At 43.8% G+C, this 1,153,433-nt stretch overlaps 1 protein-coding gene across 1 annotated transcript; it reads left to right on the forward strand.

Annotated features, from left to right (window-relative positions):
* The first annotated feature begins 24,074 nt into the window (after positions 1–24,074).
* Positions 24,075–926,441, forward strand: LOC144766720 (disheveled-associated activator of morphogenesis 2-like). Its single transcript, XM_078650477.1, has 16 exons — positions 24,075–24,396; positions 267,103–267,186; positions 280,104–280,277; positions 296,401–296,564; positions 617,861–618,034; positions 620,514–620,958; positions 648,213–648,381; positions 720,789–720,900; positions 808,959–809,049; positions 829,106–829,192; positions 829,757–829,909; positions 864,924–865,053; positions 865,160–865,192; positions 901,278–901,372; positions 918,489–918,572; positions 926,174–926,441. Exons 1-16 carry the CDS (start codon positions 24,367–24,369, stop codon positions 926,288–926,290), a joined length of 2,142 nt encoding a protein of 713 aa, XP_078506603.1. The 5' UTR covers positions 24,075–24,366; the 3' UTR covers positions 926,291–926,441.
* Positions 926,442–1,153,433: the final 226,992 nt, after the last annotated feature.

Below are 1,153,433 nucleotides of genomic sequence, written 5' to 3' on the forward strand. Positions count from 1 at the left end.
TTGCAAAACTACTGAATAAAAGCCCATACTGTTTTTCTTAGCGTGTTCCTATGTTACCCAACCTTTTAGCACATTTTCTCTATACTGTTCATGACGTATAGATGTGGTTCTCTTTTCAAGCTGATTGAAGTAAAGTTGCTAGGACTTAGCGTGTTCCATTTTTCCCCCTACCTATAGATGCATAGGATTTTCCAAAACTTATTCAACCTTTTTAGTATTTCCCAATAGTACATTTCTAGTACATGCATAAATTTGCCCTTTATAGTTATTTCATTATCGAATTCCATTCCTGAAATCTGTTTAGCATATTTTTCATGTTCTTACCCTCTAATAACTCATAAATCGTTGCCCTGATGTTTTTCTTATATGGTTATGTGCTTTTCGTTATCTTGATTATTGATTGCCTTTTGACTGTAAACTTGATGCTCTCCGAATCTGAAAACTAGATAAACCTTTAAAACTTCCCAGTTGTCTGTGGTTATTTGATGAATACAGAAGAAATAAAAGTCGGTATTTGTATTTTGCCTGCCTTTCTTTTACAGCTAGCTCCCTGATCCATTGTGGTCAATAGGTACCCGTAACGGTGGATTGGTAAGTCGGGTACACTAGAAATAAATAGGAAGGAATCAGGGTTACTTGTAGTAGGGAGTAAGGTCACCTGATTAATGTATATGGTGAATTTAAAATTGTTTATGGGCCCGATATGTATATGGTGAAATTGTTGGTCGGGTGACCTGCGATCTCTATCAATACCACTAGCTGTGGTGGGGGTTCCCTTTGAACGTGTAGGGATTGACATTGTTGGACCAATGAATCCCCAAACTGCATCTGGGCACAGGTTTATCCTAGTGGTAGTAGATCATGCCACTAGGTACCCAGAGGCAATTCCCCTTAGGACCACTACAGCACCTGTTGTTGCACGAGCCCTCTTGGGAGTTTTCTCAAGAGTGGGTTTCCCTAAGGAGGTAGTATCTGACAGAGGTGCAAACTTTATGTCTAGCTACTTGACTGCAATGTGGAAGGAGTGTGAAGTGAACTACAAGTTCACCACACCCTATCATCCACAATGTAATGGTTTAGTTGAAAGGTTCAACAAAACCTTAAAGGGTATGATTAAGGGTCTCCCAGAAAAGCTCGTGCGAGATGGGATATCCTGCTAACCTGCCTTTTGTTTGCATACAGGGAAGTTCCACAGAAGGGGGTTGGCTACAGCCCATTTGAACTTCTGTTTGGGCACCCTGTTACCTCTCAAACCCCCAAACAGGATATTGTGGACTATGTACTTGGTCTCCGCTCCCAGATGGCTGAGTACATGAAAAAGGCAACTAAAAACCTTGAGGCTAGCCAAGAATTACAGAAAGTCTGGCATGACCAAAAGGCTGTACTGACTGTTTACCAGCCAGGACAGAAAGTGTGGGTGTTGGAACCTGTGGCCTCAGCAGTTCTCCAAGACAAGTGGAGTGGGCATAACACTATTGTTGAACAGAAGGGAGAGGTCACCTATTTGGTAGATCTTGGAACTCCCAGGAGCCCCCATAGGGTGCTTCATGTCAACAGACTGAAACCATATGTTGACTGGGCAGACATGGGCTTGCCCATGGCTTCTGATGAAGGATAGGAGGAAGAGAGTTACCCTCTCCCAGACCTGCTCTCTCAGAACCCTCAGTTGATGGAGTAGCCTTGGCAGGTAGCCTCACTGATCAGCAGCAAACTGATTACAGACGCGTTCTATAACAGTTCAGGCATATGTTTTCACTGACTCCAAGTCAGACTACCTGGTGCACTCATGAAGTGGACACTGGGGACAGTCTGCCTGTTAAAAATAGGATTTACAGGCACCCTGATCATGTCAGGGACTGATTCAGGACAGAAGTCCAGAAAATGTTGGATCTGGGAGTGATTGAAACTTCAGATAGCCCCTGGGCTAGTCCAGTAGTCTTAGTACCCAAACCTCACACCCAGGGTGGTAAGGGAGAGATGAGGTGTTGTGTAGACTACAGAGGTCTCAATGCACTCACCAGGACTGATGCACATCCAATTCCTAGAGCAGATGAGTTCATAGATATGTTGGCTTCTGCCAAATTTCTGAGCACATTTGATCTAACAGCTGGCTACTGGCAGATCAGGCTATGAATTGATTCAAGCCAAAAACAGCATTTTCAGCCCCTAGTGGACATTATCAGTTTGTGGTAATGCCCTTTGGTCTGAAAAATGCACCTGCCACTTTTCAAAGGTTGGTGAATAAAGTCTTAACAGGCCTGAAAGCCCATAGTGCAGCTTATCTAGATGATATTGCTGTCTTTAGATCCACCTGGGAAGATCACCTGATCCACCTGAAAAATGTTTTGGAGGCCCTGCAGAAGGCAGACCTAACTATCAAGGCTACTAAGCGCCAGATAGGGTAGAGTCAGGTTGTGTACCTGGGAGACCTTGCAGGTGGAGGCCAGGTTCAACCATTGCAGAGCAAAATCCTGACCATAATGGACTGGGTTGCTCCAACCACCCAGACTCAGGTCAGAGCATTCTTGGGCCTGACTGGGTACTATAGGAGATTTGTCAAGGGGTATGGAACCTATGTGAAACCCCTGAATGACTTAACTTCTAAAAGAATGCCTAAGAAAGTTCAGTGGACAGTCAGCTGTCGAAAGGCATTTGATGACCTGAAGCAGTCCATGTGCACTGCACCAATTCTGCAAAGTCCTAACTACTCCAAAGAATTCATTGTCCAAACAGATGCATCTGAGTTGTTAGTAGGGGCAGTGCTGTCACAATTGAATGATGAAGGTCAGGACCAGCCAGTAACTTTTATTAACAGAAGGCTGACCCGTAGAGAGAAACTTTGGTCAGCTATTGAGAGGGAGGCCTTTACTGTGGTTTGGGCTCTGAAGAAGCTGAGGCCATCCTTGTTTGGCACTCACTTCACAGTTCAGACAGACCATAAGCCCCTCTTATGGCTAAAACAGATGAAGGTTGAAAATCCCAAACTGCTCAGGTGGTCCATTTCCCTACAAGGGATGGACTACGCAGTGGGACAAAGATCTGGGAGTAACCATGCCAATACAGATTGGCATAGACTCTCCAGATATTTCTACTTAGAACATGAAGACTCAACTGGTCAAGGTTAGTTTAATGTCCCTGCTTGGGGGGGTTGTGTAGGAGAGTAGGATCTGCTTCCTATGGTTATCCCCACTTTTTGCTGTGTTTCACTGGTTTTTCAACTTTAGTCTCACTGTGGCCCTGCTAATCAGGACCACAGCCTAGCTGTTCTCTCTCTAAATTGATTACATGTACTTTAGGTACATACCAGATTGGTTACTGGGTCACCCTTATGAGTCCCTAGTATATGGCACCTTAGGTACCAAGGGCATAGGTACCCCAGAGGCCTACCAGGGGCGGAAGCATGTATTATGTCACCCCTGGGAAGCCTTCCAAAATGGCAACACAGGTCTGCACTTGCAGCCTGGGTAAGGTGGTGTAAGGACCCCCTACTGGGATATAGTATACCTATATCCACCATTTAAAACAGACACATATTAACCTATAAGTCACTCCTATGGCAAGCCTTGACAATCCTGAAGGCAGAGTGCTTGGTTTTTTGTGAGAGGGCGCCCTAGCATGAGCTGAGCCCCTCTGCAGCTTTCGGAATCCCTTCCTTATAGCTGTTCTGTGATATGGCCATACCATATACTCTTAAGTGCATTATAATCTTTGCGGTTAATGCTAACTTTGGTTTGGCTTTATGAAAACATGTCGTGTTTGGTGTCAAACACTTTGGAATACTAAACCCCTCCCCGCCAGTTCTGGTGGCGGGGTAGCATTCCACCCTTCTAGAGGGAGAAGACATGTATACACTTACTTACCCGGTAAATGTTTAAAAGAGCCTCAGCATCACAAAATGGATGCTGCCGCCACAGACACAAGTCTGACCTCATGCTGCTGGACGAAACTCCTGCAGGGGAGGCCTGGACAATAAAACAAGAGGCAGTAAGGGATACTTAAGAGCCGCACCACACCACCTAGCTATACACATATTAGTATACTTATTCAATTTAGGATGTTGCCCACCTCATTAATCCACTGCCAAAGGATTTTATCATAAATGAGCAATACAAAAAAAGCGAGACAATACCTGTTCAATTTGTAGAGTAATATTCCCAAAATGTCAAACAGTCAGAAGTCAATACGATGGTTGACTCACAAGAGGCACAAGGGTCCGCCCTCATCAAAACTAGCGTCCGTCCATGTTGACCTATTTTCAAGACGGCAATTGAACAGCTATCGTCTTACTTTAAGATACATAACGTGTGCATTTCCAATAATTAGAAAACGTTTCAGAAGAGATTTGTGTTTTGACCCCATTTCAGCAAGGATTGATGCTTTGCATTTTTAAGTTTTGAAACAAAGTCGCATTCGGAACAACTAGTGAATCTTTCCACGTGCTTACAGCTGTGGAATGTGCCCTGAGGAAGCCCCCTGTGGGGCAAAACGCGTTGGCTGTCCTGAAACATCATTTTACAGTCTGTGTGACAAAAAATAAAGATTCATCATTGTGAAATCAAGGAGGATCTGGGATTTGATTGATATAATTGTATTGATGCATTAGACACCTTTTTTTGTTGCCTCTCTGTGCTTTTTTGTAGAGGCCTGGACAATAGTTTTCCTGTCCCTCTCCAGACAGGCCACAGTGTATTGGGACAGGGTGGGTTGCATTCTGTGAATGATTTTCAGACACTGCTTGGGGCACACAAGGTAAATGTTTAAAAGAGCCCTCAGCATCACAAAATGGATGCTGCTGCCACAGGCACGAGTCTGACCTCCTGCTGCGGGACGAAACTCTGGCAGGGGAGGCCTGGACAATAGGTTTCCTGTCCAGAGAGGTGTCAACACCACCCCAGACAGGCTTTAGTGTATTGGGGCAGGGTGGGTTGCATTCAGTGAATGCTTTTGACACACTGCCTGGGGCACACAAGGTGCTCCATGCATTTCCTAGTTCAAACTGGTTGATGGGGCACTCAGCCCCAGCTCTGGCACAAAACTGAACAAAGGGGAAGGGGTGTAACCACTCCCTCCCCAGGTCCTCCCATAGACGGGACCCTGAGGTAGTCCAAACCCTAAACTTGGTATAAGTATAGGAACCCAGTCACTGAGACTTTAGATTACCCTGGACAAAACCCTAAAGAAGAAATCTTAGACTTTCGACATTCCATATTGACTGGAAGTTGGAAGAAATCTCCCTTGGGGTCAAGGAGTGACTCCCCTGTTCAAACAGGCACCAAAGAAGCATCTTGCAGGTCTGCATTTTCAAGGCTCTCGACAGATCCCAAAGAATCTGCGACACAGGACATGGACTTCCAGACATCTCCGAGAATGAAACGAGTACCCAGCGAAGCTGAGACCTGTAGTGCTCACGAGAGACGTGGGACCGGAACTCCTGGATATCCTGCAAGTTTGCAATTGCACCTACTTCCCAAAATTTCCAGCAGTTGTACATTGTTGCCTTGCCCCGAGCACCTTTTGCTCTGAAGCTGAGAGGCCTACACTCCTCGAGTGTTCCGTGGGCCCGCTTTCTTCACCACAGCTCGAGGCTCCTTCGTCATCTCTAGTCCGTTGCCTAGTGGGTCCCCACGAAGGACAATCCTTTGTTCCTTGGGCTTTCCTGGTTGCTCCAGACGTGTCCTGACTTCCCTCCAAAGGGTGAGTCCCTCAGACCATGCTGGTCTGCACAAAGCCAAACTTGTTATCTTGAGTGGGTAGCTGTTTCCAAGGCTTGTTGGGTCCAACCCGGATACCAATGCTGCAGCACTCGACATCCGACATGGGACAGCTCAAATCTAGCTCCTGGTTGTCATCGACACCTCCTGGACCTCGTGGCTGAAGAGTCAAGCTTCACCTACTTCACCTTAAAGCACCCGACATCGGCTGGCATCTTCATGTCGCCATCCTGGTCACTGGCTAGTCACCCAGACCCTGTCCCCTCTGCTTTCAGGTTCTTTAGATCTCCGATCCATCCTTGGATCCATCCAGACACTTTTCCTCTGGTCGCCTGCAGCACTTCTTTGCAGCTCTCCATTAAAAATAAGTATGGGCTGAGAACCCGTTCCGTTCGCGGAATTTGTGGATTTTTGGCAAATTCGTGGTCCACGAATCGCGTGAATTTGCCCAAAAATCCACAATTCGCAAGCTGGCAGATTTTTTTGCTTGGGCGCGCTTCAAAAATACAATATCGCGCGCCCAGCGTTGACTTACTGTGATTCTGAGTTCCCTGAGTTGTTTTTCCTCCAGGTTTGCGTGTGCTGCGCCATTTTGGATCTTGCTGCGTGATTGCGCGAGAGTTTTTCGACCGTGAGTGCGTCATCGCGGCCCCCCATCTTGCACAGCAAGAGTTTGACAACGCGAGTACGTCATGAGGGCCCGCGACACGTATCGCGGGAGTAAACAATTGCGAACACGTAGATGCGGCGCGCAGCTGACATCCGATTTGAACAGCTCGCATTCCCGAACTTGCAAAAATTGCAATGCGGCACAAGAAATCCACAGCAGGCAGCATAAACCTTCTGAAAATGATGATTTTGATCAGAAAAACTCCTCAGATTGACATTTGGCTGCACTTTTTGGTGCAAGGAGTCCATTTTTTGGGGGGATGGGAGGAAGGAAGTGCCCCAGAGTCTCCAAATTTCTGTTCCTGTCCAGCAGGCTCCTCCCAGTGCTTTGTCCATGTCCTTGTCACTTTTCATTTGGATCTGGAGCTGGAAGGATTACTCTTTGTGGCTGCTGCTGGATATTTGTATTTGAGGACTTTTTGGACTTTGGATCACTTTTGGATTTGAGATTTTACAAGTAAGTTGGTGTTGTTAGTTTGGGACATTGCAGTTGCTGCAACTACAATTTTAAAACTTTTTCACAACTTTAAAAAATATATATTGTGGGTAGCCACAGTATCCAGTAGGCCCAGGGTTTCTGTTTCTGTGAGTTTTGTTGAACTTAAATCTCATGTATGTCATTGAATTTTAGCTCACTATATGTGGATTTTTTTGGGGGGGGTGCCTGTAAAGCCACACTAGCCAGTAGGCTAAGGGGTAGTGAGTGGAGCATAGACCAAGTCTTTTTGTGGGTGTCTTGAATGTAAACATCATTGAGGGCATGGATGGCATTGGAGTGTGGTGATTTGTGTGTTTTTTTTTACTTCTTGGGGTGTTGTTGGGGCCTAGCCATGTGGGTGGGGGCCATTTTGAGGCCTGGTCCAGGCAGGGCCTGGCCATGTGACTGGGGGTCAAGGGGCCATTTTGAAGTCAGGCAGTGTGCTCAGGCCTGCACCCAGTTTGCCTTGCTTTCATCCATTATGCCCAGGGGTACTCAGTGGTGCATGGACCAAGTTTTTCATTGAGGTGTCTTGAATTTAAACATCATTGAGGGCATGGATGGCATTGGATTGTGTTGATTTTTGTGTGTTTTTCGACTTCTTGGGGTGTTGTTGGGGCCTGGCCATGTGGGTGTGGGCCATTTTGAGGCCTGGTCCAGGTAGGGCCTGGCCATGTGGCTGGGGGTCAAGGGGCCATTTTGAAGCCAGGCAGTGTGCTCAGGCCTGCACCCAGTTTGACTTGCTTTCATCCATTAGGCCCTGTGGTACTCAGTGGTGCATGGACCAAGTCTTTCTGTGGAGTGTCTTGAATTTAAACATCATTGAGGGCATGGATGGCATTGGATTGTGGTGATCTTTGTGTGTTTTTTGACTTTTTGGGGTGGTATTGGAGCCTCTCCATGTGGGTGGGGGCCATTTTGAGGCCTGGTCAAGGCAAGGCCTGGCCATGTGACTGGGGGTCAAGGGTCCATTTTGAAGCCAGGCAGTGTGCTCAGGCCTGCACCCAGTTTGCCTTGCTTTCATCCATTATGCTCAGTGGTACTCAGTGGTGCATGGACCAAGTCTTTCTGTGGGGTGTCTTGAATTTAAATATCATTGAGGGCATGGATGGCATTGGATTGTGGTGATTTTTGTGTGTTTTTCGACTTCTTGGGGTGTTGTTGGGGCCTGGCCATGTGGGTGGGGGCCATTTTGAGGCCTGGTCCAGGCAGGGCCTGGCCATGTGGCTGGGGGTCAATGGGTCATTTTGAAGCCAGGCAGTGTGCTCAGGCATGCACCCAGTTTGACTTGCTTTCATCCATTAGGCCCAGGGGTACTCAGTGGTGCATGTACCAATCAATCAATCAATCAAAGCATTTATATAGCGCACTACTCACCCGGAGGGTCTCAAGGCGCTAGGGGAGGGGGGGTCTGCTACTGCTCGAACAGCCAGGTCTTGAGTTGCTTCCTGAAGACAAGGTGGTCCTGGGTCAGGCGGAGGTGGGTCGGGAGGGAGTTCCAAGTCTTGGCAGCCAGGTAGGAGAAGGACCTTCCTCCTGTGGTGGCTCTTCGGATGCGGGGGACGGCGGCGAGGGCGTGGCCGGTCGATCAAAGCTGGCGTGTGGGAGCGTAGAAGTTGAGGCGGCTGTTGAGGTATCCTGGGCCTTGGTTGTGAAGGGCTTTGTGTGCGTGGGTGAGGAGACGGAAGGTGATTCTCTTGTTGACCGGGAGCCAGTGCAGATCTCTCAGGTGTCCGGTGATGTGGCTGCGACGGGGGATGTCCAGGATGAGTCGTGCTGAGGCGTTCTGAATCTGCTGGAGTCTCTTCTGGAGTTTGGCGGTGGTTCCGGAGGGAGTTGCCGTAGTCCAGACGGCTGGTGACGAGGGCCTGGGTGACCGTTTTCCTGGTCTCGGTGGGGATCCACCGGAAGATCTTACGTAGCATGCGCAGGATGTTGAAGCACGACGAGGAGACGGCGTTGACTTGTCTGGTCATGGAGAGGGAGGAGTCCAGGATGAAGCCCAGGTTGTGTGCGTGGTCTGTTGGTTTGGGTGCGCTGCCCAAGGCGGGGGGCCACCAGGAGTCGTCCCAGGCGGAGGGTGAAGATCCCAGGATGAGGACTTCCGTCTTGTCCGAGTTCAGTTTCAGGCGGCTGTTCGTCATCCACTTGGCTACGTCTGCCATCCCTTTGTGTAGGTTGGCTCTGGCGGGGTCGTTGGTGAGGGAGAGGATCAGCTGGGTGTCGTCGGCGTAGGAGATGATGTTGAGGTTGTGTTGGCGTGCGATGGCTGCAAGAGGTCTCATGTAGACGTTGAAGAGGGTTGGGCTGAGCGAGGAGCCTTGAGGAACGCCGCAGATGACTCCGGTGGCTTCTGATCTGAACGGGGGAGGCGGACTCTCTGTTATCTTCCGGCGAGGAACGAGATGATTCATTCCAGTGCCTTCTCCTGGATTCCGACGTTGCTGAGGCGCCGCACTAGGGTACGGTGGCAGACAGTGTCGATGGCCGCGGAGAGGTCTAGGAGGATGAGGGCCGCTGTTTCTCCGTTGTCGAGCAGGGCTCGGATGTCATCGGTGGCTGCGATCAGGGCGGTCTTGGTGCTGTGGTTGGCCCGGAAGCCAGACTGCGAGAGGTCGAGGGATCCGTTCGTCTCGAGGAAGGCGGCCAGCTGCTTGTTGGCGGTCTTCTCGATGACTTTTGCCAGAAACGGGAGCAGCGAGATGGGGCGGTAGTTCTTGAGGTCGGTGGGGTCGGCTGATGGTTTCTTAAGTAGAGCGCTGAGTTCGGCGTGCTTCCAGCTCTCCGGGAAGGTAGCGGTGTCGAAGGAGGTGTTGATGATGTCCCGCAGGTGGGGTGCGATGACAGCGTCGGCCTTGTTGAAGACGTGGTGAGGGCAGGGGTCGGTCGGAGATCCGGAGTGGATGGAGTTCATCGTGCGGATGGTATCTTCGGTGCTGATTGGGTTCCAGGCACGGAGGGTGGTGGTGGGGTGCGGTGGTTCAGTCGTGGCGTGCGTTGGTTGAGTGCTGAAGCTGTTGTGTATGTCCGTGATCTTGTTGTGGAAGTAGGAGGTGAGGGAGTTGCAGAGGTCTTGCGAAGGGGTGATGTCGTTGTTTCCGGCGTTAGGGTTGGAGACCTCTTTAACGATGTTGAAGAGTTCCTTGCTGTTGTGTGCGTTGTTGTCCAGTCGTTCCTTGAATGCAGTTTTCTTGGTGGCATGGATCAGTTGGTGGTGTTTTCGGGTGGCGAGCTTGAGGGCAGTCCTGTTGTTCGGTGTCGGGTCTCTGCGCCAGGCTTTCTCGAGTGCTCGGCAGTTCTTCTTGGAGCTCTTGAGTCTTTCTGTGGGGTGTCTTGAATTTAAACATCAGGGCATGGATGGCATTGGATTGTGGTGATTTTTGTGTGTTTTTCGACTTTTTGGGGTGGTGTTGGGGCCTGGCCATGTGGGTGGGGGCCATTTTGAGGCCTGGTCCAGGCAGGGCCTGGCCATGTGGCTGGGGGTCAAGGGGCCATTTTAAGCCAGGCAGTGTGCTCAGGCCTGCACACAGTTTGCCTTGCTTTCATCCATTATGCCCAGGGGTACTCAGTGGTGCATGGACCAAGTCTTTCTTTGGGGTGTCTTGAATTTATACATCATTTAGGGCATGGATGGCATTGGATTGTGGTGATTTTTGTGTGTTTGACTTTTTGGGGTGGTGTTGGGGCCTGGCCATATGGGTGGGGGCTATTTTGAGGCCTGGTCCAGGCAGGGCCTGGCCATGTGGCTGGGGGTCAAGGGGCCATTTTTAAGCCAGGCAGTGCGCTCAGGCCTGCACCCAGTTTGCCTTGCTTTCATCCATTAGGCCCAGGGGTACTCAGTGGTGCATGGACCAAGTCTTTCTATAGGGTGTCTTGAATTTAAACATCATTGAGGGCATGGATGGCATTGGATTGTGGTGATTCTTGTGTGTTTTTCGGCTTCTTGGGGTGTTTTTGGGGCCTGGCCATGTGGATGGGGGCCATTTTGAGGCCTGGTCCAGGCAGGGCCTGGCCATGTGGCTGGGGGGTAAAGGGCCTTTTTGAAGCCAGGCAGTGTGCTTTGTGCCATAGGCCTGCCGTACCCAGTATGCCTTGCTTTCATCCATTATGCCCAGGGTTACTCAGTGGTGCATGAAACAACTCTCTCTCTGTGGTCTCTCTTCTATTAATGTAAACATCCATTTTTTATTAGAAATAAATTAGCAATTTTTATTTTTGGTCTTTCCGTTTTGGGGTTTGTTGTAATAATAATAAATGCCTAGTTGCAAACTATTAATGGAAGCACGACATATGCAACATTTATTTAACTGATGTTCGTCTGGCTTTGTTTGCTTTTAGGTGCACAAAGACGAATCAGCCTCATCGTTCATCATCAGTGCCAGGAAGAAGTCCTGCTGCGGTGTGTGCAGCACAACGTCACGTGACGTCACGTGTGGCCACAGACAACTCTGCAACTCGTGCAACTGCGGCCTGCTGTTCTGACATCTGAAGAAGATGGGTCCAAAAAAAGGTGGCCGTAGCTCCTCTACCAAGAAAGTTGCCAGTAAGAAGGAGCAGAAGAAGCAAGTGGTGCCACTTACCAAGGAGTCTGGTGTGCCGACCGGCACATTTTTTGGGAAAAAAAACCTACGCCTGCAGCAGCGGGGTCCGCCGGGGACCAAGCTGGAAGCAGCACCTCCGCTTTATTGGGCTCAGTGCCACCACGCCAAGTTAGGTCCAAGTCCATGAGTGCTGCAGAGGCAGCCACTTTAATTGCTCAATCACCATCGACCAGTGATGTTGGCTCATCGGAAGAAAGTAGCATCCAATCAACGCAGGGTGTAACTCATCTGACGAGTGTTCAACAACCACAGCCGCAAAAACAACCACAAGTGCAAGTAGTACAAACGCAAGTACAAGCGCAAGTGCATGTGCAAGGAGAGGCGCAAGGAGAGGCGCAAGTAGTGGCGCAAGTAGAGGCGCAAGTAGAGGCGCAAGGACAGGCGCAAGGAGAGGCGCAAGGAGAGGCGCGTGGAGAGGTGCATGGAGAGGCGCAACTAGAGGCGCCTGGAGCGGCACAACTGCCCACAATGCTTGTTCCTCCAGAAGTAGGGGCACATCAGGAAATCGAGATTGAAGCGGAGGTATCATCTGAGGAAGCCCCTCCTCCTGATGATGATCCATTGTCTTCCAGATCCCCAGCAAGAAAAAGGTCAAGGAGGGCTACTACAAGTTCTTCTTCAAGCCCCCTTCCTTCTGATGATCTTGATGTTGATTGGAACCCACCAATGCAGTCTGAGAGTGAGGCACGCCATGAGCCAACAAAGGTAGCTAAGCCTAAAAGGAAGGTTCCCGCAAGGCTTTCAGTTATGGGTGATGACGACGAACAAGAAGTGGTGTATTCTGCTGCTGATGAACAGTCTAAGGATGACCCAGTCATCACAGTTGTCACTCCAGCCCCAGCGGGCATGCAGCAGACAGACATTTTTACCCTATCCCAAATTGCTGCTGCGCGGGATGTGGGCGGAGTGGCACTGGTACCACCATCAACGCAGTTAACTACTACACCAACACGACCTATAGCTTCCATATTTTTTCGTCAGAAGGGCCGACAGGGACCTCCATCCAGTTCGACCTCCATTACCTCAAGTAGTGGTGCTGTATGTGCACAACAGAGTCAAATTCAGCCACGCCCATCCTCCACTACATCTGGCATTGAAACTGAAAGTAGCACCTCAACCACCAGCAGACATCTCCAGTGCCCAGTTTGGGACTTCTTTAGTGTTAGCAAAAAGGCGGAAAACATGGTCGTTTGTTCGATTTGTAAAATTGTAGTTAGTCGGGGTAAGCTTGGTACCAACTATGGTACTGGAGGCCAGCGAGGTCATCTCTAAAAACACCATACTACCATTTGGGATGCGCACCTAAGGAAGATCCGGGAAGCCAAAAGTAAAACAAATCCAAATGTATCCATTCATATTGCATCTGATGATGACGAGGGGCTGATCGTGCAGGGGGAAGTGAAGAAGCGACAGACATTTTTTCTGGTACACCCAGTACCCCTGGCAGCAGCACTGCAGTGGTAGCGCCCACAACCTCTACTCCTGCAACATGTATGAGGCACACTAAGAGTCTGGGAGAGAAACCAATGGGAAAAAGTACATCAATGAGACTAACTGGGTTGAAGAAGTCTGCATCATCATCATCATCACCACGTATGAAAACGGCCCAGACCACCATTAAAAGCCTTTTTTGGTTGGATGCGCCATTTGAACGCAACCAGCCTACGGCACGTCTTTATAATCCAATGCTGGCTAAAATGTTAGCACTGGACCTTCTCCCTTTTTCTTTTGTGGAAGGGGTGGGTTTTCTAGAATTTGTGGCAACAGTCTGCCCTAAATGGAAGGTTCCTAGCCGGTCCTATTTTGCCAGAGTTGCGGTTCCAGCACTACATCAAGATGTGCTGGAGGTGATTGGGGCAGCTTTGCAGAAGAGCGCTGTTCACACTATCCACCTGACAACAGATATGTGGACCAGTTGCCAATCCCTTGATTACATGTGCATCACTGCACACTGGGTCTCTTTTGCAGGGGTTTCAGACAAGTTACGTGAAGGTGTTGACCTGGACATAGTTTTTCAAGCTACTCGGAAACATGCAATAGTAGCCATGTTTGCCATGGAGAAATCTCATACTGCACAAAACATTTTGGATGAGTTTCAAAGTAAGGTCTATGAATGGCTGCATCTAAGAAAGCGCATGATTGGTTATGTTTCCACGGATAATGGCAGTAATATAGTTAAGGCCATGCATGAGGGTGGCTATTTCAGAGTTCCGTGTTTGGCGCACAGTATTAACATTGTTGTGCAAGATTTCATGAAAAAAGAAAACACAGTCAGCAAGTTACTGACTACCTGCCGAATAATCTGCACACATTTCAGTCATTCTTTTAAGGCCCGGAAGAAGCTGAGGAACATGCAACGTGAACGTAGACTGCCAGTCAGAGGACTCATCCAGGAGGTGGTAACACGTTGGAACTCAACCTTCTACATGCTTGAGCGTCTGTCTGAGCAGTGGCTGGTAATCAATGAGTATGTCATTGAACTGGGTTCTACTATGAAAGTCATGAGGCTAGAGTTAGGGGAAAGGAAGCTAGTTAAAAGCCTGACAGACATGCTTCCTCCTTTTGAGGACTTCACGCGTGAAGTCAGCAGGGAGGACTGTACTATGGGCAAAGCTATCCCATTGTTGCGCATGCTAGAGCACCAACTGAAGGCGGTGTCTTCAACGTTCCGAGATGATGCTGAAAAGCAAGACGCATATCAGTTGGCGGAGAGGTTATTAAGCCGCCTAGTTGACAATGAAAGGCTTAAAAAAATACATACAGAAGAACATTACATTTGTGCCACTATTCTGGATCCACGGTACAAAAAGGCCGTGGCCAGCAAAGCATCCATTCCTTTTAATGAAGCAGATGTTTCAAAGTGCAAACATTGGCTAGCTCTGTCAGCCACTCGGTTCAAAAAAGAGCAGCAGAATATTGAAGGAACCGGCAGAAGTACTACTGAATCAGCAGGCCATCCAGCGTCAAGGTCCACTTCTGAATTTGTGGCCGAAGGCAGTCACTTTCCTTCACAGCCGTTAACGACACCAGCAACAGTATCATCATCCTCACCTGCACCAGGCCCAGCCATAATAATGTCGGAAGCGGATTGGCTAACTCACCAAGAGTTTGCTCATTCCAGTGATGCAAAGGCCACAGATGGTACGCAAAGTGGAGCAACCCTGGAGAACCTTGAGTCGATGGTGCAGGCCTATCTGGATGACCAAACAGAGGTCTTTGTTAATCAGAACCCATTGCTGTATTGGTATGGGAAAAGGACATCTATGGCGACTGATCACCAACCTGGCTCTAAATTATTTGTCTTACCCACTCGCAAGTGTGTCTTCTGAACGTGTTTTCAGTGCTGCTGGTGCCATTGTAACCTCAAAAAGGACCCGCCTCTCGCACAAAAAAGTGGAGAGGTTAACAATGATCAAGATGTATCAGCACTTCATACCACCAGATTACAAAATACGTGAATGCACGCAGGAAGAAGAGGACACCGACTTAGGTGACAGTAGTTATTCTCTGTTAGCTGACCTACTCCCGTCTCAATTCACGGAGTTTGAGGACGAGGTCTACTTCCCTGACACCGAGGCCTGAAAATGACTTCCTTTTTTTTCCGTCCTTATTCACTTTTATTCCTGTGTGTCTTTCTTTGTTTTGCAACTTTTACCACAACAAAACTCTAATCACCTAATTACAACAAGTCCATCAGCAGCACTGTCTTAATTTCCTTATTGATTTGAAGGTGCCGCAGTCTGCATTCCTGAGGTTCACAAGTTCAAAACTCAATCATGCTCCTCTATCCTTCTCCTCCAGACTCCCCCTATCCATTTCCCTCAAGGCAGATGGCTGGATTACGCAGAATCAAGAAACTTTGTCTTCGTAGACAAGTCCCCTCAAGTGGGACTGGAATTACTGACTACATGCTGATTGCTAACAGTTACTTCTGAAATTGACAGAAGAGGCTGCCCTGTGGGCCTTCACTTTCAGCACAAGATGCGGACAAAAAGTGGAACAGGTAATGAATACTGAGAAGATGGCATGCAGTGGACAGCAATGGCTGTCTGTCTCTGATGAAAGCAATTGCTGTTTGTTTGTTGTGCATGAAATGAATCATATGTCTTCTGTTATTATTTAATCTTTTACACACTAAATGTAACTCAAGTCTACTCTGCTTTTTTTTACCTTGTTTAATTCAAATTGTACTTCAACTGCAGGGGCCACTACGTTGCATTTTCCAATATGCAAAATGTCCTTGGACTCACTGTTTGCCAATATACCATGATGATTGATGATGAGTGTTGATGATCAAAGTAAAATAATATATCTTTTTTCTTTACAGTCACTCACTGGGATGGATGGATCATCATCGTCGGTTTACAGAAGAACTATGGCCAATTTGTGAGTGGCAAACAGGTAAACCAGTCAACAACAACTACTACAGCAGAACTACATGTCTGTCTAGTCGTGGTATGGAGTGGTCGAGGCAGTGTAGTGTTGTTATGCCAGGCAGAGTCTAGACAGCAGTTCATGTAAAATTGGGGCTATATGGCTTACTGCATACAATTAGATATGCTTTGTCTGTCTGTGTCAAAAAGCCTAGGTATGCTACATCAGGTTGCTTCACTCAGTGGTGCCTGCCTTGACCGTCTGCATGGCCCTGGCCTGCTGTGTGGTAATTATAAGCATGGGACAAAAATCTGTTCCGCTCGCGAAATTTGCGGATTTTCAGCAAATTCTCAATCCGCGAATCTTACAAAATTGCCGAAAATCCGCAAATTTCCCAACATCACTCAAGTTAAAGGTTAATGTTAATAAAATTTGCCGAGCGCGCAAATACCCGGAGTTGTCTCGGCACTCATGACATGATCAGTGACATTGCGGATGACATCATGGATGTCATCTCAAAAGACATCTCAAATAACATTATTGACTTACTCATAAAGCAACTGACACAGGTACGCACTCACTCATACAATCACTTACACAGCCACACAACCACTTACATAACCATTCACACATCCATATAACCACTCACACACTCATACCGCCACTCACACACCTAATCACTTACCTATACACACACTCAACTACCCACTCACCCATACATCCATTCACATAGCCACTCAGTCACCAACATAGCCACTCACCCACCCACTCAAACACCTATGCAGCCACTCACACAGCTACTGTCTCACCCATACAGCCACACACACATCCATTCACTCTCAATACAGTCACTCACTCACTCATACAGCTACTCACACACCTACTAAGACATCCATACAGCCATTCACACACTCACACGCCCACTCACACACCCATGCAACCACTCTGATCAGATATAATAGTAATAGTTTTACTAATTACTAGTACAGAAACAATAGTAATTTAACTTGAACAGTCGCTTAGCCTATCTTTAAGTCTCAAAAACATTTATGAAACACTAAATGGATGCTGTCATCAGTGATGTCATTTGAGATGCCAACATTGATGTCATGAGTGATCTCACTGACCATGTCATGGGTGATGTAATATATGAGGTCATAAGCACTGCATTATGGGGGTATAATTTATAGATAGCTCACTTACTGTGCCTGCTGAATTTCAGTGGCACTATACAAGTGAAATCAGAGCCTACCTATAATGTTGCTGTAACTTTTGTTCTTTTCAGTGAATATATATACATTTTTTTCAACACGCTGGTTTTCTCTCTTACAGAGGCACACCAGCTACCACGAGGTAACCAGCCTTTATTTCATCAGGTATGAATATGCTTCGAGAGCAGGTAAGTAATGCAGATTTCCTCCTCACCGACGCGTTTTGAGTTTCCTCTTCTTCCAGGGCTAGTGAAAGCTCGTGCTGTGGTGGGTTGGGCCCCCATTATATGAACAAAGTCCCGCCCTCAATGGATGTATTATGGAGACTTGTGGGAGTCGTAGTGTCTGAAAATTCACAAAAAATGAAGCGCATTAATTACTGCTGATTTATGTCCTGGGTGGACTTAAATCAAGTCCCAGGGGGCCACGAAGCACACATACACCGTCTTGATTATGGGGCTGAAACGCAGGATGAGGATATGTTAGAGTACGGGGGTCCAGCCAGGACTTAAATCAGCAGTAGTTAGTGTGCTTCAGTTTTTTGTGAAGTTTCTCAAGCATTATGAGTACTAAAATTGGGGAAAACGCTGGGACCTGATTGTTTTACAGTGGAGTTTTATCTCCACTTTTCTACTATTCTTCTTCGCTATTTATTTTGCTTGTTTAATCATTTTGGTAATTCCTCTTCTACGGCAAGTACCTTCCAGGAGGCTATAATATGCCTCCTTCATAAGGATGGTTAAGATCCCCATGATTGCAAAATCTATAAGCCTATTTCTTTGTTAAACATAGATTATAAGATTCTTGCTAAGCTCTTTGCTCTACGTTTAGAATCACTCCTCCATTTATCTTAAAGGGGGGACAATCCAGCTTCATTAGGAGTAGGCTTATATCAGATAATTTTTGTTTATTATTTGAAGTTCTTAGTAGAGCCCCTATATTAAAATCCTTGCTTGGGGTTTTCACAATAGATGCCGAAAAAGCATTTGATAGGATTAGTTGGGAATTTATGCTTCGGTCATTAAATTGGCATGGTTTTGGACATAAATATAGAGCTTTTGTTTCACTCTTGTATCAAGCTCTTTGAGCGTCTGTCTTGGTAAATGAAAAGTTTTTTCTTACTTTCCTCTATATAGAGGTGTGAGGTAGGGCTGTCTGTTATCTCCTTTATTGTTTGTTTTGCCACTTGAGCCCTTTCTTGCTCTGATTCGTCTTAATCCCTCTATTTCTGGTTTCAATTCTGGGGAACATCACTTAAAATTTGCTGCATGTATGGATAATATTCTTTTGTTTATTTCCTCTTTGTCAAGATCTTTACCTGCTCTTTTGCAGGAATTTTCTATATTTTCAGAGGTTTCTGGATATAAATTGAATAAAAGCAAAACAGAAATTCTTCCTCCTACTAAATACACCTTTAGTCAACCTTACCTCATTACGAGCTTTCAATTGTATTCCTCTGTTAAAATTAAATATTTAGGTATTTGGGTTATGAATTCAATTTCATAAACCTTGAGACTTAATTTTAGGAAATTAACAATGAAAGTTAACAATATTTTGTCCTCTTGGAATCCTTTATTTGTATCCTTTTAGAGTTGTTTAGATGCAATTAAAAAGATAATCTCTCCTATATTTTTATTTCTTCCTTCTGTGTTACCAATTCATATGCCCAAGTCCTTTTTTAAACAGTTTAACTCATTACTTCAAACATTTTTATGGTATAATAAGAAATCACAAATTGGTCAGACTACTTTACAAAGCCCTAAAATGGCTAGTGGGGTTAATTTTAGGGGTGGGCTGAATTTGCGTAATCGCGTTTCGCAAATCTCTGCGAAATGGTAAAAAATCTACGCGAACACACGAAATTGCTTGTTCGAGATGCTTTTTTCCTGTTCGCAATAGTTGTTTGCGTGCTAGGGGGGAAATTTCCTGCGAACATGCATTTTGAGAACGCGAACAAGCAAAAAATGTTGCGAAGTCACGGAACGTAGAATTTTGGGCAATTTTGCATTCTCCGCAGAACGCGAAATTACCCAAATTCCGCAAATTCTGCGAGCGTAACGGAATTTACAGCCCAGGCCTAGTTAATTTTCCAGATTTCTTTTCTTATCATACAGCTTTTTTTTGCTGCAAGCTGGTCATTGGACTTTAGAAGTAATTTCACCTTTTTCCCGATTATGGTTGGAACTTGATAAAACTTTCCTTCTGCCCTTTACTTTAAAGAAGTCTTGTCCCTTTTTAGGTCTCGCCTGAGCCAGCGCATGCGCTTCTCTGGCGAGACTTTTAGTAAATGGGCTTTCAAAATCTCACCACACGCTTTTGCTTGTGGCCTAAACCTTGCGGTTATGCTCACAGTCACGCGCAGAGGCGCCATCCGGCTTTCATCTCTTGTCATGGCTCATTAAGCGCATCGCTCGCCACTCGCTAGACGTGCCTCATTTTTACTATTAGGGGGAGATACGCATGTGCTCGAACGCACCACGCGTGTGCTTGTTGTGCTCGCCACAGCATGCTCCTGGAAACTCTTTTGCATCCTCAAGTCCGACTTAGCATTGAGAGCTCCCCCGATATATGTGCTTTCACTTTAAACCACCACAGCATGCTCCTTGAAGCACTTTTGCTTCCTCACCTCCGGTTTCGCATTAAGAGGTCCCCCCATATGTGTGCTTTCACTTTAAAAATGTCAGAGTGCAAGGCGCACTCACGCACTACTCACATGCTTGTTTTGCCTGCCACAACATGCTCCATGAAGCTCTTTTGCTTCCTCATCTCCGGCTTTGCATCAAGAGCTCCCCCCATATGTGTACTTTCACTTAAAAAATGTCAGTGCGAGGTACGCGTGCGACGCACGCACCACTCGCTTGCTTGTTTTGCCCGCCACATGCTCCTTGCAGCTCTTTTGCTTCCACACCTCCGGCTTCGCATTAAGAGCTCCCCCATATGTGTGCTTTCACTTTAAAAATGTCGGAGTGCAACAAAAGCAGGATGGTGATGAAACCTACCCCATGACACGGTCCTCACAGGTACACTGCCTTGGGAGCAGTACACGTTTACATCCCCTCCTCTCGGTATGCGCGCTTTCACTTTAGCAATGGCAGAATGCAAATAACTTTAGTAGGCCATGGCGTGCTCTCTGAAGTTCTTTTTCTCCCCCCCTTTGCATTAGGAGGCCCCCTCTTTGTATTCCTTTTGCACGCCACGGCATGCGTGTTAAAGTTAATTTACTTCCCACCTCCTGCTTCGCATTAGGGGCCCTCCCTCCCCCACTCAGTATGCAAGCCTTCACTCTAGCAATGACAGAGTGTAGCAAAGGCAGGAAGGCACAGAAACCTAACCCTGGGCACAGACATCGCAGGTAAACTGCCTCTGGGGCTGGGAGCAGTACACGTTCCCAAAGCCTTAACCCAAATAACTGTATCTGAACACTCAGAGCCCTAGACTTTCAAAGATAGCTCAGCGGTGTGATTTGTGCTTACACAGCATCATGCTGAGCTGCCCATTGAGTGCAACAAAAGCAGGATGACGAGGAAACCTATCCCTGGGCACTGTCATCACAGGTAAACTGCTTTAGGAGCAGTACACGTTTACATCCCCTCCTCTCGGTATGCATGCTTTCACTTTAGCAATGGAAAAATGCAACAAATTTTAGCAGGCCATGGCATGCTCCTTGAAATTCTTTTTCTCCCCCATCCCGCTTTGCATTAAGAGTCCCCCCTCTTTGTATTTCCTTTGCACGCCACGGCATGCGTGTTGAAGTTAATTTACTGCCCCCCTCCCGCTTCGCATTAGGAGCCCTCCCTCCCCCACTCGGTATGCAAGCCTTTACTCTAGCAATGACAGAGAGCAGCAAAGGCAGAAAGGCACAGAAACCTACCCCTGGGCACGGACATCGCAGGTAAACTGCCTCTGGAGCGGGGAGCAGTACACGTTCCCAAATCCATCACCCAAATAACTGTATCTGCACACTCAGAGCCCTAGACTTTTAAAGATAGCACACGGTGATGTGTGCTTACACAGCATCATGCTGAGCTGCCAATTGTCTGCTTCTTTATTGCACAGTAACAGCAGCTAACTCCTCTTAATCCTTACATCATTGAAGTTCTGCAATATCCTGTACTTCCCAAACTGTTTGGACTATTTTTTTTATTTTTCAGGTGTGTGGCTGTTAGTAGTTTACATCCGTATTAATTAGTCATTCATCTTCTTTTCACGGTACAAGTGTTTTCCATTCATTATATCGTCGTAAGGGTGCATTCATCTTTTTTGCATGGTCTATTGCTCGTTTATATCGCCACATTTTTGGGGTTTTACACCTGATCTTGCAAGTCATTGTGCAGCATCGGTCTTTATTACGGTGTGTGTTTCTACTAAGCAAAAAAATCTAAATAAATGGTCAATGTGAGTATTTTGAAATAGGTGCCTCCATGGCGCGAGTAATAATTTGAATTCTTTGTGCAGGAAGGACCGCAATCCTCTGGGCATCTGTGGTGTCGGAATTCATGGGCAAGCATGTTATTCAAACAGGTACCTACCTGCCCTCTCTGTTAAGAACTCAGGGTTTGTACTGCTTCCAGCGCTCTGTTTGCTTTTCCAGGTATGTTACATGTATGCATTACACGGGCAAGTTTGAATTTTTTTAGAACAGCACAGGTGGCAAGTGTCTTAAGTTGCAATCAGTGTTAAAGAGACAAGTGGAGAGGTCGATATATTTCTCTTCTTCACAAACTGGAGACTATAAGCAGGTTTACTTGGACCACTCTGCGGTCACAAGAAAGGATTCAGCTCAAGTGATCGCTGGCAATAATAGTCTCCCATCTACAATTGATAGCCATTATACAGCACAGTGAAGGCTTTGGGAGATAATTTACATTTTATTGATGTTGAGCTCCATGAAAGTGCATGTTCTAGCAAGTCTTCTCCCCTCCTCCCCAGTCCTTACTTGCACCTGTACTTTTGAGAGAGTTTATGCTATTGGCATTGAAAATGACAATGCTTTTTATTTATATTTTAAAAACTAAAACATAAATAAAAGGCATTGTCGTTTACAATGCCAATAGCTCAAACTCGTATATATGTGAGAACTTTTGGCCATGCCAATGCTTGTTCTTTTAAGTCAGTTCTTCATTGTCCGGTCTTAAAGCATACAGTTTCATTGATTAGGCCCATGTTTCTTCCATGTTTCTTTAATTGTCTCCATCGATTTTTCTTAAAATGTCGTTATGGTACAATTCTTTAATCCAAATTAATAATAGACCTATTTTTTGGCATGCTGGGAAGAATAAGGGCCTTATGTGGGTGTATCAATTCTTTCACGCTAATGCTCCTCTTTCTTTTCCTCAATGTTGTCATATTTACCATTGTCCCAAGTCTTTCTACTCTTGTTTTAGTTTATTGGTGAATGTGATCTTGGACCAGTATTTCTCCATTTAATCCTCTCCATCTCGGTTAGTCCCTCTCTGGATTTTCTGAGCTCCTTAGTTCTAGAGCATCTGTGATTTATAAATATTTTTTGAAGCCTGACCCACCTAGAACCAAATCCAAGGTCAAACTTTTTGGGGAAAAAGACTTAGGGGTCTGTTGGGATTTTGTTTTTTGGCATAAATTATGGGCATGTATTTCTAAAATTTCTAGATCAACTAGTGTTACTCAATCTTTATTCTTAATTTATCACAGACATTCCTTCACTCCTGTACAATGTTCTAAGTTCTCCTCTGATGGTTCTGCTAAATGTTGGTCATATGATTTTCTTCAGGCAGATTTAATGCATGTTATTTCACTGTTCTAATACACTTTCATTTTGGCATATGCTTTGATCCCAGATTAGAAGAATTTTTAATATACAACCTTCTTTCAACATCCTTTATTTATTTTGGGTACTTTATCTCAGTCCCTTTCTCTATTGTTTCCCAGTGATAAGTTGTTAGACTTTTAATGGCTCATGTATTTCAGCAAATTGTTTTAAATTGTAAACATCAGACAAATTATCGTACAAAATGTGGTGGGATTCTGTATGTTTACATCATAAAATGGATACTTCGTACATGATGCAATGTTTACCCTCTCAAAATGCCCCACAATTATGGTTACCTCTTGCTCTATTTCTTAATCAAGTTAGTAGTACTGTGCCGCATACTCCTTCTATGTTATCTGAGAATTGTTATCCTCCATAATTATGTTATTCTCTGTCTTCTATTGCACTTAATGTACTTTTATATTGATTAAGGCTAATTGTTTTATAGTTTTCCCCTATAATGTGAAGTAGACGAGGACGTGTTAATATGACATGGTTATACTTCTTTATATTTGATATCTCAGAATTGTTCTTCCCTTCTCCCCTCTCCTGATACTCCCCCACCTTCTTAAATGTTGAAAGACTGATGTTTGAATGTTTCATGCATTTAGCAATACTGGTTTCTTCTTATACTTTTTCCTTTTCATGTGTTGATGTATTCTATAGTGCTAAATAAAGTCTTTTGAATAGCAAAATCACAAGGGCGTGAAAAGGAGACAAAAACGTTTGTTTAAAAAAGGGGAAAAGAAGGGAAGGATAGGCAGGAATGGGATGGATGGAGTTGGTTTAACGAGAACACAAGTAGAACACAGCCAGTAAGTAGCATGCTAGAGTCAGAGTGCCACTTTCTGATCAAATTTGGCATACGTTTCATGTCTTTCGATTTACTTTTTAATGCTAAATGTGTCTTCCTATCATTTCTTGGGCAAGGAGTCACATTGTATGTAATTCCGTGAGATTTTGTGTTCTAGTGCTAGCAGTAATTATGCAAATTTCACACACCCCCAATGTCAAGTCAGAAAAGAGAAAAATGATACAAAACATCTCTGACTTCTGAAAACCATTTATGCTATTTTTTCTGGTGATTGGTTACCATCATTCACTTGATGGTACTAGTCATTGAATGCTTACCCTCTAATTCCCAGGTAAGGAAGGGCCCTTTTCTTCAATGTTAATCATTTTCAATGTGTACTCTGAGAGACGTTAGGTGAGTGAACTGGAAGCCAAAACTAGGCACATCCCGCAAAACCAAGAGAAAACATACCGTGTGTACCTGACATACCTGCCTCTCTTGCTTCCCCCACTTGCTTTGTCTGTACGGTTTATGAAGGCAGTTTCAGATTTCTTTTCTGCAGCGGCGTATAAGGAAGTGTCCGTTGTTTTTTTCTTTTTTTCTTTGTTCTTCAACCTCAGCTGTCCCCTGCTCTGAACTTGGACGAAGTAATGAAACAGGTGTGGCTGAAAAACACTCGCAGTAACTACGGAGAAATCCTGAAGAAAAATAGTTGATGAATAGTTCGTACTTTTTCCCCTCATGGACATCACAGGAAGTTCCATTTGTAAGGTAAGGTGTCGTGCTACTTTCGGCTTTTACCCACGCCCGTCGTATTTCAACTAGTTTCATATCTCGGGAAGTGTAGCGCTCAGAGCGGGCTGCTGACGGAAGACAGTTACGTGATAATGCAGCGATGTCCTCTCTAATGAATAATGTGCCGCGATTTGAAACTCTAACGACGATTTTGAATGTTTGCATTGTTAACCACGTGCGCGTCTAAAAGTTCATTGTTAGTAATCCTCGTTGGATCTTGTTGTTTAATGTACTGCAACGGTAAATGTGGTTAAAGGTAGGACGTTTCTGCGCACTGCCTTCCGTATTTCCTGAGACGGGATAGAAGTTGCGGTGCTTAACAAAATGCCACTGTTGCATCTCCGCTCTGTCACCACCGAAGAGGTAGCTGGTGGTCTCTCAAATGCCACGTTTTATGTTTTAGATAACTTGTCTTCAATGTTTCCAAATGTGCCATCTTTGATTTTGTTTTTTAATTTTTACTCTGGTTCATTGTTTTTTTCCCCCCACAAATGATGCAATGCTTACTTTTTGTAGCTGGATATTATCAATATCAACAGTGCGCTCACACGTGCTACTCTCTGCCCACCACTGAAACCAGATAGCCATTTGCAATTAATGTGGTTTAACCAAGGGCGTAGCCTTTTATTCACATAGTCATATTGCATCAGTGAGGAATAACCGCAGTTAAACATACATCATTGTTATGAAAATACAGTAAGATCGGCCACTCACTGTTATGAGAATACAGGACATAAGATTAGCAAAATAACTCAACGATTGTGCAAGCAATAAAACAGTTGGCAACACCCATTAAAGTGCAACACTTCAGAATGCACTTGTAAGATCAGTCCAAGGCATTATAGGTATGAGAATACAGTACATAAGATCAGCAGAAACATCTCAAATATTGCACAAGCAATAAAAACTGTTGGCAAAACTTCGGAAAGCAAAAGTGCCAGCAAGCCCCTTTTTCATATCCATTGCCCACGTCCTCAACCCAGGGCATCCGGGGCATAACTTTGTGGCAACTTCTCCTCCATCACTCAGAGGGATGGGAAATACCCGCAGTTCCACATCACCAGGGCACTGCATATCGCTCCATCACTGCCGGGTTACCTGTCACCAGGCAGAACGCCCAAAAAGTTAAAATCTCGGCATCTCGGAGTAGGGCAGAAAGGACCAGGACCACCAGCAGGTCAGTCCCCCCTCCTGCCTGCCCGATGCCCACATAAAACCCCTCCAAGGGAGAAGTTCAGTATATCAGGCCAAAATTTGGGTAGCCCCTTTTTCTACTGCAAGAAATGCCACCAACCCCCCCTTCCTCCAGATGTGGGTGGGTGGGTGTTTGCTGCGGTATGATGGCTGGTGCGCAGTGGAGAGAAAAAGAGGCTGGTCTCTCACCTCGTGATGCCCTATATGCTCTTCTGGCACCCCGATGACGTCACTGCGACCCTCTCCTCTTCCTTGGAAATAGACAATGGACTCCCGATTTTTGCTCCATGCACGTGGAGCGATTAAGGACTTCCCTCTACTATTTGCAGGGGGTGCCTTATCAACCTTTGCGTAAATGTGATATAATTGTGTAAAGTGCCATAGTGTATGTTAATGCATCGGATGCAATGCATAGGTTATAAGCCTGGTGCATTAATATGTAGAGCATCATACTAAGGGGCATATCTGTCGATGAAGCAGCAAAAGCACTGGCACTATACAGGGCTTTAAGTGGGATGAAAAAACTGAGGGATCTCAAAAAGGGACATAGAAAACATGTTAAAGTGGTGTGACCAACTCAATTAGGGGTGTGGCCTAAATCATGGGAACTACCACTGCATGCTTAAGAAAGTCATGAGGTCTCATTCAGAAAAGGATAATAAAATAGCAAAAATTTATATTTATTATTTACATTTAATATTTATTTATTTACATGTATCATTCATTTATATATTTAATGTATATTTATTATTTACAAAATAATTACAGCAAACACTTTAGAAAAGCCTATACATATGATTTACATTACTTAGAAATCTATTGTAGGGTTTCCCAATACCCTTGAAGATATCCATTGTGTCTATTTTGCTGGGGGGTTTTCACAGCAGTTAAGGAGATGAAGGAAGCTAAATTAGGGAGATGAATGGTGAGGGCATGTGAAGCTGAGAAAAAGGCCAAAGGGAGAAGAGGCGAGGCTGAAGAAGATTAAATGTGATAAAAGGAGTGAAGGCAGGAGAGTCAGGGTTGAGGAGAAGGGGAGAGATGTGCTGAAGGGGGAGAAGGAAGGCCGAAGAGGAGTGAAGGAGAGGCTAAGACTAAAGAATGGAGAATGCTGGAATGAAAGGACTAAGGGAAAAAGAAGGAGCAAATGGGGAGAGGAAGAGATATCCAGTGAAGAGGAGTGAGGTAGAAGAGACAGAATGTTGGACATTGTAGTTTCCTTGGAAATTCAATTATGGTATATGTGGTGACATTTTAGGCAACACATACATTTTGATGAATTATCTATTATTTTATGTATCCTCTCCTATGGAACCTCGAGGTCACTACCGGGTGGTTAGAAACATTTAATCAATTCGCCTAATAAATACTTTCAAAAGGAGAATTATCTTTTTAGCTAATGTGACTGAATGCAATTAATGCAATTACAGCGTCTAGACTTTTCCTAAGGGAATACCACTTGTCAACAGGCAAACATCACTTTGTAACTATGGATTTAGGAGTAGCACAGAAATACAATTTCGCAGGGACATGATTAAAAGTAATATGAGAAATTAACAAAGTGATACCACAGAATGTTATACGTGTTTTAAAAGCACATATATGTTTTTTCAAAACTGCATAAATGCCATACATTACTTGATAAATTGCTAAATGCTAAAGGATGAGCGTTGCATGTTCACGGTCCCATAATGGTTCTGTGCAGCCATGGAACATTTCATAAGGAAAACTTAATGCTGGCAATTAAAGAAAGAAAACAAACGTCGGACAGCTGCAGTGCGGTGCATTCATGTTTGGTTATGAAATCGCTTTTCTTAAAAGGTGGTGTTTTTTTCATTTAAACCTTTCGATCAATTATACGGCCGTGAGGTGGGAGGACTTTGCATCTTAAAAAAGATTTACAGGGAGGCCTTAAACACACAATGCCAGACTTATTATACTGTAGGGATAGTATCTATGTGGTGAAAACATCCTATTTCCCAAATTAGTGAGTAAAAGCTGCATCTGAAAGATTTAAAAAAGAATAAAGGATTTGTAAATTTAAAAACATGTCTCCAACAAACTTTTTATGATTATTTGGAATAGGAAAGACAAATCTCATTACTTAACTCGAAAATTTTGAATATAGTGTGCTGATCATCCTGTTGTGATTGGACTATGCATCTTGTCCGGAACTTTACTGAGAGCACTTTTACCCTGGTGATGCTCTGCACTTTCTTGTGATACAGTCCATGGCCTCCTGTCTTTACTCTGTTACTCTTTCACTCAGAATGTCTCCCCTGTCTACCAGCCCCCTCCCTCTCAGGCAGTCGTCTCTACCTCCATTAATCCACCAGTATGCTGCTTTTTACTGTCCCTATCACTCCCTCAATGTCTCTTCTGGCCACCCCTCCCCGACTCCTTCTCTATGGTCTTGTGGTTACTCCTATTCATACTGTATTGCAATACTTTCTAGTCCTCTCTTTGTTACTCTCTGTAGGCTTCTGTTAGCTCCTCTCGTTGTTGTTTACTTCCTTGTTGCTATCCGGCGGCTCTGTTGCTCTGCCTGTCTCTTTCAGTCTCTCGGTGACTATACTGTTTTGGCTACTCCCCTGCTATCTCTGCATGTACTCCTATCTTCATTACACTTTCTCACTTTCTTGCTCCCTTTCACAGCACCCCATCTACCTCTCCATGGGGGGGTGGGGGGGCGGGGCTCGCCTTCCCCCTTGTTCCCTTCCCACCATCCATTGACAGCATTCGCTCGCCCCTCTCATGCCTTTGTAGGTGTCTGGCCATTTATTTGTTCCATCACAATCCTCTCATTTCCTCTCCTTTCATCCTGATGTCTGACGTAGGGAGGTCTGCGTTTCTTACTATCATCATTTGCCTTTTTATTTATTTAAGAGCCAGAGCGGCAAACGTCCCCGAAAGGCCAGGAAGGCTGCTACAGGGTTCATTACACTAAAGACTGATCCCCCAAAGCCATGTAGGGCTGAAGCAGAGAAACTGTCATCAGGCTGGTCTTGCTAAAAATACCAGTATAGAAGGAAACTCAGACTTCATGTTGTTTCTGTCTTTTAGCTCCCTCCATTTGATTAAGAAGTGAGCATGCGCACATCTTCTTTTTACACAATAGTGCGCATGCTCACTCCAACGCTACAGTTTGTGTTAAAACCAGAGCATCTGTGCCCGGGCATGAAAAGAGAGATCGATAAGGACCAGGTTCGATGTCCCCTTTTAAAAACTGTTGGTACTCAGCACCGGCAGGACCCGACCCACTTAAAGCCCTGGCACTACCGACTGGGCCCGATCATCAAGGGGCCATTTTCTGTGCTGCACCAGTGCAGAAGGGATTGGTGCACTTATTTTTTGCATCTTGACCCCATACGTGAACTTGAATTGGCTCAGAGTTAATGCATGTTTTTCTGACAGCAGAGCTTAGAAACACAAAGATGAATTTAACCTACAACTGGTTATTAGAGTCTGGTACAACATTGGTCCTACATATCAGGTTCTTGAGCACCCTTGAAAGAAAAAACTCAAAGACTCAAACAGTGACTGACCCTGTTGTAAAATCCTTTTTTTCAGTTGTATTGTATTGCAGCATGTATATAGCGCTTACTACCCCTATGTTGAGCACTGAAGAACTTCTCTACATGTGTAGAAAGCTCTGCCATGTAGTCTGTGGGGTTAAAAGGTACTGTATTGGTTTTGTGATCTCATGTGGGAAGTGTTTCCATGTTGTGAGTTAGGACCACTGAACTGCAGTTATCATTGTATGGGATGAAGCACGTCACAGTATGGTGGATGATGTGTGAGAGACAGATGTGCTGTATAATGGGTTTCAATATGCTGGCAGCTATCAACATTTCTGCAGGTCTTTTGTGGGGTTTCCTATGATTATAGTCTGCTTAGCTAATTACTGCACTAGGTTGTCCAAACTGAGATTTTGTGTAAAGTTGTGGACCTGAGCTGACTTGAGTGGAGGGAGAGAGAAGTGGAGAGATCTGGTAGGATGGGCATTTTTACTATCATCCCGTATCCGAGTGTCACTATGAGATGCAAAGAAGCAGTCAGAGTGTATAGATATTTTGTACCTGCAGTGGTGACTTGATTAAAGTCCTCTGAATTGTCAAGCATGATGTGAGGCTCTTGGACTTATGGGCAAATATGAGAAACATTAGGCCTCTCACCAAGTGGCAGATTAAGTGGAAGGTTTTAAAACGTAAAGAAAAGCTACAAATGGTAAATTCCTTTGATATGATATCAGTTCAACAGTATATAGATCTTTCTAAGCGCACTGGTATGGAGCCTTACCTTTTGTGGATTAAAACCCCTCAGCATAGATTTTATCTGTCATGTTTTCATATGAATAGGATTCACTATTTAGTGGCTTTTCCGCTCACAGGCTCTTGGTTTGCCTTTCGGCCCCCTTGTTTTTGTGTGAGGATTTCCGGTCACTCTACTTAGCAGTCATATTATTCTGTCCACTCTATGCAGCTTATAGATCTCAATTTGTACACCTCAACTCGTAAACAGAGGTCTTATAACTCACACCTTGAAGGGCTGTTTTTTTTTGCAGTGCCTACTGTCCCTATCGATTTGCTACACAGTTTTTAAATGCTATTATTCAGGGACCGAGTTAGAGAAAAAGGTATGCACAATGAACTAAATTAGTCAATGTTGAGGTTGCAAGATTTGTTTTTACTTGATATTTAATGGCTTTTTTATGTCTCTCTATGATATATTGCTCAGTTGGTGAATTATGTGTGTTTAATGAATTTAATTGGAGAATGTTGGTTTTAATATTTTATACGATATTTAAACTGTTTCTTTTATGTCTTTTATATTCTTGATGTTTGTTAAATGTATCTCATCTATGGGCTTTTATGGTCGTATATCTGACCGAATAAAGATGAATTTGATTTGATTTGATTGCTTCAGTTATTACGTGCCTGTTAATTTGATGTTGTCTGTTTTATGTCTGTACAGCACTGGTAATGGACAACCTCAATGAAGATTTATCTTATGTGAATATAAGAGGTGTAACTTACAATTGCCATTGGCACTTACCACTGACAATTATGGTCAAAGAATTTTTGTGGGCCTTAAATGTTATATTTGATATTAAATAAGTATATAATGCCCCTGCAAAGCATATGTCAGCCCTTCTTAGCATACCTGCTTATAGAAAGCAGTTTCCTGGTTGGGTAGTTACTAATCTTTGGGATGTAAGCTGAAGATAGCGTCTGAGCGTGTGGCTGTCTTTTAGGGCTCTTTCACCAGGATGTGAGTTATCTTGGAAAACTCCATGTTCTCAGTTGTCTTTGGAAGTATGCATGCTGCTGTGTGATTCTACTACTTGCTAATACTGAGTTCCAGAGACTGGCGACTTGTACCAAGAATGTAGTGCCTGGTACATATTTAATATGGTAAGGTGGTATGATGATAAGTGGTGCAAGCCTGGAGAGCAAAGTTATGTTTTGTTTATATTGCTTGAATTTATCTTGTAGGTATAGTGTCCTTTTTGTTGGCGTCTCTGGGGGCAATGTAGAGTGCTTTGAATTCTGCCCTTGTAACTATATGTAGCCATTGGAGTAGTTGCAGGACTGGGGACATGATTTCTCATGGGGAAAATGAAAAAGAAGCCTTGTAGCAGCATTTCGTGTGAGTTGTGTTTTGTTTATGATGAATGTGGGTGCTCCAAGGTAAAGGCAGTTGTAATAGATAAGCTTGGAGATTACAAGTGTGAGGATGGATTCCAGTTTATTTTGGTATGCAAGCATGCAAGGTATGGGAAAACTTAATGTAATGTTTTCATTGCATAGAAGGTACTCTTTTTGACGCTGTTTAATGTGGTATCAAGGATAGGTTTGACTCCATGCTTACACGTAGGTTTCTAACTTCTCTTGATGTTGTTGGAGGGACTTCAAGTTCTCTAGGCCATATGCTAGCAGGCTGGTATTTTTTCCACTGTCTTTCTATGTCTTTGCAGTATTGAGCATTCAATGGTTATTCATCAAAAATGTTTTTATGGTCTGCAGGCAGTATTACGTTTTAAATCATAGAGGTTTTCTGTGCTATCTATTTTCTAAATGATTTGGTTGTCATCCGCATAGATGTAGCCGGTGAGGTTAAATTATTTAATCAGGTTTCATAACAGGGTTAGGTAGATATTGAATAGTAGAGGGGATATGATGAACTCCTGAGGAACACCACAGTGTTGTGTGTGAGGAGCAGATGTGAAAAGTAGGTAAACTACACTTTGTCTGTGAGATAAGAATCAACCCATTTTAGAGCATTTTCACAGACTTCGAGATAGTAGAGTTTTTGTAGCAGCATGTGGTGGTGAAAAGTGTCAAACGCAGCCGAAAAATCTAGAGACAAAAAGACAGCTACTCCAATCACATCCAATATGATGTTTCAGATCATTGCAGATGGATATGATGGCTGACTCTGTGCCACTGCCTGCTCAGAAGCTGAACTGTTGGCCTGACATTAAATCATTATGTTCTGTAAAGTTTGAGAGTTGAGAAACACTGCTCTCTCAAAACTTTTTCATAGTAATGGTGCTTTTGTTGTGGGCTCTTCATTTGCTGGATTGGAAGGATTAAGGTTTTTCTTTTTGAGGAGAGGTCTAATATAGGAGGTTTGAAGCTTAGATGGGACTTAACCTAGGTGCAGGGACTGTTTGAGTAGGAATCTGACTACTTTCTCTGCACAAGTTGTGCAAAGTATATCTTTTTTAAAAAAAAAACTTTATTGTCAGGAATGCAGGATACATAGTTTCAATAACATAGGCATTTCACGCTCAATTATCAGTTTTTGCATAATGAGGAATAAACGATATGATAGACCGTATTACAACATATAACTTTTGTTACCTTGAGTATGACATGAGGTTGTCAGAATCAATTATTACATAGAAAGTATTCAGTTCCATACCTTGATGGTAACGGAGAAGCAGAGTATTAATAGGCACATGTACCCGCCCCTAACAATTTCAATGTGTAGCAAACATCAAAAAACTATAAAACCCAACTAAAGTCATCACTCGACAATGAAGCACATATTCTCACAGTCAACGGTAGGCCTCGTCATACATTCTTCACTGTATCCCAGGTACCATTGCAACCCGTTCCCTCCCCGCACACCTCATTGTACAGTGTAAGTACCCAGACCGTCTAGTCATCGTCCTCTTCGGACTCCGAATCCTCACCTTCCGGCAAGGGTGCACACGGCTCTCCCCTATATTTGTTCCACGGTAGCCAAACCTTGTTCCATTTACGGGGGCAAGCCCGTAGCACATAAACTGCCCTTTCCTTCACCATTAGGAGGTCCATATATCTGATCCAGCCAGCCACCGTAGGCAGTTCCGGGGCACCCCACTTTTGCGCGATATCACGTTTCGCCACAGTCACAGCTAAAGTAACCCACAGCTGTCCATACCTGTTCATGTCAGTAGGGTCCCAGATGTTCAACAGGCATTTACGGGGTTCAGGTAGGACCGACACTTCAATGGCCTGGGAGACTGTGTGCATGATCTGTCTCCACACTTCTTGGATTTGAGGGCATTTCCACAATGTGTGAAACAGAGTACCTTCTTCCCCGCATCCCCTGAGGCAGTAAGGGTGTGGTGCCCTTTGTATTTTGTGGAGAAGTGTTCTGGTGTAGTAGGTGCGATGTAAAATCTTGAGTTGCACTAAACGGAACCGCGCCGATATGCCTACCTCTCGTGGTGATGCAAGGGCTTCGTTCCACTCTGTGTCATCCATCTCACCTAATTCCTCAACCCACCTCTCCTTAAGCTTCCGAGTGGGCTCTGGCAGGTTGTTAATCATTTTTTTATAAGTGAGAGAGGTCGCTTTTTGCTCCATAAATTCCGTCAGCAACCTGTCCTCTAGGGGTGACGATTCAGGGAGTGTGGTTTCGGGTGGAATTGCCTGCATTAGAGCGTGTATGATCTGCCCATATCGGAATGCCTCAGTGGAGCCCATGCCATATTGTTGTTGGAGTTGTGTAAATGCAATCACCGCGCCCTTGTCCCAGAGGTCCCCAACCACTGAGATCCCGATGTGGTCCCATTGCGCGAAACCCCTACATGACCGTAAGTTACCCAGTGCTCTAGTGTCCCACAGTGGCGTCATCCTGGTTATCTTCCCCTTCCAGCCCAGACGGGATTGTGCTGTGTGCCATAGTGTCGCTGTATGAAATGTTGGGCCGAGTAGGTTCCTCACACGCAACGGATTGTATAACACTGCAAGCATGCCGTCTGTTCCCAGTTGTGCCCAGTCAGCCTTGTAGGCGGGGTCCCCCCGCGGGGTGTGTATCCAGTGATTAATTATTTTAAGTTGGGATGCCCAATAATATAATTGGAGATTGGGTAACGCAATTCCTCCCTCGTACCAGCTTTTCACCAGTTTTTCCTGCGCTATCCTTGCTGGGCCATTGCTCCACAGCAAGCTGGAGAGCAGTGCAGCAACCTGCTTAAAATATCGCTGGTGCACTACATATGGAGAGTTTTCCAGCACATATAGAAACCTCGGGAGAGCCATCATTTTATACAGTGCCGCTCGCCCAAGGAGGGTTAACGGTAGAGTAGCCCAGTATTTAACGTCCGCACGTAAGCGCGTGATAGGTGGCAGTAGGTTTTTGGTATAAAATTCCGCGGCATCAGTGGTAATGAAAATTCCCAAATACTTAAAGGAGGTGGTCGTTACTGTTAGGGGGCATTCGTCATGTACAAGTGGGTTCGGGCCCTTAAGTACGTATATTATGGATTTGGACCAATTCAGGGTATACCCTGACGCCCGGCCGTGTTCATCGCACAGCGCCAGTAGGGCTGGAACTCCCTCGGTTGGATTGATCATGTATATTAGCATATCGTCCGCATATAAGGAGACTTTGTCTTCCCAGCCGCTCTCCCAGGTAATGCCTCGGAACAGTGGCGTTGCCCTAAGCAGAATTGCCAACGGCTCTAGCACCAATGCAAAGAGAAGGGGTGACAGTGGGCACCCCTGCCTAGTTCCGCGCCCCAGTGGGAATGGAGGTGAAATGTGACCATTCGCAGCCACCTGCGCGACCGGTGACGTGCAGAGCAACCGCACCCACGCAAGGTATTTTGGGCCGAAGCCCATGCGGGTCATGACCACGAATAAGTATTCCCACTCTACCATGTCGAACGCCATTTTGGCGTCCAGTGATAGAATCACAGCTGGGTCCGAGAGTCGATGTGCCCGCGCCAGCACCCCATGCACCCTCCGTAGGTTCAGAGCCGTACTCCTGTGTGGCATGAAGCCCGATTGATCGGGGTGTATCAGAGTACTCAGGTGCTGGGTTAGACGACTGGCTAGGAGCTTCGCCAAAATCTTCGCTTCAATGTTCAGTAAGGAAATGGGCCGATAAGAGGTGCATTCAGTAGGTGGTTTGTCTGGTTTCGGGATGGCTACTATCGTGGCCGTGCGCTGATCGATTGGGAGCAACGCTTTCTCTACGCTGTCAGTGTACATATCCAACAGTGGGCCGGCCAATGCCGAGGCACTCGCTTTATACCACTCTACAGGGATCCCGTTGGGCCCCAGCGCTTTGCCGGACTGTAATGCCTGTATCGCCAACTGGATCTCATCCTTCGTCAAGTCTGTGTCTAGTTCTTGTTGTGCAGTTTGTGGAAGCTCAGGGATATCGATGTGCCCAAGCGAGGCCAGTGCCTCCTGTTCCGTGACGGACCGAACCGGGGTGTATATTTCCTGAAAGTAGCCTGCTAGGGTGCGAACTATGTGGTCCGGGTGTGTCTGTAGCCGGCCCTCACGATCGTATAGTCTTTGGATCCCTCTGTTAGTGCCGCCCCTTTTGTCCAACCACGCCAGCATCTTCCCGGCCTTGTCTCCAACGTCATAGATTCGGTGTGCGGTGTTTGCTAAATGACCCTGAATGGACGTCTTGAGGTGCGCCCGGTGTTGCTCCTGTCGTAGGTGTAACGTGTGTGTGTTGTCAGGGGTGGGGTCCGACATGTGAGCAGTGTTCGCTGCGTGGAGTGCCAATTCCAAGGTAGCAAGTTCAGCATTGGAGTCTCTCTTATGGCCAGTGATCGCCGCTATGGCTGCGCCGCGCAGAACCGTTTTGTATGCCTCCCAGAGCACCGTGGGTGAGGAGACTGTTCCCGTATTTTCGCTAAAGTAGTGTTTTGTGGCCAATTTAAGTTTTTTCCTGATTCCAGGGACCAGTAAATAATTGGGGTAGATCGGATATGTTCTGGCGCGCTTCTTTTCTCTGGTAGTAAGATGGATGGATATTGGGGAGTGGTCTGAGATGCCCCTGGGTAAAATTTCTAGCTTGTCTATGGACCCCAGTCCCACCCCCAAAAAGAAGAAGTAATCGATACGTGAGAGGCTGTTATGTGTGGATGAGTAATGCGTATATTGAGTTGCCGCAGGGTTCAGTTGTCGCCACACATCTGTGAGACCCAGTGCGCTCAGGAAGCCAGGAAGCGTGGCAGCTCCCCTCGGGCGTTCCCTTATGGGAAAGGTGTCCAGTAAGGGGTCTGCTATAGCATTGAAGTCTCCACCAATAATTATATCACCCTCCGGGAGGCCAATGAGAAAGTGCCCAAGCGCTGGCAGTGCAGTAGAGTGTAGTGCTGGGGGGATGTATACGGACACCACATTGAGGGTTTTCCCCTCCCACTGTCCGGAGAGCGCAGCAAAACGCCCCTGATCGTCCGTCTTGTGACTATTAACCATAAATGATGAGTTTTTTTTTAGGAGTATCCCAGTGCCTCTGGAGCCCGTGGTGAACTCGGCATGTACTGCCATGGAATACCCGCGCCTATCAAGTGCCTTGCATGCATTCCCTACCAGGTGCGTTTCTTGAAGCAGGACCAGCTCAGGCCCCTGGCGCTTGATGGTCTGCAATACCAAACCTCTTTTAATTTTATCCCCCAGCCCTCTGACATTCCACGTAAGCAGTTTCAGCGGTGGCACCAGTGTCATCGCAAGGGCGCCCTCAGTGCGCGCAACTTGTGTATGTTGTGCCATGTAGAGGCGAGACCAGTGATACTAATGTGCAGCAGTATGGTGTTACCTGCATGTAGTGATACGTTCCGGAGTGCCAGGTATGGACGGCCTGTAGTGTGACTGTGTGTCTAACACATGTAATGTATGCAGTGATGACCAATAACCATAACCATAACTTTACAACTTTCCCCCCCCCCACCCCCTCCCTGCTCCCCTGCTCCACGGACGAAATCCCGCCCGCATCCCCAACTTGGCAGAGTGCTTAGTCCCTTCCCTATCTATTCTTACTTGCTCGTGGGGTTGGTGAGTCCCCTACAGGCACCGGCCAATGCCCGCCCTACTCAGCTCCATCAGCCTCGAAGTCCCAAGGGCTGCAATCGTATTGTTCCTTATGCAGCTTAGTCAGTCAACCCTCGACAGGTTGTCCGGAGTCAAGTGGGTCCCTCTCGAGATCAGATTCCAGTCCTGCGGCGCCTCCTTCAGTTGTTGGGCTAGTCGACTGGTGTTCCGTCGTCCTCCCGTTGCGTTGGTTTTGGCGGTCTCTGTGCGGGCGTTGGGGTTGGCCCACCTGCCTCCATCCATCCAGCCATTCTCGCGCCACCTCAGGCGTGTCGAAAAACCACGTCTTACCCTCGGCTACGATCCGCAATTTGGCGGGGAAAAGCATCGAATAGGGCAGGCCCCTGTCACGTAGCGCCTTTTTCACTTCAGTGAAGGACTTCCGGCGTCTGGCCACCTCAGCTGTATAGTCCGGAAAGAAGGCCAGAGTCGAGTTCTGAATTCTTACAGGCGGCGCGACCCTTGCCGCCTGCAGAATGGCGTCTCTGTCTCTAAAGTTAAATAGTCTAGCCAGTACAGGCCGCGGCGAGGCTCCCGATTTGGCCGCACCTCCAGGGACCCGGTGCGCCCTTTCAACAGAGAAGAAGTGTGACAGGCCTTTAGGTTGCAGTTTGGTTTTGATAAGGTCCTCGACGTACAGGTCCATGGCGCCCTTCCCTTCTGATTCCGGAAGGCCCAGGATGCGGACGTTGTTTCTTCGTGAGCGCCCCTCTTGATCATCCAGCTTTTCCTGCAGTTGTTTAGTGACTTTTTCCATTCGCTCCATCGCCACCTGCAGATCTGAAGTGTCTTCAATGAGTGATTTGGTAACCACCTCCACTTGAGACACCCTTTCCGACATCTTCTTAAAGTCTGCTCTTAGCAAGTTGACTTCGGAGGAAATAGTGCCCACTGTCGCTTGTACCTCTGTGAGGGTTTTCATAATGTCTTCCAGGGTAACTTTCCCTGCCCCGCTCGCATCCGCAATCGCACCATTGGAGTGGCGCCCGCTTCCCTGCGAGTGTCCGTGCTGAGTATACGCAAATTTATCTTGCGCCGACGCACTCCTCGCGCCTTTGCCCGCCATAGCGTCGTATTTGCTACTGCACCTCCCGGTCTCTGTAGTAGTGCCGGTAACAACCGGCCGCGGGCCGCACGCTCCCCCGGTCACCAGGCCGTGTGTGTTCGTGTGGTGGTCCTATGAGAGAACAAGAGCCTGAAGTGCCACGCACAGTACCCCTTTATATCCCGGTCGGGCTCCGCTACAGCCAGGAGGCCGTTCTCTGATGTTTCACCGTGTGGCCCACCACGTGTGTACTCTGTCCCTTTGCGGCCGTTGCAGTATGCCGCGCTGCGATGCTGCGCTGCGGCGTCGGCGGTCTCTGGGCAGGGAGCTCCCCGCAGGCAGCGGTGGTGTCCTGCTGTGTCTCTGAGGTTCAGTGTCAGGGCGGGATGTCCCACTTAAGCACGGTCCCTTCTTGCGGGTCGGAGTACACTATGGACGCCGCATCAGGATGGTATGCAGGTGCCACGAGACAAGGAGCAATGTCAGCTCTACCGCAGTCTCGGGCGAAAGTCCGATTCACAGAATTGCGGGTGTGCGGTGGATCTCCGGCTCACCCCCTCTCACCTCGCCGCAGGAGCGGTGTGCCCGGTCATCCGGGATCTCAAAAATGGCGTCGCCAAGGATCAAGGACGTCTCCGCTGGCGAGGGCGCTCACTCCAAGGTCGGGAGATGTGCCCAGCCTGTCCCGGGTGCAGCAGCCGCATCCGTGTCCACTGTAGTTCGCGCCGGTTACATGAGGCGCCGGAGCTTTTCTTCACTCGGAGGTCCGCAGGCGCCGGCTGGAATCAGCGCCCCCCAGCCGATCAGGGCGGACTTCCGCCCGGGTCCGCCAGTCACGCCAAGGCGGTGCTGCCGGGCAGGTAGAGGCCCCAGTACGCCGCTGCTGAACGGAACCCTTTCCACCGCCGGATTTTCGTCGGGTGCGGATCAGTGAGCGCCGCTTGCTTCCCCAAGCTGATGTCACTCCTTCAGGCGGGTGTAAGTGCGGATGAATGTACGGATTTGTGTACGGGCCGGTATGCCTCCAGGAGCTCCCGCTTTAGGCAGCCGCCATGCTCGGCAGTTGGCCACGCCCCTGCAAAGTATATCTTTAAAGACTTTGGTGGTACTGGATCTTAAGGTGATCCTGATGCTCTGGCTGCAATGATAATCATGAGCAAATCTTTTTATGATATGATATTGAAAGCATACATTAATGTATAATTATTGTTGTCTCTTTCAATGGTGGTTAGGTCATGTGTTGTTGTGCTGCCGTCCGTGCTCTCCTTAAGGTCATTTTCAATCTTTTTAATTCGTATGATCACTTAATGGGAGATTTATCATAGAAGTACTGTGATTGTAGCGTTTCTGTGTTTTGGCACTCTGGAGTTCTCAATTCTGTTACAATTTTATGTAAACCTTTAGAAGGGTAGTCGGCTTCAGATATGCGTGTGGCGTAGTGGTGTCTTTTTGTGGTTCTGATGGCTCGACTGTAGGATCTGTTATAGTGGCGTATAGTGTGTTTGTCTATTTCATCTCTTGATTTTTCCACTTGTGTTGCAGTATGTTGCGGCACATTTTCATTCTTTTGATGTTGTCATTAACCATGTGTTATTGTATTTGTGGTAAACCCTGACTGTGGTTTTTATTGATATCTTTTTGTTGATGGCAGTGGACATTTAGTTGTAGAAGGTGTGTATCTCTCTTTTGGCCTCATTTGTATTGGTTTTCTTTCAAGATGGGTCTTGAGTTGGTGAATGTCTAGTTTTTATATTGTCTGTACGAGCGTTTGTTGTTGTTGTTTTTTTGTGTATTGTAGTGTTGTTCCTGATACGTGTATTGATCTTGAAAGTGATGATGTTGTGGTTGCTCCACTTATGGGAAGTTGCCTGTAACTGTTGCTTGCCCTGAGGGTGCAAATATGACATCTAGAGTATGTCCTACACAGTGTGTTGGTCCAGATAGGTTATGTTGGCAGTTGAGCATTTCAAAATTAGTTAGATACCTTTGGCTAAGGGTCGATTCTTCTTGCAAAAACATGTAACAATGTCTTCTAGAATGTATATGTTTGGGTGATCCAGATGGGTGTTGGTCACTATATTTAGTAAGACATCTTCAAAGTTGGCATTGCTGCATGGAGGTCTATATATTAAGAAAAAAATAATAGGTTATAGTTAGGGTGACATCTTATCATCAAGTATTCACACCCATCTTCAATTAATATTACTTGTAGTGGATGGCTTTGTGGCATGTATGTGTGGGTGCAAGATCTTCACGGGGTTATTTTTCTGCTATGAAGGTGAGGTCTCATGATTTTTTCTGAGAGTACGTCAAAGATGTTAAAGTGCTTTTTGTTCATGGAGCTTGCGTTGAAGAGCAGGCATTTTAGTTTTTGGGTTTCTTTCTTCTTCATTTCCTGGTGCTTTGATGATGTAGTGTAGTATGATTGGAGGTGCAGGGGCATAGGGAACTTTGGTGTGGCTGGTTTGAGAGGTACTGTGACTTTAGGTAGAGGTAGAAGAGACATTCTTTGGTTAGAGAAATGGTAAGTTTGAGATATGTTTCTATGTTTGTGGGATTTTATGGTGGGAAGTGCTGTTGCAACTGATGTGTTGTCTGGTGATTTGAGTAGAGGATGGGGGTTGTGGTGGGAATGTATGATTTGGAAACTTTGTGAACATACATTTGTGCCTTCTCTTGATTTTTACTTTCCGTCTGGCATGAGACATTGTGTTGGTAAGTTCTTTGGGCAGTGGTTTTTTAATTCTTGTATTTTTTGTGATAGTTTGTGTGGTGTTGATGTGGTTGTTTTTAGCTGTTAAAAAGCTTAGATAGTTGTCTGATGTTTTATTAGTAGTTAACGTGACTCAGTGAATGTATATGGGGTGTTGGTGGATTTTAGGGATTACTAGCAGATAATGATTTTGAATGTGAGAGGTGGTCAGCTGAAATTCTTATGGCAGGGATGCAGAGTTTTTGTACTGGGGCATTTCCACACCCTAACAGGCCCATACAAGGAACTCCCTTAAACTGACACCCATGTTGGATCCCCTGAGACCTAGGTTTAACTAGCTCTTGTTATTAGGTGACTTTAGGCCAATAGGAGCCCTAGCCCTAACCATAACCAATCAGAATGTTATGGTTCCCATGATTAGAGCCTATGGGCGTTTTAGAGGAGTCAATCATAACCCTTGCCCTATCAAACATTCAAAACCCAACTCCTAAGCCCTGGAACCAATGGTAACCCTAGCCATAGGTGCCAACCAGAACCTTAGACCTATCAACCACTTAGAAACCAAGAGCTACTTCCTAGGTCCTCTAGTAATCCTAGCCCTAGCAGGCAATCAGAACCCTAGCCATATCAACCAATTAGAACCGAATCTCTAAACCCTTTGTCCATTAGTAACCTTAGCCCTAGGTACAAATCAGAACCCTAGTCCTCTCAACCAATCAGAACCCAAGCCCTGAACTCTGGGTCGAATAGTAACCATAGCCCCAGGAGCTAGTCAGAACCCTAGTCCTATCAACCAATCAGAACCTTAGCCCTATGCCCTAGATTCAGCAGAGCAAAACCAAAGGGAATGATGGATGGAGTGTTGAAGATTGCAAGCACTCAACCCCCGTGAACTGATCTGGGTTTAATCCATCATCATTCTTTAGCTCACTCTGCCACTCCAGTTCAGACATGGCCATATGCAAATCAGTCTGACACTGTGCCTCATGGGAACAGTCCAGCACGGACAGCCAAGCCATGTCTTCCCTGGACCGGAAAGAAGCATCCTGGGACTGGTTTCTGGCTAATCAACTGTCATCTGCCAGGCTAGCTTGAATCCAGTGAAAAAGTGAGCAAGGGACCCATGTATGGGCATATCCTGCCAACTTAGGATGAACTAAGCAAAAGCAACTGTTGTTTTTGCATTTGTCACCCCAAGTGGGACAGGTATGCTCAGACGTGAGTCCCGTGCTCTCCATGCCACTGGAACCAAGCTATCCTAGCTGAAACTGGTCCTAGGATGCTTGCTTCCAGTCCAGGGAGGACCTGGCTTGGCATGTTGGACTGGACTGTTTCCATGGGGCACAGGGTCAAGACTGATTTGCATATGGCTGGGTTCAAACTAGAATGGCATGGTGAGCAAAATATGTATGGATTTAGGCCCAGATCTCTGTACTGGGGTGAATGTATGACATTGTTCTGCATTCTGTCCATCAACTGTTTTTGCATTTGTCACCCAGAGTGTGACAGGTATGCTCAGACGTGAGTCCCGTGCTTTCCATGCCACTGGAATCAAGCTATCCTGGCTGATGAGGGCGGAAAGCCCGATACCAGTCCTTGGATGCTTGTTTCCAGTTCAGGGAGGACCTGGCTTGGCAGTTCGGGCTGGACTGTTCCCATGGGGCACAGGGTCTAGACTGATTTGCAAATGGCTGGGTTCAAACTGAAATGGCATGGTTAGCATAAAACAATGGATTTAGGCACAGATCTCTGTACTGGGGTGAATGTATGATATTGTTCTGCATTCTGTCCATCAACTGTTGTTTTTGCACTAGATTCAACAGTACCCCTAGCCCTAGGAGTCAATCAGAACCCAAACTCTATTAACTAACCAGAACCCAACCCCTGAGTCCAGTGTCAAATGGAAACCATAGCCCTGGGGCGACAATTAGAATTCAGGTACAAACGTGAATAAACACCTTCTACTAACAACATGTGACCTTAAATTTAAAGAACTGTGCAAGGTGTGAGAGGAGGAGGAAGGCCTGCTCAGGGTATGTTGACCCCAGGCCCAATTACTTAGCCTGAAACTGGAGTGCAGAAGGGGGGGAGGAAGCTTCTGCCAAAGTTAAAATCTCCTTGGCTGCAGATTGGCCCAATACGCAGCAGTTTTGTCTGAACTCTGCAAGTGAATTTAAAATCACTAAATAATGATTTTCATGCACTTAAAAACCTGCTCCTACCACCCCAAAAACAAATGGTAAACCCACTCCCAAACACAATCTAAATCACAGAAAATAGATTAAGCAGTCTACACACTCAAGCCGTGCATTGATCTTGTTTTAAGGCTTCTTTGATTTAGAATTTTTGGGGCTGGTTGAAGTGGGTGATTTGGGTTTTAGTAACCATAGCATTTCCAGGTGATGGCATGTGTTTCTTGGCATCTGCCAAATGTCTTTGGAGAAAATTCAGTTTCATTCCAGTTCCAATATAAAAAGGGTAATTGGTATTTTCAGTTGTTACCATTATGTATTCTGTGGGGTTTGTATCGCTCCACTGTACTTAGTAAATCAAAACCCAAGCTCCATCAACTAACCAATACCCAACCCCTAAGCCCAGTGTCAAATGGAAACCATAACCCTGGGGCGGCAATTAGAATGCAGGGACAAACGTAAATAAACACCTTTTACTAACAGCATGTGACCTTAAATTTAAAGAGCTGTGCAAGGTGTGGGAAGGAGGAAGGCCTGCTAGGGGTATGCTGGCCCCAGGCCCAATAACTTAGCCTGAAACCAGAGTGCAGAAGGAGGGGAAAGGAAGCTTCTGCCAAGATTACAATCTCCTTGGCTGCAGATTCGCCCAATACTCAGCAGTTTTGTTTCAACCCTGCAAGTGAATTTAAAATTTAAAATCACTAAATAATGCTTTTCATGCACTTAAAAACCTGCTCCCACCACCCCAAAAACAAATGATAAACCCACTCCCAAACACAATCTAAATCACAAAAAATAGATTAAGCAGTCTACACACTCAAGCCACGCTTTGATCTCGTTTTTAGGCTTCTTTGATTTTGAATTTGTTTGGGACTGGGTGATTTGGGTTTTAGTAACCTTAGCATTTTCAGTTGATGGCATATGTTTTTTAGGCATCTGCAAAATGTCTTTGGAGAAAATTCAGTTTCATTCCAGTTCCAGTTTAAAAATGGTAATTGACATTTTCAGTTGTTACTATTATGTATTCTGTGGGATTTCCATCGTTCCACTGTACTTAGTAAAAAAATTGCCTCAACTAGAGCCAAAAAGAAATCCTTTGTATCTGATCAACCTGAATTACAAATGAACTAAGCCTATCACAGTACGGCTTGTAATCCTAATTTTGCTAGTAAAATAATTTACTAGCCAAACTGGGACTTTGAGTCTACCTGGAGAATCGTACATCAGGAGTTTTTATCCTGGCATTTTCCCTGCTAAATCCCACGTCCAAAATGGAGAATAACATGCAGGAGTTGGCACAGAATCACTAAATTGTGATCATGCTCATGTTTCTGGGCCTAGTGACTACTTGTGAGCTCACAATTTTAACCTCCTCCCTTGACTGGGGCACAGAGAAGTAGAGAAAGTTTCTACTCAATTTCTCCTGTTCACCACAGACATAAAGTATCCAATTTCATTGTTCCCAACAGCTCTTATTGGGCCAGTAACAGAAATCACAACTCCATTCAAATAATGAGATGAATGGAATGCATTACGTACTGGATTCACATCATCCGGATACTTCAGTTAGTATTTAGCAAAGATATTCTCTTGGTGAAATACCATAGAAACATGGGAAATAAAATGCAAAATTGGGTGCGGTCAGTGGTGGCTGGTGACATTTTCAAGTGGTGGCTGGTGACATTTTCAAGTGGTGAGCCATAGATGTTCGGGTGAGCAGCTTGTGGCAAGTGAGCATGGCGAGGAAGACCAACTGTCATAATTGTTTTTATAGTATTCCTAAACGCATTAGACCGAAAGGTATCAAAGTGCTATAAACGGAGGAAAACAGGAAGACCAGTGGCAGCCCTGAAGAAGCAACAAATCATAATCTGTGAAAAGCCAAGTTTTGAGTTGCTTACGAAACAGTAGGTGCAAGTTTAGGCTCCTAATCTGTTCAGGAAGGGAGTTCCACAGCCTGGCCACTGCCAATGCCACTGTAAAAGCACATTCCCCCCCACTAGTTATCTTACATCGTTGAACAACTGCCTGATGGCACCATGCTGATCGCAAAAGTCTCCTGGGCGCATACCTATTCAGGCGAGTCCTAAGGTAGCTTGGTCCCTGAGAGTAAAGGGCTATGTGTGTCAAGCAAAGTGGAAACCTGTTTTTTACAGGTAGCCAATGAAGATCTTTTAATCCTTCCTTTACTAATACATGTTTGGGTACACCTAATATCAGGTGTGGGCCACATTTTGAATGATTTTAAGTCTATTTAACAAACAGTTATTGATATTTAAATACAGGGCATTGCAGAAGTCAAAACAGGAGATGATGAGATCAATAACAACTGAAACCCAAAGTTTTTCCGGAACAGAAGGTATAATTTTCTTCAAAATTCGAATCATCAAAAAGCAGGACCTTACCATTCTGTTAACCTCGGTGTCGAAAGTTAAGGTGATATCAAACATAACACCCAGATTTTCAGCCCCCGCTACTGGAATAAGCAGAGTATCACAAGCATCTGGCCACCAACTCTCACCAATGAAATAGAGCTGTCAATTCCAAACATCACTATCTCTGCTTCTCCATATTCATTTTCATCCAGTTCTTCTCAAATATCAATCTCATGATTACAAGCCCCAAACCTATCCACTACATCTTTCCAGGCATCAGAGATGGAGACGATAATATGGGTATCGTCCGCATATAATGATATATGGAAACTGAAAAAGTGAGCTACTTTCGCAAGGGGAGAGACATACAGAGACATACAAATTGAATAGGGTGGGGTTTAGGGATAACCATTGGGGATCTCACAGGGAAGCTGAAAGGGGGCTGCTCTGAAGTCACCAAAGCTGACTGTATTAGTTCTTTCATACAGAAAGGACTCCAGCAACTTAAGGGCCACATCTTTCAGCCTGATCTGCCCCAGCTTTTGCACCAACAGTACATGTGCTTTGGTATCAAAGGCTGCTGACAGGTCTAGTAGAACCAGAATAGCAGCTCCTCCCTGATCCACTTAGCTGTGAACTGCATCCGCAGTAGTGAAAAGTGCTGATTCAGTGCTATGAAACGTACTGAACCATTCTACGAAAGGTCTCCGAGCTCTTGATCAAGGAGATACTTAGCTGGTTTCGGGGTTATATACTTCTCTAAAAATGTTGCCAGGGTCGGCAGCAACAAAATAGGGCACACATTTTCAAATCACTGGAGTCACCATCAGGTTTCTTCTTCATAGGGATAACAAGTGCCTCCTTTACGGCATCAGGATACACCATGTTCTCCAGGACATAAATAAAGTTAATCTCCCAAGCCTTTGCCAAGAGATTCAAGAGCCAGCTGAAGAACGCTAACCAGACAAGGATTGTCCGGGGAACTTAGCAAGGTCTTGATCTTCCAAGCGAGAAGGGTAGAGAATCTTGCTAAACAACTGGGTTGGGTTGTTCTATGTACACCTGTCCTCGCCATAGCCTGACTGTGACCCATAATCTCTGGACTTATTGCCAAGGTTGAGAAAATCTGCTTGGATCTTCTTGATTTTCTCCTTAAAGAACTTAGCTACCTAATTACAAAAGATTTGTGAGTTGTCCGATTACTGAGACACCGGAGGTGTCATAAGTATAAGTACTGTTTTACAGAGTTCCTTCGGGACATCGCCAGCTGATATAATCCTATGGGAACAGTAATTTCCTTTTGCTTCTTTAATTGCCTTTTTATATTTGAGCATGAACTTCCTGAGTTTTATTTTTCTCTCCTAACTCAGGGGTCAATTTCCATTTCCTCATCTGTCTCCTACACTACCTATAAATCTGCTTGAGCTCTTCCGAAAACAATGGGGCAGAAGGTTTCTTCCTGACCTTTGAACTTCCTCTTGTCATGGAGGGTAAACATCGTTTACAACGATGTTTTCACAACGCGGTACCTTTACACCGCGGCTGTGACAACGCAAGTCGTTACCACGACTTGCGCTGGAGGGCGCTCAAGGTCTAAAAATAGTTAATTTACTATCCTAACACCTTCCCTAGGGTCCACGGGGACTGGTGTTAGAATAGTAAATTAAACTATTCGAAATCCGCGCCCCCCCAACGCAAGTCGTGGTAACGACTTGCGTTGTCACGGCCGCGTTGTAAAGGTATGAGTTGTGACGGTACGCGTTGTACCGTCATATATCCATCATGGAGGCCACCTCTTCTATTGCCGACGCTACCCAATTATTCAAATCCTCAGCAGGAGATCCAGAGCCCAGAAGGGCCTTCTTCTTAAATTTGTCCAGGACTTCGGCAAAATCAGCTGCTTCAATCTTGCCCCAATTTCTAAAGTGCTTGGTTGTGCTCCACATACGTAGCCCTACACATGCCATCTGAAGCTTGAATTGAATCATACTGCTATCAGTCAAGTCTAAATGCATACAGTCATTAGTGATCAGGTCCTCATGACTGGAAAAGATCCCTTCTAAATGTATGCCTTGCCTTATGGTTGAATATTTGACCCATTGAGGCAGGCCAAAGCTCAGCATAAAATCCAGAAAACTCTAGAGTCCCGATCTTGTTCTACATCTGAGTGAAGATTACAATTCCCAAGATTATTGAGGTTGTTGCAAGAGATTAAGGACTCTAACACTTGGTGCCAATTAGAAATGAATTGCTTTATATGGGGGATTTGGGCTGGGGTTCTTCCCTAGGGAATTTTTTGAAAAAAAGAGTGGGCAAAAGGTGCATTTTCAAGGAAATATTGGAAAACAAGAAAAGTAATAAGCAAGTGCGAAAGTGTAGTTATGACATCAGTGCAGATATTGCACATGATAATGACGTGAGTAGCTGCTTGTTCAGTACTTGCAGCACAAGCAGATCTAAAAATAGAATGTCAGTTGTTGTAACTAGCACTGCACCGGAATGATTGTGCAATGTATTCCTGTAATATTTATAGCTTAAGGCTTTACAAGTTGCAGAAACTTCAAGTAGTAATCCAATTCTGCAGCTTAACGTACCTGCTAACTCCCTGCAGTGTCCTTTTCTCAAAAGCACAGTGAATCAAAGGTAAGTGGGGCCTCCTGGGATTTCCTGTCTCAAACCCTGTGTTTTTGTTTATGTCCTGAGAAATGGTTTTAATTTATTGTTTGCATTCCAAAGCGCCTGCTTTCAGCAAACCAGTTTATGTAGGCTGCAAGCCACTTGTCAGGCCATAAACACAGCACATAGGGCTCAAAAAGGAGTCAGGCAGGCTGTAAACTAGGAATCTGACCTGGTGCTGCATACAATTGATACCGATAATAGAGGGCTGAAGACACAGTACCAGGCAGAGAAGTTTAACGTGCCCAATAAAAGAGATTAGATTATACAACACTGCACTGTCACTCAATATCTCGAGGGCAGGCAGAAACTGACATGTCGCACTGATTGCACTCAAAACCTTAATGCTGCGAGAGACGAGGAGACAGTTCGGCTAGAGAGTGAAGCCAAAGAACGCACCCATACTACAGAGGATGGCAGCACTGTGGGAGCACATAAGGGGGCAGATTATGATGGCGGACGGACCTGAGTCCGTCCGCCACCATAGAGTAGGAGGGACCATCCGCAGGGGCTGCGGTGGTCCCTCCGTGCACATTAGGATGTGACCGCCAGGGTGGCGGTCACATCCTCAATCTTTAACATTGCGGCGGGTGCAGCTTCAAGCTGCACACGCCACAATGTTAAAAATGCATGCACGGCATTTCCGTGCACAAAGCAGCAGGCACCGCGCGATGCCTGCCGCTTTGTCCACGCAAATGCAGGGGGGTACCATAGGTACCCCCCATGTGCACCCCCCACCCCCCCTTCACCCAGGGGGCCCGCAACGGGCCCCCGAAGTGAAGCTCCGTATGCTTTTCCACGGCGGAAAAGCCGCCGTGGAAAAGCATACTTTGTAATCCATCCTAATATGGATGGCGGTGTCTGATAGACACCGCCAGCCATGTTAATGCTTTTCCGCCGCGGTCGGAAGGCGACCGTGGCGGAAAAGCAGAGGACAGATTGTAAGACCCACCAGCCATCCTAATTTGGCGGTGGGTCTTTCAAGCCTCCGCGGCGGATTTCCCGCATCCTCCGGGCCGGCGGTGGCTTCCGCCGGCCCGGTGGATGCGGGAAATCCACCATCGTAATAGGCCCCAAGGTTTGGAAGTGCGCAGTGCTTTATTATTAAGGCTCCCGGTTTTCCGTTTTTACATATTTTTGCAGATGAATAAAGACAGAAACTTTTCTGTCTGCTTTCATCTTTTAAAAGCGGCTAGATACTGAAAATCTGGCTTTTTTAAGGGAGTCTGTGCTGTCTTTCTTGAATTATAGGCCAACACTGTGATATTTAGCAGTCTAGTCTATACAAGACTGCAGCACTACTTCCGCAGGCCAGGCGTGGGCTGTGGGGCCAAATAAAGGGAAGCGCCCGCTCGGGGGCGAGACTTCAGGAGCAGCAATCTAGTGTGGCCTGAGTTATTGCACACTACCGCTCCAGCCCCTGGGCACAGGGTACCCCTGCTGTGGCCCAGCTAGGCCCACGCCACACTGGCGACGAGTGGATGGATCGGAACCCTGCCTCAGCACCTACCGCATGCTGTGCCGCAGACACGCACGGAGCCATCGACTGCGGTCGCCAGCCGCAAGACAACAAACTTGCGAAAGCGCTCGGCCTAGCGGAGCACACCGCGCCACATCCACAGCCTCTGCAGCCCACCGCGTGACACCTGCAGCCTCAGCAGAGAGGAAGGTTAGTGAGCTCACACGTTCTCATCCTGCACTGGGACCAACCCGGCCGTGAGCGGTTAAGCCCCGCACCCGCACGAGGCCACAGCAGCACATATAGCCCACAGGGAAGCTGCTAATAGACATTCAGGCCCAGTAGCGACACCCTGAGGAGCCAGCACCACCCCTGCCACCGAAGGTTGGCAAAGAGCACACATCTGCTCAGCGAGGAGACTGGCCCTCAAGAACACCCTCACGTGGGCCACCCTGCACCATCACCCCTACTGGGCCCACTCTGTAAGTGTGAAGCACGCCACCCGCTCCAGCACACCAAGTGCTTCCTGCCACCTGACGCCAAATGGGACAACGACCAAGCAGCAGCACCAGCCCACATACCATTCCAACATGCAGCCTCAGGGGTCCTACCCACATTCAGCGAACTGGAAGACCCCGCGACTGCCGCTCCCCAATGGAAAATTTGGATTGAGCGCCTCAACAACTACTTTGTCACAACCCGGGAGACAGATGAAGAAGTAAAGAGGTCCCTGCTGCTGCATTACACTGGGGATGAAATCTTCATGCTATTCAAGCACCTGCCCAACACAGGAGCAGCGACTGACTATAACGCAGTGGTAACTGTGTTAGACGCCCACTTCGACCCACAACTGAACCCTGATTTCGAACGGTTCAAACTACGACAAGCCCACCAAAGCGAGGGAGAGTCCATGGACACGTTCTACGCCCAACTTCGTGAACTTGCCAGCAGGTGCTCTGGAAATGACCAACCAAAAGAAATCAGGGTACAACTCATTCAAGGATGCCATGACAAGACGTTGAGAGGCCTCATCCTGCGTCAACCGAAGATCGTGCTCGAAATCATGCTGATACTGGTGAAATCACACGACCTGTCCACAGCCAGGGCAAACAAGATGAACCAAGCACTCATCAAGCCCCAGGGACGGTCCGACACCTTCAAGACGGAGCGAGCAGATGCCCTCAGAGCCAAGCAAAAAGGGGATTCATTTTGAAGACCGAAGCCAGAAACATCTAAGCAAAGGTGTGGATACTGTGGACACGAACCACACGCCGCAAAGATTGCCCCGCACAGGGAAAGACCTGCACCAACTGCAGAATACCCAACCACTTTGCCACCGTATGCTGAAGTCGCAACAGAGGCCGTGACTTCCGAAACCAAAGGGCTCCGACACGGGCAGTGCGACAAGTATCAGTGACAGAATCAATGCCACTCGAAGACCCACAGAGGAAGGGCAACAAATACCAGGAGCAGGCTGTAGACCCCTCAAGAGATGACGACGAAGAGGTGTACAGTAGTAATTAGGGTCCAAAACCATGTGAGTTAAAACTTCTTTATTCAAGTGTTAAATAGTGGAGTGGTGTGGCTCACTGGTTAGAGGCGGCAGACCCGGAAGCAGAGGTTGGCCTGGGACCAGGGTTCGATTCCCGACATGGCAGGGTCTTGGGCCAAGGTCAGCGGACTCAATAATTCTCGCCTTGGTGCCTACTCTAACCATGGGTTCCACTCAGCAACTCTGGGCAATAGCTTGCTTAATCTCCGCTAACGGCCCCATCAGCGACGGGGATGCTTGTCTTCACCTTGGAGATGCCCAGGAGGGACCATCTCACAGGGAAAGCCAGGATGGGTTCCCCAGCGGTATACAGCGCCGGGACGCCCCTTTGCTGGGGCAGCTGTGCGCTTTACAAGTATACGACATTTAACATAGGCAAGGTGTCCCCAGCTTGTCAAGTGTCGAGTCAAGGCAATCGCACTGAACGTTCTATGCCAGCCTTCATCAGAGGGCATGGGGCAAACCACTTAAGGGAGAGGGAGAGGGGTGGAAAAGTGAAGGGTGAAACAAAGGCCGAAGTTACAACACACCATCCTCCCTAGGGAGAACTGGGAGAGGGAGAAACAGGTGGAAGAGCGCGGAGGCGAGGAGAGAGGGCAGAAGGGGGCACAGAGGATAGATGGGGGTTGGGACCAACATAGCCAGTAAAAAGAACTCCCCTATAGGGATGAAAATACAATATAGTGGGAGGTCTTGCGCAGAAGACCATACAAACTAGCATGAATACAAAATTAACAGGTGAAAAGTTCTTTTGACACATCTTGAAAATACTATAGATAAGTATTAACTCATGCTGTACTGTTTGTGCCAGTACGGAGAGGATCTTTGTCTAAAGCTTTCCCTCCTCTGCCCGATAACCTGCCTCCTGTCCCCTACCTCTGATTTTCCAACACCTATTTTGTTGTCTCTAACTGTGACCGGTACTACCTGGTCCTGGCTCCACATTTTCCCATCTTCCATGACAACGATGTTCCTCTTCACTTCTTTTATTTTACCTGGGGCATAGAATTTGTCTCCACTTTTCCCAAGTTTATCGGGTTTCCTGATGTACACACACTGTCCTTCCTTGAGGTTCTTCTCCTTGACACCCCCTTTCTTGTCATACCACTCTTTGTATTTACTTTGTTTGTTTTCAATCTTCTTTCTTGTTTCCTCCTGATCGATCTCCACGTTTATATTCTTGCCCATCCAATTAGGAGAAAGCTTTGAACCCGCCTTTCTTTTTCTCAATAGCTCAAAAGGCTAGTGCCCTGTCGTAGAATTTGGAGTGGTATGATATGCCCATAGCATGTCCATGATGGCATCATCTACGTTTTTTCCTGACTTGCTGGCCAGATGTATGCATTCTTTCAACATGCGGTTCGCTCTTTCCACTTTTCCATTTGCCCTTGGACAATATAATGGTGTACGGACATGGGTAATTGAGCAGTCTTTTAGAAACTCTTTCATCTCTTCCGAGATCAGTTGTACGCCATTGTCCGTTACCATCGTTGTAGGAATGCGTTCTTTCGAAAACACCTCCTTTAAGAAGTGAATCAATGACTTAGTATTGGTATTGTATACAACTTTGTGAGTTATCCAGTTGGAGTAATAATCAATCAACACCAACAAGTACCAATCCTGGGGACCTTTCCCATGAATGGGACCCGTAATGTCGAAACCAAGCTTTTGCCAGGGTACCATCGGGACTTCAACCGGGATCAGTGGAGAATGTTTTGTTACTTTGGATTTGTCGCTTAAACGGCAAGCATAACAATCACATACTTTTTCCTCCATTTCACGATCCATTTCTGGGAACCAGTAATCTGCACGTAACCTTGCTTTGCATAGAATTCGGCCCAGGTGACCCTCATGGGCCAGCTCGATCACTTGATTCCTCATCCCCTCAGGGGGAACTAGTTTTCCAGACTTTAAGATGAATTTCTCCTCCAATGAAAGGTCATCTCTAACATTCCAATATGGTTGAATTTCCCTTTCAAGCTCCTTACATTTGTTTGGCCATCCGGACACAATATATGTCTTCACACTCTTCAAGATTTCATCTTGTTCCATATGTGTTTCCCAATTTTCTTTAGCCACTGCTGCCAAGCTCACTTCCAAAATAGTTTCTTCTACCTTCTCCTCCTCAGCTTCACAGCAGATGGGAGCCCTCGATAGGAAATCCACAACTTTATTTTGTTGTCCCGGTATGTGCACCATTCTGAAATTATAACCTTGTAGGTCTAAGACCCATTTTGCTATGCGTGGGGTCATGTCCTCCATGTTTTGTTTAGTAAACAATGGCACCAAAGGCTTGTGGTCTGTATGCACTTCGAATTGTACACCCCACACATAATATTTGAAATGCTTGACAGCCCAGTAGACGGCTAAGGCCTCTTTTTCCACAGTTGAATAGTTTGCTTCAGGAACGGTGAGTGTTCTGGACGCAAAAGCTACCACTTTTTTCTCCTTCTCCACTCTCTGTGCTAAAGCGGCCCCAATTCCTTTGTTGCTGGCATCTGTAGAAATTATAATGTCTCTATCTGGATTAAATTTTCCAATGAAAGGTGCCTGTATGATCGCTTCTTTTATTTTTTTTGAAAGCCATCTCTTGGTCCTTTCCCCAGTTGAAGATGCTATCTTTTTTTACCAATTCTCTCAAAGGATGTGACATAGTGGCAAAGTCCTTGATGAATTTCGCCATGTACTCAGCCAACCCAAGAAATGACACAACATCTTCTTTGTTGCTGGGAGTGGGAGCATCTCTCACTGCATTAACAAGATCGCACTTCGGTTTGATGCCCTCTTCTGAAATGGTGTGACCCAAATAGTACACTGAGCTCACACCCAACTTACATTTGCTCACTCTGGTGGTGAAACCAACTCCCTTCAGTCTTTCCAAAACTCCTTTGATGTTATCATTGTGCTCTGTTTCATCAGAAACATAAATCAGGATATCATCCTGAAAGCACATCGTTTTTGTGCAGTCTTTGAGAATGTGCTGCATTACTCGTTGGAAGGCTGCAGCTGCGGACGCCAAACCAAAAGGCATCCGCAGAAATTTAAAATTTCCAAACGGGATTGTGAAGGCGGTCAGAGATTGAGACTCCGGATGCAGCTTTATCTGATAATAGGCAGAGGACAGGTCCAAAACACTAAAATATTTCGCCCCCTGGATGGTGCTCAACATCTCTCCGATTCTAGGGAGGGGATATCTGTCCACTAGGATGTTGGCATTTAGGTCTTGCAAGTCCAAACAGAGCCTTATGTTCTTTCCTCCATCCTTGGTCGTGATGACGACCGGAGCCAACCATGCTGAGCTTTCGATCTCCTTGATAATCCCTTGGCTGACCAGCTTTTCCAACTCACTTTTCAATGGCTCCCTCGTGCGAAGTGGAATAGATCGGGTTTTATTTACTACAGGTACAGCCCCCTCTTTAAGGGAGATTCTGTGCATGTAGTCTTTTAACACACCCAGGTTTTCACTAAACACCTCCTTAACCCTTTCCATGCTGATGACGAGCTCAGCTCGTCATCAGCTTTACCTGCCCTGTGCGGATGACAAGGTGAACTCGTTATGGAACAAAGAGATTTGAGAAATCTCAGCACAGGACGGGAAAAGCCATAGCATTGAAGGTGTTAAACTCTGTGGTTAGGTTTTCTACAATATTTGGAGGTTCCACTAAAAGTACTTGCTCTCTGTTGTTGGGGTCTAGCTTAATCCCTAACTCTTTCTGATGTTTCCACCCCAGAAGGCTAGAACCCCTCCTGGTTACGTAAACTTTCCCTACAGTATGCCTGTCCTTAAATGTGATCCTCATCCTTGCCATGCCCTCTAATGGGATACGTTCCCTGTAGTACCCCATTGGACTTATGTCAGCTTTCTCTAGATCAACATTGTGTTTGGCAATTTTCTCATCAAATAAGCTTTTGTCAATCAAAGTAAAAGGAGAACACAAATCTGCATATACTTTGAATTTCTCCCCATCAAGGTTGATTTTACACTTGGGGTAATTGTTATCATCATTGGCTATGTCATCCTCCACTTGAAAAATAAAGGTTTTCTCACCCCCATCTACTCTCTCAACATTTTCTATGGCATGTACCTTTTGATTAATATTTTTACAAACTTTAGAAAAATGCCCCCTCCTGTTGCATTTCCTACACAAAACATCCCTGGCAGGGCACTTCCAATTGTTCGCCAAGTGATTAGGACTACCACATTTGTAGCAAAATAAACCTTCAGCATTACTGCGTTGATTGCTCTTCACTTTTTCTCCCACTTTACATACAGTCTCCCCCTCATGTGCAACCTTGCTCTCACTCTTTTCTCTGTTAACTCCCTCATGAATTTTCATTTCCTTCATGCACAACCCAGTATGCTCCAATCCCGTTGCTATGCTTAGTGCTTCATCAAATTCAGGATTCCTAGTGAGCAGTTCCTCTTGGATCCTAAGATCATTGGTACACCTCACTATTTGATCTCTAATCATGGAATCCATCAAAGTCCCTAAGTCACAAGTAGCAGATAAACCCCTCAAGACTGCAACATAATTTGTGACTTTCTCATCTTTCTTTTGCACCCTTTTATAAAATGTGTGCCTTTCCAGTACAACATTAAGTTTAACTTTAAAATGTTCCTCCAATTTCCTCAGAGTATATTCATACACATCAGTCCCTTCAACCTCTTCCTGTTCATCGTCCACCAGTCTGCCTGTTATGTCTTCAAAAACTTTCCAGCCGTGTATACCTAAGTTGTGCAGTAAAATGTGTTGTTTCCTCACATTGTTATAATTACCACCCCCTATTGCTATGAGGTAGGATTTGAAAATTCCTTCCCACCTCTTCCAAGGGATGTCAGGCTCGCCTAGCTCGTTTAGGAAAGGTGGCAGCTGACTCATGCCTGCTCCTGCCATGCCCATGAAAGGTGGTTCCTCTATGTAAGTACTTGCTTCCTCCCCTTTTCCCAAAATACAAAGTCCAGATAGGAAACTAAGCTCAATACAATAACTGTAGGGAGGGGAAAAGGAAAAAACGTAATTACCAAACCCTGTTTAGCTAATCAACAAACTGCTGCAGCAAGAAATACACACATTATACTCATACATCATAGGACATATTTCCTTATATGTTTTAAACACACTCGAAGAGAAAGGATATAAGTCCTCTTTCTTTTTCCAATGAATATTTCTCAATGGGCCAATGAACTGCACTCGGAGTCTGGAGGCGGGAACTTCCAGTGAGGAAGGCTTTCAGTCCCAGTCAGACGATCCGCGATACGCTTCTCCACAAGAAACAACCAAGTTCAAAGAGTATTTCCTCACAGCGCTCCACTTTTAGACAATAATCCTCGTTCAGCTCCACTACCTCTTCGCGCCTCCGCACGCCAAAGGAATGTAAAAAGTTCCCCGTAGAAGCCCAAAATGAATTCTCTTCGAACTCTCGCCAAAACCAGCCAGCTCACCTTCTTGCTTCTTCGATACGGAAATATCAAGAACAGGGACAGGACTCCACGGAATTTACTGCTGACCCTCCAGACCAGCGGGCGTAAATTAATTAGTCACTCCAGTGCTGTGAAGTTCAAAGACGCTGCCGCTTTCTCAATCCGTAAATCTGAGGTTACACATTCCATGGCAATCCAAGCACCGATCGGCGAACTCAAAACGAAAAGGGAGATAGTCACCATGAAGCGGTAAGTCCTTGACACAGCTCTAATTCGACCAAGCTTCTCAGGATGATCCAGGGGAAACCTAGCTGTCCCTGGCACAGCTTCCTTGTCCTCGTCGCCACAAAATGTAGTAGTTAGGGTCCAAAACCATGTGAGTTAAAACTTCTTTATTCAAGTGTTAAATAGGCAAGGTGTCCCCAGCTTGTCAAGTGTCGAGTCAAGGCAATCGCACTGAACGTTCTATGCCAGCCTTCATCAGAGGGCATGGGGCAAGCCACTTAAGGGAGAGGGAGAGGGGTGGAAAAGTGAAGGGTGAAACAAAGGCCGAAGTTACAACATGTACCTAATCTCTTTTGCATGGGAACTCAAGCGACGCCGCAGGCCTCAACCAATGTGCATGATCCACATGGCGGAACTGAAATAAAAACGGTCATTGACACCGGAGCCACCGTAAATGTCATGGGCCTCCAACAATATCTACAGCCATGCCCGCCAGTGATGCCATCCAGGACCAAAATCTACGCATACGGAGCAGACACACCTCTTCCGTTAAAAGAACCAATTTCAGTTCCTATCAAGGCAGACAACCTCGAGGTAACAGCGACAGTCCATGTCATTGACAGAGAAGCAGACACCCTACTGAGCAGCCACACAGCAGAGGACCATCTCCATCACGAGGAGAATTCAGACCCACCAGGTAGACGAGCTGCTCAGTCAATTCCCCGAACTGTTCCAAGGCCTCGGGTGCATCAAATGTGACCCCATCAAATGACACATTGAAAAGACAGTCGCCCCAGTCGCTCTGCAACACAGAAGAGTCCCGTTCCTCCTGCGGCCGCTGGTAGAAAAAGAGCTAGAGACCCTGGAAAAACAAAGTGTCATCGAAAAGGTATCAGGGTCCACGCCCTGGGTGTCCCCAATGGTCATCGCGGAAAAGCCAAAGCAGCCAGGAGCGATACGCCTCTGCATCGACATGAGGCTACCAAACCAAGCCATCCGAAGGGTACGCCACATCACGCCAATGATGGATGACATCACCGCAGATGTTAATGGGCCCAAATGGTTTTCAAAAATTGACCTGAACGCAAGGTATAACTAGCTCCCGTTATCAAAAGAAAGTCGCTACATCACCACCTTTAGCACCCATCTAGAACTAAGGAGATGCAAAAGACTGAATTTCGGAATATCCTGAGCCGCTGATGTATTCCAAAATACAATACGAGAAATGTTGTCAGGTCTACCCGGAGTACTAAACGTGAGCGACGATATTCCTATCCACTCAGCGACAGCTGCGGACCATCACAAGCACCTCCGCAATACACTAAAACGCCTCATTGAGCATGGGGCGACCCTGCATAAAGACAAATGTCAGTTCTTCCAGACATCCCTTGAATTCTTCAGGTACATGTTTATCCAAGAGGGCATCCAAGTGGACCCGAGGAAATCGCAGGCTATCAAGGACGCCTCGCGCCGACAACACCAACGGAAGTACGTAGCTTTCTAGGCATGTCCACGAACTGCGTAAGGGTTATCCCTGGACTTGCCACCCGAGCGGAACCACTGAGGGCCCTTATAAGGGTGGACGCCATGTGGAAATGGGGCTAAAGAGAGGAAGAGCATTTGAAGGCATAAAAGAGGCCCTCTGGGAGAGGCGACGTTAGCATACTTTGACCCGACGAAAAGAACAGAAGTGCTGGTTGATGCAAGTACAGTGGGACTCGGAGCAGTGCTGACCCTAGAACACAAACTAGGCCACTGGGCAGCCCTAGCTTTCACTAGCAAGTCCCTAACACCCACAGAAATGAGATACACTCAAATCGAGCGGGACCCATTAGCCATCAAATGGGCCTGCAGCCACTTCCATCTATACCTGAAAGGGCAACCGTTTACCAGCCCCTCGTCCCTCTCTTCAAAGGGACTGCACCTCACCACCCCACCTATCGAGTGATGGGCAGTCCAGCTGCTGCCATACGAAATGGAGGTGGTATACCGGCCGGGAGTCAAAAACCCAGCGGGCTTCCTGTCAAGACACCCTATTCCGCCAAAAGCACAAGATGACACAGAAGATGCAGACCACTATGTCCACATGGTATCTGTCACGACGTGGCCCCAGAAAATGACCCCGGACAACGTCAAGGAGGCAGCCACCACCAACACAATGCATGTCAGAACCCTGCCAGCCGCCCAAGAAGGGTCATGGACGAATTATCTTCGACAAGCCAACTCCTGGAACACGGAAGACCGCAAAAACTAGATGAAGATGTGGCGGATACAGAACAAGATCAGTGCTACAAATGACGGAATCCTGTTAAGAGGGTCTAGGCTCGTAATACCCCAAGCCATGAAATACAGGGCAACCAAGTTAGCCTACGGAGGACATCAAGAGGTAACCCAAACAAAGGCACAAATGCGGGAAAAGATCTGGTTCCCAGAGCTACAGAAGATGGGGGAAGGTTATGTTCGTCGCTGCCCGTCGTGTCAACTGACAAGTGCCCCAGAGAGGCCGATCCCCGTGATCGCAGAAGAAGCGTGCACCGTCCCATGGTCCAAAGTGAGCATTGATTTTGCGAGTTTTCCCGGAGGGAAGCACAGGCTAGTGATCGTGGATGCATTTTCGAAGTACCACACAGTGGAGCCTGTCACATCCACTGCCTTCAACCATGTGAGTCCCATCTTGGAAAAGGTGTTCGCGATGTTCGGGCTTCCTCACGAGATACTCAGCCACAATGGACCCCCGTTTCAAGGTGCAGAGTTTGCCACCTTCCTAAGACAGCGAGGAATTCATCACTGATGGGTCACGCCTCAGTGGCCACAAGCCAATGGCGATGTCGAGCGCTTCATGCATACGCTGAGCAAGATGTTCCGCATAGCAGTGGTTGAACAAGTGGAGCCAGAGAAGAGACTCCACGAATTCTTGAGAGAATACCAGAGCACCCCCCACTGCACCACTCAGAGGAGCCCGTGGGTACTGATGCTCCATGGGCCAAGAAGAGATTTGCTCCCCATCTGTCCGGGATGGTCACCACCCCCTCTTGAGGTTGAGAGAAAGCAAGATCGGAGAACTCGCCGGAACCAACAAGTAAGCCTCCGCCGCCAGGCCACGCCAAGAACGTTCCGCACAGGGGCCATCGTCCTCCTGCGGGACCGTCATCCCGGAGGGAAGTTCAGAACAAAGTACGATACGGGACATGGACAGTCATCGCCAACCATGGAAACATGGTGACCGCCCAAAGAGGATGTGAAGTAGTGTCCCGAAACGTCTCATGGTTCAAAGAAGTCCCGGCGGAACACCCTGCGAGACTATCCGATGATCAACCAGATGACACTGCTACTCAAGCACAAGAAACCCCCAACGGAAGGCCGAGGAGCGGCGGAGATCGAGAAACTCCAGAGACCAACACCTTGCCCTGGTCCAGTCCGAGCCCAGGGGACCTAGCTACTGACAGCACGCAAATACATGGCTATCCCCAGGGATGCAGTCTGAGACCGAATGCTCGCCCTAGCCAGTGCCTACGAGACTTTGCCTGCTGAAGGCGTCCGGCCTCTGCACCTGGGGTTCACGCAAGTACCAAGAACTATGTGCCTGTCAGTTGGACTGGTTGAACTGGTTGAAGTGTTTACTTTTCAAGGACTGAGTTGGATAGGGATGTGATATATAGCAGTCTAGTCAATACGAGACTGCAGCACTACATCCGCAGGCCAGGCATGGCCTGCGGGGCCAAATAAAGGGAAGCGCCCGCTCAGGGGCGAGACTTCGGAGCAGCAATCTAGTGTGGCCTGAGTTATTGCGCGCAGCTGCTCCAGCCCATGCGCACACTACAAAGGATTGGAGCAGATGCACAGCATGGGAAATTAAAAAACACAGGTTGCGATTTAATTAAATAATACCATGTGTCAACATGCCGTTGTGGCACAATACTAATATTTACCAGTGGATGTTTTGTTATATGATATTTGGCAGCTGAAATAGCCAAAACAGACAGACATCAAAGTATGAGCACGCATCTATCAGTTTAATAAATGTAGAAATTTACAGTTTTTCAACTACATTTATCTGCAAAGCACAACATAAATATGGATGAGTACAGATAAAGTGGGCAAACAATAAATATGGATAAATATAGGTAGAAATGCAAAGAAAAATGAATACCATAAATACAGGGGCCCTATTTATGATTACAAGAATCCAAGGCATTAATAGTGCAGACCCCAGTACCACATAGGATTACACAGAGACGCCACCCGTCCCTAGATAGTAGATTTTAATGTGCACAATGAGGCACTGCGTAGCTCTGCTGCCTTGTATTTTGAGGTGAAAAAAGAAGTGACACTGACTGTACTCATGACACATGCTTTAGTGCTGCTGTAGGGGTCAAGGTGAAAATTCCCCAAACTCACATCTAGCAACAGGGAACTGAAACTCACTAACCTGACGCTCACAATAATAGGCAAAGTCAATCTACTAGAGGTCAGGAAGAGAAAGGCGCCACTGCCAAAGAACAGGCAACCCCAGGTCACAAGACTAGAGTGTCATCATAAAAGGCAAGGCTCTGATACTATGCTATAGAAAATAAATATATAGAAAATAAATATCGCACCTTGAATGCGTATTCGCCACGCATGCTTTAATAACGTTTCCTCCAAGCATTGCTTCCTATTCAGGTCTTCCTCTCAACTTCAGTGTCCCCTTTGCACACTCTCTCCCTCCCTGGTATTGTAGTAACAGTTTTGAGGCAAGGGCTGTGAATTTGGCAAGTTATCTTTGCTTTACAGCTAATAGCTAGCAGTTTACAGGCTGTCTTGTAAACGTTTTGGAAACACCTGCTGTGAAATTAAAGGGACTAGCATTTTGTTGGAAAGCCAGAAGTGAAGATGAACCTACAGTTACAGATTGAAAGGCTGTGTCTATCATGTGCATCTATAGGACCAATGTGGATTTATACCCAATAATTTGTAAAAACTAACTATAATCAAGGCCTTGGTTGTGAACAGCGGGCTTGATTATTTGTTTTTTAAGGTTCAGTTATTATGAGGACAGTCCCCACTATTATTTGTTAAACTTGTGTTTAATGTCTGTCTTACTTCTGACCATGGTTTTTGTGTGTGTACGATTTTAGGGATTTTATGTAATAAACACAGCCAATCTAATAGTGTTACTATTAGGTTCTACTATGATTTTAACTACTTTTACCTCTCACTATCTGTTGGTCCTTCCCTCTTGCTCCCTGTATTTTGTTACGATTACTATGACTCCATGTCATCAGGAAGACCATAGGCAAGCCAAAGATTTCCTCTGAAAGGCTGTTGCATCTCGGGAGTTGTAGTCTTGATTCATTTAAACAGGAAAAAGAATGGACTAACGCCTAAAAAACACAATAATTTATAAAAGGAAACCCAGTGTCCAAGAAGGCATCTTGTCATCTGGTAACCCTACACTCTATAAAGGTAAATCAATCAATCAATCAAATTCACTTTATTCAATCAGTATTCATGCAAATCATAAAATTCACTATACAGCGTTACATACACATTCTAAAAATATTCAGTTAAGAAGAAGAAAACTTTTTTTTTTTAAAAACAGCATAAAAAGACACAATAAATAATTGCAGGCAATGTACAACCAGGTGCTCAGACAACATTCTTAGAAAGAACAAACCCGGGCGACATTGTTTAAATTTATGCTTGCGCATAATTGGAAGCGAAAATCTTTTCCAATGATCACTGTAAAATTTACAAAAGAAAAAAAAATTGCAAGTCAGATTGGGGAGACACACCATCACAAGGATAGCATGATACGGCTAGAGGGGGAAAAGTATCAGATGGAAAACCCAGCATACATGGGATAAGCTTTAATCGAAACCTTGTTAAAATAGATCTGTGGTGGGGATTTTTCACCATCAACGGGCAAGTCGGTTGTCCCACAGAGAATCACTGTCCATCAAGATAAACCTGGACCATACATTTACTACTATAATTTGTGAGCCTTAGTTCACCCCTGAGGGATAGAAATTGAGTTTTTATAGTTGTTCTCGATATACTCAAAGATTTACTTGGTGTTTCAAATAAAATTCCCAACCCCAGGGCAATTCAAATCTTTTTTTATATACATAATCTAAGGAATCCTCTGTACATGTACTAATGTGAGGCAATCCGTGATAAACTGTTTTGTCAAATCAACGGATTTCCTTCACTATAAGGAACACCACAAAAGGATTGGTGCCAAATCTATCTGATCAGATATATAGAGGACATCCAGTTCAAGATGGCAGTTAAAATTTGAACAACTATAGGGGAGACCCACCATTTGTTTCCAGAAGGTATCTTCTATCGTTTGTATGGACAACGAATTGACATGGCCCCAGACTCCAGCACCGTAGGAGGCTACTGAAGTGATTTTGCCTGTTATACTTTTTTTGCAATATCTATCTGTTTTGATCATAGTTTTTTTGTAAAAGAGAGTATAGCATTATTACTTTTTTCCAACATCAACCCTCTGTTGTTCACCATTGGGGACCACTTGGCCATCCTATCAAATGTTACCCCAAGAAAGGAGAACGTGTCCATTTGTGCGATTTTTCACCCTACAATTTGGAAAGTTAGGGGTTTCTTGACTTTGTGTCCTACGATTAGGATAAAGGACTTAGCCTCATTAATTTTAAGGTCCAATTTTTCCATACTACAGACATATGATTGTATCAGGTTCTGAAGTGCTCCACCCGTGTGTTCAATTAAAACCACTTCATCTGCATAGAGTAATACTGATACGCAGGTTTTATTCATTGATGGAACGTTCAGGATCGAAGCCATACGGGGAGCCATTACTCCATTCGTGTATAAGGAAAACAGAAAAGGAGCAAAGGCACACCCCTGACGCACCCCTTTAGTGATGGGATACCATTGTGTACACACTCCCTGGTTTCCATGGCGGATGCAAGCTGCAGCCCTCAAATATAGTTGTCTGATGAAGGAGACGATTGCTTCATCAACGTCCATCTCCTTCATAATGCTCCATAGATGGCAATGTCGGAAGCTACCAATAGGTTCATAAAGGCTAGGAAGAGCATGCCTTTTTTTAGTTGGGTATATTTAGCAACTAACAGGCTCAGATTTAAACATTGGTCCCAGGTGCCCTTACCCTTCCTGAAGCCATATTGAGATGGACTCAAGACCTTATTTGCAGATGCCCATTCCTCCTGTCTGTTCAGTAGAACTCTGCCCGTAAGTTTCACATTTTGTAAATAGATAGTATAATAGACTTCTGCCATGACTCTGGTGGGCCAGTAATATTTATCCAATTAAAAACGTCAGTAAGAACTGGGCCCCATAGTTCAGGCATTTCGATAAAAAAAGTCTATCTGGATTCCATCCGGTCCCAGTGCCTTATTACAAGTGGACTGGGAGAGAGTGTCTTTGATCTCAGAGTTGTTAAAAGTAAGAGTGGGATTGGTAGTTAGTACCATATGCTTTGACGATAAAAGAGTTCCCACTCTCTTCCCTTCAAAGATTTTTGAAAAATGAGCCACCCAAAATTCCTCGTCCACATGACTGTCAAAATTGGGATCTGTTAGTGGCTTGAGGAAAGGTGCATTAATTACTGCCTGAAAATCCCTAGAGTTCCATGTGTTTCCTCATCATGCATGCCCCCTCTCCCTACTTTTTTCTTGCACTCTCTTTGCTGTTGGTTTCCTGTCCTCTAGCTCGCTATCATCCCATCTTTTGCATTCTGTTAGCTCATCCCTTTAGTTTCCGCTGCTTCTCACAAACTCATACACCAACCACATGCTTTCTGTGCCTTCCTCTTTCAGTTGACCATCTCATTCTGGATGCTGAGGGTAGCCCCCTCTCTGCTCCTATGGCAGGCTTCAGACTTGAATTGGATTCTGCTCCTTAACATATTGGCTATTGTGCATAATTGCTTTGATTGGCAGTCACACAGTGAGGCTTGCTGTGTGTGACTGATTGGGCCATCGCATTCATGGTGGCTGATAGTGTTATCTTCTCGAGTCATGAATGCGGCCATTGTCGTCCTTTGGGGTAATCACCCCAATAGCACTTCTACCGATGAGAGTTCATGCCGATTATTTCCAGAAGTACTGCAATTCAATTTAAACTATCATGTTACTTTAGGGGATGGCATGATTCTTGCCTCAACATTTCTTGCTTAGAACTCACGAGGAGCTGCCTCTGGGCATGCATAATGAAACCTTGTGACCGTGCATTTGTTTAACAGCTCTACCCTCCAGTCCCTCCCCCACGTCTCCTTACTCTGAGCCAATCTAGACCCTTCTCTTATGCTGTTTATGTTAATAAACAGCATGAGAATAGCACAAGGATTGGCTCAGTCAGGTGAACCCAGGTCCCCTGAGGAGAATTGGGGGCTCCTAACATTGCGCAGATAGGACAGGGTCAAAGTGCGCATGTCAGGCTGGGCACAACAAGGCACCGGTCCAAATCGACATGCGCACTTCATTTCAAGGCCCAGGTGTCACTTGAACTTGTATGAGTTGAGCCCTACCAACGTCCGCCCTCACCCTTGCTAAAAGACAAACTCACCAGTGCAGCAATAAAAAGGAGCAGTGCACTGCGGCAGCTAGGGGAAAAGATATTGAATTAAAAATTCTTGGGGCCCAAGTGCAACAAAGTAAACAAGGGTGCAACGTCCTCACGCCCAAATAAATAATCCACCCCTGAGTGCAGTGGTCCCATTCCCTCAGTGAACTGTAAGGCAGCCATACGAGTGCCACTCATAATGCCTGATAATTCCTTCTCTGTATTATCGATCTCCCAGTATCAGTAACACTGGGGCAGGGTTGGAGTTGCCCGAGGTAACTCTGGGGCTCTCATTATAAGGCCATGCGTGTTCCTTCTCCAACATCAGCCTATGCCTTCTGCAAAAATTACCAAACAATGGCCACATAATCAAATTTTGACTTGTATTAGTTTACTGCTCAAATTGGGTATTCTGACTTACTATGTAAAATAATTTATATTTGCATCGCCAACATAACGTGCTTTTTTAGAATGAAGGGGCATATTATCAAGCACGGCGTTAACATATCGCCGCTTTAGCGGCAGAAAACTGCAGCTAAAGCGGCGATAATGGGGTTGATAATACGGGGTTGATTCACACCAGAACATGGGCTTCTATGGGAATTCACATGGGCGTATTATCAAGCCCAATATCGCCGCTTTAGCAGCAGTTTTCTGTTGCTAATGTGACGATAATGTTAACCCTGTTTCTTGATAATATGACCCGAAGTCACTTGCCCTAATGCCCCACTGATCTCTATAGCAGAAAAAAACATACATAGGAGAATATTTACAGCATGTTATTTCATACGGTTATGATGGAAATAGCTCAGCCTTTAAGTATCCCTTGCGTAGCAAAGAGGCTGCCCTGTGTGAACGGGGTCAGCCTGTACTTAGTGCATTTGTCCCGTTTCTTGGCACCGACACAGAGGACATTGTATTCAATGCTGACGCCATTTTGTGAGCAGATCCTTTTTCTGCTCTTGACGCATTTTTTATTGAACTGTACCAATAAGAGGACCTTGAGTCGCTTTAAAAATGCACAGGGGAACAGAAGACGCACAGTTTGCTTTGAAATGTAATCACGGTGTAAGATGCGTTCTGATACAGAGATAAGGCCCTTACAGACCTTACCTTTTAAAAATGTGCAAGGATTTCTGACGATTCTTAAATTGAATAACTGCGAGTCCTGAGGGGAGCCCTCGCGTTCATTAATATATAATTTTATTCCGCCGAGAGGTGCATAATTTCAGTGGTTGGTGTGTCGTGAGATGTGACAGTCTTTTCCTTCAACACGCCTCGCTGAATACTAGAAGGCACGGAAGAATTGCCTGTTGGCTGCACAGATTTGCAAGGCCTGGGAAGTTTGCCAAGAACTGTGATTCTGGTTTTTAATCTAGTAAATATTTGACTAGCTGGTAATTGCATTCAAGAGGAGGAATGCAATAATAATGGAGCTAAATGAGTGGGAAAAAAACATCACCGGACCTGGCTGCACCCTTAATCGGTGATATTTTATAAACGACTCAATAGTTGACGCTGCTGAGGAAATCGCAACTATTATTACCAACAAATAATGATTTTACATCTAGGGCTCTTTTGACTACTTTTTAATGTTTATCAAATAATGCAATTTATATGTGGTAAAAATGAGAGTGGAAAGATTTAGGGGCATATTACCAACAAGTAGCGATAATTATCACTAAATAGGCTTAGCAACGATTTTTTATCGCTGCCTATCGCTGGATATGTTAGCGGAGAAAACATGCTATTAGCAACGTTTTTCTCCATTGTGCTAAAATATCCAGCGATAGCGGCGAAATGCGTGAATATCGCTGAGAATACAGCGATATTTATGCATTAGCGACGAAATGCTCTTAGCCCTGTTATCCACCTCCCGTTGGATAACATGGCTAATAACTGGCCAGACCAGGTGTTAGTTTTTGACGATAGCGGGAATATTTCCATCGCTACGCCTGCCTTGCTAATAGGCGATAGCGACGTTAGCGACTGCTTTCAGTCGCTAACAGGTTGGGTACTCCCACTTTGCATATCATTAGCGATAAATATCGCTGACATGCAAAGCGGGCCCTAAACCACTCACTATCGCCTAAAAGCTGTCGCTAACATCAGTTAACGACAGCTTGCTAATAGAGCGATAGAATTATTGCCGCTTAGTAGCCGAAAACGGCTGCTAAACCGGCGATAATTGCCTATCGCCACCCTTGGTAATATGCCCCTTAGTTCCCCGTTAGGACGTCTATGAAGTGCTCTATCCTTATCTGACTTTTACAGGGTACTGCACTCAGGGGTGCAACTAGACTCGAATTTCAGGAGGGTTGAACAGGTCAACCAATGGAGGCTGGCTAACACTACAATCAGTGGTGTAAAGCGGCAAAGCGTTCCTTATAGCCAGTATAATTAAATAGAGCGATAAATTAATTGTGCCAGCGCTATATACATGCAATTACAATACGATACAATTAAATTAAACAAATTGACCTAAAACAATATGATTTACCTTTTTTAGTGGATTTGACAATGTTCATTGGTCACTGACAGCGATCTTTAACCCCTTTACTTGCAGGCCTTTTGCCCCGTTGTGCTAGGCCTTTTTCTGACTATTTGGAGTAGTTCGTGCTTAGGCCTCCATAACATTTTTCCCACATAAGCTATTCAAGCACTTTTGTGTTTTTTTCCCCAACATCCTGGGGAGACTAAAGGTACCCAGGATTTGTGGATTCCCTCAGAGAGGAGTGAGAAATTAGCCAAAATATAGCTACAATTTGGTTTTTGGGGGAAAATCGGAAAAAAGTGCTGTAGAAGAACTTCTGGTTTTTCTACTGAAGATGGCAGCAACAAAGAATCGGCAGTGCTAAAATCACCATCTTCCCAGATTTGAGGAACAGGCAGACCTGAATAAATAAAAACACATTTTTAACATAGTTTTGGCATTTTTCCTATTTAATGAGCCTCCAGTTTGTGGTGGAAATGGGTGTGAAACCCATGGTGGATCTTGGAAAACTAAACATTTCTGAAAACGAAACCATATTATGAATTCAGCATGGGATCATTTGTGTAGATCCTTCAAGGTGGCACTAGAAACACGCTGGTGGGAATCTCTTCCCAGGGTGCAACATCCTGACTTCGATCTCCCTGCAGAGCTGAAATTGCCATCCCCGCAGAGCCGCACTAGACCCTTGTGGGACTCCAAGTCCCAGGGTGCCCTGCGATCTAATTCAGCTGCCACTGGTGTGGGGGAGGAGCTCTACATGCGCTCAAAAGCGCTGCTATCTTTCCCACAGCACGGGACATACCCGGGCCAAGGGCGGGCTCATCCTTGCCCGCCATTGCCAGCAAGAGGCAGGGCAGGGCCACCCCGCTTGATTCCTACCTTCGACGTAGACCAAGGGTAATACTTCCTTTGTTGCACTGAGGCCTTCCACTTCCCAGTCACTAAATATCATGCAGTCGTGTTAACTGGTCATCAAGCAGTGGAGTTTAAAGAACTGTGCTTGTGGAAGAACATAGGCTCCGGAGTATATGGCAGTGCCGTACGCCATATTTCAGCGCAGGACCATTTCGACAAACACTTTCCCACTGCAAGTAGACTGGGTCCTCCATGGCACCCCCTTTACTATCATAAACATCACTTGTTGCATGACTGTGGTTGCTCCACCGCACTCACTATGATCTCATGTGGTGTAGACTAATGGTTACCTCTACTTGCGGGCCTAACCAATTTTCCCGGGCCATTTACTAATTATATTGCTTATAGGTTTGTGTGCTTGTTTATTGCCCATTGGACTGTCTGACTCGCATAAAGGGAGGTAATATTGTGGATTTTTCCTAACTTGAACAATGGGGAAACGTACTTGTGTCCCTAAACAGTCCCAGGCCCAAGTAAGCCCTCCCTCCCCGCCCCTCCCAACCTACATTGTCAGAATGCTACAAAGGGCTATAGGCGCTGTCACAACAGAAATTGAACGTACTGAAAGGTGTCTGTCAATAACTCCAGATCTTTCCTTTCCACTAATAGTTTTGCCTACTCCTAACATTACCTCCGTAGTCCCCTCATTTCCTGAAAATGTTCCCCTGTTCCCCCCACAACAAGTAAATGCATCGACAATTGTAACCAGAAAGGGGGATGCTGGTGCAGGTATTTGCAAGGATGGGAAATGTAAGCAAGCAAGGGGGGGGCACCTAAAAGCAAGAACGCGAAAGGGGCGCCCGAGGCAAGTGCAGAACATACCCCCAACTCAAATCCAATAACAGAATCCACTGTTAATACTGGTACAGACTTAAATTACCCATCCTGGGCTCATACCCTACTGGCAGACCTGCTGACCCAAATCAGAACTATTGTAAAGGAAGACGTTGCCCCTTTAGTTGATCGAATAAATAATCTGACAACTATAGGGGATCCAAGACAAACGCACTCCAGTGCCAATACAATACAAACTGCACTGAGGGGGGTGATTCTAGTTGCCAGATAGATCCTGACAGTCGGACTTCTCTAGACAATCAAGGGGCAGCTAGGACTCGAGACCCCATTATCCACATGATCACTAGCAAAGACACAAGACGCACTCCTCAGTGCTCTGGCGTACAACGGGGTCAAGATCAGGGAGTGAATTTAACGATGAGGAAATCACATTGTGAGGCTGGGAATAATGCTATAACCCATACCACGCGGAGTACCCATCAATGTACTAACAGTGTATCAGGGCCTAGCACAAGTAGAGAAGAGTCAGGGAGGGAAGTGTGCTCAGGGAGTAGGTTGGAAGCAGCCACCCAGCCAATTATAAATCTTCCACCTGCCTCATTTCCCTATGTGATCATCTTGGCAGGGGTACCACTACTCAGTAATACCCAGAGGGAGTCACAACTAGACTAGAGGAATACAAGTTTGTTTTGGCTAGCCAGGCATAGGCAGTTTCCCTATGAAAGGGCTGGGGAAATTTGAATGGTCCGGAGAGTCGCTTGGGTGGGATCCAGCAAAAAAACAAACTAAGGGGATTGTGTGGTCATTAATTTAAAAATTCCCCAGACTGCACGCTGGCTACTTAACCAGAAATATAGCCCTATAGAGCCCCACACAGAGGTGACTGCCCTCCCGCTTGACCATTTCTATTCCCACTGCTATAACTCCGGAAGGGCAGATGTAATCTCAGATTATGACAGGCAGTCTATTAAACATCAGAATGCTGGCTACAGGCACCTTCTCATCAGACCTCTATTCTATAATCTGCCTGTAATTAACAGATACAGGGCTCTGGAAGAAGTGGACTGACAACTAGGGATAGTGGGATTGGGACATGGAAAGAAGATTCTGACGCCCCTGAGAGGACCAGTAGAGCCTGGACCAAAGCCAGCCCTCCTACCCAGGGGCAGGGCCAGAAACACAGGTTTGGGCTGTAGCCACTTTGCAGGCAATAAAGGGACTTGAAGGTCCACGAGTTCTCCCCGGACCCATACTTTTCAATCCTTCTGCCTCTCCCAATACTACTACTTTTAGGGCAAACCCACCCACCACTACTGCATACCACCCTGATGCCCCCAGAGAAATGCTGTATTCAGGTAGTAAGTTGAAGATCCTGCCTTGGAACGTTGCTGGCCTCAAAAGTAAACTGTCTTGCCGTGAATGCGGGCTTTTTGTGGACCAGTATGACATCTGCATCTTTCAAGAAAGGTGGGCAAGGGACGACAGCACAAAGGTGGGATTTGCGTCATTTAATATACCAGCTACTATAAGAGAGAGGGGCAGTCCATCTAGTGGCTTATCCATTTGGGTTGGCTCACACGTGGGCTCTTTAGCCAGTCCCTTGAACACTTTGTCCAGTGACATACAAGGTGTAATGCTTAGCTTTCCAACTAAGCTGAAGCTTGCTCTTATTAATGTCTATTCTCGACCTGTAAGTTTGAGTAAGGAATCTCCAACACTTGATGTACTAAACTCCTTTATTCCTACCGTCCCCCCCAACACGAGGTTGATCGTTAGGGGTGATTTTAACTGTCAATTTGAGCCCCTCCCTCGCATTCTCGATCCAATTTCCAACAAAGAGGACTTCCAGTGGTATATTCCTGAGCCGGAAATCCAGTCGATCAAGGCCTAATCCCCCCCTGGCACTCCAAATTAATGCCATTCTGTTAACCTACTCCCTGAGAGCGTGTAATGACGACACAATCTCTGATATTAACATGCTTCTCTCTTAGACTATATCCTAGTGGAGACTAGATCATGGCCTAGGGTTCTTGATTTTGCACGCTAGCGACCATAACGCCTTGGCACTGGTACTGAAGGTGCCGGACTCAGGTATCGACCCGGCTAGTAGTTCCCCCTCTGAGAACAGGTCAACACTTACTAATAACAGAAGAAGAATAAAGTGGGGGGTAATAAAGCAAACACCTGACAAGTTGAGTGCACTCTATGCAGTTGTAGTCCCAGTCCTGCAAGTACTTAGCAGTGGTCCTGCTGAACCTAGTCTCTATCAATCAAGTGGGAGACATCCATGTAAGCTTGGCATCCAAACTGGCCGATATATTCGACCCGAAAATGCGCCCCTGATAGCAGCCATCAAAGCAAAAAACAAGCTATTAACAAGATGTAAGCAGGCTTTATATAAAGAGGCTATTTGAAAAGCAAAGCAGTCCTGGGAAAGGAACAAATGGGACTATATAAAAACCGTTTTAAACAACAAATGGAGGAGTACCCCCTGGAAGAGTGACAGAGAAAATCTCTGCACCCGGAGCTTAAGGCTCACTGGAGCACAGTGTGTCCAACCTTATGTCAGGGCAAAGAATGTCCTTTTTGAAGACCCCTCACTCACCAACCTGGTTGGTGACATGCTTCATCATCTGGGTCCCACCCCGAAGGCCGAGTGCCAACAGGGTGTGCTGCGACACCTGATTACAGTGGAGCGGGTTTTTCTTTTTCTTTTATATGTGCAATGATTCTAAAAAGTGACTAGGTGGATTAAAAAGGGAACAATACTACTCACTGCAAGACTTTATTCTTGAGTGATTGCACCCCGATAAAATTACAGTGTGACACCTGTGTCTAATTAGGTAGACTTTGATGTCTAAGACGTGTAGTGTTTAGTTAAAATAGCGACGTGTGCTATGTGATTTTAAAATTAGGTCTACATGTTTCAACCATCTTGCGATTGTGGGTTTTCGTCAGGACCGAAGGAAATGATCTGGGTGGTACGCACACGCTAAGGTGCGTCCAGTCCTCGATCAAGTGAGAATATATGGCCCACAAAATTATGGGCCTACCCAAAAATACAAAAGTCTTCTCTCCACTCCGGAAGAAAAACTGAGACAGCGGTGTAAGCCGCTTCATGGGTGTCCAGGTTCCAAGAGAAATGCTCACGTCACTCGTGGCTTCTGCTCATCGGACCGAAAACCTACTTGGTTCCAGTTCGGTATACCCAGTTTTTCTTCCGGAGTGGAGAGAAGACTTTTGTATTTTTGTGTAGGCCCATAATTTTGTGGGCCATATATTCTCACTTGATCAAGGACTGGACGCACCTTAGCGTGTAGGTACCACCCAGATCATTTCCTTCGGTCCTGACGAAAACCCACAATCGCAAGATGGTTGAAACATGTAGACCTAATTTTAAAATCACATAGCACACGTCGCTATTTTAACTAAACACTACACGTCTTAGACATCAAAGTCTACCTAATTAGACACAGGTGTCACACTGTAATTTTATCGGGGCGCAATCACTCAAGAATAAAGTCTTGCAGTGAGTAGTATTGTTCCCTTTTTAATCCACCTAGTCACTTTTTAGAATCATTGCACATATAAAAGAAAAAGAAAAACCCGCTCCACTGTAATCAGGTGTCGCAGCACACCCTGTTGGCACTCGGCCTTCGGGGTGGGACCCCGATGATGAAGCATGTCACCAACGAGGTTGGTGAGTGAGGGCTCTTCAAAAAGGACATGCTTTGTCCTGACATAAGGTTGGACACACTGTGCTCCAGTGAGCCTTAAGCTCCGGGTGCCGAGATTTTCTCTGTCACTCTTCCAGGGGGTACTCCTCCATTTGTTGTTTAATATTGAAGCAGGGGACCAGGAGTTCCTACCTTACACTGAGTTTAACACCCTTACTCTCTCATTTTGTTTCGGAATACTATATAAAAACCGCCCTATCGAATCGGGATATGAAGGAATTCTGGGCCATAGTAAGAACAGGTAGCAGGGAAGTTAATTGAGCCATAGAGCCGAATATACAAGCAGAAAGGTGAGCAGACCATTTTCAGTCACTGTACACAATGAAGCAAGATTCTGGCCCCCACAATGACAGCCACACTGCCACCCAAAGGGTCTCATGTGTAGACACCGGCCTGGCAGCCGGGGTAATTACTTCTTCACCAATGTACACTGATGGAGCGGTTTTTGGGATCACCCTTCTTGAAGTTTCAAATGCAATCAAGAAACTTCCAGCAGGCAAAGCAAAGGGATTAGATTGGGTCCCAGGGGATCTATTTCGAGAAGAACCAACAATTTGGGGCCCCTATCTGTGGGTACTATCTAATGCTATAATGAATGGCATGCTGATCCCCAATACCTGGGCCGGGGCAGAAATTGTCCCAGTTTTCAAAAAGGGTTCTCCACTACTCCCTGCAAACTATCACACAAAAACTGTTTGCACGGGTACTTCTAGACCGTATTCAGCGGGTGAATGGAAGATAGTGAAATTTTAATCCACTACCAAGCCGGATTCAGGAAGAACACCTCCAATGTTGACCAAATATACAGACTCCAACTTATATTTTGGAAAACGGTGACAATGGAGGGTGGCACCCTCTACCTAATCTTGGTGGACCAGAAAACGGCTACCTCCTAAGCATGCTTATCAAGCTGCATGATGCCAATTACGCCCAAGTAAGATGTGGGAAAGGGGGAGAACTAACCCCACGACTTACAGTTGACAGAGGAGTGAGGCAGGGCTGTGTGCTCGCACCAACCCTGTTCTGCCTCTTTGTCAAAGCACTGATTGCCCAACTCACTGAGGTTAACGATAATGATGCACCAAAGTTAGCAAACTCAAAGGTTCCAGCATTGATGTTTGCGGATGATACCCTCTTGTTGTCTAAGTCGCTGATGGGAAGACCGAGGATACTGGACAGTTCTGTCATCTTTTGTAATAATAGGGGACTGGAGATAAATACCTTGAAGACCAAGTTTATGGTCTACAACCCAGCCAAGAAAACACGTCCTAAACCCCACTTAAATGACACTGTCCTGGAAAGGGTTCCTGTATTTGACTACTTGGGAGTCACCCTTACTGAAAATATGGAGTGGGGGCCACAAATTGCCAAAGCTAAGCTCAAGTTAGCACAGACTACCGGTGGGATTGCTAAATTACAGAGGGATTCCTCCTATAAACCTACTGGGCCTATCATTGAAATTTACAAGGCACAAGCTAGAGGTGTCACAATGTATGGGGCTGAACTCTGGGGCCATTGTTCTTGCAGTTATGTAAGCAAAGTCGAGAACAGCTTCTTAAGACAGATTTTGGGTTACCCTTCCAGCACCCCATTAACCCCCCTGCGGCTAGATTTAGGTATAAGGCCAATTGGAGATGAGATTGGCCTAAGACCCCTTACTTTCTGGTGTAGATTGTCAGTGACCCCAGAACTGACAGAAACAAAAGAGTTATTGCGTCTCCCCGCGGTAGAAAAAATTGCTTGGTTCGCACACATAAGGGAAGAGTGCAATAGGATAGGCAAACCAACCCTCTGGAGTAACCCTGAAGAAACGTGTCCTGCAGTCTCATGTGCTGAACTGGTGAGAATTAATCGAACATATAAATTGGCAGTCATTCATGGGAATCCGGATCCAGGCCATCTGACAGCTGAATTCCTTACTGTAAAAAATAACTATATCTTCAGTTTAGATTTAGTACCCTTCAACTGCGGGCCTTCACTTGCAAATGGTCTAGAATTGCCCATCGTGAGTGCCCAGCCACTAACAATCAGGAGGAGTCAGAGCTGCATGTTTTATTTATCTGTCCAGGCTACAAATATGCAAGGCAGTGTTGGCTTGTACAGTTGTGCAGGAACTTGGGGTTTGTGCACTTCCGGGAGGCACTTATTATTCTGAAGTTTGGTACCTCCAAGCCCATTGTCTTTGCTGTCTCCCATTTATTAAATTCAATGTGGCGCAGGCGCTGGGCTTTACTAGAAAAAATATATGTATAATAATAACCACAGCAGTTGCTAATGCATAGACTGCTTACTCCTTAAACCAAGAAAAGAGAAAAACTTGTTCTAATATTTTTATTGTTCTAGACTTTTATCCATGAAGACAATTATTTTTAACTTGGACACTATGGGGCCGATTCCGATTCAGGAAAAAGGCACTCCGAATAGCCGTACGGAGTCTTTTTCCCGTACGAATCGTACCCTGCAACGTCCCTGTACGTACGACGTAGTACGATTCTCACCTAATGCAGCTCCCCGTACGAATCGTACCAGGAACCGTACGACTCGAATTCCTGTACTAATCGCCGCCGGAACACGCAGCAAGCGACGTTTGTACGGTTCGCAACAGGTTTTCCCGACCCAGCAAGTACGATTCGTCCCGCCTAACCTCCGTACGACTCTTTTCCTACGGGAGCTGAAAACTGTCGGAAAAGCACAGTACGCCTCGAAACAGGTACGGAACGGAAACCCCCGGGTACAGTGCGTAAACCCCATGATCTCAGGGGTACGGTGTGTACCCCTGCGACCATGGGGTGTACGCACCGTACCCCATGATCTTGGGGTGTATGCACCGTACCCCATGTTCACTGGGTGTACGGTGCATACACCCTGTGATCGTGGGGTACGGTGCATACACCCCATGATTGCAGGAGTACGCACCGTACCCCTGCGATCATGGGGTGTACGCACCCTATGGTGTGTATGTTTACGGATCGTACTCGTCGGGTCGTACGGCATGTGTACGAGTCGTACGGTACACGGTTTCAGCTTTGCAATACGTACGGATCGCGATGATTCAGACAGATTGACGAAACACGGATCGTACTACGCGACTCATACGGACGAGGGCTCCGGATACGAATCGTACAGACGTTTTTTTCCCGAATCGGAATCGAACCCTAAATGTGTTATCCTCTGTATGTATACTTTTACCTGTACTGATTTTATCAGATTCACTGTGTACTGTTTGGTCTCTATAATCGATCTGTTCCCTATTGGACCCACATTGTGCTTTTATTGTCAGTAATGCACTTGCACTTTTCTGAGCCTACTGGCCTTGCCTACAGGCCAGGGCAGCTAAATTTCCTTGGCATGCATAGATGTTGCACATTGACTTTGATATGATCATTGGATGTGTTTTTAATTTTAAATTGTCAAGATTTGGATTATATTGCATACCTACTTTTATGGTCTCTGGAAAAATATTTATTTGTGTGATATCTTTTAAGAGATATTTTTGTGGTCAATATTTTTGTAGGTAATATTTCATCAGACAACTGACCCTGGGCCCAACCCCTGCTGTGTGCCACCCAGGTATCTGTCTTGGCCAAGCTCGGCATCATACCTCTGAGGACTTCCATTCACACGTTGAACTATTCTATATGTAATTCAAGAATCTGTTAATATAGTCCTTTATTGTAAGAAGCGAGCTAGTCCACTATTGAATAGTTGTTAACGTTTTTAAATGTGGTGGTATCATTATTTAAATTTGCACCTGTAATATTTATGTGATCACTGATTAATAACGTCTTTCACATATCAGACACTCTTCATTTAGACCTTAGTGGGCACTCCCCAAAAATTTGCATTTAGATTATTAAATACAATATTTACATTTAAGCATGAGCAGAGCATACTTTTCTTTTGGAATTAACGTTTTAACATACACTGGTGATTAACACAAAGGAGCCGATTCAGATTAGGTAAAATGCCCTCCGAATAGCCGTACGGAGCGTTTTTCCCATACGAATCGTATTCGGACCGTGCAGTATGCGTTGTCTGTACGGATCCAAGCTGCATTTTCCGACCCAGCAAGTACAAATCGTATCGACAACACTCCGCACGACTCTTTTTCTACGGGAGCTTAAAACGTCTGTAAAAGCAGATTTCGCCTCGAAATGCGTACGAAATGGACCCCCCCCTGGGTACGGTGCGTACACCCCATGATTGCAGGGGTATTATGGTGCGTACACCCCTGGATTTCAGGGGTATGGTGCGTATGTCCCCGTCCATACACCCCATGATGGTAGGTGTACGGACCGCAGGAGTACGGTTCTTACACCCCAAGGTGGTAGGTGTACGGTGCATACACCCCTTGATTTTAGGAGTACGGTGCCTATGTGATAGTGTTGCATTCCATGCGAATTGCTCATACGCGATGTTTACCGTACGAATTACATACTCATTCCCCGGTCCGGATTTTACTTGCCGGGTCGTACGGCATTTTTCCGAATCGTACAGTTCACTGTGCGGGTTGATGTCGTACGGATTTACCCTTCATTTTCGTATGGTTCGCAATGATTTGGACATATTTTCTCGGAACGGATTGTACTACACGATTTGGATGGATTCGTATGATTCGTACGGAAACGGCTACGAATACGAATCGTCATACGGATTCGTTTCCTGAATCGGAATCAACCTCAAAATGTCAACATTTGCATCATGTAAATACTTCGAAAATACTTCTAGCATTAGAAATAATATGCGATGAATGTTTACTATTTTTCCCTGTATTGAAATTATTCTTGCACACCATTTTTCATGCATCCTGATGTCAGGTAGGGTCCTTAATAAGCATGAAAAAAGCTTTTACAAACCATGTGAACATTAAAAACGTTATAAGTATGTGTGTCTTCGTACCATTTGCATTGTATGTCTCTGGATACTACTCACTGAGACCCCCGGAAGCAGCTACTTTTGCATACCCACTTGCAAGTTATGGGCATGGAAGCTGTCTAAATGTTTAGTATAGTATCCTCACATTTATGCATGCTCAGGAAATCTTATTGAATTCCCTGCACTAGTCACTTTCTTTTTTATGACTTTTTGGGAACTAAGGGTCTGATTACAATGCCGGTCAGACCGCCTATTCAACAGCCATGGATGTGATCTGATTTCATCCGCCTTGGCCAGGAAAGCACTGCTGCTACCGCAGATGTCTCATCATCAGCGGTGCCCTGCTCCCCGGACATGTTGCTGCAAGTGGGTACAAATGCACAGGAAACGTGTAGTTATACTCATATGCATGACACATTTAGGGGCACACCCTGTGCACCAAGTACCCCATTGCTGGAGTGTGGAGATATATGCACAGTCCAGTCAATAGGGATACATGCCACATGAGGACTTACCGGGATTCCGCCGCCCACAGGACCGTCCAATTTGAGGTGCAGCTGCTGAGGTGTGGGGAAGACCTGGTGGAAGGGATCCACAGAGAGTCCACTGGGTAGAAGGGGAATTAGCTAAGTATTCACCTATTTTCCTTTGTTTCTGATAACTTGAGGCAGACAGTCTGGTCATCCGAATCCCACATCAAAATCTGGACAGCGGTCAGATATCCCTGTACTGCTCTATGGCTGCTGTTCCTCTTTGACCACCAACTTAGCAGTTGGAGGAAGGCTATCAGAGTTGGTGGTCTGTTAGCGGTTGGTCAGAGTACAGGCTGGACACATCATAATGCGGAGGTTGGACCGACCGCTTTCGACTAGACCTTCGTCCGTCTGCCACATCTGACAGGACACCAGAATGCGCGCAGACAAGCCCTGTAATCAGGCCCTCAGCCACACTTACAGCTGTAACAAAGCTTTATAAATTAGTTTGTCAGTTTGTATTTCCTATGCTCATTGGCAATACACGTCTTTCCTGTAATCTAAGATAAGCATTGAGCTCAGCCAAGTCAAGGGTACCATTGGTGCACATCTTCTTTTGATAATAGCTGATTTAAAGCTAATAAAGGTCTCACACTAATCTCAGGGAGATCGGTGGAGAAGGCTTACAGAGTACAAACTCAGCCACAAGAACACAAAAGAAATGAGCTTCACACTGTGCTCGTGTTCAGCCGAGCAAGCAACTGAAGAGCGGACAGCCACTTGCTGAAGTGCGCATGGAGAGGTAACCAGTATCTCCAACAGGCTCCGGCAGAGGGTCCAAGGAGCTGGCATAGCAACTGGAGGGTAATTGGTGAGAGGGCATTCCTGGGTGTGTTAGAACACATGTGTCACTAGTTGAGGATGGTTAGACCCTCTCAAGCAGAAGCCATAATTCTTCTCAGGGTGAAGTCACAAGCAATTCTTAAATTAACCTGTGCTCAACCCTCAGGTAGCTTGGCAGGATTTGTACAACACTTTAAACAGTAACACAGGTAAAACACACAACAAAAGGATCCCACAGCAATTCAGAACAACAGAGTTCATTTTAATAAATAAAACAAGACCAAAATGACAAAAATCCAGTCAGTAGAACCAAAGATATTCAGTTTTAAATGGTTTAGCAAAAATAGCACCAAACAGCACAACGCACCAACTGTGGATATCTGGTCACGCCAGACCATGGAGAAGTTATAGCTTCAGTCTGACGGCGATTAAATTTGGATCAGCTGCAGTGACCAAGTTAGGCCCACTGAACAGAGTACCTTAATCCTGGTTTGTGGAGCGTTGCGATGATCCACATTGAAGATGCGTCGGACAGTTGAAATGATGTGTCAGTTTCAAGATCCTCCTATTCTTATATCAAACAATATGTCAAGCTTGAATGGCAAGTGCTTAAAATCAAAGAAGAGTTGAAGCTTTGGTTTGACATTCATTCAGCTTTTATCCATCGCAAGAGGTGTACATTTTGGATTTTTTTATGGTAAAAGGTAAGGATACTAAAAAAATTCTGATCTCAGTAGATGAAAGTTCTTGGTGCTCTTATTTTTGTGAGTTGTATGCATCAACTTTTATCAATCTTCCCAACTCGAGATTGTTACTTCCTACTGGAAGTTCTGGCCATCTTGATTTTTCCCTGGATGAAATAAAATAGCTAATGGTATTCTAGAACTTGATGATAGTCAAGCACAGGGACCAGATGGTATAGCAGCCTGCTTTGCTAAAGCAGATCCTTTTTTTATGGGCCGGAATTTTTAAGGCATTATTTGATTAATGTTTGAAGTCAGATGTAATTCCCAAGTTCTGGCAAGGGTGTAATATCCTTCTTTATTAAAAAGGGGATCATAATCTGAAAAATGATCGTACAATTGCCCTTTTTAGATGTCTTGTGAAAATGTTTGCTAAATATTTATTAAAACGTTTACCTTTTTGGGTGGATGCCATCCAGCTCTTGCGAACGAACAGTCAGGCTTTTGTAATGCTTGCTTCACAATAGATAATATTGTGTGTTTGTATATGCTGAGCAACAAGCATGTGAGATCTCAGAAAATGAAGATATAGCTGGCATATATGGATTGCAGTAGTGCCTCTGATTCCGTAGACTGACTAACACTTTGGCATAAACATATATTTGGTATTCCATATGAGTTATTGCGCCTACTGATTTCTCTTCTTTCGGATAATTGGCTGAAAGTACTTTTGGGTACTGGGAATTAATCCTCTGATAAACTTTCTGTAAACAATGGCCTGAAAAATGACTGCATAATGGTCCATATGTCATTTTCCTTGTATTTGTCTGATTTTCCATCTCTTTTGAGCTACGGTGTTACAGATCCCCAAAATATGGATCCAGGCAAATCTCAACTTTGTTGTATGCTGATGACCTGGTTTTGATGTCACTTACTCCGATCATTCTGCTGAAACAACTAGACATTTTAGCCTCTTTACACTTTTTTATAATCTCTGAGTTAATGGGAGCACAACTAAAATTATGATAATGGTTGCAAGAGGTATTACAATTCCCAGATCCTGTTTTTTAATGGGGTTAAATTAGAGGTGGTCAAACAATACATGTACCCGGTAGTGTGCATTTCCAATAATATGTCATGAGTCCAACAAAACACAACCCAGTTCTCTAAAATGAAGTCTATGAGAAGCTGCTTTTTTCAGTTCTTCGACGCACAGGGTAGGAGAGATGTATAATCACTGTTAAAGGTGTATATGGCAAACATGCCATTTGTTGTATTGTAAGGTATAGAGGCAAGGTCGATGTCTTCTCTTAAAAATATTTTTCATATTGAATTTGTTTTGTGCAAATGATACCTTGGTATCAGTTTCACTAGTACGATGGAAATGATTTGTCTTGAGCTGGGTTTGACTAGAATAAACTGTAGATCTTACTAGCAGCTTATATTCTACTTCTTTAAATTGTTTTGCAGCCCGTTAAAATACATTGAAAAAAGTTATTTAGTGGAAACTTTTGAGAGATGGTAAAGGGATTTACACATTTGGCAATGTTTATTCCTACAGTCTTAAACAGATGGACTTGAATTGTGACGAGATCCTATCATGTAAAAGTATTGGTGTCTTGAATTTTCGTTTAAAAAATGCTGCTAAGAAAAGAAGTTTAAATAAAGATCTGCAACACTGTTTACAAATAAAAATACTATAAAAGATGGGACTTCCATTCATACTGGCTGTTAATACTGTGGTGCAAGAAACAGGATATGAATCACGTTTTATATTTTTGCCGCGGTCTTTTACATCTTCATAGTAAATTTATTAATCCAGGTATCTCTAAAACATTTATGGTAACGCATTAGAAAGCACTTTATTTACTGTTTAATCGGCCCTGGGGGAAAGTTTGTTATCATCTGATGAAGTAGTTTTTTAAACTTTTTTCTTGTATTATAGTGATTTTTAAAATGTATTATCTGTATTTTAATGTGTCACTTTTCAGCGAATATATTTTTTATACACTGATGTATTGAATTATCTTGTGTATTTGTATTGTTTTGTATTTATATCTTTTTATCTATATGTGGTTTCAAGTGTATTCTGTATAAGCACTTTAATGGATAAAATACATAGTAAATAAAAGCTAATGTCCTTGCCCTTCTGTGACTTTGGTCACCAAGCCCACGATATTGATAATACAAACCTTGAACAAAGAGTCAGGATGAAATTGATTCCAGGCAATTCTGTCCTGTACAATTCACTAGCACTAGCTCAATGAATTTAAAAATGAATACATCTAAGAATAGTCTGAATGTGTTAAACATGCTTCCGACACTACCTAAACTAAAATGAACATTTTGCCTGATAATCTATCAAATATGTCACTGTATAAATTTACTCAGCACCAACAACATCAAACATTGCAACACATTTGCAAGATATTTTATTAAACATATGCATTTTTGGCACCCCATAAATATGCAGGAGTCGTATTGAGTCCCGAAGTAAATGAGCTGCACAGATGTTTGTACACTTTGGTCAGAGTCTGTGTTTGTGTATGCATGCATGTTTCTGTGTGGGTTTATGAAATATACAGGGCACAAGCAGAGGTTACACACAGGTCGATAGCGTCTTCACACGTTTTTCTCAGGGTGGACGCCGTCTCCCCTGCCAAGATGATGGGTCCCACAGAAATACCCCGAGCTTGTCCCAGTGCAATTTGCAGACACCAGGACACATTTAGCAGTGCTTGGACTTTGTCTGCTTTCATTCTGAGTAGCAATGTGTAGACGGTGAAGGGGCTTTCATATTGCAGACTCCAGATGGGCCAATAACAAAGGCTGAACTTAAGCAGCCATCAGGCCTTCTTTTCAGTGAGTATCCTGGCTGGGAGCAATCTCAGGACTTGTGCCCTGGAAATATACTTTACAACAAAATGTACTGCTTTTTAAAATAATTTATGTACCGGGATGGAATTATACCAACAAGAAGGAATACACGTATACATGAACATCAAAGCACCAAAATGCCTGGGGTAGCCGAAGGGACATCACATGCCTTTGACCTTCGCTTTCACTCACACAAACATATTCACTTTTACACACATTCTGTTTAACCCCTCCCATGCTGGTGACGAACCCCAGCCGTCACGCCCCGCGGTGGGCGTGTGCTGATGACGGCTGGGGTTCGTCACGGCCCGCCCTGTTCGTTTGTTTACCGCACAGGGGAAAAATGGCGGCCGCAGCGAAGGGGTTAAGTATACACTCACATTCACTACTACATACAGTCCCTGAAGCATTCACACAACATACGTTTAAAAACATATTTTTAACTGCCCTCATCTGTCAGTAAAAGTAATTTTCCAGCTATTTGTACTCCGTTTTTATAACCCTAAAGATTAACAGAAAACAAGGAGAGCTGGAGCTAGGGGCCGCAAAGTCAGTGCCAGGGGTCACAAGGGGCAAGCCATGAGTCACAGGAATGACCCCTGGTGACCCCTAAATGACGTCCATGCACGTATATTTTTGGAAAAATGTTCATTTAATCTGCCAGGATAATTTTTAGTGCTAATGTAGGAAAGTGGAATATGTGATATGGCTGGGTGGCCTTACCATGTAATACTATCACAGTAACCTAAAGATAGTCCTTGGTTTAACACTAATAAATCCTTAGCTCAGTCTTGGTAGAGTGGCAAAGAGCAGTCAGGCTTTCTTAGAGGAACATGTGTTAAGCATTCCAGAGTACCAACATAAGGACTCAAGAGAAATGCAAGACCAACCTATAAAAACAGAGTCGAATTTTTGTCTTTTTTAGACACCAAAATTAATGGGATGTGATACATAGAACCATAGTTATTGTTTTTTGATAAAATGTTAAATCAGTGCAGTAAAATATATAGGCCCTTTTTATGACTTTGGCAGTGTGGCAGCGGGCCATCATGCCAACGTTCCGCTGCCACACTGACAAATCCATAATGAGACCGCCTGCTGGATTCCGACTGGTCGGGCGGTCCTGCGGTGGCTGGCCCATTGCAGAACTAAGGCTCATATGTGAGTCACTGCAATGGAAACGCCATTGCACGTTCCTGCAGGGAATAGACTGCCAAGCCGAAGCTCTGTAGGAACTGGGGGTGCATGCATATAGAGGGCACATCATGTGTCCACCTGCATGCATTCCCTGGTGCAGAGGCAACAGAGGGCCTAATATGGCCCCCTTTGTTTCCTCACAGCAACACTTTTCATATTGGGCTTACCGCCATACAAAAGGTTGCATTGCAGAAAGTCCTAACATGTTTGGCAGTGCTGCAGCAGCAACCCCTGCATGTTAGGGGCCTCAGCCCTCTGAGAGGCTGCAAGGGATCACAGATACTTGCCGGCAGCAGTGGTCCCATGGCGGTCTGACTGGCCAACTTGTATTAGGGATTTGGGACCACTGGTGTGGCGATACCACCACCATGGCTCAAAATAGGGCCCATGGACAAAGTAACATTGTTTTCAATGACAAATTCCACTTGCGACATTCATTCACTTGCAGGTCAAGTTACTTAGAACCCACATAGAGGTAAGGTTATGTGGGCACCAGGACCAGGCCACACCAGTCAGATCAATGTTACCTAGCCGGCAGAGTTATTATGGCTCTCTTTGGTGCTGAAAAGGAACTGCGGTGGTGCTGTTTTTACTGCTTACATGGTGTTGCACAAAACAATACCCAAAAATACAACAGGAGCACCGCAGCTGACATCGGATGTTAGTTGCACAATGTTCTCTTTTGTTGCAGCGTCGAGTGTGGGGGTCAGTTACAGGACTGGTGACCAACAGGCCATGACAGCAGTAAGCACAACAAAAAGCTTGGTGCTGGTGGGTCAAGTCCTTTTGTCAGCAAGACAGGTCTCCTCTTAGTCCTTCCTTCAAGTAAAGCGTTCAGATCTGAGGTTCTGGTGTCAAGGGGATCCCATAAATCCTAGATTTAGGGGAGCTGGGGGGGGTGGGAGCTAGTAGGCAATGGGCAGCTAGTCCCTGCAGCTGGTCCGCCACTGAGGTGACCACATCTATTGGTGTGGGTCACCTTTTCCTTCCAGAACCCACTATTTTTGCCCTCCTAAAGATGGCAGAATTTAATTTCAGGGATACAGACCAGGCTGCCTACCCTAGAGTTGTCAAATGCAAAACAACAATTGATGGACAGAATGCAGAACAATGTCATACATTCACCCCAGTACAGAGATCTGGGCCTAAATCCATCATTTTTTTGCACTCCACACCACCCCAGGTCAGACATGGCCATATGCAAATCAGCCTCGACCCTGTGCCTCATGGGAACAGTCCAGCCCGAACTGCCAAGCCATGTCTTTCCTGGACCGGAATCAAGCATCCAAGGACCGGTTTCTAGCTATCACCACCCCCTTTTGTACCGGACTGTTCCCATGAGGCACAGGGTCAGACTGATTTGCATATAGCCATGTCTGAAATGGGGTGGCAGAGTGGGCTAAAGAACAGTGATGGATTAAACCCAGATCTTTTGACTGGGTGTGAGTGTTTGATTGGTTCAGATGCCCCGTCCATTACCACCCCCTTTTGTACCACTTTTGGCCGCCATAAGTGTGGCAGGGAATGCTCAGACGTAAGTCCCTTGTTCACTTTGCCACTGGATTCAAGCAAGCCGGGCTGAAGACGGCTGTAATGCCAGAAACCGGTCCTCGGAAGCTTGTTTCCGGTCCACGCCAGGTCCTCCCTGGACTGGAAACAAGCATCCTAGGACCGGTATCGGGCCTTCAGCCCTCATCAGCCAGGATAGCTTGACTCCAGTGGCATGGAGAGCACAGGACTCACGTCTGAGCATACCCGTCACACTCAGGGTGACAATTGCAAAAACAACAGTTGATGGACAGAATGCAGTAGGCAATGGGCAGCTAGTCCCTGCTGGTCCGCCACTGAGGTGACCACATCTATTGGTGTGGGTCACCTTTTCCTTCCAGAACCCACTATTTTTGCCCTCCTAAAGATGGCAGAATTTAATTTCAGGGATATAGACCAGGCTGCCTACCCTAGAGGTGTCAAATGCAAAACAACAATTGATGGACAGAATGCAGAACAATGTCATACATTCACCTCAGTACAGAGAGCTGGGCCTAAATCCATCATTTTTTTGCTCACCGTGCCATTCCAGTTTGAACTCGGCCATATGCAAATACGCTTGATATCAATATAAATCAGCACTCATACTAAGGCACAAAAGAGTGGTTAAAATCCTGAATGAAAGATATTCACGAAAGGCTTGCTTCAATGTGGGTGAGGTCCGAACTCAAACTCAAAATCAGCCCATGGAAAAAAAAAATTAAACCTCCCCACATTGCAGGAGGGTGTGACCATAAAGTGGCCACTAGGCTTGTATCAAGTCATGGCAGCCCATAAAATACTAGCCCACCAGTGCAATGCCAGAACTGCAGCGTGGCCAGTCTGTCCCTGACGTAGTTGTGTTTTTTATTTGCCTACAACTACTTTTCAGTGAACTTTGGAACAGCTGGATAGGTGGTCTGTATGTTGACAGATCTTTATAATCAACATTGATAAATGCTGCTTATTTCCATACACTCTCGAAAAATTGCTGTAGGATTTAGTATTTTTATGAACAGTCTTTTAAAAAGCATTCATTTATCAGTAAAACGAATTTTCTATTTGTAAAAGAAACACATGAAAACGTTAGCCCAGGGACCCAAAGATATAGGGCCTGATTATGAATTTGGCGGTCGTCAGACTGCCGTTGTGTCAAATTCACCACCGCCGACTAGGCGGTCTGCCCGCCATATTATGGTGTTGGCAGTTTGCAGACCAAAAGACCACCAGAGCACCATTGACACTGCCAGCCATTTGCCGACTGCGTCAACCTCACTGGACAGCTATTATAGGGTGGTACAGAGAAGTTCACCGCCATTGGAACTATGAGTTGACTTTCGATGAGACGATGGTGGTGGGAAGAATGCCTATTTCGAGTTGGTGGAATCAAAGGATTTGGGTGCTTACTCATCCATTTCCTTTTCTTCCCTTCAATCTCTGACGTGGATCTCTTCCTCCAGTTCTCCCCTTCGTGGAAGCATCTTGACCCCAAAGAAAACGACCCTGCTGGTGGCAAAATCCAGGTAAATCTGTTTTGTACTATTTACCCATTGACTTGACTAGGGACATATGGACCAGATTCCAGCAATGGGAAAACATTATTTCACATGTGTTATGCATATGTCCACATTTGACATGTGTGCAGTCAAAATATGCAAGCAAGATTTGTCTCTTGTGGATCACTGACACAATACCGAAGCCAAAACTATTGTGATACAGAAATATCTTATAAAAATATCGATTGCAAAATGATCGTTTTTCTAAACATATAATTATAAGTACAAGAAATACCTAATAAAATATATAATTTTACAAAAATATGTGCAATATTGTTTTTTAATAAATATGGTTTAAAATAGTAAGTATTACATATTTTAACGTATCACATTAATATAATGTAAATTACATATGTAACTAATATTTGAACATATATAAATACAAACTTAAACACAAACACACATTTGAATGTGTGTATATTTATATACACATATGAAACTATATTTTTTATTATTATACTCTATATTTTAATTTCATATTTCTTTTAATATAGAAATATAACAACTACCTAAACATATTTATATATATATATGTATACATGTAACAAATGTTCTGCAAGAAAATGTAAATTATTTCTTATTTAATTATACATAAAACAGTAAACAATATATAAAATATGTTTTACTAAAAACAAATACATAAGCTCATAATCATTTTTAATATATTAACAACACCAAAAATAATATTGAAATCCAAGAATATTTAATATACTAATCCCACTCCAGTATGTGCACCAATAGGGAAAGTGTTGGACACAAAAGGGATGAAATATACTATCCCCACTCCAGTGTGTGCTACAGTGGGGAAAGCGTAGGAATCAACAGGGGTGCAATTTATTACTCCTGCTCTCTCTAGTGTGTGCAACAGTAGGAAAAGCATAGGACCCAGGATGGTTAAAATTGCCCTTACCACTGTTTGCGAACATGAGAAAAAGAATTGGACTCAGGAGGGTAAAAGTTACTATTCCCAACCCAGTGTGTGCAACAGTAGGTCAAGCATAGGTCTCAGGAAGGGTTAAATGTACTATTCCCACTCCAGTCTGTGCAACAGTAGGGAAAGTGTTGGACTCAAGAAGGATAACATTTACTATTCCCACTCCACAGAGGGCAACAGTAGGGAAAGATGTGGACACCTAAGGGGTATCATTTACTATTCCCACTCCATTGTGTGCAACAGTAGGGAAAGCGTAGGATTCAGGAGAGTTAAAATGTAACATTCTCACTCCTGTGTGTGCAACAGTAGGGAAAGTGTTGGACTCAGGAGGGGTAAAATGTACTATTGCCACAGCAGTCTGTGCAACAGTAGTGAAAGTGTTAGACTCAGGAAGGGTTACCTTTACTATTTCCACTCTAGTAGGTGCAACATTAAGTAGGGAAAGCGTTGGACTCAGGAAAGGTTAAAGTAACTATTCCCACACCAGTTGGTGCAACAGTAGGGAAAGCATTGGACTAACGAGGGGTTAGATTTACTATTCCCACTTTAGTCAGTGCAACCACAGAGAAGGGGATGGATTCAGAAATGGTCAAATGTACTATTCTCACTCCAGTCAGTCCAACAGTATGGAAAGTGCTGGACTTAGGAGGGGTACAATTTGCTATTGCCACTCCAGTTGGTGCAACAGCAGGGAAAGCTTTTGACTCAGAAAGGGAAAAATGTACTATTCGCACTACATTCTCTGGTCCAGTACAGAGAGAGTACTTCACTTCAAAGAAATGACATATTTTAACAACTCTATTAAATACCCTAAAATAAAAAATTGTAAATATAAAAATAAAATGTCTTAATTTTAACAAAATGTTTAAAATAACATAAATATTAAAATTTCTAATACATATTATCACTTAATGCAATCATTATTAAGACAATTAAAAAGACACAGTGTATTCCCACAAACATAAAATCCAACAATTAAAATATAATAGAAATAAGCATAGTATAACGCAATTAACATATTAAATAAAAAACATTGAAATAAATTCAATTTTTTTATTCATGTTTATTTATATAACTTCACCTATTCCTCTACAAACTAAACAACACACACCTAAAATATAACTTAACAAATATAAATTCACAATTAACATAATTATCAAATGAATAATTAATAATAAAGTAATGACTTATTAGCAATAAATTATTTCTTCTTTAACTTCCCACCCTGTAACCCTAACAATACAACAGCCCGCACCTGACATATAATTAAAAAATGCTTAATTACACAATTTATATAATTATCAATTAAATAATTAATCAATAAACATTATTTTTTAATTAATTGAAATGCATATACTTCCCACCCTGTATTTCTACAGACCCTACAAACTACTCCTAAAACATTACTTAAAAATAAAGCAAAAGGATGCTCTTCATATAAAGCAGCTGCACTTTAACCCAGAGTTTACGTAACGTACAAGGGAAGAACAGTATTTACTCTGAGCAAACGATCCCAAGGAGATTTTATGAAAATGAGTGTTGTAAGGGCGGTTAAACAAAAGAACAAAGACAACTCACTTTATACCCCGGGACAACGTGAAGGAAGACATGCAAATTAAAATGTACCTCAGCACAACAGCACTTTAAACATTGACTCTTGCATTTTAATTAATGGGACCACACAACGATATGTGGAAACTGGCCATGCTCCTAGTAGCAAGCTTTTATATAACAATCATTCAAGGAAAGGCTTCATAAGAACTGCATTATTTAAAAGTTTATATTTGTTTTAACTTGGATTTTATAGGTCAGCTTTTAAAGACTTGTTAGGAACGTATGCTTAAATCATTTTTTATGAAATGTAAGGAATGAAAGATTGTATAATGGTTTTTATTGACTAATTACATAAATAAATAAATACGAAAAAAATGTAAACATAAATTAATTACACGCTTTACATAATTAATTGTAAATTATTATTAATAATTAAAAATGAATTCTAATTAAATTTCTTCCCACCTCATATCCCTGCAAAACCTACAACACACTACAACACTAAGAATTACAACAAACAATTTAATTAAATAAAACAAACACCTTAAATGTACAACTATATTAAAAAACATTAACTATAATTATACTAGCAATTTATAACATATACAATTAATACATATACTAAAAGACATAAAAATAATTCACAAACTATATTATTAACAACAGTGTTTGTAAATGCTATTAACTACATGGATATTTTTGACATAGATATTACTTACCTTAGAAAATCGATATGCTTGTCAAAGATATTCCTACATGACGATATTTGTGCATCACAATATTAAAAGGGCAATATTTCTGCATCTCGATATTTTGTACTCAATATTTTGTCCGAACAGTTTCTTGTTTTAGAACGTTATTTCCACATATTTAAGGCAATATGGAGCATACCTGTCCTTTCCCTTGTGCTGTCACCCTTTTGGCAGGATGATCATGTGCTTGCGTTGCATGCAGGTCTGTTTGTATGCTGAAAGAGGCACTTACCTACACAAAAACAATCCTGAGCTGCATATTTCACTTTTTATGTGTGCTGCAGAATTCAGCACACATAGAAATTGGAAGAAACAAGGAGAAATAGAGACATGTCTACTCGTTACACCTCCCCTGGGAAAGTGTATGATTTTGGAACATCCCCAGGTTTACAGGTCCTTGTAAATCTGGGGATGCATCAGAATCCATAGGAGTTATGTGGGAACACTCATGCAATGCACATGGTATGCCTTCACAGGGCAGAGTAAAGCAAAGCAGCTATCTGCACTGCGCTGTATTTCTCTAGATTTTTTAAGTGACTCAAAGCCACACAAAGTGGCTTTGCGTGGCTTCAAAATTTTGACTAAGATGTTTGGGGTAGTCATTAACCATGTTGCATGGCACAAGCATGGCACAACCCTCTAGTAAATGTGTTTATTGAGCATTGGCTCTGACTGCCCCAGGACATGGGAAAAGGAATGAAAAACACAGAATATTACCGACAAAAAGAGTTAGAAAAGATGAGATGCTAGCTTTCAATCCTTTTTAACCAGTGCTGTGACCTTTTGCATTCATTAATATGCACTATAAAATAAAACGACTGATCATCTCTAAGTTTAAATAAATAGAAATTCCTCTGTCACCTGAGATAAAGTAGATTTTGCTTCTGAATTTATTCTATCATATTTGTTGTTGACCTTTTCAGTTAATACAAGGCATCACTGAAAAGAAAGAGACTTAGCAATACAATGTGAGTCTAAACAACAAAGGCTATGCACAGAAATATATTTATAAACAAATATTATTGTTTTCCTTCCAGTTCACCAGTACAGGCAAAAAATGCAGCCTTAGGTTGCTATTCAAATTATTTCATACATCATGCAGTTATAATCTCTTTTTTTCCTTTAATGTATCTTGCTGTTTCTCCACTTAATGTACCTTTATTTTATTGCCAGTTTATGGCCCAACTTTGAAATCAATAACTGCTGAGGTCTCCCTGGGGAAGAGGTGAAGAGACTTTTCAGTCTCAGTATATTGATTTTGTTCATTCACCCTTTTACTGTAACATTTTTAGTTTCTTGGATTGACTGTCATGCTTCTTGTTATCGCTTAGCAATGACTTTTCCCTAGAGCTCTCTTTGCTTTTTGTGCCTTCCCTGCTCTTTCTGTTCCTCGCCACTTCATATCTCTCTTGTATCTGTCCCAGCAAGCGTATAATTTAATATGTCCCGTGCTTTTGCCGTCGTTGATTATGCTCATACCTCTCCTAACTGCTGTGTACAAATGTGCTGTCATTTTCTGACAATGTAATTAGTCCCCTTGTCATTAGTTCCCTTGTCAGCTGTGGTCAGGGCCGGACTGGGATCGCAAACCATCCCTGGCAATTACGTCCAACCGGCCTCCAGGGGGTTGGGGGAGGGGCGGTCTGAGAAGAACGCTGCTGCGCTTTTGTTACAAGGGACTGATTTTGCAAAACCGACCCTAGCAACAAAAAATCCCCCCAACGGTACAATGTGGCCCCACCCTTCCGGCCCACCCAGGAAACACCAGGTGCCCCCTACTGTCAGTCCGGCCCTAGCTGTAGCCCACATGTTGAATTCCAATTCATCACTACTGTTAATGCTGGGTCAGTCAATTTACTAGTTACCCTATTTCTTTTAGGGCGCGTAAATATATAGGGTATGCTCCTGGTGCTGTAGTCTATGTTGCTATTCCTCATCTTTTTAATGGTCTTCGACCTTTGACATTTTGCTTGTTGCTAATGAAAATATCTGCTTACCCTTCTAGGTGTGAGATATACCCAATGCATTTTATGTAACTATATCAGTTGACAATTTAGCATTCTTTGTTATTCTAGGGAATTAGCTAAAAATCGTGTCCGCTTGTACTTCAGGTTATCAAGTTGACCCCTGGATTAATCTAGCAGGATAAGGTATAACAAGGTTACTGTCTTAAAACTCCCATTTAACAAGCTCAGCACTTAGGAGACAGGACTCACTCCAGCAGAGGCCGCCGGCAAGTTTCAGTCTAGGTCAAATTTATCCTGGTCAACATGTCACTTCAGGAACAAGGTCTTTTGCAGCTTGTTGTGTCCTTGTAGACACACAGAATTTCTGTCAATTATCTTTTGAGTCCATTGCTTTGTCCTGTGTGCAGGAAGAAGCAGGTCACATCCTGAAGGCTCCTTTCATGTTATGGCCAGCAGGGTCTATTCCGATCTACAGTTCCAGAAATTGTTCTGAGGAGAGTTCCTTTGAGGCTACATTTAATGTGAGTGGGGTGACCCCTGGACACTCCCTAACCAGTGCACAAATAGTTCCGGGGGCAATCCTAATCACTTTTTCAGCAGTTCCTCTTTGCTCTGCTGCAAACAATCCCCCAGTGTCCCTTCCTCCTAAAATTCAAGATGGGGAAAACCTTTATCCTTTAGACAGATCTCCTTTGTCCACCTAGAAGTGGGGCCAGGAAAATTAGCAGTCCAATCCCCTATATCTACTTTAAACTAGCTTCGGTCATTTTCTTTTCACTGAGTTTGAAGTTAGCTTGGCTAGTGTGAGCCTTAGGGACTCTCTTTACACTAAACTATTAACTGTCAGATTTCACCTCAGTCCCTTTCAAGTTAATGACCTTCCTGGTCCCAACACAAACTCTCATTCCTGACCTGATAGGAATTAAATGCCTGATACCCAGGGTATCATGTCACCGGGCCTACATTGTTTTGCTCTGGGAGTTTTCACCCCTCTTTAAGGTCAAGCAGTTGTTGGTAAACTGTTGGAGAGCAAATTAGCAGGAAAAATATACTTTCCAAAAAGTTATCTTTCTTAAGTATGTTTAAACAATCCAACTTCACAATCTAATCAGATGTTTAATAAATATGAAAACTGGTGTTTGAATGATAGTTTTAGCTGGTTCCTGTCGAAAGTCACATATTAACGTTTAAAATATGTGCTCTGTCATTTTCTATAATCTGGCTACAGCTCCACCTGTGAAAACAGCTTTTATTGTTCAGTCACTGGAGGAACATTCCTACTTTTCATAATGTTCTGCTTTTAAATATCTGGCACCCTACCTTGTGGGAAAGAAGATATACTGCGGGTAACTTAATATGTAAAAGGAGGGTTTCCCGCCAGAAAAAAAGGGTTACTTTAACAAGTTTGACAGCAGGTTTTTAGGGTGCTAGATGTGGTAGGACTTATGCCATGTTTTACAGGCCAACCTAATGGATGACATTGTAGGTGCAGCAGCCAACTGGTGGCATTTAACTTCCATGTACTTGTTGTATTTTGTACACCATATACTATGGACATATGGAGAAGTAAATCTGTTGTGAGATGGATAGGCAAGTCAATCGGTTGTAAGCCAACTGTACCATGTTTAAAGAGGGGACTTAGTCACTTTACCCCTGTTCAGCAAGGGTAAAGTTCACCAAGTTTCAAAACCCAGAACCAATTTTTAGTAAAAAACAAGGAGAGCAGATAAGGCAGATTGGCTACACACTGTACGGCAGCTTTTCCCAAATTGGGTTCAATAATATGATATTTAATTCCTGGAAGATTTCCCTTGAGATTCTAAGCAGTAGAGTGACAAAATAATATGAATCTGTAGTAGCTTCACTATTTTTTACAGCTCTTTCGTCCCTAACACTGAGAGTGGTAACGTCCCAAAAAAATGTTGTTATCACGCTAGATGCTGCTACAGCTGGCCTAATGTTTCAGTCCACCAAGTCAGTCACGGTGCAGCAAGTTTGTTTGCCCATGTACCATAAAGTGTTTGTTTCTCACCTCAGCCTGTTAAAGGCAGCATTTTTCAGTGTTCTAGGGTTTGGTGGAAAGGGAATTCACTTAACTTATACCTGTTAATCGTTATTCCAAAGATCTCTCCTAATATTTCGAGGATGTCCAAGTCCTTTTCCAGGTTGTTAGGAATCCAGCAAGTATAATATCATATCATCAGCATACAGTGATATGGAATGTGATTTGAACCTGATGGTTATGGGCTGAAATACTGCCCCTTTCCTATTGTGCTTGCCAATGGTTTTGCCATAATGGCAAAAATAAAAGGGTCAATGACCCCCTTGTCGAGTCCCTCTGCCCAATTCACGTGCTTCTGAGATCACTTGCCCTGATCGTGTTATCCCTGTGGGATTTGTAATCAGGAATTTGGTCTATTTTGTAAAGGTTTCTCCTAGGTCCATATGCTTCATTTCTGCATTTAGGTATTTCCATTTCAATGAGTCATTTGCCTGTGTCAGTGCCCTGGAATGATTGTCATTGCTATCCTCAATTATCTTGATTATTCTTTATTTTAAAATACTCTATTATGTCCCTATATTAATCTGTTTGTATTAGATGACACAATAGGGGCATAATTCTGGTTGCTAACTTTTTTCTTAAAATTATATAGTTGACACAGAGCATGGAAAGTGGTGTGTATAATGCCGGAATTATTTGTCCAGCTTTTGGCAAGGTTTCTGCATTGGCTTCATAATATCGGAGCTCATCTGATCAAAGGGTTTTCCTCATTTTGGTTGTTCTTTTTGTTGCAATATTTTCTTTTGGTATAACTATTTTTATTGACTTTTTCAGGTGAAACAGGGACATCTGCTAAGGTTTTACAGCTTTTCGAATGATAATCCACCATAGGCAGCCTGCAAACAATGATTACAGAGAGCACATTAATCCAGGGATATAGAGTGCTTGTCAAGTCACATCAAATCTTGCTTCCTATACTCACCCATTACAGTGTCGGAAAAACAAATAGGCAAAGTAGGCACCGGCCTATGGGCCCCACTCCTTTTAGGGGTCTCGCCACAATGGAGCAAAATAGTATTGATTTGATTCTGGAAGCAAATTATAATCAAGTTTTCTAAAATACTGTTCCCAAAACAAAGAAAAAATTAATTAACCCAAAGAAATGAAGATTTTACATTGAAGACTCTATAGAGAAAATACTGTATAAGTGTAATGTACCCATTAACAACTTAAAGTACATAAGCCAGAGGCATAGAATTCACATAACAGTTTGTCTCTTAAAAGCTCATCTTCTGGCAGTTGTCAGTTTGTAAAAAAAAAACAGTACACTGGGTATAAGAAGTTACTTTGCAAGGAGGGGCCCCCTGAAATATCGACTGCCTAGGGGCCTCCACAGGGTTTAATCCAGAACTGACCCTTTACCGCCCCTTTCTTCTGATAATTCCAACTACAGAAGGTGAACAATACCCTAATGTCCACCCTGAAAAACAAAGCCTGACGATAGTCAAGGAACGTCAGAACTGACTATATCAGATCTTTCCCAACAGGAGTATCAATTACAATCTTGATTTCCTGCTCAGTTATATCTTCTTCTTTGGCTTTAATGTCCTTACTAGAAAATGCTACTAGGCCATTTTTTCCAAACATTCAGGTATTTGCAAATCCTCCATCCATACCGCCTCTGTGTACAAAAATGTTAATATTCTGTTTGGTTCTGTTTAAATCAACTTGCATGAGTAATATCGCTCTTTGTATAGTTTGTACCTCCAATACTGGCGATCCTTTCTTTACCAGGTTTGCTAATAAAGCTAGTAATCGTAACGCTTATGAAAGTAATTTGAGTGGTGGATTTGTTAGTCAGTTATTTGGATTCAGAAGTATAGCGGAGGGATATAAGTGGAAAGAGGTTTGCATTTATATAGCGATTGTTACCCCTGGTTGGGTGTTGAAGCACTTTTTGGGCAAGTAGCACGCTACTCTGGAACCCATAGAGAATTAGTGGTGAATTAGTATAGAGTGGTTGGGGATCTGTGTCTGCAGTTCCAGGCTTCAACCTGCTACCGAACTTGGTGGGTGTCTGTCAGGACCTGCTCCAGCCTTGCACCCTTATTTAATCCCCCAGATGCTGCTACCTCACCCCCTGATTGGGGTGGGCTGTTGGCTATCCTAGGGCGACCAATCCTGGTCGGCCCTTCTTTCGCTGGCTCCTCGACGCGGGTGGAGGCTTCCTGCCTCCTGGGGACGTTTGCCCCGGGCCCCCATTGGGTCCAGCTGCGCCTTCCCTGACCCAGGTTTCTTCTTTTTCCTGAATCAGATAGTTACAGAGGCCAAGACAGTGAATAACACCCAGATCACGTACATACAGTGACAAAGGTGAGGGGGTCCAAACAGGGGAACGCGTATGGGGGCAGTGACCCCCTTACCTTGAGTCTTTGGGCGGCAACCCCCCCCCCCTCCAATAAATGCGGCCGCCCCGGTGAGGCCAAAGGGCTAGCTGTGCAACTGCCTACCGAAAGCAAAACCAGCAAGTGTGAGAAAAGGGGGAAGAGAATGTTTGGTAGTGGATTTAAGACCATCGGCCTTGGCTTTAGTGCCCTGGAATAGTATTAAAATTGAGACTTGTAGGAGTGTGAGGATTAGTTGTTTTGTTGGTGCTGTCATTGTCAGCGCTGGCAGAGGTAAAGAGTGGTGCAAACTGCAGTGGCCTCCCGCAAAGGACCCTGACGCCTATGCACTTGCACCTGCCACTTATTATTCGCCTATGCATTTATATGTTAAGAAGTCTTATTCTTTGAGTTGTCAAATTCCTTAGAGACATGCGGTTTCACACTCGAGCCAGAATTAAAGTGTGGAAAAGGCATTACTGCTAGGACCAGCAGAGACAAAGCACAGAGACATTCAGGCAGTTGAATGGATTGTTTTGCCCCTCCCTGAGAGAATAAAGAATAAGTCCACAACATTTTCTTTTCGCTGAAAATGATGTAAGGCCCTTGTTGTTTGCTTCCTCAGAAAAGTAAAGTTCCCGAAGCACCACATGAAATTTAAAACTTCCTGGCTTGAAAGAGCATTACTGTTTTCCTCCAGACGGAGATCTTTTCTTTTTAAAATGTTCTGTTTGTTGGCTCGAGGGAGTTCAAAAGAGCCGGAAGCTATTTTATTTAAATGTTTGCATGAAATGTTAAAGCGCAGACACTTAAACATAAAACTGAGAATTCCTCCATCTAGACACGACTCCCGAGGTAATACGCTCTTGGAATATATTAATTGCTCCTCGTTTGCAAAACATTGAGTTTTGTAAAAATATTCCACTCAGATATCGGTACGTTTTCATAGATCTTTATTCTATCTTTATTTCATACGTGGTTTACGACGACGATTGCTTATCACGAAAATGTTGCTTCCTTGAGAAGGGGTCGAGCCAAGTAGGTCAGTCATGTCAAAGGGCAAAGCTATCTATCTTCGATGATATGCAAAGCAAAAATTAAATATTGAAGTTATAAAACAGAACACCATTTCCTGATATCGGATTCAGCTCCATCGTATTCATCTGAATATAAATTATTTCCTTGTTATCTGTCAAGTTATGTGTGACATATGTATATTTAAACATTGATTTACAAAGTGTTGATTGCTATTTTAATAATGAATTTAAATTATGCTCTGAAGTTTTGCGCACGACAGTACCAAATAATCCAGAAATGGATATAATAAACAAATATATAGATTTGCAGATGTTTTCAAGAAATACAAAGGGGCAGATTTACAATAACTGGCGCATCCCCAGGGATGCGCCAGTTATTGTGTGCCACAGCTCCGCCACCCATGGTGCAAGGAAGGGCAGATGCGTGACGCATCTTTTGGCTTATGGGCGGCGCATTGCTGGAGTTGCGTCGCAAGCGCAACGCAACTCCTGCAATGCACAGGGGCCACCCATACATTACATGGTGCGTCACTCCTTACGCCTGCTTCAAGCAGGCGTAAGGAATTGACGTAGCAGCTTTGGGAAAGTGACTCAGTGAAATCTTGTAGATTTCACTGAGTCACTTTCCAGGGGCGTTCCTGTGACGGAACGCCCCGCCCCTGCACCGGAACGCCTACATGAAACCTGACGCAGGTTTCATGTGGCGCAGGGCCTTACACCGTGACGCATCTCCATAGATGCGTCACGTTGTAAATGCCTCGTAGGGATGCGCCACGTTTACGCCGCTTTGCGTGACGCAACAGCGGCGTAAACGTCGTGCAAGGGGCTCGTAAATCTGCCCCAAAGGGTATTCATATACCAAGCCTTGAACGAATCATTGTCATACCAATAGTCTCCACTAGATGCAAAGATAAATACTACAGTAGCTAAAAAACACCCTGCAGCAAAGTTCTAGGTCTTTGTGTGCAACCAAACCACCCAGCAGAGTGCCGTGGCGACCAATGGTCGAGAAATGACACACCCCCAACCCCTATTACATCAATACTGCACCCCCTTCCTCCCCCTCCAGACGGGGAGAGGTTTTCAAAGCTAGCTTCCAGAACAGGAACGCACCATAGCGCATCCATTTGTATAGCATTTATGGAGTCAGACCTTGACAGGGAGATAGTGAGATGCGGTTTTAGGAAGGAGTCCCAGGTTAGATTTAAAAAAAATATATTTGTTCATTCATTTTATGGATATCGCTCTCGAGGACAACAACAACCTTTGCCAGGTAAGCTAGACACTCTTGGACATTGGTACATTGGGGTTCCTCCAGTGATAAGAGGGGACCACACTAGAATGTAATGGAGCACAGCCTGCCAGTTCGATGGAACTATCATCATGTCATCTACGGAAGACTGCGTTGACTACATGTTCACCAACTATGACTTAATGCAGGTACAGCCCCATAGAAAAGTGATTGAGTAAAATTATCCTGTTCACATTGCCAGCATTCGAAGTGTTGTCAATAGTCGATCATGGTGATTTAAATAAGGATGGGGCATCTAGACTGCAATCACTGCTCAGTATCATACTCGCCATTGCTGCCACAGCATGAAGATGTGGTATTGTTGGATCGAGGTAGATTAGTTCAGAGAGTTGTTGAGATAAAAGGTCTCCATATGGAACATGCACCAACCACCTGATTCCACGTGAGCATGTAATTCACTAGGCTTCAGTCTCTCCCCAATGTTTCCCCATAGAGAGGACTTGATGTCAGTGTCAGTACATGTGAGTAGAGACTGACAGATCATTATTTTGGAATAACTAACACATAATTATATCTTGGAGGCACTACCACCTTGGCCTCCTTGATCCTGCCCCATAAGGAAAGATGGAGCTGGGTCCAGCTCTCTAATGTAGCTTGTTCATAGTAGTGGAAGGGCATCACCTTTTACCATTTTATTGAGTTCAACAGTATACCCAAGTAGCGTAGGCCCTTCAGACCCATTTGTTTGGGAAGGCACTAATACTGGCTCTGGTTTTGGAACGGGAGTTTGGCATCACTTAGCATTCTCTCACAGTTTATTTTAATGTTTAGGACATGCGAAAAGTAATCAAACAGGGAGTTGAGAGCAGTCAATGATGTGTGGGGATTTCTAATTGTCATGAGGAAGTCATTTCCTTCCTTGATAACTTTATTTCGGTCACCACAGACCATAAAAGTGCAGATAAAATACATACATACAAGCACAAGGTAAATAAAACAATAAATAACATATCCAGTACAATTTAAGCCTAAAACTATATTAAACCTTAATGGTTATCAAAATATGCAGAGTAAAATATAGAAATAGACATAATTTTTATAAAAAACGTTTCCGCCTATGCCACATACCAAATAGAAACCGTGAGACAGCAAAAACAATAGGGGGGTGGGTGTCGTACCTTAGGACCCTACAAGCTTGGGCACATTGACTGAAGCCTCGGTTCCTACAAAGTGAGATCAACCAACATTTCCTTGTTGCGTGGTAGGCAGGGCAAAAAAACAAAACCTGAAATACATCCTTTTGCTTGTAATTGCATGCCGGGCACACAATGTTCTCTGTATTAGCCCATTTACAGGTAAATGCCCTGAGTGGGAGACTACCAATCCTAAGCTGCATGTAGATTTTCCTCGCAAGTGGGGGATAAATTACATCCAGAAAATCCTCCTTTTTAGATTAAATTTTTATTTAGAGGAACTCTACCGTCAATCTTCCCACGGTAGTACACCTCTGTAAAGATGATGAGTTGTGGTACCTAAGATAATGTAACAGCTCTGCCTTAGTTATCCCTGGGCGACTTTCTTCGGGATTATCCCACAACTCAGGTAGACCAATCCGATTGCTAAGTGCCCTGATATGTAGGAGCCATGGAATGTTCTTGGTTTTTAAAGAAGCCCACACCTCTATAAATTCTTCTTTGTAGAAAACCAATTCAGGCACTGACCATAGTCTCTTCCAATACAGCATCGGCCATGCTGCTACTGCCTCTTCTATAGGATCTAACCCCATGTCCATTCGTAAGGGAATGAGCGGTGTACTGGCTGGTAAACCCAGTAAATTCCTCATGAAGGTATGTTCAACCTTCATGAGGCTGGTTATTCGTTGGTGTCCCTATAATTCTGCCCCGTACATAGTTCTGGCCTGAAGTCTATACATTTCTACGACCGGGGCTACTGGCTTAAAATCTGAAATTCTGTGCACTTTACCAATTCCTCCCACCACTTGGGATAGCCTAAGGGCCGCCTTTGCTGTCTTAAAACCCCAGTCGTGATTTTCCGTTAAAGTAATACCTAGGTACTCAAAGGTCTTGACTCTTTCCAGAGGAGTACCATTCAAAAGTGGGTTAGGGCGGGTCTGTTTAGGGGGATTAAAAATCATAAACTTAGTCTTGTCTAAGTTTATCTCCAGCCCACAAAATGCGCAGAATGCTGCGAAACCGTCCAGGGTGCGTTGGATGCCCGTTGATGTTTTGGACAACAACAGGGTGTCATCCGCGAACATCAAAGCGGGCAGCCGCCCGGACGCTAGCCTTGGGGCATCGTTGTCTTTTACTCTAAGCAGATGATCTACTAGCCCATTTATGTAGACACAAAATAAGGTTGGGGCCAGGACACACCCCTGGCGTACCCCCTTCTTCACAGGGAAGCGAGCCAACAATTCACCATGTCTCCCACACCTGACTTGGGCGTAATTATCCGTATGGAGTCTATTCAAGACGTTTAATAATAAGGTGGGTAGGCCCAAATCCATTAGTACTCTCCACAACATTTCCCTCGGCACTAAATCGAATGCGGCCCGCACGTCAACAAAGATGAGGTAGAGGCTGCCACCCTCCACTCTCACCGTTTTCCAAAATAGTACCTGGAGCCTAAATATTTGGTCTAAGGTAGAAATACCCATCCTGAACCCAGCCTGGAGAGTACTCAAAATCTTGTTTTCCTCTATCCACCCCTGAATTCTGTCTAAAATAATCCTGCCCATCAGTTTTTGCGTAGTGTCTGTCAAGCTGATGGGCCTATAATTAGACGGGGTTAGGGGGCAGCCTTTTTTGTGGACAGGAACTATCTCTGCTCCAAGCCAGGTATCTGGCGGGTCCATCCCCTTCAGTATTGTATTAAATAAAACAACCAGATATGGTGCCCAAATTTTCGGTTGAGACCGAAATAGATCCCCAGGCAACTTATCTAAGCCAGGCGCCTTGTTAGGTGGAAGTTTGGCTATTGCGGTTTCAGCCTTGGTAAGCGTGATGTCCAAAGGCCCATCCAGTCGATACTCATGGGGGGTTCCTGGTGCAGCGAGCAAAAGGGCCACTACAACCGTACCCAACGCAGTATCCAAAGGCCCCTCCAATCGATGCTCATGGAGGGGTCCAGAGGTAAGGGTCAAGGGAGTCTCTTCAGCTTCACCCAGCACAGTATCCAACGGCCCCTCCAATCGATACTCATGGAGGGGTCCGGGGGTAAGGAACAAGGAGGCCGCTTCAGCAGGATTAGCATAGAGTGCTTCAAAATGGGCTTCCCAGACCACAGGTGCTATGTTTGATACGGGTGCTAATCCACCTTCACGCACCCCAGAGCCTACAATGGCCCAAAATGACTTGGAATCCTTGCATGAAAGTGCTGATCTTAGTTCTTCCCATCTATTCGCCTCCCAGTCTTGCTTTTCCCTATTGATAACCTGCTTATACTTAAGCCGACATTGCTTAATGCCGGTTTTATCCTTTTCTTTTATTGCGGTTAGAAAATCTTTTTTTGCTTTCCGACAGGATGCATCGTACCAAGGATGGGTTAAAACTGGGCTTACCTTCTTACTACCATAAGGGTAAAACACATCAGACAGTTTGGCTACCAACTGCTTGTGAATTTCCAAAGTCCTGGTCTGAGAGTCTTGGTGGGGATCCTTTTCTTCCATCTCCCCCATTTCTATCAGCTGCGGTAAAGCCAGCTGGTATATTCCTGCAAATTTAGTCGGAGAGCCCTGCAAGTAAGACAATTTAACTCTCCGCCTGATGTTAGTTAGCAGGAGGGGCGGTTGAGCAGCATTAGGCTCAGGGGCGGGGTTGGACAACCCAAAATTCCCGGGTTTCAATGTCAGGACCAGGGCATTATGGTCACTGTCTTTCCTCGGATGTACCCTGAAATCCAGGACCTTATCCCAATGTCTGAGTTCAACCATTAAATAGTCAATAATGGAGTTTTGCCCTACTCTATTGAAGGTTGATGAGCCCGGTCTATCGGATTCTACCCTCCCATCTTACGCCCGCAGGGACGCTGTAAGGGAAAACTATTTAATTTGGAGAACCAACGGGGTCCATGCTCTAGCAGGTGGTATCTGCGGCTCTGGAATGCGCCAATACTGATCATCATCAGCTAATCCTCCCATGTCTATGCTACTAAGAGGTTCAAATTGGCAATTGAAATCTCCGCCAACTAGTAGGGCTACTGTTGCATCAAGGGTCAGGATAAACTGCCTTAGTGTATCGATAGTACCAGATTCTTGCCCACTCTGCATAGGCCTGGAGTAGATATTAAGTAAGGCAATCTGGGTGGAATCTGGGAGCGTTAGAAGGACACATCGGACATCGGGTGAGTTAGTTGGAATATGGGCTGCTTTGGCACCCAGGTGCGTACCCACTTATGTGGTTAGGCCTCATGAGGGTCTGCCCCTACCCCGTGTTGTGGCCAAAATATTGAAAGTGGCAAAACCGGCCCTCACAGTCTCTTCCAGCGCCCACGTCTCCTGCATCAAGCAGATGTCGTGTTTTTCTATAAAAAGACCCCACTCAGGCAAAGATAATTTATTTCTAATCCCTGCCAAGTTCCAGGACAAGACTTTAATATTACCATCCATTGCCCTGGTGCTTGTTGGACCTAATTCTCTCACTGGGCTGTATTCCCCAAAATGTGATGCTTCACCAGTTTCTACCCCACTAATACACGTTGGCCTCTCGATCTCTTGTGTTCTTTCTTTGGCCCCTCCCGTTAACAACTCAACTGTAGCACCACCTGCCTCCACCTGAGTCTCGGGAGATAGGGCACCAGAATCTACAGCCGCGTGATCCCTCCCCTTAATCTGCCCCTCATTAGCCCTAGTTAACACCCTACCCCCTACACCCTCTTGTTGGATAATAATTGGGGTGTGGAGAGTATTAACATCAACATTACTCCCCGCTCTCTCTACTTGGGGGCCTGGATCACTAGTTATTAAGGGTGTGGACCGCTGGCTCTCAGGGTGTCAATCCACTTGGTCTAAGGTACTGAACCTATTGCTTTGGGGAAACAATGAAAGTAAAGGGGTAGATAGATATGGACCCTTCCAATTCATTGCCCCCTCTTGATCTCTGTAAGCTAGCATGTTCTGAAGCCCCCAGGACTGCCCGCTTCTATTTCGTTTAAGATCCAACTGGGGAGCAGGATAGAAGTAAAATAGATGTAGAGGTTGAATTTGTGTTTCAGACCGAACTGGGGCCCACTTACAAACGTAGTCCACAGCACAGATGTTCCTAAAGTTAATTATTACACAGTCTCCCTTAATGTTTTTTTTCTTGTCACTAGCCAGTCAACTCGTCTTGCAAACAGTATTTCGCCGGAGACCTGTGAGGGAAGAGGCCTTTTAAGGTTGAGCCAATGTATACATTTATTTTTAAGTTAAGTGTATTCCTCATTTTTCCCCTGGCTTAAGACTGGAACCCCTGCAAGCACCACCACATATGGTAATGACTCTGGGGGATGATCAATGCAGGGTATGGCTTTTACGAGCCCGTTCTCAGGAATATTTCTGCTAGCTTGAGATCGTTGGTCCACACACCCTGTCACCCCCCAGACACCCCCTTCTGGATAGAGCGTTGCTGTTATCTGCATTGCTTTCCCTTAATGGTAGTGGAATAGCATTAGGGGGAGGATTATGGTTTACCTCCAAAGGAGATGCAGCAGGTATGTTATTGCTAATGGGCGGATTATTAGAATTACCTTCTCTGTTTCCATTTTGCTGCACCCCGTAACGAGTGCCATCGCCCCCAATAGCATGTGGATCTACCCGTGCCTGGGCAGAATCAAACCATGGTGCCGATTCACAGAACTAACTTAAGACAAAATCCTAAACTTACTACTTTTGGTATTCACAGAAGTTAGGATTTTGTCTTAAATTTGTCTTAAGACAGACTTAAGACAGACTTAAGACAAAATCCTAACTTAAGTCTATCTTAAGTCTGTCTTAAGTTTGTCTTAGGACAAACTTAAGACAAAATCCTAACTTCTGTGAATACCAAAAGTAGTAAGTTTAGGATTTTGTCTTATGTTAGTTCTGTGAATCGGGCCCCATGACTCTAAATGCAAAAGTCTATTTTCAATCAGGGTGAGTCTGGTATATATGGGAAGACAAGTCTTTGTAAAAATAAGTTCCAATTTTGCCCAAAATGCAGTTCCCAGTTCTGTAGGGTCCACATCACTGAAGTTCGTTACAGCAGTAGCCAGTTGAATAGTCTGCGGGCTTGTGACAGGGGTGTTTAAGGGTCTTGCGCTTGGTCCCTCGCCCTCATTATTCCTTTTTTGAATCTTCACTTTCTTGTTTTTTAAAGGGGCGCCTGCACGTTTCCTTATGACGACCGGATCTACTACCACCTTTGTGGCCTTGGATTTAGAGTTCTGTTTAGATCTCGTTTTTGGCCTAGAATTTAGCATACCTGGGTCTTCCTGGTTAGGGTCAGGTGTGCTTGTGCTGACTGGTGGAGCGTTCGTGCTATCTGATGAAGTGTGCAAATCTTCACTGCCTTGTGGTAGATTTCCCACCTCCCTGCTAGCTGTTATTAGACCAGTAACAGTCCCAGATTGATGGTTTGGGGACACTGCATACGACAGTGGACCCAAAGATGACCGTTTATCAAAAGCGGAATCCAGTGACAGCCTTTTTTCAGTTAATTCTATTTCAAAAGATGACCGTTTATCAACAGCGGAATCCAGTGACAGCCTTTGTTCCAAAGAAAAAGTGACTTCCTAGATGATTGCTAATAAGATTACCACTCCGTCGAGGTGCCGAGTAATATTTGGATGCAATAACCTTGATTTGCAGGTAAAAGAGGGTGGCCCGTCCCGTCCTCATCCGGACTCTAACAGGCTCAAACGGCCCGCCCTTGGCCCTTGCTTCGCCCGGCGCCCGCGCGCGTCCCGAGTCGCGGGCGCCGGTAATTAAATATCTTCAGGTGGTATGGGGGAGGGGCTGTCCGTCCTCTCAAAGCCCCGCTGGTCTCTGGGATCTCGAGTCCTTCGCCGGTACTGCCCGGCTACTGCCACACAAAGTCAAAGGGCGAAGCGTCTCCCACAGAGCGGGAGACGTGAGAAGCTATTAAGGCCCCCGGTAGTAAGGGGGAGGGGCTGTCCGTCCTCTCCAAGCCCTGCTGGTCTCTGGGATCTCAAGTTCTTCGCCGGTACTGCCCCGCTACTGCCACACAAAGTCAAAGGGCGAAGTCATTTACATAAGGGTAGTGTTTATGTCTCCGGTAATTAAATATCTTCAGGTGGTATGGGGGAGGGGCTGTCCGTCCTCTCCAAGCCCCGCTGGTCTCTGGGATCTCGAGTCCTTCACCGGTACTGCCCCGCTACTGCCACACAAAGTCAAAGGGCGAAGTCATTTACATAAGGGTAGTGTTTATGTCTCCTTATTGGAAGGGGTCACCCTTAATTCAGTTTGAAGACTAGGTAGTAGTAATCAGGGTCTCTAAGGTGAAAATAAGAGGGGATCTCATGTCTTGATTTGTTTATATACAATGAATTAACAAAAAAACTACAATTTATAAACACTATTGCTCGATGGTATAGCACTAGACCCTAGTGATTATATCCTGGCAAAAACAAACCTATCCATCATTCATTAAAGGTGCTTACATTTCATTCTAATCAAACACTATTTTACTGTTGAAGGAGATATCAAGCATATCATCCTCCGAGTCTTTGGTTTCCCAAAGAAGACGATCGAAGGTCCTTCGAGAACTCCTGTATAAAAAACCTTGGACAAAGCTCCAAAGCAAGGGATGGATTTGAGAAGAGATGATTGTTGGAATTGGCCCTTTTTTTTTACAGGATTATCCCCAAACATTTTGCTTCTTTCTCCTATTTTCTGACCTGTTTTTGTTGGCTGTCGGCCTCTGGGAAATTTAACACTGCTAATCAGTGCTAAAGTGGATATGCTCTCTGCGTAAACTATGATTATAATTGGTTATCCATGATTGACATATTTGATTCACTGCTAAGCCCTTAGTAAAGTGCACCGAGTGTGCCAGGGCCTGCAACTCAAATGCTATTAAGCACTTACTGTTCAAACCCCAGACGTTGCTCTGTAAATGTGTCTCAGACCTGCCACTGCAGTGTCTGTGCACTCTGTTGTAAACTGCTATGTTGACCTGGCAAGTGTACCCACTTCTCAAATACAAAAGTTTGGGGGAGGGTCAAAGGGGAACGTTTTACGACCTGTCTGCTCAATCCCCTATTCACAAGATACATCACACAACAGAACAGAAAAGGTCTGGAAATGGTGTGTTGCTATACCAGACTGTGATATAGTAGGCTGAGTGCATGAAAAGTGTTGCTGAAAAAAGAAATGTGATTCAAAACACAATGTTGTTGAGAAACACACGCTAGAATGATTCCCATCAGACCACCTTTACGGTGGAAGTCACGTCATGTGGGAATTACTGATCACACAAGTCCACATCCGACCTTGTAGTGCCGGTGTGGAAATGGACGTCAGTGATCTAGCTCAGGTGTTGATCCTAGGCTAATGTAAATAAAGTGCAGTGCTCAAATGATAGTGAAAAATAAAATTGACTACATAGATTCCAGAAATATTGAGGCAGAACTCTGTGTGTCAAAGTTAAAAACACGCCGGGTAGTAAGACTGCCCTATGGCGCTTTGCAGAACGGTCGACATGTTTCAGCCATAGGGGCATTACCCCGGCTTTCTTCAGGACCTATAGACTTGGAATAGCTACTGCAAATACACATAGTATGTTAAGTGAAAAAATGAACTATTTATGGAAGAGTAATCAATAGTCGTACTAGACAAAGTTACATATCTACCAGGAACCTTGACCCATTGGTTATGTCCACTGGAGGGAGAGAAACAGATCTTCTTCCCAGCTTTGTGTGGGTGAAGACCTCACCTCACCCGGCGACCGCTCGGGAGTATGAGGCCCCGCTCTGTCCGTCGGTGCCTCAGACGTGAAACCGAACGGAAGTGTACCCACTTGCCAGGCCCTAGCCTTCCCTTTTCCTACATGTAAGGCACGCCTCAGGTAGGCCCAAGGTATCCTCCATGGCCAGGGTGCAGTGTATGTGAAAGGTAGAACATATACTGGTGTGTGACATGTCCTGATCATGGAATACTGTGTATTTCGTTTATCACTGTTGAAAGGCTGTCTGTCCAATAGGCTATAATTGAGACTACACTTAAACATTTTACAATTAGGACAAGATAGAAAAATGAAGTTGAGGCTCTCTGAACTCAAAATGTAATAGCCCACCTTTTAGTAAAGGTGCTTTTTAAATTGTATGGTTGAAAATACCACTCTTTAGAAAGTGGGCATTTTCTTGTTTAACCATTCTGTGTGCCTCTGCCTGTTTGTGTATTCACTGTCTGGTTTTGAAGTGACAGGAGCTGGGAATGTGCATCCATTCTAGACAGCCTCAAAGGTGGGCTGCCGTGTGCCCTCCCTCAACTGGGTAACTCATAGGTTGGCTGAATAGACCTGGGATGCTTTTAGAGTAGTGGGAGGAATTTCACTTGCACCTGAATAGGCTGTGTCCTCTTTGCACAAGACTCTCCACTTCCTGTAGCGAAGCTGGGCCAAATAAGACATAACTGGTTTGACTGGGCTGAGAGACCTATGCCACAATGAGAACACAGAGAAAATGGGGTATACGTATTGGATCACTTCTGGACTCAAGGGGAACCTCTGCTAAGGAGAAGAGCTGGGGAGCTGTAAGGAGGAGTACTGCCACTTTGCTCTGTGTGCTTTGTTGGGTTTGCCTGCAGTTGCTCCTTCTGCCAAGGAGAGGACAAAGACTGGAACTTTGCTGTGAACCTGCCTAAAGAAGACTCTCCAAGGGCTTGTGTGTACTGCCTCCTGCTGTGAAGTCTGAGGGCCACATAGACTTCAACTGAATCCACTGACCAGCACCTGGACTTCTCTGTGGACTTTTGTATTCAAATGAGCACCAATTTCAGTACCTGGCCCCTGAGAAGTAGGTTGTTGGTAGCAAGAAGACAACTACGACGCAATCAGCACCGCTGCCAGTGACTTCACGACCTGCTTCGAAGTCGGGCTACTGCTCGTGAAGTGCATGACGCACCACCCCACCTGCACCGCAGCTCTGATACCCTTTCGACGCCTGCCGACCCCTGCAGTTATCGGCCTGCCCTACGCCAGTGCTCGCACCGATGCCTCACCTCTACATTGCTGTGCATTATTCGTTGACTTTATTTCCTAGGTACTGTTGTTTAGGGTTCAATGTGACTTTGTGCCTGGCCCGCACACCTTGCTGTTGGTGCTGTACTTTAGATTTGTGCCTATTCCAATGTCAGTGGAGCTATTTTGTTTCTACAGTTCTATTTTTGAAGTAAACTTTTTAAAAGTGATAACTTGATACATGTAGACTTGGGGAGAGGATGTAGCCTTACGGTTAGAGTGGTTGACCTCAATTCTGAGGAAGCATGTTCAAGTCTCAGCAATGACGCTCAACATCCTGTTTTAATCTCCCTGTGCCTTACAAAAATTAATTATTCCATCTGCAATGAAACTGGTGCTCATGTAAAGCGCTCTGATACTTGATATCTTCGGGTCTAGTTCAAGCTATATGATACACTAAAAAAAAAAAAATGTATGTTGGATTTGTTTGTCGTTTTGGTCTTATTTGGTAAGATGAAGATACTTTATTTTTTCTAAACTGGCGTGGTGTCCATTTCTGGTGTTTTAACTGTGTTACTGTGTGTTTGGGTACAAATACTATACACATAGCCTTTGGCATAAGCATGTCTGCTCGTGGGGTGAGCAGGGGTTATTTGAAGTGTGTAATCCCTTACCCTGACTAAAAGCAAGAGCCTCTACTTAGACAAAGGTGCCTACCTCTGCAACAAGAGGCCCCCATTTCTAACAATGATCTTACACAATATGAACGCCAGGATTTTGGTCATAATTTAATATCTACAATAATGACAGAGATAAACACATAGCTCTCACACTCTTTCCATTCCTTGGGGATGAACATTATGTTTCCTTGTTAGAGATGGACCCTAAGGATCCTGAACTCTATCTCTCTGAAGGCTAATATAACATGGGGCCAGCTGAGCTTTCCATGTTTTAACAAATTAGCTAAGTATCCATCTTCTCATGGATGCCTACAAAAAGTATTCCTGATATAGCTTGCTAATCTAATCAAGAGTGATTGCACCTTTTAATGAAGGCCTGCCTCTCTTCACTGAATTAGGATATGTTAAACACATTCAATTATCTCTTCTCTGAGGGCATTGCTTCACCCTGGGATTGCCCCCTATACTCTATCATAAAGGAAATGCAAAGGCCTCAGGGATACCTTAAGGATGCATTAACAGCTTTCTTTAAGCATTTCGATTCACAGTTATAGCTAACTGAGCTTCGATTAATCTTAAATGAAATGCAAACATCCTACCTGCCTTCTCACTCCTCATAGGCCCAGATGTACTTATGCTTTCTGCTAATGCTTTTTGACAAATTTGTGCAAAGGCAGTGCAAAGTTTTTGGGTGGGATTCACTGTCCAACACAAATCAGGATTTGCAATGAATAGCATCTGAAAGTAATGAAAAGTGGAGAATGCGTTCCTTTGTGTTACTTTGTGTCAAATGGGCATTCCAATTTAACCACCGTGCATTTTGGTGCAAATCCCTACCTGTAAGCACTAGTGGAAAGGGATTTGTGACAAAATGTTACACCTCCTCATGACAGTTGTAACAAGGAGAAATCTTTTCATTTTTCATTATATTTCCAACTTTGCATGTGTGCTGCATTGTACATCACACATTCAAAGCAGGAAAATGTGGGGGAAATGGTTTACTGTAAGGTGTTGTTGTGAGACCTCACCATGGAAAAAAGTCAAAACTCTGTATCAGGTTCAGTCGGGGTTGTTTGTGAAACCTTATCTCAGTCCTGGGTAGCTGTGGCTAGGAGCAGTCAGGCGTTATCAAAGGAACAAACGTGAAGCATTAAGAAGTACCAAAAAAGTTGAATAAGAAGAAAACACAACACAAAAAAAACAACACTAATTGATAAAAAAAAGGTGGTGGGTACCTCAACGACAAATACCCATTGGAGTGTTCCGTGGTGTAAGTATTTGGGTTATTGGTTGAAGGGTGTGACCACAAATGTCACTAAATCTACCTGTGCTTAACCTTCTGGTAGCTTGGCACAAAAGCAGTCATGCTTAACTTAGAGCAAATGTGTAAAGTATTTATGCAGGACACAGACAGTATTTGTGGATTTGGGTGTACTATATGGAATGGCTGTGGGGCCCATTCGTGGAGTACACTTGCAAATACTGTCCTTGGACCCATCAGTATTGATTACTTAACCTTAGCTCAACCATGGGTAGCTGTGGCTGCAATCATTAAGGCTTGGCAAGGGAGCTTAGCAAGGGCAAGGGTTTTCTCGTTCGCAAATGGCAAAGGCAAGAGCCAGGACCAGGGTTTTCCCGTTCGGAAGCGGTCCGATTCTCAGAATCTGCCTGTTTGCAAACGAGAACAAGCCTTTTGGGATGTATCATCCCAAAAGGCCATCGCAAAATAAGGAATCACAAAATTTGCGATTCTCTATTCTGCGAATGCATTCAAGGAATCGCAGATTGCGGTTCCTTAACTGCAATTTTGAAAGCACCTAAAATTTTCAATCTGACCTTAAGGAATTGCAAATTACCACCAACTTCAAGTTGGTGATAATTTGCGATTTCCTAGAAAAATTAACTTTTTTGTATTTTTCTAAGTGCCATGTGGCACACATACATGCCCTTAGGGCATGTATGTGCACCACATGTGCACAAATGCATATTTCAGGGGTGCAACAGGGTGTCCTTTTGGCACCCTTGAAATTGGGCATGCAATTCCCATTCATTTCTATGGGCCTCTTGGCCCGTAGAAATGAATGGGAAGCCATTCCTTATTTGCGACCCGCAATTTGCGAGTTGCAAATAAGGAATGCGTAGGAATTGCCATTTTATTAGCGAAACCTACATACATTGCATTTTGCGAGTCCTTAATGGTGAATCGGTAAAATTCACTATTAAGTACTCGCAAAATGCAATGTTGATACATCTGCCCCGTAGTATAAATCATTTAACAGCACCAATCAAAAGAATACGAAAGTCACACACTAATTAAAAGACCCGACAACAATTTATAAAAATATATAGAATTGTTTTGACTTTTCAAAGCGCTTGTTCATCAGAATCCACTAGAGAGTTCAGATTTTAGAATTTTGTATCACTTTTAAATGCAAATGCAAACAAGCATTGGTCAACAAAAAGTTTGTAAACTTTTCAAAAGTTTGAGAGAGTTAGTGAGAGTTCTTCAGCCTGGGGTAGGTGACCAAATCCAGCATGAAAAAGGTCTAGGGGGCATTATGAACACTTTGGGCAGTTACCTGGCCACCAGAGCATTTTTGAAGCAAGTTCCAAACTTTATAGGACAACTACTATAGACATCAATGGAGTAGTCCTGATGCTACAGATACAGGCAAAAGATGCTCAAAGGATGCTTCAGGTAGGGTGTGGTTTGTGATGGTTCCTCGTTCAAAGGGTGATGTGAGGCGACATTGGTCACATGAATAAAAGTCCCTTGAAGTCCTCTACGTTGCGGTAATCGAACAGTCAATGCTGTACTACTGGACTTGTTGCACTGCCATTGGAGACAAAATTGTAGGTGGGGGTTGTTGGCCTTTGAGTACATTGAATCCAGTCATTGATCGCACTCCCGGGTCTGGCAGACACAGGTTTAGATTTTTAGTTGTCTCGCATTTGTCCTTTGTGTGACTGGTGGTCGCAAAACATCTGCAGTGGCTAACAACTTGTTAGTTTGGTCTCTTTCAGCTCCTGTGTCCCTGGAGCTGGGTTCAGGGAATCAGCTGACTGATTCTTGGAGTCACTGCTGTGGTTGAAGGTGGGAAAGAAACTTTTTTCTGTGTCAGGAGTCTCGGGCATAGTCCCAATCTAACTAGCCAAACCTCTCTTTGTGCTGGTTAAGGGCAGCACGGTAGTTCTTTTTTGGTCCTCTCTTCGATTCCACTGTTATCTGAGGTTCAGGGTGCCCATTTTAACTCAGGAAAATGCCCAAAGGGGCCAACGCGATCAATAGCCAATGGGCTAGCAGGTCCCCTCCTCTTTGATGCATTCAAAAAAGGAGCACAGAGGGAAAAAACAGGAGCACTGGTCGCCCTCCACTCAAAAGTCATCCAGCAACAATGACCAGGTACCCTTAGACTATAAAACTATCTTTAATTTTTAGTTTGTAGTCTAAAAGGGGATTTGTAGTCTTCTACATAACCCTCATTCAACATCAACTTGTGACAATTTTCATATATATTACTTTAAAAGCCCTTTTCAACTTTGTTGACAGTTTTGAAGAGACGTGGGACTCCCACAGCATGTGCGCATCAGAATCCTCTTTCTTACATTCTCAAACACACGACTGTTGTGAAAAAAATGTGAAAAAACAAAATGACCCCTCACGGGCGCACCACCAACAGGGTAACTGGCAGGTACTCACCAGATAAGCCCTTTTTATCATCATTGGCAGTCATTTTGCCCAAAGAAAAAGTGTCCAAAGGAAAATAAAAGTGTATAAAGGTGCATGCGGTGGTAATAAGTGATTTAAAATTGACAGGATTCACTCAATCTCGCAACAACTTTATTCTTTACAAAGTGAACCTCAATCAAGGATAAAAGCAAGGTATGATGCTATTTGCATACCATTCCTAATGCCAACATGTTTCACTGCCTATTTTTTATTGGGGCAGATTCTTCAGGGCCAGACTTTATGCCACTGCACCTAGGTTGGACACATCATTCTTAAAAACTGTCAACAAAAAACACAAACAGAGATAGACACACTGTTATCATTTTGCTCATCACACCTTCTGTATCAATTCTTTGTAATCCGTGTCTGTTATCTTAGACATATTTACCCTCAATAAGCCACCGTGTTTCCTACCGTCCGCAGAGGCAGCGGTGTTCAATCCGTTGCAATTAGGATGTGACCGCCACCCTGGCGGTCACGTCCCGTATATTTAACATTGCGGCGGGTGCTGATTTAAGTTAAAAATGCATGCTGGGCATTTGCATGCACAAAGTGGCAGGCACCGCGCAGTGCCTGCTGCATTGTGCATGCAAATGTAGGGGGGTACCATAGGTACCCCCCATGTGCACCCCCCACCCCCCCTTCAACCTGGGGGCCCGAAACGGGCCCCCAAAGCAGGAACCGTATGCCTTTTCGTGGCAGCATTGTCGCCACGGAAAGGCATTCCTCCCAGGCCATCCTAATATGGCTGGCGGTGTCTGATAGACACCGCCACCATGGTACAAAAAGGGGTGGTGATGGATGGAGCATCTGAACCAATCAAACACTCACACCCAGTCAACAGATCTGGGTTTAATCCATCACTGTTCTTTAGCCCACTCTGCCACCCCAGTTCAGGCATGGCCATATGCAAATCAGTCTGACCCTGTGCCTCATGGGAACAGTCCAGCCCGAACTGCCAAGCCATGCCTCCCCTGGTCCGGAATCAAGCTTCTGAGGACCGGTTTCTGGCATTTCAGCCGTCTTCAGCCCGGCTTGCTTGAATCCAGTGGCAAAGTGAGCAAGGGACTCACGTCTGAGCATACCCTGCCAACTTATGGCGAACAAAGTGGTACAAAAGGGGGTGGTGATGGACGGAGCATCTGAACCAATCAAACACTCACACCCAGTCAACAGATCTGGGTTTAATCCATCACCGTTCTTTAGCCCACTCTGCCGCCCCAGTTCAGACATGACCATATGCAAATCAGTCTGACCCTGTGCCTCATGGGAACAGTCTAGCCCTAACTGCCAAGCCATGCCTTCCCTGGACCGGAAACAAGCTTCCGAGGACCGGTTTCTGGCATTTCAGCCGTCTTCAGCCCGGCTTGCTTGAATCTAGTGGCAAAGTGAGAAAAGGAAAACACGTCTGAGCATACCCTGCCAACTTATGGCAAACAAAGTGGTACAAAAGGGGGTGGTGATGGACGGAGCATCTGAACCAATCAAACACTCACACTCAGTCAACAGATCTTGGTTTAATCCATCACCGTTCTTTAGCCCACTCTGCCACCCCAGTTCAGACATGGCCATATGCAAATCAGTCTTACCCTGTGCCTCATGGGAACAGTCCAGCCCGAACTGGCAAGCAATGCCTTCCCTGGACCGGAAACAAGCTTCCGAGGACTGGTTTCTGGCATTTCAGCCGTCTTCAGCCCGGCTTGGTTGAATCCAGTGGCAAAGTGAGCAAGGGACTCACGTCTGAGCATACCCTACCAACTTATGGGCGAACAAAGTGGTACAAAAGGGGGTGGTGATGGACGGAGCATCTGAACCAATCAAACACTCACACCCAGTCAACAGATCTGGGTTTAATCCATCACCATTCTTTAGCCCACTCTGCCACCCCAGTTCAGACATGGTCATATGCAAATCAGTCTGACCCTGTGCCTCATGGGAACAGTCCAGCCTGAACTGCCAAGCCATGCCTTCCTTGGACTGGAAACAAGCTTCCGAGGTCTGGTTTTTGGCATTCCAGTCATCTTCAGCCCGGCTTGCTTGAATCCAGTGGCAAAGTGAGCAAGGGACTCACGTCTGAGCATACCCTACCAACTTATGGGCGAACAAAGTGGTACAAAAGGGGGTGGTGAAGGACGGAGCATCTGAACCAATCAAACACTCAAACCCAGTCAACAGATCTGGGTTTAATCCATCACCATTCTTTATCCCACTCTCCCACCCCAGTTCAGACATGGCCATATGCAAATCAGTCTGACCCTGTGCCTCATGGGAACAGTCCAGCCCAAACTGCCAAGCCATTTATTTATTTATTTAAAGGTTTTATAAAGCGCGTAGTAACTCAAAGAGCATCCCAGCGCTGACCTGTTTCTCCAAGGGTTTCAGCCGTCTAATGAAATTATGTCTGCGGGAAAAGGAGGGTCTTTAGGGTTTTTCTGAACTGGAGGTAGTTCGGTTCTGTCCTGAGTCTTCGTGGTAGATGGTTCCAATGTTTGGCCGTGTGAACCGAAAAACGACGGCCACCGGTCTTGGCTTTTCTGACTCTAGGGGCTACGATAAGATTTTCTACGCTAGACCGGAGGTCTCTCTCCGCTTTGTATGGGATTAGGAGTTCTTTGAGAAGAGGGGGCCCGTTATTGTTGAGGGTTTTATGGGCCAGGCAGAGGGCCTTGAAAACGACCCTCTCCCTGACTGGGAGCCAGTGGAGGGATTTAAGAGCCGGCCTGGCGGAGGATCTTCCTGGTGTGCCCGTGAGTAGGCGGGCGGCGGCATTTTGGACTTTTTGCAGTGAGTTCAGGGTGGCTTCAGGGGCTCCCAGGTAGATGGCGTTACAGTAGTCTAATCTTGCCAGGATTAGACCTTGAATGAGGAGCCTCCTTGCGGTATCGGGGAGTAGAGGGAAGATCTTCCTGCAGGCTCTGAGTAGCCCAAAACATGTCCCTACCGTTCTTTTAGCCTGGGTTTTAAAGCTCATGTCCTTCTCAATCCACACACCAAGGCTCTTGACCTCTTCCTTGGGTGCCGGAGGGTCACCTAGGCAACTGGGCCAAAGGTGGGATGGCAAAGAGGGCCCCTTGTGGCCCATCAAGAGGATCTCAGTCTTGGACCCATTCAGTTTCAGTGAGGAAAGATTCATCCATCGGTGGACTTCGGAGAGGCAGCTATGGAGATCCGATGGGGCGTGGTGGGGATGTGAGAGGGTTACGACCAGCTGCGTGTCGTCGGCGTAGTTGATAATTGACACGCCGAACGAGCTGACCCTCTTCTCCAGTGGGGCCATGTATACGTTAAACAACGTGGGGCTCAGGGATGAGCCCTGTGGCACTCCGCACCGGAGGGGGATGGTGGATGAGCAGCTGTCGTTTTCCCGCACCTGGAAGGAGCGTCCTGATAAAAAGGATTCTAGCCATTTCAGGGCCGTACCCTTTAGTCCGATCTCTCCCAGTCGGTGGATTAGGGTGGGATGGTCTACAGTGTCGAAGGCCGCACTGAGATCCAGGAGGATCACTGCCACTGATCCTCCTGTGTCCAGAATGCTTCTGGCCTTCTCCACCGCTGCCAGGAGGGCGATGTCCGTGCCCTGACCTGGACGGAACCCTGTCTGGGAGACCGCTAAGAGGTTGTTGCTTTCTAGGTAAAGCGATCATTGCTTGTTTACCAGCTGCTCTGCGATCTTGCTGTTTCCAGGGAGAAGGGATATGGGCCTGTAGTTGGTGAAGTCCTGCGGGTCTAAGGAAGGTTTTTTTAATAGACCTTTGACTGCTGCTGCTTTCCAGCTGGGAGGGACTATGCCCTCCGAGAGAGAGGAGTTGATCAGGGCCGTGAGGGGAGGGATGATGGTGCTCGCCACTTTTTTTAGGAAGCGGAGGGGTGCAGGGTCGAGGGGGGAGCCACTTTTAATTGAGGCTAGCGTTGCTCCTACTTCTTCCGTTGTTACGGGGCCGAAAGCGTCCAGGGAGGGTTGGGGGTGAGCTAACAGCAGAGGAGGATGGGTAGAGGTGGTAGTGAGATCCTGCTCTGTGTGGGCCTGATCGGGGGGAGGTATGGTAAGAAGAATTTTTTGAATCCATGAAGCCATGCCTTCCCTGGACCGAAAATAAGCTTCCGAGGACCGCTTTCTGACACCGCCACCATATCAGGTGGCAGAAAAGTGGCGGACGGTCTTCCCCTCCGCCACAGTCCCCCCCGCCATTGTAATATGGCGGGGTGAAGAAAGGTGGCAGAAGGGCAAGGATGGCGGACGGATCGCACCGCCTGCATGGCGGTGGCGATCCATCCGCCATCCTAATGGACCACCTAGTTTCTATGGGTCTCTCACCCCCTGCGTTTAGCAACATCCCATGTTCCTGTCGATTTCTGATGGTTTAGAATGGCGCTACAGCATGTCACCAATATTATTTTTTCGCCATGATGTAGCTACCAAGTCTGATTCAATTGTTATTCACAAGTTTGTACACAGCGTTATCCCCACAAAAGCCTACTGCCTTATCAAAGGAACTATCGACTGTGCATATTGCCACCTCTGAATGTACTCTCAGAAAATCCCTCATTCTGTCCCACATGTTTCCGAATTTTAACAGCGGTCTATCAAAATCCCTAGTAGCCGCATTTACACATAGCAAGACTTACAGCCTCTCTGCGCGTTCCTTTCCGCTAAGCATATTACAAATAATTATGCTGCTATAGACAACAAACCCGTCTCCCGCCAACCTTACCGACCGAGGCCTCATGGAGCGTCTTGTCTCCTCCTTAACGTTTCCACCCACGCCGGCTCTATTTATGTTTCGGCTAGCGCGGCCCTGGCAAGATCTCGCGAGATCGCTGTCGCCATTTTGAATTGGGATACATCCATCGATATACGTCTTAACTTGCGTTTAGTAGGAAACAATACTCGTATCCATCTTTGATTAACATAGAGGAGAGACGTTCTACCTCTAACAATTATAAACCTATTCTTTCTTTTGTATATAAAAAAGGAAGAGGCAATCGGACAGCTTTATTTAACACACAGTTTCAATCTAAAACTTTATTCTTTTTTTCTTTTTCTCTTTTTCATCGCTTTCCCAATTAAAAAAAAAAAAAACTAATGTCTATGCACTGAGAGACCTTTCATGAAGCTACTCTTGCGCACTACTGTGACTCAATTATTTTTCTTCTGACTTCTTACCAGGACCCCACATAAAGCTTGAGACTGAAAAATAAAGTAAAATAAAATACTGCTAAAAATACTGAAACGAAAGGCAGCCTTCTGGGAGTATTGTCACAGGTTGCTTTACACAGGCTTCCTCCCCTTTGAAGCTTACCTTTTGAGCGAACACCCCTGGAAGTCTTCCTAAGAGAGGAGGCCACACCTCACTCTAGACAACTTCCTTTGTTTCTGAGCCTGAGAGTCTTTCACACTTCTCCCCAGGTGGGCCGAATGCTATCTGTTGGCCAGGGCTTGTGCACAGCCATTGGACCAGCTGAGTCACAGAGTGGCAACTTTCTAAAGGTTGTTTAACTATAAAGTGACAAAAATCTTGAGTTGGCCATCAAATCAGATTTCATGCCATGACTAATTTGATACCTTACGGTTCCCAGTTAGGTAGTTCCATTTAGAAATTAGGCAGAATCGGATGCCAGCGAGTAACCCTGTGTTAGCCAATGGTGCTACCAACATTTCCACATCGAAGCAACAATTCGGAAGGGTTGCTGTTAAGACATATGAAAAATGTATATCCTTCTCAATAATATGTAGCTCCCTGCTAAAGGGCTCCATAGGCCTTATTAGGGGAGACGTACATATAATATTAAGGGAAGTGGGGGCTTTGCCATTAAAGGTCAAAGCTAACTACCAGTGCACACACTGCTGTTCCAGTCTGCAGTGGCAGTCTGGTGACAATTTTGTTGTTTGTCATACGCAGGGTGGCACAAACAGTGCTGCAACTTGGTGGACACTTTGGCTTACATGTCCTTGGTACCATGGGCATCATATATAAGACATTTTAAGTAAGTTAGTACTTGCCAATTGGTGACATCCAATTTGACATACCTTTTTGGAATGGGTCACAACTCTAGCACTGAGGTTTGGGAAGCAGGCCTCAGGGCACACTCAGAATTGAAAAAACAGCAGCTTTTAGTCCAAATTGGGCAAAAGATAGAAAGAAACCGGCACAAAAGCCTGTTTCCCTACACATTAATAAAGTAAAAACATAACTCAAGAAAACCCCCAAACCAATTTAAAGAATATAATGACCGAAACAAAAACAAAAATCCAGTCAGTAGAACCGGAGACATGCATTGTAAAAGTTTTAGGAAAGTATAACATCTAAAAGCACAAAGCTGCCACTCGTTCTACCTTAGGGGTGACTTATTCGTGTTAAAATGGAAGGTGTAGGCCTGACAAAATGGTTAGCTTGCTAGATCAAAATGGCAGTTTAAAAGTGCACAGTGGAAGCCTGAAACAAGTGGGTGGCACAATGAAATCTGCTGGCCCACTGTAACAATCAATTCACAGGCCTCAGTCCAGTTCCAGGGACTAACGGCAAACCGTCAAAGTACTCCATTGAGTGCTCCAGATGCAAGGGATACAGCATGATGACGATGCTCAAGGATAATGAGGCTGCTGAACAGGTGTCGGTGGTCTTCCTGGGCTACAGCAGAGTCCAGCAGACTCTGGTGTAACTTTTGAGCATCAGGAGTCAGTCTCCCAGGCTGCTCTTCAGCAGTCAGTGGGTATCAGGTGTCCTTGGCTACCAGCTCAGCAGGGTATGCTTCTTCAGATTTTGACCTTGTGGCTGTAATAAGCAGTTAATCAAATAGCTCATGAAATCTCCTCCTCTGTCTGATGCTCAGGGATAACTATTCCTTTAATCAAACACCACAGGCACAGTCCTTCCTCTACTAACTCAAGGCAAAGCAGGTGCAGTCCAGCCTGTGGTTCATCCTCTCTTTGCTGGGTCCAGGGGAAAGAAGGAGAGTCTTTCTTTGGTCCTCTCCCTGGTACAGACGTGATCTGAGGTATGGGTGCCAGGTGTGACACCTTTATGTACTCCATTATGAGCTCAGGGGGAAGGGGCGGTTAACCAGCAATTGGGTTACCAGGTACCTCCCACCTTATGACAACGTCCTGTGAAGAGTGGTATCCAACAATTCCAGGGAACACTATTCCATCCACTTTCCATAGACCAATCCCAGAGGTATGGCTACCTAGGGGCTACATACCCTTTGGAAAACCAGCTTAGAAGCGTCTTTTCTGTCTCTGGCCAAGATGCCAGCCCGTCTGCTAAAACAAAAGAGAAGCAACTCCTGCTTTGTGTTTCTTCCTAAGGGTCATTCACACCTCTCCTCAGGAGGGCAGATGTCTATCTTGAGGACAGCAGCTTGTGTTCAACCATAAACAGTCACCGTAAACCTTTGGGCAACAAAGTGGTAACTTTCTAAAGTTACCATTTGTGCAAAAACTACATTCAATTTGACTTGAGCAACAGGTAGGGTTTAATGCAAATTTTGTTGACACCTTGAACTATCATACTTAGCAGTCCCACTCAGAAGTTAGCACTTCTGAGTTGTCAGTACGGATCTCTGAACTCGCCAACAGGGCTAACAGCATTTCTACAGTAAAAACAACAATGTTATACATTTTAAGATATCACACCCTGCTTTATGCTCTTTAGGCCTGCCTTATGGGTGATTTAGATATATTGAAAAGGAAGGTTATGCTTTACTATTATTTTGAATGGCAAAGTCAAGTTAGCAGTTTAGAGACTGCCCTGCCAGCTTGCAATGACAATCTGGGTGCTATGCTAAACAGACTTGTTGACCTCTGAGGCGGGAGCCGGAGGTATTTGCTCGCACTTTTTAAAATTGTGGAAATTGTGTATAATTGTGTTTTAAACCACTGCGCACCTACCCAGATAAAGGGCTGACTGCTAGCGCGCCAAAAACAGACTTGTTGACCTCTGAGGCGGAAGCCGGAGGTATTTGCTCGCACTTTTTAAAATTGTGGAAACTGTGTTTAATTGTGTTTTAAACCACTGCGCACCTACCCAGAGCACTTTCCCTGCATTATCGCCAGTCAGACACCCTGATACAGCGGATTTACCGCTGTGACAGGGAAGGATCCCACTGCCGCCATCGCGGCTCGAATGCTGGGACACGCCCACCTTAGAGGCCACGCCCACTCCTCTCTCAATAAATGTGCTTCCCACGCAAGCGCAGCGGACGAGCGCAGCGGGAGCGCCTAAGGCAAGCCCGTCTGCGCTCGTCCATGCTCGACCGGGCTTAGGGTCAGAACCTATGCCGGTCGTGGACACCGACAGGGTGAGCTATTCGCGTCGTGCCCTACTTAGTCTTAGACCTACAAAGAACTCACAGTGTAATTACGTACAAGATTTAGATGGACACTTTGTAACCTGCGTAATCTGCCACCCGCTCAATCTACAACTGACTCAGGTACCAACCTCACAATCTGGCCTAAAATTAGCAGAATTAAACTGCAGGTCGCTCCCCAAGCACGCCCTGCTTATTAACCACCTGCTCGTGGACCATGAGCTAGACATCCTGTTCCTTACGGAGACTTGGGTCACAACTCACTCGGACTCGGATGTGGTCCTGGCTCTGCCCCCGGGTTTTCTTATCCAGTCCCTAGCACGTCCTTCTGGCAGAGGGGGCGGTCTGGCAATTTTACACAAAGACTATTTCTCCTGCAGAATTAGCGATGCTCAAATCACAGACTCAGAGAGCTGCCATTTTACCATCTATGTGGCCCCGACAACCTCTCTGGTAGGTCTTCTGGTGTATCGCCCCTCCGGCCACTCTGGACCCTTTGCTAGCGCCCTACTAGAATCTATCTCAGCACTTGCCCACTCCTCACCTAACTTTACTGTGCTAGGGGACCTCAATATTCACTTTGATGATCCCCTAGACACAGGGGCTGCTGATTTGATACTAGACTTGGCTGCTTACGGCCTCCAACTGGCCAACACCGGAGCCACCCATATCAAGGGCCGCTTGCTAGACCCAGTTTTTACAAATGTCCGCACCCTCCAGGCCAAACCCTCCTGCCCCCTCCCTTGGACTGACCATTTTTTGGTTCCTCTCTTCTGGCCAGGAGAATTCAGGAAGCCCCACAAGCCCGTCACGTACACCCAGGACAGGGCATGGTCCAGACTCTCAACTGAGGACTGGGCCAGAGCTTTGGACTCAATGACCCCCGCCCCCTCGGGGGACCCGGTCATAGCTGATAGCAATTTTAGGAAGTGGATTTCCGACTCACTCGACTCCATTATACCCATAAAAACTCGGGAAGACAAGAGCGGAAAGATAGGCTCGGCCCCCTGGTTCAGCCTGGAACTCAGAGCCCTCCGCAAGGAATGTAAAAAAGCGGAGCGACTGTGGAGGAAGGACTGGCTCCACTCTAGTAAAGACTCCTATTGGAGGTCTGTGAGAGCATACAAATCTGCCCTGAAACTTTCCAAGGCCTCTTATTACGACGATAGGATAAAAAATGCTACAAACTCTGCAAGAGAATCCTATCTCATCGTTAAAGAACTCCTAAAGATACCACAACCCCCCCCCCCACTTAACAGGCCCCCTCTGGATAGGAGTAATGAACTTGCAAAATACTTTGACTCTAAAATTTCCCATATTTTAAACTCACTTCCACAATGCACCGTATCTTAGTAGATGTGGCATTTATTTCCTCTCTCATATTGATGCAAGTCAGTGCATTGATGACTTCTGTAAAGCACGTTGGGGTGAGCCCTATGTTAAAATGACAAATGTGATGTTGCCTCAAACCTATGCTGTTCCTAAGTAGATTTGTTTTGGTAAAGCCAAGTCCTGTATTAGTTAACTTCTCCAAGTCACTTTTCCCAGAGCAAAGCATTTTGCCCAAATAGACAGTATGTTCATTTTCTTCCTTGAAAACATTCACATGTGAGTTCAAAAGGTGTTTGTCGTTCGGCAATCTAAATTTAGATGCACAGTCAGGACAGTCAGGTCGTGCAGTATGGCCCAGCACAATGTTTAGTACAATTTGTGAGTGATCAGACATTACTCTAGGTACTACCTCGATGTGGCTTGTCAAAGGAAGCAGGGCACAAATGGATAAGGAATTAGATAATGCAAAGTGATGTGCCATGGACTGGCAACAGGGAAATCGATGCCTTGTCTGAAAGATGTGTGTTCCGCCAAATTTCAAATAAGTTATGGTAAATAGAATATCTCATAAAAGGTTTCTAGCTGGCATACTGCACTTATCTAAAGCCGAGTTCAATCTTATATGGGCAACTGGCTAGGTTCCAATTGGCTATGCTCATTATACGGGTCTTACCAGATTTAGTAAGTAGCCTGTTTTCCTTGCATGTGAAATACCTTTGGTTATATGGACAGATTGGTACACATATAGGTACTGGCCTCCTTTTGTTTGGAAATCTAGAGGATGGTCAATGTGTACCGATGATGAGGTAGACATACTATCACAGGCCCTGAATTGTTTGATTTCTGGAAGGTATGTGCTCGGATGTATGACATAATATCGACAGACATAATATAGACATACAAAAATATCGACACAAAAATATCGACATCAAAAATATCGAAGTTGTATATACATAAAGGTAAGTACAAAAATATCGGAAAAAAATATCGTAGTGCAAAAATATCGAAGTAAAAAATATTGTTTTTTTAAATGTATGAACAATAATGTACAAATAATTTAAAAATACATATAATAAAAAAATTATAGATATAAACAAAACATTTAAAAAATAACAACTAATACAAATACATTTAAAATAAATTAAAAGCTCTACACATAAATTAATATATATACTTACTCCACATATTGCATGAGTAGGGAAAGCGTTGGATAGCGTAGGGGTAAAAATTACTATTCCCACTCCAGAGGGTGCAACAGTAGGAAAAGTGCTGGATAGCGTAGGGGTAAAAATTACTATTTCCACTCCAGAGGATGCAACAGTAGGGAAAGCGCTGGATAGCGTAGGGGTAAAAATTACTATTCCCACTCCAGAGGGTGCAACAGTAGGGCAAGCGCTGGATAGCGTAGGGGTATAAATTACTATTCCCACTCCAGAGGGTGCAACAGTAGTGAAAGCGTTGGATAGCGTAGGGTTAAAAATTACTCTTCCCACTCCAGAGGGTGCAACAGTAGGGAAAGCGTTGGATAGCGTAGGGGTAAAAATTACTATTCCCACTCCAGAGGGTGCAACAGTAGGGAAAGCGTTGGGTAGCGTAGGGGTAAAAATTACTATTCCCACTCCAGAGGGTGCAACAGTAGGGAAAGCGTTGGATAGTGCAAGCATTATATTAACATACTTATCTAATACATATAAAAAAAAGAAATTTTATATTTTATTTACAGAAATATATTACTAAATACAAATATTTATAAATAATACTTTACTTAAATAACAAAATATTACTTCCCACGCTACTCCCCCTTTAACACACAACACACTACACATACAAACAAACACAATTAATCAAAATATCAATTAATACATTAATAACAATTAATATTATTAAATTGATATAATTATAAATTAAGTAAATAACAAATATTAATTACCAATTAATAATTAATGACCACATATTAATTAATTACCAACAAAATTACAATAAGAAAAACACTATTTATTAATAAATTATGTATAAATATTATTAGGAAATAATTAAAAAAATACTAATTACCAATTAATTATTTAACAATTAATTTATAATAAATACCAATAAATAAATACAATCTCTTAATAATTTAATTTAATTATTTCACACCCTATTCCCCTATAAACCCACAACCCACTACACGTAAATAAATCACATCAAATTATTAATTATCATTTAATCACTTAATAATAATTAATTATCAATTAATTATTGATTAACAATAACAAAAAATATTAATACATTAAATCTGATTAATTTAATTAACTAATTAATAATAATTAATTAACAATAAATTATTAATTAACAATTAATTATTAATCAATAATATTAAAAAAATATTAATTAATTAATTATAATTAAATTACTTCCCACCCTATTCCCCTATATACCCACAACCCGCTCTGATACTAAAACACAAAATGTAAACAAAATTACTAATTTCTAAACATACATTAAAAACATGTTTAACAAACATATAAAATACATATAAAAATATATAACACTAAACAAAATTTCGATATTAGTAACATCGATATATTTGATATCGATATTACTAACTTCGATATTATTTACCTTAAAGTCGATATTCTGTCCATCGATATTACTGCACATCGATATTCTGTACCATCGAAATTAAAACATCGATATTGTTGTATATCGATATTTTAAACTCGATATTTTGGCTACTCACCATGTGCTCACAGTCTATGAGCACTTTACCATTTTAAGGGGTTTGTGAAAATATATATCCAGGAGGCAAATAACATTTCTCATGAAGGATATCCTATGCCTTTTTCAGGTTTTTCTTGTATACCTTCTATGTGGATGCTATCTCTCCACGAACAGTCCTCCAGGTCTGTGACTTTGAGTCACAGCTGCCAAAAATCTGAGCGACAGTCTGATTCTGTAAGCAGGTGTCTTTCAACATTAATCAGTGTTCTGTCAATTAAGTGCTACCATTTGTGCAGAGATGTGAAATCAAGCATCATAGATTTTATCTCTGTGGATATTTCTGACATCATACAGTCAAATGTACCTATTTTACCACCAGCAGCAGATATCTCTTTCATGATTCTGCTTAGAGAAACTTCTGTCATCTTGGAGGTCTGCTGATGAAAACCTTGTTTGCCACAGGAGAGAGAATCTGAGAAAAGCAGTTGTCTGATTGGTCTGGAAAACATCAGGGGAACAAATCTGGTCCAGGGGTCATCACATTCCTGTATGACGTGGGTCACTGGACATCTATGTCTAGTCAGGCAGTCAAACTATCAAGGAGTCATCTTCACTTTCAAGGTTAAAGCAACATTTTCTAGGCATGTTTCAAAGTCAAGCTGTCTGTCTGGTGGAGGAGGTTGTGTAGGAGAAAAACAATAATTCCCAGTTCCTTATTGCTCCTTTTTGTGATTTTAGTAAGTGAAGTTCAAGTTACTGAGAATAATGTTCAAAGTTTAGCACTTTCACAGATAATGTCACTGGGGAATATATAGTAGTGTGTCTGAAGAGTGGCAGTCCTTCAGTTTCCATTTCTTATTATGTGGGATACCGACGTCCCAGCTTGGAGAGCACAGGATTCATTCTTTAACTTTCTAAGTTTACTACTGACACTCATAGCAAGGCCAACCTCATATAAACATGAATGTAGGGAGTCAAAGACACATTTTCCCTTTTATGGCACCAAGCTCCCTTCCTCTTGATAAGGGTCCATAATTTCAGTACTAACAGTTTGTGGCACAGGCTTACCTGCCCATGTCAATCATATAGGCCTCGGGGTGTGCAGTTCTCTGCTCAATTTCCTTGGGGTACGCCAGCCACCCGAAGGTAATTTTATTTTCTCCACACTCTGCTTCGTTGTTCACAGATTTTAACACCACTACCACAGGGATCCTTATCAGGATTGGTAATCCGTCAACAAATGCCATATCTTGTAGTACCAGCAATCTGCCGCTAGTGGGCTGTGCCTTAGTTCAGCCACTCATCGTGGCACAGCTAGTGCATGGAAAGGATTCCAGCTGTGGCATTCTGAGAAAGAATGCAGTAGCCACCCTCACTGTGAAACCCGCTGTGCTAGGGATTCCTTTTCTCACCACCAATTTCATGCACACTGTCTCAATGCTCTGCTGGGTAGTGGAGGGGTAGTGGAGAGGCCCCGTAATGTCCACCCCATCAGCAGAGAGATTCATGCAGTTGCAATGGCTCACTCTACCCCTTAATGTATAATATTAACTTTCTAAGTAAGAGCCAAATATGTTATTATTTTCTACCAAGTGAAGCGGGGCAAAGCTCCTAATGCCTTCCTTTACAATATTGCAATTGTTCTTAGTAAGCACATGTTTTGAATAATTAAAGGCACATAATTTGCAAACGTTCAATGATTTTTTCATGCAATATCAGTTGTCTAGTACATATCATTCTATTGCCACTGGCAGAAGTCACAGATGTGGGGTTCATGCCTGTTGTGTTGCGTTCTGGGTATACAGGCCCAGTGCCGCAACTAGGTGATGGGGTTTCAGAATGATCAAAGGCACTTCGGCCTGATAATTAACGACGCAGCGTCAAGGTATAAGGTGTGCTCAGCCCCATCCCGGGTTTCCTCTCTGAACGTACCCGGCCGGGGCAGCCTTTATTTCTTATGCACCACGTGGTGCAGACCAAACCAAACAACACTATGCCCGCAGGGCCACACACACACACAGCCCTGACCTCGGGGCATTGTGGAACAATCCCAGTTGCTCAAGTTGTGATCACTGGAGCGACACTACTTTTCTCCCCAAAATACAAATGAGAACACATTAAGTAGATTTAAATACATTTTAACAAATATAACAAATAAATGTAATTAAAAAGTGAAACACACATACATAAACATAAATATATATATATATATATATATATATATATATATATATATATATATATATATATATATATATATATATATTGGAAACTAGAGGCGTCTGCGGTGTGTGCCTGACCGCCGAGGGTGCACGTTGGCGTCCGCCCCGGACACGTAATATTCCACGTTTGCTTGTCTGCTATTTGCATTACCTTTAATTTGAATGAATCGTCTGCACCACAGGAGTGCCATCTCTGAGAGATTTTTTTGGAGCTGTGCAATATATAATATGAGAGCCGAAACGTCATGCGCTAACTTGAGCTGATTAAATACTTGCACAAAATGGTCCGTGTCTGCGTGTCCTTGTTCTGGGGGAAAGCCTGAGTGAAGGAAGCAAGACGTGGTATCCTGGATATATATATATATATATATATATATATATATACACAATTTAAAACAGTTAATACACAATTAATTTTATTTATTTTCTCTTTTTAAAATTATATAATAACGTTCACATTTTTATATATATATAAATGAAATTTTACTGTATTTTACAGCGATTTGTTTCCTGGTTTTTATTGCAAATTGTAATGTGATACGCACATTTTTTTACATGATTTTAGCATTTATGCTGTAATTGATGTGAATTTTCAAATGTGTAGTTTGTTTTTCATTTCTATTGCTGCTGTACATTGCACTTTAGAAGGAGATAATGCCGTTGATGTGCTGTCATGTGAGCAAGGCCATCTCTACCGGCCGAAACGCGTCATGGCGACATAGTGATTGCTCAATAAAAATCACTTCGAAGAATTTGGGAATACTCTTGCCTTCTTCAAGCGGAAACAGAAATAACAGGCAAGCGCGCTGATACATATATATATATATATATATATATATATATATATATATATTACCTACTGGCGGTCGCCAGTAGGTATATATAGTTAGGATTTTTTCTCTATGGGTTTTTTGAAAATTCTATGTCTAATAACTTTGGCGTTTGTGGACGGAATTGGCTGAAATTTTCAGGAAAATGGCACATTTTGTTTCTGAGCAGCCCCTGAAAATTGGGGGGGGGGTTCGTCCAGGGGGGGTCGAGAAAAAAGGGGGGTCCCAAAACGTGTTTTTAACATTGAGTTTTCCATAGGGCGGTTGGCCTCACTTTTAGCCCGAACGGCTGAATGGATTTGCACGAAACTTGGCAAAATTGTAGGGACTGGTAGCCCGATGTGCCTTTTGTAGGTCTCAATATATGTGCTACAGTGGATTTTGAGAAATTAACGTTTAAAAAAAGATATATATCTGTAACAGCGGACCAGGCAGCGCTCCAGGACGCGTACTTTTCGCGCAACGGAGCTTTGTGAAGCGAAGCTGATTGGTTCTCCGGCGTCTGTCAACATTCTAAACAGTCCGTAGCGGCCGCCATCTTGTCTCTCGGTAGGATCGAGAGACAAGAGGAGGCCAAAGCGAAGGGGCAAATGACCATAAGGGGGAATAGTAGATCCTCGCTGACCCCCTAGGTTTGATGTGGAGGTTTTAAAAGGGCCCCGCGGGGCAAAAAAAAAAAATAATAATAATAATCGAACGGCTGAATGGATTTGCACAAAACTTGGCAAAATTGTAGAGACTGGTAGCCCGATGTGCCTTTGCTAGGTCTCAATATATGTGCTTCAGTGGATTTTGAGAAATTAACGTTCAAAAAAAGATATATATCTGTAACAGCGCACCGCTTCGCGTACTTTTCGCGTTACGGAGCTTTGCGAAGCGAAGCTGATTGGCTCTCCGGTGTCTGTAAACATTCCAAACAGTACGTAGCGGCCGCCATCTTGTCTCTCGGTAGGATCGAGAGACAAGAGGAGGCCAAAGCGAAGGGGCAAATGACCATAAGGGGGCATAGTAGATCCTCGCTGACCCCCTAGGTTTGATGTGGAGGTTTTAAAAGGGCCCCGCGGGGCAAAAAAAAAAAATAATAATAATAATCGAACGGCTGAATGGATTTGCACGAAACTTGGTAAAATATTAGGGACTGGTAGCCCGATGTGCCTTTGCTAGGTCTCAATATATGTGTTTCAGTGCATTTTGAGAAATTAACGTTCAAAAACAAGATATATATCTGTAACAGCGCTCCGCTTCGCGGAGATAAAATTATATCTGTATTACCTAGCTGTTGCTAACACCAGTTAGCGACGGCTAGTAGGAGATAGCGACCATCTTGGGCCCCACTTTGCATGTGAGTGATATTTATCACTAATGACATGCAAAGTGGGCATGCCAAGATGTTAGCGACTGGAAACAGTCGCTAACATCGCTATCTCCTATTATCAACTTTTGGAAATATTCGAGATAAGCGCGAATATCTCCAAAAAGTAACAGCTGCCCTGAGCAGTTCTTAGCCATGTTATCCAATGGGAGGTGGATAACATGGCTAAGAGCATTAGCTCGGTAATGCATGAATATCGCTGAGTTTTCAGCGATATTAATGCATTGCGGTCGTTTTTTATCGTATTTGCGATAAACCTTGATAATAGCAAGGTTTATCTGCGATAATTTCTGACGGTAAAAAAATCTTTGCAATGCATCGTTAGGGATAAATATCGCTTAACTTTGGTAATATGCCCCAACGTCTGTTAACGTTCGATTCGAAGGAAATCAGGAAGTGTTGAAAAACATTGTCTGCGCCATCTTGTCTTTTTTCAAATGCCACACTTTTGTCGTGCACGGCAGCCATTTTAGATGCCTTGACCAGACCCACTCTGTGCACGCTGTCGATCCTTAGCATGGCTCCCCACCCTCGCAAGCATCTCACCCAGGCAGTGGTCACCCCCGCTCTCTGTCTTATGCATGGGTAATAAACCTCCCCACATCTGCGCTGCTCTTCCCTGAGAATCACACCCTGTGCCCGCCCGACACCTCCCTTTCGCCCTATTCACTACCGCACCCTCTGACACTCCTTTTCCTCTGTGTCCGATTGTCCAGGCCGGTCCTAGGCTATCAGCTAGCCCTGCAGATGTAGTTTATGGCCACAGCTGTAAAGAATCACCCCTCTTCAAAGGAGTTATAGTAGATCAAGGCCCACACTCGATGAGATCCGTCACAGCAGAAGCGTTGCTATTATCTGAAAACCATCCTGTATTGTGATTGGGGAGGGGACCGAGCGTGAAGCGGAAGATTCCAGGGATGACTCTTTGTACATCAAAGTTTTTACAATTATGTGTCACATTTAAAAATATATAGCACTCCGACAAAGTAGTAAGATTATAAAACTTTAATAATTTATAAATATATACAAGAAAACAAAAATAGTAATAACATATAAACATTTTTAGGGAAAAACAACGAAGTAGCGGTCGGCTGTGCGAATAGTCCCAACGCAGCACAACGTCCAGATTTCCGGCGTGGGGCGTCGCGGGGGGTGGGTCATCAGTAGCAAACTGTTGTGTGAATAGTTCCAAGGCAGCAGAACGCGCCGAAATCTAGATGACACGAAAGTGATGTCTAGTAAGTTGCCACCCAGCAAATAACGGCGTGGGGCGTCGCGGGGGGTGGGTCATCAGTAGCAAACTGTTGTGCGAATAGTTCCAAGGCAGCAGAACGATGGCACCAAGGTGATGTCCAGTAAGTTGCCGCACTGGTTTTGGTATCCTACAATGCTGCTCCGAATAACGGCGTGGGGCGCCCCGGGGGAGGCGGCGTGAACGGGCCTCTCCAGGTGGAGTGTCATCTGTTGTAGTGGGGCGCCCCTTTACCGTTTCAGTTGCCATTCCGTCCGTTTTTGGTCCACTGTGTCAAAAGCCGCAATTCAGCTGAGTTGCGCCCACTCTTGCGGTGCAGCGATAGGCGGCTGTCACAGGACTCTCAAAATGGCGGCAGGCTCTTTCCTTTTTGGGCCTGGTCCACTGAAATGGCCCTGGGACACCTTGGAAATCGGACGCTTGTCTGCTAGGTCTTGGACCCCATTCTCGAAAGCGTCCCCTCCGCCTTGAGAATTCATCAAAAGTTTTGGGGGCCCCGACTCCTGCAGGCTTCTGGTGGGGAGCGGCTGCCATGATTGCTCGCGGAATGACCACGACGGAGCTACGAGATGGTGGTGCTCTCATGCTGACGCCAGTTTAGTCTGAAACATCCAGAAACAAGGTGGGGCTTTCATCGTTTGGGAAAAAAAAAAAGTTTTCATCCAATGAAAAGTGTTGTTTTTAGGTCATATGATCAAGCCTTCCATCATTAGGAAACCAAAAGTAAAATGAACCAATGAAAAGTTTTATAAACAAGTCACATGACCTGTTATGCGGCATAGGGTATAAAATGCGGAGAAAATACGTTGGCACGTGAGGCGGCGTCAGTAGCGGACCGATGTGCGAATAGGCCGAAGGCAATACAACGCGCCAAGATCCGGATGGCACCGAGGTGGTGTCCAGCAAGTTGCAGCACTGGTGTGGCCATCCTACAATGCTGAAAGTCGGCGTGGGGCGCCCCGTTGGCCTGTGAGTTTGCGTCAGTAGCGGACCGATGTGCGAATAGGCCGAAGGCAGCACAACGCGCCAAGATCCGGATGGCACCGAGGTGGTGTCTAGTAAGTTGCCGCACTGGTGTGGCCATCCAACAATGCTGAAAGTCGGCGTGGGGCGCCCCGTTGGCCTGTGAGATGGCGTCAGTAGCGGACCGATGTGCGAATGGGGCCAAAGGCAGCGCAACAATATTTTCTGACTGACACCACAAGGCGCTGAGATGCCAAGATCCGGATGGCACCGAGGTGATGTCTAAGTTGCGGACTGATGTGCGAATGGGGCCAAAGGCAGCGTAACAATATTTTTTGTATGGAAGATACCACTAGGCGTTGAGATGCCAAGATTCTGATGGCACCGAGGTGATGTCTAGCAAGTTGCTGTACTGGTGTGGTCATCCTACAATGCTGAAACTCGGCGTGGGTCGCCCCATTAGCCTGTGAGATGGCGTCAGTAGCGGACCGATGTGCGAATAGGCCGAAGGCAGCACAACGCGCCAAGATCCGGATGTCACCGTGGTGGTTTCATAGTTGAGAGGCACTTCATCTGCAGTGGGGCGCCGAGATCCGGATGGCACCGAGGTGATGTCTAGCAAGTTGCTGTACTGGTGTGGTCATTCTACAATGCTGAAAGTCGGCGTGGGGCGCCCCATTAGCCTGTGAGATGGCGTCAGTAGCGGACTGATGTGCGAATGGGGCCAAAGGCAGCGCAACAATATTTTCTGAAGAGAAGACACCAAAAGGTGCTGACATTCCAAGATCCGGATGGCACCGAGGTGGTGTCTAGCAAGCTATGCAGTTGAGTTGTGTGCGCACTTGCGGCGAATAGGTCGAAGGCAGCATAACAATGTTTTTTGAATAGAAGACACCACAAGGCGTTGAGATTCGGTTACCACCGAGGTGATGTCTAGCAAGTTGCCGCACTGGTGTGGCCATCCTACAATACTGCTCCGAATAACGGCGTGGGGTGCCCGAAGGGGGGGGAGCCGGCGTGAATGGGCCTTCCTAGGTGGAGGCTCGTCTGCTGTAGTGGGGCGCCCCTTTACCGTTTCAGTTGCCATTCAGCTGAGTTTCGGCTGCTCTTGATGCTACAGCGACAGGCGGCTGCAAGAGGACTCTCAAAATGGCGGCCTGTTCTTTGGATTTGGGCCTGGTCCACTAAAATGGCCCTGGGACACCTTAGAACTCGGACGCTCGATTTTTTTTTCCTTTCCTGTACATGCAAAAAAAGGTAAATGCCCGGTACGTTACACGCTTCATCTGCCACGATGAACTCTCCAGAGGAACCAAAAAAAAATATAGTTGTGGTAACTATACCATGCATCGTCATATGGAGAGGTGGCACCAATTAATTATAGTGCTGCATAAAAGAGAGATTTGGAGGAGAACCCCTGACCTGCTAGTACATTCATCAAAGAAGTGGCACTGAGAGCTTCAGAGGCAAGGGAAACGGTCCCAAATATTTAGAAGAACTTTGGAAAGATTAAAATGACATGTTTAGATTGTGGCAAATTAATTTCATGTGGACAGATGAGTGTTACTCTAATAAATACAGCATATGAACATCATCATAGTCGATGGTTGGTAGAGACATTTTGACTATATCCTGGACCTGCCCGTCCTCGCCCAAAATGGCGCCGGAATAAATGGGACTCGTAACTCCTTGTTGTGTACTGGTTGCAGAACCTTGAAATCACGAGATACGTATGCAGTTTTGAAGCACATGGCGGGCGGGGACGAGAATTGATTGACTATTTCGACATCCCTATTGATATTAAGTTCTGATGTGTTATTGATTACTGTACTGTTGAAAGTTCGAATTAACGTCACCCATGGTACTTGCCCGCAAATGTATATCTAGATAATTTTATTGTAACTGGCCCTGTCGTATTTTAATTATAAAATGTACGTCCACCGATTCCGTAACTGTTAGACACCTTAGTTCTTGCAACCTAATGGCCCGCCCGTTACGTTCCTCTACAGTGTAAATGTCTATTCATCATATACGATTACAGTTTGCTCTGTGGCAGGCCCACGTGGTTATAGGCTCGTATTTGTATAATGAAATTTTCACAATAAAGGTTTTTAAAAGAAAACATGGTAGTAGTATATACATTGGTAAAGTTTTTAATAATAGTGACTGTTTTAGAATCATTAAAAGGCAAGTGAAATAAAGCAGACCAATTACATGAAGGGTAAAAGGTATAATACGAAGGAACGCAGTAAAGATAAATGGTCAAGGGCTGTTGTGTTTTCTATTCCTGCAACATAAAGTGATCGATAAGAATCTCATATTCAGGCGTATCGGCGACTAAGACAGCAGGTCGACCCTCTTTTGCTCAACGGCTCCGTCATGGGACGAAGAAACGCTCTTTTTCTCGAAAAAAGAATATATTTTACTTGCAGGACAGTTGTAAAATTTCCGGGAAAGTACATTAGCCTGGAACATTATAACATATATTTAAGAAAAAATAATGTTTGGAAGTAATGAAAAGCGTAATTTTTAGGTCATATGACCAAGCCTTTCATCATTACAATAAGAAAAGTAAAATGAACCAATGAAAAGTTTTATTAACAAGTCACATGACTTGTTATGCTTACGTTACGCGCTGCGCGCCCCGGATGACTTCCGGATGCGCTAACGCGGCGCGTCATATGACGCATTACGCGACAACGCAGGTACAGAATATAGTCAAAATGTCTCCACCAACCAGCGGTCGGAACACAACCCCTTTCAGCAGGCTAAATAGTTCTGTTAAATGACAACAGAAGGGACAGGCAACAAGAACCATCAGTCAAAGAGGGGAGGGCTAGTTCTTCTCTACCGGGTTACATTGGGGCGCTACCGGAACTGATCGAATTGGTAGTCTACAGTGTTTCTGGATGTTTCAGACTGAAGCTGGGGTTAGCATGAGAGCAGCACCATTTCGTAGCTCCGTCGTGGTCATTCCGCAACCAATCATGGCAGCCGTTCTTTATCGTTATTTTGGGCGGGGTGGGTGGCGGAGCCGAGCTGTTTTGCAGCCATCATTGTGTGGAGTTCAGTTCATCTCACTAGTTTTGTATTTGTCATGAGGGGTTGTTCCTAATGTTTCTATTTTAGCGAGGTCAAAAAGAGATCCCATTAGTGGCCTACTGATTTTGCTCGATTCCTTTTCTTTTTTTTACACGATTTTTCGTTATCTGCAAAGACTAAACAGAGTATTGCGACTCTGTGTTTGTTTGTAAATAGAGAATGAACCAAAGAGAACTAATTCTAAAACAGTAAATACTTGGATAACAATCAATCAAATGGAGAGAGAAGCAGGCACGACGGATTACAACGGGGGCAAAGGCCTGCGTTAACTACCTTTCACTATCTGCAAAGAGAGAGTACTCCTAATAGAAATGAGGGGGGGGGGCACCATTCAAAGCAGATCAGTGTGCATAAACACGAAAATGTTTTCACTTACCACGTACTTGACATTCGACAGCTTATGATATTTGCCATTAAAAAACCATTGAAATTCACTGAAAAAACCATAGGTTATAGACCATATATAGTTAGGAATTAGCATTTACAAAACCTTGAAAATTCACTGAAAAAACCATAGGTTATAGACCATATATAGTTAGGAATTAGCATTTAAAAAACCTTATTTTACTCACACAAAACCATTGAAATTCCATATATAGTTAGTTGCACTAACTATATATCGCGCACCCGCAATCCACTGCTGATCATGTCACATATTACATCATTCATGACATGGTCAGTGACATCACTGATGACATCACTGATGACATCTCAAATGACATCACTGATGACATCACTGATGACATCTCATTTGACATCATTCTTGTGCTAATACGATAAACCTCTTCAGACTCTAATATAACCTTAGATACACTCAGTGTATACAGACACTCACACACTGCCACTCATCCATGGAGTTACTCACACACCCAGTCAGTCATGCAAAGAAACAATCTCACCTCCATTTCTTCAACTATACAGTTAAACACACCTTACTTATTGAAACATATACTAACACATATTTACTCTCTTATACAATCCCTGATACAAGTTCACAATGATCGATACAACCACTCACTCATTCAGTGGCTCTCATGCACAGTTATTTATATATGCCAACTCTCACATGTACTGTGTTTTACATATGTACTTACTATGACATGTAGCATTGAGATATCCATTCACTCATCAATACACTCATGCACACAGTCAACTGCCCATGTAGCTGTTTCCACATGCACTCTTGAACTCATACACCTAGTGAATAAACTGCTCACACATCTATGCATAGAGTCACACACCTTCCAGCCACCCCCACACAAACTCAATCTCCCATAGAAATACTTGGGCAACCAATTAATAACACATATAGCCTCTCGTATAGCTAATGATCAACACATGCAGCAGTTTACAGAACAACAGACATAATGATGCACAAATTAAGACAGTTTAGTCACTAACCCATGCATTCAGTGAGACACATTTAATCACTCACTCATACAGTCAGTCACGCACCTACTAAATCCTTCATCCAGACACTTATACATCCACTCATTCTTCAATATGTAAGACATATTTTAACTTTACAGAAACATACAGTCACTGGATGTTGTCATCAGTGATGTCATCAGTGATGTCATTTGAGATGTCATCAGTGATGTCATCAGTGATGTCACTGACCATGTCATGAATGATGTAATATGTGACATGATCAGCAGTGGATTGCGGGTGCGCGCAATATAGTTAGTGCAACTAACTATATATGGAATTTCAATGGTTTTGTGTGAGTAAAATAAGGTTTTTTAAATGCCAATTCCTAACTATATATGGTCTATAACCTATGGTTTTTTCAGTGAATTTTCAAGGTTTTGTAAATGCTAATTCCTAACTATATATGGTCTATAACCTATGGTTTTTTCAGTGAATATATATATATATATATATATATATATATATATATATATATATATATATATATATATATATATATATATATATATATATATGTGTATATATATATATATATATATATATATATATATATATATGTACAAATATCAATAACATAAAATCTATTAAAAACATTCTATTTTAAGTTAAAATATTAAACTATTTCAAAATCTTTAAACTTAAATTTACCACTGCAGTCAGTGCAACTGTAGGGAAAGTGTTGGAATGCAAAGGGGTAAAAATTACTATTCCCACTCCAGTGAGTGTAACAGTCGGATAGTGTTGGATAGAGGACAAGTAAAAATTACTATGCCCACACCAGTGTGTCCAATAGTAGGGAAAGTGTTGCATAGCGGAGGGGTAAAACTTACTATTCCCACTCCAGGGAGTGCAACAGTAGGTAAATTGTTGGATAGCAGAGGAATAAAATTACTATTCTCACTCCAGTCAGTGCAACCGTAGGGAAAGTTTTAGATAGCGGAGGGAAAAAAATTACTATTCCCACTCCAGTGAGTGCAACCATAGGGAAAGTGTTGGCTAGCGGAGGGGTACAAATTACTATTCCCACTCGAGTGAGTGCAACAATAGGGAAAGTGTTGGATAGCAGAGGGGGAAAAATTGCTATTCACACTCCAATAAGTGCGACAGTAGGGAACGTGTTGGATAGTGGAGGTGTAAAAATTACTATTCCCTCTCCAGTCAGTGCAACAGTAGGGACATTGTTGAATTGTGAAGGGTTAAAATGTACTATTCCCACTCCAATATTTGTAACAGTAGGGAAAGTGTTGGGTAGCGGACGGATGAAACTTGCTAGTCCCACTCCAATGAGTGCAACAGTAGGGAAAGTGTTGGATAGCGGAGGGGTAAAAACTACTATTCCCACTTCAGTGAGTGCAATAGTAGGGATTGTGATGGGGTAACAGTAGGGATTGTGGAGGGGTAACATTTAATATTCTCACTCCAGTCAGTTCAAAAAATAAAAACAAACAACATTTTAACAACACACATATTTAAGAAACAAAAGAATAAAAAAAATATAAATATGTTAAAAATTACAATACAAATACAATACAAATATATTTAATTATTACAAATTTAAAAAATATATTATAATGTTAAATGCATATGACAAATACCTACAAATACTACGTTAAATAAAATTTAAATAATTTTCAAACAAATAAATATTTGTAATTTGAAATTATTTAGAAACAAAAACATAAATTATTCATAAATGTACTTTTTTATTTCCTACCCTATAAAACAACACAATTCACAACCCATATCTAAATAAAAAAAGTACTTTCATAATTAACATATTTAATTACCAATTAAAGAAATATTATTAATTAAAAAATTTTACTCATAGAAGTTAATAGACTTTCCACCTTTTACCCCTATAACCCCCACAAACCACAACTAACATTAAATTGTAAAAAAAGAAATTACACACCTAAAACTTGTTTTCAAGAAAACAACTATTAGCATTTAACAACTAATTATAAAGTAAGTAAGATTAATTTCATCCCTACCGTTATGTCTATAAAAGTAAAACCCACACACAAAAAATATACACAAATACCCTAATGAAATATCAATTAATTATTTAATATTAATGATCAACTAATTAATAATTAATTTAAACATGAATTACTTCCCACCCTTTACCCATATAAACCTCACAACCCACACCTAAAATGAATTACACAATTTTCATTTTAAATTAATTAATTAAGAACCAATTATTAGTTAATTAAACATAAATACATTATGTATTAATAGGCATATAACGCCAAAGTTTGCAGAGTCTGTGCACACACGCCTCCCACCTCCCTCCCCTCCCCCAAACTACCCCCACACCTCAATACCAAGTGCCTCCCGGGATATATTTATAATTATCATATTTAAAATAACACCTAATTATTAATTAATGTAAAATAAATTACTTCCCACCCTTTACCCCTATAAACCCCACAACCCACACTTAATAAAAATGACACAATTAGCATAACTAATTGTCAATTAATTAATTATTATTAATTAACCAAAAATTCATAATTACAAATAAATTACTTCCCACAATTAACATTATAGGATCTCAATTGAATAAACATTAATAAAAAATAATCATTAACTTATTATATTTAAATTAGTTCCCACCTTATTCCCCTATAAACCCACATACCACTACAGAACTAAAAAACTCAAAATGTTATTAAAATAAAATTGATAAGTACAATATAATATATTCAAAAACACATAAACAATACTTCTACAGAAAAAAATCACATACATTTGAAATATAAACTAAAATACAAACACTCATTAAAATATCGATATTTTAAACAACTATATTTTTTCAAACAGTATTAATGACTTCTAAATTTAAAAAAAATATATTTCTTACCTTAATTTTGATATTCTTGACCACAAAATTCTTACTGTTGATGTTTCTGTGTCATATTTCCAACCAGCCACGGCCGGTGGTAGGTGTAACTGCAGGGCGGTGATGTAGGGAGGGGTAGGGGTGGGGGGTTGTAATGTATGGATTACGGACTTTAACAGGTAAGTAAACATATAAATAAATAAAACGAATTTCGTTGTGTGCACTGCATCGCCAAATGCGATGCAGTGCGTGCAACGAAATTTGTTTTATTTATTTAAATGTTTACTTACCTGTTAAAGTCCGTAATCCATACATTACAATCCCCCCAACATGCCCCTCCCCCTCCCTACGTCACCGCCCTGCAGTTACACCTACCACCGGCCGTGGCTGTTTCCAACTCTATATTCTGTCTGTATGCCCCCACTGTTTACAGGTACCAATAATAGCACCCACAAGATAAAGTCACATACCTGAAAACTAAAGTTACCTGACACCAGACCAAAAAGCAAACCCTCTTACACCAGAGGGTCTCCCAGTTTATTAGATGGCACAGGATTGCTTCAGAGACGATTCCAAGTACAGGCATTGAGGCTAGGCTGCAGATCAGAAGGGCTGGCAGGGGAGCTCCTCGGAGGACCACAGATACACTGGGAACCCATGATTCATTAAGGCTAGACTCGGACGACACCCATTCTGTATAGTCTCTGTCGAGAAAACCCTCCCGGCTATCCAGTGCAGGGGCCTCAGTACCCCTCCCCCTGGAACAGTCATGTGGCTGATGAAACCGCTTGAATGCTGAAGTGTTCCATATGATAGTTTCTTGGCCACGCCGAGCAGTGACTCTGTGCCATGCAGTGAGACAATGATCCATGGATTTTACTCAAAAGGTAACCAAAATTAACTGCCAGGGCAGCAATCTTGAACTAATACTTCATCACCCACATGCAGATCAGGTACTTTAGCTCTTGGGCGACGGCTAGCTTGATCATTGGACTTTTTCCATCAATCATACACACGGTGATTATTGACTGGATCCAGGAACCGCCACCACTTTGTTGTTCCTACCTGCCAGGGGAGTGAGCCTGATTCCTTCATTTCTGGGGGTTACTAAGTCTCCCAGGAGCCTTTGTGAACCAGCACGCGCATCAAACGTGCCAGCAGTCCCGCAGTCTCTGTAACCGCCACTGCTTTCTTGTTCCTACCTGCCAGGGGAGTGAGCCTGATTCCTCTGCCATTGCTTCAGGGGACTCAGTCTGCCTGAAGCCTTTGTGAATCAGCATGTGCATTAAACATGCCGGCATTCCAGCAGCCTTGGTAACCACCACAGTTTTGTTGTTCCTACCTGCCAGGGGAGTGAGCCTGATTCCTTCACTATTGCCGGGGGGGACTCAGTCTCCCAGGAGCCTTTGTGAACCCGCACATGCATTAAATGTGGTGGCAGTCCCACAGCGCGGGATGCGAGGGGGGAACAGCACCCGGTTTGTGCCTGGGCGAAGCACAGGCCAAGGGCAGGCCCGTCCATACCCTTCAGAGCCCGAACAAGGCTGGGCACCCCCCCTAACGTGGGCTCCGTGACTTTTCTGTTTATATTATCTGAGGCTCAGTTGTTACCATGGTGAAGTGGAAGGCCAAGACATGCGATCAACGAACAGAGGCTGTAAACGCTCTGGATTATTCTCGAGAGAGAGCTGCAGTTGTGTTGTCAAAGGAGATTGAGAGGGCGGAAGAAATGCTGTCAGGAGGAGAGGTGAGCTTACTGACTTTAAAATTACCTTCCTTAACTGATGACATGTCCACTGGAGCAATCCTTAACCCAACCACCCCAATTGCTGTTACGTTATTGGATCCGCAATTACCACCCAGAGGCATCGGTAACCAAGAGTCACCCGAAGAGCCACCAGTGAAAAAAAAGAGGAGCGGTAGGACCCATAGACCTGTTAAAACGAACAATAGGGTTAGGGCGGGAAAGGACCCCCTTTAATGACTACATCTGAGACTGTGAGAATCACCACGGTGTTGGAGCATATTGTGTCCCGCCTCCTGCAACCTTCAATGGACAGCTTGAAGCAAATTGAGGTTAGACTAGCTTTGCTTAACACACAGGGGTAGCATACACGAAAGGACATCAGAGTTGTCAGAGGTTGATAAAGGTAAATGTAAATGTAAGGATCTTTCTATTCCTAGCCCAATACCTTTGGTCAGGTCTCAGTGTTCACTAGCCCCACCTCAAGCACAGGGTAATCGGGAAGCACACATGGGGAAGGGCATAAGTAGTACACATATGCCCCCATGGGTAGATCCGATGGCAATGAATAAAACAACCAACTTGCCAATACATAGTTCAGAATATATGTGCATTGGTCACGGTCACCGAAATGTTTCTACAACCAAGCAGTCAATCTACCCCAATCATTCAGATCCGCAGAATCGACAGGCTATACACATTCCTAGCGTCACAGATATATCTAGAGCAAGGCAGGACATCAGCGGGGAAGGGTAAAAAGGCCACTCATCGCAGAGTAAGTCTTATTTAAATCTCCCCCAGCTGCTTGTCCATTTGTGATCATTTTAGCAAATGCTCCAGAATTGCAACATGGGCGGAATCCACACATCAATTAATGAATAAATCATTACATTGGATTTATAAATATGTCGATGCTTATGAATGTTCCAACATCGCAAGCCATATCATTATGGCTAGAAGAGTCCAATGGGTGGGTCACTCTGCCAAATCAATTGGGTGGGATAGCATAGTAATTAATTTTAACAATCAACACCTGGTGAAACATCTTTTGGTTATACTTCATATTTGCCCCATAGGAACAACGCAGATTTATGCTCTACAATCGGTCTTCTTTGATAGACCATAGGCTTGTATGTTTCCTGGTATACGGCTTGAAAATATTCTCACTCACACTCCCTTATCTGCTCTTGAAATATTGAATCACATAGTGGCTATACCACTCATCAATAAATTTACCGTTGTAGATGGGCTTGAAATTTGCGATTGACAGAAGGACTGTAGGGAGGCCTACCATACACAACACAGAACCATATAATAGTTAAATATTCCGTGGTCCAGAGTGGAGACCAGGTGAAAGCGTTAAGTTGGAATATAGCTGGGTTTAGATCTAAGCTGGACAACAATGATTGAACAGTGATAATTCAACATTATGGTTTAGTTTATCTGCAAGAAACATGGGCAGTTGATGTTGTCCACGTTGATGGTTTTCGCGCAATCCATACCCCAGCAATACCTTCAAGGACAGGTAGAGGGAGAAGAGGACTATTGACCTTGATTGGAAACACATTATGGGGTCGATTCCGAACCGGTAAAAAAAACGTCCATACGAATCGTATCCGGAGCCCTCTCCGTACGACTCATACACACGCCGTATGACCCGATGAGTATAATCCGGACCGGGGAATCAGGAAGCGATCCGTACGGTCCACGTCAGGTAAGGACGATTCGTACGCACAATAACATACACACCGTATGGTGCGTTCCCCTGATGATCGCAGGGGTACGCCCCGTACACCCAGCGTACATGGGGTACGGTGCGTACCCCTGCGATCATGGGGGGTACGCACCATACCCCATGTACGCTGGGTGTACGGGGCGTACCCCTGCGATCATGGGGGTACGCACCGTACACCATGTACGCTGGGTGTACGGGGCCTACCCCTGTGATCATGGAGGGTATGCACCGTATCCCATGTATACTGGGTGTACGGGACGTACCCCTTTGATCATGGGGGTACGCAACGTACCCGGGGGGGGGCGTTCCGTACCTGTTTCTGCACGAACTCTAATTTTACAGCTGTTTTCAACTCCCGTAAAAAAAGGGTCGTACGGTGCGTACCCAACACGTATCGTACTTGCTGGGTCATATAAACCAGCCGCGAGCCGTACAGGTGTCGCGTACAGCGGGTTCCGACGGAGACTCATACGGGGATTCGAGTCGTACGGTCTCTGTACGATTTGTACGGAGTCCGGCTCCTGGTACGAATTGTACTTCAACATACGTACGCGGGACGTTGCAGGGTATGATTCGTACAGGAAAAATGCTCCGAACGGCTATTCGGAGCGGTTTTTCCCGAATCGGAATTGACCCCTATGTGTAAAAAAATTTAAGACTGATGAGGAGTCCTACTACTACCATCTCATAGTGTGCTGTGAACTAGGAGGAGAGAACATGTTGCTAATTAATTTTTATAATAATAACTTTGAGGGCAACGTGTCCCAGGTAATTGAATCATTAGAGTGTGTAATCGATAGGGCAATAACGAATTATCACAATCCCCTGAATATAGTGTAGATGGGCAATTTTAGTGCTCATAGCTGCTGTAGGTTAGCAACACCACTATGTGGGCGGATTGATGAAGAAGGTGTAGTCCCGCTTCGTTTTTCACACATCCCATAGGGAAATGAACTGAAGAGGCTTCTGATCACAAAAAACTTGGTAATGCTTAACCCTATTGAAGAATCCACAGGCACTTTGGAAAAAACTTTTGAGGACAATATCTATGGCACTACGATAGACTACTTGTTGGTTGCGTTACCTTTAAAAAAGTAATGTAACCAGGTAGAAAACCTTGTTACGGATTTTAGCGATCATTCTACCATTACTTTCCAAATTTATTGGAAAGGTTGTTTTAATTTGTCTGATAGGAGAATCCCAGCATCAACCATATTAAGAAGGAATTGTATAGTCCTTAAATGGGCAACGATAAATAAAGCTGTACTAATACCAAAAATAATTGGGTGTACTCGACAGGAACTATCGACCTGCTTAGACTTTCATAGTGAACCAGCAAAAATAGTGTTGAATGCAGTTGAAAGGAATTTATGGTCCCCAAAGAAGAAGCATCAAACCATAGTCCTATGCTGGTTTAATGCTTTTTGCACCAAGGCACACAGTAATCTGAATATGGCACCAGGGCCGGACTGGGAACCGAAATCGGCCCTGGCAAAGTGCTCAGCCGGCCCCCCCTCTACCCTGGGGGTGCGACCGCACTCTTTGCCAGGGCCGGTTTTCGTCCGATTTTGTTACAGGGCCGTTTTTGCAGCTATGCTGCAAAAAACGTCCCTGTAACAAAAACGGCCCCCTGGGGCCCAAAACCGGCCCCCACCCATGCGGCCGACCGGGGGATTGCCCGGTGCCTTCAACGGCCAGTCCGGGCCTGTATGGCACTAAAGGAAACGCCTAGAGACAAAGTACTTGTCAATTATCTCTGCCCCCCAATATAAGGAAAGTAGGTGGGTTACACTTAAAGCCTTAAAGGAAGATGCTTGGGATAAATAACAACTCGGTGCATTCTCAAAAGATTCAAAAGAATTTTGGTCCATAATCAATACCTCATTCCTGAACCAAGACACAGGACCTTCTTTAAGTGTGCATGCAGAAGAGGATGCATGCGTTGATCATTACACAAATATATTTGGGTCAGTTTTAGAAAGGGATTATCTAACTGACCTGCATACCCCTATAGTCTTTTCTATGGCGGAGGTAAAATATGGTCCGCTGCAATGCAGCAGCACTAAAGCCCCAGGCCCCGGACGAGGCACCGATTGACTTCTTTTTTTAAACCTGGACCTTTAGATCCCATTCTTGATGAATGTTTTTAATGCAATTATGGTAGTGGGCCCCCATGTCTCACTAAAAAAGGCAATTAATTTACCAATATATAAGAAAGGAGACAAATCATCGCCCAAAAACTGTAGGCCCATTTCATTATTGGATGGAACAGTTACATTAATGGGCCGCCTGTAATTAAACAAATTAGAGGAGTGGGCTACTGATCAAAATATATTAATACTGGTACAATATGGGTTTAAAAAAGGAATGGGGACTTTGGATCAGTCTCTCGTCCTCTATGGTGAGCCCCGCCTCCCCGAGCCGGCTCGCGCTCCCGGGGGAGTTCCAGCAGCAGATCCTCCTCGCGAGGCGTGAGCCGGGCTCCAGCCGAGGGAGGGAAGGCTCCAGCCCGGGCTCAGAGCCTGCAGGTGCCGTGCGCCCCGCCATGCACGCGCCGCCCGCCCGCACCTGACGCCCGCCCGCACGCCCTCCAGTCTGGATGCGCACCCCGCCGCCCGCTCTGCCGGAGCCCCCCGCGCCGGGATGGGCTGCTTCTGCGCCGTCCGGGAGGGATTCTACTGTGAAGTTCTGCTCCTGGACGAGTCCAAGCTGAGCCTCACCAGCCAGCAGCAGGGCATCAAGGTATCATCCAGGAGTGGCTCCCACCGAGTAGCTGTGACCATTATAAGGGTATCATTCAGGAGTGGCTCCCACCGAGTAGCTGTGACCATTATAAGGGTATACAGGTTTCTACTCCGCCCTGATTGAGATAAGAGGGTCATTTTTACATTCACTATTTCACGTGCACTTTACTTTTATTGGATGGTCCTGACGAAGCGCTAACGACTTTTTGGCAACGGAAGAGCGAAACATGTTGACCTGGACAATTGACACCCAGGCAGAATAAGCCTCTTGGGTCAATAATTTTTAGCAGTATTGACTGCCAAGGGTATACTTTTGAATCTTATCGCTGCATGTTTACCCATGCATCATTTTTAAATTATAACACTGGCACGAATTTTTATTACCCTCCTTTTGACCCACTCCCTGCATACCCGCATGCCCCATCCGGCATTCCTCTAAAAAGATCTTCGACAAAGTGACCCTTCGGGGGATCCGTAGGGAATTGCAGCGCCGGCCCTACGAGGAGCAAACGCCCGATGATGAAGCATGACACTCTTCGGGGTGTGTGAGGGCAACAGAGGAAACAAAATGTCTTTCCCTCTCACACTTCCCTTCCTAGGAATCACTTTTTCTTTTTCTTCTATCTTTTTAAAGTATGGGTGACTTTTTGCACCACGATGCGTGGGTGACTTTTTGCACCCTGACATAGGAACTTTGTCCTCTTTTGTTATATACTAATATTAGGAGCACGGACACTGGACCTTAATAAGCTCCTTGGACCCCCCCTCTTTCCTTTTGATAAATATGACTTTGGATCAGTGTCTACACTTGAATTTAATCACAGCTAAGTATACCCAAGCTAAATAAAAAATATTTAAATGGCATTCATGGACCCCTTGGTGGCTTTCTATTGTGTTTCACATATCAAATTATGGATTATCAAGAAAGATATGGGTGTTGATGAAATTATAATATCTTTTATATGAAAATTCTATTCCTAGTCTTCTGCTTGTGTTAGATACGGTAACCAGGGGGAATGTACAAGATCATTCCCTATTTTCAGTGGTGTGAGGCAGGGATGTGTCCTGGCCCCCTTCCTGTTCTCACTGTATAAAAATAGCATATATGCAGCAGGGGATCACTCCGTAACTGATGGCACCATGGTAAATAATCCAAAGGAAATGACGAAGTGCACACCATGGTGAATAAGAAACGCATTCCCATATTGCTATACGCATACAACGCCGTACTGATTGCCAGAACTGGTTTAGCTCTGCAAAAGCTTATTAATAATTATGTTTCTTATATGACTTTATTGGACCTCCAGGTTAACAATTTAAAAACCTATATTTTAACCACAGGGAAACAACCAAGAAAACCACCCTCTTTCTATATTGTTTCTCGTGGAGTTGAAATCATTCTGGCCATAGTTTCTTTAATGAAATAGCTAAATATGGGGCAGGGATTTGGGGAATAATGAAGGCTGACATATTACAATTAAAAGAAGATGGTTTTAAAAAAAAAATATTATCCCTTCCCAAAAGCTGTTCGAATTTTAACATGCACCAACAGCTGAATGCCCTGTATATCTCAGATGTAATATACCTTGCCCCGGTTCTATTTTGGCACTCAATCTGGCCGAGAGATATGGTGGGATTAGTTCAAAATTTTATTAGGAATTGTTCAACCCTTGAGCAGGTGTACAGGGTACAACTGCTTGAATATGTATAAAAACACTGGCAAAACTGTGTCTCAAATCTCTTTATAAGGACCCACTCAATTGCCACATGATTTCTAAAGCTGAAATTAAATCTCGTTCCAACATGCACAAAATTGTAACAAAACCATGGTAGCAATATTTCTTGGGGTTTCAACTATCTCTGATGAAACAAATTCATACCTGGTTTTTGGTACAAACATCCGCCATCAATACGTATTGGTGCGATTTAGATTAAACGTTATTCCATGCATGCTAGGCTATCCTGCAGGAGTCTACTCAATTACTAAATTGCCCGTTTGCCCCAGTGATAGTACCTCCCCTCAAACTAATCTCCATCCGATATTTTTCTGTATATTCTACACTCATGAACGTAAAAAGTATATCCTCCCTCTATTGCGGAAATATATCTTCATACATTGCCGCCTGGCTCTGTCTTTTCTCCAAATGCTCCCTGACCCATATGTAAGCTTTTCTCTTGCATTGTACTTATGTATGGCCATAAGAACTAAGAGATCAATTGCCTTATAAATTGCACTTTAATTGGATCTACGTATAGTTCTTACATTTTACACCATGTATGGGATGAATCTACTATGTTTTATGTTTTATTAGGGTTTTTTAGCTACGGTATTTTATATGGTTTTCATCAGCATTTATCGATATTTAATTACTGAAATTGTAATATATTATTAAATATGTGTTGTATGAGATACTGTACTTTTATGATCTTACTCTCTAAGATCGAATAAAGTTGATACTGACTGGATCCAGAAACCATCATGGATGGTGAGGAATTGTGTCCAAGCCTACTTGACTCATGGAGAGGTGCCCAGGAGCCCGACCTGGGGTAGAAAGGGGGGTCCAATGGAGACGCGCGATCGTGCGAAGCAAAATGGCCACCGCAGAACGAGCCCCGCCGCATTTTCGCCCGTTTTGGCAAATTAATGACGATTTTGGGTCAGTTTTCGCCGCATTAAGAGTTCGCTGCATTGGGGTGCAGTTTGCCTACCTGGTGGCCGTTTTTTGGAGTTTTTCTGCACTGCAAGTGGTGTTTTCCCCTCCATGGTTCCTGCTTCCTCCTCTGCCTCAAGGTACTGCCTGGAATGTTAGTCAGGGGGGCGGAGTAATCTTTAGGAAAGGGCCTGGCTGGTTTAGCAGCTGCACCAGCCATTTTTTGCATGCTTTCACTGCTTTTGCCTTACATTCCATTCTTGACTTTGCTACATTATACTTCTGCCTCATTTTCTTTCAAAATGGAAAATAAAAGTGCAGTTAATAATAAAAGAAGGCAGCAATTTTCTCCACCTCCTGCTAAATCTAAAGTGGTGGAATCTTCTGAACCCTCGTTATCTTTAATACTGGAGAAAATACAAGCACTTCGTCTTAACACCGATACTATTGCTCCTGAAATTAAAAATGTACGCAGAGAAATGGCAAGTCTATCAATGTAAATATCAGATAATTCTATCAAAATACAGGATAATAAAGCTAAACTTGATGCTTTTACCCCACTTATGGGTAAAATTTCACCTGTCTGCACTGCATTACTGGATTTGGAAAATCGTAACAGACAGTATAATTTATGCATCTTTAATTTACCGGAAGATGTTGAAGGAAATAATTGTAGACTATATTTAGAGGGTCTATTGCCTAACCTTTTACAACTTAAATTTCAAGAGAAGTTTGAAATTGATAAGGCTCAAAGGATTCCCTCCCACATGAACCCTCGACATACAAAGCCCCGACAAATGATTTTTAAAGTCCTTCTTCATCACCATTTGGTATTAATCTGAAAAGCAGCCAGGGAAATACCTTCACTGATGGTTAATGGAAACAAAATATTTATCCATCAAGACTTTGCCGGAGAAACTGTTTCAATTAGGAAAGAGTTTACTTCTCTTCGTCCTCAACTGCGAAGTCTAGGTTGCAAATATGGCCCCTTTGATCCATCGACGATGCGCATTTGAAAGGACAATTTTTCAAGATTTTATCAACGTCCCGAGGATTTGAAACATTTTTTGGACCATCAGTCACAACTCTCTATGGATACAAATGACACTAATACGTGACTTTCAAATGATATGTATACTCTGACTCAATACTGAAATTCCTTTATCTAGGGGCTCCAGCGGTTATGGTCATGCTTGTTGAGCGTGTGTGCGTTTCACACTTCATATTTATGTCTCTTGTCTGTCGTCTTTTTATTTATGTTTTTACCCCTTTCCTTCTCCTTCCTCTTTATCTGGAGCTACTTTTTTCTCATTCTGTTGATTTTCCTCTATCCTCCTCTTCTCTACTTCCCTTCTCCATTCTTTTATTATGGCTAACACTCAGCATATTAATGTTGTTTCACTAAATGTTAAAGGCTAGCGTCATCCAGTTAAGCGTACAAAAATACCTGATTATTTTAAAAGTTACAAAGCAGATGTTTGTTTTATACAAGAAACTCACATAGATGATAAAGTTTTAGACTATATGAAGAAAAAATGGCATTGATGTTATTGTTTCATCACCTGCTAACGGTAGAAAAAACGATGTGGCTATCTTATTTGCAAAGAAACTTGGTTGCCAAATTTTGAGTAAAATATCTGATAAGGATGGTAGATTTATACTTGTTAAGATTAAAGTTCATGACTCATTTCTATTTTTATTGAACATTTATGGGCCTACAGCGGATGATCCAGTGTTCTGGTCTAATCTTACAACGGAGATTCTTAAGATTGGTAATGTCCCTTTAATTGTTGGAGGTGATTTTAATGTTATTTCTGACCCATTACTTGATAGATTGTCCCTTACTAAGTTTCATCCTTCTAATGTTTATTTTGCATTCAAATCATTTCTTCAAGCCACTAAATTGATAGATGTTTGGAGATTACATTTTCCTACAGATAAATGTTTCACTTTCTTTTCTAACCCTCATAATTCACATTCTAGAATTGATTGTTTATTGGTGTCTAGACATTTACTTAGTTCAATATCCAATCCTATGATTGGTAACATTGACATCTCAGATCATGCTATGATTTCCTTGGTTTTGAATTTAGAAACAGCTTTTGCTCCAAAATTTAGGTGGCGAATGAATACTGGTATAATTTTAAATGAGTATAACAAGCATAAACTTTTAACTGCCATTCAAGAATATTTTGTATATAATCCTGAAGGTTCTACATCAATGACTATTAGATGGGATGCTTTCAAAGCTTATATTAGAGGTGTTTCCATATCTATTATGGTTCATGAAAATAAAACCTTGCATACTAGTACTAAAAACCTTCAAAAGCAGATTGCAAAATGTGTAGGTCTTTTTATTACATCCAAAGATCCACAATATAAATTTAAATTACAAAAATTGCATTAGGAATTTAACTCGCTTCTTAGTAAGAGAGCGGGTGTTCAACTTTCTAATGCTAAAGCTTGATTTAGTTTTAATGCCAATAGATCTGGAAAGTTATTAGCTAACTACCTTCGATAAAAAAGATAAATCACAAATTAATTAAATTCATGGTTCCCAGGGTAAAATTGCTATTTCTCACAATGATATTGTTGATGAATTTTTAAGTTTCTATTCCAAACTTTATAACAAACCTGATTTTCTAGATGTGTCCCTGATAGATTCCTTTTTAACTTCCTGTGAGTTACCTGGGATTTCACAATCTGATAGGAATGACCTTGACGCACCTATCACTATGAATGACATTTTAGCAGCTATAAAATCTCTTAAAAATAATAAATCTCCAGGCCCTGGTGGGATCCCTGCGGAATTTTATAAGGAGTTTCAATCAAAATTATTACCTTTTTGACACCAACTTTTTATGTTTTTTGGTTCTACGGGAACTACATCTGGATCTTTTACGGAAGCTTTAATTATAGTACTTCCGAAATCAGATAAAGACCCTACTCGAGTTTCTAATTATCGCCCCATTTCCCTAATTAATCAAGATTGTAAGTTATATGCTAAGATCCTTGCGAATAGGTTAGGGCCATACTAGACTCTATTATACATCCAGACCAATCTGGTTTTATGAAAAATAGACATTCTGCTAATAATACTAGAACTTTGCTTCACTTTATTGAACAAAGCCATACTTTAACGTTACCTTCTGGAATTCTAGCCTTAGATGCTGAGAAGGCATTTGATAAAATTCATTGGCAATTTTTATTTCATACACTATCATCATTTAATTTTGGAGATATTTTTATACGCATGATTTCAGCTCTATATTATGCCCCTACTGCTCGTCTGTTTATTAATGGCCAAATCTCACATCAATTCTCGCTTTTTAGAGGTACAAGACAAGGCTGCCCTCTTTCTCCTCTTTTATTTTTATTTGGCATTGAACCTTTCCTGGCCTCTATTAGAAACTGTGAGAATTTTAAAGGAATCATTATTAAGGATGTTATTGTAAAACCCCTTGCATATGCTGATGATGTGCTCTTATTTGTTAGTGACCCTTTATCCTCTTTCCCATCACTTATGGATATTATTACCAAATATTCTAAAATTTCAGGATATACTTTAAATACCAATAAAACAGTTTTTCCCCTTAAATATTTATTGCACTCCTGATATGCTTCTTATGCGGGAAATTATATGGCAAAAAAATAAACTAAAATACCTTGGAATTTTATTTTTTGATACCATAAAATCTACAATCAATTTAAATTGTAATTTTGTTCTCAACTATATCAAAACTAAAACGGCTAAATGGGCCTCCTTGCATCTTTCTTGGTGAGGCAGAATGGACACCATTAAAATGATGATTGCTCCCAAAATTTTGTACACTCTTTCCATGATACCTACACAACTCCCACTAACATTTTATAGAGATGTTGATAAACTTTTGTCAACATTTTTGTGGAACAACAAATCTCCTCGTACTGGTTATAAAAAGTTGAAAATACCTAAACGTAATGCTGGGTTTGGTATACCTGACTTTTTTCTTCATTATAAAGCCTTTATTTTACAACAAAGTTCGTTGTAGTTTAACAAATCATCTTTACATAATCCACCTGCATGGTTCTGTATTGAGAAATCCTTAGTTTCTCCATTTCCACTAACTACTTTGTTGACTATGTGTAATGCTAATAAAATTGTCGAAAACTCAGTTATTATCAAATCTTCTAAAATATTATTTCATGATCTTGATCAAATTTTTATTTTATATGTCCCATGAATAATACAGCGGAATTATCACTATGGTACAGTAGTGTTATTAAATTAAGCAGAAATATTAGTTTCTGGTCTTCATGGATTAAAGCTGGTATTTTGTATCTCAAAGATGTATACTCCAAAAATACATTTATTCCATTTGATCAACTTCAAACTAAATTTGGTTTACACCATTCCGACTCTCTTAAATATCAACTTTTATGTAATTCTATCTTAGATTCTTTCCCAAATACTATTCCTTCTAAGGTCACTGCTGATTTGTCAATTTATATTCAAACAATCTCTACTGCATCTCATGGGGTTTCCATTCTGTATAAAAAGTTGTCAGATACTTTGGGTAATAATTTAGAAATGATTTCAGATTTTTGGAATACTGAGCTTTCACTTTCTTTATCCATAGACTCATGGGAAGATATTTGGCTTAGTAGTATGTCGGGTTGGTTTCCTGTTTCAATTGATCAAACCAATTCTATTATATAATCATTTATGGACTCCATTACGTTTGTATAAAGCTAAACTTCATCCATCTGCAGATTGTTGGCATTGTAAATCTCAACCTGGTACCTTACAACATATACTGTTTGACTGTCCCTTACTTTTTTAATTTTGGATTGAACTATGGGTGATTATTAAAAAGATTCGTAATATTCATACAGATATTTCTTATCTATTAGTAATATGTAAATCTGCGCTTCTTTCATCAACTTTGTGTGTTTTAGAATGCAAACTTTTCAATTTTTTAATTTCAGCAGCACTAAAATCTATCACTTACTGTTGGAAAGACGTTTCTATATTATCTATTCATGCATCGTGGTCATGGGTTATTTTTACTAGAAGAGGTGGACAATTATCTATGAATGGGATTAACCATAATTCCCTTGCTTATCATTCTTTTTGGATTCCTATTGATGCGTACTTATCCTCCTAATGTTATAGGTATAACTTTAATTCTCAGTTTGCCTTATATAGTCTACTTTGTATTATATTACAGTAGCTCTGAATAGTTATATTACGATCTGCTTGTTCTATTTGTTTCCCCTCTCCTTATTCTCCTCCCTTCCCATATTACTCTTGATGATGCCAATTGTAATTTTTTAGTAGACGATTTTAAATTTCTGCTTTTTCGTTTTGGTATTATTTGATTAAGAGTAATATTGTCATTATTATTTGTCTTTATACAATAATTCAATAAACTATTTTGAACTCAAAAAGAAAGGGGGGTCCAGTGATGGTCTTGCAGGAGTGCATTAATTGCAAGTTCCAGAGACTCTTCGCTCACCGATGCAATCCGAATAAGTTTGTTCAAAGTTTTCATAAACCTTTTGGCCTCCCCATTTGCTTGGGGCCACCTCGGGGTAATCGTTTTGTGTGTTATCCCCAAAGAGGTGAGATAAGAAGCCATAACTTGCCCTTAGAAGGACAGGCCCTAGTCAGGGCACAGTTCCTTGATCAAACCATGGGTGGCCATAATTATCTCCAACTTAGGCAATACATCACTGGCACTCAAAGGCAAGAGAATTTCTACCTCTGGCTATTTGGATTAGTCATTGATCATTACAAGAGTATGGCGCCCATCTAGCAGTCAATACTGGCACACACTCACTGACGTTGTGGCCCCTTTTCATTCGCTACCGGCGGTGGAGGACTAGCATTCCCAGCTACTTGACACCAGGGACAGGATTTTACCACCTCCTTACCTTTACATTCATCAAAGTAAACCACACTTTTGTTCACGGTATGTTCTTGGTCTCAACCATACCCTGGTGTCCAGTATGAGCAAGCTGGATGACCTTGTCAGTAAGAGTGGTTGGTTGGTATGACTAAGCGATGCCCTTTCAAAAGGCACCCATTCTGGTCAGCACTCAACTCCAAATGTAATATACGCTTTCAGAAATTCTCCATGCCTCAAAGATGAACAGAGACCAATTCTTCTTGAAGGTGTGCCATTGGTTGGTCTTCAATGTATGGAGAGCTTTTTGAAGGCACTCATCTTGGCTGTTAACTTGGCATAGGAAATCCACATAGAGTGGAGTGGTATGTGATCGATCAGTCACATATGGTACATATTCCTCATTTTCATCGGCATCTGCCTGAAGATGCTAGGGGGTGCTGCGACAAATAGTCCACCAGGTTGTGAGATCCAGGGCGGTACTCCATGTGACAGTGTAACTCCTGGAGTTGCAGCATCAACTTCATTTCACTGAGATGGCTTAGAAGCAGTACCTTTGAATAGAGGAATTAGCGGTTTGTGATCGTGTCATGGTGAATGGATTTCCGTAGACATAAAAGTGGAAATGGAGACATCCCCAGTGGATGGCTATCACCTCTTTCTCAATTTGAGAATACCTCTGTTCTGTACTAGTTAGAGAGTGACTAGCAATTGCCACAGGGACCCATTTATCATCATCAGTGGATCGTTGCATCAGTACTGCCCCCAATCCTTTAGTGCCAGCATCCATAGCTATGTTAATGTCCTTCTGGGGATCAAAGTACACCAACGAGGTGTTGGAAGAAAGGGCACCCTTACTGGCATAAAATGCAGCCTACTGCTTAGGACCCCAAGACCATGGGGACCTCGGAGTTCTCGGAGAGGTTGCGTCAGGGTCATGAGGTCTCTGATGAAAGAGCCACAGTAATTGACTATGCCTAAAACACTGTGCATTTCTGTTATAGTACAGGGCAGGTGCCTCCTTGATGTCTCAAATCTTGTGGGGATCTGGAGTCACTCCCTACGATGGGAATACCTATCCGAAGAAGTGTAACTTTTCCTATAGGAATTCTCACTTGATGCCATGAAGAGATCTGACTCCTGAATTCTGTGGAGTACCCGCTTTAACCTCACATTGTGTACTGGCACAGTCATTGCATAGATCAAAATGTCATTGCTGACATTAACGATCCCTGGGAGGTCAACCAGGAGTTCCTGAATAGGTTTTTAAACACTTTGGCAGTGCTGGAGATGCCAAAACTTAAACGCTTGGCCTCAGGCCTACCTGTGTTGAAAAAGTTGTAACATAGTGGAACTCCTCATCCAGGACTAGCTGGTGATATTCTGAACGCAAATCCAGTTTCAAGAACCAACAGGCTCTGCTGTGTTCACCAATCAGGTCATCAATGCTGGGTGTAAAATGTCTTTCCCTCTTTATCGTGAACATTGGGCATTCGCATATCTATGCATATTAGCACCTCACCATGCTGCTTGGGTTTTTGGGTCACGATGGTCTGTGATACCCAAGATGTCGGTTCTATTACTTTTTCGCGGATGCCTCCAGCCACAACCTGGACCAATTCTTTCTCTACCGGGTGTCTCAAGCAAAATGCAATACACTGATGTTGGAGCGCTACTAGCCTCATTGACGGGTCAATATGCAGGTGGATCTCTTTAACTTTTAGGCACCCTATTCCTTCACAAACTGTAGGAAATTTACTAAGAATTTGAGTGATGGCCTCCTGATGTATTCCAAAAGCAAAGATTACAATGCCTAGATCTTCAGCCCCTTGACAGCCTAGGAGCATGCCATGTATTGCCTTGGCGACATTTATATAGGAGTCCAGCAAGCGGGAGCCATAAGTTATGGCAGCCTTGATTTTCCTTGCATCACAAGAGGTTTATCCTGGCCATAGGCAAACATCTACCTTGATCGTCACGGGATTCAATTTCGGGGAGGTCTCATGAAATCGTAAGCCTCATTGGACAAGATGTTGATGGTCACCCCGGTATCTACCACGGCAGTGATGAGATGATCTCCAAATGTATCGGGCATTGCAGTAGGCAACGTGTGGTTTGAGCAGCGGTGCCAATGGTGAAGACAGAGTGGATTATATTTTCCTCGGTATTGTCATCATCAATGTGGCTACTTCTCTCTCTTACGTATGTGAGAGCGTTGACAGGGGTTCACTGCCCTTGCTCCTTTCCTTAGAGACAGACTTTCATGAAATGATTGAGTTTTCCAGACACTGCACACTTCTTTCCTCTTGCTGGGCATTCAGAGGGGCAATGACTGGTTCCTCCACAGTATGCACAGGTTCGCAGTTTGGTAACCTCTCTCCTACCATCTTTGGCAGAGGGGTTTTGTGTGATGATATTGACTGATTCCATCTTCACCGGGGTCTGTAAAGCAGCTTCCATGTGAACAGCAAAGCCTCTGGAAACTTCCTTGGTCCTTCCCAGTGTTAGGATGTCCGCTAGAGATTTACCAGACTCCCCTAGTATTTGCTCAAAATGTTTGGCTGAGGCACATCCCTGAATGATCTGTCCTCTTATTTCCTCCTAGTCCTGGTTTGCTATTGGTTTGAAATCTGCAGTGAAAACCACTATGAGAATAAGATGCATCTTGGGAGCCACTTCATTGATGGATTTGAAGATTTTATAAATGTCCTTCCACTTAAGTGTAGGATCAGTGCTCTATTTTGTGCTTTGTCCACTTTAGTTGCTTCTAAGAAAAGCATCGCTCTCTCCACCCATTCTTTCCGCTAAGGAGCTTTGGCCGAAGGAGCACCTTCAACTATGAATGGCTCCACTGCTGGTATGTTAACAATGGTGCTATGTTGGATGATGTGTGCCCTGGACTGTCACTTGATTAATTACTCTTCTTTTCCCATTCTTGAGAAAACACAGCCACCAGTTCTCCATCCGTCAAGCTCTAGTTATGCAGCAGCCTCCGGATTGACACTTTTTTTTTTTGCCACACTCTGCTGCAGGGGCAGATCACATATGCAGGGCCTCCTCCCCAGCCACTGTGTGCATTGGTTCCAATGAGCAGACCGGTTAATTATATACTGGTTTTCTTTCTCTTTTTTTTCTACTCACCTGAGTATGCCAGCAGGGGGAACCTCACCACATGTTCAGCCCTCTGATGATTTAGCCGACCTCTGTTCTGTACCGCACAGCCCCAGCACCGAGGATCTCCCCATGTTGCAAGGAGAGCGGGTGGCCTCTGATGACTGTCTTAAGCATGCTTGGTGTTCTCAGGGCTGCACCGACCATGTGGCACGATCACCACATACACTACTGGCAGGTACACAGCTGTTCACCCAATGCCATAGGTGGTGGGACGATACCCGCTCGTCTCCATTGTTCTGTTGCATCCTAGGAATACAGGCCTGGCGCCACATCCATGTGATGGGGTTGCAAAGTGCTCAAAGGCCCTACAATAAATGACGCTGAGTCACTGTTACTCTCTGACCACGCCCGCCTGGCGTAGCCTTATTTCTAATGCACCATGTGGTGCAGACCAAACCAAACAATGCCACGCCCGCACTGGCACACAAACACACATCCCTGACCTCGGGGCATTGTGGAACAATGCTTGTCACTCCAATTGCATCACTGGTGTGACACTACAATGCCCACTTTAAGATTTTTTGCCCCATCTCAAAACTCCTAACTTCACGTAAGCATTGTCATGCAGGGCAGATGTTATGCCATCTCATTTTTTATTTGTATAGCAAACGACTTACATTTGCATTTTTTCTGTATGATTTACATTGTCTGGAAATAAGGCTCCCCCCTGCTTCTGAGATTTCAAGTGGCCCAAAGTCTGCTTAGAGGTTAATGAATTACTGCTCTGCCTCCCCATATAGGTTTTCCATTACCGAAGGAGCCTGTTGCCAAAATGCACTTTGTGGTAGGTTTAGTAGTAATACAATTATACTACTCATGTATAAAAAATGCTATTCGCAAACCTAGTTGTAGAGAACTTCAGTTATGTCTCTACTATCTTTTCTAGGTGGAAATAAAGAAATTATTTTGAATTTTAAATTTCACTTTTGTGTATATTTATTTTTTCAAGTCTTAAAAGTTATACTCATTTTATAAGTATTTTAAACAATTCAATAAATTAATATTTAAAGAAGCTTTATGCTTTAATGAAGAGTTTAATACTTTATAAGATAAATGTAAATGTGCATCTAAAAATCATGCTAGGCTTCTTACTTTTAATCTCTGTAAATGGTAATAGAAATGTGATAATAGGAAGCGGGCAGATTGAGTATAAGCATGTGATGCCATAGGCTATTTCCATAGGCCATTTTCCAACAGAAATTTAAAAGATGTGTGTGATTATGTGTTTTTTTTATTTATCTCTTTAACCATATTGGCTCTGGGTGGTTTAAGTATATTGTGTCTCTGATTGAACATTTGTTTATGTATCATATTGCTATTATTTACATAGGTTCTGGTATGTTGAAGCATTTAGTATCTATGTTGAACAAACATTTTATTGGTTGGGAAATAATCTTTTGTATCATGTAAATGGATTTGGAACATTGATTGGCATTTTCATGTTGTGATAAGCTAAACAATTAAGCGTAATGGCACATGTACATTGTTGGAAGGTTTTGACATACCTAAGTTTGAGACTTCAGTTACTTTAGAAGTGTGTAGGTTTGAACTCCATTGCTTTAATTTTACATTTATTTGAACAATTTGCAGAGTTCGTGGTCTGCTGAATGATTTACTTGTGTTGTGATATGCATCCAGGTTTGAACCCTAGTAGTGACTTGAAATTTCACTTGAATTTTGGTTGTTATTCTTATATGAGCTCTGGATGCTTTGAGCGGCAAGTAATTTAGTTGTAGTTAAATTATTTTATGCGTATGTTGTATTAGGCTTTTGAATATTTACTGACAGTCTCAAATTGTGATATTGACAAAGCGAAATAGCTAACCAAATAGTATGAGTAGATCATATAAAGATACAGAGGTCGAAATGTTTGAGACTTAAGGTAGCTTAAATGAAAAAGAACAAATGTTTTAATTCATAATGTGTGCTAATACCCAAGGGTGTCTAGACGCGAGAACTGTGATCAAACTATAGACATAGCTAAAAGATACGGAGCAACAGCCCCAATTAGCATTCCTATTTTAGTGTTTTTTACAAACCACGTTTTTAACAGTCTACAAAATGAGAGAAGTTCTTTCTTTATTGCCAGTGGTAGGAAACTTCACAGCCTCACTGTGCCTGCCACAAATTCTACCACCCCACCCCCATGATGCTGTTTTAGCCCTAGGAATCACCAGGTTAAAAGAAGGAAGAGATCGGAGCTGCCTTTCTGGAGCAATTTGCATTTAAAGTAGTCAGGTTCGTGCCCGTGTAGTGCTTTAAACGCAATACAAAGGGCCCTAAATTCAATTCGCTTAACAATCAGCATCCAGTGTAATATTGGTAGAGCGTGAAAGACCAATTGGTATTTTGGTCTGGCCAGCAACAGGCATGCTGCAGCATTTTGGAGAATTCAATTTATTTTAAAACCTTGCTTGAATGTTAAAAAATAGCCCACTACAGTTATCAATCTTACATAAAATAAGTGTGGTGAGTGCGACTTTCTGAAGATCTAAAGGAATGAAAGGTAAAACTTTCCAAAGAATTTTGATCATAAGAAAGCATTTATTTGGCTTTTGAAAGATAATTTATTATCGAAATATATTTCCAATTATTTTACCATCGGGACTGGGTTGGGAGCATCTCCCAATTGCTGTGGCCACCAACTATGTGTCCAGAACGAAGTGTCACATTCAAACAAAAGAACCTCCGTCTTTCCTGCATTCAGTTTCAGACAGTTTCTGGACATCAATTTCCCAACTTCATGCATACTATCATGAAACCTAAGACCTGTGTCCTCCGGATTACCCACCAAAGATGCCACAATCTGTGTGTCATCAGCGTAAAACACCACCATAAAGCCAAATAACTTCATCAACATGGCAAGAGGGGTGACTTAAAGATGACAGCGTTGGACTCAGCTAGGAGCACTGCTGCACTCCATAGGAAAAGAAAAGGAGGTAGACCTGAATCTGTCAAGCTCCTCTATTTGTTCTCTTTCTGTTAGAAATGATTTAACTAGTTCAAGTGCTCTGCCTCGAATGCCCAAGGTAAATAGTCAGTCAAGGAGTAGATCATGATTGACCGGGTTGAGCGCGGTGGAGAGGTCAAACAGAATCAAGGCCGTCTTTCCGCCTTTGTCCAAGACTTCTCTAATCTCCTCTGGCACATTTATGAGTGCCAACGCTGTACTATGCTGGCATATAAACCCATATTGTGAGTCATACAAGAGGTTCTGCTCCTTAATGAATTGTGATAATTCCAAATTCATTGCCTTCTCTACAATCTTCGCTGGGAAGGGCAGCTGTGCAATCTGCCTATAGTTGTTAGAGTCATTTCCGTCCAGATTAGGTTTTTTGACAGTGGAATAGACTCTTTCTTCCATTCTCTAGGGAAATAGCTATCTTGGAATGTCTTGTTAAAGATATCTTTAAGATATCCAGCTGTAACCTTGGGAGTTACATAAAGGATCTTAGGGGGGGCAGGCATCCCCAGGTGATCCTGACATTGTCTGCCTAAAAAGGGTCTGAGCAGATAGGTCAGAGATATGACTAAAAGTTTCAAAAATAGGGGAGTAATCCGCTTGGATCCCCACAATATTTCTTCCTTCTAGAGTTGGAAGAGTAAGCCCCTCAGTAGGCTCACTAACCGCTAGATGAGTAGGGTCAAATGAATTATGTACTGCATTTACTTTGGCTAGAAAAAAGCCTGCTAGGTGATTGCAGAATTCTTGGTTTACTTTGCCATGTTTTGTTTAGAACTGCGTAATTCAGTATAGTGTAGCGCTGCTTGTTATTTTTTGTGACCAGTACAGGTCAAGGTATGCTTAAGATATTATGTTGTAATTTAATTGATTTCAATTGATAGCATAGAGAAATATGCTTACTGTATGAAGATTCCAATATATACAGAGTTGAGGCTTGAGCTTATTGAGAACTGTGGTACTTATATAATTTTATTCTTATTATTATCTCTTTGCTTTGTTGGTATTTTATTTAATTCCAATTTGGATCATTTATGGATTCTCCATACATGTTCAGCTTGAGTATGAGGGCCTGATTGCCCTCCGTTACCGCACCAACAGGACGACCGCCAAGCCCATTGCACACCGCTTTCTGGATTATGACTTAAATGCATGGTGAGAAGGCAGTGCTGCGGCGGTCTCATGGTGGCGGCTATTTAAGGCTCATAGGAGAGCTTGCTGCCCCGATAGCACCTGCAGCACGTTCTTACACTTTGTGTTATGCACCATGTCATACATGCCATACCGTGCAGGAACAACAAGTGTCCCTGAATGCATCCTGTCCATACGCAAATCACGGATTCACCTCCCACAGGTAGTCTAGCAGACAGGATTGGGTTGAAAGGTATCCTTGTGCACTTCAGAGAGTTCCTTTGAAGTCACCCCCTACATCAGAGACAATTTTGAATATAAGTAATGGGTCTCTGATCCCCTAAAATCCAAAAATCTGACAGTTGTGAATCTTGAACTGAACCTCTGTCAGAAGGACTGGTGTACTGCTTAATGGGCTCGACTGGACTGCTTCTCTGCTTGTTGCCCATCTACCTGCTACTCACTGACTCTGCCTTCCTTCCAAGTCATCTACAAGGGCTTGCTGGCTTGCCTCCTGTGTTTTTTAAAGTCTTAGGAACAGTGGTTCCACAGCCTGTGCAACTAGAATCAGACGCTCTGAGCAGCTCAACGACAATGTATTGTATTCACTTAAACAGAGCTCGATGATGATGTGGGCCCCCATTTGCACAGAGTAACACTCTGGGCAGTAGACTCTTGATGTCAACAAAAACTCCATCCAAGGTAGTTTTTCAGAGGGACTTGTCATGTAGCCATCTTGCCATAGATTGTGGTCTCCACGCCACTGGAGTCAAGCTATCCTGGCTTAAGACGGCTGATAGCCAGAAACCGGTCCTAGGATGCTTGATTCCGGTCCATGGAAGACATGGCTTGGCAGTTCAGGCTGGACTAATCCCATGTGGCACAGGGTCAAGGCTGATTTGCATATGGCCATGTCGGAACTGGGGTGGTGGGGTGAGCAAAGAAACGATGGATTTAGGCCAAGATCTCTGTACTGGGTGAATGTATGACATTGTTCTGCATTCTGTCCATCAACTGTTGTTTTTGCATAGATTTTGGTCTGCATGAACTTTGGATTTGCACCAGTACCTTGCACCCTCAAGTAACCTTTAGACTGCTTGTGACTTCTAAGCACTATTTTTGCACGTGATCTATAAAAATTCATATCTCGACCTTGACAGATCAGAATTTAGTTGTATTGGTCTTAGTTTGCTCAGATAAATATTCTCTATTTTTCTGAACCTGTGTGGAGTCTTTTTATGGTGTATTCATTGTGTTACTCCGCATGTGTTGCACAAATACCTCACACTTTGCCTTTTTAGATAAGCCTGACTGCTCTGTGCCAGGTTACCAGAGGGTGAGGACAGTTTATCTTATTTTATGTATAGCTTAACCTGACTAGAGTGGTGGTTCCTGCCTGACCTAGGTGCATACCTCAGCCAACCAGGAATCCCATTTGTAACATTGATGAATATCGTTCAGGCTAGTGCTTGTGTTTGTGCAATATAATATAGTAACTCATTGTTCACTACAACTCTGTACTGAGACAAATTTGAGCCTTTTTTAATTCTCCCTGTTCTGACATATTTTGATTTTTCCAAAGTCTTTTCCCAAGTCCCGTTTTATGGCAACATCTCTGGCCCTACCTGGTAAGATGAAATTTGAGCTAGCTAACATGGCAGCATACATAGCGGCTCAGCTCATGTGGTCCTGCAAGGAGAAAGGGTTTTTTACCACAGAGATGTGTCAAGAAGGCAGATCCTCAGACAACCTTGAAAGCATGGGCAGAGGCCCACTCAGAAGGAGAAGCGGAGGAGGAGGGATCTGTGTCTGAGGAAGGATCAGAGCAGGAATCAACTAAGGCCCTTGACATGAACCCCATGGAGGAAGGGATCAATATACCCCCAGGACTGCCAGTCCACTCTTGCAGGCAGCAGTGTGTCTTCAAGAAGCCTGTCCACAGAGCAGCTGCCCGATACGAGGGAGGAGAGGAAACTAAGGCTAGAGCATTGATACTCAAAGTACGGCCAAGGGGGCAGAGTATGGCCTCCTCGTCAACAGAACCACTGGGATGCTGTTAACTCCATTCAGAGCTAACATTAAAAAGATGGTAATTAAACGGTTAATTGATGTTAAAGAAAGGAAGTAACTAAGGAGTCCTCTACCACTCAAGTTTAGAAACACCTTCATTTTTAAAGACATCTTTCAGCAAAAGTATAAAAATATGACAAAGTCTCTTAAAACATTCAAACAAATTATTCAATTACCATGCAGAACTACCTTTTCAATTAGTGCATCACACTATAGCAGTGCATTGAGAAGTAATAGTTTGAAAATGTTAGTTTCGAAACAAACATTTTGAAACATTCATTCTTCTCCCTAACCCTGACAACAGTGCCAATAGTGAACTTAAGAGGCAACTCAGTTGCTATGTGCACTTTTTAGGTGGCCTGGGTTCCTATCATGCATGAACAACATGAATGTTTATTAAATCAAACACAGGATACGGTTTAATACAGTCACATCCTGATGTGATATATTTTGAGATCCTTTTATGTGTGATAATGAAAAAAGGTGGTGCAGTGAAATAAAACAATTCCCTAGGACCACATAGTTTGATAAAGTGGGGAAATGGGATTAATCCAAATGTTTCCTGGTTTCATACTGTTCAGTTCAGCTAGTAGATGTATATGCTTCGCTTACCCTACATCCAACTTACAGTCAATCCCCCTCAAACCCCCCTCGCCTGATCACCACCCCTCTGGCATCAATGCATTCCTTGGTCGTATCTCAGGTCAAACTTTTTGGCCCCTGGAAAACTGTTTGTGAGTACCTATGGGCTAGAGCTTGCCAAGATGGGGAAGGACAAGAAGCAGAACCTTTGTCTTGCTAAGCTTGAGAAAGAGCAAACTATTGAGGAGATGAGGCTAGCCACGGATGAAAGGAAAATATCTCATGAGCTAAACCTCAGATAGCTGGATATTAAAGCCCTCAAAGTGGGGTCCAGCAACAGCAATATTGGTGGCAGCATACCTGCAGAGTTCGGACCCATATCCGAAACAGTTACAATGTAGGGGATGACATAGATAAATGCTTGGCAGCCTATGCAGTGGCTTTGAAAGTGCAGAGGGTTCCAGAGGAGTTCTGGAGGGGTAGTCGTTGGCAGTACATTCCCAGGATGGGAAGGGACACACTCCCTACGGATGTATGACGGTACAATGCGTGCTTTCACAACGCGTACCGTTACCACACAGGTTTTACAACGCAAGTCGTTACAACAACTTGCTTTGGGGGGTGCTGGATAGTGAATAGTTTAATTTACTATTCCAACTCCAGTCCCCGTGGATAGTAGGGAAGGTGTTGGATAGTAAATTAAACTATTCCCTATCCTACAGCGCCCTCCAGCGCAAGTCGTTGTAACGACTTGCGTTGTAAAACCTGCGTGGTAATGGTACCGCGTTGTGAAAGTTTCGTTATAAAGGATGTTTCCCCTCCCTACACTAGAGGTGGTGGACCAAAACAACTACACTACATATTTAGTCAGGAAGTTTGGGGATAACACCTTAGAAGCACAGGCAACAATTCAGGGCTAGTCAGATACTCTCTATACAACCATGAGAGGATTTTCTGGATTACGCTGGGGGTGGATTTTCTGGATTATGCTGGTAAGGCACTGAAGGGCCGGGTGAGCTGCATCAAAGTTAATGATTATGAAGGGTTGTACAACTTGTATTTGAAGGAGCACATTCCTGATACTTGTTTTCCAGCACTGCACCAACCCTGGGTTGATAGCAAGCTTACTGACATCAGTATTCTTACTGAGGAGGCTGACCTCTGGGTCAGCACCATAGTATCCAAAAAGGTATCTTAGGGGACTTCCAAAGGGGTGTTCAGGAACCCAACGAGAAGAAGGATGGGGAGGTAAGAAGACTGAGTCCTCTAAAGAACCCCAAAACAACTCACAGGGAAAGGGTCTGGTTCACATTCCAAACCTAGCCCCCAGAAGAAAACTTATCCTGACAAAGCTCAGCAACCCAAGCCTATCAAGTGCTATGAGTGCTGGAAGTGTGGACTCTACAAAGGGGGATCTCAAGGGTCCACAGAGAGCAACACCTCCCACTGGAGAAAATATTCCAGGGGTGGCTAGTATAGTACTGGGGGAGGAGGATTCATCCCAGTTAATGGGGAGGGAGGTTAAAGAGGTTACCCTAGTGTACCAAGGTGACAATATTGGTTCCTAAGGTCCATGTGCCCTCAAATAGTACAAAGTATAGGCAATGGGCCACCATCAATGGGCAAGTTGTTGAGGTTCTGAGGGATACAGGAGCCAGAATAAGGGTGTTAATGAGTCATAGGGTAACATGTAAGACATATACCTATGGCATGTAATTCAAATGCTCCTCCGTGGCCTACAGCACCAGTCGAGCCACCCATGGAGGTAGCTCTTCAAACGTGTCACAGGTTTGCCATGATGGGGCCTGTATGTGCAGGTTACTGTTACTGGGCTTGGTATTTAAAAAGCTACTTGCCCAGGTTCTGCATGTCTCTCCCTATATCGGAGTATTCCCTGGGGACAGGGTCTGGAGTCGGGAACAGGTATGGCATGTGTGTGTACAAGTGACATGTACTGGTAGTAATTGGAACTGGATGTGTGTTCAGTACGGTATCAGGATAAGAAAAGAAAGATACGTGAGCAGTTTTTTATGTGTAGATTCAAAACCCACCCAGAGGATCTGAACATTCGAGAAGAATGGGAGATAATATACAGGTAACGAGGGCAGCAAAATGTGTATATGTATGAAGTAATTCATTCATTTAATTCAGAAATAGAAATGCCACTAAAATATATAGAAGCGTTAGATTAAAAAATATTCCTGCAAGTGTAAGGAGTAAAAATAATTATATTTGAATAACTAATTATTTCATTAAAATCAGGCAATATAGGCAAAATGTTGATAATTTGACTAAAGTGTAAAACCATCATTAATACACTACTAAAAGATGGCACCTCAGTATCCCGTCAAGAAGAGTGCATACAAAAATATGTTTTTCTGTTATTTATTTTATGAACCAAAGCCCCATCAAAACCGCCTTAAAGAGTTTGATAAGTGTAGCTAGTATAATGCACGAAAAGTACCGATCACACCTATAGACTCAGTGCGTAAAAACAAACGAAGGACTAATCGGGAAAATAATTACTCCACTTTAGAATATTCAAGATAAAGACTACAGGAGAGTTAGACAAAATATAGATAAAACATATGCAGAAACAGAGACAATTCAACCTGTCTTAATCAATATATCGTTACGAACACACTATATAAAGATGGCGCCTAAACATGCCCACAATAGAGAGAGCGCGGAACAAACACGTGACCTCAATCGCGCCTAGCCCGGAACTACTTAAGGAGTCCGGAAAGACAGCCAGGTCTTTACCACAAACAGAAATTAAGGAAAAACATCGGTGGAGGCCAGAGTCACTATACGTGAGGTGAGCAGAGAGAAAACTAGATTATTGTGAAATGAAAAAGATAGACTAGCACGATAATGCTATGATAATAAGGGAGTAAATAAAAGGGTTTAGCAAAATGTATTAAGAACAACAGCAGTAAGTGTCATATGGCGGAATTATGTAAATAGACATTACATACTATAGGGCAATGTTAGAGTAAAGAAAAAGCGCGATAGCGGTAACGGAACTACTTGACATGACGGGATAGGAACATAAGAAAATATGTAAACACACTATTACATTACCCAGGTATCAAGGGTCAAGAATAAATAGGAGAATTTGATTAACCCACGGGTAGAAATAATTAACATAGGGCTTTGCTCGTGGGCATAATCAAACATCACTGAACAGAAGTGATGTAATGGCTGATAGATAAGCGCAAGGAATAAGTGTGAGTAAATAATGACACTAAAGAAGATTGTGCATATTATATATATCTCCATAACAGATATACCACGCCATATGGGAGAAGCGAGTTAATTTCGCAGATTGAAGGAAGCAACATAATTTAAGGCAGTAGCAAGGATGTGGTGAAGAAAGAGTGAAGGTGAGAATACCTTGAGGAATAGCATATTAAACTAGCTTTTTGAAACCAATTATGGAGCAATCAGTGAATTGTTGACCCCCAAATCTATTTCAGCAGAGAACCGACGTAATCAACTATAATACGCGGCTCAGGCACTCGTGGAATAAACATAGCGAGTGGCGACATATTAAGTCTAAGGTGAGTATATTATAATGAAGTGGTGATGTAAGAAGAAAGACTAGAAAATAGGGGCCCGATTCACAGAACTAACTTAAGACAAAATCTTAAACTTACTACCATTTTGCTATTCACAGAAGGCACTTACTCATTTTGGTATTCACAGAAGTTAGTAGTCCTAACTTTAGGACTCCTAAATGCGTTCTGTGAATACCGAAAGTCTTAAAGTTAGGATTTTTCTCAATTTAGTAGTAGTAAAGTTAGGACTCCTAACTTTAGGACTCCTGAATGCCTGCTGTGAATACCGAAAGTCTTAAAGTAAGAATTTTTCTCAATTTAGTAGTAGTAAAGTTAGGACTCCTAACTTTAGGACTCCTAAATGCCTTCTGTGAATAGCGAAAGTCTTAAAATTGTTATTTTTCTCAATTTAGTAGTAGTAAAGTTAGGACTCCTAACTTTAGGACTCCTAAATGCCTTCTGTGAATACCGAAAGTCTTAAAATTATGATGTTTCTTAACTTTACTACTACTAAACTGAGAAAAATCCTAATTTTAAGACTTTCGGTATTCACAGAAGGCATTTAGGAGTCCTAAAGTTAGGAGTCCTAACTTTACTACTACTAAATTGAGAAAGATCCTAATTTTAAGACTTTCGATATTCACAGAAGGCATTTAGGAGTCCTAAAGTTAGGAGTCCTAACTTTACTACTACTAAATTGAGAAAAATCCTAACTTTAAGACTTTCGGTATTCACAGAAGGCATTTAAGAGTCCTAAAGTTAGGACTACTAACTTCTGTGAATACCGAAATGAGTAAGTGCCTTCTGTGAATACCATAATGAGTAAGTGCCTTCTGTGAATAGCAAAATGGTAGTAAGTTTAGGATTTTGTCTTAAGTTAGTTCTGTGAATCGGGCCCTAGATGTGTTGAATTTTATTCCTCTTTAACTTTAGGATGAACAGGCTAAGAACATAAATTAAATAAAAACAGGACGATATGACTGAATATACACCGATGTAAAAGTGAAAATTTTAATGAACAGGTGTGTAAAACGAGATATGAGTAGAAGAAAATATATTACATTAATCAGGAGAAATAGACACTAAATTAATTTCTCCATATAGGTGGTGAGCAACTAAAATAGACTCAACCATCTATAAAATAACGTATTTAATGAAAGGATCGCAAAAGACCACATACAGGTATGCAAATTAAAGAATGCAATAACTTGTAAAACAGATGAAGGGGAATAATGCCAGGTTTTGGCTATAGCGGAGAGGCCTAGGCCAACTAGTAATCTAAAAACAACGCTAAACCAGTAGGGATGGGGGTATAGACAACACCCTTCTATCAGTCATTAATCTAATGTTTATATATAGGTCGTGACTGATGGTAACAGACTGAAAATTGAAGCACCACATTAAAATCTGAGTCCGCTTTAGGAGATCAACTGAAGGTTACTTAATATATCATATAGAGGTATGAATATGAATGGGATACGAGGGAAGTGCATCAGTAGCTCTCAACCCCAATAAATAGTTTAAGATATAATGCCCCGTGACCCCAAGGAATGAATGGAAGATCACCCTAAGAGGGAGGGGATTACCATAATCATTGGGAAAAGCACAATATGACCGCAAAAAAGAGCTAAGATGTAGGGAGAAATATTAAAAAAGATAATGATGTAATGTTAATATAAAACTGTAATGGAGAATGTGTTCTGATACCAGCTTCTTCTATTTTCAGATCCATGTGTACATAAAAATAAATACTGTCCTGAGGAAGGCGGGGCTTAGAGCCACAGCCACCGAAATGCGTCGACATCCTTTATGGATTTTATTTTTAAAAATGTTTATGTTTTTAATTTCAATGAAATGGTGGATTATTGTATCATTTCTTGATAAGCATTAGGCACTGTAATAATTTTTATGTGTATGAATTCTGTGCCATTGAAAAAATATTGTGATATGTTTTCCTACAACATACTTTGTATTTGTGGTTCTGCTAGTGCTGGGTAATAGGAAGAAAGCGAGGTTGGATGGAAAGGGATCATAGTGTAAGGATAAAACAGTGTATGTGGTTGAGGAGTTGTGTGATTTCCCCGTTTATAAACATAACCCAGGGAACAATACTTATTTTAGAACTTACTCTACCCAGTTCCTGTGGGTCCAGAGGGTACTCTCTTTCTTTTAAGACTTCAGTACGGTATGGCCTACTTCTTGCATTGGATTGGCATGAAGGATCCATGGAAAGGCTATCAAACTGTATTTCCTACATGCAGAAGAGTGCAGTATAGTGTTTGATATTGTAAAGTTAGTAATGATGCATTCTCTCCGGTGGTGCGAGTAGATTCGACATTACTACGGTGGAAATATTACTTTGGAAAACTGTTCATTTCTGTGCTCTGTGTGCCTGTCAACCTGTTTCCAATCCACATCTGGGTGCTACATATATGCCTTTTTGATAAGACGATACAGAAAAGGGGGTGGTGATGAACAGAGTGTCTGAATTAAGCAGACCACTCTTACCCAGTCCAAAGATCAGGGCTTGATCCATCACCGTTATTTATCTCACTGCCCCATCCCAGCTCAGAACCTGGCTATATGCAAATTAGTCTGTCCCTGGCCCAGTGCATCATGGGAACAGGGCAGACCAAACTACCAAGCCAATTCTTCACCAGAAAGGAGACAAGCTACCGGGGACCGGTTTCTGGCATTTCAGCCTCTTCGGCCCGGCTTGCTTGAATCCTGATGGAGCAGTGAGAAAGGGACTCATGTCTGAGTATACCCTGCCACACCTATAGTGGCCAAAAACGATACAGAAAAGGGGGTGGTGATGAACAGAGTGTCTGAATTAAGCAGACCACTCTTACCCAGTCCAAAGATCAGGGCTTGATCCATCACCGTTATTTATCTCACTGCCCCATCCCAGCTCAGAACCTGGCTATATGCAAATTAGTCTGTCCCTGGCCCAGTGCATCATGGGAACAGGGCAGACCAAACTACCAAGCCAATTCTTCACCAGAAAGGAGACAAGCTACCGGGGACCGGTTTCTGGCATTTCAGCCTCTTCGGCCCGGCTTGCTTGAATCCTGATGGAGCAGTGAGAAAGGGACTCATGTCTGAGTATACCCTGCCACACCTATAGTGGCCAAAAACGATACAGAAAAGGGGGTGGTGATGAACAGAGTGTCTGAATTAAGCAGACCACTCTTACCCAGTCCAAAGATCAGGGCTTGATCCATCACCGTTATTTATCTCACTGCCCCATCCCAGCTCAGAACCTGGCTATATGCAAATTAGTCTGTCCCTGGCCCAGTGCATCATGGGAACAGGGCAGACCAAACTACCAAGCCAATTCTTCACCAGAAAGGAGACAAGCTACCGGGGACCGGTTTCTGGCATTTCAGCCTCTTCGGCCCGGCTTGCTTGAATCCTGATGGAGCAGTGAGAAAGGGACTCATGTCTGAGTATACCCTGCCACACCTATAGTGGCCAAAAACGATACAGAAAAGGGGGTGGTGATGAACAGAGTGTCTGAATTAAGCAGACCACTCTTACCCAGTCCAAAGATCAGGGCTTGATCCATCACCGTTATTTATCTCACTGCCCCATCCCAGCTCAGAACCTGGCTATATGCAAATTAGTCTGTCCCTGGCCCAGTGCATCATGGGAACAGGGCAGACCAAACTACCAAGCCAATTCTTCACCAGAAAGGAGACAAGCTACCGGGGACCGGTTTCTGGCATTTCAGCCTCTTCGGCCCGGCTTGCTTGAATCCTGATGGAGCAGTGAGAAAGAGACTCATGTCTGAGTATACCCTGCCACACCTATAGTGGCCAAAAACGATACAGAAAAGGGGGTGGTGATGAACAGAGTGTCTGAATTAAGCAGACCACTCTTACCCAGTCCAAAGATCAGGGCTTGATCCATCACCGTTATTTATCTCACTGCCCCATCCCAGCTCAGAACCTGGCTATATGCAAATTAGTCTGTCCCTGGCCCAGTGCATCATGGGAACAGAACAGGGCAGACCAAACTACCAAGCCAATTCTTCACCAGAAAGGAGACAAGCTACCGGGGACCGGTTTCTGGCATTTCAGCCTCTTCGGCCCGGCTTGCTTGAATCCTGATGGAGCAGTGAGAAAGGGACTCATGTCTGAGTATACCCTGCCACACCTATAGTGGCCAAAAACGATACAGAAAAGGGGGTGGTGATGAACAGAGTGTCTGAATTAAGCAGACCACTCTTACCCAGTCCAAAGATCAGGGCTTGATCCATCACCGTTATTTATCTCACTGCCCCATCCCAGCTCAGAACCTGGCTATATGCAAATTAGTCTGTCCCTGGCCCAGTGCATCATGGGAACAGGGCAGACCAAACTACCAAGCCAATTCTTCACCAGAAAGGAGACAAGCTACCGGGGACCGGTTTCTGGCATTTCAGCCTCTTCGGCCCGGCTTGCTTGAATCCTGATGGAGCAGTGAGAAAAGGACTCATGTCTGAGTATACCCTGCCACACCTATAGTGGCCAAAAACGATACAGAAAAGGGGGTGGTGATGAACAGAGTGTCTGAATTAAGCAGACCACTCTTACCCAGTCCAAAGATCAGGGCTTGATCCATCACCGTTATTTATCTCACTGCACCATCAGGATTCAAGCAAGCCGGGCCGAAGACGGCTGTAATGCCAGAAACCGGTCCCCGGAAGCTTGTTTCCTTTCCAGTAAAGAATTGGCTTGGTAGTTTGGTCTGCCCTGTTCCCATGATGCACTGGGCCAGGGACAGACTAATTTGCATATAGCCAGGTTCTGAACTGGGATGGTGCAGTGAGCTAAAAAACGGTGATGGATCAAGCCCTGATCTGTTGACTGGGTAGGAGTGTTCTGCTTAATTCAGATACTCTGTCCATCACCACCCCCTTTTGGAATCGTTTTGGCCACCACAAGTGTGGAAGGGTATGCTCAGATGTGAGTCCCTTGCTCACTGCACCATCAGGATTCAAGCAAGCCGGGCCGAAGACGGCTGTAATGCCAGAAACCGGTCCCCGGAAGCTTGTTTCCTTTCCAGTAAAGAATTGGCTTGGTAGTTTGGTCTGCCCTGTTCCCATGATGCACTGGGCCAGGGACAGACTAATTTGCATATAGCCAGGTTCTGAACTGGGATGGTGCAGTGAGCTAAAAAACGGTGATGGATCAAGCCCTGATCTGTTGACTGGGTAGGAGTGTTCTGCTTAATTCAGATACTCTGTCCATCACCACCCCCTTTTGGAATCGTTTTGGCCACCACAAGTGTGGAAGGGTATGCTCAGATGTGAGTCCCTTGCTCACTGCACCATCAGGATTCAAGCAAGCCGGGCCGAAGACGGCTGTAATGCCAGAAACCGGTCCCCGGAAGCTTGTTTCCTTTCCAGTAAAGAATTGGCTTGGTAGTTTGGTCTGCCCTGTTCCCATGATGCACTGGGCCAGGGACAGACTAATTTGCATATAGCCAGGTTCTGAACTGGGATGGTGCAGTGAGCTAAAAAACGGTGATGGATCAAGCCCTGATCTGTTGACTGGGTAGGAGTGTTCTGCTTAATTCAGATACTCTGTCCATCACCACCCCCTTTTGGAATCGTTTTGGCCACCACAAGTGTGGAAGGGTATGCTCAGATGTGAGTCCCTTGCTCACTGCACCATCAGGATTCAAGCAAGCCGGGCCGAAGACGGCTGTAATGCCAGAAACCGGTCCCCGGAAGCTTGTTTCCTTTCCAGTAAAGAATTGGCTTGGTAGTTTGGTCTGCCCTGTTCCCATGATGCACTGGGCCAGGGACAGACTAATTTGCATATAGCCAGGTTCTGAACTGGGATGGTGCAGTGAGCTAAAAAACGGTGATGGATCAAGCCCTGATCTGTTGACTGGGTAGGAGTGTTCTGCTTAATTCAGATACTCTGTCCATCACCACCCCCTTTTGGAATCGTTTTGGCCACCACAAGTGTGGAAGGGTATGCTCAGATGTGAGTCCCTTGCTCACTGCACCATCAGGATTCAAGCAAGCCGGGCCGAAGACGGCTGTAATGCCAGAAACCGGTCCCCGGAAGCTTGTTTCCTTTCCAGTAAAGAATTGGCTTGGTAGTTTGGTCTGCCCTGTTCCCATGATGCACTGGGCCAGGGACAGACTAATTTGCATATAGCCAGGTTCTGAACTGGGATGGTGCAGTGAGCTAAAAAACGGTGATGGATCAAGCCCTGATCTGTTGACTGGGTAGGAGTGTTCTGCTTAATTCAGATACTCTGTCCATCACCACCCCCTTTTGGAATCGTTTTGGCCACCACAAGTGTGGAAGGGTATGCTCAGATGTGAGTCCCTTGCTCACTGCACCATCAGGATTCAAGCAAGCCGGGCCGAAGACGGCTGTAATGCCAGAAACCGGTCCCCGGAAGCTTGTTTCCTTTCCAGTAAAGAATTGGCTTGGTAGTTTGGTCTGCCCTGTTCCCATGATGCACTGGGCCAGGGACAGACTAATTTGCATATAGCCAGGTTCTGAACTGGGATGGTGCAGTGAGCTAAAAAACGGTGATGGATCAAGCCCTGATCTGTTGACTGGGTAGGAGTGTTCTGCTTAATTCAGATACTCTGTCCATCACCACCCCCTTTTGGAATCGTTTTGGCCACCACAAGTGTGGAAGGGTATGCTCAGATGTGAGTCCCTTGCTCACTGCACCATCAGGATTCAAGCAAGCCGGGCCGAAGACGGCTGTAATGCCAGAAACCGGTCCCCGGAAGCTTGTTTCCTTTCCAGTAAAGAATTGGCTTGGTAGTTTGGTCTGCCCTGTTCCCATGATGCACTGGGCCAGGGACAGACTAATTTGCATAAAGCCAGGTTCTGAACTGGGATGGTGCAGTGAGCTAAAAAACGGTGATGGATCAAGCCCTGATCTGTTGACTGGGTAGGAGTGTTCTGCTTAATTCAGATACTCTGTCCATCACCACCCCCTTTTGGAATCGTTTTGGCCACCACAAGTGTGGAAGGGTATGCTCAGATGTGAGTCCCTTGCTCACTGCACCATCAGGATTCAAGCAAGCCGGGCCGAAGACGGCTGTAATGCCAGAAACCGGTCCCCGGAAGCTTGTTTCCTTTCCAGTAAAGAATTGGCTTGGTAGTTTGGTCTGCCCTGTTCCCATGATGCACTGGGCCAGGGACAGACTAATTTGCATATAGCCAGGTTCTGAACTGGGATGGTGCAGTGAGCTAAAAAACGGTGATGGATCAAGCCCTGATCTGTTGACTGGGTAGGAGTGTTCTGCTTAATTCAGATACTCTGTCCATCACCACCCCCTTTTGGAATCGTTTTGGCCACCACAAGTGTGGAAGGGTATGCTCAGATGTGAGTCCCTTGCTCACTGCACCATCAGGATTCAAGCAAGCCGGGCCGAAGACGGCTGTAATGCCAGAAACCTGTCCCCGGAAGCTTGTTTCCTTTCCAGTAAAGAATTGGCTTGGTAGTTTGGTCTGCCCTGTTCCCATGATGCACTGGGCCAGGGACAGACTAATTTGCATATAGCCAGGTTCTGAACTGGGATGGTGCAGTGAGCTAAAAAACGGTGATGGATCAAGCCCTGATCTGTTGACTGGGTAGGAGTGTTCTGCTTAATTCAGATACTCTGTCCATCACCACCCCCTTTTGGAATCGTTTTGGCCACCACAAGTGTGGAAGGGTATGCTCAGATGTGAGTCCCTTGCTCACTGCACCATCAGGATTCAAGCAAGCCGGGCCGAAGACGGCTGTAATGCCAGAAACCGGTCCCCGGAAGCTTGTTTCCTTTCCAGTAAAGAATTGGCTTGGTAGTTTGGTCTGCCCTGTTCCCATGATGCACTGGGCCAGGGACAGACTAATTTGCATATAGCCAGGTTCTGAACTGGGATGGTGCAGTGAGCTAAAAAACGGTGATGGATCAAGCCCTGATCTGTTGACTGGGTAGGAGTGTTCTGCTTAATTCAGATACTCTGTCCATCACCACCCCCTTTTGGAATCTTTTTGATAAGACAGCCTTAAACTAGGGGCTCAAGGGAAACCTCAGACCTCAGACTCTCAGGTGCCTTCCTGGGATGGATAAGAGGGGGTGGAATTGGCCCCTGCTTTTCAAGCATCAGGGTATTTGCCCCACTATAGATTTTGATCAAGCTTCTAGGGTACGATGGCAGACAGGACCACATTTGGAAAGGGCCTGTGCATTTCAAAGTTGGCCTTTTTAACTGATCTCATCTTTAAAGGCCAATGGGGTTATAACTGCTGGGGCTCTTCCCTCAGGAGTTTCAGAAACTTTAGGAATTAAAACCATACTATGCTGGTTCAATGCTGAAACATGGACAAGAGGATCTAATGAGGCAGGAGACACTGCAAATGGATTATCCAGACTTGTGGTGGCCTGGGGCTAGTCGTGCTCCAGGAAGGGGACTATCACTTGCAGATTTTGCCTCGATGTTTCTGGCCTGCAGCTAATTTGCAAATGTCATGGCCTAGGTCTCTAAGCATTCATCAACGGCCGATTGGGTGGCCTCTTGTCCACGAGATCGCAGGGACTGAAAGGATCACCCCATTTCCACAAGATCACAAGGACCACGTAGGGTGCAGCAGAAATGGGTGGAAGTGATCGTCGGTTGGGTACATCAATGACACTGTGCAAAGGAGTGTGGTTGTAATGAATAAAAGCCCATCTGTGGGTGCCGTAGCGTGAGGAGTTCGAGGAGTGTGGGGGAAGTCTGCTGAGTCCGGGGTAGCTGAGCTTACAATAGGAAACCTTTGCTAGCACTCACTCTGTAGTGTATAGTGTCTGAAGGGTGTTGGGGAAGTTTGTCAAGTCTGCGCGACCCAAGCTGGCAGCCTAGGCTCCCTCCGACCTCCAAATTGGGAGGAATACAATGCATGACTGCCAGAACTTAGTCCGAGGTCAACGGCTTCCTCTCCCAGACATGTCACAAGGTACTCTGTTGCGCAAATACCATGACTGTACCCGAGGAGTCTCATTGTCCCTTGTGTGCACTCACGGCTTCCTGCTTGGACCAATTGCAGCTCTCACCTCTGCCGAAGTGAGGAACCATTCTCCAAAAGGGAAGTGCACCAGTTTCTAGTGCCACAGTCTTGCCTACGGGGGGGGGTAGTAATCCTGCAACCATAAAGGTGCCAATGGGTGCCCGAGGACCTAATTTGGATGGACAAGAACACGTACCTGTTTGCTTCCTCTTTAGGTAGTCCTGTCAATCTAATCAAAGTTTCAACAGAGGGTGCAGTATGTATTGTTGGCCGGTTTGGTTTGATTGGCTGAGGGGCTTGGTCACAAGGTGCAGTTGAACCATTGATTTCTTGATCATTCCAACTGTACGGGGTGTACAATATTGGGAATGTCTTTTTTTGTGCCAATTTGTTAACGGGAAAATGAAATACATCTGAACAGCCACAATATATTCGTTTCTGTAGCTTTTGATGCAGAAGGGATTGCTTGTATCATGACGACCTCAGGGAAGAACGCACCTGGGTGTATGTTGCTTATGAGGCTGAAGGGATAACGGATCATTTGAAGACTGAGTACTAGTACATGTATGTTCATGCTGTTCTGCTGCTAATGCAAGAGTTTGACAATTACATATAACTGTTAAGAATATATCCAAGGTGTATGTCATTTTGATTTTAATATGTGTGTAATGCAAAGACCAGTGTTTTATACATATGGTGTGGAGTCTTTTTTGTAGCATACACAGCGTGTTGCGAGTGTGAGGGTTGTGCCAATACTTTACACTTTGACCCAGTGAATAAGCCTGACTGCTGTTGTGCAAGCTACCCAAGGGTGAGAATAGGTTATTGGACAAGTGTATCATTTTCATCATATCTAGGATAGTGGTTTCAGCCAGCCAGGAAAAACTGGGCCTAACATTTGGTGATCAGCGGTGAGGATAAGACTTGTGTTAGCACAAGCCCTTTCACCAAAGTGCTTCACTCGGACTCCAGTATGCAGTATTGTTTTTTTGCCTTGTTTTTTTTTCTGTGGTTTGCCCTTCTAGTTTGGAAACCTTTCTGTGTTCATAACAGTCATGTCTAAGTCAGGAGAGCCAGAGGCGGTACCTGCAGCACTAGAGTTTGAGCAGGATAAGGTAAAAACACGTAAATTGTAGCCCAGCTCAAAGGGTTCTACCGAGACCTGAAATGTTATTTTAAAGGCCTCAGTAGAAAGGAAGATCTACAAAAGGCATGGAGGACCTTGCTGGCGACCAGAGGTACAGATGAGGATTCTGGGAAGGATGAGGTAGTGGATGCTGAGGATCAGGAGCATCAGGTCAGGTAATAGTAGTACCTCGAGGGGTCTGTCCCAGAAGAGCTTGAGGACAGGCGTGAAGAATTAAAACTCAAACCGGAGCTGGCCAAACTTAATTGGAAAAGTGGGAAGGCCAAGATGGTGATATAAGAAAATAAATGATGTTGGCTCAAGAGTTGAGCATGAGAGAGCTGGACTTAACAGGGAACACAGATGGTGGCAGCATTTCATCTGTGTCTTCAGACAAAAGAGTCCACATACCTAAGGTTCTGGCACCTGATTATGGAGTGGGGAATGACATGGACTAGTAATTTGGGGTCTATGGAATAGCTTTATAAATGCACTGGAACACTGAGGGGTGTTGAGGGGTGAGTTTGAGGAAGCATGTTTCACTGGAGGGGAGGGGCTCATTCATTATTGGCCCTTGAGGAGGGCGACCGGGTGAAGTATTCTGCCCTGAAGAAGACCCTGGTGAAAAAACATGTATTAACTCCTGAGAAGTACAAGCAGAAGTTTAGGGGCAGTGTGAAACTGACCCCGCAGATCTGGGTAGATTTTGTAGATTCATTTTGCAAACATTGGATGGTTGGGTGAAGAGCAGTAAGGTGGTGGAGTACAAGGGGTTGTTCAATTTGATCTTGCGGGAGAACATGCTTAGCCTTCGTCTCCCGAGCTGTGCTAGAACTTGACTGATAAGAAGCTCTCCGATCCCAGAGAGTTTGCTGAGGAGGTGAACCACTGTGTTAACATCCAGGTCTGGATGTATGTCAGTACAACGCGATCTAAAAGATCGCGGTACTTGACAATGCGGGCATTACAACGCAAGTCGTTATAACGACTTGCGTGGGAGGGCGCGGATTTTGGAATCTTATAATTTTATATTCCAACACCAGTCCACGTAACAGTAGGGAAGGTGTTGGAATATAAACTTACAACATTCCTTGCCCAACAGCGCCATCCAGCGCAAGTCGTAGTAACGACTTGTGTTGTAATGGCAGCATTCTAAAGGCACTGCGGTGTAAACACAGCGTTCTAAACAATGTTTCCCTCCAGGTCTACCTGAGGATGTCTGGGAGAGATCCCACCAAGTGTGGGCTAGTTCCACCACATAAAAATTAGGGGGGACAGAAATAAAAGTAAAGAGGTCTCTTAAGGACCCCACAATACGTCCCCGGGGAAGGATTCCCAACCTCCCAGTGACAAGAAAAAGTGGTTCCCTAAAGGTAAGGCTGCAGGGATGGGACCCCCTAGCAGTTATGCTTGTCAGGAAGAAGGGCACTATCAGGGGATCCCAAGTGTCCTAAGAGGGCACTGTCCCCCAACAGTGGGCAGCCACTGGAGGTAGTAGGGGTTGTGCTTGGGGAGGAATTGATCCCAGTTGATGGCGGGGAGCCATCTGGGATAACCCTAGTGTCTCTGGGTGATAGTGATAATACCAGGAAGTACAGGCAGTGGCTGACCATTAATGAGCATAGGGTGTAGGCTCTGCAAGACACAGGGGCTAGTAGGACGACAGTCAAGTGTCATCTGGTGTCTGCAGAGCAGGTTATTCCTAACATGGTTCACCAAGTGGTTTCAGAAGACAAATGTGAGAACCACTGTCTAGTGGCACAGATACCCTTTGAATGGGAGTCTTTGGTTCCTTAAGTGTAGCTGTGAGTCCATCTATGACAGTGAACTGTCTGCTCGGCAATGACCTGGAACCTACCTCCTGGAGGAAAGTACAGCTCCAGTTGTACTTGGAGATGTTGAGAATGACTTAGTGGGCATGGCGTGCCTGACCACACTGTCAAGGGTGGCACGGGAGGTGGACCATGAGCCTGAAACAGTGGCCCATGTCCCTGCCAGTAAGAGAAATGACAAGAGGGGTGGTAACCACCCCTGAGACTTCCATTGTCCAGGAGGAGGCTGACCCTGAGGGGGAGGATACAGTCTATACAGGGGAAGATGCGGCTGAACTGGGGAACCTGCTTGAGCTGTCCCGTTGGCTGGACAATGGAGGTCCCTCCAGGATGGAGTTCTGCGTGGCAAGGAATGAGTGCCCTACTCTTGTGGGTCTTCAGCAGTAGGCTGAAGCCCAGGCAGATTGTGATGCCTCTGGAACTCACTAGATTGATTGGGGTAATGGTCTTCTGTATAGTGAGCCTAAGGGTCAGCCCGAGTTCTGGTGGTACCTCAGTGTTTCAGAGGCTTCCTATTGGGGTTGGCTCATGATGTGGCACTTGCAGATCATTTGTAGGTATGGGCAAATTTTGTGGATTCGCTGTCCACGAATTCGTGCAAAATTGCAAAAAATCCGCACGTTCGTGGATTTTTTTGCCATTGGTGAGACGTGTGTCTGTAACTTTGCCACCGCGCCGAAAGGCGCCGAGGTCCCTCGAGTGAGCTGTCCATCATAGTGAGCAAAGGGCCGGAAGACGTTGCATACCCTAGTGTGTGTGTGGCGGTGCCAAACAGGTGAGAAGGAAGCAGCCTCCTGGTCACAGGAAGTACACGGGGATTGCGCTCGAGAAACTCATGGATGCAAAGACCTCCATCAAGGATTACATCTAATTGTAGACGGTAGATATGAGGAGGAAGCACACCTTCCTAGCCTCGACCGTGCTCACTAGTTGTTTGGGCGCCGAGGTCCCTCGAGTGAGCTGTCCATCATTGTGAGGAAAGGGTGCGAAGACGTTGCATATCCTAGTGTGTGTCTGGCGGGGCCAAACGGGCGGGGCTTCCATGCGAGTTCACATGCCTCTTTAAGGGTCAGAGACCGATCAGAGCAGAGATGAGAAGGAAGCAGCCTCCTGGTCACAGGAAGTACACGGGGATTGCGCTAGGGAAACTCGTGTGCAAAGACTTCCATCAAGGATTACATCTAATTGTAGGCGGTAGAGATATGGGGAGGATGCACACCTGCCTAGCCTCGACCGTGCTCACTAGTTATTTTGGCTGATTATAATGCGTGACTGAATTTGAGCTTCAACTCGGGAACCTGCTTTATTTATATCTGTAAGTGCTTCCTGTTGAGATTTCATTTTTGTGACAGGAGCATCGTGCCAGAATAAATCCTGCCTGCATTATCCAGGAAGATGCTGTGAGCGGATTTGTGGATTTTTCGGCAATTTTGCGCGATTCGCGGATCGCGTAATTGCCGAAAATACGCAAAATCCGTGAGCGGAACGGATTTGGGCCCACACTTAGGGGCTTATTTGGATAGCTGATTTTCCACATCCTCTGGGCCGGCAGAAGCCACCGCCGGCCCGGAGGATGGGGAAAATCCGCTGCCGACCCACCAAAGACCCACTGCCACATTAGCTGGTGGGTCCTGGTTTCCGTTCGCTGCTTTTCCGCCGCGGTTGGCTTACAACCGCGGCGGAGAAGCTCTAATATGGTGACGGTGTCTCTCAGACACCGTCAGCCAGATTAGGATGGGATGTGAAACATGCTTTCCGCGGCGGCTTTTCCGCCGTGGAAAAGCATGTGTAACTTCACTGCGGGGGCCCGTTGCAGGCCCCCTAGGTGAAGGGGGGGTGGGGGGTGCACATGGGGGGTACCTATGGTACCCCCCTGCATTTGTATGCGGAAAGCGGCAGGCACCGTGCAGTGCCTGCCTGTTTCTGCATACAAATGCAACACCTGCATTTTTGACATTGCTGCGGGTGCAGCTTGAAGCCGAACCCGCCGCAATGTTAGTAATAGAGGATGTGACCGCCAGGGTGGCGGGCACATCCAAATCGCACAGGAAGGAATGCCGCAGCCCATGCGGACATTCCCTCCTCCTCAGTGATCGCGGATGGACGAAAGTCCGTCCGTGATTATAATCGGCCCCTTAGTCATTTGGGGCAAGGCAAGACCTTTGACAGGCTTGCTGACCACTTTTACTGGCCTCAAATGAGGAAGGTTCTGTTGGTCTTGTCCTACCTGCCAGACAAGCGGCAAGACTAAGGGGAGATGTAAGGCCCCTTGCAACTGTTCCCTGTCATAGGCACAAATTTTGAGCGGGTTGGCATTGACTTTGTGGGGCATCTGTCGGGGATATTTACCCTTGTGAGTTTCCCCAAATATGTGATCTCCGACCAGGGGACCAACTTCATGTCCTCATACATGAAGTTCATGTGGGAGGAGTGTGGGGTAACCCACATATTCTCCACTCCCTACCACCCTCAAACTAATGATTTATTTGAGAGATTCAACTGCACCCTTAAGTGCATGATTATGGGTCTTTCAGACCCCATGAGGTGTAAGTGGGATGTCCTCATGCCATACATTTTGTATACCTACATTGAGGTCCCACAGAAGGGGGTTGACTTCATCTCATTTAAGCTTCTGTATGGGCATCTTGTGAGGAGTCCTCTCAGTTTAGTGAGAAAGTGCTGGGAGTAAGCTCCCTGGAAGACGCACCAGGATGTATTCAATTCTGTCCTGGCCTTTGGTAACCAAACTGCCCACCTTCAGGAACCTTGCAAAGACGAACCTGGAAGCTAGCCAGGAGGATATGATCAGTGGTATGACCAGAACACTACTTTGGTTGAGTTTTAGCCTGGCCAGAAAGTGTAGGTCATGGCCCCCAGGGAGCCCCGTGCTCTACAGGGCAAGTGGTCTGGGTCATTTGATGTAAGAAGACCACAAGAGTAATGTCACCTATCTGATGAACTTGCAAAGTCCTAGGAACCCTGTGAGAGTCCTACATGTGAACCGCCTCAAGCCACATTTTGAGAGGACTTTGTCACTTATGATGGGGTGGAAGCGGACACTAAGCCTCTCCCCGACCACCTGTCTTCCTTGGAGCAGGATGGGTCAGTGGAGGGTGTCTCTCCCCTACTGTGACCCGGGAGCAACAAGGAGACTGTTGCCACTTGTTGGGGCAGTTTGCTCCCCTGTTCTCTCTCACCCCCGTGGTCACCCATTGGTGCACTCATGATGTCAATACGGGGGTAGCCTACCTCTTAAGCTTAAATCTTACAGGTTGTTGGACAAGGTAAGGATTAGCATTCAGGAAGAGGTTTCCAAGATGCTAGCACTTGGAGTGATTGAAGCTTCTAACAGCCCTTGGTCTGGTCCTGTGTTATTGGTGTCCGAGGCTACTCCCCATTGCATGGCACCTGAACTTCAGCTGACTTTTAAGAAGCAGTCTTGTAGGGCGATTTGCACGGAGGCATTCCGGACAACATTCAACACCCTGAAGGAGGCCATGTGCACGGCACTCATGCTCAAGTCTCCTGACTTCTTCCAGGAGTTTGTGGTGCAGAACGATGCCTCAGAGCATGGCATGGAGTCAGTACTTTTGTGACTAAATGAAGAGGGCCTAGACCTAACTGTAACCTTCTTTAGTAGTAGACTACTTCCCAGGGAACACAGGTGGAGCACCATTGAAAGGGAAGCCTTTTCTGTGGTGTTTTTGCATTTGCTGTGGTCTAGGCACTGAAGAAGCTGAAGCCTCACTTTGGGACTCACTCCTAGGTTCAGACAGATCCTAGGACCCTCCGATGGTTAATGCAGATGAAGGGTGAGAATCCTAAACTGTTGAGGCAGTCTATCTCATTATAGGGAATGGATTTCACTGTAGAACAGAACATGCCAACGCAGATGGTAGTTCCAGATTCTTTCGCCTTAGTGATGAGGACTCCCTGAGGTGTGGTAGTTCTCCCCACTTTCTGCTGGGGGGGAAACATGTTAGACCTGGTTTCATTTTGTGTGGTCGCCCCTGACCGTTCTGACTATCGACCTCCTGTTTGGACCTTGTTTTGCTGGTGTAGAATTTTGAGTGCTTTGACAGTGCCAAAGTGCTGTGCTTGTCTTATACATACTGGTGATTAGTGTATAAATGACTGGCTGATTTGAGTTAGCTGTAAGTCTGTTGTCAAGGTGTAAGATATATTCAAATGCTCCTCTGTGGTCTTGCAGCACTGGTTTTGTCACCCACGGATGTAGCTCTTCAAAAGTGCCACTGGTTTGCCAAGATGGGCCTGTGTGTACAGGTCGCAGTTACTCCTCTTAGCATTTAAAAAAGCTATTTGCCAATCCTCTGAATGTCTCTTGTTATATCGGAGCACTCCCTGGGGGCAGGGTGTGGTGTCGGCAGGAGGTACGGCATGTGTGCTGGTGCGCTACATGCACTAGTAGTGAATTGGACCAGATGGTATGTTCAGTATGGTAGGGCCTGCTTTTCACATTGGATTGGCATGAGGGATTTGTGGAAACGCTATTGAGCTATATGTCCTACATGCAGAAGAGTGGCAGTATAGTGTTGGATATTAAGGAGTTAGTAATGGTGAATCCTTTACGGTGGTGCGAGTGGATTCGACATTACTACGGTGCAAATACCACTTTGGGAACGTGGGCACTTCTGTGCTCTTGGCTCTGTGTGCCAGTCAGCCTGTTTCCAATCCACATCTGGGTGCTGGATGGACAGCTACATATGTACATTCATAATAATAAAGCCTTAAACCAGGGGCTCAAGGGAAACTGCAGACCTCTCAGACTGGGACGGATATGTGTGGGTGGAATTGGCATCGGTATTCGCAGGGCAGCATCTTGGCCCCACCAAATATATTTATTAAGCCTCCCGGGGTAGGATGGCAGAAAGGACAGAAGTTAAAGAGGACCAGTGCATTTCAAACTTGACCTTTTGAACTGATCTCATCTTCAAAGGCCATTGTGGGTATAGGTACTGGGGTTCTGTCCTCAGAAGTTAGAGATGTTTTTGGGTTTGGAACCATACTACACTGGTTTGACTCTGGGACATTGGCAAGAGGAACTATTGGGACAGGAGAGACTGTAATTGGTTTATCTTCAGGCTTGTGGTGGCCTGGAGCTTTTTATGCTCTATGATGGGGAATAGCCCTTGGTGGATTGTAGGACGATGAACCGTCCTGGCGTCTCTCACACTGTGAAGTGCTCTGCTGCTTGTGTGACTGAGATGCCCACGGTTTTGTTGGATAAAGCCCAAGGGCTTGTTTGTTGAGATATACAGGCTTCTCTCTGATGTCGGGATTTCGAGGTCCTGTGTGATAACATGTCCACATTCCTGTCCAAGAAGATGCTTTGATTCCAGTTTCATAAGATGCCCGGGTTCTTGTCTGATGACAAGTGCACATATTCAGGTCCTGGCTGATGATCCAATGCTCAGGTTGCTGTATGATCTGGAATGAATCTTCCATGGCCTTGCATAATACTGGGCTCTTGGTTCCGTCTGAGAAGAAGCTTTTGTTCCAGATGGTGAAACGCACAATCTCCTGTTTGTGATTGAAGCACTCTGGTTAACATGAGATAAAACATGTTTGATTCCTGTCCAATGGGATGCTCAGATTCTTTCAGGAGGATCCGATGTTTCATTAATAATGTGAAGGTTGTTTTCCTTGAGTAGAGTTGACTGTAGTTGTTTGCCAGTAGTTAAGGCTTCCTGGTACCTTGACGTAGGCTGTATCCATATTGTATTATTCTACAGTCTGATTGTGGATGATTCCTTATGTAAAGAAGATCTGCTTTGGGTTCCTATATGAAGGTAACCTCTCAGGATCATTACACAAGAATGAGATTTTGTTATTCACTTTTGACGGGCCATTTTGATGGGGCACCATCCAGAAACTTGTGCAAGGGAGAGAGACGTGGAGGTCCTTTGTTGCTGCCCTTCATGCCAGTCGGTGTAACGGGCAGTAAGTAATATTGAAATCATGCAGACGCTTCACAGCACTGCTTATAATTAGATTACTTATTGGAACAATATTCGCTAAAGGTTGCTTGGCACTATGAAAGGTGTTTGCTGAAGGCCTCATGGGGCGCTTCCAGTTCATGCAGTGGAGATTTCAGGCTGCTAAGTTTTATATGGGTCTTAAGCGGGGGTCTCAAAGTGCTTGTTCGCAGGGTAATGGGACCTGGTTCCTTCATGTAGATGGAGAGGGTGGTTGCACTAGTGTCTTGATGATCACTACATTTCTTTTACTGCCACCCAAAGTATTCAGTATCCAGTGGCAAAGTGAGCAAGGGACTCACGTCTGAGCATACCCTGCCAACTTATGGTGAACAAAGTGGTACAAAAGGGGGTGGTGATGGACGGAGCATCTGAACCAATCAAACACTCACACCCAGTCAACAGATCTGGGTTTAATCCATCACCGTTCTTTAGCCCACTCTGCCACCCCAGTTCAGACATGGCCATATGCAAATCAGTCTGACCCTTTGCCTCATGGGAACAGTCCAGCCCGAACTACCAATCCATGCCTTCCCTGGACCGGAAACAAGCTTACGAGGACCGGTTTCTGGCATTTCAGCCGTCTTCAGCCCAGCTTGCTTGAATCCAGTGGCAAAGTGAGCAAGGGACTCACGTCTGAGCATACCCTGCCAACTTATGGCGAACAAAGTGGTACAAGATGGGGTTGGTGATGGACGGAGCATCTGAACCAATCAAACATTCACACCCAGTCAACAGATCTGGGTTTAATCCATCTCCGTTCTTTAGCCCACTCTGCCACCCCAGTTCAGACATGACCATATGCAAATCAGTCTGACCCTGTGCCTCATAGGAACAGTCCAGCCCGAACTGCCAAGCCATGCCTTCCCTGCACCGGAAACAAGCTTCAGAGTACCGGTTTCTGGCATTTCAGCCGTCTTCAGCCCGGCTTGTTTGAATCCAGTGGCAAAGTGAGCAAGGGACTCATGTCTGAGCATACCCTGCCAACTTATGGCGAACAAAGTGGTACAAAAGGGAGTGGTGATGGACGGAGCATCTGAACCAATCAAACACTCACAACCAGTCAACAGATCTGGGTTTAATCCATCACCGTTCTTTAGCCCACTCTGCCACCCCAGTTCAGACATGGCCATATGCAAATCAGTCTGACCCTGTGCCTCATGGGAACAGTCCAGCCCGAACTGCCAAGCCATGCATTCCCTGCACCGAAAACAAGCTTCCGAGGACCGGTTTCTGGCATTTCAGCCGTCTTCAGCCCGGCTTGCTTGAATCCAGTGGCAAAGTGAGCAAGGGACTCACGCCTGAGCATACCCTGCCAACTTATGGCGAACAAAGTGGTACAAAAGGGGGTGGTGATGGACGGAGCATCTGAACCAATCAAACACTCACACCCAGTCAACAGATCTGGGTTTAATCCATCACCGTTCTTTAGCCCACTCTGCTACCCCAGTTAAGACATGGCCATATGCAAATCAGTCTGACCCTGTGCCTCATGGGAACAATCCAGCCCGAACTGCCAAGCCATGCATTCCTTGGACCGGAAACCAGCTTCCGTGGACCAGTTTCTGGCATTTCAGTCGTCTTCAGCCCGGCTTGCTTTAATCCAGTGGCAAAGTGAGCAAGGGACTTACGTCTGAGCATACCCTGCCAACTTATGGCGAACAAAGTGGTACAAAGGGGGGTGGTGATGGACGGAGCATTTGAACCAATCAAACACTTTCACCCAGTCAACAGTTTTCGGTTTAATCCATCACCGTTCTTTAGCCCACTCTGCCACCCCAGTTCAGACATGGCCATATGCAAATCAGCCTGACCCTGTGCCTCTTCGGAACAGTCCAACCCGAACTGCCAAGCCATGCCTTCCCTGGAAACGAAACAAGCTTCTGAGGACCGGTTTCTGGCATTTCAGCCGTCTTCAGCCCGGCTTGTTTGAATCCAGTGGCAAAGTGAGCAAGGGACTCACGTCTGAGCATACCCTGCCAACTTATGGCGAACAAAGTGGTACAAAAGGGGGTGGTGATGGACGGAGCGTCTGAACCAATCAAACACTCACACCCAGTCAACAGATCTGGGTTTAATCCATCACCGTTCTTTAGCCCACTCTGCCACCCCAGTTCAGACATGGCCATATGCAAATCAGTCTGACCCTTTGCCTCATGGGAACAGTCCAGCCCGAACTGCCAAGCCATGCCTTCCCTGGACCGGAAACAAGCTTCCGAGGACCGATTTCTGGCATTTCAGCCGTCTTCAGCCCGGCTTGCTTGAATCCAGTGGCAAAGTGAGCAAGGTACTCACGTCTGAGCATACCCTGCCAACTTATGGCGAACAAAGTGGTACAAAAGGGGGTGGTGATGGACGGAGCATCTTAACCAATCAAACACTCACACCCAGTCAACAGATCTGAGTTTAATCCATCACCGTTCTTTAGCCCACTCTGCCACCCCAGTTCAGACATGGCCATATGCAAATCAGTCTGACCCTGTGCCTGAGCCAACAGTATCCTAGACTCAAAATGAATTTGCGGTCGACATGTTTCTACTTATAAATGCTCCTTCAGCTAAGCTTTCATCAGGACCAAAAGGCTCCCCGGCGGTATACACACGCTAAGGCGTATACTGAACTGAGGAGTGTGTGTGTGTGTGCAGTAAAACTCACGGTTTTACCCAGCGAGAGCCCCTGGGATTTATAAAGGCCCTTGTTGTGAGGTGTGTAATGGCTTCACGTCATGGGCGCCACGGCGGGGGAGTGTCTTCCATGTAGCATTTGATTAACGGAGCAATCCCTCTCTTTCACCTACATTACGGTCATCCATGGCCCGAATGTTCAATGATGAAGCAGGTCACCAACTAGGTTGGTGAGTGAGGGTTCTTTTAACAAACAGAGGTTTTTTTCCTGCACTTTTGCCCTACCCTGGTTTCTTTTTCACCAGTAGTCATTCTTTCGTTGATTAAGAGTCTGTCTAAAAACTGTCATCGTACTGATGAGGTTATGAGAATGTGGAAGTTCCAAGAAACTGAAGCTGCGGTGTCTGTCTGTTATAAAATTAATAGACCAGTAGTAACTAAACATTTAGCTTTAGAATGATATGAGAAGTCTTTTCACATTATATACCATAGCCGTGTATCACAAAAGACTTCTCTAAACCTTTGGGGAATTTAGGAACACCTATGGAGAAGTTTCAGAAACTTTGCCTAAAGTTGTGGGAAGTCCCTGAACTGAAATTCAGTGACTGATATCCGAAGAAGTCCTGCTGATCTAGATATTTTTTCTGTTCGCTACATTTGCAAATAAGAACATTTCCTCATTCAAATGAGCAAATGAACACGAGTATCTTTACAATGATTTTTTGAACATTGTTGCTATGTGGGGGGCGGGTTGTTTTATTTTGAGTCAAAAAAGAAATTCACCACAACCCCAGTTTTCTTTTTTAGAATAACTAACAGTGCAGCTTTCTATTTAATTATACTTACAAAGATTGCCTTTAAATTAAAAAACAAAATCTTAATTCATACTTTTATTAATGTCTTACCCCACTCCAGTTCACTTACTTGTTATTGTTCTTGATCACTAAATTGGTTTTGCAATTTTTGATTCATTTGTTTCTTAACGGTAATATTGTGTTGATGTTGCTGCCCATGTACCATAGATTGTTTTAACTTTTTGGGAGCTCAGCCACAACTCACAACATCCTTGCTGACCATCTCCCAACTGCTTAGCAATCTGTTCTCCTACTTTCATTTTATGTCTTTACCTCATAATATGGACATGTCTAGATCTTCTTTTGTTCTCCCTGGGAGAGGATGCAAGTGTATAGTTTTAATGTTTATGAATTATTGCACTAGGCTACGGGTTGAAGGAAAAAACATCTTCCAATAAGTATGTTATTAACAGGTACTTGCTTTAATGCTGCCTTGTGACAAAGAAGTTAAATACTTGTGTGGAATGAGTCTGGTAAATAGTAACAAATATCATGGCAATTAGTATGATAGCCATCCCTGATAATATCTGACTGCACCAAATCAGAATTCACCGGTGTAATGAATACCATCCAATTATATGCTTTTGGAAATAACATGCGAATTGTTGTGCTTATTGCACCAAAATCTACATGGTCAGGTAGATACCTGGGGACTGTTTTATCAATCTTTAATGCAGCAGGACAACTTGCTGTGCTGTGTGAAAGGGGGATGACAGGAATGTACCATAGTTACCAATATATGGCGAATTCCTGCTCTCTGCCTGAATTGGTGCATAATCTGCTGCCTAGAGACAAAGCAAGCACCCATGATCACTGTGCAAGGGTGCCTGCGATGCATGCAGGATTGTTTTTGTCCAAGAAGGAAAATCTTCCTGCACAACACAATCCTCAGAGGCTTTACCTCTTTCTAAGTGTGTTTCAGAGGGCATCATATTTAGAAAGAGGAAACAACGATGAGAAAAAGATATTTGTCCTTTTTGCACCTTCCCTCGGGAGCCATAGCATTTTAACACAGTCCCAGGTTTACCAGTCTTGGTAAACCTGTGAATGCGACAAAACCCATGGTTGGATGCTTGGAGAAACCCACAATTCACAAATGTAATGCTTTCCAGGCATCGCCCTTGCAACACCATGCGGGACGCAAGAGCAACACAATACTATGGTAAATCTGGACTTGGGCATTATCTTTGGATACATATCGCCAAACCTCAATATGTGCTGAAATAGCACAGTGGTGGTTGCTGCCACTGAAACGTGGTAGGGCAGCATGGGGGATAATAAAAAATAAAATATCTTACTTCCCAATACAAGATGCCGCGTTGGTGCTCTTCTGCTCCTGCCACCTCAGTGCCCCTCTGCTCCCCTCCCCGCGCATTCTAGACACTGCTCTCGTGCTATTACTGAGCATCAGAGAAGCATGAATGAAACAGTATTTGTTAAGCGCGTAGCTACCCTTGGGCATCCCAGCACCATGGCAGTAACTGAGAGGGGCATTGCAGCACACTTATGGGAAGAGCCAGGTCTTCATTGATTTCCGAAAGGCTAGATGGCTAGATTCCCTACGTAAGCTGAGGGGGAAACTGTTCCACAGCTTCGCGGCATTATAAGAGAATAGGCAACTGCCACTTCTGGCTCTTTTAATCCTGGGAACAACGGCCAGGCCTAGATCATCTGAGCGGAGCCGTCTATTTGCTACTTAAGGCTGGACCAGGGAGTGGTTGATCGCAGGACCATTCCCTGTTAACATCTTGTGGTTGATGCACTTGGCCTTAAAGTAGACTCTCTCCCGAACGGGAAGCCAATAATGGGTTCCTCAAGGCGGGCTTTGCAGATTGTCGGTTCAAGGTTCCCACAAGGATTCTCGCAGGGCAATTCAGCACTGTTTGGAGCACAGAGATTGTCTGAGTGGTCTGAAATGCCATTCAGTTAGGAAAAGGGAGTAGTGCCTCTTTGCTCCACAACATTTGGGCTGGAGAATGTAAGTGCGCATGTTGGGACGGCCATCCATAGACAGCCGACCAAACCGACATGTCCTCTTACAGTGCACCTACCACCCTTCCTTCCTGGCTGCTGATGAGGCAGAGGATGGCCCCACCCTAGACTCGATGGACTCAGTAAGGGGAAATTAAAAGGATAATAAAATAATGTTATCATTTTATTTTTCATTTCTTTCAACAGTGGAGAAGAGGAGCCCCTATAATAGCAGTTACCAGACATATTGCAAGTGACCAGGATGCACCTAATGAGGGCCCTGGACTTCCAGGCCTGGCAGAAAGGATAGATAGTTAAGGTCAACTGTTGTCTGTCGGATTGTGCATAGGGCATCCTGAGCTATACATGTACAAAAAACAAATATAGTGCTTATAGGTGCTGTTTCCAGTTACCAGTACTTGGGATAAGGTTAGCTGGATTAAATTCCATCTCAATCTCAGAGAGCTAAGAAATAGGATGCACACAAAGTGCAACTGCTAAGAATTGTCCATGGCACAGGTCGTGGGGAACTGCCTCCATCTGTCACAGTCGCCATATTCTTGGAGAGGTCACACACAGACTTCAGAATACAATATTCAATGAGGGGAAGTGAGGTTCTCAACTTATGAGGAACTTAATGAATTTTCTTAGAGCCTGCAGGCTGTCCCCTTGGAGGTCTATATAATCTAAATCAATCCCAGCAATCACCATACCCCCTAAAGACTGGTAAAGAGTTGTCACTACTTGAGCACCGATGGGACTAAACTCTCACTATACTCACTGACCAGCAACGTCAAGCTTTTTATCAGTCAGCAAAACAAATACCTTGTATTCAGTTCCCAGTGATCTCAGGATGCAGGAATATTTGATAGATATGCACTGCACGATTCAGAAATACAAAAAATGCTGGTTATAAATGCGACCTGCAAAGCTTGGGAACATTTACCCATACAGAAACCAACATTCTTCTTTGTGTGCAATGATAAACACGGGTGCAGTCACATACCTGTCCTCACTCTGAATGATGGTCTAGAACAACAATGGGACTGAACAAAGATTAAATGACTGCTCATGCTGGATAAAGTAATTATCATTCTATTTTCTGGGACATTCTGTTTTTCAAGCACCTACATAGTAAATTGCATTTTCTCTCTCTGTTGATGCATTTATTCAAAAATCACTGATGCAAACTAACTTAAAAGCCTTGAACCGGCTTTACAACATAAAATCTAGCATTTGAATTAGAGATACTTGTATTATACATGCAGCTATCATGTTATTGCTGAAATCCATATTCCTCCTATTACTTGATGTAGTTATAGAGTGATTAGGTAAACATGATTATTGATATTTGGCCAAAACATATTTGATTAGGAAACTAATCCCAAAATGATTTGCCCAAAAAGAATCAGTGTTACTCCACTTCCTGTGCTGAATAAGTCCTTTTTGCTTAAGGGGTAGGTTGCTTAACTCATTAGAAACTCCCCTTTTGTTCCCTCCTGTGTACTGCAATCGCCAGCTTCTCCTTTCCCTATTGCATGTCAGGTGACAATGCTTTCAAACTTCAGTGGGAGATCCCTCCCATCCACAACTGCTCCTTTCCATAACAATGTGCCATGTTTATGGTTCTGCCTACCAATAATACCCCCTATAGCCCAGATCAGGCCACTGGACAGCTACCACTGAAAATCCACTGGAAGAGGTGTGGCGCAGCGGCCAGGGCGACTGACGATGGAATCTGGGTCTCACGTTTCGATCACCGGCGGAAGGTCAGCCCAGCACCATGTGATTCGCTTAATCTTCCCGAGGGCCCACAGCGCCGGGACACCACTTCGGAGGTAGCTGTGCGCTTTACAAATACTGGTATTTCATTTCATTTCCCTTTCTGACATATGCAAATTACAGCAGAGGCAAAACCGCTGTCGGAGGTGAGTATTTTGCTCCTGCACTTTTAAACAAATGATCAGGTACCAACAGGAACTCACAGATAGAGGATGTTTTGGGGGATTTGTTTGGAATTATCTCGTTTTGCATGGTGTGCCCCCAGATTTTTGCCTTGACTGCTTTTGCTAGATGTAGAAGTTTGTGCATTTTACCCCTGCCTACTTTCCTTACAGTGAAAATGTCCCAAACGCTATTTTCACGTGAGCATTTTCAAGAAGTTTTTAATTATTTATTTCAAGCCCAATTTACTGTTGAAGTCTGATATATGATAAATATTTTGGAAAATGTACTTTTAGAAAGTTACTTTTCCCTTCCTTAATCCTCAGAGGCCCATTTATATGGGCACCAACTGAAATTTAGCTGCTGAATGGCCGCTTTGATGAGATGTGAATTTGCTCCCAGAGCAGGAGAAAAGGTCCTTGGGTGTGGGAGTTGATACTAATCCCTTGACAGGTTTGCCACGTTGCCACTGGGCTGTGACTAGGAACTAGTTCAATTTTAAAGAAGCCAACCCCATCTCACGCAAATGTTAGCTGACACCTGGCCTACCCTTTCCTTTAATTCTCCAGTCAGGCAGGCACCAATCCTAATGGGAGGGGATATGCACAAGGGTAGAATGGTTTCACCATCTTGGAATTAGACAGAGAGGGACACAGTAGGATTATTTGCAGTATGGCACACAGGAACTGCTGCATAATTGGATAGGGTTACCCTGGGAACACTTACCCAGCCCAGGGTGGGTTAGGAAGGAGCCAAGAGTCACCTCACCGGCCCCCATCCACAGGTTGGTGCCAGGCATACATGTGTTACCTACTGAATTCTACTAATTTTCTGGACCTGAGGAAGTTCAAAAGAGCACTGGGACTGCTCTTTGTGATTTTAGAAGAGCCTAGAAGACTGGAACTGTATTCCTTCTTGACCCAGAACGAAGGTGTGAACTCGAAGAGTCATAAGGATATTGTTCTGTTTAAGCTACACGGAAACAACAAGATACAACAGGCCTTTCCTTCAACAGTACAGCTGACCAGTTCCAATTGGACATGCCCTTGACCCTGCTGCTGGCATGGAGAGATTCTTGACCCCCAAGTGCTGTCCCCAAGATCCTGTGCTGTCCCCATGATCCTGGGCCCTTGGCTGATGACACAGTGAACTCCTAACATATCCTAAAACCTTTTTGTCTTCAAGAATCCCAGGAACACAGACCAACCTGCCAAGCCGATCTGACAAAGGTGCGTGTCACTTTGCCAAAGATTGAGGGTGCTCCCACTCTGACCTTTTCCACAGAAGAAAATTTGATTGGGGTAGACCTCACGGAGAAGGTATCTGGCCTTGTGGAGCCCTCTTACAGTGCCTTGTCGGAAGAATCTGACATTCCTTAAAAAGTGGCTAAGTCCAAAGATAGCAGTCTTTACTAGGCAAAAGCGCCTAATATGTGTGCTTGTAAGGGACCTCTCTTGGGCGCAATATGCACATTTTCCCACTTAGAGCTTTTCTACCAAAAGTCAATGGCTTCGCTTGGACTTCTTTCAGAAGCTAGTCAATGTTGTGGAGCCCTCGTCGTCCATAGCCTGCAACCTTGCTGTGCTGAGGAGTTTTGACTTCTATTTCAGACACTGAGACCCTGATTTAGAGTGTGGCAGATGGGTTACTCTGTTACAACCATGATGGATATCTTGATTGCCTTATGAGAAGTGCATTAACAAACAAACAAACACAAATGCTTTATTTTGGTTGTATTGTAACAATCATGAAAAGCACAGATAAAATACATAGTACATACAAAAATTTCCATTGCAAATTTTAAAAGAGATACACATTTCTATCTAATAAAAAATACATTTCATGTATATTTAAGACACATAATCAGAGGTACAGTAAAAGCATAAAAACAACACATTCAAAATAAGCCACCTCCTCATACCTAGATTGCGATGCTCTTTCTTTGATGCAATATTTTTTTTAAAAACATAGACATCCTCCAAGATACATGCTCATTTCCCAAGAACTAGAGCTCAACGAACGCAGGGCGGCATTGTCTCAGGCCATAGTTCCGTATGATCTGTACTATCCAGGTCTTTCTTAGCTCCTCATAGAATTTACAGAATAAGACCAGATGTAGGGAGAATTGATTTGACAAACAATCTCATGGACATAATTGTAACTTCCTTGTCCAGTCATTCATATTGGGGAAAGAAACTAGTCTGTGTATTGTCCCTAATCTAAATCTTATTAATAAAAACCTGTCAAAAACGCTCGGAACAAATACTAGATATGGCTGCAGATTAAAAGTTGTAAGTACTATCTGGTGCCGTAGGACACTGGGCTTAATGATTTCCCCCGACAGTCGTAGTTTGTCCAAGAAGGACAGGGTCTTTTTTCTGAGGACTTTCCTGGGTACCCTAGTGATGGTGCCAGGGTTAGTAAAATATTCGGGATTGCCCATTTCTTTAGTAAAATTTCGAAAATACTTAACCCATGGTATTCTTTGGGCACCATTCAACCTAAGACTATCTTGTAGTAGGTCCCTGTTAAGTTTAGTCTCTTCCTTAGACCAGATCCTGTGCCAAAGCAGAATTGGCTCAAATTTTATGAGGTCGGATAAATATGAGAGACCCAACTCCGTATGACAGACATACGTGGGTGGATGCCGACAGGACATGTAGTGTAGTTCCTATATTCCCAATAGGCTCTGCGCATTGAAATAATAAATCCTGTAGTTTAGACGTAGGACTGAGGTAGTCTAGGTCTCTAACGAATCTATTAGACTTAATTGTGAGTGCCAGCTAGCTCAGAGGTCACCAGAAACTTTCTCGAATTCACAAGAAGGGATTAGTTTCTGACAACCGCATACATATTACAACTTTGTTTCCCCAGGATAAGAAACGTATCTCTAGAGTTGCGCAAACAATAGATGGATATTTTACTCAGTCAATCGTGCATGCTTCGTTTCACCAGAGGTGCTGAGAAAATAGAGAGATGGGCGTTTTCAATAAAAAGTATTTATTGAACAGTCTTCTTTCTCAAGCATAAGAAATGTACTGCTACAATCGTAATACTGGTTATAAAGTACAAGGCATATAATACGAAAAGTATTATAAAGTAGTACTGTAAAAGCATGATATGGTTTCTAAGCCATAAATTGCCTTAAACATATAAAATATATACAGTGATAAAATAATGACTAAAAGTACTCAACTGGTGCTTCTAAGATACGCCTATCCCGGTGTGCCTAACCTAAGTCTAGTACAAGGGAAGAAGTAAGTGAGGAGGAGCTTAGGTTTAGTATTTCTCTGCCAAGAATCTATCCAAGAATTCTCTAAGGGTCTAATCAGCTCCGTACCTTGGCTTAGAATGAAGGAGGTCTTGTATCTCTTCTCTCAGGACTTGATTTCCCAGCAACCCGCAAGGGTAGCCTGGAAACACTGGAGCTGGATTTCTCTGCAGGGGAAAAGACGGCGTCTCTCAGTGCGTCAGCTGGAGGGTCAGCTTCCTTCGGTACTTGCTGCTGCAAAAAAGAATTCTCACCTAGTTGAATTAAATTTGTATCAGCAAAACCCCAAATCCCAGCTCCGTAGAGAACAGCTGAGACGCATTTGGCTTTGTAGATCTTCAAAAGTTCCAGCGGTGGTTTGCGTCCCAGTTTTCTTGCAAAGCTAACAAGAGCAGTTATTGTTCTAATTAGTGCTATCTTTTTGGCCATAACAGCTTTTGTCCATGTGTCGTTATGGCTAAACAAGATGCCCAAGTATGAAAAACTGTTAGTTGGGGCTATTGGAATTCCCTCCACAAATATGTCCTTACGTTTCTGGATCCCATGACCGCATCTCATTATAAAGGTTTTTGAGATGTTAATTCTAAGATCCAAGTCCTTCATAAAGTTAACAAAATTGTTTAAATTCTTTTGTAGGCCAGTCTGGATGTGAGACATAATGCCAGCATCGTCCGCATATACCAATGCTGGGATAGGGCGATTACCTATTTGTGGGAAGTCTTGAGCTTCTTTAAGGAGTGCCTGCCCTAACCCATGAGTGTAGAGATTAAAAAGGAAGGGGCTAGGATACAGCCCTGCCTATCCCCCCTCCTAATAGGGAGAGAATCAGTACACTCTCCTCCCAGGCCAAATTGGACACGTGTTTTAGCTCCATTATAGAGAAGACGGATGAAATAAATTATGTTTTTGTCAATCTCCATTGCTTCTAAAATCTCCCAAAGCTTTGACTGCCTAACGCAATCGAAAGTGGCCATAATGTCGATAAAGACTAGATACAGGTTTCCCTTTTTGGCCCTGGTATACTTCCCCATGAGAATCGCCAGATTTAGACTCTGCTCCACAGTCACCAGTCCTTCGCGGAAACCTTATTGAATGTCAGATAAAATGTGGGTTTCTTCTGCCCAGAGCTGGAGACGTTCCAGGATAATACGACTCACCACCGTAGCCATAGAATCTAATAAGGAGATGGGCCTGTAGTTGGTGGGGTCTTGACGGTCCCCCTTTTTAAAAATGGGCACTGTGATAGACTCCACCCAGGTAGATGGGAAAGCTACCTCACAACTAGCATTAATTATTTGCGTGACTATGGGTGTCCAAAGGGTCACATTGGATTTGTAGAGATCCACTGGGATCCCATCGGGACCCGATGCCTTTCCACCAGCACTTAAGGAGAGTGCCCTGCTTACTTCATCAATATAGAAGTGTAAATCTGGTGGCTGCGTATTAACTCCGGAGTGTTCACAATCAGGTACCTGTGCGCTGGAGTTGCTATCATATATCCTGGAGAAATGTTCAATCCATTGACCCTCTGTAATGTACCCTTCGATTGTTGAATCCCCAGCTGGAGACAGAAATGGAGTTCTAACAGCTTTCCAAAAAGCGGCACCATATTTCGATTGTGAGGCTGAGGTAACCAGCTCCCAGGCTTCATTTGTGAGAGCAATTTTCCTCTCTGAAAGGGTCAGTTGATAGTTTTTTTCTGGCCTGTCTGATTTTAACAATATCCTTTGTAGGTCTCGGCAACGAGATCTATTGTCGCCGAGTTCACTCGCAAGGGAATACAGAGCGGTGCACGAGCCGACCAGGGTCTGTGGACGCGCACACACCCAGGCAGGCAGGCAGGCACGCGAAAGACACACATAGACAGACAGACAGACAGACACACACACGCACAAACACACACACACACGCACACACACACACACACACACACACACCCTCCCTCTCTGCCCACTCCCTCTCTGCCGCCCCCCCTCTACCCCCACTCACCGGGCTCTTTCCCTCCGCAGCGGGTCAGTCATGGCAGCAGGCAGACTCGGTGTCTTCTCCGGCGATCTTCAGCTGATGTGCACGCCCACGCTGCGTCTCGTGCGCGCCCACCACGCTGTTTCGCGCCCGGTGATCCTCAGCTTGTGATTACTACTCCTTCTAACCCGGATTCTAAATTACTATTTCTTGGTTCTCTAACTCCACTCTGTTGATTCGTAACAAACTGATATTCAGCACATTTCACAGTCTCGCTTTTGCTTCTCATAAATACAATAAAATTATTTTAAGCATATGTCTACCCTTCTTTTGGTCCTGTGCCTATTATGCTTCGGACTATAGAGTTTTAGAAAGTGTGGTAGAAGATTCCATGAGTGCAGAGTAGTGAGTGCAGAGTAGTGAGTGCAGAGTAGTGAGTGCAGAGTAGTGAGTGCAGAGTAGTGAGTGCAGAGTGTGAGTGCAGACTGTGAGTGCAGAGTAGCGAGTGCAGAGTAGTGAGTGCAGAGTAGTGAGTGCAGAGTAGTGAGTGCAGAGTAGTGAGTAGTGAGTGCAGAGTAGTGAGTAGTGAGTGCAGAGTAGTGAGTAGTGAGTGCAGAGTAGTGAGTAGTGAGTAGTGAGTGCAGAGTAGTGAGTAGTGAGTGCAGAGTAGTGAGTGCAGAGTAGTGAGTGCAGAGTAATGAGTGGTGAGTGCAGAGTAGTGAGTAGTGAGTGCAGAGTAGTGAGTAGTGAGTGCAGAGTAGTGAGTAGTGTGTGCAGAGTAGTGAGTAGTGAGTGCAGAGTAGTGAGTGCAGAGTAGTGAGTGCAGAGTAGTGAGTGCAGAGTAGTGAGTAGTGAGTGCAGAGTAGTGAGTAGTGAGTGCAGAGTAGTGAGTAGTGAGTGCAGAGTAGTGAGTAGTGTAGTGAGTAGTGAGTGCAGAGTAGTGAGTAGTGAGTGTAGAGTAGTGAGTAGTGAGTGCAGAGTAGTGAGTGCAGAGTAGTGAGTGCAGAGTAGTGAGTGCAGAGTAGTGAGTGCAGAGTAGTGAGTAGTAAGTGCGGAGTAGTGAGTGCAGAGTAGTGAGTGCAGAGTAGTGAGTGCAGAGTAGTGAGTGCAGAGTAGTGAGTAGTGAGTGCAGAGTAGTGAGTGCAGAGTAGTGAGTGCAGAGTAGTGAGTAGTGAGTGCAGAGTAGTGAGTAGTGAGTGCTGAGCAGTGAGCAGTGAGTAGTGTGTAGTGAGTAGTGAGTAGTGAATAGTGAGTAGTGAGTAGTGTGTAGTGAGTGCAGAGTAGTGAGTAGTGAGTGCAGAATAGTGAGTAGTGAGTGCAGAGTAGTGAGTGCAGAGTAGTGAGTGCAGAGTAGTGAGTAGTGAGTGCAGAGTAGTGAGTGCAGAGTAGTGAGTGCAGAGTAGTACGTGCAGAGTAGTGAGTAGTGAGTAGTGAGTAGTCAGTAGTCAGTAGTGAGTAGTGAGTGCAGAGTAGTGAGTAGTGAGTGCAAAGTAGTGAGTGCAGAGTAGTGAGTGCAGAGTAGTGAATAGTGAGTGCAGAGTAGTGAGTGCAGAGCAGTGAGTGCAGAGCAGTGAGTGCAGAGCAGTGAGTGCAGAGTAGTGAGTAGTGAGTGTAGAGTAGTGAGTAGTGAGTAGTGAGTGCAGAGTAGTGAGTAGTGAGTGCAGAGCAGTGAGTGCAGAGTAGTGAGTGCAGAGTAGTGAGTGCAGAGTAGTGAGTGCAGAGTAGTGAGTGCAGATTAGTGAGTGCAGATTAGTGAGTGCAGAGTAGTGAGTGCAGAGTAGTGAGTGCAGAGTAGTGAGTGCAGAGTAGTGAGTAGTGAGTGCAGAGTAGTGAGTAGTGAGTGCAGAGTAGTGAGTGCAGAGTAGTGAGTAGTGAATGCAGAGTAGTGAGTAGTGAATGCAGAGGAGTGAGTAGTGAGTGCAGAGTAGTGAGTGCAGAGTAGTGAGTAGTGAGTAGTGAGTGCAGAGTAGTGAGTGCAAAGTAGTGAGTGCAGAGTAGTGAGTAGTGAGTGCAGAGTAGTGAGTGCAGAGTAGTGAGTGCAGAGTAGTGAGTGCAGAGTAGTGAGTAGTGAGTGCAGAGTAGTGAGTGCAGAGTAGTGAGTAGTGAATGCAGAGTAGTGAGTAGTGAGTGCAGAGTAGTGAGTGCAGAGTAGTGAGTACAGAGTAGTGAGTAGGGAGTCCAGAGTAGGGAGTGCAGAGTAGGGAGTGCAGAGTAGGGAGTGCAGAGTAGGGAGTGCAGAGTAGGGAGTAGGGAGTGCAGAGTAGGGAGTGCAGAGTAGGGAGTGCAGAGTAGGGAGTGCAGAGTAGGGAGTGCAGAGTGGTGAGTGCAGAGTGGTGAGTGCAGAGTAGTGAGTGCAGAGTAGTGAGTGCAGAGTAGTGAGTGCAGAGTAGTGAGTGCAGAGTAGTGTGTGCAGAGTGGTGTGTGCTGTTGAGTGCAGAGTGGTGTGTGCTGTTGAGTGCAGAGTGGTGTGTGCTGTTGAGTGCAGAGTGGTGTGTGCTGTTGAGTGCAGAGTGCTGTGTATTGGCAATGTAAATGACAATGCCATTTATTTATGATTTAAAGAAAAAAAAAAGAAATGTCATGAGCAATGCCAATAGCTCTACCTTTAATGATGCCGAGACCATTGCATTGTAAATGCTTGTTACTCTTATGCAACTCATGCTTCAGGGTGGAATGTGCACGAGTGCAGTTGGAGTCAAACTACCGCTGGGGGGCTAACCTTTTTCTGCCTTGTTTAAAGATTACTTCCCTAACCGCTGCCACTATCTCATGGAATGATGATAAGATGCTCTCAGGGGATGCTATTTCATTCAGACAGGTGTCAAATGCCGATCTACACCTTGTAAGTAGTTGTTTAGTTACTACTTCAGGATCCAGCATATTCCAAGGAAGAGTATATCCATTTGCTTTGGCAGGTTTTAAGTTAGCTAAGGCATATTCTACAGCCTGGTCATCTCTACCTTGTATCCTCATAGGGAAAGTGACAGTGATACATAGTGGGAAATGATCGCTGACTGAATTCGCTCCCACTGAGAAGGTGAGGAGTCTGGAAGCAAACATATTTGAAGACAAAATATTATCAATAGTGGAGCCAAAGCCCCTGCCATTAAAAGTCTGTGACATCACTGCAGGGTCAGTACATAGATCATTTGCAAAGCCCAGTTCTATATTAAACATGAGTTCATTAAAGCATTCCCCTGTTTTCGAGCGGCAGAAGTGGGTGTTACTTACACCTTCTTCATTATAACCACATACCCTGCCATCCTCAATGGGACACATAGCACAATTAAAGTCCACGCACATAATACCCATTCTCTCAGTGCTGTTTGCTTCATAGAGGGTTCTCAATTCATTATGCAATGTATTAACCACCTTAATGACGCAATCAGATGGAATGTTATTGTAAAAGTTGACCAGTATCATGGAATAGGAGGCAGTAAATACACAATTTGCAATTGGTAATTAGGGGATTCAAGGTGGGATTCGATATTGATAAGATTTAGCTTTTTCAATACATATATACAGAGTCCACCTTTAGATCTACTATGTGAAACCCCTATAGCTTGTGTGTTAAAAGTTCTGTATCCATTTATATGATAAGTGCATTACATCCTACAACACTTGGAATAAGGTGGACTGCATATCCAGCATTTTTATGACGGAGTAACCCATCCGCCAAACTCTAAAAAAGGTCCTAAGTTGTAGTGTAAAGCTTACGGCCTGGTTGAATGTGGTTTCTGTACCCGAACTGCACTCCTTTGCGGTCGGTCTTATGTTGTGCCTGGGTACCAGAGTACCAGTCAATGGCAACCATATAACCACAGTTCATATCTCTGGTTTCCGTTATTGGATGTTTGACATTTGGTGCCAATTTATTTAATAAAATGTATTATATTTGTCTAACTTAGTTTGGCATTTTTCTTGTGTTGTGTTTTGACTTTATGACTGTTTTGGTGCTGCATAAATATTTTGCACATACCATCTGAGGTAAGCCTGTGTGCTGTGTACCATAGCTACCAATGGATTGAGCTCCAGTTTATATAGTGACATTAGTGGTGCACCTAGACAAGTGTTGAGTGTATTACTTGATGTGGGTACTTACCTCCCTCATTTAACTCCTCAATTTCTTACACTCATCCTCAGTTAAAAGTGGATGATGTTTCCTATGGACCAATCAATCTTTGTTTAATTTGTGTTTACTGCCCTGGTTTGGTAACTTGAACCTCAAGTGTGTGTGTTTAATCAACTTGAAGGTCATGACCAGCAAGAGATGGCAAGCAGGTTCAGGTGAAGGTCATCTGAACTGAATGCAGTTTTCGGGGCTGTATATCAGACAGACATTCTGCCCATTATAAAATGGAGAATATTGTCTGGAAGCAAAATCAGCCACATGGCTACTGAAGCAGAGCCAATTACACAGTGCATGAGGTAATTTCGTCACTGTTGGAGGTATCCATTACCATGTGAATTTTGTGACTCTTAAGGGCAAAAAATGGATAAGCACATAGCTTTTCTTGAGGGACATCACATCTAGCGGTCATCAATTGGAGTAGCTATGGACATCAAATACTCAAGTTATGATAGATAATAGTTTGAGATCAAGTTTTCGTGTCAGTCGTTGAAAGTAAGGTAAGGAGGTACGTATATATTCTGTGACAAATCAAGCTCTTTTCCAAATTTTCAAAACTCGTAGTATTATAAGTAGCTGGATATTGTGCAAATAGCATGAAATGTTGTGACCTGCTTACTCCATTGTTTACCAAATATAGTGAACAAATACAACTCACCATGTTGTGTTACGTTTACATTGATACAATAATGCCATACCATTGTCGGAAATGGTCTGCTTGTAGCGCCATTTGTTACAAAACTAAGGGAACCAAGTTCTGTATGTTTCCAATGATCAACTCTTCATTTTAGGTCTGGTTACAGACAGCTAATGGTATTGAAAGCCTCATGTCATCAACTCTATATTAATTACAATAGGATGTATAGCGAGAGATGGTGGAATTTGGGTCAGTCCCATACAGCCATTGACTTTCATGTGTTTTTTTCATGTTTTACCTTTGGTCAAACGGACTCTCTGTCAAGGACATGGAGTTTATTGGATATTTATATTATCTCATATGATTTTCCATTAGGCTTTTGAGATTGGGCTTCAAGTAGTCCTTTTGTCGGTTAGACAGTAGATGCAACATGATGCTTAGCTTGTAATGGACAGCCATTTCTTTAATTTATTGTAACCATTTTTGATGTCATTTTAAAACACGTTACAAAGCGACGTGTACTTTCCGAAAAGACCCACAGTTCTTATAAAATGTCATTCGAATTATCTTGTTGATTCTTTGTTAACGTTACTTGTAAAAACCACTTCTGTTATCTTTTGATGTTAAGGAAGGTGTCTTCAGAGAGCAGTTTAAGGACGTGTTATTTTCTATGGATCCAGTTTGAAGGGGCATGGCATTTTTATCTCTAGATCCAAGCAGAGAGATGGCACATGAACCAATCATGTTCTTCTTAAAATTGCCATTGATCAATGCTATTTTTATGAAAATGAGAAAAATCATAACAACTGAAAATATGAAGACCTCAGGAGAGCTCAGCTCGATTATTATACCAAGTCATTTGGTATTATTCACTGGATGGAAGTACAGACCCAGGGGCATATTACCAACTAATACGGATATCTATCGCTAAATAGGCTTAGCGACTATTTTTTTATCGCTGAGCATCGCCGGAATTTATCGCTGAGATAACGTGCTATTAGCAACATTTATCTCCAAAGCGTAACATTTTCCAGCGATAGCGGCAAAATGTTTGAATATCGCTGAGAATACAGCGATATTCACGCATTAGCGACGAAATGCTCTTAGCCATGTTATCCACCTCTAATTGGATAACATGGCTAAGAACTAGTCTGGGCAGGTGTTAGTATTTGGAGATATTCGCGCTTAGCGCGAATATTTCCATTGCTACGCCTGCCTTGCTAATAGGCGATAACGATGTTAGCGACTGTTTTCAGTCGCTAACAGTTTGGGGACGCCCACTTTGCATGTTATTAGCAATAAATATCGCTAACATGCAAAGTGGGCCCCAAACCGCTCGCTATCACCTAAAAGCTGTCGCTAACTGCTGTTAGCGACAGCTTGCTAATAGGGCGATAGAATTATAGAAAACGGCCACTAAAGCGGCGAAAATTCCCTATCGCCACCCTTGATAATATGCCACTTAGTTCCTTGGGATAATATATGGGCACTTTAAACAGAAAGAACATCCAGCCAACAAGATCTTAATATGGGCTAGTATCTCGCTGGGATGTTGTATTAGGCAGCTACAATGTAATTCCCCCGACATCTTAGGGGTTTCAACAAGCGGTGACCTGAGAGGGAGAAAAATGGTAATATTTAACATTTATGCCTGAGGCACCAAAGGTGATGCCCCATCTCCTGTAGTCAGTCTCCTAGAAAACGAGCTCAGGCAATGCCACCACAGTGTGCATGTCCTCGTGACAGGGGACCTGAATTGTACATTCGAGCCCCTTGCAGCAGAGGACATTCTGGATATCTCTGAGTATGATGCCAGAAGGGGTATTCCCACACTTGCACTACAATCAATAAAGAGATGTTCACAACGGGCCATACAACCCAATACACTAGCTGCAGAGTTTGGCCTAAGAGCAGCAAACGGTAGAACAGCTTCAGATCCATTGGGGGCCCACACGTACAATAGGGTCAGTCATACCACAAGGATTGATTACATTTTCCTCGATTTTAAACTCTGGCGCTTCATGCAGGACATGGAAGTCCACCCGTCTACTGATAGCGATCATAACTTACTCTCTTTGAGTTTGTAGCCCCTGTGGCCGAGTGAGCACAGGCTAGTAATACCAGCTGAAATAATGTCAACCTCAGAAGTATGTCCATCTAATTGTGGGAGGCGCCTGAAATGGTGCAGAGTCGCTCTGGATGAGGAGAAAGTTGAGAACATTGGGGCTCTCCTATCAGCAGCACATATTAATTTGAACACATCCCCTGTAGATCGCTGTGCCACAAAGAGAGTCCCGAAAGCCTAACGGCAAAGAAGGTTGATGCACAACTGAATGCCGCCATAAGAAATCCGCACTTATTAAGGCAGTTATATCTAAGTCCCAAGCGCTGATAAAGCTGGCTAGGAAAGAATACAAGTGGACTGTTTTGATAGCAAAAAAAAGAGTGGGAAGACCAGTATTGGCAGGCACTTAAGGAGGCAAGTACAGGGAGGGATGCTGGCCGTTTTTGGAGCATTACAAGAGCCAAGAATAGTCCGGACGGCGATCTCATAACGTGTAATGTTGCAGGCCAAACGTGGTTTGACCATTTTTCAAAATTATACTCGTGCCCACAGGGTGACCTAATTGAGCCCATCTCCCAAAATCTTCCAGCAACTTTGGGGGAACCCAACAGCTATCCCTTTACAGAGAAAGAAGTGGAAAATGCGATCAAGTGCATTGTGCCACATAAAGCAGCAGGTCCCGATGGTATTCCTGGTGATCTTATTTGTTTTGACCTGCCCCAATGGGGGAAGCTTATCACTATCTTAATCAACGCCATTGATAATAGCGCCACAATCCCTGAGTCGTGGAAGGGGGCAGAGGTCGTCCCTAAGCATGGGCGTAAAATCCGTTCCGCTCGCGGATTTTGCGGATTTTCGGTAAATTCGCAATCCGCGAACTCTCGCGAACTTGCCGAAAATTCGTAAAATCCGTGCGAAGCGGATTTTTTGCTTGGTCGCACTTGCCAACTAGAATACTATACAATTTCGCGGGAGTAAATACTTGCGAACAAGTAGATGCGGCGGGCAGCGACAATCTCGCAATTGCGAGATTGCAAAATTTGCAATTTCGCACAAGAAATCCACCAGCAGGCAGCATAAACCTTGAAAATTATGATTTTTATCAGAATAACTCCTCAGGTTGACATTTGCCTGCACTTTTTCTTTGCAAGGAGTCCATTTTGGGGGGTGGGGGTGGGAGGAAGGAAGTGCCCCACAGTCTCCAACTTCCTGTTCCTGTCCACCAGGCTCCTCCCAGTGCTTTCTTCATGTGCTGGTCACTTTGATTTGGATCTTGACCTGGAAGGATTACTTTTGTGGATGCTGCTGGATATTTGGATTTTTGCAAAACTGAAAGCACTCAGCAGGTGCAAAAGTTCAATCTTATCATTAGTAACCATTCCCTGTAGTGCTTCCTGAGGGGCCCCTTCAGAGTTCATTTGCCTACTTGCAACTATTCTATGACCCTGCTCTGACCCTCACAGCAGGCTCAGAGAATAGCTACAAGTATACAACAAAGGTCCTGTTAAAAAAATTACACTGCAACAGAAAGCAATTACAGACAAAACTGAAAGCACTCAGCAGGTGCAAAAGTTCAATCTTATCATTAGTAACCATTCCCTGTAGTGCTTCCTGAGGGGCCCCTTCAGAGTTCAGCAAATTACAGATAAGGAAGCAGGTGCCACCCAGACTGGAAGTTTAAATTCAGTGACACATTAATAAACCCCAAATTAATTCATGTCAGTTGAAGCAGGGGAGGTGTGCTTGCTTTTTTTCACCCCCATAATCTACAGTGATAAACCAATCAGAGGGTGGCAGTGATGTACCAGAGGGTGGCATGGGTGTACCAGAGGGTGGCAGTGGTGAAACAGAGGGCGCTGTGAACCTGTGATGATGAACCAGATGTAGAAACAACATAGTCGCGGCCGATGCGAGCCGACAAGTAAGTTCGCAATTGCGAACTGGTACAGAACCCTCGCGAACTGGCAGAAATCCTTGGGAACACAAAAAAAATCCGCAAATTTGCGAGAGTTCGCGGATTTTGCGGATTGCGAATCCGTAAATACGCAAGTTCGCGGATTGCCAATTCGTAAAATCCGCCCATGCTTAGTCGTCCCTATTTTTAAAAAGGGGCATAGGGGCGACCCTGCCAACTACCGACCAATAAGTCTGATTGACTCCACCCAGAAGGTTGTTGGGAAGGTGGTACTCGAGACAATCCTGCAATGGGCTGATGAAAATAAAGTCCTTTCGGACTACCAAGCGGGATATAGGGCTGGCACTGGAACCATAGAGCAGGCTTTCCGGTTGTTACTCATCTATTGGAAAGTGGTTCTTATGGGGAAAGGCAGTCTTTATCTCACGTTCATCGATCTAAAGACTGCCTTTGACCTTGTGCCTAGGGAACGTCTTTGGGGAGTGCTGTCCGAAATGGGGATTCCTCCGTACATCTTGTCAATATTAGTGAGGCTTCATGATGGTAACTTCACCCAAGTGAGGTGGGGCCAACAGGGGCAAAAGACTAATAGAACTCCAGTGAATAGGGGTGTCCGCCAGGGATGTGTTTTAGCCCCCACTAGGTTTTCACTCTATGTGAACGGCATGGTGGAACATCTTCTGAAAATCCATCTGATGCACCATCCCTGGCGGGCGAACAAATTCCAACTCTCCTATTTGCTGATGACACCCTTCTCATTTCCAAGTCCCCTGTTGGCCTCCAGAGCCTCCTAGACAGTTTTCAGTCCTTCTGCACCCTGAGAGGGCTTGTAATAAATACAGATAAAACAAAGTATCTGGTACTAAATCCACCAAAAAAGCTCAGCAGGCCCCCAGTTTTGAACCTTATACCACTGGAAAGGGTTACCGTATTTGATTACCTTGGAATACGCATTTCGGATACCATGCAATGGACCCCTCACTTGCAGAAAATGCTTTTATGCCACAAAAGGGTAGCGGGGGCCATTCTTAGGGAACAGCGCTCCTCATCTACCAGGCCCATCGCCCGGGCCGTCGCAATATATAAGGCTAGAGGAGTAAGCTCGGCCCTATACGGAGCCGAACTGTGGGGCACAAGTAATATGGAGCAGTTAACCAGATCCGAAAACAAATTCCTTTAAAGAGTTAATGGCACTTCCCCAGAGTACCCGTACGGTCCCACTGTTACTGGATTTGGGTTGCCATTTGATCTGTGACCTGGCTAAAGTCCGACCGCTCTTACTATGGGCACGGCTGTGGCGAGTGCCTGAGTTAGCAAAGTATGCGAAGGGAGGGCCTGTCAGAAGTTATGTCTATGTCGGGTTGGCATAAAATCAAGTGGCTTAAAGATGTTAAAACCCTGTTATGTGATTTGGGCATAAAACATGCATGGGAAACTAAAACTGCCCCACCAAAAGCAGTATTGAAGAGAATGTACTGGAGCTGGGTATCTAGCAAATGCTATTCCTATCCAAACTTGGGCAGAATAACCAATAATTTCCTAGAGATTAAGGACGTTGCATTCTGTGAACCCTATCTTGATATTATCCAGAACCAATTTGATCGGGCTCTGTACTTTAAATTTAGGGTCGGCATACTTCCAATTTGTGAATTGACTGCTCGATGGAAAATTCCTTTCCAGACTTCCCCTTTTTGCCCAATTTGCGCGACCAAAATAGAATCAATGGCACACATCTTGTTTGCATGTCCAGCGTACCAATCACCAAGGAATTGTTGGCTCAAGCCGCTATGTAGAGAACTGGGTACTAGACAACATTCTGTGGCGCTGCGTATTTTTAAAACGGATACTCGAACATTGTACGTATGTGGATTATCAAAGTTTTTGAGATGGGCGTGGTCCATCAGATCAAAAAGGCTAAGAGAAAATGTTTAATTTGTGATCTTATCCTTTCTGTGTTGCTTTCTGGATGCAATATGTGTACTGTTTTAATGAAAATTTTAAGAAGTCTTGCACCCAAGTGCTAATGTGGTTGTAAAATTAGTCTTTTTACACTGTTAAAGTACTGTTCTATGTTCATGCTTTTAAGATATGTTTTTATCGAAATAAAGCCTTTTTCATTCGTTCAACAAGATCCATGCTTTCCTGCGGTTCTCTGTCCAGTTATAATTACCCATTTATTAATCTAATTCCACCAGACAATATGTGAGTGAGCCATAACTATAATTTTACTTTTCCAAATCATCATTAAGGATTTTTGCGGCATATCTTTTTCCTGTGATTTGTTACCAGGCAGACCCGTTGATATGTATGTTGGAAAATCATTTTTTATTAATGGTTTACCTTGCAAAGTGCATATGGGCAAAAGTCCATGCTGAGTACTGAACTACTTTTAAAATGGAGGAATGAAATGTTAATTTCTCTCAATCGGCATCTTACTTCCTTTGTACTCTACGTTGCTAGCACATGTGACACACTGATACCAATGTGCCTGATAAATATTTGGATCGATTAAACTGATATGTTTATGATTTTCGTTATGGCAGCACTGAAATACACAAAAATGTAGTTTACTCTGACACCAGTTCCAAGACTATTACATCGTGTCTGTCTTTACCACGCATTTCTATAATTCAAATGTTCAGTGTGCAGATAATTTAGGATTGAATACAATTATAAAAATGCAAAAATAAATAAAATGAAGGATAATGTCAGGTAGCTGTGAGAATAACTTGATATGAGGATTCAAGAAACTTCCGTGACCACACCTTGTAGCCAAAAAGACTGCTCTATCTTGCCACATACCTAATTGTGGCTAAAGTCCCACTACAATGGCCCGCAGTGAGCATATGTTCTTTTTCTGACGTTTTTTTAACCATTTTGCAAAGGGTAATATTGCTTTCCCTGTTTATTTAGTTTAACGGTCAATGCCAGAAGATGTCATTAAAACCGAAACATAGGGGCATATCAACAACAACACGCGATAATTATTGCTAAACACATTTAGAGTGTTTTTCATTATCACCGTCTATCGCCGTATTACATTGCCGTGTTAGCGATGTATTTGCAACACATTGCTAAAGGGCGATGTGAAATGCGGTGATAGACGGTGATAATGATCATTAGCATGTGAAAAACTACGCTAAGAGAACTGCGCTAATGAAAATGTTGATAATAGGGAGATGTTGACTTAACTTTGCGATCCACCACCCATAAAACAGATAGCTAAGTCGGAAATAAAGCAGACATTAGATACCAGCAATAACCGTGGTTAGCGTGGCTTTAAGTATCGCTTCGCGTGTCCAGTGACGCCTTGTAAATACCGCAATGTCTGGTTAGCGAGTTTTTCCCTGTTGTTTCTGGGAAGCAACGCCTACTCTGCATCGCATTAGCGATGCGAGGCAAGGCGTTAATGAAACGGCTGCTAACATGCGCTAATGCATGTTAGCGGCACATTGTTAATAATGAGTTGAAATAATCGCTGCTTTTCCGGCGCTATGTGCAGGAAAAGCGGCATTATGTCTCTTGTTAATATGCCCTGTAGTTTGTAATTATAGTGATTTTCTTTCAAGAATTGGGTTTGTCAGCTGATTATAATTTTCTTTTTCATTAGTTTGATTAGAAACTTCCATTTCTTCCTTTACATTGATTGTTTGAGGCATTGATCTATGCACACCCTCCACCAAATAAGACATTCAGATCAAGTCTTGAGTGGGTCTCTTGTTAACTAAGGATGAGGCAGAAATAGATAAAGGAATTTTAATATGCTTTTGTTAGGTCTTCTTATTAAGGTAATTGGAAGAGCATAGTCACAGCATTTCTACAGGTCTGTTGCCATTCTCGAAGATCAGGCAGCCTGTTCTGACAGTGTTTAATAGATAAACAAAAAACTGCCTCTACTTAAATAGTTTTGGCAATATAGATCGGATTGGGGCAGTATAATATTTATAAAAAATATTTATAACTAAGACAATGATAGAACCAATTGCTAAAACATTTTGCTTCTAATGTTAGATTGTAAGCAGTGAGGAAAGATCCAAATATTATATATGCTCAGGAGGCGCCCTTTGCATTACATTTTCGGATAGTTTCGAAACCATACTATAGATCCAAAGTGCTTTCCTATAAGACAATTTTATGTTTCCTTAAACCATATGTACTCTTAACCTAGACTGAAACCTAACTTGTCAAACTATTCTTTAAAGGTAGATTGTTTCCTGATACTTTTGCCCTTGATTGTTATCATACACCAGAATGACTAGATCAAATGTATTGCAAACAAGCATTTGCAATGCAATAGGTCTGGCATTTATTAAAGTTAGAGCTATTGGCATTGTAAATGACAATGTTTTTTTACTTTTGATTTTTTATTTGCAGTGGAGTAATTATATTTGCATAGCGCTATTGCCATTGGTGTAAAAAAGCTAAAATAAAAAACATTGTCATTTTCAACGTTAACAGCTCTAACTTTTAACAAATGTGAGAACTATTGCATTGCAAATGCTTGTTTAAATAGCCTGTTTTTTACAAACTTCCATACGCACAGGAGAGGTGTGTTTCATAATCGTGGCTCAATATATATTCCCTGTGGAATCAGTTATTTATAACACCAGTTTCAGGACACACTGCCACAGCAGAGCAAAGAACTGTAGATGTCTTCGAAAAATTAATGACGCTTTAACTTTAAAAAAACCGACATGCTTGCTTTCGCACATAAGCTTTCATGAATTGTGTACTCAAGGCTAAATAGGCATTGTTGACAGTGTTCACTGCCCCAATAAAAACCCAATTGCTATTTACTTACAGTGTCCATTTGAGGAGTACAAACTGCTTTATGAGGTGATGGGACAATGCCTAAAACTTGCTTTTTGTTAGCTCTTCAAAAACAAACAGCTAAAAAGCTTTCTGTAAAGGTGATCCAATTATAATGCGAAATCTGACAAGTATATAAAAAAAAAACATCTTATTACTTAAGGGGAATGATCCCTGTGGTCGGGTTCAATTTAACCATAATGAATACATACTTCCTTCTTCAAAATTTATCCAAGTACATATTTGAAGTCCAAATGTAGATAACCCATCAAATTGTGAAATTAAAGTCACCCATCACTATTTCCCAAAATAACGCTTTTGCAAGAAAAAGTAATTGGCATTTACTGATTTGTCATATGTGGTGCTCGAATACCTGGGATGCCAACACACACACACCTCCTGTCAGAGCTCCCTGAAAAGAGGAGGCTGGGATGAGAAGTCGAAGGTGGGGACTCCGAGGAGGTTAGGGTGACCATGGGGGGGGGCCTGGAGTCGCCTGTGGAAGGGTTTGCCAGAGAGAGAGAGAGAATCCCTGAAGAACAACAGAGTAGCGCCGGGGGTGAGGGACGGGAGAGTGCTGCGGCGGCCAGATCTGCCTGCCTGGCATGAGACAGTGACCCCCAGCATGGAGCAGAAGGCGGGTGTCGAGCAGGATGACTGCGTGGACTCCGGAGCAGAGACTGGGGGGTAGGTACTCCCAGGGGGCAGCGGGGCCAAGCAATGCGAGGAGGGGGGCAGGCATTGTTTCCACTCTCAGACCTGTGGGGCACTCCCCGCCTCCATCAGTCCAGGCAGTGGGTCGCAGTGGGCGTGAGCTAAGCATGATGCACACCGCGGGCATCCCTGGTGCCAGGTCCCATTCATCGGGACTCGTCCTCGGCGATAGATGAGCTGGTCGCTCTATCAGCCCCTGGGGGCACAAGCTGGAGGCACGTGCTCCTGTCACAGCCCCGGCACAGCAGGGAAGGTGGGTTTCCACCCTTGCCTTGCGCCTCCACGAGCCCCACCAAGCTCAACAGGCTCCCAAAGTTTAATAGAGTCCAGTTGTCCTGCCTTTGTTATAACGGTGCTTGAGGACAATAAATGGAGCCGAGCAGCATCCCTTGAACTTGCTGCCTGTGGACCTTTGACCCTGGCTCTGCGCTCCTGATGGTGGTAGTGATTGTTTGTGGATTTCTGAGGCATGCGCATCATTTGTAACTTACCTGTAGGGCCCTCTCCTGCTGCCGATGCTCCACTGAGGTTGCGGCTGCCTCCGCCCCAGCCTCCCCGGGGAGAGCTGGCTGTAGCCCCACTGCCGGCGCATGGTACAAACGGCAACGTTCCCTCAGACAGGAAGGGGGCTCTCTTCCTCGCCTAAAATATTTCTATTTATTTTTTCTAACTTTTCCCCAAATATTCCGCTCTTACACACACTAACGGCCAGAATTACCAAGCAGGGAATCTAAATCAGTGTTGCCCGCGCACCACAGAGGAGTGGGAATCAAAACCAGTAGTGCGCGTGCACCACCGAGGAACGGGGGCTAGGGAGCGCGGCAGGGACACGAAAGCGCGCTGCTGCCCGTGCTAGACACCGATGGGAATGGGCGGAGCAAAGGCGGGACATGTGCCTGCCTTTGCCCAATTACGTGCCTTTTTTTGTAAAAAAAAACACGCTAAAGCCAGCCGCAGCCGGCAAAAACCTGATCACACGCACAAGCATGTGGTCAGCTTTCAAAACCCCGTACAAGGGGTCTCACACTGCGCGGACAGTGCTGTGCACTGCAACGCTAGGCACGAGACCTAAAAAGGATACAGAACTACGGGCCCGATTCACAGAACTAACATAAGACAAAATCCTAAACTTACTACCTTTTTGGTATTCACAGAAGGCACTTACTCATTTTGGTATTCACAGAAGTTAGGAGTCCTCACTTTAGGACTCCTAAATGCCTTCTGTGACTACCGAAAGTCTTAAAGTTAGGATTTTTCTCAGTTTAGGAGTAGTAAACTTAGGACTCCTAACTTTAGGACTACTTAATGCCTTCTGTGAATACCGAAAGTCTTAAAGTTAGGAGTTTTTCTCAGTTTAGGAGTAGTAATGATAGGACTCCTAAATTTAGAACTCCAAAACTGAGAAAAATCCTAGCTTTAAGACTTTCCATTGGAAGATAAAACAGAGCTTATAAGCATTAATACTTGGTGATATCCCCAGATTAGATTTCCTTCCAAAATGGAGGGAGATGAGCAATTAGGGGAACTATCTGAAAACAGTGTACTGGGATGCACAGCAGTGTTTATACAAGGTTTCTTCAAGTTTATAGGTGCCACATAAGTAACGTCAGGTGTCCCTCGGCGTTAGATAATCACGGACATAATGTGAGGTCAGTGGACCACTGGTCTCATCCTTATGTGCACACAATATGTTTTCCTATATATTCAGGAATTCCAAACTTTTCCATCAGTGATTCATAATATTTTTATTCACTTTCCGTTTCGTAAGTTAGTGATCATTTACTACTGTAGTTTACACATTTTCGCTCTTATTTTCAGAGCATAACAGTGTTCCTTATTTCAAATACATCAACATCCAATGCATTTCGGGGCCATTTCGTGCCCCTTCATCAGGGATACTGCGATAAGAAAGAGAGAAAGGTACCGTGTAAGTGTGGTAAATATCAGCTAGATATGCGAGTCATGGGACAAAAATCGGGGTGTCTAGTTACCGGGTCACCCTTATTAAAACCATAGTACCAGTGGAGTGTAAAAAAACGGACAAAAGAAACCGTCTTACTTGTATTTGAAAGTGGCGGTTATTTGGATCTGGAGGGGAACCAAACCCTTTTTTAGAACAGGGCCAGGCACAAAAAGGAGACCCCGGAGAGGACAGAACAAAGGAAAGAGAAAAAGAGACAGAACCACCTATCACGAGAAGCACAACGGGTACCATCAAGGACAAGAAAACCACAAAGAAGACATAGATAATGAAGAACTTGTGATTAACATCAGTGCATACCAAATGACTAACCATGAAAAGAAGTTACTACAGAAAGGTACATCCTTTGTGCCTACGACCAACACGACCAACTTGGAATTGGAAGTCAGCCTATTCAAACTGATGCGGAAGTTACGCCTACGCCATTTTTTTGAAAACGTCCTACCAGAACAACCGACTAAAGACAAAGACCAATTATTAGGGTTAAGACCACACAGCATATTCCAATCACCAGTAAGCCACAAAACCCTGGACCTATTTGAGAATAGAGTGAAAAAGGACCTAGCAAACATCAAACATGGCCAAAAGCGTCATAGAAACATGACACAAAAAGACAGGGATACTCTTAAAAAATTATCTCAAAATGATCGGATTATATGTACCAAGGCCGACAAAGGGGGTGCGCTAGTCATTATGGATAGAGAAATGTGTGAACGGAAGACCATGGAACATATCCTGGATGCCACAACCTATATGAAACTGGATAACAATCCCACAATAGAGTACATGAAAACTCTGCAGAACATTCTGGATAGAGCGCATGAAGCAGGCACAATTAACGACAGGACCAAAAACTTCCTGATCAAAACTAACCCCAAGAGCCCGACACTTAGGATGGTACCAAAAATCCACAAAGATCTAAAAGACCCCCCTATGAGACCCATTGTCTCCACGTGCGGAAGTCTACACGAACCGATTGGCCAACTCCTGGATAAATACCTACAACCAACGGTACAGTCCATGCGGACATATACCAGGGATACCACACACTTTATCTCAAAGCTTAATGATCTCCAGATCGACCCACAAGACCACCTAATTTTATGCACTGCTGACGTCCGAGCCCTATATACTTCCATACCCCACTCTCTGGGGATAGAAGCCATCGAGCAAGCGCTCCTCAAAACAGATCTAGAAACTGACTTCCAAATATTCCTGATGGAACTGATGATGTTTGTACTATATCAGAGTTACTATAAATACAACGACTGTTGGTACCAACAACTTGTAGGCATGGTAATGGGCAATTCAGCGGCACCAGTATACGCCAATATCTTCATGCAGCAATATGAGGAAACTCACATTTTTGCTAATGAAGAATGGACAAAAAACCTACTCCTCCTAACCAGATATATTGACGATATTTTTATCGTTTGGAAAGCATCTGAGACTGAACTACAACATCAACTGGAAAAGTTTAACCAGATTGACGAACGGATTCAACTAACATGGCAAACTTCGGAAACCACCGTGAATTTTCTTGATGTTAAAATCACCAGAAGCCAAAACAAATTTGAGACTGATCTTTTCACCAAACCAACGGACCGGAATAACATGCTGCATTTCACGAGTTTCCATGAACCTAACCTTAAGCAACATTTACCATATTCCCAAATGGCGCGAGCCAAAAGGATCACATCAGACCCCACTAAATCCAAAGAACGTATTGAGGAAGTGGCCACCAAATTCATACAACGAGGATACCCTCAAAACGTCATTGAACAGTCCAAAGATAAAATTGCCAAAATTGAACGAACTAAACTTCTAGTAACAACTGAGAAAAAGCAACAAACCAGGACAGTGGTAGTTTCAAAATTTTCCACAGCCACGAGGAGATTTAAACAAATCATAAACCAACACTGGCCATTGTTGAACTTAGAACCAGACTTTGGACAAATCTACAAAGAACCCCCCCTATTTGCTTTCTCTAGGGCCCAGAACCTGGGTGAACTCATCCGATTTAAACCTACAAAAAAACAGAAATTCACCGGCACTAAACCATGCATGAATTGTGGAAACTGCAATTCTATCATTAAAGGCAACGTTATCAACCACCCTATGAAAGGCCACAGCATAAAGCTTAAGGTAAATGCAACATGCGACTCGAGCAATGTGATCTACGCTCTAAAGTGCCCCTGTGGAAAACTCTATATCGGTAAAACCGAACGAAAAATCAAAACGAGACTCATAGAGCACAAATCAAATATCCGATTGAAATCAGTAAAATCATCCATAGCCATGCACTTTCTGGAAGCAAACCATAACATTTCACAACTGAAATTCACCATTCTTGAAACAGTATCAAAAATTGAAGGACGAGACAATACTAAATTCCTCCTCCAATGTGAGAATACTTGGATTTATAGACTCTGTACCCAGAAGCCATTTGGGCTCAACGACAGAATAGAACTTTCCTGTTACCTTTAAAAAAATTGCTCGGCCGAGCAAGTACAAATCTCCTGTGTTAATGTACTGTGACACAACAGCCAGATACCAGCATGTTGATATATATGCATAATACCGTTTTTATTTAACTATTGTCGTATTTTTTATTTAACTGCTGCTATATCCTTAATTTAAATGTTGCTATACTTTCATTTCACCTTTAACATTGCTTAATATTGCACACCGCCAACTCCCCATGCTTAGCGCACTACATCAACAATACATGTGACAGTCCGATCACTTGAACCGGTACCGCCACCCTATCACTCAGTCTTCCTTCACTTTCCATGATTACTAGACTAAGATCACATGACCCTCAAAACAAACACCGGCGCCGGCAGTTAGACTGCACCAGCGTCGAAGAACGGAATGCCCCCCGGCAGAACCTTTGAACCTTCACTTCAGGTTAGTCCTATTCTAGAACCCTTGAGAATGGATTACCGCATGTAATTATGCACGTGTTATCCGCCGTCACTTGAAAGTAACCCGTCACACATATTTTTTCCCCTCCAGATCCAAATAACCGCCACTTTCAAATACAAGTAAGACGGTTTCTTTTTTCCGTTTTTTTACACTCCACTGGTACTATGGTTTTAATAAGGGTGACCCGGTAACTAGACACCCCGATTTTTGTCCCATGACTCGCATATCTAGCTGATATTTACCACACTTACACGGTACCTTTCTCTCTTTCTTATCGCAGTATCCCTGATGAAGGGGCACGAAATGGCCCCGAAATGCATTGGATGTTGATGTATTTGAAATAAGGAACACTGTTATGCTCTGAAAATAAGAGCGAAAATGTGTAAACTACAGTAGTAAATGATCACTAACTTACGAAACGGAAAGTGAATAAAAATATTATGAATCATTGATGGAAAAGTTTGGAATTCCTGAATATATAGGAAAACATATTGTGTGCACATAAGGATGAGACCAGTGGTCCACTGACCTCACATTATGTCCGCAAATAGGGGAACTGCCATCTGTGCCACCAGGTGGATGAATCCCTGGAGCATGTTATATGTATTTGCCCTGTACTGGGAACACAGCGAAAAGTTTTGCTGAGAAAAGAGTTCAAAAATTTAAGTGTCAGGACCTGTAGATCTGCACCGATGGAGTCATTGGGCCCATGGAATATTATGTTGAGCATTAGACTGGTACAGCTCCTGAACATCTTTAAAACCCTTGTCAAAACACATGCACAGACATAGGTGGGGTAGAGGGGGCAGTGAAAAAGGCCCCCAATAAGATTTCCTATGTCTACCTCACACTGGCGGGCTGCTAGGGAAAATGAACAACAGTTGCTTCCTATCCCATTATTCTAAGTATAAATTCAACATCACCTTCTCTGCCCCTTGATTATCTTCACTTTTTGCATAAATGTGCACAACCACACAGATGCACTTTTAGCACAAATTTGCACACTTTTCTTTATGTTTTAACAGGTTGCTAGGGGCCATAAGCTTTACGGTCTTCAAGTCCAGAAAGTCAAACAACAGCACTTTTCTTACTCCTTGTTTCCAGTGGCTAAATAGCAGTACCTTCTGCATAAATGTGAACACCACATAGGCTTTGCTGGCTTTTTGAGCATTATGCACATTTGCACCTTATGTAAAACTGGCCACACTATGTGCAGCAAATTCTGTATTAATGACTGCTCTCCAAATGGGAATGAATGCGTTCATGGTGGATATCCGTTTTTTAGATTTTGCATTTATCTGTTTTTATTGTGTAAGTCCTTCTGTCGAAGTTTATGGTTTTAATTGACAGATAAAAACATTTTTAATGACAACAAAGATAGTTGTAATCTTCAAGAAGCCCAAACGAGGCCCTGGAGCAAAATTTTTTGATAACTAAACATTTCAAAGCTTTCCCCAACTTTCGCCATAGCTGCAAAAAAGAAATCTTTAAAACTTCAAACTTCACTTTAAGACAGACAAATGGAATTAAATCCATTTTAAGCCAAATGTATGTGGTGCTTTCTTTTATTTACATTAGGTGCGTTTTCAAACCGTGACAGGCTATAATCAGCTTTATGAAAATAAGTGGCCAAGGAGCCTTGAACCTGCACTGTTATACTGCTTGCAGCTCTATGCTAAAGTCTGAATATAAATCAGTTCACTTTTATCATCAGATACGCTAATGAGAGAGGTGGTTTACAAGTGACGTGTCACACTGGAAAGTCCACTGTAGATATGGGAGTGACTGTGACTGCTGCATAGCAAAAGACTTTCCAAGATCAGCAGATGGGAACTTTGAAAAAAGTCTCTATCTTCTTCTGAGAACAGCAGTATAAAATGAATACCATTCCCCAGTCGGGATTTGTCAGACATTAGGAACCATGCAGCTCCTAACGACAACCGACATGCTAGTGATGCGCATCCGCTATCTGCGGCCTGACCCATCACACGCGCCACTCCAAAATTCTGCATGATGCAGAGTTGCTGAGCATTGACATCTAACTCAATTGAAGCCCACGTTTGCTGACTTCGGGAACAAGGCGAAACTGAGAGGCATCATTTGTCAATTTGCCGCTTTAATAATGCATGAAGATCAATAGCCACAGTGGTGTGGCAGGATGATCAGCAGACTTGTACGTTTCACACTTCAGGGTTCAGATCAGCGTCAGGCAGCCGTAGAGTTTGCCATTCTGCGCGCAACCTGTATGACAGCGGCAACAGCTGTCGACGTCCTCAGCGCATCTGGATTGACACATGTGCTCCCATCTCAGCACGTTTTAGCACAGACGAAGAACCCTGGAGAACCTACAGCTGTCAGACCAATCGCCTCACGGTGTTCAGCCTACCAGAGGTAGACTGGCCAATAGGGAAATCTGGATAACAGCTGACAGGCGAGTGCCTCTGAAAGGTTGATAGGGAATGGACACGTGCATGTCAGGCTCAGCTTCCCCTGTCCTTGTAGCCTTTATCATGTTATAACACATTCATCACATCCCCCTACAGGTCTCTGGATGGGTTAAGGCCTGCTAGTTGGGTTTTCTTATAAGTATTTCAAGAAACATGTTTGAATAATGTTCAGGATTAATCTCTCAAATTTGCTGCAAGTGCTTTTCAAAAGCACCGAGCCAGGGACAGCTTTTCTCTGGAGATCATAAACTGTCACCTCTAGAGACAGCCTGAGATGATTCTCCAGGAAGCCTTTTCTGATCATTCCTGCTGCCATTTTTATGCCTGTTATCGGAGTTGTTCTTCACATGGCATACTGATGTCCAGTTATCCAGTAGATCCTGTGGGGTAGGAAGAGCTTTCAGTCGCTATTGTGTAGTTATAGGCAATACTCAAGCCGAAGACACCTTTGCCCATATCTTAAAATTAATTTAATACATATTTTTCAGGCTGCAAAAAACCATGCTACCAAGTTACATCCGGATGATATTGTTGTATGGTCTCAGGTTTCAGAGGAAACAGAATCTTAATCGTGATCATTAAAAATACCCTGACACTCAATTGCAAAGCTACCGATAGTGCAGCAGGTTCAGTGGCAGCAGGAACCAAGGGAGTAAAGGTGCAACTACACCCCAAGCATTGCTGTTTTTTTACTGCCACTAAATTTCCCCTACTTGCATTCTAGTCCAGGGCACCAGTGCTACCCTAATGTTGAAAATTGAGAATGAAAAAAGTTATATTTGATCAATGCTTGTTCTGAGCAGCGCGTGTTTCTAAATATACCAACATGAAACAGTCATAAACAGTCACTGATTGTCTGATGGAGTTAACACATTTCTAAAAAGGGAACTATACAGTATGTTGTGTGCAAGTATCTGTTTGTGCCTGGCTGTCACAGGCTGCCGGCATGCCAGTATTACTTAAACTGGGGCCTCATGGAGGGTGTGATTGCTACCCATAATGCAGCACAGATCTCACCTGACACTTAAAAAGTGTACTTTTGCAATCCCCTGCCTTCAAAGAGCTACACAAGGGTTGGTGCAATGGCTTGCAGTGGCTTCACGGACCCCATGGTGAAAAGCCAATAGAGAGGCCTTCATCACTAAGGCCCTGATTACAACCTGGGAGTTAAATACCTGGGCATGTGCAAACCGAAGTTTGGGGGGCGGAATTCTGCGTTTTGCTATAAACTACCCACGTTGATTTACCTGGCAGACATTGGTTGGTCAAACTAACAAAATATAATGGGGGAAAAGGCCTCCTTAAAAAAAAAGCCAATACATGGGGAATTTAGTTTGTTAGGTACTGATCCTGCATGTTAAATGTTTAAGTTGAACATTTGGAATAGGAGTTATTTACAACACTGTGTGAAATCTCTTTATGATATTGGTATTTACCAGGCGTGGTTAAATCAGTAACCTAATCTACACAACTTGAAATGAGGGCATTTTTGTGTTAGGATACATTATGCTCCATGCAATTTGGCAAACGAACACTGGAAATCACTTACACATTACTTCTCTAGACTCCACATTCTAGACCTGGTGCTCCATTGCGAACACTGCTGAAACACAGCATTATTTCTGCAGTTTCACAATTTTTGCAGTCTATGCTCTTGTTTCAATATGAACCCACGAAATTACGTGCGCTATCATAGGCATGTATTGATAATTACATAGTTCTAACGGTTGCCTTTTGAGGATAATTAAAGAGCTATATTCAAGCTAAAACTGATGGTAAAACTGAGCATTTCTTGAAAGTAGTGATAAAAACATGAACACTATGCGCTCACCCTGACCACAAAGCAGTCTCATGTAACATATTCTGTGCCCGTTAATGTGGAGTACCAATGAAAATTAGGTCTTTTTTTTCCTTCTTCGTTTTGTTAAACAATATCTACATTTCAATAAAAATTAGAAATTGAGGACTTCCACCAAGCTCTGATTTACCATTAACCCCTTGCATGCTCATGACGAGCTCAGCTCGTCATGACCCACGGTGCTCCGGTGCTCATGAAGAGCTGAGCTCGTCATGGCCTTTAGAACGCTCGCATTCTGGGCTAATTCCCCTGCTGTGCGAAGGTTCTAAAGAAACGGGTGTGGTCATGACGAGGTGAGCTCGTCATGAGCACACGAGCACTGTGCTGCATGACGAGCTGAGCTCGTCATGAGCACCTGGGCGCTGTGCGTACCCCCCTCCCCCCAGCACAGCAGGGGATTGACCCCAGCAGGGAAGGGGTTAAGGTAGACTTATTTCTTGATAGAGATGGGTATAGACACACTTTTTGATTCCACTCTGTCGATTGGTCACCATCTTCAGTTCAGTTGCTTATTAGGCGTGTTCCAGGTACTATCCCTGCAACAGGGTAATTTCCAGGACTCAATCAAGTTTGTGCACTTCCTCCTCTGAAACTGTGTATGAAAGAGACCTCAGGTTGCATGGAGACCGTTGACCAGATTTCCGTTGCTTCATACTACTCCAGTGTACACTTGTTGTACACCATGGCTTTGCCTGATGAGCAGAAAAAATGCACTCTGCCCAGTGTATGAGTTAACTCATATAGTAAGTCTAACAAGAGCAAAGTAGGAAAGTATGGAGCAATAGCCTTGTAATGCTGGAATGAGGCTATGAAGGCTACACAGACTTGATCGCATCCTACCTTCGCAGCAGAAGTAATGTCATCCATTCCCCTCTTTCTCGTCCAAAACGTACTTCACAAAAGCAGGGGTCCCTCAAGGCTCTATCAACTCAACCATGCTTTTTAACATCTACATGAAGTCCTTACTGGGCAATCAATTTCAACTCACATGCTATAACTATGCAGATGACATGCAAATACACTTTCAACTGGAATGCCCCAAAGACATTAGAAACCCACCTATTTTCAGTTGTCTCAGAGCTATGAATCAATGGATGACGTGGCGCCATCTCAAATTGAACGCTTCCAAAATAGAAATACTCACGTGTGGTGATTTGACAAATGATGACCCGCTCGCCGTCTGGCCTGATGATCTGGGAACACCGCCTAAAGCATCAAGGAACGAAAACTCTGGGTGACCATGGACTCCAAACTATCAATGAATGCTCAAGTGGACAAACTAGCAAGATAAAGCTTTGTTACTATAAAATCTTTGCAGCGGATCTTCCCCCATTTAGAATTTCCACACAAGGTCCAGGCTACCATCACTCTTGTTCTGACCAAACTTGATTATGCCAAAAGCCTCTACCACGGATCACTTTTATCGACTATGAAAAGACTACTACAACGGATTCAGAACTCTGCTGCCAGACTACTCTTACATATAAAGCCGGAAGACAACATCTTCCCTGCCTTGAAAGCCCTGCATTGGTTACCGGTTTCCAGAATATCCACATTCAAGCTGCTTTGTATCACTCACAAAGCGAGACCTGGAACAGGACCGCTCTTCATCAGGAATAAAATCTCCAAATACATTCAACAAATGAACCTCCACTCTAGATTGGCACCTCGCCTCAAAATCCCACCATACAAGAAAAGGTAGCACATCCTTCTCTGTTCAAGTAGCCAAACTATGGAACTCTTTACCCCCAAACATAATATCAATGGATAACTAACTTATCTTCTGAAGACTACTCAAGAGTTGGCTCTTCCCCACATAACCAACATACTCCAACATAAATACACAGCATATCTCTCTGTATATACACATTTATTTAGAATATATATGTGTACGTACATATGTGTATTTCGTTGTTTAAACATTTATTATATTTATGTTTATAAATATATAGATATTTGTTAGTTCTGCTTAACAAATGTACATATTGCTTTTGGTTTATACAATTCTATTTGTACCGTATGTCGGTGACTGAATAAATAAATACATCTCTTATCATACCTATTTATATAAAATTGCTTCACTATTAAATTACAAGAAGTATATCAAAACAAATAAACTATTTACAGCAACACTTGAAAGTAAGAATGTATTAAATATAACTTAAATCGGTGTATATTCCCTTACTTATACATATATACCTTCCATGTACTTGTGTATCTTTATTTTTATTACTTTACTTCTAATTCAGCATTTCCAATGCACTACCCTATATTTCACCCTAAATTCCTCATCTCAAGCTTCATCCTACTACTCTTTCTAATGCACTACCCTATTTCTCACCCTATACCTCTCTCAATATAGCTTCTACCCCACTCTAACTCATCCCAAACCCCATTCAATTACTGTGATCCACAAAACAGCCCTTTCTAGAATGTTCTCTCCTCCACCCCTCCTTGCACCATCTCATACCTTTTTTACTATTTAGATCTCCTAGTCAAGCATTGCTGAACCCTTCCCTCTGACTCTTCCCCTTCATTTCCCCTTGCTCATCTCAAACCTCCTCCTACTGCTATCAGCTCTCAAAACAAACACCCTTTCCTCTTCTATTCCTCCACTATCCTTTCCATTCAAATTAACATACTAGCATGTCCACCACTCAAACTATTTTCATTTTGCTCTATACTAATCCCCCACTAATCCTTTTTGGGTTCTGGAGCAGCCTGTTACTCCCCACAAAAAGCACTTCAATGCCTCGTCAGGGGTAGTAAGTGCTTATATAAATGCAATTACAATTACTATTTGAGTGTATTCTAGTTCATTATACCATTTATTATTTGTTATGCTAAAGAATTAAATGGTGGACAATGGAGAGCAAACATACAGTAATTTTAAACAAAACAAAAACATACACAGGCCACAAAAATGAGTAGGTTCATATATGCATATGCACACACCTATAATTTTATAGTTTGGTGCTGACTGCCTGATCGCTACAACTGTGGAGTGACCACAGTAAGACAATCCACAGATGTAGAATTGGTGTAAATGTGCAATTGCATTTATTTTTCTGTCTTTGAGGTTCCCCCTATTATTCCCAATACATGTAATCCATTGTCTGACAGCCCTAAAAAACAGGTTTGAGGGCACTGATGAAATGCTTCATCAAGGTAAGGAGCTCAATAACACAAAGATATTACTGAGCCTATGTTGTTCACATTATCTAACATTTTCTTGCGTTTTATTGAAGGAGATAACCATTCAACAATATCTGTTTCAGATCACTTCATTAAGTCTTAAATTGGACTAAGAAATATTAACACTAAGCACTTAAATTTGGATGAATAGAGGTGTCAATTATTTTAGATTATGGCCCTGATGTAAAAAATACTTTTTTAGTCGCAAACCCTGCAGTTCGCAAAGACACATAGTGACTACAAGGGGGCTTTTTAGAAGATACAAAGCACTTTTACAATTCAAAACACTCTTCCCGAAACGGGTGTCTGCAAAATATTCTGAATCACTAATACAAGGGTGCATTAAATGAGCACCCCCTTCCCATTTAGGATCTGGAGGAATTAATCAGAGGTCTGTGATTGTATATGTGGTTAAACAATGTATCATTTTTGGACACCGCCCCCTCGACACATTCCCCTTTGTCAATTGTGGCAGCAGCATCGCAAGGGGGGGTTAGACAGTAGTTGAAGAGACCACAGCCTACTCCCTGTGATGTTTTCCTAGATCGGAAACTTTATTATTTTTAAAGGAGCACCAGTTCCTCTAAGAAACAAAAGCTGCTTTTAGAGAAAAAAAATCACCTTTACAAATGAAAACAATGGGAAGGTGGTCTGTTGTTAGTTGCTGGCTCCCATCATTGTGGTAGTAGCCAAACTCAGGGGATCACAAATAGTGACCTGACTCATTAATATTCATTAGACAGGTCCTTTCACAATCCCCCACCCCCTACAACTGGAGATTTTGTGACCTGACCTACTAGTACATAGGTTGCATCGCAAAAGAAAAGAAAGGTTACAATTAGTTGGTTTGTAATTTATAACCACAATTCTTTCTACTTCGGGTGTCATATAATCTATTTTTGTGACTCTCTTCAAGCCTATGAAAATGTAAGAGTATTCAAAATGTCAGGACTGACTATAAACAAACTGAAATAGTCCACTGTGAAACTCAAAATGGAAGTATGTCTCTAGGTGATATTTGCAAATATAGGGTATCATCTCTAGATGCTCCCACTTCTTGCTGTATCAAAGGTTTGTTGGCCAATTAATGAATTCAACCATGTATATTTTGAGGCATGCAGTATTTTTCATAAAATTGCAAACACTCTTTCTATGTAGTGTTATCTATAAATATTGTCTATTGTTGGGCCCCAATGGGCCATGCCCGGACCATTAGATGCTGAGCGAGAGGAGTGCAAGGAAAGAAGAGACACAAGGCACCCCCAAAGCCCTGCAGACTGTTCTTGTCTCTTTGGCTTTTCTGGGAGTACAGGTCCATCTATGACCTAGTGCGGCCCAGCTCCGAGTCCATCGCGGTTCCACAGAGTCTTCACAGCAGCTGACAACCTCGGTTCCAGAGCCTGCGAGGACCATCCTCCCACTGTCACCGAAGAAGAGTGGCAGAGGGAAGAAAAGAGGGAGACACTGCTGCTAGCGCCACCACTATGCCCCATTCACTGGGTGCCGCTTCTGCTGCATCAATAGGCAGCCGCCATGTTGTGGCCTCCGAGTCATACCGGCTGTCACAGCCTGAAATGCCACGCACCCTACGCTGTGCTGATCTCCCAGGGGCTGCTGCTGACAGGCTCCGGCATCCCACCGGCCTGTCAGCACCAGGATGTAAAGGGATGTGATGCGGCCGGTGGGAGCTCTAGAAGAAAGCAACCGCCATTTTGTTTTGATGTGCTCTTTAATGTTTTAAATATGTTGTTTTGGTGCTTTGTGTGTAATATTGTGTTATGTTCTGTTATTTAATTTAGCATCACATTACTTTCAGTTCCCATGGTAAGCAACCATTTACCAACGGCTATGGTCATAATATAGAACTGCTCCCGCTCTTTAACTACGTATGACACCAAGCGGCCTAAAACTGGCAGCTTCTGAATATAGCTTTCACAGTGCTCGCTTTATCTGATATGGCCCTGGCTTTGGGTCGCGAAGGACTCTTGAAAACGTATCTCCTGACCGTGGCGACATATGGCTAGTGTGGTCACGGGCTGGGAGCTGACAGTAACACACTGTGAGCTGTCAGTAACTTTGATGCATTTAGGTTGAGTTTGGCCAAAGTCAAGGGGACTATTTTTTCCTGCATCTGGCTTGACCATCTCTGATTCACTCTGTCTCTTCCACTTTGAAGCTGCAGCTTACAATAGTTCTCTCTGCTGCACTATGATATGTCTGTCGATGGCAGTCACATGAAGTCACGCTCTTATACGTCTCACACAAACCTGCTGTGCTCCAGTTTAGTGCCTCTGAGCTTGTAATGACTTCAGTTGTGCTGCTTTGGAACATAGTATGGCACGCATCCAATTAGAAAGCAGCACAGGCCATGGCGAATATCTGTTGGTCAGACCTCCACTTATACAAAATCTCTACCATTTAACAAATTCTCCTCAAAATTTCGGTATCATTGGTCACACTGCCATTAACCATGACAAAGTCTGGCCATCAGGAAGGCATGCAAAATAAAATTAAATAATAAAAATAGTCGGTTGCCCTCTCACTAACTTCCGATATTGTAGGACAGGCTCAGGGGTCTCCAACCTTTTCTGTAATAAAAGCACCTTATGTTCAATGAAAAGTTTTCCAAGCTACTAATATTCTTAGTGCTGTAATAGTAACCACATCAGACAAGATTACATTAGTGGCCACCAAATGCAAGATTACCATTAATGGTCATCACAGTGCATCAGTCACTGTTGCCAGTAAAAAAAAGGTTTGTCAATATAGAATACCTTTCCGTAATAGCTGTAGTTTCAGCGCCACATTAATAGTAATAATACCTCTCAGCAACTCTGCATGATTTATCACTAAAATATCAGTTTATGTTTTAGAAATTAAACAATATTTATCCGAACATCAGTATATGAGTTCTGGAAATACACATTTTTTTCTTTAATGCGCATTTGCTAAATTTGGTGTACATATGTTAATTCAACTAAGTAAAAGCTTCTAATTTAGAAGGCTGGGCTGCACATAGGAGAGCAATTTACAGGTTGCTAGGGGCATATTATCAAGAACAGCGATAAAGATATCGCCACTTTAGCGGCAGAAAACTGCTGCTAAAGCGCCGATAATGGGCTTGATAATATACCCTGGAGAATTCCAATAGAAGTCCATGTTCACACCAGAACATGGACTTCTCTTGGAATTCTCAAGGGCATATTATCAAGCCCATTATCGCCGCTTAAGCTGCAGTTTTCTGCCGCCAAAGCGTCGATAATTTTTAATGCCGTTTTTGATAATATGCCCCTTGGAGAGCTACCAGTTGCTCACAAACTACTCGTTGGAGTAGTCTGGGATGGCTGGACTCCCCTTGTGTCCATGCCCTGCCACTTTACCACTGACATTTAAGCCTCTGCTTTCACGGTGAGTTGATAGAACCAAAAAGGAGGTAGAAACATAATTTACACGCAAAGCTACACCTTTATTACATCTAAAATATCTGTTGGATTACAACTGATATGACAAGTTCATCAGTTTATTTACAAATGATGTTCTAGAATTACCATATTTTTATCCAGGTCAATGAGAGTAGCACACAAACTCCCACCGCAACAGTACATAATGAAGTAAAACACAGTAAAATAAATCACCAAAAATCCAATTTCTAACTTAGATCAAAGTAGACAGAAATATATTGATACATCGCCGAGGCAATCAATCTTCCACTATCACTGATTGGATGAATAGACTGTGCTAGTTATGATTTATTTCTGTATGTGTTTTATATTGTTATGGTGTAATGTAAAACGTTCATTTTGTTTATTTAAGGAATTATTGAAACACTTGAGTAATGAGCTGTTGTACACAAAGCCTGATCTGAAAATGTGTTCATGTTGATGCATTCTTAACTAAAATGTAGTTATTTCAAACTTATTTTACAAACGAATGCATGGTGATTGCCATCCATCTATCTATATGTACATATGCAGAGTGTACTGTACAATGTATTTCCATTACTAAGTGTATGGAGGATAAAATACTGCAATAGGATGTGCCACATACTTTCGTTTTTTTAATTGAGTTGAAATTGCTGCATAGTTTATAAAACGTGGTCACATATTCCAAGTGGCACAGATAATGGGTTTTTACATACATATTATATTCATAGTGAATATATACTTTATTACATTTTTCTATGAAATAATGAGGAATTTGTATTTTGAAATGGTTTGTGATTCAATATTGGCACCTAGTAACATCATGGATTCTCAATGGCTGCATAAAATGTACGATCCCTGTTCAACTGACTTTTAATATATGTTTTTCTGCACTTACTTTTTGCACTTATTGCATCATAGAGCATTTGATTTATAAGCACTACTTTGACCAGAATCACTTGAGATAAAAAGAGAGGTGGAGCTATTTATATCCTGCTCTATCCTCCTGGGATAGGAAAATAGTGATATGTGATCTACACACCAGCTGAAACACGTTGTTTATTTTTGTGTTGCATTAATTATTTAATAAATACTGTGTATTTGAAGATTTTGAGTTGCACTTCATTTTGGACGCTGTCCCCCTCTCCCTTACAAATATCTTTTGGCCCCAAGGAATGGGTTCCCTATGGCCACAATAGGATCGGGTAGGTGGCGTGCACCACCCTCCACCTAAATTGAATCTGGCCCCGGGAGAAGAGTAAAAAGCCCTGAAGAATGTTCGCAGATTTGTCTTAGTTACATAAAAAATATTTGATCATAACTCAAAAATGATTTAAAATGTACACTCATCAGCACAACGCCTTCCACCGGGCCAACAACAGGACAGTACAGTTATCTTTATACATTGGCAAGAAAATCTAGTGCTGGAGTAATGGAAAAACTTCTAAATGAAAAAAACATATACGGTGATACATGTACTAATATTATCAAATTATTTATTCAAAATGTTTTTGGGGGGAATAGATTTTTTTTGTATATAGACAATTTTATAAAAACGATTCATATGTGTAGAAAAATTAAAAAAGATTTCAACCATTGTCACACGTTTACAGTGAATAGATTGATACAAATGTTATTCTTTTTTGTCAATAAAATTGCATCATTTGATTGGACTTCGTTCTGTGCATAATGCACACTAAAGGTGACTAGATATAATGAAACAACTGGCAGTATGTTGACACACTCCGCTTGTTTCGGCAGAGCCTTCATCGGGATTCCGTCACAGTATACACAGTAGATTGATGGTTCCACTAAAAGCAGAATGTAAAAGAAGTAGTTTCCAAGGATGGAACCTAATCCTTAGATGTTTACTTGCTAAATCTAATGGATACTAGCAGTAGTAGTCCTAGTGCTGTAGTCCATATGTTCTCATATTTCTGTTGAATCAGACCACTAAAGGTCCAATGGACATTATGTCAGAAGGACTTCATAGAAAAAAGATGTGTCAAGTTCAAATATCTGGGGTTCTGGTGCTCAATAGTCTTTCTCCTTTCCTATGTGTGTGACATATCGTAGAGCCTGAAGACTCCTCGGATAAATTACTTTAGGAGTAAACAATGCTGGAATGGCTTCTCTCTGTCAGATGAAAACAGGACAATCCTGTCTAATAGATGGATGCACACGGCCTTCCGATATGGCGTGTTCACTCTGTTTCACCCGCTGTCGTCGGTGGTTACATTTGATGTGGCCAGAAGATTGTTAAAAAAGCATACAGATGCATACTTTATGTTCAAATAATGCTTTATTTTAAAGTATGTTTCACAATCGTTTGAGCAATGCTTTGTTTAAAGTATCATTAACAATGTTTGGCAAAGGTGGCAATGCAGCAGCCCCAATACATTGCCACCTGCCGCTTAGCAAGCAAAAGTAAGGACTCTGTTAATGTTCGCACCTCTGGGGGAGCCTCCTTAACAGATCCTGGCAGCACTCCAGGGTGTGGCCTATAATATCTTCAATGGTATCAAAGACAGTGAGCCGGAAGTGCACCAATCCCGGGCAATCCCATTCCAAGTGTAGGAAATCAATACAGGGCACTGAACAGCACACACAGTGTGCATCCTCAAAAGGCACATCTTATACAGCTGTACTCAGTGCGGTATAGCCTTTGGAGATACTTAAAATGAACAACATGGTGCCTGTAGTTAGGCGAGAGCACACGGGACTGAATGCTACAGAATCTCCATTGGGCCTCTGTAATTAAAGTCACAAGAGCGTAAGCCCACGCCTGCCTAGCACCAAGGATCTGAACTGGCGCCTTCTCCTGCATACCAGAATACAGCCTAGTCATAAGCTTTCATGGTAGGGACACGTGAGGGTAGCTCAAGGACCTGTAATGGAGGGGGGCCTCAGGAAAGGAATCATGGACCACACAAACAGCCGCACGCAGCTGATGGTATGCAACCATGTCCAGCATAGTGTTGTCGGGACCCTGCAGGGTTTGTTGTGGTGTAATGAAGGTTCCACTCAGATAAACTGCACCCTTAGCGGAGAGCTGTAAACAGCACAATCTGCTGCAGGAACCAGCATCAAACCCGATGGAAAGGGAGGAATGCCCAAAGAGCGGGACCGAAGAGGAAAAAAGACTGTCTAACCGGGCCTGGCGCCACAGTTCACCGCACGCCCATACTGTGCAGCCATTGTATCAACCGTTGTTTTTGCATGACGAGGGCTCTGGTACAGTGCCCCCAGTAGGGGGCACGGGTGACATGATCGTGCTCAAGTGCAATATGAGCCTGAAATTGTGTAGGAGATAGCCAGTAATATACAAGTTTCACCTGGACACTGTAGTAATATAAATCCATGTCCGGTGCTCCCGGTTTACCCTGCTCAGAAAGGAGCATTATTGTCTTCCATGCAATCCTGAATTGTTTCCCATTTGACGCAAGTGCCACCAAACAAGACCGGAGCTGTCGGGAAAACAACAAAATGGCAGCAGGATTGGACGGTTAAGGAATAGGTAGAGGAATTTGGGGAGAAATACCATTTTATCTATGGCCAACTTTCCAATTATTGTTATCAGGAGCTTCATCCAAGTCTCCACCTTCAACCAGGTCAATAATTGACCGCATTTGGCCCTCCCGAGCACATATGGATCTCTAATCAGCCAGACTACCCCAAAAATGTATTAAATATTAGGATAAACGTGAAGCACAATACCGAAAAAATGTGCACTCACGATCTAGAATATGAAAGTAACATTTAGCTTGCCTCCATACAATGAAAGGTATTTTTACATTTACTGTTACACATGCCCAAATTAAGCTTACTCCACTCCACTCTACACCATTTCACTCTACCCATTCCAACCTATGCTATTCCACTCTATGCCACTCCACTCCACTCCATGCAACTCCACTCTACGCCATTCAACTCTATGCTTGTCTACTCCACGACATGCAACTACACTCTACGCTATTATACTCTTTACCACCCCACTTTATGCCACTCTATTGTATGTCACTCTACTCTACACCCCTCCTCTGTATGATATTTCACTGCACGGCTCTGCTATTCCAGTCTAAGCTACATGACTCTACACCACCTCCACTCCACACTCATCCACTGTACGCTATTGTACTCCACCCCAAATCAATCTACACCACTCTATTCTACTCCATTCTACTCTATTCCCATCGACATCACTTCACTGTGTACCACTTCACTCTATGCCACTCCACTCTACAACACTCCACTGTACGACACTGCACTACACAACACTGTCCTCCAGTATACTATATAACACTGCACTTAACAATACTCCACTTGAGAACACTTAACTCTATGATTTAAAAAAAAAAGTCATAAAACAATTTGAAACATTCAAATTCAGTGGAAATAAAACAAAGGTTAAAACTTAGTTATAGCAAGGACAACTTCCTTTAGTCATTCTATACAAACCAAACTAAACAATCATTAGAAATTCTAAAGTTGTAGTTATACCATACATTTAAAATTAATTCCCAACCATAAAATTACTATTACTGTATTTACTCTTTTTATACAAACCAAACTTAGGGGCCTATTAGGATGGCGTCCGTCCGCCCCCCCCCCCCCGAGGTGGAGGGACCGTCTGCAGGGGCAGCGGCGGTCCCTCCAGTGCAATTAGGATGTGACCGCCACCCTGGCGGTCACATCCCGTATCTTTAACCTTGCGGCGGGTGCTACTTGAAGCAGCACCCACCGCAAGGTTAAAAATGCATGCTGTACATTTACATGCACAAAGCGGCAGGCACCGCGCGGTGCCTGCCGCTTTGTGCATGTAAATACTGTGGGGTACCATAGGTACCCCCCATGTGCACCCCCCACCGCCCGACACCCTGGGGGCCCGCAACGGGCCCCCAAACACCAAAGACCACATGCTTTTCCACGGCGGAAAAGCAGCGGCGGAAAAGCATGTTTTCTGCCCCATCCTAATATGGCTGGCGGTGTCTGATAGACACCGCCACCATATTAGAGCTTTTCCGCCACGGCCGGAAGGCGTCCGCGGCGGAAAAGCGGCAGACGGTGTTCCCGTCCGCCGATGACTCCCCCAGCCCTCCTAATCTGGCGGGGGGGTCTTTGTAGGCACCGCAGCGGTGAATCCGCATCCTCCGGGCCGGCGGTGGCTTCCGCCGGCCCGGAGGATGCGGATTCACCGCAATCTTAATCGGCCCCTTAAACTGAACAAACATAAGAAATTCTAAAGTTATAATTACACCTTAAATTTATAATTTATGCACCACCTTCGAAATAGCATAATTCAGGCACCTCCGTACATAGAGTTGCCAACTTACTAGCCAGAGTACATTTGCTATAACTCATACCTTTGCAATGCACTGCTTATTCCAATTCATATTACATCACTTTTTCCATATAAAATCAAAGCAATTTTGACAACACTTATGACATAACACATGACATCATAGAGAGAACACTCTGCATGGTAGAGTGGTGAGTTATAGTTAATGTACTGTGGCTAACAAGTTTGCAACACTGTGCGTTGAGGTACTAATTTGAAGCTGGTTCATAAATTATAAATTTAAGGTATAACTACAACTTTAGAATGTCTAATATTTGTGTAGTTTAAGTTTGGTTTGTATCAAAAACATGAATGGAATTTTCCTAAAAATTGAATTAGTTCAATCTAATCAATGCTATTGAATGTTTATGGATACATCTTAACAAATTTAAACCACCTTTAACTTTCTACCCAGTGATGCTGAGAGATTAGATTGCTATCTATTCTGAGATAGTAACACAAGACTTAAAGGAACTGCATTCTAAAATAGGGCTCAAAAAGTAAAGCCTAAAATAAACTCAGAAGAGATATAAGGAGATAATACGTAAACATTTTTAAAAATGCTGTTGTGATAAGTGGGGCAGATAAAAGAGGAAATATAGTGCTGTGCTCCCTTGCAATGTACTTGGACGACGCATACAGGCAATTAAATGATGGAACATGTTAAACAGTCAAACAATTAGTGAAGCAAAGATAAAGTTTCACAAGGAGTTGGTAAAATGGTGAAATATGGGTTTGTAATCACCCTGTATTCTTCCTTACACCACGAAATACAAAAAAATTCAAACAGACCACCATATTGGCTATAGATGGAATTTTTAAAAATACATCAAGATACGTAGATTGTTTTCTACAGGATTATGTAAAATCATTGCCGTCATATATAAGACTCTGCTGGCTTTCTGAAATGTATTTATGATATAATATGGGAAGATGATTTTATATTAATGAAGTTAGATGTAACATCTCTTTATACAAGCATATGTTATGATCATTGTTTGAGACTGTTAAGCCCTTTCTGCATGCAAGACCGTTAACTTTATTCCAACATACACAGATGATACTCAACATGATATGGTGGTGTTTAACAAATAACTTTTTTTTGCTTTATACGTAATTGCTCCAACACCTGACTGGTACAGTGATGGGTATCTGCTTCACATCAGTTGTGCTAATTTGCATATGGGCAGGTGGGAGGAGCAGGTTCTCCAAAACAACATGAATGAGGAATGGTCACAACTTGTAATGCTCTGGGAATGCTGCACAGATGTCTTTTTCATCTGGGGGAGGTTTGTGGAGAGTGCCCAAAGCTTTGCGGAGAAGCTAAATGACAATGAGGTCAACCTAAGATTTACAAGCAAAATAAATGATGTAGAAGTAAACCATTTGGATATGACAATCTATATAAACGGTAATAAGTTACATTCCAAGGTGTTTAGGAAGCCAACAGCAGGTAATATGATTCTGCATGCAAGTAGTTTCCATCCAGATAGTTTGAAAAGAAACATACCTTACAGAAAAAACTTCTGATTGGGAAGAAACCATAGTGAACTTGAGGAGAAAAAGCAAGCACAAACAGAATTGGCAAACACATTTTTGAAGAAGGGTTACTCACAAGAAATAGTTGAAACTGCTAGACAAAGGGTCAATCAAAAAAAAGGAAGATAGGCTATTCAGTAGACATAAGAAGAAGAGAGACATAATTCCAGGGAGTAGGTTTATTACCAAATACTGCACAGAATGGAGAGAAATACAGAGAATAATGAGTAAAACTTGGCATCTAACCAGAAATGATCCATTAATTGGGAAACTAGTACCTAAAAACCTGACTATAACATATAAAAGAGTAAAATCTATGAGAGACCAATTAGTGAAATTTATTCCTGAGTAGTAAAACTCACTGGTTAGAGAAAAGCTGAGGGGTTACCAAATGTAAGAAATGCAAGGCTTGCCGGGATAGTATGAGTAAGACTGAGCTTTCTTTTCCGTTTTGAAGCACATCGGTGAAGGTATTGGGTGCCTATAATTGCAGAACAGATTTTAACGTACCTCTGCTCCCTCATTTATGTGGGAAGCACTAAACACCAAGGGCCATATTATCAAGAAAAGGCGATACATTATCGCCACTTTTATCGGCAGGAAACTGCCGCTAAAGCGGCGTTAATGGGCTTGATAATATGCCCTTGTGAATTCCCAAAGAAGCCCAGGTTCTGGTGTTAACCTGGGCTTCTATGGGAATTCACAAGGGCATATTATCAAGCCCATTATCGCCGCTTTTGCGGCAGTTTCCTGACAATAATGTAGTGTTTTATCTAGGAAACCTGAATCGATATTCCTATTTTATGCCCTTGTCCGGTTATAATCAATAATATCCATACAACGGCATAATAATCATATCCATAATTCAGTCATAGCACATGCTGTCACATTAAGCAAGGCTACTTCTCTGGCCCCCTAGTAAGCACACCGAGTTCTCTAAACAAAACCAAGCCTCCAGCAACCTGGGAAATCCCCCTTGCTTTTGTTTTGATTTCATCCTAGAACTCCTGAAAAGCACTGTAAGAACGGCCAGTTCTTAGTGACATCTTTATTGACGTCTTATGTCCAACCTTACGTCAAACCCAGGCACCTTTCAGGTATAATTATACCAACGTTGCCTTAAGCAAACACACGGTGGTGATTCTGGAGAAGAGCAGCTATCTACGTGCCCGAAAGCCCAGCTGATGCGAGAGCCCACGGACGCTGCCCCTCCTCCTTGACGCACTGAGAGAGACGCTGTCTTTTCTCCTGCAGAGAAATCCAGCTCCGGTGTTTCCAGATACCTTCGCGGGTTACTGGGATATCGAGTCCTGAGAAAGAGATACCAGACCTCCTGCTTTCTATTACCCAGGTACAGAACTGACTAAACCCTTACAGAGAATTCTTGAGTCAGATTCTTGGCAAAACAAACTTAACTTAAACTGCTACTTAATTACTCCTTCCCACGTATTAGGCTTAGGTCAGGTACACCGGGATAGGCGTATTTAGAAGCACCAGTTGAGTATGATTAGTCAATGTATATATGTATGTATATATTTTATCCATTTTAAAGTATCATATGGCTAAGAAACCATATCAATGCTTTTACAGTATTATTTTATAATCCTCCTTTTACTGTACGCACTTTACTTTACCATGAGCATTACAATCGTGGCAATTCATTTCTCTGGTATGAGGAAGAAGACTGCTCAATAAATAACACCTTTTATTGAAAACGCCCGTCTCTCTTTTCTCTGCATTCTGGTGAAACTAAGTACGCACATTTGACTGAGTGAAATAGCTGTCTATTGTTTTCACACGACTCTAGAGATACACTCTTATTCAGGGAGAGCAAGGTTGTCATGTTTTATGGTTGTCAGAAGCTAATCCCTTCTTGTCTATCCAGGGAGGTTAAACTCCTCCTCGTTTTTTCGAGAAAGTTTCTAGTGACCTCTGAGCTAGCTGGCAAACCTTAAGTCTAATATAGTCAGTAGAGACCTAGATAACCTCAGTCCTACGTCTACACTGCTGAATATATTATTCCAATGCGCAGAGCCTATTGGGAATATAGGAACTACACTACGTGGCGCCCAACGTTTGGTAAGGCGATAAATCCAACGCAAGACGTTAGAGTAACTCAGTCGGGCTTTTTCACACAGACCCTTTTTCCCGTAAATACTCCAAAAGACGTCTGGAGTGGGTAAAAGGTTAAAAATCCGCCGGAACTTAGTAGGAAGAGATTTCTATGTATAGTTTTTGGTTTAGTCAACGTTGAAGGATACAGTGTTCCAAAAATATTGTGCACCTAATCTTTGTTTCCTTGAAACCTGATCTGCAACAAAAACCTTTCTGTCAGTAAAAATGTCAGAAAATGAAGAAGAAAGGGAGACAGCTAGAATAGCAGCTCAACTCCTAGAGGATGACACACGTCTCCTACAGACGGACCCGAATGCTATACTCATTCCGGTCAACATAAGAAAAACTATAACTCTTAAACTTATAGAGAATGGACTAACATCGAGAGGTGGTATAGTCGTATTTGTAATTGAGGCACATGAGTATCGGCAGACAGAGGTATTCTATTCATGGATAAACTTTCCAGCAGCAAACGCTGTCACACACGAATTCCACTATTACAAAATAGAGGAACCACCGGATGAATACACTCCTTTCGAGGAGGTGGAAATCCCATTAAAATACCAAGAGCACCTGCTCTGGTTTAAAGGCGCCCTAAAACATAATAATCACATCACCAGGCTCGGTCCACTAGGTAGACCAGGAGCAACGTGGCCGGTTCTAGCCAGCTACACACCACATCCAGACATTGAAAAAATATCAATACCAGAACTTTTAGCCCAGCTAAAACAACTGATTAAAATTCATAGACAATTAGTCCAATATGTAATGTGGACTTCAACTGTCCAACCAGCTATTAACATTCCACAGCTGACCCCTCATCAGGGGAACACAAACAAAATTACACCACAGAACATACAATCATGTCTGGGTAAAGTACCAATAAAACGGGAACAAATTCCATTCTGGTTAGCACAAAAAATCACTCAAATAGAGGCAGTATTTCCGGATACTACCCCTACTGAGAAAAACAGAATTCTGACTAGCTGCCTTCCAATGGGGATCGCACCACATGTAGAGGACTGTGACACTTGGTGCACAGTCTTTGCTTCCATTTACACAAAAACACATGGTGTTCCGTCCATGGCGGTAATACCGGATGTGCTAAGACAGATTCAAAATGAATACGGTCCAGAACCTGCTTTAACTCTGGGTATGAAATTACTAAAAGACTTCAAGCAGGTCTCGGCTATATTATTAGCCAACATAAAAGGGGAAGCAGCATCTGTGGCGATCCGTCAGAAATTGAAAGAAACAGATATAGCAGAACAACCATTTGAACTTGCCAGAATCATAGAAAAATCCTATGAAGAACTAGGAAGAGATAGTTTGGGTGGGAAACCAGTAAAACCCCAACTAACTGAAAATCCTGAAAAAATATTTCTTAAAAATAATCTAAACACTCCAAAAAAGAGCTGGGATGGAAATAAACAATCCACTCCCAAAGGAAAAAGGTTCCAGTCCAGAGGAAGGTCTCCTCGGAGGAGAGAAAGATCTCCGGACCAAGGACACAAGTCTCCCCAGAGGGAGCCCTCTGAGAAAAGATACAACCTTAGAAATAGGGATAGTCTAAAGAAACCTGATAGATATCAAGATATTGATACACGTCCCTCTCGATCTTTTCAGACTTCCTCGCAGAAATCCGAAAGAAGAGGACGGTCAGAACAAAGGGAAGAGCACGTCAAGTCCAAAGACAAAGAACCTGCTCATCAAAGTAAAAAATTACAATTTCCAAGAAAGAAGGTAGCCAGCATTAAAATAGTCAAACATGCCGAGGATACTGAGGACACAGCTGAAAAACGGAGAGTGGGCCCAGACAGTGCTAGACAGCGCAGCAGAAGTGACCATAGCTCGCAAGATCCTGATGAATCATCTGGAGACAGTGGACACGAATGAATACATTCAAGTGGAAACTGCAGACAGCAGAGTTAGCAAACCTCATAAAATATACGAGATAACACTACGTATAGAGGGAGATAAGACTAGGAAAGTAAGGGGTCTATTTTGGGATAACCTTTCAAAAGGCTATGACATCCTTTTAGCTGAAAAGGACTGGCCACCAGAGTTTGTCAGGGAGTGCCCTCATGGCGAAGAAATGATTATGCCTGCCTTCTCAAATCACATTCCAATTCATAAAAAATATACACTTGCAAGAAAGTGGGCAGTAGCCCAAGCTCCTGCATTATATAAAAATCATGTAGGATGGGATGAGGACTCTCCTCCTCACAAAATCCAATTAAAATGTCAACCGACTGCACAAAGGCAGTACCCAATTAAGCAAGAAGCTAAAAAACAGGTCAGGGAGATCTTAGATCAACTTGAATACCAGGGGGTGATTGAAACATGCACCTCACAAATGAACAATCCTTTGTTTCCTGTCTCCAAGCCAGACGATTCATATTGTCTAGTTTTGGACTACAGACACCTTAATTCATGTTGCAAAACATTTGCAGTACAAAACTCACACAGTGCAGCACTAATGAATAACATCGTGCGCAAAAAATACAAAACAACATTAGACATCTCTAATGGATTCTTTTGTCAAAACATTGCACCTGAAAGCAGGTATTTGACCGCTTTCTCAATAATGGGCTCGCAGGAAATTTCTGTCGAGTCCCACAGGGGTTCAAGAATAGCCCAGGATTATTCTCAGCAAGAGTAACAGAGTTACTACAAATGTATGATGATGAGGCATTATCTTATGTCGATGACATCTATTTGACAGATGATGACTTGGATACTCACTTGAAAAGAGTGAACACCATAATACTTGGGTTCGCAGCAGAGGGTTACAAATTCAACTTTAAAAAGTCACGAATTGCCCATCTAACTGTCCTGTTTTTAGGATATGAATTATCAAGTGAAGGCAAAAGCCTAGCACACAATTTCTTAGAGAAGTGTGCTGTACTCCAAGCACCAAAAACGCTGAGGAACCTACAATCAATACTAGGTTTCCTGAATTTCGGAAGAACATACATCCTAAATTATGCAGAGAGAGTTACACCTCTCTATGAATTAATAAAACCTGATTTTAAACCAATCAATTGGACTCAAAAACACACAGAAATTTTGAGATCATAGCAAACAGACATGTTAGCAAAAACAAAATTGCAAACTCGCGATAATACACGCAACCTTGTAATCCGAGTCATCCCAGGAAGATGCAGATTCACGTACCTGACCTCTAATGAGGGAGAAAAGGTACCACTAGCATACAAATCACACTTGTACTCACAGGCTGAGAAAAAATTCAGTCTTGCGAAAAATGTTGTAAATGTGGTTCAAACAGCTGTAGCAAAAGAAAGAGCCCAGGCCCAAGGCAGACGGATTACTGTTTTAACAGCAGAATCAGCCTTCGAGGCATTAACAAGCCCATGTAATTTAACTACCGTGGCATTAGATCCAAAATGGATACAATGGGAAAATTCTCTTGCTACAGAAAAAGTGAAATACTATTTTGACCCGGAAATGAAAAACTTGAAATATCTAACATATGAAAAAAAATATCCTCTGCCTAACGACATTCTGCTCCTACAACAGTACGCTTGCGTAATATACACAAACAGTTATGCAGAACCCTCAGTTTGGGGAAAACAAGCTTATAACGCTACATGCGAGGTTGTCAAATGCTGGTGGCGCGGAGGTAAATTGAGACCACTGGTAACAATGTCACAATCTGTAAAAGACAATTCAGGTCAACAAACTGAATTAATAGCTTTAATAATGGCGCTCGACATTGGCGATCGCGAATTCCCGACACTAATAGTGTGCGATTCGCATTCTTGCGTCAAATCATACAATAATGACTTGCAGAAATGGGTTCAAAATGGTTACAAAGATGGCACAGGTGCCACAATTAAGCAAAAATCGCTTTGGGAACAAGTAGTTCTTGTAAAGAAAGAACTACAAAAGACTCACGTGATACATACACTGAGTCATCAGCGTGATGGCGTTCACGTTGCAGGGAATTCATTGGCTGAAACAGCCACAGCGGAAGCAACTAAACCGGCTTCCTTAGCCACACAAAAGCATTCAGAAATATACATAGACGGGGAAACAGTGCTGGCAGTAAAAACGTCTTCAAAAGGCGACTGTGCAGAATTACCAGTGAACTATTCACTCAATTATACATACATAATCGATGCAAACTCCGTTCCTTTTGCTCGAATCCCTGGAGTGGGGAATAGAGTAATTCCAAACACGAACAGGAGAGTCTTGCTAATAGCAGACGCACACATGGGTGAAGGTCTAGGGCACCGAAGGATCAAGGAATCTCTGACAGAATTACAATCAGAATACTGGTGGCCGGGAATGAGCGTGGATAATCACAAATTTGCAAAAAATTGTGAAAACTGCAACAGAGATCGCAGTGGCGAACCGGCTGAAGTAGTGCCAGAACACCTAATAGAAAGCATAAGGCGATCTATACGCATGATTAAACAAGAAACATGCTCCCTATGTATATTATTTAAGACTAGATTCACTTAAAATGTAGACACCAGCGCTCGGCTGACGCCAGAACTGTTATAAAAGATTTGCGAGTCTATATCAGCACATACGCAATTGGCATGCTACATTCTGACCAGGGTCCTGCTTTTAGCTCTCGAGCTTATAGGGAGGCCATGACCAGCATGGGCATTGCATTGCGGTACTCTTGTCCCTTCCATCCTGAGGGAAACGGGATTGTGGAAAGAAAAAACCGAGACATAAAGCAATGTATAACGGCGAGGGTATTAGGTGCGGGTGATGGGTGGGTCCAACATTTAACAAGTGTCCAACGTAGTCTTAATAATCTGCCAAGAAATTCTCTAAAAGGTTTCAGTCCGTACGAACTATTGTTCGGGACTAGAATGCACATTCAGGACCTCGATAGTCAGACTTCAGTGGTAGAAGAAAAATGATCTGATATCAAAGATCGTTTGGCTATTTTACAGGACTTAAATGAAACAAGAAAAGACCTGAGCAACGTAAAGCAAAACCAGCAGCCAACAGCCACTGAAGAGAAACCACCTGTCCCAGCAAGGCCTGTCTGGATTCCAAAGATTGGGGATCTGGTCAGAGAGAAGATCGCGGTGAAGAAGGAATTTGGGCCTTCTTACAGAAAAGCAGTACCTGTCTTAGCTGTCAACGGAACAAGATCAGTTGTACTACCACCCCTTGCTGGTAAAAAGGAGAACCGAGTTGTATCAATCGACCTGGTAAAACCACAATTATGTGGCCGATAATAAGTAGTAGGCCCTGTGGACTCCCAAGAAATAGCAGAAGACCAAATCTTGCTACAATCCAAGAGGTTCAAACTGAGAGACTAATCACATTTGATAAACCTGCAGTGATTAAAAAGGGACTATGCAATAATGCCATGGAACTTGTGCCTCTTGAAGCCCAAATTGAAACAGTTCATCAAGAAACACCTGTCTACAACGATGTAGCCACATACTATGCTAATGAAACAAAGAAAATTCCAAAAGCAAATACAAATCCGGAAGCGATTCCAACAATTGATAGAACTGCATCTGGCTACTTCATCAATTTCTATGACTTTTCTGAGGATCTAAGCGAGCCTGAAGAACAGCCAACAACAAAAACCTTTAAAGACAAAGTAACAGAACTCTTTCATCAACTCAAAGAAACCTATCTGATTTCTCCATGGATTGAATTTTAGATTGTGTTAGGTGTACTTTTCCTCCTGCTTTGGCACATCATGGTTCTTTGTTTGGGAAAATTCATTGAGGGAAAATATAGTACAATGGACACAGCAAGTCAGAACATCAACTTGGTCCTAAAGCCACACAAGTCATCTCACATCGAGAAAAGAGAACTATCATCCGTGAATGCAACAGCCAATCCAATACCTGGTGGGGTAGCTTGGGACAAAACAGATTACGATATTTATTGAGTTGACATTGAGTGACTTTGTAAAACCGAGCACATTCTCTGATGATTGGGACTTTAAAAGTATTAATGATATGATGTCAGACTTAGTAATGTCAGCACAATTTACAGAACATGTTACTTGCAGGGTTCCTCTAATTATGAAGAAATGTACTGCTACAACCATTTTGCACATCACTATTTGCATAAATCTGCTCAACCTAGAAATGTTTTAAACTATAATCAATGGGAACATTGTGCAACTCCACCAAAAGGCAGTTCAAAAACATTTTCTGAGAAATTCCCATACTTCTCAGGGTTTAACACAAGTGAAGCAGAAGCCTTTTATTTCAAAATGTTAAATAAGACAGGAATGAAAACAATGCTGACAAACACTAAATTAATCTATTCAGAAGCATTTTATGAAAAAATGACAACATTTGGTTTTGATTTTTGGAAAAACAATATTGAAACAAAAACCATCTGGGGTACCAAAGATTGGCAGGTCCAAGGTATAGAATCATTATTTAGAGCCTGCATGATCCCAGAACAAATTATATTCTTGAATGATACCATTCAACAGACAACCTGTCTTGGCCTAGCCAAAATTAAAGACTTAAACAAACTGTCTATTCCAAAGCCAACACCTGACAATATTAGCACTACAGATGTTCAAATAGACGTATCCCATATTTTTAACCAAAACAGAACACATCCTGATTGGAAGAAATGGTTGATCTGGCCCACAGGCACAAATAACTGTCAAGATAGATTCCTGAACAAAATACAGGGGTTCAAATTGACCAGGCCAGACCCTAGATACTCCCAGAGACAACATCCAGGGATAGTTACAACATACAGTGTAGGAAAACTCTGTCTCGAATGGCTACAGAAATCCACACTGGCAGAAATTAAGCAACACTTGACTTTACTCAAAGACGGTGCTGACTTGCGTGATTTCATAATGGGACCACGCAAACAGCATCAAAAATGTTTCATAGCGGCCAGTATATATGCAGCTTACAACGAAGCTTGGAAAGAAACACAAATTGAAACAGCAGAAAAAATACAGGAAATTGACCGTATTAATTTGGAAAAATAACTTTCTGTTGTGGACAATGGGTTAATGACTCTGTCTTCCAGAATATATTCACTGGACAGTATTGTATCATCTGCTATAGATATAATAGAGCAAGACTTGCTAATGTTACAACATGGTCAGTCCCAATTACGTTCTATTGTACAGCTAGGCTGGACGTTACAAAATCTGCGTGCAGGCTACGTGCCTTGGAGTTTAATCAACACAACGTCATTATTCTCTATCTTTAACCTTACTGATACACAAATCAGCTTGGCACAGAAAGGAGCGGAATATACAATTCTGAGCATTGAAGAACTTGAGAGATTACCATTGACAATGTCAGAACAACCTGTCATTGAATGGATAATACACGGAATAATAACTATTCCGATAACAACTTTCAAATTTAAATTCTGTCAAGAATATATACCAGCAGGCCAGTATGAAAGGTTGGGTAAAGGGTACATTAAGTCATCATGGAAATTACCTTACACACACACACATGTTATAGTGAAAAGGAACAGAATGTATTTCGTAGTGGTAATAATTGTAAAAGATCACTAAGTGGTATACTTCTGTGTCAAGGTATTAACTTGCATGGGGCCTGTGAGGGGACTTCAAATAACCTTTCATGTCACCAGCATGGCACACCTGCAATTCGAATAGAGCCATTCTTTAGACGGCTTTCTAACGGGAGCTATATTCTAATAGTGGACCACAGATGTTGTGGCATGGTGCCAGGAAAAGCTTATCTCGTGAGCGTTAAATCCATGGTCACTTGCTGTATGCAAGTATTGTTTCCAAACAGCACTCCAGACAGGGAGGAAAACATTTGGCCATTTTTGAATATCTCTTCTATTCGAATTGATAGTTTAAGCAGAATGAAGTCTGTCCTTTTGCAGACAACTGTGCCCTTGACGTCATCAAAAGAAACGTATGATCTGCAAGTCGCAAGGACAACGGCAGAGAAACATAGCCTTTTATCAACAAATTGCCCCCTACATTTCGCAGAAATGTTAAACCAAATCCTAAATATGTCTGATACTGGCGGTATCCCACATGTATTTAAGACAATTTTTTCGGGACTATTAACACCCTTCACAACAGTTCTGGGCATTTTTCCTAATTTTGTCCATTCTGTCTTTGGCGGCCTACCACTCCTGTTGGGACTCGTAGCAGGCATTTTATTTTTGATACTTCTGCTTCGCTATGGCAAGCCAAAACGCAGACAAGACTCCAGCAATGATGGAAGAAACGATCCTAGCTGTACGCTATCAGGACCGCATAACTAAAGTCCTTGGATTAGCCCGGCTAAGAGATCTGAATATGACCTGGATCTTTCATTCAGACCCATCTGGCAGAATTGTATCTTACCTGTGCTTCGATGTATGCTATGCGGAGAAGAATGCGTGTTGGACGTCTGTCTTACACTACAATCAGCAGTACCATTGGATACAGATACTTTGCTAAGTCCTGTAACGGCTCATGCATCGTGTTGTCCCCAGCGGTTACCAATCCTGATGACGGCATTCGTTGAGACTTCACCACTGCGAATAAAGGGTAGTGAAGTACGAGATGAGAGCAACATCACCCAGGTACGACCTTCTGTGAGCACTGCTGATCCTGTCATCGATGATAGCAATCATGCTCACGACTGCACAGTTGCGGCATTTTCCAACTTGGGCGAACTTTCACCTGAAGCGGTAAACCACTTTTTTGAAAGTCTGTCTGAAATTATGTTTTCCCCCGAACAAAAAGAATAACTTTTAAGACACAGCGTTCCCTGAACTCTGAATTTGGCCTTCGGCTTTGATAAACAAAAGCTACTGAACATATTTGGAACTATATTTTTTCTCTCTCTCCTGAAAGCGGAATTATTTTTTTTTCCGATTCCAAAATATTTACCTTTTTTTGGCACATGTACTCTGCTTGAAGTAGAACTATTCTTAGAGAACAGAGCTTCTATTTTAGGAACTATAAAGACAATATATCACGTCAGCCTCTAGCACATTTACAGCAACTCTATTTATATGTGATGAAATGGTCTCAACCTTTTTTTCTGTATTAAGAGCCATTTCATGTGTAAATTTCGCAAATCATTCATGCTGATATATATATATGCATCCTTTTTCAATGAATGATTACACTGCTTGAAAAGCGTACAGTACCTATAATCATTTTCATGTATTTCGCATACACCATTTCAAATGCAAAAATGTATTTTGGGGTGGGTTGATATACACATGCACCTTTTATGTTTACTATTGCTTAAGTTTTAGTAATGATGGACATTAATTCGTGGAGTGGGTGTAGTGTTTTATCTAGGAAACCTGAATCGATATTCCTATTTTATGCCCATGTCCGGTTATAATCAATAATATCCATACAACGGCATAATAATCATATCCATAATTCAGTCGTAGCACATGCTGTCACATTAAGCAAGGCTACTTCTCCGGCCCCCTAGTAAGCACACCGAGTTCTCTAAACAAAACCAAGCCTCCAGCAACCTGGGAAATCCCCCTTGCTTTTGTTTTGATTTCGTCCTAGAACTCCTGTAAAGGACTGTAAGAACGGCCAGTTCTTAGTGACATCTTTATTGACGTCTTATGTCCAACCTTACGTCAAACCCAGGCACCTTTCAGGTATAAATATACCAACGTTGCCTTAAACAAACACACGGTGGTGATTCTGGAGCAGAGCAGCTATCTACTTGCCCGAAAGCCCAGCTGATGCAAGAGCCCACGGACGCTGCCCCTCCTCCTTGACGCACTGAGAGAGACGCTGTCTTTTCTCCTGCCGAGAAATCCAGCTCCGGTGTTTCCAGATACCTTCGTGGGTTACTGGGATATCGAGTCCTGAGAAAGAGATACCAGACCTCCTGCTTTCTATTACCCAGGTACGGAACTGACTAAACCCTTACAGAGAATTCTTGAGTCAGATTCTTGGCAAAACAAACTTAACTTAAACTGCTACTTAATTACTCCTTCCCACGTATTAGGCTTAGGTCAGGTACACCGGGGTAGGCGTATTTAGAAGCACAGTTGAGTACGATTAGTCAATGTATATATGTATGTATATATTTTATCCATTTTAAAGTATCATATGGCTAAGAAACCATATCAATGCTTTTACAGTATTATTTTATAATCAATCAATCAATCAATCAATCAAAGCATTTATATAGCGCACTACTCACCCGGAGGGTCTCAAGGCGCTGGGGGGAGGGGGTCCGCTACTGCTCGAACAGCCAGGTCTTGAGCTGCTTCCTGAAGGCGAGGTGGTCTTGGGTCAGGCGGAGGTGGGTCGGAAGGGAGTTCCAAGTCTTGGCGGCCAGGTAGGAGAAGGACCTTCCTCCTGTGGTGGCTCTTCGGATGCGGGGGACGGCGGCGAGGGCGTGGCTGGTTGATCGAAGCTGGCGTTTGGGAGCGTAGAAGTTGAGGCGGCTGTTGAGGTATCCTGGGCCTTGGTTGTGTAGGGCTTTGTGTGCGTGGGTGAGGAGCCGGAAGGTGATTCTCTTGTTGACCGGGAGCCAGTGCAGGTCTCTCAGGTGTCCGGAGATGTGGCTGCGGCGGGGGATGTCCAGGATGTGTCGTGCTGAGGTGTTCTGGATCCGCTGGAGTCTCTTCTGGAGTTTGGCGGTGGTACCGGCGTAGAGGGAGTTGCCGTAGTCCAGACGGCTGGTGACGAGGGCCTGGGTGACCGTCTTCCTGGTCTCGTGGGGATCCATCGGAAGATCTTACGTAGCATGCGCAGGATGTTGAAGCACGACGAGGAGACGGCGTTGACTTGTCTGGTCATGGAGAGGGAGGAGTCCAGGATGAAGCCCAGGTTGCGTGCGTGGTCTGTTGGTTTGGGTGCACTGCCCAGGGCGGGGGGCCACCAGGAGTCATCCCAGGCGGAGGGTGAGGATCCTAGGATGAGGACTTCCGTCTTGTCCGAGTTCAGTTTCAGGCGGCTGTTCGACATCCATTTGGCTACGTCTGTCATCCCTTCGTGCAGGTTGGGTCTGGCGGTAGTGGGGTCATTGGTGAGGGAGAGGATCAGCTGGGTGTCGTCGGCGTAGGAGATGATGTTGAGGTTGTGCTGGCGTGCGATGGCTGCAAGAGGGCTCATGTAGACGTTGAAGAGTGTTGGGCTGAGCGAGGAGCCTTGAGGGACGCCGCAGATGACTTCGGTGGCTTCTGACCTGAACGGGGGGAGACGGACTCTCTGTGTCCTTCCGGCGAGGAAGGAGATGATCCACTCCAGTGCCTTCTCCTGGATTCCGACGTTGCTGAGGCGCTGTATTAGGGTACGGTGGCAGACAGTGTCGAAGGCCGCGGAGAGGTCCAGGAGGATGAGGGCCGCTGTTTCTCCGTTGTCGAGCAGGGCTCGGATGTCATCGGTGGCTGTGATCAGGGCGGTCTCGGTGCTGTGGTTGGCCCGGAAGCCAGACTGCGAGAGGTCGAGGGAACCGTTCGTCTCGAGGAAGGCGGGCAGTTGCTTGTTGACGGTCTTCTCGCTGACTTTTGCCGGAAACGGGAGCAGCGAGATGGGGCGGTAGTTCTTGAGGTCGGTGGGTTAGGCTGATGGTTTCTTGAGTAGAGCGCTGAGTTCGGCGTGCTTCCAGCTCTCCGGGAAGGTGGCGATGTCGAAGGAGGTGTTGATGATGTCCCGCAGGTGGGGTGCGATGACAGCGTCAGCCTTGTTGAAGACGTGGTGAGGGCAGGGGTCTGTCGGAGATCCGGAGTGGATAGAGGTCATCGTGCGGATGGTGTCTTCGGTGCTGATCGGGGTCCAGGCGCGGAGGGTGGTGGTGGGGGGCGGTGGTTCGGTCGCGGCGTGCGTTGGTTGAGTGCTGAAGCTGTTGTGAATGTCCGCGATCTTGTTGTGGAAGTAGGAGGCGAGGGAGTTGCAGAGGTCTTGTGAAGGGGTGATGTCGTTGTTTCCGGCGTTGGGGTTGGAGAGCTCTTTCACGATGTTGAAGAGTTCCTTGCTGTTGTGTGCGTTGTTGTCCAGTCGTTCCTTGAATGCGGTTTTCTTGGTGGCGTGGATCAGTTGGTGGTGTTTTCGGGTGGCGAGCTTGAGGGCGGTCATGTTGTCCGGTGTTGGGTCTCTGCGCCAGGTTTTCTCGAGTGCTCTGCAGTTCTTCTTGGAGCTCTTGAGTTCGTCGTTAAACCATGGGGCTTTCTTGCTGCTGGGTCTGCTCGGCGGGGTCTTCAGCGGGGCGAGGTCGTCTGCGCAGTCGCTGATCCATTTCGTGAGGTTGGTGGCTGCTTGGCTGGGGATCGTTGTGCTGGTGGGAGGGTTCTTGCTCAGGGAAGTGGCGAGCTGGTCTGCAGTGATCTTGTTCCAGCTTCTGCGGGGAACCTGTTGCTGGTGATGGTGGAGCGTGGCCGTTCTGAAGCTGAAGTGGACGCAGCTGTGGTCCGTCCAGTGGCGTGGCTGAAGGCGATGTCCTTGCTGGAAGAGAAGACCGGGTCGAGTGTGTGTCCGGCGTAGTGGGTGGGGGTGGTCACCAGTTGCTTGAGTCCGAGGTTGGCGAGGTTGTCCAGCAGGGTGGTGGTGTTGCGGTCGTTGTTGTTCTCCAGGTGGAAGTTGAGGTCCCCGAGGAGGATGTAGTCGGTGGAGGGGAGGGCGTGTGGGCTGATGAAGTCGGCGATGTCTTCGCTGAATTGTGTGCGTGGTCCCGGAGGTCTGTAGATGAGGGTGCCTCTGAGGGTGGTCTTGTGGTTGACGTGGATCTGGAAGTGTAGGTGTTCGGCGGGTGCGAGGGTGTCGTCGGTGTTGGTTGTGATGCGGATGGAGTTCCTGTGGATGATGGCGATGCCTCCTCCTGTCTGGTTGACGCGGTCCCTTCGGATGGTCTTGTAGCCGTCCGGGATGGCGATGGCGATGTCGGGCGCTGAAGAGGCGTTCATCCAGGTTTCCGTGAGGAAGGCGACGTCTGGGGCTGTGGTGTCGAGCAGGTTCCAGAGCTCGACGGCGTGTCTGTGGACGGAGCGGGTGTTGAGCAGGATGCACTTCAGGTGGGTGCTGCTGGTGTTCGGCTTGGTGGGTGCTGGTGTGGCGTGGGTCCGGTTGCAGGCGAACTTGCAGGAGTGGCAGCTGAAGGGTCCGTGGGTGCGTCTCGGTGTGGCTCGGTAGCAACCCGGGGTTCGGCCGGTGTAGAGTGCGTTGAGTTCGGTGGCGTCGTAGGTCCGTCGGGTCGGCTTCCGTCGGTGGGGGCCAGGGGTCCTGGCGCTGGGCGCGGTCCAGGCGCGGACGGGCGCAGACGGGCTTACCTTTAGCGCACCTTCGGCGCTCATTCGGTGCTCCCGCTGCGCGCGTCCGCTGCGCGGTCGCTGAGGGGGCGTCATAAGAAGGGAGCCGGGAGGGCGGGTCAGCTGGGAGGCGGGAAGGTGTTGACCAATCGTCTGGCGATGGGGCGGGGCCGCAGGCAGGAAGCAGCGGGAACGGGATCAGGCAGAGCGGGCGGCCCAGAGGCGGCTGGGGCACTGCTGTCGGCGTCGGCGGTGAAGATCTCAGGCAGCAGGGGCTCTGTGGCAGGAGAGAAGAGGAGCAAGGGGGCGACCAGGCCGGAGGCGCAGTGGTCGCTCACCAGGTGCCGGCAGGGTCCCCTTAAGAAGGGAGCCGGGAGGGCGGGTCAGCTGGGAGGCGGGAAGGTGTTGACCAATCGTCTGGCGAGGGGGCGGGGCCGCAGGCAGGAAGCGGCGGGAACGGGATCAGGCAGAGCGGGCGGCCCAGCGGCGGCTGGGGCGCTGCTGTCGGCGTCGGCGGTGAAGATCTCAGGCAGCAGGGGCTCTGTGGCAGGAGAGAAGAGGAGCAAGGGGGCGACCAGGCCGGAGGCGCAGTGGTCGCTCCCCAGGTGCAGGCAGGGTCCCCTTAAGAAGGGAGCCGGGAGGGCGGGTCAGCTTGGAGGCGGGAAGGTGTTGACCAATCGTCTGGCGAGGGGGCGGGGCCGCAGGCAGGAAGCGGCGGGAAAGGGATCAGGCAGAGCGGGCGGCCCAGCGGCGGCTGGGGCGCTGCTGTCGGCGTCGGTGGTGAAGATCTCAGGCAGCAGGGGCTCTGTGGCAGGAGAGAAGAGGAGCAAGGGGGTGACCAGGCCGGAGGCGCAGTGGTCGCTCCCCAGATGCAGGCAGGGTCCCCTTAAGAAGGGAGCCGGGAGGGCGGGTCAGCTGGGAGGCGGGACAGGTGTTGACCAATCGTCTGGCGAGGGGGCGGGGCCGCAGGCAGGAAGCGGCGGGAATGGGATCAGGCAGAGCGGGCGGCCCAGTGGTGGCTGGGGCGCTGCTGTCGGCGTCGGCGGTGAAGATCTCAGGCAGCAGGGGCTCTGTGGCAGGAGAAAAGAGGAGCAAGGGGGCGACCAGGCCCAATCCTCCTTTTACTGTACGCACTTTACTTTACCATGAGCAATACAATCGTGGCAATTCATTTCTCTTGTAGGAGGAAGAAGACTGCTCAATAAATAACACCTTTTATTGAAAACGCCTGTCTCTCTTTTCTCTGCATTCTGGTGAAACTAAGTACGCACATTTGACTGAGTGAAATAGCTGTCTATTGTTTTCACACGACTCTAGAGATACACTCTTATTCAGGGAGAGCAAAATTGTCATGTTTTATGGTTGTCAGAAGCTAATCCCTTCTTGTCTATCCAGGGAGGTTAAACTCCTCCTCGTTTATTCGAGAAGGTTTCTAGTGACCTCTGAGCTAGCTGGCAAACCTTAAGTCTAATATAGTCAGAAGAGACCTAGATAACCTCAGTCCTACGTCTACACTGCTGAATATATTATTCCAATGCGCAGAGCCTATTGGGAATAAAGGAAGTACACTACAATAAAAGCGGCGATAATGTATCGCCCTTTCTTGATAATATGGCTTCAGGTTCCTTAGTGCATTCTACTACATGTAAGGGCTATTAAAAACAAAGATAAAACATACCCTATGAGACGTCATTTTGATGAAGTACATGCAAGTAACAAAAGATTTCAACAATACTTTATGATTGACTGTATAACCAGACAATGCAGATGATGGAATAGAGAAAAACATACTGAGGCAACTTGAATTGAAATACATCTTAGAGCATAACAGTTTAAGACCCCAGGAGGACTTAACATAGAAGAGAATGTGTACACTTATCTATAAGGTTTTTGATACCTTCAGATGGGAATTAAGATGTAATTTGCATACTTTTAGTAGGAAGCGACACTTTTGGCTTCAGATATGGGCCCACTTGATAAAACAGAAGACAATTACATGAAGTTTTCCCACTTGGGAGAGATATGGAAATAGTGAAGTGGTGCGTTAATTGTTTGATGTGCAAGCAAAATGAGCATATTTGTATTTTTTGTTGTTGCTTTTTTCTGTATGTGATGGGTATACATAAACAAGTTTGAAACATGTACATCATATGTGGCATTCATTTGCTTTGTAAAAATTATGTTTAAATTGATGCATTATATATTTTATCGGATGGATGAAATTAGGCATCATTTAAGATGTTCAAGTTGTGTTATGATCATTTTTATGCAAACAATTACTTTTGTGTTGGACAAGAAAAGGCGCCTTAAGTTTACAAATGTTCAATGTTACACAACAATGTTATTCAAAGTGATATATTTAGTTCGAAATGGCAAAAGAACTGAAGTCCCACATGGTATCCTGAAGCTTCCTAGAACCCGGGGGCAACCCCCCACGGGTTGGTAAAAAGATAGTAAAAAAAATATGGAGGGAGTGAGGAGGCATGTTTGCTGTCCCCTCCCCTAGTGGTTTCCTCTCTTGAGCCAAATCTCCCAGGGAGACATTGTCAACAAAATAAGCACCACTGGGCTCTTTTCATGTTTGTCCTTGAGTGCCCCATCTTCCCCAGGGGGGCACAATATTGCAGAGGTAAGCCTGGGAACTCCTTCTGCCTCCCCATGCCTTGTCTAAGGGAGCAAGTGACACTTGTGTCTAGTCTCCTACCTGTGGATTGTTGCTGCTCCTGCCTGTAGTCAGAAGGTGGGGGCGAGCAGGAACCATGAGGGCTTTGTGGCTCACCACACAGCATACATCACAATATTAATGCTGTGCGTGCCCTTAGGGGAACCAGATCTCCCATCTATAGCAGTGTTTCCCATTTGTGTCCCCATCAACAGGCTACCACAGTACTCCAATCAGAGATAATATAAAAAGAAAAATCTATTGGGTATACATAAAGAACCACCTTTCATCAAGGGTGTACTGCTATATCATACATACATATACCGACATTTGTAATTAAAGGGCATGACAATTCCAATCCAATCTTAAGCCTCAGTTTGAACCCCCCATAAAAACTGTATTTAACAAAAAGATAAGAGACTTCGATTCATATAATGCATACAAAATGTATTAAAAGGATACAATCACATTAAAAATGATCAACAAGATCATCCAATCTCAATAATAAAATGCATAAATCCAAACATCTAAAAATATATATTTTGAAAAAGAAAAACCTGAGAGAAAAAACACTGTGTGAAATCATTACATTCATCGAAGAACTGACAAAAAACAACAATATTTTCTCTCCGTATTGATTAAAATATATAAACCTAATCAAAACAAAATATTTGATTAAAAACACAAACCCATACATATCTCATAATATTTCTGAATATACACATGATTAAATTCGTAATACCCCCATTCCAATATCCAATGTAAAATGGATCACTTCTCTACCTCTTAACTTGGGAGCTTACAAGAGAATATAACAAAACATACAATGATTGTTCAAAATTCAAATAGAGCAAAAAGAGATTTGGCCACAGCCCCCTAGTTCCTAAAGCTTGTTATCAAGATGTCCACACAATTGTTCAAGAGGTTCAACCAAACAAACCATTCATACAGGGCCCTACATGACAGTCAAACTACTAACATTAGTGAGGGCCATATAAATGTGAAATATACATAACCAAATCAATAACTCAATGTACAAGACATGAGAACCCTGCATGTATCATTCATCTTAAGTATGGCATATTCCAGCATTCACTCACATCAACATAAAATTAAAGGAAAATGTTCTTCAATGAAGATACATATCAATTGTATAGTCTAAGTGAAAAGAGGAGGGTGGATTATGGCCAACCCTTATCTAATTGTTTTTTTATAAAAGATAAGCGTGGTCCTTAAGATCCACTCTTGTTGAATCAAGTATGTACATCAAATACTGATGGGGGAACACAGATACATGATCAATGTTGGACCCAATCCACTATATGGTGACAATAAAAGGATTAGAGCATTCAAGTCCCCCGCTTCCCATGGCCAATCCATATATATTTTTATTGGTCCATCAGGATATATTAAAGGAGACTCAGGGCAATATTTAATATGTATGGTTAATCGTCCTGTACCATGGGTGGCAAGTGGTTGGATCCATCTATAATGTCAACAAATTACATATATTATTTTCGAGGAAACCTCCCTCTATTTAGGTGTTAAATTCATAGTTATAATTCTATTGATTTAGTTGTGATTATGTGTATTGCTAGCCATGCTTCATCAGTACTATAATCAGACCGAATTAGAGAGCAACCTTTCTCTTATAGGTATATATTCTAAAATTTACAAACTCACTCGCATCTAAGTCTATAAGAGGCACAAGTGAGAGAAAATGGTGCTGGTCACAGAAGTTGACGTGCACCATTAATTTAAGTTGTTCGTATTATTCCCACTACATATTTTTAAGGAACCAGCGGTCTCAAATGACAATACTCCTTTATTTAATAGAACATGATCGGTTACATGTCCATTACATATTACCCGGATCGTTATATTCTTTAAAACGATCCACCGTGTTTTTTTTTTTTTTTAAACAGCGGTCCCAGTATAGCAGTATTCCTTTTTTTAATTAAGCATGAACTATTTAGGCATAATTTCCCTCCTATATACTACAAATCCAACTGACACCTCCCCCCTAAGGAGCCGTATGTATTGTTCCCGACAAGTGCTCACCTTCATGTAGGGATCAAGTCAGTCACCGCGCATTCCACTCAGTTGTACCCGTGTGCCTCTTCTCCAGCTAAGGAGCGAGAAACGGGCTATTATTTCGAGTTAGGTTTTAGCCCTACAAAAATTAACCAGAATCGTTCTCATCTGCAGCGGGGCATCATCATGGTGCTACTCTCCTGCCCCGTTTCACTTAAAGCGGCCCTCTTCAGTAAAGAATTTTGTGGGGCCCACCTTAACGTCATAGTAATAGTATTAAGAGATAGAATGGGCAAATGCCAAAACTAATATGGATCTCTCAATCTTAGGTGGCAAAAGGGTAGCAGTCCAGATAAGCATGACCCCACCCTTCATCTAGAGGGGATAATAAAAGCCTTCTAATTCTATTTCATAAATGTAGTATTATGTAAGATAGGTAATAGCAACCTCAATAGAGCTCTACATAAGGGACATATAAACAAACTAAAAATGCTATTGATAAGGTGAAATTATATATATATATAGTAGTCCAGAGACCTATTACTAAGTATGGGCTGAAAATTCGTTCCACTCACGGAATTTGCGGATTTTCCGCAATTTCACGATCCGCGAATGTCGCGAAATTGAGGAAAAATCCGCGAATTCGCGAGCGGGACACATTTTTTCCAGGAAGCACTTACAGGGTTACAGCAGGTGCCCAAGTTGAAGCTAATTTCTTTGCAACCATTTAAAAAATGGTTACAAAGAAATTAACTTCAACGGTAAGTGCTTCCTGAGTGGCGCCTCCAGAGTTCGTTGCCTACTTGCAACTATTCTCTGACCCTGTTCTGACCCTCGAAGCAGGTTCAGAGAATAGTTACAAGTATGGCACAATGCTCCTGTCACAAAAATTAAACCGCAACAGGAAGCACTTACAGATAAGGAAGCAGATGCGGACTTGAAGCTCAAATTCAGTAACACATTAACTAGCCCCAAATTAATTTGTCTCGGTTGAGGCTTGCTGGGCAGGTGTGCTTTCTCCCCATAATCTACAGTGGTGAACCAGAGGGTGCTGTGATGAACCAGAAGGTGCAGTGGTGAACCAGAGAGTGGCATTGGTGAACCAGAGGGTGGCAGTGGTGAACCAGAGGGTGGCAGTGGTGAACATGAGGGTGGCAGTGATGAACCAGAGGGTGGCAGTGGTGAAGCAGAGGGTGGCAGTGATGAACCAGAGGGTGGCAGTGGTGAACCAGAGGGTGGAAGTGGTGAACCAGAGGGTGGCAGTGGTGAACCAGAGGGTGCTGTGATGAACCAGAGGGTGGCAGTGATGAACCAGAGGGTGACAGTGATGAACCAGAGGGTGGCAGTGGTGAACCAGAGGGTGGCAGTGGTGAAACAGAGGGTGCTGTGATGAGCCAGAGGGTGGCAGTGATGAACCAGAGGGTGGCAGTGGTGAAGCAGAGGGTGGCAGTGATGAAGCAGAGGGTGGCAGTGATGAACCAGAGGGTGGCAGTGATGAACCAGAGGGTGGCAGTGGTGAACCAGAAGGTGACAGTGGTGAACCAGAGGGTGGCAGTGGTGAAACAGAGGGGGGCAGTGGTGATCCAGAGGGTGACAGTGGTGAGCCAGAGGGTGACTGTGATGAACCAGAGGGTGGCTGTGATGAACCAGAGGGTGGCAGTGATGAACCAGAGTGTGGCAGTTGTGAACCAGAGGGTGGCAGTGGTGAACCAGAGGGTGGCAGAGATGAACCAGAGGGTGTTGTGATGAACCAGAGGATGGCAGTGATGAGCCAGAGTGTGACAGTGATGAACCAGAGGGTGGCAGTGATGAACCAGAGGTTGGCAGCGGTAAACCAGAGGGTGCTGTGATGAACCAGAGGGTGGCAGTGATGAACCAGAGGGTGACAGTGATGAACCAGAGGGTGGCAGTGGTGAACCAGAGGGTGCTGTGATGAATCAGAGGGTGGCAATGATGAACCAGAGGGTGGCAGTGATGAACCAGAGGGTGGCAGTGGTGAACCAGAGGGTGCTGTGATGAACCAGAGGGTGGCAGTGGTGAACCGGAGGGTGGCAGTGATGAACCAGAGGGTGGCAGTGGTGAACCAGAGGGTGGCAGTGATGAACCAGAGGGTGGCGCTGCTAAACTGTCCGGAAGCCCTGTGGGTGTGAGCCCCCACGCTGCTGAGCTGCCCAGGGGTTGTGAGCCCCCGCGCAACTGAACTGCCCCGGGGCCCGGTGGGTTTGAGCCCCCGTGCTGCTGAACTGCCCCGGAGCCCTCTCAGTGTAAAAATCATTCGTGCTCAATTGCCTGGGAGCCCTCTGGGTGTGAGCACACATTGTGCTAAGTGCCCCCTGCCCCCAGTAGTACATATATACCCGTACCGCACAGCACCATTATGTTCTTGCACCCTGAAGTCTGGTGCCCGGATGCTCCTGATCCGTGTAGGTGGTACCCCCATCTGGTGCAGTCAAAATGTAAAGTCATAACTTGCTACACAGCACCAATAAACACGTGTCCGCCCTGGCACCGGTATGCGCATGTACCAGGCGTGCAGCACCCGCATGCCACTGCACCCTACTGCCCAGCGCCAGCATATGCCTGTACGGGGCAGTTTAGTATGAGATGGGACATTGTCCATCAGCAGCAGCTGCATGCGCCTGAACCCACTGAGCAGGATCGGAATGGCTTTGTACCAACACGCGCAGCAGAGCTATCTTGGACATCTGAAGGATTCTGGGGTCCTGTGCCAAAAGTATTTTTTCATCCATGAGTTTCTCGAGCGCCATCCCCGTGTAGCTCCTGTGACCAGGAGGCTGCTTTCTCCTCATCTGCTGCTCTGCTCGGTCTCTGACCCTTTATAAACAAGATGCATGTGAACTTGCATAGAGGCCCCGCCCGTTTGGCCCCATCCACCACACACTAGCGGTATGAAACGTCTTCCCGCCCATACCCACTATAATAGCCAGCTCACTCAAGGGACCTCGGCGCCTTTTGGCGCGCTATCAAAGTTACAGGCACACGTGGTTACATAGTTGTGCAAATGACAAAAAAATCTGCGAGTTCGCGGGAAAATTCGCGAACTGGTGAATTTTTTTGCCATTTCGCGCTAATTCGTGGACCGCGAATTCACAAATTTCGCCCATACTTACTTATTACTATTAAACCGGCTCCCTATGTAGCTGAATGCGAAGGTAGAGGTTATGTACATATGGTATGAGGGGTCCTAGTGTGGTCACCAAAGCAACACAGGTGGCTGGCGGTACACCAACCTTGTTAACAAAATGGGGACCCACCATGAACCCCACAGTTACCAAATGTAAAACCTAAAGTGAAATTATACAAGCAACTCTATTAATCTCATCAAATCCTCCTTTGTATTCAAACCCGTTTGGATGGTGTCAAGAATCGAAATTTACCATTGGTCACGGTTCTTACGTTTTAATGTTAAATCTCCTGATCTTTTAATGCCTTCTATTTTTTCAATAATGAACCACCTGAAGTCTGTGAGGGTATGGCATTCCTTTATAAAATGACTAACAAGTGGAACACTTTCCTTTCTATTTTTTATTGCTGACTTATGTTCTCCCAATCTGATACGGAGTTCTCTGGACGTCTCACCCACGTACCCCAAATCGCAAGGACATAGGAGCAAATATACTAAGTTTCTGCTCCTGCAATTATTTAAGGTTTTAGAAACCAAGGTATGTTTATTATAAACCACCTCTTCATCCTGTATGCATTGTCCACACATATTGCAGTGGCTACATTTGTAGTTGCCAATCACTTGAGTACCCATCAACATCCGTTGATGCGTGGTGGAAACTTCTCTATATGTGTGTACCAATTCTCTCCTCAGTTTCTTATTGCGTTTAAAAGCAAATAAGGGTTTATCCAGTTTGGTAGATGCTGTGTCATTCAAAATACTCCAATTTTAGTTAATTTTATTTTTTATTTTGTTGCTTAGGCAGGAATATTGACTCACAATCAGAGCTAGCCTGGAGCACACTATAAACCCTACTGAGGGCTACATCTAATTTGCATATTCCAATTGTGGTCCCCTAGAGAGAGTGAGGCACCACATGCATGTTCTTAATTGTTTGCGGAGATGCTAGGAGTTCAGCAGCCCCCATAAGAGTCACTCTAAAGCTCTTTACAAAGATACATTAAATCTCCTGTGTTAAATTGATGACCCCAGTGGAGTTTTCACACAGCTCTAAGTACTCTTGTGCTCTTGCTCAGAGGTTCTAGAGAGTGGGAAATTATGTTGGTGAGTTCTAAGTTATTTATTATGGTGTACAGTCATAATATCGAGTCAATTATTTCGACTGGACAGAATATCGAGTAAAAAATATAGAATGGACATAATATCGACTAGACATAATATAGACAACAAAAATATCGACTAGAGAAAATTAATATCGAATAGAATGGACATAATATCGAATCAAAAATATAGAATGGACATAATATCGACTAGATATAATATAGACAACAAAAATATCGAATTTAAGGTAAGTTAATAATAATTTTTATTTTTTGTGTAATATAAGCCTGTAGCGGGTTGTGGGTTTATAGGGGAATAGGGTGGGAAGTAATTTAATTCTAATTAATTAAATATGTTAATTTATTTATTGATATATATTTAGAATTAATTGTTAATTAATTATTAATTGGTAATTAATTAAAATATAATTGGTAATTAATTATAATTGATTAATTGATAAATATTTTAATTTTAGTAATTTATTTTCTGTAGCGGGTTGTGGGTTTATAGGGGAATAGGGTGGGAAGTAATTTAATTATAATTAATTAAATATGTTAATTTATTTATTGATAATAATTTAGAATTAATTGTTAATTAATTATTAATTGGTAATTAATTAAAATATAATTGGTAATTAATTATAATTGATTAATTGATAAATATTTTAATTTTAGTAATTTATTTTCTGTAGCGGGTTGTGGGTTTATAGGGGAATAGGGTGGGAAGTAATTTAATTATAATTAATTAAATATGTTAATTTATTTATTGATATTTTTTAAAAATTAATTGTTAATTAATTATTAATTGGTAATTAATTAAAATATAATTGGTAATTAATTATAATTGATTAATTGATAAATATTTTATTTTTAGGGTTCAGGGTCAGTTTTCAGTTTTTGGGTAAAGGGGTATTTTTAGGGTTCAGGGTCAGTTTTCAGTTTTTGGGTATAGGGGTATTTTTAGGGTTCAGGGTCAGTTTTCAGTTTTTGGGGTAAAGGGGTATTTTTAGGGTTCAGGGTCAGTTTTCAGTTTGTAGGTAAAGGGGTATTTTTAGGGTTCAGGGTCAGTTTTCAGTTTTTGGGTAAAGGGGTATTTTTAGGGTTCAGGGTCAGTTTTCAGTTTTTGGGTAAAGGGGTATTTTTAGGGTTCAGGGTCAGTTTTCAGTTTTTGGGTAAAGGGGTATTTTTAGGGTTCAGGGTCAGTTTTCAGTTTTTGGGGTAAAGGGGTATTTTTAGGGTTCAGGGTCAGTTTTCAGTTTGTAGGTAAAGGGGTATTTTTAGGGTTCAGGGTCAGTTTTCAGTTTTTGGGTAAAGGGGTATTTTTAGGGTTCAGGGTCAGTTTTCAGTTTTTGGGGTAAAGGGGTATTTTTAGGGTTCAGGGTCAGTTTTCAGTTTGTAGGTAAAGGGGTATTTTTAGGGTTCAGGGTCAGTTTTCAGTTTTTGGGTAAAGGGGTATTTTTAGGGTTCAGGGTCAGTTTTCAGTTTTCGGGTAAAGGGGTATTTTTAGGGTTCAGGGTCAGTTTTCAGTTTATGGGCAAAGGGGTATTTTTAGGGTTCAGGGTCAGTTTTGGGTTTTTGGGGTACAGGGGTACTTTGTAAAAATAAAGTAAAATTACATTTAAATTACATTTATTTAATAAAATTAAATTATATTAAATTATATTATAATATTTTTTATTAATTTATATTCAAAAAATTATTATATACTTACCAATACTTATGTTGTAATGGTATGCGTTGTAAAGGTATATGCGTTGTAAAATCTTGCGTTGTAAATGTATGCGTTGTAAAAGTTTTTGCGTTGTAAAAGTTTTGTTGTAATGGTAGGCGTTGTAAAAGTATGCGTTGTAACGTCATACATCCCTGGAGTGGGAATAGTAATTATAACCTCTACGCTATCCAGCGCTTTCCCTACTGTTGCACCCACTGGAGTGGGAGTAGTAAATTTTACCTCTACGCTATCCAACACTTTTGCTAATGTTGAACTCACTATAGTTGTAACAATAAATTTTAAACATTTTCTAAAATGTTATATATGTTTATTTAATAATATGTTTAAATATATATATATATATATATATATATATATATATATATATATATATATATATATATATATATATATATATATATATATATGTGTGTGTGTAATTTTTGGTGATATAATTTTTTTAATTATATAAATTATTTATTAAAATTATATTTTTTAAATAATTATTTCTAAGTTTATATTAAATATATTTATTACTATATTAGTTTTAACTTACTTTTAAGACATTTTAAAAAATCGATATTTTGACAGTCTATATTTTTGTAAGTCGATATTTTGGAGTCGATATTTTGGTACTTACCTGTTTGAAGATAGGGAGTCGATATTTTGTCAATCGATATTTTTGACTCGATATTTGTGTATCTCGATATTTGTGTCGTCGATATTATGTCAGTGATCCATTTATTATAGCCTGTTGAAAGTAAAAATCTGCTCATGTCCATAGATTATTGATTTCATAATGTTTTATTGATTGTAAAGTTGTCAATGGTGGTTTATAGTTTTTAAGGAAGATTGCCGAAATGTTTTTACGATATATTCAGAATAAAAGTGATAGATTACCTGTTCTAATGTGCATGGCGCAGTAAGTAGGCTTAGAAAAATTAGCACAATTTGCGGAATTTCACTTCCTCTTATTACATGAAATTCTCATCATTATGCCAAATTTTTATTGCGGACAATCAGCTCGATATGTAAGTGAAAAGGTAGCAAATTATGTGTGATACACATTGCCCAAAAAATCTGGGTTTACACCATGCATTTGAATAAATAATATGCACAGTTGTTATTAGCATATAACTAGAAGGTGTCTAGAAGGTGACCCAGAATGCAGTGTAATACATTTTGTACTGTGATTATTTAACCCACTTATAGATCAACTCTCAATGTAGTTAATACAAACAAAGAAATGATCATGTATCACATCTCCTTTAAATGTGAAAAGTAATCTCAGGTAGTTGCAAGTTCCTACCAACTTTTGTGAGAAGGTAGTGTGAACTATGCAACATTTAGTGAGTGTGGGAGGTTATCTGAAATGTTAAAAAGGCCAAATCTGATGGGTTAGGCTGAAGAAAGGTGATTGACGGAAAGCTGAATAAATCATACATTCTCACCCCCACTCAAGAGATCTGGGTTAAATCCATTGTTCTTTTGCTCACCATGCCACCCCAGTTTAGACCCAGCCATATGCAAATCAGCATTCCGTCCATCATTTGTTTGCGTAGCACTTTTCACCCTAAGTGGGATGGGTATGCCCAGACGTGGGTCCCTTGCAAACTGTGCAACTGGAATCAAGCTAGCCTGGCTGATGAAGGGTAATACCCAGAAACCTGTCCCAGGATGCTTGTTTCCGGTCCAGGGATGACCTGGCTTGGCAGTTCGGTCTGGACTGTTCCCATGGGGCACAGTGTCAAGACTAATTTGCATATGGCTGCGTCCAAACTGTGGTGGTGTAGTGGGCAAAAGAACAATGGATTTAACCCAGATCTTTTGACTGGGGGAGAATGTTTACATTCTCAGCATTCTGTCCATCATTTGTTTGCTGTAACACTTTTAGCCCTAAGTGGGATAGGTATGCCCAGACATAGGTCCCTTGCGCATTGTGCCACTGGATTCATGCTAGCCTGGCTGATGAAGGGTGACCTACCCTGAAACCGGTCCCAGGATGCTTGTTTCCGGTTCAGGGAGGACCTGGCCTGGCAGTTCCTTCTGGACTGTTCCCATGGGTCACAGGGTCAAGGCTGATTTGTATATGGCTGGGCCCAAACTGGGGTGGCGTAGTGGACAAACGAACGATGGATTTAACCCAGATCTTTTGATTGGGGGAGAATGTTTGCATTGTTATCATTCCGTCCATCATTTGTTTGCTGTTACACTCAGTTTAACACACAGCAGACATCTTGCATGGTCCTCCATCAGAGACAGGGATACATGCTTAAACAGCATCTGCTTTTAGGAAGTAAAAGGAGTAGATATGTGATTGAAGATTTAGATAAGAGATGGTTTTGGGTACCATGAAGTATAGAAATGTTAAGTGCATTTCCCTGTACAGAATGCAGTTTGCACTCACATAAAATGATGTGCAATGTTGAAACCAAATATATTTTGAGCAGGGATCAAGATGAATAAAAAAAGCAGACCTTGCATAAAGAATTTGACTCTATGCCACAACAAAATGTATTAATTTAAACTTTCAGCTATTCTTGCTTTTAATAAGAAAACATGACAAATGCACAGATTACCATGTACGATCATTATTCGTAAAACAGTAATTGCAAATGGTTGCAATTTTCAATGCAACTAATGTACCATTCAATCAGGTTGCAAAATATATACTCAGCAGAGTTCTCAAAATCTCCTTTCTCGTGTAATTTAATAGGGCTGGAGGCATTTCGTAACCCCCACCCCCCTTCCCACATCCACGGATTGGCTGTGAATGCAGAGATGGCAATCTGAGAGGGACAGGAGACCACCATTACTGTCTTTTCTTTCCCCACTTGGAAGAAATTGACTTAAAGGGCTAAATATTGCTTTGAATATAAAAATGTTTCAGGCTTAGAAAGACATCACGGAGACCATGCAATTGCCCCTAAGGCCCCTGTCTGCATCCCCTGAGACAACCCAAAAAAATAAAAAAACTGTCCCATAGGCTCAGTTTCCCTTTGGGAATACGTTGCCACCTCTAGTCAGATGTTGGTAACTGATGTTACAGCTGTAAAAACCTTTGATACATACCTTTACAACAAATAGTAGGAGGGTGCCACTTTCATGTCCCTTCCTGTTGGTGATTCGGAGAGTGTTGCTAAAGCCTTTTTGCAAGTCTGAAAAAACGTTTAGTACAAGTGCAGTTTGTGCATTGCACAAAGCTATTTTGTGGTCTTGAAGCCTGTAGTTTTGTAAATAACAGACTTTGTGACTTCAAAATACCTTTGTTTGTGTAACGCATAGCATCCTGTGGCATATTCACAAGGAAAGTGGGAAGCGTGTCGTTAAGCCAAGACTAACACCGTTTTCGGTCACTTTAGATACAAAGGGCTGCACCATATCTACAAGAACATGGTGCAGCTCAGCATTTCGCCATGAGCTGGCTCTTAATTTAGCTGCCTAGTGCAAACGCAGGCACCCTTGCATCATAAGGTTGTCTGCGTTGAGGGGAGTGATTGTTTATGTGCAGGAAGGTGTCCCTTCCTGCACATAAACAATCTAAAATGGTGGTTTGAAACTTCAATGTGTGCTGCTTAACACAGCACACATAGAAGTTGCAAAACGTAATTTTTTTCTAAATTATTGTTTATGAGCAGGAAGAGACACCTTCCCACACATAAAAAATCAAAGGTGTTTTGCTGTTTCCATGTGTGCTGCACAAAGCAGCACACATCGAAACAGCAAAAACTAGGAAAAGTTAAACATTTCTCCTTCTTTCGCCAGGGGAAGACCAGGATTTCCCGGGAAACGGCCACTACAACGAGGCCGTTTCAACGAAAACCTTAACCACACATGCATTACAAGGCATGCGTGGTTACAACGACAGCCTTTACCACGCATACTTTTACTACGAGGTACGTAGTAATGGCATGTGTGGTAAAGGGTATATATAAAAAAGGGGGGCTGGGGGGGTTCCCCCCCCCAAAAAACACTTACCTTTAGACGAGATGTCAGGCAATCGGCATCGCAGAGGAAGAAAACGGCCGTATTTTTTTCTCTTATGTATGACGTCACCACGCAAAAATACGTGGAGAAAGATAGGCGTGTAAATAGTATTCCGTGGTAACGCATGCGTGGTAAAGGCATGCGTTACAACGGAGTTCGTTGAAAAAACATACAACCGGATTTCCCTGGTCTTCATTTTGGCACTGCCCAATATTTATGCCACCCTTGTAAATATGGGGCAGCGTCAAAATCAATGGGAGTTGCGGTGGAACACCCACAGAAACACCCTTTGCCCTCCCCTTTCACTGTAAGTATAGCGTGAAAGGGTGCCTTGTAAATAAGGCCAAGCCTGTATCGCCAACACAACATCTTTAAAAGTGATGCTGTGGTGGTGATAGGGGCTTGTAAATATGTTCCCATGTTTTACTTCATATTTGCGCAGATTGTAATGTAACATGGACAAAAGAGGAGAAGCATAGGGAAACAGGCTCGGGAAAAGGAAGAGAGCGAAAAGGAGAAAGAAAAATGTAATAGGTAGTAGATAGGACCTATCCCAAGGTTTGATGGAGAGAAGAATAAAGGAATTGTGGGTGGCTTGAAGACTGCTTAATCGGGACACAGTCAGGGCCGGACTGGGAACCAAAACGGGGGGGGGGGGGGATGCCACTAAGCTCTTCACCAGGGCCGCTTTTCCGCCGAATTTGTTACAGGGCCGATTTTGCAGCTTTGCTGCAAAAACGGCCCTGTCACAAAAACGGCCCCCAGGGGCCCAAAACCGGCCCCCACCCTTGCGGCCGACCGGGGAATTGCCCGGTGCCCGTAACGGCCAGTCCGGGCCTGGACACAGTGCAAGTCTAAGGAACTCACTCGTTGTCCCACCTCACATTTTCGCTCTGTGAGATATTCAACGAACAAAAATCAATGTATAAATGGTACATTTTGGCAATGTGCAGAAAATAGTTATTCGGAGAGCACGTTAAAAAATTCTTACTTTTCCTTTTATCTTCCACTCCACTCTAAATAAACACAGGAGCCTATATTATCAAGGCAACATCCATGAAACATTATTTTTAAGCACACTGTAGTTACTTAACTTTCTTTATTTTCACAAGATGTTAATGCAGTTTCTTTGCCTGGGATAAAGAACAAAATATGTGTTTTGAATTATTTAGTCTTTCAGATTAAAGTTGAATTTCCAAAGTGCTAAATACTTTAAACAAATGAGAGATCATGAATTGAACCCTGTGTTTATAGCATTCTCTCTCGTTAAGACCCTGGCAGACTATAGATGCGCGTCCCCTTTTTGTAATTCGCAAATTATTTACCACTCTGTTCTCATTAATAAGTAATTCTTCATTACAGGAACGTGATGTTTTATAGCTTCTTTCTTTTCTTTTCTTAGGATTCAGCAGATTCCTTTCCTGGGAAAATTCAAAATTTCACAATCCACAAATTTAGGTACAGGTGGCAGAAACGTATACTGCAGGTAAGAGATTGCAATATATAGCTTCAGGTTCAATATAGGCATTTTAAAATGTTTAAATCAAACTAGAGTTGCAATGCAGGTGTTGTATCCTATTTATTAAAACTTAAGTACGGATTATAGGTGTAATGGGTGAAAAGGTGAATGGTTTCTGTTAACGGGGTGAATGTAAACATAATAGATACGAACATGTGATGGTTTAACCAACAAAATAAAGACACTATGCGACATAAGCTTGACTCATATCCTGTATAGGCCTCATTACAAGTATTCCCTTATTTGGTGTGGGTAAAATGGTAGGCCATACCAAATAACATGCATTTTAAATTATTGATAATGAAATGGGGAATAACATGTCTACCTGGTTTTAGTAGTTCCATTTCCGTCAAACCTGATTCTTGGCAAAATAATTTGTTTTGTTAATAGGTTTGAGGAGGGGGCATTTTTGCACTTGTGCATGCTGTAGCTGGAATTTGCTTAAGCTTTACTGTGATAAAACAGAAGTATCCATCCTTGTGCTAGAGATGCTAATGTAAATCGAAGGACAGTTTACAGCTGCTGGAATTTCAATGCTTTTAATCTCTTATTGAACTAAGTACAGTTAGTCGCCTGACAAATAGAAAGTGGAAAACATTTTTTAGTTTTTGTTTGTCAAGTAGAAGAAAGAGATAAAAACCTATAAGATATCACTAGAACTGGGACAGCGCTAAAAGTAATCCATGGCAAATTAAATCAGGGTTGGAGCTGTGGCCATGGAGCTTCTTTTTCAGGTACAATGGACTGTTCCCAATGGTGCATGGTCAAGACTGATTTGCATATGGCTGGATCCAAACCGAGGTGGCATAGTGTGCAAAATAATGATTGATTGGGATGCGGCTCGAGTAATTACCAGAAGCTGAGACTAATATGTGACAAAATCCCAAATAATCAGCAAGAGCCTCAGCAAACTTTTGTGGCGTTTGGTGTGGGGAGAGGGCCGAAGTGGTTCTTAGGTACTTTTCAAGATGACGCCCCATCCCACCAAGGCCCCACCCAATCCTCAAACTGTGTCATTTTTTTTAAGTTGCCTGGTCTGTATTTGAACTCATTGACTTGTACAATTTAGATGTACAAATAAACCACTGAATTGCTATTTTCTTTAAATGTCAGAAAAAACATTAAAGCAGGAAGAGTAACCTCCCAACAGGAACAGTAGAGGTATTGTACCCTAATGTGTTTACACCTGGTCCCTCTGTCATCAACTGGTGACCTTATGGCAATTTAAAACGATAATAAAATAAGTAACATATACATTTAACAAATGACTCAAATATCAGGAGAGTCACCCCATTTACAAGCTGCATGATGTGAGGGACATGTAGTACTGAGACCAGCATTATCATTTCCAGACTGTATGTTCACCCTTATGAGGTTTCGTAAGACTGTGAGTGCCAGGAGCCTACGGTTCTGGGCGAACTCAATTAGATAATTACATAACCATTTGAGGATGTGTTAAGGTGAGGTTATTGTCAATTTGGAGACATGGAGAAGTTCAATTGAATGCTGTACCCTGATGAATAAAGTCATCAATTATGACCTACGTGTGTGGCATGTTCATTTTGCATGCTCCCAGCATGGGGAGGACGCTACAACTGGTGACAACTGCGGAATCTGTGCCCTGAAGAAATGAGACCACTCTCCCTGAGAGTTTACAATGCTACGGCAAACTGCAAATGTGTGCCACATGCACCTCTTCGATGAGAAGCAGCTCGTGGTTGGCGTTTGTGGAATTGAAGCCCCACTCTAGCCTGTATATGGCCTTCCAAGAAGTTGAAGTTCCTGCAGAAGAGTATCTTTCAAAACCCACCAGAAACCCGACTGGTAATGCCGAAAGAAGAGATACTGTGCTAAGCCTAATACCGAGCCATCATCAATACAAAGCAAACGTTAAAGGCAGTGGCAACCAGGTGCAACATAAAGGCACCAACAGCCAGGTACAAGCACTGAAATTTACTCACCAGCCTGACAGCCTCAAAAGTGAGCAAGATGACTCTAAAGCGAACACTGGGGTTGCGCTTGCAAGGTTGTTGGTCCCCGGAGAAGCTGCCAAAGGCAGGGGAAGTTGGCAGCCAGTGGCCTTCAAGCACAACTCAAAAGGTCTTCAAGATAGTGCAGACTCCCAGTAGCTGCCACACGAGACATGGAGTACAGTGTTGCTGTTGTTTTGAAATGTCTGCTGCCATTTGATACCGCTAAAAAATGGAATATTGGCACCATATGGATCACATGGATCAAAACCTTTGATGACTTCATAGATGCCCTGTAAGAAGAAATGATGAGAAAATCATTAACTATTTAAAGAATCTTCTTGGTGATGTAAAAAAGAAGTTATAAATAAAATTTCACAGACTGACATATTCTCACACAGTCAAATCAAAGAAACGTTAGGAGCCAAGGTGAATCCGACGCCAAATGTCGACTATGAAAAGCACATTTTCAATCAAGCGAGACAACAAGTTGGCGAAACAATGGATGAGTTTCTTGAGAGACTTGATGTGCTTATCAAACATAGTAAATTTAGTGAATGTAATGATGAAGAAGCCAGTTGATAAAGATTCTCAGTTTAGAAAAAGTGCTAATGACTGCAAGAGACAAGAAAAGTTGAGACGGGCAAGCTGCCAACATGAATCAGCACTAAACATGAAGATCAAATGTAAGTGTACTGTAGTTCCTATATTCCCAATAGGCTCTGCGCATTGGAATAACATATCCTATAGATTTGACGTAGGACTTATGTCTACTAGGTCTCTATCAAATATATTAGACTTAATTGTGAGTGCCAGCTAGCTCGAGGACACTAGAAACTTTCTCAAATAAACAAGAAGGGATTTGTTCCTGATAACCGCATAAACATGAAAACTTTGTTTCCCCAAGAATAAAACTGATATTCAGAGTCGTGGAAACAATAGATAGATATTTTACTCAGTCAATCGTGCATGCTACGTTTCATCAGAGTTGCAGAAAAATAGAGAGATGGGCGTTTTCAATAAAAGGGTTTATTGAACAGTCTTCTTTCTCATGCAAGTAAAGTGAACAGCTACAATCGTAATACTGGTTGCAAAGTACAATGCGTACAGTAAGAAGAGTATTATAAAATAATTCTGTAAAAGCATTGTATGGTTTCTAGACCATAGGGAAATACATACATAAAAACAAAGCCTAAAAAGTACTCAACTGGTGCTTCTAAAATACGCCTACCCCAATGTACCTAACCTAAGTCTAGTACGAGGGAAGAAGTAAGTGAGGTGTAGCATACGTTTAGTTTTTCTTTGCCAAGAATCTAACCAAAATTTCTCTTAGGGTCTAATCAGCTCCGTACCTTGGTTTTAGAATGTCAGAGGTCTGGTATCTCTGTCTCGGGACTCGATTTCCCAACACCCTGCGAGTGGAGTTTGGAAACACTGGAGCTGGATTCTCAGCGAGAGAAAGGACAGCTTCTCGATCAGTGCATCAGCCGAACCACCGTATGTTTGCTAGGAAAAGTGTAGGCATATTTATACCTTGAAGGTGCCAAGCTTGACGTAAAGTCAGACATAATAACATCACCAAAGAACCCCAAGGGAATGGTAGTTATTTGAAAATGCCATGATTTCTAGGACAAATCAATATTCAAGCAAGGGGATGTCCCTGACTGCTGAAGCCGAGTTTTCCAAGAAATCGTTGTGGCTTTTTGGAACTAGTGGAAGTAGCCATGCCTGTATTTGGACTGGATGGGTTATGTCTAAATATGGGCGGGATTTCTGTGCCTATATAAGGGCAATGTGAATTGTACCAATATAAGGGCATGAATCGGTAAATTAAGCTTAGATTCTAAAATGCTCCACAACATAAGCACAAAAAAGACACACATAAGTCAACATCCTAAAGGAAAGGAAAGCTGTGTTTCTGTTGTGGATTTTCATTTCCACCTAAAAAGAAATGTCCAGCAATGGGATAGACATACAAATGTTGCAGAAAAGTAATCCACTTCTTAACAGCCTGCAAAACAGAAACCACGTGCATCACAGCGAGATGGGGAAAATGGATGCCAGAAAATTCCAGAAGTATTCTCGTCACACCTACAAAGGCAAAAAGCTACTTCAACTTTGACAGAAGAAAACTAAAAGGAAGTCGATCGTCATCAAGTTTATCCAACAAAAGTTCTTGGACACCACAATCAAGTGATAGTGATGAGGGTGAATGTGCAATGATCATATCTGCCAAAAAGCGCCTGCACGCATGGGTCTTGCTCCTGGAAAGAAGACGAACAACAAAAAAAGAGAGCCAATGAAACAAAAGAATTCATGTGGACACTGCCCCAAGATCACACTAAAGATCAACGGTTGCCCCATAACCTTTGTTATTGACAGTGGTGCATCAACCAACATCATGCCAGTCAAACAGTTTAACAATTTGTCACCCATACTGCGACTCAACACATAAACCTCAAAGGAGTACACATGGGCTGCTTCTACACCATTGAAGAGTCAAGGATCGTTCATGGCGAGCTTACAACATAAAAAGATGTCTGTGCAAGCCCAAATTGATGTTTTCCAAGGCACTTAGTTTTGCAACTGCTGCTGAATTGGAACTAATATCTATTAATTATAACATGCATACGAAATCTTAAATTGTGAGTCAGTTCCCGTCATTATTTCACGGCCTAGGAATACTCAACACAATGAAGCTGCAACTTCACATTAATGAAGACATCCGGTGACACTACAGAAAAGCATTTCACCTGCAAGAAGAGATTGAAAAGGATGTAGAAACGCTGTTGAAGCGCAACAATATTGAGCGCTCTATTGGTACCACACCATGGGTGTCACCAATAGTGGTAGTGCCAAAAAAGGAGAATGGAGGTGCAGTTTAAATTTGCGTGGATATGCAGCAGGCCAACAAAGCAATTGAGAGAGAAGGACATCCAAGTCTGCACATTATAGACATGATCATGCAGCTGAACAGAGCCAAAGTTGTCTAATATCTTGACCTGAACAAAAGATGCCATCAACTCGGATTGGAAGAAAGCTGTAGGTACAGTACCATGTTTTTGACTCATGTTTATTTGTTCAGATACTAAAGGTTGAGTTTTGGAGATCCATCTACTGCAGAAATATTCCAAGATGTCATACATAGAAAAATTCACCCTGTTATGCTTACTTTCAATTACAGCGATGACATACTGGTATTTGGAACAATACAAATAATGAGATGATTTATAGAATGCCTGGTTACTCAATTTGGAGTGTCCCCGCGCTTCCCCCAGTGTGACCAAAAACATCAGAACTGTCCCTACCTAAAAGCTAAACCAATCTATGGTTGTGTAAAAAGCAAACTCCTATGTTTCTTCTGGAAGACCACTTCCGACCTCTCCTGTCTCAAATATAAAGGCATGCTATATCACAGCTTAGAGACCAGCAAGCCAAAAGACCAGCCACCCATATGAACTTTTTTCACTCAGAGCACAACAGTAAGCAAGATCCCAACGATCTCAGGCTTCTATTAGTATTAGGGTAATAGAACGTTATCAGGGGGCGTAAGTAACAGGGTCCCTTCTCGTACAAGATTTTATGGCAGATGCACATTGCTTTAAAAGACACGCTCTTCTTCACTGGAAGCCAGTGCAACTTGACAATATCCACCTCTGGATATTGAGCAGCAGACAAGCCACTGTGCTCTGAACTCTCTGAAGTTTTGCCAATCTACCCTATGAGATTCCTAGATATAACACACTACAGTAGTCCAGCCTGGACATGACCAGCACCTGGACTAGTGATTTCCTGGTCGCCTCTGGGATAAAGCTCCAAACTTTGCTCTGCATCTTTAGGATACTGAAACACATTCCATTCCTACTAGGTAATAGATCTGACTATCAAAACATAGATCAGCCTCAAACCAGACCCCGATATTTTCACTTTATGCTTGGGCATTGGTAAGGGTCCTCGTACATCCGGACACCAGGCGGAGGCCCAAATAGATGGTTGTTTTCCTACTAGGAGTACCTCCATTTTTCCAACATTCATCTTGAGGCAGCTCTGATTCTTCCACTCGGCCAGATCAACCAGACAAGAGTTTAACCTGGCGGCAGAGTCTCCTTCATTTTGGGAGAGGGTACTAATCAGTTGCGTGTCATATGCGTAAGATATGATGTTAAAGCCCTGATGCTCGATGACATTTGCAAGGGGGCGCATACAAATGTTGAACAAAGTGGTGCTCAAAACTGAGCCCTATGCAATAAAACAGCATCTGACTAGAAAGGTTGTTCTACCACCCAGAAAGTACAGTTTTGAATAAAGGAGGCAAGCAAGCGTAGGGCCATCTCACTGACACTGCAATTCCATAAACGTTCCAGCCAAAGATCCTGAGATATGGTGTCTCATCCAGCAAAGACATCGCCTTCAGCCACGCCACTGGACTCCACTGGACTGACCACAGCTGCGTCCACTTCACCTTCAGAAGAACGACGATCCACCACCACCAGCATCAGGCTGCCCGAAGAAGCTGGAACAAGATCACAGCCGACCAGCTCGCCGCCTCCCTGGGTCAGCACCCGCCCGCCAGCTCAGCGAACCCCAGCCAGGCCGCCGACAACCTCACGAAGTGGATCAGCAACTGCGCGAACGAACTCGCCCCGTTGAGGACCCCGCCCAGCAGACCCAGCAGCAAGAAAACCCCATGGTTCACAGACGAACTCAAGACCTCCAAGAAGGACTGGCGAGCCCGCGAGAAAGTCTGGAGAAGGGAACCAACACCGGACAACATGACCACCCTCAAGCTCGCCACCCGAAAGCACCACCAACTGATCCGCGCCACCAAGAGAACTGCATTCCAGGACCGGCTGGACAACAACGCACACAACTGCAAGGAACTCTTCAACATCGTGAAAGAGCTCTCCAACCCCAGCGCCGGAAACAACGACATCACCCCATCGCAAGACCTCTGCAACTCCCTCGCCTCCTACTTCCACAACAAGATCACGGACATTCACAACAGCTTCAGCATTCAACCATCGCACACAACGACCGCAGCACCGCCGCCCACCACCACCCTCCGCGCCTGGACTCCGATCAGCACCGATGACACCGTCCGCATGATGAACTCCATCCACTCCGGATCTCCGACCGACCCCTGCCCTCACCACGTCTTCAACAAGGCCGACGCTGTCATCGCACCCCACCTGCGGGACATCATCAACACCTCCTTCGACACCGCCACCTTCCCGGAGGGCTGGAAACACGCCGAGCTCAGCGCTCTACTTAAGAAGCCCACTGCGGACCCCACCGAACTCAAGAATTACCGCCCTATCTCGCTCCTCCCGTTCCCAGCCAAAGTCATCGAGAAGACCGTCAACAAACAGCTGGCCGCCTTCCTCGAGACAAATGGATCCCTCGACCCCTCACAGTCCGGCTTCCGTGCCAACCACAGCACCGAGACCGCCCTCATCGCTGCCACCGATGACATCCGAGCCCTGATGGACAACGGAGAAACAGCGGCCCTCATCCTCCTAGACCTCTCCGCGGCTTTCGACACTGTCTGCCACCGCACCCTAGTGCAGCGCCTCAGCAACGTCGGAATTCAGGGGAAGGCACTGGAATGGATTGTCTCCTTCCTCAACGGAAGAACACAGAGAGTCCGTCTACCACCGTACAAGTCAGAGGCCACCGGAGTCATCTGCGGCGTCCCTCAAGGATCCTCCCTGAGCCCCACCCTCTTCAACATCTACATGAGCCCCCTCGCGACCATCGCACGCCAACACAACCTGAACATCATCTCCTACGCCGATGACACCCAGCTGATCCTCTCCCTGAGCAACGACCCCGCCGCCGCCAGAGCCAACCTTCACGAAGGGATGAAAGATGTAGCCGAGTGGATGACGACCAGCCGCCTGAAACTGAACTCAGACAAGACGGAAGTCCTCATCCTGGGTTCCTCGCCCTCCGCCTGGGACGACTCCTGGTGGCCCCCCGCCCTGGGCACCGCACCCAAACCGACAGACCACGCACGCAACCTGGGCTTCATCCTGGACTCCTCCCTCTCCATGACCAGGCAAGTCAACGCCGTCTCCTCGTCATGCTTCAACATCCTGCGCATGCTACGGAAGATCTTCCGGTGGATCCCCACCGAAACCAGGAAGACGGTCACCCAGGCCCTCGTCACCAGCCGACTGGACTACGGCAACGCCCTCTACGCCGGAACCACCGCCAAGCTCCAGAAGAGACTCCAGCGGATCCAGAACGCCTCAGCCAGACTCATCCTCGACATCCCCCGACGCAGCCACATCTCCGGACATCTGAGAGACCTGCACTGGCTCCCCGTCAACAAGAGAATCACCTTCCGTCTCCTCACCCACGCACACAAAGCCCTGCACGATCAAGGCCCGAGCTACCTCAACAACCGCATCAACTTCTACACTCCTAAGCGCCACCTCCGATCAGCCAGTCACGCCCTCGCCGCCGTCCCCCGCATCCGAAGAACGACAACAGGAGGAAGATCCTTCTCCTACCTGGCCGCCAAGACCTGGAACTCCCTCCCGACCGACCTGCGCCTGACCCAAGACCACCTCTCCTTCAGGAAGAAGCTCAAGACCTGGCTGTTCGAGCAGTAGCAGCACCCCCCCCCTCCCAAGCGCCTTGAGACCCTCCGGGTGAGTAGTGCGCTCTACAAATGTCAGTGATTGATTGATTGATTGATTGATTGCGGTCTAACAAAATCAGTGCAGCAGTTTTTCCCCCATCCACTATCTGTCTCAGGGATGCCAACAAGAGTGCCAATTCTGTGCTGACCTCCGGGGGTCATGTCATGGGCCTTCACAAACCTCATCAGCCGATCATTTATATGTTTTTCGGCCACCTTGGCAAAAAAAGGAAGCAGAGAAATGGGTCTAAGATTTTCGGGTGTTGTGGGGTTTAAAGTGGGTTTTTCACTAATGACACAGCCGTAGCCTGCTTCCACCTCAGCAGAACTTGACCTGATGTGAGAGATTTATTGAGCAACTCACACATTGCTGGTAGAATTGGCTCCTTCCCATGGTCCAAGATTATGGGTGATGCAGGATTATTAGGGGAACCTGATTTCACCTTGGCCATCAGGACACATACATCTTCTACAGTTAAGGAGTCAAACCCGAAGTGTCCAATCTTTACATCTAGGGGTTCAAACCAGGTTTCAAGGCATGGGGCATTTCAAGCCTCTTTAGCTATTGAGTAGGAGATATTTGAGAATTTGTCCCCAAAGAATTGAGCAATCCCCTTGCATCTCGCAACTGGGGGAACCATGATGCAGAGATCCAATCCAAAGAGGATAACGCTTTTGCAATAGTAAATAGTTCTCATGATTTCTAGGATGCCGTGATTGTATCATCGTAGAACTGACTACACATAGTTCTAATATGTTTGTGATACTCTTCCAGTGTCTTTCGATACAGAACTTCATCCTGAGTGTTAAAATTATGATGCCATTGCTGTTCAAGACTTTTGCAGGTTCAGCTTCCAGAGGTCCTTGTAAAACAACTCAGCTGAGGGTCTGAGGTGCTTCGCTGTGTGGTTCACTATCGGTGCTATATGATCTAGGGCCTTAGTAATCCAATTTTCTATTTCAAGATTAGTCACTTCTACCCCCTCACTTAAATTTGAATGGTAACAACCAGAGGTACTGTAAAAGTAGCTGGAGTAATCCTCAACCATTTACGGTATTTAATCTGTCTATATGTCTGGTGAGGCAAGCAGATCTGAAAAGGTATGGCAGGCAACACGGAAGGAGCATGAGGATGCTCTCAAACAAGTGTGTCAGTTACTTACAAATGCAGGACTCACTCTAAAAGCAAAAAAGTGTGACTTTCACAAAAATAAACTCAAGTTCTCTGGTCACGTATTCTCTGATGGGGCAATGACTCCTGATCCAAGTAAAGAACAAGCTCTGTTAGCCTCCCAACCCCTACAAGGAGTTGCTGTGCTATGATGCTTCTTGGGCATGGCCAACTATAGTTAAATGTACATTCTTGACTTTGCCACAGTGAATGCCCCATTAAGAGACCTGACTAAATGAAATGCCCAGAAGCGATGGTATTCTGAACTGACCATCCCTTCAAAAATATAAAGCATGCCTTTGAAAATGGCACTGAGACGTCTTACTTTGATTATAATTACATACTGATATTACTGTTGATGCAAGCCCAGTGGGGCTGGGAGCAATCTTTGCTCAGCATAATGACGATCCAAATGTTCAGAGACACATTGTGGTGTATGCTAGCTGAAGTCTGTCTAACACATAATGTGTATATTTTCAGCCAGAGTGGGACAGTCTAACTGGGGTGTGGGCCTGTGAACACTTTTATGTGTTTTTTATAGAAAACACTTCACGATTGTTATAAGCCACCAAGCACTGCTCACCATATTCAGAAACCCAAAAGCTAAGATTCCCCCTTGTATTGAGATGTGGGGGTTGCGTTTACAGGAGTATGACTATACGATTGTGCATAAGTCAGGCAAGAACCAAACCCTGCAGATTACTTTTCATGAGTACCCTTACATCAGCATGACTTGACATAGAAAATAGCTGAAGAGTACATCAACTTAATTGTAAGGCCCAGCACGTAAGTGACCTTATTCATTAATCTGATCATTGAAGTTATAAATGCAGATAAAGTAATGTTTGCCCTAAAGACACCATCTTAGCGCTGTCATGGAGACAAAATGTTCGACCTCTAAGGGATGATGTTGAATTTCAAAAGTTCAAGAATATACAGGATGAACTGTCACTAAAGAAGGCATTCTGTAGAGAGGCGTGTGGATCATCATACCTGGATGTCTCTGACAGCAAGTCATTGAACTCACTCACGAAGGACATTGTGGCATTGTCACCACCAAACGAGCCCTGAGAGATGGAGTGTGGTTTCTGCACTTGTTCGAGCAAGTTGAGAGGGAATTACAGCAGTGTCACTTATGTAATTGCCTTTCCCCTAAAGTGACACAACATCCACTAACCATCTCTGATCTTCCTGCATGTGTGCAGGAAAGAGTCAATGTATATTTCTTTGAGCAACTAGTGAATGGTCAACATATCATGGTAGTCACTGACAAATATTCTCATTTTCCTCTGGTGGAGGAAATGTCACCATCAACAAATGACAAGGTCATTGAGTGGCTAGATGACATCTTTGGTGCATGGAGCATCACACAGATGCTTAAATCTGACAATGGTCCACCATTCAATAGCAAGGAGTCAAGCACCAAAAGAGTACACCCTTGTGGACTCAAGCTAAAAGTGTCTTGGAGTAATTTATGAGCACCCCAAAGAGAGGGATCCAATGTGCTTCAATGGAGGTAATCAAACTGAGTCAAGGATTATGTCAAGCCCTTCATGCCTATTGTTCGATTACTTATTCCACGAGTGGCGAGAATCCTACCACCATGCTGTTTTAGAGAGATGTAAACTACCCCAGAGGAACACCTGAACAAATTCAGACTGCTGACGAGGTTCATGCCACTGACACAGGAAGACATATACTGATCAGTGTCAGAGAACTCAGGAAATCGTCTTCGACGAAGGTGAGTGGGTTCTTTGTCTTATCCAAACGAATTCAAAGCAGCCCCCCTGAGAAGTGCCAGTACTGATATTGTAATATATAGCATGCCAATGATATCTTCATACTCCCAGCAAAGGTATGGTAGCACTTCCTAAAAGTGTTGGTATTTTTCATGAAATGTATAGCAGCATTGATTCAAAGTGTTGGACTAATCCGATTAAACATTTTGCTATCATCATTGAATAGTGTAATTAGTAACATGGTGGACACATACTGAGTGATTTTCTGAACTATATTTGAACTAAGAAATCTAACAGCTGCTAAATAACAGAAAGTCTCAAATTGTTCCATTTCCAGCACCAGGTGGAAGCGTACTGTGATTAAAATGCACCCTCTCTATTTTATTTCCCAAAGAATCCTCTGTGACAGAACCCTCTACTACCCCCAAAGTCCATTACAAACTTGTCATTAAATGTCGCCCTGTTATGAACCACTGTTGCAAGTCCCAAAATACACAATATACCCTTCGGTTTTCCAACAGATCTTTGAGGGAGAGGCCCATGTTCCCCTTGCAAACCTGAATTTAACGTCTTTCCAGCCATAACTAATTGTACTGGCCAAAACATGTGATTTGCCACACAAATTCACGAGGAACCTTCTGTAAAATGAAGTTCCCTTTTGACTAATGTTACTAGCAGAATATGCTTTAAATTATACAACAATGTCAAATTCTAGCCACATACATTTTTAGGTATAGCCTAACAATAGTGATACAATACAATGAAATGTATTGTATCCTTTAAAGTCTGAAAACAGTCTTACTTTTTGTACCAAAATTCCACAGGAAAAGCCACTTCATCCCTGCCCAAACCCTTTCTCATTGTTTTCCTCACCAGGGTCCATGTTCCTAAATCCTTTACTCCTGGCTATGGGCCTGCCTCTGGGGACCAGCCTCACCTCTCCTTTTGAAGAAGGCTCCTATTCTTTGAATACAAACGTGCTTTCACTGCATAATGAAATCTCGGTCGAACAGTGAATCTGATAAGGGACATTTTCTATGTATGAGATGACTTCCAGGCGTAGCCTGATATATAGAACATATTTGTAACAAGTGCCTTTCAATCATTTGTAGAAATGCTGGTGTTTCATTTTTACTACAATTGCCAGATATATTTTATTTGTATGGATTGACAGTTGAAAAAAAGTACATTTGCACTGAATTGCCAACTTTAATGAAAAAGAATGAACTCATAAAATATATTTATATAAACAAAGCCTCCCCTCTATGGGTATATAAAGACTGTCATCGATACTCACAAAAGGATGACTGCTACAATTCAGTATTGATTTCAAATATTGGTCACAACTTCTTTTTCAGATTGATTTTGTATCCAAGACAATTTTCAACATTGAAAAAGGGACCCTTAAGAAAAAGTTTCCATTTTCACAAGTAAAGTCGGTGGAAGATGTCGATGGGGGACGCTTCACCATAACATTTCATGGTCACCAGGACTACGAGCTGGAAGCATCTTCTCAAGACGACAAAACACGTGTGAGTACTTTCAAACACGACTACAGAATCAGGAAGCATGATTTGGTCATATTATATTATATTGCATCATTTGACTAGCCCCTCCTCTTGATGAGGCCCAAAATCACTTTCGGTGCACAAATAAAAGGCTACTCTGGTTAATTTTGCCTGGCTGTGGGCATACTCTGGTGTCAGAGTAAACATGTAATAAGCAAAGGATGCACCAAGCTGCTAGTAATACATCATTAGCACACATAGAACTTGGAAAACGTCATTGTTTTACTGATTGTTTATGAGCAGGAAGAGACACCTTCCTGTACATAAACAATCACCAGAGGTCATTTCCTCTTTCTATGAGTACTGCAGAATGCAGCACACAAAGTAAGAGGAAAAAACGAGGAAAAATAAATACATTTCTCCTGTTGCGCCTCCCCACGTCTTCCCTAACATTCAGACGCATTTCCAGATTTATGATTTCTAGGAAATCTGGAAATGTGTCTGGTTCCATAGGTGTTGCATAGGAACCCCCACATCAACACCCATGGATGCCCCTTTCATGCAAAGTGCTGCGTGGAAAGGGGCGTTCAAAGTACAGGAGAAGTCACACAGGGTGGCTTTCTTCTGTCCTTGTAAATATGTGGCAGTAAAATGCGCCGCAGGTGCTGATCCTATAAATTGCTCTTCTCTCCTCAACCATATTCAGAAATTTCTTCCCTTCAGCACTTAATTTACATGTTAGATTATTCTTGTAAGCATACTCATAAGTGAGTTCATTAGTAACAAGGAAATATTCCCTCAATTGTTTAGCTTTCTTATGCTTATTTAAAGCATTATCAATCTTGACATTAGCAAAAATCTCATCATAATTTGAATAGTAATATTCTAAACGACCAGTTTGATAAAATAAACTAGTTAATACACTACATGTAACAGCATAAGTGAGAGGAAGCATATTATATGTTACTCCCTCAGAAACAGAAGCGGGTAACTTAACGCATACATAACAATCCTTTGCATCCATTACCTTTACATATTCGCTCAAAAGCTTTGTGAAAGTATTACTTGAAAAATCACCTATTGATTTATCTTGATGAATGTTAGGCTGATGATCAATTACTTTAGCAGATGCACTATGTTTAGTTTGGCTAACCAGAGCTTTGCTTGTTATGTTAACTTTATGTAATTCTCTATTCATTTCTAAAGGTATGATCACAGCTAGTACCAACCAGAGCAGAACTAAAATGAGCAGACACACCAGAGTCATCTTACAGCATCTTTTAAAAACAGAGCATTTTGAAGTGCTCTCCTTAATGTAAGGCATTTTTAGGTTAGTTTTAGCCTCAAAAATAAATTTAAAAATAAATTTTAAAATTTATATACACCCCCCTTTTAAAATATATTTTTCTTTTATAACCCTAAACAAGATTTCTTCGACCTTATGTCATACATAAGTTTTCTTCTACTAGACAGTTTTTCTTCGACCTTGTGTCAACTAACAGGATTTCTTCAGCCTTATGCCAATTTAATAAATTTGTACTTCAATCATTGTCACTAATTTCTTGGATTTCGTTTTCTTCTTCACTACTATCATATATGTCTATAACAGGTGGAATTACTAAGTAAGTCCACTCAGGAGACTTGTATTTCTGGTTTGGTCTAATTATTCTCTTCCCTTTTCTTGATATCACTTCTATTTTCCTCCCAACTCCAACTTCTTTTCCAGGACTCTTTTGACTACTTATTTCTTCAACTTGTTCTATTGGCTTTTTGATTAATCTCACTCTCAACCTTCCACCAGGCCAGAAGTCTGCTTTTCTCACGTACTTTTTCTTTGGTTCAGAATTATTTGATTCTGATTTCCATGTCCTTTTCTTTCCGTTTTCACTTCCACCCTCCACGTCACTTTCCTCAGTTTCGTAGTCTGAAATTTCAATTGACTCAGGAACTTCTCTATACGGCAATTTCACTCCTTCAGGAACTTCACTTTGTCTTCCATCACTGGTACTCGGTAATTCGTTCTCCTCCTCTTCCTCAATTACCTCTAGCTTCCCAGATTTCGGATTTTTGTTCCTTACTTCAGAGCTTGTTCTCTGCCTTTCGATACTCTCCTGGTCTGAAACTTCTTTTGGTTCAGCTTCTTTGTCTTCAATATAGACAACCGAATCCTCAGTTATCTTTCCTTTTAACAGATTCTCTTCACCTTCAGAATCTATTTCAATTATTTCTAAGTCTTTTCTTGTCAGATTTCCATTTACTGGCACAGTTTCCAGATGTCGACTTTCTTGTCGATCTTCAGAATCTGGAATTACTTCACCTTCTGTTCTGTCTTCTGCTTCAGAATCAGAGTCATCTGTGGTATCACTTTCAACATCAGAATTCTCAGGAGTTGGTATTGGAATAGTATGACTTGGATGAATCCAGCGCTTCAATCCTCTGCACTTTACAGCATTAGTAGTGATCAAGATTACCTGCCTAGGTTTCTGCCATCTAGGAGATAGACAATTCCTCCTCCGATGTACTTTCGTTCTGACCCAGTCTCCAGGTCTCAGATCATGTGTCAAAACTTTGTCATTTGATTGTGCTTCAGTTCCCACCTGATTAGATACAGAAGTTACCATATCAGATAACCTTTTACAGTAATCCAAAATTGCACTGTCATTTATGCTCAACAGTTTACCTACAGGTACAAAAGCTTGCCTCATAACTCTTCCCATCAAAATTTCATGAGGACTCAAACCTGTCTTTTTATCTGGTGTACTTCTTATTGACATCAAAACAAGTGGAAGAGCATCAGTCCACTTCACTCCTGTCTCTAGACACATTTTTCCAATTCTGTTTTTGATAGTTCCATTTATTTGTTCAACTACACCTGATGCCTCTGGTCTGTATGCACAGTGTATTTTCTGCTCAATACTCATAGCTTCGCAAATTAATTTCAACAGTTTATTATCAAAATGGCTTCCTCCATCACTCTCAATAGTGACTGGAAAACCGTACCTTGGGATGATTTCTCTGAGCATTAGTTTTGCTACTGTAATTGAATCACAATGTCGTGTAGGAAAAGCCTCTACCCACCTTGAGAACAAGCATACAATTACAAGTACATATTTCAAACAGTTGTGTAAGGGCATTTCAATGAAATCTATTTGTAACCTGGTAAAGGGACCACCCTCTCGACCAATTATTCCTGTCCCCACCACTGATTTTCTGTTTGGATTCATTTGTTGGCATGACAAACACCTTTGACAAAAAGATTCTGCAATGGTTCTAAACTTGGTATTGAACCATGTTTCTTTAAACAGTCTGACCATAGAATCTCTTCCTAAATGTGCAGGACCATGATATAATCTGGCCATGTCAGAAATCATGCAATTTGGTAAAACTACTCTGCCATCTTTGTAAACCCACACTCCATCTTCATCACGTTGTCTACAATCTGATTTTAACCACTGGTCTTTTTCTTCATCATCTGCTTCGTTTTGTAAATCTCTAATCTCATTCCATGTTTCTACAACAGTTGTTAGCATTAATGAATTTGAATCAGTTTCTGTACTTCTATTCCGATTGTAAGAATAATTTTTCCTCGCGCAGTACTTTGCTGTTTCATCTGCGAAGGCATTTCCTTTGGAAATATAATCAGTTCCTCTAGTGTGTGCTGCACACTTGACTATGGCAATTTCTTTTGGCAATTGTATTGCTTCAATTAATCTTCTAATGAAAACTGCATTTTTAATTGGTGATCCTGTTGATGTCATGTATCCTCTCTGTGACCAGAGTTGTCCATAATCATGCACAACTCCGTACCCATACTGACTATCAGTAATGATGGTAACTCTTATATCTTTTGATATTTCACATGCACGAATTAAAGCAATCAATTCAGCCACTTGTGCTGAACGAACTCCTTCAAGACATGATGCTTCTTCAACATCTTCGACTGTACAAACTGAGTATGAAGCTTTCAAGACACCACCTTCGGATCTTAAGCATGAGCCATCTACAAAGTAGACAAAATCCGATTCAGGCAAAGGTCTGTCTTTGATGTCTTTTCTTGGTTTTGTGCAGAATTCCATGACATCTAAACATTCATGTTCTGTCTCAATGTCATCAACAATTTCAGAATCAGGCAGTAATGTAGAAGGATTCAGATTCAAACATCTTGAAATTGAAACATTATCTGCTCCCAGTATGATTTTCTCATACTTTGTCAATCTGCTACTCGTTAAATGTTGAGTCTTACCTCTTGTCAGTAATATTTCAACTGAATGAGGCACAAAAACTTTTACAGGAAATCCCATAATGATTCCTTCACTTTGTTCAAGACTGATACTTGTAGCTGCCACTGCTTTTAAACAACCTGGTAATGCTTTTGCAATTGGATCAAGAACTGCAGAGAAATATGCAATAGGTTTCTTTAGGTTCCCATGTCTCTGTATTAACACAGATAATGCACATCCTTCTCTCTCACTGCAATACAGTTCAAAATCTTTCTCATAATTTGGCATACCCAAAGCAGGAGCTTGGCATAAGCTCTTTTTCAAGTTTTCAAAAGATTCCATCTCAACATCATTGAGAATAATTGGATCTTTTACATCTGATTTGGTCAGTCTTTGTAGTGGTTTCGCAATTACTGAAAATCCACTTATCCATTGTCGACAGTAACCTACCATTCCCAGGAACATTCTGACCTGTCTTTGTGTTCTTGGCGGTAACATTGCTTGAATCACTTTTATTCTCTCTATTGTTACTTGTCTTTTTCCTTTTGCAATTCTGTGACCAAGATATTTCACTTCCTGTTTGCAAAACTGTAGTTTTGCTGGGGACACTTTATGTCCTTCTTCTGCAAGGCGATTTAACAGAATTATTGTGTCTGTTACACAATTTTCTCTTGTCTTTGCAGCTATTAACAAATCATCAATATACTGCACCAAAGTAGACCTACCTGGTAAGTCTAAATCTTCTAATGATCTTTTTAACAGTTCGTTAAAGATTGAAGGACTTTCTGTATAGCCCTGAGGGATTCTTGTCCATCCAAGGGTCTTACCTTGGAATCTGAAAGCAAAGATTTCATAACTGTCTGGGTGTAGAGGAACAGTAAAGAATGCATTGCAAAGGTCAATGACTGTGTACCATTCAGCATCATATGGAATCTGAAATAGAATTACTGCTGGATTTGGAACCACAGGACAACATGGAATAACAATTTGATTAACCTTTCTCAGATCTTGTACGATCCTAAATGTTCCGTTAGCCTTTTTAACTCCCATAATTGGTGAATTACAAGAGCTACTCTTCATTTCTTTCAATACACCTTGCTTGATTAATTTTTCAATTATAGGTGTAATACCTTCAATTGTCTCTGTTTTCATTTTATATTGTGGAGTGTTTGGAAATTCTATTCCCTGCTTCAATGCAATTTTAACAGGATCTACATTTTTCATCAGACCCATCTCATTCCCAGTAAAATCCCATATTTCAGATTTCACTGTTTCTTTTAGCTCTTCAGGTAAATCTTTTTCTTCAAATGCAGGAAACAATTTTGTTTCTTCTGCTTCCATCATCATCATTGTCATTCTGTACAAACCATTTTCCTCCATTGTTTGTAATTCAACTCCTTCAGGAGAACAATATATTCTGCAATTCATTTTACATAGGATGTCCCTACCTAATAGATTTACTGGACTACTATTACAAACCACAAATCTGTGTTTGTCTCTGTAATTTCCAATTTCAACTGGTACTGGATCAGTTAAGTCTGTTTTAATTTGCTGATTACTTACTCCGACAACTTGGATGGTATCCCCAGAGAGAGGTAGGTTTTCAATTTCCACTGATCTAACAGTAGAACGGGTAGCACCAGTGTCCACTAGAAAAGTGATGTCTACATCATTAACTTTCCCGTTTACATAAGGACCAGACTGGTCAACCTCAAGAGTGGCTCCAACAACACACTCTTCCTCCCCTCTCGGGCACCGTCAGCAATAATCATCAGAATCACTGTCTTGGCTTTCTGTTAATAAAAATTGTTGTGAAGCATTTTGCATTTGAACCCTTTGCTGCTTTTGCTGTTTTTGTGGTTTTATTACCTGTTCACATCCCTGAAATCCCACGTTTGGATTATATTTTTGAACTCCCCCACAATTCGGAAAAGGTGGTTGTGGCAACTGGTCCTGACGATTATTCACCTGTTGTTGTTGCTGTTGTTGTAATTGTCGCTGAATATTAAATTCATTTAACCCCTGTTGCATCTGTAGCTGTTGCTGCACGTTAACACCATTCTGCATCTGTGGATTCAATAAGGGATTCTTTAAGTTTCTAGGAGGATGAGGACACTCGTCCCTCCAATGTCCAATTTCGCCACAATTAAAACAAGGTAATCTTTGTTTCAGCTCTTTTATCTTTGGGCTAAATTTCTTTTGGAAATTATTACCTTTAAACTTTCCTTGTATCTGGTTCGTATTTCCAGTTTGAACAAAATTAGCGTTCTTATTTCCCATGCTGGCAATCTGTTGCTCAGCTACCTTTACCTGTGCCCACATGGCTTTCTCCTTTAGCTTCTTCTGTTTTACTTCTAATTCATCGCTACAATATTTTGCTTTTCTCAGAATATCATCTATAGATAGTGCTTGCCATCCGACAATACTAGTTCTGATCATTTCTCCAATTTCAGGTTTTAGTCCATAAACAAATCTATAGATAAAATGACTCATGTCTTTCTCATCTAATTTTTCATAACCACTGTATTGTTTAAAGATTAACAGTAGTCTTTCATAAAAAGAATGAACTGATTCTTTTGTTTCCTGTTCTGTTCTTTCTATTTTAACCCAATCAACTTCTTTGGGTGGAATTTTGTTTTTCATCCAAACAATTACTTTCTCATAAAAATCCATTACAAGTGGATTTGGGGCACCTGTTTCTTTGATTCGCTCAGGTTCTGTTTTTGGCCAACTAATAGATATTTTACATTCCGTCCAAAGATCAGATGGAACAACAATGTCAAAAGATCCATCCAAATCAATCCACAGAACTTTTGACACTTTGATAAATCTATCGACTTGCCTGTACCACTCAACAGGTTTCTCTCTTAATTTTGGAAAGTCATTTGTGAATAACAGAATGTCCTGTCTCGACCATGGGACATGAACATATCCTCCACCTGCAACTTCTCTCATTGGAAATTGTTTTGACAATTTTTCTAACCTTTCATCTTCCTTCCTTTTGGTCCATTTAACTCTCCATTTGTTCAGTTCTCCTAGCTTCTTGATATAGACAATCAAATCTTTAATGTGAACTATTCTTCCCATTGAGTTCAAACTCTCAATGTCGCTTTCTGAGAAATCTAATCTATAATGTTTTGCAAAATTCTTTTGTTTACTCACATCGATTTCAAGTTCTGCAGCTAGATCCTCTAATTGATCATATTTATTTTTCGTTTTCCATTGAATACTTTTGCAAATGAATAATAGTTCATCATCCCGATAGTAATTTAAACTATCTGGGCCAATTGTTCCAATTATTAATTCTTCTATATTCGCTTTTAATTTGGCCACATCAAGCTTTGGTGTAGTTACCCTGACTTCAGGACTTCCTACATCTGACATAGCACCCATTGGTGTTTTTGGAGATAAATCCTCATTAAAGGTTAAATCAGGCATTCTCGATCTAGAAGTGTTTAATTCTGTCAATTCTGAATAAGATTTTTCAGCAGGCTTTTGAATTTCTGTATTTAAAGGAATAGTTAATCCAGTTTTGTTTGTATTTCTTTGATCAAATACAGGCTGAACAGGACCTATTGTTACTGGAACTGTAACAGCTTCCATGCCTTTTGTCATTCTTTTGATTAATTCTTCTTTAGACCTTAAGTATTCATTATAATCATCATCCTCAACATTTCTTGTCTCTCTTGTATAATCTTTTGGAGGTTCCCTTGCTCTTGGAGTCATTGAAAAATGTCTACCCTCATTTCGAGCATTCTCAAATTCTGATCTTCTAGGAGTTTCAGTGATTTCACAATTATTTGGATAAAGTTTAGGAGCTTCATTAATTGGAGGTGCACTCGGTGAAGTTTCAGTAGAAACCACCGGAGTAGACCATGATCTAGGAGGTCTCAAAGGCTGATTAGGCTGTTTCTTTCTAGCAGTTGTATATATTTCTTCCATGATTGCATCCTCAGATTCACTTTCCATAGATTTCCCTGTAGGAGAACCCATTACCATTTCATGAATTAAATACAATCCTTCACTCATGTTTCCCTGTCTCCACATTCGTAATCTATCTTCATGAGTTTCTCTTTTCCATGATGGATTTTTAGAAGGTCTTTTAATTCCACTAGCTTCTCTTTGTAACTGATACATTTCATCTTCCCACTCAACTAGAGCTTCAAATTGAGTTGGTCTCGGTTTTGGAACAAGAGCATTCATTTTCTCTCGTAAGTTTCTTAAAACTCTTACATTAAATGAACCATCATCAGGCCAAGCCAAAACACCATCGTTTTTAGTATAACGTTTCCAACTGTCGAACCATAAGACAGTATGATATCCGTATTCACCTTCCATGTACGCTGCAGGTGTTTTATACTTATGAAGTAGTTTACCACCTCGCGTTTCGATTTTCTTGTCAGGTGAAAATAAATTCTTAAATTTCTGAAATAATGTTGTCTTTTTCTCAACATGTTTAAAATGATAACTCATTTTCAAAAGTTAAATTTAATTCACAAAATCGTTCGTAAAATATTTCCGGGATGTTCCGCAAAACAACCAATCCGTGCGCGAAACACACTAACAAGCCAATGGCAGTTGAGCTGCGTCACTTTTCAGCTCGACCAATAATTTTGGAGATTTTCCTAAGGACCAATCAGCTCACAGGCCGTTAGAGACTCAGGAGCCAATCAGAATACAGCTTGTGACGTAGGTCACCCAATCCCAGCGCGGTTCTGTGACGTACACAGCAGCTGCGGTTTCTCGCTTCTCACTCCTGGCGCTTACCCCTCCTTCACAAAATCTTTTCACAGCGCCATTTTAAGAACACTTTTCAGTGTAAATTAATTCTTAACAATGACTTATAAAGACAACATCTGTTCGTTTCACTATTTAGGATAGTTTACATACATTCAAGTATCCACACTTCGGAATAGACGGCGCTATTCACACTAAGGATAATATTCAATTGTTAGTAGAGTAACCTTACCCCACCCTTCTAGCAAGTATAATTATGAACTCGCTTTGCTCTGAACCCACCGCGAAGTGAAAGTTCTAAGAGTTCCACTTGAACATAAAATACAACTCAAACTCGCACTTTTACACGGAAAATTCCCTAAATTCAAACACACACGAAATCCGTACAGGACTCTCACCTGTTTATAGAAATCATGCACCGTTAACAAAATAACGACGTTATCCGTACAGGGCTTTCACCTGTTTATAGATATGAAACATGTACCCGTACAGGACTCTAACCTGTTTATAGATAATCATGCACCGACGTTAAATTTTACCCTTCACTCAAGCTCGGATATAACTAATACTTTCATCACAGTGAGTTTTATGGAAGGCGCTTTGTCCCTATTCTCATGCTGCTTTGATTTCTTAGAAAATCCTCACTATACAAGATTCAGACCTAGCCCTAAAACTGTGCTGTTCGGCGACAACACTATGGTACACGGCGATACCTCTTGTGATACTCGGCGATATCACTACAAACGAACAGATGGCTTGCGTGACTAATTTCTCGCCACACAATCTATACCGGTATAGCTTACAGATAGGCACGAAAAACGAACTTAACAAGTGTTAAAACATTAATCCTATTTGCATACCATGACGCAATCCTTAGCAACCAACATGTTACCTTGGTTACCCCTTAGCAACCATCCTCTGCTACCAGATAATTGATCCAGCGGGCCATAGAAAATATATCATAAACTACGCTACCCAATTTCATAACCTATAAACAAAATTCTAAACTATGCATGGACCCATTTATGAACCTGATATATTTTGGGCCTACTGAATCAGGTGGTCAAATAAATCTATTTACACATTATTTACAAACTATAAACATTTTATACATTTGCAGAAAGAATATTGTCATTAGAATAAAACCCAACCATTTAAACGACCACCATAGGTGACGTGATCTAGCTAATGGTAACCTACACTTCTGAATAACCAAGACCAGCTTGTTTGTCAAAAGTAAGATTTTATTTTCTAAATTATGGTATATATGTTGTAAGTTTTATAAATGAAATTTATTTGCAATAAAGCAAGCATGATGGTAAGGAAATTGAGAAAATTACAATTTAAGCAATTGAATCAGTTTAAAGAAATTATATAAAGTTTAGCATTTCTAAAACCTATTTCCCTAACTGAGCTAAATAGACAGAAATTAAAGTAAAGTTCTTTGAGGATTCTTACGTGCTCCACGCAAAGTCCAGCAGCACATCACCCTCATCGGAAAGTCAGAAAGCAGCAGCCAGCCCAACCCTAAGGGCATGACTTTTTATACCTTTCTACGCTAACTAAACTAGTAAAGGAAAGTTTTCAGAAATACTCGACGTCCCATTGGCTGAGAGTGACAAGTGACATGTCACCCGATTCTTGAAAAGTTCCACAAACTCATGTCTTACAAAGACCATTGTCTCTTCCACGTGAAGCCAGAGGATTCCTGCTATTGCAACTTTGTAACAGGTCATCCTCGCAGCTTCCATAGCTTTTCAGAGCAACTTCCGCGGATGCCAAGTTAAGGACTGACAAAAAGTTCACTTTCGACCTTGGCCATGTCCGACAGAATGATGTCAGCTCATCAGTTTTTGCTTTGTGAATGCAGCTTCAATAAACGTTTTAATTCAGAATGGGCGTCTCGTGACTTTCTGCAGAAATATGGATTAGCTCTTTTTGTGCGGCTCAAATAGTTAGGCCTCAAAAGCAGGCAACTTATGATTTCTAGTATAAAACAAACACAAGAAAAGTATTAATGTAAGAAATAAAGTATATTCTGTATCCACCCCATGGTTTACTAAATAATTAACCCACCCGATTAATTAAAATGTTACCTAGCCATTGCAAACAAATAAAGCAGCGTTTATATTTACCAGTCTCCGTTTTTCTATGAGACCCATATGCACCTAGAATAGTAGAAATGACATCACACAGACAAGGAAAAGCAAAACAAGCACATGCATATTTTAAGTATGCAGCAGTTAGTAATGACAAAACGAAAACAATAAATTATTTTATTATTTTGCACGAACAAAAAGATGCAACAAATATGCACGTTTATGAGCACACATGTTAGTCCCCCCACGTGTAAAGTTTAATCTAGGTTGTATTAGCACGACATATCACAAATCATTAATAATTTTATTCATGTTATGGAAATGTGACTTTGCGAGTTTAAACAAAATTTTGTTTTCTATCTCGCTCCATCAGTGCGTCACAAAAAGTGATACACCACTGGTGCAAGGGGCTTGTAAATCTGCTCCTGGGTGCATGGGAGCCCAAACACTTTGGGGCATATTTACAATGAAGTGGCGGAGCGTGGCGTTAGCCTCCTTGGCTTAAGATCACACCCTGCCACTTCTGAAAAGCAGGGCTGTACCATATTTACAACAGTATGGTGCAGCCTTACGTTTCCCCCTGCATAGGTGAAGCACATATCGACACAAGAGCGTCACTTAAAGTGACGTTCCTGTGGTGATAGGGGCTTGTGAATATGCCCTTTTGTATGCTTGTAGCAGCTTGTGGGAAAAAAACAGTCACTTGCTAATGCGCAGAGAGACAGTACTTAGTGGCATATGTTTAAACTTTCCTCTTCTCTGAAAATGCAGCTTGCATGAAGGGGAAGCAGCATACACTTGTCTATAAAATCAAAATTATGGGGGCCATTAGGATGGCGGGCGGGCTTTGCCCGCCCGCCACCCTATCGGGAAACGGGACCGCCCGCCTCGAGGGCGGGGGTCCCGAAATGTGAATTAGGATGGCGGGCGCAATCCTCCTTTTAACATTGTTGCAGGCGGTGCTCACTGCACCGCCCGCCACAATCTCACAATCAAATGCACTCAGGGGGTCCCCAAACCAAAGACCGCCTGCCTTTCCGTGGTGGCATTGCCGCCACTGAAAGGCCTGACAATAGGCTCATTGTAATATGGCTGGCGGTGTCTAACAGACACCGCCACCATATGAAACACATTCCGCCCCGGCCGCAAGGCGACCGGGGCGCAATTCCCCCCCCCGCCATCCTAATGTGGCGGGGGGGAATTGGGCAATGGATGTCGGGCGGATTTCCTCCGCCAGGCCGGCGGTGGCTACCGCCAGCCTGGCGGAGGCAATCCGCCCGACATCATAATGGACCCCTATGTATTTTATTGGTGGAGGGTAGAGGAGTAATAAGAGGCATGTTGGTTTATTTTTTAACCTTTAACCTGTGGAATATTTGTGTTTTCTGAATGGGCCAACAAAGCTGATTCCCGCAGTCTACCTAAAAGTAGTTCCAAAGTGGCTTCATGTTATCTTGCCAACTTCAGCAAGACGTTCCTTTTTTTGTCCTTTACTACTTTGCATTATGGGACGTGTAGTTTTGCTTCAACACTAAACATCCTAGCATTGAGGGTGTTGTTACAAAAAAGGGTAGGACTAGCAGGAAGTGCCACACATGGCATGGTGTCACCTTTCAGCTGTGTAACTTATTTAGACGGTTTTCGGGGAAAGGCCCACATATTAAATTATGAAGTATATTTCAAGTCATTTCGTACTTCTATGGCCAGTAGAGGTACGCAGCCTGTTGCATTGTACCTCTGTATGGTCACCTTGGTGCCTTTTAAAATTCTAGTAATGTGCAAGGTGGCACTTTATCCCATATATTTTATAAACATGTATATCCCATTGTGGGGTGCTGAAGCACATTTTCAAATTAGTAACATACTACATGGTTGAAGAATGATTCGCTGGAGGAGAGCTGTATTTATTGTGATCAAATGTGAGATGCAATTTATTTGTTGTGCATGAGCGACCAGAGAGGTGTTCAGTATAATGGAGGAGGAGGTGTGAGAGATAGGTTTGTTAAATACATTTGCAATTAGCTGCCATTTATGTTTTACTCTACAGGTTCTGAGTTTTGTTTCATGATTTCTATTACAGGTGGTCCAGTTGGGTGAGATAGATAGATAGATAGATAGATAGATAGATAGATAGATAGATAGATAGATAGATAGATAGATAGATAGATAGATAGATAGATAGATAGATAGATAGATAGATAGATAGATAGATAGATAGATAGATAGATAGATAGATAGATAGATAGATAGATAGATAGATAGATAGATAGATAGATAGATAGATAGATAGATAGATACGAAGACAGCAGTGGTTATGGTTAAGTCGGTAAACATCACTTACAACGAAACTTTTACAACGCACTACCATTACAACGCGGTCATTACAATGCAAACTATTACAACGCATTGCGCTGGGGGGCGCTCTAGGATAGGGAATAGGTTAATTTACTATCCAATAACCTTCCCTAGTGTCCACGGGGACTGGAGTTGGAATAGTAAATTAAACTATTCACTATCCAACACCCAAAAGCGCTATGCGTTGTAATGGTATGCGATGTAAAAACCGCGTTGTAAAGGCAGGCGTTGTAATAGCCTGCGTTGTAACGTCATACATCCGGTTAAGTCCAATTTTCCGTTGAAAAAGCGGTTTTTTTCTTAATAACTGACACTATTTAACATTTCAACTCCTAGAGAATTCTTTGCTCATTGATATAGAAAAAAAACCTATTGCACAGAATTACACCAAACCTGGCATGTAAATAGAACATTACTCAAGAAATTGCCTGTGGATTTGCAATTCCATGAATGAGTCACAAATCCAATTAAAAAACTTTAAAAATAATGGTGCATTAGTGGACAATAGAGTTTGTTCTTCCTTTGTCCATTGCGGATTTGTAAATCCAGCAGAGGGTTTTCTACCTATGGTGTGATGGGATCATGATGTGCACAGCCAAATGCCACAGGGTAATGGCCACATGCTGCGAGTTTGATGCTGTACCTGGCAACCTGCAGCAAATTCCCTCTGCACATGGCCAGAGTTTCTGTGCCAAAAGGGTTGATCACCTACAGAGGTTTGTGCACCGGCTGTGGCCGAATGTCAAACAATATGGCCACATTGGCTATGTGCGGCTGAAGGACATATATGGGTGAGGGGGTTTGGAAGATGTGCAGCGGTTGGGCGCAGGGCTTGGTCACAGGCCAGGTGCTATGGCCAACACCTACTGCACACAGATGTGACTCTCTGCTCTGCTTTCGATGGGTGCAAGGAACCGGTGCATGGGGTATAGGATAAAAACACACATTCACTAAAAAAACTAAGTTTAAACTAAAGTTCTCGTTAGCTTTGTTTATACCACTTCAACATGTTTCAGAAAACTTGCCTCTCCACTTATAAACACATAGTGAAAGTGCAGCTAGGGTTATGAATTAAAAATGAAAAATCACTGATATTGCAAGTTATTGTTAAGGACTTCATCCATTGCTTCCTCAACAGCCATGCTAACAATAACAAACATATTGAATATAATGTTTATGACCTCACAATATTTACAAATATAAATAACACTTAAAATCAAAAAGTAATTAGACAGAAACTCAAACTGAGACCAATAAGTTATACTACATTCATAGTTGGTTCTGTTAAAGTGGTATGTAGAGAAATGAGGTTTGGGATCTTCTCTATAAGGTAATTTACAACATTTGTAATATAATCTGATTAATTAAGGGTGGGATCATGATCTTATCTTCCAACACTTTTCCAGGATAATTTGGTGCTCTGCCTAGGCCTCGTGTTGATCCCAAAAAGTAAGTTCTTTCTTTCACTGTGAGCAGGACATTATCTCTTTTGACTTTCCCAGTGCAAGATCAGTGTGCGTTTGTTTGTTGGCTACATTTGAATAATACTGGAACAATGCGCATTTTCTCTACTATTCGGCTGCAGGACATCCTGCTCATAAACTTTATCCCAGCAACGAATCTTCTGGGGTTATCAAGTTCTACCTTCAGAAGGGGTTTAAAAGCTGTCACTTCTAATTTACATAGGCTTGTAGAATTGGTCCTGCAGGGTGTCAACCAGTGTAGAGCTTGGTAAAACATCACCACTTCAAGCACAAGGCTGTTGGTCATCTTTGTGTTCACATTTGTAGTACGACCAGGTACACCTCTATGCCTGTGACCTGGTGCCAACTGGAGATGGGTGAAATGTGGGCTGGGGGGACTTTGGAGGTTAAAGATAATCCAGACCTGAGATGCCTTTCCATTGTGGTGAGACATAGTTTTGTTCAAGCTCTAGGACAGGGCGGATACATGCCACTCTGGTGACATCTAAAAGGGTTTAAGGACCGGCACAAGGAACGATATATAGAGATAATGCTTGGCGTGCCTGCCTGTTATTTCCATGATTCAAAATGTCCTTTCCTGATCAAAGTCCTTAAGCGCCTTCTCCTACCTGGTTATCATCATTTTGCTCTCAATCCCATTTGTGGGCCTCATAGATACACAGGCTGAGTTGGCCTTCCCTGAAGTGGAATATATTTGAGTTGTACCGAATTAAGAAATTGTAAGCTGAATGCCTGTCTGGTGAGGTGGGATCATGCAATATATGTGGGTACTGTGACAAGGAATAAACAACTAAGTAATGTGCTCCTGTCCTAGACCAAGAGCAGCACAACAAAGACGACAAAACCACTACTTGATCAATCGGGATTTGTATCATGGTTTAATTCTGACTGATTTGTTTACAGCTGAACTATTATTAGGATTTTCTATTTCATCTATTTCAATCTGTATATTAAAAGTGCAACCTTCTTTTCACACGCTAACGAAACGATCTCTGCATAACAAATAGTCAATCTGGCAAGCAGTGTTCGTGGCTATACAGTGGATTTGATGTTTTCTTTAATGCATATTCATGCTATGGATTCCAATGCTTATTTCGCATCAATATTATTGCACTTGACAACCCTTCACTCAATTTGGTAGTCTCCAATGTTAGAAAAAAAAATCAAATTTAATAAAATAGACAAGATTATTTTTCCTTAGACTGTTTTTTTAGACACAACTTCATTACAAATATCTTGTTTTTCAATTTAGATTATGCAACTTCTGAACATAATTATACAGGGAAATCGAAAGTCCAGCCCGGAAACGTGTTATCTACCCAAACCATGTGCAAGAAGATCTTCACAAGCGGACGTGCTCCATGAAGGCCTATTGGAATTACAGAAATGTGGCCCTATTTCAGAAAAATGGGTGAAGTATGAAATGTGCTAATCAAGCAATATTTACTGTTCTAACATGTCAATGAATGAATGAATGAATCAATCAATCAATCAGGGTTCTTATAGAGCATGGATAATCAACTGTTTGGGTCCCAAGGTCCTTGGTGGGGAGGGGATAGTTCTGCAGTTCAGTCAAAGAGCAGGTCTTGTGGTCCTTCCTAAACTGAGGCAGTGAAGGTGATAGCCTGTGATGCAGAGGTAGTAGTGTTCCAGGTCTCTGCAGCGAGGTAGGAGAAGGATCCTACTCTGGCTGAGGTCTGGTGGGTGTGTAGAAGGAGAGGCGGTGGTTGAGGTATGCAGGTCTGGTTGGAGGAGGAGGAGCTTGAAGGTGATGCTTTCGTTGATCTGGAGCCAGTGAAGATCTCTCAGGTGACTAGAGATGTGGCTGTGGCAGGGGATGTCCAGGATAAGTCTGGTGGAGACTTTCTGGATGCTATGCAATTTCATTTGGAGATTTTTAATGGCGCAGGCATAGAGTATGTTGCCGTAGTCGAGCTTGCTGCTGACAAGGACCTGGGTGTCCATTCTCCTGGACTCAGTGGGGATCCACTTGAAAATCTTTCAAAGCAGGTTGAGCATGTGGTATAGGAGGATGAGATGGTGTTGATTTGGCGGTTCATTGAGAACGAGGAGTCAGGGAAGATGCTGAGGTTGCGTACGTGGTCGGTGTGTTTGGGGGGGTTTCAAACACTACAGGCCACCAGGAGTCATCACAGGCAGAGGTAGTGGTGTCTAGGATGAGGACTTTGGTTTTGTCAGAGTTTAGCTTGAGGTAGCTGTCCTTCATCCAGGTGGCGACTGCCTTTATCCCGTTGCAAAAAATTGCTTTTAGTGGCTGTAGGTGCATCAGTGAGAGAGAGAATCAGTTAGGTGTCATGGGCGTAGGAGACGATGTTCATTCCATGGTTTCTGACAATGGCTGCAAGCAGGGCTATTTAGATGTTAAAGAGGGTGGGGATCAGAGAGGAGCCCTTAGGAAATCGACAGCTGATCTCTATAGGTTCTGAGAAGAACTGTGGAAGTTTGACTCCCTGGGTTGGGCCGGTGAGGAAGGAGAGGATCCAGTCTAAGGCTTTGCCGTGGATGCTGACATTGTGGTGTCTTGTGCAGAGGGTGTGGTGGAAGACAGTGTCAAAGGTGGCAGAGAGGTCCAGGAGGATGAGGGCTGCAGTTTTGACTCACTGGAGGAGAGTGTGGATGATGTCTGTTGCTTCAAGGAGTGCAGTCTTGGTGCTGGGGTTGCTTCTGAAGCCTGATTGGCAGGGGTCCATGGTGTGTATTTGTTTTGATAAATTCTGTGAGTTGGGCGTTGATGGCCTTCTCAATGGCTTTGACTGGGAAGGGGAGCAGAGATTTGGGTGTGTAATTATTGAGGTCCATCGGGATGGCAGAGAGAATTGTCAGCAGGGGGTGGATATCAACATGCTTCCAGTCTTCAGGGAAGGTGGCGGATTCGATGGAGCAATTGATGGTGCTGCAGGGGCAATGATGCCACCAGCTAGGTTGAAAATATAGTGGGTGCAGGGGTCAGAGGAGGATCCAAACTGGATGGTTTTCATGATCATTAGGGTGTTGTCAGTGGTGAGGGTGGTCTAGTTGAGCAGAGTCAGCTGGGATCTGGAGAATTTGGGTGCAGTGGCTGTGGGAGGGTGGGTCCTGTGTTGTGAATCTGTTGTAGATATCTTTAATCTTGCAGTGGAAGAAGGTGGTGAGGTTGTTGCAGAGGTCTTGGCAGGAGCAGATGTCTGTAGCATCAGTGCTGGGTTTGACGAATTCTCTGATCACAGTGAAGAGTTCCTTTCCGTTATGTGTGTTGGCACTAATACATTCCTGTATGGCAGTTTTCTTTGTCATTCTGATGAGGTGGTGGAGAGTCTGGTAACAGCGGTTTTGAAGGCTTTGTGGTCTGCTGAGGTATTGCTGACCCTCCATCTTCTCTCGAGCCATCTACAGGAGCGCCTGGACTCTTGGAGGGTGTTGGAGAAACAGGCGGCTTTCTTGGAGGGCTGCTTGCCGGAGGGTTTCCTGAGGTGAGCGAGTGTGTTGGTGCAGTCAGAGAGCCGTAGGTGGAGGTTGGGTGCTGAGGCTTTGGCATCCGTAGAGGTTATCAGATGGGTTTTGTCAAGCGAGGTGGTGAGTTGGTGTTTGGAAACCTTGTTCCATGTTCTGCATGGGGATTGGTGAGCGCTATGGTGGTTGCCAGGTTTGGCGAAGGAGAAGTGGACAAAGTGGGGGTCAGTCAACTGTAGTTCAGAGATGTGGCTGACGGAGATGTTGTTGCTTGCAGAGAAGATGGGGTTGAGCATGTGTCCTGCTGAATGGGTTGGGAGGTGACAAGTTGTTGGACTCCAATGGTGGTAAGGTTCTCTAGTAACATGTTCAACATAGATTCTGCCTGATTAACCATATTCTTAGGTATCAGAGGACAACGCATGTCCTTGTTTTGCTCTGTTTGCTTCTTTAGGAAATGGGATGTGCCCTTCCTTTTCTTTACCACTGGGAAGAAACTGAGCAGATTATTGGAAACTGATTCACCAAAATGCTAGGATGGCCGAAGAGACATCACTCATCCCACCACACCTGCTGTCATAGGTTGCTGGACTTTCGTCCCACCCTATATACCTCCAACAGCCTTTTAATTGCTGTTGAGTAGCTAGGGAAAGTTGAGGGAACTAGAATCTACAGAAGGTAAACAGGACGCCAGGAGCCCCTGTCTTTGGTGTACCTTGGGATAAAGGGCAGTAAGTTCAGTCACAGGGATACCAAAGGGTAAACCAGGTGTTTCACATTGCAGCCCCTCATTAATGCCAATGAGTAGACCAAATCTGAAACAAGTATGAATTACTTGCACTCCCTAGTGCCGGGCCTTGCATTATAATGAGATGAGTGCTATCAAAAACTCAAATAACAAAAAGTCAAACTTTGTTGCGTTTTGAAGACAAGTATCAAATGTTGGTTTTATTGAGGATTCCCTGCTGGATGAGTGGAGACTCAGAGGGACAATGTATGGCAACTTCCTGGTCCCATGTCAGGCACATGCATGGATGAGTGTTTTGACACATTGAGGGCTCTCATGCATGGAAAGAGGCTGCTGGCAAAATTAGTGCTAATAGGTCTCATTGAGGCCACAACCCTCTATGTAACTCCCTGGTTCATCCTTAGAAGGGTTCAATGGAAAGTTAATATTTTCAGGCTTACAGCTGCCAGCAAGCCAATGCTGACCTAGAGGCAGGTTCAAGACTTTCCTCCATTGAATCATGTTATTATTCTCCTCAATCCCAAAAACAAGCAGTGTGTGTGATGCAAATTAAAGAGAGACTACTCCCTCACAAAAACTCATGAACTTACTAACAAATGCTGTTTTCTCCAAATGCCCCCTGTCAATGGACCCTGCACAGTATCCTCTATTGAATGTACAGTCCGAATGTGAAAAAGTGGATTGTGTAACGATGTCGACCCCTCCCCCCCAATTTATTTCTCTCTCAAATGGATCAAACGTTACTAGAAAACGTGGTGTTGTGTTCGCACACAGTGGAAGGCTCTTCAAAGGTAAACTGGTCATCTGGTCATGTTTCAGTTGATTATTTCAACTTTTGGTTGCTAAACTGGTCCTAATGAGGTGATATTTCTGCCCAGACAGTATTACCATGTATACAAAAATCACAAAGGAATGGAGAAATACTATTAAAAATGTGCCGTATTATGCTGCATAATTTGCCTTTTCTTGCCACACAGTTCAGTCCACCTGATGCATAATTTAGTGATATCCTGCCATCTAATTCCAGCGGCCCTGATGATTACCTTTTGCTGCATTATATTTATCCTACCTACAGTATCCACACTAAACGTATCTCAGAGCACATAGTAGAAATATGTCTGAGCTTATTTGCTGCCCCAACCAGTGCCTTCAGCAGTCAAGAGCAAGCAAATGGCAGCTAATAGGTGATTGTTTCATGATAATGACCCTTTGCAATGGACTGGTGTGTAGTGTATGTATGGGTTTGCACAGAGGGTGGGCTCAAAAGCCCCAGTACTCAGTGTCCCATGGGCATTATCATAGGTTACCTATGGGCATTATCATATGCTACCCGCAATGTGTAATGTATGCAGGGTTATTGATCATGCACCTTGGCTGAATGATGAGAAGCTTGCAAACAATACCTGCCAGGAAAGAACATGTGTAGTGAATAGCAGACAGTGCAATAGGGAAACTTGCAACTAACAAATTGCTTATGGCCAGGTCATGCGGTCAGAGGAACAGAGGAACTGGAAATGTGGTGTGGCAATAGGCCACAACCAAACCATAGTGAGTGCTGCCCCAGTCGGTTATCTGGTCAGTGTTCTGTCCGGAGCCAATTGTTGAACTGCAGTCCTTTGCCTTGTGTCCTTTGGCACGTCAATAGTTGGTTCCTAAAAGCCACATCCAGTACCCCTTGTGCCATGGAGCAGTTTATGCCCGTCAAGTATTCTGGACAGGAGTAGAGGTCACAGGACATGGCTAAATGAAAGACACTATACATTGAGACCACTGGCCCATGACCAGAGGCAGTGAATATCAGTATCTACAGGCTGGGGACTTCGGCATAGGGCACTTTGCATGCAATTGTCTGTTCCCAGTGAGTACTGCAGTCAGTGGTACTGTCAGACGTTGTGGCTGGTGTTCAACGGGAACTGGCTGTGTTCATATGGTATAGTGAAAATGGGTACTGGAAAATAGGTATGGCAGAATACCACTCTATGGGTCACATGTACGATCATTTCATTTTGATAGTCACTAATTGCGTTTTTTTTGTGACTCACATTTACAGATTCGCAAAATGAAATGTACAAATGTTTTTCAGACACATTTGGCAATTCCCAATGGGGTCACAAATGACCTACCTCATCAATATTCACGAGGTTGGTCACAATTTGTGACCCATTGGGAATGATCTGTTACCACAGTGATGGTGGACTGCTGGTGACCGCAGACCACAGTGTCTGTGATTGCTTATTAAATTAAAAAAAATTTTTTTAATTTGAAATGCTGCCTGTTTTCTTTATAGTAAAATGGGATGCATTTAAAAAATACAAATAAAAAGCTCCCTTTTCATTTCTAGGACGAGCCTGAGTCAGAGCGCAGAGCGCAAGCGCTGCTCTGGTGAGCCGCTCTAGGTATTGTACGGAGGAGAAGCCCCGCCCATATTTTTCATTGGCTTGTGTGTTTGCCTTCGTAAATGCTGTCTTCTGATTCCTTAATAGGCTTGTTAGCCCTTGCTTAGTATGGCCATGTCATCATTTGAAGCCTCCCATGGCTACCTGCCCATTTACTTGTTTGTTACACATACTTGAATTTTATCTTTCTTTATTGAGCCGGGTACAATGACGGCCCCTTAAATATATACTTTTTGAAAGGGACACGTGTCCCTGGGATGAAAAATAGTGATGTGAGGACGTTCCCTGGGAAAGAGCGGAACTTGATAGTGTCTCTGGAAAGCAGGCAGCAGCAATGCTTGAGCATCCATGGAGGGGGAGACAGACTGATGTAGCAGCTTCCCCTTGTGTGCTGTAGACTTTGTAGAATTATATTTTTATCTTCCTTGGCTCACCTGCCTTCCGCGGCTGGAGTTCCCCTAAGTGCCCGGGCGGCAGACGCTGAGCAGGTGGTGGCTGGAGGAGAAGGCCGGGTGGTAGCATTGGAGCATGGCGCAGGGCTGGCTCCGCCACTCTTTCCTGGACATGGAGCCGGGGCTGTTGTGGCCAGCAAGAGTCTCGACTGCACGCGGTGTGACCGGGCCGCTCTGCTGCAACTCTTCCCCCGATCTCTCTTGTTTTATTTCCCTGTGTCCGGATGGGAGCTCGAGCTGGCTGCGTATGCCAGTTCCCGGGGTGCGTTCCCTGGTGAGCCGCGGCTGGTGGCGGCACTGAGCCGGCCCGTGCTACTCCAGGGAGTGGCGCTAGCCAGCAACATCATGAAAGGAACCATGTGCTTCGGGAGGGCCTGGCTGGTACCCTGTGGGGACGGCAACCTACAGGTCTCCAGCCTCATCCGGCAGGCGGTGACCCGCTACAGGAAGGCCATTAGGTAAGTACCGGAAAAAATAAACGAATTTTGCTGCGCGCGCTGCATCACTTTTGGTGATGCAGCGCACGGAACGAAAGTTGTTTTATTTATTTTTTCCGGTACTCACCTGAAATCGTCCATATCCCGCATTTTACAACCCCCAACCCTGCCCCTCCCCCACCTGACATCACCGCCCGGTGTAACGCCCTACACCGGCCGTGCCTGCAGCATTGTTGAAGGCAATGCTGTGTGTGCTGTGTCTGGTTGTCATAATTAAAAGCCTTGCTTAGTAGGTATTGCAGCAATAGGTCATGGCAAAGGTTGCGAGAAAAGGACCCCAACAGGGGTAATTGGTATAGAGCATGACTACTCACAAACATTTTTCCAGGGTCCAAAATGTATGGTCTGTGGTGTGCAAAAGGGTGGAACTAGGACTTTGGGGATTGGGGGCTGGTTAGCATAGGGCAAGTGAAACATGTATATAGTGTGGGCAGTAAGTCATGGAATTGTTATGAGCATTTCATTCCGCACTTGCCTCTAAATGAAGACCGTATTCTCTAGAAGAGTCAGAGATTTGACAATATTGTGTTATGTGTGCTGTACCTGAATCACTGTCTCTCTACAGCACCTTAGGGTATGCCTTCTCTGCTTGCTATTGATCCCTTAGAAAAGTCAAGCGTGAAAAAGAAGTAACTTGATTATTGAATAGAAATGAAATAGAATTGCTCAATGTGAAACCAGAAAAACTGGGCTCGACCCCGCTTCCCCACTTGACCAATTGTATGATCCTAGGCAATTGTTTTGTTTCACTTTGCCTCCCCTTTTCTCATTATCACATATAAGAGCACCTTGAAATATATTAGTTCAGGATATGCACTGTACAAAACCTTCTCTTGTGTTTGAATGAACAAATATGTTAAAGGTAAAACAATAAACAAATCAATGAATAAATAACTTATGATGTTTTCCATGTATAAAAACCCAGGTGACCCAGAAGGGGCCACTTGACAAATGACTTGCCTCTTTGCTCACTATTAGTATTGTTGTCAAGGTGGGAGAAAGAATAAACAATTCTACGTCCAGTTTTTTAATAATGTTGCTTAAAATAAAATACTTCACAAATGCCCTGATATACTCTGGTGTACTGAATTGAATCGCTTCTTCATATTTATGAAACAGAGTCTTAGGGATTTTTGTTGATCACATTTTTACACACTTTATACAGTTATCTTTATTGCCTGACCATTTACTTAACATATTTCTAAATGTTAGTGTTCTCTCAAGTAAAAAGCAGCTCAAAGCTTTTTTTCACCAGTGGACCACATGTAGAGGTCAGGAGTGCTGCAAGCACCCTCCGGGCCGTATTATGAGTGTTATTGGTATGTGGCATGGACATGAGCTGGATACTTTAGGTAGTGAACATGGTATATCATTACAGCAACTAAAGAAATTAACTAGAATAAAAGTTGGTAAATGGTTATCACAGTTGTTTTGGAACATCAGAAACATCAGAAATGGATCCACCTTTTTCTGGGCAGTTTCTGGTGTACTTTCGAATGAACCATCAAGGAACTGTGGCTATTGAAGTTGTAATTTATACTGGTGACAAATATGTGCCTTGCATGCATTGCAAACTGCTATAGAACGATGCTCAATGACGGACTCAGTGTTGTTCATCAATACTACTTAATGATTTGTAATAATTAAGTCAATGGTGCTTGTCTGATATGCCCTTAATGGTCTGGCACTGTTTTCACAGTTTAGGGTGGCTGCATACCTTTGTGCTCATTGGCTCTTTGAACTTTCATTGGAGGTCCAGAGACCTGATAGCATGAACAGACCCTTGTGCAAGGGGGTTATGAACCCCTGCTTTAGCAACACGGTGCATGTGGGGTTCTTTATGGGCATTATCTGTCCAAACTTGCCAGGAAAAAGCTCTTAATTCACGCTATAAGGAAGTAAGAAACATGGGTTGATAGAAAAGGGAAAGAAGGATAGAATGTTGAAAGAAAGGAGGGGTGAAAGTAAAGAGGAGATGAAAGAAAGGTAGGAAGAGTGATATGACGGATGAGTCGATGAATAAATGAGTGGGTAGATGGATGGGTGAATGTATAACTGGATGGACGGATGGAGAAAGGCAGAGTGAATGGAAATCTAAGTGGATGGATAGATGGCAAAAAGGATCATTTGATGGATGATGGATTAAAGGCTTTATTAGTGGATGTTTAGGCCAAGGGATAAATGTACAGGTGATTGGATATATGGATAGATGGATACATACGTGAAGGATGTGTGAATGGATGGATGAACAAATCAAAGATTAAATGATGGATGAAAGAATCAATCAATCAATCAAACAGGCTTTATAGAGCGCTGCTAATCTCCAACGAAGGTATCCAGGCCCTGAGAGCCAAGCTGCTTGGGTAGGATCAATTCAACAACCAGGTCATGGGTCCCTATCTGGATTTCTGGAGATAGAGTGAGGTCCAGAGGTTGCAAGGGAGGCCATTCCAGGACTTTGTGGCAAGTCAGGAGAGGGGGCGTCCTCTACTGTTGCTTTGACAGACGCTGGAGGTGTGAGTGAAGTAAAGGAATTCAGAATGTAGGTTTCTAGAAGGTTGGTAGAAGCTCAGGTGGTGGTTGATATATGCCGGGAGGTCGAGGAGGATCAAGGGGGCCATTTCTACCCAGCCAAGGAGGGTTCTGATGTCATCTGTGGCTGTGATCGGTTTTGGTTTGTAATTCATGCAGAATCCTGATTGGGATGGGTCAAGAAGGTCACTGTTCTCCAGGTATTCTGTGAGTTTGGGTGTTGATACCCTTTCTGAGGACTTTAGCGGGAGGGGAGCAAAGAGATGGGCCAGTAGTTCTTGAGCTTGTTGAGGTCGGTAGATGGTTTCTTGAGAAGGGGTTTGACTTCAGCATGTTTCCATTCTTCTTGGGAGGTGGCAGAGGTGATAGAATTGTTGACGATGGCGTCGAGTTCATTGCTGATAGTCCTGTTTCCAAGGATTAATATGTGATGGTGACAGGGGTCCATGTTTGCTCCTGATTGGACAGAGTGCATGATGGCAGTGGTGCTCTGTGTGGTAAGCTGGTCCCAAGTAGTGAACTGGTGGTTGTAGTTAGCATCTGTGGGAGTGAGGAGGCTGAGGATGTTGTAGGTGGTGGGTTGAAGCATTTGTAAACGGTGGAGAGGTTGTCGTGGAAGAGCTCTGCCAGGGTGTTGCAGAGTTCTTGGGAAGGGTGATGATGTTTTTTGGTTGTTGAGGGTTTAAGAACTCCTTGAAGATGCTGAAGAGTTCTCTGCTGTGTTGGAGCTGGCTTTGATGTGGTCAGCTAGGGTGTTCTTTTTCATCTCTTTCAGGAGTTGGTGGTAGCAGTTGAGCGATGTCTTGAATGTGGTGCAGTCTGTGGGTTCCTGGCTGGTGTGCCATTTCCTTTCTAGCTGCTTACAGGTGCGTTTTGTGGTTCGCAGTTCTGAAGTGTACCAACTGGCTTGTTAGAAGGGTCTCTTGGGTTTGGAGGGTTTGACAGAGTTGGTGCAAAAGGTGTTCCAGGTGGTGAAGTTTTTAACAACCTGTTCAAGGTTTGTGGCGGTGTCAGGATAAAGGTGCTGAGGCTGTTAGTCCTTTGCCCATCGGATACTTTGTTCCTGCTGCAGTGTGAGGTATTGGGAGGCTTTGTGGTGGCGCTGGGAACTTTTGTAATGGGGAAGTGGATGATAGAGAGGTCAGTCCAGGTGAGCTTGGTGACATGGCTGTACTTGACTTTGTCGCTGGCTGTACAAATATGGTCAAGTGTGTGTCCTTTGTTGTGAGTGGGGTCAGTGACTAGTTGGGTGAGGCTGATGTTGTTCATGCTTTTGAGGAGGATGGCTGTGGTGCCATCATTGGGCTTATCGAAGTGAAAGTTGAGGTCTCTGCGGTAGATGTAGTGTTCGAAGTTACTGGCCTGTAAAGCAATGAATTTGGGAATGGAGACGCAGAAACCTGAGTGAGGTCCAGGAGGTCTGTAAGTGAGGGTGACTTTGATGGTGGTTTTGCCATCTGTTTTTAGTTGAAAATAGAGATGCTCCATGATTGGGGTGGTGTCATCTGCAGCAGTGGTGCGGTCGATGGTTTCCTTGTGGGTGATGATCCCACCACCATGCCTGTTGATGCGGTCCTGGTAAGCTACTTTAGAGCCATTGGGCATGACTGTGGCGATATTGGGCGAAGAAGAAGGATTGAACCAGGTCTCGGTGAGGAAGACGACTCCGGGGTGAGGGAGGAGATGTTGTTCCAGATCTCTGTGGCATGTTACAGACTGATCAGGCATTGAGCAGGAGGCAGTGGAGTTGTCCGCGCGACATCATGGTTGGTATGGTGGTTGGAACTGTATGTGCATGTGCTCCGGTGTTACAGCAGAAGACAGAAGAGACAGTGGTAGCAGGTGTGTCCTGCTGTTGAGCATCGAAAGGTGTGGCAGTAGGTGTTGTTGATGCAGAGTCCGGTGTCTAAGGCCCTGAGATTGGCACTGGTGTAGCTGCAGTTGATGGAGATCCAGAGTTCCTGGTGCTGGACACGGTCCTGGCACAGACAGACGTACATTTGGCACGCCTTCGGCGCATATTCTGCACAGCTGTTCGGCAGCCGCCATTAAGTAGATTCTGGGAGAGGCAATGGGCAGGGTTCCCAGAGGCGGGAAGTGGGAGGGGAAAAAATTAGGGCAATAAGGGGAGAACATGAGTGGGCCATGGGGCTGAAAACAAAGCATCAGAATGGTAATAAGAATAAAAGAAACAACAGGAAAGAAACATAAGTCACAACAACAGCAGGAGATGCACAATAATGGGAAACAGTGATAGAGCAAAGGTAGGAATATCAAGGCACAATATAGAAAGCAAGGGTTAGAACAAGAGCAGAAAAGATCAGCACAGAATGGAAAGCGGGGAGAGAACATAGAAGAAAGATCACAGGGAGCAGGGGCTCAATCAAGGGAGCTCAAGCGGCAGAGAGGTGAGGAGTTGGCACGGGGATCTGCTCAATGGGGTCGTGCTGCAGCCTCCATTAAGTAGTTCTTGGGAGGTGCATTGGGCAAGATTCGCAAAAGTGGGAAGGGAAAACAAAATGTTGGCATCTATGGGAAAACACGAGCGGGCGCTTGGGCCAAAAACAAAATAGCTGAATGGTGATCCGAAAAAAAGAAACAACAAAAAAGAAACACAGGTCACAACAATAGCAGGACAGGCACAATAAAGGACAGCAATGATAGAGCGAAGGCTGAGAGATGAAGGGACAATATGTGAAAGCAAGGGTGGGAACATGACAACAACGGAACAGGCACAATAATAGGAAGCAGTGATTGAGCGAAGGCAGAAAGATCAAGGCACAATATGAAAAGCAGAGATGAGAGCAAGAGGAGAAAGTTCAGGCACAAAATGGAAAGCGGGGAGAGAACATAGCAGAACGAACACTGGGAGCGGGAGCTCCAGAGAGGGAGGGCAAGGAGAGGCGGTGAGGAACTGGCATGGGGAGACTGAATCAATGACAGAAAGTAAAGGTGAAATGGTGGATATCTGTGGGTGGATGAAACAGTGAGAGGATGAATGGATAGATGCCTGGATAGAAAAACCAAGGTAGCTCTGCTACAGAAGGTCTGGCTCCCTTGCTTCACTTGTATCCTTGTGCATCTATCCCCCTAAGGACTTCTGATCCCTAAATTGGTCTGCAATGCCAAACTTCCAAACCACGCCTCCCCACACTAGGTCCCCTATTTGAAAAAGAGCCCAGATGTAGGAAAAATACACATACATGATGAGTATATTGGTTGTCATGCTTTCTTAAATCTGGCCCCAAATTTCCAAAGGGCAACCACCATGGAGCTAAGAGCCATCCTTTGAAAATGTATATATTTCATATTGCATATAAACATTCAAATCGCAAATGTAAATATGTATTATATTTGCTGAACTACTGATCGCTGATATTGGTTAGAAATAACAATGAAAGCAATTTGTTATTCTTTGGCTGCAACAAAGTGCATTTTAACGCAATTATTCAGTGGAAGCTCGGAGTTCAAAAACAGCAAAACTGAAATATGGTTTAAGAACTTAGAACTGCATGAGTCGTTATTTTATTTAATCCAAAAATGCAATAAATTCAGAAAATTGGCCTAACAATGAAAATAACTTATATTTTCAAAAATGAAAAGTATCGTTAACGGGGGAACAGATGGGAGGAGTATAATTCGACTTTGAAGGGATTTAAGTGGTTTGGTGAATTACTCACTGAAATAATAAAGAGGTCGGCGAGTTGAAAATCTAGCCAGTAGATTAAGTTTCATCTTTTTAAAGCTGTCCTTCCGACCTAGGGACTTGATAAGGATGGAAGCTCGCTGCTTTCCGTGCTGACTTGTCAAACCACAAACACAATCGGAGCTTCGCGTAAATTAATTATTTACTCGTTTATATCGTACGCTGGTTCGTTTTTCCGGGGACGCTCTAAATTATTAACGCAGGTGCAGATGATTATCTTGTTTATGATACTGTTCTGATTGAGTGCCTAAATTGCTTAGTGCGGTGTATTAAGTCACTGACTATCCTGTCAGTTAAATCAGCTCAGGTACATAGATTTCTTTTTGAATACTGGTTAATCACTTACCAAATATTAAGCAATATAACGTGTCTATTTCACTGTATGAGTGATGAAAGGAGCTAGGCATTCCTCAATTGGAAAATGTATTTGCCTTTGATATGCATGTTTAATAAAAATTTCTGCTGCAATATTATAAATTAAGCACTTCCTTTCCATTCGCTTCACTGGTACGCTAGAAATGTCAACTGGTATTAACTGTTTGTTCCACCGTTTGAGCCAGCATACATTCTAAACCGATGTCAGTAAGTCCCAAATGTTCACGCTCCACCACAATGCCCACTTTTGAGGAGCCAGGCACAGCACCACAGCGAAGAAAATCTCCTTTAAATAGACTATTCTAGACAACATGCACTGCTTAATTTGAGCCGGTGCTTGCCGGTGGAGCCTATCAGCTCTCATTTTTGGGAATCACATTTAGTTTCATACTTCAGATATTGGCCTCGAGCAAGACAGGGAAAAATACAAGAATGGTGAAAAGACAGAGATAGAGGAAGCGAAAGATGGAATAACGGGCACAAAAGGAGAAAGCTGGGACCAGCAAGAGTGAGATAAAGAGGCAGCAATCTGGCAGTAGATTAAAAAGATCTGAGATGAATTCAACATTAGACAGCCTTAGTATTCGGCGCACCAGTTTTTAATAGCACCATAGGAGCAGAGATTTTGGCACCGGCACTCATTCTTTTACAAATTAAGCACTGTAAACATGTACCAATCCAAGGCCTGCTTCTCCCACCTATATAAAATCTTGGAGATGCAAGGTGTCTCCCAAGTCCAACACTTTATCGAAATGCATAAGTTGCTCAATATATGCAGATCGTGGGCCTCATTTACGAAGCGCCAAGCGGCACTTTTTCGCCGCCAGAGCATCACTTTTTTGATGCTTCAATGGTGCAATGTGCCTCGGCATATTTACAAGGCCACGCAAAGCCACTATGCGTGGCTCTTCATGGTGTTGTAAATAGGTGCCCCTTGCAAATAGAACACTGCGTGACAGGAGCATTCCATGGGTGTTGCTGTGGGTTTTTTCCACTCAACACCCATAGAATATGAAGCATTCCCAGATTTACGAGGAGCGCAATCCTGGAAATGTTTCAGATTCTAATGCCACCCCAGGGGCCTCATTTATGAAAAGTGACGCACCGCTGCGTGAAAGCAGCGATGCGTCACTTCTCAGTGCGCACTCCTTGCGACAATCCTGATGCGTCATATTTAATGTATGACGCATCATGTCGCAAGGAGTTACAGATACGTCAGTATTTCTGACGTATCTGTAAGCGCAAAAGTGACACATTCCTGGAGTGTGTCACAAAAGTGACGCAACTCCAGCAATGCATCCTTTCACATGGGGCAAGGCCCATGTGAAAGGGCCTGCGTCAGTCTTACGCCTGCTGTGAGGCAGGCGCGTTATTTTGACGCAACGGCGTCCTAAAAGTGACGCAATGAAATCTCAGAGATTTGACTGTGTCACTTCTACGAGGCTTACTTGTGTCAGAACGCCCACCCTGCATACATTATACCTGGCGCAGGTATAATGTGGCGCAGGGGTTTACAAAGTGACGCATCTACCTAGATGCGTCACTTTGTAAATATGGCGGAACAAGGTGCATTTTTAACGCCACTGGTGCGTCACAAAAAGTGACGCACCGGCGGCGTAAAAGTGACGCACAGACTCATAAATGAGGCCCCAGGAGTGGTTTTAGGGAAGCGCAACGGTGATTATTTTTGTGAAGGAAGGTGTCCCTTACTGGACAAAAACAATCACCCCTTCAAAGACGACACCCTGGTGCAAGGGTGCCTGCATTGGTGCATGGCAGCCCATTTTGCCCCAGTGCAGGGGAAATGGACAGTAATATGCCGCATCTCATAGATACGGCTGCATTCCCTCCCTTCTCTTTGTTGCGCTACCCTGCGCCTAAATCTCGTAAATGAGGAGTTTCCTACCTAGCTAGGGACTGTATAAGCTCAAGATACTTTTAAGGATGATATTATGAATTTCTGTATCAATAATGTACCTTAGATAATCACCTCCAAATTTATCGCAATGCTATTTCTATCGAGGTTTCGTGCGGTGTGCTGCGTTCCAGGGTCCGCACCACCATGCATTCTAAATGTGTGCAGTAGACCTTCAACCTTCACTCAACTCCACTGATGTACTCAGAGCCTTCAAAGAGAAAGGCCAACAACACTTCTACACAAAATATGGGAAAAGCTACTTATTTTCAGGTACAATTCATGAACGATGCTCATCAAACCTGGTATCAACTGGGCAAGGGCTTTACCATACCTTAAAGGGCGATATATTGCCTCATGCCAGTTGAGTCTCACTCTGATCATGCTGATCCATATGAAATATCTGGATGCTTGTAACATCATCACGCACATCGTGTGCCTTGAGTGACCAACGGCATCCACCAAGATTGTAGGTATATTACTAAATTAGGTATCATTGATTCTGCTGGAAATAAATAGAAAGGTCAAACTGTATATTTCTGATGACTGTCATCCACCCAGTCTCCAATTGCTGTGCAGAGGGCTTCCCTCTTCTACCGGAAGTACTGATCTACATTTTACGACTCATGGTATGGCCTTCTCTGCCTTACCACTATGACACAGGCCTCCATGTGGATCATAGTGTTTTTTGTGAACAATTGTAAACATTGTCATATAAAGTGAAAATCGCGGCGAAATTCGATCCAAAATTAATGGGTTTTCATCTTAAACCACACCACACATTCTTCAGTCACCTCATTCTATTGAGTAATCTGTTCTAATCTAGATTGTTTATCCCAAACAGCTAGAGAAGTTTGTCCAATTCGTTCCTTTATTTTTATGCTTCGAGGTGGATTATGGTACCAGGCAAAATGACTCTGATAATAGGTTCTGTATAAGCCTCTATGACAACCTACTTAAACCCCTTTAGAAATCTCATTTCTAATTCATCCAGATAATAACTTGCCTGGGAAGGAGCTCTGCATAGAAATAACATGAATATGCTTCTGGTTTAGGCCAAGGATATGATCGGTTTCCTTTTTCTTTTATTTGCCTATAGATTAATTATTAAAGGTTCCCTTTACCTACACAACAACTTCGTCTGCTATAGGGGCTAATTTTGTAGCTACCTATTCAAATGAAAATGGATAAGATGCATTATGGATGTTCTGTGCAATGCATAATTGCACCAGTACAAATCACAATGAAAGTGGAAGACTTTGTGCATACCCAAGACCCTATGTGTGACACTCTGCCCAACCCTGGAACAAAATCTGTTAGTGTATAGAGGACCTTGAGCAGTGCCAGCTAACATCCCTAGGCCGAAGGATGCACCTGAAGTTACAAATAGTTAACTGGGAGAGACCAACCCAGCCTTTTTAGAGCATCTAGGAGACCAGGGAGGGGCTTGCATTCATGGGAAGGATGTAATCTCAGACTGAAATCTCAGTTTAGAGGTCACTGGTGCAATGGCATACACATACATACCAGCAACCTGATATTTCACAACATGTGTTTTATTAGTGGTAACATCTGCCTTCCTTTGGCAGGGAAGAGGCTCTAACTGAGGCAGGGTAGAGGCTCTAGCTGTGCTCTTAGTTGATGGATGCCTGCATAGTCCATTTGACACACTTGCTGATATTTTAAAGAGTGTTTAATTGTTTACTGTTTGTTGTGTGAAGTGTGATGATAACAGCTTGAGGTAGCGCTCTGATAAATAAAAGTTATAAAATACATACACGTAACACCATATCTTTGCATTTGATGATAAGTGGAATTTACCAGTCCTTCTGGGATCTACGTACAATGTGCCCCTCTGTACTGCCGTAAAAAGAGTGACTACAAGGTGTCTTCACCCCGCCACTTTACATGCCCAGGGTGTGTGTTGACATTTTTAAGTTGAATGGATGAGAATATGTCATCCAGAATTTCAATATTAGGAACCAGTAAGTTAACAGCATGAACTACATAGTCAGCTGTAATCTGGTTGATCTATAAAAACATTTCTGGTCATCTAATCTCACTGGCTGGGTCATATGGAAACCCTTCATGTCAATTTTACAGATGTACAAAAATGGCACCTCCAGTAATGCACAGTAATGCACAGTGTACAGCACATTAATATAAAACACACCAGAATGTATACCACCTGTTAAAACCAATATAGGATAAGGCAGACTCAATATAACTTGATACAAAACAAATGAGATACAGAATGAATGTATTAGTTACTGCATCATATCAATTTCACATGCTAAATTGAATAAAACACATACTAAAATATATGTCAACCATAATGACATGAATATGACATTCACTGAAAAGAAAATAGCAAGCTCTAAAATGAATGCTTTGCATTAAAACAATGACATTCACTGAAGTGATTGACGTGTTAAGAGGAAAATCACACGTGAAATTGAAAATATGATGCACTGAAATGAACGTCTCCTTCGCTGAAATGAATAAGACATGTCAACATAAATATATTCTATTTTGAAATTAACAAAATACAAGTTGAAAAGAATATGACAAAACTTGAATTAAACATTACACCTGTTGTGTTGAATGTTATGGGTGTTGAAATAAACATGCCCCACATTGAAAAGATTATAACTCATTTTGAAATGAATTGGACACACTTTAAATTGACTATAACACACATAATCATTATTATTAAACATATTGAAATTAATATATAACACGTGAAACCAAATATGACACCTGCTCAAATAAATATGAAATTCGCTGACAACAGGTGTTAAAATAATTGTGACATTACCCAACATCATTTAAAATCTTGTGGCACACAAACATTCAATTTTACTCCGATTCTAAAACACAGGGCATGAACACCATGTAATCAAATTGCATGGGTTAACCTGTGGGATTCATGCTTCTTTGGGTACCTATTCAGGGATGTATGACATAATATCGACAGACATAATATAGACATAAAAAATATCGACATAAAAATATCGACATCAAAAATATCGAAGTTGTATCTACATAAAAAAGTACAAAAATATTGAAAAGAAAAATATCGTAGTACAAAAATATTGAAGTAAAAAATATCGTTTTTTTAAATGTATGAATAATAATGTAAAAATAATTTAAAAATACATATAATTAAAAAAATTATAGATATAAACATTAAAACATATTTAAAAAAAATAACTAATACAAATACATTTAAAATAAATTAAAAACTCTACACATAAATTAATTTATATATACTTACTCCACATTTTGCATGAGTATGGAAAGCGTTGGATAGCGTAGGGGTATAAATTACTATTCCCACTCCAGAGGATGCAACAGTAGGGAAAGCGCTGGATAGCGTAGGGGTAGAAATTACTAATCCCACTCCAGAGGGTGCAACAGTAGGGAAAGCGCTGGATAGCGTAGGTGTAAAAATTACTATTCTCACTCCAGAGGGTGCATCATTAGGGAAAGCATTGGATAGCGTAGGGGTAAAAATTACTATTCCCACTTCAGAGGGTGCAACAGTAGGGAAAGCGTTGGATAGCGTAGGGGTAAAAATTACCATTCCCACTCCAGAGGGGGCAACAGTAGGGAAAGCGTTGGATAGCGTAGGGGTAAAAATTACTATTCCCACTCCAGAGGGTGCAACAGTAGGGAAAGCTTTGGATATCATAAGCATTATATTAACATACTTATACATTACATATTTAAAAAAATAAAACATTTGTAATATTTTATTTACAAAAATATATTACTAAATACCAAATATTTATAAATAATATTTACCTAAATAACAAAATATTACTTCCCACGCTACTCCCCTTTAACACACAACACACTACACATACAAACACAATTAATCAAAATATCAATTAATAAATTAATAACAATTAATATTATTACATTGATATAATTATAAATTAAGTAATTAACACATATTAATTACCAATTAATAATTAATGACCAAATATTAATTAATTAACAAAAAAATTACAATAAGAATAAACAATATTTATTAATAAATTATTTATAATTATTATTATTTTTTTAAACTTTATTTATCATTTTCAGGAGTATCACACATAAACCATCAGTAGCGGATAATAAAACACACCAAATTACAGTACAAGTCAGTTTGGACTCACAGTTCCCGGCTCATAAGCAAACTCAAAGTATATAAACGGAAAGGGGGAATGGTGACACCATCAATCGGCAAACTTAATCCTCCACCAGCCCCCGACTCCACATCCTCCCATCCAACCTGTGTAGTCGACGTACCATGACCGTGCGGCATTTCCCATAGCCACATACGTCAGCCCACTCCCTCGGGATACAGGTGATTGTCTAATTGCTCCTGACGTTCTGCTGCGAGCTTAGCAACGTATGTGCGGTATGGTCCCCAAATGTCCAGAGGTCTAGAAGATGTAGGGATGGTGGAGGAATATTCCTCACAGTTCACTTTGCAGGAGGCCAAACTCTTTAACCAGGACTTCACCGTCGGGCTCCTCGGGGAACCCCAAAGCAAGGCTACCTCCCGTTTGGCCAGCAGAAAACCTAATGTGGCAAGTCTGCGAACTGCAAGAGGGAAGTTCGTCACGAAGCCTAACAAAGCAATTTTGGGCGTCGGGGTCAGCGGGATACCCAATATTTTACCAAATGTGGTGTGCACCTGTAGCCAGTAGTCCCTCAGTCTGGGGCAGGTCCAGGAGAGATGCGCAAAATCAGCACCTGTAGTTTTACATTTCGGGCAATTAGGGGAGCGCGTGGGGTCAATCCTGTGGGCCAAAGCAGGGGTGTGGTACAGGCGCCTCAGAAACTTAAAATGGATGAGTTTGTGTCGTGTGTTTAATGATACTGTCTTGGTTACTGCGCAGCACTGCGCCCACTCTACATCTGAGATCTGTTTCCCCAGGTCTGTTTCCCAAGCCAGGCGGACCTTCGCATCTGCAGCGGGAGTGGCAGCTATGCTGAGTCTGTAGATCTTAGCAACCATGTGCGCCCCAGATGAGTGTTGTATGACCGAGGTTAGAGGGGGGGCCTCCTCTGGTGCCAGCGGGAAGGTGGGGAACGTTGCTCGTAGTAAGGAGCGCATCCGAGACAGCACAAAGGAGTCCATAAAAGTGCGGTCTTGGAGGCGGGGGTCTTCCGTCAAACTGAAGGCATGGCCATCAGGGAACAGGTCTCACACTGTGTTGAGGCCGAATTTGGAGAGGGTAGTGCATACCACCATTTCGCCGGTGATCGGAAGCCAGTGTGCGTTAGGGAGGGGGAGGTGTGGGGAGTACAGGATATCTAGTTTCAATAATCTCCTGAGTTTCTCCCACGCCCAACATGTGGCAGCGGGAAGGTGGGGAACGTTGCTCGTAGTAAGGAGCGCATCCGAGACAGCACAAAGGAGTCCATAAAAGTGCGGTCTTGGAGGCGGGGGTCTTCCGTCAAACTGAAGGCATGGCCATCAGGGAACAGGTCTCACACTGTGTTGAGGCCGAATTTGGAGAGGGTAGTGCATACCACCATTTCGCCGGTGATCGGAAGCCAGTGTGCGTTAGGGAGGGGGAGGTGTGGGGAGTACAGGATATCTAGTTTCAATAATCTCCTGAGTTTCTCCCACGCCCAACATGTGGATGATACCGTTTGGATGTCATGGGGGTCTCGCGGAACACCTTTTGGGAGCAACGTGGCCAGTGGGTGGGGTAAAACCAGGTCCGCCTCAGGCCTTAGGAAATGGATGCGCGCATCTGGGTGGAACCATGGGTGTGCGAAGGAGCACTGGGCCGCCAAAAAATACAGATAAAAATCGGGCACCCCCAGCCCTCCTCTCTCGTAGGGCAGGGTCAGCACATTCCACGCGGCTCGGGGTGATTTGTTGCCCCAGATTAACCGCAGTAGGAGCGTTCGCAGCTGAGTAAAAAAAATTTTTTTGTGAGAGGTACTGGGATATTATTAAATAAATACAGAAACCGGGGTAACACCACCCTTTTTACCATAGCAATGCGCCCCATCATAGAGAGCGGCAGCCGGAGCCATTTATCAATGTTATCTTCTAAAAAGTCTAGAGCCCTGCCATAGTTGAGACGAATGATGTCCACTGTGTTAAGGTGAATGTGTATGCCCAGATATTTCACCGAGTCGTCACACCATTCCAAAGGGTATTCGCATTCCCAAGGGGAGGTGGCGGGGGTTAATGGAAAAATTAGGGATTTGCGCCAGTTGACGCGCAACCCAGAGTAGGTGCCAAATCGCGAAATTTCGTCTAAAAGCGGTGCCAGGTTGTCGGCAGGTGTGCGGACATAGAGGATTAGATCGTCCGCATATAGGGACGCCAGCAAAGGGCCGGTGCGAAATTGTAGGCCCCGAAAACTATGCTTTTCTTGGAAGTGTCGTACTAGGGGGTCCATCGCCAATATGAATAGAAAGGGGGATAATGGACACCCTTGTCTCGTGCCCCTGGACAGGGAGAATGCCTTCGTGATGGTGCCATTCAGGCGTATTCGAGCCGTGGGCTTGGTGTACAGCAAAGCCACGGTAGAGACGAAACATTCCGGCATGCCCATACGTCTCATTATCGATAGGAAAAATGGCCATTCTAAGGAGTCGAACGCTTTTTCAGCATCAAGGAGTATTGCGGCTGCCGGTATGTTGGGATCAACGCGATGGAGTATCGCGAATAATGTACGTAAATTCAGCGAGGTGGACCGATGGGGAACGAATCCCGATTGCGCGGGGGATATGATATATTCCAGTAAAAGAGCCAGACGAGTGGCCATTATTTTTGCTAAGATTTTGTAGTCTGTATTCAATAGCGAGAGGGGCCTATAGGAGGCACAAAGAGTTGGGTCTTTGCCGGGTTTCGGGAGCAAAATGATTACCGCCTCCCGGAATGTGGGGGGCAGGATACCCGTCTCTAACGCTTCGGAATAGACTTCTAGGAGTTCCGGCACCAATTCCTCCTTGAAAGCCTTGTAAAAATCGGCCGAGAAGCCGTCGAGGCCTGGAGCCGCAGAGCCTCGTAGAGCGTCTATGGCTTCCACCACCGAGTCAGCAGTGATTGGGTGTGCAAGGAAATCCTGCATATATCGTTCTAAAAAACCCAGTGCAATTTCGTCGAGGTAAGAGCCCTGGGCCTGTAAGTCAGTGGCCGCAGAAGAGGAGTAGAGGGAAGTGTAGTAGGACAGGAATGTGCGGGATATTTCGGGGGTCATGTGCAGTGTCCTCCCATCCGGTGATGTTATTTCTGTTATGTAGTGCGCCTGCCGCGGAGGACGGATTAGGTGTGCCAGCAATTTCCCGGGTCTGTCTCCTTCCCCATACTGACGCGCTGAGTATTGCGTGGCTAGGAAATGTAGCTCCCTGTCAGCTTCTTCGCGAAATTCCAGCAGCAGGGCAAGGCGCCGCGCATCAAGCGATTTGGAGGGGTTACGCAGCTGTTCATTATCTGCAGTTCGGATATCATTCTCTATGCGTGTTAGGGTGGATCTAATGGAACGGAGGACACCCACATGAGTGGCGATGGATACTCCCCTGATAGTGGCCTTAAATCCCTCCCACAAGGTTGCATGTGTGTCGACCGACCCCGTGTTTAGTTCAAAATAATCAACAATGGTGGTGTGGATTGTTTCGGTGAAGACTGTGTCTGATAGGGCTTTACCGGGAAATCTCCATTGTCGTTCAGAGCCGCCAGGCCGTGGAAAGGCTAGTTGTAGTGCCACCGGTGAGTGGTCCGACAGTGTACGCGGGAAGGTAGTGTGGGATGACACCCAAGACGCTACCCCGGGTGAGAGTAGCCAGTAGTCCAGCCGTGTCCAAGTGTTATGGTAGCCAGAATGGTGTGTGTATTCCGGGGACTTCCCATGTATTCTGGCCTCTATATCTATGAGGGAGTGGTCATTGCATATGTCCACCAGGACTGGTCTGGAGTGTTTCTTGGGGTCGGTAGCAGTCGAGGTACCATCACGTGCGGGGTTAAGGAGCAAATTGAAATCCCCCCCGGCAAGTACGTGACCCGCGACTGTCGTGGTCAGTTTCGTCTGTAACTCCTGAAAGAAGGCAGGGGAATCAGCATTGGGGCCGTACACATTTACCAGAGTGATCGTTTGATGCAAGAGGGAGCCCGTCACCAGTAGGTACCGGCCCTCAGGGTCAACTACTGTGGAGTGTGGTATGAAGGGTATCCTTTTATGAACCAAGATGGCCACCCCCCTGGAGTATCTGCTGAAATCTGCAAAAAAGCGGTGTGAACCCCAGCTCCTAGCCAGGAGCCGGGACCCCGTTGGGTTTAAATGGGTTTCTTGGAGAAACACTATGTCAACTGTGTGCCTGCCTAGATAATTGAGGACTTGTCTACACTTCCTTGTGTCATTTAGTCCCCTTACATTCCATGTCATCAGGGTAATCAGAGTTGAGTCAGTCTGCCCGGGCCGTCCAACCATGATCGTCGTGGTCTATATATCTGATCCAAGGTGTGTCAGGGTGCGCTGTAGCGTGCGATGGACCGTGGTGTGTGTTTGCAATCTGAATGCAGAATAACTTCAAACCAACCAATAAACTCCCCCCCCCTCCCCCCACCCAGCCTCCGAAGAACCCGTGGAGGCAAATCCCCATAAACCATGCAGCGAGCCAAACATTGCACAGGGTTGAAATGTACAGTTCGGAAATCAAGCTCGGTTGCATTAATAAACAGAGTACTAAGATAACAGTGGCGTCCGCCATGGGGTGTGGCAACGCCACGCCGGTCGGGGGAATTTTAGATCAAAAAGAATCCAAGGGCGTGTAACCAAACCAGGTCGGGTGTCCGAGAAGCACAAGGGTTGTGTTATCAGCCAAGTATGTCTAGGTGCAATGGTCAGCCGTTGCCCGTCTCGGCAAATAAATCATTGCTGGCTTGGGAAGCGTTTCTGATCGGGGAGGACTGCGGGAGAGTTCCAGATCGAGCAACGTCCTCCTCACATCTCTTATAGTGCTGGCAAAATTCCTGAGCTTCCGTTGGTGTCTCAAAGATACGGGATCTACCTTCAATGTCCACTTTGAGCCTAGCTGGGTAGAGCATTCCGTAGAGCAGGCCAAGGTTCCGTAGTGTGGCTTTTACTCCGTTAAACTTTTTCCGCGCCTCCTGTACTGTGAAGGTGAAATCAGGAAAGAAGGATAGCACGTTTCCCTGCCATTGCACCTCCCCACATTCTCGGGCTGCCCGGAGGACAGTGTCTCGATCTCTAAAGTTCAGGAGGCGGGCTATGATCGGGCGCGGCGGGAGACCCGTTCTGGGTCTAGGCCCCAGTGATCGGTGGGCTCGCTCCACCACAAAACCCTGGGTGAAGGAGTCCCGGCCAAAGAGTTCAATGAGCAGCTTTTCGATAAATGTGTCCATCCGGCCAGTTTGCGTCGTCTCCGCCAGGCCCGTGATACGCACGTTGTTTCTTCGCCCCCGGGCCTCTAGGTCTTCATTCTTGACTGCCACTTCTTTGAGGATCCTTTCAACCCTCTCCAGCCGTTTCAAGGATTTCGCCGCGCCGTCCTCCACATCCGAGACTCTGGATTCTGCCAGGTCCAGGCGTCGGTCGTGTGCCTGGATCTTGGTGCTCATGTCCGCCATTTGGCGCTCCAGATTGTCGAAGCGCCCATCCAGCGCCTTGAAGCCAGCCCTCATCTCTGTCATCATGGCCGTCATGAGGGACGTGGCATCCTCTCGTTCTTCACCCCCAGACGCCTCAAGTCGGGTCTCTGGAGGGGGGTCAGCGACGGGAAGGGATGCACCCGGAAAGTTCAGCTTACGCTGGTTGGGGTCTCGTTTCACCATTGCGGCCACGTTGCAGGGCCACCCGACCCTGGCCGTTGTGCGTCGGTTCGGTCTCCCGCACCAGTGTGTTCCCAGATGGCCGGCTCGTCGTGGAGAGTGCTGGACCAAACACCGTCGCTGGGGGCAGGTTATGGCGCAGCTCTGGCTGAATTCTGGGCAGCAATGAGTGACGGAGGGCGGTGTGAGAGCCGGTTGAGCCAGAACAGTCTTTCCACCGGCACCCACCCGGTAAGTCAGGCCTCGCTCCCAGCACCGGTGTTCCAGGGTCAGCAGCGTCGCAGCCACGGGGCAGGGCAGCAACAGCAGAGGAGACACCCGGGGTCCGGCCGCTAAGCAACCCGCCCCCCAGCGCCGGGCCTACACCTCCCGCCGCAGCCCCCGCCGAGCTCCCGGCTTAGGCCCGCCTCCAAGGCCGAAGGCCCGAAAGCGAGTCCGGCGCGCGGCGCCGCCCAAAGGGAGCCGAGGCTCAGCAGGGCCGCCGCGGAGGCGAGCCCCCAGCCCCTGGGTCACGGGTATTATCGCGGTCCGGCCCCGCAGTCCGCCCAGGCGCCACACACGCAGCCCGCCCTACCTGCGTTCCACGCCGCCGTCTCCTCCCCTGTCTCCGTCGGCCGTTGAGCAGAGCGCTGTATCGCCGGATCCGCTGCCTCTTCCACCGCCAAATGCGCACCCGCCGAGCTGGGTAGGATGGTGTTCAGGATCGTAGGTGCGGATGCGGCTTAGGATCGGAGGTTACCGCATTATTCGGGCATTATATTCCCCGAGCCGGTGGAGCTTCAGCAAGAGGCGGCCATCTTGGTCCCCTCCTTGGCCACGCCCCCATTATTTATAATTATTAATATGAAATAATTTAACACATACTAATTACCAATTAATTAATTAACAATTAATTAATAATGAATACCAATAAATAAATACAAACTCTTTAATTACCTTAATTTAATTATTTCACACCCTATTCTCCTATAAACCCACAACCCACTACACATAAATAAATCACATCAAAATATTAATTATCATTTAATCACTTAATGATTGAGCGGTCGGGCCGTGACGGAACCGCTCCGTCATGAGCAGTTCCGTCACCAGCATGCGCCCGCCGCGCGGTTGCCAAGCCCCCTTAGCACTGCGGCGGAATAGCCGCCGCAGTGAAGTGGTTAAAAAACATGATTAACAAACATATAAAATACATATAAAAATACATAACACTAAACAAAATTTCGATATTAGTAACATCGATATATTTGATATCGATATTACTAACTTCGATATTACTTACCTTAAAGTCGATATTCTGTCCATCGATATTACTGCGCATCGATATTCTGTACCATCGAAATTAAAACATCGATATTGTTGTATATCGATATTTTAATCTCGATATTTTGCCTACTCACCGTTCATCAGGCCTTGGTACATTATCTTCCTTTGACTCCTCTCTTCCTTTGTGATGGCCTCAGCTACAAGTTGTGGAATGTGAACAAGTGAGGTTATGGAACAAGAGACTGCAGTTGTACCCTTGGAATAGTAGATGTATTTTAGGACAGTGACATGGTGGTTAATACCAGGGCACATGAGTCAAGTATTGTGTGGCTTATGCATTTTAGAGCAGTGCTTGCAGGCACAGAGGCAGGCAGTTTGGCTGTGGTTGGTTGGTTGTTACAGGGTGTTGTAAGGGGAGTGCATAGGAATGCAGAGCTAGAAATTACTGTGATAGTGAGTCCATAATGGCAAGACACTAGCACCTCACGGCATGCAATGACTGTGATAGAATGCCATGAGTGATGACTGACTATAAGATACATCTGAATATTTTTTCTTCGGCTACCACCTTGAGATGCAATACCTAACACTACAATGAACAGTCACTTACAGACCATGCCTCCCCTTTTTGTCAAGGGTGATATCTTCCCCAGCACTACACTGTTGACATACATTCTCATCTCCTAAATCTGAAAGGAAAATCGCAAATCAAGTTTTGCATCATTTTTGATATATGTGGGCTAAACAGTGAGGAATGAGAAATGAAGATTGGTGGGTGACAGTGGAGGAGGGGGGGAAGAGGAGTGAGAGAAGAGAGGTGAGTGTGGAGAAGTGAGGGATAAAAAGTGGGGAATGAGGGCCAATAAGTGAAGGATAAGGAGATAAAGATGAGAAGTGAGGGAAAGGAGGGGTTGAAAATGAGAGGTGAGGAATAAGTAATGGGAAGTGAGAATTTAGCAATAATTATGTCCTAAAAAGAAGATTTACAAAGAGTCTGTAAACCCATTTTCTAAAAACATTGCCCAGTGGCCCAATTTTAATTAAAGGTTTTATTGAGGGGAGGTCATTTCCCCATTTTTCCCTCTTAAAGCAGGCTTTCCCACCTCAGTGTGAGTGCCCGGATATGGTCACTTATCCACATCCAAAAGTTACCATTGCTGGGGTAATGAGGACTACAGGTGGAACTCCTTTGAGGTGGAATTCTTTTGAGATATGATTACTTATGGAGGAAATAATTAATTCCAAGTCTGATTCCATTGTACTTCCCCATTTCTCGTCTAGAATTTACCTCAGGCATTTGGGCTGCTATCAACAGAAGCAATTTACCAGACCTGATGATTTACCACTGAATTTACATTAGTGGCACTTTGAAATTACACAGTCTATGCTAAGTACACTGATACAGTAAATTACACCTGGAGACTGCAGAATGTAACTGAACTATCTAAGGGGAAGTCCAGAGAAAAAATTGCAGGAGAATCGGACTAAGAGGTACCGATTCTGTTGGTAATTTCACTTGGGAATTACATGTGAATTTATAATCGGCCCCTAAGGGTCATAAGTATGAAAACTAGAGCCGCTTCCCAACTCCAGTGGGTGCTGTGATGGCTACGCGACACTTCTAATCCCGAGCGGCACATGTTGGGCTTTGATTTCAGGGGCACTCCGCTGCTGGAGTGGTTCCTGGAATACCCCTCCTTCCCTACCATACTGAAGGTGCTACGGAAGGTGGCACTTTGGTGTTAGAGGAGATATATACATGGAGGCAAGGGAGGATTGACACATGCACAGAGTCTACCATTATGAGCACCACCACTCTATAGGGGTTTGACAGCGACCAGATAGAGGGCCGTACTACAGTGGGTATACGAAATGGGGGGATGTGGTGGTGGAGGCGAGACTGTGCACATTCGAGGATTTGGTGCAGGCAGGAACCATGTACCCAGGATAATTCTGACTGTATTCAGCTCTCTGTGGGTTGGAAGGGAGGATGTGGGGCCTTTGAGCCTTGATGGGGACTTTCTACTGGTGGCTGGTCCACTAGAAATTATTCTAACTTTGGCAGGAACGAGACAGGTGATGTCCAGCATCTATGAAGCTTCAATTTGAGACCTTGCTAGTACATGCATTCCAGGTTTAAAGGGTTGGCTAGAGGAAAGACTGTTGATAGAGCTATCAGACTCTGCCTGGCAAAGATGCATGGGTTCTGTCAAGGGGATCAAACTGAATGCCCAATTTCTGTTATGCCGTTAAATTACTTGCACCATACATGCCTTTCACCGGACAGGATGGATAGGGGGATGTATCCAGGCACCAGAGCATAAAGTCCCAGATGTCAGCATTTTGATGCTGACTTTCTCCATATGGTATGGATATGCCCAGTAATATTGGACTTTTGGCAAAAGGTGACTTCATGCATATCAGAGGGTACAGCCTCTGCCCTGCCACAAGACCCCGCCCACTGCATTCTCAATACTGGAGTAGTGACTAAGTGGACAAAACAGCTGACTGGGTTTCATGGCCTGGTACTGGTACTTGTGAAGCCTCACATGGCCATGTCCTGGAAGGCGGCGGCATCTCCTCCGATGCTCTTATGGCAAAAATATGTTGTCCCTTGGGCCTCAGCAGAGCTTTCAGTGTGGGCATATGCCAGGGCTTTTTATGGGATATGCAACCTCATAGACCAGTGGGATGACTATTTAACTTGATTGTAGGATATGCTCACTCAGACTATCGATGGCGAATAGAGGTACGCTACATAGATTTCTGCTTGCGTAGGGGGCTATCTGAAGGGCGATACAATGTACACATATGTCAAGGGTGGAGGGGATGGAGTGCGTGGAAGGGGAGCAAACTGAGCTGGTTCTGTTGTATTGAGCAGGCGTCTGACTATATATATATGTGCCATTCTCTTCAGTATGGGGACGAGCGGATAGATGTCATGAGAATGTTTTACTTCCTTTGTATATGCACTTTTGTACTGTTGTGTTGGGTATGCGCGCCAACTTTGCCTACAAACTGCATGTACTGTATCTCAATGTTCAAGGCAACCGTTATCTTTAAATCAATATACATTATTATAAAAAAAAACATTAGAATATGAAGATTAGAAAAGTACTGAAATATGGCACACCTTGAATTGGCTATAAATACCCCTGGGGTGAACAAAAACACCATGAAACAAAGATGAATGTGAGTAAAATGAATGGATATGAAGCACACTGAGGTGAATAGAATAATCCTTGAAGGGAATAAGAATGTGAGTAAAATGAATGGATATGAATCACATTGAAGCGAATAAGACAATCCCTGAAATGGATAAGATGTTAAATGAAATGGCCATGGATATGGTGAATTGCATGTATAACAGAAGCTGAAAAGCACAGTGCAGTTCAATGAAGCTGCAGAGAACACATTTGAAACTGACTAAAATTTGAGCTGGCCACAGATCAGGAATAATCTTCAGTATAAGTAGTATTTTGAGGAAAATGTGGGCGCAAACTGAAACACGCAAAATGAAACACGCACTACATGAAACAGATCTGACTCATACTTTTCAGACTGTTGCAACGAACACACATTTATTCCGCAAAATGTGAAACTCTTACATTACATTGTGTGTAATATACATCTGCAGAAATCCCCTTAAAAATGCACATATAAAAGTGGAGACATTCATTATTTGTATGTGTTCATACTCCCATATGCCTGCCATGTGTCTAAGGTTGCTCATCATTGATTTACAATTTATGTTCCAAATGTTATTGCTTTATCCCGTAAAATGACATTACCTTCCTTATTCCAAATTAATAGATTAAGGAGTTTACCTCATATCGGTCTCCAATATCTTTTCCGAAAAATAGGAAAGGTTTGCTGGCATACACACATTCTTCAACTTTTAATTTTGAATTTAATGCACTTTGCCAGTTCTTTTTAAATGCAATGTTTTTTTTTTACTTTTGACTTCAAAATATCTTAAAGTCCTAAACATTGCCTGCATGGCTGAGCCTTATATATATATATATATATATATTTATATATATATATATATATATATATATATATATATATATTCACTGAAAAAACATAGGTTATAGACCATATATAGTTAGGAATTAGCATTTAAAAAACCTTATTTTACTCACACAAAACCATTGAAATTCCATATATAGTTAGTTGCACTAACTATATATCGCGCACCCGCAATCCACTGCTGATGATGTCACATATTACATCATTCATGACATGGTCAGTGACATCACTGATGACATCACTGATGACATCTCAAATGACATCACTGATGAGATCACTGATGACATCATCCAGTGACTGTGTGTTTCTGTAAAGTTTAAATATGTTTTACATATTGAAGAATGAGTAGATGTATAAGTGTCTGGACGAAGGATTTAGTAGGTGCATGACTGAATGTATGAGTGAGTGATTAAATGTGTCTCACTGAGTGCATGGGTTAGTGACTAAACTGTCTTAATTTGTGCATCATTATGTCTGTTGTTCTGTAAACTGCTGCATGTGTTGATCAGTAGCTATATGATTAACTATATGGGTTATTGATTGATTGTCCAAGTATTTGTATGGGAGACTGAGTGTGTGTGTGGCTGGCTGGGAGGTGTGTGACTCTGTGCAGATCAATGTGTACTTGTATCAATGATTGTATAAGAAAGTAAGTATGTGTTAGTATATGTTTGAAAATGTAAGGTGCTCTATGTTTAACTGTATAGACAAGAAAATGGAAGTGTGATTGATTCTTTACAGGACTGACTAGGTGTGTGAGTAACTCCATGGATGAGTGGCAGAGTGTGAGTGTCTGTATAGGTGTATGAGTGCATATGATAGTGTTGTAAAGATGAGTGATTGTATGTATGAATGATTGTATGGGTGAATGAGTGAATGTGTGTGTAGACGTAGGAATCAGTGAGTACGTATGTAGTAACTAGTATTGGTGTGTCAATGGTTTCAAAAATTATACTCTGTATTTAACACTGGGTGAAACAGAGGTTATATTAAAATGTGAGGAGATGCATTGTATTGTCACATGAATGATATCATCAGTGATGTGATCATTGATGTCAAATGAGATGTCATCAGTGATCTCATCAGTGATGTCATTTGAGATGTCATCAGTGATGTCATCAGTGATGTCACTGACCATGTCATGAATGATGTAATATGTGACATCATCAGCAGTGGATTGCGGGTGCGCGATATATAGTTAGTGCAACTAACTATATATGGAATTTCAATGGTTTTGTGTGAGTAAAATAAGGTTTTTTAAATGCTAATTCCTAACTATATATGGTCTATAACCTATGGTTTTTTCAGTGAATTTTCAAGGTTTTGTAAATGCTAATTCCTAACTATATATGGTCTATAACCTATGGTTTTTTCAGTGAATTTCAATGGTTTTTTAATAGCAAATATCATAAGCTGTCGAATGTCAAGTACGTGGTAAGTGAAAACATTTTCGTGTTTATGCACACTGATCTGCTTTGAATGGTGCCCCCCCCCCTCATTTCTATTAGGAGTACTCTCTCTTTGCACATAGTGAAGGGTAGTTAACGCAGGCCTTTGCCCCCGTTGTAATACGTCGTGCCTGCTTCTCTCTCCATTTGATTGATTGTTATCCAAGTATTTACTGTTTTAGAATTGGTTCTCTTTGGTTCATTCTCTATTTACAAACAAACACAGAGTCGCAATACTCTGTTTAGTCTTTGCAGATAACGAAAAATCGTGTAAAAAAAAAAGAAAAGGAATCGAGCAAAATCAGTAGGCCACTAATGGGATCTCTTTTTGACCTCGCTAAAATAGAAACATTAGGAACAACCCCTCATGACAAATACAAAACTAGTGAAATGAACTGAACTCCACACAATGATGGCTGCAAAACAGCTCGGCTCCGCCACCCACCCCGCCCAAAATAACGAAAAAGAGCGGCTGCCATGATTGGTTGCGGAATGGCCACTACGGAGCTACGAAATGGTGCTGCTCTCATGCTAACCCCAGCTTCAGTCTGAAACATCCAGAAACACTGTAGACTACCAATTCGATCAGTTCCGGTAGCGCCCCAATGTAACCCGGTAGAGAAGAACTAGCCCTCCCCTCTTTGACTAATGGTTCTTGTTGCCTGTCCCTTCTGTTGTCATTTAACAGAACTATTTAGCCTGCTGAAAGGGGTTGTGTTCCGACCGCTGGTTGGTGGAGACATTTTGACTATATTCTGGACCTGCGTTGTCGCGTAATGCGTCATATGACGCGCCGCGTTAGCGCATCCGGAAGTCATCCGGGGCGCGACGCGCAGCGCGTAACGTAAGCATAACAGGTCATGTGACTTGTTAATAAAACTTTTCATTGGTTCATTTTACTTTTCTTATTCTAATGATGAAAGGCTTGGTCATATGACCTAAAAATTACGCTTTTTATTACTTCCGAACATAATTTTTTCTTAAATATATGTTATAATGTTCCAGGCTAATGTACTTTCCCGGAAAATTTACAACTGTCCTGCAAGTAAAATATATTCTTTTTTCGAGAAAAAGAGCGTTTCTTCGTCCCATGACGGAGCCGTTGAGCAAAAGAGGGTCGACCTGCTGTCTTAGTCGCCGATACGCCTGAATATGAGATTCTTATCGATCACTTTATGTTGCAGGAATAGAAAACACAACAGCCCATGACCATTTATCTTTACTGCGTTCCTTCGTATTATACCTTTTACCCTTCATGTAATTGGTCTGCTTTATTTCACTTGCCTTTTAATGATTCTAAAACAGTGACTATTATTAAAAACTTTACCAATGTATATACTACTACCATGTTTTCTTTTAAAAACCTTTATTGTGAAAATTTCATTATACAAATACGAGCCTATAACCACGTGGGCCGGCCACGGAGCAAACTGTAATCGTATATGATGAGTAGACATTTACACTGTAGAGGAACGTAACGGGCGGGCCATTAGGTTGCAAGAACTAAGGTGTCTAACAGTTGCGGAATCGGTGGACGTACATTTTATAATTAAAATACGACAGGGCCAGTTACAATAAAATTATCTAGATATACATTTGCGGGCAAGTACCATGGGTGACGTTAATTCGAACTTTCAATAGTACAGTAATCAATAACACATCAGAACTTAATATCAATAGGGATGTCGAAATATTCAATCAATTCTCGTCCCCGCCCGCCATGTGCTTCAAAACTGCATACGTATCTCGTGATTTCAAGGTTCTGCAACCAGTACACAACAAGGAGTTACGAGTCCCATTTATTCCGGCGCCATTTTGGGCGAGGACGGGCAGGTCCAGGATATAGTCAAAATGTCTCTACCAACCATCGACTATGATGATGTTCATATGCTGTATTTATTAGAGTAACACTCATCTGTCCACATGAAATTAATTTGCCACAATCTAAACATGTCATTTTAATCTTTCCAAAGTTCTTCTAAATATTTGGGACCGTTTCCCTTGCCTCTGATGCTGTCAGTGCCACTTCTTTGATGAATCTACTAGCAGGTCAGGGGTTCTCCTCCAAATCTCTCTTTTATGCAGCACTATAATTAATTGGTGCCACCTCTCCATATGACGATGCATGGTATAGTTACCATAACTATATTTTTTTTCGGTTCCTCTGGAGAGTTCATCGTGGCAGATGAAGCGTGTAACGTACCGGGCATTTACCTTTTTTTGCATGTACAGGAAAGGAAAAAAAAATCGAGCGTCCCAGTTCTAAGGTGTCCCAGGGCCATTTTAGTGGACCAGGCCCAAATCCAAAGAACAGGCCGCCATTTTGAGAGTCCTGTTGCAGCCGCCTGTCGCCGTAGCATCAAGAGCAGCCGAAATTCAGCTGAATGGCAACTGAAACTGTAAAGGGGCGCCCCACTACAGCAGACGAGCCTCCACCTAGGAAGGCCCGTTCACGCCGCCTCCCCCCCCCCCCTTCGGGCACCCCACGCCGTTATTCGGAGCAGTATTGTAGGATGGCCACACCAGTGCGGCAACTTGCTAGACATCACCTCGGTGGTAACCGAATCTCAGCGCCTTGTGGTGTCTCCTCTTCAGAAAATATTCTTGCGCTACCTTTGCCCCATTCACACATCGGTCCGCTACTGACGCCATCTCACAGGCTAATGGGGCGCCCCACGCCGAGTTTCAGCATTGTAGGATGACCACACCAGTACAGCAACTTGCTAGACATCACCTCGGTGCCATCCGGATCTCGGCACCCCACTGCAGATGAAGTGCCTCTCAACTATGAAACCACCACGGTGACATCCGGATCTTGGCGCCTTGTGCTGGTTCCGGCCTATTCACACATCGGTCCGCTACTGACGCCATCTCACAGGCTAATGGGGCGCCCCACGCCGAGTTTCAGCATTGTAGGATGACCACACCAGTACAGCAACTTGCTAGACATCACCTCGGTGCCATCCGGATCTTGGCATCTCAGCGCCTTGTGGTGTCAGTCAGAAAATATTGTTGCGCTGCCTTTGGCCCCATTCGCACATCGGTCCGCTACTGACACCATCTCACAGGCCAACAGGGCGCCCCACGCCGACTTTTACCATTGTAGGATGGCCACACCAGTACCACAACTTGCTAGACACCACCTCGGTGCCATCCGAATCTTGGCATCTCAGCGCCTTGTGGTGTCTTCTATTCAGAAAATATTGTTGCGCTGCCTTTGGCCCCATTCGCACATCGGTCCGCTACTGACGCCATCTCACAGGCCAACGGGGCGCCCCACGCCGACTTTCAACATTGTACGATGGCCACACCAGTGCGGTAACTTACTAGACACGACCTCGGTGCCATCCGGATCTTGGCGCGTTGTGCTGCCTTCGGCCTATTCGCACATCGGTCCGCTACTGACGCAAACTCACAGGCCAACGGGGCGCCCCACGCCGACTTTCAGCATTGTAGGATGGCCACACCAGTGCTGCAACTTGCTAGACATCACCTCGGTGCCATCCGGATCTTGGCATCTCAGCGCCTTGTGGTGTCAGTCTGAAAATATTGTTGCGCTGCCTTTGGCCCCATTCGCACATCGGTCCGCTACTGACACCATCTCACAGGCCAACAGGGCGCCCCACGCCGACTTTTACCATTGTAGGATGGCCACACCAGTACCACAACTTGCTAGACACCACCTCGGTGCCATCCGAATCTTGGCATCTCAGCGCCTTGTGGTGTCTTCTATTCAGAAAATATTGTTGCGCTGCCTTTGGCCCCATTCGCACATCGGTCCGCTACTGACGCCATCTCACAGGCCAACGGGGCACCCCACGCCGACTTTCAACATTGTACGATGGCCACACCAGTGCGGCAACTTACTAGACACCACCTCGGTGCCATCCGGATCTTGGTGCGTTGTGCTGCCTTCGGCCTATTCGCACATCGGTCCGCTACTGACGCAAACTCACAGGCCAACGGGGCGCCCCACGCCGACTTTCAGCATTGTAGGATGGCCACACCAGTGCTGCAACTTGCTGGACACCACCTCGGTGCCATCTGGATCTTGGCGCGTTGTGTTGCCTTCGGCCTATTCGCACATCGGTCAGCTACTGACGCCGCCTCACGTGCCAACGTATTTTCTCCGCATTTTATACCCTATGCCGCATAACAGGTCATGTGACTTGTTTATAAAACTTTTCATTGGTTCATTTTACTTTTGGTTTCCTAATGATGGAAGGCTTGATCATATGACCTAAAAACAACACTTTTCATTGGATGAAAACTTTTTTTTTTCCCAAACGATGAAAGCCCCACCTTGTTTCTGGATGTTTCAGACTGAAGCTGGAGTCAGCATGAGAGCACCACCATCTCGTAGCTCCGTCGTGGTCATTCCGCGAGCAATCATGGCAGCCGCTCCCCACCAGAAGCCTACAGGAGTCGGGGGACCCCAAAACTTTTGATGAATCCTCAAGGCGGAGGGGACGCTTTCGAGAATGGGGTCCAAGACCTAGCAGACAAGCGTCCGATTTCCAAGGTGTCCCAGGGCCATTTCAGTGGACCAGGCCCAAAAAGGAAACAGCCTGCCGCCATTTTGAGAGTCCTGTGACAGCCGCCTATCGCTGCACCGCAAGAGTGGGCGCAACTCAGCTGAATTGCGGCTTTTGACACAGTGGACCAAAAGCGGACGGAATGGCAACTGAAACGGTAAAGGGGGGCCCCACTACAACAGATGAGACTCCACCTGGAGAGGCCCGTTCACGCCGCCTCCCCCGGGGCGCCCCACGCCGTTATTCGGAGCAGCATTGTAGGATACCAAAACCAGTGCGGCAACTTACTGGACATCACCTTGGTGCCACCGTTCTGCTGCCTTGGAACTATTCGCACAACAGTTTGCTACTGATGACCCACCCCCCGCGACGCCCCACGCCAGAAATCTGGACGTTGTGCTGCGTTGGGACTATTCGCACAGCCGACCGCTACTTCGTTGTTTTTCCCTAAAAATGTTTATATGTTATTACTGTTTTTGTTTTCTTGTATATATTTATAAGTTATTAAAGTTTTATAATCTTACTACTTTGTTGGAGTGCTATATATTTTTAATGTGACACATAATTGTAAAAACTTTGATGTACAAAGAGTCATCCCTGGAATCTTCCGCTTCAGGCTCGGTCCCCTCCCCAATCACAATACAGGATGGTTTTCAGATAATAGGAACGCGTCTGCTGTGACGGATCTCATCGAGTGTGGGCCTTGATCTACTATAACTCCTTTGAAGAGGGGTGATTCTTTACAGCTGGGGCCATAAACTACATCTGCAGGGCTAGCTGATACCCTAGGACCGGCCTGGACAATCGGACACAGAGGAAAAGGAGTGTCAGAGGGTGCGGTAGTGAATAGGGCGAAAGGGAGGTGTCGGGCGTGCACAGGGTGTGATTCTCAGGGAAGAGCAGCGCAGATGGGGGGTGGTTTATTACCCATGCATAAGACAGAGAGCGGGGGTGACCACTGCCTGGGGGAGATGCTTGCGAGGGTGGGGAGCCATGCTAAGGATCGACAGCGTGCACAGAGTGGGTCTGGTCAAGGCATCTAAAATGACTGCCGTGCACGACAAAAGTGTGGCATTTGAAAAAAGGCAAGATGGCGCAGACAATGTTTTTCAACACTTCCTGATTTCCTTCGAATCGAACGTTAACAGACGTTGGGGCATATTACCAAAGTTAAGCGATATTTATCCCTAACGATGCTTAGCAACGATTTTTTTACCGCTAAGCATCGTCAGAAATTATCGCTGATAAACCTTGCTATTATCAAGGTTTATCGCAAATACGATAAAAAACGACCGCAATGCATTAATATCGCTGAAAACTCAGCGATATTCATGCATTACCGAGCTAATGCTCTTAGCCATGTTATCCACCTCCCATTGGATAACATGCCTAAGAACTGCTCAGGGCAGGTGCTAGCTTTTGGAGATATTCGCGCTTATCGCGAATATTTCCAAAAGTTGATAATAGGAGATAGCGATGTTAGCGACTGTTTCCAGTCGCTAACATCTTGGCATTCCCACTTTGCATGTCATTAGTGATAAATATCACTCACATGCAAAGTGGGGCCCAAGATGGTCGCTATCTCCTACTAGCCATCGCTAACTGGTGTTAGCAACAGCTAGGTAATACAGATATAATTTTATCTCCGCGAAGCGGAGCGCTGTTACAGATATATATCTTGTTTTTGAACGTTAATTTCTCAAAATCCACTGAAGCACATATATTGAGACCTAGCAAAGGCACATCGAGCTACCAGTCCCTACAATTTTGCCAAGTTTCGTGCAAATCCATTCAGCCGTTCGATTATTATTATTATTATTATTTTTGCCCCGCGGGGCCCTTTTAAAACCTCCACATCAAACCTAAGAGGTCAAGGAGGATCTACTATGCCCCCTTATGGTCATTTGCCCCTTCGCTTTGGCCTCCTCTTGTCTCTCGATCCTACCGAGAGACAAGATGGCGGCCGCTACGGACTGTTTGCAATGTTTACAGACGCCGGAGAACCAATCAGCTTCGCAAACCTCCGTTACGCGAAGCGGAGCGCTGTTACAGATATATATCTTTTTTTGAACGTTAATTTCTCAAAATCCACTGGAGCACATATATTGAGACCTAGCAAAGGCACATCGGGCTACCAGTCCCTAATATTTTACCAAGTTTCGTGCAAATCCATTCAGCCGTTCGATTATTATTATTATTTTTTTTTGTTGCCCCGCGGGGCCCTTTTAAAACCTCCACATCAAACCTAGGGGGTCAGCGAGGATCTACTATGCCCCCTTATGGTCATTTGCCCCTTCGCTTTGGCCTCCTCTTGTCTCTCGATCCTACCGAGAGACAAGATGGCGGCCGCTACGGACTGTTTGGAATGTTCACAGACGCCGGAGAACCAATCAGCTTCGCTTCACAAAGCTCCGTACCGCGAAAAGTCCGCGAACCGGAGCGCTGCCCGGTCCGCTGTTACAGATATATATCTTTTTTTGAACGTTAATTTCTCAAAATCCACTGGAGCACATATATTGAGACCTAGCAAAGGCACATCGGGCTACCAGTCCCTACAATTTTGCCAAGTTTCGTGCAAATCCATTCAGCCGTTCGGGCTAAAAGTGAGGCCAACCGCCCTATGGAAAACTCAATGTTAAAAACACGTTTTGGGACCCCCCTTTTTTCTCGGCCCCCCCTTGACGAACCCCCCCCAAATTTTCAAGGGCTGCTCAGAAACAAAATGTGCCATTTCCCTGAAAATTTCAGCCAATTCCGTCCACAAACGCCAAAGTTATTAGACATAGAATTTTCAAAAATCCCATAGAGAAAAAATCCTAACTATATATACCTACTGGCGACCGCCAGTAGGTAATATATATATATATATATATATATATATATATATATAATAGCTTTGATAATTGCCATGCATCAAGGGTTAAAATACAGCATGTTGGTCCCTTATACTGCATCTGTTGGTCCCAAGGACAGGGGTAACCCTTCTCACTCAGAACCAGGGTTTCAATTATGCAACATCGAACAATGGTTCCTGTGGTGTATGTATAAAATATTTGATAATTAAAAAGCTCATTTCCATATATTCATGGGCGCGGATCGTTAGAGAGAGAATCAAGGTCAAACACACCATGGGTTGCAAAAAGTTATTTTACTTAACTTTTGCACTTTGCGTAGTGAAGTCTAACAGACAGTGTGATCAGTGTCCCAAGTGAACTAGAACCTAAAAATTGTGAAAATGTTGTGAGACAAATGGTTTCAATTTTTACAAGACGACCACAGGTATGTATAAACAAAATATTAGCAGCCTACTATCAAAATATTAGGGGCTGGAAAAGTGGTTTGTTTGAAATACGTAAGTATGTACTTGTTCACTTGGGACACTGATCACACTGTCTGTTAGACTTCACTATGCAAAGTGCAAAAATTAAGTAAAATAACTTTTTGCAACCCATGGTGTGTATGACCTTGATTCTCCCTCTGGCAATCCGCTCCCATGAATATATGCCATTAAGCTTCATAATTATCAACTATTTTATACATAGACCACAGGAACCATTGTTCGCTGTTGCATAATTATACTGCATCTGTGCACAGAAATACATCAGTCACGCAAATCATCTTCCTTCTCTGGATTCTGCTTGTAGCTCTGATTAGCCTACTGCTTGCTGCACTCTAGAGCTGCTGTGTAACACTCAGTGTGAGCTCTGGTGTGCTGCTCTCAGCCCACAGTACTGCTGGATTCCCAGACAGTCTGAGAGCTCATGTTGGAGATGAGGTTCCCATGGGGACAGCTGGATTTGTATTAGTATCTCTCCTGTAGATAGGGCTCCTGCCATGACTATGCCACACACAATTTTAGGAACTAGGCCATGGCGGCAGTGCAGCCTGCCTTTTCTGTGCACTGAAAACTCAATAGCAAGTGGGCTGGGGCCCGGGGAAAGAGGCCACTGAATTATAGAACAAAAGAAGTGATCGCTAGATTGAGCAGCATCTCTTCTTGGAGGGGTGTTTTCAGCTCTAACAAGGTCAGTCAAGAGCACAATAAGTAATTTGCATAATTCTTGTGGGAGATGAAGCAGGGATTGGAATTAGTTTCTTCCCTTTTGAAAGTTTGTCAGTCAGGCTGCGAGCTGGAACACTGTCTCGTGCTGATCATACATGTAAGAAAGCAGGCCTCTTTCTACATGTCCCCCCACAAATTTGACCCTGTTTGTACTACTGGAAGCTGGTTTTGGTCTCTGACAGTGCACTGAAGCCTGCTAACTAGGCCCCAGTGTTAATGCTATCTCCTTAACTGATATGTGTGAATTGGTAACCCCAATTGGCAAGGACTGTGAACCCCTCATAAGTCCCTAGTATATGGTACCAGTGGGACCCAATGCATGGTTGTTAAAGGGTTCACCAGGGACTGAAGCCACCCTGAGTGACACAAGTAAACTGCTTACAGCAAGCCTGCCATTGCAGACTGCAAGAGCAGTGCAAACTGCTCGAACTCAACTTTGCCCTCGCCATGTGTGGCAAAGTCAATGCACTATTTTTAATGAAAATGAAAATAAAAATTATAAAGCGTGACTAATAGCCCGGGGTGTCTAGGTGCTGACCCAGAAAGAAAAGCTAGAGGGCTGCATTGAAGAATTGTTAATGGTTAAAAAGCCAGGTTTTGAGTACTTTCCTAAAAGCTAACATATCCGTTTTGCTTGTCACTTCCAAAAGGAGGGAATTACAAAGTCTGGTGGTGCCTACCAAGAAGCTTCAACCGCCCCAGCCAGCCTTTTCGTACCTGGACACAGCAAGATTGTTTGCTGAGGCAGACCGCAGTGATCTGGCCAGAGTATAGCAATGAAAGTTATGCCTAAGGAACTCCAGGCCAGTTCCATGGAGGGCTTTAAAGGCATTGGACAGAGCCTTGAAGATAACGCGCTTTCTGATAGGTAGCCAGTGCAAGGGGTTCAGTACAGAAGAGGCAGATTCGTACTGAGTGACACCTAAAAGTAGACGAGAAGCAGCATTTTGCCCAACTTGTGGCCACCATGTTGGCGACCAAAAATAGATATTGCTTCTGAAGAGTAAGACCTCTGTTTTGTTGGTTGTAAGCTTTAAACAATTTGAGGCCATCTAATTCCTGACCTGAAGCAGGCAGTTATGGAAGCGTGTGGCAGTATCAGTATGGTTACTCACCACAGATATCACAATTGTGGTGTCATTGGCATAAGACACCATGGAGATCCCAAAGGATTGAATACATTTTGCCAATAGTGCTACATGCAGATTAAAAAGCAGAGGGATCAACGAAGAGCCCTGGGGAAAACACAAGGGGTGTAAAAGTTGGTGAATTAAAATTCTCCAGAGCAACAAATTGTTCCCTATCACTGAGAAAGGACTTCAGAGGTGATAGTGGACATCCTTGGATCCCAAACGAAATGAGACAGCCCAGTAGCGTGTTATGATTGACATTATCAAACACTGCAGAGAGGTCAAAAAGCACTCTGTCATCTACTGTCTGCCTAATCTGTTCTGAAGCAGTGATCAGGGAAAGTTTGGTGCTGTGATTGCTACTGAACCCAATCTGGTTCAGGTCAAGATCTCCATGGGTCTCTATGAAGGTGGTAATTTCCATTTTCATCGCCTTTTCCACCATTTTGGCGGGGAAAGGTAATCTGGATATGGGTCTGTGGTTGTTTGGGTCTGCATTATCTAAGTTTGGTTAGTCAGGAAGCTGCCTGTTTCAAACATCGGGTTAAAGATACTCAAAAGGTGTATCGCTATGGTTTCAGGTGCCAGATGGAATACCTTAGGCGGACTAAGATCAAGTGGGAAACCTGATTTTGTTTGGTGAATCAGGATCATGACTTGGGCTAGTGTAAGAGGCGAAAAAGATGATAGAGTGGGAGAGTCAGCTGAGATCTTTTCCAGGTCAGTAGCGTACCCCAACAGGGGATTTGAGGCACCTGTGCTTAAAGACAGTAGCTGTCCAGAATAGTGATTATTGGAAAAATTGCTATAATCTGCCCTGATCTTATAATGAAAACCATTTGCAAAGGAATCGTAAAAGGTTTGACTTACATTGATATTTGTGTTTTCAGGAGGTCTGGAGAGCAAATAATGCTTTATTTAAATATTTTGCCACTTCAATGGAATTTTGTGTAATAGTGGGTTTTCTCAGCATGGATTAATGCTTTATAGGTGACTATGGATTGATTATAGGAATCCCTATCGCCATCCGTCCGCATCCTTTCCCGTCCGCCACCTATTTCCCCCCCACCATATTACAATGGCGGGGGGGACCGTGGCAGATGGGAAGACCGTCCGCCGCTGCGACCGTGGCGGAAAAGCTCTAATATGGTGGCGGTGTCTATCAGACACCGCCAGCCATATTAGGATGTGCTGGGGGCTATGCCGGATACGGTCCTTGCTTTGGGGGCCCTTGCGAGCCCCCAGGGTGAAGGGGGCATGGGGGGTGCACATGGGGGGTACCTATGGTACCCCCCTGTGTTTCAAAATACAAGATGGCAGGCACCACGCGGTGCCTCTCATGTTGTGCTTTGAAACGCACAACATGCATTTTTAACACTGCGGCGGGTGGTGCTTTCAGCACCGCCCGCCGCAATGTTAAAAATGCGGGATGCACCCGCCACTGTGGCGGGTGCATCCTAATTCCACGGACGGTCCCGTCCTCAGACAGGATGTCGGACAGACTTTGTCCCCTAAATTTGTATGAAGTGACCTCCTCACATTTTTGGGCCCAGGTGCCATTGCAACTGCTGCACCATTCATAGCTATGCCCCTACTGTTGCTGCTCGTAAACAGCACTTACTGTGTTGCATGTCTGACAGCATGACGAGTTGTGTCTAGCTGTTGATTAGTGTACATTTGCTCTAGCCGTGGTTGCTAGAACAGATTGATTGAATTTCCTAGCACTTATCAGTTCCAAGCTATTCAGTTTCTTACAGAAACATGATTTAGCCAGGCAAATGTTGTGTGTAACTTCCTTAATTGACGTATTACTTGTTTCCTAACCATGCATGCATTTAATGTTGAAGGTCAAAACTGCTAGTCCCTGAATGCAACTTGCTGTTTGCTAAAAAGGTCAGTGCTGGTTGAAGGTATCAACCATGAAGAGAACTGGGCAACATTGTATAATAGTACTTCGCCTTTCTTGTCACGACAGATTGCTGCTATGGAGCCAGCCAATGTCATTGAGAGTTGTAACACTTTATAGTACAAGTGAATTGCCCATGTCCTGAAACCTTGCGGCCATTAGATTGTTCCATATTTAGAGGTCTCAATATTTGCCAAAATGATGGGAAACACCGTTAAGTCATTGTACAATAATACTATGGCAATACAAGCCTCACTTAATCTACATGTGTTTCTTTGTGTGTGTACAAGTGGGGGAGTGCAAAAGGGGTGACATAGTATTCTCAAGACACAGCAGCAAAGCAGCAAAGTAGTCATAACGTTTGTGGAAGATGCCTTTGGAAATTCATGGCTGTATCGAAGACAACTTTGCATCTTGCAGCTTGTGGTCACTTGAGTAACCATTTGGGCAGATTTACTTTTCTTTCAGCGAGCAGCTCAGCCTGGTAAAAAGGCTTATTTCTTTTGTTGATGCACGTCCCTTCTGGCACTTCAAAATGCAATAGATTACTTTTCTGGCCTGATGCAACACAACGTCTGCTTTAACAGTTCTGGTTGTTTTTTTAACAAAAAATATGGGATTTGTTTTGGTAAAATCTCAATGGTTTCAGAGTGTTGTTCCCAGCAGACCCTGTCCACTTTGAACTCTGATTTTTGGTTATCCCATTTCTGGATACTCCATCTAAAGTATCTGCTCTGTTGCTGAGACTGCGCATGTGCTATAGTATATTGGGGCACATAATCAAGGACCGGTGTTAAAATTATCGCCGTTTTATCGGCAGGAAACTGCCGATAAAATGGCGATAATGGGCTTGATAATACACCCTTGTTAATTTGCATTTATTCAAATTGTATGAATGTCACATTTTTTGGTTCAGTCCGAATCCCAAGGTGAGTCCCACATTGGGTGTCAAAATGTGTTTATGCATGATTTTGTGAGTTCATTTAAGGTTCCCTCAATGAAATCCCACTGGGTATTAACTGGATGAATTTGCCCTGAAGAAAGAGGTTGGAAAGCGTATTTGCTTTTGGTTTTAAGAAATTATGGTAAAACTAAAATGAGAAGTTTTTTCTGTCCCACCTGTGAAACTCAGAATCATACAAAGACTCTTCCTGTGCTAATTTACGGGAAGGATGTGGCTTAACGCCTAGAGCAGGCGACTTTGAAGCTGGGGAACCAGATTCGAGTGTGGTAGAAGGCTCAAGCAGTAAGTCTGGGCAAATCACTTAAACTCCCTGTGTCTAAAAAATGAATGTGTCCATATGTAATGCAACTAGTGGGCTAGTTTGCACTATATAAAACTGTAAAAACAAATGTGGTAAGAGTAATTCTATGAGCACTTTAACCGTGTCTTGATTCTGACTAGGTTTGAATGCAACACTTTATTTTATCCTTGTTGCCTGATGTAGGTTGAAGACATTAAGCTGCATTTCATGAGCTGAAACCATTTAAGAATCCAGAGGTCGTATTACAATAAGTGCCCCGGGGCGTTTGTGAGTCCCCTTCTATAATACTGATAGCGCTGGTGCACTTAAAGCGCCAGCGCTACCTTCAGGGAGTGTTCCCCCATTTGCATAGGGGCGTGCCCTATGCAAATGAGGGCATTCCTTTGACTTTGCACCCGCGCCATATTACAGAAGCAGGCACAGACTCAAAGCAGCCTTCAGGAAATGAACTGACAGTGCACCATTTAAAAGGTGGCGCACTGTCAGTGCGCCTCCCGGGAGCAACCCTCTGCAGGGGGTAAAGGGTGTTCCCAGACATTCCCTTACAGGCGGGCGCAGTCAGTGACTGCACCTGCCTGCAATGGGATTTCTATTACCCTGTAAAAATGTGTATGGGTGCTTCCTACACTGTGCAGCTGCTCCGTGTTTTCACATGTATGTGAGTTTGTGGCTGCCATGGGGGCAGCGCATACATCATAATAGGGCGCATCATGATTGTTTGCGCCCAGCACACCTTTGAAAAGGTGCGCCGGGTGCAAACAATCACCATGCATAATACGGCCCCTGAAAGTTTTTTTTTTTTCCTAGAGAATTTTGATACGTTTTTAGGCCTGATTATCTTGAAAAGATATTACACTTATTGTATCTATAACGTTTGGAAGGTGGGGTTTCAAACAGCTCAATTTCGGTTAATGGCCACCTTGAGTTTGAGGAAGTTGTTTAACTCTTCTTTGATGAGGAAGAAGCATCCCAAAACCAATCTTAAAACTCAGGGCAAATGGTCCATATCGTGCCATAAACTAACTCTTGACCCTCCCTCTGATCAAAGTTGAACTCTTATAAGCAAATTTGCGACCAACCTAAATATTTCACCCATCATTGCACAATGCAAATATTACCTGATACACTTATGCTTCTGGACCCTTTACAAACTCTTCAAACTAAGTGCCTGATTTACATCATGGCGGATGGGATACTCTGTCACAAACATGAGGCCGGGCTGAAGACGGCTGTAATGCCAGAAACCGGTCCTCGGAAGCTTGTTTCCGTTCCAGGGAAGGCATGGCTTGGCAGTTCGGGCTGGACTGTTCCCATGAGGCACAGGGTCAGACTGATTTGCATATAGCCATGTCTGAACTGGGGTGGCAGAGTGGGCTAAAGAACGGTGAAGGATTAAACCCAGATCTTTTGATTGGGTGTGAGTGTTTGATTTGTTCAGATGCTCCGTCCATTACCACCCCCTTTTGAACCGCTTTTGGCCGCCATAAGTGTGGCAGGGTATGCTCAGACGTGAGTCGCTTGCTCACTTTGCCACTGGATTCAAGCAAGCCGTGCTGAAGACGGCTGTAATGCCAGAAACCGGTCCTCGGAAGCTTGTTTCCGGTCCAGGGAAGGCATGGCTTGGCAGTTCAGGCTGGACTGTTCCCATGAGGCACAGGGTCAGACTATTTTGCATATAGCCATGTCTGAACTGGGGTGGCAGAGTGGGCTAAAGAACGGTGATGGATTAAACCCAGATCTTTTGACTGGGTGTGGGTGTTTGATTTGTTCAGATGCTCCGGCCATTACCACCCCCTTTTGTACCGCTTTTGGCCGCCATAAGTGTGGCAGGGTATGCTCAGACGTGAGTCCCATGCTCACTTTGCCACTGGATTCAAGCAAGCCGGGCTGAAGACGGCTGTAATGCCAGAAACCGGTCCTCGGAAGCTTGTTTCCGGTCCAGGGAAGGCATGGCTTGGCAGTTCGGGCTGGACTGTTCCCATGAGGCACAGGGTCCGACTGATTTGCATATAGTCATGTCTGAACTGGGGTGGCAGAGTGGGCTAAAGAACGGTGATGGATTAAACCCAGATCTTTTGACTGGGTGTGGGTGTTTGATTTGTTCAGATGCTCCGGCCAATACCACCCCCTTTTGTACCGCTTTTGGCCGCAATAAGTGTGGCAGGGTATGCTCAGACGTGAGTCCTTTGCTCACTTTGCCACTGGATTCAAGAAAGCCGGGCTGAAGACGGCTGTAATGCCAGAAACCCGTCCTCGGAAGCTTGTTTCCGGTCCAGGGAAGGCATGGCTTGGCAGTTCGGGCTGGACTGTTCCCATAAGGCACAGGGTCAGACTGATTTGCATATGGCCATGTCTGAACTGGGTTGGCAGAGTGGGCTAAAGAAAGGTGATGGATTAAACCCAGATCTTTTTTCTGGGTGTGAGTGTTTGATTGGTTCAGATGCTCCGTCCATTACCACCCCCTTTTGTACCGCTTTTGGATGCCATAAGTGTGGCAGGGAATGCTCAGACGTGAGTCCCTTGCTCACTTAGCCACTGGATTCAAGCAAGCCGGGCTGAAGACGGCTGTAATGCCAGAAACCGGTCCTTGGAAGCTTGTTTCCGGTCCAGGGAAGGCATGGCTTGGCAGTTCGGGCTGGACTGTTCCCATGAGGCACAGGGTCAGACTGATTTGCACATAGTCATGTCTGAACTGGGGTGGCAGAGTTGGCTAAAGAACGGTGATGGATTAAACCCAGATCTTTTGACTGGGTGTGGGTGTTTGATTTGTTCAGATGCTCCGGCCATTACCACCCCCTTTTGTACCGCTTTTGGCCGCCATAAGTGTGGCAGGGTATGCTCAGACGTGAGTCCCTTGCTCACTTTGCCACTGGATTCAAGCAAGCCGGGCTGAAGACGGCTGTAATGCCAGAAACCGGTCCTCGGAAGCTTGTTTCCGGTCCAGGGAAGGCATGGCTTGGCAGTTCGGGCTGGACTGTTCCCATGAGGCACAGGGTCAGACTGATTTGCATATGGCCATGTCTGAACTGGGTTGGCAGAGTGGGCTAAAGAAAGGTGATGGATTAAACCCAGATCTTTTTTCTGGGTGTGAGTGTTTGATTGGTTCAGATGCTCCGTCCATTACCACCCCCTTTTGTACCGCTTTTGGCCGCCATAAGTGTGGCAGGGTATGCTCAGACGTGAGTCCCTTGCTCACTTTGCCACTGGATTCAAGCAAGCCGGGCTGAAGACGGCTGTGATGCCAGAAACCGGTCCTCGGAAGCTTGTTTCCGGTCCAGGGAAGGCATGGCTTGGCAGTTCGGGCTGGACTGTTCCCATGAGGCACAGGGTCAGACTGATTTGCATATGGCCATGTCTGAACTGGGTTGGCAGAGTGGGCTAAAGAATGGTGATGGATTAAACCCAGATCTTTTTTCTGGGTGTGAGTGTTTGATTGGTTCAGATGCTCCGTCCATTACCACCCCCTTTTGTACCGCTTTTGGACGCCATAAGTGTGGCAGGGTATGCTCAGACGTGAGTCCCTTGCTCACTTTGCCACTGGATTCAAGCAAGCCGGGCTGAAGACGGCTGTAATGCCAGAAACCGGTCCTTGGAAGCTTGTTTCCGGTCCGGGGAAGGCATGGCTTGGCAGTTCGGGCTGGACTGTTCCCATGAGGCACAGGGTCAGACTGATTTGCACATAGTCATGTCTGAACTGGGGTGGCAGAGTGGGCTAAAGAACGTGATGGATTAAACCCAGATCTTTTGACTGGGTGTGGGTGTTTGATTTGTTCAGATGCTCCGGCCATTACCACCCCCTTTTGTACCGCTTTTGGCCGCCATAAGTGTGGCAGGGTATGCTCAGACGTGAGTCCCTTGCTCACTTTGCCACTGGATTCAAGCAAGCCGGGCTGAAGACGGCTGTAATGCCAGAAACCGGTCCTCTGAAGCTTGTTTCCGGTCCAGGGAAGGCATGGCTTGGCAGTTCGGGCTGAACTGTTCCCATGAGGCACAGGGTCAGACTGATTTGCATATGGCCATGTCTGAACTGGGTTGGCAGAGTGGGCTAAAGAAAGGGGATGGATTAAACCCAGATCTTTTTTCTGGGTGTGAGTGTTTGATTGGTTCAGATGCTCCGTCCATTACCACCCCCTTTTGTACTGCTTTTGGACGCCATAAGTGTGGCAGGGTATGCTCAGACGTGAGTCCCTTGCTCACTTTGCCACTGGATTCAAGCAAGCCGGGCTGAAGACGGCTGTAATGCCAGAAACCGGTCCTCGGAAGCTTGTTTCCGGTCCAGGGAAGGCATGGCTTGTCAGTTCGGGCTGGACTGTTCCCATGAGGCACAGGGTCAGACTGATTTGCATATAGTCATGTCTGAACTGGGGTGGCAGAGTGGGCTAAAGAACGGTGATGGATTAAACCCAGATCTTTTGACTGGGTGTGGGTGTTTGAATTGTTCAGATGCTCCGTCCATTACCACCCCCTTTTGTACCGCTGTTGGCCGCCATAAGTGTGGCAGGGTATGCTCAGACGTGAGTCCCTTGCTCACTTTGCCACTGGATTCAAGCAAGCCGGGCTGAAGACGGCTGTAATGCCAGAAACCGGTCCTCGGAAGCTTGTTTCCGGTCCAGGGAAGGCATGGCTTGGCAGTTCAGGCTGGACTGTTCCCATGAGGCACAGGGTCAGACTGATTTGCATATGGCCATGTCTGAACTGGGTTGGCAGAGTGGGCTAAAGAAAGGTGATGGATTAAACCCAGATCTTTTGACTGGGTGTGAGTGTTTGATTTGTTCAGATGCTCCGTCCATTACCACCCCCTTTTGTACCAATATTACAGAAGCAGGCACAGACTCAAAGCAGCCTTCAGGAAATGACCTGACAGTGCACCATTTAAAAGGTGGCGCACTGTCAGTGCGCCTCCCGGGAGCAACCCTCTGCAGGGGGTAAAGGGTGTCCCCAGACATTCCCTTACAGGCAGGCGCAGTCAGTGACTGCACCTGCCTGCAAGGGGATGTTTATTACCCTGTAAAAATGTGTATGGGTGCTGCCTACACTGTGCAGCTGCTCCGTGTTTTCACATGTATGTGAGTTTGTGGCTGCCATGGGGGCAGCGCATACATCATAATAGGGCGCATCATAATTGTTTGCGCCCGGCACACCTTTGAAAAGGTGCGCCAGGTGCAAACAATCACCATGCATAATACGGCCCCTGAAAGTTTTGGGGGTTTTTCCTAGAGAATTTTGATAAGTTTTGAAGCCTGATTATCTTGAAAAGATATTACACTTATTGTATCTATAACGTTTGGAAGGTGGGGTTACAAACAGCTCAATTTCGGTTAATAACCACCTTGAGTTTGACAAAGTTGTAAAACTCTTCTTTGATGAGGAAGAAGCATCCCAAAACCAATCTTAAAACTCAGGGCAAATGGTCCATATCGTGCCATAAACTAGCTCTTGACCCTACCTCTGATCACAGTTGGACTCTTATAAGCAAATTTGCGACCAGCCTAAATATTTCACCCATCATTGCACAATGCAAATATTACCTGATACACTTTTGCTTTACAAACTCTTCAAACTAAGGGCCCGATGTAGGTAGCCCTTTACCGATCGGATTCGGCCGAAAATACCGATTTTCGGCCGTTTCCGATCGGTAAAGGGCTATCGAGATGTAGGGGCACATTTTCGGTAATTTTACCGATTCGTTATCATTACCGAATCGGTAAATTTACCGAATCGGTAATATTTACCGATTCGGTAATGATAACGATTCGGTAAAATTACCGAAAATGCAATGTAGGTAGCCTATGTTCTATCAGCACATGGCTTACAGAATCGGTATTTTACCATGGAATACAAATCCATGGTAAAAAAACGATTCCTGTGTACATGCACATCTGTGCATGTACACATGTGCCATGTGACAGACAGACGTGCCCTTAGGGCATGTCTGTGTGCCACATTGCACACATGCCCGTTTTGGGGGTGCTAGAGGGTGTCAAAGTGACACCCCCTGCACCCTTGTGAATTCTTTAAATACCGATTCGGTAAATACCGAATCGGTAATGCCTAATCATTCCTATGGGCTTCAAAGCCCATAGGAATGAATGGGCATTACCGATTCGGTATTTACCGAATCGGTAATTAAAGAATTGTTAAGGATTCGGTAACGAATCCAGATGTTGGGACCTACATCCCATTTACCGATTTTGAAATACCGAATCGGTAACATTCGGTATTTCAAAATCGGTAAATGGGATTTACCTACATCGGGCCCTATGTGCCTGATTTACATGATGGCGGATGGGATACTCTGTCACAAACATGACGGATATTCAGTCCGCCTTATTATAGCTGCATTATTATCTTATGACATTTGTAATACGGTGGATGGGATATCCGTCATGTTTGTGATGGAGTATCCCATTTGTCAAGATCTAAATCAGACCCTAGGTTTAATGAGGTCAGACAAATGTTGGAACTGTTTAATTAAAATGGGAGAACCCGAAACACATGCTTTTCTCCTGTACTCTTCTCCACTCCTTTTGGAAATAAATCAACAAAGCCATCAATGATTTCTTCCAATGTAACATAAACCTAAATTCAGTCTTTATTACTCTGTGCCTGTGGATCAATACCCCCCAACTTCCACCAAATAACAAGGAGCTCCTATTACTGGACATACTTCTTACACTTGGTGCCAAAATGATACTCTGTGATTGGAATTATTTCAAAACCATATCTTACCACACCTGGTGGGCCTGGGTATGTTTCCTCAGAAGCTCAGACATCATTCTAATAAAGAATCATTATGATAATGTCTCTAAAATGGTCACCCTTAGACATACATTTACAGAAATCAAACTCCCCCATATATTTTACTAAGTGACACATATACAACACAGCCCTTGCTCACCTACATCCCTTCGTTCAACTTTAGACACCTGCCGACCCTGGTGATTCACCTATCTCACACCCAATATCGTGATTCAGTCCAACCTTCCCTCTCTCTACCCACACCCTCCCTGCCTCTTTTATTTCCTTTTCCTGTCTTTTACCGGCCCTACTTGTAACCTTTGCTCTTTTTCACTTTCCTACAGCAGAGCCTAGTTATATCTGTGGCTTGGAAGCTCCCCAGGTTGACTCACTCCCACAACAGATCTCTTGTAAACAAATTTCAAACCATTTGTGTAGAGAGACAATGTTTTGTAATCACTTGGTGCGTCCTTCGCAACAGAGGGCCTTATTTATGAGGCCTTGCGACAGTTTTGCGCTTCCATTGCATCACTTTTTGTGATGCATAAAACATGCCTCCTCTTGCGCCCTATTTACAAAGTGACACATCTAACCAGATATGTCACTTTGTAGGATCCTGCTCTACATTATACCTGCATCAGGTATAATGTGTGCAGGGTGGACGTTCCCACGTAAGTAAGCCTTGTAGAAGTGACTCAGTGAAATCTACCAGATTTCACTGAGCCACTTCTAGGGTGCAAATGTGTCAATATCTTACGCCTGCCTCACAACAGGCGTAAGACTGACGCAGGCCCTTTGAAAAGACAAATTGCTGGAGTTGCGTCTCTTTTGTGACACACTCCAGCAATGCGTCACTTTTGCGTCATACAGATACGTCAGAAATACTGACTTATCCGTAACTCCTTGCGACATGATGTGTCATACAGTAAATATGATGCATCAATCATGTCGCAAGAAGGGCGCACTGAGAAGTGACGCATTGCTGTTTTAATGCAGCGATGCGTCACTTATCATAAATGAGGCCCAGAATGTATAACCGTTACCGGAAATATGTATTTGCTCACGCTGTGCTCTTGTCTTGTACTTTATTGTTGAAATATTTTCTCAATAAAGCGTTCTGAATTACAAAAAAAAAAATCTAGAACGGTATGTGCCTGGATGGGTTCTTTAAATGCGTTGTGTTCACCATTGGTAAAATGGGGTCATCCAGTGAATGATGTAACAATACATCTAGAAACCCAATCTGACATTATCAAACAAAGCAATCTTCTAGAATGTCTTTTGGTGGTTATAGTTAACGATACTGAGCAGGGTAAAGATAATACTTTTTCTCTACACTTGTTTCAGCTTTTAGCTAAGTTGAGTTGATCCTTCTTAAGTAGATGAACCTCTAGTAACTTCAAAACCGTTTACAATTCAATAATTCTATAATAATTCTACTCGTTCCTGTTTACATAATTAGCAACACATACTTTCAAACATTTACCCACAAGAATACCGTGCAAATGTAGAATAAGGCGGGGGTGGGGGAGTCTGTTGAAAATCAAAAGTGGTAAATTCCGTCCATTTTTTAATTGTTTAAGTTGCCTTGCCAGCTAAGCACAATTACTTTTTCAAAGTGCCAACACTAAGTCTGCAAGCACATTTTTTCTTAAAAGGGTGGATTTCTTGCCAAAATACAGAAATGTGCATTCGTTTGGACCTGGTACCTGTGCTTACCTGGTCTGCAAAATGCAGTTGAAGATGTATAGGCTAATCATAGTGCTTCTAAATAGCTATTAAACACCAATCAGAATAGTACACACAAAGGAATATAGTCTGATTGGTTGAAAGGGTATTCAAACGTATTGATGTTCTTGCAGTAATGTATTTGCCACCCTTTCAACCGAAGGAAATCTGTCCATGTGTTAGGCCCATTCTTATTGGCTAATGGTGGACAATCTACGGAGCACTTCCAGGAACGTCATGAAATACCCTCAGTTCTCATGTGAATGGTCGTCTCTCAGGGGTCTACGAACCACGCAAAATCAATGTATAGTTTACATTTTTAAATACATTGTTTGCTGGAGAGGATTGTCTAAAAGTGATGATAGGCACTAGAATTCGATTCTTGTGACGAAAAAATGACTTTGCCCTGCCTTAGGATACAGTGTAGTTTCTGTTGGAACATACTGATTCTCTCGTGGTTGGGGTTAGGAGGAAATTACTAGAAGCAGCCTGTTTAGTCTGTATTCTTTTTCTCAGTATAAAATATTTTCATGATATATTATATGGAGTGTATTGCTAAAAATATTTTAATGTACAACTTCAAATATTTGTCTCCAGCCTATTTAATGTTCTCCTGATATTCATCAGAATAATTCCCCGTTTAGAGCTCCTTATCTGAATAAGATTACAGAAAAATAGGTATCTAATACTAAGGATTGAAAAGAAATCACGTTTTTAAAAATACTAAGGATTGAAAAGAAATCACGTTTTTGAATTTTGTTAAAAAAATAAAACTGACGGTACACATCGAGAATCTTAAGGAGCGGACTGAGCATTAATTTTGTAAGGAAAAGAGAGCTGAAGTAGTTAGCAAATTAAAGTAAGCTGCACAAGAGCACCAGCTAATCCCTGGTGCGGTGCAGTGCTCTCAATTACCTTTCTGTGCACACACGCGAGACATGCAAATGTCAAGGGGATTTCCACATTGCTTTACTTGGCTGAGGCCCATGTTTCTTCTGACCTAATGATGAGTCTCTGTTGGATATCACTGCAAAGTGAACATACGGCCGACGCTAGGCATGGCCGTGATAGAAAGTCCTTGGCGACCTCTTGAGGGAATATGCTTGGCTGACACATTAGCATACATTTGCTCCTTGAAAAGTCACTGGTTATAAATAATTGCAGAATCACAGCGAATATAGGTAGAGCAAAAGTGATTGCCGACCATTAACCCTCCTTTTAGCCTCCCCAATGTGAGTGCACCAGATTGCCAAACCAGACTGTATCAGTAGTTACTGACAGATTTCAGAATTACAAGTAACATGGAAATACTACAATCCCGAGTTTTCCCTCCCTCGACAATTCAGCAGCCAGAGGTTGTTAAAATGTCCAGGTTGGAACTCGCTGTAGAATGGGGAACTACAGTAGAATCTGATGTGGAATCGCTGATATCCACTTTCTTATTGGATGCTGAGGGCTAAACTCAGAATATCATGGTATTCCTAAATTACCTCTCTACTGCACCTTCTTAAAATTCCATTTGCTTTCCCCATCTACTTTTCTAATTTTTCGCACATACCTGTTCCTCCTTTTTTTCGCGAAACATCTGAAGAGTGTAGTTCACAACGAGCACTCCCAGTTCAGGTCTTGATAACTCAAATGTCGGTCAGCCACCAGTGACTCAAGGGGGATGGAAAGAGGTGGTGGGGGGGGGGGCAAAAAAGTGGTGTGGTCAATTAAAGAAGTGTAACCAGGAAACTTTTCCAAGACTCCTTGGCTATGTAATTGAGAGTATGGCCTAGAACGTGTGAAATAAATTTCTTTGATTCACACAGAATGCCACGTGACCAGCGTATGAGTACTACTATGAGTTTGCTGCATTGCATCTGGACATATCAAACAGTGATAGACAAAAGCCGCAAACTAGCCCGTCCTATTGGCTTTGCTAGTGCTTGTTAGCAGCTTCATATAAATGAGTAACAACAATCATTTTGTGGTGAATAAATAGAATTGAAAATAGGAGACTTATTTAAACGTTACTAAGGGTGTGGGAAGGATAGTGGTCTTCACAGTGTCTTACGGTGTGTATCTCACACGTCAGCTCCTTCTTCTTCATCACTTTCTTTTCATTCTGTCCATTTCCATGTTTTTCCTTGCATCACCTTCACTTCAACACACCCTCTCTTTCTCTCAAAAATACTCTGCCATACCCTGTACTCACCTGTAAAGACAGCATTTTTTCTGCCTTTGGCGCTGTCGATATATATACAGCTACAATTCACACAAAAGTGACCTTTTTTTATAGAGCTTTATATAGCGTAAACTTGACCCGAAGGTGTCGGGTATCAGAGAGCTTGCATAGCACCAGTTACGTTACATGAGGACACATGACATTTTAATAGGTATGGGGAGATTAAGTGATTTGCCCAGAATCACAGGATGTTCCGCGTCATTGCCGAGAGTCGAACCCGGCTCCCCATATTCGAGGTCGACTGCCCTAGCCGTTAGGCCAACTTCTCTCCCCAATTATGATGTGTGCTTTGGAGAGAGGCCAAGGATTGGATGATCAAGTAGTCTCATCCTCTTACTGACATAAACTCAGGACACTTTCGTCCCCAACCTCCAGAGTTTTTAATTGTGTTCAATCATGAAAACCCACCCACTCTACTACCTAAACTCACCCTAACAGCCTGAAGTGACACAGTTGACAGCATACACTATGTAAGAGTCCAACATCTCATGAAAATAACTACAGAAACACAACATCTGGAAAAAACAAATATTCTTAGAGAATGGAAGATTAGTGCAGACATGTAAAATGTAAGCAGGAACTGCATCACTTGCTTGGAATACCTTAAGGGGTTTATATTCATTGATAAGGAATCAATCAGTATTTTAGATTGTAATGTTCAGGACTTGCAAATAGGACCCTAAAGGGACCTCTTTCAATGTCAGTTTTTACTTACTACTGGAACTGTGACCTGGCAGGGATCAGTCAAAGCCACTTAAAGCCCTGCTGGGCACTTTAATAAAGGAGGTCTAATCTCTGCAATTCTCCATTGGTTTGATTTTTGTATGCCTATACAAATGACACGCAATTATCATTTGCACGAAGGATTGCGAAATGCAACCAAAGTCATATATAAGTTCAAAAGCTGCTTTTTTCCTACTACCTTTTGGATGCAGAGCAACTAAGTACAACTCATTGAAATTCAGGTAAAACAGAAGTGCTCATATTTGGTAAACATCTGCCCCTTGATGACCCCTTTACTGGCCCCATGTGCTGAGCATCATCACCTTTCTTTCCAACTCTGAACACAATGTAGGGCTCCTTATTTATAATAGGCTGACTTTCCAAACACATATCATTAAAGTAGTGTCCATCATTTTAATTTTAATCACATTTTTGAGAATGGTTCTGGCCTCCTAGATTCTATGTGCAGGAAACTCTTAATTTGACCCACCACCTTGTCCAACATAGACTACTGCAATCCTCTTATACCTCAGTATCTTCTGGTTAGTCTCCAGTTCTTGAATTTTGTTGGTTCTACGTAGCGGTGTAACTCACAAAAGGTGATGGGAGGATACATAAAAGGTGATGGGAACATGTGTGCAACCAGTCTAACCACTGGCAATCATTCAGGGTAGCATTATAAACTCTCATTCATTTACCCACCATGTCACCTAAGATAGACACAGCTAAATGCAAATCAGTCATGGTCTTGCTCCAATTGGTCCAGTCAGAACTGCCAAGCTAGGTCCTCTCTGAACAACAAAACAAGCAATCCAAGACAAGTTTTGCTCTGATTGTGGCTCTTCAGATCGATGTCGCTTGGGTCCAGTAGTATGAGGTGCCCCTCCCAGATCCACCAATGAGCCTTGGGGCCGATGTCTTTAAAAAAGTGGAGGGGTGGCGCCCCCTCCACGACCCATCCCCGGGGCCAAATTACTTACAGAATGGAAAGGGGGGTCGCACGTCCGCATTCTCCATGCTGGTATCCACCCTAAGATCCCCATTTCCCAGATTGGGATACTTCACAGTGTCCTGGGGGAGCCTACCACTGGGGCACTGTGGTTCTCTGTCCCAGATAGTGAAGAGATACAGGGCCAGATGTAGGTAGCCAAATACCAGTCAGTAACGGCCGAAAATACAGAATTTTGGCCGTTACCGACCAGTATTTGGCTTTTGAGATGTAGGAGCCCAAAAAAGACCGATTCGGTAAATACGAGTCGGTAATTTACTGAATCGGAATTTACCGAATCGGAAAATACGATTCGGAAATAACCGAATCAGAAATTACCGAATTCTCATTTACCAAATCGGTAAATAGGAAATGGTAAAAAATGAGTTTTGAGATGTAGGTAACTTCTAAACTACAGAATTTCATGAAATTCGGTATTTAAGAGTCGGTAATTACCATGGATTGAAAGCAGGTGGTAACCAGGTGCAGGCCATAAAAAAGGTCCCAAAATGCAAAAGTGTGACCAGAATGGCGGCATTCTACGTGATAGCAAGGCGGCTACGGCTACAGGCAGCAGGAGAGACGGTCTGGAGAAGGGAGGAGCAAGTGTACAGACAGAGGATAACGCTCTTCCAACTCACTGAGCCAGAGATATTGCATAGGTACAGGCTACACCCCAAAACCATCCTGGAGTTGATCAAGGACCTGCACCCACTTTTGGATCACCCAACCCTAAGGGCGCACGCCATCCCACCCCATGTGCAGGTGCTGTGTAGCCTACACCTGCTTGCATCTTGGAGTTACCGGAGTGTGATTGCTGCGGTAGGTGGGGTGTCCCAGAGCTGCCTGTGCCGTTTCTTCAGGAACTTCCTGGATGCCATGATGCAGAGAATGCATCATTACATCTGCTTCCCTGAAACTCAAGCGGAATTGCTCAAGACCAAGACTGACTTTTATCAAATTGCAAATTTCCCACACGTCATCGGCACCCACATCCCAATATGCCCACCTGCTGCCACAGAGTACATTTACAGAAACAGGAAGTCAACCCACACAATCAATGTACAGGTAATCTGTGATGCCAACAACATTATCACAGACATAGTGGCCAAGTTCCTAGGAAGTACCCACAACTCCTACATCTTTCAGAACAGTGGGATCTACACACGCCTGACAGCGGGGGAATTTGGAGAAGGATACCTGCTAGGTAAAACACTGTGACACACCCTGATCGATATTGCAGATGTATGTTTCTGATAGATACATCTGCCGTGTGGATTCCTCACCTTGTGAATATCCCCCTTGAGTCAGCAACATTCGGAAATTCTTTTCGTAGCTTCGCGCCGACGTGGACTTGGAAGTCATAGAGGAACGGCACCGCTCGCGACTCCGCTGACGTCACCGACGCCCATAATAGGCCCATGCCGGCATGATGACATCAGCCCCCTTTTTTCCGCGTCGTCGACGCTAACGGTTTCGGGAATCTCAGTAGCTATACTGTGACTTTGTTTCATTTCTCTGTATTTTCTGCTTCTTTGTTTCGATAAGATGTCGAAGAAGACCGGTTTCAAGCCCTGCAGGGAGTGCGGAAAAATGATGTCCATCACGGATCTGCACGAGGACTGTATTTGGTGCTTAAGCTCCGATCACGACGTGGATGGATGTTCATCATGTCGTAAGATGAATCCGAAGGCCCTGCGGGAGAGGGAAACCAAGTTACTTGTGGCAAAACTTAAGGCCAACAAGGGTAAGAAGACATCAAGATCTCGCTCGAGGAAGAATAAGTCGAAGTCGAGGTCGAAGTCAAGGTCCCGATCTCGTGAGGGTTCGGCCTCAAAGTCTTGTTCGGATCATGCTTTAAGGTCAAGAAAGAAGCACAGGAAGAGGAGACTTGAGTCTCGACGTCACTCGGGTGAGAAGTCGGACTCGAGGTCGAGGTCACCTAGGAAGGTTCGTTCGAAGGTGGTCCCGCCGCAGGAGACTCTTGATCAGGAAGGTGAGGCTTCGCCTTCGAGGTCGCAGGTTCCCTCTCCGGCTCCGGAGTCCAATCCATCTCTGGCGCCTTCTCCGGCTTGAGAGGAGGAAGAGGTAGTTCCTGTGGAAGTTGAAGAATCTGCGCATTTTGTTGAGCCGGATTCGATCCCACCTCAAGGTCAGCCTGAAGGTGTTCAACCACCTTTTCCAGCACCGGGCCAAGACCCTTCAGCGTTCTTAAACGCTATGTATGGTGTATTCTCAAGGGCGTGGTACCCCTCTGATGCACGTTCGGGTCCTATGGGTCCTCTGGCTTTTAATTTGGGGGTTCCTCATTCATATGCCCCGGCTCCATTCATGCCGTTTATGCCAGCCCCATCGATGCCGTGTCAGTTTCCGGCCCCGCCGAGGTCGTCACCGACTCGTCCGAAGTCGACGACTCCAAAGCCGACGTCGCCTGCTCCGAGTAGACATCAGGATAGTACACCTCGGCCATCGAAGTCGGTACCGACGTCGGTTCCGACTCCGTCGGAGTTGTTGATGGATCCGGTGCCGAGGCGTGTAAAGGAGAGATCCAGAAGAGAAGCTCAGCGTCTCTTGGAGGAACGAAGTTATGCCGACTCTCACCCTGACTTAGAAGAGGGTGAGCTGGGAGAAGATTGTTTTGAAGAGCTGGCTGATGCCAGTGGCCGGATTTTTCCCCGGAGTGGGAGTTGCCCTCAGGACTTGATGCGCCTTCAAAGGATGTCCAACCATATCATGTGGTAATGAAGAAGGCTGCAGGACTTTTAAATTTAACATTACCAACAGTTGAATTTGAGTCAAACCTTCTGACAGAAGCTCTTCACTCTCCGAGTTCGGTTGTGGAGCCTTTACTTCCATTTAATGAGGCATTAACTGAGCCCATTATGGAGGTGTGGAAGAAGCCGCTCTCTGCTCCTGCCGTTTCCAAGAGTGTGGCTAGAAGATATAGGGTAGCTCCAGAGGACCCTGCTTGCTTAACATCTCACCCTTCTCCAGAGAGCCTGGTGATTCAGGCTGCGTGTTCTAAGAAGTCTATAAGTGCTTTTCCCCAAGTTCCTGGGGACAAGGAGGCTAAAAAAACAAGATCAGGTGGCCAAGAAAACTTTCTCATCTGCTAGTATGGCCTTGAAGTCTACAAATGCCACTTGTCTCATGGGGAGGTATGTGCACACACTTATGGACTCAATGCGTTCTTTGGCTCCTAAGATCCCTGAGGAGAACAGGAGTGATTTCGAGGAGGTGTTGTCTGACACCCAAGCAGCGTTACGCCAAGTAATTCAGAGCGGTCTTGACACGGCTGATTCTGTGGCTCGGATCATGGGTACTGCAGTTGCTACACAAAGATCGGCTTGGCTAAAGTCCTCAGACTTTTCTGCTGATGTTCAGGCGGCGCTTTTGGATCTGCCTTTTGACGGAGAAGGACTATTTTGCAAGAAAGCAGATACAGCCCTCGAAAGGTTTAAAGATAGCAGAGCTACTGCCAGGTCTTTGGGCCTTCAGATTAGAGGTGCTTCGACCAAAAAGTTCACAGGGTTTGGACGCTTTTCCTTTCGGAACTTTAGACAAGGTCAGCAGCAGCAACAACAACAGCAGCAGCAGCAGAACACCTTGTACAGGTCATACAGGGGAAAGCAAAGGGGTCGTCTTTGAGGGCGTCAAACCTCTTCCTCCTCCACTTCCTCCAACCCCCCAGCCACAGAAAAGCAGCCCTAGATCCGCCATTCAGGATCATGTGGGTCCAGTGGGGGGTCGGCTTACCTACTTTCTACGGGATTGGGAATCGGTTACATCAGATCTTTGTGTTCTCAATCTCGTAGAAAATGGGTATGCCCTTCCCTTTCGGGAATTTCCTCCCGGTATTTCCTGATCCCCAAGAAGGATGGCGGACTTCGTCCAATCCTGGATCTCAGGATCTTGAATCTCTATCTGAAACAAGAGAAATTCAAGATGCTCACCCTTGCACAGGTTCTTCTAGCGCTGCTGGAAGAAGACTGGAAGGTGTCGCTCGACTTGCAGGATGCGTATTTCCACATCCCAATCCTGAAGTCGCACAGAAAGTATCTCCGTTTTACGGTGGGATCGCAGCACTTCCAGTTTGCGGTTCTTCCGTTTGGTCTTACTACTGCGCCTCGAGTCTTCACCAAGGTAATGGCGGTGGTGGCAGCACATCTCAGGAAGTCGGGGATTCCGGTATTCCCCTATTTGGACGACTGGCTGATCAAAGCGGAGTCGTCGGAGAGAGTGCTCCAGCATCTGCAGGTTACAACTCAGATGTTGTACCGTTTGGGTTTTTCAATAAATGTACCCAAGTCTCACCTGGTGCCCTCCCAGCGCAACCTGTTCATAGGTGCGGTACTGGACACTACTGTGTGTCGTGCATTCCCTCCTCCTCAAAGGATTCGCGACATACAGGAAATGATTCCTTTATTTTTCAATGGAGCGGTCGTTCCAGTCCTGAAGGTCCTTCGTCTGCTCGGTCTGATGGCTTCATGCATTCTGTTGATCAACCATGCATGCTGGCATATGAGGGCGCTCCAGTGGGGCCTCCGCAGGCAGTGGTTTCAACACCAAGGGGATCTCAGGGAGTCAGTGAGGATCTCCAGAGAGGCTGCAGCGGATGTATCTTGGTGGGGCGTGGAAGGCAATCTGTCACAAGGGAAGCCTTTCCATCTGTCTCCATCGGTGGCCACGGTGATAACGGATGCATCCACTCTAGGGTGGGGTGCTCATCTGGGGGATCTGGAGGTCAAGGGGCTTTGGTCTCCAGAGGAAAGGTTGCTTCACATCAACCTTCTAGAATTGCGGGCGATACGTTTGGCGCTCAAGGCCTTCCTCCCTTCCCTTCGCAGTCAGTCAGTGCAAGTCCTGACGGACAACACGACCGTGATGTGGTACATCAACAAGCAAGGAGGAGTAGGGTCGCAGTGTCTCTGCAGAGAGGCTCTGCGGCTCTGGTCTTGGGTTCAGGACCATCAGATTTGTCTGATGGCAAATCATCTGGCCGGGGTTCTGAACGTGCGAGCAGACAGTCTGAGTCATCAGTTCTCGGCCGACCACGAGTGGAGGCTTCATCCAGAGGTAGTTCTCGACATCTTTCGGATGTGGGGAACTCCTCGGGTGGATCTGTTTGCCACTCGTGGGAATGCTCACAGCCCGTCGTTCTGCAGTCTCCTGTATCCGATGCAAGGAGCCTTGGGGGACGCGTTTCAGTTGAGTTGGGGAAATCAACTCCTTTACGCGTTTCCTCCCATACCTTTGATTCCTCGGGTTCTGAGGAAGATTCGCCAAGACCGGGCCCAAGTCATATTGGTCGCCCGGGTTGGCCAAGAAGGGTGTGGTACACGGATCTTCTCCACCTCACCTCTCACCCGCCGCTCCGTCTCCCTCTCAGGGCAGACCTCCTCTCTCAGATTGAGGGGCAGGTTCCACACCCCAACCTCCAGACATTACACCTTCATGCCTGGAGATTGAACGGGGCAACCTGATTTCTTTTTCTCTCCCGCCTGACGTGGTGGATGTCATCTTGTCTGCCAGGCGTGACTCCACTAAGTCCATCTATTCCTATAGATGGTCAAAATTTGTCGCGTGGTGTGGGGAGAGATCTGTAGACCCTTTGAGAGCTCATTTGTCTAATGTTCTCCAGTTTGCCCTTTCTCTGGCGCAGCGGGGGTCTTGCTGTTGCCACAGTGAAGGGTTATCTTTCAGCGCTGTCAGCATTTCTCTGCTTGCCTGACCAGCCATCTCTTTTTAAATATCCTGTAGTTTTAAGGTTTTTGAAGGGCCTCGCAAATAAGCTCCCTCCTACTCCTTTCATTGTGCCTCAGTGGGACTTAAATCTTGTTTTGACCTTTTTGATGGGTGCTCCCTTTGAGCCTCTTCATAAATGTCCTATGAGGCTTTTGACTCTTAAGACGGTTTTCCTCGTAGCAATAACCTCGGCAAGGAGGGTAAGTAAGCTTCAAGCTCTTAGTTCCAAGCCCCCTTTCTTGACCATTCATGCTGATCGAATGGTTCTTAGGACCAGGACTGCTTTTCTGCCTAAGGTGGTGACTCCTTTCCACCTTGGTCAATCCATTACCCTCCCTACCTTTTATCCTCCCCCTCCCCCTTCCAAGGAGGAGGAGAGATTACACCATCTGGACCCCAAAAGGACGGTGTCCTTTTATCTGACTGTCGGTTGGATGACCAGCTCTTCATTGGGTTTGCTGGCTGCAAGAGAGGAAGAGCGGTCCATAAGAGAACTTTGTCAAGATGGATCGTCCTCTGTATAAAGATCTACTACTCTTTGGCCGGTAAGGAACCACCAGAGGGTATAAGGGCTCATTCTACAAAAGCTAAATCTTCAACCTCTGCATTGACTAGAGGTGTTCCTGTAGAGGACATTTGTAGGGCGACAACTTGGTCTTCCCTCCACACTTTCGCGAAGCATTACTGCTTGGATTCCGAAGTGAGGAGGGACGGTCACTTTGCATGCTCTGTTCTCCAGGATTTCCTGGTCTAGAAGAGTGGACACCCTCCTCCGGGAGTGGGAACTGCTGTGGGACTCTATTCACAAGGTGAGGAATCCACACGGCAGATGCATCTATCAGAAGAACAAGTTACTTACCTTCGGTAACGCTTTTTCTGGTAGATACAGTATCTGCCTGTGGATTCCTCACTGACCCACCCACCTCCCCGTTGTCCACTGTTCTATTCCAGAGAATCTGTGTTGTAAATATTTTATGGTCAAGGTTAATGTGTTATTTCAAATGTTTTCTTACATTTGCTTCACACTGTGTGTGTTTCCTTGATTATTGTGTACTGTGTATACTATGTATATATATATATATACTATCATTGGTCCGTCCGTGTGCCTCGAAGGCACGGAAAAAAGGGCAGAACTGATGTCATCACGCCGGCGTGGGCCTATTATGGGTGTCGGTGATGTCAGCGGAGTCGCGAGCGATGCCGTGCCTCTATGACGTCCAAGTCCACGTCGGCGCGAAGCTACGAAAAGAATTTCCGAATGTTGCTGACGCAAGGGGGATATTCACAAGGTGAGGAATCCACAGGCAGATACTGTATCTACCAGAAAAAGCGTTACCGAAGGTAAGTAACTTGTTCGTCTGTGTGCATGTGAGTAATGGCTCTCTCATTTACAAATAGGTGACAGCGCATATGCCGTACGCTCGTTCATCCCGACACCCTACCTCAACCCTTCAACCCTGAGCCAGACACGATACAACGTGGCACACAAATCCACTAGGAATGTTGTGGAGCGCACCTTTGGTCTATTAAAAAGCAGGTTCCGCTGCCTCCACAAAAGTGGAGGGGCATGGCAGTACTCACCACTCATCTGCTGTAAGATGATAGCAACTTGCGCAATGTTGCACAACCTTGCTACAAAGAAGGGCACAGAGGTGCAATTGAGCGACTTTGAGGACCACGATAATGAACGTACAGTGGCTGAAGTTGCGCCAGCAACAGATGGCAGACAGAGACAGGCAGAGATCACACAAAACTATTTCTAAGTAAGTAAAGAGACACAGACAGGTGTAGTATGTACCCAACATAGTTTAATCATTGCCACTACGCAGGTAAAGAAGGGCACACATGTGCAACACAAATGTTTTCCATTTATCAATGCAAGTCCTGGCTCACTTCCCCATTAAGGGTCATGGAGTGTGGGCAGCATAAGTCATTTTCCGCCACGCCTACCGGTGCCAGATGTAAGTTGCTGGCTGTCCTCACTGGGTGTGTGGGGTGTTGGAGCACCATGGAGCCTGCTTCTCCTCCGTATCTCAGGAACAGGGGGGCTTGTCATGCTGCTCCTATTGGTGCTTTCCTCGCTCACAGGTACATCCAGAGCAGCAGTATGTGCTGACTGTGCATTGCACAGCATCTCGACAGCACTCGTAACCCTTGCAATGCCACTGGAAACCTCACTGCTACTTTGTGTTAGTCCCTCTTGCATGTTGACGCATCATTTGCATAGAAGGGAAGTGGTTGTGGCCAGGCAGTTCACTGCCTTAGTGTTTTGCTGCGCTTGCTGCCTGTCCTTCCGCCTTGTCGACCTGTCCTGGTCCAGTTTTGTGCACAGGAGCTGCACGGATTGTGACATGTCCTGCCTCCCTGTGGCCATCTTCTGCATCCCTGCAGCCATCTCCCTCATTCCTGATGCCATCTCTTTATTCTCATCCACCAGTGCACTGATGCCCTTCCCTATGTTTTCCAGGTTTGTATTCAGGTGCCTCATCTGGCGTTGCACCGACTGGATGGCCTTCCCATGCATCCTTTGTATTTTGACCATGCTACCCTCCAGTCCAAGAAAGACACTGAGACGCTCAACATGTTGTAGTTCACTGCTAGCTCTGGGCCTGTGGCGTCTGGTACCTGTGCGGGCACCCTCTGAGCTGGACTGCTGTGTGGCACTACTTCCTTCCCCAGCCAAGGTTGTAGTGTCATCCCCCTCCATGTCACCTGCTGTTGTTTCCATTTCTAGTAGTGGGGCAACTGCATGCCTCCTGCTCTGTTGAGCTGCAGGTGTTGTTTCCAGCAGTGACACAGGCATTTCAGGTGAGGACAGTAGCAGAGGGGATTGTGAACGGTCTGGGGAGGCCTGCAGCTGGGGTGACATTTCAAGGTCTTGGGATGATGGCTGTGTAGTTGATGCAGCTGTGTCCTCTGTTGCATTCCCTGCACTTGTGCCTGCCTCAGGCTGTCATCCCTCTGTGGTGCGGTGCCTTCCTTTGCCCTGGTACGCCTGCGAGATGTCTCGCCTGTGGACATAAAAGCGCACATTAGCTATGTGCTCCTGCCTCACTGCTTGCACAATTAAATTCTTCTCACTGAAACACTGTACATATTGTCTCAGCTTTCCTGTTACTGAAATGTGTTGCATTACTTGTTGCTCGGTGTGCTGTCTGACATGGTAGGTCTTACAATGACTACATCTCCCATAATGCATTGCTCCTGTATGCTGCTACCTCTACTGGAGTGGGGTTAACACTGCCACATAGGGGAAAGGGAAGGTGATGGGGTGGGGGTGTTGCTGTGCATGCTTCTTACCTTTTCTGGTGGCAGCTCTGGCTGAGCTGTCTGCATCTCCCAGTCCACAGACGCTCTCAGGTTCAATGGTGGTCTCCACCAGCTCCTTCAGCTCAGTCAGGGGTGATGCACGGTTCTTCTCTCCTCCAGTTTTATTTGCTTCTTTGTGCAGCTCTGCAATGTTCTTTTTAGTCAGGCTCCAGAGGTCGTACCACCTCTTTTTCAGGTCATTAATGCCCCTTGGAGTCTCTCCTACAGCATTCACCTTGGACTGTATTTCCAGCCAAATCTTTCTTTTGGCAGATTCAGCCACAGTCAGGGACTGCTTTCCAAACAATTTATGGTGTTCTTTCACCACCTCCTCCACGAGGACCTGCAGCTCCATGGTGCTGAATTTTATTTTTCACTTCCTCTCCGGAAGTTCCTTCTCACTGGTGTTTGCCATTTTCCTTCTTTAAAAGCACAACAGTTTTCCTGTGGCTCGGGGATTCAGCTCTGCTCTCACGGCCTCTCCAGAACCTTCTAATTGCTTGCAGCTGCCTGGGTGTAGCCACTTCCTGATTGGGAGGGGGGTGGTTGCATCTGATTGGCTGACTTCTGAGTTTCACTTTTGTTTCCTAGCCGATTCGGTATTCACCGAATCAGTAAATACCGAATCGGTATTTCCCATTCATTCCTATGGGCCAAAAGGCCCATAGGATTTACCGGCAATTACCGATTCGGTATTTACCGATTTGGTAAATACCAAATCGGTAAATATCGAATGGCTGATTCCGAATTTTACCGAATCGGTAAAAATTACAGAATTTTTACCTACATCCCATTTATCGAATCTAAAATACCGTATCGGTAAAATTCTGTATTTTAGAATCGGTAAAATGGGATTACCTACATCTGGCCCACAGTTCCCACATTCTCCCAGGCAGGGAACTCCACTTTGCTCTCGCTGGGTGGGAGCAGTATAGAAATGCTGCTCCCGCCTGGGCGGATGCAAAGGAATGCTGCTAGTCCCTGCCAGCACCCTGTACAATGCTGTCTGAAGAGCTGGCTATGGCCACGGGAGCCTTGGGGCTCCCTCTGCGGCTCCTAACATATTGTTTTGTGGGAGTCCCGGGTGGCCACCAAGGCACTCACCAGAGGCCCCATGGGATGGGGTCTCTGGGGCCCAAAGTGGTCGGTGAGGGAGGATGCACACTATCCTCGCCTTAAAAAAAATGAAAAATGGGTCCCGGGGATGGGGACCCGGAACCTAAAATGGCTTATTAAGAACAAAATCCAGACACATTGGGTCATGAGGCCCAAAAGGGCTCTGGGAGGGAGGCTGCACATATGCCCCCCTTAAAAAATAAGAAAGGCTGCTGTGGAATGTGGTCCCTGAGGCCATAAATGCTGGGGGCTGTGCCCTCCAATTATTTAAAAAAAAAAAAGGGTGTTATGGGTTTGCACCAGGGCACCAAAATGATTAACAAATGAGTGGCAGGAGCTGCTCATTTACTATTCATTGCTCTTACTAGGAGTGCGGCACAATACCTTGTAAAGGCTTTTTTCATTATTACTTTTGAAACTTGGCGCTGCTCCTAAATTAGGGAGGGGCATCACCAAGCTTTTTTTTAATGTTTTGGGGAATTACACAGACCCAGCAACTTAAAAAAACTGTCTCCTGAGTCATTAAGACCATGATCCCAGGAGAACCTACCATATTTTTATGAATGTACTCCTAGCTCGAGCTCCATGCTCTTTAACAGGAGTGCAAGGCCTATTATTGCTTTTTGTGGGCTGAAATTTTTTAAAATATGCAAGTTATTATTCTTCTTCTTACTAAATATTATTATTAATGAAGTAAAGAGGTACAGAGTAACTATACTAGGTGAGCAAAAACACACAAAAGGGCAATTAAAAAAGTAGGAGCAAAGATGAAAAGCACAGGAAGATATACTTGAAGAAAAGTTTTGGTCAAGTAAAAAATATAACCCACAAAGAAAATTCAAACATTTACATTGTTCATCTCATTGTTAAGAACGAAAATAAAATTGACTTAGTTTAGTTTAAAATTCAATGTAAAGCCCAGCTTTGAATCCCCAGCTCTTTGGTAAAACTGTCTGATGTTTCATTCAGCTGTCAACACCGTCCCAGGATGACTGTCTCTAAATTGGTTTTGGCACACCATGCAGTGACCCTGAGAAACTTCAGAAGACAAAGAAACAAAGTACTAGTGTCATAAATAGCATATCCTATTCATATTGCCTGGGGAAGAGTGAGAGTGTAAGAATATCAAATGACAAATAGAAGATGCTTATAGTGATGTTTCTTTCTTGGCTTCCTTTTCTCCCTGCATGGTGCCTACCTCGCTTCTGGAATGCATTCAGCTTCTCATAATGCAAAACATTTGGTGCTGTACACTATGGCAATATGTGTATGTTTACTCGAATATATTTAATTTTTCACATAAGTGTGGTTCTACACTATTTATGCTTTCTGTCAGGCCCGGTTCTGCAGGACTCAGCCGCTGGAGCATATATGGTCCACCTCCTGATATCACCAAGTCCCTGATAACAAGTTATCAACAGGGCCTTCGAGTTATCAAGCGAGGAATAGGGAAGGGAAGGGACTGCAGGGAAATGGGTTCTGAAACAACAAATGTACTGGGTTGACTTCACTACTATACAAAGAATAAACAGTTTCTCCTAAGGGCAGCACTCAAGGAGGAGAATGAAATGTTATCGTTGTATCCTATTGGCAAGCATAGGATAAAACTTCACCAAGAGTTAAGGACTGAGGGGTTGCGACCACCCCCTATGTCACCTTACATGTCACAAAAGATTCAGTGAGCATTGATACCTCTCTTACCCAGTAGAACGCAGTTGCGACCACCGCAGTCCTCCGAGGTAACTGTGAAAGGAAAGAAACAGTAAAAGAAAAACACCCAGTATTACGCGGTAAGCCTACAGCTGTAATCCATTTGTAAATGTACTATATGACACGCGGAAGTATGCAGTGAGCCCACCGCTATACTCCGTTGTCATGAGAATGAGATAGGCAGATAACACCCTAGACGGTAACACGCGGACCGAATCCGCCACTGTGTTTCGCGAGTCAAGCCGACTCTCTTCAAATAGGAGCAATGCGGACACGGTAATACACGGTGAAGCAACCGCTGCAACCGCCGTATTGCGCTCCATAGTAAGTCCCTGCCAAGAAGCGATGCCGACACGGCAATACGCGGTGGAGCAATTGCCGTATTCCGCTCTGTAGTAAATCCCCACAAAGTACTCACAGTAACCACAGGAAAATCCGCGTCTCAAATGGAGCCTCTCACTCCGACCACCAACGGCGTCCTCCTCTCAGCCGAGAGAAGCAAAAAGACTGGACTCAGTATTACACGCAGATTCCTGGGCGCGCTAGCCTGCTAAATCCTCATAGGCCAGTAGGCATCCTGGGAAATGTAGTTTCTTGAATGAGGTAGGCGCAAACGAAATTCGAATCCTGACAGTAGGTCTCCCCGCCTAGCGTCTCCTAGGCCCAGGCTTCAAAGGAAAATGCCTATGAAAGAAGCGTACGGCCGCAGGAGCGTGAAAGTTTTGAAAAGGCTCCCAGGAATCATCCTCATCCTTGTACCCCTTCCATGAAACCAAATACCAGAGACTGCCCCACCTCAATTTGGAATCCTTGATGCAACGGACCTCGTATTCCATGACCCAATCACAGATCACTAGGGGCGGAGTCCTCCTGCAAACCCCCACAGCCGGCTTCAAGAGGTTGCAATGAAACACAGGGTGGATTCTCAATGAGCCGGGCAGTTTCAATTTGTACGTGACAGGGTTCAACTTTTTCAGGACAGTGTAAGGGCCAATGAATTTAGGATGGAAAATGCTGCGCAGTTTGAAGCGAATGTTTTTGGTGGACAGCCACACCTTGTCACCAGCCTGATACTGGGGTCCATAACGCCTGTGGCGGTCTTCCCACAATTTATAGGTAATTTTAGCTTTGATCAAGGGATTCCTGACCTTGCGCTGGAGAGCATGAATGTTCCGTACATGTGACAATATCCCTGGCTGGTTCACCACCTCCTGTGGTATGTGAACGGGGAGAATCTTAGCATCATACCCAAAATTGGCACGAAAAGGGGAAAACCCAACAGAGCTATGCCATGCATTATTGTAAGCCAATTCTGCCATCCATAACATGTCCACCCATGAGTCCTGGGCTTCATTAGCATAACACCGGATATACTTTTTCAAGGTTTGATTTAACCTTTCAGTCTGTCCATCAATTTGTGGATGAAAGCTAGTTGAAAGTGATGGCTCAATGTGCAAGGCCTTACACCATATTTTCCAAAACCTTGCAATGAACTGGGGTCCCCTGTTCGAAACAATAACATTAGGTAGGCCATGCATCTTTATGACATTAGATAACAGTAATTGAGCCATTTGGCTAGCAGTAGGAAGATTACCACAGGGAATCAAATGATCCATCTTAGTAAGGCGGTCTATCACCACTAGACCAGCCGAATAACCCTTTTCCAAAGGCAATCCTGTGATGAAATCCAAGTTGATGTTCTGTCACGGACCTTGTGGTGTTGGCAAAGGAATGAGTTTACCCTTCTTACCAACAGTCTCATTTTTGGCACTAGCGTATTCCTCACATGTGGAAACCCAACGGATTACATCTTTAAGCAATGTAGGCCACTAAAAATAGCGTGGAACCAACTACTGTGTCTTTCGTATTCCAGGATGACCTGGCAATGGAGACACATGGCACCACAAAAAAGCCTTCCTTTGAAGTTGGATAGAGGAAAGGAACAGTTTCTCTTTAAAGAAAGGAAGCCCCTGTCTGGTTGTACGTTCTCCCTGCGCTGCAGCCCAGATTTCCCAAGATTGTTTAGGGTTGTATTTCCTGACTTCATCAAGGACATTTTCCACTCGAACCATACACAGGACCTTCGCTGGTTCGATAATAGCTTCAGGTTTGGAAACCTGAAGAGGGACATCATTAGACTCCAATCTTGACAAGGAATCAGCCTTACAGTTTTCTACTCCAGGCCTGAAGGTTATCACAAAATCATACTCCGCAAAGAATAACATCCACCTCATTTGCCTTTGAGATAGATGACGGAGCAGATTTCATGTACTGCAAGTTTCGATGATCCGTATACACTGTAATGGAATGACAAGCCCCCCATAAGTAATGTCTCCATTCTTAAAATGCCTTTTTAATAGCCAATAACTCTTTCTCGGCTATGGTATAGTTCTTTTCTGCAGAGTTCAGCTTTCCTGATAAAAAGGCAACAGGATGTAACTGCCCCGTACTAGCGTTTCTTTGAGACAAAATGGCTCCTACTGCTTCATCCGAAGCATCGGCCTCAACTATGAAAGGGTTTTCGGGATGAGGATGAGCCAACACAGGAGTGGTTGTGAATGCCCTTTTCAAAAACACAAAAGCTTCCTCAACCTCGCTATTCCATTGAAAAGTATTACCTTTCCTAAGCAGTCTAGTCAGAGGCACTGCTACCTGAGAGAAATGGAGAATAAACCTCCTGTAGTAATTAGCGAAGCCCAGAAAACACTGAACATCACGCAAGCTGGTTGGGGTAGGCCATTCCTGCAGAGCTAACACCTTTCTTTCGGCCGTGTGTAATCCTTCCAGACAAAGCATTACCCCTCGAAATTCTACTCTCCTGACCCCAAACTCACATTTACTTAATTTACAGAAAAGTCTGTGAACACACAACTGAGTTAGCACTTTACTCACATTACCCACATGTTCTTCTGTTGAACTGGAATAGATGAGAATGTCATCTATGTATAAGACATGAAATAACAGGGACCCCCTGATAGAATAATAGACTTCTAGGACAGGGTAAAACACTATGTAGATATCTTCCTAGACAGTTTGAGTTGTTATATATCTATGATTAGTATTGACATTCAAGTGGTTGTAAATATATAGTGTCAAGCAAGCGGGAACTGTATTTAAAAAGATCTATTTTATTAAAAATGAAGATAAAAACACAATCAATTCAAAGAAAATAATTTTTGACAAACAATATGCAATACATCAAAATCACTGTTTAAAATAAGGGAATATCTTTATATGATCCAATTGATAGAAATGTGGCAAGACTGGGATTAATTCCGACGGGAGTTTTGGCGCTAGGGCAGCGCCTTCTTCAGGAAATCCGGCCACAGATTCCTAAAGATGATGGAAACATAGTCTATATTAAAATACCTATGTATGCTTGACAATGGGGACATCTGTTACAGCAAATTTAGTTTCATACTTTATGAAACCTACAGTGCTAAATGTGAGTGATATCAATGACAAAAGATGATTTTGTATAATGTCTTCACAACAAGCAATAGCTTGACATAACAGTATCTTACAGTACAGTAATCTTAAACATCTAGAGTTTCTAAGTACAGATATAGGGCTCCTTGAGTCATGATGACAAATATTATATTATTACGGTTTAGTTTGGGTTACAACTAACAGTATGTTAAGTGGTGATTACATCTAAACTGAGAGCAAGAGGAAAAAGAGATAGTGAACAGAAAAGGGGATAAACGGAAATATGTGTGCAATTGAGAAGAGGGAGAAACATAACCATGATGTATAGAGTCTAGAAGGGATTAAAGGGGAGATACAAGGTGAATTTTCAGAAGAATGATAGCTGATAGAATCCAGATATCCCACGAGGGTGAACTGTGAATCACAAGATGTAGATGACTTAATAAAGGTGATATATATATACACCTGTTTCTATGTGGACTGAAGATCTACAGAATGTAGGGCTGGTCTTTCTTAGTGGTATGATCATTTTTGCAGTACTGAAATGGTCAATAGAAAATGTCAATAGTTATGTTAAACTCCTCTTGATGCAGTAGATCTTATGGAAGGTACAAAAACTGCTTCTGACCTTATATTTTATGGAAATGTGACGTGTTAGGATATCGTCATTTTCCTTAGTGTATTATCCCCTTGGATGAGTGTCTGTACGTCTATTTTTCTAGCGACGAGGAAATATTCCAGAAGGATAAAGAACTTGATGACTCTGTAGGGTGATAAGTAAATCGCAATATAAATGACTAAAGTTATGTTTTCCTATTTGGAGCTAAATATCTATATCATGCAATGTCATTGATGGATAGCTTTAGAATAGTGCTGGTTTTATTGGCTGGCGAAAGCTAATCGTTTTACATTCTTGCAGACTCATGTTTATATTTGCGAGGTTTCAATATTATTAATTAGTTTATGTGAGGGGTGTTGAATCGTTTGCATCTTCTTTTTATGTTATGTTATGTTATGTTATGCGTTTTTATTTGGCGCACAGATGCTCCAGCTAAGGAGCGTCCTGGCGCCCGACAAGGCAGCTGCACAACACACCTAAACTAAAAACAAACAAGTGTTACAAACTAAGGGAATAAAAAGGTTTTCACCGCGCGACGAAAAGAAAGCAAGTCTCTCATAGCGCGAATTGCCGGGGGCAGGGAGTTCCATAGAACCGCTGCACGCACTCGGAACGAGCGACCTCCGGCTCTAGCTCGCTTAAAGCGCGGCACAACAGCCAGTTCTAGGTCCGCCGATCTTAAGAGTCGCGCTGGGGTATAATTGGCAAGAAGGGCCATAAGAATCGTTGCTGGGAACCCCTTCAGAATTTTATAGGCGATGCAAAGGACCTTAAACTGGATCCGCTGGGCCACCGGAAGCCAGTGCAGTGACCGCAGGGAACTGGAGGTAGGACAGAATCTTGGGAGGCCTACCACCGCTCTAGCTGCGGCGTTCTGAATCCTTTGTAAACGCCCGATCTCTGCCTGATTCAGACCAACCAGATAGATATTATCATATCTAATATGACATCGTCCTGGTAGAAAAGGTGCAGGATTTAAATGTCTTCTAATAAGTATATTTATAAAGATGGAATATTACCGTATCCAATAAGCCTCAAGAATTTGATGACCAGTATTTCTTTAATTGGTGAGGCTTAATCTGGATGGCCAATCATATAGGTAACGGCCAATGGTGATGTTCCTGCAGATTAGAGGCACACAAGTTATAAAATGTTTGTTCGTTACTGAATTGTGTCTAATGTTGCTTAGTCGTACAGTGGCTCATATTAATGTTCCTACAGATTAAAAAGATATAAGTATCAGTGATAGTGGAGTGCTGATATTTAAATGTGTGTATATTACTTGTATTTCTCCTATGTGCGCCTCGAACAGCTCTGAATATAAGATTGTACCTTCCATAAGATCTACTGCATCAAGAGGAGTTTAACATAACTATTGACATTTTCTATTGACCATTTCAGTACTGCAAAAATTATCATGCCACTAAGAAAGACCAGCCCTACATTCTGTAGATCTTCAGTCCACATAGAAACAGGTATATTTATCACCTTTATTAAGTCATCTACATCTTGTAATTCACAGCTCACCCGCATGGGATATCTGGATTCCATCACCTATCATTCTCCTGAAAATTCACCATGTATCTCCCCTTTAATCCCTTCTAGACTCTATACATCATGGTTACATTTCTCCCTCTTCTCAATGGCACACATATTTCCGTGTATCCCCTTATCTGTTCACTATCTCTTTTCCTCTTGCTCTCAGTTTAGATGTAATCACCACTTAACATACTGTTAGTTGTAACCCAAACTAAACTGTAATGATATAATATTTGTCATCATGACTCAAGGAGCCCTATATCTGTACTTAGAAACTTTAGATGTTTAAGATTACTGTACTGTAAGATACTGTTATGTCAAGCTATTGCCTGTTGTGAAGACATTATACAAAATCATTTTTGTCATTGATATCACTCAAATTTAGCACTGTAGGTTTCATAAAGTATGAAACTAAATTTGCTGTAACAGATGTCCCCATTGTCAAGCATACATAGATATTTTAATATAGACATTGTTTCCATCATCTTTAGGAATCTGTGGCCTGATTTCCTGAAGAAGGTGCTGCCCTAGCGCCAAAACGCCCGTCGGAATAAATCCCAGTCTTGCCACATTTCTATCGATTGGATCATATAAATATATTCCCTTATTTTAAACAGTGATTTTGATGTATTGCATATTGTTTGTCAAAAATTATTTGCTTTGAATTGATTGTGTTTTTATCTTCATTTTTAATAAAATAGATCTTTTTAAATACAGTTCCCGCTTGCTTGACACTATATATTTACAATCACTTGAATGACAAAACTAATCAGAGATATATAACAACTCAAACTGTCTAGGAAGATATCTACATAGAATCTATGTATACGACAACAAACATATCCACGTATTCTTTGAGCACATCATTTGGAAAAAATTGAAACGCCGCTGTGGCGTTACATAGACCGAATGGCATAACTGTATACTCAAACAGGCCATACCTTGTCTTGAAAGCAGTCTTTCATTCATCCCCACTCTTGACACGCACCAAATGGTATGCTCCCCGCAAGTCTAAATATGTGTATATTTGAGCCTCCCTCACTTGATCTAACAAAACGGAGATGAGGAGAAGGGGATATCTGTTTCGTATTGTGTTCTTGTTCACGACTCTGTAGTCATCACACATCCTGAGATCACCATTCGCTTTTGTAATAAAAAAAAGGGGGTAAGCAGCAGGTGATCGTGAGGGCCTGATGAATCCTATGTCTAGATAATGGTCTAAATATTCCCTCAGGTGCTTAGTTTCAGGCTCGGACAGAGCATAAACCCTACATGATGGTATGGTGGCCCCCTCAACAAGATCTATTCTACAGTCATACTCTCGATGAAAGGGTAATTGTTCAGCCTGCTTCTCGCTAAACACATCTTCAAACTGGCCATGAGCCTTTGGTAAGGTGATCTCTTTTTCTGCTGCTGTGGCCGCAAAATATGGATGTAATAAGGACGCAGCTGGAGAAGGATTGAGTGGAGTTAAGTCACTAAGGCATCCCTCTGAAAGGAACTGGACAGTTTTAGTACTCCAGTTAATGGTAGGAAAGTGGTGACACAACCAAGGCATCCCAAGTATCACTTCATATTGGGGGGCCTCAATGATATTAACCCGTTGGCTGCTTCCGTTTTTTGCGGCAGTGCGGGCGTTTTAAAAAATGGGGGCGGCCGCGTCGGTCTTTGGCCGACGGCAGCACCAGCGAGGTAGTGCTGCCATCGGCCAATGGCCGATGGCAGCATGGAAGGCGTTAAGAGACAAATGCTCCTTATGCCTCCCTTCACTCATGTCAAAAATTAACAAAATGGTTTCGGTTTGTTCCACAACCAAACCGGACTTTAGAGGCTTACCATCAACAGCAAAAACCTCTTCAGCTGTTTTCCGGCGTGCCCTCTGTAACCCAAACTTATTAACAAGGCCACTTTCAATGAAGTTACCCGTGGCCCCAGAATCTAACATGACATGCCCCTTGTGTGAGTGCGTGCTATGAACAAGTTCCATCAACAGTATTATATGGGACTCAGTATCCAATAAATCAGAAGATGCCAAAGAGGGGAGTTGCATACCTTTATCTGTCCCTTTATTCCCTGAGGGGCTATCTGATAGGGAAGGAAATAATGAAGAGATTACCTCGAACCTTTTATTCCGAGACCATGCTTCTGAAGTTTTAGGTTTAGTGGGACACTCTCTAACATAGTGTCCCTTCTTCCCACAATACATACATAGTCCTTGAACCCTCCGCACCTCTCTTTCCTCTTTAGACAAAGGGGTGCGAACCGCTCCTACTTCCATGGGTTCTGAATGCCCTTCTGGGCTAGGCATTAACCGGCACACTGGTCTCTCGGTTCTATGGGAGCCTTTGTCCCATCTTCTTCAATCACCCCCTCTATCCATCTGTCTCTCATCCAACCTCAAAGTAAAATTTATCATGTCAGTACAATTGGAGGGTTGAGGGTCTATTTGAGCTAGCACATGTTTAAGCTCATCTCTGAGTCCTTGATAAAACAAGGACATTCTTTTCTCCTCAGGCCAGGCTGTTTCAGCCACTAACCTATTGAATGTTGTGAGGTATGTAACAAGATCACTTCTTCCCTGTTTAGCTCCAACATTTCTCGATCGACACTAAATGTGGTAGCCAGACAGTTGAACACCCTTTCGAACTCTGTCCTAAAGGCTACCCAGTCTGATAATATCACATCATTGTTGCGGACCAAGGGAACTGCCCAATTGGCAGCGTCTCCTATGAAATACGAAATGGCAAAAGCTACTCTGGAGTGGTTGTTGGCAAAAGAGGCAGGTTTACAAGAAAAGTGTAACATTATCTGAGTCAGGAAAACTTGAACCTTAGCTGGGTCTCCAGAGTATCTTTCTGGATTGGCTAAAGGGATAGGAGGAGGAACAGTAACCTGTATCTGAGAGGTTCCAGGGTTGACATCAAAAGGGTTTCTAGACAATTTTTCCACGTTATCCCTTAATGCTGCTGTTTCAGCCTTTGAAGATGCCAATTCTTGTTGGACCAGGACTAGAGCTTGGAGAACATCTTTCATAGTGGCCATATTCCCTCCCGCGCCTGAATCGGGCAGAACCAACAATTCTTGGGCGTGTAATTCTGTCAGGCCCGGTTCTGCAGGACTCAGCCGCTGAAGCATATATGGTCCACCTCCCGATATCACCAAGTCCCTGATAACAAGTTATCAACAAGGCCTTCGAGTTATCAAGCGAGGGATAGGAAAGGGAAGGGACTGCGGGGAAATGGGTTCTGAAACATCAAAAATAGAAACATTAACCCCATGAAACAATCTACTCTCATGTAATTCTCACTAAAGGACAGTAGTTGAATACCTGAGTGCGTAATAGCTGAAGAGAAAGAACATGGGTCTCATATCTCTAATATCACACAACCTGTAATGAGAAACATTCAAACCATTACTCTCAGGACAATCATTACTTCTCTGTCCTGTAATCCTTTTTCCGGTTTACTAAACACATACCCTTTGTATTTTCTGTAACAGGCCAATAAGGAATACACATAAAATAAATGGACGTTGGAAGCCCTTCCCTATCCAGATAACAATGTACTGGGTTGACTTCACCACTATACAAAGAATAAACAGTTTCTCCTAAGGGCAGCACTCCAAGGAGGAGAATGAAATGTTATCGTTGTATCCTATTGGCAAGCATAGGATAAAACTTCACCAAGAGTTAAGGACTGAGGGGTTGCGACCACCCCCTATGTCACCTTACATGTCACAAAAGATTCAGTGAGCATTGACACCTCTCTTACCCAGTAGTACGCAGTTGCGACCACCGCAGTACTCCGAGGTAACTGTGAAAGGAAAGAAACAGTAAAAGAAAAACACCTGGTATTACGCGGTAAGCCTACCGCTGTAATCCATTTGTAAATGTACTATATGACATGCGGAAGTATGCAGTGAGCCCACCGCTATAATCCGTTGTCATGAGAATGAGATAGCCAGATAACACCCTAGACGGTAGCACGAGGACCGAACCCGCCGCTGTGTTCCGTGAGTCAAGGTGACTCTCTTCAAATAGGAGCAATGCGGACACTGTAATACGCGGTGAAGCAACCGCCTTGCAACCGCCGTATTCCGCTCCGTAGTAAGTCCCTGCCAAGAAGCCAAGAAGCGATGCGGACACGGCAATACGAGGCGAAGCAACTGCTTTGCAAACGCTGCATTCCGCTCCGTAGTAAATCCCCACAAAGTACTCACAGTAACCGCAGGAAAATCCGAGTCTCTAATGGAGCCTCTCACTCCGACTACCAACGCCTACCTTTACATCGCAAGTTTTACAACGCATACCATTACAACGCATAGTGCTTTTGGGCGCTGGATAGTGAATAGTTTAATTTACTATTCCAACTTCAGTCCCCGTGGATAGTAGGGAAGGTGTTGGATAGTACATTAAACCTATTCCCTATCCTAGAGCGCCCCCCCAGCGCAATGCATTGTAATGGTTTGCGTTGTAAAAGTTGCGTTGTAATGGTAGTGCGTTGTAAAAGTTTTGTTGCAAAGGCTGTTCACCAAATCCTCCTACGCCAGCTGGCATCCTGGGAAATGTAGTTTCTTGAATGAGATAGGCACGAAGGAATTCGGATCTTGACACTTTCCACCATTTCTGAATGGAGATTGACACTGAGGTGTAGAGACACATGGCTTCTCCTTCAGTGAGTGTGTGGGGCCACTACAATGGTATTTACTATGATAAAGTTACTACAAGTAGCTTTACTACCATGCTTTGTTTGTCTCCCTCTTAGCAGAGACCTCTGCCTGGGAGATGGAGATTTCCTAATTGGAGAGTAGAACGAAATGTATTAAAGTTTACTATTTAAAATAAATCAATAAATAATGTACAATATAAATGATTATTTTAACATTATTTTTATTGTATTGCTAGAATTATTCCGATACATTTTTGAAATACTTAAATCCCTCAAATGAAATGTGGATTAAATAATACAATGAATTAAATATATTATTTAAATGTATAAATACTACCTTTTAAACAACATTTAAGAACAGTCTCACTCTCAGTAACATTTTTGTTTAAAATGTACTAAATGTGTTTAAAAGTTAAATATTTAATTCATTTAAACAAATATTAATTGGTAAATAAACTTAAAATTCTAATTTAAATGTATTAAATTGAATTTAATATTATAGCCTTACAGCCCGCCGTAGAGGGCTATACCGGCTATTAAAGGCCCTCTCCAGCGTTAAAGGCCCGAGCCGAAGGCAACGGCGTTTAACAAGGGAGAGGGACTTTAATAGCCGGTATAGCCCAGCTACGAAGGGCTATAAGGCTATTAGAACATTCTGCCACTAGAGGGCAGAATGTTCTAATAAAAAAGAACAAAGCACTATGAGAGCGTGAGGGGATTGGAATCCCGTCAGGCTCCATGAAGCCTTTGTTCACAGCCACAGCTGTGAACAAAGAAGCATTGGAGTGTTGGAGTTCCAGGCTTACACCAGCCATTATAAGCCCAGAACACTCCATTGTTTTCAATGGAGCTTCCAACATTCCAATGTTCTAATACATGTTAAAAATAATTTTAATGACAATAAGTCACTTTCACAAATGATGCATTCAAATAAAAAAATAAGGCCTGATTCAAAAACGTCATTTTGTAGTATGAAAAATAGAACTAGAGTTGTACTTGATTCTGAACAGGTTTGAATGCAACACATTATTTTATCCTTGTTGCCTGGTGTAGGTTGAAGACATTAAGCAGCATTTCATGAGCTGAAACTATTAAAGAATCCAGGGGCCGTATTGCAATAAGTGCCCCGGGGGGCTTGTGAGTCCCCTTCTATTACACTGGAGGAACACTCCATGAATGTAGCGTTGGCGCTTTAAGTGCATCAGCGCTACCTTCATTGAGTGTTCCCTCATTTGCATAGGGGTGTGCCCTATGCAAATGAGGGCATTCCTTTGACTTTGCACCCGCACCATATTACAGAAGCAGGTACAGAGTCAAAGCAGCCTTCAGGAAACGCACTGACAGTGCGCCATTTAAAAAGTGGCGCACTGTCAGTGCGCCTCCCGGGAGCAACCCTCTGCAGGGGGTAAAGGGTGTCCCCAGACATTCCCTTACAGGCGGGCGCAGTCAGTAACTGCACCTGCCTGCAAGGGGATCTCTATTACCCTGTAAATGTGTATGGTTGCTGGCTACACTGTGAAAACACGGAGCAGCTGCTTTGTGATTTCCCATGTATGTGAGTTTGTGGGGGCAGCGCATACATCATAATAGGGCGCATCATGATTGTTTGCGCCCGGCACACCTTTGAAAAGGTGCGCCGGGTGCAAACAATCACCATGCATAATACGGCCCCAGAAAGTTTTGGGTGGTTTTCCTGGAGAATTTTGATAAGTTTTGAATCCTGATTATCTTGGAAGTTATTACACTTATTGTATCTATAACGTTTGGAAGGTGGGGTTTCAAAAAGCTCAATTTCGGTTAATGGCCACCTTGAGTTTGAGGAAGTTGTGTAACTCTTCTTTGATGAGGAAGAAACATCCCAAAACCAATCTTAAAACTCAAGGCAAATGGTCCATATCATGCCATAAACTAGCTCTTGACCCTCCCTCTGATCACAGTTGGACTCTTATAAGCAAATTTGCGACCAACCTAAATATTTCACCCATCATTGCACAATGCAAATATTACCTGATACACATATGCTTCTGGACCCTTTACAAACTCTTCAAACTAAGGGCCTGATTTACATCATGGCGGATGGGATATTCTGTCACAAACATGACGGATATTCAGTCCGCCTTATTATAGGTGCATTATTATCTTATGACACTTGTAATACGGTGGATGGGATACCCATCACGTTTGTGACAGAGTATCCCATTTGTCAAGATCTAAATCAGACCCTAGGTTTAAGGAGTTCAGACAAATGTTGGAACTGTTTAATTAAAATGGGAGACCCTGAAACACATGCTTTTCTCCTGTACTCTTCTCCACTCCTTTTGGAAATAAATCAACAAAGCCATCAATGATTTCTTCCAATGTAACATAAACCTAAACCCAGTCTTTATTACTCTGTGCCTGTGGATCTATACCCCCAACCAAATAACAAGGAGCTCCTATTACTGTACATACTTCTTACACTTGGTGCCAAAATGATACTCTGTGATTGGAATTATTTCAAATCCATATCTTACCACACCTGGTGGGCCTGGGTATGTTTCCTCAGAAGCTCAGACAACATCATTCTAATAAAGAATCCTTATGATAATGTCTCTAATTATGGTCACCCTTAGACGTACACTTACAGAAATCAAACACCCCCATATATTTTACTAAGTGACACATATACAACACAGCCCTTGCTCACCTACATCCCTTCGTTCAACTTGAGACACCCGCCGACCCAGGTGATTCACCTTTCTCACACCCAATATCATGATTCAGTCCAACCTTCCCTCTCTCTACCCACACCCTCCCTGCCTCTTTTATTTCCTTTTCCTGCCTTTTACCGGCCCTACTTGTAACCTTTGCTCTTTTTCACTTTCCTACAGCAGAGCCTAGTTATATCTGTGGCTTGGAAGCTCCCCAGGGTGACTCACTCCCACAACAGATCTCTTGTAAGCAAATTTCAAACCATTTGTGTCGAGGGACAATGTTTTGTAATCACTCGATGCGTCCTTTGCAACAAAGGGCTTTATTTATGAGGCCTTGCAACAGTTTTGCGCTTCCATTGCGTCACTTTTTGTGATGCATCGGTGGCGTAAAACATGCCTCCTGTTGACCCCTATTTACAAAGTGATGCATTTAAGCAGATGTGTCACTTTGTAAGACCCTGCGCTACATTATACCTGAGGTATAATGTATGCAGGGCGGGCGTTCCCCCATAAGTAAGCCTTGTAGAGTGACTCAGTAACAGATTTCACTGAGTCACTTCTAGGGTACAAATGTGTCAATATCTTACGCCTGCCTCACAGCAGGTGTACTGTTAGACTGACTCAGGCCCTTTGAAAGGACACATTGCTGGAGTTGCGTCTCTTTTGTGACACACTCCAGCAATGCGTCACTTTTGCGTCATACATATACGTCAGAAATACTGACTTATCCGTAACTCCTTGCGACATGATGTGTCATACAGCAAATATGATGCATCAATCATGTCGCAAGAAGGGCGCACTGAGAAGTGACGCATTGCTGTTTTAACGCAGCGATGCGTCACTTCTCAGAATGTATAACCGTTACCGGAAATATGTATTTGCTCACGCTGTGCTCTTGTTCCTTACTTTATTGTTGAAATATTTTCTCAATAAAGCGTTCTGAATTACAAAAAAATAATCTAGAACGGTATGTGCCTGGATGGGTTCTTTAAATGCGTTGTGTTCACCATTGGTAAAATGGGGTCATCTAGTAAATGATGTAACAATACATCTAGAAACCCAATCTGACATCTTCAAACAAAGGAATCTACTAGAATGTCTTTTGGTGGTTATTGTTAACGATACTGAGCTGGGTAAAGATAACACTTTTTTCTACTCTTGTTTCAGCTTTTAGCTAAGTTGAGTTGATCATTCTTACGTAGATGAACCTCTAGTAACTTTAAAACCGTTTACAATTCAAAATTTCTATAATAATTCTACTTGTTTCTGGTTACAAAATTTGCATCACATACTTTCAAACATTTGCACACAAGAAAACCGTGCAAATGTACAATAAGGCTAGGGGTGGGAGAGTCTGTTGAAAATCAAAAGTGGTAAATTCCATCAATTTTTTAATTTTTTTAATTTGCCTTTCCTGCTAAGCAGGATTACATTTTCAAAGTGCTAAAACTAAGGGCCTTATTTACAAGTCCCTTGCGCCACCCGTACGTCCCTTTTTCCTATGTTAAAAGTGACGCACCGGTGACGCAAGGGGCTTGTAAATAAGCCCATAAGTCTGCAGCAATTATTTTTTTTTAAAGGTTGGATTTCCTGCCAAAATATAGAAATGTGCATTTGTTTAGACATGGTACCTGTGCTTACCTGGACTGCAAAATGCAGTTGAAGATGTATAGGCTAATCACAGTGGTTCTAAATAGCTGCTAAACACCAATCAGAATAGTACACACAGAGGAATATAGTCTGATTGGTTGAAAGGGTATTTTAATGTTCTTGCAGCAATATATTTGCCACCCTTTCAACCGATGGAAATAGGTCCATATGTTAGGTCCATTCTTATTGGCTAATGGTGGACAATCTATGAGCCCTTCCATGAACTTCATGAAATACCCTCAGTTCTCATGTGAATGGTCGTCTCTCAGGGGTCTACGAACCACGCAAAATCAGTGTATAGTTTGCATTGTTTGTATACATTGTATGCTGAAGAGGATTGTCTAAAAGTGGTTGATAGGCACTAGAGTTCGATTCTTGTGACGAAAAAATGACTTTGCCCTGCCTTAGGATACAGTGTAGTTTCTGTTGGAACATACTGATTCTCTCGTGGTGGGGGTTAGGAGGAAATTACTAGAAGAAGCCTGTTTAGTCTGCATTCTTTTTCTCGGTATAAAATATTTTCATGATATATTATGTGAAGTGTATTGCTAAAAATATTTTAATGTACAACTTCACATATTTGTCTCTAGGTAGCCTTATTTAATGTTCTCCTGATATTCATCAGAATAATTCCCCGTTTAGAGCTCCTTATCTGAATAAGATTACAGAAAAATAGGTATCTAATACTAAGGATTGAAAAGAAATCACGTTTTTAAATTTTGATAAAAAAATAAAACTGACGGTACACATCGAGAATCTTAAGGCGCGGACTGAGCATTAATTTTGTAAGGAAAAGAGAGCTGAAGTAGTTAGCAAATTAACGGAAGCTGCACAAGAGCACCAGCGAATCCCTGGTGCGGTGCAGTGCTCTCAATTACCTTTCTGTGCACATACATGAGACATGCAAATGTCAAGGGGATTTCCACATTGCTTTACTTGGCTGAGGCCCATGTTTCTTCTGACCTAATGATGAGTCTCTGTTGGATATTGTAGTGACCCAGAGTCACAGTCAGCAGTCTAGTGTTTTCTATGTCAGCACACTGAACACCCACCCACCACTGATGTCACCGGTCAGGTGACACAGCTTTAATAAAAGGGGCCGAGCCCATGTGCTCTGGGCCAGTTCTACCATGTAACTCACGGTGTCTGCGTCAGTCCTTTTCCAGCATGAGGGCCCAGGGCCCCCAACATTACATTGGAGACGAGTAGGGCGGACGCTAGCCACGCGTGCCGCATTTGAAAGAAGAAAAACCCCGGAAAGAAGAAGGGAACTGCCCATGTGGAGGGCATCCTCCCGGGGAAGCGCCGCCGGCCGCCGAGAGGCCTGCAGGGCGTAAGCCGAGCCCCGGGCCTGCCTGCAGACAAGAAGGTGACGGGGAGCCTACCCCACACCTTCTGAACCAAGCCTGCACGACCCCCTGCGTGGGGTGAAGAGGAGCGGACCGACCGGAGCCCACCCGCGTCGGCCGCGACTGAGCCCCCTGCCTGGGGTGAAGAGAGAGCTGTGCAGAGCCCACCTGCATCGGCCGCCACCGAGCCGAAACTGAATGCCCCCACAGATGCGGCAACCAACGCGGAGCCACCCGCGACGGAGTGAAAAGCCAGCCAGCCGAAGGTGAGCCGGGCGATATCAAACGCCTGGGGGGGCGCGCAAGCCTGAAGCGACCCCCCCATGTGACAGTGTGTAAAGCGGAGCCCACCCGCATGTCATTGGCACCCTGCCGAGCGCATTGCTACCCACAACGAAGTGCTATGAAGATACAAGGCCAGCGGAGCCCACCCGCGGCCTGCTTGCAGCGACCCCTCTCCCGCCGCGCAGCGTGTAACTGAAGCTGCTGCGGCGGTGGGGTGATTTGAGCCCGCAGCTTACGGAGAGCGGCCGGACACTGCCTAAAAGAAGCGGAGCCCACCCGCAAGTTGGCACTGCAGCCCAAGCCCACATGAGCCGCCCAGGAGCGCTGCACCCCAAACGAGCTCAGTGGCATCAAAGAGTGCCCCAAATGGTGCGGGGACTTTCCCCACCCCACGCGGAGTGAGGAATGAGCCGGCGGCGGTGAGGGGGAGGCCGAAGATGGGACAGTGAGAAGTGTCTGAGGCCGATCAGAGAGGCCCCCTCCCCCGCAGCCCGTGAGCACTTTGCCTGCTGCGAGGGGCAGGGACCGGGAAAAGTGACTGCCAACTGCCGGAGGAAAGTTTAGCCGGTGGATACCTACCCCCTACGACAGTGGGCCCCAGCACCCCCCTGCCCGTGCGAGGACTGTACAAGGCTGCCGGGGGAGGGGGAAGAGGAATGCAGGAAGACGGACGCCGCAGCATGTATTGATCAGCTCCCACCTCCGGAGGCCGGCGGAGCAACGAAAGCCTGCAAGCGGCCAGCGCCGCAGAAGTGAGCCCTAGCTGGGCGCGAGAGGACACTGGCTGCTAGTGTGCCCCCCCTTCACGCTCACAGAAATGCCCCCCGTGGGGCATCACAAAGGAAATGCCTGTGCCCGCCTGCCTATCCGAAAACAAAAAGGAAATAAAAACTTACAGGGAGGTGAAGCCCTGTGCCCGATCTCTCCTAATCTCTGGGGTTAACGATGGCTCCAGCCCCTGTGCAGCCTGAGAGTAGCAGGGACCTTAGAGAAAGAAGACAACACGGAAAGAAAGTCTCGGGGTAAAGCAGGCTGCTGCTTGATGGAAGCCTACAGCCTCACTGCCACCTAGTGGCCAGCGGGAGATACCGCGCCCTAGCAGCCCCAAGTGTGCCAGAAGAAAGCAGACTCCCAGAAGGGGACAACAGGCTGCAAAGCGCTCAAAGAGCAGCAAGGAACAAAGGTCAGCACAGCAAGAACACCCCAGGAAGCGCAAGAAGTGTTCAGGAGTCAACGCTGGAACGCGCCAGAACATTCAGGAACACGCCAGGAGATAGCGCAGGGACGCACCAGAAGCGAAGCATTGCGCAGGACAGCGCAAGGGGTGAAGGAACCCCACACCCGCACGACAGGATCGTGCAGTACTGCGCCGGAACGTGCCAGGAGCGCCAGAGTGACGCTGCACAGCGACACGCCAATGCCACAGAACAGCACTGCGCAGGAACGCGCAAGGAGTGAAGGAACTCCACACCTCAGGACCAAACGGCACTGCGCAGGAACGCGCAAGGAGTGAAGGAACTCCACACCTCAGGACCGAGTAACGCAGGGATCGCGTCCTCGGAGACCTGTCAGTAGGTCACAGCGAAGATGACTTGCCAGAAAGTCACCGCCAGATGCGGACCAGTCACTTGGTTGCCTGGAAAGAAAAGGAGTAGATGACCAGTCAGTTGGTCGCCCGGAAAGAAAAGGAGAAGATGACCAGTCAGTTGGTCGCCCGGAAAGAAAAGGAGAAGATGACCAGTCAGTTGGTCACCCGGAAAGAAAAGGAGGAGATGACCAGTCAGTTGGTCGCCCGGAAAGAAAAGGAGAAGATGACCAGTCAGTTGGTCGCCCGGAAAGAAAAGGAGAAGATGACCAGTCAGTTGTTCGCCCGGAAAGAAAAGGAGAAGATGACCAGTCAGTTGGTCGCCCGGAAAGAAAAGGAGAAGATGACCAGTCAGTTGGTCGCCCGGAAAGAAAAGGAGAAGATGGCCAGTCAGATGGTCGCCCGGAAAGAAAAGGAGAAGATGACCTGCCAGAAGGTCACGACTGCGAAGATGACTTGCCAGAAAGTCAAAGCTATAGTAACTGAATAGATCAAGAAGAGGTCCATGGACGGGACCCAGAAGAGGTCTGATGACACCGACCCGAAGTAAAGAAGGAGCGACAGGAAGAAAGGTGCGATGCCTGGTTTGGCCATCGGAAGAAGAGAAGGCGTGTCCTAAGGGTAGGACGCAACCAGGGAGATTCGTGTGGAGTGCACGCCACACGGAGATGGCCTGGGTGGTTGAAGAAAAGAAAAGGGACCAACCACGTTGTGAAAGGAAAGGTGGAGAAGAAGGGAAGTGAGTGCCACGGTGCCACTAGAAGATCACAAGAAGAGAAGAGGTGTGACCAGTCAACACACACACCCATCAGAAGAAGATGGTGACATGCACCAGAACACCGGAGTGCAGCGGAGAACAAGGCCTGGCATGAACACCGGCGGCACCAGTCAAAGATATCTACCTACGAGCCATCCATCCAGGTGGCGATCGCAGAAGAGGGCAAGTTTGGACTGTTGACAACAATCTACCTTTGGGGTTGAGCAGACGATTGGATGGCGAGAGTGCTCACACATCCGGCTGAGGAACTGACCACTCCACACCAACCCGTGGCAGCCCAAGAAGCAAAGGCCTCAAGGGACTCTGGTGGCAGCAAGTCCTACAAGAGAGACAGGTCCACAACGGTGCGTCTGCAAGACACACGGAGAGGAAAGCTTCATGTGCAAGAAAAGAGTCGACAGCGTAACCTTCAGGTGGAACTAGGACACAACGGTGAAGATCGTGGAGCGCCCCGCTCACGGCCCGAAGGCTATGGTGGAGCAACATGACCGAAAACACCAGTCCAGTGGAAACCTGGCAAAGAGGTCCTCCCGGACATCTTGTGAGAGAAGAATTACCGGCGAGAGGGTCATCCTAGTGAGAGGGATATATGCACCTACTCCTTTCATCTGCCCAGAAATACTTTGAAGCCTGCCCAGAGACATCACCAAGGATCAGGACTGAAGAGGAGAAACCGAGAAGACAGACAATACTCAGATCATGTCACCCTTCTCTCTAACTACCAACTGTCACCAGTGGTGCCAAGCAAAGGCAAGACCGAGAACAATGTCCAGGCGGCGCAGACAGAAGATAGGACCCGCCGAACAACGGCAAACCATGCCACAGTGACTCATGAGTCCTGGATGCAGCAACTACACCATCTGCGACCTGCAATCCACCAAAGAGACTCACTTCAAATCATAGAGTCCAGTGTTATATTGTATGTACATTTTCTTTCCCACAGGTTTGAACTTTGTCGTGGGGTTTACGAACTGCACTTTTCTCCCACAGGTTGGACTTTCTTTTGTTTTCATTTTCCCCCAAGTTTGGGAGGGATGTAGTGACCCAGAGTCACAGTCAGCAGTCTAGTGTTTTCTATGTCAGCACACTGAACACCCACCCACCACTGATGTCACTAGTCAGGTGACACAGCTTTAATAAAAGGGGCCGAGCCCATGTGCTCATGGCCAGTTCTACCATGTAACTCACGGTGTCTGCGTCAGTCCTTTTCCAGCATGAGGGCCCAGGGCCCCCAACATTACAGATATCACTGCAAAGTGAACATACGGCCGACGCTAGGCAGGGCCGTGATAGAAAGTCCTTGGCAACCTCTCGCGGGAATAGGCTTGGCTGACACATTAACATACATTTGCTCCTTGAAAAGTCACTGGTTATAAACAAATGCAGAATTACAGCGAATATAGGTAGAGCAAAAGTGATTGCAGACCGATAACCCTCATTAAGGCCCTCAATATGAGTGCACTGGATTTCCAAACCAGACTGTATCAGATGTTACTGACAGATTTCAGAATTACAAGGAATATGGTAAAACCACAATCCCGAGTTTTCCCTCCCTCGACAATTCAGCAGCCAGAGGTTGTTAAAATGTCCTGGTTCGAACTCGCCGTAAAATGGGGAACTACAGTAGAATCTGATGTGGAATTGCTGATCCCCCCATAAATCCACTTTCTAATTGGATGCTGAGGGCTAAACTCAGAATATTATGGTATTCCTAAATTACCTCTCTACTGCACCTTCTTAAAATACCATTTGCTTTCCCCACCTACTTTTCAGATTTTTCGCACATACCTGTTCCTCCTTTTTTTCGCTAAATCTCTGAAGAGTGTGGTCCACAACCAGCATTTCCAGTTCAGGTCTTGATAAATCAAATGCCAGTCAGCCACCAGTGACTCGAGGGAGGTGTAAAAAGGTGGTGGTGGTGGGGGTCTACAAAAGTGGTGTGGTCAAATAAGTGTAACCAGGAATCTTTTCCAAGATTCCTGGGCTATGTAATTGAGGGTCTGGCCTAGAACATGTGAAGTAAATTCCTTTGCTTCACACAGAAAGCCACGTGACCAGTGATAAACAAAAGCCTCCAACTAGCCGTCCTATTGGTTTTGCCAATGCGTGTTAGTAGCTTCATATAAATGAGTAACAACAATCATTTTGTGGTGAATAATTAGAATTGAAAATATGAGACTTAGTTAAACGTTACTAAGGGTGTGGGAAGGATAGTGGTCTTCACAGTGTCTTACTGTGTACATCTCACACGTCAGCTCCTTCTTCATCACTTTCTTCTAATTCTGTCTATTTCCATATATTTCCTTGCATCACCTCCTCTTCTCCATACCCGCTGTCTATCAAAAACACAGCCATACTCTATACACATCTGTAAAGACAGCAATTTTCTTTTCTTTGGTTCTGTCAATATATCAACAGCTATGCATACCACCTACATATTTAAGCGAGCCACAATTGGCACAACAGTGACACTGAGCTGTGTGCTATGAAGAGAGGCCAAGGATTGGAGATGAGCAAGTAGTGTGATCTTACTGACCCACTGACATAAACTCAGGACACCTTCCTCCTCAGCTCCAGAGCTTTTAATTGTGTTCAATCATGAAAACCCACCACTCCACTACCCAAACTCATCCTAACAGCCTGAAATGACATAGTGTACAGCGTAAGAGTCCAACATCTCATGAAAATACCTACAGAAACACAACAGATGGAAAAAACAAATATTCTTAGAGAATGGAAGATTAGTAAAAACATGTGAAATGCAAGCAGGAACTGCATCCCTTGCTTGGAAGACCTTAAGGATGTTTATATTCATTGAAAAGGAATCCATCAGTATTTTAGATTGTAATATTCAGGACGTGCAAATATGACCCTATAGGGACCTCTTTCAATGTCCGTTTTTACTTGCTGCTGGGACTGTGACCTGACAGGGACCAGTCAAAGCCACTTAAAGCCCTGCTGGGCACTTTAATAAGGAGCTCTAACGTCTGCAATTCTCCATTGGTTTGATTTTATATGCCTATACAAATGACAGGCAATTATCATTTGCATGAAGGATTGCGAAATGAAACCAAAGCTGCCTTTTACAGGTAGATGCATCAAGCATTTTTGAGAGCGCAAACGGTGCGAATCGCAAAATTTGGACGTTTGCGCCCGCAAAAATGGCATTTGAGATGCATCAAGGGTACATGCACTCGCAATTTAAGAATTCGCAAATAATTGCGAGTTCTCAAATTGCGATTGCATTTAAGCTATCGCAATTTGTGATTCCTTAAAAAAAATGCATGAACCATCCCAAGATTGCGAATTCGCAATCTGGGGCCACTATTTACCGCGAAGTCTAACTACGTGGTAAATAGCAAAAACTTAGAAATATGCACTTTAGTGCAATTTTCTAAGTTGTATGTTACACACACACATGTCCTTGGGACATGTGTGCGCGCAACACCAGTGAACATTACCATATCAAGGGTGCAACAGGGTGTCCTTTGGACCCCCTGGCAGCCTTGAAATTGCTTCCTTATTTGCAATTCGCTAATTGCTAATCGCAAATAAGGAATGACTCCCCATTCATTCCTATGGGCCTTTAGGCCCGTAGGAATGAATGGGAAAGCCATTCCTTATTTGTGATTAGCAATTAGCGAATCGCAAATAAGGAATCAGTAGAAATCGCAAAAAATATTGCGATTCCTACAGGCATCCCGTTTTGCGAGTCTTTAATATCGAATCCTTAAAATTCGCTATTAAGGACTCGCAAAACATGACTTCGATGAATCTGTGGGATAGCTACTGCCTCTTGGATGCAGAGCAACTAAGTACAATTGTTTGAAATTCAGGTAAAACCGAAGTGCTCATATTTGGTAAACATCTCCCCCTTGATGACCCCTTTACTGGCCCCATGAACTGAGCATGTCCACCTTGCTTTCCAACTCTGAACACAATGTAGGGCCCCTTATTTATAATAAGCTGACCTTCCAGACGCACATCACTAAAGTAGTGCCCATCATTTTCAATTTACTCACATTTGTGACAATGGTTCTTGCCTCCTAGATTCTATGTGCAGGAAACTCTTAATTTGACCCACTACCTTGTCCAACATGGAATACTGCAATACTCTTTTACCTCAGTATCTTCAGATTAGACTCCAGTGCTTGTATTTCACTAGGTTATACGTAGCGGTGGAACTTACAAAAGGTGATGGGAGGAAACATAAAAGGTGAATGAAAGATGCTTGCAACCAGTCTAACCACTGTCAATCATTCAAGGTAGCGTTATAAACCCTCATTCTTTTACCCACCGTATCACCTAAGATTTAACACAGCTAAGTGCTCCAATTGGTCCAGCCGGAACTGCCAAGATAGGTCCTCTCTAAACAATAACACAAGCAATCTAAGACAGGTTTCGCTCTTATTGTGGCTTTTCAGATCGATCTCACTTTGGTCCAGTAGTATGAGGTGCCACAACCAGATCCACCATTGGGCCTTGGGGCCGATGTCTTTAAAAAAGGGGAGGGGTAGGTCCCTCCTCCACTACCCGTCATCCAGGGCCAAATTTCTTACAGAAGGGAAAGGGGGTCGCTTGTCCGCATTCTCCATTCAGTTATCCACCCTAAGATCCCCATCTCCCAGAGTGGGATACTTCACGGTGTCCTGCAGTGCCTCCACCTGGGGCACTGTGGTTCACTGCCCTAGATAGTGAAGGGATACACTTCCCACACTTTCCCTGGCAGGGAACTCCACTTTGCTCCCACTGGGCGGGAGCAGTAGAGAAATGCTGCTTCCGCCTGGGCGGAAGGAAAGGAATGCTGCTAGTCCCTTCCAGCACCCAGTACTATGATGTCTGAAGGGCTGGCTATGGCCACAGGAGCCCTAGGGCTCCCTCTGTGGCTCCTAACATAGTGTTTTCGGGGAGCCCTGGGTGGCCACCAAGATACTCACCAGAGGCCCCAGTGGATGGGGTCTCTGGGGCCCAAAGTGGTCGGTGAGGGAGGATGCACACTATCCTCACCTTAAACAAACAAAAGAAAAGGGGTCCCGGGGTTGGAGACCAGGAGTCTAAAATGGCTTGTTAAGAAAAAATCCAGACACATTGGGTCATAAGGCCCAAAAGGGCTCCGGGAGGGAGGCTGCACATATGCTCCCCTTAAAAAATAAGAAAGGCTGCTGTGGAATGTGGTCCCTGAGGCCATAAATTCTCAGAGAAGGGGGCTGTGCCCTCCAATTATTTTTTTAAAAAGGGTGTTACGGGTGGGCACCAGGACACCAAAATAAATAATAAATGAGTGGCAGGAGCTGCTCATTTACTATTCATTGCTCTTATTAGGAGTGCCGCAAAATACCTTGTAAGGGCTTTTTTCATTATTACTTTTTAAGCTTGGCGCTGCTCCTAGATTACAGAGGGGCATCACCAAGCCTTTTTGTTACTGTTTAGAGGAATTACACAGCCCCGGCAACATTAAAAAACTGTCTCCTGAGTCATTAAGACCATGATCCCAGGAGAACCTACCATATTTTTATTAATTTACTCCTAGCTAGAGCTCCATGCTCTTTAACAGGAGTGCAAGGCCTCCTTTGGTTGTTTCTATCATTGCTTTTTTAGGGCTGAACATTTTTAAAATATTCAAGTTATTCGTCTTATAATTAAATATTATTATTAATGAAGTAAAGAGGTATAGAATAACTATACTAGGGGAGCAAAAACACACAAAAGGGGAATTAGAAAAGTAGGAACAAAGTTGAAAAACACAGGAAGATATACTTGAAGAAAAGTTTTGGGTCAAGTAAAAAAAATAACCCACAAAGAAAATTCGAACATTTACATTGTCCATCTCATTGTTAAGAAGGTAAATACAATTGACTTATTTTAGTTTGAAATTCAATGCAAAGCCAAGCTTTGAATCTCCAGCTCTTTGGCAATACTGTCTGATGTTTCCTTCAGCTGTCAACACCATCCCAGGATGACTATGTCTAAATTGGTTTTGGCACACCATGCAATTACCCTGAGAAACTTCAGAAGACAAAGAAACAAAGTACTAGTGTCATAAATAGCATATCCTATTCACATCGCCTGGGGAAGAGTGAGAGTGTAAGAATATCAAATTACAAATAGAAGATGCTTATAGTGATGTTTCTTTCTTGGCTTCCTTTTCTCCCTGCATGGTGCCTACCTCGCTTCTTGTATGCATTCAACTTCTCATAATGTAATACATTTGGTGGTGTACACTATGTTAAACAGATGTGTATGTTTACTCGTGTATATATTTAATTTTACACATAGGTGTGGTTCTACACTATTTATACTTTCCATCATTTCTGAATGGAGATTGGCACTGAGGTGTAGATACACATGGCTTCTCCTTCAGTGTATTGGTGGGGCCCTCTACAATGATATTTACTATGATAAAGTTACTACAAGTATCTTTACTACCATGCTTTGTTTTTCTCCCTCTTAGCAGAGACCTCTGCCTCAGAGATGGAGATTCCCTAATTGGAGAGTAGAAGGAAATGTATTAAAGTATACTATTTAAAATAAATAAATAAATAATGTACAATATAAATGATTATTTTGACATTATTTTTATTGTATTGCTGGAATTAATACAACACATTTTTGAAATACTTTAATCCCTCAAATGAAATGTGGATTAAATAATAAAATTAATTAAATATATTATTTAAATGTATAACTACTACCTTTTAAACAACATATGAAAACAATCTCACTCTCAGTAACATTTTTGTTTAAAATTTAGTAAATGTGTTTAAAAGTTAATTATTTAATTCATTTAAACATATATTAATTGGTAAAGAAACTTAAAATTCTAATTGAAATGTATTAAATTGGGTTTAATATTACATGTTAAAAATAATTTTAATGACAATAAGTCACTTTTCATAAATGATGCATTCAAATAAAAAAATAAGGCCTGATTCAAAAACATCATTTTGTAATATGAAAAATAGAACTAGAGTTGTACTACTTGCTTACTCAAAATGCAATTCAAAGTACAATTCTTTCAGGGTGGCACAGATGTTCTCACACAATGGTATATGTGTTGATAGAAATTCGGAAGGGTTAAGGTGATGTGGCTTAAAAATGGGACATACTTACTAGTGAGGGCCTGATTACGAGTCTGGCAGTCCACTGACCGCCAGACTCAAAGAGGTGCAGTGGTGGCAGTCTTACAATGCCTTGTTACAATTAGTACAAAGTAAAATGTGCCTACAAGGGAATTGATTCGGAATAAACTTGTATTATTGTTCAATTATTTCATGGGTCAGTCCACCCAGAGTAACACCAAAGTGTCATAAGACAACACCAATCAATGCAATTTTTAGATATGCACAACACGGGGAATCGAACAAGTTTGCAAGTTTATGTTTTTTATGTATAGAAAATGCTTAAAAAAGAGCACAAACACATGAAATTAATCAGCAAAAAAGTCATGGACAGAAGTAGAATCAAATTAACCTATCAGTACATGACATGCAACTATTCCAACCTGGTCACAGGCAACAGATCTCTGAATGAGAATATGTGTCACTCTAGAAATTTTGGAAGGAATAGAAGGTGGAGTCGACATTTCGGTGATTTTTCAAAGTACCTGGCTACAGGATAACGTCTGTGTTTATTGATTATTGCCCTACTGTGTTGTAGAATTATTTTATGGGCTGGTGATGTCGTGCTCCCCATATATACTTTCTCACAGGGGCATTTTAAGTTGTATACAACAAAACTCGATTTGCAATTTAGACAACCTTTTATTTCTATAGTTTTATTAAAAACTGTTTTCAACTCTGTAAGGTTTTTCACATGTCGGCACGCTTTTCTAACACCCTCTCTCTGGTGTAACCAAGTTTGGTTACCCATATTTTCTTGATATTCACTGCTGACTATGTGGTCTCTCAAGGAATCTGATTTTCTAAATGTTATTTCTCGATATTTTTTCACTTGGGGGCCTACAATGGGGTCTCCTCTAATCAGGTTCTAACACTTTCTAAAAATTGATCTCACTTCTCCATTCTTTGTATTGTAAGTTGTTATAAACCTCTGTGTGTTTGCCTCCTCTCTATTTTTCTTTTTTTCCTCAGATTTTGACAGTTCAAACAACACTTTCTCTCTGCTCATTTTAGCTTTTTCTATAGCTTTCTGTAGAATTAGTGGGGATACCCCCTTTGGATAAATCTACTAGTCATTTATTTTTCCACCTCCTTGTACTCATGTTGTGTACTGCAAGTAGAAAGTTATACTTCAGATGAGTGGTGTTGGGTGAGAGCATGCAGATTTGTAGTTCCTCCTGGAGGTTTATGGAAAATCGCTGTTTCTAGTTAATCACCCCTTACCAGTATTCTCACATCCCAAATATCTATGGAGGTATTGCTGTAATTTCCCACAAATGTTAGTTTAAAATAATTTCTCTTAAGGTAATTGATGAACAAATCTATACTTGCTTCCGTGCGCGGCCACAGCAGGAAAACATAATCTATGAACCTTAACTGCTTAATCGCGGTGGCAATTCCGCCGGGGTGTGGTGGTTTAGTGCAGTGGGCGGGGATGAGTCGGCCAACGGACATGTGCAGCACTACGGAGGTAGTGCGACCGACACCTGTAGGCCGTCAGAAGCAGCGAAGGGGTTAACCAAACTAAAACATTTGTTGTCCAATGTTTTAGCTGGGGCCCTTCAAGCACCTGCTCCTCCCACCAGCCAAGATGTAAGTTTGATTGATTGGGGGCATAGGAGGTGCCCATGGCCGACCCTTGCTCCTGATGGAAAATTTTGGTTCCAAACATAAAAATGTTTTAGTTAAGCACCCCTCCATTACACTAAGCATTTTGTTGTGGTTGACAAATCTCATTGATTTTGTTCTTAAAAAGTGCTCTGTTGCCCTTAATCCATCAACATGTCGTTTACTGGTATACAATGTGGCAATATCAAGAGTCAATAATACCATGTTTTGATCCCACCTCACATCATATATATGCTGTAAAAAGTTGGATGAATCTCTTAAATGGGATAGAATTGTTCTCACAATCGGATTTAAAAAATATCGAATGTATGCAGCTCCCTCTGCCCAAAAGCAATTCGTGAAGGTTTCCTGCTCTTGCTTCCATGAAGCAAAGCAGAAGTTTGCAATGACAGGGTGGGAGCAGTGCTCCCGCCCTGCCATTGCAAACTGCAATGTCCCGGGGGTGAGCACCCAGGGACATTGCTGGAGCCGGCCCTGGGGAATGGCGATCCCCAGGGCCATTCAGGGCTTCACGGGGGGCCCCCCCTCCAACAGAATTAAAGCCTTAAAGGAGATGGTGGACCCCCGGGCAGTGTGGGGGCACAGTAGCCCAACCACACTTTTATTTATATTCAAGCCCTGGGGAGGTGGCCCGCAAGACCCTTCCCACAAAATTTTACTAATGCCCCAGGGAGGTAATGATACCCTGGGCCATGTGGGAGCAGGAGCCCCCACACATAAATTATAAAAGCCCTGGGAGGTGGTGGTCCCCAGTGGCTGTGGGGGGTGGCGTGCCCCACATTAATCATGCCCCAAGGTGGGGGCTGTCCCCAGGGCTGCAGGGGCCCTCGCAGGCCCCGTCATATATTTAATGTATTTCCCCGGGACCTGGCCCACCCAGGGGCTGATTAAAATGAAGCGCAGGACACCGCACTTCATTTAAAAAAAAAAAAAAATTCTAGGTGGGATTCGCGCACCCAGTGTGAATCCTACTGTTTAAAAATATATATGCTTTTTGAGGCCCTGGGGGTCCCTGTGGGACCCCTGACCAGGCCTAGCGTGTCAGAGTGTTTCTACCCTGCCCTCTTTTAATTTCTTGGATCATTTGATTCCCTTTTTTCTTGTGACTCAAGTAACAAGATGGCTGCCAACACTTCTTGGGTTGAAGGGTTGACAGCCAATCAAAATTAAGCTTGTGATCGGGCGGGTTCACAGATCCACCGCAGTAACCAGATATTGATAATATTTATTTTTAAATTTCTCAGGAACTACTGAACGGATTTACACCATTTGAGGCAAAGAGTGCTCTCTGGGCCAAGAGCTACCTCTCTGCCAAATTTGGTGTAATTCCGTTAAGCAGTTTGGTCTGTAGCCACGACAAAAGTTTGTATGGAAATTAACATGGAAAAAATGTGTTTTGGGACCCCCTGTTTTCTCTGCCCCCACTTGACGAATCACCTTGAAACATTCAAAACAGGAGCTGACCAGAGTGTCCCATTAGTTTTGGAAATTTCGCGAAGATTTGTCAAACGGCGCTAAAGATATTGGCAAATCAAAAAGCACTTATCCTATGGAACTAGGTCCTAACTATAACTACCTACTGGGGACCCCAGTAGGTTATATAAATTTATATATGTGTGTTTATATATATATATATATATATATATATATGTTTTCCACGAGTTGCCCCTAAGTGGAGGGCACTGCCCAGGATCATGATTTTGGAAAAGGGGGGTGGTGATGGACAGAGTTTCTGAATGATGCAGAATACTCTTACCAAGTCAATAGATCAAGGTTTTAATCCATCACCGTTTTTTAGCTCACTGCATCATCCCAGCTCAGAACCTGGCTATATGCAAATTAGTCTGTTCCTGTCCCAGTGCATGATGGGAACAGGGCAAACCAAACTTCCAAGCCAATTCTTATACTGGGAAGGAAACAAGCTTCCGGGGACCGGTTTCTGGCATCACAACCTTCTTCGGCCTGGCTTGCTTGAATCCTGATGGTGCAATGAGCAAGGGACTCATGTCTGAGCATACCCTTCCACACTTGTGGCCAAAATAAATCAGTGATGTCAAATGAGATGTCATCAGTGATGTCATCAGTGATGTCATTTGAGATGTCATCAGTGATGTCATCAGTGATGTCACTGACCATGTCATGAATGATGTAATATGTGACATCATCAGCAGTGGATTGCGGGTGCGCGATATATAGTTAGTGCAACTAACTATATATGGAATTTCAATGGTTTTGTGTGAGTAAAATAAGGTTTTGTAAATGCTAATTCCTAACTATATATGGTCTATAACCTATGGTTTTTTCAGTGAATTTTCAAGGTTTTGTAAATGCTAATTCCTAACTATATATGGTCTATAACCTATGGTTTTTTCAGTGAATTTCATTGGTTTTTTAACAGCTAATATCTGTAGCTGTAAAATGTATTCTTCTTTAAATCCAAAAATATATTTTATATGTTTATGAATAATTTTTTTTTTAATATTTTTTTTTCTTCGTTCCCGCTTCGCGAATCGGGAAGCTTCCCGTTAGCTGACCTTGATGCCGCGAAATAGACCGCGAGCCGGTAAACGTTTCTTTACCGCAACTGCCGCGTTAGAAAACAACATCGTGACACCTCCCGTCCGCATGACGTTTCACGTTGTCGCGTGATACGTCATATGACGTGCTACGTTAGCGAACTGGTACGCGAAGCGAGTCGCAAAGCGCAGGTTTCTGGAAGCAAACCGGGAGGCCCTGCAAAGCGCTTAACGTAAACACAGCAGGTCATGTGACTTGGTAATAACACTTTTCATTGGTTCATTTCACTTTTGGTTTCCTAATGATGTAAGACTAGGTCATATAATCTAAAATGAACACTTTTCATTGGTTGAGAACTCTTGTTTTTCCCAAATGATGAAAATCCCTCCTTCTTTCCTCACTCTGACTTTCATCATTGTGAGAGAAAGACCCTTTGTTACCAGTGAGCAATGGCTTCTTTAGTAGCTTCAGCTGGTGCTTCCCAACCACCTCCACCACATCCAAGGAAGAGTGGACCACCTGCTCAAGTTATAATTCAACAAGAAGAGGAAGAAGAGGAACAGGACGACGAGCACGAAGAGAGGCAGTTTTTGCCTGAGGAGCCCAGGACGTCTCACCGGAAAGAAAACTTCATTTGGCAATTTTTTAAAATTCCCAAAGGTCAGAAAAAAGTAAATGCAAGATACGTAACTTGCCTTATATGTCAAGATAGACTGTCCAGAGGGACCGAGAAAAAATACAGTTTCGGAAACTACACAATGCATCGCCATATGACTAGGTGGCATCCTAACAACTACAGTGCTGCACAGTTTCGGAACGACCTAGATAATCTCCCTATTATGGCCAGAAGATCTGTTGTACCGGAAGTAACGGGACCAGAGGGCAGGGAGATAGTGCCAAATATACAAATGAGATTTGGTGAAGTAAAACACGTCTGCGTACATTGCGATGGATTCATTTGCTACGGAGAAAGAAGCATCACTCTGATCAACAGAGCTATTGACTATCATATGCAAGTTTGTACGAAACGCCCAAAATAATAAATATTTTTTTTTTGTTTTGTTGCTCCTGTTGAGCCCTTTACAATGAATCGTTTTCATTGCCCCCTCCAAGAAAAACCCAAAAAAATATAAAACTGTTCAGAAAAATTCAAAAAAAGTAAAAAAAAATTCAGAAAAATAATAAAAAAAATATAAAACAACAAAAACAATAAACAAAAAAGTTCTTTTCAGAACTACCTCCCCGTTATTAAAAAATTGGTACAATATTTGGAACTGTGCCAACCTCTATTTCTCGTAGTTCGCTTCCCAGTTCGCTCGCCGGTACGCGAACCGGAAGTGAACCAAAAAATTTTTTTAAAAAAAAGAACAGTAAGTATAAGGGAAGGAAACAGACACTTATGTTAAAAGAAAGACAGCTATAAGGGAGTAAACTAGAGATACTATTACCCGTAATCCACTGCTGATGATGTCACATATTACATCATTCATGACATGCTCAGTGACATCATCAGCAGAGGATTGCGGGTTTTTTGGCAACGTGCCTTATCCACGGTTTAATAACGCTGCCTTTTGCTTTATATAAGTTTTCAAATTGTATGAAATATATACCAATAGGTCGTTATGAACCTTTAGGTAGTGCTTTTCTTCATGAGGTCTGGTCGCTTCCATACACATACAGATGTTTCAAAGATGATCAAGAAGTTTATCTGAATGGAGAGGAATGCACTGAGACGCCACATCATTCACTAATGTGTAGGCACATACAGTTACACGGTTCATGCAACAAACACCGACCAAATATGGCTTGCGTGTTGCAAGGCACGCCAGTTCCTGCTATCATCCCCACGTTCAAGTTGTTGGAAAATGGTAGTTATTTGATGCTCAATAATGAAGATTGTTCTGGGTTAATTAAAAGTATTCCTTTTATCGTAACAGTAAGTAAACGGGTTATTTGCTGCAGAAATGTTCTATTTCCTCCCACACATGAACATAGGGAGTTTTCAATCTCGACACAAATACCAACCTTGGGAGCAGATTTCAACGGCATGGCAAGAATAAGAGCTCTTTTGTCTCAGAGAGAGGTGGCCTTGAGTTCGGGCCGTGAAACTTTCGTGCTTCACATAGCGAACACCCGTACAGAGGTGCAGACCCTTTTCAATACAGATTTGCCTTTCCATTTCAGCAAGATGGTTCGGACTATCTTTAACGCGTCCTCCACAAAGGCCCTGGCGCACTTTTTTAAAGTTGTTACCAGTGGTCTCGTGACTTCATTTGAGAAAATCTTTGCAGTCATCCCTGCTTTCTTTCATTCTATTTTTTCCACTCTGCTTCGTGGATTCCCATTTTTACTTGCATTACCAGCGGACGCTCTTGTGCTTTTTTACATTTTTAAATATGGATGTCCCTCCTGTGCAAGCTCCCGCCCTGCAGCTGCTGACACTGTTCCGCAATCGCATGCTAGAATATTATGGCACAATGCCGTTGGCGATATTAAGCACGGCATATGGATTATCTTTTCGATTCTCCTACTTCACCTGTGTCCAGCCTGTATTTCACTGCCTGACCTGTGATTTCGATTGGGCCATTGATTTGTGTCTCTGCGGACCGGTTTCTCCTGACGTCGACTTTAATCAGCTGATGACTCCTATCATTACTCACGAGTTGGTTTGTCCTGGCGAAAGGATTATGGCTGTGGCATTGATGCATGGACTAATTGGTCCCTGGAATTTACTGGCGGCAACACAGTCTTTCTTGGAACAGAGCTTTCTTGAAAACCCACCGAGCTGTCCTCTGATGGTGATAGAGGATCCGGTGCTGGGAGAGCACGTATGTTCTTTTCCGCTTTTAAATTGGATGGCTGAACTCTTTTCGGATGAAGACGGTGACTTCCTATTGGAGGCTGTTGCAGCTTATTTTGCATACACAGTTATGTCATAGACCTTTTTTATGTTTGATATGCTGAGTACTAGCATTTCATTGGCAATTCATTGACTTATTTGTCAAGTTTTTATTATTTAGCTTGCCTATTGGCTTAAGACTCGATAAAGTACTTGGCTGTTTTATTTTTCTTTAGCATTAAATTTTCCTAGTTTTTAATGCTTTACCTTGCGGACCGTCCACATATAACCTTGCAATCTGCTCTCATGAGATGGCACTTCTATTATCTTATTCAGTTCGTTTCCGGATCATGGGGAGGTGTCATCTAGGTCCTGGATATCTTTACACCGTGTTAAGTTAGCATGGGCTCATTACCGGTTTAAACGCCATTTTTCCTTTTTTGCAACTTCTGCACACGACACTTAGTTGTTGCTTTAGCTTTCAACCTAGTAGTTCATCGTGGTTTACATGAGAATAATATGTTCTTGCTCTACTATCTGCTTTGCTTGTTAAACTATATCTGTACAGCGAGTGCTGAAGTTTCAAGAACAACACGATACAGAATTGTTATGAGGTCTGATCTCCACGACTTCATACTCATAACATAAGTGCAACTTCTGCCAATTCTGGGCATGAGGCGGGTTTTATATTGCTTTGCCGAACACACATACACAACAGTTGATGCGGTTCACATGAAGAGAGAGCTGGTGTATGCTGATGTGATTCCTTCAAATCTAAGACACTAAAGTATGAGCACGCCCTAAACCAACACAAACAGACCTTCTTAGCAAATAATATAATATGTGTATTAGGGAGGGTGAGATATAAGCAGCCGCGGGCCGTGGAGGGAGTTACGGTGAGGCAGGGAGGCGGGGAGGGGGAGGGGCAGGGTGGAGCCCTCTCCACCCTGCCCCTCCCCCTCCCCGCCTCCCTGCCCCACCGTAACTCCCTCCACGGCCCGCGGCTGCTTATAAGTGTTGCTAACTCTTATTCATTTACAGCATGTTAACATACTGTCACCATTCGCTTTTTATGTACTAGTAACTATGCTGGTAATTTTGCTACTGATAATATGTGCACTTCTATTATCTAAGATACTACGCCTGAGAAGACGGCATTAGTAAATAAACATTTCAAATACACATGTGTTCTTCTTAACTCCATGTTCTGGTTTCTAAGAAATATATAACGACCGACTGTTCATGAGTTCCACGTATCCTGAGGTACTATAAGTTCATATTCTGGATTGTCTAAACATTGAGAGTTTGTTATATCCAATGTGACACTGTACCTAGCTTGCTAAGGGGTTTTGATTACTAAGGTGAGTTTTGGGACACCCTAATTCGCCGAGGTTCCAATCCTCTGTCCACAGTTCTGTGTGAGAACAGAAACCCTGCGACAGGGGCACCCCTGAGCCTTGCTGGAGCTTCATCACACTTGCGATACAACTCCAGCAATGCGCCACCTTTACGGCACAGATACGTCACGCATCTGTGCTGTTTTTGCCCCATGATGCGCCGCATTGTAAATGCAGCACACCATAGGTGACGGAACAGCGGCACAGAATGACTAACACATCCCTGGTGATGCGCCAGTCATCATAAATCTATCCCTATGCTTCTTATCTTGTTAGAGATGAACCGCCATATGTATCATCAAAGTTTTTTGCATTTCCTAAATAGCGAACTTTAAGGAATAAATAGCGATTCTTTACCATTCCTAGTTTGCGATGACCTATTTGCTAATTACAAATTACCCATTCATTTCCATGCAGCAGGAGGCCCATAGGAATGAAGGTGCAATTTGCGATTAGCAATTACCTCATCGCAAATTACGAATTTTTCCGAGGGTGCAGGGGTGTCTCAAGAACACCCTGCTGCACCCCCGAAAAAGAAATTTGGGGGCATATGGCGCACATAAATTTTGAAAACATTCCTTTACCTCAAAAACGATTTTCTTTTTTTTTATATATTCATACTTTGAGTTTCAAAACAGTCTCAGAAACACACCAATTTGTCTTCAGCAGAGCAAAAGGTATGCACTCCAGAGTCTGCAGCTATCAAAAGCACAGAAATGCTGTAATTCCTCACACATATCTCTCATGTCACACCAATCAAAACTCTTCCCTCACTTTTTTTCAAAGCAAAACCCTGCCCCCTCTCTGCTTTTTCTGCATAGCAACCACCTCTTGCAAGACCTCTGGTGTTTCCAAGTTCACACAACAATGTTGCAATTGAACTCTGAACTCTCAGTGCACCTGCATATCCAGAGCATTCTTTCATTTAATGATTTTTTCTTCGCCACTCAAAATACATCTTTCAACGAACTCATCCATGCACACTAACTTTCTGTTTTCAGCAATCAAAATCCACCAATCACTCTTACTGCTTCATTAACACAGAAACTCCTCAGTTTTTTTCATTTTACACTCTCATTTTTTCAACTGCCATTTCATTGCCACACTTCATCTGACTGCAGGAGAACCTTCTCTCGCCATGTTTTCTGTCTGGATTGTTGGACATAGTTATATCTATTGGGCTCAAAGGTACGCTGAAAACAGGAATTTACCTAACCTCAATTTACAAGATGTGGAAATTAAGTGGTTTGGCCACAGAGGATTAAAATGTCACCAATTGATACCATTGGTGAAAACCTTTATGCATTTGCCAAAACCTGACCTGTTAATTGTGCACTGTGGAGGTAATGATTTGGGCACTTTGACTGGGGTAGGTCTGGAAATGCTTTTAAAGGACACCTTTGAGCAATTGATGGCACTTTTTCCTCAGACTGCCTTGGTATATTCAAATATATGCCAAAGACAAAAATGGAGGTGGTCGAACCAATTTTGTCCACAAATTGAGAAATCGAGGAAGCATGTAAACAAATCTGTTTCAGCTTACATGAGAGACCATGGAATGGGCTCCCTGTACAACAATAACTTGCGTTACTACATGCAAGATATCTACAGAGGAGATGGAGTTCACTTCTCAGATGAGGGCAACAGAATTTTCACTCTGAATTTAAGACTGTGCATTGGTACCTACTTATAAGTACCTAAATGTACCATAAACCCAAAAGCTCTTCTCAGAGCTACCCTACATCTGATCACTCACAATTATTATTTTACTCTAACTTTTTTCACTAATTTTCAAGAAAGTACGCTCCCCAGAACGCTTCCCGGTTCGTGTGTGTATGGCTGTGTCATTGAGTGAATGGATGTCTCAGCGGTATATGGGTGAGTAACTGCATATGTGAAAGGCAGTAAATGTGAGTATTGGAGTATATTAGTGACTGTATGTGTTAGTGAGTGATTGTGAGAGTGGCTGTAAGGAAGAGTGTATGCATGTGTCGGTGATTGTATAAGAGAGTAAGTATGTGTTAGTATCTGCATGAATAAGTGAGGTATTGTGTGTATAACTGTATATGTGAGTAAGCGGCAGTGTGATTGACTCTTTGGGTGAGTGACTAGATGTATGAGTCACTCTATGGGTATGTGAGTGTCTGTATGAGCGTATGAGTGATATATCACTGGGTGTATTGGTGAGTGACTGAGTGTCTGTATAGATGAGTGGATATGTGTGTAGACCTATAAATCAGTGAGTGGATATGTACTTCCTTGTATTGGTGTGTCTATGGTTTTTGAGAAGGGTAGTCTGAAATTTGTAGTGGGTGTATGAAAGGTTAAATTAGGGTGTGAGTAGGTGCATCAGAGATTATGAGTATGATGTCATCAGTGATGTCATTTGAGATGTCATCAGTGATGTCATGACTGATGCCACTGACCATGCCATGAGTGATGCCATATGTGACATCATCAGCAGTGCATTGGGGGGCTCTAGTCATTGTTAGCTCAGCTAACTGTAACGTCTGAATTTCACAGGTTTTGTACAAGGGAAATGTCAGCCTAACTATAATGTTCCTGTAACCTGTGTGAATTTCTAAGGTTTTTCAAAATGCTAATTCCTAACTATAATATCCCTGAAGCCTGTGGTTTTTGGACTGAATTTCTAAGGTTTCCTAAATGCTAATTCCTAAATATAATGTCCCTGTAACCTTTGTTTTTTCAGTGTATTTCTAAGGTTTTTTAAATACTAATTCCTCACTATAACGTCCATGTAACCTTTGGTTTTTTTTCAGTGAATTTCTATGGTTTTTGAACTAGCATTCACATTTGCAGAGTAGTGAAGAAAAGGGGCTGCGTCTCCAACCAGCTCTCGGGAATTCCACTGCATAGGACTCACAGGAGCTACCAGGAGGTATTCTTGGCCCCCAAGGTCCCTCTTGAGTACAGTGGACTTAATCTCCCAACAAGTTGTGCGCCAGGAGGCGCGTTTGCAGTTTGGTGGAGTAAGGGTGTGTGGCCTCTGAAGACCTCTTAGCAATCCCACTGTGTGGGACTTACGGGAGGTAACAAGAGGAGTAAGTGGCCCGGGGACATCCTTGTGGGCCAACCTCCCCTCCTGTTACTTCCAGTAAGTCCCACACAGCAGGATTGCTGGGATCTGATAGCAGGCCACGGCCCCGTCTCCGCCACTCTGCAAACGCGCCTCCTGGTGTGCTCTTGGTTGGGGGATGACGTCCCCTTGCCTCTTGAGGGTCCCTGGGGGCCATCTAGTCCTCCTGTTAACTCTAGTTAGCCCCCCACAGCTGGATTGCTAAGAGGTGGGCAGAGGCCATTCACTCTTTCTCCACCACTCTGCAAAGGTGCCTCCTGGCGCACTGCTACTTGGGGGATGAAGTCCACTTTATTCCTGTGTCCCTTAGGATGCAAAGGGACTTCACAGCTCACCAGCAGTGCGCTGACAGGTGCATTTGCAGAGTGGTGGGAAAAGGGGCATGGCCTCCGACCACCTCTCAGCAGTCTCAATATGTGGAGCTTACTGGAGGTACCAGGTGAGCTAGTTGGCCTCTTAGGACCATCAGGAATGAAGGGGACTTCATTCTACAACCAATAGTGTGTCAGGAGGCGTATTTGCAGTGTAGAAGAGAAAGGGGGCGGGCCTCTGGCGAGTTGCTGGCTTCGGATTTATTTTTGAATTTTCCAAAGGGTGGTGTGTGTGGTGCCCCTTCCCTTGATCCTTTTCGACCCTGTGGACCCCATCCCCCCAGGGCCAGACCCATTTAAAAAAAAATTAAATTAAAAAAGAGGGGGGCATGTGGCTGATTTAAGCCCCAACGACCCCATCCTCTGGGGCTAAGTTATTTTTATTTAGAAAGGGGAGTGGGTATCCTCGATCTATCCCTTTGGGTATGCATATTTTTTATTGGATTTTAAAGGGAAGGGGCTGTGCGGCCCTTCTTCCCGGGCTGTTTTCAGCCCTAGGTACCTTATCCCTTAGGCTAATTTTTTTCATGGCCAGCTGGTTGGGGACCACAGAGGAGCCTGAGGGCCCCGCTGTCCTGGCCAGCTCCTGTGGGAGCCGGCATGGGTTTTAACCCCAGGGAGCACTGATATGTTCCCTCCATCCCATAGCAAACTGCAATGTCCCAGGGGTGGGCACCAAGGGACATGTAGGAGCCGGCCCTGGGGGTTGGCAGTTACCCTGGGTCATTTATGGCTCCCAGAGGGGGCTGCACTGCCTCCCTCCCATTTGGAAATTAGCCTGGGAAAGTGGTGTTCCTTGGGCTATGTGGGGAGGTTGGAGCACCACTCACATCATTTTAAACATAGCCCCGTGGTGGTGGCAGTCCCCAGGGCTACATGGGGGGCAGGAGCCTCCCATGCATAATTACCTACATAGCCCCGAGGAGGTGGCAGTCCCTGAGGCTGCATGGGGCAGGAGGCCCCCATGCATTTTTTTTTGTCAATATAGCTCTGGGGAAGTGGCAGTCCCAGAGGCTGCGTGGGGGGTGCATAGCCCTCCGCATTCAATGTATAAGCTCCTGGGAGATGGCGGTCCCCCATACCTCTTTTTTATCATTGCCCCCGGGGCCTGGCCCACCCAGGGGTCTGAAGGAAACAAAGTGCGTGAGCCTGTGCTTCGTTTTTAAAAATAATATTCATCTGGATACCCAGGTCCACCATGAATCCCGCCAATTTTGTTTTAAAAAATGTTTTTGGGGCCCCAGGGGTCCTGTGGGAACCCTTGAGCAGGCCTAGGTGGTGAGGGGTTTTCTATCCTTCCCCTTTTCTTGCTTTTTCACCTTTTTTCTTGCAACTAAGTTGAACCGAGTCACAAGGAGTCTGCCAACACTTCCTTGTTGAAGCTTTGGCAGGCACGAGATCAGGAGGGTTCGCGAATCCACCTCGGCCACCGTTGTATATCTGAGAAATCTTTACATTTCTCAGGAACTACTAATCAGATTTACACCAAGAGCTAACTTTTTGCCAACTTTGGTGCAATTCTGTTCAGCAGTTTGGGCTGTAGCAGTGTCTAAATTTTCCCATGAAAATAACATGGAGAAAAAGCGTTTTGGGACACCCCCCACCCCCTTTTTCTCCCCCCTCTTGACAGATCACCCTGAAACTTTCAGCACAACAGAAGAAGTGAGTGTGCATTAGTATTGAAAATTTCGCGAAGATTCATCAAACAGTGGCTAAATTATATGCAAATCAAAAAATGCTTTTCCTATGGAAACTATGTCCTAACTATAACTGCCTACTGTGCGCTAAAAGCTTGTCAAATGTATGTGATAAATGGCCTTTAAAAATGAACACATTTTTCAAAGTACAGAGTAATACAACATTGTCAAAATACAATATAATAACGTTTTAGCACATACATTTTTCCACTTCAGTTCATAGATGCCGCCACCAACAAGGATGAAGACTTGTGATATGTATAATATAGGCTTTATAGATCTCCGAAGTCCATTACTAGACTATGGCCGTTTAAATTGTTAAAAGTGGAAGAGGACAACCAGGTCTTCCAAAGTTGTCAAAGGGTGAGATTTCAGTGGATTCTGTTACAGGAATTAGTTTCAAAGACATTACCACTTCTAGCTATGAATATATGTAACCATCCACCACTCTGAGGGGCTTATTGACATGCCTGTTTTGCTTCAGGAACAACACTTTTACTGACGTCCCTGTTGGCATATGGGCCTCGCTTTATTTACAAGGCACTTAACGTGGCTTAACTCTGCCTTTTAAATAAGTCACTCTTTCATGCTATACTTAACATGAAAGGCAAGGGCTATGCAGCACACATAGAAACAGCAAAAGGCCATTGATTGTATATGTGCAGGAAGGTCACCCTTCTGGCACATAACAATCAATTTTAAAAAATGACTTTTTGATACTTCTGTGTGTGCTGCATTAGGCAGCACACATAGAAGTATCAAAATTACATTTCAGTTTGTTTATGTGCAGGAAGGGACACCTTCCCCTCCAATGCAGGCACCTTTGCACTATGATGCAAGTGTGTCTGTGATGGCGCTAAGCAACTAAAATTAGCGCCAGTGCAGGGGTAAATGCTGAGCTGCACTGTATCCTTGTAAATATGGTGCAGCCTTGCGTTTTGTAAGTGACGTAGCGGGGCGTTAAGCCCGGCTGGCTACCGTCACGTTTCGCCACTTCCTAGTAAATTTGCCAGTCAGTTCATGAACTAATACAGGAAAGAAACAAGGCATTTGCTAAGGGCTGCACAGTTGCTCGTGTATCAATTGCAAATTGACTTAATGTGTTGCGCCACATGTGTGCATGTACAAAACCATATAAGTACCCCAGCAGTCTAGTGGCAGGAAATCAAGGTCTTATTTACAAGCCCCTTGCACTGCCGGAGAGCACTTTTAATATGGGAAAAAGTGACATACCTGTGGCGTAAGGGGCTGTAAATAGGCCCCTCAGTCGTCAGATTTATAAATGCTCAGCCATGTTTTAGCCCAAATTCCTATTATTGACAAGCTCAAGTATGGCTGGGAAACCAGTGAAAGCCTTTTCCCCATAAAGGAATATGAAAATTAGGAGCACCAGGCCCCAGAACTAGAACAGCATTCCACCTTTTCTGTATTTGGCAGCATAGGCAGAAGCAGTTCAAGTTCAAAATGTATATAATTTCCAAAAAATCACTAAAATCCAAAATAAACTGTTACAACGCACAGGCTGGACCTTGGAAACAAACTAAAAAAATGTTAGCCAAAGGCTAGCAAAAAGAAAGTCTGTTTAAAATGTTGGTAGGATTTGAAAAGGCACATTAATCAGTTCACAATTACTTAATAATTAGCACATTCATTTACGTGGTAAATCTATTAAACGTCCAGGTCCAAGCCTAATTAAAAACACATTTGAATTGTGCAAGACAGGAGCAAATCCCATGTTTAATAAATATATGTTTTAAAAGCACAAAACCTACAGCATTTAGGCAATGCCTCATCCTTCACCATGGGCCGTATCATAACATTGGCTGCTCTGGCTCAGCACTGATCCAACCACCCTTTTTTTGTTCGGCAGTGTGCAAAGTGAATTCATTTAACCTGATATTGATCAGAATTATGGGCATATATGTTTTACTTTTGTGGTGCAGGGCAGTGTAGCAAATCACCCTGCTGTGCTGCCCAGCCTCACAGGGAAAGGGCAGGAAGTGCTGTATTTATCCAATATGGTGCAATCCTATCCTTTTCCCTTTTGCTGGCACCATTTTGTCTGCCTAGCACCAACGCAGGTACCTTTGATGTAGGCAGGATTGTTTTTGTGCAGGAAGGGGTATCTTCCGGCACAAAAACTATTCTGATAGTTTTTTCCCTCTTTCTATGTGTACTGCGTGCAGCACACCTAGAAAGAGAAAAGAACAAGGAGATATAAAGATATTTCTTCTTGTTACACCTCTACTTGGGAGGCTTATCTTTTTGACGCGTTACCAGGTTTACTTGTTCTTGTAAATTTGGTAATGTGTCACAATCATTAGATGTTATGTGGAAACACCAGCACAACACCCATCGAAAACCATCCCTGGCACAGAGTATTAGAACACAACCATTTGCGCTGCGCTACATTACTCAAGATCTATTAAGTCACACCGGGCCACGCAAGGTGGTCTTGTTTGGCTTCATAAATTGCATTTAACATTTGTGTTGCACTACATTGTGTGGTGCATGAGCAACTCTAATGAGGACATAAATATGCCCTTCAGTGCATTATTTTAGACAGCACAGCTCAGAAAAAAGCAAGCTGTTTCTGAGCTGTACTGTCGGAAACTGAAAGCTCAAACTCTGAGAAATATATAGCTGAATGCAGGGCCAGACACGCTTTTCATTCCACTGAAATTTCTCAGGTGGACTGGAGCCCTTGGAGGTCAGGTTTGAAAGCCTAGGGCTACTCCTGGTGCCTCTGCCACTTTCCCCAACTCTCTGAGGTTAATTGCTGCAAGCACTAGGAGGCTTCAACAGAGACAGAAGTGAAAAAAGGGGAAGACAGAGACAAAACGTCAGAGATGGAGCAGAGGGAGAAGAGGGGAGTAGAGGCAGAGACAATGAGTGGAGAGAGATCGATAGTACAGGAAGTGAAGGAAGTGAAGGAAGTGGGCATGTTTGAGCATTTTTCCCAGTCCTGCCTGGTTAAGTGAATTGACTTTATACCCTGCAGGCACATGAAGACTGGTGGCTGGCTCAGCATGCAGGCAACACAGCCGTCATGCTACGCCCCCCCTATCTCAAATTCTCTTACTGAAAGAAAATGGGTCATGTAGATGTCAGGGTCCTTTTCGACTGTTTCAACGTTATCGTGATTAATTGTCACAAGCAACTATTTCAGCTACAGGGGTGAAATATTAGATACTCTCATGACATGTTTATGGTTATACTGCGGGCAAAGTACTAATCAGTTCTGATAACACTCCTGAACTCTGCTTTAGTTCGCAAATTACCATCTGTTTCCTATATCCTGTGTCGGGGATTCCTCGCTTCCTCGATTTCCTCAGTGACTCTATAAGGAAGAGCGAACATCAGAAAAAATGTATTACTATCAGGCACTTCTGAGGGGAAATTCTTGCTCCAGCTGGCCAAAAACATCAGGCCACAGAATACACTAACAGATCCCTCCCTTATTAATTATTGAGATAATAGCTGCTACATTTTTTTTCCCATGTTCTAACCTTTGAATTGTAGTATCCAGCGCTGGGCCAACCATCTTACTATTGGTTATCTAATAGCCCTTTTTCACCGACTGAGAGGTAAAAGGAGTTAGCATTTAATAAATCAATTTAATTAACAGTGCAGCCCATTTGTCTACACAATACACAATACAGACTAGGAATCAGTGACTAGAGTTAAGAAGGTTTATTATAAGTTAGCAGTCAAGTTAGTGTAGACAAATCTCAATACCATGATGTAAAGACACAGAAAAACAACTGGATGACCCAACCTTCTAAAGAAGTTCAGGGGTACCAAAATAAAGCAGACAAGAGGTTCCATCACAGCAATACAAAAGATCAATAACAGAATTTAAATCCCCGGGAGAAGAGTTTCTGATCATCTCTTCTATACATAAGTGAAGTCCAACATTATCTAAATTAAAGATAAAGAATCCAATGCCAGAGCATAGAGGTCTGCATCTGTCAAAGTCCAGAACATTAGTGGTATAACCTCAGACAGTGTGAACACCAGTTATTACCACAAACGTCTCTAAAGTAACACCCCTCTGTTCACATCATCAGGGGCTCCATTGTCCTTTCCATTCTCACTTGTGAGCTGCAACATTTACAAAAATTCCCAGGCTGAGCACTGGAACAATTTTGTCTTATACTGGATCTTGCAACATTATTAAATGAAGATTTTCAGTTGATGCTATGGTTCTCTATGTTGTCATCGTCCTTTTCTCATGCTCTCTCTATCACTAGTACAGTGTTGCATCTATTCTCAAAATAACAAACCATGTGAATTTACCTGAAATAAAAAGACATGTAAGCAGAAATCAGAATAACTGTATTTTATGCAGAAAGAAATATGGCCTATTCAATTTAACATCACCACTTTAACTCACTGGCGCACATTTAACATGTGTATGCACATGCATATACAAATGAATGTAAAATGCCAGAACATTTGTTTTATATTAAACTTTACATGCAGATAAAATAACTTCAGGGCATGTGTATAAATGCAAATATGAAATATTACTACACACATTACGTAGATGCTTTTAATTTCTAAAGTGAATACATTTTAATCGTGTAAGAATGTTTTTCATCGAGTCTCTAATGAGTATATAATTGTAATAAAATTAGGGCACACAGTATATATGAATTCTCCGATCCTACAGTAAAGGCACTTCAATAGTGATGTCAAGTATAGCATTTTAAATTATTATCGTTAGGACACACAGATTAGATGTGCTAAGTGCACATATATATTAGGTATTTGTGACGATTAAGAGTGGAACCAAAATTACGCTGCTCCAATGCCCTCTCTGATTGCAAATCAAGCCATGACATCAATTTCTTTTATCAGATGGACAAATCGGAGTTTAGTTGTTTTCATCCTCTTTCTGCTGTATTCCTCTAGAAACTTCATGTCATCATAGTATTTGATTTGTCTATCTTCTAATTCTATGTCTGCCTTCTTTCTCTTCATTACCTTTTTCACTTGTGTACATTTGTATCCCTTATAGATTACAAACAGGAATTATCCACAAAGAGCTGTTCTGGTTATAAATAAGGGTTTTAAGATGTGTCCAAAAATTCCACACCTTAAGTTTCCAAACCATCTGCCTACAGCAATAAATACATTCCTGTTGCTTCCCATGCACAAGTTGCCTCCAACCCTTTCAAATTTCTCTTTGAATCAGTAATGTTTTTCATATATTCCTTTACGTCATTTCTCTTGTCTGGAATGTAATAACAACATTGTTGAACTTTTAACACCAACAGACACTGCACTCCTTGACAAAGAGAATGTCTAACACAAGTCTATTGAGCAAATCAATAGATCTAACAGCAACCATCCCAGTATCTATAACTAAAATCCTCTAGCTGTAGTAGTAGACAACTTATCAACTACAGTGGAAAGCTTTCTAATCTTATTCAAATTAAGTTTCACTCCTACAGATTTTATCATGACACCAAGGATATCTCCCACAATTTCACTAGCACTGGCACCTCTCTTAGGGCTAGATGTAGGTAATTAAAATTTACCAATTCTAAAATACCAAATTTTACCAATTCGGTATTTTAGAATCGGTAAATGCAATGTAGGTAAATATTCGGTAAGTATTACCGAATTGGTATTTACCGATTTGGTAATTGCCATTCATTCCTTTCAGCCTGGAGGCCCATAGCTATGAATGGCAATTACCGAATAGGTAAATACCGATTGGTAAAATGGGGAAAACATTCAAGGGTGATAGGGTGTCGCTTTGACGCCCTGTTGCACCCCTAAGGGCATGTTTGTCTGCCAAATGGAACAGTTGAAAATGCACAGATTTGCATTTGCATTTTCAGGTATTCTTTATTTACCACCAACTTATAGTTGGTGGTAAATAACGGATCCTAAAATGGGAAAAGCACTCATTTGAGTTCTCCCTACATTGCAAATTCGGTAATTTACCGGTTTGATATTTTAAGGAATCGGTAATTTACCGATTCCTTAAAATATCGAATCGGTAAGTTACCGGATTTGCAATTTAGGCCACCTACATCTCAGTAGCCTAATTCTGGTCGGTAACGGACGAAATTCGGTAATTTCGGCCGTTACTGACCGGAATTATGCTTCCTACATCTGGCCCTTAGTTCTCACTTGTTCTTCTCTCTTGGATCATCAAGTTGACCAACATGATAGATTTTTGGACAAACTATGTAACATGTTCCATACCATCTCCTGGGTAACCTGTATTAAGCATTCGTCCCAATAAATGTAGCAGACTCCTGGAATAACAGGAGCAGCTCCATCTAAATATTATCCACAATTTCCATAGGTTTCAAAAGTATGATCACATTCACCCTTACTTGCGAAATAAGTATCTACATTTGATTTTCTAGTATATGCACAGAGTTTCCCATGATTTTGCCAATCTAAGCTACCTTATGCTCAAGCCCTTTTTTGGCTCATGTTGGTGAACTTGTGTTATTAGCCACTCCAGCCATAAGAATTCTTCACCTATCTTCTACTAAGTCTATACTAAGTCTAACATTGCATCTCAACATCAATAAACTATTAGACACACTATAAGTCATGGGAATGTGATGATATGTAATACCCTCAGCAAACATAGCAGTTCCTAGCATCCATTGTATCAACATATTTGTAAAGCAATTTGGAATACAAATTCAATAGTCTCCTCTAGATGCATCTGTAAGTAAATTGTTTTTATCTATTAATGGTAAACAAATGTCAGTTTACAAATGGTATTTGAGAACCACTTGTAGACCTAAACTCTTCTACTTGAGAAGGTGTGGGTAAGGTCAACATTACAAGCAAAGCAATGAATGCCAATGTTACAACAACAAATACTCCTGTACATAAGTATCTATGTCTACCAGTATTACTACTAGGCTCCATGATTTCTCTGAGGCCAGACCGTTTGCGTGGAGGATAGCAACACAGTCCTCTTGGTCAGTATCCACTTGTGCAGACAGCAAAACTAAGTTTCAGTGTTTTTTTCAGCAAAATATGTACAAAGAATCTTCATTAGTCTTCCTTAGCCCTACTTTGAGTTCTAAATGACAACCCTACTCTCCTTTAGCAGACTCAGGTCTTGGTACTCTTCACAGTTGTTTCGGGAAAAATCTATCAAGTTCTTTTTAATAAATGCACAGTTCAAATCACTAATGATTGCATCCTGTATAAATGGTCTGTTTAGTGACAATGCAATTTCAAAGCTCAGTTCAGCCAGTTCAATTCAAGGAGGCTCATTTGAAGGTGAATTGTTATACCAAAATGCCCAAAATGTACCCCCTAGAAATTGGCTGCCAAATATGACCATTTGAGTGACGAGTACCTCTTTTATCTCCTCACTGTTAGCCCTTCCCCATCAGTTTCACTTAGGCCAGATCCTTCAGTATCTTCTGGGATAATGTATGGCACATACACTTCAGACAAATTGTGTCTCACTCTCTCCTGGCTTCTTGGCCACCGGCCTCCAGGCACAACTCGTGTTACTGCTGCCAGACCCTTCACCAGGGTAGGAATCTGGCACAGTCACTGCTACAGGATGAGATCGTTCTGTACTGACTTCAACTATTGACTATCTCAGACCCCCCTCAGTCCGAACAATTGCTTTCCCATCGCCTTGCTGGTCACCAACAGCTTGACTAACCTGCTCCTTTTGTCTCACTGTAACCACTGGAACTTCAGGGACATGTGCTGCTATGTCATCAAGGGGACAAGGGACTCTGCAAGTATGGGCAGCGTGCATACAGTTGGGGAGCCAACTGCACTTCATAACTGTTGTAGTGACTAAGATAACCTGACAGGGGCCTCACCACCCCGGTTCCAAGCATGAATTGCGCATGTGCTTCTTCACCATAACACAGTCACTAGGACTGATGTCATGGCCCTGCTCCTGTTGAGGTGGGCTGTAGCTTCTCCAACCTGATGAGACACAAAATAACCACATCAGCCAGTCCTTTGCAGTAATTAATAATTATGTTCACAAGCGCATTGCAGACACTTTTTCAGTAGAAAGAACTACTTATGTTCAAAGAAAATCATTCTGAGCTACTAATACTATTAATATTGTAATAGTGACTGCATCAGGGCGAAATTATATTTATGGCCACCATATGCAAGTTCATGGGCAATGATCACCTCAGTTTACCAGGCAGATTGCCAGTAAAATGTTTAAAAACAGTTTTGTCAATGTGGAATGCTTCTACATGGGTAATACATGACAGCCATAGCTGCTGTGTCATTGGTACCAAGGTAATATTATTAGTACTACATCTCCTCAGCACCGCATGATTGATCTGTTACTATCAATTTAATGTAAATTTGGGAAATTCAACTATTTATTTGTTTCCAAATATCAGCTGATAAGTTCTAGCAATACATACGTTTTTATCTCAAATATATGCTCTTCATTTCCAAGCTTCTGATTGGCTGGGCTGCATACAGGAGAGATAAACACACATGTAGCTGGAGAGCAACCAGTGGCTCACAAGTTACTCACTGGAGAAACCAGGTGTAGGCTCAACACAAGAGGCACACAATTTAGATAATCTTAATTTCAAAGTACCATTGTCCTATTCCAAACTACCGGAAGCCTACAGTCAATAACTGCAATGTAGTCTCAGTTCAGTTGCAATGCTGCACACAACATCTTCAGGACCTCATTAATAAAATTAGCTTCTAGGTCTGACTCAACAGACGTTGGGAACCCATAACTCGGTATTAACTCCCTCAGCAACAACTTAGCCACTCTGAGACTATCACTTATCCTGTTTGGGTAAGCTTCAACCCAACGCAACAAGATACACACAATCACTAGGATATATCTTTGACCATTACATACTGGCATCTCGTTAAAGTCAAGTTGCAACCTGTTCAAGTGAGCACCTGATACCCATATGTAACTCAGTGTTACTGCCGTTCTTCTGCCTAAATGTGTCTGCTGGCACACAACAGATCTGTGACACAACCCTTCAGCCATCAGTCTGAACCTGGTATTAAACCTGGTCTGCCTGAACAAACGCACCCTGGAGTCTCTATCTACAGCTGCTGGTCAACTACGTTCGTTCGTTCGTTAATCTATATTTCGGCATTTTTGCCATAAAAGATACAACATAAAATCAATACAATAGAAAATTACAGACATCATTGCCCCATCAATTACAGGATAGCACACAGATACAGGCTGGTGGGTCTCAAAACAGGCCCCAGTACACCAAAATCCTAATATTAAACGATCAAATGATTCAGAACTAGTTAATATTAAAAACAATCTATAGTTTTACGAAATATAAAATTTAAAAACGATTAACACTAACAACTAAAAATCTAACATAACATAACATAATACATAAAAATTTGTTATCTGATTAGTGCAGAGTCTGAATCAGGGTTGGGGTGCCCTAGAAATTAAAAACAATCTCTTGTGCCACACTGCTTTGAGGAATTTAGCCACTGCAAAGACAGTTGCACTTGAGAGGTCAGTCTTGAGTATTCTAAAGGCCTCTGAGCAGTTAGCAAACCCTAGATTTTTACAAAGTGGAATTATCCAAAACCTTCTAGCAGCAATGTAGGCAGGACAAAAGAAAACTAGATGCAATTCATCTTCTATCATACAATTGCAGCCAGGACATTTTTCCAAGGAGTGCTGTTTCCATTTGCTGGTGAAGGCTCTTAGCGGCAGGGTGCCATGGCGCCATTGCAGGTATAATTTCCTGGCAAGATTCGGGAAAATGTCATCTAGAACAGTCTCAAACTTATAGCAATCTTTGACCCCAAGAAAAGTGTTAGTTATGGAATCTGAGCATCTACCCTGTATGTGGGATGTAAGATTGCATGCATGGAAGGTTGCCACCAGATGTTTGCGGGATAATCCCTGGCATCCCGCTTCAGGATCACTCCAAAGGGTCGGGAGACCCAGCCAGGTCAACTCTGTTTTTAGATATTTAAACCACGGGATATTCTCTATAGTAGGAAGAGCAAGAATTTCCTGCAATTCCTGGCTATAGTTGGCTAACTCAGGAGTGGTCCATAATCTTCGCTGGTCAACTACAATGTCTCACCATTGGAGGCAACAAGTTAGCTGGCAGAACAGGTCTTCCATCTCCTGGAACCCAAATGTCATACTCATCTCTTTTGACATAGCCAGCTCAAACCAGCCTTGCTGTTCTGATTCTGACACTTTCTCATATAGCCTCTTAACTCCTTTCATGTATAAACTGTGGTTAACAACAGATTGCAAGTTGTCTCATCCGATCTTTCATTGTGGTACGCCCTATTGAAACTACAAACGTTTAAGGCACAGTATCTGGAAGTTTCATCTGTATACCTGTTGCCCACAGTTATATAATTAGTTCAGATGCGGTGTGCAGAACATTTTGTGACCACAATTTGGGCAGATATCTACAATGCTTTTAACAAGTTATGTACTCTCTTCCCATTGTGGATTGGTCACCCCAAAAAGGTCATAAATCTGTGTTGTGACCACAGCTGTCCAAAGTCATGAACAACACCAAACCCATACTATCAGTGAAACTGGTCACTCTCAGCTAGTCTGAAATGCAGCATGCTCTAATAAGAGCAATCATTTGTGCCGCTTGTGCAGAAAATATTCCTTTAAACAAGGAATATTCAACTCACCTGAAACAGTTCAGACAGCATAGGCAGCTCTCAAGCTTCCTTCATGGTCTCGTAAGCAGGAGCCATCAACAAACATCACATAATCTGAGTTAGGCAGTGATACATCTTGAATGTCAGGTCTCTGCCTGATGCATAGTTCAATAGTGTAGAGACAGTCATGCACAACTTCAATTTCCCCTCCAACAGCATCATTTCCAGGTGTAGGTAAAAGTGCTGCAGGTTTAAGGGGAACAACAACCTTTACAACGAGTTTTTTACCATCCTGTGCCTTTACCACATATTTCTTAGTATGCATTGTTTACCACACATATGTTAAATGCTGCTGAATCATCAAACTAATCTCAGATTTCGATCTATGCACAAACCTGCACACAAAACGACCCATGTCTTTAGTCTCAGTAGTCTCTATCTCGCTATACTGATTAAATGTCTGCAACATAGTAGGCATGTAGTGGTTCCTTAGGCTCTTGAGTTGTACTGTCAATCTTGACCCAATCAATAACTTCAGGAGTTAACTTTGATTTAATAAATGTAATCACCTGATTATACTTCTTCATCTATATACTATAGCTGCATACAAAAGAAGAGACTTCTCCAGAGCCAAAAGGCCTCCCGAACTGAACTCCATGCCACAATAAGTACCCCACAGATTTTAAACAAAATGGATGGGAAATTAGAAGGAAGACTTTCAGTTGTCAACCACTCAGTTGTGGGAAAGGAAGCAATTCCTTTTTATAATGTAACCCTCACACACTCTAGTAGTGTCATGCTTCATCATCGTGGCATATACTTCTTCAGCACCACAAATGACGGAGCCTTTGATATGGGATGTTGAATGAGTTCCCTTTCGGGCAACTCCACTGTAGTTTTGCATTCAACCGACATCTCACCTGGAACCACAATTAAAAAAAAGGTTTTCAAATCGATCCACAGAACGTTTGATATCTTTACAAGCTGGTCAAGCTTTCTGTACCATTCCACTGGGTTTTCTTTCAATATTGGAAAATCATTTGTATGTAAATAACGCAAGATCACTCCTGCTTCAAGGTATGAAGACATAACCTCCACCAGGCACCTTTTTTCTTTGTAAGCAAGTGTATATCCTCATCCTCTTCCTCTGTTTCCTCTGGAGGTAACTCTAATCAGACTTTATTTATTTTTCTTTGCCCATCTACCATACAGTCTCCCCAGCTCACACCACTATCAGACACAGGCAATTAATTCCTTGATCTGTAATTTCAGTCTAGAAGGTCTCATGTTAGATTCCGATCATAGAAATATAACCAATAACTTCTCTGTAAATCTTTAGATTTCTGTAAGTCAATTCCATATTTGTGAGCCAATTCTGATAACCTTTCATGAGCCTGTCCTATACATTTAGTAATATTGTTACACCTGAATAATAACTCATCATCCCAATAGGCATTTAATTTGGACATGTCGAGAATTCCAAATATCATTTCATCTAATTTTAGTTTCAATCTAGCCACATCTACTGTCTTCTAAGGGTGGGTGTAGTGTGTGTAGTGGGGCTACGTGGATTGCCACGGAGGGGGGAACAATCTCCGCACACTCCTTGTAGCCCCACTACGCACCACCCACCTCCCTCCCGCCCTACTAACAATTAAATTAGAGGTGTAAAAAACCATTTAAAAGTAAGGGAAACATCTTACCTGAGATGCAGCATCCCGGGGCTCCCTCTCCCTCCTCCATCCCCGACTTCTTCATCAAAAACTGAGCATGTATGTGCCTGTGCATGCGCAATTTTGATGCTGATGTCGCGATGAAGGTGGAAGAGGGAGCCCCGGGACACCACATCTCAGGTAATACATTTCACTTACTTTTAAATTGTTTTTACACCACTAATTTAATTGTTAATAGTGCGGGAGGGAGGCAGGGGCTGGTGCCAACTCTGCTCCGCCGCAGAGTGTGTGGGGTGCTGCCTACTCTGCATATTCCGCAAAATGTGGGGTAGACAATATTCCGCAAATTCCGTGGGCGAAGAGCTCTCCGCCCACCTCTACTGTCTTCCTCCTCAATGGGGTGAATCTAGGATTCCCATTACCAGTCAGGATATCTAGACCTTTGATCTAATCATCGAGTTCTCGAGCCATAATACCATGTGGTTCTGCTGGGGTATTAAGGATTATCTCTCCCCTAAAAAGAACTATGATTTGCATTAGGTGATGAGTTCATAAGAAACATGTCAGAACTTGGCTAACCCATAGGCATTACGGTTTTAGGGATGCTGCAATTAACACTTGGAAGCACATTCATTTTGGGCATGAAAAAGGGTGGTGATCTTTGGCACTGCCTTCTAGCTGGGTCACACTGTGTATGATTTAATATATGGTCTGCACTTGCAGCACAAGGGGTATTCCCTTGTGTTGGAACCAAAGGAATCTGAGAAATTGGTTTAATTGTCGTGCCCACGGGATACTTACTGAAGTATCCATTACAATAGGAACAGTCTATGTATGTGTAGTGTTTCCTGACAATCCAGGTTTATGCAAAGGAGCTACAGGACCAATTGTGACAGGAACAGTCAGTGCATCTGAGGCATTAGAGCTAGTGAATTTGTAGGGGTTGTTATTGCTGAACTACCTCCCATTGAATTACGATTACATTAACTGGAGGCATAGGCATGTCAAAATTCACATTAGTATATCCATTACTCAATCCTCAGACTTGGGTCAGATTGTGAGGAATTGGACGGATTAGCAATAATTTGTTTATGATGCCCTCATTTGAATCACTAGCAGTGTCCTCAGCTACAGTCTCTGTATCATCTGTTACCTTCTTTTTCTTGCCCTTTGGTTTGCCTTTCCCTTCTTCCTCACTCGTTAATGCAGGCTACAGTCTAGCTCCCTCAATCATTTTAGATGTCCACGTTTTCTGTTCTGCCTCCCATCTACCACCTGCACAAATGCGTATGGCTTTCATGACTCTTCCTTGAAATCTCTCTTTGCCTAAGGTGAGCTGTATGTTCCTAGCTTTAAGAGTCATATGTATCATTATTAGACATAGCAATTACCTAATTGCGATTCTCTGCAAATTGCAATCAGATAATTGCTATTTGAATGTATGAAACTTCATATGTTTCATTTTGTGTTTCCTAATGGGCTGCAAACCTACCTACCTCATTTAGGAAATGCAAAATCTAAATAAAGCAGTTTTGTATAAAAAATACAACCCAATATCCTTAAAGAAAAATGGGACATATTTAAAAAAGAAAAATGAAAAGTATTCTTTTAATGTTTTGAGAGTAAGCAGTGGTACGTAGGACCAGTGTCTGCTCTGAAAAAATGTTTTTGCTACCATTCGCAAAGGGGATCCTTGGGTACCCCTTCCCATTTCTGAATGGACTTCAACCTACTTGAAGTTGGTGATAAAATGCAAATGTTTTGCATTCATATTTTAGTCACAAAACATTCCTACATACTGCTGCGATTTGGTATTCAGTAGGAACACCCAGAAGACGCCCCTTCCTAATACCAATTTTTATGTGTTCTCAATTCCAAATTGCAATTTAGTAACGTTACTGAATAGTACATTGTAATTCAAACATTCCAAAATCCATTTTTGCTGCCGCAAACAGACCGATTGGTCCGTTTGTGACTGCAAAAATGCATGATATATATGACCCTAAGTGTTTCATATTGTGTAGGTCTAGAAGACAGTTTCATGCCATACAAAGTCCTCCTCAAGTGCTCAATGAATCTCAAATGAAATGTGCCATATTAGGGAAACATCAAAGGACCATCCTTCTCAGTGATCTTATGCCATTTTTCAAGCCAAATACACCTATCAAAACCCACGTCTATTGCCATATAATGGTGTACCTTCGGGTGGTGCCTTTTAACCTTTCTAACAGGTACAGTCAAATCTGTAGTGTTTTAAAAAATTTAATTTCCGATCAAAAATATGAGGAATTCCCAAAGAATTTTTTTAAACTAGAAAGTGATTCTTCACTCACAATTCTCTGTTCCATGTTCACAGCCAAGACCTGCACGGCTCTCTATGACATATCCAACCAATAGCAGGGCGGGTCTACACCAACCGGCCAATATCAGCGTGGCACTCTGTGACATCACTCTCACTCCTTGCTGTGGCTCACCTTCCTTCACAATTTCCAGAAATGTGTTCTCTCAGCAATTTGAGCACAACAAAATGCAAGCATTTGCAACAACAAACTTTGTCTGCTCCGCTAAGGAAATTAAAGATATTCAGCCACTCAAGAACGGCCCAGAATCATACTTCCAGTCCTACTGTGACATTCACTTCAAATGAAACCTCGACCAGCATGTCTCACTTGGATTGATACAGTTCCTCCCTGTGCACTGAGCTTCATTATACCAACAAAACCTCATAATCATGCAAAGATAAAGTCCCTATCTCAACAGTGCTGTCAATGAAGTCTCATGACCAGCACCACTACATAGCAGAAAAAAACACCCAGTGTCTTCAACACTGATAACTTATTTGTTTATTCCGTAATCTTAGGCCACGTCGGACCCAATAACGACTTCAACTTCTCTGCATGAATCGCCACATTCACACAATTTGAAATGTCTCACAGAACACCATGCACTCATTGCAAAACACTGCAAGCTAAGCATAAGCAATTGCAACACGCAAACCTATGAATAATCACATCTACGTAGCTACAGCTCGTTCTTGAACTTCTGGAACTCCATCAATCCTTCAAGCGAACCATGGGCTTTTTACAAGTTTTGGCTAGGTCGGGGCAATTTCTGAATGAGACACCCGAAATTCCTCACTTCAGTAATGAACCATCAGATGAGCTACCAGTTGATCCAATCGTGGGCCAAATACATTTACCATTGGTTATTCAATAGAACTTTTTTGCCGACTGAGAGGTAAAAAGAGTTAGTATTTAATAAATCAATATAATTAATAACGGAACCCATTTTGCTGCATAATAAGGACCAGGAATCATACTATACTATACCTAAGAAGGTGTATTACAAGTTAGCAGTCAAGAAGTTAATGTAAACAGATCTCAATACCATGCTGTAAACATACAGAATACCAACTGGATAACCAAACCCAACATCCTAAAGAAGTTCAGGCATACCAGAATAAGACAGACAGGCTCAGTCACAGCAATACAAAAGAGCAGTAACAGAACTTGATGCTCAGAGAAGATTTTCTAACTCTCTCTTCTGTACATGAGTGAAATACGTTACGTTACGTTACGTTACGTTAAAACAATTTATATAGCGCTACTAACACCTGAAGGTTTCTTGGCGCTTGTGCTGAAGAGACAGGGAGAGAGTGAGGGACAGAGCTAATTGTAGGCCTCAGTGAACAAAAAAGTTTTAAGGAGGGATCTGAACCTAGAGTAGGAGGAGGACAGCCTTAGAGGGAGGGGAAAGGCATTCCAAAAAAAAGGGGCTAAAAAAGAAAACCTGAGTCCACCATGTTTCTTCCTCTTAAATCTTGGGACTGAAAGCAAGGCCAATTGAGACGAGCGAAGGTTGCGTGAAGGGACATATGGGTGGAGGAGAGAGGAAATGAAGAAGGGGCCACCGCCTGCAAGAGATTTAAAAATGATGCAGCCTAATTTGAACTTGCAGCGTGCAGTGACCGGAAGCCAATGAAGACTTTTTAAAAGAGGGCGGACATGTTGGTGTCTGGGTTGTCGGAAGATGAGACGAGCGGCCTGATTTTGAATCAGCTGGAGTCTCTTGGCTAAGTAGTCAGGAATGCCTACGTACAGCGCGTTAGCGTAGTCAAGTCTAGAAATGACTAACGCTAACAAGGCTAAGGTAAGAGCCTCGGTAGTGAGGAGGCGGGAGATTTTGCGAATCTTCCTTAGCTGAAAATGGCTGGAGGACACTACCGCACTGATTTGGGGTTTCATAGAAAGATCGCTGCTTATGATAACCCCCAGGCTTTTGGCTGAGTTCACTGGGCAAGGGGGGTTGCCCAGACTGGACGGCCAAAAAGAGGGTTGCCAGGGATGAGAAGGCCCCCCGACAAGAACCAGCTCAGTCTTGTCGGGGTTGAGCTTAAGATGGTTTGAGCTCATCCAGTTGCTAATGAAACAAAGGGTGGTTTGGAAGGTGGAGATTGATTCCTCCGAGGGGTCGATGGTAAAGACCAGTTGAATGTCGTCCGCGTAATTAAACGCGGTGACATTTAACCTGCGGAGAGAACGGATCAAGGGAGCCAAATACAAATTAAAAAGGAGTGGGGACAAGGAGGAACCCTGCGGGACTCCACAGGTCAGCCCAACCTGATCTGCTGTTGGCGTCCAGACAAAAAAGAGTGGATCCAGTCAAGGGCGGCGCCCTGGATGCCGGCCTTTCCGACACGGTCGACAAGGATACCATGGTCGACCGTGTCGAAGGCGGCCGACAAGTCCAGAAGCACCAGGGCCTGACAGGGCCTGACAGATGTTAGCGTCGGCCCCTCTGCGCAGCTCCTCCATCACAGAGAGTATAACTGCCTCTGTGGAGTGCGCAGGTCTGAACCCAGCTTGCTGGGAGTCCAAGAAACAAGACTCCTCGATGAAGGAGCTGAGAGTCTGGGTGACATGTGACTCCAGAACCTTACTGAGGAAAGGGAGGAGAGATATGGGCCGAAAATTGCTCATAATAGAAGGATCTGCTGAGGGTTTTTTTAAGATGGCCACCACCTCTGCCTGCTTGAAGAAGCAGGGGACCTCACCCATGGCAAGAGAGTTGTTTAAGAGAGCCAGGGGGGGGTTCGGAGCAGGCAGTGAAGGCTTCGCGGAGAACAGTGGGAGGGCAGCAATCTCTAGGAGAGCCGGAGGAGACTTTATGTAGGAGGGTAAGAAAGCCTTCCTTCGTAATGGGGGGGATCTGGGTTAGGGTGTGGGAGTCTGATGGGGGACAGAAAACGACAGGCTGAGGGAGGACAGGTGAGGCTTGAGCGGGGATACTGTTTTTAATCTTGATTATTTTATCAACAAAAAATTGATTAAGAGAGTCACAAAGTGACTGGGAGGGGTGCAATGGTTACTCTTTCGGGGTTAGATAATTCCTCGACTATTGAAAAGATGTCCCTGGATTTATTTGCTGAGTTCGAGATTTTATTGGAAAAATAAAAAGATTTGACTGAAAATATAGCTAACTTATACTTTTTTTTGCAGGGAGGAGAAAATCAATTTGTTTTCAGGGGAATAGCCCCGGCGCCAGCGCCGTTCAGCCTGTCGGAGCCCAAGTTTCAGGGCTTTAAGATCTTCAGAAAACCACCTTTGGGCATCATGGCGACATCTGGCTTTAACTAGTTTTAATGGTGCCACGGAGTCAGAGGCAGAGGTAAGCCAACATGTCAAATCCTGGGCTTGAGAGTCAATAGAGCCAGTGCTGAAGGGGACAGATGTGCTAAGAAGGGAAGTAAATTTACTCAGGTCGGCCCTGTTCCAATTACGCGCGAGAAAGTTAGTTTCTAAAGCATTAGTGGCGGGCAAGGGCATGGCTAAAGTAAAAGTGATCAGTGAATGATCTGACCAGAGGCACGGGAGGATGAGGGGAGTGGAGATGTCAAGGCAGGAGGTCCAAGCCTGGTCCAGAATGTGGCCCCTAATGTGAGTGGGTGAGAGTATGTGCTGGGTACAATTCAGACCCACCATAAGGTCAGAAAAAGCAAAAGAACATGAGGATTCATGAGCATCGGAGGGCCAATAATTAAAGTCACCTAGGACCAGGATGTTAGTGTTGTTAATGGCGAGTTGGGAGATGAGATCGCCAAACTGGGCCGAAAAGCTGGGCATAGGCTGGGGAGGACGATATACCAGGACGCATATAAGAGACGAACCTGGTTGCTCCAACCTAAGCGCCAAGCAGTCGGTCATAGGAATACTAGTGATGGCCACTGGGGAAAAACGAAGCGGGTGCCTGATGATGGCTGCAACACCACCGCCTGATTTGCCCGGGGGGCGGTTTACTTGGAGTATGTAGTAGCCCTGCGGGATTGCAGCCAGGATGTCGGGAGAGGAGTCTTCAGTGAGCCAGGTCTCGGTGAGAAATAAAATATCAGGTTGCTCGGACTCTAGAAGATGGAAAACATTCAGCTGATGGCTGACCAGGGAGCGGGTGTTAAGGTAGATAGCTGATAGCTTAGGTTTGCGGGCCCTAACTGGTGGTGGAGAAGTAGTCCTGAGAACCCGGTCAGCCGGTCTGGAGGCGCCCGGTAGAGATGTAATCTCGGGGAAAGCCTTTCTAGCCATGAGCAAACCCAATGAAGCAAGCCTGGAGGAGGACTCAGGGGGGGGGAGCGTGGGATCATGAAGGTGGATGAGGGAAGAACGGGAATATAGTGTTATATAAATTATCGTCCAAACAAAGGAGGGTGATCCAGAACCCAAAGGATCTAAAAAATCAGGGAAATGTAGAAAAAGAGGAAAAATGAAGGGAAGTGCGGCAAGGAGTCAGCATTTCAGAAGCTCGGTCAAGAGTCTTCTTGGTATAGGGATATAAGTGTTAGCCTAAGCCGCACTCAGCAGAGAATCCAAAGGGAAAGCATAGAGGTTTGCACCTCTCAAAATCCAGAAGAATGGTGGTGTAAACTCAGACAGTGTGAACACCAGTTATTACCGCAAAAGTCTCCAAAGTAACGCCCATCCGTTCACATCATTAGTGGCTCTATTTTACTTTCCATTCTCACATTGTGAACTGCAACATTTACTACAAATCCGAGGCCTAACATGGGAATGATGTTGTTCTTGATTACCTTTGTATCGATGCAACCCTAATAAATTGGGACTTTAAGTTGATGCTCTGGCTCTCTATGGGCCCGATGTAGGTAAATTAGATTTACCGATTCATAAATACCGAATTTTACTGATTCGGTATTCATGAATCGGTAAATCTAATGTAGGTAATTTTTTGGTAAAAATATACTGAATCGGTAGGATTCGGTATTTACCGAATCTGTAATTACCGAATCTGTATTTGTCATTGATTCCTATGGGCCTTGAAGCCCATAGGATTCAATGGCAAATACCGATTCGGTAATTACAGAATTGGTAAAATTACCGAATTGCCAAGGGGGACAGGGTGTCACTTTGACACCCTGTTGCACCCCTGTTTGTGGCTTGTGTGCCATGTGACACACATACATGCCCTTAGGTCATGTATGTGTGCCACATGGCACAGGTGTACATGCACAGATGTGCATGTACACAGGTATTCGTTATTTACCATGCAATAGTATTACATGGTAAATAACGAATCGGTAAGGGCCTGTGACACGGTTTTCAGTGCCACCTACATATTGATTTACCAAGTCGGTAAATTTACAGAATCAGTATTTTACCGAATCGGTAAATTTACCGATTCGGTAAATATACCGATTCGATAAATTTTAAGGCCCCTACATCTCCATTTGCAAATACCGGTTGGTAACAGCCGAAATCGGCCGTTACCGACCGGTATTTGCCGACCTACATCTGGCCCTATGTGCCTTGTCAAAATCCTTTTCTCAGGTTCTCTCTCTATCACTAGAACAGTGCTGTATCTATTCTCAAACTAACAATCCATATGAATGTACCTGCAAGGAAAAGATATGCAAGCAGAAAATGGAAAAACAGTATTATATGCAGAAAGAAATACTGTCTACTCAAGTCAACATAACCGCGTTAACTCAATGGTGCACATTTAATATGCATGTGCACACTCAAACACACGATTATATAATGTCAGTACATTAGTTTCATGTTACGCGTTACATAGAGGTAAAATAACCTGAGTACATGTGTATAAATATGACTGAGAACTACATTAGAAATGCAAATATGAAACATTAGTGAAAACATAATGTAAATCCTTTTTGTTTCTAAAGTGAATACATTTTAATAGTGTAAGGATGTTTTTCATCAAATCTTGACGGAGTATATCATTTTAATAATGCTAGAGCACACAGTTTATAAGAATTCTCTACTCCTGCAGTAAATGCACTTCAATAGGGATGTCAAATGCAACATTTCACGATAATATCTTTAGGAGACCCAGAGTACATGTGCTAAGTGCATGTATATATTGCTTATTTGTGACGTGCAAGAATGGAGCCAAAATAACGCTGCTCCACTAACCTTTGAGTTGTTTTTTTACAGGTACATTTTACAGGTAGGAGTGTTTTAATAATAAGATATTAATGCGTTATTCAGATGTGCTTAAGTTGACAGGACTAGGCGTCAGCCAGCTTGTATTATCATCCATTCTTATTAGCAGAAACAAATGTGTACTTTTATTTTACATGAACAACTTTAATTTCCAAGTGCTTATTACTGTTTGCTTTTATACTTCAGAAAACTTGAGCGATATAAGCTATTTTAGGTGTCTGTCTGATGTTAGAATAGAATTTTATTAATTTGCCTCCTCACAGGGAAGTCATGTCCAACTTGTTCCTGTGTGTTGCAATAGCCAAGGACCTTTGCTTGTATATGAACGAGAGAGCCATTCATGCCTAGAAGATGTTATTGTTTATTAAGTTATATAAGAACACAGATATCCCCTACACTTATTATGCACGCAAACCATATATAAGAAAAGAAAAGAAAGATATTTAGTTTTCTAGATGTTTGTATCTTGTGTATTCGAACAGTCATTTTTTAAATCAAATGCATCATTGTATATCTAGCCCTATTTTGTAATTTCACACCATATCAACCGTGTGTTTTTTATGTCTAAAGCTAGGGGTGGGCATCACCCATGACATTTACTATAACATAATTGCATACAATTACAGCAAAATGGTGTCAAATTATGCAGGATTACTTGATGAATGTAATCCAGCACTTAGGACTATTTTCTTTGGGCAAAATTGATGTGTGCATCAAAAATGGACCAGAGTATGCCTTTTATATGTTACGAAAATGAAGCTAAATGTAACAGAACACTTGGTACATTAATTGTTGCTGTGCTCATATGACAGAATATGTGTGACAAATTGCTCATAATTATGCAAACAGGCCTTATTTTCATAATTGTAAAATTGTCTTTAATTTTGCATCAAAAGAGTAACATTAAATTACAGAAATTACTTTGATTGCTTCTGCAAAATAAAATGTTTGTCCGCCCAAAACCCTGTAATAGATGATTTGGAATATGTGCCAGATTTTCTTGGGCTTTTTATTAAGGCAGACTCTATGTCAGTCTTCTTGCATGACTATACTTTCTTGCTGTAGAGGTTACCCTATGTTGAGCTTCATGTATTATTTGATTTCGACTCATTCTAAATGCTAATTTCCCAACTTTTTACCATCTGTATTAACCCCAATTTTGAACAAGCCTCTATGGTTTTGACTCAAATTCTTGTCTTGTGAAAGTTGTACTTAATTGGCACCAGGACTTAGTCTTACAAAGACATACTTGGTATCACAGAAACATAGATTGTTCCAATACTATGCATTGACCCTCGTACTTAGTTGACTAGAGCATCGCACAAGGATGTTCGTTTTTACGTGACAAATAAAGTGCAATGTCAAGGTCCAACAACCAACTGCAAGTTTTTTATACAAAGGCAAGCGTTTTTAATATTAGTTTTGATCATTGTTAGTCACAGTATTCAATAAGAATCAATGTCTTTAGTACCCATTTGTGTCAATGTTGGCAGTATGTTTGCCTTCCATTACTATGTGTTTTTCACAGTGGTCTAGCAAGTGTGCATTAGACTCTAACGCAAGAAAGAAAATAAATTAGGCCTCTTATACCCTGGTCTGATAGTTTAAAAAAAGCCTGTAACAAGAATGCTGTGGTCCCTCATAAACCTGCCACTGCACCTGCTGCACTATTGACAGTCTACCCTGGTTTATCAGTGGCGATATACTGATAATGATCGGCAAGAGAATTCATAAACTGTATGTAGTGCAAACGATCACAGGCAAAGCCAATAACTCTGGTTTTAATGGGCTGTAAACTCAGACATTTACTAATGCTGCTTAATATGTATACCTAGCAATTTGACTTTGCTAGTTGATGGGATGGGACTGTCCACTGCATGGAAAGCCAGCATGTGTCCCTGCCCCAAGAGCCTGACTGCACATGCAGTAAAGTGATTAGGATGTAGATAGGGATTCCTATAGACATTTCAGTAAATGCTTATTAACAAAGAACTAAATAGTTCTTCCTCACTACTGTCATTTGGGAGACAATAAATATTGAGGAGCAGGACTCCAGTTTTCGTTGTTGAAGGTAAAGATATTTCTAGACATGCCTGATGTTTTGTCTGTCACTGATTACTACTACAGAAACTCTAATAGCAACCAGGTGCGGAGAACTCACACGTAATTCACCTCATTTTTAGGTAATCTTGCTTGGAGGCTGTCTCATTGTTACCTGCTATGAGAGATATCACTTTGCACAAAAGCTGTTTCTGGACAAAAGCATGGAAATTATATTGAAAGAAAACCTACACAAATCGGTTCTGAAGTCCCAGACAGTGGATTCCCATCTCCTGTCTAGAAAGTGTGGATAAAAGTGGAATTCAATCACTCCCTTTGTTTCCATGCAAAGTTCTTCTTGACCTAGGAAGGGAGAACTCCAAAGAATACCTGAAGAGGTGCAATGTAGCTAATGCTGATATTTGCCCGACAGCCATTCACCTATAGGGGGGGGAACATCTCTGAAGTCAACACTTTCTGATGGTAAGCGTAAAGAGCCTAGAATCCTACCTATATGCTTAGAGAATTAAGAAGTGTGCCTCACAGTACTGAAGGAGGGACTAGTGGAAAAGCCCAGAAGATCTCTTACTATGAAGCACCCCCTCACCATTTCTTTCTGCACAGTTCTCATGTGAAGTATACCAACATTATACCAGAACTTGAGGTCTTGTATCACCTGGCAGCTTGATGCTGTTTTTGAGTGACAGGTAAATTGGGGAGTCCTGACCAGTCCGGAGGCCGCAATTGCCCACTGACATGAATGTGAGAAATTCAGCCAAGAAGCCGCAACTGCCATTGTTAAGTGCCAGACCTCACCTGTACAAAAGTGTCATTGGTGCCAAAATTGAGTGCTGCAACACAACCATGCATTCTCAAGTTAAGCCTGTGAAGCTGGTTTCAAGTATGGCTACCACCGCTGCCCCTGCAAAAAGAGATTCAATGCCATGAAAGCAGGAGTGCACCCCATGAACGCCTCACTGCCCGGACTGATGATAACAGATATGTACACTAAAGGGCTTAGCCTACACAATGGGATGAGAAACTAAAGCACACAAGCACATCTTCCACACCTGCTTGAGACATTGCTTTGCAATAGTAACTGTAAGAACCCTAGAGGGTTACACAATGTAATAATGGGATCTTGACCATAGTGGCATGGAGTACAGTTATTGGGAAAGAGGACAGTGTACTGCCCTGCAGTTAGGATGCAACAGATACTGCTCTGTGTGCCGTTCCTTTTGGAATGTGCGTTACTTATTTCTGTTGCGAGATTAAACTACTTGTTTCATAAAAGGTAAGCACTGTGCTGAACATTAGGCTAATGTGTCTGTTAGTTGACTCTTGAGTTCTGAGCTCTTGCCTCCAACACTTCCTCTCAGAGAAGCCTCTCACTACTCACCGTCACCACCCTGAGAGTCAAGTGCAGAAAGTACTTGGCCCAATTTTCAGAGCTATAGTAGGACAGGTCCAGGAGACCATTCTAAACTACCTCAGGCACCACAGTTGGAGTCAGCAGTCCCTATATGCCTGGTGACCACCCTGTATGGGGTCTGACATCTGTGCTGTGGAAAAAGTTAGATAAAATAAAAATATTGCTTTCTGTGTAGAATGATTATCTCCCACCAGAGACCAGGTAGTTTTCTCAGTTTATATTTCACCAGGAAAAACCTTCTGGGAATAAAGCAAAACATGCAGTAGTAGGTGCGTAAAACAGGAAATCCCTATGATTTGCCTCCATTTGAGGGGCAAAATACTTCACTGCTTTGGTAATAGTACACCCCATGGTATCAGTAAACTTGGTGCAATATTACGGCGCCATTTCACCAGGAAATTCAGAATGAGCTCCTTAGAGGTTTGGCTGAGTTTGAACATGCAAGAGCAGATGGCGGATCCAAATTTCAGCATGAGATCCTCCAAAAAGCTTAATGAAACGTTTTGAGAAACAAAGACATTTAAAAAATGACTTAACTATATTACTACATACCGACGCAAATTAATCAATCACTAATGCTCGATTTAACATATACTGTTATCATATGGAAGCCTTTACTTACAAGAAATGTTTAAAAATATTAATTGACTCATACGTCTATAGTGGATCAAGCCACAGGAATAATTGTGCTTTGAGGTATTTACACTTGTAGCAGTGACGTCTGCTTCTTTGTCCTACGTTGGCCTCCTGGTTTGTCTTGAATCTGTAGGAAAAAACCGTTGTGCAGTAGTTTGGTGCTGAAGTATTTTCATTTTCAGTGTCACTGTAAGTACCCCACATAAAATAAACAAAACGGTCGGGAGAAGAAGCCTGCTGGGTGTTCCTTTTTGTTATATAGCCCTCACACACTCTAGTAGTGTCATGCTTCATCATCGGGTTCACCTTGACTCCTAAAAGTCAGGGTGGGTGTGACCATATTTCAGGGAGCGCTTAAAAGAATATGGACTGGGAGTTTAAAGATTAAAACTCCTCCTACGGGTCAAGCTATCGCATTATTAGCAGAACTGTAGGGTATGACATTTTTTTTACAATGTAAAAGTTTTTGAATGTGGGGGTAATGACACAACTAGAGTGCGTGAGGGTTATATAACAAAAAGGAATTGCTTCCTTCCCCACTATGATGTGGTTGATACTCGGCAGGCTTCTTCTCTCTTTTCCCGGCCGTTTGGTTTGTTTATTTTATGTGGGGTACTTACAGTGACACTGAGTTTATTTTGGGAGGACGTATCCCCACCAGGAACACCTCTCCCCCCTTCTCGCTCTGGAGAAGTCTCTTTTCTTAGCAGCTATTGTTATAAGTATTTTCATTGTCCTTATATCAGCTTAGCTGGTGCTTGCAGTCCTGGTTCCTGAATATGAAGGAATTCTAGAAAGGTGGTGAAGAATGTAATTGAAGAGAATATAATATTATAAGACAATATTGGTGATTTCTCACAGTCAGTTACCTTAAGAAAGTAAGGTTCACTGATTTTATGCTGGTCCAGGAACGCACAAAGACTTTCATTCATTCAGCAAACTTCTGCCCTTCATTTTGACTTGGACTGTAAGATCCATATTTTTTCTCATTCTAGGTCCTAAACATTAATGATAATATTTCACATATAGATGACGTGTAAGTAAACATCATAATGTCGGTTGAAAGCTACATCAGAGAAGCTGTCATAATTTTTCATTTGTTTGAACATATTGTGATCTCGGTTTTGCAAGACACTGGAACAAAAATGGCTACTTAACGCCTCATCAAGATACGGCTTCTAATGTGAGGCCACACAGTTTCCAGAAAAGAGACAATGTTACTTACAGCCTATAGTCCTCAAAGTACACAAGCCAGTGATGGTTATGTTATGTTATGTTAATATAGCTTATAGAGTGCACCTTCACCAAACGGTCTCTTGGTGCTGAGTAACTGAATTAGCACGGCTCTGAATATTTATTGATATGCTTGCTTAAAGAGCCATATCTTCAAAAATGTTCTGCATTTTTTCATAATTGGAAGTGGTCCTAAGTTCCAGAGGGAACAGATTCCAAGCTAGCAGAGCAGTGACTGAGAACCTGATACCAACTCTCCTGTTCCTCTTAAATTGAGGGATGGGTAAATAGTGTAGATGAGAGGATCTTAAGACTCTAGCAGGGGAATATTTAAAGATCCAAGATTTGATGAAGGCTAAACTGTCCGTATGCAGATCCTTAAAGACGGTACAACATACTTTGAATGTGGATCTCTGTGTGACTAGGCGCCACTAAAGATATTCTGTCATCTGAGAAATGTGACACTGTTTCGGTTGTTGAGAAACCAGCCAAGTGCCTGGGTTTGAATCAACTGAAGCCTACACATAAGGAATTTAGGAAGGCTCACATAGAGGGAATTGACTATCAATTCTTGACATGACAGAGATTAATATGACTTGGATAAAGGCCTCCATTGTAAGAAATGTCTTCATCTTCCTAATCCAACACAGTTGGAAGAAACTGAGGAGTTTACCGCGCCAATCTGCTGCTTTAGAGATAGATCCTCATCAATGATAAAGCCAAGGCTTTTTAATGACTTTTTAGGAGAGGGGGGAGCCTATTTCATTAGGCCAGAAGGAGGGGTTCCAGAGGACGATTCTATTTTTGGTGATTACTACCTCCATTTTAAAAGAGTAAAGCTTCAGATGGTTGTCTTTTCATCCCATCCCAGATGAACAGCATTGTTTCTTGAAAATGCAATCAGGATTTTGGGGTATCGTTGATTGTAATGAGAAGTTGCATGTCATCAGCATAATTAAAGATATTTACTTTCCTGTTTTTGAGAGGGTGAAATAAAAAGTTGGCATGTAGATATTGAAAAGATCAGAGAGAGGGTAGAACCCTGTGGCACTCCACAATTCAATTGGACCTCTGGAGAATTAAATGTGAAAAGTCTAACTGATTGAGAACCGCCCGAGAAATAAGACAGTCCAGTTGAGAACTGCATCCTGCAACCCCACGGCCTGAAAACACTTGATCAGAAGAGTATAGTCCACTGTGTCAAAGACGGCAGATAGATCAAGAAGCACCAGGTCTTGAGTGATGCCACTATCCATTTCCTTCCACATGTCATCCACTACCGAGAGGATCACAGTTTCCTCGGAATCCCGCCTTAAAAGCCAAAAAAGCAGAGATATGGCCCTTGTAAATATGCCCTGTAGTTCCTCCGAAAAGTAGGTGGTGTTTTTGGCATGGTGACTGGCCCCTGGCGCCCACTTGGTGGGCCCCCCTTTGGTCAATCAGCTTCTGACTGAGCCCTTAGTAGCGTCATGCTGATATCTATCAACATGATTCGGGATTGAGGAAACATAGGGGTCGATTAGGATCGCGGATTTTCCGCATCCTCCGGGCCGGCGGAAGCCACCGCCGGCCCGGAGGATGCGGAAAATCCGCTGCGGACCGACCAAAGACCCACCGCCAAATTAGGATGGCTGGTGGGTCTTGGTTTCAGTCCGCCGCTTTTCCGCCGTTGTCGGCTTACAACTGCGGCGGAAAAGTTCTAATATGGTGGCGGTGTCTCTCAGACACCGCCAGACATAAGAGGATGGCTTCCCAGAAATGCTTTTCCGCGGCGGGTTCTCCGCCGTGCAAAAGCATACGGATCTTCACTTCGGGGGCCCGTTGCGGGCACCCTGGGTGAAGGGAGGTGGGGGGTGCACACGGGGGGTACCTATGGTACCCCCCTGCATTTACATGCAGAAAGCGGCAGGCACCGCGCGGCGGGTGCAGCTTGAAGCCGCACCCGCCGCAATGTTAAAAATAGAGGATGTGACCGCCAGGGTGGCGGTCACATCCTAATTGCACACGAGGGAACACCGCAGCACATGCGGACATTCCCTCCTACTCAGGGCTCGCGGACGGACGCAAGTCCGTCCGCGATCGTAATGTGCCCCATAGTTCTTAAAACAACAATTTCCTTTCTTATTAGTGCAGTTTAAGACAGAGCGACACTTTCCCTTTCTTGATAGTACAATTTCCATACCAAAGTAAAGTGCAAGATTTTAAGCAAGCTGCTAACAGAGCTGCACATGTTTTGGCACTCGAAGCGTGCTGTTCAGTGAAAGAAATTGCATGCTTAAGGAATTAAAAGAGCATGTAGAAATATATTTCAGTGATAACTGTTATTATTGTCTCATTCACATTTCTTTCCTTCTTAACTAGATGGACTTCATATTTAAATACAATGCAAATGCTTCTCTCTTCGTTTTTTTTCGGTACATGCAGCAGCCATAATGGGCCTAGGACTCTGCTGATAGGTCAACCAGCTCTGGGAAGAAGCTGGGCATGCCTAGGTGAACATATAAGCCTGTTCTGTTCTATGATGACTCGTAAAGCGCATCGCTACTCACAAAGGGCCTCCCAGCTTTAAGATAGGCAGGAGCTATCAGAGATCTAAAAAAACAATACCTAAACAACCAAGTTTTAAGAGAGCCCAAAAATGCGATCATCAGGGAAATTCCGGAGGGCAAATTTCAGAAAGTTCCATAATTTAAAAGCAAGAAGGAGTATTAGATTGGACCCGATGACTCAGCAGACTCGAGCCCTTGTTTTAAAAGGTTTGGAAAATGAAACAATTGATTTTGGAGTAAATCCTTTTTTTTTTAAAGAAATTAAATATGATCCCTCTGCAGTTTTACCAGAGAGGTAGACGCCGACTGGTGTCAAGGCAGCCTCAGCAAGAGAGGAGCTGCTGCATTTTGAATATTCTGCAGACTTCTTAGTGCCAGTTGAAAGAGGCCCGCGTATAGAACATTTCTATAGTCCTGTTGGGATGTAATCAGGGCCTGGACTACACTTATCTGGGTCAAACAAGGCAGAATTCCAAGAACCTTTCTTAAGGTTCTTTAAATGCCTAAACAACCTACCACCTGTTTCCTCAACTGAGCTTCAAATGGCAGGTTGTCATCAAACCAGATTCCTATATTTTGATGACTGATTATTCTGATTCTGAGACCCAAAACTGTCTGGGCTTCGCTCAGGAGTCCAACAATTTAGTTTGTTACCTATGATCATGACCTCTGTTTTTCCACCATTGAGCTTTAAACAGCAATTGAACATCCACTTGGCAACACCTGAAAGGCATGGAAAGCACCAACTCCGTGCTGTCACCTACATGAAAACACATTTCAGAAGGAGGAAGGCAGCTGTTGTGCTCTAGAAATTCAGACCGCTGTTTATTGACATGATACTCTAGAACCTTCCCAATGATTGGTCTTTAACTTTCCAATTGTAAGAGATCCAAAGAAGTTTTTTTAGCAGAGGTCTAATTATAGCATGTTTCCTCTATCTTCTGTGTAGACTTTAGGTCACCTGGAAGTTTCACTTGGGATGGAATCATTTCCTTGACCAGACAAGGACACATAGATGTCTGATATTTTCCTGGAAACAAATCTGTCAAAGTCATTGCAGAGGGCTATTGAAGGCATTCTTCTCATAGCATAGTGATAGTTTTTGCTTACCACACTGTAATTACATTTTCTGAGGGCGTATTAGAACATTGGAATGTTGGGAGCTCCATTGCAGACAATGGAGTGCTCTGGTCTTCTAATGGCTGGAAAAAGTCTGGAGCTCTAACATGCTTCTGTTGCAGTTGCGGTCTGTGCAGGTAACAGCGGTGAGGCGGGGGGTTACGTGATGGGGGATTTTGAAGGGCGAGGCAGAGGGAAAATTAATTATTACCTAAAGGGACCGTGGCTGCAATGTTTTCCTTCACAGCTGTTGCTATGAACAAAGGCCTCACAGATCCGAGGGCATTGCAAGTTCCTTGGGCTCTATTAGTCTTTTGTTTTATTTGTTAGAACGTTTTGCCTTCTAGTAGCGGAAAGTTCTAATAGTGTTATAGCCTTCCGTAGCGGGTCATACCAGCATTAAAGTCCCACTCCCTTATTTAGTGCCCTTGCCTTTGGCTTGGGCCTTTAACCCTGGAGCAGGCTACTGTGGGCTATAAGGCTTTAGTAAGTCTTGTTCCAGTTTTTTAAAAGAATTTTACAATTCCTTTTTAGCTCCCCAGTATAGGAGTCAAATCAAGGGCCCACACTGCTTAAATACAAAGCCCAGGTGCTTCTAAGATGACATAGTTTTATCTATTGTAAATGTGATCATGTCTCTGAATTTTTGATCTGCTTCCATTACATTATCTTTTACGGCTGTCTTTGTGAGAGTTAGTAGAGGCTCAAATTCTACAGGGTCCAATTGTTAACAATGAGTCAGGAGGGAGGCTTGGGATATTCGGAGATGGTAACAAAATAAAGATCCCAAAATTGTCTGACCATTTCACAGGAAAAGGTGTATTGAGGATAAAGAAGATGGCCCTTCATATATTGTTCTTCAAAATTGTAGCCTAAACCACGTGCAGCGTGGAGCTCTTGTGAAACTAAGTCTCTGTTAAGGCATTGCATCCAGTTTCTTGCCTTCAATAAAAGTAAACTGTTTAAGTTTGTGTCTCTCCTAGAATTCTACAGTTTATCAGGAAAAGACACCAAGTTACATTTCTTTTGTGACAGCTAGGCAGAACAGGAGTATAGCTGAAATGGACTGGGGTTCCTGTTCACTGGCGACATGTGGGCATAGACTGGCGCTGGCGGGCCTACCAGTGGCACGCCTTCAGCTCTTTTGGTCAAATGAAATGCATGAGTAAGTTTAACACCAATGACAGAGTTTGTGGTTTCCCACCTAGCAAGCTCAATGGCCAAATTTACATGAATAATGCAAGCATTGAAGTTCATTTGGAATGTTTCAGGAGAATCTAATACAAGGACAGACTTGCTTTGGTCTGGAAGAAGAAAGTACTACATCTTAAAATCATAATTGACTTAGGGCGTGGCTTAGAGTTTGGCAGATGGGTACTCTGTCAGAAACGTGATGGATATCCCATCTGCATTTTTACCACTGCCATAGGATAGCATGCATTCTTAAGAAGAGGCTGGATATCTGTCCATCAAACTGTACGTTAGGTCCTATAGATTCAAGTTATATGAGTTTGAATCATCAGTTTAATAATTACAAAGCAATTTTAATTTTAATTTTGCCAGTGGTTCCAGTCTAAAAAAGTGACAACTTTGGTATACGACTAGGCAGTTTTAATTTATCTGGACCTCTGATTATATCCAATTTGGACTATCTCTGTACTCCCAACCTTGGTTGAGCCAATATAGGTGGTAGTTACCTACTTGGGTGTGGAAAGGACACAGTGATGAAGCATGCCACAATTAACAGTGGGTGATGTGTCCTTTTCCAATATTTTGTCACACCTGTGGCACAGTAGTAGGATAGAGTTAGAACATCTGTTTACTTACTGTGTAACATTTAAACAACAGGGGAATCAGCCTTTCATTTAGGTTACAGAGCAAAAATACTACTCACTTCCATGTTTCAAAAAGAAATTGCTTTGAGTTAATGTCAAAGGATCAAATCTTTTGCATGGGTCACATCCAGAAGTCCAAAAACCAAAAGATCTGGTATTCGGCAGAAATGCACTGGGCTGCAGGCAGCTAGATTGTGAGCTTGTGAGAAGTTTCCTATATGCTGCTGACCTCAAAATACCTATTTCTAGAAGAAATTGAAAAAACTCAAATATGAAACTACTGAAACAATATGGATCAATGTAGTAGCTTTTTGGATCGAGAATCGCGAGTTAAGATGAGGGGAGTCTAAACGTTTTTATTGCTGAAATGTTCCCTTCAGGAGGTCTGCAATGTTTCAAGGTTTAATTTTTATTTTCATTGCCTTGCACGATAATCTTTCTTCCAATAAAACAAAGCTTTAAGGGTATTTAAAACTTCACCGAAGAAGTAGGCTGCTAATCCTTTTAGAAAACTGTTGACAGTCCAATGACATGTAAGGCAGGATATGTATGCATGTTTATGTTCCATACAACACAGACCTGATTGTATGCTGCCATGGTCAACCTTTGTGTGTTTAAATGCTGGGTTGCGTGTTGATAATACAAGGCACAAATAGCAGACTAACTTATTTTAAATTGTATAACTGACAAAGTGTGTCTGTGCTTGCCATGTTGTTTTTCCGAGGCTCACAATAACAGACTAGAGAAGGAAAAATTCAATTTTCTGAAAGTCTTCCTGAACAGGCAGTTAAAGTTTAGCAGCAAGGAGAGATCACTTTGCAAAAGGTGTGCCTATATAATAGAATAGAAAAGTATCTTGAGGCTTCTATACGCTTGCATTTCGAACCAGAATTTTTCTGCCCAGCCCCTGTGGCAAACAAGGATCCAAGCATGAGCTGAACCCCTCATTTGCCTTACAACACCATGCATAAGAAAAGTTATAGAAGATACCGGTGTAGGGACTGGCTTTATGACACATTAAGGTACATGGAGAGGTTTTATGTGACTTGGCATACAGTGTTTAGCTAGTTTAACCATCCTGGTAGACCGCTGTTCATAGACTAATAGGGTAGGGAAGTGTGATGAAGCATCGCGTGGGCTTATGTATCCTTTGCCCTAATTTTGATGTGTTACTGAGCTGTATGTATGATTCACAATCATTGTGATGCACATAATTTGCAAACAAATAGGGTGTACATACTGGTTTCGGGGTGTACGGTAGTCACTTTAATATAGCCCTTGCAGATCGGAGATCCTTTTACAGGTTTGTCTGATTCGAAAAAACTCCCATCTACCAGAGCAGAACTAATTTTGAGAGGGAGACACCTGCCGGTTATTCTTTTCTCAAAAAATGCCATATTTTGTTTCTGAGTTCTAGGAAATCTACCTACGTGTCCCTAATAAATAACAACATGATTTGAAACACTTGGTTGAAGGGGTGTTTTGTAAACCCTTTTCCCTTACAGGCTAGCCTAGCTATTATTTTTTTTACTTTACTGGCAGTGGAAAAATTAAGGAAGCAATACAGTTTTCATTAAGTATGAATCAATATTTATTTTGCTGTTTATGTAGAAAAAAACTGTTACAAGGTCTTTTAGTTATCCACTCCTGTGGTACTAAAGACTAAAGTAAACGAAATGTGTGTTTGTTTGAACCCAATCAGGTTAAACTCATGAGACAAACGCGTTGGAGCCTTTGCTTTAAAGAACAAGTTGTCCTTATGGTTTCCATGGGGACAGCTGAGTAAACAGCAGAACAATGACGTTGATAGTTTATGTGCCAAAACGTCGTTGAAAATCAAAGTGTTGGTGGATTTGTTATACAATGTCTGCATGCACCAAAATATGATAGGTATTGTGACTCCCTTTTAATCTCTTATAGCAATTCATGAAGAATAGATTTCCCCATTGTTTTTTTTAAAAAAAAGAAGTAAATTACATGTTAAAAAAACAGCAAATGCATAGTGCCATACTGTTATAGGTTGCATTATGTTGTGTTGAAGAATTGTCTTTTTTTAGTAATTTTTATGATACAGTTGTATGCTTTTTGCTATAAACAAATAATCACTATGTGAGTCAAGGCCTCTCCCCTCCATCAACAATGATAACAACTAGCTTATTTTATTTTACTCATCTACATATATGGTTTATGTCACTGACTTTCTTTCATATGCCTTTGTTTTAGCAAAAGTTATTTAACAAGACCAGAATGCAAGGGTGTATATTGGTGTAGCAAGGTAAAACTTCCAAAAATCTGGCAGTGCTTGATGGCTTGGTACAAGTCAGTGTGTGTGGCAGTTTTTTGGCTGCTGATGTGCGTGCTTTATGGCTATGTGGGCCATTTTTTTACTGCTGATTTCCCTGACATTACCACAAGCATTCCCTGCAGCAAACATAAATGCATGCAGCCTCCCGAACCTAGAAAATAACCATACAGCATGTCTTTACAAGTTAGAAAATGCCCTAAAATGCAAATGTGGATCACTTTTTTTACATCTGGATCACTAATGGGAGACATTTTTATTTTGATGCCCTGGCCTATTATGTTTCCCGGTCCAGCTCTGGGAGGATTGTTTCCACATTGATCCAGAAAATTCCTACCATCCAGTGTTCCTCCATTTGTCCCAGTAAAAATGCTACCCCACTTGAGGGGCTGAACAGTGTGCCTGCAACAAGAATGGATCAAACCAGGGTCAATGGTAGGCCTTTCAAGGGACTCCCATCAACCTTGGTTAATCTATTTCTTGTGCTGGCACTAGGCCCAGCACCTCAAGTGTTGTATCTGTGGGTGGAAGGAATTTTGTGGATTCCTATGGCTTCTGGAAGATTCCATCACAGAAATGAGAGGAAAATATGTAATTTTAGGTAAAGTGTGAGGTTTGCAATGCATTGTGAGTAAGAATACATTGTGGGATCTACACAATGCACGCCATCCTGGAATCCCTTGGACCAAATTAAACACCAAGGGCCTTGGTGTTTAGTTTAAAAAAATTTGCAGGTTTGCTATGTTTCCCTAGGTGCTGGCTGAACTGTGACCCCAAATCCATAGCTACCCACGTTTCCTAAAAGGGGTCCGTTTTTTAGTAGAAAAATGTGATGGGTCCATGTTGTGCATTGGGACCTTTCCTGTCGCGTGCCCCAGACAAACCCACACAACTGAGGTGCCATTTTTATCAAGAGACTTGAGGGAATGCTGGCTGATTGGAAATTTGTGACACCCTGCAGATTCCAGAAGGTTTCCTCACAGAAACATGAGGGAAATGTGCCTTTTTTGTCAAGTTCTAGATTTGCAAGGACTTCTGGGTATGAAAACCTTATGAGAGTCACACAAGTCATGAGGTACTGGGTTTTTCAGAACCGGTACCGAACCGGTAACCCAGTGGTGTCAGGGTACACACCCAAAGACCTCGAGTACTTTCCTGATTTAGACCACAAAAACTCAGAGTCTTCTAGGTGAAGTCAAGGATCGATTTTATTGGCTGCAACCAAGGTAACAGGCGTCCTAGAAGTACAACAGCACGGGATGTATATTCTCAGGAGACTGCTCAATCTTACAAAACCAGGCTTCTCTTTCTATACAAAATATTGTGCTTCAGGCAAACATTCTTGGGTTTACAGTATACCATTCGCATATTTTCACTACAAAGGAAAAGCAGAGTCATGATGACAAGCCCACATTTCAGTTTGTCCAGCCCACAACAAATTACCCGGCAAGGCCCAACATTTCATCAGATATCGGTGGACCCCCAATAAAAACGGGCACCTCCCCATCATAAAGTAAGTGAGAGAGAAAAGAGCAGGGACAGGTGTGAGCAAGATTCGGCAGGGTGTGTGTGCGATGAAAAGGGTTTATGACATGTTGTGCCTTGATGCTATCTCGTTCGGCCACTGGGAGAGGAACTGACCAAACAGGTTCGGCCTGAGGCAAAGGTTTCAGCTTGCCCAGGTCAGAGAAAAGTCAATCAAGGTGTACGTGTCCTTTGATATCGAATTTAGCTGTATTATAAGCCTATGTCAGGGCAACCCACAAAATGGCTGCCGTACACAAAATGGAAGCCAAGGGTTCAAGACGAAAATGACGATTTCGAGGTGAAATCGTCACTTGAATATGACAAAAATGCTTGTACATAGTGTACTAGCCATTTTCGGTCTTTTGATATAAAAATCGTCATGCTATGATGAAGTTTTATTCACGAGTCCAGAATTTTCAGAACTACAAACCCTCCTTTTGCCCTTACATAGGCAATTTACCCTAATCTCATGCTAATCTGAGTCCAGGTCTATATTCCTAAAGTCATTGAGATGTTGCTGTAACATCATTCTAGCACTTAGCTCGTCTCGTGATACAGGTTTCGTTACACATGATGTAACACAGAGGCCACATATTGCAGGAGCACACTGCACGCACAGACAGAACAGGAAAAGAATGGCTAAGACCATCCCAATGACCATCAGAATTTTCCATCCCCAGGCGGATATCAGTTCCCAGAACCATCCCATTAATGACCAATCTCCTTTATCCACATGAATAGATTTGGAAATCTTATGCAGTTTAGAGATGGCCTGGTACACTGTTGGAGCGTTATCTGGAATGAAAACACAGCAACTCGATTGGATCAACCTACATACCCCACCTCGGTCTGCAAGTATGACATCTAATGCGACCCTGTCCTGAAGGGTCATAAGATGATCCGACTGGAGCTCAGCAGTCAAGTTACTAAGGGCACCAGCAGTTTCAACCACGGTGGATTCAACCACCCTTGTCAATTGCCTTAGGTTCCTGCTGTTAGCCATCGGTCCCCAGAACGGCAGAAAACCCTTTACGAAGTCCCCAAATTCTTGTCCTGCAGTGCCGTCTTCGCTGAAGACACCTCTAACTATCCTTGTCTTGTGGTAATCTGCCTCTGCTGTGTAGGTGGGAGGCAACAGGAATGAAACAAACCATGTGCCCGAAAAGTCAGGGGGCAATCATGTATAGGCTCTATCATGGCAGATGAAATAGGTACCCTTAGCTGCTAAAAACGAAGGGGAAGTCTGGGCTGCAAAAACATAAGTTTTAGTGCAGATACTCTTCCCTAACTGAGCTCTGGGATTCTTGCCATTACCTTGCAGACACAGGTGACCCTGATGGGGTACAATCCATATCGGGGAAGATCTCTTAGCTTGCTGTTTCTCACTCAGAGTAGCTCCATATCCGGTTACGTTCCATCCTATGTATACTAGTGTCTCATCTCTCGGGATAGTCTCATAAGAAATATCTTCCTTAATCATGTCTACTATACCCTTAACTAGAGCACTATTCTTAGGATTTTCTGTACCAGAACGTAGGGGGTAGACTTCATGTGCATATATGAACATTGTTCTGTATGCCCACACAGAACCATTGTGGCTGAAAGGCAGGACCAGATAAGGGATACCTTTATCTGTTGTGTCAGGCATAAGACCACACACCCAACAGTTAGTTGTGTTCATTACAAGTTGGTGTTGGTGCAAGAGCTGAACAAAGGAGTTATTAATAAACTCTAATCTCCTAGCTGATTCATGTTCAGGAAGGGGTTGAAAAGAGTATGGGGAAACAGTAGAAGGAGGAGGTATAGGTGATGTAGTGGGTGCAAATGTTACTCGAAAAGAGAATAAAACATAACTTATTAAAAATATCATCACACTGAATAACATGAAAATGCACAATATCAAAAAGCTTTTCTTTGTCATTTGTTTTGGCAGGTCTCTCCATCTCGAAAAACTACATCCTCTCTAAAGTGCTGCCCGCGATGGGAGGTTGTTTCTGCTAAGGAATGCTTCTGTCACTCTAGGGCAACTCCCTTGGACCAACCAGAACTGTCGACCTAACGTCGTCAGCTGCACCCCAAAGACTTTGGGCAATCGCGGCCCTAGCAGCGGAACCCGGATGGCGGTTCGAAAAACAAAAATAAGCAAGTTTCTCAGATGGGAGAGCTGCACTTTTCAAAAATAGTACTTGGAGGAGAAAAAAACAGAATTTTATTTGTCCATAGGTCTCGGCCTCAAATTATAGCGCTTTTTCCCAGGTACTGTCTGGTCCTGAAACAGGAGTTCAGGCTCTGTAGTGTCCAATCGAATTGACGGTGATACAGCTGGTTGCAAAATGTTATCACTCTCTTGTTCAGTAAGTGTTCCTTTTACACGTGCATCACTGAAAGGCAGAAAACGTGGCACGGTTTCAGTCTCTGAGTCGGCGACACCTTCCTGGACCCACCGGTCATATGGCAGAGGCAGAGGGATCCGCTTGCAGTGGATCCCGTGGATCCAGTTTTTCTTCCCCTCCACTCGAACAGCTGATCTTTTGGAAAGAAGAACGAGGTGCGGTCCGGTCCACCTTGGCTGGTCGTTCTTGGTTCGCTGGAAATTTTTCACGAGGACCCAAGATCCAGGGTCGATCTGATGACCTGGAGTTTCAGAGACCAGAGGCAGGGTGTCATGGACCTGTTGGTGTAAAACACGCAATTTAGCCGTCAATTCGTACAAATATTCAAGCAAAACAGGGTGTTCTATTTCACTGAACTTAGTGGCCCTTGGCACTCCCCATATGTTGGCCGGGCAGCCGAAAACTATTTCGTAGGGACTAAGTCCCACTCGCGAATGCACAGTCATTCTGGTGGATAGGAGTGCTAAGGGTAGAGCGTCAGGCCATTTAAGACCAGAGCTCGCTTGGATTTTGGCCAGTTTAAGTTTTAAAGTGCCGTTGTAGCATTCTACTAATCCAGCTGATTGGGGATGATTTGCAGCATGGGACTTTTGCTGAATCCCTAGCCCTTCACATACTCTCTTCATCACACGACCCACAAATTCACTCCCATTGTCACTCCAGACCATTCTAGGCATTCCGAATCTGGGGAAGTACTCTTTCACAAGGGCTTTAGCTGTGGATAAGGCAGTGTTGTCTTTTAGGGGGTAGGCTTCCACCCATCTTGAAAAGGCACAAACAACAACGAGTACGTATTTTAAATTGTTGCACCTCTCCATGTGGATGAAATCTAGCTGCAAAACCTCGAACGGATACGTAGGAGGTGCAAAATGTCCAGCTGGAGTTGGGGTTCCCCTACCAGGATTGTGTTTCAGACACACCATGCAATTCTTGACGACATTCTCTGCACACTTGGGAATTCCTGAATTTTGCCATACTGGAGCCAACAACTTGGAAATCCCTTTCACGCTGATATGAGCCATTCCATGAGCCATTGTAACCACTGCAAGCACATATGCATCGGGTAACAACCATCTCTGATGCTCTGACAATTCAACCCAACAACCATTTGCATCCATTATACCCGTACTTTCTCTCCACATGTTCAACTCTTTCTCTGTAGCCTCAGCTTGAATAGACTTCACACTCTCTATCGTGTCCTCACACATTCCAACATCACCAACCCATCTTGCAGGGCCTGCAACATACATTCGGCTCATCACATTCCTTGCAGTTTCTTTCGCGATTTTGTCAGCAAATGCATTTCCACGACCAACATCATCAGTCACCTTCTTGTGAGCACTACATTTCACAATCGCCACTTGCAGAGGCAAGGTCAGTGATTCAAGAAGCTCATTCACCAACTGACCATGCTGAATCTTAGCTCCATGCGAAGTCAGGAACCCACGTTCTTTCCACAATCGTCCAAAACTATGAGCCACACCAAATGCATACTGACTATCGGTGTAGATGGTCACTTTCATTCCTTTTGACAACACACATGCTCTTGTAAGTACAATCAATTCTGCTGCTTGAGCTGAATTATGTGGAATACTTGCAGCTTCAACAATTGTATGCAAAGTCGTGACAGCATATGCTGCAGTCGTATCACCATTCGGGAGCTTGAAGCAAGAGCCATCCACCCATAAGGTACCATCACACTTTGCAAGAGGAGTGTCCCTAAGATCTATTCTCCCTTTCGTTTCTTCTTCTGTTCTAAGAAAACAATCATGCTGTTCTGAATCATCTAACTCCTCTACACTTGGCAACAACGTAGCTGGGTTGAGAGTGTTGCATCTTTTTATGTGCATATGACTTGCTAACAAGGTTAATTCGTAACCTGACAATCGAGCACTAGTAAAGTGCTGTGTCTTGGTTCTGTTTAACAACGTGTCCACTGCATGTGGAACCATCACAACTAGCATATTATTCATCACTGGACCAGCAGACTGTCGAATAGAAACAGCTGCTGCCGCTGTTGCTCTTAAACAACTCGGCAATGCTTTAGCTACCTGATCCAAAGTCGACGAAAAATATGCACATGGACGCTGCTTGTCTCCAAACAACTGAGTCAAAACTGACAATGCACAACCTTGTTTCTCATGGACATACAATGTAAAGGGCTTACTGTAGTTGGGGGTACCCAACACAGGAGCCAAACATAATGCTGTGTGCAATTCAGAAAAACTTTTCTGACACTCTTCAGATCAAGGAATGGGATTGGGTGTATCTTTACACGTTAATGCCACCAAAGGTTTGGCTAATAACGAAAAATTTATTTGGTATCCATTGCCTGCAATATGATGTAATGCCCAAGAAAGCACGCACCTCTCTCTGTGTTCTTGGCACACTCAATTTCGCTATTGCCTGAATTCTTTCTGGGGTCAGTTTCCTTCCCTCCTTCGATAAGAGATGACCTAAGTAGGTCACTTCTTGTCGACAATATTGCAATTTTGAGAGAGATACTTTGTGATGCAAATCACACAAATGACGCAACAATGACAACGTGGCTACTTTACAGATTTCCTCAGTATCTGCAGCAACAAGCAAATCTAGCTAGCTAGCAGCCCGGTGGCAGTGGGCTGGCTTGCGTTTGCTGAGAGCGCTATTTTTAACTTATCCCTGCATTTTGCCCCGCTGATTACGAGCGGTTGCGGTCTTATCCCTGCATTGTTTTAAAATTGTTTAACCTTGTATTTCAAAGTTATGCAGGTTACTAACCTGAGCATTTTCTTCAAAGGTGAGAAGCCGGCTGGGGGCTGATTCCATCGCGGGTTCCCAGCGGTAACGGGCGCCATCTTTGTTTGGGCTTGCCTTCACCATAGGCTATCCCTGACACTCCACCCTTGCTCCGCCCCTATTTAGGAGCGCGATTTTGCCCTCTCCAGTGTTTGCTAGCAGCCCGGTGGCAGTGGGCTGGCTTGCGTTTGCTGAGAGCGCTATTTTTAACTTATCCCTGCATTTTGCCCCGCTGATTCCGAGCGGCGGCGGTCTTATCCCTGCATTGTTTTAAAATTGTTTAACCTTGTATTTCAAAGTTATGCAGGTTACTAACCTGAGCATTTTCTTCCAAAGGTGAGAAGCCGGCTGGGGGCTGATTCCATCGCGGGTTCCCAGCGGTAACGGGCGCCATATTTGTTTGGGCTTGCCTTCACCATAGGCTATCCCTGACACTCCACCCTTGCTCCGCCCCTATTTAAACGGCCCTCATGCGTCAGCGCAGCGGACGAGCGCCGCGGGCGCGACGTAGGCGCGCCGGAGTTGCGCCTGAGTTAAGCCCGTCTGCGCCCGTCCGCGGCCGGCCGGGGCTAGGGGCACTGGACGCTGCCCGTTCTTTCAGGTACTCACCTTCTCAGCTTTGTTCCTATTGGGTCCCCGGGGCCACTGATCCGCACACAGCCGCCCGCCTGAAGCATCTAGGTTTGTTTTCTTCCCCTCCTCGATTGCCCCCTGTGATAGTAGCCTCCTTAGCCTCGCCCCCTAATACGACCCTCCCTGCTCCCTTATCATTTTCACCCCCCCCTGACCCGGTATTCAGCACTTCTGCCACGCTCCTAAACACCAGGTCCGCGGTCACTCATCAGTACGAACTCTTTGATTATATCGATTCCTATGAACCAGATCTCTTGTTTTTGACAGAAACCTGGTTCAAGGACGACTCCCTGCCCAATGTGTTGGCCGCCTTACCATCTACTTACTCGGCCATTCGAGCGGATCGCCCAGCCGGCAGGCGGGGCGGAGGAGTGGCCCTAATAGCATGTACCAATTTCAATTTTCAGATCCTTCCTTCCCCGCCTATTCCTGACGTAGACTATCTTTTAGCCCGTTCGATTTCACATCAGGCCCCTTTTATTTTTGTTCTAATTTATCGCCCTCCTCAGCCTACCCCTTCCTTCCTTCCTGGTATTCAGACCCTCTTGGCTACCCTGGTGATTAACAATTCATCAGTATTAGTCTTGGGGGACCTTAACTTTTGGCCCAATGATCCTGCTGAGAGTCCTCAATCTAGGGAGTTTATCAACCTCATGACTAGTCTAAATTTTTCACCTCTTGTCCATAGTCCGACTCATACACATGGCCATGCGCTAGACCAAATTTGGGTACTAAATATCCCGTCCACATCCCCCATAATAACCCCCTGTTCCTGGTCAGATCACTCCATCATCACCTTCTCCCTCGCCTTAGCCCCCATGACCAAACCCCAACTCCCCAAGAACACTTGGGTTAGGAAATGGGGCAAAATTGACATGTCTTCCCTCTGCTCGACCTTGGCCAAAACCAGCCCTGAGCTATCTGGCCTTAAAGCTACCTCACAGCTGGCCGCCATCGACAACTGGTTGACCTTGGCAGGCGACGAATTTGCTCCCCTAAGGCGACTCACAGTCAAGCGAGCCCATGCAGCCAATCGCTGGTTCACTTCAGATTTAAAAGAAATGAAATTGGCTGCACGGAGGGCCGAGCGAGCTTGGAGAAGAACCTACAGCCCCGAGCAAAAGACAGTTTACTTGTCCGTGCTACAAGTCTATAAAAAGGGCATCCTTGAGGCTAAAACCGAGTTCTACACGAGTAGGGTAATGGCAGCAGAGTCTCATTCGAAGGAAATATTCTCTACTGTTCACGAACTGGCTTCATCTGGCAGAGCCACGGCCACCATCCCCCCTTCCCAGTCCCTCTGTAACTCACTCAATGAGTTTTTTATTGATAAGGTCGCAAAAATTAAACTCAACATTCCCCCCCTCCCCTACATTTGCTAACCCTTCCCCACCCCCCACGGTTCCCAAATTGACCACTTTTCTATTGTTAACCAATGACTCCTTCCCTCCGCTGTTGGTCCGAGTCAAATCAGGCTCCCCCCTGGACTTTGCCCCGGCCCATATCCTTAGGGAAATCTATTTAGTTTGTCCTACCCCGCCCCTGACCCTTCTTAATGATTCACTTACATATGGCACCGTTCCCAGCTTACATAAATCAGCGGTTGTCGTTCCAATTATAAAAAAACCTGGCGCCGACTCATCTTCCCCCTCCAACTATCGTCCTATTTCTCTCTTGCCCTACCTAGCAAAAGTCCTTGAGACTCATGTTATGACCACTCTGAGTGCCCACGTAGAGGCAAATCATTGCCTCTCCCCCTGTCAAGCTGGGTTTAGGCCCCTGCACTCTACGGAGAAGGTGGTGATCTCGGTAATGGACAGGCTACGGGAGGGTATTGATACTAATGTACCACAAGCCCTGATACTTTTAGACCTGTCCGCCGCTTTTGACACAGTGGACCACTCCATCCTCCTCAGCCGTGTCAGGGCGGCGGGCATAGAGGGCCTGGCCTTCTCGTGGCTTGAGTCCTTCCTAGCCGGGAGAACTCAAGCGGTCCATTTGGCTGGCTTTGCCGCGGCCTCCCGCAAGGTAGAGTGCGGGGTCCCTCAGGGCTCGTCACTTTCCCCCCTCTTATTTAATTTATACATCTACCCCCTTATTTTTATGTTACAGCAGCTGGAGGTCACGGTGTTTAATTACGCCGATGACCTCCAGCTAATCTTCAACCTCTCCCACTCTCCCTCATCTGCCCAGAATGTCCAGTCAGTCATGACGTTTATCCACGATTGGATGAACTGCAACCACCTCAAACTCAATCCAGACAAGACCGAGCTGGTCTTGACCGGAGGTGGTTGCAGTCCGTGGTCCCCTTCCTTTTGGCCCCCTTCACTTGGTGCCCCTCCACCCCCTGTGCCTAAAGTTAAAACCCTTGGGATTTTCTTAGACTCACAACTTTCTATCCATTCACAAATTGGTTCAGTTGTCTCCTCTTGTTTCTTTTCCCTAAGAATAATTAGGAAAGTCTCTCGTTTTTTTCCCTCCCTGCTCTAAAAATTATTGTGTTGGCCATGGTACTGTCTCGTATCGATTACGGTAACGTAATTTACAATGGGGCCCCCGCCTACGCGATCCACCGTCTGCAGCTGGTACAGAACCAGGCTGCTCGCCTGATTCATGGCCTTCCTAAATATCATCGGGCCAGTCCATTACTTAAAGCACTACACTGGCTGCCGGTGCGAGAGCGCGCCCTTTTCAAACTCGGCTGCCTCACCTTTCAGGCTAGGTCAGGCACTGCCCCTAAATTCATATGTTCTGCTGTCATGCCCTATCTCCCAGGCAGAGAGCTACGCTCCTCTCATATGGCCCTCCTAGCTACCCCCCGATTTAAAAAACAGAGGGCGGGTGGAGCGAGGTTCGCTGTCCTGGCTCCAGTATTCTGGAACTCCCTTCCTGTTGCCCTTCGTACATCGTCCTCCTACCCTCAGTTCCGGAAGGATCTTAAAACCTTCCTATTCACACAAGCCTACTCTGTCTAACCTCCTCCTACTGCTGCCGCCCACTGCAACACAAATAGCGCCATGAAACCGCTGGGTAAAAGTGCTCTGTACAAATGTTTTTAAATTCAAATTAAATTCAAATCATCTACATACTGAATGAGGGTAGCGCCATCAAGTAAAACAATCGTATCAAGCTGTGTTTTTAAAGCTTGACTATATATTGATGGACTTTCACAGTAGCCCTGGGGAGCGCAATTAAAGCGGAAGCTGCGACTTCCTAAACTGAAACCAAAAATATCCCTACTCTCCTCAGCAATCGGGATGCTGAAGAAAGCATTCTTCAAGTCAATCACCGAAAACCAGGTGGCAGAAGCTGGAATCATAGTCAATAGGGCAGTAATGTCAGGAACAACTGGAAATTGTGGCACAACTATTTTATTCACCTCTCTAAGATCAATCACTAATCTGTAAGCAGGTGGCTGGGAAGGGTCAGTTCGTTTCAAAACAGGCAGAACAGGACTATTGCAAACATTGCCTCTTGTCTCTTCAATTACATATTTTTCAATCAAATCGTAAATGATCGCTAGTAAAGCTTTTTCACCTTCACTAGAGATTTTGTATTGGGGAATTTGTGGCATTTTAACATTGGCTTTCAATGTTACAACATATGGCGGTATTTCCAAAAGACCAACATCATTAGGACCAGTAGCCCAAAGAATATTAGGGAGAGATGACAATTCTGTTGGAAGTTTATCCCTTGACAAATACATTGGAGAAACCACTTTCTTAACCAGTGTAAGTTGTACTCCAGAAGGAGAACAGTACAAAGTCGCATACAATCTTTTCAGCAAATCTAATCCTAGCAAGTTTTTACCACAACCTGTTGTCAGAATAAGGGGTGCTTCGAATTCACAAGGTCCAACAGAAAGGGACAAAGGGTCAGAGATCGGATTTCTAACTGGGGCGCCAGAAAAACCTAAAGAAACATTCATTTCGCCAGACAAAGGTGTGCCAGGGAGTTTTGAGTGCATCATAGAACTCTTTGTAGCACCAGTATCCAACAGAAAAGGCTCTGACACACCTGATGTAATCACCTCAACGTATGGTCCACTCTGATCTACTGGAACTGAAACAACTCCCTCTCTTTGTCTATGGCTGTCCTAGCAATCATTACCATCCATATTCTCATCTTCTGCATAGTAATCATCAGCATAGTACTGAGCTGTCCTACCAGATGTGTTATTCTGCTGGTCAAACCTATTCATCGAATTTTGAGGTGGAAAAGACTGTGTGTTCTGGGGGAAATTTCCACGTCCTCTACATCTAGATGCTTGTTGAAAACCTCGACCTCTTACACCAGAAGCACCATTTGCACGCTGTAATAAAATAGGACAACTATACTTGAAATGACCCTCTTCCTTACAATAAGAACACTGATTGGGGCCTACAGGAACACGTGGTTGAGTATACTCGACTCTTTGCGAGTTCCTCTGATACTGTTGAGGCTGCTGATAATTATTCTGATAGTTACTCTGAGCACCACTATTTTGACCACCACGTGGCGGATATGCTTGCTGTAACAAAACCTTAGTTTTCAACTCTTTAGTTTTCTTTTCTGCTCTATCTTTCTCGTCTTTGTCTCGATTTTCGTAATATTGTGCAGTAGCCAATATCTGTGCTGAGGAGGAAACTGCCCAAGAACTCTCTGAATCTTTCAACTTTTTGCACAACTCTGGAAGCAGATTGTGCACAAATTTATCGACGAACAGTCGCTGACCACCTTCTGTGCTCATATCTTGACCACTGTGGTCGACAAACGTTTCTTCAAACCTGGTGAAGAAATCTGAGACCGTTTCATTTTTCTTCTGATTACATGCAGACAACTTATCCCAATTTACACGCATCGCAGGCATTATAGTTTTCATGTAATCAATGATCTTACCAGGAAGTTCTGTTACTAAAGGAGCGGGTTTAGCACCACCAACTTGTCGGGCATCTGCAGCAGTAATATTAGCCCATGTGTCACCTAACTCTTGACCATGATCTGCATGACGAATCTTTCCCCATAAAGGCTGTGGAACAACATTCCCAAACAACATGTCTATGTCAGCTAAATTCATGATACATGACCCAGCAGTCTGTGACAACTCTTTGTAATACCCTGCAGGATTTTTACGGGGATCAGGCAATGTCTGTTTAAGAGCCAAAACTTCAGCTCGCTTCCAAGGAACATGTACCCACACACGCTGAAAATGAGGCTGAATAGGTGGGTTACCTTGTAGGTCCCCTTCCCTCCATTGTGGGGGAACTTCTCTCATGGGATATTGTCTTCCCTTCTTTTTACCAGAAGAATCAGATTCAAACAACGACCTAGAAACACCTTCAGTCCTAAGTGACAACAACGTCGCAACTGCTTTCCTAACATCTGAACCCACAATTGCGCCTTTTGAAAACTCAAAACGTACATGGCTCAACTCGGGCGGATTAGAGTCCAAATCATTTTCCTCTAAATCTTCACATAGAAAAACACACATTTTCGCAAAAACGTATCTCCGCTTTGATGCTTCCCACTTGGTGAAGACATCCATAACACATTCTAAATCATATTTTTCCGGGTCAGCAACCCATTTATGTGCCAAATAATTCAACGTTTCTTTCTCCCTAGAATCAGGCTGTTGACTACGCAACTGTTTGCGCTCTGTGTCAGGAGTTACACTCGTTGCACCAAAGAGAGGATGCAAAAAATTAGTGACAGTACTAGCCACTCTCTGACGAACAGAAGGAGAAGTCGATGAAAAGACAAGAGGGAAAGCAGGGTGAGACGAGGCAGATGCAGAGGCAGTGTCAGGAGAAGTACCAGGAGTGGTAGTCGATATAGTAGTCAAAGTTGCAGGAAGTAAAGGAGGAGCAGATGTAAAAGTCGGTGGCCCTTGAGCAGGCTGCACCGGAGGAGTAGGAGCCAGCTGAAGAACAGCTGGTGGGTGCTGTAGATGAGCAGGAGGCAATGCAACCACGGGTTGCGCAACTAAAGGTTGCGGAGGTGCTGTAGCATTTTGCGCATAAGGGGGTGGCGAACTTAACAAATGCGCCATTAACGGATCTTTTTCAAGCTCTTTTGCTGCATCTTGCTGAAGAGGCGGCAAAACTGGATAACATTTATCTATTACCATTTTACGTTGCCTGTGCAGCTGCTCACTCATCTGTTCTTCTTCATTATCTTTAAACTGCATAGCAGCTTGCATTATCAAAATACCCCTTTCTCTCTTATTTTTCTTCGCTAATTTAATTTCCTTCTGTTTGGCTTCCTTACGCCATAGGCGGAAAGAGTCAAACATCGCCGGCCGGGCTTTCTTCTTAAAAAGTTTAACTTCGAGGTTATCTAGGATTTCCGTGTCAAAGCTACCATATTGGGGCCATTTTAAAACACCATCTTTTCTGGTGTATTTGATCCACACTTCATTGTATGTGATGGGGCCTACTCCATGTTTCACATACAATTCATAAGTTGGAGTTCCAATCGGAGGAACCGGACACGAGTCCTCCAATCGGGAGTCCCTATTATTACAACCAAGACAAAACAAATTTCCAAGTCTGCTAAGACCAGGCATCTTTGCTCTCTAGTCTAGCTTCAAACTTCAAAGGATTACCGATTACGATATTTCTCGTGAATACACGAGTCCTTTGGCTTTGGCACTTGCAAGTTCCAAACAAAGTGAACTAAGACCAACTAAGGACTGGAAAACGCTCCACTTATACTTAACTGAGATATCGATGACGTCACCAGAAGACTCGTCTTATCGTTTCGCTCTACCAAACTTCAAGGGTCCAAATCAGGGCGATAGCCAGGGCAGCAGTCCTTTGTAGCCGTCGGGAAGCGGGGAACCTCGCAGCAAAGACTTTCGGACCACGTCGACATGCAGGGGTCGATGAAGTGGTTGGCCTTCCTCCAGAATTTTCACACGGAGCTCCTCACGAACCTCTGGCTGGACCGGTACCGCTGGTATCGCCCCGCGCTGGGCGCCAACTGAGGTACTGGGTTTTCCAGAACCGGTACCTAACCGGTAACCCAGTGGTGTCAGGGTACACACCCAAAGACCTCGAGTACTTTCCTGATTTAGACCACAGAAACTCAGAGTCTTCTAGGTGAAGTCAAGGATCGATTTTATTGCCTGCAACCAAGGTAACAGGCGTCCTAGAAGTACAACAGCACGGGATGTATATTCTCAGGAGACTGCTCAATCTTACAAAACCAGGCTTCTCTTTTTATACAAAATATTGTGCTTCAGGCAAACATTCTTGGGTTTACAGTATACCATTCGCATATTTTCACTACAAAGGAAAAGCAGAGTCATGATGACAAGCCCACATTTCAGTTTGTCCAGCCCACAACAAATTACCCGGCAAGGCCCAACATTTCATCAGATATCGGTGGACCCCCAATAAAAACGGGCACCTCCCCATCATAAAGCAAGTGAGAGAGAAAAGAGCAGGGTCAGGTGTGAGCAAGATTCGGCAGGGTGTGTGTGCGATGAAAAGGGTTTATGACATGTTGTGCCTTGATGCTATCTCGTTCGGCCACTGGGAGAGGAACTGACCAAACAGATTCGGCCTGAGGCAAAGGTTTCAGCTTGCCCAGGTCAGAGAAAAGTCAATCAAGGTGTACGTGTCCTTTGATATCGAATTTAGCTGTATTATAAGCCTATGTCAGGGCAACCCACAAAATGGCTGCCGTACACAAAATGGAAGCCAAGGGTTCAAGACGAAAATGACAATTTCGAGGTGAAATCGTCACTCGAATATGACGAAAATGCTTGTACATAGTGTACTAGCCATTTTCGGTCTTTTGATATAAAAATCGTCATGCTATGATGAAGTTTTATTCACGAGTCCAGAATTTTCAGAACTACAGTCACCCCACCTTGGATTCACATTGGTGTCTAGTTTTTTAAAAATGTGCAGGTGTGCTAGGTTTACCTAGGTGCCAACTGAGCTTGGGACCAAAATTCAAAGCACTAACAATGCAAAAAAGAGTCAGTTTTCTGGGGAAAATGTGACGTGTCCGTGTTGCAAATTGGGCCCTTTCCTCTCAAGAGTACCAGGCCTACCCGCACAAGTAAGGTACTATCTTTATTGGAAGACATTTGGAAACACAGAATAGTGGAACAGTTGTTATTACTAATTGGATTTCTCTGCATTTGTGCCTTCCAAATGCAAGCCAGTGTGTAAGAAAGAAGGTATTTTGAAAAATGCCCTCTGAATCACATGCTGTGGGTACCCACAAATTCAGTGATATACAAATAACCACTGCTCCGAAACTCAGTATCTGGTGCACATTTCCTAAATATACAGGTTTCCTTCATACCCGTTTTTCACTCTTTATTATTTTAACATATGAATTTCTCTATACTCTATACACAAAGAAAAAGCATTGTAAGGTGCATCATTTTTTTTTGCTCAGGGTACCGTGGGTTCTTGTAAAATCTACAATCCCTATTATCTTTGCAACCAGAAGAGTATCGCAGATATAAGGGTATATTACTCTTGTCATTCAGCCATTGTAACAAGAAATTACAGATACAAACGTCACAAATGGCCATTTTTTCCTACTTATTTTTTTCCACAAGAAGAGCATACATCAAATTCGGACAACAATGAAAATAGTTCATTATTCATTATTGTTTTCTCAAACTGTCTTTATTAGTTTCTTGGGCATTAAAGTAAGCATTACAACATGGCATCTCAGAAAACTACAGTCAAAGAGTATTGCCATAATGTAGATCAGTGTAATACATAGCAGTTACGTGCATCAATAATCATGGCAAGTTTCCGTCGAACAACATTGTCTTGCGGTTTATTACAAAAGGACTATGATAGAGCGTAATATAACTCCCCCCCTAACTTGTCTGAAACAGGGAGGGAGCTTAAAATATTAAAAAAACAACTTGCAAGTACAGAGCAATAAAGGTATCGCCTACTATGTGGTAGATAGTAGTAGGGGACATAAACTGTCTTGGCTGGACATGCCAAAAAGCTGGAGTGGAGGGGGAGGACTCAAGTCTGGAACAGGTGGAGTGTCTTTGTGCATGTGGGGTAACAGAATAGGGGGAGACCTACAGGCCTATACCTCTCTAGAGGCTCCCAAATGTAGTCAAAGTCCATTCGGGAGTCTGTAAGTTTGTCCTGGATTCCAACTAGCCTGGCTGATGAGGGGTGATACCCCAAAACTGGTCACAGGATGCTTGTTTCTGGTTCAGGGAGGTCCTAGCCTGGCACTTCGGGCTAGACTGTTTCCACGAGGAGCAGGGTCAAGGCTGACTTGCATATGTCTCGGTCCTAACTGGGATGGCTTAGTGAGCAAAAGAACAATGGATTAATCCAAGATCTCTTGACTGGGAGTGAGTTATTGAAACATTTCAGCACTTTGTCCATCATCTTGTTTTGCTTACTTTCATCTGATACTCTAGCCATGTCAAACAGGGTAATTACCTGCCTAATGTAGTCTGTGGTTCCTCATCGAGGGATAAACACAGGTTGCCATGGAGATACCAATTCGCCTATAACCCTGCTTAACCATGTAGCCAATGTCTTAGAATACAATTTAGCATGAATGTTTATCAGTGATATATGTCTGCATGACCCAGAAGACTGGAGCATGTCATCCTCCCTACACTTCTCTGAAGATGTTTACAAAGTCCTCCTCCATCACTGAATAAAACACTTTATAAAATGACAGTGGAATTTTGTCTGGGTCAAGAGACGTTGTAAATTCAAATTCAAATATTCTTTATTCGGCATTTTTAAATAACACCATAAAAGTACAATATAAATACAAAAATATCAACAAATACCGTTAAAGGACATATCAGAAGGGGTACTTTACTATCAGTTACATAAATTATACATAAAACAAACTTATTCCCCTCCAGACTCCTACCCAAATTTTCTTAGTGTTTGCTTAACAGATACCTCTAGTGTCTCTCAATTTAGCTACAGCTTTTAAAAGGTTTATCACACCAAATAGAGTCCGGGGACCTCGGGCCATTTATAAAAATGCAAGAGCTTCCTTCGGGTGTCTAAGATTGGCCTTTATAAATAAAAGTATTAAAAAGCGACGCCTGGGAATAAGATAAAATGGGCATATCAATACAAAATGAAGGGTATCCTGCTGAGATCGATGATCGCAGCTGCAGGGACCCTTTGACTCAACTGAGTTAGTAAAACCCACTGGCTCGGCTAAAAGGTGATGTAAAAAGTTGAGCCTAAAACGTGTAAATAAAAACCTATCCTGAACATTATGGGGCAGATTTATGTTAACTGGCGCATCCCCAGGGATGCGCCAGTTAACATGCGCCACAGTGCGCCACTGCTCCGCCACCCATGGTGCGCCGCATTTATGATGCTGCGCACCACGGTGCAAGGCAGTGAGGATGCGTGACGCATCTCTCGGCGTCATGACTCCTGCAATGCACAGGAGCCACCTATTCACTGCATTGTGCGTCACCCTTACGCCTGCTTCAAGCAGGCAAAAGGAATTGACGTAGAAAGTGGCTGAGGGAAATCTCATAGATTTCACTCAGCCACATTTAGGAGGCGTTCCTGCGCAGGAACGCCCCCCCCTGCACAGGAACGCCTCCTTATGGCGCAGGGGTTTCCACGTGACGCATCTCCTAGATGCGTCACGTTGTAAATAGGGCACATTGTTTGCGCCGCCGTTGCGTCACATTACGTGACGCAATTGCGGCGCAAGGCCTTCATAAATCTGCCCCCATGTATAAGGACGAGGTAGGGCTCCAAACCTCTGCAGGACCTTACTACGGCATGTGCCTGAACTGACTGTTTGTTTCTATCCTTTACTTCTCGTACTCTGGCTTTATGTTTGAAAAGCATCTCCTTTACTCTGACCTGATCCCGTTTTGTTATACGGGATGGCGTCAGAAAAAGATCCTCACACACGATGCTTTCAAACCCACCCTTCACATATTTGAGCCAAGGAATAGACAATCCCTTCTCCCTCCCCAGGCAGTCAATTATTATCTGTTTTGTCAGACTGGCTTCTGGGTTGGCCCATATCTTTAACCAAGCAACAATAGGCCTGCTCCCCACCCTGTCCTCAAGGTACTCACAACCTAATTCTTCGTGTAGAATCTGAGAGGGAACACACTGGGGTACTTTGAGGAGCCTTCTCAAGTGTTTATTTTCCACCACTTGCAATTTAGATACCTCCACCATCCCCAATAGTTCTGCCCCATATGCCACTTTACTGAGAATGGGGGGTCACAGCAAAAAAGAAAACAATTCATAAACATACAAATTATTTTTACGACAATAGACAAGAGATGGGTCTACACTGCATTTATTCACAATGTAGAGATATATTAAAGATCATGTCATTGTACAAGCATTCATAAACTATGCAGTGCCCCGAGGGAAAAGGGAAGTGATAAGGTGAGGATGGTGTGTATAGGAAATAGTGACTGTAAAAACAAGCAAATGGCTCAACGGCAATTCATGTGTCAAATAGAATGTAGACCAACATGAGGTTCAATGCATCACTTCATCAAAAACATACTCCACATAACACAACAATGTGTATCAAGATTGGGGTGAAGTTGACGGAAAGAGGAAAGTTGTCGATGTTTCGACCCTCTAAATATCGCAGGATTTAGTTGTACCCTTGCTGCGGGGTCTTCATCGGGACAGGGCAGGGGCAGGCAACCAAATTAATTGTTGCTCGTCCTAAGGCAGAAGATGGACAAGGTGTAATACATCGGTTGGTATTAACTTCAAATCATGCATCTTAACGCTGAAAAGGCCCTCAAGTAGTAAGGTCAGGCGTTTGCGGCGAGTTTAAAAAACCTAGTGGTGACAAAAAAGTATCGCGCTATTAGACCACAGAAAAGTATGTATGGAAAAATATGTATGGAAAACAGAAAAGTATTTGTCAGGAGAAGTTTTTCCATACATACTTTTCTGTGGTCTAATAGCGCGATACTTTTTGTCACCACGAAGTTTTTCAAACTCATATCACGTGACTCATCCCATTATACAAGAAGCCTTGTGATTGGCTTCATGCTCATCCATCCGATTCAGAACCCGGAAAGGAACGATTACACCGCGTTGTTCGCAGTAAGTTTTCTCCCCGCCGCTTTTATTATCTTTAGTTTCTTCAGGCTTAGTATTGTTTACTATTCCCCCGGATCACTCGGTAACCGCATTTTGCGCTCCCTTGTCCCACACCGTGTTTACCACACTTCGCTTCATACGTTAGTATTTATACACTAGACGGCACGTTTCAGCTTCACGCCATCCCGGCTTCCCCGAGCAATCCCATATGCTTTTGCATTCTAGCTGGCCCCAGTATCATGTTAAAACCTGGTATAGAACGAGCACATGCACTTCAATGTTTTGAAAATGTTTTTGCAAAATGTTTTTGCTATTGATAACAACAGAGATTTATGCTCATCGACTCGCAGAGACTTTATTGTTTCTCAATGAATTATTGTAACCTTTGCAACATGTAAACACTTGGTGTTTTTCTGAATGCTAAGGTCCTGTATGTTTCTCATTGTTACAGGCCCCTGATGAAGGGTTAGTTCTTTAACCCGAAATGCATTGGGCATATTACAAGTAATCGAATATTCATGATTAGAATGAATCAACTGCAACACCTTGAACATGATAATATGAAAATGAATTAATAAAAGAATTTATGAACACATTGAACATAAGAATCATGAATTTATGGAATTGATGACATATTATAACCAATAAGTGAGTGAAGAAACTCCCCCGGTTATTTTTCAGTTGGTCATACAATTCCTCAGCTTTCACTTCCAGCTCAGGGACCCCCGTCAAGACCACAACATATGGTGCACAGTCTGGCGGTAGATCTAGATGGGGCTGCAATTTCTTTGCAATGTTTCTTTCCTTCTCTTCGTTACCTAATGCCCCTTGTGCCCTGTCGGAATCTGTCGTTCCCTTGCCTCTTATTCCCCCCCTGGGTTGCCTCTCAGCGGAGGTTGCGCTGGGCGATCCGTCCTAGGACCGGCGGTAGGATTTAGAGCAGTGGCACCCTCCCTTTCGCCCTCCCTTTCTGTATTCATCAAATGATTGCCTCTCTCTATCTTGTCCTCAATTTTGCCCAGGGTACACTTTATTTCTCCCTCAGCCTTCCCAAGTCTCTGTTCAATTGCTTTCAGTCTATTTCCAAAGGGCTCCAAATGAGTCATTATGAGGACCTCCGTCTTCCTCCAGAATGATTCCTCGGACTGAAAGGGACCTGCTGCAACCACAGAGTCCGCGCTGTTTAGAGCAGTTCCCACTGATTGGGCTCCTTGATGCGTATTTGCAATTGCGGGGTCCTCGATAGAGCTCTCTTTCTGAGTGCCTTGCGTGCAAATCCTAGCCTTCTTCCCTTTCTGTTGCATTCCAGCACGGCCCTCTCCTTGCTTTCATTTCGCAGTGGCCCCTCTCAAACGCTCAGCTAAGGAGCGGGACTCCTCCGGGGCTGTTTCCCCCCCTGCGACTGGCTTGTTAGGCAAATGCGCCCCTCGTCCCTGCGGTGTTAGAGGAACTGGAAGTGTCTCTGTACCTGTTGGCTCTTCCCTCGGGACAGCTACCTTATCGGGCTTGCCTTGTTTGTCTGGCGTGCTTGCATTCTGAATGGACCCCCTGGGATGATCTTTTTAAAAATACTGGATCCATCGAAAGGCGATGTTCCGTTAATGCTATTTCATGTGCCAGAACTGAGGAGGCCCTTATGATAAATTGATCAAGAGTCCCTGCAACATGCCCTCCCGTTCCCTTGCACAGTGACATTTTGCAGGTAATACAGTAAGCCAAGCTTCAAATCGCAACTAGCATCAATGTTACCTTTTTTTTACGGTCCTTTGGTTTAGAGGGGGGGCCCAGCCCAGCCTCTACCGGTCTCTAACGGGCTCAAGCGGGCCCGCCCTTGGCCCCCGGCAAAAGGTCTGCGACCTTTTGAGCGCCGCCTGGTGCTTGGAAATGACGCTTGGAAATGACGCCTCAGGCAAGCGCCCACCAGGGATGCTGGAATTTGCAGTTCCGGGACCGCCCGCGTTGCCACCAGCGGGACGGTCTCGGCGAAGAAAGCAGCAGGGCTGATGCGGGCGTCTGGTTAAGGGTGTGTAGAGCATGTCCGGTGGAAACCCCCGTTAAGGCAGCAAGTTGGTAGGCAATTCAATCCCGTACTGCGGGAGTCTCCGCGACCTTTTGAGCGCCGCCTGGCGCTAGGAAATGGATAAGTGGAGATAGAACCCCACAGGGAGGGCTCCAATCAGCCTGTCGAGGATGGGTATTTCACCCGTATTACCAACCACACACGGGTCCCACTCAGTCGCAGCATCCACTGCTTAGCGTTTCCAAGTTTTTCCTTAAATATTAATCAACCTGCCCCCGGCCGCCATTTTAATCAAGTCCTGACCTGAGTATTGCCTCCACACTCAGCTCAATCACTAAGCCATTTTTCAAATGAGCAGCTCCAGGTATTGGAAAGCAGAAAGGAGTTCCTCAGCTGTCTGCCGGGCAAAAACTCACCTTATGCCGTGGACGCTGTAACTGTTACCAGCACCCGTTGAAGTATGGAGACAATGTGGCAGGCGGATGTAACAGCGAAGTCAGTCTCGCTCGCACAAACAAACATCACCCATACACAGCCTCGCTCCGCCGCGCTCAGCCTCGCTCTCTCCTCACGTCCTGCTGCCGAAGTCTGGAGGCCGACGCTTCTCCCCCGACACTGCTTCTCCTCCCTCGAGTCGTTGTAACTGGCAATGCATTAAGAGCTTCCTTGATTTCCTTCACCTTAAGTGGGGCATCTAGAGCAGCCCATTCTTATCATCAAGCTTCTCCCAATGATCCAAGAGACTGCTCAGTCTCGTCCTCAGAAGGTGCATCCTTTGCCCAATAAAACTCCCTGTAAAAATCTCTGAAAATCCTCAGGATCGCATTCAGGCTAGTGACCACCTGGACCCCTTGTCTTTCATTTACTGTATGTCTTCATACACTGCCTTTTGCCTTGTCCAAAAAGCAAATAGCTTGCCCAACCTTTCACTATATTCATAACACTCTGCCTTATGCACCAAGTATTTTTCAGCTACCTTTTCTGCATATATCTTGTTAATGTTCGCTTTAGCTGCCGAAATCTTGTGCAATACTTCCTGCAGTTCATCCCCTCACACAACTGTGCAGACGAGCTGTGCCTCTAATTTGCCCAAACCCTTGCAATCATGTTTTAACATCTCGGTCTGGGTCCTCTACCTATGCAAGCGAAAACTGATGGTCTCTCCCCTTATTCCAGCTTTCAATTTGTCCCAGACACTCCATCTGAGGTGGTACCTCTATTAGCCACCATGAATGTGGGAATCTACCTATTCATTTGGTCAATGTAGTCTACTTTAGCAAGCAGCCCCCTGTCAAATGACCAGGTCTTCGTTAGGCCTTTGCCCGTCAAGATCTTCATTTTTATTATCAGGATATTATGATCTGAAAATAAATGTGGGGGCTTCCCAATCTTAACCCCCTGACTAATGCTGAAGAGATTAAAAAATTACCCAGTCTGACATGGTTCTTGTAGAGGGCTGAAATAATTTATAGCCTGGATCTGGGGCTTGTAACCTCTCACACACATCTATAAGCCTGTGATGTGACAGAAGTTGCTGTACCATCCGAAAAACCCTGGGTTCCCTGCCCACATAATCTCCAGATGATGACAATCCTGGTCCACTCCCAATATGGACATTCAAATCCCCACATAATATCACCGGGGTAAACCGTGAGGACAGGTCAGTATTAATATAGTCCATAACTGTCAGATCATCCAGGTTAGACCCATAAATAGAACAAATGATAACAACTAGACCAGTCACCTGGCATTCGGAAGAAAAAAAGCACCGACCATATTTGTCTAAAAAATTCCTTTACACCTCACACACATTCCTGCATACCAAGACTGCTACCACCTTGTAGTGATCCCCTGCATACCATTTACCAGTAAAGTGTATCCCAGAGTTTTCAATATATCTTTCCTTTACCCCTCTTTATCTGCCTCCTGTATGCAAATTATCTGCTCTCAGTAATTATGGCCTGCTGCCACATTCCTCCATTTGAACCGGTCGTTCAACCTTCAGAAATGGATGTATGACGTTACAACGCATGCTTTTATCACGCATGCTGTTACAACGCAGTTTTTACAACGCATACCATTACAACGCATAGCGCTTTGGGGTGCCGGATAGTGAATAGTTTAATTTACTATTCCAACTCCAGTCCCCGTGGACACTCTGGAAGGTGTTGGATAGTAACTTAAATCTATTCCCTATCCTAGAACGCCCCCCAGCGCAATGCGTTGTAATGGTTTTCATTGTAAAACCTGCGTTGTAATAGCACTGCGTGGTAAAAGTTGCGTTGTAAAGGATGTTTCCCTGCAGAAATTAATTGTACCAATATGTCACCTCCTTACTCGAGATATTTGAATATATAACAGACAGCCCCCATCTCATGAACCATGCTAGTACTGTATCTTATAGCACTGAGGACTAATTGAAACCAGAGCTCATATCTCTCAGGTATACACCTTCTCTTATTTCCTCTTTTGTTAATGCCCCAGTCACCTCCAACCCTTGTCCCTCCTCTCTGTCCTCTTCCCATCCCGCACACTTCCCTCCCTGATGGACCTTGATCGACTTCCTCCTTCTGACCGCCCACTCCACCCACACCCACCCTCCTTGTATACGAGGCAATCAGACCCGCTGGTATGAATGATGGTTCGTGTACCCCCTTCCTTGCCAGCCTTAGCGAACTAGATCCCCCTCTACCCTCCAAAGGGAAGAGAAGAAAGAGAAGGAATGAAACAAAACAGACAGATGATACGAAAACAAAGAAAAAGTGAAAACATCTTGAAACCGACCTAGCGATACATCATTTGGTCATAGCGCGAGCTTAAAGGCAGGGAGATGTCAGAACCTTAAATTGTAAATTGACACTTGTATAGCGCACTACTCACTCGCAAGAGTCTCACGGCGCTTGTACGAATACCGCTGTGGAACCCATCCTGGCTTTCCCTGTGAGGTGTCCACTCCTGGGCACCCCCAAGGTGGAGGCCAGGCATCCTTAGCATTGTGGGGGCAGTTGTGGAGATTAGGCAAGCTATTGCCCAGAGTTGCAGAGTGGGACTACATGATTGGAATAGGCACCGAGGCGAGAATTATCACGAGAATTATCACGTCCGTGGAATTTTTGAGCCCAAGACCCGCCCGAGGCGGGGAATTGAACCCTGGTCCCGGGCTAGACCTCTGCATCAGGGTCTGCCGCTCTAACCATTGAGCCACACATCTCCACCTTCATTTAACCCTTGGGTAGCCATAGCTGCCAAGTTTTCAGATTCCTTGTGTGACATTTTCATTATTTCAGTGTAATTATGAGTGACATTCACTGACTATGAGTGACACTTTCTTGCGACCAAAAATCAAGCAATGAAGAAGAGGGATTCTAACCCAAGAAAATAGATAAATATCAGAAATTACATCATTTTGCACAAAGATAGATAAGCTCTATAAACAACTTGAAATTGTTGGCAACCCACTGAAATGTAAGATCTCAAATGTCCCCCTCTTTCAGATATGATCGTACTGTAAAACAATTGTGGCTCTATGATATCAATCAATAAGAATGTTGGAAGTCAGTATTCCCGCACACCAACAATTCAGTTCTGTTTCCCTCTGGTGCCACTCACACACGAACATCTGCTGCCCATATAGCATTACTAATGAGGCTTCATAACGTAAGAGTGAATTTCCAATGTATTACTTTCATGTAGCGTTCCTTTTAAGGTGTGTGTAGAGTTACTTTTACATGCAATTACCTGAAGGCGATTGGCTGACTAAAATAGTGAAAGAATAGTTACCTTATCCAGGCACATCTTTGCCCCTGTCCTCCACACTCTGATACTGAACCCCATGCACTCAGTTGGCAATCCTGGTGACAGGCAATTGTGCAAACAAGTAACTGTCAACCTGAGTCAGCAGAGAGGGTCTTTAAAGAGGGGCGAGCTGCGTTTAATTGGCCTTTTGAGAGTGTGCGAGGCTGATGGCAGGACTGCACTTGGTTTAGATGGTGCTCCCCTGAATGCAGCACTGCAGGCTGTTTTGAGTCTGTGCTCTCCTCTGAGAAGGTGGCTATGCAGCTTGGCTCTGTGGTTCATGCGATGGGTAGGGCTGCTGTAGGCATGCATATACAAACTGGGTAAAATAATGTGCTTCTAGTGTCAGTGACACCTAAAGAGGCCGTTATCTGAAATGTGCAAAGAAAAGCATGCTAAATATATATACACCATGAAAAGGCCCAGCCATGCAAAATGTTCAATTCCTTCAAATTACACTAATTTGACATGTTAGTTGAACTGAAATGTGGTTAAATAACCAGTCAGGCCTGCATATGTCAATGTCTCTCCTTGATGGCTATAAGACTGCAGCCATGAATCAAACCTGTAATGGAAGTGTTGTAGTTATATTTAGGGATGATATCAGCTGCATGTTAGCTCACAAGATGGCATCTAGTGAAGAGTAGCTGAAAATGTTCTAGTTTCTAGATGCCATATATACACAAACCTTTCTCTGAGCTGCCTTCTGGTCTAATGTCCTCTGGGGGAATGCTGTAATAGACTTGATTTAAATTTATGCCCAGCCGACTTGGAAGCCTTCACAAAGACAGTCTTCCAATCACAGTGTCATCGATCGGAAGGCACCAGCGGAGAATGACTATGTGAAGCTGGCAGTTTGTGGTGGTTTTAAGTGTGACCTAAGTACAGGACCCGACCCATGCACACATGACTGCAGATTGTTGACTGTTAGTCAGCAACATGAATAGTGAGCAACCCATGCTGCGTAGATATCCAGGAGACTTGGACAAAAGAGAATAGAGAAAGTGGAAACCATGCATCATACCTGCTTCCCTCAGTCCCCCAGCACAACAACCACTCAGCACTGTGCAATTCTGGTAGAAATGTAGCTCTGCCACTGGCTGCTCCTAGTCATTGCCTGCCCCGCCCTAAGGGGGGTGTAGACCAAGAGGGAACATCCTCCTAATCTAAATAATTTTCCTGTCTTTTATCCTGCCAAACGTGGAGCAGGAAAGGGGGCTTGGCTTACTCCACTATCTGGAGGGTCCTGCTTTGGATTTCAAAGGTGGCATTACCATTGACGCTTCCCGCCCAGCAAGGCCGTCCTAACCGAGGGGATGTGTGAAGCACCACCCCCCAGAACAGGCTTTGTCTCTGTCCTCTGAGAACTCTGCTACTCACACCTTAAGTTCAGAAACATGTCTGGTAGTGGCATGCTGACAAGAACAAGTCAGTTGCTCATGCTGAAATGCCCACACATATGATATAGTGCAACCTGTCTTAGGGCTTATGGCCTGCAGTAGGGGTGACTTATATGTACCTTATGACTGTGTGCCATGTCGACTCTTTGGATTTCTCTGCACCAAGACATGCAGCCTGCAATGGCAGAGTGCATAACCTTGATGAAGGGTCCTGGGGTGGCACAACCAGTGCTGCAACCCCAGAGGTACCCTTTAGTACCCATGCCCTGGGTCCCAGGGGTACCATTTACAAGAGACTTACAGGGGTAATTGATGTTGTGCCAATTGTGGTGCAGGTTGTGGGAAAGAACACTGGTACAGGAAACCTGATTAGCAAAGACACAGTACTCCAGTCAAAGTTGCTTCAAAAAACCAGGTAGGAAGTGGGGGGTGGTGGGGGGTACTGAAACATATACCCTCTTTCCTAAACCAAAATTGCTTGAAACTCCTGGCAGCATTCTGTGCAAATGCAGCACTGAAAGAGATAATGTCTGCAGATCTAGTAGTGGTGGGGTTTAATGTGCTGACCGGTATCACGTATTAACTAAGAAGCGGAGGCTGAGATACATTTTCATGGTATAGAAATTTTCGATGGACCTTATGAGTCAGCCCTTCGTACATAATTAGTAATCCTCAGGTTCCGTTTCTTAGAAAACATGAAGGACTGACTTCCCATTAAGAGGGGCTTTACCATCCTAATCATGCAGTACCAATGAGAAACATTCAGCTTGAAGACTCCATCCATACTGGACATATTATAACACTCATAATCAATACTGACCTCTTTAATAGTGATTCATATAAGCCTTTTTCTCCGTCCCAGCCTCATAAAGGCCCCACTTGCAATCTGAATGGTGTAGGATGTATTAGTGACTGCTCAAAGGCTAATGGGCATCAAGCAACAGCTTCCGTATAATATCTTATAAGGAATATTCATGGATTTAGAAATTTCATAAATTTTTGGGGAAATTTGACACTCCATGAATATTCTGTATTTATTCTTCAGGAAACCTGGAAATGTAAATCCGAGTGTGTAATGGATATGTAATTTGTGCAAAAAGTACTTAACCATCCAACCAAAGCCACCCCAAGGTGGTCAGTTGATTTTGACGCCTGTCCTCTATGGGAAGAAGGTATTAACAATAGAAACTGGCTGAAATTGTCTACTGGTCTGTTTTATGGAACCCTCAGTTCCCTCTACTGCTCCTTGCTCCTTAGTTCGTGTTAATATATGTAGACTTCCGAATGCAATAGATTTGAAAAAAATGTAAAGAAACTTGATAATGAATTGATTAGCTTCGCTCTTGCTTTCCTACATCGTGTTTCATTGAGGCAAGAGATTTTAACTTTAAAATGTTACTAAGTAATTTTTATGATTTTCAGGTGGACTTATTGAATATGTATAAAATACTTTTTTTGGCTGTAGCAGTTGGAAATCTAACAGGTACATCACGTCAGGTGTCTTTTAGTGCAACACAGTTTTATTAACCTTAATGGCTGCATTGTTAGTGAGGTTACTTTTAGACATGGTAAACGTCTGGCGCCAATTGAATACTCTCTAGTGCCTATAGACTAGCTTAAAAAAATTCAAGATTTAAAGGTTCTCGATATGGATCTCAGTGATCTCGTTGCCATGGAGCTAACCCTTAGGGGACAATGCAGAAACAATAGGAAAACAACTGTTGAATTAAACATGATTTATAATCACAGACTCAGAGTTACATTTGAAGAAGGCAACTTAGAAGATATATTCACAATTATAAAAGATATTTTTTTTATATCCTGGGTGATACTTGCAATTTAGAGTAGTACAACAAATGTATACAAATTAGTATTGTCTTATTTGATGCAACCCTCGGTTTTTGGAAAGCGTTAACAGAAACCGATTTTTCATCTGATGGTTTGAATCAGGATGACACCTGACAAAGAATGTCCATAATACGATGTGCCACAGTCAAAGGAATAATGAGAGGGAAGCAGTGAAACAAATGTTTAATAAGGTGAAAAGAAAATAGTGTTTACGTTTGATAGGAAAGAAATAAGACTTTTTTGAATTTTATTGGAATCAAATGGACGAAACCATATTAGAGGCTAACATAAAAATATTATGAGGATTGCCAATACCGAGTTAGCTGTTTTCCTGAGCAACCTGGAAGCACAAGTCTGTGAAGTCCAATGGTTAGCATTTATTACTGATTTATATAAACGTTCCTCTCATCAAGAGATAACAAATCCTAATGCAGAGTTGTCTGACCCTCTACTATTTAAGAACATCACAGAATAGGAGTTATCACGAATGTAATTGGCAATATGAAATCCTTCCATGCAGGTGGTCCGGATTGTGTTTTGGTGGACGATTTTAGCTAGCCCATTTTTTTAGATGGGTGTCAGCTACTGCCATAACACCAGATTATTGGCAAGTTACCATCAAAATGCTAATTCACAACAAAGCTTCTGTATGTTAGGCCTTCCAAGCAAGCTATCAGAGATAAAATATTTTCACCTGAAAATCAGATGATCTCTTGTCTCTTGTCTTATGTATGTGGATGGCCTTGCCCACATGGATCACACCCGTATTGGGTTACACCGTAAACGTAATGCTCTTAAAACTGATTGTGGTACAAATACATTTACAATCAATGCTGAAAAGACTATGGATTACATTTTTTCTAAAATGATTAAGATGTTTGTATGGTCTCTTAATAAAGTACCAATAGAGCAAAATAAAAGGTTTGATGCACATTATTATGGTTTATTAGCTGATCCTCTAAAGAAGACAATTCTGGGTAAACCTATCCTACAGGTGCATTGTGGAGCAGAACTATTGTCTCTTGGTTAGAGAGTAAGCTGGGACTATTTGGAAAGAATGTGTCAAAGAAGATGTTCAATTTCCTAGCAAACTTGATGATCCAATCATTACGGTTCGACGTGGGTTTGTTATCTTGGGACTAAGGGCCTTATGTATAAACACATTTTCCCATAGACACAGAATGGGTAAAACCCTTTGATACATCTGGCCCTATATAGTAGCAAAATCCCATGCGCTGAGGTTTTTATTTTCCTTAGTAAAGAATCAGGATAGCATCAAATTCTGTCAACATTTCGATAGTTGTGCAAAAGCACTCCGATGAACTCTTGTCAAACTGTATAAACTTTTGCCTCCAATTCGAATTTAAGTATTTGCATTAACAGCATAAAAAAACAGGTTTCAGTGGCAAAGATAACAGGCCTTCTAAACATAAGAGCTAGAAAAACCAACCAACGGAGTGATATGACCTACTTGTTAACAACAAAGTCTGTAACGCACTGATTTGATTGTTGGTGGTAAAGGGTTTTTTCCATATCTGTTCCAAAGCTCTATCAAAGGTATACAGGATCATTTTTTTTTCTTATTTGCACACGTATTGATCCAATCTGTAGAAGATTGGGGCTCAGGCAGAGAATTAGGCAAAATATTGGATATTTTTTTTAAATAAAATCTACAGATTATGCAGCAGATGATGGATTATGTAGCAAATGCAGCAAATCCATTTTTATGCAAAAAGCTTCATAGCAACACAATCACATAATTCGGGTGTCCGTGATTATTGCATCGGTGACTTAGAGTCAAATCTTGTGTAATTAATCTTTTCCTAGACTATTTGCTATTTACTTTTTAAGGAAGAAAGGATGCACATCTTTCAGCCAGTTTTGAAAATATATTGAGTTTAACTCTGATGCACTTGCCACTTTACTCTCAATAAGAAGTTTTGACATAGCAATAGCTATTGCAAGATATAATAATTTCAAATACACTCCCCACTTTAGATAATATAATATAGATTTTGGACCATCTGCAAAGGTTGTTTGTATTTGGAACCATACAGTTGTTGTATCGCCTTTAACTTATATTAGATTTTATACACTACTGTTTTTACAATCTCTAAATATGTAAATGACCTATATTTATATAAGATATTTTCTTGGAAATGCATGTTATTATTTTAATTTAAAACATCATCGTGTATGTGCCCACATTCAGAACAACGTGACCACATCTTCACACCACTTTTCTTTATCTCTTGCCGTGCTGCATAGTATTGTCAAAGAGCATGTTGCATATTGTTGGTAATGCACAGCACCATTAAAGAGAATGGGTAAAGCCAATAGGTTAACAATAAGCGGCCTATTGACTTTTCCAATACCTGTTTAATATTTGGCATTTTTATTAAATTAGAACATTTCATAGTTTAAAATAATGAGAACAGAAACGTGGGCAGCCTTCTTCTGATGTGTTAAGTGAATTTGTATATCGTAAAACTAGATCTTTCACACTCTTAGAGATGGGACATAAAGTGATGGAGAACCATCAGTTCATGGCTGCTGATACCTCCCTCTTGAGGAGAATGGTGGCTGTGGAGTTTATGAAGCAGGAGCAGGGCGAATCTATCTGCTGAACTATTTTCATAAGGTTTTTTTGATAATATTGTGCTTAAAAAAACTACACATATCCTGAAAGCTTTGAAGTAAATATTCAATATTATTTGTTTCTAAAATTGTTCACTTTCTAAAAAGAATTGAAACTACGGACGAAACTTAGTGGTCTATTAGGATGGCAATCCGCCCGCCAAATGTCCCTAGTTCTCCCCCGCCAAATTATTATGGTGGGGGGCACCGCAGCAGATGGAAAGACCGTCCTCCGCTTTTCCACCGATTGAATTGTCGACCGGACGGAAAAGGGGCACAACATGGTAGCAGTGTCTGCAAGACACCGCCTCGTCCATATTATGATGATGGCGTAAATTAGCCTTTCGCCATGGAAAGGCATGCGGTCCGTGTTGTTGGAGGCCCGTTATGGGCCCCTAGTCGATTTGGGGGTGGGAGATGCACATGGGGTTCACCTATGGTACCCCCTCATTGCAATGCACTAAGTGGCAAGCACCACAAGGTGCCTACCATGTTGTGCATGATTCAGAAAAGGGGGTGGTGATGAACAGAGTGTCTGAATTAAGCAGACCACTCTTACCCAGTACAAAGATCAGGGCTTGATCCATCACCGTTTTTTAGCTCACTGCACCATCCCAGCTCAGAACCCGGCTATATGCAAATTAGTCTGTTCCTGTCCCAGTGCATGATGGGAACAGGGCAAACCAAACTACCAAGCCAATTCTCATACTGGGAAGGAAACAAGCTTCCGGGGACCGGTTTCTGGCATTTAAGCCGTCGTCGGCCCGGCTTGCTTGAATCCTGATGGTGCAATGAGCAAGGGACTCACATCTGAGTATACCCTTCCACGCTTATGGTGGACAAAATGATTCAGAAAAGGGGGTGGTGATGAACAGAGTGTCTGAATTAAGCAGACCACTCTTACCCAGTCCAAAGATCAGGGCTTGATCCATCACTGTTTTTTAGCTCACTGCACCATCCCAGCTCAGAACCCGGCTATGTGCAAATTAGTCTGTTCCTGTCCCAGTGCATGATGGGAACAGGGCAAACCAAACTACCAAGCCAATTCTTATACTGGGAAGGAAACAAGCTTCCGGGGACCGGTTTCTGGCATTTCAGCCGTCGTCGGCCCGGCTTGCTTGAATCCTGATGGTGCTGTGGTATATAAATAAATAATACCGGATCTATTTTTGACTGGATACAGTAATAACAGATAGCTCAATAAATAAGAGTCAAGATTCGAGGTAGTAGGAGTTTGCAGGTTTAATACAGCATAAGGACAGGAACAGGACAACCTGCACAGGAATAGGATGGCAGCGCTGCCGGGGGCAGGATCGGTGTTGGCGTATAGGCGTAACATTTAATAACAGTGCACAAGTATATATACTAAAACAATTGCATTACAATACATACAATAGGCGGAGCAGTGGGTGTGGTCAATAACAGTCGCGAAAGATAAGGGTGAAAAGAGGTGTAACAGAAGGCGTATACATAGACATGTGATGTAAACGTAACAGAATATGTCATAAATGGGGCGGAAACATGGAGGGGGCTATCCAAGGAGCCGGGACCTCTAACCTAGTGGTGCGCGTAAACTGACAATGACGTGTTACTAGGAGAAGCTGGGGGCTATGACTTCTGCGCTAGGAGCAGAGACTGTAGTCTGGAGAGTCAGGGCGACATGTACCTAAACACTATCTAGTATCTGATGTTTAGAGAACATGTTGATAGAATCCAGAAGTTATCGGGGTAAAGGCTAACAGACTCTAAGACTGGTGCATGCATTATTCTACATGTAGTGCGTGTTGAAGAATATGAAATGACCATTAATACAGTATTTCTCTTACATGGAGACGTAAAGGCTAGACGATGACTGAAACTATTGATGCGATTCAGTAGCTTAGGAATGCAGAAAAGGAGGGCTGGACTGATAACTAGAATCATAACATACTTTTGGCAGACTAGCAGGCAGAGCCAGGCTGGGCCGGGCACTGTGAGACAGGAAGTAAGTGAAGGGTCAGGAATACAGGTGGGGGCTGTATCGCTCCTCAGCGAGGGCTCAGGAGACAGGAGCTGAATCTGGTGTCCGGGCCCTTTTGAGGCCTAGAAACGGGGACTTTTCGATGAAATAACGTGCACACTGAGAAACGTGGCAACGTAACTTTACATAGGCCTAATACTCGTAGCTTTCACGAGAACTGGAAACTGGCATACTAGAGATGGACACAACTGTAATTGCGTCTTTAATCAAACATGGGGAATACATATGCATATTAATCATGCATATGCAACATAAGATGGGGAACACGTAGGGACACAGAACATGGCAAAATTTACTTTTCCACATTCCCTCCTTGTCACTACGTTTCCATCAGGAAACATCAATATTCATGATACCATCTATTATTTCATACAGTATCATTTGTTCGTCTCGAATTTTCTTGGAACTGGATTTAGAACGGGACTTGGAACTGGGAATACAAGAGGTAGTACAAATGCCGCAAATCGCAGGGCCACATTGTATACAGAGGCAGCAACTAAATATGATCGCTACTGCAATACCTAGAAAGAATAATACTTTCCATCCCCAGGCGGAAATTATATTCCAGAACCAACCGGACCATGTCCAGGTGTCTGGATTTTGGTGTAACAGATGGGCAATTTTATGGAGTCTGGTTATAGCTGAATAAACAGACGGCGCGTTATTAGGAATGAAAATGCAGCAACTAGATCCGATGACTCTACATGCCCCGCCCCTATCGGCCAGTATGACGTCAAGGACGAGACGATTCTGGAGCACGACAATTCTCATAAAAGATTGCTCTTCGGTTAAGTTACTTAGAGCAGAGGTAGTCTCAATCACTACTGCTTCAAGTGTTCTGGTTAATCTACGTATCAGTTTACTATTCACGACAGTACCTAAGTAGGGGAAGACACCTTTATTGATATCTATGTATTGCTCTAGAGCAGTTTCAGTATAATCGACAATCGGGAGGTCTCTCTTGTGTCTAGTATGTACTAGGTGGGAGTTCCTATGATAGTCAGGTGGGGCTAGAAAAACTGGTGGCAGTAGGAAGGCAATGTAACAGGTTCCCTCCCAATCGAGGGGAAGACGAACATATGCGGTCTGACCACAAACAAAATAAGAATGACGTGAAGCTTTGAAAATAGATTTCCCACTGTCACTATACTTGACAATAGTAGTACAATCACTATGTCCTACATGTACGGGACCATTCTTTCTGACACATAATTCACCTTTGACTGGTAGTACTGACATAGCAGGTAAGTCTGGAGTGGAATCAGACTGAACATTCAGGACCATGAAATTCGAAGAATAATTACCCAAATTATAAACTTCATTTTCTAGATCTAACCCTGTTCTGTGGGGAAGACCTTGCTTGTCTGGAAAACATGTACTGTTCAGAAAGGACATATCATTTGAGGATGACGTTAACGTGGACCATGCTCCACATGAACCGTTATGTGAAAATGGATAAGGAAAGAGTGGCAGAACTCCCTTCGGTGTCTGGAAAGGGGGAAGTCGACCACACACCCAACAATTAGTGGCATTGCTGGTCTGGTGTGAATAATGTAACATGCGGATAAAGGAATTATTTCGCATAGCAAGACGATAAGATAGTTCATGAGGAGGCAGATCACTAAACGTATGCACTACTGTAGTATTAGGAGACTTATTTACATGAGAAACTGGAAAATATAAATACAATGCATAACTCGTGCAGGTAATCATAAGGCTGAGATATAACAGAAAACATAAAATAATAATGCAACTTTTAGAGTTCTCACTAACTCTCTCTCTATGGGGGTCTATTTTATACATGTCAGAAACCTGTCTAACCGTTTCACCTAGGGGAGGACTTAGACAATCAAACTGGCTGACTTATTTTACTAGACCTTAATTTTAACTTATACTCCTGCTGCGGAGTTTTCTCTAACAGGGAGGGGTTTGTATCAATGTCTTTTGCGGGACAGTCCTTGAGAATAGTACTTTGGCAGTCTTTAAAATCCTCGGGAATGTTCTTGGAAACAGTCTTTAGTCCATAAAACTTCTTTACATGCGACAAATGCACCCAGCCCTTCCTGCCTTCCAGTTTGACGGCAGTACGGGTGGCCAGGAGAACTTGCTTGGGCTCCTTCCAGCGGGGCTCCAGCGGACTTGAACGATCAAAGTTCCTTACGAGAACCAGACTTCCGGGAACGATTTCATGCGGTGCCACCTCGGTATTGTCTGGAAATGCGGCGGCAACCTGTGAACGACAAGAGTGGAGGGCAGACATCAAGGAAGCTAGGTAATCTGTCAGCATATTACTGGAAACATCTGTAATACTTCGAGGTCTAGGTGTACCCCACATATTTGGGGGGCGGCCGAATACGACCTCGTACGGGGACAGACCTGATCTGGAATGTGCGACCATGCGCATATAAAACAGAGCGACTGGTAGAGCAACTAGCCAATCTACACCTTTTTCTTGACAGATTTTAGCAATACGTATTTTCAGGGTCTGGTTATGTCTCTCTACTAGACCGGCTGCTTCAGGATGGCGTACACAATGGAACTTCCACTGGTATCCTAACAAAAGGGAAACGTGTTTCATCAATTCAGATGAGAATGGCTGGCCGTTATCAGAATATACGACCCTAGGGAGTCCATAACGGGGGAAGAATTCAGGAACCAACTGCTTGGCAGTGGTCGTGGCTGTGTAATCTGGGACTGGATATGCTTCTGTCCACCTGGACAAAGCGCATACAACCACAAGGACATACTTGAAACCTCGACATCGCTCCATCTGAATATAATCCATCTGGAGGACCTCAAAAGGGTGGTCAGGGGGCTGGAATCCACCTTGTTCCACCGGGACACTTTTACCTGGATTGAACTGGCAACATATCATACAGGTACGGACTTTCTGCTTGGCTGCAGCTCGTAAGTGCTTGTTGAACCAAAGGTTCTGTATACTGTCTAACATAGCTTTTTCTCCTAAGTGTGCTGGACTATGTGCGGTATTGATAATGACTTGAACCATAGAGTCGGGGAGAAACCATGTGGCTTTTCCCTTCGTCACCCATCCCTGATCTGTCTGGACCCCTCCTTGTTCGGACCATTTCTTGATTTCATCGGGAGTAGCATGTAACTGGATATCTATGACATCTTGAGTAGGGTCCTTAACTGTCATGCAGGTAGTCGGATCTGGAGTATGTGTCTGTGTCGGATTAACTGACATGTCTGGAGTCTGTGCTGTAAGCTTGGCTGTGCGATCTGCTAGATCATTACCTTGGGAAACAATGTCTGTAACTTTCGTATGTGCTTTGCATTTCATGATAGCAATAGATGTCTGTAAATGTATGGCATCTAACAGAGCTTGAATAAGGAGACCATGCTGAATCTTGGTTCCATGAGAGGTCATGAAACCTCTCTCCTGCCAGAGCACTCCAAAGTCGTGTACAACTCCAAATGCGTAGCGTGAATCTGTGTAAATATTAACTTTCAGGTTCTTGGCGTGTATGCAGGCTTGTGTCAGAGCAACTAGCTCTGCTGCTTGAGCAGACAAGGTGTCAATACGGTGTGTTTCTATAACTTCAGTGTCAGTAGTCACTGCATACGCGGCTACTAGTTCTCCTGTACTTGTTCTCATACATGAACCATCCACATAAAGTGTCAGGTCAGGATCTGGTAATGGAATATCTGTCAGATCTTGTCTTGGCTTAGTCATAGTATTAACTACTTCCACACAGTCGTGTGTGGCAGGATTCGAAATAACTGACGGTAACAGTGTAGCAGGATTTAGAACGTTGCAGCGTCTGATTTCTATGTGTGGCTGGAACAGTGTCAGTTCATAACCTGTTAAACGTGCAATTGTCAAGTGCTGAGTCTGTGTTCGGTTTAAAAGAACTTCCACGGAATGTGGAACTTGTACTGTCAAGGAGTGACCTAATACTATGGAATCACTTTGTCTGATAGCTAGTGCTGTGGCTGCAACTGACTTGAGGCACGCAGGCAGAGCCTGGGCTACTGGATCTAATGTGCTCGAAAAATAAGCACAGGGCTTGTATTGTCCTGCTTGATCTTGCGTGAGAACAGATAATGCTGTACCATCACGTTCTGTAACAAAAAGTGTAAAAGGCTTACTGTAGTTCGGTGTAGCTAGAACAGGAGCTTGGCATAAAGCTTTCTTTAACTCATTGAAACTATATGTATGTTCAGATGTCCAAGGGAGGACAGTCGATACGGCTGCCTCCTGTGTCGTTAACTGTATCAGTGGCTTGGCTAGAAATGCATACTGAGGAATCCATTGTCTGCAATAAGAAGTAAGGCCGATAAAGGCACGTACCTCCTTCTGGGTCTTGGGCTGAGGAAGACTCGCTATTAACTGGATACGGTCTGGTGTCAACTGCCTACCCCACTTGGACAGTAAGTGGCCTAAGTAGATCACTTGCTGGACACAGAATTGAAGTTTTGAAGGGGACACCTTGTGCCCCATTTCGGCTAGGAAATACAGGACTGTAAGTGATGCTCGCTCGCAAGCACGTTCAGAACGGGCTGTGATCAGTAGATCATCGACATACTGGAGCAGGGCAGTGTCTGTTGGCATGTGAATGTTGTCTAGTTGTCTCTTAAGTGCTTGACTGTAAATGCTAGGACTTTCTGTGAAACCTTGAGGAGCTCGTGTGAATTTATAGCTCCTTCCATTTAAACAAAAACCAAAAAGGTATTGGCTGTCCGGATGAATGGGGACACTAAAAAACGCGTTCTTGAGGTCTATGACTGTGAAAAATGAGGCTTCGGAATCAATGGCTGTCAATAGGGAAGAAATATCTGGAACAACTGGGTACTGGGGAATAATACATTTATTGAGTTCTCGAAGGTCAATCACTAATCGATATACTGGGGGTGCATTTGGATCAGTACGTTTCATGACTGGAATGATCGGAGAATTACATACATTGGAGTCAGTTTCTACAACTACTCCTTGAGCCATGAGCTCGTCAATAATTTTGGATAAGGCTGCTACAGCCTCAGGTGGCAATCTGTACTGTCTGATTCGTGGCAGGACTATACCTTGCTTGAGAGTCACACGATGGGGTGTGATTTGCATAAAACCAACATCAGTTGGACCTTGTGCCCATAGATGCTGCGGGACATTCAGTAATCTTGGATCAAAATCTCGTAATACATAGTGACCCTTGAAGTCACGTAAGAACAAACGTATTCCCTCGGGGGAACAACATATGACTGCACCTAATTCTTTCAGTGTCTTAATGCCTAACAAATTTTCTGGACATGATTTCGTAAGTAATAGATCAGTAGTGCGGGACAATGGACCCACTTCTAAAGTAACTGGCTTAGATATCTCGTTTATAATAGGCTTTCCTGAAAATCCAAGGGAAACATTTCTAGAGCCTGAGAGCGGAGCCCCTGGAACTTCGGCGTGACTTATGGTAGTCCTACTTGCCCCTGTATCAATCAGAAACTTTCTGTCTTTCCCTAATACTTGACTGTGAACATAGGGACCTTCTTGATCTACAGGAATCTCGATGAGAGGCAAGCCTACCTCCCTCTCTAGGCTGTTTCATGAGTACTGCTGGTACTCTGGATACTCGGACTGTGCATACTGGTACATCTGCTGTGTAACATGCTGTGTTGCAGCAATAGGCTGCGGTGCTGGAACTGTCTGTTGTGCATTCTGTGGCTGAGAAGTCTGTGAAACTTGTTCTTGTCTAGGCGGATGTGGTCTTTCTTTAGTCTTACCGGTAGCTATATTGTGTTTCAGAACTGCACACTCGTTTATAAAATGACCTGGCTGTTTACAATAATTGCAGGTCCCTTTAACGGGAGCTGCAGGATGACTGGCTTGATTCGGACCCCTCTTCTGACTGTCTTGTGGAATAGATTGTGCAACTAGTACTTTCATTTTCGTGTCTTTCATACGTTTTCTCTCGTGTTCTTGCTCTTCTCTGATTCTATTCTGATGATACTGGAGCATCTGTAACATCTGGGACGGGGTACTAGCTTGCCATGTACTTTCGACTTTCAAAACTCGATTCTTAACTTGTGGACTTGAATTCTCGACTAGTTTAGTAACAAAAAGATGAGGGTATGACTCGCTACTCGTCTTCAATCCACTGTTTATAATGAAACATTTTTCAAATCTAGAATAAAAATCACTAGTATCTTCATCTTGTTTCTGTTTACAGGCTGAGATTGCATCCCAGTCTTCCTTTTTAGTCGCTAATAATCTGGGCAAAACTTGTATTAACAGTTCTGGTAATTCTTTACATTTCGCTCCAAGACCGGTACCTGGCACTCGTATCTTATCTTCAGCTTCTAGAACTGCCCAATCGATCTTTTTCTCTCCCACCTCCCATTCTTTTTCCTTGAGTTTTTCATATATGCCCGCAGGCAACAGGACCTTTAACATTTTAATAATATCTGGATACGTATATTCTCCCATACGGAGCATGTCTTTTAATTCTCGGTGGAACCCTGCTGGATCTTTGTCGTGACAGGGAATTAATTTCTTCATCTCTAAGAGTTCCATTTTTGTAATCGGGGTGTAAACAAATACTCGTTGCATTTCACCATCTGCTGTCCTGACTGGGTGTACTTCTCGTAACGGATTCTGTCTATCTATGTAAAACGGTTTACTTTCTGGAGGTGAGACATGAACAAAATGCGGGTTCAGAAACGTTCTATATTTATGGCTTTGTTCTAGAATGCGGTTTAATCAAAATGAGACTAGCTCAAATTACTTTGTTTTACAAAAGTTATTTAGGGGAGGGGGAAGACTCTGGTGTGTTTTGTCACGGAGTGGGAACACCTTGCAGGTGTGTTCATAAAGCCCTCACCCACCAACCTAGTTGGTGGCATGCTTCATCATCGGGCCCACCCAGTAGCACCTAGCGTGCCCCGGGTGTGCTTCAACGCCTGACTACAGCGGAGCTGGTATATTGCTGAGTGTGCAGTGATGAAGGATAAGAGAGTGATGTTAAAACGGCTAGACGGTGGTCCCAGTACCCGAGGGTGAATTAGACTTTAATACCTGGGCCTCCGTCAGCGGTTAAAAATAAGGCAAGGGGATGTGAGAGGCGAGTTACGACCAGTCACATCCAGTGGGTCAACATGTTTCAGCCAGTGCCTTATGACTAGACTGGCTTTCTTCAGGACCTAAATAAAAAGGTGAGTGTAGGTAAACTAGTGGGAGTGTAGTTGAGACTATGTGTCTACACGCCCTAAAGTGTATCTATGTGTGAGAGGGGGATTCCCTTCTCAAGACCACGCTAGTTTTTGCTCAGTCAGACCTCAAGGTTGGGAGGTGGCAAGGGCTTGACCAGCATTTCTGGGCAGAGCCTGCTCTGGACCTGTAGTGCCTCCTTCGCATACCGGTTGTTCTAGAATGACACTAATTAAATCGGTACCTAAACCTTTCCATCTATACTGGAGTAACTCGTTCAGGACATCATGTAACGGACCTGGATCAGAATGTTGACCCTCATATAATGTAATGAGGTGCTGAATCATATACATACCCACCAGTCGCTGCTCGGCTGGGGGCAGTTTCAGAAACATTTGTGCCACTATTTCGTCTGGAAAAGTGGTAGAATCAGTAATCCATCGGACTGCTGATCGGGCTAGTTCTTGTTCATGCATAGTACTTAATTCACTATAACCGATTCGTGATTTCAGAATGTGATCGGTAGCTTGAAATACTTGTTCTAGAGAACCTTGTTCTGGTGCTGGAAGAGGAAAAACTTTCTTGTGTTCTAGGCGTAAATGTCGGTCTAGAATTCTAGATTTACCTACATACGCTATTCTGGCGGGATTCTCGTCCTCTATCTCTTCGGTAGGAGAGTCATTCTCTTTCTCACTTACTTGTGCTGTTTTACGTTGTTCGTGTAACCTTATTATTTCCTTACGAATTTTCTTGTACATACTCTCTATACTACTGATGGTTCTGTGATTACCCTCGGCTATATTATCACTCCACCTTGTCAGGGTTCTCATTTCGGCCGGATCTTTGGTCGGATAATCTTGTTCCCTTATTAAACAATTAATCAGAAACTTTAATATCATGAGCTGGATCTCAGCTTTCCTTTGAGACATGGCTTCGCCAATACTTTCTGGATCATCCCCTGTACGGATGAAACGATATATTCTGTCTAGATCTTCTTTCATATCTGGTAGGGTGTCCAAATACCCGGTCACCCGTCTTACACGTATGGAATATATAACCGTACTATCATCGCCTGTGACTGGATCATAGCGGCATTCAGTAAGAGCTCGTCGGATGTCTGCAACGGACTTATATTTGGGCGTACGCTGTAACGCGCGTTCATGTAACTCGACTAATGTTACACGTTGGTGTGGTGGCGGGGTACCAGGAGGACCTCCTCCTGCGGCCCCTATACTAGAATCGTCGACTGATACTCTTCGTGCTGGCAGAGTGGCTGATGTGGCGGGAATTTGTACTACGGGCTGGACCGGGGGTACCGTAGCAGGTACTGCAACAGGTGCCCTGGTGACTGGAGGAGCAGGAATTTCATCATTTACAGGAACTGACGGAACAGGATTTGCATATTCTGGGACTGTGTCGTCCAAATAGGACGAGATAAAAATATCAGCTGCGGTCGGTTTGTGACGTAGCTTGGTCGGAACTAATGGTGGCGGAAAATTTCTGGATGTCTCCGGGGTCGCTTTTGGCAAGCCCTCGGCAAGAAGAGGATACGTACCCTTAATGAGGGCATTCCTCTGTCTGTCTGACTGTTCGGTTTTAACTCGCTCACCTATCTCGATTAATTCCCTTTCTTGGGCTCGTTCTAAGGATTCTCTACTTAATTCTGACTTTCTGATTTCTTTTTCGGTTCTTTTATGAGATTCTTTGCGCCATAACTCGATGGCATCTTTCTGTGACTGTCTGGCTTTCTTTTTCCATAATGCTTCTTCTACTCGCATGATGCACTCGGCATCCCATGTACCTGATACGGGCCATCTATACTTCTCTTCTAACTCTTTGGTGTACTCCACCCATAAATCTAGATATAATATGGCACTTATGCCATGCTTCTGATACATAAAATGACCTGGACTGTCCCTAGGCGGGACAGGAACTGCTTCTTCTAACAGACCTTTTCTAGTTCTTAACTGACGTAGTTTGGAAAACAAAGGCATGACTGAACTGTAATCTAGACACAATACAATACACAATGAACACGATAATTACACCACTTTCATACCACGACATTAAAATACATGAATGACATTTAGAATAACAGTTTTGACAAAATATTACCTGGAATACTGAGAACAGAAATACATGAATTTTTCTCGAGAACAGAACGGACTAGAACAGAAACTAGATGCACTGCTAAAACAGTACGAAACTTACCGGTCTCATAAAGAGACACGTCAGGACCCGCATCCACCTAAGTGACACTTCGTGTTGGATCTGTGTACCACCAAACCCACGGACCAGAGTCAATTAGATTGACCCTGTCTAGATACTACCCCAGCAACGGTACTCACCGGGCAGCAAGAACGGAAGGCCTCGGACTGGACTGCTTCGACGCCGGACGGACGAACTTCGGACTTCTGTTACGGGTGGGCCTCCGGATACCTCGGACCTTGGACTCTCGGCTTGGGCTCTGGTCGGGACTCGCCGCGTTCCTCCACCGCCTCGTCTGGATGCTGGACCGCAACCTCCGTCTCCTCCGTGGGCCTGAGGGATACTTGAAGCAGAAATATCTGCACGTGCACGGTATGGTTCCGTCACGGCTGCAGAGGATCAGGGGGCATACGTGGCTTCACCGGCGCGTGGGGAAAGGGCAAGTCCCTATTCGGGCGCCATTATGTGGTATATAAATAAATAATACCGGATCTATTTTTAACTGGATATAGTAATAACAGATAGCTCAATAAATAAGAGTCAAGATTCGAGGTAGTAGGAGTTTGCAGGTTTAATACAGCATAAGGACAGGAACAGGACAACCTGCACAGGAATAGGATGGCAGCGCTGCCGGGGGCAGGATCGGTGTTGGCGTATAGGCGTAACATTTAATAACAGTGCACAAGTATATATACTAAAACAATTGCATTACAATACATACAATAGGCGGAGCAGTGGGTGTGGTCAATAACAGTCGCGAAAGATAAGGGTGAAAAGAGGTGTAACAGAAGGCGTATACATAGACATGTGATGTAAACGTAACAGAATATGTCATAAATGGGGCGGAAACATGGAGGGGGCTATCTAAGGAGCCGGGACCTCTAACCTAGTGGTGCGCGTAAACTGACAATGACGTGTTACTAGGAGAAGCTGGGGGCTATGACTTCTGCGCTAGGAGCAGAGACTGAAGTCTGGAGAGTCAGGGCGACATGTACCTAAACACTATCTAGTATCTGATGTTTAGAGAACATGTTGATAGAATCCAGAAGTTATCGGGGTAAAGGCTAACAGACTCTAAGACTGGTGCATGCATTATTCTACATGTAGTGCGTGTTGAAGAATATGAAATGACCATTAATACAGTATTTCTCTTACATGGAGACGTAAAGGCTAGACGATGACTGAAACTATTGATGCGATTCAGTAGCTTAGGAATGCAGAAAAGGAGGGCTGGACTGATAACTAGAATCATAACATACTGTTGGCAGACTAGCAGGCAGAGCCAGGCTGGGCCGGGCACTGTGAGACAGGAAGTAAGTGAAGGGTCAGGAATACAGGTGGGGGCTGTATCGCTCCTCAGCGAGGGCTCAGGAGACAGGAGCTGAATCTGGTGTCCGGGCCCTTTTGAGGCCTAGAAACGGGGACTTTTCGATGAAATAACGTGCACACTGAGAAACGTGGCAACGTAACTTTACATAGGCCTAATACTCGTAGCTTTCACGAGAACTGGAAACTGGCATACTAGAGATGGACACAACTGTAATTGCGTCTTTAATCAAACATGGGGAATACATATGCATATTAATCATGCATATGCAACATAAGATGGGGAACACGTAGGGACACAGAACATGGCAAAATTTACTTTTCCACAGTGCAATGAGCAAGGGACTCACATCTGAGTATACCCTTCCACGCTTATGGTGGACAAATGATTCAGAAAAGGGGGTGGTGATGAACAGAGTGTCTGAATTAAGCAGACCACTCTTACCCAGTCCAAAGATCAGGGCTTGATCCATCACCGTTTTTTAGCTCACTGCACCATCCCAGCTCAGAACCCGGCTATATGCAAATTAGTCTGTTCCTGTCCCATGATGGGAACAGGGCAAACCAAACTACCAAGCCAATTCTTATACTGGGAAGGAAACAAGCTTCCGGGGACCGGTTTCTGGCATTTCAGCCGTCGTCGGCCTGGCTTGCTTGAATCCTGATGGTGCAATGAGCAAGGGACTCACATCTGAGTATACCCTTCCACGCTTATGGTGGACAAATGATTCAGAAAAGGGGGTGGTGATGAACAGAGTGTCTGAATTAAGCAGACCACTCTTACCCAGTCCAAAGATCAGGGCTTGAACCATCACCGTTTTTTAGCTCACTGCACCACCCCAGCTCAGAACCCGGCTATATGCAATTTAGTCTGTTCCTGTCCCAGTGCATGATGGGAACAGGGCAAACCAAACTACCAAGCCAATTCTTATACTGGGAAGGAAACAAGCTTCCGGGGACCGGTTTCTGGCATTTCAGCCGTCGTCGGCCCGGCTTGCTTGAATCCTGATGGTGCAATGAGCAAGGGACTCACATCTGAGTATACCCTTCCACGCTTATGGTGGACAAAATGATTCAGAAAAGGGGGTGGTGATGAACAGAGTGTCTGAATTAAGCAGACCACTCTTACCCAGTCCAAAGATCAGGGCTTGATCCATCACGTTTTTTAGCTCACTGCACCATCCGAGCTCAGAACCCGGCTATATGCAAATTAGTCTGTTCCTGTCCCAGTGCATGATGGGAACAGGGCAAACCAAACTACCAAGCCAATTCTTATACTGGGAAGGAAACAAGCTTCCGCGGACCGGTTTCTGGCATTTCAGCCGTCGTCGGCCCGGCTTGCTTGAATCCTGATGGTGCAATGAGCAAGGGACTCACATCTGAGTATACCCTTCCACGCTTATGGTGGACAAAATGATTCAGAAAAGGGGGTGGTGATGAACAGAGTGTCTGAATTAAGCAGACCACGCTTACCCAGTCCAAAGATCAGGGCTTGATCCATCACTGTTTTTTAGCTCACTGCACCAACCCAGCTCAGAACCCGGCTATATGCAAATTAGTCTGTTCCTGTCCCAGTGCATGATGGGAACAGGGCAAACCAAACTACCAAGCCAATTCTTATACTGGGAAGGAAACAAGCTTCCGGGGACCGGTTTCTGGCATTTCAGCCGTCGTCGGCCCGGCTTGCTTGAATCCTGATGGTGCAATGAGCAAGGGACTCACATCTGAGTATACCCTTCCACGCTTATGGTGGACAAAATGATTCAGAAAAGGGGGTGGTGATGAACAGGGTGTCTGAATTAAGCAGACCACTCTTACCCAGTCCAAAGATCAGGGCTTGATCCATCACCGTTTTTTAGCTCACTGCACCATCCCAGCTCAGAACCCGGCTATATGCAAATTAGTCTGTTCCTGTCCCAGTGCATGATGGTAACAGGGCAAACCAAACTACCAAGCCAATTCTTATACTGGGAAGGAAACAAGCTTCCGGGGACCGGTTTCTGGCATTTCAGCCGTCGTCGGCCCGGCTTGCTTGAATCCTGATGGTGCAATGAGCAAGGAACTCACATCTGAGTATACCCTTCCACGCTTATGGTGGACAAAATGATTCAGAAAAGGGGGTGGTGATGAACAGAGTGTCTGAATTAAGCAGACCACTCTTACCCAGTCCAAAGATCAGGGCTTGATCCATCACCGTTTTTTAGCTCACTGCACCATCCCAGCTCAGAACCCGGCTATATGCAAATTAGTCTGTTCCTGTCCCAGTGCATGATGGGAACAGGGCAAACCAAACTACCAAGCCAATTCTTATACTGGGAAGGAAACAAGCTTCCGGGGACCGGTTTCTGGCATTTCAGCCGTCGTCGGCCCAGCTTGCTTGAATCCTGATGGTGCAATGAGCAAGGGACTCACATCTGAGTATACCCTTCCACGCTTATGGTGGACAAAATGATTCAGAAAATGGGGTGGTGATGAACAGAGTGTCTGAATTAAGCAGACCACTCTTACCCAGTCCAAAGATCAGGGCTTGATCCATCACCTTTTTTAGCTCACTGCACCATCCCAGCTCAGAACCCGGCTATATGCAAATTAGTCTGTTCCTGTCCCAGTGCATGATGGGAACAGGGTAAACCTAACTACCAAGCCAATTCTTACACTGGGAAGGAAACAAGCTTCCGGGGACCGGTTTCTGGCATTTCAGCCGTCGTCGGCCTGGCTTGCTTGAATCCTGATGGTGCAATGAGCAAGGGACTCACATCTGAGTATACCCTTCCACGCTTATGGTGGACAAATGATTCAGAAAAGGGGGTGGTGATGAACAGAGTGTCTGAATTAAGCAGACCACTCTTACCCAGTCCAAAGATCAGGGCTTGATCCATCACTGTTTTTTAGCTCACTGCACCAACCCAGCTCAGAACCCGGCTATATGCAAATTAGTCTGTTCCTGTCCCAGTGCATGATGGGAACAGGGCAAACCAAACTACCAAGCCAATTCTTATACTGGGAAGGAAACAAGCTTCCGCGGACCGGTTTCTGGCATTTCAGCCGTCGTCGGCCCGGCTTGCTTGAATCCTGATGGTGCAATGAGCAAGGGACTCACATCTGAGTATACCCTTCCACGCTTATGGTGGACAAAATGATTCAGAAAAGGGGGTGGTGATGAACAGAGTGTCTGAATTAAGCAGACCACGCTTACCCAGTCCAAAGATCAGGGCTTGATCCATCACTGTTTTTTAGCTCACTGCACCAACCCAGCTCAGAACCCGGCTATATGCAAATTAGTCTGTTCCTGTCCCAGTGCATGATGGGAACAGGGCAAACCAAACTACCAAGCCAATTCTTATACTGGGAAGGAAACAAGCTTCCGGGGACCGGTTTCTGGCATTTCAGCCGTCGTCGGCCCGGCTTGCTTGAATCCTGATGGTGCAATGAGCAAGGGACTCACATCTGAGTATACCCTTCCACGCTTATGGTGGACAAAATGATTCAGAAAAGGGGGTGGTGATGAACAGGGTGTCTGAATTAAGCAGACCACTCTTACCCAGTCCAAAGATCAGGGCTTGATCCATCACCGTTTTTTAGCTCACTGCACCATCCCAGCTCAGAACCCGGCTATATGCAAATTAGTCTGTTCCTGTCCCAGTGCATGATGGTAACAGGGCAAACCAAACTACCAAGCCAATTCTTATACTGGGAAGGAAACAAGCTTCCGGGGACCGGTTTCTGGCATTTCAGCCGTCGTCGGCCCGGCTTGCTTGAATCCTGATGGTGCAATGAGCAAGGAACTCACATCTGAGTATACCCTTCCACGCTTATGGTGGACAAAATGATTCAGAAAAGGGGGTGGTGATGAACAGAGTGTCTGAATTAAGCAGACCACTCTTACCCAGTCCAAAGATCAGGGCTTGATCCATCACCGTTTTTTAGCTCACTGCACCATCCCAGCTCAGAACCCGGCTATATGCAAATTAGTCTGTTCCTGTCCCAGTGCATGATGGGAACAGGGCAAACCAAACTACCAAGCCAATTCTTATACTGGGAAGGAAACAAGCTTCCGGGGACCGGTTTCTGGCATTTCAGCCGTCGTCGGCCCAGCTTGCTTGAATCCTGATGGTGCAATGAGCAAGGGACTCACATCTGAGTATACCCTTCCACGCTTATGGTGGACAAAATGATTCAGAAAATGGGGTGGTGATGAACAGAGTGTCTGAATTAAGCAGACCACTCTTACCCAGTCCAAAGATCAGGGCTTGATCCATCACCTTTTTTAGCTCACTGCACCATCCCAGCTCAGAACCCGGCTATATGCAAATTAGTCTGTTCCTGTCCCAGTGCATGATGGGAACAGGGTAAACCTAACTACCAAGCCAATTCTTACACTGGGAAGGAAACAAGCTTCCGGGGACCGGTTTCTGGCATTTCAGCCGTCGTCGGCCTGGCTTGCTTGAATCCTGATGGTGCAATGAGCAAGGGACTCACATCTGAGTATACCCTTCCACGCTTATGGTGGACAAATGATTCAGAAAAGGGGGTGGTGATGAACAGAGTGTCTGAATTAAGCAGACCACTCTTACCCAGTCCAAAGATCAGGGCTTGAACCATCACCGTTTTTTAGCTCACTGCACCACCCCAGCTCAGAACCCGGCTATATGCAATTTAGTCTGTTCCTGTCCCAGTGCATGATGGGAACAGGGCAAACCAAACTACCAAGCCAATTCTTATACTGGGAAGGAAACAAGCTTCCGGGGACCGGTTTCTGGCATTTCAGCCGTCGTCGGCCCGGCTTGCTTGAATCCTGATGGTGCAATGAGCAAGGGACTCACATCTGAGTATACCCTTCCACGCTTATGGTGGACAAAATGATTCAGAAAAGGGGGTGGTGATGAACAGAGTGTCTGAATTAAGCAGACCACTCTTACCCAGTCCAAAGATCAGGGCTTGATCCATCACGTTTTTTAGCTCACTGCACCATCCGAGCTCAGAACCCGGCTATATGCAAATTAGTCTGTTCCTGTCCCAGTGCATGATGGGAACAGGGCAAACCAAACTACCAAGCCAATTCTTATACTGGGAAGGAAACAAGCTTCCGCGGACCGGTTTCTGGCATTTCAGCCGTCGTCGGCCCGGCTTGCTTGAATCCTGATGGTGCAATGAGCAAGGGACTCACATCTGAGTATACCCTTCCACGCTTATGGTGGACAAAATGATTCAGAAAAGGGGGTGGTGATGAACAGAGTGTCTGAATTAAGCAGACCATGCTTACCCAGTCCAAAGATCAGGGCTTGATCCATCACTGTTTTTTAGCTCACTGCACCAACCCAGCTCAGAACCCGGCTATATGCAAATTAGTCTGTTCCTGTCCCAGTGCATGATGGGAACAGGGCAAACCAAACTACCAAGCCAATTCTTATACTGGGAAGGAAACAAGCTTCCGGGGACCGGTTTCTGGCATTTCAGCCGTCGTCGGCCCGGCTTGCTTGAATCCTGATGGTGCAATGAGCAAGGGACTCACATCTGAGTATACCCTTCCACGCTTATGGTGGACAAAATGATTCAGAAAAGGGGGTGGTGATGAACAGAGTGTCTGAATTAAGCAGACCACTCTTACCCAGTCCAAAGATCAGGGCTTGATCCATCACCGTTTTTTAGCTCACTGCACCATCCCAGCTCAGAACCCGGCTATATGCAAATTAGTCTGTTCCTGTCCCAGTGCATGATGGTAACAGGGCAAACCAAACTACCAAGCCAATTCTTATACTGGGAAGGAAACAAGCTTCCGGGGACCGGTTTCTGGCATTTCAGCCGTCGTCGGCCCGGCTTGCTTGAATCCTGATGGTGCAATGAGCAAGGAACTCACATCTGAGTATACCCTTCCACGCTTATGGTGGACAAAATGATTCAGAAAAGGGGGTGGTGATGAACAGAGTGTCTGAATTAAGCAGACCACTCTTACCCAGTCCAAAGATCAGGGCTTGATCCATCACCGTTTTTTAGCTCACTGCACCATCCCAGCTCAGAACCCGGCTATATGCAAATTAGTCTGTTCCTGTCCCAGTGCATGATGGGAACAGGGCAAACCAAACTACCAAGCCAATTCTTATACTGGGAAGGAAACAAGCTTCCGGGGACCGGTTTCTGGCATTTCAGCCGTCGTCGGCCCAGCTTGCTTGAATCCTGATGGTGCAATGAGCAAGGGACTCACATCTGAGTATACCCTTCCACGCTTATGGTGGACAAAATGATTCAGAAAATGGGGTGGTGATGAACAGAGTGTCTGAATTAAGCAGACCACTCTTACCCAGTCCAAAGATCAGGGCTTGATCCATCACCTTTTTTAGCTCACTGCACCATCCCAGCTCAGAACCCGGCTATATGCAAATTAGTCTGTTCCTGTCCCAGTGCATGATGGGAACAGGGTAAACCTAACTACCAAGCCAATTCTTACACTGGGAAGGAAACAAGCTTCCGGGGACCGGTTTCTGGCATTTCAGCCGTCGTCGGCCCGGCTTGCTTGAATCCTGATGGTGCAATGAGCAAGGGACCATGTTGTGCATGGCAATGCTGTGCCCACTCCTTTTATATTGCGAGCGGGTCTGCAGCCTTCAGATCCACCCGCAATTTAAAAGGGCCAGGATGCGCCCGCCAGTGTGGCAGATGCATCCTAAGTTGAACGGTGGGACCGCCGCAACATCGGCGGTTGGTCACGTGCTCTGATGTGGTGGTGGGCAGACAAAGTCCGCCCGTCATCGTAATAGGCCCTTTACTCAGCATATGAATACGATGTCTTTCAAAATGGATATATTTTGTAGGCGACAAATCTCATATCAGTATGCCTTTCCGAAAAGAGTTTGCATTTATATGTAAAAATAAATCAGTTGCCCATATATGACAAAATATAGTCAAAGTTCTTTATAATGCATGATGACGGATAGAAATATCAGGGTGATGTATTGAAGAAATTAAAATTCATTTGGGATAATATGTGTATTCTTTAAAAATATTCATGGACCCCCCCCTTAGAGTACGTTTAGGATCCATTCAGTTCTCTAACATGCATATTTTATTTTACAACCTCGTAGCTACACAGAATTAATGACTCAGTCTCAGAAGAATGTCCCAGATGAGGCAATAGAATCCTGGCTCATGGTTGGTGCAACAATTCGAAAATTATTCATCTGAAATGTTTACATGCATTGGTTGGAACATTTATGGCTTGATTACGAATTTGGCTCAGTTGCATCGGCTCTCCGCCAACACAGCTGCACCAAAGCCGCACAAGGACCGCCTGCCTAATTCCGAGTTGAACTTGTGTATTATGGACAGTCCTTCGACTTTCCTATGGCGGTGCCTGTAAAACAGTCACCTCAATGGGAATGGCAAAAAGTTTCAGCACGGCCTGGACGGTGACGTTCATGACGTACTGGAACTTTTATGTTTACATTTGTTTTTATTCTTGAAACCAGAGGTGAGTTACTGCAATGACATAATTTTTTATATTGATATGTAACGCCCATCCCCCCACCCAACAACCCTCCCCCTTCCTGGTGCTCTGAGAGGTGCTAAATGTACAACAAAGGGATGTATATATGAGAAGATCTGGACTGCAATGGGTTCACTCCTGAGGTGCCTTTAGTTGAACCAATCGCAGATATCTGGGGCAAGTAAGTTCCATGAACTCCTGTTAAAGGAGACTGAGGAACGGCTTCCATAATTCTTGGATATGTAACGCCCATCCCCCCACCCAACAACCCTCCCCCTTCCTGGTGCTCTGAGAGGTGCTAAATGTACAACAAAGGGATGTATATATGAGAAGATCTGGACTGAAATGGGTTCACTCCTGAGGTGCTTTTAGTTGAACCAATCGCAGATATCTGGGGCAAGTAAGTTCCATGAACTCCTGTTAAAGGAGACTGAGGAACGGCTTCCCTAATTCTTGGTGCGAATCCCCCTGCTGAGTCAGGGTCAAGAAGTTCCTCTCCATTCCCAAGATGTGCCACAGTCTATGTAGCTAATGTAGTCGCGTGGGGACACCCACTGTTCCCCACAAGGCCTGTATAGATTGGTGTGTGCCCCTAGTGCTAAGGGAATATATTGGCCTTGTCTGGATCTAAGTGGGAATGTGAGCAAATTAGGGAGCCCTAGCACTAAGAAGAAGGAAACCTTGCTAACTGCATGTCAAAGTGTGTGTCAATATCGGTTAAAACCTCATCCCAAAACTGTTTCAATTTAGGACATTCCCACAATATGTGAACCAGCGTCCCCCGTGAATCACAGCGTTTCCAACATCTATTGCTACATTCTTGGTTCTCCCCATGTAAACGTTTTGGTGTTAGATATCAGTATGTAGCAATCTTCATTGCAGTCTCCATACTACAAATATTCATGGCTGTGTGTCGTGCTCTGTAGAATATCATTAGAATCCTAACAGAGGTTCAAGTAATACATTACATACAACATAAGTTGGAATAATATAACAAAATGTTACAAGAATTACATCACATAAGACAAACTATACAGAACAGCAAAATAATATTACAAAATGATACCCCTACACAAATTACAATATTTAATAAGACAATAATTTAAAAACAATACAATCATTGGACAGTGGTGCTCACTCAGTTGCAAAGCGGACAATATAAAGACAATTGTCAGTTTAAACATAGACAGTGGCTGAGGAAAAGGTTTTATACACAAACCTTGTAGAGAAAACAAAATAATAGAGATAGCAAGGATTGTGTCCTCTAAAGACCACACATAGGCGTCAATGTGGTATCGACCAAGCTAAATTTGAATGGTCATCATCAGGAGAAAAAGTGCATATTGGCAGAGCATGCAACACATAATTCTAGAATAAATATGTACACAGGGGGGTAGCAAAATGAATTTTAAAATAAAATAATAATATCATGCCACTCTTTCATAGAGAGTTGTCTGCCTATATCCTGTTCCCACCGGAGTTGCGGCTGGGACTTCTGTTCCGACTCGCCTTCCTGCAAGAGCCCATACAGCTCAGTGATTAGATGCTTATCCGTGTCCTTACACAGCAGCCACATTTAGAACTGAGTCAGGGGTCATTGTGCCACCTCTCTTACCACTCTCACCGCAGGTTGCATCAACCAGTGCCTTATCTGAGTGTAGCAGTATCTCTCTTCTTCTGGTATCGCGGAATCAGCCCACAAGGTTCAAACATTATGGGACCCTCCTCATCAAAGAAATGCCGCATTGACTGGCACTCCAGCCTCTGTCAGCACTTGAACAAAGTTACGTCCAGGCCTGGGTTAAAGTCCCTGTTTCCCACCACTGGGGTAAGGGGGGAAAGAAAGGATGTAAACTCTTTTTGGCTCGCCACTCAGCCCTACACTTGAAGTGTGGGTGAGGAGACCTGGGATAAATCGGGATTCACTGTGCGATGTGTACTCGCCAGAAAAGGGTCCTTCCACAAAGCCATTCCACTAGAGCCCTGTCCACACATAACCATCTCTTTTCAGATTTCGGGAATGTCCATTCAACCAGGTACCTGAGTTGTGAGGCCTTATTGTAATGCATTAGGCACAGGACCCACAAGCTGCCCTTCAGGGGCATGCACAAACTACACTCCCTGCTCATTCGGGGTTGTTTACCGGACCACACGCAGTTCTGTAGCTCACTTTGTAGCTGCTTAAATGTCCCCTTTGAAGAATGTAATGGGAGGGTTTGAAATAAGTACAGGATTATGGGCAAAATCATAATTTTTATGGTGGTTACTTGCCCACTACAGGACAGCGGGTAAAGCCTTCAACCTATGATATCGGCCTTTATCCTCCCCAACAGTTCACAATAGTTCTGAATCGTCACTTCTGCTATAGTCTGGACGAGCCAGATCCTCAGGAATGAAATTGGTTGTGGAGCCCACTGATTCAAAATGCCTGTGATAGGCTCTCTCGGGACACGGGAGCAACCCCAAGGTCCAGGGACTGGGATTTGGAAAGGCTTATATGGACCCCCAAGACCACCCAAACTGCTGCGCTTTCTCGAGGAATTTCAGAAGCGACCTCCCCAGTTTATCTAACATGCTAGAACTTGTGGGGAATACCGACAATAGGGGCACACGTTGTGCCCACCAGAATGTATCCACAAGACGAGATGGGCATGGGGGCCCAGTAGGGCCCTCTTTGTTCCTCCACTGGTAGCCTTTTCAGGGTGGGGTGCCCGCCACGAAATGGCTGGCGGTGGCAGAACTCGTAATATGCTGGCTGGAAGTGTGCCAGTCCCACTGAACATGTTACATTTTGGCGCAGGTCCGCCACTGCGAGGGAGTGACTGTTCCCTGGTGCAGCTGGTGTTCCTCCGCCGCAACAAATTTTGAAATTGCAATGCGGTGAACGGACCACCGTCACTGCGAGTCTGGTGGTCTTATGATTGCGAGGCTCATAATCAGCCCCTAAGACTGAAGATATTTTGAAGTGGAAATATTGTCATTAGGAACTGGCCACTTGGACACATTATGAATGCCTTCTCTTTTTTAACTTTGTATTTTTTTAATTTTTGTTAAAACCTAAAGGTAATACAGCTAATAATTATATATTATAATTTACTAGACAATATGAGAAATTACATTAATAAATATAAATATATATATATATATATATATATATACCATAGGTTTCAGGGGCATTATAGTTAGTTGGAAATTTCAATCGTACGAAACCATAGAAATTCCCCTGTTATAGTTAGTTCAGCTAACTATAAATTGTGTGCCCACAATGCACTGCTGATGAAGTCACATATTACATCACTCATGACATGGTCAGTGACATCACTCATGACATCACTGATGACATCTCAAATGACATCACTGATTACATCATCCAGTGAATGTGTGTTTTTATATCGCAAGGTCGATGGAAGAATACATGGGTATATAAGTGTCTAAATGGTTATTTGTTTTTGTAAAATTGATTGTATAAGTGACTGATTAAGTGTATCTTAGTAAATACATGGGTTGGTGAGTAATGTTTAAATATATAAATATCTGTATCAGTCTCTCACTTTGTGTATAAGTGACTGCATGGGTAGCTGAGTGGCTACATGAGTGACTATATGGGTTATTATTTGATTTTTTGAGTATTAGTATGAGTGTGTGAGTGTCTGTGTGGTTCGCTGGGGGTTATTACTTAGTACATAGATGCATGAATAAGTGAGTCACTGTTTGTAAGTGTTGAAGACAGTATATGTGCAGGACTGTATGGGTGGATAAGTGTGTGTATGGGTGTGTTAGAGAGTGAATGACTGTCTCAATAGTGTCTTTATGAGTAACTACATATGTTTTAAACTAGTATATGTCAGTATTTGTATATATAAGTGAGTATATGTGAGAGTGAGAGTTTAGAAGAGTCCCTGTTTAAATAAGTATGTGTTTTTATAAGTGATGATTTAAGAGAGTAAGTACGTGTAAGTTTCTGTAGAAGTAAGTGTGGTGGTGTGTGTATAACTGTATATGCAAGTAAATGGATGCTTGATACTTTGTTTGCATGTGTGACTCTGTATGTGAGTAACTCTATGGATGAGTGGTGGTGTGTAGCAGGGTGTATGGGTGTATGAGTAAATATGATGAGTGAGTACATGTGTGAGTGACTGTATCGGACTGTTGGTGAATGAGTGGATATGTGTGTAGATCTTTGAATTACTGAATAGGTGTGTATTAACTGGTATTGGTATGTCCATTGTTTTGAAAATGTAAGTTTGTATTTTTGAGTGTGTGTTTTTCAAAGGTTATATTAGGGTGAGAGGAGGTTTGCCACTCTATAACAAGGATGATGTCATCAGTGATGTCATTTTGGATGTCATAAGTGATGTCATTAGTGATGTCACTGACTATGTCATGAGTGATATAGTATGTGATGTCATCAGCAGTGCATTGCGGGCGCCCAAGTTATGGTTTGCTGAATTAACTATAACAGGAGAATTTCTATGGTTTTGTACAAGTGAAATGTCCAAATAACTATAGCGCCCCTGAAACCTATGGTTTTTTCAGTGAATTTTAAAGGATTTATAAATACTAATTTCTAACTATAACGTGCCTGAAACCTATGTTTTTTTCAGTGAATTTCAAAGGTTTTTTAAATGCTTAGTTTCTATACTTAAACAACGGGAGAGTAAGGGTAACTAAGTCACTCCTCTACCCATGAGATAAACTATACAACAACAAAAGAGTGACTAAAGGGCGTAAAAGAATTATATAGTGAACATTGCAACCAACCTAAGACCCAAACAAAACCAAACTAACATAAAGCCCAGAAAGATGTGATCAGTGAAAAAAACCTTTGTTTTTTAAGAGAACCCTCACTCACCAACCCGGTTGGTGACATGCTTCATCATAGTGTCCCACCAGGTAGACCGAGTGTCTCCCCGGTGTGCTGCAATGCCTGCTTTACAGCGGAGCTGTTTTTTTGTGTGTTGGACTAGTGAATTAGTGCCCAAAACTAAAGTGAAAAGTGATTTGAAAGATGGCGGGCTATTCCCTGTACTGACTTTAATAAAGGGACAGCCAGCGATCAATAAAAACAAGTGAAACGGACACTAATTGGTTTATAAACTTGAACCACTGTATCCTAAAGAACTGTGGAGGTCAACATGTTTCTGCTGTTTGGTGCTAAATTTGCTCAGCATTCATCAGGACCAAAAAATGAATCCCCCAGTGGTATATGCACGCTAAGGCATACCCTATCCATGGAGATGCGTGGAATTGGAATACAAAACTCACAAATGTACCCGTGTAGGCTCTCCCTGAATTCCCAAGGGCCCGACATTTTTCAAAAATAGTAAGCTTTACTTCTTGGGTTCTCCTGGCAGGGGAAACCTTTCACGCCGTGCTCTGTTTCGAAGAGGGCGACTCCCCACTGGCTACCTATTGCAAACACATCTGTGGCCCGAATACGAAATGTTTTTATTGATCACTGGCTGTCCCTTTTTTAAAGTCAGTACAGGGAATAGCCTGCCATCTTTTAAATCACTTTTCACTTTTTTTTTTAAAGAAAACTCCAATTATATATGGTCATTTTACTAATTGAAAAAAGGGAAAGTACAGCAGCTAACTAACGTAAAATGTTATCCATACTACAAAGACCATGATGCACTGAGTAAATAAGCCCACTAAAGGCGGGACTGACATTAAAATCGGGAGTGCGATTTCACTTGAGAGCAGCTGTTTCCCCGATGCCAGGCCAGTGAACAAGGGAACTCAGACCTGAAACGCGTTTGGCGTATTGGCGAAGGACTTGATGCTTGGAGGGCATTGCTGGTTTTGCTGTTGTCCTTGCAATAAAAAAAGGCGATACTCACGTTGTGTGTGGCCCCTCAAGCTCCCGAGCGTCTTCATTTGGAATATATATATATATATATATATAAAGTGATTGAGGAAAAGCGAAGGGGACTCGAGGAGGACTGATATCATCTAAATCACCTAGAGCTTTGTCACCCACCTCTACAAGGCACGAGCAGGACCTCATCTTGGGGACTCTGCGCTCCATTGAAGTCGTGTGTCATCCTATTGACTTCTGGGAACTGTAGTCCTCATTGAGACCGTTAAATTGAGTACTCGAATTTCGTATCTGAGCCAGCTGCACTCCGTGTATGAGGAGGAGCCAATGAGGTATAAATGAGGGTGTGACTCTATACAATTGAAAACTACGAGTGCGGTGAGAGTTCCGATGCAGCCTGCTCATCATAAACTCCAGTGATCAGAAACATGTTTGGAGGGGATTGAGAGGAAAACGTTTGTGCTGTCCAAAGTGATGTTTGTTTCCCTGCAGCTTGACAATAAAAAAGGAATAAACACGGCTGTGTGTGGCACCTCAAGTTTTTGGCAGTTTCTTTTGAATGTATAGCGGCCCCGCTCTGGGTCGCGTGGTGCCCCGCCACTGACAAAGTGGTTCCAGCGCTGTTGAGCTACGGCAGCGCGAAGTGGAACGTGTCCGGTGTTGTCAGGCACATATATGAGGGGACTCGAGTGTCGCTTGGGACAGCAAACCTACCATAGGTTTAAAGAATATTCAAAGCCAAAGGTGAGAGCAGGCTGCACACCACTATGGAGATACTGTTAAACCACAAGTCCCATAATACAGCCGGGAGGCATGCCCACTAGGCGGGACTACAATTAAAAACTGCGAGTGCGGTGAGAGTTTCGATGCAGCCTGCTCATCATGAACTCCAGTGATCAAGGGCTTGTCAGCCAGAAACATGTTTGGAGGGGATTGAGAGGAGAACGTTTGTAATTTTAGAACTCTATCCCCACCTCTCACATGTGGGGGTTCACAAACTAAGCTGAAATATTGTAACAGATCCCTGTTACTATTGTGTTTTACTGAAAAATGACGCTCCACTGGGTAACTGAAATCTTTTTTGGTAATTGCGCGTATGTTCTAACACTCTTAGTTTTACCATATTTTTGGTGCTCCCTATGTAATTGAACCCACAGGGGCATGTAAGGCAATATACAGCATGAGTGTTCTGGCATGTCATGAACTTATTGATCTTCTTGTCTGTCTTCAAACCTTTAATCTTGTAGGTCAAAACCCTTTTACTTGACGTACAAGCCTTGCATTTTCCGCAAGGAAAAAATCCCCTCATGTCTTTTAGAGTGACTTTTCTAGGCATGGGACTATCAAGATGACTGTGTACCAGATTATCTCTCAGTGAGCGGGCTTTTCTATAGGTGATTAATGGACCCGCTGGGACCCAGCTTAGATTGTGTACCCCCACATGTGAGAGGTGGGGATAGAGTTCTAAAATTAAGGAGGTTAGAGTCTCGCTATATCATTGACATGGGGACCAAGTCACTGAATGGTCTGAACAGTGGGGAGGAGATGGCAGTCCATCTTGGTAAATAAGGATGAAATCAAAATCGGTAATTAATGATGAAATCAAAAATCACTGTATATACATGAATGTTCTTTATATATTTGTGGAATGAATATAGTTTATTTTTCTGTAAGCAGATTAGGGGAAGTATGATTTTAAAGCCTATACACGGCAAAAACTGTATGGGAAGCAAGGGAATCAGCCTTTGGCAACTGGCTTAAAAAGCTTGCAATTGTCGATCCACGGCGAGATTACGTACAAAACTAATTGCGTCACTTAAAATGTTTTGGCGAGATGTCGGCATTGTACCTGATTTCCACCAATGATGCTACTATGTACAAACTCCATATGTTTTTCTTCTTAAAGATGGCGCCCGCGAAAATGGCTGGCACGTTTTCCCTTGTTGATTATCATATGCAATGTGCTTCCTTTAAAATGGAGGCCGCGAATGTATACTTGTAATAACACTGACGAAGGAAACCTTATCCGAAACGAGTCTGTTTGAATAAAACTGCTGCCGAAAAACAAAGCCCCGTGAGTGCCATTCATTTCCTTGTGGGACATAGGAATTGTGAGCTGGATATATATATATGGTGAGGAGACTCTGCTTCACCCTGGGGGGCATGCATTGGTGTCGCTGCCCCCGCCAAGGACGTTCCTGCAATTTGAGGCTGAAACGGTGCGGGGACATAAGGAGGCGCTTTGTAGCAGTATCACAAGCAGGAAGATTGGGCATCTGACAACATTCCAGCCCTGCAAACCGCCCGATTCATTGCTGTTTCAGCTCTTTCACACAGCACTTACCTGGCAGCAGAACACTGCATTCTGGGTGTTGCAGTCCACGACTACATCGGAAACTGCAGCAGGTGTGAGAACATCGTGTAGGGCGGAGCCTAAATCACTCGATTACTTAAGGCTGCAGGACTGTGATGGTATTTTGAAGCAAGCCTCCTGTAGTCTTGGGCGCTGAGGAAGGCATTTTATGCCGAAATGCATTCGTCATGATAATTTAATAAAGTTGCTTCCAGACCGTCCCCAGTGGTGGCCTCTGCTTCTTCGAGAGGAGGAGGGTGTGTTTATATATATATATATATAAATATATATATATATATATATAGATATATATATATATATATATTCACTGAAAAAACCATAGGTTATAGACCATATATAGTTAGGAATTAGCATTTAAAAAACCTTATTTTACTCACACAAAACCATTGAAATTCCATATATAGTTAGTTGTACTAACTATATATCGCGCACCTGCAATCCACTGCTGATCATGTCACATATTACATCATTCATTACATGGTCAGTGACATCACTGATGACATCACTGATGACATCTCAAATGACATCACTGATGACATCACTGATGACATCTCAAATGACATCACTGATGACATCACTGATGACATCTCAAATGACATCACTGATGACATCACTGATGACAACATCCAGTGACTGTATTTTTCTGTAAAGTTAAAATATGTCTTGAGTGGATGTATAAGTGTCTGGATGAAGGATTTAGTAGGGGCATGACTGACTGTATGAGTGACTGATTAAATGTGTCTCACTGAGTGCATGGGTTAGTGACTAAACTGTCTTAATTTGTGCATAATTATGTCTGTTGTTCTGTAAACTGCTGCATGTGTTGATCAGTAGCTATATGATTAACTATATGGGTTATTGATTGGTTGCCCAAGCATTTGTATGGGAGACTGAGTGTGTGTGTGGGTGGCTGGGAGGTGTATGACTCTCTGCATAGATGTGTGAGCAGTTGATTGACTAGATGTATGGGTTCAAAAGTGCATGTGGAAACAGCTGTATGGGCAGTTGACTGTGTGCATGAGTGTATTGGTGAGTGAATGGATATCTCACTGCTACATGTTAAAGTAAGTACATATGTAAAATACAGTACATGTGAGAGTTGACATATATAAATAACTGTGCATAAGAGCCAGTGAATGTGTGAGTGGCTGTATGGATCATTGTGAACTTGTATCCAGGATTGTATAAGTGAGTAAATATGTTTTAGTATATGTTTGAATAAGTAAGGTGTGTATAACTGTATAGTTGAGGAAATGGAGGTGTGATTGATTCTTTGTATGACTGACTAAGTGTCTGAGTAACTCCATGGATGAGTGACAGTCTATGAGTGTCTGTTTACACTGATTGTATCTAAGGTTATATTAGAGTCTGAAGAGGTTCATCGTATTATCACATGAATGATGTCATCAGTGATGTGATCAGTAATGTCAAATGAGATGTCATCAGTGATGTCATCAGTGATGTCATTTGAGATGTCATCAGTGATGTCATTTGAGATGTCATCAGTGATGTCATCAGTGATGTCATTTGAGATGTCATCAGTGATGTCATCAGTGATGTCATTTGAGATGTCATCAGGGATGTCATCAGTGATGTCACTGACCATGTCATGAATGATGTAATATGTGACATGATCAGCAGTGGATTGCGGGTGCGCGATATATAGTTAGTACAACTAACTATATATGGAATTTCAATGGTTTTGTGTGAGTAAAATAAGGTTTTTTAAATGCTAATTCCTAACTATATATGGTCTATAACCTATGGTTTTTTCAGTGAATTTTCAAGGTTTTGTAAATGCTAATTCCTAACTATATATGGTCTATAACCTATGGTTTTTTCAGTGAATTTCATTGGTTTTTTAAAAGCTAATATCTATAGCTGTAAAATGTATTCTTCTTTAAATCCAAAAATATATTTTATATGTTTATTAATAATTTTTTTTAAATATTTTTTTTGTTTCGCTCCCGGTCCGCGAACCGGGAAGCTTCCCGTTAGCTCAATTTAATTCCGCGACCCGGTCCGCGAACCGGTAAGAAATCAACATAGTGACGGTATCGCGTTGCCGCGTAATGCGTCTTATGACGTACTGCGTTAGCGCACCCGGAAGTGCCCCGGGGCGCGGACCGAGGCGCGAAACGCAGCTCCCCGGAAGCGATCCGCGGCGCGAAAGCGCGACGTATCGCGTTGCCGCGAAATGCGTCTTGTGACGTATCGCGTTAGCGCACCCGGAAGTGTCCCGGGGCGCGGACCGGGGCGCGAAGCTTAGCGACCCGGAAGCTAACCGGGAAGCGTTCCGCAGCGCGTAACATGAGCGTGAGAGGTCATGTGACTTGTTAATAAAACTTTTCATTGGTTCATTTCACTTTTGGTTTCATAATGATGGAAGGCTAGGTCAGGTGACTTAAAATAACACTTTTCATTGGTTGAGAAGTATTGTTTTTTCCCAAATGATGAAAACCCCTCCTTCTTTCCTCACTCTGACTTTCATCATTGTGAGAGGAAGACCTATTTTACTTGTTGGAAAATGGCTTCATTGGTAGCTTCAGCTGGTGGACCCCCACCATCACCACCACCTCCTCATGGGAAGAGAGGACCACCTCCCCAGGTCCTGACCAACACTGAGGAGGAAGAGGAAGAAATGGATGAGGAGGGAGAAGAACCACAATTTTTAGAAGAGTTGCCCCGGGTTTCCAGAAAGAAAGCCAGTTTCATCTGGCAGTTTTTTTCAATACCTCGTGGCCAAAAAAAAGTCAACGCGAGGTATGTCACCTGCCTGATATGCAAGGAACAATTGTCCAGAGGGACGGACAAAAAATATAGCTTTGGAAATCATACAATGCACAGGCACATGACGAGGAAACATCCCCTAAATTACAGCCGGGCGGAATTAAGGGATATGCACGACAATCCAAGACCAACTCCTGTGGCCAGACCAACAATACCGGTTTCTTTAACACCAGAAGAGGCACGGGAAACTGTGCCAAATATTCAAGAAAATTTTGGGCACATGATTCACTTATGTATGCACTGTCGTGCATTATTAGCTTGTGGCAACATGAGCATCAATGCACTCAACCTGGCGTATGAACACCATGATTGCCCTAACCGCCCCCAGTAATTTTTTTTGCTCCTGTTGAGCCCTTTTCAACGCCTGTTTTTTGTTGTTTCCCCCCCCCCAAAAAAACCAAAAAAAATATAAAATCGTTCAAAAAATACAAAAAAAACAAAAAATGTTCAAAAAAAAAAATAATATAAAACAACAAAAATATAAAAAAAAAAGTTATTTTCAGAACTACCTTCCCTTTCCAAAAAAATTGCTAGAATGTTTAGCACTCTGGCAAGCTCTATTTCTTTTGGTTCGCTTCCGGGTTAGCTTCCCGGTACGCGGACCGGGAGCTAACCAAAAAAAAAAAATACAAAAAAAAAAGTGTAAGTATAAGGAAAGGAAACAGAGAGTGATGTTAAAAGAAAGACAGCTATAGGGAGTAAAGAAGAGATACTGTTTAATAGATCTATTTACCGAAGAAAAGACAGAAGAGGGTATAATTGTGAAAAACAAAATAGATAACGAAGTGAAAGAAAAAAAAAGAGAGTATAACATTAACAAAGAAGAGTTTCTTGGAGAATGTGAGTGAATGTTCAAAATAAGATTAAAACATGAGGAATAACAGAGAGAAAAAATAGAAAACAGAAAACAAAAAATAACAGAAAAAGATTAATTGAAACAGCAAAGAAATGTAAGTAACATAGAGCCATATCATCAACATAGGCAATAAAAGTTTTGCAGCTTTTATTGGCAGAAATGTGTCGCTAAAGCTGCTTTTGTGGCAGAAAACTGCCACTAAAACCACTTTTGCACCAGTTTTCTGCCAATAAAAAGAGCAATAATTTTATTGGCTGTGTTCATAATATTCCCCTTAGTGTGCTTCAACTACACAGAGAAAGCATTATGAACAAGTAGTGATAGAGTGATCAGTCAAAGACACTAAGAGTAATAGAGACGCAGTGAGTGAACAAGAGTGAGGAACTATGAGAAGAGAGGGACTGAGAAAAAGAGTGGAAGGAGTTGAGTAAGTAGGTAATAGAGAAAGGAATGAGGGAAGTAGCAAAGGCAGGAAACTGAGGGTTAAAGAAATGAAGCTGTCAAACTACTAGTAGGTGAATGTGATAGAAATGTAACGAAAAGAGTACAAAACATTTACCTTATAATTGTCATTAACTTACTCACTTTTTGTTTTTATACTTTCAATCTGTGAAAGAGAGAACAAACATTTGAAAAATATTAAAACATGTATTTAAAAATTAGAAAAGACAAGGGAAAAGATTGAAGGACAAACAGTTTTTCAACAACTTTGACACTTACAGAAGCTTCTGCTTCTCCAGGCCCCCTACACAGTCCTAAAGATATACATTTTAAACTAACAGTATCTTGATGCAGATGAAGTGAGGCCTATCTTAAAACATGGTGCATCTTTTGCATTGCTGTTGTTTCAGAAAAGTGTCGCAAGACACTAAAATTTTAAATAATTGCTTCAGGATGCCAATAAGATGTCTACTATCCAGAGGTTTGTTTCAGGTGAGGCCTACTCAGGGTTGCAGATGAGATTTACACTTGTTGAAGAGTACAGAGGAGATAATACATGTGAAGGTCTACCAATGAAGTGAGTCATGTCCACTGCACTCTTCAACAAAGTTCAAACCTCCTATGTTTCCCTGGACAGACCTAAACTTGATCTGCACAATGTGATTCGTAATGATAGGAAACACAGGTGATGTAAATGAAATACGTGCAATTTATTTTGCTCATTTCACAATCACATCACTTGTGTTTCCTTTGCTTAGGTATCTCATTGTGCAGATGTAGTCTATCATATGAAAGAGTACGCAGAAGTGCAGCACTGCATGCAACAACTTTGACACTTACAGAAGCCTCAGCTTCTCCATGCCTCCTACACAGTTCTACATATACATCATAAATGCAAACAGTACAGAATTAATTATACATGTTAAATGGTTTATTTTTGCTGTTCTCAGAATGTATCAAAATTCACTAAAAACAGTGACTTGAAGGTATTCATCATATAACAGCGGGGAAAAAAAACACAATCAAAATGATTCTGTTTAAAAAACCCATACAACATAAGAAATGAAAATTCAGAACTCCTTAAAGTTAACTTACTTTCCATGACGTCCAAGGATGTCCTATGAACAGCTTACACTCTTTTGTGCTGTTATTACTTTCAGCCCGCCACTTTCTGAAAGAAAATCTCCATCGTTTTTAAAAACACGTTACATGCAATAAATGACTTCTTGCTCTCTACCACAAGTTTCCACAAGGCCAAATCTGGTCAGAGCCATTTATAACTCTTGGATTTCTTGTAAGCCAATCCCGTCATTTGGCATTTCCGCAACTTTCAGAATTAAAATGTTGAAGATCATTTTCACAATCCTGGAATAGTAATATCTTCCCCTTCTTGCTCAGTCATGTTCTACATTTCCTATGACACTGATACTGCTTACTATGAAGCAGACTTACACTACCTCTATGACTACTACAATTATTTAATTCTCTACATCACTTTTAATCACAAAGCAATGTAAAACAGTAGACAGCATTGCAGACTTACATTCCCTCTACTCCATGTTTTGATTGGCTGCTTCAATTAGCTTATAAAAAGAAACAGTTTTTCTGAACTCATTCAAAGTGCACATATTTCTCCATGATGTCCAGTCCTATGGTTAGAAGTTATGTCTCTGAAATACACTTATCCTCAAGGCCAAATTGTGTAGGAGCCATTAGAACTTCTTGAAATTCCACAGAGCACATCCCGAGATTATTTCCCTAAAATTTTGGTTTTAAAAACACCAGGTAAGAGTTTTTAAGGTCATACGGCAATTTTTTTTTGAAAATTAAAACAGAATCATTGCAGAATGACCAGCCATTTCTAGACTTTAAATAAGCTGTGTAATGTCCTGATGTTATTGAAGGGCCATCATGATATATAATTGCTGCAGTTACAAAAGTCCTTCCTGATATTGACAACTGCGAAGCTACAACATTTTTAATTAAAGTTGTCAATTTTGTTCCATCAGGCCTACATCGTTGGAACATTAAAATGACATACTGGCCATATGTTCGTATAAATAATGTGGACATCATTTCAGATTTACATTGGCTACACTCCATGTTGTGATCAGCTGCTTTTACTAGCTTATTAAAGGAAACTGATTTACTGTCTGGCAAAGTTAAATATATAAATCTTTCTGAGTCTACACTAGTAGTACTTGATACCATACAGTTCTCGCAGTCATGCTGCCATTGATAAGAAAGCCCAAACAGCTGATCTACATCTACACCTTCAGCATGTAATACATCAAGCATATACATTAAAAACTCCTGACAATCTTGCTGAATATTTTGAGAGAATTGTGTTTGGCCTGAACATCTGTCTAACAGATTTCGAATTTCAGACACACTTTCTATGTTTCTTCTATCAGTGGTACATTTCTCTAACACAGAATTTAACAAACTGCAAAATCTTTGATCAGAATTGACCACAATCTCTTCTTTTACATTTTTTAGAGAAAACAAAACATTAACCACTACATTAGCATAGCAGTTGACACCAGAACTGTTTTCAAACTGAAAACCAACAACATCTTCAACAGAATCCTTTTTGTTTCTGCTTGTAATTTTAGGTTCATTGACTTTTTGTCTTTTTGCTACAACCTCCCCAGTATTGTTCTCATTTCTTCGTTTCCGGCCTACCACACGTTTCTCAAACAAAGGATACTGAGGCAAATGTGGCGCATACTCTCTTCTTAACCTATTGTATTCCTTAACACAATCTAGATCCGCACAAATGTTTGTGACATCACACTCAATCAAGCACAATCCCGATAAAGTTCTAACTCGTGACAATGCCACATATGCCATACCCTCCTTGAACACAGAACTGCCAATATTCACCAATGCACTGTCTACACTTAAACCTTGCGATTTATGAATTGTCACCGCATATGCCAAGCAAACAGGAAACTGCTTACGGCGAACATATAAGTCTTTTACAAGCAAAAATCTAGCAGAACAACGAGCAATTAGCTGTACTTCCTCAATGCCATCAAATTTAATTTTTAAAAATTCAATTCCATCTCTATTTCTGTATTTCACAAAATCAACAACATTACCCATTGATCCATTTACCAGACCTCTTTCAACATGTAAATTCCTTCTTAAAATTATACGGCAGTTCAAGCACACATTCAGAGTCTTTTCAAAACCTGCAGTTTTAGATATACTCTTCTCTAATGAATCCAATTTTGTTTTCAGATTCTCAGACAAAATAATCGTTGATCCCATATGCTCTACTCTATCAATAGCTTACAGTTTCACAATCTCTTGCTTTTCTAAATGCAACATTTTGTTGTTAAATTTGGCACATTCTGCAAGAGTTGGCATCAAACATATTCCAGATTTCTTCTCAGTAATTTTCTGAAAAATATTCTCAGGCACAACATCTTGTTCTGGATATAAATTTGACAGTAATCGTGCATGTAAAGCTTCTTTCCCATGCTCGGTCACTTTTCCAATTCTAACATCTTGTAGAATAGTCTTGTAAACTTCATCCTTCGCCTGACGCATATTTTCATGCAGTTCAGCATAATTGAAGTTTAACCATATATTGACGTTGCCAATGCTGCCTAGGCACTTCCTGGTATCTTCATGCGTGAGCATTTTGAACACAGGTTGCACTTTCACTGGTGTCAGCTGCAGAAGATCTCCGAAAACAATGATGTGTTTGCCACCAAATAACACATCATACTCTGTTTTGAGAACTTCTTGCATCCTCAAATGCACAAAGGCAAGCATGACATTGGAAACCATGCTTACTTCGTCAATGATAAGAAGTTTCATTTTCCTCAAGATTCTTGAAACTTCAAAACAAGCATCTCCAGATAGCTTGTGATATTGTAATTTGTTGTCATGCTCCACTGGCAGCATCAGTAAACGATGTAAAGTAATCCCTTTAATATTATGTGCTGCCAGTCCAGTTGGAGCAGTGACAACACAAGACAGCGATGACTCTGTCCTTTCCTGCAAATAGCATGAAATTGCTTTAATGAGGAAACTTTTTCCAGTTCCCGCTTCTCCACTCACGTACAGTCGGACAGGCTTCAACGACGTACATGAGCACTCTTTCTTATCATGACTTAATCCATGATCAATTTGCATGGTAACTTCGTCATACATTTTCCTCTGCTCAACGTTGAGTTGTCTTTCCAACTCTTCTAAGTTAACCGCATCCTCTTGAGCATGTGCCATGGCTCTTTCCACTTCATTCATAGCAGTGGCAGCTTCATTTTCAATAACAGGTCCTCCTAGTGGATCCTGACTCAATGAAGCAGAACTCTGACTGTCCTGAGAACTGTCTCTGGCAATCTCGGCTGCAATCGTTGCTTCCTGCTCAATTTCCGCATTCAACATTTCTACATATTTGGGAAAAGCAGGACATTCTATGGTCTCCTTGGCGGCATTGAAAGAGTCTTCGTAACAGAGGAAATCTCCAAGCAGTTCCTCTTCTGCACGCCAAGGCTTGAAAAGTTGCAAAAGTGCTAAATAGAAAAACTCCTTTTTTTCAGGAGATTCGCCACTCAATTTTCGATGGTTTACCAAGTGGCATTTTCTTTGCTTGACCAGACATCCCTCACTTCCTATTACAGCATACACTCTTTTCTCAGTATCTTCTTTGATGTTCCTCTTGAATATGTAATTTTGCTGAACCTCATACAGACAAACATTCTCGAGGTGACTGCTTCGATTTGGATAATATGTATCCAACATGTTTGTCTTCAAAATGTCGGTACTGTTTGGCTCCTTTTCCGCCAAATACTCAATTTCCCACACAGGTTTGAGAACTCGATTACGCGTTGCTGCAAGACCAAGACTCGCCCAAACGATACTCCTGGACTTGGCATAGAGACTTGCTGAAGACAACCGGTCAGAACATTCGTACGCTCCGATTTCTCGATGCGACAACATCTTCAGACTGAAACTGTACAACTTCTTGCTGAGGCTCTTTTCATGGGAAATGTCCTCCCACATATCCTTCAATTCTGTCTTCTCTTTTTTGGTGATGTAAGACGTCACATACCGAGCCACAGCCATACAGTTATCAGCCACAAACTGTATATCCATGTTAGCATTCCACATGGACAAAATCACCGGGTTGTAGTCGTTGATGTACTTGGACTCTTCGTTCCTCTTCAAATTGTAAGTGTTTTTAGGTGATTTCTTCATGACATTGTGTCGCAGCGAAGACATCAAACTGTTTACTCTTCCTTTAGAAATCACCGGTCGTGGAAAGCCGAAACGACATTTAGTGTAGAACTTGTCCTTGTTTCGGAATTTACGACGGCAGTACTTTCCACATCGATGGCTTTGGAAACGCAGAACTTTTTCTCTTAGGCTTTTCTTCTCCTTTGCGTTTGGAACAGCACACGTAGAATACTGTTGGATGAAACTCATCACTGAGTCTTCTGGATCCGTTCCAAATTTAGGTGCATCCTTGATCCACAGCAACATATGTATATGAGGAGCACCTCTTGCTTGGTACTCCTTTCTCCAGAAGAAATCCAACACCTCTCCAAGAGGTGGATTCTTCTTATTCATGATGAAAGACATCATAGCTTCAAATCTATGATTGAAGTACCTACATACATTGACTGGATCCAAAGAGCACAGTTCTCCGGGTGTCTTGAATTCGATGTTATCTACGTTAGCATTTGCCTCTCGTAGAAATTCAAGTAAGTCTTCCCAGCCATACTCGGCACAGCTCAGAGTGAGGAACCATGTGGGAGTACCTAAGTTCCTCAACATACATTTTAAATCACCATGACGACGGTACCAGTACTCATTAGTACCACGCTGACACGCCATGAGATTAATCAGGTGAGAATCCAAAATACTGTCTTGGACATTGACTTTATCCATAAAGTCACTTGCCGAGATGTTTTGCATGTGTATACCACTTTTCAAGATGTGGTTCACTGCATATGACAGTCCAGACAGATCGCTTTCAAACAGGAGATGAAACAAATAGGGAATGCATTGTCGAAACCTAGCATCTCCTGCATACAATCGCAAAGTCCGGTATTCAGAAGCAGGAATTTGATGAGGTCGCTCATCATATCTTCCTCCCTGACCTGTTGGAAAAAGCTGTGGGAAACACCGAGCTTCCAAACTTTCCTCCCAAACACTAATGGGACTCCCTTTGGCTTGTTTCATTTGAAACAACTCAATAGCATTCCCCATGACTTCCTTGGAATGCAAAGGATGAACACTATAATGTTCATATATTTCTTCACTAGTAGAGGGTTCTACTTTCTCAATTTGACCAGCACACAAATCGCTATCCTCTTCCTCACTTACTTCCTCTTCTGCAACATATACATTCTTATAGTATTTATTATTTTTTTTCAAATACAATGTTGCCTTTTTAACTTTCCTAACATCTACTAAATCTTGCCATATTTTCTTATTCTTTGTCGGAACCCCATTAACTAAGATAACCAGAGGTTCCTCTTCCACTTTTTCTACTCCAATTGTGTTAATGTTTTTCTTCAAATCTAGAGGCAAATAAACAACTCTTCCCTTTAATCCTCTCTGTAAATCTGATGGAGGCAATTTCCCTGTCTTTGGCTCCATTCTTACAATAGCCTGAAAGGGATGGATACTTTGAATCAAAATAGATTCATAAGTATTTAAATCCTTCAATTCAGAAGGAATCTCAATCAATTCCAGATTATAATGAACTGCTCTAGCAGGCATCTGGTTTTGATTTAATTTGTTACAACAATAAGTACACACACGTTGATCCAATCCCAAATCAAAACAATTTTCTACCATCAAGTATGTTGCGAAATCCTTCCATTCACTATTATTTTCCCTTTCACTTTTTGCATATAAATCCACTAACTTAGTCTGATTCTTATAATAAGTGCGTCGACAACACACACAAGTGAAATTTGGCCTCTCACTTGATTTGACCTGAAACGTCGCAATTTCCCTCTGGAAATTATCTGTACTGGAAACCTGTACACTATCTTCCACATTACCCGCTTCTTCTTGGTCAATTTCAACATTCTCCTCTTTACTTCCAAAGTAACAAAACTCAATTTCTTCACATATATTCTTCACATCTATTTCAGAACCATGCAAAAGAGCAGCGCATAATTGTTTAAGCATAATTGCTGGACTCTTAGCATAATACAACATTCTAACTAATTTCCTCACTTTATTATGATGCACTGCTAGCATCCTGAAATGATGAAAAACACTCTGGCATACTCTCCTGGAAAGACAAGCCAGTGAATGACCATGCAAACCTGTCACTTCTCTCACTCTGCAAGGATCTAATTCTTGCAACAACATCATTTTCTGCTTCAAACTTTTCTTATTAAATGACCGTACAAAATCACAAAGCAAATTGATGGAATCCTGTCGCACACTGCAAATACTACTACACTTCCAGGTGTACACAGGACCCTTAGCACGTCTTCCTAAAACCTCATTACCTAACACCTCTTCTGCCTCTGTTGTCACAAGTTTTTCTTTTTCAACTGGACAACCATCTTTCACTTCATAAGCACGACCACTGGTGTCAACTGCATGCACCAAATCATTATCCTGGAAATAACTCTCCTCATTAAAAAATGCCTCACAGCTTGAACTATGCATCCATTCTCCAGAAAAAACTTCACAAAAATTACTACGATTAACTATTCTCTTCCATCTACTATTTCTTTTGAAATCATAAATTGCCTTGTTTAGCTTCCTAATTCTATTGATTATCAAAATAAATAACTTACGTTTAATTTCAAATGCCTGATCAATAACTTTCTCAACTTTTTGTTTTCTCTTATAAAAAACCAGTTTCTGTTGACCTTTCTTAATATTTTTTAACAAATTGCCAATTATCCTGTTGCAGAACATTCGTTTACGAATCTCCCTAAACTGTTGTTTCCTTCTACTATCATGCACAGAGTTATCTCTTGCTCTAGCAGTAAAATTTTTCATTGGCCTTTCCTTTCCATTTGAATTCCTTCTCGTTTTATGGACTGAAACATTTTCTGTAGTAATATTTTTTTTACTACACATATTTCTTATGAAATATTTTGTGCTCTTACCCGGTGCATTCTTCGTGACTTGACAAATCTTTTTGTTAGAGGACTGCTGCTTATTTTGTTTCACCTGCTGTCTTTGACGTTTTGCAGCCTTTCTCTGTCTTTCTATTGTTGGCATGGTGAAATCTTGAAATGATCTGCAGTTGAATCTGTGGTAAAATATAATAAAAAATGTTATTAACCATTATTACCAAACAGTAAAACAATAACAGTGATCAAAAACTTAACACACTACTTGACATTTTAAATAGAAGATTTTTTAGTCCTTGCAAATTTACAATACAGAAATAGCAGAAAAGAAATGACATTTATATTTATGTTACCTGTGCTATTTTATATGTGAATCTGATCTAATTTTATGAGCATATTTTAATATTTTATTGAAGACACTACACATAACCTGCTTTTGAAGGTGTCTTTATTTTTAAATTAAACGGTTTACCTTTTTACTTTTTATTAATTATACATTTTAAAAATAAATGTTTATATTTCCATAGGCTCAAGCAGGTCAGCTTCCCATCCTATGTCATATAATTCGGACAAATCTGCATCCTCATCACGCTCTTCTTCATCCTCAGGATTTAAATCATCCAAGGGATCAACATCCACTGATGTTTCAATTACAAGTTCAATGATGAGGTCAAAATCAACTGATTGCAGATTGTCGCTCATGTTGAGGTTGTCTTTATCTTTAAAGAAAGATAACAACAATGAGATGTTGCAGAGTAAGAGACAAATCTCAGAGATTATAATAGTAAAATTGTTTAACAAGAGTAATATTTTGCAGCTATTATTTAGCCATGTCCAGCAATGCTGAGCAGGTGAAGACTATGTCTAAATTTTCAGTGAACAGGACTCATCTCTTCTTAACCTTGGATAAGCCTCACCGACTCTGTGTGTCCTGCACATACTTAAATGTAAAGGGGCAGATTTATGTTAAATGGCACATCCCCAGGCATGCACCAGTTAACGTGCACCACTACTCTGCCACCCATGGTGTGCCGTATTTACAATCAGATAGGAGAAAGCTTCGTCAAAACCCTTCGCCTGCTTTAAGCAGGCATAGGTCTTGACGCAACATTGTGGAGATGGGGCACCCCTGAGCCTTGCTTGAGCTGCATCGCACTTGCGATACAACTCCAGCAATCACTACCTTTACAGCACAGATACGTCACGCATCTGTGCCATTTTTGCCCCATGATGCCCCGCATTCTAAATGCAGCACACCATGGGTGGCGGAACAGCGGCGCAGGATGACTGACACATCCCTGGTGATGCACCAGTCATCATAAATCTATCCCTAAGCTTCTTATCTTGTTACAGATGAACCGCCATATGTAGCATGAAACTATTTTGCATTTCCTAAATAGCGAATTTTAAGGAATAAATAGCAATTCTTTACCATTCCTAATTTGCAATGAGCAAATTGCTAATTGCAAATTAGCACCGCCGCTGCATCATAAAAGTGACGCACAGTGGCACAAAAGAGGCATACACCTATCATAAATCTGTCCCTAGCATTTTAAATGATTAATCCAGGATGACAATAAGGTGTGGCCTATCCAAAGGTTTGTTTAAGGTGAGGCCTACTCAGGATTGCAGATTAAAGTTACGCTTGATGAAGAATACAGAGGAGATAATACATGTAAAGGCCTACCAATGAAGTAAGTAATGTGCACTTTATTGAGCCAGTCATCATAAATGTATCCCTAAGCTTCTTATCTTGTTACAGATGAACCACCATATGTACCATCAAACTATTTTGCATTTCCTAAATAGCAAATTTTAAGGAATAAATAGCAATTCTTTACCATTTCTAATTTGCAATGAGCAAATTGCTAATTGCAAATTAGCACCGCCGCTGCATCATAAAAGTGAGGCACAGTGGCACAAAAGAGGCATACACCTATCATAAATCTGTCCCTAGCATTTTAAATGATTAATCCAGGATGACAATAAGGTGTGGCCTATCCAAAGGTTTGTTTAAGGTGAGGCCTACTCAGGATTGCAGATTAAAGTTACGCTTGATGAAGAATACAGAGGAGATAATACATGTAAAGGCCTACCAATGAAGTAAGTAATGTCCACTTTATTGCGCCAGTCATCATAAATGTATCCCTAAGCTTCTTATCTTGTTACAGATGAACCACCATATGTACCATCAAACTATTTTGCATTTCCTAAATAGCGAATTTTAAGGAATAAATAGCAATTCTTTACCATTCCTAATTTGCAATGAGCAAATTGCTAATTGCAAGTTACCCATTCACTTCCATGGGCTAGGAGGTTCATAGGAATGAAGGTTGCAATTTGCGATTAGCAATTAGCTCATCACAAAATAGGAATTTTTTCAAGCGTGCAGGGGTATCTCAAGAACACCCTGCTACACCCCATACAAAGAAATTTGGGGGCATATGGCACACATACATGCCCTAAGGACATGTATAGGCGTCATATGGCACCTTTTGTTTTTTGGAAAAAAAATGCTTTTTGAAAAGAATTCGCAAATTACCACAAACTAGAAGTTGGTGGTAGTTTCCAAATCCTTAATATCATTTTTTACATATTTTTTGTTTGATACATTGCATTTAAGGAATCGCAAAATTTGCAAATCCTTCAGTGCAATCGCAAAATAAGGAATAGCAAATTTAAGAATTAAGGACATTTTAAGTAATTTCCACATGTGCAGTGTTTTCAAATTATGATTTGAAAATCGTTTTTGGGGAAAAGTAATGGTTTGCAAATTTATGACAAGGACATAATGGTGTATGCTTCTCTATAAGGCATTTCAGTGTCTCTGATGTCATTTTTCCCATATTACATTATAAGACCTTTCCCCATAGAGCACATTCCTTGTAAATATGCTCCCACCTGTGCATGGTGAATTTAGATTTTGACTGTTTGAGTCACATAGCCATGTTAAAAGTCACCCCAAAAAATTGCAAACACTTTAAAAAAACACATTCATGTGTCTTAAGGACATTTTAAGTCATTTCCCCGTGGACAGTGTTTTGTAAGTGGCGCAAAAGAGGCATACACCTATCATAAATCTGTCCCTAGCATTTTAAATGATTAATTCAGGATGACGATAAGGTGTGGCCTATCCAGAGGTTTGTTTAAGGTGAGGCCTACTCAGGATTGCAGATTAAAGTTATGCTTGATGAAGAATACAGAGGACATAATACATGTAAAGCTCTACCAATGAAGTAAGTGATGTCCACTTCATTGCGCCAGTCATCATAAATGTATCCCTAAGCTTCTTATCTTGTTAGACATCAACCGCCATATGTATCATATAACTATTTTGCATTTCCAAAATAGCGAATTTTAAGGAATAAATAGCGATTCTTTACCATTCCTAATTTGCGATGAGCAAATTGCTAATTGCAAATTACCCATTCATTTCCATGGAGCAGGAGGCCCATAGGAATGAAGGTGCAATTTGCGATTAGCAATTAGCTCATCGCAAATTAGGAATTTTTCCAAAGGTGCAGGGGTGTCTCAAGAACACCCTGCTGCACCCCTGAAAACGAAATTTGTGGGCATATGGCGCACATAAATTTTAACAACATTCCTTTACCTCAAAAACGATTTTCAATTCATAATTTGAAAACACTGCCCACAGGGAAATTACTTAAAATGTCCTTAAGACACATGAAAGTGTTTTTTTATTGCCTTTCCAGCATGGTTGGGTCACTTTTAACATGGCTATGTAACACAAACATTTAAAATCTAAATTTCCCATGCACAGGTCGGAGCATATTTACAAGCAACTTGCGCCACAGAGAAAGGTCTTACATTAAAATGGGAAAAATAACATCAGGGACAGTCAATTGCCGTATAAAGAAGCATACACCATTATGTCCTTGTCATAAATTTAAAAACAATTCCTTTTCCCCAAAAACGATTTTCAAATCATAATTTCAAAACACTGCACATGGGAAAATTACTTAAAATGTCCTTAAGACACATAAAAGCGTTTTTTGATTGCCTTTGCAGCATGTTTGTATCACTTTTAACATGGCTATGTAACACAAACATTCAAAATCTAAATTTTCCATGCACATGTGGGATCATATTTACAAGCAATTTGCGCCACATAATTCATAATTTTCTCCTTAAAGCACACTATTCTCTATCTAAATTAAAGAAATATTTTCTCACCTTAGCAAATACTTTGAGTTTGAAAACAGTCTCAGAAACACACCAATTTGTCTTCAGCAGAGCAAAAGGTATGCACTCCAGAGTCTGCAGCTATCAAAAGCACAGAAATGCTGTAAATCTTCACACATATCTCTCATGTCACCCAATCAAAACTCTTCCCTCACTTTTTTTCAAATGAAAACCCTTCCCCCCTCTGCCATTTCATGCCTTTTCTGCATGGCAACCACCTCATTGGAAGACTTCTGGTGTTTGCAAGTTCACACAACTTTGTTGCAATTGAACTCTGAACTCTCAGTGCACCTGCATATCCAGTGCATTCTTTCATTTAATGATTTTTTATTGACCATTCAAAATACATCTTTCAAAGAACACATCCGTGCACCCTAACTTTCTGTTTTCAGCAATCAAAATCCACCAATCACTGTTACTGCTTCATGAACACAGAAACTCCACAGTTTTTTTCATTTTAAACTCTAATTTTTTCAACTGCCATTTCATTGCCACACTTCATCTGACTGCAGGAGAACCTTCTCTCACCATGTTTTCTGTCTGGATTGTTGGACATAGTTATATTCACTGGGCTCAAAGGTACGTTGAAAACAGGAATTTACCTAACCTCAATTTACAAGATGTGGAAATTAAGTGGTTTGGCCACAGAGGATTAAAATGTCACCAATTGATACCATTGGTGAAAACCTTTATGCATTTGCCCAAACCTGACCTGTTAATTGTGCACTGTGGAGGTAATGACTTGGGCACTTTGACTGGGGTAGGTCTGGAAATGCTTTTAAAGGACACCTTTGAGCAATTGATGGCACTTTTTCCTCAGACTGCCTTGGTATATTCAAATATATGCCAAAGACAGAAATGGAGGTGGTCAAACCAATTTTGTCCACAAATTGAGAAGTCGAGGAAGCATGTAAACAAATCTGTTTCAGCTTACATGAGAGACCATGGAATGGGCTCCCTGTACAACAATAACTTGCGTTACTACATGCAAGATATCTACAGAGGAGATGGAGTTCACTTCTCAGATGAGGGCAACAGAGTTTTCACTCTGAATTTAAGAATGTGCATTGGTACCTACTTATAAGTACCTAAATGTACCATAAACCCAAAAGCTCTTCTCAGAGCTACCCTACATCTAATCACTCACAATTATTATTTTACTCTAACATTTTTCACTAATTTTCAACAAAGTACGCTCCCCGGGGCGCTACCCGGTACGCGAACCGGGAGCTAACCTCGCGAAATTTTTAAAAAAAATGTTTTTTTTCCGCACATATAAGCCTCCTCAGCCACCCTCACAAAACCTAGGGTGTCAAGATAAGTCTACCGTGCCCCCTTCTACCCATTCTGAACATTATTTGCCCTCCATTTTGTATCTTAATTCGACCGAAACACAAAATGGTGGACTCCCGTAACGCTTAAGGTTCGCGTACCGGGGCGCTCACCGGTTCGCGTACCGGGTCGCTCCCTGGGAAGCGCACCATCAAAAAAGGTGGGAAAGTAGTTCACAGAAAAGCCACTGGAGACAATTTCACCAAATATAGATTAGCTCATACTACATACCAATCCCTACCATTTTCACAAATTTGATTGGAATTCCATTTAGTCATTTAGCCTGTAGACCTCTCTAAATACCCTGAGGTAAATTACTTCACAAAACACATCTGAAGTGTTGGAATTGACAACCAATGAAAATGTTACTTTCATTTTCTACTTTTTTTACCTGACATTTCATTGGTTATATACCTGAATATATATAAAGGAAGAGAAGAAAACACAGCCATTTTGACTACTACTTCTTGCTGTACATTTCAATAGTATTTTCACTAATTCCTTCAACTTCTTTCTAAAGGTAAGTTTTTATTTTTAAAACTGAAGTATATTGTGCACTATAAGTTAATATGGTAAACTTTTTCTGATAGATATATACTATCCCTCTGTAGTAGTTATAGATTTAGAGAGACTTCTCTGTTATAGTTATGGATGGAGTTAGGCTTCTCTTGTATAATTATGAATTTACTTACGTTAAATCACATACACTTTTTTAAATTCCTACTTCCACTCTGATACTATACACTGCCCAAAGATAAATTCACTGATAAAAAATGCCTATCTAAAATTATTCCCAACATTGCCCTATCTCTACTAATATATATTTTTTTAATCAAAATTTCAGGCAAAATGGAAGGCGAAAACCAAGTTTCTTTTGAAATGGACCTGCAAGAGAGCAGCCAAGAATTGATTGATACAATTGATCAAATTGACATTGAATTTTTCGATGAAACTTGGGACAATGAACTACTGCAATGTGTACAAGCAGTAGATAACCTCCTTGCAAATGAGGACATTTTACACCCTCAGAGACTACAATGTATATTCCATGATAATTATGAAATTTCTGACAATGAAATGTTAGAAAGTTTAATAAATTATGAAACACAATCACAATAAAAAAAAAATGCTTAAAAAATAAAGAAAATAAAAAATAATCAACAAAACCAACAATCAATTAACATACTGCATTTGAAAAGTCTCTAATTCTTTTTTCATTGTAGTACGCTGCCCAGAACGCTTCCCGGTTCGCGTACCGGGCGCTACCCACGCAAAAAAAACGAATTTTTTTTTTATTTTTTTTGCCCCGCGGGGCCCTTTTAAAGCCTCCACATTAAACCTAGGGGGTCAGGGAGGATCTACTATGCCCCCTTATGGTCATTTCCCCCTTTGTTTTGGCCTCCTCTTGTCTCTCAATCCTACCGAGAGACAAGATGGCGGCCGCTACGGACTGTTTAGAATGTTGACAGACACCGGAGAGCCAATCAGCTTCGCTACGCGAAGTTCCGGTACGCGCCCCGGTCCGCGAACCGGGGCGCGGACCGGAGCGCGCTTACAGATATATATCTTTTTTTAAACGTTAATTTCTCAAAATCCACTGGAGCACATATATTGAGACCTACAAAAGGCACATCGGGCTACCAGTCCCTACAATTTTGCCAAGTTTCGTGCAAATCCATTCAGCCGTTCGGGCTAAAAGTGAGGCCAACCGCCCTATGGAAAACTCAATGTTAAAAACACGTTTTGGGACCCCCCTTTTTTCTCGGCCCCCCCTTGACGAACCCCCCCCCAAATTTTCAAGGGCTGCTCAGAAACAAAATGTTCCATTTTCCAGAAAATTTCAGCCAATTCCGTCCACAAACACCAAAGTTATTAGACATAGAATTTTCAAAAATCCCATAGGGAAAAAATCCTAACTATATATACCTACTGGCGACCGCCAGTAGGTAATATATATATATATATATATATATTACCTACTGGCAGTCGCCAGTAGGTATATATAGTTAGGATTTTTTCCCTATGGGATTTTAGAAAATTCTATGTCTAATAACTTTGGCGTTTGTGGACGGAATTGGCTGAAAATTTCAGGAAAATGGAACATTTTGTTTCTGAGCAGCCCCTGAAAATTTGGGGGGGGTTCGTGAAGGGGGGACTGAGAAAAAAGGGGGGTCCCAAAACGTGTTTTTCCAATGTTAATTTCCATAGGGCGGTTGGCCTCACTTTTAGCCCGAACGGCTGAATGGATTTGCACGAAACTTGGCAAAATTGTAGGGACTGTTAGCCCGATGTGCCTTTGCTAGGTCTCAATATATGTGCTCCAGTGGATTTTGAGAAATTAACGTTCAAAAAAAGATATATATCTGTAAGCGCGCTCTGGGCAGCGCTCCGGTTCGCGTACTTGACGCGTAACGGAACTTCGCGAAGCTAATTGGCTCTCCGGTGTCTGTCAACATTCTAAACAGTCCGGAGCGGCCGCCATCTTGTCTCTCGGTAGGATCGAGAGACAAGAGGAGGCCAAAACAAAGGGGGAAATGACCATAAGGGGGCATAGTAGATCCTCCCTGACCCCCTAGGTTTGATGTGGAGGCTTTAAAAGGGCCCCGCAGGGGTAAAAAAATTATAATTTTTTTTGTTTTTTTTGCGTGGGCAGCACCCGGTTCGCGAACCGGGAAGCGTTCTGGGGAGCGTACTATAAGGAAAAAAGAATGATAGACTTTTCAAATACTGTATGTTAATTGATTGTTGGTTTTGTTGATTATTTTTTAATTTCTTTATTTTTTAAGCAATTATTTATTATTGTGATTGTGTTTCAAAATTTAATAAACTTTCTAACATTTCACTGTCTGAAACGTCATTATTTTCATTGAACATAGTTTGTAATCTCTGAGGGTGTAAAATGTCCTCATTTTGAAGGAGGTCATCTACTGCTTGCACACATTGCAGTAGTTCTTGGTCCCAAGTTTCATCCATAAATTCTATATAATTTGGATCAATTATTTCTTGGCTGCTCTCTTGCAGGACAATTTGAAATGAAACTTTGTGTTCGCCTTCCATTTTGCCTGAAATTTGGAAAAAAAATATATATATTAGTAGAGATAGGGCACTGTTGGGATTAATTTTAGATAGGCAGTTTTTATCAGTGAATTTATCTTTGGGCAGTGTATAGTATCAGAGTGGAAGTAGGAATATAAAAAAGTGTATGTGATTTAACGTAAGTAATTTCATAATTATACAAGAGAAGCCTAACTCCATCCATAACTATAACAGAGAAGTCTATCTAAATCTATAACTACTACAGAGGGATAGTATATAACTATCAGAAAAAGTTTACCATATTAACTGATAGTGCACAATATACTTCAGTTTTTAAAATAACAACTTACCTTTACAAAGAAGTTGAAGTGATTAGTGAAAATCCAATTGAAATGTACACCAGTAAGTAGTAGTCAAAATGGCTGTGTTTCATGCTCTTCCTTTATATATATTCAGGTATATAACCAATCAAATGTCAGGTAAAAAAAGTAGAAAATGAAAGTAACATTTTCATTGGTTGTCAATTCCAACACTTCAGATGTGTTGTGTGAAGTAATTTACCTCACGGTATTTAGAGAGGTCTACAGGCTAAATGGCTAAATGGAATTTCAATCAAATTTGTGAAAATGATAGGGATTGGTATGTAGTATGAGGTAATCTATATTTGGTGAAAGTGTCTCCAGTCGTTTTTCTGTAAATTACTTTCCCACCTTTTTTGATGGAGCGCTTCCCGGGGAGCGACCCGGTACGCGAACTGGCGAGCGCCCCGGTACGCGAACCTGAAGCGTTACGGGAGTCCACCATTTTGTGTTTCGGTCGAATTAAGATACAAGATGGAGGGCAACTAATGTTCAGAATGGGTAGAAGGGGGCACGGTAGACTTATCTTGACCCCCTAGGTTTTGTGAGGGTGGCTGAGGAGGCCCATATGTGCGAAAAAAAAATAAAAATTAAAATTTCGCGAGGTTAGCTTCCGGTTCGCGTACCGGGTAGCGCCCCGGGGAGCGTACTTTTTGAAAATTAGTGAAAAAAGTTAGAGTAAAATAATAATTGTGAGTGATCAGATGTAGGGTAGCTCTGAGAAGAGCTTTTGGGTTTATGGTACATTTAGGTACTTATAAGTAGGTACCAATGCACAGTCTTAAATTCAGAATGAAAATTCTGTTGCCCTCATCTGAGAAGTGAACTCCATCTCCTCTGTAGATATCTTGCATGTAGTAACGCAAGTTATTGTTGTACACGGAGCCCATTCCATGGTCTCTCATGTAAGCTGAAACAGATTTGTTTACATGCTTCCTCGACTTCTCAATTTGTGGACAAAATTGGTTCGACCACCTTCATTTCTGTCTTTGGCATATATTTGAATATACCAAGGCAGTCTGAGGAAAAAGTGCCATTAATTGCTCAAAGGTGTCCTTTAAAAGCATTTCCAGACCTACCCCAGTCAAAGTGCCCAAGTCATTACCTCCACAGTGCACAATTAACAGGTCAGGTTTTGGCAAATGCATAAAGGTTTTCACCAATGGTATCAATTGGTGACATTTTAATCCTCTGTGGCCAAACCACTTAATTTCCACATCTTGTAAATTGAGGTTAGGTAAATTTCTGTTATAAGCATACCTCTGAGCCCAGTAGATGTAACTATGTCCAACAATCCAGACAGAAAACATGGTGAGAGAAGGTTCTGCTGCAGTCAGATGAAGTGTGGCAATGAAATGGCAGTTGAAAAAATAAGAGTTTAAAATGAAAAAAACTGTGGAGTTTCTGTGTTAATGAAGCAGTAACAGTGATTGGTGGATTTTGATTGCTGAAAACAGAAAGTTAGGGTGCATGGATGAGTTCTTTGAAAGATGTATTTTGAGTGGTCAATAAAAAATCATTAAATGAAAGATTGCACTGGATATGCAGGTGCACTGAGAGTTCAGAGTTCAATTGAAACATTGTTGTGTGAACTTGCAAACACCAGAGGTCTTCCAAGAGGTGGTTGCTATGCAAAAAAGGCAGAGAGGGCAGAGGGGGGAAGGGTTTTGATTTGAAAAAAGTGAGGGAAGAGTTTTGATTGGGTGACATGAGAGATATGTGTGAAGAATTACAGCATTTCTGTGCTTTTGATAGCTGCAGACTCTGGAGTGCATACCTTTTGCTCTGCTAAAGACAAAGTGGTGTGTTTCTGAGACTGTTTTGAAACTCATAAAGTATTTGCTAAGGTGAGAAAAGATTTATTTAATTTAGATAGAGAATAGTGTGCTTTAAGGAGAAAATTATGAAGAAAGTTGTGTTTTTAAAATGTTGCTTTGCCTCAAGTGTTTTACAAATAGATTTTGTTTCTTTGAGAAATTGTAATTGGAGAAAATGTGAAGTATTAGTACTGACAGGGTGTTTTTGTGCATAGGAGCTGTGGAGTGTTTTCAAATTATGACTTGAAAATCGTTTTTGAGGAAAAGGAATTGTTTTAAAAATTATGACAAGGACATAATGGTGTATGCTTCTTTATAAGGCATTTCAGTGTCTCTGATGTTATTTTTCCCATTTTAATGTAAGACCTTTCCCTGTGGAGCAAATTGCTTGTAAATATGCTCCCACCTGTGCATGGCAAATTTAGATTTTGATTGTTTGCATTACATAGCCATGTAAAAAGTGACCCAAACATGCTGCAAAGGCAATCAAAAAACGCTTTCATGTGTCTGAAGGACATTTTAAGTCATTTCCCCATGTGGAGTGTTTTCAAATTATGACTTGAAAATCGTTTTGGAGGAAAAGGAATGGTTTTAAAATTTATGACAAGGACATAATGGTGTATGCTTCTTTATAAGGCATTTCAGTGTTTCTGATGTTATTTTTCCCATATTAAATTAAAAGACCTTTCCCCGTGGAGCAAATTCCTTGTAAATATGCTCCCACCTGTGCATGGTAAATTTAGATTTTGATTGTTTGCATTACATAGCCATGTAAAAAGTGACCCAAACATGCTGCAAAGGCAATCAAAAAACGCTTTCATGTGTCTTAAGGACATTTTAAGTCATTTCCCCATGTGGAGTGTTTTCAAATTATGACTTGAAAATCGTTTTTGAGGAAAAGGAATGGTTTTAAAATTTATGACAAGGACATAATGGTGTATGCTTCTTTATAAGGCATTTCAGTGTCTCTGATGTTATTTTTCCCATATTAAATTAAAAGACCTTTCCCCGTGGAGCAAATTCCTTGTAAATATGCTCCCACCTGTGCATGGTAAATTTAGATTTTGATTGATTGAGTTACATAGCCATGTTAAAAGTGACCCAAAAAAGTTGCAAAGGCTTTAAAAAAACACTTTCATGTGTCTTAAGGACATTTTAAGTCATTTCCCCGTGGGCAGTGTTTTCAAATTATGACTTGAAAATCGTTTAAGAGGTAAAGGAATGTTTTTAAAATTTATGTGCGCCATATGACCCCAAATTTCTTTTTCAGGGGTGCAGCAGGGTGTTCTTGAGACACCCCTGCACCCTTGGAAAAATTCCTAATTTGCGATGAGCTAATTGCTAATCGCAAATTGCACCTTCATTCCTATGGGCCTCCTGGCCCATGGAAATGAATGGGTAATTTGCAATTAGCAATTTGCTCATCGCAAATTAGGAATGGTAAAGAATCGCTATTTATTCCTTAAAATTCGCTATTTAGGAAATGCAAAATAGTTTGATATGGCGGTTCATCTCTAACAAGATAAGAAGCTTAGGGATAGATTTATGATGACTGGCGCAATGAAGTGGACATCACTTACTTCATTGGTAGGCCTTTACATGTATTATCTCCTCTGTATTCTTCAACAAGCGTAACTTTGATCTGCAACCCTGAGTAGGCCTCACCTTAAACAAACCTCTGGATAGGCCACAGCTTATCGTCATCCTGAATTAATCATTTAAAATGCTAGGGACAGATTTATGATAGGTGTATGCTTCTTTTGCGCCACTGTGCGTCACTTTTGTGATGCAGCGGCGGTGCAAAAGATTTGCTATGAGGCGACAAAATTACAAATTGATGCATTTAGGCAGATGTGTCATGCTGTAAAAAAACCGTGCCACATGAAACCGATGCAGCAGTGATGCAAAAGATGCACCATGTTGCAAGACAGGCCTCACTTGGGGCCATATGTATCAAGCTAATTAGCATTTGCAAAGGCCGAAATTCTGCGAATTTTGGCCTTTGCGAATGCTAATTAGACAAATGGTATGTATCAAACAAGTTTGATGCAAAATAAGGAATAGCAACATTTGCTATTCCTTATTTTGCGATTGCACTTAAGGATTTGCAAATTTTGCGATTCCTTAAATGCAATGTATCAAACAAAAAATATGCAAAAAATGCCATTAAGGATTTGCAAATTACCACCAACTTCTAGTTGGTGGTAATTTGCAAATTCTTTTCAAAAAGCTTTTTTTCCAAAAAACCAAAAGGTGCCATATGACGCCCATACATGCCCTTAGGGCATGTATGTGCGCCATATGCCCCCAAATTTCTTTTTCAGGGGTGCAGCAGGGTGTTCTTGAGACACCCCTGCACCCTTGGAAAAATTCCTAATTTGCGATGAGCTAATTGCTAATCGCAAATTGCACCTTCATTCCTATGGGCCTCCTGGCCAATGGAAATGAATGGGTAATTTGCAATTAGCAATTTGCTCATCGCAAATTAGGAATGGTAAAGAATCGCTATGTATTCCTTAAAATTCGCTATTTAGGAAATGCAAAATAGTTTGATGATACATAAGGCGGTTCATCTCTAACAAGATAAGAAGCTTAGGGATAGATTTATGATGACTGGCGCATCACCAGGGATGTGCCAGTCATCCTGCGCTGCTGTTCCGCCACCCATGGTGTGCTGCATTTACAATGCGGCGCACCATGGGGCAAAAACGGCACAGATGCGTGACGCATCTGTGCTGTAAAGGTGGCGCATTGCTGGAGTTGTATCGCAAGTGCGATGCAGCTCCAGCAAGGCTCAGGGGTGCCCCATCTCCACAATGCTGCGTCAAGATCTATGCCTGCTTCAAGCAGGTGCAAGGTTTTGACGCAGCTTTGTCTTATCTGATTGTAAATGCGGCACACCATGGGTGGCAGAGCAGCGGTGCACGTTAACTGGTGCATCCCTGGGGATGTGCCAGTTAACATAAATCTGCCCCTTTACATTTAAGTATGTGCAGGGGACACAGAGTCGGTGAGGCTTATCCAAGGTTAAGAAGAGATGAGTCCTGTTCACTGAAAAATTGGACATAGGCTTCACCTCCTCAGCATCGCTGGACATGGCTAAATAATAGCTGCAAAATGTTACTCTTGTTAAACAATTTTACTATTATAATCTCTGAGATTTGTCTCTTACTCTGCAACATCTCATTGTTGTTATCTTTCTTTAAAGATAAAGACAACATCAACATGAGCGACAATCAGCAATCAGTTGATTTCGACCTCATCATTGAACTCGTAATTGAAACATCAGTGGATGTTGATCCCTTGGATGATTTAAATCCTGAGGATGAAGAAGAACGTGATGAGGATGCAGATTTGTCAGAATTGTATGACATAGGATGGGAAGCTGATGTGCTTGAGCCTATGGAACTATAAACATTTATTTTAAAAATGTATAATAAATAAAAAGTAAAAATGTAAACCGTTTCATTTAAAAATAAAGACACCTTCAAAAACAGGTTATGTGTAGTGTCTTCAATAAAATATTAAAATATGCTCATAAAATTAGATCAGATTCACATATAAAAAAGCACAGGTAAAATGAATATAAATTCCATTTCTTTTCTGCTATTTCTGTATTCTAAATTTGCCAAGCACTAAAAAATCTTCTATGTAAAAATATCAAGTAGTGTGTTAAGTTTTTGATGACTGTTATTGATTTACTGTTGGGTAATAGTGGTTAATAACATTTTTTATTTTATTTTACCACAGATTCAACTGCAGATCATTTCAAGATTTCAGCATGCCAACCAAAGAAAGACTGAGAAAGGCTGCAAAACGTCAAAGACAGCAGGTCAATGAAAAAAAGCAGCAGTCCTCTAACAAAAAGATTTGTCAAGTCACCAAGAAAGCACCGGGTAAGAGTACAAAAACATTCATAAGAAATATCTGTAGTAAAAAAAATATTACTACAGAAAATGTTTCAGTCCAGAAAAAGAGAAGCAATTCAAACGGAAAGGAAAGGCCAATGAAAAATGTTTACTGCTAGAGCAAGAGATAACTCTGTGCATGATAGTAGAAGGAAACAACAGTTTAGGGACATTCGTAAACGAATGTTCCGCAACAGGATAATTGGCAATTTGTTAAAAAATATTAAGAAAGGTCAACAGAAAGTGGTTTTTTATAAGAGAAAAAAAATAGTTGAGAAAGTTATTGATCAGGCATTTGAAATTAAACGAAAGTTATTTATTTTGATAATCAATAGAATTAGGAAGCTAAACAAGGCAATTTATGATTTCAAAAGAAATAGTAGATGGAAGAGAATAGTTAATCGTAGTAATTTTTGTGAAGTTTTTTCAGGAGAATGGATGCATAGTTCAAGCTGTGAGGCATTTTTTAATGAGGAGAGTTATTTCCAGGATAATGATTTGGTGCATGCAGTTGACACCAGTGGTCGAGCTTATGAAGTGAAAGATGGTTGTCCAGTTGAAAAAGAAAAACTTGTGACAACAGAGATAGAAGAGGTGTTAGGTAATGAGGTTTTAGGAAGACGTCCTAAGAGTCCTGTGTACACCTGGAAGTGTAGTAGTATTTGCAGTGTGCGACAGGATTCCATCAATTTGCTTTGTGATTTTGTACGGTCATTTAATAAGAAAAGTTTGAAGCAGAAAATGAAGTTGTTGCAAGAATTAGATCCTTGCAGAGTGAGAGAAGTGACAGGTTTGCATGGTCATTCACTGGCTTGTCTTTCCAGGAGAGTATGCCAGGGTGTCATAATAAAGTGAGGAAATTAGTTAGAATGTTGTATTATGCTAAGAGTCCAGCAATTATGCTTAAACAATTATGCGCTGCTCTTTTGCATGGTTCTGAAATAGATGTGAAGAATATATGTGAAGAAATTGAGTTTTGTTACTTTGGAAGTAAAGAGGAGAATGTTGAAATTGACCAAGAAGAAGAGGGTAATGTGGAAGATAGTGTACAGGTTTCCAGTACAGATAATTTCCAGAGGGAAATTGCGACGTTTGAGGTGAAATCAAGTGAGAGGCCAAATTTCACTTGTGTGTGTTGTCGACGCACTTATTATAAGAATCAGACTTAGGGGCCGATTAGGATGGCGGTTTTTCCGCATCCTCCGGGCCGGCGGAAGTGTCCGCCGGCCTGGAGGATGCGGAAAAACCGCGGCGGAGACTCCAAAGACCCACCGCCAAATTAGGATGGCTGGTGGGTCTGATAATCTGTCCGCCGCTTTTCCGCCGCGGTCGGAAGGCGACCGCGGCGGAAAAGCACTAACATGTCTGGCGGTGTCTATCAGACACCGCCAGGCATATTAGGATGTCTGAAAATATATGCTTTTCCGCGGCGGCTTTACCGCTGTGGAAAAGCATACGGACCTTCACTTCGGGGGCCCGTTGCGGGCCCCCTGGGTGAAGGTGGGGTGGGGGGTGCACATGGGGGGTACCTATGGTACCCCCCTGCATTTGCGTGCACAATGCAGCAGGCACCGCGCGGTGCCTGCCGCTTTGTGCACGCAAATGCTGTGCATGGATTTTTTACATTGCGGCGGATGCAGCTTGAAGCTGCACCCGCCGCAATGTTAGTGATAGAGGATGTGACCGCCACCCTGGCGGTCACATCCTAATTTGATCGGAGGGAACGCCGCAGCCCATGCGGACGTTCCCTCCTCCTCAGGGGTCGCGGACGGACTCAAGTCCGTCCGCGATCCTAATCGACCCCTAAGTTAGTGGATTCATATGCAAAAAGTGAAAGGGAAAATAATATTGAATGGAAGGATTTCACAACATACTTGATGGTAGAAAATTGTTTTGATTTGGGATTGGATCAACGTGTGTGTACTTATTGTTGTAACAAATTAAATCAAAACCAGATGCCTGCTAGAGCAGTTCATAATAATCTGGAATTGGTTGAGATTCCTTCTGAATTGAAGGATTTAAATACTTATGAATCTATTTTGATTCAAAGTATCCATCCCTTTCAGGCTATTGTAAGAATGGAGCCAAAGACAGGGAAATTGCCTCCATCACATTTACAGAGAGGATTAAAGGGAAGAGTTGTTTATTTGCCTCTAGATTTGAAGAAAAACATTAACACAATTGGAGTAGAAAAAGTGGAAGAGGAACCTCTGGTTATCTTAGTTAATGGGGTTCCGACAAAGAATAAGAAAATATGGCAAGATTTAGTGGATGTTAGGAAAGTTAAAAAGGCAACATTGTATTTGAAAAAAAATAATAAATACTATAAGAATGTATATGTTGCAGAAGAGGAAGTAAGTGAGGAAGAGGATAGCGATTTGTGTGCTGGTCAAATTGAGAAAGTAGAACCCTGTACTAGTGAAGAAATATATGAACATTATAGTGTTCATCCTTTGCATTCCAAGGAAGTCATGGGGAATGCTATTGAGTTGTTTCAAATGAAACAAGCCAAAGGGAGTCCCATTAGTGTTTGGGAGGAAAGTTTGGAAGCTCGGTGTTTCCCACAGCTTTTTCCAACAGGTCAGGGAGGAAGATATGATGAGCGACCTCATCAAATTCCTGCTTCTGAATACCGGACTTTGCGATTGTATGCAGGAGATGCTAGGTTTCGACAATGCATTCCCTATTTGTTTCATCTCCTGTTTGAAAGCGATCTCTCTGGACTGTCATATGCAGTGAACCACATCTTGAAAAGTGGTATACACATGCAAAACATCTCGGCAAGTGACTTTATGGATAAAGTCAATGTCCAAGACAGTATTTTGGATTCTCACCTGATTAATCTCATGGCGTGTCAGCGTGGTACTAATGAGTACTGGTACCGTCGTCATGGTGATTTAAAATGTATGCTGAGGAACTTAGGAACTCCCACATGGTTCCTCACTCTGAGCTGTGCCGAGTATGGCTGGGAAGACTTGCTTGCATTTCTACGAGAGGCAAATGGAAACATCGAAAACATCGAATTCAAGACACCCGGAGAACTGTGCTCTTTGGATCCAGTCAATGTATTCAGGTACTTCAATCATAGATTTGAAGCTATGATGTCTTTCATCATGAATAAGAAGAATCCACCTCTTGGAGAGGTGTTGGATTTCTTCTGGAGAAAGGAGTACCAAGCAAGAGGTGCTCCTCATATACATATGCTGCTGTGGATCAAGGACGCACCTAAATTTGGAACGGATCCAGAAGACTCAGTGATGAGTTTCATACAACAGTATTCTACGTGTGCTGTTCCAAACGCAAAGGAGAAGAAAAGCCTAAGAGAAAAAGTTCTACGTTTCCAAAGCCATCTATGTGGAAAGTACTGTCGTCGTAAATTCCGAAACAAGGACAAGTTCTACACCAAATGTCGTTTCGGCTTTCCACAACCGGTGATTTCTAAAGGAAGAGTAAACAGTTTGATGTCTTCGCTGCGACATAATGTGATGAAGAAATCACCTAAAAACACATACAATTTGAAGAGGAACGAAGAGTCCAAGTACATCAACGACTACAACCCGGTGATTTTGTCCATGTGGAATGCTAACATGGATATACAGTTTGTGGCTGATAACTGTATGGCTGTGGCTCGGTATGTGACATCTTACATCACCAAAAAAGAGAAGACAGAATTGAAGGATATGTGGGAGGACATTTCCCATGAAAAGAGCCTCAGTAAGAAGTTGTACAGTTTCAGTCTGAAGATGTTGTCGCATCGAGAAATCGGAGCTTACGAATGTTCTGACCGGTTGTCTTCAGCAAGTCTCTATGCCAAGTCCAGGAGTATCGTTTGGGCGAGTCTTGGTCTTGCTGCAACGCGTAATCGAGTTCTGAAACCTGTGCGGGAAATTGAGTATTTGGCGGAAAAGGAGCCAAACAGTACCAACATTTTGAAGACCAACATGTTGGATACATATTATCCAAATCGAAGCAGTCACCTCGAAAATGTTTGTCTGTATGAGGTTCTTCAAAATTACATATTCAAGAGGAACATCAAAGAAGATACTGAGAAAGGAGTGTATGCTGTAATAAGAAGTGAGGGATGTCTGGTCAAGCAAAGAAAATGCCACTTGGTAAATCATCGAAAATTGAGTGGCGAATCTCCTGAAAAAAAGTTTTTCTATTTAGCACTTTTGCAACTTTTCAAGCCTTGGCGTGCAGAAGAGGAACTGCTTGGAGATTTCCTCTGTTACGAAGACTCTTTCAATGCTGCCAAGGAGACCATAGAATGTCCTGCTTTTCCCAAATATGTAGAAATGTTGAATGCGGAAATTGAGCAGGAAGCAACGATTGCAGCCGAGATTGCCAGAGACAGTTCTCAGGACAGTCAGAGTTCTGCTTCATTGAGTCAGGATCCACTAGGAGGACCTGTTATTGAAAATGAAGCTGCCACTGCTATGAATGAAGTGGAAAGAGCCATGGCACATGCTCAGGAGGATGCGGTTAACTTAGAAGAGTTGGAAAGACAACTCAACGTTGAGCAGAGGAAAATATATGACGAAGTTACCATGCAAATTGATCATGGATTAAGTCATGAGAAGAAAGAGTGCTCATGTACGTCGTTGAAGCCTGTCCGACTGTACGTGAGTGGAGAAGCGGGAACTGGAAAAAGTTTCCTTATTAAAGCAATTTCATGTTATTTGCAGGAAAGGACAGAGTCATCGCTGTCTTGTGTTGTCACCGCTCCAACTGGACTGGCAGCACATAACATTAAAGGGATTACTTTACATCGTTTACTGATGCTGCCAGTGGAGCATGACAACAAATTACAATATCACAAGCTATCTGGAGATGCTTGTTGTGAAGTTTCAAGAATCTTGAGGAAAATGAAACTTCTTATCATTGACGAAGTAAGCATGGTTTCCAATGTCATGCTTGCCTTTGTGCATTTGAGAATGCAAGAAGTTCTCAAAACAGAGTATGATGTGTTATTTGGTGGCAAACACATCATTGTTTTCGGAGATCTTCTGCAGCTGACACCAGTGAAAGGGCAACCTGTGTTCAAAATGCTCACGCATGAAGATACCAGGAAGTGCCTAAGGAGCATTGGCAACGTCAATATATGGTTAAACTTCAATTATGCTGAACTGCATGAAAATATGCATCAGGCAAAGGATGAAGTTTACAAGACTATTCTACAAGATGTTAGAATTGGAAAAGTGACCGAGCATGGGAAAGAAGCTTTACATGCACGATTACTGTCAAATTTATATCCAGAACAAGATGTTGTGCCTGAGAATATTTTTCAGAAAATTACTGAGAAGAAATCTGGAATATGTTTGATGCCAACTCTTGCAGAATGTGCCAAATTCAACAACAAAATGTTGCATTTAGAAAAGCAAGAGATTGTGAAACAGGAAGCTATTGACAGAGTAGAGCATATGGGATCAACAATTATTTTGTCTGAGAATTTGAAAACAAAATTGGATTCATTAGAGAAGACTATATCTAAAACTGCAGGTTTTGAAAAGACTCTGAATGTGTGCTTGAACTGCCGTATAATTTTAAGAAGGAATTTACATGTTGAAAGAGGTCTGGTAAATGGATCAATGGGTAATGTTGTTGATTTTGTAAAATACAGAAATAGAGATGGAATTGAATTTTTAAAAATTAAATTTGATGGCATTGAGGAAGTACAGCTAATTGGTCGTTGTTCTGCTAGATTTTTGCTTGTAAAAGACTTATATGTTCGCCGTAAGCAGTTTCCTGTTTGCTTGGCATATGCGGTGACAATCCATAAATCGCAAGGTTTAAGTGTAGACAGTGCATTGGTGAATATTGGCAGTTCTGTGTTCAAGGAGGGTATGGCATATGTGGCATTGTCACGAGTTAGAACTTTATCGGGATTGTACTTGATTGAGTGTGATGTCACAAACATTTGTGCGGATCTAGATTGTGTTAAGGAATACAATAGGTTAAGAAGAGAGTATGCGCCACATTTGCCTCAATATCCTTTGTTTGAGAAACGTGTGGTAGGCCGGAAACGAAGAAATGTGACCAATACTGGGGAGGTTGTAGCAAAAAGACGAAAAGTCGATGAACCTGAAATTATAAGCAGAAACAAAAAGGATTCTGTTGAAGATGTTGTTGGTTTTCAATTTGAAAACAGTTCTGGTGTCAACTGCTATGCTAATGTAGTGGTTAATGTTTTGTTTTCTCTAGAAAATGTAAAAGAAGAGATTGTGGTCAATTCTGATCAAAGATTTTGCAGTTTGTTAAATTCTGTGTTAGAGAAATGTAGCACTGATAGAACAAAAATAGAAAGTGTGTCTGAAATTCGAAATCTGTTAGACAGATGTTCAGGCCAAACACAATTCTCTCAAAATATTCAGCAAGATTGTCAGGAGTTTTTAATGTATATGCTTGATGTATTGCATGCTGAAGGTGTAGATGTAGATCACCTGTTTGGGCTTTCTTATCAATGGCAGCATGACTGCGAGAACTGTAGGGTATCAAGTACTACTAGTGTAGACTCAGAAAGATTTATATATTTAACTTTGCCAGACAGTAAATCAGTCTCTTTTAATAAACTAGTAAAAGCAGCTGATCACAACATGGAGTGTAGCCAATGTAAATCTGAAATGATGTCCACATTATTTATACGAACATATGGCCAGTATGTTATTTTAATGTTCCAACGATGTAGGCCTGATGGAACAAAATTGACTACTTTAATTAAAAATGTTGTTACTTCACAGTTGTCAATATCAGGAAGGACTTTTGTAACTGCAGCAATTATATATCATGACGGTCCTTCAATAACATCAGGACATTACACAGCTTATTTAAAGTCTAGAAATGGCTGGTCATTCTGCAATGATTCTGGTTTAATTTTCAAAAAAAAATTGCCGTATGACCTTAAAAACTCTTACCTGGTGTTTTTAAAACCAAAATTTTAGGAAAAGAATCTCGGGATGTGCTCTGAGGAATTTCAAGAAGTTCTAATGGCTCCTACACGATTTGGCCTTGAGGATAAGTGTAGTACAGAGACATAACTTCTTACCATAACACTGGACGTCATGGAGAAATAACTGCACTTTGAATGAATTCAGAAAAACTGTTTCTTTTTATAAGCAAATTCAAGCAGCCAATCAAAACATGGAGTAGAGGGAATGTAAGTCTGCAATGCTGTCTACTGTTTTATATTGCTTTGTGATTAAAAGTGATGTAGAGAATTAAATAATTGTAGTAGTCATATAGATAGTGTAAGTCTGCTTCATAGTAAGCAGTATCAGTGTCATAGGAAATGTAGAACATGAGTGAGCAAGAAAGGTAAGATATTAGTAATCCAGGATTGTGAAAATGATCTTCAACATTTTAATTCTGAAAGTTGCGGAAATACAACATGACGGGATTGGCTTACAAGAATTCCAAGAGTTATAAATGGCTCTGACACGATTTGGCCTTGTGGAAACGTGTGGTAGAGAGCGAGAAGTCATTTATTGTATGTAACATATTTTTCAAAACATGGAGGTTTTCTTTCAGAAAGTGGCGGGCTGAAAGTAATAACAGCACAACAGAGTGTAAGCTGTTCATAGGACATCCTTCGACGTCTTGGAAAGTAAGTTAACTTTAAGGAGTTCTGAATTCTGATTTGTTATGTTGTATGGGTTTTTTAAACACAATCATTTTGATTGTGTTTTTTTTTCCCCGCTGTTATATGATGAATACCTTCAAGTCACTGTTTTTAGTGAAATTTGATACATTCTGAGAACAGCAAAAATAAACCATTTAACATGTATAATTAATTCTGTACTGTTTGCATTTATGATGTACATGTAGAACTGTGTAGGAGGCATGGAGAAGGTGAGGCTTCTGTAAGTGTCAAAGTTGTTGCATACAGTGCTCATATTCTACGTAGTCTTTCATATGATAGACTACATTTCCACAATGAGATACCTAAGCAAAGGAAACACAGGTGATATGATTGTGGAATGAGCAAAAAAAATTGCACGTTTTTCAATTATATTACCTGTGTTTCCTAACATTACACATCACATTGTGTAGATGAGGTTTAGGCCTGTTCCTGGAGACAGAGGAGGTCTGACATTTGTTCAAGAGTGCTGTGGACATGACACACTTGGTTGGTAGGCCTGCACATGTATTTTCTCCTCTGTATTCTTCAACAAACCTAAATTTCATCTGCAACTCTGAGTAGGACTTACCTGAAACAAATCTGTGAATAGGTTACAGCTTATCGGCATCTTGAAACAATGATTTAAAAGGTTAGGGTCAGATTTATGATGGCTGTGCGCCTCTTTTGCTCCGCTGTGGGTCACTTTTGTGTAAAAGATGCACCATGTTGCAAGATAGGTTTCAGTTCATCTCCAGCAAGATACCATCAGTTTAAAATGTATATAATTAGCACTGTGTAGGGGGCATGCAGAAGCTGAAGCTTTTCTAAGTGTCAAAATTGTTGTATACACTGCTCAACTTCTGTGTACTGTTTGATATGCTAGACTCCATCTGCACTATGAGATACCTAAGCAAAGGCAACACAGGTGATGTGATTGTGAAATGAGGAAAATAAACTCCACATTTTTCAATTACATCACCTGTGTTTCCTACGTTTACGAATGACATTGTGCAGATGAAGTTTAGGTCTGTCCACGGACACAGAAGAGGTCTGGCCTTTGTTCAAGAGTGAAGTGGACATGACTTACTTCATTAGTAGGCCTTCACATGTATTATCTCCTCTGTATTCTTCAACAAGTGTAAATTTGATCTGCAACCCTGAGTAGGCCTCACCTTAAACAAACCTCTGGATAGGCCACACCTTATTGTCATCCTGAATCAATCATTTAACATGTTAGGGACAGATTTATGATAGGTGTATGCCTCTTTTGCGCCACTGTGCGTCACTTTTGTGACGCAGTGGCGGTTGAAAAGATTTGCTATGAGGCGACAAAATTATAAAATGATGCATCTAGGCAGATGTGTCATGCTGTAAAAAAACAATTCCACATGAAACCGATGCAGCAGTCATGCAAAAGATGCACCATGTTGCAAGATAGGACTCACTTCATCTGCATCAAGATACTGTTAGTTTAAAATGTATATTTTTAGGACTGTGTAGAGGCATGGAGAAGCAGAGGCTTCTGTAAGTGTCAAAGTTGTTGAAAAACTGTTTGTCCTTCTATCTTTTCCCTTGTCTTTTCTAATTTATTAAAAACATGTTTTAATATTTTTCAAATGTTTGTTCTCTCTTTCACAGATTGAAAGTATAAAAATAACAAATGACTAACTTAACGACAATTATAAGGTAAATGTTTTGTACTCTTTTCGTTATATTTCTATCACATTTAACTTCTATTAGTTCCATTGCTTCATTTCTTTAAGCATCACTTTCCTGCCTTTGCTACTTCCCTCATTCCTTTCTCTATTACTTAATTACTCTACTCCTTCCACTATTTTTCTTAGTCCCTCTCTTCTCATACTTCTTCACTCTTGGTCACTCACTCTGTCTCTATTACTGTCACTGTTTCTGACTGATCAAAATTTTTTTTTAAAAAAAGAACAGTAAGTATAAGGGAAGGAAACAGACAGTTATGTTAAAAGAAAGACAGCTATAGGGAGTATACTAGGGATACTGTTACCCGCAATCCTCTGCTGATGATGTCACTGACCATGTCATGAATGATGTAATATGTGACATCATCAGCAGTGGATTGCGGGTAACAGTATCTCTAGTTTACTCCCCTATAGCTGTCTTTCTTTTAACATAACTGTCTGTTTCCTTCCCTTATACTTACTGTTCTTTTTAAAAAAAAAAAAATTTTGGTTCGCTCCCGGTTCGCGTACCGGCGAGCGAACCGGGAAGCGAACCAAGAGAAATAGAGGTTGGCAGAGTTCCAAATATTCTACCAATTTTTTTATAACGGGGAGGTAGTTCTGAAAAGAATTTTTTTTTTTATTGTTTTTGTTGTTTTATATTTTTTTTATTATTTTTCTGAACATTTTTTTACTTTTTTTGAAATTTTCTGAACGGTTTTATATTTTTTTTGGTTTTTTTGGGGGGGGGGGGAAAACGAAAACGATTCATTGTAAAGGGCTCAACAGGAGCAACAAAAAAAAAAGAATTTATTGTCTGGGGCGTTTCGGACAAACATGATTCTCGATAGCTCTGTTGATCAGAGTGATGCTACTTTCTCTGTAGCAAATGAACCCATTGCAAAGTACGCAGACTTGCTTTACTTCCCCGAATCTCATTTGTATATTTGGCACCATCTCCCTCCCCTCTGGTCCCGTCACTTCCGGTACAACAGATCTTCTGGTCATAATAGGGGGATTATCTTGTTCGTTACGTAACTGTGCAGTACTGTAGTTGTTAGGATGCCACCTACTCATATGGCGATGCATTGTGTAGTTTCCGTAACTGTATTTCTTCTCGGTCCCTCTGGACAGTCTATCTTGACATATAAGGAAAGTTACGTACCTTGCATTTACTTTTTTCTGGCCTTTGGGAAATTTAAAAAATTGCCAAATAAAATTTTCTTTCAGGTGAGACCTCCTGGGCTCCTCAGGCAAAAAATGCCTCTCTTCCTGCTCTTCCTCCTCTTCCTCTTCTTCCTCTTCTTGCTGAATTATAACTTCAGCAGGTGGTCCTCTCTTCCTTGGATGTGGTGGAGGTGGTGGGGAAGCACCAGCTGAAGCTACTAAAGAAGCCATTGCTCACTGGTAACAAAGGGTCTTTCTCTCACAAAGATGAAAGTCAGAGTGAGGAAAGAAGGAGGGGTTTTCATCATTTGGGAAAAACAATAGTTCTAAACCAATGAAAAGTGTTAATTTTAGATCACATGACCTAGTCTTACATCATTAGGAAACCAAAAGTGAAATGAACCAATGAAAAGTGTTATTACCAAGTCACATGACCTGCTGTGTTTACGTTACACGCTTTGCGCCGCGTCCCGGTTCGCTTCCGGGAAGCTGCGCTTCGCGCCTCGCGTACCGGTTCGCTTCCGGGTACGCTAACGTAGCACGTCATATGACGTATCACGCGACAACGCGAAACGTCATGCGGACGCGACGCGTCACGATGTTGTTTTCTAACGCGGCAGTTGCGCTAACGGAACGTTTACCGGTTCGCGGACTGGGTCGCGGCATCAAGATGAGCTAACGGGAAGCTTCCCTGTTCGCGAACCGGGAGCGAACAAAAAAAAAGTATTAAAAAAAAATTATTAATAAACATATAAAATATATTTTTGGATTTAAAGAAGAATACATTTTACAGCTACAGATATTAGCTTTTAAAAAACCAATGAAATTCACTGAAAAAACCATAGGTTATAGACCATATATAGTTAGGAATTAGCATTTACTAAACCTTGAAAATTCACTGAAAAAACCATAGGTTATAGACCATATATAGTTAGGAATTTGCATTTAAAAAACCTTATTTTACTCACACAAAACCATTGAAATTCCATATATAGTTAGTTGTACTAACTATATATCGCGCACCCGCAATCCACTGCTGATCATGTCACATATTACATCATTCATGACATGGTCAGTGACATCACTGATGACATTACTGATGACATCTCAAATGACATCACTGATGACATCACTGATGACATCTCAAATGACATCACTGATGACATCACTGATGACATCTCAAATGACATCAATGATGACATCACTGATGACTACATCCAGTGACTGTATAATTCTGTAAAGTTAAAATATGTCTTACATATTGAAGAATGAGTGGATGTATAAGTGTCTTGATGAAGGATTTAGTAGGGGCATGACTGACTGTATGAGTGACTGATTAAATGTGTCTCACTGAGTGCATGGGTTAGTGACTAAACTGTCTTAATTTGTGCATCATTATGTCTGTTGTTCTGTAAACTGCTGCATGTGTTGATCAGTAGCTATATGATTAACTATATGGGTTATTGATTGGTTGCCCAAGCATTTGTATGGGAGACTGAGTGTGTGTGTGGGTGGCTGGGAGGTGTATGACTCTCTGCATAGATGTGTGAGCAGTTGATTGACTAGATGTATGGGTTCAAAAGTGCATGTGGAAACAGCTGTATGGGCAGTTGACTGTGTGCATGAGTGTATTGGTGAGTGAATGGATATCTCAGTGCTACATGTCAAAGTAAGTACATATGTAAAATACAGTACATGTGAGAGTTGACATATATAAATAACTGTGCATAAGAGCCAGTGAATGTGTGAGTGGCTGTATGGATCATTGTGAACTTGTATCCAGGATTGTATAAGTGAGTAAATATGTTTTAGTATATGTTTGAATAAGTAAGGTGTGTATAACTGTATAGTTGAGGAAATGGAGGTGTGATTGATTCTTTGCATGACTGACTAAGTGTCTGAGTAACTCCATGGATGAGTGACAGTCTATGAGTGTCTGTTTACACTGAGTGTATCTAAGGTTATATTAGAGTCTGAAGAGGTTCATCGTATTATCACATGAATGATGTCATCAGTGATGTGATCAGTAATGTCAAATGAGATGTCATCAGTGATGTCATCAGTGATGTCATCAGTGATGTCATCAGTGATGTCATTTGAGATGTCATCAGTGATGTCATCAGTGATGTCATTTGAGATGTCATCAGTGATGTCATCAGTGATGTCATTTGAGATGTCATCAGTGATGTCACTGACCATGTCATGAATGATGTAATATGTGACATGATCAGCAGTGGATTGCGGGTGCGCGATATATAGTTAGTACAACTAACTATATATGGAATTTCAATGGTTTTGTGTGAGTAAAATAAGGTTTTTTAAATGCTAATTCCTAACTATATATGGTCTATAACCTATGTTTTTTTCAGTGAATATATATATATATATATATATATATATCCATCAGACAGTGCTCCTGGGAGGTGCAACGCTGGTATTACACTCTCCTGGAGGAGGAGGAGCCAAGGGACTGCTGATATTGGAGTGGTCTCTGAAGCGCTTGAAATTTTGTTTTCTTGTGGGACTGGCACTGATGATGGCCAATGGGGCCAGAAACGCGTCTGCCATAGCGTTTCACAGACTTCAGGAAGCGACTGCATGTTTGCCAAATAAATCCTTCATTTGAGCCCGGAGCATGTGTCTCGCTGATTTCTACCGAGATCAGCATTTGTTCTCTATGTGTAGCCGGGTTTCTGCTGATACCGGCAAGGGGCACGCCCTCTCGTTTTGGAGCTCCGTGTGATCAGCAAAACTGTGGTGGAGTGTGAGGAGCACACCGCGGCGCCCCCCCTAGCAGAGGTACTAACCAGCTGGTGTGTGTCTGCGCGAAGGGGAGAGAGGAGGTGGCATTGCGCTGCCTGACAAGGGCTCATTTGAAGGTAATGGCCGGAATAAGATGCCCAGGACCTGTGGTGGAGTGCAGGAAGCGCCAAGCAATTGGGGGCACAAAAGTGAGTCTGTTGTCCCATACACTGGTATACGGGACCTCGTGGACTGCAAGTTCCATCAGGCAGTGCTCCTGGGAGGTGCAACGCTGGTATTACACTCACCTGGAGGAGGAGGAGCCAAGGGACTGCTGATATTGGAGTGGTCTCTGAAGCGCTTGAAATTTTGTTTTCTTGTGGGACTGGCACTGATGACGGCCAATGGGGCCAGAAACGCGTCTGCCATAGCGTTTCACAGACTTCAGGAAGCGACTGCATGTTTGCCAAATAAATCCTTCATTTGAGCCCGGAGCATGTGTCTCGCTGATTTCTACCGAGGTCAGCATTTGTTCTCTATGTGTAGCCGGGTTTCTGCTGATACCGACAAGGGGCACGCCCTCTCGTTTTGGAGCTCCGTGTGATCAGCAAAACTGTGGTGGAGTGTGAGGAGCACACCGCGGCGCCCCCCCTAGCAGAGGTACTAACCAGCTGGTGTGTGTCTGCGCGAAGGGGAGAGAGGAGGTGGCATTGCGCTGCCTGACAAGGGCTCATTTGAAGGTAATGGCCGGAATAAGATGCCCAGGACCTGTGGTGGAGTGCAGGAAGCGCCAAGCAATTGGGGGCACGAAAGTGAGTCTGTTGTCCCATACACTGGTATACGGGACCTCGTGGACTGCAAGTTCCATCAGGCAGTGCTCCTGGGAGGTGCAACGCTGGTATTGCACTCACCTGGAGGAGGAGGAGCCAAGGGACTGCTGATATTTGAGTCGTCTCTGAAGCGCTTGAAATTTTGTTTTCTTGTGGGACTGGCACTGATGACGGCCAATGGGGCCAGAAACGCGTCTGCCATAGCGTTTCACAGACTTCAGGAAGCGACTGCATGTTTGCCAAATAAATCCTTCATTTGAGCCCGGAGCATGTGTCTCGCTGATTTCTACCGAGGTCAGCATTTGTTCTCTATGTGTAGCCGGGTTTCTGCTGATACCGGCAAGGGGCACGCCCTCTCATTTTGGAGCTCCGTGTGATCAGCAAAACTGTGGTGGAGTGTGAGGAGCACACCGCGGCGCTCCCCCTAGCAGAGGTACTAACCAGCTAGTGTGTGTCTGCGCGAAGGGGAGAGAGGAGGTGGCATTGCGCTGCCTGACAAGGGCTCATTTGAAGGTAATGGCCGGAATAAGATGCCCAGGACCTGTGGTCGAGTGCAGGAAGCGCCAAGCAATTGGGGGCATGAAAGTGAGTCTGTTGTCCCATACACTGGTATACGGGACCTCGTGGACTGCAAGTTCCATCAGGCAGTGCTCCTGGGAGGTGCAACGCTGGTATTACACTCACCTGGAGGAGGAGGAGCCAAGGGACTGCTGATATTGGAGTGGTCTCTGAAGCGCTTGAAATTTTGTTTTCTTGGCGGACTGGCACTGATGACGGCCAATGGGGCCAGAAACGCGTCTGCCATAGCGTTTCACAGACTTCAGGAAGCGACTGCATGTTTGCCAAATAAATCCTTCATTTGAGCCCGGAGCATGTGTCTTGCTGATTTCTACCGAGGTCAGCATTTGTTCTCTATGTGTAGCCGGGTTTCTGCTGATACCGGCAAGGGGCACGCCCTCTCGTTTTGGAGCTCCGTGTGATCAGCAAAACTGTGGTGGAGTGTGAGGAGCACACCGCGGCGCCCCCCCTAGCAGAGGTACTAACCAGCTGGTGTGTGTCTGCGCGAAGGGGAGAGAGGAGGTGGCATTGCGCTGCCTGACAAGGGCTCATTTGAAGGTAATGGCCGGAATAAGATGCCCAGGACCTGTGGTGGAGTGCAGGAAGCGCCAAGCAATTGGGGGCACGAAAGTGAGTCTGTTGTCCCATACACTGGTATACGGGACCTCGTGGACTGCAAGTTCCATCAGGCAGTGCTCCTGGGAGGTTCAACGCTGGTATTACACTCACCTGGAGGAGGAGGAGCCAAGGGACTGCTGATATTGGAGTGGTCTCTGAAGCGCTTGAAATTTTGTTTTCTTGTGGGACTGGCACTGATGACGGCCAATGGGGCCAGAAACGAATCTGCCATAGCGTTTCACAGACTTCAGGAAGCGACTGCATGTTTGCCAAATAAATCCTTCATTTGAGCCCGGAGCATGTGTCTCGCTGATTTCTACCGAGGTCAGCATTTCTTCTCTATAGTATTTATATATATATATATTTATATATATATATATATATTCACTGAAAAACCCATAGGTTTCACACCAGTTATAGTTAGGAATTAGCATTTAAAAAACCTATTAAATTCACTGAAAAAACCATAGGTTTCACACCAGTTATAGTTAGGAATTAGCATTTAAAAAACCTATTAAATTCACTGAAAAAACCATAGGTTTTACACCAGTTATAGTTAGCTGGAAATTGTACTCACATAAAACCATTGAAATTCCCATGTTATAGTTAGTTGAACTCACTATAACTTGCGCGTGCAATGCACTGCTGATGACATCACATATTACATCATTCATGACATGGTCAGTGACATCACTCATGACATCACTGATGACACCATCCTTGTGACAGAGTGACAAACCTCCTTTCTCTATAATGTAACCCTTGAAACACATATTCAAAAATAGAAATAAAATTTTCAAAAAAATGGAGATACCCATACCAGTTACAACGACCAATTTAGTAATTCCATCATCTATATACACATCCACTCATTCACCAACAGTCCTATATAATCATTCATACGTATACTCACTCATCATATGTAGTGATACACCTATACATCCTGTTACACACCGACAGTCATCCAAAAGATACTCTCACACATACTCACACATGCAAATAAACTATTGAACATCCATTTGTTTGCATATACAGCTATACACACACTACCACCTTACTTCTAAGGAACCTTACACATACTTACTCTCTTAAAAAATCACTTATAGAAACACATACTTATTTAAACAGGAACTCTTACATCCCTTACTCTCACATATAGTCACTTATATATATCAATATTCACATATAGTACATTAAAACATATGTAGTTACTGATAAAGACAATAGTGAGACAGTCATTCCGTCAGTAACACACACATATACACAGTCATCCACCCATACAGTCCTGCACATATGCTGTCTTCAAAACATATACAAACAGAGAGTCAGTCACTCATGCATCTATGTTCTAAGTAATACCCCCAGCAAACATATAGACACTCATATTGATATTAAAAAAAATCTAATAACCCATATACATACACATGTAGCTACTCACCAACCCATGCAGCCACTTATACACAAAGTGAAACACTAATCCATACATTTAAATATTTAAACATTACTCACTAATATATGTATACACTAAGATACACTTATTAAGCCAGTGAACCAATCCATTTTTTTAAAAAAAACATCCATGTAAACCCTTATTTAAACATTTATTCTTCCATCAACTTTTACATATACATATATAACACATATATTTTTTTTTTAATACACACATTCACTGGAAAAATAAAAATAAATAATGAAGGAGTGAGCATAAGGGAAGGGGACAGAGAGAGTGATGTTAAGAGAAAGAGAGCTAGAGGGGGCAACACAGAGGGACTGTTTAATAGATAGTAAGACAGAGAGAAGGTGTAAGAGGGTGTAAGTGAGAAAAGGAAAATGAATAAGGGAGCGAAAGAAGGGAAGAGAGAAAAAGAAGACTAAAGTAGAGGTACTGGTAGAATGTGAGTGGGTGTTGAAAGTAAAAGGAAGGACAGTAAAGAATGGGGAATGAGGGGTAGTGACGCTACCGGAATAAATGAACAACGGTGAGGGAGGGTGAGAAAAGAGCAGTGAGTGTAAGTAAAGAGGGGTGAAATAGGGTGGATAAAAGTGAATAAGGTTAAGACATGGGGAGTGACAGAGAGAAAAGAGAGAGAGAGTAAAGGAAGGAGTGACTGAAAGAGTCTGAGTGAAACAGGAACGAAAGGTAAGTAAGGCAGTGTGGGTGACTTATAGGGAGTCAGTGGGTGTAGGTGGGGGTGTGGGTGTGTAACGTGTGTGTGTCTGGGTGTGAGTGTGTTGGGTGTTTGGGTATGGGTGGAGGTGTGGTTGTGTAAGATATGTGTGGGGGGTGTGTGAGTGTGGGGGGTATGTGTGTGGAGTGTGTGTGTGTGTGTGGGATGTGTGGGTATGTGTGTGTGAAGAGTGTGTGTGTGGCTGTGTGTGTGTCTGACAGGTGTGTGTGTGGTGTGTGTGTGGGGTGTATGTCAGAGGTATGTGTGTGTGTTGGGGGGAAGGTGTGTGTTTAGGAGTGAAATAAATGATTAAGGGAAAGAGAATGAGTGAGGGAGCAAAGGAAGGAAACAGAGGGTAAGGGAAGTAAAGAATGGGGACTGTAAGAAGTTGAATGTAGGAGGGGAAATAGGGAAAGGGGAGTAAACATGGAGAATATGAATAAGTGAGGGAACCAGAGTAAAGAAACAGGAGTGAGGTAGGTTGAGAAAATAGTAGTGAGGTTAAAGCAAAGGGTGATGACAAACTACATTTTTTTAATCATACTTACCATATAATAAATGTAACTTTAATTACATTTTTTTACTACATTTTTTATCTGTGAAAGAGAGAAGAAAAAATAAGTTATAATTAGTAAAATATGTATTTTAAAATAAAAGATACAAATGAAGATGTTAAAAATCATAACAGTGTATTTAGAAATGAAGTAAGAGTGAAGGACACAGACAAGGAAATAAAGTAAGGTAGAAGGACAAAAAGAGGGAAAAAGAAATAGAAGGAGAGTAAATTACTAAGAATAAGGCATATTGATTCACTGACAGAAAGGAAGAGAAGAAGAGAAACATGAACTGAAGGTAAGAAACATACTAAAAGAATGTGAGTTAGCAAAACTAAATCAGGAAACAGAAGTAAGTAAAAAGATAATGACTGAGAGGGAAAGGAGTCTAATTAAGGATGCATTTAGAAGAATGAGGAATGGAAGATAACTGAGAGTAAGTGAAGGAGAGTTATAGAGTGAAGGGATGAAGGGAGAGAGGATAATATAGAAGGATTGAGGGGAAAGGAGTGAGGAAGTTAGTAGACAGAGAGACTAAGGGAAGGACTGAGTGAAGTGGAGTACAATGAGTGAGGAAAGAAAAATGAGTAAGGGAGCAAAAGAAGGAAAGAGAGGAGAAGAGGACTAAAGCAGTGGTACTGAGAGAAAGTGATTCAGTGATGAAAGTAAAGAGAAGGACACTGAAAGATAGGAAATGAGGGGTAGTAATGGAACCGGACTAAAAGAAATAGGTTGAAAACCGATGAGAGAGGAGCAGTGAAGTTGTTGTAAGAGAAATGATAGAAGGTAGATAAATACAAGTGAACATAACACAAGGAGAGTGAGGGACTGAGGACATAGAGGTAGTGAACGGAAAATAGAGAGAAGAGGTCAAAAGAAAGGAGGAAACAAAGATAAGCGAGGGAGAGTGGATGATTTATAGTGATAGAGCGCCACAATACTGATGAGTGAGTAAAGAGGAATTACTAAAAGAGCAAAGGAGGAAAACACAGAAAAAGGAAAGTAAGGCAGACAGATTTAAAGCTGAATAGTTATACAAGGGAGAGAGGGGATGCAGACAGTTGAAATGAGAATGAGGGGTTGTGAAAGAAGTGGAGTAAAAGAACGGGGTTGAAAGAGAGTGAAAGAAAGACATTATAAGTGAGTAAAAAGAGCTGAAAGAGGGTGGAAAAAGGAAAGTGAGTATGAGACAATGGGAATATAATTTAAATTACAGAATACAAACTATAGATTAACTTGTACAACATGTTACATAGTTTATTTTTGCTGTTCTCAGAATATATTGAATTTCACTTAAAAAAGTGAGTTCAAACTACTCATCATATGACAGCGGGGAAAAAAACCACAATCAAAAAGATTGTGTTTTTAAAAAAAACATCAAAACTTAAAAATAACAAATGTACACTAATCTTTGATTCACTTACTTTTCCTTTAGGCCAAATAGTATATCATGAAGGTCCTTTTGGTTGGAAAGTACTCTGCTGTTCTCTAAAAATTCCATTTCATCGACTTTCTAGAAGAAAACCTCGAAGAACATCTGAAATATTTTCATTATTTTCATATACTCCTTCTGTTCAGTCATAACTCTTTGCTCATTCCTTAAGGCTAAATAGTGTCAGATGTATCAGTATATTTTCAAATTAATTAAAACAAACTCTAAAATTACCGTTTTTCCGAAGTTCTGAAATAAAAGGCTCAAACAACATTTTCACAATATTTAAATTTTCGTAATTCCATCTCTGACTCACTCATGTTCATCATTTCCTATAATACTGATATCACTTACTATGAGATCCACTTACAGTACCTATATGACAACTCAATTTTTTATATTATCTTGATCACTTTTACTCAGAATATAATTTTAAACAGCAAAGTAACGTTTATTAACTGCTCCAGTCTTCATAGGCCAATTACCTTCACTTAAATTTTGGTTATAAAAACACTAGATATGAATTTTTTAAGTCAAAAGGCAAACGTTGTTTGAAAGTCAAATGAGTGTCATTACAAAGGGTCGAACCTTTACAAGTTTTTAAATAGCATGTGTAATGCCCTGATGTTGTTGAAGGACCGTCATGATAAATAATAGCTACAGTTGCAAAGGTTCTTCCTGAAATTGACAACTGAGTAGCCACAACATTTTTAATAGAAGTTGACAATTTACTTCCATCAGGTCTACATCGTTGGAACATTAAAATCACATATTTACCATAAGTTTGTAAAAATAATGTGGACAGCATTGCAGACTTACATTGGGTACACACCATATTGTGATCAGCTGCTTTAACTAGAATATTAAAAGGCACTGATTTGCAGTCTGGTAAACTCAAATATATAAATCTTTCAGTGTCTATTCTAGTACTACTTGATGAAGTACAGTTGTCACAGTCATGCTGCCATTGATAAGAAAGGCTAAAAAGATTTTTTATATCTACTCCTTCATCTTCCAATACATCAAACATATACATTAAAAATTCCTGACAATCCTGCTGAATAATCTGTGAAAATTGATTTTGACCAGAACATATGTCTAGAAGATTTCTAATTTCTGAAACACTTTCTATTTTTGCTCTATCACTGCTACATTTCTCAAACACAGAATTCAATAAACAGCAGAATGTTTGATCCCGATTTTCAACAATCTGTTCTTGTAAATTTTGAAGAAAAAAAACATCATTAACCACTACATTAGCATAGCAGTTGAAATCCAACAACATCTTCAACAGAATCCTTTTTCTTTCTGCTTACAATTACAGTTTCATCTACTTTTTGTCTTTTTGCTAGTACCTCACTGCAATTATTCTCATTTCTTCTTTTTCGGCCTACCACACGTTTTTCAAACAGAGGATATTGAGGCAAATGTGGAACATACTCTCTTCCTAACCTATTGTATTCTTTAACACAATCTAGATCAGCACAAATCTTTGTTTCATCACACTCAATCAAGTACAATCCTGATAAAGTTCTGACTCGTGATAATGCCACATATGCCATACCCTCTTTAAACACAGAACTTCCAATGTTCACCAAAGCACTATCTACACTTAAACCTTGAGATTTATGAATTGTCACTGCATATGCCAAACAAACAGGAAACTGTTTTCGGCGAACATATAAGTCTTTCACAAGCAAAAATCTAGCTGAACAACGACAAATTTGTTCTATTTCGTCAATGCCATCAAATTTAATTTTTAAAATTTCAATTCCATCTCTATTTTTGTAATTCACAAAACCAACAACATGACCCATTGCTCCATTTACCAGACCTCTTTCAACATTTAAATTCCTTCTCAAAATGATCTGACAATTTAAACACACATTCAGAGTCTTTTCAAAACCAGCAGTTTTAGATATAGTCTTCTCTAATGAATCCAATTTTGATTTCAAATTTTCTGACAAAATAATTGTTGCTCCCATATGCTCTATTTTATCTATAGCTTCCAGTTTCACTATCTCTTCATTTTCTAACTTTAACATTTTGTTGTTGAACATGGAACATTCTTTCAGAGTAGGCATCAAACATATGCCAGATTTCTTCTCGTTAATTTTCTTAAAAATATTCTCTGGAAGAATGTTTTCATTTGGGTCCAAATTTGAAATTAATCGTCCATGTAAAGCTTCTTTCCCATGCTGACTTATTTTTCCGATTCTTACATCTTGTAGAATATTTTTATAATCTTCATCCTTTGCCTGCCGCATATTTTGGAGTAGTTCTGCATATTTGAAATTTAACCATATATTAACGTTTCCAATACTTCCTAGGCACTTCCTGGTATCTTCATGCGTGACCATTTTAAACACTGGTTGTCCTTTCACTGGAGTCAACTGCAGTAGATCTCCAAAAACAATAATGTGTTTTCCTCCGAATAACACATCATACTCTGTTCTAAGAATTTCTTTCATTCTCAAATACACAAAAGCAAGCATTAGATTTGAGACCATGCTTACTTCCTCAATGATAAGAAGTTTAATTTTCTTCAGGACTCTGGAAACTTCGGAACACGCATCTCCAGATAGCTTGTGGTATTGCAATTTGTCATCATGCTCCACTGGCAGCATCAGTAATCGATGTAAAGTAATCCCTTTAATATTATGTGCTGCAAGCCCAGTTGGAGCGGTAACAACACAAGACAGTGGTGATTCAGTCCTTTTCTGCAGATAAGTTGCAATTGCTTTAATCAGAAAACTTTTTCCAGTTCCCGCTTCTCTACTCACGTACAGTTGGATAGGCTTAAATGATGTACATGAGCACTCTTTCTTCTCATGACTGAATCCATGTTCAACTTGTTTTGTGACTTTGTCATATATCTGTTTCTGCTCAAGGTTTAATTGTTTCACCAAATCTTCTAAATTAATTACATCCTCTTGAGCTTGCTCCATAGCTCTTTCCAGCTCATCCATGGCAGTGGCAGCTTCATTTTGGATAATTGGTCCTCCTAGTGGATCCTGACTCAATGAAGCAGAACTCTGACTGTCTTGAGAACTGTCTCTCACAATCTCTGCAGCAATTGTTGCTTCTTGCTCTATTTCTTCATTCAACATTTGCAGATAATTTGGAAAAACAGGACATTCTATGGTATCCTTCGTTGCATTAAAAGAGTCTTCATAACAGAGAAAATCTCCAAGTAGTTCCTCTTCTGTACACCATGGTTTAAAGAGTTGCAAAAGAGCCAAATAGTAAAAAATGTGTCTGGATTTTCACAACTCAATTTTCGATGATTAATCAAATGACCTTTTCTCTGTTTCACTAGACATCCTTCACATCCAATGACAGCATATATTCCATTATTGATATCTTCTCTGATGTTCCTCTTATAAATATATCTTTGCAGAACTTCATAGAGACAAGCGTTCTCAAGATAAGGACTTCTATTTGGATAGTATGTATCCAACATGTTTGTCTTCAAAATATCTGTACTTTCTGGTTCTTTCTCCGCCAAATACTCTATTTCCTCTACAGATTTCAAAACTCGGTTTTGTGTTGCAGCAAGACCTAGACTCACCCAAATGATGGTTCTAGATTTGGCATATAGACTTGCTGATGACAATCGATCGGAACATTCATATGCTCCAATTTCTCGATGTGACAACATCTTTAGACTGTAACTGTATAATTTCTTGCTTACACTCTTTTCATGTGAAATGTCCTCCCACATTTCCTTCAGTTCTGTCTTTTCTTTTTTTGTGATGTAAGACGTCACATATCGAGCCACAGCAATAGAGTTGTCAGCAACGAATTGAATATCCATGTTAGCATTCCACATATACAAAATCACTGGGTTGTAGTCGTTGATGTACTTGGACTATTCGTTTCTTTTTAAATTTTATGTATTTTTGGGTGATTTCCTCATCACAGTATGTCGCAGAGAAGACATCAAATTATTTACTCTTCCTTTAGAAATCACTGCTCGTGGAAAACCAAAACGGCATTTTGTGTAGAACTTGTCCTTGTTTCTGAATTTTCGACTACAGTACCTTCCACAACGATGGGATTGAAAGCGTAAAACTTGTTGCCTTAAACTGTTTTCTTCAGTAGTTTTCGGAACAGCACATGTTGAATACTCTTCAATGAAGCTCATCACTGTCTCATCCGAATCTGTTCCAAATTTGGGTGCATCCTTAATCCACAACAACATATGTATGTGAGGAGTACCTCTCGCTTGGTACTCCTTTCTCCAAAAGAAATCCAAAACCTCTCCACGGGGAGGATTTTTTTTATTGGTAATGAAAGACATCATAGCTTCAAATCTATGATTAAAATATCTGCATACATTCACTGGATCCAAAGAACACAGTTCTCCAGGTGTTTTGAATTCTATATTTTGTATATTTGCATTTGCCTCGCGTATAAATTGAAGTAAGTCATCCCATGCATACTCGGCACAGCTAAGAGTGAGGAACCATGTAGGAGTTCCTAAGTTTCTTAGCATACATTTCAATTCCCCATGACGACGGTACGAATACTCGCTTGTACCACGTTGACATGCCATGAGATTGATTAGATGAGATTCCAAAATATTATCTTGCAGATTAACTTTCTCCATAGAGTCCCTCGCCGAAACATTTTGGAGATGTGCTCCACTTTTCAGTATATGGTTTACTGCATAGGAAAGGCCAGACAAGTCACTTTCATACAGTAGATTAAACAAATATGGGATGCATTGACGAAACCTTGGATCTTCAGCATATAATCTTAAAGTCCGGTATTCAGATGCTGGAATTTGAAGTGGTCGATCGTCATATCGTCCACCTCGACCTGTTGGAAATAGCTGTGGAAAACAACGAGCTTCCAAACTTTCTTCCCATAAACTAATGGGACTTCCTTTTGCTGATTTCATTTGAAACAAGTCAATTGCATTCCCCATTACTTCTTTGGAATGCAAAGGATGAACAGTATAATGTTCATATATTTCTTCACTTCTAGACACATCAACTTTTTCAATTTGGCCAGCTGAACAATCACTGTCTTCATCTGCAGCTGTTTCCTCTGCTCCAACACATACATGTTTGTAGTACTCATTGTTTTTGACCAAATACTACGTTGCCTTTTTGACTTTCCTAACATCCACTAAATCTTGCCAGATTTTCTTACTCTTTGTCGGAACCCCATTAACTAGAATAACCAGAGGTTCCTCTTCCAATTTCTCTACACCAATTGTATCAATATTTTTCTTGAAATCTAGAGGCAAATAAACAACTCTTCCCTTTAATCCTCTCTGTAAATCTGAAGGAGGCAATTTCCCTATCTTAGGCTCCATGCGAACAATTGCCTGAAAAGGATGGACACATTGAATCAAAATACACTCATATGTATTTAAATCCATCAATTCAGGAGGAATGTCTACCAACTCAAGATCATTATGAACAGCTCTAGCAGGCATTCTGTTTTGATTTAATTTATCATAACAATATTTACAAATACGCTTATCAGAACTCAAATCAAAAGAATTCTCCACCCACAAATAAGTTGCAAAATCCTTCCACTCATAATTATTTATCTTTTCACTTTTTACGTATAAATCAACTAATCTAGTTTGATGCTTATAATGAGTTCGTCGACAACACACACAAGTAAAATTCGGCCTTTCACTTGATTTCACCTTAAACCTGATAATTTCCTAGTCAAACTTTTCTGTAGTTGAAATCTGAACATTGTCTTCCACATTACCTTGAATTTCTGTGTCAATTTCTACACTGTCCTCTTTTTCACTAAAATAACAAATCTCAATTTCTTCACAAATCTTCTTCACATCTAATTCACTTCTATGCAAAAGAGCACTGTTTAATTGTTTAAGCTTAAGTGCTGGACTTTTTGCATAATACAACCTTCTCACTAATTTCCTCATTTTGTTATGATGCACTGCTAACATCCTAAAATGATGAAAAACACTCTGACAGACTTTTCTAGAAAGACAAGCTAGTGAATGCCCTTGCAAACCTGTGTTTTCTCTCACTCTGCAAGGATCTAAGTCTTGCAACATCTTCATTTTCTGTTTTAGAGTTTTCTTACTATATGTACGTAAGAAATTACAAAACAAATCGATTGATTCCTGTCGCACACTACAAATACTACTACACTTCCAAGTGTACACTGGACCCTTAGTACGTCTCCCTAAAACTTCATCAGTTAACACCTCTTCTGGTTCTCTAGGCACAAGTTTCTCTTTTTCAATCGGACAACCGTCTTTCACCTCATATGCTCGACCACTGGTGTCAACTGCATGCACTAAATCATTCTCCTGAAAGTAACTCTCCTCATTAAAAAATGGCTCAAAACTTGAACTGTGCATCCATTCTCCAGAAAAAACTTTACAAAAATTAGTCCGATTAATTACACTTTTCCATTTACTGTTTGATTTGAAAACATCAATTGTCTTGTTAAGTGTCCTAATTCTATTGATTATTAAAATAAATAATTTTTTCTTAACTTCAAAAGCATGATCAACAATCTTCTCTACACTTTTCTTTTTCTTATAAAAAGCAGATCTCTGATTACCTTTTTTAATATTTTTTAACAAATTTAAAACCACCCTATTACGAATGTCCCTAAATTGATTTTGCCTTCTATTCCTATACATATTATTGTCTCCTGCTGCAGTAGTAAAATTTTTTCGGAATCTCTCCTTCCTCTTCAAATTTGCTCTCTCCTTCTCTTTTTCTACATTCTGTCCAACATTTTTTTTGATCTACATATGTTCCGTAAGAAAGACTTAGTTGTCTTACCAGGTGCTTTTTTCCTGTTTTTTGAAGTATTTGTTGTAGGAGACTGCTTTAATTCCGTTGCTGTTTTTGATTTTTTCCGCTTACAATCTTTTCGTCTCCTTTCCCTTGAGGGCATATTTCCTTACTATTGAAATCTTGATTTAAATCTGTGGAAAACAAAAAAAAAAAAATCATTATAGACCACTATTACCATACAAGAAAACAATGACAATAAGCAAACAATATAAACACTATAATACTTCTACATATGACCTTATCTCTGTTTTTTAAATATAATTCTAAAAAAATATTCCAGGCACATGAATTAATTTTACATTATTGACAAGGATTAGATAGTATCTGCATGTTTAAAAATATATATTTGCACATTTCATAATCATATCACCTGTGTTTCCTCAGATTAGTAAGCAGATTGTACACATGATGTAAGGACTGTCCTGGGGCGCATAGGTGGTGAGGCCGGTGTCTAAGAGTGCACTGGACTGCACTTCATGAAGCCTATCCCCCACTGCACTCTTAGACAAGGCCCTCACCTCCTTTCCATCCCTGGACAGACCTCTCTTCCACTACACTCCTCAACACAGGCATTACCTCCTATGCACCCCTGGACAATCCTCACCTTATCTGCAACCCAGAATAGACCTCCACTCATCTGCACCATTAGACAGGCCTCAGTTCATTTACACCCCTGAACACGCCTCATCTCATCTGCACCCTGTTACCATCAATTATACTCAATGTATTGAGGCCTGTCAAAGGGCCACAGATTAGATAATGTTTGTCTAAGAGTCAGAGGAGGTAAGTCCTCTCAATTGCACTCATGGACACAGGCCTCAACTCCTTTGGGCCCCTGGACATGCCTCACCTCATCTGCACAATCCACTTCCTAATTTGAGGAAACACAGGTAATTTACATTTCCTCTCTCTTGCAAACATTCCTACCAAGCATTACCATAAAAATGACACAAACCAACAGCAAACAAGCTCAGTCTGCTTCCTAATCTGAGGTAACACAGGTGACATGATTGTGAAAGGTTCAAATATTTTTATGTAATCATGCACACACTAGTTATTCCTTCTCAAAAATGTAAAAGCCATTCATTTGCCCCAAAATCGTTTTTTGAATAACATTTTAGAAACAGAGCACAGGTCCTATGTACAAGCATTCAACTTCACTACTGAAACCTCACTATTTCACAAAATAAAAATCCTCTATCTTGCAAATGTAGATACCAAGCATTATCAAAAAGCATGACACAAACCAACAGCAAAGAAGCTCAGAGCCTCATTTATGAGGCCCTGCGTCAGTTTTGCGCTGGTGATGCGTCACTTTTTGTGACGCTTCGGCAGCATAAAACATGTGCCTTGTTGCGCCATATTTAAAAAATGACACATCTAGGTAGATGCGTCACTTTTTAAACCCCTGCGCCACATTATACCTGCGTCAGGTATAATGTATGCAGAGGGGGCGTTCCCCCGTAAAAAACCTTGTAATAGTGACGCAGTGAAATCTATGAGATTTCACTGCGTTACTTTTAGGACGCTGTTATGTCAAAATCTTGTACCTGCCTCACAGCAGACGTAAGACTGACGCAAAACCTTTCACATGGGGCTTTCCCCATTTGAAAAGACGCATTGCTGGAGTTGCGTCACTTTTGTGACACACTCCAGCAATGCGTCACTTTTGCGCTCACAGATACGTCAGAAATACTGACTTATCTGTAACTCGTTGCGACATGATGCGTCATACATTAAATATGACACATCATTGGTGTCGCAATGAGTGCACAGTGAAAACTGACGCATCGCTGTTTTCATAAATAAGGCCCTCAGTGTTCTTCCTAATCTGAGGTAACACAGGTGACATGATTGTGAAAGGTTCAAATATTTTTATGTAATCATGCACACACTATTTATTCCTTCTCAAAAATGTAAAACCATTGATTTGCCCCAAAATCATTTTTTGAATAACATTTTAGAAACACAGCGCAGGTCCTATCTACAAGCATTCCATTTCAGTTCTGAAAACTCACTATTTTACAAAATACATTTCCTCTCTATTGCAAACATTCCTACCAAGCATTACCCAAAAAATGACGCAACCCAACAGCAAAGAAGCTCAGTCTGCTTCCTAATCGGAGGTAACACAGGTGACATGATTGTGAAAGGTTCAAATATTTTTATGTAATCATGCACACACTAATTATTCCTTCTCAAAAATGTAAAAGCCATTGATTTGCCCCAAAATCGTTTTTTGAATAACATTTTAGAAACACAGCGCAGGTCCTATGTACAAGAATTCCATTTCAGTTCTGAAAACTCACTATTTTACAAAATACATTTCCTCTATCTTGCAAATATTGATACCATGCATTTTCAAAAAAACATCACACAAACCAACAGCAAAGAAACTCAATGTGCTTCCTAATCTGAACTCTCTATCTATTTTGAATGAATCATAACTCACCTTTACAAATGCTTTGGGAGATTGAGAACAGTGTCAGATACACACACCAATATTTCTTTAGCAGAGCAAAAGGTATGTACTCCAGGCACTGCAACCATGAATGGCACAGATAACCTCTAATTCTACACACATATCCCTCATGGTAACCAATCAAATCTCTTCCCTCTCTATTTTCAAATCAACACCCTTCCCCCCCTCAGCCCTTTCTGCCTATTACCATAGCAACTCCCTCCTCACTCACCTCTCAGGGTTAAAAGTTTATTCTACAATGTTGCAATTGAACTTAGCAAGGATGTTTGACCTCTCAATACACCAGCTTATGAGGTGTAATCTTTCTTTTAATGACTTTTTCTTAACCATTCAAATTACTTCTTTCACAGAACAGAACCATGCACCCTAACATTCAGTTTTCAACTATCTGAATCCACAAATCATTGCTTGTGATTCAAGAGCACTGAAACTCCACATTTTTTTTTCAAACTCCTACTGTTCCAACTGCCATTTCATTCCCACACTTCATCTGACTGCACCAGAACCTCCTCTCACCATGTACTCTGTATGGATTATTGGACATAGTTACATTCACTGGGCTCAAAGGTATGCAGCTATCAGAAATGTTCACAACCTTGATTTACCAAATGTGCACATAAAATGGATCAATTGATACCACTGGTGAAAACCATTTACTATCTGCCACACCCTGACCTTATAATTTTGCACTGTGGTGGAAATGACCTAGGCACTTTGACTGGGGTAGGTCTGGAGATGGTTTTAAAGGACACCTTTGGGCAATTGATGACACTTTTTCCACAAACTGCCTTGGTATATTCCAATATATGCCAAAGACAGAAATGGAAGTGGTCCAACCAATTTTGTCCACAATTTGAGAAAGCACGGAAACATGTGAATAAATCTGTTTCTGCTTACATGAGAGACTATGGAATGGGTTCAATATACAACAACTTGCGTTACAACATGCAAGATATCTACAGAGAAGATAATGTGCACTTCTCAGATGAGGGGAATAGAATATTCCTCCTGAATATAAGACTGTGCATTGGAACCTACCTGTAGGTACCTAAATCAGCCACAGAACCCAAAAGCTCTTTTCAGAGCTACCCTACCTCTGATCACTCAAAATGATTACTTTTCTCTAACTTTTTTCACTAATTTTCACCAAAGTACGCACCCCGGTACGCGCACCGGTGCGCGTACCGTGCGCTCCCCCCGCGAAAATGTAAATTTTTTTTTAGCCTATATGGGCCTCCTAAGACCCCCTCAGAAAACCTAGGGGGTCAGGGGGTGTCTACCGTACCCCCTTTTACCCATTCCCAATGTTTTTTGTCCTCCATCTTGTGTCTCAATTCTTCCGAAACACAAGATGGAGGACTCCCGTTGCGCTGCCGGTACGCGTACCGGGGCGCGCACCGGTAAGCGCTCCCAACATTTTTTAAAAGGTAATTTACATAAAAACCTCTGTAGAGAAGTTCACCAAAAGTACAATAGACAATACTACATACCAGTCCCTACCATTTTCCCAAATTTGGTGGAATTCCATTGAGCCATTTGGCCTGTAGCCCTGTCTAAATATCCTGAGGTAAATTACATGACAAAAACACACCTGAAGTTTTAGAATTTACAACCAATTAAAATGTTACTTTCATTTTCCACTATTATTTCCTGACATTTGATTGGTTATGTACATGAATATATATATAAAAAAAGAGAGGGAAACACAGCCATTTTGACTACTACTTCCTGAGGTACATTTGAAAAGGATTTACACTGAGAACTTCAACTGCTTTCTCAAAGGTAAGTTGTTATTTTGGAAAGTGAAGTATGTTGTGCACTTTAAATTAATTTGGGAAAACATTTTCTGATAGTTATATGCTATCCCTCTGTAATAGTTATAGATTGAGATAGGCTACTCTGTTATAGTTATGGATTTAGTTAGAGTTCTCTTGTATAATTATGAAATTACTTAGGCTTCATCACATACACTTTTTTGATATTTCTACTTCCTGCCTGATACCATACACTGCCCAAAGATAACTTCACTGTTAAAAAATCAAAACTACCTATCTGAACTTAAACCCAACAGTGCCCTATCTCTACTGATATATTTATTTTTTATGCAATTTACAGCAAGAAAATGGAAGGAGAACAGAATAAAATGAATATTTCTTTCGAAATTGTTATGGACAACAACCCTGAAGAAAATATTGCTGAGAATGATGACTTTGACTTTATGTATGAGTCTCTAGACCATGAATTACTTGAGTGTGTGGAAGCAATAGAATCACAGAATGAAAATGAGGACATTCCAGACAATATATTGTTAGAAGTTTTATTAAATTTTGAAAAAGAATCAGAAAAATAAATGTATATTTAATAATCAAAAATTGTTCGAGACATTATTCATTTTTATATGTAATTCATTAAGTAGTACCAAAATGATTATAATATAAAGTGAGACTTATAGTATACTGTGCAACTTTTTTGTGTTATATAGTAATTTTGCACATAGTTACTTCCTTTCTCCCACTTTATTATCTCCAATGTGTATTTGACATCTTTTTCATCTCCTGCCTCCATGTTGTTTCTGCTTTCCTGACAGAGTATAATATAGATTCTTCTGTAACAACATGCAAATTATCTACAGAGGAGAGGGTCTACATTGAATTTAAAACTCTGCATTGGTACCTACATGCTGGTACTTATACCACCCACACAACACAACAACTCTATGCAGAGCTACCCTACCTCTAAGCACTTTAAATTATTATTTTACTGTTTCACTGGGTTTTCCCCATGTGTGAGGGGGGGACGTGTGTGTGGGGGATGTGTGGGGTGTGTCTGTGAGGTGTGTGTGTGTGGGTGTGGGGGGTGAGGTGTGTGTGTGGGTGTAGGTGTGTGGGGTGTGTGGGTGCGGGTGGGGGTGTGGGTGTGTAAGGTGTGTGCGTGGGTGTGGGTGTGTGGGGTGTTTGGGTGTAGGTGGAGGTGTGGGTGTGTGAGGTGTGTGTGGGGGGTGTGTGGGTGTGAGGGGTATGTGTGTGGGATGTGTGTGTGTGTGTGTGTGTGTGATGTGTGGCTGTGTCTGTGAGGTGTGTGTGGGGGGGAGGTGTGTGTGTGGGATGTGTGGGGTGTGTCTGTGAGGTGTGTGTGTGTGTGGGGGGGGTGACGTGTGTGTGTGAGTGTGGGTGTGTGGGGTGTGTGGGTGTGGGTGTGGATCTGTAAGGTGTTGGTGTGGGTGTGGGGGGTGTTCGGGTGTGGGTGGAGGTGTGGGTGTGTGAGGTGTGTGTGGGGAGTGTGTGGGTGTGGGGGTGTAGGGTTATGTGTGTGAGGTGTTTGTGTGTGTGAGATGTGTGGGTTTGTGTGTGTGAGGAGTGTGTTTGTGGGTGTGTGTGGGTGTGTGTTTGGGGTGTGTGCGTGTGGGTGTGTGTGGGATGTACTTGTAGGTACCTAAATCAGCCACAGAACCCAAAAGCTCTTTTCAGAGCTACCCTACCTCTGATCACTCAAAATGATTATTTTACACTAATTTTTTTCACTATTTTTCCCCATGGTACGCTCCCCGGTACGCTCCCCGGTGCGCGTACCGGGCGCTCCACCCGCGAAAATCGAAACTTTTTTTTTATTTTTTACCCGCGGGACCCTTTTATGGCCCCCACATCAAACCTAGGGGGTCGGGGGGGTCTACCCTGCCCCCTTTTGGTTATTTCCCCCTTTGTTTTTGCCACCTCTTGTGTCTCGATCCTACCGAGACACAAGATGGCGGCCGCTCCGGACTGTTTCGAATGTTTACAGACACCCGAAAGCCAATCAGCTTTCCGCTCGCGAACTCGCGTTACGCGCCCCGGTGCACGTACCGGGGCGCGCTTATAGATATATATATATTTTTTTTAACCTAAATTACTCAAAATCCACTGGAGCACATATCTTCAGACATAGCAAAGGCACATCGGGCTACCAGTCCCTACAATTTTGCCAAGTTTGGTGAAAATCCATTCAGCCGTTCTGGCTGAAAGTGAGTCCAACCGCCCTATGGAAATTAACATGGGGAAAACACGTTTTGGAACCCCCCTTTTATCTCGGCCCCTGCTTGACGAATCCCCCCAAACTTTCAGGGAAGGAGCGGACCACTGCGAGGCAAATTTGAGGAAAATTACAGGCAGATCCCTCAATCTGCGCCAAAGTTATTCCCAATAGAATGTTGCGGATTCCCTATGGAAAACAATCTTAACTATAACTACCTACCAGTAGGTAATATATATTTTTTTTTTTTTTTTGACACTGAGGAATCAGTAATTCCGTTGACCGCCAAGAACCACAGGAGGTCGTATGTGGACAGAGATATTTTACCTCGAGGGGGCACACAGTCTCGCATTTGACTGCCCTCACACACGTACTTACCTGAAGGGACGGGCTGCTGCGGTTATGGGGACTCAGGGAGGTTCCCCCTGCTTCATGGATCTACGTTCGACCCGCCTCACCTGGAGCTGGCTCTAACCTACAATTACCCCACTCCCCCACGCCACCAGCCTTGCAGCGCCGGGACAGTGCCTGCTGGGACTTGGAGTCCATTGAACTAAACATGTGCTCCTATTGGTGTGATGACATCATTAGGGGGAGGGGACACAGCACCAGCAAGTATTTCACACAGGATGAGCGCTATGGGGTTGTATACTTAACAGCACAGGGCACTGAAGAAGGCGAGTGTGCCGAAATGCATCTGCCGCTGCTGGGATGTATGAAATAAAGGGTTCCTGCACTGCTTTCCCCTGTTGGCCTCTGATCTTTTCTTCGTGAAGGGATGTTTCCGGATATATATACATATAAACAAAGGAGGATAAAGGTCATTTTCGGATGATAACCACCTTTTAGAAGGATGCTAACAAACTGAGAACAGTGTTAAGGAAACATTGGGGCCTCCTCCAAATGGATCCGGTCATCGGAATGGATATTCCGAAGGCACCCTTGTTAACCTTCAGGAGAGCTAGGGCCCTGAGGGACGCACTTACCAGCAGTTACTCTAGGAAAAAAGTTCCTAAGGGTTTTGAAAAGGATGTCAAAGGTTTTTTTTCCTGTGGAAAATACAAAGCGTGCGTGGGGAGTAAAAAAGTCCTTACTTATGCAGTTCCAGGGGTCAAAAGACCCAAAGAAATAAAGAGATTTGTTACATCCACTACCCCCTACACAGTGTACTGCTTGAATTGCCCGTGTGGGCTGAAATACATTGGCAGCACTATACATCAAACCAAGGTACGGGTATTGGAACATGCAAGAGCTATTCAGAATGGGAATTTAACATACCCAGTAGCACGCCACTTTAAAACACACCACACAGGGGACAGAAATCTCTTAACCTTTTTCATCCTAGATCATGTACCACTTAACCCCAGAGGGGGGGATAGGCTAATGAGCCTTAGAGGGTTAGAATCAAGGTACATAATAGACATTCAAACCAAGACTCCTAAAGGTCTAAATTTGCATGAGGAACTGGCTGTACATTTGGGGGATTGAACTGACGCTGCGTTACTGTCTTTTATTTGAAACGTCGAGAGAGATATAAACTGTTCATAAATTCCATGTTGATTATTTTTCAGGTACTAAGCATGTGTGTAAAGTATTCGCTATGGGTAACTGTTTTATTGGTGTTGTAATTTATATACACGTATGCAGCATTAAGGATAGACAACTGTTGGAATGTTTGTGTGGTTGCATTGGCTCCATCAGCATAAGCCCATCCGTGGGCTTGATAAGATTGAAAAGTAACTGCCCATTCATGGGCTTAAAGTTATGTTGAGCGATGTGTATAGTATTTATACTAGCTTAATTTATGCAACAGACACATTACAATATGGCGGCCGTGGACACGGCATGTTTGTCCTTCCAGGATGTTGTTGTATTGCTATAGACATAAAAAATGGCCGTTTTGGCGGCGCCATGTTACCATCGAGAAAGGCGTCAGCCAAAACGCATCTGGACACCGTGAGTCTCTAAATAAAATCTATTGAGACTCGCCTCCACGAGTGCTTTTCTTTGTGTTAGAATGGAGCGAAGAATGGAGCAGTCATATATATATATATATATATATATATATATACACATATATATATATATGTATGTATATATATATATATATATATATATATATATATATATATATATATATATATATATATATATATATATATATACGGAGATCCTTTTGGGATACTTATGGAAGGAGCATGACCCACACGCTGCCATTCGACCCACGGAGGTGTCACTATGAATCACGAACGGCAGCGCTGGAAGGGATTTGGGAGGGGGACGACTCCCCTTCCAATCCTTCGGAGGACAGAGGCATTTTATTGAGCAGGACTTTATGCAAGCACTTGCCTTTGATTTGGAATCCTGCTTGTTCGCCACTTGGACTAAGGAATATCAGCCACTTTGTATGCACCAGAGTGCTGAACTGTGTATTACACTATCAGCAAACACAAGGAACTTTCCATTACTTACTCGTATGCAATGGTGCATTCTGGAACTTTGATGATTACACCCAGCAGGTGACCACGGAAACGCCGATAAATGCAGGCGCTAACACTATGTATGTCACTTCCTGCCCGTGACCAAGGCTATCCGGCCGAAACTAGTTGGGACACAGGAATTTTGGGCCTTTTGCTTCATTAACTGCTCTCTGAAATCCGAAGAGGGCCTCTGTTTTGGTGTTTCTCTGCGTGGAATTTAGCCAGGGCTCTCCGTGCCCGGTTGTCAAAGGCCGCACTGAAGGGTCGGGGGCTCCCCAAACGGAGGTCCTTTTGGAATATTTATGGAAGGAGCATGACCCACACGCTGCCATTCGACCCACTGAGGTGTCACTATGAATCACGAACAGCTGCGCTGGAAGGGATTTGGGTGGGGGACGACTCCCGTTCCAATCCTTCGGAGGACAGAGGCATTTTATTGAGCAGGACGTTATGCGAGCACTTGCCTTTGATTTGGAATCCTGCTTGTTCGCCACTTGGACTAAGGAATATCAACCACTTTGTATGCACCAGAGTGCTGAAATGTGTATTACACTATCAGCAAACACAAGGAACTTTCCATTACTTACTCGTATGCAATGGTGCATTCAGGGACTTTGATGATTACACCCAGCAGGTGACCACGGAAATGCCGTTAAATGCAGGCACTAACACTATGTATGTCACTTCCTGCCCGTGACCAAGGCTATCCGGCCGAAACTAGTTGGGACACAGGAATTTTGTGCCTTTTGCTTAATTAAATGCTGTCTGAAATCCGAAAAGGGCCTCTGTTTTGGTGTTTCTCTGCGTGGAATTTAGCCGGGGCTCTCAGTGCCCGGTTGTCAGAGGCCGCCCTGAAGGGTCGGGGGCTCCCCAAACGGAGGTCCTTTTGGAATTTTTATGGAAGGAGCATGACCCACACGCTGCCATTCGACCCACTGAGGTGTCACTATGAATCAGGAATGGCAGCGCTGGAAGGGATTTGGGTGGGGGATGACTCCCCTTCCAATCCTTCGGAGGACAGAGGCATTTTATTGAGCAGGACGTTATGCGAGCACTTGCCTTTGATTTGGAATCCTGCTTGTTCGCCACTTGGACTAAGGAATATCAACCACTTTGTATGCACCAGAGTGTTGAACTGTGTATTACACTATCAGCAAACACAAGGAACTTTCCATTATTTACTCGTATGCAATGGTGCATTCTGGGACTTTGATGATTACACCCAGCAGGTGACCACGGAAACGCCGATAAATGCAGGGACTAACACTATGTATGTCACTTCCTGCCCGTGACCAAGGCTATCCGGCCGAAACTAGTTGGGACACAGGAATTTTGTGCCTTTTGCTTCATTAAATGCTGTCTGAAATCCGAAGAGGGCCTCTGTTTTGGTGTTTCTCTGCGTGGTATTTAGCCGGGGCTCTCCGTGCCCGGTTGTCAGAGGCCACCCTGAAGGGTCCTCCCCAAACGGAGGTCCTTTTGGAATATTTATGGAAGGAGCATGACCCACACGCTGCCATTCGACCCACTGAGGTGTCACTATGAATCACGAACGGCAGCGCTGGAAGGGATTTGGGTGGGGGACGACTCCCCTTCCAATCCTTCGGAGGACAGAGGCATTTTATTGAGCAGGACGTTATGCGAGCACTTGCCTTTGATTTGGAATCCTGCTTGTTCGCCACTTGGACTAAGGAATATCAACCACTTTGTATGCACCAGAGTGCTGAACTGTGTATTACACTATCAGCAAACACAAGGAACTTTCCATTACTTACTCGTATACAATGGTGCATTCTGGGACTTTGATGATTACACCCAGCAGGTGACCACGGAAACGCCGATAAATGCAGGCACTAACACTATGTATGTCACTTCCTGCCCGTGACCAAGGCTATCCGGCCGAAACTAGTTGGGACACAGGAATTTTGTGCCTTTTGCTTCATTAAATGCTGTCTGAAATCCGAAGAGGGCCTCTGTTTTGGTGTTTCTCTGCGTGGAATTTAGCCGGGGCTCTCCGTGCCCGGTTGTCAGAGGCCGCCCTGAAGGGTCCTCCCCAAACGGAGGTCCTTTTGGAATATTTATGGAAGGAGCATGACCCACACGCTCCCATTCGACCCACTGAGGTGTCACTATGAATCACGAACGGCAGCGCTGGAAGGGATTTGGGTGGGGGACGACTCCCCTTCCAATCCTTCGGAGGACAGAGGCATTTTATTGAGCAGGACGTTATGCGAGCACTTGCCTTTGATTTGGAATCCTGCTTGTTCGCCACTTGGACTAAGGAATATCAACCACTTTGTATGCACCAGAGTGCTGAACTGTGTATTACACTATCAGCAAACACAAGGAACTTTCCATTACTTACTCGTATGCAATGGTGCATTCTGGGACTTTGATGATTACACCCAGCAGGTGACCACGGAAACGCCGATAAATGCAGGCACTAACACTATGTTTGTCACTTCCTGCCCGTGACCAAGGCTATACGGCTGAAACTAGTTGGGACACAGGAATTTTGTGCCTTTTGCTTCATTAAATGCTGTCTGAAATCCGAAGAGGGCCTCTGTTTTGGTGTTTCTCTGCGTGGAATTTAGCCGGGGCTCTCCGTGCCCGGTTGTCAGAGGCCGCCCTGAAGGGTCGGGGGCTCCCCAAATGGAGGTCCTTTTGGAATATATATATACATATATATATATATATATATATATATATATATATATATATATATATATATATATATATATATATATATATATATATATATATATATATATATATCATCCTTGTATTGCTCCTTCCACCCTACACAGCCCGTGGTAAATGGAGCGTGCTCTGGCGAAGCCCACCATAATTTCAATTATTTTACAGTCCATGTAAAAACGCTCTCTCAGTTCGTTCCAGTTGCAAAGTTTTTAATACCAGTTACGCATTTCGGGGAACGCAGTCCCCTTGCTCAGACATTGGTCAGTGGGTTACACTGCCATACATTTAATACCTAGACATAGTTGAGGGACAATTCACTTCTCTAGAATTATATTTTTTTTGAAAACACAGCATCCATTGTGAAGTGTCTTTTTTCTTGCACAAATGCATATTATTACTTCATAATGTTAGTTGCAAAGGGTGTCCGGTTCAAATACATTTCATTTGTGTGTTTTAAACGTAATCATCTTATTTATACAATAAAGCTGGTATCCGAGTATGACCAACCTAAGTCCTAAATAGGCATTTACTAGTCACAATTGTGATGTCCTTTTTTGTTTTATGATTGAACTTTCTGCCACACATGCAAATATGATTGGTACATCTATGGATAATACAGTAGATACACATTTTGCATTCTGCAAGCATTTTTCATTTTTATATGTCATACTATTGTAATATCATTGTCGGATCCTAGCAGAGGAAGCATCATCTATGGGTAATTCCTGTATACTTCCTAAAGTGGGGATTGCTCTACTCCACACCGGTATCTGAGGAAGAATGAGAGGCATTGTACTCGCTGTAGTGGCAAGGGCTGGTGTAGTGTTCTGTGACACTACCTATTAGGGCATATGTAAATGGTCTTACTATATGGCACAACATGACTGCTGGTCCTAGATTATATGTTAGAATGTTAGTAGCCTTCTGTCTCCCTAAGGTATCTAGATCTTTAGGTGGCTGTCCCTAAATTCGAGTAAGCTCAAAGTAAGAAGTGTACCCAACATCAGCACATGGATATCTGAAAACTCTCACATTCATTGTGTATTCTGTGCAAATATCAAAAAAACGGTGATGATAATTTTGTCAATTGTGCAAATTATGTTAAACTGACAGGATGAAAATGAACAATTGGTGAATTTAGTCTTATCTTTAACCGGAATTTTATTTACTTTTACAGTAAGTAAAAACGCTCTCTCAGTTCATTCCAGTTGCAAAGTTTTTAATACCAATTACGCATTTCGGGGACAGAGTCCCCTTGCTCACACACTGGTCAGTTGGGTTTACTGCCACACGCATAATGCCTTGACACAGTTGAGGGACAATTCACTCTAGAATGATATATTTTGTTGAAAACACAGCATCCACTTTGAAGTGTCTTTTTTTCTTGCACTAATGCATATTTTTACTTCATAATATTAGTTGTAAAGGGTGTCCAGTTCAATTACATTTCATTTGTGTATTTTATAACGTAATCAACACATATTTATACCATACAGCTGGTATCCGAGTATGACCAACTTAAGTCCTAAATAGGCATTTACTAGTCACAATTGTGATGTGTTGATTAAGTTATAAAACACACAAATGAAATGTATTTGAGACGGACACCCTTTGCAATTAATATTATAAAGTAATAATATGCATTAGTGCAAGAAAAAAGACAATTCAAAATGGATGCTCTGTTTTCAGCAAAATATATAATTCTAGAGAAGTGAATTGTCCATCAACTATGTCTAGGCATTATACGTATGGCAGTGGACCCACTGACCAGTGTTTGAGCAAGGGGATTGCGTTCCCCAAAATGCTTAACTGGTATTAAAAACGTTGCAACTGGAACAAACTGAGAGAGCGTTTTGACTTGGACTGCACAAATGATATATATATATATATATATTTACTAAAAAAATAGGTTTTACAGACGTTATAGATAGGAATTAGCATTTAAAAAACCTTTGAAATTCACTAAAAAACTATAGGTTTCAGGGACGTTATAGTTAGTTAGACATTTGACTCATATAAAACCAGAGAAATTTGCCCGTTATAGTTAATTGAGCTAAAAATAACTTGCGCGCCCCCAATGCACTGCTTATGACGTCACATATTACATCACTCATGACATGGTCAGTGACATCACTGATGACATCTCAAACGACAGCACTGACGACATCACTTTTTACATCATCCAGTGAATATGTGTTTCTGTAAAGTTTAAATATTTTTCATATATATCTATGCCACAGTGTATTGAAGAATGAGTGGATTTACAAGTGCCTGAATGGATTATTTAGCAGGTGCGTGACTGACTGTATAAGTGAGTGATTGAACGTGTCTTACTGAATGAATGGGTTAGTGACTAAATTGTGTGAAAGTCTGTATTAGTCTCTCAGTTGGTGTGTAAGCGGCTTCATGGGTTGGGGGTAGCTAAATGAGTGTCTATATGGGTTATTGATTTGTTGTCTGAGTATCTGTGTGGGTGGGTGGGGGGAGTGTGACTCTGTGCATAGATGTCTGAGTGAGAGTTTCACTGGTTGTATAGATTCAAAAGTGCACCTGGGAAGGGCTGTATGGGTGAGTTAGTGTGTGTATGGGTGTGTTGGTGAGTGAATGAATGTCTCAGTGGTATATGTGTGAGTAACTACATATGTTTTAAGGCAGTATATGTGAGTGCTGGATTACATAAATGACTATACTTGAGAGTAAGTTATTTGAAGAGTGGGTGTATAAATGAGTGTCTGCCTATATCAGTGATTGCATAAGACAGTAAGCATGTGTTAGTATCTGCATAAATAAGTGATGTGGTGTGTGTATAAATAACTGAGTTGGTGTGTATAACTGTATATGAAATTAAGAAAGTCTCTAATTACGAAAACATTCTATCAGAGTGTAGGACAAATTATTCAACAAAGCTGGTAGTCAAGAGAACGCACAATAAAAAACAATCAGAAAGATGACCAAAAAGAAAAAGAATTAATAATGCTCAATTGTCAAGAGATCCACATCACAATGCAAATGCAATTTTAAAAAGTTAACAGTACCAAATCATATATTACAAAAGAAATGTATTCATTAAAAATGTATACATATTTCCTAAAAACATTACATAAAAAGTACATATCATTGTGGGAAAAAAGTTGTTGACGCAGCGTTTCAGTATTTGGTTGACCCCTTCTTCAGGACAGTTTTTCTTAATAGTGAGAAACATACAATTAATATCTTTTTTTTTATTTTTAAAAGAAATGAACACCACTTTAAACATCTTGTAGATACTGACATTGAGCTTGTTGTTAACAACCATTTCTTTTTTAGGTCCCTATCCATTGAGCGTCTCCAATACTTAACATGACCACCAACACAAACTCCATCTAATATAAACAATTAGCGTAGGACACAACATAATACTACCAATAAAAACAATTATGCTTTACAGGATATATTCAACTATATTCTATACGAAAGGTATGTACAGTACAGTGTACATACCTAAACACATCAGAGGCGATGCTATCCTTCAATTAATCTTCCAATTCTGGTTATTTAAAAATGACGAAATTAAAATCATACACTGAGAGGCAGATCATCACTTTCTCAGGAGATTCGACCTTTGGTGAGAGAAGAGGAAAAATGTAGATTTAATCTACTAATTGCACTAGATTAATATATTGCAATTATACATTCTCAAGGCTCTACTGTCCACATATGATATACCTTATAATTTAAGGACATACATAGTGTATGTGTGTACATTTGAGCCACCGTGGAGAAATCGATTTGGTGTGCCGAAAAACAATAGTATTGCGATTACATTATTACCTATTTGGAGGATATCATACCCAATAATCATATTTCGGCATCACCCGAACGTATCTAATATAATTATTAAATAAAACCAACCCTGCTGGCGTGATTGGATTGCTGATATCAAGCTGATATGCTTTGATAATATAATTGTGCGTTTGCCCAGCCCTTGGGTCGTGGACTTCCGCCTGAACTGGCCTTAAAAGAGCCACCTATAAACAAATAATGGTATATGCAATTCACAATTCATTATTTTAAAACCAGAAATTACGGCATGGATATATACATTTCTAAGTCAAATACATGGGTTACTAGTTTGGAGTCTCTCACAAAATAACACAAAAGTTCCTCGATGGAGGTTATCCGAAACGATTGATCAGACATGCATACAAGAGAGCAAAATACTTTAACAGGGAGTTGCTCTTTAAAAAGAAGCGTGAGACAGACAAGGTTGAAACTCATCCCTTGATTTTTGTAACTAATTACAGTAATATTAGCAACAAAATCAAAAATATAATCAAAAGAAATTGGCATCTGATCACAAATAAGAAGAGAGAAATTCTACTGAAGCCCATGTTCTCTTTTAGGCAAAACCGCACAATAAGAAACTTTTTGGTACATACCTATAGAGAGACAACAGTAAGCAAACATCCTTGTATTAATAATGCCCCATTACCGACAGGTACTTTCCCGTGCAGAGGTTGCTCCAACTGTGAGAACATCATTAAAGGATCCTCCATATTTCAAAATGGAGTTACCCTAAAGATCAAGAATTTTATCAATTGATGCACAAAAAATCGTATTTACCATATCATGTGCCCATGCCAACTAGTATATGTGGGTGAGACATCCCGGGAGGTTCATACTAGGATAAGCAAACATAAATCAGCCATCAAAACCAACACAAAATGTGCCCCCCTTGTAGAACACTGGACAAAAGAGCATCACACGATTGATGATCTCAAGTGGTGCGTCTTAGAAGTAACACAAATGAACGCAAGGGGAGGTGACATCAATTCCAAAAGGAAAAAGCGTGAACAATTTTTTATGTCGCATCCTAATACCGTCAGGAAGGGTCTGAACAGCAAAGAGGGCTGGGAGTGGCTTATCTAGGTTCCCCCTTTTCATAGATCAGGACAGATTAACTAATTAGGGAAATGCAATCACCAATGAGGAACTGATAGAATAAAATGAACCCCTCCAGGCATAGTCCCCATTCTGTTGTAGGAGTGAGAGTACAGCCTCTTTTTTTGGTCCCTTATATACTGAACAGAGAAGTTTGTCACCCATATTTTACTGGTTAATGCATCCTAGTTATCATTACCGGTTCCCTTCAAGCAAATAAGTGGCTTGCTATATAGTTACTAAATATAGATAAGATTATCATGAAATGAGTCATTGAGGCTCAGTCGGGCTTAATTTCTGGCAGCGCAATTAAGGTGAATTATAGTAGTCCTTTAAAGAAGACGCTAGGTGACACGTCTTTGTACATTAATGAAATAGGACCTCATAGATGTATGACTAGTACATCTTATTTGATAATACACGACGAACAATGTTGTCTTGATGACCGATGTGGCATCTTTCAGACAGGACACCCTGCACTATTCTCATAGACAATTTGTGGAAACTTTGTTTATTCTATATGTTGTTTGCCGAGTTATGCTTTCAATATGTAGCTTTTGATTTGACGTTTGGATTCGCTATACCACGTTTACCATTAGCTAATAAAGTTTTATTGAAATCCTTGGCAAAAAGTCAATACCTTTATAAAAAAAGCTAGTTTTAATCTTATCACGTGACTTAGTCACGTGGGTCACACAAAGAGGCGTATTTAAACAACTCCGGGCAGTACGTTTTTTTCTATATCCTGACCCGGAAGTTGTACACTGCAAGCAGGGAGGCCGCAAGGAACTTATCAGGTACATGAGTGACGGTGGCACTATATCCCTGTACCTGTAGTTTTTTTATAAGTTATCATACCCGGTCACGGTTATGTATGCGACTTTTACAAATTGTAAATTGTAGTTCACTGTATCAGCAGTAAAAGTATGTCCCCTGATATCCAATGTAGACAAGGTGAAGGCATTTCAAGGGGTGAAGTTCCATGAGAATCAGTGGTGCATGGCGACCCCTGTTGTTCTGTAGTCTGGCAACCTACTCTGTCGCCCGTTTCCGTATGTGGGATACATAAAAAAAAACGTACCCGGCATTAAAAGTAGCAAGAATATGTATATCAATACTTTGAATAGTATAATCGGCACTAATGATGATGAGGAGCACAGCGGGAAAGAAGCCTGAAGTAACTAACGCCCTGCAACATCAATACCGTAATGTAAACGTCCGGATGTTATTGTTAAAATTGTTGATACAGCAGACAATAATAGATCTAGTATGGCCAACAAGAGCCCTAATGCTTTATCTTCACTACTTTGATTGTGGCCAACAGAAGCAATGCTTTCTCGTAACTACATGCAACCATAGTAGCTATCACGTAGGTTAAAACATAAGATTAAGAAGATAATTTACCCCGACTGTATGATAATGATAACGTTTAGTAAAATATAACCCGTTCATTTTGGTACTAGCAGGGCAGAAGGTACGAGATAAACAAGGTTCATTAAATTCTCCAAAACAACTTTGTATAGGGCTCCAATGAAACTGCGAGTAATAGGGATATCACATAGGATCATAGTACTCTCGGAATAATAATGAGGTCTAATGTTTTATTTTTAGTTCTATTACACTCGCCTTATGCGCAAACAACATAGATTAATCGACAAGGTTGACTCCAAACTAGTAACCCATGAATTTCCATAAACCATAGCACTTATAAGAGACATAACTTGTTCCTAAAAGCAGAATATAGCAGCAACAATACAGCTAATTGACTAGAATGGCTTAGAAATGTATGTAGCTATACCGGAATTTCTGGTTTTAACATAATAAATCATGAATTACATATAACATTATTTGTTTATAGGTGGCTGTTTTAAGGCCAGTTCAGGTGGAAGTCCACGAGCCTACGGCTGGGCAAACACACCATTATCAAAGCATATCAGCTAGAGATCAGCAATCCAATTACGCCAGCAGGGTTGGTTTTATTTAATATTTATATTAGGTAAATTCGAGTGACGCCGAAATATGATTATTGGGTATGATATCCTCCAAATAGGTAATAATGTAATTGCAATACTAGTGTTTTTCAGCACACCAAATCGATTTCTCCACGCTGGCTCCAGTGTACACACATACACTATGTATGTCCTTCATTATAAGATATATCATATGTAGACAGTAGAGCCTTGAAAATGTATAATTGCAATATATTAGTCTAGTGCAATTAGTAGATGAAATCTACATTTTTCCTCTTCTCTCACCAAAGGTCGAATCTCCTGAGAAAGTGATGATCTGCCTCTCAGTGCATGATTTTAATTTTGTCATTTTTAAATAACCAGAAGTGGAAGATTAATTGAAGGATATCATCACCTCTGATGTGTTTAAGTATTTAGACTGTACTGTACATACCTTTCTTATGGAATATAGTTGAATATATCCTGTAAAGCATAATTGTTTTTATTGGTAGTATTATGTTGTGTCCTAGGCTGATTGTTTATATTAGTTGGAGTCTGTGTTGGTGGTCATGTTAAGTATTGGAGACGCTCAATGGATAGGGACCTAAAAAAGAAATGGTTGTTAACAACAAGCTCAATGTCAGTATCTACAAGATGTTTAATGTGGTTTTATTTCTTTTAAAAAAAAATTAAAAAAATATATTAATTGTATGTTTCTCACTATTTAGAAAAACTGTCTTGAAGAAGGTGTTAACCAAATACCGAAACGCTGCGTCGACAACTGTTTTCCCACAATGATATATACTTTTTATGTAATGTTTTTATGAAATATGTATACATTTGTACTGAATACATTTTTTTGTAATATATGATTTGGTATTGTTAATTTGTTTTAATTGCATTTGCATTGTGATATGGATCTCTTGACAATTGAGCATTTATTCTTTTTATTTTTGGTCATCTTTCTGATTGTATTTTATTCAGCGTTCTCTTGACTACCAGCTTTGTTGAATAATTTGTCCCACACAGAATGTTTTTGTAATTAGGGACTTTCTTCATTTCATGTACTTTTCCAGATTGGATTAGTAGGGGACCTCCCTTTCTTTCTTCACATAGTGTATAACTGTATTCATGAATAAATGGGTATGTGATTGATTCTTTGCATGACTGATTAGGTGTGTGAGTTACTCTATGGATGAGTGGCGGAGTGTGACTTTATGTATAGGTGTATGAGTGCATAGTATAGCACTGTATTGATGAGTAACTGCATGTATAAGTGACTGGATGTGTGTGTAGACCTAGGAAATAGTGGGTGGTATGTAGTATCTGGCATTGTTGTGTGAATGGTTTCAAAAATACAGGTCTGTATTTTAGAGTGGGTGTATCAAAGTTTATATTAGGGCATCAGTATGTGCATCAGATTATCCCGTGGATAATGTCATCAGTGTTGTCATTTGAGATGTCATCAGTGATGTCATCAGTGATGTCACTGACCATGTCATGAGTAATGTAATAGACGTCATGAGCAGTGCATTGTGGCAGCGCAAGTTATAGTTAGCTCAACTAACTATAACGGGCGAATTTCTCTGATTTTATATGAATCAAATGTCCAACTAACTTTAACGTCTCTGAAACCTATGGTTTTTTAGTGAATTTCAAAGGTTTTTTAAATGCTAATTCCTAACTATAATGTCTGTAATACCTGTTTTTTTCAGTGAATTTCAAATGTTTTTTAAATGTGAATTTCATTATTTAACATTTATAAAACTTATATTTTTTCTATTTTTGTTGTAATATTTTGGAACTCTATTATCCTTTTTTTTCACTTTAAAAATGATGGTATATTTTATATCTTCCCAAAATCCCCCAAAAAATTTTGGGAGAAAACTGGAGTCCCCTACCAGTAGTATACTAAGCTCCATCAGCACGCGAATCCTATTCGCCATATTGCTAAACTTGTAAATGATGCACATTTCGTATCCGACGGGTTAGTGGCACCCTGTCCCGCATAACATCATATACGTATGGGGTCACGCCCGCTGCGTTTTATGTATGCGACGAGTGCAAGCTGCCAGGCCCTGTTTTATGTCATAGAGTCATGTTGTCACACCAGGTACGCCATACCCTCATTTTTATTTTATGTCTCAAAACTATATCTAAATAACTGTAAAGTGTATATAATAGCAAGCGATAATCTAAAATATTTTAAACATTTATATATTTCTAACTGTAATACATTTATATTATGGTAAATATATTTCCTCAAAATTGTGTCGGATGCGGTCTCCTTGCGCGCTGGGTGTGCGATTGCCATGTGACCTTAAAAAAAGCATTTGATGAGTTCATATCATTTCCCATTGTAGCAGTTGGAGAACGCCACCCATTTTAGTCATACTCTCTCCAGAATTTGATGAGACACATCTCTTCTGCTTAGAGAGATTTTTTTTAAACGTTTTGCTATGTACACATATCTTACACTACACACAACATGCAACCATTATCTTCATCAATATTCATGGTCTGTAAAGTAGCCTTCCACCTGTGACAGCCAACTTTTACCCACTGCCAGAGGTAACATGGTTGCATACGCTGTCCACAGCACAATGTAACACACAGACGCATATAGATAGTGGAAGTGGGTACGGGCACGTGTGCGCGACTCCTTTTTATTACCAGGGTCACATGTCCAGTGACGTCTGTGCTGGATGCGTGTGGGATGAGTGTAAACCAGCCCTCAGGGAATGGTTGCTGCTAGCATCAACTATAACAGTAATCATTGGATCACACACAGAGATTCAATAATAAAAGGGTCAATAGTTTGTGCTGCAGTAAGGTCGATGTGAAATAATACACAAAAGATTCTTTCGTAAAAGAACCATAACTTGTGGTATACTGAGACACAGGCAGTAGATCTGAAATAATATGCAAAGAGATTGTATAATAAAGGGTCCATCAGTTCTAGTGCACTCAGATAGCCACATCAAAAGCATTCAGCATGTACACAGCCATCGATGATACGTGCTGTGGGCGGGCCGTACTAGGAGCAATGTCTGAGCCTGCGATGATGCATATGCATGGGGCAGAGAGAGGACACTAGATCAATGTCTTTTGCCTACAGGACTGTGTCATCTACAATAGCTACTCGATCTGAATTGTGAACACTGCTGTCTGCAGTGTAAATTGAAGACAGTAGTCAGCACAGACATCCATGAATATTTTTTCTCACTACCTCTTCACAAAAGACAATAACATAAATTACAAAACAACTCTGCAATAAATTAATCAAAAAATTTGAAATGCGATCTCTGCTGTCCACAGTGTAGACTGTTCTTCAGTGTTCTTTTCCACTACCAAGAAGAATTTGGTCATTGTAGTAAACCTACAACTCATCTAAAAAAAATTCTTCAAGCAAGTATACTAAAAGGATATTGGGTATATTTCAATAGACGTAGTTAGTTGCCTACTGGATTCTGTAATTAAACAATCACCACTCGATCTGAATTGTAAGCCCTGCTGACCGCAGTGTAGGCCAGAGGCAATGGTCATTAACGCCTCACAGCCGTGTGCCATTGTATTCGGAAGCACAGAGTTGGTTGCACCTGATCGGAGGGGGTACACAGAAATCATCACAAACTTTAACTTCTGACATCCTCAATCATAGAATAAAGACCCCGTTTCACTGTTCAGACCTGCAGTACCGCGGTGTAGTCCAGCGACTGCAGTCGGCCAAGCCCAATAATCATGTGCAGCAGTTAGCTACGGAAGCATAGAGTGTGATGCACCTCCATGGAGGGAGTTGTATGAAAACAAAGCAGCAGGGAATATCGGACCTCGTCCATTGTGGGATCAAGACATCGTTCCACTGTTGGGACCTAGAGTTGGTTGCACCTGCTCGAAGGGAGTACCTTCATCTCCACTCTCAGATGCAGTTCTAATATCGTCCATTGTGAGATCAAGACACAGTTCCACTGTTGGGACCTAGAGTTGGTTGCACCTGTTCAAAGGGAGTACCTTCATCTCCACTCTCAGATGCAGTTCTAACATCGTCCATTGTGGGAGCACCGTTCCACTGTTGGTACCTGTTGGACTACTGTGTTAGAAGTATACTGAGCACTCCACGGTGCTGGTCCTCACGCTGGGTGCTGTGTGCCTGTGTCGTGGAAGCCAACGTTGATCTCAGGAGCCTTCCGAGCTCGCAGACCTTGGCCCAGGAGCTTCCGCCAGCACGTAGTGGGCCCTCTTTCACATATGGCGGTGTCAAACGGTGAATTTTGGGGCACATGTGCATCGCAGCATCCATGACGGTTTCTGGGTACCAGCAGGATGCGAGCATCATTCACGCAGCCACCTTTGCTCATGGCGTTAGCCTCGTGGCGGTGTAAGCTGCGCAGACCTGGCAGACATGTTCGCCATTCTGGAAGAGAACCACACCCAGAAAAACGTGCCTTTTATTCATACCCCTACACTAGCCTTGCGTATGCCGAGCCAGCCCACTACGCTAAAGATTTGGGGGGAGGGGGCACGTACGCTCTATGTTTTCGTAATCTTCCCTACTGACTGTACTATCATGGTTGCGTCCACTGTCCACTTCACTCAATAGCCATCAGTGTATGTTGACATGTACATGTCTGTGCTCTGCATACTCAAGTCTGTCTGGCACATCCCATCAACAATTTGCATTGTATTCTTTTATAATCGAGAATCACTTGCCACCTTTGCACATACTTTGCTCCCATCTATCCCCGCATTGTGCATTGTGAGGGAGAGGTGCCATGCCATGTTTGGTTTGTGTACATGCCTGGCCAAGGTTCCCACAGTACGTTGTGTCGTTGTGTCTGCTAGGTGTACATGTTGTTTGTCATGTTGTCTGTGATTATATAAGGTAGCGCAATTATTCACGAGCAGTGGTTTCTCCCATTCACATATCGCTATCTTAAAGAGAATACAGAAGTTTTTCTAACAGGTGAAAAGTGCGAGCACAATGGCAGTCATTCATTACTATGCAAGAATGTTCAACTGCACGACGCTTCTAAGCTTACAGCCCCCAATCTTGCGTGCTTTCTTAAAAGCACGCCAACTCCCACAATCAGACCAACATTCACTCAGCTTTCTAACGGCAGTTATCTGCTTCTTAATAACATGGACTGCTACGGAATGTGAGTTGGCATACCGTATGTCCCTACTGTTTCAAACCGAGTAACTTCCTGTGGCAATGTCTATACCCACCCACACAAAGTAACTCCCAAAGTTCAACTTGGCCTTCAACACCTACTTTGAAAACAGATTTCATTAAACTGAGCAAACTGAAAGTGCTTTTGTTTCAAACAGAAGTGTCCCTCACTTCTGCAAATGAAATTTGTCGACTGCAGATAGCACTAACTTCAAGTAAAATACAGTCCCTTTTATTTTAAATACAAACCTCTCATTACACTTTGTCAATTGTTACACAATTTTCAACACATCTGACACTCAAGCTCTTGCAAACTTTTTTAACACTGTCTCCTCCGGCCTTCTCACAGGCTTTCAAACTGTTTTTGGTATAATACCAGACTTCATTTATTCGATCATCTCTGGAATAACAGGAACAGTGCCCATAATTCTCGCACTCTTTGCGGTCAACCTACTACTATTTTGCTTGTAAAAAAAGGCTGCACTCCCTGTTGTAACAAGCATGTCCGACACGAAGCCACATCTATACAGTGAAAAAATTGAGCAACTTTATCGGCTGCCTTCCTCTATCTATTATCGGAGCCAGCTACAACATGACATTTACTTACACATATGCAATCTGCGTGCAACCATATTTTTATTGCAATACTTGCCCATTCGACTGGCAAATGGATCTATGCCTTGCCAACATCCCAACAATCGCTCCCGATATCCAGCAGGTAATGGAGTATCTTGAAAACCATGAACTTGATTGTTCGGGCAGTGGAGAAATGGGGGATGCAGCGCAAAAAGGTATCCTCGCGGATTGGGATTTCCGTGCAGCCGCTAAAAATCTCCTGCTAGGTGCGACCTTTGACAACATTGCAGATTGCCTCCCAATTCAAATTGCCGCTCCAACATTCGAGGAACATTACTGTCCCTTTGAGGATATGAATTGGATCATTTCGCTTCTTTCACACGATGGCAACAATCGCCTCTTGGAACATTAGGCATCTCAAGCCACTGCAGAACGTCCGAACTGCAATCTCCAAGACTTGTAAGAAAATCACTTTATTCTTGGATTGATTTTTCCAACTTTTTTGACTTTTTCCTCTAAAATGTTTTAATACACTTCAATTGAACTATTTTCATATAATAACTTTCTAAGTATACTCAGGCATTTGAACTCTGTTTTCATTATTATCCCCTACGTCTTCAGACTAACCAGGGATGGGTGATGTATGGCCTATGCAAATATGCTATTTACTTGCTAAATTAGCCTAAACCCAACATCCATTTTGAAACCATGTCTATTCTTTGTGCACACGTCTCTCTGCCTGTCTGTTATCCACAAAGCTCTTTTACACAAATTAGCTCATCCTCAGCCTCTACTCACGAGCTGGCGATCAAGATCAAAAAACACGACATTGTTTAGGAACTGGTTGGCACAGTGTGGTAATCGTATCCTACCTTTATTTTCATTATAGAATTTATTCATTCATGTATAATAGCTATTGTTTATGTCACATGGAACTGTAACATGTAATGTGGAATTCACTGATACAGGAGCTTAGGTTTGAATACAGCAGAAGCGGTTGGAGTTTGCCTCAGATCGATGCCTTAGCTCTTGCACAAGAATGTTTTTTTGAAAGGGCTGAAGACAATAATGTATGGTTTGACGAGAAGGGTACTGAATGTGCTTCTGAGAAGCGCAATTCTTCTGTTCCTCCTCAAAGTTCCGATGTGGGTAGAACTATTACCAATTCTGACACACACCAGATTGAATCTACTGTAGAAGAGATTGCTGACTGTTCTGCTGTTGATAATTGTGTGTTTCAATAAAGGAGTATCAAGGTACCTAAGAAGTCTACCAATATTTTATTTGTTTGTTTTCTTTTCTTAAAGGATACATGTGGTAATCGTATCCTACCTTTATTTTCATTATAGAATTTACAGTCATTCATGTCTAATAGGTATTGTATATGTCACATGGAACTGTAACATGTAATGTGCAATTCACTGATGCAGGAGTTTATGTTTGAATGCAGCAGAAGTGGTTGGAGTTTGCCTCAGCTTGATGCGTTAGCTCTGACACCAGTGGGTCCATTTATTGCACTTAAATGAAGACACTTTTTATATAACTTGCAGACTCCATCGCTTTATTACACACACAGCCACTTTCTTAGACACACCTGATTTCACCATGTGTCTGAATTATATTCCTCACAATTATTTATTTATTCCTGCTTGCTAAAACTCTACATTCAAGTCTTCAGAACGGTGGGGGTGAGCTGTTCGCTGCCCAATTCCTGTATAGTATGAACGCATACTAACACTACTTACACAGGTATGCTACAGCGCCAGTGTCCTACAGCGCACACAGCACATCACTTTACAGCCATCAGCTCACGGCTTAGGCTCACGGTTTCATCTCCGAGTCTTCAGACCGGTAGGAGTGAGTCGTTTGCTTCCCACTCCCGCTATAGTCTAAACGCATACTAACACCACTTGCACTGCTATGCTACAGTGGCCAGTATGCTACTGCGCCCAGAGCACATCAGTTTACAGCACTCAGCTCACAGTTTAGGTGCACAGTTTCATCCCCAAGTGTACCGGTACCTCACCTCAGCACCATCTCACTCTGGGCAAAACAGCACTTCCACATCGGTTGGGGTGAATACTTCGCTTCACACTCCCTGTATAGCACACCCTAACCACCCACACAGAGCTTACAGCACTCCTACCCTCCTCTTTCCTAGTTTTTTCACCCTTTTTTCCCCTTACTCACTTCAACAGAATAACAAAATGGCTGCCAACACTTCCTAGTTGCAACCCTTCACAGCCAATAGCCAGCAAGCTTGTGCTCGTAACGCCTCAGCTAATGAGATGGCAGAATTCCCAAATATTGATATCTGTAAATTTTGATATTTGTCCAAAACTAATGAATGGATTTACACCAAATAAACAAAAGCGTGCTTTCTAGACCCTTCTCCCTGCCAAATTTGGGGTAATTCAGTTCACCCGTATGACCTGTAGCCTTGTCTAAAGTTTCCTATGAAAATTGCATTGAGAAAACAAGTTTTTGGACCCCCCTTTTTTCTCACCCCCCCATTGACGATTCACCCCCAAACTTTCAACAGAGGAGCTGATATGAACAAAGAACTAGTTTGAAACATTTCATGAAGATTCAACAAACAACGCCAAAGTTATAAGCAAAACAAAAAATGTTCTTCCTATCGAAACTTGGTCCTAACAATAACTACCTAATGAGGACCGCCAGTAGGTAATATATATATGACAAGGAGGCATTCCATCAGCTTAACAATAGAGAACACTATTTGAGACTGAAAGGGGATGAAATAAAAAATATGAAAGAGCAATACCACAAATTATTGTGGAAATGGAAATCTAAAAAACTACTAACAGAACAGGAATTTAAATATTTGAAAACTGACTTTCCTATAATCCCATCCATGTACTTTATCCCTAAAGTTCACAAGGACAAAAACAACCCCCCTGGCAGACCTATCATCTCAGCCAGGGGAAGCCTGTTGGAAAGAACGTCTGTTTACATTGATTATTTCCTGCAGGTCTACGTGAAGGGATTGGACTCGTATATTAAGGACACTGGAGATTTCTTATCCAAGATATCCAATATACAGGTACGAGATGGGGATTGGTTAATTGCCCTTGATGTCACGTCTCTCTATACAAGTATACGTCATGAAGATGGCATTGCAGCCATACAATACTACTTAGAGAGGAGAGACCCTGAACTATCTGAACACAGTACAATGTTGATTTGCATGCTCCAATTTTGCCTTGATCATAATGTCTTTATGTTCAATAATTTGCTATTCAAACAGTTGCAGGGGGTGGCTATGGGGGCCAGTTTTTCCCCAAGCTTCGCATGTTTACACATGGGAGCTTGGGAGGAACTGGTCCTCAAAACCAAATTCCATCAGGTCATGAAAGATCATGTCATCAGCTGGCACAGGTTCATTGATGATTTATTCATTGTGTGGAGGGGGAGCAGGGAGGAAGCTTTGGTCTTCATTGACCAATTGAATGACAACAAGCTCACTATACACTTTACAGGGGAATTGAGCCAGAAACAGGTGTCATTTTTGGATACCTTGGTGTATATCCAAGAAGACAAATTGGAAACCAAGCTATTTCGCAAACAAACTGCAGGCAATACAACACTGCATGCGAACAGCTCACACCCCCAACACCTTATCATGAGTATACCATACGGAGAAATGCTGCGACTTCGCAGATTGTGCAGTAATGAAAAAGATCTGGCTGAAGCACAAAGTGCCAGTGCGAAAAGATTTCGTGAACGTGGGTACTCTCAAAAAATCATTAATGAAGCGATTTACAAAACTAGAGATCTGAATCGTCATGACTTGTTGGTCAAGCACAGCCCCGCTATTGTCACCACAAATAGTACAGAAATCATTACCTCTTCACCCAAACCCCAGGCTAGCACTTTCAGAATCATAACAGGCTTTTCGTCCCAACATAGGGATGTTAGAAAGATTATCAATAAGAGCTGGCCTATTTTACTCAGTGATAATGTTATAGGACACACATTGCCCAAAAGACCATCTATAACATACAGTAGGGCACCAAACATGAGGGACAGAGTAGTGGTGACATGCCCTGAAGTACTAACCAACACAGCATGGTACCACACTAGAGGTGGTTTTCATAAATGCAAAACATGCAAGGCATGTACTCATGGAGTGAACTGCAAGAGTTATCAGGATGGTTTTGGAGGTAGAGAGCATAAGATCACCAAAACACTTACATGTAAAACCGAATTCGCGGTATATATACTCGAATGCTCCTGCCCACTCCAGTATGTAGGAAGCACTAAGCTACCTGTCCATAAAAGAATCCTCCAGCACTTAAGAGCAATAACATTACAGGACAACACCTATCCTGTAGCACGTCACTTTAGGACCCATCACAGTAGTGACAATAAAGACCTAAAATACTTTGTGGTGGATTCAATAATGCCTAGCAGGAGGGGCGGTGACAGAGAGGCCAATCTTAGGAAACTGGAGACAAAATATATTCTCCAACTGAATAGCAAACAGCCTAGTGGTCTTAATGTCACAGAAGATCTATATACTTGTCTACATTGATAATTAGAGGATATTAGAGAACAACTAGTGAGTAGCTCATTAAACAGGCCCAGGCAAGGAGCCAAATATTTCGCAAGAGCTAATCTGTTATAGTTGCATTTATATTCTTAAATATTAACTTAAAGAGAAAAAAAAATATATAGTAATATTTGAATATTTGATCTTTCAATGCAAATACAGATTGTCGAAGTCCTCATTACCAATATAAAGTACAAATTCTTGGATGTAGATAACGGTGCCAGCCGTATAGACGTATATTTAATAGATATTGTGTCTTTGTTTTTTTACACAACGTATTAAATACAATGACTCAATCAAAAACACTGATCGAAAAAGAAAGAGAGTTTTGGGTGACTGTGGCATGAGGTCCCAATGACAGTATAACAACTGAAATCTGCATTATACAATACAATGCGAGTGAAGTACAATATTTGCTGAATTAATTGAATGTCTGTATAAATTATGTAAAATTTCAATCAGGACAATGATGAAAACATCCATGATAAGCTCTTTGCCTTTGAAGGTATCTGTATATACTTAATTTTCTAATTCTCCAATTATCTAATTTTCTAATTTTTGCTTGTTGTTTGACTATAGAATACATGTCAATATCGTTCAATGTCATTGATGTTGAGCTTGAGATGATCTGTTTAAATGTTAATTGAACCAAGGTTAATTGAACTTGAGTTCATTGATTAATCTGATATTTTGACTGGGCTCAGTCAGTAATATTAGAATTGTGGGTCTTATGTATTTGGCTGTGGCAAATTTTAAGCATCACACTTTTTTTTTACACAGTATTGCACTTAATCGTACTTTTTTTATATATTGAAACCGTGCACTGAGGGCTCGGCACAATCAATTGACAACTGAAATTGTGTAAATATATGTATATATATTCTGATGTGAAGTTTAATGAAACATATATATATGTTCTCATATGGATTCAAAGGGTATTTTACCAATATTTTTGTAATGATATGCAAAATGTATTTAACATGAATGTATAGATGTATAGATGTACAATTGCATTTAGTCTGTTTACGATCTCTACACCAGAGAGCCCAATCAGAGCAGTACACGCACTTTAAAAATCACACTCTCACAACTACCTGCTGTCATGTGAACAAGGCACCTGCGTGCCGAAACGTTATGAAGCCAGGCAAGCGAATAAAAATCTAAATCACCGCAAAATCTTTGGTCCGTGCATCTGTGTTCCTGGGGGAAGCTGTGGCAAACTGCGGCGCTCCGGAAGGCTTTTGTTTCAAATATATATATATATATATATATAGCAAAATCGTTCAAAAAGCTCTTCATGCGCTCTCAGGAAGAAAGGAATAAACCACAAATGAAGTTCACAGGTTTAATCCACACAACGCGTTTCGCCTTGCGGCTTGTTCACGTATATATATATATATTACCTACTGGCGGTCGCCAGTAGGTATATATAGTTAGGATTTTTTCTCTATGGGTTTTTTGAAAATTCTATGTCTAATAACTTTGGCGTTTGTGGACGGAATCGGCTGAAATTTTCAGGAAAATGGCACATTTTGTTTCTGAGCAGCCCTTGAAAATTTGGGGGGGGTTCGTCCAGTGGGGGCCGAGAAAAAAGGGGGGTCCCAAAACGTGTTTTTAACATTGAGTTTTCCATAGGGCGGTTGGCCTCACTTTTAGCCCGAACGGCTGAATGGATTTGCACGAAACTTGGCAAAATTGTAGGGACTGGTAGCCCGATGTGCCTTTTGTAGGTCTCAATATATGTGCTCCAGTGGATTTTGAGAAATTAACGTTTAAAAAAAGATATATATCTGTAACAGCGGACCGGTTAGCGCTCTGGTTCGCGGACTTTTCGCGCAACGGAGCTTTGTGAAGCGAAGCTGATTGGTTCTCCGGCGTCTGTCAACATTCCAAACAGTCCGTAGCGGCCGCCATCTTGTCTCTCGGTAGGATCGAGAGACAAGAGGAGGTCAAAACAAAGGGGGAAATAACTATAAGGGGGCATAGTAGATCCTCGCTGACCCCCTAGGTTTGATGTGGAGGTTTTAAAAGGGCCCCGCGGGGCAAAAAAAAAACAAAATAATAATAATCGAACGGCTGAATGGATTTGCACGAAACTTGGCAAAATATTAGGGACTGGTAGCCCGATGTGCCTTTGCTAGGTCTCAATATATGTGCTCCAGTGGATTTTGAGAAATTAACGTTGAAAAAAAGATATATATCTGTAACAGCGCTCCGCTTCGCGTACTTTTCGCGTTACGGAGCTTTGCGAAGCTGATTGGTTCTCCGGCGTCTGTCAACATTCCAAACAGTCCGTAGCGGCCGCCATCTTGTCCCTCGGTAGGATTGAGAGACAAGAGGAGGCCAAAGCGAAGGGGGAAATGACCATAAGGGGGCATAGTAGATCCTTCCTGACCTCTTAGGTTTGATGTACCATTTTGCCAAGTTTGGTGTAATTCCGTTCAGCCATTCAGGCTGTAGACGTATGTAAATGTCCTATGGAAAATTGCATGGGGAAAACACATTTGAAAGTGTTGAAATTTAGAACCAATTAAAATGTTACTTTGGTTTTGTATTTGTGTGTGATGAAAGTTAATTGGTTATGTATATATGTCAAATGAGAGGAAACCACAGCCATTTTGTGATACTACTGTCTGAGGTACATTTGTGAGGAATTTTTGGTGGTGAATTTCTGGTGTTTGATTTACACAGTACTAACACTTCTGCTACTTTTAAAAAGGTGAGTTGTTAATTTGTAAAGGGAACTATGTTGTACACTTGAAGATAATTTGAAAAATGTTTTCTGTTATTTATTTGCAGTCCTTCTGTTATACTAAATACTTGATGAAGTTAGTTTTATATTATGTATTACTAAAAACGATAAATGAAAGTGATTATTTTTTTCTGCAATTTACAGCAAGCAATTTCAAAATAAAATGGCTCACAATGAAGAGACCGTGGCAATTTCTTTTGAATTGTCCACTACATTGATTGAAATTGAGAGCACCAATAATGAAATATTGTCACAAGGAGGACATGACTTGTATGATTCCATTAGATTGATTGAAATGGACAGCACCAAGAATGAAATATTGTCACAAGGAGATGACTTGAATGATTCCACTACATTGATTGAAATTGAGAGCACCAATAATGAAATATTGTCACAAGGAGGAGATGGCTTGTATGATTCCATTAGATTGATTGAAATGGACAGCACCAATAATGAAATATTGTCACAAGGAGGAGATGACTTGAATGATTCCACTACATTGATTGAAATTGAGAGCACCAATAATGAAATATTGTCACGAGGAGATGACTTGAATGATTCCACTACATTGATTGAAATGGACAGCACCAATAATGAAATATTGTCAGAAGGAGGAGATGACTTGAATGATTTTTTTGATCAATCTCTTGATGGCGAATTTATCGAGTGTTTGGAGACCATAGAGTTACAAGAATCATCATTGCAGACTTTTAATGAGGAGATTCCAGATGAGATGATTGAAGAGGAAATTACTGATGAGGACATGTTACTAGTTGTTTCAAATTTAGAAAATTCTGAAGAATAAATTTATATTTAGAAATCAAAAATTGTTTGAGACATTATTTATTTTTATTTTTAATTTATGAGGTTGTAGCGAAGTGATTGTAGTATAAAATGAGACTTATAGTATAGAGTGCAACATTTTTATGTTACATGGTAAGTTTACTCATATTTACTTCCCTTCTGCCACTATATTATCTCCAATGTGTATTTGACATGTCTTCTTCATCTCCGGCCTCCTTTCTCTCACTGTGTGTCTCCGATGCATCTTATCGCTGGTATTTTGTGTAATTACAGAAGAGAGTAAAATAAAATAGTTCGGAACGTGAAAAGGGGGCAAAGTAGAGTACTCCTCACCCCCTAGGCCTTTTTAGGCGGTCCCAAAAGGATCAGTTTCTGCTTTCCTGAGAGATTATGGTATGAGTTCCATATACCACAATAACTTGCATTACAACATGCAAGATATCTATCTCCTATTACCAACTTTTGGAGATATTCGCGCTAAGCGCGAATATCTCCAAAAAGTAACACCTGCCCTGAGCAGTTCTTAGCCATGTTATCCAATGGGAGGTGGATAACATGGCTAAGAGTATTAGCTCGGTAATGCATGAATATCGCTGAGTTTTTAGCGATATTCATGCATTGCGGCCGTTTATTATCGCATTTGCGATAAACCTTGATAATAGTAAGGTTTATCTTCGATAATTTCTGACGATGCTTAGTGGTAAAAAATTGGTTGGTAAGCATCGTTAGGGATAAATATCGCTTAACTTTGGTAATATGCCCCAACGTCTGTTAACGTTCGATTCGAAGGAAATGAGGAAGTGTTGAAAAACATTGTCTGCGCCATCTTGCCTTTTTTGAAATGCCACACTTTTGTCGTGCACGGCAGCCATTTTAGATGTCTTGACCAGACCCACTCTCTGCACGCTGTCGATTCGTAGCATGGCTCCTCACCCTCGTAAGCATCTCCCCCAGGCACTGGTCACCACCGCTCTCTGTCTTATGCATGGGCAATAAACCTTCCCCCATCTGCGCTGCTCTTCCCTGAGAATCACACTCTGTGCCCGCCCGACACCTCCCTTTCGCCCTATTCACTACCGCACCCTCTGACACTCCTCTTCCTCTGTGTCCGAATGTCCAGGCCGGTCCTAGGCTATCAGCTAGCCCTGCAGATGTAGTTTATGGCCCCAGCTGTAAAGAATCACCCCTCTTCAAAGGAGTTATAGTAGATCAAGGCCCACACCCGATGTGATCCGTCACAGCACACGCGTTCCTACTATCTGAAAACCATCCTGTATTGTGATTGGGGAGGGGACCGAGCCTGAAGCGGAAGATTCCAGGAATGACTCTTTGTACATCAAAGTTTTTACAATTATGTGTCACATTAAAAATATATAGCACTCCAACAAAGTAGTAGGAATATAAAACTTTAATAACATATAAATATATACAACAAAACAAAAACAGTAAAAACATTTAAACAACGAAGAGACCGTGGCAATTTCTTTTTAATTATCCAATAGATTTATTGAAATTGACAGCACCAATAATGAAATATTCTTGTCAGTAGCGGTCTGTTGTGCGAATAGTTCCAAGGCAGCAGAACGCGCTGAAATCTAGATGGCACGAAAGTGATGTCTAGTAAGTTGCCGCCCAGCAAAAAACGGCGTGGGGCGCCGCGGGGGTGAGTGAGTCCAGTAGGCACCACAGCTATTCTTACCGGCATTGCAGAATTACTGCTGGGGACAATGCCTGTGCTGTAGCAGGGTCACAGCAGAAACAAAAAGGATTCTGTTGAAGATGTTGTTGGTTTTCAATTTGAAAACAGTTCTGGTGTCAACTGCTATGCTAATGTAGTGGTTAATGTTTTGTTTTCTCTAGAAAATGTAAAAGAGGGGGAGGCAGTCCAAAGTTCCGTTAAAAGGGCAAAGGAAAGGATCGGTGGTTTGAACTATCAGTCAAAAAGGGGAGGGGGTGCAATAATTTTTCCTACCGGGTCACACTGTGCTTTCACCGGAAGTAAGGTCTGCAGGATTGTAGTAATTCAAAGTGAGGCTGGCGCCAGCATGGGAGCGCCGACGTCCCGCGGATACAGTTTCGTCACTCCACGGGCGATCATGGCAGTCATTCCCCATCGGGGGTCGGAGACTCCCGCGGCTCCTCTAGAATCTTCAAGGTCGTGGAGGACTACGGTGGTGGAGTCAACCAGTGACCGGGCCATTTCTTTATGTTGGGCCCGCTCTTGCCAGGTCGACAGCCATTTTGAGAGTTCGGCAGCTACCGGCGATCGCGGGGTCACATGAGCGGACGGGCTCCACCCTGCCGGGCGAGACGTTGCAGCATGGCCACAGTGGAAGAACCGTTATCTAGGTCGTTCCGAAACTGTGCAGCACTGTAGTTGTTAGGATGCCACCGCCTGGAGCGCTGAGGGTGCAGCTGGGAAGCCTCCACCTGGGGAGGCGGGAGAGGCCTGTTCGCACCGTCTCTCCCTCCCAGTGCACCCCACGGCGTCTCGCTTGAGATTTGTTATGGCCGGACCAGGCGATGAGGACGAGGGGGGGGTCGGAGGCATGTGCAAGACATCCCCCTCCAGTGTTGTCGCAGCCATTATAAAAGAAAGAAGTGTCCCGTCCGTCTTCGGGCCGGGCTTCCGGTGGATGTCGGCCGGACGCCCCTGGCTCTGGCCCCATGAACGGGTTTCTTGGTTTATCGGCTGCAGCCGGATTCCGTCGGCCTCGGCCCCCCGACCGTTGGTGGTCGGACCGGAAGAGCATGTGGCGGGACTACCTGCAACTCTCAAGGGCCACCGCGGCCGGACTGGGAGAGAGAGGGGAGGGTCGAGGAGACATTCCCCCCCCCTGCAACTGTTCAGCGTTGTAAAGGCAATCCCCTGGCCGGGTCCCGCTGGTCTCGGCCTCTCCTCCGGCTACACCCTACGTTAGGATCTCCTGGCCGAGGCGTGGCAGCAGGACCTGCCTTATATGGGCTGCTCCCGGCTGGGCGTAGCCGGAACCCTGCCCCACCTTGGAAGTTTCCAGAGTGGGGGTGGATGTTCTACTGACTTGCATTTTCCCTAGTCTATCGATTTTTTTGGCGTGGCAGGCGGTGGGACAGCGAGGGGTGATTTGGTTTCTCTTACTGTTTTTCTGGTCTCTCACCACTGGCATATTTTAACGTTTTCTTGTTTCTAGGACATTAATAGGTTTTATCATTACGTTATGTTATCGTTTCTTTGTTCGTTGTTTAATAAAAGTTCATGTTCATCAGTGGCCTACTGATTTTCGTTTTCCTATTTTTTTCTTTCCAGGTTGTTTCATGGTAAAGTTTCTGTTAACAGGATACAGTGATCACTTCGTTATTATTGCATATGTCCTTTTCACTAGGGGTGCTCTCTGGTCGGGCCAGATGACGTATCTCTAGTAAATGGTCCGGGTGAAAAAGGTGCATCAATCAGTGGGGAGTAGATAGGCATGACAGATTACAACGGGGGAGAACGGTCCGCATTACGTACCCTTTCACTACTTGCAAAGATTTTCCTACGTTTATTTGCAAACAGGGAATACCTCCAAAAAGAACTAATTCCCAAACAGTCAATGTTCGGACAATCAATCAATCAATGAGGAATGAAATAGGTACGACGTGTTAAAGGCTTGCGTTACCTACCCTTCACTATCTGCAAAGGGAGATAGAATATTCCTATTCTTCCTCGTTTGCAGGTAGAGAAGATCGTTAAGAGAATTAACTTCGAACAATTCAATGCTCGATTGAAACAATCAACAAGGGGTACTGTGAACACAAATGAACGCCGCTTATATACATACGCATTGCTATTTTCAACAGGTTGTTCCTAATGTTTCTATTTTAGCGAGGTCAAAAGAGATCCCATTAGTGGCCTACTGATTTTGCTCGATTCCTTTTGTTTTTTTACACGATTTTTCGCTATCTGCAAAGACTAAACAGAGTATTGCGACTCTGTGCTTGTTTGTAAATAGAGAATGAACCAAAGAGAACAATCAATCAAATGGAGAGAGAAGCAGGCACGACAGATTACAAAGGGGGAAAGGGCTGCGTTAACTACCCTTCACTATCTGCAAAGAGAGAGTACTCCTAATAGAAATGAGGGGTGGGGGGCAGCAATCAAAGCAGATCAGTGTGCATAAACACGAAAAAAAAAATTCTTACCACGTACTTGACATTCGACAGCTTATGATATTTGCTATTAAAAAACCATTGAAATTCACTGAAAAAACCATAGGTTATAGACCATATATAGTTAGGAATTAGCATTTACAAAACCTTGAAAATTCACTGAAAAAACCATAGGTTATAGACCATATATAGTTAGGAATTAGCATTTAAAAAACCTTATTTTACTCACACAAAACCATTGAAATTCCATATATAGTTAGTTGCACTAACTATATATTGCGCACCCGCAATCCACTGCTGATGATGTCACATATTACATCATTCATGACATGGTCAGTGACATCACTGATGACATCACTGATGACATCTCAAATGACATCACTGATGACATCTCACTTGACATCAATGATCACATCACTGATGATATCATTCATGTGACAATACAATGCATCTCCTCACATTTTAATATAACCTCTGTTTCACCCAGTGTTAAAAACAGAGTATAATTTTTGAAACCATTGACACACCAATACTAGTTACTACATACGTACTCACTGATTCCTACGTCTACACATTCACTCATTCACCCATACAATCATTCATACATACAATCACTCATGTTTACAACACAATCATATGCACTCATACACCTATACAGACACTCACACTCTGCCACTCATCCATGGAGTTACTCACACACCTAGTCAGTCCTGTAAAGAATCAATCACACTTCCATTTTCTACTCTATACAGTTAAACATAGAGCACCTTACGTTTTCAACCATATACTAACACATACTTACTCTCTTATACAATCATTGATACAAGTACACATTGATCTGTACAGAGTCACACACCTCCCATCCAGCCACACACACACTCAGTCTCCCATGCAAATACTTGGGCAATCAATCAATAACCCATATAGTTACTCATATAGCTACTGATCAACACATGCAGCAGTTTACAGAACAACAGACATAATGATGCACAAATTAAGACAGTTTAGTCACTAACCCATGCACTCAGTGAGACACATTTAATCACTCACTCATACATTCAGTCATGCACCTACTAAATCCTTCGTCCAGACACTTATACATCCACTCATTCTTCAATATGTAAGACATATTTTAACTTTACAGAAACATAGTCACTGGATGTTGTCATCAGTGATGTCATCAGTGATGTCATTTGAGATGTCATCAGTGATGTCATCAGTGATGTCACTGACCATGTCATGAATGATGTAATATGTGACATCATCATCATCAGCAGTGGATTGCGGGTGCGCAATATATAGTTAGTGCAACTAACTATATATGGAATTTCAATGGTTTTGTGTGAGTAAAATAAGGTTTTTTAAATGCTAATTCCTAACTATATATGGTCTATAACCTATGGTTTTTTCAGTGAATATATATATATATATTCACTGAAAAAACCATAGGTTATAGACCATATATAGTTAGGAATTAGCATTTAAAAAACCTTATTTTACTCACACAAAACCATTGAAATTCCATATATAGTTAGTTGCACTAACTATATATCGCGCACCTGCAATCCACTGCTGATGATGTCACATATTACATCATTCATGACATGGTCAGTGACATCACTGATGACATCACTGATGACATCTCAAATGACATCACTGATGACATCACTGATGACAACATCCAGTGACTGTATGTTTCTGTAAAGTTAAAATGTGTCTTACATATTGAAGAATGAGTGGAAGTATAAGTGTCTGGACAAAGGATTTAGTAGGTGCATGACTGAATGCATGAGTGAGTGATTAAATGTGTCTCACTGAGTGCATGGGTTAGTGACTAAAGTGTCTTAATTTGTGCATCATTATGTCTGTTGTTCTGTAAACTGCTGCATGTTTTGATCAGTAGCTATATGATTAACTATATGGGTTATTGATTGATTGCCCAAGTATTTGCATGGGAGACTGAGTGTGTGTGTGGCTGGATGGGAGGTGTGTGACTCTGTACAGATCAATGTGTACTTGTATCAATGATTGTATAAGAGAGTAAGTATGTGTTAGTATATGGTTGAAAACGTAAGGTGCTCTATGTTTAACTGTATAGAGTAGAAAATGGAAGTGTGATTGATTCTTTACAGGACTGACTAGGTGTGTGAGTAACTCCATGGATGAGTGGCAGAGTGTGAGTGTCTGTATAGGTGTATGAGTGCATATGATTGTGTTGTAAACATGAGTGATTGTATGTATGAATGATTGTATGGGTGAATGAGTGAATGTGTGTGTAGACGTAGGAATCAGTGAGTACGTATGTAGTAACTAGTATTGGTGTGTCAATGGTTTCAAAAATTATACTCTGTTTTTAACACTGGGTGAAACAGAGGTTATATTAAAATGTGAGGAGATGCATTGTATTGTCACATGAATGATATCATCAGTGATGTGATCATTGATGTCAAGTGAGATGTCATCAGTGATGTCATTTGAGATGTCATCAGTGATGTCATCAGTGATGTCACTGACCATGTCATGAATGATGTAATATGTGACATCATCAGCAGTGGATTGCAGGTGCGCGATATATAGTTAGTGCAACTAACTATATATGGAATTTCAATGGTTTTGTGTGAGTAAAATAAGGTTTTTTAAATGCTAATTCCTAACTATATATGGTCTATAACCTATGGTTTTTTCAGTGAATTTTCAAGGTTTTGTAAATGCTAATTCCTAACTATATATGGTCTATAACCTATGGTTTTTTCAGTGAATTTCAATGGTTTTTTAATAGCAAATATCATAAGCTGTCGAATGTCAAGTACGTGGTAAGTGAAAACATTTTCGTGTTTATGCACACTGATCTGCTTTGAATGGTGCCCCCCCCCCCTCATTTCTATTAGGAGTACTCTCTCTTTGCAGATAGTGAAAGGTAGTTAACGCAGGTCTTTGCCCCCATTGTAATCCGTCGTGCCTGCTTCTCTCTCCATTTGATTCATTGTTATCCAAGTATTTACTGTTTTAGAATTAGTTCTCTTTGGTTCATTCTCTATTTACAAACAAACACAGAGTCGCAATACTCTGTTTAGTCTTTGCAGATAACGAAAAATCGTGTAAAAAAAAAGAAAAGGAATCGAGCAAAATCAGTAGGCCACTAATGGGATCTCTTTTTGACCTCGCTAAAATAGAAACATTAGGAACAACCCCTCATGACAAATACAAAACTAGTGAGATGAACTGAACTCCACACAATGATGGCTGCAAAACAGCTCTGCTCCGCCACCCACCCCGCCCAAAATAACGATAAAGAACGGCTGCCATGATTGGTTGCGGAATGACCACGACGGAGCTACGAAATGGTGCTGCTCTCATGCTAACCCCAGCTTCAGTCTGAAACATCCAGAAACACTGTAGACTACCAATTCGATCAGTTCCGGTAGCGCCCCAATGTAACCCGGTAGAGAAGAACTAGCCCTCCCCTCTTTGACTGATGGTTCTTGTTGCCTGTCCCTTCTGTTGTCATTTAACAGAACTATTTAGCCTGCTGAAAGGGGTTGTGTTCCGACCGCTGGTTGGTGGAGACATTTTGACTATATTCTGTACCTGCGTTGTCGCGTAATGCGTCATATGACGCGCCGCGTTAGCGCATCCGGAAGTCATCCGGGGCGCGCAGCGCGTAACGTAAGCATAACAAGTCATGTGACTTGTTAATAAAACTTTTCATTGGTTCATTTTACTTTTCTTATTGTAATGATGAAAGGCTTGGTCATATGACCTAAAAATTACGCTTTTCATTACTTCCGAACATTATTTTTTCTTAAATATATGTTATAATGTTCCAGGCTAATGTACTTTCCCGGAAATTTTACAACTGTCCTGCAAGTAAAATATATTCTTTTTTCGAGAAAAAGAGCGTTTCTTCGTCCCATGACGGAGCCGTTGAGCAAAAGAGGGTCGACCTGCTGTCTTAGTCGCCGATACGCCTGAATATGAGATTCTTATCGATCACTTTATGTTGCAGGAATAGAAAACACAACAGCCCTTGACCATTTATCTTTACTGCGTTCCTTCGTATTATACCTTTTACCCTTCATGTAATTGGTCTGCTTTATTTCACTTGCCTTTTAATGATTCTAAAACAGTGACTATTATTAAAAACTTTACCAATGTATATACTACTACCATGTTTTCTTTTAAAAACCTTTATTGTGAAAATTTCATTATACAAATACGAGCCTATAACCACGTGGGCCGGCCACGGAGCAAACTGTAATCGTATATGATAAATAGACATTTACACTGTAGAGGAACGTAACGGGCGGGCCATTAGGTTGCAAGAACTAAGGTGTCTAACAGTTACGGAATCGGTGGACGTACATTTTATAATTAAAATACGACAGGGCCAGTTACAATAAAATTATCTAGATATACATTTGCGGGCAAGTACCATGGGTGACGTTAATTCGAACTTTCAACAGTACAGTAATCAATAACACATCAGAACTTAATATCAATAGGGATGTCGAAATATTCAATCAATTCTCGTCCCCGCCCGCCATGTGCTTCAAAACTGCATACGTATCTCGTGATTTCAAGGTTCTGCAACCAGTACACAACAAGGAGTTACGAGTCCCATTTATTCTGGCGCCATTTTGGGCGAGGACGGGCAGGTCCAGGATATAATCAAAATGTCTCTACCAACCATCGACTATGATGATGTTCATATACTGTATTTATTAGAGTAACACTCAGATGTCCACATGAAATAAATTTGCCACAATCTAAACATGTCATTTTAATCTTTCCAAAGTTCTTCTAAATATTTGGGACCGTTTCCCTTGCCTCTGAAGCTCTCAGTGCCACTTCTTTGATGAATGTACTAGCAGGTCAGGGGTTCTCCTCCAAATCTCTTTTATGCAGCACTATAATTAATTGGTGCCACCTCTCCATATGACAATGCATGGTATAGTTACCACAACTATATTTTTTTTCGGTTCCTCTAGAGAGTTCATCGTGGCAGATGAAGCGTGTAACGTACCGGGCATTTACCTTTTTTTGCATGTACAGGAAAGGAAAAAAAAATCGAGCGTCCGAGTTCTAAGGTGTCCCAGGGCCATTTTAGTGGACCAGGCCCAAATCCAAAGAACAGGCCGCCATTTTGAGAGTCCTGTTGCAGCCGCCTGTCGCTGTAGCATCAAGAGCAGCCGAAACTCAGCTGAATGGCAACTGAAACGGTAAAGGGGCGCCCCACTACAGCAGACGAGCCAGGCCCAAATCCAAAGAACTGCTATCTCACAGGCTAATGGGGCGACCCACGCCGAGTTTCAGCATTGTAGGATGACCACACAAGTACAGCAACTTGCTAGACATCACCTCGGTGCCATCCGGATCTCGGCGCCCCACTGCAGATGAAGTGCCTCTCAACTATGAAACCACCACGGTGACATCCGGATCTTGGCGCGTTGTGCTGCCTTCGGCCTATTCGCACATCGGTCCGCTACTGACGCCATCTCACAGGCTAATGGGGCGACCCACGCCGAGTTTCAGCATTGTAGGATGACCACACCAGTACAGCAACTTGCTAGACATCACCTCGGTGCCATCCGGATCTCGGCGCCCCACTGCAGATGAAGTGCCTCTCAACTATGAAACCACCACGGTGACATCCGGATCTTGGCGCGTTGTGCTGCCTTCGGCCTATTCGCACATCGGTCCGCTACTGACGCCATCTCACAGGCTAATGGGGCGACCCACGCCGAGTTTCAGCATTGTAGGATGACCACACCAGTACAGCAACTTGCTAGACATCACCTCGGTGCCATCCGGATCTCGGCGCCCCACTGCAGATGAAGTGCCTCTCAACTATGAAACCACCACGGTGACATCCGGATCTTGGCGCGTTGTGCTGCCTTCGGCCTATTCGCACATCGGTCCGCTACTGACGCCATCTCACAGGCTAATGGGGTGACCCACGCCGAGTTTCAGCATTGTAGGATGACCACACCAACTTGCTAGACATCACCTCAGTGCCATCCGAATCTTGGCATCTCAACGCCTAGTGGTATCTTCCATACAAAAAATATTGTTACGCTGCCTTTGGCCCCATTCGCACATCAGTCCGCAACTTAGACATCACCTCGGTGCCATCCGGATCTTGGCATCTCAGCGCCTTGTGGTGTCAGTCAGAAAATATTGTTGTGCTGCCTTCGGCCTATTCGCACATCGGTCCGCTACTGACGCCATCTCACAGGCCAACGGGGCGCCCCACGCCGACTTTCAGCATTGTAGGATGGCCACACCAGTACCACAACTTGCAAGACACCACCTCGGTGCCATCCGGATCTTGGCATCTCAGCGCCTTGTGGTCTCTTCTACACCGGAAATATAGTAGAAAATATTGTTGCGCTGCCTTTGGCCCCATTCACACATCAGTCCGCTACTGACACCATCTCACAGGCCAACGGGGCGCCCCACGCCGACTTTCAACATTGTAGGATGGCCACAGAAGTGCGACAACTTACTAGACACCACCTCGGTGCCATCCGGATCTTGGCGCGTTGTGCTGCCTTCGGCCTATTCGCACATCGGTCCGCTACTGACGCAAACTCACAGGCCAACGGGGCGCCCCACGCCGACTTTCAGCATTGTAGGATGGCCACACCAGTGCGGCAACTTCCTACACACCACCTCGGTGCCATCCGGATCTTGGCGCGTAGTGAAGCTGCAGCAGCTGCAAATAAGCTTCAGACAGTGTTACAACCGCTGCTCAGAACTCTCAACTATGACACCACCTCGATGCCATCCGGATCTTGGCGCGTTGTATTGCCTTCGGCCTATTCGCACATCGGTCCGCTACTGACGCCGCCTCACGTGCCAACGTATTTTCTCCGCATTTTATACCCTATGCCGCATAACAGGTCATGTGACTTGTTTATAAAACTTTTCATTGGTTCATTTTACTTTTGGTTTCCTAATGATGGAAGGCTTGATCATATGACCTAAAAACAACACTTTTCATTGGATGAAAACTTTTTTTTTCCCCCAAACGATGAAAGCCCCACCTTGTTTCTGGATGTTTCAGACTGAAGCTGGCGTCACCATGAGAGCACCACCATCTCGTAGCTCCGTCGTGGTCATTCCGCGAGCAATCATGGCAGCCGCTCCCCACCAGAAGCCTGCAGGAGTCGGGGCCCCCAAAACTTTTGATGAATTCTCAAGGCGGAGGGGACGCTTTCGAGAATGGGGTCCAAGACCTAGCAGACAACCGTCCGATTTCCAAGGTGTCCCAGGGCCATTTCAGTGGACCAGGCCCAAAAAGGAAACAGCCTGCCGCCATTTTGAGAGTCCTGTGACAGCCGCCTATCGCTGCACCGCAAGAGTGGGCGCAACTCAGCTGAATGGCGGATTTTGACACAGTGGACCAAAAGCGGACGGAATGGCAACTGAAACGGTAAAGGGGCGCCCCACTACAACAGACGAGACTCCACCTGGAGAGGCCCGTTCACGCCGCCTCCCCCGGGGCGCCCCACGCCGTTATTCGGAGCAGCATTGTAGGATACCAAAACCAGTGCGGCAACTTACTGGACATCACCTTGGTGCCATCGTTCTGCTGCCTTGGAACTATTCGCACAACAGTTTGCTACTGATGACCCACCCCCCGCGACGCCCCACGCCGTTATTTGCTGGGTGGCAACTTACTAGACATCACTTTTGTGTCATCTAGATTTCGGCGCGTTCTGCTGCCTTGGAACTATTCGCACAACAGTTTGCTACTGATCACCCACCCCCCGCGACGCCCCACGCCGGAAATCTGGACGTTGTGCTGCGTTGGGACTATTCGCACAGCCGACCGCTACTTCGTTGTTTTTCTCTAAAAATGTTTATATGTTATTACTATTTTTGTTTTCTTGTATATATTTATAAATTATTAAAGTTTTATAATCTTACTACTTTGTCGGAGTGCTATATATTTTTAATGTGACACATAATTGTAAAAACTTTGATGTACAAAGAGTCATCCCTGGAATCTTCCGCTTCACGCTCGGTCCCCTCCCCAATCACAATACAGAATGGTTTTCAGATAATAGCAACGCTTCTGCTGTGACGGATCTCATCGAGTGTGGGCCTTGATCTACTATAACTCCTTTGAAGAGGGGTGATTCTTTACAGCTGTGGCCATAAACTACATCTGCAGGGCTAGCTGATAGCCTAGGACCGGCCTGGACAATCGGACACAGAGGAAAAGGAGTGTCAGAGGGTGCGGTAGTGAATAGGGCGAAAGGGAGGTGTCGGGCGGGCACAGGGTGTGATTCTCAGGGAAGAACAGCGCAGATGGGGGGAGGTTTATTACCCATGCATAAAACAGAGAGCGGGGGTGACCACTGCCTGGGGGAGATGCTTGCGAGGGTGGGGAGCCATGCTAAGGATCGACAGCGTTCACAGAGTGGATCTGGTCAAGGCATCTAAAATGGCTGCCGTGCACGACAAAAGTGTGGCATTTGAAAAAAGACAAGATGGCGCACACAATGTTTTTCAACAATTCCTGATTTCCTTCGAATCGAACGTTAACAGACGTTGGGGCATATTACCAAGGTTAAGCGATATTTATCCCTAACGATGCTTAGCAACGATTTTTTTACCGTCAGAAATTATCGCAGATAAACCTTGCTATTATCAAGGTTTATCGCAAATACGATAAAAAAAAAGCGCAATGCATTAATGTCGCTGAAAACTCCGCGATATTCATGCATTACCGAGCTAATGCTCTTAGCCATGTTATCCACCTCCCATTGGATAACATGGCTAAGAACTGCTCAGGGCAGCTGTTACTTTTTGAAGATATTCGCGCTTATCTCGAATATTTCCAAAAGTTGATAATAGGAGATAGCGATGTTAGCGACTGTTTCCAGTCGCTAACATCTTGGCATGCCCACTTTGCATGTCATTAGTGATAAATATCACTCACATGCAAAGTGGGACCCAAGATGGTCGCTATCTCCTACTAGCCGTCGCTAACTGGTGTTAGCAACAGCTAGGTAATACACATATAATTTTATCTCCGCGAAGCGGAGCGCTGTTACAGATATATATCTTGTTTTTGAACGTTAATTTCTCAAAATGCACTGAAGCACATATATTGAGACATAGCAAAGGCACATCGGGCTACCAGTCCCTAATATTTTACCAAGTTTCGTGCAAATCCATTCAGCCGTTCGATTATTATTATTATTATTTTTTTTTGCCCCGCGGGGCCCTTTTAAAACCTCCACATCAAACCTAGGGGGTCAGCGAGGATCTACTATGCCCCCTTATGGTCATCAGCCGTTCGATTATTATTATTATTTTTTTTTTTGCCCCGCGGGGCCCTTTTAAAACCTCCACATCAAACCTAGGGGGTCAGCGAGGATCTACTATGCCCCCTTATGGTCATTTGCCCCTTCGCTTTGGCCTCCTCTTGTCTCTCGATCCTACCGAGAGACAAGATGGCGGCCGCTACGTACTGTTTGGAATGTTTACAGACACCGGAGAGCCAATCAGCTTCGCTTCGCAAAGCTCCGTAACGCGAAAAGTACGCGAAGCGGTGCGCTGTTACAGATATATATCTTTTTTTGAACGTTAATTTCTCAAAATCCACTGAAGCACATATATTGAGACCTAGCAAAGGCACATCGGGCTACCAGTCCCTACAATTTTGCCAAGTTTCGTGCAAATCCATTCAGCCGTTCGATTATTATTATTATTATTTTTTTTTGCCCCGCGGGGCCCTTTTAAAACCTCCACATCAAACCTAGGGGGTCAGCGAGGATCTACTATGCCCCCTTATAGTTATTTCCCCCTTTGTTTTGACCTCCTCTTGTCTCTCGATCCTACCGAGAGACAAGATGGCGGCCGCTACGGACTGTTTGGAATGTTGACAGACGCCGGAGAACCAATCAGCTTCGCTTCACAAAGCTCCGTTGCGCGAAAAGTACGCGTCCTGGGACCCTGCCCGGTCCGCTGTTACAGATATATATCTTTTTTTAAACGTTAATTTCTCAAAATCCACTGGAGCACATATATTGAGACCTACAAAAGGCACATCGGGCTACCAGTCCCTACAATTTTGCCAAGTTTCGTGCAAATCCATTCAGCCGTTCGGGCTAAAAGTGAGGCCAACCGCCCTATGGAAAACTCAATGTTAAAAACACGTTTTGGGACCCCCCTTTTTTCTCGGCCCCCACTGGACGAACCCCCCCCAAATTTTCAAGGGCTGCTCAGAAACAAAATGTGCCATTTTCCTGAAAATTTCAGCCGATTCCGTCCACAAACGCCAAAGTTATTAGACATAGAATTTTCAAAAAACCCATAGAGAAAAAATCCTAACTATATATACCTACTGGCGACCGCCAGTAGGTAATATATATATATATATATATATATATATATATATATATATATATATATATACAGTTTTGGAAGTTTAAAAAATTCCTGTAAAATCAGCTGAACTACGAATTCCAATTTACTCACCTGTTATCCTGAGAGACGTCAGTGCTGCATCTTTGAGCCCAGGACGGACCCTGAAAAGTAAATGTAACCATACTTACAGTAACTTGAATTTCCTTCCATAGGTTAACATTGACATGTTTTACTTGGAAATTCTTCTAAGTGTGGAGTTTTGGAACTGTAAAAAATTCCTCTAAAGTCAGCCGAACTACGAATTCCGATTTACTCACCTGTTATCAAGAGAGACCTCAGTGCTGCATCTTTCAACCGACTACTGATCCTGAAAAGTAATTCTAAATGTAGTTACAGTAACTTGAATTTCCTTCCATAGGCAAACATTGACATGTTTTACTTGGAAATTCTTCTAAGTGTGGAGTTTTGGAACTGTAAAAAATTCCTCAAAAATCAGCAGAACTACGAATTCCGATTTACTCACCAGTTTTTAGGAGAGACCTCAGTGCTGCATCTTTCAGCTCACTACTGTTCCTGAAAAGTAAATTTAACTGTACTTACCAGTAACTTGAATTTTCTTCCATAGGATATCATTGCCTGCTATATAACATATATATAAATTAAAAAAATATATAAAAAATAAAACTATTACAATTTCAATATTTTTAAAAAGATTTATTTTTCAATTCATATAAAAATATGTAATGTAATTTAAAAAATAAAATATCTAAAAATAAATAATTTAAAATAATATAGTAAATCAGTATAAAAAATATAACAATTAATACATTTAAAAATTCTCATTTACAAAACCTTTGAAATTCACTGAAAAAAACATAGGTTTCAGCCACGTTATAGTTAGAAATTAGCATTTAAAAAACCTTAGAAATTCACTGAAAAACCATAGGTTTCACACATGTTATAGTTAGCTGGACATTTCACTCATACAAAACCATTGAATTTCCCCGTTATAGTTAACTATAAATTGCGCGCCTGCCGTGCACTGCTGATGACATCACATATTACATCACTCATGACATGGTCAGTGACATCACTGATGACATCACTGATGACATCTCAAATGACATCACTGATGACATCATCCTTGTGAAAGAGTGACAGACCTCTTCTCAGCGTAATAGCGTAATATAACCCTTGATACACACATTAAAAAATAGAAACAAAAATTTTCAAAAAAAATGGAAAAACCAATTCCAGTTAGAACAACCTATTCAGTAATTATAAAATCTACAAATACATCCAGTAATTCACTAACAGTTCTATATAGGCACTCATGCATGTACTCACTCATCATGTGTACTCATACACCTATACATCTTATTACACACGGACACTCATCTATAGAGTTACTCACACACAAACTCACACATGCAAATAAACTATCAAACATCCATTTACTTGCATATACACCTATACACCCACCACTACACTTACTTCTACAGAATCATACACATACTTACTCTCTTAAACAATCACTTATAGAAACACATACTTATTTATACAGGAACTCTTACAATCTCTCGCTCTCACATATACTCACTTATATACATCACTTATATACATCAATACTCACATATACTAGTTTAAAACATATGTAGTTACTCATAAAGATACTATTGTGACAGTGATTCACTCACTAACACACCCATACACACACTCATCCACCCATACAGTCCTGCACACATGTTGTCTTCAAAACACAAACAAACAGTGAGTCGCACATTCATTCATCTATGCGGTAAGTAATACCCCCCACCAAACCATACAAACACTCATACTGATACTCTAAAAACCAACTAATAACCCATATCGACACTCATGTAGCTAGTCACCAACCCATGCAGCCACTTATACACAAAGTGAGACACTGATACAGATATTTACATATTAAAACATTACTCGCTAACCCATGTATTCACTAAGATACACTTAATAAGTCAGTTATACAATAATTTTTACAAAAAAACGTCCATTTAGACACTTATTTACACATTTATTGTTCCATCGACCTTTAGATATACATATATAAAACATATTTATTTTTCAGAAAGACACACATTCAATGGATGATGTCATCAGTGATGTCATCAGTGATGTCATTTGAGATGTCATCAGTGATGTCATGAGTGATGTCACTGACCATGTCATGAGTGATGTAATATGTGACGTCATCAGCAGTGCATTGCGGGCGCGCAAGTCATAGTTAACTATAACGGGGGAATTTCAATGGTTTTGTATGAGTGAAATGTCCAGCTAACTATAACGTGTGAAACCTATGGTTTTTCAGTGAATTTCTAAGGTTTTTTAAATGCTAGTTTTTAACTATAACGTGTGTGAAACCTATGGTTTTTTCAGTGAATATATATATATATATATATATATATATATATTACCTACTGGCGGTCGCCAGTAGGTATATATAGTTAGGATTTTTTCTCTATGGGATTTTTGAAAATTCTATGTCTAATAACTTTGGCGTTTGTGGACGGAATTGGCTGAAATTTTCAGGAAAATGGCACATTTTGTTTCTGAGCAGCCCTTGAAAATTTGGGGGGGGTTCGTCAAGGGGGGGCCGAGAAAAAAGGGGGGTCCCAAAACGTGTTTTTAACATTGAGTTTTCCATAGGGCGGTTGGCCTCACTTTTAGCCCGAACGGCTGAATGGATTTGCACGAAACTTGGCAAAATTGTAGGGACTGGTAGCCCGATGTGCCTTTTGTAGGTCTCAATATATGTGCTACAGTGGATTTTGAGAAATTAACGTTTAAAAAAAGATATATATCTGTAACAGCGGACCGGGCAGCGCTCCAGTACGCGTACTTTTCGCGCAACGGAGCTTTGTGAAGCGAAGCTGATTGGTTCTCCGGCGTCTGTAAACATTCCAAACAGTCCGTAGCGGCCGCCATCTTGTCTCTCGGTAGGATCGAGAGACAAGAGGAGGCCAAAGCGAAGGGGCAAATGACCATAAGGGGGCATAGTAGATCCTCACTGACCCCCTAGGTTTGATGTGGAGGTTTTAAAAGGGCCCCGCGGGGCAAAAAAAAAAAATAATAATAATAATCGAACGGCTGAATGGATTTGCACGAAACTTGGTAAAATATTAGGGACTGGTAGCCCGATGTGCCTTTGCTAGGTCTCAATATATGTGCTCCAGTGGATTTTGAGAAATTAACGTTCAAAAAAAGATATATATCTGTAACAGCGCTCCGCTTCGCGTAACGGAGGTTTGCGAAGCTGATTGGTCATTCTGTCACTGGGCTATAGTTGGGCTACATCTGGCTGATATTTGGGCTACATTTGTTTTTTTTGTCTCTGGTGGCCATCTTTGGGCTACATTGGGCTACATTGGGCTTCATTGGGCTTCATTGGGCTACATTGGGCTACATTTGGGCTCCAACATATATATAGGCCAATGTAGCCCAATATATATTTTTCAAAGTTAATTTTCGTAAAAACCACTGGAGCATATATCTTGAGACATAGCAAAGGCACATCGGGCTACCAGTCCCTACAATTTTGCCAAGTTTCGTGGAAATCTATTCAGCCGTTCGAGCTAAAAGTGAGTCCAACCGCCCAATGGAAATGAAGGAAATGAATGGGTAATTTGTAATTAGCAAATAGCTCATCGCAAACTAGGAATGGTAAAGAATCGCTATTTATTCCTTAAAGTTCGCTATTTAGGAAATGCAAAAAACTTTGATGATACATATGGCGGTTCATCTCTAACAAGATAAGAAGCATAGGGATAGATTTATGATGACTGGCGCATCACCAGGGATGTGTTAGTCATTCTGTGCCGCTGTTCCGTCACCTATGGTGTGCTGCATTTACAATGCGGCGCATCATGGGGCAAAAACAGCACAGATGCGTGATGTATCTGTGCCGTAAAGGTGGCGCATTGCTGGAGTTGTATCGCAAGTGTGATGAAGCTCCAGCAAGGGTCGGGGTGCCCCTGTCGCAGGGTTTCTGTTCTCACACAGAACTGTGGACAGAGGATTGGAACCTCGGCGAATTAGGGTGTCCCAAAACTCACCTTAGTAATCAAAAACCCCTTAGCAAGCTAGGTACAGTGTCACATTGGATATAACAAACTCTCAATGTTTAGACAATCCAGAATATGAACTTATAGTACCTCAGGATACGTGGAACTCATGAACAGTCGGTCGTTATATATTTCTTAGAAACCAGAACATGGAGTTAAGAAGAACACATGTGTATTTGAAATGTTTATTTACTAATGCCGTCTTCTCAGGCGTAGTATCTTAGATAATACAAGTACACATATTATCAGTAGCAAAATTACCAGCATAGTTACTAGTACATAAAAAGCGAATGGTGACAGTATGTTAACATGCTGTAAATGAATAAGAGTTAGCAACACTTATAAGCAGCCGCGGGCCGTGGAGGGAGTTACGGTGGGGCAGGGAGGCGGGGAGGGGGAGGGGCAGGGTGGAGAGGGCTCCACCCTGCCCCTCCCCCTCCCCGCCTCCCTGCCCCACCGTAACTCCCTCCACGGCCCGCGGCTGCTTATATCTCACCCTCCCTAATACACATATTATATTATTTGCTAAGAAGGTCTCTTTGTGTTGGTTTAGGGCGTGCCCATACTTTAGTGTCTTAGATTTGAAGGAATCACATCAGCATACACCAGCTCTCTCTTCATGTGAACCGCATCAACTGTTGTGTATGTGTGTTCGGCAAAGCAATATAAAACCCGCCTCATGCCCAGAATTGGCAGAAGTTGCACTTATGTTATGAGTATGAAGTCGTGGAGATCAGACCTCATAACAATTCTGTATCGTGTTGTTCTTGAAACTTCAGCACTCGCTGTACAGATATAGTTTAACAAGCAAAGCAGATAGTAGAGCAATAACATATTATTCTCATGTAAACCACGATGAACTACTAGGTTGAAAGCTAAAGCAACAACTAAGTGTCGTGTGCAGAAGTTGCAAAAAAGGAAAAATGGCGTTTAAACCGGTAATGAGCCCATGCTAACTTAACACGGTGTAAAGATATCCAGGACCTAGATGACACCTCCCCATGATCCGGAAACGAACTGAATAAGATAATAGAAGTGCCATCTCATGAGAGCAGATTGCAAGGTTATATGTGGACGGTCCGCAAGGTAAAGCATTAAAAACTAGGAAAATTTAATGCTAAAGAAAAATAAAACAGCCAAGTACTTTATCGAGTCTTAAGCCAATAGGCAAGCTAAATAATAAAAACTTGACAAATAAGTCAATGAATTGTCAATGAAATGCTAGTACTCAGCATATCAAACATGAAAAAGGTCTATGACATAACTGTGTATGCAAAATAAGCTGCAACAGCCTCCAATAGGAAGTCACCGTCTTCATCCGAAAAGAGTTCAGCCATCCAATTTAAAAGCGGAAAAGAACATACGTGCTCTCCCAGCACCGAATCCTCTATCACCATCAGAGGACAACTCGGTGGGTTTTCAAGAAAGCTCTGTTCCAAGAAAGACTGTGTTGCCGCCAGTAAATTCCAGGGACCAATTAGTCCATGCATCAATGCCACAGCCATAATCCTTTCGCCAGGACAAACCAACTCGTGAGTAATGATAGGAGTCATCAGCTGATTAAAGTCGACGTCAGGAGAAACCGGTCCGCAGAGACACAAATCAATGGCCCAATCGAAATCACAGGTCAGGCAGTGAAATACAGGCTGGACACAGGTGAAGTAGGAGAATCGAAAAGATAATCCATATGCCGTGCTTAATATCGCCAACGGCATTGTGCCATAATATTCTAGCATGCGATTGCGGAACAGTGTCAGCAGCTGCAGGGCGGGAGCTTGCACAGGAGGGACATCCATATTTAAAAATGTAAAAAAGCACAAGAGCGTCCGCTGGTAATGCAAGTAAAAATGGGAATCCACGAAGCAGAGTGGAAAAAATAGAATGAAAGAAAGCAGGGATGACTCCAAAGATTTTCTCAAATGAAGTCACGAGACCACTGGTAACAACTTTAAAAAAGTGCGCCAGGGCCTTTGTGGAGGACGCGTTAAAGATAGTCCGAACCATCTTGCTGAAATGGAAAGGCAAATCTGTATTGAAAAGGGTCTGCACCTCTGTACGGGTGTTCGCTATGTGAAGCACGAAAGTTTCACGGGCCGAACTCAAGGCCACCTCTCTCTGAGACACAAGAGCTCTTATTCTTGCCATGCCGTTGAAATCTGCTCCCAAGGTTGGTATTTGTGGCGAGATTGAAAACTCCCTATGTTCATGTGTGGGAGGAAATAGAACATTTCTGCAGCAAATAACCCGTTCACTTACTGTTACGATAAAAGGAATACTTTTAATTAACCCAGAACAATCTTCATTATTGAGCATCAAATAACTACCATTTTCCAACAACTTGAACGTGGGGATGATAGCAGGAACTGGCGTGCCTTGCAACACGCAAGCCATATTTGGTCGGTGTTTGTTGCATGAACCGTGTAACTGTATGTGCCTACACATTAGTGAATGATGTGGCGTCTCAGTGCATTCCTCTCCATTCAGATAAACTTCTTGATCATCTTTGAAACATCTGTATGTGTATGGAAGCGACCAGACCTCATGAAGAAAAGCACTACCTAAAGGTTCATAACGACCTATTGGTATATATTTCATACAATTTGAAAACTTATATAAAGCAAAAGGCAGCGTTATTAAACCGTGGATAAGGCACGTTGCCAAAAAACCCGCAATCCTCTGCTGATGATGTCACTGAGCATGTCATGAATGATGTAATATGTGACATCATCAGCAGTGGATTACGGGTAATAGTATCTCTAGTTTACTCCCTTATAGCTGTCTTTCTTTTAACATAAGTGTCTGTTTCCTTCCCTTATACTTACTGTTCTTTTTTTAAAAAAAAGATTTTTGGTTCACTTCCGGTTCGCGTACCGGCGAGCGAACTGGGAAGCGAACTACGAGAAATAGAGGTTGGCACAGTTCCAAATATTGTACCAATTTTTTAATAACGGGGAGGTAGTTCTGAAAAGAACTTTTTTTTTAATTGTTTTTGTTGTTTTATATTTTTTTTATTATTTTTCTGAACATTTTTTTACTTTTTTTGAATTTTTCTGAACAGTTTTATATTTTTTTGGGTTTTTCTTGGAGGGGGCAATGAAAACGATTCATTGTAAAGGGCTCAACAGGAGCAACAAAACAAAAAAAAAGTATTTATTATTTTGGGCGTTTCGTACAAACTTGCATATGATAGTCAATAGCTCTGTTGATCAGTGTGATGCTTCTTTCTCCGTAGCAAATGAATCCATCGCAATGTACGCAGATGTGTTTTACTTCACCAAATCTCATTTGTATATTTGGCACTATCTCCCTGCCCTCTGGTCCCGTTACTTCCGGTACAACAGATCTTCTGGCCATAATAGGGAGATTATCTAGGTCGTTCCGAAACTGTGCAGCACTGTAGTTGTTAGGATGCCACCTAGTCATATGGCGATGCATTGTGTAGTTTCCGAAACTGTATTTTTTGTCGGTCCCTCTGGACAGTCTATCTTGACATATAAGGCAAGTTACGTATCTTGCATTTACTTTTTTCTGACCTTTGGGAATTTTAAAAAATTGCCAAATGAAGTTTTCTTTCCGGTGAAACGTCCTGGGCTCCTCAGGCAAAAACTGCCTCTCTTCGTGGTCGTCGTCCTGTTCCTCTTCTTCCTCTTCTTGTTGAATTATAACTTGAGCAGGTGGTCCACTCTTCCTTGGATGTGGTGGAGGTGGTGGGGAAGCACCAGCTGAAGCTACTAAAGAAGCCATTGCTCACTGGTAACAAAGGGTCTTTCTCTCACAATGATGAAAGTCAGAGTGAGGAAAGAAGGAGGGATTTTCATCATTTGGGAAAAACAAGAGTTCTCAACCAATGAAAAGTGTTCATTTTAGATTATATGACCTAGTCTTACATCATTAGGAAACCAAAAGTGAAATGAACCAATGAAAAGTGTTATTACCAAGTCACATGACCTGCTGTGTTTACGTTAAGCGCTTTGCAGGGCCTCCCGGTTTGCTTCCAGAAACCTGCGCTTTGCGACTCGCTTCGCGTACCAGTTCGCTAACGTAGCACGTCATATGACGTATCACGCGACAACGTGAAACGTCATGCGGACGGGAGGCGTCACGATGTTGTTTTCTAACGCGGCAGTTGCGGTAAAGAAACGTTTACCGGCTCGCGGTCTATTTCGCGGCATCAAGGTCAGCTAACGGGAAGCTTCCCGATTCGCGAAGCGGGAACGAAGAAAAAAAAATATTTAAAAAAAAAATTATTCATAAACATATAAAATATATTTTTGGATTTAAAGAAGAATACATTTTACAGCTACAGATATTAGCTGTTAAAAAACCAATGAAATTCACTGAAAAAACCATAGGTTATAGACCATATATAGTTAGGAATTTGCATTTACAAAACCTTGAAAATTCACTGAAAAAACCATAGGTTAAAGACCATATATAGTTAGGAATTAGCATTTACAAAACCTTATTTTACTCACACAAAACCATTGAAATTCCATATATAGTTAGTTGCACTAACTATATATCGCGCACCCGCAATCCACTGCTGATGATGTCACATATTACATCATTCATGACATGGTCAGTGACATCACTGATGACATCACTGATGACATCTCAAATGACATCACTGATGACATCACTGATGACATCTCATTTGACATCAATGACCACATCACTGATGATATCATTCATGTGACAATACAATGCATCTCCTCACATTTTAATATAACCTCTGTTTCACCCAGTGTTAAATACAGAGTATAATTTTTGAAACCATTGACACACCAATACTAGTTACTACATACGCACTCACTGATTCCTATGTCTACACACACATTCACTCATTCACCCATACAATCATTCATACATACAATCACTCATCTTTACAACACTATCATATGCACTCATACACCTATACAGACACTCACAGTCTGCCACTCATCCATGGAGTTACTCACACACCTAGTCAGTCCTGTAAAGAATCAATGACACTTCCATTTTCTTGTCTATACAGTTAAACATAGAGCACCTTACATTTTCAAACATATACTAACACATACTTACCTTCTTATACAATCATTGATACAAGTACACATTGATCTGCACAGAGTCACACACCTCCCAGCCAGCCACACACACACTCAGTCTCCCATACAAATACTTGGACAATCAATCAGTAACCCATATAGTTAATCATATAGCTACTGATCAACACATGCAGCAGTTTACAGAACAACAGACATAATGATGCACAAATTAAGACAGTTTAGTCACTAACCCATGCACTCAGTGAGACACATTTAATCACTCACTCACACATTCAGTCATGCACCTACTAAATCCTTTGTCCAGACACTTATACTTCCACTCATTCTTCAATATGTAAGACACATTTTAACTTTACAGAAACATACAGTCACTGGATGTTGTCATTAGTGATGTCATCAGTGATGTCATTTGAGATGTCATCAGTGATGTCATCAGTGATGTCACTGACCATGTCATGAATGATGTAATATGTGACATCATCAGCAGTGGATTGCGGGTGCGCGATATATAGTTAGTGCAACTAACTATATATGGAATTTCAATGGTTTTGTGTGAGTAAAATAAGGTTTTGTAAATGCTAATTCCTAACTATATATGGTCTATAACCTATGGTTTTTTCAGTGAATATATATATATATATATATATATATATATATATATATTACCTACTGGCGGTCGCCAGTAGGTATATATAGTTAGGATTTTTTCTCTATGGGTTTTTTGAAAATTCTATGTCTAATAACTTTGGCGTTTGTGGACGGAATTGGCTGAAATTTTCAGGAAAATGGCACATTTTGTTTCTGAGCAGCCCTTGAAAATTTGGGGGGGGTTCGTCCAGTGGGGGCCGAGAAAAAAGGGGGGTCCCAAAACGTGTTTTTAACATTGAGTTTTCCATAGGGCGGTTGGCCTCACTTTTAGCCCGAACGGCTGAATGGATTTGCACGAAACTTGGCAAAATTGTAGGGACTGGTAGCCCGATGTGCCTTTTGTAGGTCTCAATATATGTGCTCCAGTGGATTTTGAGAAATTAACGTTTAAAAAAAGATATATATCTGTAACAGCGGACCGGTTAGCGCTCTGGTTCGCGGACTTTTCGCGCAACGGAGCTTTGTGAAGCGAAGCTGATTGGTTCTCCGGCGTCTGTCAACATTCCAAACAGTCCGTAGCGGCCGCCATCTTGTCTCTCGGTAGGATCGAGAGACAAGAGGAGGCGAAAGCGAAGGGGCAAATGACCATAAGGGGGAATAGTAGATCCTCGCTGACCCCCTAGGTTTGATGTGGAGGTTTTAAAAGGGCCCCGCGGGGCAAAAAAAAATAATAATAATAATAATCGAACGGCTGAATGGATTTGCACGAAACTTGGTAAAATATTAGGGACTGGTAGCCCGATGTGCCTTTGCTAGGTCTCAATATATGTGCTCCAGTGGATTTTGAGAAATTAACGTTCAAAAAAAGATATATATCTGTAACAGCGCTCCGCTTCGCGTACTTTTCGCGTTACGGAGCTTTGCGAAGCTGATTGGTTCTCCGGCGTCTGTCAACATTCCAAACAGTCCGTAGCGGCCGCCATCTTGTCTCTCGGTAGGATTGAGAGACAAGAGGAGGCCAAAGTGAAGGGGGAAATGACCATAAGGGGGCATAGTAGATCCTTCCTGACCTCTTAGGTTTGATGTACCATTTTGCCAAGTTTGGTGTAATTCCGTTCAGCCATTCAGGCTGTAGACGTATGTAAATGTCCTATGGAAAATTGCATGGGGAAAACACATTTGAAAGTGTTGAAATTTAGAACCAATTAAAATGTTACTTTGGTTTTGTATTTGTGTGTGATGAAAGTTAATTGGTTATGTATATATGTCAAATGAGAGGAAACCACAGCCATTTTGCGATACTACTGTCTGAGGTACATTTGTGAGGAATTTTTGGTGGTGAATTTCTGGTGTTTGATTTACACAGTACTAACACTTCTGCTACTTTTAAAAAGGTGAGTTGTTAATTTGTAAGGGGAACTATGTTGTACACTTGAAGATAATTTGAAAAATGTTTTCTGTTATTTATTTGCAGTCCTTCTGTTATACTAAATACTTGATGAAGTTAGTTTTATATTATGTATTACTAAAAACGATAAATGAAAGTGATTATTTTTTTCTGCAATTTACAGCAAGCAATTTCAAAATAAAATGGCTCACAATGAAGAGACCGTGGCAATTTCTTTTGAATTGTCCACTACATTGATTGAAATTGAGAGCACCAATAATGAAATATTGTCACAAGGAGGACATGACTTGTATGATTCCATTAGATTGATTGAAATGGACAGCACCAAGAATGAAATATTGTCACAAGGAGATGACTTGAATGATTCCACTACATTGATTGAAATTGAGAGCACCAATAATGAAATATTGTCACAAGGAGGAGATGGCTTGTATGATTCCATTAGATTGATTGAAATGGACAGCACCAATAATGAAATATTGTCACAAGGAGGAGATGACTTGAATGATTCCACTACATTGATTGAAATTGAGAGCACCAATAATGAAATATTGTCACGAGGAGATGACTTGAATGATTCCACTACATTGATTGAAATGGACAGCACCAATAATGAAATATTGTCAGAAGGAGGAGATGACTTGAATGATTTTTTTGATCAATCTCTTGATGGCGAATTTATCGAGTGTTTGGAGACCATAGAGTTACAAGAATCATCATTGCAGACTTTTAATGAGGAGATTCCAGATGAGATGATTGAAGAGGAAATTACTGATGAGGACATGTTACTAGTTGTTTCAAATTTAGAAAATTCTGAAGAATAAATTTATATTTAGAAATCAAAAATTGTTTGAGACATTATTTATTTTTATTTTTAATTTATGAGGTTGTAGCGAAGTGATTGTAGTATAAAATGAGACTTATAGTATAGAGTGCAACATTTTTATGTTACATGGTAAGTTTACTCATATTTACTTCCCTTCTGCCACTATATTATCTCCAATGTGTATTTGACATGTCTTCTTCATCTCCGGCCTCCTTTCTCTCACTGTGTGTCTCCGATGCATCTTATCGCTGGTATTTTGTGTAATTACAGAAGAGAGTAAAATAAAATAGTTCGGAACGTGAAAAGGGGGCAAAGTAGAGTACTCCTCAACCCCTAGGCCTTTTTAGGCGGTCCCAAAAGGATCAGTTTCTGCTTTCCTGAGAGATTATGGTATGAGTTCCATATACCACAATAACTTGCATTACAACATGCAAGATATCTATCTCCTATTACCAACTTTTGGAGATATTCGCGCTAAGCGCGAATATCTCCAAAAAGTAACACCTGCCCTGAGCAGTTCTTAGCCATGTTATCCAATGGGAGGTGGATAACATGGCTAAGAGTATTAGCTCGGTAATGCATGAATATCGCTGAGTTTTTAGCGATATTCATGCATTGCGGCCGTTTATTATCGCATTTGCGATAAACCTTGATAATAGTAAGGTTTATCTTCGATAATTTCTGACGATGCTTAGTGGTAAAAAATTGGTTGGTAAGCATCGTTAGCGATAAATATCGCTTAACTTTGGTAATATGCCCCAACGTCTGTTAACGTTCGATTCGAAGGAAATGAGGAAGTGTTGAAAAACATTGTCTGCGCCATCTTGCCTTTTTTGAAATGCCACACTTTTGTCGTGCACGGCAGCCATTTTAGATGTCTTGACCAGACCCACTCTCTGCACGCTGTCGATTCGTAGCATGGCTCCTCACCCTCGCAAGCATCTTCCCCAGGCACTGGTCACCCCCGCTCTCTGTCTTATGCATGGGCAATAAACCTCCCCCCATCTGCGCTGCTCTTCCCTGAGAATCACACTGTGCCCGCCCGACACCTCCCTTTCGCCCTATTCACTACCGCACCCTGTGACACTCCTCTTCCTCTGTGTCCGATTGTCCAGGCTATCAGCTAGCCCTGCAGATGTAGTTTATGGCCCCAGCTGTAAAGAATCACCCCTCTTCAAAGGAGTTATAGTAGATCAAGGCCCACACCCGATGAGATCCGTCACACCACACGTGTTCCTACTATCTGAAAACTATCCTGTATTGTGATTGGGGAGGGGACCGAGCCTGAAGCGGAAGATTCCAGGAATGACTCTTTGTACATCAAAGTTTTTACAATTATGTGTCACATAAAAAATATATAGCACTCCAACAAAGTAGTAGGAATATAAAACTTTAATAACATATAAATATATACAACAAAACAAAAACAGTAATAGATTTATTGAAATTGACAGCACCAATAATGAAATATTCTTGTCAGTAGCGGTCTGTTGTGCGAATAGTTCCAAGGCAGCAGAACGCGCTGAAATCTGGATGTCACGAAGGTGATGTCTAGCAAGTTGCCGCCCAGCAAATAACGGCGTGGGGCGCCGCGGGGGTGAGTGAGTCCAGTAGGCACCACAGCTATTCTTACCGGCATTGCAGAATTACTGCTGGGGACAATGCCTGTGCTGGAGCAGGGTCACAGCAGAAACAAAAAGGATTCTGTTGAAGATGTTGTTGGTTTTCAATTTGAAAACAGTTCTGGTGTCAACTGCTATGCTAATGTAGTGGTTAATGTTTTGTTTTCTCTAGAAAATGTAAAAGAGGGGGAGGCAGTCCAAAGTTCCGTTAAAAGGGCAAAGGAAAGGATCGGTGGTTTGAACTATCAGTCAAAAAGGGGAGGGGGTGCAACAATTTTTCCTACCGGGTCACACTGTGCTTTCACCGGAAGTGAGGTCTGCAGGATTCTAGTAATTCAAAGTGAGGCTGGCGCCGACGTCCCGCGGATACAGTTTCGTCACTCCACGGGTGATCATGGCAGTCATTCCCCATCGGGGGTCGGAGACTCCCGCGGCTCCTCTAGAATCTTCAAGGTCGTGGAGGACTACGGTGGTGGAGTCAACCAGTGACCGGGCCATTTCTTTATGCTGGGCCCGCTCTTGCCAGGTCGACCGCCATTTTGAGAGTTCGGTAGCTACTGGCGATCGCGGGGTCAAATGAGCGGACGGGCTCCACCCTGCCGGGCGAGACGTTGCAGCATGGCCACAGTGGAAGAACTCTTTTCCGGGCGCCTGGACCGCTGAGGGTGCAGCTGGGAAGCCTCCACTGGGGAGGCGGGAGAGGCCTGTTCGCACCGTCTCTCCCTCCCAGTGCACCCCACGGCGTCTCGCTTGAGATTTGTTATGGCCGGACCAGGCGATGAGGACGAGGGGGGGGGGTCGGAGGCATGTGCAAGACATCCCCCCCCAGGGTTGTTGCAGCAATTATACAAGAAAGAAGAAGTGTCCCGTCCGTCTTCGGGCCGGGCTTCCGGTAGATGTCGGCCGGACGCCCCTGGCTCTGGCCCCATGAACGGGTTTCTTGGTTTATCGGCTGCAGCCGGATTCCGTCGGTCTCGGCCCCCCGACCGTTGGTGGCCGGACCGGAAGAGCATGTGGCGGGACTACCTGCAACTCTCAAGGGCCACCGCGGCCGGACTGGGAGAGAGAGGGGAGGGTCGAGGAGACATTCCCCCCCCCTGCAACTGTTCAGCGTTGTAAAGGCAATTCCCTGGCCGGGTCCCGTTGGTCTCGGCCTCTCCTCCGGCTACACCCTACGTTAGGATCTCCGAGGCGTGGCAGCAGGACCTGCCTTATATGGGCTGCTCCCGGCTGGGCGTAGCCGGAACCCTGCCCCACCTTGGAAGTTTCCAGAGTGGGGGCGGATGTTCTACTGACTTGCATTTTCCCTAGTCTATCGATTTTTTTGGCGTGGCAGGCGGTGGGACAGCGAGGGGTGATTTGGTTTCTCTTACTGTTTTTCTGGTCTCTCACCACTGGCATATTTTAACGTTTTCTTGTTTCTAGGACATTAATAGGTTTTATCATTACGTTATGTTATCGTTTCTTTGTTCGTTGTTTAATAAAAGTTCATGTTCATCAGTGGCCTACTGATTTTCGTTTTCCTATTCTTTTCTTTCCAGGTTGTTTCATGCTAAAGTTTCTGTTAACAGGATACAGTGATCACTTCGTTATTATTGCATATGTCCTTTTCACTAGGGGTGCTCTCTGGTCGGGCCAGATGACGTATGTCTAGTAAATGGTCCGGGTGAAACAGGTGCATCAATCAGTGGGGAGTAGATAGGCATGACAGATTACAACGGGGGAGAAAGGTCCGCATTACGTACCCTTTCACTACTTGCAAAGATTTTCCTACGTTTATTTGCAAACAGGGAATACCTCCAAAAAGAACTAATTCCCAAACAGTCAATGTTCGGACAATCAATCAATCAATGAGGAATGAAATAGGTACGACGTGTTAAAGGCTTGCGTTACCTACCCTTCACTATCTGCAAAGGGAGAGAGAATATTCCTATTCTTCCTCGTTTGCAGGTAGAGAAGATCCTTAAGAGAATTAACATCGAACAATTCAATGCTCGATTGAAACAATCAACAAGGGGTACTGTGAACACAAATGAACGCCGCTTATGTACATACGCATTGCTATTTTCAACAGGTTGTTCCTAATGTTTCTATTTTAGCGAGGTCAAAAAGAGATCCCATTAGTGGCCTACTGATTTTGCTCGATTCCTTTTGTTTTTTTACACGATTTTTCGCTATCTGCAAAGACTAAACAGAGTATTGCGACTCTGTGCTTGTTTGTAAATAGAGAATGAACCAAAGAGAACAATCAATCAAATGGAGAGAGAAGCAGGCACGACGGATTACAAAGGGGGCAAAGGGCTGCGTTAACTACCCTTCACTATCTGCAAAGAGAGAGTACTCCTAATAGAAATGAGGGGTGGGGGGCAGCATTCAAAGCAGATCAGTGTGCATAAACACGAAAATGTTTTTACTTACCACGTACTTGACATTCGACAGCTTATGATATTTGCTATTAAAAAACCATTGAAATTCACTGAAAAAACCATAGGTTATAGACCATATATAGTTAGGAATTAGCATTTACAAAACCTTGAAAATTCACTGAAAAAACCATAGGTTATAGACCATATATAGTTAGGAATTAGCATTTAAAAAACCTTATTTTACTCACACAAAACCATTGAAATTCCATATATAGTTAGTTGCACTAACTATATATGGCGCACCCGCAATCCACTGCTGATCATGTCACATATTACATCATTCATGACATGGTCAGTGACATCACTGATGACATCACTGATGACATCTCAAATGACATCACTGATGACATCTCATTTGACATCATTCTTGTGCTAATACGATAAACCTCTTCAGACTCTAATATAACCTTAGATACACTCAGTGTATACAGACACTCACACACTGCCACTCATCCATGGAGTTACTCACACACCCAGTCAGTCATGCAAAGAAACAATCTCACCTCCATTTCTTCAACTATACAGTTAAACACACCTTACTTATTGAAACATATACTAACACATATTTACTCTCTTATACAATCCCTGATACAAGTTCACAATGATCGATACAACCACTCACTCATTCAGTGGCTCTCATGCACAGTTATTTATATATGCCAACTCTCACATGTACTGTGTTTTACATATGTACTTACTATGACATGTAGCATTGAGATATCCATTCACTCATCAATACACTCATGCACACAGTCAACTGCCCATGTAGCTGTTTCCACATGCACTCTTGAACTCATACACCTAGTGAATAAACTGCTCACACATCTATGCATAGAGTCTCACACCTTCCAGCCACCCCCACACAAACTCAATCTCCCATAGAAATACTTGGGCAACCAATTAATAACACATATAGCCTCTCGTATAGCTAATGATCAACACATGCAGCAGTTTACAGAACAACAGACATAATGATGCACAAATTAAGACAGTTTAGTCACTAACCCATGCATTCAGTGAGACACATTTAATCACTCACTCATACAGTCAGTCATGCACCTACTAAATCCTTCATCCAGACACTTATACATCCACTCAAGACATATTTTAACTTTACAGAAAAATACAGTCACTGGATGTTGTCATCAGTGATGTCATTTGAGATGTCATCAGTGATGTCATCAGTGATGTCACTGACCATGTCATGAATGATGTAATATGTGACATGATCAGCAGTGGATTGCGGGTGCGCCATATATAGTTAGTGCAACTAACTATATATGGAATTTCAATGGTTTTGTGTGAGTAAAATAAGGTTTTTTAAATGCTAATTCCTAACTATATATGGTCTATAACCTATGGTTTTTTCAGTGAATTTTCAAGGTTTTGTAAATGCTAATTCCTAACTATATATGGTCTATAACCTATGTTTTTTTCAGTGAATATATATATATATATATATATATATATATATATATATATATATATATATATATATATATATATATATATATATATATATATATTCTAAGAAAACAGTTCAAATACATTTAGCTGCATATATTTCCCATCTTGTTTTGTTCAGGAACATTTCATTGTGATTTTAGCAGACACATGTCTAGAATCCAATCCTCAATGGAGGGCAGCGTGTTCCACTTCCAAAATGTTAAGATAATAATTTTTGCTAATATTACAGCTCTACTAAGGAATTGCTTTTGTGCAGCAACTTGATTATATGTCTATGCACTTTCAATTTACAATCTGAATATGCATTTCTAAAGGAGTTCTTACCCTGAATGAGGCACAAAGACTCTGATATTGGATGGGTGCATGTTACTCCATTGACAATATGCCTTGAGCGAGGGCTTACTGGGATGACTATGGATATTGATTTTCTTCCCCAGTTGGATAAAGTAATACTGCTGCAGCCACCTGCTTTTCAAGTGATCTATTTTACTAAAAAAATCTGGTCTATGGAAAAATAGCATACCTATCACTCATCGTATACCTGATTGAATTTTCTTGAAAAATAAATTGTGTATGTTTTTTTTTAAAGGGGGTCCGTGACAAATTTGTCATGAGTCAAGTTCAGTTATATGAACATTTTGTATTGTGTAGACTACTACAATACTGATACTCAATATCTCAATGAACAACCTAAATCATGCATTCAATATTAATTCAAGAATACATGTATTGAAAACCACACACGTCAAAGTGCCAAAACAACAAAAATTCCCTTCACAAAATATTTATTCACTTAATAATTCAAGGAATAATTCAAAGTCATCATTCAAAGAATCAAGGCTGCGCGCAGAAGAGGAAAAAGAGTTTAGGGAGTGGTAGTGGTGGGTAGTAAAGGTGCAAATCAAAGGAATAAGGAACATAACAATTCAATGCTTTAGACCCACTGGTAGTAAAGACCAGTTAGAGAAGACCTGTCCGCAGTATAACATTCATTTACATGTAATCTGTAAATGTTTCAATGTGCACACAATGCATGTTAAGGGCAATCCGGTAAAAAGAAACTTGGCCATTGGCTTTCGCGATTTTACAGCTCACCTGAGTAGCCAGTCCTGGCACCAGAATAGGTCAGTGTTCTCATTTTGACCTTACGTTTTTTAACCACACACCTAGCGCCACATCTAATTAGTCTTTTAACCCGTAGGTTGCCATACCCCGTCCTGATGAAGACTCGCAGCTGAGGCTCAAGTGTCCCACTCCGCATCATCCGAGTCGAAACGTCGATGCCTTTCACTGTACGAAGACTTGTACCTGCTCCCTACCCGATTCCCCTTGAACATGCATTGTGTGCACATTGAAAAATGTACAGATTACATGTAAATAAATGTTATACTGCGGACAGGTCTTCTCTAACTGGTCTTTACTACCAGTGTGTCTAAAGCATTGAATTGTTATGTTCCTTATTCTTTAGATTTGCACCTTTACAACCCACCACTACCACCTTTTTCCTCTTCTGCGCGCAACCTTGATTCATTGAATGATGACTTTGAATTATTCCTTGAATTATTAAGTGAATAAATATTTTGTGAAAGCAATTTTTGTTGTTTTGGCACTTCTACCTGTGTGGTTTTCAATACATGTATTCTTGAATTAATATTGAATGCATGATTTAGGTTGTTCATTCAGATATTGAGTATCAGTATTGTAGTAGTGTACACAATACAAAATGTTCATATAACTGAACTTGACTCATGACAAATCTGTCACGGACCCCCTTTATATTCCTGTACTATACCGGGGTCTGTCTTGACTTATTGGGTTACCCCATTATCTATAATGTTTTTTTTTTAGCCATAGCATTTTCAGTACTCAGAAACACAAAGGTCCTCATTATGATGTTGGGTGGAATCACGTCCACCCGACACCATTGCAGTTTTGGGACCGACCGACCTCTGGTCAGCGGTCCCGACATCACTATTACAATGCCACCACACAAGGTGCGGTCGAGAACTCCCATTTATATATTAGAGCTTGAGCTGCAGCCTTAAACCGGCCGCAGCACAAGCTCCCCTAGAGAAATGGGAGTTTCTGTGAATTACTGCACCGTGGGACAGGCACCTCCTGGTGCCTTCCACACGGTGCAGGGATTAGCTCCCTTGGCCCAAACTGGATGCTGCAGGGAGAAGAGGGCCCTGCTAGGGGCCCCCAAAGTTGCTTCATGTTGGAAAGCCCGACATGGAAAGCCTGTGGGAAAACAACATCGTAATCCCGATGGCAGAAACGCTTTCCTTAAGGAATTATGTTCTGGTTCCGATTGGCAGACAGGCTCCATGAGCCTGTTGGTAACCAGCCGGAATGAGAGGCCGGTTTCCCTTCCAACCGCCGTCACTGTAATATGGCGGTCGAAAGTGAAACCGGTGATGTCAGTCTGAAAGGAAGCTTTCCTCCCGACATCATAATAGGGCCCAAAATGTTAATGGTTTCATCCTTTTAATGTTTCACGGAGCTGGCAAGTTTCCCACCTCATATATACAAGTTCAGCCAGTCATTGATTTCAGAAAACACCTTGTTGCCTTCTGAGACTTGTACTTTCACTTTCAGCATTATAAGTATGGATTCCAAAATACCACAATTCAAAGTGTTCTCTCTGAAAAATCCAGCAATGGCTGAAGGTGTCCATATGAAATGAGTAAGCCAGACGGCTACTCTAACATGGTAGCCCCTCACGTTTTGAGCCATTATATCAATCTTATTAGACATAAAGGACAATTTGTTTGTTTTGCCATGTCAAACAGTTTTCAAGTAGGTGAAATGCCTGTCTTCTAAAAGGTTACTGTCCCATTCATCTCTTTAAGGTACTTGGTAAAGCTAAGGGAAGACAAGCTGGTTCTATACTTCATTGGGCAAAGAGAAAAGGGTGACTCAGAGCCAGCAGAACAGATTATCAATTTGACCAACGGGATTGTAAACACCAGTTCCCATAATGGGTTCCCGACATTCACCCTACAGATCAAGAATACACATTACATGTAAGTATTATTCACTAATATTCAATACTATAAACAGAGGTAAATACACATTTTATTTTTTACTGTTAGATTGTTCAACAACTGTCTATAAAAAAGTTACAGTTATGTTTTTTTTCAGATAAAATCTATCAGTTTTTATTTTTTGATTGGACTTAAACTGTACTCAGGTGGCCAACCAATCGCTTACTGTTCTGCTCGAAGGTTCTGTTATCATAGCCTACCATGTTGCTACTGTCCTCCCCCACTTTGGGGCTGATTGACAAAAACATCCATGAATATTGGAAGTAGTATTTCAGGAGAACTCGTTCATGTGTTTGTGAATCAGCCACAACAAATTCAACTCAGTTTTAGCAAAAGTGCAAGTAGAGCACAGTCCTTTGTAGTTGTACTATTTTTACATGAATATTCCCATTTTATTTTTCAATTTAAATGGTTTCTTGACGACTCACGAAGACATGTAAGAGTAGTTAAAATAGTAGAGCAGGTATACTATTTTACATACTGCAACATATCACTGTGAGTAGGCCCTATGGTGATTTTGTTGTATTTTACTACTATATAAATTAATCAATTGTTAAGAAATTTAGAAAAATGTTTTGCAGTGAAATATTTAACAAGGAACTGGACTTTGAAGAACATATTCATTATCTATTCTATTAATATATAAAGTTTCATCAAAAGTGAAAGCATTTTATTAGACCTTGACTTTTTCTACCTATGTATAATAAACTGAATAACATACTTCAATGCATTCATATATTTACCAGGACCAGACTTTGACATTAATCAAGTGCATACATATATTTATTCTAACACATTTTACAAACAATCAATCTAAAACACAGTAACACATAAAACTGCCCTGGTCCTCAAACATATTTTGGGGGTTCAACGTTTACCAACTCTATGTGAACAAGTTTGGGCCTCCCAATGTTTTTTATGAATGTGTACACACAAGCACACATAAACACACAGGTGCACCTAATGAGTTTGCTCGCCATTTTCAATATAAATCAATTGACAAAAACAAGTACCATAAGTTTAGTAAAGGTAATTTGGAAAGGAAATATCGCTGTAAAGTACATATTTAATATTGTTTGAGTTTTAGTTTTTTTAGTATAAATGAAGGGTATGACTTGGTGGCAAAAAAGAATCATTCTAGCTCCCCATATATCTGAAATGAATTGTTAGAGAGTAATGACACTTTTACAAGAGAGGGTGTATTCCATTGTTTTAACAAGTAAAGAATTCCATTATGCCAGTGATGCCACATAAGCTTTTGGACTGTACAAGTATTTTGTCAACTCCTGTGTTTCCCAGTTTTAAGGATCTGACTGCTTTATGGATGTCTGCCTGGGCTATATCTTCCTCCAAATGCAGCACCTGAGAAAACTACCCCACCATGTAATGTACATCCGAAGAGCAGTTTCCACAACAAAGATGTTATACATGATTGTAAGACGAGCACAGGTGCAGAATGAACCCTGTACACCTTTTAAATAAAGAAAAAATGGTGGTATCTACAGCAGATAAGGGCCCAGATTTACAAAGAGTTTAGTTCGATTTGCATTACTTCTTTAACTCAACCAGATGCAACAGATGCAAAGTCTTCTGCTGGGATTTAACTAACTAAAGCAAATCATAATTTGCATTGGTTTGTAACCCAAAGTAAAGCAAAGCAGAGCAGTGCACTTAATTTCACTACTTTATGCTAAATGGCCATTCCATAGTTCCCATACCACCACACATGGGTTTTGCCCTCAGTTACAGCCTCATCTTTTCAATGATGCTTGACCTTCCTTGGTTGCATTCAGCGGAGAGGCAGATCCATAGCATATTTCTAACTACTGACAACATATATTAGTTTCAATTAGAGTAATTCCAAGTGATTTTACAGGGTATGGGCATCCTGAAAATATGTGGCACAAATTGAGACCTGTGAATCTACATAAGAAAAGCCTTATCTAATTCATAGGGGGGATGGAATATGTTAATGGCTAGTATTATACACTAATTAAATTTTCATCTCCAATAATAATTATTAGCTACTGATATAGTATGGGGCAAGTTTCTGCTTATGATTTAAACCCTTCATAGACCAAATCCTTCATGTGGAGCCTTGTTGATTAAAAAACCTTGTTTAATGGGGGTGGACCTATAGCTGTGTCTGACATATGTTCTAAAATGAGGACATCAAAGTAAACTGAATATCACCTTCTGAAATTCTGAGTATGCCTAAATTGTCTCAAACCTCAGAGGGAGATAATGTAAGATCAGTGGCATAAAAAATCACACATATGTTAAACATTATCAGCTTAGAATTTATATTATCTCCTAAATGTGTCAATATAATGTTGTTCTTATGACTATAAAACTGTAATCATTTGTTTTACATTTCGAATCATGCATTCGATTGGCAAAATAAATTCTTTACTATCCCATCAAACTGTTGAAATTGATGTGTACCTTTTCATTTCAGTTTTCGAATATCAGTGCCTGAGCATACAAAGGCTATTGTGGACTTAAAGAAAATGAGAGATGGATGGGTGGATCTTTTAAGCAGTTTCTGTACCCACCTTCAATCAAAAACTGAGAACCAAGATGTATATGCCTGTATTAAAGAAGTGACCAAATCATCCCGCCAAGTAGCCGATCAAGTAGCCGATCGAGTAGCTGAACAAGCCGATCCGGCCAGAAAGCATACAGAAGATAGCCCCTTAACCACCAGCAGCCCATATGAAGAAATATCAGCGGTTTCCATTATTCCACCAACTCAAAAATCTCATAGATTGCCGCCTGTACCTCCAAACAGAGCTGTTTTACGTGACATCTCCCCTTTACCTCCACCACCTCTAATTGGTTCTACAACACTGTCCTCAAGAAAAACAAAGGCTTTTCATTGGGATCAAGTTCCTCAGGAAAGGGTAAGAAAAATGTTGCTTGCATAACACACATTTTGTAAAAAAGGTAGGGATGTAGGTGTAATACTTACTATAATAATAAAATGATAGACAAATATTTAACTATGGTTTTATAACCTTTCACCTAGGTCACCACTTTCATGAGCCACATTTGAAAGCAGCATAAATGTATCCAGTTTTGCAAATGCAGGACAACATTCTTTTAGCAGCAAGTAAAGGAAGTGCCTTCAGATTGCTCAAAGTTGATACAATAGGGTAACAAGTGATTTAAATAGTGCCTCCTGGATCATATCTAGTTTGCTCTGAAATTGTGTCAATCTAACTCCCACCTTGAATTTATAAATATGTTCATCAGCAAAGGATGGTTTAGTTAATACCTCTCAACAGGCTGGTAATCGATTATCTTTTTTTTATTACCCAAAGAGGAGCACATTATCGAGATACATTATACGAACAGTCATGAATGCACACAAGTAATAAGCGAATAGTGAGCATGATTAGAAAGAAAAGTATAGGCAGTAGATTTAATTAATATCTACATTATAATATAGTTTACTCATGGAAGGCCTGAGTAGGCACCATCTGGTTTAAACGAATTTAGATTATAAAAGATGTTAAAGTGAGAGGTCATCCATTTCGGTACTTCCAGGATACTCTAGCCGCAGGTTATTGAGTTAGTTAATACGAGCAGGTCTACTACATACCAGAGGCGGGTAGGTCTGTTAGACCACTATAGCTGTTCAGCCAGAGTGACATTGGGGACCAAATTTCTGCCCCAGCTTCCTACCCTGCCTACCCTTGCACATATTGAGTGCAAATTCTTGATTGTATTTACCCATCAACCGGGCAAGCTGGTCCTGAAACGAGGAGGGCTCTGAGTCCTTCCATCTGGCTGCGAGTAGCAATCTAGCAACTGCGACTGATATAAAAACAAAGTAGGTCTGGGGTGTGTCTAGTCTGTTACTTTTGTCATGGCCCAGGATCATCATGGAGAGACTAAGGCAGATCCTTCGCCCAGTCTCTCCCAGAATGACTCCAGGCCGCTCTTCAGAGGATATAGCCTGTTGCAGCTATAGAATATATAGAACAGTGCAGCCTGACCATCCTCGCACCTGGGACATTTATTGTCTATCCTTTTTGCCCACCCAAACAGCTTAGCCATAATAAAATAGAAGTTAAATACCATTTTATAGTGTTGTGCCTTCAGGCTAGCGGACAGAAAAATCTTTGAACCTAGTCCCATTGCCTTATCTAGGTCGATATCAAGATCCCCTAGCTTTCTAGCTTGGTTTACTCCGGTCTTTTCATGGTCGTCCAGGAGGTTATCAAGCAAAATACTATAGATATTTCTTATTTTGCAATCTGTGTGGGCTGTTGCAGCCAAAAGAGGGATTTTATCCAGGGATTTAACCATCCTACGATTATTAAAAAATTATTTTATTTGTACATATTTAAAGTATGAACTGTCGGGGATGCCAATCATGTGCTGCACCCATTGCCTTTCCATAATATCATAGAATAAAGGTGGGTACAGAAAAGCTCGCCACAGAGGTGTATGTCTGCAGTATTTGGAAATCTTAATACATTTACCTATCTTACTCCACTCTTTCCAGGTGTTAAGTATAATCCTAAATCGCACTTTCTTAAGGTAGCTCGGCTCTAATTGCCACAGAAGCAGTCCATCGTCCTTGTTCCCAAGAGCAGGCTCATAGATTGTAGGGAGAGTCATAGGGGTTTCCTGATCTGTCCTATTAGTATTCTCAGCGAAAAGTAGCATGTACATCTGCTGTAAAAGGGCTACCGAATACTACAGGGTAAGATTGGGGATACCAGCCACATGTCCCTGAGGGAGAGAATGGAATTTTAAGGAGCGTTTTGCCTTTCCGTACTGCCATTAAAAATGTATAAAGATAGAATCCAAAATTTTCTGCATTGACCCATCTATAGCTACCGGTAAGGATAGAAATAAATATCATATCTTTGGGAGCATTATCATCTTAAGGATGTTGCTCCTACCAATTAGTGATAAATGTAGCCCATTCATATGCCTTAGATCAGTAGAGAACTTTCTAACCAAGGGATCGAAATGAATCTGGCTAATGATGTCTACCTTGGAGTTAATTTTAACATCCAAATAAGTGGCTGTATCCACACACCGCGTATCAGAGTAGGCGATGGTATTCATACAAATAACTTGCATTTTCCCTTTATTCATTGTATATCCGGCACCCAGTCCATACTTGCCAGCAATAAATTGGATCTCCCTGATTGCCCCTTCAAGATCAGTGGCTACTACAGCAATGTCATCAGCATATTCTAACACCTTGTTTTCATAGCCGTTACAAATAACTGGTATTATTTTCTGATTGCATAGAATTTTCTCAATCAGCAGATTTATATAAAGAGCAAACAAAATGGGAGAGCAGGGGAACCCCTGCCTTGTTCCTCTACCCACATTTATGATTTCCGACTCTTAACACAGTAGTTGGAGCAGGGCATGTGGATCAAGCTATGTGGCCTTAATGTTGGTAATCATTCAGGGGCCAAATCCCTCTCGTTCTAATACATCCCACAAAAAATTCCAAGCCACCCGGTCAAAAGCCTTTTCAGCATCAAGGAGGACCATAGCCATCTATCCCCCTGTCTCGGCCATAACATCAAAAAGCATTATAGCCTGCCTTATATGGTCAGTTGTTCCTCTCCCGGGTATAAAACCATGCTGCCAGGGTGACACTACACGAGCTGTAGACCTGCCCAGCCGACCCGCCAGGATTTTAGAGTATATCTTGGCAACTGTGTTTATCAATGATATTGGTTGGTATGAAGTAGTCCTACCCGGGGGATTGTCCTTATAAGGGAAAATGATATTATTTGTGCCTTTCCATGACTCTAACGGTAGCCCATTATGTGGAATTTTATCCGGACCAGCCGTTTTCCCTGAGGGTAACTGATGTAACACAGTTAAAACCTCTTCAAGTGAGATATCAGCTTCTAGTATTTTCCTGGTGGCTTGATCTAGACTTGCCCCAGTGTTTGTTCTGGACACTACTCGAAAGGCGTCCCAGAGCGCGCACTTATCTTCCTTATATAAATCATGGTAGAATTCTTGGAACACATGAACTATATCCTTAACCTCTGAAAAAATTGACCCATCTTTTTTAATTGTGGCTATCCTATTTTGTGTTGCTTTTTGTCACGTGCGAAAGGCAAGTATTTTCCCTACAGATTCACCATACTCGTTGGCATCAATCTTGTGTTTCTGATACTCTACAGCTAGTCTCTGAGTATATTATTTATTTATCTATGCTTTGAGCATTAGAATTATAAACTGGGTTTGCACTACTCCTAGCCCGCGGGTAACCCTAGCTACATACTCTTGTTCTATTTCAGCTAGTTTCCCCAGTAAACTCTGGTTTTCAGCTTTTCTCTGCCTTTTAGTGTGATCAACAAAGCTAATGATCTCTCCCCTCTAGCCTGCTTTAAAAACATCCTAGACTATGCCCCATGAGGCGCTATATCGATTAGTGCAAAAAATAACCAAGTGTCCAGTTTTTTATATGTTCAGCAAAGGTTGTGTCCTCCAATAGTTTCCTATCAAAGGTCCATTTATACTTCTACTTTAAGTTCCCATGAAGTGCTACCTCTAAAACCAAGGGGCTGTGATCTGTTATTATCCTCTTGAGCTTCCTGATCCCCGCTTTATCTATTAAGAGATAGTTCAGCCAGACATACTTCTTGTGCAGGCACGAGTAATGGGTATAGCCTGGATCCGTGGGGTGTTTTACATTCCATATGTTGGCTAGGTCATAACTAGCTACGAGTGAAGTCCGGGCTCTATATGCTTAATTTATTTTCCCCTGGTATTGCAAACCTAAAGTTCTTCCAACAGCTTGATGTATATGTAAGTGTCCACAAACAACCAGTGGGCAGGGCCAAGATGCTAGCTCCACCTCAAGATCTTCCAACACATTAGGATCATCTTGATTTGACTCATAAGTGTTACATACAGTTAGTCCTACCTTCAGATCAACCAGTGCCCACCTTCCTAAGTTGTCCGCCAAATTACGCCTTTTTGACCCCATTTTAGGCTTAGCTAAAATTGCCACTCCCTGGATATTAGAACTCTGGGAGCAGGTCAACAAAATATACCCTCTGAATAGCAGCTCCCTCCTTCCTTTGGAATATGTGACTCCTGCAAAAAACTATATATAGGACAGCGGCCCTCAGAAACTTGGCTACCCTTAATAGTTCTTTTTTATAAATCAACCCTCCCACATTAACTGAACATGTAGTTATTTTGCCCGTCTAAAAATAGTCGAAATAACATACCATTCACGCTCTCAAATTTACTAAGTAAAAATTCAATGTAATCCTCGTCACTCCACATCTGGGTAGAATTTGTGTGCTTTCTTCCCCCCACCCACACTTAAACCCTCTCCCACATCCAACCCTTCTAACCCTTTTAGTTCTTCCACCCAACCCCCAAACCTCTCTCCCTCCTCCCACCCCGTAACCCCCTACCCTGAGAAGCAGCGAGAACATGCAGCGGTCTGCGAAGAAATGGAAACAGCACCTGTGACCAGTGACCCATGAGAGTTAATGCAAACAATTCATGTTCCAGTAAAAAGTACAAAGTACAAAGCCCTAAATCTAACAGCAAATCCCATCAGGTTCGGCCACTAAATAAGTCTCTAATTCTCCTTATAAAGACCCTTCATAGAACATATCTAAAAAACAGAACAGAAAGAGGAAAAAGAGAAAAATAATGGAGCCAGATAATCGTCTAAGCAAAGGTTAACTCTGTGATTACCCATGGTCTTATAGTTTGATATCATTTACAAATTTCAGATACGAAAATCGAGTCCCCCCCCAAAATAAAATCACTTTCAGGGGTACAGGATTAACCAAATATGCCTGTGTGTTTTTGTCCTGAAAAGGCTTGATTAGCTGCCATAGCCACCGTCTTTCGACTGTGATGTGGCAAAAGTCGGGTCGGACAAAGAACAAGACATTCCCACTGGATCGCTGCTCTTCAGGCTTTGCTTTCTTGAAGATTGATTGCCATAGGAGAAAGTTTCCAAAATACACCAAAGTAGCCCATGGCTTAGAGTCCTCTCTCACTGGTTGTCTCCAGATGAAGGGTACTCTATGGGCGTGCTGCACCTCTTGTGAACAGTTTCATCCAGTTAGCTCTGGGAAGGCAGTTTGTTGTAGTTCCACCTCATAACCCGAGTGTCTGTGTCTTTGATTCCTTTTGTGACTCCTAGCAAGCGGAGGTTGGTGCGCCTCTGGTGGTTCTCCTGTTCTTCCAGCTTCCATTGTATGTCAGTAGGCTGAGATTCATGTGCCTCTAACATACACAGGTGATTGCCAGTCTGTTTCTACTGCAGTGGTTCTTGTTTCAAGATCGGTCAAGTGCTCCCCAATGGTATTGCATACCTTAGCCAGTTTTCTAACCGCACCTTGAACTTTCCTTCATTGCGGTTTGGGCCTTGCAGCGTCTCCTCTCTGTGCAATATTATAGACTGATAAATAGCATCCAGTTGGGGGGGATCGGAGCCAGCAGCATCCTGTGTGGGGATCAGGGGATATCTGATTAGGCGTTCGGTGGGGTATTAGTCCCATACTAGGTCTTTACCCTCTGCTGTTTGCAGACCTGCCGTCTTAATCACATTATGTGCTGTCATAGCACGAGCCCCTCTCCCCTCATCTGGGTCACTCTTGTTCCCCATAGATTCAGCAGAGGTACGTGACCCATCCACTGACCGTTCACCTCCCTCTGATAGCGAAAAGGAGCAGTTATTTAGCTCCTTTTCCAGATTGTAATTTCCAGTCTCTGTTCCTGCCCTATCTCCATCGCTGGATTACAGTCCAAGGGTAAACCCGGAATCACTGGGACCATCCTCTGAGGTCCTCTGAGGTCCTGCCACAGTTCTGCTCCCCTGATTAATTTGGGTTCCTGAAGTTGGTTTACTAGTGGATTTCACCGCCATTCTGCACGCTTGATTCATTCGAGCATTGCCTGGTTTAAACCCATATTCTAGTGTTATTTCGCTCTCTCCCTTCCATGAGCCCCGAGTGCCATGTTTATCTCCTTCATTGATGTATAGGATACTTGACTTCCCCATTCACGGTGCCATGCTACCTCACGTCACGCACACACTGTCCTGAAGAAGACCCCATTTGTAAGGCTTTCATCCATGCCTACGCCCTCAAGGGGGTCGAAACGTCGACAACTGTCCGATGCCAGTCCAACCTACAGTACTTGAATTACTGAGTTTATTGAATGGCATATGGCATACCAGTACAGACATTATGTACTTTCACTCCGATGTTGTATTTGATTCATGTTCTTTGGCATATTATTAACTGTTGCCTGTAATATATGTGATTTGCACTCTCTTCTACCTCACTACCTCGTCACAATCACAAACCTTCCCCACCCTTCTTCCCTGGGCACTGCGATGTCGCCAATTGTGTACTTAATGACTATTATGTTTTTTTGGTTTGACATAACCTTTGAACACTGTCAGTGTGATCAAATAATACTGAGTTTTGAAACTTACTTTATTTGTCTCGACTATTTTGTTACTTAAATTTGCCCTGACCATTAACACATCTTTGATGTTATAAATACTGGGACCACCCTTGTTACATACTGTCTAGCTGCATCGCTGGTCACTGAGTGCAGTTTGGGAATTGAACATTGCTTGCATAAGCCGACTCCTCCAAGTCAGGATTAATGAGGTTGTGTGTACCAGAGAGGGAACAGTTTAAGGCAGGGCAGCTCAAGAGTACTTTGTTTTACTCACTGACTCCCCCCGACTGATCAAGACCCCTCTGACCATTACCCAAGCTTGTGAGAGCATTGTTGATATTTAATGTATTCTCAAAACCTACATCAGCACATTCCCCCACTTCCTTAAAGAGGCCAGGAGGATGAAGAAGGGGAGGCGCCAACATACTTTCGTCCGTAGTGGAAAGGATCCCACACTCTGATAGCATCTTACCATCTAATGCTTTCTGTTTAGCTGCAGTTATCCCTATCAAAACGCCTGTGGCTGCAGCATCTGCCTGGTGTGCTTCAAATGATCGGGGTGCCCCCTGGAGTTGCCGTTGCCCTTGCTTCCCAGGCAGGACTTTCAACAGCTCCAGCACCGGCGTCAGGCCGGCAGATGTTGGTTGCTGGCAGCCGCGCCTCTCTCCTTCCTCTCTGGATGAAGTTCCACCTTCGGGGAGGAAGAACCCCATCTTCTGACTTACCGCGATGTTGGACCCCCGGCCCTGTGTCATAGGCGTCACGGGGTGGGCAACTTTTTCCTTCTGCACCACTTCTGCTGCCTTGGGGCCCATACTTGCTGATGCAGACACAGGACCGTAAAAAGTGTAGTCAGAGTGGTTTAGGGCAGCGGCAGTGGGACGCCTAAATGCAAATAGGCTTCCCAAAATCAGCACCACTTTAGAGCAGCTTCCGGGAGCTGAGTGAGCTGGGTGAGCATCTGTCAAAGCACCAAGGGCCTCGAGTGCATTTAGGTATGTTTTATTTTCTTTTTTCCATCCACAGGTTAGGGTGCTGCACCTACCACCTCAAGGGGCCGCCATCTTGCTTCTCCACAAATATTATCTAACGCCAAATCTATTAATCAGTCCCATGGAACTTCATAAGCAAAGGTGTTTCTATATCACAGTGAACTAAATACAGAGTAAAGTGATTCAGATTGTTCAACTATTGGGGAGAGAGCTCTCAATCATGACATCCCCTGTTAATGTGCTCCAGCAAGGCCCAAAGAATCTACCCAAGGAACATAAATTGCTTTCTGTGATGAATCCCTGGCTCACCCCGGATAACAAAATGCAACATCAAGCCATTTTACTGAGAAAATTAATTTGGTGGATCCTCACAGCAGCCTTAGAGAGTTTATCTTCCATTCAATCCCATCTTAGTTAAGAAAGGTTTCCCACTATCTCCCAACTTTGACGACAAAGTTTAAATGTCACTCATCCATAAAAGAAATCAAGATCACCATATGGGAAAAGAATGGAATATGACATTCCGCATTAATTTAAATTATAAGCAGTGTTAAAATATCTTCAATTTGGTTGAATATGACCAAATCACATTTTAATTCTTGAGGACTGTATCCGAGTATAATCAGATCGTTGGTCCCACTGAAAATGTTTAATTTTGGATGTTAAACAGGTCCAGCCTCAAATCTGCAGACAACCAGGGCTCAGCAATGTTGAATTCATTTATTGAACTGTCCTGCTGTTGCCTCAAACTTCTTGCTAGGATTCCTTGGGTAAAACTATGCTAAGATAAAGAAACAGAGGTTCCATTGTTTTCAAATATTACTGGTATCTTGCTTTCTTCTTTCTCCCAAGGATGTAAAGTTATTAAAGGGATTGTGCAGAGAAAAAAACATGGTTCTCTGTAGTCAGTCCTGCATCGCTAACAATCACCAGCAATAAGCATTCTAGAATGTTGCTTGTTTGGAGATATATGCTGGGCACTTGAGATCTTTTGCGATATCATTTACCAGATGACGCCTTTAAGTAGTTCCTTTGCCTTAAAGGTTAGGCTAGCATTACCACCTTAATTTTTTTTTTTAACTCTATGGAACTAGTTCATGAGGCCCAGTTCCATGGTTTACCATTGCGGCGAGGTTCCCACAACTCTAGATACAGGACCTGAAAAAAATGTTCTTTCCGAACTGGCCCACTAATATTCTTCATAGAGGAAACTGATTTCTCCATTCTTTTTTTTATAACCAGTTTTATTGAGTTTTACATCGCACAACATAAAGACCAAACTAAAACAAAAGAGACCGCAGTCCATCAAGCCAACGAGGATTGCAGAGAACACAGATGATGAACAATAATAATAATCAGCCAATATCGGCATCCAGTCCATGGTGAGACCACCACCCTCCTTAAGTCTTATTTTGTTTACGAGGACAACCTCGGGCCTCATAGATGGGCATCTCCTGTTGAGCACACCAGTTCATCCTCTTTTGCCACTCCGCCAACATAGGAAGAGTCAGGAACCTTCATGTGCGGGCAATGTCTCTCTTAGCCATCAATGTTACCACCCCCATGAAAATGTGCTCTATCCTGTGGCCACCCACATCCTCCAACAACACCAAAAATGCCACCCAAAGAAAAAGGCTGCAGCCCGGAATCACATCACTGAAATATCCCTTACATTCCCCTCCCAGAAGGGAACCAACCCCTGGCAGGACCAGACCACATGGAAGAAGTCCACTGCTGGCAAGGAGCATCTACCACAGACTACCTGGAAAACCCTACATGCCCAGTGAAGCCACAGGGTGCCATGAAAGTCACATGTAGGTAGTTAAGTTGGGCCAATCGTAGGCATGCGGAAATCACCAACTCCTGGGGGTGGGCGTACTAGCCCCACACCAGTCTGCATACTTGTGCTCTCCAAAACAGGCCTTCCACTCTTATGGAAACTAGGGAAGCAATCTGGGGCATTAACAATCAAGGAGCAATATATCATTGATATAGCCACAGACTGAACCTTTCCTATCAGTAGTTTGGCCTCGAGGGGACTGAACTCTTGGAGTTGTTTGTCGGGGGAACATTGGTTGCCAAGGCATGCCGCTGCTGCAGGTACTTATGAAATTTGGTGATAGAAAGCTGATAGTTCTCCTGTAGCTCCTTAAATGGCAACACATGTGTGCCCACACAGACATCCCAAAGGTAAGTGATATCAATCCACTCCCATTGCGCAAAGCCCTCCAAACTCATGGTATGCTGCAGCCACATCCCTAGCCAAAGGGGGGTCAGCCTAGTCAATTATCGATTCCAACCCACAAAATAAAGTGCCACTCTCCAGCACAGTAATATCATCTGGGTGCAATCCTGGAGCAAGAGAGGAATCGCGCCCCACAGAGCAGGAACAGCAGCCTATCCAATCCAAATGAAGTCAGTTTTAGATTGTAAGAGGGCAAGTAGTGGCAATAAAAATCCACCATATCCATCGCACCATCATAGGGGGATTGCCAACAAGTCACGAGAGCTATATGGGTGTGGCCCCCTGCCAAGAAAAAGGTACGGTTCACCCAGGACAGGGACTGGAACCTTTGCTGGAGGATTGGATATGGAAAGTTTGAAAAGATATTAAAAAAAATGGGCCAAAATTTTGAAAAGAGCCACCCTGCCAAGGGTGTGCACTGGCAGACAGCACCATCTCTGCAGGTCCTGCTTCATTTTAGCAACTAGGGGGGTAATATTAAGGCTCCAGACCAGGTCTGGAAAGAACAAAACATAGATGCCAGATATTTAAAGGACAAGTGACGTAGAGTGATCACATATTGCCATGCAGAAGTGCTAGCATTACCAGAACTGGGGACCAATAAGGATTGAGCTTTGTTGACCCTGAAGCCAGATACCTCCCCATGTATCATCAGAAGCTCCAGGCACCTCTGGCCCAAGGCCTTGTGGTTCACAAGAAACACTAAAATATCATCTGCATAGAGCACAATATGCTCCTAACGGGGCCACCAACCCTAGGACCACCTCTGAATAGGAGCATCACAACAAATCAGGCCTGCCAAGGACTTAATCATCAAGGCAAATAAAAGAGGGGAAAATGGACAGCCCTGCTAGGTACGCCAACACATAGTGAAGGTAGGAGACAAGGTGCCCCTAATCTGGCAGGCGTACAGAAGATCTTAAAATACCTGAAAACGGGGTCCAGCCCAGCTCACTCCAACACAGCTCTCAGGGAGGACCAGTCCACAGTGTCAAAGGCCTTTTGAAAATCTACTAAAAACAAACCTGAGAGACAGTGAAGATGATGGGCTTGAGTGAGATCCACCAGACTACTACAGATACAGTGTCTTGTGCCACGGGCAATCATAAAGCCACTGTAATCCGGATGGATCAGATAGGGCAGGGCACGGTGCAAACCAGTGTCCATAACGTTAGCAAACTCCTTCACCTCCACGTTAATAAGAGAAATAAGCTGGTTAGAAAAAGACCTATCTAACGGCTGTCCCAGTTTGGGAATCATTCAACTAAAAAAATGGAAAGAGAAAGAAACAGAGGTTCATTCAGCTTCCAAGTGATATCTGTCATCAATCAAAACAAGGGGGAGAATGAACCACTCTCAATACCAGAGTTTCAGGGATAGCGTCTCTGAGACCCTGGACCACATGCTCACAGTCTGCATTGTATATAATCTCAAGTTAGTATGGTTCGATGGATAGTGTCATCATAGTGTCTGCCACTTGAGTGCCCAGTTCTGCTAGTGACATCATAACCTCCACCAGGAGGAAGACTGTCCGGATGTTGGCAGTGCTTGGTGAATTAAATTGTTGAGGGTTGCGTAACTAGTTAGTATAGAGGAGTCTCGGTTTCAGGATCAACACGATCTTGGCCTCATCTAACTCGATGAAGAACACCCTGCAATCCGCCTCCTTTGTATTAATTACGAGAAGGAGAGGCAGAAGAAGGTTGCAAAACTTCGATAGTAGTTTAAGTGTGTAGATTTATATACTATACTATACTAAGGTTTGGTAAAGCGCAACAGCTGCCCCGGCAAAGAGGCGTCCCGGCGCTGAGAAGAGTCACAGAAACCTACCAAGAGGGGGGAAGGGGGAGAGAAGAACTAACCAGAGGGGAACAAGAGGGTTTTGATAGCTTTCCGGAAGGTAGCAAGGCTTTCTAGGGAACGGATGTTGGGGGGCAGAGCATTCCAAAGTTTAGGTCCTAAGACCCTAAAGGAGCGACCTCCAATGCGGCAGAGCTTTATGCGGGGAACGCTCAAGAGATATTGGTTAGAGGAGCGCAGGTCACGACCAGGGACGTAGGGAATGAGGAGATTTTGAAGGAGAGTAGGACTTCCCAGTTTGAAAATTTTGAAGATCATGATGAGGGCTTTGAATTGAATTCTGGAATCAACGGGCAGCCAGTGAAGTTTGCGGATGGTGGCTCTGGCTGAGCATCTGCGGGGAAGGCCGACCAAAGCTCTTGCCGCCGCATTTTGCACACGTTGGAGTCTAGCAATTTCTCCTTTGTTTGCGCCTAGGAGTAGGACATTCGCGTAGTCCAAGCGAGAAAGGCTAGTCGCCTGGACGATCAGCTGGCGGACCTTCCGGTCAAAAAAGCCAAGTATAGAGCTGAGATTTCCTAATAGGCCTATACAAGTGGCAGCCACCTTCTTGGTGTGAGTTTGGTAGCTGAGTGAGGCGTCCATCCAAACTCCTAGATTTTTTACAAGGGACTTAGGGGGGGAATGGAGCCGAGGGAAGACGGCCACCAGTGCTCATTCCAAAGGCTGGTGTTTTTGCCAAGGAGCAGCACCTCTGTTTTTCCCGCATTCAATTGCAGATAGTTATCCGTCATCCATTGCGCCACTGCTGCCAGGCCATTTCTAAACCTGGAGGCCGCCATGGAGGGGCTTTCCGCGAGGGTGATGACCAACTGGGTGTCGTCGGCATACAACACTAGCGTCAGCCCCCATTCTTTAGCCACCGCAGCAAGAGGCTGTACATAAAGGTTGAAGAGGGAAGGGCTCAACGCTGAGCCCTGAGGGACTCCCTGTGCGATGGGGCGGGGTCTGGAAAGAAATCGGGGGGCTGACACCCGGAAGGATCTGTCTTCAAGGAAGGAGTGGAACCAGGACAGAGCTAGGCCAGATACTCCGGTCATCTCCAGACGTTTAAGAAGGATGTCGTGGGATACCGTGTCAAAGGCTGCGCTGAGGTCAAGAAGAATCAGCGCAGCACTCTGACCGGAATCTAAGATCGTCCGGAGATATTCGGAGGTGGCCAGTAGGGCAGACTCCGTACTGTGGCCTGGTCTTAACCCATTTTGGGATGGGTCCAGGATGCCATTCAGGTCTACATGTTTGGAGAGGACGCCGTTAACGTGGGCCTCTGCAATTTTAGACATCCAAGGGAGCAGGGATATAGCGCAGATTATTACCCATGACGGTATCCATGCACTGTCCATAGGTATTGGGTGATTAAGCGATTTGCCCAGGATCACAGGATGTTGTGCAAACGTCGAGACACAAACCCAGATCCCTGGCTCCTGAGTCAGCAGCTCTGGCTGCTGTGCCACATCCCTCGATAGTACCCAACTGGAATACCATCGGGCCTGGAGTTTTCCCCAAAGACAACTAGGAGAGTGCATCCCAAATCTCATCCGCAATAAGCAATGGGTTGAGGTCTTCAGTCATATCCTGCAACACCGGGTGCAAAACTTCATTGATGGGTCGCGGCCTACATGCATGTAACATACCAAAATAATCTGCAATGGCCCGTGCGAATTCAGAGACCTATCCGTTCAGGCGTCCCTCAGCATCCCTAATTAAGGGCAACACTCGAGAGACTTCTGTGGTCAGCCAATAAATGAGTCTACCAGACTTGTCCCCATGTTCATAAATCCTCTGCGCGGAGGCCCTCCAGAATTATCTCACTTCTTCTAGAGAGATTTGATGCAGACAGGTCAGCACCACCACCAAACAATGACCAATCTCAGTGGAATGCCACCACAGTGCTTGTCGAACTAGAGAAAGGATCTGTGCCTCCAAGGCTGTTGTCTGCGCTTGCTTTGGGATCCCTGGCCTCAGACACACCCTGTAACCAAGCCTCTTAAGGCTGGTTGACTGGCCACCCACATCCACCGACTCCACCATACCATTGTTGATCCTGAAAAAGGACCAAACCTGTTCCTCAATAAAGTTGGAGAATGTGGGATCCGCAAGATACCAGGCATTAATATACTGCATGGGTCACGGCACAGCAGTGGCAAGGCCAGGTTAAAAAAAAAGAAGCGTGTGATCTGAAATAACCCTGCGGAGGACCTCTGTTTCTGAGAGTTGGAGGACATCTACCAAAGGGAGCCAAACCAGTTCAATATAGGACAATGCTTTGTGTGCAGCTGAGGTATGAGTGAAGGCAGAGTGATAAGCATGCCACATCTGCCACTCATCACAGAGCCCAAAGTAATCCACCCAAGACAAAAGCTACCGAGAGTGATCCCGGCATACTGGCTGCTTGAGAACTGTGTTAAAGTCACCCCCCACCATTGTGACACCATGTGGGAGGGTTAAAATAAGGGCTTCTAGGGTATGTAGGATGCTCTGCTAGTGAGGAATATTATAAACCAACAATAAATTGCAATGCTGGCCTTCGAGCTAACCATCTATCCCCATGCATCTCAACTGGGGGTCTACGTGAGATGCGGACACCACCAGTGGGAATCGTTCATATAAAAAGATAGCCACCCCGAGAGCCCTGCTAGAAACTCCTCATGGTAGATCCTATCATATCCAAAGCAATAAAAAAAAAGAACAGCGTGCATCAAGTAAGTGAGCCTCCTGAAACCAAAGAACCTCCAGTTGGAATCACCTAGCATAACGAAGAACCACAGGCCTCTTTTTGTGATTTAGCAGTCCGCTCAAGCTCGATGACAGCACCCTAACCACCACCATCACGAAAGAAAGGCAACCAGGACAAGCCCAGAGACAAAGGCACTTAAGGGCCTAGAGAGTGCAGAGCCCCTGGCAGGGCAGTGGTGTTACTGACAGATGTAATGCATGGCTGGAAATGCTGAGGTCTGGCTAAAAGTGGAGTGGTCAAACTCTGAAATATAAAAACCCCACTGAAAGCCCCCAACTTTCCCCACCCTATACTTCTACACTGGAAACATTGGTCACCCTCAACCCCACACACAATGTTAGCAGTCAGGCTGAAGGCCATTCAGCCCCACTAACCCTAGAAGACCTCCAAGTCAGTAGGATACTAGTGCCTAACATCAATCAAAAGCGCAGTCTTACCTGAAACTTGCAAAGGAAACATCAGCAACAAACAAGAACAAATCAGTACAGAACCTGAAACACCTGAAAAGTACCCCAGAAAAAACATACCCATACCTCCCACTCTCCCAAGCCACCCACAGGGCCAGAAGAAGTCCAATCACCTGATCAGTGTCTCATGAAGGAACACTGGAATCCTCGTCCTCTCTGCTCCAAAAATGCCCCCTAAAGTATTGTCTAGGACAAGGAGTTGGTGGTCCTTCTGCCCTTATTACAATGCAACTGCCTTGACGGAGGTCGCAAAGTGTATATTTTCCATTGCAGCTTGTGATGCGGGCTGCAGCACACCCCATAAAAGAAAATGTACACGTAAAAAACATTGCTGGCAGACACCATGCAGTGCCTGCCACATGGTGCAGGGATGTTTAGTGGGGCATCTCAGTACCCATAGCGGAGGGCCAGGGGGGATGAAGGCCCTGCTTGGGGCTCCCAAAGTCACCTTCCGCCTGCCTTTTCATGGCAGATAAACAGCCATGAAAGGGCAGGTGCAAAAGGGCATTGTACTCCCTATGACAGGGCCTGAGCAGCCACCGCCCCTACTGTAGGGATTACTGACCCTCTAACTGTCCAACAGAAAGTATTGGACTGTCCCTCCACCTGCTGCCTCTGACCCAATGCATTGTAATGCATCGGTCAGACCACAGCAACAGATGGCAGTCGGTCAGCATCCAATGAGCCATCCGATGCGGTCTGACCACCATCACAATAACAGCGTTGAAGATCACTTTTATCCACACCGGAAAGAGGAGCATGCACTGCAAGTTGAGAGCCCGGAGTTTCTGCTTGAATGTAGGTGTATCTAGGCTGCCTGAGTATATACCGGGAAGACCATAAAGTGCAGGTTAGGAAAAAGAAGGTTGGAGTGTGCCCACACCTTCCGGAGGCTAGCATCTCTGTCATGGTAAGTGAGAATGCGCACTATCAAAATATGGGCTGGGATACTTGGAGGAGACTGTTGGGCCACGGACCCGTGCACCTTTTCCACCACAAACCATGCTGATAAACTGTTGGCATGGACCAGTGCTCCAGGAACTGTTCAACATCAGACTACTCTGCATACCCTGGAAATCCAACAAACTAGAGATTGTTCTGTTTCAAATGTTTTTCAGCATCCTCCACCCAATCCTCAAGCTCTGCCATTGCCGAGAGCAGTTTAGAGATCTGGAGTTTCAGGGTGGGCAGATCATCCTGAACCGTGGGTATGTTGGTGTCCGCCTCCGTCACACAGCCAGCTATGTTCCATAGATCCTGGTGTAATAAGGAAACATCAACTTTCACCTCACCTAACTTAGTCTCAACCACCTCACTGGAGTCGTGATTCACCTGAAGAATAGCGGCTAAGTCAGACTGCACTACCAGTGGTCTAAATGTGCCGGGCACCGGCTTAGTAAACTGATCAATCTTAGTCTGGGACGGGGCTGAGGGGCTGGATTAACATGATCTATCTCTGCCAGGATGTATGTTTTATTTTGATGCCTGTGGCCTGCTAACCCTGAGGGGCAGCATGAGCAGTCCGGGCAACAGCAACTTCACAACAACACCAGGTGTCCCCCAGTGGGAGTGCCTGATGGCTCAGGTAGATTTGTTGCCAGGCCGGGCGAAAGTTTCAACAGTGGCAAAGTCATGAGACCACATCTGGTGGGGAGGGACCCCAAGAGTCCTCAGCAAAGTGCGTCACTGAAGGGGGGAGGAGGGAGACTCCCCCATGACTGAGGCCCAGCAGGGGGCACAAGCAAGTGAGGGCCCCCACTGCAAGACATGTAACGAACACAGGAGCAAGGCTAAAGGAGGAAAAGAATACAAAAAGCAAGTTAAGAAGAGCCAGGAGTCTGAAGTGCAGATTGACACGAACCTCTAAACAGTCCAGGTCTGGGTCAGTTCCAGTATCCAGCCATCAGCCCTATCCCAAACAATCCCTCCCGAAATTAACCACACATGTGCAGCGCCCACCTCTAAAGTCCGACTCTCCACTAGTCCACCCTGGCAGTGGGCCTCAGCCATCATGCTGCGCATAATCACCTCCTCTGTTGCGTGCAAAAGTAACACCATATGTTGGGGGAAGGGGGACCTCAGGGCCCAGGACCCCCAGCCTTCAAACACTGTTACAGTCACTCTCCCACTGCTGGAGGATAGTACCCCCTATAACTAGCACTCCCCACAGAAGTTAATCTGGGACCAAGGGTTCCCTCCAAATCCGGAACTGCTGATGGCCGTCCTAGGAATTATGTGGCCTCAATGGAAGTCTGAGGGGCTCCCCCAGCATCCAAAAGTTTAAAGGACAAAGGGACCACCATTCCTTGGTGGAGGGATGCTGCGTCATTTCACAGCCGATGGGTCCCCTGCCTCCAGGCTGGGTCTCAGCTGCTCCTCTGCACTGAACGCGATGCCCATGCAGCCACCATATCAAGTGCAATCCTTTCAATTGAGAGCACTGCAAGGCTGTCACCTGGGCCGGGGGTTCCCACACCACCTGCTGTCCAATGCCATAGTTTCCTGGAGCCCCCACACACATGTGGGGAAGAAAAGCACTTCCAGGTAGATTGGCCTCAGAGAGTGGAGGGGTCTCGGGAGCAACCCTATCTTGCCGCCGCCATCTTGGCCGCCCTGGCTACACCTCCCCTGACACCTCTGTGTTTAGGAGATTCTGGAGATTCCAGCCTCGGGATGAAGGCTACACATAGGGCCAAAGTGAGAAAAATCAACTTATAAACAGTTTAGTCAGGTAGTGTACTTACTCTGACCCAGGACCTTCTGCATCCTCCAGCCATATGAAGGTTATTCCACAGGTATAAGCAGGGCTCACAGACAAAATCTAGCTCTCTTTAGACTTCTGGGTATTCAGAGGATAGGCACAATTTATGAGATAGAGCAATGCAGATGTTTAGAGTGGAGCTGGGAACAGTTTTCTCTACCACTCAGACAGAGAGAACACATTTCATGCAAGAGCCGACAGGTAGGTCTTCTTTTTTGTTTAGTTGCAGGCGGGTTATCTCTTTGGAGTTGCTTAAGTAAATCGAGGAAAGTATGTTTAAAGTATAGATGAGAAAAGCATCCCCTTCTCTCCTATCCCCACGTCTGTATTCAGCACAATGGCTGAATATCACTATACTTCAGGTAACAACAGTAGGAGTCACAGCATATTATATATCGGAAACCATATGTGTTTTTTTGTGTGTTTGTGTGCGTGGGATCACAGAAGGGGGTTTACAACTATCTTCCTCTGTTATTTCTAAAATTAGGACCATATTGAGGTAGTCCAACATTAGATAAATTTGTGTAAGCTCCTGATAATCATCAAAGGTTCAGACTATCTCTGTAAGATTTTGTATCAACACTAAGGCCTAATTACAAGTTTGGTGGTGCTGCACTGAGTCTGCCCTGCTGCCACCCTGCCAAATCTGTGGTCGGCCAGATTACAAGCATATCTCATCTCTGCAGGCTTTTTTTTACATTCCCAAGGGTTTGCCCTGAAAATGGGCCTGCAATGAGAATATCAAAAACAGTGCCTGCACGGCATGGACTGTAAAGTCCATGCAGGAACTGTGGTGCATGCACACAGGGGGCAAATGTTGTGCCTCCCTGCATGCACGCTAGAGTGCAGGGATACAAGGGGAGCCCTACATGTTTCCTATCTGCCACGGTTTTCATGGAGGAAAACATGGCCATGAAAACTGTTATGGAGAGGAAACATGTGATATGCTTGGCGGGACTGAAGTGATCCCACCAAGCATATTGTAGCACACAGCCACAGCACAGGCGGTACCCTGGTGGCTGCGGCGGGGCAATGGCGGTCGGAAGGCCGCCAATCCCCCAAGAGGCGGGCATAAGATTTGTATAGAGCACTCAGTATAAACCAAGAAACATACAATCATAACCACATCATCTTCACTGCTCACACAGCCGACAGATGGCCTCAAAAACTGGAACCTCCCTTGCTCTGCTATTACTCCCTCTGACTTTGAGTCCTTACTTTTCTGTTCAAATTCCTACTAACTGGACTGCTCTCACAATGATTCTTAGAATCTCATGACCCTCTCTAAAATTTCACCCACGAGCCACGCCCACAGAACCCATGTTATCTCTGTAATTCCCAAAAACAATGTTAAACTCATTCTTATACAAAAGACCATCACACACAATTGCAGACTGTTTGAACAAGTCTTCCACTAAACAGGCAATCAACGGATTCTTCCCTCTAGAGTTTGCGTTTGCCACTCTTTCTTGTTCATATAGTCAATTTCATCTGGCTGTTCCCAAGAATTTGTCAAAACCTCATTTGATCTCTAATTGCTTAAAAAGTCATTTGCTGACCCCTTTTCAACTACTATGCTGTTTCTCGGTGATAATAGATACTCTTCAGTTTGGAGTCCTTGTGCTTCATTTGAAGGAAACTGCCCCAGCTCACGTGAAGAATTTTAACATGTCACCGTACCATACAGTGTATTGCATATATTTCACAACCCAATGGTGAAGACAGCACCAAAAGTGAAAACAAGAATCTTACACAATCACCAACAAGGTGAATATCATTTTGTCACAAGTCTGGACCATAGAGGACTGCACGACGTAGTACCATGATCTAAAGGGAAGGGTGACCACTGGAGTAGCTATGCTGCTTGAGATGACTGATTGCTACAGTATTTGTAATGTTTCAGTGAAGGTAATTCTTGTGCTGTAAAGGATAGCATTGCTCTGTGTAATAGCACATGGAAAGTGCACATCTCTACAACTTTTATCTTGCATGCATGGAAATTCTGATTGAGTAAAATTGCAATAAATATGGCTGACAGATTTTGTACTACAAATTTGTCTCACAGGTCTAACAGTTTGGGGGAGAAGTACGTGCATGTTATTATATTGTTCAGGAGCCTGCAATTGTCTTTCATTGTTCGAATAATGTCCTGACTAGTCCACAATTTCTAAAATCTTTGGGATACCTGAATTAATTCATAATTCACAACATCTGTTTTTGCTGCATGTTAGGCAAGGGAAAGGCAAGGCTCCTTGTAGTGTTTTCATTAATCTCTGTGTATCCCACTCAAGAAGAGAGACCAGTGGTGGCCCTCCATCTATGACTCTGTGTCAACCCAGAAATCCTGGCTCTCACTTTAAGGGTTTTCCAATTTGTGACATTGACTTGTGCATATGGTGCCAGAAAACTCTAAGTCCTAGGGGCAACTGAACAGCTGCGAGAGTGACAGTCAGTTCAACAGAGAACTGGGGCTGAAACGGTAGCCCTCAAATCTTCATCAGGTGTGTGTCATCTTCCTCACAAAGGACCGACAGCACTGGCAGGGCCCTGTCCTCACACTCTCCGTGTGAATGACAATGTGGACCCTATAAATGGGCACTCACTGTTCATGACGTTTGCAGGTGCCACAGCCTGAGCTCCTGAAGTAAAGAAAACTGGCAAATAAAATAAGACCTCAAGTGCAGGAAACAGCACTATGTGGAGTTTATGTGCATTTATATGTGCACACATGCATGTCTGTGTGTGTGTGTGTCTGTGAGAGAGAGAGAGAGAGAGAGAGAGAGAGAGAAAGAGAGAGAGAAAGAGAGAGAGAGAGAGAGAGAGAAAGAAAGAGAGAGAGAGAGAGAATGTTTATTATATGTTATTCATCTGGTCTCATAGTTTCTCTTTTGCATGGGCACCTAACGCCTGGTACCTTGGGAAATCTATACTACCCAGTTTCCAACTAGAATATGAGTGCCACTTTGAAAAAAATGCAGTCCATCCCTGGTGCACAGCAGCCAGCATGACCTATTCTGGAGCACTCTCTGAACTTGATGGTGTTCCTCTCTGACATAATGCTCCTTTTGTTAATTTGGGTACACTGGCATTACTTTTTAAACATATCGAAAGATATTTGTTGCAGATAAAAAAATAAGTTACTTCTCTCATAAATAGAAATAATGTTTCTTCAGCCAAAAGTGCCTTTCACCCTGTTATGATTTGCGTAGCATCGTGGAGCCATGCCTGGCTTAATGAAGGTATGGTGTAACTGTACGCTTTCTCAGAATATTCAATCTAAATAGGGTAGACTTGGAATCCACGACCAATTTTTGGTAGATGTTTTGCAGCCTCCAAACTCTAAATAACCCCTTTAATTTGAAGGAGTATTAACCCTCTAAAATATGGCAGAGGGGTTAAACATGACTTGGTTGTAAACTGTTAGAAATATGGTTCTCTAGTTGGCAATAGTTTGCATCGTTGTCCAAATAGAGACTCTTCTTCCTTGTTAGAGAGGGGGACACACATCTAAAATAACTCCTGCTCACCCCCTTGATAGCTTGGCATGAGCAGACAGGCTTATCTCAGAGACAGTATGTAAAGCATTTGCGCACACATACAGTAATACTGTGAAAATACTACAAATGAACACCAAACCAGTTTAGAAAAGTAAGTAATCTTTATCTAAGCCAAACGAGACCAAAGCAACAAAAATCCACAATACAGTACTTAAAATGTAATCCTTAAAAGGCAAAACAGTTCTCTCCATAGCAAACTGTATGTGCGACACTTTCAACACAAAGTACCTTGACTTAGTCACAATCATAAACAAAAACAGACGCAGGGAAGGTGAAATGTCTGTTCCTTACGCCCAGAGAAGGTGATGTGTTGGTTCCTTACTTCAGGGGAGGTGATGCATCGGTTCCTTACTGAAGGAGAAGTGATGCATCAGTTTCTTTTTGTGCGGGGAGGTGATGTGTCAGTTTCTTACTGCACCCAGGTGTTCTTGTAGGCTTGCTACCCTGGTGCGATGCATGGGGATTGGGGATGTGTCCGTTCTCGATGCTGCAGTGTCGCCAACGATGCTGCATTGGTCTCTCCAAGCGTGGTGCCACGATTCATTGGCTTTTGCAGCCGCACAGCAGGGCCTGCGTCGGAATCGGTGCATTGATGTCAGACTTCAGAGATTGGTGCACAAGATTCATCATGCAGCGATTTCTCCAGCCATGGGCATGCTCTGTGTCTGGCTATTCAGCGGCGCATAGCGGAGATGCGTCAGAAACAGGTGCAGATGTGTTGCACTTATCTTTGTAGCATCTCTTTTCCAGCTCCCAGCAGCAGGACCAACCTTCAAAGGCCCAACATAGCAACAGGCACCTCTTGTCAGGTAAAAACACCCAACAAGGAAGTTCAGGGGAGCTGGGAGTGGAGTCTTTGTGTCACTGAGACTTCAGAACGAGAGGCAGGCTAGACTTCAAGCCCTTGGAAATCTTCTTCAAGCAGGATACACATCACACCGCAAAGTCTTTAGCCTCTCCCTGGCTGAAACAGCCACTGCAGGACTATCCCAGACAGCACACAGCAAAGGGGCAGTACTTCTTCAGTTTTTCCTGGCTCTTTTCCTTGGCAGAGGTTCTTCTGAATCCAGAAGTATTCTAAAGTTCTGGGCTCTAGGCCTCAATATTTATACAGCATTTCTATTTGTTCTCTTGTGACAGAGAGGCTCTGTGCTCAGTCAAAACCAGTTCTGCCCTCCCTGTTTCAGCTTCCTTGCAGGAAGTGGAGACAGCATTGTCTAAGGCAGATCAGGAGACCAGGTCCGTTCAGGTGCAAGGAAATCTCATCCCCCTACTTTAAATGCAGCCCATGTCTATTCAGCCTAGCCTCGACTCATCCAGGAAAGGCAGGACACACCTCAACTCCCGCCCCTCCCCCAGTGGCTTTCTACAGTGAATGCACATCCCCAGCCCTTGTCACTCCAAAGCCAGACAGTCAATCCACAATCCAGTAGAGCCACCAAGGATTGTTAAGAAAGAGAAAACCCACTTTCAAAAAGTGCTATTTTCATGCACACAGTATAAAAATCTTCTTTACTAAAAGGTGCATTGTTATATTCTGATTTCAGGCATACTAAACTCAATTTTTCCATCCTGTCCCGTCCCAGCGGGAAGTTATACTTATGAGATGTTATAAGTAAACTCCCATTCTATCCTATGAGATAGATAACCTTTCAATAGTGAAAAAAGGAAATACACTGTATTTTACTATCAGGACATGTCTCACACATCAGTATATGTCCTACCTTTCACATACACTGCACCCTGCCCACAGGGAGACCTTGAGCCTTCCTTAGGGGTGACTCACATGTAAGAAGAGAGAAGGTTAGGGCTTGACAAGTGGGTGCACTTACCAGGTCGACATGGGAGTAGAGACTGCGTGCAGACACTGCAGTGGAAGGTCTGGAATCCCTTTGAAAGGATGCTTGTGTGGGTGGCACAATCAGTGTTGCAGGCCTACTAGCAGCATTTGACTTACAGGCCTTAGGCACACACAGTGCACTGTACTAGAGTCTTAGTAGTAAGTCAAACAAGCCAAACATGGACACACCAATCCATATTAACAATTTACAGAGGGAACACTTGCACTTTGGCACTGATCAGCAAGGGCAAAGAGCCCACAGCATCTAGACCTGCAAAAACGGAAGTCAGCACACAGTAAAAACACAGGAAGCAGAGAGAAAAAGATAGGGGAAAATCTTGCCAAGGATGCCAGGTCAAATATAAAAATAATCAAAGGGGGTAACTTTACAGAACGTTTGCGGTGTACAGTTAACTTCATGTGTGCAAAATGAAGTTCACACCACTAATAATGACACAGACATTAAACATTAAGAACGATGTACACCTCCCAAAGATCTGTAGAACGCTGAAGTAAATTGGCATTATTAATACTCATTGATATACAACTAGTATATACTACTTTCTGTGATGTACAAGTGACAATGAAACTGATGTACAAGATGCCAATTATTTTATTTTAGACAGCTTCAATATCGCTATTACTTTCCATGCATATCAATTTCCTATAAATAGTTAAATGTAAAATCGGTCAATTCTGTGTCGAGCAGCATTCACAAAAAGTATTTACAGAATAGCTGTTTTTGGAATTTATTATATTCTTTTCTGGTTTGCAGACAAACTTTACAAAAATGATGCTACATGTGTGCTGGTGCTGATATAGTCCTCTTCTTCTGTGTTTACAAGGCGGTTTTTATCAGCATGTGAGCACACTAATTCGGATGCTGTTTATACACTAAGGGTCATAAACCATCTGTCACATTTCACTAGTTTTGCAGGCAGGCATGCCATGTTTTTTATTTGGCTATTTAAGGAGATTAGTTATATCTTCTCGCTTTTAGTGCCAAATATAATTTACCTACTTCTAGTTTTTTTTGTTTTTTTTACCTCTTTGTATTTTCATGCATTTAATAGGTGACTCAGTTAATGTGCTTAATAGCCCGCTGTTGCTCATGGATGATTTGAGTAAACTTTTAAATGATTCAACAATCACCAAGAGCTTAGACTCTCAACACACGACGAAACAACTCCTGTCGTGCTAGATGTGCCCCCGTTTCTTGAATTCCTAGTGTCACTTCGGGCATAAAACATGCTTTTTCTTCCTGCTGAAAAAGTTCGTTTTTGATTTTAACTAAGAATACTTTGGAACTGTGTTTCAGAATTAGCAAAGGAAATCATTTCTGAGTAAACCCAGAGATGAAAAAACATAGGAGAATACTTTTAATTTAACAGGCAGCCCGCTAACACACGAGTGTGGTAGGAACCTATTTCTACCAGCAAATCCCACAATCACCCACTATATTTTGAATTGCCCACTACTAGCATGCCCTGAATGTTTTTTGGGCAAAGGTGCCCACCTCTGAATCTTTGGCAGTGCTAGTTGGCTGCTATGTCATGACAGTCAGTTTTCTGTTTTTCAGAATAAACCAACTCTATATATTCCAAAGCAAGCATTGCTTGTGGAATAAACACATGCCCCTTTTACACAGAGTGCTGAATCCTATAGATAACTTACACGTTTGAATAAATTACATTGGTGAGAATGTTTGCTCTACTTTTTGACCATTACATTCAGAAATCTGAGTATAAAGTTACTAAAAAAGTGTAATTTACATGTCTACGCCCATGTAAAAGTTGGTGGAGCCAAATTTATGAGCGGTAAATTACTAAGCTGTAGTAAGTCGAGCACCACACTAGGCCTACCACTGCTACTGCAACACCATCCTTTATTTTAATAGGTGGATAGAATGGGTGCTTTGACACAGCCTTGCTTAACATCTTGAGACAAATTCACATGGAGTAATCGTCTAAGGTCAGAGTTGGAGCTGCGGATTAATGCACAGAACTTCTTAACTTATGAAGGGGGGTTCTACAGCGATGTGTTGTGTCCGCAATCACACCTTGCATACTTGGAAAATACTTGAGACATGGTCAGGATAATCGAGTGAAAGGATACCACCCTATTCCAGCTCTAATTTATGCTGGGCGATTTGTTACTTGCAGCTCATCCTGAATTATTTAAAGATTCTCAGGATTTCTTTAAATTGTTCACGGACCAATTAGATTTAAGTACTAACTTTTGTAACTTGTAACACATTTATATGATGACTGGCCCCCAGGTTGTTTATGATCAAAGATAAGATGATATATAAGGACCAATCTTTCCCATATCTTGGTATCCCGTTTGAAAATGTTGATAGATGGCATCATTTATTCGCCACCCTTTAGCAGGAATATAAGACATATATAGGAGCTCTTTTCGACTGTGCATCTAAATTCTAAATTCGGATCAATAAACTATATGCTCGATATTCTAAATGTTAATGTATATCCATTTCTAGATATGGAGTGAGGATATGCAGATGTGGTAAACCCTCTAATGAGGGAGAATAGGTTTTGTAGATGATTGCATTCTTAACTCCCCCACCCCCAGCAACGCAACTTATATTTGTTAGGAAGAACTATGTCTGCCTTATCTAGTAGATGCAATTAAATTATGCCAAAAGTTCCTCTGGGGCATAGTTTGCGCTAAGTCTGATATTACATTTTAAAGAACAACAATTTCTAATTGTTATTAGATGGAGCCCTGAGGATCCTATTGTTCAAATAAATTATTATGCTCCAAACTTGGATGACACAATTTGTTCTCTAACCCTAAATCTATTTCTATTTTAAAGCAAGATATTTTTTGGGTCAATTCTGCATTTTGTATTTATTGGCAGACATTTAGAGAGCTAGTGAAATTCTAAAATGTCCTGTGCATTACTCTTTTCTTTTGAAGACTTTTTCACCATTGAGTCCTATTATTGTTGGGTGACTAACGACCAGCATAGATTTGTAGTGACACGTTTAAGCTTGGTTCCGTACACATTTCATTACGTTTTTCCAAGGGCTAGGCTCCCTCTAATCCGTTGCTACCTTGCCCGTTTGATTTTTCTAAGTCTAGTATAGAATGCACCCTGGTTTGCCATTTTTTAAAATTCAATCCATAAGCATTATTTGGTGAAGGTGTTAAATGACTGAACTTTGCTAACTGCAGTTCTGCCATACTCTATCTCCAAATGTTGCACAGCAAGACAATCGGTTTGGCCATGCCTAGTTATCATAATTGTAACTAAACAAAGAAGTAACTTGTAGTTATAATGTATTCAAATCTATTGGTTTTTCTTTGTCTATATTGGGACTTAATAATATTCCTATAATTCAAGCTAAGATAACAATTTAGAATAACAGTCTCAGTTGGAGTATGCAGTTTTTACTAAGTGTACTATCTCTTGTGCAATGTATTTTCCATGTAAGTTCATGATTTTCTTATATTTTAAATTATGAGATTGTTGTTGTTAATGGTTTTTTTTTGCTGTGTGGTTTTAATTAACTGAATAAAGTTATATTGCTTGATTGACTGACTGATTGATTGGAATTCCTCTAAATTCCTAAACCTAGCCAAATTCACTTTCAACCTACTGTAGGTGTTGATCAATCAGGGCTTTCAGTATATGCATTTGCACGCTGCCCCATTTTCTCTGTACTTTGACACGTTAATGGGATGGCCATCTCATTATTTCAGAAAAGGGCAAATATACTGAAAGTGTTGTTGTGACTTTCATTTCACATACAGTGTGTTGTTGGGTTAAAGCATGTGCACACCAATTTACACTGCAATGAATAAAGTCAGATGTGCTTCTACATAATCCAAATCGTTGGTGTCATAAGTCTACTAGTTGTCACACCAATAAAGGAGTGCACTATAGAACCAGGTAGCAAACAATTCTTTGTCACATTGTGCATCCATTTACTTTAGTCCGGAACACCTATCTTTAATTTCCACAATTTTTATGTAATTCCAAATGTTTGATTTGAAAATGAAATAAGCATAGATTTCAGACTACTGTGGCAGTTTCTCCAAAGAATATGGGCTATTTTAAATGAAAATTGGTAATGATCATTGAGGCAAAATGGAATATTTTTTTTAAGTGATCTAGACATTTCTATTCAAAATTTAATTTTGTTTTGTCTTTGTTTCAAATACATTTTGTTTTATGTCCAATATAACTGCTGGTTTCAGGAAAAGAATAACTGATAGACATTTTATGTCTTATAGATAAATACATCCATTTGGTCTTTATGCAAACTGGGAACCAAGAAGATTGATGAGCCTAAAATCTTGGATCAGTTCAGTGCTGCGGGAAGAACTACTTCTACAGACAACCCTTCAGATTCCCTTTCAAGTCAGAAAATTCTCTTAAATCAAAAAATTGCCCATAATTTTAGTAAGTATACATTTTACATGGTTATTGGTCATTCTTAATGTTATGTATTGCTAAGTTAAACTGTATTGGATGGAGATTATAAGCAGTCATCAACAAGTAGCCTCCTTGTACTACTACAAACATAATGTAGCTGACTACGAGATGTGTGCTGAGGTAATGAGCTTCCAGAAGGTCAGACTGGGAACAGACATGCTGATAAATAACTCCTTTGTTTTAGGTCTTACTTTTCTCTCCATGTTATTGGACGAGGATCTAGACTTTTCCAGAAAATAGGACCAACGCCCTAGAATCACATTTTATTTAGTATTTTCGCACAACCACATTAAATTGTGTGGCTAACTGAAATGTTCTGCTGGGGTTGTACCATAAAATATTTACTTGTAAGAACAGCAGCCTTGAATATGCAAATATTTGTGAGTGATAGGGTCTTGAATGTAATTCTGTCCATTGAAGGAAGCCAGTGGGCAGTCTTTTTCAAACAAGCAGAGTTTTTGCTGTGCTGTTTCTGAAACTTTGAAGATATAGCAGCAAGAAATCTGAACAGCAGTTATATTCAATATTGTAATATTCTCTTCTTGATAGTAACAGTGCTGAATCGAAATTTGCCTAGCAGTGTAACGGTAAGTTTCAATTCTATTAAGGACACGGAGGCGAGGATTATGCTTTTTACCTTCTTCGCTGATTTATTCACAAACTGACAGCAGCCAAAAAGCACACAACAACAGCCCTACCTTAACAAAGGATAAGGGCAAACAAAGAAAAAATGTCCATAAACTACAACTCCCATGAGCAACATAGGGCAGTCCATAATGCAGTCCTTTCTCAGTATCCACTGTAGCTAGGTAGAACGTCCCCTTCATGACCACTTCCTCTTTCTTCGCGCGAGGTACGCAATTCCACTATTGGTCCTGCTTGGCGCCATCATTTCCTACAACAAAGATCACAGCGTCAGCAGTGAAAGGGACACTCGTCAGTGACCAAAGAATCAAAATGCAAAACAGTCAAGTCATAACCATGGAACTGGAAAACCTAAGTACTTACTGCAGTACGGGAGGGAAATCTCCGTAGGCAGATCGGGAGGGATAATCCTCGCCTCCGTGTCCTTAATAGAATTGAAACTTACCGTTACACTGCTAGGCAAATTTCGATTCTATGTCAGGACCGGAGGCTTCAGATTATGCTAGTTGAAAGCTTACTCACCACCAAATGAGCAATATCGACAACCGGTTTGAAGTAAAACCTTTTAAAGGTAGAGTCCGAAGACCAATCCGCAGCTCTCATCAGATCTTCCAATCTGGCTCCTAAGGAGAAAGCCTTCGAGGCCATGGCCCCTCTAGCTGAGTGAGCACCGAACTGTTTCGTGTCGATGCCTGCTTCCTGCATGATCCACCGTACCCATCTGGCGATGGTGGGAGAAGAGACAGCCTTGTGCGGCTTTCGCAGCGCAATTAGCAACTGTCATTCGCCCGGAGGGCGAAGTTCCAAGGTTAGATCCTCATAAGCCTTCAAACGCTGGACCACACACAGCTTGGGAGTGTCCACGAAGTATGGGTAGGAAATCGTCCGTGAAGCACACTTCGTGCGACGCCCTAACGTGAAGACCACCCCTTCCGGGGAAAAAACTCTTGCCGTGACATCCAAGGTGCGTACATCTGACACCCGCCTGCATGAAACCAGACACAAGAGCATCGCCAACTTTGCCGAAAGTTCCTTCAAGGACAAATACTTATTCTGCGGCCACGACAAAAAGAGGTTAAGCACCAGGTTAACATCCCAAAGAACCGAATAACGCGGTTCCGGAGGCAAAGAAAGTCGAATGCCCCTCAAGAGGCGACAAACGAAAGGATGTTCTCCTAGCGGGGCCCCCGCCACCGGCTGGTGGCCCGCCGAGATCGCTGACCTCATTGCATTAATAGTACGATAGGCCAGGCCGGCCACGGCGGATTCCGCCAAATAATTCAACGCCGGAACGACTCCTGCGACCAAGGGATCCAGGTTCCGTCGTAGACACCAACGGGACCACTTATTCCAGGCAGATCGATAACGCTTTGTCGTGCTGCCTGCCCAGGCCTTCGAGAGGAAATCCTCAGCTGTTCTCGAAAGGCCCGGGAGCGACCAACGTCGCCCGAAAGCCTCCACGCCATGAGGTGAAGGGAGCTCTGAGTGAGCAGGGGATGGAGTTCCCCGTCCGCTCTGAGAAGAAGCCGTGGAAACCGGGGGAGTAGGATTGGAGAATCCCAAGAAAGTTCCAGCAGAACTGGAAACCAGACTTGAGATCTCCACCAGGGAGTCACCATCACCACATCCGCCCGCTGGCAGCGCAGATGGGCCGCCGCTCTCAGAATCATTGAGAATGGAGGGAAAGCGTACGACCTCTCCAGACTCCAATCCTGGAGGAAGGCATCCGTTGCCTCCGCTAGAGGGTCCGGCCTCCAACTGAAGAAACGTGGGAACTGGAAGTCCAGACGGGACGCAAAAAGGTCCACCGAGAATGGGCCCCAGGTATCGTCCAGCCATCTGAACACTTGTTGATCGAGTTTCCACTGACTGGAGTCCCGCAGATATCGGGAATGCCAATCCGCTACCTGATTGTCTTGACCCGGCAAGTATTCTGCCGACACCTGATGCGCCAGGCAATAATTCCAAAAGACCTTCGCCAAGTCCGAAAGCGCCTTGGAACGAGGGCCACCCAAATGGTTTACATAGCGCACAGCCGAGATATTGTCCATGCGGAGCAAGACGCAAGAACGGACTGTGTCCTTGGTCCAGCAGCGGACCGCGAAGGACCCGGCCAGCAGCTCCAGACAGTTGATATGGAGCTCTTGTTCCTCGGATGACCAGGCGCCGCCTGTGGAAAACTCCCCACAGCAAGCGCCCCAGCCCGCACGGCTGGCGTCGGACTCTATCACCAAGTCTGGGACCGGACCGAAAATTGCCCGGCCGTTCCAGGCCTCCATATGTGCAAGCCACCAGTTCATCTCCTCCTTCACCTCGTCCGATAGGGGAACCACCTGATCGTAAGTCAGGCCTCGCCGGAGATGATGCGCTTTGAGACGCTGAAGAGCTCGGTAGTGCAGGGGCCCCGGAAAGATTGCCTGGATGGAGGAGGATAGTAGACCCACCACCCGGGCAATCTGACGGAGAGACGTGTGTGATCGTGAGATCGTCTATCTGAGGATGTGGCGGATCTTCCCTAGTTTCTTGGAAGGGAGGCTCAGGGTGCAGTGCGCCGAATCCACAGTAAAACCGAGAAACACGACCGACTGGGAGGGAACCAGGACAGACTTTTAGCTGTTGATCACAAACCCCAGACCCTGGAGCAACGATATCGTTTTGCGCAGTTGAAGACCCAACTGCTTGGGGCATTGAGCCATCAGCAGGATATCGTCCAGATAGACTATCAGTCGGATACCCTGGCTCCGTAAAACCTCCACCGCCGGCCGAAGGAGCTTGGTGAAACACCAAGGGGCCGAAGAAAGACCGAAAGGAAGGGCGGTAAACTCGAACACCTGACCCCTCCATCGGAACTGTAGAAAGCGACGGTGTGGGGGATGAATGGGAACCACCAGGTACGCGTCCTTGAGATCCAGACGCACCATCCAGTCGTGTGGAAGCAACACATCTCTCAGAAGATGGATACCCTCCATCTTGAAGTGCCGGTAGACCAACCAACCGTTGAATTCCTTGAGGTTGATCACCGGCCGCTTTCCGCCATCTGCCTTGTCCACCAAGAACAAATTGCTCAAAACCCCCGCCGGGTGTTGAGTGGAAAGGCAAATGGCGCCCTTGCGAAGCAGGTCTGAGACTTCGTCGTCGACTAGTCGTGCGTCCGTACAATAGAACACGATAGGCTGAGGAGGCCTGACCTGCCGGGGTTGATCGTAAAATTCCACGTGAAAACCCCGGATAGTCTGCAAAACCCAGGCATCCGTCGTGATCGCGGCCCAGGCCTCTGGAAACCGGGCCAATCGTCCCCCCACGCGGACCTGGTCCGCTGAGATTACACTCACCGTTGGAGGAGTTTCCAGTCGCAGTCTTGAAGCCACCACGGCCACGGAAGCGTTGTCCTCTGGTAGGGTAGAATGTGTTGTAATTTTGCGAGGAGTTATACTGCCCTCGCCCGGAGCCTTGATTCCTGTTGGTCGCTTGCTGACCACCACGGCCGGTCGCGCGGCCCACTCCGCGACCGGCCCCCCTGGAGAAACGCTGGTGGAAAACTCTTTTGATGTTTGACTGGGCCCTATCTAGGGACGTAAAGGTATTAACGAACTTTCCCAGTTCTCTGATAAACGGCTCTCCAAAGAGGCCACCCTGGGCCACTGCCCCTGCCTCGGAAGAGGCCAGATCCCCCAACTTAGGGTCTAGTTTGATCAGGAGGGATCTTCTGCGTTCTGTAGACAGCGCGCAGTTTGCGTTCCCCAGGAAAACCACCACTCTCTGTGCCCAGTTGGAGAGGACCTCCGGGGAGATGGCCGCCCCGGACACTTTGGCTTCCTCCGCCATGTCCAGAATCTTCGTTATGGGGCCGATGGCATCTAATAGCTTGTCCTGGCAAGCCCGCCAGGAGCGGTCAATGCCTTTCCTAGGGTCCTTAACGAATTTCGCCAAAAAGGTGGCCTTTTTTGGGTCTAACTCTGGGGTCATGGCAACCTTCCCCTCCAGCGTAGGCCTGGGGCACTCCCCACGCAAACAGCTCCTCGCCTCCTTTTCTAAGGGTTTGCGGAGGCGGCCAGCGACAAACTTCGCCACCTTCTCCCCGGGGGCCCAGGCCGCTGACCTCGGATGCATGATCTCATCCGGGTCAAGCATGCCCGAACTGTCCTGAGGGAGTGCGACGGCGGAGCCTGAAGGCCGCCAAGAACGCTCCGACCCTTCCTCGTCATCGGTGTCCGGCGGGGAGGTTGGAGCCGGTGACAATGGAGCCGCCCCGGTGGCCCCCGAGGGGCCCGGGGTTGGGGAGGACGCGGGGGTGGGGTCCATCGCCTTAGCGAGGAATGCATCGCGCAGCCTCTCGAAGGCGTCTTTATCCACACCATGCGCCCCACTCGACACCCCGTCCCTACATTGCTTCTTAGGGGCCGGGGGAGTACTCCCCGTCGGGGCCGTAGGATCAGGAGGGACCTCTAAATGTACCTGGGTAACCCTTTCACACTCCTGGATGACGCGTGCAGAGAGACGCTCCTCCATAGGCCTAACAATCTCTGTGACGCATCTATAAATAGAACTATCTACAGCCTGGTAGAATTCATCATCGTTGAGGTAGCCCTGCGACTCCGAGTACTCGTCCCCCATCAGTGTCAGGCGCCTAGCGCTAATACCAAAGCCTTAAGGAATTAAGATTGCCCAGAAGCAATAACTGGTTAATTGTACAATGGCTCTATCGGGTACAAAGAACTGACAGGGCTGCAGGCTAAAGCCAGAGCAGTGGATTGTGGTGCAGAAACGAAGCTGCCAATAGAAAGTGCCCAGCGGAACTGGGAATCAGGGGGGCACTCACCCCACTAGCGCGCAGGCCCTCTCTAAAAGACCAGGCCCTCGTCACCTCCCCGCGCGCTAGACACACTCACAGCAGGAAGACTTCAGAGTGCCTTTGGCAGCCCACAGGCGTCAACGCGGTCAGGCCGCCATACAGACCCCCACCGGGGCATAAATTCAACAAATGTGGGGCAATACAGGCTCCAGGGAGCGTCAGGGTGAGGCGACAGGGGGGAGGCTCGGTAAACAAACGTTCTCCTCAGCGCGCACCGTGACAGGAAACGCGCCGAGGAGAACGAGACGCACCAGCACCCCCTAGCGGCCGGAGGCGGCCGAAAACGGGCAAAGTCGCGTAGGAACGAAAAATGTTCCCGCGACCAGAATGGGCTCTGTAAAACAAAAACGGAGCGTCAGAACAACCCCACAATAAAGTATAAAACACAAAATCTCACTGTAAAATCCCAACAAACCCCAATCATGAAACAAGTGAGGAGAGAGGGAAAAAATCACTTAACTGGCTGCGAAGCAGCGAAGAAAGAGGAAGTGGTCATGAAGGGGACGTCCTACCTAGCTACAGTGGATACTGAGAAAGGACTGCATTATGGACTGCCCTATGTTGCTCATGGGAGTTGTAGTTTATGGACATTTTTTCTTTGTTTGCCCTTATCCTTTGTTAAGGTAGGGCTGTTGTTGTGTGCTTTTTGGCTGCTGTCAGTTTGTGAATAAATCAGCGAAGAAGGTAAAAAGCATAATCTGAAGCCTCCGGTCCTGACATAGAATTGAGTTTTACACTTTGTGGGAAGATAAAGAGCAGTAATATTATATTTTAAGATTTTTAAATATACATGTCAGTCTTACTTATATGTGGTATCACAGGCAAAAAAATTGTTTTGAGACCATGATGACACCTTATTTCGTGACTCTATTTGGCTGAGTTAGAATGTCTCAGAGAAAGGCTAGCTTAAACTGTGATAAACTTCAAGAACAATTTACTGTGAAGTAGTTTGTTAAATCAGAAGCTTTCTTTCAGGTTGAAGCTTTAGCAAACTTTTACTTCACTAGCAGAATTCAGAATTTTGCTCTAAGGAGCATAGTCCCAAAGCCATTTTGGAGTATGTAAAGTAGTGCTGTTTCAGATATTCGGAATTGCCATTCTCAGATATCCTGGTGGAAATATGTGCCTCAGCCTCTCCTATTTCTCCTGAACAGAAGTATATGATCTAATAGTAAATGTGTTCAGGACCAGGAGGAGTGCTTGGAAAATGGCTTACTCCTAAATGGGTGGGGTAGTAAGAAATTTAATGGGAGGTTTAGGTAGTTAGAAGCCAATAAAAACAGGCATCTCAGGTGGGCTGGAGTTTTACAGCAGCAAGAACTTGAGGGCATATCATCAAGGCGCTGCCATAAAATTATTGACGCTTTAGCGTCTGTTTTCGGGCGAAAATCGGCAATAATTGTATCATAATATGAGCACGCTCATGCTATTGCGTGAACCCATGCCTCAGCGCCTGTTTCCTGAATGCCCAGCTTTCCATCTCTAATGAGATAACGCTAACCGTTATTTCTCCAATTATCTAGCTTCACGCTAACATGCAGAGCGATAAGAAAAGTAGCGCTAACCGCGCTTATTGCTACTTTTCTTACGCCTGCTTTTAATCTGACTTAGCCACTATATCCAATGGAAGGTGGATATTATATGGCTAAGTCTGCCCTGCACTATCACCAAGCTATCGCCAATGGCTGTGCGAATATCGCTGGATTTCCAGCAATAATCGCACATTCATCAGCTATCGCTTGGATTTTTATCGCTTTGGAGATAAGCATCGCTGATAACGCGATATCTCAGCGATAAAATCCAGCGATAGCCGACGATAATTATCCTCTCGCTAACCGCGGTTAGCAATAATTATTGCCGGGTGTTGCTGATATGCCCCGTGGTCCTTTTAGAAACTCCAAAATTTAGGAATGCAAGCTCTAAAGCAATACTTTTCTGGTTCTGTCATGTACACCTGCAACTATCTCCCTCCACATTTAAAGCAGAACTGAACAGTCTTTCTTTCCAAAAAGGTCTAAAGGCTAGGGTCCTGATTTAGAGTTCAGCGGGCAGGTTATTTCAACATAAACGTGACATATATCCTGTCTGTCATATTACAAGTGCCAGAGGATGTAATGCACTTGTAAAATGGCGAACGGGATAACCATCATGTTTGTGACTGAGTATCCCTTCAACTTGAACTTTAAATCAGGCCCTTAGTTAGCAAGACCTTCCTTGCCTATCTACAACCCTGATCAAAACCTTTGGATTAAGTGTGGGTTGTTACATGGTCCTTTGTGTGTTATATGACTTCCAGTATTATCCCACCCCTCATAATTGTTGTTAAATTGATAGCTATATATTCCCTGCTTCCTCTTCCATCCACATATTACCTTCATACCCAGCTTGAAATGTTTCTCCTATGGTCGATGTCCAGTTGCTTTTCACCTCCTCTAAAATAATGTGTTCTTGCTAGTTGACCTATTTATCTGTTTCATATAAAGTGTTCTATGACCACTTGGTGGAGTGATGCTGTATGAAAAAACGTAATAAACATTGCATTGGACAAAGTACATACTACAACAGTACTACTGAAAAAACAGGCTCAAATGATCTCCAGCCGAGGCTTAGAGAAAGCCAAGCCCTACAAATGGTCAACCACTGGTGCTGCTATGTACTCCCATGCACAACCATAAAAATCAATGGAGGACACAATAACACAAACACAAGAAAACATATACAATATTTTGAGTTAAAATCTTTTATATTAGCTTTTTGGATGCAGCGATTGAGGTTGGACTATCAAAAATAAAAATATTGTGTCCAAGATATTGTTTATAAAACTTAAAAAGAAAACAATAAAAGTATTGTCAATCACAATAACGTCACTAACATATATACAATGAAAAAACATTGATGACAAAAATATAGCCCACAAAAGCACATTATCGTATTAAATGTTAATAGCTTTAACTATAAAGTTGTTTTCAAAAATATGATAATTGCTTTATAAAAGTTTTTTTTAAATGCATGTAATAAAATACAATAACATTAATTAATAACACTTTAAATAACACATTTAATATTTTCAAAGTTGTTTTTAATAAAATATGTTTTCTAAAACAAGTTATGTATGCATATATATATGTGTGTTTATGTTTGTGTGTGTTATAGCATAATATTTTAAAAACATTATTAGGTAATACAAATTGATCAACAATGTGTTTACTTTTACTTGTAATTGCAAAAGTGTTTCAAATTAAATGTATTTTACAGTAAATCTAAAACAAATAAAAATCAATTTCCAAAAATGATTAAACATAAATTCAAGAATATTTTGCATTTAAAATAAAATTTGAAATAATGTAGATACAAATTATTTTACTAAGGGACTTATTACAATGGCCGTCGGTTGTACTGCCGGCACCTATTGCGGTGGTCAGGAGAACGCTAACAGGCATGGGGCCGTCCAACTGACATATTGCGATGTGACTACTAGGCTGGCGGTGGAAAACATGGCTGGGGAATGCAGCGCTCCTGGGAAAGGGCTGCAGCACATGCCAATGCTATGCAGCATATCCTGCATGTCCATGCACTGTGTGCCATGCACCCTGTTGTGCATGGCACACGTTGCACAGAGTGGGGGAACTACATATGCCCTCAAGGCCACCTTTCAGTGACCCATGATGGATGAGTGCTCTATTTGGGGCCCCCATTATCCATTTCCAACAACTTTTCATGGCAGTATTTCCACCATGAAAAGGTTGTCGAAAGGGATTTTGTAATCCTGACGGCGGTGCCTGCCTCAGCGCCAACGCCATTCAGAGACACTGCTCGGACTGCCGCCCAATCAGGATCTACGATCCTAGCGGAGCTGGCGGTTTTGCGTCTGACAGCTTATGGTTCAACCGCCAATATCAGAATACAACGGGTGGCACGAAGGGCTATCAGTGGTCGAATCGCCACCGACAGCCTTGTTAAGCATGAGGTGGGTCTCCTGGTAAAACAGGGCATCCACTCTCACCCTCTTGGCCTTTTTCAGAGCTGCCTCCCTCTTCACCCTATCCAATAGGCTATTACCATCCTACAACACCAATCAAATTAAATCCTATGAGCACATCTGATACTGGGTACACATGATTCAATCTTGTCACCATGGCTATTTTCCCAGTAAGTAAGGGAGTCGAAAACCAGCAGGTACCAAAAGGTAAACATAAAATAAACATTCAAGCATAACCATAGTAGCAACATTACCAAGCAGCAGATCATCATTTCGGTAAATGTTTTGCTAAAACAACCACATATATGTACCTCCTCCTACCTCATGCTGTTTTGCAGACTGAAAAGATTGGCACTGTTGCAGTACTAGCCTTGTGTAGTCTGGAAATATCATTATAACATGTGATTGTTACATCATTTTTTCCATGATTGAGCATGTTTTAGGATAGTGTCTCTGTCTACGTAATACATAGGTTTTGAAATTACCATGCGGAACCTGGACCATGGAGGGGGTTGGCGCACTAATGGCCTGTGAGTCTGCTCGACTTCAAAACAGGGGGAAAGGGCTCCTGCTGGTAACAAATCATGAAGCCATTAATCCCAGAATCCCTCCATCGAGTCCCCTTCACATCCCTCTGGAAATCCAACGAAGTACAGGTTATTGTGGTGCTCCCTTCCTTCAGTGTCTTCCACGCGTGCCACCAATTCCCTAGTCACAGAGTTAAGTTTCAATACAGTAGCTTGCAAGGATACAAAAGAGTCTTCTACCCCCGAGACCTGGGACTTTATCTCCGTGATCCTCTCCACGGTATTGCAGAAGTTTTGTTGTAGCAGCGTCACCTTTGAGCCAACTACCCCTATCTTAGCATCCAAGACATCTTCTAATTGGGTGATGGTGACCAACTACTCACATTGTCTGGGCCAGTGCTCTCCAGGTCTTCTTGGGCCACCTGCAGAAACTCCTTGGGGCGGCACTAGCAGCCAAATCTACTGTGCACTGGGGCCACAGGCCCTTTTGGTCACCGAATCCAGGGACTGTCGGCAGGCAAGGCCCAAGCTAAGTACAGAGGAGGGGGACTCATAATGCCACAAACCTCACCGAGGCCTACTCCAACCAAGTCCGTGGCTAGTGTGTCTACCCTCTATGCTGCCCCCAATGGGGTTTAGGGCCCTATATTATGGGTTTGGTGGTGCGGAAGCTGAATCGACCCGCTCCAGCACTGCCAAACCCATGTAGGAAAAGCATGCCAGATCTGGAGTTTTCTCCTGGACTGGTGGGTGGTTATTTGGCATTCCCAGGGCAGTGCTATGAAATAGGCACTGCAATGGGAACGTAAAAGGTAGTACCTGCATGGCATGGACTGCTGAAGTCCATGTTGTGCATGTACTGGTGTGCATGCACACAGAGGTTCACATGTTGTGCTCTCCTGTGTGGCACTCTGTAGGTCCCCCTTTGTTTCCCCACCATCACACATTTCATGTCAGTTGGATTACCATGAAAGTGTGGTAGTGAGCAGCTCCACCAAGCATAATGTGGCCTCAGGACCGCCGCGCAACCTCCAGGTAATGGCGGATCCCTGGTGGTTGCAACAGTTGCGGTGGTCCCAGGGCAGCCCGACTGCCCTAGTCATAATAGGGCTGTCAGGAGAACGTCACCATGAGTCTGGCGGTCCATAGACTGCCAGACTCATAATAGGGGCCTTAGTCCATATACAGGACCAGCACAGATGTCTTCTCCAACCCCCCCTTTCGATGGTGTCTATTCCTGTGGCTGAAGCGTCTCTATGAGGTTGGAGCTCACCCAACGGTCTTTTCTACTTCTGCTCCTAAATGGGGTCAGGTCCATTAGTGTGTAGAATTTAAATTGCTTAGGTGGGTATGGCCTCTACATCCCCAAATTACAGGTACCTGTCATTCGGGGCGGGCATGGTCCTGCAAGGCCAAGAGGGCCACAAGATGATTTTGGGGCCTGTTATTCCGCATCTGCAGGCATGGTCATCTCTTGTGGCCCCACGTTTGTCCCCAGCCAGGTACCAGAATGCAGTTGATTGTGGCCTCTTGACCCATCCCCTAGTGTCTAACGCACCTTACCACGAAGACGAGGCGGCCACAGTTCCAATCCACTTAGCCAGGCTTACGGATATGTTCTGGGGTATCTGCCAGCTTTCTGGTGCAGTGACTGTGTCTGCTGCAGCAGTGCCACCATGGACCACATGCTCTTTGTGGCCACACCGGCTGGGCCTGGGTGCCTCTTGGATGATCTGGGGTTGTCTCGTGCGCATGCCCCTGGATCTGCTGGGGCTCGGAACTAGGGATAGCTCATGCTACACACTCCTTGGTCATCCTCTGTGCTATCCTGTGGCTCCACTGCCAGTCTTCCTTTGCCCTGGGCCTTAGTAAGCAAGATCAATAGACCCTGCTCCACACACAGTGACTACACTCAGTGTTAGAGCGAGCACCAGAATACGCCCATTTGGTATAGTTGGGGCTCTCCAAGCCCGTAGCAGCAAGTATGGGGGTAATTTTCAATCTAATGACACAGGATTTCGCAGGATTGTTGGTGGCCATGTGGAGCCAAGTTAAATTGCGGCCGCAATGTTCGGTGTTCAGGCCATGCCCCCATTTAAGCCTGTTTTTACACTAGTTGGGATGGAGCAAATGTGTTTTTCAACATTCTTATTGTTTTGTCGGTCTCTGGTCTGTATCAGTGCAACTCCCCTAAACTCCTCCTCAATTTTCCCTTAACCCCACCGATTTTGTAATAATTATCTACTATTTTCTGACCACATCCATTGATCACTCCCATATTGACAACAAAAATCTATACCTATGTGTGCAGAGATCTTTGCCACTGTGGCACAGATTTCATTGCAAGAAAAGACAGGTTAGGTGGAGGCAAAGATCTGTACCTGTAGGTTTTTCAACTGAATTATATGGTACGTAAATAGCATTCCTGCACTACTACTTCATGTACTTGAAAATGCAGTTTGTGAACTAGGCTCTGCATGTTTTCTGTTTATTTGCTGTATAAAAGCATTTCCCTTTTGTAGCTCATCTATTGTTTTGTTTGGTCTTAATATGCGCAGGTATTTTACTATTAATGACAGAAGGGAAGGATTACAGCCCATGAGCAAGTGCAGTAGTATTCCAGTGTCCATGGGGACTGTTAAGGCTTAAGATAGACCCCTGACTAACAATCTTAGCTGTGACATTTCAAGCACGTGGATTTTGAATGGGTGGACAATCCTAAGTTCAAACATTCACCATCATAAGAATGTTTTTGTGATACTCCAAAAATTTGACAACGTAAGTGTGGAAACCACACCTTCACACAGAATCACGCCAAGTATAGCTGATCCTTTGCACTGCATTGTTATGTTTTTCTTATGCAAAGACTTCTAAACTCATTCAGGTGTAAAGCTTGGTGAGTGGATGCATTCCTAAAGTACCTGAGTGTAGACTGGGCAATATCACCACACTGCCGGAGAAGGCTTGAAGTAAAAGATTACAGAGTTGTGGTTTAGGGCACCGACTCCAAGAAGTCTCACATGGTTGCGGGAGAGAGCACAGTTTGAAAGGGAAAGTTTAAGATGGGCTCACGTGAGTAATAGCAGTACAGAGTATAGGATATAGAATAAATAAGCATAAACAGTGGAGAATAGGCACACACTGTGATGGAGAGTACATAGTTGGGTAGTTGGGGAGAAGAGAGAGACTGGGAGGAATGGTACAGAGTGGGAGCAAGTAAAGAGTGAACACCATAAAAGTGTGTTTCCGCAGTTTTCTGGAGCATTCAAAATCTGGAGAATTACGTTTCCCTACCCAAGCTCACCGTAGTTTTGTCCCTGAAAAAGATGTGTTGTCAAATAAAGCACCAATCTGTTAATGGTGCATTGTGCCAACGTCTGTCATAAAAGAGAATGAAATCATTGGTGCAGTTGAAAAAAATCTGTGCATAAAAAGTACATCAAAATAAAAATTAAACAGTGCTACCAAATACTGTGGCAGAAGGGCATTTTATTTATCTTGCTTCTTTCTACACCTCTCTTCCCTCTCTTTGCAGCACACTTGCCTCTTTCTGTACCTCTGTTGCTTCTTTCTCTACTTCTCTTCCTTCTTTCTGCACCCCTCTTTCCTCTTTCAGCACCTCTGTTGCTTCTTTCTGCCCTCCTCTTCCTTCTTAATGCACCCCTCGTGCCTCCTTCTGCACCTCTGTTGCCTCTTTCAGCACCACTGGTGGTTCTTTTCTGCACTTCTCTTGCTTTTTTCTGCACCTCACTTGCCTCTTTTTGCAGTTCTCTTGCTTCTTTGTAAACCTTTGTTGCTTCTTTTAGCAATTCCCTTGCCTCTTTCTGCACGTCTTCTGCTTGTTTAAGCACCTCTCTTGTGTGTTTCTAAACCTCTGTTGCCTCGTTCTGCACTTCCCTTGCTTATTATTGCACCTCTTTTGCCTCTTTATACACCTCTGTTGCTTCTTTCTGCACCCCTCCTGCCTCTTTCTACACCCCTCTTCTCTATTTGTCCAACTCTCTTGCATCTTTCTACACCTCTCTTGCCTCTTTCTGCACCAGTCTTGCCTCTTCCTGTACCTCTGATTCTTCTACCTGCGCTTCTCTTGTCTCTGCACCCTTCATGCCTCTTTCAGCACATCTGTTGCTTCTTTCTGCACCCCTTGTGCCTCCTTCTGCACTCCTGTTGCCTCTTTCTGTACCCTTTGTGCCTCTTTCAGCAACTCTATTCCTTCTTTCTGCACCACTCTTGCCTCGTTCTGCACCTCTGTTGACTTTTTCTGCTCTTCTGTTGATTTTTTTGCAAATCTTTTGCCTTTTTCTGCACCTCACCTGCCTCTTTCTGCACCTCTGGTGCTTTTTTCAGCAATTCTCTTGCCTCTTTCTGTACTTCTCTTCTTTCTTTCTGTGCCTCTCCTACCTCCTTCTGTCACACTCTTGCCTCTTTCTGCACCCCTCCTACCTTTTTCTGAACCCTTCTTGCCTCTTTCTGCACCACTGTTTCTTCTTTCTGCAATTCTATTGCTTTTTTCTGACCCTCTTGCTTCTTTCTGCACCTCACTTACCTATTTCAGCACATCTGTTGCTTTTCTCTGTAGATCGCTTGCCTCTTTCTGTACCTCACTTGCGTCTTTTAGCACCTCTGTTGCTTTTTTCTGTAGATCTCTTGCTCCTTTCTGTACCTCTCTTTCCTCTTTCTGCACCCCTGTTCCCTGTTGCTGTACCTTTCCTGCCTGTTTCTGTACATCTCTTGCCTCTTTCTGAACCTCTGTTACCTCTTTCTGCACTTCTCTTGCTCTGTCTTTACCCTTAGCGCCTCTTTCAGCATATCTATTGGTTCTTTGTGCACTGCTCTTGCTTTTTTCTGCACCTCACTTGCCTCTTTCCGCACTTCTTTTGCTTCTTTATACACCTCTGTTGCTTCTTTCAGCAATTCTCTTGCCTCTTTCTGCACTTCTCTTCCTTCTTTCTACCCCACTCCGACCTCTTTCTGTACCTCTCTTGCCTCTGTGCACCCTTCCTACCCTTTTCAGCACCCCCTTTCAGTACCTCTGTTGCTACTTTCTGTACTCCCCTTCCTTCTTTCTGCACCCCTCGTGCCTCCTTCTGCACCTCTGTTGCATCTTTTAGCACCTCTGTTGGTTCTTTCTGCACTGCTCTTGCTTCTTTCTACACCTCAATTGCTTCTTTCTATACCTCTCTTCCCTCTTTCTGCAGTTTGCTTGCCTCTTTCTGTATCTCTGTGTCTTCTTTCTGCACTTCTCTTGCCTCTTTCTGTACCCTTTCCTTCTGCACTTCTCTTCCTTATTTCTCCACTCCTCGTGCCTCCTTCTGCACCTCTGTTGTTTCTTTCTGCACTTCTCTTGTTTCTTTCTGCACTTCTGATGCTTCGTGTCTTGACAAGCTAAGGGTAAGGGTAAGCCTGCTCACACAATAGGTGTAACATGCTGGAAGGCAATTAATATATAGGCAACGGTAAAGATGCCATCTGTTATAGCTATTAGGACAAGCAGTATCTTCCAACCCCATTATGTCAACAGACCCCAGAACCACCCTGTGAGGGACCATGAACCATTATCCTGATGGATATCTGAAGCAAGTCTGTCAAATTTCTGTATTGCAGAATATACAGTAGGGGCCTTATCAGGAATGTACACACAGCAGCTGCTGCCGATGACACGGCAGGCTCCTCCCCTCTCAGCAAGAAAGACGCCTTAAACCATCCGATTTTGAAGAGCAACGACCCTCGTAGCCTGAAGCTCAACTGTAGTATTAGTTAGTAGACCTGCAGTAGTATTACTAACTCCCTCAACTTCTATGGCAAGGTGACGAATATTATGACTATTGAACATGGGATCCCAGAATGCTAGAATGCCCTTCATTAGGTCAGTAAATTGCTGTAGGGAGGTGTCTGTCTGATCAATATTGTCTGGATTGGCAACTCTCCTAACTCAATGCAAATGAAGATCCCTACTCTGTAACCTATGATCCTTGTGATAATAAGATGGTGTAATGTAAACGGGAGGTAAAAGGATAGAGCCATAACACCGGCCAGACCATCCCCTGGGAAGCCATGTATAAGCTTGTTCCCCACAGAAGAAGTATACATTCGGAGGTGTAAGAAAGGGGGGCTACTGGTAGTGTTCAATAGGTATGTATAGTTACAGCTGCTCTGTCCTACTGGCATGTTCCCTGAGCCTTCAACACAGAAACTAGCTGTTGCACTGATCACATGGATGGGCATGTCGTTATCTTCAGTGATATTTTGTTCCCGGAAACATTTATAGTGTTCAGTAACATTAAAGCCATGGAAATCCAGCATTTCATTTTGTAACCAAGTGAAATTCTCATTAGCTTCGGAAACGTTCATACACGCTTCTGGATATAGGGTACCCTCCTTGCCATCTGCCCCAGGTGTATTTCCCTGATGTACCACTATATACTCCAACACTGCTTTGTAATCAGACTGTACCATTTTCATAGCTTCAGCATGAAAGTTCATGTGTACCATAGAAAGCAATTGGAACCAGGCCTCACAGCTATCTAAATATGACAGGGGCAATGACACCAGCAAACCATTCTCGTACAAAATGGAGGGGAGTAAACCACACACCCAGCAATTTGTGGCATTAGTGGTACTCTGTACTCTGTACCTGATGAAGCATCTGCAGGAAAGCGTTCTAGGTATAGGTCTGTCTATGTCTCTCCTTATGCGGGGCCAATGTAATGAACAGGTAGTCAGGTCGAGCCGCTGTAGTCCCTACCAGGATGCTGTTCTTCTAAATACCAGACATCCCCAAATAGTGTTAGTGTTACTATGAGGATGACTACTACCACTACTACCCTACTCCCAGTAGACCAACGAGACCACTCAGGACCATTCTGCTGTGATGGAGGGGCCACCAGGGGCTGTTCCTCCTTTATGACTGCACGGCCAAATGGGTACATAGAAAGAAACTTTAGGAATTGGAGCCACAAAAATATAACTGACCGGAGGGGCACAAATCAACCAGCGTCTGTCTAGAGCCTTGCTGGCAAGCTTCTATTGTTCATCAACGACGATGCTGTGAAGCACTCCCACGGGGGAGCTGCGCGAATGCAGACCTTGCAGAAAAACAAATCCTCTTCATTCAGGATAGGGCAATCTCCCTCCTGGGCAAGTACCCTCAACAATCCTATCCAGTGTCCAGGACAGTGCACCAGTGTAGCTCACTCTAATCTAATACAGGCACCTTAGGCACGGCACCTACGCCCTAAGCTCAAGTCCTTCCCTAACTCCTGGACTGCCCTGTTGATGAACCATCCTTCTTTCAGGGCCGTATGTTACACCTGGTGACTCCAGGCACTGCCTCGTCAACAAAAAGGGGTTTAAACTCAGGGTCAGGTGGGCATTGAGACTCAGATACTGGTGTATTGAAAACAGAGTTATCTGGGGTGGCCCTTATCTCTGGTGGAACCGCTTCTAACAAGGCTGCATCACTTTCTTCGTCCGTCTGCACCCACCTCATTTGGGCATTAGAGAAGGGAATGAAGCGGGGCACCCACTCTCCTTCCCAGTCAGCAATGCCGTTGAGGATCCACGGATCATACGGAAGCGGGAGAGGCACCTTTTTTACGTGAGTCCCATGGACCCAATGCTTTCGGCCCTCAAGCTTCATGGCAGTGCGGGTGGCGAGCAGGACACGCAGGGGCCCCTTCCACCTTGGCTCCAGGCAGTTCTTTCATTGAAAGTTCTTTACAAGGACAACATCCCCAGGCTATAGCTGATGTCCAGGCCCCTCTCGTACTGGTTGCAGCATGGCGTGAATCTGTGGGTGGATAGAATGAAGATCTTTAGTCAACTCATACAGATAATCTATAAGCAGGGGGTACTCTATCTCGGAAAAGCGCTTGGGTCTCGGATCGCCCCAGATATTAGTGGGGCATCCGAAGACCACCTCATATGGGGACAACCCTGTTCTACAATGCGCTGTTGCCTGATAGATAACAAAGTCAAAGGTAACACGTCTGGCCATCACAATCCTGTGCTTTCTTGTCTCTTCGCTAACTTCAATTTCAGAGTACCATTTTACTTCTCGACCAGGTCTACTGACTTGGGTAGTTTGCTGCATAAAACTTCAGCCTAATATGCAAGCCTGTACACATCACTTGTGAATTGAGGTTACTTCAGGTGTCACTCCAAATCACATGTGGCAATCCATGGCGCCGGAAGAACTCTTTTAAGAGTGCCTTCACAGTCACTATAGCTGTATTCTCTTTGGTGGGATGAGCCTCAATCCATTTACTGAATACACAAATCACTACAAGCACATACTTCAAATTGTTAACTCGTTCCAATTCGATGAAATGCATCTGGAGAATCTCGAAAGGAAGGAGGTGCAAAGTTACCTGCTGATGTAGGAGTACCTTTCCCAAGATTATGCTTCAAACAAATGATACAATGCTTCACTATGTGTGTGGCTACCTTAGAGATATTATTGTTCTGCCATACTGGGTCCAGTAGTTTACATATTCATTTGGCGCTAATGTGTGCTCAACTGTGGGCCACGGTAACAACAGGGAGCACATACGCGTTGGGCAGCAACCATCTCTGCTTCCCAGACAGATCAGTCCAGCACCTATTGTCATCCAAATGGCCCATACTCTACTCCCATATTGCCAGTTCATCTGATGTTGCCTCACATTGTATTTCCCTGACATTCTCCAATGTGTCCTCGAACATTCCATTGTCTGGGACCCACATAGCGGGACCTGCCACAAACATCTTTTTCATTTTGGATTGAGCTGTCTCCATAGCTGTCGGATCTTCAAACGCATTTCCCATTCCAACATTGTCTGTGATGGCTTTGTGAGCGCTAATTTATATTATTGCCAACTTATCAGGAAGTGTCAATGCTAATAACTGTGTAAGTATTAATGGACCATGTTGTATTCGCAGCCCATGCGAGGTCAAAATCCTCTCTCTGCCCAGAAGCACCTGAAATTATGGGCCACCCCAAAGGCATACTGGCTGTCGGTGTACACATTAACAGCCAGTCCCTCACTCAACTCACAAGCCCTAAGGAGGGCAACCAACTCTGCAGCTTGGGCCGATTGGTATGGGACACAGGATGTCTCAACTACAGTGTGTAATGTTGTGATTGCATAGGCGGCAGTGGTAGTGCCATCTGGTAGTTAGAAACAAGAGTCATCAACATATAGTTCCCCTTGGGGTACAGATAAGGGGGACATCAGTCAGGTCTACCCGTCCTTTTGTTTCTTCCTCAGTCTGAAATAAACAATCAGGGACATCATCATTGTCCTTTTCTTCAGAAGGGAGAGGTAATAATGTGCTGGGTTCAGATTGGCACATCGTTGGATGGTAATGTGCGGAGCAAACAAAGTTAACTCATATCCAGTCAGACGCACTCTTGTAAGGTACTGCATCTTTGTTGTATTCAATAGCGTATCCACAGCATGAGGTACCATTCCTGTGAGCTCAGTATCAAGGACGAGCCCTGTCGATTGTGTGATAGAAACTGTCACCGCTGTGGCAGCTCTCAGGCAGCTCGGGAGAGCTCTGACGACGTTATCAAAAATAGAAGAGAAATAAGCGCAGGGTCTCATCTTTGTCGTATTCAATAGCGTATCCACAGCATGAGGTACCATTCCTGTGAGCTCAGTATCAAGGACGAGCCCTGTCGATTGTGTGATAGAAACTGTCACCGCTGTGGCAGCTCTCAGGCAGCTCAGGAGAGCTCTGACAACGTTATCAAGAATAGAAGAGAAATAAGCGCAGGGTCTCAGCTTACCACCGAAACCCTGTGTTAGGACAGAAAGCGCACAACCATCCGCCACGTGTACGCAGAGCACAAAAGGCTTATGGTAATCAGGAGTACCAAGCCCAGGCGCAGAGCAAATCGCAACCTTTATTTGCTCAAAAGCTTGCTGGCATGCAGATGTCCAAGGCAGGGGATTATGCACATGATTGGTGCTCAGGTAAAGGAGGGGTTTTGTTAGTAAGGAATAGTTAGGGATCCAGTGACAACAATACGAAGTTAAACCAATGAACACGAGTACCTCGCGTTGGGTCTTAGTAACAGAAAAATTAGAAATAGCAGCTATGCGTTCAGGTGTTAGTCTGCAACCCTCCTTTGACGTTAGGTGACCTAAACAGGTGACTTCCTGTCAACAATATTGAAATTTGGCAAGTGACACCTTGTGTCCATGGTATGCCAAAAGTGACAATAATTTAACTGTGGATTCACTGCAACCATCCTCAGTGCTCGAAGCCACAAGGAGGTCGTCAATGTACTGAAACAGTACATTACCAGGAGGAAGTTTCTTAGAGTCCAATTGAGCTTTCAAAGCTTGACTATATATACAAGGACTTTCTGTATAGCCTTGTGGAGCACAGCAGAATCTAAAACTTTGGCCGGCTATTGCAAACCCGAACAGATATCTACTATCTGTATGGATTGGTATGCTGAAGAAAGCATTCTTCAAATCGATCACGGAAAATAATTTTGCTGACAGGAGAATCATTGTCAAGATCATGGTAATGTCTCGAACCACAGGGTACTGGGGAACCACTATTTTGTTTACGGCTCTAAGGTCAATTACAAAGCGGTAAACATCAGGGTGGGCATCAGAAGAATCCAAGGGTATCTTTTTAAGAATAGGAAGAATAGTGCTATTACACACATTTGCCACTCTCTCTTCAACTACACCAGACTTAATCAAATCATGTATTATTTGCAATAAGGCCTTCTCTCATGCCTGGGATATCTTGTTCCTTGTAAATCCTCAGTGACATAGGGTCCGCGCTGATCTACAGGCACCAGAACTGGTCCCTTGCTCTGTCCCTGGCTATCCTACCTATGGGCCAACACTACCCCTATTAGACCTAGGTAGCCGTTGGGCCGAACTTGAACCTCTGCCTCTTCCATTTTCCCTAGCTACTTGTTACATCAACACCCTCGTCTTCAATTCCTTCAACTTTTTCTCCACTTTCTCTTTGTCCTCCTTCTCTCTATGCTCGTATTACTGTTCTATACTCAATATTACTGATGGGGAGGAGGTCTTCCAAGTAGTTTGGGAAGCCTGCAACCTAGTGCAATCTCGGGGAGAAAATTAGTGACAAACCTGTTAACAAACAAATGAACCCCACCCTCCTGTGATTAGTCAATATCACTAAAGTCTAAAAACACGCCTTCAAATCTGGTAAAGAAATCTGAAATACTTTCATCCTTCTTCTGATGACACGCAGTCAACTTATCACACTCCACTGGCTTTGGCAGGATAAGGGAGTGCATGTAGTTAATAATACACCTGGCAAAGCTAGGAGCTCTGCTTTCGGCTTGTTGCCGGGCTTACGCTCCTTATCCCATGCTTTGATCTCATCCCACATGCCACCCAACTCCAGTGCATGATCTTGCATATGAACCTGCCTCCATATATCGACCGGTACCAGCAGACCAAAGAACAACTCAATATCAGCTAATGTCATCACTGTGGAGGAGGCCGCCTCAGTTATGTGTTTAAAATATGCTGTAGGGTTTTTCTGAGGGTCCAGTAACTGGCTCCTTAGGGATAGGATTTCACTCCTCTTCCAAGGAGTATAGATCCACTGTTCCTGAAACTGAGCATCGACTCGTGGTCTAATTACAGTGTCCGCGGAGTCGCACAATTCTGGTATTTCAGGGTGGTAAATGGGATGGACTTCGACATCCAAAACATTCTAACTTACTTAAACAAGGCATCTTAATATAAGACACATACACTGTCCCCAACGGACAAGTATAACACCAACAAAAATAATGGAAGAAAAAATAAACAAGAGAAAAATTGTTCAAGAACGAAACAAAAAGGGTCCAAAAACCACACATTGCAGTACGGAGACTGCACCAAGTTCAAAAAGATAGGCTCTAGCCCAGACCTTTTTGAAAGAAGACCATATTACCAGTTGGCCTGGCAGTTTGTTCGCAAACTATCTGTGTCTTTTAAAAGGGTCCGCAAACCCACCAAGTTCAAACCAAGACAACCCAAAAGACCGTACCAAGACACAGCCCATCGGCTCGTGCCATTCAAGCAAGGCAGTTCGAAACCTGCACCAAGACAGTCCGGAGACTGTACCAAGACATAACCCATAGGCTTGTGCCATTCATGAATGGTGCTATTTTTCCTTGAACCAAATAACTCACCTGGTGCACACAGGTCGAGTCAAATTATTTTCCACTGCCTACTTTTCTGACCAAACGGTCAGCTCCAAGGTTTCGCCATCTGAGGACGACAACCTCTGACCACTAGACAAGTCACCCAATCAGACGGGTGGGGCAGCTATGAGAACCAAGCTCGATCGTATGGGGTACACCAATCTGCCCGTCCGACCGGACGCAACCCCGACACTGCAACTCGTTTGCGGTTGAGTCCGGTCAAGTTGTGAGGTCCCTGTTCGAGTGCCAACTGAAGGAAGTGACCCTTAGGGGCAACTCGAGTTACTTACAACCATCTGCTATGCCTTCCCAAGAATGGAGAGTTGGTCAGTCAGTAGAAAATACAAACATGCATTTATTACCAATACTCTGCACAGGAGTCCATTCTGACCTGCACCCTAAGATGTCTACTGAGGGACTAACTCCCCAACAGTCTACAACACATAATGAATCTTCCCAAAAGCCTCCAACCACCCCCACAGTGGAAAGTTAGTGGCCTGGGCCGAACATGAACAAAGAGGGCACAGAGGGATGAGCTACCACCTGCCAGAGATGTACATGTTATCTGCAACTTAAGGTTACCGTACTGAGCCTCAGCGTCTCCTAATGTGGGAAAAGAACTACACATGGATAGGTATGCGAGGGCAGAATGGCCTTTTCATTAGTAAGTCGAGAAACAGTCTTGAACAGAAAAGAAAATAATAACGAAATACAGTGTTCTGCTGAGGCAAGCAATACGACTAATGAGGCCTAGTTCAGGCACAGTCTAAGCAGCCTAATAGGGATTACGAAATACGAAATGGAGTCACACTCGCTAACTGGAGCCTGCACATTACTGGGATAACTCAATGGGTTGCATAATGTGAATACAAATGGTGTCTATTTAGGCACACACTGCTAACCTAACATAGCATGAAACGAGTGCATTGTGGGAATGGGATTTTCAAAACTAAAACCACTTAACTTGCTTTTTTCTGCACCTCACTAGCCTCTTTCTGCACTTCTCTTGCTTCTTTGTACACCTCTGTTGATCCTTTCAACAATTCTCTTGCCTCTTTCTGTACTTTTATTCCTTCTTTCTGCACCCCTCCTGCCTCTTTCTGTAATACTCTTCCTTCTTTCTGCACCCCTCCGGCCTCTTTCTGTACCTCACTTGCCTCTTTGTGCAACCCTCCTTCCCTTTTAGGCACCCATCTTGCCTTTTTCAGCACTTCTGTTGCTTCTTTCTGCACTTTTATTGCCTCTTTCTGCAACCTCTCTTGCTTCTTTCTGCAGCTCACTTGCTTCTTTCAGCACCTCTATTGTTTTTTTTCTGCAGATCTCTTGCCTCCTTCTACACCTCACTTGCATCTTTCAGCACCTTTGTTGCTATTTCTGCACATCTCTTGCCCCTGTCTGTACCCCTCTTTTTTTCTGAAGCTCTTTTGCCTTTCTCTACCCCTTTTCCCTGTTTCTGCACCTTGCCTGCCTGTTCCTGCATATCTCTTGCCTCTTTCTGCACCTCTGTCACCTCTTTCTGCACTTCTCTTGCTCTTTCTGCACCCTTCACGCCTCGTTTAGCACTTCTGTTGTTTCCTTCTGCACTGCTCTTTATTTTTTCTGCACCTAACTTGTCTCTTTCTGCACTTCTCTTCCTTCTTTCTACACCTCTGTTGCTTATTTATTTTTATTTATTCAAAGTTTTGTATAGCGCGAACAAGATCCTTACAGATATCAGAGCGCTTCACAAAGACAGGGTAGGGGCAGTAGGAATGAACAGAGAAAATGGGAGCAATATAATAGTCATTAACATGGTAGGATAATAATAACATAGATAAACATGTCAGTATACAATCAGGTAAACAAGTAATATCAGACGGCACACGTCATTGTTCCCACTACAGAGGTGTTCAGGTACACCATGGGTGTGTGGATGGCTTATATCAATGTTTTAGTATAGAGAGAACTGAGTGGGGGCATCGGGAGAGTGAATCAGTAAACCAACGTGTATCATATATTGGTCGGTAGTAAGAGAGTAGCGTAGTGGTGTCCCCATCAAGTAGAAGTATAGTGCCAAAGGACCAGGTGAACAGTGATGCAAAGCAATGCAGTGTCTCTGATCCAGCACCTATAAGGTTCAGGAGATCTTGGCCAGAAGGATGGTTTTCACCTCTTTCTTGAAGAGTGCAGTGGAGGAGATAAGCCTGGTTTCAGGAGGGAGCGCATTCCAGATCCTGGGTGCCATTCCTGAGAAGGAGCGCTTGTATGTTTTCTCTTTCCGGAATCTACGAGGTTTCAGGAGTAGATTTTTTGTACTTCTATTGGATCTTGAGCCTCCTGATATAGACAACGTTTGAGCGAGGTAGTTGGGTGCATTGTGGTGCAAGGCCACGTGTGTCATAACTGCAATTTTTAGCTGTATTCTGGCTTCAAAGGGCAGCCATTTTAGAGACTTTAAGTCTGGGGATATATGCGAATGTTTTCTTGAGCCAGTAATGAGTCTCGCGGCAGCGCTCAAGGAGGCTCTTAGGGGTGCTGTTGTGGATAGCGGGAGTCCGCTGAGGGCCACAATTCCGTAGTCTATTCGAGGGATGACTAAAGCTTGTACAGCAGTTTGGAAGTCTTCGGCCGGGAGGAAGGGTTTAATTTTCCTCAGTGTGTTGATTTGGAAGTTAGCTGCTTTTGTGGCTTTGCTAACGTGCTGCTGCATGTTGAGTTTGGCGTCGAGTGTGATGCCTAGGGATTTCGCCGAATCCACGATGGTAGGTTGGACATTGAGTGCTGTTAGGTTTTTGAGCCAGGTTTGGGTGGTGGAAATTTTCGCCGGGGGTGAGATGAGTAGGAACTCAGTTTTCAGAGCATTTAGTTTGAGGTGATTATCGGCCAGCCAGGATTGAGTGTTAATAAGCGTGGAATTCAGATGTTTGATATCTTCCGGGGATTGTAGCTTTAGGTAAAGTTGTGTGTCGTCGGCGTACATATGGAATTGGACATTGGAAGCTTGGAGCAAGGTGGCGAGCGGTTCCATGACGAGGTTGAACAGTGTGGGGGAGAGGGAGGATCCTTGTGGAACACCTAGATCTGCAGGCACAGGTGTAGATAGCACATTGTCGATCTTGAACTTCTGAGACCGATTGTGAAGGAAGGACGAAAACCATTTGAGAACAGTTCCCGATAGACCCATTCTAGAGCTTAGTAGCTCCAGCAAGTTCTCATGTTTGACCGTGTCAAATGCTGACGAGAGGTCAAGAAGGATGAGGAGGCAGGACTCATTGCAATCAAGAATTTGGAAGGCGTCATCAATTATGTGTGTCATAGCTGTTTCCGTGCCATGTTTCGCTCGGAAGCCTGATTGATGAGGGTTGAGGAGGTCAAATTGGTCAATGTGTTTTGTTAGTTGGAGTTGGACACATTTCTCCAGCAGTTTGGCCAGGGTGGGGATATTGGGGATGGGCCGGTAATTGTTTAGGTCAGACGGATCAGCTGTAGGTTTCTTGAGTATAGGCGTGACTTGCCCCACCTTGAGGGAGTCTGGAATGAGACCTTGTTGCAGGGAGCTGTTGATGATTTTGGTCCAGAGAGGGAGGAGCAAGGGGATGAAGTCTTTTACAGCATTAGCAGGTAGAGGGTCTGTGAGATGATTAGAGGGCTTCAAGGTGCAGAGCAGTTTGTGTATTGCTTCTTCCGAGTAGGTATCGAAGACCAGCCAAGATGCCTTGTTTTTAGGTTGAGTGTTAGCCATTCTGGTGTGGTTGGGGAATCGGATTACATCCATGATGAGGTCATTTCTTATGTTGTCAGTCTTTAGCTTAAAGAAAGCAGAGAAGGCTTCACAGTGTGGGGTGTCGCTTGTTGTGCTGTTTGATTGTAAAGGTTGTGTCTTTGTTTGGGTCTTGATTAGTTCGAACAGTTATCTTGGCCTGTTTTTTGCTTGGTCCAACTGGCGGCTAAAGAAGTCCGACTTTGGGCATTTTATTTTCCTGAAGTAGGCATTTCTCTTGTTTTTAAGCCTTTTGAGGTGCAGTGCTGAAGGGTCCGATCTCCAGGTGCGCTCTGCCATTCGCATAGTACGCCTGTCGTCATTGAGTCTATCATCATACCAGGGGTTAGAAATTTTGGTGGAAACTCTCTTCAGTTGCAGTGGGGCGACTTCATTGACTATTGTATTCATAGAGTCAAGGTAGTGGTTGATCAGTGATTGAACATCCGAGGCACCAGAAGGGGGAAGGAGGAGATTGCCGATGTGGGGAGGCAGGGTAGAGGGGTTAAGATTCTTCATGTCCCTTTTCCATGTTTTGGATTTGATTGGTTGAGTCGGGTTAGGTTTAACTTTTTCATTGATAAAGAAGGTGATAATGTGGTGATCTGACCAGTCGCAGGGTAGAATCGCCTCCAGTTGTGTAGAGTTCTCTTTGGCAATGATGAGATCGAGTATCGAGCCTTTGTCGTGTGTTGGTCTATCGCATATTTGGGTGAGGTCAAGCGCATTAAGGAAAGTTTTGAGACTATTCACCACTGTGTCTTTCTGATCGTTCCAGTGGAGATTGAAGTCACCCAGGTAGACTTGGGTGGTCTGCCGACCGGCATTGGAATTGATCATGTCCATGAGTTGTTGGGTGAATATGAGATTGTCACCAGGCGGGTGATAGATGAGATGTAAAGCACAAACTTGCTTGCCCTCGCTGGTGATGTCGAGGCAGAGGAGTTCGCAGGAGGAAAGGGAGGGGGAGGTGACTTTAGTAACGGAGAGGTTGCTCCTAAAAATGCATGCAATTCCCTCGCCCGTCTTGCCAGGAGACCTGTCCAGCCTAATGATGTGATAACTGGGGGGGACTAGGATGTCCATAATCGGGGTAGAGGCTTCAGTAAGCCACGTTTCCGTTAGAATGGCTAGGTCCAGATCCATGGCTGAGACGAGATCAGCGATATCGGAGGAGTGTCTCTGGGCCGATCTGCAGTTTAGTAGGATGCACTTGAGTTTGGGAGAGAGAAGGGTGGTTGAGCTTTCTAGTGTGAGGGGGACTTTTCTGAGGTTGTTAGGGATGGAACCTCTGTTGTTGAGTGATGGGCGCCTCAGAGGGTTTGTAAGAATTGTGGGTATGGGGATGTGTGTGTTGGATATGTGTTTTACTGGACCTGGGCCATAAGAGCGTAGGAGAGAGCATAGGTCGCGGTCCGACAATGGGTTGAGGGCACGACGGGGGCGGTGGGAGTTATTGCGAACTGGGATAGTCGGCCAGCGCGGGTGTCGTTGGAGGCGAGGGTATGTAGGAATGGTGCGTTGTTTGTGGGGTAGAGGGATGGTGGGAAGATGGAGGGTGCGTCGTTTGTGGGGTAGAGGGATGGTGGGACGTGGACTGGGCTGTGAGGAGAGAAGGTCTTTGATTACGTGGACATCTTTTTTGATTTGTAGAATATCCTCTTTGACTTGTAGGAGGTTGGATAAAGTCAGGTCAGGAGGTGCATTGGGGATGGGGTTGGTGGTGAGAGCCATTGGTGAATGGTTGAGTAGTGAGCTGGAAAGCGGGCAGGGTATCGAGGGGGGGATATACTAGCGTTGTTGGAAGGTTCTGCGGTGCTAATGAGTGGGATGGCATTCAAAGTGTGGGCGTGTTTGTGGGCGAGGAGTGTGGGTGAAGTAGGTGAAGTAGGCGGTGGGTGGGAGGTATAGGTAGTGACGTCAGTGGGAGACGGTGCCGGAGAGTAGAAGAGTGAGTGAAGGCTGAAGACAGTGGGGGAGACAGGAGGGTAGTGAGGGCTGAGAATAGGAGGTGGGAGAGAGGGGGATGCTAAGGTAAGGGAGGCGGTATGTTCTGTATCTTTTATTGGGAGGGTGAGAGTGTCGTGGGTGGGAGTGGGGAGGGAGCTGGGGAGGGAGAGGTGTCCGCCGTGGGGGGGATGAGAGTGGGGGGTGGATAGACTCCGAATGGTGGTGAGTTCAGATGGTGGCGTGTTGTGGGTGAGATTTGTTGTGTCAGGTGTGAGAGACTCGTGGATGGGAGTGGGGAGGGAGCTGGGGAGGGAGAGGGGTCTGCCTTGGGGGGGATGGGAGGGGGGGGTGGATAAACTCCAGGTGGTGGTGTGTTCAGATGGTGGCGTGTTATGGGTGAGAGTTGTTATGTCAGGGGGGAGAGGGATGGGGGGGTATAAGTGGGGATAAGAGGGGTCATGTTAGAGGGGCGGCTAGTATATGTGATGGAGAAATCTGTGACTGTCCTTGGGGAGTGTGAGGCGTTAACAGCTGGTGGGCCATTTACTGGGGTGCTGGGGGTAGAGGTGTTGTAGGTGGGGGCAGCGACGTCAGGGGTGATAGTGATAGAGTTCTGGGTGGGGGTCCGCAGCTTGGAAAGGTGCTCTTTGAACTTGGGGAACAGGTTGTCTAGTAGTTCCAGGTTCTTGTCCGTGGATTGAATTAGGACAATCCCGTTATTGTAGATAGTAATGGTAGTCCTGCCAGGGAAGAGGTGGGAAGGTGTGATAGAGAGAGTTAGGCCATGAGTTGTTTTCCTGGTGGTGGAGACGGTGAGTAGGGATAGGAACGCTTTTCTCCATTGGGCTCTGCGTGGGGTGTGGAAGATGATATCAGTATTCAGGGCTCCATTGCCCGGTGAGAAGTAGGTGTCGGCAAAGGGTGTTTCAGGGTGCGACCTCAAGAAGTTATGTTTAAAACGTTTAGTGGCTTTTTTGGTGAGTGTAGAAGGGTAGTTAATTCTAAAAGTGTGCTTGCCGTTGAGCTCCATTTTAGTAGGGCTGTGATGTTGGGTGTAGGAGATAGGAAGACAATAAAAGCTGTCAGCCGCTAGTTACAGGGCAAAGGAATGACACTAGTGAGTGACCAGAAGTATAAGAGGTAGAAATCAGTGCAATCCAAGAACAAACAGTGCATAGGTGCAGCTTTCCTAATGTATCCTATATTCGAGGTAGCAGTCAGCTTACACCATGTACAAAATATATGGGGTAGAACCGGTTAGGTGGAATCAACTTTACACATCAAAGTGCACTAGGTAACAGCAGTATAGTCTAGATGTAGACAGTGGCTGGGTGCAGCTTACATGACTAAACAAAGTGAATGAGGTATTAATAATCAGTGCCACATCGTGAAGTAGCTTACATCGAAGAACCAACAAATAAATGAGGGAGCAAACATTGAATGATAGGGATAAGGGTGAGATAGGTGCAGCTTACCGCATATACAGTATAAAAAAGGTCTAAACTACTAATGAATTACTGAATTCGAGGAGGCACAATAGGAATACACATGTGCAACAACAACTGTCAACCGTAAGTTACATAGCATAAATGAGACACTAGTGAGTGGCCAAATATCCGATATGAGAGGTAGCACTCGGTGCCATCCGGGAGTAAACAGTGAATAGATGCAACTTACAGAAATGTACAGGATATATGAGGTAGCAATCAGATAAATGGAACCACAGTGACGCTAGTGAGTGGCCCAAAGTAACCAAAATGTAAGAGGTAGTATCGGTGTAATCCAGTAGTAGAAAGTGAATGGGTGCAGCTTACAGCTTAATAAAGTATATGAGGTAGCAATCAGTGCATAATAGGGATAAAAGTGAGATGGGATCAGTTTACAAAAAATATACAATATGCAAATAAGGATAAAATAGTACATACATACTGGAATAAATACTAAAGATATACCGGAACCAATATAGGTGCAAACGTAGGCTACAATAGACAAATATATGACTCTAGTGCTCAACCGATAAAATATGAGAACAGGTTACACAAAATGTATAAAATACCATTAAATATATAATACTTCAATAAAAGGCAGACACTAAGTCACATGAGAATTAGATGCAGCGCTCTGTACAGTCTATGATGGGTGGGATTGGTATAAATGGCCAGTTCTGAGGTTATGTTCAAATGGTGGGAAAGACTAGTCCATGATGGCCGCCACAGCGAGAGAGAGACTAGACCAAGATGGCCACCAAATAGGGGAGATCGAGACGGTAGTCCTCTTTTGTTGTTGTTCCTTTTAGAGCAGGGGAGGGTAGTTTCAGTTCCTGTATGAGCCAGCCCAATTCCTCGCTTACTGGGAGGGAGTCTTATCTCTGTTTTGCAGATTCCTGACCGCGTTGGTAAGAGGCCTCATGGTCAATTGTCAGGTAGGAGGGCGATTTATGGCTCCGGTTTATGGCCCCCAGCCATATTGGCCAATGGTGAGTGAGGAGACCGCAAAGCCCGCGAAAATGCAAAGCCTACAGTGCATTCCGGGCATAAAATGAAAGATCAGCATGAAAGTTTGAATTAGTAGTTTTGCTTGTAAAATTCCGGGCAGAAAGTGAGAAACCTGTGTGAATATATGTTAATATCGTTTTGAGATAGCTTAGCGTACAATTACCTTCTGGTCGTCAGGCTGCACAAAGCTGCTACAAGTCCGCTACAAGTCAGGCCCCTCCAGCGCAGAGCTGCGCGGTGGGCGCCCAGACACGTAAACAGGGCACACCGGAGATGCTCTAGAGGTCGATTGCTCCGTTTTCAATGATGATCTACTGGGAGGGGGGGAAGGGCGGCATCCAGCTATCATCCGTGCTGGGTCGGACCGCTTCAACTCCTTTCCGCTTGCCCCCTCTCCGTCGGTTTCAGTGGTGGTTATTGCGGTGGGGTGATGAGGGCATGAGCTCACCGCTGCAGCAGGGTGTCCCCTCTCCGTGAGCCCCCCTGGGTGCGATGGATCCAGCCCCCGGTCCGAGGATACAAACACCCCAGATAGCCGGGACCCGCCGATCCAGGCACGCCAAGACAGGCACACCGACCGACCGGCACAGCCACCCCGACCTACCGGAAGACAGACCTCTCTGCCGCGAGTCAGCACGGGTCCACGGGTAGGGCGGGGGACAGATGCGTGCAGCGACGAAGGCTGGCCACCTCCCCACCCGCGCAGGCAGTGGGCTCCGCAGTCCGTCGGGAGCCTCCCGGTCGTCTCAGGCGTCCACAGCAGTGATCCGCGTCTAGGTGCAGGACCCCCCAGTCGGCGCGTGTGACGGAGACCCCAGGCTGGTCGGACACCTCCAGTGGCAGGGAGCAGCCCAGACCCAAATACAGGCGGGGAATGCAGGCAGCCAGATGCAGGCGGAGGCGATCGCAGGCAGGCAGATCCTCTCCCCATCCACGCGGGTATTGGGCTCCGTCCATAGGAGCTTCCCAGGCTTCAGCAGCAGTGATCCGGGATCAGGTACCTGCCCCCCTAGTCAGGTGCAAGCGATGGTCACTCACTTCAGGCTTGTTGGGGACTCCGGTGGCAGGGATCAGTTTCCGCACTACTGTGGCAGTGGGGTTTCCATGGCACTTCAGGCGCCAGCAGTGATCCTGGTTCGATTCCACTTCACGGATGTCCCGTGGGCAACCACTGATTCTGCTCGGTCCACCACATCCACAGCGGGCTCTAGGCAGCAGGCATCCTTATCGTCAGCGGGGAGCCCAGGGTCCGAGGAGGAAGGCAGGAACGGCTCCGTCCTCTCCAGCGAGTCTCTGCCTCCAGGCAAGTCGGGGATCCTCAGCAGTTTTCCGGTGCAGATGTCTCAGCAGGCAGGTAAGCAAATCCAGTTACTTGTTCCAGTTACTTGATCCAGTTACTTTTGTGTAGCTTTGCACGGTGCCACTCTGCGCTATCGGGGATAATACCAAAGAATGGGATCCCCAGCACTGGAGCTCTTACCGAGAGCTCCTACTCGGCAGCCATTTTTTGTGCACACCCCTCCTGCCTCTTTCTGTACCTTACTTGCCTCTTTGTGCAACCCTCCTACCTTTTTATGCAACCCTCTTGCCTCTTTCAGCACTTCTGTTGGTTCCTTCTGCACTGCTCTTGATTTTTTCTGCACCTAACGTGTCTCTTTCTGTACTTCTCTTGCTTCTTTTTACACCTCTGTTGCCTCTTTCAGCAATTCTCTTGCCTCTTTCTGTACTTCTCTTCCTTCTTTTTGCACCCCTCCTTGCCTGCCTGTTCCTGCATATCTCTTGCCTCTTTCTGCACCTCTGTCACCTCTTTCTGCACTTCTCTTGCTCTTTCTGCACCCTTCACGCCTCGTTCAGCACTTCTGTTGGTTCCGTCTGCACTGTTCTGTATTTTTTCTGCACCTAACTTGTCTCTTTCTGCACTTCTCTTCCTTCTTTCTACACCTCTGTTGTTTCCTTTAGCAATTTTCTTGCCTCTTTATGCACACCTCTCCTGCCTCTTTCTGTACCTTACTTGCCTCTTTGTGCAACCCTCCTACCTTTTTATGCAACCCTCTTGCCTCTTTCAGCACTTTTGTTGGTTCCTTCTGCACTGCTCTTGATTTTTTCTGCACCTAACGTGTCTCTTTCTGTACTTCTCTTGCCTCTTTTTACACCTCTGTTGCCTCTTTCAACAATTCTCTTGCCTCTTTCTGCACTTCTCTTCCTTCTTTTCGCACCCCTCCTGCCTCTTTCTGTACCTCTCTTGTCTCTTTGTGCACCTCTCATTCTTTTTATTATTATTTTTTTTGATGCGTGAAGTCCGCCTGCGGGGCATTGCATTTGGGGCAGCGGTGGGCCTACTGGTGTCGATTCTGTGAGCAAGCGCCGGTGTGTGATACATCCTACGCAGGAATTTAAAGTGTATGAGCTTGTGTCTACTGTTCATGGATACATCCCTGGTCATAGCACAACATGCCTCCCATTGGTCGTCCGAAATCTGTGTGCCCAGATCGCGCTCCCACGCAGCGCGCACCACACCGTCCGACGCTGGAAGAGCAGCCAAGCACATTTTATAGAGCTTGGACACCACATGCGCCCCTGATTTGTTTTGTATTATGAATGTAAGTGCGGGGTTGTCCTCGGGGGAAGGGGGAATGTGGGAAATTCAGCTCGTAACATCGAGTGGAGTCTCATTAAAGTGAAGGCATCCATGAATGTTCAGTCGGTGAAGCGGGAGTCCTCTGTCAGAGAGAAAGCATGACCATCTGGGAACAGGTCACCGATCGTGAGTATTTGGAATTTGGACAGCGTACGACGAACCACCGACTCGCCGGTGATGGGGAGCCAGTGAGGGTTGGGTAAAGGAAGAGCAGAGGAATATACTTTGTCTATGTGTAGTAACCGTCTCATCTTGTCCCAGGCCCAGGCTGTGGTGGACAGCGGGTGAATGTCATGTGGGTCCCGGGGGAGACCATTGGGGAGGATTGCGTTAAGTGACACAGGGAGTGCCGTATCAGCCTCCGGTCTCAAATGTGGGATTCTAGCATCCGGGTGAAACCAAGGATGTGCATACGAACACTGCGCGACCAAGTAGTAAAGATAAAAATCTGGTACCCCAAATCCTCCTCTCTCATATGGCAGCGTAAGTGTGCGCCAGGCCACACGGGGGGTTTTACCGCCCCATACCAGCCGTAACAGGGCAGTGCGTAGCTGGGTGAAAAGAATCTTGGTGAGAGGGATCGAGATGTTATTGAAAAGGTACAAAAAACGGGGCAGGACTACCATCTTGACGATAGCGATCCGGCCAGCCATAGACAGAGGGAGATGGAGCCACCGGTCCGTATTATCCTCCAAAAAATCTAGGGCTTGTCCGTAGTTCAGACGAATAATGGACACTGTGTCAAGGTGCACGTGGATCCCTAGGTATTTAACAGAGTCCTCGCACCACTCCAGTGGGAAGGAGCAAGGCCATCGTGAGGTGGCGGGGGTGAGCGGAAACAGCTGCGATTTGTGCCAGTTGACATTGAGGCCTGAGTATTTGCCAAAGCGAGCGATCTCTGACAGCAAGGGTTGCAGGTTGGCCCTTGGGGTACGGACATACAGGACCATGTCGTCCGCATAGAGCGAGACTAAGAGTGGGCCGGTGCGGAATTGGAGCCCCCGGTGGAGATGTTTCTCCTGAAAGTGTCGCACTAGGGCGTCCATAGCAAGGATGAAAAGGAGTGGGGATAGGGGGCATCCCTGCCGGGTACCTCTGGAGAGTTTGAACCTCTCAGTTATGGTACCATTTAAGCGAATGCGAGCAGTGGGTGCCGTATACAGCAGCTCCACCGTGGCTACAAACATTGCGGGCATGCCCATCCTCCGCATCACTGCCAGAAAAAAGGGCCACTCCAGAGTATCGAACGCTTTTTCAGCATCTAGAAACACAGCAGCCGCCGGAGTGGAGGGGTCGATCCTATGTAGGACCGAGAAAAGTGTACGGAGATTCAGGGAGGTAGACCTGTGAGGGACAAAGCCGGACTGGGCCGGTGAAACAATAGTATCCACCAGCAGCGCCAGTCGTATCGCCAGAACTTTGGCCAAAAGTTTATAATCGAGGTTGAGGAGCGACAGCGGCCGATAGGAGCTACAGACCGAGGGGTCGCGACCCGGTTTGGGCAGCAAAACAATGACTGCCTCACGGAACGTGGGGGGAAGAACACCGGACTCCAGAGCCTCCGCATATACCTCGACAAGTCTGAGTACCAGTTCTTCCTTGTATTCTTTGTAAAAGTCTGCCGTGAAGCCATCAACACCAGGCGCCGAAGAACCCCTCAAGGAGTCAATGGCTTCGATTATAGAGTCCGGTGTGATGGGATCGGCCAGAAAGTCTTGCATGTATTTTTCCAAGTATATCATGGCAATTTCATTAATATACGACCCTGGGTCTCGGCGATCCTCTGGTAGGGCAGAGGTGTAAAGGCGGCGGTAGTAAGCCAGAAAGGTATCACAAATATCTGGGGTGGAAAAATGGTGCGTGTCCTGTGAATCAATTATGTCCGTGATGTATGCAGCTTGTCGTGGTGGGCGGAGCAACTGAGCCAATAATCTGCCCGGCCTATCTCCTTCACCATATTGGCGTGCAGTGTGGTACTTGCCCAGAAACCGCAACTCCCTGTCCGCATCTCCCTGAACTCTAGAAGCAGCTCGAGTCGCTTAGCTTCGCGGGTCGGCGAGGGGTTAGCGAGAATCTCGCTTTCCACCGCCAATAGCTCCGCCTCCACTCGGTTCAGAGTAGCGCGAATCTCACGCAGAGCCCCCACATGCTTGGTGATACAGACTCCCCTAATGGTGGCTTTGAACCCCTCCCATAACGTAGCCCAAGTGGCCACAGAGCCAGTGTTGAAGTCAAAATAGTCCTCAATGGCAGTACGGATCTCCTCAGTAAAGGCCGGGTCTGCTAGGGCTCTTCCCGGGAAACGCCACTGTCGTTCGTATCCACCCAACCTCGGTACCGCCAGAGTCAACACCACTGGAGAATGGTCAGAAAGAGTGCGCGGAAGTGTGCTGAGATCAACCACCCATCCCGCCAATCCCGGTGAGAGTAGCCAATAGTCAAGTCTGGTGCTGGTGTTATGGAAGCTGGAATGGTGAGTAAAAGCTGGGGCGTCAGGGTGCAGTCTGGCCTCAACATCTAGCAGCAAGAAGTGTGAGCAAATAGCCGCTACCCCCGCGCGAGCAAGTGGCTTGCGATCTGGGGAGGAAGACGTACTGTCTCTGCTAGGGTCCATCAATAGGTTGAAATCGCCCCCCAACGCCAGCAGCTCTATGTCTGAGTGGAGTAGTGTTAGATGCAGGTCATGGAAATAGGCCGGGGAGTCCGTATTAGAGCCATAGATCCCTACCAAAGCAATTTTGTATCCATACAACACACCAGAAAGTAACGCATATCTGCCTTCTCCATCCACCTTACTGTCTGTAAACACAAAGGGTATTCATTTGTGGACAAGAATCGCAACCCCCCGCGCATACCTACTATAAGTGGAAAACACTCTGTGAGTACCCCAACCCCTAGCCAGTGAAACAGTATCCGCCTGTACCAGGTGGGTTTCTTGTATGAAGAGGATATCCACCTTATGACGGTCAGCATATTGCAGAACCTGTTTGCGTTTACGAGTGGTGTTCAGGCCACGAACATTCCATGACATCAACTTCAGCCTGGAAGGACCAGACTGCAGACCTAACCTGGCCATGGCGTAAAATCAAGGACAGCAAACGGTGAGCATTCATCTAACAGGCCGATACCATGAATCTCGCAATCAAGCATAAATAAAGGTTGCAACAAAAAAAACATACACCCAGTCCCCCACCCACCACCCTGCCTCCCAACACCCCAGGAGAGGCAGAACCCAAACAAGCTCTGAACAGCCGTGCAGAACACAATTAGCAAGATGTACATTGTAAAGGAACATATCTGCAAACTAAAAGATAATAAACCCCAATAGAATCGAAACAAACAGGCGTTCGCCATAGGGGGAAGCAACGCCACCCCATGAGGGCGACCCAGCAGAGTGACCAACGAGTTATTGGCATGTAATTGAACCCATCACAGCAGAACTCTCATCTACCATATAGAAGGACCCATGAATAGAGTGCCATTGGATGATCAGCCTAGGCCAGTTTCAGCGAACAAGTCAGCACTGTCCTGCGTGTCAGTCTGAGGCGGAGAATGAGGCCTAGAGCCGGGAGCCGAGCCCGGTTGCTTTTTGTAGCCATGGCAGAACTCTTGGGCCTCTGCCGGAGAGTCGAAGATGCGGAATCGGACGTTCACCTCCACCTTCAGCCGTGCCGGATAGAGCATGCTGTACTTCAAGCCAAGATTGCGGAGGGCGGCCTTGACACTAGTGTACTTCCTACGGGCCTCTTGCAACATGAGTTTGTAATCTGGAAAGAAAGACAGCTTGCTTCCCTGCCACTGCACCTCTCCCATCTCACGCGCGGCGCGGAGTGCAGCGTCACGGTCCTGAAAGTTCATAATCCTGGCAATGATGGGACGAGGTGCTTGACCAGTGCGCGGCCTGGGCCCTAGGGACCTATGCGCCCGTTCGACGACAAAGCCAGCCGTGAAGGTGTCTTTTCCGAACAGTTCGATGAGGAGGTGTTCTACAAAGGTATCAAACCGGCCCGTGGCAGTTGTCTCCGCCACTCCAATTATGCGAATATTATTTCTCCGGCTACGCGCTTCCAAGTCCTCATTCTTAATGGCCACATCCTTAGGAATTTTTTCGACACGTTCCAGCCGTTTCAGTGTTTTGGCGGCCCCGTCCTCAACATCCGAGATTCTGGACTCCGCTAAGTCGAGGCGGCGGTCATGGGCTTGCACCGTGGAACCAATGTCTGACAGTTTTTTCTCTAGGCTGTCGAAGCGAGTGTCCAGGGCCTTGAAGCCAGCCCGCATTTCTCCCATGATGGCGGCTACCATGGACGCTGCGTCGCCACCGTCCGTTGAGCCGATAGCACCAGAGGCCGCGCCAGGCGGGGGGTCCGCGGTGAGGAGGGGTGTTTTATCGAAGCTGAGCTTCCTCTGGTTAGGGTCCCTTTTCCCCATCACCAAGGCCGTGTGGAAAAGCGCAGCAGCAGCAACAATGGCGAAGGTGGCGGGCAGCGGGTCAGAAGGCAGGGACCGATGAACAACTTGGCGGCCTCACCACGGGCGCCACCAGAGTGTGGACAGGCCAGGCGCTGGCAGAGGAAGGAAGGCAGGACCCAGCACGCGTACGTGAGGCTCCCGAAACCAGCGGCCGGGAATAGCCAACACCGCAACCTCAATGCGGGTCCCTCTCCTACATGTGCGCGTCGTCACACTTCGCGCTGTGAGGCGGGGAGCAACCCTCTCACGGTGATCAGCACCGGAGGAAAGGGGAGATACACGGTCTCCCCGCAGGCGTGCGTTAGGAGGGGCCGCTGTGTGTCGCCGGAGAGCGCCGCCGGAGTCCCCAGCCGTCCCGCTCCCAACCCCCACCGCCACCGGCCAAGCCCCACAACCACCACCTGAATACCAGCACGGGCCTGAAATCAAGGCCCCGGCTCCGGCGCTTCCTTAGGCCGAAGGCCGCAGTCGCGCAGCGGGAGCCTAGTGCCCCGAAAAATGGGAGCTGCGGAGGAAGGGAGATGCGTGCGTGAGCCCAGCGGGGGGAGCAGCGGGGAAAGGAAGCACGCCGGCGAGGGCCGCGCCGCACTAACCCGGCGCACCAGCGCAGAAGGGAAGATGGCGCTGAGGTCCGGAGGCCTCGATTCCCCTCCGCTGTGTACGCAGCCTTAGGTTGCTCCCGCGGCGTGGAAACTTCGCCCGGCTGCCCTGTCATCAGCAGTCGGCTCCGTGTATTTGGGTGAGGCCGGAGTAGCGGATCACATCTCGCTCGCTGCCGCTGGGAGCCCACACGGAGGAGCTACACGGCAGAGCGGCCATTTTGTTCGCCGCCGTGGCCACGCCCCCTGTGCACCTCTCATACTTCTTTCTGCACCCCTCTTGCCTCTTTATGCACCTGTGTTGGTTCTTTCTGCACTGCTCTTGCTTCTTTCTGTACCTCACTTGCCTCTTTCTGCACTTCTCTTGCTTCTTTCTAAACCTCTGTTGCTTCTTTCAGTAATTCTCTAGGTTTTTTCTGCATTTCTCTTGCTTGTTTCTGCACCTCTCATGCATCCTACTGCACCTCTGTTGACTTTTTCTGTACCTTACTTGCTTCTTTCTGTGCCTCTCTTGCCTCTTGTGGCACCTCTGTTAATTATTTCTGCACCACTTCTACCTCTTTCTGTACCTCTCTTCCCTATTTGTGCAACTCTCTTGAATCTTACTATACCTCTCTTCCCTCTTTCTGCACCACTCTGGCCTCTTTCTGTACCTCTGTTGCTTCTTTCTACACTTCTCCTGCCTCTTTCTGCACCCTTCGTGCCTCTTTCAGCACTTCTGTTGCTTCTTTCTGCACTTACCTTCCTTCTTTCTGCACCCCTTGTGCCTCCTTCGGCACATCTGTTGCCTCTTTTAGCATGTCTGTTGGTTCTTTCTGCACTGCTCTTGCTTCTTTATGCACCTAACTGGCCTCTTTCTGCACTTCGCTTGCTTCTTTCTAACCCTCTATTGCTTCTTTCAGCAATTGTCTTGCTTCTTTTTGCACTTCTCTTGCTTGTTTCTGTACCTCTTGTGCATCTTTCTAAACTTCTGTTGCCTCTTTCTGCACTTCACTTGCTTCTTTCTGTACCTCTCTTGCCTCTTTCAGCACCTCTGTTGCTTCTTTCTACACCTCTCCTGCCTCTTTCTTCACCCCTCTTCCCTATTTGTCCTACTCTCTTGCCTCCTTCTACCCCTCTCTTTCCTTTTCTGCACCACTCTTGCCTCTGTTGCTTATTTGTGCACTTCTCTTGCCTCTTTCTGTACCCTTTGTGCCTCTTTCTACACCTCTATTGCTTCTTTCTGCACTGCTGTTCATTTTTTCTGCACCCCTCTTGCCTCTTTCTGCACCTCTGTTGCTTCTTTCTGCACTTCTATTGCTTCTTTCTGCACCTTCCTTGCTTCTTTCTGTACATCACTTGCCTCTTTCAGCAGCTCTGTTGTTTTTTTCTGCAGATCTCACCTCTTTCGGCACCTCCTGTTTCTGCACCTTTCATTCCTGTTTCTGTACCTCTATTGCCTCTTTCTGTACCTCTTTATGCACCTCACTGGTCTCTTTCTGCACTTCTCTTGCTTCTTTCTAACCCTCTGTTGCTTCTTTCAGCAATTGTCTTGCTCCTTTTTACACTACTCTTGCTAGTTTCTGTACCTCTTGTGCGTCTTTCTAAACTTCTGTTGCCTCTTTCTGCACTTCACTTGCTTCTTTCTGTACCTCTCTTGCCTCTTTCAGCACCTCTGTTGCTTCTTTCTACACCTCTCCTGCCTCTTTCTTAACCCCTCTTCTCTATTTGTCCAACTCTCTTGCCTTTTTTTTACACCTCTCTTTCCTTTTCTGCAACACTCTTGCCTCTTTCTGTACCCCTGTTGCTTCTTTCTGCACTTCTCTTGCCTCTTTCTGCACCCATTTGTGCCTCTTTCTACACCTCTGTTGCTTCTTTCTGCACTTCTCTTCATTCTTTCCGCACCCCTCTTGCCTCTTTCAGCACCTCTGTTGCTTTTTTCTGCAGTTCTCTTACCTCTTTCTGCACCTCACTTGCCTCTTTCAGCACCTCTGTTGCTTTTTTCCGCAGATCTCTTGCCTATTTCCGCACCCCCTCTTTTCTCTTTCTGTACCTCTCTTGCCTCTTTCTGCACCCCTAGTCCCTGTTTCTGCACCTTTCATTCCTGTTTCTGTACCTCTCTTGCCTCTTTCTGTACCTCTGTTGCTCTTTCTATACCCTTCACACCTGTTCCTGCACTGCTCTTGCTTTTTTCTGCAAATCACTTTCCTCTTTCTGTACTTCTGTTGCTTCTTTATGCACCTCAGTTGCTTCTTTCAGCAATTTTCTTGCCTCTTTCTGTACTTCTCTTCCTTATTTCTGCACCCTTCCAGCCTCTTTCTGTAACACTCTTGCCTCTTTGTGCACTCCTCCTACCTTTTTTTGTACCCCTCTTGCCTCTTTTTACACCTCTGTTGGTTCTTTCTGCACTGCTCTTACTTCTTTCTGAACCTCACTTGCCTCTTTCTGCACCCCTGTTCCCTGTTTCTGCATCTTTCCTGTCTGTTTTTGCACCGCTCTTGCCTCTTTCTGCACCTCTAAATTAGAGGTAGTTTTAATTCCCCTGCCCTATTATGTACTAGGGCCTTACATGTGAAGCCAAGCCAATCACAAGTATACCCCAACCCACAGTGTCCCCTAATATATGTGTCCATACATTTTTCTTGATTACGTTTTCATTCATCAATAGGTCTTGAATTACATGTGTAAAAGTGGATAGGACAACAATTTGGAATTCTCTTTTTATTTTATGTCACCTGCATATATCATGTATATAGTGTACAGTTCATTTCACCACTCACTATATATCACTTTTTCACCATAGTCACTTGTTGTCTTGTGGCAACCCAATTTGTATTTGTGACAGCCCTCAATATTCAAAAAAAAATTTAAATACAAGAATTACATCAATTTCTCTTTTTGGTGTGTTCTCCTTTTTCTCCCATTTTATAAATAACTTTTCCTTGTAGTAAATGCAGTACTCAAAGCAATTGTAATCATCCGACAGAACCATTTGTTCTATGTATTGCTTCGAATGACATTCAGATGGATCTCCACCAATTCCAGTGAGATGGTCAACCACAAGCTCATCACCAGCAGACTCAACTACGGCAACACAATCTACGCTAGCATCACCCAGAAACTCCTCAGGAAAGTTCAGAACGTTCAAAACGCCACAGCCAGACTGGTCCTCAACATGTCGTCGGGGAGGAATAGAGAGTGGTACAGCCTAGGTGATCTTACGGGGAACCGCCCTACACGCACGAGTGTGATCACGGGGTACCCCCTAACCCTCGCCTCCCATGGGGCAAATCGCTCCCACCTAAAGGGTCAATGGACCTCTTGAGTGGATAAGGACTATAGGTCATATCCACAGAGTGGCACTACCTATACAGCATGGTAAGATTGGAGCCCCCAACCCGGTCCTGATGAAAGCCATGTACCCTAGGGACATTATGGCTGAAACATGTTGACCTTTTTTTTTAAAGCTCACATACCGGTGATTGGATGATTGCTTTCTTATTCGCTGCACTTCTGTTTTTAGATCCCACATGGTTCCCTCACTAAATAAAGTTTCATTGGGGAACTCTTGATGGCTTTTTAACTCACTACTCCCTTAGGGCCCCCACTCACTTTAGAAAGTGCATCCATGTCGTCAGGTGCATGCCCGTCCTCCACCAAACGGGGTTTCTGGAGGGCGAGGACTGGCAGATGATGAAGCATGACACCTGGTGGTGTGTGATGCCAGTCCATCACTTTTTGTGAGATGCCCTTAGTACGGCTTGGCAATCCACATTCACTTGGTTATTTTCTAGAAATGGTCTATATTTGTGATACATGGTCCTCAACATGCCCTGCTGCAGCTAAATCACTGAACACCTTTGAGAACTGCACTGGCTCCCAGTCAACACAAGAATCACCTACAAGCTTTTCTCACGGCGCAGGACCAGCATATCTGAACCACCACCTCTAAATCCATGTATCTGCCAGACACCTTCGCTCTGCTCAACTGTACCAGCCACCATCCCATGAATCCACAAGGCTAGAGCTGGAGGAAGATTCTTCTACTACCTTGCTGCCAAGACCTGGCATACCCTGCCTCTCCAACCCTGGGAAATCCCTGTCACTAGCCCAATTCTGGAAGGATCTCAAGCCCTGGCTCTTCAACTCAACCCGCGGCCAGAAGGATCAGCAGCCCCTCCTCCCTCAGCACCACTACATAAACCCATGATTGATTGATTGATTGATTGATTGAACTACCGTCTTTAGCACCCTAATTAACGCATGTTCATTTTTCACCTTTGAAATCATTGTGCATAATACAAGCTGAAAAACTATCACTCAAATTTGAGCGGCATGTTTAAGAGCGGTTTTGTGTTGCGTTTTCCCCATGCAACTTGGTACATACGCAACTCAAACCCCAAATGCAATTTATAAAGCCACGCAAGGCCACTTTGCGTGACCCTAAGTGACTTCATAAATCTTGAGTAAGGCAGCGCATATTGGTGTATTGGGTTACTTTGTCCTGGGAAGGTGTTTCATGGGTGTTCCATGGGTGTGCCCATGGATTGTGATACAATCACATGATTACCAGAGCTGGTAAACCTTTGAATGTGCCAAATTGCTACACCTTCTCAGATGAGTCATAACGATGAGAAATATATTTATTTCTCCACTTTATGACTCTATGTGTGCTTAGAAAGAGGATAATCCCTCAGGGGATTGTTTTTGTCCAGGAAGGTGCCCCTACTGCACACAAACAAACCTGAATGCAACAGAGGCACCTTGGCAACCAAATTGGTGCCAGCATCAGCACAGGGACAAACAAGAATGCACCATATTCTTTTAAATACAGTGCATTCCTGCCCTGCCCCTGTGATGACGTGCAGCACATCATGGTGACTTGCAGCGCAGCACATCAAGGTGACTTTCAGCGCAACATCACAGTCCCCTAAATATGCCCCTGCCTTTTCATCCATTTGCCATGGTTTGGTGTAATTTTAATATCTGAAGCTTCTAACCTGCAAATGCAGACAAGCATTTCATCGAAAAGTGTTAAGAGGCCCAGTAATGGCCAAATGTGTGCTACATAAAAACTGGTCATTATAACGTAGAATATGAGGGATCCCTCTACAGTCAGGAGTAGCTGGTTTGACTTCAGGCTGGGGTTCCCTCTTTGCACCTGTTGGTTAAGGGGCATTTGGGCAGCTTTAAGAGATCTCCAATTGCAGATATGTGTGTTAGGGCGATTTCTTGATGAGACCCATACTATGGGATGGTTTAAGGTGTCACCATGAAGGGTCTGCCAGATTGTGCCTGGAAGCAGAGTGGGTTGGTTGCTTGCAGAGGAATTGGTGCTGGGCACAGGTCCCATGCCAGGTTTGGGAATATGGTGAATTTAGAATATTGTAAAAACAAAAAAACTGAAATTCACTGCAAACAAGTAGGCTAAAGTGATGCTATATTTAGGTGTGGAAATGAGAAAAGAACTAAAGTTAAAAAACTGAAAAAACACTGAAATATACCAGTTGTAGTTTAGTGAACTAACTATAACTTGTCCGCCCATCATGTACTGCTCATGTGCTCACATATTGCATCACTCATTACTGATATCGCAAATTTTGTCATTGATGACATCATCCATATCACTACTATTCACATTCTCTTTAAAACCTTGCATCATTTTAAGAAAGAAAGTTGGTAGTAAGTGGCCTACAGTCATGTTCAGTGTCGACTAATGATCTGTTCACGTGCAGGTGCATAGAATGGAAATATGTAGTCTGCCTAAAAAACAAATTAATTAGTTAAAGTAAGCAGCAACACTTGGTCTAATAACTGCTATTGATGTGGCACAAACTATTTTATTATAATATTCACAAGAAACTGTCGCAAAGATGTGCCAGTCCCTTTGACTCCTCAAAGCTATAAGAGATTATGATGTTTTTGCTGGTGTTTTGCATATAAAGGTAACGATCTTTCAATCGTCCACCCGACTTTAACTCTTTCAGTCTAGAGTACCAATTCTTCAGCTACTTTTTGCTTGTTTGGAAGCGCAAGTCAGGGACAATTCTGAAATCCATGGAGGAATATATATCCAAAATGTTTCAACAAGTAATTGCTGGTGGCATAGTCAAACTGCAACAAATGGCAGAAAATAAATCATGCAGGTATTTGTAATTGTGGTTGTTCTCTCTAAATACGGTAGGTTGGATGGATAGGAATTAGTCTATCAATCCGTTACGGTGAAAAAAACAACCTCTCAAAATGGCATTATGTTCTTCATTCTGGATACAGTTTTGTAACTTCCACTGGCACACAGCCATCATTACCATCATCTCTTGTCACCTCGTATGCTATCCATTATTTTCACGTTTGCCTTTATGGTAATTATCTCTAATTGAAATGTAATTCTCGCACGTGAGTAGCATTGCAAAGTCCTCTGCCTCGAGCCAAGTGTTTATCGATTGCCTTACAGCATGCGTGCAAGGACAACGCTGGTACTGTAGGACATGCAAAGTGTGTGCGTGTGCGCTCGCGAGCATGATTCACACACCGACAACACACGCACATTTATTTACTTCACAGATTGCTTCAAATATATATTTTTTTCATTTAAATATATGTGATTATTTACGTTGAGCACACATTTAAATCTTGCTTTGCGTTTTATTGTACTGGAATATTGACTCGAACGAATATGCCGCTGAGGCAGCGACTCGGAACACAGATGGATGATGTTAAGGCTGAGAGATAAAAGTGCACGTGAATAATGAATGGCACCAGTGGGAGGCGGAGTACCAATCAAAGGCGATATTTCTGACCTTGAACACATACATTTATTTGGTCTGCGGCTGCCTGGGTCCGTGACACCGAGAGCTGTGATGCTGAGTATCAGAGACTTGAAAGACTGAAGTTGAAATAGGAGCTGCTGTGTAGAGTGAGGATTCGCAGTATCACTGAGTTGGGGAAGATCAGAATATAAGTCAGCTTGTGGCAGAGAGGAAAAAAGTAAATCTGAGTGTAAAGTTTTGTTTTTTAAAAGGTGTTTACACCCCTTTCCCTAACTCCAGCGACTTAGAAGAAAACAGAAAGCTGTTAAGGCCACTGACCTTCGAGTGGACTGCTCCCTTCCCTGCACAGCTCCGCCAGGTAGCTGCTGCCCTCGTTGCTGCTGCTGAACCACTGGTCAGGAGTTCGAGTCTCTCGGTGGCCAAGCACCCCTCTAGTGACTCCTCCAGCCCCCTGCATTTCCCACCTCTTAGCTGTCTCAGCTGCATCTTCCTCAACGTGCGCTCCCTCCACAGACACGCCACTGAACTCTGGGACCTCCTAGACTCCGTCTCTCTATGTTATGTTATGTTAATTTATTTTATAATGCGCACAGCTACCCAACAAGGGTTTCCCAGCGCAAGCCAACAGAAACTCGACAACCATCTGACATTAGCAGTGTTGATTAAAAATCCAAGTTTTTAATTGTTTAAGAAAGTTGGGGAGCAGCTTCTCCCTCCGCATTGCATCAGGTAAGGAATTCCACATAGTGGGCCCCAGCAGAGAGAAGGAGCGACCTCCCATTCTTGACAACTTAATCCTGGAAATCACAAAAAGCTCCTCCGAAGAAGAGCGAAGTAGTCGAGAAGGATGGTAAGGACGAACCAGATCTTGTAAGTATTTAGGAGCAGAACCAATCTTAATTCTGAACATATAACACAGGGTTTTAAATTCTATACAATGTTCTACTTCAAGCCAATGCAGTTCTCTCAGAGCATTACCTGTGTTAGACATTCTGGGAAGTCCACACAGCAATCAGGCTGCGGAGTTTTGCACCACCTGAGCTTACGCAATACATCTCTGTTAGACCCCAAAAAAAGAACGTTGCCGTAATCCAGGTGAGATGTTACAAGTGCATGGACTACCGTCCTTTTGGTGTCCACAGGGAGCATCCAGATTATTTTTTTTAACCATTTTAAAAAGGTAAAACAGGTGGCTGCAATTTGTACTGCCTGTTGTTTCATTGACAATTTATTGTCAATAATAAAGCCTGAGAGGAAGGCGTAGGTAAAGGTCCCATTTCATCTGGCCAATGTTGAGGGCCCCAAAGTTCAGAATTTTTTCCAAAGATAAGCACTTCCGTCTTATCCCCGTTTAACTTAAGCAACTTGATCTGCACCCATGCTGCAATATTGCGCAAGCCCAATTGCAGAGTAGACGGGCCCTGTTTCCTATCAGTCGATAAAGAAAAGATGATTTGAGTATCATCGGCATATGAAAACAGTGTAAGCCCTGCCGCTTCAGCAATCACTGCTAGGGTCTGCGCATCAATGTTGAAAAGGAATGGGCTCAAAATAGAGCCCTGTGGTACTCTATACCGGGATGTATAGGACTTTGAAGTGGCCCTAGACGAGAACACCTGGAAGGTTGGCTCCGATAAAAAGGAGGACAGCCAGCCAAGCGCCGAACCAGCGATGCCCAATGCCTGTGAAGATTTTATTAATACGGTGTGTGATACCGTATATCTAAACATCGCCTTCCTTACAGAAACCTGGACGAACCCCAGCTGTGGCCCATCCTCGATGGTAACAAGATTACCCACAAGGACTGAGCCAACTGACCGGGAGGAGGCATTGCCATCAGCCACAAAAACATCCTCCTCCTGACCACTCACTCGGACAACCCAACAACAACTATAGAACACCTCCACTTCTGGATCCAGATCAACCCCAACATCACCCTCTGTGGCACCCCCATCTACAGATCACCTGGCCCGACTGCCCTTCACAAAAGCCATCATCGACATCATCGCCCCACAGGCTCTCGCATCCACTCCAACCCATGCAGCAGAACACATGCTTGACCCCATATTCCCACCAGCAGAAACGTCACCTACAGCCACATCACCAAACTCCTCTGGACCGACCACCACTAAACGCACTTCGCCCTCACTGCCCCCACCGGCCAGAGCTGGAACAAGATCACCGAAGAATAGCTCACCTCCTCCCTCTGCACTACCACACCGCTGAAAGACACTGACACCAATACCACAGCACTCAAGCTCCACCAATGGATCTTTAACTTTGCCGAAACTCTGGCACTCCTCAAGAAAGCACACCGCAAGCAACACTCCTAGAAAGGCAGCTGGTTCACCCCCACCCTCCACGAGTCCAGACAATGAAGAGCATCTACTCTGGAGCCCCCTCAAAACTATGTGAGCACCACATCTTTCACAGATCAGCCACCGCCGTCGCCCTGAGCTCCGCTGCACCATCAACTGCTCCATCGAGATCACCACTTCCCTGATGACTAGAAACACAACAAGATCAACCCTCTGCTAAAGAAACCATCCGCTGACCCGACGGACCTCAAGAACTTCAGATCCATATCCCGGTCCCAGCCAAGGTCATCAAGAAGGCCATCAACGTCCAACTCTCTGAGTTCATTGAGGCAAACCACATCCTGGACATCTCCCAATCTGGCTTCAGGAGAAACCACAGCACCGAGACCGCACTCCTCACTGTCACCAACGACATCCGCTTCCTCCTCAACTGAGGCAAAATAGGAGCCCTAATCCTCCTGGACTTCTCAGCTGCCTTCGACCCTGTCTCCCACCCCACTCTAATCAAGAGACTCCACGACGCCGGCATCCATGACAAGGCCCTGGACTGGATCCTCCCCTTCCTCACTGGGCAAACACAGCGAATCAGACTACCTCCATTCCTCTTTGAACCCACAGAGATCAGCTGCGGAGTTCCCCCTCAGCCCAACCCTCCATAAATGTCTACATAGCCCCCCTCACGACCATCATCAGGAAGTACGGATTCAACATCTTCTCCTAAGCCGATGACACCCAACTGATCCTCACCCTCACCAACGAACCAGCAACCACCAGAAACAACTTCCACGGAGGAATGAAGGCCGCCATCAATTGGATAAAGAGCAGCTGTTTCAAACTGAATTCGGGAATACAGAGGTGGTCCGTGACCAATATTGTAATGAGTTGATGTCCTGATGAAGACTCGCAGCTGAGGCTCAAAATTCCCTCCTTGCATCAGCCGAGTCGAAACGTCGACGCCCTCCATTGTACAAGACCTGTACCTGCTTCCCATCTGATATACCTTTAAAGATGCATTGAGTGCACGTTGTGAAATTTACAGAATTACATGTAAATTAATGTTATACATCGGACAGGTCTTCTGTAACTGGTTTTGACTACCAGTGATTTGTAAAGCATCTGATTGTATTTTTTCTTACTCCTTTGATTTGCACTCTCAACACCTACCACCACCACTCCCCTACTTTTTCTCCTTTTCTGCATGCAACCTATAATCATTGAGCTTTTTGCCTAAAGTTAACTAATTAATGTTTTGTGAATATTTTTGGTTCTGTTTGGCGCTTCTACTTGTGTGGTTTCTCAATACATGTATTCATAATTAGAAGTTGAGTGCATGCATGAGAAAGGTCGTTGAGATATTGATTATCAGTGTTGTAGTACTCTACACAACACAGATGGTGTATAATTGAATTCAACTCATTACAATATTGTTCACCTTTGTATTCTGGTACTGTACCCAGGTCCGTTTTGACTTATTGGGTTACCCCATTATCTATAATGATCAAACTAATTTTGAACAAGACTGAAGTCCTCATCCTATGATTTTCACCGTCAGCATGGAAAAACTGCTTGAGGCCCTCCACACCAGCAACCCCACTCACCCCCACAGACCATGCACAAATACTGGATTTGTCACTCACAATCAACCATCAGATCAACGTCATCTCATCCAGCTTCTACACTCTCGGTCTGCTTCAAAGGGCATTAAAATGGATCCCCACCGAATACATAAAAACAGGCACCCATGCACCTATCAGAAGCTGACTTGAATATGGCAACACACTCCACACCGGCTACACCCAGAAACTCCTCAGGAAACTTCAGAATGTTCAAAATGCCCCAGCCAGACTGGTCCTGGATTTTTTTGAGGTGCATTAAGGAGGGGTAGCAAGGTCTTTTCTGCTATGATGGGGAGTTGACATTTCTCGATTGGGAATGCATATTACATGATGGAGTTGAGGGATTTGGTGAGCAAGTTGTGTAACAAAAAAAATCTGGTGCAGGAGAACATATCAATGAATGGCTAAGCGTGCATGTGGGGAGGCATTAAGATCCTCTATGGGTTTTACTGGCTGTTGGGATTTTGGGGGTAGAAGGTCATATACAGGCTCATCCATCCCTCACTGGGTGAGGAAGGGAGCACAGGCGATAGAAGACAGTGAGCAGGATGTGCTGATCGGCTCAAAGATTTTCATTTGGAGGATGTTTGGTCAGTGAAGGAGTGACTGGGTATATGGAAGGAGGTCAGTGAGGGGAAGGGGTACGAATCAAGCAAGGCATGGAAGTGTTGGTTTATGAAGCATCAATGTTATTGTTAAATGTTAATAAAGTTCAATAAATGTTTGCAACCCTGTCCTAATAGGTGGCCTTTTATGCTAAAGTACCGACATGGCATGTGGTGATTGCACGAAGGGGCATAGTAAACACTAACAGCCTGATTTTGAGTTTAGCGAGGGTAACTCAGTGGCAAACGGGACAGATATCCCATTCGCTGTATTACAAGAACCATTGGAAATAATGCACCTGCAATATAGCGGATTGAATTTCAGTAATCTTCGCGACAGGGTAACCATGCCTTACATTTCTTGAGATGGGGTAAGGGGAGGAAAGTTAGTGTAAAGTAGAAAGGACCACCTGCTAAACAATGGAAGTACCTTTAGGCTGGGATCAAAATATAAATGTAAAGTCCTAAAGCAACTTCAGTAATGATCAAAAATAGACAATAGTTGATAATAAACTGAAAGAACAAGTTATTAGAAAAATACAAAATATGTTTTATTTTCTTCAAACAGTACCAAAAAAGGCATGAAGTATGAATCGATCTACATGCTCACTCCAATCATGTCTACATTCATTCACTCATTCTTATGGCTAAAAACTTTCAAATCCATGATAACATGTGTCAATAATTCCACAGTGGCTGGTCTACATTGCACTATTAATAATTGAAAAATCTGGATTAGGCACAAATGGCAATTGATAAAAACCACAGCTAAAGGCCACATGATGACTGAATCAAAGCAACAACAGTAGAGTAGAAAGTGGCTAGAGACCAGATGGTATCTACGTGCGTTTTGGCACACAGGGTGCCTTCATCAGGAAAAGCCACAAATGTAGTTGTCTTGCTACCTGCAAGTGCAAAAACAGTAAATATAAACGTAGTAAAAAAAGAAGTAATTAATTGCTTCGCATCTGTGAGCATCTGTGTGCTCAGAGAGGTCCCTTGAACTGGCATTTCTCATTTGCATTATATGTTGGACAGTTTTCTAATCCATTAGGTGGGTAGATGTGCTTTACCATAGCGTCTCTTTTTTTGTTAATATTGTTTAACAATCAACACATTTTTTTCAATAAAAATCATCTATTTTATATTTAGATGAATTTAGTTTCCACACAACGTTGGACAGGATTTTTCTCATAAATTCTATACTGTGCCCTGTAAACTCCTGCATCACTTAGGGTATTTTTTGATAACTTATCCCATATGAGACCTAACTACACCGGATGTGTTGGTTACTCTATCAGGCATCTAATAATTTTCCCCATCTCTTTCTGATCACATGTTTTCCTAATTTAGGTAAGGTATGGCATTGGAATCCACTAAAATAGACCTGTAGCACCTATTTTGGATATCCACCCTTTTGGTAAAAATGTATTTTGTATGCATGGAATCTCTGGTATTTGGGACTTTATACACCACTGCTCACAGATGCAAAGCAATTAACCACTTCTTTTTATTCTTTGATCATGTTTTCCTTTTCTGAAGGAACAATGTACATATTTACTGTTTTTGCATTTACAGGCATCAAGAAAACTACATTTATGGCTTTTCCTGATGAAGGCACCTTGTTAACCGAATAACGTGCAGATACCATCTAGTCTCTAGCCACGTTCCACTCTACTGTTGTTGCCTTGATCTAGTCATCATTTGGCCTTTAGCTGTGGTTTCTATCAATTGCCATTTGCACCAAATCTAGCTTTTTCAATTATTAATATTGTGATGTAGTAGATTGACCAGCCACTGTGGAATTATTGACACATTATCGTCCATTTGAAAGTTTTTAGCCGTAAGAATAAGCGAATGAATGTAGACATGCTAGGAGTGAGCATGTAGATTGATTCATACTTCATGCCTCTTTTTGGTCCTGTTTGAAGAAAATAAAAACATCTTTTGTATTTTTTCCAATAACTTATTCCTTCAGTTTATTATGAACTATTGTCTAATTTTGATCCCCACTTAAGCTGCCTTAGGACTTTACATTCATAGTGAGGGGAGGCAAGAACAGCCTTGGGGACTTTCAATTGACCTACACAATTTGTCCTTAGTCTGTGAGCTGCAGATCCTGATAAACTTATACAATCACATAGTTTTTAAGTGAAGCAGAAAGGCTGGAATGTAGCAACAATGTGAAGGTATGTTATTGTATTTACATTCTGCAAAGTAATTTGTTCAAGAGTGAAAAAAACTGGTTTAAGTTAATAAAAATTCATGTTGGCAAGCGTTTTAAAAGGGTTTAGCGTTCATATGTGGGTTACAAAAATGGGCAGTAAGCAGGGTCAATTGGGACACAAAATAGGCCTGAAAAACCAAAATAAAAGTGGCTCTCATCAGTGCAAGGTAGGACATGTTTTAACTTGTAAAGACATTGTATGCGTGCTTTGCAAGGCATAGAATACTGTATGAATTTGAGCTTGCTTGAGACAATGTTTGTTTCAATATCAAGAAAACGTCAGTAATGACACAGCCCGGCAGACCATCAAATATGTCCACAAGCAATGGCAGAAAACGACCCATACACTGACCTGTCAACACATACCATATGGGACCACCTTATTGCCCTACAGGCCACTCCGACCATGAGCATAAGGGAACTAAAGGAGGTTTTTAGGGTTCAGGGGTGGGTGTAGATAAGATTGTAACGGTTTTAAAAGTATTAATATGGTTTAGGGGTAGGTAGTGGTAACAGCTTGTAAGGGTTTTTTAGTTTTCAAATGACAGATAGAGGTAAAGAGAGGTAGGGAGTTTTTAGGGTGGGGGAGTGAGAAGTGGTAAATGGAAGTAAGGATTTTTTAGGTTTCAGAGGTGGGTAGAGCTAAAGAGAGGTAAGGGCTTTTAGGTTTCAGGGGGTTAGAGGTAAAGGCTTCAAAGGCATGTAGAGATAAATAGTTTTTAGGGTTTGGGGTGGATATTGGTAAAGAGAGGGTCGAGAGCAAGAAGAGGTACGGGGTAGTGTTTTTTGGGGTACAAGGGTGGACAGAGGTAAGGGGATATTATAGTTCAGCAGCACGTAAAGGTCAAGGGCGGTAATAGTTTTTAGGTTTCAGGTAAGGGAAGAGGTAAAGGGAGGAAAGAGGATTCTTGGGTACAGCGGTAGGTATAGGTAAAGGGAAGTATGGGTTTTTAGGGTTATGGGGCAAGTAGAAGTAAAGAGATGTGAGGATTCGATTTAGGATTCAGGGTGGATAGAGGTAGAAGGAGGTAAGGGTTTATTGGTTATGGGGCAGGAAGAGATAAAGGGAAACAAGAGATTGTTTGAGTTTTGGGGCAGGGAGAGGTAAAGTGGGGGGTAAAGGGTTGTTAGGGTTCAAGGGCAGGTAGAGGTAAAAGGAGGTAAAGAGGTTTTAGGCTTTAGCAGTGGGTAGACGTAAATGTAGGTAAGGGATTTTTAGGGTTCATGGGTGGAAAGAGATAAAGGGGTTAGGGGTTTTTTAGTTTTAAGAGACAGGTATAGGTAAAGGGGACAAGGGGTATTTAGGGTTGATCTGTGGGTATACATAAAAAGAGGTAAGGGTTTTTTAGAGTTCAGGAGAAGGAAGAGGTGAAGGGGTTCAGGGGTGTATAATAAAAAAGGCATTTGGAGACGGTACCACTGACCAGAAAAAAATGAAAACATGAAAAGAAGAACAACAGATGTTAGCAGGGAGCACTTAACTTGGTGTACCATCTTGTCAGAGGCAGGTGCTTTGGTCATTGCACTTTAGGGGATTGATGCCTGATTCCCCATTACATACCTTACATCCCCTTTTTGCAGAGCTCCTTTTTTAATAAAGTGAGTCTTGAGTTATTCCTAAAGCTACCCCCAACATCAAACCTGTTGTTCTGGACTCATTCATCCCATCTTCTCCTGCAGACAAGCACCACCAGGGCTGTAGCTTCCTCATTAAACTGCAGGCTCATTTGAAGTCACAGGTGGGATAGTGCTGAGAAGGAGCTAAGAAGGAGCTGGGGTGCTGCATGATCCTAAGCATGGGTCTGTTAGCCAGTGGGTGTTACATGTAAATTCTGGTGCTACTCAACAGCTGTGGGCAGCATGCAGACGGCAGACACAGGTTTATCCTCCTCTCTCTTTGTCCTGACAGGTGAGGGCTGCAGTCAGCTGTAACAGGGCTCTTTGCCCTTGAAGGTGCTCCGTGGACAGCAAAGAAAGTCTAATTCTAGGAGCCTTTAACCCAAATAAAAGGGCATTGAGCACAGGGCGTGGGTGGCCACTCTGACTATCAGATTGGTTACAAGTACTAGAGGCTGATCAGCAGGTCAGGAGCAGGGTCATTATAGGTAGTACTTTTCACTCTAATGGCCCTGTCAATGGTGGAGATGAGTGGGAAAAGTATTTTGTCCCCCTTTTAATCCCACCCTTGTCCCCCATGTAACCCTCACATCAAAATCTGGAGATAAATCGCCACCTTCCCAACACTTCCTATGTCTATGCTACTACATCACAGAGGGGAAAAGACACATGGCATCACTGATGCCAACCCTGCTATATTGCTATACATCTTTGCAGAGTAACTAGCAGAAAGGCAGGTAATGTTTGGACTACTTTGATGATTCGAAGTTTTCACTCTAAAAAGAGAAAACAAGTAAAATATCTCAACTCTTTCAAGTTGGTCACAACTTAAATTAATAATTGCGTGTGGAAACTGGGAAACTTTAAATCACTTAAATGTGCAATAAACTGGTTAAGTTATATTGATCATTTAGTTTAGAGAGAAGCAAGTGATTTGTTCTGAATAAAAGCACATATTTCATTTAACTATGCAATTTCCCATTGGCAGATATAAATCAGACAGCGTGCTACCAGATCAATGTCTTGTGAGTAATAATGACACTGAAAGAAGCATTCATATTCGTTGTGTTGGAAATTACCCTTTCTGCAGGATTATCCCCATATTTTTGCCTTCCTCTGTCTATTTTTCTGACCTTCTTTTTGTTGCCTTTAGGACTTTGGGCACTTTGCCTCTGCCAATCAGTGCTAAAGTGCAGGTGCTATCTCCTCTTAACATGGTATGATTGGTTTACATCTGTTTGGCATTTATAATTTACCTATAAGTCCCTTGTAAAGTGGTATACCATGTACCCAGGGCCTGTAAATTGAATCCTAGTAGTGGGCGGCAGCACTGATTGTGCAAGCCACAGAAGTAGCCTTTCCATCCTTTCTCAAGCCTGCCACTGCAGGGCATGTGTGCACAGTTTACTAACACTTCAACTTGGCATTTAAAACTACTTGTGAAGCCTTAAACTCCCCTTTTATTACACATAGGTCACCCCTAAGGTAGTCCCTAGGTAACCCTTAGGGCAGGGTGCTGTGTAAGTAAAAGGTAGGACATATACTTTTATGTTTTACATGTCCTGGTAGTCATCAACTTTCTATTTCTACTGTGAGGCATACTCCTTTCATAGATGCATTGGAAATTCCCTTATATACTTTTAAGTGGTAATTCCTGATCAGAAATTAGTTGCATTGCCCTGTTTTGTATGTTTGGAATGGTGGTGATAAATCCTACTGGCTGGTGAAGTTGGATTTCACATTACTATTTTAGAAGTGTCACTTTTAGAAGTGCACATTTCTATGTGCTCAAAACTCTTTGTGCTGTGCAGCCTGTCTCCAATACCCAGTTCAGTTCATGAAGCTTTATTCGGTTCATTAGAAAAATGACCACAAAAGCACAGCAAACAGGCAACAGAATTAAAAAAGTACATACATGATTAGAAACTCATACTTTTTCTAAAAGCCATAGATTTACATATAAATCTGGCAGTATAAAAACATATATTGGGGTGGTCCAAATTATACAACAAACACATAGCATCCTCCACATTTAACACTCCATACTTAATAAATAATGGTTTTAAAAAAGAGATCCTAGCATTCTGAAATAGGGGGCAAATAAGCATAAAGTGCATTGTGCTTTGCTTAGAATGTCCGTCACAGGGACACGGACCCACAGGGGGCTTTTTAGGATGTGGGAAGGTCACTAGTACATGAGCAATGCCAACTCTTAATCTGGTCAGTACAAACCTATGCTTTGGCCTGGTTACTACGTTCAGATAACATTGGAATCCCCTCGACAGCAATATATTTATTGTAAACTTTAACAGTAGCGAGGGAGTTAGTTGTTACTGAACGTTTAAGAGCCTTATGACACATAAAAGTCTTTTTAAGATCCAGCTTCGCAAGGCCTCTAGGGGGACAGTTTTCTAACAACAAATCGATATCAAAGATACTTTTATAACAATCTACAACATATTTAAGCCACGGTATCTGCATGCAGTTGTCTAATTCAAGGCAGTCCCTAATTATAAGTTGATTAAATTCAGTTTCTTCCTTAAGTCAAATTGCTCAGTAAAGCAATAAAGGCCTAAGTGAGGCGAGCTCTGTTAGGTGAAAAACCCCTGCCTCTCTATGGATCAACTCTGTTGAAACAGATTTAGGGAGGCACAATAATTTCTTAAGAAAGTTGTTTTCTTCTATCTGTAGACAATCAGTTTTGCAGTAGCCCCAAAGCCCCGCCCCGTAAAGGGCAATGGATACACTACGTGCCTTGTAGATTTCCAACATATCCTTGATTCGCCTATCCCCCAGCTTAGACGCAAATTTAAAAATGCCATAAGAGCTTTTGCTCATTTTGGTTCGGACATTCGTTAATTCCTCCCTCCATCTACCATCACTAGTAAAAGTAACCCCCAAGTAACAAAAACTGTTCACATTCTGCACTTTGACCCCTTCAATAAAAAATGGGAGATTTCTGCCCACTTTAGTCTCCAATACCCATCTGGACTGGGTGACAGCTACACTTTGTGCATTCTCTCTAGAAAGCCACATCACAAAAAGACCTGGGTGTGACACGGGATACATCTGTCTTCATATGCATTCTGTTAACCATCCTGGGCAGGAAGTTAGAGATGTGGCTCACACATCTGAATAGGATGTGTCCTGCCCTCGCACAAAGGGCTGATTTACCCACTACCAGTAGTCTTGAGCCATGGTTGACCTGAAAGGGATCCTCTTGCATTTCAAAGAGTGCCTTTGAAGTCACCCCCTGCATCAAAGTTATGTTTGGGTATAAGTAGTGGAGCTCTGACCCCATCAATTCAGACACTGCATGGAATGTGTAACCAGATGCTACTGGCATTACATCTGCATATTGCCAGAGGACTGGTGTGCTGCCAGGTGGGACCGCCATTTTGCTAACTGTTTTGTGTTGGCCTGCTGACTGCGAGGCTTCAGGAGGGACTACCACTTTACAACTTGCCTTGATGTGCTGGCATGCTGCCTGCTGCCTTGCTTTGGGCTCCTCATCAAGTGTTTCTCCAAGGGCCTGTTCAAGAGGCCTCAGGATCAGCTAAGACCTCTATCCCTTTGTCCTGCCGTGGGAATTTGTGGCTTGTGTGTTAGGCAGCTAAGGTGACAACGATCAGAACATCTTCTTATTGGCAGTGCCAGTGCCAGTGCAAGAACAGCGCTTCACCCTGCTGCCGTTTAAAGCACTGTGTTTTGGCAAGGAGCTGCGCTGACTGAGAGAAGAGACTGAGTGCCGGGGAAGTATCCCAAATCTGTTGTGCTGCATGTGTGGTGAGCAATGCAGTGGATGTGGATTTGAAATTTAGCCTTGAGAGAGAGCGACCTTAACGCTTCTTAGCATGGCCTTCCAAGACGCGTTGCCCAGCAACCAGGGGCCAGGGAGTCACACTAGGTTCTGCAGTTCAACTCCGCCCCCAAAGCAGCACTGTGTGCAACCAGCCCAGGAAGGCTGGAATTTTAGGACGTTGACCTTGTTTCCAAGGCCTACTGACACTCCTGCAGCCGTCATCTCCAGCACTGTTTGAGGGTGCCCACTGACCGGTGAAGTCCCCCAAAGCTGGGACTCTCCCCATGTTGAATACTATGGGTGAGTATGGCCGAGGAAACAGTGAAGCAGTCTCGCGCTCCTTCTCTGGTGGCTCTAGTGATTCAGACAAGGTCCCGGAGGGCTGCGGACATGCCACATGATTGGCGGCATTTCTGGCATGATATTTTACGACATTTTGACCTGCGTGTTCACCACAGTCGGCCTGCATATAGTTGGGCTTACCCTACACATGTTTCTTGTTTCCACTGCTGTTTTGGGCCACAAGACTGGCAGGAGGGGCACTCCCGCGCCACCCCATAAGAATGTGATCTACAATAGGGAACTCACCCAAGGTGAATTAGAAGACTAGGTGTACTGGGTATGAGTACCAAGAGGGCTGGGAAGGAACCCATGTGACTTTTTGTCATTCTGATCCTGTGCTCTGCCAAACATTTATTTATTTTGTTTATTTTGAGAATTTGTAAAGCGCGACTGACACCTTGCAGGCTTCCTGGCGCTGGAAATTACTCTGTTAACGGTAAACCGGGAGAACAGTCAGACGGACAATTTATTAGGGGAAGAGCCAGGTCTTAATACGTCTCCTGAAGGGAAGAAGCTGTGCTATCTGACGTATGTCAGTGGGCAGGCTGTTCCACAGCTTGGCCGCTGCAACACTGAATGATCTGCCCCCTGTTCTGGTTCTGGTAAATCTGGGTACCTTTACCAGACAGGCAGAGGATGAACGTAGGGCTCTGGCGGGAGTGTACCACCGAAACAGGGCTTGCAGAGGTTTAGGTCCAAGTCCGTGCAGAGCCTTAAAGACAATGCAGAGGGACTTGAAGGCCACTCTTTGTTTTAAGGGTAGCCAATGTAGCTCCGCCAGAGCTGCTGTGGCTGAGGCCCTCCTCGTCCAGCCAAGAGCCAGCTTGGCGGCGGCAGATTGAATTCGCTGTAGTCGGTCCAACATCGTAACTGGAGACTCCAGGAGCAGGGCGTTGCAATAGTCAAGGCGACTGAGTATCGTGCACCTGACTATCGACGCCCTGGCATGTGCCGGGAGAAGAGGCATGATTTTCCGCAGTGATCGAAGCAGGGCTGTGCAGATCCCCACAGTTTTCGTCACCTGGGTTTCCATACTTAATTTGTTGTTCAGCATGGCACCCAGGTTGCGCACCGAAGGAACTGGCAGAGGTTTGTCTCTAAACTCCGGGGGCCAGAATTCGTTCGGAAACTGACGGGGTATCTTAGTGCCTGAGCAAAACAGGACCTCCGTTTTCGCGGAGTTGAACTGGAGAGAATTACTGTGTAGCCATCCAGCCGTCTCTCTTAGGCAGTCGTGGAAGGTAGAAAAAGGAATGGCATCTTCACCTTCCCACGAGAGGATGAGCTGTGTATCATCCGCGTAATTTATTGTTTTGACCCCAAAAGATTGGATCAATTTGATTAGCGGGTTGAGGTACACATTAAAAAGGATGGGGCTGATGGAGGAGCCCTGAGGGACTCCCTGGGGTACTGTTGCAAAGGCGGATTGAAAAGGGGGGAGAGAGACAGCCTGTCTTCTGTCCCGAAGATAGGAATGAAACCAGAGCAATGCAGTGCCTTCCACTCCCACTTCCCCAAGTCTCTGCAGCAGCCTACCATGGTTGACCGTGTCGAATGCGGCAGACAGGTCCAGCAGTATCAATGCCACTGGCTGTCCCCTGTCTGCACGCATGCGAAGATCCTCCATGGCAGTTAAGACTGCTGTTTCGGTGCCGTGGGCAGGACGGAAACCGAACTGGTGATCGTGGAGAAGGTTGTTTTGTTCTAGGTGGGCGGACAGGCATGAACTGACCCAACGTTCGGCGACCTTCGCTGGGAAAGGCAGCAGAGAGATGGGTCGGTAGTTGGAAAGACAGTCTGGGCTCAGGGAGGGTTTCTTTAAGAGAGGGGTGATAAGTGCCTGTTTCCAAGGGGTTGGGACAAAGCCACTGTGCAAAGACTGATTGCATATTAGGCGCATGGTGTCAAAAAGTTCATTACCAAAATTTTCCAAACAGAGAGTATAATTGTGATATTTTCTCTAATCCACTATTATTTACAAAGTACTTATATGATTCATGTTGTTTTGGTCTTGTGTTATTCAAATATAGCAATCTATTTTTATAACCCTGTGTGGAATCACTTTTTGTGGTGTATTCCCTGTTTTACTGTGTGGGTATGTTGCACAAATGATTTACACATTGCCTCTGTAGATATTCCTGCCTGCACTGCACCAAGCTACCAGAGGATGAGCACAGATTATCTTTGGTGTATATCCAACTTACTCTAACTAGAGAACTAGGTTCTGCTTGGCTTGGGTGCATACCTTAGCTCACCAGAAACCCTGTTTCTAACATGCTGTAAGACCAAAAATTGAATAAAAAAATACATAAATAAAAATACAATTATAAGAGCATAGAATAATTGTCTCTTTGAACAGGAACACCGCTGCAGAATATTGACTCGTGCACCCCATTGTCACCTGCTGACAAGAACCACCAGATTTGCATATTCCTACCTGTCCTGTAGGCTCCACTTGAAGTCACAGGTGGGGTAGTGCTGGAAAGGAGCTGGAGCACTAATCGACCCTGAACAACTTAGTGATCCTAAGAGGTGCGCTGGTAATTGCCATGCAATAGTCTAAATATTACAGCATGTCGGAGCCGCTAGAGCCAGATGTTCATGACTTATTTTTAAAATATGCCCTAAGCATCTTTATTTGGATCAATTCCTGCCTTTCCCTCTCAGCTTTCAAGAAGTATTGGACTATCGGTCCCCAGTTTTGTGAAAACCTTGTACTGCATCACACAACAGGTATCTATTCCAACTGAAAGTGCAATATAATATATTTTTAGAAATTTCAAGCACTTAACATTATGGAGTTTTTGTTTCAACATTCACGGAAAACTAGTGTCTATGTTTTAACAGAGCCATCTGCCTAGTATAAAGGTGTTTACGACAGGTGAAGAGAAACAATGCTTTACTTTTCATTTATATTGAAATCCGAACATTTGAGGTCATCTGTTTCTGGGTCAACCTTTAAAAAGGAAGAGTGTGTCTAAGTCTTACAACTCATCCACCATTGCCTAAAACGTGCATGTAAATGAAATATGCTTCTTTTTAGGTCTCGTCTGTGTGACCATTCGAGATGCTAGGGTTCAGTAATGGGCATGGTACCCACCCAATGCCTACCATTCATTTGCATCATTGTCGCTCTTCTTTGCTGTCTTTTCATTGGGCTGCGCTTGCCATGCATCACATCCTTTTCTTTTTGTGGCACATAGACCAAGTACATATTAAATACGTTTGATTAGTGTCCCTCTGCTGGCCATCCACTGCTCACGCTGTAATTCAGGTACTATTTCTATGTTATGACACAGTCACCGCTGGCAGCTATAGCTCTTTATTTTAACTTATTCCTTCCCTGTTTCTTCTCTTCTAATCCCTGTTTCTTCTACCCAACCTGACAATAGGATAAAAGTGCTATGAAATGACCAGCACTGGTGGCGTTATAGAGATTGTTTCATCATACTCTTATCTACAATAACCCCCCCCCCATTACCCACTCCACCAGATTGCCCAAAGCCACTAACCTGTTAATAGGTGAGGTATATTGGCCTTTCAAATGCTTCTTTTACCTCATTATAACTATCTGAATATCAGATGCCCGAAAAGAGTCACAGGTCTGAGTATTAGTAAATGACTTTTTTCTCACCTTTTTAATTAATCCTGTATAGTCCTGCAATCGGGACGTGTGGTCAGACTTGAAAGTTACTTGTAGCGTGTCAGCAGGAACCGGGCTACAGGCAGTGTATTGAGCCATAAATTAATACAGTTTGGTTTATTTCTGCTTTTATTTCATCCTGACATTTTGGTTTGGACGCAAGAATATAAACTAAAAATTAATGATAGCAACAATACAGTTTTATCATAAGTAAGCATTCTCAGAAGATCACTTTTCCTTTCTTTAAAGACAATTTTTGTGTGAAGGTGACCTAATAGAAACCCTCAGTGGGTAGTAAAATTGTATGTTGCTCCTTGCTGTCAAGCTGTACTTTTCTCTCACAGCATAAGAACCGCAGCTAAATCAAGGGTCCAGAAGAATCGTTTCTGTGTTACAGAAATTGCTATTTAAAGCACATTTGTAACAATAGGTATTTTTCTTTGGGCCAAGTCACAAAAATACCACTCCAAGTCAATGAAATCAGTCTGCATTCTACCACAGGAACGCATCATAACTTCAAACCATTATGCAACGTGCCTAGCGCTTTTTGATATCATGTGCCATACCTGCAACCAAAGTCTGGAAAAAACTTTGATGTAGCCAGGGCTGGACAGGCGGGACAACTCTTTTATTCCACCAGGCATTTTCCTGATGGCTGAAGCACTTGGACCCGAGTTTTGAACGCACAGCGCCACAGAGAGAGAAAGAGAGAGAAAGGACAGAAAGAGATAGATTTTCAGAGGATGCTTAAGAAGCGGGCTTGATTTGGCATTTTTATCAGTGGTGCTTTTGGTTCCCCATTCTGCCTGTGGAAATAGAAAAACCTTGACAAACATTTTTTCTAAGTTGCAATGCTAAAAAAGAGATGGATACAGTCTCCCATGTAGAGGGACCCCTTGCCTTGGGGGCTGTTGGTGGACTCAAAAGGCCAAACCATACAGTGTAGCAGGTATACCAAAACGTTGACCAAAGCAAGTCAAAGGTGACATGTTCTTCTCTATTTCGCAATGATCACATAAGCCTACAGGGCATCATTTTTTAATGAGAGAAGTGTGCTAAAGGATACAGGTACGACTGTTGAACTTAGTAGCAAATCCCAGACATCAACAGCATGTAAATGTCATGAAATAGCATACCTTAGCCAAAGTTTGATTTTTGCAGAGCATTTTTAGATATTAATTATTGGTGGACCAAATAAGCTGTGCCTTCTTGGATTATGGTTTGTGAATTGCAGTTTGTAGTACATGAGTAGTACTAGTATAGTACTATTTTACACACTACAAAATACAGTGTTCTGAACCTGGCCGTGGACATTTTTTTGAAAGTGAGATTCCTCCATAGGGGAAGTCTGGAAGCTATAGCTTTCTGGGCTCAACAACACCAGTAACTATCACTGTAAGGTCCAGCTGAATCCAGTTGAGTAAAAACTTGAAGTGAAGCAAACCTGGTTTTACCTGGATTAGGTTGCAACTTTCCTGTGCAAACTGCAGCACCATATCCAATTCATTCAGAAAGTTCCTTCTGGGAACATTTCTTCTCGTCCATTCTGAAGCCCTTGGATTCAGGATTGCTTCTGATTTTCTGTGCCTGAAACAGGAAAATAGGAGACCAACCACCTGACCCTTGGAGAGCTGTTCCAGTTCCGGAGGGCTGGGCGTATTCAGAAGTCTTTCAATCCTTTAATATATAACTGAGTCTTCCTTGTCTAAATGGAATCAGGATCCTATTCCCAGCAGTGCCTGAAGGAATAAACATAAAAATGTATAATGTAGTCTGGTTCTTGGGCTGAGTTTGCACTACAGATAAGTAAGAAAAACAAAGAAGAATGTTCTCTCTGGCATCTCCAATTCAAATGAGGTAGTGCTAAAGCTTCCATTTCTCCTGTCAACAGTTCCTGTCCCCTTCCAGATAGTTAATCACAGCAAAGTGGTCAGCAATTAATACCTATCTGCTTCTCTCGTGCTCAGAGGTATGCTTTTATCCTCTGAGTCAGAGTCAATACCTTTCAGTCAACAATGCGTATTCCAGTCCTGCGGAGGCTGAGTGGTATAACCGGTTATAGGCTAGTTTTGTGTTAAGCAGCACAATGTACATTTTTATAAAGTTACTTTTCCACTAGAGTTATCAAATATCGGATTTCACCATTACATTACATTTTGAAAAGTAAGAAATACCTTAGAAGCATTGAGTCGCATTTTTACATTTTACAGGTGAAGATAGGAAATAAAGATTGCATTCCCTTCTAGGCCTGTTCAGAGAGCAAGCCTAGCAAAGCCTGCACAATAAAATCGCCTTGGGAATTTATTTCACTGTGAACACACACTAACCCCTAATATGTACTATGCCCTATTTAAATATATTAGCACTCTACACTGTGGGCTTGCAAGGTAAACATTATGGGTCACTAACGAGTATAAACAGAGAGGCTTTTCCTACATGACAAAGACACTTTTCCCAGTCATAAGTCACTGAAGTGCTTTTAAAAAGCTACCCTGCCAGAGCATAGTTGTGCTCCTGGCAGACAATTGTTTGCATTAATGTGGGTGGTATAATTATACACTGCATACCATATATAAAATGTTTCCTTCCATGCCATAGATGCATTTTAGACGTAATTTTCAATGGACTTATTGGGAAGTTAAATCAGCCAAACAATAAGCTCCAATATACAGCACAGGTTTGGGGGAGAAGCACAGGAAATTACTACTGTTTAGAATTTTAAAAGCTCTCAAAGATCTAATAGACAGCAAAATCAGGCCAGCAAAAATGGAAGGAGCACAAACAAATGAGATAATTTCTCACTACTACCAATAGATGTGTTCTGTTTATAATACTAGGTGTTGTATTATCAAGTCACTCCAGTCCACAACCCCTAAAATTAAAACAATGCATTAGGCACACAGGAGTGGCAATCTTAGTTTAACTTTGAAATGAAATGGTGGGGGAATCAGAATTCAAATGATCATGTCTCTGCTTTAGGTATGGTGCCAGGTTCTCTAGAGTTTTCCACTGCATTACAGTTCAGCTTATTTAGTATGGATGTGGTCCAAGCACTGACTTATTAGAGCACAAAATGAATGGGTCAACATTTAGCAGAGGAAAAAGTGTACAGAATTCAATTCAAGTTGAGTGCTGCACAGCTAAGTTGAGGCTGAATATATGGTGGAGGCATCCAAAAGAAAAGCCAGTTGTCAACCTACAATGATTTAAGTGGGTATTTTCCCACTCTTCCTTTCTTTCGAACTACCCAACATTTCTTGTGTACTTGGCATGCAAATCACCAGCATTCGGGATTTATATATAGAAGATATCAATTTAATTGTTTTGAAAGTTAAGAATGTTTTTCCTCCTTAAATCTAGTGGGTGCCACACCTAGTACAACACAGACGGACATTTGTCCACGATAGATTAGACATCTTTCTCCTGGTTCTGCCATTGTTGAATTGACTGTGTAGGATATTTTAAAGAATTCAGCTTATAGAACCATTATTGTGTCCTTAAACCTCAATATTTACAATGTATATTAAAGCAGGTAAGAAAGTTCAATGATGCAATCACATTTTTTTTATTGATAAAAAAATATAAACATTTTTTACCATCTGTGGATTCCAAGATTCCAAAATTTCAAAGTTTGTTACCTCCTTGGGATATCATTGTGGAAACAAATTATAAAGTAAGTAGATATGCACTTTTCAAAGATGCCAAACTATTGTTTGGAATGCTGATCTTTCACAGAGAAAATTCATAGTTTGCATCTATTTCAACAAGATTAGTTTTCCGCATGAAGTTTGCAGAGTTACACCATCTATGTCCTTTTCTGCTAAGCAGGAGCTGGCTGAGAGATTGCTCTAAACAAGTGGAACTTGAGGTTATTGAATTTCTTCCAAATATTGCAGATCTTATTTACCATTGAGATACGCATGAATTATATGGTAGCAATTATAAACAGTGACTGCACTGATGAAAGGGGGAGACTTGGATTTTATAATCTAATCAAGCTAATGTGTAATTGACATAATTGTAGATTTATAAGCGAGAATAGATAATCCCGTTTTCCTTATCACTTTATCCTTGCAATGTTCTCTTAATGATAAGTGGGTCCTCTAGGCACAACAAAGTTCAAGCATATAATTTGGGGTGGCATTTAGTGTTGTGTGCTATGTTGTGGTGTGGAGTGATGCTATGCTATGTTATGCCATGTTACATTATGCTATGCTATGGTATTGTGGTGTGTTATGAAGTGTTTCAGGCCTCAGAATTCATACAACACAATGGTTGCTACATCGTTCAGGCCCAAAACATATCTGTGTAGTTGATCACTTCATAATATGTGTTTCTGTAATGTTGGAAGGCAATAATGAGTGTATTCGTAGGGTGTGATTGTTGAGTGGCAAAAGTCCATGAAATGTGAGAGTTTTAATATTTCTCTAAAGGGTTGTCAATCTTGTACATATTACATTTATATTGATCAGCTATGTTAGGCAGGGAAAGACTTCTATACATGAAATATTAAATACCTGTTTTCAATGGTTTGACTCATTCTTAAGAGTTATTCCATAACGAATGAATAAAACTATAGTGACTATTTAGATGACAATCTTTATTCTCGTTTTTTCCAAAGAACGTCAGAGTAGTTTTGTCTTACTTATTGCTTTTTCTCTAAACTTCATCTGAATCATCCAGCATTTTAGCATTCCATACAGGGAAGCCCATCCAAATTAGCAATTTCCTATCTCATGGATGTGCTTTTGAAACAGTTCTCTGTTGATACCAGGTCGCCTTGTTCTGTTGAGCTATCTCGGAGAGGCAGTCAAGGAGGTTGTAGCTGCACCATGGCAGTCTCATACATAATTCATAAATAGAGAACAAATTGTTGCCTTCCCGGCTAGCCTGTCCAAATGTGGTACCCTAATGATGGCAAAACTCAGTCAAATGGATGGCGTTGTGGACATTTTGCTGGACGTTACAATCCTGTACAACATTGTGCACTTGTACACTGTAAACCCCCTTAGTTGAAAAACATTAAATCCTTTGTAGATAGTGCATGTAGTCAATATTTTTCTCATGAAGGATCTATAGGCTGTATCTAGAAAGGCTGATGATAGGATATTGATATTGAGTGGGCAAGATGTCTCAACGAGGAGACAGGAGATGAAATTTTATAAGGCTAGCAAACAAAGTTATCTTGTGAATCAGAAGAAAAGTACATAAAAACATAGCTAACAAGTGTTCAGATTGCTTTTTTGTGTTATTTCTATGATTTCAGTGGACATATGAATGACATTCCACTGACACAATTGCAACACTTCTATTCACAGTTTCTCATGACTAAATGAATACAATAAATATCAGAAATTGCCCTTTTTGGCAAAGGAAGCTCTAGAAAAAAGCCTTGAAGCTTCTTCAAATCCCATGAAATATAAGTTGACTAAACCTCTAACCTGGTTGTATTTTAGATAACTGTGGCAGTAGGTACATCATATTACAAGATGGCATTTTAGATAATGCTACAATTTAGATACCACCTGGTCTGGACTTAGTTCCTCCACCTTCTTCATGCTTTTGGATGAATACCAGGGCCGGACTGGCTGTAGCGGGCACCCGGTGTTTTCCCTTTGGGGTATAAGAACTAGGTCTCTGACACCCTAAAAGCAGACAATTCTAGATCTTGAACTACACCTCTGTCAGAAGGACTGCTATTCAGCTTATAGTACTAATTTTTTTAAATACAGACTTAGAAAGCACGCTTTTCTCTTGTGTTGCCCTACTGCCTGTTGCTCTCTGACTCAGCTGATGGAGATTTGGACTCTGCCCTCACTCCAAGTGATTTCACAGGGATTCTTAGCTTGCCTCCTGTTACTTCAGACTCAGGGAAATCAAGTGTTCTGCCCCTGCTCCTGTGCTCCTGTGCCTGGCTCACTGAAAATGGCCCAGATATTTGCAACATGGATTTAGATGTATCTCCTAACTGCGTGTAACGGAATCGGCATGTGGACCCAGTTGCGGAGTAAAAGCATTGCATCGCATCAGAACCTTCGATTTGCCTCCCCCAGATCGATGCATCTGCCAGGATATCACTGCCTCTGCAGCTTGGTGAGGTCGACGCATTCCCTCAATTGTTTGGCAGAATTCAGCGCATCTCTCAATGCCTCTGGACTTAGGAACAGATGCATTGCTGTCACTGTGTGAAAATCAACACACCTCACTGTTTGCGACCAGGATAGGTACTTTGTTCTCCATGGCCTGCATCAGTCCTGTAGCCGGTCACTGTTCCATCCTGGTCAGCCCAAACTTTGACAGTCCAGTGCAGCCTAAAGTAACCTGTTTAGTGCTACTTGCTTCTATGCACTTTTCTGCATTTCTTCCCTATCTCAACTTCTATACATTGGATTTTTGTTTTTGTCTTGTTTTATTTATAATATAATAATCTATTTTTATAAACCTGTGCAGAGTCTTTTTATGCTGTATGCATTGTGTTGGTGTGTGTGTGTGGCAAAAATACTTTACACATTGCCTCTATAGATAAGTCTGACTGCTCTGTGCCAACCTACCAGAGGGTAGGACAGGTTATTTTTTAGTGTGTATCTAGCTTACCATGACTAGGATTGTGGCTTCTGCTTCAACAGGGTGCATACATTTGCCAACCAGAAACCACACTTTTAACATTGGTGGTCAGCAGTGAGGATAGGACTTGTGTTTCACCAATTTCATATAATACCTCACTGTTTATTTCAACTCTAAACTTAGACCATTTAATTTTTTTTCAATTCTCCTTGATAGGCTTTAGATTTTTCTTGCTGAACTATGCCTTAATCTGGAGAACCTGCATTTGCACCTGATGTTTTGGAGTTAGATCTCTCCCGGGTAGAGTCTTGCACTGTGGCTCAGCTGAAGGATTTTTGAAAAGATTTTCAGGTCTCCATGAGACGCTTCATGCGGAAGGTGAAGCTGGAGAATGCCTTGAGGGCCTGGGCAGAATCCCAGGTTGCAAGGGACGACAATCTAGATGAGGAGCAGGAAATTCCTGAGGAGGACAGTGACCTAATTTTGGAATCTGAGATGGCTTTGGAACTGCCTGTGAGGGGGGGCAATAACTTGCCAGAAGCAGTAGTGATTACTAGAGCAGGGAGCAGTGTCTCTTCAAAGAACCTGTCCCCACAGGAGCTGGCTGAAAGGAGAGAGTTCAATTTAGAGTTTGCTAAATTTCAGCAGGCTCATGAGGAAAGGAGGCTGGCCATAGAGGATAGAAAACCTACCCATGAGCCTAACCTCAGAGGGCTGGATATCAGAGCCCTGCAAGTAGGGTCCATCAACAATAATGTTTTTTGCATACCTGCAACATCTGCCTATGAGTCAAGGGTCAGAATACCCAATGATTTGGTGCCTAGCTATGTGGTGGAGATGACCTGAACAAGTGATTTGCAGCCTATGAAGTGGCTATAAGAGAGCACAATGTTGCAGAAGAGTTCTGGGTTGGTAATAGCTATGGAGACACATTCCCTCTGGTGGGGAGGGACACTCTTGTTACACTAGAGGTGGGGGACCAGACATGCTACACTGCTATGAAGGCATCTTAACCACTAAGTTTGGGTTGATGCCTGAGAAATACCGTCAGATGTTTAGGCCCAGTTGCAAGCTATTCATACAGAGCTGGGCTGACTGCATAGACTATGATGGTAAGGCAATGAACAGCTGGTTGAGAGGCAGCACAGTAAATTATTCAGGGATGAGCAACTTCATTTTCAAGGAGCACAGGCTTGATATTTGATTTACAGAGCTGGGGCAACACCTTGTTAATAGTAAGCTTACTGATCCCATGAAGCTTGCTGAGGAGGCGGACATCTGGCTCAGCGCCAGGTTGCACAAGAAAGCATCTGGGAGGGGCTCTCTCCAGGGCCCCAAAGCAACTCACAGGGGAAAGGGTTTGGTTCTCGTTCCCAATCTGCTCACCAGAAGAAAAACTACTCTGACAAAAGTTAGCAGGCTGAAGTGCTATGAGTGCTGCGAGTATAGACACTACAAGGGGTACCCTCGTGTCCAAAAAGAAAACAGCCCCCCAGGAGGAAAGTTTCCAGGGATGGTGTGTGTAGTGCTGGGGTACGAGTTTGTCCCAGTTAATTTGGGGGACTTTATTCAGGTTACCGGAGTGCCCAGGAGTGACAATGAGACGGTTCCTAAGATCTATGTGCCATCAAATACTACAAATTATAGTCAATGGGTCACCATCAGTAGGCCTGGTGTGGTGGCTCTGAGGGATACCGGAGCCAGTATGACTATGGTAAGGAGTCCGCTGGTTTCCCAGAGGAGGTAATGACAAATGCTGTCCACCAGGTTGTGATAGCTGAGAACAGAGAGGTTCACTATACTGCGGCTCTTCGTTCCAACTGAGTGTGTGGGTGGGGTTCAGGTCTTCTGAACGTTGCTGTGAGCCCTGCCATGCCTGTGGACTGTTTACTAGATTGACCTTGAGCACACTCCATGGAAGGAGGTGGAGCTCAAGGCTCATGTGTAGATGTTACAATTACCTGATGGGATCTGTACTACGGCAAGGTCCCTGGCTGCCCAGGAAGGGGGTCAAAAAAGGCAGGAGCCTGGAAAGATGGCCCAGCCAGCTGCTAAAAAGGGGTAAGTCAAGGGGAGTGGTAAACCAGCCACTAAATGTACCTCTAGTGAGATGGATGGGGCACCTGCGGTGGCTGGCCCGGAGTTCACGGAAGAGGACATTGCTCTCCTTGGTGGCTTCCCTGTCATTGCTGATGGCATGTAGAGGGGGGACCCACCAAAGAGGAGTTCTGTAGAGCACAGAGAGGGTGTCCATCCCCTGAGGGATTGAAAAAAGATGCTGGAGCATAAGCAGCAAGTTATGCCTCTGGAAGTCATCATATTTACTTGGAGGAAAGCCTCCTCTACAGTGAGCCTAAGGTTCCTGTGCTTGAAACAACAAGGGTCCCGGTAGTCCCCCAATGCTACAGGGCCGTGCTACTGGAGCTGGCTCACCAAATCCCCCTGGCAGGACACATGGGCCAAGACAAGACCTCTGCAAGGCTTGCCAGCACTTTTCTTTAGCCCAGGATCAAGACTTCCACAGATACGTTCTGTAGGGTTTGTGTGAGCTGCCAGGCTAGAGGGAAGACAGGTCAGATGCTTAAAGCCCCCATAACTCACTGCCAGTTGTTGGCACACCCTTTAAGAGGTTGGGCCTTGACATTTCAGGGCCTATGGATCCCCAGACTGCTTCTGGAAAAAGGTTCATCCTGGTTCTGGTGGCTTATGCCACTTGGTACTCAAAGGCAATCACTCTGCAGACTACTACTGCGCCTACAGTGGCAAAGGCCCTAATGGGGATATGTACTCGAGTGGGTTTCCCCAAGAAAGTTGTCTCTGACAGGAGAACAAACTTCATATCTGCATATGTGCAGTCAATGGTGTAAGTTTGCAGGATGCACCTCCAAAGCTGGCTCCCTGGGAGCTGCATACTGCTCGAAGTGGCAGCTGTGTGTTTCTGAAAGACAGTGGTCACCTATGTGTCAATGTAAGTCACTGTAATGTTTCCGGGGTTGCACAAGGCCATCCTGACTGGCCACCATGGCGAATTGACATGACATCCTTCAAAGCGCCCGGAGACCCAACCTTAGCACAGAGAGGTTGGATGCAAAAAAGACACACATAAATTGAAGCAAGCTGGACCCACAGTTGATTTCCATTGCAGCAATGGTCACCTCTTTTCTGAGACCAGCTCTCATGCCTGGTGTACAAGATCAATCAGATTAGTTCTGGCTGTAGGCATGTTGCGCTGACAGTAAAACCCTTCGAGCAAAGCAGAAGAGGTAAATATGTGTGACACTGCAAGCAGGGACAATGAAATCTGTTATACTTTCCTGCGATGCATGGCAAATGGCATATCTGAATTTGTTCATGTTTCCATGTTTGGATTTCCTTTTTAGGTTAACAACCAGGGCCGCACTGAGAACACAAACCAGCTGTGGCAATTCAGCTGGAGCGCTGGGGTGGTGGTGATGGGGGAGCTGGGATGTTTTTTGTGTGAAGCACTGCTGCCGCTTTTGGAACAAGGGGCCGATATTACTGCACTGTTGCAAAACCAACCCAATGTAACAAAAGTGGCCCCCCACCGCTACAAAAGCGGCCCCACCCTTCCAGCCTGCTGGGAAAATGCCCAGTTCCCTCAATGACCAGTCCAGCCCTGTTAATAACTGCCACTTCGTATAGATAACTCCAGTATTTTTCTTTGATGAATATGCAAATAAATGAAATGCCATTCGCAAAATCTTGCATTCACATCAATAATTGTTATATCACAGTCCCTGTGCTGGGTTTTTTTCTTGCAGCCTCTCACATTTGGAGCTTATGTTTGTGCAATGAACCGTGGATTCTGTTCTTGTGATCTTCCTTGTAATGTGCTCCATTGACAGATACGTTTCAAAGGCAAAAACACAGTTTGGGAGAGAGGTGGTGTGACAAGCATTCATGATCACCTTCCTTTGTATATTTCCAGACACTTTGCAATTCCCCCCTTTTTTCAGTTTTAGCGCGAATTGAGCACCTGGAGCTGGCTTGCATTCTGTAAACAACGGACTATTTTGAGATTAGATATTTAACATGTGAAAAAAATTGCACTGTTTGCTTGGTTGACCTAGAAAGGTGCTATGATGGCAAATTAATAAAACACGCTAACTTAAAGACTGTCTCCAAGAAGGCCTTGTGCATGGATTGCCTACTTTTGTTCAGTAGATGTATGTTCACATCCTAAAGGTGTGCATCGATATTACAACATGCAGGCTTGATGAATGTCAGAATCTGTTCTTAATTTGCAAACAGAATAGGTGCAAAAAATAGGAGCGCATGCCCAAAGCTTTACTGAGGAGCATGTCTCCTCCGCTGTCAAAGGTCAGGGTTTCCAAATACTAGGGATGCCTTGTCTTGAGTCCAACGCATGCTTCTTTCTTTCACCACATTACACTTTCTAGCTTTTTATTTCACTCATGGAGGTTCTGTTACATTCATTCCTGTCCCATTTCTAAGGGGTTTTCCTATCATTTTCTTTTTCTTCATTATCCCTTTTCGTCATTTATCTCTGTCTTGCTCTGAGTCAAAGTCTGATGAAGAAAAATAATTCCTGGTCCCAAAATAGAAGTGCAGGTGACCGTCACCTCCAACAACCGGCAGAAATTAAGCCTATTTCAAAGTATGACTTAATGATAAACAATATCAGCTAATATGAAAACATAAGACATGTATTAATATACCGATTAGTAGTAAGTTGAAGACAATGGCCATCTAATGTTAAAATATTTTGGTGGAAGATGTGTATGTTTTTAGATAACTGTTTATGTTTTCAATTATTGCGTCTTTGATTTTCCCACAGATATTGTTCTAAAAAGTTTCCACATAGAGCCAAGTCAACTGAGAGATAAATTATTGATCATGTTTGAGCAAGATGGTGGACTTTCGAATGAGCAGATTACAACATTACGTAGGTAAGCATCAGTGTTGGTTGGTATGGAAGAGAAGTGGTGGGTGAAACAAAAAAATGACACTTACCTCTGCATGGCCGCCGTCCCTCCTTCGTCGTCTCTCCTGTGCTTCTCTTGCTGAATCCCAGAAGCAGGAAGTACCCAAGCTCCACTAAACCAATCACGTTGCTGCTGCCACCAGCATGCCAGCAGCATCATGATTGGTCTGAGCAGGCTGAATCAGTGCTCACTCAGGGAGTGGGAGCCTGTGCATCTTCTCCACCAAGTCTGAGCAATACAGCCAGGTGGAAAAATAGTATGTACACATGACTGTTTGACTGGCCCAAGACGGACAGCCAAACCATCATACACACTTAAGTGCACATATTTCCTCCTCCCACTAGCACTGACCGGCCATCCAGCCTTAACATGTTTTGCACTGAAAAACACAATGATAATAACATTGTGGTATTATCATTTTATTTTTCCTTTTTTACACTGATGAAACGCAGTGGGACAATGCTTCTCCACCTTAGCAGAGGACCTGCTGCTGGTAAGTATGTCAAATGGAGTCACTATTAAAAGTCAGTAGAGGAGAAATATTTGAAAAGCGGGATGAACATTTGATCCTAGTTTTACTAAGGCTATGTGCTGGTGTAAAAAGACTTTAAGGGTCATATTTACAATTTTGGCATGCAATGCAACATAGCAAGACACTTGAAAGGGCAGAAATGTGCCCTATCTATTAAGATACGACTCACTCCTGCTGCGTTCCTGCGCTGTTGCCCTTTCGGCTTCCTTGCGCCAGCACATACTCCCTTGCACCATGGTGCAAGGGTGTCTGCGTTGCAGGCAGGATTGTTTTTGTGCAAGAAAGGACACATTCCTGAACAAAAACCATTCTGTGATAAGAAATGAGGAGAAATAAAGATATATCTTCTCGCTATGCTTCCCCTGGGAAGGCATACCTTTTTGATGCATCCCCAGGTCTAGCACTCATGGTAACTTTAGGAATGCACATACACACAATAAGGAGCACAGAGGGAAAGACAGAACCCTAGTCGCCCTCCACTCATATAGTCATATAAACAACAATGACTGGATCCCCATAGGCAATATCATGTAGTTTCAAACGTGTACGTCGTATTGCAACTTTTACAATTATCTCCCCTTTATTGTAAGCAATTGGGGTAGAGAGTACACCGTTTACAAACCAGTTTAAAAAGCCTCCATCCCATCTATGACAGTCTGAATAAATGGACGACTCAATAATGTGAAACTACTGTGAACAAAATGTGAAAAGGCGAGATGACCCATCACGGGCGCACCACCATCGGGATATCAGGTCGGTACTCACCAGTTTAGCCCTGTTCTCATCATTGGCGGTCATCAAGCCTTAAATGAATGTGTCCAAAAAGAATTATGTGTAAGTGCATATAAGTGCAGTGGAAAAGTGCAAAACAAACTAAAAAAACAAAATGTGTAATGCAAAGATAGGCTTGCACGTAACTAACACCTTTATTCTTTCACTTCGTGCAACCTATCAGGTTAAAAAGCGGGGTTTGGTTGCTAGTCATGTAACCCAAAACCACAAGCCAACATGTTTCATTGCCTTATATACTTTTTAGGCAATTTCTTCAGGGCAGTAATTTCCTTGCCACTGCATCAATGCTGGACACACCATTCATCGAGACTGTCAACAAAAAAAAAACATACATGGTATTTACAATATGCCCACAAAGCTACAATCCTGTAGACACACTACTGCACAGAAAATACATTAAAATTCCTCATATTTACCCTTACTCAGCCATGGTGACTCCTACCAGCCGTAAGGATTAGTATAAAATATGGGCAAAAGCCCTCCTGTGAGTCGCCCTCTGTTTCCAGTCGATGTCTGAATCTACAAATAGGCAAACATCAAACTGTGAGAGTTAAAGAGTAACACATAACTACCACGAGTCTAAAGTGCCGACACTTGGTCGAGTCTCCTTTTAATAACTCATTGACACCCACGGGGTCTACTCTCCAGGCCACCCACTCCTTATCGATCTGAAATGAACGAACCACCTTGTCTCCACCCGTTCAAATGCGCTTAGTGTGCGTCCGTATTTAATTACAACTACTTCAACTCAAAGTCTCATGTTTGGTACAGACAATCTTGCGAGACCGTCACCGCCATCTTGGAACGGGATCCCTGGTTCCGTTTCTCATGGTGTACGCTCCAATCATACGCTCACCTTCGTCAATTAAAATCTGTATATTCAAACATTTTAAAGTGTCATCCTATTTCAAATGTGAACCAACACAACGTAACGAAACTTTAGCTCCTATATACGCCGCAACATACCTTCGCGGGAAAAACCGCTGCCCAACCACATGCAGGCACGGCTTTCACGCATCTCAATACCTGGTAAGAGACCCGTGCACCTCGACCTGATTCATGCCCTCACCAACCAAGTATTTAATAGTCTAGAGGTATTTAGTATTTTAGACAGGCATATAACATCAATCATCATTTAGTATTTTGGACGACTGGCATATGGAATCACTCATCAGTTAATGCACCACCATTGGCGGCCATCTTTAAATAGATCTGCTGGTAGTCAAATGGTTTCGTGATTGTCATTGATATCGCAAATCAATTCAAAATCATCTTGCGATCCGGAAGGCCATTAAGACCCGGCTTTTTTCGGCTTATTGCTTTCTGCTTCGGTTTCGCGTCTGGGAGCTGTTGGTCTGCGCTGGGACGCCCCGTCGCTGGGGCGGCCATGAGCAATACATATCTAACAAATAAATAAATAAATAAATATCAGGTCGAGATGCACGGGTCTCTTACCAGGTATTGATATGCGTGAAATCCGTGCCTGCATGTAGGTGGGCAGTGGTTTTTCCCTCGAACGTATGTTGCGGCGTATATAGGAGCTAAAGTTTCGTTGCTAGTTAAGTTGTGTTGGTTCACATATGAAATAGGATGAGACACTTTTAAATGTGTGAATATACAGATTTTAATTGACGAAGGTGAGCGTATGATTGGAGCGTACACCATGAGAAATGGAACCAGGTATGGCGGTGACGGTCTCGCGAGATTGTCTGTATCAAACATGAGACTTTGAGCGGACGTAGTTGTAATTAAATACGGACGCGGACTAAGCGCATTTGAACGGGTGGAGACAAGGTGGTTCGTTCATTTCAGATCGGTAAGGAGTGGGTGGTCTGGAGAGTAGACCCCGTGGGTGTCAATGAGTTATTAAAAGGAGACTCAACCAAGTGTCGGCACTTTTGACTCATGGTAGTTATGTGTTACTCTCTAACTCTCACAGTTTGATGTTTGCCTATTTGTAGATTCAGATATCGACTGGAAACAGAGGGTGACTCACAGGAGGGGTTTTGCCCATATTTTATACTAATCCTTATGGCCGGTAGGAGTCACCATGGCTGAGTAAGGGTAAATATGAGGAATTTTAATGTATTTTCTGTGCAGTAGTGTGTCTACAGGATTGTAACTTTGTGGGCATATTGTAAAGACCATGTATGTTTTTTTTTGTTTGTTGACAGTCTCGATGAAAAGTGTGTCCAGCATTGATGCAGTGGCAAGGAAATTACTGCCCTTAAGAAATTGCCTAAAAAGTATATAAGGCAATGAAACATGTTGGCTTGTGGTTTTCGGTTACATGACTAGCAACCAAACCCCACTTTTTAACCTGATAAGTTGCACGAAGTGAAAGAATAAAGGTGTTAGTTACATGCAAGCCTATCTTTGCATTACACATTTTGTTTTTTTAGTTTGTTTTGCACTTTTCCACTGCACTTATATGCACTTACACATAATTCTATTTGGACACATTCATTTAAGGCTTCATGACCGCCAATGATGAGAACAGGGCTAAACTGGTGAGTACCGACCAGATATCCCGATGGTGGTGCGCCCGTGAGGGGTCATCTCGCCTTTTCAAATTTTTTTCACAGTAGTTTCACATAATTGTGTCGTCCATTTATTCAGACTGTCATAGATGGGATGGAGGCTTTTTAAACTGGCTTGTAAACGGTGTACTCTCTACCCCAATTGCTTACAATAAAGGGGAGATAATTGTAAAAGTTGCAATACGACGTACACGTTTGAAATTACATGATATTGCCTATGGGGACCCGGTCATTGTTGATTGTATAACTATAGGAATGCACCAAAATCCATGTATGCATGTGATAGAGCGCGCGAGGTCACCCAGCCAATAATTTCGCCGTTTCCGGCTTCAGGGCCCATATACTTTCAATTCACACTATTCATTGACAGGGTGACTTCACGGGCTACTACCAATTTGTGTGTGTTCCCTAATGTTATTACTCAGTGTACCCGACTTACAATCCACCGACACGGGTACCTATGACCACAACGGATCAGGGGCCTAGCTATAAAAGGAAAGGCAGCAAATGCAAATTCAAATGACATTCAATACTGTTGTAAAATGACCACGGACAACTGGAAGTTTTAAAAGCTTTATCTAAAGTTCGTTTTCATCAAGCATCAAACTTACAAGAATAAGGCAATCAATAATCAAGATGACGAAAAGTACATAACTATAGAGAAATAAAGTCAGGGTAATCATAGAAACGCTAATATGAGATGCAACAAGTAACGCTATGCATTCAGGGCAGGGAGTCTTTAGACAATTTAAGTAAGGCCGTTCTAGACCATATCAGAAAATGACAAACTGCAATGCAAAATATGATTTCTAAAAGGTAGGGTAACATGGGAACATATTAAGAAAATATGCAAATGACTTTACGTTTCAATAGTTGCGGCAAAAGCATGGAAAAATCAACATGTGCAAGATGTCTCTTTATTGAAGCAAAAGACAGAAAAATAGAAAGGTGCAAGTTTAAAGAACTTAGAGCAGTATTTACCTAGACTGGTGTGGAAACCAAACCCTGGCCACGGGTCAGTTAAAGACAGGAAACCCTCAAGGAAGGATACCCTTCAAAGGACAGCAGGTGCAGAATGGACACCCAGGACAGGACAGGATACCCTCAGATTAGGAATCAGGACAGGACCCTCAGGACAGGACAGCAAACCCTCAGGACAGGACTGCTCAGGACAGGACCGCACCCGCAGTTTGGGAGCAACGCCTGCGCTCCACCCTCTCTGCAGCTATCGATCAAGACCCCGATTGGGTCAGCGAACTCCCAGCAAAGTGCTTCGCCAGCACTTTAAGGTTCAGTAAAACCTTAGTCTATGGTCAATTTCGGACAGAGTGCTCCGCAGCGCTCTGTATCTTCAGTCACCTATTGAGTACGATGGGTCAGTGACAGGTCAGCTAAACCAGACAAGTCGGACAATTCCCTAGGTGAACCCAGGGTAGATATACTCTTTTGGGACAGGGTACCACCCCCCAAATGTTGCAAAGTGTCAGAATCCCCAATTTCGATTGGTCCAAAGGTAGGATTTGGGTAACACACCAATCACAACACACTATTTGGATGCCTAATTTACATCTCTGGGTACCGCCTAGCAAGATTGGGGTTCCCATGAGAAACTGCAGAGAAATACAATGAGAAATGTACAATGTTGCTGAATAGGGACACATGTCTCCGTTTTGCTGGGTTTGCAGGTCAGTTCTCAGGAGCATCTTGCCCATCCCTGCCAGCTGGCCAAGTTCCACCAGCCAAGGTTTTCAGTTCCCCAGACATAGGAGCATGCGCAGAAAGGCCCTCCAAGATGGTATTCGGTGCAGTCAGACCCCCATTCCCCGCGGTACATGAAAAGTAAGCGAGAACAAATTAATACATAGAAACAACATTATGAAAACACATCACAGGGTTTGTACTTTCAACTTATTACTAAGAAATATACTTATGCAGTCTAAAAGTTAGCTACATATAACAGGTACAAGAGCAGTGGCACGAGCAGTACCACGTTATAGGCAAAGCTATGTATTACGCATGCGCATAAATTTCCCTCCAACTCTGCAGACACGTCAGGACACGTGAGTGTGGCTGACGCATGCGCAGTAACTAAATACAAGCGGCGGCCATATTTTAAGGACATGGATTAAATGCATTAGAAATACACATAGGCAAGCTTCATAATCCTTGCTTAAACTTAATATAAACGTTAGTAAGACGTACATTTATTACCTTGTTACACATAAACGAGGTTCATGAATACGGCAAGTCGCAAAATATGCGAAGCTTTGCTTCATCAATCCCCTCTCTGATGATATTTACTATCATCACAAAATATAATGGAACCAGATGCCAACTTTTCTTTCACACTTTATACAGCTCTATCTCTTCCAGCAATCGCTCCAGCTTTTCTCTTTCAGTTTTGGTAGGGTGAGAATTCTTCACCTTTTTATAGATCTGATTATTCATCTCTTCTAATTCAAGCTCATCCACACTTCGTTTCACTCCTCTTGCATTCACTTCATGCTTTCTTGTGTGCTTACGACACTTGCAGCAGACAAATATGAAAAATAGGATGAGACCTATAATTCCAATTGGCATCAGTACCTTGAACAATAAGCCTTTACCTACGCTAGCAAGCCAATGACCTACATTTGAGAGACCATCTACCAGTCTCTTCCAGGCACTGTCAACCTCGAGTGGTTTGAGTTCCTTTGCCAAATTAGTAATGTTTTTCACGTATCTTTTGAGCTGTACACTTTTGTCCGGAATATAAGTGCAACAATGTTGCGCCTTCAACATCCGGCAGACTCCGCCCTCTTTCGCTAATAAGGTATCAAGAGCAAGTCGGTTCTGCAAAACCATTGATCTGATCGCAACCATTTCGGTATTGACCAGCAGAAATCCATGAGCTGTGTCAGTAGACAACACATCCACTATGGTGGACAATTTGCAAATTCTGTGAGTGTTCAGAACCACTCCCACTCCAGGTATCAGTGCACTGAAAATACTACCCATAATTTCACCTATACTTTCTCTTTTACTACGCGCTAAGCCATTAGTATTTTCACTGTTCCAGCAACTCCATTCACGTGGTATATTTTCGGGAAGACAATGCCAAAATAGCAGCTTCCATACCAGTGATCCGGCAATTTGAAATAAGCCTTGTCCCCACAAATATAATAAATTCCAGGAAACACAGGCTCTGACCCATTTTTGAAACCCCAACCTCCAATTACCTTGTAATTATGTTCGCATTCACTGGAACCAATGAAAATGTTATTATAATAGCTAGTCTTCTCGCGGTGAAGACATAGCTTGCCTTTCTTTTCAAAATCCAGCAACAGAGCAGGACCCGCCCCACCAGATGAGGTGCCTTCCATGTTCTCTGCCCATCTTGGCTTTTTCTGACTTTCGTCATTAGCCTTCTTTTGTATTTTAATTCTCCTTTTCTCTGCCATGTTCAGGAACATCTTTTCCTGCTCACGCAAAGAACAAGTCAAGTTATCTCTGTGTGCGTCACCTATGTCGATGTTACCTATCGTCAGAAAGTATTCGCCCATATAGCGAGTAACGTCACTTTTGGTATGTACAGGATTTAAGTTCCCACGTATAGGAAGTTCAGAAAAGATCACGTCATTGTTAGAGTAATAGTACTGTAACGGTCCTCTTTTGTAAAATAAACTAGCTAAAATGCTACAGGAGATTCCATATGGCAACGGCAAGTGATGGTATGTCACGCCTTCAGCTACAGAGGTAGGTAGCTTCATGCAGACATAGCAATCTTCAATTTCCATAGTCTCTACATAGTGTATTAACAAGTTTGCGAAAACATTTAAGTGTGTCCTGTTCTTAACTCCATGAAAATGTAGTCCTCCCTCATCTGATGCTTCTAAGTCTTGTTTTGTTTGTCTCAGTGCTCTCTCATGTCTGGCTACACTCTGTGTTGTCAACTCCTCACTGTCAGTATTTACAATTTCAGTAGGGACAATGTTAGTATTTTTGCTCACAGCAAAGGGAATGAAAATTGTTAGTCCTATCCAAACTAATATCAGGACAACTACACTACAGATGCATACCTTGCAGCATGTTTTGCAACAGCTGCGACTAGGTCTACCATTCACGTTTGAATCAGACATTTCGGCTCAAAAGAAGTTTCTCGACCCCTCTTTGTGTCTTTACACAAGTATCTTACTTTGTGCAAATTCACGGTGGTTCTTCTTCTTCTTCGTCAGAGTACTCAGGGACGGGCTCTCCGTCGCTTACGTCAGTTATATCAAGATCTTCAAGTTCTTCCAACACAAGTGTCCATTCAGGTGACTTGTACTTCTTGTTTTGTCTTTTTATTCGATCACTCCTTCTTTTGGAAGTACCTTCTTGTTGTTCAGCTATGCGAGCACTTCTCCTTTCTTCTGCACGTTTTTCTTCCACCGTCTTTATCCTTAGTCTCAATTTCTTTACGAATCTAGGCTCCAGATGCTTCCTTTTCTTGAGTCTTTTGATTGGTACTTGGACTTCGTTTCCTTCTCTTGCCCTTTTGCTCTCATTAACGGTTGGCAATTCTGTTTCAGTTTCTTCTTCTTCTATCTGACTAATTCCAGGACTCGCATCTATTTCTTCTGCCTGGGTACTAATCTGGCCTTGTTCAGGTGAATCTTGTTTTTGCTTTTCAAATGTCTCTGTTTCTTGTTCCTGAACACCTTCTTCTACTTCTGTCTGATCCTGTTCAAGCACTTCGATCTCTGGACTTTCTTCTGCTCGAACTATTACGCTATGTCTAGTCTGTCCCTTCTCGATATCAGGAGTCAGTGGAGGAGTATCAATTTCTTGCTCTGTATTCTTCACTTGTTCAGTATCCTTCACTTGTTCAGTATTGGGCACTGGCTCTGTATTATTCACTTGTTCTGTATCAATCACGTGCTCTGTCCCTGTCTGACCTTCTCCTTCGTCAGTTTTGATGTGAATCTCAAGATCCTGAGGTTCTTCGCCTGTGCCTTTCCTTTCCTCTCTAGTCCACTCTCTACCTTCCCAAAGTCTCTCACTGGTTAGAATGGGGTCTTCAGTGAGATCAATTAATGGAATCCACTCCTCTGGCCATATGCTAGGCAGCTCGTCTTCAGCTACTTCCGGCTCAGCTTCTTGGACCCCTTCAGCAGGCTGGGCTCTTGGTAGTTCGTTATCAACTATTCTTTGGCCAACGTCTGCTGATTCTGCAGCTCGACTGGTACTGGGCTGTACGTCGTCAGCTACTTCCGGTCTGGCTCCTGCAGAGTCCTCTGCTGGACGCCCTTCTTCTTCAGGCTCTTTGTCTGGTAATACCTTCTTGGTGTGGCTGGCGTGTATCCAACGTGGAACCCCTGCACACTTTACTGCTGTGGTAGTTACCAGGATCACCTGACGTTTTTCTCCCCACCTTGGCTCCAGGCAGCTCTTCCGAGTATGCTTCTTTATCTTCACCCAGTCCCCCGGGACCAGCTTGTGGAGAGGAGTCGTTGGATTGAGGATGGCGTCTTCTCCGATCTGGCGAGAGATAGAACGCACTTGGTCACCCAATCTCTTGCAGTATTCAAGCACCAAATCATCAGTAATACTCAACAGTTTGCTTCCTGGCACCCATGCTTGTCTCATCACTCTTCCCATAATGATTTCATGGGGACTTAGGCCTGTCTTGCGGTCTGGAACACTTCTGAGTCCCATCAGGACCAGGGGCAGGGCCTTCACCCAGTTCATGCCAGATGCATCACACAGTTTTGCTAGTCTGTTTTTGATAGTTCCATTTACTTGTTCCACTATTCCAGAAGCCTCTGGACGGTAGGCACAGTGAAGCTTTTGTGAAATTCCAAAGGCCTTACAGAGTTCGTCGATCACTTCATTATGAAAATGTCGGCCTCTATCTGATTCAATAGTGACTGGCATTCCGAACCTAGGTATCAGTTCTTTTAGTAAACACTTAGCTACGGTTATTGCGTCATTTTGGGGAGTAGGGAAAGCCTCCACCCACTTGGAAAATAAACAGACCATGACAAGGACATATCGCTTCCCTTCACACCGGGGCATGGTGATGAAGTCAACCTGTATTCTTACAAAGGGACCCCCGGACCTCCCAATTTTGCCCAGTTCCACCAAAGTTTTCTTCCCTGGGTTCATCTTTTGACATGACAGGCACCTCTGGCAGAGGGACTCTGCTACTTTCCTGAACTTTTTACTGTACCAAGTCTGTTGGAACACTAGAATCATGACGTCCCTACCAATGTGTGATCCTTCATGTATCATTCTCGCCATTGTGCTAAGTAAGTGTCTAGGTAACACAGGCATACCAGTTGGGCCCAAAATGACACCATCCACACGTCTTGGTCGACACCCATCTTCCTTCCACTTCTCTCTTTCTTGCCAAGGTGCCGCCTGCTGCCACTCTTTCACTTCATCCCATGTAGGCACTTCTTCAAACACTTGAAGTTGGCAGCTGGTTCCTGGCCCCCCTCGTTTTGGATTTACGATATACCGATCTCTGCCGCACCATTGGGCCACTCGATCAGCAAAATCATTTCCCAGTGATACAGTGTCAATGCCTTTCTTATGAGCAACACATTTTACCACTGCCAGTTCCTTTGGTAACTGGATTGCCTCTAAAAGGTCTTGAACCGCTTTTCCATTTCGAATAGGGGTACCTGATGAAGTCAGGAACTCCCTTTGTAGCCACAACTGGCCAAAGTCATGCACAACCCCATAACAGTACTGACTGTCAGTATACACTGTTATGCGTAAGTTTTTCCCAATTTGGCAGGCTTTTATCATAGCGATCAATTCGGCTACTTGTGCAGACTTTATGTGATATAGATAACCTGCTTCTTCAATTTTGTCTAAGGAGACTACCGCATAGGCAGCACTCAGGCCTCCTTGTTCATGCCTTAGACATGAACCATCCACAAATAGTTCCTTATCATGCTCAGGCAATGGTGTTTCTTTTATGTCTGGGCGTGGCTTGGTATTGAATTCTGTTAAATCAATGCAATCATGCTCATCATCCACCCCCCCTTCCATATCCTTTGGGTCAGGGAGTAAGGTGGCTGGGTTCAGAATACTGCACCTAACAATGTTTACATTTGCAGCACCCACAAGAATCCTCTCGTATTTAGTCAGCCGACTAGGGGTGAGATACTGAGTTTTAGTTCTGGTCAACAAAATTACCACTCCATGTGGAACATACACAGTTACAGAATGTCCCATGACAATTGACTCACTCTGCTCTAAACTTGCACAGGTAGCAGCTACTGCTTTCAGACAACCTGGTAATCCAGCAGCCACTGGATCCAGGGTGGCAGAGAAATATGCTACAGGCCTTCTCGTTGTGCCATGATTTTGTGTCAGGACTGACAATGCGCAATTATCGCGAGTGTCACAGAATAGGGCAAACTCCTTGGAATAGTCTGGCATTCCTAATGCAGGGGCTGTACACAGACAATCTCGCAGTTTGGTGAAGGCTGTTAAGCTTTCATCATCCCATTCTACAATATCTGGAGTTCCTCTCTTGGTCATTTTTATCAAGGGCCTAGCTAGGACTGCAAATCCCAGAATCACCTGCCTGCAGTATCCTATCACACCCAGGAACATTCTGATCTCTTTCTGAGTACGAGGTAACTGCATCTTTTGAATTATTCTCACTCTTTCCGATGTCACTTTCCTGACACCTTTCTCTATCTGGTGCCCCAGATATTTCACCGATTTTGCACAGAACTGTAATTTGTCAGGGGCCACTTTATGTCCCTTATCACTCAGGTGATTCAGTAGGGCAATGGTGTCAATCACGCAATCCCTATGACTTTTAGACGCCACCAAGAGGTCGTCTATGTATTGCACTAGGACAGAGTTTCCAGGTAAGACCAAAGTTTCCAAACATTTTTTCAAGATCTGATTAAAGATAGAGGGGCTCTCTGTGTACCCTTGAGGGACCCGGTTCCAGACATACACGTGACCATTGAAGGCAAATGAGAAAAGAAATTTGCTATCTGGATGCAAAGGAATAGAAAAGAATGCATGACACAGGTCTATCACAGTGAACCACTCAGCATCCCAGGGAATCTGATACAGAATCACCTCTGGGTTCGGGACAATAGGGCAGCAGGGGACCACTATTTTGTTGACTTTTCGCAGGTCCTGCACTACCCTGTACTTGCCACTAGGCTTCTTGATGCCCATAATTGGGGAGTTACATGGGCTACTCATTACCTCCTGTATGATGTTTCCTTCTAGCAATTTCTGTATTTCCAGGGTAACACCAGCTCTCACTTCTGCATTCATTCTGTAGGGTTTAGTATTGGGGTATACTGCATTGTCCTTGATGGCTATCTGTATGGGGTCCACATTTTTCATTAACCCTACATCTTTCCCAGTAAAGTCCCACACCTCTGGCTTCACTGCTTCTTGGAGTTCTTTGGGCAAATCCTGTACAGTCATTCGTTTAATCTCTGAGTCCGGTCTGATCAGCATTAATTTATAAATGCCGTCTTCATCTGGGGTCTGAATTTCAACACCCTTTGGTGTGCAAAAGATGGTACAGTTAATTTTGCACAGCAAATCATGTCCCAGTAAGTTTACTGGACTGGTGTCACAAACGACAAATCTATGCATTTCCTTAAAGTTTCCAATTGAGATCTCCATGGGCTTGGTAACAGGAGTACTAATCAATTGATTAGATACACCCACTACTTGGATGGCTTCTCCCGAGAGGGGTAGGTTTGGAACGTCCACTGTTCTCACAGTAGAACGGGTAGCGCCAGTGTCCAACAGAAAGGTGACATCATTTCCGTCAACCTTTCCTTTAATGTATGGTCCGGACTGGTCCACCGGCAAGGAGGCGCCAAGTACGCACTCCTCGTCCTCCCCTCTCAGGCCCCGTCAGTATTGGTCATCACATAGGAAGGTATCATTCAATAGATACTGCGAAGTTGCTGCATTTCTGTTCTCATTGCTTTCTCAGACTTCTATCTCATCACCCTCTGTCCCTTTCCCCCTATGTACTTGCTTAGGAGCTCGGGGCACCTGAACCGTCTTTACCTGTGGTTGAGTCTTTCTTGGTCTTTCTTTCTGCGTCTGTGGAGTTAAATCAGGAGTTTTGGGGTTATCATCGGGCAAGTAAGGACACTCGTTACGCCAGTGTCCAATTTCGCCGCACTGATGGCAGGGAAATTTCTTCATAGCCTCTTCCCTGCTCATTTTGGGCCGCGGCTTGCCTCCTCCCCCACCCCCAGGACCTTGGTTCTGAGTGTTTTTGACCATGTTACTCAACTGTTTTTCCTGCTGTTCTGCGAGCTTCACCTGAGCCCGCATGACCTTCTCTTTGAGAGCCTTTTTCTTTTCGGCCATCTCGTCCTCGCAGTACTTTGCGTACCGCAGGACCTCGTCTACCTTTTTGGTATGCCAACAGATTTTATTATCCTTTATCCACTGACAAATTTCAGGCCTTAAACCATTTACAAACCTGTAAATAAAATGCGTCATATCCTTCCTCTCGATGTTATCTATACCACTGTATGTCTTAAACACCTGCAACAGCCTTTCATAATAGGAGTGCACTGTCTCCTCTCTCTCCTGTGTTGTTCTATCTATTCTGGTCCAATCAGTTTCTTTTGCGGGCACCTTATTTTTCAAATGCTGAATCACTTGTTCATATTTTTTCATCACTTCAATTGACGACTCCCCTGTGTTAGAGTCCCTCGGGTACTCCTCACTAGGCCAGCCTATGCCTATTTTGCACTCGGTCCATAGATCTACTGGGACCACAATATCGAAAAACCCATCCAGGTCTTTCCACAGACATTTTTGCACCTTTACGAATCTTCCCACCTGCCGGTACCAGTCAACTGGCTTCTCGCGTAGTTTCGGGAAATCATTAGTAAAGGACACAATATCCTGCCTGGACCATGGAACATGCACATACCTCCCACCTGGCACTTCCCGCATGGGGCATAATGTTTCGGGCTTTTCTACTTCCCTCAGAGGGAACTCAGGGGTAGCTTGTCTGGATCGAGCCTCATCTTTCTTTCGTGCCCACCTGGTTCTCCATTTTTCCACGTCTCCCCATTTTTGCAAAACTGCAAGCAACTCTTTAATCTGCAACTTCCTCCCTGACACATTCAAGTTCTCTAAATCCTTGTCTGAGAACTCAGCTCTGTAAGGCTTTTGTAAGGGCTTGGATCTTGAAATATCTATCCCCATACTAGCTGCGGTGTCTGTCAGTTTTTCGTGGAGCACCCTAGTACTCCGGGTAAGGCTTTTACACATAAACAGCAACTCTTCTTCAGAATAGGTATTCAATCTGTCTAATCCCACATTTCCTGCTATTAATTCCTCTATTTCTACTCTCAGTTTGTAGAGGTCCAAAGGTTTCGTTTGTGGAGCCTGTTTTTCTAATTCACGACTCCAATTTTCAATTTCTTCCAGAGTTACCAGAGATACACTCCTAGTACCTGACGTTGATTCTAATTTAATTTCTTTCGCATCAAAAGGATTTTGCCGCTTCGGCACTCCCTTTCCGGTCTGTTTGTTGGGCAGGTCCAAGAACGCAACTTCAGACTCACACTCACTGGACTGATCATCTATTATTAGGAGTTCCTGTCTGGGTGGGGCCATGATTGGGTTCATAACTGGAGGGTTCGGATTTCCCTGACTATTCCCATATAACGGAACCACTGGTCCAATAGTTACTGGAATAGTCAAAGCTTCAGGACTGGTATTTAACTGGGATATTTTCTGAATTATTTCTGTTCTCTGTCTAGCTAGGACTTCTTGCTCCCTCCCTTCCAGTATTCTTCCTAATGTTCGTTCAGGCATTATCTGTGGGGTCAGGTGAGGAGTAAAACTCGGGGCAGTAGGATGCGTTTCACTTGGTCCCCCACCATAATTTGGTTTCGGGAACAAAGTTCCTGTGCCAAATGACCTGCGCTCCTCCCCATATGGAGGCTGCAAAAAGGGCATTCCTGAACTCAATGGCTTTTCTTCGTTTTCATAAAGTGGTCTGGGGAAAAAGAGCTTTTCACGGGAATATTTTTCTTCCGGGCTCACGGGCATTCTAGGGTATATACCTCGTACCTCCGCAGGTCCGGGATTCTCAAAATAGGGCAGTACCTGACCACCTCCCCCCCTACATAGGGACCTGTCCTCCTCCTTAATAGATGGACGCTGGGGATTCTCTCCTGCACTGGAAGGTCGGGCTCCCTCATTATAAGGGGGCAGACTTCTCGTAAAGATGTCATCTAACAATTCATCGTCTGACTCCCCAAGGGCTCCCCAATGCTTACTCTTTTCTGTCCTTTTCTCTCCCACAGAAGGGTTACCTGCTGGCATCATGGGAAACAGACCCTCAACAATCATGCTCTGCCTCCACTGTTTCATCTTTTTGTCCCTAGTCTCTTGTTTCAGCCTTGGGTACCACTTGGTCAGACCTTTGTCCATTCGGGGTTTCTCTCTTTCGAAAGCCTCAATCTCCCATTCTTCTAATGCCTCATACTGCGTTAGTCTCGGTCTGGGATGCAATTCATTCATTCGGGTCCTCAAATTAAATAAAATCCTACCATTGAAAGTACCGTCTAACGGAAAAGCCAATATTCCGTCATCTTTTGTGTACTTCACCCAATTCTCCAACCACACACAGGTATTGTACCCTCGGTCAAACATCATGAATGAGGCGGGAGTATTCGGTGGCGGGACAATAACACCCTCTCTAGACTTAATCGGTTTGTCCGTTTTGAAATAATTCTTTACCCTATTTACAAGGGACATTTTTCATTTGACTCCGTACATAATATCGTATCTATTGGCTTTCCACTGATCCCTTTCAAACCCTTGGTTCCTCGGATCGGGTCTAGTCTCTGGACAATACGAGTGCCACATACGATTTCTATGCTTAATTCTGTTTACGAAGTTACCTCCAATCAGAATGCGCCTTGCAATTCCGTGCGACCAATGGGGTGCACACGTTCAAATAGTTCCGGCCAATGGGTGCGCGGCCCCTTCGTGAGACAGTTCTCACTCCTCGGCGCTTCACCCCTCCTTTACAATTCCAGCCCAGCTACCCGCCTGCTGCTTCTACCAATCCCAGCGCGGCACGGAGTGACGTCAGAGACGCTTCGCGGCTGACTCCCTCCCTTCACAAGGTAACGGAAACTTTCTTTCTTTCTAAAGTGCTCAGTGCTTGGTTATTTTACAACAAATACACATTCGCCACAGTGCTCAAGTGTCTAGACAGGATAGCTTTGTTTTACTGCAAGTAAACTACTTCCATTTACTTTTCACGCGCTGCGGGTAGATCTCTTCCGCCTACCCTTCACTCTAGCATCGGTGAACCTGTTATTCCCCTAAACTCATCCACTTTTCCGGGATATATCCGAGTCTAAGGTTTCCCAGCGGACCCCTCTGCTTTCTCCCAAGCTCCGATGAACCTGCTACTCTTCCGATGTGACCCTTACTAGGTTACGCCACTATGGGAATTTTGCCAATGAACCTCGTTACTGACATTTATTCACACATGTATTCAGAAAAAAAAAACCCTAGTTAGTGTTTCCCGGTTATCCTAACCTGCACCTAACTTTCCTTAAGCCTGCGACCTCGGGACAATGGATTCTATTCACCACTTGCCCTTTCAATTCCCCGGGGAGTTCGGACAACACAAAACGAGACGGTTTACAAATGCATGGATTAGTACATACAATAATATAAGAACAAGAATAATAATGAAGAAACAGTTCATGAATTGTTTTTACAAGAGATTTTTCCTGCGTATTCACAAGAGATTGATCAGGTCTCTCGGAATGACCGCTCTTATAGCAGCATTAATATACTAGCAGCTACCGACTTAACTAGTCTAACTAGTCCTACCTAACCATTAGCTAGTCCCTAACCATCCTCTGCGCTACCAGAAAAACTGATAGAGCGCGCGAGGTCACCCAGCCAATAATTTCGCCGTTTCCGGCTTCAGGGCCCATATACTTTCAATTCACACTATTCATTGACAGGGTGACTTCACGGGCTACTACCAATTTGTGTGTGTTCCCTAATGTTATAACTCAGTGTACCCGACTTACCATCCACCGACACGGGTACCTATGACCACAACGGATCAGGGGCCTAGCTGTAAAAGGAAAGGCAGCAAATGCAAATTCAAATGACATTCAATACTGTTGTAAAATGACCACGGACAACTGGAAGTTTTAAAAGCTTTATCTAAAGTTCGTTTTCATCAAGCATCAAACTTACAAGAATAAGGCAATCAATAATCAAGATGACGAAAAGTACATAACTATAGAGAAATAAAGTCAGGGTAATCATAGAAACGCTAATATGAGATGCAACAAGTAACGCTATGCATTCAGGGCAGGGAGTCTTTAGACAATTTAAGTAAGGCCGTTCTAGACCATATCAGAAAATGACAAACTGCAATGCAAAATATGATTTCTAAAAGGTAGGGTAACATGGGAACATATTAAGAAAATATGCAAATGACTTTCAATAGTTGCGGCAAAAGCATGGAAAAATCAACATGTGCAAGATGTCTCTTTATTGAAGCAAAAGACAGAAAAATAGAAAGGTGCAAGTTTAAAGAACTTAGAGCAGTATTTACCTAGACTGGTGTGGAAACCGAACCCTGGCCATGGGTCAGTTAAAGACAGGAAACCCTCAAGGAAGGATACCCTTCAAAGGACAGCAGGTGCAGAATGGACACCCAGGACAGGACAGGATACCCTCAGATTAGGAATCAGGACAGGACCCTCAGGACAGGACAGCAAACCCTCAGGACAGGACCGCTCAGGACAGGACCGCACCCGCAGTTTGGGAGCAACGCCTGCGCTCCACCCTCTCTGCAGCTATCGATCAAGACCCCGATTGGGTCAGCGAACTCCCAGCAAAGTGCTTCGCCAGCACTTTAAGGTTCAGTAAAACCTTAGTCTATGGTCAATTTCGGACAGAGTGGCTCCGCAGCGTTCTGTATCTTCAGTCACCTATTGAGTACGATGGGTCAGTGACAGGTCAGCTAAACCAGACAAGTCGGACAATTCCCTAGGTGAACCCAGGGTAGATATACTCTTTTGGGACAGGGTACCACCCCCCAAATGTTGCAAAGTGTCAGAATCCCCAATTTCGATTGGTCCAAAGGTAGGATTTGGGTAACACACCAATCACAACACACTATTTGGATGCCTAATTTACATCTCTGGGTACCGCCTAGCAAGATTGGGGTTCCCATGAGAAACTGCAGAGAAATACAATGAGAAATGTACAATGTTGCTGAATAGGGACACATGTCTCCGTTTTGCTGGGTTTGCAGGTCAGTTCTCAGGAGCATCTTGCCCATCCCTGCCAGCTGGCCAAGTTCCACCAGCCAAGGTTTTCAGTTCCCCAGACATAGGAGCATGCGCAGAAAGGCCCTCCAAGATGGTATTCGGTGCAGTCAGACCCCCATTCCCCGCGGTACATGAAAAGTAAGCGAGAACAAATTAATACATAGAAACAACATTATGAAAACACATCACAGGGTTTGTACTTTCAACTTATTACTAAGAAATATACTTATGCAGTCTAAAAGTTAGCTACATATAACAGGTACAAGAGCAGTGGCACGAGCAGTACCACGTTATAGGCAAAGCTATGTATTACGCATGCGCATAAATTTCCCTCCAACTCTGCAGACACGTCAGGACACGTGAGTGTGGCTGACGCATGCGCAGTAACTAAATACAAGCGGCGGCCATATTTTAAGGACATGGATTAAATGCATTAGAAATACACATAGGCAAGCTTCATAATCCTTGCTTAAACTTAATATAAACGTTAGTAAGACGTACATTTATTACCTTGTTACACATAAACGAGGTTCATGAATACGGCAAGTCGCAAAATATGCGAAGCTTTGCTTCATCACATGTATATGCATGTGACAACCCATCTTCGGACCATGGAACGCCTCTCTGGAGCAGAATCACCCAAGGCAGAGACTTAAACTGCCTTCGCAGTAATCCAAATTTACCAAGCAACGCAGGACAACACAAGGTGGTTTTACATGTCTTGATGAATCTCATTCTATGTTTTACATTGACCTGCACCCAATTGCGTGGCGCAAGGGCAACAGAAAACCTTTCATAAATCTGGCTCTCTGTCTTGAAAGATTATGTACTATCCACTCCAAAAGATGATTATTTTGCAAAGCAAAAATACTTCTGTGTTGGTTTTCATTGCTAAAAACAATCTAGTAATACAGCCAGACCAAGGTTTGTATCAAAACTAATGCCTCTTTGAAACAGACAATAACAAGGGCAAATGTGCTTTTTGTAATAAAATATGCATTTCATGTGTGCTGCAGTGCGGGGCAGACAACCACACAGTGCAGCTCCTTTGTTTATCGGCAGAGGCGAAGACACCGGATCACTTACAGAATATCGACAGCAAAAATGTCGAGCTACAAAAATATCTACACAAAAATGTTGTTTCCAAAATATCAAAGTCCTATCTTCATAATGGTAAATATCGTTGTTAAAAATATCATTGATAAATATATTGGTTTTTTTTAAATGTTTAAAAAATAATGTAAATAATACATAAAATAAAAAAAAATAGTTAAAATTATTAGAAAATGTTTAAAACTATAAATAATAAATATAATATAAAAATAAATTAAACATACATATATATATAAAATATAATATATATTAACTTAATATAGCTGATCAATAACTATTTTAATAAATTATAAAATATTAGAAACATATACAAAATTATACGTTCCTGTACGAATTCCAGATATTGAAACAACAGAAGGAACAAAATACACACTTTCAGCAAAAAGAAGAATCCGCAAGAAAAGGGCCGGGAAGACTAAGAGGAAAAACTGTCAACAAAAACAAAAAGAAAAACAAAGTTTAAACAGGAGGGGTGGTCGCAACAAATTCTGGCATAGGACCTTTCCATTTACAGAGACATCTGATCAATCTATCATCAATTTGTCAAAACCTAAATTATCCATGGAAGAGGAATCACTCCTAAAACTTGGACTATCATTCTGTCCTGTTACAGATTGGAACTATTTAGATACCAGAATTGATTTATTTCTCTATATACGAAAATTGAAACTTATGAAGTTACATGCCACATCAACAAAATCAAAGAATCACCGCCCTACAGCCATGTCAGATCAAACAACAGATTGAGCAACTGGCTTTATGATTGGGGACATTGTTGCTATTCTAGAAATTCATGAATTAGAGTGCAATGTTAATGAGAATGAATCTGGTAGTGTGGCTGACACCTTGGAAAGCATTGGCTTTACAGTTGGTTCTATAGCTAGCAGCGGCCTAAAACCGAAATCTCGCTTTAACCCAAATATGCTCCATGACAATATTGAAGCTTTCCATTCGGTGATGGTACAAGAGCTGATTAAATTGAGAAGTGACCAAAAATACAGAATCAATGACAATTTGACTCACAAACAGTGGATGGCATTACAGGATCTCTTGCAGGACTCATCATTGATAATAAAGCCCTCTGACAAGGGGGGAAACATTGTCCTGTGGTATATTCAGCACTACAGGTCAGAAGCAATGCGGCAACTGACAGACAGCAGTTGCTACGAAATTGTAACATGGCAACAATATGGTAATACCATCAAAAGATATCATGAAATGTTATATAACTGGTGGAATGTGACCTAAGGTGCATAAGTATCAAACAAAGCCACCTGGGAGACCCATTGTTTCCTCTAATGGGGGATTATTAGAGAACACCTCCATTTTTGTAATTATTTCTTCGGCCCCTATGTCAAAGATCTACGATCTCACTGTCAAGACAGTACAGATTTTTTGAAGAGGATTCATGATGTAAGATGGGAGAATGAATTTATGCTAATTACTTTGGACGTTTGTTCATTGTACACTTGTATTGATCCAGAACAAGGTGTAAATACATGCTTGTACTATTTGCAAAGGAGATCTATTGCACTGTATGAGCATACAGTTATGCTCCTATTGTCTTAATGGAAACATCTTTTTGTTTGATAAGGTCCTTTGTCGCCAGCAGTCTGGGACCGTGATGTGTACCTGCTTCGCCCCCAGCCTAGCTAATTTATTTCTGGGCTGGTGGGAGAAGCAGGTAGTCTGGTCTTATGCCAATGACACATATACCTACCATATACCTTTATGGATGAGGTATATAGGCGACCTCTTCCTCATGTGGGATGAGGACAGGATCTAGCCAGAAGTTCCATCTCCAGCTTATCATCCAACAATCTAAATCTCATATTCACATCCCAAATGAGTCGAACTCAATTTGATTTTTTGGGATATACATGTCATGGTTCATGGTGACAAACTGGTCACGGAGCTTTTTAGAAAAGAGACAGCAGGCAATAGTACTGTACACGCTCAGAGCCATCATCCTACTCTCCTAAATAGCATCCCATATGAAGAGCTATTAAGAGCCCGTACAAACTGCAGCACTGACTCCAGTTTATCAAAGGAATCCAATAACATGTTAAGCAGAGTTAGACAGAGAGGGTACTCTGAAAAGGGGTTATCCATAGCAAAACACAAACTTGCTAATGTCAAACAAACTGAGATCCTTTTTAAAGAACGAGATTTGGTTGCTCAAAATGAAACAACAATAACTCCCAGCATGATAACCAAATGTAATGATAGAGCGGGCAAGCTTAGGTGGATCATGAAAAAACATTAGAGCCTTATCCAGACCGATCCCATCAAGGCAAAAAAGTTGGTGCATCCCCCACTAGAACCTATAGGAGGGCCCGTTCTCTGAAGGATAAATTGGTTAGTAGCCACTTTCAGAATGATAAAATCTCGGGTGGTTACAAAGCAGTAAAGGATTCCACAGATGCCAATCTTGTTAGGCTTGCAGGTATAGTGAAAGCAGCAAGAGTTACAAGTTATGAAACGGCAAAGAAAAATTCATATCTAAATTCATTACCTGTACATCAGATCATGTTGTGTACAGTCTAGAATGTCCTTGCGGGCTCCGCTGTATAGGGAGCACCAAATTGCCCATAAAAAAACGTATTTTGGAACATCAAAGGGCAATAGTAAACTTAGACTTCAGTTATTCAGTGGCCAGACATTTCTATCATAAACACAACAGTGATTACACATTGTTGAAGTACAAGAGGATTGATCGCGTCATTAAACATATTAGGGGCGGGGACATGGAGAAACAGTTGAGGATCTTAGAATCAAAATTCATTGTCAACCTCAATGCTAGAATACCGGTTGGCCTTAATACAGGGGAGGAGTTGGCCACACAAATAGGGGTATAGTCCATTTCACCCTTATATTGAAACTATCTGTCCCTGTCTCTCGTGTTTTCCCATGATGAAATGTATAATACTGATTTTAAGTCACACTGCATATTTATTTTTTAATTCACATACTAATCATTATTTGACCATTAGGGGATGTGTTATTTCAAATTGGGAAATTGAAGGTAGATACCTTGAATTGTTCGTGTCACTGAGATTTGACATTTGAAAGCGATATGATATTAATATCATGGGGACAGTTGTCCAGCTGTAATCAAAATTGGAGTAGTCTTTTCTATTCTCTTTCCCTTTTCCTTTTTCTTACTCTTATTGTCCTCTTTTTGGCTAGCTTTGGAAATTGTATACATATATTTTATCTTTTTTTCTTGTTATTTGGTGTGGTTATTTACATATTTCACAATTCTCTTTAATGCCATTGGGTTGCATTATTTACACCATGCGTAGCGTCTATACCATCATTGAAATTATAATGTGGCTGTACTCTCTCTGGCTATTCAGTGATTAGCATGTTTTAAATTGCAATTAGGGTTGTTGGCGCATTGATATTTGATATAGAGCTGTGAATACTTGATTATCAGGTCATTTATTTACGAAAGGTCTCCATTTGGAGTTGATTGGTTCTGAGCTGCGGAAGGATATTAATTTGCTCCGCTATAATCTGTAACGTATTGACAGCGTTGCTTCTTTTCGTTGTGGTAAATGGTTTACCAGATTTAATGCAATGCACCTTATCCTTCATAATTTAATTCAATTTATTTCATCAACTGTTATGACACTAGAAACGTAATATATTTTCATTCACATAAATTGTTATTTAGGATTTACAAAATTTAATGCATTACTGCCAAAAAGTATTTTCTTCCATTTCATTGTGACGTATGCGGATATATGGTGTAATGCTTCCGATGCCCTTTGAACTTGACAAAGGCCGTTTCGGCTGAAAAGCCCTGTTCGGTTGGTTTTTTCACTCGAAATAAACAATCGTTGCTAATTTGGTGTGCCACGTTTTCCTTCCCATTGGCTTTGATATTTCTACATATATATATATATAAATATATATGCCACAACCTCCCTCTGAAACAGATATATATACTCCAGAGAGTGCAACAGTAAGGAAAGTGTTGGATAGCATAGGGGGAAAATTTACGATTCCCACTCCAGGGAGTGCAACAGTAGGGAAAGTGTTGGATAGCGAAGGGGAATAATTTACTATTCCCACTCCAGGGAGTGCAACAGTAGGGAAAGTGTTGGATAGCGTAGGGGCATAATTTTCTATTCCCACTCCAAGGAGTGCAACAGAAGGGAAAGTGTTGGATAAGAGAGGGGAATCATTTACTATTCCCACTCCAAGGAGTGCAACAGTAAGGAAAGTGTTGGATAGCATGGGGGTAAAAAATACTATTCCCCTTCCAGGAAGTGCAACAGTAGGAAAAGTGTTGGATAGCGGAGAATAATAATGTACTATTCCCACTCCAGGGGGTGCAACAGTAGGGAAAGTGTTGGATAGCGTAGGGAAATAATTTATTATTCCAACTCCAGCAACATAATAAACATTAATTAACGAAGAACGAATTCATTAAAAATAATTTACCTCCCTCCATATTCCCCTAAAAATGACACCACCAATGTTGTAAACAATAACACAATTAACATAAACAATTAACAACTAATTAGTTATTTAATAATAAATACTAAGCAATTTAAAAACAATCAAAGTCAAAAAGTACTTTATTCGGTTAAAAGAAGTATAACCATAAAAGCAACAGAATTTCACATTTCATTTACAGTTTCTTAGTAATACAACAATTGAGGGAGGATATTAATACAATACACAGTATTTACACTATTACAGTTCATTTAAGCGAATTGACTTCCTAAGTTTAAAAACCTGTTTAAAATACTCAGTTAGCGAGGCCACAGTAAAAATATTGTCCGTTCTTTGCAATTCTAAATACGCTGGGCGGCATCTGTACAAATTCATTTCCTTTCAAATGGGGACGATCAATTTTCTGCGAGGCAATATATAGAATTTATAGAAAAATAAAACATGCATATTGGATTGTGTAGATATTTCATCACAGGGACATACAGGCAGTTCCTTGGACCATGAGTTCATTTCAGGGAAGGTAAGTAGTCTAAAAACAGTGTTAACTCTGAAACGTGTTAAAAGTAATCTGTCAAAATTAGACATATGTAAACTTAAATATGGCTGTAATCTGTCACTTATTAAAGTTAGGTGGTGGGCGGTGACAGAATTTTTATTCGATTCTTCAAACTGTCTTTTGTCTCTGAGGCAGTCCATACAAAGTTTTTTCAGTGCTTTTCTGGGGATGCATGCCATAGAAGGCGGATCATCATAATATTGCGAACGGTCTATTTCGTTAAGAAACGTTTTAATGTAGTTTAGCCATTCGACACCATTAACTCTCCCCAGTTTTAGGACGTCCTGTATTATGGCACGATTTAATACACATTCATTCACAGTCCATACTCTATGCCATAGTAAGATGGGTTGTACTCTAATTAAGTCCGTAATATAAGGAAACCCCAACTCGTCATGACATATAGAAGTCGCTGTACTATCTGGAAGTGATAGAACGTTCCTTAAAAATTTATTTTCAACAGTTTGAAGTGCCTTTATATTAGAATAACCCCAGAGGCCAGCTCCATACAATGCCACAGATACACACGTTGCATTATACACAGTTAAAATTTCCCTGATTGGCTTCATTCCCAATTTACGTATAAAACTCTTTAATGCCATGATTGTCTTAGAGAACAAGAGTGTTCGTACATTCACCGCACTTAACCAGGTACCCGTTTCATGGAACAAAATTCCAAGGTAGGGGAAGGTAGATGTTCTTTCTAAGGGGGCATTATTTATATACATTGATTTCATTTGTTTTTTAGTGCGCATACCGCAGTTCATGGAAAAAGTCTTACTGCAATTTATTTTTAGATCGAGGTTGAGCATAAACTGGTTGAAAGATGTTATAATTTTTTGTAGGGCCATGGGGTTACGGGCCATTAAAACAGCATCATCTGCATACAACAGTGCAGGGATAAATCTCTTTCCGATCTTGGGCATATCCCTGCACTCTTGCAGCAGACAATTCTCCAGGCCATTTATATAGATGAGGAATAGGAATGGCGCCAGGACACACCCCTGGCGCACTCCACGCCCTATTCCAAAAGACCTGCTACATTCCCCCCCTTTGCCAAAACGCACAACAGCACTTGCTCCTGAATATAACTCCCTTAAAAATTGGATTATCGACTTTTCTACGCCCAACTGTAACATCAAGTCCCATAATTTATTATGGGACACGCAGTCAAAGGCTGATGTAAGATCAACAAATGTACAATACAAACGCTCCCTTTTTATCACAGTATATTTCTGCTGAATCAGGAACAAATTTAGGCCCTCCTCTATTGTTCCTATACCCTTTTGAAATCCAAATTGTAAATCACTAATTGCCCCAGCCTCCTCCGCCCAGTTTTGCAGTTTAACTAAAATCACTCTGCCAAGGATCTTTATTGATGAATCCAACAAGGATATTGGCCTATATCAGGCACAATCTTGTCTATTTCCCTTCTTATAGATAGGTACAATAATTGATGTGAACCAGGAAGGGGTCAATCCCCTTACAAGAGCTGCATTAAAAAGTTGTTCAAGTATCGGGCCCCATAATTCAGTATTTGACTTGTACAGATCTGCCGGAATTCCATCTGGGCCGGCCGCCTTGCCGCCCTTGGTGGCTCCCAGGCTTTCAAGGATCTCTGGTAACGTTACCTTGAGTTCTTTTACCTCCTCATCTAAATGGCCTTCTATGTTCAACTCCATTTTATCTGCCTCATCTACTGGCATATATAAGGTTGAGAAATGCATGACCCAGTCATCCTCATTAATAGCAATTTCCAACCGTGCTTTAGTATTTTCGTATGGAAGGGGGGCGTTTACCACCCTCCAGAAGGCAGATATATCTTTTGTTTGTGAGGCTGTACAAAGTTCTTCCCATACTCCTTTTTTAATGGCAATTCTTCTGTTTTTTAAGGCCTGGTTGTAACCTTTCCTTAAGATTCTTATCTGTGTAATATCACGTGGATCCTTATGTAGTGCATGTTTGAGTTCTGTTAGGGCCTTGGTACAAATTCTATCAAACCATTGTGTACCCCTCATTAAACCATTTTTTGGTACTGATTTCAGGTTCTCTTTGATAGTGGATGCAATAATATTAAAATTAGCTATTATGCCTTCACTATCAGAGTCTTCATCTAGACAGATCTTGAAATTTTCAGGGCAACTAGTTAGCAGTTTTTTAAGGAAGTCTTCAGGTACCACCTTACTCCACTTAAGGGAATACCCGTTCTGTCTACCCAATATAACATCTGGGGCAGCCTGTACTTCATCATTATGAGAGAGCAAGAAAAGCTTCTCGATCTCAATTTTTTGCGGTAGGTGGTCACTGAGTGGTGCATCCATTATTTTATAAGTAGCTAACTTATGACCATAACCATTTGAACAAAGGCTAAAGTCTATAGTGGTGGATGCTCCCCTCCCAATAAAGGTTGCTTGAAAAGGTACTGGTTGCTGGGTTATTTCATTAACAAAGCCCAAATCATGATCAAACAATAATTCGTTCAATAGATCCCCGGTCTCTGTGTGTTTAAAATGTGTAAATTAACGTCCTGCTCCAACATTAGACCACAAATTCCTTTAGAACCTTTTGTGCATAATGGACAATTAAAATCACCCCCCCATAAAATCATTACCTCCTTTCCATTGCTGTCTGACTCACACTGCAAATCATTCGCTAACATTTTCAAAATGTCTCGTGAGATATTAACTGGAATGTTATTATAGAAGTTTATAATTACAAAACGCAGTCCAGTTTTAGTATCTATTGCTAGTTTATGGTAGAAGTCGCACTTAGAGTAAAAGCGTACCCTCTCATAACCTAAACTATTCGAGAGGTACGTAATCAAACCACCCTTTGGTCTCCCATGTGTGGCACCTATTGCTGGAGTACAAAACGTTTTATAACCATTTAAGTGTATCTGGTCTGTAGCCCATGTTTCCTGGAGAGCCATAATTTCCATATCTTTTGTGACAGCCTCCCAGGCAGGGTTGATAATTTTTGTTATTAGTCCTGCCACATTCCAGAACATTATAGTACATATATCGTTTTTCCGGTTAGTGCTGCCAACACTTCCGAGATCCACTCCATTGGGTTTTTCAATCTCATTTTCCAAGGTATTGGTCACATTTACTACATCATTTACAGTTAATAGGTTTTTTCCAGCTTCCTGCCTTGTAGTCATAACAGGGGGGAAAATAATCCCAGCGCTAACCAATGGGTTACTTAGGGTGGGTGAAAACGTGGAAGGTTCTACTGCCTGGATGTTTAGCTGTCAATCTACGGCCTCCAAATCGCTAAATCGATTGAAACAGGGAATGGAGAACGGAGCATGTTGTGGGTCCCTCCAATCAGTATGTCGGTATTGATCTGGATAGTTTGTTCCCCCTCTCCTTCGTTTGATTGTAGACCATCCATCATTTATCCCTTCCCCCCATACATTATGTGCTTGATCGTGACGTGTTTCGTACCCCCACTCTCCCCGTGGATAATTAGGACCCCTCATCCAGCTCCATCTATTATCCGTGGGCTGCCCTGGCATATAGAAAAAGGAGAGCGGTCTTGCCACAATTGTTGCTCCATTATTTCTCTTAGACCTTTGGCAAATATATTCCACTGATCTGGGGTCATCAAATGTTACCACCACGCAGTCTCCTTGTAGTCTTTTTGTGGTTTTCCCCACCCAGGGAACCCGTTGCACCATTAGTAAATTACTTGTTACGTTCGATGGTAGGGGATGATTTGAGTTCAACCAGTGAAACACTTTATTTTTAAGTGCCCAAAATGATTCTGTTGCCTGGGCGGCTAACTCTGGGACTCCCGTTAGAATTACTACATATGGGCAGGCGTCTGGTGGTAGATTGATCCCTCTACGTCTTTCTGGTCTATCTTGGGAAGGTTTTTCAGCAGTATTGGTAACAATATCTGGTTTGTTTTTATTTGCCTCCACAGGTGGAATAGGTTTAATTGGATTTTTACTTATAGTAGGAGTACAAGATTTTGGCACAGGTGTTTTAAGGGCGGGTTTAATAACTTCTGCTATAGTTGTATTTGTTATTTGGAGGTTATTTGGGGGAAGGGTTGGCTGTGTTGAATTTTTAGTTACGGTCGAACGGAGGGCTATTATGTCCGTATGCATAGCATTTAATTGTATTTCAATAGCCTGAAGCTTATTTTCCAAGGGGCACAGCAAGGATTTGATAAGGGTTTTTAATGTTGTTATAAAAGCATCTTCCCTATCTATATTTGGATCTTCCCTATCTATGTTGGTGGCCGTACTATTGGGTGTGGAGGTGTTATTAAAAATGTCCGCCAGGGTGTCATCTAGAGTAGAGTCAATAATGGTCAGAGGCATAGTTAATGGACCAACTGCTTCTTTCCTAGAGACCTCTCCAGGACATCCGCTTGGTTGCTCTGTGCTATTTACAGATCCCGGTTTGCATACAGGTGTCACCGTTGTCTTGTTATGATTGGAGATATGTTTAGTGTGCCTTTTTTTGGGGATTGCTCCCTCCCTTTTCCCTTGTAGCTCAGTATTCAACTTATCCGCCTGGGTATCTATTTGCGAGGAAGTCAGAATATTTCCAGATGGTACCAGTTGCTGTGAATCTATTGAAGAAGAGTCCCGAAGTTCTGGTTGGGTAGTCGTGTTGTTATGAACCTCAACAAGTATCTGCTCAGAGGTGATCTGTCCCACGGCGTTTATGGGACTGCGGGCCTCCGCAATGTGGCCCATGGAGGACCTCTTCGCAAATGCTAGATCCTGGGACACCCTCCTCTCCATTAGGACTATTCCCTGGTCTATCAGTGTATTCGTGCGGATGATAAAGTCATCAAGGGTCCCAATCAACTTTGCCCCTCCCGCAGCAGCCTTACTTCTAGTTTCACTAGGCCTAGTGTAACATGTAATAGATCAGGAACGATACTCCAGTGGTCAGGCAAGAAAATGACATAGAGAAAGAGTTAAATAAGAGATTGTAGGAGCCTACCAGTCCAGAATGCAGCTAGCAAAAAGGGCAGAGTTTCGGGCCCAGCCCAGCCTCCTCCGGCCTCGGACGGCCTAAGACGGCCCGCCCTCTGCCCGGGCTCAGCCCGGCGCAATCCCGTGCGCGATCCCGCGACGCGGGGAGAGCGCGCAATTTCAAGCGCCTCCGGTGGCGGGAAGTGACGCTGTCTGCTCCAGCCGCAATGCCCCCAGGGAGTTGTGGTTCCCCTCGCTGCGGCCGCTAAGATGGTGCGCGGCGGCGAGGGAACCAGCGGGAGTGACGGCAGGCTCTCCTGAGTCTGCTTCTGCTTCGGCGATAACACGGGCTCCTGTATCCTGCCCTCCACAGCCGGTCAGTAAATTAAAGGACTTCCACCCGCTCCACCGGGAGAGCGCGCAATTTCAAGCGCCTCCGGTGGCGGGAAGTGACGCTGTCTGCTCCAGCCGCAATGCCCCCAGGGAGTTGTGGTTCCCCTCGCTGCGGCCGCTAAGATGGTGCGTGGCGGCAAGGGAACCAGCGGGAGTGACGGCAGGCTCTCCTGAGTCTGCTTCTGCTTCGGCGATAACACGGGCTCCTGTATCCTGCCCTCCACAGCCGGTCAGTAAATTAAAGGACTTCCACAATCAATAATAAAGTATTTCACACAAATAACAGTAAAAAGCTATTAAAATATAGATTTTATAAATATTTAAAAAAATATATTAACATCAAGTTACTTCCCTGCCTCTTCCCCTATCTACCCACAACCCACTCTTAAAAAAGTAACATGATTATTGATTAATTATTAATTATCAATAACCAATTAATAAATCATTAAGAATAACATATTTAGCACAATTAACAATATACAATCTTAAATATATCAATATTAAATAATTAAAATATAAATTAATTAATTATGTTTAAAATACTTCCCACCCTACTCCCCTATAAACCCACAACCACAACCCATTAATTGATACAATTAATATATACACCAATTAATTATTAATAATTACCAACCAATTAATAACAAATGAATAACAAATTAATTACATAATTAACAATATAAAATATGAATTACTTAAAAATTAACTAACAAAAATATAGTATTTAATTAATTATAATTAAATTACTTCCCACCCTATTCCCTTATAAACCCACAACCCACAACCCACTCCTAAATAACACAATTAAGATATTTACAAAATATTAATTAATAATTAACAACTAATTAATAATAAATTAATTAACACAATTAATAATATTAAATACCTAAATATAAATTAATAAAAATGATTTATTAATAATATTGAAATGACTTCCCACCCTATTCCCCTTAAACCCACAACCCGCAACGGAACAAAAACACAACATTTAATTTAAAAAAATGAATAACTTCTAAAACTTATTATTAAATTTATCATAATTAAATTACTTTCCACCCTATTCCCCAATAAACCCACAACATGCTACGGAACTAAAACGCAAACTGTACTTTAAAAAAATTAGTAACTTCTAAAAATGTAACACATATATTCAAATACAAATGCAATACTAACACAAAAACATAGAACACATACATTTAAAATACACACTAAAATACATAACACTAAATAAAACAACAATATTTTTAACAACAATATTTTTTGCAAATGATATTACTTACTTCGATATTGTAGAAAATGATATTACTTATCTTCAACTCGATATTCTTGTCAATGATATTCTGACAGTCGATATTTTTGGGACAAGATCACGCTATATAAAACTCTAAAAAAAAGGGTCCCTCTTTGAAACTCCAACCCTTGTGACATCAGGAAGGATCAGTTTCCTCTTAAATTTCAAAAGAAATGTTAATTTTGGAATTGTACCAGCTAAACTGACGATGTTGTGGTTCTTTATCCATTTAGGGGCTGATCATGAATGGCCTGTTACAGAGCCAATAAATAACTCACCCAGTAAATAACTCACCCAAAAAAGGTAGAATCTCACAAAAGGTAATAGAGGGTGCGAACTTTATAGCACCAGTAATTACTGGTTAAAATGAACATCGGATGACCTGACTTACAAAAGTAATTCCTCCACAAACATGGGGTTGTAAAGGGAGCACAATTGTATGGGCTACTTGTAATCATGCCCTAATACAGTTTTTCCTTGAACATACTTTTGAGCTCAACAAAACTGCACTTTACAAATAGCCATTCTGTACTACTAATAATAAAAAAAGATTATGAGAACCTAAAAAGAAATTCATCAGATATAATACATCACCTTCAAATGTACCAAGCGTACATTGGGTCTGTTATTAGCCATGACAATGTAATGTCACTAAAAGTGTTGCGGCTGGTATTTATATACATATGTGGTATTTTTTGAAAACCTAGCCGAAATGCAGTACAGCACTTGACAGGGTCCAAGCCAAATACACTCTCACTGTCTGATTGGAGGGGTAGCTGGTTTGTAATTTTGAAAGTGGATTATTCCAGCATCATGATGTAATGTTATCTAAAGAGATGTATATAGTTCCATTTCAGACTATCTAGGACAGTAACGTTGTATGTAATTTAAGTATATGTAGGTATTTATAGATTTACTATTCTTAACTCCATGTCTATGCACCTTAATAATGCCTATTTCAAAAAAGTACTTTTATGTGAAGTTTAGAACACCCATACTTACCAGTATACACTTACTTTTATACATTTTTGATACTAGATAATTTGGCTACCAATGCTTTGTTTAATGATAATTCATCCTTCCTCTTCCAGAATAATACCCATGGGTGTGTGTTATTTATCTAGTGAATCAACTGCCTGTTTAATTTTTCCTTACCCTTTCAACAGGACATTGAGCATTAGATGGTGACAATCAAATACTTTATGTTTTAAAAGGTGTGTAAGCCCCTATATTGTAGCCTACATCTTGCCTTAGGACTCCTGAATATGCTGCCATATTGCCACATGAACAAGCTCAAACTAGTCCTGTGAGAAATTTAAATTCCGTTAGCGAAATTCATGTATCTGCCGAATTTTGTATTTCATGCAATTCTTGAAATTGCTTGAAATTTCACAATTTAATTTAATTTTTACATGAGAGACATTTGTGCAAAATGTTCGTGTAAAGAAACACTTGTTTCTCAAACCAGGCTCATGCTGCTATCTCACACGATATGCTTACCCAAAGTGCACCTTCATGCATGAAAAAGTCATGTGAGATACTGGCAAGCCACTTTTCACACTGAAAGCATAATCTCACCATTTTTTTAATGGAATTTCACATAATGTTGTGTGAAAAAAGTAATGTATTTGGCCCACCTTTAGCTCAAACATCTTGAGAACTCTTCACCTTTCTCACACCCTGCTCCTCATGTTCCCCAAATCTCATAATGCTTGCTATCAGCAATACAGAAGGTAGAATAGCAATGAGTGTTCTAAGCTCTTGCATACCGCAGACCTCATCCTCCAGCAAGTCCAACCTCTGGTGACATTATCATATAGTAGCAAAATGGCATATGCTTTTAAGTACAATCAGTATTGCTAGCGTTATAGGGTGCATATATCTAATTGTTATATATATTGATGCAATTACCCTAAAAGTTGATAATTTTGTGAATTGTAATGTTAGAAACCATTGCTAAAACTAAGCATGTTGCGTCCCTTAACCCACTCAGGTAATCTTATTTTCCTATGGAGTAAAACCTGCAAATAAATAATCTATTATCAGCATGCAACTTGAACTTAGTTTAAACCATAAATCTCCAGTCTCATTGCTAGGGGACACTGGCTGACTAATCAAAGGGTGCTAGCATCTCAACTTTGATGACATCAATTAGTGGGTAAATAAAGAACAGAGAATGAGTATATTGTATTCTTAATCAATAATTGTTTCATTCAATTATAATTAGTCCTCCCTTATTCCAGTTGCTTCCCCGCCCTATTAAGTGTTGCTACATTACATGAGAATGTTGATAATTGGACTCAGAGGAAAAAATAAGTTCTGAAGTGGCTTGAAGTGTCATGTATGGATGGAGTCTTGATCATTAAGTCCAGTTAATCTTTAATCTATGAACTTTGTTTTTAATACTGCCAATGAAGATTGGATGAGCTGTGCAGGGGGACAAACATGGTAGATATTCTTGCCACTTCAAATTGAGGAGAAAAGTGAGATCAGCGGTGGACTTGCAGTACAGCAGGTCATCTTTCCATCAGAAAGGCTGTGAAGTGCTGTCTGACACACATGTTACAGAGTGGAAGGGACCTAATATTGCCAACCTGCTAGGAAGTGCTGTGGTGAAAGAGAAACCTGTGGACCCACTCACTTATATCTTTTTAGCAGGATTGAGGGTAGACTGATAAATGAGTGGAACAGCTGCTGTGCCGCGGGGTACTTATGAGAATATATAGCTGTCGGCATTGAACAGAGGCCACTACCACTGCTTCCTAATCCTGGGGGTCCTAAGTCAGAGCCCAGCTCAATTCATTGCACTGAAGGACATTGACCAGGAACTATATCCGGGGCCTTGCCAGACTCTGAAAAGTTCCTGATGACACCACGAACTGTGGCAGTGTTGACGGCCGAATGCTTGACAAATAAGTTGCCATTGCAAAACCACAGTGATTCAGTACAAAGTCCTCCTTTGGGGGTTCTCATAATGGAGCCACACTACAGCACCCTCAAGGGGATCAGGATATACGAAGTACAAAAAAAAGTATTGAAGGACACTTATATGGTCAGCTATGGGTAACAGTGTGGCTGGGGGGCTGTAGTGGCGGCTGCTGTATTACTAAGATTGGAAACAACACTTTCTAGCTGTTTCCTTTTTGCCGCCTCTCTGAGCCCATCCCCTACAGAAGCAGGGTGTGTTTTGGGGTGAGACTTAAATAGGAAATACCCCATGGACAGGCTGGGGTTCACCTGTACCTGTCAATGGAGAATTCAGAATAACTAAGCCACTCTTCATTCTGTCAAAATAACTCTAGCAAGTTTTTGGGTGAGTGTAATTGCATGATGAAGATCCATTCAGAAGCACTAATATGAAACTCAATGTGTGTGTCTAACAGTATCAACAATGTGTAGGCTTTACAGAGCTACCTTTCATTGTTAATTTCATATTGATTTAAATTTAGCAAGCTGTCATTAAGCGTCACAGCCTGCTCCAGATCTACCTAGACAATCTTTGGTATTACAATTGATGTCAGTCTGCACCAGCCCTAGTGGAGATTTAGTTACTGCATGCCTGTATGCAGAAAAATTCCCCAGTCACCTTTGTGTCTTGGCAGCATTCACAAAGTTTAACACTTAACAGTCATATTGAAGTACTTTCTAAAGGATGGCAGCAGCAAGCACGTCTTACCCCCCACCATTTTTTAATGTAATAGGGGATCTCATTTTATCATAGAAGAAGTGGGTGAAATTGTTTGAATCCTATCTGATATCAATAGGAAGGGAAACATTGTCTCCACTGAGGAAATAAAACATCCTGTTTGACAATTTAGAAATGCAGAAAACTCTTTGAATACTTGCCTGTTCCTGAGCTGGATGTTGGGGAAGATGAGGAAGCACAAATAAATATGTACCACCTACCTTATAGCAAATCAGAGGAACACTTTTGGACAAAGGGTCAATGCAGTTCTCAAGAGGCACTAGTTCTTTAGTAGGGTGAAAGGAAAGAGTGACAAAGTGACCAGCTATATTGCATCCCTAAGGGGCTTGTCCAACATCTGTGAGTTTGAAAAATTATGTGACTCACTGATTCAAAATCAATTGGTTAAATACACCAAAAACCCTAATACCTTAGAGAAATTATTGGCACCAAACCCTAATGTAACAGAAGCAATTGATACTGCAAAAAGTGTAGAACATTCAGCAGATTGCATCAAAGAAATGAAGATAGATAGCCCATCAGAAATGGTACACGTGGTTAAGCACCAGAAAACGCTACAGAAACAGGGTAAAAGGAAAGAAGCTGAGCAACAACTCTGAGGTGCAGCACAGAAGAAAACAGGACAATGATGGGAAGGATTCTAAAAACAAGTGTTGCAGATGTGGGAACAACAACTACCTAGCAAACCATCCTAAATGTCCAGATCGCTTCGGTTTGTTTAGGAGAGGTAACTGGGGGGTGACATTTTTGCTTGGGTTTGTAGTATATCTAAATTGGAGTCTAAACAAGTATATGAAGTAGAAAGTGTTGAAGATGCTACAAGAAAATGTGTTTTTCAGATCAGTTCTAATAAGGAGGGTAATAAAAACAGTTATCCCACATCTGAAATATTGCTAGATGGAGAGAATTTTACAGCATTTGCCGATTCATGCCCCCCATATTCATTTAGTGATCTAAACAATTTCAAAGAAAAAATCAAGGATAAAGATGTATGTGTTACAACAGGCAGATGCCAAGTCCGGTGGTCATAATAAAGAACCTATTCTCCTGATGAGCATGCTAGTCATGTGCATTAACTCTAAGGATCAGGCTGCAGTGGGAATGTTATAGGTGGCTAAACAGGGGTCCAATCTGTTGGGATAGAGGCATCAAGAGAAATTGGAAATCAAACTAAAGCCTAATAACGTTGTACAATTGTTAGAGAATACTTTTACTAGCAAAAAAGTGTGCAGAGAGCTCCCGGTATCGTTTGAGGAATGGTTAGGTTGTCTGGAAAATTTCCAGCTCAAGATCAAATTAAAGGATAAAGCGGTGCTGGTGGCTCATAAAGCAAGACACATTCCCCACTTAATGAGAAAACTCCTGAAGGAGGAGATCAACAAATTAGTCTTGCAAGGAATTATGGAACGCATTAAAAACTCATTATGGGTTGTCCCTATTTTGATTACTAGTAAGCCAGGAGAAAGAGGTGCTCCCTTATGTGTACACTTAAGAGATCTGAATAAAATATACAAGTTGATAGATTTTACTTACCCAGAATAAGTTAAATGATACGTTTGATTGGTGATGTAACTGTTTTAGTGCAATCAATCTCCCATCTGCCTACCACCAAGAAGAACTCCATCCAGATTCCAAGTCCCTCACGTCCTTCTGTAGAATACCATCCAGCCTAGCCTCTATGGCAGCTGTATTTCAAATAATAATGCAGCAAATCCTGGAAGGCATAGAAAATGTATTATGGTTTCCAAGCTGACATATTTCTGTAAATGGCATCAGAGGAAATACACAATAGTTCCTTGAGAAAAGTGTGTGCTGGGCCAAAAGAAGCAGGTCTGACAATTACGTTGCAGAAATGCCAAGTAGGTGTGATTCCTGTGGAGTGTACCATCTCCAAAGATGGTGTTAAACCCAAGTTGGACCTAATAGTACCTGTAAAAGAAGCACCACAGCTGAAGGTGAAGAAGGATCTTAACTCCTTTCTAGGACTTCTGGAGGGCATGGCAACATTTGTAAAAGTAACTTTGCAGACCATACCTTACTTGCAAGGGATTTACTTAAAAAAAAAGTGGTTCCCTTTGATGGGACCGGAAATGTCAAGAATCATTTGATCCAATTAGCCAGACCATCATAAGGGTACCCTCTTGACAAATCTTTGATAAAAGACGTAAAACCATCTTGACTACCGATGCCAGTAAAAAATGAATATGGGTGCCACTCTAGCACAAGTGGTAGATGGTATGTAAAAGACTGTAGCCTTTGCATCCAGGGCTGTAAAAGACTCTGAATTCAATCATTCCACTATAGAAAGAGTGGTGTTTCCATTTTGGGGGGCTACCCTTTATTCTATGCACTGACCACAAACCCCTCACATTCATCTTCTTCTTTAAAAGGAAAGATCACACCACACACACATAGCCAAATAGGTATTGGGCTTAGAAGGGTAATATTTAGAATAATAAAAATAACAGGTAACCAGAACTGGGCTGCAGACTCCTTATTCAGGCTACTGTGGAAGGTAGAAGAAAGAGAAGAGAGTAAGGTCAATGAACCCATATTCTTTGTTACTATTCAGGGTATTTCAAGGGAGGAGTGGAAGAGAAGGACAGAAAAAGAATTAACATTGAGATTGGTGAAAGAAAAGATTGCCCTAGGTTGGCCGGAAAAATATAATGAGTTGCAGGGGGAAATTAAAAAGATTTGGGAAGTACAACATATAATGAGCATAAATTACAATCATGTGATGAGACAAGACAAAATAGTACCCCCCAAATCACTATGGGATAGTATTTCTGATTTAATCCATGAGGGTTACTTGGAGAGAAGCATCACAATATCCAAGGTTAGGGCGACTTACTGGTTCCTGAGTATGAACACACTCCTTGAAAACAAAGTTTGGGAATGTATGAAGAGAGCGATGAATGAGAAAACTAAAAGAACAGAATGGTACTTTTTTCCCTAGTGGAGGTAGCCATTAAACCAGTGGAAAAACTTGCTGTAGATATAGTAGCTCCAGTCAAACACACCATCTGAGTAAGAAAATGTATGCTGGTCCTGGTGGATTACCACTCTCATTGGATAGTTACCAAAGTGGTGATTCACATCACCATTCGTGAGCTCATTGATTTCCTTTGAGGCACATTTATGATGAAAGGCAGTATCATAGCAGATAATGGTGTATGGTTTACTTCAAAGGAAAAGCAGGAGTACCTTGCTAAGTTGTCCATTTAACATCATAAACCATCCTGATATTTTTCAAGGGCTAATGGGTTGATGAAGCATGTAAACAGAATGATAAAATAGTGTCTTCAGCTTGCCCTTATTTCGGATGATCCTGCATATAAATCCCTATTGAATATGCTGTGGTCATACCATACTGCTCCCAATTCTGTCACTGGTGTTTCTACTTTCTTGTCGCTTGAAGGTAAACTTCCAGGTTTCGCCATGTTGGTTGAATGGTGGTCAACCGAGGTGGGTGCAAAGAGGAAGGGTATGTGAACAGGTATGCCTATATAAAAATATAGATTCAGAAGATTGGGTAGTAGTTAAAATCTCAGGCTCCAGGCTCATGTAAAACAAGGAGGAGCAGATATACGAAACCCTTATAGGTTATGAGAGCAAAGAAAAATGTTCTAACATAAGATGATGGAAGGACAAGGAGTAATGGCAGACTATCAAGGTGTGAGACTTTCGAGAATACAGCAGCCACTTGTGCTCTTCATGTGGATCCTCAAGGGGTTGAACTGAGAGGAATATGCTGTAATCTAAGGAACATAAGAATGCCAGTATGGCACAAGGACTATGTGCTTTCTTAAATTTCTGGGTAGGAGATGTGTTGCTATCTTGTTCAATTTTTGTTTCATTTAATTACAATGGATCATCTGTTATAAACATTCCCCATTGCAGTTTCTCCTACACTGTAGTCTCTTTTGGTACATTCCATGAGAGATTTGACTGTTGGGCTCAGAGGAAAGAGTGTATTCTGAAGTGGCTTGGAGGGTCGTGTTTAAAGGAACTCTTGATCATTAAATCCAGTTATTCTTTAATCTATGAATTCAGCTGTAATGTAATAAAAGACTGATAGGATGGTGTAACATGTTTTTGCGACACTGTTAGCGCGAGACCTGACTGCATCTTAGTACCATAAACCATGGCATGTACTGTCTCCCCTCTAATTACACTGAGGAGTACCCCCAAGAAAAAGAAAACAGTCAGCTATAATCTAGCTCACAAATATTCAAAAACAGGACAAAATTAAATTAGAACTATTGAAACGCAAAGTACCATATGTAATTCCTTGTGAGGCTTGAGTAACTCTTGCAAAAACTATGAAAATCACACAATGTAGCCTCTGTATTGTTGTGACATTTGCAATTTGTGTTGAGTATCTTGTGAAGAAAATCTGAGCAAGGTTTGCTCTCATATATAAAATGCTCATGTGTTACTTGAGTGATAGGTTTTTCAGAGTATCCATGAAAATATTCTAATCCGGTCAGAGTCATCCACTAAAAATTCCACACCACATTGGCCTCTGACCTATTTGATCTTCCTCCAAACGAGAAATTATCCTTTGCAATTTGAACATCTAAGCAGATGTCTCTTCCAACTTGTATAGCCAGAGCATTATTGAAGTTACACACACTTTTGGGATTTCCCATCTTGCAAAATATAAGACACACTCATAAGGGCATTGGTATGATCTGCTGCTCTTCTGAACCCCAGCTGGCTCTTACTCAACGTCACTGTTTTTAAATAAGTGTCCTAATAAAACTACAGTTTAGGCATTATGTAGATTTACAAAAAAAAAAGGGCTTCACTAAATGTCTAAACACTATGATGGCCTTGGGCAATACATATCATGTATAAATCTAAATAGGATCTTGTCTGAAGGAATCTTCTCTCTTGGCAAGTGACTTCGGAAAATCCCTTTGTAATACTTTCCCTGTCACTTAGGCCCTTATAACGATGTTGGACCCACATGATTGCAAAACCGGGGTCGACCAGCCTCTGGTCGGCAGTCCCCACCGCAGCATTACAGTGTTACCACACATGGTGTGGTTGTGTCCTCCCATTCCTCTATGGGAACTTGTGCTTTGGCTGTCAACAGGCTCCCATGGAGAAAGGGGAGAATGTGTTCATCAGGGGAAACTATAGGTACCCACACAGCCCCCAACCGGAGGCTGCAGGGTGAAGCGGGGCTATTAGGGGCCATCAGTGTCGCTTTCCAACACGGTTTCCATGTCGGAAAGCCTGACATGGAAAACCTGTTGGAAACCGACTTCTTAATCCCTACAGCAAAAAAGTGGTCTATAGGGATTACAGGCAGGCTTCCGACTAGCTATTGAGCCCATCCAAATTCAGCCGGTATGACTGTTCGGTTTTCCCTTTCGACTGCCTGCATCGTAATGCGGTGGTCGAAAGAGAAACATTCGATAAGACCCGGAAAGCGTCTGACCTGCCATTGGAGGTTTTCTGGGTCTCATCGTAATGAGGCCTTTAGTCTGAAATAACATAATTGTGGTATATTGGTAACAATTCAATCATTAACTGAGGTCTCCCAGTACATTTACCACTAATCACTACATTAAGAAACACATTCTGTTGAATGGGAGCATAATTAGGCCCTCTAGCATGCTATCTTTGCTGTCCTAAAGAAATCCATTCCTGACAATCTGTCCAATTACACAGCAATTCATGACCTATACAGGTTCACAGACACTTGAAGCTGTGATAGCCATCACATATTCCTCAAACATGGAATCATATGAGCTTCTAAATAATATTGAATTGGCAGTTATTGTGACCCTCAAGACAATGCTAAAAATACCATGGAATAGTGACTCATCACATCTGACCAGGGCAATTTGTGTACTTTGGTCTGATAAAACATCTCAGCTGCGTTTACATGTATAGGCAAACCAATATGACTTGAAAGACTGCCATCATCAGTAGGCATAACTGGAACAGTTTTAACTTGCATTGTCCCATTTTTACAACTCTATACCAACTAAAGCAAAATAGGTTTATTAATAATCATCTGATCTGCCATTATCATGTGTGAGGTTGTTCAAGGCTTGGCCTATTCACCAGCACTATTCATTTCATACGTGGCCCGCCAACATTCAGGACACCTACAGAACTGACTGTCATATGAGTACAGCTGAATCTCAAATGCATCTTAAGCTAAATGACTGTCATGGGTCCTTCAAAAGGTGATTCACTGTGAACTTGCCTGAATGGTGAGGAAACTTAAATCCTGCTCATGGGACCATCAAATCAGCTCCCGTTGCTTTGGTTGGCCTAGGTCCCTTGGTCCTCCCTCCTACAGGCCTGCTGCAGCTGCCAAGGAACCGCCATACCCTGGCAAGGTTGCAGCACTCAGGAGGCTGACATATGCTAGACAGGACTGCAGCGGTCCTACCAAGCACATTATGAGTTTCCTCTCTGCCTGCGGTATCATGGAGGTGTGCCCCCTCTGTGCATGCGCCCCAGTTCCTGCATGGCATGGACTTATTAGTTCATGCTGTGTAGGAACTGTTTTTGACGTTCCCATTGCAGTGCCCATTTTTAGAGACACAGCCTTTGGAACGCCAAAGCCAAATACGTCAGTCAGGAGGAAACTCCAAATCTGGCGGGCGGTCTGACCAAAGCATTGGTAATGGGGCGAATGGGCAGACCCTGTGCCACACCTCCAAGACCCCTAGTGGAAACTGATTGGGGTATGGGAGTACAGTTTGATGGTGAGTTCATCAGCCAGTGTAGGCTATGTGTTCAAGCGTGTGTTGTGTTAATATTATTTGCTATGAATGTGTCCCTCATACACAGAGATTGACACAGACGCTTGACACAAAGCTGTGCAGAGCAGTTTTTACTCTGTGAAAAGCACACCTGTCCAGCACAAAACACCCTTTGCTTTGGATAGTAACTTACATGCACTGCTTTGCATCATGCAAGCTTCGGTGCAAACCCTTTCTTCTTGACCATAGTCCATTGTTCCTTACATTCCTTTGGTGATCTTTCCCAAAGGAGCCCTAAATTGATCTTTAATTTTGAAATGCCGTTGTGAAATTACACCACAGGTTGCAAACAGAATAATACTGACTCTTTAAAAGCCATGGTTTTAATGTTATATTTGTCTCATTGTGAATTGATTATAGAAAAAAACCTCAATATTCCTGAAACCCTTGTAAGCAGATTTGGTTTCCTATAACCTAAAACAGTCACTTGTTATTTAACTAAATTAAGTGAAAGGGCTGTCTTCTAAAAAATGTGTACTGTCACGAAAAACAAATTCAAGGATGATGGCTTGTCGTCCTTTGCCAGAGACCATCCCTTCATTGGATGCCGTTCACAAAGCGGTCACAAATTGTCACCTGCCCAGCTAATATTCATGAGAGTTGCCATTTGCGATATCTTACTAATGTGCAATTTACTATGTGGCCTTTTAGTAAATAGGATGCATTGTAAATTGCATACCCATTGGCAAACCAGTTGGTACGCAAGTTGCAAACCCTGGTTTGAAAATGCGTCTTAGTAGGCCGGACTCTAAGACAGAAACAAGTAATTTCAGCAGAGCTAAAAGTATATAGCTTGCAATAATCTCCCCAAAAAAATCCAACTTGATACTGTTAATTTATTAGATCATCATACATTATGCACATTCTAATGTGTTTAGAAAATCTAATCAAGATTTATTACTTGAGCTATGCACTAAAAGAACAGCAGCACAAAGTGTAATCTAAATAAAGAAAAGTATTAACAGGTGCGCATTTTAGTTAAATTAACTTGCCAGCAAAAGCTGTGCAAAATTTGCATACCCAAAAAAGTGTTTATGTTGGCATAAATACAATGCTTTAACTAGGCAAATCCCATCTGAGATAGGTTGGCAATATTCATGGTGTCAAAGCGTGACAGCGGTGTTCCACAGTCCACAATGTAGAGAGAAAACTTGACAGCCGGCTCTGGTGCCAACTGCTACCCTGAGTAAAAGCCAAGAAATTAGAATAATTGTTAAAATGTTTATGCAGCTTGGCGAAGCAATTCAGGATTGCTGGGTGTGAGATAAGTCAGAAGAGGACTCCTGTTTCTACTTGTAGGCATGTGTGGTTAAACAAATGTAACTTAAGAATATGTTGTCGTTGCCGTTACTACTCTTTTCCAGCTAAATCCTTTTTCTATGCATGATTTTGTATTAATATTTGGTCGAGGGCTGCATAGTTCGAACAAAAGTGTTTCTGGTTTAAGCATTTGGGTGTTTAACTGACACGTGTGTGAAAGTTCCAAAGGTATCCCCAGCCTACTTCGTGTTATTTTAAACTTTAAAATGTTCCTATTCCAAAACAATGGCAAAGATTTCTTTAAAAAAATATTCCTGTATAGAATTAGGTTTTCCAGGTAAAGAACTCTGACAAACCCTACTTTGTGAGGGTGTTTTTTCCTTTGGTGAAGTAATGACAAGAAGATCCTTTTCACACTTCTCTGAATTTGCATTTTTTTGGAATGGCAGTTGTAAGTTAATAACATACAAAACAAAAGACATGGTCATGAAGAATGGAGTTCCCATTGCTGGCACATTACAGGCATACAATAACAGCACAGTAAGTATTAGATATGAGTAAATACCAGGAATGGCTGTAGCATAGACTTAATATCAAATAAACAAAATTAACTGATGGGGTGGTCGGTTAAATGGCGGCAATCGAAGGGGGGATATCTGTGGTGGAGCGTGCCGGATGTACATGTGCCTTAACCCCAAAGAAGAGGAGAGTGAAACTGGGGACTCACTCTAGCCTCTCAGCTAGTCGATTGTGGGATCGCTAGGCACAGGGTGAATGGGATAGGCTTGGAACTGTCCCCATATCCTGTGGCTAGATGTGTGTGATTGTAGAAGATATGGATTTCAACCCAGTCCTTACAGACCACATGTCTCGCAGCCAGTCAGCGATAGTCAAGAATTTGTGGGCAAAGTATCAGTAGCGGCTCGTCAATGAAGTGCTGTGGGGCGGTGGGCCAGGATGGGGGAGGGGCAGGGTGGGAGGTAGTAAACTCCATCATAAGGCCCAACGGAGTTAAGTAAAGAAATAAATAAATAAAACAATTTACATTGCGCACACTACACGCCAAATGGCAATGCAGCGCGTGCAATGTAATTTGTTTTATTTATTTAATTACTTACCTCTATTCGGCCGTATTCCCAAGTTTACTACCCCACACCCTGCCCCTCATCCGCACTGCCCCACTAACCGGCAGAACTCCCTCGAGGAGCCGCTATTTCAAATTATGCCAAATCAGTTAGGATTAAAAGGCACTTTACTCCATTTGTTGCCTGGAGGTAAAAGGGCAAGCATGCACCTCTGTTTTCAGCCCATTCATTCTCCCAATACTGGTCACCTGGTTTGGTGACCAAGTGACCACCTATGTGTGATGTCCAGGGCTGGTTGGACACACCCTGCGTGGAGGCTAGGCCTCAGGCATGGCAAAGCAGCAAAGAGGGACACAGACACACAGTTGCTGAGCGTTCTTAAGCCCCCTTCTTAAGCCCCCTTCTTTAACCCCTCGGGCGAGCCCGCCCTCATAGTGTGTGCATGCGTGCAAGTTCTGCATGAACTGGCCAGGTGGCACCGTCACTACATCCCTTCAATCTTTTAGATACTGAGGTCCATCACATTTGCAACCTCAGTCCTTCTTTATGCACCACGCAAAGTCCTTTAGCCTTTTGCTGGAGACAGGGTTCGGCTGGAGACTATACCTCTGGCTCCGGGAGATCTCTTCTGTTCCTGACACGATGGCTCCTCCTTCTGACTCATTGGACACGGCCCCAGGGCTCCGCTGTTCTCCTCCTGTTCCTGACTCTTCTTCTTCTTAGTGTGACACAGGCGCAGGACTGCTGATGGGAGTGCTTGTTGGTGTCATTCCAGGCAAATATGATCATTGAAACACAGAATAATCAAATCAACAAACCCATCCTCCACCCACGCAGAGAACTCAAAATTCACTGCTGGTTCCCCAAATAAAACCATCCTGAGAAAAAAAAGGATATACGTAGGTGATACACACCTTGAGGCATGACAAGGTTCTCTGTTGAGATGAGGAAGAAGGTAACTACCAACAGGAGAAAAGTGTATGGAACCCCCCCACAACAACTCACATAATATTGACAGTCAACAGTTAGGTGACTAAGAGAGGGAGCACCGTATGGATCTCCCAGTAGCCCTCTACCCTCTGGGCAGCTGCAGGTGTGGAGTGGACTGGACACAGCACGGGAAGCAACGAATTGTAGTTACATGTAGCCAGTGGATCAATCCCCCGTGGAGCTGGCTCGGGAATGATCAGTAGAGCGTCCGCTCCTGGCAGGGTTTGTGAGAGAAGCAGTTGCAGCGCCTGAGATAGGGAACAACTTGCAGAACTGGAGGGTGTCAGGGGGCCGCTGAAAATAATTGCACCCTGCCAAACTCTTCCACATAGAGCATGAAGCATCTAGCAAACCTCAGTGAATTTACAGCGGGCCTCCTGAACAACAGTAAAGTCTGTGAATATGGAAATCATTAGGCCCTGGTGATAGAGTGAGCCCTTCTCACATGCTAAACAAAGTTGAGAAGTCTGGCCTTGATGGGCCTCAGGGTGCACCTGAGGACGGTGGGGACCAAGTGACCTGCGCACGTGTTGAATCAGGAATGCCACAGAGAAGACCTGCCAATCCAAAGCAAAGAAAGCAAGAATTCTATGATTAATGGCATACAACCAGTACCAGTAGATTCTGCAAGGCCCACGATGCAGATATTATTGCAGAGAGAGCACACTTTCAGGTTATCAGTTTTCCTGGCAATGACCTACATCTGTTTCTCAATATTGGTGATCCTCGGTCAAGTGTTCATGCTTTCATTTTCATGATCGGAACCCTATCACTCTACACTGTCAATTCATGCGGCCTGCAGTCTATTCAAGCCCCTATAGAGTCAACCTTGGCATCAATGGACTGGAGACCCACACAGTGCTCCATAAGGTTGCCTAGGGTAGATTCCTAGGGCACCTCCCTGATTACCTCTTGTGCAGTGTCAGCAAGTCGGGTGGAGGTGTTCGTATGGCGTGGTGTCTTCCTGGTGTCCGAGGGGAGCTTCCCCTGTCACAGGTCCCCTCAGCTCATAACGGGGAGGCTTGATATGTCTTGCACAGTGTAGAGAGTGTAGACTATATGCTAGACCTCAATCGGGCATCTGCCAATTGCCGGGCACCCAAATAACCCTCGAATCAAACATGTGATCCAGCCCAGGTAATGATCCCAGATAAATACAGTTCAGGGGAAAAAGGGCAAGAGGTCGCACAATGCCAAATTTGGAGCTGAGGCCGATTATGATGTGCTTACCTATTCCCCTTAATCAGGGGAGTATACCCACATGGGGAATATTCTCTTGGGCCCGTGGGCAGCCAGGACCAGGAATATGCAGCAGATCACAGATTGGGCCTCAGCAGAGGCTTCCCACAAGGTCTCAGCCCGTTCCCAAGAGTACCTAGTCCAACAAATCCACGCAATGCCTCATGCAGCAAGATCAACCCACTCGTGTCCATAATGGGGGGTGGACACAGGTGCTGAACAGTACCGGTAAGCAAATGTCCAGCACAATAGTTGGGCCGGGGTGGCCGGCCTCGGGCTCAACAGCACCCACTGTCACTGCCAGGCCTCCGAGGCAGGCACTTACCTCTAGGCCACATCTTTGGCATATGGCAAAATGACCTGTCAGAGCGGTGCCTGTTGGCCCTCAGGCTGCAAGGATGAGTCGCGTACCACTCCCCATTGGATAATAGGGGATCATCGCTACAGGGGTGGTTCCCACACAGAAGGATCATTCTCTCTAGTCAGAGGTCCAAGTTAGGCCACCACCTTGGTAGCCCACATGGCCAGGCCCCCTGCATTTTGGAATTTTGACACTTTTTCAAACCATTGCACATATTATTGTGCACATCCTCACTTCAAATGCACTGTACAAATATGTTTGTTCTGAAGGCGAGCATACGGTGGCATTAAAGAGAGATCAGAATAGAATTTTATTAGGATTTCATTTGACGGTGCCCTTAAGGAATCCATTGATGTTCCTAATGTGTACCATGAGCCCAAACTGTCTAAACCATATCAGGCCTAAAAGGAGAACTAGTGGTAGGCAAAAGTAGGTCAACTAGTATATAAAATATCAATTTCTTTAGTAAGTGGTTTTAGGGCACCTGTTAGAATGAATTTTGGAAGCGTACTCAATTTTATGATGAAACCCCCCAAATCTAGGTTAGGAATAGACTATCTGGTTTAGGAGCAATTATAGGAGAGGATGTTTTATACTTATTATCCAGCCAGTGAATAATTCTGGTTAAATAATCAGAGAGGAATCGAATTAAATAAACGTACTCATTGAATGCAGATGAGTTTATTTGAATGCAATCTGCAGTTCTTCCATCAAACAGATGGTACCTGTAAGAGGTATAGTAAGGGACACATGTGAAGTGGCTACTCTTATCTCCACAAATATCCACTGACCTTATTGAACTGTCTATCTTTTCAAATCCTTTTTTGGCGAACAGCAGTAATTTGTGGAAAAATATCATATGAAACAATATTGTCCCATGCGCAGAACACTGCAAGTCCTTTCCAGCAACTCAACATCAGTGCACAAGAAGCTGACCTTGGGAAATCCAGGAAATCTGCTTTTGCATCAGGGCAGGCCTATGTTAATAGTGGCTGCACTGTATTTAAAGGGAATGCTATTTTAAATTAATTAGGAACGAGGGGATTTTTTAAATGTGCCATAGAATTTGTCAAAAATCAAAGCCTAGGAATTCAAACAGTCAACCCCTCTCAAACATAAGGGGGAGGGACTGAGGCCAGACTCATCAACTTTTAAACATTAGGGGCCAGATGTAGGTAGGCAAATACCGGTCAGTAACGGCCGAAATTCGGTAATTTCGGCCGTTGCGGACCGGTATTTGGAAAATGTGATGTAGGTGGGCATTTTACTTATTCGGTAATTTACCGAATCAGTATTTTAAGGAATCGGTAAATTACCGATTCCTTAAAATACCGAATCGGTAAATTACCGATTTTGCTATGTAGGGAGCACTCAAATGAGTGCTTTTCCCCTTTTAGGATCCGTTATTTACCACCAACTACAAGTTGGTGGTAAATAATGAAAACCTTGGAAAAAGCATTTTTTTTGCTTTTCCAACAGTGCCATGTTGCATTCATACATGCCCTTAGGGCATGTATGGCTGCAACATGTGCACCCATACACAATTGAGGGGTGCAACAGGGTGTCAAAGTGACACCCTGCCACCCTTCAATGCTTCCCCCTTTTACCGAATCGGTAAATACTGATTCTGTAATTGACATTCATTCCTATGGGCCTGGACCGATTCGGTAATTTTTCCGGTAAAATTACCTACATCCCATTTGCCTGTTCTTAAATACCGAATCGGTATGATACGGTTTTTAAGAATCGGTAATCTGGGATTACCTATATCGGGCCCTTAGGGCGTTATTTATGGGCTTTTGCCGTAGGGCAGCCCCGCAGGCTTCCCTGCTACGCTGCCCTACGGCAAAAGGAAAGGGCAGGAATGCCATGTATCTATATGATACAGTGCATTCCTGTCAGTTTCCCCTGCGCCGGTGCACATGGGCTGCTGAGCTCCAACGCAGGCACCTTTGCACCATGGTGTAAGGGTGCTTGCGTTGCGGGGATGATTGATTTTGTGCAGGAAGGGACCCTTTTTGCACAAAATCAATCCATTCAAGCGCTTTCCTTTTTCTTTGTGTGCAGAAAAATGAAAGCACAAGGAGAAAGGAGAAATGTTTTCAACGCAACCCCTGTAGTGACGTTAGGTTCTAACGCATTCCCAGGTTTACGCAGGTTTACGCATGGCAACACCCACAGCAACACCCATGGAACACCCCTTTCATGCAAGTTTCTCCTTGAAAGGGGCACATATGTATAAGGCCATGAAAAGCCACGTAAAGTGGCTTTACGTAGCCTTATAAATATATGGTGGCACATTGCTCCACCGGAACAGAAAAAAAGTGACTCCTGGGAGTACAAAAGTGCCGATAGAGTCTCATAAATGAGGCCCTTGATATTTTGAGGGAAGCTGGTGCATGTGAAATGGAGAAGAACATCTGTATGTGATTTAATTATCAGTGGATGGGTGTCAAAGTGGGTTATCAGAGAAAAGCTACAGATACATAAGAACTTCAGTTTCATTACATAATTTGTTGAAGACACATTGGAGTTACAAGTTTTAGTGAAGCATGATCAGCTTCTTTGAAGCAGTTAGTGTATAAATAACATATTTTTTTTATCCAGCTTAAAACCTTCTGGCTTTATTAAAAAATGTAATGATGACAAAAAGCAAAAAGTAATTAGTTAGTCAATAAGGAATTAGATTGAATCAAATACTCAAAGTATAAATAAATAATACATTTGAAAAGCTGTATGGATCGGGTGTTCAGACATAATGTCTGCCCCATTGCTAAGTGGGAGCTGAATTCTCTGTGGAGCTGTAGGTACTCTACCAAGTTTACCACCTACAATATGTGGTGCCAGGATAAGGCAATACAAGCAAGTTTCCAGCTGAGTCATCTTTCACTTTTATGCAGATTCCAGACCATCTCTTGGAAATAAAATTGATCATTCTATTTGTTAAACTCTCTATGGAGAAAAGTTTTTGAGGGTTGTCAGAAAAGCAGCTAAGAATGAAGTGACACTACTCACTAGTTTTGCAGAGTCAAAGCCCTGTGAAGTAAGGTCAACATTTTTTGCACTTTCATTATCTGGGGAGAAAAGTTTGAATGCCCATTGTGGTTATGCACAAAGTGTGCACTAATTTTGCTACTATCATTGGACAAAAGAGAGAACAGTTAGACACCAGATCGAATAAGAAGCTTTGGAGAGATTCCATAAGACAGAAGGGGCACAGGCATTACAGCAAAGAACATTACAGGTGCTTCATAGGGTACTGCAGATACCTGCAGATAGAGGCACCTAGGAATACTCATTGGACTATTCCAGCCAACAAATCAGAGCTGAATTGAATGTTGGGTAGGGCTTCCATCATGAATACAGTGTAAGTGTCCTACAACTTCATGTGCCAGTTGGTAAATTTGACCCATTATTACTAAATCACTGGAAAACTCTATCTGCACGTTCCTGTATGTCATTTAAAGTAGAGGAGATACCCTTGCTTATCTAGACGAACATTTCTTACTGTACCATGTTGAAGCTACATAACCTTTAGATAGAGCATGCAATGTCTATGTGGGTAGATTCTGCTTCCATTGGCTAAAACAGTCTTTCCTAAAGCCTCATAAACTCTTATCAACCATCCTCCAAAGCAAAGAGGAGCACATATTGTTAACAATTTACTTTTTCAGTCTTGAACAACTTTCACTAATCTTTGCTCGCAGCATTCGACTTTTCTATTTCTTATCCAAAATATTTCCAAAATATTTCCATTAAGACAAACTCTTTCTAAATCACTTAATTCCCCACACCTACACTCACACCAGCTCCAAGACCCAGTCCCCTAAATACAAACCATCTAGAGCGTTTCCAATTCTAATATCAAGGGCCTTATTATCAGCTGCAGCCCGTGCAGGTAAGAGTGGTGGGGCCGGGTTAGGGGGGGTGGTTTTGACAGTGGACAACAAGGGAAAATTAATTTATTATTTAATTTTCCCTCATCATCGTCGGTTGAAATCTGCCCCACCCATCCCCACTGCTCTTACCTGCATGGGCCGCGGCTGCTGATTATATTTCTCAACTCTAATAAGTGACCTAATAACCTCCAATGAGGTTTCTATGGTCTTTACTCCACTGAAACAGTCCTCCCATGTTTTGCTAACTTTGTCACATTTGGTGTCACACACCTCTCTTAAATGCATACACTCCTCAACATATCTTAAGCTTTGACCTCTGTAGATCACTCTCTCCAATCACTCCGCTGAATAATACATGGCATCACTGGCTAGACCCTAAAATGTTACTGCTATGTTTTAGACCAATTACTTTCTGCTGCTTGAAAGCCAATAAAACTCAATACATTCTATCACCAGTTCAAGTCCCTAAGTTCTCTGTTCTGATTCTTCACCCTTTTTTCTCTCTACATTTTCTCATTTAGCAACATCAATTCATCATTCGGCTTTTCATACCACCTGTAAGTAGATGATACAACACACAAATATTACTTTTACCCATCTTCCAGGCTGCTCTTCATTGCACATATAAAGACCAATAGTAAATTGTTGCTTGAGGGACCAAACCTTTCTAATACCAATCTGAATTATTGAGGTTATTTACCTTCCTTCCTATTCTGCACCTACCTCTGTCTATTGAAGTCCCAAAACCTAACTTTCGTTTCCACTGCTGCAGACTCATTATTGCCTTTAATCCTTCTATGCAGATGAAATCCTTCATCACAGTCATAGATAGTGAGGCAAAATGCCAGCTTCTAAAGATTCAATAGAGCCATGTCACTGATCTTACTTATCTATTGCTCGCTATGCCTTCTGGTGTAGAGGGAAGCAGTGAAGGACTTCTACTTCTGTCTGTTTTGGGAAAGGTTCTGTACAGTGTCCCAACTGTGGTTCAGAGTCTTCATTTCTGTTTCTGTTTCAACAGTTCACCTTCAGGTGCTCTTTGGCCTGCCTCTCTTATGTTTGCCTTTTTGGGGTATTGCGGAGAGTGTTTTTATGTCATGGTGTCCATGTTATCCTGCTTGAAGTTTTTTTAACAGTTCCTGGTTGGAGATGTTTTGTGACCAAAAAATGCAGGAGATTCTTCACAGGTTACTGGTTTGGAACATTGACAGTTCGGTGGTGTCACTTTTCATAAACTGATACTATTCTGGGCCATACAAGAGTGGGCACAGTACACAGCTCTGGTAAAGCCTCAGCTTGTTGGTGCTGTACTGAGATGATCACACATTGTTCAGCATCCTGAGGGCATTCCTGGCCTTGTTCAAACTGCCCTTGATGTCACTGGTTGCCCCTCCATCATGTCTGATAAAATGTGCCTGATTAGTATAACTCTTCAGCCATGGTTGGACCTTCTCCTTCCAAATTGATTAGTAAAGGGCATGGGATGCTGAGGTGCATAACTTCTGATTTCTTCATGCTGATCTTCAGGTCCACATACTGTGCATATATGTCTTTTCCTGCATATGCTGATGTGTGTGGAGAGCAAGGCCAGGCCATCTGCATAGTCTTGGTCCTCTAGGGTAGAGAATAAGGTCCATTTAATGCCTATGTAAAGAATAATGATTTTTTCTGGGATTTCACCCAGATTTGACGGAAAGGTAATTCCACCCCAGTTGTTACATTAGGTTAATGCTCCCTTATTTAGAATCTGATGATGCCTTGGTTTTACTCGTCTTTCTTTCCCTACCAAATCATTGTAAACATTATTTGGAGGATCGTAGCAAAGCTTTCTAGGTCTGATTTGCATTTTTCTACATTCTGGTTGTCTTGGCCAGGAGTGACAATTTCTTCTTTCTGTGGTGGGGCACTGTTTTAACCAAGTCAGTCTCTTCTTCTGGGCTGTCCGCTTTGCTTGTTGTTACAGGTCTGTTCAAGTCCTCTTTGAAGTGCTCAGTCCAGTGTGCTTCCTGCTTTTTGTATTTTATCAGTAGAATGGCACAGATCTACTTACTAATATTCAGCACTTTGGCTTACTGTTAACAGCCTACTGCTAGACATCTTCCATTATGTTTTGTCTTCACTGGACAAATAACCACCAGATTCATATATAATCACTTTAGGCATACCCCTATCTCTCATTCTTATTCATAGGCAAACTGAATTTCCACCAAAAATAGGTTTTCTCTACAAGTTCTTGACAATGGTTTGCAAAGCTGTCAATGAAATATCAACCTCAGGATACCCCTCTGAAATCCTAACTTAAAACACAACTACCCGGAACCTACGATTTGTCAATGAGAACCATCTATTTTCACCCAAGCTTCATTATAAAATATTACAATTCGGCTATTTCCATGTCTAGAACCTTTAAATTAGACTCACTTCTAAACTCATGAGAGCTGGGCCCTACCTACAGAGATTAGCAACTGCTCTGGACAATCATCACGTCATAAAATAAATCACTAAAAAGTAAATGATCTCACATTGCCTTAACCATGCAGTGGAAATATGTGCATGATACTAATGCATAGGTAAATGTGTAACTACTCTATTAGTGTTCCCTGGAAAGTAATATAAAGTTTTGTATGCAATTCTGTTAATAGCATTCAACAAGGTTCCTGTTTCTCACCACTTTCAACCACATTTGGTCTATATACACAGCCAAATCCATTTAATTTCTATGGTAAAAACTGTACTTTTGCACATTTTCGAACACCATATTTTCTTCTTTGATGCCACAAACAAAGATGCACCCTGTAAGAATTTTGTGTATGAAAAGATAGCTGTCGGATAGGTAAAGCTTTCAGAGGGCCCCTCTCTCACACCACCTAAATTCACATAAATGTATGCTTCTCCTTATCCATCAAGAGAATCTATGTCCACCATTGTAATAATAATACTATCATTTACAACCTACACAGAAAATGCCCTTTTTGCTTACTTGCTTGACACTCAGGATTTGGGTGGATGTTGGAGGATCCACTTCAGGCTGCCCAGAATCAGAATCTTCATGGCTCTAGTCCAGCCCTAAGGGGCATGGGTAATTCGCAACTATTTCGAGTTACATCTACATAGCCTACTTGCAATCTAACTTGGGTTAGGGTCATAGAAATAGATGCAACAAACGTTAAGTATAAAATACATATGGGATAAGGTTCTCCAATTCTAAAGATGTCATTGGACCTATGTTGAATTCTCAAAGGATGGATGACGAACTGACACTCTGTATTCTAGATCTGGTTGGTGTTATAAATACATTTCTCCTTCTATCCTGATTGGTATAAATTCGCAGGTAAGGATTTCATAAAATATATATCGAAAATACGGAATTTGAGGTAGTTACCCCCTAAAATGCTAGAGAATATTTGTTACGCAGACAATTGTTAACTTCACAGACATTTGTGAAGCAGTAGTAGATTTAGTTACTTTTAGAATGTCTCCAAGCATGGGTACGTGTTGCTCGAAGAGGGAATTGAAATTCCAGATTCTTGGGGTTCTTCCAATAAATGTTTGGCCAATAATTTGTATTCTGACCTGCGAACTCACGGAACAAACTTTCTGCACCCACTAGTGTTCAGGACTCCCTTTAGGTTATCACTTTCGGTGCAAGACATTTTGGGTTTTCAATTTGTTTAGCTTTGTACCTTTTGGAGGCCATATTAAATGCACTCCTTGACTCCAATAGATTAACATTTAAGATTTCTACCGACTGGGGTGGTCAAATCACTTCTCTAGTGAGACTATTCTAGATGTGGCGTGACGGGCGACTTTAAGCAATGGAGCAAATGGAAGGAAAAAATCTATAAATGAAGAGAATGACGTAAATGACAAACAAGTATCATGATATACAATGCCCCAAATTTAATATCCTTAACATGGTCAGATTATGGAGAAGTGGAGAAGTGTGGCTCACTGGTTAGAAGCGGCAGACCCTGAAGCAGAGGTCGACCCGGGACCAGGGTTCAATTCCCGTCGTGGCAGGGTCTTGGGTCAATGTCCGCGGACTCGATAATTCTCGCCTAGGTGCCTAAGCTAACCATGGGTCCCACTCTGCAACTCTGGGCAATAGCTTGCTTAATCTCCACAACGGCCCTATCAGCGCCGGGGATGCCTGGCTTCACCTTGGAGGTGCCCAAGAGGGACCATCTCACAGGGAAAGTCAGGACGGGTTCCCCAGCGGTATACAGCGCCAGGACACTCCGAGATGGAGTAACAGTGCGCTTTACAAGTATACATTTACATTTTACATTTACATTATACGTAAGCAGAAAATAACCATGTTTCCAATTTTAGAGTCTTTGTGAAAAAGATTATGTATAAAATGGTGAGGGAGGGGAATAGGTTTGCAGATGTAGAGAAGAAGAATAGAGGAATGTTGTCCTCTGCAACATTGCCTTTTAAAATGTGAAACTCTGAGAAGTTGCATATTGGACATTCCCAATGATGAAAAAATCTGAACATTTGAATATGGTGGCATGAATAAGCAGAATAATTGCCATATATTGACTTGTGTATGATGAGGATTACCTGACAGGAACTCTTCACTGGATGGTACATCATTGGCACCTGTACTAGCGGGCTGTGCATAACAGGAGTTGGGGGACTCTAAGAATCATTCTAACTGCCTCACTTTGAATTATTTGAGGTTGAAGCAAGCACAATTTAGGAACACAGAAATATAGACCATTCCCTAAAAAGTAGCCAGGACGTTTAGTGGCAGAATTTGAAAGATATTCTTTGGATGGGTTTACCAAGGCAATGAAGATGGAAGACACAAGAGACTATGACCAACAAAATCTAGGTATTTGAAACTGAGGGTTTTTAGAGGCCTTGGCTGGGAGAGGAAGGGTGCATCAACCAGTGTGGTAATAGAAGTCCCTTCAGAGGTTACTTGACTAATATTTTGTTTTGTTCCTATTTAATTTAAAAGCTGGTGTCCACTTGTAGGAAAGTGGAATATTATATGGTGTGGTTGGATACCATGTAATATTATCACAATACCCCAAAGATGGCCCTAGGATTCATACTGATAAATGCTTAGCTCAGTACAATTAATATAGGAAAGAGCGTTCAGGCTTTACTAGAGGAACATGTGTTAAACATTACAGAGTTCCAACTTGGATAATGAGTAATTTACACGACTCAAGAGAAATCCGACACCAATTTATAAAATTGAGTGCATTTCTGTCTTATTTTAGCCACCAACACTAACAGAATAGCATACATATAACCGAAGTTATAAATTTTTGAAGCAATATCAAATCAGTGCAGTAAAATACATGGACAAAGTAACATTGCAGTCTTTGGCAAAACAACTAGTGCCAATTGGTCACTTACAGGTCACTTACAGGTTGAGTTACATGGAACCCTTACAAGGCCAAGCACAACAAGTAAGATCAATTTTGCCTAGCCTGTGGAGTTCGGTTGCAGAGTTGTTGTGGCTGTCCTTGGTGCTGTACAGGAGCAGTGGTGGTGCTGATTTTACTGCTTACACAGTGCTGCAAGAAACAGAGTGCAAAAACACAATAGAAACACAGCTACTGACTTTAGATGATAGTTGCACAGTATTCCATGTACATGCAGATTAGAGTGTGGGGGTTGATTACTGGATTGGTGACCAAGAAGCCTTGGTAGCAGTAAGCATAGCAAAAAGATTCCAGAACTTCAATGGGTCCATTTGAGTGATGTAGCGGCCTGAAACATTGGGGCAGGTGAGTCTACAACTCCCACAATGCACCGGACCACCTGGATATGGGCAATCCCACAGAGGACCACTGATTCTTTGGATCCACCAAGTGTTTTTACCAGCAGTTTGCAGGGGACTAATGCCACTAGTCTAGGGGAGACAGAGGGTGCTTCTGGCTTCCACATTTGTCACTCTCTTCAGCAGTGCTGCGTTTTAGCCAAGGACAAGTCCTTTGCCACAGGGACAGAGTATCCCTCTTTTGCTTTGATGATGTGGGCAAAGTCCTGTTGTCAGTGACACAGGTCTCCTCTTGGTCCATCCTTGATTCAAGATGTTCAGATCTGAGGTTCTGGTGTCATGGGGTCCCTTAAATCCTTGATTAAGGGGAGCTAGGGGTGTGAGAGCTAGTAGACAATGGGCAGCTAGTTCCTGCAGCTAATCGGCCCCTAAGATGACCACATCCGTGGGTGTAGGTCACCTTTTCTACCCAGAACCCACTACTCCTGTCCTCCTAAAGATGGCAGAATTTTATTTTAGATGTACAGGTCAGGCTGCCAACCCTGGAGCTGTGGCCAGCCTTCCTGGAGGTATACACCTCTGCACAGCTAATTTCCTGCTTTACCAGGTGCAACTAAGCATGTTTGGGGAGGGGGCTCTGTAACCTTTGAAGCTCACTGCACTGATATGCCAATTCACTAGTCTGCTTAGGAGGAGGAAGGTGTGACCTCCTTCCTGCCTAAGCCTTAGTTTCTGACTTCTGGGACTCATCATACTGCCTGGCAGGAGATCATTACCTTGTCTTGATGACAGCAAGTATGGGAAAGCACGGGCTGCTTGGCCAAAACATTGTGAACCTGGGGCAACCAGGTGGGCAACCTCTAAGGTCGCCACCTGGGTGCATGCCATGTCTTTCAGAGCTTGAGATTTGTGTCAGGGGTGAGAAGGCACGTTCTTTGATACAATACATGAAATATTTTAGTGGTACCACAATGGAGCTGAGTGTGACTGGTTAGCAGCCCAAGTTAAACTATTAAGTGCTAACACTTATAGTAGTTTCCAATAGGGAATGCCACTATAGGGACACATAGGCTTGCACTGATATATCCACATTTTTAATACAATTCATCCTGCATCCTGGGCAGAGAAGGCGTATGTGGTGTCTTCGGCAAGAAATAGACGAAGTAGGCAGGATAAGTGAGTTCGTAGTTTTATTGTAAGCATAAAAAGCCACCGCTCCTCTCACTACGCCTGAGAGGTACCAACTGACACTTTAGAGAACCTCAGCAGAAGCAGTTCTATGATGAATATAAGGTTCTACAAGATATGCAACAAGCATATCTAAACACAACATTATCTCTTTTTTCAAAAGAAATGACATATTGATAGTAAAGGGAAAAGCAAAAAGAGTAAAAAGCAAGGGTGAAAAAAACAAAAAAAACAATGAAACTGTAAAGCAAGGTTACATTGCAAATATTTACAACAGCAACAGGTTGAAAGTACAGGAACCTATTAAGCAGAATTACATTGCAAATAATTACTACCGCAACAGGCTGGAAGTTAAGATCAAAAATGTAAGCTATCCAAAATAACAAATCTGAGAAAGTATAACGTAACTTCCAAGGAAGACGGGTCACACGTGCAGATTTCCTTATGGGAGTAATATTCAAATTTGTCACAGAAAGATCCCTATCTGACCCCCTCTTGTCATAACACACATCTTGTGCACGAGTGGTACACATGGCTTGGGGATCATTCCAGGTAGAATTTATAGAAGATGGAGAATGGTAACTTCCAGTAGTGACTTTGACAATTTTCCTACATTCCACCAAGGCCCACCTTTGACCATGACGGCATTCCCACAAACCTTTTCAACACAGACAGCTTCACCAAAAGTGTCACAACCTTTCTTGACTGTCCAGTAATTTTTGATGCGGACCATATTACCAGGAGAAACATCAATCACTTTAGCAGATTGTTTTTCATTGTATCTAACAGCCATTTTGTTTTGAGCACTTCTAACACGAGTTTCTAACGCCAACTTGTCAACCCCACAATTGATTTTTTGAGAGACTGTTCTCAATAACCAAGCAGGGTAGAGAGTAGAAGTTGGTATTCTCCCTCTGAGAGAAGCAAACGGGGCAATCCTGGTAGTGGAATGCGGAGTTGTGCGATAAAACCATAACATTGATCTTACAGCACTTTCTACATCAAAATTGTTGTTCTTCGCCCATTTAATGCACTCCACAATTACAAGATTCATTCTCTCAACAAGACCGTTAGTTTGAGGATGTCCAATAGAACTCCTCAAATATTTAACTCCAGATTCAGACAAAAACAAGGACATATCATGATTAACAAATTGTACCCCATTATCCGAAACAAACAATTCAGGAAACCCTTCTCTCATGAAAATTTCTCTGAGGAATAGAATGGCACTGTTGGCAGTAGGATTTGTACAGAACTTCACTTCTGGCCACTTACTATGAAAATCAATTAAAACAAAGGCAAAACGCAGATGATGTGGAAGAAAATTGAATGGTCCCACTAAATCGATGCCAACTTTCAACCATGGTTTAGAAGGGAAAGCTATGGGTTAAAGAGGAGGAGTAGAGGTCTTCAAGCTCTTTTCAGCCCCAGAACAAATACAACACTCTTTAACTCTTTCTTCTACATCACTATCCATGGATGGCCACCAATAAGGTAATCTTAGTCTCCTTTTTGTCATGGTGATGCCGAGGTGACCTTCATGCGCACAATCAATCAACTTTACTCTTAACTTGATGAAAGGAATACACCTGCCCTCTCTCATAACAACACCATCTTTAATGGATAGGGCTTCAGAGACTTTCCAAAAGGGTTGAATGTTAAAGGGCACACTCTTCTCTCTTGGCCAACCAATAATAATAAAGTGTTTGACCTTTTCAAGAGTAGCATTAATGACCATAGCTTCATTCCACTCATTCTCACTGCACACAACATTCTCAACAGCATCAATCGCAGCTATGAAATAATCTTCTTTGTCCTCATCCAGATCTACAGGTTCATCATCCTCTAAAGGAAGCCTAGAAAGAAGATCAGCTGTAACATTCTCTTTACCTGGGATGTGTTTAGTTTCAAAATTATATTGTAAAAGTTTGGTTGTGAGACGTGCAATTCGAGGTGTAGCATACTTGATTCTGTCACCATTTAAAATATAAACCAAAGGCTTATGATCTGTCTGGTTGAGAAACTTTCTTCCTCAAATGTAAGTTCTAAATTTCTCACAAGCCCAGTAGCACGCTAATAGTTCTTTTTCGATAACCGAATAATTGATTTCGGGATCTCTGAACTCCCAGGAGGCATAGCTAATGGTAACTTCTTCATCATCAACTCTCTGAGTGAGTACTGCACCTAGCCCGTAGTTGCTCGCATCAACCGTGATGGTATAACTAACTTTGGGGTCATATGCTTTTAAGGTCTTGGCATTAGTCATCTCCGACTTGACTAAATCAGAAGTTTGCTGGAAATTCTCATCCCACACAAAAGCAATACTAGACCTGAGCATGTTGGAAAGGGCCTTCATTTTAGAAGCATAATTGGGAATGAATCGCGAATAAAATTCTCATAATCCTAAGAATGAGCGCAGCTCATCTTTATTCTTGGGAGTAGGACATTCTACTACAGCCTTTACTAAGCCAGGTCTGGGAGAAACTCCATTGGCAGAAACTAAATGTCCTAAAAACTCAACTTCCCTCTTCAAAAACTCGCACTTGTTCTTTTTCACTACAATACCTTTCTCCACAAATGTTTTAAGAACCAATTTGAGAGAAAAATCATGTTGCTCCAGAAATTTGTCAAAAATCAACACATCTTGGAATAGAACTACTCCCTTTATGTCCTTTAATACACATTGCATAACTCTTTGGAAAACTGAGGCTGCCGAGGCAAGCCCAAAAGGCATTCTGCAAAATTGGAACGTTCCAAAAGGAGAATTGAAGGCAGTGAGGTGTTTTGAGTCATCATCTATCAAGATTTGGTGATAGGCTGAAGCCAAATCAATCTTTGAAAACCACCAAGCGTCTCTTAATTCTTCTAACAAGTCTCCAATTTTAGGAAGGGGATGAGCATCCACCCATATTTCTTTATTGAGACTCCTGAGATCAATACATAAGCGGATCTCGCCATTCCTCTTGCGTGCGTCAACCAATGGACTAAGCCACAAACTAGACTCAACAGGTTCAATAACGCCATTTCTTTCTAATCTCTCCAACTCAGTTTTGAGATCTGCTCTCAGGCTAAAAGGAACAGACCTAACTTTGTGTTTAACTGGTACAGCATTACTCTTGACTTTGATCCTATGCTTAAAACCAGTAATTTTCCCAAGTGAATCAACAAAAACACCAGGGAATTCCTTCTCTAGACTTAACGAATCAGGCATATCTTGCACCACTAACACTTGTTCTTTTGCACCTGGTCTCAACACCATCCCAAAAAGTCCCTGATGGTACCAACCTAGTATATTGAGACCACGTACTGCTACATAAATCTTACCATGTATTTGTCTGCACTTAAATTCTAGAATGTACTCTATGTAGCCATCCAAATCCAATTTTCTGTCCTTCATAAGAAACTGGTGCCCTATCCGGAGGAAACAATTTTCTATCCTGCCAAGATTCCTTGAATAACTCAGAGGTAATCATCATAATTCTAGCTCCTGAATCCGCTAGAAGCTTTAAACAGACATCACTGACTAAAATATCCACATAAGGATCAATACACTCTGAGGGATCACCCGTGACAACATTGCCATCTGTGACAGTGACTATCATGTCCATAAAATTTTGAACAATTTCATTCTCAGTAACATGCTCATCTTCCAAAACACAATTGACATTTTCAGCGTTACTCACATTGCTTTGACACACTTTCGCCTAATGACCAACCCTTCCACACTTATAATATTTGGCATTCTTCCCAGGACAAAACCTATTTTCTTTGCTGTGTGGAGAGTAACCACATCTGTTGCATATATTGGTTTTCTTGAAAACACCTTTCTCATTTACTTTATCTTTTTTGGAAATGCAAGTTTTAGAGACAGAAGAAACGACAACATTTACACCGTCTTTGTTAGCACACACAGCACTTAACTCCTTAATCGAACTTTGCGCAAGTTCAAGACTTTTTGCTTCTTTTATAATTTCTTCAAGTGTGGGATTACCCATAGTGAGTAATTTTTGCTGTATAGGCTTATCACTACAATGTGCAATAAAGTTATCCCTAACTAACTGATCACGAATCTCCCAAAACTGACATTCAGCACACAATTTCCGCAAAGCACATAAATAGGTATCCACATCTTCACTTTGTAGTTGTGCTCTCTTAAAAAAATTGTGCCTCAACACAACTGAACTTGGTTGAACATAAAACTTGGTGACAAGTTTTTTAACTCTTTCTTGATATTCATCAACCACTTCACCTTCATTCAAAACCAAATCAGGTAAGTGTTTATACACTTCTCTCCCCTCAAACCCTAAACAATTTAATAATAAATATTTTTTCCTTTCAGCTCTGTATCGTGACGCACCTATTGCCCCAATATATGTCTCAAAAGCATCAAACCATTGTCTCCATTGTATCTGTGGAGTACCAGGGCTTTCCGAAAAGGGTGGAGGTTGGTTCACTGATTGCATAATGCTTAAAAAAAAATGTTGCTTTGCTATAAGTGAAAATATTACAACATAGATTTCACCCTCAAGAAATAACAAAACACTTTAAAGAAATATGTAAATATGTCACACTGTGCGTCCAAAAAAATGAAGAAAAGAAAAAGAGAATAGCAAGCACCACAGTAAGTATGCAATTCCAAGTGATAGAACAGTTACCAGAATACTGCAATAAAAATCTTGATAGTAACGTTCTCGAGTAACTGTACTGTTGAAAGCCCTTTTTAGAACTGAAGAAAACACGCTTTAGCCCTTTCAATTAATATGGTGAAGTTCACAGCTTAAAGTTCCACTTCCGTAAGTGTGGCTCGATCTGCATACGTCAGACGCAGACGCGCTCAACGCAGACGCCGCAGGGTGACATGCAGGAGACGGAAAAGACGTTACAGGCTCGTCGAGTCTCTCTTCACGTTCGATTACGTCACCATTCAGTCCTTGCGCCGATCGGAGAAGGGTCTCGACGGTTGAAAACTTCAGGCATACAGACAGCACCGCAGGCACGACAGACAGCACCGCAGAAGACCAAACAGGACAGGTGTGGGAGAAAACGGGAGAAGACAGTACATCCGACAACTTGAATCGATACGAAGATCTCCTCACCTTTCAGATGTCACTGCCGCTGGGGAAAAACTTTGTTTCCCTTGAAAAGAAGATGGCCGCTGGAGGAGGTGAGGAAGATTATGATTTCCTCTATGATGCCTTGACTCAAAATCTCTTATCTTCGAAATATACGCATAATTGGCATATTTCACTTTTAGGCGATTTTTGATATGCAGTGCTGCGATGTCAACTCCAATGCGTTTCTATGTTTCAAAATGCATTCCGTTGCAGTGGCTTAAAGCTGCAAAACACCTCGTCGCCAAAATAAATGTGGTGTCTTCGGCAAGAAATAGACGAAGTAGGCAGGATAAGGGAGTTCGTAGTTTTATTGTAAGCATAAAAATCCACCGCTCCTCTCACTACGCCTGAGAGGTACCAACTGACACTTTAGAGAACCTCAGCAGAAGCAGTTCTATGACGAATATAAGGTTCTACAAGATATGCAACAAGCATATCTAAATACAACAGCCTACTTTAGGGATGTCTGACATATATTTTAGGCAGTGCATTTGACTGTGCCACACATGGGGAGGACACAGTCGAGTTCAAACAGTGTGCACTGCTCCTGCAGTCTGCAGTGGCAGGCCTGCCGTTAGTAGTTTGCTTGGGTCACCCATGGTGTCAGAAAACTGTGCTGCAGCCGTGGGGACATAGCAGTATTTAGAGAGAGTACAGGCACTGGGGTCTGGGCACAAGACTCCAGTGCACTATCAGAGTCATACCCATCAGCATTTGCAGCAAAAGGTTGGGGTTACCATTCACAAGGAGGCACGTTCCAACTCCACTCTTCCATCCACAGATTAATCTTACATTATGTTGGAAACCTTCTGCAAATAAACTGCTGTTCACCAGCTGGAGGAGATGGTAGGTATGGTCAGCAAAGATATAAATACCAGATTAATGAAAGCAAATCAGTTTAGCTGGAGGTTCTGCATAGATATTGAAGAGGTGAGAGGAAATGGCTGTCTCCAGGAGGACTCCACACAAAATTAAGGAAGAGGTAAGCATGAAGTGGGTGCACAAAATATTTTGTGAATTAACCTGCAAAAAGGAGCAAAACCATGACAGGGAAGAGACTGCAATACTAGCCCCATTAAATCTAGTTAAAACTGGCCTATATTCGACTTTGTTGAATCCACTAAAAGTGCAAACTGTAGATGATACATGAAAGATATCCAAGCTAGCGATAAGCACCAATTATATGTCCCATTGTGGTTGACTGTGAGTCAATGAGACTTTAAAAAAAAACCTGAGAGTTTCATTGATACATGGTTCTCAATGAACTTTGTTGCCACAGGCTATACATAAATTTTCCACAAGTTAGACATAACCATTAGATCCATAGGCACCCTCTTAAGAATAAGTGAGACAGTAGCCATTTTAATGCCGGACGTTATCAAACCCATCCCAAAAGCCAAAGTAAGGATATTGGAGAAAGGGTCATGGTCCAAAGTGAGGAGATTCAAATTATGGGATAAAGTAGCTTTAGGAGGGCGGACCCCATTTAAACGTTAAAGCGGTCGTGCAGGAAAGCTGAAAAGTTAATTAGAATTGAATGATCGCATCAGGGTACTGTTTTAACCATATGAGACCAGGATGGACAGTGGAAAATGTGAAAGGTAAATCTTGCTCTGGACCTTGTCAGTATTGTGTGACAAAGACAGCTATCAAGTCATAAAGTTCTTGGGTTGGGATATTCCTAAGGACATTTGTAAGTAGCTTTCTAATATCTGTGAGCAGAAGGGACACACACAGAAAACAAATCATGACAAGAAATGTAACTTTTTTTTAAGTCGTCAAGAGCAGCTTTCCCAAAACAAGTTGGAATCTAAAGTAAAGTCCTTATGTTAGCAGCATTCTTCTCCAGCTAACACCAGTTTAAGGGCAGGCAATGAGGCAGGAAGCCAGTGAACTGGCTTGGTGTGAAATGTTACTATATTCTGTCTAATGGGGTCACTAAATTGAAAGAATGACAACATAGTCCTCTGGACATGAGTGAGAGTAGGACCGAGGATAGGCTCATAGACGGTAAAAAAAAGTTTCCAATTGGGCTTTAGACAAATGACAGGCGTAAATGGGGTCCTAAGTTAAGGTACCTCATTTGTGATGTAGATGATGTAAGAAGTTGTCAGACCAGATCAGAGAAAATGAGTTTATTTTGGGGTTCGAGGTTCGAGGTTCTTTAGGCCCATAGGAATGAATGGGAAAGCCATTCCTTATTTGCGATTCGCAATTAGCGAATCACAAATAAGGAAGCTGTAGAAATCGCAAAAAATATTGCGATTTCTACATGAATCCCGTTTTGCGAGTCTTTAATAGCGATCCCTTAAAAATCGCTATTCAGGACTAGCAAAACATGACAATGATGAATCTGGGGGCTAATCTCCCCGTGCCGAACAAAAATTAATGGTGTTCTCATGTAACGCAACTCGTGCTCTGTAAAGCCTCTGATACCCAATACTGGTTCAAGTACGCGCTATATAAAGCTCCGTAAAAAAAAATGTTTTAAATCAACCACCTGAACTATACCACCTAGTGTGAAACGAAGGAATAGATTACTAGCTATAAGCACCTCAAGGACAGATAGGGTGACAGTGTTTCGAATTCAAGCCAAAGTGCAGCACGCCTAGGGAGTAAAAGCTCAACCACCCAAAGTGCGGTGTGCCAAAGGTGCGAATGCTCAACCAACACCTTTTCTACAACCACCTTTTCATGGAAGTGAAGTGCAACCACTAATTCTACAGAACATAGAATTAAAAACGCAAGGTTAGTTCTGAAGTACAGGTGTTATACCTTCATGTTAGGTTCGCCTCCAGTTTCATATCATCTAATGTGGCATTGAAAAGGGATGAGGTGCGAGATTAGATCTAAAAATGCAAGTAATGTAAAATGAAGGATGCCTGGTTAAAAAAGATGCCAGAGTTCTGGCAATGAATGGTAAGCTAGCACTCCAAGTTCAATCCAGAATGTAAAGTGCCTTAATTAGGCTAATTCCAACCAGAGAGCTCTAGTAATAGGTGCTATTGTGGCTGACAGACTTCAAGTGTTGCATTCCTTTAACCGTTCACTTAATATTGTGGAGTAATATTTTGCCATTCTTGCTAGTACTATTGGAATGCCACATGTATAAGAGTAAGTGACAGCATCCCTACTTAGCTCATGCATTAAAATAGCCATTTCAGCAGAATGCTTCTGTCGATTTTCAGTACAGGGCAGTAGCATAATAGATGGCACAGGGACTCAGGGGCATATTAGCTAGGGATTTATCTCCGCTTTTTTGGCTTTAAAAGCAAAGAATCTGAGATAAAATGATCTCCCTATCTGCAACAGGGTGCTAACATGCAAATTCGCATGTGAGCACCCTTTTTCTCTACGCTTCCCCTTGCATCTCTCAGAGAAAAATAATAGGAGAAATGTTGTTAAGCGACATTTCTCTTATTATCAAGGATTTCGCTAACCCTGTTAGTGATTTAAAAAAGCAGCGCTAACTGCGGTTAGCGCTGCTTTTTTACACCTGGAATTTTCCTGACTTAGCCATGATATCCTATGGAAGGTGGATATCATTGCTAAGTTTGTGAGCCCCTATTATCAAGCTAACGCCAAACTTTGAGAGATTATCGTTGGTTTTCCAGTGATAATCTCTCATTTGGCAGTTAGCGCGAGGATTTTTATCACTTCTGAGATAAACCTTCCTAATAGCAAGTTATCTCTGCGGTAATTTCCGGCGAAGCTCAGCGTTAAAAAATTTGTTGCTAAGCCTCGTTAGCGATAAATATCGCTAATCGTTGGTAATATGCCCCTCAGTTTTATGCGTAAATAAATGGCAGCGTTGCTGCCCCCCACTTCCAATGCACGCAGTATTCCCATATTGGTAAGGCCAACAATCTCATATAAAGTATATTTTTTAGGGAAGGCCTTCCAAGGGGAGCCTTCAAGTAGGGCTGAAGTGCTGTAGCCTGGTAAGATTGAAGCAAGCCCAGAACCCGTAAAGTATGTGAAGCTTCCTGCAGGTCAATCGCTTGAGTTTTTAGGTTGGACTTCAACTGTTGTTAAGTTACCACAGTGTGAATGGAGAGATCGAAGTTCAGGTACAGGGAGTTGAAAGCCTTCTCTAGATAACTTGACCAGGGACTTGACTCTGCTTTGGAAATGGCCTGGAGTAAGGTTTTCATTGAGCCTTCTAGGGGAGATTGGACCTCATAGTAATATTCTACAGTGGCCATTTTGCTCTCGATTTCTTGGCATACCATGCCATATTCCAATTGCAGCTGTAGCTTTCGGTGGTCCAAAATGTTTCCTGTAGCTGCAGATTGACAGTACTCGAGGACTCTCAATAGCATTCTAGGAAAGACAAGGCGCCCATCATTTAGCAGTGTCACCCGAATTGTTATGCGAATTCCTTCTTTGGTAGGGCTGTGTAGAATTTGATGGAGTTTTGCCAATGCAAATGTTGTTTTAGCTGCCTTTTCCTTTATTGCCCAGGACTGTAAGAATGCTTTACTTGTGTCAGAAAGCCAAAGGCCCAGATATTAATATTTGCTTGTTGTTGCTGTATTGAGTGTGCCAAGGTTCCATCTCTGTTGATATTTTTTTTACGGTAGCCAAAGTCAGAATCTTGTTTTTTGCGGCGTTCACTGTTAGGCATTTCTTGATGTTGTAAGTGTAGAGCATAATGAAGGCTCTCTGCTCCCAATACAGGTGTGATCTAGAATACCAAGGTCATCTGTGAATTGTAAGATTGGTAGTTTTAGTATTCCAATTTTTGGAGAGAACAAGTTCCCTTTGGATAGTGCCTGCCCTAAATCGGCAGTGTCAGTGGCGTCACTAGGGGGGTGCGGGGGGTGCGGCCCGCACCGGGTGACACCAACACATGGGGTGACACCAATCTGCACTGCAGCCTCGCCTCTGCTCTCACCTTTACTGTCGCTCCCTGTGCAAGCTTGTTCCATCCTCATGCTGTTCACACTCGCCAGCGTCTCGCAGGAGATCTGCAACGCTTGACTGTAATTTTCTTTGCTCACAAGGCACCTCTATAGCAGCCTCGCTCATCTGACGGTGCATGGTTTCCTATTTTTCAGTATCTTGCAGTCTTCAGTTTTCCAGTGAGTGAACCAGTTCCAAATTTCAGCTTGCTCTTCACTACAGTGCCACCTGTTGCTCGCACTCTTGTTTATACAAATCCAGGGAAGACAGAGGGAGCTAGAGGGAGTAATACAGAGAGAGAGGGAGACAGAGGGAGTAAGATACAGAGAGAGGGAGACAGAGGGAGCTAGAGGGAGTAAGACAGAGAGAGAGGGAGCTAGAGGGAGCAAGACAGAGAGAGGGAGCTAGAGGGAGTAAGACAGAGAGAGGGAGCTAGAGGGAGTAAGACAGAGAGAGGGAGCTAGAGGGAGTAAGACAGAGAGAGGGAGCTAGAGGGAGCAAGACAGAGAGCGATGGAGACAGAGGGAGCAAGACAGAGAGAGAGGGAGCTAGACAGAGAAAGGGAGCTAGAGGGAGTAAGATAGAGAGAGAGGGGGCTAGAGAGAGCAAGACAGAGGGAGAGGGAGCTAGAGGGAGTAAGAGAGAGAGAGGGAGCTAGAGGGAGCTAGACAGAGAGAGGGAGCTAGAGGGAGTAAGACAGAGAGAGAGGGGGCTAGAGGGAGTAAGAGAGAGAGGGGGAGCTAGAGGGAGCTAGACAGAGAGAGGGAGCTAGAGGGAGTAAGACAGAGAGAGAGGGAGCTAGACAGGGAGAGGGAACTAGAGGGAGTAAGACAGAGAGAGATGGAGACAGAGGGAGCAAGACAGAGAGAGAGGGAGCTAGACAGAGAGAGGGAGCTAGAGGGAGTGAGGAAAATTGAATTTTGCCTTGTCATGTGTGCCTACGTGTTCCCCATCCTATGTAATATGTGCATGATTAATATGCATATATCCCCCCATGACCGAATAAAGACGCCATTATAGTTGTGTCCAACGTTAGTATGTTAGTTATAGTCCAGGCCTATGTTGCCCACGTTTTACATTGTGCACGTTAATTCATCGAATTGTCCCCGTTTCTAGGCCTCAAAGGGCCTGAACACCAGATTCAAGCTCCAGTCTCCTGAACCCACTCTGAGGAGCGATGCAGCCCCCACCTGCATCCCTGACCCTTCGCTTACTTCCTGCCGCGCAGCGCGGTGCCCGGCCTGGCTCTGTCTGCCTGCCTGCCAAGAATATGTTATGCCTACAGTTATCAGTTCAGCTCTCCGTCTTCACATTCCTAAGCTAACGAACCGCATAAACATCTTCAGCTATAGTCTAGTCTTCCTGTCTCCATGCAAGAGAATTACTGTATTAATATCCATAGAAGATTCATAGCACACGCAATACATGAAGAATATATGCATGCACTAGCCTTAGTGTCAAGTAGCCTTTGCTCTGATGACTTTTTAGATCCTATCAACATGTACTCCAAACACAAGATACCAGATATGCTATAGGTACATGTCGTCCTGACATCCCAGACTTTCGTCTCCTCTTCTAGTGTAGAAGTCAGAGCCCCCAGCTCTCCCCAGATACACGTCATGGTCCGTTTGCGCGCACCACTAGGTTAAAGGTTCCAGCTGCCCAGGTAGCCCCCTCCATGTATCCACCCATTCATGACACTTCTGTGACGTTCTCATCACATGTCTTCGTGCATGCCCTGTGCATGCCTTCTTTTCACGCCCATGTGTTCTTATCTTACGTTTGTCACTTGTTACGCCTACTATATGCAATGCAATTGTAATGTTTTTCCTATATATACTATGTACTGTTAATGAGACGTCGCAGCTGCCATTCCATGCCATCCTATTTCAGGCTGTTCCGATCCTGTCCCTTCCCTTGTGCCTGATTAAAGCCTGTTCAACTCAGATACCCCGGATCCTGCCTCTTATTTATTGAGCTATCTGTTTTATTTAATGCATAGAAAAATAGTACCGGTAATTAATTATTTATTTACCACATAATGGCGCCCGAATAGGAACGAGCCCCTTCCCCACGCGCCGGAGATGTAACGCAGGCCCCCTGACCCTTCTACAGCCGTGACGGAACTCTACCGTGCACGTGCAGATATTTCTGCTTCATCAAGTCTCCCTCAGGCCCACGGAGGAGACGGAGACTGCGGTCCGGCATCCAGACGAGGCGGTGAGGAATGCGGTTCGTCCCGACCAGAGCCCAAGCCGAGAGAGCAAGGTCCGAGGTATCCGGAGGCCCACCTGTTTCCGAAGCCCGAAGTTCGAAGCGCATGCGTAGTAACCAGACGTCGTAGCAGTCCAGTTCAGTCCGAGGCCTTCAGTTCTGCTTCCCGGTGAGTACCGTTGCTGGGGGAGTATCTAGACGGGGTCATTAGTTTGTCTCCGGTCCGATGGGTTTGGGTACGCAGATCCAGTCCAACGTGTCCATCTAGGTGGATACGGTATGACGTGTCTCTTTATGAGACCGGTATGCTCTGTACTGTTTTAGCAGTGCATCCAGTAATTCTAGTAAGTCCGTTCTCGAGAAATTGAAGTGTTATGTTTTTAGTGTATCAGGTAGTATTCTGTTCGAACTGTTATTAATGTATTTCTATGTCGTGGTATGAGTGATTTGTTTGCCATTTCATTACTGTGATTATCGTGTATTGTGTTTAAGTCTAAGTTCGAGTAAGACTCAAATATGCCTCTGTTTTCAAAGTTGCGTCAGATAAAAACCAGAAAAGGGTTACTTGAAGAATCAGTTCCTGTACCTCCCAGGGACAGTCCTGGACATTTTATGTATCACAAGCATGGCTTAGATGCCATATTATATCTAGACTTATGGGTGGATTATACAAAGAATCTTGAAGAGAAATATAGATGGCCTGTATCAGGTACATGGGATGCCGAGTGCATCATGCGAGTAGAAGAAGCATTATGGAAAAAGAAAGCCAGACAATCCCAGAAAGATGCCATAGAATTATGGCGTAAAGAATCCCATAAAAGATCCGAAAAAGATTTCAGAAAAGCAGAATTCTCAGAAAAAGCCCAGGAAAGGGAACTTCTAGAAGAAGGTGAACGAGTTAGAGCAGAACAGTCAGACAGACAGAGAAATGCCCTTATTAAAGGTATGTACCCTCTTCTTGCCGAGGGCTTTCCGAAGGCAACGCCGGAAGTACCCTGTAATTTACCGCCACCATTGGTCCCGACTAAGCTACGTCATAAACCGACTGCAGCTGAAATTTTTCTTTCGTCCTATTTGGATGATACAGTCCCAGAATATGCAAATTCTATTCCGCCTGCTCAACCTCAGCACCCTGTTAATAATGTCATTCCTGTTCCTCCAGTCACTGGTCCCGGGAACCCTGTCCATGTGCCAGTACCCCCGGACCAGTCCACACCACGTGTTTTGCCAGTCACTTTACCAGCACATTCAGTATTAATTGACGACTCTAGTTCAGGAGGAGCGGGGGGAGGTGCTCCTACCACCCCGCCTCAAGTAAAACGACTGACGCTGAGAGACGCAGCGTTACAGCACACGCCAAAAGTGACTACATACGCGGACCTCAAGCGACACCTTACTGACTGCATATATGATTCAGTACCAGGTGAAGATCACATGATATTGTATTCAGTACGTTTAAGACGGGTTGCCAACTTTTTGGTCACCCTGCCCGATATGAAGGAACATCTAGACAGAATATATCATTTTATCCGTACAGGGGAGAATTCAGAAAGTATTCACGAAGCTATGGCACACAGAAAAGTCGAGATTCAAAGTATGATTTTGCAATTCTTGATTAACTGTTTAATAAGAGAACAGGATTATCCTGATAAAGACAAAGACGAGATGAAAGCCCTGACGAGGTGGAGTGACAATATAGCCGAGGGAAAACATAAGACACAAAACAGTATAGAAAGTATGTACAGGAAACTTCGTAAGGAAATTATAAGTATACACCAGAAGGAGGAAGCAAAAAGAGCAACCGAGAAAGAGAATGACTCTTCAAGTGAAGAGATAGACAGCAAGAATCCCGCCAGAATAGCGTATGTAGGTAGAACTAGATTTTCCGACAGACATTCACGTCTAGATTACAAGAAAGTTTTTCCTCCTTCCGTACCAGAACAGTGTTCTCTTGAACAAGTATTCCAGGCCACCGATAAAATTCTGAAACTACGAATAGGTTATAGTGAGCTTAGTACCATGCATGAACAAGAACTAGCCCGATCAGCAGTCCGATGGACTAGTGATTCTGCCACGTTTCCAGACGAAATAGTTAGAAATGAAAAAGTTAATACCCTGTCACGATAAAGATCCAGCAGGGTTCCACCGTGAATTAAAAGACATGCTCCGTATGGGAGAATACACGTATCCTGATATCATTAAAATGTTAAAGGTCCTGTTGCCTGCGGGCATATATGAAAAACTTAAAGAAAAAGAATGGGAGGTGGGAGAGAAAAAGATAGATTGGACCGCATTAGAGACTGAAGATAACACACGAGTTCCAGGTACTGGTCTTGGGGAAAAAGCCAAAGCATTGCCCGAGTTGCTAATACAAGTCTTGCCAAGATTACTAACCACGAAAAAGGAAGACTGGGATGCTATCTCAGCCTGTAAACAGAAACAAGACGAAGACACTAGTGATTTTTATTCTAGATTTGAGAAATGTTTCGTTATTAATAGCGGTCTGAAAACAAAGTAGTGAATCGTATCCACATCTTTTTGTTACCAAACTAGTTGAGAATTCTTTACCACAAGTTAAAAATCGAGTACTGAAAGTCGAAAGTACCTGGCAAGCAAATACTCCGTCACAAATGCTCCAGATGCTCCAGTATCACCAGAACAGAATCAGGGAGGAGCAGGAACATGAAAGGAGACGTATGAAAGACACGAAAATGAAAGTACTGGTTGCACAGTCTGTTCCACAAGACAGTCAGAAGAGGGGTCTGAATCAAACTAGTCATTCTGCAGCTCCCGTTAAAGGGACATGCAATTATTGTAAACAGCCAGGTCATTATATAAACGAATGTGCAGTTCTGAAACACAACATAGCTACTGGTAAGACGAAAGAGAGACCACATCCTCCTAGACAAGAACATGTTCCGCAGAATTCTCAGCCACCGCAGAATGCACAACAGACAGTTACCGTACCGCAGCCTATGGCTGCCACACAACACGTTACACAACAGATGTACCAGTATGCTCAGTCGGAATATCCAGAATATCAGCAGTATTCATGAAACAGCCTAGAGAGGGAGGTTGGCTTGCCTCTCATCGAGATTCCTGTAGATCAAGAGGGTCCCTATGTACACAGTCAAGTATTAGGGAAAGACAGAAAGTTTCTGATTGATACAGGGGCAAGTAGGACTACCATCAGTCATGACGAGGTTCCAGGGGCTCCACTCTCAGGCTCTAGAAATGTTTCCCTTGGATTTTCAGGAAAGCCTATGATTAATGAAATATCGAAACCAGTTTCCCTTGAAGTTGGTCCATTGTCCCGAACTACAGACTTGTTACTTACGAAATCTTGTCCAGAAAATTTACTAGGTATTAAGACACTGAAGGAATTAGGAGCAATCATTTGTTGCTCCCCAGAAGGAGTGAGATTGTTTTTACGTGATTTTAAAGGTCATTATGTATTACGTGATTTTGATCCAAGATTATTGAATGTACCACAGCATTTATGGGCGCAAGGTCCAACTGATGTAGGTTGTATGCACATTACACCCTATCGTGTCACTCTGAAGCAAGGTGTTGTATTACCACGAATCCGACAGTACAAATTGCCACCTGAGGCTGTAGCAGCCTTATCAAAAATTATTGACGAGCTCATTGCTCAAGGAGTAGTTGTAGAAACTGACTCTAATGTATGTAATTCTCCTATAATTCCGATTCTAAAACGTACTGATCCCAATGCACCCCCAGTCTATCGATTAGTGATTAACCTTCGAGAACTTAATAAATGTATCATACCCCAGTACCCAGTGGTTCCAGATATTTCTTCCCTATTGACTGCCATTGATTCCGAAGCTACGTTCTTTACTGTTATTGATCTCAAGAACGCATTCTTTAGTGTCCCCATTCATCCAGACAGCCAGTTTCTTTTCGGATTCTGTTTAAACGGAAGAAGCTATAAATTCACACGAGCTCCTCAAGGTTTCACAGAAAGTCCTAGTATTTACAGTCAAGCACTTAAAAGACAACTAGACAATATTCACATGCCAACTGACACTGCCCTGCTCCAGTATGTCGATGATCTATTGATCACAGCCCGTTCTGAACGTGACTGCGAACGTGCGTCACTTACAGTCTTGTATTTCCTGGCCGAGATGGGGCACAAGGTGTCCCCTTCGAAACTGCAATTCTGTGTCCAGCAAGTGGTCTACCTAGGACACTTACTGTCCAAGAGGGGTAGGCAGTTGACACCAGACCGTATCCAGTTAATAGCACATCTTCCACAGCCCAAGACTCAGAAGGAGGTGCGAGCTTTTATCGGCCTCACTTCTTACTGCAGACAATGGATTCCTCAGTACGCATATCTAGCCAAGCCACTGATACAGTTAACGACACAGGAGGCAGCCACATTGACTGTCCTCCCTTGGACCCAAGAACATACACTTGTTTTCAATGAGTTAAAGAAAGCTTTATGCCAAGCGCCTGTTCTAGCAACACCGAACTACAGTAAGCCTTTTACACTTTTTGTCACTGAACGTGATGGTACCGCATTATCTGTTCTCACACAAGATCAAGCGGGACAATACAAGCCCTGTGCTTATTTCTCTAGCACATTAGATCCGGTGGCCCAGGCTCTGCCTGCGTGCCTCAAGTCAGTTGCAGCCACAGCTCTAGCTATCAGACAGAGTGATTCCATAGTGTTAGGACACTCCCTGACAGTACAAGTTCCACACTCCGTGGAAGTTCTTTTAAACCGAACACAGACTCAGCACTTGACAATTGCACGTTTAACAGGATATGAACTGACACTGTTTCAGCCACACATAGAAATCAGACGCTGCAACATTTTAAATCCCGCTACACTGTTACCCTCAGTTACTTCAAACCCTGCCACACATGACTGTGTGGAAGTCGTTAACACCATGACGAAGCCAAGACAAGATTTGACAGACATTGCATTACCTGATCCCGACCTGACGCTTTATGTGGATGGTTCATGTATGAGGACAAGTACAGGAGAACTAGTAGCCGCGTATGCAGTGACTACTGAAACTGAAGTTATAGAAACACACCGTATTGACACCCTGTCTGCTCAAGCAGCAGAGCTCGTCGCTCTGACCCAAGCCTGCATACGAGCCAAGAACCTGAAAGTAAACATATACACAGATTCACGTTATGCATTCGGAGTCGTACACGACTTTGGAGTACTCTGGCAAGAGAGAGGTTTCATGACTTCTCATGGAACCAAGATTCAGCATGGCCCCCTCATTCAAGCTCTGTTAGATGCAATACATTTACCGACAGCCATCGCTATCATGAAGTGCAAGGCACATACGAAAGTCACTGACATAATTTCCCAGGGTAACGATCTAGCAGATCGAACGGCCAAGCTTACAGCTCAGACTCCAGACATTCCAGTTAACACGACACAGACAGACATTCCAGTTCAGACGACTTGTATGACAGTTAAGGACCCTACACAAGACGTACTAGATATACAGTCACATGCTACCCCAGACGGAATCAAGAAATGGTCTGAACAAGGAGGGGTCCAGACAGATCAAGGATGGTTGACGAAGGGAAAAGCCACATGGTTTCTCCCCGACTCTATGGTTCAAGCCATTATTACCACCGCACATAGTCCAGCACATTTAGGAGAAAAAGCCATGTTAGACAGTATTCTGAACCTCTGGTTTAACAAGCATTTACGAGCAGCCGCCAAGCAGAAAGTGCGTACCTGCATGATCTGTTGTCAGTTCAATCCAGGTAAAGGTGTCCCGGTGGAACAAGGTGGATTCCATCCTCCTGACCACCCTTTTGAAGTCCTCCAGATGGATTATATTCAGATGGATCGATGTCGAGGTTTCAAGTATGTCCTCGTAGTTGTATGCTCTTTGTCCAGATGGACAGAAGCATATCCAGTCTCAGATTACACTGCCGCGACCACTGCCAGGCAGTTGGTTCGTGAGTATTTCCCCCGCTATGGATTACCGAGGGTCGTGTATTCAGATAATGGCCAGCCATTCTCTTCCGAACTCATGAAACAAGTATCTCTTCTGTTAGGGTACCAGTGGAAGTTCCACTGTGTACGACATCCCGAAGCAGCTGGTCTCGTTGAGAGACATAACCAGACCCTGAAAATCCGCATTGCAAAGGTATGCGCAGAGAAAGGCGTAGATTGGATGGTAGCACTGCCAGTCGCCCTTTTTTACATGAGAATGGTCGCTCACTCCCGTTCAGGTCTGTCCCCTTACGAGGTAGTCTTCGGTCGTCCCCCAAACATGTGGGGTACACCTAGGCCCCGTGAAATAACTGATGTTGACAGTAATATGCTGACAGATTACCTGGCTTCCTTGATGTCTGCACTACTCTCTTGTCGTTCACAGGTCGCCGCTGCCTTTCCAGACAACACCCAAGTGAAACCGCACGAGGTCATACCAGGCGACCTCGTTCTGATTAGAAATTTTGATCGTTCAAGTCCGCTGGAGCCCCGCTGGAAAGAACCAAAACTCGTGCTGATGACCACGAGGACCGCGATCAAGGTGGAGGGCCGCAAAGGCTGGTTGCATTCCAGTCACGTGAAACGATTTCATGGACTCCGTCCAAAGACTTTTTTCGAGGACTGCCCCGTTCTCAAGGACTGCCCAGATACTGACTCTAAACTTCCCTTGTTAGAGAAAACTCCGCAGCAGGAGTATAAAGAAAAGTTACGGTCTAGTAAGTCAGCCAGTTTAATTGTCTAAGTCCCTCTCGGGTGAAACGGTTAGACAGGTTCCTGACATGTATGAGATAGACCCACATAGTGAGAGAGTTAGTGGAAACTCTAAGAGAATACGTTATCGAAAGAATCTTCGAAGTCGATGCATTGTTACTCTTTTAATTTTATTATTTCTGAGTTTTACGATTACAGGCATAAGTTATGTTTTACATATATATTTTCCTCATACTGTTTCTCATGTACATTTTTCTTCTAATGTTACAGTAGAGCACACATTCAGTGAACTGCCTCCTCACGAGTTATCCTATCGTCTTGCCATGCGCAATAATACTTTTATCCGAATGTTACACTATTCACACCAGACTAGCAATGCCACAAATTGTTGGGTGTGTGGTCGACCCCCCCTTTCCAGACCCCGAAGGGAGTTCTGCCACTCTTTCCCTATCCGTTTTCACACAACGGTTCGTGTGGAGCATGGTCCACGTTAACGTCATCCTCAAACGATATGTCCCTTCTGAATAGAACATGTTTCCCAGACAAGGAAGGTCTTTCCCATAGAACAGGGTTAGATCTAGAAAATGAAGTATATGATCTAGGTAATTATTCCTCGAATTTCATGGTTTTGAATGTTCAGTCCGAGACTACTCCAGATTTGCCTGCTATTACAGTTCTACCAGTGAAAGGCGAATTATGTGTCCGAAAGAATGGTTCTGTACATCTAGGACATATTGATTGTACTACTGTGGTCAAGTATAGTGACAGTGGGAAATCTACTTTCAAAGCCTCACGTCATTCTTATTTTGTGTGTGGTCAGACCGCATATGTACGTCTGCCCCTCGATTGGGATGGAACATGTTACATTGCCTTCCTACTGCCACCAGTTTTCCTAGCCCTGTCCGATTATCACAGAAACACACATCTAGTACACGTCAGACATAGAAGGGAGATCGAGTCCCCAATTGTCGATCAGACTGAAACTGCCTCAGAACAGTATCAAGACTTCAATAAAGGTTTCTTTTTCTTCATAGGTCCTGTCCAAAGTAGTAAGCTAATACGTAGGCTAACCAGAACCCTTGAAGCAGTAGTGAATGAGACTACTTCCGCTCTAGGTAACTTAACCGAGGAACAATCTGCTATGAGATTTGTCGTGCTTCAAAACCGCCTTGTTCTTGACGTCATATTGGCCGATAGGGGCGGAGCTTGTAGAGTCATCGGATCTAGTTGCTGCATTTTCATTCCTAATAACGCACCGTCTGTTTATTCAGCTATAACCAGACTTCATAAAATAGCCCATCAGTTACACCAGAATCCAGGCACCTGGACATGGTCCGGTTGGCTCTGGAGTATAATATCTGCCTGGGGATGGAAAGTATTGTCATTCCTGGGTATAGCAGTAATGATCATATTCAGTTGCTGTCTCTGTTTACAATGTGGCCCTGCGATTTGCGGCTTGTGCGCTACATCCTGTATTCCTAGTCCAAAGTCCCGTTCCAAGAAGATTCGAGACGAGCAAATGATGCTATATGAAATGATAGATGGTATCATGAATATTGATGTTTCCTGATGGAAACGTAGGGCACAAGGAGGGAATGAGGAAAATTGAATTTTGCCTTGTCATGTGTGCCTACGTGTTCCCCATCCTATGTAATATGTGCATGATTAATATGCATATATCCCCCCATGACCGAATAAAGACGCCATTATAGTTGTGTCCAACGTTAGTATGTTAGTTATAGTCCAGGCCTATGTTGCCCACGTTTTACATTGTGCACGTTAATTCATCGAATTGTCCCCGTTTCTAGGCCTCAAAGGGCCTGAACACCAGATTCTCCTGAACCCACTCTGAGGAGCGATGCAGCCCCCACCTGCATCCCTGACCCTTCGCTTACTTCCTGCCGCGCAGCGCGGTGCCCGGCCTGGCTCTGTCTGCCTGCCTGCCAAGAATATGTTATGCCTACAGTTATCAGTTCAGCTCTCCGTCTTCACATTCCTAAGCTAACGAACCGCATAAACATCTTCAGCTATAGTCTAGTCTTCCTGTCTCCATGCAAGAGAATTACTGTATTAATATCCATAGAAGATTCATATCACACGCAATACATGAAGAATATATGCATGCACTAGCCTTAGTGTCAAGTAGCCTTTGCTCTGATGACTTTTTAGATCCTATCAACATGTACTCCAAACACAAGATACCAGATATGCTATAGGTACATGTCGTCCTGACATCCCAGACTTTCGTCTCCTCTTCTAGTGTAGAAGTCAGAGCCCCCAGCTCTCCCCAGATACACGTCATGGTCCGTTTGCGCGCACCACTATGTTAAAGGTTCCAGCTGCCCAGGTAGCCCCCTCCATGTATCCACCCATTCATGACACTTCTGTGACGTTCTCATCACATGTCTTCGTGCATGCCCTGTGCACGCCTTCTTTTCACGCCCATGTGTTCTTATCTTACGTTTGTCACTTGTTACGCCTACTATATGCAATGCAATTGTAATGTTTTTCCTATATATACTATGTACTGTTAATGAGACGTCGCAGCTGCCATTCCATGCCATCCTATTTCAGGCTGTTCCGATCCTGTCCCTTCCCTTGTGCCTGATTAAAGCCTGTTCAACTCAGATATCCCGGATCGTGCCTCTTATTTATTGAGCTATCTGTTTTATTTAATGCATAGAAAAATAGTACAGGTAATTAATTATTTATTTACCACAGGAGGAAGACAGAGAGAGAGGGAGCTAGAGGGAGTACGGCAGAGAGAGGGAGCTAGAGGGAGTAAGACAGAGAGAGGGAGCTAGAGGGAGTAAGCCAGAGAGAGGGAGCTAGAGAGAGTAAGACAGAGAGAGAGAGGGAGACAGAGGGAGCCAGAGGGAGTAAGACAGCGAGAGAGGGAGGTAGACATAGAGAGGGAGCTAGAGGGAGTAAGATAGAGAGAGAGGGAGAGGGACCTAGAGGAAGCTAGAGCGAGCAAGACAGAGAGAGAGGGAGCTAGCGGGAGTAAGAGAGAGAGAGAGGGAGCTAGAGGGAGCAAGACAGAGAGAGGGAGCTAGAGGGACTAAGACGGAGAGAGAGGGAGTTAGAGGGAGCAAGACAGAGAGAGAGGGAGCTAGACGGAGCAAGACAGAGAGAGAGGGAGCTAGAGGGAGCAAGACAGAGAGGGAGCTAGAGGGAGTAAGAGAGAGGGAGCTAGAGGGAGTAAGACAGAGAGAGGGAGCTAGAGGGAGTAAGACAGAGAGAGAGGAGCTAGAGGGAGTAAGACAGAGAGGGTGGGAGCTAAAGGGAGTAAGACAGAGAGGGAGACAGAGGGAGCTAGACAGAGAGAGGGAGCTAGGGGGATTAAGATAGAGAGAGAGGGAGCTAGAGGGAGCAAGACAGAGGGAGAGGGAGCTAGAGGGAGTAAGAGAGAGAGGGAGCTAGAGGGAGCTAGACAGAGAGAGGGAGCTAGAGGGAGTAAGACAGAGAGAGAGGGGGCTAGAGGGAGTAAGAGAGAGAGGGGGAGCTAGAGGGAGTAAGACAGAGAGGGAGACAGAGGGAGCTAGAGGGAGTAAGACAAGGAGAGAGGGAGCTAGACAGAGAGAGGGAGCTAGGGGGATTAAGATAGAGAGAGAGGGAGCTAGAGGGAGCAAGACAGAGGGAGAGGGAGCTAGAGGGAGTAAGAGAGAGAGAGGGAGCTAGAGGGAGCTAGACAGAGAGAGGGAGCTAGAGGGAGTAAGACAGAGAGAGAGGGGGCTAGAGGGAGTAAGAGAGAGAGGGAGAGCTAGAGGGAGCTAGACAGAGAGAGGAGCTAGAGGGAGTAAGGCAGAGAGAGAGGAAGCTAGACAGAGAGAGGGAGCTAGAGGGAGTAAGACAGAGAGAGATGGAGACAGAGGGAGCAAGACAGAGAGAGAGGGAGCTAGACAGAGAGAGGGAGCTAGAGGGAATAAGATATAGAGAGAGGGAGCTAGAGGGAGTAAGAGAGAGAGAGGGAGCTAGAGGGAGGAAGACAGAGAGAGAGGGAGCTAGAGGGAGTACGGCAGAGAGAGGGAGCTAGAGGGAGTAAGACAGAGAGAGGGAGCTAGAGGGAGTAAGCCAGAGAGAGGGAGCTAGAGAGAGTAAGACAGACAGAGAGAGGGAGACAGAGGGAGCCAGAGGGAGTAAGACAGCGAGAGAGGGAGCTAGACATAGAGAGGGAGCTAGAGGGAGTAAGATAGAGAGAGAGGGAGAGGGACCTAGAGGAAGCTAGAGCGAGCAAGACAGAGAGAGAGGGAGCTAGAGGGAGTAAGAGAGAGAGAGGGAGCTAGAGGGAGCAAGACAGAGAGAGGGAGCTAGAGGGACTAAGACAGAGAGAGAGGGAGATAGAGGGAGCAAGACAGAGAGAGAGGGAGCTAGACGGAGCAAGACAGAGAGAGAGGGAACTAGAGGGAGCAAGACAGAGAGGGAGCTAGAGGGAGTAAGAGAGAGGGAGCTAGAGGGAGTAAGACAGAGAGAGAGGGAGCTAGAGGGAGTAAGACAGAGAGGGAGGGAGCTAGAGGGAGTAAGACAGAGAGGGAGACAGAGGGAGCTAGAGGGAGTAAGACAGGGAGAGAGGGAGCTAGACAGAGAAAGGGAGCTAGGGGGATTAAGATAGAGAGAGAGGGAGCTAGAGGGAGCAAGACAGAGGGAGAGGGAGCTAGAGGGAGTAAGAGAGAGAGAGGGAGCTAGAGGGAGCTAGACAGAGAGAGGGGGCTAGAGGGAGTAAGACAGAGAGAGAGAGGGGGCTAGAGGGAGTAAGAGAGAGAGGGGGAGCTAGAGGGAGCTAGACAGAGAGAGGGAGCTAGAGGGAGTAAGGCAGAGAGAGAGGGAGCTAGACAGAGAGAGGGAGCTAGAGGGAGTAAGACAGAGAGAGATGGAGACAGAGGGAGCAAGACAGAGAGAGAGGGAGCTAGACAGAGAGAGGGAGCTAGAGGGAGTAAGATAGAGAGAGAGGGCGCTAGAGGGAGTAAGAGAGAGAGAGGGAGCTAGAGGGAGGAAGACAGAGAGAGAGGGAGCTAGAGGGAGTACGTCAGAGAGAGAGGGAGCTAGAGTGAGTAAGACAGAGAGAGGGAGCTAGAGGGAGTAAGCCAGAGAGAGGGAGCTAGAGAGAGTAAGACAAAGAGAGAGAGGGAGCCAGAGGGAGTAAGACAGTGAGAGAGGGAGCTAGACATAGAGAGGGAGCTAGAGGGAGTAAGATAGAGAGAGAGGGAGAGGGGACCTAGAGGGAGCTAGAGCGAGCAAGACAGAGAGAGAGGGAGCTAGAGGGAGTAAGAGAGAGAGAGAGGGATCTAGAGGGAGCAAGACAGAGAGAGGGAGCTAGAGGGACTAAGACGGAGAGAGAGGGAGCTAGAGGGAGCAAGATAGAGAGAGAGGGAGAGGGGACCTAGAGGGAGCTAGAGCGAGCAAGACAGAAAGAGAGGGAGCTAGAGGGAGTAAGAGAGAGAGAGAGGGAGCTAGAGGGAGCAAGACAGAGAGAGGGAGCTAGAGGGACTAAGACGGAGAGAGAGGGAGCTAGAGGGAGCAAGACAGAGAGAGAGGGAGCTAGATGGAGCAAGACAGAGAGAGAGGGAGCTAGAGGGAGCAAGACAGAGAGGGAGCTAAGGGAGTAAGAGAGAGGGAGCTAGAGGGAGTAAGACAGAGAGAGGGAGCTAGAGGGAGTAAGACAGAGAGAGAGAGGGAGCTAGAGGGAGTAAGACAGAGAGGGAGGGAGCTAGAGGGAGTAAGACAGAGGGAGACAGAGGGAGCTATAGGGAGTAAGACAGGGAGAGAGGGAGCTAGACAGAGAGAGGGAGCTATAGGGATTAAGAGAGAGAGAGAGGGAGCAAGACAGAGGGAGAGGGAGCTAGAGGGAGTAAGAGAGAGAGGGAGCTAGACTGAGAGAGGGAGCTAGAGGTAGTAAGACAGAGAGAGAGGGGGCTAGAGGGAGTAAGAGAGAGAGGGGGAGCTAGAGGGAGCTAGACGGAGAGAGGGAGCTAGAGGGAGTAAGACAGAGAGAGAGGGAACTAGAGGGAGCTAGACAGAGAGAGGGAGCTAGAGGGAGTAAGACAGAGAGAGATGGAGACAGGGGGAGCAAGACAGAGAGATAGGGAGCTAGACAGAGAGAGGGAGCTAGAGGGAGTAAGATAGAGAGAGAGGGAGCTAGAGGGAGTAAGAGAGAGAGAGGGGGAGCTAGAGGGAGGAAGACAGAGAGAGAGGGAGCTAGAGGGAGTACGGCAGAGAGAGAGGGCGCTAGAGGGAGTAAGACAGAGAGAGAGGGAGCTAGATGGAGTAAGACAGAGAGAGAGGGAGACAGAGGGAGCTAGAGGGAGCAAGAGAGAGGGAGCTAGAGGGAGCTAGACAGAGAGAGGGAGCTAGAGGGAGTAAGACAGAGAGAGTGGGAGCTAGAGAGAGTAATACAGAGAGAGAGACGGAGCCAGAGGGAGTAAGACAGAGAGAGAGGGAGCTAGACAGAGAGAGAGAGGGAGTAAGATAGAGAGAGAGGGAGCTAGAGCGAGCAAGACAGAGAGAGAGGGAGCTAGAGGGAGACAGAGAGAGAGAGGGAGCTAGAGGGAGCAAGACAGAGAGGGAGCTAGAGGGACTAAGAGAGAGGGATCTAGAGGGAGCTAGAGGGAGTAAGACAGAGAGAGAGGGAGCTGGAGGGAGTAAGAGAGGGAGACAGAGGGAGCTATAGGGAGTAAGACCGGGAGAGAGGGAGCTAGAGGGATTAGATAGAGCGAGGGGGAGCTAGAGGCAGCAAGACAGAGGGAGAGGGAGCTAGAGGGAGTAAGAGAGAGAGAGAGGGGCTAGAGGGAGTAAGAGAGAGAGAGAGGGTGCTAGAGGGAGTAAGAGAGAGGGGGCTAGAGGGAGTAAGACAGAGAGAGTGGAAGCTAGAGGGAGTAAGACAGAGAGAGGGAGCTAGAGGGAGCAAGACAGAGAAAGAGAGGGAGCTAGAGGGAGTAAAACAGAGAGAGGGAGCTAGAGGGAGCAAGACAGAGAGAGAGGGAGCTAGAGGGAGTAAGAGAGAGAGAGGGAGCTAGAGGGAGTAAGAGAGAGAGCGGGAGCTAGAGGGAGTAAGAGACAGAGAGGGAGCTAGAGGGAGCTAGACAGAGAGAGGGAGCAAGACAGTACCTAGCGCCGTACATTTCCGACAGAGGTGGTCCATGCGGTAAGTCGTGAGGGGGTGACACCATGAGTTACCCGCACCGGGTGACACCAACCCCAGTGACTCCACTGAAGAGATTAAACAACATGGGCGCTATGACACAACCCTGACACAACCCTGTTTTAGGCCTTTCTTTGTTTTTATTTATAGTGAGGCGTGGGTTTGAGTTAGTTTATTTTGGAGGTGACTGTGTATAGGGCAATTATTGCATTGCACAGGATGTTTGTGATCCCCACTCAGCTAGCTTTGCCCATAAAATGTTCGAGTTTGTATTGACAGATGTGTTGTTGTAATCTACAAACCATGCATAAAGCAGACATGGCCTTTTATTGCTGCTTTTTCTGTCAGGAAGGACATAGCAATGACATTGTCCATGATGGATGCTTTGGGCCTAAACTCTGTCTGATAATATGGAATGATCTTTTTTTCCTTACCCAATCCTCCTGCTAGCATTGTAGGACCTTTGCGATGGCTTTCCCTCAACATCCAATACGTCTATTAGCCTACAGCTTTCTGTTTTAGAGCTGTAGTCCTTTTTATGGATGGGATGCAGTAGGAACCCCCTCCATGATGTTAGAATGTTAGAGGACAAGAAAGAGGCTTGAAAGAGCTCATGAGTTCGTGGGGCCTAGAAATTTGTGTCATTCCTGAAGATGACCTCAGGTAGTCCACTGGGTCCAGGGGCACCGTTTGGGCATATTGTTTGAAGTATGGTTTTTGTTCCCTTTAAAGCTAAATGGATTGGTTTCCTTGACTTGTGTGCTCAGTTTGTATTCTGCTTGAACATCCCAGGGAACGGGACACGTTCAGGACCTGTGTACAATGATGTAACATGACTTGACCATTATTCCGCTGAGACAGCGTTCACTGTGCTGGTTATTTTGTTGCCAAGGTGGTTCACATATCCCTAGAACTAGCTTGGGTTGGAGACAACAGAAGGCTTTACCTTTTTTATAATGTTATAATTCTATGTACACCTACCTCCCAGCCTCCATGTATTTTCATTATGGGCAAAATGACACAATTCTTATTCAAATGCAAACCTTGAAACAGATGAGTCAAACAAAAGGAAGCAGGTGCAAATGATAACTAAAGTTGTGCATGTATGATGTATATAAAGACACTTTTAGGAAAGCTGAAATAATAAGTATGATCTTGTTACTGTACATTGCAAGTACTTTATATTTCTGCTTTACAGACTCAAATATCTTGTGCTACCAAAAATAAATCTCTATTTTGGTCTCACAGATTCTTGTTTGGACAATGGGACGAACAAATCAAAGTGCAAGTTAAAGTTCCCCATATTACGTGAAAAACAATGGGGCTTATTTACAAGCACCTTGCGCAGCTGGTACGGCACTTTTTACCATATTAAAAGTGACGCACCAGCAGAGCAAGGGGCTTGTAAATCAGCCCCCAATGTTTTTTAGAATGATAATTGTTCACATTTTAACATTTGGTTAGACACTGACCTTAGGGAAGTTTCTTCACTTGTGCACTGTGTCATGTGGCCAAACGTTATGGTGAACACTGCACTCTTGAAAGGGTTAGCTCCACAGGACTGATCATTCATGGACTTTTCCAAGACTACTGATTGCATTACGTGGTTGAACCTGTAGGATAGGTGAAATAGTGGGTTCTGGGCGTCCTGTGTTTACCAGCTGGCTTATTAAGCGGGTTTACTGTTTACTCTTGTGTTAAATGATTGTTTGGAAAATTAAGTAATATTAGCAAATTATTAAAATGTATATGAATAACTTTCTGTATATGTGACGAAGTTTGAAATTGGAGGCTAAAAATGAAGTTATTATCCTCAGATTGATTCATGGGAGCCCTACAAATGCATAAAACTGAATATAATATGGATGATGAATGGCCTCAATTGAATTTAGAAAAGCTCCAACTTTACCATTAAAATTAAAATATAATTTTTTTATATATTTGTTTGTGAATTAAATTAAATACTTTATCATTTGTATATTTGTTTGATGAATACTTGTTTTTATATTTTTTATGTATTGGTTTGCAGTTCAAATTATTGAAAATGTTTAGGTTGTGGTCTCTGGATTCCGGTGATTACTTTGTGTTCCAATAATGATTCAGTGAGGTTACCGGGGTTCCAGAAATGATTAAGAGGAGGTCCACAGAAGTCAAATGTTAAGAACCACTGATTTAGACCATAACTTTATCAACCATGCAATGTTGCCCCTACTCTAGGTTCACAAAAAGCGGGTGCATATTAATATGTAGATGATCTGCTGCTTTGGGGCTGCACAGATATTTGGCTGCAGAGCGCCCTAGGTGCAGTGAAGCTATATATTAAAAAAGAAAGTTGTAAAATATTTTTGAAATCAAACATCAAGAAATTGATATTTGAAAAAAAATGTAAGCCTAGAGGTAAATGTTATGTTGAGGCCCAGCATCTAGTCTAGCCATATGTAATGACTAGGTAGTCATTTAGACTAGAAACAGCTTTCTAGGGTTACTGCTGGGAATGTCTGTGAATAGAAAAAAAAATAATGGAATGTTCAGAAAGCGATATAAATCTTCACTTATTCTTTTCTTTTTTCTCATAAATAGTGCCCACATAATTAATCTATTATCCGATTCTGTCCTAACATTAAACATAGTCCTTAATTAACAGTATTTCATTCTTTAATTAATTATGTATAGTAATATACCCTACCTGTAAAATAACCATGAATAAATTAAGATACATTACAACATTGGAATGTTGGTTGAGAACTCCATTGAAGACAATGGAGTGGATCAGGGCTAGCATTGGCTAGGAATAGGCATTCTGCTCCAACTATAAAATGGGTGTCTGTGTGTTTCTCCCTTTTTAATTGAGAAAATTCTATCCTCAGTGTGCAGGAAGCCATTTTGCCTTGGTCTTCCCTACAGCCTTATAGCCCACTGCCAAGGGCTATATCGGTTGTTAAAGGCCCTGCATCTGGGAGTGAGCTTATAATGAGAGAGAGGCTTTAATGACTGGTATAGCATGAGACACAAGGGGTTTAAGGCTATTAGAACATTCTACCCATTAAGGGTAGAATGTTCCCAATCGTATAGGAAAAACATGAAGACAAACGTTGGAATGTTGGAGCGCCGGGCTTATACCACCCATTATAACTTCGGAGCCACTCCAGTGTCTTCATTGGAGCTCTCAAGGTTCCGATGTTCTAATAGTTGTTAAATTACCCCTCCCTTGTTATAGTTATTACTGGGGTTCACATCTTTTAACAGCAAGTATAGCCCTTAGCAAAAGGCTATAATATTACATTTTTTATAAGGAATTTCCTTATTAAAAAAAACACTAACCTAAATGTATGGCCATGTCTGAACTTGGGTGGCGGAGTGAGCTAAAGAATGATGATGGATTAATCCCAGATCAGTTGACTGGGGGTGAGTGCTTGCAATGTTCAACACTCTGTCCATCATACCCTTTGGTTTTGATTTGTTTGCCCTAAGTTGGCAGGGTATGCCCAGACGTGCGTCCCTTCCTCACTTTGCCACTGGATTCAAGCTAGCCTGGCTGATGACGGCTGATTAGCCAGAAACCAGTCCCAGGATGCTTGTTTCTGGTCCCGGAAAGACACGGCTTGGCAGTTCGGGAGGACTGTTCCTATGAGGCACAGGGTCTGACTGATTTGCATATGGTCATATCTGAACTGGGGTGGTGGAGTGAGCTAAAGAATGATGATGGATTAAACCTAGATCGGTTGACTGGGGGTGAGTGCTTGCAATGTTTAACACTCTGTCCATCATCCCCTTTCGTCCCCCCCCCCTTTGGTTTTGCTCTTGTAGAATTGCTCATACATTTGTAGAAAATGTCCGAATTGTATCAGCTTTCAAAATTAAGACATAGGTAATCAGGTCTTTTAAAAGAGTTGTATATATCTTAGTATTCTGAAATGCATAAAATGTTTTCATATGGCACTATTGTGTACATTTCTGAAGTGAGTGAAAAGAACACAAGTGCATATTTCTACATTTCCTTGGTGAAACCAAACCACGCTCCATTAATTTGAGTGTGCTCTGTCCCTACTTCTTCCCTGGAAACAAATGTACTAATGCATTTGGCAACGAAGACCATCAAAGTGAATACACACAAACCAGCTAGTTTGTGAGTGTCCTCTCCAATTTGCAGGGTCATCTCCCCAAAGACATGCTCCTAACCATATACTTCAGGCTCGAGCAATTTTCATAAATTTTTACATTCATAAGTACCACATGAAAATGCAAAATATATGCTATTGTTTATTTTTTGCATCAAAGTTGAACATTTACATTAATAAATTACTGTAAACTGCATTTAGGAGAGCAAAGTTGTTTGATAATTAGGCAGTAAAGGATAAAAAAATAAGATTAAGTTAGGAAAGTCCTGGCTCATAATAAAATTGTCTGCTCAGAATCACTTAACTTTATTTTATTTGTTTTTTCAAGGTTTAATCAACTCCAGCGAGTCACACACATAATATTATATCAATCATTCCCTTTAAAGAAAACAAGAGCAGAAGGAATATGTTCCTCAATACATTTATAGTTCCTCTATTTCACTGTGGGAAAGGGATTCCACTCATAAATAAGCAATGACTCATCAGAAAATACTTATTCATGCAGTGACATTTTATACTGTTATGAACATCTCAGCTAGCCACTAAAGTTATGTTGATTCTTACAATGTTTTCCAATAAAGATTGCATGTGAGGACTACATAGCACACTCATTGATAATTTGTTCTGCAGGTATGTCCCAACAGCAAAGGACATTAAAATGTACCAGTCTTTTAATGGCCAGATAGCAGACCTACATATCGTAGACCAGTTTATGTTTGAGGTAAGAATTTTAACTACTTGATTCTCAATTGATGTTCTGTTATGTGGCAAGACGGACGTTGTGTTTTAGTATTCAAAAAGAAAGAGTTTAAACCGACATGGAAATGTTATTATTAATTGATTCACTCTTTCTCTTATTTTTATTTTTATTTTGGCAGTCTTTACAATTGGTCTTAACATAGAATTTCACTTTCTAAAGGTGTCGTTTTTCCTGGACTAACATTTGTGACAATTTACATAAAACGTCTGTAATTTTTCAGTATTAGTCCATCATTGTAAATACATTGGTATTGATAATAATTTTATGGTTTAAATATTTGAAAGTAATACAAACAGTTCATTTGCATGTTATGAGTTACTGGCTTGAAGTAGTTAAAAAAAAAATCTAACAGTCATTAATATATCCCAAATGAGGACAAATCATCGAAAGGCCAGGCCTCTACAAGATTTTTAATTCGTACCCTATACCCTTCACTGATTCTAACAAAAAGAACACTTTAAACAAAAGGTGAAAACTTCATCAGATTAACACTAGGAAATTCTTGTTCAACTGGCCAAAATTAAACTTAAAGGAAAAATCATGCCTCAGAGCCATTAAATGTTAAATTTATTTGGGGCTTTTAAAAACCCCTCTGACCAAATGCTAATACCTTTAATAAGGCTAGTGTGTTTTATAGAAAATGTTATGCATAATGTTAATACTTATTTCTAAATACAGACTTTTTTTGTTTATTTTTGTTCATTAAAGAATCAAAATAAGAAATCATAACATAAACCAGTACGTCATATAGTCATATAGATGTGAATAATGTATCAAAATAAGGAGAGATAAGAAACACTCAAAAAGAATGAAGTTAACGATATGAGCATTCTTAATCATGATGACAGTGATCATAATGCACTACTTTTAGTCTTTCTGGGCTTCCTACCTTTCAGCCTCAGTCAACTCCAGTGATGTGACAGTGGTCACAACAAATAATACCAGGAGAGTCAAGTGGGCAAATGTAGCGACTGATGGAAAGCTGCTCCCATATATCTATAGTGAGGTTGCTCAAGTACTAGTGAAACTGAGCAAAAATAATATAAATGATGATAACATTTTGACTAGCTACCAAGAATTGTCAAATAACATCCTGCCATATTTCAGTAGCCAGGGAAGGCCACCATCGATTAGGCGCAATAATGCCCCATGGTATAATGAGGATTGTAGGCCATCTAGGATAGAACTTACGGCAGCAGTAAAAGCAGGGTTTTGAGCTTGACATAATTAATAAAAGAAGGCTCTACAAGAGAACTCAAGCTGACGCTAAGCGTGGTTGGGAAATAGATAACTGGTGTACTCTAGTTGAGGCATCCAGGCAGAAGGACAGTTGGTTTTTCTGTTTAAACAAAGACAAGGGGACCCAAAAAGGTAAGCAAGGACCTTGGGTGTCAGTATTTTGAGAGAACAGTGGTTCTTGTTAAGGAGCTAATGTAGGTATACAATCAATATAGACTAGAATCAGTACTATATGAATTTTAATGAATGACCAAGTAAGAATCTTAACACAAAACAATAAAGTGGGACACAGTACTGTGTCCTACATAGTCACAAAACATATACATTTGAACAAAACATTCAGGCAAGACAAGAAAAGCTTGTATATAATGCAAATGGTTAAAAAAAGCTTAAAAACAACCATTGCACCTAAATATCAAATAGATTTGTGTGCAAGGTGTTCCATCAAGTCAACGACGTTTTGATCCTTTAAAGCAATACTAGGATCATCATCAGGACAATTTAATACAAGCCTGAAGTATATGATGCCTGATTGGAAAGGCGGGAAGGAATATAAGGTCTAGGGTGGCAATGCACGTCAAGAGTAAGCATGAATGAGCTAGTCGTAACTCCACGATCGGAGGCTTGATTAGGAGGCTGGGAGGGAATGGAGGAGCAGCGGCCACAATGCACGTCACGGGTGCCCAGATAGTTGAGAACACTCGAGGGGTGATGGCAGAGAGATGTACGGTCTGCGGTGGCAATGTCGATGTAACCTGGGTGGAGTTGATACAGTCTGGAGCTCGATGGCTGCAAAACTGGACCTGTATATGTTTTGTGACTATGTAGGACGCAGGACTGTGTACCACTTTATTGTTTTGTGTTAAGATTCTTACGTGGTCATTCATTAAAAGTCACTGTCCGACTTGACAAGAAGTGATATAGTACTGATTGTAGTCTATATTGATTGTATACCTTAATTTCCTCCCCAACAAGGAACACTGTTCTCTCTAAAAAAAAAAAATTGGTTATTCTGCCATTTTTTTTTCTAAAGGGGTAACCCATCTGGTTAGCGTAGAAGATTTTCATATTTGACAGCATCTCTGGGAAAAGTACTTTCAGGCATTCTATTCTGAGATGGACTGTGACCCCGCTGGTGAGGTAGTGGAGCCAATTAAGGTCAGCAATAAAAAGCCAATGTTTTACAGGCAGTCAGTTTTTCTTTAAAAGAAACCCTGTATGCAATCAACTCACTACGAAAGGGGAAAGCCCCTGGGTTAGACAGACTACCGGGAGATCTTTATAAATCAGAACCCAACATATAGGGCCCCCTGCTCCACATAGTATTTAATGCCATCACACGTGGAGGTCATGTCCCGGCAACGTGGAAGAGCACCGAAATAATCAAAATATTTAAAAAAGGGGAAAAAGGGGACCCTGCAAACTATAGGCCTATTAGACTTATAGATGTGTCCCAGAAAATCTTTAGCAAAATTATTCTTTCACATCTTCGAAGCTGGATAGAGGACAATAACATACTCTTTGCAGGCAGGGTTTAGAGCATCTACAAGCACCCTCATCAGGTGTTTCATTTAATTTTGCTTATATGGAAGGAGGTGAAACTACAGAAGGGGTCACCTCTATGTAGTGTTTGTTAAAACAGCGTTTGATTACATAGACCGTACTAAGCTCTGGGCTGCCCTTAGGGATTTTGGACTTCCCCCTGGCTTGCTTCAACTTATTCGCTTACATCAGGACAATCATGCTGAGGTCAGGTGGAACCCTGATGGCAGTCTAACCACCAATATACCCATTATGAGAGGAGTGCGTCAGGGTTGTGTGCTGGCCCCAACCATGTATACATTGTTTATGAATGGGCTTATAAGTGAGCTGTATGACTGTGGAGGTGACCCACCCAAATTGGGAGGCAGGTTAATACTACCCTTATTATTTGAAGATGACACGTTGCTCATATCTAAAACTCCAATGGGCATCCAAACTATGTTAACCAAGTTTACAACAGCCTGTAAAGTTCACAGCCATGAAATTAATTGTTCAAAAACAAAGTTTATGGTTTTCAATCCCTATAAATCCACCAAAGGGAAGGTGAGGCTCGACACTTCATTATTAGAACAGGTCAAGGCTTTTGATTATTTGGGTGTAAGAATTAGCGACAATCCTACGTGGTTCTTCCAAATCCAGATAAGCATGGTGACTCTTCAGCATGTGGATTGTGCCTTTGTAAAGAGAGTCAAAAGCTCAACCTTTCTTCAAATCTCTCCTACCTTAGAAATACATAGAGCTAAAGGACTGGGCATGACTCTCTACGGGACAAATTATGGGGGTTGGGGAACATTAGCCAGCTGGAAGTCACCGAAAATAAATTTTTAAGAGCTCTTTTACAACTTCCCAAGAATACACCCATATTACCTTTATGTCTTGATCTTGGTCTAAAGCCCATTACTCACTTTGTTGTTCTCAAGGCGCTCATGTTTTGGTTAAGATTCTGGACTAGTAAGACTCAAGTACCAGTTAAGGATGCAGTGGAGTAATTATTAATCCTCCAAAAGAAATCATGCTGCCAGCCTTGGTTTGGGAAAATAAAAGAATGGCTTTTTAGACTGGGGGTGGGAAATAAGTGGGACGGCCCGCAGTCTATCACAAAGATTATGATACCATAGTTTAAAGCACCCTATTAGAATTTTATTGATTCTTCTGGCATAAACAAAAGCCCGGGGCACTTGGCGCTTTAACATCATGTTTTTTAAATGTCAAAAGTTGGAGCCCTTCCGACCGAACCGGTCAATGCTGGCTGGATTCCTTCCCAACCGAGCCATTCCGATGGGCTCGGTCGGGAAGGAATCTGGTTCGGATATCCGGATTGCGGACTGAGAGCCTGTCTGCAGTCCGGAAATCCTTCAGTACTCCCCCGGTCGCCTCTGTGCGACTGAGGGAGTATGATGGCAGCTTTTCACTGCCACAGACCGGCACGAAAAGGCAGTCGGAAGTTGTCTCTGGGGGCCCACAGCATGGCCCCCATGGGTGTGAGGCTGCCAGATGGTGGCCTGGGGGCACCTAAGGTGCCTCTCCATTTTTCCCTGCACCAGGTGGCAGGCACCTTGGCGTGCTGGCCACAGGATGCAGGGATGAACTTCACCCCTGCTTTCTACATTGCAAGCATGCTTTCCGGTCAGAAAGCATGCTTGCATTGTAAGGTATATGAATGCGAGTGAACCGTGTTCTGTCGCATCGTACTAGCAGGGCTGTAACCAACGACAGCAGGTAGGCCGGTTACAGCTCCTGCCCAGACACAGAGGGGTCGATTCTGATTCGGGAAAAACTGCTCCGAATAGCCGTTCGGAGCAATTTTCCCGTACGAATCGTACCCTGCAACGTCCCCCCTACGTACGACGAAGTACGATTCGTACCAGGAGCTGGACTCCGTACAAATCATACAGAGACCGGACAAATCAAATCCCCGTACAATTCTCCCTCGGAACCCGCTGTACGCAACATCCGTATGGTTCACGGCTGTTTTTTCTGACTCAGCAAGTACGATTTGTGTCAGGTACGCACCGTACGACCATTTTTCTACGGGAGCTGAAAACAGCCGTAAAAGCAGAGTTCACCTCGAAACAGGTACGAACGCCCCCCCACCCTGGGTATGGTGCGCACCCCCATGATCGCAGGGGTACGGTGCGTACCCCTGCAATCATGGGGTGTACACACCGTACCCCATGTTCGCAGGGTGTACGGTGCGTAAACCCTGCGATTGCAGGGGTATGGTGCGTACACCCCATGATCGCAGGGGTATGAAATAATATATAATATTATAATAATAATATATGCAAGTATTAACCACCCAGTGCATCACAAGCCCGGAAAGTAACTTGTTGAATGAGTTTAGCTTAAAAAGAAAAACTGGAGTGTATAATAATCTTTTATAGAAAAAACAGAGGGGCATATTGACGAAAAAAAAAAGTTGGAGCACTGAACTGTGCAAAATTTGCCAGTACCATGCTCTGACATTTTTTAAATGCAGGGCTGTGCCGTATTCACAAGAATATCATGCTTCCCAGTATTTCCCGTAGCAAAAGAAAAGCTGCCTAGCGCCAGTGCAGGTACCCTGCTGCCATGTTGCAAGGGATGATTGTTTATGTTCATGAAGGGACACTTTCATGTACATACACAATCAACAATTGCGATGTGCTTTTTGTATGTGTGCTGCAGAATACAGCACACAAGGAAAGAGCAAAAAACTAGGAGAAATTAATAATTTCTCCTCATATAGCCATTTTAATACCTGGTAATCCATTGCATTAGTGTTTGGCGCAGCCTCAGCCTTGTAAATTAGGACAGCGTCAAAAAGCAATGGGTGTTGTGGTGGAACACCCCGGGCAATACCCATTGTGGTAAACAGTCTAAATATCGATTTTTTAATTTCAAAGTACAAGAATATCGAGTTGGAAATATCGTAGGGACAGAATATCGAAATCAAGAATATCGACAACCAGAATATCGACCTGAAGGTAAGAAATATTGTTTTTGTTAATATCGAAGTTATTAATATCGATAGCAAAAATATCAATGTTACTAATATTGATATTAATATTAGTGGTATGTATTATATGTTTGTGTTTAAATTTGTGTTAAGTATTCTACTAGTCTTTGAATATATGTATACATTTTTTTTAAGTTAGTAAAAAAAATTAAGTAAATTATGCATTTTAGTACCGTAGCGGGTTGTGGGTTTTTAGGGGAGTAGGGTGGGAAGTAATTTAATTATAGTAAATTAATTAAAAAGAAATAGGACTTAGTAATTATTTTTAAATAGATTTTGTGTTTTAGTTCTGCAGCGGGTTGTGGGTTTGTAGGGGAATAGAGTGGGAAGTAATTTAATTATAATTAAGAAAATAGTTATTTTTATTCATTGGTATTGATAATTAATTCATGTTAAATAATTATTAATTGGTAATTAATTTTAATTAATTGGTAATTATTTTTTAATATTTTTTAATTGGTAATTATATTAAGTGTATTCATTTATTACTGAAGTGTGTTGTGAGGTTATAGGGCAATAGGGTGGGAAGCAATTTAAATGTAAATAAGTAATTATTTATTTTATAGTTGAGTATTGATTATTATTTTATTGTCAATTAATTATTAATTGGTAATAACTTTTTAATAATTCATATTTTGGGGGAATTAATTTATTGATCATTAATTAGTACTTGTTAATTATATTTGATTAATTATCATTCATTGGTATGTATCAATCATTTATTGTTATTTCATTTATAATTGCTAAATATTTTTTCATAAATAATTTTTGGGTTTTGAAAAATAATTATTTTTTATTTTATTATTACTTGGTAATTCATTTTAATCATTATTATTTAATTGTTTTTATCATGAATTTAATTGTTAATTATTAATTGGTAATTATTTTTAAGTAATTATTTATTGGTATTGTTAATTAATTTATTGTTACTTAATAATCTAATTATTATTTATTTAACAAAAAATATTTTAATTATTAGTAAGTAATCTTAACCCCTACGCTATCCAACATTTCCCTATTTTTGCACCCTTTGCTGAAAGCACCGCCCGCCGCAATGCTGAAAATGCATGTTTTCAAAACACAACATGACAGGCACCGCGCGGTGCCTGCCATGTTGTACTTTGTAACGCAGGGGGGTACCATAGGTACCCCTCATGTGCACCCCCCACCACCACTTCACCCTGGGGGCATGCAACGGGCCCCCAAAGCAAAGACCGTATGCCTTTCCACGGCTGCATGGAAAGGAGGCGGACGGTCTTGCCGTCCGCTGCGGACCCCCCAGCCCTCCTAATGTGGCGGGGGGTGTTTTCTGTGAGGATGGTGGACGGATTGCCCCCGCCGGGCCAGCGGTGGCTACCTCCGGCCCGGTGGGGGCAATCCATCCGCCATCCTAATCGACCCCTAAGATTCCATAAGAAACTCCCAGTTAACTCTATCAAAAGCTTTCTCTGCCTCGATAGTAATTGCAAAGTGCAGCAATAGGATTGCTATTTTAGAAGCGTTGTTAATAATATTTAAACAAAGTGCGAGAATTATCGGCTATGTTACTATTTTTAATAAAACCAGACTGTTCCAAGCCAATTAAGTCAGGTATGAAGTTAACTAATCCAAGGGCCAGTGCTTTGGCAAATATTTTATAATCAATACTGACTTTTTGCATTCCCAAAAATATTTTGACACAATGATCCTGTTGTTTTAGGCCCATAATTATGATAAATATATTTTCCTAAAATATTAAATATGTGTTGTAAACATATGCATATCTACACTGATAACCAAGCAGTGTCAGTATTTAAATTTAAACAGGCATTTACAATTGTGGTGGAATGAATTCCACTAATATAGTCAATGAAATGTTTCGCTTTTTGATCGTCTAGTTTTTAGTTCGAGCCTAGACAGCGCATGCGCTGTCACAAGACCTCTAGTAAACGCAAAATGGAGGGTATTTTGTCCTGCCGCTTGCCATTGGTCAACTCTGGCATTGCACTTCTCACCTGGCTTATTGTTGGCTGTTGACCCGATAGGTCACTTCCGTTTATTCCGTAAGCAGCACTGCCTAACTAAGTTTCGTCCGATTTCATTTTTTATGTGCCTCGAAGGGGAACGTTTTTGAGGGATTTTTGCAGCCCAGCATGCTGAGTTGCAGCATGACACACACTTAAATACATCTGATTTATAAATACCCCGTTTTCTGCGCCCCCTCTCGTCACTCGCTTCCGTTCAAAACCATTTTCAATTTGAGCTTGGTGCCTGCGCGTGTCACTGCGTTGAATTATTCAGAGCAGTAGATATGGGCATTGGCGGAGCACGCAGGCATTAATGCAGTTTAGAACTTTGGGGGTGGGGCACTGGGAGGGCGGCTAATTTTTGTTGTTGCTGATTATGCAGGCCAGCAGAGCCTCTCGCCGGAATTTAAGGCGGTGTGCACAAGTGGGGTCAGCCGTGGACGCTGCCTGTCAAAAATCCAGCCTCGCTCTAGGCAAACCACAACAAACCCATAGACTGATATGGGGTTAAGATGTTAAATGTCTTCTTTTAATGTAATATTTGCAGCAGGCACGGGCCTTTATTCAATTATAAACAGCAACACTTTCACTTTAAATTTAAGAACCCGAGGTGAGCGCTGCCCTTCAACATACGCCTTTATTTCTGCATGGCAAAGCTCATCTCCCCTGCTGTTGATTGCTTTCCCATATTCCCAACGTGCCATTACAAGTTTTTCCGGGCCATAAATGATCGGGTTTCGAACTCCGGACTGGTTGATTCCTGTTGCCCGGAGCCTGTGGCTAATGTGGCAAGACTGGGGCACCAACATTCTCAGTCACTCCCGGTCCCCTGCAGCAGTCCGGGTGGAGCAGACAGACAGGGCTCCTGCTGGACAGGTATAAGTGCGCCCTGGAACCCGGCTCTACCTCCCTACCACCACCCTCTCCAATCCACACTCCTGCTGACAATGTCTGCCTGCTCAGAACAGACTGAAAGTTTCATTCGTGTTTTTTTCGGCAAAATGGTGACACATTGCGTGGTAAAGCACCAAGTAACACCGTTCCGAGCAGTTATTCTCAATTTCAGGGGGAAATAAAAATCAAGTGATTGGACTTTCCTGCAGAGATACCAGCTACTCATTTTAGTAACAGCATCCCGGTGTCTTCACACCAAAGTTTAGCCATTCTTAATAAAGGCCAAAGACTGCAGGTTTCCATTATACACAGAAAAGTTGTAAGTCCGCAGCAGTGTAGTTAGGTACATTTTGCCAAAATTTCTCTAGGCTTGTTTACAGAAACACCGAACATCCCTCACACAACTGAATTTGAGCAGCTTGGACTAGAAGTGCATGCTTCTCACTCAGAAAACAAGCACTTTCCAGCGAACTTTGAAAGCTCCCCTCACACAGAAAATAAGACATAGTCATTAGAGGTGCAAGCTTCACCTATAGGCAGGGCCGCTGGAATTTTATGCAGCAGTGATTTAGCAATCTAAGTGGATTCCAGCCTTTTAAATCGGCCAATAAAAAAAAGCATTGGCATAGGCAATAGGTCTCGCCTATGAGATTTATAAGTGTTTAGCCATGCAACAGTTGATGTTGTTACACCAAGGATATTGTGCTGCATAACTAAATACTTATAAGGTTCCAAACGTGAGACCAATTGGCCATGCCAATGCTTGTTTACTTTTACTGTGGGTGAGTCTTACTCCTCAAGTCTCACTCACAGTATTTACATGGCAATTGAACTGCACATGTTTACTACCTGTGTCTGCCTTTTAAGATACAGCATCAGCGATGCAGAAAGGATGAGGGGCACTGGGCGGGTTACACATAAACATGTGTATACAGGCTTGTGGACATGCGTGCGTGCTGGGCATGTTAGACTACCATCAGCACAGTCTGACAATTGCACACATATATCCTGGCACAGAAGGGGCTCTGCAAGGATAGATGGTGACCTGGGGTAGGTATTATATTATGAGCAGGCATTCATTGAGAGGTTAGTAGGGTTTACTGGATTATCTGTAGTGTCACTGTATTATACACATAGGCTCAAAATGTTTTAAAGTGTAGTTTCACTCTACTTAAGCCTACACAATTTCCAGTGAGGTGTCAAACGTCAGTGAAATATGCACAAAGAGTCTGGATATGCAGGCTCCAAGAACCTATATGCACAGATTTCAGGCCTTCTGTCCCAGTGCTGGGCAAAATCATTAATTTGCTCTCCAGTAGAGGGAACAAAGGTTTCCCCCCATAAAAGGAACAATTATCAGTGTTTCACTTAGTTCCTTAAAAGGAAGGGGTGGGAAGGAAAATATCTCTCTAGTAATTGTTTGTCACAATGCACCTGGGTTCGGATAGCCCAGGCCCACTAAACAAAGAAGAAATCCCAGATGTTTAGGAGCCAGCAGAGGCGGGGCTCCCATTTGAAATCTGGTGGGAAAGCATCTGGCAGTGATGTTAACTAGGTGGGAGCTGAACCCCTCAGAGGAGCTCTGCAATTAGAGACCCTAATGGCATTATAATGGATTGTCCCAGAACCCTGTGCAGCAGGATTGGGACAGAGGCAGAGGGGTGATGAGTCATCCTATGATTGGTCCAGGATGCCTAGCATCTAGATATTTCCACCCATGCTTAAAAACCCCTGAACAAGGGAGAGACAGTGAGCAAGACCCTGGACATGGATGGTGATAGCACCACGGACAACTGAAGGAATAAGCCCCCTGATACCCAGAAGGATTAAGGATTCTGCAGCTGTCCTCCAGGCCTGGATGGATCCCTCCATTGCTGTTGACACTGGATACCCTACACCTACTAAGGACTAGTTGGGGAAAGCCTGGACATCTGAGGACCGGCAGAAGGATAGGTGCGCCAAGAGCCAGGCAAAGGAGTAAGCTGGCAAGGGAGACAATACAACTATAATAACATATAGTGTGTTGTTGCTATCCCAAATTAGGGTGACACCATTTGGTAGTTAAGTAGTCAGTGACAGTCGTTTACTTATCAGAGCAAGAGCCCTCAGTCACCCAAAAGGGTGGCCTGCTTCATCATAGGAAGATCTCCTCAGTAGGCCAGCGTTGCAATACCAACAGGTCTCTAAAAGGGCTCTTTGTCAGATATCTTTTTCCCAGTTTGCTGTGAGTGAGACTGTATGTAATGCAGGAGCTGATAACAGCCAAGGATGTAGACTGGTGAAGTTGAAGATAATATTAATTAAGGTGCCCCACTAAAAGTGCTTAATTCTGGGGTTCCCTGTTAAGAATATAGTCGTAGTCAAAACCACTTTATTCGATTTAGTTAAAAATCATAAAAGCATTCTACAATCACATCAGAAAAGGGCAATACAAATTCATAAGGAGTTACAAAAATCATCAATCAATAATATTTACATATGCATAATAAAAAGATGATGAGAAAACATCAATAGTAATTAATTAATATACAGTTTAAAAATACATCATAAAAAGAGTACATACTCAGTAAGATAGATATTTAAATATGCACAGCATTTCCATTTCAATCTTCTCTACAAAACCCTAATGTAACATTATTAAGTCTTCTCCTCCTAATCCTAACAGCAGCAACAAGATAATTGGCCACGCTAAACATGGTCAACGCTGAGTCCAATAATTGGAGATAAAGGAGGGCAGGTTTTGCCTGGTAAAAAGCTTTATCCTTTAGTAAAGGTACCAGGTATTTCTGTCTGGGTGCAGTGAAAAAATTACAAAACAACATAAAGTGCATATTATTTTGCGTAGAAAAGTTATCGCAATTACAGACAGGTGCGTCCTCCTCCTTAAACCAGCCTTGACTATCACACAAAACTGTGTAAATCTGATTAAACCGGAGTTTAACCAGAAGCCACCTATGGAAGGGGATAGTGACGATAGTAAGGTACGGTTGTATAGTAAGGCAGGTGATGGTCAGGTAATGGGCTCTGACCGTGGGCTTAAGTAATTGGCGTTCCTCCCTCTCCACATTTTTCGATGTAATGAAATTGGCCTTCACCCAATCTAAATCAGATTTCTTTAGACCCTGGGGGACCAGAAAAATGTCAGGCCGTCCCAGGTCCAGAGAACACTTTTGTATGTAAGAAAGCCAAGTAATGTTTTTATAATTATCCAGATTTAAACAGTCCACCAGTATTTTATGATTCAGACCCAAGTTTTTGTTGGTCCAGAGCCTTATCCATAACAAGATAGGGGCCATGAGAAGGATGTCAGATATGTACCCAAGGCCAACTTCCTGGTGAACTGAAAACGTGGCTGTAGATTGGGGAAGCCCTAAGGTGGAACGCAGGAACTTATTTTCTTCCCTTTGTAGTGATTCACTATTTACATAGCCCCACAAACCTGAGCCGTACCTGGCTATTGCTACTGATTTCGCCCTGTACAAGTTAAGTAAGGCACCAGTTGGCTTCCCGCCCAGTCTCCTGGAAAAACTTAAAATAGCGTTGGCCGAGCTCCTGTTAAGAATATAAACAACTACAGAAAAAACGAGAAATGATGTTCATTTCTGTCCTCTTAATCGGTCAACATGTTTCTTGCCATTTTTAGCCTATGCAGATCTATGGCAATTTATCAGGACCACAAAAACCTAATCTACATGTGATGGGACCCCCCCATTGTAATTCCTAATGTGCACCCACAACAATGATCCATTAAATATGTATTCACAACAGGTCAAATCTCTCCATCTTTGTTTGTAAAGAGATAATCCCAAACACTAAAACAGAATCCTCACTCCAATCAGGTCCTTTAGTACATGCAGGATCCTATTCCACTCAAAGGTGTTCAATAAACTACTTGTGGACATTGCCATCATCTTACCCCATCTCTTTTGGGACCAAAGTAAACCCAGCTCCCCACAAAAAAAAACAGCCCTGCTGAAACTGTCCCTGATGGCAAGAGCTTGCCACCCGGAGTACAATAAGCCCAGAATTAGGTTAATCAGCTGAATGACTGTTTAAAGCCCAGTGCCACAGGGGGACTCGGCAGGGAACAGAGTGTGTGGTGGTTTGTAGTGATTTTCATGCCACCCCAGTGAGGGCCAGTGCCAAGGGTTAGCACAAGCTCCATAAAGGGCTTGATTCTGATGCAGTTAGGAATTCTTCCCGATCTAATCGGTTTGGAAATGGTTCCTGACCGACTCGGATTGGAAGAGTCCGACCAACCGAGTATAATGCATCCGGATGCTTCCAGATACGATTTTGTTGGGCTCCGTTTGACCTTTCTGGGAGACTACATTCCTAAACGTATCATAATCTGGCCATCGGTTGGGAAGGCACTTTCCTGATCCAATTTGGAAGGAGCGCATGTGGTTAGTAGGCCTTCCTAACCGCATCATAATCGGGCCCCAAGTGGGAAGGCTTTCCTAACTGGATTGGAATCAGGCCCTGATTATTTATGCCCGGGGGTGCACTGGCGGGGCCTTTTAAGACTTAAACAGGGCTTGAGACCACATCCCTGAAACCTGTAAGAGCAAGAATGGGTCCAAGGCCCCTTCCCTGGAACCCAGGAGGACCAAGATCACTACTGCCACAGGTTGGAGCCAGGAATGAATAATCCTCCTATCCAGAGGGGCGTAGGGAGCTGCTGCTGGCTCATGTGCCAACATTGGATGGTTTCCTGAGACCAACAGGAAGGGCAGGAGTGGGCTCCCCGCAAATAGCAAATGATAAGGATGGCTGTGAATACCCAGGGCGGGACCAGGACTACCCAATATAAAATAGAGGCATACCGAAAGAAAGCTAGTGGCGATGTGGCCCCTAAGGAAAATGAAAGTGGCAGGAACCGCTCATTTCAAACTCACTGATCCAGTGAGGAAACGCCCTGTAATGCACGGCAAGGTCTTTTAGTTAATTATTTTTTTCGCCGGTGGTGCCATGAGGAGGTATAGGGGCACACCGACATTTGTAAGGAAGTGCCTAGGGGCCGCAGGAGTGTGGCAGCCCCTTCTTGCATAACTTTTAAAAATCAACCCTATGTCTCCCAGGTATGAGGATTCATGACCTGTGGATAATTTTTCATCATTTTTCTCTTGGATGGAGCCTTTCCTGTACAACTTGAGAGAGCAGAAGCTCCCAGTTACAGGTCCTGTAGCTGCTTTGTATGTGGCCTGGGAGTGTGTAAGTCTCAGACATATGTTATGAGGATTTTTAGTGTATGTGCAGACCTCATAATTACCCATTTTCTTAGAACAAACTTTTGGCAAACAATAGCAGCAGTATCATTGTGCTAGGATTTAATAACATCGATTAACCTGAAGTGCTCACTTTTGATTCCAAAAGTGATGACTTATGCTTATACAATACATGCAAAGGGTGTCAATACGTTTTGTAATGGTAGGTCTTGTATTTGAACGAATGAAGAGGCAATTCTGTCATTCTAATTGGATTCAAAGCTGAGTATTGCAAGTTACATGCATACTTCAGTGCCTGTGACCAACGACCAAGCCACTGAAATATATACAAAATGTGTTTCCTGTGTGTTAAGGGTTACATATTTCTATCTCTACTTGCGTCTAGAAAAACATGAATTAATTAAATTTTTTTCATCAAACTGTGAAATTAACAGATTGTATCTCGCAAACACATAATTAAACTTCTCAGACTCTGTCAACTATAATTTACTTAAACCCTGGTTCAGGTGTCATTTGTGATCCAAAAATGGCAATTCCTGCTATTTATAGTGTTTTTTGCCTCACAGGAAAGCTTCCCTTTCGGATTCTGGAGAGGTAGCACATGCCAGTCTTAATTTCCCAGGTGTAAATATACTATCACTATTTGAAATAGTTCATGTTGTCATTACCTATGTAATCAAATGGCCTTGAGGATATTTCGGATATTTTTATTACATACAGTTTTAAGTGAATTAGCATATAGCATCTCATCAATTTGCCAAACTATAAGGAAGATGATAGACTCTAAAGCCTTCACTGCAAGTTGGCTCGAGCTGTATTCAGAAGGGCTACCATTTATGGTGATTACTGGGTGGCCTGGTGCTCCAGCACCGGAATTTGAAGCATACGGTAACCCCATAGCTGGATTTAATTGGTGCTTTTCTGCTCAAGTTAAATCGCTTGTTGGTCTGTGGACATTTTCTAACCCTGTTAGAGGGGCAAAGTCACTGAAATTAGAAAAGAATGTTTTAAAGTATTCTCTAGTTCCCGTTCCTGCATGTTATTCCACATTCTGGGAACTTTAACCCTCTATGGCTAGTTTCAGAGGTAGACACATCTACTGGAATCTTAAATTCTGACCCTGGTATCACCACCCTCCAATGTCAGCCAACTTATGATAATGGATGAAGGGTCTTATGCTGGGCATAGGAACTACTCGAAAATTTGCAGTGAGTCAAAATGGAATGCTGATCTACCATTTCCAATTATTAGAGGAGCTAAGCATGATTGTTTACTAACTCTTCTACTTTCCACATTGCAATCTAACGATCTGCACAGGAGGTTTTGCTTGCTTTAAAGATTTTCCTTTAAATAGAGCCTCAAGGTATCAGCATTGCTGTTCTGCGATGAGTCTCTTCTGATTCTGAACTCCGAAAGGGTTGAAAACTCTGTTAACAGCAAGATCTATTGTGAGTCAAAAAGGCTAGAAGATTAGCACAAAAAAGGTGAAAGATAGTCTGCACAAGGGAGGCATTCCATGGGTGACGGAGGGATTTTGCCGAGCATCTACCCATGGATTTGGTGCATTCCCAGATTTACCATGAGTGGTACACTAGGAATGCATTAAAATGCTATGTCTTACCAGGGGAGGTTTAACGAGGAGAAATATATTTGCATGGCCCTGTGGTGCTTGATAAATCTGGAGTAATGCAAACTAGCGCAAGTTGCTGCCTGGCGCTACTTGGCAACAGTTAGGCATTCCAGGGCCGGAGCATGGGTTTTCCCACTCATCCACCCATGGATTTTGAAGCATTCCCTGATTTGGCATGAGTGGTAGACCTAGGAATGAGTCAAAATGCAACACCTACCCAGGGAAAGCGTAATGAGAAGAAATATCTTTATTTCTCCTTTTTCTTCTTTCTTCTACATGTGGTGCATTTTGCAGGACACATAGATAGAGTAAACACTCTCAAAGGATTGTTTTATGCAGGAAGGTGGCCCTTCTTCCACAAAAACAATCCCGCCTCCACTGCAGGCACCCTTGTGCCATGGTGCAATGGTACCTAAGTTGGCGCCAGGCAGTCAAGAATGCACCAGCCCAAGGATAGAGTCATAACTTGTTGTTGCATTCCTGCCCTCTCCACTTTAGGCAGAACAGCAAGTTGTCTTGCTGTGTTGTGTTGCGTGAACAAATGATAAATACGCCCTCAGTTTCTATTTAGAAGGTTCGAAACAGGAAAAGGTTTTCTTATTCCCATATCTGCACATAATATTGTCAAGAAATGTTTTCTGGTACAAGCAGGTCAACAACCCTGTTCAGAAATCTGAAGTAGTGCTCAATGCTGTCCTTCAGTATACCTGTGAACATGGCATCAGATTTCCACCAGAAAAACAATTGTAAAGATTAAACTGTCCCCCATGAGGCAAACGTCTGGAAAATGCTGCTTCAGTTGCTAAGAAGATTTCTAATTATTTTCCAGAAGCTTGTATTCATTTATAGGACCATACAGAAAATATGTAGATTGGTGCACTTAAAGCAGCAACCAATCATTTGCAGTCAACTACAAACCGACTGGTTCACAAGGCTGGAAAGAAGCTCCTATGAAGGAGCTGCCAGTGAAAATGTATGCTTTCTTGGAAATCTGAATCTCTTTAGGAAAGGGTTTTTTTTTGTCTTACCCACTCCTGCTGGTCAACTTACCACACATTCACTGCTGGGTCCTGGTGTCTGCCAGGAATCCTTTACTGGCATTAGGTAGGGCTTTTCAAAATTCCACTGTACTCTAAGGGGCGTATTATCAAGCCCAATTTTGCTGCTTTAATGGCCGTTTTCGGCCGAAAAGCTGTGATTTTTTTTCCACTCAATTATCAAGAAAACGCTAAGGTGTATTTCCTTGAGTTAGCAGCCCTTTTTACTCCACTTTGCATGTCAGTGATTATTATCGCAAATGACACGCACAGTGGGCGCACCTTAGCAAAACTAAATGGAAAACACTCGCTAACTCTGCATCGCCATATTAACAAGGCTGCCCCTGACCCGTCATGCGAGAGGAAAAGGCGCACTAAGCCGCCTTTATCGCAGGATTTAATTCCTGCAAAAATTCTGACTTAGCCATCTCTTCCATTGGAGGTGGATTGATGGGCTAACTCCAACATGGCCTATCAGCAAGGATTTCCCTGTCGCTGATGTCATATCGCTGGATTTCCTGCGATAATCCTGCATTTCGCCGCTATTGCTGGATTTTATATCGCCAATGCGCAAAGCGTTGTTAATACAGCGGTATCATGGCGATAAAAAGCAGCGATAGAAAAAAACGCCCTTAGCGCGTTTAGCGATAATTATCGCTACGTGTTGTTAATATGCCCCTAAGCCTTTGAAGCTAGCAGTTAATCACAGTGCTCCAGGAACTATGAGGTGGAAGTGGAAAAATAATGATTGAGGCATAAGGTGCTGCCAGTGAGGCAGAATTCGCCCTTTTGTTATCAACACACAACTTCGTCCAACTGTTATGACACTTTATGAAAAAATTCTTCATCAAATGACTTAATCAAATGTTTCCATTATTTTCATCATATTTGTTTAACTATGATTACAAGTGTAGAGTTTGTACCATTTCCTTACAAAAATAGACTTTAGGTAAATTTGCCACTCTTTTAATTAAAGATCTCTGCATCCTGTGCACAAATTGCATTATTAAGCTAAAGTTATTGTTTTAAAGGAAAATGATGAAAATACCTACCATAAGCTCATATTTCAGTTATGAAGTTTGCACACATGGACACATCTTCTGGACACATTTACAGCTGGCTTACCAAATACAAAATGTGCTTATTAAACCACAAAACAGATTTCATTTACTTTACACACAAGCCTCCATCAACCATTCTCATGCTATCCTTTTTTGATGAAAGTACGGAAAATACTTTCTCTTAGCTTGCATTTTACAATTGGACTTTTCACAGTAAGGCAACTCCTTTGCACCCACTTGTCAAATGTGTTAAATTAAGCACAAAGTCTGAGTTTATTGCAGGGCACATGCAGAAGGAGGCTATTTAGGAGTCTCTCAGTATTCAAAATACCTAGGGCCGTATTCACATACCTATTTGCACATGTAAGTCTCACATACCTGTGCAAACAGCCTTTTTGTGAGGACAAGACACATTTTTGAATTCAGAGAAGTAAGTTTTGCACCAGTAAAAGAATGTACTTGCCCAGATATTTCCATCTGAGTAACAGACCTGCCAACTAAAAAAAAATGTTCACTGTGTGAGGATGGGGCAGGGCCTTGGATGGGACGGGGACGTGTGCGCAGCCGTACCTAATTGGCACTTTTGCTCCCACACACCCCACCCACCAAATTCCTTCCTCCTAAAAAAATAAAGCTTGCTGAGACTGGTACCAATGTCCTGTGGGGTTTTCACACCCCTTAATGGACATCGGCAATTCAAAGCCTCGACAAACAAGCTGGAAGTTCACTGTTACATTGTTTGTCAGCTCGTTTTCACTGTCACTGTCACTGTGTGATATTAGCCCCTCACTGGCTGCCCGTGTGAAGGGAGTGGATATCATGTGTCACACGCTAGCACCATGTGAGTTGGCAGGTGACAGTCTGGGCTAACGATACTTCTGGTAACAGAATGGGTATACAGAGTGAGAGCACTTTGGAAGATAGTCCAAAAACCTCCACATTTTTTGATATTCACAAACAACACTTTTCCGATCCCTTCCCACCTTGGGAAATGTTTAGGATTTTCTCATTTCAAGAGACAGAATATATCCCTTTCCAGGGTGGAAAGAGTAAGGGAACACTCCATAAAATCTGTGTTGCCATAGAGAAAAAAGATTTTGCTTGGCCTTGATCGTTTTTCTATCATATGCACAAATGAAATTGACAAAACATGACCAGATTTATGCTTGGAAAACTTTGAATGGTGCAGGTATTCAGGTGCAACCTGGACAGCTTTTGTGAATTCCAAACATTTAAAAACCTGCGCCAATGGAACAGCGAAAAACTGCAGGTGCTTATTTTCATCCGTTTTTAGTAATCAACCTGATGCCCAGGATTCAAAAATGCAAACAAAGCCATTGTAGAACATACCAAAAAATGCACCCCTTGTAAGTTCAAAGATAGTACAGAAGGACGGCACTTATACCTCATATTGCAATAATTTTTTCTTGATTAATTATTTAATGGAAATTTCTAGTTATAATTTCAAACATTTATTTTACTACATGTAGAGGTACCAATATAATTATCACTCAAGAACTATGTCTATTTTGAAGTATTCCGCACGTAGAGTGGTGGGGGGGGGGTGAAACTCCAAAGTAGCATGTCATAGCATTTCGAAACCAATCACACTGCTCCCAATTGTAAATTGAACATACAGATTTCCATCTTCGAATTACTCACTGAGTTCTCATGTTTTGTATTGATCATTTTCTAAATGAGGTGAGTGTAAAACAAAGACATGGACTCTACGGAGCAGATTTACTAACACATGTAATGTAGTGCAGCAAGGTAACTTTCAGCTCTCAGTTGGGTGAAATGTGCATTGTTTGCATAGATATGATGCATTCCTGTTGCCTCCTTGTGCTGGTGCACTGTGTGCTGCCTAGCAAAAATACAGGCTCCTTTGTAAAGTGGTGCAGGAGTGCCTGCATTATGAGCAGGATTTTTTGGGGCAGAAAGGGACAGCTTTCTGCACAAAAACAATCATTAAAGGCATTTTCCTCTTTTCTATGTATGATGCGAAGAGAAGTAATGAGGAGAAGCAAAGATATTTTTCCTCATTCACCTGAGTCTGGGAGGCCTACCATTCTGACGAATTGCCAGGTATACAACTCCTTGTAAATCTGGGAATGTGCCAAAATCCACAGATGGATGTGTGCAAATGGCCACACTCCACCAATGGAACGGCTTCCTGCCTCAAGGTAATGCAAGGCAGCGTGTTGCGCGGCCTTGTGCTACATTGGACTGACTAAACCATGCAGACCCATGCAAGGTGGCTTTGTGTGGCTTCATAAATCCCAGTTAAGGCTTGTGTTGCTCCAGGTGAGAGTATCACAGAGTAATACTGTTGCTGTTTGTTGGTGTATTCTGATTTTCAGCAGACTTCCTTTCTATTTGCAGATGTGTAAAATACCCCACTTAAGCATTTGGCTGGACCTTTTACTAAACGTAAGAGAGCTTCCGGTCTGCATGAAGGACCTCTATCCTGTAAGTAAAGGCAAATATGTTGATGTTGTCTTCGATGCCAATTTGATATAGTTTTCTAGAGACTTCGCTTCCCTAGAGGATTAGCGGCGATTACGAAATGCTGCAGTGTTAAACCCATTGCTGCCTATGAAATTATGTTGCTTGTTTTGAGAGTTAAGATGTTTACGTCTACTGAGTGACAGTAAATTTAGAGGTATTTCGTTGTGAGGCGATACACACAGTAGACCCTGTAGATAGTTTGAAAGTATGTTTTTATTTCATTTTATTATTAATATAAATAATTGGAGAAGATTATGAAATAAAATGAATTTGAATTCCCAATGTTGAGCAAACATAAACTGGAAACTTAAAAAAAATAGCACACATTGGTCCTCAGTCACAGAAAAAAAAAATGTTGCACATTAAGGCATGCCATAGTAATATGTAGAATACGAATTTCTGAAAGCGATTGCGGGTCAGTGTAAGATAGCAGTTGTAATGTGCTTCCATGCCCATTTGTTTTGTTGGTCAGCAAAGGACTGTTTTTTTGATGTAGATATTTTACCCTAAGCATGTTTTTTTCAGTTAATATCTCAGATCGTGAAAGTCTGCCAGCAACTTCTGGCAAGTCAATCCTTTGTAGGAGTGCTCGGGTACATTCTGGCAATTGGGAACTATTTGAACGAGAATGCCGGAAAAGAAAAAGCAAAAGGATTTCGGTTATCAACTTTGGGAAGGGTATGTCAGAACTTTCTTTATAATGAATGGGGGCCAATGCTTGCTGTTGATGAAATATTTACAGTGTCTTGTTCATAACATTTTCTTTTCATTTTTGTTTTATTTATACAATCACACTACACCAGTACCCTGACTTAATCTACAAATTTCAACCTTGTAAATGCAAGAAATATTCAAGTCGTTTTCTGTCTAATATAACTGACTACAATGTGGCTCCAGGTGAAAGGAATGAGGAGCGGAGTGAAAGAGAATGAAAGGCAACGGCTATTGGATACTCAAAATCTGAACAACTTATGTATAAACATGTATGTAAGCCACTCTGCAGTTATAGTTAGGATTCCTAGAGATACGAATTCCTCAAATGTTTGCTTAGTATTAACTTTGCACTGTTTGAAAAATCTCCCCAACCTTTGCAGACCGATTCTTTTTTTACATTCGTTGATGATGCAAAGTTTAATTTGTTTTGCATACATACATTATTCTCAGTAGCTATTACATTAATTTAAAAAATCAAAAGAAGAAGCAAGCAATAGGTTGACAACAACAGTGCAGTTTACACTAACCACTTCAAGTGCAAGCAAAAGAGGGTAATGACCTTGTGCATTAGAACTTATATATCACGTTTTAAGAAACAGGGAGAGCGTTCAATCGGCAATACAACCCTGTGGCACAGTATCAGCCTACTTCATTGCCCAATCCAGCATCAATACATCCCCATCCATCCCTCCCGAACCTGTCAAATGACAATAAAAAAAAGGGCAAGGTTAAACTTGATCAACCATTCCCCATGCTATCGTGCCCTTCCCCCGCTTCTTCTGCCACAACTTGGCGAGTAGGGTGTGCCTGGATGGGCCCCATATGTCTTTGGGTCTGCAACGTATAGGTATGGGTGCATTGAAATTATCGGATTGTGCATTGCAATAGGACAGATCAGCGTACCATTGTTTGAGTGTGGGTATCAGGCTCTTCATCCAATGCAATGCTATCCTTCGCTTTGCTATCAATAAACCCAATGCTATTAGCTCACGCATTCCCTTGGGCAGATCTTTGACATATCCCATAAGGGCCATTAAGGGGGTCGCAGTAAACTTCACTCCTGCCGCGTCCTCCAGCACTGCAATCACCCCATCCAGTTCTGGAGCGGTGTCAAAACGCTCTACCTCATGTAGAATTGGTGTGAGGTGCTGTGCTGGATTATGGACATACAATAGCCTGTTGTCCACGTATGCAGTGATTATCAGAATATACCGCAGGAACCAAATACCACGATGGCCATGATATTCCTGCAGTGCGTACGCCAGCGGCTCCGCAGTCAGTGTGTACAACAAGGGGGAAAGTGGCAAACCCTGCCTTGTACCTCCCATAATAGGTATTGGTTCTGATAACAATCCATTCCCCCCGCGTGTTCTGATATGACAATTCCCTGGATCTAGACCTTGAAGGTTTCCCATATGGTAGGCGTTTTAGGGACACTGCCAAGATTAGTAGAGAAATAAAGGTCTATTTCCTTCGATACCTTATCCTTAAATACAGTGTCCAACAATGAATACTGGGGAAAGCACCACGTCTGAACCCTAAGCTGTAAGTCATCGATTTTTAGCTTTAGTTTGACCAGGGAGTTATCTGAAAAAGTATGTGGTGTGTGCTCGAAGTCTGTAATAGAGGGTAGTAAGTCTCGGGAGGCCATCCAATAATCTAGGTGCGTGTGTATATCATGTACTGACGAGTGGTGTGTGTACTCCCTGCCCATTGGGGTGTGGTACCGCCATATATCCACTAACCCATTGGCTTCCACGATTGCTTTAGCTACTGACGAGGAACTACGCAGAGTGCCTTTTGAGCAATCAAGTGCGGAGAATTGCATGCAATTAAAGTCACCTCCCCATAAAGTGGGCATTTTCGAGTATGTAATAAGCTTGTTGTGTAACGAACAATAGAATTGGGGGTTATTGTACTTTGGACCACATACTCCCACCATGTGCACATCTAAATTACCTTCGCGCCACTGTACAAACACAAACCTCCCCTTGGGATCTGTTTCTACTGAATGTATTTTAATGTTAGCAGCCTGTCGGACACATATGAGTACTCCCTGTGCATGTGTGGTAAATCCAGCTGCTACACAGGTACCTTTCCTCCTTCTCTGTGACAATAACCCGGAGTAAGGTGCTAGATGAGTTTCCTGCAGCACCACCACATTAATATGATGCCGAAGCAAATATAAAACCACCTTATGTATCTTCCATTGATTATTTAACTCTATGACATTCCAAATTAAAAAGCTGACTGTGTTATCTTGTGCAGTCGGTTAGTCACACCCCCCACTCATGCCTATAGCACATGCAAACTGTTACAGTGATCATGTTACTGCATAGATAGGACTCTACAATGTCATCAGAGCTGCTGCTGCAAATTAATGGCTGCTCCTTAATCCCCCTCCCCCACCCACGTCACGTCCTCGAACATTTGACAGGACAACATGTTCCCTTCCCTTTGAACCCCTGTATCCCACCCAATAACAACGTGTATTACACGTGATGGTGGTGTGTGCCCAACCACCTGTTGCAAACTCAAACATTGCCCCAAATATTATTCCACACAATATAGCTATCCATGGCCTACAACTATAAAGTTTAATCAAAAAATAACACTTGGACATCAGGACTGCAGGTTATCCTTATCATGTTATGCAAATGATGGCTCACAGCCCTTCACCACAGCAACTGTGGCACACTATTATCACTTAATCAAAATAAAAAAATATTGTCCCCAACTCGGAGTGCAGCATCTACCCTCTCCTCTGCGTATTAATTAAGGATGGGTTTCCATAAACTACACAATAATCCTACCACTGACGCTACTGTTTGTAAGTTGTATAATTAGCCGGTAGATCGTCAGTCATTTTGATCAAGCGTTCCCAAAATGTTATTGTCCCCAGACTCATTCTCTTGCACCTGCTTATTGGGTTGCGATTTGGCATAGCTCTTAAGTGCTTGCTGTGCGCTGTTGTGGTTCATATGGATATTTGCTTTGTTATCGAAAGTGACATAGTCAATGTTAAGCTCTCTCTCTGCTTACGTTTGATGGGTGCGAATCGCCAGCGCAACTCCTGCACCTAGCGGGTGAAATCCAGATACAATGACAAAACAGAGCCCTCATGATTGAGTGAACTAAGTTCTCTTGCTCTCCTTAATGCTGCGTACCTGTCTCTATAATTCAGTAAGCAAGCTTTGATGGGACGTGGTGGGGCCCCAAATGGAGGTCTTGGTGCGCGCAAACGATGGGCATGCTCAACTAAAAAGATAGAAGAAAACGTCTCACATCCCAACAGCGCAGCCAGGAGGTTCTCAACATATAACTCCATGTTTCCGGGCGGGGTTGACTCCGGAAACCCCGCTTTGCGCAGGTTGTTGCGCCTGGAGTGGGCCTCAAGGTCTTCGGCCTTAGCCTGCAGAAGCTCCACCAGTTTCCCTATTTGTTTCTGGGTGCCTGAGGCCTCCACATTGTGATTTTCAATTCCTGAGACCCTTAATTCGACCATATCAATTCTCTCAGTGAGTTTATCTAATAGCTTTGACATTCGATTCATATAGTAAGAGAGACTCTATTTTCCTGTCAATAATTGTGGAGGGAGTCTGCTGCATAGTTTCGAGAATGTGCCGCAAATCACCTCCCAGTTCTGACCCGGAGACACTCTGCTCTCCCAGTTCTGCATCGGTTTCTTCCTCTCTCAGCCTGGATGATTTGCGCTGGTCGAACTGCAGTTTAGATTGCGTTTTATCTGGCTTCCCATCATGGTGCCGCAGGTGCCCTCAGTCATTGTCACAACTCCCTGGGGTGGCAGTCTTACAAGTTATGCCCAGGGTGTAATCTCCACCTCTGGTGGTGCAAGCAATTATACATAGCCATGGGCCGCAGTGGTCAGTATTGTCTCTGCTCAAGTCTACTCAACCCACACCGGTGCCCGTAATGGTGCTCACTCCCAGACGGGTTCCAGTTCCACCATGAGTGTCAAGATGTTGCAAAGTGACTTTGAGCATCAGTTGCCCTCTTTCTGCTCTTTTCTTCCAGCACCTTATACAACCGATCTCATGCCACAGAAGCCTGATAATGACCCACTAGCTGCCCCTCAGGGGATTGGCCCCCTTAGTGTCCGCCCGTTGTTGTGAGAATGTTTCAGAGAGCCTCAGGGCCACAACGATCCACCACCGCCAAGTAGGCCGCTCTTCAAAGAATTTCTCATCCGATGCACCTGGTGCAGTTATTTTAAAATGCCTGTGAAACCCCATGTAGCCCAGCCAGCTTGTGCCACAGCAGCGCAACACAGACCCATGCTAGAGAGTAGCCCGGGTGCCCACAGGCAACTGGCCCCCACGCACTCACCACAATTGTGCACGTCCGTGTGACACAGGACTCTGCATCCATCTGGGGAGCAGCTCCCCTGATCGTGCCGAGCATGGCGACAGCACCGCACGACCAACAATGAGGAGCCAACTGTCATGACAGGGGCCCTCGCCAGCCACGCTCGCTCCAGCGGTGTCAGTCAAGGAAGGGGAGGTGTTCCGGACTTCAGGTATGCCTTACCCTCACAACTGAATCAAGCCCAAAATCCATGCCATCGATGTGCCTGCTGCGGGCCAAATAGAGTCATTTTAGAGATGGCCCTCGGGCTTTTCGTCACGCCCATGTAACTCTTTCTATGGCCATGGATGGAGCAAATATCTGTAGGATTGAAGCAATGTCAGTGGAGGTGCGATTACACTGTGCCCTTCTTGAGGCCAGGCAAGCTCCGCCCTCACGATGATGCAAAGTTGTATGGTGTTTCGTTAACGAGGTGCAAAGAAAAATGGGAGTTCTGAAACACGTTTTTCACCCGTTACATTTTCCATAGGCCTTTGTATCAGACATAGCGCCAAAACAGCTGAACGGATGTCCATGAAATTTGCGAGGGATACAGATTATGGTCGGGAAAGAATATTCCCTCGCATTTCATGAAAATTCAGCCATGTTTTTGTTATAAGGCACAAAGACTTAGTGATGAATTTGGCCGTGGTGTACTGTGGTAATACTGCGGTATACAGCAAGTACATGCAAATGACAAGGAAGTATATGATTGAACTAATGACTGCCTTTACTTAAAAGGCAGCCATGTTTTTAGCCCGTACTTAGGGCCTGAGTACGAGTTTGCAGCGGGCTGCCATGCCAGCCCCTGCTGCAAGACCGCCAAACCCTTAGTCAAACTGCTCGCCGGATTCCGAATGGAATCCAGGTCAGGCAGTCCTGCTACCGAGGTCCATGGCGGTGTGTATCTAAGACGCATAGGTGTGCCCTAGACATGAACTACTGTGAGATTGCTGCAGCCTGTTCCTGCACGGAAAGAAATGCACAATGTTATGTATTTCTTTCCATGCAGGATCAGGGGGTACAAAAATACAGGTGGGCACAACATGAGCCCTCCTGCATGCACCCCCATGCACAGAGGCAACAGGGGGCCCTGTTAGGGGCCCCTGAGTTTCATCACCACCACCCTTTTCATTGCAGGCTCAGTGCCATGAGAAGAATGGCAGTGAGGAAACTCGTAGCACTCCAGCATGTTGCAGCCTGATACCACTGCATCACCGCTGCAAGATCAAGTATCCCAGCAGTTGCAGAAGTCTAGTGGCGGTCCAACCACCGTACTTGTAATACGTGTGGGTGTGCCACCAGTCTGGCAGTCCACGGACTGCCACTATAGACCGCCATAGTCATAATTAGGCCCTTAGTCTGACTGTGGTTTAGAAATAGAACTCTGTTAGATTGGGTTATAAGTGCATAGGAAATTTGGGGCACTTTATATATATGTAAAGGTAGGGAAAAAGAGTTTTATTACTTTATTAGAAATTATTACTTTATACACTTTAATGAAGTTTACAGAGGACTGCTAAGCTACCTAAAAAGTACCACAGTACTTAAAATAATTATTTAAAAAAATAAATGCGTAATAAAAACAACACTGCAATATATTTCACAAATATACCTTACTACAGTACATATATATATATATATATATATTCACTGAAAAAACCATAGGTTATAGACCATATATAGTTAGGAATTAGCATTTAAAAAACCTTATTTTACTCACACAAAACCATTGAAATTCCATATATAGTTAGTTGCACTAACTATATATCGCGCACCCGCAATCCACTGCTGATCATGTCACATATTACATCATTCATGACATGGTCAGTGACATCACTGATGACATCACTGATGACATCTCAAATGACATCACTGATGACATCACTGATGACAACATCCAGTGACTGTATGTTTCTGTAAAGTTAAAATATGTCTTACATATTGAAGAATGAGTGGATGTATAAGTGTCTGGATGAAGGATTTAGTAGGTGCGTGACTGACTGTATGAGTGAGTGATTAAATGTGTCTCACTGAATGCATGGGTTAGTGACTAAACTGTCTTAATTTGTGCATCATTATGTCTGTTGTGATGTAAACTGCTGCATGTGTTGATCATTAGCTATACGAGAGGCTATATGTGTTATTAATTGGTTGCCCAAGTATTTCTATGGGAGATTGAGTTTGTGTGGGGGTGGCTGGAAGGTGTGTGACTCTATGCATAGATGTGTGAGCAGTTTATTCACTAGGTGTATGAGTTCAAGACTGCATGTGGAAACAGCTACATGGGCAGTTGACTGTGTGCATGAGTGTATTGATGAGTGAATGGATATCTCAATGCTACATGTCATAGTAAGTACATATGTTAAACACAGTACATGTGAGAGTTGGCATATATAAATAACTGTGCATGAGAGCCACTGAATGAGTGAGTGGTTGTATCGATCATTGTGAACTTGTATCAGGGATTGTATAAGAGAGTAAATATGTGTTAGTATATGTTTCAATAAGTAAGGTGTGTTTAACTGTATAGTTGAAGAAATGGAGGTGAGATTGTTTCTTTGCATGACTGACTGGGTGTGTGAGTAACTCCATGGATGAGTGGCAGTGTGTGAGTGTCTGTATACACTGAGTGTATCTAAGGTTATATTAGAGTCTGAAGAGATTTATCGTATTAGCACAAGAATGATGTCAAATGAGATGTCATCAGTGATGTCATCAGTGATGTCATTTGAGATGTCATCAGTGATGTCACTGACCATGTCATGAATGATGTAATATGTGACATGATCAGCAGTGGATTGCGGGTGCGCGATATATAGTTAGTGTAACTAACTATATATGGAATTTCAATGGTTTTGTGTGAGTAAAATAAGGTTTTTTAGATGCTAATTCCTAACTATATATGGTCTATAACCTATGGTTTTTTCAGTGAATTTCAATGGTTTTTTAATAGCAAATATCATAAGCTGTCGAATGTCAAGTACGTGGTAAGTAAAAACATTTTCGTGTTTATGCACACTGATCTGCTTTGAATGCTGCCCCCCACCCCTCATTTCTATTAGGAGTACTCTCTCTTTGCAGATAGTGAAGGGTAGTTAACGCAGGCCTTTGCCCCCGTTGCCCCCGTTGTAATCCGTCGTGCCTGCTTCTCTCTCCATTTGATTGATTGTTCTCTTTGGTTCATTCTCTATTTACAAACAAGCACAGAGTCGCAATACTCTGTTTAGTCTTTGCAGATAGCGAAAAATCGTGTAAAAAAACAAAAGGAATCGAGCAAAATCAGTAGGCCACTAATGGGATCTCTTTTTGACCTCCCTAAAATAGAAACATTAGGAACAACCTGTTGATAATACCAATGTGTATGTACATAAGCGGCGTTCATTTGTGTTCACAGTACCCCTTGTTGATTGTTTGAATCGAGCATTGAATTGTTCGAAGTTGATTCTCTTAAGAATCTTCTCTGCCTGCAAACGAGGAAGAATAGGAATATTCTCTCTCCCTTTGCAGATAGTGAAGGGTAGGTAACGCAAACCTTTAACACGTCGTGCCTATTTTGTTCCTCATTGATTGATTGTTTCCCCAAACATTGACTGTTTGGGAATTGGTTCTTTTTGGAGGTATTCCCTGTTTGCAAATATACGTAGGAAAATCTTTGCAAATAGTGAAAGGGTACGTAATGCGGACCTTTCTCCCCCGTTGTAATCTGTCATGCCTATCTACTCCCCACTGATTGATGCACCTGTTTCACCCGGACCATTTACTAGAGATACGTCATCTGGCCCGACCAGAGAGCACCCCTAGTGAAAAGGACATATGCAATAATAACGAAGTGATCACTGTATCCTGTTAACAGAAACTTTAGCATGAAACAACCTGGAAAGAAAAGAATAGGAAAACGAAAATCAGTAGGCCACTGATGAACATGAACTTTTATTAAACAACGAACAAAGAAACGATAACATAACGTAATGATAAAACCTATTAATGTCCTAGAAACAAGAAAACGTTAAAATATGCCAGTGGTGAGAGACCAGAAAAACAGTAAGAGAAACCAAATCACCCCTCGCTGTCCCACCGCCTGCCACGCCAAAAAAATCGATAGACTAGGGAAAATGCAAGTCAGTAGAACATCCGCCCCCACTCTGGAAACTTCCAAGGTGGGGCAGGGTTGCGGCTACGCCCAGCCGGGAGCAGCCCATATAAGGCGGGTCCTGCTGCCACGCCTCGGCCAGGAGATCCTAACGTAGGGTGTAGCCGGAGGAGAGGCCGAGGCCAGCGGGACCCGGCCAGGGGATTGCCGTAACAACGCTGAACAGTTGCAGGGGGGGGGAATGTCTCCTCGACCCTCCCCTCTCTCTCCCAGTCCGGCCGCGGTGGCCCTTGAGAGTTGCAGGTAGTCCCGCCACATGCTCTTCCGGTCCGGCCACCAACGGTCGGGGGGCCGAGGCCGACGGGATCCGGCTGCAGCCGATAAACCAAGAAACCCATTCATGGGGCCAGAGCCAGGGGCGTCCGGCCGACATCTACCGGAAGCCCGGCCCGAAGACGGACGGGACACTTCTTCTTTCTTGAATAATGGCTGCGACAACACTGGGGGGGGATGTCTTGCACATGCCTCCGACACCCCCCCCCCTCGTCCTCATCGCCTGGTCCGGCCATAACAAATCTCAAGCGAGACGCCGTGGGGTGCACTGGGAGGGAGAGACGGTGCGAACAGGCCTCTCCCGCCTCCCCAGGTGGAGGCTTCCCAGCTGCACCCTCAGCGCTCCAGGCGCCCGGAAAAGGGTTCTTCCACTGTGGCCATGCTGCAACGTCTCGCCCGGCAGGGTGGAGCCCGTCCGCTCATTTGACCCCGCGATCGCCAGTATCTACCGAACTCTCAAAATGGCGGTCGACCTGGCAAGAGCGGGTCCAGCATAAAGAAATGGCCCGGTCACTGGTTGACTCCACCACCGTAGTCCTCCACAACCTTGAAGATTCTAGAGGAGCCGCGGGAGTCTCCGACCCCCGATGGGGAATGACTGCCATGATCGCCCGTGGAGTGACGAAACTGTATCCGCGGGACGTCGGCGCTCCCATGCTGGCGCCAGCCTCACTTTGAATTACTAGAATCCTGCAGACCTCAGTTCCGGTGAAAGCACAGTGTGACCCGGTAGGAAAAATTGTTGCACCCCCTCCCCTTTTTGACTGATAGTTCAAACCACCGATCCTTTCCTTTGCCCTTTTAACGGAACTTTGGACTGCCTCCCCCTCTTTTACATTTTCTAGAGAAAACAAAACTTTAACCACTACATTAGCATAGCAGTTGACACCAGAACTGTTTTCAAATTGAAAACCAACAACATCTTCAACAGAATCCTTTTTGTTTCTGCTGTGACCCTGCTACAGCACAGGCATTGTCCCCAGCAGTAATTCTGCAATGCCGGTAAGAATAGCTGTGGTGCCTACTGGACTCACTCACCCCCGCGGCACCCCACGCCGTTATTTGCTGGGCGGCAACTTACTAGACATCACTTTCGTGCCATCTAGATTTCAGCGCGTTCTGCTGCCTTGGAACTATTCGCACAACAGACTGCTACTGACGACCCACCCCCAGGCAACATCTTCTGAATTTTCATAATTTGAAAGAACTAGTAACATGTCCTCATCAGGAATTCAAAAGAAATTGCCACGGTCTCTTCGTTGTTTAAATGTTTTTACTGTTTTTGTTTTGTTGTATATATTTATATGTTATTAAAGTTTTATATTCCTACTACTTTGTTGGAGTGCTATATATTTTTAATGTGACACATAATTGTAAAAACTTTGATGTACAAAGAGTCATTCCTGGAATCTTCCGCTTCAGGCTCGGTCCCCTCCCCAATCACAATACAGGATGGTTTTCAGATAGTAGGAACACGTGTGGTGTGACGGATCTCATCGGGTGTGGGCCTTGATCTACTATAACTCCTTTGAAGAGGGGTGATTCTTTACAGCTGGGGCCATAAACTACATCTGCAGGGCTAGGTGATAGCCTGGACAATCGGACACAGAGGAAGAGGAGTGTCAGAGGGTGCGGTAGTGAATAGGGCGAAAGGGAGGTGTCGGGCGGGCACAGAGTGTGATTTTCAGGGAAGAGCAGCGCAGATGGGGGGAGGTTTATTGCCGATGCATAAGACAGAGAGCGGAGGTGACCAGTGCCTGGGGAAGATGCTTGCGAGGGTGGGGAGCCATGCTACGAATCGACAGCGTGCAGAGAGTGGGTCTGGTCAAGGCATCTAAAATGGCTGCCGTGCACGACAAAAGTGTGGCATTTCAAAAAAGGCAAGATGGCGCAGACAATGTTTTTCAACACTTCCTCATTTCCTTCGAATCGAACGTTGACAGACGTTGTTGCATATTACCAAAGTTAAGCGATATTTATCGCTAACGATGCTTACCAACGAATTTTTTACCGCTAAGCATCGTCAGAAATTATCGAAGATAAACCTTGCTATTATCAAGGTTTATCGCAAATGCGATAATAAACGGCCGCAATGCATGAATATCGCTAAAAAGTCAGCGATATTCATACATTACCGAGCTAATGCTCTTAGCCATGTTATCCACCTCCCATTGGATAACATGGCTAAGAACTGCTCAGGGCAGGTGTTACTTTTTGGAGATATTCGCGCTTAGCGCGAATATCTCCAAAAGTTGGTAATAGGAGATAGATATCTTGCATGTTGTAATGCAAATTATTGTGGTATATGGAACTCATACCATAATCTCTCAGGAAAGCAGAAACTGATCCTTTTGGGACCGCCTAAAAAGGCCTAGGGGGTGAGGGGTACTCTACTTTGCCCCCTTTTCACGTTCCGAACTATTTTATTTTACTCTCTTCTGTAATTACACAAAATAGCAGCGATAAGATGCATCGGAGACACACAGTGAGAGAAAGGAGGCCGGAGATGAAGAAGAGATGTCAAATACACATTGGAGAAAATATAGTGGCAGAAGGGAAGTAAATATGAGTAAACTTACCATGTAACATAAAAATGTTGCACTCTATACAATAAGTCTCATTTTATACTACAATCACTTCGCTACAACCTCATAAATTAAAAATAAAAATGAATAATGTCTCAAACAATTTTTGATTTCTAAATATAAATTTATTCTTCAGAATTTTCTAAATTTGAAAGAACTAGTAACATGTCCTCATCAGCAATTTCCTCATGAAAAGTCTGCAATGATGATTCTTGTAACTCTATGGTCTCCAAACATTCGATAAATTTGCCATCAACAGATTGATAAAAAAAATCATTCAAGTCATCTCCTCCTTGTGACAATATTTCATTATTGGTGCTGTCAATTTCAATCAATGTAGTGGAATCATTCAAGTCATCTCCTCGTGACAATATTTCATTATTGGTGCTCTCAATTTCAATCAATGTAGTGGAATCATTCAAGTCATCTCCTCCTTGTGACAATATTTCATTATTGGTGCTGTCCATTTCAATCAATCTAATGGAATCATACAAGTCATCTCCTCCTTGTGACAATATTTCATTATTGGTGCTCTCAATTTCAATCAATGTAGTGGAATCATTCAAGTCATCTCCTCCTTGTGACAATATTTCATTATTGGTGCTCTCAATTTCAATCAATGTAGTGGAATCATTCAAGTCATCTCCTTGTGACAATATTTCATTATTGGTGCTGTCCATTTCAATCAATCTAATGGAATCATACAAGTCATCTCCTCCTTGTGACAATATTTCATTATTGGTGCTCTCAATTTCAATCAATGTAGTGGACAATTCAAAAGAAATTGCCACGGTCTCTTCATTGTGAGCCATTTTATTTTGAAATTGCTTGCTGTAAATTGCAGAAAAAAATAATCACTTTCATTTATCGTTTTTAGTAATACATAATATAAAACTAACTTTATCAAGTATTTAGTATAACAGAAGGACTGCAAATAAATAACAGAAAACATTTTTCAAATTATCTTCAAGTGTACAACATAGTTCCCCTTACAAAGAAATTGCCACGGTCTCTTCCTTGTGAGCCATTTATTTTGAAATTGCTTGCTGTAAATTGCAGAAAAAAATAATCACTTTCATTTATCGTTTTTAGTAATACATAATATAAAACTAACTTTATCAAGTATTTAGTATAACAGAAGGACTGCAAATAAATAACAGAAAACATTTTTCAAATTATCTTCAAGTGTACAACATAGTTCCCCTTACAAATTAACAACTCACCTTTTTAAAAGTAGGAGAAGTGTTAGTACTGTGTAAATCAAACACCAGAAATTCACCACCAAAAATTCCTCACAAATGTACCTCAGACAGTAGTATCACAAAATGGCTGTGGTTTCCTCTCATTTGACATATATACATAACCAATTAACTTTCATCACACACAAATACAAAACCAAAGCAACATTTTAATTGGTTCTAAATTTCAACACTTTCAAATGTGTTTTCCCCATGCAATTTTCCATAGGACATTTACATACGTCTACAGCCTGAATGGCTGAACGGAATTACACCAAACTTGGCAAAATGATACATCAAACCTAAGAGGTCAGGAAGGATCTACTATGCCCCCTTATGGTCATTTCCCCCTTCGCTTTGGCCTCCTCTTGTCTCTCAATCCTACCGAGAGACAAGATGGCGGCCGCTACGGACTGTTTGGAATGTTGACAGACGCCGGAGAACCTATCAGCTTCGCAAAGCTCCGTAACGCGAAAAGTACGCGAAGCGGAGCGCTGTTACAGATATATATCTTTTTTTTAACGTTAATTTCTCAAAATCCACTGGAGCACATATATTGAGACCTAGCAAAGGCACATCGGGCTACCAGTCCCTAATATTTTGCCAAGTTTCGTGCAAATCCATTCAACCGTTCGATTATTATTATTATTATTATTTTTTGCCCCGCGGGGCCCTTTTAAAACCTCCACATCAAACCTAGGGGGTCAGCGAGGATCTACTATGCCCCCTTATGGTCATTTGCCCCTTCGCTTTGGCCTCCTCTTGTCTCTCGATCCTACCGAGAGACAAGATGGCGGCCGCTACGGACTGTTTGGAATGTTTACAGACGCCGGAGAACCAATCAGCTTCGCTTCACAAAGCTCCGTTGCGCGAAAAGTACACGTACTGGAGCGCTGCCCGGTCCGCTGTTACAGATATATATCTTTTTTTAAACGTTAATTTCTCAAAATCCACTGTAGCACATATATTGAGACCTACAAAAGGCACATCGGGCTACCAGTCCCTACAATTTTGCCAAGTTTCGTGCAGATCCATTCAGCCGTTCGGGCTAAAAGTGAGGCCAACCGCCCTATGGGAAACTCAATGTTAAAAACACGTTTTGGGACCCCCCTTTTTTCTCGGCCCCCCCTTGACGAAACCCCCCCAAATTTTCAGGGGCTGCTCAGAAACAAAATGTTCCATTTTCCTGAAAATTTCAGCCAATTCTGTCCACAAACGCCAAAGTTATTACGACCGCCAGTAGGTAATATATATATATATATATATATATATATATATATATATATATATATATATATATATATATATTTACAATATTTGCTTTAAAAAAAAGTTAATGGAGTACCACAGTACTACCTACAAAGTACCATAAAACTTACATCAATAAAAATAAACTATACAAATGGGAGAAGGTGCATGGAGCTGACGGAAGCCTTGGTGGTGATTACAAGAAAACTGGAGGAGGTGGAGAAACATATGGCAGAAGTGTAATGACATCCAGTGAGTGCGGAGCAGAGAGTGACAAGACAGAAGACATCAAAAGAGGCAGCAAGGGTCCAGGACTTTGTTTCAGAAAAAGGACTGACTGCAGTAGGTGCAGAGATACAACATATGGTGACATTTAAACATAATGACATTTTCAAAAACTATTACATACCTGAGTCCAGCTGCTGGATGGAAACTTTTGGGGTTATCTGTCAAGCTTTGCAGAGAAACCCGAGCATCCCAAAATGCGTTTTCCTCATGTAAATTCCAATAGGAATTTTGAACTCGATTACAACCTGAGCCAATGACGGTATTACACCAAAATTGGCAGAAAGCTAGCTCTTGATCCAGAAAGAGCTCTTTTTGTGATTTGGTGTAAAGAAGTTCAGTAGCTTTTTTATGATATTAACATAATCCAAATGTGTATATTTAGGGACATGGACCTTACACGCATCTACTTGTGGTGGATATGTGGCCCCCCATGTCACAGCAGGGCCCTGATTGGCTGGACGCAACTTGAGAGAAATGTTTCCGCTGCCATTTTATGGGTTGTGAAATGGTCAACCGGGGCTGAAAAGAAGCATGTAAAACAGATGAAGGGGTAAGGGTCACGGTGCCCTGACCTTATGGGTGCCTTAAAAATTAGTTATAAGCATGTTTAATAGGCAGTAAAGTGCCCGAAAATATTTTCTGTTCTCTCGCAAGATCTGCAGTGCTGCAGAGGGATCAGGCAATCCACTTGTAAATCTGTGAACGGCGCAGCAAAGTTACACCGGGGGGCTACAATGAGCGCTGCTGAGGATTCATGGAAAAACTCCAACCAAATTAGACCTCTTCACGGGAAGCATGGAAAGGATTAAAGAAATACTGACCATTTAGAAGTGGTACAACAAAAAAGAAAGATGAAACGAATGCGGTGGTTTGTAAATTAGTGCAGCAAATCTGATAGGTGTAGCCATATAACCTTCTTTACTAATCGGAGAGGAGGTGGTTTGCAGGAGTTCCGCCTGGAGATTTGGAATGAAAACAGATTTTATCAGACATAGAAATAAAACTGGGAGAATATCTAAGAGCTTTTACAGGTATGTTAATAAGGTTGTAGTATATAAAAGTATACTTAGATAAAATATTGTGTGTGTAAGCTGAAAGAAAGTGTGCGCCTCCGAGACGCTATACTAGTAGGGAGCTTAGATGAGAATATTAGCTAAAAATACAAAGAGAAGGAAAGGAGAAAGAGAAATTGTTATACTGAAATTATAGTCATTTTATTAAGCCAGGATGAATGAATGTGTTTGGAATTATATTTGGGTGCAGTGGCGTCACTAGGGTTGGTGTCACCCGGTGCGGGTAACTCATGGTGTCACCCCCTCACGACTTACTGCATAGACCTCCTCCGGTGGAAGTGCACTGAACAACACAACACCAAGCATGGCAGTGTGGTCACACCACACCAGACTACATGGTGGCACTGCACTGAACAACATACCAGAGCATGGCACTTCGGTCTCACAACACTGCATGGTGGCACTGCACAACACAACACCAGAGCGTGGCACTGTGGTCACACCACACCGGACTGCATGGTGGCACTGCACAACACGACACCAGAGCATGGCACTACGGTCTCACCACACTGGACTGCATGGTGGCACTGCACTGAACAACATGACACCAGAGCATGGCACTGCGGTCTCACCACACTGGACTGCATGGTGGCACTGCACTGAACAACATGGCACCGCAACAGACAACAAGACATCATAATAATCAACATAATGGAATATTAGAAAAGATGACGTAAAACTGTGAAGTATGGTACTAAAGTGCGCACAGCATGGCAGCTCCACAGAGGACTACACAACGGCACAACACATGACAACATACAACATGGTACTGTGCTGAACAACATGACCTAATACAATGCCATCATACTAGACAACATGATACCACACAAGACAACACAGGACAACACAACATGGCAGCATACCACCAAGGTCAACACCAGAGATCCACATTGTAGCATTGCTTTGGACAACTTAAAACATGGAGCCACAACACACAACATAACATGGACATTACACTAGAAAGTATGAAGCCACAGTGGGAAATGTGATGGCACCATATTAAACAACATGGCACAACTTTGGTTAACATGGCATCACAATGAACAGTACAGCATCACACTAGAGCGAAGGACCCCACAATAGACAAAATGTCACCACACAAAATGCAATAGCCCAGCAATGGATGATATGACACCAGCTTAGCAACATGACACCACACTAGACAAAATGGCACCACTCTGGCTACCCCAATGGCGCAACACTGGTCAATATAGCACCAGACTAAACAGTGTGGTACAAAACTAAGTAATACAGACCCACAATAGGCCTCAAGAACCCTCACTAAATCATAACACTAGACTGCACCCCATGTTATGTCGCACTAGTCAAGAAAAACAGCACCACACTGCACAGGCGGGCGTTAGACTAGACTGAAAAGACACTGCACTGAACAACACGGCAGCTACACGCTTGACAATATGATGACACACTCTGCCTTGGCAACACAGCACACTCTGGGCGAAACTAACTGCCATGTTAAAATATTGAGCAAGCTTCTAATACAGGACCTTGAGACTGACAAATGAAATAGGTATGTAGCTGTTCTTAGCACAGCAGGTGCAGTGGCACCGGGGCTCTGGGGTGTAAAGTGCCCAATCTCGCGTCAATTGTCACTATTTTTTGCTCTTGCACACGGAGGTGGTGGTCACATTTCCTCCTGCTTGCACTAGGGTCCATAGTGCCCCACGAAAGCAACCAAAAAATAACAGTAAATAGCCATTGCAATAAAGTCCAGAGTTTAAAAGCGCAGCCCTTCCTGCGGGCGGAACTCACACTTGGCCACCGCTGTTTGTGGAAACCAATATCCATCTAAAACTGTCGCTTTTCTAAGCACTCTGCTAATAGTCTAATCGCACGGCGTGCTGCAAAAACTGCAAGTCAATGTGTGCCCTATCTGAGTGTATTTGCGTGCAGAAAAAAACACGCACATCATGGAGGGCAAAGAGAGAGGGGTGGGAAGGCGCAGAGGGCTCGATCCACCAGCATCCTGAAAAGAGCCCAGGCTGCCCCCTCCCGCACTTCAACGAACCCTACAGCGTACTAGGACAGAAACTGGCAGGCGGGGCGGGAGTACCGTGCGCGCAAGAGAGAACTTCCCACACACTCTAGACAGATGTTGTATGCAAGAGGGGAGGATTCTTATTGTCCCATGTATGTGCACCATACTGGGAAATACTAATATTTGCTAAGAGAAAACATTATGTTTATACAAAATAAGTTGCCACAAAAACGAGGAGTCCTGTTCAAGAATATCAATCTGCATCACGTAGGCCTTTTTTCAGTCACGCAACCTGCCATTCTGAAATGGCGGTACTATCCTATGAAAGGCACTGAAGTCCGATAAATTACCATCCACATGGTATACATATCGCTGTAGAAAAGTTTTAAAGAGTGTGCCAAAACTCTTACTCAACTCACAGTGACATCTTACCTTTTCTTTAGACTGCACTGTGGTGGTGGCTGGGCCCCTACCGTAGGGGTTCTGCAAATCGCTCAGCAGCACTCCCCAGCCGAGACTGTCTCCACTCAGTCTAAGCGCGTGGTGGTGGCGTGCGTCAGAGGAGCACAGCGCGGGGTCTTGCCCAGGGCCGTCATTGGTAGCGCTATAAGATTGACGGCCCTGGAACACACAAACTGGGTGCGCCACTGGCACGCATCGCACCTTCACCACTATGCTAGTAGGTGGTGCGTGGTGTTCCCTGCAGTATTTGTTGTAAGCAGGTGCGCTTGCACTGTGCACTAATTGCACGTAATATGTGCACTGTGCCGCCACCGCCCCCAAAATAGTGTCGCACTGCGGCCTGGGGTGGACCGCCTCCACTGCCCCCCGATTCCCCCCCCCCAGCTATGCCGCTGCTAGTTGTCGAGTGATGAGAGCCAGGAAGTAACTGCCAGTCCAAACTCCCGGTGCTGGACAGTGAAGGAAGCGTAATCTCTAAGAGCCCCAGCCATCAAATGCATACAGTGCTAATATTAAAACAGGTAAGAAATCCAAAGTATCAGTAAGCAAATGTATGATGGATTTAGCACAGATCTCTTGAATAGGGGTGAATGTTTGAGTCGCTCTGCATTCCGTCCATCATCTGTGTGTCTTTTGCTAAAGGGCAATCAGGCAGTGACCCAGAGGCTGCTCTGACAGGTCAGTGTGTGGCCTGTTTTATGGTCTGCTGGTCCTGGTTTTGTTATTTATTAGTAATTTAAATAAACATTGCCTACAGCGAACACAAATCCATGCAGTGTTCTATACTTTGCAAAACACCTACAGAGCCAGTCTTCAGTTCTAAACTGTCCCAATGTGCAAACACCGGCCGCTTTTTTAGCTTTCCAACTCACTAATAGAGGTCACTTTTATTTTGGTTCATGGGCATATTTTCTGCCCCATTCCAACCCTGCTTGTGTTTTATTTATTTCTATTGTGCCTTTTTAAATAACAGCAAACTGGATTGTCGTGTCTGTTTTGCCGCTGTTATTCATTATTGCTGATGATGATCATTGCATTTGTCTTCTTCCCTCAGTTACACCAATAGTTGTTGCGACATATATTGTGGAGCGCTTCTTAAACAAGGCGACTTGACAACTGACCCAGCTTGTGTTAATTCTGGGGCGCCTTTCTGTGTTCCTCCATCCTGTGTGAGTGTTGGGGGGGGAGGGCAGTGCATCTGCATGTGTGGGAGCGGGGCGTCCGCGTGGAGCCTTTAAGGTTGATTCATCACCAGTCCAACCCTGTCACATTGGTCACGTTTGTTCCAAAATGCAAGTGAATTTGAGATCGAGAGACTGCGTAATGAAATCGTGCCCGTGTGAAACTATTTCCTTATTTCACTGGCTGCTCAGAGAGAGTCTGGGTTCCTCCTGATTATAAAGCAGAGCAGAGGCGAGGCTGCTGAGCTGTTTTACTCAGCGTAACCAGTCAGATTGGTGTCACCCCATGTGATGGGTGTCACCCGGTGCGGTCCTCACCCCCCCCGCACTCCCCTAGTGACGTCACTGTTTGGGTGTTTGCTTATAAAATGTATTTTAATAGTATGTCATGTGCACAGTGAGACAAGCACTTACATATCCAGTTATAATCCCACAAAAGCACTAATGTACACACCACTCATATAGCCTGACAGTGACTGCAACACTTAGTCACACAACAATAAACCATTCACACACTCATTTACTCACCTATACGTCCAAGTTTGAGAACTAGTTCATTCTTAGAGCCTGGGAGGACATGCACAGAATGCAATCTTCACCACAAGAAGAGTTTGAAAAGGACTACTCGAGCAGTCTTGAACAGGGAGAACCCTGATTGTAGTTCACCTCAGAATCAGGACCTCAAAGGGGCGTGGGTTTCAGAAGGAGAGAGAGGAGTGGAGAAATGAGTGGGTAAAGTCTCCAGAGGAGAGAAGAGATGCCCCGGACAGATACTTCTCTACTGGATATGGTGCACCGTGCAAGAAGTACTGTCTCTGACCAAACCCAGTCCCCTGAGGACCTCAAGAACAGACAGGCTGAGTGGGACCTGAGGCCGCAGCTGGCCCAGATGGGTACAGAGGAGAGAAAAGGTAAGGATAAGAGAACCTTGGAGGATAAAATGGTCTTGCTGGCTGGCGTGTTAAGGAGGTGCACTTAAAGGATAAATAGCTGTGAGAGTTTAGCGAAAAATGTGTGAGCACAACTACTGTGTTCAGTGCAGAAGAAAGAGTTCATATATATAGAGACTTGGGGGCCCATTAAGATCACGGGCGGATACGCACGTGATCCGAACCCTCCCGCCACCCATTTCCCCCGCCATATTACTATGGCAGGGGGACTGCGGCGGATAGAAAGACCGTCCGCCGCTTTTCCGCCCAGTCAACTCGTTGACCGGGCGGAAAAGGGTTTTATATGGTGGCGGTGACTGTTAGACGCCTCCAGCCATATTTCTATGGGTGCTGTAACATGCCTTTCCGTGAAGGCATTGCTGCCACAGAAAGGCATGGGGGAATAGACTGCAGGGGGGCCCTGGGGGGGTGGGGGGTGCACATGGGGGGTAACCTATGGTACCCACCTGCAGTTCCATGCACAATATGTCAGGCACCGAGCGCATTATATGCATGGAAGTGCACAACATGTCTTCCTGGCATTGTGGCAGGTGGTGCTGAGTGCACCGCCTGCCACAATGACAGGAAAGCAGGATTTGCCCGCCACTGTGGCGGGCGCATCCTAATTGCCCCCACGGAACCCCCGCCCTTATGGTGGGCGGTCCTGTTTCCGGATAAGCCGCCATCCTAATGAGCCCCCTGGTGTTTGACTTTAAGGAGGGTTATTTCTGGTATAAGAAGCATGGTAATGGGACAGTCAACATGGTGGCTCTAGAGAAAGGGAATAGGTTGAGGTATCCCACTGTAAAGGAGGTCATTGTCAGTAAGTATGAATTAACCCCGGAGGAGTGTTGGCTGAAATTCAGAAAATGTGTGACTACTACTGGGAGGATTTTATGGGTTCGTTTTCAAATTTTTGTTAAAAGTGTTTTTGTGGGCGTGGCTAATGGACAACGAAGATGGCCGCAGCTTAGGGAGGCTCCATGCTCCCTGTAATTCCCCTGATGATCCGCTCAAAGATCCGGCGGTTTCGCACCCCCCTGACCGGGAGCTGTGGTGGCGGAGATACTGGCGATCGGACTGAGCTGATCCCGGTGAGCGAGGAGGGGTTCCTGGACCAGTTAATTGGCATGAGACACCGGTGCCTGGTGCGGCGAGGAAAGCAGGGGCCTCAATTTTCGCGATGGCTGGGGCTACATCTTAACAGAGATGTGAGGAGCGACTGACGCTTTGGATACGCTGCAGCGCGGGTCGTGCTGGTCTGTCTGGACCTGTCCGGCGTCATACTGTGAACCCAGCGGTCCATTCTGTGGCCGCGGATATACCCCATATCGCAAAGCCTAGTCCACGGGCGGCAGCGGGACGAATTGAGTGCTAGCCGGCAGGTGTTTGCGGCGTCAGTGGAGTGCAAGGTGCGGCATGGCACCCACTCCTGATTCTACGCTGGGAGCAGCTAGGACGCATCCGAAGGTGGTAGGCACAATAGCATTGCCAGCTATGACTTGGCGCAACACCTGAGACTCGTTTTCTGTTAAGAGGAGCGCTGAGGCACGGAGGGGTGTGCGCGACCGGGGCCACGAGTTCAGAGGCAGCCCAGGGACCCGTGGCCTTTGGGAGCAGCAGGAAGTGACTGGCGGCCTGGCCCCGTCCTGTTGAGGACACTGCTGATTTTGTCAGACCATTAGCTGGGGAAGAACCGGCAGTGCATGTAATTCCGCGCAGGAGAAGCTCTCCGTTCCCGCCCTGGCTCAGAGGACCTGGAGGGGAGCACTCGCTGGAGGTGCCTTGGCGGCACGAGGAGAGGCGCCATATTATAGGCCGGACCAGTGCTGAGAGGCGATTTTGGGGCACCCCGATCTACTGCGTAGGGTACTGGTGTATGACTATCCTTGTGGTTGAGGGCCCCACCTGCGCTCCTAATGTTTTTTATCTGAGGTATACCGCTGCTGGGGGAGGCAGCCGGTGGCCATAATTCGGGACCCGACACGGGCGCAGATAACCGGCTATGATGAGCGGCAGAAACACCAAGGGGTCTAGCTTGCCAAAACTAGATAAATTCGCCTACACTAAGACGCAGACGGCCATACCAGAAGTGGACACCACACCATCAAAGGGCAAGAAGACCGGCATGGAGCAGGAGGTAACGCTGCGCGACATTATGGGCGTGTTAAATAAAGTGGACTCCCGCATTGAGACTCTAGCAGTGGATCTCGCTTTAATACGCGCCGACTTTAGTAAAATATCAACACGAGTGTCAGCAGTCGAATCAGTCACGGAAACCATAACGACTGATACCTCCGTGCTCAAAAAACAGGTGAATCACCTCATGGCAGAAAAAAAAGTTCTAGCGGCCAAGCTGGGGGACCAGGAAGGGCGATCGCGGCGGAACAATATACGCCTTATTGGTGTATCGGAGCGAACAGGGGGACCAGCCCTTGACCTGTTCGTGGAGGATCTGATCACAAACCAGCTACAGCCACGAGGTTTATCCAATTACTTCTCTGTGGAACGCGCGCATCGGGTTCCTGGTGGCAGACCGAGGCCAGGGGCGCCGCCGCCGCCTATTCTAGCTCGTATTTTTAACTTTTGGGATAGGGACGAGATACTGCAGGCCGCGCGCGCAGTCCCCCCATTGAAGACCGACAATGCGACTGTGACAATCTTTCCTGACTACACCGCAGCTGTCACAAAACAACAACGAGGCTTCCTGGAGGTAAAAAAGACGCTACGTGACCAAGGCATCAAATATTCCATGCTCTTTCCAGCCAAATTGAGGGTTGAGGCTGAAGGTAAGATATGGTTTTTCGCCTCCCCAGACCAGGCAGAGGAATGGCTGGAGGGTTGGCGGAAGGCTGGTCGAGCTGGAAGAAATGACGGCAACGGCAGCTGGAGCAGAGACCGTGCGTTGAGTGAGGAACGTGAGTGACATGAGAACTGGCCTGCTCTTTTGTTTATTGTGTACCTTGATGCTCCCCCAGTGATGGACATATCTGTGCCTAGACAGTGATAAGGTGTAGGGACTTCTCCAAAGCTGCTCTTTAACGTATGAGAAGTACAACAGTGATTCTTAGGCCAGATTGATATCGCATGTTTACAATGGACTTGGAGACCTAGGGACTCTTAAACAGTTTTGATTGCTGTAAATTGCATTTTTCATAGCCTTCCGTAGATAACCTGATGGCTTGGGTCGGGGGTGGGGAGGGGTCAGTGACATTTCTGAGTTATGTGGGGTTGGGGGGCAACGGTTGTTATCTTTCACCCCGTCCACTTGGAATTGGGAAAGGGATTAAGCACTCAGCTCGGTTGGGGAGGCGGGTAGTTTTAAATCTGTCAGGCAGGGAGGCAGGGAGGGGGTGGGGGAGAAGGTACTGTTTTTATGGGTGTGTTTGAGTTTGTTTGCACAGTTTCTAAGGGCACACATGGTGAATCAAATGGCTGTTTTCGTGATAGGGCTGTACTGTCAAGCTGTTGTTACAATGTCACAGCCTGTTTCTGCATCCTATGCCTACACAAAGTCAATATGACTCTAATCAACAGACGGCTCAGCTAGCCCCAGGAACCCCTCTGACTGTGCTAACTTGGAATGTGCAGGGATTGGGGGACAAAGTGAAAAGGGGTCTTGTATTGCAATACCTAAAACGAGGCGTGCCTGCGTTGGCTCTATTACAGGAGACGCATTTGATGGGTTCAACGTGTATGGCCATAAGATAGGTGGGGCTATAAAATGGTTTTACACTCCGAGTTCTCCTCTGGGTCGAGGGGTGTGGGCATATTCATCAAGAAACAATTCCCGCTAATAATACAACAGACAAAAATAGATGATCAGTGCCGATTCGCGGCTTTTACCTGTCAGTGGGAAGGGAAATTGTTTAATTTAGTCTCAGTTTATATTTCACCATCCCTGCACTTAACGCCTTCTTGCTTGCCTTACGGGAAGTGGAGATGGTGATTGGGGGTGACTTTAATGACATAGTGGACGGAACTATAGATAGATACCAAGCTAAGCCAAGTGCAGCAAGCAGTCACCATATGAGCGGACTATGGGAGGCACTGGGACTCACAGACGCATAGCTGTATAGGCACCCAAATACACAGCAATACACCTTCCACTCAGGGGTTCATGACAGCCTCACACGTATTGACTACTTCTAAGTATCAGAGGACAGCTTGGGGGGAAGTAGTTGAGGTAGATATTCGCCCTGGTGGCATATCGGATCACTCACCGATATTGTTGTCCTACTCCACCCATCAGGCCATCAGGCACCGCATTTCCCCCATTTATCCCAGTTACTTACACATACCTGAGGTGCTAAAGGGACTTACAGAAACTACAACATTTTTTTTCAAGAGGCCTATAAAACGGTTGCGCATGGGCAGGCCATAGCCTCTGTCACGGGGTACAAAAGGGGAAAGCGGGCTGAATTGGACGGTATAGAGGCAGACCTAGATGCTGCAACGATTCCGCATGCAGAACACCCAACCCCCCAGACTGCACAGAGAATGCACCTTAAACAGACAGAATTTGCGGCACATCAGAGAGAAATGGTCACTGCCCGACTTCAAACCACGCGTCACAAGGTCTACGAGCTAGGAGATAAAACGGGCAAACTGTTAGCGTTGCTAGACAAAAAAGAGAAGGCAGGTAGAGTGATAGCGCAATTACGCACGTCTACAGACTCTCTGGTGTCTGCTCCGAGTGATATAGTGGCAACGCTGGCGGACCACTTTGGGCACGTATACGCCTCGCGTTCCACATTCACAATTGAGGAAGCACATGGGTACATTAAGGATATTGCAATGCCGAAACTCACCTCGGAGGCAGCGCAGCTTCTGGAAGCCGACCTCTCCATTGAAGAATTGCAGACGGCGATTAGCTCTCTAGCATCCTGGAAAGCGGTGGGGCCAAACGGGTTTCCCATCGAATTCTACAAACAAAATGCGCATCTGACTGCCCCCTTCCTCTTGAACATGTTTCAAGACAGTCTGAAGACTGGAGAACTGCCGCGCGATCAGAGGTTGGCTACAATCATAACGATCCACAAGCCGGGCAAACCCCCGGAGGACTGCAGTGCCTACCGCCCAATATCTCTGATTAACGCTGAAGCCAAAATACTGGCCAAGCTCCTGGCGCTGCGTCTGACCCCCATTTATCGTCCCTAGTACACCTGGACCAGTCCGGATTCATGCCCCAATGGAGCACAGCACTCAATCTGCGATGATTGCACGCGGTGTTGGCTCGGAGGTCCTCCATTCAAGAACCCGCAGTCATTCTCTTGCTTGACGCGAGTATAGCGTTCGATATGTTGGAATGGCCGTATTTATTCATAGCGTAGCAACACTTGGGCTTTGGCCCAAAGTTTTCTGCCTGGATTCACCTACTCTATACTAACCCACTGGCACATGTGGTAGCCAAAGGGTACATGTCACGAGACTTCCCACTGTCCCGAGGGACGAGACAGGGATGCCCATTGTCCCCCTTATTATTCGCGTTGGCCTTAGAGCCATTGGCGGCGTGGATCAGATGGGAGCCCTCAATTCATGGACTCCGATGGACCGACACTTGGGAGGACGTTCTGTTATATTTCACCTCTCCTAGAAAATCCATCCTAGTGCTCTTGAATGTATGTGAAAAATTTGGTAGGGTGTCAGGGTACACCATTCATTGGTCCAAATGTGTACTTTTTGTACTGACCGGCCCGCCACCACTGCTGCCGGCAGATTGCCCATTGTGAGTTACTGACGAAGCCTTTATGTACCTAGGCATTTATGTAACGCCTGATCCTAACGAGCTTTATGCAAAAAATCTAAAGCCCCCATTAGAACGCTTTAAGCGTAATGTAATGGTCTGGCATAGTCTTCCCATCATGATGTTGGGCAAGGCAGCGCTTTATAAAATGACGTCGCTTCCAGGTTTCCTATATTTCCTCGAAAATACACCGTTTCCAGTCCCACAGGCCTATTTTAATGCTATTGCAGCCGAAGTCTCGGGTTTACTATGGGAGAATAAGCCGGCATGGATTGCCCGAGACAAACTAGTGCGCAGCTCGTACGATGGGGGAATAGCGCTCCCGAACGTGCAGCTGTATTATTGGGCAGCGCATCTTAAAATAATCAACTACTGGTTACATGCCCCACAGGACGAGCCAGGCGGATAGGCGGGAGCTAGAAGACGGCGGACTGATGTCGGCCGTGTACAGCAAACGTAGGCCCCCCGGTTTGATCGGCCCAACGGCACATACAATTCATATATGGTACCCCGCACAGGCCCGATTAAAATTTGTAGGAACAATCACACAAATGACGCCACTGTGGATTCACAAAGGCTGGGACGACTCCGGAACAGTAAAGGGTTTCAAAATTGGTACAATATTGGTATTTCCGCGGTAGGTGATCTCTGGAAAAGGGGTGCAGTGGTCGAATTCACGCATTTGGAAACTCAGTATGGCATGGCGCAAACAGAAAAGTTTAGATATCTCCAAATCCGGCATGCGCTCCAGGCGATCTTAGTGACTGGTACTTCCTTACCTGAGGCCACCCCATTGGAGGATAGACTCCTGACAGAGCACATGACTGGCAGGGCAACATCCTTTACATATCGCAAACTAGTCAACAATCTGCCTAACCCGACGTCTAGATTGAGACACACATGGTCCTGGGAGGTGGGCGACTTCGAAGACACACCAGAAAAACACTCCATGCAATCAAGAAAGCCTAACACCAATACTGCTTACGGAAATGTGGGGATGTGGGTACATTTTTCACACAATCTGGGAATGTTCACAAATTGTAGCATACTGGGCCAAGGTAATGCGCACGATGTCCCAGTCAGTAGACATCTCGCTACTGCCAGAACCCAGACACTGTCTATAGAATGTGTGAGAAGCAAACAACCTCACTCATCAGGAACAAGACTGGGCAATGTTAGGAATGATGTTCGCTAAACGCAACATCGCTAGGTTGTGGCGGTCGGATGTAACGCCTACGCTCCGAAAATGGTGCAAGGATATGGATGAAGCAATGGTGGCCGAAAAGACGTTTTTTTTATTACTCGTGGATGTCCCCGAAAGTGGGATAAGGTATGGGGTGGCTGGAATAAGTACAGAGGATATATTTGTGACCCACCAGAACTAGAGATAGAGGATGCATCTCTATAGCTGGACGCTACTGCCGGGGGGGTTGTGGAGGGGGGTCGCCTGTAATGATCCTTTGATGTTGGATGGGGAATGTGTGGCATTGTCAAGCTGTCTTGTTGTGATTATATTTATGTAAATGTAAATGTAAATGTACAGGAATTTATATAGCGCAAATCACCAAGCGGTTTCTAAGCGCTTGCTTAGGGAACCCGTCCTGGTATTCCCCTGTGAGATAACCCCGGCAGGGTATCCGCAAGGTGAAAGCCAGGCATCCCGCCGCGAGGGGCCGTTGTGGAGATTAAGCAAGCTATTGCCCAGAGTCGCAGAGTGTGAACCTGTGAATCGAGTAGGCACCGGAGCGAGAATTGTCGAGTCCATGGACATTTTAGGACTCAAGACCCCGCCGAGCCGGGAATTGAACCCTGGTCCCGGGCTGACATCTGCTTCCAGGTCTGCCTCCTCTAACCCGTGAGCCACACTTCTCCAATGAATGTAATCTCTAATGAATGTAATTTTTGCCCTGATGTTAAAATCAATAAAAAAAAGTGTTTTCGTTTTTTAAGAAGGTGTTTCTAACAGTTGTATAATTTTTATTGTTTTAAATAGAACTGAGAAGAAGCAACTTGAGGAACCTTTTCTTCAGACACGTATTGGAGTTCTTTTAGCTTGTATATCTTATACAGTACAATGGCATCCCCATAATCACTTTTGAATGTAATAGATGTATACTGTAATGCTCATATATTTCTTCAGATCTCCTTCTATTCACTTTATCAAACTGGCCACTTGTAGGCAACATTTCTTCCATTATGCAACTTCTATGTTATAGAGCATCTACATCTTTATAGTACACATTATTGTATTTAATATATATTGTAGCTTTCTTCACCTTATTTACATCCACTGGTTCCTGACAGAAATTGTTGTTCTTTTGTGGGTATACCATTCACTAGAATAACAAGTGGTTATTCCAAATCAGTTTCTGCACCCACAATTTCAATATAGTGTTTCACATCTATCCCATGGATGTTCTGCAAAACTCCGGGTTAGAAACCAAGCTAGTGTTCCTGTATTTCACATGTACTTAAGCTCAACATGACAACAAAATCAGTACTCATTTATCCCAATATTTGCAGAGATACATTAAATAGACCACAGCACTACATGTACATGTGTGGGGTCCTACTGCATAAATGTAATCCAGGCCTGGCAAATCATACAAAAACTACTACACTTTCATTTATACTTAGGAACATGCCTACACCTCCCTTGTACCTCTTCATCTATTTCTTCTTGTACATTTCTAGAAATCATTCCTTCTTTTCCAATGGTGCTTCTTTATGTTGTAAAATTTCAGGTTTAGTGCTTATCTGTATTTATAAATAGTTAACTACGTTATGTCATGTTTGTTAATTGTTTGTTTTAACTTGTGTTGTAATATGTTAAAAAGAAATATACTTGTAACTCACCCATAGAGGTACCCATGCATGTACTCACACACCTATGCAGTCTTTCACACAGGTGCAGTAGTAAGGGAAATTGAGCCACATATTTTTTTTTACAGTAACACACATGTGATATTTCACACAGTGAGTAATCATCCCACTTAATAATTCACAAGCTGCTGGTATCTTGATGACCGCAGCTGATGAAAATTCTCCCAAGGGTACTCTGGTGGCAAAGTATTCTACTGTTCCTAGTGCCCTATGTGAATATTTCTTGGCAGTGCTGCTGGGTAACTGTATGCTTCAAAAGTGACACCGCATATATTTAGCTGTTACCGTCTTTGCCCCAGAAGGCATAGTAACATGCTTCCAAACATCACTTTCTTTTGTGCTGTTGTAGGCATATACATGTGTGGGTTTGAAAAAATTGTGTAGAAAACTATATTTGTAAATAATTCATAATGGTAAATAATAGTTAAATAAGTTGTGTTATACTTATTCGTTTATTTCTAGTGAGTGCAATCCACATTGTTCCTTAATTGCATTGAGACAGTGTGCAGTTTGGTTTTTTCCTACAATCTTTATGATTGTTTTTTCCCCACTGTTCTATGATGTCTCCTTAAAATGTACATCATTTGCAGTGCAGGTGTAAAGAAGCTGAGAACAGTAAAAAAAAAGGGGAAATTAAATGTTTATATATATTAATGTATCCCTTTACATTATGAAAAATCTCTAGTTATTTCTTAGAGTTATGTATTTATGCATTGTTGAAATTGTAACTTTCATAATTATATTCATTTTAAAACCAATCAATATTTATTTTTTTGTCTTTTTACGCAGATCAATGGCACCATGTATTGGAGTATTGTACTTTATTCATTAGTTTTTGCAGTGCTGTTCCATAACTTTAGAAATTTAGGATTCACACCCAAGAACAGATTGCTACAGATACCAACACGCCTAGACACCAATCAGTGTAGCAACTGACACACCCAGCTACACACAGTTAGAGATACTAACAGACGAAGGCTCACACTGATAGAGTCAATTACCCACATAGACACACATTGATACATTCATTGACACAGGCAGCTACACACTGATACAGCCACTGACACATCCAGCCAAACTGTGATGCATTCAATAACACACTCAGGCACACACTGATGCACACACTGACACACCCAGGGGCTTTTGAATGTAAACACTAACACATACAGGCATACAGCAATGCAGACACTGACACACCTATCCAAACCTTAAATTATCCAATAACACACCCAGGCACACTCTGATGCACACACACACTGACACACCCAGATACTTACCTGTGCAGACACAGTCACACCCAGGCCTACAACAATGCTGACACCAACACACCCATTCAAACACCCATGCATCTAATAATACACTCACACATACACTGAAAACACCCATAGACTTACCGGTGCAGATACGGAAACACTGAGGCATGCATCAATGCAGACACCAACACACCAATCCATACACTAATGCATCCAATAACACACCCATGCATACACTGACACATACACTGACACGCTCAGTGACATAGCAATATAGACATTGCCACACCCAGGCATACAGCAATGCATAAACTGAAACACCCAGGGACATAAAAATGCAGACACTGACAAAAACAGGCATACAGCAATTCAGACATTGAAACACCCACCAAACAGTAATACATTCACACTCAGGCACACACTAATGCATATGCTAACACACCAAGACATATACTGATGCACACACTAACACATCCAGGCACTCACTAATGCATACACTAACACACCCAGGCACACACTCATGCACATACTGATTTACCTACTATCACAACAATACAGTCAGTGACACATTAAGAACACAGAGTTAACTCTTTGTTCGAGTGGATGGTGATTCTAACAAAAATTGTTTTGTCTCCTAGAAGGTGTTTTAAAAATGTTAAAAAGAAATTCTTGTTGTTTTTAAATCAAAAAGAAAACAAGGCGATAAGAAGAGTAAGGATGGGGAAATGCAAAGAAGCAACTGGCTTCACTCTTTAACAAATACTTATTAGTATTTGAATGCAAAAAAAAAACTAACAGCGATGCCTTTTTCACTGTATGCGAGAATGCGCCACAGAAGACATGTGTACAGTGACAAGCATGTGGCAATTTGTTCAGTGAGTAACCATGTCAGTTTGTAAGGAGTGCAGCTAAAGATGGTACTCTCAAGGCTGCTGTAGAGGTTGTCTGTACTGTTTGCACTTTCTTTCTCTTGCATCATCTGGTTGCACACCCTCTAATGAATTGTTTTAGGTGCTTCCACAAGTAACTGGACCCATGCAAATATTTTTTTGAAGTGCATCTGGGTAATTGCTTGCGAAAAATTGTGCACTTCACATATTTTGCTGATACCCTCTTTTCCCCAGAAGGTATAGTATAGTGCATATTCACATCACTTTGATTCTGCAAGGTGGTGTGTCTTCTTCTTCATCCTCAAAATGTTGTGGATCCTCATCTTGGACAGACAATGTAGCTCCAGCCATTGTCTAAAAGCACAGTATTGCTGCTTCTCCATCCTCCTTCTAAGGACTTCACTGTAGACGTAACTGCCTTTAGATGTGGTTTTCCATGTGGAGGGGTGGTATCATAATGTATCCAATCAGAAGGGAAGGTTTGTGTGTGTTTTCACATGAATTCGCAAACCCATCTGTTAATTTTCTGATTTGAGAAACTGGTAAAATGGGTAACATTTTAAAAAAACAGATATAAGGTAGTTTATATATATTTGTAAATATGTTCACACTGATAATATTAATGACAATGGATGGCTGTATATATGCACAATACCGAAACATTTTCATTGAATCCGTGGATTCGGACGCGCAGATTAGTTCTGATCAAGTGAAGGGAGCCCATCTATATTTAAGTACCCTCTAAGGTATCACTGTACCACAAAAATATTTGTAAAAAATACAATGTATTTAATTACATTAAAAAAACTTCATATGTAATTTTTAAATTGTAAAACATATAAAAAGTGTATTTATAAAAAATATTACAGTGTAAAAAACGTAATTAATAAAAAATTTGAAATCATTTGTAATACTCTTAGTATTAAAAATAAATTGCACAAGTTAACTAGAAATGTAAATATTAGGAAGACATAATATATTAGAAATGCAATTTGAAAAACCTATGAAATTCACTGAAAAAACAAAGATTACAGGGACAGTTTGGTTAGGAAATAGAATTTAAAAAACCTTTGAAATTCACTGAAAAAACAAAGCCTAAGGGACATTATAGTTATAGAATTCCAAAAACCTTGAAATTCAAAGGAAATACCAAAGGTTACAGGGACATTATGGTTAGGCTCAGATTTCACTCGTACAAAGCCATAGAAATTCAGTAGCTAGCATTAACGGAGCTAACTATAACTTACATGCTTGAATCCAGTGGCAAAGTGAGCAAGGGACTCACGTCTGAGCATACCCTGCCACACTTATGGTGGCCAAAAGCAGTACAAAAGGGGGTGGTGATGGACGGAGCATCTGAATCAATCAAACACTCACACCCAGTCAAAAGATCTGGGTTTAATCCATCACCGTTCTTTAGCCCACTCTGCCACCCCAGTTCAGACATGGCTATATGCAAATCAGTCTGACCCTGTGCCTCATGGGAACAGTCCAGTCCAAACTCCTCGGCAGCACGCACGCACGTCGCGGCCGGCGCTACTTCCAGGGGACTATTTTTTTTTATGTTACATTTTGTAAATAACGTTTAATTTTTACTTTATATAGCCTATGTCCATCTGCACACCATGACAATTCCAACGATGTATTGGGTGTGTGGATTGGCGCTGTGGTTCCCGAGTTTACCCGCCTCAAAGCTTCAAAGTTCTTCCTTTATTATAGTAGTATAGATATTTATTATTTAGAATCTTATAAAGTGCACAGCTACCCCAAACGGGGTGCCCTGGCGCTGCAAACAGCATAGATTCAAACAGGACGCTGAGCAACTAAAGGGAAGTGAACAGCCAGGTTTTTAAATTGCGTCGAACAATGCCTTCCGATTCTATCAAACAAAGAGATAGTGGCAAGTTGTTCCATGCTTGGGCAGTGATGACAGCAAACGCTCTACCCCCTATTCTTGCGCAGCAGAACCGGGAGTACGTATGAGAAAAAGATGGTTGGATCTGAGTGAGCAGGAAGCCTGAGCATGTTTGAGTCTAGCACTAAGGTACGCCAGCCCCTGACCCCACAATGCTCTGTGTGCCAAAACTAAGGATTTAAAGTGAATGCGGCCCGTTACGGGCAACCAGTATAATTTTTTTAGGTGCATGAGATTGAGTGGCGATATGGGATGTTATAAATCAATCTTGCAGCCGCATTTTGCACTATCTGTAGCTGTTTAATCTGATAGGCTGGGGCTCCGGCATACAGGCTGTTTTCTTGATCCAGATGGGAAGTAATGAGAGCGTGGATGACGGTACGTCGGGCATCCACTGGAATAAATGGGAGAATTTTCCAGATCATGCGGAGTTTGCCAAAACAGGCTGAGGTGACCTTATTTATTTGAGTTTTGCAGGATAGCTCATTATCAAATATGAATCCCAGATTCCTGGCTGAAGCGACCGGAACAGGAGGGGGATTCAGTACAGGAGGCCATTAAAGTATGGAGGAAGGGGGAGGGTTATGGTTAAAAAACAGCACCTCAGTTTTATCTGAGTTACGCCTGAGGGTATTGCGTGCCATCCAAGCTGTGATGTCACAGAGAGAACGGCGGAAGTTCAGAAAGCTGGCATCAACGCAATCTCGAAATGAGAACAACAGTACTGTGTCATCAGCGTAGGAGATTACTCTGACCCCACATGATTTCGCAACTGCCTCCAAATATGAGACATAAACATTAAAAAACAGCGGGCTGAGGGCAAAGCCCTGTGGAACCTCACAAATAAGAGGTTTCCTCTCTGAAACAAATGGTTGGAGGAAAACCTGTTGAGTCCGGTCACTTAAAAAGGATCTGATCCAGGCCAGAGGGGTGCCCCGAATTCCAATATCATACAGTCTCCCAATCAATAGTACTACTTTACAAACTACAAAATGCAGTTTGTTTATCGGCTCATAAGTATATTCATGGAAGTTGCCAATCTTTCGTGATTACACTATATAATTTTACTATTAACTCATTTATATATCCACAATGTAAATATAACATTTCACTGCATTGCTTTTATTTACATAACTGCTTACTCCCTTAATTATTGTAACATGTTCTCATTACGCAGGCATCTTTCCCTGCTTTTTTCTCAACTTGCTTGCTTTATTTAAGCCACTATGATTATCATACCTATAATCTTTCGATTACAGTTTTTGAAATAGTTCTCGTGTTCTCTATGTTGTGTTGAAAAGAACAATGGCAGATCCAGCCATTGTCTAAGAATTCAGATTTATTTTACGTATCAGTAGGCTTGAGTGGGCAGAGGTGAGCGGATCTTGGTTTGAAAAACTTCAATTTCCGGAAGTTATTTGGTCTGTAGGCAAGTCTGTGCAAATTAATTTTTGCAGCACTGTGCTTTGCTCTACATCACTGTTCATATAGAGCTTGAATTTTCAGAACTGTGGCTGGTCACAATGGAATGCATTTATTTGAACGATGGGCCCGATATAAAAATGGAATGGGGTGGGAGCCTGCATTAAAGCACGCTTCCGGCAAAAATGTTAGTGATTCTTTGTCGTTCACAGACGTTGGAGCATTCGTTTCATTCTCTATATTATTGTTAAAAGTACAATGACAGATTCTGAACATTTCCTAAAATCCGACTTTGATTTAAATAGCTGTCAGAGTGCCCAGGCTTGATTGGTTCTCCCTTTTGCCATTCTTCAGTGTCCTGAAGACAGTTTGACTGTGGATTCATCTGTGCACATACATTTTTCCATACCTTTGCTGGCCATTGTGCATTTGTGCACTTCACTGTACATATAAAGTATGAATCTGCAGAAATGAACGTCCTGTGCCTGGCTGAAATGTGCATAGTTTAATTGAAGCACTGGACAAATATCACAGCGAAAAATGTGTTGTTTGTCCTTAACTTTATAGCTACAAAAATCATAGATATATGAAAGTGAACTTCATTATCAGCATGATAAGACATGATAGTCAATTCACAAAAGTATTTACTAGTACAGGGAGAAGTACTACAGGAGTATTCTTTAACATACTCCAGCATGTTTTTGTCATTCTGCTTGAAACTTCCAACACTCAGTTGATAAAAGTGCAAAGAGAGCACAGTCCTTTCTATTTGTACTAAATCTAATATTTTCAGAATCCTATTTTGATTCCCCCTTTATATCTTTTGTGGTCATTTCACAAAGGATAGTAAGAATTAAAAAGTAGTACAGGGATACTAATTTATGTAATCCAAAAAGCATTTTAAATATCCCCCATATAGTTTAAACATGGTAAATTCTTCCTTTCATTTATTGTATTCCAAAATACATTTTTGTTTGTCTCCCTGTTTCTATCATGTTTTGTACATTAACCTCTCATCTCTCAAGGTCATGCTTTCTGAGATTGTTTTTCTTAGCATCTCATTGTCTTCCTGTAGCTACCTCAGCTCTGGGGGAAGGAAAGGAAGTTCACCTTGCTCCATGCCCTTGCGGAACAGATCCTCTTACACGAGCCTGATCTGACAAAATTTCCATTGGAGCTGACAGAATTTGAAGCTGTTCCTGGAGGTGTGTATATAAAAAAAATAGCCAATGCATTTATAAGATAGATAACTCAACACACAGTCTCTCTCAATCATGTCTTTACTCTGTCTTGTATCCCCTTCCCTTCTAGCTTCCATTAAAGGCCTCAATGCTGAAGTTGATGGTATGTACAAATATTGAGTCCAATCACAGAATGATTGCTTTTATATTGACCTGTATAGCATTGATTTAATTCAAAGAGTAAAAGAAAGAATTGTTTAGTTGAGTAAAGTGAACGGCCTGCGCAAATGCATTGGTGAATATGTGTAAATTGAATTTGTAGCCTTTACCAGTCTGCTTTTTTAAAATACTTTTACCTCAAAGTAAAATGTTTTGAAAAAGATGACTTTGTTACAACTCGTGCCTTCTCAGTGCACTTGTTATAACCTTGCATATGACACCACTTATGACATCTTAATTGAGATAACTTCTCAGAAGACAGTGCATTGCAGAGTCACAAGTTATTGTTAATGTAGCATAGCGCGTGAGGTGAGAACACAGTGTACAGAGGTGCTCAACTTATAGTGATTTGAAGTTGGTATGTTCAATCAATCAATCAAAGCATTTATATAGTGCTGACTCACCCAGAGGGTCTCAAGGCGCTGGGGGAGGGGGGTCCGCTACTGCTCGAACAGCCAGGTCTTGAGTTGCTTCCTGAAGGCGAGGTGGTCCTCGGTCAGGCGGAGGTGGGTCGGGAGGGAGTTCCATGTCTTGGCAGCGAGGTAGAAGAAGGACCGCCCCCCTGTGGTGGCTCTTCGGATGCGGGGGACGGCGGCGAGGGCGTGGCCGGTCGATCAAAGCTGGCGTTTGGGAGCGTAGAAGTTGAGGCGGCTGTTGAGGTATCCTGGGCCTTGGTTGTGTAGGGCTTTGTGTGCGTGGGTGAGGAGTCGGAAGGTGATTCTCTTGTTGACCGGGAGCCAGTGCAGGTCTCTCAGGTGTCCGGAGATGTGGCTGCGACGGGGGATGTCCAGGATGAGACGTGCTGAGGCGATCTGGATCCGCTGGAGTCTCTTCTGGAGTTTGGCGGTGGTTCCGGCGAAAAGGGAGTTGCCGTAGTCCAGACGGCTGGTGACGAGGGCCTGGGTGACCGTCTTCCTGGTCTCAGTGGGGATCCACCGGAAGATCTTACGTAGCATGCGCAGGATGTTGAAGCACGACGAGGAGACGGCGTTGACTTGTCTGGTCATGGAGAGGGAGGAGTCCAGGATGAAGCTCAGGTTGCGTGCGTGGTCTGATGGTTTGGGTGCGCTGCCTAGGGCGGGGGGCCACCAGGAGTCGTCCCAGGCGGAGGGTGAGGATCCCAGGATGAGGACTTCCGTCTTGTCCGAGTTCAGTTTCAGACGGCTGTTCTTCATCCATTCGGATACCTCTTTCATCCCTTCATGAAGGTTGGCTCTGGCGGTGGAGGGGTCGTTGGTGAGGGAGAGAATCAGCTGGGTGTCGTCGGCGTAGTAGATGATGTTGAGGTTGTGCTGGCGTGCGATGTCTGCGAGGGGGCTCATGTAGACGTTGAAGAGGGTTGGACTGAGCGAGGAGCCTTTAGGAACGCCGCAGATGACTTCGGTGGCTTCAGATCTGAAGGGGGGGAGGCGGACTCTCTGTGTCCTTCGGGCGAGGAAGGAGATGATCCACTCTAGTGCCTTCTCCTGGATTCCGACGGTGCTGAGTCGCTGCACTAGTGTACGGTGGCAGACAGTGTCGAAGGCCGCGGAGAGGTCTAGGAGGATGAGGGCTGCTGTTTCTCCGTTGTCGAGCAGGCTCGGATGTCATCGGTGGCTGCGATCAGGGCGGTTTCGGTACTGTGGTTGGCCCGGAAGCCAGACTGGGAGAGGTCTAGGGATCCATTCGTCTCGAGGAAGGCGGCCAGCTGCTTGTTGACGGTCTTCTCGATGACTTTTGCAGGAAACGGGAGGAGCGAGATGGGGCGGTAGTTCTTGAGGTCGGTGGGGTCGGCTGATGGCTTCTTTAGTAGAGCGCTGAGTTCGCCGTGCTTCCAGCTCTCCGGGAAGGTAGCGGTGTCGAAGGAGGTGTTGATGATGTTCCGCAGGTGGGGTGCGATGACAGCATCGGCCTTGTTGAAGACGTGGTGAGGGCATGGGTCGGTTGGAGATCCGGAGTGGATGGAGTTCATAGTGCGTACGGTGTCTTCGGTGCTGATGTGGGTCCAGGCGCGGAGGGTGGTGGTGGGGGGCGCTGGTTCGGTCGTGGCGTGCGTCGGTTGGGTGCTGAAGCTGTTGTGTATGTCCGCGATCTTGTTGTGGAAGTAGGAGGCGAGGGAGTTGCAGAGGTCTTGCGAAGGGGTGATGTCGTTGTTTCCGGCGTTGGGGTTGGAGAGCTCTTTAACGATGTTGAAGAGTTCCTTGCTGTTGTGTGCGTTGATGTCGAGTCGCTCCTTGAATGCGGTTTTCTTGGTTGCGCGGATGAGTTGGTGGTGTTTTCGGGTGGCGAGCTTGAGGGCAGTCATGTTGTCAGAGGTTGGGTCTCTGCGCCATGTTCTCTCGAGGACTCGGCAGTTCTTCTTTGAGCTCTTGAGTTCTTCGGTGAACCATGGGGCTTTCTTGCTGGGCGGGGTCCTCAGGGGGGCGAGGTCGTCAGCGCAGTTGCTGATCCACTTCGTGAGGTTGGTGGCCGCTTGGCTGGGGTTCGTTGCGGTGGTGGGTGGGTTTTTTCTCAGGGAAGTTGCGAGCTGGTCGGCTGTGATCTTGTTCCAGCTTCTGCGTGCCGCCTGTTGTTGGTGGTGGTGGATCGTGGTCCTTCTGAAGCTGAAGTGGACGCAGCTGTGGTCCGTCCAGTGGAGTCCGGTGGCGTGGCTGAAGGCGATGTCCTTGCTGGATGAGAAGACGGGGTCGAGTGTGTGTCCAGCGTAGTGGGTGGGGGTGGTCACCAGCTGCTTGAGTCCGAGGTTAGCGAGGTTGTCCAGCAGGGCGGTGGTGTTGCGGTCGTTGTTGTTCTCCAGGTGGAAGTTGAGGTCCCCGAGGAGAATGTAGTCAGCGGAGGGGAGGGCGTGCGGGCTGATGAAGTCGGCGATGTCTTCGCTGAATTGTGTGCGTGGTCCCGGGGGTCTGTAGATGAGGGTGCCTCTGAGGGTGGTCTTGGGGTTGATGTGGACTTGGAAGTGCAGGTGTTCGGCGGTTGTCAGAGAGTCGTCGGCGTGGGTCGTGATGCGGATGGTGTCCCTGTGGATGATGGCGATGCCTCCTCCGGTGTTGTTGATGCGGTCCCTTCGGATGATCTTGTTGCCCTCTGGGATGGCGATGGCGATGTCGGGCGCTGAGGAGGCGTTCATCCAGGTTTCCGTGAGGAAGGCGACGTCTGGTGAAGTGGTGTCGAGCAGGTTCCAGAGCTCGACGGCGTGTCTGTGGACGGAGCGGGTGTTGAGCAGGATGCACTTCAGGTGGCTGTTGTTGTTGCTCGTCTTGGTCTTGGTGGGTGTGGGTGTGGTGCAGGTCCGGATGCAGGTGAACTCGCATGAGCGGCAGCTGAAGGGTCCGTGGGTGCATCTCGGGGTGGCTCGGTGGCAGTCCGGGAGTCGGCCGGTGTTGAGTGCGTTGAGGGTGGCGGCGTCGTACGACCGGCGGGTGGGCTGGGGGTTAAACTGTAAGTTATAAGTGACACTGTGTACACATGTACGTGATTTATAGTCATTTGAAGGTGGTTTGTATATTCTAAATTTAAGTTCTAATTATCACTTTAGAATTTCTAATGTTTGTTTAGTTTAAGTATGGTTTGTATAGAAAGAACAAATGAAGGTTTCCTAACTATACCTTATCGCTAACCTCTTCCTTTTTCATGGAATATATATATATAAATATATATTACCTACTGGTGGTCTCAGTAGGTAGTTATAGTTAGGGCCTAGCTTCCATAGGAAAAGCGTTTTTTGATTTGCCAATATCTTTGGCATCGTTTGACAAATCTTCGCGAAAGTTTCAAAACTGATGGCCCGTTCCGATCAGCTCCTGTTTTGAAAGTTTTGGGGAGAATCATCAAGTGGAGGCCGAGAAAAAAGGGGGATGCCAAAACTCATTTTCTCCATGTTAATTTCCATAGGAACTTTTGTCGCTGCTGCAGCCCAAATCGCTGAAAGGAAATACACCAAATGTGGCATAGAGGCATCTCTTGGTCCAGAGTGCACTCTGCTCTATATGGTGTATATCTGTTCCGTAGTTCCTGAGAAATTTAAAAATAAAAAATATTGATATCTGGTGACCACGGTAGATCCACAAACCCTCGAGAGCATGAGCTTCATTCTGATTGGCTGCCAACACTCCAAACAAGGAAGTGTTGGCATCCATCTTGTGACTCTGTAAAATCGAGTCACAAGAAAAAAGGGAAGAAGATGGTTAAAAAAAACACCCTGACCCCCTTGGCCTGCTCAGGGGGTAGGCCCAAAAAAACATAAAGAAAAAACAATTGCGCTTTGTTTTCTAGAAGCCCCCGGGTGGGCCAGGTCCCGGGGGCAATGCAAAATTATCATGCAGCTTTCAGACGCGGCCCCCGCAGCCCTAGGGACCGCCACCTCCCCGGAGCTAAAATAATAAAAGAATAGTGTGTGGGGGCTCCTACCCCCCATGCTGCCCCAGGGAACACCACCTCCCTGAGGCATTTTTAAATTTGGGTGGGGTTGCCTCGAGGGCCCCCAATGCCCCAGAACTGCCACCCCCCAGGGCTTCGATGTTTAAATGCAGGGGGGTCGAGACCCCTCGCTGCCCCGGGGACAGCCACCACGCCAGGGCAACATAAATTAAAAGTAAGTGAGGGGACTCCTGCCCCCCCACACTGCCCTGGAGACCCCCACCTCCCCGGGGGCATACAGAACTTAGATTACGGGGTCCAATGTGGATCCCCTGCCCCAGGGACCACCACCTTCCCAGAGCTATGCAAATGTTGGGAGGGGGGCCAATCAACCCCCCTCCTGGAGCCCTCCTTAGCCGTAGGGACCGCCATCCCCCAGGGCCGGCTCCAGCAATGTCCCGGGGTGCCAACCTCCGAGACATTACCACTTGCTATGGCAGGGCAGGAGCACGGCTCCCATCCTGCCATCGCAAACGCCGCTTTGCTTCTTGGAAGCAAGAGCAGGAAACCTGCTTCCACCTCCATGTAAGCAAAGCAGAATTGCTTTTGGGCAAAGGGAGCTGCATATCAGCAGCTCCCTTTGCCCAAAAGCAATGCCGGTTCCCCCAAGAGGCCGGAAACCTGCAGGTACCGTGAGTGCATTGGGGCTTCCCCATAGTCCCCAATATGAGGGCCGGCCCAGAGGGATTGGGTCCCCGGGCCAAAAGTGGCCCTGGGAAGGTGGGCCACGCGGCCCGTTCCACAAAAAATAATACTAAAAAAAAGAAACGATGCACCCCTGGGACAAAAAATGCCTCAGGAGGGGGGCCACACAGCCCCCCTCATTTTATTAAACATATATATAAATAAACATATGGCCATGCCCTGGCCTCTTTCCCGTTTAAAAAAAAAAACATAGGCCCTGGGGATGGGGTCTCCAGGGCCCACAAAATATTATGAGAAGGGGGGGGCGACACAGCCCCCCATCTAAGGAAAACAAAAAAGAAGAAAAAATACTGGCATCTCGCCGGAGGCCCCGCCCCCTCCCTGCAGCACACTGCAAACGTACTTCTTGGTGCGTTGTGGGTTGGGGTATTAAGTCCCCTAGAGTTTTTAAGGGTCCCTGGTGGCCAACTAGCCCACCAGGCACCTCCAGGTATTAGTTCAACTTATTTTTATCTTAGCCCATTTTAGGACTATACCATTCATGCTTGCTCTGCAGGTTGTGGGAACGATCCTGACTGGAAGACTAAAACATTCGTCCCATTTAAATTAGGAGGTTATAACATTGTGATCACCAAAAGCTGTAATGAGGGTTTTGATATCACTAAAAAGGGTTTTAGGGAAGCCGAGACCAACAGATAATCAATAGTAGAGCCCTTTGAGCTAGCCCAAAATATTTTTTCAAGGAAACCAGTGAGTTCATCAATCGAGGAAATAATAACCATATTCCTTATGGTCAGCAGTCTATTCAACGAATTTCCATAGTAATTATTCAGGAAATTAGGTGTTACGTCCTCCTTTTCATCAGTTCGGCCACTCGTGGGTTTCAACAACCTACTACAACTATGAGCGTTAAAGTCGTCCATCCAGACTATATTAAGGGGATGATGATGATTAATCATGGACATGTTGATCACCTTCCTAAGTGAATAAGTCACCTGTGTCATTTCACCCACAAATGTATTGTCGTAAAAATGTATTAACAGCACATCCATGCCTCCAGGTCCTTCGCCCACTAAAAGATGATAATAAAGGTATTCATCATAGATGTATTTCTAATTAATGTAAGTAAACCCCCTCTTGCTCTACCTGATGTAGAGGGAATTGCTGTAGTATAAAATGAATGATATCCATCTATATTGGTAGGACCAGTTTCCCACGTTTTTTGTAGCCATAATAAATCGAAAGAGTGTATAAGCCTGGCCCGTTCTGAGTCACCCAGCTTCGATCTGAGCTCAGGTACATTCCAAGGTAATATTCTTATCATAGCTTTACTAGGCTCTGGTCGGTCAATATCCATTGGAGAGTTGTCTACAGGATGAATAAGTGTTTGTTGAGCCAAACTGCATGCCTTCTGTCAATAACATGCATCAAGACCTTCTAAGACAGCAAATTGGTTATTTAAGGATATGGCCCCAGCGTGATGATTGTTATCTTGGACACAGGGAGAAGGGGGAATGGTGGTGCTACCATAATCTGATCGAATTATTTTTAATCCTAATGGTCTAAAAAAGTAAACACATCCTAATGGCAATGCCTAAACCTTAGTGGCAGTCAACTGCCAATTGGAGAGTATATCCAGCAAATATTTCACAAGATGGTGATTGTTGAAATGTATTATTATGCAGTCCCCTCTTAGCGATTTGGTGGAGTTACCAACACATTGAACTCTTCTAGCCATAATATTGTGATTTGATAGGTCTTGACCGCCAAACACATGCTTAAAACATCCAATGTAGAATTTTGTGCATTAATTGCTGTGTAGACTCTGAGTGGGTATGATTCAGTTCTGGGGTATTTACCAAGATAATTACAAAAGAACAGGTGGCATGGGGAGATTTAAATTAAAAAAATTCTTCTGTCGATTTACTCCCTCCCGAATTTCCCCAGATTGGGGCTGAAGCGCTCTTGACATAGCTTCAGTTCTAGGTAAGGGGGACCTCCGCACCCGCATAAGAGGTTCAGGTTGTGGTGCCTGGCCACTGAAAAGGGGGGTTGTGGAATCTAAAGGAGGATGGAGGCAATGAGCAGGGAATTTGGGTTGGCAATGATCTTATATAATTTGCACGATGACCAACAGCTGCCTCAAGCTTAAAGCGAGAAGACAGAAGTCCTCGTCCTGGGAACCACCCCTTCAACATGGGCCAACACCTGGTTGCCGACAGCCCTCGGAAGCCAACTGAACCCCTCAAACCATGCCAAAAACCTCAACATCGTACTCGACTCATCCCTCACCATGAACCAACAGATCAACGTTGTCACCGCCAGCAGCTTCAACACCCTCTGCATCCTCCACAATACCTTGAAATGGATCCCCCCAGAGTCAAGGAAGACAGTCACTCACGCACTCATCACCAGCAGACTGGACTATGGAAATGCACTATATGCCAGCATAAACAAGTCTCTACTCTGAAAACTCCAGACGATACAGAATACCACAGCCCAACTCGTCCTCGGCATCCCCTGGCATGAACACATCAGCCAACACCTTTGAACGCTCCACTGGCTCACCATGGAGAAAAGAGTCACCTTCAAAATAATCACCCATGCCTACAAATGCCTACACAACTCCAGACCCAAATACTCCAATGACAGAATCAACTTCCACGTACCCAAAAGAAACTTCAGATCTTCCAACTTCACAATGGCCGAAACCCCGGGCATCCGCAGAGCCAGAGCAGGTGAAAGATCCTTCTCTCACATTGCGGCCAAAACCTGGAACAAGCTCCCGGCAGATATCAGACTTGCCCCCTCCCTGGACACCTTCAGGAAGGCTCTCAAGACCTGGCTCTTTGGCAAACAGATCTGTGACCCCCACTCACTCAGCACCTTGAGACCCTCATGGGTGAGTGGTACGCTTAATAAATTCCTGATTGATTGATCGATTGCTGGTACTACGTGCAAAGTGTTATTTCGTAAACCATCCCATCCCACAAGATCGTCCAAACCACCCTGTCTCTGGTAATGGGGTGCTAGGGATTCACACCTGGGCACCGGTTGAGAAGTAGCCATTAAATTAGCATTACGACTTGGTAAATTCACCAATAAATCTTTCATGACCTCCAGCACCTTAGATGCCTTCTCATACATACCAACCTCTTGCGTGCTGATTAAAGGTAAACTATCTTCAATTTATTTTAATCTATCTAATAAGGGTTGCAGAAGTCAAGAGATAGTTTGTTCCAACTTAGCTTAGTGTGTCTCAATCTCAGTTGGAATGTCTAAATTGGGTCCTGTCCTGACACGTATCCACTTTTGGGGATTTACACAGCCTCCCACCCACTCTTTTCTTTTTCACAGGTGGTTCCTTAGAGGACCCCCAATCTCTTCCAGTGATAGCTGTATGGATGGGAGAATGAGATAATATGTCAGCAATGGGGGTGGGGTATCTTACATCAAATAAATACATAAAATAATTGTCCGCTCCGTCCACATTTTGTACCAGGGGTCTCACCTCTCTTCTGGACATCTGCTGTTTAGTCAACTCAATCTCTTTAGATAAGGCATCCATGGCTCATGTAAGAAAACAATTCCAGAGTGTTAATGGTCTCCACCCCTTGGTCGCTAGATTTCGCTTTCTGTTTGCCCATTAAATCAATATAACTGAAGGATAAAGAAAAACAAATAAAAATAAAAGTCAGAGGATGCCCAGTTGAGCCTTCTCTGGGCTCAGATGGGCATGGACGTGCCTGCCCTTGGCCTGGGTGTGAACAGGTGCGACCCGGGCCTGTCCCCCTCTGCTGGACCGTGGCACGCTTTTATGCGTGATGATCAGTGCAGGGGATTTTGGGAGCTGTAGTCTCACTAGTGATGCTGCAATGCACAGGCGTCTCCCCCGTAGAAGGAATCAGACGTCAGGCAGGTACATTGCACGCAGGACTGTGGCATGCTTCTATGCACAATGACCAGCGCAGGAGATGATGGGAGCTGTAGTCTCCCTAGCGATGCTGCAATGCACAGGCTTCTCCCCCGTGGCAGAAATCAGGCATCAGGTGGGTACTTTCAGGCATCAATGGGATGATCCTGGCAGATGCAACTCCAGAGTGGCTTGGACATCCAGCGGGCTCTTGAATTATTCCACTTTGCCTTGAACACCATAGATGAAAAATGGGCAGCCCAACCATTTGGATGAAGCAGGAACTCCTTTTGCTGAGTGGCACTCATAAGTACACTGACACCATGCATATGACACTCATATGCAATCTGAAAACTTGACAGCTATGGTTTTCTCTGAAATGCTTTGTGGATGTGAATGTATCATTGACCAATTGGAGCACAATCTGTAGTGACTGTGACAAGTGGGTTCTTTCTTGTCCTTAACTGGTGAGAGCAGAGTCCATTGTTCTCCCTTTAAATTAGTATGAGTATTCGAATGTGCATAATTACTTGGAAGGTTTGCCCATTTGACTCTGCCCACCTTAGAAGTATGCAAAGGTCTTCCTACCTTTTGCTAGTATGATGGACAGAAGCACCCCCCCCCAATGCATGTCTCACTGATTTATTAACACATTATTGATGCTGAGGAATATGAGGACATCTCCACCAAAGAAAGAAGCACTTATTTCATATAGTTAGGAAGAAGGATCCTTTTTTAGTGGAGATTTACCTCTTTCCAGTCATCTACTCTATAGGAAAATTCATGTTATACAAATTTCCTGATAAAGATGCTTGAGGAACTATCACGTTACTAAAACGTACACAAAGTCACTGGTGACATATTCTCGTGATTCATTACACAGCTGTAGTGTAGAATACACACTGGATATTTACATAAGGAGGTAGCACTTAGTAAATCTATATATATAAAAACGAAACTATGTCTGTCTGTCTGTTTGTCCTTTATGCATTACTACACCATTCATCCGATCGCCATAAAACTTTGGGAAGTTGTTGAGTACCCTTTGCGAAGGTTTCTGTTAATTTCTTTTTTTTAAATCAGCCCCCCAGGGCCCTCATAATCTTTCGAATACTGAAATAGACAGCGAATTTGTGAGCATCGTCGACAGTGATGACCCCCAAACGGAAATCGATGTACATCAGAAGCACAAAAGAAAAAGGCATTACGAGCTTCAGAAACAGACGAGCAACGGGAAGCAAGATTAGAAGCTGTTTGAATACAAACTGCTCAAGCCCGTTATGCTGTTCGAATACAAACTGCTCAAGCCCGCAATTCTCAATCGAACGAGCAAAGAGAATCAAGATTCGAAGCCGATCAAGTACGCACTGCTCAAGCCCGTTCTTCTCAAATGAACAAGCAACGAGAATCAAGATTGGAAAACGATCAATTACGCACTGCTCAAGCCCGCTCCAATGAAACAGTAGAGCAATCAGAATCAAGATTGGAAGCCAATCGAGAACGCACTGCTCGAGCCAAACTTAGAAATGTTTTCAAAAATAAAATGAATAAGTTTCAATAACAATGACACAATGTAAATGTAATGTTATCATAACAGGTTTCCTTGAATTTCCTTTCTTCTGAGATCGCAGCAACGCGCGACGGGTAAGCTAGTAACTTATAGAAAGTATTCCACTTCTGTAGATATTTTGTGCAGAACTGTGGACTTTTTGGGGATAAAGGTGAAGGTGCAGTTCCATTGTGGCCCAGTCACTGACTCAGTTACTGACACACTCACACATACACTTAGATATCCATTTACACACTGAGGCTCTCACACACCCACTGACAGACTCACTCAGACACTGATATACCTACCCACAGACCTACTCAGCCACTCTCACATGCTCTCATAGGTCCACTCAGGCACTCATTCACTCTCTCATAGAACTACTCCCTTTCTCAGCCACTCTACAGTTTACAATTAGGAAATAACATTTCAAAAATCTAAGAAATTATTAAGAAAATCAAAGTTTACAGGGATTTATAATTCGGAAATAACATTAAAAAAATAGAAATTCAGAAAAAAAATGTTTTACAGGAACGTTATATTTAGTAAATAACATAAAAAACATTAGAAATTCAATGAAAAGAAACAAATGTTACAGGGACGTTATAGTTAGGAAATAGAATTAAAAAAAATTATAGTTAGGTTCAGATTTCACTCATACAAATCCAGCTGTTATAGTTGCCTGAGCTAATTATAACTTACTCCTTGCAATGCCCTGCCTATGACCTCACATATTACAGCACTCATGACATGGTCAGTGACATCACTCATGACAAATTTGTGTGGGCAGGAAAACATACGTTTGCTCCTAATAGGGAGGAGCATTTTTAAATCGTCTGGCGGTTGGGAGCAAACATGTCTTCCTTACCTGCAGGTGCAAAAACAGCAATTGATGGGCAGAATGTTCCACAATGGCAGAATATTTACCCCCAGTCACAGATCTGGGTTTAATCCATCGGTATTTTGCTCACTAGACCACCCCAGTTCAGACATGGCCATATGCAAATCAGTCTTGACCCTGTGCATCATGGGAACAGTCCAGCCCGAACTGCCAAGCCATGTCTTTCCTGGACCAGAACCAAGCATACTAGGACCGATTTCTGACTATCAGCCGTCGTCAGCCAAGATAGCTTGATTCCAGTGGCCTGGAGAGCACGGGACTCACATCTGAGCATACCCGTCCCACTCGGGGTGACAAATGCAAAAACAACAATTGATGGACGGAATGTTGCATAATGGCAGAACATTCACCCCAGTCACAGATCTGGGTTTAATCCATCGTTATTTTGCTCACCAGACCACCCCAGTTCAGACATGGCTATATGCAAATCAGTCTTGACCCTGTGCCTCATGGGAACAGTCCAGCCCGAACTGCCAAGCCATGTGTTTCCTGGACCGGAACCAAGCATCCTAGGACCAGTTTCTGGCTATCAGCCATCATCAGCCAGGATAGCTTGATTCCAGTGGCCTGGAGAGCACAGAACTCACGTTTGAGCATACCCGTCCCACTCGGGGTGACAACTGCAAAAACAACAGTTGAAGGACAGAATGCAAAACAATGTCATACATTCACCCCAGTACAGAGATATGGGCCTAAATCCATTGTTTTATTGCTCACCAAGCCACCCCAGTTCAGACATGACCATATGCAAATCAGCCTTGACCCTGTGCCTCATGGGAACAGTCCAGCCCGACCTGCCAAGCCATGTCTTCTGTGACTGGGGGTGAATGTTCTGCCATTGTGCAACATTCCGTCCATCAATTGTTGTTTTTGCATTTGTCACCCCGAGTGGGGCGGGTATGCTCAAACGTGAGTCCCGTGCTCTCCAAGCCACTGGAATCAAGCTACCCTGGCTGATGACGGCTGATAGCCAGAAACCGGTCCTAGGATGTTTAGTTCCGGTCCAGGAAAGACATGGCTTGGCAGTTCAGGCTGGACTGTTCCCATGAGGAACAGGTTCAAGACTGATTTGCATATGGCCATGTCTGAACTGGGGTGGTCTGGTGAGCAAAATAACGATGGATTAAACCCAGATCTGTAACTGGGGGTGAATGTTCTGCCATTGTGCAACATTCCGTCCATCAATTGTTGTTTTTGCATTTGTCACCCCGATTAGCACGGGTATGCTCAGACGTGAGTCCCGTGCTCTCCACGCCACTGGAGTCAAGCTATCTTGGCTGATGACGGCTGATAGCCAGAAACCGGTCCTAGGATGCTTGATTTCGGTCCAGGGAAGACATGGCTTGGCAGTTCAGGCTGGACTGTTCCCATGAGGCACAGTGTCAAGGCTGATTTGCATATGGCCATGTCTGAACTGGGGTGCTTGGTGAGCCAAAAAACGATGGATTTAGGCCCAGATCTCTGTACTGGGTTGAATACATGACATTGTTCTGCATTCTGTCCATCAACTGTTGTTTTTGCATTCCTTACCTGCAGCAGCATGGACAGGGAAGGCATGTCTCCTCTCAGCTGGTTGTAGATTTCAAAATGCTCCTGCAGGGTAAGAGCTGACTTCTGTTTCCCAACCCAATTTCCTTTGGGTAGGGATACAGATATTGCTCAGACCCTGAGTAAGCAAGCATAAACTGCTGCTCCCCTCAACTCATGGTTTGTGGGTCCAAAACGGTTTGGGAAGGGTGACCACATGTCCTCTTCCATTAATTATGCATTTTGGCCCGGGGATGGCATCCCCAGTGCTTAATGAGGCTCGGGGAGTGGGCTGCACAACCCCTCTTACATTTTATTTTACATTTTGCCCTGGTAGATGGGGGTCACTGGGGACTGTTTAAGCCCCTCTTCCCTTTTTAATTGAATTTGCCCCCAGAAGATAGAGTCCCTGGAGTATATTGACGCTTTTTCCCCTCTCATATGATAATCAATTCGGGAGGATGGGTTCCTCTGGGCCTTTTAAGGCTCAGGGAGGGGGACACTTGCCCCCTCCTCTTTAATTAAAATATGACCCCACGGTATGGGGTCCTACAGTGTCCATTTGGACTTGGGAATAGGGCCACCAGCCACCCCTCCCTAAATTGTAAAATATATAGCCCCAGGAATGGGGTACCCGGGCATCTTAAGTCTCTCGTAGGGGAGCAATGCACACCTCTCCCCTGTAATTCAAATACAGCTGGGTGTTGGGGTCCCTGGGGTCTCTTCAGACTCAGGAGGAAGGCCACACACCCTCCTCACCTCTAATTAAAATTTTAACCCAGGGAATGGTGTCATCGGGCCCATTTGGGCTTGGGGAGGGGACCCGATATAAAAGAATTTTACCCTGAGACATGGGGTCCCCTTGACATTTAAGGCTCGGGAATGGGCCATGACCCCTGCCCTATAGTTAAAGTATTACCCTAGAGAATGGGATCCTTGGAGCCTATTTGGGCTTGGAGAGGGGGGAGAACCTCCCTCCTCCCCTAACTTTAGGGACTTAGGATGGTTTATCTGGGACCTCTTAAGGCCGGGGAGAGGGGTAATGTGTCCGGCTCCCCAAATATTATATGTTGTAAGCCCAAGGGATGGGGTTCCCAGGACCAATAGTGACTTGGGAAGGAGATCTGTGCACACTTTCTCCCCTTTTTAAAAACAACGGGTCCTGGGGTCTCCGGGGTCAGTAATTGCTTGGTGAGGGGGATGTATGACCCCCTTTCCCATTGTTGAGTTGGGAACTTGTGGGGGAGTTAGACAAAGGCACTGGCCTAACCCCAGGCCACACATTAGCAAAGGCTGTGCATGGCATGGGGTTGCTTAAATGCGAGGGGTTAGCTGCAGGCTGTGCAAGGCAACCAACTCCCAGCCACATGGCAGTTGGCTTTATGCATTGTAATAAAATATTGTCGTTTGAGATGTCATCAGTAATGTCATAAAATATGTTATTGAATATGTCATGAGTGATGTCGTATGTGAGGTCATAATCAGCACATGACGGGTGAAATTGATAGTTAGCTCTGCTAATTATAACTGATGAATTTCTGTGTTTTTTTTAAGTTAAAAATTGTTTGAAATTGGGTTTCTGGGTGGCAGAGGTACGCACCTTTTCCAAGCAGGAACCACACTCCTAGTCAGGGTAAGTGAGAAACACACCTTTAATTGACTAAAGCTTACTCCCTGGTAGCTTGGCAGAGAGCAGTCAGGCTTAACTCAAGAGGCAATGTGTAAAGTATTTGTGCAATACTTCAAACAGTAGGGCAATGTAAACAGCACACAAAAAGATACGATACCAGGCTAGAAAAATAGAGCTTCATTTGATGAAGAAGACAAGATCGAAACAACAAAAATCTATGTAATTCAATTACGTACTTTATTTCGGTCATAGACCATAAAAGTATCAATATACAGTACAGGCAAATAATTCTATATCAACATTTAACCTTGAACCCTTTGGGTATTCAGGATGGCTGGGAGCCGTCCTGACTCAGGGCACGGCAAAATCCCTCTGGTGCTGGAGCCAGAGGAATTTATTTTTCCCTAGAACAACCTTAGGAACTGGGGAAGAGCTTCCCCAGCTCCTGAGGCTGTCTATGAGGTTTCTATGAAATGACGATCAGCACGCACGTCGCACTGACGTCATTTCATAGAAACCAAAAATGTTTCATTTTCTGTGTTCTCAGGGGGCTATCTCAGCCCCCTGAGCACGTCCAAGGCCAGGAGATGTATCATTGGGAAGGGGAGAATCTCCCCTTTCCCATGGTTCCCATCCCTAGTGGATCCCTGCATGGGGATCACACCAGGAAGGCGATCCCCAAGCAGGGATCCACCCACTAGACACTAGGGAGGGGGAGTAGCACCTAGGGCAAGGGCCTTTGCTCACCCCAATATTTTGGGGGGCAATTCAGTCTTCATGCCCCCATGGGCTGATGTGGCAGTAGCCCCCAATCTGCCCCCCAGGGGCAGAAAGCCTACTAGATCCAGGGATTTTTTTGTTTATATCACTAAAGGGGTGAAGGCTGTCCAAGATGGCAATGACAATGCCCCTACCCCCAGTGAAATTCCAAGCTATCTGCCCCCCAGGGGCATATGGGGTAATAGCCCACAATCTGCTCCCCAGGGGGGCAGCAAGCCCGCTAGACCTATGGATATTTTTATTTGTATCACTATAGGGGCGGGGGCTGCCCAGTTTCTGACTCCCTTAGGGCAGTAGTCACCAATCTGACCACCGGGGGGCAGAGAGCCCACTAGAAAGCAGGGATTAACATCATTCAGGCTAGATGCCCCCAATATCCCCCGGGGGGTAAAAAGCCCACTATCTAGGGATTTATTTTTGTATTGCTATAGGGGTGGAGGCTGCCGAAGATGGGCATGACAATGCCCCCATCTCCAAAGCAGAATTCCAGTCTTTCAGCCCCCCTGGGGGGGGGGGCAGTAGCTCCCCAAACTTACCCCGGGGCAGAAAGACTACCAAAAGCCAGGGATTGAAAAAAGTTGATTTATAGATGGGAGCTGCCCAAGATGGGCATGCCAATGCCTCCACCCCCTCAGCAAAATTCCAGTTTTTATGCCATCCCTGGGTGCAGATGGGTAGTATCCCCAATCTGCCCCCAGGAGCCCACTAGAAGCCAGGGATATTTTTAAATTTGATTTAGGGGTCAGGGCTGCCCAAGAAGGGCATGCCAATGCCCCCACCCAACTTAAAATATGCCACAGTCTGTCTTCCCCCCCCCCCCGGGAGGAATCAGATGGAGGCAGTAGCCCCTGATCTGCCTCCTAGGCAGGCAGAAAGCCCGCTAGGCACCAGAGATTAATATTTGTTTATACATAAGGGTGGGGGCTGCAAAAAATGGGCATGCTGATGCCCCACCGTAAAAACAATTGCCACATGTCTTTCTGCCACCCCTGCGAGGCATATGGGGGCAATAGCCCCTTATCTGCCCCCTAGGGGGGCACACAGCCCACTCGACATCAGTGAATATTGTTTTTCAGAATTCAGGGGTGAGGGCTGCTTAAAATGGGCATTTCAATGCCCCCAACCCCCAAAGAAAATGCCACAGTCTTTCTGCACCCCCAGAGAGTAGATGGGGACAGTAACCCCTGATATGACCCCAAGGGGGCAGAAAGACCACTAGACACCAGGGATTATTTGTTTTCAAAATTCAGTGGTGGGGTTCTGCCCAGAATGGGCATGCCCCCCCCCCCCCAGGAGGAAGCAGATGGAGGCAGTAGCCCCTGATCTGCCTCCCAGGCAGGCAGAAAGCCCACTAGGCACCAGAGATTAATATTTATTTATACATATGGGTGGGGGCTGCCAAAAATGGGCATGCTGATGCCCCACCGTAAAACAATTGCCACAGTCTTTCTGCCACCCCTGCGAGGCATATGGGGGCAATAGCCCCTTATCTGCCCCCTAGGGGGGCACACAGCCCACTCGACATCAGTGAATATTGTTTTTCAGAATTCAGGGGTGAGGGCTGCTTAAAATGGGCATTTCAATGCCCCCAACCCCCAAAGAAAATGCCACAGTCTTTCTGCACCCCCAGGGGGTAGATGGGGACAGTAACCCCTGATATGACCCCAAGGGGGCAGAAAGACCACTAGACACCAGGGATTATTTGTTTTCAAAATTTAGTGGTGGGGTTCTGCCCAGAATGGGCATGCCCATGCCCAACCCATCCCCCCAAAATGTCACAGTCTTTCGCCCCCCCCATAGGCCGCTGTGGGCAGTAACCCCTGATCCGCACCCCTGGGCGCTAGAGAGCCCTCTAGGCGCCATCGATTACACTGGCTTTTTAAACCATGGGGGGAGGGGCTTCCCAAAATGCGCATACCAATACCCCCACCCCCCAAAAAACATAGCCAAAGACTTTCATATCAGGACCACTCCCCTGATTTCCCACCCCAGGGAGACAGAAAGCCCACTAGGCACTGATTTGTTTTCACAATGTGCCTACCTGTGGATTTTGGGCGCTAGAGCAGCCGGCACCTATGGAAGCCTAGCAAACCTGTACATTCTTGAAGACTAGACACAAAGGGGAATACAGGATGGGGTGACTTATCTTATCTTATCTTAAGTGCAATTTATAGAGCAAAGGCTTCCTGGCGCTTTGAGACAGAGTGAGTGAGGGACAAAAGCGAGGGTGGCGTGGTATTAACCAAGGGGAGGGAAGAGGTGGGTTTTAAGCGATTTCCTGAAATTCAGAAGAGAAGGGGTGGATTTGATGGAAAGAGGGAGGAGATTCCAGAGCCCGGGGGCCAGGTGGGAGAAGCGTCGACCACCGAATTTCTTGGTTTTAGCTTTGGGGGTGACGAGTAGATGATGGTGAGCTGATCGGAGGTTACGCGTTGGACGATGAGGAGTAATTAAAGATTTGAGGAACGCGGGGCCCGAACAGTGGAGGGCTTTGAATGTGAGGCAGGCCACCTTGAAAGCTGCCCTTTGGCCTATTGGGAGCCAGTGCAGTCTGTGAAGTAAAGGTTTGGCCGATTGCCATCTGGGGGTTTTGTGAATGAGTCGGGCCGCTTGGTTCTGAACTACCTGGAGGCGGTGCAGCAGGGAAAGTGGGAGACCATAGTAGAGGGAGTTGAAGAAGTCCAGACGGGAAAGCACAAGTGAGATGACAACTTGGGTAAGTGCGGTGAGCGGAAGTAGGTGGCGAACTTTGCGAATCTTCCGGAGCTGGTACATACAAGATGAGATTACCGCACCCACTTGGGCTTTGAGGGACAGTTCTGTGTCGATAATCACTCCCAGATTCTTCACTGATTTGGGCGGGACTGGGGGGGGGGAACGAGCTCCGAAGGCCAGAACTGCGGGCCCCAATGAGCTTGACTGAGTCCAGGAAGGAGGAGCTCAGTTTTCCCTGGGTTTAGCTTCAGTTGGTTCTGGTTCATCCAATGTTGGATGTGGATCATAACTGCGTGAAATGTTTTGATGGCATGGGGTGAGTTGAGCGGAAGGACAATCTGTAGATCGTCGGCGTAGTTGTAGACAATGATGTCCCATTTCTAGAGAGAGTGGATCAAGGGCTGGAGGTATAGGTTGAACAGGAGGGGTGAGAGGGAGGAGCCCTGGGGGACTCCGCAGGTCGTGGGGGTTTTTGTTGCAGTAAAGGGGCCCAGGCGGACAGCCTGTGATCTACCAGTCAGAAAAGACTCAACCCACTTAAGAGCGGGACCCTGGATGCCTGCCTGTCCGACACGGTGGAGAAGGATGTTGTGGTCCACCGTGTCGAACGCGGCCGACAGATCCAGGAGCACGAGGGCTTGGGGAGACCCCGCATCCGCATTGCTCCTGAGAGTGTCCAGGACTGCCAGAATGACGGCCTCAGTAGAGTGGGCAGGTCTGAAGCCGGTTTGATTGGGCTCAAGGTGATAAGAGGATTCGATAAAATTTGACAGACAACGGGTGACGTGGGCCTCCATTAATTTTGAAAAGTAGGGAAGGAGGGAGATAGGGCGGTAATTCGATGGTTCCAGAGGGTCGGCGCCAGGTTTTTTGAGGAGGGGCACAAGGATGGCCTCCTTGAAAGAGCTAGGAACGATACCACTGCTGAGTGAACCATTCAGCATGGGTAGAATGCAATCAGGGAGATTGAGGCAGATACTCCTCAAGACAGAAGGCGGACAGCTGTCATTAGGGGAGCCAGATTTCACGCGAGTGGCGAGTTCCGCTAATTAAATAGGGGTCAGGGTGGGGAGAGTGGAGAGGGTAGAGGGATTGTCGGAGGAGGTGTCCGAGGGGTGAGGCAGGGTTAGGAGAGGTATAGAATTTTTGATTTTTGTAATCTTTTCCACAAAAAAGAGGTTGAGGGTGTCACATGCCTCTTGAGTGGGAGTCTGGGCTGGGAGGGTTCTGTCGTCAGTGGTAAGTTCGTTCATGACTTTGAACACCTCCTTTGATTTGTTGACTGCTGACGAGATCCTGTTGTAAAAAGTGTTCCGTTTTGGCTAGGGTAATGGCAATTTTATATTCCCTGCGCGCAGTCATGTAAGACTGCCTGGCTGAGTTGGAATAATCGCGTCTCCAGATACGTTCCAGCTGGCGCGTTTTTAATTTGTGTTGCTTAAGGTCATCAGAGAACCACCTGTGGGAGTTTCGATGCCTAGTGCGGGGGAATTTGATCAGGGGGGCAAAGAGGTCGCTGGCCGACTTCAGCCAGGATTTGATGTCGTGTTCTATTCCTTCAACGTTATCAGAGGAGTGGAAGGCTGGACGAGTGTCGGCAAGGGTTGTGAGGAAGCCCTGGGAGTCAAATGCACTCCATTTTCGTGAGGAGCCCCCAGCCATCAAAGGGGCAGGCGTTCGGCCGACGCCAGTGATGGTGGTGTCTACTAAGTAGTGGTCTGACCAGACACAGGGGGATATAACTGGCTGGGACAGAGCTAGATTGCAGGTCCAGATCTAGTCCAGGATGTGGCCCTTAATGTGGGTGGGTTGGGTGACCTGTTGGGTGAGGTTCAGACTGTTAAGAGTCTCGAAGAGCTCTATAGCATGGGGGCCAGCGTTAGTGTCATTGAACCAATAATTTAGGTCGCCGAAGAGGGCGAAACTGGAGTGCAGCGTAAGTAGATTGGACAATTGCTCGTTCAAGATGGTGGAGAAGGATGGCATAGGATGTGGAGGCCGGTATAAGAGGAGGAGGGTGAGGGCAGCGGTGCCAGTTTCTACACTAATGAGTAAATTATCCACCTCAGGAAGTGGGAGGGAGAGAGAGGAGATAGAGTTTAGGCGCTTGGATATGATGGCTGCCACCCCACCCCCGGGCCGGTCACCGGGGCGGTCGGCATGGAGAATGTAATAATCAGGGGGGAGGGCCGCCAAGATATCTGGGAGGGACTCTGACGTTAACCATGTTTCCGTGAGCAGGAGTATGTCGGGGCTGTTGTCGGTCAACAGAATGAAGATATCTTCGTAATGCTTTACAAGGGAGCGGGTGTTCAGATAAGACACCCTGATGGAAGTAGCGTTCCTAGACGGGTGGATTGGAGGTGTGCGTCCGCATGGAGGGTGTAGAGCGGGGCGTGTAAGGCCGGCTGTGTGTATACAGCGGATGGTATTAGGAGACAGCGGGGGGTATAATGCTGTAGCTCTCTGAGAGATTGAGACGAGTATGAGATGAGATGGTCAGCGTGGCATGCCCTAGTGCCCGTCCTGGCGAGGACGGGCACAGACGGGCTTTCCTTTGGCGCACCTTCGGCGCGCAAATGGCGCGTCCGAAAGATGCGCATTTTTTATAGGTGTGGAGGAGCAGCGTCGGGGGGGGCGTGGCCTCAGGAAGGGGCGTGGCCTCCGTCCTCGCCGAGATGGCGGTAGGGAGAAGTTGATAGTTCTGTGGGCCGCAGCAGCGCTAAATCCACTGCGCGACAACAAGCAGGTACAGGTGAGTGCCTAGTACAACAAGTAAAGTGACAGTAATTACAAGAGTAAAATTTTAAAATTGGTTAAAAAACGCTCTCGGCTTCCACCTCAAGAGCTCGAGTCTATCTCAATGCGCGGCGCTTGTAATCAGCGCTATTTGTAGGGCGGCGTCGGGGGGCATGGCCTCAGGAAGGGGCGTGGCCTCCGTCCTCGCCGAGATGGCGGTAGGGAGAAGTTGGTAGTTCTGGGGGCCGCAGCAGCGCTAAATCCACTGCGCGACAACAAGCAGGTACAGGTGAGTGCCTAGTACAACAAGTAAAGTAATTACAAGAGTAAAATTTTAAAATTGGTTAAAAAGCGCTCTCGGCTTCCGCCTCAAGAGCTCGAGTCTATCTCAATGCGCGGCGCTTGTAATCAGCGCTATTTGTAGGGCGGCGTCGGGGGCGTGGCCTCAGGAAGGGGCGTGGCCTTCGTCCTCGCCGAGATGGCGGTAGGGAGAAGTTGGTAGTTCTGGGGGCCGCAGCAGCGCTAAATCCACTGCGCGACAACAAGCAGGTAAAGGTGAGTGCCTAGTACAACAAGTAAAGTGACAGTAATTACAAGAGTAAAATTTTAAAATTGGTTAAAAAACGCTCTCGGCTTCCGCCTCAAGAGCTCAAGTCTATCTCAATGCGCGGCGCTTGTAATCAGTGCTATTTGTAGGGCGGCGTCGGGGGCGTGGCCTCAGGAAGGGGCGTGGCCTCCGTCCTCGCCGAGATGGCGGTAGGGAGAAGTTGGTAGTTCTGGGGGCCGCAGCAGCGCTAAATCCACTACGCGACAACAAGCAGGTACAGGTGAGTGCCTAGTACAACAAGTAAAGTGACAGTAATTACAAGAGTAACATTTTTAAATTGGTTAAAAAACGCTCTTGGCTTCCGCCTCAAGAGCTCGAGTCTATCTCAATGCGCGGCGCTTGTAATCAGCGCTATTTGTAGGGCGTCGTCGGGGGGCGTGGCCTCAGGAAGGGGCATGGCCTCCGTCCTCGCCGAGATGGCGGTAGGGAGAAGTTGGTAGTTCTCGGGGCCGCAGCAGCGCTAAATCCACTGCGCGACAACAAGCAGGTACAGGTGAGTGCCTAGTACAACAAGTAAAGTGACAGTAATTACAAGAGTAAAATGTTAAAATTGGTTAAAAAACGCTCTCGGCTTCCGCCTCAAGAGCTCGAATCTATCTCAATGCGCGGCGCTTGTAATCAGCGCTATTTGTACGGTGGCGTCGGGGGGCGTGGCCTCCGTCCTCGCCGACTTGTGTGCCTCTCACCAGGTTTTGCTACCCAGAATCCCTTGCAAACCTCAAACTTAGTTAAAAAACACATTTAACTCACATTTCTGTGATGGAATGGTCTGGAATCTGCCTGGATCCACAAAATTCCATCCATCCCATATTCCCCAAAGTCTTCCAATAAAAATTATACCTTACTCATGTGGGTGGACCAAGTACCCACGACAGGCAAGGGCCCAAAATATATTGAGGAGACATCAAAATGTACTTGTGTGTGATTTTTTTCAGATAAATTTGAGGTTTGCAGGGGATAATGGGTAGGAAAACATTACTGGATCCATGCAAGTCATACCTGCCTGGACTCCCACGAGAGTCTAGTTTTCTTAAATGTATGGATTTGTTAGGTTTCCCTACATGGCCACTGATCCCAGGGTCAAAAACCCAGATGCTCCCCTTTCAAAACCAGACTATTTTGTGATAGTTAATTTTGATGTCTCCACAATATGTTTGGCCTCTTGCCTGTTGCGGGTTCTTGGTCCAACAATGTGAGTGGAGTACAATCTTTATCGGGAGACCTGGGGAAGGCTGAGTGGTAGGAGGTTTATGTCAGCCCGGTGATCCCACAACTTTCCCACCAAGTAATTTGAGAATTTTTTTTCAGCTAAATTTGAGGTTTGCATGAGATTCGAGGTAGGAAAATAGTGTTGGGGAGTCGACGCAAGCCATACCACTCTGGATTCCCCCCGGGTGTCTAGTTTTCAGAAATGTGTGGGTTTGATAGATTTCCCTAGATGTCCGCTGATCCGGGGCAGAAAACCAAGGTGACCCCCTTGCAAAACCAAGTCGTTTTGTGATGGGTAATTTTTACGTATCCACAATACGTTTTGGGCCCTTCCTTGTCATGGGTACTTAGCCCACCCATGCCAATGAGGTACTATTTTTATGAGGAGTCCTGGGGGTACGCTGGGTGGTAGGAAATTTGTGTCAGCCCAGTGATCCCACAACTTTCCCACACAGAAATGGAGAAAAATTGATTTGTTCAGCTAAATTTGAGGTTTGCAAGAGATTCTAGGTAGGAAAACTTGGGGGGTGTCCATGCAAACCATACTTCCCTGGACTCCCACGGGTGTCTAGTTTACAGAATTATGTGGGTTTGGTAGATTTCCCTAGATATCCACCAATCCCGGGGCTGAAAAACCAAGGTGACCCCCTTGCAAAACCCGGTCATTTTTTGATGGGTAATTTTGATGTCTCTACAATATGTTTTGGGCCTTACCTGTCATGATCACTTGGCCACCTACCCATGTGAGTGAGGTCCCATTTTTATCAGTAGACCTGGGGGAGCACTGAATGGTAGGAAATGTGTGTCATCCCAGTGATCCCACAACTTTCCTACACAGAAAATTGAGAAAAATTAGATTTTATCAGCTAAATTTGAGGTTTGCATGGGATTCTGGTTAGGAAAACGTTAGGGGGTACACACAAGCCATACCTCCCTGGACTCCCACGGGTGTCTAGATTTTAGAAATGTGTGGGTTTGGTAGGATTCCCCAGATGGCCGCCGAGCCCAGGGCCAAAAATCCATGTGAACCACTTTGCAAAAACAGGTTGCTTTGTAATAGGTAATTTTGATGTCCCCACAATTCATTTGGGCCCTTCCCTGCCACGAGCACTTGGCCCACCCCATGAGTGAGGTACCATTTTTATTGGGATACTTTGGAAAATGTGGGGTGGGTAGACGTTTGTGGACCCAGGTAGATTCTAGAACTTTACATCACAGAAATATAGGGTTTTATTTTTTTTTTTTTTATTAAGTTTGAGTTTTTCACATGGACTCTGTGTAACTGAACCTGGTGAGAGCCCGACAAGTCACATCTTCCCGGATTTCCCTTGGTGTCTAGTTTTCAAAAATGTATAGGTTAGCTAGGTTTCTCTAGGTGCCGGCAGAGCAAGAGCTCAAAATCTACAGCTAGGCACTATGAAAAAAAGGCTCAGTTCTCACTGTAAAATGTGGTATGTCCACGTTGCGTTTTGGGCTGTTTCTTGTCATGGGCACTAGGCCTACCCACACAAGTGAGGCACCATTTTTTATCAGAAGACTTTGGGGAATGATAGATGGATGGAATTGTGTGGATTCACACAGATTCCATACCTTTTCATCACAGAAATGTGAGGAAATTTTTTTAATCAAATTTTGAGGTTTGCACTTGGCCCACCCACATGAGTGAGGTGCCATTTTTATTGGAATACTTTGGAAAATGTGGGTCAGGTAGAGGTTTGTGGACCCACACAGATTCTAGAACTTTCCATCACACAAATGTAGGGAAAATGTTGTTTTTTTTGTACAAAGATTGAGTATTTCACAGGGATTCTCGCTGTTTACCATATTTCAAGCAAAAGAATAATAAATGATCTATACTTTTATCAGTTCTTCTACATTCAGGGCAAGATTTATTATCCTCATGATTATCATTCCATTTTACTGTGACTGTAGATAATGGCAAAATCCCCAGCCTAAACTTAATATACAATGTTTTATCAAATGGGGGATCTTTTTCATCCAGATAGTGTGTTATGAATCTGATAAAGCGTTTTGTTTGCTTCACCAAATTTGTCTAATGTAACAGTGCAAGCTTCTCCTGTTCCCAGAAGATAGCCTTTAGCTTTTTCTTAGTGATTGGAGAGATAGTACGTAGATCCTGCCAGTACTCTTGCTGACTAAGTGAATAACAAGTCTGTTTTACAGTTCAACCATGGTAAATTCCCTCCTCCATGGACCCTAACCAGGACATTTTATGGTCCCTAGCTATAATTGACCAATTCTAGGGTAGACCAAACTCAAAACCAAAACAATAGAAGTCTCAGCTGAATTGATTTTGCCATAGACCGAATCCCTAAATCATTTTTAGAAGCTAGAGGGAAGCTTTGGGACATTTTGAGCACCCCCCCTCAGGAAATTATTCTCTGCCACTTCCAGAGTATCCTCTGTGGCCTAACAGTTCTGCACCATAAGTAGCAGAGGCCACAGTTTGAGGACTCCAAACCTCAAGTATAGTGGAAACTGGGTGAAGGGATGTTATATTAGCAAATTGTAATAAAGCTGCTGCTCAGGTTTTCAGTATTAAAGTGCTTTTAGTGACTTCATTTACCTAAAATATGGTGCTAGACCATCGGCTACCAAGGTAATCAAATTCATACAGTCTTTCGAGCTGCTCTCCTTCTAGGGGTATAGTCCCTCTAAAACCTCTGTGAGGACTAATAGCCCTAATTTGTATTTTGCCTTCACTGATCTTAATGCCATGGTCCATGTCATCTGCAAACAACAATTCTGGTATATAATTCTCCCAAGAACAGGGGAGTCAGTGTTGCACATCTTAATCCTTTTTGCCACTCTAGAGTCTTTATTGTATCATGAGAGATCTGATGTCATGATGCAGTTCTGGGAGGAGAAGGGTTTAGTAAAAACTGCACTTTCAGTTTCTTAAAAATTATGGTATGTGCACCCAAGATCTTTTATTGAGTTAAATTTGGATCAGCCAAGAATGTCAGAATGGGAATCAAATCCTGATGTGAACACAATACAAAAGAACAGTGGATTTGCTTTTTTGACTCGCACATCAACATAAGTTCTCAATAGTCAAATTCAATTCAATTGTACACACCATGAACAGTACGGAGTGCTACTTGGGCATTGGATGCACATCCACCAAGAACATCAAACAGTCACCCACTGCCCCAACCTCAATTTGGGCTGTAGGTTAACACAGAGTTGAGAAAATACCCGTGCACCTCCACAATAGTCACTTTGATCCTTTCGCTATTATAGCGTTTGACATTCAGTCCATATCCTTAGTCAGAAGCCATTTCAACAAAATCAGACGATGTAGAGAGTTCAAGCTTTTATTTTGAAACCGTTATGATCCACAGCCGACGCGCGTTTCGCCCTCTTCGGGCTTTCTCAAGGCTATTTGTAGTGTAATCATAGGTCTGATCCCTGCAGTGCCGCCGTACTGCAGGGACGGTATTCAGGAAGGACCTCGATAAACGCTGAGGAGGTGGGGCTTAATATGGTGCCACACGAATAGTACCGCTGAGAAGACCGAATTGACATTTTCATTTTTCTGACAATAATCAAGGGATCCTGCAATAATACAACGACTAAAGAGTCCAAGACTAACCAGACAAGGACGTAAAAGTATTTTCGCAGATTTTCAGTAGATAAAGGAATTGGGACCTATGATTACACTACAAATAGCCTTGAGAAAGCCCGAAGAGGGCGAAACGCGCGTCGGCTGTGGATCATAACGGTTGCAAAATAAAAGCTTGAACTCTCTACATCGTCTGATTTTGTGGAAATGGCTTCTGACTAAGGATATGGACTGAATGTCAAACGCTATAATAGCGAAAGGATCAAAGTGACTATTGTGGAGGTGCACGGGTATTTTCTCATCAAATCCTGATATGTTAGTGTGGCGGTCTCTATTTTCCAGTAGATGCTCCCACCTGACCATTTTTCGATTATTGCTCACTATAGGCATGCCACAGGACAGATAAAAGTCCATGTCTACCCTACCCACAATTCCACAGAGTGTAAGAAATAAGGTGAAGTGTTCACTCTCAGTCCTGGCAATAACTTCAATATCATTGATTGTTTCCCATGACTGGAGGAGGTCCATGAAAAAGTAATCGATTTGACTTGAATATAGATTTTTGTTAAATGCTGGGTGCCTTCCTTGGCCTGATTTTGTTCTGTCATTACAAGCTCTTAATTTGTAAATATGCTAAAAGTCCATTCATTGCAGAGCTACTTTGGGAATAGATGTTAGGTATGGACCTGAGAACAGAGGAATACCCCAGTAATGATCTTCTTCATTAGTAATTTCCCAGGTAGAGTGGTGGGTTTGAAACTTACATTAAAGCCCCCTGCTACAATTACAGCAACCTCCCTATTGGATTTAAGATTGATAAAATCATTCAAAGACGAACGAATTACAGGGGACTCTGCTGGCCTGGATCTGCATTAAATAGAATTAGTTTAAGGTTGTTTGGGAAAGTAGCCTCAAGACCAAGAATATCGGTGGAAGCAATAAATAATTGACTCACATGACATCCCAATGTAACCTTGACCCACTTAGTGAGCCCACCTGACAGTCTCCCACACTTGGGCTTACTTGCGGGCACATGATATGTCATAACACCCTGCCTGTGGGGGGAGCAAATCCCAGATTTCTTGAAACTGTATAATAATGGCCATCTCTACAGAAAAACAGTCCCCATGAACCTGCTTGCTCCCCAAGCCTGTAGTATTCCAAGAAATCATATTCTTTTTTTTTCTTAGGATTGGATTTAGGTGGAACTTGCACGTCTGTGGGATAGGCGAGCAAATCACAGGGTCAGACGACCGAAGATTCTGTGGGGAAAGATAGATGAGAAAAATAACCAGGACAGGGCATTTCACAGAAACTCTCCAAGGATGACTCTAAAATGTGATGTACGCTAGGTTTAGGGTTCTAGATTAGAAAAGGCTCTCTGCAAAGACCGCTTAACATCATAGGAAACTTTACAGTCAATTCATACAGGAAAGGGGCGATTTAGAGGATTAAGAGTATTCTGTTCCCTGTGGGGAAATAACTTTGAGTTTATATTGAATCTGGGATGGTTTAGGAAAAATAATTCAAACATGTAAGGAAAGTAGTCTGTCACAATATGATGAGTGAGCTGTAATATGACACTATCTAAATGATCAAAACAAGATATTCAGACAGCTCTTACTCTATCAGGACTGATAACACTATAACATTTATTCACATTAGTAATACAGTAGATCACTTTATTTATCAATGAAGCATCATCTTCTTTTGTGTGTAAATGCAATTTAGGGACAACTATCATGGAGATCATCCTAATAGAAATAAATATGTTTTGATTGTCAGTCGACCCTGAACTTAAAGAAAAATGTGGCTCAACAGAGGGAGGAAATTTTTACAGAAACAGCAGGGGATTCAACAGATAAAATACAGGAGTAAACTGAATTATGCACTCTCCTTGTAGGACCTCTCTCATTAGAACATTTTGAACAGTCAGAAGTTTGAGTTGAGTCAGAACCAGAGTAACTCTGGGGCTTAGTTGCAAACCTAGGTGGTTTGGGTTTATAAATCCCAATCCAATGGCTAGCCATGTTAATCAAGGAACCCTCAGTAGCTACACTGTATTGTCTAGAGAAAGACAATTTAGACTGAGATTTGGAATAGCAGACAGACGCTGGATTAGAAATACCCTTATAGCCCCATCTTGACTTTCGGCGAGAGGCACAGGCTAATGGATTTTTGACACGGAATGGAGCTCTTGTCTGAGGGTCTTAACTTCTGCCCTCAAAGAGTTAGTCATGGCCCACAGATTTCTTATCTGGGTGCAATAATCTAACACCTGGGCATCCTGCGGAACGGGGGAAATGGGAACTCCCAGGGTACTGGGGGCTGACTCATTAACAGCCAATGCAGAAAAAAATTTAAACAGAGGTGGATGTATGTCAGTACAACGCGATCTAAAAGATCGCGGTACTTGACAACGCGGGCATTACAACGCAAGTCGTTACAACGACTTGCGTTGGAGGGCGCGGATTTTGGAATCTTATAATTTTATATTCCAACACCAGTCTACGTAACAGTAGGGAAGGTGTTGGAATATAAAATTACAACATTCCTTGCCCAACAGCGCCATCCAGCGCAAGTCGTAGTAATGACTTGCGTTGTAATGGCAGCGTTATAAAGGCACTGTGGTGTAAACACCGCGTTGTAAACGGTGTTTACCATCAAAAGTATTAAAGGATAAGATTTACCAGGCTTCCTATTTTTAAACAAAGGGGGATCTTGAAGCTTTTTTTGATTTGCACCAGGTTTGCTCATAATTTCAGGTTGCAAAATCTGTTCAACTCTTCCATTAGGTTATCTATATCATGTAAAGTGGAGATGTGAGAAGAATCAGTAGCTTTTTTATCTACTGGTTCGACAGCTGGTTTGTCTGAAAATTTCCTTAGTCCCATGTTTAGTTATATCAAGTGATTAAACTATTAAAAGCAATTGAATAGGGTTATTTAAAAGTAGACCAGTAGGAAAAACTCAATCAAGACAAGATGTCCCACAAGTGGGCCAAACAAATAGCAAACTCAACTGTGTGTGGCATCTGATCAGTAAATCTACCAATACAAACCAAGTTTTAAAATCACGAGTGAAGAAGTCCCAGGCAATCTTAGGCATGAGCCAAGGCCTATGGAGAAAACTGACTGTGGGGGAGTGGTAAGGAATTGCCTATCCCAGTTTTAGCAACAGATCAGTAAGTCTACACAAGGGCTGGTAATCTTGCAGGGGGTTGTGGGCGATGGAGTTCACAGTGGCTTGCACCCTGCGACTCATGTGTGCTCCTGGGTAGATGAGAATGCAAATTCCCAACGATGTCAACAGGATAAGACAGCACTTAGAATACGCACTTCACTGTGGCAAGGAAAAGTCAGGGTGAATGTCTCTATTCACCCACCATGCAGAGGGACTTTGAGGTCCTTAAGTAGGGGTAATTGTGGGCAGTGTGAATGTCTCTACTCGGGCCCCAATTGTCAGTGCCTACCAAGTCTCAATGCCCCAAAGTATCTCTCTGTCTCTCAGTGCTATTAATGATCATTTACAAATTTCTTTACGATGGGACTCCTTTGTTTGCAAAGTTTGGCCTTCACAGCCCATCTGTGTAGCGCCCTGGGCTGCTCGCCCGAACAATTCCCTCTATATAGCACTTCCTGCTGTTCTTATTGCAGCTGATTGGCTGCATTTATTGTGATGAAGGAGGGCACCTTGTAGGCATAGAGTCTGGCGCTGTGGAGCCCCGGAGCCCCCGCAGCTTCTGAGAAGGCTGCCGCTCACAGCTCAATCCAGTTCTTCATTGGAGTCACCTGGTGTGTTCCCATCACGCTCCACAGTATGTGGATGCTGTATGGGCTCACAGTACTGCCTTGTACCTGCTGCTCCATTGCAGTCCCTCGCTGCTCTGGGCCCTTCAGGGAGGATATATCACTGGTATTAACGGTATATAAAAGCAATAGGTGTTGCTAAGTTAGTGATGGACACTACCAAAGAATTCCAGACTTCTAGTTCTGCTTCTCAGCATGGGTGAACAGTGGGTTCCCTTGAAGTGCAGGGAAGGGTACTGTTTCAGACTTTGTCATTACAAAACCAAACTTCTGCTCTTAATGAAACCGAGGGTGATTTAAGGATCTGACCACTGTCAAAAAATCCTATAAGTAGAACCGGAGTTTTGAATTTTTAAAAGATAAACGGAAATGTAGTACTTAAAGGCATAAAGCACCATCTGGGGCTATCTGATCATGCTACACTGGGTCAAATACAAAAGTTCAGAACCTTGTTTGCATCAACTTTGAGCGGTGCTTACTTTGAGCTGGTGATTTGCAGTGCTTGGCACCAGCACTTAATTGTCAGCACTGGTTCTTGTGACAGTCATCCACAAGATAGCTCTGTCGAGCTAATTTAGAGATGAACACAACAACAGTTAATTAGTAATTCAATGTAAATTAAAAATAACTATTACCAGATGCCCAAGTCATTCTCATAGATTTAGGGGCCTGGAATAGTTTTAATTGAAAAATTTGTAGGCGTGTGATAGTTAGTGGTTGTGTGGTTACTATCATTGGCTGCGCTGGCAGGGGCAATATGTGATGCAAGCTACAGTGGCCTTCTGACAAGAGCCCTGGCACTTGTTTTTTACAAATTGAGCACCGACTTCGAGGGAGTTGTGAGGAGCAGAGAAAACAATGTGTCATCGATCCTTAGGCTGGAGGTGATACATCGGCTAATAGCCTTGCAAATTCGGAGATACATCAGAGATGGAGGCGATGTACCGCTTGAGATGCAATGCACAAGATCTTCACAGAAGCGGAGCTGCATCATCTTCAATAGAGATGTGGCAATTTTAAATGGTGCAATGCGGTCAATACATAGATTTGTTGGAGTAACACTTTACACCCACTTTCAAGGCCCAAGACTGGATTGGCACCACTAGGCAGGTCAACACTGTAGCAAGGAGAATTGACGTTTTTTGTTGCCCCTGAGACTTCAAAAAGGAGGCAAGATAGCAAGCCCTTGGAGTCACACTCTCGGTTCGGGGGTTAAGTGATGTGGGTCCAGTCCTTCTCACCCAGGCAAGGAAGGCTTCAGACAGCAGGTCAGCAAAGCAGAGCAGGAGTCCAGCAGAGTAGCAGAACAGCAGAGTTGCAGTCCTCTCATCAGCACAGCAGGCCTTATTCCTGTCAGAGCATCTACAGGTCTGAAATTGTACTGAAGTGGTGGTGTCTGAGGTCCAGTACTTACACCCAGTTCTGCCTTTGAAGTGAGGAAGCCATTAAAAAGGGAACTCTTTGAAGTCCACAGAGTCCCTGCACTTCCTGCCCTGGCTGTAGATTTGCTGTGGGGGCAGATGGGTATGCAGACTTTGGGGTCGATTACGAGTCTGGTGGTCCATGGACCGCCAGACTAGCGGGGGCACTGTGGCGGCGATCTCCTGACCGCCCGATTACGGCTAGGGCTGTCGGACTGCAATTGACCCACTGCAGCTACCAGGAAACCACCATGGCAGTCAGGATGCCGCAATATGCTTGGCAGGACTGCCACAATCCCACCAAGCATATTACAAATTTCCTCTCCACTGGCAGTGTCATGAAGGTTCTGACTTAATGAAAACTGTGGTGGAGAGGAAATAAAGGGGGCCCTGCAGGGCCCCCTTTGCCTACTCCACATAGGGATGCATAGTGCATAGTGTGCACATAGTGTGCCCCCCTGTGTGCATGTACCCCAGTTCCTGCATGGCATGGACTTTTTAGTCAATGCCATGCAGGAACTCTTTTTGGCATTCCCGTTGCAGAGCCCATTTTCTGAGGCACCGCCATGGGAATGCCAAACACCGGCCCGACAGACAAGAGGAAACCTCAATCTGGCAGGTAGTCTGACAGGCCCAGCACCGCACAGTCAAAGTCCTAATCAGGCCCTTTGTGTGGAGACAGTACACAGCCTATTCAGGGGTAAGTTTGAGGCTTTGCCCAGCTCCTACCTCCCAGTCTGCCCAGGATGGCCCATCAAGATGTGGCTGGCCCATCAGGTCACACTTAAACTCCCTTTGTGTGTGGCTGTCTAGAAGGAATACACAAATCCCAGACCCAACCCAGGCATGCAATCAGAGACAGGTAGCAGGCACCAAATGTCTAAAGTAAGAAAACACCAACTTTCTAAAAGTGTCATTTTCAGAATACAAATTTTAAATCTGACTTCACCATGCGCTGTAATTTTAAATTGTGATTCCTGAGACACCACACGTGGGGACCAATCTGTTCCTGTAAGAAAACAGGGCTTTTTGGAGATGTCCCCCCACTTTTTGCCCCCATTTGGACTACTGGATGCTGGTTTTCAACTCTGACAGTGCTCTGAAGCCTGTTAACCATGCTCCAGTGCCAATGCTCATTCCCTAAAACTGTTATGAGTAAATTGGCAATCCAAATGACAGACACATATCCCCTTATCAGTCCCTAGTATATTGTACCAGGGGTGCCCAGTATAGGGGTCCTCATGGAGCAGAATTATTTTTTGCCACCCTGGATGACCCAAGCAAACTACTGACAGCAGGCTTGCCATTGCAGACTGCAGCAGCAGTGCAAACTGCTCAAACTCGACTTTGCCCACACCATGAGTGGTACAGTCAAATGCTCTGTTTTTATTATATGTCAGTCACCCCTAGAAAAGGCCGTCTGTGGCCAGGAGGCTGGGTGCAGTAAGTTAAGCGTGTAGATATGTAAGTGCATGCTTATATGTCTCTATTGTGTCGTTACCATTTAAGTACACTATAAGTGATAGACGGTCCTTAGGATAACATGTGACTAGCAACCAGGCAGACCCGGGGCTAGCTTCATTATGGCACCCATTAAATATGTAGAGGTTGGTGTGAAGCAATGTGCCTTCTCTTCCCACCAAAGATGGGCTCTCTGGGACACAGCAACTGGGACTGCCCAAAGGGGTAGGGGTCCATCAGGCCTTTTAAGGATCAGGGAGGGGGGACCTCTTCTAAATCAACTAAGTTTAGATCCTGGGGTATGGGCATGCGTTTCTGGGAACTACAATGGCACATGAAGGGGTGCTACATGGCCCCTCCCCTTTTTTTAACCGATCAGTGCACACAGCCTTTAAAGGCTCAAGAGGGGAGCCACATGGCCCCCACCCTGTAAAAAAAATATAGGCTCCCAGGTGATAGGGTCTTAGGTGCCTCTAAAGACTTGGGAGGAGAGGCAGCACAGCACCCCTCCCATTTTCTAAAAATAAATCAGCCCTGGGGGTATGTTGTCTCCACGGCCTACAAAAGCTCAGGGAGGGGTTCTGTCTGGCATTCTCCCAATGTTCCTACATTACAGGCCAGGGGATGGGGTCCCCACAGCCCAAAATGGTCTAATGGAGCGAGGCCCACTTATGCCCCCTTCCCAAAATATTATTTTTTCGATGCAATCTCACTGGAGTCCCACAGCATCCCCGTAAAAAAAATTTTATTTTTTTATTTTGGGCACACAGGCGGTCTCTCTGGGCCCCACCCACAGGTCCTAGGGGCATGTTATCCCAACCCTTCCCCCTCACATTGTTTTTTTAGAACTTCAGTACAAGGCACCAAATTTGGTAATAGCTGCCAGCAACATTTTTCTCTTTTTGCTGACAGCCATTGGAGTCTAACTCCGAGGGGAGCATATTTTCCCAAAGTAAAAAAAGCTCCCTTGGCCAAACAGAATGCTCTATATGTTTCAAAATTGTGTTTGAGGGACTCTTGCGAGAATCCCTCAGACCCAGCCGTCCAGACATACAAATCTTTTTGTACCTTAGTGTTTCAAACATTATTGAACAAATGTACATCAAATCACAAAACACACAATCTGCAAATCACGATCTAGCTTCCTACCAAATTTGGTGCAATTCCTTTAAGGAGTTTTTGTGAAAACACTTCTGAAATAAGTTTATGGAAAATGATTGGGGATTTTGTATTTTTGGACACCCTTTTTTTCTTGGTCCCCCGTGATGGATCACCCAAAGACTTTCTGTGCACAAACTGGGAAAAAAATAAGCTCTTTTCTGAAAGTTCAGTGAAGATTCATCAAATGGTGACAAAGTTTAAGCAAAAGAAATAAGGTATAGTTGTTTGCATTTCCTTTAGAAAAGTATTTTTTGTTTTCCCAGTAGTTTGACTCGGTTTGACAAATCTTCACAAACTTTTCCACAAAAACGTTATTTCCTCTCTGCTCTCTTCCTGGAATGTTTCAGGGTGATCTTTCAAGTGGGGGTCTGAGAATAAGGAGTTTTGTGCTTTGGTGTAAATCCATTCAGTGATTTTTGAGTAATTAATGCTCAAAACGTTGTATATTTCATGCCATGGAGGACCTGCTGACCCAACAGATCTCATATTGAGATCTTATAGGCTGCTACTCATTGTTGAGTCCTAAATAAAGCAAAAATATGATTTAAGGGGGCAGGGTACCTATAACTCGTGCCCTCGCCATTCACTGCAGATTACTTCCTGGCACAACTTGCATAATTGCCAGACAGAACCCCTCCCTAAGCCTTTGTAGGCCGAGGAGACAACATACCCCGAGGGCTGATTTATTTTTAGAAAAAGGGAGGGTGGGCATAACTTGCATAATTGCCTCTAGAGTAATTATGCATCATTACCACAAAGTTATGCTTGATTAAACGAGGAGGGTAATCCAGCATGAGGCACTATTTTCTTTTCACAAAATAGACCAGAGGATGTATTTTGCCCTAAGACAATGGAGCTAAATGCAACTGTACATGAACAGCAACATCCGACAACCACTTGGGCTCTCTAAGTTTGTTGTTCCTGTCCTCCTGCAGTAGTCTTTTTTACCCATATGACTCTTAATTACACAAGCAGGTGTAATTGCATAATTTTAGTAAGTTCACATCACAAGAGTAATACAGAATTACCAAAATGACTCTAATTACTCTGGCGTAATTTACATTTCTCTCAGGCCTAATAATTACCCCGCACATTGCATCACTCATGACATCTTCTATGACATCCTTGATAATGTTATTGCAACATTTGCAACAAAAAAGAAATGATTTAAAATAAAATATGAATAATTTGTAACACAAAACGAATAACATTTTACAAAATAGTTAAAAATCAATATCATTTAGAACAATATTAAATAAAACAATTGAATACTTGAAAATGTTCTTATCTGCAACATTCTGTCCGACAATATTCTTCAAATCATACTATTAGTTGTACACCAATTACTGACAAAATATCAATGGCTGTATTATATACAATGAACACTTAAGGCTATATCACACAAGGAGAGCACAGGTTGTCCTAGTTTGCAATTGGTGCCTGCCTCTGTTTATTTCTGATTGGTGTTTAATGTGCAGCAGTGTTTTACCGCCTTAGTCAGTGGTAAGTGATTGTTTGACAAGGGATACAAAACAAGTGTCCCTGCTCTGGAAGAAGGCTGATCACTGGCCATTCCATTCTTCTAGAGAATAACAAACCCTCCGGACGTCAGCATCAGTGCCCTCATCTTTTTGCTGCTTTTTAACATTTTGTATGTAGATTATAATTAAATTCTAAGCATTTTTGTACTTTAATATTAGAAAAAGAACTGAGTTATCCGAGCTTGTAGTCCTTCAATAGAGCGTATAAGTCTCCACATGATTCCTCACATGCCAGTCCTGTTCCATTCTCCATTCTGTCTTCAGTGATTTCAGATAATGGTTCATTTTCCTGAGAAGGAGATTTAATGAGTTTGGTTCTCGAATCTGCTGCCAGAAAATTAGACCAAACATATTTCTCAAGATCATTAAATAATGATTATTTGGTAGGTAAGCGCGATATGTTGATTGTTTTCTAAAATTGAGCAACTTTTCTTAATTAGTTGTAGGGAAACAGCTGGAAAAGCTTATTGAATACAGCAAACAGCTGAAAGATAAGATGCCTGCTCGAGAAGAACCATTCCACAAACAGCTAAAGGTAAAATTGGGCCATCAGCCTCTTCTTTTTAATTGTAAACCAAAATGTATCAAGAGTCAAAATCTGCTTGTTCTTCACTCTTCTAGCAGGGGCGTCTCCTCCATGTGGACAGAGGTGCGTCGCCACACTGCTTTCTTGCAGTGCGAGAAGCAGAAACATAAAATGATATTGCACCGGGCCCAAACAATCACAATGCGCACTATTATGATGTATGCGCTGCTCCCAGGGCAGCTGTGAACTCTGGCTCCCCTTGGGGCAGCTCATTCATGTGAAAGCACAGAGCAGCTGCTCCGTGTTTTCACGCCGATCGCATAGGGGTCTATGGGAAGGCCGTTTTGTGCAGTGTGCATGACTGGTTTGGTCAGCCCTAGGGATAACCAAACAGTCAGAGCCCACAGCATTCGGCTAGCCACTCCTCCCCGACACGCCCAACCAAACCCTTCTTCTGCTATCTCGGAGTGCGAGAAGCAGGAACCTAAAATGATATTGACTGGGCACAAACAATCACAATGCGCCCGATTATGATGTATGCGCTGCCCCAGGACAGCAGCGAACTTGCACTCCCCTGGTGGCAGCGCATTCATGTGAAAACGCAGAGCAGCTGCTCCATGTTTTCACAGTGCAGGCGGCACTCGCCTGTCCTTTAACTGGGGAATAGAGATCCTTTTGTAGACGGGTGCAGTCAGTGACTGCACCTGCCTGTAAGGGGATGTCTGGACGGTCTAGGGGACCCCCCTCTTCCCCCTCAGAGGGCTGATGTCAGGAAGCACACTAACAGTGTGTCACCTTCTAAACGGTGCACTGTCAGTGCGCCTCCTGAGGGCTTCTTTGACTCTGGGCCTGCATCTGTAATATAACGGAGGCACAGAATCAAAGGAATCCCCTCATTTGCATGTGGCACGCCCCTATGCAAATGAAGGAACACCCTTTGAAGGCAACACTGGTGCTTTAAGTGCGCCAGTGGTATCAGTATTGTAAAAGGGGATGCACAAGCATCTGCACCCCCTTCTACAATACCAAAGTGCCCTGGGGGTGGGCAAAGAGGGCGACAACGCCCATTGCGCCCCCGGGGCAAATATTGTAATAGGGTCCCTAGGGTGACAACAATTCTACATTTATCCATGATTTTATAAATATATAGAGGATTTTTTATTTATGTTTTATATGGGTGGTCATGTAACTCAAAGTGAAGTAAAGTATTATCATTATAAAAGCCTGTGGCCAAAGCACAACATTTAACAGTACTACATGTGCGCCTGCACAACTCTTAGTAAATAAACAATGTATGTTTTTTATAAAGACCAGTACCTGAGCATTTCTTCAGTTTGAAGGCCCTTCTAAAAATGTATGTGTAATCATTGTAACGTCATGTAACTGCAAAGCGAAGCATAAAAGAAGATATTAACTGGAAATAGTCAATTTCAAAATTGATAATCCACCATTATGACTGGTCTGGGGATACCACTGCAAGCCTTTCTAATATTCCTGGCATATCCCATCCTGGAATTATGTGTCCCAGATTTTAGAGTAGAGCTGACGGCTGCAGGCAGCTGCCTGGCCCGGGCCTAGCTGTAACAGTAGTTAAGGGGAGTAGCAAATGCTCTCTTCTCACCTCCTCTAACCATCCCTGTCCATGATCCGACCCCACAGCCCTAAAAAAATTCTGCCTATAATCTGCTACATCAGGTGTTCAATGTGTTCGGAATTTGGCATGTACCTTTCCCTAGAAGACACTCGCGACTGGCATAACTCGCCGATGCGGGGGCTGAGTCGCATGGGTATGGGGTTAATTTTCAATAAAAAATAAAGAAATAAATCTTACCGTCGACGATCGGGTCTGTGTCGCTTAGTCCTGGCAGGAATTATCTACAGCCAGCCTCCCTCCCCTCCACTAAGCCAGTCACAATGCTGCAATGGCAGCGTTGTGATAGGCTGTGACGCCAACCACACAGGCGTCTATCAGGAGGCTGTTTTCTCTATGCAGGCTGCATGCAGCCTACATGCAGAAAACGGGACAGTGTGCATGACTTGTTTGGTCGTCCCTGGGGATGACCAAACAGTCAGCGTCCACAGCATTGGGCTAGCCACCCCTTCCTGATCTGCCCACCCACCCGCCCGCTCCCAACCAACCCCTTCTTCTGCTTTCTCGGAGTGCAAGAAGCAGAAACATAAAATAGTAAGCAATCACAATGCATAACACAGCCCTAGAAACATGATACAGTTCCTGTGCTGGTCTCGTAGACTTTTGTTCAAAACAGAACAATAGTCCCTAACAGTCCAAAATCCTAATGCAAAGTATCCAAAAACGTCTGTTTGAATTTGGGGTGTAGGGCTAAGAGGTCTAGGATGTCAGTCTTTGGACTGAAATTATCCTACAGATGACATAGTATCTATTACATTCTATGTCATGGCCTGACTCATAAGGAAAAGTGCACCCAGTTGAAAACTGGAGCAACCATGCGCTAGGAAAGCCTCGCCAAGTACAGAAGTCAACTGTACTGTTGGATTTGTCATGAATTTTATTAGGCTGGTTATTTCCCTCGTTCACAATTCCATGCTGTGTGAAGGACAAAAATGTGTAAATGTGCAAAAATACATTTAGTTTTCTACCGAAGGAAAACATTTGTGCCCATGAATAAAACATTTCCCCAATGCAGCCACCAAATATTGTGGTAATCCTTTCTCTATTCAAAATCCTAACAGCAGTTAAAACTCTGACCATTAGCAGTTTGGGAAAGTGTAGGATTTATTTTTGCAAACACCCATAAATATACAAGTATGTGGGCGTTTGCAAACTTACAAGGCTAAACACCACTTGTGCCACATGCTTTCCACCTCTTGCATGTGATTTATTGCTGCAGATTTTTTTGCACGTGTGGTGGAGACATCTGCACTATTAGAACCACTTGCACCAGGAATCCTGTTGTGAATTCCTGGAAGGCATTAATGGAGATATTTTCAGCAATACTCCGACATTTACGGTCCAAACAAAACACCTTTTTTTAATTGAGTCCCATGTCTAGGAGAGCAAGGCTGCAAAACATAGAGGGTGTTAAAGGCTAAATTGTGTTGCCAAATAAAAAATAGAACTAATCTCATTCAGCAGACCCCTTTCAGTAGAACAGTGCTGCTCAACTTAGGTCCATGAATGATAGATCCATGCCTGATTTTCCGAAGGTGCATACCTTTAAACCATCATTAATGGAACTGATTTAAATAGTCAGTGGTTATCATTAACATTTGACATCAGTACTACCTATTTGCACTATGAAGCACACCCACACTCTAGAGAACACTTCTTATTTACTTGTTGCCGAAACCTAACCGTGGTATTGTTAGAAGTGAGAGAGCGCAAATCTGAAAAATGTATAAGTGCACCATATTTACAAGCACGTAGTATTAGTTTAAATATAGATTACACCAGAGTGTTATATTCATAGAGTGGAAATGGTAAAAGTGTTTTAGTTAGAATAGAAATATATATATCTGTGTGACAACTAATGTAGAAGTTTATAGAAACGCAAGGATGATGTGAAACTCCATGTTCTTCATGTTAAGTGACTATGTGAAGGAGAAACGAAACTCCCCAAACCAATGAAAATGTGTAGGCCCATGGCAATTCACAGTAAATGTATAAGTGCTGCTACACTGACATGAGACGTGGACATAACATTTTTCTTTTAGGTATTATTAATCATAGAATTGAAATATATGTTTTATATAGATGTGTTACATTATAGTAATGTGTGTTAGTTAGAATACTGTTTAAACCAAGAAATTAAATGTTTTCAGAGTGCAGAGGCCTGTTTCATGTGATTTAGGGGCCTGAATAGATAAAGTTGCTTCTTTGATCTGCACGTGCTCGTTAAGGAGAGATCGCACAGAGTACAAACGAAGACATACTTTATGACTTATAGATATGGTATAGGCTGGAATTTGGGGCCCACAGTGGAACGGTTTGTTTGCAGGTGCGAGGGGGTTTAATCAGCTCGGTGATGAATGGGCTTTGTTCAGAGACGCCTGGCACAGGCCTGGAGGAGGCTTCAGGAATTTCCTGGGGGGTACCGACCAGCGGAGAAGAAGCCTGGGAAGCAAGGTCAACTTTAACGAAGAGTCCAGAGGAGCACCAGCATGGAATTTACCGCCAGAATCGATACCACGTGAGGGGCGTCTCTAGGGGCGTTCCTATTGGAAATGTGATTTTGTATTAGGGACAGCACCTCGGGGAGAGGACAGGACAGATGATCTGGGGAGCCTAAGAAAGCGGATGGTTAGGCAGATAGACTGAACTTAAGAGAGCGATTCACCAAGAAGACTAAGAGAAGTGCGTGATCTTCTTTGGAAGTCACCACGGCTGACACCTTTTTAGGTAAAGATCTTGTTAAGTAAGGATGTCACTTAGTACAGAGTAGGGACAGATTAATCTGAATTTTCTTTTTTGTAAATGACTCTTAAGTTGCAACTTATAGCGATTCTTGCAACTCTAATGTTATTTGAGATAATTTTGATCATTTCCTTTTGCCGATTGAGAGCATTTCGAGAATTCCTTTTCATACTGATACCTGTATATCTTTTGAATCTTATACTGAGATGTTTGTATCTCCAGATACTTTTGGCTTTATATTAAACTTTTAAACTCATTTAGTAGTCGGTGGTTCTTTAGAAGTGGTTTAAGTTCTTAATTGATTAACCTAGTAGTGGATTGCCTTTTACTCAATGACAGGTACCAACGATCTAGTCGACCCGAATTGGGATCTGGAATAATAACTATAGACCAGAAATCCCGCGTTAACAGTTGGTAGCAGAGTAGGATGGTTATCTTCTTGAGGAAGGTAATCTAGACGAGGTTAGCTTACCCCAAGGCCCCTAGACATCGAGAGATGAGCAGCGGAAGAATCGAGTACCAGAGAAGGCGCTGACGGTGCGTGAGAAGCAGCAGTGTCGGAGGAGAGTGAGTATAACAAGGGTCATGCGTGAACAGATTGCGGTGTTTTGTGTTGTATCTGTATTGTAATGTCTTGCGGAGTTGAATGCCTGTAGAGTGATTGAGAGAAGGTTGTGAGCGCGCGCAACCTGGTACTAGTAAACCTGGTAAACGGGTGAACTGGTAAAAAATCTTACGTTCGGGGTAGAGCTTAAGTGGTTCGGGTGTATCGAACACCCAGGGTAGTTGTCGACCAGAGTAGAGGGGATCATGAGGTACCATTGACCCACAGGACCGAGATAGGGGGAGTGTACGAGTGAGTGTGTGAGTAACAGACGCTGGTCGAAAGTTACTGTGTGCAAGTAACCTATCAGAGAAGGCGATTGTCTGGACGTAATCGGAAAGACATTTCGTCAGTTAAGGTGACAGCTACAGGTAGACTGTGGGCGTACAGTCAAGAAAAGTGATCGCTTGGACGGAAGTAATCATTTTTCAGAGTATGAATGGGACGCATGCATGACCGCGGAGACAAGCTGAGAAAGGAGGGGAACTGCTGCAAAGGGGGGACGAGAGACGTCACCGAGAGCCGCGCTCTGATTGGGTGGTTGGTGTGACGTCGGCTAGAGCCGCGCTCTGATTGAGCGGTTGGTGTGACGTCGGCTAGAGCCGCGCTCTGATAGGCCAGTTAGCGAGAACAGCGCTGAGATTGGTGGATTGTCACCAGGAAGTAAACGAACGCGGAGAAAATCAGAAATTGTAGATTTTGATCATGAAGTGCTTTAAAAGTTTGAGAGGAATTTTTAAAAGAAAAAGAAGTGACTCCTTTTACGGGGTAGAGGCACCGCCAGAGGGTACACCGGCTCACTATATGGCAACGAATTTCGGTTTGCACACTATAATGTGGATTAGGGATTGGAACAAGTTTACTGAAAAGAATGAGGAACTGCCGTTCCCAAAGTATGGGACGTTTAAGTTAGAGGCGTTACATCGGCTAAAAGCAACCATGTCCTCATTGAAACATCCGCCTAGACTGACCCAGTTTGAGGCCCTTAACGCGTGGATTAGGGCGGCACACGATAGAAATCTGAATAGGCGTCAAGGAAGGTTGACGCGATCGGTAAGAGCAGTGCGAGATTCCAAGTGGGATGAGGACGCCAAGAGATGGAGGGTACAGGCCATTGAGGTAGATAAGTTGTACCCAGTGAGAGAGGTGGTAGGAGGACAGAACCTTATGGAAGAGGATGAGGAGAGCGATTCGGAGGACAATCTGATAAATAGATTGCTGATGGATAGACCGCCTCCGAGAGTTGGGGAGATAGAAAATAGAGGACTCGCAAGGGTAGAGGGGGCTGCCATAGAGGGGTATGTACCGCTTCCTATATAGGAATGGACACCTATCAAAGGCGAGGAGACACCTCAACATAGTACAGCACAGAGTGTGGTTGGAAGGTTTGTGGTACAGAAGACACCAAACACTGAGCAGGTTGAGTCTTGTGGATTGCCAGATGCTCTCCAAGTACCTGTTACCATAGGACCTATAGTATCGATTTACAACCCCGAGAGAGACAGAGAGGAAGAACAAAGACGGTTAGACAGGGAGAGATTTGAAATGGAAAGGAGAAATAACACGACAAATGCCTGGAGGCAATTGCCAAGACCAGTAACGTGGAACACCCCATTCGATTCAGCAGTGGGTCCCACATCAGGACAGGAGGGTCAGAGAGGACCGATGGACCTAAGGGGACCACGGCCGAAAACTTTTAGAGAGTTGAGAGCTGACTTGAGGGAATGGGATGGGTCCGCAGAAGCACAAAGCAACAGGTCTAGAGCAGAGGCAGAATGGGGAAGTCGAGGCAACGGGACAGTATCTCACTGCGGGGCTAGCGAAAGCAGTCAGGAGCGTGAGGGTCAAAGTCAGGAGAATAGAGGAGTTACGCGTCCTATGGATGATAGGGAACAGCAGGAGCAGAACGGTAGAGGTATCGAGTGTGAAGAGATGTCTCGTCTCTGGGAAAAGGGTGGGGACCAAATGGTACTAGCTTACAGAGATAGGTTTAGGTGCGCTCATCACGCACTTGGAGAAGATGTACAACACTGGAATAGAGGGAACAGTGAGAGATCTCGCCATACATCGAGTAGTCAGAGATCACAGGCAAACTGTGAGGAAAGGGGGAGCAATGGGATGTCTAGCCATGCACCCAGAGAAACCAGGCAGGATGGGGAAGGTAGGACCATGAGGCCCAATGGAGTGTTTCATCATCCGCCCCGAGAGGACGGAACTGCATGGGACCTGGAGGGGTGGGAGCATGGGAGGACTCCTCGTAACTCGCCTGAGCCCAGACGTAGGACTCGGAGCTGGGATGGGAGAGATGTGAATGGACCCCCTAGAGCTAGCATACTGAAAGCTGCGGTGAAGGCCAAAAGACTCGATGTTACCAGCTTAAAATCAGATGTGGATGAGATCATAGATGGAACGTTGGCCTTAGAAAGAATTGAGCTGTATGAACAAGATGAGTTGCTGTTTATAGCGAAGGACATTACCCGAAAGGCAAGAGCAATTCATGAAAAACTGTCTGAACTGGCAGACAAGTATATGGTAGATTTGTCCAGAACAAAGACCCTACAGGGTAACCATAGGTTACAGTATACAGACCAAGATTTAGATGAGAAGAGGACTACAGGATTAAAAACACACATAAGGGAACTGATAACAGGAATAAGAGTGTGGAGGGATCTGGACAAATGGGAAGAGAGGTGGGCGAAAAGGGGCACTGTCAGACGGAGCACAAGTGTGATGTCTCCGGAAGGAAGGGTAATGCAGATGGAGGCATTTCCTTTGAGAGAAATATCGAATGGGAATTACGTACATGTGCCCTGGAGTAGAGGAGATTTAGCTGCATTTACCAACTCATTTCCGAAGTTAAGGGACAATCCAGTTGAGTGGTAAAAGCAGGTAGAAAGATTTGTGAAGATCTCCAAAGTATTGTGGATTGATTTGAACACATTATTTGACATTGTGGTCCCAGGAGATTTGTGGACAGCATGCAAGACTAGTGTCGAATGGCCAGCTGCAGAACCAGAAAGAGATGCTGCTACAAATGGACCGGCTGAAATTGTGATGCAAAAGTATGAAAGAGTAATAACTTGGCTGAAAGACAAGGTACCACCACAAGACATAGATTCTGTAAAAATAGACCGAACAAGACAGGAACCCAAGGAGACAGTTCATGAGTTTTATGAGAGATTGCTGAAAACATTCAAACAATATAGTGGACTCGATGTGATGGAACCCAAAGATATAGAACAGTTTGTATCAAAGTTCGTTTTGGGGTTGAGACCTGATATTTGTTTAATGATTCAACAACATTTAATTTGCTGGCAGAACAGACCACTGGATGAGATTTTGAGGTATGCAAGGTACTGCAGCGATGAAATAGATTCCAAAGCAAAGAAGCTGAAAGAAAAGCTAATGGTAGTGCAGATGCACTCAGCTGGAAAGGGCGGACAGCAGGGAACAGGGACAATGGGACGGAAATCAAATAATCAGAATAAGGACAGTGAGGATAACCCGAGACCTAGAATAGACTTTGCCACATTAAAGAGGACGACAAAGTGCCATCAGTGTCACCAGGTGGGACATTGGAGACGCGAGTGTCCCTTTAACCCTGAAAACGGAGAAATAGAGGTAGAGGAGGAAGTTCAAGAGGTTCCAGTTCAAGGGGTGACAGTGTCAAAGAACAAGGTGGTCAAAGGGGGGACGTCAGCTCCACGAGCTCAGTTTCCGCAGCCACCTATGATTGCGACAGGGGGAAAAGTCTTTAGACAAATGCCTCTTTTTTTAGAGGAAGAAAGATGTTATTACATTGACCCTTTGACGGGACAGCGTGTAAGCAAAGAAGAGGACTGTACCCTCGGGGCAGTTCTAGAAGTGGATCAGAGAGGGCCATTTGTTGAGGCAGAGGTAGCAGGGTGTCCCACAACATTCTTGGTGGATACTGGAGCTACTCGATCAACTCTGAGATCTGCAGTGGTTCCTGATCTACCAATGTCGGGGGAAACAATTCAGGTGGTTGGAGTCGCAAACAAGAGAATGACGAGTCCTTTGACGGAACCAGTGTCAGTGAGAATCGGAAACTACATGAATGAACATCAGTTCGTAGTATGTGATTCAAGTCCTGTGTGTCTGTTAGGAAGGGACTTGTTATGCAAATTGAACTGCACCATATATTGCACACCTCAGGGAGTGGAAGTACAGACTACAGACGATGATGCGACCTTTAAGGTTGTTAATTCAAGAACATGTATAGAACTGTACCCTACTCTGACTGTGGAGGAACTTCCTTGGGACTTACGCGAGGCAGTATCATCAGAAGTATGGGATTTTACCTGAGAAGAGATAGGATTGATCAAAGGGGTAGAGCCAGTGAAGATCATGGTGAAACCAAATGCCGTATATCCAAGAACGCCTCAATACAAACTGTCCCAAGAGACGATTGCAGGAATAAAGCCTGTGATCGATTCTATGATTCAACAGGGAATGCTGAAGGAAATCGTGGGTAGTCCATGTAACTCCCCGATTATGGGATTGCAGAAACCTAGTGGGAAGTTCAGAATAGTTCAAGATCTTCGAAAAATCAATGAGATAGATGTTTCATGTTGTCCAGTGGTACCGAATCCATCAGTGATACTGTTTCAGATACCATTCCAAGCTGAATGGTTCACAGTGATAGATCTTTGTCAGGCCTTCTTTTCAATCCCATTAGATGAGGAAAGCCAGTACCTTTTTGCTTTTAAAATGGAAGATCACGTTTTAACATGGTGTAGAATCCCACAAGGATTCACCGATAGTCCTTCAATCTTCAACCAGCTGTTGAAGAAGAATCTTGAAAGTCTAGTACTGCCACAGAACTCAGTTCTGGTCCAGTACATAGACGACCTACTTGTTGCGTCAGAAACAGAGGAAGCGTGTAAGACAGATTCCATCGCCCTATTGAATCATTTAGCTGAAAATGGGCATAAGGTATCTCCGAGCAAATTGCAGTACTGTCTGACAGAAGTACAGTACTTGGGTCACAGGTTGGAAAAAGGAAAGTGCAAGGTGTCACCAGACAGAATAGAAGCGATAATGAAAATGAGTGCACCTACAACACAGAGAGAAGTCAGGATGTTTCTAGGAATGGTTGGTTATTGTCGACAGTGGATAGCTAACTTTTCACTGAAAGCAAAACCCTTACAGAAACTGACGCACAAGGAGGTGAGTGATCCGGTACCATGGGACAATGAGTGCTTGATGGCGTTCCTACAGTTGAGAGATGACTTATGTCGTGCTCCGGCTCTAGGGATGCCTGACTACGACAAATCTTTTTCACTTTACTGCTGCGAGAGAGGGGATGTGCTTTGTCAGTTCTTGTCCAAATCCATGGAAATGGCCGTAGACCAGTTGCATATTTTTCGGCTACATTAGATCCGGTAGCGGCAGCGTTGCCCGGATGTCTCAAATCCGTTGCTGCAACTGGTGTCAGCATTCAGCGTTGTGAAAGCATTGTAATGGGACACCAGTTAGTGGTGTATGTACCTCATTCTGTGGAATTGTTAATGACCCGGACCAAGACACAGCACTTCACCAACAGTAGGCTCACGCGCTATGAGCAAGTTATTCTTGCTGCAGAGAACGTGACCCTTAAGAGGTGCTCTGTTTTGAATCCTGCTACGTTGATGCCACTTCCCAGTGATATCGATGGCGAAGAATGTGAAGATCACGATTGCCTTGATGTGACTGAACTATGCACGAAGCCAAGACCAGATATTGTGGATGAGCCATTGATCGACCCTGATGAAATTTATTTTGTTGATGGCTCATGTTTAAGAGACGATACTGGTCGGTTGAGAGCAGCTTATGCTGTTTGCACCATTACTGGAGTTGTGGAAGCCGCTTTCCTGGAACGAGTACACTCCGCACAGGTAGCAGAGATCATTGCATTAACCCGTGCCTGTATAGCAGGTAATAAAAATAGAGTCACCATATATACTGATAGCCAATATGGTTTCGGTGTTGTTCATGATTTCGGGCAATTGTGGTCTCAGAGGGGTTACATGACCTCCTCTGGTTCGCCAATTAGAAATGGAGAATTTGTGCGGCTGTTGTTGGAAGCATTACAGGGTCCAGCCGCAATTGCTATTGTAAAGTGTGTAGCTCATACAAAAAATACCGATTTTGTGTCGCAGGGAAACAGGTATGCTGATGAGGTTGCCCGCTATTGTGCGGAGCATGGATATTCGTTCACAAAAGTGGAAATAGATGGGGCTCAGGAGAAAACAGAACTGAATATGATGTTAGAAACTGTAGACACTTGGGAGGATTTAAGAGTGATACAAGAGAATGCACCAGAATCAGAGAAACGGGCATGGGAAACAGCAGGTTGTGTAAGAAGCAAAATGGATTTTTGGGTTTCAGCAGATGGAAGAGCAGTGCTACCTGAGGAGTTAGCGAGTCCAATGGCACGACAGATACATGGTCCAGTACACTTGGGAAGGGATGCCATGCTGAGGGTATTCAGGCAAACTTGGTACTGCCCTAAGTTTAGGATTGCAGCAGAATCAGTGTGCAAACGTTGCGTTACTTGTCAACAGTTGAACGTAGGGAAAAGAACACCAGTTACACTGAGTCACATTGGGAGGTCTGGGGGGCCTTTCAACAGGATGCAATTGGATTTTATTGAAATGCCAAAATTCAACCGCCTTAGGTATGTTCTGGTGATTGTTTGCTTATTCTCCAGATGGGTTGAAGCATATCCTACACGCAGGTGCGATACACTCACAGTAGCAAAGTTGTTGCTTAGAGAGTTGATACCGCGCTTCGGGGTGCCTGCCTCTCTGGAATCGGACAGAGGAACTCATTTTAACAGCGAAATTGTGAAGATGCTTTGCTCTGCATTAAATATTGATCAGAAACTGCACTGTAGCTATCGACCAGAGGCCTCAGGTGTAGTGGAGCAGATAAATGGGACACTGAAATGTCGATTAGCTAAAGTATGCTCATCAACTTCCTTGAGTTGGCCTGATGCTCTTCCTCTAGTCCTTATGAGCATGCGCAGCACACCCGACTGGAGGACAGGTCTCTCTCCACACGAGGTGCTGATGGGGAGGGCGATGAGACTTCCTTCTGTCCCAACTGCCGCATTATTGAACATTACAGATGACCTGATCCTGGATTATTGCAAAGGTTGTCTGACGCCATTCATTCTGTGTCTCTTCAGGTATAGGCTGCAGAGGTTCCGTCTTCAAGAAATTTGTGCCACAACCTGTGCCCAGGAGATTGGGTCCTGGTGAAGAAGCACGTTCGGAAGAATTGTTTAGACGTGCGCTGGCAGGGGCCCTATCAGGTGATCCTGGTGACGAACACTGCTGTCAAGTGCGGAGGACTGCCTAATTGGATCCACGCATCCCACACTCGAAAGGTTCCAGCACCCCTGGAAGAAACGGCTCCTCTCACAGACGACAATCCAAGTGTGGAAGAAGAATCACAGGAGGGGATCAGTCAAGCTGTGGGGGTGTCTGAAGAAGTTGGGAGTGCAACAGATCTAGAAGAAGAAAGGCAGGACGGCAGTGAAACTGAAGTTGCCACAGAAGGAGAAAGTGGTTGTGACTACGACTCAGACACAGACCGGTACCAGAGTGATCAAGAACAGAGTGTGAGGACAAGAAGTAGGAGAACAAGACGTGGAGAAGTTAGTTGGCCCGAAAGAAAACAAAGGCCGAACTTGAAGCTGACTTCAGAAAGAACTCTTGCTCCTATATCCGAAGACTCAGATCCAGAAGAAAGTGTGCAAGACCAAGAGCAGGGGGGGTCCAAGGAGATCAAGGAGAGTGCGAGTGCCTAGCAGAAGATACGCTACTCCTGAGTGGACCTACCTCGCTACAGATGTCCTCAGCGGGACGCAGAACTGGGAGGGTGAGAGAAGTGACCCTGACCAGAACTGACCCAATCATCACAGTGGAAGTAAAGTTCCTGGTACCAGGATTGGAGGTTGAAAGACTGCTGACACTCAACATCGTCTATCCTCCTCTCCTGAGCGGAATAAGAAAATTGATCTTTGAGACAGTTGAATTTCCGTGTTGCTGTTCAAGGTGTCCAATACTGGAGGGAATCCTTCTTCGTATGGAAATATTTGAACTAGTGGTGGAAGTTCTTGGAACACTCATAGTCTCGGACTATTAAAGACTTTGTAAAGAACTTTGTAAATACGGATTGAAAGATAACCTAGCGCCGAGTGGAAGAAGAAAGAGTTAGGGAATTCCCTTTTAGTGGATGGAGAAGGGCTAGGGTTGTCTATTGTTACAGAAAAGAGAGACTGTTCTTGCGGAGTGAATTGTCAGCTTCCAGGTGTGGTTCAAAGAGAGACTTTGTGCAAAGAAGAGAAACATCGGAATTTAGTAAGAGACTTTGGCTGAGAACGGCAACCAGAGTTGCACTGTTTGAGGATCATGGAGGCTGGCAACCCGAACCGCAGGGCAAAATGCATAGTAGGCACACTTTTAGTGGTAGTGATTTCTCTTATAGTTTTAGTAGTTACTATATCATATGTAGTGGGGCATGAAAGTGAAGCAAAAGCAAGAGAAGAAGCTAAAAGAGTATCGACACAGAGACCTACTACTGCTGTACAGGGTAGAGTTAACACAGAGAAGGAGAAAGCTGTGTTAGATGCTGAGATTAAGAGATTACACACTGATGAATCCCAGGGGAATTTTAAGTCAAATGCTTATGCTAAACTGCTGTGCGAATACGTTGATGTCATGGAGGCGAAAAATTGCTACGTCTGCATGAAATTGCCAGCATCGGTAGATGAGGGTATTAGGTACCACCATCTTCCATTGACTTATGGAATCACATGTAGTTTACTGCTGAGCATATTTTATGAACGGGATGGATTCGAGTATTACTTCTCGAACTTCGATTCCGTGTTGCCAGAGGTGCCAAATTTCAAACATCTCAATAAGTGGGATTATTACAAGAGTGAGGACCGGTTACAGAAATGTTTCTTACCATGCAGAACATTAGACACTTCACATGCCCGAAGGAATAATTTAACTTGTTCCGTGTCAAAAATTGAGAAAAAGTTTATAGGGCAGGTGGATACTCGATACAGGAGACAAAAGATTCTAAAAACTTCAGGTCAATGGGAAACAGATTGGACTGAAGAAGAAAGAGCACACAAAAGCAAGGGTAGCAGTGGTCCAATAGCATTAGATCGAGAAAAGAAAGGGAAACTATGTATACATAGGGGTCAAACCTATTACGAGAATGTGTTTGTGGGAGAAGTCAGTTGTGAACATGCTTTCCAGTTAGAATATTATTCTAAGGACTTTTTGAAGGAGATGCAGGTGATCCCCAATGTATATATTTTTTGTGGAAGGAATGCATATGTGAAACTACCAGATAATTGGTATGGATCATGTTATTTGGCAATTGTCTTCCCGAAAATATATCATGTTGAAGAATTAGAGTCCAAAAAAGGAGGAGCTCAAGCAAGAGGAAGGAGAGATGCAAGCTCTGAAGTAATTGGAGACATATTTGGAGCTGCATTTCCTCTTTTAGGGTTAATACTGAATGACATCAAAATTAGAAGGTTGGCAACAGTTTTAGATAGATTATCTGCCAGTACTGCTAGATCTTTAATGCTGGTGGAGGGAGAGATGCAATCGATAAGGGCAATGGTTCTTCAGAATCGACTTGCTCTAGACGTTCTGTTAGCCAAAGAGGGCGGAGTCTGTAAGGCTTTGAAGGTCCAGGAATGTTGCACTTACATTCCAGACAATTCAAAACCTCTAGAGAAGTACATACAAAACATTACTTTGATTCACCGTGAGATTGAGGATTTGGCGCAGGTAAATGTGTGGGAAAAAGTAGGACAAGGAATGGGAAAGGTTGGAGGTTGGTTTGCAAACCTGGGAAAGGGTTTCGTTTGGTACATACTGAAACCCATCATCATAATAGTGATTTGTGTAATCACTTTGTGGGGATTGGTGCGGTTGTACAAATGGTACAGAGCGAATAGGTTGCAGAGATCCATGCGAGAGCAGGGGAGAAGATTAGCTGCGATGCAGGAGAATCAGTATAGGAGTCTGAGGGCTCTAGAAGAGATGAAACGAGGGAATAATGCAACGACTTCAGTTTGATAATCTATACCTAAAATGAGGGTGTTGCGATGATGATGACTACTGGAAGTCATCAAAGGGGGATTGAGAGAGCGCAAATCTGAAAAATGTATAAGTGCACCATATTTACAAGCACGTAGTATTAGTTTAAATATAGATTACACCAGAGTGTTATATTCATAGAGTGGAAATGGTAAAAGTGTTTTAGTTAGAATAGAAAAATATATATCTGTGTGACAACTAATGTAGAAGTTTATAGAAACGCAAGGATGATGTGAAACTCCATGTTCTTCATGTTAAGTGACTATGTGAAGGAGAAACGAAACTCCCCAAACCAATGAAAATGTGTAGGCCCATGGCAATTCACAGTAAATGTATAAGTGCTGCTACACTGACATGAGACGTGGACATAACATTTTTCTTGTAGGTATTATTAATCATAGAATTGAAATATATGTTTTATATAGATGTGTTACATTATAGTAATGTGTGTTAGTTAGAATACTGTTTAAACCAAGAAATTAAATGTTTTCAGAGTGCAGAGGCCTGTTTCATGTGATTTAGAGGCCTGAATAGATAAAGTTGCTTCTTTGATCTGCACGTGCTCGTTAAGGAGAGATCGCACAGAGTACAAACGAAGACATACTTTATGACTTATAGATATGGTATAGGCTGGAATTTGGGGCCCACAGTGGAACGGTTTGTTTGCAGGTGCGAGGGGGTTTAATCAGCTCGGTGATGAATGGGCTTTGTTCAGAGACGCCTGGCACAGGTCTGGAGGAGGCTTCAGGAGTTTCCTGGGGGGTACCGACCAGCGGAGAAGAAGCCTGGGAAGCAAGGTCAACTTTAACGAAGAGTCCAGAGGAGCACCAGCATGGAATTTACTGCCAGAATCGATACCACGTGAGGGGCGTCTCTAGGGGCGTCCCTATTGGAAATGTGATTTTGTATTAGGGACAGCACCTCGGGGAGAGGACAGGACAGATGATCTGGGGAGCCTAAGAAAGCGGATGGTTAGGCAGATAGACTGAACTTAAGAGAGCGATTCACCAAGAAGACTAAGAGAAGTGCGTGATCTTCTTTGGAAGTCACCACGGCTGACACCTTTTTAGGTAAAGATCTTGTTAAGTAAGGATGTCACTTAGTATAGAGTAGGGACAGATTAATCTGAATTTTCTTTTTTGTAAATGACTCTTAAGTTGCAACTTATAGCGATTCTTGCAACTCTAATGTTATTTGAGATAATTTTGATAATTTCCTTTTGCCGATTGAGAGCATTTCGAGAATTCCTTTTCATACTGATACCTGTATATCTTTTGAATCTTATACTGAGATGTTTGTATCTCCAGATACTTTTGGCTTTATAATAAACTTTTAAACTCATTTAGTAGTCAGTGGTTCTTTAGAAGTGGTTTAAGTTCTTAATTGATTAACCTAGTAGTGGATTGCCTTTTACTCAATGACAGGTACCAACGATCTAGTCGACCCGAATTGGGATCTGGAATAATAACTATAGACCAGAAATCCCGCGTTAACAGTAGGAAGATCAACACCTGCTTCTGGTCTACAAACATTCTTCATACTTCCTCTGCTCCGCCACTCGCCACCAACTACCACCTTTAAAACCTCTTCGGAACGATGTACTTTCCATTATTAAAATACACACCCATACTGATTGCTATCCTATAGCTTCTTGTAAACAAATCACTGCTTTTGGATCAGTTAAGGAAGTGTAATAAGCCATATTAATGCATTTTCTTTGACACACGTTTTTCGTGAGGTATCCTTAAGTTGACAAAAGAAACAAGCATTTTTCAAGACCTCTCAGTTTATCTTCGTGAAGATGTAAGCTAGCGATACATATTCCTACATTTAGAGTAGATAAGTTGATGGAGCATGTAATTGTATGATATTAACACTTGAATAAATTCATAACCAGCCAACACCAATTAAGACAGACTCTGCTTTTAGCATTTGGGCAATTGCTTATTTTGTACACAAGTATTTACTATTAATGGCATGAGTTTTATGTCACAGGATATCATCCAGAAATATGAAGAGAAATATGCACAACTGTCAAAAAGATGTGAGGAGATGAAGAAACTGTACAATGATGTACTGGTAAGTATGGCAGTGTCTGTCTGCGAGGGTGTGTAAAGGAACCCTGGGTCGAGTTCGCAGAGTTGCACTACGCGGAACTCCGCGAAGTGCAAAAAAAACTCTGGCGCACTACACGGAGCTCCACAAGTAGCAGAGTACGATAGAAAAATGATGTTTGTGGTGAGTGCACAATGCCAGATGCTCGTCCGCACTGCGCAATCATCGCACACAGCACCATGCACAGCGCAAGCGGTCCCTTCTTTCCTTTTCTGCTGCTCGAGTAGATTTTTACTCGAGCAGCTTTCTCAACGCAAATGGGCTGTTTCTCAATGAGAGCAGTCGCGAGCATACGCTGCCACTCACAATGAGAAACCTGCCCCCCCTGCGTTGAGAAATGTAGCTGGGATGTTGATTTTACACGCTCGTGCTCTTTAACTTGATGTTGGCGATCGCAAACAAGGATGAATCTCACCGGGAGGTTGATTTTCCTCGCTCGTGGATGCCAGCTTGACGTTGATGAACGCGAGCGATGTAAAAAAGGAACTCCGCTCCATGTAACGTGGAGTGCAGAAAACTTAGCAAACTCTGCACGCGGAGCAGAGTTCACCTCCCAGGGTTAGTGTAAAGTACAGTGAATGCATCTACATCAGTCAGATTTCTGTTAGCAATCATTTACTCTGTTTCGTATACACATATCACTGAAAGGGATCTAACATGTAACTGTATATTGTTGCTTTTGAGTATGTTAAAGTTTCCTCCATGATCCAAGCATTTCCTGAACTTTCCACAAAGGAGCCTGCCCTGTGCAGGTCATGAGCTGGAACTCTTTTATAACTATCTTCTGATCACTATTTTTCCTTTTTCCAGGTTGGAATACAAATCAAAGTGTAGGTGTTAGCTCAGTCGGAAATTTCATATTTATAGTTAGGAATTTGGAGTGTGGGGGTATGAAGATGGAGAGGGTTCTGTGGACTTGACACAGCCTAATTATCAGAAATTGTTTCTAAACCCTATTGCAGAGCAACACATTTGCATTCGCACTTGGGAGAGTGCTAATGAGTTCTATGTTTGGAGAGATCATGATGTAGTGTGGCTAAAGGTTGTTAAGCCAACATATCAACAGAGAGAGCCGAGACAACCCTTGCCTTGGCTCTTGGTCTAAGAGCCCATAAACGAGTTGAGCCTATAAAAATATTTCACATGTAATTCATTAAAAGAAATCATGTTAAAATATATTATGTCTCCTAAATTCACAAAACTGTATTGCGTCAAAACGCCCCAGCAACTCACCTTAGCACATCGAATTATTTGAGAAGTATTTATTAAATGTGAAAGTTTTCAAACATGATCTGAGAAATGTTCCTGCTCCGCCCGGATGACAATGCTATCTATCACTGGTCACATTTACCCTACATTTGGCCTAGATTCTTATTCTAGCGATGGAGCAACATTACAAGCTATTAAACACGAAATGTTTTGTACAGGTCAATCTCGAAAGGTGCTGTCATAATATTGAACAAATAAAGGAGGCTCAGTGAAATAAAGTATTTGCTGAGGAGCACACAATTTACTGAAGCCGGGAAGCTGGGATTGTAGTCAGATTTTTCCACGTTCACGTTGCGCAATTCAGCCATTAGATGTGTATTTCTTCCGGACATATAGGGCCAGATGTAGGTAATTCTATTTTACCGATTCATAATTACCGAATTTTACCGATTCGGTATTTATGAATCGGTAAACTAGAGGTAGTCAGATGTAGGTAAATTTCTTTTCACATTTACCGAATCGGTAAGATTCGGTATTTACCGATTCGGTAAATACCGAATCGGTATTGCCCATTGATTCCTATGGGCCTTGAAGCCCATAGAAATCAATGGGCAATACCGATTGGGTATTTACATAATCGGTAAATACCGAATCCTGCAAGAGTGCAGGGTGTGTCACTTTGACACCCTCTAGCACCCGAAATACAGGCATGTGTGCCATGTGGCACACATACATGCCCTAAGGGCATGTTTGTGTGTCACATGGCACAGGTGTGCATGCATAGATGTGCATGCACACCTGAATTCGGTATTTTACCACCCAATAGGATTGGGTGGTAAAATACCGTCTCTTAAGGGCCTGTGGCACTCTCAGGAGTGTCACCTACATGTGGAATTACCGAATTGGTAAAATTACCGATTCGGTATTTTACAGAATCGGTAAATTTACCGAATCGGTAAATTTACCGATTCTGTAAAATGCTGGCCCCTACATGCCGAATCCTAAATACCGGTCGGCAACTGCCGAAATCGGAAGTTACCGACCGGTAATTCCTCTCCTACATCTGGCCTCAAATGTTGATGCTTTGTCCTTAATTCTTGGAGGGTGAGATTAAAGCATGGGTGACTGGCAGAATCGACATTTTATTTTTGGCAGTTTTAAATACACTTACTTTTATCAGAAGGATATTTGTTGATATTCGCAGGATTAGTAACCAAGGTCGGGATTCAAACCTGGCTCCCTGTGTTATGTGGTCGGCCGCTGTAGCCACTAAGCCACAGGAACCTTCCTCTCATTTTTGATCGACGTTCCAAGGGAACCTCAAGCTGAGCCAGAGCCAGTTATCTGGCTTTCAGTGGCTCGAACATTCAGTGGCTTGTCAACCTCTCTATGTGCGGCTTGATGAATTAGAAAATGGTTGATGGACATGAGTGCGGGATGGTGTAACTAGAGTAATGAAATGATTGGCATCTGTTTAGGAGTCATGACAAGGCATGGTTAATGTGTGTATTTAAGGAGCTGTGTGCTTGTGTGAATGAGATTTATGTACTATATGGTAGGGTTGATTATTGAGAAGGCAAATTGATATTTTCTGTAGATTAAAACATCTTCATGTGATCGATTAATGAGGTTAACTGATTTTGGACACAATGACTGATGTGTTTGAAAGATGTTGAATGTGAGTGATGGTTAGTAATGTAGTGTCCTCAAAAGAAGTGGCACAAAGTGAAGAAAAATGTGTGTTGTACATGTTTAACATTGTATATTAACAACTTTTAAAAGATAATAAAGCATAAATGAGTCCACAAGGAACTTTAATGTATGTTTCTGGGCATCAATTAGATTGTATGTCACAATTAATACAAACACAGCTTGTTCAGTAAACTGTAGTTGTGCAAATTCCTTGATCAACCTTTTTGGTCAGGCACTAAAGTTAGAGAAAGGGAGTTTGCCAACATGTTAGCCTCAAATGTGTTACCATGCATCTAGATGCAAATACAGATCCTGCTTACAGAATATCCTGGGACCATGACAAATGGTAAGAAAAACATTTTCAGCCTCAGGATGGTGCCTGATAGAAGGTTTTAGGATAGTATTTCTGCCTTCCCATTGGATTACAGTAAACATTTACATGTGTCCCACACAGTTGTTTTTCTTTATTAAGCACACTTCTCTTAAAGTACACCTTGGTTCTAGACAATGGATCCAGGTTTCATTCTAGTTATCCTACCTTTTGGGAAGGCAATGGGCCAGATTCACAAACGTGGCCTGAGACGACAGTCTAACTTTACTTTTTTCGGTATTTACAAAGGCTATTTATGTGTAGTAATATTGGACTTTTGTCTCAGTTAAACTTAGGTTTTGGTCTGAAGTTTAACTTTTTGGTCTCAGTTACACTTAAGACCAAAACTTAAGTTTAACTGAGACAAAACTCTAACTTTACTACTCTTAAATGCCCTTTGTGAATACCGAAAGCCATAAAGTTAGACTTTCATCTCAGTTCACTTTTGTGGATCAGGCTCTCTGTATTCAAGACATCACTAAAAACCTCCACTCTCCTCTAGCGGGCAACTTCAGCCAGAGTAGTTTTCCTAGTATCTACTTCCTCTGCTGTTAGTTTTTTTTAATTGTGAGGAGTGTTTATTCGTCCCTTGAGACAGTGTTAGCCCCGATGCCGAAATGGCCCACATAAGAACAATTTACAGTTTACCTGCTACCTTTCCACTTACTGCCCTTCTATATCAAGGATGTTTGTTCAGGAAGCATAACAGAAGTTTGTTATGCATTAGACTGTATCCCTCACCCAAACTCCAAGGGAGTACAGACACACATTTTAAGCTACCTAAACCACAGTCTGATTGGAAGCTGAGTAGACTGAACATTACACGGAATAGAGGCTAGTAATTTCTTATCCCTTATGCTTTTGGTTTTATTCAGTAGCTTCAAGTTAATGTCAGCTGCAGGACTTGTTATCATCATTTGAACAATTTGGAAAGTATTACCAAATTAAAATTTTGATGATATATGGGGCAACCATATTGATCAAATCTTGGTTTCTCTCACCTGACCTCTCTGCTGAAATACATATCCACCTCAATCCGAATAGCCCTATTTACCTTTCTCTTTAATAACAATAGACTACTACTTACTCTAGGAAACATTGTCCTTTTCCTTCAAGGCTACATTAACCAAACCTTTTAAGAGGTAAGGACTGTATTCCTAAAATAGACTTTTACACCTGCCCCTACGTTTCCAGGGCCTCGTTCACATAAATAAAGGGGTTGAAGGCATTTGCGTTGCCCTTTTTTTTTAAATGTTCATGTATGGGTGTGAAGTTAGAGATATTCCCATATTTGAACGAATGGTATAGCTCTTATGCTGTATGGGATTTTACCCATGTGCATGACTTACTAAGACATGCATGTGCTCCCAAAATCGTGCTGAATGTGCACCAAACCAGAGGTGGTGTTTATTTGACAGGGGAAAAAAGATGCACTAGATTCATCCAGGGATCATCCCCCACGGGGTTATTCAGTCACAGTCCGTGCCCAACAGAGGCACTCTAACCAATTATTACTATGGTTGCTCATGCATAGAGACTGGAAGGTACTGTATTGTCAGTATCAGATCATGTGGACACTGCTCTTTGGCAATCAAGGGGGACCATCCAGGCCCATAAGAGTGTGTGTGTGGTCTCTGACTGAGTCACCTTTCCATAGACTTTTGAGGTGTCCCTCAGGTGACCTGAGCCACCATCCCCAACACACGAAAGTGAAGGTAAACCACTGTTCTCTGTTCCTGTAATGTGCTGTATTCAGTTCATACATACATACATACATACATCTCTTTAACTATATCTTAGAGATAATTTTAGTTTGTATCTTTTTTAATGTGGCTTGAAAATACACCATCTGCATTGCACTTCATTCCACTTCTCACCTTCTTTAGTCCCCTGGGGTCATATCATGTAAAATGATCCACATTTAAAGTCAGAGTTGTGAACACTGTAATTGGATGAGTGCAACCTAGAACTGTATTCTATTTTTCCCAAAAGGTGTACTCTCCTCAGGAAAGGCACACATTTTCACCTGCTCTGGTGACTAAGCAGGGGTTAAACACTGTCTGGTGGTTTATAATTAGCAGTGAATTTTTCAATGTAGACCAACTGGCCTAAAGATAAATATGGGTGCAAGGATCCTACTGCAGGCAGGAAGAGTGAGTGACTGTATCCACCAGCGTGGATACAATAGAGGCTATCCGGGACACTCAAAGGAGAGTGCATTACTTTGAGCTACTTCTTAGGTAGCACACAGGTAGTGTACTTCTCACAAGACTGTTTGCACTTGCACCCACATTGGCAATATGACACAGGTGCAGGGAAAAAGCATTCACATGCATGCATCCACACCCCCAAGCAAATGACGAAACAGTCCTTTACCATTGCACAGGAGCAAAATGTGTCTCCACACATTTGCAAACACTAAACAGGCTACAACGTATGTTATGAGTAGCCCATTCTGCAAAATGCAAGTGCCCAGGGGTTGCACAAAACATACATACATGCCCAGTGTGCCCCAGGAACACTTCTGTAATATGACCTCTGGGTTCTTGAATATTGTTAGGTGATTTACTTTGTCATCTTCAAGGCCTGCTGACCAAGTCAATAGAACGTCCTGTAATGCCTTCTTCCGTTGCAGCTTCTCTAACATAGGACTTGATTGTTATAACCTGAGAGGCCAGCAATTTCTTTTGGACCATGAAAAATAAAACTCGGAAATAAAAACATGCTTTTATTAGTATTTTTCAAACTCTATTAGTTTAATCTTTTTTGATACCCACAATTTGCTTTCTAATATTTATAAATATTTTTGTTCTGGTGACGAACACTGACTACAGTTTTGAGAATGGGCCACTGACCACTGCAAAATGACCTTTCCTTTACATTCACAATGAGGCGGGTGCTCAAATGACCCCATCATCATTGCTAAAGGGCTACAACCTTATTCGAGTTGCTAAACATTGATACATAGTATTCGGAATCCCAATCTGGAAGGAGCGTTCTAAAACCTCCCGTTCCAAATTCAGTATGCATTTCTAAACACATTTGCAATTTGGTATGTACTTAAAGAATCACAAAATGGGTTCAGAATAAACTAAAAAGCCATTAAGCAGTAACAAACCCTGTCATTTAAAATCACAGGGTTTGCGACCCTTAAATGGATTTATACATCTGGCCCTAAATTTGTATGCATAAGCGAGAAACTCTGAGAGTGCGATATGTACGTCTTTCCATGGAGACCCATTTACTAACACTTTAGCACTGTGGTAAAGTGATGCAAAGTCATCCAAAGCGGCACAAAGTCACACATTAATATTACGTTTCCAACACAAACAGTATTTTGGCTGAAAAGTGATCTTTTTCAGCAAAAAACGAATTCACGCTGCCTTTTGTTTTTTGCATCAAGGGACATTACTGGGGCACTACAGTGCAAACAGCCATTGTTTTTTGACGCAAAAGTCCATCTACTAAGTTACCCTGATGGGGCCTTACATCAAAACCTAGATCCCCATTTAGGGGGGCATGGCATAGGGCAGCACAGCAATTCACCTTACTGCGCTGCCCTACGTCAAAGTGAAAGTGTAGGTATTCATCTAATATGGTGCATTTATCTCCTCTCCCCCAGCACTGGTCCAGTTTGGGCAGCCTAGCGCCAATGCAGGCACTCCAAACACCCACACAATGCATGTGTGTTGCAGTTCACAGACTACATCCAGTTCAAATAATCCTTCTATGTTTGTCTAGACACAAATTTGTACTGGAATAGTAGGCTATCTATACAAATTCTGTAGTAGACAGCACATGCTAATCTCGGCGAGGTTGTGTGTCACGTAAGGCAGTCTTTGGGAGTGTCAGCACAGAGGAAGACAGCAGAGGCAGGTCAATCTTAGTAGATATGGTTGTGCACTGTGTCTTCTCTTTTGCTCAACACAGTACTGTAAATTTGGTTGATGCTCTGCTTCAAGGGTAAAAATGTCTAAATCTGTCCCTTCATATTGCTTATATTTACCTTTATATATACAATATGATAGAATAGTGTGATGAAACCAAAGAAAAAATGTAGTTCTTTAATCAATGCCTTCTGATCCTCTGTTATTGTTTTAGGATGAAATACTTTAAAAACTCTGAGAACATTTCTTGATTACAGATTATCACTAACTCCTGACAGTTCTTATTAGCATGTATCGATTCCAATGGTGTTGTTTTGTTTATAGATAAAAGTTATATCCCAAGATGATGTAGGATACTGGCTCAGCTACATGGACATTGATATATTTGTGTCTTTGTATTTCCCTAGATAAGGTTTGGAGAATCAGAAGAGCAAGATTCACAGGAATTGTTTGGCTGGATTTCTTCATTCGTGATTGGTTTTAACAAAGCTTTGTTAGATTTAGGAGTTTGCACGCCGAGGTGACTGGTTTCGACTGGTCGGGCTCAAAGTTCATGGAATCTCATAAAAGAATCTCTGCAGGTCATACTGAACGACATTGCAGTGTGTAATTATAGCTATTAATTAACCACGTTTACTTGCTTTACTAAAAAATAAATACATATGGTATTCATGATTTCACTCTTTGTTGCTCTTGTTGCATTGCTCACTAATACCATTGTCCAGCCACTATCTGTATGTTGTTCATGTTCACTTAATTTCATATTTATTCGATCTCTTTCAAGAAGTTGGATAGTGGCGGCTGGCATCTACGGTGAGGAGTGGGGTAGGTGTGTACAATCAAAAATAAAATCAAAAATTATAAAAATAACAATTACCAAATTACAGGACCTCCTCACTCTCCGGATCCCGTCACGACTGCAAAGCAGGCCCCAGCAAACTCTCTTGATCAATCCTGGTACTGCTCACACCATGAGCACATGGGCCTGTCTTGGTGCTCCACAGCACACTGGAGAACTGCACTTACTCTCAACCCAGGTGTCTTAAGACAGCTAAGCTGAGAGGTTTAAGTGTGCATGTCTGGCTGGCCATTGCAAGATGGCTGGCCAATGAGACATGCGCACTTGACACAGTGCAATGGCAGCTCACCATCCTCACTGCTGCCACTTAGCAGGTCCGCCCTGTCCAGATGCTCGGCCCAGGACTGGGTCATTGAAAAGTTAAATGCTAATGAATTACCATTTCATTTTTCATCTCGGGAAGATTTAAGTGTGGCAAGGCGGAGGCGTGGCTCAGCAAAATGGCCGGCTAGTCGTATTTCTGCGCTGCTCCTCCCCCACTGACCGGAATCCTGCAACATCCTGGCGGTATATGAGACCCCAAAGCTATAGCTAATTAACAGTGGACTCCTCCGACCCCGAGGGACCTGCCTGAAGCGAGAAAAAATGGCCCCTGGTGAGGGGAATCGACTTACAGCCTCCGGAGCCCCGTAGGAATGCTGTGGCCTAAGATGGCATCCGAGGCCTGTCCTGAGGGGTAAAGATTGCCATGGGCTGGCCAATCTACTCGTGTGCTGAGCCCTGCAGTCGGCTCATGGTAGGACTCCCCCGGCCGCTGAGGTGCTGTCTGGGGTCTGCTGAAGGGGGTGCTGCAGAGGAGGATTAGTCGAGGACTGACTGGATGATGTGCCGCCTGAGGTGAGGGGAGTGCGAGGCATGCTAGCCCGGTGCTTGGGGCCTGCTGTGCTCAGCCCGGCCTGCCTCTCTGCCGGGCGAGCCCCCGCTAGCTCAGGGGCGTGCGATTGATCGAGACAGCCGAGGGCTCCTCTGACCCTGCGGCCCCTTGCAGGGAGTGATCGGTGGACGGCCCGGCAATATCGGACTTCGAGTTGGACCTCCAGAGCCCCATGTGACTGCTGTGCCTCAAGAGGGAGGCCCAGGGACGTCTGGGAAGGTAGGGATCGCCGAGGGCTGACCTGCTTACAAGGGTGCTGAAAGCTTGGCGGTGGAGACTCCCCCGCCGCAGCTGAGCCGAGGATAACAGGAGGGGGTGCTGCGGGAGACGGGGGAACATGAAGTGCCTGATGGCGGTGACTCCGGCACTGGGAGACGCTGGTCACATGAGCCCAGTGCTTGGGGGCCTGTGGAGTTCGGTGGGCCCGGGCTGGCGCTGCGGTGGTTGTGGTGCTGGTGGGGCCCAGGGACCTGAAGTAGGACAGTACAGTTCCCCCTCTGGGGCAGTCAAGATAACAGCGCCGGGGTGATTGACCTGAATTTTTCTGGAACAGAGGCCACGGGCACGCCCAAGAAGCCTGAGGGGGCATGAAGCGAACCGCAACCATCTACTGGGGAACTAAGGCGGCCTCTACGCAGGACACCCAGTGGGTATCATTGACTCCAGGTTGCACGGCAGGCCTGTCTTTGCACCACCAGTCGTTCGAGGGGGGCCGCTTGGAGTTGCCCTGAGACGTGGGGGCCAGGCATGGGGAGAGATAGACCACTGAGAAACGTCCAATCTAACAAAATAAAGCAGTCTGTGCCAAGCCATACAGCGGCGGACCCGGCAGGGCACCCTCCAGGATTCGGCGGCTAAAGACAAATCCAACATACTGGAAGCCATACGTGAATCTCATGTGGCATTGGAATCCAAGATGGACAGTATGGCCATGGATATTAATAACTTGCGTTTGGATCTCAGAAAGGTGGCGGACCGGGTCACTATGACCGAAGGAGACCTGCACGTGTTGCAGACCGAGATCCAACAGCTTCTAGAGATGGTATCGGCCCTACAGGAACACACAACCCGCCTGGAGGATACAGCAGAAGACACAGAGGGGCGGTCGAGGAGAAACAGCCTCCGCTTTTTCGGATTTTTGGAAAAAGCAGAGGGGCCGGCAGCAGACCTCTTCCTGGAGGATTGGATCGACTCTGCATTCCCTACTCTTCGGCTCTCCAAGATGTTCGCCGTGGAAAGGGCCCACTGCTCCCTCGGCCCGCCGCTGAAACCGGGGACCCCGCCTAGAGCTTTGATTGGTAGAAAGTTTAACTTTAGGGACCAAGACACGATCCTGCAGTATATCCGCACCAATGGTCCGCCTAGGTTTGAGAACCACGATATTCACATTTACCCGGACTATACCAAAAAAGTACAGGACCTACAAAATGACTTCTTGAGGGTCAAGCGCCACCTGCGGAACCTCAGTGTCAAATATAGTTTAATGTACCCGGCCAGACTTCGAGTGCAATATGGTGACAAGATCCACTTCTTGGGTAATCCTTCAGAGGTAACAGATTGGATGGATCCAATGAGACTGGGTGGCCGAGACCAGAACCAGGGCTGGCAGGAGGAGAGGAGGAGGAGTGGTCGGCAACGTAATCCTCAGCGCCGTACAGGAGAGCAGATATCTTGGGCACGAAATTTGTCTGATGGCACCAGGGTGGGCCCGGATGGCACCCTTCTCGCTGAATTGGATACAATCCTGAAGCAGAACCAGTTCTCGCTCTTATGTTTGGTACAGGAAATGCAGTCGGACCTGGGGCACACCGCAGGCCCGGTTGAGGGGGGTTTCTGAAATACACTTGTGAGACGGACACTGGCTTACGACCCTGGGGTTCTGGGACATGGTAACTGTAAGTACAGGCTGGGGCCCGATTGACACTTATTTTCACTGTGGGGCTACTATATGGAGGCCCCGGGCCCAGAGGCACTGAGGGGAGGAGGGGAAGAAATGTTCTGAATGAGGGTCACTTTTCCACCACTGAATGCTTTCGATGTGCAAGCTGTGGTGTGCTGTGGCAGCCCAGCAAGACTTTTGGTTGGGTAGGCCCGCGCGGGACCAGGCAGTTAGGCTGACTATCGGAGACCGGAAGGGTGACTGGATCTGAGGACGCAGTATACCTTATAGTTGTTACAGTAGTTTGGGGGAGGGCGGAGCACTGGGGCGGGGTCCTGAGTCCGCAGACCAGGGTTGGGTTATGGGACTACTACTTGGGGGAGGGGGGAGTTGGGGTTGGGGGTTTGCACTGTTGTGGTTTTCTTTGGTTTACTGCCGGGTCTGGTCTATGCTGTGCCACTAGAGGTCAGTTGGGATTGTTATGTAATGGGACACACTACCACTTGGGTGGAGGCCCTGCAGGCAGAAGTTGGGGGCTGCCAAGCCAACGGAGAATAACTCCTGCCAGGTGACACGCAGAAATATAAATTTGTAATGTGGAATGTCCGGGGGCTTAATAATGTCGTCAAAAGAATACGGGTGGCAACTTACCTCAGACGGTACGGGATCAGTATTGCTCTACTTGAGGGGATGCATTTGTGGGGAGACTGTGGGCAGACTATCTTAAGTACGTTTGGCGACGTTGGAGTTGCCAGTTTTTCTAAACCTCCTATTCGGGGTTTGCGAGGGGAGAGCTTATTTGGGTGGCCCCGGGAGTGCCCTTCAAAGCTATGCATGTTAGACAATATCCAGAGGGGAGATACATGATTGTGGTGGGGACGCTGGATGGCCGCATGTGCGTGGTGAATGTATATGCCCTGAATAGTGATGATGGGGAGTTTTTGAGTCAGGTCCTGGGGCAGTTGGATCTGGATCCAGACACAGAATTGATAGTTGCAGGGCATTTTAACTGTGCCTTGATGGGGAGATAGACGGGCACCCCCCTAAACTGGATGCCAAACCTAAGGTAAGAGAGGCTATGGGTCAAATGCTTCAAAATTATCACCTACTGGATATATGGAGACACCGCCACCCTGGTCATCGAGTGTATTTGTGCCACACACCTGCTGCCAATACCTATAGTAGACTAGACAATTCTTTTGTCCAAAAAACGCCGGTCCATCATATAGGGGAGGCACAGTATTTAGTCCGATTCCTGTCTGATAACTCCCCCCTAATGATGACATACTCTCTAGGCCTGTCGAGATCTAAGATACCGCTGTGGAGGCTAAACTTTGAAGCCTTAGCTGACCCACTAATAAGGATGCAATAATTAATGAGCCGGAGGCCTATTTTGATGTAAACTGGGGTATGGCTAGCACTAGAGCATTCAAGTGGGATGCTATGAAGGTGGTCTTGCGGGACTTTGCATGTCTACGGAGGTGGGGGTGAATAAAACGCTCGAACGTGATCTACGACAACAGGAAGAGCGTTTGGCAGTGCTAGAAAGAGAGCTCCCCACAGATAGGGAAGGGCCGCCTAAGTGAGCGGATTTACGACACAGGATAGGGGACATCTGGGACTCGTTGTTGGTATACTGAGGGGGACACAGTCGGGCGTCTACTGCCACGTTTGATTAGACTGGAGACCCAGCCCCACCCTATTTTAACCATCCAATCTGAACTGGGATGTATGATTTACAGACAGCATGAGATTAACAAACTGTTTGTGACCCATCTGCACAAAATATACTCTGAGCCCCAGCCCCCCATTGCCCCATCAGTTATATCGCCCTTTCTGGCGGGAGTGGAGCTACCCTGCATAGACCAGGAGAGTCAGGATTCCTTGGGGCCTGTTAAGGGGGAGGAAGTACGGGCAGCGATTGCTCATCTGCGGACTGCTAAATCCCGGGGGATGGATGTCCTAGCGGACAAACTTTATAAAGAGAATGGGGGGTCCTGGTCCCCAAATTGTTAGAAATCATGGCAGAAGCCGGCGCAAACAGTATCCTCCCGACTCCATGCGGAAATCATTAGCCCGGTGTTGGCGAGCAGGCTCTTCCAACATCTCCGTTGACTGATGCATGATGATCAGTCTGAATTTAAACCGGACAGGAATACACTACGGAATATCCACCACCTCGCCCATGTTATGCAATCCTTGGAGGGTAGCGCCCAGCACTGCACACTAGCTTTTCTTGAGATCGAACAAGCATTTGACTCAATCCGGTGGGACGATTTGTGGCAGGTGCTCCTAAAATTGTGTCTGGGGAGGAATTTGTTAATTGGGTTAAACTACTATATGCGCGGCCGGTGACGAGGGTTCGCACGGGTCGGTATGTGTCGGATAAACTGCCTATCAAGAGAGGGATGAGACTGGGGTGCCTGCTTTCCCCCTGCTCTTCGTCCTGGCAATGGAGCCATTGGCGTGTTATCTTCGATGGGAGCTCCAAGGTCAGGGAATCCGGGTGGGTGGTATAGAGCCCATTGTGTCTCTGTACTCCGATGATGCCCTGATATACCTGCAGCAGCCGACTCGATCATTACCATCGCTAATGGAGGCGCTGACTCAATTTGCTGAAGCATCCGAGCTATATATTAATAGAGCAAAGTTGCAATTGTACGCGATTGGGTCTGTGAACAACTGGGACGGGGCCCTGCTCCCGGGCTTGGGACTTCCGTGGGTTACGGATATGCTACATTACCTGGGGATATGGATAGGCAGGGATGAGACCACCTTTTACCACCACAATGTGGGGCGAATACTGCGGGGTCTCCGTGGCAGTATTGCCTTCTGGAACACACTCAAACTTTCTTTAATGGGGAAGAGCGCCCTGATAAAGATGGTACACATGACCTATCTCTCACCCAGGAGGCTTCACGTCATTGACAACACCAGAGATCCACACTGCTCTAGATGTCGCCACACCCGGCGGACATCCCGCATATGGTGTGGACCTGTTTGATAATTCAGACATACTGCGGGCGGTCCTAGAACACCTGATTAGGATTACAGGGTGGCGGATTGACATAGACCCACGCCCCTAGCTTTTGGGTTTGATCCCCCTGGATCCTAAACGTAGGAATAGTAGGCGGTTTTTGGTTTTGTGACTTGGAATAGCTAGAAGGCGCATCGCGATCCACTGGTTAACACAACTGGGGCCCTCACTGGCGAAATGGAAAACTGATTTAAGGGAGTGGGCTCTGGCTAAAGAGGGGCATATGCGGGCCACTAGAAGAGATGATAAATTACCTGATGTATTGCTGGCGTGGGGGGGTGATGATTCAGGAAATACCAGGTCAGGCCTCGCAATCCACACAGGGATCACACAGGTGGATGATTGCCAGTGTGGGGCTAGCCCCCAGTAAGGAGAAGAGGAATGTGGAGACCCCCACCGAACATTGAGCTACATGGACCTCTACTTAGACAGACCCGGCGGTGAGAGGGGTGGGGGAGGGGGGTTGTTTTTGAGGGGGAGGGTTGAGGAGAGGTGGGGGAGGTAAAGGTTGGTTACAGCTGAGATAAGGTGAAGCAATGCCAGGCAAAAAAGTTTTCTGTGAAGGCTTGAACAACGCCCAAAGGAATGCACATTGGAATGAATTCCTGAGTTTAAAGCTGGGAGGGTTCACTGCTTCGGCTGAGGTGGAAGTGTCTTGTAATTGTTTCTGTATATGAACGTGATATGCGGGTTGAAAGAACAAATTATTAAAGAAAGTTTAAGCGTGACAAGGCTCCTCTGCTCCAATGAATGAGCCGCACCTGAAGTTTCTACCTCCTAATGGTAAGCACTACACATGATCTGGTTATTCCAAAGACTAAGAACTCTATGATAGGCAACATGTGTTTCTACAAATATGCATAAAAAACCCTTTCAGGCTATATTTACCCCTGCATGAACTCATCACAAAAGAACCTAGCAAGAATGCTGAATTGAGAGCAAATGGATTTTTGCCTTAATCAGGAATCTAACTGTACAGACATTATGGCAACCACAGGTGTTAAAATCCAGCAGAATTTGTGTTGGGGAACAATGCAACACTCTGGGCCATATTTACAGCAAAGTAACACAGTGCGGTGCTGCAAGCCATTTGGCTGTGCCGCGCTGTGTTACTTTCAGAGCAAAGGGATTCCTCATATTTACAACAATATGACGTTTCCCTGAGCTCTTCCCTGCGCTGGTGCACAATTGGCTGCCATGCCCCACTGCAGGCACCCTTGCACCATGGTGCAAAGGTGCCTGTATTGCGGGGAGGATTGTTTTTGTGCAGGAAGGGACACCTTCCTGCAGAAAAACAATCACAGGAGATGTTTTCTTCTTTGTATGTGTGCTACAGAATGCAGCATGCATAGAAACAGGATAAACAATGAGAAATAAAAGTATTTCTCCTCGATGAGCCTCCTTACAGTAGGAGTCTGACGCGTTCCCAGGTTTACAAGACTTTGTAAATCTGGGAATGCGGCAGAATCCATGTCTGTTGCGTGAGAATCCCCCTTCCAAACAATGTGCTATGTGAAAAGGGGCTGTATTTACAAGGACACAAAAAGCCACACAGGATGTCTTTACGTGTCCTTGTAAATATGGAGCACCACACCGTGCCACCAGTGGATCACTAAAAGGGATGTACCGGAGGCGCAAAGGGCTTGTAATTATGCCCCTCTGAATTTTGCACCTCGGAACTGGTAGACACATGCTCCTATTACATTAGTTCCCATTCAGAGGTGTAGAATTTGAAATGTATGCAGAAATACTGTATCAGGTGTAGGAAAGTGGAATATTATGTGGTATGGCTGGGTAGCCTTACCATGTATTATTATTACAATATCCCCAAGATGGTTCTTTGATTCACACTAATAAATCTTTAGCTCACTCCAGGTAGAGTGGCAAAGAGCAGTCAGCCTTTACTAGCATAACATGTGTTAAGGATTTCATTGCACCAACATGGATTATTAGTAATTGAAACAACTCAAGAGAAATCCAAAATCAATTTATAAAAAAATATAGTGCATTTTTATCTTAATTTGGACACTTAAATGAGCGGAATAGCATACATATAATTAGAGCTATAGATTTTTGAAGCAATATTAAATTAGTGCAGTAAAATACATAGACAAAATATAATTTTGAATGTTGATATTGATAAAAACGATGCTAATGTTTAAGATGATACACTCCTGTATACGAACGAAATCGCATTGCTATTGTCAAATTCACCAATCATGAACTCTCCATCAACTCCGACTCGAAAATATGTGATCAAGCAGGCTCTGCAAACCAGTCCCACGGTAACTATTCGACAGGTAGCCAACAGACAAACTCACGAACAGGAAACTCAGGTCCATCCCCCAAGATAAGCACAGGGACACCACAATAGTCCAGGGAAATTCCCCCTAATAAAGCACACATGGTTATAGGGGAATTTGCATACCCAAAACACAATAAAGTCAGATGCCACATGGAGTTAGGAACACACAGCCAATCTGGACCCATTGCACAAGGTACATGCAGTGCTCACATACCCCTCATGCCGGACATCTGGACACACTAACCTCTGGCACACATTCTGTTCATGCAAGGTCGAGGCCCACCTGCATTTGTTATCAGGGACCTTTTATTGATGACTCCACAGGCAGGGCCCACATTCCTTTAAAAACAAGGATTTCTGGATGTACTTTTATTGCTCCTAAAACAGTCTAAAAATTGCTTGGATTAACTGTACTTTGAGGCAGTCCACAGGCCAGTTTCTATATGCTGTACTCCTGGGTGCAGTATTTAATTAAACAAACTGTTCCTGTGTTGCCAAACGCTTCTTGTCTTTTGTATTTTCAAGGTAAAATTCATATTTGAACAACACAGTCAATTGCAAAAACCACAAGTGCCAATCGGTCAGTTGCAGGTCAAGGTTTGTGGAACCCTTACTGGATTAATCTCCCAGGACCAGGCCACAACAGTCAGATCAATTTTACCTAGCCAATTCAGTCTGGGAGCACAGTAGTTCTATGTGTCCTTGGTGCTGAACGGGAGCCACAGGTGATGCTGTTTTTACCACTTACACTGCAAGTAACAAAATGTAAAAACACATCGAGTACACATCTGCGGACATTGATTGATGGTTGCATGGTGTTCTCTGTAGATGCAGCGTCAAGTGTGGGGGTCGGTTACTGGATTGATGACAAAAAAACCTTGGCAGCTGTAACAAACTGAAAAGCTTCTGGAACTTAACTGGATCAGTGGGAGCAATAATGTAGCAGCCTGAAACTTCGGTGTAGGTGGGACTACAACTCCCACATTGCACAGGACCAGCTGGATTTGGGTAATCCCTCAGATGGCCAGACAGCCAGTGATTCTTCAGTTCCAGTGAGTGTTTTTACCTGCCGGTTGCAGCCGGCAATGTCTACTAGTCCAGGGAGACAGAGGGTGCATCTGTCTTCCACAAGGGTTCCTCTCTTGTGTTGAGTTTTAGCCAAAGACAAGGATTCCTTCACTCAGATCCATGTCTGTTGCCTCAGAAACAAAGTATTCCTCTTTTGCTTTGTGCTGTGGGCAAAGTCCTGTTGTCGGCGACACAGGGCTCCTCTTGGTTCTTTTCTAAGTATGTTGTTCAGATCTGAGGTTCTGTTGTCAGGGGGGTCTTTAAATCCAGCCTAGATTTAGGGGAGTTAGGGGTGTGGGAGCTAATTGTCAATGGGCAGCTGGTCTCTGAAGCTAATCCACCCGCGAACTCACCACATCCTGTGGTGTATATCACCTTTTCTACCCAAAACTCGTTATTTCTGCCCTCCTAAAGATGGGAGAATTTGATTTTAGGAGTATAGACGAGGCTGCCCATGGTGTGTCCAGCATTCTTGGCAGTGAACATATATAATTTCCCACCTTGCCCAGGTGCAAGCACGCCTGGGGTAAGGGGAGGTCTGCAACCTCCTTATGGCGACAGACCAGATGCATATCAGAGGAGGTGCAGTCTTTGAAGTTTCACCACCTTGACGTGCCAATTCACTAGCCTGCTTGGGAGGAGGGAAGTGTGACCTCCTTCCTGCTCAAGCCTTTGTTCCTGACTCCTGAGAGTGATCAAAGTACCAGGCACGATGTTAAAATCCTGTCTTGGTAGCACCAGGCTTATGAAAGCACATGCTAGTCAGCCAGAGCACAATGGAGCTGGGTCAAATGGGTGGGAAACCACTAAGGTACCACTTGAGTGCATGCCATGTCACCCAGGGCACAAGAATCAAGTTAGGAGTGAGAAGGCATATTGTGTGATAACAAACATGAAATATTTCAGTGCTACCATAATGGAGCTGCCATTCTTAAGAGTGCCTGGTTTGCAGCCCACGTTATCCTATGGACCCTTTTCACTTACAGTAGTTTCCAATGGGGAACACCACTTTAGGGACATATAGACTTGCAATTATATCCACACCTTCATTATTATGCGCCCCACCTCCTGGTCTGAGGAGGCCTTCCTTAGTGGTGTCTGGCATATATTAAAGACAGTGCATTGACTGTCCACACATGGTGAGGGCACAGTCGAGTTTGAGCAGTTTGACTGCTCCTGTAGTCTGTAATGGCAGGCATTCTGTCAGCAGTCTGAGTGGGGCACCCAGGGTGGCACAAAACCATTCTGCAGTTCGGGGGAACGATGTACCTCTTATGTACTGGGTATAGCAGTATTTTTGACGCGAGCCTAAAGTTATTACTTTTTGGATATATTCCTTAAATGCTCCTTTAACTCATGCAATATCTGATTTGGAAATAAGTGGTGGTGAATTGTAGAGATGGGGTTTACCAAATCTGTCAGAGTTGTTTTCATATAACTGAACCAAAGTATATGCAGACTATATTTCATATTCAAATGGGATCACTGACATAATATCGATTACCAAAATATCCCCAAACACAAATATTGACACAGAAATACTGATGGCCAAAATATTGACATCCTATCTTTATAATGTAAATGACTAAAATATTGAAAAATAAATATTGATGATAAAAATATTGATGTACAAAATATTGTTTTTTTATATATTAATAAAGTTAAATAAATTGAATAATAACATTAACTTTAAAACAATTACTTAGATATGTACATTTTAACAAATTTTATCCACTAGCAGCCCGTCCCGACCTTGTCCGGGTGCAACAGGCTTCCCCGACCCCCGCCCGCCCCAACATTGTGCAGCAGCCCGGGCCCCCGCCCGGCCCGTCCCCCGCCTGCCCCGACCCCCGTCTGCCCCGACATGGGTCTCCTTACCTGATCCGCCGCTCCTCCAGCCTGTCCGCTGCTCGCACTGCCGCTGGCCTGTCCGCTGCTCCTCACGTCACCGCTCCTCCCCTGCGCCATGTCCGCCGCTCCCTTACCTCAGCCGCCGCTCCTGCAGCCTGTCCGCTGCTCGCACCGCTGCTGGCTTGTCCGCTGCTCCTCACGTCACCGCTCCTCCCCCGTGCCATGTCTGCCGCTCCTCGTCGCGCTCCTGGACGCCGCTCCTCCCCGCGCTCCTGACGTGAGTACGCACGTCGCGGCCGGCGCTACTTCGGAGGGACTACTTGTTTTTTTACTGTAAATTTTTTAAATCACGTTTTTTAAAATTTATATAGCCTATAACCATCTACACACCCTGACGATTCCAACGGAGTATCGGGTGTGTGGATTGGCGCTGTGGTTCCCGAGTTTACCCACCTCAAAGGCTGAAAGTTCTTCCTTTATTATAGTAGTATAGATAAATGTAATTAAAAAAATTAAACATACATATATAAAAGTAATACATACATGTTTTCTTACTTTAAAACAATTAATAAAGTAATAATTGTAATTTAATTTAAAATGTTATAAATATGTACTATATATATATATATATATATATATATATATATATATATATATATATATATATATATATATATATATATATATATATATATATATATTCACTGAAAAAACCATAGGTTATAGACCATATATAGTTAGGAATTAGCATTTAAAAAACCTTATTTTACTCACACAAAACCATTGAAATTCCATATATAGTTAGTTGCACTAACTATATATCGCGCACCCGCAATCCACTGCTGATCATGTCACATATTACATCATTCATGACATGGTCAGTGACATCACTGATGACATCACTGATGACATCTCAAATGACATCACTGATGACATCACTGTGACTGTATGTTTCTGTAAAGTTAAAATATGTCTTACATATTGAAGAATGAGTGGATGTATAAGTGTCTGGATGAAGGATTTAGTAGGTGCGTGACTGACTGTATGAGTGAGTGATTAAATGTGTCTCACTGAATGCATGGGTTAGTGACTAAACTGTCTTAATTTGTGCATCATTATGTCTGTTGTGATGTAAACTGCTGCATTAGCTATACGAGAGGCTATATGTGTTATTAATTTGTTGCCCAAGTATTTCTATGGGAGATTGAGTTTGTGTGGGGGTGGCTGGAAGGTGTGTGACTCTATGCATAGATGTGTGAGCAGTTTATTCACTAGGTGTATGAGTTCAAGACTGCATGTGGAAACAGCTACATGGGCAGTTGACTGTGTGCATGAGTGTATTGATGAGTGAATGGATATCTCAATGCTACATGTCATAGTAAGTACATATGTTAAACACAGTACATGTGAGAGTTGGCATATATAAATAACTGTGCATGAGAGCCACTGAATGAGTGAGTGGTTGTATCGATCATTGTGAACTTGTATCAGGGATTGTATAAGAGAGTAAATATGTGTTAGTATATGTTTCAATAAGTAAGGTGTGTTTAACTGTATAGTTGAAGAAATGGAGGTGAGATTGTTTCTTTGCATGACTGACTGGGTGTGTGAGTAACTCCATGGATGAGTGGCAGTGTGTGAGTGTCTGTATACACTGAGTGTATCTAAGGTTATATTAGAGTCTGAAGAGATTTATCGTATTAGCACAAGAATGATGTCAAATGAGATGTCATCAGTGATGTCATCAGTGATGTCATTTGAGATGTCATCAGTGATGTCATCAGTGATGTCACTGACCATGTCATGAATGATGTAATATGTGACATGATCAGCAGTGGATTGCGGGTGCGCGATATATAGTTAGTGCAACTAACTATATATGGAATTTCAATGGTTTTGTGTGAGTAAAATAAGGTTTTTTAAATGCTAATTCCTAACTATATATGGTCTATAACCTATGGTTTTTTCAGTGAATTTCAATGGTTTTTTAATAGCAAATATCATAATCTGTCGAATGTCAAGTACGTGGTAAGTAAAAACATTTTCGTGTTTATGCACACTGATCTGCTTTGAATGCTGCCCCCCACCCCTCATTTCTATTAGGAGTACTCTCTCTTTGCAGATAGTGAAGGGTAGTTAACGCAGGCCTTTGCCCCCGTTGTAATCCGTCGTGCCTGCTTCTCTCTCCATTTGATTGATTGTTCTCTTTGGTTCATTCTCTATTTACAAACAAGCACAGAGTCGCAATACTCTGTTTAGTCTTTGCAGATAGCGAAAAATCGTGTAAAAAAACAAAAGGAATCGAGCAAAATCAGTAGGCCACTAATGGGATCTCTTTTTGACCTCCCTAAAATAGAAACATTGGGAACAACCTGTTGATAATACCAATGTGTATGTACATAAGCGGCGTTCATTTGTGTTCACAGTACCCCTTGTTGATTGTTTGAATCGAGCATTGAATTGTTCGAAGTTGGTTCTCTTAAGAATCTTCTCTGCCTGCAAACGAGGAAGAATAGGAATATTCTCTCTCCCTTTGCAGATAGTGAAGGGTAGGTAACGCAAACCTTTAACACGTCGTGCCTATTTCGTTCCTCATTGATTGATTGTTTCCCCAAACATTGACTGTTTGGGAATTGGTTCTTTTTGGAGGTATTCCCTGTTTGCAAATATACGTAGGAAAATCTTTGCAAATAGTGAAAGGGTACGTAATGCGGACCTTTCTCCCCCGTTGTAATCTGTCATGCCTATCTACTCCCCACTGATTGATGCACCTGTTTCACCCGGACCATTTACTAGAGATACGTCATCTGGCCCGACCAGAGAGCACCCCTAGTGAAAAGGACATATGCAATAATAACGAAGTGATCACTGTATCCTGTTAACAGAAACTTTAGCATGAAACAACCTGGAAAGAAAAGAATAGGAAAACGAAAATCAGTAGGCCACTGATGAACATGAACTTTTATTAAACAACGAACAAAGAAACGATAACATAACGTAATGATAAAACCTATTAATCTCCTAGAAACAAGAAAACGTTAAAATATGCCAGTGGTGAGAGACCAGAAAAACAGTAAGAGAAACCAAATCACCCCTCGCTGTCCCACCGCCTGCCACGCCAAAAAAATCGATAGACTAGGGAAAATGCAAGTCAGTAGAACATCCGCCCCCACTCTGGAAACTTCCAAGGTGGGGCAGGGTTGCGGCTACGCCCAGCCGGGAGCAGCCCATATAAGGCGGGTCCTGCTGCCACGCCTCGGCCAGGAGATCCTAACGTAGGGTGTAGCCGGAGGAGAGGCCGAGGCCAGCGGGACCCGGCCAGGGGATTGCCTTTACAACGCTGAACAGTTGCAGGGGGGGGGAATGTCTCCTCGACCCTCCCCTCTCTCTCCCAGTCCGGCCGCGGTGGCCCTTGAGAGTTGCAGGTAGTCCCGCCACATGCTCTTCCGGTCCGGCCACCAACGGTCGGGGGGCCGAGGCCGACGGGATCCGGCTGCAGCCGATAAACCAAGAAACCCGTTCATGGGGCCAGAGCCAGGGGCGTCCTGCCGACATCCACCGGAAGCCCGGTCCGAAGACGGACGGGACACTTCTTCTTTCTTGAATAATGGCTGCGACAACACTGGGGGGGGATGTCTTGCACATGCCTCCGACCCCCCCCCCCCTCGTCCTCATCGCCTGGTCCGGCCATAACAAATCTCAAGCGAGACGCCGTGGGGTGCACTGGGAGGGAGAGATGGTGCGAACAGGCCTCTCCCGCCTCCCCAGGTGGAGGCTTCCCAGCTGCACCCTCAGCGCTCCAGGCGCCCGGAAAAGGGTTCTTCCACTGTGGCCATGCTGCAACGTCTCGCCCGGCAGGGTGGAGCCCGTCCGCTCATTTGACCCCGCAATCGCCAGTAGCTACCGAACTCTCAAAATGGCGGTCGACCTGGCAAGAGCGGGCCCAGCATAAAGAAATGGCCCGGTCACTGGTTGACTCCACCACCGTAGTCCTCCACGACCTTGAAGATTCTAGAGGAGCCGCGGGAGTCTCCGACCCCCGATGGGGAATGACTGCCATGATCGCCCGTGGAGTGACGAAACTGTATCCGCGGGACGTCGGCGCTCCCATGCTGGCGCCAGCCTCACTTTGAATTACTAGAATCCTGCAGACCTCAGTTCCGGTGAAAGCACAGTGTGACCCGGTAGGAAAAATTGTTGCACCCCCTCCCCTTTTTGACTGATAGTTCAAACCACCGATTCTTTCCTTTGCCCTTTTAACGGAACTTTGGACTGCCTCCCCCTCTTTTACATTTTCTAGAGAAAACAAAACATTAACCACTACATTAGCATATCAGTTGACACCAGAACTGTTTTCAAATTGAAAACCAACAACATCTTCAACAGAATCCTTTTTGTTTCTGCTGTGACCCTGCTACAGCACAGGCATTGTCCCCAGCAGTAATTCTGCAATGCCGGTAAGAATAGCTGTGATGCCTACTGGACTCACTCACCCCCGCGGCGCCCCACGCCGTTATTTGCTGGGCGGCAACTTACTAGACATCACTTTCGTGCCATCTAGATTTCAGCGCGTTCTGCTGCCTTGGAACTATTCGCACAACAGACTGCTACTGACGACCCACCCCCAGGCAACATCTTCTGAATTTTCATAATTTGAAAGAACTAGTAACATGTCCTCATCAGGAATTCAAAAGAAATTGCCACGGTCTCTTCGTTGTTTAAATGTTTTTACTGTTTTTGTTTTGTTGTACATATTTATATGTTATTAAAGTTTTATATTCCTACTACTTTGTTGGAGTGCTATATATTTTTAATGTGACACATAATTGTAAAAACTTTGATGTACAAAGAGTCATTCCTGGAATCTTCCGCTTCAGGCTCGGTCCCCTCCCCGATCACAATACAGGATGGTTTTCAGATAGTAGGAACACGTGTGGTGTGACGGATCTCATCGGGTGTGGGCCTTGATCTACTATAACTCCTTTGAAGAGGGGTGATTCTTTACAGCTGGGGCCATAAATTACATCTGCAGGGCTAGGTGATAGCCTGGACAATCGGACACAGAGGAAGAGGAGTGTCAGAGGGTGCGGTAGTGAATAGGGCGAAAGGGAGGTGTCGGGCGGGCACAGAGTGTGATTTTCAGGGAAGAGCAGCGCAGATGGGGGGAGGTTTATTGCCGATGCATAAGACAGAGAGCGGGGGTGACCAGTGCCTGGGGAAGATGCTTGCGAGGGTGGGGAGCCATGCTACGAATCGACAGCGTGCAGAGAGTGGGTCTGGTCAAGGCATCTAAAATGGCTGCCGTGCACGACAAAAGTGTGGCATTTCAAAAAAGGCAAGATGGCGCAGACAATGTTTTTCAACACTTCCTCATTTCCTTCGAATCGAACGTTAACAGACGTTGGTGCATATTACCAAAGTTAAGCGATATTTATCGCTAACGATGCTTACCAACGAATTTTTTACCGCTAAGCATCGTCAGAAATTATCGAAGATAAACCTTGCTATTATCAAGGTTTATCGCAAATGCGATAATAAACGGCCGCAATGCATGAATATCGCTAAAAAGTCAGCGATATTCATGCATTACCGAGCTAATGCTCTTAGCCATGTTATCCACCTCCCATTGGATAACATGGCTAAGAACTGCTCAGGGCAGGTGTTACTTTTTGGAGATATTCGCGCTTAGCGCGAATATCTCCAAAAGTTGGTAATAGGAGATAGATATCTTGCATGTTGTAATGCAAATTATTGTGGTATAAGGAACTCGTACCATAATCTCTCAGGAAAGCAGAAACTGATCCTTTTGGGACCGCCTGAAAAGGCCTAGGGGGTGAGGGGTACTCTACTTTGCCCCCTTTTCACGTTCCGAACTATTTTATTTTACTCTCTTCTGTAATTACACAAAATAGCAGCGATAAGATGCATCGGAGACACACAGTGAGAGAAAGGAGGCCGGAGATGAAGAAGAGATGTCAAATACACATTGGAGATAATATAGTGGGAGAAGGGAAGTAAATATGAGTAAACTTACCATGTAACATAAAAATGTTGCACTCTATACTATAAGTCTCATTTTATACTACAATCACTTCGCTACAACCTCATAAATTAAAAATAAAAATGAATAATGTCTCAAACAATTTTTGATTTCTGAATATAAATTTATTCTTCAGAATTTTCTAAATTTGAAAGAACTAGTAACATGTCCTCATCAGCAATTTCCTCATGAAAAGTCTGCAATGATGATTCTTGTAACTCTATGGTCTCCAAACATTCGATAAATTCGCCATCAACAGATTGATCAAAAAAATCATTCAAGTCATCTCCTCCTTGTGACAATATTTCATTATTGGTGCTGTCAATTTCAATCAATGTAGTGGAATCATTCAAGTCATCTCCTCGTGACAATATTTCATTATTGGTGCTCTCAATTTCAATCAATGTAGTGGAATCATTCAAGTCATCTCCTCCTTGTGACAATATTTCATTATTGGTGCTGTCCATTTCAATCAATCTAATGAAATCATACAAGTCATCTCCTCCTTGTGACAATATTTCATTATTGGTGCTCTCAATTTCAATCAATGTAGTGGAATCATTCAAGTCATCTCCTTGTGACAATATTTCATTATTGGTGCTGTCCATTTCAATCAATCTAATGGAATCATACAAGTCATCTCCTCCTTGTGACAATATTTCATTATTGGTGCTCTCAATTTCAATCAATGTAGTGGACAATTCAAAAGAAATTGCCACGGTCTCTTCATTGTGAGCCATTTTATTTTGAAATTGCTTGCTGTAAATTGCAGAAAAAAATAATCACTTTCATTTATCGTTTTTAGTAATACATAATATAAAACTAACTTTATCAAGTATTTAGTATAACAGAAGGACTGCAAATAAATAACAGAAAACATTTTTCAAATTATCTTCAAGTGTACAACATAGTTCCCCTTACAAAGAAATTGCCACGGTCTCTTCATTGTGAGCCATTTTATTTTGAAATTGCTTGCTGTAAATTGCAGAAAAAAATAATCACTTTCATTTATCGTTTTTAGTAATACATAATATAAAACTAACTTTATCAAGTATTTAGTATAACAGAAGGACTGCAAATAAATAACAGAAAACATTTTTCAAATTATCTTCAAGTGCACAACATAGTTCCCCTTACAAATGAACAACTCACCTTTTTAAAAGTAGGAGAAGTGTTAGTACTGTGTAAATCAAACACCAGAAATTCACCACCAAAAATTCCTCACAAATGTACCTCAGACAGTAGTATCACAAAATGGCTGTGGTTTCCTCTCATTTGACATATATACATAACCAATTAACTTTCATCACACACAAATACAAAACCAAAGTAACATTTTAATTGGTTCTAAATTTCAACACTTTCAAATGTGTTTTCCCCATGCAATTTTCCATAGGACATTTACATACGTCTACAGCCTGAATGGCTGAACGGAATTACACCAAACTTGGCAAAATGGTACATCAAACCTAAGAGGTCAGGAAGGATCTACTATGCCCCCTTATGGTCATTTCCCCCTTCGCTTTGGCCTCCTCTTGTCTCTCAATCCTACCGAGAGACAAGATGGCGGCCGCTACGGACTGTTTGGAATGTTGACAGACGCTGGAGAACCAATCAGCTTCGCAAAGCTCCGTAACGCGAAAAGTACGCGAAGCGGAGCGCTGTTACAGATATATATCTTTTTTTGAACGTTAATTTCTCAAAATCCACTGGAGCACATATATTGAGACCTAGCAAAGGCACATCGGGCTACCAGTCCCTAATATTTTGCCAAGTTTCGTGCAAATCCATTCAGCCGTTCGATTATTATTATTATTATTTTTTTTTGCCCCGCGGGGCCCTTTTAAAACCTCCACATCAAACCTAGGGGGTCAGCGAGGATCTACTATGCCCCCTTATGGTCATTTGCCCCTTCGCTTTGGCCTCCTCTTGTCTCTCGATCCTACCGAGAGACAAGATGGCGGCCGCTACGGACTGTTTGGAATGTTTACAGACGCCGGAGAACCAATCAGCTTCGCTTCACAAAGCTCCGTTGCGCGAAAAGTACGCGAACTGGAGCGCTGCCCGGTCCGCTGTTACAGATATATATCTTTTTTTGAACGTTAATTTCTCAAAATCCACTGAAGCACATATATTGAGACCTACAAAAGGCACATCGGGCTACCAGTCCCTACAATTTTGCCAAGTTTCGTGCAAATCCATTCAGCCCTTCGAGCTAAAAGTGAGGCCAACCGCCCTATGGAAAACTCAATGTTAAAAACACGTTTTGGGACCCCCCTTTTTTCTCGGCCCCCCCTTGACGAACCCCCCCCATATTTTCAAGGGCTGCTCAGAAACAAAATGTGCCATTTTCCTGAAAATTACAGCCAATTCCGTCCACAAACGCCAAAGTTATTAGACATAGAATTTTCAAAAATCCCATAGAGAAAAAATCCTAACTATATATACCTACTGGCGACCGCCAGTAGGTAATATATATATATATATATATATATACAAATATATATACATACATACACCTATAACATAAAATCTAGTTAAAAAATATATTATAACTTAAAATATTAAAATATTTAATACATTTTAAACTTACATTTTGCACTACATTGAGTTCAACAGTAGGGAAAGTGTTGGATAGCGTAGGGGTAAAAACTACGATTCCCATTCCAATTACTGCAACATTAGGGAAAGTGTTGAATAGCCGAGGGGTACACATTACTATTCCTACTCCAGTAGTGCAACAGTAGGGAAAGTGTTGGATAGCTAAGGGGTACAAATTACTATTCGCACACCAGTGAGTGCAACATTAGGGAAAGTGTTGAATAGCGCTAATGTAAAACTTACTATTCCCACTCCAGTGAGTGCAACAGTAGGGAAAGTGTTGGATAGCGAAGGGGTACAAATTACTATTCCCACTCCAGTGAGTGCAACAGTAGGGAAAGTATCGGATAGCGGAGGGGTAAAAATTACTATTCCCACTCCAGTGAGTGCAACAGTAGGGAAAGTGATGGATATCGAAGATGTCAAATTTACTATTTACACTCCAGTGAGTGTAACAGTAGGAAAAGTTTTGGATAGCGGAGGGGTACAAATTACTATCCCACTCCTGTGAGTGCACTTATAGTGAAATTGTTTCATAGCGGAATGGTACAAATTATTATCCCCAAGCCAGTGAGTACAACATTAGGGAAAGTGTTGGCTAGCGCAAATGTACAAATTACTATTGCCATTCCAGTGAGTGCAACTGTAGGGAAAGGGTTGAGTAGCAGAGACGTACAAATTACTATTCCCACTGCAGTGATTGCAACAGTACGGAAAGTGTTGGATAGTAGAGGGGTAAAAAATGATATTCCCACTAAAGTAAATACAAAGTTAAAAACAAGCAAAATATCAACTACCCTACAAAAAATGATAAAAACTAAAAAGAGAACATATATAAAAATAATACAAATTACAAAAGATAGAAACATATTATAATGATAAAAAAATCTTTAAAATTACCTGCATAAATTATTTTATAACATTTTACAACATATTTTATAGAAATTAATTATAATACAAAATATTAATTGTTACATAAAATTAATATTTTTTTATTTCCTACCCTATAACACCACACAATTCACAACACACACCTAAATTTCTAAAAAAAGTGTACCTCAATAATTAACATAATTCATTATCAAATAAAACATATTATTAATTTAAAAAACTAATTAAACCTGTTAAAAATTAATTTACTCACCAAATATTAGCACTATAAAAAGAAAATACACACGCAAAATAAAAGTAAACACTTACCATAAATATTTCTCAATTAATGAATGAATAATAATGAGCAACTCATTATTATTAAAACCTAAACTACTTTCCACCCTATACCGCAATGAATACCACAACACGCACCTAAAAATCATTACACATTTTCCATAACTAATTTTACATTATTAAATTGTTATCAATTAACAACAGCTTATTCATTAAATAAAAATAATTTACTTCCCACCCTTTACCACTATAAACCCCGCAACTCACATCTCAAATTATTTACCCAATTTCTATATTTTATTTTTTATTAATTAATTACCATTATTTAACAATTAATTAGTAATTAATTTTAAATAGATTACTTCCCACCCTATTCCCCTATAAACCTCACCACCCACTCCTAAACAATTACACATTAACCAATTAATTAATGAATTAACTATTATTAATGAACAAACAACTGATAAATAATTATAAATAAATTTGTTCCCACAGTTAACACTATAAATGATAAATTAAATAAATATTAATATGTACAAATATTATTAAATGTATTAACATTAAATTACTTCCCACCCTATTCCCCTATAAACCCACAACTCAGTGCTACAACATTGATGCAATTAACATAATTCATTATTAATAATTAAATCAAATTAATAATTAATTTATAATAAATTAATTTCCACCATTGATATTATAAAATCTAAATTAAATACATACTAATATATACAAATATTAAAAATGTATTATAATTAATTTACTTCCTACCCTATTTACCTATAAACCCACAACCCACTCACAAAAAATAACCCAAGTAACATAATTACCATATATTAATACAAATAAACAACCAATTAGTAGATTATTATTAATAAATTAATCCCACAATTGACACTATATAATCCAAATTAAATAAATACTAATAAGTAATACAATTTAATAAATGTATAATTAAGTTACTTCCCACCCTATTCCCCTATAAACCCACAACACACTCCTATAACAAATAACACAATTAACATAATTACTAATTAATTAAAATTTACAACCAATTAATAATATATTAATTCCCACAATTGACACCATAAAGTCTAAATTAAATAAATACTAATAAGCAATAAAACCTAATTCATTTATTAAAATTAAATTACTTCCCAGCCTTTTACCCTATAAACCCACAACCCGCTACAGAACTAAACACAGAATTTAATTAACATAAAATTAATCACTACTAAAAATGTAACACATATATTAAAAAACAGAAAGCAATACTTATACAAAAAATAGATCTCATACTTTCAAAATACATCCTAAAATACATAACACTTTAAACAATTTAAACATCGATATTTTAAACAATATTTTTGCAAACGATATTACTGACTTCGATATTTTCAAACACGATATTTCTTACCTGAAAGTCAATATTCTTGACCACGATATTCTTACTGTCGATATTCCTGTATCATGGTATTTCCAACTCGATATGTGTGTATGTTGATATTAAAAATTCGATATTCTGTCTGTGCACCATTCAAATGATCACTCAAAATCATCCTATTAAAAATTCTAACTTGCTTTTAAGCCATATCGAGAACATGCTGCATCATCCCTGCTTGCAGGCAACAACACAAACAATTCTTCTCACTGACATTTTTTGTCTGGGAATATGTCAAATGCTATGGGTGTTGGGTGGGAACACCCACCGTAACACTTATTACACGCCTCCTCATCGCAGTGTGAGGCAATGCTGTGACTTACGTAGTTTTGCATCACAGCATATCTACGAGGCCATGAAAAACCATGCAGGATGGCTTTTCATGACCTCGTAGATGTGGTTCTGCAGTGTGCGCTGCCAGAATGTCATTAAAAGTGATGTTCCAGCTGCGCACTGGGCTTATAAATGAGCCCCACAATTTACAACTATTCACCATATTATTTAGTATGCAACATACTCACAGGAGAAGCTCCTGCTTCTGACGTTATTGCAGAAGGTGCATCGCACTTTCTAAGGGGCTTAGGGCCAGATGTAGGTCGCAAAATACCGGTCGGTATTTGGGATTTGACATGTAGGTGGCCTTAATTTTACCGATTCTGTAAATTTACCGATTTGGTAAAATACCGAATCGGTAAAGTTACCGATTCATTAAATCCAGATGAAGGTGGCACTTTAAACAGTGCCACAGGCCATTACTGATTCATTATTTACCACCAAATACTATTTGGTGGTAAATAACGAATACCTGTGTACATGCACATCTGTGCATGTACACCTGTGCCATGTGACACACATACATGCCCCTAGGCCCCTAGGCACACATACATGCCCCTAGGGCATGTATGCATGTATGTGTGCCACATGGCATACAAGCCAAAATCAGGGGTGCAACAGGGTGTCAAAGTGACACCCTGTACCCCTTGACAAATCGGTATTTTTACCGAATCGGTATTTACCGATTCAGTAATTGACATTGATTCCTATGGGCCTCAAAAAATACCGAATAATTTAGCTACATCTCATTTACCGAATCTAGAATACCGAATCGTTAAAATTCGGTATTTTAGAGTCGGTAAATGAGGATTACCTACATCGGGCCCTAAGTTATTTATGAGAGCCCTCAAGAATAGTGGCTCTGCATGGCTTAATAAATCTGAGAACCTTGTGTCACGAATGTTCCATTTGGGCCAAAGATACCACTCTTTCTTTTGTTTCTTTGTGTACACACACTACTGGGTGCAGTTATACACCAGGCTGAAGGGGGAGTCCTTGATGTGCCTGGGGCACACCTCTATGCTATTCTGACAACATCCATTTTAGAATATGCAACTGGTTCAAGGGTACACCTGCATACATTTAATTTGGCAATAGGCAAAACGGAAGTGCTTATCCATAAAGGACAGAGCGTTATTTACATGTGAACACTTTTTATAGTATGGACCCCCAAGAGGCTTGCATCCTTGCACCAAGGTGCAAGGGTGCATGTGCTGGCTCATTGCAGCAGTTTGTGCACCAGCACAGGGAAAAGCACAGAGATGCGGCATATAGTAGTAAATATGTAGCATCCATGTGCTTCAGAACTAACGCAGCACAGCAAAATGACTTGCGGCACCACTCTACATTAGTTTCTCGTAAATAGGGCCCGCAATATTTAGGGGCAGATTTACAATATATTGGTGCAAAGATGCGCAGCAACCAAAGTTGTGGCACTGCATTACATCAAAGGGTTAGAGAAAACAGTGCTATATCTACTAACATATGGCAGTGTTTTTCTCCTGCGGCACTGGCACATGTTAGTCTGACATGCACCAACACACTATAGTGCAAGGATTGGGCTCTCCGTCAAGCAAAGGATAGGTACTGAAAGGGAACCAAGTGAATTAATGAAGTATAAAGTCTATGCTTTAACGTTTACCACTTTCTATCTGTTCTGTGCAACATACATGCAAAGTTTGGAAAATGTGGAAGCTTTTAAAACTTTGGTGATGGAAACCCAGTGCAGCGTTTGTAAATCAGGGCCTTAGTCCTCACATGTTTTCAGATGAAAATAAAATGTATATAGAGCACATATTATGTTCTCCTGCCCCTTAATAACAAAATGAATAACGCAAAGAGCCTTGAGAAATACAGCTTCTCAGGTGCAAAAATACCTCCACTGATTATTTCATGCACATGATATTTCCTATTTCACAGGTGATTTGCTTGGTCATCGGGTACCTCTCTTGAAAGAAAATGATATAGCCAGTGAACCCCATTGGATTGTAAGAGTGATTCTCATAGTGAACATTCCTACCGCTTTTAGGTTTCCCATATTACATTGACCTGGTAGCCATATTAGATGTGATTGTCCTCACAAACCTATGGGTTTTGCCAAGCAAGCCACTTACTTAAATCGTCATTGCATGAATATGTGCAAGATTTGTTTTATCGGCTTTTCATCTCAATTTGTTTTCTCCATGAAGGCCTCTAAATTGTTGTCGAGCAGATTCACATGTTACTTCAACAAAAGCAATGGCTGAAAGGGACTGACCAAAAGTTCGCAAGATAAAGACTTAATAAAGAACCTACTCTTCTCAGTGTGTAAGAGTGCATAACTGCTCATCTATGTAGAGGATGTGACGTAACGGTAAGAGCTGCGACTTTGGCAATGGGGAACCAGGTTTGAGTCTCGGCGTCGGCTCAACATCGTGTGATTCTGAGCAAATCACCTAATCTTCCTGTGCCTACCAAAAAATAATATGTCCTTGTGTAACATAAATCATGCTTATGTACAGTGCTCCAATACATTTGGGTCGAGTTCGCTATATAAAACAGCAAAAACAAGTGTGTAAATAGGTTTGTTTGCCCTATATGTGTTGCACACGGTTAGATAACAAAAGGCAAAGGGGCATATTCACAAGGATTTAACTCCAAATGATCTCCACTTAAATGCATCAAAAGTGGTGAAAGAATTAACACCCCATTCACAAGATGGTGCAAACTGCAGACAACACCAGTATTCCCGTGATAACTGCCCCCAAACTTATCTCCACAGTGGACACCACCAAACAACTCTAATGAGATGCAGAGTAGGCGTTCCCGTGCAAAAACACATGAAAAAATCACATCACAATTTTCACAATGAACTGCCAGATCTGCGAAGCGAAACAAAAACAGGTGATAAGCCACGGTAGCACAAGGGATTTTACACCTGCCTTTTGCTGGTGTTAAGCAGGACGACTACCTACTGCATGAAAGGGAACACAGCCAAGAGCCACACCAGAAGACCCACAGGTGCCTGGTTTGTGCCCCCATTCTTACCCGGCAGCTGGTAAAGACAGAAGACCAATGTCTGGTTGGGGTGCAATGTGCAGTGGGGGCTGAGGGCTTCGCTGCAGTAGGCGAGCGCAGTGTGCCCCACATGGTATGGCGACCCCTGAAGAGGCCGCCTGAGGCTGGGTCCCAGGGGAGATGTATCCTGCAGTGCTGGCTAAGATTGGCTGCAGAGCAGATCAAGTAAACAGGGGCACAGAGACACCTGGAGACCGGATCCTGGGAGATGCATGAGCTGCAGCATCAGAGTTGTGGTTGACACTGGCAGCCAGGCGGAGCAGTCCTTGCCCTAAGCAGCAGATCCCAGGAGTAGTAGTGAGGGGCCTGGCCCTCGGGAACATGAGAGCTGGGGATGCTGGCATCACTTCTGGCATATTTTTATGCCCAAACAACCCCCCATGACTTGGAGAGTTGTGCTTTGTTTGACCTCAGCGGCCTCTTCCTTCTCAAACCCCCCCCCCCCCCCCCTCGCCCCCGGTGTGAAGCTGAGCAGGAACCTGGAGGGGGGTGCCTTGCCAGGGGACAGCTGCATGGAGGCGGGGGTGCCAGCCTACTTCACATCCCCATGCGCATGGCTGAGTGCACATCCTGCTGATGAACCTGGGGGTGCAATTGACTGCAGTGCAGAGACTTGGCCAATAATCTTTTTTTACCTGCCCTTCCAGCCCCCATGTGGGGGCCATGTGAATTTCTGGTAGACAAGGGAGGACTGGCCATTATCACTCTGAAGTCACACCATATATAGGGTTCTTATCCTCCACTCACCTTCCCCCGCCTTCATTTACCATTGCTGCAACGAATGCTCACCGCAAACACCCTAGCCCCCCACGTTGTGTGTGTCAGCATGGGCTGAGACAGCTTCCTGGGCACACACACAGCCACACCTGAGTACTTCACAGGTCTTCAGAAGACCATTTACTTACGCAAATGAGCTAATTGCACGTTTTTTTGTGTTGTGGTACCTTTTTTAATCTCTGGCGAGATTGTTGTCTTGCGGAAATTGGCTGCGTTATCGGCGGACTATCGCATGGTACCACCGTGGTGTGAATTCCACATTGACACGGCGTGATATTCCCATGATAGGCTGCGCTATGAAAAGTTGCCTTAGCAAAATCTGGTGATGTTTAACACACGTTCTTGTGAATATCCCCCAAAGAGTGCTGCACAGAGTAGAGGCAAAAAACAGTACGTGAATGTCTGAAAACAGTTAGTGAATGTCTGAAAACATTCAGTTAATGTCTGTAGTAGAATCAGGGTTGAAAGTGTGGAGGTGGGTTATTACTGTGCCATGATGAATGATCAATTAAATGCTGTCCTCGGTGAAGAGGTTTGACCCAAAACATTTCTCTGTTTATGATTTTTTTTCTTGGTCACTAAACCTTCAACGAACAGCTAAAACTGTCTCTAGACAGACCTACAATTAAATAAAACACCTACAGGGTTTGCAAATGCCATTGTCTTATCAGGAAATATTAGTTGCTGTGCAAAGTTGAGTTTTTACCATATCTTATTGATATTGCACTACTTTCATTTATTTTCCTAATACTGCCTAGATTTATTTATTTTCCTAGTTCTTACATATTAGACTAGATTGAAAATAGTCACACGGGAAGGACAAGACATTGCGGTGACATAATGACACTCCATTGCACATTTGATCATATTGTTTTTAACAGGTCATTGGCGCTGTACTTCCCGCCGAAAGATTTAAAGATACAGAGACACGACCGGATGATCTGTTGCATAAAAGCAGCACTCGGGCCCCGAATATGTGCTGTACATACATCATTTATTGGTGGCTTTCCAAAATATAAACTGTTGTACAGCATCTGCAACAAAATCTGAGGTTTGATCTTCAAAGTAGCAGCAGAAAGGGAACAAAATCCAAACACATCGACACTCGTTGTTCCCTAACAAAGATATTTTTTCTTCCTAAAGATTTTTCTTTTAATGTGCTTTATTCCACTACAGCATATGCTTGGAACCTAAAATAGCCCAAATTTTCTCAGCCCCTCGAGTGTATAAAGACATTTAACATCTTCAAAAGCGTTTTTCAGCAAACAGGCAGCTTCGAAAGTACTGGAAATAGGTGTGTTTTTTACATGTCGCCATCTGGCATCCCTAGTTAGCAGGAACTGACCGGCTGATTCCACTGTGATGCCAATTAGCACATGCTGCACCCACCTTAATGGGGAGGAAGCGCCTCCTATGAAGTTCTTCTTTAAAGTATTTAAAATGAGCATCAGCATACACAGGGATGCCCCTCCCTCAAGCCATTTTGGGGGTACATCCACATAAACCCCGAAGAGAGGGGCGAAGAGAAGATTGGTTCACTTCTCAGTTGCGGTCCCACGGAGGAATATAATTGTAGAAATTAAGCTGAGCAGTGGGCACGTGCACACACACACGCACACATATACACACTGCCTGCAACAGGGTGTCTACTACTGCACCACAAAGTTGTTTGCCAAATGTGGCTTTGAAGGTAACATTGTGGACACGCATGTACTGCCAGATGTGTTGATTTTAAAAGGTTGAGAAAGCCTCTTGTTCAGAGTTGTGGGCTTAGCTGAACTCAGCCCAGGTGCTTAATGTAGTGTCCTGCGAGACACGTTCTAGTGTCTTGCAGGAAGTTGTCATTCCTGCCACTCCCTCGAGGGCTGGACACACTGCACCCCCATATTCATCCATCACGGGTGCCACGAGTGACGTGGCCCTGTCAATAAAAGGGCTCGAGTGCACGTGCTCGGGACCAGTTACTACTGCAATTCTCCCTCATTTCCGTGATGTGCGCCCTAGGCCCAACACTACACTGGCGACGAGGCAGGTAGTTAACCCCGCATGCCTGCTGCTCTGCATTATTGTTCCTCGTGGGGGGAGGAAAAAAGCCTGGCAAGCGACACTCTCGGCGAGCTGTCCACAGCCACCCGTGACTGCGGGTCACCGGTCACCGCCTCCTAGACCCGGGAGGATCTGTGTTATCTGCACATTGACTCTTATACCACATGCCTGCACAGAAGTCAAAGCCGTGCTGAGGGAAAAGCAAGCCACCCGGGCACATGCAGCGGCGTCGAATGAGAAGTCCCGGTAGTGCCGACAAACAGCAGCCGCTGCAGCAGTGATGCCAACGAACCAGCCCAACAGCAGGTCAGTGGCCCAAGAAGCACAACAAGCACAACAGAGATTTACCGCCACTAGCGCTGATATCCGCTTGCTTGGTACGGTGCGGGGGAGGGAGTCACGCTTTCCTCGGGCTGGTAGCCACCCCGCACATTCACTATGACGTCAGCAAATGGCGCGAGTGAAAGGGCCCTCCTTTTTGGTTAAATGGAGTTCAAGGTGCGTAGGAGGGTAACCGGGAGAGGGACGAACTCTCCCGGTAACCGGGCCCTTGTTGTGCATGCGCACTCAGACGTGAGGGTGCAGCTGGAAAAGGATCTGACACCGGTTAACGACCTTGCCGTAGTCCCAGAAAATTATTAAAATGCAAAATTTATATGTAGGATGTTAGATTCGGTTAGGAACATGCTGTATTAGACATTGGTTAAGGTTAGCCCTTCATACCTGTCTACTTTGCTGTAAATCTAATGTCTGAATTTTGCATTTAATAATTATGTAAATAATGTTTATTTTACTCATTTTTATTTGTTTTCATATTTTAATATCGCGAGACCCCCTGCCTTCCAAAGAATTCTCTCGCCTGGCTAATTACTACGTGGATTGTAAATGTTGTTTGCATGATGGGGAGGGGATGGTCGGTAGTCCCTGACCATGTGAGAAGTCCCGGTAGTGCCGACAAACAGCTGCCGCTGCAGCTGTGATGCCAATGAACCAGCCCAACAGCAGGTCAGTGGCTCAAGAAGCACAACAGAGATTTACCGTCACTAGCGCTGTGTGCGCTGAAAGCACCCGAGACTCTGACTCTCGGTATACCCCGTCCATGCCCTGAGGCGCCCACAGGCCGCCCCACCCGCAGTTATTGCACCGACACTCACAAGGAAAGGGGACATGACATGGTGCAACTATTCACGGCGCCCCCAGCAGCGGCCTGAGACAAAAGGCACTCACGCCATCAAAAGACTGGAGAGGCTGTACAGCCTGGATGCCCACTACCCCGCTCTCAGCCCCTGCATCCTTGCAGCTGGGATCACACAACTGTCAGTGGCCCAACCGCCACTCACCTTTGAACCCCCAGCAGCTGACCAAAGACAAACGAGCGCCGCAGCCTGGCAAGGTGAAGTTGCACCGATTCACGGCCTCCCGGTTACTGCACACAGGAATGAGTGCGGCGCCCCGGGGGACATCTGCAGCAGTGTAACCGGTGAAAGAGAAGAGCCTGTGCCCAGCCACACCGACAGAGCGTGATCCTTACTGAACGCCATGCCCCGTCAACCCCCTGGAATCAGCCGAAGTACTGGCAGCGCCACCAATGGTGCGTGTGCTCTCAACAGAAACTAACAAGCACTGGCAATGGTCGGTTGACCCCCCACAAGCACACGTCCCCAGAGGTCTGCTACACCAGCAGTGCTGCTCCAGCCAGTGTTTTCCCCGCAGGAGCCAACAGCTCTAGAGAAAACAAAGGCTGCTGCCGGCCGCCGTTAAGCCTGCACCCGTATGAGCTGGGGCACGGAGGTACACAGGCCAGTACTCAAAGCACCTCCGTCACCCCCAGCAAGCCGCCCAGCCCATGTGCGCCGTCCCTACTGTGCCCCCCTACCTTCCTCAAAGCGATCAACAGGGTCCGGAGGTAGGCGCGGGCCGTCGGTTCCAGGCTGCCAGCAAGTGTCTGGGCCCAGCACCGGAGGCCGCCAAAGACCAGCTCCAACGGCTGTTGGGAAGCGTAGCAACCCAACAGCCGCAGACATTTACCTGCCAGGCAAGCTCCAGCCTGCAGTGCAAATCTCGTGTAGCCTAGCTTCATGAGCGAGAGACTGCTGCAATGTAAGCCACGAGCACCAGCAGCGCCTTCTAGCTGCACCTCGCCCAAATTGCACTCGACGAAGCAATTGGGATATCAACCAGGGAAAGACACACTCCGTCTGCAAACGCACAGGAGCACTTGCCAAAGCGGACACATCATGACACCACCATCACCCTTGCATACCTGCTACTTTCTCCACTGAAGTGACACGGGTGGGCCTTTGACAAAGACGCCCTGCAGCACAGCCAGGAGAACGTTTCAACCGCCGCCCCACAGCACCTGCATCATCAAAAGTAACCTCCCCGCATTGTAGGCAAGAACTACCCGGCCCTCAGCTCTAAGAAGGAAGGGCGGGACATTAACTACAGAAGCGCTGCCCAGTGGCCACCAGTGGTACTGCATCCATCCCACATAAGCAGCAACAAAAGATGCAGAGACCTTTGTGGTGCGAAAGGGCCACAGCATTCCTCTTAATGTTCACACTACCCCACCGCAAGTAACTGCAAGGGGAAGGAAACAGCCGGGACAACCCCTGTCTGCCTGGCCCGAAGTCAAACACAGCCCATAGAGAAAGAAATGGCCATCACAAGGAGACAGATTGCATGACCTCCAATGCCCAGCAGACTCTCTAAGGCAACCCTGCGCAGCAAGCACAGAAGCTGCCCTGTCCAGCACTGCATGGTGACCGCAGCGCTACCCTCTCCCCACTAGCGACTGTCAGCATAGTAGGCAAATTAAGCGCAGAAAAGGGGCAAAAGGAACTGCTTTTCAAAAGTCAGCCCTAAAAGAAAGCTGTACACAGACTCAATCAGCAATGCAATGGCCACACATGGCAAGCAGTCCGCCCAAACACGCAAGCACCTGCAGTGCTCAGCACGACAAGTACTCAGGTAGGGGTAGTCTCAGCATTTCTATGCCCCAGAACCCTGGCAGTAGAAGAAGGGGCACTGCCTGCTACCCCCTGCGAAACACAGAGAGAGACAGACAAGCTCCACAGAGAGCCGCCAGAAACCAAGAGCCAAATGCAAGCAGTACCACGCATGATAGTCACCGCCAGCGAATAGGAGAGACCAGCCAGGCAGCAACGTCTCGAGGTAGCTATCCCAACCTAAAGCACAAGAAAGACTGGTGCAGAGCGCGCACCACAAATTGCTGCCCAATGCCACCGAATAGATCGCACCACTTGCTCCTCTGGATATACGACGTGCCAGAGGAAGCACCCAGGAAGAAGACAAAGCACGCAAAGTCAGAAGTGCCCAGAAACCGCACCAGGGAACCTGACAGCACAGCCAGGCACCCAGGAGACAGAGACATCTCCACAAGGAAGCATTGCTGAACGCAGCACATAGAGTAACCACATCTCTACTACACAAGCGGAACCCTGCAGTGGGCCGAACACCACACACTGTGTCCTCCCTCACACTGCCTCAACACAGAGTCAGCCGCAACCCACGACAGGCAAGAGAGGAGTTGCACACTCAGGGCTAGAGAATTTTAGGATTTTAAAAGTAAGACAGAGTGCCTTGAATTCAATCCTTTTAGGAACAGGTAGCCAGTGCAGATGCAGCACTGCGCCCGACGTGGAGCAGGTTCTAGGGAGCCTGAGCAGGACACAGGCGGCAGCATTTTGGACCCGCTGAAGGCGATTCATCTCCGCCTTATTGGCGCCTAACATCAAAGAGTTGGTGTAGTCTAGTCGCGACAAGATAGTCGCCTGGATAATCAATTGGCATGTTGCCGGGTTAAAAAAAACAGTTTGGGCCTCAGACCCCGTAGTAGTTCAAAATAGGTTCCCGTAACCTTTTTGGTATGCTCCTGAACCCCAAGAGTGGAATCGAACCAGATCCCTAGGTTCTTCACCACCGACTTAGGGGTGGGTGCACTCCCCATGGACGTTGGCCACCACTGTGTGCTCCAGCACTCTTTATTGTGCCCAACCAACAGCACTTCTGACTTGCTAGCATTAAGTTGAAGGCAGTTGGTGGTCATCCAGCGTGCTACCGCCTCTAGCCCATTCTGGTCCTGCGTGGCAGATGCCATGGGTGAAGAGCAGCACAGAGTGTTCATCCTCACACCACCTCAAGATGGAGTCGGCAGTTGCCCCAAACCAGGCAAGAGAGGACCCCCACACTCTACGTGTCAAGCCGCCACAGACACTCCACCTCAGCAAGGCAGAGGCACAGGGCAGCCAAGTCCCTCCTGACATCCAACACTCCCAGCAAGTCACCACCACTTGTCATTCCGACTCAACACATTGCTGGCAACCACCATCACGCCAGCCCTCAGCACCTGCGTCAAACACCACTACCAGAGCACAAGTGGACTGGAGTTCTACACAGTTGCCATGCCAGCCGACTAAAGAAATAGAAGCTACCTGGGAACCTGGCCTACACCAGAACCACTGTCGCGAGTGCAAGTCTTGGCCAAGACTCATCCACCCATGAGGGTTGTGCGTGCGACTAAGTAACGGCTCCTCAGCGGTCCTGCAGCTGCCCACAGCTAGCACACAAGCGGCCCCCAGCCCTCCTACTGTCCCGCAGCAATCCCGACAACAGGCCTCCCCAGGCAGGCGAGTGAGAATAGACGTTGCCCCACCGACAGGTTACCGGTCACAGCTAAGCAGTTCAACAGGGACAGTCGGCCCAGCACCATCTCTGTGAATTCTCACCTGGGACTCCATCCATGTTCACGATGCAACCCACTAAAAGGGACTGTTTAGAATTCACTACAGACCTTCATCGACATCAGCAAATTGGAAGCCAGGCAAGACAGCAAGACAAGTCATCGTCAGCAAACCGACGGTATGCAGCGGACGTCTCCGAGCCAGCGGTCGTGTCCTGAACCCCTCAGGTTAAACTATGGGTGCCCGCCGAGGAGGTTCTGCTGCAAGCAAAGCCAGCAGCCCATGTCTGATGTCGTCCTGCCACCTGACTCGAGTGACTGATGGACACTGTGGTATTTAGGTAACTGTTTGTTTATCCCAACAGGTTGGACTAACACTTTGTTTGTTCCTCAATAAAGTTGGGGAGGTGTGTAGTGTCCTGCGAGACACGTTTTAGTGTCCCGCAGGAAGTTGTCATTCCAGTCACTCCCTCAAGGGCTGGACACACTGTACCCCCATACTCATCCATCACGGGTGCCACGAGCGATGTGGACCCGTCAATAAAAGGACCCGAGTACATGTGCTCGGGGCCAGTTACTACTGCAATTCTCCTGGTGCCTGTGTCCCTCATTTCCGGGATGTGGGCCCTAGGCCCAACACTACAGTTACCTCCAGGGCCGGACTGGGAACAGCAACCAGCCATGGCAGATTTCTGCTGGGTCGGCCCTGGGAGGGGGGCAGCGGGTGCTTGCAAGAAGCACTGTTCCCGCTTTTGTTACAGGGGACCGATATTGCAGCACTGCTGCAAAAGCGGCCCTCAGTGACAAAGCCGGCCCCCACCGGCACAACTCACCGGGGAAATGCTGGGTGTCTGCTATGGACAGTCCTGCCCTGGTTACCTCCTAATATGTGCAGAGCAGTTAGAGCCTCGTCCAATGAGATCAGGAGGTAAGATCTGTTTAGCACTGGGATGCCCACAAGGCCATGTGGCCTATGCTATGTGGTACACACTGAGAGGAAATTTTGCATTTGAATTCTAGAGCACAAGAGTAATATCAGAACTCAGAACTCCAAATCTGCTGTGGCCATGCACTTCATGTAAAAGAGACACAATGTGTTGCAACTGAAGTTTCTCGTGCTCGAAGTAATTAAACAATTTGAAGGAGGTAACAACAAAAATAAACTCCTACAGCGAGAGAACTATTGGATACGTTACCTCTGCACGATTCAGCCTAATGGAATCAACGATAGAATGGAATTTCTTTGTTATCTCTAATTGACGTACTAAGCTTGTTTCACACCTTGAATATTGACTGTTTATATATGGAGTAATCGGGCACTTATGGCAACAACATTTTGTCACCTTCCTTTTATAGGCTGATTGCGTTTGAACTGATTTGTGCATTATTTGTACTTTACCGTGGTGTTTGACCCTTATGTTTACTTATTAAGAGGATGGACAGTGTCTTTTGAACATATTCTATTTTTTACATATACACCAATTTAATATGGCGCCCACTTGAATCACATTTCGGGTGTCCGTTGTCTATCTTTCATTGCATGCTCACTTCCGCTTTTTTAACGTTGTTGACTTTATTAACCACACACCCACACGGTGCACACTCTCCGGAATCACTCTTGAATGCTGACTTGGGCCATCGGTTATCCATTTGCGCTCCCGTAACGATTCATTCAGTGAGTTCCTCTTCTTGAGGATTTCCTTGATACTGTACCAGCGACTTTTTAACCGCGGTTGATTTTCCATTTACTTTGTTTGTTGCAGAGATTATGTTCTTGACTCACCATTGATCACGTGAGACTCATGTTATATCATCATTTTCGTTCACTTCTGAATTTTCACAGCGCACTCTTTGCTTTCTATACTGGGTACTACACCTTTCTGCCACTCGAACAATCACGCGGGCATTTAGCACTGATGACAACTGCATTTTCAAGCAAGTTTTTCTCTTCACTCGGCGTGACACTCACCTTTTAACATGGCTTGATCGATAACGCATGGGTAGTTCTGTACGACTTTGTCACCAGTATACTGCCTGCAGCATGTGTTTATCAATGTCTAGCACTTCTCTTAACGCATTACTTTTCACCGTGCTGTGAATTTGTACACCTATTCAACCTTAGCGCCACTACTTGTTTTTCCACTGGCAACATGTTTGATAACCATTGCTGAGATTAGGAATTCGCCTATTTGCTTATACTCGTCATGCATGAACTGCATTCTTGTGATGTAGAGACTTAGTAAGAATCTTCTAGTTAAGATCTTGTATATATGTTGGTCTTTCATTTGCAGAATATTCCCCTGACAAAGGGAGAACTGATGCCCGAAATGCATTGGGATGGACTATGAATGGTGATATATATCGCTAAACCGCCAAAATTGATTTTGATGATCCCTGTGATAATGATGGTTGATTTAACGTTATGAACATTGAAATGGATGGTTGGTGATTAAAACCAATCTATAACGAACTTGGCTGTATCTTCAACTTTTTTTCAACTTATTTATTTTTTACAAACAATCTGATCAAACCAATTTTTTGGTTTTTTACGCTGTGCACTGGGGGACAACTCCTATTCAGGAGCTGCATCTACATTGACCTTTTGGAAACACTTGCAGGAACATAAAGTGAAGCCCCATGAGCACGCGACACCTAATACAGTATTTGGTATACTGAGGCCACATGGTTGTGCGTGTCCTTCCCATATTGTATGCCCACTAAGGGTGGGCGTAAAATCCGTTTGGCGGGCGAATTTGTGGATTTTTGACAATTTCGCGGTCAGCAAATCGTGCGAATTTGCCCAAAAATCCGCAAATTCGCAAGTTGCGAATTATTTTGCTTGGTCGCGCTTGAAAAATACAATATCCCGCGCACGGAGTGGACTTACCGTGATTCTGAGTCCGCCGAGTTGTTTTTCTCCCGGTTTGCGTGTGCTGCGCCATTTTAGATCTTGCTGCGTGATGGCGCGTGAGTTTTTCCGCCGCAATTATGTCATCGCGGTTTGCCATCTCGCACAGCGAGAGTTTGACAACGCGAGTACGTCATAAGGGTCCGCGATCACGCATCGCGGGAGTAAACAATGCCGAACACGTAGATGCGGCGCGCAGCTGACTTCCGGCGGGAGTTTTGAACAGCTCGCGTTCCCGAAATTGCAAAAATTGCAATTCTGCACAAGAAATCCACCGCAGGCAGCATAAACCTTCTGAAAATGTTGATTTTGATCAGAATAACTCCTCAGATTGACATTTGGCTGCACTTTTTGGTGCAAGGAGTCCCTTTTTGGGTGGGGTGGGAGGAAGGAAGTGCCCCAGAGTCTCTAACTTCCTGTTCCTGTCCAGCAGGCTCCTCCCAGTGCTTTGTCCATGTCCTGGTCACTTTTGATTTGGATCTGGAGCTGGAAGGATTACTTTTTGTGGCTGCTGCTGGATATTTGTATTTGAGGACTTTTTGGACTTTGGAGTTTGGATCACTTTTGGACTTGAGATTTTACAAGTAAGTTGGTGTTGTTTGTTTGGGGCATTGCAGTTGCTGCAACTACAATTTTAAAACTTTTTCACAACTTTAAAAAAAATATATTGTGGTTAGCCACAGTATCCAGTAGGCCCAGGGTTAGTCATGGGTGCATGATACAACTGTTTCTGTGAGTTTTGTTGAACCTAAATCTCATTTATGTCATTGAATTTTAGCTCACTATATGTGGATTTTTATTTTTTATTTTGGGGTGCCTGTAAAGCCACACTAGCCAGTAGGCCCAGTGGTAGTGGGTGGTGCATGGGCCAAGTCGTTCTGTGGGGTGTTTTGAATGTAAACATCCTTGAGGGCATGGATGGCATTGGATTGTGGTGATTTTTGTGTGTTTTTAGAATTTTTGGGGTGGTGTTGGGGCCTGGCCATGTGGGTGGGGGCCATTTTGAGGCCTGGTCCAGGCAGGGCCTGGCCATGTGGTGGGGGGTCAAGGGGCCATTTTGAAGCCAGGCAGTGTGCTCAGGCCTGCACCCACTTTGCCTTGCTTTCAACCATTAGGCCCAGGGGTAGTGAGTGGCGCATGGGCCAAGTCTTTCTGTGGGGTGTCTTGAATTTAAACATCATTGAGGGCATGGATGGCATTGGATTGTGGTGATTTTTGTGTGTTTTTGGACTTTTTGGGGTGGTGTTGGGGCCTGGCCATGCGGGTAGGGGCCATTTTGAGGCCTGGTCCAGGCAGGGCCTGGCCATGTGGTGGGGGTCAAGGGGCCATTTTGAAGCCAGGCAGTGTGCTCAGGCCTGCACCCACTTTGCCATGCTTTCAACCTTTAGGCCCAGGGGTAGTAAGTGGTCATGGGCCAAGTCTTTCTGTGGGGTGTCTTGAATTTAAACATCATTGAGGGCATGGATGGCATTGGATTGTGGTGATTTTTGTGTGTTTTTAGACTTTTTGGGGTGGTGTTGGGGCCTGGCCATGTGGGTGGGGACCATTTTGTGGCCTGGTCCAGGCAGGGCCTGGCCATGTGGTGGGGGTCAAGGGGCCATTTTGAAGCCAGGCAGTGTGCTCAGGCCTGCAACCACTTTGCCTTGCTTTCAACCATTAGGCCCAGGGGTAGTGAGTGGTGCATGGGCCAAGTCTTTCTGTGGGGTGTCTTGAATTTATACATCATTGAGGGCATGGATGGCATTGGATTGTGGTGATTTTTGTGTATTTTTAGACTTTTTGGGGTGGTGTTGGGGCCTGGCCATGTGGGTGGGGGCCATTTTGAGGCCTGGTCCAGGCAGGGCCTGGCCATGTGGTGGGGGTCAAGGGGCCATTTTGAAGCCAGGCAGTGTGCTCAGGCCTGCACCCACTTTGCCTTGCTTTCAACCATTAGGCCCAGGGGTAGTGGGTGGTGCATGGGCCAAGTCTTTCTCTGGGGTGTCTTGAATTTAAACATCATTGAGGGCATGGATGGCATTGGATTGTGGTGATTTGTGTGTGTTTTAGACTTTTTGGGGTGGTGTTGGGGCCTGGCCATGTGGGTGGGGGGCATTTTGAGGCCTGGTCCAGGCAGGGCCTGGCCATGTGGTGGGGGTCAAGGGGCCATTTTATAGCCAGGCAGTGTGCTCAGGCCTGCACCCACTTTGCCTTGCTTTCAACCATTAGGCCCAGGGGTAGTGAGTGGTGCATGGGCCAAATCTTTCTGTGGGGTGTCTTGAATTTAAACATCATTGAGGGCATGGATGGCATTGGACAGTGGTGATTTTTGTGTGTTTTTAAACTTTTTGGGGTGGTGTTGGGGCCTGGCCATGTGGGTGGGGGCCTTGAGGCCTGGTCCAGGCAGGGCCAGGCCATGTGGTGGGGGTCAAGGGGCCATTTTGAAGCCAGGCAGTGTGCTCAGGCCTGCAACCAGTTTGCTTTTCTTTCATCCATGTTATGCCATGGGGTACTGAGTGGTGCATGGACCAAGTCTTTCTGTGGGGTGTCTTGATTTTAAACACCATTGAGGGCATGGATGGCATTGGATTGGGGTGATTTTTGTGTGTTTTTCGACTTTTTTGGGTGTTTAACTGATGTTCCTCTGGCTTCCATTGCTTTTAGGTGCACAAGAGAACCACCAGTGCCAGGAAGAAGTCCTGCAGCGGTGTGTGCAGCACAACGTCACGTGACGTCACGTGTGGCCACAGACAAGATAACTCTGCAACTCGTGCAACTGCGACCTGCTGTTCTGACATCTGAAGAAGATGGCCCCAAAGAAAGGTGGCTGTAACGCCTCCGCAAAAAAAGTTGCCAGTGCCACTGCCAGTAAGAAGGAGCAGAAGAAGCAAGTGACACCACCTACCAAGGAGACTGGTGTGCCCACCGACATCTTTTTTGGGAGAAAAAAAACTACGCCTGCAGCAGCAGCGGTGTCCGCCGGGGACCAAGTTGGAAGCAGCACCTCTGCTTCATTGGGCTCACTGCCACCACACCAAGTTAGGCCCAAGCCCATGAGTGCCGCAAAGGCAGCCTCTTTGGTTGTTCAATCACCATCAACCAGTGATGTTGACTCATCACAAGAAAGTACCATCCAATCAACGCCGAGGTAACTCAGCTGACGAGTGTTCAACAACCACAGCCGCAACGACAACCACAAGTGCAACTAGTACAAGTGCAAGTACATGGGCAAGGAGAGGCGCAAGTACATGGGCAAGGAGAGGCGCAAGTACATGGGCAAGGAGAGGCGCAAGTACATGGGCAAGGAGAGGCGCAAGTACATGGGAAAGGAGAGGCGCAAGTACATTGGCAAGGAGAGGCACAAGTACATGGACAAGGAGAGGAGCAAGTACATGGGCAAGGAGAGGCGCAAGTACATGCACAAGGAGAGGCGCAAGTACATGGGCAAGGAGAGGCGCAAGTACATTGGCAAGGAGAGGCACAAGTACATGGACAAGGAGAGGAGCAAGTACATGGGCAAGGAGAGGCGCAAGTACATGCACAAGGAGAGGCGCAAGTAGAGGTGCATGGAGAGGTGCAACTAGAGGTTCATGGAGGGGTGCTACTTCTACTACTACAAGTTCTTCTTCAAGCCCCCTTCATTCTGATGACCTTGATCGTGATTGGAACCCAGCAATGCAATCTGACAGTGAGGCACGCCATGAGCCGACAAAGGTAGCTAAGCCTAAAAGGAAGGTTCCCGCAAGGCTTCGACTTATGGTTGATGACGATGAACAAGAAGTGGTGTCTTCTGCTGCTGATGAACAGTCTGACGATGACCCAGTCATCACAGACATCACTCCAGCCACAGCGGGCATGCAGCAGACAAACATTTTCACCCTATCCCGAATGTATGCTGAGCGGGATGTGGGCGGTGTGGCACTGGTACCACCACCAACGCAGTTAACTACAACACCAAAATGACCTACAGCTTCCATATTTTCTCGTCAGAAGGGCCGGCAGGGACCTCCATCCAGCTCGACCTCCATTACCTCATGTAGTGGTGCTGTAAGTGAACAACAGAATCGAATTCAGCCACGCCCATCCTCCACTTCATCTTGCATTGAAAATCAAAGTAGCACCTCCACCACCAGCAGACATCTCCAGTCCCCAGTTTGGGACTTCTTTACTGTTAGCAAAAAGGCGGAAAACATGATCATTTGTTCGATTTGTAAAGTATCAGTTAGTCGGGGTAAGCTTGGTACCAACTATGGTACCGGAGGCCAGAGAGGTCATCTAAAAAAACACCTCGCTATCCAGTGGTTTTCACACCTAAGTAAGATCAAGGAAGTCCAAAGTAGAGCTGATCCAAATGTATCCATTGACATTGCATCTGATGCTGACAAGGGGCTGATTGTGCAGGAGGGAAGTCAAGAACCGACCAACATTTTTTCTGGTACACCCAGTACCCCTGGCAGCAGCACTGCAGTGGTAGCGCCCACACCCTCTACTCCTTCAACATGTATGAGGCACACTAAGACTCTGGGACAGAAACCAACGCAAAAAACTAAATCAATGAGCCTAACTGGTTTGAAATCTGCATAATCATCATTATCATCACGTAAAACGGTCCAGCCCACCATTAGCAGCGTGTTTTGGTCGGATGCGCCATTTGAACGCAACCACCCAACGGTACGTCTGTATAACGCAAAGCTGGCTAAATTGCTAGCGCTGGACCTTCTCCCTTTCTCTTTCGTGGAAGGGGTGGGTTTTCTTGAATTTGTGGCAACAGTCTGCCCTAAATGGAAGGTTCCTAGCCGGTCCTATTTTGCCAGGGTTGCTGTTCCAGCACTACATCAAGATGTGCTGGAGGTGATTGGCGCAGCTATTCTGAAGAGTGCTGTTCACACTATCCACATGACAACAGACATGTGGACCAGTTGCCAAGCCCTTGATTACATGTGCATCACTGCACACTGGGTCTCTTTTGCAGGGGTCAAACAGTTAGAAAAAGCAGGTGTTGACACAGACACAGTTTTTCAAGCTAGTCGCAAACATGCAACAGTAGGCATGTTTTCCATGGAGAAATCTCACACTGCAGGTAACCTTTTGGAGGAGTTTAACAGGAAGGTCAATGAATGGCTGCATCCAAGAAATCGCATAGTTGGTTATGTTTCCATGGATAATGGCAGTAATATAGTTAGGGCCCTGACTGATGGTGGATATTTCAGAGTGCCGTGTTTGGCGCACAGTATTAACATCGTGGTGCAAGAATTCTTGAAAAAAGAAGAGCCAGTCATCAAATTACTGGCCACCTGCCGAAGAATCTGCACACATTTCAGCCATTCTTTTAAGGCCCGGAATGAGCTGAGGAGCATTCAACATGTACGTAAACTGCCAGTCAAAGGACTAATCCAGGAGGTGGCAACACGTTGGAACTCAACCTTTTACATGCTTGAGCGTCTGTCTGAGCAGTGGGGGGTAATAAATGAGTATGTCTATAAACTGGTTTCTACTCACAAAGAAATGAGGCTAGAGTTGGAGGAATGGAAGCTAATTGCAAGCCTGACAGACATGCTTCGTCCTTTTGAGGTCTTCACGCGTGAAGTCAGCAGGGAGGACTGTTCTTTGGGCAAAGCTATCCCATTGTTGGTCATGCTAGAGCACCAACTGAAGGAGGTGTCTTCAACGTTCAGAGATCATGCTGAAAAGTGAGAAGCATATGGTTTGGCGGAGAAGTTATTAAGGCGCCTACTTCGTAATGAAAGGCTTCAAAACATACATACAGAACAACAATACATTTGTGCCACTATTCTGGATCCACGGTACAAAAAGGCAGTGGCCAGCAAAGCATTCATTCCTTTTGATGAAGCAGATGTTTCAAAGTACAAACATTGGCTCGCTGTGTCAGCTACTCGGTTCGAAAAAGAGCGGATGAAATTGCACGGAGACAGCACAAGTACAACGGAATCAGCAGGCCATCCGGCGTCAAGTTCCACTTCTGAATCCGTGGCCAAAGGGAGTCACTTTCCCTCACAGCCGTTAACGACACCAGCAACCGTGTCATCATCATCCTCACCTGCACCAGGCCCCAAAAAAATATTGTCGGAAGCGGATTGGCTAACTCAGCATGGGTTTGCTCGGTCCACTGTTGCAAAGGCCACAGATTTTATGTAAAGTGGAGCAACCCTGGAGAACCTTGAGTCGGTGGCGCAGGCCTATCTGGATGACCCAACAGAGGTCTGTCTTAATGAGAACCCATTGGTGTATTGGTATAGGAAAAGGTCTGGATGGCGACTAATCAGCAACCTGGCTCTAAATTATTTGTCTTGCCCACTCGCAAGTGTGTCTTCTGAACGTGTTTTCAGTGCTGCTGGTGCCATTGTAACTTCAAAAAGGACCCGCCTCTCGCCCAAAAATGTGGAGAGGTTAACAATAATCAAGATGAATCAGCACTTCATACCACCCGGTTACAAAATACGTGAATGTACGCAGGAAGAAGAGGACACCGACTTAAGTTACGCCAACGGAAGTTCTTCTCTGTCACCAGACCTACTCCCGTCTCAATTCATAGACTTTGAGGACGAGCTCTACTTCCCTGACACCGAGGCCTGAAATTGACTTCCTTTTTTTCCGTACTTATTCACTTTTATTCCTGTGTGTCTTTCTTTGTTTTGCAACTTTTACCACAACAAAACTCTAATCACCTAATCACAACAAGTCCATCATCAGCACTGTCTTCATCTTATTTTCCTTATTGATTTGAAGGTGCCGCAGTCTGCATTCCTGACGTTCACAAGTTCACAACTCAATCATGCTCCTCTATCCTCCTCCTCCAGACTCCCCCTATACATTTTCCTGAAGGCAGATGGATGGATTATGGAGAATAAATAAACTTTGTCTTCGTAGATGAGTCCCCTCAAGTGGGACTGAAATTACTGACTGACTACATGCTTGCTGATTGTTGACAGACTTACTTCTGAATTTGACAGGAGAGGCTGCCCTGTGGGCCCTAACTTTCCGAAGAAGATGCCGACAGAAAGTAGAACCGGTAATGAATAATGAGAAGATGGCATGCAGTGGACAGCAATGGCTGTCTGTCTCTGTTGAAACCAATTGCTGTTTGTTTTTTGTGTTTTTTGTGAACAGCGCAATTTGCCATGTTTAGATTATACCAGTATTGCAGGTTTTTGGGGGTTTCTTTGGGGGTGTTCTATATTTGCGGTACTGGGTGGGGGGGTCTGCGAGCACTGCTGGCACAGTCTAATTTTGATTGCATTTGTTTTTCAGGAAATCCATGGTGGAAAAGTGTAGTTATGGCCTAGCTGCACAGCGCGTTTGGACAGAATTGAAAGAAGGCCGAAAATATTCTAAGTATGACATTTTCCATTTTTGCTTTTTGCCTGTTTGGGGGGTTTCTGCTTTTTTACGGGTGGGTTGGCGGGTCTTGGGGCATTTCTGGGAAGGTCTAATATCGGAATCAAGTGGTTTGGACATAATCCATGGTGGATTTTGTTTTCCATTTTTGCTCACTTTCGTGTTTTCGGGGGCCGGCTTGGGGGGGTTCCTGGTGTTTGGGGGGAGGTTGGGGTGTCTTGGAGCAACGCTGGGTATGGATAGTTTTGATTGCCAGTGGTTTGAAGAAAATCCATGGTGGCAAAGGGTAGTTAGGGCCTAGCTGCAGAGCGCGCACAGAGTGATTTTGTAATGAGGCCAATATATTTCTAAGTGCCCGTTTTTGTATTTTTGCTTTTTGCCTGTTTAGGGGTCTTCGACTTTTTCCCGCCTGGGTTAACGGGTCTGGGGGTATTGCTGGGAAGGTCTAATACCGGATGAAAGTGTTTTGGAGAAAATCCATGGTGAAAAAGTTTTTCACTTTTCAGAGTTTTCGCTCACTTTCGTGTTTTCGGGGGCCTGCTTGGGGGTGGGGTCCTGGTGTTTGGGGGGGGTTTGGGGGGTCTTGGAGCAACGCTGGGTATGGATAGTTTTGATTGCAAGTGGTTTGAAGAAAATCCATGGTGGCAAAGGGGAATTAGGGCCAAACTGCAGAGGGCACATGGAGTGATTTTGGAACTGGGCCAAAATATTTCTAAGTGGCCGTTTTTGTATTTTTGCTTTTTGCCTGTTTGGGGGTCTTCTACTTTTTTGCGGGTGGGTTGGCGGGTCTTGGGGCATTGCTGGGAAGGTCTAATATCGGAATCAAGTTGTTTGTACAAAATCGGAGGTGAAAAAGTTTTTGCGTTTTTGCTCACTTGCCTGTCTTTGGGGTGCTGTTTGGGGGGCTTCTAGGGTTTTTGGGGTGGGTTTTGGGGGTGGGTTTTGGGGTCTGGGAGCACTGCTGGCACAGTCTATTGTTGATTGCATTTGTTTTTCAGGAAATCCATGGTGGAATAGGGGAGTTAGGGCCTAGCTGCAGAGCGCGCTTGGAGTGATTTTGGAATGAGGCCTAATATTTCTAAGTGTGAGTTTTTCCGGTGAAAAGCGTTTTGGCACTTTTTTTAACTTAGGGCGCGTTAGGGTTATCAGCAGTATTGCATGTGTTTGGGGGTGTTCTAGATTTTTGCAACTGGGTTCTGGGGTCTTAGAGCACTCGTGGGAATGTGTAATTTTGGTTGCAAGTGGTTTGAAGAAAATCCTTGGTGGGAAAGGGGGATTTGGCCTATTTAAAGAAAGCGTTTGGTACTATTCTTAACTTAGGGCTCGTTAGGGTTAGCAGTATTGTATTGCATGTGTTTGGGGTGTTCTAGATTTTTACGACTGAGTGGGGTCTTGGAACACTTGTTGGAATGTCTAATTTTGATTGCAATTGCTTTGAAGAAAATCCATTGTGGGAAAGGGGGGTTTTGGGCATACTTTCTGAGTGCGTTTTGGCACGATTTGAAATTAGGCCTCTGTGAGGTAGCAGCCGTATTCTGCACGTTTTTGGGAGGGTAATGTGGGGTGTTCTAGATTTTGGGGATTGTCATCTCTGAAAGTGAAAGTGTAAATTTTGCACTACACAGCGTGCCTTATATATTTTTTTCTCCGAAGTGTATTTATCACTTACTGTTGTGGTTTTCCATCATCAATTACAGGCAGGCTTTTACCCTGTGCCATCGATGTACTACTCAGGCTTACAATTAGCGATCCGCAAATCCGCATCAGGCAGGCAGTGGACAGTGTGTCTGGTCACCAAGATTGATCGACGGAGCATCCGATGGAATGAAGGAGTACCGCGAATAAGAGGAATGGCTGAATGCATCAACTTCACAAATTCAATGGGACAACTACAAAAAACAGTAACAGTATCCAAAATTCTCCTTATCTTTTAAATGATATTCTTGTGAACTTGAACTTACTTCTACGAGTGTGACTCTGTGCGTTTGTTTGATCTCTGCTTCAAATTCATCCCTCCAGCTATTTGATACGTCTTTGCTATGTTTAACACTAATTTAATGTTCTAAGTGTTTATTCTCTCTGAGGGCAGAGAGGCAAGTGAAATTGCGTTATGACTGCAGCCCTGTACTGTCAACTTGTTTCTTTGTAGTTACTAGTAAATTGCAGTAAGTAGTAGTACTACTTTTCAGTAACCTAACCATCCATTTAGTAAACAACTTCTGGCATGCATTAGTGCACTTCCTTTATGTCCCTTTAAAGATTTATCAATATCTTCAAATCCAAAGATTTGTTTCTCTTCATTTGTTTTTTGACTGTCCATGCTGTGTTTTTTTTCCTCTCTACTAAACTTTCCCAAAACCCCCCATTCCCATCCAATTTTCAAACCCTAACCCTCTTCCCCCGGGCTGTATGGTATTTCATTGAGGTGTGACTGACAACAACAATAAATTCCACACTCTTGCTGGGGAGGATGAGGTCAAAGCAACCAGAAGTTCAGGTGCGCCATCGTGGATTGATAAGAACATCCTCCTCCTACACGACGTGAACAATCAAATGCTTAATGCTTACCTTACATTGGCACTGCTTAGGCTACAATTTAGGGCACTGTTCTGTACCGTACTATCTATTGTACTGTTTCTAATGCTACGCTCAGGTCACTCAATGTTTCATTTCCTCTTTTTTTCATATGGTGATACTGCCAGTGTGTACCACTACTGCTACCAGCACAACAATGATATTGCATCCGTCGAGGATTCAAGTCAACAACCAACCTTAATCACCATTTGCAATGCAGCCATCCCTGGGGCTACCCCGATTCTCAAACACAAATCACAGGTAAGATAAGCATATTGGAGAGGTAGTGGAATAATGGGCTAGGAGGACTAAGTTGAGAGGAGAGCAGAGACTGACAGTACTACTAGTAAAGTACAGTAGTAGGGCTACTAAATTTACTAACTCGGTTACTTGCATTTTGGTACATTTCAGGACTAGATGTTTCATTCATGCTTGTAAGTTTGAAGAAAACAAACGTCCAATAACCACCGCCAACCCCCACACAAAATAATATATGAACGCGTATACTGTGTTTTTGTAAGAAAAATAATTATTAAGAAATATATATTCGTGTTGTTTTCAGCACAACAATAAAATAAATTACCCAAACTCACCCCCCTCCCTAACCCAACCAATGTCAAAAAGTCCAAAAGTCCCCTTTCCCAAACACCCAATTCCCTCCCCCCCAACAGTCTTTAAAAAAGGGGCAAGGGACAGTCACTTCCTCCGGTGGCGTAGTTTGGCAAGCTGTTGCTGCACATGCTCTTTGCGGAGGTCCCGGAGCTGGCGCTGATGTTTTTCGGCCAACCGCTCCAGGTAGTCCACTCTTCTACGTAGCCGGCGCACACGAACCATCCAGGATCTGGGGGAGGCCGATGATTTTGTTGCTGCTGTGCGGCGGCGGCGGGAGGCTGTCGGGCCATGGCTTCGTTTGGCTGGAGGCTTCTGGCTGGTGGACCCGTGGGCAGTGGAGGAGGATGTAGAGGTTAATGTCTGATCATGCTCCCGAGCCCACAACCGCCGATACTCGGCACAAATAGCCTCCAGCTTACGGGCCCTGGCCCGGACAGTCATCTGCTTGCGGGGGAGCTTTTTGGGAGTAGCATCTATGAAGAAAGAAAGAAAAATACTGTAGCCAATAGTCTTTAATATAAAGTCAAATTAATTCAACGGAAATTTGACACTCAGTAACACCAGCAAGTAGCAAACACAGTATAACATTTTGGCATGTATCTTTCCGCCGTCTTTGTAAGCCTGTGACATTACTGGGAGTTTCAGGAATTACACTAGCAGCACTATGGGTGGGGTCACTACTACATACATAGTCAGAGAGTACTAAAAAAAGGCTTTTTTTACTTTTTTTCTCTTGTTTTGCAAAATAAATTACTAGTACTTGAACTTGTGGTAGCCGCCATAATGGCAGCTCACTCAGCTTTCACCCAAGAAATACAGACACAGGCCATGATGATGCAGACTCGCGGTACATTAAGCAGTACATGCAGGTGGGGATAAGAATGTCTTACTTTTCTATAGGGGTGGCATTGCCACTGGCCATACTTCATCCACTCAGCGTCTGCTCTACTACATCATACACCTCTGCTATCGACGAGGAGGATAAAGAAGATAACATCCAGGCTTCCAAAGTACGTTTATGATTCTTCTTAATGTCGCAAATGTACCAACATTTCTTTTTGTCAACAACCAACTAACACCCTTTTCATTATATTTAGGAAACCGCCGTCTTCTTATGTTGAATTGCATTCAACAAAACCATTCTTTACAGTCATAAATATTAAGACTCGCTCGTCCTTCGTTTCACCCTTCTTTAACTTTTCGTTCTTTACATCCCTAAACTACATCTGATATGACTTGGCTTCACAATAAAAATTTGCCAGCTGAATTGAAGTGAAATAGAGGGGGCCATTGGTTACTAGAGAAGTACCGCCACTAATGCTATTACAAGTCATGGTTGACTGTCTTCTCCGTGATAGCCCAAAAAGTAGTTCTGAATTACTAAATGTTCTTAATAGTACAGTGTACTTACACTAGTGTACTGTGTACTACTGTACAGTACATCATATACTCCTTTGCGAGCCTACTCAAAAAAATGTCAATAAGTAAGGAGTATAATAACTTACCACCGTTCGTCGCCGAGTCTTCCCCCCCAGCTCCTCCTGTTGGTGCCGCTGCATCCAGAGTGGACCCCTCCGCACTGCTGGCCCCGGCACTGGTGGTCATCTGTGCCGCATCAGATGTTGTGACGTCTAGGAAAAACATGTCATATTTTCAGATGCCATACACAACTCCCTATTTTGTCTCGTAATGATAGAAAATGTTACATAACACATTTTTTATTACTGGGATTGAAAAAAGTAACGGTTTTGGGGAGGGTGTTAACCTTTTATATGCTTATTCCATTAAATGCTACACTTCTTCTTATGGCAACTGATGAATGCTTGCTTAACGTGCACCATTTTTCTCATTACAGAAAGAAGATTCCATTGCCCTTCTGCCAGACGATTCACCAACTACTAGTAAGTCATCACCAGCAGTACTTTAAGTACTTTAAAGAAGGTGGGGGCTCCCGCACAGTTATTCTAATAATTTCATGTGTCTGTTAACTAATATTAAGTTTGAGTCATACTAATTTAATTCATGGGAATGTTGTTTGAACTTTAACGTCATCTTCATCCATCACCATTGCTCGCTCAGAATACTACGCTATTAAAAATAAAGAAATAACGTTTTCATTTCTTAATTGAAAATAAAACTTTAAAACTAACAAACACTGTGTGGTTTTTGTTCACGAGTGAGTGAGCGGAAAGGTTTGAACTACTGCACTTGGCAGTCATGTTTCAATGACTCAGATAGGCCGGGACTCGGGGGTAGTCTTCTTCTGTTCTTCTGGGTCGTAAAATCATTGGTCAGACACACTAGATAGTCGGTCAGGGGATTGTGGGTTCAACTTCTGTTCGGACTGAGGTATGTCGAAAGTCGAACTGCACCTATCATCAACAATGTCCTATTTATCTTGTCCATACTTCTTTGTGTGCAGAATATTCCCTGAAACACTAGCAGTATGGGATGTGCTCCTCTCAAATCAAAAAGGCAACTGCTACATTTTACTTGGTGTAAACAATGACATTTTGTTGTTGGAAATTGTCAAAGCACTTACATTAAGAAGACTGGAATAGACAGTAAGGGCAACCCAGAGGACTGCACTCAGTGCCTAGAGCTATTGCTGTATCAGAGTTTTGTTTCACACCGTTTGCCGAATGGGGAAGCTTAGCTACCTACACAGACCGACTCATAATCGTAAATAGTAGTAGCACAGAGAGTGATGGTAGAGGCAGGATAAGAATGTAGAAAGTAGTCTACATTAGAAGAAGATCAAAGACTAGTTTTTAAAACATAGAATTATTAGGAAATAGTTTGTAATGAATAGGAGCTTTAAAAGTTAGGGAAGTATAAGTATTAATATAACAATAGAACAACTTACTGGGGCCAGCAGAAGAGCCTGCAAGGGACTGACCCTGTCCACCTTCTGTCACCGGAGTCTCAGTCGCCGCCGGCGCCTTGCCCCTGGGAGTTGCTGGTGATCATGAAATAAAGAAACACAACATGGATGATTGTTTTTTTGGAAATATTTGATTTCTTTGAACACAATCTAAAATTATGTCGGGGAAACAAACTAACAACAATTGCATCTGATCTAGTCAACTAGGAGGATAGTAGTACAGTATTGCAGGATTCGCAGACCGTCTAATAGGAAAGTTATGTAATTCACTGACTATATCAACAACAAAAAGGTTCTACTACGACTGCCATCACTCAGCAGCCCGAGACGTCGCGTGACAGACACAATCCGTCATCATGATTGCAGACCACTAACAAATGTCCTATAACAAGTAATAAATATTATACTCACCATATCAATCCACCACTATCTCTTCAAAGTAGTAGCAGCAGGAGTACAAAGAAGCACTAGACTTGAGTCTACTGTCTCTAGCATTGCGCAGTAATGCTCTCAAATGACTAAAAAGTTGCAAACAAGTAAGCATAGTAGCAACGCCAATAACCAGGCGAGCACCTGCAATGACAGAAGCTATTTAAACATTAATTTACCTGCAATGTTATCGAGTCAGCAGCATTCGTTCTCTTCAGGAAAAAAATAGATTAGCAATATAACAGAGCAGAAGGAAAAAAAGTCGTTATTAAATAGCTACTTACCAAGGCCAGGGATCTCCAATCCTAACTGGTCGAGCATGTCATGCTCCAAGTCCAGGATGTCACTCCACCGGTGCGTCGCTCGCTGGTAGGTGCGCCGGACCCCAGACTCCCTTACACATGCGCCGGCACACCTTCTCCCACAGCTGGCGACGCTCCCAAGGGCCGTAACCGGAAGCAATCTGCCCACCTGCAGCCACGGTCTTAGGGAGGTGGTCTTGAACAAAAATCATCAAGGCGGCCACCTCCACCGCAGAGAAGATCTCCCTGGCCTGGACTTCCTCCCCCCTCAAATGCCCGCAAGGGAGCCGGGTACGGGGTGCTGGGCCCTTCCCCTTGCCCTTGTCGGCTCCCTTAGCCATGGTCCTGGGCACAAGAAGAAGGAAAGAAGAATAGGTGTGAAAAAAATAAGAGAGAGAGCGAAAGAAATAAAGTAGGTAATAAAGTAACAAAAAGTTTTAAAAAAACACAAAATATAGATGTAGGAAATTGTAGACATAGATAATAAGCAAAAAAAAAAAAAGTTCAGAAAAACATAGGATTACAAAGATGTAAGATGGATAGAAAGGTAGCATGCACAAAACCATAGCAATGAATGAAAAACAAGATGGCCGCGCCCATAGAGGACTGCGTGTGTAAGTTTGTGCGATATTTCTCCCGCGAGCACGCAAAAACGCCCACAAACCCGTAAGCGCACCACGCGCACAACGCGAGCACGCAGCTAGCACCCGGAACCGGAAATACGCAACCCTCACAAGATGGCCGCGCCCATGTACGACCAAATGGGTAACTTCGCGGTCGTTGCCCTGCAAGCGGCCCGCGAAGACGAAAAAAACCCGCGAACACGCAAAAAAAAACAATCCGCAAATTTGCATGAATTTGCGGATTGCGAGTTCGATTTCGCGCCCCGCGAATCTCGCAAAATTGTAGAAAAACGAATTTTGCACAACAGAAAGCACTTAGCAGGTGCAAAAGTTCAAGCTAATTTGTAACCATTCCCTGTAGTGCTTCCTGAGAGGCCCCTCCAGAGTTCAGTTGCCTACTTGCAAGTATTCTCTGACCCTGCTCTGACCCTCAAAGCAGGGTCAGAGAATAGTTACAAGTATGGCACAATGCTCGTGTAAAAAAAATAACTCTAACAGGAAGCACTTACTGCTAAGGAAGCAGGTGCCAGACTTGAAGCACAAATTCAGTGACACATTAACCAGCCCCAAATTGATTCATCTCAGTTGAGGCTGGGCAGGTGTGCTTTCCCCCCATAATCTACAGTGGTGAACCAGAGGGTGCTGTGATGAACCAGAGGGTGACAGTGCTGAACCAGAGGGTGGCAGTGGTGAACCAGAGGGCGTCAGGGGTGAACCAGAGAGTGGCATTGGCAAACCAGAGGGTGGCAGTGATGAACCAGAGGGTGGCAGTGGCAAACCAGAGGGTGACACTGATGAACAAGAGGGTGGCAGTGATGAACCAGAGGGTGGCAGTGATTATCCAGAGGGTGGCAGTGGTGAACCAGAGGGTGACAGTGCTGAACCAGAGGGTGGCAGGGGTGAACCAGAGGGTGGCAGTGGTGAAGCAGAGGATGACAGTGCTGAACCAGAGGGTGGCAGTGCGGAACCAGAGGGTGGCAGCGGTGAACCAGAGGGTGCTGTGATGAACCAGAGGGTGCTGTGATGAACCAGAGGGTGACAGTGGTGAACCAGAGAGTGGCAGTGGTGAACCAGAGGGTGGCAGTGGTGAACCAGAGGGTGGCAGGGGTGAACCAGAGGGTGGCAGTGCTGAACCAGAGGGTGCTGTGATGAACCAGAGGGTGCTGTGATGAACCAGAGGGTGGCAGGGGTGAACCAGAGGGTGGCAGTGTTGAACCAGAGGGTGACAGTGCTGAACCAGAGGGTGGCAGTGATGAACCAGAGGGTGGCAGGGGTGAACCAGAGGGTGCTGTGATGAACCAGAAGGTGCTGTGATGAACCAGAGGGTGACAGTGGTGAACCAGAGGGTGGCAGTGGTGAACCAGAGGGTGGCAGTGGTGAACCAGAGGGTGGCAGGGGTGAACCAGTGGGTGGCAGTGCTGAACCAGAGGGTGGCAGGGGTGAACCAGAGGGTGCTGTGATGAACCAGAGGGTGCTGTGATGAACCAGAGAGTGGCAGTGGTGAACCAGAGGGTGACAGTGGTGAACCAGAGAGTGGCAGTGGTGAACAACCAGAGGGTGGCAATGGTGAACCAGAGAGTGCTGTGATGAACCAGAGGGTGGCAGGGGTGAACCAGAGGGTGGCAGGGGTGAACCAGAGGGTGGCAGTGGTGAACCAGAGAGTGCTGTGATGAACCAGAGGGTAACAGGGGTGAACCAGAGGGTGGGAGTGGTGAGTGCTGAACCAGAGGGTGTCAGTGGTGAACCAGAGAGTGCTTTGATGAACCAGAGGGTGACAGGGGTGAACCAGAGGGTGACAGTGGTGAACCAGAAGGTGCTGTGATGAACCAGAGGGTGGGAGTGGTGAGTGCTGAACCAGAGGGTGTCAGTGGTGAACCAGAGGGTGCTGTGATGAACCAGAGGGTGGCAGGGGTGAACCAGAGGGTGACAGGGGTGACCCAGAGGGTGATGTGATGAACCAGAGGGTGACAGTGGTGAACCAGAAGGTGCTGTGATGAACCAGAGGGTGGGAGTGGTGAGTGCTGAACCAGAGGGTGACAGTGGTGAACCAGAAGGTGCTGTGATGAACCAGAGGGTGGGAGTGGTGAGTGCTGAACCAGAGGGTGTCAGTGGTGAACCAAAGGGTGCTGTGATGAACCAGAGGGTGGCAGTGATGAACCGGAGGGTGGCCGCGATGAACCACAGGGTCGCAAACAGGCTGGACACGTAGAAACAACATGGTCATGACCGTTGCGACCACACAAGTAAGTTCGCATTCCCGAACTTGTAAAAATCCTCGCGAACGAGCACAAAAAAATCCGCAAATTCACACAAATTCGCAGATTTTGCGGATTGCGAGTTTGCTTTCACGCAAATTCGCGGACCGCAAATTTGCAAATTTCTCCCATACTTAATGCCCACAAGGTAGCCATTGCTGCTGCATGTGTCCCTGTCTGGCTCCTCGTAGCACATACCTAGTACCAGCTTTTCACTACATCCTGCTTCCCCTGTGTGTTGGTGCTGCGCAGGAGGCAAAAATCTGCAAATATCGAGCTCCTGAGCCCCGTGCAGGGCTATAATCAAGTGGCATTGAGGTTTGATCCTGCACTTTGCTCTTCACCCCACCTGTCAGCTGACACAGCTGGGTGTCAAAGAGTTACTCAGGAGCCCACAACAATTGGAACTAGAATCAACACTGCAGACTTAAAGGTAGGGGAGCTGAGAGACTCTATTGGCAATGATTTTGTGATTGTTGGTGCACGAACACCACAATGGGCACACATTACACGCAATGCTCTTGACCTCACACGACGTGATAGATGCAATTACAAATGTAAATTATCTTTCAGATAGATCATATTACTCTTAGCACTATGAAATAGATAACTATGAATGAAGTATTATTCCTTGTTTTTTGTATGCATTGTTGTTTATGTGGTGCTTTTAGGTGTTGTAACTTGTGCAAGTTATGGTTTGCATGTCTTTTGTGTAACTGATGGATTGTGGTCCTACTCATAATAGGTAAACTTCAGTAGATTTTCGGTTTTAATTTGCAACCATAACTGTACCTTACATTTGTTTTTTAAAGCTTCTAATGCATATTTTAATGTGTTATAACGAAAACAAACAATAACTTCACTTAAACCTTTATTTTGTATTCCTGTATCATTTACCACGTGCAGTTGTTCCTTGCACCCAACAAACCATTTACAGCCAGGCCTCATAGTGCACTGCCTTTAGTTGTGCATGATGGTGGGCTGGCTACATGGACTTTCAGCCAGGCCATGTGCTCAACATATTGTAGGCAGCCAAACCACATGGAGCACATCCTTTGGTCCTGGATAGCATGGGGCTGTAACACCTGGCCTGCAGCAAGACACAGGGCACAACTTTTGGCTGGAAGCCTGCACCTTCTGCATAAGGCCTTCAGCTGGGCATAGCCAGGATTGGCCACAGACGACCATGCAGGCCATTTACTCAACCTGCAGGTGGAGCCCAACGTGCAAGGCCTTTATATGCACAGTGCAAACGTTGCCCACTGGCCCCATCCCACTGCAGATGGTTTAGCCACACTGCGTACAGCCTCCCACCATGTGTAGTGGGACTTGGAGACATGATCTGGGCTGTAACCATGCCCTGTTCTCAACCTGTTGCATACAGACAAGTGCCTTTTGAGGCAACTGGCCACGTACAGTCGCACTGCACTGAATATACTTTTTTCCAGATTTCATGTATCCTGTGAAAATAAGTTGTGAATCCTGAAGCTCCACATGACCTAGGAAGGATACAGGAATCGCAAATCCCAGGAAAAATAACTTTTTTCATGTTTTATTGTCCAGGGTATCTTTGGGAGCCATGCAACAAATGGTTGGGAATCTGGGTAAGTTCACCTTGGCCCCTTATGCCCTTTTACTTTGTATGTTTCCCAGAAATATGCTGGGTGCACTGCATGGGTAATGCCGGCCCCAACAGAAATGTTTCTGTGATGGCCAACCAATCAAAGTGGAGCGGGTGTTTGAGAAAACAACAGGAGAAGATGCCCCCAAAGTCCAATACTCTGGGTCTCATTTATGAGGCTCCTTGTGCCATCGGAACTTCACTTTTTGTGACGTTCCGTGTCGCAGAAGCCTGTATGATATTTATCAGGTAGCACTAAGCCAGATTTTTGGGCTTAATGCTGCCTGATAAATATCAGTCCCTTTAATCACAGTGTTCTGCGTTAAAGGGACGTGCAATAGGTGTTGCTGGGGGCGATCCCAGCAACATCCTTGGCCTTTTAATACTGCCCCAGATTTACAAGAAATCGTAAATCTGAGGCAGTGCCAAAAGCTTACGCCTCCCCAGGGGAGGCGTAAGGGAAGTGCAACGAGTAGAAATATCTTTATTTCTCCTCGTTTTTCCTTTTTTCTTTTTCTATGTGTCCTGCATTCTGCAGAAAGAGGAAAAACCTCTTGTAATTATTTTTGTTCAGAAAGGTTTCCCATCCTGTACAAAAATAATCATCCCCGCAACGCAGGCACCCTTGCACCATGGTGCAAAGGTGCTTGCGTTGGCGCAGGCAGCCCATTGTGCGCCGACGCAGGGGAAAAGGACAGGAATGTGCCGTATCTTATAGATACAGCGCATTCCTGCCCTTTTCTTTTGCCATAGAGAAGCGCAGCTTGCTGCGCTGCCATAAGGCAATTCCTCATAAATGAGGTCCTATGTCTTTATTTTATTATTTAAGGATTTACGAATCCTCCATTGGATTTATAATTCCACTCAGTAATTGCGAATTACCGGTCCAGATAGCTGTAAAATTTTACCTCTTTATGTTCAGACGAGAACACTTTTTAAATGCTACTTTTTCTAAATCTACTGAATATATTTACACCAAACCAAATGAAGGCACATTCTTGAAAAAAAATGTATTAACATGCCAGGGTGTGTGTGATTCTACTAATCCCGTTTTTTTTCTGTAATAAGCAGCAAAGAATCCTATGGCAGTTATAAGGGAAATGTCATTTTTGAGCCCTCTCCCCATTTGTAGTACCCCAGCTTGACAGAGGTATCCAAGTAGATGCATTTTTGGGGTACATTTTGTACAAAAGTGTTAAACAGTGTGAAAGTTATTAAGAAAACAAAATAAATTTGGATGGAATTTCTAGTCTAGCCATAGCAACAGAGGCACTATCGGCTACTCACTTCACATGCATACAAATATGTATTTAAACGTGCACGCACAATACTGGTGGCCCCACAGTTTTATCTGTGGCTGCTTCCGCTTTTTGTGGCCTCCCTACATTGTTCATTTCTAGAGCCACACATCCATATACATACAATTTGTAGGAAAGGGCGAATATATTATCACATTTTCACATTTTCAGGCTTTGTTGTGGCTAAAAAGAGAAGTTTGCAATGGAAGTTGTTATTGGGGCAAAATCATTAACAGCACCCTAAATCAATTTCCTCGCAACACCCAAGACCTTGCAAAACTTTACACCTCCCCAGGAGAGGCATAACCAGCAGAAATATCACTATTCACCCTCGTTTTTTCTTCTTTCTATTCTTAAGCACACATAGAAAGAGGAAAACACCTCCCAGGATTGTTTTTTGTGGAGGAAGGTGCCCCTTCCTGCACAAAAACAATCCTGCATGCAACACAGACAGGGCCGGACTGGCTACTGGGCGTTTTTGTGTGCTGCAAAGCTGGGGGCTAATTTCTCTGCTGTGGGGGCTGATTTCGTTGATGGGGAACTGCATGCCCTTTGAAATAAAAAAAGCAAAACAAACTTTGTTCAGCACACGCAGGTCCCCATCAACAAAATTAGCCCCCAGCACACCAAAATGCCCGGTAGCCAGTCCGGCCCTGAACACAGACACTCTTGCATTGGCGCTAGGCAGCGGAAATGGCGCCAGCGCAGGGTGAAAGAACTGGACACAGGGCAGCACAACAAGGTGTCCATTTCCATGGAGAATGTGCTGTCTGTAAATGACAGTGCACTACCACACCATGTTTTAGTAATATATTTACAACAACGTGCTCCAAAAAGCACCAGCTGCATGTTACACCCTTACCCCTCTCACCGAATGTGTATAAGTAACTTGCTACAATTTCTATTTGTAGGATGCTTGGATTTTTCACAATCCTTACAAATTCAGTGATGTAATATTGATGGCAGAACCCGCACTCTGAAAATTCTGCTGGCACTACAGTTGATGTGGGCATACATATAATTTCAGAATAAAGGAAAGCTGGGGAAATTCATAGTGTGCGCGTGCTCCTCTCTGTATGCAAACTCATGCAGGTTAAAAAGGAAACTCAAGGCATAAACATGGAAAAGTGGTCTAAAGACAAATACATTCAAAAAATGAAATAAAAGGAAAGCTAACTTCTGAAATATGTTGCATTGTGAGAGATTCCTCATGCTTTATCTGCACTAGTCTTCACATGCTGTAAACACCAGCGGGCATATTTATGAGCCCCTTGCGCTGCTAGAGCGCCACTTTTTGTGATGCTCTGGCGGTGCAAACTACAAAATCATACTTATTGAGAGTCACGCCAAGCCATGTTGTATGGCTTTGAATGGCCTCATAGATATGGAGTAAGGCAAAGCAGGTCAAATCGCTGAATTACCTTAATCTGCACTAGGGAAGTGTTCCATGGGCATTGTAGTTGTTGCTCCCATACAACACCCATGGATTTGGTTCAATGATAAATTAAAAAACGATATAAAAATTACACAATTTACAAAATTAATTAACAATTAATGAATTAATAATTTACCAAGTATCAATAATTAATCCGTTATTATTTAATCAACTTCCCACCCTATAATCCTACAAACCCAACAACCCACACCTTAAATATAAATAAAATATATATAATTGCACTATTTACATATGTAATTAACAATTAATGAATTAATAATTTCTCATTAATTAATAATGAATCAAGTAATATTTAACTAGCTTCCAACCTATAACCCTACAAACCCAACAACCCAATCCTAAATATAAACTTAAAAATATATTACTAACACATTTTACATACTTAATAATCAAATAATGAATTCATAATAATTTTAAAGAAAATTATAAATTCATTATAATTAATTAACATACCACCATGTACCCGTACAAATACAAACCTCACAACCCACTAAAACACTATAAATTACTATTTTACTATTAAATTAAAAATATGAAAAACTTAAAGTTACAAACTATATTTAAAAAACATTAACAACAATTAGCCAAACAATACAACACATATCAATTAAAATAATATTTAAACATATAAAGAAAGTTAAAGCCTTAACGGCGGCCGCGACGGCAACACTGGGGAGGTAGGAACGGGTTAAAAAAGATATTTCTTCCTTTAAAAAAAAGGATATTTGTGCACACTACATTTCTGTGTCATGATGTTAAAAACTTGATGTTTCTTCAACTCAACATTTTTAACTCAATATTTTGTCCACATACCGATTTTGACGCAGATGTACAACAACTATGTAAACCTGGGGATATGGGGGGGTGGAGCTACGCTAGCAAACAAGATGTCCGCTTAGGCTCCCGGCTCCGCCGACCTCTGTCTTCAGCCAGATGATCCTGTCATATATCCTGATTTTATGCCCGACCTCCGTGTGGATGAATCGTTGCAGAGTCTGATGGTGCAATCCCGAGATTCTTACCGGCTTGTTTGACGGAGTTATATTGTGTTTTAATTCTCGGCCTAGCCCAGCTTGTGAGCCGGGGCCTCGAGTACTGGCCCAGACAGCTTACAGTTGAACAACATCGACCGTGGGACTCAGGCAGGGTCCGGTCTCTCGCAGTGGAGGTTATCCTTGCCCGATTCTGATGGCGGTCAGTTGGTCTGGTTAACATCGAGGGAGTGGTGACAAGACTCGTCTGTGGCTGTGGGCGGGGGCCCCGTCCTAGAGACCCGGTTCGCCACCGCCAGGGTTCGATGGGTTGGAGTCCTTGCTCGCGGGAGCGGAGTACAGATCGCTACCGTGGTAATCGATAAGTCGCCCCCCGTTGCCGTCTGCTCCGCTCTTGCCTGTTCCCCCGGAGAGACCCGGCTCTCTAGGGAAAACGACCATGATTGAAATCGAGCGAGCGGAGTTGGGTCGAACGGAGTGTGAGCCGTCGCTGAGGACCGTACTGGCCACCATCGGGGCACTCCACTCACATGTGGAAGCCATTGCTCACAAAATTATCGCTGGTGCAGTTGAGACAGGGCGCCTGAGACTGGTCTCTGATCCATTGCAAGATCTAAAACGAACTGAGTTTCCCACAATGCACATCTTAACGGAGGATGAGGGCCCCGTGCAGAAAGAAGTATTGAAGCCCTTGGTTAGCGTGCGAATAAATAATTGCGAACTTGGGGCTTCGAAAGGATCGCTACAACCAACATTGCTGCCGACTGAGGTAGAACCACTCGGTTCTCCATTCCCGGAAACTTCTATTAGTGACTTTCGGATTGCAACAACATCTTTTCCCTCCCTGGCAGTTTTACTACGTTCACGGAGGAAACAACATCGGGACTTAATGTCGGTGAGGGAGAGCTTATGTGCGGCTGGGGTTCTCAAAGACCTAACATTTTTGACTCGTCCCAGACTGAACTTTTTTGAACTCCTTTCACACTTTGATTCTCCTGTGGATGCGGTGGTTCTACCGGAAGGAGTTCTCATGAAAGATCGGAAGGGCCAAGGATGAGATTGACTGACTGGGTCTGATATCATGGCTTCAATGGACACGGGATTTGCTACCATTATGCTTGCGGGAGGTTGGGCGGTGTTCACAACTTCCCCTGTTTTGTTCTGCCTGTATTTCCTGATAGCTTTTTGGTTATACTACAGGGGTTGTTTGTTTCTGGCGGGGGAGGGGAGACCGGGAGCCTGTATGAAGATTTCCTCCTCCACTTTTCTACTTTTAGTACTTAGTTAGATGGGGCGGCAGGCACACTACTAGTTGGGGTTAGGCGAAAGCCATATGCAGGGGTGCAGGGTGGGGGGAAGGGTTCTTTGTATTGTCTTTGTTTTTGTTTTTATGTTTAATATCCTGTTACTATCTTGCTATTAGGTGCCTTCCTGATGGGTAATCCTTTTTGTTGGGTGCACGGGCCCTGAGGGTGACATTGTTTATTTCGACCTTTACAAAGTGTTGCGTTTATTATTGCGTGCTAGCTGCGGTAGTTGATTAGTTCACTACCCTATAATGTTACGCTCTATTGCCACTCGAAATTGCCCTGTTCCCTACAATTCTGTTTCTATGGGTGGTGATGTCTGTGATTGGTGCTGATTGAACTGAACTTATATCTCCTGTACATTATATGACTTCACGCCAGTTACAATCTATGGTTCAGCTTTTCCTCAGGGGTCACCAGTCTATTCCGTTGTTATGATTGTATAATTGTTGTTAGTTCCTTGATGTAAGGCACCTGCTGTTGGTTTTTCTTGTTTCTATTAATTAAAATATATATATATTTTTTTTAAACCTGGGGATACGCCCAAACCTTACACATCTCCAGGGGTGACGCAACGGGGAGAAATAACTTTATTTCTCCTAATTTTTTCCGATTTCCATGTGTGCTACATTCTGCAGCACACAAAGTGCCGAATGACAAGCTTAAACATGCGGCCGCGGGCCCGCCAACACTGTGGTCAGGCCACCAGCCAGATTACGAGTTAATTTTGTGTCTATTGGTGTTTTTTGGGTTTCCCACAGTGGTGCCTTTAAAATAGGCTAAAAACAGTTCCTACATGGCATGGAATTGAAAGTCCATGTTGTGCAGGAACTGGTGTGCATGCACACAGTGGGCACATGTTGTGTCCCTCTTTGTGCATACACAGGGTGTGAGGCACAAGGGGCCTAGCAGGGTCCCCTATTTTCGTCTCTGCCAAGATTTTCATGGAGAAGGAACTTCCATGAAAACTCTGGTGTAGAGGAGGGCGTCGTGGCTAGCGAGCCAACATGGCGGACGTGAGCTCTTAATGCTCGTTCATGAACCCTTCATTATCCTGACAATTATGGTCTATCTATATCATCCACGCCTGACATACACAGAATGTGATGTGTAAAGGGTTGCAGTCACAAAACAACCATTGCAGAGCGCTGGAGATTGCACTCAGCCTGAGTTACTGCCTCGAAGGCCCTCGCAGCCTATGAACCCTGCTGCCGCAAGGAGGGCCTGCTGCGGTGAAGGAGGATGGAAGCCTCCCAGACCTCTGCTAACGCCTGCTACTGGGAAGAAGATTACACACACCAGGAGGCGTTGACAATGGTGTCCTGCTGCCTGTAACCTGCGGGGCCTCCGCGAGCATAAAAATCGACCCAGCGGATGTCCGAAGCTGGTGGTTGACCCCAAAGGGCTAGAATGGGGTAGCCGGCAGCGCTGCCTTGCCCCGCTGAGCCACCCGAGTAACGAGTCTAGCTGCGACCCGTGAAGAAGCAGAGACCTGCATCAGCAATATTATCTGCTGATCCTAAAGAGAGAGATCGCTGCACTCCATGCTTGCCAAAAAGAGAGCACACGCTGTATAAAAGTAGGCTTTGTGGATGGACCCTGCATAGCAATCCCTGCTGACAATTCACTTAGGAGAGGATCCCAGTATTCAGGCTTTGCAACATAGAGAACTAATACAGCATGACTGCTTGAAACGAGCTGACTGCATCCCAGGGGCCGGCTAAGACCTGAGGGACCCGCGGCCATTGTGGTAGGTGGCTAAAGTGACCCTCCAGCTTGCAAACATGAGACTTGTACAGATGATATCCTACACAACTGAGATGCTAAACACGGTGGGAGAGCGTGGGCGCTCGCGGGTAAGCCTGTGACCCTGAGAGAAAGGCTGCAGTACTGGCGAAAAGAGAGATTTGAAGCTGGATGCCCAGGGTGAAAGTAGAGACACCACCTGACCATGATACAGCGATCCCACCAAAGTAAAGGCTCCAGTAGCACTGCCGGGGACAGCGCGTGAAATACCTTCCCAGAGACATAACTTGAGGCCATTATGCGCCCTATCCCACAATCATCGTGAAGTCGAGTGTGGCGGGAATGATTGCCCACTAATGAACACACCTAAGTGTGTTGAAAACGCTCGCATCCCATCATTTCACAGAGACTGCGGCACTCCGCTTTGGTCTATACACATTCGTCCCATTGAGAGAGGGGACTTCGCATCATTACCGGGACCAACAGAGGGAACGCTGTAAGGACTTATAAATCGATACACAATTCGACACCATTGGTTGGGATCCCACTCTGACACTGCAGAGAAGGCCGCGATACTGTGAAAGGGGGCACGCACCTCTAAGTGAGAAAAAGATGGACACTAGACATTGTTGCGTGTGGTAGAAGGCACCGGCGGCCATAGTATTGATGGGCCTGAAGTGCGCCAGCGCAAACACAGTCTTGGGGTGCTGCAATTTACTAGAAGCTACCGCCCATCCAGATTACGGACCTGCTGCATGCCGTCCTAAGCCCACAGCCATGGGCTACCTGTGGGGTACCGCTGCGGACCCACAGAGAAGCCCCAAAACTTGACTCAATTATCAAGACGACAGTAAAAAGAGAAACCCTCCTGATGGTGCAACTTAAGCCAATTGCGCACGACACCCATGGACCTCCAGAAGGTTAAGCGCGGCTGATTCCTACTACTGAACTGAATGTGGTAAGGAAACTGCTGATTAGAAGCACTGTGCCATTTAGGGCCACGCATCTAGAGGCAATAGCGACACAAAACCCTCTGACCTCTACATATCCATCCACTGCATGCAGGGGCCCTAACGCCATATCCAAGACTGACACACGAGCTGATATAGGACGCCTCAAGATGGTGCAATATCGAGTGGTCCTTGTTGCGATCCCTGCACTGAGGAGGCAGATATGGAACCGTGAAGAAGAACCTGCTTTGCAGTCTAGACATGGAGCGTCGCTGGGTGCTACCATAGGCGACAGGAGATTCCCACGCGCATAGTGTTATTGGCTCCAGAGCGTGTCGCAACGAATATACACCACTAGCGCAGTGCCATAAAGTGAGACATGGATCAATCCTGACAGGGGGCCCACTGACAGCCAACTCGGAATCCTGACCGTAGACACCTGGTAAGGACTCACTAAAAACCCGTTGAACAGACCTGATGCCCGAAACAATAATCTGGAGCGTGCTGAGTTGAACAACGCCCTGGATCCTGCTATGTTATTGGACGCAACGGTGTGGCGCTGTCATCTGCTGGACATGAATGCCTACTGCGCAGCAGCTAGTGATGAGACGACTACGTAATAACACACAGCAAGGCGCCACACGCACAGGCAGCTCGGAGCCACTGTGTATAGGAGGAGAACATTCAACAGATCCACAAAACACAACACTGGTAGCTAAGCTAGACTCAGTGCTAGTGGCAGCGGAGAAGATCGCCAATGCACTGGAACAAACCACAACATCCTTAGAGTCCAGGATTGATAAGGTTACCTCAGACTTCACTCTCCTACACGCTGACCACAGTAAATTAGCTGAGAAGGTCAGTCTGCATAGCCAGTAGCTTACGGGACTGAAACCTGTCACTCAAAGTCATACTGCTGCCGTGCAAGATATTCTGAACCACATGCACATGCTGGAAGACAGAGTTGAAGATGCGGAGAGTCGCTCCCGATGGAACAATGTTCGCGTGGCCGGTCTTCCGGAGGGTGAGGAGGGACGAACCAGGAACACTCTGTTGAGCATTGTGTGGAGATTTCATTCTTTCATTGTAGAATTCAGTGATGCCATAGAATGACATCACTGAGAGATTCTGTGAAGACAGTCAGTAGAAGAAGCTGGAGGTCGCTGTACACTTGTGAAGATGTACTCTCATGAATAAAGGCTTTTATTTATTAACCACTGCCTCTGTGGTTACTACACATTGGCTCCAGGAGATATTGCCCCCAGGGACGCTGTTGCTGCATTTTGTAGTTGTAAGAGCACACCGAGTACCAGCACAGAGACCACCACCGGGAGCCAAACTGCGACGGTTCCTCTTCAAACTCCTTATTTACAGGGACAGGGATGCAGTATTATGTGAGACCCACAAACTTGCTGACCTCAAAGTGGGAGGAAATCAAGTTATGTTGTTTCCAGACTACACAGCACTTGTGCAGAGGCGCAGAAGCACTTATACGGTAGTGAAGCACCAACTTTGTGAACTGGAACTGCCCTATTCCCTCCTGTTCCCAGCTAGATTGAGAGTGGTGACGAATAACGGAGTTCGCTTCTTTGACTCGCCTGCCTAGAAGAGTCGGGCCTGTGGTCAGGAACTCGCCATCTGGATGCTGAATATGCCTAGAACCAAGGCAGAAAAACCTGCCAACGGGGGAGACGTGCAAAGCAGGGACATGTGAGGTCAGTGACTATGGCGCCCAGCCCAGAAAGGTGCAGACTGGAATGACATTGTTTCAGTGCTGGGAAGTGTGCAGTATCGAGAGCATCAGCAGTTGTGCTTGGCAGCGGCCAGTGGTTCATCATCATCTGGCCCGGCTGATCCACATGAAACGAGGCTCCCCGAGGTGACTCCGCAGACGGCCGATGATATCATCTGAAGGAACACTGCCTCCATGAACTGTGTGGAAACGGTTCACGCAAGTAGAGACTCAATTATAAAGATTATTGTTGTACGTATAAATGTATTATTGATCTGAGCATCACTGATGCATTAACACCATGATGTGTACCCTATGCGCAAGATTTGTCCTCACCTGGTTCTAGTAATCGGCATTGCACATGTGTTGCCATACTGATGAACAGAGAGATAACGATATCTTGTTACACCACAGTGCGGTATGTCACAATTACTGCCAAAAGCCGCCATACACACGGGAAATGCTTGAAACCTAAGATCATGCAGCAGAGGGTAATTAAAATACATATTAAAAATTCAATACATGGGACTGAGAAATCCCACTAAAAATGGGATAGACGCTGTGTCAGCAGCACCACGTGGGTCCAGACGGGTGGCGGGAACAACTGCCTAGAAGCAAACACCAAACTGATAAATCCACCACGCACTGCTATAAACACTAACTATGGATCCAATATATACATATGACCCGTAGCATATACACCCTGCAATTGTTAATGGCAGTGCACCGACCTGGTTGGCTATTAGATGGTAACTCTTCTAGACATGAAGGGGATGGTGATATTGTAGTCGAACACACGCTATACAGGCCCTACACCAGACACAGTATTGGAATAGTTCTTTCTAGTCATTGTTGACACACAGTTTGGACGGACATCTTTGTAGTGTTCTCTCCCTAGCCGTTATAATGTTAAAGGTTCCATTGATGTTTTGGTTACGACAGACCAGCTCAAAATCCCACATAGGTAATACATGCTCGACAACACACCGCTTGCTCCTGCTACCAGAGATGATCACACGCGATCGCCTTGACACAGGTTAACATACTAACATGGAATATTCGCGGAATGCATACACCCACAAGACGATACTCCACCTGCAGAGACAGTTGGTTGGCATTTCCTTGCTGCAGGAAACACATATGTCTCAAACGGAGTTAGAGAAGCTGGGTAAGTGATGGAGAGGACATGTAGTTGGCACCACATACTCAGCGCACTTGAGAGGCACACTAATCTGGGTGAGGGTGGGAATCCCTTTCATACCTGAAGGATCTTTAGTTGACGATGAGGGCAGATACGCTTTTGTAAGAGGGAGATTAAATGGTCAACAATATTGCTGGGGTCCATATACGCCCCAAATGTAGACCAACCATCCTTCCTTGTGCGACTATCACAGAAATTGACTCCCTGAATTGGTATTCCCTGGGTGTTGGGAGGGGATTTCAGCCCAGTACTCAGCGTAGATCTGGACAGGTCATTTCCCCCCTCAATACAACCTTAGCTGTATCCAATGCCCAGGCACTCATGGATTGGCTAAAAAATTCGACGATCATACACATATGGTGCACGCTCAATCCAACGGAGCGTATCTACTCCTATTATTCAGCGGCATCCGGCTTACATGTGCGGTTAGATAGGTTGGTGGTTCCCAAACCCTGCTCCCCTTAATTAAGAAGATAGAATACCTTGGCCGGACACACTCCAATCATAACCCCCTATGGATGCAGCTTAGCTGGGTGGCTGACCTGCCTCCCAAACCCACATGGCATCTCCAGACAAACGCACTGAAAAACCCAGAGTTCCGCTCGTCATTAGGGATGGCCATACTCACTTATTTTGCACTCAATGTGGGTATGGCGAGAACACACTTATAGAGTGGGATACCTTCAAAACGACGGTTAGGCGGCATTGTCTGGCAGTCACAGGGAATTTACACAAGCAGCTGACCTCCTCACTCACAAAATAGAGGCCCAAGTGTTGAGATACGAGTGGGTGGGTGAGGGGGAGGGCAGAGATTCGAGACATCTGGGTTCAGCTGTGCTTGGAACATGCGGATTTGTTGGAACGTTTAGGATGCCATAATTATGCAGCGCATACAGCTTGCACACATGCATTAGCTGACCAGGCGGGCTGGCTGCTTGACTGGTTGGTATGACAGGACAACACCCATGCCCGAATAGGAGCTATACATACACAGACAGGAACTCTGTTGTATACACACACAACATGAAATACATAAAGCTATGGCAGAACACTATATGGAGTTGTATCAATCTAAGGAGCGCTCCACTGAGAATGAGTTGGAGGGGTTTTTGGGTTCCATACAACTGCCTACAACCTCAAGGAGTAGAGATGAGGCAGACTTCCGCCCCAAACCAATTTGCACAGCAATAAAGCGCCTACATGGCTAATTTGTTCCACAATTCCTCCATCATTTAATCCTTCTTCTCAAATTACTCCAAAATTTCACTGATGTTCTTTCAATTGTTTATCCGATGCTCTACATGCAGGGTTCATATGAAGTTTTCCCATTTTTCTCATGTAAAAACTGTGCCCATCCAAGCCTCTTGCTTAAACACGACAAATGCCAAGGTTCTTTGCAAGCAGTGTTTATTTCTAACCCAATGCATTTCGGGCGGTATAAGTCCTTCGTCAGGGGACACTGTAAAGTAGTAATAAAAATATAGCTGTGTTACATAGCTGAATGTTGTAGTTACATTCATGAAATACAATCTAGCATTTAAATAAATTCTGTGCTGAGGAAGATCATTCTAAGTATTCTGCTAATGCGTGTATACTCGTGAAAGCTAAACAATTACGTTGAGCCATGATTCACAATTCTCAAGGAAGCATCAAGCAATCCTTAATGGCCAGCTCACATGAGAAGAGATCGGAGGCGCCATTGGATTTTTGGCCTCTGGTAAAACGCCCGGTTCATATTGATCAAAATGGCTTTGTGACAGCACAGAGCACCTCCCTTAACTTGAGGCACTTTTTTAGAGTGGCGACAGACGCTGCACAGGAGTGACCTAGAGCAGGAAGTTTAATCCTGTATTTAGAGAAAGCCTTCGATTCTTTGGAGTGGGACTACCTGTTTGCAGTGCTGTTTAAATACGATCTGGGCTTAGGGTTCCTCCAGTTGGTTAACCTATTGTACACAAGCTTAACGGTTCGTGTGCGGCAGGGACCATATATATTGGATGCTTTTCCGGTGAGTAGAGGCACCAGGCAGGGGTGCCCCTTGTCCCCCTCCTGTTTGCGCTTGCTATAGAGCCACTAGCAGAGGCGATGAGTACTACTTTGGGAGATGGTATACCCCTGGGAGACACAATACATCAGGTATCGCTATATGCGGATGACACACTAGTCTATATTAAAGACATAGAGAGGGTCCCTGAGCAACAAGCGTGCCTACTGCAGAGTTTCGCCGCCATCTCCGGACTAAAGGTGAATGTCGAAAAGTCCTGCATATACGCGTTCCAGGAGGGGTGCTGAGATCCACACTTTACCATTAATGGCAAAAAAGGTGCAATGGAGAGAGGGCACCTTCCGCTACCTGGGTATCCAGATTTATCGGCAGCCATGGGACCTCTTTGACGGGAACCTGGGAAGAACCCTGACAACAACCCGGTCACAAATCGATTTTGGGGTACACTCTCACTAGCAGTGACAGGCAGAGTTGCCCTGGCCAAGATGGTAATCACCCCGGCTCTTATACTATTTTGCCAATCTGCCCTTGTACATCCCAGCGTCCTTTTTCGCTACGCTAACTAGGCTAATTCGGGACTTCATATGGGGAAACGCAAGATGTAGAATGGCGCTAGCGAAACTATACTTAGCTACTGATCAAGGGGGCCTTGCGCCCTGCTTCGAGCATTACTATTTAGCTGCTCAGCTGCAATGGATAGTGCGCTGGCTTGCAGATAGATATCACACAGACACGGCGACCACACAACCCCCTTACTCGATGGACCAAATTATCAGACTTTTCCACCCCGCTGTTTAGTCGAGGGTACCAACACCGTTGCTACTTGCAGAGGCATATACATGCTTTCAACGATGCCTATGTATCACCAGAGGCATCACCCCCTGTGCGCCGGCGATACCACTGGAGGGATCCCCTAACGGACTCACAGTGCTCACAGCGCAGCAGATTGCGAACAGGTTAGAGGAGGGTATCCAGACACTAGGAGTCCTATACCACGATGGGACACTCATACCATACACAACTCTGGTAGACGAAGAGGGGTTCCCACCGGGACAATTACTTACACACCACTCATTGATAGCTGCGTTTGCAGCTAGGTGGGGAGACATGACTACTGAACCACGCCCACACCTCATTATACAGTATCTACATGTCATGTGAAGTGGTAGACATCTTATCAGCTGGTTTGCTGCCTCCCTTAGGACCCATGCGGCGCTTAGTCTCGACCCAATCCATCGTAAATGGGAGTTTGACTTAAGACGCCAGTTGCTAGGCAAAGAATGGACACAGATACTGGAGAGTCTGATGCATATACCCATAAACATGCGCTTTAGGGAAATTGTTGTATTCAAAGGATCACATACAAGTAGATTAAACTTGAGAGAAGTTTATTCTTGAATCTCAAGTACAGCATTGGATCTGTCAGAGTGTTCTTCCATCAAGCTTCAGTCTTCAACTGAAGATCAGAAGCTCAACATTCTACAATTACCTAGCAACCCCAGCACTTACTGAACAGGCTACATGCAAACTAATCATGAAAACAAAAGATATAAAACATAGGATATAACACACCTCCCTTCCCATAAACAAAAACAAGAAATAAACAAGAGATAAAAATAAAGAAAATATTTTAAAGCACAATTTTTTTTTTAAGTAGCATTCTCTTCTAAATACTTAGGTTTAGACCTAATTCTGGAACTAGATCTGGAACAAGAAACAGAAACATCAGATAACGACACATCATTTTTGTTAACTTCCAAATTATCCACAGGAGGTTCAGAATCACATTGATTACTATCATCCCCTTGTGAACCCTGCATGTCACTCATATATGGAGACAAAACATCCAATTTTTTCTTAACATCAACAAGACCTAAATTTGGGTTTTTTACCTTGGCAAGCTTACTTTTACTCCACCATTTTCCACCAAGTACCTTAACAGAATGTTTACTGACTTGAACAATAGTTGTTTCAGGAAAATATTTTGAACCCCACATTTTGCATGGTCTTCTAATTTTTACCTTGTCTCCAACATAAAAACAAATTTCTTTTACATGTTTCTCTTGATCATATCTGATTTTAGACTTCATTTGAACAGACTCCACATTCCTTTTAACCTGATCCAAATCAGACACACCCCTTTCGTGAAAGGTCTTTCTAACCACCCATCCAGGAGATAATTCGTTGAAAGATTGCCTTCCCCTTAACAAATAGAACGGAGTCACTCCAGAAGTCGAATGCGGCGTGTTATTGTATGACCATATTCTGTCACTCACCACTTCCTGAACACTAACACCAGGAGAAATAGCTAACTGGACTGCATCCTTCAAGACACGGTTCACTCTTTCCACTAGACCATTCCCTTGTGGACTGTATAAAGCAGTGGTGAGATGCTTAATGGCCAAATTATTTAAAAAATCTTTCATGTCATGCGACACGAACTGCACGCCATTATCTGACACCAGATAAGCTGGTATACCCTTAAATTGGAAAAGCTGTTTAAGAAATTTTATCACATTCTCTGTGTTGGGTTCCTTTAAAAATTTGAAGACAACCCACTTAGAATGATAATCAACAATAGTAAGGATACATCTAAAACCTAGATTTAAACCTCCAATCGGTCCTAAAAAATCCATGCCCAATTTCTCCCATGGACTGTCAGGAAAGACAACAGGACACAAAGGTTTATTCACTGTACGTAAAGATTTCTCAGCATGAGAACATTCAACACAATCATTCAAAAAGGTTTCTACACAAACATCCATACCTGGCCACCAATAATGAAGTCTCAACCTCTTCTTAGTACTTGTGATCCGCCCATGATCTTTGTGAGCAATATCAATAATCTTATTTCTGATAGATACAGGAGGAATGAGATAAGGACCTCTTAAAAGAAAATCTCCCTCCATGCTTAACTCTTCTTTAAGTTTGGAGAACGGAAGAAGATCCTTGTCCACTTTACTTTCTCTTGGCCAACCCTCAGTAATATATTTCTTTAACAAACAAAGAGAATTGTCTAACAAATACGCTCTAATTCAATCTGATTCAGAAACTGTATCTCCAGCCAACTTTAAACCATCCAATAAATTAACTACCACTTCTTTGTCATCAAGAATAGGATCAAAGTCAGGACAACTTGAAGGACACCGAGATAAAAAATCAGCAGTGAAATTCTTTCCTCCTGGAATATGTCTCATCACAAAGTTAAAATCATATAGTTTAGAAAATAATCGAACTAATCTTGGACTGGCATTCTTTAAACCTTTGTCATTCCAGATATAAATTAAAGGCTTATGATCTGAAACCAACACGAAATCACGGCCCCAAACATAAGTAGAAAAATGCCTAACACCCCACACACAAGCTAAAGCTTCCTTTTCAGTTGTACTATAGTTTCTTTCTGACACAGAAAGTTGTCGGGAGGCAAAAGCTATTTCATTCTCATCACCATCAATCACTTAACTCAACACTGCACCTAGACCAGCATTACTAGCATCTACAGTAATATAGGACATAGACTTCTCATCAAAAGGCTTAAGAGCAGGAGCTCCAATAATTAAATCTTTTAAAGACTCAAATGCCAACTTCTGTTCTTCTACCCACAAAAATCTGACTTTGTTCCTGGTGAGTATCCTCAATGGCTCACATATATGTGCAAAATTCTGGACAAACCTTTAGTAAAACTCACTTAACCCTAAAAATGACCTCAACTGATCTTTACTACTGGGTTGAGCACAATCTCGAATTCCCTGCAACAAATCACGTTTAGGAGTAATGCCCTTCTGAGAAATAGAATGACCAAGGTATTCAACCTCATCTAACAAAAACTTACACTTTTGTTTCTTTACAGTCATACCATGATCATTTAAGATGCCCAACACCTGATCTAGTTGTATGAGATGTTCCTCAACAGTATTAGTAGAAATTAGAATATCGTCTTGATATGCTAGAACATCACGATCCTCACCAAACAATTGAAACATTAACTTCTGAAAAACAGAGGCCGCCGAAGCCAGAGTTCAAAAGTTATTTTCTAGCTGTGTGTATCAGCGTAAATGATACACGTATTTTCAATTAATGAAAGTAAGTGTTAATGTAATGTGAATAGTAAGCTAAGGCTGTGTGCATCAGTGTAGCTGAAGCACAAAGTTCAAGAGTTATTTTCCAGCTGTGTGTATCAGCGTAAATGATACACGTATTTTAAATTAATGTCTCAGGGTTGTGTGTGTCATCGAAGAAAAGACACGTTATACTTTGATGGATTGAAAATAAATACCTTGTGGCTGTGTGTATCAGCGTTGTTTTCTTAAAAATCGAGCGGAGAACGATACACAAAGATGTTTCAGCGTTGCTTGGTTACCCAAAATGGCCGCTACGCTGTACAACGTGACGTGATTAAATGGACGTCGACGTCTAACCGTGATGACGAATTCTGCTGCTTCTGCCGTCGGATGAAGATCACGGAGATTCGGAGAGGCGTCAGCGAAGAGCACAGAAAGGCGATCTTTAAAACCACAATTCTAAGTGAGTTAGCAAGGAGAAAATTTCACAGCATCAATAGCAACAACATAACTATTAAAAGCTTTAAACCATTGAGTCCACTTAATTTTCGGAGTACCTGGTTCAGGGAGAAATGGTGATGGAAGTACTGCAGTTTGCTGAGCCATTATGACTCTCTAGTAAATAAATTGAATTAAAATTAGTGCTATACATCAAAATAAGGGTAAATGTAATGAGAAAAGAAAAATAAAGCTGTGTGTATCAGCGTAGAAGAAGTATAAAGTTCAAAAGTTATTTTCTAGCTGTGTGTATCAGCGTAAATGATACACGTATTTTAAATTAATGAAAGTAAGGGTTAATGTAATGTGAATAGTAAGCTAAGTCTGTGTGCATCAGCGTAGATGAAGCACAAAGTTCAAGAGTTATTTTCCAGCTGTGTGTATCAGCGTAAATGATACACGTATTTTAAATTAATGTCTCAGGGTTGTGTGTGTCAGCGAAGAAAAGACACGTTATACTTTGATGGATTGAAAATAAATACCTCGTGGCTGTGTGTATCAGCGTTGTTTTCTTAAAAATCGAGCGGAGAACAATACACAAAGATGTTTCAGCGTTGCTTGGTTACCCAAAATGGCCGCTACGCTGTATAACGTGACGTGATGAAATGGACGTCGACGTCTAACCGTGAAGACGAATTCTGCTGTTTCTGCCGTCGGATGAAGATCACGGAGATTCGGAGAGGCGTCAGCGAAGCGCAAAGAATGGCGATCTTTGAAACCACAATTCTAAGTGAGTAAGCAACTGTCACTTTACTAATTTGAAAGCCACAATCACAGAAATTCTTTAAAAGAACTGTAAATTAAAGTCTGAAGTCTGTGAAAAATCGGAGGTTCAAAATTGAAGGCATTCAAATTGACATCGTAAAATAAAGTGTCAGAAAGAAGATATAGTATGTAGAATGTATGTAAATCCAAAGAAGGTAATTTAAAGGTTAATCAGAGAAGGAAAACAAATCTATGAGCCTGCATCGAAGTATAGGAAATAAATGAAAATACATGCAGCGAAGCTCCCAATAGACTTTCAAAAATTTAAAATATTCAAATATTAAAACTTATCTTCATAATGGAAGAAATAGACGGTATTCAGTATGTTCAAAGTAGTTCAGTACAAGAAGATCAAATATCCAAAATCCATGAATGATGAACAGAAAGGTAGTTCAGAAACACTGGAGTCTGACAAGATCTTCTTTATAAAGTAAATTTTCTTTCCTTGCGTGAGTTCAAAGAAATGCTGACTTGAGGACCTCGTCGCCAAATTATGTTGTATTCAAAGGATCACATGCAAGTAGATTAAACTTGAGAGAAGTTTATTTTTGAATCTCAAGTACAGCATTGGATCTGTCAGAGTGTTCTTCCATCAAGCTTCAGTCTTCAACTGAAGATCAGAAGCTCAACATTCTACAATTACCTAGCAACCCAGCACTTGGTGAACAGGCTACATGCAAACTAATAATAAAAACAAGAGATATAAAACATAGGATATAACAGAAATCCAATTATAAGTTCTCCACATGCCCCATCTCACACCTGTCAAGATCAATCAATACTTTCATCGCACAGACGCGGCATGCCCGAGATGTGCTGAACCAGGGCTGACCAGATACACATGCTATGGAGCTGCCCTCGAATAGGTGCATACTGGAGCACAATAGCTAGAATGTTACATGCATGCACTAGTCGTGAGCTCCCTTTTGAATGGTCAGTATACTTACTGCACCAATTTTGGAGGACATCCGCCACTAAAGTAACATCTAGGTTCCTGGATCTGGGGATAGTGGTTGCTAAGCAGCTTCTCACTAAACAGTGGAAATCAGCAGATCCACCGCATACGCAGGCATGGCGTCATTCATTGCTGGCATGGGCTAAGGCAGAGAGTATCGCTATTAGGCGTGAGGAAACGCTGGGGCTGCGTCAAGACCCAATAGCAATACATTGGGATACCCTCTTACATGAGATGCAGAGGGGGGAAGACCGTAGGGGAAACCCACTGAGGGATACAAAAACAGACAAAGCACACCACATATGCCACTACGAGGTGTGCTGTGATATACCATGGACACATTTGCATGAGTTAAATATACACGCAAGGGTAGACGTCACAAACGGGAGACACCGAGTGAAGTGCATACACAAAAAAGCAATGTAAGTAGGAGCGGGGATTTGGGAAAGTGATAAGATGAGCTGATCAATGTCATAATTTCTGCTTTATTAGTTGTTCCAACTGTTTATAGACTCCACACGACAAAGCTGGCAAATTTTGCAGAACATCAGAAATGTTCAATATCTATTTCATTGCAAATATCTGTAATCCTCCATAATGTATAATGATGACTGAAAGATGAATAATGTACATACTTTTCAATGCATAGCTGTCTAGAGGCACTGATTATATATGTTTAGGCTTTCCTGTTTTCAGTTTCTATTTTTGGTAAATTCTGGTGTTTTTTTTTCAGTGTTTTCAAATGATTTCAATACCTAAAAAAACAGTTGTTATCAGTGGTTACATATTTTTGGCCACTAAAAACAACAGAAAAAGTGTTTTTCCGGTGTTTATGGAACGTTTTGCTTTTATTATTGCTTGCTCTATGCACGGATAGAACATGGTATATAGATAGTGTACGTATAGTGTATATGAGGTCCAAATAGATTTTTGCAAATTAAACCTATTGTAGTACACCATACGATACTTCTTCAGTGAGTCTTTGGTCATGTGCGCTCACTCTTTCCTTCCCATGTAAACATCTGTGAAAAGGCCCTCTCAACATTGGCACTTAAGACAGAACAGCCAGTGCACAATTTGTTAACTCTGGCCACTGACATAGCTTTCCATGCCAATACTGGTGCACTTAAAGATTGCAATTCTCGAGGCAGGTCCTGCAACATTTGCATTGAGCTGGGCGCTTATTCCCTCAGAGTAATTAAAGTGGTCAAAAGTGAAGCAGCACTTTTGAAACTACGGAGTTAATTCCCCTTTACTAAAGGGATCTAGAACTTGTACAGAGTACCACAGTAAGATGTCATTGACTTCAAATGCCATTGGTGGTGAAGGGACAGTTCTATGCATCATTTGCAAGCCATTTCTCATACATCACTATACCTTGCATTGAATGTTTAAAGCCTGAGGTGGTGGCAATTCACCTACTATCAATACTGACCCACTAGAAACTGTGGGCTGATGTATTAAGGGTTTTTACCCATTCTCTGTGGGTAAATGTGATGATACATTTTAGGAAAGATTCTTATGAAATCAGTCATTTTACTTATCAGTGAAAAAATCAAACGCAGCCAAAATATCAAATTTGATTTTGATATTTCCTGATTCTCTACAGTTTATAAAATAATTAAACAAGACTTCTAAACCCTGCATCTTTAGACCAAATACCACAACACTGAAAAAAAAGGAAGGAAGAAGAAACAATATTTTAGTGGCATTCCTAAACAACAAAACTCAAGCAGAATAATGTTAGCCCAGTCTTTCCTACTGCTAGCTTGAATAACAAAGTTACATTGTATTGGCCCCTTCAGGATGAAAAGAAATGACTCTTTCACTCTGTTTCCTTTCTTTGAATGGCATTTAGTTTGTGCTTGTGCAGGTGTTTTTTCAGTGTTTATATGTTTTCAATGGTGAGGGCTATTTCTCTTTCAGTGGGGTTTTATCAGTTATTATAGGTTTAAACCTAAAACCCCACAGAATATATATGTTGCTTGCTATATAACTGATGTTAAACACTGTATGGCATTGTTGGACAGCAGATACAAATGAAACATTAGATATGTGTTAATTGTTTGATGCTATGTTGCATGACAGCTGACACCTTTCATAAAATTGTATAAAAAAAATCAATAAAACAGATTTAAACAAAAAAAACTCTGTTGTACAGGAAACTTGTGATATGCTTGTTGGGAATACGGTGGTCCTGCCAAGCATATTGCATCATCTAAAAGCGGCGCCCCCTCCAGAGAACAGTGACATTGGCTGTCCCATGGCAGTCACACCTCCTGCGTCGTAATTGGGCAGTCGGGAGACGGCCACTACCCCGCCACCATGAGTCTGGCGATCCTCGGACTGCCAGACTTATAATCAGGCCCACAGAGAGAAGAAAAAGATTCCCAGGATTGTTTTGTGCAAGAAGGTGGCCTTTCCTGCACAGAAATAATCCTGCTAACGACACAGGGACCCCTTGCACCACAGTGTCAGGGTGCCTGCATTGGCACTAGGCTGCCAAAATGGAAACAGCGCAGGCGGAAAGGATAAGAATGCACCATATTAGATAAAAACTGTGAATTTCTGTCCTTTCACTTTGACATATGGCTGCGGATCACTGACATAATTTCGAGGGACAAAATATAGAGTACTAAAAATATTGATGCCAAAATATCGAAATACAAATTATAGAAGTCCTATCTAAAAACAGGTAGGTACAAAAATATCGACTCCAAAATATCGTTTAAAAATATGTACTTTGTACAAATATCGAATTTATTAAAATTAATTAAAAATTAAAAAAATATTAAAAATAAATAACTAAAAGTGGAGAAGTGTGGCTCAGGGGTTAGAGGCAGCAGACCCGGAAGCTGAGATCTGTCCTGGACCAGGGTTCAATTCCCCGCCTCGGCGGGTCTTGGGCTAAAAATTCCACGAACTCGATAATTCTCGCCCCGGTGCCTCCTCGACTCACGGGTTCACACTCTGCGACTCTGGGCAATAGCTTGCTTAATCTCCACAACGGCCCCTCGCGGCGGGATGCCTGACTTTCACCTTGTGGATAACCTGCTATCTCACAGGGGAATACCAGGACGGGTTCCCTAAGCAAGCGCCGGGAAACCCACTGCGGGTAGCTGTGCGCTATATAAGCTCAATTACAAAATATACTTAAAAATACTTAAATAACCTTAAAATTATTAAATAATTAATTTAACTTCGGCGGGTCTTGGGCTAAAAATTCCACGAACTCGATAATTCTCGCCCCGGTGCCTCCTCGACTCACGGGTTCACACTCTGCGACTCTGGGCAATAGCTTGCTTAATCTCCATAACGGCCCCTCGCGGCGGGATGCCTGACTTTCACCTTGTGGATAACCTGCTATCTCACAGGGGAATACCAGGACGGGTTCCCTAAGCAAGCGCCGGGAAACCCACTGCGGGTAGCTGTGCGCTATATAAGCTCAATTACAAAATATACTTAAAAATACTTAAATAACCTTAAAATTATTAAATAATTAATTTAACTTATAAAAAAAAGAATACAATTTTATTTGTTAAAACATATATATATATTAACATAATATTATTTAAAAATATACAATATTATTACCGTAGGATAGCGGGAGTGTTAAAATTACTATTCCCACTCCAATGAGTGCAACAGTAGGGAAAGCGTTGGATAGCGTAGGGGTAAATATTACTATTCCCACTCCAGAGAGTGCAACAGTAGGGAAAGCGTTGGATAGCGTAGGGGTAAAAATTACTATTCCCACTCCAGTGAGTGCAATAGTAGGGAAAGGGTTGGATAGCTTAGGGGTAAAAATTACTATTCCCACTCCAGTGAGAGCAACAATAGGGAAAGCGCTGGATAGCGTAGGGGTAAAAATTACTATTCCCACTCCAGAGAGTGCAATAGTAGGGAAAGCGTTGGATAGCGTAGGGGTAAAAATTACTATTCCCACTCCAGAGAGTGCAACAGTAGGGAAAGCGCTGGATAGAGTAGGGGTAAAAATTACTATTCCCACTCCAGTGAGTGCAACAGTAGGGAAAGCGTTTGATAGCGTAGGGGTAAAAATTACTATTCCCACTCCAGAAAGTGCAACAGTTGGGAAAGCGTTGGATAGCGTAGGAGTAAAACTTACTATTCCCACTCCAGGGAGTGCAACAGTAGGGAAAGTAAATACTTCATATATTATTTAAAAAAATATATATATTAATATTTATAAAAAATATTTATAAGTAATTACCAATTTAATATAATATAATAATTAATCAATTAAAATTGCAAATTAAAATTAAGTATTACAATTGGTTACCTATTAATACAAATTAATTACAAATTAACAATTAATTAATTAGCAATTAAAAACTAATTAACAATTAATTCAAATTAAATACAAATAAATAAATTACATTATTTAATTAATTATAATTAAATGACTTCCCACCCTATTACCCTATAAACCCATAACCCGCTACAGAAAATAAATTAGTAAAATTAACATAATTATCAATTAATCAATTAAATAAAATGAATTGGCAAAAAAAATGTAATTAATTACCCAAAAAAATTAATTAACAATCAATTTGAAATGAATATCAATTAATTATAAATAAATGACTTCCCACCCAATTACCCTATAAAAGAAAATAAATTAGTAAAATTAACATAATTATCAAATAATCAATTAATTAAAATTAATTGCCAATTAAAATGTAATTAATTACCAAATAGAAATTAATTAACAATTAATTAAAAATAAATACCAATAAATAAATGTACGTATTTAATTAATTATAATTAATTTACTTCCCACCCTATTCCCCTATAAACCCACAACCCGCTACAGAATTAAATTACGCAAATTAATTAAAATAAATTATAACATAAATACACACTTTTCACACATATAATAACATAAAAATTACTATAAAAATTCGATATTATTCAAAATTCGATCATTTTAATAACCTATATTATATACTTCGATATTTTGACTTTCTATATTTTTAAAATTCGATATTACATTACGTACCTTAAAAACGATATTTTTGATGACTATATTCTGTCCATTCGATATTTTGTCCATTCTATATTTTGAAGTCGATATTATGTCCATTCGATATTTTGTAGTCGCTATTTTGACTGATTACCACGGCAGCACAGCAAGGTGACTTGCTGCCCTGCCCTACGCCAAAACCCCAGCAATGAGGTCTCAAGGGGCATCTTTATGAGAGGCTTGCATCAGGCTTGCACCACAAAAAGTGGTACATGTACGAGACAAGCCTCTAAGTTAGATTTATGAAGCCATGAAAAGCCACATTGTAAGGCAACACAGCACAAACCGCTGCATCGCCTCACTCTGCGCAAAGGAAGCACTTCATGGGTAATGCAGTGGGTGTTCCAATGCAAATATCTTGGTTTTTGACGCATTGCCAGATTTACCAAACCTGGTAACCCTGGGAATGCACCAGAAAGATACGCCTGCCCCGGTGAGTGGTAAGGAGGAAAATATAATAATTTTTGCTAGTTTTTTCCTCTTTCTATGAGTGCTGCATGCAGTACATGTCGAAAGAGGAAAACGTCTCTATGGATTGTTTTTTGCAGGAAGATGCCCCTTCCTGCACGAAACCAATTCTGCCTACAAAGGCACACTTACACTATGGTTCAAGGGCGCCTGCATTGGCGCTAGGCGGTTGTATGACATCACAATGCATGCTTTTACCACGCATGCCATTACAACACAGTTTTTACAACGCAAGTCGTTACAACGACTTGCGTTGGGGGCGCTGGATAGTGGAATAGTTTAATTTTCTATTCCAACTCCAGTCCCCGTGGATAGTAGGGAAGGTGTTGGTTAGAAAATTAAGCTATTCCCTATCCTACAGCGCCCTTGTAATGACTTGCGTTGTAATGGTTGCGTTGTAATGGTAGTGCGGGGTAAAAGTTACGTTGTAAAGGATGTTCCCCGTGCTAGGCTGCCGAAATGGCAACACAGAAGGAAAGGAGAGCAATGCACCTCAGCGCTCTCCTGTTCTTTCCCAGTATCGGAGGACAGAGCAGCAGGGTGACCTGCCACGCTGCCCTGCGCCCCTATTCCCATAAATAAACCCCCAGCTCCGCCGTTCTGTTTCCGGCCTCGGTTATAAATACATATATGCCTGAAAGCACCTGCCTGAAAGCACCACCACTTTGGTGGGTCCGGGTCTGGGGGCACTACCTTGGGGGCCATTTTGGATTGGGGCTTTCCATCCGGCGGCCGCCGCCATCTTGTAGCGGACTCGCGCTAGAGGAAGGACTGGAGCGCCTATTTAAAGTCGATCCCCTACGCGCAGCGTGACGCGCAGGTTGACGCCCTCGCTGTGCCTGAGTCGTGCCGGAGTCCTGCCCGTCTGCGCCCGTCAGCGTCCCGGAGGCGTCGGGGCGGCGGGGGACCTTGGCCCGGCACTACTCTGGCTACGATGATTTGTTATTCCTCTGCGTTATTGCGGGACATGCAGGGCCATTCCAGCTCCTGCCGCTCCGTTTTTCCGGGGCGGTTTAGGGGAAAACGACGCTGTCCGGGCTGTGGATGGACGCCTTCTTGGACTTGTGCTACAGTTCCTCGCCCGGCAACTGCTGGCGTGAAGCATCTCTGCCTGTTGCTGAACACGAGGTCGGTAGGTCGCCACGCCCTGCACATTCATGATCTTCTGGTCAGGGAAAATCCCCTGTGCTTGCTACTGACGGAAACCTGGCTGGGAGAGGCCTCCAATCCGGACGTCTTCTCAGCTATTCCTCCGGAGTATAATATCTTCCGGCAGGACAGAGCTAAGGGTAGGGGAGGTGGAGTCGCGGTTGTGGTGAAAAAGTGCGTCTCCTGCTCAGTGCTTCCCTTGAACTCCATCGGGAATGCCGAGTCGCTCGCCTTTACGCTCAGACTGTCCCCGGGTCAGGCCATGAAGGGGTTACTGGTCTATAGACCACCAGGCCCTGTGGGTTCCTTTTTGGAGGATCTGCAGACAGTCGTCTCGGAGTTGGCGCTGACTTCACAGCACTGTATTGTGGCCGGTGATTTCAATTTCCACCTTGATGTGGCAGACGACCCTGATGCGGTCAAACTGCTGGATGTTACATCTCCGCTTGGCCTCTTACCGTGCGTGTCAGGGCCAACACATGAGAAGGGGCATACCCTGGATCAGGTGTTTTCGTCTGTGCCACTCACGGAGGTTGATACCCTGCAGATGCTCTGGACTGACCACTGGTTGATCAGCTTTTCGGTGTTGGAATGTGCGCACTCGGATCACAGAGCGCTTACTGTGCTCAGACCGGCCTCGAGAGCGCTGCATAGAGTGACACCCGACATGTTAGAGCAGGCGCTGCTGGATCACCCTTGTCATCTTTCGGGCGATTTGGACAGCGACACGGAGACTATGCAGCGATGGCTCACCGATAGGCTTGACGATCTTGCCCCTAGGATAGCCCCCCGGTCCACGGTGGCACGGCAATCTGCACCGTGGTTCACGGAGGCGCTCCGTTTGGCTCGGAGCCAGTGCAAGGTGGCCGAGAGGGCCTGGCGCCTTCTGTATGATGGGGAGGCCAAAATCGCTTATAAGGCGGCGGTGAAGGCCTACCATCGGGACATCCTTGGTGCCAAGAGGGACTATCTGGCTAGGAGGATCGAGGCATCTGCGAACTCCTGTAAGGAGATCTTTAATATTGTGAAGGAGTTTACGACCCCCAGCTCCCATCCGCCTCCACCAGCTTCGGCGGATGCTTGGGCGTGTGATCTTGCTGGTTTCTTCACAAATAAGACCAAGGATATTCAGGCTACCTTCGTGGAGGGACCGGACGGAAGCAGCGCTGTGAGGGCAGTCCGCAGTCTTCCGCATACATCTGCGGCGGTGCTGTCCGATTTCCCTGCTGTTTCCAGCGATGTCTCCCGGACTCTGCTGGCCAATCTCAAATCCGGTTCGCCACTGGACCCCTGCCCTGCCAAATTTTTGGTCGGGATGGCGGCAGTGGTGAATCCACTGGTCAACTCCATCCTCAATGCCTCCCTGAGGGAGGGTAGGGTCCCCAGTTCTTGGAAAAGAGCAATGGTGATCCCCCTCCTGAAAAAAACGGGTCTTGACACCGAGGCTTTGGCGAACTACAGGCCAATCTCGCTTCTACCAGCGCTGGCGAAGATAACGGAAAAACATGCCCACGGTGTCCTGTCGAGCTTTTTGGAAGCTAATAATCTGCTCCATCCATCTCAATCGGGTTTCCGTCCTAATTTTAGTACGGAAACGGCTCTGTTGGAGGTGACTGAGATCATCAGGGAGACCCTGGATGTCGGCGGTAGGGCCATGCTGGTCATGTTAGACCTTTCGGCGGCTTTTGACACCGTCCCCCACAAGGCGCTTTTAGCTAGGCTTTATGACATCGGCCTTAGGGGGACGGTGCTCAGGTGGTTTACTTCTTTTCTTGAAGGCCGCCGCCAGACGGTCTGGGTCTCCCAGAGTTCCGCCGAGATGTCGCCATTGGGAGTTGGGGTTCCACAGGGCTCTGTGTTGAGCCCCACGTTATTTAACATCTTTATGTCCCCTTTGGCGGCCTTGGTGGAGGCTTACGGGGCCCAGATCGTCTCTTATGCCGACGACACGCAACTCCTCTTCACATGCGGGAAAGACCAAGAGTTTGATGGAGAGAGAATCCGGGACTGTCTTGCATTGGTCTTCGACTGGTTCCAGCAGAACAGTCTGAGGGCCAATTCGGGCAAGTCTGAGATTTTATTTTTCGGTTGCGTTGCCGATCCGGAGTGGCAGCATTGGTGGCCGTCCGACATGAACCCTCCAGCACAGTCTTCCTTGGTGGCCAAAAATTTGGGCGTCAGGTTAGACAACCAGCTGTCGCTACGTAGTCATATTCTTGGCCTGGCCGGCACCTGCTACGGAATCCTGAAGATGCTCCGCAAATTTTTGCCCTTGCTGTCTGAGGAGCACAGGAGGATTACTGTGCAGGCTCTTGTCGGTTCAAGGCTAGACTATGCCAATGCTCTCTTTCTTGGCCTCCCTGATTACCTGGTCCAGCGACTTCAGGTGGTGCAGAACTCTGCTGCCCGGGCGATTTTCGGCCTAGGCAGACGAGCTCGAGCTTCCGGGTTGCTTCAGACGTTGCACTGGCTCCCCATCAGGAAGCGGATCCAGTTTAAAACCCTGACCCTGATGCATAAAGCTTTGCATGGATCAGGGGCCGGATATCTGCAGCGGAGACTGACTTTCTATCATCCAGTCCGTTCTCTTCGCTCGGAATCCCTCTTTAAAGCTGTGGTCCCGCGGGTGAGGAAGGCTCGTGCTGGAGGGCGGTCTTTTAGTTGCAGAGCTCCCCAGCTTTGGAATCTGCTTCCACTCCCGCTCCGCAGCACTGCCAATTTACTCCAGTTTAGGAAGGGCCTGAAGACCTGACTTTTTAATTCTTAGTCTGTTTTATTGTCTACTGTTTTATTATTTTTCTCTGTTGTCTTCCGTTTTTAGCTGTGTTGTGTTATTCTGAGCTGCTGGTGGAAAGCGTCGGGACACTCTTACCGAGTAGCCGTACGCTATATAAAAACTACATAACATAACATAACATAACATAACATAACATATATATATATTACGCATGTTCTAACATTGAAAATGTTCGGTCCTTTCACAGCTGGCACCTGCTAGACCAGCTTCACGGTTTTCCACACAAAGCCAAAGAACGAATTGGCATAAAGACAGCATGGTTTTCTCAGCCAAGGAGCTGGTCCCTCTCGGACAAGCTGAGGCACGCGGCCAGCTGACGATCCCAATGTTGTGGCACGTGCACCAGTACTCTTTGTAACAATTGCGTTTTATTTTCTAAAGAAAACATATGTTAGAGCAAATGAACAACTTCTTATGTGAAATCCCAGACATACTAAAACATATTGTGAAATAAGAAATTATTCACCAAATTATTCGTTGATCGAGTCAAGGTGCACCCTAGACTTGAGTAATTTTAAGGAGACCCAGAAAAATATTCAGCAATAAATCATGTTCATCTGCAGAATCTGACAGTGAGCTACGAGAGATGATAGTACAGCAGCTTCCAGCTGCATCTCTTCGCCAAAGTAACACAATAATGTTCTCTCTCTTTGTTGACATCGATTAACATTCAGCAAGCATTCCAAGCCGAGCGGCATTTGCGATTTTAGGTTGAGTTCTTCTAGTGGGCCGCAATTCCGCATCATTAAAGAGCCAGGAACAATTTCTGCGAGGAGTGGATTCGTTCCCTCCGAGCCTGAGTCTGCAGCTGCCAGTCCGCTCTTCCAGACGCAGAGCTGCTCGTTAAGTGTTTACATGTTTACATTGCCTGCATTTTGATCACAATGAGCGACCTGGCCAGAGGAATGCCTTCCCCTATCAATCTGCCGAATGTTTAACGGTTCAGCGAGCTGGAAACTCATTTAAGGCAGCAGCCAGCACCCAACAATGCTAAGGTCGATTTAGGGTGATCTGAAAAGTACATAATTCGCACCACTAACATTGTAAAAAGCGTTTTGAAAGTCTATGGACCAACAGCAACCAACATTCTTCCATAAAATCGAATATATTCTGAATCTCAGTGCGTGCTTTACAGTTTAGGAGCCCTTAAATCACCGTAAAGCTATTCTGAGGGCCACATTTAGGCCATGGTGGGTATACACCAGCCTGCCAGTTCAGTGAGGGACATCAACCCCGTTCAAGCGGAAAGTGGCCCATTTTACATATTTAATCTATTTATTGTGACTCGCTCGATCATTGCAAAGTCATCTAAATTATATCTAATTTAATTAATTCTTCACACATTATACTATTTCCATAGGATGGTTAAGTATATTATAACACGTACCATTCTTTTATACGTTGCAATAATTATGATAAGGTTAATTAATACAATATAAACCTACATTATTCAAATGAATAAGATTTCATCTATCCTACAAACATCTGCATGCTTTTTCGATGCAGGAACTGTTTTGTCATGTTAATTGCTCATGTCTCTTTAACATATAGATGGTGCTCGTTTATTCAAGTGTTACTTGAAATGTCTCAAAATTAATTTACGTGCCACGTAAATATTCTTACAGCTTTTCGGCTACATCAACTCCAATACTCTGGCAAAGGACCACCTGCCATAGTGATCCCCATCAGGCAGGTGGAGTACTCTGTACCTACAGTGGAGCTGTCCATGCAAAGGCTCCATTGAAGGTACTAACGTTTTCATAAGATTTACACTAAATATGACTGTGTAGCACCACGTTATGCTTTTCTCATTTGGTGCACGATTTCACATATGCAGAAGATGGAATTCAGAGCGGATATCCTCAATATCACATGCAAAGTTGTCTAAATTACTTTTGATTTAATTATTTCTTCACACAATTTACCATTTACGTAGGATGGGTAAGTATATTATAATTAGTAAGTGAGGGGGACCCTTTTACCACACCAAGGGAATAGGGTACAATCAACGAGTAAAAACAGGTTTTCCTTTGGTTCCTACACACTTGATTAGAGGCAGAAATCAACTTACATCTTACCATTCAAACATAAACTAGAATAGCGATATTACAAATAGCACTATTACAAAAGCCCACACAATAGACAACAAATATAAAAACAGTAGCAAAAATTATTACAAAATTAAATTATTCCAAAGATTTATTAAAAGTTTTTGTTTACAGTTGCAGTTAAAAAGATTGACAATAACATCATACAGCAAGAATATTGTTATTACTATTTAGAAAATGGATCCAAAACGTCTTATACACTCTATATTCCCTTATCTAGTAAGGGAAACAAATATGTTGATGTTTAAGAGAGAAAAACAAAACAGCCCATACACTTTGTCATTCAATTGTACACATTTGTTAGGACAAATGTATAACTGAGACCTGGTTCAATAGATTTTATTCTGGTATCCAAAGATCCAGTCACTTTCACGAATTATGTGAGTGGTGCATAATTGGTGAAGATAATTCATGAACATGACTGGATCTGTAGATACCAGAATACGATCTGTTGTACCAGGTCTCAGATATAAATTTGTCCTAACGAATGTGTACAATTGAATGACAAAGTGTGTTGTCTGTTTTGGTTTTCTCTCTCAAACATCAACATATTGTATTTACTTGTAAAACACAAGGAGAAGTAAACAAAGTTTTTTTAAATTGGAAAAAGTTTGTAAACTTTTTTTATATTAAATATTAATGTAAATTAATATTTATATGTATTTTAAGTGCAGAATCAAAGAAAAAATGCTCCAGCATTATTAACTAAATTTGAATGAACAATTACGTTGTTTATATGATATTAAATTAAATGAAAAAAAAAATTCTAGTTTAAATTAAAAGATAAATTCACACTTAAAGTAAAGCAATACATTCTTGGGTCTCCATTAATAATTATTAAAAGTGATGCATACAACTAATTAAAAGCAATATTTATACGTAATACATTTTAAGAATACATGAACTTTAAAATGAAATAAAGGGTCTTAATATATTTTATAAATAAATACAAAATATGTACTATTTTATATAATATTTTTTAAGATTACATTATGTTTATTCATAATTTTAGCTATTTTAACAAATATATCTTAAATCGACATTGTGTCCTATGGGTGTTAACAATTAAGGAGCCGATTAGAATGTCAGTCGAAAAGGCTAAGTATGGCATTCAGGCCGGCAGAAACCGATTCGGAACCCATCTTCCTGACCGATTCGGAAAGCCTTCCGACCGAATAATTACGATAGTCGGAGAGCATACGGACCGCGTTTCCGACCGACATATTACAATGTCGGATTCAGACAGCCTTTCCGAATTGGTGGTTCTGACACGGATCGGCTGTCGGAATGTGGCAGGCACCATGCGGTGCCCGCCACAGGGTTCATGATTTTCCCCACCCACACTTTTCTTCAATGGAAGCCTGTGTATTTAGAAGGAACACAGGCTTCCAGTAGTCAAAGAGAGTCCGACCAAACGATGTTCCAAACTATTATAATCGTTCGATCGGACTACCCGCATCCGAATCAGACAGAAACTATTCTGAGGCAGTTTCGGTCGGAATGCTTTCCGACCGACATCGTAATCGGCCCCTAAAAGTTTTCCTTCAATATTTTCTATGAAAGGGTGTTGCAGTGCCAAGGACTGGCAATGTGTGGTGCTGGACGCACTACTCTATTCTAGTTTTCAAGTAGTAACTTACACACAAATGTATCTCCATCCTCTATTTCAGCAGGCAGAGATATGTAAGTTAACATTTTAGAGTAACTTTACACTTGGATTTTGTGACTAGCCAAATGTAGTAACCAGTAAGCATTTATATAACAGTGTAAGAGTAAAGTTACACCTGTAAATTACTCACAAGTGTAACTTACCTTTCTGATTAGCTCCAATATTCCCAACTGATTCCATTGGCTTCATCCCACTAGTGGTCTTAATGTTCTCTTTAGCCTAGTGCCCCTGCAGAGCTGAAAACTGGATACTACAGAGGTGGGGTTCTTAAATAAAAGGAGTATGTGTAAGAGTGACATCAACAGAAGAAACATCAGATACCTGTTGTAAGCAATCTGTTGCCTGGTTTGAGAATTTTGTTCAAGGCCTACTACAAGGAAGGTTCTGGGAATTAAGACATTAATAATTCCAATAAATAATACCAATGGGACAAAATGAACCTGTGGTACAAACAATGGTTACATTCATATACATAAAATCATACATTATTTGCTACTAAAACAAGAAAAAAAATGAGAAAGGGATCCACAAGAACTGTAACCATGTTTAGAATAAGTGCCACTACTAATTTTTATAGAAGTCAAATGCACTCAAGTCTATCTAGAAAGGAAAAAAGTAGAAACTTGTCTGTGATCATGTTTATTTTGAGCAGGGCTGTAGGTAAGACCATGAATGTTTTACAAGCAGACTAGGACTTGTTTTTGGAAGTTGAGTCCAGTGAAAAGGGTTAGTTTGGTCCTGAGCTTTTTCCTAGAAGCTAGATAACCAGTATAGTCTGCCTGTGACTAATGAACGTGTGCATTGGTGTTGGTTTCTGTCTTTGGGATATTATAGATTGTTTCTGTGAAGCTGTATGAATCCTTTCCATATGCAGTAAGTGTGGCAAAAAATACTATATTTAAAGATAATCCATTCAAAGTATCTCTTTAAGGGTGGAGTGGTGTAGAAACTGTCTAAGGATATTTTGCCCACAAAATACTTTGCATGTCAACTGCATTTGTATATTTTCTACTCCTTCTATTCTTTGCTTTCCCATACAATTTGTTGACCTTTTTGTTTGATGCTCTTGGGAAGTTTCAGGTTTCCAGAATGCCCTAATATTAAACTTATATCATGCTATCTCATGCTTTTGCCACGTCATCTTAAACTTCAATTCATAGAAAATTACTGATAAACAATAAAAGTAACTTCTTCTTTATCATGGCTCTCAAGCAGAAGCATTAATATAAAATGATGGGGTGTTTCATGATTTAATTGATCTGAATCAGTATTTGTTGGAGAGAACTATTGTGTTCAGAATACCATTGGTCAATTTAGGATGTGCAACGCTCACAAGGTTAACATTCTCAGTTGGTGTGGCCCCAGGCAGAGGCTGAAGAAAATACTGTTGCCACTTTAACCTTTGAGGCAGTCTCAGTGAAGAGACTTTGGGCCATATTTACTAAGAAGTGACGGAGTGCGGCGATGGCCTTCTTGGCTTAACACAGCGCTCCGCCACTTCTGAAACTCAGGGTTGCATCGTATTTACAACAACACGGTGCAGCCCTAAATTTTCCATGGCAGTGGTGCTAAATTTAGCTGCCTAGTGCCAACGCAAGCACCCTTGCAGTATAGTGCAAGGGCGCCTGCATTGTGAGGAATGATTGTTTATGTGCAGTAAGGTGTTCCCTTCCAGCACATAAACAATCTCAAATGGTCGATTTGTAACTTCTATGTGTGATGCTAAGTGCAGCAAAACACACAAGATGATGGACGGAATGTTGCACAATGGCAAAACATTCACCCCCAGTCACAGATCTGGGTTTAATCCATCATTATTTTGCTCACCAAGCCACCCCAGTTCAGACATGGCCATATGCAAATCAGTCTTGACCCTGTGCCTCATGGGAACAGTCCAGACCGAACTGCCAAGCCATGTCTTTCCTGGACCGGAATCAAGCATCCTAGGACCGGTTTCTGGCTATCAGCCATCTTCAGCCAGGATAGCTTGACTCCAGTGGCTAAGTGCAGCACACATAGAAGTTGCAACTCAACATTTTTAAAATGATTGTTTATGTGCAGGTAGGGACACCATCCTGCACATAAACTATCATGCGTGGCGTTTTGCTGTTACTATGTGTGCTGCACAATGCAGCACACATAAAAACAGCAAAAACGAGGCAAAACAATGCATTTCCCCTCGTTGCGCCCTGTTAAGATAAAGTTTTCCCTGGTCTTAATGCTGGCGCTGCCTCATATTTAGGTCATCCATGTAAATATGGGGCAGCATCAAAATCAATGGGTGTTGCGGTGGTACGACCACCGCAACACGCTAAGTATAGCGTGAAAGGGGGCCTTATTTACAAGGCAGCATTAAACCACGTTAAGTGGCTTAAATCTGCCTTGTACATACGGCAAAGCCCATATTACCACTACAACATCTTAAAAAGTGATGCTATGGTAGTGATAGTGGCTTGTAAATATGCCCCTTTGTCACAAAATAAACGTTCTCGTCCTATTCTGCAGAGGTGAAATCTCCTACTTAGGTTTGGTCTGGTACTTGGAAGTTTCCAAGCTTTTCCAACCAGTCCTTAGCTAACAGATTCCAAGCAGTAAAACCGGTATTAACATTTATGCAGCACATTTTCTTTGTGAATATTTTTTCTTCAAATGCAAAAACATGTACACAACTTAGAAGACAATTGCTTGTCTTAAGCATAGAAAGCCCGTGCTCAGTTCCCAACTGGCAGAGCATGGCTGAATCAAATTCATTGCATTTAGTCATGGTACTATGGGAGTCTCACAATCCTTCCTTGTTTAATATTTACAAAGCTAAACAAAGGTGAGACACATCTGCAGCTAGACCGTCATCTCCTGGAGGCCCAAAAACATTAATTAATGAAACCTATGTGCACCATGGGCTGGCCTCCTGCAGCAGGTTGGGTTCAAATAATAGTTTAGTGCCAGGTCCTACACTACCCTCTTCTGTGTGATACTGGGTCTTTGCACTGGAGCATTGACTACTCATGGTGGGCTGGGGGCAGGGACTAGTGAAAAAAAAGTTTGTGCTCATCCTAAGGCTGTGCTGCGGTGCTGGACCACCTATGCTGGGTTGGGTGTAGTGCTTGGTCGAAAGCCAGGCATTGTGGCCAGCCTCCCTACACATAGTCAAATACCATGCAGGATAGGTGCAAGGAGAACTTGGATGTTATTAAAAAAACAGAAGTTCACTGTAAAAAAGAATCAATGTATGGTTAGCTTTTTGTATAAGTACTTAACATATGTTTAAACCACATTTGGAGTTCAGTTATGATTATGAAATGTAACAAAACCTAAAAAACACAGAAACTCTCCCCTCCTTGCACTGATTATGACCTTATGTATGCCATCACTGCATTTAACACCCACTCTTTAGTGATGAAGGACAGTGGCAATGGGGGTTGGCTGCTCATGAAAATTCTGATGCAGCTGTTGGTTAAGTCAAGTCCTGGAGCATATTCAACCATCCACAGCTAAAAATCATGTGTAGTGTGGACTGGCTATTCAGCTAAGGCTCGGTGCATGGTGTAGCCATAGTAGACGGCCAACCTCCGATGCTCACAACCGGAATCAATGCTCGTTTTATTTAAAGTACACAGTGAAGGGCTGACCCTGGAACCCAAACTTTCCATACAAAAGCTTCACTTGTGCTTCACATTGCAGTTGCTTTTCTAATACGCTGTGTTTTAATACGTCTTTTAAATGATACAAGCAGTGAGTCACATTCACGTGATTAAAGATTTAGGGCTTATTTATGAGATGCTTGCGCTGCTGGAGCATCATTTTCTTTTTACGCTTCGGCCGCGCAAGCTTCACAAATAATACTTATGAGGCCACACAAAGCCACCATGCATGGCTTTGCATGGCCTCATAGATATTGAGTAAGACAAAGCAGCACAAGTTGCTCTGTTGCCTTACTCTGCATCAAGGAGTGATTCCATGGCCATTTCCGTGGGTGTTCCCACACCATGCTTATGGATTTTGATGTTGCCTTAGATTTACTTAATCACGTAAACCTGGGGTAGAGCCAAAACCTTACCAGAGCTGGTGTAACAAGGAGAAATATTTTTTATTTCTGCTAATTTTTCCCTCTTTCCATGTAAGCACGCATAGAAAGATGAAAACTCCGCTCTGGATTGTTTTCGTGCAAGAAGGTTTCCCTTCCTGCACAAAAACAACCCTGCATGCAAAGGAGGCACCCTTGCACCATTGTACAAGGATGCCTATCTCGGTGCTAGGAAGCATATTCTGAGCCAGCGCATGGGAAAGGACAGGAATGCACCGTATTTAATAAATGTGCTGCATTCCTGTCTTTTACATTGGTGTAGGGCAGCGCAGCAGGAAGATTTGTGCAGCTGCCCTACAGCAATTCCTCTTAAATGAGGGCCATACAGTTTTGTTTGGTTCATTTATAGAATATGTAGAATCAACCATAGAACGCCTCCCTGGGGCACAGTAATGCAATGAAGCAATTTGTGCTGCATTATGTTACTGTAGATGTATTAATCCACTGAGGGCCATGCAAGGTGGCCTTGCATGGCTTTATAACACTAAATTAGTAGTTGCATCGCTCTTGCACCACATTCCATGGCTCAAGGGCAACGCAACTCTTTGATAAATATGCTCTTAAGTCCGAAGGTGAAACTTTGACCGGGACCACACCCGCAGCCTAGGTGGCCCGCGCTCCATGGCAGATGGCCTGAAATGTTGACCTTGTAGTGCACCCCCTAGTGGTTGCAAATGGTCTTAAGGCTTTTTGGTGCTATAATGTACAATGTTTAATGTAATTTTTAGAAAATCATATCTCCGGTTCCCTACTTTGGATTTATGTTCTTTTGGTGTCATTTTAAAGATAAGACTTGACTGGACCTATCAGTGATTGTGGTATTGTTACTAGCTGAGGGTGACTACCACCATCACCTACTAACTACCCACTTTCCTACATTTGGCGTGCAGTGATGGGACACAGAATTTGTGTTCAGTAACACCATATAGAATCTAGGTTGGACAATTACAAATCCTCTAAATAGTTTTTGATTTTTAATTTGGACTATTATTAGTTGATTCACTTTTAATTTTATTAAATTACTCTGACCTCGGTTTTTACAAAGCTTTTGTTTTTAAATCCAAGGGATACCATGGAGCTTGATTTAGCTCTCCAAGTGGCCGAGCTTAGGGATGTGTACAGGGCTAGGGGAATACAAGCACCCTCTGCTGATAAAGACCCTTAAAGCCAGAGAAGAAGCCCAGCTAGAAGATCTACACTCTACCGCAGAGGGGACTCCAGAGATAGAAGGACCGGGGGAGGAGACCCCCCTAGCCCTCAGTGAAGTTGAAAACCTCCCCACACACATAGTAACCAGGGCCTAGTCTAGAGTTAATAGGGGAACAGGATCCACCAGAGGTGATCCAGATCTGTCCCTTAGGGAAAGAGAGCGTGAGGCGCAGCTGGCTTATATAACCTTAGAAGCAGACAAGTTGGCCTTGACCAAGAAGAAGTGGGCACATGTGAAGAGAAAAACAACTAGGGGTGGTAGACAGGAATATTGTGGCAGCGAAGAGGAGACTGAAGTGTCCAGAGTTGGTAGGTTTGACCCAAGATTACCCAAGGGGATGGTCCTTAAGTACCAGGAAGAGGATGACATAGACACCTGGATGACAGCATTTGAGAGGGCCCGCAAGTTGAGGAGGGTATGTTCTCAAAACTGGGATCACACCTGCGAGAACTGAGCCCAGTGGCAGGGAGAGATAGGCCCTTGACCTTAGAGGGAGAGGAGGCTACATCATATCCCCACATGAAGCAGAGCGTGATCAGAATGTTTGGTCTAACCATCAAGCAGCAGAGTGAAGTTTAGGGGCACCCATGAAGTTAGCACTCTATTTGTCAAGGAACTAGAGGGCTGGATACAGAGTAAGAAGTTAAGTACATATGAGGGGCTGTATAATTTGTTTATGAAGGAGCACATATAGGCTGGGGTAGGGTGGAAGTTGCAACCCAGGCAGCCTTAACTCCAAGCAAGGAGAAGAACAGGCAACGGCCTGAGATCAACAATACTGAGGGTGAGGCTCTTAGGGATACAGAAGCCATTGTGACCATGGTTTCCCTAGAGCAGAGCCTACCTTGTGTATTTCACCATATCACTTTTAAAGACAACAGAGCCAAGCTCCATCACATGGCAATGGAGAGTTTGGAATAGGGAGAACGACTGACACTAAGAAGGTAGCTGTGTCTACTGCCCTCCCACTGGAGTGTCTACTAGGAAATGATCTTGACGCTTCAGGACTGGAAGGCCAGGTCCATGCTCAAATGCTGGACCCCCTGGAGTGGTTTTGTCCCTTGATGAAGGCACAGGCTGCACATCAGAGGAGTAATGGACCCTGGAACCAATGGGCCAAGCCTCTAAGAACAAGAAAAAGGGATTGGGTCTGGCGAGTCAGCCCCAGCAGCACAAGAGGGCAAGGAAGAATTCAACTCTGAGGGAAAGGATCTGGTACCAGAACAAGGAACTCCACCCCTGAAAGATCTGTCTGACTTGGCAGAGTTGCAGGGAGTCAGTGGAACATCCAGAGAGGAGTTGGGCCAAAGGCAAAGGGATTGTCCCACTCTTGAGGGCCTAAGGTAGACTGCCATAAGGTAAGAGAAGGATGATGTCAGTGGTTTCCACAGCATCTATTGGGAGGAGGGAGGCCTCTAAACTGAGGCCAGTGACCCTAAACCAGACACAACCAGGAGAATTTTAATGACTTACTTATGATTACTACTCTTCCTCGGGTGTAGGCCATCAACTAGGACTCTCCAGCCTTCCCTGTCCTTTGCTTTTTTTCAATATGACTCCAGTTTTTAACCCATCTCCTTGAAGTAAGCCTCAAGGACTTGGTGCCAAGTGCTTATTGCCCTTCCTTTTTCTTTTTCCCTTGAGGGTTCCAGGTCAGGGCTTGCTTGGTAGGGTTTGATGCGGGCTTTCAGAGTTTGTGACCTATCCAGCACTGTTATAATTTCATGATTTCTTCATTAGCAAGGATTTGGAAAGTCTGCTGCAATAGGTTGTGTTAGCTTATGGTGTTTGGCCAGCAGATCTGGAGGATTTTTCCCAGACAGGGATTGATGAGGATACGGACTAGGGGTGGGCATAGTTCGCGAAGTAGCGCTACGCGTAGCTACGCGAAGTGCACTTCGCTCTACGCGAGCTACGCGTAACACTACGTGAACTTTATAGTAGCATGTTCGCACTGTGCAAGATGTCGTTTTCAATGATTGCACAGTGGTGACAAGCATCCGGCACTGTGCGATCATTGAAAACAGCATCTTGCACAGTGCGAGCTGTTCTTTTCTGCCGCTCGAGTAGATTTTTACTCGAGCTGCAGCTTTCTCAACGCGGACTGGTAGTCTCTCATTGCGAGCGGTCACGAGCATGCGCGACCGCTCGCAATGAGAAACCTGACCTCCCCGCGTTGAGAATCTCGCCCGGAGGTTTATTTTCTATGCTCGCGATCGGCTACTTGATGTTGCTGATCGCGAACAAGGAAAAAGTCTCGCAAGGATGTAATTTTGCTTGCTCGCGGTCGCCAACTTGAGGTTGAGGACCGCGAGCAAGCAAAAAATGACCGCTGCACTACGCTACGCTGCGCTCCGCATGTTTTCACTGTGCTACGTGCAGTTTGCGTTGTGCGAAGTTGCGCAAAGTTCGCAAACTACGCGATCTGGACTTTTTTGGTGGTTGTTACTCTTATCATCCTTGTTTGGGCTCCAAACAAAAGGACTGATTTTACGTTGATGTTAAAAAGCCTGATCTTGGTTTGCTACATTAGGTACTTGGAGCTACAGATCTTCTTAGCTGAATGAAGGCAGCTCTTGCTTTATGTATTCTTGCCTTGATGTGGGTGTCTGCGCCACCCTGCTTGTTTATGACACACCCCAGTTAAGTGAAGACCTCAACCTCTTCCAACGCATCAGCTGCAATAGTGACTGCAGTTGTGCTGGCTGTTCTAAGCCTCAGGCTCTTCTTTTTTTTCTTGTGGATGTTGAGGACAATTTGTACTGATGTGGCCACACATTTTTGGTCTTCTCTTGCATCTGCAGATGAATATAGTAGAGTAGGGCCTGTGGAAAATGACTAAAATTAGGTATATATAAGCGGCGTTCATTTATGTTCACCACAGCCACTGTTGAAAGTGAAGTGAACATCGTGAAACAGTGGCCACGTCATCTTGTCCCTTTTATGCCCCTTCATGTACGAAAGTAGCAGCCATTTTGTGTGCCTTGGCCTCTCTGCCCACTGCCAATAGCCTGCACGTCTCTCCCCCCCCACTCCCCGGCCTCGCAAGCTTCCCCCGCGCCCTGCCAGCCTCCGATCTCTCCTGCCTGGGCCATAACTGCACCTCCAGTGCGACCCTGCCTCAGAGCCACATCCCGTGCTGAACCCCCACACTCCTTTCATCTCACTCCTTTTTGATAACCTCTTCCTCCCTGCCCGATTGTCCGGCCTGATCCCAGGCCATCACCTAGCCCAACAGATGAAGTTTATTGCCCCCTACAGTAGGAACTCACCCCATCAAAGGAGCGGGGATTAATCACCGCTTTCGCACCCCGAAGATCCGACTGATCACACCCCCCCGTTCCCAGCGGAATGTCCAGCTGCGCGATAACCACCACATGCTGAGATCGGGGTGGGACCTCTACTGTAGATATGTGTGGGAACGGGCCTGGACCGGGGATTCCGAGGATGTCTTTTCTGTCCTTCAAAGAAACATTACGGATGCAATGTATGTAATAAAGCCATAAACCTGTGTATAAGAGGCCAGGCCTCAGAGATGCGGTTAGAGCACCTCGAGAAGATACCCTGTTGTCTGATTTGACGTGTTCTGCTCCGTCGGAATAAACTCCTGTTTCCTGCCTTCCTGTCTCCGGCGCCTGCCTCTTTGTTTGGTAATCTCGAATGGTATGAGAGGCGGCTAACGCCGGGCAAATACTGAAGGGTTCTTGGTCGAATTCGGCCCTACCTTTTTTCACAATTGCCGCCCAACGTTGGGCCCATCAGCGATACGTGGATCCAGTGGGAGAGGTCCCAATGACAGAGTGAACGACTGCAACGATCGGGAAGTGCACCTGCCCGATAGACCCTCATCTGGCAGCCGATCATCCGAACTTCACTGGTTCCGAGCAGACCTCTCTCGAGTGATCTACGGTCCTGACTGGGAACCATCAGGAGTGCCACAGCAATTACGGAGAATAGAGGACGATCAGGCGCTGGAAGCGGAAGACGAGAAACTGTCCATACGGTCCGGGTAAGGTCGTGTAACACGACGAATTGCGAATTGATTGTTTGATTGTTTGAAAATACTAGTATTACTCATTTGATTGTTTCTGAGAGATTCTCTATTTGCAAACAAGCACAGAGTCGCAATACTCTGTTTAGTCTTTGCAGATAGTGAAGGGTAGGTAACGCAGGCCTTTGCCCCCATTATAATCCGTCGTGCCTGCTTCCCTCTCCATTTGATTGATTGTTATCCAAGCATTTACTGTTTTGGAATTGGTTCTCTTTGGATCATTCTCTATTTGCAAACAAGCACAGAGTCGCAATACTCTGTTTAGTCTTTGCAGATAGTGAAGGATAGGTAACGCAGGCTTTTGCCCCCATTGTAATCCGTCGTGCCTATTTTTATCCCTGATTTGATTGATTGTTTATCCGAACATTGATCGTTCGGAATTGGTTCTCTTTGGGTTATTCTCTATTCACAAATAAGCACAGAGTCGCAATACTCTGTTTAGTCTTTGCGGATGGTGAAGGATAGGTAGTGCAGACTGTTGTCCCCTTTGTAACCCGTCATGCCTATCTTCGCCCCGTTTGTTGGTAGTTGGTTCAACCCGGACCGTTATTAGAGGTAGATCATCCGGCTCCACCGGAGGACACCCCTAATAAAAAGGACATGTATACAAAAATGCGGATTAGCCGCTGTATCGTGCTAGCAAATTATAACATAAAAATCGTTAGGAAAAACAAAAGGAATCGAGCAAAATCAGTAGGCCACTGATGGGATCTTTTTGACCCCGCTAAAATAGAAACATTAGGAACAACCCCTCATGAGAAATATGAAACTAGTGAGAAGAGTCGAGCTTGATGCCATGATGGCCGCAAGACAGCTCGGCTCCGCCGCCCACCCCGCCCAAATAACGACAAACCCTATGCAAATATTATAAATATATACAACACTCCAGCAAAGTAATATGTTAAAACGTTTTTATTATATAACTATTTACATGGCAGCTGGCTGCAACATCAATCCCAATGCATTCGCCGTCTGCTTGGCGCTGTTCCTGTCCCTCCTTCCTTGGAGTGGCAATGTTGGGCTGCTTTGGGCTGCTTTTTGGTTGGTTTTGGGCTGTGAAAAGACTACAAAAGCCATCAGCCTGCGAGGTAGCGTCGGTGGCGGCCTGGGGTGGAGGACCGTTGTGCGAATAGGCTGGAGGCAATCCAACGCGTCGAGGCCCGTCCCCGGATCGTCCAGAGGTGGTGTCCAGCAAGTTATGTGCGGGGGATGCCTCGCTGATGGCTCCCCCCCCTTTGTTGCCTGGCGTGGGGCGCCCGTGGAGAAGCGGCACGGACGGCCACCCCTCCCCCCCCAGGTGGAGGTTCCTCTCCCGCACTAAGACTGCCATTAGCGTTCCACTCAACGAGCCCCCGCGGTTGACTGGCCGGGGGACCCGCTCCGGTGGCCGTGGTGAAGGGCGGCTGCTGGGGGGGGCTCTCAAGATGGCGGCCGCCTCCCCGGATTTGGGCCTGGTCCACTAGGATGGCTCTGGGCTACCATGGAACTCAAATGCTTGCCTGCTTGGGCATGAGCCCCACTCTTGAAGACGTCCTCTCAGTTTTAAAGATTCTACGAGAGTCGTTGGCCCCCGACTCCCGCGGGCTCCCGGTGGGGGCAAACGCCACTGTTGCTCGACTATCCCCCATGGATATGCCGCTGCCCCGGGTGGCCGCCGCCTTACCCACATCTGGTGCCTTAGGAAAGACTGATTCAGTGCATCTGTGGAGGGATGCGCCTGCTGTCCCGCTCTCCGGAGTGGCCACAACGTTGTCACAAGATGGTGGTGCTCTCATGCTGACACCAGCTTTTGTCCGAATTACTAAAAAGACACTGTAGACTGCCAACTCGATCAGCTCCGGTGGGACCTCAGCGTGACCCGGTAGGGAAGATTTTGCCTTCCTCGCCTTTAAGTCGCGGTTCATGCCGCCTGTCCTTTCTGCTGGCGTTAATGGAATTTTTTTGAACTGCCGAAAGGGATTCTGGTCCGGCCACTAGGTATTGGAGGCATTTGAACTATACTCTGGACCCGCCTGGCCTCGACCAAAATGGCGCCAGTATGGGCGGGACTTGCAACTCCTTATGACGATTCTAGTTACTTAGCCTTGATGTTATGTGGGATGTATGCGGTCTTTGTGCACATGGCGGGCGGGGAAGGGTATTGACTGGGCATGCGGACAACCCTATTGATGTCCAGTTTTTACTACTGATTATTGTATTATTAAAGCTCCGAAGTAATGTTACTCATGATACTCGCCCATGGTGTGCGTATGGACGATTTTATTGTAACTGATCTTGTTATACTTTCAATTATAAAATCAACCTTCACTGATCCTGCAACCGTTTGTCACGTTTAGTTTTTTTAATTAAATGGCTCGCTCGTTACGTACTCCTATACTACAGTGTAATCTCTCCTTACCTCATGCGTTTCCCGTCTGCCCCGTGGCCGGCCTGTATGGCTGGAGGCCCGTATTTGAATGCTGACATTTTTACAATCAAGGTTTTAAAGGAAAATATATATGGAACTAGCATCATAACAGTCATTTAGATTGATAGGGTTTTCTTTTAAAATACCATGCTCTGCGAACAGGAACGACCCTATACCACTGTAAACCATTCCTTTTCCTCGAATGAACGCATGAATCCATCACCCCCCCACCTTATACTGAATACCCCTGGCCTTTGACCCTCTCCTACACGCGGTCTGTACTACCGCCCTCGGGCGATCTACGTAATGAACAGACTACCATTGGTTATCTTTGCCGCCCTACCAGTTCCTCTGGGCTTCAATGCCGAGACATAAGAGACTGCATCCCAGAGAGATAAGTCAAGTACGTGGTAGGTAAAAACATTTTCGTGTTTATGCGCGCTGATGTGCTTTGAACGCTGCCCCCCCCTCTCTTTTTCTTTTTGCAGGTTACATCGGAATTTCAGCTGAAGTATGCAGAAGACCTAAAACCGCACCGTGTTCCACGCGAGGAAAATAAGCTAGCTCTGTGAGACGGTACATTATATGTAGGAGCTATCTCTGCCTGGGAGCGTGAACAAATTGTATGGTTTGAATGTGCGCATGGGCCCTGATTTGTACGGTATGAATGCGTATGTGTGGCGCACGTCTGGGTCAATAAAAGAATGCTTTTTGTTTGATTGAGGCGTTGATCGAACGGTTAACGGGATAGGAAAATTAAGCCCGAACATGGTACCTGCATGTGAAAGACGAATAAAAATATAGCACTTTCCTTACTTAGGAACGACTCTCTCTGGAGCTAGCGAATGGGAGAGTGGCCTACACCAGAAACTTGAAGGCTTATTTCAGTACGACGAACCCGACCCCAACCGATATCCCAAATGTACACCCAAAATAATGCGCACCAGTGAGTCAATTTATGTGCTGACTAAATAAGAAAAGTTAAGAGTACCCAGGGTTGGGGTTCATCCAAAATCCCCCTCAGCCCAGATATTAGGGATATTGTTATTTTTTAGATTTTACCCCTTCTTCTTCCACCCTCATAGAAGAGTCAGAATTGTACCATCGCACGTCCGACTGACACCCCTCCTTTACCTCAGCTTGGATCATCATTTGCTAGATGTTGGAAGACCCCACCGTGAGTATAAACGCGACTGGACTAGTGTCCGACCAATTAAAAAGGAGTAAGTATTTTTGAAGCGAGGTTACCAACAAAGATTGTCTACTATTAGGAAGGAAGGAGAACAAAGAGCTCGACCCCCAAAATGAATTAAAGGGAATACTGAGAATACGCAACATGCATGACAAAGTCCTTTTGTCCAAAATAGCTCTGTGTTCTGTCTTAGGTTTCCGTACTTGATGTATGTACTGTCGCACCCTATATGATATTTGTGTGTACGTAAACTATGAATTTATGTTTTCTCTCAGCTTGTGTTTTTTTACGTGAAACCGACCCGTACTGTTCTATGTGTGTGTGCACTGAATAGCCTATTATTATACACGTTTTTCTCTCTCTCTCTTTATGTTGTACGTGTACTAATAGCCTATTTGGTGCACACGATGCTCTCTCCCTCTGAGGGCTCCCTTGCTCCCTTTTGAATAAATGACGACACTGTACCTCGCCGGCACAGATATAATTGTCTTTAGACACGACAGTGTTTGAACAAATTTACAGAAACAAAACGATCGTATTTTGCCATATTACTACCTCTCCTTTCTGTAAAATGATGGAACTTAATTGGCTGAGAAAGAAAGGACGGGTAAGATGACTGATGTCCCCATATCTGGCCCTTAAGAGGGAACTATATGTCAGTGGCTTTTGTTTTAGTGCTTTAGTAACACCACCCTCATCATTCGGATTACCACCGCCCATTGCACAAAAGTAGAATGTCCGAAACGTCCCCGTTTTTCCAGAATAGGTCCCAGTTCTGTAACCAGCCGTCCCAGAAAATCTTAAAGACTGTAGCTGATGACCTTGTTTTTAAAGATAAATAGTCTAAAAGTGATAAAAGTTAGCCGTTGCTGTCAGAAAAGAAAGAAAAAAAATGCTTAACGTATGTCCTTCCCTGGAAAAAGTAGCTGTAAGCCCATGATAATATGCACTTCACGCTTTTTATGAATTAGCAGACCTTGAAGAAAAATATAGCTCAACAGGATTTGTTTTAGAAAAACACAAGTTTCTACTGGAGGAGCCGGTTTGAATTCGATGAACCATGTAATTGTTAGATATCAGACTTCTTGCCACGCTCACGAATATAACAGGAATAAACACCAGACAGACATGATGTTTAAAAATAGAAAGATACTTGCAGACCTGCACCACAGCAATGATGCATGAGTTAACAGCATACACCGATGTAAGGATCACTAAGCATCCACCCTATCGTGACCAATAAACGTTTCCCCAACTACTTGGGGTTGGGAGAGAAATTAAAGTGTGTAAACATCTTCCCCTGCCAGTTCTCTAAGACTTGTTTTTTTGTACTCATTTAAAGAAAACGTGCGGTCGTCGGAGGAGAGGGGCCGGATGTGACGCACAGCCTGGCTGCAGATCGGGGAATATCCATGACCTCGACCAAGGTGGAGCCACAGAGCAAAGAGTTGCGGGACAAGGCACCATTCTCAACGTGGAAAGTGAAGGAAAGAAGGGCTGTCCAGAAGCCCCTGCATGTTGATGAGCTCGTGCCGAAAGTCCCAGCCCATTGTGCCCGATTGATGGGGCCACTTGCTTGAAATTTCCGCCCTCCTTGGTCCGTTTCAGCCCTGATCCCACTCCACCCTCTTTTCCCTCGGCCTCCCAAAGCACGCCCCCATCACCCCCTTTTTTCCATATGGAATTTTTTGACTTAAAGAAGAAACACAGCACAAAAGATAGAATAGAGTTTGTCCCGGAAGAAGAACGGAATACGGGTACCCCGACTAAAGTACCTATGGTAGATTAGTTAGGTAACAGGACAAACAGGACTGTGGTCCGAGAGCAAAGAGTGGCCACACCCTGCAACGCGAAATCTGAATCCGAGCTGGACGCATAGCTCCACCGCCGGTGCTCAACAGTGCCAACGAAAGAAGAAGAATAATGAGAGCCTACCAGTGATGGCTCGCTGTAATAAGACACTGGAAAGACGAACCCTTTTTTTGAACATTACCACCCCTTGACTGTCACTTGTATTAATTTGAATTCCTCTCCCAACCACTTTGTATTGATTAATCACCCAATTGAGCTTTCGAAACCTTACATCGGTCACTTTCAACTGTGCATGAGTAACTAAGAAAGCGTTAACTCTGTATCATGATGATTGTAGAACACCAGTCATACACATGAACATGCTGTCGAGTTTTGATCCCCACAAAGTCCAAACCTCAAGTAATGTACTTAGTAGCTTTTATTCTGCCAGAATATTTTTTGTATGACATCATGTCTGTATTCGAACGAATCTCCTACATCGTCTAAAGTAATGTCCCCGTCTCCAAGGTCTAACGTATGACGCAGCTAATGTAATTTTGTAGGCACTGTCTCCCCGCCCATCACATTGACTACATATGGTTATATGCGATTCTGTCTGCATTGATATCAGAATTATTTCCATTTACCTGTAATGCATATGGGCTACGAAAGCGAATTATATAACTAATGTCAGCTTGTACATCCTCACCTATGACATGAACAAAAATGAACTAACTTATGATAAAAACTGGGGCCTGTGGAAAATGACTAAAATTAGGTATATATAAGCGGCGTTCATTTATGTTCACCACAGCCACTGTTGAAAGTGAAGTGAACATCGTGAAACAGTGGACACGTCATCTTGTCCCTTTTATGCCCCTTCATGTACGAAAGTAGCAGCCATTTTGTGTGCCTTGGCCTCTCTGCCCACTGCCAATAGCCTGCACGTCTCTCTCCCCCCACTCCCCGGCCTCGCAAGTTTCACCCGCGCCCTGCCAGCCCACGATCTCTCCTGCCTGGGCAATAACTGCACCTCCAGCGTGACCCTGCCTCAGAGCCACATCCCGTGCTGAACCCCCACCACTCCTTTCATCTCACTCCTTTTTTATAACCTCTTCCTCCCTGCCCGATTGTCCGGCCTGATCCCAGGCCATCACCTAGCCCAACAGATGCAGTTTATTGCCCCCTACAGTAGGAACTCACCCAATCAAAGGAGCGGGGATTAATCACCGCTTTCGCACCCCGAAGATCCGACTGATCACACCCCCCCGTTCCCAGCGGAATGTCCAGCTGCGCGAGAACCACCACATCCTGAGATCGGGGTGGGAACTCTACTGTAGATATGTGTGGGAACGGGCCTGGACCGGGGATTCCGAGGATGTCTTTTCTGTCCTTCAAAGAAACATTACGGATGCAATGTATGTAATAAAGCCATAAACCTGTGTATAAGAGGCCAGGCCTCATAGATGCGGTTAGAGCACCTCGAGAAGATACCCTGTTGTCTGATTTGACGTGTTCTGCTCCGTCGGAATAAACTCCTGTTTCCTGCCTTCCTGTCTCCGGCGCCTGCCTCTTTGTTTGGTAATCTCGAATGGTATGAGAGGCGGCTAACGCCGGGCAAATACTGAAGGGTTCTTGGTCGATTCGGCCCTACCTTTTTTCACAGGCCAGGGCACCTGCAAAGTCCAGGTCGTCAAGCTGTGCCAAAGGTGTCCACTGGATGCTATTTCTTCTCCTCGCTGCTGATGTCTTCATGATCCAGTCTATGATCAGCAGTGAGAGAGAAGGCGAGAGCAAATACCCCAGGTGGACCAAAGTTCCTCACTTGGAAGACTTCTGTGAACTGTCCTCCATGGACTATCTTTCAGGCCATTCCCTTTTAAGAATTCCTGATGATTCTTATAAGTTTATCTGGCACATCATCGTTGTGGAGAAGTTTCCAAAGGGTCACTCTGTCATCGCTGTCAAATGCCTTCTCTTAGTCTATGAAGTTGACATAGGGTGGGGAGTTTCATTCAATCGACTGCTCAATGATGATGCACAGTGTTGTGGTCTTTTCCATGCAGGATATATCTTTGCAGAAGCCAGCTTTCTGATTTTGGAACCAAACATCAACTTGATCCTTCATTCTGTTCAGTATGACTGCTGAACACTTTGCCTGGGGTTGATAGAAAAGTTATCCCTCTGTAGTTTGCAAAGTTACTGGGGTCACCTTTCTTGGGGATCTCTATGAGTTAACCCTCCTACCAGACTGACTGCACCTTTTGTTTTTCCAGATTCTTCCAAACATGGGGTAGAGCATGTCTACTGATGTTTCAATGACTGCCTTCAGTTGCTTTGCAAGAATGTTGTCAGGTCCTGCTGCCTTCCCATTTCTCACATGTTTGAATGCTTGCCATATTTCTTTCTTGGTTGGTCTTCTGCAGTCGATTGGCAAGTCCTTGTCAGCTAATTGTATGTCTAGTGAAGCATGTAGCACAGGTTGATTTAGCAGTTCTTCAAAGTGCTCCACCCATCTTCATTGTTGGCCTCCATTACCCATGATAGTCTTCCCAGCTCTGTCGTTAACAAGTCTTTCTGGTTTCCGTGATCTGAAAGAGAGTTTCCTTGTTATGTCCTGGAGTTCTTTCAAGTTTCTGTGGCTTGTTGTTTTCTGGACTTATATGGCAAGACCATTGCTGAATCTTCACTTGTCTGTTCTTATACTTCTCTTTGCTTCCTTGTTGGCTTTGGTGTTCTTCCATTGAGCTTTCGCCTTTTCTGCTGTTGTTCGACTGGTGTTGACTGCAGCTTTCTTTTCCTTTTTCTCTTGGATTTTAAAGAGAGTCTCAGTAGAGATCCATTCTTTATGCTGGTGTTTCTTGTGGAACAGTACTTCCTGGCAGGTCGATGTCACTGTTTATTTGATCAGCTCCATCTGACTTTCTACTGGGTTTCTGTTGCCCTCTAGTTCTTACAGGACTTGAAACTTGTTACTGATGCTGACTGAATATTCACACCATTTCTGTGCATCTTTAAGGAGGGTGGTGCTATATCACTGGCGTTGGATTGACAGTTCCATCCATGCTTTCTACAGCTCTAGACAGTGGTGGCTCCTCCGCTAAGGCAGAGGAGCGTCGCCCCACTGCTTGTTGCAGTGTAAAAAAAGGAAAAATACAATGATAATAACCTCATGTTATTATCATTATAGTTTCCCCCGTTGCAGCGTCTTTGTGGAGCAGGGTGGCTCTCGGAGATGCTGTAAGAGTAGTTTGAACTTCCTTTGTGAGCATGAGTGCTTGACAGGCCCTCTCGAGCCACCCAAAACAGTCATGCGCACATACTGTGTTCTCCATGCAGGCTGCATTACAGCCTGCATGGAGAACATGCCCACCCCTCCACCCCCTGGCTGAGCGCCATATCACGGCACTAACACCAATTACAACGCAGCATTGCAGTGTTGTGATTGGCTGCAGGAAGCCTGGGAGCCCTAGTGCTTCCTGCTTCCTGTCTCCCTCCCCCAAGAAGCCAGGAAGAGGATGTAGAAGAGGCATCAGCCAGCCAGCAGGCCGCCGGGAAGTAAGTGATATATTTTAACCTATTCCTCCTGCCCCTTCCCAGACCCCACTGCACTGCTGCTAACAGGTAGCAGCCACCGAGCCATGACAAGGTGAAGGTCTTACACCATGTCTTCTCCTCTCATCACTCTCAGATCCTGCATCAGCACCGGATAACACTCATGTTGATCTTCTTTTCTTTGTGAAGAAGGTTGCTATGATGACTCTGGGACTGTGAGCTTCCCATCCAATCAGAGCCCTGGTGCTTGCTGGCATTAGCGTCAGTGCTACTTTGTGAGTATGTGGGGCCTTCTTTTCCTTGTATCCAGAACACAGCAGCATTCCTCTTGGAGCCAGTCTTTTCTGCTTGGACTTTATCCACCTGGCCCCACTGATGTCAAGCAGGGCAAGGTTGTATTTTTTCAACTTCGGTGCCACTTGGGCTGTCTTACCTGTATTTTACACAGTCTCATATTTCAAATCCTGATGCTTATGGTCTTGATTGAAAGCAGGTGGATCAGCTTTGTGGCTTCCAGGGATCTCTGGCTTTCACCACAAGGTCTATGAAAACAACAGGGTATGGGGGGGTTTTAGGATTATGTCCCTAAACAATAACAATTAAACACATGAAATCCTCGGCTCTAAGAACACACATATAATCCCATCAGCCACCAAGGTAGAATGCTTCATCATCTGGGATTCTCCTCTTGACAGGGAACCCTAGCCCCGCCAAGGACTACAACCCACTCACTGTGAGGGAGGAGCTCAGGGATGTTTTTATTTCTAGGCTGTTTAGGATATAATAAATCGTTCAGAGAAGAAGACAACTTAATAGGTTGGGTAGGGGGCGCAGTGTGAAACAAAAGACAGTTATAATAATGTGAAGGAAGTGATGCTAAAACTAACTACCAGGAGCAATACAGACTTTATTGGTTCCTTCCTAGTGTCAGGATTAAAAACAGAGCACCTACAGTTTGAAATAATAACTGCATGTGGAGGACATAAAAGGGTCTACGTATTTCAGCCTCAAGGACCCTACAAGGTATTGCGGCTTTTGTCAGGACAAACAATATTTTGTGCTAATGTGATGAAAAAATGTTGTCAAAAAAACGGTGAGAACAAATGTAGAATAACAAATTTATACACAACCAGTAATCCCATGTTTGGTGTATTCCATTTACTGGTCGTATCTGTGAATGACAAAAACAACAGAGGAAATCAAACGATGCATGCGTCTCTTAAAGCAGACATGTGAGACTCTGTTCTCATCCTTGGTTTGAACATATTCGGAGGACAACGACGAAGTAAGTAGTAGCATACCCGTCATGTATGGATAACACGTCTCACCTCAACCTGGCGACAGCTCAGAGGACGGGCACGGCTCTGAAAAAAGGGTAGTGATCACTGTGTCAAAAGAATGAATTGTAGTAATTATTTCAACGCAGCTCCAATGTTATAAATTAAAAACTGTTCACAAGTCAAACAACAATAGAAGGTTAGGCAGTTGGCTGGCTGGTATCACTAGATGGAAGTGGAGACATAGCTACCTGGTAAGCGTCTGTTGGATTTATGAATATCATTGCAGTATAGACTAGGTGTCCGGTTATCAAGACACACAACATCTATGCGTACAATTTAAATACACGTTATCAACTAGGCATACAGCAGTTTTGTCAAGGACATTTAGAGTGTAATAAACATGTCCCGGGCTAATCAAGACACACAGCATCTATGCATTCAATTTCAATACACATTGATCAATTAGGCGTACATCAATTTTGTCGAGGACATTTACAAAGTAACAAACATGTCCCGGGGTAATGTGTAGACAAGGCAGCTGGTTGTATTTGTAATTGCAGGGGCCGCAACTCAGAAACTGTTTCCTATTAAATACACTTTTACAGCTGAGCAAGGTAAATCAAGCATTAACAACCTGACATGCCTGTCGGGGGTAACGTGCAGACAAGAAACAGTTTCTAGTTGAGTGCATGTTTACAGCTGAGACAGTTTATATAGAGCATACGTTGTATCTACTCCTCAGTCTACTGTTGCTTATAAAGCGATAAAACAACACTTTCAAAGTGGTATCGCAGCAGCATATCTAGAACGGGGTTAGTCCGGCCAAGCGTCTGAATGTAAGTAAAGTTATAAATTAGTCTGTGCATGTAACTCAACGCGCGTCTTGTTAGCAAGGTTACAACCAGCATGTATCTAAATAGTGTGGGTTTGTATTGAGCCGCTTATGTCTTCGTCAGTATCCCAGGCTTTCAGAGGGCTGGTACTGGAGGTACTCGCCTAACCCGAGCAGGCGATTTAAATCTGTAACAGCTATGTCATGTGACGCAATCGCGTCACGTTCCTTAAAAGAATGCTGGGAACAGGGGGGCATGCTGGGATATGTAGTCTCCAGTATACATCAGTGTTGTTAAAGTGCTATCAGAGATAAATTCTTACTGTGTATGTCTAGGTGATAAATGTAATAAGTGGGAAGCCCAAAGGGTAACCTTCATTAGGCGAATCTTAATTGAAAATTCAGGCGGGAAATGTTGCCTTAGTGTCGTTAGTGTTGTTTATAAGAAGATTGTCAAATCGGAGTGAAGGCAAGCTATGTTAACTAAGATAAAGGACACTAATACCGCGTTCATTTCTAAAATACCCGCTTAAACAAACACCACAAGGCCAATTGCTCAGCTGTGAGGAAACAATAAGCCTGGGGAAGGAGGTGTCATCTAAAATCATCTAATGTGACCCAGAATGAGCGTATGCATTGAAATAATTATGCCACTGATGGTTACCATTGAGCTCTCACTAGTGAAGAGCTATTTAGGGCTGCCCTCAGCGGATAACTCTATGATGCAGTTAGTACTCATTGGAGTATGTGTCTCAAGTGTTATCTTGGAAAACAAAGGGGGGCGCTATACTGAATACACGTGTGTCTGCAGATCACAAAGCAGTCCACAGAATGTCATCATTGAGACCACTACTGTCACTATGCAGTCTATGGACCCATCATTGCTCTTTGGTAAACAGATAACTGTCTACATTAGATATGTGAGCAGGAATAAAAAAGTTGTTCAAGTACTGTCCAGGACAATTCTTCTGCTGTATAATTATGCTCAAGAAAATGATTGGGGAGCTTCGTAGCTTGTTACCTGCATCGGATGGTACTCTTGTGCTCCATGATTCTTGTTTTTATCTTGCAAGTGATAATGCCCACATACCAGAGATCTCACTATCATGTCACCAAATAGATAAGACGCTTGCTATTACAATTGATGTAGCGAGATAGTGTTTATTGTCTGTCCATTCCTCTGTCTATGGAGGTAGTATGTCTTGTTTCTGGGCAGACACTACATCTTCTACATGGAAAATGTCCCTTGATTGTTGACAAGCTCCACAATATATCTTGGGCAGGTAGTTTCTTGATTCTCGGTTTAGTGTGTACCAATTTATCTCTAATATTATTGCTCCTCTTGAAGGCAAACAATGGTTTAGGGATAGGAGTGTTGACAATAATCAGAATCTTCCAATTCTTTTTGATGCTTCTCTGAATTCCATTGGAGAGAGTGCAGAATGTATGTACGTAGGTTATCCATGTGGATTCTTCTTTAGGTGGATTAGTCTCAATCAAGGCCTCTCTGTTGTGGGGAACAGTGTTTACAACGCAACTTTTACCACGCAGTTCCTTTACCACACAACTTTTAAAAATGCAAGTCGTTACAACGACTTGCGCTGGGGGGTGCTGTAGGATAGGAAATAGTTTAATTTACTATCCAAAACCTTCCCTACTATCCACGGGGACTGGAGTTGGAATAGTAAATTAAACTATTCACTATCCAGCGCCCCCCAACGCAAGTCATTGTAACGACTTGCGTTGTAAAACCTGCATGGTAAAGGCATACGTTGTAAAAGCATGCGTAGTAACGACATACATCCCTCTGTTGTTATTTAGAGCCCTCTTTATAGAACGTCGTACCAGTTTTGTAGGGTACTGTCTATTCTTCAATTGTGTAGTTAGGCTCCTTGCATGGTCACTTACTTTTTCTTTGAAGGAACAGTTACTTCTAATGCAAAGGACCTGCCCATTCAGCAGATTGTCCCTTAATGATTTGGGGTGATAGCTGTTGTAGGACAAAAGGGAATTACGGGCCATAAGTTTCCCGTATAGCTCAGTCCCCAGTCCTTCGCCTATTGGAAAAATGCGTATATCCAGAGAATGATGTTGCTATATTCGAAGGCAAATTTAAGGAATTCATTCCTTGAATTCAACCATTTGTACAACTCACAAATAGTTTCCGGTGCTCCAGCATTTGTTTTGCAGAAAAGCTCCAGGAATTGACAGTTCGACATCGAGAGACAAGCTGCTGATATAGACTCACTGAAATAATTAATCTTGCTGGTTTGTCCCACTGAAAATCTCCTGGAGGAGCCCAACTCGAAGTTGAGAGGGAAGCTGTTGACTACCGCTTCAAGCTGTTCCTCACTGTCGACACCTAGGACATGATGCCCGTCTTTTAATTGAGCCTCCGAGCTGAAACAGGCCACCGTCGTCGACTTAAACTCTGGATCCAGCAAGCCCAAGGACCTGCCAACAAGCTCTGCATTGACAGCAAAGAACTAAGGAAAAAACTAAGTCCAAAAGTAAAACTTTGGCCTGGACCTAACCCACAGCCCAGCCAGCCTGCACTCTATGGCAGTCTGCCTGCAACTTTGACCTAGCCCCAGTAGTGCACCCCCAAGTGGTCGAGAGTAGTGCTTTAGACTTGTTGGCACCAACTGTATGATTTTTGGATTTCATCTTTAGAAATTCATATTTTTGGTTCCGCATATTGGATTTATTTTGTTTTGGTGTCAAATTTAAATATAAACAAATCTCTATTTCTATTAATTGATGTTTTTTTTATTTACTGTTTTGGTGGTGTTAAATGCTTTACACATGCAGTCTCATAAGTTAAGCCTGACTGCTCATTTGCCAAGCTACCAAGTGTCGAGCAAAGATGAATTTACTGATACTTGATTGGTACCTAATAGTGATTGTGGAATTATTACTAGCTGAGGGTTAATACCCCAACCTACTAATATGCCACTTTCCTACACTGTGTCCACGAGTAGACAGCTACAAATATCTCTGTATGAAGATGACACGACTCTGTATTTGACAGACCTCGAAGACTCTCTTAAAATAATACTGAGGGAATTTATATGTTTGGTAAATTATTGGAAGTAACCATCATTTGCTGCATATCTCAAATCCTCCCTCTTATGACTAACCCTGGTTGATTCACACTGGACTTCCCATTAGCATGGTGTGAATGTTCCATACATCTTTTAGTAATATGGATAAATCAAGACATTGATGTCATGATTAAAGAGAACTTAGTGGTAGCACTGAAAAAATCACAGAACAGATTACTCAATGGGTATCCCTCCAGCTGTCATTACCTGGAAGATTGCCACTTATGAAAATGGTCATTCTCCCAATGCTGCTTTATCTATTTGTGAATATCTCTGTCACTCTCACTAACACTTAGAAAACAATTGATTCACCTAGCATGGGCAGACAACATACCTGGATGAGATGGTAAACATTAACATTGCCATTTCCCAGCTGTTGATTGGATGCACCACATCTTGAGCTCTACTATTTATGTGTAAAGGCACATTTTTCATACTATTGGTTTTATCCTACCCCCTACCTGCCACACACTGCTGTGGAAGTGGATAATGATGCTACTGTGCCCTTAACCAATTGTGGTGTGTTCACCAATTGTCGTTGAATATTGATTGATACCACAGTCAGTAAGATTAGGACTTCGGACTAAGGGGCTTATTAGGATGGCGGACGGACGCATGAGGTCAAGGATGCTGCATATCTGTCACCTAAAGCCTCTTGATTTGGGGCAAAAGCTCTAAAAAGGGTGCCTTTATCATGCTGGAAGATTTTTGGAGGTTGTCATCTTACACCCCTCTGCTTGTATTTCACTATTATCGCTTTAGCGGTCCATGCAGGAGGTGGATTGCTAAATTCCCAAGGAAGCCTGAAGTATTTAGGACACTGGACATTGCTTTTCAGCGACTTCTTCAAAACACCTCCTATTTATCTTGTATAATGCAGCACCGTGAGAGACATCAGCCGGCAAACACCTGGCTAGGCTGGGGTGGGAGATAGAGGTAGATGAGGAGATTATGGATGAAGGTTAGAGGGTTTGCTGCATGCAAAGAGGGATGCTCGCTTCAAGCAGTAGGTTCCCGATAATCCACTTCAGGTTCTTATTGTGTGTGCACCACACTCGAATGCAGCTCTAGAAATATGATTTGAGAGTAGCTGCAAGATGCTCATGTTGTGGGATTTGGGAGGCAGACTTTTCACACCTGGCTTGGTCGTGCCAATCTGTTGACTCATACGAAATGAAGTCCTATCAACCATCTCTGACTGGCTCCACTTTGCAGATGGATCCTAAATGTTACTTCTGGATTTGGTGGGGGAAACACCGGTAACCCATAGTTGATTTACTACACTATCATTGTTGCTGGCTAAAAGACTTGTGGCATGTAGCTTGTGTTGGAGAAGAGCCCCTGAAAAGAGTGGATAACATCTCATGTGTACTGTATGAACAACTTGAGCTACATGCGAAGCTTCTATCACCTACCTCCAAACCCAGAGACATGTGGGAATTGCTTAGATTGTTCCATCTGGCCAAGCACTCATCAAAACCCTTTCCAACAGCTCATGTAAATGAGATATAGCATATATAAGTGGTTATCTAATTGTTTGCTTCTGAGAATTCTTAACATGATATGCTATTGTCTTTCACTCTGCACTTCCATGATGTTCATATAACAGAATTAAAGGTTGTTAGGCGCCTCTGACGATTAGTGTATATTAGCTTAAATCATTTTCTGGGTGGGCTACTGGCATATGTATTGAATCAAATGTATTTTGTGTTGTGCTAACTTGACTAACTGTTGCTCTTTCACTATTGTTAACATATTTATTTCTTTTTTTGAAAATGTGATAAAAAACATTAAAAAAGTGATATATTAGTTTCAGCACAAAGGGCCCACTTTCATGTCTTTTTCATAAGCTGTATCAAGAAGTAGTGAAGGTCAGCATTGCCAAAAAAGTTGTTTAAGAATGTTCTATCTTAACAATTGAATTGTATCTTATTTGCTCAATTCAACGTTTTTTTAAATTTAGCAGTCTTATGTTGTTTTTAATTTGTAAAATGGTTGTATTTCACTGATTTAAACTGAGGTATTAGTTGGATTGGACCATTCACTTCTCCTTCTGTAGTCTGTGTAGCATATTGATGATGTATGCACTATGACCCTTGTGGTTCAGGGTGGATTCTGAACAGGAACCTCATGATATGCATATGGTTCTGGGAAGTATGACATAATGGGCAGAGTGTGAATGAATGTTGAAGAATAAAGACATGTTCAACCTCAGCTCCTGTTTGTAGCGTAATCTATTTGCATGCACCAGGGCTGGGTAGAGACAAAAACTGGATTACAAGTAGGGGATGCATGCCTGTTAAAAACAAGACTTCTCACCCTGAGATTTTGCATTGGTACAGCAAACTGCTTGTCCGTACAATGGGTCTCCTAAATCGAAGCAATGCAGTCTACGATCATCACCTGTGGAGTCAAGGCCCTACTCCTGCCCATACATGGCCACAGAAACAACTGAAGGCCCCAAAGAGATTTCAAAATGCTCACAAATACCCATTTGTGATGGCTGAAGGAGTTGGGACCTACTCTGACCCCCAAGGTCAAGGTCAAGAATTTGGGAGTCTGGTTCAATGACACCCTCTCTTATTCAGAGCAGATATCAAATGTGGAAAGAACCTGCTTTGGTATTCCTAAAATGTTGTGAAAATTCCTGGACCTACTCCCATTTGACGCCAAAAGAACCATTGTACAGGCCCTTGTTACATCCCATCTGGACTACTGTAACATCCTTTACCTAGGGGTGACTAAAAGAAATCTGAACCAAACAACAATGCCAATACTGATAATCAATTAATTATTGTTTAGAAATTCCATAGAAATGAATCTACGACAGCCTGAATTAATCTTTGAATTCTTCAATTTATTTAGGAATTCTTTTTTCTTTTTTACTTAATGATTTTTTTTACAAAATTGCGGACAAACTTATAGATAAATACAATATACAAAATCACATTGCACTTACTATCCACAGACACCATACTCTCACTTCATCATTTATTTTCACATTCAATAACCTTCATACAAACCCATTTATAACCCATACTACATTCCAGCCATACAAAACACTCCCTCCCTGGTTAACCAGATCTATTTATTATTTTACAAAACCAGAGGGGACAACCAAACAACAGGAAGAATTTTGACACGTCTTTCTAGTGCACTCTTGAAACAAAATTTGCATTAAATTCTCAAAGTGACAAAATATTTACAGTGCACAAAAGCTGAAATATTACTAAACATTTGTTTGGCAAAAAATGCAAGGTCGACGCGTTTCGAACCCACTTCCTTTCAAGGGTTCTCTTCAGGACCACAAAATCTGAGACACAAATAGAGATACCATCTCCTACTTTCTTACTATGCTTTTTGAATTAACACCATGGCACCCCAACATGTGTCTGCTTACCTTTACTTGTAGTAGAGCAGCCTAAGGGCAAGCAATCTATGAGAAATATGAACAAAATTAAAATCTTAAACGATGTCCTAAAAATATACTTTTTTAAAGTGCAGCTGTCGTCAGTCATTATCAGAATGCACTTACAATGATTGGTTGTCCAAGTCCTTACACTCTCCTGTCTGGATTGTGTATCTTTAGCATACAGGAGAGATGAAGATGAGAAATGAAGGTGAACATCTTTAGCATGCAAGGAGAGATCAAGACGAGCATTAAAAAACTCTGCCAGGTTATTATTTCTATTGAGGATTCTTCTCTTTTTTAGAAGTTTGTACCTAAAAATGATCGGACAGGGAGACTATAGCTTCTTTTTGAATGGCAGCTGACTCCTCTGTGATAATTCTTTTTTCTGCTGGAAATAAAGCCACGCATAAGTTTCATGCCGAAACTATAATAAATGGCGGTATCTTCTCTATCATGTTCGAATATACCTTATAGAACGGAGGATAGGTGTTTACTTGTTTAACGAGTCACTTTTTCTTGGTTGTGCATTTCTGTTGCTAACAAAAGTACTTTAGTCCCCGGTAACGTCCCAGAAATGAAACCTTTAATTACAAGCGGCAATATTAATAGAGGGAATTGCTCTGTGTTACTGGTGTTTACCTTTCACTGTCCAACTCTGTGTTCAAGTCAGAGGCAAGAAGAAATCTGAACATCTTTCAGAAGGTTCAGAATGCTGCAGCTCGGCTAATTCTGAATATATCTAGCTGGGCCTCAGTGGGGGCAGCCATGAAGGAATTACACTGGCTCCCTATACAGGCTAGAGTCACCTTTAAGCCTTATATTTTGGCCATAGGATTCTCAAGGAGAAAGGGCCAAAGATTACTGTGCCCCCTTCTCACTGCTTATAGACCTGCTCGGAACCTGAGGTCACTGGGCACTGCAAAGATGATTGTGCCTAAGGTGCGGAGGATACGGGCAGGAGGCAGCTCCTTTGGCTTCCTTGCGGCTAAGGCCTGAAATTACCTACCTGTGGACCTAAGGACTTGCCCATCGGAGACTTTGTTCTGGAAAAAACGTAAAACCTGGCTCTTCCAGCACGCCCCTGGGGGACCAAAAGTAGGCCTCTCCTTCTTAGGGCCTCAGGCTAGGGGGTGGGTCTTAGCCAGTTGGCTGTGGTCTTATTGGTGCTCTACGACGAGGACACTCCGTTGGAGTAACCAGGCGCGCTACAAGCTTAATAATAAGAACAATAATAAGACTGCTGGTCAGGCTGTCAGAAGAGATCAGAACATAGAACAACTATTCAGATGAAGCAAGAAAAAAACTACTACGCCAATAAGGTACAAGAAACAGAGAGCATACTCACATTCAGGGATGATTGAAACACTCTTTGACACTTGCTTCTGCTCAAGGCTGATGTTTGCAGAAGTTGTCGGAGCCACCTTGCACAGAGAAATCAGTTGAAGGACACATGCTCACACCATGAGAGCAGAAGGGGGCATGAAATGTAATGCAGCTGTGTTCTTCAAGACACCACCGCCATTCGACACTTCCACGAAAAAGAACATTGGTGCCAGGTGGACTGCATAGATTGAAACATTCGATTTCTTCATAGATGCACCAGAGGAAGGCGCTACATTGTACTAAAATGTGATAAATACACTGAAAGCCAAGTTCGATCCAATGCCTAATGTTGATTATGAAAGGTATATATTAACAAAGCAAGACATTATACTGGTGAAATAATGGACAAGTTTGTTGAAAGTCTTGATGCACTTATTAAACATTGCAAGTACTGCAATTTCTGTGAATTTACTGATGAGGGATCCATGTGCCTCAGAGTAATTGATTGCTGCCTTGCCTTTCAGATTCTTTTAGAAGGCGCATATTAAGAGAGACACTCAGTCTAGAGAAGATGCTGAAGGCTGCGAGAGCCAAGGAATGAGCAGAATGACAAGCTTCTCAATTGGAAGAAGGGACATTGCACAACGAATCAGCATTGACCATGAAAAGCAAGCACAAAACAGATGCACTAAAGTATACGTCACTGAAGAAGACAAAACCATGTTTCAACTGTGGATTTTCATTTCCTCTTGTAGGAGAATGTCCAGCCTTAGGGCAAATCTGTAAGGATTTTTAAGAAATAAAACCACTTGATAACTGTGTGTCGAGCTAAAGAACAATTGAGTGTATCACAAAGAAAAGATGGACGTGAGAATGTACCAGAAGTACTCTCGCAATGCACACAAAGTCAAAAAGTAAAATCAACTATGACATGTAGGCACCAAGCAAAAGCAATAGTCATCAAGTTTGTTGTACAAAGGTTTTCAACATCCCTTTCAAGTACCAATGAAGGGGATGGGTGCATGGGGATAATGTCCACCAAAAGAAGGCTTGCACATGTGGGGTTAGCTGCCAGAGAAGAAGACCACATTGAAAATCAAAATCACTAAAGCACCAAACTTCTTTTGGACACTGTCCCAGAATTAAATTGAAGGTGAATGGTAACCCTGTAACCTTCATCATTAACAGTGGAGTGTCAGTTAATGTAATGTATTGCGTAATGTAATGTAATGTATTGCGACTTATATAGCACACGTATCACCCGAAGGCATCAAGGCGCTTGCCTTGGGAACCCGTCCTGGCTTTTCCCTGTGAGATAACCCCTACTGGGTATCCCCAGGGTGAAAGCCAGGCATCCCGCAGCGGGTGGGCCGCCGTAGTGGAGATTAAGCAACTATTGCCCAGAGTTGCAGCGTGGGACCCCATGATTAGAATAGGCACCGAGGCGAGAATTATTGAGTCCGTGAACATTTTGGGCTCAGGACCCTGCCGCGTCGGGAATTGAACCCTGGTCCCGGGCCAGACCTCTGCATCAGGGTCTGCTGCTCTAATCAGTGAGCCACACTCCTCCTCCAGTTAATATCATGCAGTGGAAAAATTCAACAACCTCTCACCTGTGCCATGCCTCACTCCTTCAGACACTAGGGGGTCGATTCCGATTCGGGAAAAAAAACGTCCGTCCGATTTGTATCCGGAGCCCTCTCCGTACGAATCGTACCCGTCCGTCCGAGTCGCGTAGTACGATCCGTATTCCGTGTATCCGTCCGAATCGTCGCGATCCGTACGTATTGCAAGGCTGAAACCGTGAACCGTACGACTCGTACACATGCAGTACGACCCGACGAGTACGATCCGGACCAGGGTATGAGGACACGAGTCGTACGGAAAAACACATACACACCTTACGGTCCGTACCCCCCATGATCGCAGGGGTACGCACCGTACCCCTGCGATCATGGGGTGTACAAGCCGTACCCCATGTACGATGGGTGTACGAGCCGTACCCCATGTACGATGGGTGTACGAGCCGTACCCCATGTACAGCCATACCCCATGTACGATGGGTGTACCCATCGTACATGGGGTACGGCTCGTACACCCATCGTACATGGGGTACGGCTCGTACACCCATCGTGCATGGGGTACGGCTCGTACACCCATCGTACATGGGGTACGGCTCGCACACCCCATTATCGCAGGGGTACGGTGCGTACCCCTGCGATCATGGGGGGGATGCACCATACCCGGGGGGGCCGTTCCGTACCAGTTTCGGCGCAAACTCTGCTTTTACGGCTGTTTTCAGCTCCTGTAGAAAAAGGGTCGTACGGTGCGTACCCAACACGTATCGTACTTGCTGGGTTGTAAAAACCAGCCGCGAACCGTACAGATGTCGCGTACAGCGGGTTCCGAGGGAGAACCGTACGGAGATTAGAGTCGTACGGTCTCTGTACGACTCGTACGGAGTACGGCTCCTGGTACGAATCGTACTTCATCGTACATACGGGGACGTTGCAGGGTATGATTTGTACGGGAAAAACGCTCCAAACGGCTATTCGGAGAGGTTTTTTCCGAATCGGAATCGGCCCCAAGGTGTAAATCTGGGCCGCTTTTAAACTGTTAAGAAGCCAAGGGTCATTCACAGCGACAATGCAACACAAAACAATGTCAGTACGAGCCACCATTCATGTTCTACAAAGAACCTCATCGGGTGCATGCTTGCTCAGTTTTGCCACTAAGGCTGATATGGTGTTAATATCCCTCAACTACACCCTCTGCTCTCCCGTAGTTGTTTCATGTCTTGGGAAAGCTTGAGAAAATGAAACAACAGCTTTATATCAAAGATGAGATTCCTCCTATTGCCCAGCGGCACCATAGAATCACTTTTCATTTGCAAGAAGCTGTGGAGAAAGAGTTGGCAACACTTTTGAAACATGACATAATTGAATGTTCCACAGGCCCCATGCCATGACTTTCACCCATAGTACTGTGGTGTAGTTCCGATAGTACCTTTTCATGCAGGACCTACGCTGTTTACAGATAACATATACTGTGGGCTTGGTGGTACATCCCCACCGAATATGTCAGCCTATGTTTTCGCATTAGCTAGCTCGATGTGCTACTAGAATCTCCTGTTATCAGAGAGATTAGTTTTTGCAACTTCAGAACATAATAACCTCAGAGTCGTGGAAACAATATACTACTTTCACCCAGTCACTCGTTCTTGCTTGTTTTGCTCTCAGAGACATACACAGAAGAAACAGTTGAGCGTGTTTACAATAAGAATTTATTGTACCATTGTTCTTCTCATGTAAAATAAGTGCGCTGCTATAACTGTAACACAGTAGCAGAGATATAGAACCAGCAGTACAGTGAATAAAAAGAAATAGTATTGTTCTATCATTTTACAATAGTCATGAACACATACATGAATATGAAATACATTTGTAAAATAAAGTTTGTACTCCTAACATGCCTGTCTAGATGTACCTAAGTGTACCTACCATGTGAGTTGGTGCTAAAGAGCCTAAGTTTAATAACCTAAGTCTAAGAGCCTAAGTCTAAGAGCCAAGAATCCCACTAGGCTTTAGTCGAACCCCCATACCTGAATGGTGAGAGTGAGAGTGTGGGACTTCATCCTGGACTTGAGCTGGACACCCCGCAAGGGATCGTCATAACACTGTCAGCTGGAGCGATGGCATGCCGGAGCCGCAGCTTCTCTGGTCAGTGTGCTGGCCTTGAAGTCTCGGTTCCCTACTGACTACTGATAGAAAGAGGTGCTGTATTTATACAGACTGTGTGCTTATGTTCCCCATTGTTCAGTATGAGGATGACGTTGGGGAATAAACCTTGTGCGTCAATGGGAGACGTGAAGTGGACCTCCTGTAGAGTGTACTCATAAATTATTCTTATGTGCTAAGAATGACGTCTTAGCAATATCGATTTTGAAAAACCCACCCTCGGCATGGAAATAGGTGAAATGTTTAGTCCATAAAAGGATACAGTCCTTATAAGGAGTTATGTCCATACAAGGCAGACTGTCCTTATTTGGAGTTATGTCCTTATAAGGCTCGTTCATATGAAATGACGGTGAGATGATGTAGGGAAAGTGTACGATGTTCTCTAGACCTATATCAGGGTACCAATATGAAACATAACACCCATTCCACCTTATACTTAACAATGCTAATACACATTCAAGATACATGTTCATAACAGTGTCAGTGCATAAAATTATCAAGCAGTCATTTAAAATGTTTCTAAAAACGTTAACATTTCCTTTAAAAACAGTTTAAAAAATTAGGAATTTCTTTTTTTTTTAAAGTATGACATTTATAGTAAAGTTCTGCAAATCACAATTCTAAATAAAATTGTTCACACAAGTTGAGCGTACTTAGAAGGCCATGCTTTGGTATAGAAATTGTCAATTTGAAAAGGTTCTTTTGAAAAAAGAAGAGGAAAGAAAAACTGAATTTTTTCCCAGCACACGGTGAGTCATATTCAGATTATATGTCCTGGCTAGGAGACATAACATTTTTATTGCCGGCTGTCGTATGGGACAAAACATTGTAGCACCTCGGATAGCATGTCAAGTGTTCATAGATTAAACTCCTCAGTGCTGCCAACAGTCGTTGTTGAGGCAGCCGGTGCAGTATTCGATACCTCGGTGCCAAGGGTGGAGCTGAAATCCAACTCGGTCAAAGGCACCTGCGGACCCTCGAGGGAGGAATGCATGCGTTAAGAAGGGAATACGCTGGGGACAGAGTCGAGCACCCAGATGGTATACCATGCGCTAACGGTAATATCTTTCCAGGAGTGCTTTTGGAATCTCACTGGCTGATGGTACGTCGATTGCGAAGAAGGTAGACCACAATCAGGATTCCAGCAATAGCAAGCAGGATCAGAGGTAGACCCCCAAAAATGCTTCAGAGTAAGGAGTGTATAAAGTTAGGAACAACGCAGAGGATGGTCCGGAAGCTGTTAAGGAATCCCGACCCTATGGATTTAAATAGGTGTACAACACCACTTGTATCTGACATATTTACAATACTACCCACCATTTCTATGAAATGTCGGGGGCTGTTTCTACGGATTAGCGACTGTATCTCTGTCGAGGTCCTCGCAACTTGAAGTCCAAAGGTTTGTCGTGCAGAGGTCAATGGCACGGTTTGTTGTAAAAGCATGCCTTTCATTCTGCTTAAAGCATCAAACTGTATAAAAGAAACATTCAGTGAAGGCCATAGAGGCACCTCCCTAACTGTATTTGTCGGAGGAAACAATACTTGCATACAACAAGTAACCCTGGTCTTCATGGTGACCAGATAGGCAATGGCGGGAGCATTCCACAGCAACCTTGATCATCCAGCATCAAGTAACTCCCATTTTAAAGTAACTCGAACACTGGCGTGATCACTGCAGCTGTTGTTACTGCCGCAAGACAGATTTGAAACTGAACCACAACAGGCCCCGTGTAAAACAATGTCTTGGCACATGAGAGAACCGCTGAAAAGCGCTCTGGCAGTTAGTACCACTAAGAAACACTTCTTGATCCCCACTCTGGAATCGCAATTTATATGGTAAATGCCAGGATTTCTTAATGTATTCTTTACCCAATTTTTCATATTTGCCTGTCTGCCTTTGCTCAAGGCAATATTAACACTAAAAATTTGTGACCGGGAGAGTGATTTGGCCATGGATTAGCCACTCAGTGGTTGGTAATTCAGCTACTGTAAATGGAAGCCTGTCCAGTTTTTCAATTTGCAGCATTGTATATTTAAGATACAATGTTGCCCAATGAATATACTCTGGAGGTCAAAGTTGTTAACCCATTATCCACCACAACTAAAGCTTTTTCTAAATGTATATGGTCTATTTCCCGTATTCTCTCTGCGGCTTCTTGTTGGGAAATCTTCCAGATTTCATTATAGGCAGCATAAACACCTGCATATATGAACCATTTTTGACGTTGTTTCCTAGGTCCTAGTAAAAAGTCCCTAAGATTCATGTCTTGTGAGAGTAAAGATAAGTGTTGTTTCACTTCTGCAAGTGTTGAGGTTTTAGCCATTCTAGGCACAACTTCCCAACACTATCCAATGTCACTACCCCTGGATGTTCTCTCTGGTCATGTGCAGGAAACGGTTATGACATGTGTTTGTGTCTAAGGGCCAAACCACCCACTCCTTCCAATTTGGGGGGGAACAATTGTACCTTAGTATGTCATCAATTGTTGCCCCTTCCTTCGAAGAAGAATTCTGCCACCCCTGTGATGGTGCAGGAAATTTTGAAGTGTTCCGGTCCTTTTTCTTGGCTATTACAAGAGAGGATGTCTGTTGCACAGTATTATTTAAAATGATCATCTGCTGTGGAATGAGGCATGCTCTAAATAGTGCCTCTGTACCCTGGACTTGCCAGTTCCTTGAACCCCAAATTGAGTTTAAGTAAATTTTGTCTTTCCATAGGTTGAATCTCTGTTCACAATTGGGCCAAAAAGAAAGCACAGTAAATCTGTGTAGTGTTTGTCAACAAAATTTTCATTGCTGATGTTGGTGCAACCTTGTAATAAAATGAGGCTGGGTCTGTGGTGTAAAACCCTGAAAAGTATGCCAATTTCTGGGCAAACATTTGTGAACTACTTTTTGGTGATGTTGGGCAATGTTCCCACTGGTTGTACTCAAACACACTCCTAGGTGAAATGGATTTGTACAGGAAATGATGACCAAATGGTTGATAACAGTACAAATTGTCTTAGTCTGATGAACCCTCTAACATTTCATTATTAGAAAATGTAGCAGTTTTCTCTAAATCACACAACATGTTATTCACTGTTTCAGTGTCCCAATCATCAGAAAATGTACTGGAGGTAATGAAATCACTTAATAAGATTTTAAATACACGATTAATTTTTAAAAGTTCTGTCGGTCCGAATATGTTGAAATTAACCTTGTCCCATACTATATCATCGGTTATAGGAACAGCTGTCATGTTCACTGATGACAAGTCTCTTTGTTCGCGATGTGATGATGGATGTGGCTTCAGTAAGATGTTGACCTTTTGGGCTGTGGAATCTTGTTGAAGAAAGTGTCCATTGATAAGCATACTAAAAGTCAATACTAAGCATAGCCAGAAAAGAAAAAACATTATCCCTGAAATTACCCAGAGTTCAATACAAGGTTATACCAGGTATGTCTTTTGAAGAAAGAGAAAAAGGTTTTTTAATTCTTGCTTAAATGGTGTTTTGGCTGGCGTCATTTCCGACTCCCTTGGATCCAGAGAAAACGTATCAAAGTTAATGAAATAGCCAGAAGCTGTTTGATCAATTATTGGTATTGCATTGGGATTAGTTGAAATGTTCTTTTCCTCTCGTTGATGCATGTTGATGTAGATGTCTGTATTCGGTCTAATTGCAATTTGTGAACTATTTAGATTTTTATTTTGAATTTGAATGTCTGATTCAAGTGGAAAAAGTTCCATAGCAATGTTGGTAAGTCCTTCATTGTGTACAGGTGGCTCTTCGAACGTGATGAGTCTTTCTGTTTGAACTTCTTGGATTGTAGCTAGAGGAGGACGTCTGCTACAATGGAGTCCGCTAGGCTTACTGTTTGGTATCGGCCACATAGTGTGGTTTGATTAAGTCGATTGAGACAAATCTTTTGTCCTTTTTTTCCGGCAAGAGGCGGGAGCAGCACAGTTCTTGTTCCGTGTACTGCAAGGACTGGTACAGGTTTTCTGTAAGAGGGTCTAAATACCTTTTTATCCATAGTTTTCTCTCTGACCAGATCTCCGACTTTTGTGATCCAGACAGGTTTTGCCGTGACTACCTTGACTTCCTGAGTGGCAATCTGCTTTAGATGGACATTGATTTGTTTTGTCCTGGATTCATTTAGATCCTGCAAAACTGCCAAACGATCATATATATCAAATGCTTTCTCATCCGACACTGCGCCTTAACAATCAAGATCAGGTACCCACATTTGTGTCCCAAAGAGGACCTCATATGGAGTAACTCCCCATAGAGAGCTTCTTGACTGGGTATTTAATGCTCACTGTTCCCCTATAGGTGTGTGACCCAACTATCACCCTTGCCTAATTCCCTAGCTGTTTGCTGATTGCAGTCCTGTTTTTTTCTCTCCACAACCAAATTTCCCTTGTGAGGGTATGGAGATGAGAACTGCAATGCTACGCCCATTCCTTCCATGGCGTCTTTGTAAGCCCGAGAGAAAAGCGGAGGGCCCCAGTCAGAGTGTAACGTGCTAACTGCCTATGTACCGATAAAGACTCGCAAATCTTTTATAACAGTTCGAGCATCAACAGAACTCTGAGGCCATACCCATAGGAATCTCGATCAGCAATCCACTGCTACCATGACATACAAGCAAGCCCCGTCTGTTTATAAGGGGCCGCTGTGCTCCAAGTACACACATGCAAGAGGTTTGTCTGATTTCAGTAATGGCATCTGTGTTGGACGGGCAACGGTGGAGCCTTTCATCTGCTGGCAGATATCGCATTTCAAGACATAGTCTTTAGTTTGTTAGTTAACCCTGGCCACCAATAGCGCTGTTTCAGTAAAGAAATAATCGCTGTAACGCCTGTGTGTACAGAGCCCAAATCCTTGTGTGCAGCTAGCATTAAACCTTGCCACAAACCATATTTGGTATTACCCTATGCCCCACTCCAGGAATCTGAGCATATGGAATGTTTTGTGCATCTAACTTGTAGGAGTATTTGAGTGGTGCTTCCTGTGCGTGATGCGATGACATCTATCATTATTTCTCCGTCTAGTCTCATTTAGAGGAGAACATCTGCGTAGGAAAGGCATGGAATTTCATCCTATGGTGACCTCTGGGTATAAGATGTGTCTCCTGTAGGAGGCATACGTCAGCGTTGGAATGCTCCAGATAATGGAGGACAGCTCTATGCTTAATCGGTTATTCATGCCTCGTACATTGAGTGTTAGGATCTTAAGAGCTCTATGTGGCATCTAGTGTAGGGGAGAAACACAAGTAAATAAAGAGAGAGGTGGCCCAACTAGTTCCAGGGAACAGGGCTCTTAAGACATACAGGCAGAGAAAATCCCTGGAGGTAAATCCCATGCACTATTCACTCTAGACACATTCCCTCAATGGGCTATATGTTGTCAAATATGACCAGAAAGATTATTCAGTCCCATTCATCATTGGCATCAGAATTAAACTGTAAACTAAAATCCCACAACTGAAATCATTGGCATAAAAATAAAACTTGCAATTACAATCCCACAACTGAAATGTAGTGTTTACATAGTTTTATTAAAAGGAGTTTTCCTCTTCACTGTCACTTAAAAATATCAGACAACGTTCTGTATAAAACAGTAAATGAAAAGTCACAGTTTATACAATGTAATATCCTTTGTAGAACATATTAATGCAAAAAAGCACATAAAGAAAAAACATAGACCCTAAAACAAAACACAGTAATAATTGCCCATTAAAAAATCATTGTGATCCAAATACAATACATGATCTGTAGGGAACTATTAGTAAAAAGATGTCTTTCTTATCTAATGTCGCTTGTTGTTTTGGATTCTTATTTAGCAAGGGCATTGACGCGTTTCGGTGGTAGTTTGACTTATGATACGAAACCACCTTCTTCAGGACTAATATCAATAAGGGGTCACTTTTCTGCGCGATACAAAAAATGTATCATAAAAGATGTAGGTCGTGATGTTCACTAGGGTAACTCGTACTCCTGTCAAAGGTCCTTTTTGTTATTGGACCTCAAAATAAATTAGTTGTGACTTCACTCCTTCCTTTCATGTACCTCCTATTACTTTTTCTTGTTTTTCCCAGTGCCCAGGATGAGTCACAAGATTTAAAAGCAAGTATAGCAGCTTCTATACTGTGGTGTTGCAGTAAGTAGAGTTTAACCTTTCTGTTGGAGTAATATCCTACCCATGTCGTATTTCTCACCCTGTAGACCTTTGATACTTCTATCACGGTATTTCAGTTTCACCGCAACCTTAATTTTGTAGTGTTTGGTCTTCCAGACTTAGTAGAATTAAAGGAGAACACCTGCGTAGGAATGGCACGGGATTTCATCCTATGGTGATCTCTGGGTATAAGATGTGTCTTCTGTAGGAGGCATATGTCAGCATTGGAATACTCCAGATAATTGAGGACAGCTCTACGCTTAATCAGATTATTCAGGCCTCGTACATTGAGTGTTAGGATCTTAAGAGGTCTATGTGGCATCTAGTGTAGGGGAGAAACGCAAGCCATACCATCCACTGTAGCGGTAGTCCAGGTGTACAGGGCAGGGAGTGGAAGATCGTGGCTCGCAGTCAGGTGATCTACACAGCGTGAATGGAGGGGGAGGTGGACGAGGGGACCCAGCCCCAAAACTACCCAAAAAACCCTTGAAAAAGAAAACCCCAAGCCCACCCCCAAACGAGAACATTTCAAACAAGTACAATAGCAAAAATAGTTTTTCATCCCGGGATGACCAGTTAGTCAACAAGTTGGGGTCCATAGTGTGACCAAGGGGAAGGGCTCCACCCCCCTTCCCCCGCCGCTGGCCCAAAACCAGCAGAGATGCAATTAGAGGGTACAGAGCATACGGGACATTCACTTGGCGGTGGAGTCCTCTCCAGCAAGGGCCTCTGAAGCAGAGGTGAGGGCCGCTTGCTGACTTCTAGCAATCTCTGACTTGTGCGGTCTCCGGGGGTGCCGCTGTCTGCCCTGATGCTGCCATCCTGAGCCAGTGCTGCGGTCGTCATCTTCTTCACTTGGCGTCGCAAGGCCCAGCAGACGGCAAGAGTGTATTAAGGAACGAAGCTGGTGGAGTTTGCCATTGTAGCGAAAGATGAGGCAAAATGGATGACCCCAGGAGTATGATATCCCCTGCTGCCGGAGATGCTCAGTAACAGGGCGAAACTGCCGACGACCATGAAGCGTAATCAGGGCTAAATCTTGGTACAGAAACGGGGAGTGTCCCTGAAAAGAGATAGGGTGAAGAGCTCCTGCCTTAGTGAGAATCTCTTCTTTGCTCTTAAAGTCTTGAACACACACCAGGATGTCCGCTGGTGGGGCATTGGGAGCATGGGGTGGCCCCACCCTATGCGCTCTGTCTAAAATGATGTCGTCTTTATAGGAGTCTCCTAGTATGTGACGGAAGTGGCCCTTCATGAAGGCAAACAGGTCTCTGGTGTCGTCCGAGGACTTCACCCCAAGGATCCATATGTTATGTCTTCGAGACCTCTTTTCCAGATCCCTCAGATGTGTTTGGATGTCCACATTTTGATCTTGTAGTCGGATTACCTCCTGCTGAAGCATGGACAGTTCAGTCGCAGCAGTGTTGCTCTTCTCCTCCAGGGTAGCCACCTGTTCCCCAATTCCATCCACCTCTCAGCGAATCTCTCTGACCTCCGCCCCAAATTCAGTTTTCATTGACTGAATATCTGCCCTAACGGTGAGGAACAGCCACTCCAGAAAAGCTTATGTTATGGGTTTGTCTCTGGCATTTGTAGGGTGTTTCGAGGTCTCAGCCTCGGGAGCAGCTGCAGCCATGTTGGGAATGGATTGTGAGCGGCCGAATAGTTCTTTCAAGGGTTTCACCTTTTTGGTCCTGGACGTGAACATACTCCCCTGCCTCTTTCAAGCGAGTGCTGGTGTGAGATTGAGGTATCAGAGAGCCACACCCGAGGCATAGGGGCGCCAATCAAGGGGCACTGGGCGTACTGTAGGGGCTCTGTCTTCCTACTGCGGTCCCACAGAAGCCCTTCTTCTCCGCTGTACGTTGGAAGCCTCAGGAAGGAGGCAGAACTGAACCACTAGACTCACCGCTCTGTTTGCTCGCTGGTTTCCTTCGCGGCTACTACCAGAGTGTGTGGCCAATGTGCGATGTGGAGAGGTGGGAGGCTGGGCACTCAAAAGTAAGCTGGGTCTCTTGGTGGGGGTGTCACCGGTCTCTGCCGTCTAAGCAGGCCCCTCACCTCAGACTCTCTCCGAATGCGTGGGCCCTGCACGTCCCTGGCTCAGCAGCCACTGATTCTCGGTGACGGTCTTCCCCCAGTCCACAAGGGCCCCACTTCAGTGTCGCAGCCACAGGCGTACCTCCACTGGGAGTCTGCCAGAAGGATAGTTTACAATCGCAAAGTCCAGTTCTGCCTAGGTCATAGCCTCCGGGGGGTCCCAGGAAGTCAAAGCAATGCTGCGCCTCAGGCCGGGGACAGAGACTTGCAGTGCCAGATTGTGAACCAGGGCTGCTCACTCAGAACCTCCGGGAAGGGTCACAACGACGGGCTCACAAATACCCCCAGACATCCTCAGGGTCACCCGGATCTCTCGCAGGGCATTCTCAGCAAACAGGCTGGATGTCGTGAGAGAAGGCCAGAAATCACCACTCATCAGTAAGTTAATCTCCCATGCAGTGGAGCAACAGGTCCCCGCCAGCCAAGTAGGCCTCTCCCCTCCGGCCCTCACCAGGTTTACGAAAATGGCTCACCGTGCTTCTCGTGGTCTCCTGCAGCTTGCGGCTGCTCCCGCTGATCCCAGGGGAGCTCCTCCTCTTCAGCACCGCAGTGTGGGTGCCCCCACCGGTACTCCTCCACGGATCAGTCCGTGTCCGTCAGGCCCAGCACCACGTGGGCCGGGATCTCCCGGTGGCCCCAGGGGGTCAGGCCGCTGCAGCGTTGCGGGATAGGGAGGGTACTACACAGTGCCTGTCCGGACCCAGGGCCTGCACACACAGGATCGCCCCAGTGGGCCCTGCCCAGGAAGCCGTGGCCTCACCTATGCCGTGTAGGTGGTACTCGCTCCGCCCGCGGCCTGCTCCAAACTCCAGGCCGGGGATCTTCGTGCCCCAGGGCACCATCGGGGTCTCCCTGCCCACCTGTAGCTCCCGGTTTCAGCAAAAGCGAGGGCCAGTGGCGGACCCCGCAGCCTGGACCGCTGGTCGGACTTCTAGGGCACGTTCAAGAGGGCTATCTGCGCCTCTGCAGCTCGAAGTGCGGGATGGGCCCCGCCCACGTGGTCGAGATCTGCCCCCACCAAGAAGCATCCACCAGCAGGAAGCTGTGACGCTGGGATAGCTTCTTGGTCGGCCGGGTGGTCTTCAGCGCGGCTGTGATGGAGGCAGCTGGCCTTGGTGGTCGATGTTTCAGACCACCGTGTTGTTGAAGCCGCCATGTTGCAGGGAGGCCGGGTCCGTTGTGCTGCGGCCTCTGCGAGTCACCCACAACCGCATTCCTTGTCCAAATATCCGACCAGACCCGGGTCCAATGCGGTCATGGAGATGTCCTCTGGTCACCTCGGGCTATTTCAGGACCCGAGGGGACATGGCAATGCTGATATGGTCAGGCGACGGGCAGGAGCTGATAGCAATGCGTCCTACCACGCCGCCATCTTGGCCACGCCCCCTACCCCATCTGTTTAGACTTTTTTTTGTGGGGCAGCTACTGTAGCCGGCCACAAAGATGTACAGAGGATGGGTAATGGCAGCCAGAGTCCTAGTAAGCTGACACTTAGCAGAAGCATCTCCACACCCAACTTTTATTTCAGTATTAACTGAGGTAACGGAACCAGGGCTGGGTTGTTGGCTCTACGTATTTTGAAAAATCTATATAAGTCAGTGATTGGAGAGTTTAGTGGGTATAACATTACATTTCTTTTGTAGATGGGCCTTCAGTCTTACATTTCATATTTTTGGAAAATCAAGATGTAGAAAGTCTAGAATGGTAGAACACTGGAGTAGACCAACACAAAATCAGACGTTTAAAAATAATTTCAATCAAAGTAAATCATTCAACTAATATGCATGAGCAAACATGGCATGACAAATATCAACTAATTAGCAGCTAAGATATGATAATGCACAACATGCTGAACGAATAGAAATATTCAAACTACCAAGTAATTAATTAATCAGAAGAGAATTCATGCATATTTAGTGTTGTTTCCCAAATGTTCAACCCTGGTTTTTTTCCTTTCAATATGTATGTATGTATGCATGTATCTATGTATGTATATGGTATGTAAATGGTACTTCCGTAGCAAGAACCTAGCCAAATGGTGGCAGAATGCTGTACAGTATACTAATTCAAATCAGGGGCCATATTATACTTTGTGCCCTGGTGGCTCAACGCGCAGGTGCACCAACTTTGTGTGCCCCGGGGCAAAATGGTTACAGAAGGGGCCGCAGGTAGTTGTGTGTAATACTGATAGTGCTGGGGCACGTATTGCACCAGTGCTATTATGAGAGGGCATTCCCTCATTAGCTTGGAGGGGTGCACCAGTGCTATCACAGGAGGATGTTCCCTCGTTTGCATGGGGCGTGCTGCAACACCTGGTGCAGGTCCGGTAACTACAAAAATAATTACTAATCATTGTCCTCAAAGTAAGTCATTGTAATCATGTACTGGCAGCTGAATCATCTGGGAAGGAAAAAAGAGTCCATGTGCCCCCTGCAGATTGCTTTTATGTAAAACTCAAAAACACTGACAATGAGGCTACGCCACAGAAGTGTCACTGTTTGCGATGCTCTGGTGGTGCTCCATACCTACCAGACAGCACTAAGCGACTGTGTCTGGCTTAAAGCTGCCTAATACATATTGTTCCCTCTAAAGCAGTTTTCTGCATTAAAGGGGAGTGTAATGAATGTTGCTGTGGGTGTTCCCAGTAGCTCCCATTGTTTTTTGAAACTGCCACATATTTACGAGGAATCGTAACTCTGAGGCAACTCTGCTAGATTGGGCTGGAGTGGGGTGGGTTAAACTGGAGTGGGTGGATTGGATTCGATTGGGGTGGGCTGAACTTGGGTGGGGTGGACTGAACTGGGGTCAGGTGTGGTGGATTGGATTGGGGTAGGGGGTGTATTTGGGTAGAATGGGGGGGATTGAGAGGGGTGGATTGAAGTGTGGTGGATTGGTGTGGGTTGGTAAAATTGAGTGGGGGATCAGAGTGGGGTGGATTGGTGTGGGGTGAATTGGATAGTGGTAGGGTGGACTCAAGTGGGGTAGATTGTGCAGTACTGGAGTGGGGTGGGGTAGGTTGGATTGGGGTGGGCTAGCGTAGGTTGCATTGGGGTGGGGTGGGTGTGTTGGATTCGGTGGGGTGGATTGGAGTGGGATGGATTGCACTAAGGTGGGGTGGGTTGTAGTGATGTGCGGTGAATTGGATTAAGTGGGGTAGAAAGAACTGGTGTGGGGTGGACTGATTTCAGTGGGTTGGGCTGGATTGGGGTGGATTGGTTTGGGTGGATTAGATTGGAGTGGATTGGATTGGGGTGGGGTGGATTGGATGTAGGAGGATTGAATTGGGTGGCATGGGGTGGATTGGAGTGGGGAGGGTGAATGTTTTGGAGTGAGTTGGAGTGGGGTGTATTGGATTGCAGTGGACTGGACTGGATTTCAGTGGGGTGGAATGTGGTGGATGGGATTGGAGTGGGGTGGATAAGACCGTAGTGGGTTGAATTCGATTGGAGTGGAAGGATTGGAGTGGGGTGGATTGGATTGATGTGGAGAAGTAGCTTTGATTTGAGTGGGGTGTGGTGGGTTAAGGTGGTTTGGAGTGGGGTACATTTGATTGGAGTGGGGTGGATTATGGTGGATTGGAATGGACTGGAGTGGGATGGATTAAGGTGAATTGGATTGGAGTGGGATGGATTGGAGTGGTGTGTGTGGATTTGATTGGAGTGGGGTAGACTTGACTGAGGTGAGATGGATTGGGGTAGAGTGGAGTAGATTAGTGTAGAAGGGAGTGGAGGGGATTGTAGTGGGATAGGGTGGATTGGAGTGGGGTGGATTGAAATGTGGAGAGGTGAATTGGAGTGGGGTGGATTAGACTGGATTGAGGTGGGTGCATTACACTGAAGTGATAGGACTAGGGAGGATGGATTGAATTGGGCTGGGGTGGGGTGGATTGGATTGGGGTGGTTTGGAATGGAGTACATTTGATTAGGGTGGAGTGGAATGGTATGGACAAGTTTGGACTGGGGTAGGGTGGATTAGATTAGGCTGAAGTGGGGTGGATTTGACTAGAGTGGGTCAGATTGGATTGGAGTTGCGTGGGCTGAACTGGAGTGGGGTGGACTGAACTTGGGTCAGGTGTTGTGGATTGAATTGGAGTGGGTTGGGTGAAATGGAGTAAGGGAGTGGAATAGAGTGGATTGGTGTGGGGTGAATAGGATAGTGGTGGGGTGAACTCAAGTGAGGTAGGAAGGATTGCAGTGGAATGCATGGATCAGATTGGAGTGGGTCAGACTGAAGTGAGGTGAGCTGGATTGGGGAAAAGTTGAGTGGATTGGAGTAGATGAGACTAGGGTGGAGTGGATCAGATTGGAGTAGAGCGTGGTGGTTTGAAGTGGAGTGGGTTTGATTGGAGTGGGGTGGAGTGGAGTGGAGTGAACAGCATAGAGTGGATTGGATTGGGGTGGGGTGGATTAAAATGAGTTTGAGTGGGGTGGACTGGAGTGGGGTGCATTGGTTTGGTTTAGATTGGATTGGGGTAGACTGGAGTGACATCGGGTAGATTGGAGTGAGGTGAGGTGCGTTGAGGTGAGGTGGATTGTATTGGGGTGGGGTGGGGGTGGTTGGATGGGTTTGGGGTGGGGTGGTTTAGGATGCATTGGAGTGGGTTGGATTAGAGTGGGGTATATTGCATTAAGGTGGGGTGGATTGTATTGAGGTGGGGTGGATTGGATTGGCGTGGGGTGAATTGGATTGAGTGGTGTGAATTGGATTGAGTGTGGTGGATTAGATGGGGTGGATTAGAGTTGGGTGGACTGGAGTGAGATGGAAATGAATGAGGTGGATTGGATTGAGTGAGGTAATTTAGATTGCGGTAGGTGGATTGGATTTGGGTGGATTGCATTGTGGTTTATTGGATTGGGCGTGGAAAGGACTGGAGTGGCGTGGACTGGAGCAGAGTGGGGTGAAATGATGTGGGTGGACTGATTTGAGTGGGGTGGACTGGATTGGGTGGATTGAATTGGAGTGGAGTGGATTGGATTAGGGTGTGGTGGGGTGGATTGGGGTGGGGTGGAGTGTATTGGACTGGAGTGTTGGTTGGATGAATTAGATTGATGTGGAGTGGTGGATTTAATTTGAGTGGGGTGTGGTGGATTAAGGTGGATTAAGGTGGTTTGGAGTGGGGTGAATTTGATTGGAGTGGGGTGGGTTAAAATGGATTGGAATGGACTGGAGTGGGATGAAATAAGGTGAATTGGATTGGAGTAGGAAGGGTTGGAGCGGTGTGCATGGATCCGATTGGAATGGGGTAGACTGAACTGAGGTGAGCTGGATTGGGGTAAAGTTGAGTGGATTGGAGTAGATGGGACTAGGGTGGAGTGGATTGGATTGGAGTAGTGTGCGGTGGTTTGGGGTAGAGTGGAGTGGGTTTGATTGGAGTGGGATGGATTGGTGTGGGGTGCATTGGTTTGGTTTAGATTGGATTGGGATAGGCTGGAGTGGCATGGGGTGGATTGGATTAGAGTGAGGTGAGGTGCGGTGAGGTGAGGTGGATTGGATTGGGGTGGATGTGGTTGGATGGGTTTGGGGTGGTTTAGGGTACATTGGAGTGGGTTGCATTAGAGTGGGGTATATTGCATTGAGGTGTGAGGGATTGGATTGGAATGGGGTGAATTGGATTGAGTAGGGTGAATTGCATTGAGTGTGGTGGATTAGATGGGGTGGATTTGAGTTGGGTGGACTGGAGTGAGATGGAAATGAATGAGGTGGATTGGATTGAGTGGGGTAATTTAGATTGCGGTAGGTGGATTGGATTTGGGTGGATTGCATTGTGGTTTATTGGATTGGGGTGTGGTGGATCAGATTAGATTGGGGTGAGATGGATTGGATTGGGTGAGGTGGATTGGATTGGCATATTGTATGGGATGGGGTGGGCTGGTGGATCAGGGTGCTTTGGAGTGGGTTGGATTACAGTGGGGTAGATTGCATTGAGGTGGCGTTAATTGAATTGGAGAGGGATGAATTGGATTGAGTGGGGTTGATTAGATGGGGTGGAATGGAGTGGGGTGGACTGGAGTGAGATGGACTGGAGTGGTGTGAGGTGGATTGGATTGAGAGGGGTGGATTGGATTTAGGTGGGGCGGGGTGGGGTGGATTGAATTGGGTTTTCGGACTGATTCGGGTGGATTAAAGTAGGGTGGATTGGATTGGGGTGAATAGGATTGGGTGGATTGGACTGGAGTGGACTGGATTTGAGTGGACTGGACTGAAATAGGGGGGATTGGACTACAGTGGTTTAGATTGGACTATAGTGGGTTGCACAGTGCAAAAACGCATTGCGTAGAGACCATTTTTTGCTTGCTCACTGTCCTACACTTCAAGTTGGTGAGCATGGGCGAGCAAAATGACATCCCGGCGAGACTTTTTCCTCGTTCGCGATCAGCAACATCAAGTTGCCGATCGTGAGCATGGAAAATAAACCTCCTGGCGAGATTCTCAACGTAGGGTGGTCAGGTTTCTCATTGTGAGTGGTTGCGTATGTTCGCAATCGCTTGCGATGAGAAACTACAAGTCCGCGTTGAGAAAACTGCCGCTCGAGTACAAATCTACTCGAGCTGCAGAAAACGACCGCTTGCACTGTGCACGATGCCGTTTGCAATGACTGCACAGTGCGGACAAGCATCCAGCACTGAGCAATCAGTGCAAACAGCATTTTCCCTACCTCACTACGCAAGTCGTGTAGCTACACATAGCTTGCGTAGCTACGCGTAGCGTGACTACACGAACTACGCCCAGGGTTAGATTGGACTGGAGTGGGGTGGATGTTCATGGAGTGGATTTGACTGGAGAGGGGTGGATTGGATTGGAGTGGGGTAGAGTAGATTGAGAGGGATTGGATTGGAGTGAGGTAGATTGTGGTGGAGTGGGATACGGTGAGGTGGATTGGATTTGAATGAGATGGAATGGAGTGGGGAAGATTGGATTGGGCTGGATTGGATTGGTGTGTGGGGAATTGGATTGAAATGCGATGGATTGTGGTGGGGTTAATTGGGATGGAGTGGGGTAGATTGGGATGGAATGGAGTGGAATGAAGTGGATCGTGATGGAGTGGGGTGGATTGGATTGGGATACAATGGATTGGATTGGGATGACGTGGATTGGATTGGAGTGGGGCAGAGTGGATTGGAGTAGGGTGGATTGGATTGGAGTGGAGTGAGGTGGATTGGATTGAATGGGGCAGATTGGATTGGAGTGGTGTGGATTGTTTTGGATTGGATTGGGGCAGATTGTTTTGGGACGGACTGGTGCAGGTCGTAGTAGGGCTGACTATTTTGGATTGGAGTGGGGCAGATTGTTTAGGACTGGAGTAGGGTGATTGTTTAGGATTGGGGTGTGGCAGACTGTTTTGAATTGGAGTGGGACAGATTGAGTAGGGCGTGAGGAAGACTGGAGTGGGGCAGATTGGAGATTGGCAGCTTGTTTAGGATTGTAGTGGGACAGATTGGAGAGGTGCAGATTGTTTTGGGATGGAGTGTAGCAGATTGTTTAGATTGGGGTTGGGCAGATCGTTCCGAATTTATGTGAGGCAGATTGGAAAGGGCAATTTGTATTGAATTGGAGTGGGTCAGATTGTTTTGGATTGAAATTGGAATGATTGTTTTGGACTAGTGGGGCAGATTGCTTTGGATTGGAGTGGGGCATGTTGTTTTGGATTTGAGTGGGTGATATTTGAGTGGGGCAAGTTGTTTTCAATTGGAGTGAGCAGATTGGAATGGGGCAGATTGTTGTGAACTGGAGTGGGACAGACTGTTGTGGATTGGAGTGGGACAGATTGGAGTAGGGAGTGATGAAGACTGGAGTGGTGCAGATTGGAGTGTAGCAGCTTGTTTTGGATTGGAGTGGGGCAGATTGGATTGGAGTTAGAGTAGGACAGATTGTTCTGGATTGGAGTGAGGGACATTGGAGGGAGCGGCTTGTGTTGAATTGGAGTGGGTCAGATTGGAGCCAGACAGATTGTTTTGGATTGGAATGGGAGAGATTGTTTTGGACTAGAGGGGAAGATTGTTTTGGATTGGAGTGGGACATGATGCTTCGGTGGGAAGTGTGGCAGACTGTTTTGGATTTGAGTGGGACAGATTGTTTTGGATTTGAGTTGGGAAAGTTATTTTTGATTGGGGTGGGGAAGATTGTTTTGGAATGGGGTGGGGCAGATTGGAGTAGGGCAGATTGTTGTGAACTGGAGTGGGACAGATTGCTGTGGATTGGAGTGGGACAGATTGTTTGGATTGGAGTGGGACAGATTGTTTTGGATTGGATTGAGTGAGATTTGAGTGGGGCAAATTGTTTTGGATTGGGATAGGGCAGATTGTTTTGGATTGAAGTTGGGCAGGTTGAAGTAGGTCACATTGTTTTGGATTGAAGTGGGGCCAATTGTTTTGGATTGGAGTGGGGTAGATTGTTTTAGATTGTTGGATTGGAGTGGGGCAGATTGTTTTGGATTAGAATGAATTGAATGGTGCAGATTAGAGTGGGGTGGGTTGGGAGGATTGGAGTGTGGGGGATTAGTGTGGAGTGGATTCAGGTGAGTGGGGCTAACTGGATTGGTCCGGGGTGGATTGTATTGAGTGGTGTTGATTGTATTGAGTGAATGGTTGTGGGGTGAGGTGGGGTGGGGTGTATTGGAGTGGGGTGAACTGCAGTCCATAATTTAAAAAAATCCACATAAGGAAGAAACAATCTTGCATTGCAATATATAGAACGAGATAATTGTCATCTTTTTGAGAAAAAAAACAAATCATGAGTGCAAAGTGGGAAAAGTAGAACTGACAAAATAAAAGAATGTTAACTACAGAAAATAAAACTTTCCAATTTTGCTTCTCCTGCTTGCCACATTTTTGCCAGTCACACGCCTTCTGATGACAGGGCACTAGAAGTTAAAAAGAACACAATAGTACCTCATTCATGTTAGGAGCAGCGGGAGGGCACTGATTAAGTTTGATCAATCAGTGCTTGGTCCCTACCCCACACAAAGGAACAGAAAGGAGGTTAGGCCTGCCTTGCCAAATTTCAAGACTGTAAAGAAGAGTGCCCTGCAACCCAACAAATGGTAAGCAACAGACAGGCTCCAATCCGTGTTTGTTAACAACAGTGTCTCGCAAGCAAGACACATGCTCCAGTGCATGCTCTTGCAGGCTCGGCCCTAAAAACAGGCAGCCCAATGACTTTCCCTATTGTGCGCATAAAAAGCTACTCTTGAAAGTTTTTTGAGTAGGCAAATGTCACATATCTGCACCAGTGTGTTGGAATAACTCCAAGGATGCATTTGTGTGACTGTTTTTATAACTCAGGTCCTTTGCTTTTCATGTAGTAGTTCAAATTTTAAGTTATGGGTCTTATGTTCTATCACATTGAAAATAGTGTATTTTAAATTTTTTGTATTGAGTTCATAGTTATTTAAGCCTATTCAGATTTTTAAAAAAAGTGAAGTAGCAGAAACCTAACAGGATATCGCAACATAAGCACTGGAAACTATTAAAAAAGGGTACTTTAAACCTAGCTACCATTGTAAAAGTTGGCAAAAATGCAATATGCAATCTCGATTTGGAAGTTGGCCCTCACTTACCTGGGTTGTGTGATGGAACCACGTATGTGTTTACCATGCATGCCGGTTCCATGCAGTTTCAATCACACAAGTCTTAATCAAATATATATCTTTACCACACATGCCTTTACAACAAAATATGTGTTGTTAAGGCAAGTTTGACAAAGACATATCCGTGGTTAATACTAAAAAGTAAGTATTACCCCCGGCCCCTCTGGCCTGAGTCCTCAAACTACCCCCTTCCCCCTGAATACCAACCTCCATCATCCCAAGCCCAAAAAACATCCCTGCCCTCAGTCCTTAAAATTACCCAGCCCTCCCCTAAGCACTAAAACTACCCCAATCCCTGCCCCCACCCTGAGCCCTAAAACTGCCCTTCAAGCCCATGCCCTGACATCTAAAACTACCCCTCCCTCCTAAAAATCAGCACCCTCCCCAGCCCTAAAAACATCCCTGCTCCCCCTAAGCGCTCCAAACAACTCTGACATTCCCTGAGCCTGGAACCCCCCCCCCCCCCCCCCCGGCCTCCCCAACCCTGAAAACTACTACAATCCCCCAGCCCTGAAACTACCCTGACCCCCTCAGCCCTGAAAACTACCCTGACCCCCAGCCTTGAATACTACCCAACCTCGCAGCTCTGAAAACTTACCAGACACCCCAGCCCTGAAAACTATCCCCAACCCATACAATCCACCCCCATGAAACCCCAGCCCCAGCCCCACTTGCCTAACCGTGTCCTCTGGCTCTCCTGATCCTTACTGCTTCCTGCTTCTGCTCAGCAACACCTTGATCGTGCACTGCCTTAACCACGTACTATATATGGTTAAGGCACATACATGGTTAAGGCAAGCATGGTACCTCTTGCGTTGTCGGAACACGAGTGGCTGAACCCTCATGTTCTGCCTGTTTCCCACTTACCTGTCCACAAATACTGTTGTATCCTCTGTGGCAGTGAATGCATATTTGCTGAGTACCAGTGGCGGATTCTCCGCTAAGGCGGAGGAGTGTTGCTCGACAGCTCAAAAAGGAAAAATGAAATGAGAATAATGTATTGTTATTGTCATTTTATTTTTCTTATTGCATGCAGTCAGTGGCCTGTGTGCAGTGTGGGGCGGGGCTGGCCAGAGCAGGGGAGGAGTGGTTTGCCCTCATAAAGTACACATGAACTATTTGGCCGGCCCTCTTGGGCCAAATAAACAATTCATGCGCTCTTTGCATGTTCCTACCAGGCTGCATTACATACCCTGGTCAGGAATATGCACAGGCTCCCTGTTTGAGTCTGAGCTTTGATTCATGGCGCTCAGACCAATCACAATGCTGCATTGCAGCGTTGTGATTGGCTCAGGGGAGCATGTGTGCTGGGTGCTTTCTGCTGCTGGCTGGACTGCAGAGGAAGAAGGAAGAGGACACAGGGGGAGGCAGTATCACTAAATTAATACCTTAGTGGAATTTAACTTTTATTAACAGAACTGGATGAAAGTTTGACATTGTAAATTCAGTAGTTTCCTTCATCCATATAAAGACTCCACTGCTATATTAAATGGATATCGATTTTTAATAAAATGAACGGTGGGAAGTAATCTGAATATCACAGTTTGTCAAAACTCACATGGGTTGAAAGAAGTTAAAAGGTGCAAAAGAAATGAGCTGCGTTTTCAAGTCCTTGATCCCATTTCATCCCACAAAACTCACATGATATATGCCCGTTTGGACTCTTGTTGATGCTCGTTTGCAGTCTTCAAAGTGAAATTTAGGCTGATTAAATTTTGTGGACTAATATAATATTTTCTTAGGTTGCACACAAGTGCAGAATTGAGTCAATAGTTCAGTTGGGCTTTGATCTGTCTGCTCTAACGAATTCTGTACTTGAAATACATTCACTTTTCTGAAACTAATAAAGTGAGTAAACATATTCTTGACAAAACATGTGAGCAGACTGTAGGTAAATTAAAAAGTGTCGGTAAATTAAAACTCAATACAATCCAACTTGGGAGTCAATGCAGTGCACAAAAAGGAGAAAAACATGTAAACCTGCAAAGTCATATCTATATTTTATAAAGCAGCATTTGAAATTCAGAGAGCGCATGGCTGACTTCTAAATTGCTTTCATACTGATATTCCCTAGAACACAAAGAAGAAAAACAGAAAAAAGCACGTAAAACTGCAATAACACATACCAGCCTTTTAAAAACATAAATCGTTTATTTTATGATGATCATGTCATTCATGTTAGAAATTAGAATATTTCTGTTTTCTTCTTTTAATTGATATAATTCACTTCAACATTCGACTTATGCTGTAGCCCAAAACAGGAAGTGATGTTTGCCTTTTGCGTTAAAGGGATACAGAGTTGGATGTTATTGTAGTAAATAAAAAAGAAGGCATATTGTTTCTAGTGATGGACATTTTGAAGATGACTGTTGTGTAAATAGGACCAATTGCTCAATAATATATAATGTAAAGTTGTATCCCAATATTATTGTTCAAGCAGCTCTCATGGCCAATTTGGTTGAATATTTCTTTCAGATTGATCAGAAGTAAGAGGCATACATCACGACCATCCATCATCGTTAGATATCACCCAGAATTTTTAATGAGGCAGTTTCTATGCCATAGCCTATTCTAATCCCTGTTTTATGAATGATTAGGAGATTTCTAGCATTCAGGTAGTCTGTAAGATGTAAAGAAAGCCAAGGAAGGTTGAAGGAATGGTGATAGATTCCCAGAAAATCTAGGTGGAGGGTGGCTGATTTTAGAGGGGGGTTACTGCAAATACAAAAACAGAATCATGCTCCCTGATTGAGAGATGCATTAATGACCATGTACCAGACATCTTGGAAATAGGGAAAAGTTGCCTTGATAATGGTAGCTGATATGCCATAATTTAAATTAGTGGAGTTTTAGATTCATAAGGGTGTTGGTAGGGACTTCTGGGTTGAAAGGGTTCTTGTATTTGACATCTTAGTTGCTATCTTGGAGAGCTAGCTGCTGGGAGCCTAAGAGGCACGGATGGCTAATTTTATTTTTAAGTACCCCAGAAATCCATTGTTCTTGCTGGACGAGTGGCCAATGTTAGATTTGGCAGCTTGGTGGATGTCAGCATGTATGGTTTGGAACCAAGGCCCGGCCAAATTTGTGGACTGTTTCTTTTGTTGAAAATCTGTTTATTGGCAGCTTGTTGTTAATATAGTATACAGCTCAAGTAAATATTTTCAATTGATTATCACTGCGGTTTAGTACTTAGTATACAGCACACAATTTCAGTAATTTGCAATCTTTACACTGATCATCATCCAACATTGATTGTATACAAAAGCTCCCCTTGGTGTAGTGAAGATATTCCTGCTAGGATCAATAAGGGTAGCGGTAGTGCCCGCGCTTATGCCTTTGTGTTTGTGTGTCCATAAAAAGTGATGTGCATCATTCCGGAAGTGACATGACCGGGTAGGGAGAGTTATGTTGCCATATAATGCTCCTATAATAGACTCTCAACGTGCTGAGAACGGACAGTACAACTACTATTAAAGAAATAAAGAAAGAAAAGAAACGAAGAAGAAAGTTGAGACTAGCTCAGGTAATGATAATGATAGAAGGGACTTGGAGGAGGCATGTGTGTGTGGGGGGGGGCATCTCCTGGTTCATATGTACCCGATGGAGGGGCACGCCAAGGCCAATCATGCATTGTCATGGTGTTTCACTTTTGGGGAAAGGGGAGGGACATCTATCAGTTCATTAGGGTTTCACTGTCTTCGTCTGAGCTATTAATATGGATTGGGTGTTCCCAGATGTACAGGGCGTCCTTCCAAAGGTCTGCATTAGGGTGTTGACGCAGACCCCTCAATTCCTCTCCATGCAGTGCCCTGCCTTCAGCCCCAGCCTGCTTAGTCACCTCCTGTACCCAAATGTTGATCTGTGGCTACATTAACATGTCACTGCTATACATCTATGTGCCAACGTCAAGGCAGGTCCATGAACCAGTTGCCCACTTTCCGTTTAGGTGGACTGGGCATAGTCCAAGTAAGCACGTTACAGCTGTTAATTCCAAGGTCTGACCTAGTGCAGCGTCAAGTTTAGAAAGCACTGCCTGCCAAAAGGTCTGCAGCCTTTCACAACTCCAAGTCATATGCAGGAAGTCCATGTCCATTTGCCCACACTTTAAGCAGCCCTGCGGCTCACCCCTCGAATGCAGCGAAGAGTCGTTGTGGGGTCATATAGGACATGTGTAGAAAGTTCAATTGGCTGTATTTAAGTTGAGTATTGCACAAAATGTTTTTGGGAGATTCCAATATCCTACTCCACTCTGAGTCAGTGAAGCTTCTATCCAGGAGCCTCTTCCAGCTGTCCCTTAAATACGAGAGTGGGGTCCGCGAAGCATCCAGCAGCGATCTATAAAACCATTTGATTTAATGACCAGCCGTTCCCAGGGTGACCAGAGAGTGCAGTACTGCATGGGTCCGTGGCTCCTCCCGAGCCGCTCCCCACAGGTTGCCAAACGCCTGAACGAGCACCTCATATACAAGGAACTGCCCTGCAAGAGTCCATAGCCCTCAACTAATTCTGCAAATGGGAGTAGGTTCCCGTCTAAGTGTCAGTCCCCTATGGTCTCGATCCCAAACCTCGGTCCAGGCCGCCAAATATATGACGTTACAACGCATGCAATTGCAACACATGCTTTTACAATGCAGTCTTCACATCGCAACTACCATTAGATTGCATGTTTTTACAATGCATGCCATTACAAAGCATTTTTAAAAACTACCATTACAACGCATTCCATTACAATGCATACCATTACAATGCATACCATTACAACACAAACCACTTTTAGGGCAACAGTAGGGAAAGTTTTGGATAGTGTAGGGGTAAAAATGACTATTCCAATGTACCCCAAGCCCATACCCACCCTAATACAATAAAAATCTCCATTACCTTATAATGCGTTGTAATGGCATGCGTTGTAATGGTATGCATTGTAATGGCATGCAATGTAAAGGCAGTTGCGTTGTAACAGCTGCGTTGTAAATGTACGCCGTTGTAATGCATTTTTCCCCAGGTCGCCAGTTGCTCAGTCGTTAAAAGGAACTGGGGCACTCCATAGGGCAACCCAACCAGTGGTAGCACCAGGGAGTATCGTGGGGTGTCCGTTAATCTGGACATACAGCATTTCCAGCACTACAGAGTGGTAGTCTGCATGGTCTTATTATATGGGACCTTGGTCACCTGGCAGAGGAGCCTCGCTAGTAGAAGGTGGGGGTGTTGCCCTGTCTCCAACATTTGTGGACTGTTGAATTTAGTATTATCAATAGTTTTTTTTGACCAGAGAAATGCTACAGGGCATATTTACAAGCCCCATGCTCCGCCGTGCATCACTTTTTGTGACGCTTCTGAGGCGCAGTGAGATGCTTCATATTTACAAGGACACGTAAAGCCACCCTGCGTGAAAGGGCCGTTCCATGGGTCTTGCTTTGGGTGTTCCCATGCAACACCCATGCATTCTGCCGCATTTCCATATTTACAATGTTTTGTAAACCTGGGAATGCGTCAGAATCCCACGCCTCCCCAGGGAGGAGTACGGAGGTATAATGAGGAAAAATAAAATTCTCCTCTTTTTTATTTCCTTTTTCGATGCATTCTGCATTCTGCAGCACACATAGAAAGAGGAAAATGCCTCTTGTGATTGTTTTTGTACAAGAAGGTGTCCCTTCCTACACACAAATTATCATCCCCGCGACACAGGCACCCTTGCACCCTTGTGCACCAGCGCATGGGTGAGCTCAGGGATACGTCATATTGTAAATATGACGCATACCTTTGCTTCTGAAGAAACACAGCACAGAGAAGCCAAATGGCTTGCGGCACCACATTGTTTTACTTCCTTGAAAATATGGACCCATGTTTGTACCTTTTCCTTGATGCTTTTGTGCATTGACTAGTGCATTTTGAGGGTATCCATTTGTTTTCTAACTTATTTGTTTGTCCCTTTTTGTTGTTGAGGTTAGGGAAAAATCCTGGATAAGAGAGTATTAGACCTATCTGCTTCAACTTCAGTGAAGCAAATGTGTCAGATGCCTGGGAGATGAGATTATTGTATATGTCAGGCATGGCATTACTATCATAGTGCAGATAAGTGAGCATTTTTGAGTGATTAGAAGGTCAAGAGCATTGGAGGAGTGTTTCTTAGAAATCTGGTGGCATACCTTATGCGGTTGGTATTTAGAAGTAAAGGCTGGGAAAGGAATAATGAGTGGTAAAGGTAATAGTGAGACCACACAAAAACAAAGCCACTTCAAAATGATTAACATCCTTAACAAAGAATGCATTACAATGCATGCCATGACCCCGCATTTTTTACTCCTCAAAACATTTTACAACGCAGGGCTTTACACCGCAAACCATTACAAGGCATTCCTCAAAGTAACACCCCGGTGGAGTTAGAATTGTAAATTGCTTTGTAATGGATTGCGTTGTAAAGCCATGCGTTGTAAAAGATTTTGCGGAGTAAAAAATGCAGGGTAATGGCACGCATTGTAAAAGCGTGCGGTGTAAAGTGTCCTGTTACTTAATTACCTAAAGCAGTATATTCATCAGTGGGTATCAGGGTTGTGCTAAAGACCAGAATCTGAGCACCACGGCATCATTAACAGTTCACAAATCCATAATTGGCCATATAAAATCAATATTTTACCCCTCTCATACCAATATCAGCGATATGATCATCTCAACAATTAATCAATTCTGTTGAAAAAGACCTTAAAGCAATGTCGGTTGTTCTAGAATACTTTGCATAAGGTCAACAGTAACCGCATTTGTTTCCCTGCAAAACAGCGTTTTAGTGGTATATGATCTTTTTTCTCCATCTACTTCAGGGCAATTGCATCAAACTTTCATTATCAGAAACATGTTTAATGGAGGCAGCATGCAGCTGGGTGGCACCACACAGAACGTAGATGCAGACGTCAAATGAAGCGGGAGGCTGTGAAGGGGCTGAGCGGGCTGCACAGGCAGCCACCACGAAAAATGTAAGTGGGGCAGCAGCCCCTCGAAACCCCCTGCAGCTGTAGAGATCAGAGGGGTTAGAGAGGAGATGCCATGCTCTGTGCACCCGGCAGTCCACCCTACTGAACTAACTGATTTTTTGGAGCACTGGAGCAACAGGTTAACAAGCAGAAGGTAAGTGGCAAGGGGGGGTCAGCGATAAGGAGGGGGTTTAGCGGTCCCCTCAATAGGTTGAGGGGCAGATTTACAAGCCCCATACGGCCACATTCGCGCCGATGTTGCATCACTTTTGTGATGCAGCGGAGGCGCAAAGCCAGCGCCATGCTGCGGGGTATTTACAACGGGACGCATGTGGGGAGATGCATCATGTTGTAAAGCCCTGCGCCACATGTGGGCGTTCCAGCACAGGGGGGGTGGGAGCGTTCCGGTGCAGGAATGCCTCCCAAAAGTGGCTGAGTGAAATCTACAAGATTTCACTCAGTCACGTTTACGGCCATGGTGCGTCAAAACCCTGCGCCTGCTTGAAGCAGGCGTAAGGATTGACGCAGAATGTTAGGCATAGGGGCACCCTGTGCCTTGCTGGATCTGAGTCTCGCTTGCGACGAGACTCCAGCAATGCGCCGCCTTTCCGTCAGGAGTTACGACACGCATCTGTCCATCCGTGCGCCACGGTGCACTGCATTGTAAATGCGGCACATCAGTGGTGGCGCACGGGTGGGCAGATGCATCGCAACTCTTCTAGAGCATCACTGCTGATTAGCAGAGATGCGCCAGAAGTTGTAAATCTGCCCAAGAGTGACTGTCCCATTGAAGAGGCCCCTCCAGGTGGGAGTGGGGTGCTGCTTGTGGCCCAGCGCTGCTCCTAATCAACAGCAGTACCTCCAGTGACTGACAATCTCTCGACCTCACAAACTTCACAGACCCTATGGAATTTGCTTTGTTGAGCTGGTTAATACACACATGTTGATAATTTGTAAATGAAAACAGTATCTGTGAACACACTATAAAAACTGTGTGCTTCTTTATATTCTTGTGGTATTGGTTTTGCTTGATACGTTTATAGAGTGATATAACAATTGGTGTCTGGAGAACTGTGTGAAGTTTATGCATGTGGTATTGTGATTTCCCAAGGGGAGATTTAACTTTACTGTTACAGGTCCCCATGGATATGCAGGGTCAGGCCCTACAGACGGTACCGGCCGGCGTGGCAAGTCCTAAGGGGAGGACTAGAGACACGCCACACTCAGGGAGCTCACAATCAGGAAGTCTTGAGGCAAACCACTGGTGGTCTGAAGGAGCTTATAAAACTCGAAATATAAAAGTCTTAAAAGGAAGCCAGGTAACAATATAGTAATAAAGTGAATCTTTACTATTGATAACCTCCATGCTTTGCTCAGCATACACTCCAATTGAAAACGGCTCTTTACCAACATTCTTAGACATTTGGAGTACACCATAATAATGGGGAGGGTTGGTGGAAGATACCAATAGGTTCTTCTTACTTGCATTAATGATATACAATATTTCCATACATGAGGATATATAATTGGTACTTAACAATAAAATAGTAGTTCCAACATATTTCCCTCCCGTAACATTTTTTTAAATGTTTTTAAATTTAATGCAGCTTTAGTCAGGAGGAAAGGAAAGTAATGACATTGTATGGATCACTAGGAATGCACACAAAATGACTTTTAACTAGTTTAACCATACTCCAGCAGCGGTCATTTTCCAAGATAACCATATTAGTGTTTACCTGTTTGATTCTTCAGTGTTTACAGGTTTTTTTAATCCCATTGACCCTCTTCCCACTTGGGTTTTAATACACCGCATTTGTTCTCATATTTCTGTTTATAGTCTTTTTGCTGTCTCTCTCTCTCTCTTCCGACATGCTTTCACAATTAACCCATACAGGACCTCCTCTATTAAACCAAATAGGTTACAGATTTGATCCAGATTTTCTCCCTTTTAAGGCAAGGAAAGGAGATATTCCTGATATACAGTTGAAAGATGTGTGGTAAGATAATAGCATTTGTTTTTAGATTGTTCTCAACGTTTTTCTCTGTTACATGAGCCAAATGGATGGATTACTTTATCATACGATTAGAGTGTTTCACTAATGTAATAGCTCTAGGACAAAACAAAGGGGTTCTGATATGCTGGGTAGATAGGTCTCTTAAGAATTCTTTCATCTCTCCTGATATGAATTGAACCCCTTTGTATGTTACTAATAGCCTGGGATACCTTCCCTTGTGAATGTTTCAGTAAGTAAATCTATCAGAGATGTAGCACAAACATTGGTTGCCCAACAAACTGTCACCCAACGGGAATGATAGTCCACTAGCACAAACATATATTATTTGTTATAACTTGTAGATTAATTTGGCCAAAAATGTAAAGTTCCAGTTTTTCCCATGGACTAGAAGGTACATCTAATGGCAATAAAGGGACCTTGCACATAACTTTGGATTTGTTACTTACGCTGCAAGCAAAACAACCCTTCACTTTGTTCTCTAGGCTTGAATCCATCTTGGAGAACCAGCATTCCGAACTGAACATGTTTTTTTGTCAGATTCCTACCCAGATGACCTTTGTGGGCAATATCAAAAATACAATCTCTAATACCTTCAGGGGGAATACATTATCTCCCTTCATTACCAGGTCACCATTTATAGATAGTGCACTTCTTACATTCCAGAATGGTTGAAGGTATTTTGGTAACACTTTGCACTTATCTGGTCTTCCCTCCTCGTTTTCTTTACCTGTGCAATTCTCTTGTTTAATATCATGCATTTGTCCCATTCTTCTATCAAAATGGCCCGTGTATCTATTTTAAAGACAGACATATTTCCTAGTTGTGATCCATGTTCCACCTTGTCTAAAGGTATGAAGGATAGGCAACTAGCTGGTAAGTTTTTCTTCCAGGGTACGCACTCTATTTGATAATTAAAGCCTAATAGACCCAAAACCCATTTAGCAATATGTGGAGGTTTTTTTCCATCCTTTTTGTGGAAAAAAACAGGGGTGGTGGCCTGTACGTAGATTGAACGGTAACCCTCATAGAAAGAATTTAAAATGCTTTGTGGCCCAAAAGCTAGCCAATGCTTGTTTCTTCAGATTGGTGTAATAACGTTCAGACGCAAAGGCGACAATTGTTTCCTCTGCATCTTCAAACTGAGATAATGTTGCACCCAACCCAACATTGCTGGCGTCAGTGGTAAGAACTGTTTTAAGGTGGTTGTTGATTTTCCCATTGTGTGGTATTTTTGTGATGGCTGGCTTGATACGTTTAAATGCAGATAGCACTCAGGATCCCAAATAAACGGAACACCTTTTTTTCGTAGAGCTCTTAAAGGATGTACCAGCAAACTTCTCAACAAACTTGGACATATTTTCAACTAGCAATAAAATGGATTTGAATTCTTCTTTATTTGTAGGAGAGGATGTGGCTTCTACAGATTCAACTAAACTAAGATTAGGTTTGAAGCTATCACCAGAGATTGTGTGTCCTCCTAAGTAATTCCCACAAGGCACACCAAGTTTGCATTTACTCAATTTGATGGTGAGGCTTACCTAAAACTTTTCTCAACAACAGGTCTTGTTCCTTTTCTGAATTCTCATACACAAGAAGATTGTCTTGGTAGCACATCACCTTATTGTTAGCCCGGAAGATTTTTTGTATTATCTTTTGGAATACTGCAGCTGCAGATGCCAAACTGAAAGGCATTCTGCAGTCTCGGTATGCCCCAAAAGAAGTAATGAAAGATGAAAGGTGTTTAGACTCTTTTGTGTGAGTCACTTGGTGGTAAGTAGAACATAAATCAAGTAAACTGAAGACTTTGGCTTCTCAAATGAGGCTCAGCATTTCATTAATCTTGAGCAGGAGATGCCTGTCTATCCAGATGTTTGCATTTAAATCACTGAATGAATGCAAAGGCGTACATTTTTCCCATTGTCCTTAACTACGAAGACAATGGAAGCTAACCAATCAGAACTTGCAATTTTCTCTGTTACCTTGTCAGACTCTAAATTGTTCTGTTCCTTCTTCAAAGGTTCTCTATTTTTCAATGGGACTGGCTGTGTTTTATGCACCACCGGTTTGGCATCAGTTTTTAGGTTAATTTTCTTAGAGAATAGTATAAAGAGTCCTAAGTTATCAGAGAACACTTCAGGGAAATCTTTACAAATATCTAATACTGTTACTGACATGTCTACCAACAGAACCTGGTCAACATTATTCTGATATAGATTGATTCCTAAGGTTGAGGTTAGAACCCGACTGAGTGATATACACTTTCCCAACTGTGGACCTGTCGTATAAAGCAATATGCACGGTCAACATTTCTTCCAAAGGAATAGAGTCTTGGCTGTAACCACCTGATCTCATGTCAGGAAGATCTAACTGCAGATTTCCCCAAATCTAAATTTGTCATAAAATATTTCTTTGTTGATGAAGGTGTAGGGTGAGCATATTCTTATTATGTGTTATCTGTACAGGTTTGTTCAGTTGTCCGCTGCACACTCTGGGACAATGTCCCTTTCTATTACCTTTCCTGCAAGTTACACCTCTTGCAGGACACTTCACACTGTTAGCTAAGTGATTTGGATTACCGCATCTGTAACAACTCAACTTCTCTTTATCCTTCAGTGTGTGTAAGGTTTTGACTTTATATACATCATTCATATCTGGTACGACATTTGTGTCAGCTATGATTCTGAGAGCTTCCATTGTTTGTTTAATTTCCTTAATGCACAGCGTAGTGCACTTGATGCTTTTAACTAAAGTAATAGCTTCTGCAATGTCTGGATTCTGAGACAACAGCTTTTCCTGCACCTTATGGTCATTAGTGCATCTAACAATCGATCTCTTATTAGTGAGCCTGCGAGCTCCCCAATATTAAATGTGGCTGACAACCCTCGTAAAGTTGCTATGTAACTGGCCACACTTTTCCTTTTACCCTGAGACCTACAGAAGAATTTTTGTCTTTCAAGTACAATATTGATTTTCAAGAAAAAATGCTCTTCAGGGGGTCCATTAGGATGGCGGACGGATCGCCACCGCCATGCAGGCGGTGACGATCCGTCCGCCATCCTTGCCCGTCCGCCATCTTTCTTCCCCCCGCCATATTACAATGGCGGGGGGACCGTGGCGGAGTGGAAGACCGTCCGCCGCATTGTTAAGGCCTGATATGGTGGCGGTGTCTATCAGACACCGCCAGCCATATTAGGATGGCCTGGGAGGAATGCCTTTCCGTGGCGTGCTGCCATGAAAAGGCATACGGTTCCTGCTTTGGGGGCCCATTGCGGGCCCCCAGGGTGAAGGGGGGGAGTGGTGCACATGGGGGGTACCTATGGTGCCGCCCTGCGTTCCACAGCACAATATGGCAGGCACCGCGCGGTGCCTGTCATGTTGTGCTGTGAAACGCACAACAAGCATTTTTACCTTGCGGCGGACGGTGCTTTAAGCACCGTCCGCCGCAATGTTAAAAATGTGGTATGCACCTGCCACTGTGGCTGGGGCATCCTAATTGGGGGCACGGTTCCTCCGCCCTTGTGGTGGATGGTACCTGCCCCCGACAGGATGGCAGACGGATTTTGTCTGTCTGCCATCCTAATGGACCCCTACGTTTTTTTTTAGTCATTTGGTACACATCCAACCGAGTTATCTCTTCCTCATCATCATCCACAATCTTAGGTTCAGATAGATACTCAAACAATGTCCTAGCACATATGCCTATATTATGCAACAACATATGTTGTTTACGATTAGGAGAGAATTTGTCTCCTCCAATAGCTATCAAGTACGATTCAAGCAGCCTAATCCACTGTGTCCATGGTAGAAGAGGTTCTCCCTCATCATTTAAAAATGTACTGTGAAAATTTACAGGAAATAATGCACAGAATGCTCATACATGTATTGTAGTAAAACACACTACAGTTAGGATAGCCCAAAAACTTAAGACAAAAAGCTATCTATTGTGTATCTAATTAAATAAATACATGTTTACTATGCACATTGTAGAGTAATGAGCCAAATGGTGCTAGCTGAAATATAGTGTTAACAAGTCTCAAAAGGTAAAGCCTATAACTTCACAGTGACTCTAGTTAAACGTGAGAATAAAGCACATAAAATACGTTTTTTTGTACTTAATGAGATTCTTATACATTTACTATGCACTTTGTAGAGTAATGCACCAACTGGTACTACCTGAACTATAACATTAACAGTTCACAAAAAGTAAAGCCTATAAAGTCACAGTAACTCTAGTAAAACATAAGAATACAACACGCTTGCCTGAAATGTAAAAGCAATAGAGTTAGAGAAGTGTAGTTTTATTACTATCTCACAGGTCGCATATATACTTAAAAGAACAGTGTTCTACCAACTACTTCCTCCAAATCAGGAACAGGAATCACCTCAATTGTCACCTTACCAGAACTCACTCTAATCACAGTGACCACAGGTGAAGTGAAGGAGGGAGAGCTGCTGAGAGTTAGTTGAACTCGTTTTTGAGCAGCTCCAGGTGTCCTTTTTGTTTCAGCATGTATAGAGCCCAGAGTGGGGAGCAGAACTTGTATGGGGAGCACCTTGTGATCTCTGTGTTTTCTTCCTTGATGGTTAATGGAACTGACGGCAGGTACACAGTATAGCTAATCAATTGGAGTGCATGGACGCTGCAGGGTGCCGGTTAAAATAGCATTTGAAGAAACCCTTTAGCCACTCTAGTCCTGCTTTTAAAGTAAAAAAAAAATTAGTGAGGTCCCCAGATGAACTGCCCTTCCGCTTCAGTCATATCAATGCAAATTGCCGCCTACATTGATTTGTCAGCATTTCTGGACTCTGAGGAGGTCTTCCTGCTTGGTGGAGAGTAGGCAGAGCTGCTAGCAGTTGTCTAAACTGATAATTTGAACAATGAAGTTATTGCTGTGCAAAATATACATGGTCCCAAATTTACAAATGTTATCACAGCAGCCTACATTTGTACTGACGTTGCTGCAGAAATATTATCCATGTCACTGCCAAATATTGTGAGTAGTAGTCACTGCTAGCCCTGTTACTGCATGCAACAGGCTACATCACATTTTGGTTCCATCTGGTCAGCCCTTGTGCTCCATTAATTAATCATCTTGAAAATCATTGCATGAAACATGGTTGTACTTGGGTCATAAAAATCACCTATGAAGGACCTACAGCATGTGACAGTGATTGTGCCAGAAAGTTACACACGGGTACCTAGCGCTGTTAGAAATATAAGAAACTGAAGCGCTGTGGCATACTGGTTGTGAATGCATCAAAGACGCACATACAAGGTTAGGCCACTGGCGTTTGCAGATTCATCGGGGTCTGCCTTAGTGTTCAGCATCATAGCGTCCATAATAGCGACATTATTACTGGAAGATTCAGTTGATTGGTTGAAAGGGGATTGACCAACAAAATAATTCACAAATAGAATCTGTTGTGTTTTTAAACCAAACTTGGAAAACAATTTCAATTCCAAAGAGTTGAATTGTCTGAAACGGAACTGGTGGTATGAATGTGATATCAATTTAAGCTTATTCCGGGTTCAGCTCTCAAAACTTTAAAAGGTTAAAACCAGATCCAGTCAAAAGAATTGCATATACATATTAAAACAAGCAGCATCACTGCACTTAGTAAGTGTTGCTCCTGTAACGAGGCACTGCTCAGTGCTGCCATCATAGCATCAGATGTAAGATACTTCAGAAGCATATTCAGAGGTGTTATCGCAAAGTCTGTTAGGAAGTTCTGTTGATATACTGAATAAGCAGCTACCTATTTCATTATCATATGAAATCTCTTTTTATTGATGTCATAACTACACTTTCACAATTGCTTTATAAACCAACTTGCTTTTTTCAAATTTGCTTGAAAATGCACCATTCACCCATTTTTTTTTCAAAATGTTCTCAGGGGGAAAATCCCTGAACCCCTCATTTGGTAGTCAGGCTCGCTCGCCACTGGTAACTCATGCACAACGTTTACGCCTCACCTTTTTCAAAACTCACCAGCTGCCACTGTGACTAACCAGGAGTTGACCTTTTCTTTGAGCCTAATTTGTTGAACACTGACAGAGGGACACCCTAAGACTATGTACCTCATTTGTTGACAAAATTCACAGTAGAAAAACCGTGAACACGATTTAAATGTTATTAATATTCTCGTATTTTTTTATTCCTAGTCATGGCTGGTCTAAAGTCTGAAGTTTATAATTAAATAATCTTCCTAGTGATAGTCACCTGGTACATGCGTTTTATGAACTATTGTGAAACACAGCAGTGCAAAATGCGAACAGATGGTATGGTTAGCATTTCAATAGCGCTCATCATAGTATTCAGGCCATGACTCACACTCTATGGAAAAAATGCTCAAAGGGAGTTCCAAAAATGTACCCGCTAAACAATGTACTGACCTGAAACTGGCCGTGGTGCCATCATCAAACAGGAAAAATGCAGAGGAAACAGGGTAGTGGCTAAACATATTAAATATGCACACATGCTGGCATTTCAAATGTTAATGGAGTTTTTATTCCTCTCTAGATTTGTGATGCGATGAAGCAGAGCGGTTTCTGTGTTAGGTATTTTAAGTAAATGGTGTACTTTTAAAGAAAGTGCTGAAGGAAAAAAATCAGTGTACCACTAAAATCAACCTTAACAAAATAACGTGCGAAAACGGTAAGTAAGTACTCATAAGAAAATAACGTTTTAAAAATGCTTACTGCGGAATGTAATAAACGGGGCAACAGTGACCATTACAGCTAGAGCGGTCGACCTCGAAATTGGGGAACCGGGTTCGAGTCTCGGCAGGGACGCTTAACATCCTGTGATTCTGGGCAAATCAGTCATTCTCTTCATGTGGAACAAAATGAATGTGTAGGTCTGTAACACAAATGGGGCCCTATTACAGATGACTGCGCCAGCTAATTGTCGCTGTTCGCGTCCTTGTGCGGTAATACAGTATGTGCACAGACACAAACGCACAGAGTTCAAAGTCTGCACCAACATCACAGAGCATTACAGACTGAGAGAGCACAAATCTGAAAATGTAGAAGTGTGCCATATTTACAAGCACGTAGTATTAGCTTAGTGTGGAATATACAAGAGTGTCAACTTATATAGAGAAAATATATACATGAGTGTCTAAATAGAATAGAGATGCACATGTAAGTGTGAAAAAACTAATGTAGAGGTTGTAGAAATGTTAAAATGATGTTGGAGTCACATGTTAGATGGCTAAGTGAAAACGAAATGTAATTCTGCAAACCATGAAAATGTGTAGGCCACATGGCATTTCACAAGAAACGAAAGATGCTGCTACACTTTTAAGTGACTTGGATTCTAATGTCATTTTAATGCAAAGTATTATTAGCCATGGAATTGAAGTATGTTTTAAATAGATGTGTTACTTTATAGTAATGTGTGTTAAGTAGAATACTGTTTAAACAAAGAAATTTAATGTGCATATTGCAGAGGCCCGTTTCATGTAAAGCTAGTAGGCCTGAATAGATGAAGTCGCTACTTTGATCTGCATGAGCTCGTTAAGGAGAGGTCGCACAGAGCATGGACGATAGGTCTGTTCAAAGATGTTTTATGGTTTCTAGATATGGCAGATGCTGGAATTTGGGGCCTACCGAGAGAGTGATTTTTTTTGCAGGTGCAAGGGGGACTTAAATCAGACATAATGAATAGGCCTTTGTTCAGAGGCGCCAGGCACAGGCCTGTAGGAGTCTTCAGGAATTTTAGGGGGTACTGCTTGGTCGGAGAGAAGCCTGGGAAGCAAGGTCAACTTTAATGAAGAGTCCCGAGGAGCACCAGCACGGAATTTGCCGCTCAAAACTGCACCACGTGAGAGGCGTCTCAAGGGGCGTTCCTATTGGAAATGTGATTTTGTATTAGGGAGAGCACCCTGGGGTGGAGTTAGAGCAGATGATCTGAGGAGCCTAGGGGAGCGGATGGGTAGGCAGATAGAGAATTGAAAGACTTCGACTTTGAGACAAAGACTAAGGGAAGTGTGTGATATTCTTTGGAAGTCACCACTGCTGACACCTTTTTAGGTAAAGATTTTGTTAAGTAGGGATGTCACTTAGTCTAGTGTAGGGACAGACTAACCTGTGTTTTCTTTCTGTAAATGACTCTCAAGTTGCAACTCACAGCGATTCTTGCAACTCTCATGGTATTTGAGATATTTTTGTTAATTTCCTTTTGCCGAATAAGAGCATTCAGAGAGTACCTTTTTATATTGATACCTGTATATCTTTTGAACCTTATTCTGAGATGTTTGTATCTCCAGATACTTTTGGCTTTAAATTAAAACTTTTTAACCTTTTCCAGTGGTAAGTGGTTCCTTAGAGTGGTGTAAGTTCTTTCTTGACTAACCTAGAAGTGGATTGCCTTTTACTCAATGACAGGTACCAACGATTCAGTCGACCTGAGCTGGGATCTGGTAAAATAATAATAGACCAGAAATCCAGCGTTAACAGTTGGTAGCAGAGTGAGGATGGTTATCTTCTTGAGGAAGGTAATCTAGACTAGGTTAGTTTACCCCAAGGTCCCTAGAGCTCGAGAGGTGGCCTGCCGAAGAAGGCGCGGACGGAGAGAGAAAAGCAGCAGTATCGGACGAGAGTGAGTATAACAAGGGTCATGCGTGGACAGATTGCGGTGTTTTGTGTTGTATTTGTATTGTAATGTCATGCGGAGTTGAATGCCTGTAGTGTGATTGTGAGAAGGTTGTGAGCGCGCGCAACCTGGTAAAATCTTAAGTTCGGGGTAGAGCTTAAGTGGTTCGGGTGTATCGAACATCCAGAGTAATTGTCGACCAAAGTAAGGAGGTCATGAGGTACCATTGACCGCCGCAGGACCGAGATAGGGGGAGTGTAAGAGTGAGAGTGTGAGTAACGGACGCTGGTCGAAAGTTACTGTGTGTTAGTAACCTATCAGAGAAGGCGATTGTCTGGACGTAAACCGAAAGACATTTCGTCAGTTGAGGTGACAATTACAGTTAGACTGTGGACGGACAGTCAAAGAAAAGTGATCGCTTGGACGGAAGTAATCATTTTTCGGAGTATGAATGGGACGCACGCATGAACGCGGAGACGAGCTGAGAAAGGAGGGGAACTGCTGCAAAGGGGGACGAGTGACGTCGGCAAGAGCCGCGCTGAGATAGGGCGGTTAGCGAGAGCCGCGACGTGATAGGACGGTTGGTGTGACGTTGGCGAGAGCCGCGACGTGATTGGGCGGCTGGTGTGACGTCAGTGAGAAGTCGCGTTCTGATAGGGCAGTTAGCGAGAACCGTGCTGAGATTGGTGGATTGTCATCAGGAAGTAAATAGACGCGGAGAAAAATAGAAATTTTGGAGGTTTCGAACATGAAGTGTTTTAAATGTTTGAGAGGGATTTTTAAGAGAAAAAGAAGGGACTCTTATTATGGGCAAGAGGCACCGCCAGAGGGTACACCAGCTTACTATATGGCAACGAATGTTGGCTTGCATACGATACTATGGATTGGTGAATGGAGTAAGATCTCGGAAGGGAATGAGGAACTGACGTTTCCTAAGTATGGAACGTTCAGGTTAGAGGCGTTACATCGGCTGAAATCAATTATGTCCTCATTGAATCCTCCGCCTAGGCCAACATAGTTTGTGGCCCTTAATGCGTGGCTTAGGGCGGCACACGACAGAAATCTGAACAGGCGCCAAGAAAGGTTGAAGCGATCAGTAAGGGCAGTGCGAGATGCCCAATGGGATGCGGATGCCAAGAGATGGAGGGTACAGGCTATTGAAGTGGATAAGTTGTACACAGTGAGAGAGGTGACAGGAGAACAGAGGCTCATGGAAGAGGACGAGGAGAGCGAGTCGGAGGACAACTTGATAAATAGGTTACTGATAGATAGACCACCTCCGAACGTTGGGAGAATGGAAGATAGGGGACTTGCAAGGGATGATGGGCCTGCCATAGAGGGGTATGTACCACTCCCTATATCAGAGTGGACACCTACCAAAGGTGAAGAGACACCCCAGCCTAGTACAGTACAGGGTGTAGTCGGAAGGTTTGTGGTGCAGAAAGTACCGGAAACAGAGAGGGTTGAGTCCTATGGGTTGCCAGACGCTCTACAAGTACCCGTTACCATAGGTCCTATAGTATCGATTTACAACCCCGAGAGAGACAGAGGGGAAGAACAGCTGAGGTTAGATAGAGAGAGAGCTGAAATGGAAAGGAGAAATAACACGACAAATGCCTGGAGGCAATTGCCAGGACCGGTGACGTGGAGCACCCCATTTGATCCAGCAGTGGGTCCCGCAGCAGGACAGGGGGGTCAGAGAGGACCGATGGACCTGAGGGGACCACGGCCGAAATCCTTTAAGGAGTTGAGGGCCATTTTGAGAGAATGGGAGGGGTCCACAGAAGCACCAACCAGCAGACCAAGAACAGAAGCAGAATGGGGAAGCCGAGGCAACGGAACATTGTCTCACTGCGGGGCTAGTGCAAGTAGTCAGGAGTGGGATGGTAACAATCCGGAGAGTAGAGGAGTTATACGTCATACTGACGGTGGAAATGAGCAGGAGAGACGTGAGAGAAGTACAGGATGTGGAGAGACGTCCCGTCTCATAACCAGTGAGGGAGACAGAAGGACACAAGAATACAGGGATAGGTTTAGATGTACTCACCATGCACCTAATGAGAATGTACAGCACTGGAGTCGTGGGAGCATGGGGAACAGTGAAGGATCTTGCCATGGGTCGAGAGATCAGGGACCACCGGCAAATGACGAAGAAAGGGGAAATAACAGAATGTCTTACCATGCATCTAGGGAAATCATGCAGGATGGGACTGGTGGGATTATGAGAAATGGGCAAGTGTTTCACCATACACCTAGAGAGGATGGAACTGCATGGGACCTGGAGAGATGGGAACATGGGAGGACTCCCCATAACTCGCCTGAGCCTAGACGTAGGACTCGGAGCTGGGATGGGAGAGAGGTGAATGGACCCCCTAGAACTAACATACTGAGAGCTGTAGTAAAGGCCAAAAGACTCGATGTCAGTAGCTTAAAATCTGACTTGGATGAGATAATAGATGGAACGTTGTCTTTAGAAAGGATTGACCTGTATGAACAAGATGAGTTACTGTTTATAGCAAAAGATATTACCCGAAAGGCAAGAGCAGTTCATGAGAAACTGTCTGGACTGGCAGACAAGTATATGGTAGACTTGTCCAGAACGAGGACATTACAGAGTAACCATAGGTTGCAGTATTCAGATCAAGACTTGGATGAGAAGAGAACTACAGGGTTAAAGACACACATAAGGGAACTGATAGCAGGAATAAGAGTGTGGAGAGATCTGGACAAGTGGGAAGAGAGGTGGTCCAAACGGGGTACTGTCAGGAGGAGCACGAGTGTGATGTCTCCGGAAGGAAGGGTAATGCAGATGGAGGCATTTCCTTTGAGGGAAATATCGAATGGGAACTATGTACATGTGCCCTGGAGTAGAGGAGATTTGGCTGCATTTACCAACTCATTTCCGAAGTTAAGGGACAATCCCGTTGAGTGGTATAAGCAGGTAGAAAGGTTTGTGAAAATATCGAAGGTATTGTGGATTGATTTAAACACCTTGTTTGACATTGTGGTGCCAGGAGATTTGTGGACAGCATGCAAGACTAGTGTCTAGTGGCCAACTGTAGAACCAGAAAGGAATGCTGCCACAAATGGACCGTCTGAAACTGTAATGTTGAAATATGAAAGAGTAATAACTTGGCTGAAGGAAAAGGTCCCACCACAAGACATAGATTGGGTAAAAATAGACCGAACAAGACAAGAACCCAATGAGACAGTTCATGAGTTTTATGAGAGATTGCTGAAAACATTCAAACAATACAGTGGACTCGATGTAATCGACCCCAAGGAGATAGGACAGTTTGTATCAAAGTTTGTTTTGGGGTTGAGACCTGATATTTGTTTGATGATTCAGCAACATTTAATTTGTTGGCAGAACAGACCATTAGATGAGATTTTGAGGTATGCCAGGTACTGCAGTGACAAAATAGATTCCAAAGCAAAGAAGCTAAAAGAGAAGCTGATGGTAGTACAGATGCAGTCAGCTGGAAAGGGTGGACAGCGTCAACAGGGAACAGGGACAATGGGACGAAAACAAATCGGACAGAATAGAGACAGCGAGGAAAGCCAGAGACCTAGAATAGACTTTGCCACGTTAAAGAAAACGACAAAGTGCCACCAGTGTCATCAGGTGGGACATTGGAGACGCGAGTGTCCCTATAACCCTGAAAACTGAGAATTAGAAGTAGAGGAAGAGGTTCCAGAGGTTCCAGTTCAAGGGGCGCCAGTGCCGAGAATCAAGGTGGCCAAAGGGGGGACTTCGGCTCCACGAGCTCAGTTTCCGCAGCCACCAAAGATTTCGACGGGGGAAAGGTTTTCAGACAAATGCCTCTTTTCGAAGATGAGGAAAAATGTTACTACATAGATCCCTTGACGGGACAACGCGTAAGCGAAGAAGAGGACTGCACCCTCGGGGCAGTCCTGGAAGTGGATCAAAGAGGACCATTTGTAGAGGCAGAAGTGGCAGGGTGTCCCACAACCTTCTTGGTGGATACTGGAGCTACTCGATCAACTTTGAGATCAGCAGTGGTTCCGGATCTACCAATGTCAGGGGAAACAATTCAGGTGGTAGGAGTCGCAAACAAGAGAATGACTAGCCCTTTGACGGAGCCAGTGTCAGTAAAAATCGGAAATTACATGAATGAACATCAGTTTGTAGTATGTGATTCTAGTCCTGTGTGTTTGTTAGGAAGGGACCTATTGTGCAAATTGAATTGCACCATATACTGCACGCCTCAGGGAGTAGAGGTAGAAACGACAGATGATGATGCTACCTTCAAAATTGTGAACTCCAGAACATGCATAGAACTGTATCCTACTCTAACTGTGGAGGATCTCCCTTGGGACTTACGCGAGGCAGTATCATCAGAAGTATGGGATTTTACAGGAGAAGAGATAGGATTGGTCACAGGGGTAGAGCCAGTGAAGATCATAGTGAAACCAAATGTCGATTATCCAAGAACACCACAATACAAGCTGTCTCAAGAGACGATTGCAGGAATAAGACCCGTGATCGACTCTATGATTAAGCAGGGAATACTGAAAGAAATCGTGGGAAGTCCATGCAACTCCCCGATTATGGGTTTGCAGAAACCTAGTGGGAAATTTAGAATAGTACAAGACCTACGAAAAATTAATAACATTATTGTTTCATGTTGTCCAGTGGTACCGAATCCATCAGTGATATTGTTTCAGATACCATTCCAAGCTGAGTGGTTCACAGTGATAGATCTTTGTCAGGCTTTCTTTTCAATCCCATTAGACGAAGAGAGCCAGTATCTCTTCGCTTTTAAAATGGAGAGTCGCGTCTTAACATGGTGTAGAATCCCACAAGGGTTCACAGATAGCCCATCAATCTTTAATCAGTTACTGAAAAGGAATCTTGAAAGTCTGGTACTGCCCCAGAATTCGGTTCTGGTCCAGTACATAGACGACCTACTTGTTGCGTCAGGAACAGAAGAAGCTTGCAAGGAAGACACCATCGCCTTGCTGAACCATTTAGCTGAAAATGGACACAAGGTATCCCCGAGCAAATTGCAGTACTGTCTGACAGAAGTACAGTACTTGGGTCACCGGATAGAAAAAGGAAAGCGCAAGGTGTCACCAGATAGAATAGAGGCAATTATGAAGATGAACTCGCCTACAACACAGAGAGAAGTCAGGATGTTTCTAGGAATGGTTAGTTATTGCCGACAGTGGATAGCTAACTTTTCACTGAAAGCAAAACCCTTACAGAAACTGACGCACAAGGAGGTGAGTGATCCGGTACCATGGGACAATGAGTGCTTGATGGCGTTCCTGCAGCTGAGAGATGACTTGTGTCGTGCTCCGGCTCTGGGAATGCCGGACTACGAGAAGCCATTTTCCCTCTATTGCTGCGAAAGGGAGGGCTGTGCTTTGTCAGTTTTAGTGCAAGTCCATGGAAATGCCCGTAGACCAGTTGCATACTTTTCGGCTACCTTAGATCCAGTAGCCGCAGCGTTGCCCGGATGTCTCAAATCCGTTGCTGCAACAGGTGTCAGCATTGAGCGTTGTGAAAGCATTGTGATGGGACACCAGTTAGTGGTGTATGTACCTCATTCTGTGGAACTGTTAATGACCAGGACCAAGACCCAGCACTTGACCAACAGTAGGCTCACGTGCTATGAGCAAGTTATTCTTGCTGCAGAGAACGTGACCCTTAAGAGGTGCTCCGTCTTGAATCCTGCTACACTGATGCCACTCCCTAATGACATTGAGAGCGAAGACTGTGAAGATCACGATTGCCTTGATGTGACTGAACTATGTACGAAGCCCAGAACAGATATTGTGGATGAACCATTGATCGACCCCGATGAAATTTACTTTGTCGATGGGTCATGTTTAAGAGATGATACTGGTCGGTTGAGAGCAGCTTATGCTGTTTGCACCATTACTGGAGTTGTGGAAGCCGCTTGCCTGGAAGGAGTACACTCCGCACAGGTAGCAGAAATCGTTGCATTGACACGTGCCTGTACAGCAGGCAAGAAAATTAGAGTCACCATATATACTGATAGCCAATATGGTTTCGGTGTAGTTCATGATTTCGGGCAATTGTGGTCTCAGAGGGGTTACATGACCTCCTCTGGTTCGCCAATCAGAAATGGAGAATTTGTGCGGCTGTTGTTAGAAGCATTACAAGGTCCAGCTGCAATCGCGGTTGTAAAATGTGTAGCTCATACGAAAAATACAGATTTTGTGTCACAAGGAAATAGATATGCAGACGAAGTTGCCCGCTATTGCGCGGAGCATGATTATTCTTTCACGGAGGTGGAAGTACGTGGGGCTCAGGAAAGGACAGAATTGAGCATGATGCTAGAAACGGTCGATACTTGGGAAGATCTGAAACAAATGCAAGAAAATGCACCTGAATCTGAGAAGCAGGCGTGGGAAACAGCAGGGTGTGTGAGAAGCGAAATGGACTTTTGGGTTTCAGCAGATGGAAGGGCAGTGTTACCTGAGGAGTTAGCGAGTCCAATGGCACGACAGATACATGGTCCAGTGCATCTGGGAAGAGATGCCATGCTGACGGTGTTCAGGCAGACTTGGTATTGCCCAAAGTTTAGGATAGCAGCAGAAGCAGTGTGTAAGCGGTGTGTTACTTGTCAGCAATTGAACATAGGGAAAAGAACACCAGTTACACTGAGTCACATTGGGAGGTCTGGGGGGCCTTTCAACAGAATGCAATTGGATTTTATTGAAATGCCAAGGGTCAACCGCCTTAGGTATGTTTTGGTGGTAGTATGCATATTTTCCAGATGGGTTGAAGCGTACCCTACACGTAGGTGCGATACACTCACAGTAGCAAAGTTGTTGCTTAGAGAATTGATACCGCGCTTCGGGGTGCCTGCCTCTCTGGAATCGGACAGAGGGACACATTTTAACAGCGAAGTTGTGAAGATGCTTTGCTCTGCATTGAACATTGATCAGAAATTGCATTGTAGCTATCGACCAGAGGCTTCAGGTATAGTGGAGCAGATAAATGGGACGTTGAAATGTCGAATTGCTAAAGTGTGTTCATCAACTTCCCTAAGTTGGCCTGATGCTCTTCCTTTGGTCCTTATGAGCATGCGTAGCACACCCGACAGGAGGACAGGTCTCTCTCCACATGAGGTGTTGATGGGGAGGGCAATGAGACTTCCAACTATCCCCACAACTGCATTACTGAACATTACAGATGACCTGATCCTGGATTACTGCAAGGGGTTATCTGACGCCATTCATTCTGTGTCTCTTCAGGTACAGGCTGCAGAAGTTCCAGCTTCAAGAAATCAGTGCCATGACCTGTGCCCAGGAGACTGGGTGCTGGTGAAGAAGCACGTCCGGAAGAACTGTTTGGACCTGCGCTGGAAGGGGCCTTACCAAATAGTCCTAATTACGAACACCGCCGTGAAGTGCGGAGGACTGCCAAATTGGATCCACGCTTCCCATACTCGAAGAGTTCCAGCACCCCTGGAAGAGACAGCTCCTCTCACAGACGAAAATCCAGTGGTGGAGGAAGAATCACAAGAGGGGATCAGTCAAGCTGTGGGGGTGTCTGAAGAAGTTGGGAGTGTCACAGATCCAGAAGAGGAAGGGAAACAGGACGGCAGTGAAACTGAAATTGCCACTGAAGGAGAAAGCTGTTGTGAAACCAACTCAGAGACAGAGCAAGTTCAGAGTGATCAAGAACTGAGAGACCGGACAAGAAATAGGAGAACAAGGCGTGGAGCGACTACCTGGCCTGAAAGAAAAAGGAGGCCAAGCTTGAAGCTAGCTCGAGAGGAAACTCTTGCTTCTATATCCGAAGACTCAGATCCAGAAGAAAGTGCACAAGGGCAAGAGCAGGAAGGTCCGAGAAGATCAAGGAGGGTGCGAGTGCCTTGCAGAAGATACGCTACTCCTGAGTGGACCTACCTCTCTACAGATGTCCTCAGTGGAACGCAGAACTGGGAGGGTGAGGGAAGTGACCCTGACCAGAACTGACCCCTTCATAACAGTGGAAGTAAAGTTCCTGTTACCAGGATTGGAGGTCGAAAGACTGCTGACACTCAACCTCGTCTATCCTCCTCTCCTGAGTGGAATAAGAAAATTGATCTTTGAGACTGTTGAATTTCCTTGTTGCTGTTCAAGGTGTCCAATACTGGAGGGAGTCCTTCTTCGTATGGAAATATTTGAGCTAGTGGTGGAAGCTCTGGGAACACGCGTAGTTTTGGACTATTAAAGACTTTGTAAAGAACGTTGTAAATATTGATTGAAAGATAACCTAGCGCCGAGTGGAAGAAGAAAGAATTAGGGACTTCCTTTTTAGTGGATGGAGAAGGGCTAGGGTTGCCTATTGCTACAGAACTCAGAGACTGTTTCTGCGGAGGGGATTTTTCGGTTTCCAGGAGGTGTGGTTCGAAAGATTGGAGAAGCAAAGAAAAGAGACTTGTGTTGTGAAAGAAAAACAGAACTACACTGTTTTGAGACCATGGAGGCTGGCAACCCGAACCGCAGGGCAAAATGCATAATAGGCACACTTTTAGGGGTAGTGATTTCTCTCATAGTTTTAGTAGTTACTGTATCATATATAGTGGGACATGAAAATGATGTGAAAGCAGAAGAAGAAGCAAAAAGTGCATCTACACAGAAGCCTCCTACGATTGGTAAACAGGGAGAAAGTACAGCGAAAGAAAACGCTTTATTAGATGCTGAAATAAAAAGATTACATGCAGATGAGTCACAGGGGAATTTTAGAACGAATGCTTATGCCAAATTGCTTTATGAATATATTGATGTCATGGAGGCGAAGAACTGCTACGTCTGTATGCAGTTGCCAGCTTCTGTAGATGAAGGCATCAGATATCATCATCTTCCATTGACCTATGGAATCTCATGTAGTTTATTGTTGAGCATATTTTATGAACGTGAGGGGTTTGAGTATTACTTTTCGAACTTCGATTCGGTACTGCCAGAGGTGCCGAATTATAAACATCTAAATAAGTGGGATTATTATAAGTGTGAGGATAGGTTACAGAAATTTTTCATTCCATGGAGAACATTAGATACTTCACATGCTCGAAGAAATAATTTGACTTGTAAAGTGTCAGAAATTGAGAAAAAGTTTATAGGGCAAGTGGATGATCGATATAGGAGACAAAAGATCCTAAAAGCTTCGGGACAATGGAAAACAGATTGGACCCGGGAAGAAAGAGAACACCAAAGAAAGGGTAGCAGTGGTCCAATAGCTTTAGATCGGGAGAAAAGGGGAGAGCTATGTATACACAGAAGTCGAACATATTATGAGAATGTGTTTGTAGGAGAAGTTCATTGTGAACATGCTTTCCAATTAGAGTACTATTCTAAGGATTTCCTGAAGGAAAGGCAGGTGATCCCAAATGTGTATTTTGTCTGTGGAAGAAATGCATATGTGAAACTACCAGATAATTGGTATGGATCATGTTACTTAGCAATTGTCTTCCCCAAAATATACCATGCTGAGAACTTAGAAGCGAAAAAGAGAGAAACATCAGCTAGAGGAAGAAGGGATGTAAGCGCTGAGGAGGTAGTTGGAGATGTGTTTGGTGCTATGTTTCCTATTTTAGGGATAGCACTAAATGATGTTAAGATAAGAAGATTGGCAACAGTTGTAGATAGGTTGTCCGCCAGTACTGCTAGATCTTTAATGCTGGTGGAGGGAGAGATGCAATCGATAAGGGCAATGGTTCTTCAAAACCGACTTGCTCTAGACGTTCTGTTGGCCAAAGAGGGCGGAGTTTGTAAGGCTTTGAAGGTCCAGGAATGTTGCACTTACATTCCAGACAATTCAAAACCTCTAGAATAGTACATTCGAAATATTACTGAAATACACCATGAGATAGAAGATTTGACTAAGGTAACAGTGTGGGAAAAAGTAGGTCAAGGAATGGGTAAGGTTGGAGGTTGGTTTGCCAACCTGGGAAAGAATATCATTTGGTACATATTGAAACCTATCATCATAATAGTGATTTGTATAATCACTTTGTGGGGATTGGTGAGGCTGTACAAATGGTATAGAGCAAACAGGTTGCAAAGATCTATGCGAGAGCAGGGAAGGAGATTAGCTGCGATGCAGGAGAATCAGTACCGGAGTTTGAGAGCTCTAGAGGAGATGAAACGAGGGAAGGTTGCAACGACTTCAGTTTGATACTCTGTACCTTAGAGAGGGTGTTGTGATGATGATGACTACTGTAAGTCATCAAAGGGGGGATTGAGAGAGCACAAATCTGAAAATGTAGAAGTGCGCCATATTTACAAGCACGTAGTATTAGCTTAGTGTGGAATATACAAGAGTGTCAACTTATATAGAGAAAATATATACATGAGTGTCTAAATAGAATAGAGATGCACATGTAAGTGTGAAAAAACTAATGTAGAGGTTGTAGAAATGTTAAAATGATGTTGGAGTCACATGTTAGATGGCTAAGTGAAAACGAAATGTAATTCTGCAAACCATGAAAATGTGTAGGCCACATGGCATTTCACAAGAAACGAAGGATGCTGCTACACTTTTAAGTGACTTGGATTCTAATGTCATTTTAATGCAAAGTATTATTAGCCATGGAATTGAAGTATGTTTTAAATAGATGTGTTACTTTATAGTAATGTGTGTTAAGTAGAATACTGTTTAAACAAAGAAATTTAATGTGCATATTGCAGAGGCCCGTTTCATGTAAAGCTAGTAGGCCTGAATAGATGAAGTCGCTACTTTGATCTGCATGAGCTCGTTAAGGAGAGGTCGCACAGAGCATGGACGATAGGTCTGTTCAAAGATGTTTTATGGTTTCTAGATATGGCAGATGCTGGAATTTGGGGCCTACCGAGAGAGTGTTTTTTTTTGCAGGTGCAAGGGGGACTTAAATCAGACATAATGAATAGGCCTTTGTTCAGAGGCGCCAGGCACAGGCCTGTAGGAGTCTTCAGGAATTTTAGGGGGTACTGCCTGGTCGGAGAGAAGCCTGGGAAGCAAGGTCAACTTTAATGAAGAGTCCCGAGGAGCACCAGCACGGAATTTGCCGCTCAAAACTGCACCACGTGAGAGGCGTCTCAAGGGGCGTTCCTATTGGAAATGTGATTTTGTATTAGGGAGAGCACCCTGGGGTGGAGTTAGAGCAGATGATCTGAGGAGCCTAGGGGAGCGGATGGGTAGGCAGATAGAGAATTGAAAGACTTCGACTTTGAGACAAAGACTAAGGGAAGTGTGTGATATTCTTTGGAAGTCACCACTGCTGACACCTTTTTAGGTAAAGATTTTGTTAAGTAGGGATGTCACTTAGTCTAGTGTAGGGACAGACTAACCTGTGTTTTCTTTCTGTAAATGACTCTCAAGTTGCAACTCACAGCGATTCTTGCAACTCTCATGGTATTTGAGATATTTTTGTTAATTTCTTTTTGCCGAATAAGAGCATTCAGAGAGTACCTTTTTATATTGATACCTGTATATCTTTTGAACCTTATTCTGAGATGTTTGTATCTCCAGATACTTTTGGCTTTAAATTAAAACTTTTTAACCTTTTCCAGTGGTAAGTGGTTCTTTAGAGTGGTGTAAGTTCTTTCTTGACTAACCTAGAAGTGGATTGCCTTTTACTCAATGACAGGTACCAACGATTCAGTCGACCTGAGCTGGGATCTGGTAAAATAATAATAGACCAGAAATCCCGCGTTAACAAGACCGATCCTCTGTAATCCTCTGTAAGGCCGTCAGGGCATACTCGGGTGCGCAGCGACAATTAGCGCTGGCGCAGTCATCTGTGATACGGACCCGTCATCTGTGATACGGCCCCAGGTGATCATGTAATGCGCTGTGATACCTTCCTTTCGCAATAGCGCCATAAAAAAACTCCCAAGTAAAAAAAAAAAAAACGATAATAGCCCAAGTGACAAATTACCTACGGTGTTCACAAAGAACACCATTTTTAATATAAAAAATGTTTTTCTTATGATACATGGTATCAGGACAGCTTGCAGTAAATTGACAATATTAATATCTCACAATGCAGTGTTGACACCTAGAAATAGTTGTGGCCGTTCACAAGTTTGAACAGTTCAATACTGAGCATTAACTTATATGTAATGGCTGTAAAGTTACCATTTCACACCCTCACCCTTCGGCTAGGTGTGTACAGAAGTTACAAAAAAATACAGTAATATTACAAAGCTGTGCTTTTTGTATTTGGTATAGGACTTGCAATCAGCCTCACATGTTAAAAAGGCACCAGAAGTAACATGTATATGAAAATTAAATTAAAGTGTGGATCAATTAACAACTTGTTTCAAAACAAAGACGCAACATACAAAAAAGAAAATAAGTGGTAAAACATAACATAATTCTAGATAAAGCAATGACTAATTAAAAAAACTTGAAATTACTTCAGAGCTACTCGGGGGGAGGGTCTATTCTGATGAACAAGTGTGCTTGAAGTCCAATGAAAAGGTGTTCTACAATCGTGTGGCTGCCACATCCGAAAAGCAAGAGTATCATGGGTCCTAAAGCAATACAAGGAAAATGCCCTTTGCCACCTCCTTTCATAGTAAAGGAGACTCATACATGGGATGCTGTGGTCCCAACACACCTTTGAACCCCAGTGCTGTAGTGGCCAGCACAGGTAAGCGCGGGAGGGCGATGGGGCGGGGACCGGGTGGGAGGGGAAGTTGACAAATGACGGAACAGGTATAATTAAATAAATAATACCTATTCCGCCGTCTGTTGACTTACCACTCTGCCGCGCCCGATTCACCGTGCTGACTTGTGCCGGCCGCCACTGCCCCAGTGTAACTGCTACAGAAACATAGCAAAGCTAAGCCACTCAACTGCTGTTGAAAAAGCTTGTTTGCATCATGCTGCTTGAATCTCCTGTCAAAGAACAACTCTTCTGCAATTGGTCTTGGACCCTACAGAGTTGCATACTATATTTGTGTAAGCATTTGCAGCCTACAGACCCAGTAGTCCTCCATGCTCCTCTTATCCTGTTCAATATCACGAGAGTAAAGAAATCTGGGACTGAAAGCAGATCCTTTTACTTTCTTGCTCCCCAACTCTGGAATGACCTTCCTCTCTCTCAGCACAGCACTGGGAAATATTTATGTTTCAGAAAGGGTTTAAACACCTTCTACTCAGTTAGGGGCATATTTACAAGGGGATGTTGCCGCCTGAACGTCACTTTTAGTGACGTTCTGGTGGTGAAATGCCGTTCTCCATATTTACCAAGAGGTATTAAGCCACTTTTGTGGCTTAACACCGCCTTGTAAATAAGGCCCCTTTGCATGAATCACTTAGAGTGAAAGGGGCGTGCAGTGGGTTTTGAAGTGGACGTTCCACAGCAACACCCAATGCTTTTGGTGCTACCCTGAATTTACAAGGAGGTGTAAATTTGAGGCAGCATCAAAAACTGCAAGAGCAGGCGTTGGAATGGTGAAAAGAGAAGTACTTTTATTTCGCCTCATTCTTGCTTTTTCTATGTGTGTTGTCTTCTGTAGCACACACAGAAAGAGAAGAATGCTATTCATGATTTTTTATGTGCAGGAACGTGTCCCTTCCTGAACATAAACAATCATTAAGTAATGACGATTTGCTACTTCTATGTGTTCCGCATTCTAACAAATGCCGCTTCGTGCACGCAAAGGCAAGGGGGTACCATAGGTACCCCCCATGTGCAACCCCCCCCCCTTCACCCAGGGAGTCCGCAAAGGGCCCCCGAAGTGAATGTCCGTATGCTTTTCCACGGCGGAAAAGCCGCCGCGGAAAAGCATGTGATTCCCTTCATCCTAATATGGCTGGCGGTGTCTGATAGACACCGCCAGCCATGTTAGTGCTTTTCCGCCGCGGTCGGAAGGCGACCGCGGCAGAATAGCTGCGGACGGAATTCAAGACCCACGAGCCATCCTAATTTGACGGTGGGTCTTTGGAGGCTCCGCAGCGGTTTTCCCGCATCCTCCGGGCCGGCGGTGGCTTCCGCCGGTCCGGAGGATGCGGGAAAACCGCGATCATAATCGGCCCCTAAGTACAATAAAAACAATAATCAATTTTGTAATCAAAATCTAATATTTTTGTACAGTGATCAGATGACACATGATACTGAAATTTCAGGACACACAGCACAGAATTATAAGTGTAAGCAAAAAGAAACAGGGCCATGTGGTCAAATTTGTGTTAACCAGTAATCAAATAGGCATTATTGTGAAACAAGAATCTCAAAGGCAGTGGGTCTTGCTCTTATAATGAGAGTGCTGAGCTGTTGTCTTACTAATGTTTGTATGTAAGGTATTATTAAAAAAAAGTAAAAGTTAAAAACATTTAAAGATACTGGAGGAAAAATACATATATATCTTATCTCAAAATTGTACATTGAATTCAATGTTTTCAATCTGTATAAACGGCATTGTTTATTTTTTCAAACACCTTTCATCCAGGAAATTCCGAACAGAATTAAAAAAGAATAGGGGAATATCGGAATATAAAGGGAATTGCTTACCAAGTCCAAATTTACTTTCCACAGGATTCACTAATTTGGTCATCTGAAGTAGACCAGAGAGCCGATTTATGGGCCTCCAAGTGAAATGCTGTGCATAGTACACCTTCTGCTACAGACACCAGCTGTGTGAGTGCAGCAGATGGCTTTTCCCCAGATCAATAAAAGCCTTTGTGCACCAAAGCCTGTACTTTCATGCAATATGTGGAATGCAGGAGTTAAAACAAAAACTACCACTAAAGTCTGCTATTCAGCCATACTTCAGAAAGAATATCCCTGTTGCTGTACTTTTACAGACAATCTAGCAGGGTGGGGCACAACACTGCATGGGGGGAGCAGGTATTTGAAGGAGGAATCAGCACAAAGGGGTGAGAGCTTGAAAACACATGCACTAATATGGAGTACAAAATAAAAAGGGAAAAACAATACCTCTCAATAAGAGAAGTGGAAGGGTATTTGGTCAGCCAATCCAAAAGATGGCAAAGGGTCTATACTTGAAGGGAAGCCATCGAATAATAAGCACACAAATGAGAGTAAAAATAAAAATAACCAATGGTAAGCAATGGGCGGGCTGCAGTAAACAGTGAATTCACAATAGGTCTTTTGCAACCAAACATTTTGCACTGTCTGGTAAGGAAGGTCTGAAAAGCATTTGTTCAGGGCAAGGGATATTGATGAAAATACTTCAACTGGAGCACTCATTGGCTGGCCTGCCTTAAAAATATAATTGGAAAAAAGATTTTATTCGGAAAGATATGATAGAAAACCAATTTACATTTCTCATCAGCAAGAACTGTGTATTCCACACATGGACTCAATACACAAACGCCAGAATCCCCATGTGAATAAGTGTGGAAAAAGTGGCAGATGAAATCTGTGAGCAAAGCCTATGTGGAGTTGGGGTGGAGTAGGAGGAAATGATAAGCGGAAAAAATATTTTGTTTAAAAGAAATGACAGCTAGTACATCCATTGAAACAAGTCAGTCCACATAAGCCACCCATGGGCATTACAAAAAAGGTCTGGCCAAGGGTAGCTACTCCCCTGACACGCCACGGCAACTACCGTTGCTACCCCTTATCTCGGAGTTGTCTTCCTTCTAGCCCATCAACAATGGCTGGAACATTGATGGTTGTTAAATGTCAAAGATTGAGGCAATAACTCAACCTGTCATTCTTATTGGGAATGATAAAGTGCATGGCCTCACTTCATCTACCCCTGACATTCTTGGGAAATGATTCCCTTCAATCAGGACATTTGTAAAGTGCACTACTCACCCGTGAGTGTCTCAAGGTGCTGGGGGGTGTTGCTACTGCTCGAATAGCCAGGTCTTGAGTAGTCTTCTGAAGGTTAGCAGGTCCTAGGTCTGCCGTTGGAAGGTGGCAAGAGTGTTCCTGGTCTTGACGGCGAGGTGGGAGACTGGTCTGCCGCCGGAGATTGCTCTTCGGATGCGGGGGACGGTGGCGAGGGCGAGTTCGGCGGAGCGGAGCTGTCAGCTGGGGGTGTAGAAGGTGAGTCGTCTGTTGAGGTATGCTGTTCCGGTGTCGTGGAGGGCCTTGTATGCGTGGGTGATGAGCTTGAAGGTGATCCTCCTATTGATTTATTTATTTATTTATTTATTTATTTAATGACATTTATAAAGCGCATACAATTACCCGTGGGCGTCTCGGCGCTGAATTGCAATAATGTCTCTCCCTGAGCAGATGAGGAAGTAAACCCTGAAGCTAAAATTACTGATTAAATAACCATGTTTTCAGTTTTTTCCTAAACTGAAGGAGTGAGGGGCTTGTTTTTATATGATGTGGCAGAGTGTTCCAAATTTTAGGGGCCGCAACTAGAAAGCGGCGGTCCCCCCAAGTAACTGTTCTGCTGCGTTGGACCACCAGTTGGTTAAGTGAAGTGGATCGGAGTGTTCTGACTAGATTATAGGGAGTTAGTTGTTCTTTAAGGAAACGCGGTCCTTGATCCTGCAGTATTTTATAGACTGTGCACAATGATTTGAACTTGACCCTGTTTTGGATGGTTAGCCAGTGATAGCTTTTCAGGGTATCCGAAATAGGTGCAAATTTAGGTTTTTTTGACAGCATACGTGCAGCCGCATTCTGAACGGTCTGTAGTTTTTTGGTCACTCTGTTTTGTGCATTAAGAAAGAGACCATTACAGTAGTCTAATGATGTCAGGACCAGGGAAGTGACTAACGTCTTTGCGGCAGTGTCTGGTAGATAAGGTATAATTTTCCTTATCATTCTGAGCTTGAAATGAGCGTTAGCTGCCACCTTATTTGCATGAGCCATAAAATTAAGCTGGTCATCGAAGGTTACTCCTAAGTTTCTAACCTTAGCGGTGGGGGAGGGAGGGGTACCTAAAACCGATGGCCACCAGGCTACAGACCAGGCTGGAGAAAGGGTGCCAAAGATCACCACCTCCGTTTTATCGGAGTTGAGCTTCAGGCAATTTCTTGCCATCCACTCATCGATAGCGATCATCCCATTTTGGAACCGGACTGCCACCTCCTGCCCGTCTCCCTTTATGGCCAGCACCAATTGAGTGTCGTCGGCGTATGAGGTTAGGCTCATCCCATGTGCTTTGATGACACTAGCAAGGTCCGACACATATATGTTGAATAGTGTCGGACTTATGGATGAGCCTTGAGGAACCCCACACGGTAACGACAGATTGGCCGATTGGAAAGTACCCGATGTGACTGCCTGAGTTCTATTGCCTAAGAAGGAGGCAAGAAGGTCCCTCGCGGTGAGCTGAATACCCATCCTTTCGACACGGTCGACCAGGATCTTGTGGTCGACCGTGTCGAAGGCTGCTGAGAGATCCAGAAGGACCAGCAGTGCTGTTCCTCCCTGATCGCGGATGACTCGGATATCATCAGCTGCTTTGATAAGAGCGGTTTCCGTACCATGGTATTTACGGAAACCGAACTGGGTGTCATCCAACAAGTTGTTGCTTTCTATGTATTCCGACAGCTGCTGATTCATAGCCTTTTCTGTAACTTTAGCTAGAAAAGGGAGACTTGCTATCGGCCGATAGTTTTTTAATTCTCCCTTATCTAGACTAGGCTTTTTAAGCAGGGGTTTGATCAGCGTATTTTTTAGAGAGTCAGGGTAGATTCCAGATGTCAATATGGTATTACAAACGTGAGTAATGATAGGGATGATTGTGTCTGGCACTATAGCGATCACAGAAGTTGGACATGGATCCAGGGCTGATCCAGCTTTAATTGATTTAACTATGCCCTTGATTTGATCAGTTGTTAGGGGTCTAAAGCTGGTCATGGTATTTTTTAATGTGATCAAGGACGTAGTAACCCTACTGCTGCCAGGATCTGAGTTGAAGGCTTGATATATGTCATTTACCTTCGCGAAGAAGAACTTGGATAAGGCGTCACATAATGCTTGTGATGGGGGCGGATTAAGATCCTGTATATTTCCAGAAAGTGTTTTAGCAATGTTATATAGTTGTTTACTTGAGTTTTTCGCATTCTCTATATGATGTGAGAAAAAGTATTTTTTTGCTGCTATTATCATTCCTTTGTAAGAGGCGAGAGCTTTTTTATATTTTTCCTTGTTTTCGCTGTCGTAGGTTTTTCGCCAATGCCTTTCTCTGTTCCTAGTTAGTTGTTTTTGGATTTTTAGTTCTTCTGTATACCACTGGGCCGTTGGCAAACTTCTATTTCTTGAGAGGGATTTGGTAGGTGCCAACTGAGTCGTTGCATCGCCCAGCCATTTCTGGAATTGGTTAGTTGCAATAATGGGATCACTGGATAGATCAGGGCTGGTATTATTTAAAAGCACCGTTAGGTTGTTAGGGTTAATGTCCTTCCAAGCTTTAAACGTGCCTATTTTCGAATAGACAGCCTTCTTCCTCAGCGCGCCTTTAATAGTTAGGCTGCTGAGTATGACTGAATGGTCTGTCCAGGTCATGGGGAGAACTGAAGTTATGCATAAACCTTCCGCATTTGTAAAAATTCCATCCAACGTGTGGCCTGCCTGATGGGTAGAAGTTGTGACCAGTTGTCTAAGGCCCATTATTTCTAAATCTGATATAAGGGCAGTAGTATCCCTATCGCTAGTTTGCTCCAAATAAAAATTGAAGTCGCCCATAATTGTAGTGGACTCTTCTGTAACCATGGGCTCAGTAATAGTACTTAAGTTGGCAAGGAAAGCTGATCTAGTCCCAGGGGGTCTGTAAAGGAGCACTCCCTTAAAGTTATAAGTAGGAGTAAATTTTATATTAAAATGTATAGCTTCGCATGAAGTGATGGGGATGGGAGAGAAGCGGACCTCAAATTGGTCTCTAGCTATGATGGCTAGCCCACCTCCTTTCCCTATGGCCCTATCTTGCCGGTAGGCATTATAGCCTGGGGGTGCTGCCGTGACGTAGTCGGGGCCAGATGCCTCATCCGTCCATGTCTCTGTGATATAGAGAGCGTCTAAGTTAAAGTCGCTAATAAGGTCAGCTATTTCTTGACAGTGCTTGCTCAAGGAACGCGCGTTAATGAGTGCCATGGTAACATGCTTCTCTCTGTCAGACGATAGAGCTTTAGCTGTGATGGTAGTATAGTTAATAGCAAGCGCAATATTACAGTGCGAGCATTGTATTTGTTCCTCCAGAGGCCTTTGTGATAAATCGAATTTAGTGCAGAGAGGGGCGTAGATGGGACAGAGCTCCATTAGCGCACTACGATTGTACGTAAGTGGAAGGACAGGGGTTGTGGCCCTTGGCCCGGTCCCGGCGCGGACGGGCGCAGACGGCCTTGCCTTTGGCGCGCCTTCGGCGCGCCGCCGGCGCGCCCTCTGCGCCCGCCCGCTGCGCGGTCGGGCAAAGCTGTTGTTATTATACATAATTTGGGCGGGACGGGAGGAGGGTGGGAGGGGCGCAGAGCTATCCGGCCAGCCTTCCCAATTGAAAATGGCGCCCAAAGTGATGCAGAACACTTCCCAGCGCCTAAGTACAGCAGCGCTGTGGGAAGAGAAATGTTAAAGCCTCGGCGAAGTAATCTCGCCTTAAGGTAGGAGCAGGGAAATAAAATCACACCTAATTAAAATATTTTACAGATTTTAAAAACAGATTCGTAGTTCAATCGTTTTTTGTTGTAAATAGTGCAAGGGAGCAAAGCAGACCTCCGGCTTCCGCCTCAGAGGGAAACATCAAACAATTACTGGAAAAGCAGAGTAACGCCCTTTAAATACCCTGGGAGGGCGGGATGGGCGCAGAGCTATCCGGCCAGCCTTCCCAATTGAAAATGGCGCCCAAAGTGATGCAGAACACTTCCCAGCGCCTAAGTACAGCAGCGCTCTGGGAAGAGAAATGTTAAAGCCTCGGCGAAGTAATCTCGCCTTAAGGTAGGAGCAGGGAAATAAAATCACACCTAATTAAAATATTTTACAGATTTTAAAAACAGATTCGTAGTTCAATCGTTTTTTGTTGTAAATAGTGCAAGGGAGCAAAGCAGACCTCCGGCTTCCGCCTCAGAGGGAAACATCAAACAATTACTGGAAAAGCAGAGTAACGCCCTTTAAATACCCTGGGAGGGCGGGAGGGGCGCAGAGCTATCCGGCCAGCCTTCCCAATTGAAAATGGCGCCCAAAGTGATGCAGAACACTTCCCAGCGCCTAAGTACAGTAGCGCTGTGGGAAGAGAAATGTTAAAGCCTCGGCGAAGTAATCTCGCCTTAAGGTAGGAGCAGGGAAATAAAATCACACCTAATTAAAATATTTTACAGATTTTAAAAACAGATTCGTAGTTCAATCGTTTTTTGTTGTAAATAGTGCAAGGGAGCAAAGCAGACCTCCGGCTTCCGCCTCAGAGGGAAACATCAAACAATGGGATGCCAGTGCAAGTCTCTCAGGTAGGGTGTGATGTGGCGGCGGCAAGGGATGTTGAGGATCAGGCATGCGGAGGTGTCCTGAATGCGTTGTAGTCGTTTCAGGAGTTTGGCCGGGGCTCCTGCATAGAGGGCTTTTCCGTAGTCCAACTTGCTGCCTGACGAGGGCCTGGGTGACCATTCTTCTTGTTTCGGTGGGGATCCACCTGTAGATCTTGTGGAGAGTGTTGAAGCAGGAGGACAAGATGGCGTTGACCTGCTTTGTCATGGAGAGGGGGGCGTCGAGGATGAACCCCAGGTTGCGTGCAGGGTAGCTGGGTGTCGGTGCTGCTCCCAGTGTGGTCGGCCAACAGGAGTCGTCCCAGGCCGAGGGGGTGGAGCCGAGGATGAGGACCTCCTTCTTATCCAAGTGCAGTTTCAGACAACTGTTCTTCATCCACTCTGCGATGGCTTTCATTCCTTCTTGGAGGTTGGTTTTGACGGTGAGGGGGTCCTTGGTGAGGGAGAGGTTCGGCTGGGTGTCGTCGGCTTAGGAGATGATGTTGAAGTCGTGTACTCAGGTGACTTGGAAGAGAGGTGCCATGTAGATGTTCAACAGTGTCAGGCTGAGGGATGAGCCCTGGGGTATGCCCCAGATGATCTTGGTGGCTTCAGAGCGGAAGGGGGGGAGGCGGATGCTCTGGGTTCTACCGGGGAGGAAGGAGGTGGTTCAGTCCAGAGCCTTGTCTCGGATTCCAGCGTCATGGAGGCATGTGCGTAGGGTGTGGTGGTAGACAGTGTCGAAGGTGGCCGACAGGTCCAGGAGGATGAGGGCTGCGGTTTCGCCGTTGCCCAGCATGGCCCTGATGTCATCGGTGGCGGCGATGAGGGCAGTTTCGGTGCTGTGGTTGCTGTGGAACCCAGACTGGGATGGGTCCAAGATAATGTTCTCCTTGAGGTAGCGGGTCAGTTGTCTGACGGTTTTCTCGATGACCTTTGCCGGGAACTGGAGCAGGGAGACGGGTCGGAAGTTCTTGAGGTCTTTAGGGTCAGCTTTGGGTTTATTGAGTAAGGCGTTGATTCCGGCCTGCTTCCAACTCTCCGGGAAGGTAGCTGTCTCAAAGGAGATGTTGATGGCTTTCCGGAGATCGAGTGCGATGGTGGTGCTGGCTTTGTTGAAGATGTGATGTGGGCAGGGGTCTGACGGAAATCCAGAGTGGATGGTGTTCATGATTTTGATGGTGTGGTCGTCATTTATGTTGGTCCAGGAGAGCAAGGGGTCGGTGAGGATGGAGGCCGTGGGGTCGGAGGTCTCAGTCGCTGTTGGGGTGGACGTGATATTGAAGCTGTCATGGATGTCTGAGATCTTGAGATGGAAGAAGGTGGCAAGGGCGTCGCACCGGTCTTGCGAGTGTGGGATGTTGTTGGTGTTGGAGCTGGGGTTGGAGAGTTCCTTCATGATGTTGAATGGCTCACTTCTGTTGTGTGTGTTGTTGTCTAGGCAGTCTTTGAAGGAGGCCGTTTTGGCAGATCGGATGAGGTGATGGTGTCTGCGCATGGTGGTCTTGTGGGCTGCGTAACTGTTTGGTGTCTGTTCCCGGTGCCATCTCTTCTCTAGTTTTCGGCATGTTTGCTTGGAGGCCCTCGGTGAACCAGCAGGCTTTCTAGCTGGAGTGTCTGTTGGAAGGTTTCTTGATCTGGGCGAGAGTGTTGGCGCAGTTGTCGATCCACTGTCTGAGGCTGCGGGCGGCAGTGTCGGGGTTGGCGTGGTCGGCAGGTGGGCTCCGGGCCAGGGAGGTGGTTAGCTGTTCTTCGGTGACTTTGCTCCATCTATGCATCCATTGGAAAAATATATTAAGTTAGGATAATAAGTTAAGTGTCATTGCCTTACTGCTGAATCGGGATTACTGAACCAGCAATCCCATTTATCCAGTAAATCCTTATAGATTCTTCTTATGTAGGTGAATCCTTGGAACTCATGAGTGGACATTCTAAAGGGCAATGAACTGGAGGTATTTGTCTGTGCTTACCATTACACGTAGGAAGAATGAAAACCACCCAATGACATGATCTTCGTCCATCCCCACTTGAAAGAATGGTAGAAAATGTTCCAGCTGATAAAGTGTGACCCACTTCTTCCAGAGACCTAAGAGAACAGAACAATGGGCAACTCCCACCCCAACCTGAAGGACATCCAACACATGGTAGTATCCCCATCTTTACGAGTGGCTGCTTGGCCTACAACAAGGACAAAAGCTGGCTTGATAAAAGCACGTATACGATTATTGCAGTATTGTGATGTTCAAAGAGCAGGGCTTCTGTACTCAGAAATATACTCTGGATAGTGAAAAAATATATAAATGTTCCTCGAAGTCTGTCAAAGCAACCAGGCTTGAAAGAAGTGGAAAAAGAGATTTGGTAAAAATTGAATTGATAATTAGAAGCTAAAATTCAGACAAACTGAAGAAATGTATTTAATCAAGGAGGTGATTATCAAATCACCGGAAATTGATGTTGGCTACATGGAAGAAAATGTATTGCAATCAACATAAGAGTGCCAAACAAATGAAAATGAACAACAGAGGATAAACCACAAGACCAGTTGTGTAAGTAGACGGTGTAGAAAATTGCACCGGCTAAGAGTTCTGAAATTTAGTAAAGAAATAGGGTGCACGTGCTTAGTGTAGAAAAAGGACCCTCAGGCACCAACTGAAACAGTCGGTAGCCAGTTGTCTTCATTGGGTCCCTAAAAGTTGGAAAAGAAACTGAAATGGTGATTGAAAAAGTGCTTAAAAAGAGTATGGGCTACTCATCAGACAATAATTTTATTGAGAAGGTAGCTCTAACTCTATTAAAAACAGTGAAAAACAATGGACTGGTGATTGGTTGAGTTAGCTTGAACCAATAAGTCCTCACAATGATGACAAACAAACAAAGATGGTCAACATGTTTCTGCTAAGGAGCCCAAAGTCAGCTCAGCATTCGTCAGGACCAAAACACTCATTCATACTCCTTGGTGGGCACTCACTAAGGTGTCCTAGCCTAAGGTGTAGAAAAGGAGAGAACATTTTTTTGACTAATACAACCTGATTACTCTAAAAGTTCCTATGATGGATGAATCTCCATGAAGTCTCGCCTTATTCAGGGAGATAAAAAATCTGAAAAAAAGAGACAAACAAATCTGTTTTGAATGTAACTATTCTGTAATTATCAAAATTCAGTTTATCTAAGCAAACGTGCACATGTATTCCCAGTTAGTAAAATTACTTCAAAAAGTTGTACTATTGAATATACGGGGTACAGTGCCCAGGAGAAGGCTATCTCATTATATGAGTTCTCAAACAAGTGCTCACTGTTTATTAGCCTATATCAGAGAACATGCAAATCATATTATTTCTGCATGTTTAAAGGGTAGATACTTAATTAATGAAAAGTGCTCGTCGAAATAAAGATTGGAAATTTAAGAAATGCAAAAACGTCCCTTGAATAGGGCGCAATCAGGTAGCAAGTCGTATCAGAGAGGGTAAACTCACTTTAAAAAGTCCGTTGTCGAACATCATGGACTGGTGGTGGGGGGAAACCTTCACGCTCGGTCAATCTGTCAGCATAACACAGTGATGTTATTACGCTATAAAACTCCTCTGCTAGCGTGTGATTAGAGTTACAAAGGTTACTAGCGGTAATTCAAGTGAAGATCGTAAACCTACTTGCTCCGATGCGACTCCCCGCCTGGAAACCTGCTTGGACCTCAGCCGCCGCCCGCAACAACCTAAAGGCAATGCGGTCGCGGATTTGTTTTGTAAAAAAATGCGGAAGTTCGGGAAGGGCGCGGCTCGCGTTGTTAGCGGTCACGTGCTCCTACAACGTCTCATTTCACTTAAAGGGGCCTCACTCTTTCATTACTAAATGTGCCGCGTTAGCAGACTATCGGCACTTTCCAAACCCCATTGCTTAAGGCACATAAGTTGTGTTACTAGTATTACATTCGAAAAAGAGGCATATATCACCAGTGTACATGCGAGATATAAGGATGTCAAGACGCATACCGGGTATAGTTATTTAAGTTGACGGACAAATGGTCACTTTATCGACCTAACCCCAACAGTGTATTCAATTACATACTTCTGCGTTATGGTTAAGTTAGAAATAATGGAAAACATAAAGCAGAAGGTAGCTTGTAGAGGAAAAAGGTATGAATAACCCTTATATCGATTATGTCAGACAAAGAGCCACTGTCAGAAAAAACCGGCAATGTCTGAGAAGAATAATGGTGCAGTTATCTCCGCATTACCGTCCCCCACGGAATATCGTCATTGAGGCCGTGGAGGTGTGTAGAAAGGCGATACATCCACCTTTGCTCCTTTTCAAAAAGGGTGCCTTCATTGTTTGAGTTGATTTGCTCTATTACCACCCATTTAACATCATTGGGGCCATGTCCATTTTCCAAAAAATGGGTAGTTAGTTTGGTAGTGTTCCTACCACATCTGACGTTACTGCGGTGTTCCCCAATACGTGTCTTTATCCTCCTGGTGGTCATTCCCACGTACCTCAAATTGCAGGGACAAGTAATCAAGTAGATGACATTACTTGAATTACAGTTGGTATGACTTCTCAATTGCCATTCTTTACCTTCTTCCAGATGTAAGGCCTTGGTAGTGGTGGTAAGATGGCACACACTACATCCCCCGCAAGGGAAATGGCCTATAACAGGTGGTAAGCCCCAGACATTAAGAACAGTTTGGGGATGAAGGGTCTGATTAATTTTGGGACGGGTGTGTACAAAGGCGTCATGTAAGCTTCTTTCTCTTTTATAGGAGAATAAAGGTTTTTGCCAATCGCGACCATTACTTGTCAGTATTCTCCAATGTTTGCCAATGCAACGACTGACGGCATTGGAGATATTACTGTAGGTTGTCACGCACGTTAGAGGGACATCAGGTTCTGTCTCTTTTTCTTGTTCTTCCAAAAGGGCCTCCCTATTGTTATTTCTTGCCCTCTTACGGCTTTTTTGTAGTATTTTCTTGGGATAACCCCTCTGTGATAATTTCACAGTAAGGTCATCAGCCTGGATGTTAAAATCCTTAAGGTTACTACAATTTCTACGTATACGTAGATATTGCCCGAAAACACAGAAGGGACATGCAGACCGACAGACTCTACCTAGCTGATTATGGCAGGCAGAACAGATATTTATAAAATATATAGTATCATATGTAAGGAAGAAAGGCGTATGGTCTGCTTAGGCGCCAAATGGGACTCGACTCGGGCATGCCGCACCTATGGCGGTTGTGTCGGTCCCCGATGCCATTGGTGGGAGGAGCTGTTAACGGCACGTGATGATGCAGTCAGCACCAGCCAGCACCAGCCCCGACTTACCCATCTGATTGGCATAATAAAAGCATGTCCCGGAAGCACTCAAGTGCTTCCGGGGCGTGGAGAGGCGGGTCCAATCTGGATCCTGCCAGTGACTTGAGGCCCCGATAAATGAGGCTGTGGAGGGCAGAACTGCCTTTTTCCTCGCTGCAACACATTGCCTCAGCTGAAGCCGTCTACGTGACGGAGATCTTTTTGGATCGCATCTGGGGGCTATGGCACCGGCCATTGTTGAGCGTCCTTTTTACTCCTTCTGTCATGTATTCCTATAGGTTCTGAATCGATCCCCCTATTCCTGACCCTATTCTGGTTAAACTAACTATCAAGTTAACTAACAGTCAGCCCATGAGGCAAGAAAAGCCCCCATGATGCAGATACCGTTATCTGACGCAGTCACACTACGGCACAGGAACGTGTTATCTGATTAGGTCATAACGCTTGAGATCTAATTAGACAAGCGACGTTCCTCCAGCCCCTGATAAGGCATACGACGTTCTCATAACAAATCAAACCTATGACAACCTGGAAAATCCGTGCGGCCATTGTTTTGATTTCACAGAGAACTTTAGTAAAGAATGTGCTAACGAGCAAGTCGTATGACATCTTTATTGACGTATCTATGTCCATCCTTACGTCAATCTCGGCACCTTTAAGGTATAAATATTGCCGATCTTGCCCTATGCAAACACACGCGTGGTGACGAGACGGAGCAGCCATACTTGCCGAAGCCGAGAGCAGAAGCAGACCCCGCTGGCAGCAGCCCCGCCTTCCTGACGCGCTGAGAGACGCGCTGCTATCTCAAGCCGAGAGACCCAGCACCGGCGCTTCTGGGCAACCCTCGCAGGCAGCCTGGAATATCGAGAGCAGAGAAAGAGATACCATTCCTCATTCATCCTAACTTCCAGGTACAGAACTGAATAACCCCTCACAGAGAATTCTTTAGTTATTCACTTGGCAAAAACAAACTTAACTTAAACTGTAACTTTCTATTCCCGCCCACGCATTAGACTTAGGTCAGGTACACGGGGTAGGCGTATTTAGAAACACCAGTTGAGTATGTTTAGTCAAATGTATATGTGTATGTAAATATATTTTTATCATTTTAAACATCATATGGCTCAGAAACCATATCAATGTTTTTACAGTATTATTTTATACTATTGCTTTTAATGTATGCACTTTACTTAACTATAAGTATTGCAATAATATCGATCCATTTCTCTTGTACGAGAAAAAAGACTGATCAATAAATAACACCTTTTTATTGAACACGCCCGTCTCTTCCTTTTCTCTACAATCTGATGAGACTAAGAATGCACGTACTGACTGAGTAAAATAATTGCCTTGTGCTCACACGACTCTCGAGATTGACTCTTGATTAGGGGAGAGCAAAGTTGTCATGTTCTATGGTTGTCAGAAACTAAATCCCTTCTTGTCTAATCAGGGGAGTTAATTCTTTCCTGAACATTCAAGAAAGTTTCTAGCGAACTCTGAGCTACGCTGGCAAACCCAAAACTTAAGTCTAGTATCGACAGTAGTAGACCTAGTTAACGTCTGGCCTAGGCCTTTACTGCTGTAGGTATTATTCCAATGCGCAGAGTCTATTGGGAAGATAGGAACTACACTACATGGCGCCCAACGCGTTTGGAAAGGGCGATAAAACTAACGCAAGACATTTAAAGTAACTCAGTCGTGCTTTCTCACTCAGACCCCTTTTCCCAAATACTCCAAAGACGTCTGGAGTGGGTGAAAGGTAATATCCTCCAAAACCTCGCAGGAGGGAACTCCTATGTATGGTTCTTGGTACAGTCAACGTTGAAGGATACACTGTTCCAAAATATTGTGCATCTAATCTTTGTTCCATAAGAAACCTGATCTGCAAACAAAAAGAATAACCTTTCTAACAGTAAAATGTCAGAAAGTGATGAAGAAAGAGAGGCAGTTAGATTAGCAGCTGAAATAGTAGCAGCTGATACTGCAGCACTAGATGCAGACGGGGATATAATACTCATCCCGGTCGCCAAAAGGAAATCTATAACCTTAAAACTTATAGAAAATGGACTGACACCTAGAGGTGGCACAGTCATATTCGTAATTGAGGCACACGAATATCGGCAGACAGAGGTATACTATTCATGGATACATTTTCCAGCAGCAAATGCTGTAACAAAGTACTTCCACTATTACAAAATAGAGGTACCACCCGACATTTACACTCCTTTCGAGGAGGTGGAAGTACCACTCAAATTCCAAGAGCATTTGCTCTTATTTGATGGCGCCCTAATACATAACAATCACATTACAAGGCTCGGTCCTTTAGGTAGACCAGGAGCAACGTGGCCGGTCTTAGCCGGATACACACCACACCCAGACATCAAAGGAATGTCTACAGGAGAGCTGTTAATACAGCTAAAACAATTACTAAAAATTCATAGACAATTAGTTCAGTATGTAATGCGGACTTCAACAATTCAGCCAGCGATTAAACTACCACAGCTGACCCCTCACCAGGGGAACACAAATAAAATCACACCACAGAACATCCAATCCTGCCTAGGTAAAGTTCCGGCTAAACGGGAACAAATACCATTCTGGTTGGCACAGAAAATCACCCAAATAGAGGCGGTGTTTCCTGACACCACCCCGCTAGAAAAACACAGGATTCTGACTATATGTCTCCCAATGGGAATCGCACCACACATAGAGGACTGTGACACTTGGGGTACAGTCTTTGCTTCAATCTACACAAAAACGCACGGTGTTCCATCCATTTCGGTAATACCAGATGTGCTAAAACAAATTCAAGATGAATACGGTCCAGAACCAGCTTTAACTCTTGGTATGAAATTACTGAAAGACTTCAAGCAGGTCTCGGCTATATTACTAGCCAACATAAAAGGTGAAGCAGCAAACGTGGCGATCCGCCAGAGGTTAAAAGAGACAGATATAGCAGACCAACCAGCTGAAATTGCCAGAATCATAGAAAAATCCTATGAGGAACTAGGTAGAGATAGTTTAGGTGAAATACCAGTAAAACCGCAACTGACTGAAAGTCCAGAAAAAATATTTTTTAATAATAATTCACCAAAAAAGAACTGGGATGGAAACAAACAATCCAATCCAAAAGAAAAGAAATTCCAGTCCCGAGGAAGGTCTCCTAGGCGAAGAGAAAAGTCTCCAAACCGAAGACAGAGGTCACCGCAGAGTGACCCCTCTGGGAATAGATATAACCTTAGAAATAGGGATAATATTAAAAAACCTGATAGATATCAAGACATTGATACACGTCCCTCTCAATCTTTTCAGACTTCCTCGCAGAAATCGGAAAGAAGAGGACGATCAGAACAAAGAGAAGAGCACGCCAAGTCCAAAGACAAGGAACCTGCTCAGCTAAAAAAGAAATTACAATTTCCAAAAAAGAAGGTAGCCAGTATCAAGGTAGTTAACAATGCCGAGAATACTGAGGACACAACTGAAAAACGGAGAGTGGGCTCAGACAATGCTAGACAGCGCAGCAGAGGTGAGCATAGCTCGCAAAGTCCTTATGAATCATCTGGAGACAGTGGACACGAATGAATATCTTCAAGTGGAAACTGCAGACACCAGAGTTAGCAAACCCCACAAGATATACGAGATAACATTACGTATAGAGGGAGATAAGACTAGGAAAATAAGGGGACTATTTTGGGATAACCTCTCCAAGGGCTATGACATCCTTCTAGCTGAAAAAGACTGGCCACCAGAGTTTGTCAGGGAGTGCCCTCATGGCGAAGAAGTAATTATGCCTGCCTTCTCGAATCAAATCCCGATTCATAAAAAATACACACTTGCTAGAAAGTGGGCAGTGGCCTTAGCACCTGCTTTATATAAAAATCATGTAGGATGGGATGAGGATTCTCCTCCTCACAAAATCCAGTTAAAATCACAACCTACTGCACAAAGGCAGTACCCAATTAAGCAAGAAGCTAAAAAACAGGTAAATGAAATACTAGATCAGCTAGAATACCAGGGGGTGATTGAAACTTGCACCTCACAAATGAACAATCCTTTGTTTCCGGTCTCCAAACCAGACAATACATATCGTCTAGTTTTGGATTACCGACACCTTAACACATGTTGCAAAACCTTTGCAGTGCAAAACTCACACAGTGCTGCACTAATGAATAACATAGTGCGCAAAAAATACAAAACAACCTTGGACATCTCCAATGGATTCTTTTGTCAAAACATAGCACCAGAGAGCAGATATTTAACTGCATTCTCAGTAAATGGCACTCAAAAACAATTCTGTCGGTTAGCCCAGGGGTACAAGAACAGCCCGGGGGTATTCTCAGCGAGAGTAACAGAATTACTACAACTATATGATGATGAAGCATTATCTTATGTCGATGACATTTACTTAACAGATGATGACTTGGATACTCACTTGAAAAGAGTGAACACCATAATACTTGGGTTCGCAGCAGAGGGTTACAAATTCAACTTTAAAAAGTCTAGAATTGCCCATCTGACAGTCCTATTCTTAGGATATGAGTTATCAAGTGAAGGTAAAAGCCTGGCAGACAATTTCCTAGAGAAATGTGCCGTAATCCAAGCTCCTAAAACACTAAAAAACCTACAGTCAATTCTAGGCTTCCTAAATTTCGGAAGAACATACATTGCAAATTACGCAGAAAGGGTCAAACCCCTTTATGATCTAATTAAACCAGACTTTAAAAGATCCAATTGGACTCAAACACACACAGAAATTTTGAGATCCTTACAAACAGACATGCTAATTAAAACAAAATTAGAAACACGTGATAACACACGCAATCTTGTGATTCGAGTCATCCCAGGGAGATGCGGATTCACATACCTGACCTCTAATGAGGGAGGAAAGGTACCAATTGCATTCAAATCACACTTGTATACAGAAGCTGAACAGAAATTCAGCAATACAGAAAAAATCATTCGTGCAGTTCAAACCGCAATAGCTAGAGAAAAGACATAGCTGACGGTAGACATATCACAGTCAGAACAGCAGAACCAGCCTTTGAGGCACTAACAACACCTTGTAATTTACCAACAACAACATTGAATCCGGAATGGATACAATGGGTGAATTCAATCACAACGGACAAAGTATACTACTACTCTGATCCAGAACTAGAAGAATTAAAAAATCTAAAATATGAAAAGACGTATCCTCTGCCAATCGACATTCTGCCTCTACGACATTACGCCTGTGTAATCTATACAGACGGACATGCTCAACCCTCCGTTTGGGGAGAACATGCATACAACCCCACATGTGAGATTACAAAAGAAGTGTGGCGCGGAGGTAAACTAAGACCTCTATTAACAAAATCACAATCAGTAGAAACTAATTCAGAACTACAAACTGAAATAATAGCATTAAAAATGCCGCTGGATAATGCGGATCGCGAATTCCCGACACTTATAGTGTCAGATTCATATTACTGCGTCAAAGCATATAACAAGGATTTGCAGACATGGATTCAGAACGGTTACAAGGATGACACAGATGCACCAATAAAGCAGAAATTGCTCTGGGAACAAATAGCTCTTTTACAAAAAGTACTACCAAAGACTCACGTGACACACTCACTGAGTCATCAGCGTGATGGCGTTCACGTTGTAGGGAATTCATTGGCTGAAACAGCCGCAGCGGCAGCCACTAAACCGGCTCCCGTAGATCGAAAAAAGCGTACATTAAAATACATTGACGGTGAAACAATGCTGGCGGTGAAAACGTCATCAAAAGGCGACTGCTCAGCGTCACCGATCAACTATCCACTCAATTATACATACATAATCGATGCAAACTCCGTCCCTTTTGCTCGAATCCCGGGAGTGGGGGATAGAGTGATTCCAAACATGGACAGGAGAAGCTTGTTAATCGCAGACGCACACATGGGCGAGGGTCTCAGACACCTCAAACTGAAAGATTCTCTGGAAGAATTACAATCACGGTACTGGTGGCCAGGCATGAGCCTGCATTACACCATGTTTGTAAAAAACTGCCCAAACTGCAACAGAGATCGCAGTGGGGAGAGAAACAGTTTAATACCTCGTCGTATCAAGGCAGATAATATCACCAGTAAAAAGCAGGGCTTGCGATTAACATATACAGGCTAGTTTCCACTTATAATGTAGATCACCAGCACTCGGCTGACGTCCGGACTGTTATACAAAGATTTGCGAGTCTAAATGGCATATACGCTAAGAGCATGCTACGTTCGACCATTGTTTTCACTCAAGCCCTCCGGCCGGGGGGGGAACATGGCCAAATGAGCACAGCCCAGCGGGAATCTTCTCACTTCCTTCCTGAGGGTACGGGATGGTGTAAAGAAAAAACCAAGGCAGAAAGCAATCTATAATGGAAAGGATATTAGGTTCGGGAGCTGGGTGGGTCAAACATCTAATAAGTGTCCAACGTAGTCTAAATAACTTGCCAAGAAATTCTCTGAAGGGATTCAGTCCGTACGAATTATTGTTTGGAACTAGAATGATTATCTCTGACCTCGACAGTCAGACTTCAGTGGTTAAAGAAAAAAGCTTTGATGTCAAAGACCGTTTGGCTATTTTGCAGGACTTAAACAAAACAAGAAAAGACCTGAGCAACATACAGTTGAAACAACAGCCAACAACCACTGAAGAATCACCACCTGTCCCAGCAAGACCTGTCTGGATTCCAAAAGTCGGGGATCTAGTCAGGGAGAAGATCGCGGTAAAGAAGGAATTTGGGCCTTCTTACAGAAAAGCAGTTCCTGTCTTGTCTGTCAACGGGACAAGATCAGTTGTACTACCGCCACTTGCTGGTAAAAAGGAGAACCGAGTTGTATCCATCAACCTGGTAAAACCACAACATGTGGCCGATAACAAACAGTAGGCCAAGTGGACTCCCAATAAGTAGCAGAACACCAAGGTTTGCTACCAGTACAGAGGTCCTAACAAAGAGGCTCATCACATTCGAAACGCCTACAGAAGAACAACAAGGACTATGCAACAATGCAATAGAACTCAGACCTCTGACAACCCAAATAAAAACATTTAGCAGAGACACACCAATCTACAATGAAGTACCAAGTGACAATGCAAGAAACAAAAATCCTGAAGCAATTGGAACAATTGACAGAACTGCATCCGGGTACTTCATCAACTTCGATGATTCCTCTGAAGGCTTCAGTGAATCAAAGACACAGCCATCATCAAAATCCTTTAAAGACAAAGCTAAGGAACTTTTGAACCAACTGAAAGAAACATATCTGATTTCTCCATGGATTGAATTTTGGGTGGGTTTTGGTGCATTTATCCTCATACTTTGGCTAATCATGGTATTTACTTTGGGACGCTTCATTGAGGGAAAATATGCTAAAATGGACACAGCAAGTCAGAACATCAACTTGGTCCTCAAACCACACACATCTTCACACGTCGAGAAAAGAGAACTTTCTTCAGCCAACTTCACAGCCAATCCGATACCTGGTGGGGTAGCCTGGGACAACACTGACTATGAAATTTATGGTCCGGTCGAGATCCTGAAATATCCACACCAAATCAAGATCTCCTTGAGTGACTTTGCAAAACCAAACTCATTTGCTGATGATTGGGACTTCGAAAACATTAATAACATGATGTCTGACTTAGTAATGTCTGCTAAATTTACAAAACATGATTATTTGCAAGGTTCCACAAATTATGACAGTATGTATTGCTATAACCACTATGGTAACCATTTTTTACATAAATCTGCACAACCTAGAAATGTTTTAAATTATAATCAATGGGAACATTGTGCTACACCTCCAAAAGGGAGCTCAAGAACCGTTTACGACAAATATTCATATTTTTCAGGTTTTAACACAAGTAATGCTGAAACATTTTATTTTAAATTGTCAAACAAGACAGGGATGAAAACCATGATAACCAACACAAAATTGATATATTCAGATTCATTCTTCGAAAAAATGAATACTTTTGGATTTAATTATTGGGACAAAAATGTTGATTTGAAAAGTGTTTGGGGTACAAAAGATTGGCAAGTACAGGGTTTAGAAGCTTTGTTAAGAGCCTGCATGATCCCAGAACAAATGATATTTTTAAATGACACTGTTCAACAAACCACCTGTCTTGGCTTAGCCAAAATCAAAGATTTAAATAAACCGTCTATTCCAAAGCCAACAATGTTTAGCAATAACTCTGATACAGATGAAGAGATAGACGTAAACCATATATTAAACCAAAACAGAACACATCCTGATTGGAAACAATGGTTGATCTGGCCCACAGATACAAATAACTGTCAAGATAGATTCCTGAACAAAACACAGGGTTTCAAAATGACCAGGCCAGACCCTAGATATCCCCAGAGACATCACCCAGGGATAATAACAACCTACAGTGTGGGCAAATTATGCCTTCAATGGCTACAAACTTCCACACTGCCTGAAATTAAGCAACACCTAACTTTACTTACTGATGGTGCTGACTTGCGTGATTTCATAATGGGACCACGCAAACAGCGTCAAAAGCGTTTCATAGCAGCCTCTGTATATGCAGCATACAATGAGGCCTGGAAGGTTACTCAAATTGAGACAGCAGAGAGAATACGGGAAATTGACCGTATTAATTTGGAAAAATCACTTTCTGTAGTGGACAATGGGTTAATGACTCTGTCCTCCAGAATTTTTTCTTTGGACAGCATTGTGTCTTCAGCAATCGACATATTATCGCAAGACTTACTGTTATTACAACATGGTCAGTCACAATTGCGTTCTATTGTACAGCTTGGCTGGACGTTACAAAATCTGCGTTCAGGCTATGTGCCTTGGCGTTTAATCAACACAACGTCACTATTCCAAATCTTTAACCTTACTGATAGACAAATCGGTATGGCGCAAAAGGGTGCTGATTATACAATCTTGAGCATTGAAAAACTAGAAAGATTACCAATGACAATGTCAGAACGACCTGTCAGTGAATGGATAATCCACGGAATCATAAATATTCCAATCTCAACCTTCAGGTTTCAATACTGCCAAAAATATATACAGGCTGGCATGTACGAGAAATTGGGAAAGGGGTACCTTAAAACAACTTGGAACCTGCCCTATTCACATGCATGTGTCAGTAATAAAGGACAGAAAGTGTTTCTTAGTGGCAACAATTGTGCTATGTCACTAAGCGGCACGTTTCTGTGTAACGGAATTAGTTTGCATGGAGCCTGTGAAGGAAATTCATACAACCTTTCATGTCACCAGCAAGGCGCACCTGCAACTGAAATAGAACCATTCTTTCAAAGACTCTATAATGGGAGTTACATTCTTATTGTAGACCGCAGATGTTGTAGTCTTATGCCCGGGACTCCTTATCTTGTCACTACGACTGCGAAGGTCAAGTGCTGTGGACGTTCTTTGTTCCCCAGCTCCTTTCCAGACAGGGAGGCAAGGGCATGGCCCAGTTTGAAAATTACTTCTATTCGAATAGATACTTTAAGCAGAATGAAAACAGTGCTTCTTCAGACGCCTACAAGGCTCACGTCATCAAAAGAAACGTATGATCTACAAGTCGCAAGGACAACTGCAGAGATACATACATTATTATCAACTAATTCCCCCGTACATTTCGCGGAAATCCTGAGCGAAATCTTAAATATTTCTGATACCACTGGGGTCTCAAAGGTATTTAAGACAGTATTTTCGATGGCATTAACACCATTCAAAGCCATACTGGGTATTTTTCCAGATTTCGTCCATTCGATTTTTGGCGGACTTCCCCTGATCCTGGGACTAATTGCAGGAATCCTATTCTTAGTCCTTATTTTTCGTTATGGCAACCCATGTCACAGATCAAACTCTCGCGACAATGGAAGACACGATCCTAGCCATTGGATACCGGGACCGGATATCAAAAATCCTGGGACTCTCCCGGCTTAGAGACCTAAACATGACTTGGTTTCTATCATTTCGACCGATGTGGCAAAGGTGTGTTTTACCTGTATTGAGATGTCTGCTATGCGGAGAAGAATGCGTGTTAGACACCTGTCTGACGCTACAATCGGATGCGCCAGTGGATGCAGATACATTGTTGGTTCCTACCAAGGTTCACGCTTTGTGCTGCCCTCAAAGGCTGCCAATCCTGATGACGGCATTCCTGGAATCTTCACCACTGCGATTGAAGAGTAGTGAAGTTCAAGATGAAAGCAGCATCGAACAGGTACGACCTTCTGTCAGCAATGCGAATCAGAATGTCAATGGAGGCAATCATGCGCACGAATGCATGGTTACACCTATTTCCGACTTAGTGGAACTTTCCCATGAAGCTGTTGACAGTTTTTTCGAAAGCCTTAATGATATGATGTTCTCTCCAGAACAGAAATAGAGACTTTTGAGCAAGCTCGCACACGGCGTTCCCTGAATTCGGCCTTCAACTTTAAAAATAAAGTCACATGAACAATTTTTCCCACCAGTTCACGGACAACAATTTTTTAGCAGCCCCAAATTATTTTTACAAAATTTTCGGGACACTTATCTTCTGCTTAAAGTAAGAAACTATTCCTAGAGAACTAAGATTTCTATTTTTAGATACTTTATAAACTTTAGTTGCCCGCTGGTATGTTCACAAATATTTTATTATGTGATGAAATGGTCTCGGACTTTCTTTCTGTATAGCCATATTAAGAGCCATTTCATGTGTATTTCTCATATACCAAATAAGCAATAATGTCTACAAATGCGTGTTTACTTTAGCGTTTAATTCATAGCTTAAGTGCATACAATATATGACTGCAATTTTTCAGTATATTTGAAAATTTCAAAATGCATTTATGTATTTTGGGGTGGTAAGGTATACACTATACTCTATAGTATGTTGTACTATGTTATACTATGCATAGATTAGTAAATATGACCATAGTTAGCGTGGAGTGGGTGTCATGTATTCCTATAGGTTCTGAATCGATCCCCCTATTCCTGACCCTATTCTGGTTAAACTAACTATCAAGTTAACTAACAGTCAGCCCATGAGGCAAGAAAAGCCCCCATGATGCAGATACCGTTATCTGACGCAGTCACACTACGGCACAGGAACGTGTTATCTGATTAGGTCATAACGCTTGAGATCTAATTAGACAAGCGACATTCCTCCAGCCCCTGATAAGGCATACGACGTTCTCATAACAAATCAAACCTATGACAACCTGGAAAATCCGTGCGGCCATTGTTTTGATTTCACAGAGAACTTTAGTAAAGAATGTGCTAACGAGCAAGTCGTATGACATCTTTATTGACGTATCTATGTCCATCCTTACGTCAATCTCGGCACCTTTAAGGTATAAATATTGCCGATCTTGCCCTATGCAAACACACGCGTGGTGACGAGACGGAGCAGCCATACTTGCCGAAGCCGAGAGCAGAAGCAGACCCCGCTGGCAGCAGCCCCGCCTTCCTGACGCGCTGAGAGACGCGCTGCTATCTCAAGCCGAGAGACCCAGCACCGGCGCTTCTGGGCAGCCCTCGCAGGCAGCCTGGAATATCGAGAGCAGAGAAAGAGATACCATTCCTCATTCATCCTAACTTCCAGGTACAGAACTGAATAACCCCTCACAGAGAATTCTTTAGTTATTCACTTGGCAAAAACAAACTTAACTTAAACTGTAACTTTCTATTCCCGCCCACGCATTAGACTTAGGTCAGGTACACGGGGTAGGCGTATTTAGAAACACCAGTTGAGTACGTTTAGTCAAATGTATATGTGTATGTAAATATATTTTAATCATTTTAAACATCATATGGCTCAGAAACCATATCAATGTTTTTACAGTATTATTTTATACTATTGCTTTTAATGTATGCACTTTACTTAACTATAAGTATTGCAATAATATCGATCCATTTCTCTTGTACGAGAAAAGAGACTGATCAATAAATAACACCTTTTTATTGAACACGCCCGTCTCTTCCTTTTCTCTACAATCTGATGAGACTAAGAATGCACGTACTGACTGAGTAAAATAATTGCCTTGTGCTCACACGACTCTCGAGATTGACTCTTGATTAGGGGAGAGCAAAGTTGTCATGTTCTATGGTTGTCAGAAACTAAATCCCTTCTTGTCTAATCAGGGGAGTTAATTCTTTCCTGAACATTCGAGAAAGTTTCTAGCGAACTCTGACCTACGCTGTCAAACCCAAAACTTAAGTCTAGTATCGACAGTAGTAGACCTAGTTAACGTCTGGCCTAGGCCTTTACTGCTGTAGGTATTATTCCAATGCGCAGAGCCTATTGGGAAGATAGGAACTACACTACACTTCATGTTGGGGGGCCTCGCTGGTTGCTGCTGTTGGGACTCATATGATGCAAGAGCAGAGGTGAGGTGCTCTGCTGGGTAAGTTTCACATGCCCCTGCTGCAGTAATTTTGCATCTGGGGGCAATGATCGGATGCACCTGGGTAGAAAAGGCATTGTTGAGGCTCTGATCACCCGAAAGTGGATCTTTGGCTAGGAAGTCCCCATAAGCACTGTTGGCATAGTCCCACATCATTCCCAGGCACCAATGGCAAGGGGGGTGAGTCGGTCGGCTCCTAATATCATTTGTAGTAGGGACGAGGGACACAACATGACCTGATGATGATGGGGGGGCCAGATAGTCGGTCAACTCTGCTTTCCTGTGGTGGTAAGGTCATGATTGGTGGGGCATTTTACGGTCCTTAGTAGGCATCACCATTGTTAATGGGGACACCTGGGGGGACAGCAGTCCCTCATAGAACTCCAGGGGGCATTTATGGCCGGGAGTCTGGAGGGTGCGGGGGTAGAAAAGTTCAGCTTCAGAAAGAAGCTCAAGCTCCTGTATGCCTTGGGACCAATCCCCGCAAAGTCCCATGGGCGCCAAGTTGGCATAACAGCACAGCCCCTGGGGAGGTAGTATTGAGGACGTAGGGGGTGCCCGAGGGAGGTAATCGTCTGGGCAGTCAGGCCTCCTGCACAAGTTCACTCTGGCAGGAAGGTTTTGTCGGAGCACATAGTTGGACCAGTCATGACCTTGCCCGTTGGCTCAATTCGGGATACGCAGAAAACAATGAGCTGATCATTTAGTTGTGCTTATGAATGGCTATGTACTAGATAATGTTAATGTTAGCCAAAATAAATAACATAAATACATTGTATAAGAAATTTGGTCTATGAATATTCTGGATTGATGGACCATTTTTCTGCGTAATCTACAATATGACATTTAATATGTTTTATTTTTTATAAAATATGGCCAGGGTTAGTCCAACCCCTAATCCAAGAAAATGGTGTTGATGTTCATCTATGCCTCAAGGGAGAAAGGAGTGGTATCCATGGGTTCATGGTTGGGAAGGGATGTCGACATTGGGGCGGGGACTCTGCAATACCAGGCCATATGATTACAAGTCAGCTGTAATTTTACGATCCTTGCACATACACTTATTTGTACAGGGATTCCAAACACAAGTGATACCATGTTTAACACACCAGGTAATTACCAGGTGCAACAAAGATTGTTATGTTATGTTAAATTGGCTCTTCTATAGCGCACGGCTACTCGGAGGAGTGTCCTGGCGCTTTGGCGAAGAGTGAAACACGGTTAGGTACAGCATAACAGTGATCCAGAAAAGACACAGATTACAGAGTGAAAAGCCAGGTCTTTAGCTCCTTTCTAAAGGCTAACAGATTGGTCATCAGTCTTAAGGATCGAGGGAGATCGTTCCAGAACCGAGGCGCAAGGTACCGAAAAGAGGGACCTCCGATTCGAGAGCGCCTAATGGAAGGAACCACCGCTTTGGCCTCGAAGGCAGACCTGAGAGCTCTTCTGGGGACATAGAAGGCTATCCGCTTACGGAGATAGTGAGGACCAATTCCGTGGAGCGCCTTAAAAGCCAGAGTCAAGGTTTTAAACGTGACTCTCTTGGCCATCGGAAGCCAATGGAGTTGCTCCAAAAGCTCCGAGGCCCGCGCCCTCCGGGGAAGTCCAAAGATGGCTCTGGCCGCCGAGTTCTGCACCACCTGCAGACGGGCCATCAAATATTTAGGAAGGCCCAAATAAAGCGCGTTCACGTAATCGAGGCGTGATCCTATCAAGGCCTGCACCGTTATTCTTTTGTGATGAAAGGACAGCAAAGGGAGAAATTTTCGAAGCATCCTAAGGATGCCGAAACATTTCCCCGTCAGCCCAATGATCTGAGGTCTCAGGGAAAGGTCGACATCACACAAGAAGCCAAGATTCTTCGCCTTTACTGCAACCGTGGAAGGAGGGGACATATCACACGGCCACCATGACTTCCAAGCCGGGTCGGGAGAGCAGCCGAAGAAGAGCAACTCGGATAGGTCTGAGTTGCACTTCAGACTATGTCCCTGAAACCACTCAAAAACGGCTTCCAGGCATTCCCGAATCCGCCCGCCGTCGAAATCCTCCCCCTTGCCACACGAAAAAAGAAGCTGCGTATCATCCGTGTAGGAGATGATCTGGGCACCAAAAGACTCCGCCACCGCCGCAAGAGGGGCCATATAGATATTAAAAAGGGTGGGGCTCAGGATGGACCCCTGAGGAACCCCCACCTCGAGCGGCGGCATTTCGGCGGAGAACGGCGGTGCCCAGACCACTTGCCGGCGGTTGGTCAGGAACGACTTAAACCAATCCAACACCGTCCCACGAAAGCCTATCTCCCAGAGTCTTAAAAGGAGACCGGCGTGGGGCACGGTGTCGAAAGCCGCCGACAAGTCCAGCATGACCAAGATGGCTTTTTCCCCTCCATCCAATATCTCACGGATGGCATCAGTGATCTCAAGAAGAGCCGTCTCCGTGCTAAAATTAGCACGGAAGCCCGACTGAGAGTCGTGCAGAATGTTATTACTCTCTATAAAGGTGGAAATAGAGAGGTGCACGTGCTTCTCGATCACTTTAGCCAGCGAGGGGAGGAGGGAGATTGGTCTATAGTTCGCATGTGCAAGAGAGTCTAAAGATGGTTTCTTCAGCAGCGGGAGGATAAGGGCATGCTTCCAAGCATCAGGTACCTCTCCGGAAGACAGGGAGGCATTGAGCATAGGATTGATCAGAGTGTTGACTGCCGGTGCAATTTTCCCCAAGCACTTGGCAGGGCAGGGGTCAAGCGGCGAGCCCAATTTGAGCCGAGAGAGCAGATTCAAAGAGGAAGCATGGGAGATAGACGGAAAAATCCAGAGCAGAGGACCCGCCGCCTCTGCAGCAGAAAGCCCAGATACTGGGGGGTCAGCCAGAGGCGAAGGTGCCGGAAAAGAGCCCTGAATGAGTTTAATTTTATTGGTAAAAAATTCACCAAGTTGGCTGATCCAGACTGCGCTATGAGCATGAGTAGGTGTGCCGGATACAGGTGACACAAATTCCCGTACAACTTTAAAAATTTCCTTACTCATGCATTCGGTGGCATCAATTCTGCGCTCTAAGTACACCTTTTTTGCCTCAAAGATGTGCTTATGATAGACATAGATAAGCTCCTTATATTTGCTCTTATCTTCGGGATCATATCTTCGTCTCCAAGCCCTCTCTGCCCTCTTACAGTCTTGACGCATTGAGGCCAAGAGTGGGGTAAACCAAGGGGCCGATATCTGTTGACCCGCAGCCTTACTCGGCTTGCCTGGGGCGAACTCCTCCAATCTCATGGACAGCCATTTCTGAAACAGTTCCAGGTCCTGTTCCAGGAAACCTGTAAGCTGACAGGGATAACGAACAAGAGCGTCGGCTAGCATGTCCGCCGTGACTCGGTGGAAAGGTCGGGACAGTCTTGTTGCGTCAGTCACCCCTCTAGAACCAGATGAGACTGTAGCTAAGATGCAGAATCTGATCAGAAAATGGTCAGTCCACAGGACTGGCATAGGAGAAGATGCCTCTATAGTCCTGGTGGAAAAGATCTGATCCAACACATGGCCTTTAACATGCGTAGGACTAACCACATAAGGGGTCATCCCAAATGGACACACCATGTCAGAAAGCTTGATGGTATCAGCGTCAAGGGGTTTATCCATGTGTAGATTAAAATCTCCCAGAAGGATACAGTGCTCAGATCTGAGACACGGCACAGAAAGAGCGGCCTGCAGGTCATCGAAGAAGGTGCCCAGCGGACCAGGAGCCCTGTAGATAATGATCCCAGAACAGGTTTGGCAAGGGGACAATTTAAGGGTGAAACCAAGGGCCTCGCAGCCAGCAATGGTCTCCACCGCGAAAGTCCGGCAGGGGGTACTGTTATCCACTATAATCGCTACTCCACCACCTCTGCCGTTATCTCTATCTCTCCTAAAGATGGTATAATTTGGAGGGATAGCAGCGGCAACATCGGGGGCGGAGCTATCACTCAGCCATGTCTCAGTGAGAAACAGACACATGATTTTAGAGTCTGTTAGCAAATTCCAGATGTCTGTGGAATGCTTGCTGAGTGATCTGGTGTTGAGCAGATAACAGGGGTACTGGGGTGAGTTACATCCGGCAGCACCATCCTCCTTAGGGAAAAGATTCCAACCACAACCCGAACAGCCCTTCCTCAGCGACCGACCGCCCGGGAAGACATGATGGCATGCAGGCGCAGAATGCCTGAGTGCAGATAACTCACTAGCTGAATAACATAACATAACTCACAATATCTAAAAACACCGAACAAGCTAAAAAGCCTGCCACGCCGCCTCGCCGCCCTCCGAGACGCTGACGAGCTCAGACGGGCAGGACTCTGGCACGACTCAGGCACAGAGAAGGCACGCCCGCTGCGCGTCACCGCTGCGCGCCATCAGGCGAGCTTTAAATAGGCAGCTCCCCCAGTCCACGAGCGTGAGGACGCTCAAAGATGGCGCTCTCGAGGAGGAGCTTGGCGGGCATCCGTGATGGCCGCTTGAGCACAGCGCTCTCCGGACCCTCGCCGCTCCCGGCGATTTATCCTGACTAGATCCTGATTTCTTGTAAGAATTCAAGTAGAGGTCGTTTGGCTGATTACCCTGGCACTTTCCGGAATTTGATTTGGATCTCGTACTCCTGAGCTACGGTGGTCTGAACTTTTGGGCTCCGCCCTTGAGGTGCGCCCGGGACGGGGTGCAGATCTGTGGCCGTCCTGGAATTGGACAACAACGGCAGGAGATCTGGCCTTGTGAGACCCCCTTCCTGAGTTTCGGTTTCGATTCTGTCTCGACCTGTGCCACGAGTGTGCGTATCGCGCTTGGCTGAGACTTGGAGACGGTTCGGACACGGGACTTTCCTCTTGTCTCTTTGCTGGTTTGGTGGCCTCCTCCCGAGTTGAACCCTTCTTTTTGGTGTACTTTTGATCCTGAGTTTTGGGAGTTTGGCCCGTCGACCCTGGTGGCTTGTCCCGTGACGCATCTTCAAAATGGCGGGCAGAGGGGACAGAGAAACGCGCAAGACGAAAACACCTCTGCGCGGAGCGCCGGTTCAGACGAACGTCATGGACCGTTATACTCAATCTAAGGGGTCCCCCGGAGCTGCCCTACCTGGCCACAGTACGGCGTCTGAACGAATTTTGGAAGAGTCGGCGGAGCCTTCCCTGCAGGATATCATGGGCGCCATTTCGGGAGTGAGGGAATCCACCGGCCTTCAGTACGAGGCCTTGGCCCACAAACTTGACACCGTGGCCATTGAGGTGAACCTGATTCGTGCTGATCTCGGCAAGACGAATGAGAGGGTCCAGTCATTGGATATTAAATCATCTAGCCTCACGAAGGACGTCTCGGAGCTCCAGACAGAGGTTGGGAATCTTCGTCGGGCGAACGACTTCATGACCCGACGCCTGGAGGATTTTGAAAACAGGGCACGTCGATGCAATGTTCGCCTGGTTGGTGTACCGGAAAACCCTGAACCCCACTCTGTTGATCTCCTGGTTGAGGGTCTGATTTTAAACCATCTTGCCCCCTCCGGGCTTACCAAATTTTTCACGGTTGAACGCGCACATCGTGTCCCGGGGGGCAAAGTTAAGCCGGGTGCTCCGCCAAGGCCTATTGTGGCTAAACTGTTTCATTATAGGGATCGGGACGCTATCCTGCAGGCCTCACGGGTGAAGGGCCCGGTGGCCTTCGAGAATGCCACAGTGAACTTCTACCCGGACTTCTCCCAACAGGTTCAAAGACAACGGATGGAGTTTCGTGGTGCTAAGAAACGTCTTCGAGATCGGGGTCTACGCTATGCTATGCTTTTCCCCACCAGACTTCGTGTCGAGTATAATGAGCGTACTCTGTTCTTTGATAGACCGGATGCTGTTAATGACTGGCTGGACTCCTTGCCTGACCGTCCTCCGGATACTGAGTCTGCCGCTCACCCTGGTGGTGCCGAAGGTGGTGTGGAGATCTGATTGTTTGACTCTGATGTCTCGTTTTGAATATGTTCCCAGGAGTGGTGGCCGGCGTACCTCTGCAATGTGATTATTTATTTTTTGTGTGTTGTTTCTTGCTCTTACTGTAGTCTGGGGGCGGGTGGACCGGAGACCTTTCCTCCTCCGGGGTCTTTGTGTAGACTAGGGGTTATGGGGCGACAGGCACACTGCAGGTTGGGGTGGCTCTTTAGCTTTTTGCAGGGGTGCAGGGTGGGGGGTGTTTCCTTTCAGTTTGGGGGAGGGGGGATGGGAAGTTCTTATTTTTTTGTGTGTTGTTTTCAAGGCGAATTGCTTCTGTCTTTACTGATGTTTCTGGTGTCTAGCTCTTGGATGGGGGGTCCTGGCTCGGGTGGGTGGGATGGGGGGTAGGGGGTTGAAATTTGTTTCCTGGAACGTTAATGGCCTGGGAGATCGCATCAAGCGCAGTGTGGTGTTGAAATATATAAGACGTTTGTCACCGGACATTGTTTTCCTGCAAGAGACCCATTTGATTGGGAATGTATGCAATGCAATGAATAGATGGGGCTACAGCCTTGTGGCACACTCGGGGTTTACTTCAGGTTCCAGGGGTGTGGGCATCCTTGTTCGTAACTCCCTCCCTCTGGCGATAGACGAGGTGATTCGGGATGATCGTGGGAGATATATTGTTCTGGTGGGTAGATATGAGGGCCGCACCCTGTCCCTCTTTAATGCTTATGTCCCCCCAGGCTTGCAAACTGCTACTTTTACTGATTTAGGCCGTGTCTTGTTGGACCTTCCTGATAGTGTACTCTTTCTTGCCGGTGACTTTAATTCAGTGCTCTCTGGCCTTCACGATCGTCATCCCCCCAGGGATACCCCGCATGCCCAGCGTTGGTTGGGTGGGTTTTTGGATACTTTTGGCCTTGTGGACTGCTGGCGATTGTTACATCCTACTCAGCTTCAATACACTTTTCACTCTGGTGCCCATGGTAGCCTATCTCGGCTAGATTATTTCCTGATGCCCGCTGCCCAATCGTCGGCGGTCCGTGAGATTATACATTTGCCAAGGGGCATCTCTGACCACTCGCCGCTCTGGCTTCGTTTTGAGATTGGGATAGAGGCAGTGGGCCGAGTGGCTCCCATTAACCCATGGTATCTCTCCTCCCCTGAGACTCGTGCCCTCTTGCTCAAGTCCATAGATGCTTATTTCCTGGAAAACGAGGGGTCGGTCCCTTCGGCAGTCTCCCTGTGGGAAGCCTTCAAAACTGTGATTCGTGGACGGGCCCTTTCTTTGATTGTTGAAGCTAAGAAAGCCGGGAGGAGGGAGGTAGTGGACCTCGAGGGGGAAATTTCTGCCCTTGAGGCCGAATTGGGATCTGGTGTCACGCCTGAGAAACTTCATGCCCTGGGTCTAAAACAGTTTGCATATAAATCCCTAGTTACTGACGCTGCAAAAGTGATGTTTCGTGAGCAACAAGGCAGAGTGTATGATGTTGGTGATAAGGCGGGTAAACTCCTGGCGTGGTTGGACAAGAAAGAAAGAGCTAATCGTGTGGTGCCTGTGATTCAGTCTGCGAGTGGTGAGAATGTGATTGATCCGATCGCCATTGTGGATCGTTTTGCGGAGCATTTCCGTGTTGTGTATGCTCCTGTGTCTGTGAGGGATGTGGCTGACTCTCGCCTCCTTTTGCGTGATATTGCATTGCCCTGTGTCTCTGATTTGGACCGTATCGCTTTGGACTCCCCCTTTACGGTTGATGAAATAGCTACTGCCATTCGTTCGCTCCGTTCGGGCAAGGCGTTGGGTCCAAATGGTTTGCCTATTGAGTTGTACAAGTTGCGACCCGACAAAATGGCGCCATATCTCCGCGATATGTTTTTGGAATCACGTGAGCGTAACCTCCTTCCCTATGATCAGCGTTTGGCGACGATAGTCATCATCCCTAAAGACGGTAAACCTCGCGACCTTTGTTCCTCATATAGACCCATCTCCCTGTTAAATGTTGAACCCAAGGTTCTGGCGAAACTTTTGGCGACCCGACTCCTATCGGTTCTTGGGGACTTAGTTCATCCGGATCAATCTGGTTTTATCCCGCATCGCAACACTGCTTTGAATCTACGTCGTCTTCACGGCGTGATAGCGAGGGCGGGGTTACTGACTGAACCGGCCATTTTGGCGTCCTTGGATGCCTCCATGGCCTTTGATACTGTGGAGTGGCCTTATTTATGGGCGACTCTTGAGAAATTCGGTTTCGGGTGCGAGTTTATTAGCTGGATTAAGTTATTGTATGCGGAACCTTTGGCGCAAGTGGTTGTGAATGGTAGAGTGTCTGCTCCCTTCCCCCTGGGCAGGGGCACCCGCCAGGGTTGCCCCTTGTCCCCGCTACTGTTTGCGCTCGCCCTTGAGCCGTTGGCGGCCTGGCTCCGCTGGGAACCGTCCCTTAAAGGGATCCGCTGGGCCCCGGACTTTGAGGACCGAGTCTCGCTCTATGCGGACGATATCCTCTTATATCTTACCTCCCCTCGTAAGTCTTTATCTGTTCTATTTGACGTTCTTGTGTCCTTTGGTGCTAACTCGGGCCTCGTAATCAATTGGACCAAGTCCTGTGTGTATGTTTTGTCTGGTGCCTTGCCTCCGTTACCGAGCAGGCTCCCTCTTCAGGTGGCCCGGGATGGTTTCAAATACTTGGGAGTTTTCGTTACTCTGGACTCGTCTCTTCGCTTTGATCGTAATCTCCTTCCTCCGTTGCTTCGCCTGCGTTTGGACGTTGCTCGTTGGCGCAGGCTTCCCTTGTCTCCCCTTGGTCGGGCAGCCCTGTTTAAGATGATGTCGTTACCGAGGTTTCTTTACGCTCTCCAGAATTATTATGATCCTGTCCCTCAGTCCTATTTTCGGGAGATTGAGACCCTTCAGAGACAACTTGTCTGGGATGGACGCCCGCGTATTGCTCTTGCTAAGCTTTCCATTCCTTGGTATGACGGTGGCATTGCACTCCCCGATATTAAGAGGTATTATTGGGCCTCACACTTGTCCGCTATCAACCACATCATGTTCTCGCCGGGTAGTAATCCGGCGTTTGAGATGGATAGACTTCAGCTTCCGGGAGGTGACTTTAACAGAGTTCTTTACTCTCGCCCTGCTGGGCGCCATCTTGTGGGTCCTACGTCGATTGCTTTGGCGGTGTGGCGGGCCGCGACTCGGAGCCTGGGCTGGGAGGATCGCTTGACGTTAGCCACGCCGCTTTATGCTTCCGAACGTCTGGGCGGTCTTTGGTCTACCAAGGGTTTCGATCGCTGGGACATGATTGGAATTTCTAAAGTGGGAGATGTGTATTCCAAGGGTTCTGTGCGCACATTTCAGGCCCTCCAGGCTGAATATGGCTTGAGTGGTCGGGAATTCTTTCGATATCTACAGGTTAGGCACGCCTTGACCGCTGTATTTGCTCCTGGTGAGATTCCGCCTGATTCTTCCCCCCTTGAGGACCGTGTCCTTGACGGTCATCTTCCTGACAGCACTATCTCCCTGATTTATAAGAAACTGATTAATAATCGGACTGATCTGTTGGTCCGACTCCGGGAGGCGTGGATTCGTGATGGTTTGGAGCTTGATGACGAGGACTGGCAGTCGGCCCTCTCTTCTCCTAAAGAGGTGGCTATCCCGGCTCGTCTCCGTTTGGTCCAATTGAAGATCCTTCATCGGGTGTATGTTACGGGACCTCGTTTGCTTGTGATGGGTTTTTCTTCCGATGGGTTGTGTAAGCGTGGATGTGGTTTGAGTGCGACTTTCCTACATATTCTTTGGGAATGCCCGATGGTGTTTGCTTACTGGACGGCTGTGCTTGAGGTTATGGCTGCGGTGACAGGGGTCTCCTTGTGTCCGGAACCTCGTCGTTGTCTTTTGAATGTTTGGGAGCCCACTGACTGCTCGGTGGCCCAGACTAGGTGGGCCACCCTGGGTTATATGGTTGCGAAGCGAGATATTGCTCAACTTTGGGGGGCCTCCAAGCCCCCTGAACTATCGACATGGGAAGATAACATGGATTGGTCTATGTTCCGTGAGAAGACTGTCTACGTGGCTAGGGGCAGACCCAGGGCATGGACTAGGGTGTGGGGTCAATGGAATGAATATCGTGGTGCCATCTGTACTCCTCCCCTTGTGGATGACATTGAGCTTTCCCGGTCTCCTTAGGCGAGCGTTCTTGGAACCTTGCATATAGGGGTTGTGCTGGTTTTCCGGCTCCCCCCCCCCTTCCTTTTCTCCTTCGTGCCCCGTCCCCCCCCCCCCATCCGGGCTCTTTGGAGCTTATAGTTCTAATTCCATTTTTGTTGCTGTCCCCTCCCGTCCTTTGGGCTGACCTTCAGTAATACACTTTCGCCTTTTTTGTGTGTCTGTTCTTTTTATAAAACAAAATCTGTTTTTGTCCTGTATATTATATGGAGTATTGCATTCACGATTGATCGTTACCGCTACGAAAGTGTATATTGTGTATTTTCTCCTCTTTAGCGGCTGGCCCGTGTGGTTGTAGGCCCATCCTTGTATTTTACTGCATACTCAAATAAAGGTTTTTAAAAAAAAAAAAAAAAAAAAAAAAAAAAAATGGCGCTCAGAGAAACACACCACTACAAGATGGCGCTCCCCGCCCTCTGCCTCCCCGGAACCGGACCCGCTAAACAGCGGTGGGTATCCAAACAATTAGAGTGCGGGTGAGTGGCCAGAGACCCTGAGATTAAAACCAGGGGGAAAAGGAAGTAAAATTAAAGAAAATAAAAAACGGGATGATTAAAATCCAGAGTAGCGCTGAGAGAGCGCGCATGGGCTGCAGCAAAGCGCTGCTGCAATCCTGACCTCAGGTCCAATTCGCCAATTGTACTCTTTATTAAACTTCATTAGATCAAAGCTGCTGAAATTCATAAAGGACTATAGGTCCGCTATTTACAAGGACATGTTGACTTTGGCACAATAAATACCAAAATCCACATGTTATGTCCCACATATTTAGACAAGGGGATAATTATCAGCTTGGATAAAGTCTAAACACTTCTGGGTTGGATTTAGGACCACATCCCTTAGTGGCCAGATCATAATGAGGGCCTTATGACCTTTAAATCAAAGCACACATTATAATTCAAAATGCTGAAATATATAGCATCAGAATTAATTTTAAGTGATATATTATACTCAAGTAAAAATACTTAACATTTCTGTTTACTTGTTATTTTTACTAGTAGGAAAATTTACAGCAAATGCAAAACTGAGCAAAGAGAACATATTTAAACCAAATCATAGAGTGATTTATAAAACCACAGCTATATAAGCAACAAAAATGCATGTTTTGTGAATTAAACTTTTGTCATTCAAAACTGGTATAACTGCCTGCAGTACTAATCTTTCCAATTCAAATGTAGTACAGTTCAAGAGTACCCTTGCAAAGAATTGATTATAGCCTTAGAGCGCGCTGTAGCAGGCTCTACAGGCCATTGAAGGCCCGCTCCAGCGTTTCATGAAGGCCTTTAACAAGGAAGTGGGCCTTTAATGGCTGGTAGAGCTCTAAAGCTATTAGAACATTCTGCCCTTGGTGTTCTAATTTGTAAAACAAAGGCCTCACAGAGTCTAAGAGTATTGAAATCCCCCCAGAGCTCCAGGAGGCCCTTGAGCTCCGTGAGACCTATTGTTCACAGCAAAAGCTGTGAAAAGAAAACATTGGAATATTAATACTCCGGGCTTCTACTGACCATTAGAAGCCCAGAGCACTCTATTGTTTTCAATGGTGCTCCCAACATTCAATGTTCTAAAAGAGTTTCTAATAAAAGGCTTTCAGCGTTCTTGTTTCCTATATGCATACTTTAGGGAACTATTTATTTATTTATTTATTTAATGGTTTTGTAAAGCGCGTAGTAACTCAATGAGCATCCCAGCGCTGACCTGTTTCTCCTGGGGCTTCCAGCCATCTGAATGAAGTTATGTTTGCGGGAAAAGGAGGGTCTTTAAAGATTTCCTGAACTGGAGATGGTTTGATTCTGTCCTCAGACTTCGTGGTAGGCAGTTCCAGTGTTTGGCCGTGTGGACCGAAAAACGACGGCCACCGGTTTTGGCTTTTTTGACTCTGGGAACTGAAATAAGATTTTCTCCATTGGACCGGAGGTCTCTTTTCACTTTATAGGGGATTAAGATTTCTTTGAGAAGGGGGGGGCCGTTGTTGTTGAGGGTCTTATGGGCCAGGCAGAGGGCCTTGAAGATGACTCTTTCTCTGATTGGCAGCCAGTGCAGAGACCTGAGAGCTGGCTTGGCGGAGGATCTTGCAGGTTTGCCCGTGAGTAGGCGGGCGGCGGCGTTTTGGACTTTCTGCAGCGCATTTAGGGTGGCTTCAGGAGCTCCCAGGTAGATGGCGTTACAGTAGTCCAATCTCGCTAGGATTAGGCCCTGAATAAGGAGCTTCCTTGCGGTAGCTGGGAGCAGAGGGAAGATCTTCCTGCAGGCTCGGAGGAGACCAAAGCATGTCCCTGCTGTTTTTTTTGCCTGGGTTTTAAAGCTCGTGTCCTTATCAATCCACACACCTAGGCTTTTAACCTCGTCCTTGGGTGCGGGGGGGTCGCCCAGGCAGCTGGGCCAGAGATGAGGTGGAAGGGCAGGGCCCGTGTGACCTAGCAGTAGTATCTCGGTCTTTGATCCGTTCAGCTTTAACGATGAGAGATTCATCCATCGGTGGACTTCCGAGAGACAGCTGTGGAGGTCAGAAGGGGCATGATGGGGATGGGAGAGAGTGACAACCAACTGGGTGTCGTCGGCGTAGTTGATTAAGGACACGCCGAACGGGGTGATCCTCTTCTCCAGTGGAGCCATGTATACGTTGAATAACGTAGGGCTCAAGGATGAGCCCTGCGGTACTCCACATCGGAGGGGGATGATAGGTGAGTGGCTGTCATTCTCCCAATAATCTTTAATAAATAACTCGTCGGAGCCGCGTGTAAGAGGGAGGAAGTCAGGAAGCCCTGAGAGTAACCGTTGCCTCATCTGGCAGAACGGACCCCCCAACACGCTGTGGCTCATGAGGCCATGTTAACCTCTTCCCATAAGTGTCTTGAATCGCCAATTGGGCGCAACGGACCTTACTTTAAACATAGATAGGTAGATTTTCACCATATCCTATTTTTGTAGAGCACACTTTTATATCTACACACATGTGAGTAAGGTGGGGATAAGTAGTGCACATCCTCGTCCTGAAGAAGGAGTTCTTCAAACTCCGAAACATGTCGACGCACTGACATGGTTGGGTTACCCTAATCAGTAGACCACAACCATCACAGCACTCTTTTAATAATACCAGCCGGAGACCTAATACATTTTTCTGTACTCACGTGCCAGGTATTTTTTATTTTTTTCACCTTCACCTCACTACTCACATTGTTTACCCACACGCACCAAACACATAGTTCACCTTAAAGTGCTCCTGCGTAGTCGTGAAGTCGTAGCACGCCGCATTCCGTAGAGGTTTGCGAAGACCCCGATGATGAAGCATGACACCAAGGGGCCTGTTGGTGTGTGAGGGGTATTTTAACAACCCAGGTTGCTCCCCACCATTGTGGTAGCAACCACCTTCCACCTTGTGGATTCCTTTTGTTTATGATATGTCATTCTCCCAAACCTGGAAGGACCGTCCTGTTAAGAAGGATTTTAGCCACTTCAGGGCCATACCTTTTAGTCCAATTTCTCCCAGTCGTTGGACTAGGGTGGGATGGTCTACAGTGTCGAAGGCCGCACTGAGGTCCAGGAGGATCACTGCCACTGATCCTCCCGTGTCCAGAATGCTTCTGGCCTTCTCTACTGCCGCCAGGAGGGCGATGTCAGTGCCCTGACCTGGACGGAACCCTGTCTGGGAGACCCCCAATAGGTTGTTGTTTTCTAGGAAGAGTGACAGTTGTTTGTTCACCAACTTCTCTGCGATCTTGCTGTTTCCTGGGAGAAGGGAAATGGGCCTGTAGTTGGAGAGGTCCTTCGGGTCTAAGGAGGTTTTTTTTAGGAGGCCTTTGACAGCTGCCGCTTTCCAGCCGGGGGGGACTATACCCTCCGAAAAGGAGGAGTTAATTAGAGCCGTGAGGGGGGGGACTATGGTCCTGGACACTTTTTTCAGGAAGCGGAGGGGTGCAGGGTCGAGGGGGGAGCCACTTTTGATTGAGGCCATCGTTACCCCTACCTCCTCCATTGTCACTGGGCCGAAGACGTTCAGAGAGGGTTGAGAGTTATCGGCCGGAAGGAGGGGATTGGAGATAGTGATGGTGAGATTCCGATCCGTGTGGGCCGGTTCAGGAGGGGGTATGGCCAGAAGGATTTTTTGGATCTTCTCGTCAAAGAATGTGGCTAAGTTAATGCATTTGCTTTCTGCTTCCTTGGGGTCGAGAGCTTTGAGTGGGGGGTCGGGGGCATGGAGGAGTTCTTTGAGAACAGAATACGTTTCGTGGGCCGAGCAGGCAACATTTTTAATTCTGCTCTCATAGAAGCGAATTTTGGTGTTGCGTAGCTCCTTTTTGTAGGATTTTATGGAGGTGCGGAATGTTTCTTTGTTTTCCTCTGTTTTTTTTTTTTTTTCCTCCACAGACGTTCATTCCTTTTACACGTCTTGCGCAAAATGTTAAGTTCAGGGGTGTACCAGGGTGAGGGGTTAACTCTCTTGGTATGTTTTAGCGAGTGGGTTTTAGGCAGGATGGAATCTAGAGATTGGGTGACCCAGGTGTTAAACTCTATGTCCCCAGTTATGGGGTCTAAGAAGGGGGGGGGGAACGTGTTCCCTTAGTTTGGCTGCCCATGTGTCTGGTTCTAGTTTCTGCCATCGTCTGGTGTGAGTTTTGACTTTGGGGGGTTGAGGGGGCGGAGTGTCGATGTCCCACACGAGGGGGACTAAAAAGTGGTCCGTCCAGGGGAGGGCGATGTGGTCAAGAGTTGTCAAGCCAGAAAAGTTTGAAAAGATGGGGTCAAGCAATTGCCCTTTTTCATGGGTGATTTGTGGGTTTTTTAGGTCAAGGCCAATAGAAGTGAGGTCCTGAAGTAATTCACTGGCCTGCTTGTTGCCTGGGTCCAGGAAGTGTACATTAAGGTCTCCCAATAGTATGTAATTGGTGGAAGACGTACACTTAATGGAAGTCTGATCAATGATTTTATTTGGAAAGTCTCCTAGGCTGCCCGGTGGACGATATACCAGCATTCCTGATAGAGAAGTGACTGGGGAGATTTGTATAGTGAAGTGACAACTTTCGTGCCCCTTGATGTTGCCATCCGAGGTTCTGCAGGAGAAGCCGTCCTTAAGGATTATGGCTAGTCCACCTCCTCTGCCTTCTGGTCTATTCTGTGAGCACATAAAGTACCCGGGGGGAAGTGCCAGGACGATGTCGGGGCCACTGCTAGGGGTGAGCCAGGTCTCTGTCAGAAACAAGATGTCTAGGACGTGATTTGTGATTAGCATGTTAACTTCGTGTGAGTGCTTCACGAGCGACCTGCAGTTGAGTAAGCCTAGGTGCAAGCCCTTGTGCGCCGGGTTCAGATCTACAGGATTGCAGGTGTTGCATCTGGCGAGATGGTTGTCACTCTTCAGGGTGCGCGTGCTCAAGGGATGTGTATGGGTGTTTAAGGCTAATAGCTCCTCGCGGGAGTAGGTTCGGGCGTGCCTGGCTAAAAAGGGCAGAGTAGCAGGGCCTGGGGCCCAGACGGGCTTGCCTTTGGCGCTCCCGGTGTTGACACATGATTTATGGAGGAGGTTCTGGGCGTTGGGGGGGTGGGCGTGGTCACCAGGAGTGGGCGTGTCCCGTGGCTCCTCGAGGTGAGTGATGGCGCCGTCCAAGCGATTCCTGCCCTTGACAGCGTTTACAATCGGCTGTTTGGGGATTACAGGTGAGCGCTAGCGAGTGGGTGCCAAGTGAGTTTAAAAAACACAGATACAATTTTTAAATTCAGGATATTGCAGTTTTTAGGCAAACAAGACTCCCGGCTTTCCGCCTCAGGAGGATTTCAGTACAATGCTGCGCTCGCAGTCAGAGCACGCTTATGTACTGGAGAGAGGTGGGCGTGGTCACCAGGAGTGGGCGTGTCCCGTGGCTCCTCGAGGTGAGTGATGGCGCCGTCCAAGCGATTCCTGCCCTTGACAGCGTTTACAATCGGCTGTTTGGGGATTACAGGTGAGCGCTAGCGAGTGGGTGCCAAGTGAGTTTAAAAAACACAGATACAATTTTTAAAATCAGGATATTGCAGTTTTTAGGCAAACAAGACTCCCGGCTTTCCGCCTCAGGAGGATTTCAGTACAATGCTGCGCTCGCAGTCAGGGCACGCTTATGTACTGGAGAGAGGTGGGCGTGGTCACCAGGAGTGGGATTGTCCCGTGGCTCCTCGAGGTGAGTGATGGCGCCGTCCAAGCGATTCCTGCCCTTGACAGCGTTTACAATCGGCTGTTTGGGGATTACAGGTGAGCGCTAGCGAGTGGGTGCCAAGTGAGTTTAAAAACACAGATACAATTTTTAAAATCAGGATATTGCAGTTTTTAGGCAAACAAGACTCCCGGCTTTCCGCCTCAGGAGGATTTCAGTACAATGCTGCGCTCGCAGTCAGGGCACGCTTATGTACTGGAGAGAGGTGGGCGTGGTCACCAGGAGTGGGCGTGTCCCGTGGCTCCTCGAGGTGAGTGATGGCGCCGTCCAAGCGATTCCTGCCCTTGACAGCGTTTACAATCGGCTGTTTGGGGATTACAGGTGAGCGCTAGCGAGTGGGTGCCAAGTGAGTTTAAAAAACACAGATACAATTTTTAAATTCAGGATATTGCAGTTTTTAGGCAAACAAGACTCCCGGCTTTCCGCCTCAGGAGGATTTCAGTACAATGCTGCGCTCGCAGTCAGGGCACGCTTATGTACTGGAGAGAGGTGGGCGTGGTCACCAGGAGTGGGCGTGTCCCGTGGCTCCTTGAGGTGAGTGATGGCGCCATCCAAGCGATTCCTGCCCTTGACAGCGTTTACAATCGGCTGTTTGGGGATTACAGGTGAGCGCTAGCGAGTGGGTGCCAAGTGAGTTTAAAAAACACAGATACAATTTTTAAATTCAGGATATTGCAGTTTTTAGGCAAACAAGACTCCCGGCTTTCCGCCTCAGGAGGATTTCAGTACAATGCTGCGCTCGCAGTCAGGGCACGCTTATGTACTGGAGAGAGGTGGGCGTGGTCACCAGGAGTGGGCGTGTCCCGTGGCTCCTCGAGGTGAGTGATGGCGCCGTCCAAGCGATTCCTGCCCTTGACAGCGTTTACAATCGGCTGTTTGGGGATTACAGGTGAGCGCTAGCGAGTGGGTGCCAAGTGAGTTTAAAAAACACAGATACAATTTTTAAAATCAGGATATTGCAGTTTTTAGGCAAACAAGACTCCCGGCTTTCCGCCTCAGGAGGATTTCAGTAAAATGCTGCGCTCGCAGTCAGGGCACGCTTATGTACTGGAGAGAGGTGGGCGTGGTCACCAGGAGTGGGCGTGTCCCGTGGCTCCTCGAGGTGAGTGGAACTGGGCTTTGCCATGCCCATGTGCCATCAGATGGGCCGTAATAATGGAAATAAATTCAAAATCACAACAGAACTCCTCTTGATGCCCTCAACTTAATTAACAATTTGGATAGAAAGTGATGCATCTTTTTCCACTGAACTTGAAGAAATTGATTACCATACCAGTGCAACATAGCGCTCACCTCTTCCCCATAGTGTGAGATATCAGCAACTGAGATCAATAGGGCCAAGTGCTCCCAAGCTGACAATTCACTGGTGGCATGAGGGGGCAGGAGGAGAACAGTGCAGGATAGCAGCAACACCAGCAATGGGGCCAAGGACTCCCAGGCCCACAATTCACTGGTGGCAGGAGGGGAAAGGAGGAGGAGCATTCCCAGCCAGTTCTACTTGGTGCCCACTTCTCTTTTGCAGTGTGGGACACACCCTGGTACAGCACAGGCGAAGACTGGGCCAAGAGTGGTCCGATCTATGGCTGTCAGAGCCCTGGAGATGCTGGGCCACCACTCTACTTTCCCAGGCCTGGCTCCAAAAGCCTATAGGGCCCTCACTAAATTGGGAAACAAATATATGTTTTCTCTACTGGCAAGGAATGCCTATATTAACTTATACCATTACCAATTTTCTTACAAATTGTACGGGGTAATTGATCACAAGACTGATATCGTTGCTGAGAGACTAAAGAATAAGGGACCAAAACAGCATCCCTGGGCGTAGTGTGCATAGCAGGGCTACGCGGAGGGCCACGAAGCTGGAAACAAACTCCGTGGAGCTCCGGTACGCCGCCCGCTTCCACCCCCCTATTAAGATATAAGTTACCAATAATTCTTAAAAAACTAGTGTGCAGAGATTTGCCTACTCCACGTTCTCTACGGAACGCGCAGTAGGCAAATCTCCGCACACTCCGCTGATGAAGCAGAGTTCTCTGCCCATCGTTACAAAACAGGTGTCAGTTAGCAGCAATGTCACTCATGATAGACCACGAAAAGCAACTGAACTGTTAATGGAAAAACGTTCAGATCTAATAGCATCTTATTCTAGAAATGAAAGCTAGCACGGAGTGCAAGGCAATGAAAACACAAACGAAGCCTCAAGATCTTCCCACAAATGAGTGGAATACTGTGCCACTTGAAACAGATGTTCCATTAACTTCCATCAATATGAGCAATCAAATTGGCCAGTCTAGGCCAAGACAACACCAGGCTGATAGAAAAAGTTGTTGCTAAGCTGAGGATATGTCAAAGGGAAGGACACGATCAACATGGTCACTCACTGGTTTAAAACAAGACATGGCGACAAAATGCCTTGCCTGCAGTAATCAATATGATCAGGGGAATGGCATCGGTTGGTAAAGACTGCAAATGTAGGCCCAATGACTGTGTTGTTGTTAACTTTCCCCAGGAGAGAGTTTTAAGATCCCTATGTACTAGGATTAATCATACTGGTCAGGAGATTTACAGGATTTCAGTTGTCCCACTGTGCTTTTTCTACAAACCAAGTATGAAAGAAGGAGGCCTTCATTACTATGGTGGTTCAACAAGAGTTCCCGTTATGTCCCAGAATTTTTCCATTTCAACCTCGAATAAATTTAGAACCATGGACCAGTATGAAGAAATAGATTGACAAATAAATTCTTCAGTTTCACAATCTGTTTTAGCACCTACAGAGATAAGAATAGAGCTACCGCCTGGTCATTGCGTGTTCGCATCAGATTTTGGCAATCCAAGTCCTTCCATGAGCATCTTTGGAAATGGCACTTTTAAAAACTGTTTGTCAGCAGGAAGTAAATGTAAATCCAGCTGCACCAAACCCCTAGAAAAAAGAGCTAGTTGAAATCTAGTGGTGTGGGTTTAGAAAATGAACAGTCCATAAATGCTGGAGTTTTTATACTTGAATGACGTTGTTTGGTGTTAACCTGGACTCACTATGGGCAGGGTTATGCTACTTTTTCTTTTACTCCTGCAGTCCCTACTGTTTCTTGTAGAGCCAAAGGGGGCTTGATAACTTTTATGTCCCTCTCCTTTCAAGGAAGAATTATTCGGTCAAACTTAGTGTCACAAACATTACATTTTTTTGCATTGAGTATTGTGGGAAAAATATATTGATACATTTTTATAATAATGTAATTAAAGTAATTTGGAAATTGTCAATTCTCTTAACAGGGAGTAAGAGATTTTTATATGACAAATGTAATAATCATTGTTTCATATTGCCAATGGAGGATGATAACACTTGACTGTGCAACTATTCAGGCAGACTTGTGTGCGATGTAACTAACCATAGTGATGACGCATCCTTGTACTTTGCACATATTCCTTATGGGGAGATACCCAATTACTCAAAACATGTGGTCTGGAGTTTGCACTTGATTCTTCCTCGGTTGCACCAGTTCTGACTTATATGTACGTGGGGATGGATCGAAATAGACTTTATACTTCTTTCTAGTGACTTGTTCACGTTTTTCTATGTGTATAAGTCATATATTCAGTGGCCACAAGTTGATATCCATCTCACATGGTGACGGATATAGATGTGAAAGATGGTGCTGCCCCAATACTTGCTATAAAAGATAAGGAGATTCTGCAGAGATGGGACCATATTGATCAATCTAGATTTCTGTACAACATTATAGCAACAAATAATACATTTTTCACTTGTTTGGAAGAGGACGCTTTCGCTGCTGACATTATTAGGTCCAATGGCCAGATATGTATCTGCTAAAGAGTTTCAGCTCTCCCCTACATGATCTTGGAAGCCCAGAGTACATTGGTGGTTTGAAGCTAATTGCTCTAAATGTCAAATAAACCTCATTAAGGCCCTAAAAATGACACCTAGGAAAAGGAAACATGTGTAGGATTGTTAGATAGCCTACAAGACATAACACAAAAAAGATGATGAAAGGAATGCTGAAAATTGTTCATCCCAGTACAGAGATTTAGACCTAAATCCATCCTTTTTTTGCTCACAATGCCATTCCAGTTTGGACCTGCAAATATTCAAATCAAACTTGATCCTTCTCTTCATGGGAACAGTCCAGCCCAAACTGACAGGCCAGGTCCTCCCTGGACCGGAAACAAGCATTCTGGGACCAGTTGTGGGGTAACACCCTCATAAGCCAGGCTAGCTTGAATCCAATGTCATAATGAGCACGGGACCCACTTCTGGGCATACCCTTCGCGCTTGGGGTGGATATAGCAACACCAAAAGATGGTGGATGGAATGCTGAACAATGTCGAACACAAAAGGAACAAATGATGGACGGAATGCAGAACAATGCAAACATTCACCCCCAGTCACAAAGATTTGGGTTTAATCCATTATACTTTTGCTCACCACACCACCCCAGTTTGGATCCAGCCATATGCAAATCAGTCTTGACCCTTTTCCTCATGGGAACAGTCCAATCAAAACTTCTAAGCCAGGTCCTCTCTGGACAGAAAATAAGCATCCTGGGATCAGTTTCAGGGCTTCACCCCTCATCAGCCAGGCTAGCTTGAATGTGGTGCAGTGAGCACGGAACCCACATCTGGGCATACCCTTCCTACTTAGGACGATAAATTCAAAAAGAACAAATGATGGATGGAATGCTGAACAATTCAAACATTCTCCAAGTCACAAAGATCTGGGTTTATTTCAATGTTCTTTTTCTCACAACACCACACCAGTTTGGACCCAGCCATATGAAAATTAGTCTTGACCCTGTTCTGCATGGGAACAGACTGCCCAAACTGCCATGCCAGGTCTTTCCTGGCCCAGTAACAAGCATCCTGGGACCGGTTTTGGGGCACCACCCCTCATCAGCCAGGCTAACTTGCATCCGGTGGTGCAGTGATCACAGGACCCACGTCTGGGCATACCCTTACCACTTGTGGTGATAAAATCAAAAGGAACAAATGATGGATGGAATGCTGAACAATGCAAACATTCACAGCAGTCAAAATGATCTGAGTTTAATCCATTGTTCTTTTGCTCACCACGCTGCCCCAGTTTGGACCCAGCCATAGGCAAATCATTCTTTTTTTTTCAGTTTAAGACATTTTTATTAGGATTTTACAAATACAATACGTAAGCCATAAAGTAGTAAATTGGTAACAAAATAAGATAAACCATGTGGCATATGATAGATGTAAAATATAAGTTAAAAAGGGGAAAGAGGAGAAGAGTAGGAAGATAAAGAAGATGAAAGAAAAGAGAGAAGGAAAGAGAAGGAGAAGAGAAAGAAGGGACAGGGAAAGAAAAGAGATCTAAATCATGGGTAAGGGGAATATTTGCAAGAAAGGAAAAGACTAGGTGATCAGGTGGAAGATTTGGAGGACAGATAGGTAGTAAAGGGGAGCCAAAGAAGATCAGATTTAATGTTTAGAGAAACAGAGGAAGAGGAGTCAACAGCAATCCTATGTTCATCACAAATGAAATTCCACCAGGTAAGTACAGATAATTTGGAGTTATCTTTCCAACACAATAAAATCACTTTAAAGGCAAGAGCAATGAAAAGATCAAGTAGTCTAGCATGAGAGGGTACAATATCTATATCAGTTGATAAAGAACCTAGAAAAACATTCAATAGTGATAAAGAGGAGGAACATTGAAACATTGGCATGCAAATATTCCAAACAGAATTCCAAAAGGATAAAACAGAGGGACAGTCGTATAATTGATGCTTAAGTGTGCCGTTTCTTTAGAACATGACCAACATAGTGGGGAAGATGTTGGTGAAAACGTATAAATACTACCAGGTGTAATAATAGCTCTATGATAGATAAAAAACAAAGATTGAGTAATACGAGCAGCTATAGAAACTTTAAAGAATTTGGACCATAAACGATCCCATGTTACAACAGATAGAGAAACAGACAAAATGGTTTCCCAAGCAATCTCAATAGTTGATTTAGAACGATCAATAACAGTTGATAACAATATTTTGTAAACAAGGGCAGCTTTAGGTTGGTGCAGGGAAAAAAAGGATATAGAGGAGTAGATGAAGTGAAAGACGGTAAGGTATCAGGTACTGAAAGAATAGACAGGTGAGATTGTATGGCATCAGTAATAATGGTATACTCAGTAAGACAAGATGCGGACAATTGATATAAGGTTTGCAACTCATGAAAAGGAATAATAGAGTTATTGGAGAAAAATTGATGGACAAACACAATATCCTTTTCTTTCCAATATTTGTAATAGAAATATTTGCCCTTGTATTTAAGGAATTTATTATACCACACAATGGACGATAAAAAACATTGAAGAGGGGAAAGGTCCTTAAAGAATGTATTGTGAAGTAGTGTTTGGGAGTATTTTAGAACGGGGTGTTTGGACAAAAAAGAACAATTTGACATAAAAACAGTATGTTGAAATGGAAAATCCTTTAGGAGTGAGCGTTCAAAAACAACCAACAGGGTACTGGAGTGTCCATAAAATCATAAGCTAAAGAAAAGTATTGTTTAATCAAGAAAGCAGAATGATAAGTTTTAAAGTTAGGGAAACGAACACCACCTTCATTCTTAGGCCAGATGAGTTTGTTTAAGGCAATGCGAGGGTGTTTATCATTCCACAAGAATTTTGTACAAATAGAATTTATGCGGGTAAAATATGAGTTAGGAATTTTTATAGGTAGCATAGAGACAGTGTAAAGTATATGAACAGTGATCATCATTATGATAGTATCAAGTCTACCCCGCCAGGATAGATATAAGGGAGACCAAATATGGAGGAGGGATTGAACTTTCTTTATAAGGAAATCAAAAGTAAATGTAAGTGTATCGACAAGGGATGAAGAAAACCAAATATCAAGGTATTTAATTTTGGAAGGGCACCACGCGAAATCAGTAGAGTTAAACATGTATTGATAACAGATAGAGTTCAGAGGTAAAACTTCTGTTTTAGATAAGTTAAGTTTATAACCCAAAACAGAGGAATATAAGCGGACTTAGTCCAAAAAATGAGGGAGAGATGAAACAGGGTTAGCCATATAAACCAATATGTCATCTGCATATGCAGATAGTTTTGTTTCAATAGAGGTGAGTTTGAAGCCATCAATCTTAGGATTAGTTCGAATTCGTTCCAAAAAAGTTTTGAGGCAGAAGATAAACAATAAAGGGGAAAGAGGACAGCCTTGTCTTGTACCTCTAGATAGGGAGAAAAACCTAGAAAATTGATTGTTAACAATAATACTGGCACGGGGAGAAGAGTATAGGAGTTTAACCAAGGAAATAAAAGAGGGACCAAAACCAAACCATTGTTCGAAACATAAATTGCCAATTGATGCGGTCAAAGGCTTTCTCAGCGTCTAAAGACAGAGCTGCTGGGGGGGCTTTAACATTTTTGCTATGTTAGATAATATTAGAAAACATACGAGCATTGTCAGTAGCTAATATGCCTTTTACAAATCCAACTTGGTCCGTTTTAATCAAAAGTGGGATAATAGAGTCAAGACGGGAAGCAAGAATTTTAGCAAAAATTTTACAATCATAGTTAATTAATGATATGGGGCGGTAATTTTTACAATGGGAGTGATCTTTGTCGGGTTTGGGGATTATAATGATTAGTGCATCCATAAAAGACCCAAAGGCCTTAGCGTCAGCAATAAAGGTGTTAAAAAGTTGAAGTAATTTCGGCGCAAAAAGTGTGAGGAATGTAGAGTAGTACTCAACAGGTAATCTGTCAGGACCCGGTGCCTTTGATTTTTTCAGGGACTGAATGGCCCGAAGAATTTCCTGAAGAGAAATGTCTTTCTCTAATTGGTTGAATTCATCAGGAAGCGACGGTGGTGAGGGGAGACCATCAAAAAAAGATGTTAAATTCTGAGCAGAGGGGTGTGTGTCATCAGTATAAAGTAATTGATAATAATTATGAAATACTTCTGCAATGTCTTCATGGGACGTGACTAGTTTATTAATAGATTCATTAAGAATAGGGCCAACAGTTTTACGTTCAGATTTAATTTTTAGATAATTTGCCAACATTTTGCCAGCCTTGTTTTGACCCCCATGGAATTTGGATTTAACTTTAAGCAGGGTATTACATGCTTCAATAGTAGCCATTTTATTAAGATCAGTTTTTGCTATTATTAGGTCCTGAAGGGCAGCAGTAGACTTAGATGTGAAATAAGAGTGCTCAAGCCGTTTAATGTTCTGGAGTTGGTCTTCATATTTAGTTCTATTTAGTTTCTTTCTTTTAGAAACATGATATAGTGAAGGCCCGTAGAGCAGCCTTAAAAGCATCCCAATTATTAGGGATAGAGGTGTCCGTCGGGTTGTTAAAAGTAATAATTTCATTAATAAACACGGTAATTTCTTTTACAAAAACAGTATCAGACAGGAGGAATGTATTGAATTTTCAGCGACTAAATTTGGAAGAAGTAAGGGAAAGGTCCAGGAGAGCATAAACAGGTGCATGGTCAGAAATAAAAATGGAACCAATTTCGGATTTTTTAAGTGAGGGGAGTAAAGATTTACTGACCAAAATGTAGTCAATCCCTGAGCTAGTATGATGAACATTTGAGAAAAAAAGTATATTCAAGGGAATCAGGATTACACGTTTTCCACACATCATATAATGGATGAGAGGCAATGGCATATTGGAAACATTTTTGGGATTTATCAGGTTGAAATTTACTAGAGGAGAGTCTATCGGATAAAGGGTCTAACCATTGGTTAAAGTCACCTGCTATGACAATGTTTGGACAATCAATTGAGGAGATAAGAGTTTTAATATCATTCCAAAATTTGGGATCAGGTCTAACAGGACCATAGATGTTTAATGAGACCAGTGCCTTATTCTGAATCACAACCTTAGCCATTGTCCAACGACCTTCATCATCATATTGTGAAGAGAGAATTTGAACGGATAATGCTTTATGAAACAAAATTGCAACTCCCCCTTTTTTGTGAATAGCAGGACAGAACACAACTTGACCCACCCATTGTCTTTTTAATTTAATCGATTCAACATCCGTACAGTGGGTCTCTTGAAGAAAAATAACCTGTGAATTTAGCTTGGATAAATGAGACAATACCTTTTGACGTTTGACAGGGTGCCCCAGACCTCGAACGTTCCACGAAACAAAATTACACATGTTGGAAGGTAAGGATGATGGGCGACATTTGGAGTAGACACACTTCAAGGTGACAGCTACAAAAAAGGACACAGCAAACAGATACATTAAATATGAATAAAACTCCCAACAGACTCACATTATTAGAATATTGTAAGCCCAAAGCCATAATGGACAACAAAACGTAATATTGAAATAAAAAAAGAGATTGTTCAGGAAAATAATAGCAGAAAAAACCACATGACAGGAAGGCAAGACAGAAAAAGAAAAAGCAAGGTAGGGAGAAGAAAAAAGAAAAATAGATAAAGAGGGAGAAATAAGTAGACAGATCAAGGCAAAGGAGCCAGGTATGAGACGAAAGGAAAAACCAAGACAGCAGGAGTGAAGAGACGCCAAAGAAGACGCGGACTCCAACGAGCATCAGAAGAGTAGAGAAAAGAGGAAAAAAAAGGATGAAAATACAGAACCTCAAAAAAAAGATAAAAAGAGTCATGTATAGGAAAATCGTCAAGAAACCATATTAATCACAAAGAGGATAACTATTTCAGCCAAGAAGAAGAAAAATATCAAGCATTAGTGTCCATGTTAGGTGGGGAGACACTCTGCAAATAGGCGTGAAGCTTCTGAGGATCATCAAACGAGCGGGTGCGACCATTATGCATAATCTTACAAAAACATGAATGTAGGATACCATATTGGATGCCCAACTGTCTCATTTGAGGACGAAGATTCAAAAATTCCTTGCGTCGAGCATTCGCTGCATTCAAAAGGTCTTGGGAAATAAAAATATTATGACCGGACCAAAGAAGACGTCATTTGAGCCTGGCAGCCTTCAAGACATTCATTAACTCCGTAAACTCAAGAAATAGCATAATGATGCCACGAGGCTTAGACGCATGGGGATTAAGACGACCTAGACGATGAGCCCTCTGGATGTTGAGAGGATGAGATGCAGGTTGAAGATCCAAGAGTTTATGCAAGAATTTCCGTATGAATGACACCAAGTCAGACCCCTCAACATTTTCCGGAATATCATAAATACGTAGGTTGTTTCTACGATTACGGTTTTCAAAGTCCTCAGTATGAAGTTTCAGTTTGTGAATCTCTTGTTCCAATAGCGGAATTTTAGAAGAAACATCCTGAATGTCACTGACACGTTGTTCTAAATTCAAAACTGTGCCTTCCATAATGACCCATCTGTCTTCGATTTGCTGAAGTTTTCCATTGGTTGCAGTCATAAAAGGTTGGAGACCCCTTATGCCTGCTAAAATGGAATCCAGTATAGGATTTGGAGAGCTGTGAATGGGGGAAGGCGGATCATTTTTTGGCCGCTTAGGTTTTGTGCCAGTGTGAGAAGCCTTTGTATTGCTTGCGTCATGCGCCATGGTGAGAGCGTGAGAAGATAACCAGAGTGAGGAGTAGAATTGAGGACTAGGTAGAAGCAAGCACTCCACAGAAATACTGAGGCAAAAAAAAGTAGAAATAGCTCAAAGAGGTCAAAAATAGAAAAAACTACATATAGGCTCATTCAAAGATAGACAATGTATCACAGGAGATATCAGCTCCACGATCGAATGAAGGCAGGTGCCAGCACTTTACTGGCAGGATAGCGACATTCAAAAAGAACAGTCCCTGTATAGTTTCAATAGAATAAAATTCTCAGACTAAAAAAAAAATGGTACTGCAGAATAAAGAAAAGTCATTCATACAAAGGAGTGGCTTTGATGAAGATAGACAAGGTAGCAGAAGCAACAGAGAAGGAAAAAATCTTCACGCCAGTACCTAAAAATGGTGGCTAATCGTTACAAAGGTGCACAAAAATAGGGGCAGTTGACAGAAAACATATCGGTAACAATGACGAAAATATTGCGGTTTATGCCATACCTTAAAGGGTGGTGAAAACAGGGTGGCAACGCGATAAAGGAGTTGGTTGAGGAGGCATCTCTACAGTAGAAGGTGTTGCGGTGAGTTGAATGAGGACACAGGCTCTGCGGCATAAAATGGCGGCCGCCCGCGCCCAGAAACGGAGGAGATGCACCAATAATCACTATGTAAAATCAAGAGAATAACATTCTCAGACTTAAAAAGGTACTGCAGAAAAAAGGAAAGTAATTTATACACAAGTGTGGCTCAACCAATAATGAAAGACAAGACAGCAGAAGTGACTGAGTAGTAACGCTCATTTGCGCCAAAACCTAAAATGGCGGCCGTTGGTCTCATAAGAGCACAAAAATAGAGGCAGCTGACAGGAAACAGATCGATAAAAAGGACGAGAATATCGCGGTTTATGCCATACCTTGAAGAGTGTTGAAAACAGGGTGGCAACGCGATAAAGGTGCTGGCTGAGGAGGCATCACATCGGCAGAAGGTGTTGGGGTGGGTTGAGTGAGGACGCGGGCTCAGCGGCGCAAAATGGCGGCCGCCCGCGTCCAAAAACGGAGGAAATTCACCGATAATCACAAACACTGTGAAAACGGCAGGGAACTAGGAAATGAAGCTCCTTCCATAAGCGGACCATCTTCCGCCGGCAAAATGAGAGGAAACCAGGCTTCCAGACGTGCTGGATGAGGTCCATACGTCGGTTGAAGTCCCGAAGCTCCACGGAGCTCCCGGAGAAGCCGCCATCACTCTTCGACACGTAAGCCACGCCCCCTAGGCAAATCATTCTTAACCCTGCTGCCCATGGGAACAATCCAGCCCGAACTGCCAGTCCAGGTCCTCCTTGGACTGGAATCAAGCACCCTGGGTCTGGTTTCAGGGTATCATCCCTCATCAGCCAGGCTGGCTTGAATCCAGTGGCATAGTGAGCAAGCGACCCACACGGGCATACCCGCCCACTTATGGTGAACATAGGAACACAAAAAGATGATGGACGGAAGACTAAACATTTTCAGACATTCACCCCCAGCACAGAGATCTGGGCTTAAATCCATTGTTTTTTTGCAAACCCTGCTATACCAGTTTGGACCCAGCCATTCACAAATCAGCATTGAGCCTGCTCCCCCATGAGAACAATCCAGCTGAAAATTGCCAGGCCAGGTGGTAATCAAAGGGCTAGATGTAGAATTAGGTAAGGTTATGGCTGCCCTAAACAAGTGCCAAAACAAATAAAGCCCCAGAGCCTGATACGTTTCTGGTACACTTATTTAAGGATAATGTAACTCTCTGGTTTCACTTTTGACCAATGTCTTTAATGCTTACACTACGTAGGCCCACTAAAGACATGATAACATGCCATAATTGTCCTCATTTAAAAAAAAGGGATACAGAAGTGACCCTAGAAGTTATCACCCTATATCCTTAATGCATTCAATTGCAAAAGTAATGGGAAGAATCTTAATGGGGAGCCTTGAAGTGTGATCACAAGATTACTAGGTCCTCAAAGATCTACAGTATGGCTTCCAGCCTGGTTTGGACATGGTAGAGCAGTGCCTAAGCAGTTACTTGATAATTAATAAATATGGAAAAGCTAAGGAGGGAAGCATCTATTTAGCATTCATGTACCTCATCTCAGCCTTTGACTATCAATTGCTTTAAATTATGAGACATTATGACAGGATTGGGTGTGGAGCCTGCCATTGCGTGCTTTCTCCGACAGCTACACTTAAATGTAATGCAAGTGTGAGATATGGAATAAATGAGGAAATAACAAGCTTATTTAACATAGATAAGGGAGTTAGGCAAGGTTGCATGCTGGCACTCTTTTTGTTTATGCTATTTATAAAGAGTTTGGATGGGTATTTAGTAAAGCAAAATATAGATGTTCCATATTTTAGTACTCGTCCTATTCCTGCACTCTTATAAGTGGACGATGCAGTCCTAATTGCCAGGACGCCAAAGGGATTACAAACCCTTCTGAATCATTTTAGGTATTTTAAGAACGGTTTGGATTTGATGGTCAACCAATTAAATACCCATGTGATGGTTTTGGCCCTAAGAAAACAAAAACATGTCATATAGGCTAAACAACAGTGACATGTCCATATTTAGGGGTCCTATTTGATGATAAGTGCACATGGAAGCAACTAAATCATATGATAAAAACAAAGCTAGGGAGCAGCATTGAGGCACATTTACAGTTTGCCTCTAAATTAGGTAGGAAGTCCCTTAAGGAACTTGTTGAGGTATATAAGGCAAATAGCTTACCCGTTGCTCAATATGGATCTGAGGTGTAGGAAATTAGAGATTTCGACAGAGCAGAAAATTCTTTATTTGTTTTTTTACAACTAGAAATTATTTAAGTACAAGTTAAAACAGTTTTACAAAAAAGTGCATCATTATATCTGGGTATATACAGAATTTTCCAACTCATTTGTAACCATATTTGCAGGTTCAGTGTCTGCTTTTCTTAAAAGTGAGTCAATCAGAGTTAAAAACTTTGCCCCTCCACAAATTAAGATGTTTGATGTTCCCCCCGCCCAGCAGGTTATAGTCTGCCTACAAGTACGAATGTTGAGTTCTTTTAAAATTGGTTTTAAAAGCGTCCTTCTATCTTCGTTGACTGTAGGACAGACACATCACATGGCATAGAGATTTGTTGTTATATCCACATAGTCGACAATTTGCGTTTTGGTGTTTCCTTTTCCATGTTGATCGCAAATCCTTGGTTTCATGGACTCCAAACCGAAAAAGCTTGTACTTCTTTTTTAGTGACAATCTGAAGTGTACTGCTAGATAATCTTGCGGTTTGAGTTTTACGTAAGAATTTATCACAGTCCAAGAGTGTCGCCGTGTTGCCACTGTATTTTTATCCTCTAAAAAATATAATTTCTTTGCAGCGTTATTATTATACACTGTATTGGATGCCACCCTCTCAATTTTACTGCCCCATGCCTCTTGGATGTCTACTTCCACCAGAGCTGATCTTAGATGTTCGCCCCATGAGTACAATGTTTTTTGATCAAACTAGGCATTAATTTCTGTCCAGCATAGATTGTTCATGGTGCCGGGTTCCGAGGAGCGAAGGTTCCAGCATAGTTTCACAAAAACAGATTGTCTCTGGAATTTCTGGTTTTGGAGCCCAAATTCCCAGCGGATCTGGGCTGGCTTTGGGAAGGTTAAAAACAGCTTTACACACTTTTGTCTGTAGCTCCTTTAAAATTCCAAATTCTCAGCCATGCCATATTTCTAATCCATATGCCAGCGCTGGAAGTAATTGTGCTGCCATTGTTTTTAAAAGATGGCTGTATGAAGGGCAACTCAGTTTCGATTGCAGCTGTTTGTATGCAAAGGTTTGAGTTTGGCCCTTTGCTCTTATTGCACATTTTTGATCAGTAAAGGACATGCATTGCCCTAAATTGATGCCCAAATACTGATAAGTGTCAACTTCCTCTATTTGTTTGCCCTTCACGAACCACCTGAATTTTGTGGGCTTTGGATCCGCTAATCATACCACCTTTGTTTTTTTCTTGTTTATCTCCAGCCCTTGAAGATCAAAGTAATTTGTCAAATGGTCAGTGACTCTTTGTAGGCCAATTGGAGTTTGATTGAAGACCACTATGTCATCTGCATATTGCAGATACTGTATGTGGTCTTCTGCCAATTTTGAAGGACGGACGTTTACTTATAAAAATGGATGTGCAGGTCAGCGAGGTACAGATTAAAAAGGCTTGAGGACAAGACACACTCTTGTTTCAGACCATTATTTATATCAAGATGTCTTGCCCACAAGATAGTTCTATCGGGAGGAGACAGACCTGCTAGGAGTGCTAAGGAGTTGGTACTGAGACCACCCATATTCAAGAAGAAAAAAACTTATGAAAGAGCATTCTCCGGAGCTGCCCCTAGAATATGGAACTCTCTTCCACCAAACATCAGAAAGATAACAAACACAGCAACATTCAAGAAGGAAACGAAAATATTTCTAATGAGCAAATTCCTGCCTTAACTCTAGCTGGCTACTCTCTAACGTAAAAGCAGAGTTATACTACAAGGGCGGAGAAGATGGAAAGTACAAGCCCAGATACAGGACTAATGAACTTAATTCACCAAAATCAGATTACCTCAGGCCACGGAAAGAATACTGTAGATATTGTAATTAATTGTCTTTTATTGCCATATATACTGATACATTTCTTCTGTATAAGTTGTATCTCCTTACTACCTCATAATATGTAAAGCGCTCTGATACCCAGGGGTCCTGTTCCCGCTATATAAAACTCTTTAAATAAATAAAATAAATAATATACTGCCCTCTCCCAGCTTCACCGGGCCCAGGTTTGGCTGTGGAGGGCTACTATGGAGTAATTAGTTGTTGTGGTACTTTCCATCCTTTCAATTTTGTCCAAAGTCGATCATGTGGGACTCTGTCGAAGGCCGATTTTAAATCGATATAACATGCAAATAGACCTGATCTCTTGAAAATTGCTTTTTTTCCGTAAGGATTGCTAATGCTGCCAAGTTCGTACTTGTGCCCATTCCTTGCCTAAAACCGGTTTGATATTTGAGAAATGTAATAATATACAGGAAGCATAAAGTTTTGCATCAACGTCCGTCACGGCTATAAGCCTGTTGTTACTAGGCTCGTTATGATTACCATTCTTGTATATGGGGTGAAATATGCTCTCTCTCCAAGAGTTAATGATCTTGTTTTGAGAGTACAGGTGATTAAGGAGTGGCATAAGATAGTTTGCCCAAAAGTCTGGTTCGTGTTTAAAGATTGCATTTGGAAGACCATTTGACCCAGCTGCCTCCTCCATTTTCAGTTTTTTCATTTCTATCCAACCAATAGAAAATGGATTTTTGAGGTGACTGTTGGAGTTCTCACGGAGTACCTTGACATTTATATGTCATTCAGATTTTGGACTAGATTACCTTACTGATTATATCAGATTTCAACCACTTCTCCGTTGCCTGTCAATCAGGGTTAAGGAATAGACCACTTTTAAGCAAATTATTCTTTTGGAAATGTTATGCTTGCATTAGAAAGAGTGCTCTGTTGCTAATAATGAAAGAAACAAATACCATGCTTTTATACAATCTCTGCTATATGTCCAGTCCTTATCTGCAATTTATATATCTGCAGCAGCAGCAGCAAGCTATATTGAGATTGCAATAAAATAGAGGAATCACTCAGGTCCTGCTGGGTAAGTCCTAATATATGCCCTTTAGCATGAGAATGTATGATATTTTTTATGCTAGAGATAGATGGTGGCCCATATACGCAACACTAAAGTCTGATTTATCAAGCCTCGCATGACCACCTTGTGTGGCCCTGCATGGCCTGATAAATCAGGACTAAAGCAAGAAAGAGAAAATTGCTGACTTGCATTACTCTGCCCCAGTGAGGCATTGTGCAGGAAGATGTCCCCTCCTGCACAAAAAAAATCCTGCTCACAATGCAGGTACCCTTGCAACATGATGCAAGGGTGCATGCATTGGCCCAAGGCCTCTTATTGTGTGAGAGCACAAAGAAAGGACAAGAATGCGTTATATAATGTTAAATACAGTCCATTCCTGACCTTTTCCTTTCTTGCAGCTCAGTACAGCAATGTGTCTTGCTGTGTTGTGCTGCATGAAAGTACAACATTGAAGAGACAGAAGATTGTTTCAGTCTCTGTATGTCTCAGGTACATCAATGTTACATCAATGGATGAGTATGAACTGTCTGAAACTGAATGGTGGAAACACTGATGTCCTCTTACTGGGCTCTAATACCTCTTTGTGGACACCCAGATGGTGGCTGCCTTGCTTGATAGACAACGCCTGTAAACAAAGCTAAAAATGTAGGAGTTATCCTTGATGACATATTGACCTTCAACCATCAGATTAGTTCCCTCTCTTCCTCTATCTTTTTAATCCTGAAGATGATTAGAAAAATCCGCCCCTTCATTCCACCGGAGTCAGTAAAAATTCTGGTGACAGCACTGCCATTGTCCAAATTGGACTATGGAAATGCGCTGGATGTAGCGATCCAAAAGCAACATCTTCAAAAGCTACAACGGCTTCAAAAAGCAGCTCCGAGATTACTGCTGGATATCCCAAAATTCCAGCCGGTCTCACATAAGTTGAAGATCCTACATTGGCTCCCTATGGACAAGAGAATTGTATTCGAAGCCCACTGTCTAGCTTACAAGGCACTCCACGGGGTGGGCCCTGACCTCTTGAAAAAGCAATTGAAATGGTATATACCAACCAGCTTACTGCATACTCCTTCGAATGCCCAGAATCAAAAAAGCCTTCTGGGGTGGAAGAAGCTTCATGTCTGGAACCGTTAAAACCTGGAACGTGCTTTCCGGTGAGATAAAGAACTGTCCAACTTTTTTGGCCTTTAGAAAAGCTTTAAAAATGTGGCTTTTTGTAAATTAACCTTCAGCCCTTGATTGCATGGTAACTTTCTACTTTCCATCAGGTTTGAGCGCCTTGACGCCTTCGGGCATTTGTGTGCTATACAAATGCTTAAATTAAATCAAATCAAATCATAAACATGCTCAAAAGTCTTTATTCATGCACTTTAGCAATATCTGCACTTTAACCTGAGAAACTGTCCTTGACTAAGAGATGTTGTGCTTTTTACTCATGTAATTTTTTATTTTTCTTATATTCATGTATTTTGAAACAATTTTGTATTTTTTGTGTCTTTTGTGACTTGGAGAGTGTTGTAGAGTGACGTAGAGTCACGTAGAGTGGAGGGGCATAGAGTGGAGCAGAAAGTTGGATTGGTATGTTGTGAAGTGGAGGGAAGTGGCATGTTGTGGCGTGGCGTAGAGTTGAGGTGCATAGAGTGGAGTAGAATGTTATAAAATGGAGAGGTGCTGAGTGGAACGGCGTGGTGTAGAGAAGTGTGGAGTGGCAAGTCATAGAGTGCCATGTTGTACATTGTCTTAGAGTGAAGGTGCGTGGAGTGGAGTGGCATGTCTTAGAGTGGCATCTCGTATGGTAAAATGGCAAGACATTGAGTGGAATGTTGTGTTATACATTGG

The sequence above is a fragment of the Lissotriton helveticus genome, chromosome 7, assembly GCF_964261635.1.
Source record: "Lissotriton helveticus chromosome 7, aLisHel1.1, whole genome shotgun sequence".
Classification (NCBI taxonomy): domain Eukaryota; kingdom Metazoa; phylum Chordata; class Amphibia; order Caudata; family Salamandridae; genus Lissotriton; species Lissotriton helveticus.

Excerpts from the sequence above, each read along its gene's own strand:
- LOC144766720 (XM_078650477.1), top strand. The coding sequence starts at position 24,367 with ATGGACATCACAGGAAGTTCCATTTGTAAG. Across the intron at positions 618,035-620,513 it reads ATCAAGAATACACATTACAT|TTTTCGAATATCAGTGCCTG; the intron begins GTAAGTATTATT and ends TTTTCATTTCAG. Across the intron at positions 865,193-901,277 it reads CCTCAATGCTGAAGTTGATG|TTGTAGGGAAACAGCTGGAA; the intron begins GTATGTACAAAT and ends TTTCTTAATTAG.